Below are 987,506 nucleotides of genomic sequence, written 5' to 3' on the forward strand. Positions count from 1 at the left end.
TCTAACCTTGATTAAGGTAGTAACCTCTGAGGAGAGACCCCTGTCTCTCAGGACCCTGCTTTCAACAGCCAGCGACTGTAAAGCAGGATGGAAGATCGGTCCCTGAGACAGCAGATCTTCTCGCATTGGCAGCCGCCACGGAGGCTCGACGGCTAGGTGAACGATGTCCGTGTACCAGGACCGGCGTGGCCAGTCCGGTGCCACCAGAATCACCAGTGTTTGTTCCGAGGCCAACCTGCGAAGGAACCTGGACAAAAACTGAATCGGAGGAAAGGCATATATCAGATGATACTGATGCCAAGGCACCACTAGCGCATCCGAGGCGTCTGCCAGAGGATCGCGCGTTCTTAAATCATACAAAAATGTGATGCGCCAGAAATATAAAATCAAAAAGTGATGACAATAAATCATATCCAGTTCATAAGGCACATAGCAATGTGTGTGCTTCCAATAAAATGATATAAAGAGTGTCCCGTGTTCAGATGAAGAAAATCCAGTGATGAAAACAACTTGTAATCACCAATATAGTGAATCCCTCCACCAGGTGAATCAGCCTCTCACCTTTCTGAAGGACCCAAACGGGCCAGCAATCACATGTATCATTGATCAGACTTCCAGGAAAGAGCCACACTATATTGCACCTCGAGGGATCCCGGGACATATAGAAAACAGATGAAGAAATCTAGTGCTCTCCGCTTACTAATGAGGGTATGCTTTATTAGAGAAAGGCAGATCAACTCACATTTGTCGGGCACTCAGCTGTGCCTGCTGTATAATCGATGTCAGCGATCTGTTACCAGAGAGAGACTCTGCGTCGGCCACGCACGCTCCGCCCCCCTATACGCGCATTCTTGCCACGAACCTTTCCACCTTGTGGTTTAGCCGAGATGTGAACAGATCCACATCCGGGGATCCCCATTTCACACACAGCATTTGAAATACCTCCGGGTGCAGGGACCATTCCCCCTGGTCCAGGGTCTGGCGGCTCAGATAATCGGCCTGCCAATTCTCCACACCCGGAATGTGAACTGCCGATATCGCCGGGACATGAGTCTCGGCCCAAGACAGAATACTGGTCACTTCCTGGGCCGCCGGGCACTCCTGGTGCCCCCTTGGTGGTTGATGTATGCCACCGCAGTGGCATTGTCCGTCTCCACCCATACAGGACGGCCCTGAAGACAATCCGACCAGTGGAGCAAGCACAGCCTGATCGCTCTCAATTCCAATATGTTGATCAAAAGGGAGGATTCCTCCTCCGACCAAGTGCCCTGGGCAGACAGGTTGCCCAGGACGCCACCCCAGCCCGACAGGCTGGCATCTGTGGTAACCACCATCCACAGTAACGGCCGGAAGGATTTCCCTTCCGACACATCCGGGGATTGAAGCCAACACAAGAGATCCATTCTGGTTTGGCGACTCACACACTCTCAGGTCTAATAAAAAGACAAAGGTGACCAGCGCTATGGAGTTGTGTGAATACCATGTATAAATAATAAGGTGTAAGCTGCCAGCAACAAAACACCAAAGGGTTAAATCAAATGAAAGTGCAAAGAAGTTGCCCCGGCGCTACCTATAGGTGACAGGGTGTCAACTAAAACAATATGTGCCTCAAAGTAAAAAAAAGTTGAGAGACATTTTATCTGTGCACTAAGTTATTTATTATAATACACTAATTATTTTTCCACTTTGGGAAAATAATTATTTTGCTGGGTATAGAGACCAGAGTGAGAAAGTGCTCATGTGCAAATGACGAAATAAATCAACAATGGTGAGAAAAAGTGATAATTTATTCCAAAAATAAAATTATATATATATATATACAGTGCAAAATTTATCAGTGTCACTGAAGATAGATCTGGTGAACCAGTGCTGAACAAATATTAAGGGAATTCTTACAGGGTGCAGACAAATAAAAAGTGAAAAGAAATTCCCAATGTGTTGAAAAAAGAAAGTTGCATCCACCAGTGTGGCCACTAGGTGTCGCAACTGGTATATGACCTGTTTTCCGTGATTTACAATGGGATAAAATGAGCTGAGTTCCAGGGGTTCCTTCCCTCAGGCGAGCAGGCACACGCCAGTAGATATCATAGGATAAAAGAGAAGGGGAACCCCATTGATGCGGTATACAAGTAATAATAAATTGCGAGCAAAGAGAACTCACGGTGCAGGCTGTTGGTGATCAGTTCAGTCTCCCCAGGAAGCTTCCGCGTTCCACGGTCGGATGTTAGAAAACCGGAAGTGACGTATGATGCAATAGACTCCGCCCTACGCGTTTCGTCAGAGGACGTCTGCTGGAGCGGGTCTGTCCCACCTGACCAGGATCTCCGCTTGGAGAGATCGCGTGTGAAACTGTGTCAGCCTTCGAGGCGATACCATTTGCACAATCAACCCCAGGGACCACATACAGGTCCTGAGTGACGAGGATTCGTTGTCCCTGAGGGACCTAACCTCGGACTGCAGGGTCCGGAGCTTGTCATCCGGTAAGAACACCTTTGCTAGAGCAGAGTCCAGAACCATTCCCAAATATGGGAGACGAACCGATGGAGACAAGGTCAACTTCTGAACGTTGATGGTCCATCCGAACTCCTGGAGTGTCTGGACCGTAGTGGACAGATCGCGCAACAGGCTCTGACTGGCATTCGATCTTAACAGGAGATCATCCAGATATCCCAAGACTGCAATGCCCTGTGCCCGCAACAGGCCCAGAAGAGGCACCAACACTTTGGTAAAATCCCTTGGAGCCGAAGCGAGACCAAAAGGTAACGCCACAAACTGATAATGATCCTCCACGATAGCGAAGCGGAGGTACCTCTGATGACCCTCGAAGATGGGGATGTGTAGATACGCATCATTCAGATCGATAGAGGCCAGGAATTCCCCTGGACTCAGGGAGGCCACCACTGAGCGGATCGATTCCATGCGGAATTTTCGAACGCGCACAAAGCGGTTCAGAGCTTTTAAGTCCAGAATCGGACGCACCTTGCCCTCCTTTCTGGGTACAGTGAACAGATTCGAGTAAAACCCCTGAAATCTGTCCCGATGAGGCACCGGGACGATTACCCCCTGGGCGAGGAGATCCTGTACCGCTAGATGCAGGTCTGGTAACCGCCCTGGGGTCAAATGAAGATTTGAGGGAAAGAATCTGTCCACCGGCCGTGAAAGGAATTCGATCTTGTACCCTGATCAAATGATTTCCTGAACCCACCTGTCCGGAATTCGGAGCAGCCAAGGTTGGAGGAAACCGTGCAAACGTCCCCCCCACCCCTGAAATGGGTGAGGGCGTCCCTTCAGGTAGAGGCGGACTGAGCCACCGCACCGGCGTGGCCGGATATAGGTTTGCCCGCCCAGGGCTTTCTCTGGCCACTTTGGCCCTTGAAAGGTTTCCCCTTGAAGGCACGAAAGGAACCCTGATTTGGTTTAAAGGCGGGACCCCTCTTACCGCGGAAAAACTTGCCCTTAGGATTCTGGGGCAGCAGAGTGCTCTTGCCCCCAGTGACTCCTTTAACCAATTCATCCAGGGAGTCTCCAAAAAGGCGAGACCCTGCATAGGGAATGTCAGCCACCGTCTTTCTGGATTTCTGGTCAGCCGACCAGCTTTTCAACCAGATCAGTAGACGGTTAAGCACCGCGACACTAGACAGGCGCGCAGCTAATGGGGCCTCATTTAAGGCCGCATTGCACAGATACATGACCCCTTGATAAACCTGGTCCACCATCTCCAAGGTAGTAGGGGGGGCAGAATCCACCACAAGAGACAGAGGCAAAAACGGAATTTTTGTAAAATCTTACCTGTAAAATTCCTTTCTCTGAGTCCTCCGACAGTCGCCGCCTCTTCATATTCGTCACTATAGGGGTAATTATTATTATTATTATACAGGATTTATATAGCGCCAACAGTTTGCGCAGCGCTTTACAATGTGAAGGAAGACAATACAGTTACAATACAGTTCAAAACAGGAGGAACTAGAGGGCCCTGCTCGTTAGAGCTTACAATCTAGAAGGGAGGGTCAAGTGAAACAAAAGGCAATAACCGTGGGGGATGGGTTGATGGAGAAAAAGGAGGTACATTTGTTAGGGGTTGGTAGGATAGGCTTCTCTGAAAAGGAGGGTTTTTAGAGATCGCCTAAAAGCTAATAGAGTGGGGGATAATCGGACAGATAAGGGTAAGGAGTTCCATAGGATTGGAGAGGCACTGGAAAAGTCCTGGAGGCGAGCATGGGAGGAGGTGATGAGTGAGCTAGAGAGCAGGAGGTTTTGAGAGGAACGAAGAGAGCGATTAGGTTGGTATTTTGAGATGAGGCTGGTGATGTAGCTGGGGGCTAGGCTGTGGATTGCTTTGTAAGATGTTGTAAGTATTTTGAATTTAATTCGTTGGGTGAGCGGAAGCCAGTGGAGGGCTTGACAGAGAGGAGCAGCGGACACTGAGCGATTGGTGAGGTGGATGAGTCTGGCGGCAGCATTCATGATGGATTGAAGGGGGGATAGCCTGTGTAAAGGTAAGCCAATGAGAAGGGAATTGCAGTAGTCGAGGCGCGAGATGACCAGGGAGTGAACTAGGAGTTTTGTTGTGTCTTTGGTTAGAAAGTGGCGTATTTTGGAGATGTTGCGGAGGCTGAGGCGGCAAGATTTGGACAGCGATTGGATGTGGGGTTTGAAGGAGAGTTCAGAGTCCAGGACAACACCTAAGACCTTGGCATGAGGGGATGGGCTGATGGTAATGCCATTGATATTGACGGAGAAATCAGGGGAAGGGGCACGAGGTGGAGGAAAAATTATAAGCTCGGTTTTGGATGGATTGAGTTTGAGGAAGTGGTGAGACATCCAGACCGATATATCTGATAGTAAATTAGTGATACGTGAGGAGACTGAGGGAGAGAGCTGAGCAGTGGATAGGTAGATTTGGGTATCGTCAGCGTAGAGGTGGTATTGGAAGCCGTGGGAGGCTATCAACTGACCTAGAGAGGAGGTGTAGATTGAAAATAGGAGGGGTCCAAGAACAGAGCCTTGGGGAACTCCATCAGAGAAGGGAAGAGGGGAGGAGGAAGTAGAATTGTAGGTAACGCTAAAGGTGCGGTTAGATAAGTAGGAAGATAACCAGTTAAGAGTACAGTCATGGAGACCAAAGGCATAGAGTTTTTTGAGGAGGAGGGGATGGTCAACCGTATCAAAGGCAGCAGAAAGGTCCAGAAGTAGGAGTACAGAATACTGTCCATTGGTTTTGGCCGTTAGCAGATCCTTTGTCAGCTTTAGGAGTGCAGTTTCAGTGGAGTGTTGAGGCCGAAATCCAGACTGAAGGGGATCAAGGAGGCTATTCTCGACAAGGTGGTCGCACAGTCGGTTGTAGACTAGACGTTCGAGGAGTTTGGATGAAAAGGGGAGCAAGGAAATAGGGCGTAGGTTGTTCAGATCGGTTGGGTCCAGTGAGGGCTTTTTAAGTATGGGGCTGACTAGTGCATGTTTTAGAGAGTTGGGGAAGATGCCAGAAGAGAGAGAGAGATTGAAGATGTGGGTTAGAGAGTGTAGAATAGGGCCAGAAGGTGAACGTAGCATTTGCGAGGGAACAGGATCCAGAGGGCAGGTTGTTAAGTGGACGTTAGCAAGTAGTTTAGCAACCTCGTCTGTAGTGGCGGGGTTGAATGAGGGAAGTAATGATCGCACTTGTGGGCGTGAAGCATAAGGCATGGAGGAAGGTCTCTGAACAGCAACGATCTCCTTACGAATTGTGTCAATCTTCTGTTTGAAGTGGTTGGCAATTGACCTTTGCTCCGTAGGAGTAGCTAGGCAACAGAATATGTCAATATTAAAGCTTTTAACATATCCCACCCCCAGGGGGTGGTCCCCTCAGTCAATACCCTTCTGCTTCCTGTATCCATACCTCAGTTTCAGTAGAATAGCAGAAGAGTACACAAACAAACCCCAAAAGAGGGGCGGGGGCGGCGACTGTCGGAGGACTCAGAGAAAGGAATTTTACAGGTAAGATTTTACAAAAATTCAGTTTTCTCTTACGTCCTCCGACAGTCGCCGCCTCTTCATATTCGTCACTATGGGGACGTCCCAAAGCAGTGCATACATGAGGGGTGGGAAACTCAGCCGCGCCTAAGGCAACGCAGTACCCACAGCAGAAAAAAAGGAACCAAAGGAAGGAAACCAGCCGGGCAGCATGAAAAAAACTTGCTCAACAGGAGCAACAACCCAGGAAAAAACAAATAACCTAGGGACAAGAAAAAACATCCCAAACAGCCAAGGGCCCAAAAAACAAGGGACCCTAAGGCACTGCCGCACTAAGAACCTTGCGGCCAAAGGAAGCATCTGCCGATGCCTGAACATCTACTTTGTAGAACTTTGAGAAGGTGTGAACGGACGACCAAGTCGCCGCCTTACACACCTGAGCCACAGAAGCCCGATGATGACAGGCCTAAGACGTACTCAGATCTGGTAGAGTGCGCCTTCACAGGCATATGGGGAACTTGTCCCTGCAAAGCATACGCCTGTTCAATGGTCTGTCTGATCCATTTGGCGATGGTAGAAGCCGACGCCGCCATGCCCTTCCGAGGTCCCCCTGGAAGGACAAATAGAGAATCCGTCTTGCGAAAGGATTTTGTCGATGACAGGTAAACCCTGATCGCCCGAACATCCAAGGAATGTAAGGCCACCTCCTTCGGATGCTTAGGCTTCTCGCAAAGCGAAGGCAAGACAATGTCCTCATTAAGATGAAATTCCGAGATCCTCTTCGGAAGAAAAGAAGGGTTAGGTCGCAAGACCACCTTATCCAAGTGAATCACCAAATACGGAGACCTGCAGGACAAGGCTGCCAGCTCCGGCACTCTGCAAGCCGAAGTGATCGCCACCAAAAAAGCGACCTTCTTGGACAACATGGACAACGAGATCTCCCTGATCTTTTCAAAAGGAGCATGTTGTAACACGGACAGAACAAGGTTCAAGTCCCATGGAGACAAAGGCTCCCTCCTAGGAGGGACCAGGTGCCGCACCCCTTGAACAAAAGTGCTAACCAAGGGGTTAGACGCCACAGGGCGTTGAAAAAGAACGGCCAGCGCAGAAATCTGACCCTTAATCGTGGCCAACGCCAAACGCTGGTCCACACCCGTTTGAAGGAAAGACAACACCCTAGACACCGAGTATGAGCGAGGGGAAAACCCCCTGGACTCACACCAAGCAAAATAGGCCTTCCAAGTACGGTAGTAAACCTTCCCCGAAGAGGTCTTTCTAGCGTTAATCAAAGTGCGAATGACCTCAGGGGAGAGACCCCTATCCCTCAGGACCTCGGTTTCAACAGCCAGGCCGTCAAAGCCAGCGACTGTAAAGCAGGATGGAATATCGGTCTTTGAGACAGAAGATCTTCTCGAAGAGGCAGACGCCATGGAGCGTCGACCGCCAGATTCACGAGGTCTGCGTACCAAGACCGGCGAGGCCAGTCTGGCACCACCAGAATCACCGTGAGCGGTTCCGAGGACAACCTGCAAAGGAACCCGGATAGCAGCTGAATCGGTGGGAATGCATACATCAAGCGATACTGATGCCACGGAGCCACCAACGCGTCCGACGCGTCTGCCCGAGGATCGCGCGTCCTTGCCACGAACCTTCCCACCTTGTTGTTCAGACGAGACGCGAACAGGTCCACATCCGGAAGACCCCACTTCACGCACAACATCTGGAAGACATCCGGGTGGAGTGACCATTCCCCCTGGTCCAGGGTCTGGCGACTCAGATAATCCGCCTGCCAGTTCTCCACCCCCGGAATGTGAACTGCTGTTATCGCCGGGACGTGCGTCTCGGCCCAAGACAGAATGTCGGCCACCTCCCGAGCCACTCGGGCACTCCTGGTGCCCCCTTGGTGGTTGATGTAGGCCACCGCTGTGGCATTGTCCGTCTGCACCCGAACCGGACGGCCCTGAAGCCTGTCCGTCCAACGTCGAAGGCAGAGATCTATCGCCCGTAATTCCAGAATGTTGATCGGAAGGGAGGATTCCCCCTCCGACCAAGTACCCTGGGTGGACAGAACGCCCAGAACACCACCCCAGCCCGACAGGCTGGCATCCGTGGTGATCACCGTCCACGAAAGAGGACGAAAAGACTTGCCCCCCGACACCGCCGGGGACTGTAGCCACCACAGAAGATCCCTTCTGGTGCAAGGACTCAACGAGAACTGAAGATCCAGAGATTGTGGTCGCCCGTCCCACCTGGACAGGATCTCCGCTTGGAGACCCCTCGTGTGAAACTGGGCGAAGGGAATCGCCTCGAAGGCCGAGACCATCAATCCCAGACACCTCATGCCCGTCCGGAGGGACGAGCACGGAACGTCCCTGAGGGACCTGACTTCTTCCTGAAGTGTCCTGAGCTTGTCTTCCGGCAGGAAGACCTTCGCCTGAACAGAGTACAGAATCATTCCCAGGTAGGGAAGACGAACCCACGGACACAGCGTTGATTTTGGAAAGTTTATCGTCCAACCAAACTCCTGTAGAGTTTGCATCGTGACGGACAGGTCTTTTACCAGACCCTGACTGGTCGCAGACCGAACCAGAATGTCATCCAGATACCCCAGGACCGAGATGCCCTGGGCTCTCAATAAGGCCAGAACCGGTGCAAGCACCTTGGTGAACACCCGCGGAACCGAAGCGAGACCAAAAGGCAGTGCCACTAATTGGTAATGATCCTCCGCAATGGCGAATCGAAGGTACCTTTGGTGATCCTCGAAAATGGGGATGCGAAGGTATGCATCCTTCAAGTCGATGGAGGCCATGAATTCTCCCGGAACTAGAGCAGCCACCACCGAGCGCAGGGATTCCATGCGGAACTTGCGAACCCGCACAAAGCGGTTCAGAGCTTTTAAGTCCAGAATCGGACGTACCTTGCCCTCCTTTCTGGGCACAGTGAACAGATTTGAATAAAACCCCCGAAATCTGTCCTGATGAGGCACCGGAACCACCACTCCCTGAGCCCGCAGGTCCTGCACCGCCAGGTGCCGATCCCGCAAATGCTCCGGAGACAGTTGAAGATTTGAGGGAAAAAATCTGCTCGCCGGCCGAGAGAGAAACTCGATCTTGTAACCGGACCGAACGATCTCCTGAACCCACCTTTCCCGAACGCGGGCCAGCCAGGGTTGAAGAAAACCGAGCAAACGTCCCCCCACCCCAGAACTGGGTGAGGGCGCCCCTTCAGGCCGCATTGTTATGGGCAGCGGACCCGGACTGGCCGGACTTCTGCTTACCCGTCCACGGCTTCTTTTGGGAGCCTTGACCTTTGAAGGGTTTGCCCTTATAGTGCGACCGAAAGGCACGAAAGGACCCCTGAGCGGGTCTAAACGAAGCATGCTTCTTACCTTGAGCAACCTTAGCCTTGTGGAACTGGGGCAAGAGCGTGCTCTTACCCCCAGTGATCCCCTTTATCAGCGTATCCAAGGATTTGCCAAAAAGGCGAGATCCCGTATAAGGTAGATTAGCTAGAGTTTTGCGAGAAGATTGGTCCACAGACCAACATTTCAGCCAAATTAAGCGGCGTGTCAACACGGCCACGCTGTGCACACGTGCAGCCAAAGGGACTATATCTAAGTCCGCATCACACAAATACATGACACCCTGATGAATTTGATCCACCATAGCCAACGTTGTCGGCGGGGCAGAATCAGCCACCAGGACGCGCCTGAGCACCTGCGTCCAATCTGCGACAGCCTGAGCTGCCATAAGGGAAGCAAAAATAGCTTTTAGCATGGAACCGGTAACCGAGTAAGTATGGCGGGCAAGAGACTCCAGCCTCCTGTCCGTGGGATCCCGGAACACCGGGGTATCCTCCGCTGGAATCGCAGTAGATTTGTTCAAAACTGCCACCGCGTGATCCACCTGAGGCGGCACACACCAACGTTCATCAGTGGCGGGTGTGAAGGGATAACGCAGCTTGAACCTACTCGGCACAGCGAAAGGCTTCTTTATATTGCGCCATTGTTCACTAACAGAGCGCTGAAAATCCTCAGTGCAAGGAAAAACCTGTGAAGATTTGCGTCTCCGCTGCGTCCCATAAGAGGCCAGGATGGCAGGAGGACATGGTTCATCCTGCAAATGCAGTGTTTGTTTGATAGAAGCAACCAATTCATCCATGATTGCAAGCTCTTCAGATGAGCCAGAGGGGGAATCATCAACCCCTTCAACCTCCGCCTCCCCTTCCGACCCTACAAGGTCCAGGGACGAACGGGACCCCGACAAGGGGACCCCAGCCATAGCAGCCCCATCACCATCGCCCTCTGAATCAGAGGAAATTGAAACTCTGGGCCGTTTCGTGGATTGAACAGCCACAAGCATCTGCACCTGAGCAGCTAGGTTAGCCACAATGGTAGCCAAATCGCCCCCCTCGGGGGAAGCAGCAGCAGCCCCTTGGCCTCCCATTAAAGTGGGAGGAAATTTGCTTTCCTGAGAATCCATGCCCCCAAAAGTTTGCAGGAAAAAAAGGGGTACTGCCCCTTTAAGATCGCGGCGAGCGTAGCCCACCGCACACACACAGCACACACCGACTTCCACAGGGAGAAGTACAAAACTTAGGCAAGGAATACAGGAATAAGGAAGGTAAACCTGGAGAGATCACTCAGGCTGCTGCATCGATCGCTGTTCTCAGGGCAAAGGAAGTGATGCAATACTGACCGCTCCTATAAAGCCTATGGAAGGCTACACAAAAATGGCCGCCGGAGGAGGACTGCAAAGGCAGAGATCATGCAGCGCTGACATGTGGCCTGAGCGATCACCGCTAAAATGGCGGCGCTTGGCGCCAAAAACGCCGCTCTCCTCATACAGTAATGGCCAGCATACGCCTGCAGTAATAATAAAAAAAATGGCGGACCACAGCAGCGGCCGCCGCATGTATGCACAAACATGTCTCGCATCATGCCCCACAGCATGTCGCACAGAAAAACAGCCTGTAACACAGAACAGTGCAGGATAGCCCCCCTCCTTGCAGCCCACAGAAGGCAGCAAACCAGACAGGGAGCCCAATAGTGTGTACAGAAATGCAGGGTTACACAGTCCCAGACGGACACCCACTAAACAGACAGGTCCCCACACAGAGTACACTTACCTTCTGAATGGCGTGGGGAGCCCGCACAAGCGATCAAGCCGCTGCACAGAGGACAGGGAGAGTCGCAGCCAGGACGCAGTAGAACTGTGGTGCGAAACCGCATGGCGTCCAGTGAGGTAGCCACCTCACCGCAGCATCCCTGCAGCGAACAGGGATGGGTCGTTCACACATGCCAGGAAAAAACCTGACTGAACGCTCGATGGCAGGCTGGGAAGCCACTGGCCCACAACCTGCGACCAGGGGGGCCAGCCCGAGACCCAGCCCGCACGATCCTCTTCATCAGAAGAACTAACTAATGCTGACAAAATTAACAGCTAAGGAAAGAGAGAAAAACACTCAAATAAAATCAAAAAGAAGATAAAGGCTGAGACAAAAAGCCCCAGCACAGAAACAGCCTGCTACTCCTGATAGCTAGACAATGAAACTGAGGTATGGATACAGGAAGCAGGAGGGTATTGACTGAGGGGACCACCCCCTGGGGGTGGGATATGTTAAAAGCTTTAATATTGACATATTCTGTTGCCTAGCTACTCCTACGGAGCAAAGGTCAATTACCCCTATAGTGACGAATATGAAGAGGCGGTGACTGTCGGAGGACGTAAGAGAAAATAGGTTTCAGCATGGAGCCTGCCACCATGTAAGAATGGCGGGCAAGCGATTCCAGCCTCCTATCCGTAGGATCCCTAAATACCGGAGAATCTTCGGTGGGAACCAGAGTAGCCTTGTTCAACCTGGCCACAGTGTGATCCACTTGAGGAGCCACACACCAGCGCAAAACCGTAGGAGACGCAAAAGGGTAGAGAAGTTGGAACCTTTTCGGCACCGTGAAGGTGTGTTTTAAATTGCGCCATTGCTCATTCACTGTGTGATGAAACTCAGCGGGGCAAGGAAAAACCTGCGCCGTCTTGCGGGACCGGTGTGTACCAAAAGAGGACACAATGCCCGGAGGATTGGGCTCATTCTCTAAATGTAGTGTTTCTTTCACGGCAAGAATCAGTGCATCCATAGCAGCTCGTTCCTCGGGCGTCCCAGGGGGGGAATCATCCACCCCTGCAACCTCTGCCTCCCCCTCAGATTGAGAAGAGCGAGACCCTTCAAGGGGTACGCTACCTACAGCAACCATGTCACATTCAGAATCAGAAGAAAAAGAAAACCTAGGCCTTTTTCTGGAAGCACGTTCAGTCATCAGCACATCCATTTTGGACACCAAAGTCGCCACTACAGCAGCCAAATTAGTCAGGGCAGAGGATTCAGAGGAACCTGAATTCCCCACCAAGGCTGGAGGGAATTTGCTGTCCTGGGATTCCATTGCAAAAAAGGTTTTTTTTTGTAAGGTACTGGCCCTTGTAAGGTACTACGGACCCCGCAGCACACCGCTACAAAGACTGTGGAACACAGACCCCCCGCAGGGACAAACTGAAAGCCAGGAAAATCGTACAAGGGAAGACAAAAGGACAGCAGAACAGAGCCCCACAAGTGTGTTACCACCGCAGTCGGTCACTCCTGAGTGAAGGAAGGAAGTGATGTCACCGCCAGAGACTGAACTGAGGCTGCAGGCCAAGGAAAAATGGTTGCCTATAGAAAAGAATGGGAGGCTTCGGCAAAATGGCCGCCGACATGTGCTCGGAACGATCGTTTGCCACACACAAGATGGTGCCGCAAGGCGCCAAAAAACACTACATACCATGCTGTATAAGTGCCCATAGTGAAGCCAGACATGCTGCCCACACCTAAAATGGTGGACCGGCGGTTTTTAACCCCGCAGCAGTCGCCCCACGTGTCTGTACCTCCAAGCACCCGAAAGTGACACAGGAGAGGGACCCCCAAACATCCACACAGTGCTGGCTGTGAGAGAAAACCCCCGCAGGGACCGGGATCAGGGAACCCAAAACACACAGACACAAGGGGACACCACAGACACACAGGACTGTCAGCCCCAGACAGAGGCCCCACACAGAGTGTACTTACCTGTACTCCAAGGCGTGGGGTGCCTCATATCAAACGGGAAACCGCCCGCCCTCAGATGGCAGGGGAGTGCCGTCAGCCAAAAAACGCAGGACACCGGACACATCCACGGTTCGCCTGTGCACTACTGGTGAGGTAGCCACCTCACAGGCTGCATCCCTGAGGACAGGGATAGGTCGTTTGTGAGGCCAGGGAGAACACATAGCCTATTAAACGCTCGATGGCGGGCTGGGATTCCATCTGACCCTCTGTCCTGGAGAACCAGGACGACCAGTCCGATTCCCAGCTCCGCAAATGCCTTCTTCATCCGAAGATCCGACTAACGCTGACAAAATAAACAGCTAGTAATGCAAAGAAAAAATTACATTTGCAGAAAATAAAAATCATAAAATAGAAGAAGGCTGAGACTGTAGGCCCAGCACAGGGAAGCCTATCTACTCCTTAACTAGGTAGAAGACAAACTGAGCTGGACGGCTGATTGCGGGGGGGTATTGGACCAGTGGGACAGCCCCCATGGGTGTGTCTATGTAAAATGCTTTGTTTCTAACAAATCTTATGCCTAGCTACTCCTGTGGAGAGGAAGTCAATACCCCATTGGTGAAGACTGTATGAGTGGGCGGCGACTGTCGGAGGACGTAAGAGAAATTCAGGCCTCCAGGACCTATAGAGCTGGTATAAACCCTGTTTTTATCCGGATCCTCTGTATGGTCTGGTCAGACTCCTTGAGGTTGAGGTCACAAAAGTGGCTCCGGGGTAACTCAGAGATAAGAAGCACATAGAAACCTCATTGCGCAGATATATTTAAGAAAGGATGTTCACAGTAAAGATAAAAGCTGATAAACTCACATTTGATGGTGCTTTGGAAGTAGCACTGACTCTGGTTCTGGTGTCCTCAGGAAGTTATATAGTTAATATTTATCAGAGTTTGTTTTTTCCCTCCTTGTGTCTTTTTTCCTATCTGATCATACACTGATGGAAATTTGGCCAGTCTCTGCCGTACCAACTGAATTTCATTTAGTGTGTGGGTTTCCTCGCTCAACAGAATTCAATTGTTTAAAATCAACTTCTGGTGAAGGGACATGTTCGAAAATTGTCCCTGAATGCTGTGTCTGCAGATCGGTGTATTCTGACAGCAAAAGGTGAACACCTCGTGTAGCAGCAGTTGGGTTTCCTCCATCCACTTTGTTAGTGTGGGTGAAGGAATTTGTTTTTTTTTTTCCTTTTTCCCCCTAGCTCTGTGGCGGAGAGAAAAAAAGTGCAGTCTGCTTTACAATGAAACAATGTAAAAGAGCTCTCTTAGGGCTGTGGATGCCTACAAATTTGGAAAAAGATTCAAAATTTGCCAAATTAAAAAAATAAAAAAATAAAAATAATTCCAATGTACAGAATTTCAAATGACTGCTAGTTTCTCCAGGACTGACCAGCAGTCAAGTTAATTCAGCCCAACAGCTGAGCATCTGATGCTAAAGTCTCCAAAATCCCAACATTTCTATGGGTAACTCCTGCAACAGTTTGTGTCAAAAGTACATGCATCTAAAATCATAGATTGCTTGAGTTTTTTTTTTTCTTCTTCTATTGGTTGAACTTGATGGACTTGTGTCTTTTTCAACCTGAATATGTAACTATGTAAATCTACCCACAAGGGAGGTGTAGAAATCTTATGGTTTGAGTGTTGCTTTGCTGCTTCAGGCAGTTTGCAGTCATTGAGTCAACTATGAACTTTGCAAAATATGTGCTTAATGAGAATGTGAAACCAGTCTGTCTGAAAACAGAACCAAAAATATACAGAATGGTCTTGTCAAAAGCCTAATTCAAATACCTCAGAAATGTTGTATTTTTCATTTTAGTATAAACATTTATCTGTATGTACTGTTTGAATGAAGATCTGATGTTTACCTGTTAACCACTAAAGCCCCGGAAGATTTTACCCCCTTCCTGATCAGGCCCTATTTTGCGATTCGGTACTGCGTGACTTTAAGGGACAATTGCGTGGTCGTGCGACGCTGTACCTAAACGAATTTGATGTCCTTTTTTTCCCACAAATAGAGCTTTCTTTTGGTGGTATTTGATCACCTGTGCGATTTTTTGATCATGCGCTATAAACAAAAAAAGAGCGACAATTTTGCAAAAAAATTGATTTTTGTAAGATCTTACCGTAAAATCCTTTTCTCTTAAGCTCATTGACAGACGCAGTCCTCCTTGATTAATATCAACTCGGGTTATACTGCCCTCTACAGGAGTAGGACTAGGCAGAAAGAAAAATGTTCTGGCCACACCTTAGCGGTAGTCCCAGAGGGTATATCCTCTCTCTCTCTGCTACAGGAAGTCAGTTATGTCACAAAGCAGTGTTTAGAGAATTTAACCCAACCCAACTCAAAAACAGAGGGGCGGGTACTGCGTCTGTCAATGAGCTTAAGAGAAAAGGATTTTACGGTAAGATCTTACAAAAATCCATTTTTCTCTGTCGCTCATTGACAGACGTAGTCCTCGTTGATTCAACACACTCGGGACGTCCCAAAGCAGTACCACAAATGAGGGGTGGGAAAATGGAAATAAAAATCCAATCTAGAAGGCCCAACCGGTGCCAACTAGAAGTTTTAAAGGCTCATTAATCAAAAGATGAGACTCAACTGAAATTCCAACGGAAAAAAACCCTTGAGGTAGACCACCGGTCTCCTCAAATTGCGGCCTGCAAAACCTTGCGGCCAAATGAGGCATCCGCCGATGCCATCACATCAACTTTATAAAATTTTGTAAAGGTATGCACAGACGACCAGGTAGCCGCCTTGCACACCTGGACCACTGACGCCTGATGGCGGTAGGCCCAGGAAGTACTGAGCGCTCGAGTGGAGTGCGCCTTAACAGGGAACGGAGGATTCCGACCCTTAATAGAATAAGCCTGTACCACCGTCTGCCTAATCCATTTGGAGATAGTCGCGGCAGATGCAGGCAACCCCTTTCTGGGGCCATCCGTGATCACAAAAAGTGAATCCGTTTTACGGAACGATTCCGTAGTCTTCAGGTATACCCTGATTGCCCGAACCACATCCAAGGAATGCAACGCACATTCTCGAGGATGACTGGGCTTAGGACACAAGGAAGGTAGCACAATATCTTCATTCAGATGAAAGTCTGAAACCACCTTAGGAAGAAAGGATGGCTTCGGATGAAGAACTACCTTATCCCTATGAATCACCAGATATGGGGAATGACATGATAATGCAGCCAGTTCTGACACCCTGCGTGCAGAAGTGATAGCCACCAAGAAGGCCACCTTCTGGGATAATGTAAGCAAGGGAATCTCCCTAATATTTTCAATGCAAGGTTTCTGCAGAACCGACAACACCAAATTAAGATCCAAGGGAGGTAAGGGCGCGCGCACTGGCGCACCCCCTGGATGAAATTCCGCACCAAGGAATGAGTAGCCAGAGGCTTCTGAAAGAAGATTGCTAAAGCTGAAACCTGACCCTTGATAGTGCTCAAGGATAGTTTCTGCTCAACCCCCTTTTGCAGAAAAGCCCAGATTCGGGTCACCGAATAGGTACGTGGGGGAAATCCCAAAGATTCACACCACGCGATATAAGCCTTCCATGTGCGATAATAGACTTTGCTGGAAGTCGCTTTCCTTGCTTTAATTAGAGTGGGGATAACTGAAGCTGACAATCCCCTGTCCTTCAGTACCTGGGTCTCAATGGCCAGGCCGTTAAAGCCAACGACTGTAAAGCACGATGGAAGATCGGTCCTTGAGACCGCAGATCCTCCCTGAGAGGAAGTCTCCAAGGAGCGTCCGCGACTAGTCTGCCCAAGACGGCGTACCCGGCTTGACGAGGCCAGCCCGGAATTACCAGGATAACTGGAGTTCCCTCCACCTCTATCCTGCGGAGAAATCTCAGCAGCAACTTGAGAGGGGGGGGAAGACATACAGTAGCTGATACTGCCCCTATGGGGCGCTCAGCGCGTCTGCTGTGTCCGCTAGAGGATCGCGGGCGCGAGCTACCAACCTCCGCGCCTTCCTGTTGAGCCGACATGCCAACAGATCCACCTCCGGGATGCCCTATTGGGAACACAGCTGGTGAAATCCTTGGTGATCGACCTAAGTCACCACCATGGCATTGTCTGACTGGATCCGAACCAGGCTGCCCTAGAGCTGCTTGGTCCAGGCAATCAGACCAAGTCTGATCAGTTCCCACCCATTTATCAGAAACTTGATTCCTATCGGAAGTGATGACTTCTCCTGGCTGAGCTTTAGAGACCGGAGTCACCGAACCAGGGACTCCCTGGTCCGCTCACTCAACCGGATCCGATTCCTGGAGGGAACTGGGAATAATCTTTGGAAAAAGTAAAGAAAACGTTCTGCTCAAGGAACGGGAACTACCGCTCCCTGTAGCATATGAATGTTGGAAGGGAAGAATTGCACCGGTAGAAGTGATCGACACGCGATCTTGTATCCCGATCGTATGATCTCCTGAACCCCTTAGTCCGGGATTCAGGCAAGCCCTGGATCTGAAAACCGGTGAAGACGTCCCCCCACCCCTGAGCTGGGTGGGGGCGCACCTTCAGGCTGTATTCGTTTTGTCTTCAGGTTTGGCTTAGTCGGCCTTTTGTTTACCCGACCAGCGCCCTTTGAAACCTCCTGAAGGTGCTTTGCCCTTCACGCTCGCCCCAGCGGAGCGAACAAACCTTTTATGAGCGGAAAAGGAAGGTCCTCGCCTGTTACGAGGTCCTTTAGCAGTCTGCGGCAAAAAAGTGCTCTTGCCCCCAGTGACATCCTTTATGATCTCATCTAGGGTGGTCCCAAATAGGCGATCCCCCTGAAAAGGGAGATTAGCCAAAGCTTTCTTGGAACCTTGATCCGCCGACCAACACTTTAACCACAGCACACGTCTGAGGACTACAGCTGACATCGATGCATGCCCTAACAAGGGAGTGGCATCCAGGGCTGCGTCACAGACGAACTGTAGTCCTTGTATAATTTGCTCCATCAAATCAGACGCTGCAGGGGGGATACTTCTCCCCTTTAAGTCATGGCGTAGCAATTTTGCCCATTCTGTCAATGTTTGTGAAACTAAACCAATGGCAACCACTGGTCTAAAGGTTGACCCCATCAGGGAAAAAACAGTGTGGGATTCCGCTTCCACTTTTCGATCCACCGAATCCTTAAAGGATGGAGCGTCCTCCAACGGGATAACAGTGGCTTTATTTAGTCTGGAAATCGGTGGATCCGTCCATTTTTTAATGAGGGATTCCTCAAACGAATAGCGTCTAGCAATGCGTTTGGAAATAGTAAGGATTCGTTTCGGATTATCCCATTCCTCTTTAATTTTATTACCAAAACATTTGGGTAAGGGAAAAACTTTTGCCGTCTTGGTAGGCTTACTAGTACCAAAAGGAATTTCCATCTCGGTTACTTCTGCCGGTGTAACCTCAAGTCTTAAGGTTTCCCGGAAGGCCACAACTAGTGCGTCCACCAACGCTTCTTCTTGTGCTATGGCGGAGGTAGAAACATCCTCCTCACTATCTGAGGAGACATTACCTGAGACAACAGCCCCAGCAGGGGGAACTGCAGCTGCAATGACCATCTCAGAATCTGAAGTATCAGATGAAATAGGGGTAGGCGGGGGTCGCTTTCTTGACCCCCGTCCCTGACAGGCCATCTCCACCCGGGATACCCAAAGACTCCAAAACTGCTGATAATGCATCAATACTCTGTGAGGAACTGGAGGGTCCTGCAGCCACCTCGAGGGGATCAGGTGGGGATACATGTGTGGCAGGGTCCATGATTATACAAGACACTTGCCAAGAAAAGGAATATAAAAAATGCAATTTAAAAAAAAAAAAAAAAAAAAAAAAAAAAAAAAAAAACTTTTTTTTTTTTCTTTAGTCCCCCAGCGCAGCAGCGCCCCTCAGTGTTACCTGCTTTTGGACGAGAGACAGAGACACAGAGAGACACAGAGACAGAGACAGAGAGACCCCAAGGCTCACCACCTGATGCTCAGAAGTTTCTATTCAACCTGCTTCCAGCACTGTCTGTTACAGACAGGAAGTCTTTGGCTTGCTTTCCCGGGTAAAGGAGGCGGCTCCGCCCCTTTACACGCCTTCCAATTACTCCACGAGGTGTTTGGTCACCTCAAACATGGCCGCCCTTATGCTGGAGACACGAGGCTACGCCAATATGGCGGCCCCGTGCGATCTGTGGGAAAATGGCAGCGGCCTGTGGAGGATAGCGGCGGCTTGTGCAAGGTAGCAGCGGCCTGCGGGAGGGCCTGTGCGCTCGGCCTGTGCGGCCTGCGGGAGGTAGTCCTCGGCCTGTGCGGCCTGCGGGAGGTGACCGGCTTATGGAAGGATGGCGACCTGCGGATGCTGTATCCAGGCATAGGCATCGCCTGTATAGTGTCAGGTAGGATACTATCACCTCTATACCTTAACAGTAATGCCTTTTAGCAGTCTGCCACTGACTACAGTCATCTCCCTTACAGTGTCATATAGTGACTATAGATAGTCAGCTCCCAAACCAAGCTTTTCAGAGGGGGATTAATGACACCTGTTAGGATCACGTCCATCCATCCCAGAGAGGGGCCCGCGTCCACCAACAAACCCGGCAGGGGGAGAGGGGGAACATTTTACTCACCATACCGGAACCAGGCGGGCGCCAACTCCTGACAGAACCCCTCTCCACCGGAGTGGGGGGGCTGTCGACCAATCTGGACGCTGTGACTCCGCTGGTCATTGGCGTCCAGGCGAGACGTTTAACTCGCAGGGTCAGTCCCCGTCCAGTGGGACTATGTCGCGGCCGACTTACGTGCTTTGTGTAATGATTTTGCACAGAGCAACCCTGAGCTTCTACTTCTCAGGTCACCCGCTAGTGGTCTATAATCCTGCCCCGAAGGCCTCTATAGCAAGCTGCTATAGAGCTACTTGCGCACTCCTGAGCATTGATTGGCCCCGCCCCCTCCTCACTGGCTCTGATTGACAGCAGCGGGAGCCAATGAGGAGAGAGAGTGCCTCTGCTCTCAGGATAAAAAAAAACTTCTGTTAGCAGCTTTTGATCCAAATACAGAGAATGTATTAAGTCCTTCTGCCTTTAAAGCCACGGTAATCCTAACAGTGCAGGGTGGACTCACTGACGGGACGATTTTTCACTTAAACTTGAGTTCAGCTTTAAATTATAGTAGACAGACAGTTCTAGAATTCCCTTTTCTATCCAATATAGAATGAAGATTACTGAAGTGCTCACTTTCATGGCAGGTCTGCAATGGCCTTCAGGATTCTCTCATAATGGCTTCCTTTTTCTTAAATTGTGTGTCAAGCCAAAGTTTTTCTAGTTTTTGATGGTGAGCAGAAGGATTATAGCCAGTCAGGTTTTACTGCTGCTCAGGACTCTGTTAGAGAGATTTCTCCTGACTTAGAGGTTGATTTACTAAAACTGGAGTGTGCAAAATCTGGTGCAGCTCTGCATAGAAACCAATCAGCTTCCAGGTTTTTTTTTTTTTGTTGTCAAAGCTTAAGGCTCCATTCACATCTTGGCGTCCCGGGTTGCTGGCCAAATCACGGCAAATCACCCATGCAATTCCCGTCATTTCCAAGGGCACACCAAACGCGACGTGATTTTGCCGCGATTGTTGCCGCGATTGTTGCCCGACGAATCACGGTAAAATCACGCAAACAGAGTCGCGGTAAGCCTGTTGCCCAAAATAAGTTCTTGTACTTCTTTTGGGCAACAGGTGCCCCGCGATTCTATTTGCGCGATTTGTCGGGCGACAATCGCGGTCAAATTGCGTCGCGTTTGGGGTGATATTGAAAGTGACGGGAATCGCACCGGCGTTTTGGCCCAAGATCCGGGATGCCAAGATGTGAACGGAGCCTAAAATTGAACAAGTTAAAGTTAGAAGTGGATTGCAAAAATCTGGATCTACAACAGGGGCACAGACCGCAACAAAAGGCTGATGGGGGTTCTAACCTTCCCCTACACTACTGAAGCACAACACTATCTGTCTGTGTTGCAATTAGAAAGCTTCCCTGAATTCCTGTCTGGATAGAGTGGGAAAGCATTAGAAATCCTGTAGGGTCTTTTCTGCTTGCTGGGGTTGACCTTTTATCAAAGTTGAGAAAAACAAAAAAAATGCCTGGACATACACATCCCTTGAAAGTGTTTTATGATACACTAACACAAACCCTTTAACTGTTTCCCGCCCGCCGTATAGTGAAATGATGGACGGGCAGGAGCACACTCGTACTGGAAGGACCTCATATGACGTCCTCCCATTCTTGACGCGCATGCGCACAGCGCATCACCGATCACGGCAAAGAGCCTATGGCTCTTTAGCTGCGATTGGACACAGCTGATCACACGATAATCACAGTGTAAACAGGAAATGCTGGATATCGGCATTCCTCTCCTCACGTGCTGAGAGCCGGTAAGCGGCATTCCTCAGCGGAGACATCTGCACTGACAATCAGGGCACTGATGATCCATGCAGCCCCATCAGCAATGCCCATCTGCAAAGAAAAAAAGTTACTTATTTACAAAATTTTAGAACAAAAACTAAGAAAAACCTTATTTGCAAAATTTGTTTTTTTTTTGTTTTGTTTAGTAAAAAATAAAAACCCAGCGGAGATTGAATACCACCAAAAGAAAGCTTGATCAGTCTCCAAAAAAAAAAAAAAAAAAAAAAAAAAAAAGAAAAATTTTGTTTGGGTACAACGTTGCATGATCGCACAATTGTCATTCAAATTGCAACAGTGCTGAAAGCTGAAAATTGGCCTGGGCAGAAAGGGGGTAAAAGTGCCCAGTAGGCAAGTGGTTAAACACACATTGGGACAGTGATAAAGTATATAAAATATCACAGAGAGGTAATCCGTGTGAGGGAATTTCAACCATGAGAACAACTCATAAGATCGATGTGGAAACCGGGAACATGAATTGGCACATAACAGCTGATCAACCAATGCATAAATGAATAAATACAAAACACAGGGTGACAAGGTACTCAGTATGGCCACGTTGTTTATTGAGGTCCATTAAATACAGGACAATAATACATTTAAAAGCTTTTCCCATACTGATATTCATCTTTTTTAAGCTCTGGACACTTGATGCCTCTTAAATAAAAATGCTTACCTTCTCTATTGACAACAACAAAAATAGTACAACTACTGAAACACACGATCTTCATATCAAAAAACAGATTTCAAGGCAACAATATTAATAGCTCTCAGCAGCAGCGAGGCCTGAAACTCCGAGCTCCCCAGTGAATGGTCAGCCAGTGTTCCAGACCTCCTTGCCAGGGGAGGAGTATAGGCCATAGCTTTGTCCCATGTAACACAGAGGCTTATAGGGAACCACTTCACATATCCAGTTAGGTGCTCTTCTTCTCATCACCAAGCAAGTTCACAGTAGCCCGTTTAGCTTTAAAAATAGAAGAAAAAAAAACAATTAGCAACGGATTATTTGAAAATTTATTTTTACAAGTCAAATGCGGTGTTACTGTCAGGATCAGTGTCATTACGTGGGTCACCTGCTGGTGGCACTGTTGTTCCTGGAACTGAGGGGCGCAGTTCCAGGGCCCACCAGCAGGTGTCTCCCAGCAGCTAGACTGTTCTTTTAATTAAGCTGCACCTGAGGAGGACTGCTGAGGGAATATAAGCCCACCTTTCACTGAGGCTCAGTGCTTCAGTATTTTCTAGCCGTGTCCCTGTCAGAGCCTGATCCTGAAACCTGTATACTGATCCTGAAACCTGTATACTGATCCTGAGCCTGATCCTCAGTCCTGTTCCCTGCACCCTGCTTCCTGTACCTGGCTCCCTGCTTTCCTTGTCTCCTGTCCTGCTATTGTTTGCTCCATCCTTTTGTATATAGTTTGTTAGGTCACTATTGGGGTTTGCTGTTATAATTTATATTTTGTTTACTTGTTTATGGTCTACTGGTGTTAGTATTGGAGTATGGAGTATGTCATTTTGCTTAATAAACTTATTTACATCTTATCCATCTGGGTCCTGATTCCTTGGTGCAGCCAACTCTGCCTTACTGTCAGGATCAGTGTCATTACGTGGGTCACCTGCTGGTGGCACTGTTGTTCCGGGAACTAAGGGGCGCAGTTCCAGGGCAAACCAGAGGGTGTCTCCATGCAGCTGGACTGTTCTTTTACTTAAGCTGCACCTGAGGAGGACTGCTGAGGGAATATAAGCCCGCCCTTCACTGAGGCTCAGGGTTTCAGTATTCTGTCAGGGATATCACATGCAGGCATCCAGCAAATGTGATCAGATCAGTTGGCTGCACCAAGGAATCAGGACCCAGATGGATAAGATGTAAATAAGTTTATTAAGCAGAATGACATACTCCAATACCAACACCAGTAGACCATAAACAAGTAAACAAAATATAAAAATTCTAACAGCAAACCCCAATAGTGACCTAACAAACTATATACAAAAGGATGGAGCAAACAATAGCAGTACAGGAGACAAGGAAAGCAGGGAGCCAGGTACAGGAAGCAGGGTGCAGGGAACAGGACCAGGGAACAGTCCAGCTTCTGCGAGACACCCGCTGGTGGGCCCTGGAACTGCGCCCCTCAGTTCCAGGAACAACAGTGCCACCAGCAGGTGACCCACGTAATGACACTGATCCTGACAGTTACACTCTTATAAAAGGGATTGTAAAAGGCAGGTTTATGCATTTAGATAAAAAAAAAAAAAGTGGCAGCAGCCCCCCTCAGCACCCCCTAATACTTACCAGACATGTCTTTATCCAGCGATGTTGCAGGATTGTCTCGGCTGCCCGGGACTGCCTTCCCCATTGGCTAAGACAGCAGCTCAGCGTGATTGGCTCCCGCTGCTGTCAAAGTCAATCAGGAGAGAGAAGGGTCGCGGCTCTGTGTCTAAATAGACACAGGGAGCTGCGACTCGGCTTGGGTGCACTCAACAGGAGGGAGAGGTCAGGAGCACAGAAGAGGGATCCGAGAAGAGGAAGATCCGGGCCACTGTGCAAAACCTACTGCACAGAGCAGGCAAGTATAACATGTTTGCTATTTAAAAAAAAAAAAAAACACAAGACTTTACAATCACTTTAAAGAATGTTACCCCAACATTTCGAATTCCTGATGTATATGTTGTACTATGTACATGTGTTAAAAGTACCCAGTTTTTTTTTTTTTTATTGCTTCCTTTCTGTGAAATACCTGGAGAATCTGCCAGTCCCTCGGTTTTCCTCTTTCAAACTGACCACACTAGGCATGAGAGCACATCCATCCCAGCATGGTCAGCTTTCTGTGTATAACAAAGTTCTGCAGTTTACAGGTGAGTTGCTACAGCCACAAATCACAAGATGTGAATGCAAACAGTGGGGTGCACGCCCTGCCACAGCTTCCAAGAGTATACACAAACAATTAGAATTGTGTGGGAGTGCAGCCATCCGATTTTCCTTGACTTTAATCGAAATATGCAAAAGTCCCTAAAAACAACAACACAGCACAAACAGGCAGGGGGATGACAAAGTTGACTCGTTTACACGGAATCCGTGCCTTATCAAAAGCACATGGGAATGCAGTCACAGCACAATATATTTATACGTAAAATCACGAGTTGACAATCAGGTCAAGTGTTTTCAATCAGGTGATTGCAGACCCTGTTCCAAGTCTTATAGTATTAAAAAAAAACAAAAAAAAAAAAAAAAAAACTTTACAACGCATTGTAAAGGCATCTTGACTTTAAAAAAAGAAAAGAAAAAAAAGTTGGCAACCAAAGACTAAAGAACAGAAACAAAAAACAAGAGCTCTATAAAAGGTATAGCAATGTATCATTGTGAAATTCACAAGTAGTACGTGAATGTATCTAAAAGTATATGTCGATCAAGAAGCATCAAAAAGTATCAACATTTTTTGATACTTCAAGATATACTTTTAGATACATATATTTATGTGCTACGCGAATTCCACAATGATGCACTGCTAAACCTTATAGAGCTCTTGTTTTTGTTTGTTCCTTGGTTTCCAATTTATTTATTTGTATCCATCCATCGTGCTGGTGACTGCATTCCCACGTGGTTTTGATAAAGCATGGATTCCGTGTGAATTGAGTCAACCTTGTCATCTCCCAGCCTGTCTTTTCTGTGTTGGGTTGTTTTTTTGGACTTTTGCATACAGTATTTCAATAAAGCCGATTAGCACTGTCTAGGACTGTTTAGGAGCGAAGCCATCCGATTTCTTTGTTCATGGTTGGTTTTCTGGCTGTGCTGGGAACACAGCCTGCCTATCCTCCAATAGCTAAGATTTGTGCCGACAAGCCCCCCCTCTGCAGAGCCATTCACTGGGCAGATCAATGTATTGATGTTTCTCTACAATTAAATCTCTAAGCCCCTTATACAAGATGCTGGAAAAAAAGGATTATGTGATCACTTCTAAATAAAGTTAAAAAATATTATACACACATTACACACACACACACACACACATATATACACACGAAAGCCTACTTGGAGTTTGCAAACTCCAAGGGGGCTTTCATGTGTTAGATCCCCTCTACCATAAAGCTCAGATCTACCATAAAGCTCAGATCTACCATAAAGCTCAGATCGGCAGAGGGCTGCAGTGATGGTTGTCCTTCTGGAACTTTGGCCATCTCAACACAGGATCTCTGGAGCTCAGTCAGAGTGACCATCGGGTTCTTAGTCACCTCTCTTACTAAGGTCCTTCTACCCAGATTGCTCAGTTTGGCAAGGCGACCAGCTCTTGGAAGAGACCTGGTTGTGCCAAACTTCTTCCATATGAGAATCATGTCCCTTCCCGCCGCCTGTAAGAACAGCTGAAAAGCCACTATGATTTCTTAAGGTGTAGGGAATCGCCAGCTGCAAAAGAGCTGCAGGCATCAGTCAGATATCTCCACTCAGTCATATCCTTGGGCTTAAGGATACAAAACATGTAATTCAAATCTTGGAATCCTTATCTTGTACCCAATCAACGAGAATGGTTACAGCGGACGTAAGTTCGCTGTATACTATCATCAGTCACAAAGAGGCTTTAGCAGCGGTGAATTGGGCATTAGAAACTTCTGATTTACCAAGGAAGAATAAAAGGTTCTTATGTAGAAGTCTTACTTTCTGTCTATCCAGAAATTATTTCTGGTACAACAGACAGTATTATCTTCAGACGAGGGGGGTTGCCATGGGAGCCCGTTTTGCTCCCAGTGTGGCCAACTTATTTATGGCCCACTGGGAGTCGGAGGTGGTGTTCCGTGGCCGCCCCCCTGAATTATTGTGCTACCACAGGTATATCGATGACCTGATACTTATTTGGGATGGAGATACCAGTGGCCTTAATTCCTTCATGAACAAAATGAATGCCAACAATAAAAACATCTCTCTGACCTGGAATAGGAGTAGTGAGAAAATTGTCTTCTTGGATTTAGAGATCTCTATTGAGAATGACCATTTTAAGATGCAAAAACATTTCAAAGCAACTGATCGAAACGCGTATATTCCGCTCGACAGTTGCCATCATCATTCATGGCTCTGCAATATACCAAGAGGCCAGTTTGTCAGATTACGGCGTAACTGTACCACTGAAGGTGACTATTTGTCACAAGCAGAGGTGCTAGTAGAACGCTTTGCGCAAAAAGGTTAGGATAGGGACATATTGGCCAATGAGGTAGTCAGAGTAAAGGAGCTTGATAGAAATACACTGGTGGCTCCTAAACCCAGTGCTGACCATCTTCCTGAAATTAATCAATACAGACGTATATTTGATTATAATATACAACATAAGAAGTTAGAAAAAAATAGTCAAAAAGAACTGGTCCATTTCAAAGCAAGACAGAGTACTGGGTCCTACCCTCCCTGAGATACCCAAATTTGTTTATAGGAAGGCACCCTAAGGGACCATATAGCCCCTGGTGTGGTGGATCCTCCGATTCCTGTTGAAAACAGATCTTTTCTGTTTTTATCAGGATTTTATGCATGTGGTAGATGTGTGGCATGCAGGCACTCTAAAACCAATTGCAAAAAACGCAAAGATTTTACTGCGACTGCCACTAATAAATCATATACCATCCGAGGTCTCATAACATGTGCTAGTGTAGGAGTTGTATACATGTTGGAATGCGGCTGTGGCAAGCAGTATATAGGGCGGACTTCCAGACAACTACAAGTTAGGCTCCGAGAACACGTGGGTAATATCAAAAAGGGTTTAAAAACACACAGTGTGTCAAGACATTTTCGGAATGTCCACAACCGTGATCCACGTAGTCTTAAATTTTGGGGCATCGAACACGTTAAACCTCACTGGCGAGGAGGGAATTTTATACGCCAGTTAAGCCGACGTGAATCTTTTTGGATTCACGAAACTAAGGTGTCTGCCCCCAGAGGTCTTAATGTGGAGTTCGATCTAAACTGTTTAATTTCTGACCGTTAGTATTTGTATTTGCATTTTTATATATATTAATCCTATTTTATTTATTTTTTTCATTATTACCGATTTGTATGTGGTGTATTATTTGTGTTATATGAATGGCTGGTTTTGAGGTCCTGGCCCCTTTTTTCCCGCAGATTCTGGGTTGTGTTTCTAAAACTATTCAGTTGAGATCAGCCCATGAAATCCTATTTTATAAAAGTAATTAGCTTTTAAAATTTTTAAATATTATATCTGATTCAGCAGGTCTGATCAGTTATGTATATGCAATTAGCCATAATTTTAATATGTTTATATGTGCTCATAGAAGGTGATCACCGCCAGTTGATTCCTGTATATCTGCTTTGTAGCTTGCATTTAGAGTCCTGGCGTCTTTATTGTTTATTTGGCTGTCCCCGGGGCAACAGAGTATCCCTTCCTGCGTGAGGTGTTCTCTTCCTGCGTGAGGTGTTCTCTTCCTGCGTGAGGTGTTCTCTTCCTGCGTGAGGTGTTCTCTTCCTGCGTGAGGTGTTCTCTTCCTGCGTGAGGTGTTCTCTTCCTGCGTGAGGTGTTCTCTTGGTTGCACTTCCGGGTCTGATGGCTATGAGTAGCCCGTCCTTCTCCCTTACCAATAGCTGAGGAAGTCCCGCGCAGTGGGACGTAACGCGTGCGAAGGGGGAGGGGGCGGTGACGTCACCCGCCATCCATTGCGGTCGAGACCGCTGTTTGTAATACAATCTGCTCATCACATGCACTTGTATAGTGCTTTACAAGGTAATTTTTATGATTTTATGCTATGTTCAATAAAGTAATTTATTGCGGTAATGCACTATGTCCGGACCTTTGTTTTCCTATGGACCTGTGACCCGCTTTATGGACCTGTGATCTGTTACCTGTGAGCCTCATCTTCTGATGAAGAGGAATACTGATCTGATCTATATTGGTGATATCCTTGGAGAAAGTTTGTCTTACTAGCCCGTCTGGTGACACAGGGGCTAAGTGTGAGGTGAGAGGCTAATGAGACTGGGTGGAGGATTAACAGCACATTGAAGAGCACTGAGTGCCGGTTCACACTAGTGCGGCTGCGGCGATCGCATATAATATCGGAGCGCACTGCTCCTTCATTACATGCGATCGGATGTGCGGTGCGAATTCAGCCATACACTTTGTATGGCTAAATTGGCACTGCACCCGCAGTAAAGTCGCACATGACCCTTTTTTTGATCCGCATCAGGATCGGATCGCACAGTGGTTCACACTTGTGCGATCCGATCCTGTGCGAACTGTCAGATCTCACTGCAATATGCGATCAAACTGGGGGTGTCGTTAACATTACATTGACCCCCCTTAGCGTATCGCATATGGCAGTGTGAACTGCCAGGGGTGCGTTTGCAATGCGGGAACAGGCTGCGAATTTGCAGCCTTCCCGCATCGCATAAGTGTGAACCGAGCCTGAATGTTTATATCTTGTGCATGCTTCACCATAATTTTCACCTGTGGACTGCTCTCCTCGATATCATCTTCATAATCCATATTTGATAGCGCTGCACTTTTTGTTATATATTTGTTATTGGGACTTTTGGTTTATTGATCCTTTAGCGCATAGCAGCTTTCTATTATATTATTTTATACAGTTGCGCTGAATTTTTTATCTATTATCATATCCTTGGGCTGTAAGTAAAAAACACACACACACACACACACACCACGATTTGTTTTCTTCTACAGGAGATAAATTATGCTAAATTGGGGAACAAAATACAAAAAACAGAGGACCAATCAATGATGAAAAAATACACCTAAGGCCCCTTTTCACACGGGCGTTTCGTATGTCCGTATATCACCCCATCCGTTTGCAGGTGATATACGGACATAATGCAGGTCAATGGGATTGCGGGTGTCAGCGGATGACCATCTGCTGACATCCGATTTGCGTCCTTTCAGTTCTGTTCCGTTTTTTGGAACGGAACAGAACCCTATTTTTTCTTCCGTTTAAAAAACAGTAAGGACGCAAAATGGGATGTCAGCGGTGTCATCCACTGACATCCGCAATCCCATAGACATGCATTATGTCCGTATATCATCCGCAAACGGATGGGATGATATGTGGACATACGGACTGGATGACACAAATGTCATCCGTGTCCGTGGAAAAAAAAAAAAAAAAAAAGTGCCGGAGCAGATCGCAATACGGTCTGCTCCGTGTGAAAGAGGCCTAACAGTGTATGTGTCTGCACACAGATTTTAGTCTGCTAGCAATTTCAGCAGCAGACTTATGTCAATGAACTTAAATACTCTATTAAACAGAATAGGATTCCTCTGCAGTTTTTAAGGGTTTAAGGGTTTGATCATTTTATCCTAATGTAAAGCAAAGCTTCTCCCCACACAATATAAAGCTCTATAGGCACGTACACACAATCCATTATACAGTATAAGTCTCCTGTGGGGAGGGAGACTAAAGACATATATATCATCTAGATCAAGGGTCTAGAAACTATGGCCCTCCAGCTGTTCAGGAACTACAATTCCCATCATGCCTAGTCATGTCTGAATGTCAGTTTTACAATGCCTCATTGGGATGTGTAGTTTTGCAACAGCTGGAGGGCCGTAGTTGAAGGGCCCCTGATCTAGAGCTTTACACAAAAAATTATATTACCTTCCTTCCCAATTGTGTCTGCAGTCTCAGAAGCCTTGTCTTTAATGTCCTTCACTAGGCGATCCAGTTGAACCTCATGTTTGATGAAGAGTGGACGGATAATTTTTTTGTAAAGCAGGTCAGCACCGTTATGTGGGCTGGGAGACATGCACCACAGCAGGAATCCACACTGTGAACAGGAAAAAAAAAAAAAAAATCATTCATTGCAGTCACAAAAGCCACTTCACGATTTGTAGGAAAGTCAATCACTGGGTCTCTGTGGTTATGCAATTCAGGTAGATCATGGCTGGTGGGAGGGGCCAGCAGGGAGCTGTACATACCTTCCTGAAGTCATCATAGCATAATGATGATTAAACACCACTAAAAGGAAGCTCTATTTGTGTTAAAAAAAATGATATAAAATTGCGTTTAGGTAACCCTTCTTTGAGAAAGTGGATCGTAACGGGAGGTTTATGGCCCTGTTGTCAAAACATGATACACCTCACACTATTGTTTCTGAAATTAAAGCAGAGGTCAGGTCAGTTATCACCTCCTAAGCCGGATTTTACAAGATTTTAGCTATTATAGCAGTTTATACTCCTTCTCCTTGCCCTGTGATTATATTCCCACAGCCATGCAACCTTTAGGCCCCTTTAACACAGGCGGACCGTTCAGATCCGCCTGTCTTTTTTTTGGCAGATCTGAAAGGATGCCCCATGCATCTCTATGGGGCATCGGATGTCAGCGGGGACATGTCAGCTGACATCCATCCGTCAAATCTGGACTGATGGAAACCCTATTTTACATCCGTCCAGCGGATCGGATGAGAACGGACAGACGGTCTGTTCCCATCCGATTCCCCCATAGAGAACAGCGGGACCTGACAGCTCTGTCTCCACACACAGCAGAGAGACACAGCTGCCATCCGCTAGCTCAGCCCGCTGAGAAAAACAGAGTCCTCCGACGGACTCCCGTGTGAAAGGGGCCTTACTCAACTCTGTAGCCTAGGGCTGGCTTTCAGTCAAAAGAACGAGAATTTTTGGCACGCCCCATAACAGAAGAGGTTCCTTCTGTCATTAACTCCTTCCCAGGCAGCAAGACCCCTGGTCCAGATGGTCTACCGATAGAATTTTCCAAGCAACTTGGTAATATCTTGGCCTCAAGACTAGCTGCACTATTTACAACTTGCCTCTCTGACCCTCGATGAGTGAAGCCCATATTGTGTTTATTTAAAATCCCAAGGATCCAGCTCTATGTGCTTCATACAGGCCTACTGCCCGATTGAATTTGGATTTTAGGATCCTTACTAAAACTTCTTACGGGTAAACTTCACCAGATATTTCCCTCCATCATAGGCTTGGATCAAACGGGCTTCATAGCCCATCAAAAAAGCTTTTGATACTATACAATGGGTGTACCTTTGGGAAGTTCAGGCGTATGGTTTCCCTCTTGGTTTAAAAAAAAATAAAAAATGTTTTACGCACTGTTTACAAACACCCCATTGCCTCCATTACATTGGGTGGTTGTTTTTCTGGGTCCTTTTCATTTCAGAGGAGGAAGCAGGCAGGGTTGCCCCCTCTCTATCTCTCTCTGGCTCTTTCGTCACTGCTATGGAACCGATAGCTGAGGCCCTCGTGTCTCTCCTGAGATCAGGACTTTCTGGATTAGATGGCTGGAGAAGAGGGTGGCCCTGTATGCTGATGTTTGCTTCATTTTTTAAAACGACCCTGGCCTGTCTATACAAGGCACCCTTTGGGGTCTTAACACTATCTCAGAGGTTTCAGGCCTCCACGTGAACTGGACCAAGTCGCAAGTTTTCCCAATAGAGGAGGCAAGGGTTCGTGCCCCAGGGTCTGATGTTCTGCTGCAGTGGGTGGAAAGGTTAAAATATTTGAGTGTTCCAAATTCTCATTCTGCTACAGATTTTGTTGAGCTGACCTTTATGCCAATTCTTACTGATGTAAAGGCGAACCTCTAAGCATGGGAAAATTTGTCATCATTGTTATTCAGTCACATAAACCTTATTGTCATGAAAGATTTACCCAAATTCCCGTACCTGTTCAGAAATTCCCCCCAGTGGATACCCAAAAAGTTGTTTTGTCCAGCTCAGATGATATCTTCCTTTTTGTGGGCCCTCGTTCACCCAGTTACAAGGGGGGGGGGGGTTTCTCATTCACTTGTGGTCCTCTACATGTCAGACCTTGAGGGAATTCTAAGTTTGGATTGCTCAGCAAAACCAATGACAGTATTATATAATCACTTATGTAGGGTTAGTCTTACAGACTTGGCCTCCCTTTGGCGTAAATGGCTGGCTGACATACCCCACCTTGGAAGAGAGAATTGTTTGGATATTTGGGACTCTCCCTTTTAACAACTTTCAGGGACAGGCTCATCCAATTTAAGTGCATAGAGCCTACTTCAACCCCTGCAGGGTTCATAAAATGGACCCGTACACCCCTCAAAAGCTGTTGGAGACACTTCCACAAGTTGGGGGATTTTACTCACATATTTTGGACTTGCCCTGCTTTTACTCATTACTGGCAGTAGTTCACATCATTCATCTGGCCCCAGGAATTGCATTCTCCCCCTTCCAACGTGTCTGTTCAGTGGAAGTAGCCAAACCGACATTATTGGGGCTGCTATTTTATGCCAAGAAGGCCATCACCCTGCTTGGGAGAAGCAGAATCCTTTACGGATGATTCTACAGCTCAGTTGTCAGATGCTCCTACATAAAATGAGGAGGTTCGTGTTTAAAGTGTTACTAAACCCAAGACCTGCATTCACTATATCTGGTCCCCCACAGTACAAAGAACATGTAAATGCAATCATTTTAGTAAATACAAACTGCTAAATACCTTTTCTCATCAGCAGTATGTAGCAGTCTTGTGAGTTATATCAGTGCCTTATTAAAGCTTGTAAGAGGAGTTTTCAAAATGCACTGGCTGTCCTATCAGGATGCAGGACCCCTGACCCTCTGTCTGGACAGTGTTGATTGGCCCTGCGCTGAACACATGCAGTCACCCAAGAAAAAAAAATAAAAAAAACTCTTAGCAATACACACCAAACTGAGCATGTGCAGCCTGACTCCAGTAACTGTCTTATCCGGACACGTTATGGGGACAATGCAATAAGAGGAGGATCTGTGCATATGGGATCAAATGGCTTTTACACAATGAGATTACCCCCTTAGGTTGCACAGTGAGTAAAAAAAGCATGCTTTACTGCATATACAGACTGATTTTACTGTTGTGGGTTTAGTTACACGTTAATGCCGGCTGTATATGGGAGGGAAGTTTTTGAGGCTTGTCCTCTGCCTATTTTCTTTTTTTCTGTTCTTAGGGTAATCGGGTGAGACACACACACACACACAGGTTATGTCAGTATGCTTTCTATGGTTTTGTTTTTTGTAAGGGCACACTGTTCAGCGGATGCCCACAGTCAGCCTTGGTTTGGCCCCTGCGTGGGCTTATCTATGTACCACCTTTTGAAAAATTCAATAAACCAAATTAAAATAAATAGCCTTTGGGTACAGCGTTGTATGACTGCGCAATTACCAGTTAAAGTAGAGCAGTGCTGAATAGCAAATAATGGCCTGGTCATGAAGGGGGTAAAATCTTCCAGAGCTCAAGTGGGTAGAGACCTAAGCTCTGAATCAAGCAGCAAACTGGCTTTTGGGAAGAGTTATGCAAAAAAACACTTGATGCTTGGATGTCAGTCTGAAGGCGTAAGCATTACTAGGCAGGATGTCCTCCAGCCAGAAAACAAGCCAGGCTGTATCCGACTTGCTGCAGTTTCAAACACACACTAAGAAGCTCACAGTGTGCGGTGAAATAATCAATGTCAGTACAGAGGAGCATTCTCTACAATTCTGCAAGACTGTAAGCTCCAACAAGCAGGGCCCTCTAGTTCCTCCTGTATTGAATTGTATTGTAACTGTATTGTCTTCCCTCATATTGTAAAGCGCTGCGCAAACTGTTGGCGCTATATAAATCCTGTATAATAATAATAATAATAATAAAAAGACTGAAGGTAATGCTGGAATTCAGCCATAAGGGGACCAGGTTAGATCTGAAAAAGCTATTTTGGCCCTACTTCTACTATGGTTCACAGGAATGCAGTTATCTCTGCACTCTTGTGATACATTTTTGACCGACAGTGGGCTAAAGTCCGCTGATATCAATCAGAGCCTGGACAAAGCTGGCTCAGCCTCTCAGCAATCCGATGGGAGACTCAGCCAGCCGCTCCCACCCCCTCCACAGCCTGGCGCTCCAGTGAGCGCTGGAGGGGCAGAGCAGAGAGCCACTGACTGACAGTCACCACTCTCTGCTCAGAGCAGAGGGGAGAACTGAGCACTCAGCAGTGTTTTATTGCAAAGTTCTCAGTGTAGAGACCTAGGGGGGAGTATACGTTTTTTTTTTTTTTTGGGGGGGAACCCGAGCTCCTCTTTAAAAAAAGAGAAAAAAAATCCACACTGCATTCATATTTATGGTGACAACCTCCAAGGTTCAATTTAGAGAGAGGACAGCCAGATAATTAAGAAATGACAGTACTTGGCAAGGATGGAAACTACTCATGACCTTTGGAGGATAACATTGGAGAAGGTGTCAGTGATGGATAATCCGGTGGGTACCTAATCCACAGGAGGGAAGGTGGATCAGATTAGGGTTCGTATTTTATTTACAGGTTTGCTTTAAAGACCTTTAGAGGGCTAATACAAGTCTTTCTACGTTACTGAACTTCTGTCTCTTCTTAGGACAGCCTTTCCTTCAAACTTTCCACCCTTTTTACTTCCATCTTTCACACACTGCCTAATCCCTTGTACCACACACCTCCTGGGGCCCAATTATGTTCAACTACAACCACAGAGGTAAAAGGAGGAGACTTTTTTGTCACATAAATATTCAACACATCGTGTTAGACTTTTTTTTTTTTTTTTTTAGAAAAAAAATTGTGCCAAGATGGATTTGCATAAATATATAGTTGCTTTACCAGTCACACCCTGGACTGGCATACAAATATACATATTTACCAAGGGTTGTGGGAGTGAGCACATGTTTATGAAGGTCTCAAAAAACACACTGTCTCTGTGTCACGCCCAGCAGATTAACCTTTTAAAATTAAAACAAGCTGTACATACAACCAAAATGTAAAAACTCCCTTCATCTAAAGATTAGAATTTCTTAGTCTGCAAGGAGTCATCAGCTGAAGAAGACCTGACTGAAAGCAAACCACCGATAGTAAATCATGCAAGTTCATGGAAAGAACATATGAAGAGTACTAATTTCTTATAAGTAGTACAGGCTAAACCAGAGCATCCCTCCTGCACATGTGTTCATCAGCAGGTAGATAGAACTTCTGTTCACCTCTACGAAATAAAGAGAGACCAATATATAAACCCAGATTCAGGTTGGTGGGCACACACTGTATACATCTGCCAATTACCAGATCCAAGAGCTAAAGACCGAGTGAGGGGATTAGACCTAACTAGAACAATGAACACAGAGGAGTAAAACACTGTAGAAGTATAATAATGATTGCCTTCAGTGAGTGGTTAGAATTTCAATGCCAACTATACTATGGATTAACTTACCTTGATCATGTAGTAAAAGGGAAACCAGGACAGGAAGATATCAGAGAAGAATTCTATAATGCTGAACACCCCATACACCACCCAATAGGTCAACCACTGTGTGTCGTCATCTTTATTTGGACTCTCGATGGCTTTAATTCTAAAAAGAGAGAAAAAAAAAAAAAAAAAAAAAAACACAAAAAAATTAGTTTTCTGGTAGTATTTTACACCAATAGCTCCTGCATTGCTAGTTATTACTGCAACAATCTCAGGCACAGATTGCACAGATTGCTTATCTTTACTTTATTGCCCGACGTGCTACTGTACTGTTCTGTACAGGCACATGCAGCAATGTCAGGGATGAATGCCAATTTCCTTTTTTTTTTTTTAAAGCAGGATGCCATAACAGTAAGATAATTATGGAACATTAGGAAATTTACATTTTACCACATGCAGAACTGTTCATATTTTGGGCCCCTTTACTCTGGGAGGGCCTTCCATTCCAATCAGCAGGGAATCTGTCCTCTGATCCCCTGCTTATCGGAGCACAGCAAGGCAGATGACAGGTCCGTGTCCACTCACTTTCTGAAGACCAGACATGGGCAGACCCCACTCTGCTCTATGGGCAGCTAGGAGAAAATAGATTCCGCTGTCCGTTTACACCCAGCTGCCTTGATCCGGTCCACCCAAACTGAAAATAATTCAGTTCTCATCCATATTTTTATTTTTTAGTAGGTCTGATCAAATCCAGGAGGTAGGCAGGTGTAAACAGACACAATTCTGTTTACATACGCCAGTCCATAGGAATGCATAGACCTTCCAATCGGGTCTGCCGAAAAAAAAAAAAAAACACAACACTTGACAAGGGAACCTGATTGGATCGTTTACAGGGGGCTTTTAGCTTTTGGAATGTACTATAAAGCAACCAAGATCTGTAGACCTTGAGGTGGCACAACAAAAAACAGTGCTATGTGAAAAAAAAAAAAAAAAAACTGAACTATGGTTTAGCTCATACCTTTCACAAGGAAATAAATAAATATTCAGTGCTGAAAGCCAATATGGCTGTGAATGGTAGATTATACAACTCCAGCATTGGTAAAAACCGGACATAAAACATTTTTTTTTTTTAAACGCATGTAAAATAGTTCAGTTTGATGGGGGATAAGGTTATACATGTATTTAAAAAAAAAAAACACACAACAACGTTTCTGTATAGTTTGTAATTCTATCTGCATTTTGTCATTACATAGAAGGGCTCCAATATGCAATGATTTTAATTCCACTCACAATGCAAGTCAAGGAATTTAACAAAGCACCATATCACACTTCTCGGGTGTTATGTCCCTTTAAAAATGGTCTGTGCCAGATTCAAAAATCCCTTCTGCTCATTTAAGTAACTTTACCAACTTGTGCAGCAGATTCAGGGTAGTTCCCAATAGCACCTACTTTTACTAAGTGGCGATATTAATCCATCAAATTTAAAAATAAATGACCTCCAGTTCATAGATATCAAAACTGGAGGTAATGAAGATCTACTCTAAGTTGGCATACAGAGACAGGCAGAGTGCCTGTCCCTGTATGCAGCGTAGCAGAGTGGCATATTTGCAGTCGCTACCCCCTTCCTTCCTGAGAACCAGTGACACTGCAGTGAGTGGAGCCTGATGGGGAGGCTGAGCCATTAGTTCTCACATCAGGTCCACTCTCTCCTGGACAGCAAGCAGTGAGCAGTTTTCATAGCCAATAGCAAGGCTGTCTATTGGATAAGGATCCACACACTGCTTGCTGTCAAATCACAAGGGAAGCAGACCTGATGGGGGAACTCGGTCTGTGAATAGATTAGACTTTCTTTGCTGTCTGAAGCGCGATCGATATACAGATCACGCTTCAGGCAGCAACAGACAGACAGTGAGCCATTGCCTCCTCACCGCCTGTTTTAACCCTCTAATTACCAGAAAACCATGCTGTAACTGCACGCATTGTGCATGGTAGTGGGGCAGATACAGCGCAGTCTCATTCACTTAAATGGGTCATGCTTGGTACCACCCACCGAGCATTCCTGCCATGGCCACGAACGAAAGCTACAGCCGTGGCATGTGTACGCCCCAGCCACTGCTTCATCAGCAACAGGGGAGTGGTTTACGGGCGGTAAAAACATACCTAACCCCCAGAGTTTTACCACCGCACAACCACAAGTGTAAACAAGCCCTAAAGCTGCTGCTTTATGTGAATAAAGTGATACAATAAGGCATTTACAAACATATCCTTAAAAATTTTACTGAGCTGTGTAATTTCTTCATTGGCCTAGAGTTCACCTTTAACACATAAAATGTATTTAAGTGCAAACACTGAACGTACCTGGATTTGACCTAGTAACAGACTCTTAAGCTGGCCATACATTATATAATTTTTTAGTTCAATTTCCTTTAGATTTACCTTCAACTATGTAGTGCAAGGGCCTGCCTGATTGTATACAAATTGAAAGTGTTTAGGTTTGACCTCATATTATATGGTTTAGTCAATCTAAAAAGGAAAACTGTACAATGCATGGCCAACCTTAACTTTTTCCCATCCGCGCTACAGCCTATATACGGCTGCAGCGCGGACTTGAATTTTCGGGAGGCCGTTTTTAAACGGCCTCCCAGAAAGACTCTCCCCGCGCGCTCCCACGAGCGCGCATCGGGGAGAATCTGTGTCGGCCGTGTCCCTTGGACACAGCCGATCACAGATCGTGGTGAATGGCCAATCACAGCGGCCATTCACCACGTGATCGGACCGTCCAATGAGAGATGATCTCATATGTAAATATATGAGATCATCTCTCATCGCCGGCGCTCCTTCCTCACACGGAGCCTGCAATGTGAGGAAGGAGGGGGAGCCTCACAGCGCCGGGGACACACAGGAATGTAATCAGGGCACTGATCACCAGTGCCCTGATTACTAAAGGTAAAAAGCATACATACATTGCCCCCCATCAGTGCCCACAGTGCCCCCCATCAATGTCCACAATCAGTGCCCATAGTGCTGTCAGTCAGTGCCCATCAGTGCCTGCTCATCTAGGCACTGATTTGCACTGACTGGCAGCACTATGGGCACTGCCCATCAATGCTCATCAGTGCCGCCCATCAGTGCTCATCAGTGCCACCCGTCAGTGTCCATCAGTGCCGCCTATCAGTGCCCATCAGTGCTCATCAGTGCGGCATATTAGTACCTCCTCATCAGTGCCCATAAGTGCCACCTCATCAGTGCCCATCAGTGCCACCTCATCAGCGCCCATCAGTGCCGCCTCATCAGCGCCCATCAGTGCCGCCTCATCAGCGCCCATCAGTGCCGCCTCATCAGCGCCCATCAGTGAAGGAGAAAAATTTTCAAAATTTACTCGCAGAAAATAAGAAAAAAAACTTTTTTTTTCTTCAAAATTTTCTGTCTTTTTTCTTTTTTTTTGTAAAAAATAAAAAACCCAGAGGTGATTACATACCACCAAAAGAAAGCTCCATTTGTGTGAAAATGATAAAAATTTCATATGGGTACAGTGTAGCATGACCGCGCAATTGTCATTCAAAGTGTGAGAGTGCTGAAAGCTAAAAATTGGTCTGGATGGGAAGGGGGTTTAAGTGCACAGAAGGCAAGTGGTTAAAGGTCTTGTACAGCAGGTCTGGAGTAGCATAGTAAGAAGCATTACAAGGAGCAAATCAGTTCATGTGCTGACAAGAGGCATGTTAATAGGAAGATATACCAGAGTGATGGAGAGATGAGCTTATCAGTTTGCTGCTTCTCCCTCCACTGTCCAATCACAGGCTGGGGAGGATCCAGGATAACCTAGGCTTGAGAAGTGGGTGAATGATGCTGGCCATGAGACTCAGGACATTTAATGGCAGAGAAAAGTACTGCAGGGGAAGTCTCAGCAAAAGCTGGTTTTATCATTATATCTTAATTGGCGCTTCATTCTTAAGCTCCTCCCACTGCATTATTTTTAGAACATAGGGTACAACAGATGTTTACAGGCCCCAGGGTCTTGTGCACTTGCCAGCACATGGGTGATTTTCCACGTACATGCTATCTGCCAGGGCTTTAGTACTTACACTCTCTTCATGTGGCAGATTCAGACCACTAACATTTTACTAAAGTCAATTATTAGGACAAGGAAAAAAAAAAAAAAAAAAAAACATTTTCCTAAAGCGCTAGCAGCACAAGGTAGCGTGTAACACACATTCTGAAGATGCTCATGCATAAAATGTTGAAATAGTTAAATATAGAAAAGTGTCATTTGTGTTTAAATTAACTCTACTCTCCACCACCAAGAAAAAAAATACAAAAGACGACGGAGTCACCAAGTTTTTAATTTCTACCGTTTGCGCCTCTTCCAATCTTTCACCAGTTACGAACCACTAGTTGCCAGAATACACCATATGGCTGTCCATGCCCTGTACCTCATGAACTGGCCAAATGTCACTCAGGGAGCTGCCTTGTCAGTCATCTCCTGTCTAATGCTACTCAACAGAAAAAAAGCGAAGGAGCTGGGCCGGAAAAAAAAAAAAAACAGCTGCGTCTAAATCAGATAAAACTTTTGTTTGGGAATTTAGTCAACTGGTGGGACTGGCTTTCAAAATACAACAGGCACAGCAGGATATTCCTCTATTTGCACTGTATATATGTGTGGATGAAGGAATCTGTTCGTTTTTGTCCATTCTAGCTTCAGGCTGAAGAAAAAAAAAAAAAAAAATTCCATCAGTGTATGGCCAAGCTTTAGTCTATCTGCACAGGCGCCAAAACATACTGCAAACCTAAAGCCGCCGTCTTACATTTTTAATTTGTCCCTGCAGGCTATTGAGTACCGGATATTTAAAACAGTGCCTGCATTATTAAACAAACCTATTGTGCGTGTACTTGCAGTGTGAGGTGCCCTTGAAGGAGTAGAAATCTCAATTACACAAAAATGAAAAAAAAAATGCACATAAGCACATTCTGATCCAAGTCGTAAGTGGCCTGCGGGGGATTAAATATTAGTATTGTCCTCAAAACAAAAAAAAGAGTTCTTAGTGCCACATTAACAGGGTGCACCATAGTACTATGCAGTATGGGAAAATTGCTCAGAAAACCACCTGGCAATAATGACATGCAAACAACCTTGACAATATGTGGGCATTGGTGACAACACACAGGCGACAATTTAATAATGGCAGTGTATGCAGGGACAACAGAAGATGGGTCTTCCCCTTTCCACCCACCATCTCCCACTCAACTAATAAAAACATACCTCATGGTTTATTAATTGACATGAGAGAGAGAAAAAAAAACGAAAAAAAAAAAAAAAAAAAAAAACGCCACCACAACTAACATCAAGGATATGTACGATAATGCCCATTAGTGCCCTAAATATATTTAGAGATCTGCCCATATAAGTTAACATAGGTTACCATGAAAAATACTAAGAATAATTTACAGGTGTACCTTATGGATTGGGCAGAATTAACCATAATTAAGTAGAAGATAAAAAAAAAAAAAAAAAAAAAAAAAAAGAAGAAGAAGAAGAGCGTCCAATAATACATAAGGAAAAATGAAATTTTATTGTCACATGAGAGAGTTAAGATAAATAGGTTGCAAAATCAGGTTTTTCCATTAAAGATATCCAGGGGAGCCATACATCTCGAAAATGAGAGTATCGGTCACGCAGCTGCGCCGATAACTCTTCCATTCCCATTCGCTTGTTTAATTCAGTTATCCATTCTATTATTGAGGGAGTGTGTTGAGATTTCCAATGTTTCGGAATGATCGCCCTGGCAGCGACTAAAAAGAAACGGAAAATCCCCTTCTTAACTTTTGAGGCGGGTTCTGGGAACATAAATAGGCAAAGCCACTGTATGCATTTTAAAAAAAAAAAAAAAGCTTCCCCAAAATGGGCGCAAGGCAGGGCAACTCCACCACATATGTTGCATTGCTCCTACGCGAGATAGGCATCGCCAACATTGGTCTGTTGTATTTGGAAATTTTTTTTTATGTAATATCCAAGGACAGCAATGCCATCTCATGATGTCTTTGTAATTTCCTTCCTGTATTTTACTCACAACAGAAGATTTATGGGTCCAGGTACAGGATTTACGAACGTCTTCCTCTGTAAAAGTGACTCCTAACTCCCTTCCCCATTCCACAAAGTAAAAAGAGGTTATCAGAAAAAAATCTCTGTTAGAAAAGTCATATGAATTCATTTTTAAATGCTTATATTTAAAAGAAAAAAGCTGAAAAAATTCTTTATTCACATCTTGCTGGCTGCTAATACGGCCTGTCAGCAACCTCCCTGCATTAAGTCCAATTTGTGGCAGTTCCCATTGGGGAGCAGAAGCGCCTTTTTTTGTTTTTTCTTAAATGAACAAAGCTGCAACCTTTTGCCTTTCCTGGGCCACATTGGAAGAAGAGAATTGGTCTTGGACGGAACAATACACTAAAATGAAGGATAACTGATGAGCAGTTTCTAGTGGGTAGTTGTGGCCGTTCACTATAATGAAAGGTCACCAGCAGCTGCACCTATTCTCAGCTCTCTACACAGCCAGTGTTTACCTGATGTGATCGATGCTGGCCACAGCATAATTGCTGGCTGTGTAGAGAGCCGTGAATAGGTGCGGCTGCTGGCAAACGGTCATGATAGTGAACAGGGCTGCAGGCGCACCTACCCACCCAGAGCCCAGTACAATTCACACCGACCCCAATCACCAGTGTGAATGTAGGCTATGTATTATGCATGTGCTGTGTGGGGAGGTGGGGGAAGTTGTGGGTGGAGGGCTTTTGGGGGGGGGGGGGTGGCTCGCAGCCCTCCCTATCAAAACCCTTGCGCCCCACGAGACCTGGCCATGAAGTATATACTTATCTGGCGCCCCTTCATTCCCTGCTGCCTGTGCTATTGCAAACATGGCAACCCCGGCATCCCTCTAGGCATACATTTGCCTGGCTTGTCAGTGTACGCTGCAGCGGCTGCTATGTTAGCATGGCATTCCTGGCGTCTCTACAGACCTGCATGGGCTGGGGTTGTCGGCCGCTTGCCATGGCTGCTGTGTTTGGACGGCGTCCCTCATGACGGGCCCAGTGCGCATGCTAAGCTCTCCGGGGGGGCAGATTGGGCACCCCTGCCTTGAACCGATCTGAACAGATGCTATCGGTATATATCCAGTATTTTTAGGTCAGTTTTTAGGCAAGAACTTTTTTTTTTTTTTTTTTTTATGCTTTTGCCACCAAACTGCTGTAAACCGAATGAACCGATGAGACCCGTGTGAAAGGCCCTAAGGGACTTTTCTACAATTGTAATTGGGTTTCCATCAAATGATGATCTTCAAGTGCCACCGTCACTCAGATTCTTCCTCCCCTCTGATATCAACAAACACACCATAGTCTTTCATGGCTACAGCAAAGTCCGAGTACGAGTATATTAACAGCCAACACTTCATTTATGCACAGAAAGACATTGGATGTCACTCAATTATTTGAAGATATAAAAATGGATTTTTGTAAAATCTTACCGTAAAATCCTTTTCTCTTAAGCTCATTGACAGACGTAGTCCTCCTTGATTAATATCAACTCGGGTTATACTGCCCTCTACAGGAGTAGGATTAGACAGGAAAGAAAACGTTCTGGCCACACCCTAGGGGCAGTCCCAGAGGGTATATCCTCTCACTTCCTGCTACAGCAAATCAGTTATGTCACAAAGCAGTGTTTAGAGAATTTAACCCAACCCAACTCAAAAACAGAGGGGCGGGTACTACGTCTGTCAATGAGCTTAAGAGAAAAGGATTTTACGGTAAGATTTTACAAAAATCAATTTTTCTCTGTCGCTCATTGACAGACGTAGTCCTCCTTAATTAATATCAACTCGGGACGTCCCAAAGCAGTGCCACAAATGAGGGGTGGGAAAATGGAAATCAAAATCCAATCTAGAAGGCCCAACCGGTGCCAACTAGAAGTTTTAAAGGCTCATCAATCACACGATGAGACTCAACTGAAATTCCAAAGGAAAAAAACCCTCGAGGTAGACCACCGGTCTCCTCAAATTGCGGCCTGCAAAACCTTGCGGCCAAATGAGGCATCCGCCGATGCCATCACATCATGCTTGAAGATCTCACAGGAACACTGGAGAAAAAAAGCTGTCTAAAAAAGTATTTCTAAAAAAAAATTCTGCCAGGACCGAAGATCCTAGCAAGGAATCTAGGTCCTTACTCCTAACTAAACATAAAAAACTGATTTGCTGTAGCAGGAAGTGAGAGGATATACCCTCTGGGACTGCCCCTAGGGTGTGGCCAGAACGTTTTCTTTCCTGTCTAGTCCTACTCCTGTAGAGGGCATTATAACCCGAGTTGATATTAATCAAGGAGGACTACATCTGTCAATGAGCGACAGAGAAATGATTGTTATTTACCATTACCAACTATTCTTTTCAACATTGAAAGCCAATAAGAGCTGGAAAATAATGATCGGCAAGCACATACATTATAGCCTAATGATAACCAAGTAAACATTAAGAAGAACAAATAGAATTCTGTAGATGAGTACTGATTAGCAACACAATCAAATATACATTAAAAAGACTAAAGTATATTATTGCTGCAATTTGCCATAATATCTCCGTAATGGAAATCCAAAACACACAGCACGTTTATGTCATGATCTGACAATTGGCCTTACCCTGCTATGACAAGATATAGGACTTTTTTTATGGTTTGATTGATAGACATTGTTTAGACACAGCAATCCTTAAAGAATTCATATTTTTGCATGGTTTACAGATTAGTATTGACTGGTTGAAAAACGGGTTTAGCACACGCAGAAATAAAAATAGTCTGGACCCAACCCAGTTTAAATACAATTACTCAAACACAATATATAGTCAGTTTGAAAAGGTTTTGACAGCTTTATCAGATACTAAATCAACATGCAGAAGTCATATTCAACAGAAAAAAAAAATAAAAAATACGTATATACACAAATTAGACTAAACCACTTTAGGGCATGGATAAAAACTGTGCAATTTTTCCTGCAAATAAAATGGGAATTCAATCGATTTAAAAACAGAGCATTGTGTATCATCCAGTATACAACTCAAGCTGTCCTACAAAGGTATACTGCATTAAACAGTTTGAGTTATAAACATTCAGATCTTTAAAAGCAGACCTATCGCCCAGAACTGAAAAACCACCATGCATACCAAAACTTGAGAAAAGCTGAACTACAATGCTAAACCCACAAAGTAGGTTCTGGTCTGTTCAGCCAGTCTGGGCAACCAGTATAATGCATATATGGGAGCTGTTTTACTAAAGGGAGGGGGGGGGGGGTCACATTTGCACCATGTACACCCTAGATACAAGTGTAACATGGTACATAAAGTTAAGGGTAGCCTTTTACAGACAGTGCACTAGGTTGCTGACCTCTGCAGAATTTTCAGTGAAAGTAAAGACTCTGCTGCTGTCAATACCCACAATGCAGAGTTGTATCCGTCTTACATGATCCAGAAACTAAATAGAACAAGACTGGCTCTTTCCTAGCATCTGGCCTTTTTTCAGTGCAACCTGAATCCTTAAAGGGGTTCAAAGTCATAAGGTTTTTTATACTAATGCAATCTATACCTTCTGTGTGCAGCAGCCCCACTCAGCCCCCCCCCCCCATGCTTACCTCAGCCCTCTCTCGATCCAGCGACGTCCACATCTCAGCCAATGAGGAGGGGAGTCCCGTATGGCTAAGACAGTCAGTTAGCCAATGAGGAGAGAGAGAGGGGGCGGGACCGAACCACAGCTCCGTCGCTGAATGGATACACAGAGCTGTGCCTCGGCTCGGGTGACCCCCATAGCACGCTGCTTGCTTTGGGGGCACTCAAAGAGGGGCCAAGAGAGCAGAAGAGGGACCTGAGAAGAGGAGAATCTGGGCTGCTCTGGTAAGAATAACATTTTTGTTATTTTTATTGAAAAAAAAAAAAAAAAGAGAGACTTTACAATCACTTTAAGGCTCCATTCACACGACTAGTGAAATTTCAGATGCGACTTGAGTGGCTTAGAATTGCATGACAATGGAAACCACATTGTTTTCAATGGTGCCCGTTAACATCAATGCAACTCTGTACAGTGCGATTTTGGAAAAGGTTCCTGTACTACTTTGGTGTGATTCCAATAAGATATTGGCCCTATAGAATATACAAACCTTATGAAAAATGTAAATTCCAAGTTGAAAGAAAAAAATAAAATAAATAAAAATTGCATTTAAAGTCAGATCAAAATCATATTGCAGCAGTGTGAATCTAGCCTTAGGCCTCATGCACACAGGGCGTTAGAAAAAAACAGCTGCAAAGCCACTACCAACAACAGGAAAAAGCAGCAGTAAAAACTTGCTTTTAGTTGCTTTTGCCATTGGTGTTAATGCGCGTTTTGCCGCATTATCAGCATTTTTCTGCCTCTATTCAAAATCAATGGTTGCCTACGAGAGCCAACTTTGATACGACTTTCAGCCCATAGATTTGAATAGAAGTCGCATCCAAGTCGAATCATGATGTTCTGAGGATCTTGAAGGGGAACTCCACACCAAAATGGGAAAAAAAGTTCCATACTAGCCATTTGGAGTCTGGTATGGATCTTGAAAGGGAACCCCATGCCAAAATAAAGGAAAAAAAAAAAAAAAAAAACACACAGCGTTGAATCTCCCCCAAAAGGTCTTACTAGACCCTTATCCGAGCATGCAGCCCGGCATGTCAGGAAAGGGGAGGGGGAGGGGGAAGAGCGAGGAAAACCCCCCCCCTCCCTCCTGGACCATGCCAGGCCACACGCCCTCAACATAGGGGGGGTGGATGCTTTGGGGTAGAGGGGGCTCCGCACCCCCCATCCCAAAGTACCTGGCCCCCCATGTTGATGGGGACAAGGGCCTCTTCCTGACAACCCTAGGCAGTGGTTGTGGGGGTCTGGGCAGGGGGCTTATCAGTAACTGATTCACCCAAAAAAGGCAGTGTAGTGTAAATAATGACAAGAGATGGTTTTAAAAAGTGCTTTATTAAAAATCTTCCTCAAATCTTCTCACTCAGGTCTTCGGTTCCGCCAACCTGGTCCTCCTCCAACGCGGTCTCCCGTGATAATGCCAGCTCCACTCTTTTCGGCTTCTTATATAGCCATGGGGCGTAGCCCCCCGGTGATTTCACTTGGAAAATCCGCCCCTTGTGTTGTCACGCGTCATCAGGTGACACAAGGGCAGGGTCTCCAGGCGACATCGGGTGGCCACGCCCCATGGCTATACAAGAAGCCACAAAGAGCGGAGCTGGCATAATCAAGAGAGGCAGCAGAGGACTGGGTTGCCAGCAGAGAAGACAGAGGCAAAGAAGACCAGGGGGGAGAGGACCGGGGGGAGATTTTTTAATATAGGACTTCTCAAAACCGTCTCGTCATTTACACTACACTGCCTTTTTTGGGGTGAATGGACAACCCATATTCATTCACATGGGGGGGGGATCTAGGGGGCCCCTTGTTACAGGGTATTCCGATAAGCCCCCTGCCCGCAGACCCCCACAACCACGTCCAGGGTTGTCGGAAGAGACCCATGTTTAGGTAGTGTGGCCTTGTGTGATCCAGGAGGAAGGGGGGGGGGGCACTCGCTCACTCGTCCCCTCCCCTTTCCTGACATTCCAGGCTGAACGCTCGGATATGGGTCTGGTATGGATTTGGGGGGGGGGGGGGGGTTTCATTTTGTCATGTTGTTCCCCTCTCAAGATCCATACCAGAATCAAATGGCATGGAACTTAGCGGGGGCGGGGGGCCCACTCAATTTTTTCCCCATTTTGGCATGGAGCTCCCCTTCAAGATTCTCAGAGCACAAGTTGCACCACAAGTCGGATCAGACTTGGATGCGACATCCATTCAAATCAATTGGCTCTCATAGGCCAAAAAAAAAAAGCCTGACACGGCTTAACGCCGCATACAGCGTTAAGCCGTGTTTAGCAACCTTGAGCAGCGTCAGATGTTTATAAAAGCTGTAATGCCGGTCCTCAGAACGAGCTGGCCCAGGGGTTTCTTTTTTTTTTTTTGCAGCTTAAAAATCGCCCATGCCACTCACAGCTTCAAAAACGTCTGTGTGTGCATGAGGCCATAAAACAACATGGAGGGGTGTTTTTAAGCTGCAAAAAAAAAGTGACGCACCTAAAAGCAGCTGTAAAAATGCCCTGTGTGCATGAGGCCTTATACTGAGGATAGGACAAATGCCTCTTTTGGATATCTAAACTGTAAACACTTTAAGAAAACATCTTTTGACTGCATTAAAAAAAAAAAAAATCTGTTCAAAGTTGGATCACAGCAGTGCAAGTTTGGCCTAAATGGTTTTGAAACCCTAAGAAATAACTTTTCTTGTCTGATCCCTTTTGGTCTGCTAAACATAGCATTGAAATAGTGTGTGTGTGTGTGTGTGTGTGTGTGTGTGTTAAATAAGTGAAAAGAAATACCGGTTGATCCTACTAGAAATCTAGGCAGCTGACAACTCCCTGTGCTGCACTGTTATTACATTGTTTACAGCAATCTTTGAGCACCACAGAACCCCCTCCCCTCTGTTATGGAGAAGAGCAGGTGACAATACTGCTTTTGCAAAGATAAAATATACAAGTGAGCATTGCCACCATAGGATATGAAGTACATGACTGGCAAAAAAAAAAAAAAAAAAGGTAAAAAGATACAGAATTATAATCATCCTGAAAAACTGCAGCGATCTCACATACGTATCATAAAGATAGCCCGCAGTACTAGTCTGGGGGTAAAGCTGGTCAATCAGTCAAAGATGGCAAAAAAAAAAAAAAAAAAAAAAAAAAAAAAAAAAAAAAAAAAAACGTACCTGCCTATGCTAGCTTTTGTGTTTACCATAGCGATTCACTAACTGTTGGTGCTACATAAATCCTGTACAATATAAGGGTTCTTCAAAAAGTTTCCGCACTTTTTTTCTTTAAAAAAAATGGATTTTTGTAAGATCTTACCGTAAAAGCCTTTTCTCTTAAGCTCATTGACAGACGCAGTCCTCTTGATTAATATCAAATTGGGTTATACTGCCCTCTACAGGAGTAGGACACTAGGCAGAAGGAAAACGTTCTGGCCACACCTTAGGGGCAGTCCCAGAGGGTATATCCTCTCCCTCTCTGCTACAGGATGTTAGTTATGTCACAAAGCAGTGTCAGAGAATTTAACCCAACCCAATTCAAAAGTAGAGGGGCGGGTACTGCGTTTGTCAATGATCTTAAGAGAAAAGGATTTTACGGTAAGATCTTACAAAAATCCATTTTTCTCTGTCGCTCATTGACAGACCTCTTGATTAATCTCAAATTGGGACGTCCCAAAAGCAGTGCCACAAATGGAGGGGTGGGATAACAGAAATCAAAATTAAAATCCAGAAGGCCCAACCGGTGCCGACTAAAAGTCTTAAAGGCTCATCAAACAAAAGGATGAGACTCAACTGAAAACCCAACAGAAAAAAACCCTCGAGGTAGACCAACGGTCTCCTCAAATTGCGGCCTGCAGAACCTTGCGGCCAAAAGAGGCATCCGCCGATGCCATCACATCAACCTTATAAAATTTTGTAAAAGGTATGAACCGACGACCAGTAGCCGCCTTGCAAGCCTGAACCACTGACGCCTGATGGCGGAAGGCCCAGGAAGCACTAAGCGCCCGAGTGGAGTGCGCCTTAACAGGGAACGGAGGATTCCAACCCTTAATAGAATAAGCCTGTACCACCGTCTGTCTCCCTAATATTTTCAAAGGGAGGTTTCTGAAGAACCGACAACACCATATTAAGAACCCAGGGCGGTAAGGGCGCGCGCACTGGCGGAGTCAGGTGCCGCACCCCCTGGATGAAATTCCGCACCAAGGAATGGGTAGCCAAAGGTTTCTGAAAGAAGATTGCTAATGCTGAAACCTGACCCTTAACAGTACTCAAGGCCAGCTTCTGCTCAACCCCCTGTTGTAGAAAAGCCAAGATTCGGGTCACCGAATATGCACGTGGAAGAAATCCAAGGGATTCACACCACGCAATATAAGACTTCCATGTGCGATGATAGACTTTTCTGGAAGTCGCTTTCCTTGCTTTAATTAAAGTAGGAATAACTGAAGTTGAAAATCCCTTGTCCTTCAGCACCTGGGTCTCAATAGCTAGGCCGTTAAAGCCAGCGATTGTAAAGCAGGATGGAAGATTGGTCTCTGAGACCGCAGATCCTCCCTGAGAGGAAGTCTCCAAGGAGCGTTCGCAACCAGCCTGACCTAGTCGGCGTACCAGGGTCGACGAGGCCAGTCCGGAGCTACCAGGATAACTGGAATTCCCTCCACCTTTATCCTGTGAAGAAGTTTTGGCAGCAACTTGAGCGGAGGGAAGGCATACAGTAGCTGATACTGCCCCCACGGGGCGACCAGCGCGTCTGCTGCCTCCGCTAGAGGATCTCGGGAGCGGGCTACAAACCCCCGCACCCTTCCTGTTGAGCCGAGATGCCAACAGATCCACATCCGGGGTGCCCCAATGAAGGCACAGCTGGTGAAATACCTCTGGATGAAGAGACCATTCCCCTAGATCCAGAATCTGACGGCTGAGATAATCTGCCTGCAGATTTTCCACCACCGGAATGTATATCGCGGAGAGAGCCGAAACAAACCGTTCCGCCCAATGAAGAATGCTGGCCACTTCTATGGCCGCCAGGGCACTCTTGGTGTCCCCTTGGTGATTGACATAAGCCACGGCCGTGGCCTTGTCCGACTGGATCCGAACCGGGCTGCCCTGGAGCTGCTCGGTCCAGTAAATCAGACAAAGTCTGATCGCTCTCAGTTCCAACACCTTTATCGGTAACCTGTATTTTATTAGAAGAAATGACTTCCCCCTGGCTGAGCATCGGAGACCGAAGCCACCAGACCAGAGACTCCCTGGTCCGCTCGCTCAACCGGATCCGATTGTCCAGGGAATCGGGATTCCGATTCCATTTGAGAAGAATCTCCTTTTGGAGAATTCGGGTATGAGACTGGGCCAACGGTACTGCCTCTAAAGGAGGCCACCATCAGTCCCAGGACCCTCATGCAAGTCCGAAGGGAAGGTCAGTTGACGGACAGCAACATCCGAATCGTTCACTGAATCTTCTGGAGTTTCTCCGCAAGGAGAAACACTCTTGCCCAGGATGTATCCAAAGTTAGACCCAGAGAGTTCAGTCTCCTGGTGGGAACCAGGGATGATCTTTGGGAAAAGCGAAGAAAACGCTGATGTCCTGCGAAGATGGGGATATGAAGATAGGCATCCTTGCTGTCTCTGGACGCCAGGAAATCCCCCTGATGCAGGGAGGCCACCACTGTACGGATGGACTCCATCTTGAATTTTTGTACCCGGACAAAACACTTGAGTGTTCTCAAGTCCAGAATTGGACGCACCTTGCCCTCTGTCCTGGGTCTTGTGAACAGGTTTGAATAGAACCCCTGAAAACGGTCTGTCCAAGGAACGGGAACTACCAATCCTTGTTGCATCAAGTCCATTACTGCCCCCCGCAAAGCTTTTAAGCGATCCGGGGATAGTCGAATATTGGAAGGGAAGAATCGCACCGGTGGAAGTGATCGAAACTCGATCTTGTATCCCGACCGTATGACCTCGCGAACCCATTTGTCCGGGATTCTGGAAGGCCATGGATCCGGAAACCGGTGAAGATGTCCCCCCACCCCAGAAATGGGTGGGGGCGCACTTTCAGGCTGTATTGGTCTTATCTTCAGGTTTGGCTGAGCCGGATTTTTGTTTACCCGACCAGCGCCCTTTGAAACCCCCTGAAGGGGCTTTGGAGGGCTTCGCCTTATCGCCCGCCCCAGTGGAACTGTGCAGCCTGCGGGAGGTGTGCAGCCTGCGGGAGGATGGCGGTGGCGGATGGCGGTAGTCCAGGTAACTGCAACCTTATGTATAAGGTAGGATCATATCACCCTCTTACATGGCCATCTTAAACAGTAATGCCAGCCCCTGACCTCAGTCATGGTCCTTTTACAGTGCCCACTCATACAGTGACTATCCGATAGTCAGCTCCCAAACCAAGCCTCCTGGTTCTTATTCTCACACTCAAGAGGGAGATCTGTGACACATGCTATAGGATAGAGGGGGGACCCAGGATCAAGAGGGTCCGACCATCCACAGAGGGGCCCGTGTCTATTCCCAAAACCCGACAGGGGAGAGGGGGGGGGGGAACATACTACTCACCATACCGGAACCGACGGGCACCCCCTCCCAACAGAACCCCTCTCCACTGAAGTGGGGGGGCTGTCGACCAATACAGACGCCGCGACTCAACTGGTCGTCGGCGTCCCGGCGAGACGTTTAACTCGCGGGGCCAGTCCCCGTCCAGCGGGACTATGTCGCAGCCGACCCAGCGCGGAGCTAGGGCCTGCACGCGCTCGTAGGCTGACTGGGGTGACCACTGGATCTTAACATCCAGCCCGTCGCCCAGCTCCAGCATAATTGTTTAAATGTGTCGCGGCCGATCCAGCGCGGAGCTGGAATCTGCACGCGCTTGTAGGCCGGCTGGGGTGACCACTGGACCTCAAAATCCAGCCCGTCGCCCAGATCCGGCATAATTGCGTGAAGATCTCACAGGAACAACTGAAGAAAAAAAGCTGCCTAAAAAAACATTTTTCTAAAAAAAAAAAAAATCTTGCCAGGACCAAAGATCCCAGCAAGGAACTTAGGTCCTGACTAGACAGAAAAAAACTAACATCCCCTAAGGTGTGGCCAGAACGTCCTACTCCTGTAGAGGGCAGTATAACCCAATTTGATATTAATCAAGAGGACTGCGTCTGTCAATGAGCGACAGAGAAACAAAAATTACATCACTTTTCTATACAGTCCCCTTCCTTTGTGATGCATTTTTCCCTTCGTGTCGTACTAACTTTTTAATGCCATCAGCAAAACTCCTCCTGCCCTCATTGCTTCCAATAAAAGTATAAAAGTGCATAAACTTTTTGAAGACCCCTCGTAGTAATCATAATAATAATAATAATAATACCCTGAAAAAGCGATGGTGTACTATACAATCTCAAACATACTATAGGGTTAAAAGTAAAACCCTTAGATACATTTAACTGTACAGCAAACTCTGCATGAATCACGATTAAGCCACTACTTTATGTACATACATGTTATTTGCTCAGAAAAACCACATCTGAACGAGGAAGAGGAGGGGTTAATGGAGACACAGTCATTCATTCTGCGGTATTCAGGCAAAGGATCACATTTCTTCCCCATGCCCACCATTTCCGGATCAGCCAGTGATATGAGTGTGTAAGAAATACAATGACTCACCCTCTTGCTTTATGTGTCATGTGTCTAGTTAATAAAAAAAAAAAAAAAAAAAAGACCCACCCGCCATAACTTCCACTCAGCAAAGACTGGCTGTGATTTCACATCTTGCTCATAGGCAATAACTACGACTTGTGGTGCAATGGTCTGTGCCAATGCCTTCAAGTCATGTTTTTAACGCCTATACAAGTAAGTGGAAAAGTCACAAGGCAGAAAAGAAACATCTACATAAAAGTTTTATCTTAGTTTCCGTTTTAATCCCGGCACTAAAATAACAGGAATGGTATGTTTTTTTAAAAACCTAAAACAAGGCATCAAAATACTTATTTCCTTAGAGCAAGTCTGTGCTTTGGTCATGAAGGACAAAAGCAACAAAGTTCAATTTAAAGTCCATGTATAGGTTTTTTTTTTTTGTTTTTTTTTAAATCCCAGAAATGCAGCAGAAAGTCTGACAAAAGGGGGATTTCCCTTTTAGTCACAGGAAAAGGTTTGCAAGTTGCAAGATTTCCCCTTAAAGTGGAAGTTCAACCAAAAACTACTCTACTCTCAGCCATATTCCAATATTAATCTATCTAGCCCTGTGGAAGAAAAAAAAAAAAGCTTTACAATCTGTTGCTTTTCTGCAGTTGATCCGGTCCAGTATCCAGCGGCGGATGCTGTGTACAGGGTACAGCCGACAACGATAGAGAAATTAATGGGAAGTGATATCACCCCTAGAGTTACTATGGAGCTTCCGTTGTCAGATGCCTCTTCTGCACCCGCCTACACAGAACAGCTCAGCCTGGGACCATACCTGACCAGCTACAGAAAAAGGTATGTATAGCGATTTTTGCTTTACAGGGTTAGATAGATTTGTTTTAGAATGTGGCTGCCAGCAGATTTAGAGAATTCGTTTTTGGCTGAACTTCAACTTTAACCCTTGTTCTGGTGACAGCTGTGAAGTTTTTTCAGCTATACATCCACTTTAATCCCCCGCAGCACGTGCTCTCTTTCACTTTGTTCCCCAGGAAACTCTATTTGGATGCATGGTGAAGCCACAAGTCACAGCTCATACTGGGACACATGACATTGTGGACCCTCCCCATGTGATGGCACTGGTACTTCATGATTGGCTCTGTGTTGTGGCATGGAGTGAGACACATGCTCCTACACAGGGCTTTTGTTCTCAGAAAAAAAAAAAAAAAAAAAAGGTGCAGGAACTAGACCACAACCCCCTAAATTACACCTCCCCCCCCCCACCTTCCAAACCGCATCAAATAGTGGGTGTGGTCAAATTTCACTAACAGTGGGAGGGTATTGAAGGGGCATTAAATACCAGAAGTGCATTATGTGCAGAGTTTGGGGGTGTGCTGCGTGCAGAATATAGTCAGCCTTCTTCCACAGCTGCTTACCTCGGCATCCCCCATCCACATCACTTTCACCCTTCATCTGCCACATGTTTTACTTTTGTTGCTGTATTAAGCTGAAGCACCTATCCGGTTCTAGTACCTCCCTGAACACTGTAGGTGGCTCTGCCTCTCTCATTTACAGGGAGATCATACAGTGGGGGTCGGCATCCGCAATGCACCCTGGGCACCTGCTTGTCCCCATTCTGCATTCAGTGGGAGCCACTGGGAGACAATCTGTCACTGGCAAAGACAGAAGCAGGGATGTCTGTGTTTACAAGTGATAGTGGTGAGCAGGGAGCCGAGGGCCTGAGCCAGAGGTGGTGGAACTGAGTTCCACCAAGTTCCAGCTGAAAAAAATCCCTGCTCCTACATACCCAGAAGTACCTGGTATTTTCTTTGTTCCCAGCATGGGCAAAAGCACAGGCTGCTCAAAGCAGAACCACAAAAAAAAAAAAAAAAACTATAAATAAGTGAAGAGCTTTTAAACAAATATAAAAAAGGAAGGAACACTATCATCATTTAAAAGTTACAAAGAATATAAACAATATCTAAGAGGAATCAAGGCTGCAAAAACTGAAAACTGAATGGCAGGTTGGGAGTAGGCCAAAACCCCAAACATTCCTAAAATATATTAAAAGTAAAAAGAAAGTCTGCACATGTAGGCAGTTTACTAGATAATTTTGAGCTGGTTTACAGAGGATATTGAGAAAGCTAATTTATTAACCATCTCAATACCCTTTCACACCCATTCTGCCCAGGCCAATTTTCAGATTTCAGCACGGTCACCCTTTGAATGCCAATTACTCAGTCATGCAACACTGTATCCAAATGAAATTTAAACTGTTCATGCTTTGTTTAACCTATTACTGCCCGGCATGACAACGCTGGGCTGGATTCTTGTCCCTCGGGACACAACCGATGACCGATCACTGCACTGGCACCATGTGACCACTGTAACCAATCACAGCAGGTCACATGACAGTTGTAAACAATGGATGGCTTCCTTTCAAGCCATTTATTGTGTACAGTTGTGTTAGCTATGATTGGTCACAGTGATCACATGGTACAGGCTGGACCAATCACAGAGAAAAAAAAAATATTTTTTTTCTTTTTTCTCTGTACTGTCACCAGTCAGTGTCCCTGATCATTGCCACACCAGTAATAGGATGACTCTGTACTGCACTGGTGACAGTATGATGTATTAAAAAAAAAAAAAAAAAAAAATCTTTGTGATCCAAAAAATTACAACTTCAAAAAAAATCCTGCATGCCTTGACTGTCTACATTCTAAAAAAAGGGGTCATTTGGGGGATATTTTTTTGGGCCTCAAGAAATGAGATAGGCTGTAAGTACATTAGGAATGATCAATTTTAAGATATATAAAACAGTTTGTTGACTGTATAACCTACAGACTAATAATATACACATATTTGGGTTATTTTCACCAAAGAAATGTAGCAGAATACATTTTATGGCCAAAATTTATGAAGAAAGATTATCTGCAACATTTTAGAACAGAAACAAAGAAAAAACTTAAATTAAATTTGGTGTCATCACTCTCACTCTCTTACCGGTTACAGGAAGTTCAACATGGAACCGCATTGCAAAAAAACTCTGAGGATCTGACAACTATACATTGCTCTACATAAAGATGCCCTAGGCTATAAGAAGATTGCCAAGAGCCTGAAACTGAGCTGCAGCACGGTGACCAAGACCATACAGCAGTTTAACAGGACAGGTTCCAGTTAGAACAGGCCTTGCTATGGTCGACCAAAGAAGTTGAGTGCACATGCTCAGTGTCATATCCAGAGGTTGTCTTTGGAAAATAGACATATGAGTGCTGCCAGCATTGCTGTAGAGGTTGAAGGGGTGGGAGGTCAGCCTGTCAGAGTTCAAACCATACGCTGCATCAAATTGGTCTGCTTTGCTGTCGTTGCAGAAGGAAGCCACTTCTAAAAGATGATGCACAAGAAAGCCCGCAAATAGTTTGCTGAAGACAAGCAGACTAAAGACATGGATTACTGGAACCAAGTCTTGTGGTCTGTTGTGACCAAGATAAACTTATTTGGTTCAGATGGTGTAAAGCGTGTGTGGAGGCAACCAGGGAGTACAAAGAAAAGCGTGTCTTTCCTATAGTCAAGCATGGTGGTGGGAGTGTCAAAGTTTGGGGCTGCATGAGTGCTGCCGGCACTGGAGAGCTACAGTTCATTGAGGGAACCATGAATGCCAACATTTACTGGGACATAATGAAGTAGAGCATGATCCCCTACCTTCGGAGACTGGGCCACAGGGCAGTATGCAAACATGATCACGACCCCAAATACATCTCCAAGACGACCACCTTCCTTGCTAAAGAAGCGGAGGGTAAAGGTGATGGACTGGCCAAGCATGTCTCCAGACCTAAACCCTATTGAGCATCTGTGGGGCATCCTCAAAGTTGGAGGAGTGTAAGGTCTCCAACATCCACCAGCTTTGTGATAACATGGAGGAGTGGAAGAGGACTCCAGTGGCAATCTGTAAAGCTCAGGTGAACTCCATGCCTAAGAGGGTTAAGGCAGTGCTGTAAAATAATGATGGCCACACAAAATATTGACACTTTGGGCCCAATGTGGACATTTTAACTTAAGGGATTTACTCCTTTTTAGCCTGCGGTTTAGACATTAATGGCTGTGTTGAGTTATTTTAAAGGGACAGCAAATTTATCCTGTTATACAAGCTGTACACTCACTACTTTGCATTGTAGCAAAGTGTAATTTGTCACATGAAAATATATAATAAAATATTTACAAAAATGTGAGGGGTGTACTCACTTTTGTGATATATGGTATATCCAAGTCATGGTTTCAACTTTTTTGGCTCGAATGATCAGCATAGTACCACTGGATTTGGTCTAAGGCCAACGTGGTGTTTATATTTAGAAAGGGTTCAATAGCTTCATTACAGGGTACTTTCACCTCCTTCCTGCCCAGTCCAATTTTCAGCTTTCAGTGCTGTCACACTTTGAATGACAATTGCGCGGTAATGCAATGCTGCACCCAAATTAAGTTACCAGTTTTTTTTACACACGAATAGAGCTTCTATTTTTTTTGGTGGTATTTATTCACCACTGGGTTTTTTTTTTTTTTGCAAAAAAAAAAAAACACCTAAAATTTAAAGAATATTAAAAAAAAAAAAAAAAAAAGTTTGTTTCGGTCAGTAAATATTGAAAATCTGGTAATTTATCTCCTTCACTGATGTGCGCTGATAAGGCCCTGATTACCTGTACAGGTCTCCCCTGTGAGGAGATGCCACTGATTGGCTCTCCTCGCCTCACACTCTGTCAGTGTGAGGCGAGGAGAGCTGATAAACGGCACGTCCGTGTTTACATGTGACCGGCTGTGATTGGACACAGCCGATTGCGTGGATAAAGAGCTGCATCATCGGCTCTATACCGAGATAGGGTTAGCGCCATGTCCTAGGAACACTGCAATCTCAGCGAGACGTCATAGGATGTCGGTCCAGAATGAGAGGAGATCCCATCCGCCGCTTTTTGACTATACGGTGGGCAGGAGGTGGTTAAAGTCTTTTAAAGTGTCCAGGTTGTGTCATTTGGTAGCAAGCAGTGGGATGCTTCCTGAAGTCTGGGGCATCCAAACCTGCCCCGGGATCTGAGGTCCGGTTACCAGAAGAGGAGAGGTACAGATACCAGCCGCCATGAAAGAGGAATTCGGAAGGAGAGTGCAAGAGATGCAGATGAAGCACAGAAAACCAGTGCAAATGCAGGTCTTGCTGGGATGGTATGACCCTGTTCACTGGCAACTTTGGAAGAGCTGGACCGAGAGCAGCGCTGCCAGGGAAAAATTCTCTTGTCCACCCAGGAAAGGTACTGGTCGCAGTATGGATTGTGGGTGCTATTTTTGGGAGAACAACTGCACAAGGAATGAACAGTGGAGCTAAAAAGTCTGGTCCAGGCAGAGATACGGCTGGATGAGAGCTACAGAGGCGGTATGTAGCCCAATCGTGCCCTTAGACAGCAGATGACATCCCAACAGAAGTCTTTGGCTACGGCGGCCTGTGACTATTGTACGGGAATTGGTCAGGTGACCCTGACTATGGGAGTGATCTAGAATGGCAGTTGGAGAAAATCATGGATTTTAGAGAACAGATGCTGAACATCTCAGAAGTTCACTGGGCACTGGAAGATTTAGAGTTTCTGGCCATTTAGGAATGGGAGCTGGAGATCGCCTACAGATGGCTGCTAGACTCTGCTCAGCAGCAAGGCTGGGCTCCCTTTGCCTGGGACTATTCAGAAGTACTAGCCGACAGTCAGCCAGGGCAGAGGAAACTGTCTTCTCTCCCTAGCAAGGATCCGTGCACCTGGGAGACCGTAGCAGAGAAAGGTCGTCCCAGCTGCCAGATGAGGGTACAGGAGATGGACCAGCCAGCTCATCTCCCCGCGGCAGATACAAAGTTCAGGAGAGAAGGTGGTAATCCTTCCTCCCCAGTGACATATCCACAGTCTGGCAGTGGAGGAAGCCAGCCTCCCTTCTTCCCCAACAGTTAGCCAGAGTGGATGTAGTGAAGCTCCTACTCCCAGCTGAAGCGCTGAAAACAGGGCAGAGTGCCACTGGCCTCTGCCTAGCACCTACAGTGTCTCCATGGCTTCAGGAAGCTTGAGGCAATCAGCCCCTCTTAGCAGAAGACCAAGCCCCGGAAAGGTAAAGAACCACCCAGCTGAAGTGCTGGCAGATGGACAGAGGGTTCACGACCTCTGTCCCACACCTACTGACAACAACCCTTCACTGTGGGGAAGAATGGAAATCAGGTTGACCACTTCTGTGGGTTCACTCTGCCCGACTAAAGCAGGTCCAGACCAGGTGAAGGTCTGGGACCTGGTTAGTCCACTTTTGATAGGGGAGAAATGTGACAAACCCAACCAGGACAGGGGCTTTTGGAGAGTACTGCAGAGTGGCCTCTTGCTTACTGACTATAAGCCCTGGCTTTCTAAGAAAACACTACTCTTTGTGAGGTGTGCACCTGGAGGGACACTTGGAGTGGTCTTGTTTGGATTCAAGTCCATATCTCCCCAAAACACACAGAGACCCTGGGAAATGGAGGTTCCATCTACATATTTGGGGCCTCTATGCCTCAAACCAGTGGGGGGTCGCCTGCCATAATGTGTTTATTGTAAGTAGGTTTCTCCCATAGTGTGCCTCCTAAGTGTCTTTCTCCCATTGTGAATTGTGTTAAGTCACCTATTGTTTCTGTCTGTCTGATCATCTCAGAGGTGATTGAGATTGTGACCACTGTACCTTGTTATCCAACCATTGTGGAATGTTTATGCTTAGGATAATGTGCATCGTACTTTGTATTTAGGGTGGTGGGCTTGGTGGTGAATAGTATGGGGGGGAACAGTTCCGTCACACCAAGTAACTACACACTTCTATAGTCAGGAAGATACTTAACAGCTTAATAAAAGACCATATAGAGTTTTTGCTAGAAGAAAATATTTTAAGCGACAGTCAGCGTGGCTTTACCAAAGAGAAGTTTTTAAACCAATCTGATTTCTTTTTATGAGGAAGTAAGCAAAAAAATAGACAAGAAAGGAGGGGCTGTGGATGAAGTATACTTTGATTTTGCAAATGGTCTAGGGTTGTTAGTGGTGTACCCCAAGGTTCAGTGTTGGGACTCTTACTTTTTATTATATTAATAAAAGATATAGGGTCTGGGATTAAAAGTACCATTTCTGTCAAATGACACCAAGCTTTGTAGTGGAATTATGTCCTTACATGACATCTCCAGCTCCAAAAAGCTAACCTCATTGCAGTTTTAAATCGGCCAACTATGTGACAAATGAGGTTTAAATGTTGATAAATGTAATGGTATGTACTTGGGGGGCTAAAAATATGTATGCATCAAAACATACTATGGGGGAGGATCTGGGTGTTTTAGTAGATCATAAGCCTAATAATAGCACGCAATGCCAAGCTGCAGTTTCCAAAGTGAGCAAAATCATTCTTGTATCAAAAGTAGTATGAAAAAGAGATAATTTTGCCCCTGTACAAATCATATCTCATCTAAACGATGCAGTTCAGTTTTGGGCACCAGTTCACAAAAAGGATATTGGGGACCCGAGAAAGTGAAGAGAAAAGTAACTAAACTAATAAGGAATGGAGGAGCTTGGCTTAACTAAATCTATTCTCTCTTGAGGAGGAGATTAAGACGGGATATGGGGACCATAAATATAAATACATATAATAACTAGTCCATATAGTGAACTTGGTGTTGAGCTATTCACTTTCAGGTCATTACAGAGGACAAGGGGGCACTCTATGTCAGGAGGAAAAGTAAATTTAATGCTCACATATGGAAAGGCTCTTCACCGAAGGAGCTTTGAAAATGTGGAATGGATTCCCTCAATAGCTGGTTCTGTCCAGCTCAGTAGATTTTTTTTTTTTTAGCCACTTGAGGACAGCCCCATGCAGATATACTGCGGCAGGTGGCACTCCTGCGCAAAGAGATGTACCTTTACGTTGGCTCGTGCTCTGTGCCTGGGGTGCGTGCGCCGCCGGCGACCCACTTCTGCTGCTATTGGACACAGCGGGAGCAAATCAGCGGGTCCCTTCGATCATTCCTGATGTTAACCCCTTCCCTGCCAGTGTCATTTGTACAGTGACTGTGCATTTTTTATAGCACTTATCACTGTACTGGTATCACTGGTCCCCAAAAGTGTCACTTCATGTTAGATTTGTCTGCAGTCCCAGTCTCGTTAAAAAATGAATAAATAAAAATTCTATAAATCTATCCCATAGTTGGAAGTCACTGTAACTTTTGCAAAACCAATATACCCTAATTGGGATTTTTTTTTTACCAAAAATATGTTGCAGAATACATATTGGCCTAAATTGATGAAGAAATTCAATTTTTTACATTAGCACCTATTCGCATTGGCGGCCGTTGGGCCTGTTGTATTAAGTGTGGTCAGCTGCCTGCGGTCTGTCCGAATGTCCAGGTGGCAGATAGTAGTGTGACCGACTGCTTTATGGGGGTGCCAGACTGATTTGCCTCCCGGACCCTGCCCTTTGGCCCAATTCGCCCCATAAGACTGGCACTATACTAAAAGTGTAGCACAAGCCATCGGGGACCCTTTTCGTACAGAGGCAGGATGTGGCCGTTTTTTTCGTGCAGGGTGCAGCTTTTTTGCTGCCCCCCTGCAAAGTGCTGGCCTAGGCCAAGATACAGAACTGCAAAGGATAATTGAGGAGAGTTCAGGGGCTTCCGAAAAAAAAATAAAACTGCCTAGCTGCTCCTAAACATCAGTTTAGCAGCTGCAATGTACATGAGACCTTGGGGTTATTTTGACTTCCTTTGTATCAACTATGGGGATAGGATTGTGTATATGGGTAACACACAATGCATTCATACTGCAAAAAGTGCTGTTCATGATAGGGAATGCAGGGAATGCTGTAACCTTTTGCCTCACACAGCACCCACAACTGGCCATAGCAAAGAATAGAAAGCACCATCGAGACAACAGCCTGTTTGAAGCCTAATGGCCTGTAAAAATACCGCTTTTGAATCGATCGTACGATAATCGGATCGTTCGCATAGAGCCTTCAAGCGCAGATCATGACAGTTCATCCGATTATTTCCGGTCGGACAAGCATGAAAATGTTTCTCATACAATACCAAATTGTACGATTCTCGTTTAATCAGGACAGTTGTTGTCCGAAAATACAATACAAATACACTACAACACATTACATCACTTCTGAATTTTTATCACGTCGTACGAGAGCTTTCGTAACTTTAGCAATCTCTCCATGTTCAATATGCGTCTAGCATGCAAAAAAAAAAAAAAAAAGACGATCTGTCTGATTTTCAGGTCCTGTGTACGGGCCATGAGGGATCCTTCTAATTGTTATGGAGATTAAAAATTAAAAAGTATCAATGTCCAGCAAAGGCAGCAGGGAAATCCCAAAGCACTTGTGATTTTACTTGTTAGAAATTTTAGTATTACAGCTACATGGCTTTTTAATAAGATTCAGGCAAAAGTGGTGAGGAAGATGAATAGCCCATAGCAGCGAGTACAGCAAGTGTTCTTGTTTTTCCACCATGTGCAGTGTAACATCTCAGTGTTTACTTCTTCACATCAGTCACAGCTAATTACCAAAACTGACAAGAGAACATCTGTCTAGAAATATTATATGGGTTAGATGTGCAACCTACATTTAAAATGGGCCACGTACAAATCAGTCTCAGTCTGTAATACCACACTCTTGTGTAATGATCACAAAGCACCTGATCCCACCACAGCTCAAGCTGTTCCCCCCCCCCCCCCCCCCCCGTTTTATTTTTTTTGCATGTATGATAAAAAAATAAAATAAAAAAAAAAAGGCAAAAAAAAATGCAAGCATCCAAATACCTCCAACCGCCTTGCATCACTGCAGCTACAAAAATGAATACAAGTTTCAGAAATAACGTCACAGTAACCAACATGAGAAATAATTTCTTTGCTTTTTTGGCTCATTCACACGGGTCCTATACAGCATGAGAATCCATTTGTTTACTCTTCTGTTCTACCACTGAGCCGAGTACAGAGAGCCCATAAGTAAATAGACATTCATCAGATGTACAGATTCACCTGCAAAACCAAGAGCCTGTGAAGTTCAGGTCCATGAACCTGGCAATTAAAAACTTTCAAACAAAAAAGACTTCACCCCTTTTGATTACCTGAAACAGTTGGATATTTACCGAGTTATAAGAAGCCATGGCCCTAAGTTTACCCACTGCAAGCCTGAAAACATTGCGACGAGCTGTGTCTGCAACAACTTGGTAAGCATGCAGCTGTTAATTGTGGGGGAGGGGAAGGAGGTATTGCAAACATGGGAAACATACTTTGATAGTGTTAAAAAAAAAAAATAAAAAAAAAAAAAAAAAAAAAAACACTTTCCCTAAAGAGATTATAACTTTTTTTTAAATAACAAATATGTTATACTTATTTGCTCTGTGCAGTGGTTTTGCACAGAGCAGCCCTCTTCTCGGGTCCCTTCTTGGTGCTCCTGGCCCCTTCCTCTTCTCAGGTCTCTTCTTGGTGCTCCTGGCCCCTTCCTCTTCTCGGGTCCCTTCTTGGTGCTCCTGGCCCCTTCCTCTTCTCGGGTCCCTTCTTGGTGCTCCTGGCCCCTTCCTCTTCTCGGGTCCCTTCTTGGTGCTCCTGGCCCCTTCCTCCTGTTGAGTGCCCCCACAGAGGGACGCTTGCTATGGGGGCACCCGAGCTGCAGCTCCCTGTGCCCATTCAGACATGGAGCAGTGACTCGGCCCCACCCCCTCTGCCGATTGGCTGACCGATCTTCATTGACAGTAGCCAATCGCTGCTGTCTCAGCCAATGAGGAGGGGATTCTGGCATAGCTGAGACACTCCTGCAACATCCCTGGGTCCCACACAGAAGGTTTTCTTAGGTTATTGCAGAGAATGCATTAAGATTAAAAAAAAAAAAAAAAGCAATCCCTTTAAAGTGCAAAAGGTTCCTTGCTCTAATGCAAGAACATAAAACACCTTTGAATAGCAGCTCCCCCCAGCCCCCCCTTGAAAACATAACTAAGTTTTCTTTCGACCCAGAGCTACCCTGTCTGAAGCAGCTCTAATCCCCTCTTGCTGTACTCACAGGAGGCTTCGGAAGGCAGTGGGAGCCATTAGCTGCTGCTGTCAAATTCTGTAGGGAGGGAACAAGTGGCAGGGCCAAACCGCACTGTGTGTCTATGGATACACACAGCCCAGCTTGGGAGTGTGCCCACATAGCTAGTGGCTTGCAGAAAAAGGATGAGTGGACAGCACCGGCGGGGGACTCCAGAAGAGGTAAGAAGCCGCTATGTGCAAAACCATTACACAGAGCTGGTAAATATGAAACCTTTTTTTTTAGATTTGGAAAAAAAAAAAAAGTATTAAGCTTTACAACCGCTTTAAAAAAGCCATATTACATTTTGATTTAAAAACCATTACACCCACCCTGTCCGTGTGCTCATCTGGATTGTTTTCTTCATTAAATTAACCTCAGTTTTAGACAGACTTGCATGTTTTGTTGTCAACTCAGCATTCTTATGTTAAAGCGGTATTAAACCCAAAACCTAGTATATTGCAGCTTACCAATCAGTAGATGTGGTGGCTGCATCAGTTTTTTTTTTTTAGGCTTTTTTTTTACCCCCTACTCTGGATAAAGGAGAACAGGCGGCATAGCAGACGGCAGCAGTGTCAGTCAGGGATCAAATCTAGGAATTGGTAAGCTGCAGTATAAGAAAGGTTTGCTTTTTGGTTTAATACTGCTTTATTAAAACTCCTTAATGCGGAAGGTAAACCAATCTTAACGCCTGCACCTGGTTTTCTAACTTTGGCATGTACATACACGTTAGTCCATATGATCACAACTCCTTAGCATATCCTTTCTTCAGGACAAAATTAGGCCTATATTCGATGGTAAAATGCTAATGGTTAAAATCTTCAGATTTTTTTTTTTAGATCAAAAAGGTTAAAAAAAAAAAAAAAAAAAAAGATAATATTAATCAATCAGTCTTTAAATGTTAGCTGTATATTTCCTGCCATTTTAAAAAAAACACCACCAAAAAACAACCCAAAATAAGTTCTACTTGAGTTGCATGGGGATGCTGTATATACTGCATGTAAAGATGCTGTGTCGGAACAGGATCCAGATATGCTGTGGTCTTCTCTGGGCCAAAGCTCAATTAAAACGGTCTCGTACAAATTGGAAAACCGCTCAATGCTCAGAAAAAAAAAAAAAAAAAAAGTAATTTAACATTCTTTTGACAACCATGGGCACCGCATCCGACTAAAGAAGAGCGGGACCTTTCAGCTCTTTATCAGCACTCCGTTCAAAAGCTTGTATCTCTGATGGTATGGCGGTGCATTAATGCAGAGGGAATAAAACAGCTTGCAACTCTGGAAAGGCACTTTCAATGATGAAAAATATATCCAGGTTTTAGAGTGGCATGGGGATACTGTATATACTGCATGTAAAGAAGCCATATCTGAACAGGATCCAGATATGCTGTGGTCTTCTCTGGGCCAAAGCTCAATTAAAACGGTCTGTTGCAAATTGGAAAACCGCTCAATGCTCAGAAAAAAAATTTAAAAATTCAACATTCTTTTGGCAACCATGGGAATAAAAAACAGCTTGCAACTCTGGAAAGGCACTATCAATGATGAAAAATATATCCAGGTTTTAGAACAGCATATGCTCCCATACAGACAGTGTCTTTTTCAGGGAAGGCCTTGCATATTTCAGTAGGACAGTGATAAACTACATACTGCATCTATGACAACAGCATGGCTTTGTTGTAGTATAAGAGTCTGGGTGCTTAACCGACCTGCCTGCAGTCCAGACCTTTCACCAACTGAAAATATTTGGCACATCTTGGAATGAAAAATACAACAAAGAAGACCCAGGACTGTTGAGCAGTAAGAATCCTACATCAGGCAAGAATGGGACAACATTCTTCTCCCAAAACTCTAGCAGCTGGTCTCAGTTCTCAGATATCTAGAGTGTTGTAAAAAGAAGAGAGGATGCAACACTGTGGTAAACATGGCCCTGTCCCAAATTGAAGTTGTAGATTTTTTATGTGTGTGTAATATTTGTATTACTTGGGCGCAGCAGAATAATTTTGTATTCATTATGCTATAAGAGTTGTTGAAGCCTGAGCACGTGCTTCAGGACAGTCTGACTAAAGGCATTACATAAGACCTGCTCAAAATCACTGCTATAACAGGTCAATAGGGCAGCACAGATTAGGGCCTGCAGAGGACCCAAGGGCCACATGTTGTGCACCAGGGATATAGAGCAAAGGTGTGCCTGGATACAAATTGTATAGATTGATTAAGTAGCCTGTTAGGTTTCACAGTTTTAGTAACTTTAAAGTTGATTGTACACACGGCTTGTAATGTGTATGGTGAAGCTGGGTACAGGCGATCCAAATATTGGCCAGCTCAGCAGGAACCGGCTGACATTCAGTACATGTGTACAGCTGCCTGTCCGACAGAAGCCAGTTTCATGACCAGCTGCGAGCGCTGATCAGTGTGTTCTGGTGGGGGTGTAGGCAGTCCCCCTATCAGAACATAATAGCACAGCAGTGGAGATCGCCACACTAACATCGCTTTTGTTAGTACAGTAATCTGTATGGCTTTTTTTTTCTTTCCTTCATGTAAAAAGAACAAACTGAGTGTATCAACCTTATAAAGCTGGCTGCACATTATATAAAATTGTTCACTTTCCTTTAGAGATTTACCTTCAACTATGTAGTGCAAGAACATGCTTGATGTCATACAAATTGAAAGTAACTAGGTTTGACCTCATATTATATGGTTTTGGTAAATCTAAAGGAAAAAACTGTACCAGTACTGTATGGCCAGCTTAAGACTTTTAGAACTACCTGCATTCAGAAACAAGAGCTTAACAAAGTACTGCATTTACACAGACATATAGCATCTTTCAAACAAATATACTGGAATAGGTAAAGCGTTTTAGAACCATACTAAACAGGGCGGAGGAAAGTCGAACTTGACCAATCTAGTGATCGTGCTGTGAAGATGAAAGGTTATGTCTGCTCGAACAGGTGAGTGATTATATTACAGGAATAACAGACGCACCATTGTGGTCTATGCAAACTTGATGGAAAATAGGAAAGAGAACCACTGGGCACGGATCTGCCACACCTAACTGAATGACAAAGATCAGAATTATGCTCCAGGAGGCTAGAAACATGCTTGTATTCCCATCGAGTTCACACACAAAAAAAAAAAAAAAAACACTAGAAAAGAAAAAAGGATAAGTGACTGCAACATTGCTTTATTTGTACAAGCAAGCATATGTTATGGTGCATGACTTGGGGGGGGAAAAAAAATGAATACATGAATGAGTAAACGGCATAAACCACATGGACACAGACACATGACCTCCAAAATAAATGTTAAAAAAAAAAAAAAAAAATATGGAGGAGAGATCAAACTATTACACAAACAAATGCCAATACCGCATTAGGTTGTTCATCATAGACAAAGATATGGGCATTGCACAACCCAGGAGACATATGGTCTGTCTGTTTCTTGACTTTCTGCCCCTGGTGTACCTTGAGGAACTCTGTAAACATATACGATACGTCTAGACACTCAGTGCCATAATTCAGTAATCATATGATATGTATAAGACACCCAGTAAACATATGTCTAAGACACTCAGTACTATACGCCAGCCCCTTCCTTTTGTCAAGTTAAGTCTGTCTAAGTTTTATTTTGTTTCTAAAACCCTGGTTTTAAAACAGCGGAATAAAAAAATAGCGGAGGAAAAAAACAAACCCCACGCGCTTTACTGAATCAAAGAGATTTTAGCATGCTTTGACACCTGCCGGTAGTATATATCTGACAGGCAACACTTACGAGATATATGCTGGGTAGGCAAATCCAATCAGGTTGCAGAGAAGAGATGCTCCATATCCGATCACTAAGTACACAGCGAGGAGGCCAATAACGCCTGTTAAGGGGGGGGGGGGGGGGGGGGGGAGGAAAAAAAAAAACATTTTAGTAAACAAAAAATGCAACCATCTGGATACTCACAATTCCTCCTCTTTCTACCATAAACAAAAGTATATTCAAAAAGATCTTAAGCAACTACATCTCTGCTCACTCCTTTCTTCTACACTCTCACTGCTAAGAGACGTGAATCACAATGTCAATACCTTTCTTTGTGACACACTGCCTAAAACAAATCATAAAATCACAAAGCAGAAACGACTACCAGTGTAGGAAATGTAAACTGAAGTTATTATCAATTACAGCTGGCGTACACTCCCAATTTTAAAACTTTTTTGCAGAAACAAATACCAAGCTTAGTGGCAATTAAGACCGGACAGAATTTAGAATAGTCCTAATTGCCATTTCCGTAGCCTGAAAACCTCACACTGTCATCTTGCTGCTTACCTGTAACAAGGAACCGAATCATCTTCCAGATTGTTTGGCTAAAGCTCCCTACAGTGCACGTCAACCCTTCTACTGCCAAATTCCCCTCCCTCTCGCTCCTCCCACACATGCTAATGACACGCATTCCCCAACTTACAGCTTCGGCTGTTGTGCTATAGCCACATATGTTTTCACTATGTAAATAGAATAGTGTTTTTAGGAGAAATGTACAGATCATTGTAAAAATAAATAAATAAAAAAAAAAAAAAAAAGGGGACCTGAAATAGCCTTTTAAATCACTTCCTGAAACAGAGTTTAGAGAAGGAGTCCAAGAAAAAGAAAAAATATATATGCTTTTTAAAAGATGCAAAGTTACAACCAAAAGGTACAATAAGGCTCCTTTCACACGAACGATCCGATCAGATCCGCCTGTCAGTTTTTCAGGCGGATCTGATCGGATCCTCCATGCATCCCTATGGAGCAGCGGATGTCAGCGGTGACATGTCTGCTGACACCTGCTGCCATACGCATCCGATCCTGTCCGTGAAATCCGGACGGATGGAAACCCTATTTTCCATCCGGGATCGGATGGGAAAGGACAGGCGGTCCACTCTCATCCGATTCCCCATAGAGAGCAGCGGGGCTCTGACACCTCCACTGTGAAGAATATTTTTCACATTCTGCTATAGAACATTCCCAATTAAAAAAAAAACAAAAAAAATATATCAACATTTAACATTTTAGGCCAATTTGTTTTCTGCTACATATTTTTGGTTAAAAAAAAAAAAAAAAATTTATATATATATATATATATATATATATATATATATATATATATATATATATATATATATATATATATATATATATATATATATATATATATATATATATATATATATATATATATACACACACACACACACACACACATACATACATACATACATACACACACACACACTAATAAGCATATTTTGATTAGTTTGCGCAAAAGTTATCACGTTTACAAACTACGGGAAAGATTAATGTAATTTTTATTGTGTTTTTTTTTTTTTTTTTTTTTTTTTAAACTAGTAATGTCGGTGATCTGGGTTTTTTTGCTGGACTGCGACATTGCGGCAGACAGATCGGACCCCTGACATTTGACACTTTTGGAGGGACCAGTGACATTACTGCAGTAATCAGTGCTATAAATATGCACTGTTACTGTAATAATGACACTGGCAGGGAAGGGGTTAACCCTATGGGTGATCAAAGGGTTAAATGTATGCCTCATGCTTACTGACGTGGGGAGGTTCTGTGACACAGACAGAGATCGCAGGTTCAGCTATGCTGAATCCTGTGATCTCTCCCTGTCTGTCACTGAGAAGATCCACCTGCTTACATAAGCAGGCGGGTCCTCACACTTTCCGACGATCGGGGGAAGAGAGGCGGCAAATCGCATCGCCGCTGAGACCACTAGGAGTCCAGTGACGTAGGTCTACGCCGCTGGACCCAGAGAAGCCGCACTGCCGCAGTAGGATTACTGTCGGCAGTCGGCAAGTGGTTAAACACAAAGTTGTCCATTTATACAATATTTCTAACACAACATGAACATAGCAAAAAAATGCACCCCAAAATACATTCTGCTACACCCGAGTATGGCGATAGCACGTGTGAGACTTTTACACAGCCTAGCCACATACAGAGGCCCAACATCCAAGTAGCACCTTCAGGTGTTCTAGGAACAGAAAATACACATCTAATTTTCTGACAACCTATCATTTTTGAAGGCCCCACATAGCATGTGCATACCAAGAATTACGCTCCAAAATACGTTCTATTGAGGTAAGGGTTATAAAAAAAAAAAAGTATTACCTGTGGTTTTAGTAGTGCAGTTGTTCACAGAGGAGAGCACTGGTCCATGCAGCAGGCAGGGACATGCTTAGCGACTACAATAGTAATTATCTGGGCACCAGGCAGGAGTATGGTCTATAGTCAGTACACGGATATTGTCAGCACAGCCAAAGCATTTGTCCAAAGGGAATTGGTCCTGGGACACTTACCTGCAGAAACACATTGTACTGCTCTCTAGCCCTTCATAAACAAATGTACTGCCTCTTGCTACAGCTAATTTTTCCCATAGTACAGATAGCAGGCAGAGGTGTGGTCAGTTCATGTGGCAGGCAGAGGCATGATGGAATTAAGTCAGCAGCAGGCTCGGTCAGGTAAGACCTGGGCACAGGGGGTAGAGGCTTCTCCCACCCAAATCTCTTTGAAGCCTCCGGACTCCAGACCCTCAAAAACAGGCCAGGGTCAATTCACAGGGACGTAGCCCAAACATTGGCAGAGGTATAGTTGAAAAACAGGCCAGGGTTAGTTTACATGGAAGGAAGTGGCATGGTTACTTGAGGAAACAGAAGATGGTCAGCACAGATGATGAAAATGGGAAAGGATTATAAATATGGGCTAATATTTTAGGGATGTGTGATAAAGTCGGAAGCATTCTCCAATGCACAGGCCGGGTTGGGAGGGACACTGGGGACAATGGTGGCTGTAATATCTACGAAATCCTCTTTTGCTGCATATGCAACATCTTTTTTGGTGTCTTCGGCCTGCTTCAGGATGGTGGAATGTTGTCCGGGAAGTGGCTCTCATGAAGTCAGCTAACAGCATCAGAGCGAAAATCTGGGGGGGGCGGGGTCTTCTGATTGATTAACTTTAGGAAAGGGGGTGGGGCTTTTTGTGGATTGGGTGTATATAATACATGCATTATAAAATGGCCAAAATTAAATAAATTGCTACTTTCTTGTACCAGAAACGGGACCTCCTTGTTGCCAGATAGGGTTGAAGCATTTGAAATCCACCCCCATGAAAGATTATATTCTTGGACGCATGTTGGCTTTTGAATGGGACCTCATCTTCTTTGAACCTCAACTGTGGTGTCATTGTGGATGGTGGACATATCTACCGCCTATCCTTCTACCTCAAGGCCAGCACTTCGTTGCTTCTCAAAGCTGCTTTTTTCCCCACAATCACATTTTATTTTTGTTGACCAAAGACTGAAAAAAAAACCTCTCTCTTCTTTCTGGTGGTTCCGCAGGCCATGGTTTTTGCAAGGTGTAGGGGTTAAGAAGGGGCAGGCTGGTATAATAGTTATCCAGGAATATATGATAACCTTTGTTCAGGAGTAGGTATGCCAGGTCCCATACAATTTTTTCAGTTGTGCCCATGTAGGCTGGGCACTCAAGGGGGATCGAGCTGGGAATCTCTTCCTTCATATATGCAGAACGCATACAGATATCCCGTGGCTCTTTCACATAACTTGTAAACTTTGACCCTGTATTTGGCTCTTTTGCTAGGAATATATTGTTTTATTCCCCTTGCCAGCATGTAAAGTGTACCAGGGACTTACCCACACATCTTCTGATCAGGGACAAAGTTTTGCAAATCTTTGGGAAAAAAAAAACAAAAAAACACTGAGCTGGCGAATTTTACATAATTTGGATGGTTTCGGGAAGGCACTGGGTGTTGTCGCTGAAGTGAAGGAAGCGCATAATCATCTCCTAATCGGGACCTGGACATTACGGCAGAATAAATGGGCATGTGGTGCAAAGGGTTAGTGGACCAATAAGCATGTCCTTCCTTTTTTTTTTTTTTTTGTAACCCCCGTGTTTATAGTGAGGCTCAAACAATGAACTCCTCCAAAATCAAATCTCTCCACTCAAACAGACGGGCATAGGATGATTGGGGGTTGTTTGCAATATACTTCTGGGCATAGAGATTGGTCTGGTCCACAAAAAAAAAAAAACAAACAATTGCAGCAAAGTGTTGGGCAGAAATAAATAAAGAAAATCAATTTCTGAGAAATTCTCAGGATTGGCCTGCACACCTGGCTGTGCGGTGAAATGGTGAATGCTTGCTGATCCTGGAGTTGGAAGGCAGCCATGTTGGGTTGGCAAGAGCATCTGAGAGGTATGTAGAGGCCCTACCTCTTGGGGGATGCGACACTCCAGTGCTGGTAGTTAGGGGGGGATTTGCAATTCCTGTGCTGGTACATTGGGGGGTGATACTGCAGCGCTGGGCCTGGGCCTGGGCATTTGATCCTGGGGTCTATTGCTGGCAGCTGCCTGGTTTCCTGAGCACTGTGCCCTTTTAGAAGGGACCCATTCTTACTCCCATTCCGTTGCCAATCCACTGCTATCAATTGGTTCAAATTAAGAATTGGAATCTGATGAGAACTCTCGCTGCTCTCATCAGTCATGGAGAGGTTTTGAAACGCCTCCTCACTGCTGTACACTTTTTTGGACAGGATGGTGGCTGTGCGATGGAACTTTGGTGATGGGCTGTGCGACGGGTGACAGATAATGGAAATTGAATATAGGAGATGGCGCTCAGTGTGCATATAGTAATAAACCCCAGTATGGACTTGGATGGATAGTCTCATGAACACTTTATTATGATGATCCAAGGGTAAAGCATAATGTGAATGAAACAAGATCAGTCCTACCGCCCCTTGTAACCTCTGGACATTCACACCGATGGTAATGGAATCCTGTAGGAGACCGGTGGCTAATGTTAAGAGCCGGTTGTCAGATGGGGTCGCAGGCAGGAGAGCTCGGTTGGTCTGATGTGCGGCCGCTTCCTCAGACCGGAGCTTCTGTGTCACACTCCCTCGGCACCCGACCAGAGCCTCGGGAGTCGCGCTTTGATGACGTCACTGCACGGGACCGAAGATCCACAGCCAGCCGGCTAGAGGAATACTAGGATGTCAGCACGGACGGGGGACTGATTGGGTTTGCTTCTGAAGAGCCTCCCGATCGCCACAACGACATGTTTCGCTACAATAGTAGTTTTATCAAGTAGTCAGGACTTGATAAAGCTACTATTGTAGCGAAACATGTCGTTGTGGCGATCGGGAGGCTCTTCAGAAGCAAACTCAATCAGTCCCCCGTCCGTGCTGACATCCTAGTATTCCTCTAGCCGGCTGGCTGTGGATCTTCGGTCCCGTGCAGTGACGTCATCAAAGCGCGACTCCCGAGGCTCTGGTCGGGTGCCGAGGGAGTGTGACACAGAAGCTCCGGTCTGAGAAAGCGGCCGCACATCAGACCAACCGAGCTCTCCTGCCTGCGACCCCATCTGACAACCGGCTCTTAACATTAGCCACCGGTCTCCTACAGGATTCCATTACCATCGGTGTGAATGTCCAGAGATTACAAGGGGCGGTAGGACTGATCTTGTTTCATTCACATTATGCTTTACCCTTGGATCATCATAATAAAGTGTTCATGAGACTATCCATCCAAGTCCATACTGGGGTTTATTACTATATGCACACTGAGCGCCATCTCCTATATTCAATTTCCATTACATGTTCTATGCTGTCTTGCATTAGGGATTGGGCGAACAGTGTTGCTATCCCCATACATCATCAACACATTAACTTTACAGGTTTTTGTGTATTCTCTGTGAAGGGACATTCCAGGACTTCATCATCTTGGAGTAGCGCCAGAACTTTTTGGTAATAGTGACGGGTGACAGATGACTGCTGACGGTCACTGATGGATGGCTGATGGGTGGCAGATGACGGTCACTGATGGGTGATAGGCTCACCGCTGACAGTACTGATGGCAGTCTCTCATGAGTGACAGTCGCACTTTATGGGCACTGATGTGGTTCCTATTCGGTGACAGGTGCAATGGGGGGGGCTACACGTCTGATGGGGACAGGTTCTCTTTGTTTGTGTTTAGTGCAAAGTAAACTGACAAACTCAGATCGTTAAATCACTGCTCCTGGCTCGTCTCTCCTCACATTGAAACAGTGTGTGTGAGGAGAAAAGAGCTGGTAACAGTCAGTTACCGCTCTGTGCTTCCATTTCTGATCGGCTGTGATTGGATCACAGCTGATCATGTGGTAAACAGCCACATTCATTGGCTGCTTAAAATAGGCTGACGTCATAGGACGTTGACCCAGAACAAGAGACGCACCGCTCCGCCGTCATTTGACGGTGGGAGGCAACTGGTTAATCATCACTGGGTTTTTTATTTTTTGCGCTATAAATTAAAAAAGACCGAAAATTTTGTAAAAAACAAAAATGCATTTTTCTTCATTTCGGTTTTAAAATTTTGCAAATTTAGTAATTTTTTTCATAAATTTTGGCCAAAAGTTATACTGCTACAAATCTTTGGTAAAATTAGCACAAACCCAAAATATATTAAAATTTGGTCTTTGTGAAGGTTAGGCCTTGTTCCCACCTGAGCGTATTTCAGCTCGTAAAAATACTCATCTCTAAAGTCTCAAAACACCCAACAAGCAAAATCCTATTCATTTCAATGGCCCCTGTTCACATATGAGCGTTTTGTCACCTGAAGCAAAACGCCTGAAGCTCAAAAAGTACATGAGCTTCTTTTTTGGCAGATTTCAAGCGTTTTTGTTAGATGTCAATGCCTGCCTCCAAACGCCCGGAAAAAAAACGCCCGAAAATTACACGCTCAGGTGTTAATAGAGCCTTAGGCCCCTTTCACACTGTCGGCTCCGTTTTTCTCAGCAGGGGATCGATCCGCCAATCCCCCGCTGAGCAGGCGGATGGCAGCTCCGTCTCTGCTCTGTGTGCGGAGACGGAGCCGTCAGGTCCCAGCTGTCCTCTATGGGGGAATCTGATGAGAAAGGACCGCCTGTCCGTTTTCATCCGATCCCATCCGCCAGACGGATAGAAAATAGGGTTTCCTTCCGTTCGGATTTGACAGACAGGATCGGATTGGATGGCAGCGGGTGTCAGCGGACATGTCTCCGCTGACATCCGCTGCCCCATAGAGATGCTTGGGGCATCCGTTCAGATCCGCCTTAAAAACTGACAGGCGGATCTGAACAGTCCGCATGTGTGAAGGGGGCCTTGGGCTCACACCTCCTGAGATTTAACTATTTGTAATAGATTTTTTTCTTTACATTTTTTGGGATTTTTTTATTTTTAACCAGCCAGAACTCCGTCACATTTTATCCAATGTTTGAACTCCAGAATGTTTGCAAACAGACTTGAATGATTGACTACTATAGCTGCGTTTTAGGTTTTTTAGTTTAAGTCTCTAAGGCCCCATTCTTACATGCGGACCGTTCAGATCATCAGTTCAGTCATGTCAAAAATGGATGAAGTATTCATCAGTTTTTTTACATCGACTACTAATGCAAAAACGGATGAAAAAACCTGACCATTTGTCAGTTTACATCAGTTTTTCATTCAATCCGTTTTTTAAAAACTGAAGAAAAAAAACAAAAAAATATACGATATAGGATTTTTGACTTAAAAAATCATAAAATCCATTTCTCTGATGTTCATTGAAGGACACAGTTCCTGGTATTCCTAACCATTGGGTTATGCTGCCCCCTACAGGAGTAGGACACGAGGCAGAAAAAAAAAAAATCCTGGCTACCCAGGGCATTTCCAGGGGGACATACAAAATGGGTGGCTATAGCAGAGAGAAGGAGTAACAAGCAGTGTCAGGAGAATAATAAATCCACAGAGGGGTGGGTGCTCTGTCCGTCAAACATCAGAGAAATGGAGTTTACGGTAAATTAAAAATCCCATTTCTCTTTCATTCATGGACAGAGACAGCTACTGGTATTCATAACCATGGGGACGTCCCAAAGCAGTGTTAAACATGAGGGGTAGGAACCAAAAAAATCCCAAGGCTAAAACATTAGCCAACCAGTTAACAGGGGCTCAACCAAACAACTGGAGCCCACCTGAAAAAACAATACACCTTCAGTAAGGATCAGGTCCTCTTAAAACAGCAGCCTGTAAAACCTTGCAGCCAAAAGAAGCATTCGCAGATGCCAACATATCCACTTTATGAAAAAATGTGCACCGACGACCAGGTGGCCGCTTTGCAAACCTGCGTCACTGAAGCCTGATGACAGAAGGCCCAGGAGGCACTAAGCGCCCTAGTAGAGTGTGCCTTGACAGGAGAAGGAGAAACCTAACCCCTGATGGAATAGGTCTGAACCACAGTCTGTATGATCCATATGGAAATGGTCGCATAGGAAGCGGAGAACTCTTTTTGAGGTCCATCCGTGAGCACAAATAGAGTCTGATTTCCTGAAAGACTCCACAGCTGCCAGGTACACCCTAAATTTCCTGGACTACATCCAAGGCATGCAAGGCAATTTCCTTCGGATGTTTAGGCGTGGGACACAGGGAAAGCAAAACTAGGTCTTCATTCAAATGAAAATCAGAGACAACCTTTGAAAAGAACGACGGACAGGGGCGAAGAACCACCTTACCCTGTGAATCACCAGGTCCCCTTTAAGCGCAGAAGTGATAGCTTCTAAAAAGGGCACCTTCTGAGACAACGTAAGCAGGGGAATCTCCAGAATATTTTCAAAATGAGGCTTCTGCAGAGCTGAAAGCACCAAATTAAGATCCCAAGGTGGCAACAGGGTCTGCACTGAAGGAACCAAATGTCGGACACCCTAAAGAAAGGTACACCAGGGAGTGTGTGGCCAAAAGGTTGGAAAAAGGCTGCCAACGCCAACACCTGGCCCTTAAATGGTACTCAAGGCCAATTTCTGTTCAACCCCCGTTGAAGGAAGGTTAAGATCCAAGTCACCGAAAAGGAGCGAGGAGGAACCCCCAAGACACTCACACCACGCAATGTACGATGGTAGATCTTCCTAGAAGTAGATTTCCTAGCTTTTAACAGAAATGGCCACCGGACTACACAAACATGGCCGCCGTGTATAGAACACACAGGCTACAATAAAATGGCGGCCCCGTGTGGCAGCACAAGGCATACAGGGACCCAGGATTGGGAGACAAGGCCTCAAGGACAGATCCAGGCAGGACGGGGGGCCCTGGCAGGAGCCCCCACCAGGTACACCCCCCCCGCATAGTAGTTGATTGTCCAGTCACCGACAGCGCACCCCCCGGCCCCTATCGCTAGTCAGCGCCTTGTACCCACCCCAGGAAGTGGCCAGACCACCCAAACAGCCCCAGCGTATGTGGAGGGGGGGCAGGGAGGGACTCGGGAAGGGGGGTGCCTGTGGGAAGGAGGGGAACCGGGGGTACGACCCTCCCAAGGAGGTGCCCACGTCCACCCCCAAAACCCTCCAGGGGGAGAGGGGGTGGTCAGCTAATTACCATACCAGGAGGGCACTGCTCCAGACAGAATCCCTGGGGGGGGGGGCTGTTGGCCAGGAGGAACGCTGCCACTTGGGCAGAGACCTGGTCGTATGCGACCTTGTAAGGAATTTAATGGGCAGGCCAGCCCCCGTCCAGTGGGGCTATGCCACTGCTAAACTAGCGCGGAGGTCAGGTCTGCGTGCGCTCGCTGGCCAGACCGGGTGACCACTGGATCTAGATTATCCAGTCGGTCGCCCAGTTCGAAAGTTGATTGTAGATCTCACAGGAAAAAATCCAGGAGGAAAGAATTTTACAAAAAAAAAAAAAGGATTCCTGCAAGGAACTAGGTCCTTACTCTTGACCAGGCATAAAAAAACAGAGTGGCTATAGCAGAGAGGGAGTATACCCCCTGGGACTGCCCATAGGTGTAGCCAGAATAATTTTCTGCCTAGTGTCCTACTCCTGTAGGGGGCAGTATAACTCAATGGTTATGAATACAGGAGCTGTGTCCGTCAATGAACGAAAGAGAAATAGAGCTTTGATCAGTTTAAAAAAAAAAAAAAAAAAAAAAAAGAGGATGACGGATGTAAACTGATGTAACTGGATGATCATTTTTCTATAGAGATGCATTGATGTCTTTTTTTTTTTTCTTCATCTGTCAACGGAAGGATGAAAAACAGGCAAACGGACAGCATGTGTGAAAGGGGCCTAAAATTAAACAAAGAGTTGTGCAAGCACAAGCTTTAACCACTCATCTAAACAAAAATAAAAAAAGTTGAACAGAATTGAACAGATGCTGCTTCAATTAACCAAAGAGACACAAGACCCTCTATTATTTAAGAGTGACCAGCTGTGTTCTGCCATGTCCGTGACAGGCAGCACAGAAAGGAGAGCTGGTGTTGTATGCTCCAATCTCTATGCTGTCCCCTACAACCCTCCACACCCCCTTAGGAGCAGGAGAGAGGACTGGTTGCCAATCCTGCAGACTCTGCTCATGTAGTGTAATCATTGCACAAGCAGAGAGAGATGTCAGCTGTCTGCATGATCATCCATTGCCTATCTTCCTCATGTTAAAGGAAAAGTATGGGAATAAAACAAACATACATATTCACCTAGATGGCGGTAGCACTGAGCCAAGCTTCAGCTGTTCTCTGCCGCCTCTGAGACTGAGTGATCACATGATGACTGATCACTCTGTTCTCCATTTTCAGTCTGTGGGTCACTGCCCTCTGCTCTACCCCTTCAGCAATCACTGGAGTGGCACGCTAAGAGGCGGAGCCAGCTGCTCTGGGATGTCAGCGGACTTTAGCCCGCTGTCGGCTGAATCTGGGTCGCAGAAGTATGGCCAAAAGAGCTTTTGCCATACTTCTCATGTACTGTAATGCTCTGTACTACTGAAGAACAGCATTTAAATTGTCACCTAGGTGAAGAGGAGGTGGCCAATCCTTCCCATGCTGGTTAATTCCACTTTTTGCCCCCTGCCACATTTGGAACCTGTTGGACAGCAGGTACCTAGTTTGGACAGGTGCCCACTCCCACTCAGATCACCATGTTCTTCTCCCTGCCCGCAGACTTCTGGGCCACATCACAGGTCCCAGAAGTCTGTGAGACCATTCACAAAGAGCAGCATGGCTCATGCAGTTAGGATGTCTGTGCCTGAAGGCCAGTGAAGAAACCAGTTTGGGTGAGGACAGCACTGGGTCCCTGGACAGGCAAGTGTCTATTTAATAAGTCAGCAGCAACTGTTTTTGCAGCTGCTGACTTTGCATTTTGAAAGAAATGACTGAACCTCCTCTAACAAATAAGGACTATTGTGTGACAGATTCTTTTTAAAAGGCAACAATGTTTTAAAACAAAAATCATAATCCCCAAATGGAAATAAGATTATATGCAACAATTGCAATCCTTTGGATAAATAAACTTGTCAAAAAGTTATGCTTGTTTGTGTCATTGGCTAACCCCCAAGGCCTCATGTCCACTGGATGTGCCTGTTAGGTACATATGTCTTTTATTTTTTTCTGCCGATAAACACCCTTGCATGTTAGCCTATGTATGCAAACTGACATTTAGAGGAGTTTAGAGACAGGGGCATTTAGAGGCAGAAAAAAAAATTAATTAAAACGTGCCTAAATGCACTCTAAACATTTACAAACGTCAAATCGTTATTTCTGCCAGGAGGAAAGGAGTCTAGGAAAGTTGGCAAAACATCTAGTGTGCATGAGGCCTTTTAATTGTAGTCTGAACAGATAAACCATCGACTTGGTGGTTGCCTGATCTAGCCATCTTCAGTTGAATGGTAAGAAAACCCTTGCCAGCCTCTAAAAAATAAAAACACATCACACACACAGAGTTACATTTTAAATTAAGGGTAGGCATTTGTGAATTGGCATATATACAACAGTTTTAGGAATCTTAAGTAAATTTAAAACCCTATTGACGTCAGAGGAGGATCTTCTTATTCGGTTGTGGCCATTTTTAGGGCTAATAAGCAAGCTATTGTCAATTTAAGTTAATGGGAAGTGGGCACTGGCATGCGGGACATGTAACAATGCTAAAATTAAAAATATAAAAAACACACACACACCAGTATCTCTTCTTACACATAACTTTAAACTCTCCAAAAGGAGTTTCAACACCCCAACAATATGGCTGTTGTAAGTCCACAATTTTAAAGAATGGGGCCTTCGTCATTCTTTCAAATTTGGGGCTTTGACTTTGCTGACCTGGGCAAAGGCTATGCACTAAATTATAGATGGCCCTTATTTCTGGGGGCAAACCTGTAAACTTTTTGGCCAAACATTTGCAATCACAGAATTTCTCTGGGATTCTCAGAACTCCTGGTAGTGGCAAATCCCAAACCTCATCTTTCTTAAAGTGGATCCAGACCTAAATCTTCAAAAACCACAAGCAGACAGCTTTTTATTGCAGAAGAGCTATCCCATGTTCTGCAATAATAATACAAAACTTACCTGCCTACTCACAGATTACTCACGGATACCTAACGCACACCAAGCTGTGCATTTCTAACACACTTTGGCTTTGCCGTTATGAATGACTGGTGTGCATGCAGGGGATGAGGTCACCCCCCCCCCCCCCCGCCACCTAATAAATAGTGGTTCCACTTTAGGAGAATCAGATTGGGAACCAATCACTCTCCCACATCTATGAGCAGCCCTATCTTAGAATGAGGTCTGTAGACACTAGAGTCCTGGGGCCCAACACAAGGCCCGCAGGCTAATGGGCACCATAAAGTATGGAGAGCAGCAGCAGCGAGCCGGGTGCTGGAACATGCTTAGTGTTCCAGGACCCGGCATTGAATGATAGACTGTACCATGGGCAGAGTTATCTAACAGGAGGAGTTTCAGGAGAAGAGTTAGTACAGGAATCACTTCTTGCAGACAGCAAGGTACCATGGGATATGTAGTCCCTAGAGATGGAAAGCATGCAGGGAATCCAGGAAGTTGTGGAAATAGATAACCAGCAGACAGGCAGAATACATAACATGAAAGGAGAAGTAAGCCTATATTGGACTGTCAAACATAACCACTGCGTGAGAGACCATTATAATGCGGATATTCTAAAATGAAAATGTATGAAATTACTATCGATCTACTTTAGCTATTTCACTTCAATACAATATAGGCAAAAGATGCCCTAAAAAACAAAGGAACCTGTACTGCAAATGACTGTGCCCTAATGCGCAAACAGAGTAAACAAGACACCATATTGCTTTAATTGGCAAGGAAATAACATTTCTTGAACTGCAAATGCAATTAACATAGAAAGAGCTGTGAAAATCTAAATTTTCACCCTGCTCATAACCATCCTCATGACTCTGCAAGTGAAGATTATCACACTTGCTCATCTCTGTCTCTCTCCCATATCACATGCCTACATCCGTGCTCAAGCCTTGGGAATAAATGTATTTTCAACACCATAAAATGTTCTTGCTTAATCAGAATAAAATGTTATCTACAGAAGCAGCACTCTGTTCTTTATGCATGGTTACTCACATAAATCACAACAAAGGCTGGCATTGCTCACAAGTAGAACTTAGTGGTAAACCTGGCAAACACAACATCGTACACGGAAATATATCTGTATGTGTGAACAGGCCATGCAGACGGTTGGAGAGCCCTAACGATGCGTTTGTGGCTCATACATGTGCACGCCAAACGCACTTTGTGCTTTTAACATGAAGCTGCAAGCTTGTTTAAGTAAGGTAAATTTCTTACGTGTCAACTATAAGATTCTTGCAAAGAATATCTTTGTTCCAATACATTACTCTTCTCCACACTGTAGAAATTAAGGATTGCAGTTTTGGTACACATACCGAAATCCTAAAGTGGCTCTAAAGCCTATACATTTTTACCTTTAGGCCCCTTTCACACTTGTGTGACTTGTTCTGTGACTGCAAAGTCGCATGACAAGTCGTACCCCATGATTTCCAATGAGTACCATTCATATATGTGCAACACCAAGTTGCAGCGACTTCAAAGCAGTCCCTGTACTGTTCTGACTGATGCGACTTGAGGTCCCTTAGACCTCAAGATTACACAGGCATTGATTAAAGTCGTGTCAAAGTCGCATGACTTTCAGTTTGCACAAGTGTGAAAGGGGCTTAAAGCAGAGTTTCACCCTAACACCTATGGCCCTACTAGCTAATACCTCTGTCTTTAACATTTGGACATTTTTTTTTTTATTTTATCACCACTTCCGGCCTCTTTTCGCCATGGCCAGGTATGTAAACTCCGGTCTATCGTTGACTCCTGGAATATCAGCGTCCTCAATCTCCACCAGCCAGCAACATCATCCTCCACTTCTGGCAGGAGTTTGTTGCCACGCTTGCCTCTGCTCCTTGAGTCCTTTGTAGTGAATAGGTTACTATAACAGGGCAGCAACTTCCGCTGCCATTGCTATAGTAGCCTGTGGACAACATTGTGCGCGGGGAATGTCACTGGTGGGCACGCGCAGGATCGGGGAGGTGAATGCCAGGTAAACCAGCTGCACTGGGGATGGCTTCAGATGCCCTCACCTAAGATGGCCGCTGGCTGCATTTTTAGCAGGGCAAGGAAAAACGCAGATTTAGCAAGTAAGAACTTGATAGGCTATATAAGACTCGATTCACACTAGAGCAACTTGTCAGCCTGACAAGTCGCGGTCCCTGGCAGTCCATTGACTGCTACAGGACCTGTTCCAATAGGAGCGACACAAGTCGCTCCGACTTGGAAAAAGGGTCCTGTACTACTTCGGGGCGACCTCGGAGCGACTTGCATAGACTTCCATTATGTGAAGTCCGTGCAAGTCGCGCCAAAGTCGCGGTGCGTGGGACTGCACAAGTCGCCCCCGAAGTAGTACAGAGTCGTGCCGCCCCAGTGTGAACTGACTCTGAATATCCAAATTTGAAATAAGCGTTTAGGCTACATGGGGGTGTTTTTATTTAATTTTTCAGTAGGAGACTGTAGCTCCTCAATGTATTCCCTGCGTTAAAGTAAAAAATGTTTAGGCATCAGTATCAGCCCCTCACTGAATCCAGTGCTGTGCCTGTCAGCAGCGGCTTGGTCTTCTATCCCTCTCACTGGAGAGACAGAGCAGTGGAAGCCACTGGAGGTCTTTTTGTCAGTTTTAGGTATGAACAGCCATTTCCCAGCTGCAGGAAAATGTATCCTATTAAGTGCTGATTGTAGCTCCATCCCAGACAGAAGCCCAAATTATGGACGTTCCTATAGAGGGAGGTACAAGCAACAATAAAGCCACAGCCCCCTCTCAAATCTACAGCCCCCTCTCAAATCTACAGCCCTTCTTTCCATGCATCATTGTGCCTCCTCTGCTCTGTTTGTACAAATAAAAAGTCAGAGCCCACAAACTCCTGCAGGTGCCAGATAGTTCAAGATAGACTAGTAGAGTAGCTGCTGGCTTGTGCTGTTGTCAGCTTGTGTTTTTGTGCAGAAGTGGCGCTGCTCCCCAGCCGCTATCATGCACATATCACAAGCTGCCAGCTACTAATGTAGTCATCTCCGTCAATCTAGATGGCAGTTACAGGAAATTGCGGACTTGGCCTCAAGAAGAGAGGGTGGTTTGGGCTCAGTCTTCTTTGTACAAATGAAGCCGATGAGGCACAGGGATAAAAAGGGATGCAGGGCTGAAATTCTGCCTGCAGTGTTCAGAGGAGCCATGCGTTGTGAGTGCTCAGTGTCTGCACTGCCATCTCTCCTCTCTGCAGTCACAAGTCCAATTCCTTTGTCCAGCAATGTTGGATAGCATTGGGAGGGTCTAGCCATCCGACAACTCTGCTTAGGAACCACAGCACCAACTTTATCATTAACAAGTGCTGTGTGCACTGGATCCCTGAGGGATTTATGAAGCTTCCTCAACTTCTGGTGAGACAACTTCTTTAAGACTTTAAAAATCACTACTAAAACAAGCAACCCATGATAAGCACAGAAGTTAAATGACCCTTCAAAGAAAAGCGTGTGTTTAACATATGCTGCCTACCCGCTCAAGTCCACTGTTTTGCAACACACCTATAGCTGTCATTTTTCTTTATCTTCCAATTGTTCCCAAGTCTGAGAAACTCCATCACTCATCTCTTAGAAACTGCATCCCCTCTACCACACAAACTGAAGCATGAGTGGGAGGTTGCACAGCCCAAGGCTGCAATCCCACCAAGATGCAGTGTTAGTATCTGGCGGCACTGGATTCTTCTAAAGCTTAGTTTAAAAAGGACAACTGTGCCTTTAATAAAAATTAAGCTAGCCGGCTTCCCTCAAAGTCCTAAGGGGGCGTCTGCTGAGGGTGTATATAGTAAAGCATAATATGGCTGTGCCATCAAGGGATATAGCCGAGTTGGGTTTTTTAGGGCCCATTTCTTTATTTGGGATACCGTATTTTCCGGCGTATAAGACGACTGGGCGTATAAGACGACCCCCCCTAATTTTCATCTACCGGTAATACTTATACTTAGGTTACCTTGGAGATATTATACTCAGCGTATAAGACGCCCCCCATTTTTGGGGGATTTTTTGAGGTTCAAAAGTAGTCTTATACGCCAGAAAATACAGTACTTTAACATGCATTGTGGTAATACAGCATAACCAAAATGAATGGGCTGCCAATGCACCCCAAATGTGCCTAAAATTTGTATGTGACCTTTGTGCCAGTGCCACCATGCATTGTAGCGCACTAGAACACAGGTGCACTGCCTTAGTTCATTGGGGTGCTATTCAAAATGAATGTCACGTGTGCGATCACAGCCTAGAAGTGTGAATCCTGCCTAGGTGTAGAATCCCTCTGAGGCTGTTATTGCTTTTTGCGTCCCCCCGATGGGGACATTCACTATACACTCTTGATTGTACAATCTGCTTTAGATCTACCATCAACTATGTAGTGAAAACACCTGCCTGCTTTGATATCAATTGAATACATTGGTAAGGTTTGTCCTATTACATTTTTGGTATATCTAAGGCCTCAGTCAGAGGTACTGGCCCCTGTAGCCTGTGAATGATGGTATGCATCTTCAGCCACCAGATGCTGCATGCAGACAACCTATTCAGGTCTATTGACATGGATGGGCTGCCTGCATGCAGACCCCGACAGTTGAAGCCGCATGAGCAAGGTGCTCATTTGTGGATTACGGGTCTCAGCGCCTGTCTGAGCAAGCTCTAAAAGAACACCGTACAGAGATTATACAATCCGATTGTACAGTGTATGCCCAGTCTGGAAATTCCCTCACTTTGGAGGATCTCCTCACCTGCTGTATCTGCAAGACAGAAAGTCAGACAAAAGCTCTTCAATTACTTAAAATTACAATCTTTAGCATATGCAGTTTTTTTAACCATCACTATCAACCACTAGTTTATGGGCAAAAATATATTTAGCATTGGATTAACTGGCAGTACAACTTTCAGACAAACCTGGTCTGCACAATCCAGACTATTGAAGACCAAAGACTGACACCTAATCTACAAACACTGCTCCCAACACAAATGTTCATAAATACTAAACTGTACAAAGGCTGGTCATTCTGAGATACTACAAAGAGGAGGAGAAATGGCTATGGAAGCTGGGTGTCAGTCACTCCAATCTAGGAGCAAACAGGCACCAAGGCCTCCACTAACACCACAGGCAATATGGGAAAAAAAGTTATTCCTCAGCTGTGTACAGATAATGTGTGGGGGGGGGGGGGGGGGGCGCGCTTAGCATATCAGATGTGTATAGCTGTTCCTGTGACCTTTCCATAATAGTGTTATATGGGATGGTAAATACAAACTGTATATTGGGCAAAGTTGGAAACACAAAACTATCTATAGAGGCAAGGCATCCCAGTAATAAAAAATAAAACATATCTACGGTGTGGTCCACTGACCTAGATATTAGAGCTGCACGATTAATCGTTAAAAAAAAAAAAAAAATTGCGATTTTGATTACCCCCCTCTCGATCTTAAAAATTCATGTCGTCGATTCTTACAGAGCTGTTTTCTGCTCACTCACAGCTGGCAAAATGGACTCCAAATGTTTATCAACATTGTTAAGGCTGCTATAATAACTATAAACACAATGTTTTACAATGTATCTTTTCGTTCTTTTAGCTCAAAGGAATGAACTTCCGTCTGAAAGTGACGGCAGTTTACCCTCTTAAATACTAAACCTTTTTCTGAAACTTGTTGCTTACAAGTTTAAAATCAGTATTTTTTGCTAGAAAATTACTTAGAACCCCCAAACATTACATTACACATACATTTTTTTTTTTTTTTAGCAGAAACCCTAGAGAATAAAATGGCGATTGTTGCAACCTTTTATCACACTGCATTTGCGCAGAAGTCTTTCAAATGCAGTTTTTTGGTAAAAAAATACATTTTAATGAATTAAAAAAAAAATAAAATAACGACAAGAATCATGATCTTTATTCTAAGCATAAAAAAAAAAAAAAATTGTGATTCTCATTTTATTCAGAATCATGCAGCTCTGCTAGCTGCTAGATATGTAGCAGTATATAGTACAGATCTGTAAAGAGGGGGGTATATAAAACAGACCTGAAGGATGGAGGGGAGGGGGGGGGGGATCTAGAACAGAAGTATTGATTTTCCCATCGCACACTTTCCTGAATGAGGCTTTAGGAGTAGTGGGTGCTGCAGCGACAACCAGCTGGAATTGGAGACATCACAGATCAAATGTACATATTTGCCAGAACACCACGGATCGTCAATTACATCCAAATTTTTAGTGAAGAATGATCACATCATAGAAGACATAGTGCAACGTTTCTGAGTCACGCCGGACCCTTCATCACATGCCTGACAAAGGGGTCCTGCACCGCTCTGAAATGTTGCACTAGCTCTTCTGTGATGTGATCATTCTTCAACAAATTAATGGGATCTAGGGCAGATCTGAATGGGGCAGGGATTTACAATAGATCTGAAAAGGGGGGGGGGGTTAAAACAGATCTGAATCTCATAAAGACCTGAAGGGGGTGTATCTAGTACAGATTTGTAGGAGGGGGGGGGGGTTTGTACAGATCTGTAGGAGGGGGGGGGGTCTAGTACAGATCTGTAGGGGGGGGGGGTCTAGTACAGATCTGTAGGAGGGGGGGGGGTCTAGTACAGATCTGTAGGAGGGGGGGGGGGTCTAGTACAGATCTGTAGGAGGGGGGGGGGGGTCTAGTACAGATCTGTAGGAGGGGGGGGGGTCTAGTACAGATCTGTAGGAGGGGGGGGGGTCTAGTACAGATCTGTAGGAGGGGGGGGGTCTAGTACAGATCTGTAGGAGGGGGGGGGGTCCCTTCAACAACATTCTTCAACAAATTAATGGGATCTAGGGCAGATCTGAATGGGGCAGGGATTTACAATAGATCTGAAAAGGGGGGGGGGGGGTTAAAACAGATCTGAATCTCATAAAGACCTGAAGGGGGTGTATCTAGTACAGATTTGTAGGAGGGGGGGGGGGGGTTTGTACAGATCTGTAGGAGGGGGGGGTCTAGTACAGATCTGTAGGAGGGGGGGGGGGGTCTAGTACAGATCTGTAGGGGGGGGGGGGTCTAGTACAGATCTGTAGGAGGGGGGGGGGTCTAGTACAGATCTGTAGGAGGGGGGGGGGTCTAGTACAGATCTGTAGGGGGGGGGGGTCTAGTACAGATCTGTAGGAGGGGGGGGGTCTAGTACAGATCTGTAGGAGGGGGGGGGGTCTAGTACAGATCTGTAGGAGGGGGGGGGGGTCTAGTACAGATCTGTAGGAGGGGGGGGGGGGTCTAGTACAGATCTGTAGGAGGGGGGGGATCTAGTACAGATCTGTAGGAGGGGGGGGATCTAGTACAGATCTGTAGGAGGGGGGGGATCTAGTACAGATCTGTAGGAGGGGGGGGAATACACACGTGTAGGAGGGGGGGAATACACACGTGTAGGAGGGGGGGGGGATCTGGTACACACATGTAGGAGGGGTGGGGGGGGATCTGGTACACATGTGTAGGAGGGGTGGGGGGGGATCTGGTACACATGTGTAGGAGGGGTGGGGGGGATCTGGTACACATGTGTAGGAGGGGTGGGGGGGATCTGGTACACATGTGTAGGAGGGGTGGGGGGGATCTGGTACACATGTGTAGGAGGGGTGGGGGGGATCTGGTACACATGTGTAGGAGGGGTGGGGGGGATCTGGTACACATGTGTAGGAGGGGGGGGGGATCTGGTACACATGTGTAGGAGGGGGGGGGATCTGGTACACATGTGTAGGAGGGGGGGGATCTGGTACACATGTGTAGGAGGGGGGGGGATCTGGTACACATGTGTAGGAGGGGGGGGGGGATCTGGTACACATGTGTAGGAGGGGGGGGGATCTGGTACACATGTGTAGGAGGGGGGGGGATCTGGTACACATGTGTAGGAGGGGGGATCTGGTACACATGTGTAGGAGGGGGGATCTGGTACACATGTGTAGGAGGGGGGGGATCTGGTACACATGTGTAGGAGGGGGGATCTGGTACAGATCTTTTTTTTGGGGGGGGGGGTTAGTACAGTTGTGTAAAGCAAGTTTCTATGTAAAAAACAGTGTTTTTCCTGGCAGTTAGTAATGACAGCTGTCAGGGCCCCATTGGAGGTTTGCAGTAAGTGGGATATCTATGGGTAAAGCCTTGACAGGATCACAGCCTATAAATAGAAGTACTAGTAGGGCTGTGTGCCTTGTGCTCTGTGCAGATCAATGTCTTCCTGCCTGTATGGGTGATCTCCTCCCCATGATTGATGATAGATAGATAGATAGATAGATAGATAGATAGATAGATAGATAGATAATCAGGGAGTGTGCTGGTGAGGAGATCCTCCATGCAGAGGAGATCAGGTACCATATGTCAGCAGATTGCACACATCAGGTGCAGCTCAGGTGTTCCATTGTCCTCCTCCTCCTGCAGAGAGGTGATCAGACAGCACCTGTCAGGTGAGGACAATGATCCTACCCAGGGACGATCTCCTCCTCATGTTACCATCTCCCCTGTCTGTGCCCTGGCAGCCCTGTATAGAAGGAGGAGGCACGGAGGGCTCTGCTCTCTACATAACCACCATCAGCTGATCTCACCAAGTGCTCTCCAGGGCAGGGCTGGGGGGATGGGGGGTCTTACCTATGGCTATGTAGCGTCGGTTCACCCCTGTCTTGGCCTCGATCTTCTCCAGCAGGTCGGTACATACATTCTTCTGATGCAGGAACTTGTCGAAGCTCTCCTTCAGCGCTGCAGCCATGCTGTGTAATGTGTATGTCTCCCCGCAGACAGCCAACTCTCTCTCTATGTGTGTGTGGATGGCTGGGAGCTGCCTGTCTGAGATGGCTGATGTCAGGGGCGGGGCTTAGAGCAGGGCGGACTGCTAGTCACTGTTCAGGCCAAACCACTGAGAAGAGGAGGAGGAGGAGAGCTAGCAGCTGGCAGACGTCTGTACTTCTATGACCGACCATTACTGCAACCAACCACACCCAGAGCACACTGCGGAGAGCACAGCGCCGAGGTGTCACTTACCTCAGGGCACAGGCTGATCCATTCTATAAAGATCACAGGCTCCTTTATTGTATACACAGGAGAGGTGTCACCTCAGGACACAGGATCCTCTCATTTATACAAGGAGAAGAGTTGTCGCCTCAAGGCACACACTCAGGGGCAGACTGGCAACTTTCGGCCCAGGGGGCAAGTACAAACCAGAGGCCCATGGTGCAACGACTCTGCCCCCCTCCCACTCTCCCTCTTCCTATCCTCCTCCTGACCCCCCCATTTCAGGCTGAAGCCCATCTCCGGGTACCTCTCTACTCACTGGCAGAATCAAGGTTCCCAACCCAGGGGGCATTGGGGGGAGCTGGGACAATTCGGTTGGGGCTGGCTAGGGGAGGAGAGTCTTCAGTGGGGCACGGAACCGGCCTCTGCTCAGACACAGTGTACATCATCTATGCGGGGTCCGGGCCTGCACTCAGTAGGTCAGCAGCGGGGACTTCTTACCTCTCTTCACCAGGAATCCTTTAGGCATGTCTGTGGCAGAAGCGGTGCAGCCTTTTTACAGGGCATCAGAGCGGCCCAGGGGGCAATTGCCCCCCTGCCCCCTGGCCCAGCCCTCCCCTGACACACTCCTCTAATATATGAAGAGGAGAGTTGTCACCTCAGGATCCTCTAATGTATGAAGAGGAGAGTTGTCACTTCAGGGCACAGGATCCTATAATGTATGAAGAGGAGAGTTGTCACCTCAGGATCCTCCAATGTATGAAGAGGAGAGTTGTCATCTCAGGGCACAGGATCCTCTAATGTATGAAGAGGAGAGTTGTCACCTCAGGGCACATGATCCTATAATGTATGAAGAGGAGAGTTGTCACCTCAGGATCCTCCAATGTATGAAGAGGAGAGTTGTCATCTCAGGGCACAGGATCCTCTAATGTATGAAGAGGAGAGTTGTCACCTCAGGGCACAGGATCCTATAATGTATGAAGAGGAGAGTTGTCACCTCAGGATCCTCTAATGTATGAAGAGGTGAGTTGTCACCTCAGGGCACAGGATCCTATAATGTATGAAGAGGAGAGTTGTCACCTCAGGATCCTCCAATGTATGAAGAGGAGAGTTGTCATCTCAGGGCACAGGATCCTCTAATGTATGAAGAGGAGAGTTGTCACCTCAGGGCACAGGATCCTATAATGTATGAAGAGGAGAGTTGTCACCTCAGGATCCTCCAATGTATGAAGAGGAGAGTTGTCATCTCAGGGCACAGGATCCTATAATGTATGAAGAGGAGAGTTGTCACCTCAGGATCCTCCAATGTATGAAGAGGAGAGTTGTCACCTCAGGGCACAGGATCCTTTAACCACTTAAGCCCCGGAGGATTTGGCTGCTAAAGGACCAGGGGTTTTTTTGCGATTTTTTACTGCGTGACTTTAACGGACAATTGCGCGGTCGTGCGACGCTGTACCTAAACGAATTTGACGTCCTTTTTTTCCCACAAACAGAGCTTTCTTTTGGTGGTATTTGATCACCTGTGCGATTTTTTGATCACGCGCTTTAAACAAAAAAAGAGCGTAAATTTTGCAAAAATAACAATATTTTTCACATTTTTTTATATGAAATTCCCCAAAAAAAAAAGTAAAAATCAAAATTTTTTAACATTTTTCGGCCAATTTGTTTTATGCTACCTATGTTTGGTAAAAAAAATCGCAAAAAGCGTATTTTGATTGGTTTGCGCAAAAGTTATCGCGTTTACTAACAAAGAGAAAGATTTTTGTCATTTTTGGTGTTTTTTTTTTTAACGCATAATGGCGGCGATCTGCGATTTTTTTTTCGGTACTGCGACATTGCGGCGGACAGATCGGACCCTTGACTGACATTTTTGACACTTTTGGGGTTACCAGTGACATTACTGCAGTAATCAGTGCTATACATATGCACTGTTACTGCAAAAATGACACTGGCAGGGAAGGGGTTAACTTTATTGGACAGGGAGGGGTTAAGTGTGTCCTAGGGGCGTGCTTTCTACTGTGTAGGGACATGGCTATTGGTGTAAAAGCAAAGATCAACCGTTCTACATAGTAGAACGGTCAGATCTTCACTTTTACACAGGGAGAACTGACAGGCAGCTTGTTTACACAAGCTGCTCTGTCTTTCTCCCTTCACAGGAGCGATCGTAGTGTGGCCAGCGGACATCGAGTCCGCCGGTCACACGCACTGACTTGCCTGTGAACGAGCCGCGGCGGGCGCGCGCCTCGGCGGGCGCGCGCCCGCCCGCGATAGGCTCGCAAGTCAGTGACAGGCGAGTGACGTACCGATACGTCACTCTGCCTGGCCGGGGCTGACCGCCGCAGTATATAGTCGTGCGGCGGTCGGCAACCGGTTAATGTATGAAGATGAGAGTTGTCACCTCAGGGCACAGGATCCTCTAATGTATGAAGATGAGAGTTGTCATCTCAGGGCACAGGATCCTCTAATGTATGAAGAGGAGAGTTGTCACCTCAGGGCACAGGATCCTTTAATGTATGAAGAGGAGAAACAATCACACACACACACACAATGCCTCCTGCGCTTAGGAAAATGGCCCCCCAGGATGAATGTGCTTTATGTCTTCATTACTCTTAGAAACGGGTAGCCAAGGTCTTGCTGCCTTCAAAGACTTAGGGGAGTCTAACACTGCAACTATATAAAACACACAGCGGGCGCACAGACCCAGTGCATTATCCTGAGACAAATAATTTATTAGATAAAAGCACGGTAAGTAATGTGGCTCCAGTGGCGACTGGTGAAGTTTTAAGATGGGGGGGGCGCAAGACCCCGCCCTTCTATTTTGACCCCTCCCATTTCTCAGAAGCCCCACACCCTATAGACTCCACCCATTTTGTCCCCTGTATTTTGCTTGCGTGAACAAATTCTCCCAATATATCACATATTAAGGGGTCCATCAGTACTAGTATATCCCATAATAGGGAGCAGGGGCCCTATTATGGGATATACTGTGAAAGACACCCTATTATGGGATACACTGACTGAGAGTGGCACAAACCCCACAGTACAGACCCCCCCCAGCACAAACCCCACAGTACAGGCCCCCTAGAACAAACCCCACAGTACAGGCCCCCTAGCACAAACCCCACAGTACAGGCCCCCTAGCACAAACCCCACAGTACAGACCCCCTAGCACAAACCCCACAGTACAGGCCCCCTAGCACAAACCCCACAGTACAGACCCCCTAGCACTAACCCTACAGTACAGGCCCCCTAGCACAAACCCCACAGTACAGGCCCCCTAGCACAAACCCCACAGTACAGGCCCCCTAGCACTAATCCCACAGTACAAACCCCCTAGCACAAACCCCACAGTACAGGCCCCCTAGCACTAACCCTACAGTACAGGCCCCCTAGCACAAACCCCACAGTACAGGCCCCCTAGCACAAACCCCACAGTACAGGCCCCCTAGCACTAATCCCACAGTACAAACCCCCTAGCACAAACCCCACAGTACAGGCCCCCTAGCACAAACCCTACAGTACAGGCCCCCTAGCACAAACCCCACAGTACAGGCCCCCTAGCACTAATCCCACAGTACAAACCCCCTAGCACAAACCCCACAGTACAGACCCCCTAGCACAAACCCCACAGTACAGACCCCCTAGCACTAATCCCACAGTACAGACCCCCTAGCACAAACCCCACAGTACAAACCCCCTAGCACAAACCCCACAGTACAGGCCCCCTAGCACTAATCCCACAGTACAGACCCCCTAGCACAAACCCCACAGTACAGATCCCCTAGCAAAAACCCCACAGTGCAGGCCCCCCTAGCACAAACCCCACAGTACAGACCCCCTAGCACTAATCCCACAGTACAGCCCCCCTTTCAATGTAGTGACCAGCGTACATGCCCCCTTTAAATGCATTGACAAGCATACATGCCCCCTTTCAATGTAGTGACCAGCGTACAGGCCCCCTTTCAATGTAGTGACCAGCGTACATGCCCCCTTTCAATGTACTGACCAGCGTACATGCCCCCTTTTAATGTAGTGACCAGCGTAGATGCCCCCTTTCAATGTAGTGACCAGCGTACATGCCCCCTTTCAATGTAGTGACCAGCGTACATGCCCCTTTCAATGTAGTGACCAGCATACAGGCCCCCTTTCAATGCAGTGACAAGCGTACAGGCCCCCTTTCAATGTAGTGACCAGCGTACATGCCCCCTTCCAATGTAGTGACCAGCATACAGGCCCCCTTTCAATGCAGTGACAAACGTACAGGCCCCCTTTCAATGCAGTGACAATCGTACAGGCCCCCTTTCAATGTAGTGACCAGCGTACAGGCCCCTCAATGTAGTGACCAGCGTACATGCCCCCTTTCAATGCAGTAACAAGCTTACAGGCCCCCTTTCAATGCAGTGACAAGCGTACAGGCCCCCTTTCAATGCAGTGACCAGCGTACATGCCCCCTTTCAATGTAGTGACCAGCGTACATGCCCCCTTTCAATGCAGTGACAAGCGTACAGGCCCCCTTCAATGTAGTGACCAGCGTACATGCCCCTTTCAATGTAGTGACCAGCGTACATGCCCCCTTTCAATGCAGTGACCAGTATACATGTACCCTTTCAATGCACAGTGACCAGTATACATGTACCCTTTCAATGCAGTGACCAGCGTACATGCCCCTCAATATAGCGACCAGCATACATGCCCCCTTTCAATGCAGAGACCAGCGTGCGTGCCCCCTTCAAAGCAGACAGTACTGGGCTAGTGGGCTGGCAAGTGGCAATGGATGGAGGATGGTGCTGGATGGTAGAGTGCTGCGGGAGGTGCATGCATGGCTGCATTGTGCACAGTGCAGCCATGCATGCACCTCCCACAGCACTCTACCATCCAGCACCGTCCTCCATCCATTGCCACTTGCCAGCCCACTAGCCCAGTACTGTCTGCTTTGAAGGGGGCACGCACGCTGGTCTCTGCATGCACGCCGGTCAGGTGGTCACCTCGCGCCAGAGGACAGGTCACCGTCAGCTCAGCTTCTTCCGGCGGCTGGTGCTCCGGCTGGATCCAGTGGAGTCCGTCCGACTCCTCACGCGGCTCCCCTCTCTCTGCGACGGCGTGTGGGAAGGACGTGACGCCGGGGCGGTGCACCGCCCCCACGCGTCACGTGACCAAAGGACCGTCCAGGTATGTCCTCCTGTGATTGGTCCAGGCTGGAGTCTGGACCAATCACAGCCAGGAGTCCAGTAAAGTGGGGACTGTCAGGGCGCATTGCTCTGCGCCCCGACACTCCCCCAGAAGGCCACCAATCGGCGCCTCTATTCGGCTCACGTGGGGTCAAAAACCCCACCCCCCTCCTCCCATACCCACCACTAGGTCCGGCGCCCCTAGTGGCTGAAAATGCACATTTTTTTCTTCTCTTTTTTTCTTCTTTTTTTTTGGGGGTGGGGGGGGCGGCGCCCTGGCGCCCCTTATGGGCCGGCCGCCACTGTGTGGCTCTGAAGAAGAGGAATTCCTCGAAACACGTCAGTTCACTGGGTCTTCAGTGACTGTTACACCCATAGGTATTGATACATTGGATGGAATGTACAGTGATCTGTGATGAGCAATTTCTTGCTCTCTTTGTGAGTACATTACTTACCGTTCTTTTATCTAATAAATTATTTGTCTCGGGATAATGCACTAGGTCGTGCGCCCTTTGTGTGTTTTATATAGTTGCAGTATGAAGAGGAGAGTTGTCACCTCAGGATCCTCTAATGTATGAAGAAGAGAGTTGTCACCTCAGGGCACAGGATCCTCTAATGTATGAAGAGGAGAGTTGACACCTCAGGGCACATGATCCTACAATGTATGAAGAGGAGAATTGTCATCTCAGGGCACAGGATCCTCTGTGTAAAGAAGAATAATATATAAAGGAAGAATAATGTATAAAGAAGAGAGAGGTCACTTACCCCAGGGCACAGGGTCCTCTAAGGTTTGAAGGGGAGAGTTGTCACCTAAGGGCACATGGGCTCCTCTAATGGATGAAGAGGAGAGTTGTCACCTTAGGATCCTCTAATATATGAAGGGGAGAATTGTCATCTCAGGGCACAGGATCCTCTAATGTATGAAGAGGAGAATTGTCATCTCAGGGCACAGGATCCTCCAATGTATGAAGAGGAGAATTGTCACCTCAGGGCACAGGATCCTCCAGTGTATGAAGAGGAGAGTTGTCACCTCAGGGCACAGGATCCTCAAATGTATGAAGAAGAGAGTTGTCACCTCAGGGCACAGGATCCTTTAATGTATGAAGAGGAGAGTTGTCACCTCAGGGCACAGGATCCTCTAATGTATGAAGAGGAGAGTTGTCACCTCAGGGCACAGGATCCTCCAATGTATGAAGAGGAGAGTTGTCATCTCAGGGCACAGGATCCTCCAGTGTATGAAGAGGAGAGTTGTCACCTCAGGGCACAGGATCCTCAAATGTATGAAGAGGAGAGTTGTCACCTCAGGGCACAGGATCCTCTAATGTATGAAGAGGAGAGTTGTCACCTCAGGGCACAGGATCCTCTAATGTATGAAGATGAGAGTTGTCACCTCAGGGCACAGGATCCTCCAGTGTATGAAGAGGAGAGTTGTCACCTCAGGGCACAGGATCCTCCAATGTATGAAGAGGAGAGTTGTCATCTCAGGGCACAGGATCCTCCAATGTGTAAAGAAGAATATTATACAAAGGGAGAATAATGTATAAAAAAGAGGGGGGTCTTACGCCAGGGCACACACTCCTCTAATGTATGAAGAGGAGAGTTGTCACCTCAGGGCAGAGGCTCATCTAATGTATGAAGAGCAGAGGTATCACTTACCTCATAAGGAAAGTGTGTAAGCAGCAGACATACTGTAGTTCAGTTAGTGCACAGGAAGATGCAGTTAGCTTGCCGGCCATTGGATGGCTCAGTAGTACGATAAGGGGAAATTTGTAATTAGGTGTTCGCTCCTCTTTTAGAAATGGGTGTATTTTTTGCCCATAAAAATCCAGTGTGAGAGAAGTGCTAGTTAGGTAGAACATGAGAACCAAACATGTAGGGGTCAATTCATTAAGAGTTAAATAATGGCTAATAAAATGCGGTAAAATAATGCTTAAATTAGTTGTGAAAGTGCAATTCAATAAGAATCTTGTATTAAATACCAAATGTAGTGCTTGTTGGATTTAGTGGTAATTATCGCATTATTTATTACAGTAATTTATTGCATTTTGCTGTTGCTAAGGAGCGGGCCGCCGCATCGTTAACAACGGATGACTTATCAGCTGTCAGCAATGGCAAATTAATTAAAAAAAATTAAAAAAAAAAAAAAAACAGCGTGCATGCAGCTCAGCAGGTCAGGAAAGGCAGGGGACGAGCGAGCACCCCCCCCCCCCGAGCCATACCGGGCCACATGCATCCTCAACATGCGGAGTGCTTTGGGGCGAAGGGGCTCTGCCCCCCCCCCCCACCCCGAAGCACCTTGTTCCTATGTTGATGGGGACAAGGACCTCTTCCCCACAACCCTGGTCTGCTAGTGGGGGGCTTATCGGAACCTGGAAGGCCCCATCCCCCAGACCCTGCCACCCCAAGGTGAATAAGTATGGGATATATTGTACCCCCACCCATTCACCAAAAAAGTTTAAAAGTAAAAAAAGACAAGGTGCAGTTTTTGACAATGCCTCCATTAAAAAATAAAAAAAAATAGTGAAGATCCATCATCAACTACGCCGCCTGCGGAAACGCCGACCCCCCAAAAAAAAGTTATGCTCCCACGGTCTAACTGCTCAGCCCTGTGACAGTTCTTAAATAGGTAAGGTGCAGGGCCACCTGGCGACGTCACCTGGTGACATCACTGACCGATGCATGCTGGGTCGTGATGTCACAAGAGGGCGGTGCTACCTGGTGACGTCGCCAGGTGGCCTCCCTCTTACCTATATAATAACTATCAAATGGCAAGCCAGCCATTCAGCTATTTGCCTTTGCGGCAGGCAGAGAGATTTTTTTTCCTCTTTTTTGGGTCAGGCGGTGGTGTCATGATTGATGATGGATCTACATGGGGGGCTCACTGTTTTTTTATTTTTAATACAGGATTTGTCAAAAACCTGTGTACTGTTTTCACTTATTTTGACACTTTTTTGGTGAATGGATAAGGGTATGTACCCCATACTCATTTACAGGGGGGGGGGGGTTGGAAGCTGGGGGCTTAAAGACCCCCCCAACCACAGTCCAGGGTTCTGGGGAAAAGGCCCTTGTCCCCATCAACATGGGAACAAGGTGCTATGGGGTGGGGGGGGGCAGAGGTCCCCCTGCCCAAAGGCACCTGCTCATGTTGAGGGCATGTGCCCTGGTATGGTTCATGAGGGGGGTGCTCGCTCGTCCCGGTTCTTCCTGACCTGCTGGGCTGCATGCTTGGATAAGTCTGGTATGGATTTATTTTTTTTTGGCTTGGGGTTCTCTTTAAAATCCATATCAGACCCAAAGGACCTGGTATGGATTGGGGTGGGAGGGTGGGAGGGACCCCTACGCCATTTTCTTTAACATTTTTGTATTGTCAGCAATAGTATGCATTGAGGAGGGACCTCATGCTGTTTTTTTTTCCCATCATTTTTAATTGTCAGCATGTTTTTTTTTTACATTCAGCTGTCAGCAGGGAACTAGCTGACAGCTGATGAGTCATCTGTTGCTAACGAAGCTTCAGCCAGCTTCCTGGCCTGCTCCTTAGCAACCAGCTATTGGGGGGGGACCCCCACACTTTTTTTTTTTTTACAAATTCTGCCAGCGAAGCCCTGGTGATACATTTTTTACTCTCTGTTCCGTTAATGAATTGGACTTAAGAGGTTATCACATGGTTTTAAACGATATACTGGCACATTTTTCATTTTGCGGTAAATACTACATAATTGCTATTTTTTTTTTAAATTTCATGAATTGGACTTAATTTATCGCGTGCAATAATTTATGTAAACGAGTCACGTGACCACATTATCGCATGAGGTAAACCCTAATTAATTGACTCTGTAGTCTCCTGCAGAGCTGATCTAAGAGGCCATTTGCTTGGGTATAGGTGTGCCATCTGGGAGTGAAGAGAATGCTATATTAAGGCTTCATTTACACTTGTCATGCGACTTTGGACATCACATGTCAAGTCACAACTCGTTCTATGCAATGGCACCGGTTCAAATTGGTGCGACTTAAAGTTGCGGTGACTTTGAAAAGGTGCCTGCACTATTTTGATGCGACTTTGATCCAGAGTGTGTAAAGTTGTATCAAAGTTGCATCAAAGCCGTTTTCCAAAGTCGTGCTGGAAATTGTGTGACTTTGGATTCACGCTGACTTTGGAGTGGAGCAAGTCTGAATGAAGTCTAAAGGAAGCACCTTGATCTCGCTGACCCTCAGTCCTGTGACTTGGTGATAGAAGCTGAATGCTCTGGACTTGAGCTGTATACACAGGGAAGTGGAGCTACTCTGTGGTGCTCCCAAAGAGAGAAATAGAGGAATAGAGGGAAGATAACTTAAAGATGTGTTCTTGCACTCTGCGCTGAAATCACAAAATGTTTAACCCTCCATGTGGCATTCCACGCCAAATATTTTGTTAGTATGTCAATGTAATGTATATCACAGTAAAGTGCAGAAAAAAAAATAAGACCTCAGGCCAGGAGAATGACACAAGATGGCGGGGAGTTTAATTCAACAGGTGGTGGTTGTCCTATCTATGAAGAAATGGGCAGGGGATTGTCACAGTTGGGCGCCAACACCTGCCCAGTCATAGCTCCCCTTACAAGTGGGTACAGGCAAGAAAACAGGTCCTCTGTATTATATACAACATATTTAATTGGCAGTGTAGGAAGTTGATACCTGGGGACATCTATTAAAGCAGTTGCATATCAATTCATGTAAGTTTTTGCGTAGAAACATTAACATTCATAACATGGCCTACTTTGCAAGTAAAGCTGGCCATAAATAGCTAGACTTTTAAATGATTCCTTCTTAATGGTCTGAGATATGGGCCATGGGTGGCTCTGCAAGCTCCACTAGGCTCAACAAAATTTGATTTAAAACCGATAAAGCCAGGTGAAAATTACACCACAAACCGATGCAGTCATTGTACAGCAACACCAATGTATTCGGGCAACCCCGGCTGACAGAATACAATAGCCTGCAGTGGATATTCCTCCATCCACACTGTTTAGCATGGAAGGAGGAATCAATGTATGGCTACCTCAAAGCAACAGTTTTACCGTGGCATGATACCTCTGCCAAAGAGGGACTGTCTGCCTCTCTTCTCTGTTCTGCCACAACTGTGATCACTTATCTAGCCTCATGCGCATGGGCACACCAGGTTGTACAATGTATATTGTGAGCATATTTCCTTGTCTGGGAAACACAGCTACAGTGTGAAGCTGCCCATAGTAATGGACAATGGCTCTTACTTCCAGTAGAAAGAAGCAAAGAAGGCCTTTCTTTATGGCTGGGAGTGATCAGAGAAGCATTAGAAATAAGGCTTCTTGTGGAGTCCAAGGTACTCTAAGTGAAGATACATAAATATAAGTAGGGCTGCCTACATAAACTATAGGGATCGAAGACCATTTCCCAGAATTGGTCTTTTCTTTATCTTTTTTCCCTCTGTTTTCACCTGGTGATCTGGCCAGTAACACACCTCCTGTATTAATGAGACACAACTCCGGAGGAATGAGAACAGGAGGCACAGCAGACAATGGCATTGTCAGCCTGGGGGTAAGGGTAGTGTTAAATGTATTAGCAGATTTAGCTACACTAACAAATTGAAGCCAAACTCCAGCTCACACTTTATAATCAGTTACAGCAAACATTTTTTTCTCTTTTGGGATAAAGGTTTTACAAATAAACAAGTAAATAAAAGCTCATCATTTTAATCTCTCCTGCAATTGTTAAGTGGTTTGTCACATCCATGTAAACTGATACATTCTGCTGGAGTGCTTTAGCTTATGAAACCCAACAGACCTGCTGACTGGATCACCAGATGAAAATAGAAAACGAATACAGCAACAAATCTAAGAATGGGTAAGCTGCAATATAATAAATGTTTGCTTTTGGGTTTAATACTGCTTTAAAGGAGATGAGGTGAGAAAAAGAGACTGGACTGCTGACTGAATAGATAGACTTGACTGCTGACTGAACGGAGCCCTGCCATAGTTGACCACAGTCATGTGAGACCTCAGACAGTTGATCACACAGGAAATGTGTGGCACGGATGAGCACTGACATGGCATGGATGAGGAACAGATGACCACTGATGTGGTATGGATGTGGCACGGATGAGCACTAACATTGCATGGATGAGGCACCAATGACCACTGACGTGGCATGGATGTGGCATGGATGAGCACTGACGTGGCATGGATGAGCACTGATGAGGCATGAATGTGGCATGGATGACCACTGACATGGTATAGATGAGCACTGACGTGGCATGGATGTGGCATGGATGAGCACTGACGTGGCATTGAGGAGCACTGACGTGGCATGGTTGAGCACTGATGTGGCATGGATGTGTCACGGATGAGCACTGACGTGGCATGTATGAGCACTGATGTGGCATGGATGAGCACGGATGGGCATGGATGTTGCACAGATGTGGCACGGATGTGGCATGGATGAGGCACAGATGAGGCATGGATGGGCATGATTGGGGTATGGAGGAGGCAGAGGATAGGTGCAGCTGCAGATTCTCTCCTCTCCTCGCACACTGTACTGTTCATTGTGTACAGTGTGCGAGGAGAGGAGAAAAATGAACTGGACATGCGCCAGTTTGTTGAAAAGTGATCGCTCCATCCATATCATCTCACATGATAAAGGGCCATTGTCATTGGCCTTTTACGATGATCCGTGATGCGCTGGGCCATAGTACGCCCTCTCAAAATAAGCTGACCACGCTGTAGCCGTTATTCGGCAATGGCTGGTCGGCAAGTGGTTAAAGTGTATTTTTTCCCAAAATACTGCGTTTGAAAGAATTCTGCTCAAATACAGTGTGACATAAAAGATTGACACGATCGCCATTTTATTCTCTAGGGCAGGCATGTCCAACCTGCGGCCGAGGGCCACATGCGGCCCAGAACCACAGGTAATGCGGCCCCCCAATAATTATTATTTTTTTGCTGGGGAGGAAGGAAGTCGAGTTGGGGGCATGGCCACAGCAGCTTCCAACTAACTGTAGGCAGAGGCTGCCTCGGAGTCTCTGTCATTGATATACAGCACATTGGTCACGTCTATCATAGGAGCCGGTCCAGGAGGCAGGACTTCGTATGACAGCGGTCGCCAGGTAAGCGGGAGATCCCTGCTCTGTGTAATCCAGCGGCTCTCCTCTCTCTTCATTACAGACTGCATTGGATGGGCACGCACTGGTGAGGCTACATTTGGATGGGCACCGATCAGGCTGCATTGGATGGGCATGCACTTGTGAGGCTGCATTGGACGGGCACTGATCAGGCTGCATTGGATGGGCATGCACTTGTGAGGCTGCATTGGATGTGCACTGATCAGGCTGCATTGGATGGGCATGCACTTGTGAGGCTGCATTGGATGTGCACTGATCAGGCTGCATTGGATGGGCACGCACTGGTGAAGCTGCATTGGATGGGCATGCACTAGTGAGGCTGCATTAGATAGGCATGCACTGGTGAGGCTGCATTGGATGGGCACTGATCAGGCTGCATTGGATGGGCACACACTGGTGAAGCTGCATTGGATGGGCACTGTGTAGGCTGCATTGGATGGGCATGCACTAGGCTGCAAGTGCTGTGCGATTTCCCATCTGCCGCGGGAGACTTAGGATGTCTGCAGTCAGTGACAGAGACGCTGCTTCCTGTATAGTTCCAGCTCTGTCACAGGCGGAGTGATATGAAATGCACAGGAAGCACTGGCTCTACTTTCTACTGCACCTGCTGCTTCCTCCAGCAGTACCCAATATCATGAACAGCAGTAACCGCCAGCAGTCTGCAAAATAAGTAGAAAAGGTATGTGCATTAGCGTGTGTAAATTGTTGCAATATGTTTTTTAATAACTAGTGTTTTGTCATAATATGTCATGTCCTTGTTCATATATGTATGAAGGACATGACATTTTCTGGCTGCCTAAGTTATATGTGCTAGAGGTGCAACTAGCCCCCAGCACATAACTGTAAATATCCCAGCATGTGCAGTGTTTCTGACTCCTACCACCATGACCACTTCAAATCACTGAAGTGGTCATGGTGGTTAGAGTGTTCCTTTAATATCTCTCAGAAGAAGTAAACCACTGTATACTGATTCAATTTCATTTGATCATCCTTTAGTTGTGTTAAATTAGTGGGGGTGGGGGGGGGGGTGCGGCGCGGGAAGGGCACGGCTGCGTTTTATTACTTATATACCTTAACTATAGTATATATTTTATATGCGGCCCGAGAAAACTTCTCTACACTCAATGTGGCCCAGAGAAGCCAAAAGGTTGGACACCCATGCTCTAGGGTCTCTGCTAAATATATATATATATATAGTATATACATATATATAATGTTTGGGGGTTTTAACCACTTGCCGACCGCCGCAAGTACATATACTGCGGCGGTCAGCCCCTCACAGGCAAAGTGACGTACCGGTACGTCACTAGCCTGTGAGGCTCTGGGGAGCGAGCGCGCGCCGCCGGAGGCGCACTCCCGCTCCCGCGCGGTCACGGACCCCCCCGCGCGTGTGAGCGGCGGACCCGATGCTAGTGTAAACAAGCCGCCTGTCATTCTCCCCTGTGTAGAAACAGTGATCATACGGTTCTACTATGTAGGACCGTTGATCATTGTTCGTACACTTCAAGGCACAGCCAATCACAGTTAGAATCACGCCCCTAGGGACACACACAGCTCCTCCCTCTCAAATAAAGTTAACCCCTTCACTACCAGTGTATTTTTACAGTAACAGTGCATATGTATAGCACTGATTACTGCAGTAATGTCACTGGTAACCCCAAAAGTGTCAAAAATGTCAGTCAAGGGTCCGATCTGTCCGCCCCAATGTTGCAGTACCGCAAAAAAAAATCGCAGATCGCCGCCATTACGCGTTAAAAAAAAACAACAAAAATGACAAAAATCTTTCCCTTTGTTAGTAAACGCGATAACTTTTGCACAAACCAATAAAAATACGCTTTTTGCGATTTTTTTTTACCAAACATATGTAGCATAAAACAAATTGGCCGAAAATGTTAAAAAATTTAGATTTTTACATTTTTTTGGGGAATTTCATATAAAAAAATGTGAAAAATATTGTTATTTTTGCAAAATTGGCGCTCTTTTTTTGTTTATAGCGCATGATCAAAAAATCGCACAGGTGATCAAATACCACCAAAAGAAAGCTCTGTTTATGGGGAAAAAAAGGACATCAAATTTGTTTAGGTACAGCATCGCACGACCGCGCAATTGTCCGTTAAAGTCACGGAGTGCCAAATCGCAAAATACCCCTTGGTCAGGAAGGGGGTAAAATCTTCCGGGGCTTAAGTGGTTAAGTCATTTTCTAGAAAAAAATACTGATTTTAACTTGTAAGCAACAAGTGTCAGAAAAAGGCTAAGGCCTCTTTCACACTGCCGCTCCGGTGTTTGGCTCCGCTGCGGGACTTTTTTTTTTTTTCACGTATGTCCGCATATCATCCCATCCGTTTGCGGATGATATGCGGACATAATGTAAGTCTATGGGGATTGCGGATGTCAGCGGATGACACCGCTGACATCCAATTTTCCTTCCTTTCCGTTTTTTGAACGGAGGAAAAATACCTGAAAGGAAGAAAATCGGATGTCAGCGGATGGTATTCCGCTGACATCTGCAATGCCATAGACTTACATTATGTCCGTAAATCATCCGCAAAAAATAGGATGATTTGCGGACATACGGAGCGGCCGTGTGAAAGGGCCCTAAGTCTTTAAGAGGTTAAACTGTCCTCACTTACAGACGGAAGTTCATCCCTTTGATCTAAGAATGAAAAAATAGATTATAAGTGCTGGTTCACACTACCACTACCAGAAAGTCGCCCCGTGACTTGAAGAGACTTGTTTCGAGACTTGTTTCGAGACTTGGAAGAGACTTGTGCACTACTTTGAAGAGACAGGCGACTTTGTCTGTGGGGAATGCCTGGCTAATCTCTTTCTTCTTCCTGGAAAGTCTGATAACAAGTCGTGTCAATTAAGATAAGGAGGCAACTCCCATTGAAGTATATGGGACAGTCGGATCACAGGTCGCCTCAAAGTAGTACAGGACCCTTTTCTGAAGTCGGAGCAACTTCAGTAGTGCCAATTAAGACGGCACTGATTGATTAACATTGCTTTTGTTATGTCAAGCTACCTGGGGCAACACAAGTTGCCTCACAAGTCGCGCTAGTGGGAATGGGCTCTAAGCCCCCGTTCACATAGAGGCGACCTGTGAGGCGACCTAGTCGCCTCACAGGTCGCCGCAGGTCGCCTTCCATAGGGAAGCTGCGGACCCATTCTAATAGGAGAGACACAAGTCGCTCCGACTTAGAAAAAGGGTCCGGAGCTTCTTTGGGGCGACCAGGAGGCGACCGCCATAGACTTCAATGTTATGAAGTCCGTGGCGGCCGCTCCGAGGTCGCGGCGCGCTGCTCGCACCGCGACCTCGGAGGTCGCCAGCCGAAGTCGGATCGCCCCTATGTGAACGGGGGCTAAAGCATTGTGTTTATAGTTATCTAGCAGTCTTTACAATGTTGATAAACATTTTGGGGCTCTTTTTTTTTTGACAGCTGTGAGTGGACAGAGAACCGCTCTGTAAGGGTCCATGTACACGGGACGCTGGAAATGGCCGTTTAGGAGCAGTTGGGCGTTTTTTTCAGAAGCCCCTGAACGCAGCTCCATGTTATCTTATCTGTCCATGTACACCAGGTCGTTTACAGTCATTTGCAGGCAGTTGCGTTCAGGGACTTTTTTTAGAACGCAATTATTTGCGTTCGAAAGTGTGTTTCCCAGCGTTTTCAAACGTCATCTGTGACACGAGGGGGCGGGGCCTCCCGATGACGTCATCGGGGCCACGCCCCTAATGGCTATATAATAAGCTGCAGAGACCGGAGACCGACATAATTACCGGAGACGTCGTCGGAGGAGGACCGGAGGAAGAAGAAGAGCCGACAGCAAAAGAGCAGAAGACCGGAGAGGAGAAGAAAAGAAGAGAGGACAGCAGAAGACCCCGGAGAGCAAAAGAGCAGAAGACCCCGGAGAGGAGAAGACCCCAAAGAGCCGGATGAAGATTTTTAATAAACTTTCCAAAACGTCTCCTGTCGTTATTTCCATACACTGCCTTTTATGTGGTGAATGAGTAGGGGTACAGTGTACCCCATACCCATTCACATAGGGAGGGGTCCGGGATCTGGGGGGCCCCCTTGTTAAAGGGGGCTTCCAGATTCCGATGAGCCCCCTGCCCGCAGACCCCCACAACCACCGGCCAGGGTTGTGGGGATGAGGCCCTTGTCCTCATCAACATGGGGGCAAGGTGCTTTGAGGTGGGGGGTGCAGAGCTCCCCCTGCCCCAAAGCACCAACCCCCCCCCCATGTTGAGGGCATGTGGCCTGGTGTGGTCCAGGGGGGGTGGGGCCGCTCGCTCATCCCCTCCCCTTTCCTGGCCTGCCGGGCTGCATGCTCGGATAAGGGTTTGGTATGGATTTTGGGGGGAACCCCATGCCGTTTTTTCGGCGTGGGGCTACCCTCAAATTTCATACCGGACCCGAAGGGCCTGGTCTGGAACCTGGGGGGGACCCCCACGCAGTTTTTTTCCCATTTTTGGCGTTGAGTTCCCCCTCAAGATTCTCACAGTGCAGGTCGCGCCCCAAGCACTTTTAACAGCTGCTGTTTCCCGGCGTCAGAAATAGCTTTGCAGGACGTTTTTTCTGGAATCAAGGACATGCTGTTTTAAGATCATGAGGGGGGGGCGGGGGGTGAATCGAGATTGCGATTTTTAACGATTAATCATGAAGCTCTACGGCTCGGGTATGAACTTTTGACACATTCGGGAATTCTGGTGCGAACCGAACAGGGGGGGTGTTTGACCCAACTCTACTTGTAAGCAAAAAAAAAATGTGTTTCAAATAAATGTTTAAAATGTGAGTAAACACATGCAGTAATATATTACAAGAAAAAAAGTGTGTTAACAAAAGCGCATTGAAATGAAAGGGCCTGCAGCATTTTTATGCATGTTAAGCAGACCTATGATGCATGAATAATATATGGACATAAACAAGTGTTTAAAACACAATACTACATTGATGTATACAGTAATGTTACTGCATGTGCATATGTGAAAGATTGAGTGTACAGGCAGCAATAGTTATTTTGTAACTTTATTACTAGACAATGTGTTCAAAGAACACTGTCATTTATTTACTTTAATGCAAGTCCATTCAGAGGAAGAGGTGATAGGAAAAAAACTCTTTGAAGACGTATCATTTTATCAGATTCCCCACCATGTGCCAATATTGGCATCTCACCAATAGCAATTTCTGCACTCGTGTGCCATTGTTCACAGGTTATTCACATTTCAGTACTACTGTTACCTGTATCACATATTCAAGTGTCTATTTTGTTCACATTCAAATTTGTCTGACTGGTTTGCAAAGGATATTTAAAACAACATCACATGGCATCTGGGTCTGAAAAATATTTGTTAAAATAATTTCCATGATTGTTACCTTGGAAACTTTAGAGACAATCAGTGACATGGCACACTCACAAAAATGCTGCTCCTGAAGATATTTGTTACCCTTTTAAAAATACCTTAAAGAGCAGTGTGGAGCATTGGGGTTCTGTTTATTGTGAGTGGCGCCCCAATAAATTGTACAGCATTGTACAATACACTGCAGTGCACTGTGTTTTCAAAAAATGATAATGTTTAGACTTGAATAGGAATGAAAACCCCACCTAAAGGAGAAGTGTGGGAATCAAATTCATAATAACCTCCCTGCTGCGGCATCTGTCAGATTCTGCTGCTGTCCCACACTGGTTCTATGCCCGAGAACTGAACAACCACAGCTCTCCGTCTTCCTGGAGTCTCTGTTCTGTCCCTCCAACGCTCACTGGAGCCCCGAACTGGTGAGGGCCTAGGAGCCGCTGGTGAGGGCTCTCAGCAGTGCCCTGAGAAGCTGAGCCTGCTGCCGGTCAGACATCAGGATCGAGTCCAACGTTATTGTCAGGACCCTTCCAAATCCTGGAGTGGCTCTGTGATGTCAGCCAACTTCGGACTTTTGCCCACTGTTGGCTGATTCTGGGTCAAAGAAGAGCCCAAGTAAGAGTACATCTGTGACCTAGAAGAGAGGAATGGCCAAAAAAAGCTTTGGAAAGGAGGAAAAGCGGCATACCAACAGGGGGGCGGGGGGGCGATCCGCCCTGGGTGCCACACATTGGGGGTGCCAGGGAGCCCCAGGGTGACATCCAGGGCCGGCCGCTGGACTGCCTCCGCCGCTCACTGACCCAGGAGAGCGGAGCAGGAAGCAGTGAGTATAAAGCAGAACAGCCAGGGAGAATCATAAGCGCTGAATATACAGTGGGCGGGCACTGCCGGAGTTAACTTTCTAAGTTAATGAGCAGGTGATTGGTTGCTACGACCCCCAATCAACCAATCACCTGCTGTTAACTAGCAAAGTTAACTTCGGCAGTTCCCGCTGTATATTCAGGGCTGGTGATGATTCTCCATGTCCCGTCTCTCCTAATAAGGTAGGATGGGGGAGGAGAAGGGCTTTTGCTGTATAATGTAAATGGTTCATGGGGGGGCTGTATATATATAATCTAAAGGGGGGGATGGGGGGCTTTTGCTGTAAAATGTAAATGGTAAAGGGGGCCACGGGGGGGCTGTGTAATGTAAAGGGGCCCATGGGGGGCTGTGTAATGTAAAGAAGCCCACGGGGGGGCTGTGTAATGTAAAGGGGTCCAGAGGTGTGGGGGGGGGAACTGTGTAATGTAAAGGGGTCCAGAGGTGTGAGGGGGGAGCTGTGTAATGTAAAGGGGTCCAGAGGTGTGAGGGGGGAGCTGTGTAATGTAAAGGGTCCAGAGGTGTGAGGGGGGGCTGTGTAATGTAAAGGAGCCCAGAGGTACAGGGGCTGTGTAATGTAAAGGGGGGTCTTCCTACATTTTACCCGCAGTTATAGCTGCAGTCCTATAGATTTCTATTAGATTGTGCATTTTATTCTGCATTTTCTGAAAGCGCACCAAAAGCCCCGCATGCTGCATCTTTGGCGCACTTTCAGAAAAGAGGAAAATCATTTTTTTTTGGGGGGTGTGACACCATGATTTACTGCACCGGGTGACACCATTCCTAGTGATGCCACTGGCAGTTACATGTATTTCTGTCTGGTGCCTCAGGTCGGTCGGCACCGTTTTTGCAGAGGAGGAGGGGGGCCTTGTCACCGGGGGTGCGCAGAGGGAGGAGGATTCTTTCAGGTTTTGGGCCGCAGTGCGGGTAGGCGCTACATGCGACGTCACTTGAAGACACGTCGATGTGTGGTGCGTCGCCTGCCGGCCTGGGGGGCGGGGGCCAGATATAGGATCCGACCCAGGTGCCAAATGCTCTAGGTACGCCCCTGAGGAGGAATGTAGGTTTTTTCATCTGTTGTGCTACATTGGCAACCTATTCATAATTATTGGGATGCCTTAAAACAGCAGTGAACACTCTTTTTATTTTTACCTACAGGTAAGCCTATAATAAAGCCTACCTGTAGGTACAATTAATATCTTCTAATCGTGCACAGTTTAGGAGATATTCCAGAGAGCAGCATCGGGTGATGTCACCGGCACATCCGCTCTAAAGGAACGGCATACCTGCGCCATTCCTTCAGAGCTGTGTGTCATGGCCGAAATGTCACCATGGCCAAAGCCTGCAAAGCCGGAAGGATGGAAGCCTCTGCAGCGATGACAGCGCACCGCTGGAAAGGATTGCTAAAGTGTAGAAGGACCCTCACACTTTATTTTCTTATAAAAATCCATTAACCATTTAACAGTATGAATGCAGTGGATCAATGTGTTAACCAATTCATGACCAGAGAACCTAGATGCTCAGACCAGATTTGGAAGCATCGTTATGGACTAATGAATTATGGCTAATGTGCCTGCCTAAATCATTTTTCCAATGTTTAATGTTTTTAAAGGGCATATGGGGTTTTTTATTCAATATATAAACAAGTAAAGCTGTGCTAAATGATAAATGTGATAAACAAATATAGTGAATGATATCCCTAAAGGTATCCAAATAAAAATAAATAAAAACAAAGTGATATCAAATACTCATGTGCTCTTGCAATTAAACAAATAAAGTGACATCCAATGGTAACAGAAACATAAATCACAGTGTCCAATAAATTATGTAGGTAAAGTCCAAAGATGAGTATAGCAGTGCTCAAAAGCAAACCTCCACCGCTCAATAATGCTATCACCGTGCTGGAAGTGAATCACGCTATTGTGCTTACCAGAAACACCATATAATCCGGCATATAGAACTCAGAGGGTGAATCAACCAGCTCAACCAGGACCTTAACACCTCCACTTAGATCGGCAGGATGGTTCCGCTCAGATCAGCCAGATGGTAGACCCCGAAAATCCAGACAATCCACGATCCAGCAATGGTCATAAAAGAATGATAACCACCATAGTGAAGTACGTTTAGATAAACAATTTATTAAAAAGGTAGAAAACTCACATATGTAAGCTCAAACAGCGCTTATCGGCAGGATACAAAAGAAATACACACAGCCGCCCGACTTCCGGGTATTGCGTGGTGATGTCAGCACGCCTTCCCTGGTCCCTAGGAAGACGCCATCTATGACGAAACGCGTATGGAAGGCGTGCTGACGTCACCACGCAATACCCGGAAGTCGGGCGGCTGTGTGTATTTCTTTTGGATCCTGCCGATAAGCGCTGTTTGAGCTTACATATGTGAGTTTTCTACCTTTTTAATAAATTGTTTATCTATACGTACTTCACTATGGTGGTGGTTATCATTCTTCACTTCAATCTACAGATTGTGGTTGTCATAGAATTAATAAACAGTCCAATTAAGACACTATTTGAAAAAACGGCTTCAATTTGGCATAATGTACTCACGTAAATACATCTGGCAATATAAATTGGTGTTGTCATTCCAATTAAAGAAAGACAATTCTGGGCAATTATAAAAGGGGGATCTGTGGCCGTTTTCTGTATTGAAAACTGCCGCAATTCTTTTTTTTTTTTATATTTGGAGCAGACTCTTTACCAGTTTCTATTTCACTCTGAAATAGAAACTGATGTGGGTGGCACAGACAGACCTAAAACAGGTATATTTGCTTAGTTAAAATGTCCTATGCCATAACCACCAGTATCCTGTGGGCTCTGCCCCCCCCCCCCGCCCCAAAGCACCTTGTCCCCACAAGGGCCTTGACAAGGGCCTCTTCTACACAAACCTGGGCTGTGGAATCTGGAAGCCCTCTTTAACAAGGGGGCCCCCAGATCCTGCCACTCCCTCCTGTATAAATGAGTATGGGGTACAATGTACAATGTAATCATTCACGAGAAAAAGTGTCCAAAAGAAAAAAAAAAACACACGGTTTAGTAAAGTCCTTTTCTAAAAAGAAAAAAATGCAAATCCATCGTCAATCACAACGCCTGCCGCCACCAAAAAAAAAAAAGGCCTGCACCTGATGAACTCTCTTGCGGTCTGCCTGCTCTGCCGTGTGACACCTGTTGATGTCACCTAGTGGCAATGCCCCTTGTGACGTCACCGACCCAGCATGCACCAGTCGGTGATCTCAAAAGGGGCAGTGCCACCTGGTGACATCTCTGGGTGGCTCCTCCTTTTGCCAATTTAAGAACTGTCACACGGCAGAGCAGGCAGACTGTGGAAGCTTGAAATGATAATGAAAAGAGGTGCGCGAACCAATGTACGTAAATGTGTAAAAGCAGCACTGTGATAAAGTGAATGTGTGAAGAAAATGTAGCTGAAAATTACAAAAGTGCGCTATTACTAAACAATGAAACAATAAACATTGTCCATATGTGCAAAAATCAAAAAAACAATGAGGAGTCTATTCCATCTGAAGGGGGGTGTTCCCAAGATGATTCATGTAAAAGGTGGTCACAAAGGCATATTCAAATTTAGGCAAGGCACCTTCTTTTTTTCTGTTTGGGGACCAAGAGTTCTTGAAGTTCTTGAGTTCTAAAGACACATCCCAGTGTATTCAGGATCTCACGGAGTTGGAAGTAGAGGGTGACTTGCTAATGGTTACAGCGGACGTAGCATCCCTGTATACCATCATACCCCACCATATGGGATATGAGGCAGTCAGTACCTTCCTTGACCACAGTTGCGACCTCCCCTTAAAACAGAAGTTGTTCATTCTTGAACTGTTACAGTTCGGAATGGAACACAATTACTTCTATTATGGGGGGAATTTCTACCTACAAAAGACTGGCGTGGCTATGGGAGCCAAATTTGCTCCCAGCCTCGCCAATCTGTTTATGGCATTATGGGAGGACAGAAACATCTACACCAACAGAGAATCGAATATCTTCCTTTGGAGAAGATATATCAATGATGTTTTATTGTTGTGGAGAGGAGACATCATCTCACTCCAGGCATTCATGGATAGACTGAACTGTAACGACTGGGGAATCTGTCTGACGTATCAGTACAGTAATGTCTCCATCAATTTCCTTGACCTAGTCATATATAGACAAGGGTCAAGGTTTTACACTAAGACATTTTTCAAACCCACCGATAAAAATGGGTTTATCTCCCTAGATAGCTGCCACCATCCGAGGTGGCTATCATCAGTACCCAAAAGCCAATTCAGATGAATTAGTCGCAACTGTACAGATCCACAAGAATTTAAGATACAATGTGAAGTCCTGAAAGACAGATTTCTGGAAAAAGGCTTTAAGAGTGATAATTTGGACCAGGACATTGCCCAGGTCAGTTCATTACAGCAGCAAGAACTCTTGGTCCCCAAACAGAAAAAAGAAGGTGCCTTGTCTAAATTTGAATATGCCTTTGTGACCACATTTTCTAGTGGTTACGGGTGGATTAATCGCACCTTCCGAAAATATTGGGACATACTGAGAGGGGATAAGGTCCTTGGTACCACTCTTCCTGACAAGCCTCCTATCATCTTTAGGAGAGCCAGGAACTTGAAGGACTTTATAGCCTCTACTCCAGTGGAAAAATCTCCAGTCCCTAGAATGTTTGGAAACCTCAAAGGCTTTTTTCCGTGTAGGAAATGTCAGGTATGTAGGGAATTAAACACACAGAGGACGAAAACTTTTAGTTCTACTGTGACCAAGAAAAGTTATGACATCAAGAATTAACCCCATAATGTCAGATCACTCTGACTGATACCCATTCCGTCCTAAATACCCATTCAGTCGGAGTGATCTGACATTATGGGGTTAATTTTGGAGTGGTGATGGAGGTAGATGTGAAGTAAGGGCGGAAGTGCAGTATTGTTTATGGAGATAGGCGTGATGACATGAGGGCCGTACTGTCCACGTCATTCCGCAATTAGAGGAGGGCCGCCCATTCCTCAGTGTACATATACAAGTGACCGTACCGCTTGTCCACGCCCTCAGAAGAAGTCATTCGTTGACGAAACCGGTCAGGGCGTGGTCACGCGGTCACCAGGTTCCAGCGTCCTGAGTCTTACCCGGAAGTTTGTCCGCTCTGGTACCGAGCGGCGAACATATCAACAGGGGAGTCGACCGGACACAGGTTTACCTGATTATACATGCCTTCACTTATTGATTGTTTGTGAGTGCAATTATTGAAGAGTTTTTATTGAAGTGTGAATAAACGTGTGGTTATACAGTATCACGCTATGTAGTGTTATTCAATCCATTTACATGTACTACGCATTGGCATGGTGTTATGAGAAAGGAGAGGGGACCATTACTTTCCACCTTGAGTCGGACCCAGATTTTTGGAGTTAACGATATCCATTTGGCCTGTATACAGTGGTCTCTGGTGAGTTTAATACCATAGGGCTCGCACAGTGGTGTGGTGAAGGCTGTATAGGTCGCATCTGCACAGTGGTGGAAGTGGACTGTTTGGACTCTTTATCCCCTCATCATATGGGTTGACAGCACAATATTTTCACAACTGCTGATTTTAGAGACTCTGTGTTTATATCTAGGGATTTATTCTCTATGCAAGCGCTGCTAGTGTATCTACCAGTTTAATAGGATTCTAGATTTGTATAGATGCACCTTTTTGTTTTATTTTTATATTTATTTTTATTTTATTTTTATTTTTATTTTCATGTGTTCATTTATTTTTATTTATTTTATTTTTATTTATCTTTTATTTATTTCTTTCATCATTATTATTTTGAATTTGAATTTTATTTTCATATTTATTTTCATTTATTAATTTTTATCATCATTATTTTTATTTTTAATTTTTTCTTTTTTTATTATTTTTTATTCAATAAACTGTGGGTAACGCACTATCAGTTCCTTCCTCTTCTTTATTGTGGCCCTCCTGCTGGCAATTCTACCTGTGGAAGCCTTCAGACCCATAAAAAGATACCGGGAAGCTCCATCCATCCATCCCTCTGGATATTTTATCAAGTGTGGCTGTTTGACTGGATTCCTTGGTACCACAGTACATGCTCCATTCTCTCTTTATTGTGGTAAGAGTCCATTCACATCACTGGGTGTCACTTTAAGTTTGCAATTTTTGCACCAAGTCACGTTTTACTGGATTATTGTTTTGGTAAGAGGCTAATTCACCTATCACAAATCAAGCTGGTCCGTTTTACATGAATCACCTTGGGAACACCCCCCTTCAGACTGTGGAAGCGTTCTTCAGGAATTGAGCTATTTTTTTTTCTTTTTTCAGGTAGGTGGTGTGGCTGGCGTTGTGATAAAAAAATATATCTACATAAAGGAATTGTCAAAAACTGGCTCTTTATTCACTTTTACACTTTTTTGGTGAATGGGTAGGGGCACAATATACTCCATATTCATTTACATAGGGGGGCTAGGATCTGGGGGCCCCCTTTTTAAAGGGAGCTTCCAGATTCTGCTAAGCCCCCTGCCTGCAGACCCCCACAACCACAGCCATGGGTTGTGGGGAAGTGGCCCTTGTCCCCATCAACATGGGGATATGATGCTTTTTGGTTTGAGGGGGCAGAGTACCCCCACCCCAAAGCACCAACCCCCCCCCCATGTTGAGGGCATGTGGCTTGATATGGTTCAGGAGGGGGAGACAAATACCACATGTTATACCACCAGCAAAACCCTGGTGGTCCCTATTGCATGTTTTTTTACTCTGTTCCGTTTGGGAATTGGATTTAGGAGCTTACTGCATGGTTTTTAAATGATATTTAAGGACACACTTTTTATTTTGCGGTAAATACCGCATATTCTTTATTTTTTTGTGTGAATTTGACTTAATTTACCACATGAGATCATTTATGCAAATTAGTCACGTGACCGTGTTGGCATGCGGTAAAGTTAGTGGATAGACCCCATAGTGTTATATACCAAATACATATAGATATTACTGCTGCGTTGTGTTATCCATTGCCACTGGCATTGTGTGAACCAGAGATAAAGAAGACTAAAAAGCAAATCTAGCCATTATTAGAATGACATATAACTACAGGTGGTCTTAAGAAAGACTTAGCCATGTCCAGTAAGCTGAATAATATTACAGTATATTCATACTTAAGCCTCTTAAGCCCACATTATAGTTGCCAAAGGATCCAGTATGAGATATCAGTCAGATCAAGTTATTCACAAGGGAAATGAAACTGTAGTATCAAGGTTCCTTTAACTGGATAGTGTTGTCTATTCTTGCAAATGCCAAAGATGTTCTGTAACTAGAGCACCTGATAAAATATTTCATAAAATACATACTATCAGGTTTCTGTATAGCATGACATTGAAGTATATATACTGTAGCAGGGTGACCCCGTGATACTGTTTAAAATGGCGGTTTACACCAGGTTTTCTGGGTAGCAAGAACACTAATGGCTCAGGTGTGTGCTGCATTCATATGAGAGCCAAGGTTAGAGCTTAGAGCCCCAACCCAAGGAGTCAGTGTGTGATGGAGCCAGGAGAGGTGCTGCTGTGCACCATAGTGTCCAGGTCAGGACAGAGTAAGGACCGAGCCTAAGAGAGAGTCCATGAGAGACAAGAATAGCTAGGAAGCTGTAAGGAGCAGAAACACTGGAATGTGTTTCATGGTCAAGAGGACCACAAAGGTACTAAAGTTCAGGAGAGACCCTGAAGGTCTACTTGGAGCAGTAAAGTTGCCACAAAAGAGCCAGAATGTATGTTTTTGCAGTGATGGTGAGAACCCCCTGCATGGGAAGACATATCTGTATGAGATTTGATGTTCGTTTTAAAATAAAAGTGGGCAGGAAAGCCCTGAAAACAACTGTATATCTGGCGTGGAGTAAACTCACTGCTTTGGCACTACCTTTGAGCTCAGGAAACCCTGAGGCATCACAATACAAACCAGGTAACTTACCCTGACAGAAGGGAAAGAACCTTCACACTTTTTGTTACTGTGGTTGTTGTTCATGAGAGTAGCTGTGGCTAATATGATGTGGGCTAATGAATAAACATCATTTTATATACACCTCCCTTTATAAGGGACAGATGTGAGGAACAGATGACTCTAAATGAGGCAAGAACTACATGCTGGAACAGGGGAGGACTGGGCCAGGGGGCAGGGGGGCAATTGCCCCCTGGGCTGCTCTGATGCCCCATAAAAAGGCTGCACCACTTCTGCTACAGACATGCCTAAAAATTCCTGCCACTAACTTACTGAGTGCGGGTTAAAGACAAGGACAGAGCACAGACCCCCCCCCCAGCATGGATGGTGTAAACTGTGTCTGAGCAGAGGCCAGTTCCATGCCCCACTGGAGACTCTCCTCCCCCAGCCAGCGACAACCGAGCTGTCCCAGCTACCCCCAACCACCCTCTGCTGGCCAGGCCAGGAACCTGGATTTCTGGAGTGTAGCTTCAGTCTGGAATGGGGGCCAGGAGGAGGCCGGTAAAAGGGAGAGTGGGAGGGAAGCCGAGTTGCTGCACCATGGGCCTCTGGTTTGTACTTGCCCCCTGGGCCAAAAGTTGCCAGTCAGCTCCTGTGCTGGAACATGATAGCACCTGATCAGTGGACAGGGACAAAGCCAGGACACAAGCCAAATGTCATCAACAGCCGAGAGGTACCAAATCAGAAGGCAGGGACTGTATCAGGATACAGGCCAAGTTCAGCGCAGCCTGACAGCGAGGTGCAGGAACTTAAGGCAGAGGCGTCAGGATACAGGCCAGCTAACAGCTGGGCAGCAAGGTACAAATTCAAGATGAGGGATGTAGGGTATAAAACACAAGCCATGGTCACAACGAGCAGAGACAGGTCAAAGGTGGGCGGGGTGACGGGGTCATAGATGGGAAGGCAGAAATAGCAGGTCAGGTCACAGGTAAATTAGAAACTAGCTGAAGATCACTCTCAAGCTAATATAGGCATCAATAGCAGTGCCAAGCATGCACATGCATGCTAAAGCGTGTCTGGTAGTGACCATATGCTCAGAATGTGCATGCACTGGTCTTCTTATACTGGAACATACTGGACCTTTCCTTAAAGTGGTTGTAAATCCTCACATATACCCAGTGAAGTGACTGGCCTCAGGTGACACACAGAGATTAAACAAATTACCCTTCATAGGTGTTCCTGTTTATCTACAACAAACATCTTTACCTTACATTCATTCCAAGTGCTAAATTTACTCAGGAACTCTCAGCTCTGAAAAGCAGGGGGTGGAGAGCTAAGGTTACATCAGTAAGGAGATTTCTGGGAGCTGATTGGAGGGAAAGGGCACACCCCCTTCATACAGCTTACAGGAACAGAGCAGAGGCTGTCAATAACAAGCTGTGCCCTCCCCGTCACCATTTTTCTCTTGGTGTCAGGATAACTCGTCAAAAGTGATTCATGCTGATAGCAGAGGAACATGGCAACAGAAAGAAATGCCCCTTAGTGCTCTGGATTGAGACAAGTACAAACTATAAAGGGATATGCTTTGTTCATATTTAATGGCTTAGGTTTACAACCACTTTAAATATTCCTTTCCTCTTTTTCTCCATCTTTACTATTGTTTCCACCCACATTTTCTCCTCCCAATTTTACACTTTAAAAAAAAAAAAAAACAAGGATTCCTGGTGAAATCATAATTTTGTTTAACCACGGACAGTATATTCTCTTAAACAATGGTATATTTGTGAATACTTACTTCAAATATTCAGTATAAAAACATACTTTAGGATATATATTTATATTACTGAAATTTTACTAGCTGTTTTGGCACCTTACCTACTACTCCACCCCTGTTCCATTACTGTAAATGTAAATTGTGTGGCAGTTTTGTGCATATAAAGAGTTTACTAAAATGATCTTTGTTCTTTAAGTCTGCTTTGGGGCTATATCATACCAGATGCATGTGATTTGGCATGTTTTCTTGGCTTTGTTTTACATGCCGTGTGACAATTTGGCTATTGCTGTTCTATGCCTTTATGCTGAAATAAATACAGAGTCAACAAAAAGCACATTAATTATTCATTGTAGTTTCAGAAATCCCACACTCTGCTCAATCCTGTTAGGTTGCTATAGTGATTATGTGCCTTTCTCCCTTCTCTTAATTGAAGCTGATAACACTTTGTTTTCATTAGTACAATTAAACAAATTATAATTACCTTGTCTAAAAATTTAGGTCGCGCACAATGATGTGTTTCGTGACATTCTGAATGTCAAGAAGAGACTAGGCAAAATGAGATGACATACTACTTCTAATAAAAATTATTCAATTTTAGGACCAGTGTCGATGGGATTTGGGCATGTGTCTTCATTAAAGGCTTGCTTTTAGGTGCATTCAGCTTGCATTTGATATCAGTTTGAGGCTTCTGAGATTTTTCATTAACCACTTTACCACAGGAGGATTTTCCTGCTTTACGTCCAGGCCACTTTTTGCATCTTGGCACTGCGTGACTTTAACTGACAATTGCGCGGTCATGCAACGCCGTACCCAAACGAAATATACGTCCTTTTTTTCCCCACAAACAGAACTTCCTTTTGGTGGTATTTGATCACCTCTGTGCTTTTCATTTTTTGCGATATTAATTAACCACTTGCCCACTGGGCACTTAAACCCCCTTCCTAACCAGGCCAATTTTTAGCTTTCAGTGCTCTCACATTTTGAGTGACAATTACTCAATCATGCAACACTATATTTATATATATGAAATTTGTTAAAGCTTTCTTTTGGTGGTATTTAATCATCACCGGGTTTTTTATTTTTTGTGCTATAAATGTAAACATCTGATAATTTTGAAAAAAAAATGCATTTTTCTTCGTTTCTGTTGAAAAATTTTTGCAAATTAGTAATTTTTCTTCATAAATTTGGCCAAAATTTATACTGCTATATATCTTTGGTTAAAAAAACAAAACAAAATAAGTGTATAGTTTTTGATTTTTATAAAGTTTATAGAGTCTACAAGCTTTGGTGTAAATCAATGAAAATTGATCACACCTAATCACACCTCATGTACTGACGGCCTTTCTCATTTCTTGAGACACTAACACGCCAGGAAAGTACAAATACCCCCCAAATGACCCCTTTTTGGAAAGTAGACATTCCAAGGTATTATTAAGAGGCATGGTGAGTTTTTTGAAGTTGTAATTTTTTCCCATAATTCTTTGCAAAATGAACATTTTTTTTTCTTTTTTTCACAAATGTATCATGCTAAAGGGTTATTTCTCTCACCTGGCATGTGCATACCACAAATTACATCCCAAAATACATTCTGCTACTCTTACTGAGTATGGCGATACCACATGTGTGAGACTTTTACACAGCCTGGCCACATACAGAGGCCGAACATGCAAGGAGCACCTCCAGGCATTCTAGGAGCACAATTTACACATATAATTTCCTGACAACCTATCACACTTTTGAAGGCCCTGGAGCACCAGGACAATGGAAACACCCACAAAATGATCCCATTTTGGAAAGCAAACACCCCAACGTATAATCTCTTAGGCATAATGAGTCTTTGGAACATGTAATTTTTGTCCATATGTTTTTGGAAAACGGGGGAAGAAAATGAAAACGCATTTTTTTTACACATAGTGGTCGATTTATAAGATATTTCTAAGACACAGCATGTGCATACCACACATTTCACCCCAAAATACATTCTGCTACTCCTCCTGAGTATGGTGATACCACATGTGTGAGACTTTTACACAGCCTGGCCACATACAGAGGCCGAACATGCAAGGAGCACCTCCAGGTGTTCTAGGAGCACAATTTACACATATAATTTCCTGACAACCTATCACACTTTTGAAGGGCCTGGAGCACCAGGACAATGGAAACACCCACAAAATGACCCCATTTTGGAAAGCAAACACCCCAACGTATAATCTCTTAGGCATAATGTGTCTTTGGAACATGTAATTTTTGTCCATTTTTGGAAAACGGGGGAAGAAAATGAAAACGCATTTTTTTTTACACATAGTAGTTGATTTATAAGATATTTCTAAGACACCGCATGTGCATACCACACATTTCACCCCAAAATACATTCTGCTACTCCTCCTGAGTATGGCGATACCACATGTATGAGACTTTTACACTGCCTGGCCACATACAGAGGCCGAACATGCAAGGAGCACCTCCAGACGTTTTAGGAGCACAATTTACACATATAATTTCCTGACAACCTATCACACTTTTGAAGACCCTGGAGCACCGGGACAATGTAAATGCCCACAAAATGACCCCATTTTGGAAAGCAAACACTCCAACGTATATATTTTATGAGGCATAATGGGTCTTTTGAACATGTCATTTTTTTCCGCAAGTTTGTGGAAAATGTGGAAAGAAAAGGAAAGCGCAATATTTTTACACAAAGTTGTCCGTTTATAAGATATATCTAAGACGCAGCATGTGTGAGACTTTAAAACAACCTGGCTCTATACAGAGGCCCAACATCAAAGTAGCACCTCACATTGTTGAAGGCCCTTTATATTTCTAACACCTAGCATGTACATATCAATATTTACACCCCAAAAATACATTCTGCTGAGCAAAAGGGTAAAGAAAATATCACCTGTGGTTTTAGTAGTGCAGTTGTCCACAGGAGAACATTGGTCCAGGCAACAGGCAGGGACGTGGTCCGCCACAGCAAACGGAATTGTCCAGGCAGCAGGCAAATATTGTCCATAGTCGGTACAGTCAGGGATACTGTCCATATAGAGTCCAGGGTCAGTGAAGGTAGAGATATTGCCAGCAGTGCCTTGTATTTCTGGTATTAGTCCTGGCAGTAGGCAGGAACATGGTTCATACTACAGGTAGCAGGCCAGGAAAGAATGGGGACAGGGGTAGAGGCTTCTTCCACCCAAATCTCTTTGAAGCCTCTGGACTCCAGACCCTAATCCGGGAATGAGAAAACTAAAAAATTTGTTTTCTTCATCCAGAAAAACATTTCTGTAGCCCCTCACATATGTGAGACCCCTGTGTTATAAATCCCACGACTCCAGTAGCAGGATAAAAGATCAGTCCAAGAGGCAGGCACAAAACGTGGTCAATAAACAGTCCAGGGTCAGTTCCAGAGCAGGCAGAGATGTACAGTTAAGTGTTAGGCAGAAGCGTGGTCAAATAACAAGCCAGGGTGAGTTACAGAGCAGGCAGAGATGTACATAAGCATTAGGCAGAAGCGTGGTCAAATAACAAGCCAGGGTCAATTCCGGAGAAGGCAGAGGCATATACAATTTAGTGCAGTGGCATAAGGGGTGTGGAGGTAAATGACAACATTTGAAAATTACATTTACCATACTTCACTAATAATTTAGAGAAGTATGGTAACAGCGGAAACACTGACCTATACAGAGGCCTGGTTGGGAAGGACACTCGGGACAAAAAAATGTGCTGTCCCTTCTAAATCCTCTCCTGGAGCAGACTCTGCATTTCTTCTGATGTGTTCGGCCTGTTTCACTGCGGGGGACTCGTTTAGGAAAATGCCGCTCATAGAGTCTGCTCACTGAATCCGAGCGAATGCTTTCTGGTGGGCCGTCAGGATACACAAGTGTGGTGATAATTTCTTCCTGGTATTGAAGATAGGGTATGGGGGTCTCTGTAGATCTGCGGTAAATAACATAAGTATTATACATGGCTAAACTGAAAAAATAAATGGAGACTTTTTTATACCAATGGTGGGTTTTTCTTGTGGGAAGGTAGGGTTCAATCATTTGATCATTGAAGTCGACTCTTCCCATGAATAAATTGTAGTCGTGAACACATGCTGGTTTCTTGATTGGGCCGTTTCTTCTTCTGGGGATTTCCACATAGGTGTCGTTATGAATAGTTGAGAGCATGTAGACATTTCTTCTGTCCCTCCACCTGATAGCCAATAGCTCATCGTTCCGCAAACTTGCTGTCTCCCCTTGTCGTAGTTTTTTATCAACGAGCTTTTGCGGGAAGCCCTTCCTATTGGCTCTCACTGTACAACATGCTGGAGACTTCCTCCTGTGAAGATTGTGGAAGAGGGGCAAGCTTGTATAATAATTATCCACATATAGATGGTAACCCTTTTCAAGGAGTGGATATACAAGCTCCCAAACAATTTTTTCGCTGACTCCAATGTACTCTGGGCATTCACGGGGATGCAGCTGGGTGTCCTTCCCTTCGTACACCCGGAAGGAGTAGATGTAACCTGTGGCTCTGTCGCACAACTTATAGAGTTTAACCCCATACTGGGCCCTTTTGCTGGGGATAAACTGCTTGAAGCCCAGCCGTCCTGTGAAATGGACAAGTGACTCATCCACGGATATATTTTTGTCGGGGGTAAATAACTGGGGGAATTTCTCAGAGAAAAAATTTAGAAGCGGCCGAATTTTAAATAATTTGTCGAATGCTGGGTAATTTCGGGGAGGGCACTGGGTGTTGTCATTGTAATGCAGGAACCGCATGATCATAAGGTATCTTGATCTTGGCATAATGGATGAGAAGATTGGCATGTGGTGAAAAGGCTTGGTTAACCAGTAGGAGTATAATTCGTTTTTTTTTTGTGAGTCCCATATTGAACGTGAGTCCTAAAAATATTTTGAATTCCTCCACTGTTACTTCTCTCCACACATAGGGACGGGCGTAACTTAAAGAGGTTGTAAACCCGTGCATTTTTTTTTTTTCACCCTGCAAGAGAAAGCCATAATGAGCTAGTATGCATCGCATACTAGCTCATTATGCAATACTTACCTTAGAACGAGCCCCCGCCGTGCCGCTCACTCACCTCTATGACGGGCGAAATGTCCAGTCGCCCGTCTTCCGGGATCGCGGCATCCGGCCATCTGATTGGCCGGAGCCGCGGTGACGTCACTCCCGCGCACGCGCGCGAGAGCCGACAGTCACGGCACGGGACTCTGAAGGAACGGCACGAGCGGCCGTTCCTTCAGAGCGCATGCGCCAGTGACGTCACTGGCTGCATGTAAGGTAAATATCTCCTAAACGGTACATGTTTAGGAGATATTTACAGTACCTATAGGTAAGCCTTATCATAGGCTTACCTATAGGTACAAGTTGTAGAGGAGGGTTTACTTCCTCTTTAAACTTGGGTTGCTTGAAATGAACTGTTGTGCATAGAGGTTGCACTGGGCCACGGTGGTAGATAGAAGGTCTTGGGTAAAAAGTAAATTAAAAAAATCAATAGGGGCAAAATTTTCTGTGTTCACCTGGACACCTGGCTGGGCGGTAAAAGGGGGGATGTTTGCTGCGCCTGAATTATGGGGACGCCATAGAGGGTGCTAACCTAACCTGGGCTGAGATGACACCCCACTAGTGCTTGGCATTTCTTGCAGTGGTACTCCAATTCCTGTGGATGCCACTATGCTACTAGTGGATGCCACTGCGCTAATGGTGGATGGCACTGAGCTGCTGGTGGATGCCACTGCTCTATCTGTGGTAGCCTGCTCCTCGTCAAAACGCCTTTGTTTCCTGGGCACACTTTCTTCATCCTCTGATGCTGTAGCAGACCTACTGCTTACAACTGGTTCAAATTCAGAATCAGACTCCGAGAGCTCCTCGCTGCTATTGTCGGTCAAAGAAAGAAGCTGGCATACCTATTCAGCGGAATAACATTTTTTGGCCATACTGGTGACTGTGGGCTGTGGTGATAAACTGCTGAGATATGGCAAAAGATGTGGCTGCACTGATGGGTGCCGATGAGGGTGCACTGGTGGGTGCTGATGAGGGTGCACTGGTGGGTGCTGATGAGGGTGCACTAATGCACTGCACTGATTATCTTGCACTGTTGTGCACGGATAAGCGGCACTGACGGGTGCTGATGAGGATTTACTTATAGGGTGGCACTGATGTGTAGTGGCACCGATTAGCACTGTAGTGGCACTAATGTGGTGCACTGGTGTGGCACTGTAGAGCACTGATGTGGCACTGTGGGGCACAGAGGAGCACTGATGTGCACTGTAGTTGCACAGTTGGCACTGATGTGTCACTTTAGTGGCACTGATTTGACACTGATGTGGCACTGATGGGCACTTAAGTGGCACAGGTGGAACAGAGGAGCACTGATGTGCACTGTAGTTTGACAGTTGGAACTGACGTGGCACTGTAGTGGCACTGATGTGAGACTGATTTGACACTGACGGCACATATGTGGCACTGATGTACGACTGATGTGGCACTGGTGGCACAGATTTGACACTGATGTGGCACAGGTGGCACTGATGTAGCACTGATGTGCACTGTAGTTTGACAGTTGGCACTGACGGCAAACATGTGGCACTGATGTGAGACTGATGTGGCACTAGTGGCACAGATTTGACACTGATTGGCACTGTAGTGGCACAGGTGGCACAGGTGAGCACTGATGTGCCACTGGTGACACAGGTAAGCACTGTAGTGGCACTGGTGGTACAGATGAGCACTGATGTGGCTCTGATGAGTACTGATGTGGCACTGGTGGCACTGTAGTAGTACTGGTGGCACAGATGAGCAATGTAGTGGCACTGGTGGTACACATGAGCACTGATGTGGCTCTGATGAGTACTGATGTGGCACTGGTGGCACAGATGAGCACTGTAGTTGCACTGGCGGCACTGATCTGATAGTGTAGTGGCACTTTAATGGTACTGGTGGCACTTTTTTGGCACTGATGTGGCACTGCTGGGCACTAAAAGGTATTCTAAGGCTTACTTTATAAGGCTATACAGGTCTCTCTCTCTCTCCTCTCCACAAACGCTGTAACGGTGTGAGGAGAGGAGAGAGCTCAACCCCTGCCTGACCCTTCATTGTTGACATTGTGATCGCTCCGTCATTGGACGGAGCGATCATGTGGTAAAGGACCGCGCTCATTGGTCCTTTACCCTGATCCGTGCTGCGTCGGGTCCCCGCGACCCGGCGAGCACGGTCACTCCCGTGTGCGCACCCCAGGGGGCGCGCAGGAGCGCGATTCTGGGAGGCCATTCAGGAACAGCCTCTCAGAACTAGACGACCGCGCTGCGGCTGTATTTCTACAGTCTGCAGTCGGGAAGCGGTTAAAAAAGAGCTAAAATTTTGCTAAAAATTTGCCATTTTCTACTTTGACAGTTAGAAAATATCCAATATATTCAATTTTTGTCATATATTTAGGCCAAAATGTATTTCTTTTGGTGGTATTTGATCACCTGTGCAATTTTAAATTTTTGAAAAAAAAAGAGTGACAATTTTGAAAAAAAAAAACAACATTTCTTACATTCTGATATGTAACATTCCCAAAAAAAAAAAAATCTAAAATCAAAATCTTTTAACATTTTAGGCCAATTTGTTTTCTGCTACATATTTTTGGCAAAAAAAAATCGCAATGGGCGTATTTTGATTGGTTTGCGCAAAAGTTATTGTGTTTACTAACTATGGGAAAGATTTGTAATGTTTAATGTTTATTTTTTTTTACTAGTAATGGCGGCGATCTGCAATTTTTTTTGCGGGACTGCGACATTGCGGCGGACAGATCGGACCCCTAACTGACATTTTTGACACTTTTGGGGGTACCAGTGACATTACTACAGTAATCCGTGCTATATATATGCACTGTTACTGTAATAAGGACACTGGCAGGGAAGGAGTTAACTATATTGGTGATCAAGGGGTTAAATGTATGCCTCATGCTTACTGATGTGTGTGGGGGGAGGGGGTTGTGTGACACAGACACAGATCGCAGGTTCAGCTATGCTGAATCCTGTAATCTGTGACTGTCTGTCACAGAGGAGATCCGCCCGCTTTGTTTACAAAAGTGGGCGGATTTCCTCACTCGATCCCCGACGATCGGGGAAGAGCGGCGGTGATCACCGCCTCACCTCCCCTGGCCTGACTCCCGCTGCGTCTGAATACAGCGGTAGCGAGCCTCCGGCTCATTTCATTGAGGGAACCATGAATGCCAACATGTACTGTGACATACTGAAGCAGAGCATGATCCCTTCCCTTCGAAGACTGGGCTGCAGGGCAGTATTCCAACATAATGTCCCCAAACACACCTCAAAGATGACCACTGCCTTGCTAAAAAAGCTGAGGGTAAAGGTGATGGACTGGCAAGGCATGTCTCCAGACCTAAACTCTATTGAGCATCAGTGGGGCATCCTCAAATGGAAGGCAGAGGAGTGTAAGGTCTCTAACATCAACCAGCTTCGTGATGTCGTCATGGAGGTGTGAAAGAGGACTCCAGTGGCAACCTGTGAAGCTCTGGTGAACTCCATGCCCAACAGGGTTAGAGCAGTGCTGGAAAAAAAATGGTGGCCACACAAAATATTAACACTTTGAGCCCTATTTGGACATTTTAGACACGTTACACATTAATGGCTGTGTGTTGATTTAAGGGACAGCAAATTTACACTCTTATTTAACCACTTCAATACAGGGCCCTTTCAACCCCTTCCTGCCCAGGCCAATTTTCAGCTTTCAGCGCTGTCACACTTTGAATGACAATTGCACAGTCATGCTACACTGTATCCATATGACATTTTTATTATTTTTTTCACACAAATAGAGCTTTCTTTTGGTGGTATTTAATCACCGTGGGTTTTTTATTTCTTACTAAAAAAAAGAAAAAATAAGTTTTTAAGTTTTTCTTATTTTCTGTCAGTAAATTTTGAAAATAAGTAATTTTTCTCCTTCACTGTTGTGCGCTGATGAGGTGGCACTGATAGGCTGCACTGATGGGCACTGATGAGGGGGCACTCATGAGGAGGTACTAGTATGCCGCACTGATGGGCACTGATAGGTGGCACTGATGAGCTCTGATCGGTGGCACTGAAAGGCGGCACTGATGGGCACAGAGGTGGCACTGATGGGCACTGACGGGCCGCACTGATGGGCACTGACAGGCAGCACTATTGTGCACTGACAGGTGGCACTGATGGGCAGCACAGATGAGCAGGAACTGGTGGGCACTGGTTGGCAGCATTATGGGCACTGATTGTGGGCACTGATGGTGGGCACTGTGGGCACTGATTGTGGGCACTGATGGGCATTAGTTGGGGTGACTTATGGGCATTGTTGTTTTACTTTTATGTAATGATCTGTGCCTTGATTATCTGTCCTAGACTCCCCTTTGAGGAGGAGCCGCTGATCGGCTCTCCTCACCACATGCTCTGACAGTGTGAGGCAAGGAGAGGTGATAAACGGCCCTTCCTCATTTACATGTAACCGGCTGTGATTGGACACAGCCGATCACATGGGTAAAGAGCCACGTCATTGGCTCTTTACCAAGATTGGGGTCGCGCTGTGTCCTAGAAACACAGTGCGGCCACGATCGCCGTAATGCACGCCCCCGCTGGCGCGAGAAAGAGGCCGTTCCGGGGCGCCGTCATATGACGTTGTCCCAGAACGAGAGCCGCACCGCTCCACCATCATTTGACGGCGGGCGGCCCGGCGGGTGGGCGGGCCGGCGGGTGGCAAGTGGTTAAGCTGTACACTCACTACTTTACAATTAAAAATTAAAGTAAAAAAATGATGCAGCAGGCTAGTCTATTTTGCAGAACTTTAATTGCAGCAACTCAAAATGGTACTCAGTAGTTGTATTGCCACCATGTGCTTGTATGCATGCCTGACAAGATTGGGGCATGCTCCTAATTAGACCACGGATGGTGTCCTGGGGTATTTCCTCCCAGATCTGGACCACGGCACCTCCTGAGCAGACTGAGATGCAACCTGGTGGCCTCAGATGGACCAAAACATAATGTCCTAGCGGTGTTCTGTTGGATTTAGGTCAGTGTGGTGGCCATTTAATGGTATCAATTCCTTCATCCTCTAGGAACTGTCTGCATACTCTCGTCACATGAGGCCAGGCATTGTCATGTACCAGGAGGAACCAGGGACCCACTGCACCAGTGTAGGGTCTGACAACGGGTCCAAGGATTTCTTCCTGATACCTAATGGCAGTCACGGTGCCATTGTTTAGCCTGTAGAGGTCTGTGCGTCCCTTCATGGATATGCCTCTCCAGACCATCACTGACCCATCACCAAACCAGTCATGCTAAATGATGTAACAGGCAGCATAACGTTCTCCACGGCTTCTCCGGACCCTTTCATGTCTCTCACATGTGCTCAGGGTAAACCTGCTCTCATCTGTGAAAAGCACAGGGCACCAGTGGTGGACCTGCCAATTCTGGTGTTCAATGGCAAATGCTGATCAAGCTCCATGGAGCCGGGCAGTGAGAACAGGGCCCACTAGAGGACGTCAGGTCCTCAAGCCACCTTCATAAAGTCTGTTTTTGATTGTTTGGTCAGAGACATTTACACCAGTGGTCTGCTGGAGGGCATTTTGTAGGGCTCTGGCAGTGCTCATCCTGTTCCTCCTTGCACAAAGGAGAAGATACCGGACCAGCTGATGGATTAAGGACCTTCTATGGCGCTGTCCAGCTCTCCTAGAGCAGGGTTTCCCAATTTATTTTTCCAGTGGATCCCTTTGACATGGTATAGCAAAAATTTGGAACCCCAACAAAAAAATGTGTGCGCCCAAATCCACAGCACAAACCTTTCAATGAGCAGAGTGTAATGTTCTCTTTTGCTGGCAAATTATTTTTATATCTGGTTTTATATCTGGTAAGCACTAAGCACTACCCCTTCACATCTCCCCTGTTGCAGTATATGTACTGTGAAGGGTCGGCAAGTGGTTAATTGCCATTTGTATTTGTATTATGCAGCATGAGGTGGTTAATGTATTGCCACTGATCACTGATGCATTAGTGACCCACCAGTGGCAGTTAATTAACCCCTTTGAGCTGCATTAGTGCAACCAGTGTCAGTGTTAATTAAACCCTTTTTGCTGCATTAGTGGCATCAGTGTCAATGTTAACAAACACTGGTTGCACTAACAATGACACTAAAACTGGTTGCACTAAAGGGTTAATTAACTGCCACTAGTCGTTCACTAATGGATCAGTGACCAGTGGCAATACATTAACCCCCTCATGCTGCATAATACAAATACCATTGGCAATTAATCTCTCCTCAGCCTCAGCCTCCCCCCCAATCCAATTTGCTTACTTGTGGGATTACCAGGACTTGGTTCTTCCTTCGGCAGGCGAACTGTCTGCTCCTTTCCTCTTGGTTCTTTCAAATCCTGCAGCCGGCCTCAGTGATGTCACTATGTGACTACGAAGCCCTTGTCAGGAGAGTATCTCCGCTGACAGGGAAGTGAAGTGAAGGTTCCGCCCCCCCCCCCCCCCCCCTGTACCGGCCCTGCTCTGCTGTTTCCAACCTCCCGGAAACAGCAGGTAGCGGTGGCCATCTTTGATGTGGCAAAATGCAGCGGAACCCCAATTTGTTCTCTGTAACTGCCTGTCTCCTGGAATCTCCTCTATGCTCTCGAGACTGTGCTGAGAGACACAGCAAACTTTTTGGCAATGGCACATATTGATGTGCCATCCTGGAGGAGTTGGACGGCCTGTGCAACCTCTATGGGGTCCAGGTATCGCCTCATGCTACCAATAGTGACACTGACCCTAGCCAAATGCAAAGCTAGTGAAAAACAGTCAGAAAAGATGAGTAGGGAAAAAATTTTATTGGCCTCCACCTGTAAAACCATTCCTGTTTTGGGGGTCATCTCATTGTTGCAAAGGGTAGCTCCACTTTAGTTGAAAAAAAAAATAGCAAATAAAGAAAAGCCAATATAGCATATACCAGTGTTTCTCAACTCTTGTCCTCAGGGGACACCAACAGGCCAGGTTTGCAAGAAAACTGAAATACATCATAGATGATATAATTTGCTGCTCAGTGATTGCAGTATTCTAGTCTGCATCTCCCCAAGGTAATACTTAAAATCTGGCCTGTTACAATATACAATTGCAATACAAATCATATTGTAATTTAATGTTATTAAAAACTACCTTTACTTTTCAGTCTGCAGCTGTTGTAATTTTCTGAAAATGCAATGCAATATGGCTACCTGGAGCTGTTCTGTACACAGAATGTATACTGACCACACCCCAGAAACATAATTTCCTGCTTGTGTGATTGGCTCACCAATTTTCTCAGAAGTCTGCCTAAGATACAAGTCAGATTTCTGGCATCCCCTGCAACAAAAATGTCATTTTTGGTGAAATACTCCCAATAGGAACATGTCTAAAGGGATGCAAGCTCAGCAGCTTTTCTCATTAGAGCCCTGCAGCTGCCAAAGGTGGTTGATAATTATGAAACCACTCCCATCAGACCCACTCAGCACAGAGGCACAGAGGAACAGAGGAACAAACATGGATTTCTTGAGAATAATAATAAGGTAGGAATCTGCAACAAAGTTTGTTAAAATCCTTGTAATGTACAGAGATCACCCAGAGGGGATTTTATCTCAACAAAAGTGAAGTTACACTTTAACTTTTTTGAGCAGTGTATATACACAGGTGCATCTCGTAAAATTAGAATATCAAAAAGTTAATTTATTTTAGTAATTCAATTCAAAAATTGAAACTCATATATTCTATATATAGATGCGCTAGACCCAGAGTGATATACTTCAAACATTTCTTTCTATTCATTTTGATGATTATGGTTACAGCTAGTGAAAACCCGAAATTCAGTATGGGCTCTTTCACACGGTCCGCCTCCGTAGGCGGATCCGTGCTGCTCAGCGGGGATCGATGTGCTGATCCCCACTGAGCCGGCAGATGACAGCTCCGTCTCCGCTTGCAGTGCGGAGAGGGAGGTGTCACAGCTCCCGCTGCTCTCTATGGGGGATCGGATGAGAGCGGACCGCCTGTCCGCTCTCATCCGATCCGATCCGATCCCTGAACGGATGGAAAAATAGGGTTTCCATCCGTCAAGATTTCACGGACAGGATCGGATGCGGATGGCAGCAGGTGTCAGCGGAGGTGTCTCCGCTGACATCCGCTGTCCCATAGAGCTGCATGGAGGATCCGATCAGATCCGCCTAAAAAACTGACAGGCGGATCTGATCGGATCGCCCGTGTGAAAGAGCCCTATCACAGAAAATTAAATTTTTTCTTAATTCTTAATACATTAATGTTGGCTTACAAAAAAAAAAAAAATTGAAAACTACTTATCATTTTCTTTCCACTTCACAATTACAGTATGTGCCACTTTGTGTTGGTCTATCTCATGAAATCCCAATAAAATACATTTACGTTTTTGGTTGTAACATGACAAACTGGGGAAAATTTCAAGGGGTATGAATACTTATGCAAGGCACTGTATGTATACAAAAGAGACAACTAGGTATACTGCAGAGCATTACTCCCAGAGGGAAAGGATTTACTTGCTGGGTTACCAGCATATACCTCTGGTGAGTCCTTTTAATTCAGCTGGTGGTGGATTCACATGGTGGTGTGTTGATCGTTTGAAGATTTTTTCCAGACGATTCAAGATTTTTTCCTATTGGTTCAAGTTTTCACATTAATGCAAGAAATGAAAATAATGTTATAAGTGTTATTTACTTTGTTTACATCATATGCATTTATAAGACTTTTAGATATAGGATGTTTTTGCACCTTAATACATATTCACTAGTAATGGAGTGTTTTTTTTTTTAGATTAGTATTATTGATTCACACGTGTATCTAGTGTCTATCAGGCTCACCTATATGATTTATTATGGATATATATTTTTGCACATTTCAGTGGCACTTGAGATGTCTGTGATTAAGGAGTTACAACAGATTTTTTGTAGGGTCATCCAAATCAGAAGTATGCCCCCAACATAAATCTTGTAGTTGTGTGGACTTATACAGTGAGAATTTAGGGGCCGGCAATTCAGTTCTAGGGGTTTTTGGCTTTCCAGATAGTTCCCTGAAACAGAGCACCAAGCTTTTTTTTTTTTTTAGGAATCCAGATAAGTGTATGGTGAGTAATGAACAGAAGTTGGGCTAACCATTTCTCACCCTATGTACCATAGTTAGGGGCAGACGGGTCCAGCATTTAGAATTTTTTTTAAATTTAGAAAGCAAGAAAGTAAGTTTTTTGTTTTAATTGGTCCAAGAGGTCAGCATTAGTTGTCGTAGATAATGGAAACAGTCAACAATCCTCATTTGCTGAGCACAGTTAGGGACTGGCTGTTGAATTTGGTCAACATTTAATAAGGTGGTTTTATCCCAACTGATTGTTAAGCCTGAAATTCTTACAAAAACGATGCACAGTGGCTATGATTTGCTTGAGTAAAACCGATGTATCACACAAAAATAAAAGTGCATCATCGGCATACAGTATTATTTTATCTTCCCCATCTTGTTTAATGAATCTCTTAACATATGAATTTTTCCTGCTAGCTGCAGTAAGGGGTGCAATCATGAGCAGAAAGCAAGAGCAAGCCTTGTCTAGTACCTTATCCCAGCTGGGTAGAATGTGAGAGACAGTTTTCTAGGCTAAGAGGAGGAGTTAATAATTTTTAACCATTTGATACACTTAGGGTCTATCCTCACTGCACAAAACACCTCTGACATAGAATGTCATTCTATGCTACAAAAGCTTTTGCCACATCAGGTGAGGGTATTGCTCTGTTTCCCATATTTTGTAAGCTAGATCAGCCTGTTTTCAACCAGGGTGCCCGGGCACCCTTGGGTGCCTTGAGGTTTCTTCAGGGGTGCCTTGGCAAAGTGCCTAAAAATTGCCCAAAAATGGAATAAAAGCCAGCAGAGGGATCAAGCCAGTCTTTTAGTTACACAAAGCCACCGATATTCATTTTGCACTATTATGACATTCTAGCTGCTGGCATTCTAACAACCAGGGCTTTTTTTCAGCAGGAACGCGGGGGAACGCAGTTCCGGCACCTCCAGGACTGAATGTATGTACAGTAATGGCAAGGGGTGCTAGAGGTGTGCTGCAGGGTCTGTTGATGCTGGTTGCTGGGGATCTATTGTCACTGGAGGGAATCTATTATTGCAGGGGGGTCTATTGCTGGGGAGATCTGTTGTTTCTGGCAGGGGATCTATTGTTGCTATGGGTGGGTCTTATTTTGCTGGGGGGGTCAGTCATTTCTGGGAGGGATCTACTGTTGAGGAAGAGGTCTATTGTTGCTTCCGGGGGTCTATTGTTGCTGAGGAAGGGGGTGGTATTTTCTTGTAGGTGGTCCATTGTTGCTGGGGGGGAGGCATCTATTCTTCCAGAGGGTCTGCTGATGCTGGCTGTGAGGAGATCTGTTGTTGCTGCTAGGGAGGGGGGTGTTTTGTTGTGAGTGGTCCATTGTTGCTGGTTGCAGGGGATCTATTCTACTGCTTATCTTGTTATCATTAACAAGTTCAATACAAATTAGTTAGTACCACAAATGTTACTGTATTATCTAAAAGGGGTGGTCTTCGGAGGTGGGTAGTGGGTGGAACCAAGAAACGGTGCTCGGAGGTGGGTAGGGGCGGAGACAAGGGGTGACTTGAAAAGGGGGAGTTCCGGTACCTATTATCTGAGAAAAAAAGCCCTGCTAACAACCAATGACATCATCATTTGATAAGGAAGATGTTGGGTGTCCTTGTTTGAATCTCCCCTGCCCCTCTCTGTTAGCGCTGGGGTCACATTTGCTGAGTGATGGAGAAAAACTAAGGAAGAAGAGAAACATTGGAATACTACTCAGTACCAGTGTGCAAAAGTGTATTTGATTTAGAAGAATAATTCACATCTAACGTTGGGTGTCTCCTATGTGGATGTTGGGTGCATTATGTAAAACTATTAGAATAGCTTTTTACATTTTAGAATGAGGTTCCTCAAGATTGTCCATGATTTTAAAGGGAGCCTTGAGATTGTCCAAAATGTTAAAGGGTGCCTTTACTGAAAAAAGGTTGAGAAGCACTGGTCTAGATTGCATACTAAAGAACACTATCTGTATATTTATTACAGTTGATCCGTTGGGAAAAAACCCTGACTGGTCACAAGACATTACTTTAAATTTTGATACTACAAGTGCAAGCATTTTGGCCACTATTTTAATATCTGTAGCAAATTGGATTGGTATGATTCAGGTTAGGAAGTATCCTTATTGGTTTTGCAAAGGCTTTGGGACCACTAGATTAGTTTCATACATAGACACAAGAGGGCTCTATCCTCCAGCATTAATCTAGGAAGGTGAGTTTGCCTTAAGCCTAGTACACACGATCAGAAAATCGTACAATAATTACCGCTTTTGAAGTGATCGTATGATAATCTGATCGTTAGTACACAGCTTTGATCCGATCAGGACATGCTGTGCGAAATTATCTGATAAGACAAGCACGAAAAATTTTCTCGTAGGATACCAGATTGTGTGATTTCCATTTATTCAGTACAGTTATTCGAAAATACAATACAAATACAATACAATATTTTACAATCACCTCATGATGTACAATAATTTTTGGAACTTTAGTGTAACCTCTTCATTTTTGATGGAGACTAGCATGCAACAAAAAAAAAAAAAAATGGACGATCATTCGTCTGATAATCTTAAGGTGTGTATTAGGCTTAAGGACCATCTGTACCAGTTATGTGAGTCTTAGAGGTTAGAGATTTGTGATAGAAACAAGTGTTCCCATTAGAGGATTTTTCACCCATCTTTTGTTCTAGTGATAATTCTGAAATTTTGGATTCCCATTACTTTCGGTCCTTGTGACAAAGGTAACCAGGATAAATAGAGATGATGTATCTTCCCAGTAGAGATAGCAACAAAGCAAGAATATAATATATATATATATATATATATATATATATATATATAGCAGCTTTTCCAGGCATTGGGCCTGATGTGGGTCTGCCATTGTTACCGGTTACCTCTCCAGCCCATGTGAGCTGCGACCCTGGGTGTGAGAACTGAGACATTGACAACTCCGGCACCTTTGTTTGGTTGTTTTATTGCATTTTAGGGGATGGGAGAAGAGAATGAGTGGAATACTCCTTTGGCTCGACTATGTACAATTCCGTGACTTTTATACCATAATGCCCATTAGCGATGTCTTGACGCTAGCCAGCGCTTACTGACAATTTGAACACATTGTATCTCTGAAAGCTGTGCTGGAACTCTGACCTAAATCCAGAAGATCCAGGACTGTAGAATATTGAACTTCTGACGCTACTGGCACCCACAAGTCACTGACTACTCCCTCCAGCCTTGCACTGGCTTGAGGTAGCTTGTTGTGAATCCCTGTATGGCTGCAACTCTTAACTGATGCACTACACACTGTGCACTGACTCTTCAGGGCCCAAACTGCAGGTTCCCCCTTTAACTCTTCAGGGTCCCCTGACTAGGTACCCTCTCTGTCACTTCAGGGTCCTCAACCTAGGCACCCCCTTTACAGCTAGCTGACACTTGGATCCTAGAACCTTCTCCAGAGTGGTCCCCACTGACACTAGGCAGACCCCCAGGGGCAATCCACAGTACTCATGACCTGTGTAGGCTTTCCTGGGACTGGACCTCTCTCTCTCTCTGCTGGTTCTCGGCACACCGGATTCCCACAGCTCAACTCAGCATCCTCTGGATTCTCAGACAGCACCCCGAGACAGCCACCTCCTCAAACCGGAGGAGAGACAGCCATTCTCTCCCTCCTGGGACTCTACTCCCTCCAAAGACGCTGAGTCACGCACTCCCCTCAGACTTAAACCCACTCCCAGAATAGTTTGCAGCAGAATCTGCATTCTGGGGTAGTTACAAGCCTGAATGTGTCCCTGATTGGGTTTCCTCCACTGCCCTATGAGAAGCCTCTCACAGAGCCAGTGGGGAGACCCCCCTCTCAGCAGACACACCTGGAAGCCATGACACCCTAGCCAAAAAACAATCATGGCCCTGCTGTTAGGCAGACAAGGCCCACTATGCATTTACCTAGCACCTACCTGTAGGGTGCTACATATATATATATATATATATATATATATATATATATATATATATATATACATACACACACACAAACTTCCCAGATAGCAAGCAATTGTGCTGCAAGTTTGAAAATGACTTGCTTAGCTATTGCTAGACCTGCCAGGCTTTACACATTTGTTGCACAATTGCAGTACTGTACCTCTGATTCCAGATCAACTTTCTTTTCACACATTCTGCAAGTCTGCTGCAAGTTGTGGTTCGGTTTTGTTGTGCAATAGTCATCTCACCACAGGGGTCACTGTGGATGAATTTTCATGCTGTAAACTTGCAGAGTTCTTGCTGTATACTCACCACAGCATCTTTGCTCTTGCTAGAGACATTCCATGCAAATTTGCTAGAAATTTCAGGTGTCAAGGGCTTCAAATCCTCTGCAAGTGTACAGCTTGCCAGTGAAAATGTACAACAAGTTAACAGACTTACAATTTAACACAGCCACAAATTTGTGGCAAGTTATCCTTGCTATTTGGGTTATAACATGGTATGCTGGTATGCAATAAATAGGCCCTTGTTTAAGTACAAGCAGTAAAACAGAAGGGACAGACTTTAATGCATAAATATACAAAATGAGACATGTATAGTGAAAGAGAAGTCCATCAATTCAAAGTTTAAAGTTAGTCTATTCATCCTACAGTGAGGGAAAAAAAAGTACTTGATCCCCTGCTGATTTTGTACGTATGCTCACTGAAAAAGAGAGGTCAGACGTTTCTTGTAGTTGGCCACCAGGTTTGCACACATCTCAGGAGGGATTTTGTCCCACTCCTCTTTACAGATCCTCTCTAAATCATTAGGGTTTTGAGGCTGATGTTTGGTAACTCTAACCTTTAGCTCCCTCCACATATTTTCTATGGGATTAAGGTCTGGAGACTGGCTAGGCCACCATGGCTTTCTCCTGCTGCGTTCTTCTGTTATCAGCATGATAACTTCTGACAAGTTCTCGGTCAACTGAGAAAGTTGCTAAGGGGAGGGGAGGTTGTTATAAATAGTTTAGCAGAGAGCTGGTCTATTCACAGCACATCTCTCCCTGTGTCTGCCTATGTTGAGGCAGGGTGTTTGCCTTTCCTTCAATCAGCTGTCTCACAGGGTATGGCCAAACTTCCCTCCCACAGGTGAATCAGTAAGAGAAAATTCTAACAGGACGTGCACTTTCTAAACAGTCTAGAAAGCTGAAAACAACACATATACAAGTAAAACTTATTTAGGAGGATTTGTTTAATCTCTGTGTATCATCTGAGGCGGTTCACTTCACAGGGTCACCTTAATGCATTCTATGCAATAAGATGGGAATTGTTGGGAAAATTTGGACTTTATAGGCACTAGTTAATTAAAAAATATCATTTTTATTGATTGACAATAAAAAAAGGGGAAAAAAAGGAGAAAAAACATAAACATACATAAAATTACTTGCCTCACGTAGGCATATACTGTATGACAGTAGTTCAACAACTAAAGAGTTGATACAGTAGTTCAACGACCACAAAGTTGATACAAAGTTATATAAAATTATTTAGATACAGTGTATATCTGAATGTATACGTCACATCATATAGGTCTCATAGATGATGGCAAAACTTGTACTGTCGTCCATGAGGTCCACTTGTGCAACATCTGTACATGGTTTATGCAGCCAGAGTGCTCTACATGTTTTGCTTAGAACACAGCTTCGTCTGGAGCTACTGGTACATATATTCTGTGTAATAAAATATTAACATTTAGCTCAAATATAGATATCATATATTGCATAAAACAAAGTGATTCTGAACATGATATATTATTGTTGAACAAAAACCAAGTAGGAATAATAAAACATAATTGCAGACCACAAGATATATGAACATTATATAGGACTGAAAACAAATAGTCCTATTGTTAGGGCTATCTTACAGCGCTTGCTAAAATGTATAAAATGTGTAAAATTATATACGTGTAGTTGTAGGGTTTACAAATAAAATTACCAAAGTGCAAATGCTTGTGCAAATCAATTACTCAATATTATAAATTCATGCGTGAATCAATAAAGTTTTCCTTTTGTGCAATAAATATATACCAAAAAATGTCCAAAGTATAAATAGGTGAAAAATTATTATTAAATATATAATCCGTTAGAAATCCTTTTCTTAGGGAATGTGCCAGTGCTCTTTCAAGACATAAAATAGTGACTGGTAAAAAGTGCAAAGTGATTGAAAACTTTCTTCCCGTGCAATAAAATGTAAGGTGGGTAACTTACCAAATGGAGTGGGTCTCACATATCGTATAATATTGAGACCAACCAGGCTTAATGGTAAGTTCCCTTTAAGAATCCTCCTCTGCCGCTGGTAGTTTTCCTCCTCATGGATCCATAGAGCAGCTCAGGTAGTAATAGATAAAAAGATAAACTCCAGATAGTGTGATATTGTAATAGAAGGTTTATTCCCAAAAAAATCAGAGTTTAACAGCAAATCAGCAAGTTCCAGCAAGGAAACCTAATGATGGTGTGGAAGACCCAGAAGCTGGGGTGACATGGTTGATGCAGCTCTCACAGGTCAGCAAAGGCAGCAGCAGTTCTTACTATGCTATTTCTATTAACCTATAATTTCACACATAATTTTACACATATTTTCACATTTTTAGGGTAATTTATATATTTTAACAATACACCAACTCCTAGGCGCGGGGAGTATAACCTTTTTTAAAAAAGGATACTTGTTTTTTATTATATAGGACTGTCAATCAAATAGTTAAGTCATGATGTAAGATCATAACCAGGGTGGACACCTAGAGAGGACCAAACATAGGGGAGACCCATATGGGGACTGGTGCATGTAAGTTCTAGGTAATTAAGCTGGATAAAAGGGATTAAGTCATAAACAAACATACCTGGGTGTATCCAAATACTGGTTAACCGAAAGCCAATAAAATAAATGATAGGTAACGAGGAGGTGGAGTATGATGCCACAATTGTCCAAGGAGCTGGTAGTAAGTGTTTATAAGGAAATCGCATTGATTTGATTAAACCACCCGGTCATAAATGAACTGAGTATGCAGGCCTAAAGATAAATGGCGGCGTTTCCCCATCCGGGGAGGATTGGAGAGGCCGTGTCCGGAACTTGTCTGGTACTGATTTCAAGTTATCCATGCCATTATATGGACTAGGGGACTTATTTATCTTTAGGCCTGCATACTCATATGCATAGTTCATATATGACCGGGTGGTTTAATCAAATCAATGCGATATGATGTCTATATTTGAGCTAAATGTTAATATTTTATTACACAGAATATATGTACCAGTAGCTCCAGACGAAGCTGTGTTCTAAGCGAAACATGTAGAGCACTCTGGCTGCATAAACCATCTACAGATGTCACACAAGTGGACCTCAGGGACGACAGTACAAGTTTTGTCATCGTCTACGAGACCTATATGATGTGACGTATACATTCAGATATACACTGTATCTAAATAATTTTATATACCTTTGTATCAACTTTGTGGTCGTTGAACTACTGTATCAACTCTTTAGTTGTTTAGTCATTTTATGTATGTTTATGTTTTTTCTCCTTTTTTTCCCCTTTTTTAATTGTCAATCAATAAAAATGATATTTTTTAATTAACTAGTGCCTATAAAGTCCATATTTTCCCAACAATTCCCAATTCTAAACATTTAGGATAAGGCACGTTCTCTACTAATTTGGCACCCAGTAATACTGCTATCTGGTAACGCATATTCGAATCTAATATATGCAATAAGATGAAAAACCTACTGTGCTGCAAAATCCCTGCCAGTCCCCCCCCTTATACCTTCCTGAGCCCGATCCTATCCAACGATGTCCATAAGAGCAGTGGCTCTCACCGCTGTCTTTTTCCTCCCTGGGCAGACTGATAGCAGCAGGAGCCATTGGCAAGCAGGGGGAAGGGCCGAGCTGCATGCTTTGTGCCAATAGACACAGGGCAGCTTGGTAAAGCCGCTTTCCATTGGGGCACTTGCCATTTTGCGATAAATACTGCATAATTGTTATTTCTTTTTTGTGAATTGGATTTTATTTACTGCATGCAATAATGTATGCAAACGTGTCACTTGACTGAGTTATCGCATGCAGTATACGTTAGTGAATTGACCCCAATAAAATAGTTCTAAAATATCAAATTCATTAAGAGGGCTCCCCAAAATCTCACACATGTCATATCATGTGTATAGGGAGGTCCTCATTTACCTTATTTAAGCCTCTGTGCATTTTGTGGGAAAAGCCAGCTTCCTCAGGAGGCCTTCAAGGCATATTCATTAGAGTCAAGAGTTCCTCCAGAACAACTTCACCACATGGAAGAAGAGATGGGGAGAAATATCCAACAATGCAAATCCCCGGGGGGAAGGGAGGGCGAGCACAGGGGCCTTCCACAGGACTGGCTTTGTTGTGAGACAGGTATGATAAATATATCATAGGCAGCTGGGGAAACTCCAAGTATTCATCATGCAAAAGCCAAGGTTTGTACTAGTAGTACCAAGCTGTATACTCAGAGTGCTTCTCACATTAATTTAGTTAGAGAAAGGACAACAAGAAAAGACTACAAATATCCTACTCTCAGTGGTAAATCTTAACCAACCTCTCCAAAACTATAGTGAGATTCAGCCCACACAGGGCCCATATATTATCTGCCCCATGACTGCCACTATCTGTAGCATGCTACCTCCTTGTTGAGATGCACTGGGGTAAATTTCACTGCAACAAACATGTTTTATTATACATTAAAAAAACACAGCCTTATTAAAACCACATAAACTGTATAACGAAATTCCAGATTGATATAGTCATTAATTAGCACATACAATTGACACGTTTCATGATAAAATCTCTTCCTCAGCATCTGCATTGCGTTAAATATAGATATAAATACATGAAATCCAATCTGAAAAAAAGAGTACCATCAGAGAGGCCACATCCACCAAATGCCTAGATATCCACAAAACTAAAATAATCGTGAAGTTTAAATATACTGTATATGTAAGTGTTGGTGCCAATAGTTCAAGAAGATAAAAAAGCAAAGCGGTAGTGAAATGCAGGGACATAAAAGTGCCAACTTTATAATATGCCAGAAAGACCCCAAAAAAGCTACTCCCCCTACCCCCTCCCAGACTAAGGCAGACATATAATAACAAAAGTAGTGATCAGTTATAGGGACTCAAAGTGTTCCAACTTGAAGATAAACTGCCAAAATTATTCCAAAAGACACCCTATCATCCAGTTTGGCTCCATAAACTCTTTCCTGGCTAATCAACCTGACCTTGCTATTCTTCCGACCATAGCCTAGCCTAATGGCATGCTGCCTACTGATGGGGTCCAGTCTTCATCCATGCTGCCTACCCATGCTGCCTACTGATAAGCTTCAGTCCTCTTCCATGTCGCCGGCTGATGGGGTTCTGCTTGCCTCTATGCTTACAGATGGGGTTCTGCCTGATGCTGGTGCCCTGCTGTCCTCTGCCAAGCCTGCCTCTGGTGACCTGCTCTCTGATGCCCAGCCAGGGGTGCCTGTTCCTTATTCCCAGCTGGAGGGTCCTGTTCCTAATGCCCATTCTGGAGGTCCTGTTCCTGATGCCCGCTTGGAGGTCCTGTTCCTGATGCCCAGACTGGTGGTCCTGTTACTGATGCCCGGTCTGGAGGCTCTGTTCCTAACGCCCAGCCTGGTGGTCCTGTTCCTAATGCCCACTGATGCTTCTTTGCCTGATGCCCAGCTTGCTGCTGATGCTTCTCTGTATGATGCCCAGCTTGCTGTTGATTCTCCTGTGCCTGATGCCTAGCCTGCATCTGTTTCTCCTCTGCCGGTTTTCCAACCTGCCTCTGATGTCCCCTTGCTTGCTGCCCGGTCTACCTCCAAAGGTTTTGTGCCCGCTGCCCAGCTAGACTTAAATTGCAGGGTTTTTGGTCTCATCAGCTGTTGGGTCTAATATTGCTGCGCTTCTGTGTTTCTGTGTGTACACTTAGCATGGGTCACCCGTTTGATCAAAGATTTCTATTGCTATTTCTCCCTCTTGGTCTGCATGGCTGTCATCCCAGAAGGAAGCCTCTTCTAAAGATGATGTACAAGAAAGACCGCAAAAGGTTTGCTGAAGCAAGCAGACTAAGGACATGGATTACTGGAACCATGTCCTGTGGTCTGATGAGACCAAGATAAAGTTACTTTGTTCAGATGGTGTCAAGCATGTGTGGCGGCAACCAGATGAAGAGTTTAAAGACAAGTGTGTCTTGCCTACAGTCAGGCATATTGGTGGGAGTGTCAAGGTCTGGGGCTGCATGAGTGCTGCTGCCACTGGGAAGCTACAGTTCATTGAGGGAACCATGAATGCCAACATGTACTGTGACATATTGAAGCACAGCATGATCCCCTCCCTTCAGAGACTGGAACGCAGGGCTGTATTCCAACATGATAACGACTTCAAACACACCTCCAAGATGACCACTGCCTTGCTAAAGAAGCTGAGGGTAAAGGTGATGGACTGGCCAAGCATGTCTCCAGACTTAAACCCTATTGAGCATCTGTGGAGCATCCTCAAATGGAAGGTGGAGGAGCTCAAGGTCTCTAACATCCACCAGCCCGGTGATGTCGTCATGGAGGAGTGGAAGAGGGCTCCAGTGGCAACCTGTGAAGCTCTGGTGAACTCCATGCTCAGGAGAGTTAAGGCAGTGCTGGAAAATAATGGTGGTCACACAAAATATTGACACTTTGGGCCCAATTTCGAAATTTTTTGCTAGAAGTGTACTGACTTTTGTTGCCAGCGGTTTAGACATTAATAGCTGTGTGCTGAGTTATTTTGAGGGGACAGCAAACTTACACTGTTAAACAAACTGTACACTCACTATTTTACATTGTAAAAAAGTGTAATTTCTTCAAAGTTGTCACATGAAAAGATAGAATAAAATATTTACAAAAATGTGAGGGGTGTACTTACTTTTGTGAGATACTGTAAGTCTATTTCCCAAAGACAAACTTTGATTATGACGCTCAGCATGTGCACTCAACTTCTTTGGTTGACAATGGTGAGGCCTGCTCTGAGTGGTACCTGTCCTGTTAAACCGCTCTATGGTCTTGGCCACCGTGCTGCAGCTCAGTTTTAGGGTCTTCGCAATCTTCTTATAGAGTAGGCCATCTTTATGTAGAGCAACAATTCTTTATTTCAAATTCTTAGAGAGATGCAGTATCGGATCGATGCTGAATCTACCTAAGTGGGTATAATACATTTTTTTTTACCTACAGCCCATACTTCGACGCTGCTGTATTGGCCTTTTAAAATACATTTGGCTCTGCTCACACGTACTGCAGTGACCTGCATTTTACCTCTCTAAAAGAATGCAGGTCATCAAAAGGACACATAGGAAACAATTGTTTTCTATATATCCTGTTCACACCTGGTGTCATGTGCGGCGTGCTGCATTAAAATACCACATGTTTTTCCCACATTTTCCTCTAAAGATAAAAACAAACTGTGCAGCTCTGGCTCTGGAACTCTACTCTTTGCTGCAAGGGCTTAGAATATATATGGGTTTTCCCATCACCTTCTGAGCACACCTTTCCAGGGATTGACCGGAGCCCCAAAAATATGCAAACTGTTGGTTCTGCTCTACCTCCCACTATACTTCTAGAAGATTCTACAAGACAGGGGGAAGTAGCAGAACCATTGCCTGTGAGACACTGAACAGCCCTAAGTAATCAACCCCTCCTCCTCTGCTTACAGTGGAGCTAACTAAATTTACCTTGCAGCCTTCTCCAAACTAGGAAGGTGCTTCACATAGAAAGAGTAATATAATGTGTGTAGCGCTATTTAGATCACTCTTGGCGGCTACTGGGGTATGATGACCCCACCTGTGTAGTATTTAGGAGCAGAGTCCATATAATCTGTGTGATCAGGACAGGATTTATAGTAAGCACCAGTGCCTCCACTCAATCAGGGCTTGTGATTAGCAAGTGAAATCCCAATTGAGAAAACATTTCCATATAGACAGTAATCCACACAGCAGAGTGTTTAAATGTCCATGTATTGAAGAAATAACATTCAGTGAGCCATACAACATAAGATATTTTCCTCAGGAACATGAAATCATTAGTAGTGTCTCTGTGTGTCTCAGTGAGGGGATGTTACAGCACTTACAGTCTGTTATCCAGCAAGAAAATGTCTGTGTCTCCTCATGTCTCTCTCTTTTCCCCCGTCTTACCCAGCAATCCCTGCTCTGCCCTTTTTGATGACCTCATCCTTCTTGCAGAGAAAGAATGAGAGCACAGCAGCCATATTGACAAAGGGCAAAAACAAACACTGCATAACAGGAATACACACTTGAAAGATGGGCAAAGAAATTATCACATCACTACATTCTCCTCCTGCTGAAAATCCTTCCGACCCGGCAAGGATATACACATAAAATTAACATCGTTGTCGCCTTCTGCAGACCACTTCTCCAGAAGCAATCTATTACAGAGCTAGCTGCAAAGAAAGTATGGTTAGTAACAAATAGGCATCATGCTAACCAGTCTAGAATGAGCTGCAATCATGTCCGTCAGAACATGAGGTTGTACATAGTTCTGTACAGCATAGCAGGGTTTACCCAAAGTGTCATAAGTAAACAACGGTGGAGGACGTCGAACACGATCTCCTCTCCTCAACCCCTCAGGCATAAATCCAGAGACAGCATTAGTGGGGAAACTTGGTTACATAGTTAGTGAGGCTGAAAAAAGACACAAGTCCATCCAGTTCAACCTATGTGTGTGTGTTTGCTTTTAACCGTACATTGTATACCCCTGTATGTTGTGGTCTTTAAGGTGTCCATCCAATAGTTTTTTGAAACTATCAATGCTCCCCGCTGATACGACTGCTTGCGGAAGAGAATTCCACATCCTTACCGCTCTTACAGTGAAGAACCCCTTACGGTTCTTGCATGTGCTCCAACCATGCCTGGAACTGTAGGCACAAAATTTTGGACTGTTGGTTCAAAAGCAGGAGTAGCTGGGTTCAAACCTCCCCTCTGAGAGAGGCCCCCATCAGTACTAGGTGAAGGAACCTGTACAGGAGACTCTGGTGGAGGTGTAAACCAGTTACTGTCATCACTCTGGTATCCACAGTTGCCACAAGGCACATCATTAGAATGTCAGATTGTGGCTCCTCGTCAACAGTAGCAACTTGTGGTACTGGAAGCAAATGATTCCTATGCCAGGCTTTAATCCGACCCTCAGGCCCTCGAATCCTGTATACTGGAATCCTAGGCAGTTTTTCTACAACTTCAAACAACTCATTTCTCCAGCTATCAGCTAACTTATGTTTGGCTGAGGGTCCCAAATTGCGGAGAAACACTTTATCACCAGGTTGTAAGTCTTTGTAACGAACTTTTGAATCAAAACGCCTTTTATTGGCAGCATTTAATTTCACAGCATTTTCCTCAGCCATCTGATAGGCCTCTTTCAAACTCTGTTTGAGTCGTGCCACATACTGATAGTGATTCCTCTGTTCCACTCCATCAGTAGAAACGCCCAATTGAATGTCAATAGGGAGACGGGCTTCTCTCCCAAACATAAGAAAATAAGGAGAAAAGCCAGTGGATTCATGTCTGGTGCAATTGTAGGCATGTACCATAGCTCCAACATGTCGGCTCCAGGTCTGCTTAGCACCATTAGTGAGGGTACCCAACATGTTCAACAAGGTACGATTGAAACGTTCAGGGAGAGCATCTGGATGATAAGGGGTGGTGCGGCTCTTGTTGATGTTAAGCAATGTTAACAGCTTTTTAATTAGGCGACTTTCAAAGTCCCGCCCCTGGTCAGAGTGAAGTCGATTTGGCAATCCATAGTGAACAAAAAACTTCTCCCACAGCACTTTGGCTACAGTTACTGCTTTCTGATCTTTGGTGGGATAGGCTTGAGCATAGCGAGTATAGTGATCAGTCACAATCAAAATATTTCCCACACCACTGCTGTCAATACACAAAAAGTCCATGCACACTAAATCCATGGGACCAGAACTTTTCAAGTGTTCCATAGGAGCAGCTCGAGTAGGCAGAGTTTTCCATTGCAAACATCTCACACAACGGCGGCAATAGTTCACAACAGCTTCCCTCATTCGTGGCCAAAAGAATCGGTCTTGGATTAATCCATAGGTTTTTTCAACTCCTAGATGCCCATGTTGATCATGCAAACTTCTCAAAACAGAGTTTCTATAGACTTGAGGGAGCACTAGCTGTCTCCTTCCAGGATGATCATGAAACAAATGTACCCTGTATAAAAGTCCATCAATTATTTTGAGCTTATCCCATTCCTTAAGATAGTAGGTACTCTGCTCAGGTAGGTATTTTCTCATGTAGTTAGGATCTTTGCGGAAAACAGACTCTCTAACATGTCTGATTTTTGGATCTCTTTTTGTAGAAGGATCATATCTTTCTTTTGCAGCTGGATGTTTTCTGGCACCCCTAAAGCAGTGGGGCAGCAATACATGTTTGGAATACACTCTTCACCAGCTCCCAGGGAATCAATAGCTCGTAGGTCAGAGAAAACAATATTGTCTCCTTGTACAGCAGCTGTAGCACAATAGGCAGCCACAATAGGCCCAGGTACTTCCTCCCAGTCACTTTCTTCCAAGTTCATGGGTAATCCAGGGCGCCTAGAAAGAGCATCAGCCCCAATATTCTTGGGACCCAGCTTGTACTTGAGAGTGAATTGATAATTAGACAAGGCAGCGAGCCACCTATAACCAGTGGCATCTAGCTTAGCTGTAGTCAAAACATAAGTGAGGGGGTTGTTGTCGGTTCTCACCTCAAACTGAGTTCCATACAAGTAGTCATGCAGTTTTTCAACAATAGCCCACTTCAGGGCAAGAAATTCCAGTTTATGAACAGGATAATTCTTTTCTGCTGGGCTTAGACTGCGGCTGATATAAGCAACAGGCCTTAGTCCTCCTGGGTACTCTTGATGTAAGACTCCTCCCAATCTATCATAGCTGGCATCCACATGCAGAATGTATGGCTTTTGTGGGTCTGCATAAGCCAACACTGGTACTTCTGTAAGACTTTTCTTAAGCTGTAGAAAAGCTTCATCACAAGCAGAAGTACATCTCTCACTGAAAGGAGTTTTGCGGTTTGTGTCCATGCCAGGGGTTTCTTTGAGCAAGTCATTAAGAGGCCGAGCAGTCTTGGAATAGCCTCTAATGAATCGACGATAATAGCCACAAAATCCCAAGAAGGACCTCAGTTCTGTCAGATTTGTGGGACGGGGCCAGGTTACCACAGCCTCCACCTTAGCAGGATCAGTTGCTACCCCTTCTGCAGATACGATGTGACCCACAAAGTTTACTGAAGAATGAGCAAACTTAAATTTGTCCAGTAAAAGTTTCAGACCTTCCTTCCTCAAACGATCTAGCACTTTAAACAGTCTCTGGTCATGCTCCTCTAGAGTGGAGCCAAAGACAATTATGTCATCAAGGTAGACGATACATTGAGTGGGACAAAGGTCTCCCAGGGTCTGATCCATTAGACCTTGAAAGGTTGCAGGTGCACCACTAATGCCCTGAGGCATGTGAACAAACTGGAAAAACCCTAGGGGGCAAATAAAAGCCGTCTTTTCTTGATCTTCCTCACTCATTGGGACCTGGTAATAACCAGATCTTAAGTCCATTACTGTGAACCATTTACTGCCTTGCAGGGCATCAAGAGCTTCCTCAATGCGAGGTAGCGTGTATTGATCTGGGACTGTTCGCCGATTTAGAGTCCTGTAGTCAACACATATTGGCACTCCACCATTTTTCTTTCTGACTACCACTATTGGGGATGCATACGGGCTTTTAGACTCAGCAATGATGTTTTCATCTTTCATTTTGTGCAAGCACTCTCGAACATCATCCAGATCTTTAAGAGGTATGCGCCTGGATCTTTTTCTAAATGGGGTGCTATCTGTTAGGCGAATACTGTGCTGAATACTTTTGCACACCCAACATCCATGTCATCAGTAGAGAAAACATCATTGTATTCCATTAGCTGCTCTCCTAGTGCTTGTTGGTGCTCTGCAGGACTATCAGCATCATTCAAGTGAAAGTCTAATTTGGTTTCTTTCTCCTTGACTTTAGCAGTGTAGGAGCGTATGGTTTCCACTGGGTAACAATAGGCTACCTCTTTCCAGGCTGGTATTATAACTGGGTGTGTGGTAATGTTCCGGACAGTAACAACATTCATTCTTGGACATTTTACACAATAGTCTTTCCTTTCTGGTACTATCGCCCAGCCATTCTTTGCAGCCTCTTTTGTATCAGTCTCTAGCAAAAAGAAACTACCATTTGCACTTGGTGAAATTCCCACATAAACCCGCAACACTCTCACTCCCCCTGCTGGAATCTCTATGGGATGCCATGGATTTCCCACACACCCTCCAGGAAGATCAGGAGCAAAAGTTTGGCAGATATTTTGAAGTTCTGGAGCAACAGGCAGTGAAGGTAGGGGAGTTCCCCTTTGGGGCTGAAGAAACCGTATGAAAGCAGCCTCAACATTGCAACCCACAATCATAGGAGCATACTCATTACCCCCAGGTGGAGGGCTCACATAAGCAATAACTTTAAGTGGGGGATCCTCCTTGGCTATCACGCCAGGAATGCGAAGCTCAACTTCTAGGCAACCATCCATAAAAACAGGATTTTCTCCCACACCATAAACAGGCAAAGTGTCCACAGTTTGCAAAGGGAGGTGGTTTAAATGTTGTTGATAGAAGGGCCTGTATATGATCGTCAGCTGAGAACCAGTATCAAACAGAGCAGTAGTGGGTATATCATTAACAAACAAATTGAAAGTACATCTGCGGCCTACCCCAGGTAGCTTGGTAAACGTTTGTTTTCTTGATCTTCCCTGTTTTCTTTGGTACATATGTCCAGCTTTACTGTGAATTTCAGAACTATCAGCAAGCAGTGGACACTGACGAACTGTGTGGCCTGCTTGTCCACAGCGGAAACATTTAATGTGGAAGAGAGGCTTATCACTGGAGGTTTTATCAGCAGATAGAGCTCTAGGCTGTGGGAGTCTACCCACTTCTTTGTTCTTAGCAACAGTCTCATCTGTGGGCTCCACCCCAGAATTCTGTTTAACTTTGCTCTTGGAAGGGGTACTAAAAAGAATATCAGACTCCTGTCTCTTTACTTCAGTCATAATTTCAGTGAAAGTAAAGTTTCTCTCCCTCAAAACAACTCTTAGAACTGGTGATATTGGGTGATGTGTGTAAGATTCTGGTACCTTCGGTACCCTTCCAGCCCATTTCTTCCGCATTGCGTCCCACCTTTTCAGCTAGGTGGAACGCATATACCTGCCTATCTCTTTAAGCCGCATGACGTCATCACTAGGCGCCGGCTTTCACTCACAAGGTGTTCGTGCAAACCGCTTGTTATACAGCCTTGTCTGACGCTGCCGAAGCCTCCAGCTATTTCCCCAGTATCTGGATAGACCGGAGTCTAGCTACTTGATCCTGTATCTCGCTACTGATCCTGTATCTCGCTACCTGATCCTTATCTCATTACCGGACCCCTCATCTCTCGAAACCAACTAGTGATAAGTACCCCACAGGGGATTCCTTCCTATCAACTTACACTATCTACTCTTGCATACTAAAGACTGTTGCTACCTATGCATTACTATTTCTATCATCTGCACTGTTACATAGATTGCTAGCTCTTGAGTCTACTACCATTTATATCCTTGCACTGAGTTAGCAATTCCTGTACACTTCATCTGCTGTCCCCTACCACCTGTTATTTGTACATGATTGCTAACCTATCTGCATACTATCTATCACCATCTGCTAACACTCCTGAACATTACTATTGAGTGCCTATCATTGCTATCACTACTCACGCCTGTCCTTTCAGCACATCACCTCTATACTATCGTATACAACCTATCACTCCAGGAACATCTTATCTGAGTGTCTGTATATTTGCATGCTGAGGCAGGCTGGGCCACAATGATGAGTCTGGAGAGTTGGATATGGTGATTCAACACATCTCTACACGACTACTGAGTGGAAATTCTGCAGCTGCAAATCCAGTTCACTAAACAAACGCCGGAGCGTTACAATGTGGCAGTAGCCCCTTTATTATTTGAGCAGTCCTTAATCTGTCAACATCTGTAGGAGAGATGACCTTGTCAGTGAGCAATCTCCCCAGTAGTACTTCTAGCCTCCTCACAAACACAGAAACATCCTCTCCCTCTTTATGCTTTGTCTGTTTAAAATCAGCAAGCATCTGATCAGGGTCACGGTGCAGTCCATAAGCATCTGTCAAAATATCAATATATTCTTGAGCACTGGTACTCACATGAGTCTCCTTGTAAGCTCTGATGATAATGGATGCTGGTGGTCTTAAACTTTCCATGATGCACTGTTTTTTCTTTTCCTCTGAGCAGGTCCATTCCTCTATCACTTGCTGTGCAAAATCTCTCCACACCTCAAAGCTTTCTTCACCAGTGGGGACAGGTAGCACTCCTGAAAAAGCCTTTAATTTGCGATAAGAATCAGCATGTAAATTCTGGGCAATGACTTCAGTGACTTTTAGCAGCAGATGCTCAATATCTGTTTCCTGCTTAACAGCCGCAGCAGTCAACATTACAGTTTCTCCTGATAAAGAAAATGTATTCAATGGTTCACACTTATCAGGCAGGGCTGGTAACTTCCGCCTTATAGGAGGTGAACTTACTGGAAATACTACAGCACAACCAATTTCTTCAGCCCCTTTCGGATATATACAAAAGGGCCCTTTAACTGGATTTAAATCCACCTCACTGAGACAGAGATAATGGGTATAACAGTTCATAACTCTCATCTTCCTCTCTTTTATCCACAGGAGCGGCATACTGCAAGGTTTCATTTGCTTTTAGCGCCTCCTGCAGTTTGTGGACGCTCACACGGATAGGTACATATGAAATAGCAAATGTACTTTTAGGTGGCAGTCCCTCTTCCAGGGCCCACTGCCTCACAGCTTCTGTAGATAACAATGACATGGTCGTTCCTTAATGTCCTGATCCAAGATTTGTATCTCAGCAGTGCCTCCAAATGTAGCGCTATTTAGATCACTTTTGGCGGCTACTGGGGTATGATGACGCCACCTGTGTAGTATTTAGGAGCAGAGTCCATATAATCTGTGTGATCAGGACAGGATTTATAGTAAGCACCAGTGCCTCCACTCAATCAGGGCTTGTGATTAGCAAGTGAAATCCCAATTGAGAAAACATTTCCATATAGACAGTAATCCACACAGCAGAGTGTTTAAATGTCCATGTATTGAAGAAATAACATTCAGTGAGCCATACAACATAAGATATTTTCCTCAGGAACATGAAATCATTAGTAGTGTCTCTGTGTGTCTCAGTGAGGGGATGTTACAGCACTTACAGTCTGTTCTCCAGCAAGAAAATGTCTGTGTCTCCTCATGTCTCTCTCTTTTCCCCCGTCTTACCCAGCAATCCCTGCTCTGCCCTTTTTGATGACCTCATCCTTCTTGCAGAGAAAGAATGAGAGCACAGCAGCCATATTGACAAAGGGCAAAAACAAACACTGCATAACAGGAATACACACTTGAAAGATGGGCAAAGAAATTATCACATCACTACATGTGGAAGAAATAAACTAAACCATTTAACTACTAGAAGCCAGTCTAAAGAATAATTTTCCTTTATTGGCAGGAGTAAGCACCAAAACAAAGACTATTGTCTGCAGGAGCCCTACAATGGGGTCAATTCACTAAGCTTTACCGCATGCGGTAAGGATATCATGTTACTCATTTGCATAAATTATCGCATGCGGTAAATAAAGTCCAATTCATTAAAAAAAATAACGGTTTTGCAGTAAACAATGGAAAAAAATGTTGGTAACTATCGCAAAAAATTGTGCAGTAATCTGTTAAGTCCAATTCAAAAACAAAACAGGAACTAAAAAAAGGGGTGATATTTAACACCACCCTTTTGGTGGCAGTAACCAGTGCAGTACCAGAAAGAGGGGCCCATTCAAACCCTCAGAAAAGGGCATTCCACCCATGAGAGCCTAATTCAACCCACAGAAGACCCACAGGAAGGGGTACTATTCCACCCACAGAAAGGGGTGCAATACTACCCTTAGAGAGGGGTCTAATTCCACCCACAGAGGACCCACAGAAAGTTGACACTATTTCACCAGCAGTGGACACATGAAAATGTGGCATCACGAGTACAGAAGAATTTTTTTTTTGTTTTTATTAAATCAAAAAGGCACGACATGCAGTGCAAATTAAATGCTAACATTGGTTGAAATGTAACATCAAGAACTTAAAAAAAAATACATGTTTTTTTAAAGTAAACATTTACAAACGTGCAACAATGGAGTATGGTTTTGACAGACCCCCGCTCCAACTTCCGGATGACTTTGCAGTGGAAAAATCACCTGGAAGTTCGGCCCCCCTCCTCTTCCCCCATCGCTGGGCCTTTCACAAAGCGTAGCATGCTTCGCGCATGCGCAGTAGGGAACCCAGCTGTGAAGCCACACGGCTTCACTGCCGGTTTCCCTTACCCAAAATGGCGGTGGCAGCACCCCAGAACCCGATTGAAAAATCAGCTGGGGTGAAGACCCCTCTGGTTTTTGTGGACAGTTAAGTTTTCTAATATTAAAAGTCAGCACCTACAGTATTCATAGCTGCTGACTTTTAATTTTTTCTGAAGGAGTCTGGAGCTTCTCTTTAAACTGGATTTTTGTTATATATTAGTGTGACTGGACTTTGGTGCTAAATACACATATTACAGACATTTTGATATTATTTATACATTTATTGTTCACTTTAATTTTAGTGATTTACAGGTGTATTGATTCTTAAGATAAATGTTTGCAGGTTTTAGCAAAAAATACTACCTTCAGCCCGTTTAAGCTGAATACCCAAGTGTGAGATTAGAGACAATGACCATTCCGGCATCTTTGGTTTGTTTTGTTTATTTTATAATGGGGATGGGAGAAGGGAATGAGTGGGATACTCCTCTGGCTCAACTAGGTAAAACTGGGACACTGTAGAAAAAATGCCTGTTAGCCCTGTCTTGACGCCAGCTGGATGCCGACCAACGCTTACTGGCGCTTGGAAAAATGCTGTCTTGCTGAACTGTGCTAGAACTTGGCTTTTAACACTCTGGTTAACTCAAAAGATACTGGACTGTAATAAGACTTGACTCTTGACACTCTGTTTAGCTCAAAAGTCCTGTGAACCACTCCCTCCAGCCCTTCACTGACTGAGGTAGCTCCTTGTAACTGCTGGTGCTGCTGCAACTCTCAACTCTGTACACTGCACACTTTAACTCTTCAGGGCCCAACCGCTGGCGCCCCCTTTACACTTCGGGGTCCTCTCACTAGTCACCCCCTCTGACACTTCAGGGTCCTCTCACTAGGCACCCCCTCTGACACTTCAAGGTCCTCTCACTAGGCACCCCCTTCACCGCTAGCTAGCTCCTGGATCCCTTGGACCTTCACCGGAGCAGTCCCCTCTTGCTAGGCAGACCCCAAGGGGCAGTTGCAGTACTCACAAACTTGGAATGCTTTCCTGAAACTGGACCCTCTCAACACTCTGCTGGTCCTCGGCACACCGGATCCTTTCTGCAGCTCAGCTCTGTCCCCTCAGGCAAGCCGCCTGGGACACCCGATCCTTCTGACAGGAAGAGAGACAGCCGTACTCTCCCTCCTGGGACTCTGCTTCCCGCCAAAGACGCTGCGTCATGCACTCCCTTCACACTTATACCCACTCCCAGAATCCTGTGCGGCAGAATCTGCCTTTCTGGGGTAGATACAAGCCAAAATGTGCCACTGATTGGGTTTCCTCCACTGCCCAATGAGAACCCTCTCATGGAGCCAGTGGGGTGATTCCCCATTCTCAATGGCAACACCTGGGAGACATGACAACCCAGCTGAAAATCATGGCCCTGCTGTTAGGCAGCCAAGGCCCACTATACTTTTGCCTAGTACCTGCCTTGTAGGGTGCTATATATATATTTAACAGAGACCCTAGAGAATAAATGGAGATTGTAGCAAAACTTTATGTCACACCGTATTTGCGCAACGGTCCTACAAATGCAATTTTTTAGGAAAAAATACACTTTTTTGAATTAAGAAATAAGAAAACAGTAAAGTTAGCCCAATTTTTTTCTATAATGTGAAGGATAATGTTACGCCGAGTAAATTGATACCTAACATGTCATGCTTCACAATTACGCATGCTCATGGAATAGCAATAAACTTTGGTACTTCCAAATCTCCATAGGTGATGATTTAAAAATGTTTACAGGTTATCAGTTTAGAGTTACAGGGGAGGTCTAGTGCTAGAACTATTGCTCTCCCTCTAACAATTGCGGTGATACCTCACGTGTGTGGTTTGAACACCGTTTACATAAGTGTGTGTGACTTGCGTACGCGTTCGCTTCAGCGCGCGAGCTCAGAGGGAGGGGCGCTTTAATTTTTTTTTTCTTATTTACTTTTTATTTTTACACTGTTCCTTTAAAAAAACTTTTTTGATCACTTTTATTCTTATTACATCCCTTGTAATAGAAATAAGCATGACAGGTCCTCTTTATTGTGGGATCTGGTGTCAAAAAGACCTCAGATCTCACATTTACACTTAAAAGCAATAAAAAGAAAAAATACAAGTTTTTTTTTGTTTTTTAATTATTTGGCCCTTTAAGGCTGTTGGGCGGAAGTGACGTTTGACACTCCGGTCCTCCAAGGGCATAGAGTATAGGGCATAGGGCATAGAGCTTCTCAGCCGCATCGGTTGTCATTACAAGACAGCCGACCGTTGGCTATGGACGCTGGTACTGGGGGTGATGCCTCTAGCTGCAGGCATCACCCCGGTACAAGCACTTTCCCGAAATATTGGCAATATCGGTAACCTCAGGGGCCGATTCCGATATATCGGGGAAAGTGCATATCGGCCCACGATAATCGGTCGATCCCTAATATGCAGCCGATGATGTAATCGGTGCATGCACTCTGAAGGAATGGCCGCCCGTGCCATTTCATTAGAACCCTATGCCGTGACAGGGGCTCCTGCGGTGACGTCATGTGACTCCGACCAGTAGAACTCCTGAAGTCTGCGGACCCGGAAGGAAGACGGGCGAAGAGGGAATACGGACTCCAGTGGTGAGGACGAGGGCTTCGTTCGCAGGTAAGTGTAACATAATGTGCTAGTATGCACCGCACACTATGTCTTTACTTTGCAGGTTAAAAAAAAAAATAGCAAACTTCTTTAATAAATAATGTATAGCAGTAGTCTGTAAACTGCTACCCTTTTCTTGCTTTTATCTGGCTCTTGTAGCCCCCTATGATAGTTAGTGGGTATCCACCTTATCTGGCCCTTGGGGCACTGTTTTATCCACTGATACCAACAATGGGGCATAATTACCCCCAATTACACCAGGGAAGGGGCACAATTCCTCCGAATGACGGGGCACAATTCCTCCCAATCACACCAATGATCAGTGTTGGGGGTAACGAGTTACAATGTAACGGATTACTGTAACTAAGTTACTTTTTTTTTGTAACGTAGTAAAGTAAAGCGTTACATTCGTAACATCGGTAACTAACTTACTTTACTTGCCTTGAGGAACGCACTTTCCTGCGTTACTCAAGAGAGGGTATCGGGAGTCTGTAGAGCAGGAACTTTTTCTCCATTTTCGGGCGTAGGTATATGTAGTCAAGTGCGGTAGGCGGGCCGCGGTCGCATGCACTGACCGCTTCACATATAGTTCCGGCTGGATGCCGGCCGGCGGCCGCCCACTGCATATGCGCCTCTGCCCTCCTCGGCGGAGTGATTCTCTGCTCCCTCCGCACCGTGGAGTGAGGGAGAGAGAAGTTTCTGTGAGGTGGGCGGCTCGTGAGTCGTGGCTGAGAGGGCCCAGAATCAGCAATCCAGTGGCGGGTGGCGGACTGGCGGTAGGCAAGCAAGAGGCAGTCACAGACAAACTTAGTGACATGACAGACAAGTTCATGCATGCCTGAAAGGAAAGCCAAGGTAAAGTCTGCAGACTCCTCCCCACTGATTGTGTGCACTGCTAAATTAATTGACATGTCACATTATTATTTTAATAATCAGAGACAGATTCACATCACAGCACAGCAGGTCCCTTAAGTTATTATGGTATGGATCTTATTGTCACGTGGCTGTTGGGTACTGGAGTGACTTTGTTATGGACGACAGTGTTAGTCTGATTCTGAAGCACCTAGTACAGCCAGCCAGCCATAACAAAGTCAAGTCAGTACCCAACAGCCACATGGCACTGTGACAGAGCCAGCCAGCAGCAGCTTGGATCTCTGTTCTTGTGGCTTTACCCTATATTTCACTGCCACAGTCACTCTCACCAGATCAATCCCTCTCTCCTCTAAAGTTATCAGCAGCTCTATCTATGCAGCTCTGTGTGCAGCCACCCAGCCAGTGTGCACCCACAGAAAAGGTTCGGGGTACAGCAGTCTTTTACAGCAGCACAATCTCTCTGGTCATGGACTGCTCTCTTCACTTCTGTTCCTTAGCAGCATGGTACTCCCCTGGCCCTTGCACAGTTCACTATTGCACAGCTTGCACAGTTTGGCTGCACTGTCTTGCTCTTTGTGAGCTCACCCAGACTGCACCACACTTGCTCTCCACGCTACCATGCTGGTGGCACAGCACTCCACATCTCAGCTTCCAACTCTCCTCCTCATGGCCCCCTGCCACCACTCCCTGCTCACAGCTGGTAGGTGGGCTTTGTTTGATAGCTTGATCTTGTTTTCCCTTTAAAGCAAAGCATTAGTGCCAACAGTTTGCTGCTGAGAGCCACTAGTATGATGAGTATGAATAAACCCACAATCCATTGTGTTGGAGTAAATGTTTGTCCATATATCTTCTTCTTCTACACGGTCTATTAAGAAAGAGTAAAGTAATAAGTAGTGACGTTACTTTTCAAATCCAGTAACTAGTAAAGTAATCTCATCACAATTTACAGAAGTAACTAGTAACTAGTTACATTTTTTGAGTAACTACCCCAACACTGCCAATGATGGGGCACAATTCCTCCCAATGACACCTATGATGGGGGCACAATTGCTCCCAATGACACCAATGATGGGGGGCACAATTCCTCCCAATGACAGCAATGATGGGGGCACAATTCCACCCAATGATGGGGCACAATTCCTCCCAATGACACTAATGATGGGGGCACAATTCCTCCCAATGACACCAATGATTGGGCACAATTCCTCCCAATGACACCAATGATTGGGCACAATTCCTCCCAATGACGCGGCACAATTCCTCCCAATGACACTAATGATGGGGGCACAATTCCTCCCAATGACACCAATGATCGGGCACAATTCCTCCCAATGACGGGGCACAATTCCTCCCAATGACGGGGGCACAATTCCTCCCAATGACGGGCACAATTCCTCCCAATGTCACCAATGATGGGGGCACTATTCCTCCCAATGACACCAATTATTGGGCACAATTCCTCCTGATTACACCAACGATGGGGCACAATTCCTCCCAATGACACCAATGATGGGGGCACAATTCCTCCCAATGATGGGGGCACTATTCCTCCCAATGACACCAATGATTGGGCACAATTCCTCCCAATTACACCAATGATTGGGCACAATTCCTCCCAATGATGGGGCACAATTCCTCCCAATGATGGGGGCACAATTCCTCCCAATGACACCAATGATGGGGGCACAATTCCTCCCAATGACACCAATGAAGGGGGCACAATTGCTCCCAATGACACCAATGATGGGGGGCACAATTCCTCCCAATGACACCAATGATGGGGGCACAATTCCTCCCAATGATGGGGCACAATTCCTCCCAATGACACTAATGATGGGGGCACAATTCCTCCCAATGAAATCAAGAATTGGGCACAATTCCTCCCAATGACACCAATGATTGGGGCACAATTCCTCCCAATGACGGGGCACAATTCCTCCCAATGACACCAATGATGGGGGCACAATTCCTCCCAATGACACTAATGATGGGGGCACAATTCCTCCCAATGACACCAATGATTGGGGCACAATTCCTCCCAATGACACTAATGATGGGGGCACAATTCCTCCCAATGACACCAATGATTGGGGCACAATTCCTCCCAATGACACTAATGATGGGGGCACAATTCCTCCCAATGACACTAATGATGGGGGCACAATTCCTCCCAATGACATCAATAATTGGGCGCAATTCCTCCCAATGACACCAATGATTGGGGCACAATTCCTCCCAATGACACCAATGATGGGGGCACAATTCCTCCCAATGACACCAATGATGGGGGCACAATTCCTCCCAATGACACCAATAATGGGGGCACAATTCCTCCCAATGACATCAATAATTGGGCGCAATTCCTCCCAATGACACCAATGATTGGGGCACAATTCCTCCCAATGACACCAATGATGGGGGCACAATTCCTCCCAATGACACCAATGATGGGGGCACTATTCCTCCCAATGACACCAATGATGGGGGCACTATTCCTCCCACTGACACCAATGATTGGGCACAATTTCTCCCGATCACACCAAAAATGGGGCCAAATGTTACCAAAGATGGGACACCATCCCCCCAACTTACACCAAAGATGGGGCATTGTTTTTTCCCTCTAATGTAGGAACCTTTTCTACTACCATTGGCCATAGTTTGCCCCCCCCCCCCACTAAAATCTAAATGACAGCAAACTGGCCCTTTATTTAGAATGTTTGGAGACCCCTAAATATAGGGCTTGTCTGGTATTTTATAGCAGTGTCCCTGTCACCCATCTTCATGACATGAGATAAATCTGTGGCTTCATCCCTCCTGTAACAAGCTATGATCACAGGACACAGTGCGCAAGGACAGTGCGCCTGGGATTGCCATCTATGCCTTCCAAATGAGCTTCAGTTCTTCTTCCTTGTTGCCAAGGGCAGCCAGGCGGTTTCCTGGATGCTGTGCTATAATTGGCTATAGAATTCCCTTCCCGTCATCTGGTTCAGCTTGACTCGCTCTGATTGGAGGATGGAGATCCCGCCAAATGACGACATCCTGTGGAGGGCTGGGGACGGAGGTGACGTAGGAGAGGGATGGTGGAGGAGGCTTCGTGTTATTGTTGTTGTTTCGCTTCTTCCTCCGGCTCCTCCTCCTCCTCAGTGCGAGGTCCGCGGCTCTCAGGCTCCGGGGTCGCTCTGTCTCCGGGATGTGCCTGTGTTCAACATGGAGAACAAGCGTGTGGAGGTTCCCGAGGGGGTCCTGGACGACCTGTGCAGGTGACGGGCTGGAGGGCTCTGCTGGCTGCTTGTATTGGGGGCACTACAGGGCTCAGCATTGCCAGGCTACTAGCAGTTGTAGTTCTGCTGAAAAAACGGGGCTTATATGTGTTCTCAGAGCGATGAAAACTCGCCCTGTCAGCCTTTTCTATAAACATGAACCCTCCTTTTCTGATTGGCTGGTGACCCTGTGCTCACTTCAACAGCTCCAGGCTTGACACTTCCGGGTGTGCCCAATAACGTGTCCCCCTACTGAGTGCCATGCTTCTTCCTGACCACCTCTATGTTACTACAGGACACAGGGGTGATCTAGGGATCAGTGGGATGAACCACAGCAGACAGAGGGGGGCAGGGCTGTCCGACACTTCTGGAAGTGTCAGATATTGGCAGTGCCTGGAGCTGTTAAAAAGAGCGCAGGTTCAACACACGCCGCCTGTCTGATGGCACCAGGAAAAGCATTGTCCACCCGTGTGACTGTTTCGTGTTATACCCATATTTAGGGTTTAACAGGAAACATGTTCACATGACCCAACCTACCCCCTCTGTCCCCCAGTGTTGCCAACCCCCCAATGTCTCATTAAAGCAGAGCTCCATCTAAACGGGGAAGCTCTACTTAGCCCCCCTCTCTCCTTTCGGGGGGGGGGAGCGGGTACCTGGTTTTGACAGGCAGCCGTGGAGAAGTCACCCCGAAGTTTGGCCTCCTTCCCCTTTTGCCGGGCCTTTCCAAAAGCGCAGAGTGGAGTGGGGAACCGGCTGTGAAGCAGCAAGGCTTCACTGCCCTTTTCCCTTAGAAGCAGTGGCGGCAGCATCCAAGAGCTGATGGAAATATCAGCTGGGGCGAATCCACCGTGGGTTCCCTGGACAGGTAAGTGTGCTAATATTAAAAGTCATCAGCTACAGTATTTGTAGCTGCTCACTTTTAATTTTTTCTGCAGGAGCCTGGAGCTCCTTTTTAAAAGTGAACCTTTCAGCAATCCCCCCCCCCAAAAAAAAAAAATCATTATATGATGGGGGGGGGGGGGGAAGTTAAGTAAAACTTTTTTTTTAAATTGTAAAAAATTAAAGTTACACTCAAGCACATAAAACACCCCCCCCCTTCACAAAAAATTGAGCCCCCCCCCCACATATACACATGTACAAACGTAAATGTACGAGCACCTACGCCTGAAAATGATTGTGACCCTTCATATCACCTATAGCGGGGGTTTTAAAGTGTCGCCTATGGAAAATATAGGGTCCTGCAGTGTTTCTCAACCCTTTATTAATCAAAGGCACCCTCTAAAATTATGAACAGTCCCGACTTGAGGCACCACATTCTAAAATGTAGAAAACTATTCTAATAATGTTACATAATACATTAACATCCGCATATGTAGCACACCTAACATTAGTGGTGATTTATTCTTCCAAATCGAATACACTTTTGCACACTGGTACTGACTAGTATTCCAATGTTTCTCTTCTTCAGTTTTTCTCCATCACTCAGCTAATGTGACCCCAGCGCTGATAGAGAGGGGCAGGGGAGGGTTATTGTTTGTTAGGATGCCAGCCGATAGAAGGTCGTAATGGTGCACAATAAAAACGTCATTCATCTGCTGGCTTGTCTATAGTTTTGGGGGCAATTTTTGGGCATTTTGCCAAGGCACCCCTTTAGAAACCTCAGGGTGCCTGGGCACCCTGGTTGAAAAAGGCTGGGGTACAGATATTTTTAAGGTTTGACATGTTGGGTATCTGTTTACTTGGTGCAGCCTCAGCTATTACCAAAAAATTGGGAAATTTATTGCATATTTGTGCCCCCTAAGATTACCTTTTAACTAGAGGTGCACCAAATAGAAAACTTGGTCCCGAGAAAAAAAAATGCAGGATTCCTTTGGCCGAAAACTAAAAATTACAGTTTTTAAAAAATATATATTTCTATATATAATTGTATTATATTCGACTTTTGAAATAATTTAATGAATTTAAGTGACTATGAATTTATTGCCCATTATTTACACCTTATTATTACCTTATTATTGGCACCTCACCGCAAGAATAACTCAAGAAAAATGCATTCCTCTAAATTCTATGTATGTCTTCACACTGGTCCGATGTGCTTCTGTTGTAGTGTTAAAAATCTTGCTTGCTGCATTTTTAATCAGTTAAAAAAAGCTCACTAAACACACACCTTCCCATTGAAATCCATTAAAAAGCAGCAAGAACGCTCCCGTTTTAAGTTTTTGATATGTTTTTAGCACCGTTATCGGCAGGGCTTGAAAATTTTTCTTTGAATCCAGGAGCTAGCTAAAAAAAAGTTAGGAGCCAATTTTTCAAATCAGCTGCCTGGCGCCCAGAAAAAAAGAGAGAAATAAAAGAGAGAGAAATGGAAAAAGGAGAAAAAAAGAGGGAGGTAGAGGTGAGTGTGTGAGAAGGGGACGGGGAGAGAGTGAAAGTCTCAGACAGATGTGTATATGTACACTGAGATCCCCTCAGCTCTATGGTGTGTACAGAGGAATCCTCCAGAAGTGTGGCACTCTCTCACCTCCACCTTCTGCACATACACTCAGAAAATGGCTTGCTCTGCTCCCCCACACACTTGTCTATGGGGGGAGGGGGTGTCTCCCACACCTGGCCAATTAAAGGTGAACCCTGCCCCCCCAACTACTTGTAGGTGGTGTCCTTCCCTCAGCCAGGGGAGGATGGGCTCGGTCTGCACTCCCACCACCCCCAGGGGCTAGGAAAGCAGTGACACGCAGGCAGGCAGGAGCAGTGGGATGGGGAGCGGCTGACACATGAAACTCTGTGCGGAGCCCAGGCCTGGGGCACCATTCCCCCGCCTCACACACCACTCGGCAGCGGACCTGGCACTCTTACCCAATGTCAGATAGATGTGTGACTGGTGACCGCAATGGGGAGGCTGACAGTGGCAGAAGTCGAGCAGTGCATCATATGGATGTGCTGAAAGTGGAGAAGAGGCAACTGGCTCTGATTGGTCAGCGCCGTCCATGTGAAGGTGCTGACCAATTAAAATGCCTCTTGTCCGTACACTGAGAAGTATGGATAGGAGCCGTGGGGATTTCAAATCTCTGGATCAGAAAAGCAGTGCCCCAATGCCTGACAGCAGACGGCTGAAATCCTAGTCACCACTGTGACCTGGCGCCTGGGATTTGTTGAGCCCTGATTATTGGCACCTTTTTCTCTTACAGGTAGAATGACCGTAACGCCGTTTTGGGCCGCCGAAATTCTGTGTATTCTAACTTTTTTTAATGTATTTTTTACGGAAATTTTGTGTTTCCTAGACCTTCGCAGTAATATCATGTGACATAAAAAATTGGAATTACTACTATTTTATTCTCTAGGGTGTCTGCTTTCAGAAAAAATATAATGTTTGGGGGATTTCTGTAATTTTTTAGGCCTACATTTATTTTTTAAACGTGCAAAAAGCACAAAAAAGATGAAAGGGTTAAAGCAGGGGTCCCCAATCGGTGCATGGCCACATAGCAGCTCATCTCCTGCCACGCGACCATGCCTGTGTGTCCTTTCCCCACTCCTCCCACCTGGCAATGTGATCCAATCAGCAGGACAGGAGACGGGAGGAGCTGCAGATCGGAATGGAGAGCCTCCCTCCCCCTGCCCTGCTGATTGGGTGACATCACCGGCTGGGCGGGCAGGAGCACAGAGGAGTTGGGAGGACACACTGACTGATAATAGGTAGGAGTCCTGTGCAGGAGATGCAGAGCCTTGAGTGTGCTGTGTGATGTTAGAGAGGAAAGGAGGGGAGGCAGACTGCAGGGGTATGGTGATGGAGGAGGCTGTGATATCTATGAGCTCCCTGCTGCTACCTTCGAGCTCTGCGCCCACCCACAGACAGTTGGAAGTGCCATCATGAATTGCACACTGGTGTTGGAGTGTAGGTCAGGCATACATGATGGGAGAAGAGGTGGAACATATCCAGCGCCCATCCTTTTAATGCAGGAAAGCTGCTGTGCACTAGGAGAGGGTTAAAGACAGGCTGAGGTAACAGCTGCAGCCAGCTGCTGATTTTCACAGGTAGTTTCTCTCATCTACACACTTTTATGAATGGGAGAAATCAGGGTTTTTTTTCTCTTACAAACTGTCTGTGAAAATACGGATGGGTGGCAGCCCTGCCTCTCTCCTTTCTTCCTATTTCCCCTCCAGCTCCATAATAGATCGGTACCCCCTTACGAACCTGGGACTGGTGGAAGAGTTTGCAGGAGCTAGTGCTTTGCACCCATAATTTTCTTTTATTTCTTTGGGTGCATGTATTAAATTTGCAAAAGGTGGACTATGCCTTAAGGTACTTGTTTTCTAGGGTGACGCATGTTTATTGTCAGTGTTTGTTCAAGGCAGCTTTTGAGTTTTTAGATCCTCAGAATTCACAAATTCGGGTTTTAGCCAACTGTGTGTAGATTAAATAGAAAAATGCAAACAATTGCATCATACAATCATTTATATGCAGCCTGCAGAGAGGGGTGGGGTGCTGCGCACACCTCCCACTCTGATATGAACGTTCCAACCAGAGCGTCTTAGTGAAGAGAATTTGAATTGAAGGAACCTGCTGGCGTGAGTAATAAGGTCCCTTTCACACTGGTTTGCTTCAAAACTGCCAGTAAAACGCTGAGCGTTTTTGCAGCGCTTTTGAGGCATTTGCAGTGCGGTTTTTAAAGGACACGTGACTCCAAAAATGCTGCGGGGAATTTTTGAGGCGCTTCCCATTCATTTCAATGGAGAGGGGAATTTTTGGGGCCCTTTTTTTTTTTTTTTTTTTTTTAGCTCTCCAAAGATGCATGCAGGATTTTTTTCACCACACTGTCAGCACACTGCCCCAGTGTAAAAGCATTCATTGATTTTAATGGGAAGCATTTTTCTTGAGCTTTTTAGACACTTTTTTTAACGCAAAAGCACTTGAAAAGTGTGAAAGGGCTCTAAGGTAAATAATACAGCTTTTTTCTCTACCAGTAGACTTAAAGCAGAACTAACTCTTTTAACCGCTTGCCGACCGCCGCACGACTATTACTATACTGCGGCGGTCAGCCCCTCACAGGCAGAGCGACGTAGTACTACATCGCTAGCCTGTGAGGGTCTAGGGAGCGAGTGCGCCCCCCGCGCGTGTGACCGGCGGACCCGATGTCTGCCGGTCACTCGGCGATCGTCAGTGGAGAGGGAGAAAGGCAGGCGGCTAATGTAAACAAGCCGCCTGTCATTCTCCCCTGTGTATGAATGGTGATCATACGGTTCTACTATGTAGGACCGTTGATCACTGTTCATACATCTCAAGCCACAGCCATTCACAGTTAGAATCACACCCCTAGGGACACACATAACCCCTCCCTCTAAAAAAAGTTAACCCCTTCACTTCGTGTAATTTTACAGTAACAGTGCATGTGTATAGCACCGATTACTGAAAGAATGTCACTGGTAACCCCAAAAGTGTCAAATGTCAGTCAAGGGTCCGATCTGTCCGCCGCAATATCGCAGTACTGCAAAAAAAATCGCAGATCGCCGCCATTACGCGTTAAAAAAAAACAACAAATTACAAAAATCTTTCCCTTTGTTAGTAAACGTGATAACTTTTGCGCAAACCAATCAAAATACGCTTTTTGCGATTTTTTTTTTTTTTTTTTTTTTTTTTTTTTTTTTTTTTTTTTTCAAAACATATGTAGCATAAAACAAATTTGCCGACAATGTTAAAAAATTTAGATTTTTACATTTTTTTTTTTTTTTTTGGGGGGGGAATTTCATATAAAAAAATGTGAAAAATATTGTTATTTTTGCAAAATTGACGCTCTTTTTTTTTTTTTTTTGTTTATAGCGCAAAAAGTAAAAATCGCAGAGGTGATCAAATACCACCAAAAGAAAGCTCTATTTGTGGGAAAAAAAGGACGTCAAATTCGTTTAGGTACAGCGTCGCACGACCGCGCAATTGTCCGTTAAATTCACGCAGTGCCGAATCGCGAAAAAACCCCTGGTCGGAATGGGGGTAAAATCTTCCGCGGCTTAAGTGGTTAACCACTTTCTCCCCGCTCACGTCAAATGATGGTGGAGCGGTGCACCTATTGTTTTGGGATGCCGTCATATGATGGTGCACCAGAACAGCCTCTCTCGCACGCTCGCGGGGGCGCGCAGAGCGGCAATCGTGGCCGTGCCTAGCCCTAGCAACATGACTCAATGACTCTTTACCCATGTGATCAGCTGTGTCCAATCACAGCCGGTCACATGTAAATGTCAGAGTCAGTGTGAGGCGAGGAGAGCCGATCAGCGGCTCCTCCTCGCTGGGGAGACAAGAACATGTAATCGGGGCACTGATCGTCAGTGCCCTGATTACAGAAAATTGCAATAGAGTTCCAATCAGTGCCCACAATCAGTGCCCATAGTGCTGCCAGTCAGTGCCCATCAGTGCCTAGACACTGATGGGCACTGACTGGCAGCACTATGGGCACTGATGGTGCTGTCCATCAGTGCCGCCCGTCAGTGCCACCTCTGTGCCCGCAAGTGCCACCTCTCAGTGCCGCCTATCAGTGCTCATCAGTGCCCATCAGTGCGGCATATTAGTACCTCCTCATTAGTGCCACCTCATCAGTGCCCATCAGTGAAGGAGAAAAATTATTTATTTTCAAAATTTACTCACAGAAAATAAGAAAAACTTTTTTTTTTTTCAAAATTTTCTGTCTTTTTTTTCTTTTTTTTTGTAAGAAATAAAGAACCCAGCAGTGATTAAATACCCCCAAAAGAAAGCTCTATTTGTGTGAAAAAAAATTATACAAATTTCATATGGGTACAGTGTAGCATGACCGCGCAATTGTCATTCAAAATGTGTATCTTTGTTGAATCTTTATGCTGCTAGCATTAGTAAATAGATAGGAAAGTATATCATATATTTTAAACTTCTTTTTTTTTTTTAACATTTCTTCAGTCACTTAATGGTTTTAAAACCTAGGCCAAGGAAATTATATCATACATCCCAGAACCCATACATCCCATTTCTTTTCCTTTCATCTAGAGGAGGGGTTTTCTCAGCTAAGCACATTCCCCTGCCTGCATGCCTGAGCTAAGGGCAAATGTATTCCAGTAAGTAAATGGACCGCCGGACTGGGCGACGGACTGGATAATCTAGATCCGGAGGGTCCCCCCAGTCTGACCAGCGAGTGCGTGCAGGCTCCAGCTCCGCGCTAGGTCGGCTGCGACATAGCCCCACTGGACGGGGGCTGACCTGCGAGTTAAACGTCTCGCGAGGGCGCATATGACCTTGCCTCAGCCTGAGTCGCAGCGGTCCTCCTGGCCGACAGCCCCCCCATTCTGATAGAGCGGTGCCCATCCTGTTCCTGGTATAGTAAGTAGCGGTTCCCCCCTCTTCGCTGGAGGGTTTTTGAGTGGACGTGGGCCCCTCCCTTGGGGTTGATGACTGGTCTCCCAGCTGCTGTTGTTCGGCTGGGGAAGCGGATAGTTTAACATCCGCCGGGTCCGCGCCTCACGCGGCCGTATCCGGCCAAAAATTTAGGTCACTGCTTTGCGGTATACTGGTTGGGAACTATGTGGGGCGGCCCCAGTGAGGGTGGCTGAAGCCACTACCCTCTGGGTATCTGCCCTCCCCTCTGCTGCCCCTTGGTGATCGGCTCTGCTGGGCTCATGCCCAGGCGGCTGGGTGTCCAGAAAAATTTAGGCCGCGGCTTGCAGTCTACTAGGCCATGCGGCCCAGTTGGGCTCCTCCGTTGGGGGGTGGCCCCAGTGAGGTTAGCTGAAGCCCCCACTCTTTCTTTTTGGCATCTGCTTGGCTGGGATCTGTGCACTTGCGGTGAGCCACCACAAAAATGAAGGCCGCGGCTTGCGTCATACTATGCCATGTGGCCAGCTTGGCGCCTCCCTTTCAAAGGGGTGGCACTGTGGGGATGGTTTATTTTTTGTAGGCAGCCATGCCACCATTATTGTGTAGGACACCTTGCCCTTTTTAGCGTTGTAGGACCATCAGGGTACCTTGCCAGCACGTCCGTGTCACAGGAGTCCACCACCTTTTAAGGGGGCTATTTCCTAATATGCGGGCCTCTATGGAAGAGCTTGGAGGGCCCCTTTGTTTTTATTGCGGGGTCCAGTAGGTTGTCCATTCGTGCGTCCTTGGTCGGCATCCCATTTGCCAGATCGGAAGTTGGTGGCCCTCCACTGATTGTTTTCCGGGTGAGCTTAGTATATAGCGCATTAATCTGTTTTGGGCGCCGCGGACGCGAGTCACCCTACTGGGTCTGCGCCAGCGTTCCCCGAGTGCTCAGATAGCGAGGATAATTCCTCTGCTCCTCTAGCGTGCATAAAAAGGCGCTGGTGGATGCACTGATTGTGTCAGTGCGTGAAACTTTTAAAATGGAGGATGTTGCTGACGCTGCATCAGAGGCGCCGGTCCCTTTTGGCACCCACAGGCCCTCCAAAGTGGTGAGGGAGTTCCCCTTTTCCGCTTTCTTTGACAACATTGTCTCAAAATAGTGGGGTTGTCCAAAACACACTCTTGTGGTCCCTAGGCGTTTTGCTATGTGGTATTCCTATGGGGATTCCCTGCTTAAAAAATGGACAGTCCCACCTGTAGTGGACTCTTCGGTTTCCAGGTTAAATATAGCTACCTTATTTTGGGCTGAGGAGTCGCCGGCCTTTAAAGATCCGGCTGATAGGAGGGCGGAGGCTCTGGCCCGCCATATGTTCACTGTGGCTGGTTCGGCACTTAAGCCGGTATTTACTATTGCCCCGGTGTCACAAATTCTGATAGAGTGGGCTAAACTTTTACACCGGGACCTGGAGGGGAAACCACTTTCCCCTGCCTTTGCAGAGCTGAGGGATCAGTGTGTCCAGGGGCTTCAGTTTATCTGTGATTCCTCTTTGGATGTACCTCCTTTGATTCTAGACTGTCTGTATCAACAGTGGTCCTTCGGCGTATTATTTGGCTGAAATGCTGGTCTGTGGACCAGACTTCTAAGAAGGCCTTATCTGATCTCCCCCTTGTAAGGGATTGCCTGTTCGGTGCTTCCTGAAATTACATCATTAAGGGTCTCGCAGGGGGGAGAAGAGTACTCTTCTTCCGCAGGTTACCAAGTGACAGGAGCCCCATCGTAGACGTGGGCCATTCTTTTCGGCTCATAAGAGGCCTTTTCGTCCCTCAGGGTCTCAAGACAAGGGATCAAAGCCCTTCAGAGCCTCCACCAGAGGTTCCAAGAGGACCTGGTCTAGCAAGCCACGAGTAGGCTCTTCCAGACCTGCGGAAAAGGCTTCCTCTGCATGAAGGGGCGCCCTCACCTGTATCTAAGGTGGGGGGACGTCTTCGCTGGTTTCCGGATCCGTGGACCTGCCTGGTACAGGACAAGTGGGTCCACAAAGTCATTCGGTGCGACTGCAAGATCAAGTTTCTATCTTATCCTCCGGAAAGGTTCTTCCCTTCCAACCTGCACTTGTCCCCAGATCGCTTATGGGGTCTCTTTGGGGCAGTGTGAAACTTGTTACTTCAAGAGGTGATTGTTCCGGTTCTGACTTCTGCACGTTTTCAGGGGTTTTACTCAAACCTCTTTACAGTTCCCAGGAAGAAAGGCAAGGTACGTCCAATTCTGGACCATAAGGCGCTACACTGCTTTGTACGGGTACAGACATTTCGAATAGAGTCCATACGCACGGTAGTGGCGTCCCTACATCAGGGGGATTTTCTCGCTTCTATCACCCCTCGTGTTTGACACTGCTTTGGGAGGTCCCAATGGTCACGAAGATAAGGAGCTGTGTCGATCAATAAACGAAAGAGAAAATGGGATTTTTCACTTGCCGTAAAATCCATTTCTCTGATGTTCATTGACAGCCAACTCCAGAGGGGTGGGTGCTGTGTCTTTCTTCTGACACTGCTTGTAACAAAACTGAGTGCCTATAGCTGAGAGCGGGAGTATACTCCCTGGGACTGCCCCATAGGCGTAGTCTGGCTTTTTCCTGCCTAGTGTCTTACTCCTGTAGGGGGCAGTATAACCTAATGGTCAAGAAGATAAGGAGCTATGTCTATCAATGAACATCAGAGAAATGGATTTTACGGTACGTCAAAATCAGATTATTCCAAGCAAAAGGGCCAAATAGGCAGTCAAATTCTATAAGCTATGCAAAAGAGCCACAGGATATCTGTATGCGTTCCGCATATATGAAGGTAGAGATTCCCAGCTTTCAGACACCTACATCATGTAAAAACCCTGGCCTGTAGAACCTCAAGAAAGAACGGGAAGGGCTTTCCACAAGTGTTAATGAACAAAAAAATGTGAAGGGGGGGGGGAAAAAGCAACTCGGAAACAAAGTGCTGGCCTTGAGGCGGAAGAATAGGAGGGATGTATACATGCTGTCCACCATCCATAATGACACAACAGTCGAGATTCCCCGAAGACGGGGTCCCATTCAAAAACCAACATGCATCCAAGAATGTTAGGTGTAGTGAGGTAGGTGGCGCTGCCTATATGTAAATGTAGATATGGAATAAAAGGGAGGGGGGGTTTTCCTCACACCCAAACTGTATATAAATATGATTCAAAAATCTTAACGCACATAATCCATAATAAGACGATAACAATGCAATAAAAGTGGTCAGTGTAAGTGATATAGAAGGAATAAATATAAATATAAAGTGCCGAGGTGAACAGTAAATGTCTGGTTTAAAATGGGGGAAAAACCAGAACCTGAAATATATAATCAAATAATAAAAAAAAATACTAGTAAAAATTATATAAATATACAGTAAAACCTTGGTTTGAGAGTAACTTGGTTTGAGAGCGCTTTGCAAGACGAGCACATTTTTTAAATTTTTGACTTGATATACAAGCGATGTCTTGATATACAAGTAGCGTCATGTATAAAAAAGAAGAGAGGAGCCTCTAAAGTGTAGCAATATGGTTACATTTAATGAAGGTTCAATATTTAGCAACTCACATGGTTGATGATTAAAACAGGCACATTTAAGTATGCAGGCATCTGGGGTAAAGATGTCCACATAGACCATCCTCTGCACAGCCATCTTCATCATCCCTTCCCCGCTGCACTCCACGAGTGATTCAAAGCCTCACTTTCAGATCACTCTACTGCAGGCTATTCTTCCCGGTCATGATTGCAGATTGACAGTGTTGAGAGTCGGTGGTTCAGAATATGGTCTATGTGGACAGCTTTACCCTGGATGCCTGCATACTTAGATGTGCCTATTTTAATCATCAACCATGTGAGTTGCTAAATGTTGAACATTCATTAAATGTAACTATATTGCTACACTTAGAGGCGCCTCTCATCTCTCTTATATTCTGTAGCTCTGCTAGATTTTGCTTCTAATCCCCTTGGGAAGGCTGCATATTGTGGATGGACATTTTATGGTTACACAACCTATAACATTGCTATAATCTTTGTATATAGACTATAAACTGAAGGACTTGTGGAACGAATCATCTGAGTTTCCATTATTTCTTATGGGGCAATTCGCTTTGATATGAGTGCTTTGGATTACAAGCATGTTTCCAGAACAAATTATGCTCGCAATCCAAGGTTTTACTGTAAATGCAAAGTGCTTCAGTGCATGTGTGCACATACAAGGTGCTAAAGTGTGGTATCTTAAAATGATCGATGAGTGATACCATATATAAGATAAATAAATAATCTAATTGATAAGGTGAAACTGGTATAAATAACAATTTCATAAAAAAATGACAATAAATAAATGATCAAGAGTCCATAAAGTGGTGGTAAGTGAAAAAAATGCTTCAATAATTCTGATGGGTGGTAATCGGGGTGATCCGGGTGCTGGGTGCCAGGTGAAGGAACAGTGCACCCCTCCAATGTATCCCGCACTCACCAGAGTTAGGAACCCCTACAGGGGTAACCAGCCTTTGGATATTAATGGGTTTCCTCTGTCAGGCAATTCCTGTGTGCTGGACTCATGGAAAGGATCCCTGGATCATCTCACTCACATATACAATATGTATTCAGTAAAGTTAATACAGCCTCATATCCCCATCCATCATAGGTAGGTAAGTATCCATGATGATATGCAAGAAGAAGGCCTCATATAGTGATGTACCATTTTAAAATAAATGCTTTATTTAGAATAAGTAAATGTACTCGCATAAAAGAACTGGTAAACGAGCATGCAAAGGAATAGGGGCCGCAAAACCCTCGTTTGCGATGACGTCAGTGGTGACGAAACTCGTTGTGCATGGTTACGTAATTTCCGCCCCACTGGAACGCAGATCTGGCCTTACACGCATAGCGTCCCGGAAGCAGGCGCTAACGAGAATTTTACACCTACTTGATAAAAACATGTTTTAATTTTATACCTCGTGTTATTCTGGCCTCCAAAGTCCCATTCCCTTTTAGGGGGGTTTTTTTTGTCCTCAAGGATGGACCTCGCAAGTGGCTGGCTGCTTCTGCTGCGACCATTTCAAGATGGATTAGACAGACTGTTCTTTCAGGCTTATTGTATTTAGGGTCAGGTTCCTCCTTTTCCTGTCAAGGCGCTCTCTACTCGGGCGGTTAGTGCCTCCTGGGCCTTCCGTCATCAGTGAGGCAGATTTGAAGGCGGCTACGTGGTCCTTTGTATACCCATTCACAAAGTTTTATAAGGTGGATGTGTTAGCATCTGCCGATGCTTCTCTTGGCTGCAAAGTTTTGCAGGCTGCTGTTTAGAGGACTTGTCCTATTTAGGTTGTTTTTTTCAGATGAGCTCCAGTTGTTGACAGTTGAGCTCCAAGTTACGTGGTTGGCTATTTTTAGTCTTGGGGAAGTTTTGTTTTTTTCTGCTGTTCCCTCCCCTCATGTTTGACACCGCGTTGGGACGTCCCAATGGTCAAGATGAATGAACGAAATTAAAATGGGATTTTTGTCTTTCCGTTACATCCTTTTCTCTGATGTTCATTGACGAACACAGCACCCACCCCTCATTGGAGTTGGGTTTTTCCTTCTGACACTGCTTGTTACAAAACTGAATACCTATAGCAGGAAGTGGGAGTATACCCCAGGGACTGCCCCATAGGCGTGTTCATGCTTTTTCACGGCCTAATGTCCTACTCCCGTCGGGGGTAGTATAACCCTACGGTCAAGAAGATAAAGAGCTGTGTCCGTCAATGAACATCAGAGAAAATGATTTTATGGTGAGACAAAAATCCCATTTTTTCATTTGGCCATTTATGAAGTGTGTGTATATATATATATATATATATATATATATATATATATATGTATGTATGTATGTATGTATGTATATAATCTCATCTACACCAAACACGGAAAGCCCTACCCCCTTCCTTAAATTCATCGAAGAAATAGTGACATCCCTCATCGGGAAAAACTCCGGCAGGAAACCTTTGCTCTGGTGCTGTTAGCCAACTTCATGAGCACCACATCGGACAGCATTCCACCATGTGAAACAGACCGAAGATGCTAAAAAAAGATGTTGTGTATGCAGCAAAAGAGGAGTTCTAAGAGATGCCAGCTACCATTGTCCCCAGTGTCCCTCCCAACCCTGTCTATGCGTTGGCGAATGCTTCAGACACTATCCTACATCCCTAAAATATTAGCACATATTTGTAACCATTTCCCCATTTTTATCATCTGTGCTGATCCATTTTCCATGCTTCCTCAAATACCCGTGCTTTCCATGTGAACTGACCCTGGCCTGTTTTTCGACCGTGCCTCTGCCTATCATTTGGACTGCTTCCACATGAACTGACATCAGCCTGTTTTATCGAATATGCTACTGCCTACTGCTTGGACTGATCTGTTGCTCTGCTACTGACTTTAAGTACACAGGGGTCTCACATCTGTGAGGGACTCCAGAATTGTTTTTCCGGATGGAGAAAACCTAATTTTTTGGTTTTCTCCGGGTTTCAAAATTTCTGGATTAGGGCCTACAGTCTGCAGGCTTCAAAGAGATTTGGGTGGGAGAAGCCTCTACCCCTGTGTTACCTGACCGAGGCCCTCAGCTTGCTGCTGACTTACTGCCATCATGCCTCTTCCTGCCGCATGAACTGACCACACCTCTGCCTGCTGCCTGTACTATGGAAATATTTAGCTGTAGCAAGAGGCAGTATGTTTATGAAGGGCTGGAGAGCGGTACAATAATGAGTGTCTGCAGGTAACCGTGTACCAGGACCAATAATATGGCTGTGCTGACAGTGTCTCTTCCTGGACAATTCCTTTGGACAAATGCATAGGCTGTGCTGACCATATCCCTGTACTGACTATAGACCATATTGCTGCCTGGATAATTACTGTTGTTGCTAAAGAAGCTGAGGGTAAAGGTTATGGACTGGCCAAGCATTTCTCCAGACCTAAACCCTATTGAGCATCTGTGGGGCATCGTAAAATGGAAAGTAGAGGAGTGCAAGGTCTCTAACATCCACCAGCTTCGTGATGTCGTCATGGAGGAGTGAAAGAGGGGTCCCTTGGCAACCTGTGAAGCTCTGCCCAACAGGGTTAAGGCAGTGCTGGAAAATAATGGTGCCCACACAAAATATTTACACTTTGGGCCCAATTTAGACATTATAACTTAGGGGTGTAGTCACTTTTGTTGCCAGCGGTTTAGATATTAATGGCTGTGTTGAGTAATTTTGAGGGGACAGCAAATTTACACAGTTATACAAGCTGTACACTCAGTGTCATTTCTTCAGTGTTGTCACATGAAAAGGTATAATAAAATATTTACAAACATGTGAGGGGTGTACTCATTTTTGTGAGATACTGTATGTAGCAGTAACAATTTTGGCCAAAATTTATAAAGGTAAATTACTAATTTTGCTAAATTTTATAACCAAAACAAAGAAAAATGCGTTTTTTTAAAAAATATTCAGCCTTTTTTTATTTTTTTATTTAAAGCAGAAAAAATAAACCCAGTAGTGATTACCCCCAAAAGAAAGCTCTATTTATGTGAAAAAAATGTCATATGGGTACAGTGTTTTCATATGGGTACAGTAATTGTCATTTAAAGTGTGAGAGCACTAAAGGTGGAAAATTGGCTTGGGCAGAAAGGGGGTGAAAGTGCCCAGTAAACTAGTGATTCAATTAAAAAAAAATGAAAATAAATATCTGATTTGCCAGCCATTGGTCCAATTTCTTCCTCCTATGTTGTTGCTCCCTCGTAGGCTAGCACAGTTTAGCTTCAATGCCATTCTCTTGCTAGTGATTGAGATTCTGCTTTTTTTTAGACCACAAGTGAAAAACTTCCAATTAAGTAATTTGCTGCTGTTCCTTGGCAGTTCCGCATGCAGCTACTGTGTAAGACAATCGTGGCCTCTATCTGAAAGATAGAGGTATGAATTAATGCAGTACAAATGCGCGGCGCCTTCATCCGCTCCATCAACTGTTCCTTACAGGAAGGGGGCCCAAGGACCAACAAGATTTATCACACAATATAGCGCTCAATGGATTGGGGTTAGGGAGGTCTTGGCGCAGCATTGGCATATGTTGGGTCTATGCCCCCTACTAGCTAGTATTGTAGGAGAGTTTGCTCATATGGTTTCCCATTGGGCACCTAACCTATCAGACATGCTCTCTTAATCTAAATATACAGTCGGGTCCATAAATATTGGGACATCGACACAATTCTGATCTTTTTGGCTCTATACACCACCACAATGGATTTGAAATGAAACAAACAAGATGTGTTTTAACAACAGACTTTCAGCTTTAATTTTAGGGTATTTACAGTGGTGATCGAAAGTTTGGTCTCCCCAGGTAAAAATTTGTATTAATGTGCATAAAGAAGCCAAGGAAAGATGGAAAAATCTCCAAAAGGAAAAAAATTACAGATTAGACATTCTTATAATATGTAAACAAAAGTTAGATTTTATTTCCATCATTGACACTTTCAAAATTACAGAAAACAAAAAAATGGCGTCTGCAAAAGTTTGGGCACCCTGCAGAATTTATAGCATGCACTGCCCCCTTTGCAAGGCTGAGACCTGCCAGTGTCATGGATTGTTCTCAGTCATCGTCTGGGAAGACAAGGGGATGTCAATCTAAAAGGTTTTAAATGCCCAGACTCATCTGACCTTGCCCCAACAATCAGCACCATGGGATCTTCTAAGCAGTTGTCTAGAAACTGAAACTGAAAATAGTTGACATTCACAAAGCTGGAGAAGGCTATAAGAAGATAGCAAAGCGTTTTCAGATTTCAATATCCTCTGTTCGGAATGTAATTAAGAAATGGCAGCCATCAGGAACAGTGGAAGTTAAAGCAAGATCTGAAAGACCAAGAAAAATATCAGACAGAACAGCTCGCAGGATTGTGAGAAAAACAATTGAAAACCCACGTTTGACTGCACGATCCCTCCAGAAAGATCTGGCAGACACTGGAGTTGTGGTACACTATTCCACTATAAAGAGATACTTGTACAAATATAGTCTTCATGTAAGAGTCATCAGAAGAAAACCTCTTCTACGTCCTCACCACAAAAATCAGCGTTTGAACTTTGCAAATGAACATATAGACAAGCCTGATGCATTTTGCACAGGGAACATCTCACGAGTAGAAGGAAAAATTGATTCAATATAATTGCAGCAAATTTTGGATGGTAACTTGATGCCATCTGTGAAAAAGCTGAAGTTAAAGAGAGGATGGCTTCTACAAATGGATAATGATCCTAAACACACCTCAAAATCCACGGGGGATTACATCAAGAGGCGTAAACTGAAGGTTTTGCCATGGCCTTCACAATCTCCTGACCTCAACATAATTGAAAATCTATGGATAGACCTTTAAAAGAGCAGTGCGTGACAGACAGCCCAGAAATCTCAAAGAACTGGAAGACTTTTTTAAGGAAGTATGGGCAAAGATACATCAAACAAGAATTGAAAGACTTGGCTGGCTACAAAAAGCGTTTACAAGCTGTGATACTTGCCAAAGGGGGCAGTACAAGATATTAACTCTGCAGGGTGCCCAAACTTTTGCAGACACAATTTTTTTGTTTTCTGTTATTTTGAAAGTGTAAATGATGGAACTAAAATCTAACTTTTGTTGACACAGTATAAGAATGTCTAATCTGTAATTTGATGCCTTTTGGAGATTTTTTTCATCTTTCCTTGGCTTCTTTATGCACATTAATGCAAATTTTTACCTGGGGTGCCCAAACCTTCGATCACCACTGTACATCCAAATCAGGTGAAAAGTATAGCAATTACAACAGTTTTTATATGTGCCTCCCACTTTTTAAGGGACCAAAAGTAATGGGACAATTGGCTGCTCAGCTGTTCCATGACCAGGTGTGTTATTCCCTCATTATCCCATTTACAAGGAGCAGATAAAAGGTCCAGAGTTCATTTCAAATGTGCTATTTGCATTTGGAATTTGTTGCTGTCAACTCTCAATATGAGATCCAAAGAGCTTTCATTATCAGTGAAGCAAGCCATCATTAGGCTGAAAAAACAAAACAAACCCATCAGAGATAGCAAAAACATTAGGTGTGGTCACATCAACTGTTTGGAACATCCTTAAAAAGAACGCACCGGTGAGCTCAGCAACACCAAAAGACCCGGAAGACCATGGAAAACAACTGCGGTGGATGAGCGATTAATTCTTTCCCTGGTGAAGAAAATACCCTTCACAACAGTTGGCCAGATCAAGAACACTCTCCAGGAGGTAGGTGTATGTGTGTCAAAGTCAACAATCAAGAGAAGACTTCACCAGAGTGAATACAGAGGGTTCACCACAAGATGTAAACCATTGGTGAGCCTCAAACAGGAAGGCCAGATTAGAGTTTGCCAAACAACATCTAAAAAAGCCTTCACAGTTCTGGAACAACATCCTATGGACAGATGAGACCAAGATCAGCTTGTACCAGAGTGATTGGAAGAGAAGAGTATGGAGAAGGAAAGGAACTGCTCATGATCCAAAGCATACCACCTCATCAGTGAAGCATGGTGGTGGTAGTGTCATGGCGTGGGCATGTATGGCTGTCAATGGAACTGGTTCTCTTGTATTTATTGATGATGTGACTGCTGACAAAAGCAGCAGGATGAATTCTGAAGTGTTTCGTGCAATATTATCTGCTCATATTCAGCCAAATGCTTCAGAACTCATTGGACGGCTCTTCACAGTGCAGATGGACAATGACCCGAAGCATACTGCGAAAGTAACAAAAGTTTTTTAAGGGAAAGAAGTGGAATGTTATGCAATGCAATGGCAAAGTCAATCACCTGACCTGAATCCGATTGAGCATGCATTTCACTTGCTGAAGGGAAAATGCCCCAAGAACGAGCAGGAACTGAAGACAGTTGCAGTAGAGGCCTGGCAGAGCATCATCAGGGATGAAAACCAGCATCTGGTGATGTCTATGCGTTCCAGACTTCAGGCTGTAATTGACTGCAAAGGATTTGCAACCAAGTATTAAAAAGTGAAAGTTTGATTTGATTGTTAATCTGTCCCTTTACTTTTTGGTCCCTTAAAAAAGTGGGAGGCACATATACAAACTGTTGTAATTCCTACACCGTTTGTTTCATTTCAAATCCATTGTAGTGGTGTATAGAGCCAAAAAGATTAGAATTGTTTTAGATGTCCCAATATTTATGGACCTGACTGTATACATTTCCCAGAACACTAGGGGGATGTTCCCTTGTAGCCATTGCCAAATTTGTACATCTGTTGAACGTACCGGGGTCTTCACTGATGCGGATAGCTCACATACCTATTCCATCAAAAGTTTTTAACTTTAAAGATTAACTGTGCCACTACTCGAGTAAGAGACATCAAAAAGAGGGAACCAGAAAGTCCCCTAGCACAGCATTTTCTTCAATATCATGAAGCCAGTACTACTGGCATTAAAGTGACATCTTTGCTCTTAAATTAATAGACGAGGCTACTTTTGACAGGATTCTCCTCAAAAAAGAAAACCTAGGATCTATAAATTAAATACTCATGGCTAATGGCTTGAACAAAGAACTACATTTCCAGGTCTTTTTAGACTAGGCTTTTGCCGTAAGCCTTGATCATACCTAACCCAACTATCTCTATTATATATTTTTATCTGTTACTGTTTTTTTTCTTTTTATTTTTTTTCCTGTTGATTTCTAATTAATTATATACATCATATGTTCTTGGTCTTCATCCTGACTTCGTTTCCCTCCTTTATGCATCTGTACACTTTTTCCTTGTGGGTGCCACTTGCGCACACATATCCGCCAAATGGAAATTAATGGATGTGGAGTGTAAAATGTACTTTCATATTTGTTTTGCTGAAATAGATGCATGTCACCCTTAAATATGTTTAGGAACTGAGTTTGAAGGTGTATTTAAGCACGTCTCAGCTAGGGGACGTTCTGTTTTGAAGAAGCTGGGCTTCCGGTGAAACACGTTGAAGTCATGCAGGTGTGCGTCGCACGCCACTAGCCACACTTTGTATTATCTCCACTTATATGGGAAGCTGGCGCGGGAGCTTTGAGATATCACGGAGAAGGCTAACTTTGGCGGAGTGCAGGCATCCTGTATCACGGCATGGAGCGAGCCTTCATTTATATTTACTTAAGCTGTTTACTTTGACACAGTGAAGAGCATCCAGCGACCAGGTTTGGCACACACATGGTGTATGTATTATTGCCAGGACACCTGGATTGGAATCCTGCATTCAGATTGAGCGGGCTGCTCTTGGGGCGTAGAGGTGGGATTTGAACTGATATGGATGGAGTTACTACCACCTGTATTGTGAACCTATTGCCTTCTATCGCTTGTTGAGCGCTCATTGGGAATATTGTGATGTGTACATGTGAGTTTGGCGTGCTGCGCACCTTCTTTTGCACAGTTTAGACGCGTTGTCTTTATTTTATTGGTGATGGTGGAGGGTTCCAGTTTAAATTTTTTCATTGATATTTTTATATTTGTTTGTGGTGTTGATTTTTTAAACCATTCCCCCATAGATCTGGTCCTTAGGGCAGTTTTGATGGCCATAGAGCCCCACTTTATTAAATAAGTGAGTGGGTAGGTTACTAGAAGTATCTCCTGATACTTCACTATTAACAGGTTCCCTTTCAGTCTAATTTCTTTACATGTTTCAAGAGCATGCCTTCTTTCTTAAAAAAATAAATAAATAAAAAAAAAAAAAAAAAAACCAAACATTCTGCCTAAGCAGACTTAATAGCGCTGTTATTGATATGCACAATTTTGACTTTTCCTCAAGTCAACAGCTAAACCCTTATCTTGTCAAACACAGAAACATAGAGTAACTGCAGAAAATAGAGCCAATTATTATTTTTTAGACATCTGGGTTTTTCCCAAGCATGTTTGAATCCACTTACCCTTGACTGACTCACAGATTCAACTACTCTTTCAGTAAAGTAATACTTAAGTTTCGAACCTTCAACCTGTTTGCGATCACGTCCCCATATTAAAAATACACCCAAACTGAATCTTCTTCACGCATTTAATGGTTTGTCATGTCTCCCCTTTCCCTCATTTCCTAATGGCTGTACATATTAAGGTCCCAAAGTCTCCCCTGATGTTTTATCTCTTAGACCGTTCACCATTTTTGTTACTAGTCTCTGGGCTTGTTCATCTTATCAGTATCTTTTTGTAAGTGAAGTCTCCAGAACTGGACACAGTATTCTAATTGAGGTCTCACTAAAGATCTATATGGAGGATTCAGAACCTCCTTCCTCCTGCTGGTGAGTCCTCTGGTGGTGCATCCTAGAATTCTATTTGCTTTTCCCTCTGCCTGGTCACACTGTTTGCTCATTTTGTAATTATCTGAAATAAGTATCCCCAAATTGTTTTTCTGTGTAGTTCTTGTCTACCCTGCCCCCCCCCCCAATATTGTACTCCATCAAGGGATTATTTTTCCCTATGTGCATTGTTTTTATTCATTTAGAAACATTAAACTGCAGTTTCCACTGGTTTGACAAATCTTTCAGCAATGCCAAATCATGTTCCATGTTACGGACACCAGGGATATCAACCCTATTACGCACCTTTCTATCATGAGTAAAAAAACATTCCTTACCTGCCAAACTTTGTTTTGTCACTTACAAGCATATGAAATAGAACTGGACCTCCTGTTTTCTGATGAATTCTTACTACTCTGAAGAGATCAGTGAAATACTCGAAGGGCAGACGTTTCTTTAATGTGTGGATTTTAATTACCAGCTCGATTTTTACCATATTTGCAGGAGGCAAGATTGTGGTGCCCAAAAAGGGAATAATAGGGCCCCTAAGGACAGACTGGAGCAGAGTTTTTGTTCAGATTATGCACCAGTTAGTTTCTTATAGGCTGAAAATTTGCAGCAGCACAGTAGTTTAATAGCTGTCAACTTAGGAGTCCCAGCCAGCACACTATCTGCATTGAGTTTGCATGGTCTCCCTGTGCTTGTGTGGGTTTCCTTTAGGTACACCAGTTACCTCCCACATTTCAAAGACCGGGTGGTAGGTTAAATGGCTCCTAAAAAAAATTGGCTCTAGTATGTGTGCATATACTCTCCGGATGCACTGTATACACACTGTAAAGTTTTCACAGCACTTCACGTTTTCCACATTTTATGTTAGCCTTTTCCCAAAATGGGTTAAATTTTCTCTTTCGTTCACTGACAGACACCGCTTCAAGTCTTCAGCTTTTGAAAGACAGGTGCTAAAAAGACAGAGGGCTGTCGGGAGTCAGTGATTCCTACGCTGTTGAAGGCTAGGAAATCTACTTCCAGGAATGTTTATCATTGAGTTTGGAATGCGTACATTACTTGGTGTGAGTCGCAGGGGTTTCTCCCCGCTACTTTTCTGTGTCTCTTCTGTTGGACTTTCTACAAATGGGTGTAGATCAACATTTGGCTCTGAACACCAAGGGTCAGATTTCCTCCTTTGCTATTTTTTTCCAAAGGCCATTGGCGGCAAAGTCCTTGGTTCACACTTCTGGCTCCTCCGGTGCAATCCCTGGTACCTCCATGGGATCTCAATTTAGTTCTGTCGGTGCTTCAAAGTCTCCTTTTGAAAATATTCAAGAAATTCCTCTGCTCACTCTGTCGCAGAAGGTGGCTTTCTTAGTAGCTATTACTTCCGCACGTCGCGTGTCGGAGTTGGCTGCGTTGTCCTGTCAGTCACCTTACTTGGTGATTCATAGGGACAAAGTGGTGTTCGGCCCTGTCAGGCGTTCCTTCCTAAGGTTGTCTCAGGGTTTCATTTGAATGAAGACATTGTGTTACCGTCCCTATGTCCTAAGCCTAAACATCCTAAGGAAATTGCCTTGCATTCCTTAGATGTGGTAAGGGCGATTCAATTGCACCCGGCGGTGACTTAACTGATTAGAAAATCTGATTCTTTGTTCCTACTTGGATGGACCTCGTAAGGGGCAGATGTACTTAGAACGATCTGCATGTGCAGTATACCATGTGGGGAAGACCAAGAGACCTTTTGCACAACGTATACAGGACCATCTCTATTACGTAGATGTGGGATTACTGTATATGCCGATTGGCAAATGTGTGGGTCTTCACCATAGGTACGATCCTAATGTGATTTCATTCTCAGTATTAGAAGTAATCCCAAAAAGCCCCAGAGTAGGTGATTTTGATAATCAAATCCTCAAACAAGAGGCGAAATGGATTTGTAATTTACAGGTCACTCAACCACCTGGCCTAAACACTTCAATGTCGTTTAAATCTTTCTTTTAAGCAAGATAACCTCTTTGATGGTTCCACAATTATATTGCATATTTCCATTAGACCTATGTAGCATAGATATTTGGGATAGGAAAGGATTTATTTTGGGAAGCAATCAGCTGAAATACCAATAAGTGCATGCATTATGAGCTACATCATGTTATGGAATGGCAACATCGCTATTATCTATGTTGTTTTGTTGCTCTGATACTTTTTGACACCTGCTATGTAAATGGGGACTTGCTAGCTGTAGGTGCCTGATGTCTACATTTCTGGGGCTGCGCAGGGTATTCTTCTGTGCCTAGGTACCTAATTGACAGGCATTTGGGCGCCAAACCCGGACAAGGGACAGGCAATGCTCCTCTCTGTAGTCCCGACACACCCTGCAGTTCCTGCCTGGTTGAGATGGTGTGGCTTAATGACCGGTGTGTTACCGCATCACTTTCTGTTTTGCGGTTCACGCTGGTTCTATTTTGCATATACCAATATGATGCCCGCACCGGATGTGACGAAATGGGGCCAGCTTATTGCCCTGTAATTTCCGGTGGGACTGGCCTTCTAGGCAGCAGAGGAAGCCATGCACGGCGCCCTGCTATCCATGGACAATGAGAATGGGACAGAATTCTCTCTGAATTTTTGGCACAGCAGGAGTTTTGCTGCCCTTTATTTAGGTATGATGCTTCTTTTTGCGGCTGTTCAGCAGAATACCAATGGAGATTTTGTGTGGGGGCTTGGGGGGGATATGAATAGATCTGCATCACATAGTAAGGTTGATATTGTTAGCATCTGGGAAGGGGTTGGATGGTTGCTGGGATCTGCAGAGACCAACATAGGCATAACCTTTGAATGCAATTCTGTCAATTATAAGACTAGTTGAACACACCAATGGAATTCATTTTTTGTCCCTTTTTTTTCCCCATCTCCTTACCCCTTTTTCCCTTCCTCCCCCTTCTCTACTCTTCTCCTCTTCTTCTCTTCTCCTCTTCTCCTCTTCTCCTCTCTTCTCTCTTCCTCTTCCCTCTTCTTCTTCTCTCTTCCTCTTCTTCTCCTCTCTTCTCTCTTCTTCTCCCCTCTTCTTCTCCTCTCTTCTTCTCCTCTCTTCTCTCTTCTCCTCTCTTCTCTCTTCTTCTCCTCTCTTCTTCTCCTCTCTTCTTCTCCTCTCTTCTTCTTCTCCTCTCTTCTTCTCCTCTCTTCTTCTTCTCCTCTCTTCTTCTTCTCCTCTCTTCTTCTTCTCCTCTCTTCTTCTTCTCCTCTCTTCTTCTTCTCCTCTCTTCTTCTCCTCTCCTCTCTTCTTCTCCTCTCCTCTCTTCTTCTCCTCTCCTCTCTTCTTCTCTTCTCCTCTCTTCTTCTCTTCTCCTCTCTTCTCCTCTCTTCTTCTCTCTTCTTCTCTCTTCTTCTCTCTTCTCCTCTCTTCTCTCTTCTCCTCTCTTCTTCTCTCTTCTTCTCTCTTCTTCTCTCTTCTTCTCTCTTCTCCTCTCTTCTCTCTTCTCTCTTCTTCTTCTTCTTCTCCTCTCTTCTCTCTTCTTCTCCTCTCTTCTCTCCTTTCTTCTTCTCTTCTCTTCTCTTCTCTTCTCTTCTCTTCTCTTCTCTTCTCTTCTCTTCTCTTCTCTTCTCTTCTCTTCTCTTCTCTTCTCCTCTCTTCTCTTCTCTTCTTAGTATGGGAACCGATACCACAATGTGTATTATTCTTGATTATAAAGTGAATATATTCACAGTCCCCACCTTGTCGTTACATCTGCCCTCTGTGAGTTACCGGTGTGGTCCGGTGCCCGTCAAGGGTCCCTCCCCCTTGGTGGACTGTTTTGCCACTGAGGGTTTGTGGCCATCGGCGAGTTATCGATGTTTACCGCGAGATGGTTTGGGCGTCTGGCATCCCCAGCAGTTAGTCTTATTGGTGAGCACACTTTACTATTGTAATACACCGTAAAGAATATGAAAATACTGATAGAATACATGGATACTATGTTTTCTTATTATTCTTATTACTATGTTTTCTCTTTTTTCTTTATAAGCCTTTGGAAACAGTTTTTGTATGTCATATACAGTCCATGAGGAAGCATTCTAATGAGCAGAATGCTCTGCGAAACGCGTTGGACCAAATGATCATATATTTACATTGAAGGTTGTATCTACAACGAATATATGAAGGCAAATGAGTCACTACTGTATTGGTTGTACTACATTTTTCTTGATATTTTGATATGTCATGCTTTTACTCTTTGGATATTATAATTAAAATCCAATGATTCAGGACAAGAGTGCGGAAATGTTCCTGTTGGGGTTACAGGTCCCCAGGAGTTTTCTAGCTTTTCCTCTTTTCTTTCTCATATACGATTAAGGATGTAGTTGTGACTGGTTGTCCTTGGAACCGATATCTATTCACTATTTCCTGGTGGTTCCAGACTTCTTCTGTTTACGGATGATGTAGGCCAATGTGCTCATTAGGACCTTCAATGTTGCAAACATTTTTCTGTACCTTCCCCATATCTGTGCCTCGATACAGTCCTGGCTTCATAGACTTCATGGCTTGCTTTGTGCTCTTGACATGCACAGTTAACTGTGGCACCTTTTTATAGACAGGTGTGTCCCGTTCCAGATCATGTCCAATCAACTGTATTTACCACAGGTGGACTCCAGTCAGGTTGTAGAAACCTCTCATGGATGGTCAGTGGAAACAGGATGCGCCTAAACTCAATTTTGAGTGTCGTGGCAAAGGCCGTGAATTCTTATGTAAATGTGATTTTTTTTTTTTTTTTTTTTTTTTTTTTTTTTTAATACATTTGCAAACATTTCAAACCCACTTCTTTCACTTTGTCCTTATGAGGTATTGTATGTTGAATTTTGAAGAAAATCACTTTTTCCATATTTTATGTGGAATAAGTTAAGTCCCGTGAATACTTTCCGGATGCACTGTATGAGAGCTAAGATTGTAAGCTCTTTGTGGGCAGAAACTGATGTGAATGTATAATCTATAAAGTGCAGTGTAAAACGGTTGGTACTATATAAATATCTGTAATACATAAAAGAATAGCTCTTATTTGGAAGCCGTTGTTGTTTGTTTTTTTTTTTTTTAAATATTTGTAAAAAGCAGCAAAGGACACATACACCTTGATCATTGGATTGATCCTACAAAGCTGTCTATTAGAATTCCCACAAGGATACGGTTAGCACATTTTTTTTATTGTGTGTTTTTCTTTTATGTTTTGATGCCTTAGCCCCGGTTCACACTGAGGCGACCTGTAAAGGCGACCTGGTCGCCTCACAGGTCGCCGTAGGTCGCCTCCCATAGGGAAGCTGCGGACCCGTTCTAATAGGAGCGACACAAGTCGCTCCGACTTAGAAAAAGGGTCCGGAGCTTCTTTGGGGCGACCAGGAGGTGACCGCCATAGACTTCAATGCTATGAAGTCCGTGGCGGCCGCTCCGAGGTCGCGGCGCACTGCTCGCACCACGACCTCGGAGGTCGCGGTGCGAAGTAGCGTCGCCCCGATGTGAACGGGGCCTTAGGCGCCTTTTTTTAACGATGTATAATAACATTTTATATTTTTATAAACAAAAAAACCTGTCTCACGTGAGTGCCATTACAATCCACCATAAGCAAGACTGTGTCTTGTATACCTTTTTTGTACATAAAGGAAATGGTTGTATTTTTTTTTGTCAGATTCCCTTTAAAATGCTAGTGCTAAATATGGAGCCCTATTATGTATGGCTACCTGGCCCATGTAAGGCACCTACAGATACATAGTGTGACATTGTAGGATTCCTGTTTTGTTTGGTTGTTTATATTATTATGTTGATTTTTCAACTGTATTTACATGATATTTGTTTTTCTCCACAGCCGATTTATTTTACACATTCCCAGTGAAGAGAGAGACAATGCAATCAGAGTGTGCTTTCAAATTGAACTGGCCCATTGGTTTTACTTAGACTTCTGCATGCAGAATTTTCCAGGATTGCCTCAGTGTGGGATAAGAGACTTTGCTAAAGCAGATATCCTTTTATTCTTTGACATTAGCTTTAATGAGAAAAGGAATACAGAGACATCCTTTCACATAATTTTTAAATTACTGCTTGCAGCATATTATGGATGTAAGTACTTGTTATTTAAGGTTGTATTCACACAGGCGTTTTTTTACCAATGTATTTTCCTTCCACTAGGATTTGCAGCATGCAAATGCAGCCTAAAGTCTGACCATCTTCTAATCTCCTCTCTGTTGCTCCCTTGCAATGCCTTTTGCATTTCCAGCTTCCAATAGAAATATTAGCAAAAAAAAAAAAACACTAAAGTTAGGCCAATTTTTTTTGTATAATGTAAAAGATGATGTAACGCCGAGAATCATGATCTTTATTCTAAGCAAAATAATCGGGATTCTCATTTTATCCAGAATCGTGCAGCTCTACTTGTCCAGCCCTGCTCTACCACTACCTTTACAATGACTGCCAATGGAAATACAACCGTCTGTAAAGGAGGGCAGTTTAACGTCTTAAAGACAAAGCCTTTTTCTGACATATGTTCCTTACAAGTTAAAATACAGTTTTAAGATCGTGAAGGGGGATGCATCGAGATCGTGATTTTTTAACGATTAATCGTGCAGCTCTATGGACAAGATGTGGACAGTCATTACTTGAGCCCAAATGGTCTGTATTCTGCAGCTCACAACAAAGTTGGGGATCTCCCAGGAGAGGACATCCACCTGTTCTCAGGGCTGGGTAAAATGGCAGAATGTTAAATGGACTTCAAAGTACTCCTAAGCAGACTGATCTGCAGGCAGAGGATGTTCTAAACAGTCAGTGCTGCTGTTCACTGTAGAAATAGCAATTGTGTAAAAGAAGCAGCAGGGTGGAGCACAAAAGGTTAGTATAGGGTGGTTGGAGATGGACTCTACACAGTTTCCATGACTTATTAAATGGTCTCTTTAAAGTAGCATGCAGCCCATCATTTTTCGTTGAAGCTTCAAAGTCCTGCGACAGAAAAAGCAGATATTTCCCCCAAGTGAATTGAAGTTCTAGCTTTGGCAGTTGTCACTTCCTTTCCAGGTACAGTGGTCACCGTGACAAATGATGAATCTAGATCTCACCAATGGGGGCATAGACAGCAATAAACCCTGAAAGTTGTCTCAAATTTCCCCACTATTTAAAACAAGAAAAAAAAAAAAAAGTTTTTTGTCTGGAGTTTCATTTAATAGTGAATTTGTGACCTGCACTCAATAGCATCTGAAAAACAGACCTTACTAGTGTGTCTAAAAGTAGGGATAAAGTAACAACATTTACAAGCATAGAAATCTGAAGTGTGACTGGTTAAGCTGTCCTAAATCGCTTGAAATCATTCCTGATTTAGAGCTTGTTCATACATACTGTGGTTACCTGCGTTTTATATCGTCCTTGATTAACGGTCACCACTATGAAACATAGACAACAGTTGTTCACAATGTGCCCAGTTAGCACCACAACGTTGGTGTGGTGTGTGGGTCAGTGCATAAAAGTGTAGACATGCTGCATTATTTCAAAGCACACTGAATGGCACGGCAGGTCTTTGTAGCACAGGGCACATCTCTGCTGTGCAGAGACCTGAATAGGTAAACTTTGTGCACTTGCAATAAAGTTAAGAGGAAAAAAAAACTGCTTTTTCAGAGATGCAAAAGCAGCCAGATGTCCTTGTAGGCATCCCAAGTAGATGTTTTTATCTAATAACCTAATTTCTTGCGATTCCAAATCTCATGTATTCCTACTACCTGAATGGGGTTCTGAAGCCCTTTGTACCCTTTGGGGTTATCTCTTTATCTGAATATTTAAATGGTAAGCGTTTTTCTTCCTTTACAACAAGTGCACTATTTCAGCATTGCCCGTTTTTACTCCCTAACGGTGAAGATGTTCAGAGGGTCTTGGATGAATGGAAGGAGTACAAAATGGGAGTTCCTACCTATGGTGCCATTATTCTTGATGAGACCCTTGAAAATGTAAGTAGATTATTTATAAGCCTGGATATTATTATAAATTCTTATTTTTCTGTTAGATGTAACTCTTGAAACACCTCTAAACCTGAAAAGATGCATGCACAGAGGTTGTCTTCTGTGAAAACTGCTTGGTAAAAAAAATGTAGTTAACCCAGAAATACCTGTAACTAAAATTCTATATAAATCTTGACCTTTTCTGCTAAAATTACAATTTGGCCTCCTTCCCTCCCATGTGTGGCCTCATTGAGCAATTGAAGGAGGAGTGGGCAAGACCCAAGCACAGCTTTTAGAGGGGAAAGTCAAGGTTTACATAGACTGGACTTTCTTTAGATCAGTTGCTGATATGTAGTTCTCAAAGGCGATAAGCTCTACTTTTTTTTATTATTATTTTGTATAGTTTTAAGTTGCCCAGGTTTGTGGCAGGCTTACTCCAAACATTTATGACCTTTTAGTTGTAGTTTGTCTAGAGATGGGCTTTATTATGTACCCGTGAATGTAAAGTTCCAACAACCTTTTTATAAACTAGAGAAAAAGTAGTTCAAGTTATTACCTTACAAATGGGCCATAGACAGGTTGTGCCATTTAGAACTTTGGTTAAGCCTTCTGGCCATGCCTAACTTGTAAAACGATACCCATTTCCACCACTTTGCAAGCAACTGTTGATAGAACAGCTTGTTGCATTGAGCACTGAAAGTACAGTATATTGCATATTTGTGGAAGTTCTGCAGATGAGATACTTGTCCTGTAATCTGCTCCTAATTCCAGCTGCAGCATTACCTGTGAAGTGGAGAAAAAAAATAAATTTCTCTTTCGTTCGTTGATGGACACATCTTCATTGACAGGTGGGTTATGCTGCTCCTCCTAGGAGTAGGACACCAGGTGGAAAAGGGTTAACAAAAGTTAACAAAGCCCAGGTGGTATACTCCTGCTTCCTAGGATCTCAGTTTTTTTTCCCTGCCTAATCAGGAATAAGGACCTAGCTCCCTGCTGGGATCTTTGGTCCTAGCATTTTTTCCTTTTTAAACGGAACTTTTTTTCTTTTGTTGTTTTCTTTCTACAATCAAGTCTGTTCCAGTGAGAACTACAATCAACTGCCGGACTGTGTGACGCACTGTATATCCTAGATCCTTATGGTTCCCCCAGTCTGGCCAGCGAGCATGTGCAGATTGCAGCTCCGCGCTAGGCCAGCCGCGACATAGCCCCACTGAACAGGGGCTGGCTGGCGAGTGAAACAGATCGCGAGGACGCACATGACCTAATCGCGGCCTGAGTTGCAGTGTACCTCTGGCCTGCAGCACCCCCCCCCCATTCCAAGATGAAGTGTTGATCTGCCCAAAGTCGTGCCCGCCTGGTTCCAAGGTGTGGTAAGTAGTGTCCCCCCCCCCCCTTTTGTGGTACCTCGGGGAGGTTGTGGGCCCTTCCCTGGGATGGTTGGACCCCCGCGTTCCCTTCCTTGCCGCCAGCCCCTCTAAACAGTCATGGTGGGTCTGTTGGCCCCAATCAACCCCCACCCTCATTTAGCACATGATATGGCAAATTTACTGGTCTGTGGACCCAGGCTGTCTAGAGGGCCTTGTGTGATCTTCCCTTTGGGGGAATCGCCCATTCGGAGTCTCCCTGGAAGGACCGCCTCCGGAGGTTACTTGTGGACCAGGTCTGGTATGCCAAGAGCAGGTCCTTCCAGACCTGCCGACAAGGTCTCTTCTGCCTACCCGTGTTTGGGGTGGGGGGAGGACGTCTTTGCTTCCTCTGGACCGGTGGACCTCCCTGATCAGACAGGTGTGTCCATGATTTGATCCGCCCGGCTACAAGATCGAGTTTTCGATCTACTCTAGTGCGGTTCTCTCCTTCCAACCAGCGTTTATCCCCAGACTGCCTGCAAGGTCTCTTTGGGGCGGTGCAAAACTTGCTGCTACAAGGGGTCATTGTTCAAGTCTCAGAATCAAAACGTTTGTTTCATGGCTTTTATTTCAAACATGTTCGCAGGTCCTAGGAAGGTTATTCTGGTACGGCCAATCTTGGACCTACAGTTCTGACCACTTTGTGCAGGTACAGATGTTTCAAATGGAGTCCATTCGCACGGTAGTGGCATCCCTTCCTCAGGGGGATCTTCTGGCCTCTATCGATATTAAGAAGGCTTACCATCATATTCCATTATATGATAATGTCGGTAATCCACGCTTCCTCCTCTTGCCGTGGGCAAGGAGCATTGTCAAGGGGCATTGCCCCAGACCCTCAGACTTTCACGAGTGTTGACCCCTATGTGGGCGTTGTTGCATCAGTGGGGGATTGCAGTACTGGATTACCTGGATGATGCAGGGCAGGGCACTGTTCTGACTGACAACCGGGAGATTACTTTGCAGACTCTGTGGGAGTTTGAATATTTAATTTCTAGTTATTGGCCTTGGTTCTGTCCACCTAGTTGAACTATCAGGGTCTGTTCTGGACTTGGTTTTAGCCAGGGTGTTCCTCCCATGGGACATGTTCTATAGTTTCTTGCTATGTGACATGAGAATCCATAGTCTCTTAAGTAATCTGATCCTGTTGAGCAGGGCTACGAGAAGGTCCCTGCTTCAGTGGCTTTACTCTTTGGCGCTTTGACAGGGTGACTCTTCCTTCCCTTGTACTGGACGGTGGTCACCATGGATTCCAGCCTGTCCTAGTGGGGTGGCATGTTTTTGACACAGATTGTGTTCAGGGGTTCTGGCCTCTGGAAGAATCCAGACTACTGATCTCCTCGGAGGTGTTTCATTAGTGGTGTCTCTGGTGGGGAATTCCAGAGTTGGTCCTGTTGGCCTCTCGTCTCCACAGGAAGGTGTTTGGGTTTGTGGCACGGTCTTGGGATCCTCTGGCTGTTGCAACCGAGGCATTGGTGGCTTCTTTGGGGCCGGTGTCATCTGAAATATGGCTTCCCTTTTCTGGAATTTCTGCCAAAGCTCCTGCGTAGGCTCGAGGCGGAAAGGATTACGGCCATCCTAGTGGCTCCAGACTAGCTTTGCCAGTCTTGGTACGCAGATCAGGTTGCGGTTATTTGTTAATGTTCCTTGGTAACTTCCTCTTAGAGGTGATCTGCTGGCTCAAGGGCCAGTCTTCCATCTTGCTTTATAGTCGCTGGCTTTAACTGCTTGGCTGTCGAAGCCAGGTGCTGCAGGCTAGAGGGTTATCTGAATTGGTGATTCCCACACTGCTGCAAGCTAGTAAATCAGCTACCATCATCTTTGAGGAGCATACTTTGCAGATGTGAATCCCCTAGGGCTCACTCCCGCTCCTTTTCGGTGATTCGGAGTTGGTTTCCTCCAACACGATGTTCAGCAGCACTTTACCTCGGGTACCATCAAGGGCCAGGTTCGGCCATTGGCGGTTTGCTTTCTTTGTTCAGGGGGTTCACCACTTGGCTCCCCCAGTACAGTCTCTGTTGTCTTCGTGGGATCCCACCGCCAACCGCCATTGGAAAATATTCGCAAGATTCCTCTGCTTACATTGTCCCAGAAGGTAGCCTTCTTGGTGGCTTTTTCTTTTGCGGCAATGAGGATGTCGGAGCTGGCAGCTATCTTGTTGTTCACCTTACTTGGTGGTTCATGGAGATGGAGTGGTGCTTCGTCTCTGCCAGTTTCCTTCCTAAGGTCGTCTCTGGTTTCCATTTAAAATAAAAGCATTGTGTTGCTTTCCTTGTGTTCTAAGCCGAAGCATCCTAAAGAGATTGCCTTACATTCTTTGGATGTGGCTCAGGCAATCAGGGTGTACCTGGCAGGCGACTGAGTCATTCCAAAAAAAATGGATTTCCTGGTTATCCTTGTGGATGGTTCCCGTAAGGGGCTGGTCGTGTCTGCTGTGACCATTTTCGATGGATCAGTCAGACAGTGGTGCAGGCCTATTGTATTAAAGGTCAAGATCCTCCATTTTCCTCTTAAGGCGCATCTGGCATCAGTGGTGCAGGTTTGTAGGCGGCCACCTGGTCGTCTGTGCACACTTTTAACAAAATTTTATTGGGTAGATATGTTGGCATCTGTTGATGCCGCCTTTGGCTGCAAGGTTTACAGACCGCTGTTGTAGACGATTAGTCATTTTTTAGGGTGTAAATTTTTGCCAGGTGAACTCAAGTTGTTTTCCTTATTGAGCTCCTGTTTTATCTGGTTGGCTACATTTAGCATTTGTGAAGTATGTTTGTTTGTTGCTGTGTTCTTCCAACACCTCATACTGCTTTGGGACGTCCCATCTGTTAATGAAGATATGAAGCTGTGTCAGTCAATGAATTAAAGAGAAAACTGGACTTTAGTCTTACTGTAAAATCCTTTTCTCTGATGTTCATTGACGGACACAGCACCCACCCCTCTGTGGAGTCGAGTTATGCATTCTTCTGACACTGCTTGTTGCAAAACTGAGATCCTAGAGCAGGAAGGGGGAGTTTACCTTCTGGGACTGCCCTATTAGTTTTCAGTCAATGAACATCAGAGAAAAGGATTTTACAGTAAGACAAAAATCCAGTTTTTACCCCCTAGTTGACATTTATTAGCCCCAATTGATGTGTTTGTAAACCTAAATTAAAGAAAAAATACATGATATACTTACCTGCTCTGTGCAATTACCTTAATTTCATAGAATGCATTTAGGTAAAACATTATTTTGCTGTTAGAACCACTTTAATCCCCTTCTCTCACTCTCTCCTCTCATTTATATTTTCATTAATTTATAAATATTTATTTATTTTTTTAAACATTTTTGCATAAACGTTTCTAGAATTTAAAAAAATTTACAGAATTAAAAAAGGAAAAAAATCGCAAGAATTTTTGAAAATGTAATCTTTAGTGCTCTTTCAGACGGGCGATCCGATCAGATCCGCCTGTCAGTTTTTTAGGCGGATCTGATCGGATCCTCCATACAGCTCTATGGGGCAGCGGATGTCAGCGGAGACCATGAAACTCCCACCTGCCATCCGCATCCGATCCTGTGCGTGAAATCTGGACGGATGGAAACCCTATTTTTCCATCCGTTCAGTAATCGGATCGGATCTGATGAGAGCGGACAAGCGGTCCGCTCTCATCCGATCCCCCATAGAGGGCAGCGGGGGCTGAGACACCTCCCTCTCCGCTCTGCAAGCGGAGACGGAGCTGTCATCCGCCCGGCTCAGCGGGGATCGCGGATCGATCCCCGCTGAGCAACACGGATCCGCCTACGGAGGCGGACCGTGTGAAAGAGCCCTTTTATCTACATTAACTCTGGGTACTTTAAAATGATCCCTGGTCAAAGTGGAAAGAAAGCATTTTTTGCATTCTTTTTTAAATGCATAGAAAAATATGATTGTAAGGCAAAACTGCCAAAAGCCTCAAGCATAAAAATCGTATAATTTCAGTATTAAAAGTAAATAAATGAGCTGAAGTCTTAAACAACAATGTCTCTGCAAAGACCACTTCCCCCTACTTCCCCCCTGCCAACCCACTTAGGGCTTATGTTGACAGGTTTTTGTTTGCTTCAGATGGGTTTTGCATTCCCTTTACAAATCCATGTGATTACAAAACTTGCTTCAGGCAGGTCAAAATGCAGATGTCAATGACGCATCCCTAAGCATGTGACAAAGCAGTATTCTTTGTTTCAAAACGGTGGTGAACACAAACTAAGAACTTTTGGTTTTGAACTGTATTTTTTCACTAACAAGCATTTATGGTTTTGTAGGTTCTGCTTGTCCAGGGTTATTTAGCAAAGTCTGGCTGGGGCTTTCCTAAAGGGAAAGTGAATAAAGAGGAGGCTCCGCATGACTGTGCTGCAAGAGAGGTACGTTTCTCTCATCCATAAGTTCTACACAAATGTATTTCTTAAGCTCACCTGAAACATTAGGGACCAGGCTTACAGTGTAAAGCATTATTCCAAGCGAAAAGATATGCCAAAGACATGTGGGAAAGGGGAGATGGACAGCAAGGAGGGGAAAAAAGGCATATCTGGAAGAAGGGCATTTAAATGTGCCTCTGAAAAATTTCGAAAGAATCATTATGTAAAAAAATTTCAAAATGTATTAAATATATATCAAAAAAGTCATATCATGTTAAAATTACACGCATGTACATAATCACAATGATCATTAGAGTACAGTTGTCCCAGGGCATTGCATGAATAAATACATTGCTGGATATACGCGTTTCGCTGAAGATGCTTCATCGGGGTCCAGCAAATTTTATTTTGCAATAAAGTTACACAAAAATATTGAATCTAAAGGTAAATAACATATCAATTAGAACATACAAAAGAAACAACATGATATCCATCCTTGAAAGATAATGATAATGCATGTAATATTTGTCAAATGAAAGGGGTATATTTTCATCAATTAATCAAAAAATGTCGGCATATTCATATATATTGTAGCTTAACACTCAAAAGGGATAAACCTAAGATTGTAACAAATATAAGGAGGGGGGGGGGGGCGGGAGGGGAGTTAAGGAAAAGTGAGAGAGTGATATACTGTGTTATCCGGGGGGGGGGGGGGGGAAGAGAGAGCAAATTCCCCAAAAGTGTATGAGAACACTACTGGGGAAAGCAATGGGGGGGAAGAGGTACAGAGCCAAGAGCCAGAAAAACACCAGGACACTTCATATAAATATGGGTGTGTCTGCGAAGTTAAGATCAAAGTCAATCTTACCCTTTAATCATGACTGCAAAAGAAGTGGTAGTATATGCGATAGACAACATTAATTAGTACTAGATTAAAAAAATAAAGATAGCCACGGATCCTGTATGATTGAATGAAAAAAATAATATATATCAATCAGGGGAAGAAGAAAGGAAAAAAAAAAAAAATATATATATATATATATATATATATATATATATATATATTAATACATTTTGACATTTTTTTTACATAATGATTCTTTAGAAATGTTTGAGTTGAGAGGCACATTTAAATCCCCTTCTTCCAGATATGCCTTTTTTCCCCTCCTTGCTGTCCATCTCCCCTTTCCCACATGTCTTTGGCATATCTGGACCTACTGTTCCTATTGCATGACCAAGTAATTGTCAGTCAAATTATCACAGCATTAAAAATGCCCTGGCAACGAAGGGGTATTAAAGGCAGTACTCAAGTTGTTAAAGAGACTCTGTCACCAGAATACTCCATTGCAAAAATATCTTCAAATATTATTATATGTGCATTTGTTTACCTGTAAAAGCCTCCAAATAGGAAAGAAGGAGGGGGGCTCACCCCAGGGAGGGGGAACCTGTGTGTGATGAATAACGCATCCGTCAGTTTCTCCTGAATTCGGAGTGGGTCTACATACCAGTAAAGCCAAAAATCAAAAAACTATAGAGACATCCAAGAAGCAGATATTGAGCGACCCCCCCCCCCCCCAGAAGATTTGCAGTAAAAATGTAACAAATTTATTGGACTCAAAGACAAAATAATTCCATTGTAAATATCAACCCTCCACCTAACACCACATAACGTTATTAAAATAAAAACAATACACACTGGGCCCAGTAGCAAGAATTATAAAGGTTTGAGAGACCGTTGGCTTCTTATTAATGGGGGATGCAGGTTATGAGATTAGCTATGAACAGCGATATCCTCTTGGCAACTTAAGACAATGCTAAGATATTCATCCCCTTGAAGTAGCAGCAGTCTCATAAATGTTATAGCCCTAAAAAAGGAAGGGGAGTACGGTACCACTGTATTCATCTAGGATTATAAAGATATAGCAGATTAAATGACCATGTGGATAAACCCGTGACACAGTCAAGGGGAGAGCGGTGAGCATGAACTCGCATGTAGTGTAGTTAGGATGGACACTGCAGCAACAGGGAGATGTGCTTCTCAATGAAGCTGGGAAAGTGTACTAGTATTCAGCAGGTAAAAGTCAAATAGTAGAATAATATGGCAGTCGCTCATAAGGCGGTGTGGTGGCTAACAGCCGACTCACTGTGATTTGAAGGTCTGCGTCCCGTCTAGGGGTTGCCATGGTTTTCCTTTTGTAGCACATTCATAGGCACATTGCAAGTGAAAAGAATATGGAAATAAGAAACCCTGCAAGGAAGCTTTTAGAAAACTTGAATTTAATAGTATTTTTTTTTTTTTTAAAGTTGGTGCAGACTGAAGGTTGTTTTTAGAAGGATTGACCCATAACAATAACCAGTCAATCTTCAGCTATTAAGCTGCCAACACAAGTTAAAATATAATCACACAATTTCCTTTTTAGAGCTTTAGAACAGCTGTGTAATCTGAGGATTCAGTTGTACACTACAAGACGGGGAATGTAATACAAAAAAACTATCAGCGCAAACCCAATATATGTGATTAAAATAACTCAACCTCAATTCACTGTGCATAAATCAGGTGTGTGAAAGTATATAAGTGGTATCCGGCAGCATACACCAATCGTGTTTCACAAATCACAATAAACTATAAATCCTACCAAAATGTGATGCGCCAGAAATATAATAAAAAAAGTGATGACTTTAAATACAATAAATCATATCCAGTTCATAAGGCACATAGCAATGTGTGTGCTTCCAATAAAGTGATATGAAGAGTGTCCCCGTATCCAATTGAAGAAAATCCAGTGATGAAAACAAGTTGTAAACACCAATTAGTGAATCCCTCCACCAGGTGAATTAGCCTCTCACCTTCCTAAAGGACCCAAACGGGCCAGCAATCACATGTATCATGGATCAGACTTCCAGGAAAGAGCCACACTGTATTGCACCTCGAGGGATCCCGGGACATATAAAAAACAGATGAAGAAATCTAGTGCTCTCTGCTTACTAATAAGGGTATGCTTTATTAGAGAAAGGCAGATCAACTCACATTTGTTGGGCACTCAGCCTTGCCTGCTGTATAAGCGATGTCAGCGATCTGTTACCAGAGAGAGACTCTGCGTCGGCCACGCACGCTCCGTCCCCCTAGACTCTGCGTGGTCGACGCAGAGTCTCTCTCTGGTAACAGATCGCTGACATCGCTTATACAGCAGGCACGGCTGAGTGCCCAACAAATGTGAGTTGATCTGCCTTTCTCTAATAAAGCATACCCTTATTAGTAAGCAGAGAGCACTAGATTTCTTCATCTGTTTTTTATATGTCCCGGGATCCCTCGAGGTGCAATACAGTGTGGCTCTTTCCTGGAAGTCTGATCCATGATACATGTGATTGCTGGCCCGTTTGGGTCCTTTAGGAAGGTGAGAGGCTAATTCACCTGGTGGAGGGATTCACTAATTGGTGTTTACAACTTGTTTTCATCACTGGATTTTCTTCAATTGGATACGGGGACACTCTTCATATCACTTTATTGGAAGCACACACATTGCTATGTGCCTTATGAACTGGATATGATTTATTGTATTTAAAGTCATCACTTTTTTATTATATTTCTGGCGCATCACATTTTGGTAGGATTTGAAGACGGGGAATGTAGCAGAAAAATGTGTTCAAATTAGGATTTGTGTATTTGGTTGAGATTTCGTTCTTGTAAGATTGATGCAATAGAATAAATATGATTTGTTTTCCATCTGACAGAATGTTTATGAAATGCTAATCTGTTTCAGGTGCTTGAAGAGACAGGCTTTGATATCAAAGATCGCATGTGCAATACTGATTATATTGAGCTGAAGATCAATGATCAGTTGGCTCGTTTGTATATCATTCCTGGAGTCCCAAAAGTCACGAAATTTAACCCAAAAACAAGGAGAGAAATAAGAGTAAGTTGCTTGATACATACTTAGAACAATTAGATTGACTTGTACAAACTGACATACTAAACATAGATAAAAGATGAGATATCAAGTGCAGAAACTTAGCACAGAACTTAGGAAATAGGGACGGGAAATCATTATATTGTTTATAGGTTTAGAACAGTGGTCCCCAAGCTTTTTGGTACCAGGGACCAGTTTTGTGGCAGCCAATTTTTCCAGGGACCGGGGGTGTTGACTGGATATTCATGGAGTCTATCCTTGGCCCCCCTTCACTCCACAGCCCCCCTTTACAGTGTTAGCCGTCCCCCCTTTACATCAGTTTCCCCTTTTAAAGCAGTCCCACACTTTCCTCTATTCCCTTTCACATCACAGTGCCCCTTTACAATACATTCCCCCTTTACAATAATGTAACGGGGGCTGCACTGTAAAGGGGCATAGTGATGTAACGGGGGCTGCACTGTAAAGGGGCATAGTGATGTAACGGGGGCTGCACTGTAAAGGGGCATAGTGATGTAACGGGGGCTGCACTGTAAAGGGGCATAGTGATGTAACGGGGGCTGCACTGTAAAGGGGCATAGTGATTTAACGGGGGCTGCACTGTAAAGGGGCACTGTAATGTAACAGGGACTGCACTGTAAAGGGAGTACTGTGATGTAATGGGGGATGCACTGTAAAGGGGGTACCGTGATGTAACTGGGACTGCACTGTAAAGGGGTATTGTGATGTAATGGAGGCTTCACTGTAATAATTGCAATGTCCCATTTACAGTTCAGTCCCCTTTATTTCGCAGTGCCCCTTGCAATCACAGTCCCTCTGTCACAGTGCCCCTTGAAGTCATGCCCCACTTTCCCTTTCCTTCCTCATTGCCCCATCACAGTGCCCCATTTCAGTGTCTGCTTTCCCTGCACAGGTCCTACCTTTGGCAGGGTAGAGACAGTTTTCAGCCGTGTGTCTTCTCCGGAGTCTCTGGAGCTGGAGATTTGGATGAAAGGCTGGAGCGGCCAAAACTTATGTTAACAAGCAGATGATTAACCGCTTGTTAATATGAGACTCCCACTCTCCAGAGCAGATCTCAGATGTCGTCCCCCCCCCCCCCCCCCCCCTGCTGATAGTATGACATTGGCAGTGGGGCGGGAGACCTTGGAAAAGGCCCAGTGGCGCAACAGAAGGTGAGCAGCAACTGCGGTCTGTGATAGTCCTGTCAGGACCATGGTCACTGCTCACTTCCCGCTGCACGGCCCGCCCATCAACAGGTCGGTAATGGTCCATGGCTCGGGGGTTAGGGACCCTTGGTTTAGAACATAGGTCACAACTTTTATTGTTTTTTCACCTCATTATCTTATCTTGTTGTAAAGCAGTTGTTTTCTTAGAAAACTGCAGAAAGCCAAGTAGCAGTAACTGTAGGCTTCATTCACACCTACGCAGTTTGCTTTGGATACCTTTCTGCAGTGCTTTTTGCTGTGCGTTTTGTTTGCAATTTTACCCGGATTTGAGTTTTGCATTTTTTTTATGCTTTTTTTTGGTAAAAAAAAAAACTCAAATCGTGGCAACCATGCACTACATGCTTTTCTATAGCTTCTCCATTGACCTCTACTAACCACTTCCCGACCACCTGCTGCAGTTTTACTGCGACAGGGTGGCTCTCCTGCGCAAACCGACGTAGACCTACGTCGGTCACACGCGGGAAGCTAGGGGGCAAACGCGCGCCGCTGGCGGTGCGCTCCCGCCCTCACTCGGCAGCGGGGAAGCCAATGCACGGGTCAGGCGGCTCCAATTGCCGCCTGACACCCGCGATCGCTCCCTGCTGAGAGAAGGACAGAAGTTTACAACAGCCGATTGTTCTTCTCCCTGATATGATCACAGAGCTCATGTGATCCTTCTATATAGGATCACATGTCTCTATGGTAATTTCACAAGCCACACCCCCCCCCCCCACAGTTAGAATCAGTGCATATTTTTAGCACTGATTACTGTAGTAATGTCACTGGTCCCCCCAAAAGTGTCAAAAATGTCAGTTAGGTGTCCGATCTGTCCGCCGCAATGTTGCAGTCCCGCAACAAAATCGCAGATCGCCGCCATTACTAGTAAAAAAAACAAACCAATAAAAATGACAATCTTTCCCGTAGTTAGTAGACGCGATAACTTTTGCGCAAACCAATCAAAATACACTTTTTGCATTTTTTTTTTTTTTTTTTTTTGAGAATGTCATATAGCAGAATGTGAAAAATATTGTTTTTTTTTTTTCTTCAAAATTGTCGCTCTTTTGTTTATAGCGCAAAAAATAAAAATCGCACAGGTGATCAAATACCACCAAAAGAAAGCTCTATTTGTGAGGAAATAAAGGACATCAATTTTATTTGGGTACAGTGTCGCACGACTGCGCAATTGTCCATTAAAGTAACGCAGTGCCGAATTGCAAAATAGGGCTTGGTCATTATAGGGGGCAAATCCTTCCTTAAAGTGGTTAAACCAAGAAAGCAAAAAAAAAAGCACCATTTTGGGTTTAAAAAAAAGGCTCCCTGACTCTTTCCAAATATGTAGCGGCTGAAAAAAGCATAGATCTGAACGTGTCCCGTAGGAAACCATGAACTGTTGTGCGTTCCTGCAAAAATCTCCAAAATCGCATAGCTGTGAACCAGGCCTTAAAGTTGCTAAGCTGTTCTGTTAAAAAAATGATTAGATTCTGAGTGGGACATCCTTGCCAATCAGCAAAATTTACTCTGTGAAAACCTCCCTAAAACGTTGTACTTTTCTTGTAGAACATTGAATGGTTTCCAATTGAAAAACTGCCCTGCCATAAGAATGACATGACTCCCAAATCAAAATTAGGATTAGCTCCTAACAAGTTCTTTATGGTCATACCGTTTATAAGGCAAGTATTGAACACTAGTTTATGTCAATTGTGGTTACTTTATTTACCTTATGTAGTCAGTTTAGACTAAATGTTTATAGTTACACTAATTTTTTTTTTTAGACCATTAAGAGAATGGCTTCAACGAAGACTAGGTGACTCCTCCGACAGTGACAATGGATTTGCTTCAACTGGAAGCACACCATCCAAACCTAATGGGGAAAAATCAAAGTAAGTCATGACACTTGTACTGATTTTTCTTTTCTTCGTTCAATATATTTATTATGTTAAACAAGTAGAAAGTATATAGGTATAACATTGGAAAAAGTCATAAATACAGTTTTTTGTATGAATGCTTAGTAGGATGCATACTCAAACAGTACATAGAAGTACAGAACGAGCAGAAAATGACATGTAGCATTGATAGTTGAGAGTTTTAACCAACTCTATATACAGTATCTCAGAAAAGTGAGTACACCCCTCACATTTTTGTAAATCTTTTATTATATCTTTTCATGTGACAACACTGAAGAATATACGCTTTGCTACAATGAAGAGTGTACAGCTTGTATAACGGTGTAAATTTGCTGTTCCCTCAAAATTACTCAACACAATATACCCAAATTGAGCCCAAAGTGTCAATATTTTATGTCTCAGAAGGTGCCCTTTTTAGTGGCTATCACTTCTGCGCGTAAGTTGTCGGTACTGGTGGCGTTATCCTGTCGTTCGCCTTACCTGGTGATTCACAGGGATAAGGTGGTTCTTCGCCCCTGTCCATCGTTCCTTCCAAAGGTTGTCTTTGATTTTCATTTGAATGAAGATATTGTCTTGCCTTCCCTGTGTCCCAGGCCTAAACATCCGAAGGAAATTGCCTTGCATGCCTTGGATGTGGTCCGGGAAATTAGCGTGTACCTGGCTGCTATGGAGTCATTCAGGAAGTCAGACTCTCTTTGTGCTCACGGATGGACCTCAAAGGGTTATCTGCTTCCTTTGCGACCATTTCCAGATGGATTAGACATTCAGTGGTTTAGGCCTATTCCATCAGGGCTCAGGTTCCTCCTTTCCCGGTCAAGGCACACTCTACTAGGGTGCTGAATGCCTCCCGGGCCCCTCTGTCATCAGGCATCAGTGACGCAGGTTTGCAAGACGACCACCTGGTCATCGGTGCACACTTTTACAAAGTTTTATAAGGTGGATGTGTTGGCATCTGTGGACTCTTCCTTTAGCCGCAAGGTTTTGCAGGCTGCTGTTTAAGAGGACCTGATCCTCTTTGAGGGTATATTGTTTTTTTCAGGTGGGCTTCGGTTGTTTGGTTGAGCCCCTGTTGCCTGGTTGGCTAATGTTTAGCCTTGGGAATTTTTTGGTTGTTCCCATTCCTCATTTTTAACACTGCTTTGGGACGTCCCAATGGCTATGAATACCAGGAGCTGTGTCCATCAATGAATGAAAGCGAAAATGGGATTTTTGACTTGCCGTAAAATCTTTCTCTGATGTTCATTGACGGACACAGCACCCACCCCTCTGCGGGGTTATTATTTTCCAGACACTGCTTGTTACAAAACTGAGTGGCTATAGCAGAGAGAGGGAGTATACCCCTGGGACTGTCCATGGGTGTGGCCAGAATTTTTTTTCTGCCTAGTGTCCTATTCCTCTGGGGGGCAGTATAACCCAATGGTTATGAATACCAAGAGCTGTGTCCGTCAATGAACATCAGAGAAATGGATTTTACGGTAAGTCAAAAATCCAATTCTTTTTGCTCCATGGGGTTTCAGTGTTCATTTTATACTCCACATCTGCCTTGTCTGTATATTGAACGAATGTTCTGACAAACGTTTTGTACAATGTGTTCCCCTCTGTACTTTATATAAAGAACAAAATCTGTCGTATAACTGCAAAAATCAAAGTTGGCCCATAGAGAATTCAAATATTCTGTTCACATTTCCATATATTTAGTTTGTGCATATATAAAAAATATATTGTAAATTATGTTTTTTAACTTTTTTTTTTTTTTCCAGACCTAAAATGCGTTGTATGCCTCAGTTTTCTGAGCCTGCTCATGCTGAACAGTGGACAAAGCCCAAGGTACCGCAAAAGCCATACAGTCCAGCAGAAATGTCAGAATTTCTAAAGATGAAGGTGATTTTCTTTTACCTTTTCTAATGCATTTTATTTCAGTGATCACAAAGTTCACACCATTGCTTAATAAACTGACAAGCTAAATTATCTACTCCACATGTGAATTTTTAGTGCTAGAAGAAAGATCGTTTTATAATGTGGTATTTTTACTAATGTAAAACATTTGTAGAAGCCAGCCATTGAACTAAAGGTATTTTATTTTCTCTTTCATTCATTGACAGACACAGCACTGCATATTCAGAACCATAGGCTTATTTCGCTCCCTACAGGAGTAGGATGCTAGGCAGAAAAAAAGACTACGCCTATGGGTAGTCTTAGCTGGTATATATCCCCCTTTCTGCTATAGGCCTTCAGTTTGTTTCTGCCTAGTCTGGGGTAAGGGCCTAGTTCCCTGCCAGGATCTTTGGTTCTGGCAATTTTTTCCCTTTTTTTAAATGGCTTTATTTTCTCATGTTTTTTTTTTTTTTTTTTTTTCTTGTGAGATCTACAGTCAACTGCCGGGCTGGGCGATGGCTTGGATAGCTAGATCCAGTGGTCACCCCCCATTTTGGCCAGCATGCGTGCGCAGACCAGAGCTCCGTGCTGGGTCAGTCACGACATAGCCCCACTGGATGGGGGCTGGCCTGCAAGTTAAACGCCTTGCCAGGTTGCATACGACTGGGTCTTGGCCAGAGTCGCAGTGTTCCTCCTGGCCGTCAGCCCACCATTTCGATGGTGGACGGTTCTGTCTGGAGTGGTGCCCGCCTTGTTCCGTGGTATGGTGGGTAAGATGTTTCCCCCCTCTCCCCCTGAATGCGGTGTGGGGTGGACGCGGGACAGTCGGACCTGCGGGTTCCCCTCTTCCCCCCCCCCCCCCACCCTCTGTTTTGTGTGGTCCCTGTGGGCCATCTTTGGTGCAGACCAGTGCTACTCTGGTGGGGTCCCTCCCTCTCTCTGCTGCAGGTTGTGGAGTGCTCTGCTTTCGGGTACCCCTGTGGTGTATACGGGTGCAGTGCTTTCTGTGGGTGTGTCCCCTACCTGTGCTATACACTTTTTGCTGCTGGGTTTCCCCTTTACCTGATGGAGTCTCAGGACCATGTTTTCCTACCTGACCCCATCTTGGAGGCAGCAGGTCCCTCGGGATCCCAGCCCTCCACCAATGCACTTATGGCGGTCCTGGACTCCTTTGTTTCCCGGGTGGAGGTGGCCTTTGGGCAGCGGGCTAGCCGAAAGCGCCCTCCCCTGCCTCCTCTATCTCATCAGATCCTGAATGTGACTCTGCCACTGCAGATGTGGCCCATCCTGTGGGCTTTGTATCCATGCTTCCTGATCTCAGATAGTGAGGATGATTCCTTCACAGCTATGGCTACCCACAAGAACGTTGGTTGACACACTGCTTATATCGGTGCGGGAGACTTTGAAGATGGAGAATGCAGCTGAAGCAGGTGCGGCGGTGGCTGTCCTTTTTGGCACTCACAAGCTGTCTCACACGGCAAAGGTGTTCCCTTATCCCTCCTATTTTGACAAGTTTGTCTATAGAGATTGGGAGTGTCCAAAATGTCCTTTTGTGGGGAGGTACCACCACCAAGGGATGGCTTGAGATGAGGTACCACTTTGCAGAGAAGACTGTCCCACCTGTGGTGGACTATCCTGTCTCTAGGTTGAACAAGGCAACCATGATTCCAGTGGAGGAATCCCCGGCCTTTAAGAATCCGGCTGAGAGAAAAGCGGAGTCTGTGGCCCGCAATATGTTCACTTTTGCTGGTTTGGCACTGAGGCGCGGTCCTGGCCATTGCCCTGGTGTCACAAACACTGAGTGGGCTAAACTTTTGGGCCATTATCTGAGGGTTGAGCAGATTTCCCCTGCCTTTGTTGAGTTGGCAGACCAGTTAGTCCAGGGGCTGCAATTTGTCTGCGATTCCTCTCTTGACGCTGCTTCCTTGATTTGTAAGCTATCTGATTTGGCAGTGGTGCTTAGGTGTGTGTTGTGGCGTAAGTGTTGGTCTGCGGACCAGACTTCTAAAAAAGCTGTTTGGGGTTTCCCGGAATGACATTGTTTCTCAAGGGGGGGGGGGAGATCACCTTTCTTCCACATTCTGGGAAGGGGAAAGGACCTAGTTGCGGACTCGGCCCTTTTTGCTCAGCACACAAGTTTTTTGGTCCCTCAGGGTCCACTGATAAGGGTTCAAAGCCTTTCAAGCCCCCCCTCAGGAGGTTCCAAGTGGCCCTGGTCTGGCAAGCTGAGAGCAGGATTCCCTAGACCCGTGGACAAAGCTCCTTCAGCATGAAGGTGTGCCCTCTCCCATGCCTGCGGTGGGGGATGTCTTCTTTAGTTTCCTGGCCCTTGGACCTCCTGGGTAAATGACAAATGGGTCCACAAAGTGATTCTGTCCAGTTACAAGATAAAGTTTCTTTCTTGCCCTCCAGAAAGGTTCTTCCCTTCCAATGTATGTCTGTCCCTGGACCGATTGCAAGCTCTTTTCGGGCGGTGCAAGACCTGTTGCTTCCGGGAGTGATTATACTGGTATCGGAACTGTTAAGGTTTTTATTCAAACCTGTTTATAGACCCAAAGAAGGAGGGCAAGGTTCGTCTAATTCTGGACCTCAAGGCGTCCTTGCTCAACAAAAAGTACAGAGGTTTGTGGCAAGATCATGGGATCCTCTCGGGCGGACGCCACAGATGCTCTGGTGGGGCCAGTATCATCTTATCTACGCCTTCCCTCCTATCAAGCTTCTTCCGCACCTTCTACGCGGGATTGATGCTGAAGGGATTTCTGTTATTCTGGTGGCCCTGGACTGGCCTCGCCGGTCTGGGTATGCTGACTTGGTGCGATTGGTCCCCGACATCCCTTGAAGACTGCTTCTCAGGGAGGACCGGCTGTCCCAAGGGTCGATCTTCCATCCTGCTTTACAGTTTCTGGCTTTGACGGCCTAGCTGTTGAAAGCCAAGTGCTGAAGGATAGAGATTTGCTTGGGTTGGTGATTCCAACACTGTTGTAGGCTAGAAAGTCTACCTCCTAGAAAGATTTACCATCATACGTGGTAAACTTACATTTCTCTAGCGCTCATTGACAGACGTAGTCCTCGGTGATACAGCACCTTCGGGTTATGTTGCCTCCACAGGAGCAGGACTAGACAGGAAATTAAAAAGCTCTGGCCACACCCTAGGGGCAGTCCCAGAGGGTATATCCTCTCTCTCTCTCTGCCTCAGCAAATCAGTTATTTTCTGTCTAGTTAGGAGTAAGGACCTAGATACCTTGCTGGGATCTTCGGTCCTGGCAAGATTTTTTTCTTAAAAGATTTTTTAGACAGCTTTTTTTCTCCAGTGTTCCTGTGAGATCTTCAAGCAAGAAAGCTGAACTGGGCGACGGGCTGGATGTTGAGATCCGGTGGTCACCCCAGTTCAGCCTACGAGCGCGTGCAGGCCATAGCTCCGCGCTGGGTCGGCCGCGACAAAGTCCCATTTAGGGACTGACCCCGCGAGTTAAACGTCTCGCTGAAACGCCAAAGACCATGAGTCACGGCGTCCATATCGGTCGACAGCCCTCCCGCCCCGGTGGAGAGGGGTACTGTCAGGAGTTGGTGCCCGCCTGGTTCCGGTATGGTGAGTAGTATGTTCCCCCTTTTCCCCTGACGGGTCTTGTGGTGAACGCGGGCCCCTCTCTGTATGGTAAGATAGAGTCCCTCTCTATCCTATAACATGACACAGATCCTCCTACTTTGAGTGTGATTTTATGTGCAAAAAGCCAGGAGGCTTGGTTTGGGAGCTAACAATCTAATTGTATACATGTTAAAAAGATTGTAATCAGTGGCATTCTGGGAATCTTACTATAAGAATAAGCTACCTACCAGTCAGAAGCCACGGACATGTAGACTGCCTCCCTAAATCAGATCTCCAGCTATAAGCAGGCCTCCCGAACGGCCATGCGGTCCGCCAGGGCCGGTACCGCCAACCACGTCAAATCCCCATGCAGAGAGAGTGTTGTGTGCCCTGCAGCACACCGCTATTCAGTACAGGCCGCCGCCATTTTTTTTGCTGGATCGCACGAGCCGCCATCTTGGCGTAGCCTCGTGTCTCCAGCATGGGGGCGGCCATGTTTGAGGTGATCCAAACACCTCGTGGAGCTAGGGGAGGCGCCGGAAGGCGTGCAGAGGGGCGGAGCCGCCTCCTTTCTTCCTGGGTAGCCAGCCAAAAGACTTCCTGTTTGTCAAGACAGCGCTGTAACCTGTTGCAGTTAAACTCTGAGCATCAAGTGGTGAGCCTGGGGGTCTATCTCTCTCTCTCTCTCTCGATCAATAGGGATCCCTAGCAGGTAACACTAAGGGGCTTTTTTGTAGCGCTGGGGGTCTGAAAAAAAAAAAAAAAAAAAGGTTTTTTATTTTTGAATTTTATTATCCAGGAAGTGACTGGAATTATCATGGACCCTGCCACACATATTCCCCCACCTGTTTCCCTTGAGGGGGCCACGGGACCCACCGGTGCACAGAGTGTAGAGTCATTTACAGCAATTTTGGAGTCTATGGTGGCTCGGGTGGAGGCGGCCTGTCAGGGACGGGGGTCAAGGAAGCGACCCCCGCCTACCCCTATACTATCTGACACCTCTGACTCAGATTCAGAGATGGTCACTGCAGTTGCAGGTCCCTCTGCAAGGGCTGTTATCTCAGGTAAAGCTCCCTCAGACAGTGAGGAGGACGTTTCTTCTCCCGCTATAATTCAGGAAGAAGCATTGGTGGACGCACTAGTTGTGGCAGTGCAGGAAACCTTAAAACTTGAGGTTTTACCGGCAGAGGCAACTGAAACAGAGATTCCTTTTGGTACTAATAAGCCCATCAAAACGGTGAAGGTTTTTCCTGTACCCAAGTGTTTCGGTAATAAGATTAAAGGAGAATGGGAGCATTCTAAACGTACCTTTACTATTTCCAAGCGTATTGCTAGACGCTATCCGTTTGAGGAATCCATCATTAAGAAATGGACGGTACCACCAGTGGTGGATCCACCTATTTCCAGGCTGAATAAAGCCACGGTTATCCCAGTGGAGGACACTTCGTCCTTTAAGGATCCGGTGGATCGAAAGATGGAAGCAGAGTCCCGCACCATCTTCTCTCTGATAGGGTCAGCATTTAGACCAGTAATTGTTATTGGTCTAGCTTCCCAGACACTTACGGAATGGGCGAGAATGGTACGCCAAGACCTTAGGGGAAAAGATATTCCCCAGGAGACATCTGATTTGATGGAACAGATTATACAAGGGCTACAGTTTATCTGTGACGCAGCCTTGGACACTACTCCCCTATTAGGGCATGCATCTATGTCAGCGGTCATCCTCAGACGCGTGCTGTGGTTAAAATGCTGGTCAGCTGACCTAGGTTCCAAAAAGACCTTGACAAATCTCCCCTTTCAGGGGAATCGTCTATTTGGGGCCAACCTAGATGAAATCATTAAGGATGCCACTGGGGGCAAGAGCACTTTTTTGCCACAGGCTGCTAAAGCTAAGGGACCTCGCAACAAGCGAGGACCTTTCTTTACCGCCCATAAAGGGCGCCCGGCTGGAACAAGCGGGAAAGGCAAGACTCCTCCAGGAGGGTTTAAGAAGGGCTGGTCGGACAAACAGAGGACCAACCCAGCCAAACCCGAAGCAAAGGAGTACACAGCCTGAAGGTGCGCCCCCACCCGGTTTCAGGATGGGGGGACGTTTTCACCGGTATTCAGGACATTAGATCGAACATCAACCACTACTACCGGTGCGATTCTTCCCTTCCAACATTTAAGCACTACAGGAAGCGGTAGTTACCGTTCCCTGAATAGATCTTTTCCTTTACCTTTTCCTAAGATTAGTCCCTATACCTCACAGGAATCGGATCTGGTTGACCAGATAGGCCAAGAAGCCTCTAGTCGGGTGACTTCGGTCCCTGAGGTTCAACCAGAAAAGATCACCCTTCCTGATAACAATCAGGTATCTGATAAATGTGTGGGAACAGAAAACGACCAGACTTTCTCGGATGGTCGGGGCCAGATAGCTCTAGGGACGCCTGGTTCAGATCCAGTCAGCGCCAGTGGTCCTAGAAATTCTAGGCTGGCCTCGTCAAGCCGGCCTGGCCGACTTGGACATGCTAGTCGCAGACGTTCCATGGGAACTTCGTCTCAGGGAATGTCTGTGGTCTCAAGGACCAATTTACCATTGTGCTTTACAGTCGCTGGTTTTAATGGCCTGGCCATTGAGACCCAAGTACTGAAGGACAGAGGGTTGTCAGCTTCAGTCATTCCTACCCTTATTAAAGCAAGGAAAGCGACTTCCAGCAAGGTCTATTATCACACATGGAAGATATTGCGTGGTGCGAATCTTTAGGATTTCCTCCACGTACCTATTCGGTGACTCGAATATTGGCTTTTTTGCAAAAAGGGGTTGAGCAGAAACTAGCCTTGAGCACCATCAAGGGTCAAGTTTCAGCATTAGCAATCTTCTTTCAGAAACCTTTAGCTACCAAGTTCTTGGTGCGGAATTTCATCCAGGGGGTGCGGCACCTGGCTCCACCACTCCGCGCGCCCTTACCGCCCTGGGATCTTAATTTGGTTTTGTCGGTTCTACAGAAACCTCCCTTTGAAAACATCAGGGAGATTCCCTTGCTTACTTTATCCCAGAAGGTGGCCTTCTTGGTGGCTATCACTTCTGCTCGCAGGGTGTCAGAACTGGCTGCATTATCATGCCAGTCCCCATACCTAGTGATTCATAGGGATAAGGTAGTACTTCATCCTAAGCCATCCTTTCTTCCTAAGGTGGTTTCAGATTTTCATCTGAATGAAGATATTGTACTACCTTCCTTGTGTCCTCAGCCCAAGCATCATCGGGAACATGCGTTGCATTCCTTAGATGTGGTTCGGGCAATCAGGGTATACCTGAAAGCTACGGAATCATTCCGTAAGACGGATTCACTTTTTGTGATCACGGATGGCCCCAGAAAGGGTTTGCCTGCATCTGCCGCGACCATTGCCAAATGGATTAGACAAACGGTGGTACAGGCTTATTCTATTAAGGGTCAGAGTCCTCCGTTCCCTGTTAGGGCGCACTCCACTCGAGCGCTCAGTACTTCCTGGGCCTTTCGCCATCAGGCGTCAGTGGTCCAGGTATGTAAGGCGGCCACCTGGTCGTCGGTACATACCTTTACAAAATTCTATAAAATTGATGTGACGGCATCGGCGGATGCCTCATTTGGCCGCAAGGTTTTGCAGGCCGCAATTTGAGGAGACCGGTGGTCTACCTCGAGGGTTTTTTTCTGTTTTGAAAAAAAAAAAAAAAAAAAAAAATTTCTCTTTTTTGTTGAGTCTCATCATTAAGGATGAGCATTGTAAACTTCTAGTTGGCACCGGTTGGGCCTTCTAGATTGGGATTTGATTTCATTTTCCCACCCCTCATTTGTGATACTGCTCTGGGACGTCCCGAAGGTGCTGTATCACCGAGGACTACGTCTGTCAATGAGCGCTAGAGAAAAATGGATTTTTGTAAAATCTTACCGTAAAATCCTTTTCTCTTAGCTCATTGACAGACGTAGTCCCCGCCCCTCTGTTTTTTGAGTTGGGTTGGGTTAAAATCTCTAAAGACTGCTTTTTCACATAACTGATTTGCTGAGGCAGAGAGAGAGAGGATATACCCTCTGGGACTGCCCCTAGGGTGTGGCCAGAGCTTTTTAATTTCCTGTCTAGTCCTGCTCCTGTGGAGGCAACATAACCCGAAGGTGCTGTATCACCGAGGACTACGTCTGTCAATGAGCTAAGAGAAAAGGATTTTACGGTAAGATTTTACAAAAATCCATTTTTCATGGTGTGAGTCGATCGTGTTCACCATCGTTCTTTTTCGGTGGCTCAGATTTTAACTTTCCTTCAACGAGGTGTTGAGCAGAAGTTGGCCTTGAGTACCATCGTGGGCCAGGTGTCTGACTTGGCGTTCTTCTTTCAGCGTCCTTTAGCCACGCATTCATTGGTGCATACTTTTATTCAAGGGATTCGATACCTGACTCTGTGGTGCGGTCTTCTCTACCTGAACTTCATGCTCTGTTCTCCAAAAGCCTCCCTTTGAAAATATTTGAGAGATTCCCCTGCTTACGCTTTCTCAGAATGTAGCTTTTTTGGTGGCCATCACCTCTGCTCACAGGATGTCGGAACTTGCGGCGTTATCTTGTTGTACCCCTTACTTGGTGGTCCATAAAGATAAGGTGGTTCTTCGTCCACACCTGTCGTTTCTACCTAAGGTGGTCTTTGACTTCCATTTGAATGAAGACATTGTGTTGCCTTCTTTGTGTCCCAGGCCCCCTCATCACAAGGAGTTTGCATTGCATGCCTTGGATGTGGTACGGGCGATTTGGGTGTATCTGGCAGCCACAGAGTCTTTTCGGAGGTCAGACTCTTTGTTATCACAGACAGGCCAAGGAAAGGGCTTTCCCTTTCCTCTGCGACCATTTCCAGATTGAGCAGACAAACTGTGACTCGGCCTATTCCATCAAGGTTCAGGTTCCTCCTTTCCCTGTAACGTCACACTCTACTGTAACGTCACACTTAGTGCTTCTTTGGCCTTCTGTCATCAGGCATCAGTGGTGCAGGTCTGCAAGGCGGCCACTTGGTCGTCGGTGCACACTTTCCCTAGATTCTACAAAGTAGTTGTGTTGGCATCTACAGATGCTTCCTTTGACTGCAAGGTTTTGCAGGCTGCTGTTTAGAGGGTCTTTCCCTCTTTGGGGGTGTATTGTTCAGTTTGGGCTGCAGTTGTTTTTGTTGAGCTCCTGTTTCCTGGTTGGCTCTTGTGTTTAGCCTTGGGATTTTTATGTTATCCCACCCCACTGCTTGGGGACATCCCTATGGTTCTCAATATGGAGCGCTGTGTCAGTCAATGAACGAAAGAAGGGAAATAGGATTTTTGTACTTACTATAAAATCTATTTCTCTGAGTTCATTGACGGACACAGCACCCACCCCTCTACTGAGTTTTGATACTTCTGACACTGCTTGTTACTAAACTGAAGGCCCATAGCAGAGAGAGGGATGTATAACAGTTAGGACTGCCCATAGGCATAGCCAAGTCTTTTTTTCTGCCTAGTGTCCTAGTCTTGTAGGGGGCGATATATCCCTATGGTTCTCAATATGGAGCGTTGTGTCCGTCAGTGAACACAGAGAAATTGATTTAACGGTAAGTTAAAAAAAAAATAGAATTTTTGTAACACTGAAATTGCAAACGCATTATCCCTATTTTATTATCCATATTTGACAATCTTGTAAATGTTTCACAACATTAGTGGGTGGTGATGAATGAAAGGTTTGCTACTGTCCGAGGATCTAGATGTAATTATTTGACAGGAAATTCTATGTGAGAAGTGTTTTCATTCTAAAGCTGACCATACACTAGTAGATTTTCGAACTAATATTCATTTGAACATTCAGTGATTAGATGAATGCCGTTCAAAAGTACTTAAGGATTTTGTTTGATTGAAAATGACAGTCGATTTGACCTCACTAACCATTAGAAAATCAAACAAATGTTCCTAAAACACAAATTTTTCAAACTAAATTCTACTGGTGTATGACTAGCTAAAGCCAGGAATGGGCATTGTCCCTCTTATCTTGTTCTTTTTCTGAGCCACATTGCTCTGAGGAGGGAGCCACATTGTTTGTTCGCAGTGCTGTGCTCTGCCTTAAGCAAATGTAGGGGCATAATGGGGTTGATTTACTAAAATTGCAGTGTGCAAAATCTGGTGCAGTTGTGTATGGTAACCAATCAGCTTCTAACTTCAGCTTGTCAATTATGCTTTGACAAAAAAAAAACTGGAAGCGGATTTGTTTTTTTTTTTTTTTTGTTTTTTTTTTTTTATAATCTTTATTTTAATTTCTGCAAACATAATAAAAATAATACATAGAGAAAAAAATAAATAAAAGATTCAAGTGCATGAAATAAAATCTCTATATAGTAATGTGTAAACATAGGGCACAGCATGACAAGTGCACAACTGGCAACCTTCAAATCTGTGATCAATTGAAGTCCTAAATGCACTGAAATGTTGCTATTTCCCTGAGGGCGAACCAGGTGATGAGTCCATGCAAAAAAAAAAAGTGGGGGGTGGAACCAACATGATCTGTCCAAAAGAGGCAATGCCAAAATCGCTAACTAACACTGCACACACCCAGTCAGCCAAGCAAACACATGGATTAAAAGAAGAACAAAAATTAACCATTACAAATAGAACAAGACTTTGACACTTGCAGGAGCAGGGTAGGACGAAAAAAAAGAAAGCCAAACCCAGATGCTAGGGTCCATGCCCATATAGAAGTCGTTTGTGAATTATAACTGAGTAAATGGGAGAATCCCACTGGCAGAGCATAAAGCAGCCCATGACAGGCTGCCGTTTGGCAGGAGGAACAGCTACAGACCTAAGAGGGATGAAGAGAAGGCACTAAGGGGGTTGTGACCCTGTTTGCCCTGTGCTATAATGAATCCAAACTGACCAGATGGAATAAAACCGTTCAAATTTATCTTTACATTTAGCTTTCCATTCCTCAGCCTCTATGATGGATGATATCAACCTTACCCAATCCTGCCGGCTAGGAACTTGGGAGTTCAGAACCTCGGGATTAAATGCCTAGTCGCATTAAGGAGATGGGGCAAAACACATTTCTCTATCGTTCATTGACGGACGCAGTCCTCTGATGTATATCACTAGGGTAATACTGCCCTCTACAGGAGTAGGACATTAGGCAGAAAAAAATTTCTGACTTCGCCTATGGGCAGTCCCTGGGGGTATACCCTCTCTCTTACTGCATAGGATGTCAGTTTTGATCTGCCTAGTCAGGAGTGAGGACCTTGTTCCTTGCTGGGATCTTTGGTCCTGTCAGGGGAGTACTTTATGTAGATTATTTTTTTTTTTTTTAGCTAGTCCTTTTTTTTTTCTCCAGAATTTTTTTTCTTCAAGCAATTATGGTGGGCTGGGCGACAGACTGGACCCCCATATCCAGCCTCGGTCGGGCCCTCCAGGGCTGGATGACGTGGTAGGGCTGGCTGAGCCTCCGTGGGAGGGTCTGATTGCCGCGCGGGGCTGCCATTTTGTTGTAGCCTTGTCTGCAGTTATGGAGGCGGCAATCTGGGGGGGGGGGGTAGTTTTCACCCATTTTGCGGTGAATTTTTGCTGGGAAAGCCCGTGGGTGTGCCTGGAGGCGTTTTTTCGGGGGAGGAGCCCCTCTCTCAAGCCCGGGAAGCTTCTGGCTCAGGTTTTTTTTTTTTCTGAGCCACCGCTGACACATGCAGACCTCCTAAAGATTGCTGACTTTCCAGGGACAGTGAGTAACTGGGGTTTTGTTCTCTCTCTCTGCAGGGGTCTGTAGTGTGGGCCTGACCTCCGGGGGGCGCAGTAGCGCTGTGGGGAACGTTCCCTTTTCAAAAAAACAAAAACTTTTTTTTTTTTTCTGTCATTTTTTTCAAATTTTGCTTGCGCGTCCTATTAGTGCAACATGGACCCCTCAGACCATGTGTCCCCACCTGATGCCCTCACGGAGTCCAAAGGGCCCTCTGGGTCGCAACTGTCCACTGATGCAATTTCAGCAGTCCTGGAAGCTTTTGTGTCCCGTGTGGAGGTAGCCTTTAGAGGGCGGGGTGCGCAGAAATGACCCCCCCCCCTTACCCCTGTCTCCTCTGATGTTTCAGACTCTGAGTCTGACCCAGCCACCGCAGACGCGGGTACCCCGGCTAGGTCGGGTACCCCCCGAGGTGCCTCCTCCGATAGCGGGGATGAGTTTTCTGCCTCTTCTGCTGCGCATGATAAGGCGCGGGTGGACACACTGGTTGTTTCGGTGCGCAAAACCCTAAAGTTGGAGGATGCGGCTGTCGTCACTCCTGGGGCGCGGGTTGCCTTCGGCACCCATAAGCCCCCGAGGGTGGAAAAGTTTTCTCCCTTCCCCACTTATTTTGCTGGCCTACTCGCCAAAGAATGGGAGCGGCGAACACGTTCTCCCGGGGTCTCTAGGCGGTTTACCAGGCGCTACCCTTTTGAGGAGTCTCTGGTGAAGAAGTGGTCGTTGCCACCTAAGGTGGATCCCCCGGTCTCCAGACTTAACAAGGCTACCGTGATTCCAGTGGAAGATTCCCCATCCTTCAGGACCCAGAGGATAGGAAGGCGGTTGCTGTAGCCCGCAACATGTACGCTATGGCGGGGACTGCGCTATGGCCTGCTTTTGCTTCGGCCCTTGTCACCCAAATGGTGACTGAATGGGCGAAGCTGCTTCGCCGGGACGTGGAGGGCCAGCCTGTCCCTCCTGAATTTGGGGAACTGTTGGTCTAGATGGTGCAGGCGCTGCAGTATGCTTGCGATGCTGCGCTGGACATTGCTTCCCTTTTGGGTCGTCTGTCGTTTTCGGCGGTGGTCATGAGGCGTATACTCTGGCTGAAGTGTTGGTCTGCGGATCAGGCTTCTAAGGCCTTGATGGAACTCCCCTTTCAGGGGGACCGTCTGTTTGGGGCTACCCTGGACGACATTATTAAAGGTGTTACGGGGTAGGGACTCTCGCCGTCGGCGGGGTCCATCCTTTTCGGCTCACAGGAAGTATTCTCGTCCATCAGGGGCAGTCGATAAAGCGAAGCCCTTCAAGCGTCCCTGGGCTGGGAAACACAAGTCCGGTTCCGCCAGACCTGTGGACAAGGCCCCGTCGGCCTGATGGTGCGCCTCACCCGTGTCTGGGGTGGGGGGACGCCTTTGCCAGTTCTCGGATGTGTGGCTGACCCGGATCCCAGACAAATGGGTCCGGAAGGTTGTGCGGTCCGGATACAAGATCTGTTCCTCCAGTCAGGTTTTTCCCTTCCAATGTCCGCCTATCTCCGGATTGCTTGCGAGCGCTCTATGGGGCGGTGCAGGACTTGCCACAGCAAGGAGTGATAGTGTCTGTTCCGCACGAGGAACGCTTTCACGAGTTTTATTACAACCTGTTCACGGTTCCCAAGAAGGAGGGCAAGGTGCGGCCGATCCTGGACCTAAAAGCACTGAATGTGTTCGTGCATGCTCAAAAGTTCAAGATGGAAGCCATTCGCACGGTGGTAGCTTCCCTACATAGGGGGGACTTCCTGGCCTCGATAGACATCAAGGATGCCTACCTTCACATTTCGATTTGTGCTGCTCACCAACGGTTTCTCAGTTTTGCCGTGGGAGAAGATCACTATCATTTTGTGGCGTTACCCTTTGGGTCTTCACAAAAGTGTTGGCCCCGGTCCTGGCACTGTTGCGACAGCGGGGTATATCAGTCCTGGGCGACCTGGACAATCTGATTCTCAGATTGGTGGTCGTGGCGTGGGCCCCTCCCTAGAATGGTCGGACCTTAGGGACCCCTTCGGTTTCCTGGCACCCCGGAGGACTGATCTGGTGTACCCCTTAGCATTTCCCTACCCCTTTTACCTTTGGGGGGGGGGGGGGTAATAATGCGGTCGTTATGGCGCTTATTTGAGGGGGGTGGATTATCCTGGGTGGGTACGGTCTCCCAGTTTGTGCCAGCGTGCGCTTGCAGACCGTAGCTCCGCACTGGGTCTCCATAGCAACTCTAGTCCCACAGACCGGGACTGGCATACGGGTGAAACACCCCGCCGGAAAGCACACACCTGGCATGCCAGCGTCGCAGCGCGTCCCTGGGCCGACAGCGCCCTCACTGCGGTGCAGAGGCAATCTATCAGGATGGACACCCACCCTCAGCAGCGTGGTCCGGTAAGTACAGTTCCCCCCCGTCTGGTTAGCGGGCCTGGAGCGGACGTGGGCTCCTCCATAGGTGAGTAGGACCCTCGGGTACCCATACCTCCTACCACTCTCCTCCACTATGAGGGGTCACCTGGGACCTTCTCCTCCTACCCTGGGCTCCGGACCCCCGGGACACTTTTAGTGGGGGGTCCCCTATGTAAGTCACCTCAGGTTTACCAGGCAGCGGACGGTGGGGGTAGAGGCCTCGGAGGGTGGGTACATTGTTGCGCCTCATACTGCTACCTGGGGGGGGGGGTAGTTTCATCCGCTGGGATAACCCCCCACCAGGGCCCCCAGTCCTGTTACTAGGGTAGGCCTCACTAGGCCCAAGGTCACGTGCTCATCAGCGTGAAGCAGCCATTTTGCCGTGGCTGGCAGCCTTAACAGGCCTCGGCAGCCTGCCTGGGTATCCCTATCACTGTAATGCTAGTGGCCATTTTGCTGGAGCCGGAGACAAAACAGCACAGGAGCTTCTGGCTCTTGTGGGCGGGGCATTTCCTTCTACTTCTCTTCTCCATGCTGCTGATGGACCTTGATGTGTTCTCCATGTGGTAACTACTCTAGAGGAGTTTAATTACCCTGGCCTTCACCTTTTCATCTTCAGAGGGGTTTCAGGCCTTTAGGGGGCTTAGGATTATTCCCCGGAGTAGCGCTGCGTGCATCGCGATTGCCTCTTAAAGGCGCAGTGCACACCGGTAGCGGTGGACTTGCTGGGACCTGTGGTGCCTTTGTAACCTCACTCAGGGGCGATAATATTTGGCGATTGGGTGCGGATTGCTCCCTCTTAAGCCATTGCTCCTGTTATTAGGAGAAGCTTCTGTTTAACCCCTTACGGTGCAGGTTCCGGTGTTTCCCCATTTCCCTGTCTGCTCTTTACATTCTTACTGTGCAATCCTACCTTTTGGCCATATGTCTAACATGGATTCCCCAAGTTTGTCTGCGACTCCCGATGTACCTTTTGGGGCCCGCTTCTAATGCTCTTGATGTGACTTTATTGTCTGTGATGCAAGAAATGTCCAGAAAAATGGACAAAGTTATTGCGGCAGCATTTACTAAGAGATGCCCTCTGCCCTTGCCTGTCTCATCTTAGACCTCCAGATTCTGAGGCCGATATGGTTGCCGGCGAGGCAGACCCCCTTTTGGAGGATGCGTCCCCGCATTGGCACAGGATAAGGTGCTGGTAGATGCTTTGATATCCTCAGTGAGGGACACCCTAAAAATCACGGATGCGATTTCTAAATCGCAAGGAGCCTCGGAATCCTTTGGATCCCTCAGGGCAAAGAAATCGGCCAAGGTTTTCCCTTGTCCCGAAGTCTTGTCCGCCTTAGTGGAGGAACAATGGCTGCGACCTAATTGCACGCTTGCAATTCCCAAACATTTGGCTAGACGCCACCCGTTTTTAGGAAGAGATCTTACTCAAATGGACGGTCCCCCCCTCAGGTGGACCCCCAGATATGCAGTATTCACAAGGTCAGTTTTACCGATGGCAGAATCCTCATCTCTCCCTGATCCGATTGATGTATTGAGGTCTTATCCCGACACCTGTATACGGTAGTGGGATCCATCCTCAGGCCTGCCCTGACTACCATTCTAGTCTCTCAGACTATGTTTGAATGGGTAAAGGCTCTGAGAGAGGCACTGACGGTACCCCGTTACCGTCATCTGCCCTGGAACTCGCTGACCAATTATCACAGACTGCAATTTGTATGTGATGCTAACCTGGACGTTCTTCCGCTCACGGCCAGAGCGTCAGTGGCAGTGGCGGCCGGTGCTTTCGGGGCACAGCGGCGCTGCCCCCCCGTCCATGCGTCTGGCCCCCTAATCTGCATGCAGGGGCGCAGGACGCATGGAGCTCAATGGGTTTTTTTTTTCCAATCACCTGATTAGAGCCATAGGCTCTAATAGGGCCATGCAAAAGATGGACCCCGGGGCGCAGAGCAGTGCGTCCCGAGCCCACCCATTGTGTGACAATAGCGCATGAAAATTCGCTATTGTCACACGGATCCTCCTCCTGCCCAATCAGGGAGCGCGTCCGATACGCGCTTCCTGATTGGCCGCAAGGCAAACCAAATGCCATGGGCCTAGGAGGAGGCGGGAGGACTCGTGGAGATGCCGGGGAATCGGGATTGAAGCCGCCGCCGGGACACTGAAGAGAAGGTGCCGCCGCAGCTGCTCCAGGTAAGTGCACTGGTCTCGGGGGGGCATTGAAGGAGGCACACACGCACGCTGGTCTCTGCATTGAAAGGGGACATGTACCCTGGTCACTACATTCTAAGGGGACATGTGTGCTACTCACTGCATACTAAGGGGACATGTGTGCTGCTCACTGCATACTAAGGGGACATGTGTGCTGGTCACTGCATACTAAGAGAACATGTGTGCTGGTCACTGCATACTAAGGGGACATGTGTGCTGGTCACTACATTCTAAGGGGACATGCGTGCTGGCCACTACATACTAAGGGGACATGCGTGCTGGTCACTACATTCTAAGGGGACATGTACGCTGGTCACTACATTCTAAGGGGACATGTACGCTGGTCACTACATTCTAAGGGAACATGTGTGCTGGTCACTACATTGTAAGGGGGCATGTGTGCTGGTCACTACATTCTAAGGGGGCATGTACGCTGGTCACTGCATACTAAGGGGAATGTATACTGTTCACTGCATTGAAAGGAGGCACGCTGGTCTCTCTGCATTGAAAGGGGGCACACTATACCTTAATTATTGAAGGCCCCTTTCACACTTTTGCGACCTCAAAGTCACGCAATTTTTTACATTGTTTTTTTGCTGCAAAGCCTATTACATTTTTCTGTTTGCGCCCCCCCCCCCCCCCCCCAAAAAAAAAATTTTGAACACCAGCCGCCACTGGTTAGTGTGCTCATCAGACGTGCGATCTGGCTAAAGTCCTGGTTGGCTGACCAGGCTTCTAAGTAGCTTTTGGAAGATCTTCACTTTCAGGGTGATCGCCTTTTTGGTTCCTCCTTAAATGACTTGATCAAGACGGTCACTGGGGTAAAGAGCACACTCCTTCCTCACTCTACGAAGGGTAAGTCTCCCTCGCATAAGCGAGGTCCTTCCTATACAGCCCAAAAGCGTCTTTTTCGTGCGACGGTGTCGCAGAAAACTAAACGTCGGGTGGAAAAGGATCTGGGATACGGTGGGCTGGTAAACAGAAATCCTCTGCCCCCTGCACCTCCAAGCAGACCCCTTTGGCCTGAAGGGGCGCACCCACCCACTTCAGGGGTGGGGAAACGTCTCAGTTTCTTCCCGGATCCTTGGACCTCACTGTTGCACGACAGGTGGGTCCACGAGGTTAATTCAGTCCGGGTAAAAGATAGTTTTGTTCCCGTCCGCCAGACAGATTTTTTTCCCTCCAATCTTCAGCTGTCCCCAGACACCTTGCGGAGCTGCAGGAAGCGATTCGGGATATGCTGTCACAAGGCGTGATTGTACCAGTTCCTCATCAGGAACGCCTTCGAGGGTTCTATTCGAACCTGTTTACCGTTCCACGGAAGGAGGGCAAATAGCGCCCAATCTTGGACTTCAAAACTCTGAAACGATTTGTGGCCTGCTGGCCTCGATATCAAGGATGCCTATCTCCTTGTCTTGTCCTTATTTGCCAGGGTCATCAACGATTCCTCCGCTTAGCGGTGGGCAAGGACCATTTTCAATTTGTGGCGTTACCATTTGGTCTCGGCTCTGCTCCCAGGGTCTTCACCAAGGTGTTGGCCCCTATCCTGGCTCTGCTCCAACAGAGAGGAATAGCGATTCTGGGATACCTGGACGATCTTCTTCTCCGAGTGGACTCGTCTGTGACCTTGGAACGGGATTTGGAGGTGATCATTCACACTCTGAAGCAGTTTGGTTGGAATCTCAACCTTCAGAAATCTGCCCTGGTTCCAACAACCAGACTGGAGTATCTAGGGATGATACTCGATTCAGCTTTGTCAAAGGTATTTCTACCTCCTGTGAAGTTACAGAAGTTAAGGGAAGTGATTCTGTCGCTGCTGGCTTGCGACCTGGTGTCTCTCAGGTCATCTATGCAGGTGCTGGGCCTGATGGTGTCCTCCTTCGAGGCCATACCATATGCTCAGGCCCACACAAGACTTTTGCAACAGGAGATCCTTGTCAAATGGGACAAGGATCCTCTATCCCTGGACAGTCTGATTCATTTGAGTTGGAGATCCAAGGACCCCCTGAATTGGTGGCTCAGCTCTCCGAATCTTCTCCATGGGAAATCCTTCCAGTATTCTGGACAGTGGTTACGACAGATGCCTGTCTGACCAGTTGGAAGGGGAGGTCTGGGCACCCTGAATGTTCAAGGGACCTGGACGTTGGAAGAGTCCAAGCTCCCGATCAACTTTCTGGAACGCTGCGCAATCAAGTTGAGCCTGTTCCACTGAACGGACAATCTCGAGGGGTGTTCTATCCAAGTCCAGTCCGACAATGTCACGGCCGTGGCATATGTCAATCATCAAGGGGGCACCAGGAGTGCCCTGGCGGCTCTGGAGGTAGCCGAGATCCTGCACTGGGCAGAGGACTACGTCCCAGCCCTATCCGCCGTGTGCATTCCCGGCATAGACAATTGGGAGGCAGACTACCTGAGTCGTCAAACCCTGGATCAGGGAGAGTGGTCCCTGTATCCACAAGTGTTCCACCAGCTGTGTCTCCGGTGGGGGACCCCAGATGTGGACCTGTTCACCTTCAGACAAAATAGGAAAGTTTGTGGCTTGGTCCAGAGATCCTCTGGCCGATGCCGTAGATGCCCTGGTGGCTTCCTGGAGCCAGTAAGGGCTAATTTATGCATTTCCTCCGCTGAAACTTTTACCTCTCCTGCTACGCAGGGTCGAGTTGGAGGGGATTCAGGTAATTCTGGTGGCTCCAGATTGGCCGGTCGCCGGTTCCTGGACACTTGCTCTGCGGGAATATCTTCTATCTCAGGGTCCGATCTTCCATCCTGCTTTACAGTTGCTGGCTTTAACGACTTGGCTTTTGAGAGCAAGGTGCTAAAGGACACGGATCTGTCCGATTCTGTGATCCCTACCTTACTCAAGGCTAGGAAGTCCACTTCTCTGAAGATTTATCATCGTACGTGGAAAGCGTACATTGCGTGGTGCGAATCACTGAAACTGCTTCCTAGATCCTTTGCTATCAGCAGGATCCTGACCTTTCTACAGAAATGGGTTAACCAGCGTTTGGCATTGGGCACTCTTAAGTGTCAGATCTCGGCCTTAGCTGTGTACTCCCAACGCTCTTTGGCTACGCACTCTTTGATTTGTACGTTTCTTCAGGGGGTTTGCCATTTGGCTCCCCCCAGGAGGTCTCCATTACATCCTTGGGACCTTAATTTGGTACTATCGGTTCTTCAGAAATCTCCTTTCGAGAACATAAGACATGTTTCCTTGCTCGCCTTGTCGCAGTAAGTTGCCTTTTTTTGGTGGCTATCGCCTCTGTGCGCAGGGTTTCTGAACTAGCGGAGCTATCTTGCCGCTCTTCTAATCTGGTAATAGGTAGTGTTTCGGCCTAATCTGTTGTTTCTTCCTAAGGTGGTTCCAGACTTCCATCTGAACGAAGACATAGTGCTTCCGTCACTCTGTCCGAAACCTTCACATCCTAAGGAGATTGCCTTGTATTGCTTGGATGTGGTTCGGGCAATACGGGTGTGTCAGGAGAGTGAGTCCTTTCGTAAGTTGGACTCTGTTTGTAAATACAGATGGACCCCGTAGGGGTCATGCTCCATCTGCGACGACCATCTCTCGATGGATTAGACAGACGGTGGTGAAGGCGTATTCTCTTAAGGGCAGGGTTCCTCCTTTCCTTGTCACGCCGGCGTTGAGTGCCTCTTGGGCTTTCAGGCGTCAGTGATGCAGGTTTGCAAGGCGGCCACTTGGTCGTCTGTACATATGTTCACCAAGTTTTAGAGTGGATGTGTTAGCATCCCCGGATGTGTCCTTTGGCTGCAAGGTTTTGCAGGCCGCCATTTAAGGGGCAGTCTACTTTTCCTTCTCCTTTATGGTTTTGCTACAATTGGGCTCCATGTTATATAGTTGGCTATGTTAGCTGTAGGAATTGCATTCTTTTAAGTTTGTCCTTTCCCCACCCCTCAGTGGTTACTGCTTTTGGCATCCCATCTATGATTTAAAGCAGCAGCTATGTCCGTCGGTGGACGAAAGAGAAAATGGGATTTTTTACTTACCGTAAAAAAAAAACATTTCTCTGAGTTCACCGACAGTTGTAGCTCCCACCCCTCTTTTCTCTGAAGAGTTGGGTTTTGGTTATTATTCACTGCTTGCAACTAAACTGAAGATGAAACGGTGAGGCCAGGGGTAATAAGCCAGGGACCCCGCCCCCCTGGCCGTGTCAAAGCCTTTGGCTCTACCTGGTTAGTCCTAGTGGGAGGGGCTTTTTACCCATCCGTCTATGATTTAAAGCAGCAGCTACGTCCGTCGGTGGACTCAGAGAAATGGATTTTACGGTAAGTGAAAAAAAAACTATTTTCTATACTTCCCCATTGAGAATGTATGAGCGACCATTTTCTTGAGGTCCGTGGGATGGACAGGCATGCGGCATGGCTTGTAATGATAGAGGCAGAGCTTCTTCCTCTTCCGACAGTGTTAGTTTTGTTTTTACACTGATCAGGCTGGATGCTTCTCTGTGGTCTGGTAACGCTCCTGGGTTTCCCTGTGGGTTTTTTTCCTCTTCTGCTCTTCTGCTATTCTTACACAATAATCTGGGATTGTGAATCCGCAGTAATAGCGGTGGGACCACGTTTTTCGCGGTCTTAAAGGGACATTGCACAAACAATTTTTTTTTATTTGAGCAATGGAGTCCCAGGATAAAAATTCACCTGCAGACCCCCTGGAAGTGACTGCGGGACCCTCCGGTTCACAGTCGCAGCCAGAAATTGCAATTTTTTTTTTGCAAAGCCTGATGTCAAGTGGATTTTGTCATTTCTGGTGCTGCCAGCCGCAAATGCCCCCTGCCCTCACCTCCATCGGCAGGGTCTTCGGATTCTGAGACAGATATGGTCGCCGCGGATGCAGAGCACCTTGGGGGGTTGGTGCCTTCACATTCTGTCGGTGAAAAGGACCTGTCCTCATCAGCCGCTGCGTGGAAACGTGCATTCGGTGGAAGCCCTGATAGTTTCTGTGCAGGAAAACCCTAAAATTGACTGATGAACCTACGGCGTTCGATACGCAGGTGTCTTTTGGTTCCCGCAAATCCTGTAAATCGGGCAAGGTATTCCTCCTGTCCAGAATTGTTTCATACTATTGTGGATGAACAGTGGCGACGCATTAAGCACATAGTGGTGCCTACGCGTTTTGCACGAAGCGGTGTCCAATAGGTGGACTGTACCACCGAAAGTGGATTCTCAGGCGGCCAGGTTGAATAAAGCGACTCTGGTACCGGTGGAAGAGTCTCCAACCTTTCCGGATCCTGTGGATAGACAGGTGGAATCCTTGTCCCGTCATTTACATGTGGTAGCAGTTCACATGATAAAGGCTACCTTTGTGAATGTTTTAGTAGCGCAGACTGCTACTGAATAGGTGATGTTACTGAAAAGTAACTTGGAAACAGCACGGCTTCCCCATTGCGGTACTGGAACTAATAGACCAGTTGACCCAAGGGCTGGTGTTCATGTGATACGTCCCTGGACTCAGCTTTGTTGTTGGCCAGGACTTCAGCAGTGGAGATTGCTATTAGTAGCATGGTATGGCTAAAATGCTGGTTGGCTGACCAGGCTTATAAGAAGGCTGTAATTGGTCTTCCTTTTACAGGGGAGAGGCTGTTTAGATCCTCCCTGGACCAGTTGATCAAAGGTATCACGGGGGGTAAGAGACTAATCTGCCCCACTCCTCTAAGGGCAAGGCGCCGCATACTAGGCGGGGCCTTCCTTTACTGCTCACAAACCTCTTTTTCGTGCCTCTGGGTTGCAAGAAAAAGGTAAACAGTTTAGGTCTTCTGGGGGTTCCAAGAAGCCATGGTCGGGGAAATCGAAGTCTGGCCAATCTGGACCTGCAGACAAGTCTTTGGTTGCAAGAAGGGGTTCCCTCACCCGAGTCTGGGGCGCTGGGACGTCTTTGATTCTTTCAGGAACCCTGGACCTCCTTGATTCAGGACAAATGGGCTCACGAACGGATTTGATTAGGATACAAGATTGAATTCCGGCCTCGTCCGTCGGACAGGTTATTCCCGTCCAATCTTCAATTATCCCCAGTCCGGTTAAGGGACTTGCGAGGGGTAGTACATGACTTGCTGTCGCAAGGAGTGATTGTGCCGATTCCCGCTCAGGGACGTTTTCAAGGGTTTTATTCAAAAATTTTCACTGTGCCCAAAAAAGAAGGCTCTGAACCGCTTTGTGCGGGTACGGAGGTTTCGGATGGAGTCCATCCGCACGTTAGTAACGTCTCTGCATCAGGGAGATTTCTTAGCCTCCATAGATATCAAGGACGCATATCTACACATCCCTATCGATCCTGGACTCCAGCAGTTTCTTCACTTTGCGGTAGCAGAGCAGCATTATCAATTTGTAGCGTTACCCTTTGGTCTCGCCTCCGCTCCCAGAGTGTTTACCAAGGTACTAGCACTGGTATCAGCACTGCTGCGCCGGCAGGGGATTGCGGTACTGGGCAGGGCTATCTTACTGAATGGGCACGCTGGGCAGTTGCCCAGGGGCCCCACTTTCCCCAGCTGAGCTTTAGTCCTGATTCCCGTGTGCATCCAACCGTTGAACTTGACAGGTGGCAAGCGCCTGTTGGACCTGAGCTGCTGGCAGGCCACTTGGGCCGTGGAGGGGTAGTCCACAACTGCGAACAACGGGAACAGGCACACACAGGATAGTCGAGTCTGACTCCCGTCCGTGTGTGTGTCCACCGGACCCAGCCGCCGAACTTTGATGCTGTCATTAGCCTGGCACTGCTGTACCAATAAATATCGCCTTATTGATAATTTGCATTTTTATTCTCGTGGGTGATTGTGTAGGCAGGGCCCCAGTGCACTGCATTGCCCGGGGCCCTTTTAATGCTCTTAAGATGGTACTGGGGTACCTGGACAATCTCCTGTTGAGAGCGGACTCATTTAGCCTTATTGGGGGATCTGATGATCGTGGTCAGAACTCTGCAGGAGTTCAGTTGGAACATCAATTTCAAGATGTTGACTTTGGTTCTAAGACTGGATTATTTGGGCTTGACTCTGGATTCAGCCTTGGTGAGGGTTTTTCTTCCTCCAGACAAGCTGCAAAAGTTGCAAGGGGCGATGCAGTTGTTGTTAGACAACAATCTGTCCTCTCTACGACTTTACATGCGAGCCTTGGGTCTGATGGTATCAACCTTCGAGGCGGTTCTGTTTGCTCAGTTCCATACAAGGCCTTTGCAAAGGGAGATTCTTGTGAAATGGAACAAGGATTCAAAGTCCTTGGATTCTATGATTCGTTGAGCCACAACACAAAATCTGCTCTTGGTGGATTCAGTCTCCAGCACTGGGCCAGGACAAGTCCTTCCTTCCCTTTTGGACGGTGGTAACCACGGGCGCCAGCCTGCTGGGCAGGGACAGGGTGCTGGAGAAGCTCTGTGCACAGGGTACCTGGACGATGGACTTAAAATGTTTTGGAGCTTAGAGCGATAAAGCTTTGAGTCATTGGACGACTTCTCTGCAAGGTTGTCCGGTTCGGATTCAATCAGGCAATACCACAGCTGTGGCTTACATCAATCACCAGGGGGGGCACCAAGAGTGTCTTGGCGGCCAAGGAGGTGGCCGGGATTCTGGCCTGGGCCGGAAGCTTTGTTCCAGCCCTCTCTGCTGTACACATTCCAGGTGTGGAAAACTGGCAGGCGGATTACCTGAGTCATTAGGTGTTGGATGAAGGGGAGTGGTACCTACACCTGGAGGTGTTCCGCCTTCTGTGTGTTCGGTGGGGGACTTCCGAGGTCGATATGTTTGTTTCTCGCCTCAGCAAGAAGGTGCAGAGATTCATAGCCAGGTCTCGAGGTCCTCTGGCCAACGCCACAGACGCACTGGTGGCTCCTTGGGGGTCAGTATCGGCTGATTTATGCATTTCCCCCATTGAAACTCCTGCCAAAGGCTTCTGCGCAGGATAGAGGTGGAAAACATTCCGGTCATTCTGGTGGCTTCAAACTTGCCTCGATGGGGTTGGTACGCAGACCTGATAAGGCTGGTCGCCGATACCCCTTGGAGACTGCCTCTAAGGGAAGATCTGCTGTCTCAAGGTCGGATCTTCCCTTCTGCTTTACAGTCGCTGGCTTTAATGGTATGGCTGTTGAAAGTCTGGTGTTGAGAGATAGGGGTCTTTCTGACTCTGTGATTCCTACACTCTTGGAAGGCTAGGAAGTCAACTTCCAGCAAGATCTATTATCATACATTTCATGGTGTGAATCGCTGACAGTGCACCCTCATTTGTTTTTGATCGCTAGTGTTTTGGCCTTTTTGAAGAAAGGGGTTAAACAGCAGTTCGCTTTGGGTACTATCAAAGGCTAAGTTTTGGCTTTGGCTATATATTTTCAACGCCTGTTAGCCACACATGTCCTAATCCGGACTTTTATCCAGGGAATGCGCCATATGGCTCCTCCGAGGCGATCCCAGTTACCTCCGTGGGATCTAAATCTAGTGTTATATCGGTTCTTCAGAAGCCTCCTTTTGAAAAAATGTGTGCTATTTTGCTGCTTTCTTTGTCTCAGAAGGTGGTCTTCTTGGTGGTGATCACTTCTGCCCCGCAGGGTATTTGAATTGGCGGCATTGTCTTGCTGCTCAGCTTATCTGGTGGTACACAGGGGTAAGGTGGTACTTCGACCTAATCAGTCGTTCCTTCATAAGGTTTCTGATTTTCATCTGAATGAAGACATTGTGTTTGCTCTTTGCTCTAAACCTCGGCATCCTAAGGAGTATGCCTTGCATTCTTTGGATGTGGTTTGTGCGATCAGGGTTTATTTAGATACCACTGAGTCCTTTAGAAAACATACGCTCTTTTTGTCCTTACTGATGGACCTCTAAGGGATTGGCTGCGTCTGCTGCGACCATTTCCAGATGGATTATTGATTACGCAGACGGTGGTACAGGCCTATTCACTGAGGGGTCAGGTTTCTCCTTTCCCAGTGAAGGCTCATTCTATGAGAGCACTCTTGGGCTTTTCGCCATCAGGCGTCGGTGCTACAAATTTGCAAAGCGGCTACTTGGTCATCTGTGTATACAAGGTAGATGTGTTGGCATCCGCGAATGCTTCTTTTGGCTACAAGGTTTTGCAGGCTGCAGTTTAAAAGAGAACTCTGTTTAGTTTCTCTTTGAGGGTTCAATTTTTTCCGGGTGAGCTCCAGTTGTTCCTGGTTGAGCTCCATGTTACCTGGTTGGCTAAGTTTAGCCATTGGGGACTTATGTTTTGTTTCTGTGTTGTTTCCCATCCCTCATGATTATACTGCTTTGGGACATCCCTATGAGTCATGAAGATAAGGAGCTGCATCTGTCGATGAACAATGGAGAAAACTGGATTTTTGTAAGATCTTACTGTAAGATCCTTTTCTCTGAAGTTCGACAGATGCAGCACCTGTCCCTTTACTTCTGAGGTATCGTTTTTTTTTTTTTGTCTTCTATACACTGCTTGCAACTAAACTGTTTGATAGCAGAGTCTGAGAGGTTATGCCTGCAGGGACAGCCCCCATAGGTGTGGTTAAGTTTTTTTTCCTGCGTAGTGCCTATTCCTAGAAGGAGGAGCATAACCCTATGAGTCATGAACTTCAGAGAAAAGGATTTTACGGTAAGTTTACGGTAAGTTCTTACAAAAATAGTTTTTTTTTTTTTTTAATTTATTTTCCTTGCACCTGATTGGGTATTCTTTACAAACTGAAGCTTCACCTTACTACATTTACAAAGTAAAATTAGTTCAAGTGCACAGTCTATTTGCCTTTAGCAAATCAACCCCAGTGTCTTTGTGATCCATGGGCAAATGCACCAATGTTCATGTACTGCATCTATGGAGGAGCTGCTTTTTCACCTAAGAACAGGGGGATACCGTAGAACAGGACAGAAATAACAAAGCTTTCAATTTTCATATTTATTTTATTTTTTTTAATGCTAGAACCAGAATCTTAAGAATAACGGTAAAAAGCAACATCAGGACTCTCCAAACCAAAAGAAGAAAGCAAATGGGGTTCACACTACGCAGGTCAAGCAACAGATTAGCCTTTTGGTAAGCCAGATCTTGAGTGGGATAATTAGTGTATCAGTATTGTACATATTGCGTTATAAAAAGAAGTCCTGGTATTTCTGGGCTAAATTACCAGACATGTAAAAGATCCATGATTTGTGCCTGTAAACAGAACATTAAATGTTTATTGTTTTAATTTTTTTTTCTTTTAGAAATCTGACAGGAAACTTAACCCCAGAAGACTGCATGACACTTTTGATGGAGGTAAGGGTTTTCACTTTTGGTTCGTTGTGATCCCAAAAAAAAATGGTGTATATGTGTGTGTATATGTATGTATGTATGTATGTATATGTGTGTATGTATGTATGTATATATATATATATATATATATATATATATATATATATATATATATATATATATATATATATATATATATATATGTATATGTGTGTGTGTGTGTGTGTGTGTGTGTGTATATATTTGGGATCGACCGATTATCGGCAACAACGATATATCGAGGGCCAATATGCACTTTCCCCGATATATCGGAATCGGCCCCGGCGGTTGCTGATATTGCCATGACGTTGTCGCATATGTTGCGCCACACCCCTCGGTACACTGGGACAGCTTCTGCCTTCTTAGGTCGCCTCCCTCAGCCTCGTTTGGAGTCTCACAGTGCGCAGTGTGTTTACAGCCGCCGCGGCCACATACTGGAGTCTGCACTGCAGTCGGGACAGTGAGTGATTCTTTCTCAATCATACAGTACAGCTACAGTGATCAGTCACAGTGCACCAGTGTACAGCCGCCGCGGCCCCCCCACCCACAGCTGCCCGGTGCTAGCCAGCCACCCACACATGCGCACAAACCCACAGGCCCGTACCAGCTAGCCAGCCACAGGCCCTGGGCCTGTACCAGCCACCCACTAAAGGGTGCCAGCCAGCCACCCACTAAAGGGTGCCAGCCACCCACTAAAGGGTGCCAGCCACCCACTAAAGGGTGCCAGCCAGCCACCCACTAAAGGGTGCCAGGCAGCCAGTTTTTTTTAAGCCTATATTCAATTTCATTAGTGTCTTTCAAATTTCAATGGAGATGGATGCAGATAGAAACATTGTGTGTGGTCTGGGACTGTTTCTCATCTCCAGGAAAAGCAGCAGCAGTGTGCAACAACAATGTAAGCATGGGATCAATAACTGCAAAAAACAAAAATACGTCAAATCTGTGGGCCCATCTAAGAGTTCATCATGTTGAATTGTATCATGCAGCACAGAAAAAAACAAAATGAATCACAAGGTGAAACATCACTATCCCAGGCAACAATAACCGATATGGAAAAAAACAGGTGGCTAAAATCGAATGGAAGATCCAAACTTCTGGACAGAGTAATCACAGAGATGATGGTCACTGATAACCAGCCATTAACAATGGTGTCTGACGATTTTAGCGGTTGATGGGGGAGGAGAGTACCTTCTTGCCACAGTCAAGAAAAGGGAAGGAGCCTTGTCACAGACGGGAGCCCTCCTTCTCAGCCCAATGAAATATATTTTGTGCTTCTGGGTCGGAGATTGAGGGGAATAGATCTTTCAAATCTTCCCTGGGAGGTTCCAAGCAACATTGGTCTAGTAAGCCTAGCGCTAGCTTTTCTGGATCAGCATGAACGTCTGCCCTCACCCATTATTTGGGAGGGGGGAAATCCTTGCTGGTTTCGCGCCTCGTGGACATCTTTTGTGAGCGTTAAGGAGGTCAGCAAAATGTTTCTTTTGGGGGTATTTAGAAAGGGGGGCAAAGTTTGTCCTTAGGTATTTTAGATCCTAAGTCTCCTTGTGCGGATTTAATTCCTGCAAAGGTTCAGGTGATGTCCGAACTACCTAAGTTCCCCCCTATCCCTGTCCAGGGAATTGATTTACCTAGGTTTAATTTTTTTCGGACCAGAGTGGTTCTTCCTCTGGACAAACTTCAGGAACCACAGGCCTAAGATTCACTGACTGCTGTCACACAGACCATTCTCTCTTCCGATTTGCATACAGGTTCGGAGTCTGGTGGTATCCACCTTCAAGACAGTTCTGTTTGCACAGTCCTACATGCTGCCCTTTTAGCAGGTTCGGTGCCACAGGAGGATACCGAGGTTTGTGACAAGGTCACTGGTTTCTCTGGTCCAAGGGCCACTGTAAGGCCCATATCATCCTTTGCTCAGGCTTCTTCCGCGGTTCGTGCGAGGAATCAAGAGCGAGGCTCTTCTTGTCCCAAGGGCTGATCTATCCTGCTTTACAGTCGCTGGTTTTAATGGCTTAGCTATTGAAAGCCAGGTAGTGAGGCATAGAGGTTTTGTCTGGATCAGGTATCCCTATTATGGTGAAGGGGAGGAAGTCGTCTTCCAGCAAGAAATTTTTAGGCTTGAATATGTGCCAAAGTTGTCAATTATTTGCATTGCAGCTCTTAATGATACAGCCGCATCTTGTAAGTATAAGATAAGGTCATCTACAGTTGTGCTCATAAGTTTACATACCCTGGCAGAATTTGATTTCTTGGTCATTTTTCCAAGAATATGAATGAAAACACGAAAACTTTTCTTTCACTTATGGTTAGTGTTTGGCTGAAGCCATTTATTATCAATCAACTGTGTTAACTCTTTTTAAATCATAATGACAACAGAAGCTACCCAAATGACCCTGATCAAAAGTTTACATACCCTGGGAATTTTAGCCTAATAACATGCACACAAAGGGGTTTGAATGGCTATTAAAGGTAACCATCATCACCTGTGATCTGTTTGCTTGTAATTAGTGTGTGTGTGTATAAAAGGTCAATGAGTTTCTGGACTCCTGGCAGACCCTTGCATCTTTCATCCAGCGCTGCACTGACGTTTCTGGATTCTGAGACCTCAGGAAAGCGAAAGAATTGCCAAAGGATCTGCGGGAAAAGGTAGTTGAACTGTAAAAACAGGAAAGGGATATAAAAAGATATCCAAGGAATGGAGAATGCCAATCAGTAGTGTTTAAACTCTAGCAGAGCTAAAATGCACTCTATAAAATGCAGTAACATAAGAAATAAGTATGAAAATGGAGCAGCATGCACTTAGTGAGTGGTGACTAATAGTGCAATTGTGTACGAAGTACATGCTGCTCCATTTTCATACTTATTTCTTATGTTACTGCATTTTATAGAGTGCATTTTAGCGCTGCTAGTGTTATCATTTAATTTTAGCCAATTGAATGGGTCACACCTTGTTTTCCATTACATTTCTGTTTATAGCAGCAGCTTGTTAATGGCTTTTATGCTTTTATAGTTAACCCTATAATAGTGGTTTACTTTTTTATAGTGTTCAAACTCTAATTGAGAAGTGGAAAATGAGGGGTTCTGTTGAAACCAAACCACGGTCAGGTAGACCCAACTAAAATTTCAGCCACAGCTGCCAGGAAAATTGTTTGGGATGCAAAGAAAAACCCACAAATAACTTCAGGTGAAATACAGGACTCTCTGAAAACATGTGATGTGGCTGTTTCAAGATGCACAATAAGAAAGCTCTTGAAGAAAGATGGGCTGCATGGGCGAGTCGCCAGAAGAAAGCCATTACTACGCAAATGCCACAAAAAATCCCGCTTACGAAACGCCAAACAGCACAGAGACAAGCCTCAAACCTTCTGGCACAAAGTCATTTGGAGTGATGAGACCAAAATTTAGCTTTTTGGCCACAACCATAAATGCTACATTTGGAGAGGAGTCAACAAGGCCTATGAAACACGGAGGTGGATCGCTGATGTTTTGGCGATGTGTGAGCTACAAAGGCAAATTTGGTCAGAATTGATGGCAAGATGAATGCTGGAGGAAAATTTGCATTCATCAGACCAGAAGCTGCGCATGGGATGTATTTGGACATTCCAACATGACACTGATCCTAAACACAAGGCCAAGTCGACCTGTCATTGGCTGCAGTAGAATAAAGTGAAGGTTCTGGAGTGGCCATCTCAGTCTCTTGAACTCAGTTTCATTGAGCTACTCTGGGGAGATCCCAAACTTGCAGTTCATGCCAGACAGTCCAAGAATTTACAGAAACTGGAGGCTTTTTGCCAGGAAAAATGGGCAGCTTTACCATCTGAGAAGATAAAGAGCCTCTTCCACACATACCGCAAAAGACTTCAAGCTGTCATTGATGTTAAAGGGGGCAATACATGGTATTAAGGACTGGGGTATGTAAACTTTTGATCAGGGTCATTTGGGTAGTTTCTGTTGTCATTAGGATTTAAAAAGAGTAAACGCAGTTGATTGATAATAAATGGCTTCAGTCAAACACTAATCATGAGTAAAAGAAAAGTTTTTGCCTTCTCATTCATATTCTCTGAAAAATGGCCAAGAAATCATAAATTCTGCCAGGGTATGTAAACTTATACAACTGCACATACAGGCCTATAATGTCACTTCTGTTACCTGATGAAATGCCCTTTAGAAGAGGAGACTGCAGAAACCTCAGTGCCAATGTATCTATAGCCAATGCAAAAAGCAACAGAGACTGAGGACACCCTTGACAGGTGCCTCTGTGAAAAGAGGGATGGATGTTGATAATAATCCATTGACTAAAAGCTGGGAAGTGAGGCTTGCATATAAGTTAAAGACCCTTTTTTGGAATTTCTCACCGAAGCCAAAAGATTGCAGTGCAGTTAATAGGAAAGGCTATTCGATTGAATCAAATGCTTTAGCGATGTCAAGTGAAGCTAGCACACTGGATTCAGGCAAGTATTCTCGGAGTTGTACAATAAGTTGTGTTCTACGGATATTTATAAACATGGATTTTTTGCCAGAATCTTGGTTAGTATTTTGTAGTCTATATTAGGCAATGAGATTGGGTGATAGGATGCACAGTCGGAAGGGTCCTTGTCAGGTTTTGGTATAAGTACCACTGTGGCAGAGTACATGGATGGTGACCGACCATCTTCCCCCTCCTGAAAGGCCATAGAGTAAATTTGTACTAGGATAGGCGCTATCGCATCCAAATATCTGCAATGGACCTCCAAAGGAAGACCATCTGGGCCAGAAGCCTTACCCCGCCGCCAATGAAGCCACTGCTTTCCTAACATCATCCTCAGTAATATCTGCATCCAAAGCTGTTACTTGATCCCGTATAGGATCAAATCTATGTCCTGTCTAGCATGTGTAACAGTAGTGGCATACCTACCGCATCATCTTTATAATACTAGCCCATATCAGTACCCCAGCTCCACCTTGCTGGCGTCTGAGTAGAAGTGATGCTCTGTGCCTGCTACTGATCCAGCCGCAGGCCCATTCATCTGATCCCTCAAGAGTCACCCTCATCTCATAAGTCCATAAAACTTTTGAAGATATTTGTTGGCCCAGTCTTGATGTTTCAACTTATGTGTCTTGTTCAGTGGAGGTTGGGTTTCAGCCTCCTTTACCTTGGCCACGTCTCTGAGCACCGAACACCTTGTACTTCTGGGCACTCCAGGTACGTTGCAGTTCTGGAATATGACCGTACTGGAGGATAATGGGTCCCTGGTAGCTTCACGTTTTGATTCTTAAATCTTTGGCGGGTAATTTGTCTTTTTTTTTTTTCAACCTGTTTCTTGCGACCCTGTTGACTATTTGCAACAAAACGTTTGATGGTTCTGTGATCATGCCCCAATGTCTTGGCAATTTTAAGAGTGCTGCATCCCTCCAAAAGACGTTTTACAATTTTTGACTTTTCAGAGTCCGTTAAATCTTTTTTGGCCCATTTTGGAAAAGAAGCTGCCTAATGTACACCTTGATATAGGGTGTTGATCTTCTTAGGCCACTTCCTCCCTCATTACACAAATACACATCACCTGATATGCGTAAATCCAATGACCATTCAAGTGTATACAGCTTGGAGTTGGACAATATGCATAAAAATTATGATTTGGTCAAAATACTTGCCTAATAATTGTGCACTGTCTGTGTGTGTGTGTGTGTGTGTGTGTGTGTGTGTGTGTATGTGTGTGTATATATATTTTTTTTTTTTTGCATGTGTGTGTATATAGATCTATATAATAGACCCCTGCTGCTGTCAGTCACAGCCAGCCAGTGACGAAGGAGCCGAGGGATGGAGCTGAGTCCCCCTGTCTGTGTCAGTAGACACAGACAGCAAGGCTCAGGAGCAAGCCCACACGAGTGCCCCAATAGAAAACAGCTTGCTATGGGGGCAGTCGGCAGGGGGGAGGAGCCAGGAGCCGTGGTGGGGGGGACTTGAGAAGAGTAGGATTGGTGCTGCTTTTCGCAAAACCACTACACAAATCAGGTAAGTATAACGTGTTATTTTAAAGAAAAAAAGCATTTAGAATCACTTTAATCTTTTACATTTAATAGATGGGAGACTATTATCAGCTGGTATATTCATAGCACTTTGCAGTATAAGTATATTGCAGTAAGTGAGAATCCCATTACCTTCAATAACACCCGGCCATTCGCTTTGAAGTTCTCTGAGGTGACTTCTTGACTTTTATGGAAAACTTATCCTGTAGCTACTAAATAAACTCACCTTTCGTAATTCATTTTGACCTGGAAATCTAAAAAGCAGTAGGTGTTATTTGTTTACCTGAGCCATGCCTGAGCCATATTTAGAACATGTCATTCACTTTTAGAGGAGTCTGTTTTATCTGCAATACAGAAGCTTTTACATGTCACTAAGAAATATATAGGTTTAGATTTTGCTTTTCCTCACGATATTTTTGTGTGTGTTGGATAGGATTTGGTATGACTATTATCTTGTGATTGTTTGGCAGACTCAGCATTCGGTATGGTGTATCCAGCTGAAGGACGGCAATGTGACCTCAATGGAGATGACATTTGTAATGGGACAGCACAGCACCCCTTCTCTTCCAAAGCCTTCCTGGGCTTCCGATTTGACAGGGATGCCATCATGAAATCCTTAGATCTCTAACACACCAGCAGCTGCACAAGGCTTCATGTGTCACAGCTGAGAATGAGTTTTATTCAAGCCTTACCTTCCTCAGGTGTTTTTATGGACATGCAGGGATTTCCTGGTGGTTTGGAAAAGCTCTGTCCTATGGACAGGACTTACAGCTTGGTTCTGTTCATTATTTGTGAGTGACTGGTGGAGGGGGGTATTTTTCCTTCTTCTTGCACTGTTTTTTGCAATAGCAATTTTTTACACACGAAAACTAGTTCAGTGTTTAACTTTCCCACCATCTGTATTCAGTGGGCATTGTCTAGATGTAGTATGTCTCATCTTCACCCTAACATATATGACATTTGTTGTAGCTTGAATGTAATATGAACACAATGGGGGGAGTTAATAAAAAGTGCCTGAATCAACTGGTGCTGCTGGACATAGCAACCAATCAATCTTTAGGTTTCATTTTTTTGCAGACCACTTAATTGAAAAATGTAAAAGCTGGTTGTCTGCGCTCCAGTTGAGACAACAAATGTCTCAGACGCTTATTAAATTACCCCCCATTGTTGCCGACGACTTAAACCTTGCTGCAAACCACCAAGTTGGGAATAGGGGGGGGGGGGGGTTCTCTTTGCTTTGTGTAATGTGTACTGCTGAATGGCAGAACCCATTCAAGTTTGAAATCTCTCTGAATCCGCTTTGAAATGTTGGTTTACTATACCTCTGTTGAATTTGTCTTTAATGCAGAATCTGTTAGTGTGTGTACGTTAGGCCCCTTTTACACTTGTGCGACTTGTCCTGTGACTTGGGACTGCAAAGTCGCATGACAAGTTGTACTCTATGATTTCCAATGAGTACCGTTCATATCTGTGCAACTTCAAGTCGCAAGGACTTCAAAGTAGTCCCTGCACTACTTTGGTCCGACTTTGATGCGTTTTGAGGTCCATAGACCTCAAGATTACACAGGCATTGCAGCAAAATCACATGCGTTTTAGGTCGCACAAGTGTGAAAGGGGCCTTTGGGTTCTTCTACTCCTATGCATTGCAGGTGCTCTGCAGAGCGTTCTTTGCCTGACTGAGGTTGATTTACTAAAACTGGAGAGTGCAAAATCTGGTGCAGCAGTGCATAGTAACCAACCAACTTCTAACTTTAGCTTGTTCAGTTAAGCTTTGACAATAAAACCTGGAAGCTGATTGGTTTCTATGCAGAGCTACACCAGAGTTTGCACTGTCCAGTTTTAGTAAATCAACCTAACTGTGCTGTGCATACAACCCAAACTGAGTGTTCTATAAGAACAATTTCATTTGTTTGGGCATTCAGATTGCACTGATAAAAGTCTGCACATTTACCTTTAGTGATCTGTGTGTTGTGCTGACCACCCGAATGTGAGCAGATCATATAAATTTCCCAAGGTAAAGTAGATGTAAACCCTCCTATACATGCTTTCATATGTCAATGTCATTTAAAATCTGCAGCTTGCAGTATACCTGGTGTTCATACCATGAGGGTCCTTGTTAAGAGAATTCCTGTTATAGGACCACCATGCTCTGTCCCTGTCTCCTAATTGTGCTCCTGCAATGTCACTCTGGCTGCTGACACAGACAACCGTTTTATCACTCATTACACAGGCAAGGACCACTGTTGTCACCTTCAGGAAACTCACCCTGAAAAATGCCATGTAGGCAGGAAGCGGCTGCAGGAGATGGAACAAGGAGGTTAAATGGTAAAAATGGCACTTGTATTCACAGTGTGTTATACAGTTCGGGTTTACATCTACTATAAGCTTCAGTCAGTGCATGGTCCTACCAAGGTTCCTGAACAACACTGCTGTATAGGTGGAAGCCAACCCTAAAAAGCATGCCAAACTAGTTAGCGCAAAAACTATGCTGTGTAGAGAACTCACGTTGGATATCACTGTTGCCTCTGATACATTTCTAAGCTAAGCTTTAATGTGAATTTCTTTACACCTCTAACTTCTACAACAAGAATTTGGAATCCTGCTGTTTTATATGCATTTTGAGCACACAGTGTGAGTTGTAGCACATTTTAAAGGGAACACATTTGCTTTGCACTTCTGTTGAGATTTCTTGCATGTACCTGTTTCAGCCTTTATGTATCATTTCGTTGCTCGATTATTCTTATGGCCATGCTTAAGGATTTTAGAAGCAGAAGCATGTCTATTTTTTTAAGGGATACATCTGTTTTTTCAGTAGGTTAGAGCATCAGGAGGAGCTAAGGAGTAAAATAAGTCGGAGGTGGCTGGACTACTGTGATTTTGACCACCGTAGGCTACTTTTACAAGAGCCACTTCAAGTTCTTTGTTTACTCCTTGTTGGTTTTGTTAGATTTAATTCTAGTGGGTGTTGCCCCAGATTTAAGCCGGCCATAGATGGACCATGGGTTGCAAGAAAGCAAATTGCTCGATTTCCCCCATCAATACAGTCAGTGTTGATGGGGGAATCCCTCCCGCAGAGCCATTGTGCTCTCCCAGTGGAGGGGAGCCATCCTCGCCAGGAGCGCACAGTGCATACTGCTAGTGGCTATAATAGCCACTAGCAACAGTTGCATGTAAAATCCGATTGGCAGGTTGTACTCAAGTTGTTCGATCAGTCAACTTGGTACTTTTAACCTGCCCATACATGGTTCAAACTTGGCTGGTCACTGCTGTACCAGCTGAAATTTTAACCGCCTATGGCCAGCTTTACAGGGCACATTAGTCTGCAGGCTGTTCAGTGGTTTGTGTAATGTGTGTAGGGTGATTTGGGGTGTGACATTCATACCTTTACTTCATATTGATTTGAAACTGTGCCTAAGATGTCTTACAAATGCAGCATTGTATTGCTTATTGGATGCTTCTCCAGTTGGTGAACATTTTGTGTTACCTGCTTAGGAACTATAGAAACCATTTGCGTAGCTTGCCTTTTGTAGTATTTGCATGGTTTAAAGTAATTGAAAACTTGTAACTGGAACCAGTACCATCTCCTGCTTAGGGGAAACTTGCATGGATAGAAATTGGGACACTGCCATTGGTGACCATCTTCAGAAAATGTAAGTTGCCTGTAAGCCACTGACCTGAAACAAGCATACATTCTGATCTACATACTTGTTCAGAGTCAGTGATTTACTGAAGCCATTGGATCAGCATGACAAGCTAGGAAAGTGTGTTTTTTTTTTTTTTTCTTTTCTTCAATAATAGCCGCCTTCATGTTTCCTCACTACAGATTTCCTTTAAAGTAGACCTATCATGAGAGAAATCTGGGGCTGCGATTGCCCCATTTCTTTCAGTAAATGATAATTGCTAGGCTGTTATACTGGCCATCTGGCATTATTATTTTTTAGCTAATGACTGGAGCAAGTATTCAGTTTAGGAATGTCAGAAGCTCTTATCTGTGTATTTATTCCATATTTATAAGCATTGAAGCCAGAGAGCCTGCATGGCAGCCAGGCAGCTGACCTTTTCAGAAAGCGAGGTCAGCATTAGCAACCTCCATGTTGCTCTCATGTAAAGGTTCTTTTAGGCGTTTGAATTTCTATAATCTATTAACACCATAATGACCATGCAGCATATAGATCTATGGTCCAATTTCCTGTACATTCTCGCACGGGGCATAGATCTACGCTGGCAAATGTTTGTTTTATGTACATATATACGTACCCGCAGGTGTGTGCGTGTCCACAGGGGTACATACACCTGCAGGAACGTGTGCTGTACTGTGCACACTAATGTGCACTGTATACTTGCCGTGACCAGGTTATTAATAACAGTCACGGTGAAGATGCAGGGAGCCACATGTGGACTCCCAGCTGTAATGATTTCTGTTATTAGAAAGTAATAAACTAAAAAAGCAGTGTTCACGTAAACACTGCATTGTGATAAGTCTGCCTCTAGATTAGTCATTTCTACTCAGTTACTGCCGCTGAGTCTTGGTATGCTGACAGTTGGGAGACTTCCCTGCCATCAAATACACTGATAAGCACCAGCGGTGCCAATTCAGCATGGGAAATCCATCAGGGTGGTTGTACTGAAGTTGATCAGTAAATTGACTTCTGTTCAACCAGAGCCTGCCCATACATAGATTGAAATTTGGCTGGATTTTTGATCCATGTATGGCCGACTTCTCTGTCAGGTAGCAGAGAGAGAGATGGACTGATACACTGTGCAGGTGCATTAGTGTAGCAATCGAAGATACAAAAAATTAAGTAATGCCAAGTTCACACAGTTGGCAAATGGGCAGTTTAAACAGGCGGCTGATCTGATTACCGCCACACAACTGCCTACCTAAACTATACCATGGCAGCCACTCAGATTCAATCACATTGCCTTGGTTGTAATGCTTCACTGTGTGACAAATTTAAATGCGGCACATTGTGTTTGCTAAGTGCTCCCATTCAATGGGGCTGCACCACAACCATATGCTAGATGCTTGACACGCAGTTGTAGTGTGGTATTTTAATGTACTATTCCCCTCTGGGGAAAAAAAAAGGCTTTCGGGGGGTGGCAGTTTGGCCTCTTGAACACCTTCATGCCTTGGCTCAATCACCTCTAAAAGCAGTCCACCGTTGGATGTTTTTACGAGTCCGCTGCCTATGTAAAATGGGCCTTAAAGTGTAACGTTGTACACTTTGTACAGATCATAGCTCCCCTTCCTCCAAGCACCCTTACCAGTCCTCTACTCAGTCTTCACAGCTAGGCCCATTCATAAACTCTGTATTCCTATTCATTCCTATGAAGACAGTCCACACAAGCGCATATTCTGAAGCTTCATAGGAAGGGATAAGAGTCGGGGGGGACCTTCCTAAATTCAACCTTTGCCATCTCCTAAAGTATGGTTTTTTGACATGGTGCTCTTTGTAGTGTTTGGGGGCTCTTTCACACAGGTATTAAAAAAAGGCGTTCGGGAAGCATTTAAAACACGACTCAACTGCCTATCTATGTCACTCAAAATTGTTACAATAGGGAGCGAATGGAGGTGTTCACACTGCATCATTAGTGTTTCTTTGCGGTGCTGCGAGGCAAAAATAACACTGCTTTGCAACTGCCTTTATTCACATCTATTGAGTTTACGGTGCTATTGCAAAGCATCAAAAGTGATTATTTCCCATTTTAGCCTTGTTAAAAAAGAAGAAAACACACAGGGCCTTTGAGCAGTGTTGCCTGATGCAACATGGATGCCTGTACAACACATCTTAAATGCTCATTAACACTATAGGTGTGTTAATGTCTTTTTAGGCTGCCTTAAAATTTTACGCAAGTGTGAAAGAGCCCTAACAGCATGCCATTTGTGTTATTACCTTTCCAAAGAGCTGACACTCTATACTATAGCTATGTAGTTACTGGGAAGCTACCTGACACCTCTTGTTATAGCAGGAGTAGCTTCTCTTCCCATATTTGTGAAGTGTGGGGGTGAATGTAATTTAGGTAATTATGGAAATTTGGGGGGTGTTGCCAAAAAAGGACACTCTGTTCTGCCTGGGACTTATTCTAGCATATTCAATGGCAGTCCCCACCTCCTGCAGTCCCATTGTAGACAACAGGGACATCTATTCTTTGCAGTGATTGAGTGAATGTTGGATCATAAAAATGCTGTGGTCATCTGGTGAAGAATCATTGTATTTTATGGTTGCAGGTGGGGATGGGGGAGCTTGTGAAATGTGATTGCTTCTTGTTGAGGAACAACCTGGGAGCTTTGAGACCACCCCAGACCCCCCCGGATGAAATACACATGGTGCTTACAGGCAAACAAAACGCCTTAAAGCTCCGTTGGCATATATGTGGGCCAGTTTCTGTGCATTGACTGAAAAACTCACAGATCCCTTTTAAAATGCGGACCAAAACCAGCCTGCATATATGTGAACTGGCTCCATTGAAACCTAGGTCTGGTTTGCATGCTATGCGAATCAGATGCGATTCAACACGCATCCAATTTGCATGTATGTAAATTGAGCCTTAATGTCCCCATGGAAATGTTATTGCTGACTTGCTTTTATAAAGGTGCTCAGGTGAGGCGGTCACAGTCTTTGTTACATGTATGTAAGTATGTGTAACATTGATATGAAATATCACAACTGCATACTTGTTCCAGGTAAGTGACCTCCTTGGTGCTTGTACCGTTGTACACAGGTGAGCATTGGCAGCTCCCAGGGTTTTCCTGTCAGGTTTCCTTTAAAGAACTTCTAAACCCAACATGCAAGTTGTTCTTCTAAAAGAGCCACAGCTAACACTTGAAAGTATAATGAACTTATTTAATTGGGGAGGCTGCAATAATTGCCTTGCAGACAACCTGCAGCCTGGTTACAATGCCTTGGCTACTGATACAAGGTGACGTTCTATTGGTCAATGCTGTGTTCCAACACTTTGGCGCTCTTTGCATTGCCTTAGAAAATGAATCCTGTACAGGTTTCTTATTGCAGCCCATTGTTTAGGCATTTGGTAATTGGGGACTTACATTTACAAGGGTTAGAGAGTGTGTTTTAGCCAGCTTGTATTTCTCTCTGCGTTTTTATTTATTAGTTATTCTATACGTTTAGTTCTAGTGCACTGGTAACCTTTTTCAGGTACGTTTACAAAGAGCCTTTTACTGTCATAGCTCTTTCCCCAACAACTTATCCCATTTCTGCTGACATGATTTTAGTATGTGGAAGTTTTCTCTAGCGCCCGCTATACTGGCCACATCTGTTTAATGACCATTCTTAAGTTTGATTGTCGTTACAATTGTTCGTTCTTTAATTGCATTGCTACCACCTATGGGGCTCCTTTTTTATTTTTACTTTTTCCCCAGAAATGAGGAAAAAAAAGTATAATCAAACCAAAAGTGGACTAATTTTGCATGCTGTCATTGAACACAAGCACATTTTGATTGCAACTTTGAAATGATTGAAAATGGATTAATGGACATTTTATATCTGTGGTCTCCAAACTTTCTAAACAAAGGGCTTGTTTGCTGTCCTTTAGGGGGGCTGGACTGTGGCCAGTGGGAGGACTAGTGCCTCTTCATTGATGTCAGTGGAAGATATTGTGCCCCATTGTTGGTGTCAAACAAAATAAATCTGCCCCATTGGTGTCGGTGGGAAAAATTGTGCCATTTCTTTGGTGTCAGTAGGAGGAATAGTGCCACCACTGTTGGTGTCAGTGGGAGGAATAGTGGACCATTGATTGTATCAATAGAGAGAATTCTGACCCATTGGTGTTAGTGGGAGGAATTGTGCCCTTTTGATGGTGTCAGCAGGAGGAATTGTTCCCCATTGTTGGTGTCAGTGAATGGAATGTGCTCCAAGGGCCACATAAAGGCACGCAAAGGGCTGAAATCGGCCCCAGGGCAACAGTTTGGAGACCACTGTTCTTTGTTACAGTTTGATCCCATCTTCTCTGATCAGTAATGCATTCAACCAGACTGTTACATCAAAAACACCAGCACACATTCTGAAATCAATTAAAAAATGCAATCAGAATGAGAAAGTCTACAACTGATCTGTACCTTGACCTGGGACCTTAACAGTGCATGTTTTTAGCCTTTGACTCCAGGATCGCAGGTATATTATTTACTAAAATTGGAAAGCAAGCACACCTAGGCTGAGGTCACACTGGTTGTCACCAGCAACAGAATCATGAAAGTACAACCCCACCTTACCCAATGGGTGTGACTCCCTCACTGGCCTAAATGCTGCAGAATCTGGGTAGTGAAGCCATAGAAGGAAGTTTACCTGCTGATTTGTTGTCAACAGCAGAGTTTCTAGTGTGATCCAGCCCTAAGGGGGATAAATATGGGGAGTATTTCTGCTCTGAACTGAAGGACGTGCATTTTGCTACTTACATTGTGTTCTAACATGCACTTTAGAATTATGTATGCACTTAGAGGGATAATAAAATGTACAGAATAAATAAAGGTGTCCCATGTTACCTCTATTAGCCTACGAAGAGAACTGGAAAGCATGCACTTTCAGTGGTTCATTTTTTCCCCCGATTTATATATGAGGGATATTGTAAATTGGATGCAGGTGAACTCCTAGTTGCTGTATAAATGAGGGCAGGTTATTTTTTTCTTTCTTTTATATTCTTTTTATTTTTACATATGTAGTCCCTCTAGTATCCATTTTATTGTCCCTGCTAATTTGTAGTGAATGTTATTGGTATTGAACTTCTCCGATTCCCCCCCCACCCGCCCCGCCCTGACAATCAGTTGAGGTGATTCTGTACTGAGATTGCACATTTTACCAGTACACGCTATAAGAAAAACGGTCGAGTGATTGTGCAGTTGTTTCAAAGCACAGGTTGAAACGGAAGATAGTACTAATTATACAAACATTCTCGTACAACAAAGGCTTTTTTGTTGTTGTTTATTGTTTCTGACCATGCGCAGTCTTTCGTATCTGATTTTTTCCAAAAGTTCTGTTCCCGTGCAAGAAAAATTTTGGAGTTTGTCCCTTTAGAAATTTTCGTTTGGAAAGTCTGAATCCAATGTCAGAAGTTGTGTACACACAATAGAAAAATTGAACAATCATGCCTCGTACGGAATTTTTCTTATTTTCTCAGTGTGTACTCCACTTAAAGCTGACCAGGGGATTACGAGATAGGCACCAAGTCTACCTTACCTACACTATCCTTAGTTTATCGTTGTGCCCTCAGAGCCCTCAATCCAGGGCTCTCATTATGCTATGGCCAATTTGAGCCACACGTTTTGTACCCCCCCCTCATCAGTGTACTGAGCCAAAGGACTCTGCATGAAGGTATGTGCAGGCACCTGCTTTTATCTCCTCGGTCAAGTATTTAAGTTCAGCTTCAGTACTGGTGCTTTTTAATGCATTTATACCTTATCAAGTATTTGTTTTAGATCATTTGTTGTTAAATTTGAGAAGATAGAGAATGAGCGCCGGTTCACGCTAGCGCGACGCTACTTTCAGGGGCGACCTCTGAGATCGCGGTGCGATCAGCGCGCCGCGACCTCGGAGAGGCCGCCATGGACTTCATAACATTGAAGTCTATGGCGGTCGCCTCCTGGTCGTCCCAAAGAAGCTCCGGACCCTTTTTCTAGGTCGGAGCGACTTGTGTCGCTCCTATTACAACGGGTCCGTAGCTTCCCTATGGGAGGCGACCTGTGGCGACCTGTGAGGCGACCTGTGAGGCGACCAGGTCGCCCTAGTGTGAACCGAGGCTAAATGTGTTTGGGGATAAACATAAGTGAGCTCCCATTAAATAAAGTGAATTAGTTTGGTTATCAATAGATGAATAACTATGATAATACTATTATAATTATTAGATTATAATATAACTTTTCAATGTCAGCTCACTGTTTACCATTAGTTCTTCTATAGTGTACTACAAACCAATGAAGCATGTGTTAAGCTGGGTACACATGATCCGAATGTTGAACTGGCTGACATTCGGACAGTGTGTATAGTTACCTGTCCGACAGAAGCTGGTCAACGTGTTCTGGTAGCAGTGGGGGGTCAGTCAGACAGTACCCCTGTCAACATAGAAATGCACAGCGGGGGAGATTGCCACACCAATATTTCTTGTGTTGGTACAGTGATGTCAGTTTAAACAGAGTGTATGTACCTAGCCTTAAAGCATCACATACCTCCAGTTGTACACTGTATAATAACCTCTAGCTGTATAACAGATGTAAAGGGTTTGCTTACCCCCAATCTGCATTAAAAGGTGACCTTAGGTCTTGAGTAGCTTTTTCTAGTCAGTTCCTTTCACAGCACTGATTGCCCTCTTCTCTTTAAATGTTCTGTTTACTGAATGTTTAAAAGCAGCTATATGTAGGGGCAGAACCTCACCTAATTTTCCACTATGAACCGGAAAAATAGTGAAAACTGTATACTGTGTTTAGCTTGGCTGTGGCAGCTTTGTGGCCATTTCAGTGACAGAACCCTTGAGTGTTACTTTTCTTTTTACCTTACTTTTGTTGATACTGTGAAGTTCTAAGTCCCCTGTGAGTATGATCTACTCTCTGCATTTCTGTATAAGCACTGCCCCGCTCTGACTTCTGTATGGCAGTTGGTTGAAAATGTGTCAGGTCATCAAAAACTCAGAAAGACATTTTCTGCTTTTCAAGATATTGGCCAAAGAGTCAACAGGTAGGTAGGTAGGTTGTGAAACTTATGGAAGCATGTTCACTTTAATTATACTTTCTAGTATTTTGTAGGTCTTTTGAATGAGTTGTTTTTTTTTTTCCTTGAAATTTTTATACACCAAATATTACTCGTATTTTAGCTTTACTTAATTGACATCTGTATTTTAACTTTGTCTTTTAAGGGTTTTCTCCTCGCATGGTTCTTGTAAGGAAATTGTGCTCTCCTTTTGCTGCCCTATTAAAGGATCAGTGAACCTAAAACACTGTGAATGCCAGTTAGAGAATCCATAGAAAGGGGCAGAATTTTATCAGAACTATAGATGTTGGAGAACAAATAAAACAATTTAACAGCTATTAGTGGAGCAATGCGTATATATAGCACACCACAGATGTCCTACTGTGTCACACCATTTCATAATATTGCACATATCTTCCCTTCAAGCTGTCCACAGAAAAAATATATAAAGTTATGAGTTCTCTTGTCATGGATCAAAATATATAACTTTGCATAATTTATATAATAAGGCATTTCGGTGGTGGTTGTAGGTTGGACCGTGACCATTCCCATTCCCTTTAGCACTTTAGTAGTGGAATAGCATCTTTAGAGTCCCAATTGGTATTACTTGCCTGGAAATTTCACCACTACAGACAAGAGATATATCAAAGGGAGTAACTGATTCAATGTACTGTTGCCCACCTGAAATTGTTGTCAGTTTTGGGGCAAACTGTGACCTTAAACTTTGGCAGTGCAAATTATTTTAGAGAAGGTGGTCTTCTAGATTCAGATGCTCTTAACATTGATGCGTGATGTACAGTTTGTTTTCTAAGGCTACCCATTGTATTCCAGTTGAACATTTTATTTTCCACATATAGTGGACAGATTGAGTACAAAAAATCCCTTGTAGGCAGCAGTCACAAGAAATATTGATCTGTAGAGATGGAATTTTCTGTCCCTTTTCCATTTGTGGTGCAGGCTTTTTGCTTGTCAACTTTTCCATCTTCAGATAATCCTATGACCATACACAGTAAGTTTCCCCTTTTCTGTACCTGGGGAAGTATTATCTGCCTCTGCTACATTTTGATGAAGAAGAAGATTGTCCCAGTCAAGGGAAAGTCTGACAAGCAGTGTCTTGTGTACAAGATTAGTCTAAAAAGCCTTAGCCCCACCTAACAAGTCACAGTTAACTTTAGATCCACCAAAACTTTGTAATACCTACCATCAGGCAGGTCCTTTTTACTACATACTTGTTGGCAGATCTAAAAGAGATTGATGTGTGGGATGAGCGTTTTAATATACATGGGTATGGAAAGAGGTGAGTGGCAGAATGTTCTCACGCCTGCCCAGTGATACTCCGTTCAAAAACCTGTATTGAACGTGTAGAAGACAACTTATTTTTGCAGAATAAATTTCATTTTCAGCACCTAAAGGCTTTCTTACTGCATTTTAAATGTTCCTTTACATTCCCACATTAGGGAAACATGAGCCATATGGGGAAGCAGGGAGAGCACTCTTTTCTGACATGTTCTTTCCATGTGGTGATAACATTGAGAACCCTGTTGGTGAAAACATTCAGACATACATAATGATGATTTCTGCCTTGTATGTTGTCCATCAAGAAATAACATGTTACTAAACAGCAATAAAAGAGATTCAAAAACCATTCTTTGTATTCGTCCAATTCATATTTCTGTGTTTTATGTAATTATAAAATATATCTTCAGGCTTTAACCCTTGCAGTAACACACCGTAAGGTGTGTTTTATCATGTGTTACTGTAATGCCTGTCATTAATTTAGAATGTCACCCTGCATGTGGTGTATGTATATACGCTGCTCAAAAAAATTAAAGGAACACTTTTTAATCAGAGTATAGCATCAAGTCAAACTATTGGGGTATTGATCTGCTCAGTTAAGTAGCAGAGGGGGTTGTTAACCAGTTTCAGCTGCTTTGCTGTTAATGAAATTAACAAGTGCACTAGATGGGCAACAATGAGACTTCCAAATCAGGAATGGTTTTACGGGTGGAGGCCACTAACATTTGTTTCTCTATTTTCTGACTGTTTTTCACTAGTTTTGCATTCGGCTAGGGTCAGTGTTACTACTGGTAGAGGGAGGTCATACCTGGACCCTATAAACGCGCAGGCAGGTCCTTAACCCATCAGCAGGACCGATGTCTGCTCCTTTGTGCAAGGAGGAACAGGATGAGCACTGCCAGATCCCTACAAAATGACCTCCAGCAGGCCACCGGTGTGAATGTCTCTGACCAAACATTTAGAAACAGACTTCATGATGGTGGCCTTAGGGCGCCACATCCTCTGGTGGGGTCTGTGCTCACTGCCCGGCACTGTGGAGCTCGGTGGTGCCCTGTGCTATTCACAGATAAGTGCAGGTTCACCCTGAGCACATGTGACAGATGTGAAAGGGTCTGGCGAAGCTGTTGAGAAAGTTATGCTGCCTGTAACATCATTTTGCATAACCGGTTTGGTGGTGGGTCAGGGATGGTCTGTGGAAGCATATCCATAGAGGGACGCACAGACCTCTGCAGGCTAGACAATGGCACCCTGACTGCCATTAGGTATCGGGATGAAATCCTTGGACCCATTGTCAGCCCCTAGGCTGGTGCTATGGGTCCTCGGTTCCTCTTGGTGCACGACAATGCCCGACTTCATGTGGCGAGAGTATGCAACCAGTTGCTAGAGGATGAAGGAATTGATACCATTGAATGGCCCCCACGCTAGCCTGACCTAAATCCAATAGAACACCTCGGGGACATTATGTTTTAGTCCATCTGACCTTGCCAGGTTGCACCTCAGTCTGTTCAGGAGCTCAGTGATGCCCTGGTCCAGATCTGGGAGGAAAATACTCCAGGACACCATCCATCGTCTCATTAGGAGCATGGCCCGATGTTGTCAGGCATGCATACAAGCACATGGGGGCCATACAAACTACTAAGTACCATATTGAGTTGCTGCAATGAAGTTTTTAGCAAAATGAACTAGTCGTTTCTCATCATTTTTTTCACTATGATTTTTGGGGTGTCTTTGAATTTAGCCCTCTGCAGGTTGATAATTTGCATTTCCATCAAACGATGTGGCATCCTTTCATTCCGAACACATTACCCAGTCCATATTAGTGTTTTCAAAGTGTTCCTTTAATTTTTTGTGATCTGTGTAAAATACATATACTATTACCAAAAGTTTTGGGATGCCTGCCTTTACACGCACATTACTTTAATGGTATCCCAGTCTTAGTCCATAGGGTTCAATATTGAGTTGGCCCACCCTTTGCAGCTATAACCTCTTTTCTGGAAAGGCTGTCCACAAGGTTTAGGAGTGTGATTATGGGAATATTTGACCATTCTTCCAGAAGCGCATTTGTGAGGTTGGCCACTTATGTGTATTAGAAGGCCTGGCTCGCAGTCTAAGCTCCAGCTCAAATTCGCACAGCCATTGAAGAGGAGTGGACCGACATGCCACAATCAACAACCTGATCAACTCTATGCGAAGGAGAGGTGTTGCACTGCGTGAGGCAAATGGTAATCACACCAGATACTCACTGGTTTTCAGACCCCCCCCCCCCCCCAAATATAGTAAAACTGCACATTTTAGAGTGGCGTTTATAATTTATATATATATATATATATATATATATAGTCCACAGGGTCATTTTGGGTTGATTTACTAAAACTGGAGAGCACAAAATCTGGCAGCTATGCAAGGTAGCCAATCAGCTTCTAACTTCAGCTTGTTCGCTTAAGCTTTGACAAAAAAAAAAACCTGGAAGCTGATTGGTTTCTATGCATAGCTGCACCAGATTTTGCACTCCAGTTTTAGTAAATCAAACCCCTTTTCTGTCTGTTGCTCTCTATTGTCAGCCTTATCTAAAGCTGATCCATTGCAATGGAAGTCAAGCCCACTGTAGCTCTTGCACCTTTATAGCTCTTATGGGTCACAACAATTTTATATTTCTCTTATGTGCCTGCATAGGTGGCAATAATCTTTTCACAATTTAAGATAGCGAAGTAATATGTACTTTTCTGGACAAATAGGGCCTTCCTTTAAGGCCCCTTTCACACAGGGAGTCCGTCAGGTGGACTCTGTTTTTCTCAGCGGGGGATCGATCCGACCGATCCCCCGCTGAGCAGGCGGATGGCAGCTGTGTCTCTGCGCTGTGTGCGGAGACACGTCTGTCAGGTCCTGCTGTTCTCTATGGGGGAATCGGATGGGAACGGACCGTCTGTCTGTTCTCATCCGATCCGATCTGCTGGACGGATGCAAAATAGGGTTTCCATCCGTCCAGATTTGACGGTTTGGATGTCAACGGACATGTCTCTGTTGACATCCGATGCCCCATAGAGATGCATTGGGTGTCCGTTCAGATCCTCCAAAAAAACTGACAGGCGGATCTGAACAGTCTGCCTGTGTGAAAGGGGCCTTAAAGTAATGTCTTAAATATTTGAAGATCACTGTGATCTTCATGTTAGGGATATACTAAATACTAGGTCACAGTACTATTTACTATGCCTGAAGTGAATTGTCATTAAAGTGCAGCCTTTTTACTTAGTAACTGGCATGTGTTGCGTGCACATGCTCCTTGGGCTTTGGCACCTAGCCTAGCTTCAGTGTGGGAGAATAAGTGGGCAGCTTGATGTGGTGAGGCTTTGGGTTTTCTAACCATGAAACTTTTTTTTTTTTACACAATGACCATGTTTTTATTTTTCTCTACGACAGCACCTGGTTTATAAGGTAAGTGGTAGTTTACAAAAAAAAAAAAAGCTTTTGTTTCCTGTGCTATATATGGCCATAACATTTCTGTTTTCTGTAAGATGCTGTGACTTTACCAACTTGCACTGTGGATACTGCCGAGTGAGCTTCCTGGGCGTAGAGAGGTTTTGTTGTATGGATGCTGCATCATTCCACTGAGAGTTTATTTTAAGGGAAGTCCCATTGTATACTGCACAAAAACCACTTTGGTGACCTTTGAGCATGGCATCACATGGTATTCAAATAAGACTCAAGGCTTGCACAATTTCCATTTATGAAGTATTTATTCTGAATATAAGAACATTTGTAAAATAAACGTATTATAAATTGCTCTGTATAAATAAATGAAGTTTTACTTTTTTTTACATTTTTGTATCAAACATAAAATGACCATTTTCTAGAAGCAAGAGTATTCAGGAAGGCATTGAGATACAGTATGTTTGTTGGTTTCAGTCTGCAGTATTGACAACACTATACAAAATGTAAATGAGATGGAAGTCATTGCTTGAATCCATTCCGACACTGACTGGCATGGAGTTTTCTAGAAAAATATAGGCTAAGTGATTTCAAAAACTTAACTACATGCAGGGCCTCAAAAAAAATGAGTTACAAAACAGCAATGCGACCGCTATATTTTAAAGAAAGAAACTTAGCAGAGCCAATAATGAAAGCCCTTTGCTGTACACTTTTTCATGTATTTTTGCTCAGCAGCAACTGTCAGTTTGTCTGGTAGGTGTGCTTGGGCCCATTGAGGTTTACTTTGTTTTTTTACACTAAACTGCAGTGCATTGATGTGAACCAGCCACATTAGAACAAATTGTTTTTTTCCCATAGATTTGCTATATTAAAAAGAAGTGTGAATAGGCCTTGTATTGATATTGTATCACTTTCCTGGCAGTTCCCTTGGACCTAGCTTCAACTTATATATACTATAATGTAATGCTATATATGGCAAACGTCAACATAATGAACAGAAAATCTGGTGCAAATATGTCTCCATTGAACAGAGCTATGCTAATAACTGTTTAGCCCTATAGCCTATGGACATGAATACATTGCTGCAGTTTCTTGTACTTTTTTAATGCATTTGATTGCACAAAAAAAAAAATATATATATATATATATATTTGCATGGTGGGAATGGTCATATACAATAATTTTTTTTATGCAGTTTGTGCATTAGATGGTATCTGAGAGAACCCCTATGGTAGTGCATTCTAAACACATCCAAATGTACTTGGAGTGTGTTTGACAAAATGCATTGTGGGAACAATATAGTGCACACTGAAAGCCAAATTTCAAGTGTGTGTAACTAAACTGCTCAGGAAAAATAAAGTGGCCACTACTCAAATAATTGTATTACTAGGACCGGTGAATGGGTGGGGTGGGGTGGGGTGGGGTGTAATTCACAGTACAATTCCCCAGCAATCCAACTAGCCAGAGGGGTAGGTATACAGAAAAAAAAAAAGCTTGAGGGAACATATATTACCGTTCAAAAGTTTGGGGTCACTTAGAAATGTCCTTATTTTTTTTTAAAGAAAAGCACAGTTTTTTTTCAATGGAGATAACATTAAATTAATCAGAAATACAGTCTAGACATTGTTAATATGGTAGATGGCTATTCTATCTGGAAACAGTTGATTTTCAATGGAATATCTACGTAGGTGTACAGAGGCCCATTTCCAGCAACCATCACTCCTGTGTTCTAATGATACATTGTGTTAAAAGGCTAATTGATGGTTACAAAAACTGTTGTGCCGATTAGAGAAGCTATAAAACTGGCCTTCTTTTGAGCTAGTTGAGTAGCTGGAGCATCAGCATTTGTGGGTTCGATTATACTCTCAAAATGGCCAGAAAAAGAGAACTTTTTACTGAAACTCGAAATTGCCAAGACACTGAAGGTTTCCTACAACGGTGTGTACTACTCCCTTCAGAGAACCGTACAAGGGGGCTCTAACTAGAATAGAAAGAAGTGGGAGGCCCTGTGCACAACTAAGCAGGAGGACAAGTACATTAGAGTCTCTAGTTTGAGAAATAGACGCCTCACAGGTCCTCAACTGGCGGCTTCATTAAATGGTACCCGCAAAACTCCAGTCCCAATGTCCACAGTGAACAGGCAACTCTGGGATGCTGGCATTCTAGGCAGAGTGGCAAAGAAAAAGCCATATCTGAGACTTTCTGTGTTCTTTTGCCCATCTTAATCTTTTCCTTTTATTGGCCAGAGGAAGATTGGAAAAAGTGTTATAGACAGACGAATCTAAGTTTGAGGTGTTTGGATCACACAAAAGAACATTTATGAAATGTAGAACAAGTGAACAGATGCTGGAGGAGTGCCTGACACCATCTGTCAAGCCTGGTGGAGGTAATGTGATTATCTGGGGCTGCTTTGGTGCTGGTAAATTGGGAGATTTGTACAAGGTAAAAGGGATTTTTCAAAATGGAGTGGATAGCCTTCCTTATTCAACGCCATACCCTGTGGATAGCGCTTGATTGGAGCCAATTTCGTCCTACAACAGGACAATGAGCCAAAGTATAGATTCAAACTATTTAGGAAAGAAGCAGTCAGCTGGTTTTCTGTCTGTAATGGAATGACCAGTGCAGTCACCAGATCTCAACCCTATTGAGCTGTTGTGGGAGCAGCTTGACTGTATGGTACATAAGAAGTGCCCATCAAGCCAATCCAACTTGTGGGAGGTGCTGCAGGAAGTGTGGGGTGAAATTTCTTCAGATTACCTCAACAAATTGACAGCTAGAATGCCAAAGGTCTGCAAGGCTGTAATTGCTGCAAATTGAGAATTCTTTGATGAAAGCAAAGTTTGAAGGACAAAATTATTATTTAAAATACAAATCATTATTTCTAACCTTGTCAATATTTTGAAATATTTTCTATTCATTTTTGCAACTCATTTGATGAATAAAAGTGAGTTTTCATGGAAAACATGAAATTGTCTGGGTGACCCCAAACTTTTGATCGGAAGTGTATTTCCAAGTCAGGGCCTCAAAATAGTGAAGCCAGAGGGACGGAAATTAATTGTAAACATCTAGCATTTGTCAATAATTGCATCCTCGCTGTTTCTGATTGGCTTGTAGTGTGATGTAACAGAAATGTAAATGGAAAAAAGCCACACCACTGCTAAAAGGTCCAGATACAACTTTCCTCCAATAAAGGTCAGGAGGACATTTAAAAATGTAGCCAGCTTATTTTGGGGGTATAAAACCAACCCCTTCATCAGAGTGTGAGACTAGAAACAATATATAGTTGGTTGCTGCCTAACCAACTACTGAGAAATACACTTGTAATCACACTAGAAGAAAAACAATAAAATGTGCAGTTTACTTCTAGTCCATTTACATTGTTTTTAGTCTCAAACCCTGCTGGAGGAAGTTGATATTTCAATTGGATACTTTTTTTTTTATTGTCCTCCACCCCCCCCTTTATTGGAAGTCCTATGTGGACCTTTTCGTAATGGTTTGGCCATTCAATTTACATTTCTGTTATATTAGACTACAAGCCAAAGAGACCATTGAGATCCTTTGGAGTGTAGAAGCCACCTGCCCAGAAACCAGATCACTACATCAACATCTTAGCCCAGGTTTACACTGAAGCCATTTTGAAATCGTGCGAGTTTAGCTGAACTCGCACGATTTCAAGCCTGCATTTCAGTCCGACTTCAGGGGGCGATTTCACAGATATCTGTGCGGGTTGTAAATGGATTTGAGACTATGCCAGTTTTCTTGATTTAGTACAAATATACATAGCTGCATTGCAGGAGTCTGGGGTTCTGGTTTGTTGTTCCTATTGCAGGAGTCTGGGGGTTCTGGTTTGTTGTTCCTAAAAGGTTGAGGATGGTGCTTAGTGCAATTAAGCTGCTTATACATACATACATACATACATACATATATACACACACACACAGTATCTCACAAAAGTGAGTACACCTCTCACATTTTTGCAAAACATTTTTTTTTTTTTTTATATATTTTAATGTGATAACACTGAAGAAATGACACTTTGCTACAATGTTAAGTAGTGGTTGTACAGCTTGTATAACAGTGTACATTTGCTGTCCCCTCAAAATAACAACACACAGTCATTAATGTTTAAACCTCTGGCAACAAAAGTGAGTACACCCCAAGTGAAAATGTCCAAATTTAACCCAATTAGCCATTTTCCCCTCCCTGGTGTCATGTGACTTTTTAGAGTTACCCCTCCCTGGTGTCATGTGACTTTTTAGCGTTACCAGGTCTCGGGTGTAAATAGGGAGCAGGTGTGTTAAATTTGGTGTTATCGCTCTCACTCTTTCATACTGGTCACTGGAGGTTCAACATGGCACCCCATGGCAAAGAACTCTGTTCAGCCTGCCAATGCTCAGACTATACGCCGCACACTGCATCAAACTGGTCTGGATAGCTGTCATCCCAGAAGGAAGCCTCTTCTAAAGATGATGCACAAGAAAGCCCGCAGTTTGCTGAATATAAGCAGACTAAGGACATGGATTACTGGAACCATGTCCTGTGGTCTCGGATTACTGGAACCATGTCCTGTGGTCTCATGAGACCAAGATAAACTTATTTGGTTCAGATGGTGTCAAGTGTGTGTGGCAGCAACCAGGTGAGGAGTACAAAGTGTGTCTTGCCTACAGTCAAGCATGGTGGTGGGAGTGTCAAAGTTTGGGGCTGCATGAGTGCTGCCGGCACTGGGAAGCTAGAGTTCATTGAGGGAACCATGAATGCTAACATGTACTGTGACATACCGAAGCAGAGCATGATGATCCCCACCCTTGGGAGACTGGGCCGCAGGGCAGTATTCCAACATAACAATCCCAAACACACCTCCAAGACAACCACTACCTTGCTAAAGAAGCTGAGGGTAAAGGTGATGAACTTGCCAAGCATGTCTCCAGACCTAAACACTATTGAGCATCCTCAAACGCAAGGTGGAGGAGCGCAATGTCTCTAACATTCACCAGCTCTGTAATGTCGTCATGGAGGAGTGGAAGAGGATCCAGTAACAACCTGTGAAGCTCTCGTGAACTCCATGCCCAAGAGGGTTAAGGCAGTGCTGGAAAATATTGGTGGCCACACAAAATACTGATTGGGGCACAATTTGGCCTTTTTAACTTAGGGTGTACTCACTTTTGTTGGCAGTGGTTTAGACATTAATGGCTGTATGTTGAGTTATTTCGAGGGGACAGCAAATTTACAGTTAGACAAGCTGTACACTCAACACTGAAGAAATGACACGTTGCTACAATGTAAAGTAGTGTCACATGAAAAGTTATGATGAAACATTTACAAAAATGTGATGGGGTGTACTTACTTTTGTAAGATACTGTATATATTAGAGAGAGAGCGCAAATGGGCTTTACATATATTTGCAGACACTTGAGAGTTTTTCAACATCAGTGGCTCTTAACCACTTAAGCCCCGGAGGATTTGGCTGCTAAAAGACCAGAGGGTTTTTTGCGATTTTTTACTGCGTGACTTTAACGGACAATTGCCCGGTCGTGCGACGCTGTACCTAAACGAATTTGACGTCCTTTTTTCCCACAAACGGAGCTTTCTTTTGGTGGTATTTGATCACCTGTGCGATTTTTTGATCATGCGCTATAAACAAAAAAAGAGCGTCAATTTTGCAAAAAATAACTATTTTTCACATTTTTTTATATGAAATTCCCCCCCAAAAAAAAGTAAAAATCAAAATTTTTTAACAGTTTCGGCCAATTTGTTTTATGCTACATATGTTTGGTAAAAAAAAAAAAAAAAAAAAAAAAATCGCAAAAAGCGTATTTTGATTGGTTTGCGCAAAAGTTATCGCGTTTACTAACAAAGGGAAAGATTGTCATTTTTGGTGTTTTTTTTTTAACGCGTAATGGCGGCGATTTGCGATTTTTTTTCGGTACTGCGACATTGCGGCGGACAGATCGGACCCTTGACTGACATTTTTGACACTTTTGGGGGTACCAGTGACATTACTGCAGTAATCAGTGCTATATATATGCACTGTTACTGCAAAAATGACACTGGCAGGGAAGGGGTTAACTTTATTGGACAGGGAGGGGTTAAGTGTGTCCTAGGGGCGTGCTTCTAACTGTGCAGGGACATTGCTATTGGTGTAAAAACAAAGATCAACAGTTCTACATAGTAGAACAGTCTGATCTTCATTTTTACACAGGGAGAATGACGGGCGGCTTGTTTACATAAGCCGCTCCGCCTTTCTCCCTTCACAGGAGCGATCGTAGTGTGACCGGCGGACATCGAGTCCGCCGGTCACACGCACTGACTTGTCTGTGAACGAGCCGCGGCGGGCGCGCGCCCGCCCGCAATTGGCTCGCAAGTCAGTGACAGGCGAGTGACGTATCCATAAGTCACTCTGCCTGGCCGGGGCTGACCGCCGCAGTATATAGTCGTGCGGCGGTCGGCAACCGGTTAATGGCATTTCTGAAAAATGAAGCTACAGAGTGTGTTCACTCAATCTGGCTGTATACATTGGGATCAGGAAATATCTTGATTTGTAGGCACCTCCAAGATCCTAGCCAAACCTGCTCAAGTAAATGTCAAATAGCCAGGATGGATTTTCCCAACCCATTACTAATGTTGCCTCAGAGACAGGCTGGCACCCACAGCACTCTCTATCCCTCATTAGGAGGTGGGCTACCTTGAATGTAAAAAAAGTGGAGAGGGATTAGGACACCTTTTAGATTTTACTGCTGTCTATGTTCCTGTTAGGGAGATTTAACCTCTCTATTGTCCTGTTCTCATTATCACAGCAAGTGAAAGAAAAGCCCACATTTTTGTTTGCCACCGGAAATTTATTGGAGGGGAATCTTTTAATGGGCACACTAGTTCTGGTGACAACCAGGGGTTCTCCCACCTTAGAGAGATTTCTACTTCCTGTTTTACTTATGGGAGAGGAAGTGAATTCTTCTAAACGAGACACCAATTGTAGAAAAAAAACTGACATATAACCCTCCCTTTACTCTAGCTAAGATGAAGGGAAAAAAAAATGTTGCCTTTAGTTTTACTCTAACTGTACAAAGATGTTTAACCACTTGCCGACCGCCCACAGTATATTTACTGCAGCAGTCAGCCCCTCCTGGGCAAAACGACGTAGTACTTCGTCGCTTTGCCCAGTAGCCTGCAGGGGGCGGGCGCGCTGCCGCCAGAGGCGCGCTCTCGCCCCGGCTCGTTCACGGGCATCCCCGCTCGAGTGACCGGCGGCTCTGATGTCTGCCGCCCACTTGCGATTTCCCGCTGGAGAGGGAGAAAGGCAGGCGGCTAATGTAAACAAAGCCGCCTGTCATTCTCCCTGGTGTAACTGCAGAGATCATACGGTCCTGCTATGTAGGATCGTATGTCTCTGTGGTTACATCACAAACCATGCCCCTTTACAGTTAGAATCACTCCCCTAGGGACACACTTAACCCCTTGATCACTAATAAAGTTAACCCCTTCCCTGCCAGTGTCATTTTTACAGTAACAGTGCATATGTATAGCACTGATTACTGTAGTAATGTCACTGGTATCCCCAAAAGTGTCAAAAATGTTAGTCAGGGGTCCGGTCTGCCGCAATGTCGCAGTACCGCAAAGAAAAAAAAAATTTGCAGATCGCCGCCATTACTAGTTAAAAAAACAATTAAAATTACATAAATCTTTCCCTTAGTAAACGCAATAACTTTTGTGCAAACCAATCAAAATACGCTTATTGCGATTTTTTTTATACCAAAAATATGTAGCAGAAAACAAATGGGCCTACAATGTTAAAAAAATTTTGATTTTTAAATTTTTTGGGGGAATTTCATATAAAAAATGTGAAAAATATTGTTATTTTTTCAAAATTTACGTTTTTTTTTTGTTTATAGCCCAAAAAATAAAAATCGCACAGGTGATCAAATACCATCAAAAGAAAGCTCTATTTGTGGGAAAAAAGGATGTCAATTTCATTTGGGTACAGCATCGCACGACCGTGCAATTGTCCGTTAAAGTCACGCAGTGCCGAATCTCAAAATAGGCCCTGGTCTTTGAGCAGGAAAATCCTCCGGGGCTTAAGTGGTTAATCATCATATGGCCAGCCACTGTCCAGCGGTTGGAGGCAGCTTTACCCCTCGCTCTCTTTCTCTGGTTCCTCTCTAGTGGGCCGATCTGACTGGATTTCATGTTACCAAGGAGTTCATAGCATGGGGAAATTCTGCTCATTTTGTGAAACATGTTTGGAGCAAATACCAGAGAATAAAAGTGACAAAATACATCAGTCTTTCTTTTTTTACAAGCCCGGTCTGTGATTTTAGTATGCATTTTGTATGTTTTGCAGCCAAAAATATGAAAAGAATATAAATACACTGCTCGAAAAAATTAAAGGAACCGTTTAAAAACACATCAGATCTCAATGGGGAAAAAATCCCATGCTGGATATCTATACTGATAGAGATAGTGGGTAATGTGTTAGGAACAAAAGGATGCCACATCATTTGATGGAAATGAACATTATCAACCTACAGAGGGCTGAATTCAAAGACATCCCGAAAAAGAAAGTGAAAAAATAATGCAGCAGGCTAGTCCATTTTGCTGAAATTTCATTGCAGCCACTCAAAATGGTACTCAGTAGTTTGTACAGCCCCCACTTGCTTGTATGCATGCCTGAAAACATTGGGGCATGCTCCCAATGTAAGGAAAGATGTTGTCCTGGGGTATTTCCTCCATCCCTGAGCTCCTGAACAGACTGAGGTGCAACTTGGCAGCGCTGGATGGACCAAAACAATGTCCCAGTGGTAAAATAATAATAAATCTCTTTATTGTATATTTAACAGGGATGTGGTGTAGGCTCGCTTGGTCTATCGGCATCTAAGTCTGGCTTTCTCAAATTATTCAATGTCCCAGTGGTGTTCTAATGGATTTAGGTCAGGCGAGCGTGGGGGATATTCTATTGTATCAATTCCTTCGCCCTCCAGGAACTGGCTGCATACTCCCACCACATGAGGCCAGGTATTGTCATGCACCAGGAGGAACCTAGGACCCACTGCACCAGCGTAGGGTCTGACAATGGGTCCAAGGATTTCATCCCAATATCTAATGACAGTCAGGGTGCCATGGTCTAGCCTGTAGAGGTCTGTGTCCCTCCATGGATATGCCTCCCCAGACCATCCCTGACCCAACACTAAACTGTTCATGCGGAACGATGTTACAGGCAGTATAACCCTCTCCATGGCTTCTCCAGACCCTTTCACATCTGTCAGATGTGCCTCAGGGTGAACCTACTCTCATCTGTGAGAAGCACAGGGTGCCAGTGGAGGACCTGCCAATTCTGGTGTTCAATGGCAAATGCCAATCAAACTTCACAGTGCCAGGCAGTGAGCACAGGGCCCATTAGAAACAGACTTAATGAGGGCGCAAAGTCCTCTGATTGTTTGGTTAGAGACATTCACACCTGGGGCCTGCTGGAAGTCATTTTGTAGAGCTCTGGCAATGCTCATCCTGCTCCTCCTTGCACAAAGGAGCAGGTACCAGTTCTGATGGGTTAAGGACCTTCTACAGCCCCCTTCCTGCTCTCCTACAATAACTGCCTGTCTCCTGGAATTTCCTCCATGCTCTTGTGCTGAGACACAGCAAACCTTCTGGCAATGGCATGTGTTGATGCGCCATTCTGGAGGAGTTGGACTGCCTGTGCAACCTCTATAGGGTCCAGGTATCACCTCCTGCTACCAGTAATGACACTGACCCTAGCCAAATGCAAACCTAGTGAAAAACATTTAGAAAAGATGACCAGTGGAAAAATGTCAGTGGCCTCCACCTGTAAAATCATTCCTGTTTTGGAGGTTGCCTCATTGTTGCCCATCTAGTGCAACTGTTAATTTCATTAACACCAAAGCAACTGAAAATAATTAACAATCCCCTTGGCTACTTAACTGAGCTGATCAATACCCCAGTAGTTTAATTGACTTGATGCTATAGTCTGATTAAAAAGTGTTCCTTTATTTTTTTTTTGAGCAGTATATATGATCCCAGCTGCATTCATTTGTCTGCTTTTAAACCCTTTTTAAAGGGGAGAATGAGGAAAATGTACAGAAGCCTTCATCGGGTGGCCGCCTTAACTGGAAATCATCTGAATTGGTTGCTGGACTTTGGTAACATACAGTTGACAAGTGAGCCCAACATCTGTTCCTGACTAGTCTGCTGTGACAACACAAGTTAAGTGTAGATTGGCTGTAGCTGTGTACAAGTGACATCAAAGGAGATGTATAGCCACAGCTATTTTAGTTATATTTCTCCTATGGATACCAGGAGTGAAGTTCGTTCTGCACTCCCGTGATCTGTTTTCAGCCAACATCTAGCAGCTGACGTCACAAAGCAGGTCCAGGCTCTAAAAAGATCCAGATTGTCAGGATCCATCCAGAAGCCTGGGCCAGCAGTTGGCTCAGCCTCTCAGCGGTCTGCTGAGAGCCTGAGCCAGACTCTCCCTCCCTAGCTCAGCACTCTATTGAGAACTGAGTGATCAGCAGTGTTTAATCAATCAGTGCTCAATGCAGAACCAGCAGGGGGCAGGTGTGTGTTTTCTAATTCCTATACTTCGCTTTTAAAGTGTATGTAAGCCTTAACAAAATTCTCCTAAATAAACGCTTCTTGTGCTTATCTCAGTCTCTTAAATCCTCATAGGAGTTGGACTTAAGAAGGATTAGCCTTTATGTCGTAGAGATCTGGGAGTGAAAGTGGTTAGGCAGCTCAGGAAAAGATGTTTGGCAGTGCTGACAACACTCCAGGCTTATGAGCTGATTGCATTTTTGGCAGTCCTATATTTTTTTCTGTACTTGCAGGGTCTTTAAATGGATAAAACATGGGGCAATATGTAGTACATCTATGCAATGCTCATTTTTTTTTGCCTTGACATACACTTTAAGTGCAGTCCCAGAAGACTTGCCTTAGTTTGGTCTATGCTATATGCTTCTAGTGTTTGCCATTTCTTCACCACTGTCATGTTATTCACAATGTAAGGCCAATTGTAGAGTCAATGGTCTTTGGGTCGCACATGCAGCATATAGTTTTATCTACTAAATGTTTACTAGAGCTAATGATATTTAAAGTGCATTTTCATTTCCCAGAAGAAGGTACTCCTCAATATGGGCTGGCTATTTTAAAAGTACCAGAATTAAAGGAACATACATGTATAGTAACTAGATTTACTTTTCACCACAGCTCTAAGGAATCCATAAACCATTTTATCACTTAAGCTTTTAGGAGACATTTTGTGGTCTAAACAGAAGGTCACCATTTCAGAAGGTTTAGGGCAGTTTCTTTGTAAGGGTCAGTGTAACAAAACTGAAATTTCACTTACAGGTGGACTTTGGGGGGGCTGAAGCACCCAAGCACATTGTAAGGGGTACCATTGGAAAACTTACTACTTTAGAGCTTCCCGTTCATGAACCCTCCACCTACCAGAAAATATACTTAATGCTGCAAAGTTTTCATTATGTGAAATGGAGAGCCAGTATCCTCCTAACACTGTCATAAGATGGATGTAACTAGTAACAGGTATAGCTTTCTACAGACATTAATACGTGTGCATGAGAGTCAGACCACCAGCATCTACCTAAACTGAACATGATAAATTAAGATTTCAAATACGGAATCAAATGGTAGATGTTGAAACATTTTTGGTAAGTTGCACATGCTATGAAAATGTTTTTGTTAAAACTGTCCTGTGGAAGCCCAATTATTTAATGACTGGACCAGAGCCATTGGCTGAGTTTGCACACTTCTAATCTGCTCTACCAACCTGTGTCCTTTTTTTGGCCATGCCCTGCTGTACATGCTATTCTGACACATTACAATGCATGTGGTCACATACTGTACATCTTGGCAAATCCAGTATTGTTTATATATTAAGCAACACATAAAAAAATATGAATATTGATTAAAAGCCCCCAATAAAAAATTTAAATCAAAGCACTTGTACTCACAGTGTACAAATAAACACACTTAGCCTCTGTATTCATTATTGTAGGTTATTAAAGCTGCAGGGTGCCATCTTAACAAGCACCTGAGTTGAGGAGGTGTGATGTATTGGTTGAGGATAGCGGAGACATGGCTCTCCAGCTGGGAAATATCTTTTTATTTTTTCTGCTGGTAGTCATCTCAGGACAGCACCTCACAGGGTCCCAAAGTCCTCATGTCCATAGAGTGAAAGAGAATGAAGGTGCATTGAAGTCAGTTTCTGAAGTTGTCTCCCATTCCACACACAGCGCACTATCTGCTTGCACAGCTGTGAGGTTTTTGGCACACACCAGTGTCTTACAAATAAAAAAGGACGTGTCAGGTATATCACTGGAGGTAAAGTGTACATTCTATTAAAGTTTCTCCTTACTGCACAGAAGGCTTAAAAAGCATATTTGAAAGTGTAAATGTCTGTTTTATCCAGTTACACCCAGGAGCCTATTGCCAGAGAGCGAGAGGAGTCATCAGTCTGTATTGCAGGCATAGCTATGGCACATACATAACTCCACTATTGTCTTCACAGTGAGGTCTCATTGGCATGAGGTCTGGAGTTCTCCTCTTCTAGTAATGCTATTCTCTGCTTCAGCATCCGCACTTGGGTCTCATGTCTCTCCACCATGGCCATCATCTGGGATTCCAACTTCTTCAGCTTATTCTGGTGCTTCTTCTTCGCTTTTTCATACGCTGCTACCAGGTTACTGTTCAGAGAGGAAAATTAATCATCTTAATCATACATGTACAGGACCCAGGCATTAGAGGCTGCTACCTTCAAGTAACTGGACACTCTTTAGGTGATAGAATAATTTCTCTATAATGGAGACGAGGTCCATGCTTAAAGCCTAAATTCAGGATTACTTTCACTTCAAATAGTTAGTTTGAGCCAAGCAGGCCCAAACAAACATTCCCCTTACTATTAGAGATGTACCCACTTTCAGCACTGTAAAAAATAGAAACTGTATGTGGCATCAGCTATATACATGGCATCAGCTATATACATTAAACAGTGCTGTGTTCCAGCAGTGGTATGGAAACGTCTGCTCTGCTACTGAAAAAAATTGAGTCGGACCAAGGGCTGCTCAGCCATTCACAGGAAGCCTTGTATTTTATCAGCCTCTTCACCTCAGCCTTATATTCATTGATAAAAATACAGGGCTTCCTGTGAATGGCTGAGCAGTGCTCAGCCGGACTTAATTTTACTCCAGCAGCAGATGGGAAGTCCCTGCTGAACACACAACAGATGCATCTATTAGTAAAGAAAATAGTTTGGGGCAGCTTGGCCCAGACAAACAATTTAAAGTGAAAGAAAACCTGAAGCTAAACTTTTAGTTTATTTTACTTCAAATGTAGTCAACTCTTCATGTATAATATGTCTGCTTTCCAAAATGGCAAACCCGAAGGTGGCATATTATGCCCTACAGGCCCACCTCATGTACAGTATGTTGCCCATGGGGTTGTACCTTAAGCCCCATACACATGGGCTGAATATTGGGCAGTAAAAGCCGGTTCAATAGAAACCGGCCAAACATCCTGCTTCTGCCAAAAAAGGTCTGCCGATTGTCATTTGATCAGCGCTCTCAGCCAATGGCTGAGAGCATTCACCGATGTCCTGTCAGAATGCAATAGAATAGCAGGGGAGATCTAACATTAGATAGTTAGTACAGCGCCTCCTCTTGAGATTTTCAGTTTTTTTAATTCCGCCTGCTGGGTTGAACAAAAAAAAAAAAACTGCTAGTGTGTACCAGGCTTAAGCCATGCAGCCTACATTCTAAATTATACAGATCTTCGTTATCCAGTTCGCTCTCAATCCATTTTGTTGTGTAAAGCAACACTGGCTACAATACAATGAGGCTGGTTAATTAACCACTTTCATACCGCACCATAATAAAATGACGGCAGCAGGAAGTGTTTGTCGATCTGGGCGGCCGTCATATGACGTCCACCCGCTTTCGCCGCTACTGCCCACCCGGGGGGCGCGCAGCGCGGCGATCAGGGATGAGGCTCATCCCTCGGACATAGCCCATCCCTGATCTAGGTAAAAAGCCAATGAAATTGGCTGTTTACCACGTGATCGGCTGTGTCAATCACAGCCGATCACATGAGCGGCTCCAGCGCGAGCCGCTCGTTTTCTCCTCAATGCGCGCTCCCGGGGGGCCCGCAGCGATCAGGGACGACGCTCGTCCCTCGGACAGAGCCCATCCCCGATCTAGGTAAAGAGCCAATAAAATTGGCTTTTTACCACGTGACCGGCTGTTAATCACAGCCAGTCACAGAATGTTAACAGAGAACACGGTAAGTAGCTTTCACCGTGTTCCCCTCCTCACACACTGATCCTGTGTGAGGAGGAGATTGTGCTAACAGCTAGTTACCGATTACAGTGCACCCCAAAACACACTGATTGCCCCCCAATAAAGAGGACCTGTCACTAGCCCATTAAAGTACCTGTCACTAGCCCATCAAAGTACCCGAGTACCTGTCACCAGCCCATCAGAGTATCCGAGTACCTGTCACCAGCCCATCGGGTACTCTGATGACAGGTACTCACTCGGTTACTCTGATGACAAGTACTCGGGTACTCTGATGGGCTGGTGACAGGTACTCTGATGACAGGTACTCGGATACTCTGATGACAGGTACTCGGGTACTTTGAGTACCTGTCATCGGAGTACCCAAGTACCTGTCATTAGCCCATCAGGTACTCTGATGACAGGTACTCGGGTACTCTGATGGGCTGGTGACAGGTACTTGGATACTCTGATGACAGGTACTCGGGTACTCTGATGACAGGTACTCTGATGACAGGTACTCGGGTACTCTGATGACAGGTACTCGGGTACTCTGATGACAGGTACTCGGGTACTCTGATGACAGGTACTCTGGTACTCTGATGACAGGTACTCTGGTACTCTGATGACAGGTACTCTGGTACTCTGATGACAGGTACTCTGATGACAGGCACTCGGGTACTCTGATGACAGGTACTCACTCGGTTACTCTGATGACAAGTACTCGGGTACTCTGATGGGCTGGTGACAGGTACTCTGATGACAGGTACTCAGATACTCTGATGACAGGTACTCGGGTACTTTGAGTACCTGTCATCGGAGTACCCAAGTACCTGTCATTAGCCCATCAGGTACTCTGATGACAGGTACTCGGGTACTCTGATGGGCTGGTGACAGGTACTTGGATACTCTGATGACAGGTACTCGGGTACTCTGACAGGTACTCGGGTACTCTGATGACAGGTACTCGGGTACTCTGATGACAGGTACTCGGGTACTCTGATGACAGGTACTCGGGTACTCTGATGACAGGTACTCTGATGACAGGTACTCGGGTACTCTGATGACAGGTACTCTGATGACAGGTACTCGGGTACTCTGATACTCTGATGACAGGTACTCGGGTACTCTGATGACGGGCACTCTGATGACAGGTACTCGGGCACTCTGATGACAGGTACTCGGGCACTCTGATGACAGGTACTCGGGCACTCTGATGACAGGTACTCGGGCACTCTGATGACAGGTACTCGGGCACTCCGATGGGCTGGTGACAGGTACTCGGGTACTTTGAGTACCTGTCAGAGTACCCGAGTACCTGTCATCAAAGTACCCGAGTACCTGTCATCAGAGTACCCGAGTACCTGTCTCCAGCCCAGAGTGCCCGAGTACCTATCTGCATCCCATCAGATTACCCGAGTATCTGTCTCTAGCCCATCAGAATACCCCGAAGCTCATCAGAGTGCCCAAGTACCTTTCTGAAGCCGATCAGTGTACCTGAGTACCTGTCTGCAGCCCATCAGAGTACTTGAGTACCTATCTGCAGCCAATGCCTCCTAGATTATATGTTGGGGTGTTTGCTTTCCAAAATGGGGTCATTTTGTGGGGGTTTGCATTGTCCTGGTGTTCCAGTACCTTCAAAAGTGTGACAGGTTGTAATGAAATTATATGTGTAATTTATGCTCCTAGAACACCTGACGGTGCTCCTTGCATGTTGGGCCTCTGTATGTGGCTATGCTGTGACAAAGTCTGACACATGTGGTATCGCTATACTCAGGAGTAGCAGAATGTATTTTGGGGTGTCATTTTTGCTATGTACATGCTATGTGTTAGAAATATCTTATAAATTGACAACTTTGTGTAAAAAAAAAAAATGCGTTTTCATTTTCTTTCCACATTTTCCAAAAATTTGTGGAAAAAAATGACATGTTCAAAAGACTCATTATGCCTCATAGAATATATGTTGGGGTGTTCGCTTTCCAAAATGGGGTCATTTTGTGGGTAATTCCATTGTCCTGGTGCTCCAGGGCCTTCAAAATTGTGATAGGTCGTTAGGAAATGATATGTGTAATTTATGCTCCTAGAACACTTGACAGTGCTCCCTGCATGTTGGGCCTCTGTATGTGGCCAGGCTGTGTAAAAGTCTCACACATGTGGTATCGCCATACTCAGGAGGAGTAGCAGAATGCATTTTGGGGTGTAATTGCAAGTATGCCTATACAGTATGTGAGAAATAACTTGTTATTATGACAATTTTGTGTAAAAAAAAAATAATTTCTTAATTTTTCCAAGAATTGTGGGAAAAAATTACAACTTCATAAAACTCACCATGCCTCTTACTAAATACCCTGGAATGTCTACTTTCAAAAAAAGGGGTCATTTGGGGGGTATTTGTACTGTCCTGATATTTCAGGGCCTCAAGAAATGAGATAACGAGGCCATCGGTACATCAGGCGTGATCAATTTTCAATGATTGGCACCATAGCTTGTAGACTCTATAACTTTCACACAGACTAAATAATAACCACTAATTTGGGTTATTTTTTACCAAAGATATGTAGAAGTATAAATTTTGGCACAAATTTATGAAAAAAAATTACTTATTTGCAAAATTTTATAATAGAAACTAAAACAAAATGTGTTTTTTTTTCAAAATTTTCGCTCTTTTTTCACTTGAATCACAAAAAATAAAAAACCCAGTGGTGATTAAATACTACCAAAAGAAAGCTCTATTTGTGTGAAAAAAATGATAAAAAATTTGATTGGGTACAGCGTTGTATGACTGAGTAATTATCATTCAAAAGTGTGAAAGCGCCGAAAGCTGAAAATTGGTCTGGGCAGGAAGGGGGTGTAACTGCTCTGTATGGAAGTGGTTAAAGGAATTGGGAACGTTCACACACATTTTGTGAAGACTCACTTCAATTATTTAATTAAATGAAGAGAAAAAACGGATTTTTGTAAAATCTTACCGTAAAATCCTTTTCTCTTAGCTCATTGACAGACGTAGTCCTCGGTGATTCAACACCCTCGGGTTATGCTGCCCTCTACAGGAGTAGGACTAGACAGGAAAGAAAATGTTCTGGCCACACCCTAGGGGCAGTCCCAGAGGGTATATCCTCTCACTTCCTGCTCTAGCAAATCAGTTATGTCACAAAGCAGTGTTTAGAGAATTTAACCCAACCCAACTCAAAAACAGAGGGGCGGGTACTACGTCTGTCAATGAGCTAAGAGAAAAGGATTTTACGGTAAGATTTTACAAAAATCAGTTTTTCTCTGTCGCTCATTGACAGACGTAGTCCTCGGTGATTCAACACCCTCGGGACGTCCCAAAGCAGTACCACAAATGAGGGGTGGGAAAATAGAAATCAAATCCAATCTAGAAGGCCCAACCGGTGCCAACTAGAAGTTTACAATGCTCATCCTCAGTGATGAGACTCAACAGAAATTTTTCAACAGAAAAAAACCCCCGAGGTAGACCACCGGTCTCCTCAAATTGCGGCCTGCAAAACCTTGCGGCCAAATGAGGCATCCGCCGATGCCATCACATCAATCTTAGAAAATTTTGTAAAGGTATGTACCGACGACCAGGTGGCCGCCTTACATACCTGGACCACTGACGCCTGATGGCGATAGGCCCAGGAAGTACTGAGCGCTCGAGTGAAGTGCGCCCTAACAGGGAACGGAGGATTCCGACCCTTAATAGAATAAGCCTGTACCACCGTCTGACTGATCCATCTAGATATGGTCGCGGCAGACACAGGCAATCCCCTTCAAGGGCTATCCGTGATCACAAAAAGTGAGTCTGTCTTACGAAAACCACTTTAGGAAGGAAGGATGGATTCGGAAGAAGAACCACCTTATCCCTATGAACCACCAGATCTGGGAACGACAGGATAATGCGGCCAGTTCTGACACCCTGCATACAGAAGTAATGGCCACCAAGAAGGCCACCTTCTGGGATAATGTAAGCAAGGGAATCTCCCTAATATCTTCCAAGAGGAGTTTCTGAAGAACCGACCACACTAAATTAAGATCCCAGGCGGTAAGGGTGCGCGCACTGGCGGAGCCAGATGTCGCACCCCCTGGATGAAATTCTGCACCAAGGAATGATTAGCCAAAGGTTTCTTGAAAGAAGATTGCTAACGCCGAAAACCTGACCCTTGATCGTGCTCAAGGATAGTTTCTGCTCAACCCCTTGTTGCAGACAGACCAAAATTCGGGTCACCGAATAGGTATGTGGGGGAAATCCAATAGATTCACACCACGCAATATAAGACTTCCATGTGCTGGAAGTCGCTTTCCTTGCTTTAACTGGAGGTAGGAATAACTGAAGCTGACACTCCCTTGTCCTTCAGTACCTGGGTCTCAATGGCCAGGCCATTAAGCCAGCGACTGTAAAGCAAGATGGAAGATCGGTCCCTGAGACCGCAATCCCCCTTAGAGGAAGTCTCCAAGGAGAGTCCGCGACTAGCCTCACCAAGTCGGCGTACCAGGCTCGACGAGGTCAGTCCGGAATTTCCAGAATAACTGGAATTCCCTCCACCTCTATCCTGCGAAGAAGTTCCCGCAGCAACTTGAGAGGATGGAAGGCATGCCGTAGCTGATACTGCCCCCACGGGGCAATCAGCGTTTCTGTTGCGTCCGCTAGAGGATCGCGGTGCGAGCTACAAACCTCCGCACCTTCCTGTTGAGCCAAGGTGCCAACAGATCCACATCCGGGATGTCCCAATGAAGGGACAGCTAGTGAAAAACCTCTGGATGAAGAGGCCATATGCGATTGGATCCGAATCGGGCTGCTCTAGAGCTGCTCGATCCAGTAAATCAGACAAAATCTGATCGCTCTCAGTTCCGATACACTTATTGGTAATCTGGATATTATCGGAAGAAATTACTTCCCCTGGTTGAGCATCGGAGACTTCCTGGTCCGCTCGCTCAGCCGGATCCGATTGTCCAGGGAATCGGAATTCTGATTCCTATTAAAAAAGAATCTCCTTCAGGAGAATTCGGGTATGAGACTGGGTATACGGTACTGCCTCTAAGAAGGCCACCATCAGTCCCAGCCAATTGACGGACAGCAACATCCGAATCGTTAACTGAACCTTCTGGAGTTTCTCCGCAAGGAGAAACTCTCTTGCCCAGGATGTATCCAACCTTAGGCCCAGATAGTTCAGTCTCCTGGTGGGAACCAGGGATGACTTTGGGAAAGCGAAAAAACGCTGATGTCCTGCGATGATGGGGATATAAAGATAGGCCTCCTAAATGTCTATGGACGCCAGGAAATCCCCTTGATGCAGGGAGGCCACCACTGTACGGATGGACTCTATTTCTTCCCAAGTCCAGATTTGGACGCACCTTGCCCTCTTTCCTGGGCATTGTGAATAGGTTTGAATAGAACCCCTGAAACCGTTCAATGTTAGAAGGGAAGAATCGCACAGGTGGAAGTGATCCAAACTCGATCCTGTGTCCTCCAGAAACCGGTGAAGACATCCCCCCCACCCCAGAGATGGGTAGGGGCGCATCAGGCTGTATTCTTCAGGCTTGGCTGAGCCGGACTTTTCGTTTAGCCGACCAGCGCCCTTTGAAACCCCTCTAAAGGGGCTTTGGAGGGTTTCGCCTTATCGCCCGCCCTCACGGAACGAATAACTCTTTATGAGCAGAAAAGGAAGGTCCTCGTTAGTTACGAGGTCCTTTTATCCTAACAGTCTGTGGCAAGACAGCAGGTGGTACCGTCTATCCTCTAAAGAGGAATTCCTCAAACGGATAGCACCTAGTCATGCGTTTGGAAATAACAGGGGTTCGTTTCAAAACGACCCCATTTGGGTAAAGGAAAATCCTTCGCCCTTTTGGTAGGCTAACAAGTACCAAAAAGGAATCTCAGTTTCAGCTACCTCTGCCGGTGTAACCTCAAGACTAAAGGTTTCCCGGACGGACACAACTAGTGCATCCACCACTCTTGTGCTATGGCGGAGGCAGAAACGTGCTCCTTACTGCTGAGGAGACATTACCTGAGACAACAGCCCCCTAGGAGGGACCTGCAACTGTATTGACCAGCTCCGAATCCGTATCTGAAGTATCTGATAAACAATAGGGGTAGGCGGGGGTCGCTTCTTGACCCCCGTCCCTGACAGGCCACCTCCACCCGAGATACCAAAGACTCCAAAACCGACGATAATGCATTAAAAACAAGTGGGGTACTGGAGGGTCCTGCGGCCACCTTGAGGGGATCAGGTGGGGGATACCTATGCGGCAGGGTCAATGATAATACAAGACACTTGCCAGCAACAAAAAATTACAAAGTAAAAAACTTTTTTTTTTTTTTTTGTGTCCCCCCAGTCGCAACAGCGCCCCTCAGTGTTACCTGCCTTTTTGGACCCCACAGAGAGAGAGAGAGAGACCCCAAGGCTCATCCCTGATGCACAGAAGTTTTCATCAGCTTGCTCAGTGCTGTCCTGTTACAGACAGGAAGTCTTTGGCCCTATTTCCTGGGTAAAGGAGGCGGCTCCGCCCCTTAACACGCCTGCCGGCGCCTCCCCCTGGCTCCACAAGGTGTTTGAGTCACCTCAAACATGGCCGCCCCCATGCTGGAGACACGAGGCTACACCAAAATGGTGGCCTTGTGCGATCTACCAGACAATGGCAGCGGCCTGCACAGAATAGCGGCATGTCTGCAGAAGGATCTCGGCCTCACAACCCTTCACCCTCATGGTGGTCAGCGTGGTCGGCGGTACCGGACCCTGGCGGGTCGTATGTGGTCCGTGGCCGTCGGGAGGCATCTGCTTAGCTGGAGGAATGATCTGGAATGCAGTATACATGTATAGATATCGCCCTGTGGCTTCTGACAGGTAGGATACCTTATACTATCACAGTAAAGTTCTAGTACTGCCACTGACTACAATCATTTTCACATTTTTACAATTAGATTGTCAGCTCCCAAACCAAGCCTTCTGGCTTCTTGTACACAAAAATCACACTCAATTAGGGGGATCTGTGACATGTTATAGGATAGAGGGGAACCCATCCTTACCATTACAGAGAGGGGCCCGCGTTCACCACAAGACCCCTCAGGGGGAAAGGGGGAAAATACTACTCACCATACCGGAACCAGGCGGGCGCCAACTCCTGACAGTACCCCTCTCCACCGAGGTAGGAGGGCTGTCGACCAATACGGACGCCGTGACTCATGGTCTTTGGCATTTCAGCGAGACGTTTAACTCGCAGGGTCAGTCCCCGTCCAGTGGGACTATGTCGTGGCCGACCCAGCGCGGAGCTATGGCCTGCACACGCTCGTAGGCTGAACTGGGGTGACCACTGGATCTCAACATCCAGCCCGTCGCCCAGTTCAGCTTTCTTGCTTGAAGATCTCACAGGAACACTGGAGAAAAAAAGCTGTCTAAAAAAATCCTGCCAGGACCGAAGATCCCAGCAAGGTATCTAGGTCCTTACTCCTAACTAGACAGAAAAAAAACTGATTTGCTAGAGCAGGAAGTGAGAGGATATACCCTCTGGGACTGCCCCTAGGGTGTGGCCAGAACGTTTTCTTTCCTGTCTAGTCCTACTCCTGTAGAGGACAGCATAACCCAAGGGTGTTGAATCACCGAGGGCTACGTCTGTCAATGAGCGACAGAGAAATTATTGTTTATGTCAATTATTCATCATCATGTGAAGATGAAATAAGTAACTATTTACACATTTTAAAGTGTGAACATTAATTCCTCAATGTGTTCGTGTGTAAAAAAAATAAATAAAAAAAAACTGTTGAAAAAAAGGTTTTACAAGTAATCTGAACCAAAACGTTTATGGGAACTGGTAGTAAAATATTACAGCTTTATGTCCAGTTTGTGAACACATATCTTTGTGGATGCACATTTTTTTAATCAGACATTACGAGTTTTGATACTTTGGGCTCTGCTGCTCCTTTCAGGAGACTGAAACACCTCTTTGGTGAATACCTGAACAATTTCATTAAGGATCTTTGACTCTTATAGAGGCCTGGGGGACAAGCTGCACATGCTCAGTTTGGTGTGTATTGCTGGAGAGTTTTTTTTTTTCTTGGCAGAGTACATGTGATCAGCACAGGGCCAATCAGCATTGTGCAGACAGAGGGTCAGGGGTCCTGCAGGCTTATAGGACAGTGAGAGTAGAATGAAAACTCCTTCTACAAGCTTTAACCAGACACTGATAAAAATAACAAGACTGCTATATACGGCTTTTGAGAAAAGGTATTTAGCAGTTTATATTTACTAAAATTGTTGCATGTTCTGTGTACCGTGGGAGACCAGATATAGCGAATGCAGGGTCCTGGGTTTAGTAACGCTTTAAAAAAAGTTGGGGTTTTTAGCAAAAAAAAAGAAATGCTGATGTTTTACATGTAGGAATGTCAGAATTGGTGCGGACTGGAACAAGTTACATACACAGCAACCTGTGTCCAGTGACATAAGAAAAAGGAAATGGTGAGATTTTCTAGCTGTCCCATAAACATATTTTTTAGCCTACAAGGCCTTTTCAAATAAAATCCAGACTTCTGCTTTTAGGAATAGGATTAACACAGCCACACATACTTTATGCGTTAACATTTAGAACTACTCTCTATAGAGCTAGGTTTGGGCAAATGTGCTTATTTACAAATCTAACTGACCTTTATTCTTCTATGCAAACTATCAGCTCATTCATGGTTGCTACACACCATCGCTGTTTTTAACATACAGACGTACATTTTAGGTATTGCAAACACATAGATAACAAAAAGCAGGGATACAGCTGACCTCTTAAATAGAACCTGGATCATTTACTGACCTGTTGGCCCTCTTTAGATCATTGACAAATTCTGCAGATTGCTGGTGTCGGATCTCACTGCTTTTAGTAAGTCTTTCTAAGGCGCTAACCAGCTCCTGTGCTCTGGACTTCAGTTTCTTTTCCCTGTAATACAAACAAAAGCTTACTTTTAGACAATCCTCATAATATATCAACTACATCTTGAGTCAAAGAAAAGTGCACCACTCCAACCCTCCAAGATCACCCATCATATGCAGGAATCAGGCGCTGGCTTGGAGTCCATCACTCCTGCACACATAGCTCAGTATAATCCAAGGGTAAAGCCACACACCAATGATGTCTTCACATGCAAAACATTAATCAGCCGACACCTTCAACACATGGTCCTGCTCCCAGCACTACTCTTCTAGCATGTTTCACCCATTAAGTCCATTGGGTGAAAGATGTCAGAGGTGTGGTCCAGGGGGGCAGGACCTTGTGCTGAAGCGTGTTGACTGATTAATGTTTTGCCTGTGAAGACGGGTCAGTGTGCAGTTTATCCTTTGGACTATACGGAGCGGTCAACTACATCAATGTAAATTTACACAGCATAATTTATTATTGCTACCACCATCATCACTGTTTTGTGTTAAAGTACATGTACAGCCAATTTTTTTTTCTGTTAGCTCTGAATGAAGTGTGTGTGTGTGTGTGTCTGTGTGTGTGTGTGGGGGGGGGGGGGGGGCTAGAACTCCTGTCAGGTTTTTAGTGCTGTCTTTTACACTACCACCCTCCCCCCTTTGGATATCTGTCCTTGTAACCCGTCTTCGGGACTGCACACATGCCGAGTAGGAGATCCAAAAGCTTTATTGTAAATTCCAAGGTTAAAAACCTCACAGCCACTCATGAAAAGGAGCAAAGGTTGATGCGTTTCATGCTAAAGAGCGCTTAGTTGTACAACCTACATATTTTTTGATGTTTTTAACCCTGGAAGTCCAAAAGCTTTATTGTAGAACTCAGATTTGGCAAGTGTACAGCCATTCATTTTTCTTCTCTGCAAGTCTTCACGGTAGCGAACCGACTGGCACCTTCTGACGGGAAGAGATTAGGAGCTTACAGTTGAGGTGGACCAACCTGGTGCGGTGTAGTGAGTTTACTGGGACTATTTGTCTTCAGATCAGCAGATCAAGATACTCCAAACACCATCCCCCAAGGCAGATCCCGTTGTTTGATGGGATCTACCCGGGGGATGGTTTTTGGAGTATCTTGATCTGCTGATTAATGAACTATCTGGAATAAATGGATTTTTGTAAAATCTTACCGTAAAATCCTTTTCTCTTAGCTCATTGACAGACGTAGTTCTCGGTGATACACCACCTTCGGGTTATGTTGCCTCCACAGGAGCAGGACTAGACAGGAAATTAAAAAGCTCTGGCCACACCCTAGGGGCAGTCCCAGAGGGTATATCCTCTCTCTCTCTGCCTCAGCAAATCAGTTATGTGAAAAAGCAGTCTTTAGAGATTTAACCCAACCCAACTCAAAAAAACAGAGGGGCGGGGACTACGTCTGTCAATGAGCTAAGAGAAAAGGATTTTACGGTAAGATTTTACAAAAATCCATTTTTCTCTAGCGCTCATTGACAGACGTAGTCCTCGGTGATACACCACCTTCGGGACGTCCCAGAGCAGTATCACAACTGAGGGGTGGGAAAATGGAAATCAAATCCCAATCTAGAAGGCCCAACCGGTGCCAACTAGAAGTTTACAATGCTCATCCTTAATGATGAGACTCAACAAAAGAGAGAAAAAAATTTTCTTTTTTTTTTTTTTTTTTTTTTTTTTTTCCAAACAGAAAAAAACCCTCGAGGTAGACCACCGGTCTCCTCAAATTGCGGCCTGCAAAACCTTGCGGCCAAATGAGGCATCCGCCGATGCCGTCACATCAATTTTATAGAATTTTGTAAAGGTATGTACCGACGACCAAGTGGCCGCCTTACATACCTGGACCACTGACGCCTGATGGCGAAAGGCCCAGGAAGTACTGAGCGCTCGAGTGGAGTGCGCCCTAACAGGGAACGGAGGACTCTGACCCTTAATAGAATAGGCCTGTACCACCGTTTGTCTAATCCATTTGGCAATGGTCGCGGCAGATGCAGGCAAACCCTTTCTGGGGCCATCCGTGATCACAAAAAGTGAATCCGTCTTACGGAATGATTCCGTAGCTTTCAGGTATACCCTGATTGCCCGAACCACATCTAAGGAATGCAACGCATGTTCCCGATGATGCTTGGGCTGAGGACACAAGGAAGGTAGCACAATATCTTCATTCAGATGAAAATCTGAAACCACCTTAGGAAGAAAAGATGGCTTAGGATGAAGTACTACCTTATCCCTATGAATCACTAGGTATGGGGACTGGCATGATAATGCAGCCAGTTCTGACACCCTGCGAGCAGAAGTAATAGCCACCAAGAAGGCCACCTTCTGGGATAAAGTAAGCAAGGGAATCTCCCTGATGTTTTCAAAGGGAGGTTTCTGTAGAACCGACAAAACCAAATTAAGATCCCAGGGCGGTAAGGGCGCGTGGACTGGAGGAGCCAGGTGCCGCACCCCCTGGATGAAATTCCGCACCAAGGATTTGGTAGCTAAAGGCTTCTGAAAGAAGATTGCTAATGCTGAAACTTGACCCTTGATGGTACTCAAGGCTAGCTTCTGCTCAACCCCTTGTTGCAAAAAGGCCAATATTCGAGACACCGAATAGGTACGTGGAGGAAATCCTAAAGATTCGCACCACGCAATATAAGTCTTCCATGTGTGATAATAGACTTTGCTGGAAGTCGCTTTCCTTGCTTTAATAAGGGTAGGAATGACTGAAGTAGACAAACCTCTGTCCTTCAGTACTTGGGTCTCAATGGCCAGGCCATTAAAACCAGCGACTGTAAAGCACGAAGGTAAATTGGTCCTTGAGACCACAGACACTCCCTGAGACGAAGTTCCCACGGAACGTCTGCGACTAGCATGTCCAAGTCGGCCAGGCCGGCTTGAGGAGGCCAGCCTAGAATTTCTAGGACCACTGGCGCTGATTGGATCTGAACCAGGCGTCCCTAGAGCTATCTGGCCCCGACCATCCGAGAAAGTCTGGTCGTTTTCTGTTTCCACACATTTATCAGATACCTGATAGTTATCAGGAAAGGTGATCTTTTCTGGTTGAACCTCAGGGACCGACGTCACCCGACTAGAGGCTACTTGGCCTATCTGGTCAACCAGATCCGATTCCTGTGAGGTATCGGGACTAATCTTAGGAAAAGGTAAAGGAAAAGATCTATTCAGGGAACGGTAACTACCGCTTCCTGTGGTACTTAAATGTTGGAAGGGAAGAATCGCACCGGTAGTAGTGGTTGATACTCGATCTAATGTCCTGAATACCGGTGAAAACGTCCCCCCACCCTGAAACCGGGTGGGGGCGCACCTTCAGGCTGTGTACTCCTTTACTTCGGGTTTGGCTGGGTTGGTCCTCTGCTTGTCCGACCAGCCCTTCTTGAACCCTCCTGGAGGAGTCTTGCCTTTCCCGCTAGTACCAGCCGGGCGCCCTTTATGGGCGGTAAAGAAAGGTCCTCGCTTGTTGCGAGGTCCCTTAGCTTTTGCAGCCTGTGGCAAAAAAGTGCTCTTGCCCCCAGTGGCATCCTTAATGATTTCATCTAGGTTGGCCCCAAATAGACGATTCCCCTGAAAAGGGAGATTTGTCAAGGTCTTTTTGGAACCTAGGTCAGCTGACCAGCATTTTAACCACAGCACACGTCTGAGGATCACTGCTAACTTAGATGCATGCCCTAATAAGGGAGTTGTGTCCAAGGCTGCGTCACAGATAAACCGTAGCCCTTGTATGATCTGTTCCATCAAATCAGATGTCTCCTGGGGAATATCTTTTCCCCTAAGATCTTGGCGTACCATTTTCGCCCATTCCGTAAGTGTCTGGGAAACTAGACCAATAACAATTACTGGTCTAAATGCTGACCCTATCAGAGAAAAGATAGTGCGGGACTCTGCTTCTATCTTTCGATCCACCGGATCCTTAAAGGACGAAGTGTCCTCCACTGGAATAACCGTGGCTTTATTCAGCCTGGAAATAGGCGGATCCACGACTGGTGGTACCATCCATTTCTTAATGATGGATTCCTCAAACGGATAGCGTCTAGCAATACGCTTGGAAATAGTAAAGGTACGTTTAGAATGCTCCCATTCTCCTTTAATCTGATTCCCAAAACATTTAGGTACAGGAAAAGCCTTCGCCGTCTTGATGGGCTTATTAGTACCAAAAGGCCTCTCTGTTTCAGTTGCCTCTGCCGGTAAAGCCTCAAGTTTTAAGGTTTCTTGCACTGCCACAACTAGTGCGTCCACCAATGCTTCTTCCTGAATTATAGCAGGAGAAGAAGCGTCCTCCTCACTGTCTGAGGGGGCTTTACCTGGGATAACAGCCCTGGCAGAGGAACCTGCAACTGCCGTGACCATCTCTGAATCTGAGTCAGAGGTGTCAGATGGTATAGGGGTAGGCGGGGGTCGCTTCCTTGACCCCCGTCCCTGACAGGCCGCCTCCACCCGAGCCACCATAGACTCCAAAATTGCTGTAAATGACTCTATACTCTGTGCACCGGCGGGTCCCGAGGCCCCCTCGAGGGAAACAGGTGGGGGAATATGTGTGGCAGGGTCCATGATAACTCCAGTTACTTCCTGGATAATATAATTCAAAAGAAAAAAACTTTTTTTTTTTTTTTTTTTTTCTTTTTCTGACCCCCAGCGCCACAAAAAGCCCCTTAGTGTTACCTGCTAGGGATCCCTATCGATCGAGAGAGAGAGAGATAGACCCCCAGGCTCACCACTTGATGCTCAGAGTTAAACTGCAACAGCTTACAGCGCTGTCTTGACAAACAGGAAGTCTTTTGGCTGGCTGCCCAGGAAGAAAGGAGGCGGCTCCGCCCCTCTGCACGCCTTCCGGCGCCTCCCCCAAGCTCCACGAGGTGTAGGATCACCTCAAACATGGCCGCCCCCATGCTGGAGACACGAGGCTACGCCAAAATGGCGGCTCGTGCGATCCAGCAAAAAAAATGGCGGCGGCCTGTACTGACTAGCGGTGTGCTGCAGGGCACACAACACTCTCTCTGCATGGGGATATGGCGTGGTTGGCGGTACCGGCCCTGGCGGACCGCATGGCCGTTCGGGAGGCCTGCTAATAGCTGGAGATCTGATTTGGAAGGCAGTCTACATGTCCGTGGCTTCTGACTGGTAGGTAGCTTATACTTAACCCATAAGATTCCCAGAATGCCACAGATTACATCTTTAAAACATGTATACAATAGATTGTTAGCTCCCAAACCAAGCCTCCTGGCTTTTTGCACACATAAAATCACACTCAAATTAGGAGGATTTGTGACATGTTATAGGATAGAAAGGACTCTTTCTTAGCATACAGAGAGGGGCCCGCGTTCACCACAAACCCCGTCAGGGAAAAAGGGGGAACATACTACTCACCATACCGGAACCAGGCGGGCACCAACTCCTGACAGTACCCCTCTCCACCGGGGCGGGAGGGCTGTCGACCGATACGGACGCCGTGACTCATGGTCTTTGGCGTTTCAGCGAGACGTTTAACTCGCGGGTTCAGTCCTTTTAATGGGACTTTGTCGCGGCCGACCCAGCGCGGAGCTATGGCCTGCACGCGCTCGTAGGCTGAACTGGGGTGACCACCGGATCTCAACATCCAGCCCGTCGCCCAGTTCAGCTTTCTTGCTTGAAGATCTCACAGGAACACTGGAGAAAAAAAGCTGTCTAAAAATCCTTTAAGAAAAAAATTCTTGCCAGGACCTAAGATCCCAGCAAGGTATCTAGGTCCTTACTCCTAACTAGACAGAAAATAACTGATTTGCTGAGGCAGAGAGAGAGAGGATATACCCTCTGGGACTGCCCCTAGGGTGTGGCCAGAGCTTTTTAATTTCCTGTCTAGTCCTGCTCCTGTGGAGGCAACATAACCCGAAGGTGGTGTATCACCGAGGACTACGTCTGTCAATGAGCGCTAGAGAAATACATATATTACTTTTGTGGCTAAGAATATAGGCCTGCTGTTGCATCCTCCCTTTGAATGGCAGAATTGAACTTGAGACCAGAACTGATTTGGATCCTTGATTATTAAACTACCTGTAACACATATGTTGAAGGATCTGGGAGTGCTGTTGCATCTCCTTTATGGATGGCAAGATTGAACTCCAGACCAGAACGGTTTTGGATTTTTGCATTCATTTTTTGTTTTCATCTTTGGAGCTCTTTACTTTTGATGTAAAAAATTTATGGTGATTGCCCATTTTGGACTACTATCTTCATGCCCTTCGGCTGTCCCCTTCTGAGAATTTCCACTCCAGCAAACTGTATGAAAACGTTTGATTTTACACTACTGGGTTTTCCTATATGGCTACTGTTCACATGTGCTCCCGTAGAAGAGGTTTGAAGCCTTCCAAACGCATTGGGATAACATGTGGATGTTGAACTGAAATAGGATTTGTGAACTTCACTTTGCAAACACTGGACATGGTGCTATATTAAAATATACAATTTCTTCTACTGTATGCCATCATGTTTCCATAAATAAAGAATTTACAAAAAAAAAAAAAAAAATATATATATATATATATATATATATATATATATATACACAATTTCCATTATTTGTATATTAAACTTTTATGAAATGGTACCATTTTTTATATGCCCAGAAAAATCCATTGCTATGATTTGATTTTTTTCAGAAAATATTGCAATGCCAGAGACTGTTACAGTGCAATAAAATATTGGCAATGTTATTTACGGTGTATAAAATGCACAGAAAGTAGAGTAGAATAGGCAGCTAAACAAAGAACTATGTAAGCTTCTTGTCCTATGCATGATTTTCTTCTAACAGCGGTGTCTGATGAAAAGGCCAGTTTGCAGAAAAAAAATCCCAGCATAAATGTATCTCAAGTACTCTGAACCACTCATTCTGAAGTCAGAAAATGTTATAATCCCATGTGTCCAGCAGGTGTCACCATTTCATCAAGAACAGAGAACTCTATAATGGCACGTTTATTACAGGTGGGTTTTTCATTAACCCACCTATCAATGCGCAATTTTCATTTTACCATTCGAGACACCAAAAGTAAGGGGTTTCAAATACAGTATATGCTAAAATTTAGGGTACATTTTTTTTTTAAATAAAATGAACCAATGACTGAGGTAAGTGCTCCGACTGAAATAATAGCACTGGAGGCACAACTGACATTACAGTGCACAACAGACGCTTAGTGATATTTACCATTACACAACTTAACGACAAATACCTCTTAAATACAAAAAAAAAAAAACCCACAGAATATTAACACAGATTAAAATAAATTAACAAAGAATAAAAACACAGAATAAAACCATACAGTGCATTATTTTGCTTCTTTTTATTAACTATGTGCGTGCTTTTCTCATGGGCCTGGCAGTGCAAAAGTTTTTGGCCTATGATGTTTCTGCACCACTGAACTAGTACTAACCATTAACTCTATGCACTGTATATAGAACACCTAATCACCTAATCCTCAACAATAACCACACACTATACTCAATGCTAGCACTAATATGCTTATTATTAATGCCTATTACTATTATTAAATTATTGGTGCTGATAAACATGTCAAATACACTGGATTTGACAAAAGTAATTATTTTGGTCATATTATTGAGGTCTCGGGACCTGGTTTGTGCCTGTTACTGCACAGGTTGCCCACTAGGTGTCACTGATGATTGTGTGTTGTGGCACATAAAGACAATCAACGTTTGGTTTTTTGCTATCTGCTGGGATAAGTGTGTCAAATTTGGAAATGTTTATTGTATGCATGATATGATCAATCAGCTTTGGCTCAGCCCACCCAGCAGATGTTTTGACTACCTGGCATCTAAACTATAATTATTATTCTACCCTGCTAGGTATGGGGCCACAATGGGCTCATATGTAAACCATAATTGCAGAACAAGAAGAGTGTGCTGGTATCTCTGTAGGGGGAGCTGTCCGGACACTTCGATCATAGAGCGTGCCACCCACGCCCCATAGCACGATCACGGCAAGCCGTCATATGATGGCATCCCAGAACTAGCCAGCCACGCTGTAGCTGTCATTCGGCTATAGCCCGGTTGGCAAGTGGTTAAAAAACAACCTGTTTTATCCTTTGTAATTGTAAGTAATGACAAAGTTATTGCTGTAAAAATTGCTCTAGTCTGTAGGGGGTGTACTAGTATGAGACCTGGAATAGTTAACGGATAAGTTAACCTTTAAGAACTTGTTACACGTTCTACCTGTTTTTAGGGTAAAACATTTAACTTGTTCTCACTGCTGCAGCCTTTCCCCGACCCCCGCCTCTGGTAAGTTCGAGATTTTCTCCCCGAACTTGCTGTAACAATTTTTTTTTCAAATGCGGCTGTGCGGGGCTCCACCCACATAGCCGCGTCATTAATTCACAGAGACCTGTGAATCAATGAACTACAAGTACCGACAACCACCTTTGTGGCTGTCAGCTTTTAGTTCTCAATGAACCATCAACCTTTTTTCAGTCAAGGCACCCTTTCAGAATTATAAGGCGCCCCATTCTAAAATGTAAAAACTATTCTAATAGTCTTACATAATGTAGTAACAAGTCCAAGTAGGACACCCATTGTTAGAGGTAATTTATTCATCCAAAGCAAATACACGTTTGTAAACTGGTACTGACTAGTATTCCATTGTTTCTCTTCTCCCTTAGTTTTCTATCATTCAGCTAATGTGAGGGGCAGGGGAGGGTCAAACAAGGATGTCATGCAGGCGACTGACATCCTCCTTATCAACTGATTATGCCAATGGTCGTTAAGACTCCGGCAGTTAGAAGGTTGTAGTTGTGCACAATGGAAACTTTTTTTGAAAACAATTTTTGGTCAATTTTCAAGGCACCCCAGGGTGCCTGGGCACACTGGTTGAAAAAGGCTGCCCTAAGGCCTCATGTACACTGCTGCTGATAAACAGACGTTTAGGAGCAGTTGGGTGATTTTTCAGCAGCCCCTGAACTCTCCTCTATGTTATCTTATCTGTCCATGTACACTGAGATGTTTTAGTCATTTAGAGGCAGTTGAGTTTAGTGGCATTTAAAAAAAAAAAAAAAAAAAATGCATTCAGACGAAATGGTTTTGGCATTTGAAACGCCAAATGCTTGTAACACCGTGAAAACACAACTAAACGCGTTTATAGGCGTTTCGTTTAAAGGTGTTTTCAATGGGGATACATTTCTGACCATTTTACAATGTAAAAACTTCTAAATGTGCAGAAATGCGGCATGTAAACACAGTAAAACTTTTTTTTTAACTCTTCCAGCATTCAGGAGAGGTTTTCATACGTCCTGTGTACATGAAGTCTTCATAGTTTATTGTTTAACGGTTTGCCCGTATGGGGTACGAGCAGACAGCTTACACTGACAATGGCAATGCCTTGCAGGCTCCTAGTAAAAAAAATTATAAATGCATATTTTTTCCCTGAACTTCTCTTTTAAGGAGTGATGGCTATTTCTTTCATTTGCGGTAAAAATCTAAATCGAGCTGCTAGCCCCTCACCAATAAAAAAAAAAGCTTTGGCTTTAGATATCTATTAATAAATGTGGATGAAGCATCTAAATTATTCCTTTATACCCCTGTACCAGCTACTGGTGTATAGCACAGGCAAATATTAATGAGCCTTTATTTCCAACAGTTGTTTCAGGCACAAGGCCCTAGGCCCCTTTCACACAAGGGAGTCCGTCGGTGGACTCCGTTTATCTCAGCGGAGGATCGATCCGCCAATCCCCGCTGAGCAGGCGGATGGCAGCTTTGTCTCCGCTCTGTGTGCAGAGACAGAGCTGTCAGGTCCCCGCTGTCCTCTATGGGGGAATAGGATGGGAACAGACTACCTATCCGTTCTCATTCGATCCACTGGATGGATGGAAAATAGGGTTTCCATCCGTCCAGATTTGACGGACCCGATCGGATGTCAGCAGACATGTCTCCGCTGACATCCGATGCCCCATAGAGATGCATGGGGCATCCGTTCAGATCCGCCTAAAAAAACTGACAGGTGTATCTGAATAGTCCACTAGTGTGAATTATGAACACAATGATAGCCAAGATCCAAAAGAAAGAGGACATACTGAAACATAGTATAAACTCTGTGTGTAGCAGCAGCAAGTCCTAAAAAGCTGATGGAAAGTATGACAAAGTAGGCGACAAAGCGATTGCCTATGCTTGGGTAAAGACATTTTCATATGATAAGCCTGCTGTGTGCCACACTCTGCACAGTCACTGGAATGGAACATCAGGAAGCAAACACTGTAATTTAAAATTCATCACGGAGACAGAGGAGATTTAAAATTACATTTTCTTCAGAAGGCAGAAATTGATATTTTAGACTTCAACCATAACAGCTAGAAGCCCAGCTACATTTCTGTGAATGCCAGCACTGTGCTGGGATATCTGGGATATCAGGAGAAAATGTGAAATAGAACATTAACCCTATAGAGGAAAAATGTTCCCAGCTTTGCTAACATTTTTTTAGTTTTGGATAGTGTGGAGATAGATTAGAACACCTATTAGGTTTTTATTGCTACCTCTGCCCCCTTTAGGAAGATTCACCGTCTCTATTTGTACGGTTTACCTTTATCACCAAAAGTGAAAGTAAAAGAAAACCCCAATTTTTGGTTGTACCCAGAAAAGTAATAGAGGTGAAATCTTCCAATAGGGATATTAGTGCTGGTGAACTGGGGGTCCCTAAGAAATTCCCCTAATTTAAAGGTATTTTATCTCACTACCTGTTTTGGCTATGGGGCAGGAAGTGAAGGTAAATCTCCCCAATGGGGCGCAGATGGCAAAAAAATAAACTGACAGGGGTTGTAACCCTCCCTTACACTATCCAAAAAGAAAGAAAAAAAGCTTTGCCCATAGTTCTACTTTAAAGCCCATTAGGATCAATCCACTAATTTCGATCAAATACATACATATTGCCACTGTTTGCATCTGTTCGGGCTGCCCTACCAATGAGAAACACAGGGAAAGAAGTCCCAGACTCTTTTGTGAAACTGTGCTGCACCGTACCGTTTGGTGCGTCGAAACCATGTGGGGGTTTCTGAGCAGTACAGGTACATGAATCCATCGCCTGCACAGAGGTTTGATATGCAGAGGCAAGACGGAATTCTAAAGATTATCTTAGACGCTCTTTCCCTAGAATACATTTAAAACTTAAAAAGCTAAAGAGATGAGAAAACAAATGTGCTTTTAGGCGTATACTTCTGTCTTTTCATTCCCTGTGCTTGAAGAGCTGTCATCACAGGCCAAGGTAAATTATAATACAGAGAGTCTGCCTGTAACTGCGCTGTAACAACAGACAAGGAAGCTATCTGCTCCATGCTTTGAGCCATAAATGATCATTTCTATGCTGTGCTGCACTGAAATAATCACTAGAGATCACAAACCGTGCTCAATAGTCTCCCAAGGAAAATTTCATATGGACTATCCTCAAACAAAAGGTGTTCCTATCTTTTTGAAAACCTAAAATGGTTTCATAAAATGAAAAAGGACTTGCAAAGGTGAGGCATGTTTTGTTCATTCTAAAAGCAAATGTTGACTTGAAAACACGTTAAGAATATGGGACAGTTTATGTAGAAAGGCGCACTGGGATTATAATGCACCTTTGATCTCATTAATAGACAAATTATTTTAAACCAGGGAAAGAAGATTATTTATATTTTATTAGATGGACAAAAAATGAAGTGATACAATGGTAGGGAAAAGAATGTGCACATTTTTGGAAAAAACACAAAAATGGGGGAATATGCCACTTGATAAATGGAGATGCACACAATTGCAACACTTTGTGCACTCCCTACCACAGCCTCTGCGGGGCATGGAAAATATGAGACCACTGGAGAAGTTATTTAGCTCCTCCACATGCATTAAACATAGCATATCAAAGATATACAAGATTCTGCTTGGAATTAGAACCTGTAATGAGAAATGGGAACAGGAACTAGGACCCCTTCAAGACGAAGAAAAGAGGGAGAAGGTTTTAAGACTAGCTTGTTGTTCTTCGGGAGATCTAAGGACAACAGAGATGTGTTATGAATTGTTTGCTAGGTGGTACCTTAACCTGCAGAGAGCCCAGAGGTTTGGGGCAGAGTTATCCCCAACTCGTTGGAGGGGATGTAAAGCCCATGGAACGTTTGCGCATTTGTGGTGGGAGTGCACTAAGATTCAGTTTTTTTGGAGAGAGATCACTAAGTTAATCCACCGGATTACAGGAGACTGTATTCGGGTGGAACCTTGAATTTGTTTGTTTTACAGCACGGAGAAAAAGGTGACAGTATATAAAAAATATGCTTGTGCCTCACTTACTGAATACTGCTAAAAGCTTGATTCCGGCGCTCTGGCGAGTCCCAGAAGCCTCGACCATAAGGGAATGGGCCGTAAGGGTGGATTGGGGGAGATCCATGGAGGAGCCGATATCTGCAGCAGACTCCTCTTGTGAGAAATACCTGGACATCGGGGGGGGGGGGGGGGGGGGGACGACTGGCTGTTTAACAAAACGGAGGAGTATATCATCAAGATGTTGGGTATGTGAGACGGTTGGGGATATAGACTAGCAGTAAAGCCATATGACCTTATAGGTCCAGGATAGGGATAGGCAAAACAAAATATAAGAGAGATGTTGAGATGTAAAAAAGATAATAGAAAATGGACTGGAAGGGATTTGGTCTGGTTTTTTTTTTGGGGGGGGGGGGATGGAAGGGAAAAGGGGGGGTGGCCACTAAGAGGTTAAAGTTTTTTAAGCACTGCTTGAATATGATTGGTGATTTATGTAACAAACTGAATTGTTATACATGCTTTTTGAAAAACGAATAAAACCTGAATATACAAAAATTCTAAAAGCAAATAAAAACCATAGCGTGACACTGTATACAAAAGAGTACAAGATAACTGCTCCCGTGTATATCAGAAGAGGAAAGTGCTGATATAGACCACCACCATCACAAGCTGCTTACCAGAAGTGAAAATGAGATAGACAGATCAATCACCATCCAATTCTATTCATGCAACAGCAGCAGTGATATAAGTGTCCCTGCTTACCAGAAACCAAAAGGTTGTAAACATAAAAAGATTGAGATATCATCCAAGTGTTGATGGTATTCTCTATGTATTCCCAAGTGAATGGAATGTTGCAACGTGAATGGAGCCACCACGGCACTCACAGTCCAATTACCAGGTTCATGCAGGTAAATCAGGTGTAAGGCAACCACTCTATTTAACTAGAGACACTGCTTGGACCGTCACCATATATCACAGCTTACCAGAAATAGACAACTATATTGCATGTATCCCAAATCCAGATGGCACTAGGCAAGTGTTCCTAATCTCCCTTTCACTGTGAGTGGTCCGGTCCCTTGTCCAGTGAGGCTGACCCGCATACAGGACTCCGATGGTTACATATAAATAATAATAGTGGAGAGCCCCATAGTGTAAAACCATTTAATAAGAAAATAATAAAAGAAATGCACCGATGGTCGCGGCGCGCTGACGTCACCTCTGTGAGACGCTCAGGCGGGTGTTTGAAGCTGTCCGGCCGGCGGCTTCGATTCAGCGCTATTACTCGTACTTATCTGTAAGTGCATTTCTTTTATTATTTTCTTATTAAATGGTTTTACACTATGGGGCTCTCCACTATTATTATTTATATGTAACCATCGGAGTCCTGTATGCGGGTCAGCCTCACTGGACAAGGGACCGGACCACTCACAGCGAAAGGGAGATTAGGAACACTTGCCTAGTGCCATCTGGATTTGGGATACATGCAATATAGTTGTCTATTTCTGGTAAGCTGTGATATATGGTGACGGTCCAAGCGGTGTCTCTAGTTGAATAGAGTGGTTGCCTTACACCTGATTTACCTGGTAATTGGACTGTGAGTGCGGTGGTGGCTCCATTCACGTTGCAACATTCCATTCACTTGGGAATACATAGAGAATACCATCAACACTTGGATGATATCTCAACCTTTTTATGTTTACAACCTTTTGGTTTCTGGTAAGCAGGGACACTTATATCACTGCTGCTGTTGCATGAATAGAATTGGATGGTGATTGATCTGTCTATCTCATTTTCACTTCTGGTAAGCAGCTTGTGATGGTGGTGGTCTATATCAGCACTTTCCTCTTCTGATATACACGGGAGCAGTTATCTTGTACTCTTTTGTATACAGTATCACGCTATGTTTTTTTTGTATGTTTTTTACCCCAACATCCATCAATCTGTGCTCCTGGGTCGGATATCGTTGGTGAGGAATCCCCCTTAAGGTTTTCCATCTGGCTTGGTCATTTTGTGTTCAAGGCATACTACACTGCTGCATCTGGTAAGCAGTATATACACCCATTATCTGCACCTGTGGAGATTTGGTTGAATTTTTGGACTTCATTTATTTATTTATCAATATATATTCTACTTTTGGCACTCTTTTGGACTTATTATCACTTATGGTTTTTGTCACTTAGCGCAGCTTTTTTCACACATATTTACCTTGGATGCTTGTCACATATTAAGTTGCTGCTATTTTTCTTTGATATTTAGCGCAGTTTTTTTCTTTCCAAATAAAAACCATACAACATACTGATATTATGTATAAAACGTCAGATGATCCCTGGTACAGGTCACTGGCTTGGGAATATTGTACATGGCGCTAATAAAATAGCAAATTTACTGGATTTTTCAGCTCATTTTTTTTACACCATAGTGGAAGCACAGGATCGATAACACTGTTTACTAAAGCACAGTTTAGAAAGCATGTTTCCAGATCAGGACTGGTAATGGGCAAGACACCAGGGATAACTGGATTCTGCTTCCCACAATTGAAGATCTGGATGCAACTGTTGCGCAAGAGACCCAACAGCTTTGAGCTTGCCATTACCAAACCGAAAGCTTTTGCCTGGATGCAAAACCATTTTTTATTATTTCCTTGAACATTTAAAATAAATCTCCCTGAAAATTTGCCAATATATTTATTCATGGCACTGTAAAAATTTATATATATGTGTGCCTATTTGATAATACACACAATGCTTAGAGTCGGTTCACACTATGGCGACACGACTTCGGGGGCGACTAGTGAAGTCGCCATGCACCGCGACTTCGGTGCAACTTGCACGGACTTCACATAATGGAAGTCAATGCAAGTCGCCCCGATTTCTGTCAAAAGTAGTACAGGAACCTTTTTCTAAGTCAGAGCGACTTGAGTCGCTCCTATTAGAACGGTTCCCATAGCAAAGAATAGGCCGCGACTTGTCAGGCAACCAAGTCGCCTGACAAGTCGCGGTAGTGTGAACCGGGACTTAGTACTTGATTTTATATGATCTTTCTTGACACTAGTTTAGCCAGGAGAACACCATAGTTATTGCTAGCGGCTGTAGCTGCTGGCAAAAACTGCATACTAGAAATCTGACATGCTGGTTGTACACAAGATTGATCAACTTGGGTAAAATCAACTTTTCCATGCATTGATCAAATCTTGGCTGGTCTCTGCTGAACCGGCTGAGATTCAGCCCCCGTTCACACTGGGGGCGACCTGTCAGGCGACCTGGTCGCCTGACAGGTCGCCGTAGGTCGTCTGCCATACAGAAGCGGTGGACCCGTTCTAATAGGAGCGACACAAGTCGCTCCGACTTAGAAAAAGGGTCCGGAGCTTCTTTGGGGCGACCCGGAGCGACCTGCATAGACTTCAATGTTATGAAGTCCGTGCCGGCCGCTCCGAGGTCGCGGTGCGAGCAGCGCGCCGTGACCTGTGTGGTCGCCCGGGGAAGTCGGATCGCCCCAGTGTGAACGGGGCCTAAAACTTTCTATGGTGAGAGTGTGAGTAAACATGCACATTGTCCGCTCCACAAGCTACTTTTATTGTGCCATCCTCATGACCAAAGAGGTTTGTAGTTTGGGACCTTTTCATGGCTTGGGATGTGCCCATCCTTTGTTTTCCAAAAGTTTACATCACCCCACTCGGCACGAAGACCTCATAAATACAAGGTTCTGATTTTGTAGAGATCCTGTAAATGGCAGATCACAGATAAATGATATACAAACCAACAGTCCCAAAGCAATGTTGCCTGAGGAAACCTTGATTGGCTCCTATGAGAATGAGCTGAAAGGAAAGGCAGCATCCTTCTTCACATTGAAATACATCTTACTTTGTGATTCACAATGAACATGTTAAGTACATTATCAAACAAAGTGCAATAATGCTTTTTGCAAATCCATGGGAATGTAAAACCTGTTTAAAGTAGGTCAAATGCAAGTCAGAACGGGGTCAAATGTACCTGTCGATTAATTTTGAATTATCTCAAGAGTCTCAAACTGAAGTAAAACTGATGCCGATGAGACACGCCAATTGATCCAAGTTCTTAAAGTGGTACTAAACTCACAACAGTAAAATCAGTCTGTATATGTAGTAAAGCATGCTTGTTATACTCACTGTGGAACCTTAGGGGTTAATCTTTTGCACTATGTAAAAAGGCTGTTTGATCCAATCTCCCCTGATCCACCCCTTCTTCCACTGTCCCCAATCCATCTCCTGATAAGACAAGGCCTTTGGAGTCACTCTGCACGTGCTAAGTTTGGTGTGTATTGCTCGTTTTTTTTTTTTTCTCAGGAGGGTGCATGTGATCAGCACAGGGCCAATCAGCACTGTCCAAACAGAGGGTCAGGGGTCCCAAGTAGAATGAAAACTCCTCCTACAAGCTTCAACCAGACACTAGAAGTCACAAGTCTTCTATATACTGCTGATGAAAAGAGGTATTTAGCAGTTTATATACTAAAATAATTGCATTTCCATGTTCTGTGTGAGACCAGATATAGTGAATGGGGCGTCCTGGGTTTAGTAACACTTTAAATTTGGAATCTGTCTTTATGGGTAACCTCTCCAATTTCTTTGCTACTACTTCTGCAGTTTGGGCACTTACCTTTTTAGTGCACTGGTGAGTTCTGATGTAAGTTCACTGTCATTGTACGTTCTTAGCTCAGACAAGGATAATGCAGAACCTTCTATGGATTCCTATGTAACAAGAAAATATATAACATCATTCATGGTTAACTTGTATTGCACGCATAATTAGCACAACACACAGCTAGTGGCAGCAAAGCACTTGATTAATCTATTAAATAAATGTCTTTCTAGTACAGATGCAGACATTACAAAGAGAAAAGAAATAGATCATTTTAATATTGCAAAGGAAGTATGACAAGACACAGAGTATAGAAGTTAATAACATGCTCACTCTGGGAAGCTGGCGGCTCAGAGTATGACTAAACAAAGAACAGAAAATCAAATAATAGTCCTGGAAAATCATGAATAATGTATTGGACACATTTCACAGAGTCCCCAACTCACCAACAGTGCAGCACTTGACTAATCAGAAGAACAAGCATGCACCATATGCATGGTATATGCATCCACTAAGGACCAAATAATGGAACTGAAACAAACTAAGGCTACAGGTCAAGGCTGCAGTTATTGAATAACACATACAGTATATGATTTTCAGCAAACCAAAAACATTGACTAACATTCTAGGTAAACTGCACGCGTCATTATACTGTAACACTGGAAATCGGTTATAAGCCAGACGATTTCTGAATAGGCTAAGGAGTTGTGTCATATCATGTGCATGGAGGAATTGACAGTCCAGCTGTATGAGAGGACAGAGATCCACTTTAACATTTAGTGCCCATGGTTGTTATATATGGACTCAGACCATTTTAACCACTTAAGCCCCGGAGGATTTGGCTGCTAAAGGACCAGGGGTTTTTTTGCGATTTTTTACTGCGTGACTTTAACGGACAATTGCGCGGTCGTGCGACGCTGTACCTAAACGAATTTGACGTCCTTTTTTTCCCACAAACAGAGCTTTCTTTTGGTGGTATTTGATCACCTGTGCGATTTTTTGATCACGCGCTATAAACAAAAAAAGAGCGTAAATTTTGCAAAAATAACAATATTTTTCACATTTTTTTATATGAAATTCCCCAAAAAAAAAAGTAAAAATCAAAATTTTTTAACATTTTTCGGCCAATTTGTTTTATGCTACCTATGTTTGGTAAAAAAAAATCGCAAAAAGCGTATTTTGATTGGTTTGCGCAAAAGTTATCGCGTTTACTAACAAAGAGAAAGATTTTTGTCATTTTTGGTGTTTTTTTTTTTAACGCGTAATGGCGGCGATCTGCGATTTTTTTTTCGGTACTGCGACATTGCGGCGGACAGATCGGACCCTTGACTGACATTTTTGACACTTTTGGGGTTACCAGTGACATTACTGCAGTAATCAGTGCTATACATATGCACTGTTACTGCAAAAATGACACTGGCAGGGAAGGGGTTAACTTTATTGGGAAGGGAGGGGTTAAGTGTGTCCTAGGGGCGTGCTTTCTACTGTGTAGGGACATTGCTATTGGTGTAAAAGCAAAGATCAACCGTTCTACATAGTAGAACGGTCAGATCTTTACTTTTACACAGGGAGAACTGACAGGCAGCTTGTTTACACAAGCTGCTCTGTCTTTCTCCCTTCACAGGAGCGATCGTAGTGTGGCCGGCGGACATCGAGTCCGCCGGTCACACGCACTGACTTGCCTGTGAACGAGCCGCGGCGGGCGCGCGCCTCGGCGGGCGCGCGCCCGCTCGCTATAGGCTCGCAAGTCAGTGACAGGCGAGTGACGTACCGATACGTCACTCTGCCTGGCCGGGGCTGACCGCCGCAGTATATAGTCGTGCGGCGGTCGGCAACCGGTTAAATTGTATTAATAGCTTAAAACTAATGCCCCATACACACGTGCAGATTATCTGCAGACTTTTGTCTGCAGACTTACCAAAACCATATAATATGAGGTCAAACCTAAACACTTTCAATTTGTATGCAATCCGGCAGGCCCTTGCACTACATAGAAAAGGTAAGTCTGCAGATAATCTGCACGTGTGTACGGGGCATTAGACAGAAAAAAAATTTTTTTTGCACAACATGGACTTTAACGGCACACAGTAAGAAATGATCTATAGGAATAAAATAAAATATAATATATTTATACAAGTAGTTGACTACCCCCATGTCTCCAATCTGTCCCTGATGTGGACATTTATATGTATTTATATCCCTAGTTTTATTCAAAATATTCTTGTGTGAGTCATCTTCACTGCCGTTATTAGTTATACTCATTTTAAATTACATAATTAGAAGAATTTATGGCGTATGTTTCTATTATCATCATTATTTGGGATATTTGTCATTAGAGTACTTATGTCCATGGATGCATCCCCACCTCCATATTTCTGGGATCGTCCTGTCAGTTGGCCTTCCTTCTGGTGAATATAGCCGCTTTTTACCAGATGACATATTGGTTATATGTTGAAAATTCTATATATGTTTTATGGTGATTTTTGTAGATAAGTAAAATTACATTCAATGTATTATGCTCAAACTACAGTATAGTTCCATGTGAATTATTGTTTTACTCATCAGTTGTTATTGTTTAGTGCACATTTGATAGGCCCCTGAGGAAGCGTAAATGTGCGAAACATGTTGGAAGTCTAAGCTCTAAACAGATGATAAGCATTAGAGTTGCACTCCACCATCTTCTACCATCTCTGAATCGATCTTCCTGAACAATAGAGAATATCCATCAGTGGAATTTGTGAAGGAAAGTTACACGTTTATTTTGTGAAAACATTAATATGAAGTGTTATTGGGCACCCATATGCTTAATGATATCAATATATGTAGAATGCGGGTACATACTATGTCCACTATTTGTACAATTTTTTATTTTTGTGATTTTTTGGGTATAAATTATATATACCGTTTAAAAAAAAAAATGTGAATAAATATATTCGATTTTATACCTATAGATCATTTCTTACTATGTGCCGTTAAAGTCCATGTTGTGCTAATTTTTTTCTGTCTAGATTGAATAGGATGTGGCACTGCTTTACCCATTTATGTCCATGGTAACCGCCCCATAGGGACATTGTTTTTGATATAGATTAAAACGTAGTCAGCCCCGATTGACATGGGATTGGTTCTGACAGTGGTTGGTAGGACGTGAGCCCAGAGAATAGCTTCCCCCCCCCCCCCTCCCATTTTCTCTTCCAATATCCGATTTTGTTCATTGAGTTTTTTTATACTCGAGAAAGTTTATATGATCTACCAAGATGTTAGTATTCTCCCAAGTGGGGGTCATGTTGTCCTCTACGGTTGATTTATCTCTTGAACTGGGTTCTGTTGTATGTCTTTTTTCCGTTTTTGGGTTCTGTGATCCAGCTTGAATGTGTTAGTTTTCATTTGTGTGTACTACTGTCTGTATTCCCTCTGTCCGGTTTGTTCTTTACAATAAAAATGATTGAAACATAAAACATTACTGCTAACCCTGTGTCAGTCACAGATATACTGTGAGCACACAAAAAGCAATGCCATGATGCCAAAATGTTTTTCTTAATCATTTGCATTAAAGCTATCTAAAACTCAGGGAAGGCATACATCATACACTGAACAAAATTATAAACACAACACTTTTGTTTTTGCACCCATTTTTCATGAGCTGGACTCAATGATCTAAGACTATTTCTATGTAAACAAAATGCCAATTTCTCTCAAATATTGTTCACAAATCTGTCAAAATCTGTGTTAGTGAGCACTTCTCCTTTGCCGACATAATCCATCCACCTCACAGGTGTGGCATAGCAAGATGCTGATTAGACAGCATGATTATTGCACAGATGAGCCTTAGGCTGGCCACAATAAAGGCCACTCTAAAATGTGCAGTTTTACTGTATTTGGGGGGGGTCAGTATCTGGTGTGACCACCATTTGTTTCATGCAGTGCAACACATCTCCTTCGCATAGAGTTGATCAGGTTGTTGATTGTGGCCTGTGGAATGTTGGTCCACTCCTCTTCAATGGCTGCGCGAAGTTGCTGGATATTGGCAGGACCTGGAACACGCGGTTGTATGCGCCAATCCAGAGCATCCCAAACATGCTCAATGGGTGACATGCCTGGTGAGTATGCTGGCCATGCAAGAACTGGGATGTTTTCAGCTTCCAGAAATTGTGTACAGATTCTTGCAACATGGGGCAATGCATTATCATGCTTCAACATGAGGTTATGGTCGTGGATGAATGGCACAACATTGGGCCTCAGGATCCTGTCACGGTATCTCTGTGCATTCAAAATGCCATCAATAAAATTCACACGTGTTTGTTGTCCATAACATACGCCTGCCCATACCATAACCCCACCACCACTATGGGCCTCTCGATCCACAACACTGACATTAGCAAACCGCTCACCCACATGACGCCATACACGCTGTCTGCTATCTGCCCTGTACAGTGAAAACCGAAATTCATCCGTGAAGAGAACACCTTTCTAAAATGCTAGATGCCATTAAATGTGAGCATTCGCCCACTCAAGTTGGTTACGACAACGAACTGCAGTCAGGTTGAGACCCTGATGAGGATGACAAGCATGCAGATGAGCTTCCCTGAGATGGTTTCTGACAATTTGTGCAGAAATTCTTTGGTTACGCAAACCCATTGTTGCAGCAGCTGTCTGCGTGGATGGTCTCAGACTATCTTGGAGGTGAAGATGCTGGATGTGGAGGTACTGGGCTGGTGCGGTTACACGTGGTCTGCGGTTGTGAGGCCTGTTGAATGTACTGTCAAATTCTCTAAAATGCCTTTGAAGATGGCTTATGGTGGAGAAATGAACATTCAATTTATGGGCAACAGCTCTGGTGGACATTCCTGCAGTCAGCATGCCAATTGCACGCTCCCTCAAAACTTGCGACATCTGTGGCATTGTGCTGTGTGATAAAATTTCACATTTTAGAGTGGCCTTTTATTGTGGCCAGCCTAAGGCACACCTGTGCAATAATCATGCTGTTTAATCAGCATCTTGATATGCCACACCTGTGAGGTGGATGGATTATCTCAGCAAAAGGGAAGTGCTCACTAACAGATATTTAGACAGATTTGTGAACAATATTTGAGAGAAATAGGCCTTTTGTGTACATAGAAAAAGTCTTAGATCTTTGAGTTGAGCTCATGAAAAATGAAAATGGGAGGCAAAAACAAAAAAGTGTTGCGTTTATAATTTTGTTCAGTATAAGTTCAAACCCCCCCAATACTGTAAACCTTATTAAAAAGCCTTGTCTAATCTCCCATTCCATGGTAGTTCCATCAAAGATTACTTTCAAGAGCTCTATGGGCCCCTAATTCATTTACAGTATCGTAGAACCTTTGTCTCTGCGAAGGTGAAGGGAGTCATAAAAAGGAAGCATGCCCAGGTGGTTCCATGCTCTAAAAAGACCTAATAAAAACGTAAAGCTATATCTGTGGTCTCACCTTTCCCATCTTGTCTTTGCTGCTGCTGCTGGCTGAACTCAGCGACCGCATCCTCTGTTCTTTCTGCTCTTCCACTTCAGACTTAAGGTGCTCAATATGAACCAAGTAGGCTTGTTCCTGGGCATCCCGTGTGCTCAACTTTAGTTCTAAAGCTTTCTTCTCCTTTTCTAGTAGGTATAGCTGTGCCTTGAGTTCAGCCATTTCCTCCTGTCATCAAAAGACAATCACAAGGTTAGCAGCAAGGTCAAAGCAATAAGTGAGCTTCTCATTTCATTTTATACTGGGAGCACATTTTATGTCAGTGTCTTGTATGTTGTGTTGAGCTCAAACCTTTATTACCACTATGAGTAAAAAATATAAACATCAGAAATTATCTAACATTTAGGACATTTTTCTAAAGCCTACACCACTGGGAGAATATGAAGAAGCTGTTATTTTGATTGTCTCATCTTACTTGTGGCTGGGCTTCATTTGCCATGCAGATCCACTATTAAGGTTAAGACTTGCTATAGACAGGTAGATGTCATCCCATAAATTAAGTCTAGGAAGACATCTTCCCATTTAGTGAGGGTTAAGTCAACTGTTTGGAAGAGCGCATTAACAGCCACTGGTGTACCCTTTAATGGACTGATCCTTTTTAAAGTGTTGTATGGGGTGAGATTTATAGGTCCTGCAAGCATCTCATTACCATCTTTGGAGCAGTAGAGTGTAACACCAATGTACTCTATATTACCAAAAGTATTGGGTGGTCTGCCTTTACACACACATGAACTTTAATAGCATCCCAGTCTTAGTCTGTAGGGTTCAATATTAAGTTGGCCCACCCCTTTGTAGCTATAACAGCTTTAACCCATCTGTGAAGGCTGTGAACAAGGTTTAAGAGTGTGTCTATGGGAATGTTTGACCATTCTTCCAGAAGCGCATTTGTGAGGTCAGGCATTGATGTTCGACAAGAAGGCTTGGATCACAGTCTCCGCTCTAATTCATCTCAAAGGTGTTATATCGAATTCAGGCAGGCCAGTCAAGTTCCTCCACCCCAAACTCGCTCATCCATGTCTTTATGGACCTTGTTTCTGGACTGGTGCGCGATAATGTTGGAACAAGAAGGGGAATTCCCCAAACTGTTCCCATGAAGTTGGGAGCATGAAATTGTCCAAAATGTCTTGGTATGCACACGTCCTAAGAGTTCCCTTCACTGGAACTAAGGCACCAAGCTTACCCGCTGAACAAAAAAAAAAAACCCATAAAGGTCCATAAAGACATGAATGAGCGAGTTTGGGGTAGAGGAACTTGACTGGCCTTTTCGTCCAACATCAGTGCCTGACCTCACAAATGCGCGTCTAGAAGAATGGTCAAAGAATCCCATAGACACACTTCTAAATCTTGGGGACAGCCTTCCCAGATGAGGTGAAGCTGTTATAGCTGCAAAGGGTGGCCCAACTCAATATTGAACCCTACAGACTAAGACTGGGATGACATTAAAGTTCACGTGGGTCTAAAAAGCATGCGCCGCAATACTTTTGGTAATAATTGGATTTTTGTCTTACTGTAAAATCCTTTTCTCTGAAGTTCATTGACGGATGCAGTCTTTGTTATGCTGCCCCCCTACAGGAGTAGGACACTAGGCAAAAAAAGTTCTGGCTACGCCTATGGGCAGTCCCAGGGGGTATACCCTCTCTCCCCGCAATAGGATGTCAGTTTTGTATCAAAGCAGTGTCAGGGAAAACAATACCAACCCAATTCAAAATAGAGGGGGATACTGTGTCCATCAAACTTCAGAGAAAAAAAGGATTTTAAGGTTTTTAAGGTAAGACAAAAATCCAATTTTCTCTATCGTTCATTGATGGACGCAGTCTCTGTTCTTCATAACAGTAGGGGCGTCCCAAAGAAGTGCCTTAAAGATGAGGGGTGGGAACAGCAGAAAATAATTCCCCAAGGCTGAAAAATAGCCAACCAGGCAACATAGGACTCATCAGAACAAAAAGATGCAAAAACAGGTACCCGTTCCCCCCTCCCCCCTGAAAGGTGCCAAATGTGGTACCAGAGGGGGGGAGGAAGCAAAAGAGCGGAAGTTCCACTTTAGGATGGAACTCCGCTTTAAGGTTCCAAGGTGGCAACGCATCGGAGGTGCCAAGTGTCTCACCCCCTGGACAAAGTTACGCACCAGGGAATGGGTGTCTAGTGGCCTTTGGAAGAAAATTGCCAATGCCGTGATCGGACCCTTGATGGTACTCCAGGCCAATTTTTGATCAACTCCCCATTGAAGGCAGGCCAAGATCTGAGCCACCAAGTAAGAACGAGGGGGGACCCCAATAGACTCACACCACGCAATATACGACTTTCACGTACGATGATAAATCTTTCTAGAAGTCGCTTTTCTCGCTTTAAGCAGAGTGGGAATCACTGAAGTAGACAATCCCCTGTCCTTCAGCACCTGGCTTTCAACAGCTAAGCCATCAAAGCCAGCGACTGTAAAGCAGGATGGAAGATTGGCCCTTGAGACAGTAGATCCTCCCTGAGAGGAAGTCTCCAAGAAACGTCTGTGACTAGCCTGACATGGTCGGCATACCAAGCTCGGCGAGGCCAGCCCGGAGCCACAAGGATGACCGGAATCCATTCCACCTCGATCCACTGAAGAAGTCTTGGCAGCAACTTGAGAGGGGGAAAAGCATAGATCAGCTGGTACTGACCCCACAGAGCCACCAGTGCGTCTGTGGCGTCTGCCAGAGGGTCCCAAGATCGGCCCACAAACCTCTGCACTTTCTTGTTGATCTGAGATGCCAATAGATCTACTTCTTGAGTGCCCCAATGAAGGCACAACTGCTGGAACACCTCCAGGGGGAGAGACCATTCCCCTTCATCCAAGGTCTGCCGACTGAGGTAATCCGCTGCCAATTTTCCACTCCTGGAATGTGAACAGCGGAAAGAGCTGGAACAAAGCGTTCCGTCCATCGAAGAATGCTTGCCACCTCTAAGGCCGCAAGGACACTCCTGGTGCCCCCTTGGTAATTAACATAAGCCACAGCCATGGCATTGTCCAATTGAATGAGCACCGGACAGCCTTGAAGATACTCCGTCCAGTGGACTAGGCAAAGCCTGATCGCTCTCAGGACCGAAGCCACCATATCAGGCACCCCCTGGTCCCCTGGCTCAGCTGGATCTGGTTGTCCAGGGAAATTGGATCTTTGTTCCATTTGAGAAGGATTTCCTTCTGGAGGATTCTCGTGTGGAATTGAGCGAAAGGGATCGCCTCGAAGGACGACACCATCAAGTTTTTCCAGAGGAATAAACACCCTGGCTGAGGACGAATCCAAAATCAGACCCAGATAGTCCAGTCACATGGAAGGAACCAGGGATGACTTCTCAAGTTTCAGAAGCCACCCGAACTCCTCCAGAGTTCTTATGGTGATCTCTAAGTTTGTCACCAGCACCGTGGGAGACTCTGCACGGAGAAGCAGATCGTCCAGGTAACTCAAGACCTATATCCCCCGCTGGTGTAACAATGCCAGGACCGGAGCCAACACCTTTGTGAAGACCCGAGGAGCAGAGGCGAGACCAAAGGGTAACGCCACAAACTGATATTGATCCTCTCCCATGGCAAAGCGGAGAAACCGTTGATGTCCTGCACATATCAGGATGTGAAGGTAGGCATCTTTGATGTCTATGAAGGCCAAGAAATCCCCCTGGTGTAGGGAGGCCACCACCGTGAGAAACAGATTCCATCTTTGGAACTCGCACGAAGTAATTCAGTGTCTTTAGGTCCAGAATTGGATGCACCTTGCCCTCCTTCCAGGGGACCATAAACAGGTTTGAGTAAAAGCCCTGAAAACGTTCCGAATACGGAAGCGGAACTATTATTTCTTGTTGTAACAGGTCCTGTACTGCCCCAAAGAGAGCCTGTAAGCGATCCGGGGACAGTCGTACATTGGAAGAGAAAAACCTTACCGGCGGGACAGATCGAAACTCGATCTTGCAACCGGACCGTATCACCTTGTGAACTCACTTGTCCTGTATACGGGATAACCATAGGTCCGGGAACCGGCAAAGACGCCCCCACCCCAGATAGGGATGAAGGCGCACCTTCAGGCTGAAGGGGTCTTATCCGCAGGTCTGGAGAAACCCGATTTCTGTTTGCCAGACCAGGGTCGTTTGGAGCCACCCGAGGAGGCCTTGAAGGACTTTGATCCTTTATCACTTTTTGTGTGCTGAAAAGGAGGGAACCCATCTATGACGAGAGTCCTTATCCTTGTTAGCCTGTGGGAGAAAGGTACTCTTACTCCCTGTAAGACCTTTGATAACGTCGTCAAGGGTAGCCCCAAACAGGCAATCACCTTAGAAAGGAAGATCCGTCAAGGCCTTCTTTGAGGTATGATCTGCAGACCAGCATTTTAGTCAAAGTATACGCCAGAGGACCACTGCCAAAACCGACAGTTGGGCCAATATTGGAGCCTCATCCAGCGAGGCTGTCGCAAACAAAGTGCAGCCCCTGCATCGACTGGTCCGCCAGCTCCGCAAAAGCAGGGGGGATTTGTACCCCCTCCAGGTCACAGCGTAGTAACTTAGCCCATTCAGGCAAGGTTTGTGACAAAAAGGCAATTGTAAACACCGGTCTTAGTGCAGACCCCGCCAGGGAGTATATATTACAGGCCACGGACCCTGCCTTTCTATCCACCGGATCCTTAAAAAACGAGGAATCCTCCACTGGGATCATGGTAGCTTTATTCAGTCTGGAGACCGGAGGGTCCACCGTAGGTGGCAAAGTCCACTTTTTTTTTATAAAGGACTCCTCAAAGGGGTAGCGTCTAGCAATCTGCTTAGGCACCCCAGGGGGGAGCTTTGGGCGGCCCCATTCTTTTTTGACCATGTTGTCAAAATACGTGGGAAGAGGGAAACCCTTTGCCTCTCTGGATGGCTTGTGAGTGCCAACCGTAACCTGTGCCTCAGCTGCAGTCACAACTGTGTCCTCCATTTTTAGGGTCTCACACACAGATACAATCAATGCGTACACCAGCGCCTTTTCTTGAGTGGTGGCGGAGGGAGAGTTGTCATCCACACTATCAGCCTCCTAGATGGGATCGACAGAAAGGGGGCCCTGGAAGTGACAGGTGAATCCCCCCCCGCCCGATCGTTCGCCCAGTGGCGCACCCCTCCCCCGTCATCAGCCTTACGCTCGGTCCCAGCCCCTGGGAGTAGCTTCAAGCATTCCATAGCCCCAGTGGTGGGGGGGGGACAGGTGGAGGGGTGCGTGACAGGACAGAGCGTAACCCGGGGCGCGAGGGTCCGACCGTCCTAAGGAGGGGCCTGAGTCCACCCCAAAACCCACCGGGGGGAGAGGGGGGAACAATTTACTTACCGTACCTGAAACAGGCGGGTGCCATCTTCTGACAGAACCCCTCTCTGCCGAAGTGGGGGGGCTGTCAGCTAATAGGAACGCTGCGACTCGGGCCTAGACCCGGTCATATGCGACCTGGCGAGACGTTTTAACTCACAGGGCCAGTCCCCCTCCGATGGGGCTATGTTGCGGCCAACCTAGCGTGGAGCTGGGGTCTGCGCACGCACGCTGGTGGCTGGGGTGACCACTGGATCTATATATCCAGCCCGTCACCCAGTTCCGGCTTAGTTGCTTGCAGGTCTCACAGGAAAAAAATCCGGTAAAAGAAACTATGTAGGAAAAAACTTTTGCCAGGACCAGAGATCCCAGCAAGGAACTAGGTCCTCACTCCAGACTAGGCAGATTAAAATTGACATCCTGGGACTGCCCATAGGCGTAGCCAGAACTATTTTCTACCTAGTGTCCTACTCCTGTAGGGGGCAGCATAACCCTACTGTTATGAAGAACAGAGACTGCGTCCATCAATGAACGATAGAGAAATAGTGTATTTCTAGTGAATTGAAACTGGAAATATATTTTCCTGTTAAATGTAAAAATAAAACACCTCAATATTTCACTTTAAAGCAGGAACCTTCTGATGCTGACATTTAGAATTTCTTTCCTCCCACTGGATCCACCAGAGGAGCTCCCCAACAATCTCAGGAAAATACAGTATTTGAATTGGCCCAAGCCCACTGCCACTCCCATGTGACTGCACTTTGGCCTGGCAATGTAAAGCTGGCTATACATGGAGTGTTTATTGCATTCAACCAGCAGGTTGAAAAATAAAAATTGATACACAAGCGATGTGGATACGGTAATCTCCTCTGCTGTGCTATTGTATTTTGACAGCCAGGAGTCCTTAGTCAGAATAAACTCATCAGCGCTGCAGTCATTGGATAAATATGCTGATCAATTGCTGGTTTTCCAGCAGGACCGTTCGACAATTGAACAGAGAGGGATACACACATAAATTTGGTTCCTGCTGAACTGACTGAATTTCAATATGTATATAACTTGCTTCGGCACGACCTCAGGGCGAGTGTGTGTGTGAAAGAGATAGGGCTCTTTCACACGGGCGTTCCGTATGTACATGTATATCACCCCATCCGTTTGCGGGTGATATACGGACATTATGCATGTCAATGGGATTGCGGATGTCAGCGGATGACCATCCGCTGACATCCGATTTGCATCCTTTCAGCTCTGTTCCGTTTTTTGGAATGGAACAGAACCCTATTTTTCTTCCGTTTAAAAAACGGAAAGGAAGCGAAATCGGATGTCAGCGGTGTCATCCGCTGACATCCGCAATCCCCATAGACATACATTATGTCCGTATATCATCCGCAAACGGATGGGATGATCTGCGGACATACGGAGCGGATGACACAAGTGTCATCCGTGTCCGTGAAAAAAAAAAATGCCGCAGCGGAAGAAGAAATCGGAGCGGCCGTGTGAAAGAGCCCTTACAGAGTAATTTGTGTGTGTCTAAATGTTTGGGACATTCTCTTTGGAAATCACAAGGCAAAATTGGCTACAGTTGCTTTACCTCCTGGATGAAAACGGCTGGAATTTGAAAGAATATATTTTTTTTTAATCATTTTTAACTTCTAGCCATATCTTTAGATTCAGCAAAATATACAGACTATATATAACCCACTAAAAATCCATGTAAGACTAATATCCCCAGGGGAGAATGCAATGCTGAAGGCACAATTTCTTAAAAGCCACCCTCCGTTAATAAAAGTGTGCTTTCATTCACTTCCCTCTTCTCCTTGTGCTTGGTATGCATACCTCCCTTCTCTACAGAGGAGCTCTTATCTGTCAGCATTCCAAATGCTTTTACTATACAATTTTGTTTCATCAGTGGATTCCTGCAGAATGTTTCCCCAGAGAGTAAGGAGGCCATAGCCTTTACCTTAGCCATTATCATTGTGCTGCTCTAAAAGATGGTTTTTGCAGGATCTCCAAGTACAGCAGTGACATAGCTTAAACTACTTGTATGACGCAGATAGCCAAGTAAAATTGGGGCAATATGGCGAGGGTATTTTTAACAGATAAGATTATTCACAAGGACTGTGCTAACTCCAGCTGTTCCTATTGATGCTAAAGAGTCGTGTCTTTCTTACCCCTGAAACCAATGTAGTAATGCTCTATAACATGGTCACGTTTAACAGGTTTCATTAAATGACCAGGTACAAGGGGTCTGCTGGGAGATCTGTTATCTTTCTGCCCCCCAACATGTCACATATATATATGTGTCTGTATGTGTGTGTAGGTTACCCATAGCTGGCAGTCTGATCCCAAGTCATTTTCAAGATTTAGTATCTAAAATGACATGTGGGATCAGACTACCTGCTATGAGATTTCTTTAGCCACTTTTCAACATCTTTGACTAATAATCCGACAGGAATATCCTTGGCATGGACAAAGCATTCATATAGAAGTGCACGGTTTGTAGCTGGACCAGTGTCTCAGCCAGCTGTGCTCTGCCTGGCCCTGGAATGGGAACTCTTTGAAGCATTGTCTGAGTGTTTTTTGTTCTGTTCCTATATGCTGAATTAAATGCCATCCTCTGAAGGCGAAACATGGACATTAAATGCTATTGAATAAACATCACTTACAAGATGTGCTTAAAATGAAAGATCTATTAGAGGAGGAAGGCTCTCTAAAACAAATGAGATAAACAGCTGCGCTTAGGAAATATCACAGCTGCTGTAAATTTTCATCTCATATGAAGGGACAGGAAGGGTAGATGCTCTGAGCATTGTCTACTCTGAACACTATAGATCATTATTAAAGATCTGTGCATCATCTGTGGCCAAGACTGTTCACTTTCCTGATGGCTTATAGGTCTCATTAACCCGTATCTACGTATCATATCAAATATTCTCGCCTAGATTTACAAACAGAAGACAACAATTTAGCTGCCTCAGAATACAAATGAATGAAAGGGGAATGGATTTTTAAACTATAAGACCCCTTTCACACATGCTGTCCGTTTGTCTGTTTTTCATCCATCCGTTGACAGATGAAAAACGGACATCAATGCGTTCCTATGGGAAAAGGTATGTAAATGGATGATCATTCATTTACATCAATTTTCATCTGCTTCCGTCAACATCCGTTTTTTTGAACGGATAAAAGGCCTATTTTTCATCCATTAAAAAAATTGATCAGATGAAAAAATGGAAGACAAACTGAAGAAAAGTTTGAAAAACTGATGACAAAGGATGAAAAACAGATGACAAAAAAAACGTGACTGAACGGATGAAATGAACGATCCGTATGTGCGAAAGGGGCCTATCAGTTAGCAACGGAACCTTGGTCCAGATTTTAGAGTGTAGTGATTTTAGTATAATGAACGATGGTAAACAGGTATTTTTTTGGATAAAAGGAGGCACTCAAGTGGAAGTACCCGAAGACAAAGCAAAAAAAAGTTGTTACATCCAACTATCTCACAAGGGTGATTTTTAAAGTATATGTAAACCCAGACAATTATAAAAAGAAAAAGGAGTGTATCTGACCATTACAGGAGAGGTACCAATACCGCTGCAGAAATGACCACATCAATGAAACAACATGAGAATTTTTAAGTATCAATACACAATACTCATTGGTAAAATTCATAATTCTACTTATCCTCGATAATGATTTCAAAATACTAAGGCTCGCATGTCATTAGACCCATAACCAAAATACATTATCCAGTTGCAGACTCTAGGCGTACTAGCCATGGCCAAAAAAATGTCATCATTATACACCGGTGTGCAGGCAGCCAATGGAGGTGGATGCAGATACAGCGGCTACACGGACTCAAATTTTACCAGCCATGCAGGAGCGTATTCCAAGAAGTGCAGTGCAAATTACTCACCACTAGAAGAGAAAATGCAAGGATGTACACTAACTGCATTTTCTGTTAATGGCAACCGAAAAGTGGTGAGTAAACGTGCGTTTTTTCGTGCGTGACAACACATCAAAACCCATGGTAACAAATACATGAAGTTCAACACCCAAAGAGGTGCAGGAGCTCTTCTTTGGCACAACTGTCACATATAGGGGAGTTATTCAAGTGAATAGCCTGCCCTATGTGTCCTGCAGAAAAATGCACGTCCATGCAACATGTGCTTGTGAAAGCATCCTAAACACTGCTCCCAAAATTCCTTCTCTTGTGCCTATCTTCAGAAATCATGCATAACAAGTAATCCATGCAAAGTGTGTTACTCATATCAAAACCATGGGCAACCGTGACTTTGCTTCTATTGACCCATTTATTCTTCTTTCTTTACACGATGCACTGAAGCTTTTGCAGAGATGGTGGATCTATTGAAACCTCTCTGTCAGTTACAATTCTATTAACTAGATTTATTTTCCTACACAGTACATGTTGACATTTTATAGGGTGTAACATATCATTATTATTACAGACAGCACATAAACAACTTGTGTCTCTTCAGTGTGGAACCACAAAAAAGGGCTCAGATATCCAATGGCAGCCTAAAATATAATTATAATAGGCTTATGCCACAGCCACAATCTTTTCTGAGCCCAGCTGCCTCCCCACTTATCCAGCATACTGCCAGATACACAGGAGAAAAATCCTGAAAAACTGGATGTGTCTTTTCCCCAGAAAGCAGGGACATTACAAAATGTTTACACTACACTTTGGGTTACGCAGTGCTCTAAAAATGGCCATACATAGAGGTTATCTGATTCAAAAATGAATAGTCTCTCAAAAATTTTCCCTTCACCCAGCGTATGTATCCACTAACTCTTTGAAATTGCCTTTTAAAGGAGAACACCACAAAGTTGGTACTTCCAGCATTTGAAGAGGTTAAAGTGATTGTTGTTTTAATAGAATAAAAATAATAATTTACAAACATGTTATACTTGCCTGCTCTGTGCAGTAGTGGTTATAGTGGTTGCATAGGGCAGCCCAGATCCTCCTCTTCCTGAGTCCCTGGCTGGAGCTTCTGGCCCCTCCCTCCTGTTGAGTGCCCCATAGCAAGCAGCTTGCTATGGGGGCACCCGACATGAGCTGCAGCTCCATGTATTCAGACAGACATGGAGTTGCCGTACGGCCCTGCCCCCTCTATCTTCTGATTGGCTAATTAGGTTTGATTGATAGGGGTGGGAGCCAATGGCGCTGCTGCTGTCTCAGCCAATCAGGAGAAAGAGTCCCACATGACTGAGGCACTTGTGGACATTGCTAGATAGAGAGGGGGATCTGGTAAGTATTAGGAGGGCTGAGGGGGGGCTGCTTTACACAAAGTTTTTTATCTTAATGCATAGAATGCATTAGGATAAAAAAACCTTCAGACTTTACAAACCCTTTAAGCATAATCTCTTCTCCATTGTGTCCTTTGCTGGAAACACTGCAGATATATCCAAACTCTGTTTGCCATTGTATGTGGAGCCACCTATTTCAATTCAGTGTCAGGACCAGCATGGTTTGGGCAACAGCTGGACCGCAGGAGATTTCCCTTCAGCATCATCAGCGAAGGCAAGCGTAACTTGCAGATTCAACACTCTGCTCCCCCAAATGCTGCAAAAAACAACTTGGTGGAGTTCTACTTTAAAACAGATGAAACCTTGCTCAACAGATACTTCCATGCCACTGCCATAAAGGGAGGGTAATGAGTGGTATGGTGATGGAAAACAGTCAGGGACCAGATGGTTGCTCTATAAGATATTTTAAGACATTTCAGAAGAAATCGTTTACTATAGGTTGTAGATATCTAAATTCTATAGGGGAAGTTGGGATCATAAGAATTTTAATTGTTTTTAGCTCATATTACTATTATACCTAAGACGGGAGACCATAATCTGCCCATGAGTTACAGACTGAATAATAGCATTATTAAAACACAGATATGAAAAGTATAAGCAAAAACATTAGCATACATGTTAAAGCCTTTATTGGCACATTGGATACACAGCGATCAAGTTGGCTTTATACCAGGGAGGGTAAAGATAATGGCCTTAGGACAACAATACTTATTCATCATAAAGAAAGGAGGAACAGATCCCCCGTCTTACTACTGTCAACACTGAGAAAGGGTAGACTTGGGATTCATGTTTGAGACTCTAAATGCTTAAGGAATAGGCCCCAAGATGAGCAGATGATAGGAGCCTTAAATAAATAGCCTATAGCAAAAGTAAGGATTAATTGCAGTCTGTCCCAAGCTTTTCAGCTGTATAATGGGACTAGACAAGGATGCCTCCTGTCACTCATATTATTTATCCTCTCACTTGAGCCTTTATTAGCTTCACTGGGGTCTAATACAGATATACAGGGAATGAAGATTGGGGATACAGATTATAAAGTTGCGGCCTATACACATTTAGGTCTACAATCCAAGGTTAACGTTACCAAATTGAATGCAGGAATTAAAAATGGATTACTTTTAAATGTTAAAGATTATGAATATCTTGGTGGAACGAAATTTCCTATTACCTGGCATTTTCCTTTGTATGGCAGAATAAAGATTTTAATTACGTGGGGATAAAATTAACTCCTTCAATACACACACTGTGAAAATGAAACAATATATATCTTTAAAAAATATAATTAATTAAATAATTTAAAATGTAGACCTTTATCTTGGCTAGGCAGAATAAATATTAAAAAAATTAGAATTTTACCTAAGATGGTATACATTTCAGATGCTCCTGATACAGTATCTAAAAATTATTTTAAAACTTTGAGGCCTATGATACTTCGATTTATATGGCAGAATAAACATCCTAGGATTCCATGTGCAACACTGGTAAAGATGAAAGAAGATACCAGACTTTAACAGATCCTACTAGGCAGTAACTTTATTATAAATGGTAGATTGGGCACATGAGAATGTAAATAGAAGTTAGGGGACGATTAAGACATTTTTAAGTATTGTGACACTTGGTAGGGTGATGTGGATTTCATAGTAGTATCAACAATCATCCAAAGACACTAGTCCAAACATGGTGTATTTAGGATGAGGTACACAAGCAGTTGCAATAGAGATACAATTGATATCTTTAAATGGCACAATATATTTTCTTCCAGGAAGAGAGGATTACCATTTTTTTTTTTTTTTTTTTTACACGCTGGGTTAAAGGAGATATAGTGCAGTTGAAAGATGTAATGAATGATAAAAGGATTTCCTCACTTCAAAAGTGAGGACAAAAATGGGGTGTGGCCCCATTGGATTAGAAGAAAAATGTGGGTTTCCCTACATCAAATTCGCAAGACAGCAGAGTGTGCCCGGCTCTCAATGGAGCCGGTTCACACATCTCTGTGGAAGCTGTGGAGGGGTTTGCACAGGGGTCCTGTGCATCTTTGGCTCAGTTTCAGGTCTGAATTTTGACAAAAACTTGGCCCGATTCATCCCTGAAACAGGGACGCACTGAACGCTTACTGTGAGCCGCATCTGATTTAGGTGTGAACCTAGCCTTAAACTTTTAGCAAGGTGGTATGCAACCCCAGTAGGGGGCAGAGATCACCTCTATGTTGGAGAAGGTGTGACATCTTTGGAACTTTTGCGCACGTTTGGTGAAGTTGCCCAAAAAAAAAAAAAAGTTTTCGAGCAAAGTGTAATGTATGGCACATTACTGGCATTAACATAATCATGGAGAGATCTGTTCCATGGTACAAATATGCCAGAGAAACAGTATAAAAATGCAGTGCTCCTGCTTTTACTAAATGCGGCTAAAGGGCTTATCCCAAAATTCTGGCATTGGGAAAAAAACCCTGAATGTAGAAGAGTGGATTAGGAAGCTGGATTATGTACACAAAATGGAATGACTAATCCGTATACATGAGGATAGTTTTAAAAAAACGTTTGTCGAGAAAATGGCTAATGTTTAAAAACTCAGCAAGAATTTTTGAAATATTGTGTAATGTGGATTAAGGGGGTAATTAAAGGATTATAATGGATATACAGAACAAGTGGAAACTCTGATGGGGTATATTAAAAGAGTAAAAAAAAATATATATATATACACACACACACACACACACACACACACACTAAGACCTTGGATTGCGAGTAACTTGGTCTGCGACTGTTTTACAAGACGAGCAGAATTTTTTAAATATGTTTTAACTTGATAAACGAGCGAGGTCTAGGGTCACGTCCCATTTTAGTCAATGAGAGCTGTCTTAATTAGCACTACTGAAGTTGCTCCGACTTCAGAAAAGTTATAATGTACTATTTCAAGGCAACTTCTATCCGACTTATGCCCCTAGACTAAGTAAGAGTTTGTGAAAAAAAAAACTGGTGACTGTGGAGGCCATTTGAGTACAGTGAACTCATTATCATGTTCAATAAACCAGTTTAAGATGATTTGTGACATGGTGCATTATCCTGCTGGAAGGAGCCATCAGAAGATGGGTACACTGTAGTCATAAAGGGATGGACATGGTCAGCAACAACACTTAGGTAGGCCATGGTGTTTCAAACAATGGTCAATTGGTACTAAGGGGCCCAAAGTGTGCCAAGAAATTATCCCCCACATCATTAAACCACTACCAGCCTACAAGGCAGAATGGATCTATGCTTTCATGTTGTATACACCAAATTCTGACCCTTCCATCTGAACATCGCAGCTGAAATCGAGATTCATCAGACCAGGCAGCTTTTCCAATTTTCTATTGTCCAATTTCGGTGAGCTTGTGAGAATTGTAGCCTTATGCCCAGTACACACGATCCGAAAATCGGACGACTCTCCGTCCGTTTTTATTTGGTTGCTAGGAACTCTCAATTATATTCGCAAATGGGAGAGGTTACTTACCATACAAATTTTCTCGGACGATGATTCAAAAGCTTCCGGTATGTGTAACCACGCTGTACCGTGTGAGTGGAAAATGATGTCTACTGCTCATGCGCTGTCTACTGCTCACCATTTTTTTCGGACGAACAACATACTGATAATACGATTATCGTACGATGTGTTATAATACGATCAAATTTTTAAGCTTGCACGACCGGATAATATCGGGCGAACTGTCGTGATCGCCTCTCGTAAGCTGTGTACTAACGATCAGATTATCGTCCGATCCTTTCACAAGCATTATTTTTTGTCCGATTTTCGGATCGTGTGTACGGGCCATTCGTTTCCTGTTCTTAGCTGACAGGAGTGGCCGCCAGTATTGTCTTCTGTTGTTGTACCCATCTGCTTCAAGGTTCGATGTGTTGTGCATTCAGAGATGGTAATCTGTATACATTGGTTCTTATGCATGGTTATTTGAGGTACTGTTGCCTTTCTATCATCCCAAACCAGTCTGCCCATTTTCCTTTGACCTCTGAAATCAACAAGGCATTTTCATCCACACAACTCCCACTCACTGGATATTTTATCTTTTTTGGACCATTCTCTGTAAACCATAGAGATGGTTGTGCGTAAAAATCCCAGTAGATCACCAGTTTTTGAACTACTCAGACCAGCCCATCTGGCACCAACAACCATGCCACGTTCAAAGTCACTTAAATCCCTTTTTTTTCCCCATTTCGATGCTTGGTTTGAACATCAGCAAGTCGTCTTTATGTCTAGATGCCTAAATGCATTGAGTTGCTGCCATGTGACTGGCTGATTAGCAATCCGTGTCACCAAGCAATCGATCAGGTGTACCTAATAAAATGGCTAGTGTGTGTGTGTGTGTATATATATATATATATATATATATATATATAATATATAGCCTTTCTGCTTCTAAGATCACTGGCTGTTTTTTGTACAGCTAGACGTTCTGGACATAACTACTCTTTTTTGCCTAATCCATGATATGAAATAAATGATCCTTCAAAATCAGACAGACACTTTCAAGAAAGGCAAATATTCAAAAAAACGGTCACCATCTCTGGAATTAAAGCTGCAAAATATTGCTGAAATATGACTGTGTGCTAGTTTCCCCCTTTGTTGGTTTTAAAAATTATACAAATATAACTTTACACCAAACACTATAAATCACACTCGGGATGCAAGCTGTAGGGTTTTTTTTTTTTTTATATTTAGAAACACTAATATCCAGTTAAACCAATAATATATAAAGTAAGTCTATCAAAACGAAGGATATATAAATGTGATCAGGTGAGCCAAATGCATAAGCAGCGATCACACTCAAAGTAAACTGTGAACAGCAGATCCAGAGATGTACATTATATATAGGAGGTAAATATTGACTTTTCCTGCAAAAATCAAGCGTGCCCCCCTTTCAACTTTCTAACAAGGAGCCATATTGGTGAAACAGGTCATCTAATCACATTAAAAGGTGAATGACTGGTTGTTTTGATTTACAATCTCTACTTCTCTGTTTCTTTCACCATATCCTCAATTTGAATTACCCAGGTTTGTGACAGGTTTACTTTACAAATTAGCAAGAATACCTGAAGAAAGATTACCACCTACAGCAAGTGTGGAGATCAGAAGGATTCACTTCTACTACACACCTTGCAAGTAGCATTTTGCAGAGGATTACTTTCTCTAACTCCCTTTCATATAGTGCCCAATGCCAATATTACTGCCAGATATGACCAGTGGTACTTGTAAACTAATAAAATCTCACTACCCGAACAATTGTCAAGACATAGATCAAATCATTTTCATTAAATCTTTTTTTTCATTGTCTCCAGGTCATTATGTTTTATCTGGAACATTAAGATTTATGCAGGAATTTTCATAGTCTAATTAATAGTGCAATTATTTAAGCAAAGTACAAAAATATGACTTTGAATATATTACACAAACGACTGTAATAAATCTAGTTTAATTAAGACTGCAGTATGAAAGACTGATTTTCTCAAATTTGTTTGCTGCTTATTGTGCGGATGATTATGAAGATCAGCACATTGGAGAATGGGAAGGACACTGGTGAAGAAAGGCAAGTGTTACGCATAGGATTCAATTCAGCATACTAAGAAATGACTGATGGGCTCTCATTCAGTCTTAATACACAGCATTCAATCGCTCTACTCCCAGCTCACTTGAAGGGAAACCCAACTCACAATCGCAGTCACCAACTGGGTTTTGAAAATATTAGATTCCTGCCAGTCATGCTTAACATCTGACTGCAATACTATGAGATAATGACTCCGCACAAGTCTGCAGATAAGGAAATCTGACTTTACTCTGACTTTCCCGATCTGCCTACTTGTTCTCAGTCATTGACCAAAAAGTACTGAAGATCATAATAGCCACTGTAGAAATGTCAGTTTACAAATTTCTCATGATACATTTTAGGGGTCTATGAACATTATAAAATACTGTTCTTTCGTTGTGATTGTTTTTTACCACTTTTACACCACTGAGTATTAAAAGTATAATTCCAGTTAAAACCCTCAACAGCTTGATAAATGCACTACAATGTAAAGTTAAGGGACAGACCAGAGGGACTGACTGAAAGATAGTGCAATATACAATGTAACAGCCACGCATTGCAATCTTTAACCCTTTGTTGGAGCACACAGTCCTGCACATCTGGTTAACAACTGATAATCAAATCTGCCAGTGCAGTGCAGACAGAGTAAACTTTCGCAAACACAACTCCCCTGCCTTCTCATGAACATTACATAGAAAGGGAGTAATAGGTAGGATTTTTTTGATCCTGGGGCTTTCAAAAAAGGGCACAGAAAAAAGGGCACCAGAAAAAAATGTCAGTAAATTCAGATCAAACAAATAGCTGAGCAGCAATGTATTTTTTGTGCAATGTAATTTTTATGTATTAAATTAGTATTTGACATTATCTATACTTTCCTACATCTTACTGGTCCTCTAAACCCCTTGACGTGTCTACTTGGTGCACTAGATGCTGAGCAAAACCAGCCAACCACTTTCACCAGCGTTCCAGATTTTCAGATATGCAACATGTAAATTGGTGGCTATCCCCACACCCTACAACTTGAAAACTCTGGTTAGATCAGGTGAACTCCACACTGATCTGAGAAAATTGAGCGATCAACGACAGAGCTCACCAAAAAGAATTTGGACTTTGTGGCAAGACTGGCTGTAGGTTCCAGGGTTAGCTTCTTCCCAACTAGGCATTACAAATATGATACCTTTTCTGGGCTTTTATGTTGTGGACAGGAGGATGATGTACTGATTATTATTATAGTACCTATTAGCACCAATTTTTCTAGTATCCTAGACTCATGTAGGAGATGGCAGGACTATGGGGTGGATTTCCTAAAGGGAAATGAAGCTTCACTTTGCAAGGAATACCCAATTATATGCAAAGACAATAGAAAACAGCATTTTTGCTTGCACTGGATTGGGTGATGGAAGTCAGAAGAGCTTCCCCTCATTAACTAAGTCCTGGAGCAACTGCACTTGAAAAGTAATTAGTTTATTTCTCGTTAGTAAATCGACCCCAATATGTTCTCTCAGAACTCCTTTAGTGGTAAATTTCTACGACTATTGGGCATGTTCTATAAATGTTGTTTTTGAACTCTCTTTTCTATTTAATACTTTACGAATCTGTGTGATATGAAATCAAATCAAGAATGGGGTGGAAAATAGCCTTGTGTTTATAATGCAAAAAATCTTATCTCATTTGATTAAAAAAAAAAAAGTTAAGCTATATGATTGAAGGTGACCCCTATTGCAGTTATAAAATGACTGAAACTGGAATTTTAGAGTCTTTGTTGTGAATTTGAGAATTAATTACCTCTCAGTATCTCAGTATAAGCAACTAGACAGGGATGGCTTGCATAAAGCTCTTTTACTGCTTTAGAAATACTTTCATGTCTATAGTTTGAGCACAAGTGCATTTTAACAGAAATATTTGTTTGAATGCTAATTGGTTATTATGTGAAGATTCATACTTCACTCAAATATACTGAACAAAATTATACAACGCAACACTTGTTTTTGCCCCCATTTTTCATGAGCTGAACTTAAAGATCTAAGAAAACCGGGATTAATGCATAAAGAGAACACCTCTCCAAAGTGCCAGATGCCATGGAATGTGAGCATTTGCGCACTAAAATCGGTTACGACGACGAACTGCAGTCAGGTTGAAACCCCGATGAGGATGACAAGCATGCAGATGAGCTTCCCTGAGATGGTTTTTGACAGTTTGTGCCGAATTTCTTTGGTTATGCAAACCGATTGTTGCAGCATCTGTCCGGGTGGCTGTTCTCAGACGATCTTGGAGGTAAAGATGCTGGATTTGGAGGTCCTGGGCTGGGGTGGTTACACGTGGTCTGCGGATTGGAGGCCGGTTGGATGTACTGGCAAATTCTCTGAAAGGCCTTTGGAGACGGCTTATGGTAGAGAAATTAACATTCAATTCATGGGCACAGCTCTGGCAGACATTCCTGCAGTCAGCATGCCAATTGCACGCTCCCTCAAAACATCTGTGGCATTGTGCTGTGTGATAAAACTGTACATTTTAGAGTGGCCTTTTATTGTGGCCAGCCTAAGGTACACCTGTGCAATAATCATGCTGTCTAATCAGCATCTTGATATGCCACACCTGTGAGGTGGATGGATTATCTCGGCAAAGGAAAAGTGCTCACTAAAGGCTCGTACACACTTGACGAAAATCAGAGGAAATATCCTCCGATTTTTCTCTCTCATGCTCAGCGGTCATAGCCGTTTTTAGTTGACAGTGCATAATGCTCACTAAATTTCTCATCCGATTTTTTTTTTTTGGGACATTTGTTCCTAGACTTCCGGGTCGTCAGCAACTTCAGATCATGCGCGGTCTTTCGTATCCAATTTTTCGCGGACGTACTGCATACACATTAAACAAAAATTGGTCGTCTGGGGACGGACGATCAAAAATTTGGTGTTTGTCCCTCTTCGTTGAAAATGTCGGCATCGGCTGCTGAAAGTTGTGTACACACTAGCCGAAAATCGGACGATTTTACCTCGGACGGGAATTTTCGGCAGATTTTCTACTAGTGTGTACCCCACTTTACACAGATTTAGACAGATTTGTGAATATTTGAGAGAAATAGGCCTTTTGTGTACATAGAAAAGGTCTTAGATCTTTGAGTCCAGATCATGAAAAATGGGGGCAAAAACAAAAGTTTTGCGTTTACAATTTTGTTCAGTGTACATAACTCCTTTGACCCAAACATTTGTCCCTCTAACTACAGTTTTATGGTAAAAACTGTAATAAACTCACCTCTCTGCATGACCTTTTCATCCTAACTCATTTAATCTACTCGCCATCACCGAAACCTGGCTTCACGAATCCGACACTGCGTCTTCTGCTGCCCTATCCCAAGGTGGTCTTCTATGGACTCACTCCCCTAGACCCAATGAACGCAAGGGAGGGGGTGTCGGGATCCTTCTAGCCCCACATAGCTCCGTTCAGGTACTTCAGCCGCCTCCCTCTCTGTCACTCTCCTCATTTGAGGTACACTGCATTCGTCTTTTTCGCCCTGTTTCTCTAAGGATAGCTGTGATCTACCGCCCACCTGGACCAGTATTAACCTTTCTTGATGACTTCTCTGCCTGGCTACCCTACTTTCTCTCTTCCGAAATCCCCATAATCATTCTCGTCGACTTCAACATCCCTATTAATACTAACACTCCTACCACTTCCAAACTTCTCAATCTAACCTCCTCCTTTGACCTGAAGCAATGGATACATGCTTCTACTCACTCTGAAGGCAATATCCTTGACCTTGTTTTCTCCCACCTATGCACTCCCCACAACCTTTCCAACAATCCTTTCCCTCTCTCTGATCACTACCCTATTAGTTTCACTCTCTCCCTCTCCTCCACCTCCTCTCCCTCCAGCTACTGTACAGTTACCCGCAGAAACCTACACCGTCTCAACTCTTCTCTTCTCTACTCTGCTACCGACCACCTCTATGACAAAATTGCACCCCTGTCCTGCACCAACCTAGCCACTTCTGTCTACAACGCTTCACTCTTAGCCTCCCTGGACACACTGGCCCCCCCTCACCACACACCGAATCAGGCCCCGACCCCTTCAACCTTGGCAAACCGATAACACTAGAAGTCTGAAAAAGCATAGCCGTGCTCTTGAGCGCCTATGGCGTAAGACTCGGTCTCAGAAGGATTTCAACCAATATAAATCCGCCCTCCAAAAATACAATTCCAGTTTCCACACTGCCAAACAGACCTATTTTATCACTCTCATTAACAGCCTGTCATCACGCCCCTGGCAACTCTTCGCTACCTTTAACTCTCTACTCCATCCTCCACTACCACCTCCCACCGACTCACTCACTGCCCAGGAGATTGATGCAATTCGTAAGGAGATCGTTGCTGTTCAGATACTTTCCTCCATGACTTATGCTTCACGCCCACAGGTGCGATCATTACTTCCCTCATTCAACCCCGCCACTACAGACGAGGTTGCTAAACTACTTGCCAACGTCCACTTAACAACCTGCCCTCTGGATCCTGTTCCCTCGCAAATGCTACGTTCACCTTCTGGCCCTATTCTATGCTCTCTAACCCACATCTTCAATCTCTCCCTCTCTTCTGGCATCTTCCCCAACTCTCTAAAACATGCACTAGTCAGCCCCATACTTAAAAAGCCCTCACTGGACCCAACCGATCTGAACAACCTACGCCCTATTTCCTTGCTCCCCTTTTCATCCAAACTCCTCGAACGTCTAGTCTACAACCGACTGTGCGACCACCTTGCCGAGAATAGCCTCCTTGATCCCCTTCAGTCTGGATTTCGGCCTCAACACTCCACTGAAACTGCACTCCTGAAGCTGACAAACGATCTTCTAACGGCCAAAACCAATGGACACTATTCTGTACTTCTACTTCTGGACCTTTCTGCTGCCTTAGATACGGTTGACCATCCCCTCCTCCTCAAAAAACTCCATGCCTTTGGTCTCCGAGACTGTACTCTTCACTGGTTATCTTCCTACTTATCCAACGGCACCATTAGCGTCACCTACAATTCTACTTCCTCCTCTCCTCTTCCCTTCTCTGTTGGGGTCCCCCAACGCTCTGTTCTTGGACCCCTCCTATTTTCAATCTACACCTCCTCTCTAGATCAGTTGATAGCCTCCTACGGCTTCCAATACCATCTCTATGCTGACGATACCCAAATCTAATCTATCCACTCCTCAGCTCTCTCCCTCAGTCTCCTCACGTATCACTAATTTACTATCAGATATATCGGTCTGGATGTCTCACCACTTCCTCAAACTCAATCCATCCAAAACCGAGCATATAATTTTTCCTCTACCGCGTGCCCCTTCCCCTGATTTCTCCGTCAATATCAATGGCATTACTATCAGCCCATCCCCACATGCCAAGGTCTTAGGTGTTGTCCTGGACTCTGAACTCTCCTTCAAACCCCACATCCAATCGCTGTCCAAATCTTGCCGCCTCCGCCTCTGTACCATCTCCAAAATACGCCCCTTTCTAACCAAAGACACAACAAAACTCCTATTTCACTCCCTGGTCATCTCGCGCCTCGACTACTGCAATTCCCTTCTCATTGGCTTACCTCTACACAGGTTATCCCCCCTTCAATCCATCATGAATGCTGCCGCCAGACTCATCCACCTCACCAATCGCTCAGTGTCCGCTGCTCCTCTCTGTCAAGCCCTCCACTGGCTTCCGCTCACCCAACAAATTAAATTCACAATACTTACAACATCTTACAAAGCAATCCACAGCTTAGCCCCCAGCTACATCACCAGCCTCATCTACAAATACCAACCTAATCGCTCTCTTCGTTCCTCTCAAAACCTCCTGCTCTCTAGCTCCCTCATCACCTCCTCCCATGCTCGCCTCCAGGACTTTTCCAGAGCCTCTCCAATCCTATGGAACTCCTTACCCTTATCTGTCCGATTATCTCCCACTCTATTAGCTTTTAGGCGATCTCTGAAAACCCTCCTTTTCAGAGAAGCCTATCCTACCAACCCCTAAAAAATGTACCTCCTTTTTCTCCATCAACCCATCCCCCACGGTTATTGCCTTTTGTTTCACTTGACCCTCCCTTCTAGATTGTAAGCTCTAACAAGCAGGGCCCTCTAGTTCCTCCTGTTTTGAACTGTATTGTAACTGTATTATCTTCCTTCACATTGTAAAGCGCTACGCAAACTGTTGGCGTTATACAAATCCTGTATAATAATAATAAAAAGAGTGATGACTAATAAATCACTGTGCTGAGTATGAACTGATCACAGAGTAGGAAATGTGGCATCAGAAATTGATAAATTTAGTTAGGACTCTCTACCTCCCTCCTGTTTTACCATTTAGTGTTAACAAAATAAGTATTCAGTGAACACAATTAGAACATTTTCTATATTGGTTTCTCATATCTTGACACATACCTTCATTGCCATAAGCTCCTGCATAAGGACAGCATTTTCCAGATCTAGTCTCTGATTGTCTCCCCTTGGCTTGACATCATAGCTCAAAGGATCAATATGAATGCTCTCTAATTCCAGCATAGTGAGTTTAACTGCAGCCCGGTCATTCTTTAGTTGCTGAATATAATCTTTCAACCTCTGCTCATCCTCTTTAGTAAATTCTGTGTCACAGCTACTGGCTGTAGAACTGGTGGTACTAAAATTGAGAAAATATACAGAATAGGTTACAGTTCATTAAAAGCATGCCCAAAATGATTTTCACTCTCTATAGCAATATAAAGCACTAACTGATCCAAATAACTGGGTCATATATTTTAAATTCAAACTACATATACAAAATCTGTTTTTGAGAATATCCATCTCAGGTTTGCTATTTTCATTCTGCAAAACTGCTGAACATTTAGAGCAAGTTGCAATGTTAGTACTGTGCATTGAATTTTAAATGGGCTGGCCATTCGATAGAAGCATTTGGAATGCACAGCTGTAAAGCAGAATCAGCAGTTTTCTCTATAGGGCTTACAGCGCAGAGTCACACATTGGAGAAAAGGGGGAACTAGGTCATTACACTGCAATTTTAAAGCAGAAAAAAAAAAAAAAACAGATGAGACAAGCTAGTGAAATTGAAATAGCATGAAAATAAAAACGGTAACAAGTAATAATATAAATACGCTTTTTTTTTTTTTTTTACACAATGAACATAGAAAAACAAAATAAATAGATTTAAAAAAAAAAAAGAACAATAAACACAATCACTCCATCTATGTTGCATATATACAGTGCATACGAAAAGTATTCACAGCGCTTCACTTTTTTTTTATGTTATACAGCCTTATTCCAAAATTGATTAAATTCATTTTTTTCCTCATAATCCTGCAAACAATACCCCATATGACATTGTGAAAGAGGTTTGTTTGAAATCTTTGCAAATTTATTACCAGTAAAAAATGTAAAAAAAAAAATAATAATAAATCACATGTACATTAGTATTTACAGCCTTTGCTCAATACTTTGTTGAAGCACCTCAAGCTCAATCAGGTTGGATGGGGAGCACCGGTGCACAGCCATTTTCAGATCTCTCCAGAGATGCTCAATCGGGGTTCAAATCTCTGCTCTTAAGGACATTCACAGAGTTGTCCCATAGCCACTCCTTTGTTATCTTGGCTGTGCGTTTAGGGTCATTGTTCTGTTGGAAGATAAACCTTCATCCCAGTCTGAGGTCCAGAGCACTCTGGAGCAGGTTTTCAAAAATTGCTGCATTCATCTTTCCCTCAATCTGGACTAGTCTCCCACTTCCTACCACTGAAAAACATCCCCACAGCATGATGCTGCCACCACCATGCTTCACTGTAGGGATGTATTGGCCAGGTGATGAGCAGTGCCTGGTTACCTCCAGACATGACGCTTGCCATTAAGTTCAACAGTTCAATCTTTGTTTCATCAGACCAGAGAATTTTGTTTCTCATGGTCAGAGTCCTTAAGGTGCCTTTTGGCAAACTCCATGCAGGCGGTCATGTGCCTTTTACTGAGGAGTGGCTCCTGTCTGGCCACTCTTCCATACAGGCCAGATTGGTGGAGTGCTGCAGAGATGGTTGTTCTTCTGGAAGGTTCTCCTCTCTCCACAGAGAAATGCTGGAGCTCTGTCAGAGTGATCATCAGGTTCTTGGCCACCTCGCTGACTAAGGCCCTTCTCCCCCCAAACTTCTTCAATTGATAGATGACAGCGGCCACTGTGGTCATTGGGACCTTCAATTCAAATTTTTCTGTACCCTTCCCCAGATCTGTGCCTTAATACAATCCTGTCTGGGAGGTCTACAGACAATTCCTTGGACTCCATTTCTTGGTTTGTGCCCTGATATGCACTGTTAACTGTGGGACCTTATATAGACAAATGTTTGCCTTTTCAAATCATGTCCTATAAACTGAATTTACCACAGGTTGACCCAAATCAAGTTGTAGAAACATCTCAAGGATAATCAGTAGAAACAGGATGCACCAGAGTGTCATGTCAAAGGCTGTGAATACTTATGTACAGGGCCATCCTTAATATTGATTGGAGACTGGGCAAACATTTTCTTTGGCCCCATATACAATTTCACCCCCCCCCATAATTACACGGGACTCCCTCCCCCATACTACCCCCATTATTACACGGGACTCCCATTCCCCATACTACCCCCATCATTACACAGGACCCCTTTCCCCATACTACCCCATTACACAGAGCCCCCTCCCACCATACTACCCCCTCATCACTACACAAGACCCCCAGCCCCCATACTACCCCCATTATTACAAAGAACCCCCCCCCCATACTACTACCATCATTACACCGCCTCCCCCTCCACACTACATTGCCACTCATGAACCGTCGGCACGCTGCTGTTTCTTCGGAAAAGAGGGCTATTGTTGAGGGTGAAGAGGTGTGTGGTTATTGTTGAGGGTGGAGAGAGGGGGTTATTGAGGGTGGAGAAGCAGGGAGGGGGTTTATTGCTCAGGGTGGAGAAGCAGGGAGGGGGGTCCTGCTGAGGGCGCAGAAGCAGTAAGGGGGGTTTATTGCTGGAGGCGGAGAGGCAGGAAGGGGGTTATTGTTGAGGGGGGAGAGGTGGGGAGGGGGGGTAATTGTTGAGGGTGGAGAAGCAGGAAGGAGACTTATTGCTGAGGGTGGAGAGGCAGGCTGGGGGTTTTTGTTGACGGTGGAGAAGCGAGGAGGGGGTTATTTTTGTGGGTGGAGAAGCAGGGAGGGGGTTATTGTTAAAGGGTGGAGAGGGTTATTGTTGAGGGTGGAGAAGCAGGAAGGAAAGTTATTGTTGAGGGCGGAGAGGCAGACTGGGGGTTATTGTTTAGGGTGGAGAAGTGGGGAGGAGGTTATTGCTAAGGATGGAGAGGCAGGGAGGGGGTTATTGTTGAGGGTGGAGAAGCGGGTAGGGGGGTTATTGTTGAGGGTGGAGAAGCGGGTAGGGGGGTTATTGTTGAGGGTGGAGAAGCGGGGAGGGGGTATTGCTAAGGGTGGAGAAGCTGGAAGGGGGGTATTGTTAAGGATGGAGAAATGGGGAGGGGGGTTATTGGTGAGGATGGAGAGGCGGGGAGGGAGTTATTGTTAAGGGTGGAGAAATGGGGAGGGGGGTTATTGCCGAGGGTGGAGAAGCAGGGAGGAGGCTTATTGTTGAGGGTGGAAAGGTGGGAGGGGGGTTATTGTTGGGGGTGCAGAGGTGGGAGGGAGGTCATTGTTGGGGGTGGAGAGGCAGGGAGGGGAGTCATTGTTGGGGGTGGAGAGGCAGAGAGGGGAGGTATTGTTGGGGGTGGAGAGGCAGAGAGGGGGGTCATTGTTGAGCCCACAGCTGTGAATCACTGCCCTGCACTACAACACCCAGCATCCCTGCTGTTCCCCCTCCAAGAAGTTCTGCAGCAGGAGCCAATCACTGTCCTGCAATACAACACCCAACAGCCCTGCCCTCCCCCCTCCAAGAAGTTTTGCAGCAGCTGAGACTCCTTGGGAAGTTATCAGAGGTGGTGGGAGGGGGATCCTGGTTCAGTGCATGACAAGTTGTCTCTGATAGAGACAGTCTACTAACTGTGCAGAATGAAGTCATCCAGCAGACGCCCACAGAGGAGGGATGGGAGGGTCGGAATGCAGCACATCGCTAGAGAAGAGACTCAGACCACTCAGACTGAGCTAAGTGGGGAGGGGAAGGGACAGTAGGGGGAGACACTGCGGGGACATGACTTAACCCTTGCCGAGCTGGATAGAAAGGAGGAGAAAACAAATCCACTTGACATATCAGCATGGGCTCAAGGGACAGTTGCTTTGGTCCCTACAACAATAAATGGGCCCTGGGCAGCTGTCCCTTTTGTCCCGCGTTAGAGACGACCCTGCTTATTAACATGTGATTTTTTTCATTATTTTTAATAAATCTACCAACATTTCAAACAAACGTCTCCCACATTGTCATTATGGGGTATTGTTTGAAGAATTTTGAGGAACATAATGAATTTAATCCATTTTAGAATAAGGCTGTAACATAAAATGTGGAAAAAGTGAAGCGCTGTGCATACTTTCCGGATGCACTGTAATTACTCATAAAATTGACTCTGCCCTCAAATACTGCATTCCTCTCCCCTTCCTTCTTTTACATTGTCCTTCTTATGGAACACTTCTTTTTCCACCTATCCCACTTGCTCCTACATGCTGCACTCTTTGGGCTCAATTCACGGAGCAATTTTACTCTTAAAATCTGAAAAAATAACTTTTTTTTAAATATTTAAAAAAAAAAAAAAATAAGGAATGCATTATTTCATCAAAATGTGAGGTATATTTCTCATGAAACCGTGTGGTATTTTTTCTCATGACAAGATATCCAGTGGAAAGGTTACAGTGGAGAAAGATCAGAACCCCTTCAGTTTGTATTGCTAAGAGGTAAAATGGTTTTAACCATAGAAATATGCCAACTCACTAAGTCAGTGTGATCTCTGCCGTATATGTATTAATACAAAAGAAAAAAAGATGACTGGAATACCAGTCAAAGGGAAGATGCTTTTGCAGGAAACATGGCATATCAAAAACAACCAAGTTCAACGTTTAATAAAAACAGTTTTAAAAATCACACACATATATAAATACCATTTTTCCACCATTAAAAAAGACCGCTTTGACATTGGGGAGATTTCCTCAAATCAAGTGAATTTCTTGGGGACCCCCAAGTCATCAGAACTAGTGGAAGATTTCCCCTTCATTACTTTTCTGGGGACAACCCAAATAATAGGATTTTCTTTTACTTTCAATTCCAATGATAATGGTAAACTGGACAAATAGAGAGGGTAAATCTCCGGGGCACAGACAGCAATAAGAACCTGCTAATCCTTCTCCACTTTATCCAAAACTTAACCAAAAAAAGTTTTGCCTTTAGCTATACTTGAAGTAAATCAGCCCCGATGATTCTGTGTTTTTCCATATTTGGGTTTCTGTGCATTGCTATTGAGAAACGGATCCAAAAAGGCAGAGACACCTCCGAACTGGCTATTATATTTTTACATTCTTTAACCACTTATGGTCCGCCCGTCGCAGTTATACTGCGGCAGGCAGGCCCTCCTGCGTGAATCGACGTAGTGCCTGCAGCTAGGGGGCGAGCGCGCTGCCAGTGGCGCACTCCCGCCCCCACTCTGCAGTGGGGACTCCGATGCGCGGAGCAGGTGGTTCCGATTGCCGCCTGACCCCCGCGATCACTCCCCGCTAAGAGAGAAGGACAGACAGCTGTTGTAAACACAGCAGACCATTCTTCTCTCTGGAATGATCACAGAGTGCCTGTGATCCTTCTACATAGGATCACAGGTCTCTGTGATCATTTCACAAGCCCCACCCCCAATATAGTTAGAATCACTCCCCTAGGCTCACATTTAACCCCTTGATCACCCACAATGTTAACCCCTTCCCTGCCAGTGTCATTATTACAGTCACAGTGCATATTTTTAGCACTGATTACTGTAGTAATGTCACTGGTCCCACCAAAAGTGTCAAAAATGTCAGTTAGGGGTCCGATCTGTCCTCCGCAATGTCGCAGTCCTGCTAAAAATCGCAGATCACCACCATTACTAGTAAAAAAAAAAAAAACCAATAAAAATGACAAATCTTTCCCGTAGTTAGTAGACACGATAACTTTTGCGCAAACCAATCAAAATACGTTTATTGCAATTTTTGTTTTACCAAAAATATGTAGCAGAAAACAAATTGGCCTAAAATGCTAAAACATTTTTATTTTTATTTTTTTTTTTGGGAATGTTATATAGCAGAAAGTGAAAAATATTGTTTTTTTTCCAGAATTGTCGCTCTTTTTTTGTTTATAGCTCAAAAAAAAAAAAATAAATAAAAATCGCAGAGGTGATCAAATACCACCAAAAGAAAGCTCTATTTGTGGGGAAAAAGGCCATCAATTCTATTTGGGTACAGCGTCACACGACCACACAATTGTCCGTTAAAGTAACGCTGTGCCAAATCGCAAAAAAATGGCCTGGTCATTAAGGGGGCAAATCCTTCCGGTCCAGAAGTGGTTAAATACCTCATGCCTGGACCACTACTTATTTGCCTCATGCATTTATTTCCTTAGTGAATTGACTTGAATGCTGTTTTATGAGTTATTTATGAGTGTAAATAACTCATGATGGGAAATTTAATTTATATTTTCAGCATCTCGTGATATAATTAAGAGAAATGTGTCACGATTCAATTATCTCATGAGATATTCTTTAGTGAATGGAGCCCTTTTTTCCTTCCTTTAACCTCTATTTTTGTTTGCTTAGGACCAGAGATGTATAGTAACTAAGTAGAACTACTTCACTACTGTACTTAAGTACCGAAAGGCTGTATCTGTACTTTCCTGGAGTAGAATTTTTTTCTCCTACTTCCACTTTTACTTCACTACATTTTTTCAATGATTTCAATACTTCTACTCTGATATTTTTTTTTTTTGTGCTGCATAGTTACTCGTTACAATTATAAAAATTACCACTGCCAGAACAGTAGATGGCAGGTTTCATGAAGCTCAAAACGTGTATTACCAGCGCATACGAAAATAAATGCTACTGTATGCATAAATAAAAGCTGCATTTGAAATAATAAAAAACAATATGATGTTCAAACTTTTGACTTTATTCTTTAATAACTACATAACACAGTACTTGTACTTTTACTTTCAGTATTGAGTAGCAATTTTTTTTCAAAACTACTGGTACTTTTACTTTCAGTACATGAGTAGCAAATTTTTTTAAAAAACTACTTGCAATACTTAAGTACAAAAAATGTTGAATACTTTAGTACTTCTACTCAAGTCACTTTTTGATCGAGCACTTGTACTTTTACTCAAGTATGGGTTTTGAGTACTTTATACAACTCTGCTTAGGACTATCCCTCTGCCCCTACATAAGTCACTCTTCTCTCCTTCCTTCTGTACCCCTGCACCTCTATAGTGCTCCCCATTCTATCCTTCCTCCTATCCATTGCCCCTTTTCTTGCACTCTTGGCTTCCTCCTCCTATCACAGTGTGTCTCCTTCCTCCTATCCTATGACCATTAAAAAACTGCACCCCTTCCTCTTATCCTGCTGTCCCTATACTATACTGTGCTTTTCTTCCAATCATCATTTTGCCTCCTATATACTAGACTGTTTTCCTTCTTCCTATACACTATACTGTGCTTTTCCTCCACCGATCACACTCCCCTTATGCTCTCCTTCATCCTGGCATGTGTCTCCAATATAGCACACTTGGCTCTTCTTCTCCCTATTGTACTGTGCCCCATGAACTATATTATTTTCACCTTGACTCATTGACCATTTCTTTCCTTCTTTTATTGCGGTCATACTTGATCTATACTTCTTTCCTACTACTCTATCCTCTGACCTTCAAAGCTGAAGGTGGTTCCAGAAAATATGCCTCTCCGGGGGAGCTTACCTCATTTTCTAGCTATTCTCTTATCTGTCTCTCTCACCTTCTCATATAATACCCAAAGTATTTTTCCCTTTACTAATTCCCTAATCCTATATACCATTCAGTGCCATCCATAAATTGGTTTATGCCTGTCCTGACTTAATGAGAAAGAGCATGGCTTAGGACCACTTTGGCTAAGTAGCAAAACAAAGGGGAAAAAGGACTATTTATTGGAAACTGTTACATATTCTACTTATTAGAGAGTTTCGTAAAATACTATCCTTTTCCACAGATGCCAGTTAAGCCCCATGACATCGTGCTGGAAAGTGGAAGCTCTATTCAGCTCCAAGCTAGGCCAAAGGCTCTCAATCTGTCAGCAAGGAGAGCTGAGAGAAGCATGTGGAGAAAAGATTTAATAAAAGCCCTGGTCACAGAGGACAACATAATTGGGTATGGCATCATGCAGACCTCTTACTAGCTAGCCTCTTTAGAGCTAAACATGGCCACAGACTGGCACGCAGCACACTGCTGGAGCTTCCATCAAAAGTGTGGTTAAAATCCCTGCAGGATGCTGCTTTGTCTGCAGTACATTCACTCCTCTCCAGGACGCAGCCAGAGTGGTAGGCTCCAGTCCAGATCTTAATCTTATAGCCTTGTCTGCCTGCTATTGAGCTCAGCTAAAATATGACATTGGTATAAATATGCTGGCTTCCATAATCTAATAGCATTTGCCAAGATGAATCGCTTTTGTTGAAAGATTTTAGACTGGTGCCCCAGATATTACTTTGGATTCAGCATCATTCGGAATTTGCCTAAGTCGTTAAAATAGTACAGAGCAATAAATCAAAACATATTTCCTGTATTACAGGTAGACGCATGAAAACTGCCATAATACATCACTGGCACTCTCAGTGTTATTTAATCTTGGGTAGTGTTACTGCCAAAAACTAGACAACACTCAGAGAAATGTGTTTAAAAGAAAATAAGCACTCCTTTTCAGTTATACGACTTCCATGAAACGGACAATGATATGATCTGAATGGAACTGAACAATAGACCAGGCACGAAAAACTGCTGCTATCTAGCCGACATACAGCATCCTTACTGCTAATTTGCATCCATTAGCCACTAGCAAATGCTAGTTGCTTGGCTGTCATGCTGATCCTCTTGCTTCAATACTTTGGTACAGTGACTCAGAACCAGAATACAGATAAGGAATTCTGGATTAAGAGCCGGTTCACACTGGAATGCATGCGTTTCAGTTTTGACATCCAATTAATTTCAATGTGCTGCCAAGCGCACGAGAAGGTACAGAAAGTAGTGCAAGCACTACTGTTCCAAATTAAAAAGAGAGAATTTGTGGGACTTTAAATGAAGTGCATGGTCAAACATGCCATACACCTCCATCCCTGTTAAATGGGAAAAAGGAAGGAGGTTGGGACGTTGAGTGAAAGGCATGACACAGCTGGTAAAAGAAGCAATACCACATTTATTTAACATATAAATACAAAATAGATACATAGCACATTCCAAAAAACACAGTAGAAATGAATTAATTGTAACAGGAATGAGCTGAAATGTAGTCCCCAAACCATTGGCTAACTGCCCCAGTGAGGATGGTGATGAAGGAAAAAAAAATTATATATACTATATATATATATATATATATATATATATACATACATACAGTGGGTACGGAAAGTATTCAGACCCCCTTAAATTTTTCACTCTTTGTTATATTGCAGCCATTTGCTAAAATCATTTAAGTTCATTCTTCTTCCTCATGAATGTACACATAGCACCCCATACTGACAGAAAAACACAGAATTGTTGACATTGTTGCAGATTTATTAAAAAAGAAAAACTGAAATATCACATGGTCCTAAGTATTCAGACCCTTTGCTGTGACACTCATATATTTAACTCAGGTGCTTTCCATTTCTTCTGATCATCCTTGAGATGGTTCTACACCTTCATTTGAGTCCAGCTGTGTTTGATTATACTGATTGGACTTGATTAGGAAAGCCACACACCTGTCTATATAAGACCTTCCAGATCACAATGCATGTCAGAGCAAATGAGAATCATGAGGTCAAAGGAACTGCCTGAAGAGCTCAGAGACAGAATTGTGGCAAGGCACAGATCTGGCCAAGGTTACAAAAAGATTTCTGCTGCACTTAAGGTTCCTAAGAGCACAGTGGCCTCCATAATCCTCAAATGGAAGACGTTTGGGAACGACCAGAACCCTTCCTAGAGCTGGCCGTCCGGCCAAACTGAGCTATCGGGGGAGAAGAGCCTTGGTGAGAGAGGTAAAGAAGAACCCAAAGATCACTGTGGCTGAGCTCCAGAGATGCAGTCAGGAGATGGGAGAAAGTTGTATAAAGTCAACCATCACTGCAGCCCTCCACCAGTCGGGGCTTTATGGCAGAGTGGCCCGACGGAAGCCTCTCCTCAGTGTAAGACACATGAAAGCCGGCATGGAGTTTGCTAAAAAACACCTGAAGGACTCCAAGATGGTGAGAAATAAGATTCTCTGGTCTGATGAGACCAAAATATAACTTTTTGGCCTTAATTCTAAGCGGTATGTGTGGAGAAAACCAGGCATTGCTCATCACCTGTCCAATACAGTCCCAACAGTGAAGCATGGTGGTGGCAGCATCATGCTGTGGGGGGGGTTTTTCAGCTGCAGGGACAGGACGACTGGTTGCAATCGAGGGAAAGATGAATGCGGCCAAGTACAAGGATATCCTGGACAAAAACCTTCTCCAGAGTGCTCTGGACCTCAGACTGGGCCGAAGGTTTACCTTCCAACAAGACAATGACCCTAAGCACACAGCTAAAATAACGAAGGAGTGGCTTCACAACAACTCCGTGACTGTTCTTGAATGGCCCAGCCAGAGCCCTGACTTAAACCCAATTGAGCATCTCTGGAGAGACCTAAAAATGGCTGTCCACCAACGTTTACCATCCAACCTGACAGAACTGGAGAGGATCTGCGAGGAGGAATGGCAGAGGATCCCCAAATCCAGGTGTGAAAGACTTGTTGCATCTTTCCCAAAAAGACTCCTGGCTGTATTAGATCAAAAGGGGGCTTCTATTAAATACTGAGCAAAGGGTCTGAATACTTAGGACCATGTGATATTTCAGTTTTTCTTTTTTAATAAATCTGCAACAATGTCAACAATTCTGTGTTTTTCTGTCAGTATGGGGTGCTATGTGTACATTCATGAGGAAGAAGAATGAACTTAAGGCTACATTCACACCTGAGCGTAGCGTTTTTCGCGCGTTTTTTACCGCGATTTTACCGCGATTTTTGCGGCGTTTTTTACCGCGATTTTACCGCGATTTTTACCGCGATTTTTGTGCAGGCGTTTTTAGATTCAATAGAGATCAATGGAAAACGCCTGTAATCTGCCCAAAAAGAAGCTCATGTACTTTTTTGAGCGTTGGGCGTTTTGTATACAGCTTCAAAACGCTCAGATGTGAACAGGGGCCATTGAAATGTATAGGATTTGTCTTGTTGGGCGTTTTGAGAGCTGATCCTAGAGCAGAAAAACGCCCCAAAAACGCCCCAAAACGCCTACATGTGAACGGAGCCTAAATGATTTTAGCAAATGGCTGCAATATAACAAAGAGTGAAAAATTTAAGGGGGTCTGAATACTTTCCGTACCCACTGTGTATGTATATATATATATATATATATATATATAAATTCTTTTTTTCCTTCATCACAAGCTGGGGCACTTGTAACACCCTTTATTCACTTTCTTTATTCAGCGCTTGCACTGATATTCCTATACATCACTATTACTTCGGTAGCACCATGCACCTCTAATAAGTACACATTTTTTATATGCTGTTCTACCCATCACTATTTACCATCTTACTGCATGTGGTATTGCGTCTTTTACAAGCCATGTCATGCTTCTTATTCAAAGTCCCAACCTCCTTTCTTTTTACTGTTCCAAATTACACCACACCAAGCAGCATGGTACTGTTGTACCATGTAGTCTGGTGACTGCTAGCGTGCTGGGTATGCAAAATGCATTTGATGTGCCATTACCAAGTAATGGCACCCAAATGCATCTCTCAAGGGGCAGTGCATTTGTGTATGGTGTGGGAAACAGAACACACTTTTCCAGGAACCGCATTCCAGCGTGAACTGCCATTTACGATGACTTTCAGGATCAGTATACATGTTCCAGGTCTTAGAAACTTAACTCCAGAGGGTCAATATTACAGGTAATTCGCATTCTCAAAAGCAGGTCAGCAAAACAGTGCTTCGGTTGACAATTTTATTTATTTTTTAACATGTTTGTATTAATCATTTCAGCTCCGGAAGGTTTTACCCCCTAATGATCAGGCCATTTTTGCGATACGGTACTGCGTTGCAATAACGGACAATTGCGCGATCGTGCAACGCTATACCCAAATAAAATTGATGTCTTTTTTTTTTTTTCTCACAAATAGAACTTTCTTTTGGTGGTATTTGATCACCTATGTGGTTTTATTTTTTTGCTATAAACAAAAAAAAAAACAATTTTGAAAAAATAAAATATTTTTTACTTTCTACTAGAAAAAATTCCCAATAAAAAAATTAAATTTTTTTTCATCAATTTAGGCCAATATGTATTCTGCTACATATTTTTGGTAAAAAAAATCCTAATAAGCGTATATTGATTAGTTTGTGCAAAAGTTATAGCGTCTACAAACTATGGGATACATTTATTGACTATTTTTTTAATAGTTTTTCCTAGTAATGGCATGGATCAGCGATTTTTAGTGGGACTGCAACATTGCGGCAGACAAATATGACACTAAGTGACACTTTTTGGGGACCAGTGACACCAATACAGTGATCAGTGTTAAAAATATAATATAATAATATGATTAAGGGGGTTAAGTGTGCTCCTAGAGAGTGCTTTCTAACTGTAGGGGGACTGGATTTACTAGAGGGAAAATACATCTGCGTTTCAGCTTAGCTCTTCCTCTGTGACAGAACAGCGGTCTACCATTTTTTACATAGGCAGACCATCGTTCTGTCACTCTGCCGAACGATCGGCGGGTCCCAGTGATTGGACACAGCAAAAGTGGTGCTCATGCGCCCCTGAAAACCCTTGCACAAAATCCCGTACATGTATGTGATTTTGTGCAGCCGGGCTGCCCTGCCACAGTATATATGCGGTGGGCGGTCCGAAAGACAGACACTAACTCTGCAATACACTGAAGTGTAATAGCATACAAGAAAAACCTAACCCCAATAACAAAAAAAAAGCTAGTCAGCACTGGAAAGTATTTCACACCTGGGGAGTGGAGAAACTTAAGTCGTCATTCAATTCAGCTCTGTGCCCATCTGCAGTGGCTCTAAAAAATAAGTATTTGATCCCAAAGCAAAACATGACTTAGTACATGGTGGAGAAACCCTTGTTGGCATGCACAGAGATAAGGCATTTCTTGTAGTTGGTTACCAGGCTTGCACACATCTCAGGAGGGATTTTGGTCCACTCTCCTTTACTGATCTTTTCTAAATCCTTAAGGTTTTTTGGCTGTCTCTTGGCAACTCGAAGTTTCAGCTCCCTTCATAAATGGTCTATAGGATTAAGGTCTGGAGACGGATTAGGCCATTCCATGACCTTAATGTGCTTCTTCTTGAGCCACTCCTTTGTTGCCTTGGCCGTATGTTTTGGGTCATTGTCATGCTGGAAGACCCATCCATGACCCATCTTCAGTGTTTTGGCTAAGGAAAGAAGGTTTGCATCCAAGATTTTACAATACATGGCCCCGTCCATTGGCCCCTCAATGTGGCAAAGTCAGCCTGTACCTTTAGCAGAGAAACAGCCTCAAAGCATAATGTTTCCACCTCTGTGCTTGACTGTAGGGATGGTGTTCTTATGATCATAGTCAGCATTTTTATTCCTCCACACACAGGTAGTCGAGTAAATGCCATAGAGCTCAATTTTAGTTCTCTCTGACCACAGAAATTTCTCCCAATCCTTCTCTGAATCATTTAGATGTTCATTGGCATGACTGTACATGTGCCTGCTTGAGGAGGAGGATGCTTAATCCTACAGAAAAGTTATAGGGGGAGCTGAAACTTTGAGTTGCCAAGCGACAGCCAAGAGACCTTAAGGATTTAGAGAAGATCTGTAAAAAAAAAAAAAGAGTGGACCAAAATTCCTTTCCGAGATGTGTGCAAACCTGGTCACTAACTGCAAGAAAAGTCTTACCTCTGTGCTTACCAACAAGGGTTTCTCCACCAAGTATTAATGCCCCGTACACGAGCAGCGATTGCTGGCCGACTGATCGGCCGTCTTTTGTCCAGTGTTGTTGTGTCAGTTGAAATGTGCTCTAGACTGCACACGAATTTTGTCGGCCAACAACAACCAACTGCAGAAGTGATGTCATGTTCTGGTCTATTTTTCATGTGTTTTTTCTTCACTGAGCATGCCCAGTCTTGATCATCTGATTTTTGTCGGCCGAAATCTGTACTGACTGAGGAACAATCGGCCGTTCTGCTGACGGCCAACAAAAAGTTTATAGCCTGCACACCAGATTTTGTTTGGCCGAAAAGTCGCAGTCGGAAGCATCATACTAACAAGCCGATAATCTGCCGATCGGGCGGCGGCTGAAAATTCATGGCCTACAATCGGTACGTGTGTACGGGCCTTTATAGCCTGTTTTAGACCGTTGCCATGAAGTCTGTGCTTGGGATCAAATACTTATTTTACTGATTGAACTGCAACTCAATTTATAACATTTGTACCGTGTTTTGTTCTGTCTCTATCATTTAAAATACATCTATGATAAAAATTATAGACCCTTCATTTCTTAGTAAGTGTAAAAACTTACAAAATCTACAGGGGATCAAATATTTATTTTCCCCAGTGTATATAGATGTATCTTTATGTATATATGATATACAGTGGATATAAAAGTCTACACACCCCTGTTAAAATGTCAGGTTTCTGTGATATAAAAAAATGAAACCAAGATAAATCATTTCAGAACTTTTTCCACCTTTAATGTGACCTATAAACTGTACAACACAATTTAACAAACTGAAATCTCTTAGGTGGAGGGAAGTAAAAATACAATATGGTTGCATAAGCGTGCACACCCTAAACTAATACTCTGTTGAATCACCTTTTGGTTTTATTACAGCACTCAGTCTTTTTGTGTATGAGTCTATCAGCATGGCACATCTTGACAATATTTGCCCACTCTTCTTTGCAAAAACACCCCAAATCTGTCAGAATGCGAGGGCATCTCCTGTGCACAGCCCTCTTCAGATCACCCCACAAATTTTCAATCAGATTCCAGTCTGAGCTTTGGCTGGGCCATTCCAAAACTTCATTCTTCATCTGGTGAAGTTGATTTGGATGTATGCTTTGGGTCGTTGTCATGCTGAAAGATGAAGTTCCTCCCCATGTTCAGCTTTCTAGCAGAAGCCTGAAGGTTTTGTGCCAATATTGACTGGTATTTGGAACTGTTCATAATTCCGTCTACCTTGACTAAGGCCCCTATTCTAGCTGAAGAAAAACAGTCCCATACATGATGCTGCCACCACCATGCTTCACTGTGGGTATGGTGTTTTTTTTGGTAATGTGCAGTGTTGTTTTTGCACCAAACATATCCTTTGAAATTATGGCCAAAGTTAAACCTTGGTTTCATCAGACCAGAACACAGCTGCTCCTTTAAAGCTGCTGTAGGCCTCTTGGCAGCATCCCTGATCAGTTTTCTTCTCGTCGTTTCATCAATTTTGGGGTGACGTCCAGTTTTTGGTAATGTCACAGTTATGCAATATTTTCTCCACTTGATGATGACCGTCTTCACTGTGTTCCATGGTATATCTAATGCCTTTGAAATTCTTTTGTACTCTTCTCTTGACTGATACCTTTTAACAATAAGATCCCTCTGATGCTTTGGAAGCTCTCTGTGGACCATGGCTTTTGCTGTAGGATGCGACTAAGAAAACGTCAGGAAAGACCTACTAGAACAGCTGAACTTTATTTGGGGTTAATCAGGTGCACTTTAAATGATAGCAGGTGTGTAACGACTCCTATTTAACATGAGTTTGAATGCAATTGCTTAATTCTGATCTACATCCCCAGCTATCAGAGGGTGTGCACACTTAAGCAAAAACACATTATTTTAGTTTTTCACTTTTACACCCCCCCCCCCCCTTAAAAGATTTCAGTTTGTTTTTCAATTGAGTTATACAGTTTATAGGTCACATTAAAGGTGGAAAAATTTCTTAAATGATTTATCTTTGTCTCACTGTACACTGAAATGAACCAAATGAAATGGCTTACCAATGTATGTAATATATCCATTTGTTTGCAAATTAGTTACTGCTTTTATTATTATTAATTAAATCTATCTAACAGGAACAAAAACAGTCAGTGAAAACACCTCTTAAATGTAATCCTTAGTTTCTTACAGATGGTTGGTTTCACACAGGCTGTGAGCATACAGCTATAATGACTTAGAAATTTAAATGTGCAGGTAAAATCTGTAAGGCCCCTTTCACACTATCCGTCCGTCGGACGGATTCCGTTTTTCTCAGCGGGGGATCGAGCCACCGATCCCCCGCTGAGCAGCAGGAGGACAGCTGTGTCTCCACGCTGTGTGCGGAGACACAGCTGTCAGTTCCCCATGCATCTCTATGGGGGAAATTGGATGGGAACGGACCGTCGGTCCGTTCTCATCCGATCCGCTGGACGGATGGAAAATAGGGTTTCCATCCATCCAGATTTGACTTATCGGATCGGGTCGGGTGTCAGCAGACATGTCTCCGCTGCCATCCGATGCCCCATAGGGATGCATGGGGGGACCGTTCAGATCCGCCAAAAAAATGGACAGGCGGATCTGAATGGTCCGCCTGTGTGAAAGGGGCCTAAACCTTTCTAGCACCAGGTTATTATTGGTTTTAGTCATGAGCCTCAGTAGGTTGCTAATCAGTTCTCAGCCAGAGAAAGCTACTTTCTGATTAGGACTGCAAGTAATGGTCACAACTGCATGGTATTGTATTGTCTAGTAGTTCATTTGTAGCACATATATCACAATGTTGCAGAGAGGTTCTATTTCCTTCCTTTTTTTAGGCCCTGTTATTTTTAGATATGTATTTTTTCAGGTCTAAACCCTAACCCATACGTCAAAGAGCAAAATATAGGCACAATTAGAGAATCACTTAAATTAGAAATTAATTAGCAGTATTTCTTAAACTGTCCTTTAATACAAAGCCAATTGGATTAACACATATGAACCCGGTACCTTCTATAGTTATTAAATGGACAGACAAGGGTAAAAATATACAGTTTTGAATTTGAAAGAGAAATATAATAGTTTGTCAATTTTTTTTATTTCTTACTACAAATCAAACATTACATCAATTTTACTGGTTTTCTTTTCCCTTTAGGCCGTCTGTCTGATTGAACTTCAGTGGGAACAATCTGAACAGGCAGGGAAGGAAAGCCTTTAAAAATATGAAAGGAAGCTTAAAGCTCCACCTCCTGGCTGCAGATGAGACTTCAAAATATTTATATGCCATTATTATCAGACTAAAAAATATTTAAAAAATTGTTACTTTTAATCCAGAGAATAAAAAAGTACATAAACCCCCCCCCCCCCCCATCCAAATCTAATATTCTTTGTCCTTCTATGTCACCCCTCCTCCTGCCTCACTCCTATCCCACCTCTCCCAAGCAACCAACCTACATCATTCCGGATAATATCAGCCCCCCCCAATTCCTCCTGTATTCCCCCCCTTTTTTTATATTTTACACCTCCCTGGAGCTCCCCTGTGGGCTCCTGCATACACACAACACCATCCCGCAATCCCTGCTGTCTCTAACCGGAGGACAAGGGGACCGGAGACAGTATGAACGGATATGGTCCACTCGCTCCAAATGGACATATGTTTTTATGTACATCTGAACAGAGCCCACAGGAACCTGGGTCTTCTACCCCTCTACTCTTAACTACTGTTTTAAGCTACTCTCATACTGTACACTCTGTTATAATTTGTACGTTAGTGCTTTAGGTATCTCGTTGTACACCACTTCTTTGCTCCTTTTAAAAATCAATAAAAAAAACTATTAGGAGGGGAAAAAAAGCTTCCCTTTAAAGGATAAGTTCTTACCATGTTACACCCATATTAAGGGTGTAAAATGTTACTGCTGCAGCTGCCCCTCCCCCCCCCCTGCCGAGTCCCCGCCCACCCGGGTGCACCATTTATTCACAGAGTTCTGTGAATGGGAAACCACAAGTACCAACAGCCTTTGCGGCTGTAAGTTGTAGTTCTCAATTAAATACCAGGGTGCTGTTGATTTCTCTATGTAATTAATTGAGGCTGTCAGTGCGTAACTGACTGTGCATATGAAGTGTGAGCAGACAGCTTACACACAGTATGCAAGAGCCCTGCATTGCACCTGGCGATCTGCTGATCATGGGTGCAATGCTTTACAGGCTTCCAATAAACAAAATGCTAAATACACTTTTTTTTAACCTGCAAAAAGATGTGCATTTAATATTTTTTTTGAAAAGGTGAACTTATCCTTTAAGCTTTCTTGCATTTTTGGAAGCTAATTATCTACTTATGTAATCATGCAAAAATAAATTACTGATCTAATTTAGCATTTTTCAGACAAATTTATATTAAATATAAAGCCAGTTCCTATAATCTTCTGAAGCTACTAGGTCCTCTCTTGATCCCTTATCACTGGGTATTTCTAATTATTTGACTAATAACCCTCTCCGCATACTGTACATTTACCACTCCTTATTTGGCCTTAAAGTGTTTGTTACCCCAACATTTCATATTCCTGATATATGCCTGCTGTACCATGTACTTGTATGAGAAAGTCTCCTGTTCTCATGCTTCCTTTGTGTGAAATCCCTGGTGTTCCTGTCAGTCTCTCTGCTTTCCTATTTAAAACTGACCACACAGGGCATGAGAGTACTGCATAATCAGTTCTCTAGCTGTGCTGGGAACTCAGCCTGCTCTACTCCAATGTTTAGACTTGTCCTGACACGCCTCCCCTGCACAGCCATTCACTGGGAAGCTCAGCACTTTAAATAAAGTTGAGACAAAAAGAAGGAAAGAAAGAAAGAAGGAAAGAAAGAAAGAAAGAAGGAAAGAAAGAAAGAAAGGGGAACTGTGTGATGTGCTGAAACACACTCAACTGCATATATGATTACAAGTCCGACATTAGTAAAATAAACTGTTTTATGGCTTTTGGTTTTAAACAAAATCTCTACAATACCAAAATACAAATAATGGCTTAAAATAGTTAACTCTCCCAATAGCACATGAGAAGTCCCATGTTTTCCCTTTTTGTCACCCTTTCTTTGGCCTTGTTAACAGATACCAGTTATACGTCACACATAGATTGGTTCTGCTTTCTATCAGGTATGAGCATCTAGTAATTTTCACTCCCAAATACTACTTGTGTTCAATGTGTGTGCACATTGTCACCCTATAACTAAAGTGCCTGACCTAGGATATTTATTGCCGATCATCAGATATGGTTTTAAACCTGACCTCCATGGAAGAAAAAAATCTTCCCTTGCAGTGGGTCCCCCCCATCCCCCTCACTGCAAAGGGTAAATGCTCTAATTTTAAGTTTTTCTTATCCACCCCTCTGCTCCTACATGCTCCTTTCAGGCTGTAAGACCAATTCCTATCACCCACTTCTTCTCTATGCTTTAGTGGTCACAGGTCATCTGACATCTTCAAGTCCAATGCACTGGATATGATAACACAGAGGGACAGTCCACTGTTGGAGTGTAGGAAAGTAGAACAGAACATCATCTGAACAGAGGAACAGGTAAGTAAAACTGCTTATTGTAGCCCCTAAACCTAAATGAGCATTTAACCCTTGTAGTTCGGGGGCAGAATCTTAACTTTTCCTGAAAATAAGCTTTAAAGTAAGTGACAGATGAAACCGTCAGCTCGGGTCGGAGTGGCTGTACTAACTATGTGAAGTTAGTATAGTGATCTCCCCTGCTGAGCTGTTCTGATCTGATAGGGGGACACCATTGGCTGAGAGCGCTGATTGGGAGTCGCTCAGCTGCTGGTTTTCCAGCATGCTCATTTGACAGAAGTCAGACAGGGTGTCATACACATGAGCCGAACACCTGCCCGTTTTTTTTAACCGGCCGATGTCTCCTGATATTCGGCCTGTGTGTACAGGGCTTAAGTTGGATTGATATTACCATGTTAAAATTACAGTATAGGAGAATTTTGTCATTTTGATTGCACATGCCTAAATTTAGATTATCAATTCCTTGATATTTAGATGTGGTGTTATTTACAGATGGCATTACAAAATACCAGCAGAACACAAGGATAGTGCAGTCAAGCCAATACTTAATTTTCTGCATAATTGCCTTTACAATAGTCATATAAAATGCTTCATGTTATAGTATTTCGTTTCCAGCTGTTTGCCATTGACATCTGGCAACTCTGGTAGCTGTATTTAGCAAATATTGTTCTGTTATGAATGGTTCTCTATCGAAAAGAAATACAAAAAAATCCATTTGACAAAATTGTAAGGGGTCAGGAAGGCTGCCTATGAAGGCCTTTGCAGTTGTATGGATGAAGGGACCCTTGATTTATGATATCACACACGTTAAGATGTCTGATGGATGAAGGGGATATCAGACTGCAGTGTAAAATTCTGCTGATTACAGCGGCAGAGAAGAGGTTACACAGAACTAGCTTCACTTTTCTATAGCATTGGAAAACAGGCTCATAGATCTCTAGAGGAATGGTAATCATCTGATGGTGCAGGGTTAGGTCACCCATTAACATGTCTGTCTGCAACACCGCATGATCTCAGTTATCAGCCAGGGAATAACATCCCATCACGGCTTGTATTAAGTTGCACCGTTTGTGAAGCATTAATGAGCAACCGCAGCACTATTAACAAAAAGTCTAATTCCTCCCTGTGGCGTGATGCTGGCGTTATGAAATATTGATAATGAATATGTTTCCCAACTCAAGTTTGTGGAAATCTGAGAAACAGAACTTTGTGTCCTTGAATACCTTTCAAGTAAGATGAGACTAGACCTCCCGCCCCCTCCCGACAAGCATTAAAAAAAAAAAAAAAAAGGAGTTGACGCAATATGAAATATATACAGCTCAGTGGAACACAGGAGAAGATTAGGAAAGTTCATACAATGCAGTATGCTTTGCAGATGTGTAAGAAAATAAAAAGGCAGCTGCATTAAACCTGGACAAGGATACACAAACTGGCATGTTATTTGATAATGGGGAAAATACACATTCCTATTAACTTCATCATATAACAATCTGCTGCGGGACATCTTAATGCATACTTCAGCTTATTTGTGCATTGCATAGTGATGATGTTCAGATTTACATTAGTGTATCCCAGACCCACACTGCCAGGTATGTGAGAACATTGCTCCCCCTGTGTAAGTCGGTTATTATAAGTTTGACTATCTATTTTATCAAACTTTTACTTGCCTTCAACAACATATATTTATTACTTGTTTGAATTGCAATATTCAGGTGACCACAAGACGTATGCTACCCTTGAAGAAAGAATATTATTAGTTCCGAAACGCGTTGGTTTTTTTCGCCTTGTATTGCATTTATTCATCTGTGAGCCACTGTATTTTATACATGGGTTATGTACCGTATTTTCCGGCGTATAAGACGACTGGGCGTATAAGACGACCCCCCTATTACATGATCTACCGGTAATACTTATACTTAGGTTACCTTGGAGCAGGGCCGGACTGGCCTACCGGGATACCGGGAAATCTCCCGGTGGGCCGCCAGCCCTGGGGCCGCTATGTGGCCGGCCCGCTGCACTCAATTCATTGATATGCGACCAGCCGCTGTGAGCGGCATTGGCATGACATCATATCCGGCCCTGGGGCCGCTGTGTGGCCGGCCCGCTGCACTCAATTCTTTGATATGCGATGCGACCAGCCGCTGTGAGCGGCATCGGCATGACATCACATCATATCCGGCCATGGGGCCGCTGTGTGGCCGGCCCGCTGCACTCAATTCTCTAATATGCGACCAGCCACTGTGAGCGGCATCGGCATGGCATCATATCCGGCAATGGGGCCGCTATGAAATGTGGCCGGTGTTCGATTTTGTGATATGCGACGACCAGCCGCTGTGAGCAGCATGACTTCATATCCGGCTGGCGGGCGGCGGCGGCGGTGGATCTCCTGAGCAGTGAGTTCACCCTGGTCCCTGACAGCATGAACATCCAATGTGTGTCACCCCCTCATCCAATGTGTGTCACCCCCTCATCCAATGTGTGTCACCCCCTCATCCAATGTGTGTCACCCCCTCATCCAATGTGTGTCACCCCCTCATCCAATGTGTGTCACCCCCTCATCCAATGTCTGTCATCCCCTCATCCAATGTGTGTCACCCCCTCATCCAATGTGTGTCACCCCCTCATCCAATGTGTGTCACCCCCTCATCCAATGTGTGTCACCCCCTCATCCAATGTGTGTCACCCCCTCATCCAATGTGTGTCACCCCCTCATCCAATGTGTGTCATCCCCTCATCCAATGTGTGTCACCCCCTCATCCAATGTGTGTCACCCCCTCATCCAATGTGTGTCACCCCTCAATTATCTTCTGTTATGTGGGTCACCCCCTCATCCAATGTGTGTCACCCCTCATCCAATGTTTGTCAACCCTCAATTATCTTCTGTTATGTGGGTCACCCCCTCATCCAATGTGTGTCACCCCCTCATCCAATGTGTGTCACCCCTCAATTCTCTTCTGTTATGTGTTTCATCCCCTCATCCAATGTGTGTCACCCCCTCATCCAATGTGTATCACCCCTCAATTCTCTTCTGGTATGTGTGTCACCCCCTTCATCTATGTGTGTCACCCCCTTCATCTAATGTGTGTCACCCCTCAATTCTCTTCTGGTATGTGTGTCACCCCCTTCATCTATGTGTGTCACCCCCTTCATCTATGTGTGTCACCCCCTTCATCTATGTGTGTCACCCCTCAATTCTCTTCTCTTCTGGTATGTGTGTCACCCCCTTCATCTATGTGTGTCACCCCTCAATTCTCTTCTGGTATGTGTGTCACCCCTCAATTCTCTTCTGGTATGTGTGTCACCCCTCAATTCTCTTCTGGTATGTGTGTCACCCCCTTCATCTATGTGTGTCACACCCTTCATCTATGTGTGTCACCCCTCAATTCTCTTCTGGTATGTGTGTCACCCCCTCATCCAATGTGTGTCACCCCCTCATCCAATGTGTGTCATCCCCTCATCCAATGTGTGTCATCCCCTCATCCAATGTGTGTCATCCCCTCATCCAATGTGTGTCATCCCCTCATCCAATGTGTGTCACCCCCTCATCCAATGTGTGTCACCCCCTCATCCAATGTGTGTCACCCCCTCATCCAATGTGTGTCACCCCCTCATCCAATGTGTGTCATCCCCTCATCCAATGTGTGTCACCCCCTCATCCAATGTGTGTCACCCCTCAATTCTCTTCTGTTATGTGTGTCATCCCCTCATCCAATGTGTGTCACCCCCTCATCCAATGTGTATCACCCCTCAATTCTCTTCTGGTATGTGTGTCACCCCCTTCATCTATGTGTGTCACCCCCTTCATCTATGTGTGTCACCCCTCAATTCTCTTCTGGTATGTGTGTCACCCCCTTCATCTATGTGTGTCACCCCCTTCATCTATGTGTGTCACCCCCTTCATCTATGTGTGTCACCCCTCAATTCTCTTCTGGTATGTGTGTCACCCCCTTCATCTATGTGTGTCACCCCTCAATTCTCTTCTGGTATGTGTGTCACCCCCTCATCCAATGTGTGTCACCCATCAATAATTTTCTGTTATGTGTGTCTCCCCCTCATTCAGTGCATGAAGGCGGCATCCCATCCTACCCTTCCTGTTCCCTGCCACACAGACACCAGCCAGCATTGCAGCAGGCATTACTGGAGTGGACACTGACTGAGTGAGCTGCCCTGTTGTAGACAGCCAGGTAAGGGGGGGCTCATGTATGGCATTTAGGGGGGAGAACTAGCATTGTATTAGGGCCCCTACATACAATGTTGATCTCCCCCCCCAATACAATGCTGATCCGCCCCTTCCCCTAATACACTGCTGTCCCCCCCCAGGCCCCCTCCCCCTAATACAATGCTGATCCCCCCCCCAAATTTATGGGGAGGGGGGAAACAGCATTGTATTAGGGGGAGTGGGGGGATCAGCATTGTATTAGGGGGAGGGGGCCAGGGGGGCCAGCGTTGTATTAGGGGGAGGGGGCCGGGGGGAACAGCATTGTATTAGGGAGGGGGGGGGGGGTTAGCATTTAATTAGGGGGAGGGGGCCAGGGGGGAACAGCATTGTATTAGGGGGGGTTGTGGTCAGCATTTTATTAAGGGGAGGGAGCCAGGGGGGAACAGCATTGTATTAGGGGGAGGGGGCCGGGGGGAGAACAGCATGGTATTAGGGAGAGGGGGGTCAGCATTGTTTAAGGGGGAAGGGGCTGGGGGGAACACCATTGTATTAGGGGAAGGTGGGTCATCATTGTATTGGGGGAGGGGACGTCAGCATTGTATTGGGGGGGATCAGCAGTGTATTAGGGGGGGGATCAGCATTGTATTAGGGGAGGAGGGATCAGAATTGTTCCTAGAGCCTGTGGCCTCCCAGCTGGGCTGTTCTGGAGCCTGCGCCGCTCTCCCAGCCCCCCCCCCCCCCCCCCCAAGGAGTAAGAGAAGGACTAAAAAGAGAGAGGAAAAGTGGGGGAGGAACAAAGAAAAAGGGAGATAAAGAATAAGAGAACAAGAAAGCCGGATAGAGAGAGAGATGGAAAAAAAAACAAGAAATTAGGATAGGGAGAGATAAAAGGGAAAGAAAGAATAAAGAGTGGTAAATCCTAAAATGTACCATAAGGGGTTTTAATTCTGTATGAGTGGTAGGGACCCAGAGATGTCCGCTGGTTAGAGGCGCAAATTACTTGCCTTGCCTTGGGTGCTGACACTCCACGCTACGCCACTGGGGCTGGTATGAAATTATTTCTAGGGCTGGTTTTTATTCCCAGTCCGGCCCTGCCTTGGAGATATTATACTCGGCGTATAAGACGACCTCCCATTTTTGGGGGATTATTTTGAGGTTCAAAAGCAGTCTTATACGCCAGAAAATACAGTATGTATTATGTATGTGTATTATGACTTTGCCATGTCAACAACCAGACTGTTCTTTTTTATGTTGTTTTGCTACTATGCTTAAATTTTTTGGTCATTTTAAACAATCTATTTACTAAAAGTGTATTTTTTATTACCCCTATACAATATTTTTTTACTTCTATCTGTAGGTAGCTATAGTCCCACTTAGTGGGGAACTTGTCTTTTTTTCTTTCGTATATTAGGGATGAGACCTACTTTATAATCCAAACCTATATCCCCCTTTTTTCCTCTTTTTCCCCTGTGTAAGCTGAACCTATTCTACTCCACTATTCATATAGATTGTGCACAGGGATAGTAAAACCATGTGTGCAAATTGTACAGCTGCACAAGAGACCTCTAGGTCTTAGGGGCTCATTTATACTAGAGATCTGTTAGCAGATGCAATTAGCCTTCCCACCGGTAAGCGGTCTAATGCCAATTTTTTGGATTAGAAAAGGAATCTCATAAGGGAATGCCTACACTCCGGTAAACGGTGCATAAGTGTAGAGCTCTAGTGGACTGCAGAAACATCCTCTGCTTATTCAAAGAAGGGACACATCTGGTAACGGTAGCTGTCCTCCACTTAAGACAGCCATAGGCGGTTTGAATCTCACCCGCTTCAGCAGGGACCAGTCGAGATTCAAAGCATGTATGGGCAGGCTGAATGTACCCCAAGTCGATTGATCATTCAACTTGGGTACAAAAAGCCTGCTGGACTTTAGATGCGATTATTGCAAGCAGCTCTTCTAGCCGATAGAAATAATTCCTCTCTTGTCCCTATGGGAAGGGCTTCCCCCCTCAAAAAGTGACTGAGCCAGGCGCTCGGAACATCTGCTGCATTATAAATATAGTGGCTGTAACAAAGTCCTAACTTCCCCACTAATAATAAGAATAAGTGAGGTGCAGCTTACGAAATCCAAACCTGAGTGCACTAAGTATAGCCAATGATCCTGTGGACAAATGTGTAATTAATGACAGAAACTATTTTTTATCATCTAATAAAAATGTTCCTAAATGTGCCTATAGGAAGCATGATTAGTACATACATAATACCCCAATCTAAGCATCACTTATTTGTGGGCCCACTGTGACCCACACTGCACCCATGGATGATGGTTCCTGGTTGGCAGTCGGGGATAATAGATGGGGGGGTGGGGGACAGTTGCAAGCACCGATATCCCTGTATAGGCTTTTCAGCTGACAACCGCTTCCTCTCCTCTCCCTCCTGCGTCTGTCAGCTTAAAAGCTATACAGGGAGGAGATCGGTGCTTGCCGTTACATTGATTATCCCCGACTGTCCCCCTGTCCTCCTCCTCCGCCACCCCCGCAGCTGGCTTCCCTTCTCTCCTGCTGGGAGGATCTATCAGGATGAAGAGCGGAAGAAGGGGCTGGGGAACATGTAATTTACCGCCCCCTTTCTTTTCTGAATTGGACATAGTGAGCGATTGCTATCGATCGCTCCTGTGTCCTTTAATAACTGAACATAGAAAACTGTGTTTACTATACCTCAGTTTATGAATGAACAGAAGCCTGGAAATCTCTTTGTTTTTTTAAAATGAATGAACCGGAGCCTTGTTCTCTTGTTCATTCATCTTCAGTGCAGCGAAGGTTACAGAGAAAGGGACTGGGAAATCTCAGTCCCTTTCTCTGCCTCAATTGGGAGATGTCAGGGGTCTGTTTAGACCTCTGATATCTCACCAAAGTCCACCAACAGGGCTGAGAAAAAAAAATTGCAACAAAAACAAAATAAACTACTGACACTGTTCGCCCCCCCCCCCCCCAAAAGGTTTCCTGAGTCTTTAAATGGTCTCTCAGTCTGGTTCAGTAGGTTTCACAATCACGGGGAAGACTGCTGACTTGACAGTTGTCCAGAAGACAGTCATTGACACCCTCCACAAGGAGGGTAAGTCACAAAAGGTAACTGCTTAAGAAGCTGGCTGTTCACAAAGTTCTGTATCCAATCATAATAATGGAAAGTGGAGTGAAAGGAAAAAAGTGTGGTAAAAATAGGTGCACAAGCAACAGGGATAACTGCAGCCTTGAGAGGATTGCGAAGCAAAGACCATTCAAGATTTGGGGGAGATTCACAAGGACTGGACTACAGCTGGTGTCAGTGCTTCAAGAACCAGCACACACAGACATATCTAGGACATGAACTACACCTGTCACATTCTTTCTGTCAAACCACTCCTGAACCAAAGACAACGTCAGAATCATCTTTACTTTCATCCAAAAAGAAGACTTTGGACCGCTGGACAACAGTCCAGTCCTTTTTCTCCTTAGCCCAGGTAATTATACATTTAATTTGGAAATCAAGGTCCCAGAGTCTGGAGGAGGAGTGGAGAGGCACAGAATCCAAGTTGCATGAGGTTCAGTGTGAAGTTTCCACAGTCAGTGAAGATTTTTCAAGCCATGTCATCTGCTGGTGTTGGTCCCACTGTATTTCATCCAGTCAGCCCTCTACCAGAAAATTCTAGAGCACTTCATGCTTCCCTCTGCTGACCAGCTTTTTTGAGATGCTGATTTCATCTTCCACCAGGACTATCAAAGCAACCTGAACTTCCAGAACACCTCAGCACTGCCACAGGCTGATCGCCTCCATGCCACACAGCATTGATGCAGTAATTCATGCAAAAGGAGCCCCGGCCAAGTATTTTGTGCATACTAACTTACTCACTGCCCAAGAGATTGCCAATCACTTCAAAAATAAGATCGATACAATTTGTGACGAGATTTTTACACTAAAGATATCTTCCTCACCTTACACACCTTGTCCTCCTGCACAATCAATACTTCCCTTGTTTAACCCAACTACTGTAGATGAAGTTACTAAAATTTTTTCTAATGCCCACCCAACTTCCTGCCTCCTGGACCCTGTTCCTTCTCAAATACTACGGTCACCCTCTGACTCTATCCTACACTCTTTAACTCATATCTTCAACCTCTCCCTCTCCACTGGCATCTTCCCCAGCTCTCTAAAACATGTGCTAGTAACTCCCATACCAAAGAAAGCCTCACTAGACCCCTCCAATCTTAATAACTTAAGACCCATCTCCTTACTCCCTTTTGCTTCCAAACTCCTTGAACGTTTAGTCTACAACCGCCTGAGCAAGCACCTCATTGAGAATAACCTCCTTGATCCCCTTCAGTCTGGATTTCGCCAGCAACACTCCACAGAAACTTCTCTCCTAAAACTTACAAATGACTTACTAACAGCAAAAACCAATGGTCACTACTCGATTCTCTTACTCTTGGACCTCTCGGCTGCCTTTGATACTGTTGACCACCCCCTCCTTCTCAAAAAACTCAGTTTGCGCGGTCTCCGTGACTGTGCTCTCCACTGGTTCGAATCTTACCTATCTCACTGCACCTTCATTGTCTACAATTCCACTTACTCCTCTGCAACTCCTCTTACCGTTGGGGTCCCCCAAGGTTCTGTCCTTGGACCGCTACTATTCTCAATCTATACCTCATCCCTGGGTCAGCTAATAGCCTCCCATGGCTTCCACTACCATGTCTATGCTGATGACACCCAAATCTACCTCTCTACCCCTCAGCTCACCCCATCAGTCTCCTCCCGCATCACTGATCTACTAACAGACATATCAGCCTGGATGTCTCACCACTTCCTCAAACTGAATCTATCTAAAACCGAGCTCGTAATATTTCCTCCTCTATGTGCCCCTTCCCCGGAATTCTCTGTCAAGATCAATGGAATAACTATTAGTCCTTCCACACATGCCAGGGTGCTAGGGGTAACCCTGGACTCTGCACTGTCCTTTCAGGCTCACATCCAATCCCTGTCCAAATGATGCCGCCTTAACCTCCGCAACATCGCTAGAATACGGCCCTTTTTAAACAATGACACCACCAAGCTTTTAATTCACGCCCTGGTTATCTCTCACCTCGACTATTGCAACTCCCTCCTCATTGGATTACCCTTACATAGATTATCCCCCCTTCAATCCATAATGAATGCAGCTGCAAGACTTATCCACCTTACCAGCCGTTCAGTGTCCTCCAACCCTCTCTGCCAATCCCTTCATTGGCTTCCACTCACCCAACGAATAAAATTCAAAGTGCTAACAATAGTTTACAAAGCCATCCACAACTCTGCCCCCAGCTACATCACTAACCTGATCTCAAAATATCAACCTAGCCGCTCTCTTCGGTCCTCCCAAGACCTCCTGCTCTCTAGCTCCCTTGTCACCTCTTCCCATGCTCGCCTCCAGGATTTCTCCAGAGCTTCTCCCATTCTTTGGAACTCTCTACCCCAATCTGTCCGACTGTCCCCTAATCTATCCATCTTTAGACGATCCCTGAAAACCCTTCTCTTTAAAGAAGCCTACCCGGCTACTAACTAATAACGCTGTTTCACTTGCTCCATCAGCTCATCCCCCACAGCTATTGCCTTTTGTATCAATTGACCCTCCCTTTTAGATTGTAAGCTCTAACGAGCAGGGCCCTCTGATTCCTTTTGTTCCAAATTGTAGTGTAACTGTAATGTCTGCCCTCATTTTGTTAAGCGCTGAGCAAACTGTTGGCGCTATATAAATCCTGTAAAATAATAATACTATACTGTACTATACATAGACATACATTTCAGTAAGTCAACATTTCTATATAAAAAAATCTTTTTTTTATTGGTCTTATGTAATAATTCTACTTTTCTGGGATACTGAATTTTGGGTTTGCACTAGCTGTAAGCCATAATCATCAAAATTAAAGAAAATAAATGCTTAAAATTTATCACTCTGTGTGTAATAAATCTATATAAGAGTTTTACTTTTTGAATTGATACTGAAATAAATTAACTTTTTGATGATGTTCAAATTTTTTGAGATGCACCTGTACTACCCACCTTCATACACCCCGCACTCCTCTCCTGCACATACTATCCACCACCCTACACTCCATACTCCTCTTCCTGCACATACTACCCAGTGCTATACACTCTGAACTTCTCTCCTGCACATACTACCCACCACCCTACACTCCATACTCCTCTTCCTGCACATACTATCCACCACCCTACACTCCATACTCCTCTTCCTGCACATACTACCGGCCACCATACACTCCATACTCCTCTTCTGCACATACTACCCAGTGCTATACACTCTGCACTTCTCTCCTGCACATACTACCCACCACCCTACACTCCATAATCCTCTTCCTGCAAATACTACCGGCCACCATTCACTCCATACTCCTCTTCTGCACATACTACCTAGTGCTATACACTCTGCACTTCTCTCCTGCACATACTACCCACCACCCTACACTCCATACTCCTCTTCCTGCACATAATACCTGCTGTACACTCCACACTGTACATTCCCTATTTAACTTTACCACATTCTGCACTGTAAGTAATCTTAGGCTATTAAACCACACACCCTTTAAGCCACTGCCAATATTTAGCGCAATTTATGCCACAGCCACATTTTGTGAATAGTCCTGCTGCCTTCTTCCCAGAAGGCTGCAGGGAAAGGGGGGGAGCAACTTAGGCTTGGATCACCTTGGCAATCTAAGCAGAAGTGGGAGCAGGTGTATCTATCAAAGCTAAGTATCCGCTTGCCCCCCCCCCCCCAAAAAAAACAAAAAAAACAATGTCCCAAATGTGGAAGGGGGTGGAGGACTACATAAAGCAGAACTTCCTCTTTTCCACCTTAATGCAGAAAATGCATTAAGGTAAAAACTTTTAGACTTTGGAACCAGTTTAAGATTCTGCATTGCACTTGGTTTTACTTGATCGATTTAGCGTTGTGCACTTTTTATTTAATACTAATAGAGGGACAGGTAGGCCAGTGGTTCTGCAAATATATTCTGTGGGTTCTGGTCATTTACAGCTACAGCCTGTTTGGAAATATTAGTTAAAGCACATCTGAGGAGTCTAACCTCGTCCTGTCCAGTAGGGACAGTTTAAAGAATAATACAGAAAGGAGAGTTTATTACAATACAAGGATTATTGTAATCTAATGTAATTTGTACAATAGTAATCATGGAGCTTGCAGTATACAATAATGCTACATGAAATAATACAGTAAACGTTGTTGATTCTCTGTAGTACCTTGTATGGCTGTTTGAAGACAGACTCTCCCATGGCTGCACACTACAGCCAGTGACAGCAAACGCTCCTCCACAGCTGCCATCCAGCTTCATTAGTAAAGCTTTAGCAGCGTTCTCTGCGGTCTTTCTGCAGTCATGTGCTCGCTTTAGCATCTGTGTGATATTTTCATCCCCTGACTGCTCAGCTGCATCACAAAACCAAAAACAAGCATTAAATGTGATCCAAAGTATGCGTACAGTTCTATGAAGGCACGATCATTTTAGGTTTTGTACACGATTATCCTGCACCATTCACCACTAATGACAAATTATTTTTGAAGCCAAGATCGCAGTATAAAGAACTCAAAACAATCCTGTCACAAAACCAGTCAAAGAGAGTAAACTTTAAAAAAAAATACATAGGTAGTTAGCATTCGTGAAAACCCTCATGTCAAAATAATTAGTAAATTCTGAGATATGGGCGGCTCAAGGTAAAGAAAAATCTCACCCTGTCAAAATGAAAGAGCATCTCCAGCCATCTAAAATAAATAAAGTCAGAGGCTACAAAAAGTGCAGCTGCAGTCGCTTTTATCCTCCGTCCTCCTACGGCGGAGCAGGCATCTTCACGCTGAGCACCCGGCTGTAACCACTTGTGCCCACTGCGCATGTGCGATTTGTGCGGCGCATTCTAGATTGGTGGATGCAGGTGGGATACGGAGAACTTCCGTACCAAAGCAATACAGTGCTCAGAACAGATGTGGGAGCAGGTACTGGTCAAAATTGGGTACCTCTTACCTCCCCCCCACTCCTCAAAGGTGCCAATTGTGCAAGAGGAGCGGGGGAAGAGTCCTTAAAGCAGAACTTCCCCTTTAGGGGTGGAGTTCCTCTTTAAGGATGAAGGAAGTGGGGCAAGCTCATGAGAGGAAATCTGTCGCAAGAGTTTATTAGAGACTGCCATTTCTGACCTCTCCTTTTGAGAATGCTAGTTCATTGATTGTCATTCTGATGCTAGGAATACGTTGCCTAAGTTGCTGACCCATAAGAGGAAAGGACATTAGTTCTGACACCCTTTTACAGAATGCTTGTGTGGTTCTGTGGCCCAAAAATACAGAAGTTAGACACAGCCAGGCATTTAACATTTTCAGAAGAAGGACATTGACAATCCCCTGTACTCTTTTCATGAAAGTCACTTTAATAACATTTTTAAATCAAAATAGAGTTTGAATTTCTCATGTTTTAATGCGTCTACTGTGAATAAAAAAGCATGCTTTTTAGATAAGGAAACTGCTGAAATCCTACATATAAATGATTGGAATGGTTTGATTTTTGAGATGTTGTGTATTGCTGTATGGGTTGAAAATAATACGGAAAGCCTCTATTTACTCCAAGGGCTTTGAGCTTTACTGGGTAAGCTCCATCTAAAGCTGGACACAGACAAAAAGAAATTTGGCCAATTTAGCAGAATTTTAATCTGTGTATGGCCCTCCTTGTTCAACAAAAGGCAATCATTTGATTGGCTTCTGTCGAGCGGAAATGCTGAAAAAACTTTTGTCGATCAGCGGCTGCTGATTCAATTATTCTGACACCTGCGGGAGCCACTGTCAGAACACAACGTCCTGGTGGGAGGGGATTTCGTCATTCACCTCGCTTCTTAAGATGGAAAAAACTGTTATGTTTTCTTCGTTCAGCCCACTAGCTGAACGAAAAACGAAAACGTAACTGCCAGGCGTTTATTGGCAATAGAAAACCTGTGTTTTCTATTGTGTTCACCTTATTCAGTTCAGGAAATAAAAAATTCACTAAGCTGTAGCTTATTGGTTGGCACGACCGCCTTGAAGCACTTCAATGCAGGATCTTCAGTTCCAGTCCCAGTCATCAGGGATCAGCATGGAGTTTACATTTTCTCTCTCTGCTTGTGTGGGTTTCCTCAGGGAGGTTGACAGTTTCCTCCAACACATCTAAGACATGCTGGTAGGTTAATCGCCTCCTGTTTAAAATGGACCCTTTTATCATAGTCTACTAAGAGCTCCCAAGATGGCTGCCTCACTATCTGCCCCAACAGCAGCTAAAGCACATTGTGCCCCCAGGAAAAAAGTACTATAGAAATATAAATTATATTTTTAAGACATTAATAATTAATAATAGATGCTTTTTAAGATTACGGGCTTCTGAACTCTTACCTACTGATCCAACTCCAGCAGCTCTGAACTGTCCAAGAATGAGAGACTGCTCACTTTCTGCAAGTGCTAGTAATAATTCATACGCCTCGATACACTGCTCACTAAAGCAGAAAAGGAGAAAAAAAATGAATCAATATCTTGAAACAGCAACTGTACATCATACAAAGACAACCCTGGAGCTCCAGATATCTCTCAGGTAATGGTTAAGCCACTCAACCACTGGTGACCTTAATTCATTGCTGCATTATAAATGTTGATCAGTGTTTCTGTGCCATCTGTGATTCAACTTCAGAACACAGGAGAGATAAATGAAGAACAAAACATACTCCAGCAAAGGGGTCACCTGCTTGTCTTTTATTGCACTGGAAAATAAAGGTTCCTACAAACAGCTTCAGCAAGCAGTGTAAGAAACATATATGTTTCTTGCATCAAGAACCACACTTGATTAAAAAGTTACATTAATATATATATATATTGGAAATCCAGTAAGCCATCTGTATTGCAGGATCCAGTTCCTTTGGAAGCAGGTTTTGGAGTTTACAACAGATTTGACTGCAAATACAGAACAATAATAATAATTTCTAGTTAATAATGTCACGACCACCACTGCAGACTGACAAAGACTTACGTGACTGTCAGCTGATGAAAGAGTTAGTTCATCACAGGGTAGCCAAGCTGGCTAGATGCCAGCCAAGTAGTACTGACTAGAAAGTATGTTAAGGAACTTCTCTTATTTGCTCCTTTTTGGCCTGGTAAATTGACCACTGGGAAAATGTTGTTCTGTTTAAGAAGTGCAAAAAAAACCGTTAAGGGCCAAGTTCACCTTTCTGAACCTGTTACACCTGTATTTAGGGTGTAACACATTCAGCATCTTCCCCCTCACAAAGCAGCCAAATAACATTTTTTTTTTTTTTTCAAAAAGTGCTGATATTCCTATTGAAAAAGTACAGTGTATGTGATGTTTAATAAACTGACCTTTTCCTCTTCCAGCTTCTGCTGGCTTCACTGTCCAAGCTGCTAGAAAGGTCCCAGGTGAAGTGCACTTGGCATCACCCCGCCTGGGACAAGAGCTGGTGCTACAAAAGCAGCATTGGGCTTATTTGGCTTCTGCGGCAGCCACTAGCTCCATGCATTGTAATGCTCTAGGATGGCGGGTTGGCAACCCATTAATCATGAGCTGGGCTTGCCAACTCACCAGAGCATGGGCATGTGCTTCCCTGGTTTGAGGTTGCGGGCCACATCAGAGGGTTCTGTGGGCCATATGTGACCCGCAGGCTATGGGTTGAGCACCCCTGCTCTTATAGCCATATGTGCCCCGCAGGCTATGGGTGGAGCACCCCTGCTCTTATAGACATATGTGACGCGCAGGCTATTGGTTGAGCAACCCTGCTCTTATAGCCATATGTGCCCCGCAGGCTATGGGTGGAGCACCCCTGCTCTTCTAGCCATATGTGACCCGCAGGCTATGGGTTGAGCAACCCTGCTCTTATAGCCATATGTGCCCCGCAGGCTATGGGTTGAGCACCCCTGCTCTTATAGCCATATGTGATCCGCAGGCTATGGGTTGAGCAACCCTGCTCTTATAGCCATATGTGATCCGCAGGCTATGGGTTGAGCAACCCTGCTCTTATAGCCATATGTGACCCGCAGGCTATGGGTTGAGCACCCTTGCCCTTAAAGGAAGCTGATCACAGCAGCACAAAAAAAAAAAATAATAATAATTGGAGGAGGCAGAGAGCAATAAAAATGTATTTCTTAAAATTAAGAATACAAACTATTTATATTATATTTAGTATATATTTTCTTAAACCAGAGTTTACTGTCACTAAATTTTTAATGGCAGAAAAAGTAAACCATTCAGTTCCATATAATTTAACAATACAAGCCCTTCTCACCAATACCACTATACTCCCTGCTGTTTATTCTGGCATTATGGACATCCTTTACCCATGCTAATACGGTACGGTTTCTGGGAAGTCATACTGGTTTGTGCTCAGTATGAGGTGAGCCATTAGGTCATATCCACATTTTGATATTTTTGCTTCCTGTATATCACAAACAAGCTTTGAAAATACTAATTTGACATTTTAATGGAACTGTATGTCCCTTACACTAATGACAGACAGGTCAAAGGACGACACAGGCCCTCTACTTCTCATGGAATCACAATGTACTTCTATCTACAGTATTCTTCCATAAATCCAGGATAGGGCCAGGCCAGAATCTCAATACCCTGGGCTTGCAGAACATGGGGTTCAATGATGATAGATAATATGCTCCCTGGAAGCAGAACAACATTGCACCACTGCATTGGTAAATCTGTATGGGACAGTGCCAGGAATCTGGTAAGTGTAGCTACTGGTGCTGCTTTTTTATTCTTGCACTGCTGTGGGATCCAGTCAGGGATCCAGTCAGTCAAAAAAGCTGGGGATGACTCCTATACTATCCAATTATGTCACAAATAACCTTGTGTAAATCACCATAAGGGTTAAGCTCAAAAACTAATACACAGTGGCAATTGTTTTCCCATGAACAGACACTGTTTTTCCCTTGAGCAAGAAGCCTTCTGATGCAAAGCAAACAGCATAGCATTTCACAGATAATGCATGATAACAGGTGCTCCCAGACCCACCTGTACTGCAGAGCCAGCCTCAGGGCAGTAGCATTCGATTCATATTTCCCAACCAGCATACTCATTCTCTCCGCATTGTTCTTACACTCCTCCAGTGTTATCGTCAACAAATCATTCTGGGATTTTAAGTGCTCGATTCGACTGCAGAGGTAAAAAAGAATCAATATTTTATTCTCTCATGTAAATCACGCATACATACATATATATATTTATTACACACTGTATAATTTTTAGAACAAACTGCACTCCATTGAGAGCAACAAATGCAGGCCAAACTCCAGATCAATAAGCACTTAGGTGCTATAATCATATTTTAGCAGGCCTATTGTTAAGGCTACATTCACAGCTGAGCGTATCGGTTTCAGGCGTTTTTTTGGGCCTTTTTCAGGCGTTTTTTTTGCAGGGGTTTTTGGAGGCAGGCATTGACATCTAACAAAAAACGCTTGTATTCTGCCAAAAAAGAAGCTCAGGTACTTTTTTTGAGTTTCAGGCGTTTTGATTCTGGCGACAAAATGCTCATATGCGAACAGGGGCTATTAAAATGAACAGGATTTTGCTTGTTGGGCATTTTGAGACTTCAGAGAAGCGTTTTACGACCTGAAAAATGACCAGGTGTGAACAGGGCCTAAAAAGCATAGTACAGTATACCCTTAATGGACAGCAATCTCTGTGCATTTCCAAATTAAGTCTTCACTGAGAAGCTGTGCTAGAGGCTTCGCTCTGCAGGCTAATTTTGCTTTGTATCTGACGGAAACATTTGTCAGTAATTAAAGTACCTTAAATTCACACTGTTCCAATATAAACAAACAAAAAGACGACTTTTGTACTTACCTTAAAACCTATTTCTTGGAGTCCATTAAGAGAAACAGGGATTCAGTGACAGTCAGGTTTTACTGACACAGAGGAGGTTGAGGACACTGGCTAGATTTTACAAGTACAAAAATCTTACTTTCTTTGTCCATAGAGGGACAGAGGAATTCAGAAATTGTGTGGATGTCCAAAATCAGTTTAACGTGAGGGTGGTGTGACAGTCACAGACAGATCCTAGAAAGGACTAGGAATGGTCTGCACTCAGGAATACCTGAAGTGTTAACAACTGAAACTGAACCAGATAAACTAGGTTTTTATTACAAAAAATAAGGAAGACTGAGCCTACACAAGAGGTCATGAAATCAAAACCCCTCCAAAACAGAAGGAAGGTTAAAACTGTTAAGTAAGAAACGGGCCAAATTATGATGTGGCCAACAGAAAGAACACTGGGAAAAATCCCCATGATAATGGGCAACCTTGGACAAAAACAGGTCCAAAAGATCAGCCGACCTACATTTGAAGGCCCAAGCCTTATTCTTCCAAAATTCAGGATATAGGGAAGGAAGGTTCTGTATTTAAAAAAAATAAAATAAAAATCTCAGTGAGATATCAAAGGAACGTGAGAATCCTCACAGCGTAATTTCCCACAAGGAGAGTACAATTCAGGGGTCTAACAGGACTGGTAGAAAAACCAGGGCTAGCTACCAACCATGAAATTAGCCTGGCTGAAGAAAGGGGGTAGGGAGATACCCCTACAAGGATAGGTAGGGATGAAGGTATACTGAAACCCAGGACGAGTGCACGAACACCAGAACAAGAGGATGAGCATAGACCCAGACCCATCCACATCTGTGGCTGTCTCTAGGGTCTGCCAAAAGAACTCCAGGCCTGGCTAATGTAGATCCAGAACATGGTTCTAATGGCACTTTTCCACTGCAAGTACCGGCTTGGCTCTACTCGTCCCTGCTTGGCCCGGTTTGCTTTCCCACTGCTGGTGCCGCATGGTACGGTGTTGGAACAGTTCGGTACGGTATGGTTTGCCTTTCCACTAAAGTTGTACTAAAGTTAAGTGGGTGGGATAACAACGGGGTGGGTGGGATTCTCTGACCAATCAGTGGCTAGTAGTAACTGCATGCAAAGGATTGTGGGATATGGTACCGGGTATGGTACCTCTTGGAACCACAATCGAGGTGGTACTGTTTTTGAGACCCGTACCGTTCGGTTCCATGCAGTGGAAAAGCGCCGCCGTACCGTACCGTACCGAACCGTTCCTACACCATACCATGTGGTACCAGCAGTGGAAAAGCGCCATAAGAATCACTTGGTCCAGAAAAGTATCCAAGTCCTCCTAAACATCCTAAACATGGGTGTAACAAAGCATTGTCACAAAAGCGGTGTTTACCTTTGGAACAAATACTGAAATAAGAGCTCAAAATACATACTAACTGAAAACACAATATAGTTTCCTTTTAAATACAACTTAGTGGAAGCTATTTCCAACTACTTAGCCTTTTGGGCAGTGTGAGTGTAAACTTTTTCTGGAATATACCGAGGACAGCTAGGCGATGCGTATGTTTTTAGTCTGTTCTCAATGGCAGGCGCCCATATAACATGTTAATACATGTCCAATAAGACCTTCCTAATTTTAATTTCAGTAATGGTTCCATTAAGGTAGAAAGTACGCTCATCCTCCAAGAGTTTGTTTTTTTTATCATTCACTATAGCTTATAAGGCAAAGGCCGTATACTGACTGGTAAGCCAAAAGCCTTGTCCAACTCACCACATTTTAATGGTAAGTTCATCTACAAAAGACAGGCCTCTGCTTCAAACAGTGTATGAATTTCTCATAGCCTCATTTTGATTTCTCATAAAGAGAAGATAAAATCATACCTAGAATGTAATATGTATTCTAGAGATGCAATGCTTCTAGTTCGTAGCATTTGCATATAACCAACACCAAGTATCACAGCATAAAACAGCCAGAAAATCATTAGTTCTCCCTAAAGGATAAAGCCTGGAGATTGTCTCACTTCTGCTCTCCTGGAATCCAGATGGTAGGAATGATAGAGCTCTCACTCATAGATTAAGAGCAGACTTATCCCTGCTCAAGAGAGCTTTTCAGATGTTCCCTACCTGTATTTTACTGATTGTCAGACATAATGGTTTGCTGCAAACCGTTACATCTGGAATGTGTGCAAAGCTTTCTAAAAAAACAAGCTCACTGGGAATACAGACTGTTTTCCCTTTACATCTGCATTACTTTCTGCGTTAAAAGCACCAGACGTCACTAGCAATCGCTGATCGTATTTCTTTAGCTGCTCTTACTAAATGTCACATCAGAATTGTAACAATCAAATGTCCCCGGTTTGACATGTTTTACGGTCTGAAACTTATTACAGTGCTTTATCCCTGGCTAGAAATAAACTTATTTTTTTCCTTGGAACCAAGTAAACCCCCAGACAGCATATGCACACTATATTACCAAAAGTATTGGGACACCTGCCTTTACACGCACATGAACTTAAATGGCATCCCAGTCTTAGTCCATAGGGTTCAATATGGAGTTGGCCCACCCCTTGCAACTAAAACAGCTTCAACTCTTCTAGGAAAGCTGTCCACAAGGTTTATGAGTGTTTGACCATTCTTGCAGAAGCGCATTTGTGAGGTCAGGCACTGATGTTGGAAGAGAAGCCCCAGCTCGCAGTCTCCGCTCTAATTCATCCCAAAGGTATTCTATCAGGTTACAGTCAGGACTCTGTGCAGGCCAGTCAAGTTCCTCCACCCCAAACTCGCTCATCCATGTCTTCATGGACCTTGTTTATGCACTGGCGTGCATGTTGCAATAGGAAGGGGCCATCCCCAAATTTTTACCACAAAGATGGGAGCATGAAATTGTCCAAAATGTCTTGGTAGGCTGATGCCTTAATAGTTCCTTTCACTGGAACTAAGGGGCCAAACCCACATTTTTATCATTTATTCACACAAATAGAGCTTTATTTTTTGCTATATAAATGAAAAAAAGAAACATTTTTGCAAATCTTTTTTCAAAAAATGTAGGCCAAACTGTATCCTGCTACATTTCTTTGGTAGAAATAACCCAAATCAGTGTATATTATTTAGTCTGTAGGAAGGTTCTAGAGTCCACAAACTATGGTATATATCTCTGAAAATCGATCAGTCCTGCTGTTTGGGGGGCCTAATCTAATATTCTTCAGGCCCGAAAATGCAGGACAGTACAAAATATCCAAATGACCCCTTTTTGGAAAGTAGACAGTCTGAGTTATTTAGTAAGATTCATGGCAAGTTTTTTGAAGTGGTAATTTTTTGTATTAATTTTTACGAAAATGTATTTTTTTTTTTTGTGCATACTGTCACCAGTGCAGTAAAGCATCATCATATAACTGGTGTGGTGGTGATCTGGAAGACTTACTGGTAACAGTATGTATAAAAAAAAAAAAAAAAGTTTTGCACTTTCTTTCCCCTTTAAAATAACAATATGTTTCCCTTGTTTTCACAATTTTTTTAACACACAGTGACCAGAGCAATAGTAACACAGTACTATGGGTAAGTGATCAGGTTTTTTACGAAGCGATTTCCATGGAATGGATTCAGTGTTTTCTATTGTGGGTAGATGTGATTGCCCACAGCTAATCACATGGTACAGATGGACTGTAATTGGCCCTGTCTGTACCATGTAACCACTGTAACCAATCACAGAGATAAACACAATAGTACACAATGGATGGCATTAATGAAAGCCAGCCATTGAGTACAATTGTCATGTGATCTGCTGTGATTGGTCAGTGGACACAGTGGGTGACAGAACGCATACCAGCGCGGCCCATGGGGTGCCCGCAAGATGCGTTCTAGGAGGACGTCCACCCAGAATGGTGAATTTTACACCTGGCTGTCATTTGACTATAGTCCGTGCAGAAACTGGTTAATACCCATTCACTCTAATGATAGAGCAATGAGTCGTCTCCACTGGGAGAAGACATGGATGATCACTAGCAGCCGCTAGCAATAGTCGCAAGAGAATCCCGCAGGCTGGTTGTACCCAAGTTGATCAATCAATCAACTTAGTACATTTAGTCTGCCTAATAACGGTTTGAATCCTGCTTAACGGGCTGAGATTTGAACCATATATGGCCAGCCTTAGGCTCACTAAATGATTAATAAACTGTCCACTAAGCAACAATCAACATTTTATATGTCCAATCAAACTTTGGATAAAACACAAATGATGTTAAATGAAGCAACTGACAAATATAGCTGTCACCAGGACTGGAAGCGGGGGGAAATCTCCCAATGGTGCAACAGACAGTAATAAAACCTGTCCAACGGAGCCATAAACTCACACTTTATGTCTGAAGCATATTGCCAAAAATTGATGTGGCAGTTTTGGAAGGGTTTTTCATGTTGCTCATCAGACAACTAGCAGTCTCTAGAGATAATAACAGGTCTGAATTTTGCTTAAAAAAGAAGAACAAGGCAAAACTTTTGCAAAGGAGGGTTGTAACCACTCTATTTTTTTTTTCTGCAGTGTGACTCCATTGGGGAGGTTTCCCTTCTCTTCCTGATCCATAGTCAAAACAGGAAGAGAGAAAATCCCTCAAAAGTTTAGGAAACCAAGGTCCACATTGGAAGATTTTCCCTTGATTACTGTTCTAGGGGCATCCCCAATTGTTTTTATTTTTCACTTTTGTTAATGAGAACATTCAACAAAACAGAGAGGGTGAATCTCACAGAAAGACAGCCATAAAAAAAAAAAAAACCTGACGTGTTCTAATCCCGCGCTAATCCAATTCTAAAAAACTTTTGCCTTTTATTATATTTTAAAATACATGTATACAAAAGAAAGCCTCAGCAATATCACAATGCATTATCGCATGTACCTATTTAATCGCTCTGTTTCCACCTCAAACTCACGGATTTTGCTCTCAGAGATGGCAGAACCATGGGAGTAAAGGGTTTGAAATATCTCCTGTATATTGGAGCAATCTTGCAAAGAATGAGCCAAGTGTTCAGCCACACTGCTAGATACCTGCAGAACATACAAAATTAAAATGAACCAATCACTAAGAAATGTTAAAACTAATTGAAGCTAAATATTTACAGATGTTTTCTCTTTTTGTACTCACACCAATGCTGCTGATCTCAGAGCCCAGAACCGGCCTTTCCGAAGATGAGGACTCTGACCTGGTCTTAGACAACTTAACCCGCTCTGCAATCTGCAGAAAATGTACAAATGGTTATAAATACCAGAGAACAGTACTAAACATTACATTTAAGCCAATTTAAGGTTGGGAACCTCTAACAGGTTTTAATTTTGTCTGTAACACCACTGAGGAGATATTCTGTTGTCCTGGTGCTTCATTGTGTCCAAAGCTCTTGTCTTGGTGACAAACCTCAAAGGGGTTCTAAACCTTCCCAACTCTAAAGCTGGCCATGCACTGATGGAATTTTTTTTTTCGATTTCACGTTCCTCCATCCATGCTATACATCGCAGATGGAAAAATCTCCTTCCTGAGAATGTATTCTGACATCTGAGGGTGGAGGCTACCTGAACAGTGGATGCCTGTGACTGGATGCAGGTGCTGTTTGTCTGACAATTTGAACCCTGATTTTTCAATTGAAGGATGTCGAGCAGGAGGGAGCTAACAGGGCCCGCAATTAAGTGAATTTTGCCTGGTTCATCAGGAACCAGACACAATTTTCCATGGTATCTAGCCAGCTTTACACAAAAAAAGTCATGTGCTTTATTACCCTATTCCATGACGTGGATGAGATTTATAGTTCTAATTACAAACTATACAGTGCCTTAAAAAAGTATTTATACCCCTTAAAAATTTTCCACATTTTGGCATGTTACAAACAAAAACTAAATGTATTTTATTGGGATTTTATGGGATAAATCAACACAAAGTGGCAGGAAAATGATAAATGGTTTTAAAACATTTTACAAATAAATATCTGAAAAGCGTGACGTGCATTTGTATTCAGTCCCTGAGTCAATATTTTGTAGAACCACCTTTTGCTGCAATTACAGCTACAAGTCTTTTTGGGTATGCCTCTACCAGCTTTGCACATCTAGAAAAGTGAAATATTTGCCCATTCTTCTTTGCAAAATAGCTCAAGCTCTGTCAGATTGGATGGAGAACATCTGTGAACAGCAATTTTCAAGTCTTCCCACAGATTCTCAATTAGATTTAGGTCTGGACTTTGACTGGGCCATTCTAACGCAATATGCTTTGACTTAAACTTTTCCTATTGTAGCTCTGGCGGTATGTTTAGGGTCGTTGCCCTGCTGGAAGGTGAACCTCTGCCCCAGTCTCAAGTCTTTTGCAGACTAACAGGTTTTCTTCTAAGATTGTCCTGAATTTGGCTCCATCCATCTTCCCATCAACTCTGGCCAGCTTCCCTGTCCCTGTTGGAAGAAAAGCATCCTGACAACATGATGCTGCCACCATCATGTTTCATGGTGGGGATGGTGTGTTCAGGGTGATTTGCAGTGTTAGTTTTCCACCACACATAGCGTTTTGATTTTAGGCCAAAAAGTTAAATTTTGGTCTCATCTGATCAGAGCACCTTCTTCCGCATATTTGCTGTGTCCCCCACATGGCTTCTCACAAACTGCAAACAGGACTTCTTATGGCTTTCTTTCAACAATGGTTTTCTTCCCCGCCACTCTTCCATAAAGGCCAGATTTGTAGAGTGCAAAACTAATAGTTGTCCTTTGGACAGATTCTCCAACCTGAGCTGTGGATCTCTGCAGCTCCTTCAGAGTTATCATGGGCCTCTTGGCTGCTTCTCTGATTAATGCTCCCCTTGCCCAGCATGTCAGTTTAGGTGGATGACCATGTCTTCCTAGGTTTGCTATTGAGCCATACTCTTTCCATTTTCAGATGATGGATTGAACAGTGCCCTGTGATAAGTTTGAAGCGTGGGACATTTTTTTTTTTTTTAAAACTAACCCTGCTTTAAACTTCTCCATAACGTTATCCCTGACCTGTCTGGTGTGTTCCTTGGCCTTCATGACGCTGTTTGTTCACTAAAGTTCTCTAACAAACCTCTGAGGGCTTTACAGAACAGCTGTATTTATACGGAGATTAAATTACATACAGGTGGACTCTATTTACTCAATTTTCTCTATTGCCATATGAATATATGAATGTTTGTACGACATATATGTTTTTGCATGATTTTATGATTATGTTTCTTTGTTGACAGAGCACTGTTAAGAACCGCCTCTGAAGAAGAAGAAAATTGTATCTTCGAAACATGTTGGGCTTCAGGTTCTAAGAAACATGCATGGTTGTATATCTTGTTATTAACTGCTGCTTGCTGATTTTAAATCACTATTTAATCACCTATTTTTTGTACTAAATAAATTCAACTTGAACATTCAATATTGTTACAATTCTTGTGCCTAAAAAGTCCCAACTAGGGGAATCCCCCCAATTTTTTGCTATTTACTCAATAGGTGCCTTCTGAAGGCAAATGGTTCCACAAGATTTTAGTTAAGGGTATCAGAGTAAAGGGGGCTGAATACAAATGCACACCACACTTTTCAGATATTTATAAACAATTTTGAAAAACATTTATCATTTTCCTTTCATTTCACAATTATGTGCCACTTTGTGTTGATCTATCACATAAAATCTCAATAAAATACATTTCCGTTTTTGGTTGTAAAATGATAAAATGTGGATAATTTGAAGTGGTATGAATATTTTAAGGCACTGTATAATCTGATTTTATGAAATAACACTAACCAGTTACAATGTGGTTTTCAGTGTGGAAGGCTGTCATGTATTTCATATTTCCTGAAATAAAATAATCCACCTTCAAAGTTTATCAATCAATTGTGCTTGAAAGAAAAGTGAACATTCTAACATCACAGGCTTATCATATTTAAAAAGATGCAGTTTCCCAAATAATGTGATACTAAGTAAATAAAAATAGGAAGTGGGCGCTGGTTCAAATATCAATCTATAGTTAATATGTGGGTGTGTGAGAATGTCTTAATACATTTACAGAACGTTGGATAAATAAATAAATAGAATAAATTTAGTGCAATCGGTCAATTCTTGATAATTTGTGATCCAATTCTTGATGATTTCTGATCCTCCAATATGGATATTGGAGGATCACAAATCACAAATTATCAAGAATTGACCGATTGCACTGAATTTATTTTATTTATTTATCCAATGTTCTGTATATATATTAAGAAATCCTCACACACCCACATATTAACTATAGATTGATATTTGAACCAGCGCCCACTTCCTATTTTTATTTGCTCATATTTGTGTATTTTACACATTTAAATGGGGCAGCAGGTCACCTACAATTTATATATACTAAAGATCAGGCGCCTTCACAATATCTTACAATGTGCAAGACAATTCAGCTTACTCAGTATGCATATTTAAATACATATACCGTATGCTTGATTGAAATAGCTTACCAAACTACTTAAAAACTTTTGTTTGCTTGCACTGCCTTACTGAATAAGGCCAAGTATCTTTAAAGTATCTTTAAAATATTCCCGCCATTGCAGTCAAATTTGAGAACCCCTCCACTATTTATTATTACAGGTATTTTTACCTGTTCATTTAAATTCAATCTCTACGTTTAATGACCCTTTAAATAGTTTGTTGGGCCATGCTAGTTTGCTGCCATCTACTGCACTAACAGGTACACTGTATGAACTGTATGTAGCCTCAGCTACATACAGTACACAGCGCTGTATTTCAGCAGAGGGGTGGTGTGTTGCCATGGCTATTTTAGTCATTTTTTTAAATCGTGTAAATATGTGTAAGAACACATTTGAGCTACCATCCAAAAGACAGAATCAGGGCTTCCCCAATTCAAATCCTAATTACTTTGCTTAACTGGTTCATGAAGGCTAGTTTAACAGGAAGTGATGTTGGCATGAAATGGAGGGAGACCCCCTAACAAGAAAAGACTTGTGTAGGAGGAAGGTCGGTCTGCACCAGAGGTGACTTCATAAGACAAAAGCAGGAACTTCACCTGGGGAGGACACTAATTCTACACTACAAGAGAGCCCGATTTCTGTAATAGATCAAATAGCCTGGTGTCCTGGTTGCTTACAGAGATTGTGAAGCCGAAATGAAGTTTTAGTGCATAATTTTAGCATACTGACTATTGTAAGTGTATTGAACGGAAGGTTAGATAGCGTGTGCATGTGTTGAATGCATATTTCTAATACTCTTTATGTCATGTACTGTTTTGTTACAATTGAAAATAGTTTTTATCTGTAGCAGTTTTGTTTAGTAAAAGCATAATATACTACAAGGGTTTCTGCTTCTTTGCTTTACTGCAAAGTAACCTAAAAGAGACAAAGTAAAACTATTGGGGGGCTGTTTTGCTTTGTATCTTTTAGGTTGCTTTGTAAGGAATTTAGAAATGTAGGGAACGCCTATTCAAGATCCAGTGTGCAAATCAAACATCACTGGCCAGCTCCACACCATGGGGGTCTAGAAATGGTCCCCAAGGTATACACTAAGGGTAATCACTGTCAACTTTGCTAGGTAGCCCATTGACACAGACAGCGGGACCTAGCCTCGCTCCCTCATCAGTGCCTTTGATTGACAGCACTGGGAGCCAAAGGCTCCCGGTGCCCCTGCAAACCCATCAAGACCCAGAAGTGAGGGAGGAGTAGAGCTGCAGATGTGAACAGCGCTGGATCAATCTAAGGCTCAGATAAGTAAAAGGGGAGGTGAGGGGGGGGGGGGGGTGTTGCTGATGCCTAAACATTTTTTACCCTAATGCACGAAATGTATCAAGGTATAAAACGTTTAGGCTTTAGAACCACATTAAATGAGGGCACTCTAGGGACAGCCCTAGCAAGTGTCCAATCTCCCGAGGGTAGTTTGCATATAACTGATGGTTTATGACAACAAGCCCTGTATCCTGCGTTGAAACATACAATGTATCACCTGGGTCCTGATATCTGTAATGCTTGGTTTGGATAGACAGTGTGCACAACTGATAATGAAGATCTGCCAGCACAGTTACTTATGGTAAGCATACCCCCCCTTCCCTAACAATACATAAGGCTCCGTTTCCACTATTGTGACTTGTTGTGCGACTTGACACATGTCAAGTCGCATGACAAGTCAAAACCCATTATTTACAATTAGGACCGTTCTAACTGCTGCAACTTGAGTCGCAGCGACTAGAAATAAGGTTTTTGCACTACTTTTGGGCGACTTCAGTGAGACTTGTCCCTCATAGAAGGAAGTTGCACTGAAGTAGCCGCAAACAAGTCGCACTTGAAGTCGCGCAACTTTGTAGCCACAATAGTGGAAACGTAGCCTAAAGGGGGAAAGCTTAAGTCATTTTTTTTAAATAAAGTAAGCAGGATTTTTTTTTAAGTTATTCTATGTGAATGGGAACATGTAACAAGTATAGTTGGTGATATCCCAATGTGGTTGCAATAGTGGAAATACTCTATTAATATAAAATTACATTCACTGCATCTAACTGGTTTTCACAGACATAATATCTGCATAAGTATGATAAAGCAATACTCAAATGCTTATATGATGAGAGTGCAGGAATCAAATCAGCCTGTTCCCTAATGTCACAGAATTGGCTGTTGAATCTTTCATTATTTTAAAGGTGAAAATGTAAAATGGTCGTGTATGCAAAATATGTTACAGCTTGATTTAAAGGCATACTCCATATAAATTAGAAAATAAAACAGTAAAATGCATATAGAGGACACTACCTAGATACCGTACCAAAGGCAAAGTAAAGATTAACAATAATAATAATGTTTCACTGCCAATGGAACTTGGACAGGATGGCTCACCTTAGCTATAGGAATGTCATTACTACTGCTGCTCGTGCTTAGCTCTCCAGTGCTTGGGTTTACTGGTCTACTTGCAGAAGTGAGACGACTAGGACTAGATGGACCAGTTGCCTGCACACTTTGAAGTCTGGTCTGGAGTTCTCTCACCTAAAATAAAAATGGACATGTCATTATTGCTAGAAAAACATATGGGCAAACAAACCCATCCGAAGCTAGAAGGTAATTTCCACTTGCATTAACCCTGTGGCAAGGACCTGTACAGAGCAGCTCTACTTTTTCAACATGACAATAATGTGGACAAAGCCATTCTAATTACATAGCGCCTACAGTTATTTAGAAATACATTTCCTCAGGGAATCCACAATTATCTTTTTTTTTCCTTAATCTATTAGACCAGCAGTCACCAACCAGTGGTCCATGAGAAAATTCCACACCATGAAGAACACTTCAATCAGCCCTTTCTGGCATGCTGGTCTGACAGAAGCTAGCCAAACATCCGGCTTCTGTTGGACAGGGTGGCATACACATGGACCGAATGTCGGACATTTTTTTTTTTTATCTCTCTCCCAACAATCGGCCTGTGTGTAGGGGATTTTAGAATTGGATGGCTTAGGTGTGCGCTCCTATCTTCTGCTTGTTGTTCAACAAAGACAGTATTGTTTAAGTTGACACTACCATGCGCCAGAGATAGAAAAGTCGTCTGGGGTTAGGGGCCTTCTCTCTCTTGGCAAGGCAGTTTCACCATTGTCATCCTGTTTCTGCTATATACTGTGTATATTCCCGAGAACTTTGTGCAACTCTGCAGATCACCGCCACCATAAGATAAATATAACAAATTTTTATTTTATACAGGTGTGTTATGCATTTTACCACCTAAAGCTTCTCTCTTCTTTATTCCAGTCTTGTACTGTTTATGTGCATTTTTAAAATGCCAATTAACCTTGTAAGGTTCCTACAATGGTCTACATTTACTGTTCCGACAAATGAATGATTAAAAGTCAGAAGATAATAAGAGAATATGATTGCATTAGAAGACGTGTTTGCCAAATTTAAAAAAGCATACTCCACAATGAAGGAGTAGATTTCAGAAAGCCACTGACACAATACAGATAAGGAGATAGAGACAAAAGACAGCGGAAGCACCCTGAAGCAATTAGCCATCCTTAGCTTGATTAGAATTATAGCGCCTGACTTTGCACTTGTGTGTACCTTCACCTCTGATCAGTCACATGAACTCCTTTGATAAGAAACTGGCAGGCAACCAAAAAACCCAGCCTGGAAGAGCGGTGACTGATGACAAGCTGAATTTACTCTAATCAAATAAGTAATGGATCACAGCCAAAGAAGAGCGAAAAAAAAAAATTGAGAGCTGTAATGTGGGTGTTAATAGGTAGGCGAAATAAAGCAAGAAAATGCAATCTTTATGGGGCTGTGCGCATATACAATATAGAATGTAAATCATGAATTTTAAATGAAATGTGAGGGAATCAATGAGTCAATCTATCAAATATGGATCACCCTCAAGAGTGCATATTAGATGAGAGCTAGTTCCTCCACATATCCTGGTGGCGAAAAAAACCCATATCCAATATTTATTTTACGGGGAAAAAAGGTATCTCTATTCAAGCACTGAGATCCTTGGCAGAACCCTCACCAAAATCATTGTAAGGCTGGCCATACATGTTCAATTGTCCTGTACAATTTTCTTTATGTTTACCAAAAACCATAATAATATATGGTCAAACAAACGAAACAACTTTCAATTGCATCCGAATAAGCAGGCCCTTGCACTACATAGTTTAAGGTAAATCTAAAGGAAAATTGTACAAGAAACTTGACCATGTATGGCGAGCCTTACCATGGAAATAATGTCCTCCCCCTATGTCAGGGTGAGTTTTTGGTGCCGGTTCACATTGGTGCGATGCGGGAACCCTGCGAATCCACTGTGGATTCCTGCATTGCACCCGACTTGCAGGCAGTTAACACTTCCATATGCAAACTGCAATCCGGTTCACACATATGCGATGTCAGACATTGCATATGATTCGCACTGCACTGCTGTGCAAATCACATAGGATGTCTGTGCAATGCAAATTCAGGCATGTAGATTGCATGGCTGAATTCACATTGCATTCGGACCAAAGTCGCTCAGGACCCTCTTTTTTCGTCCGCACCAGAATCGGGTTGCATGGGTGTTCACACCTATGTGATCCGATACCTGTCTGAACTGACAGTTCGCACTACGATATGCAAACGAATCTGGGGGGGGGTGTCATTAACTTTGTATGGACATCCCCAGCAGTTCGCATATGGCAGTGTGAACTGCCTGCGAGTTGGGTGTGATGCGGGAATGCGATTTGCAGGGTTCCCGCATCGTACCAATGTGAACCGGCACTTAGTGTTCGGGTTTTTAAAATCCTGAAAAATAGTAGTTGTGGACCTGGCTTCCATCAGCAAAGACTGTAGTATTTTTGTTAGTCATGCAGCCATACTATGGAGTGAAAAGTAATGTTGGTGCGTGCATTGCCTCACTGAATAAATCTAGAAATTGCATCACTGTACAACGTGGATATAAAAAATTTAATGTTGCTTATAAAGTGCTCCATTTTAGGTCAGTACTATAAAGTGTAAAATCTAAACGTAGACATATGCACACACCAACAACAGATTTGTAGACGTCTACATTTCTACAGTTGTTCTATGTCTTTATGTAAAACCATTCCACAGCATGTTACAGAGGACTACATTCATATCAGTGCCTGCACCAGCTGAGCATACAATGTAATGTCCCTACCACAGAGAAAAGCAGAGTACCTGGGGAAAACCCAAACAAGGGACAATGTAGTGCAGAGAGCATGCCTGGTGGGAACTGACCCTCACCCCCCATCTGTCTGGCTGCCCATTACTTCTTCTCACAGACTGAAATGCTGCTGTGAGTTGGCTTAAGGATCACATTTCGTTTAGCTGTGACCAAATGTTTCTGTCAGCTGTATTTCATTAATCTGTTTAATTCATTAAAGGAAACCTTTCCTGAGAGATTAATGGGATAAAATCATTGCTGACTTCTCAATCCGAGTCCCAGACCCAAAACATGTAAGATTAGCAGTTTTTCTCGTCAATTTTGCTGATCCTCATACGTCTGGATCAGTGTAAGAATTATTAAAGTCAGAAGGTCAGTGACAGCCAGGCAACTAGAATTTCCAAGTGAAATCTATAATTGCAGCCTTCCTATTGCACCATACAATGGTGTAGCAGGAAGCAAGAGGTCCGCTTCTTGTGACCCCCTATAAAGGATCCTTCTGATGTTGCAGGTAAGTACACCCTAACTGTTCTGACAACATCCAGGGACTAGAATGAATTCTCTTTCTTTGGTGAGTGCTTTGGGGCAGGACACAGTGAATGAGGAAAATGTCCTCATTGATGTGAAAGAAAGAGACCACACTGGAGAGGAAAGGGGGGTTCTGGGTCTCGGAACCACCTTCCCCCTATGTAAGACAAGAAAAGGCTCCTAACACAAGAGCGAGCTACAAACTCAGTTCAAAAAGGAGATTTTGAAGAACCAAAAGCACCAGATTCTGATCACATGGAGACACCGGTGGTCAAAGTAGGGGAATAATCATGCAAAGCCAAATGTTTTTGGAATCAAAAGGATATGGCAGAGATCTAATATTTTAAAGCACTATAAGCTAGATGCTGATCCACACCAGACAGGATTGAGACTAGGATGCAAGGAATCGAATACTCACAGGGGTTGAGGCGCCTGCTTTAGCAGCCAAAGTAGGCCATCAAGGTGCAATACTGGATCCTACAAAAGGTAGATTTTGTTGCCTTAAGAAAGGTGGGAATGGCAGTGTCAGTAATGTCCCTATCCTTTAGCACATAGTCATGCTGTTAAAGCCAGTGACTGGGAAGCAAGGTTGAACAGAGGGCTCTGTGACAGGAGGTTTGGCCTGTTCTGAATCGGTTATTCCTCTATCTTGCAGAGGAAGGGCTAATTTTCACTGAAGAGAGTGCATGCACAGTCTTAAAAGGGACCAAGGGGCAACCTCTGCTTAAGCACAAACCTGTCCAGTTTCTAGTTGATTCTGGAAGCCATGATGTCCACATATGATGTTCCCCCATTCTGACAGAGAATCAAGCAAGATCTTAGGGTGGAGGGACCACTCCCCTGAGTACTGGTAATGGCAACTTATAAAATCCACTTGCCAATTTTCCACTCCTTGTACATAACAGAGAGAGTTGGAATGTGGCTCTCAGCCCAGGAGAGAACCAGGCTTGCTTCTTTCAGGGATGGCAACTCCTGGTCCCCCTTTGGTGGTTTATGTAGCACACAGCCGCAGCATTGTCTGACTGTACCCTGACTAGTTGACAGTGTAGGAGGGTCAGTATTATGGCTCTCAGTTCCACAATGTTGATGGGGAGCATTGATTCCTGTGGGACCAGGTTCCCTAGACAGCCAGGGAAAGTTAAACCCCACCCCAGTCAATCAGGCATCCATCTCTCGCTATCTCTCGCTATCGCCTTCCAAAGAGGAAAGGAACACGCTCCTTTATTCTAAGGCCGATATGGAAATCCATTATGTCAGGGAGATTTTTGACTGGTGCAATGGCAATTGTGGGTGATCCAGAGAAAAGATCTGCTTGTCCCACATTGTGACAATGTTGAGCTGCAATAGTCTTAAGTGCAACTGTGCAGAGGAAACTGCCCCAAATGGAGGTCACCATGAAGACCAGAACCCTCATGCAGAAGCAAGTCAAGAATGCCTGGTTGACCTTACAGCCCAACAGCTGGACTTCGGAGAAGAAATCTTTTCCTGGGGAAGCTGCTGGCCATATCCAAGATCAGCCCCAAATACTTCAGGCGATGGAAAAGCTGGAGTGAAGTGAAGTGTGGATCAGCCATCCAAAAGTTTGAAGGAACTGGATTGTTTTTAAATGTAAGACATTTCAGTACCTGGGGAATCTTTGAGACGGTCATCCAGGTACCCCATGACCTGGAGCCCTGATATCTTAGCAGGGCCAGGAGTGGAAAAAACACTTTTGTGAAGATTCTTAATGCACAGGAGAGCTTGAGTGGCAGGGAGACAAATTTAAAATGTTGGTCTACTACAGTAAAGAAACCAATGTGTGGAAAAGATGAGATTATGAAGATAGGAATCATGGATATTCCCCTGATCTGAGAGAAGAGATTACAGATACTGCGGACTATTGGGAACACTAAGACTTTGGTTTAGGGACTTGAGGTCCAAAATGGGGCCAATGCTCCCATTCACTTTTGGGACTGTTAATAGGCGCGTAAAACCCTTTGAACTTTAGTTTGCAGGAACTGATATTACCACTCCTTGTGCCCAATCTGTGAAGGAGAGAACGACCCAACAGGAACAGTGAGATGTTTGCTGAAAACAGATATTTTTTTTTACACAAATTCCTTTTCCATAGGATATATTTCAGCAACGTTTTGGAGTAATATTCAAACACCTTTTCAGGATTTCATCATGCAAAGCACAGTAAATTTGCGTGTGCAAAGGAAAGGTCTTTATGACCTTTGCCAGCTCTTTAGTGCCCGTAGAAGCTTGTTTAAAGTAGAACTAAAAGGCAAAACTTCCCCCCCCCATTTTGGCTAGAACAAGGAAGGGTTATAACCCGTCAGATTTTTTTTTCACCTTTCGCCATCTCTGTCCTTTTGCGGAGATTTCCTTTCACTTCCTGTCCCATAGTCAAACAGGAAGTGAGAGGCAAGTTAAGGGAATTCTTTTGGGACCCCCAGGCCGCTAGTGTTCCCATTGGAAGATTTCCCTTCTATTATTTTTCTGGGGACAATCCAAAAATGTGGGATTTTCTTTTACATTCAATAAAAATAGTAAGCAGGACAAATAGAGAGAATCCCCATAACAAAGGCACAAACAGCAATAAAAACTGACAATCTTAGTGTTCAAATCCCTCTGCACTGTATCCAAAGAAAAAAAAAAATTTGCCTTGAGTTATATTTTAAACTTGAAGATGACGCCTGTGTGGCATAAAATGCAAGAGGTGAAACAATTCCTCTGCAGGATCTCCTTCTGCATCCACCTCACTTTTGTGGTGGAGAGGCAGAAGAGCATTTTAGGCCCTGGGAGAAAAGGGCAGAGAGTTTAGTAAATAAATCAAAGTTGCAGTGAAATCCCTTAATCAGATATGCCGTCTGTTGCTCAACGGAGATGGAGGTATAATTGGAGACAAGGAGCTGTATCAATATAGGACCTTTTCTTCAATGCAGGGGAACGGCTGTCATCCTGAGCATTTTGTTAGTTTTTCTTAGTGCCATCTGTAGCACAAGTGCTATTAGGCCCTTTTTTCTCAGCTTATCTGTCCCTTGTTTCCACCATTACTAAGTAAGAGAATCCCCTGTGGGGTACTTAAGAAATGTATGTGAAATGGGATGGTATTAGTGTGTCCATGGAAGAAGCTTAGTAACCCAGGCACTAACTGGTGTCTTGTCACCGGGTCTCTGGAACAGCAGGCAGCCGGCAGACCAGCAGTTATGGTTCTTACACTGATACTGGAAATGGTGGGCAGAAATTGCATGCAAAATACATCAGCTGGAAAGCACAGTGCAACTACGTCACCAGGAAAACTGTGTGGGAAAGACCAGCCAAATTTAAAAACAAACATTACAAGGTGAGAACACAAGAAAGTGAATACCCCACATGTAAAAACATGACCCAGTCACAAAAACAGAGAAAACCCATCTTACCTTACCCATGCTGCAGCTTCCCAAAAGGGACCAAAGCTCACCAGCCATGGTGGGCATACCCCAAAGGGGTCTTCAGGTTTTGTGTGTCACAGTAATAGATCAAGGCCCTGGACCTCTCTATCACCCTGTGGCTCACTACACTTGTTGCACCACATGCCAAAGTGGAAGTTGAGCACCAAATGAAGGATCCAGTGCCTGAAGCAAACATTACAAGCCAGTCCCACTCCTGCAGTTTCCAGGAATGATTTCTCAGATGTACATTGAGGGAAACCGATTCAGAAACTGCTAGTGAATCCTGAGACAATAAGCAGTTGGCTCTTGATAGAAGTGTTAGTAATAGTGAAGAAAAATAAAGAATGGATTAGAAAACTGCTATAATGGAAGGAGGTCCATCGCCTAATGACACTAGTAAAAAACTGGAGTCCAAATGGAGTGAATAGGGTTATATGAGAGTGCACTAAGGGCATTCCCAGCAAAGTTTTTGCCAGTGTCCAATCACTTGAAGGAAGTGGCATAGAACCCATGGTCTATGACTTTGCCCTGTACTGTACAATCAAAATGTTATTCTACATTGAGGGTCGCAGGACTGAAGCAGTTTTTAGACATTTGGGACATGCAAAAGCAGTTCAATTGAGGGGTGGGCAATCAGTGTATCATCACTGATTAGTATGGATCACAAGACTTCTTCCTCAGTCTTTCATGATTGTCACAATTAGATATTTTCTTGTGGTCAGAAGCATATTCCTTACTTATATTTTCATCCTACACTATGGTGTCCTTTTATGAACGGGTGAATTTTTTTCTCCGTTGGCTTCTCTACAGTTCTCCGGGGAAAATGATCACATCTGGCACCCATTTTATGAATTGGAGAACTTCAGTTCGCCCAGGGTGATCAGAGGAGAACGGTTTTCTCGGAGATCTGTGTAGAAGTCAATGGGGCGTCTGTAATCTCGTGAGACAAAGCAAGATTACAGTAGTATGAAAATCCCTGGCACGCTTTAACAAGCAGAGATAAATTCACTGCTGAGTACACAAGGTTAATAAATAATAGTCCCCTTACATAAATATATATATATATATATATATATATATATATATACACTGAATACACACACACATACATTGTATATATATATATATATACACATTAAATAGATATATACATGTATGTGTGTATATATATATACATACATAAATATGGCAGGGGGACATGATTACTGTGTTGGGGGGTCTGAACGAGGAAGAAGGAAGTCCATAATCTTCCTTTTTCCCCCTCAGTTCTCCCCCGATTCGATCTTCACTCCCCGCTTCACATGCTCCAGGCTGGTGAACCCGGGAGTGTGAATTCTGACCCAGATCGCCGGTGAAGTGCGGGGATCGCAGCTTCATAGCCTGGCTGTTTCTGTGTCAGTCAATGACAGATTCCCGTGTGAAGAGATGATCAGCGGAGAACATGTTCTCCCCCGATCATTTCTGTTTCATAAACTGAGAATGATCGGAAATGAGCTGTGATCAGCAGGATCACTGGTCATCTCCGTTTCATAAAAGGACACCTATATCTGGAGAAAGCACAGCTCATCTACTTCTATATTTTGAGATTTTTCAGTGACTGTGACAGTACTGAAATCTGGTTAGCATTCAGTGGAGCATGGATTAAATCCAGTGTCATTAAATGACTGTCAGTGTCAGTCTCCACTCTTACAGACGTTGCAGGCCGCACCTAGCAAGGGATAATTAGCCAAACTGCCAAGATTCCAGAATGTTCTCATTTTGTGGATTTTAACATCAAAGAGAAAATAGTATACATGAGAAAATCACTTAATGAGAGTGGTTAGATTCTCATTCCCATCGAAGATCTTAATCATAATCTTTCAACAATCTTACATTGTCTGTTCTTCACATAGATGAGGAACTATAATGAAGTAGTTACCTGCTATACACTCTGGCCTAATGTTCCCACAAATAGTCCGATACAGAACACTTCATGTTTGAATTTTGTGGGTATTTTCTAATTGTTTACAAAGACAAACATTTTATCTTTCAATAAGGACTTCACCATCTGAACCCAAAATAACCTCGCAGATAAGCCTCACTTTGACTTTAAAAAAAAAAAAACTTAAAGTGATTGTAAAGTGTACTTTCTTTTTTTTAAACTAACAAACATGTTATACTTCCCTGCTCTGTGCAGTTGGATTTGCACAGAGTGGCCCGAATCCTCCTCTTCGGCTCTCCTTGCCCCTCCCTCCTGTTGAGTGCCCCCGCAGCAGGCAGCTTACTATGGGGTCACCCGAGCTCCCAGTGTCCATTCAATCATGGAGCCGCTACCCGGCCTTGCCTCCTCTCTCTCCCCTGATTGGCTGACTGACTGACAGCAGTGGGAGCCAATCGTGCTGCGCTGCTGTCTTAGCCATTGAGGAGGGGAGTCCTGGGCAGCTAAGACGCTTCTGCAACATCGCTGAATAAAGATGGGCTTAGGGAAGTATTAGGGAGACTGCTGCAAACAGGCCTTTTTTTAATATTAATGCATAGAATGCATTAAGATAAAAAAAAAAAAAAAACTCTGCCTTTACAACTCCTTTAAAGTAGAGGTTAATCCTAACTGAATATGACCTTTAGTTTACTGAAACACTGTTCATCATTAAAATTTCAGTGCTTTAAATAGGACTTTTGTGTTTAAATAGGCAGCTGTAGTCTCACTTCGATGTGACAGGGTGACAACACAGGAGCACAGGAAAAGAGAACAGGAACTGCCTGAACAAGGACCTTCATAACTAAATAGCCAGGCCTAATTCTAATCAAAGCTGAAGATTTAAAATACTGAAATCTAATTTTGAAGTTTAAAAGAAGTATGGGATTCATAAAAAAAAAAAAAAAATGAAACTCATCTAGGTGGATGCAGCATCAGGCTAATGCTGCATCTGTCCCCTGCTGGCGCCCTACGACAGAGAACTGAGCGATCAAACACAGCTGATTACTACTCAGCTCTTGGTCTTCAGGCTGCAGAGAGCTGGTGACTGTCAGCCTCCGCTCTGTGCTCTGCCCCTCTAGAGAGGACGAGCCACTGCCGGTTCAGACATCTGGATGGATGCCGACCATACAGTTGACGATGATGCCTTGCATAATCATTAAAACATTATTCATAGCAGAAAGCCATAGGACACTGGACTATCAACAGAATATGAATGTATGACGGCTATGTACATTTGTACGAACTGCCACCTACATATGCAGAAATTACAAATTTTGCCTCTGCGTGTGTGTACCACAACCCTATGATGTCATAAAAATTACTGTGCAGTTCTGACCAAGAACATAAGCTCAGCTACCACAATAAACATGTACGTCTCCAATTTTCTCTATAAAGAATGTATTGTTGGTCAGCAAAATGTAGATGATGAGGTGGTCACAAGAAACCTGCAAGATATAAAAAAAGAGCCGACCATAGGCTGCATTTTTGCAGCTTCCCATTAGGTGTTAAGTAACTGTGCTAATTACTTGTATTTAGTTATTTCAGTCGTTATTTTAAAAAATCTTCCTATTTAATTTCCTCTAAAGATTTTTTTATGTGAGTGCTGATTTTTAATAGGGCCCATTCAATGAACGAGAGGTGGAACCGATAGGAGTGTGGAAATAACCGCATTCTAGCTGAGGCTCCCATATGCCTTCCAAATGAGCTGTATGCAAAAGCTGGCACTCGTCCTTGGGCTGTACAATCTACTTTATTAAAGCGTAATTCCACTTTTGTTAAGAAAACAACATTACGCTCTGGTTGATCTATGTACATTACAAGGATTAAAACAACCTTTGTTGCAGATTCCTACCTTTTGTTTTTCTGAAGAAATCCCGGTTTGTTCCTCAGTGCCTCTGTGCTAAGTAGGTCTAATGGGAGTGGTTTTATAATGATCAAACAGCTGTGCAGCTGCAGAGCACTAATGAGTAAATCTGCTGGGCCTGCATCCCTTTAGACATGATTTCCTATTGTGAGTATCTCATCAAAAATTAAATTTTTGTTGCAGAGCATGCCTGAAATCTGACTTGTACATCTACCCTTTAGTTTTACCAAAACCATATATTATGCGGTCAAACCTAAACAAAAATTTGTTTGCAATCGGGCAGACACTTGCACTACATAGTTGAAGGTAAATATAAAGGAAATGAAACGAACAAATAATTGTATAATGTGTAGCCAGCTATAGTCTTAAAGTGGTTGTAAACGCATCTTAATGCATTCTATGCTTTAGGATAAAAAGCCTTCCATCTAGATCCAGCGATGTTGCAGGAGTCTCTCGGTTGCCCAGGGCTTCCCTCCTTATTGGCTGAGACAGCAGTGTGGTGCCATTGGCTCATGCTGCTGTCAGTCAGCCAATGAGGAGAAAAAGGGGCTGGGCCGTGCCACGGCTCTGTGCCTGAATGGACACAGGAAACTGTGGCTAGGCTTGGGTGCCCCCCCATAGCAAGCTGCTTGCTGTGGGGGCACTCAACAGGAGGGAGGGGCCAGGAGTGCCAAAGAGGTACCCAAGAAGAGGAGGATCGGGGCTGCTCTGTGAAAAACCACTACACAGGGCAGGTATGTATAATATGTTTGTTATTTTAAAAAAAAGAAAAAAAAAACGAGACATTAGTATTACTTTTAAGCTGACCATATATTATACAATGTTCTTGTTTAATTTCCTTTAGATTTACCTTCAACTATGTAGTGCAAGGTCCTGCATGATTGCATACAAATTTAAAGTGCTTAGGTTTGATCTCATAATTTATGGGTTTTGGTAAATCTAAAGGAAAATCGTACAACAAAATTGTATAATGCATGGCCAGCCTAAAGGCACAGCAGCAGTTCAGATGCAAGAAAGGTGAAAAATGCTGCATGCAGCAATATGTATGTGCACCACTGAACACACAACTGCAATGAAGATGGAGAAGAGGTGATTTTCTAGTGTATGGCTAATCTAAGCGGTTCATAGTAATGTTGAGGGAATTTGGGGTTCCGGTAAAAAAAACATGTATCCTGTATCTTCTCTGGGGGAAATCTTTCACACTCCTCCACTCCATTCTCATAAACCGAAGAGCTGTGTTAGTTTAGAAGCCTGACGCTGCAGGTATCCTGCAGGAGGAAATGATTACCTCATTTACTAATGAGCCGTGAGAAACACAGAAACACTATCATGCACATGAGTTCTTAGCAATTGCTCTGCAAAGCAGCACAATCTGTTAAAGGAATACATTAAACACCTAATTTAATTACATTTGCAAGAACAGAAAAACCTATTGAGAGCACTTTGTATGATTACTGATGTAAGCCGAAAGAAGCAGACCTATTGATCTTATCAACTCTCTTTTTAACCAGATTTGTAACAGATTGATTTATCTATATCAGATAAACAGAATTTATTTTTGTTTTCTTTTCACACACTTTTGTGTCTTGTGAGTGGCTGGCTAATAATCAGACCAAACTGTATCAATTATTTGTGTTAATAAATACATTTTAAGCAAGAACCAGTTAGGCAGTGTAGTATAAAGCTGGGTACACACGATCAGAATATGGTACAAAAAATATCGATTTCGAAGCGATTTTACAATACTCTAGTCATTCGTACAGAGCTTTCATCCAAAATTTTCCGAAGGGACAAACACAAAAATTATTCTTTATAGGATCTCGTATTTTAGTTTACAGTAAACCCCCGCTCCATTGCGGTTCAGTTTTTGCGGTCCCGGTATATTGCGTTTTTTTTTGTAATGTTATTTTACTATATAAATCATTAAAAATGAAATATTTTTGTGTTTTCCATAGCTCTTGCTATGTCTCTCAGTATATTTTATGTGTTTTAATGAGTTTCTATTGTTTTAAAAGTGTGTTTAAAGACCTTAAAATGCTTTTTCACGTACAGTGACAGTATAAAAAAACATGCCTACAATGCATTTTAATAGGGTTTTTCTATTTCGTGGATTTTCACTTTTCGCGGCTGGGTCCGGAACGTAACCCCTGCAATGGAGGGGAGTTTACTGTAATCAGAGTTTTCGTCTGAAAATACAATACAAATACATTACATCACTTTTAAATTTTTATTCGGTCGTACAAGAATTTTGGTACTTTAGTAACCTATTCATTTTATATGAAGAGCAGCATGCAAAAAGAAAAAAAAAAAACGATCGTTCATCCGATAATCTCATCGTGTGTACTAGATTTAAAACTGTAGGCTTTAGCTAAACAAAAAAGCAGAGCATGGTGGCTCAGCGGCTAGCACTGCATCCCTACAGCTTTGTCACACACTGTGTGAATTAGACAGATGAATAAAGACAAATAAAAAATAAAGAATATAGAAAGAATAAAGATGGATTTGTTTGGGAAGCCTAGTAATAAGTGTTAATATGACTGCAATAGGGATCTTTGCTTCCATGTAGTGTCTGCGAGAGGTGAAGTGGGTCATTGAGGAGTTTTAACAGCCGACATTGATATTCTTTTACCCCAATTGTTATAGGAAACACTTTCCCACTATTGTAAATTTATTTTCTTTTTTTAAATCTGTTTGAATGCATTCAAAAGAAAGGTCTGCACAGCTTAGATTCAGATTTGGGTTATTATGGGCAGCACAGACAGTATATCTTTGCAACATCAAAACATGATGCTGTTAGTGACTTTGTTTGTCCTACTCCTACGTTTCCTAATAGGAAAAAGATTTGGGTGGTCCTCTTAAACGTCAAAAGTGTACTCAGATTTGGAACACAACTTTGAAGGGACCACTGAACTCATCACTAAATAATTTAATGAGGCCAGCTATAAATTGTTTAGGATGGAAAGATTGTGAAGTAGCTGGCACTTTAGCACAAAGATGGAGTGGGTAGGGGGTGGAGGGGCAGTCTCCAGTATCCAAAAGAATCCCTATGAAGCTCTTCTGAATCTTAAACAATCTGGTTGTACTCTTGACCAAACTAAGCTTCTGGCCTCCATCTTTACAGCTGTCAAACATATTTTAGCCAGAGAGTGGTGGTTTGGTACCCTGACTGTTAGGCAGGCCATACATGTTCAATTTACTTATACAATTTTCCTTTAAATTTACCTTAAACAATGTAGTCCAGGGGCCTACCTACTTTTGATACAATTGAAAGTCGTTTAGTTTGTTTGACCACATATTATATGTTTTTTGGTAAATCTAAAGGAAAATTGTACAAGACAATTGAACATGTATGGCCAGCCTTACACAGCTTAGGCAAAAAATGTCATGGAACCTATTTAAAGTAAACTTAGCAACTATTCCAGGCGATAAAGTAAAAAAAAAAAAAAAGAAGATAAAAAAGATCTAAAATCTGTGGATCCACCAATATTTCTCAGAGGATTTCAGTTTGTCTCTATGGACAATTTAACCTTGAGGGTTGATGTGTTCCATTGTGTGGAAACGTCTGTGACAGCCAGACTCCAACTACCATTCCCGATCCCTGTTCTTCTCTACCTAACCTTCCCGGTCCCCATTCTTCTTGTACATTTTTTTCCTCAACTCTTCTCTACTTTACCTGATCTTTCTTTGTCTGTGGTATACATCCTGTTTGCCTAGAACCAACACCGCAGGGTGGTCCGCTGATGGGGGGTTTCCCCTCACTGTAGCTCCACCGCTTCTTTAGTAATGTACCAAGTTAGCTGTGGACAGACCCCCAGTAAGGAATGGCCTGCAACGTGCCCCCTCCCTAGCCTAAATTTACCATCTATGCCGCTCTAGGGGACTTACAGTCACAGCACCTGGATTTTGCCCATATATTCTATGCTATGATGATGATGCATACTTTCATATGTTCAACGTTCATTGTGTGACTGTGTATGGTCTATAAAAATTATTTTCAATCAAAAGAAACATGCCGACACAATATACAGTATATTATTTTATGCTAATTATAATAATAAACTGCCAACAACTATTTTCTTTCTATCTCACATAGCTTTAACACATTTATTTCTGTAGTACCATAATTGTCTCTAAAGAGCAGAAAATATATAATTGCAGAACTGAATTTATATGTAGCCACAATATGGCTCCCACACATCAGTCATGGAAAAATGACATATGTTACAACAGATGTCTGTGTCTTAGGAGAAGATTACAAGGTCCATCTTATGCAGCAATAATACATACCCATAGTCCGAGCATATAATATAGAGACAGTTATTTTAAGATAACCAGCCATGGCTAGCTGTGTGCAATATTTTGTAGCATGAATGAATTATACATTTTGAATAAAGAGCTGGGACAAACAGACAGATGGTTGCTATACCACCATCATAATGCACAAGGTAAGTGTGCGACACAGCTTTAACCCCAACAGAAAATAGTGTAGCTTAAGAATTCTTAGATGTGGCATGTAACAGATCCCCAATACTTCGACTAAGTATTTCTGTCTTAGGTCTCCAGACTCTCGCGTGACGCAGTGACATGGCCCCTCAATTCCCCCCAAACATCAGCCTAAGCTCGATGAAGGGTAAAACAAAAGCCACTTTATTCAACAACTCACTTCCAATATATACAGTCTCATGTGTTTGATTTCATTATCATATGCAAATGCAATTGCATACAGAACATAGTCAACATACCATGGTCATCTGGAAAGAGACAATAGGTGAATGAGACTGCAACATTATCATAATTAACTCAACAAACAACAATCCCCCAAAACAAAGCCGAATATGTAATACAAAACCACCTCTAAACAGATGACAGCAGAAGAAGTAGGCTCGCAGACTGCCCATCTTCGTTTTCAAAACACCTTACTATAAATGTCAATACACATCCCCACAGTAGACAATAGCTGCATTTGACGTCATTAACGTCTCTTTAGTCTCTCATTGTGTGGAGAAGTCCTCTGCTGTAACAGGCAGCTTCAGGCCTGCAACATTGATCCTAGTCTCAGAGTCTGTATCTTGGGGTGACATGGATTTGAGTCCAAAGCAACACTACTCCCATGGTTCTCCAGCATATACCCCCTCACAGAGGTGCACTCCCCTACAAGCCATGGCCCATAGTCCGTGGGCAGGAGTCTGGCCTCCACACACCTCCAGTAGCCCGTGGCGAACATCTCAGCAAATGGGCGTTCGTCACATGGCAGATGCTTTAGTTTTCACCTGGCAATTCTGGCAGTACAGCTGGCCATACATGATGCAATTTTCTTTCCTTCAACCACAGGTTGAAAGAAAATCGTTTGATTCCCCCATCAACACAGCCATGGAAACCCTTCTGCTGCACTATTGTATTCTGGCAGAGGGAAGTCTCAGAATAGATGCTGGAAGCGATCGCACGAAAGAAACTTGACAGGTTGGTTGTACTGAAGTTGAAAGATAGATTGAATTTATTACAACTAGTCTGCCCATAGATGGATTGAAAATCTGCTAGTTCTTGCTGAACCAGTGGAATTTCAATCCATCTATGACCAGCTTTAGTCTGTTATTTTCTAACAGAACAAGCTGTTCTGCAGATGTAGCAGGTAGAGGGTTGAGATAAATCATATAACACTGACAGGGATTCTAACAACTGTCAGCTTGTTTCAATATCGCCTACCAATAGAGTAACTCAATTTTTCATTCTATATAAAGCTTATCATACCCCGGGGTTGCTGTACAGAGTAGACAGGAGAGAAAACTCTGAACGTGTAAGATGCGCTCAAACTCCTGGCTTTTTTATGCATCTCTTTTGGAAACGTCCAACTTAATTTAGTTATAGGCAGGAAGTGCTGGACTTGCTAAACTCTGTATATGATACCAGGATGACTTTAGACCCTGTTTTGCGAATCCTAATAGCATGAATTGTGATTGGTTAGTGGCTATTAAGAGGTCTCTTTTTATAGCACATAAATTGATAAATAGATAGCCCCTCGCTGGGTTTCCCCTAATCCTTCTATTCTGGGGGATTGGATCGGGAAGGAAATGGATAAATATATAATGATTGAAAAACATACCTATGTCCAACGCAACATTTTTAGGATGTTTGAAAGGATCTGGAAAAAATGGATTGATGCATCGTATTCCAATTTAAATCCCTGATAAATACTAGTGGTGTGTTGTGGCTGTTCTCCACCTACTTTTTTTTTGGGTGGGGGGGGGGGGCGGAATCAGCATAAGATTTATATTCTAGCTGCTCTGCAATATTTCTGATCTTCTTTATACTTCTGATTATTCTGGTATATATTTTTTAATTCTATCTTTTTGTGTGTATCAAGGGAAAATTAGATGTGGTTGTTTCAAATGATGATTTGACCCTGATTTTTGTTAGAAATTTTTCAGAAAGTAATTTCTAAAGGTGAATCTGAATGAAAAAAGGGGAGGGACCTGCACTTTTTTATTGCTAAAAAATAATTTAGTAACCGTTTGGTCTTAGTACTGGGGGGATAATGTACTTGAAGAACCATTTAAGTGTATAATAAACCCTTGTGCTCTGTCCTTAGCTTCGGTTCCAGCTCTCATAGGCAGAAGGGTTCACATAAGATTGGTTGCTATAGAGAAAAAATGACCCTCTTACCTCCTCCACCCCAGTCTATTATGCAGTAATCAGTATCCAGGCAATGCCATGTAATTAAAAAAAAAAAAAAATTAGGATGTACAAAGTGCAGCAACCCACCAATAAAATTTCATTTTAATCTAGTCAGATCAAATAAGACCTGAAATCTGGTTTAGTGTTATGGATTGTGCACTTTCAGCATCATTGCTCTTCTCTACAATATATTAAACAGGCAGTCACAAAAAGTAAATGTGTAGGTCCAGATTCAGAATTCAAGACGGTTTGTTTCATTTCTCCTGCTGTGCGATACGTGCTGCATTCTAACAAAGCGCAGGTGAGTCCTAAAGGCTGTGATAGGTCTCCCTGCCAAATATAAATGCGCTTCTGTAGTATGCAGACAGTCACAACAATCCTTCTGTTGGCGAGCACCAATAAACCTGCTGTAATATAATGCAAAGGAACATTCAGGCAGCAAATTAACGGATGGCAGCAGAGGGGCCCATCAATATCCTTGGCAGGGAGAACACATGTTACAAAGCCCAACAGCCTAGTTGCATGCAACTTCACATTCCTGGCCTCAGTGTTGTAGAGAAACTAAAAAAAAAACCCTTTACATATGAATTCTAGTATACAGATCACAGTTGTACTCGTATAAACTGAACGCACATCTTGCACAAACATAAAATGTAGAGCAATTTGCAGCGAGAAATCGTGGGAGTTTTACAAATTCATTTATTCTAAATCCCGATTTGTTAAACTAATGCTACTTTTTTCAATACGGAGTAGTCCTTTCATAAAATACCAGTCATCACTGTTCAGATGCGTTTTGAGACATTGCATGACCTTGCAATTCAATAGAGAACTTAATTAGGACATTTAAAATGTTGGAAACACTTGAGAAGAAAAACGTGTTCCAGACTGAGGATTTCAGCTAATGTCCAAGTCCAGCTTTGCTCTCTGGTGCGGAATGCCCAAATGCTTACAAAAAAAAAAAAAAAAGAAAAGTCTGAGGCTAGTGGAGATTCAGGCTTTTTAAACTACGGTTTTGGGAGCACAAAAAAACTGATTGATAGATATATATGCTGTATATATATATATATATATATATATATATATATATATATATATATATATATATATATATATACATATACATACACACATACACAGTAACCTAGAATCTCATTACTAGTTTATTTTGTTTTTCTGAACTATGAAAAGGAAATGTATTTAAGTGGTATTAAACCCATGAGACCAGGAGATAAATTTGACAATTTGGAGTGGCTCAGATGCCTATCAGCTATATAGGTTTTCAGCTGGATTGACTAACCTCATGTGTGCTACTGTATCATGAGGTCAGGTGTTCCTCCATGACTGCCCCATACACCCTCCCAGCCACAAGTTTCAGGAATCCTCCAGGGAGACAAAAATGTGCTACAAAAACTGAAGGGAAGTCTAAATCCAGTGATGAAATGCTACTAACTAGCAATACCTAAATCTACTGCCAGCCCAATTATAAGCCTATTCTCTGTAACTTGTGAAAGGAAAGATCTGTATACTTATCTATTCTGAGGGTGCTCCATTCTGGTCACACCAGCATTGGATTCAGTGTAGAAGAGAGACAGCATACAACAGATGCCCCATAGTAAAATGTTACTAAACCCATGACCCTGCATTCACTTTATCTAGTCTCCCACAGTACACAGAAATGCAAATATTTTAGTAATTATACAGTGCATCCGTAAAGTATTCACAGCTCTTCACTTTTTCCACATTTTGTTATGTTCCAGCCTTCTTCCAAAATGGATTAAATTAATTATTTTCCTCAAAATTCTACAAACAATACCCCATAATCACAATGTGAAAGCTCTCAAGCTCCATCAAGTTGGATGGGGAGCATCGGCACACGGTTTCAGAACTCTCCAGAGATGTTCAATCAGGTTCAAGTCTGGGCCACTCAAGGACATTCACAGAGTTGTCCCATAGCCACTCCTTTGTTATCTTGGCTGTTTGCTTAGGTTTGTTGTCCTGTTGGAAGATGAACCTTTGCCCCAGTCTAAGGTCCGAAGCAGCTTTACATCAAGGATGTCTCTGTATATTATTGCATTCATCATTTCCTCAATCCCATCTAGTCTCCCAGTCCTGCCGCAGAAAAACATCCCTACAGCATGATGCTGCCACCGCCATGCTTCACTGTAGAGTTGATATTGGCCAGGTGATGAGCGGTGCCTGGTTTCCTCCAGACATGACACTTGCCATTCAGGCCAAAAAAAGTTAAATCCTGGTTTTATCAGACCAGAGAATTTTGTTTCTCATGGTCCTGGTGGTTCCAAACTTCTTCCATTTACGGATGATGGAGGCCACTGTGCTTATAAGAAGTTTTTCTGTAGCCTTCCCCAGATCTGTGCCTCGATACAATCCTTTTTTGGAGGTCTACAGACAATTCCTTGGACTTCATGGTTTGACTTGTGCTCTGACATGTATGGTTAACTGTGAGACCTAAAATAGGCAGGTGTGTGCCTTTCCAAATCATGTCCAATCAACTGAATTTACCACAAGTGAACTCCAATCAAGTTGTAGAAACATCTCACGGATGATCAGTGGAAACAGCGCATCTGAGCTCAATTGTGAGTGTCATGACAAAGGCTGTGAATACCTATGCACATGTGATTTTTTATTGTTAACAAATTTGCAAAGATTTCAAAAAAACATCTTTTGTGTTTAGTAACACTTAAAGGAGTTGTAAAGTCTCATGGTTTTTTACCTTAATGGATTCTATGCACTAAGATGAAAAACCTTGTGTGCTTCAGCTTCCCCCTCAGCCTCCTTTTTCTTACTTGGACCAAAGCGACTAGCACGAGCCCTGTGTCCTGCTGTCTGTGTCAATGGACAAAGCCGCGGGACTGGTGAGCACACCAGCACGGGTGCCCCATGGAAACCAGCTCTCCATGGGGGCACCCGATGAAGAGGAGGGGCCAGGAGCGCTGCCAGGGCACCCCAGAAAAGGAGGATCGGGGCTGCTCTGTGCAAAACCCTTGCACAAGGCAGGTAAGTAGAACATGTTTGTTATGTTTAAGAAAAAAAAACAGAACCTTTATAATCACTTTAAGCCTATGGGTGACGTAATTGCGCAGGCTCTGCAGCAGTTGTCGGCAATCTCTCCTCTTCACTGAAGCCGGCGCTGGGACCTGATCATGTGACCATGCAAGAGCTCCCTCATAATAGGTAGGCATACAGATCGTTCTATTTAAGGCTAGATAGAATAGGCTTAGTATGAGAGTGGGAGTCGATTTAAGTATACTTAGTGTTTGACTGAACTTTACTTTAAGAAAACGTTTCACCAAACCCATTTCTAACTGACCAAATGCATAACCCCCAACAATATCATGTCAAACCAGTTATTACATCCAGATAGATGCAGCAAGTTCTACACAACCCCCATGTTTGCAGAGCATGGGCTTCAAGCCCTCCCAACCTCTTACCCAAGTCTGCCTAATGGTCATTTAATGTGGCAGGAAGGTTTACTGACCAAAATGGAGGAAGAAGGGTTCAGAGTTGTCTTTCACAGGAAAAGTCAAGGATTTGAATACAATGTTGGCTGCCTTTATATTTAGATTTACTAAATAATTTGACAAGTTTATATTAGATCACTAGAGATTACTCTACTTATCCATTTTAAATATATACTCAGTTTTAACTACTCCAGTTTACAAAAGGAATATTTTAGGCCACCCCAATCACAGCCCAATGTACACATTTTTAAATGCTTATTACCATTCTAAAGAAATCCTAAGAAATCCTCTGTAGCTGATACTGGATGTTTTCTGTTTCTGCAGAGATCCTGCTACAAATATGAAAATTGCCACAATATTTTCAATCCGTGCCATTATCCAAAAAGCCCCCTCATATGGCAATTGTATGTAATCATGAGATTGACCGGGGACAGATATAAAAAGGCACAAAAAAAAAAGGACATACTATGACAAATTCAACAATGTTGTGGCATGACTCATTCTAAGCTGCATAACTGCACATTTTTTGGTACAAACCCGGTGCTAAGGGAGTCATTCATTTATGCATTGGCCTAATGCTGGAATCTGTTGGTAAGATTGTAACAATAAACTTTTGAATTCACTGGCATATGATTAGCTATGCACTCCATCCGCCCGCTGCGACAGCCACCTGTACGTGCAGTAATGAGTATTGCTCTTACCCTTCTACGAAGTCTATCTCGCTCTTCTCGAATAGCATTCATCGTAGACTTGGTCCTGTTGAGGTCTTCTTCTTTGCTGCAAAGCATAGCAGTAAGGCTTTCATTCTCTTCCCGAAGTCCAGCCAGCTCCTTCTCCCATCGTGACCTTTCTTCTGCCAGGTTAGGATACAATTCACGGCCCAGTACCCCTTCTATTTCCTCCACCGTCTGTCCATAATAATAAAAAAAAAAAATCAGCTCATTTTACAATGAAGAGTAATTCTTGCAAACAAGTTCAGTTACAAGACAAAGCTATAAGCTGAACGAACAACAGCATCATAAAACCCATGATGACCTGCTAGTGCTGAACATTTCACTGCGCTTTCTTCCATGCATGTTAAACTTTATGAGGCTAATTTATTAAAGGATACCTTTTGACACCGGTCTGTTTTTATAATATGGCCAAACATGTTTACGAGCACTAAATAACAGAAAACCCTTTTTTTTTTCTTTTAAAGTGAACCTATACATTACACAAGGTGGCTGCTATTACTTCATGTTAGCCTCTACTGTACACTAAGGTTTACTTCTAAGTCCATTTACAACAACATGTCTCTTTAAGGTTACCCTACACACGGTGACAATGCCACTGTGCAATTTCACTGCAGAGTGAACAACGCTTTTATTTTGTTAAAGGAAGTGGAAAATTAACAGATATACTGGCAGAATAAACAAGTAATAAAACTATGTTGTTATGGGAGAGCTCAAAAACTGCTGTGTTAATCCAAGTGACAAACCTATTCATTATAATAATGATATTCCAACATTACAGCAAAGAAAACATAACAATGAACACAAATAACCACCATACAAAAATAATTGCAGATATATTAGATTGAAAGAGAAGTAGGGGAATGTATGGGAATGTTTTTTGTTAATCATACTTACCTAGGTGGATGCAGCATTGCTCCTATGCTCAGGGCCGGTGCTTCCACTAGGCAAACTAGGCAGCCGCCTAGGGCGCATTGCCACCTAGGGGCGCAGTCATGTCTCCGCACTCTCTTTCCATCATGAATGATCCTTGTGAGCTGAGGGGAGGGGCGGCCGTGTGGGAGGAAGAAGGGGCAGTGGAAGATGCCAGGTGTCTTGGGCAATGCGGAACTACTAGACCCTGGCTTTCTACCACTGTTAGGTGGCCCAAAGAGGCAGGAAGTGAGTCCACCAGCGAGCTGCCTGAATGATAATGCTCTTTGGCTGGAGCTAAGCGGCCTTAACCCCGGGCAGGAAGTGACTCTCTGCACTGAGCTGATGGGCAGCCGTTTATTTCCCTGGTCGGTATTAAGCAGGGAGCTGAGGAGAGCTGAACCTTAACCAGAGCTCGGCACTGGAGGGCGGAACCATTACTGGAGCAGAAGCGACGAGGCACCGGAAGGGTCTGAGGAGGATGGCAATGAAATATGTGCTCTCTGACCGCTGCTTTTCCCTCCACCAGGAGCCAGTTGGAGCTGTGGTGAGCACTGTGGTCTAGGAGAGGAGCGTCCTGGGAGAAGGAATCAGCAGGATCACAGTGAAGGAAGGCAGAGTGCGGGCCACTCTCTTCATAACGCCCAGTGAGTGTGCCCAGAACAAGGGATCGGGGTCCCTGGGTGTTACATGGAGCATCCCTGGTATGAAAGGGAATCTGGGTCATCAGGTGTGCCATGGGGAATCTGAGTCACCAGGTGTGACATGGGGGATAGGGGTCACCGGGTGTAACAGGGGTTCGGGGGCACCAGGTGAGCCATGAGGAATTGGGGTCCCTGGGTGTGCCACCGGGGAATTGGGTCCCCAGATGTGACACAGAGAAACATTAGGGTCCCCAGGTGTGACATGGATGAATGTCAGGGTCCCCAGGTGTGACATGGATGAACATCAGGGTCCCCAGGTGTGACATGGAGGAACATCAGGGTCTGACAAAGAGGAACATTGGGGTCACTGGGTATGACAGCATGACATGGAGGAACTTGGGGTCCCTGGGTGTCACATGGAGGAACATTGGGGTCAGTGGGTATCACAACATGACATGGAGGAATATTGGGGTACCAGGGTGTGAGACATGGAGGGACATCAGGATCCCCGGGTGTGACATGGAGGAATATGGGGGTCACTAGGTATGAGAGCATAACATGGAGGAAGCATCAGATCAGGGTCACTGGGTATGACATATGGGAGTTTTTTACCATTTCCCTTTTTTTTTTTTTTTGGGGGGGGCGCAAGAAGCTGGTCTTGCCTAGGGCGTAAAATAGTCTAGCACTGGCCCTGCCTATGCTGCATCTGTCCCCCACTGGCTCTAATGCCCCGTACACACGTGCAGATTATCTGAAGACTTTTGTCTGTAGACTTACCAAAACCATATAATATGAGGTCAAACCTAAACACTTTCAATTTGTATGCAATCCGGCAGGCCCTTGCACTACATAGAAAAGGTAAATCTGAAGACAAAAGTCTTCAGATAATCTGCATGTGTGTATGGGGCATAAGACAGAGAACTGAGTGGTCAAACCCTGTTGATCGCTTGGTTCTCAGAGCTGCCTGAGCAAAGAGCTGGTGACTATCAGTCACTGGCTCTCTGCTCTGCCCCACCCTCGCGCTCACTGGAGTGCTGGGCTGTGGACGGCGCTAGAGCGCCCGGCTCAGGCTCTCGGGGTGTCGGTCCAGGCAAGTGGGCGGATCCCGACTTAATGGTTGCGATCTTTACCAAGCCTGAACCAGCTTTGTGACGTCAGCCGATTGCTGAAAACGGGTCACAGGAGGGCAGAACGATCTGCATTCCTGTGATCCACAGGAGAAGTACAGCTGAACGAGCTTTGGCTGTACTTCTCCTTTAAGTATTTAATTTCAATTGTAATACAAACAATTCAGCAATACTGGAAATTTATTTGCAATAGAAAACTGAACGTATTTACCTTAATGGCCAGGTCACAGTGCTCGCTGGCAGTTGTGAGCTGCTCAATATGTTTGTCCACATCTGCCACTGTTAAATTACAGCTGCTCTTCTTCCGCCCGCACACCACATTTTCTAGGCCTGTTAATACCCTCTGCAGCTCAGAGTTCAGGTCACTGCAAGTTTCTGTTGCAGGAGAAGAAAATGGTTAGAGGAAAACATCCACATATACAAAATGCTATTAAATGTTAGATTACAGCAAAATAGATGGATTTCTTGGAACCAGACAGTATTATGAAATACCAGGACTTTAACAAACTACATTTTTACTTCCTGAGAGCTGACTGCCTGCTATAAGTATAAATCAGCATCAGTGCTGGAAAAAAACAAAGCTTAAAGCATTTAGGCTACATTCACATGTGGGCGTAGCGGGTCGCGGGCAGAATCACCATGATTCTGCCCGCGATCCGGAAATCATTGCAAATCGCGGGACGTCTGTGCGATGCCCATGATTTCCAATGGCACCCCAAACGCTGTGCGATGTTGCCGCTATTTCCGCCTGCCAGATCGCGGTAACATCACACAAACAGAATCGCGGGACGCATGACGCCCAAAAAAGGTACAAGAGCTTCTTTTGTGCATCATGCATCCCGTGATTCTGTTTGCGCGATGTTACCGCGATTCGACAGGCGGAAATCGCGGCAACATCGCACAGCGTTTGGGGTGCCATTGCAAATCACGGGCATCGCACAGGCGTCCCGCGATTTGCAATGATTTCCGGATCGCGGGCAGAATCGCGGTGATTCTGCCCCCAATCGCTATAACCACATGTGAACGTAGCCTTAGAGATTCACACAAAGAAAATACACTGTACAACAGTTTTATTGCTGTAATTGTTTCCCATGGTCATAAAGAAACCACAATTCATATTTTTTGCCTAAGAAAATCATTTTTAGCAGTGGATTCAAATGGAAAATGTATTAATTACCATTAAATGAAATGTCCTGTATAGCCATTATACTGTATATGTTACATTATTTTTTAACAAAAGTTAATATGTCAAGCCAAATACAATTTTCTAGTTTTGGATAGAGAGAAGGCATCAGAATCCCTGTCAGATTTTTAGAGTTATCCTAGGCTCCATTGAAGAGATTTATCCTTGCTTTCTGTCCTGTTGATATTTTACCAGACAAGAAGGGAGAGGAACTCTCCAATAGCAACACAGACAGAAATTAAAACTATTTTGTATGGTAAAGTAGGCTAAAGCTAGAACCTCGGTCAGACATATTCGTGTCCTTTCTGTAGGCTTTCCCCCACTTCCTGTCTGGTGAAACCATTGTCAGCAGGACAGGAAGTCAAAAAGTAAATCTCTCTAAATACATCCCTGGGTAGCAGTAAAATATCCAATCCTTTCCCACTCGAAAACTAGAAACAATTTTGACATGATTTTGAAAAATAGCCCCATTCCAGTCAATGGGAACTTAGGGTGTAGGACCAGCCAGAATGTAAGCAATTGTAGCCAAAACACACTGTAAGCTCTGCAGTAGGCCGCTGCTCTGGAAGGCGAGTAAGCAGTTGGGAGGAGGGGGTGTTTATGTAGTTTAGTTGGAGGGGGGGGGGGGGAGATATAGCAAAAGTTGATAGAAAGCTACACCTGCTCTTTAAAAATTACTATTTAATTTGTTTTACTCTTATGTCTGTGAATCATAGGTAATTAGATTTTTCACAAAGTTATCACACCTTTTCTTACAATTCCATTTTCCCCCACTTTAATTGCCTGAACATACAAACCGTGTTTTTTTTTTTTGCAGATCTGGTCATTTTTTTTTTTTTAGAAAAGTTATGAAAGGTTAAACACTCTTAATTAAAACACCCATCACATTTACGGACATATGTCCAGTTACATATTACTGTATACATAAATGCAGGTGTGAAAGCAGCCCACACATTTGGGGGCTAAATATTCACTTTTATAAATATATTTAGCTCAGCACCTAGAATTATAACCCTAATCCAAGCTACATAAATAAAAGGTTAATTATTTTATAGCATACCCATTACACATACTGATACCCAAAGAAAACACTCTGCCCATAGGTGAAGGATAATGGGTGAAAACTAAACGAATGCTGCATCATCAAATATGGCTAGAAAATATAGGTTACTCTAATTTTTTATTTCATCAAGCATTTCTGTGAAACTGTTTTTCCACACAGGCCACACATTGGGGTATGCATGGTGGTATTGGAATGCTCGTTTTAACAAACTGTGTATGAAGCATAAGATATTGCGCAGTAGAGTTCCTCACCTTTTGCTGCTCAAGCTGTTCCTAACAGCCAGAAAACGGTGACTGCAAGTATAGAAAAATATCTGGTGAACCTGCCAGAAATTCAGTGAGCTGATAATTTTCTGCTGTTGGCTGACAATGCTAACTCTGTTACACTGAAATTCCTGGCAATATTTTCAGCCCTGTGTGAGTTCTCTCTGCTGAAATACAGAACTTCATCTATTCCCATCCTCTATGTCCCAACATAAAATGCTGCTTCCCAAGAGTCTGCCTAGGTAATGGGTGTCCCTATGTAAATAAAAACTAATGTAGGGCACCCTGCTGATGCCTACTTCCAAAAGCTATTTCCACTAAAATTTTACAAGCATAGTAATGATCATAAGGAGTAAAAAAAAAAAAAAAAAAAGCAGCTTCTCTATACAGGAAAACGTAAAAGAACAAAATGGACACACCATAGAAAGGGAAAGTGGGATTTGTAGATACATTTTGGGCATGTCTGGATACTACTTTAAAATGTATTCTCAAAGCTAAAGGAATAGAACTGAAGGAAATATTCTTTAAAGTGGTTGTAACCCTAAAAAAAAAAAAAAAAAAAACCTACTCCTGTCTCTTTAAGGCACGAGATATAGCACAATGCTTTTGCCATATCAATTGTCCCTTTCTAACGTGTACAATACCTGGTTGATCCTGCCTGTTCCTTTCTTTCTCTCTGTAAACTGAACACGTTTATTATGGCTGCTGTTCTCTGCTAGTGTGGTCAGTTTACGTGCCTCCATCATCCAGCTATCTCCTCTGTGTTTCTTCATCCCCCCCTTCCTCTCTCTACCGTAGTCTGTGTGTGAGAGCCAATCTCCTCCCCTCCCATGCCATGCCTGTGTAATTCTATTCCCTCCAGCGTTTGTAAAGTAAAGTACTTTGAACCTCTCTGTTTTAGGTCCCTGTTCAGCACAGTGTATGTGTTTTCCTAAAATTATAATGTTAAATACCTTCTTTCCGGAGCCCTGCTGTACAGACACGTGACCTCCCTCTGCTGGCTTTCATTCATCAGAGGGATATCTCAGCCCCTCCCACAGTACTAACTCTTGAAGGGAATCAGAAGGAAGTCACAGGACAGAACAGAAGGGCTCTCTGCACTGAAGGTTTTCAGCATTATAATTTTATAAAAACACACACCATGTACTGAACAAGGACCGAAAACAGAGAGAATCAAAGTAATTAAATTAATACATGTGACTTTACAACCACTAACTATATACTTAAAATTACTAACACTGAGGGACTATTCAAACTTGCCAGAATGCACCTGTTCTATATCTGCACTGTGTTGTTACCCCAATGTATTGTACAGTAGAATGCAATGCAGCACACCACAAAGAACATACAATGTGCAACATAATGCATGTATATTAACACACTGCAAGAGACGATAAAGTGTGAATTGCTTCTAAATCTGATTTTGTTAGAGTAGGACAGTTTCCAAAACATATACAGAAAAGTCACATTCAAATAAAATAATCTCCTCCTCCAGCTGGACAGTCTGTAGGTGATAGCTAAGGATACAGCTCCGCTTTACTGTTGTAAAGTCATAAATGAGTGATATTGATGGCAACACAGGGCTTATGAGCTGGAAAGAACCGAGGGCCGTAAAGGTGTAAAAAAAAAAAGTCCCACTACAAACAACCTTGGTGACTGGCTCTGCCTTTATTGCAAGTAGTAAACGTGACATTCCACTACAGGCCAGGTCTTCCTCTAATATAAACTCATCAGTCACATGGATGCGGTCAAACCAATACATCTAGAAGATTTATAATCTGAAGGCAGGGCTTAACCATACAAGTGATATTTAATTGCTTCCCAGCATTAGAAATGTGATAGCTATCATCATGCTTTATTTATAAAGCACACTACAATAGTAAAAGGGCGTGATTTACAGACTCCATAAAAAAACAAGTACAAAAGACATATTTAGAAGAGTAGGGAAGGATCCTAATCCATACATACTTGTAGAGATGGTAAAAATGTAATTAAAAAACGATAGGAAATGGTAATAGATAGCGGTTTGTAACTTGGCAATATAAACAGTGATCATCCTTTACTGTGAACTTGTGCACTGTCCATGCAGGGCTCCCCTACCCTTCCATTTGAAATATCCAGTACATTCATGTATAGGGGAGAATATGACTGACTTTGCATTCTTCAAAAGTGACAGCACTGGTATTTCGCAATTGGCTGCTTGAACACCCAACACTGTCTTATAGTTGGGTGCCTAAATTTCAAATTGGAGCTTACACAGTACTGCAATGCCTCGCTCTCAAAGGCAAATACAATGGCTGGGAAATGAAGAGATTCGAAGTATGTGCAGCCTATGGGAGAGAATGGGTAGGCTGCTAATGTTGACTATTTTTGAAAATGTTGAAAATGTTAGCCTGGCTATCCTTTACTGATCAACTAAATTCAGTGCTTTCTAAATCGCAAAAGTTAAGCAACTGTACAAATAAGGAATCCTGATTTCACTCCGACTTTATTTGCTGCATACTTTTTCCAGATCAGGGACTCAAAATGTATTTACACTTTTCTAACCTGTACCTAACCTTAAGGTATGCCTATAACCTGTTCCCTAACAGTAAAACTTAAGGCAGAACTGAAATTAAATGTCAAAACGTTTGCAAAGCATTCAAGTCTCCAACCCTATCATTAGCAATTCCTGAGATATCTGGGAGCAGCGCTGTGCTTGCACTGTTGACCTGCATAGATTTCTATGGATTGCCTGCACATCTGTGCCGAGATACAGCTGTGCCAAGAGGAAGCCTATGGAGATCCAAAACAGTTCACTGCGCAAGAACAATAGTGTTATGTTGGCAATCTAAAAATCGCAAATCTAAAAAATGGTCTATGCATTGGCCAATTAAGTATCAAGTGAACCAAGCAAAGTTGATTTTGGTGAATCGTAAACCCATCTGCATTTAGAAAATGCTGTTGTAATGACTTCCATCAAACAGTGACAAAGTTTCATTAAGCAGACACAATCTAAAAGAAAACCTTTTTTTTATAACTTTCACTAGGTTACTTCAAGTGTAATGTAATATTCTGTGAGCTAACTATGGGTGTGATGAATGGTAATGCTGCTAGCACTAGCCACTCCCTTTAAGGTGAGTATGTGATTGAGATTTGTATGTGATTGTGGTGTGCTGCGCAAAACTTAAAAAAAAAAAATCCTTCTATGTGAGTCAATTTTGAGCGACACGGCTCCATCGGTACTACTAAAAGGAGAAGGAATCCAGCCATCCCAGTATCCTTTGGGAAAAAAGCTACAATTGACCGAGCTTAATTATAAGGTCACACACCTAAAGGTGAGATACCCACATGAAGGGGGGGAAATCACAGGAATTAAGGTGGCACAGTGGTTTCCCATTATCAGGAAATTTTCAGTACTGGTGATTGGGATCGCCCTTATCAGTTTAGGAGCACTATCTTGCACTATTACGGACACTATCAACTCAGTACTTAGTCTCAATAGTAAGATTTTATACAGTATGGTTATATTGCATGTGGAAGTGGCTATTATGTATTAGCACTATTATAAATATATTTCTGGATTGTTTGATGCATTATAATTTAAATATAATTTATGTATTATGATTTTCATTGTGACATCACTGTAGTCGCATAAGAAGATACAACTCATTTATTATATACATATTCACATTAGAATACACACAATATATTTCACCTTTGATACATTTATTGCACAGGTGTTGCATATACTAATTATTAGCGATTTTTTTACGTTTTGCACAGCACACCGCAATCGCATTACTTCAAGTGTAGATGTATCCATATGTAACAAAAAGGGCAATAAAATAAGCCTGCCAAACAATATCACATTTGGCACATAAACTGGGGATGTTGGTGCTGAAGTCAATACTGTTAGCCCTGCACCTGATTTTACTTACAGCATCTTCCCTTTGCTTTCCCCCTGCTTCAATCCCCTGGGCGATATGAGAAAGAAGTTGTCCTGGGTACATGCCAATGTCAAGAGCTTACAAAGGGCTGAGGACTCTATCCCCACTTTCATATGATGACAGTGCTGGTAAATAGTTAAGCACCGATGCCGTCAAGACAAATATCATATGTCTCCTGTACCATGCCCGCAGCACTGCATCTCCTGTGCCATGCCTGTACCTACTGTGCCATGCCTTTACCATCACCTGTGCCATGCCTGTACCATGACCTGTGCCATGCCTGTACCATCGCCTGTACCATCATCTGTACCATGCCTGTACCATGACCTGTGCCATGCCTGTACCATGCCTGAACCATCTCCTCTACCATGCCCACAGCCCCTGTTTTGTGTCTTGTGGTGGTCCAGTTGGGTCCAGTAGCTGCTGCATTTCCCACCCTAGGCTTATACTCGAGTCAATACGTTTTCCCACTTTTTTGTGGTAAAATTAGGTGCCTCGGCTTATACTCGAGTATATACGGTATATTAATTGGTTTGAGTGAAAGTTATAGCATCTACAACTATGGTATATATACTGGAATTTATGAAGCTATGATGCTAAACTGGTAACGGCGGTGATCAGCGACTGAATCTCAGCCGATTTAGCAGGAACTGTTAATGAGCAGGCTGCATGTACCAAGTTGATCGATTAACTTGGGTAAAACCAGTCTGCCAGATTCTCTTGCAGTTATCACTAGCTGTTGCTATAGCCACTAGCCATAATCACTGTCTTGGAAAGCAGCTCCCGCCGGGAGCAGACAATTGCTGATTCCTCCTGTCCGCACTGTCTGTGTTAATGGGGGAACCAGGAAAGGTTGCAGGAAATAAATTTGCATCGTGTATGGCCTGCCTAAGAGACACTGGCACACTAAAGGTACACAAAATGATACTGACATTAATAGTGACACTGTACTGAGACTGTCTGGGAAGGGGTTAACATCTAGGGGCACTCATAGGGTTAACTGTGTGCCTAGCAATGTGTAATGTGTGTTGCTTTTTTTTTTTTTTTACTATATGCGGTTCTGTGTGACATTGGACACAGCTGATTGACTGAAATCAGGTGGCAAACTCATGCAGTGTCTAATCGCAGCATGGGTCTGCAGGGGTGCACATGTCTGCGCCCGCAGACCCGGAAGCAGACAGTGACACACTGTATATATTTACGTGGCTGTGCCTCCCTGTAGCAGTAAATGTACAGTGGCGGAGTGGCAAGTGGTTAACAGTATGTTTTGGAACAACATGCCAATTGCTTATGATATACAGTCCTTTAGCAAACTAAATGTCAATGAGGGTTTAGATCCACTTTAAAATAAATTAAACATTTGTATATTTTTAATACTGAAAAATATTAAACGTATTATGTTCTTATAAAAAGACTTCAGAAATCAAATCCACCCTCATGATAGGTGTTCCAGTGACCATCTCTGGTGAATCTGCAGAATTATACACACCTCTTCCAATATGCGTTCTAGAAGAATATCAACAGTAATTAATATTTGAATGTGTGTTTCTACGAAATAACTGCCCTTCACGGCATACTAAAACAAAATGGGTAACTAATAGGACTTGATGTATTCTTCAGTACTTCTTAAATTCCCAACATGACAGAAAGGCATCTGTGCTCTTTGCATTCTTGCTGTAATATGCAAGATTCTTGTCAGCCTCCCCCCATTCAACATGTATAATGCAAAGATCTGTGCACAGCATCAGCTTAGCTGTCATCACTCCTCTCCATCTGTTAGGCTTTTAATGTGGTTGTCTCTACCGTAATCACGGAGCAGGGTGGCCCCACAAACATTACAGAACTTGTAATAACCTCAACCCTGCTGCCAAAACAGTATAGAAAATAGTGCGTTGGGACCACGGCGTGATGGGGCTTGTACTGGAACAATTGCTACATTTACCTTTATGTTTTATTGTCAAGAAAGAGAAGATTAAAAAGCCAAGTGTTCTTCACAAGAAATGCCAGCTGAGAAGGGCAGCCAACCATAAACCTTTCTGAGAGTACACAAAGCTCAGATAATGTATCACTTATAAGGTTTAATCAGGGCTGGGATTGTTTTCTTTATCCTGATACTGGAGGCTAAACTGGATAGCTAATCAAAGTAAACCTGATAATTTTCATATTGTGAATCCTTTGATATTTCATAATAGCTAGATTAATTTAGAAAAAAATAAAAACAATTCTAACAGTCATAATAAACCAATGAAAGTGATTATACTTTAAGCATTTTTCACCCTTAAAAAAACTGTTCCCTAAATCATTAATAACAGCACAGTGCTTTTGCTGTGAAATTTGGCCCCTGTATCATATAAAAAAAAACGGTCTGATCCTGTCAGTTTCTGCCCTCCTCTCTGTAAACTGACCACGGTACATCATGGCTGCTGGGCCCAGATACCGTGGTCAGTTTATGTGCCTCAGTCATCCACAGCTCTGCCGTCTATCCCCTGTCCTCGTCTTTCCCCCCGCCTGTCAGCTCTGTGTGTGAGTTACCCCTCCCCTCGTCGCACCGTTCCGAGAAGTGTAAACATTACTGCTCACAATCACTGCCAGCCCCACAGCTAGTATAACCTGTAGTATATACTGCATGCAGTTTTTTAAAATTAATCTTCTAAATCCCATATTTACATTCCCTGATCAACGGTCACGTGACCGCCTGTCACGCTCTTCCTCCAATGTATACATTTCAGAGGGAGGTCACGTGGCTGCACAGCAGACGTCAGAGGAAGATCTCGGCCCCTCCCTCTGTAATGTATACATCGAAGGGAGAGAGTGACGGGCGGTCACGTGACTGTTGATCCGGGAGAATAAATAAAGTATTTAGAGGATGAGTTTTAAAAAAACAGCATGCAGTAAATACTACAGGTTATACTAGCAGAAGGGCTGACAGTGATTGTGTGCACTGCCTTAACAACCCCTTTAAAGTGGTTCTAAAAGCAAACATTTTTTTTTTTTTTTTTACCTTAATGCATTCTCTGCATTAAGATAAAAAAACCTCACCATGTCAGCTCCCCCTTAAATACTTACTTGAGCCAAAATCTTGATCCAGCACTGTGCCTTCTCTCCCCTCTCACAGGAGTCTCAGCGGAAGGGAGCCATTGGCAATAGAACCTGTGAGCAGTGGAGCAGAACGAGCTGTGCTGTGCGTTTGTCAATGGATGCACACAGCTTGGCTCAGGAGTGAGCCTGCAGGTGTGCCCCCACAGCAAGCAGCTTGCTATGGGGGCACACTCAGAACAGGAGGAGCCTTAAGTTCCAGTGGGGGACCCCAGAAGAGGAGATTGGGGGAGCTCTGTGCAATATCACTGCAGAAAGCACGCAAGTACACCATGTTTGTTATTTTAATAAAAAGGATATGTAGCAGGATTTCCAGCCATTTTGCTGGATGAGGGTCCGCCTGGGTTACTGCTAGTACCAACAGCAAATTTAAGCATGTTCTCCGAGTGTGAGCACTGAGATAAGGAACAGTCTGATATCTTTAGTTTTTTTTTTTTATTGCATTTATTTTGAACTTGGATGGGAGAAGGGATGAGTTGGATACTCCTCTGGCTCAACTATACACAATTTGAGTGGGACAACTGAAAAACGCCCGTTGCCGCTGACTTAACACTGGCTAAATGCCGGTCGACGCTGGTTAACACTGACTTGCTGTCTGTTAACGCTGAACTGACTTCTGACACTTTCATGTGGCACAAAGTCCTAATTAAAGCTTCCTTGACCCCTCTTCACTGAGGTACCTACTTGTAAGACTGCTGCATTGCTTAATACTTCAGGGCCCACAGCGGCACCCTCTCTCACACACTTATCTTCAGGGCTTAATCACTGGCACCCCCCTTTCCAAGCCCTCTTTACTGGTTAGCTGGCTCCTGGATCCCTCCGACCTTCTGGAGTGGTCCTCTATCCTAGGCAGACCCCTGGGCAGTTTACAGTACTCACAACACTGCTTTCCTGGAAACTTCTGCCCTAGCAGCTCCACTCGGTCCTCAGTACACTGGATCCCTCTCTTCAGCTCAGCTCAACCTTCTGTCCTTCAGGCCGACCGCCAAGGACACCTTCTCTAGCGCTGACAGGAGGCGAGACAGCCATCACCCTCCTCCTGGGACTCTGCTTCCCGCCAAAGACACCGTCATGTGCTCCCCTCAGACTTCTACCCCATCCCAGGATGCATTGCGGCAGATTCTGCCCTCTGGGATAGATACAAGCCCTGGTGTGCTATTGGTCAGGTTTCCTCCACTGCCTAATAAGAGCCCTTGTTGGACACAGGGGGGAGACTCCCCAAGCTCAACAGACACACCTGGAAACACATGACAGCCTAGCTGAACAATCAGACCCCCCTGATAGGCAGGCAGCCCCCCCCCCCAAGGGTTTTCCTAGCACATACCTAGGAGGGTGCTACATCTATAAATAGGAAAAATGGGTTGTATAGGAAAAAAGGAAACACGCTAAGATGACTGCCACCATAAACATGCAACTCTTTCATTAGCACCTTTTTGCCCCATAATTTGCACAACTCTCTGTATCTGTCCCTCGGCTATTACCCTGCAAGTCTTTTCAGTGGAAATAGAACACAGTCATGGGGGAGATAAAAAAGAGTCTCCATAGAGTTATACTCAAATGGTAAAGTTCCTGTAAACCTTTTCAATAGCATAATTTGTTCATTCTTTATAAATTATAATATAGTTATCAAGGTTACCTTTATACACGGTTAATAAATTTGTAAATATTACCCGTTAAGGCCCCTAATGCCATGGCAATATTGTCAGGCTACTGTGCAGACGTCAGCATGTTGTATTGAGTTTCAGGCAGGTCAGAAGTGCATGATGGATGGCGGCTCGCAACAGTTTTTTTTTTTTTCTTTAGCAGATTGGCATCATGCTTCAGGAACCAGTGGAAGATGCAGCGCTCTGATGGTCATCATTGTAGAAAGGGAGGTTTAAAGCGAAGATTGGACCAGCAATGACTATGTGACCAAATGTAGGAGCTTTTGTGATTTGAACACCACTGGTGGAAACCTAATACAGAATCATCTTTTGGAAAAAGTTACGTATCGCTTCTATTGTTCTATATCAATACCAGCAAGACAGTTAATACAGTTGCATATTAACATTCGAGTGTATGGTAACTTTCAGACAAAATGACCTACAGGGCTTATTCACACCATGTTCCAGCTCAATGGACATAGTGTAAAACAAGCCCACACAAAGGCCTGCGAGTCCCAGGAACAGCAGTCTAATAATTCCAAATTTGTTTCTCCTTTACAACACAAAAAAAAAAAAAAAATGTATTAACATTACAATGCCTCTGCTTTCCCCAAGGTGCCAAAACGATCATCAAGCCATTGATTTATGTATAGTCGCTAAAGCCTTTTTATAACCCAAGAACAAATATGAATATACTATAGCTTACCAATACTTAGAAGTAGTGGTTGCATTCATATACAGTAAAACCTTGGTTTGAGAGTAACTTGGTTTGAGAGCGCTTTGCAAGACAAGCACATTTTTTAAATACATTTTGACTTGATAAACAAGTAGCGTCATGTATTAAAAAGAAGAGAGGAGCCTCTAAAGTGTAGCAATATGGTTACATTTAATGAAGGTTCAATATTTAGCAACTCACATGGTTGATGATTAAAACAGGCACATCTAAGAATGCAGGCATCTGCGGTAAAGCTGTCCACATAAACCATCCTCTGCACAGCCATCTTCATCATCCCTTCCCCGCTGCCTCACTTTCAGATCACTCTACTGCAGGCTATTCTTCCCGGTCACGATTGCAGACTGACAGTGGTGAGAGTCGGTGGTTCAGAAGATGGTCTATGTGGACAGCTTTACCCCGGATGCCTGCATACTTAGATGTGCCTATTTTAATCATAAACCATGTGTGTTAAATGTTGAACCTTCATTAAATGTAACCATATTGCTACACTTAGAGGCGCCTCTCATCTCTCTTAAGCCCCGTACACACGCACCGATTGTCGGCCGAACGATCGGCCGTCTTTTGTCCGGTGCTGTCCTGTCGGTTGAAAAGTGCTAAAGACTGCACACGAATTTTGTCGGCCAACAACAGCCGACTGCAGAAGTGATGTCATGTGATGGTTAACTTTCCGTGTGTTTTTTCTTCTCTGAGCATGCCCAGTCTTGCTCATCTGCTGTTTGTCGGCCGAATTCTGTACTGACTGAGGAACAATCGGCCGTTCTGGTGTTGGCCAACAAAAATTTTAAAGTCTGCACACCAGATTCTGTTCGGCCGAAAAGTCGCAGTCGGTTGTCGGAAGCATCATACTAACAAGCCGACAATCGGCCGATCGGACAGTGGCCGAATATTTACGGCCGACAATCGCTATGTGTGTACGGGCCTTTATATTCTGTAGCTCTGCTAGATTTTGCTTCTAATCCCCTTGGGAAGGCTGCATATTGTGGATGGACATTTTATGGTTACACAACCTATCACATTGCTATAATCTTTGTATATAGACTATAAACCGAAGGACTTGTGGAACGAATCATCTGAGTTTCCATTATTTCTTATGGGGAAATTTGCTTTGATATAAGAGTGCGTTGGATTACAAGCATGTTTCCAGAACAAATTATGCTCGCTATCCAAGGTTTTACTGTACTTTTTTCAAGCTAGTTTTCCTTTGTTTTAATCTGGGGATTCTTCTAGTACCACACTTCCTGTCCATCCTAGGGTAATGCTAACCGCTCACATTTTATCTATGGAGAAGCAATGTTGTCACTCTAGTAACTAGACTACAGACACCTCCACATCTCCAATTCTCCATAACATCAAAAAAGGAATCTGTAGTCCTCATTTAGCTGTGAACAATGCAAGTTGTTACAGTGCAGCAAAGGCAGAGCACATGCAGCTGATTTCTGGGAAGAACCAACAGATATTTATTGCACTTATCAAACAAATAGAACAAAACGCTTTCAATAGTATATTTTTCAGAACAAAAAGCAAATATGAGAAGTTCATTATTAAAAGAGAATATAATTTTTGTTTTTCAAAATCATACATACCAGCATTGGTCTGATGCTGCATCTGCCCCCCCCCCCCCCCGCTGGCTCCAAGACTGCGAATCGAGCGATCAAACACCGTTTATTGCATGGTTCTCACCGCTCCCTGAGCAAGGAGCTGCTGTCAGTCACAGGCTCTCTGCTCTGCCCCCCTTTGCTCACTGGAGCGCTGGGCTGTGAAGGGAACAGGAGCGCCTGGCTTAGTTACTCAGAGAGACTGAGGCAGATGCAGGGTTGTGGGTGGATCCCAACTTTATTGTCGCGATCTTGCCCCAGCCTGGACCAGTGTTCTGAGAGATTACTATACCTTATCAGAATCGTATACCCACGTCACTTCCGGTGAGGCCATGTCATTCAACAGCTGGTGCCGCATCAGTGCGCATGCCCAGAAGATGCTCTCGGGTCCAGGAAAATTTTACTGCAGATCAGAGAGCTGAGTGAGAGGAGGTGGGGCGGAGCGCTGACAGAGAGGAGCCGGGGCTGTATGTCAACAATTCAGTGCTTCCTCCAGACATTGGGGAAAGCGGTTCCTTCTGATCGCAGTGTGTGCAATGGCTTTACATCCCTGTGCATATACAGAGATATATATATATATATACACACACACATACACACACACATATATACACACAGGAGAACAGCCATCCATTGATGTAACTGACAGAGGAGTGGCAGCTCGCTCATGACGTGCCTGCATGATGGGGAACACAGGCTGCGGGACGATGGGGGGACACAGGCTGCGTGACAGAGGGACACGCTGATGTTTCACAGATAAGGCACAAATAAGCACTGATGAGGCATGAATGAGGCATGGATGGGCATGAATGAGGCACGGATGGGCATGTATGAGGCACAGGTTGGGCATGTATGAGGCACAGGTTGGGCACGTATGAGGCCGATCAGTGTGTACAACGTGCGAGGAGAGAGCTGAACCGGACATGCAGCATTTTTTTGACAAACGATCACTCCAGCATTGGAATGAGCGATCATGTGGTAAAGGGCCGCTGTCATCAGTCCTTTACCACAATCACAATCCGCGAGAAGCGCGATTCTGGGAGGACATCCCTGTACGCCCTCTCAGAATAAGCCAACCGCGCTGTAGCCATCATTGGGCAATGCCCTGGTTGGCAAGTAGTTAATCCCCATAGTCTTAGCTATTGGATAGTACCCGTGAAGTGGGGCTTTGCAATACCTATGTTCCGCAGTATTTGGCCAAAGTCGATCACCATGCCAGTCCCTGTGAAAATTAGGCACTGCCCCCAAAAAATGTGTGTGACTACTGGAGGTCCTCTAGTATAAGTTTGCCAAGTATGGTGCCCTGAACCCCCGTGGTTTGGGCCCTACATTTTTAGAAGCTTGGTCTGCTATGTTAGTCTATGGCAGGGTCGTAGTCTGGAAATTTGAGGGGCTACAGCTTGGACCCAAAATGAGTCCGGGGGGGGGGGCCTATATTTGGTGCAGAGGTAGGGGAGGCCTTCCTTTACCACCCCAAGATTTTCTGGTCAACTTTTTCTAGGCCCCTTGAGAATATGTGGCCTCTGGGCCATATGGCGCAGCAGGGAGTGCTGCATACCGCAGGAATCTCTTATCTTGAGCTATTCAATGGTACCTGCAGAGCAGGGCTGTTCGTGTCCTGAGGTGGTCGGGCAAATTCCACCCCCATGTAGGTCCCCATGAAAATTAGGCATTGACCCCAAAAAATGTTCATGGGCCCTAGGGGTCCTATAGCATTCCTGTACCAAGTTTGGTGCGCCTGGGCAACAACGTTCTGCTACCGCGGGGCACTACATTTAGACTAGTTTGGCCTAGTCTATGTTAATATTTGGCGAAGTAGGGAATTTTGAGGGGCCACAGCTTGGTCCCCAAACATTTATAGGGGCTCAAGCTGTGGGAGCCTGGACTCTTTCAGGGTCTGAGCTGTGGCCCCTCAAATTCCCAGCTGCAACTGAGCCATATATTAACATAAATGTAGAGCCCTGTGGTACCCGAACCATGGGAGTTATGGGCACCAAACTTGGTACAGGGATACTAGATGACCACCAGGAGCCACACACATTTTTTGGGGGGCTGATGCCTAATTTTCATTAGGACTGGCATGGGGGTCGAATTTGCCCGAATAGTGTGTGTGGAACATAGGTACCATAGCAGGTGCCCTGCTCTGCAGGTACCATTGGATAGCTAAGAATATGGAGATTAATATGGTACCAGCAGTCCCTGCTCAACGGTACTGCCCGAGGGCCACATACTCCCAAGAGGCCCCTGAAAAAGTTGACCAGAAAATTTCAGGCTAGCTACTCTAACATTTTAAGCGTGGTAAAGGAAGATCTCCCCTACATCTGTGCCCAATATGGGCCCCTGGACTTGTTCTGTGCATGAGCTGGGGCCCTGCAACTGTGCCCACTCGAAGATTGCCATACAGCACAAAGCTGACTGAAATTGAGGGCCTCGTAATACCAGAACCCTGGCGGCTAGGGGTCTCAAACTTGGCTCCAAGGTACTATAGGATCCCCAGGGGGCCACATGCATTTTTCGGGGCCAATGCTTAATTGTTTCAGGGACCTGCATAGGGATAGATTTGGCTAACCACTATACAAATACAGGAACTACAGAGCCTTGCTCTGCAGGTACTGTTGAACAGTACCCAGCACTCCCTGCTCCAAGGAACAGCCCAAGGGCCACACACTCAAGTGGCCCTGGAAATAGCTGACTAGGAAATTTTTGGTTAGTGACTCCAATATGTTTGGTAAAGTAAGACTTCCCCTATCTCTGTGCCAAATATGGCCCCCCAGACTCATTGGCGGCCCAAGCTGCGGTCCCACAAATGTCCAGACTACGACCGTGCCAAAGTTAGAAGGTCAAGCTACTATAAATTTAGCACCCTGCGGTACCCAAACAATGGGAATTAAGGGCACCATACTTGGCAAACTAATACTAGAGGACCTCTAGGAGCCACACAATTTTTTTGTGGCCAATTTTTACAGGGGCTGGCATGGGGATCGACTTTGGCCAAATCCTGTGGAACATAGGTAATACAAAGCCCCACTTCATGGATAGCTAAGACTATATGGATTAATATGGTACCCAGCACACCCCACTTTGTGGTATTGACTGGCAGCCACATGCTCCTAAGTGACCCGATAAAAAATTTGACAAAGACATTTTGGGCTAATGACCCCAACATTTTTGGGATGGTAATTGTAAACCTCCCTACCTCTGAGCCAAATTTGGACCCCTCCCTGACATGTTTCAGGGCTCAAGCTGTGGCCCTGCAACTGTGCCCACTCCAAGCTTGCCATACTGCACCAAGCTGACCTAAACCCAGAGTCTAGGGGCACCAAATTTGGCACAGGGATACTAGAGGATCCCCCAAAGGTAGACCGTCCCTATCTCTGTGCCAAATTTGGGACCCTGGACTCATTCAGGGCCCGAACTGTGGCCCCTCTAATTTCCCTACCGTGACTGCGCCTATAGTAAAATGACGGGTCCCCCACTCCTCCAACCGCTTCTTCTGCCCCCCACTGACAGATCCCCCATCTTCATGCTACAGCCGCTGTGAAATCCCCAGGGTTAAGCACTGATCATTCGGCATGCAAGAGGTGTGTCCCCCTCCGTCACGCAGCCTGTGTACCCCATCATGCATGCACATCACGAGAGAGCTGTCACCCCTCTCAGTCAGTTACATCAATGGATGGCTGTTCTCCTGATCATACATTATATATATATATATATATATATATATATATATATATATATATATATATATAAAATCAGTTAATCAGGAGAACAGCCCTCCATTGGTAGAACTGGATATGCACAGAGATTTATAGCCATTGCACACACTGCTGTGATCAGAAGGTGACGCCTTCCCCATTGGCTGAATTGTTGGCATACAGCCCCGTCTCCTCTCAGTATACGCTCCCCGCCTCTCGCTCAGCTCCCTGATCTGCAGTAAAATTTTCCTGGACCTGAGAGCATCTTCTAGGCATGCGCACTGATGCGGCACCAGCTGTTGAATGACGCTGCCGCTCCAGAAGTGACGTGGGTATAGCATTCTGATGAGGTATAGCAATCTGTCAGAACACCGGCTCTCTGCTGAAAACGGATCACAGGAGTGCATTACTAACTGCCAACTAACCAAATGAGCGTTGTTTGTACTTCTCCTTTAACTATGCAATTCAGAAACATATACGGAAAATCTCATTGAGACAGGTTTATGTGCAAAAATAATACAAGTTTTACACATCACCCATTCCTTCCCCAACATTTCTATAATAGTGCACTTTGCCTGGGACCGCACACCCTCTCTCTGAAATCTTCTCAATTCTGCATTGCACTACACAAGCAGGTGTACTGCGAAAACGTATTCACTTCAAATATAAACCTGGTAACAAGCTCTAAGTTTGTAGACCACCTTTTTATTGAAGTAAACACAGCCTGCAGCACGTAGATGTAGGTAGTGCAATGCACAATTAGGAAGATTTCAGAACAGAAGCTGAGAAGATCTCAGAGGTGTTGTGGTACAGGTAAGTATGATCTCGTTTAAAAACAAACGGGGTTTCATAAAGGATGAAGTGCATTTATCTTTTAAATATGTTTCACAAATTATTTGAACTACATTCCCTGACTACTGTCAAAGTCTCTTTCACTTTGACTACTGTCAGGTTGAAAAAAAAAAAAAAGCATACATATACTACAATATGATTACAACATATAGGGACCAGTTAGAACACTGAAGGTGAACCTATAAAGAAGAGGGCCATGCTTTACAAATGTGCTTCAGGAATATGATGTTTAGCCTTGCTGCTTAAAAAGCAAATTTTCATATAAAAATGTCCACTGTCAGTTCATGCAAGGTATTGGCATTATCTGTGAGAAGTAAAGTAATAGATCGACGCTATAGCATAAAAATCAAAACCAGCGTAAAAATGCAACTAGTGCATAGAAAAATAAATTAAATCAGCGTGAACACATGATGATAAATATTTTTAAAAAAGTGCATATCATACTAAAAATAAAGTGATGAATTAATCCCACATGCGATAATATTAATCAATAGAAGTGAACAAATCACAAAAACAAATTATATATATATTTATTCCATATTCAAAAGCCTATAAATATTGTAAACCAAACTTGAGCAAAAAAATGGGGAAAAAAATGAAGATCCATATAAATTGTGAGTAGTAATGTCCATTGATAAAGTTGTCACCAGTGTAGAGTCACAGCAAACCACTATTCACCATCAAGTACAATAGCCGCTCACCTTAATTAATAGAAAATAATGCGTTTTCATATGAGGCAATCCTAATCATGGAGTTCAAGTAGTGGTCTGCACAAAGCAGTAGAAATGGAAGTAGAAGTATATATTACTATTGGCATTATCTGCCATCTTGCCACGATTTATGGCTATCAAAGGCTAATACTGCAGGAGTCATAATAATACAATTAGGCTCAAAGTGGGAGTGCCTACATTCTAGAATAAGAGTGGTGAACACAAAAAAAGAGAGTTCAGGGTAGAACTCACTAATTCGGCCATATGCTTAAACTGCAGGCTCCAAAAAACGCCGTCACCATCCTTGTAATATAAAACTTGAGTAGTTCACAAAATAATATCCTTTTTTTTTTTTTTAAAGCTGTGGGCAGATTTGGTGTGATTAGTTGGTTGGAGCTCTCTTTTATATATTTTCCAAAGAAGGAATATTGAGAGGGTCACACTTATTTGGACAGTGATAGAGATATCTGAAACAAGTGATTGGAATATGGACTTTGTTATCACTAGCTAATAGCTTGATTAATGGTTAGGTAAGCCAGCTGGTAAGTTTACAGACCGTTTCCCAAAGCAGACAGCCTCGAACGTGAAAAGGATTCATGATCTGGATCGTGGCGTAACATAATTACCACGTATAAGGTTCAGTTTGGTGGTTAGAAAATGAAGAAAATCTGTGATTTTCAAGCTTTACAGAGCATAGCATTTATTTGATACAGACTTGAGGTTTTGGGGTTATTTGGTGAAATACACTTTCATGGCAAAGGGCTGGTCAAAAGATTACTGTAAATAAATAAAACTGGATTTAAAGTGGCAGGTTTGCTTAGTCAGTAACTGAGCAATTAAGACAAAGCTTCGTTTATGACAGACCTGTGGTGTTACTGCTTTCTGAACAAAAAAAAAAAAATAATGGAACTACTTCTAATATCTGTTAGGCTTGATTAGTAACACATTTCATTATATGTAAACTCTCAACTTGTAAAACACACTCCGATTAAAAAAAGAAACGAAAGGCAAAACATTTGTGTATACATATAAAAACAAACCTTTCTTTCCTTTTTTAGAAGTGATCACATACCCTCTGTTCTCGGCAGCATAAGGAGCTCAGAGAACCGGGAGAGATGAAACAGCAACACTCTGGTCTTCCCAGTGAATGGCTGGGCAGGGGGGTGTTAGGACAAGTCTGATCATAGGTGGAGAGCAGGCACAGCTAGGAAATTGACCGCCCTGTGCACTCATGCCTTGCACGGTCAGTTTTTAATAAACTTCTGCATGAAATCACGTACAGGTACGCAATTTCGCTCTTCTGGGTCTGCAACGCACATGCCCGCCATCGCTAACCAGCTCCCACTGTGACTGGACACAGCAGGCGCCAATCAGCGGGTCCGGGTGACCCCATGTCTGCCGGGACCCGCCAATGGTTCCCGAAAGAGGCAGAATGGCGGTCTGCCTATGTAAACAAGGAAGATCATCATTCTTTGACAAGGGAAGACAGAGAGCCTTTTTTTCTCCTAAGCAGGAACATGGATCTCTGTCTTCCCACAGTTAGGCTTCTTTCACACGGCCACTCCGGATTACACTTGTGTCATGCGCTCCGTATGTCCGCATATCATCCCATCCGTTTGCGGATGATATGCGGACATAATGTAAGTCTATGGCATTGCGGATGTCAGCGGATGACACCGCTGACATCCAATTTTGCTTCCTTTCCGTTTTTTGAACGGATGAAAAAATAGGGTTCTGTTCCGTTCCAAAAAACGGAACAGAACTGAAAGGAAGAAAATCGGATGTCAGCGGATGGTATTCCGCTGTCATCCGCAATGCCATAGACTTACATTATGTCCGTAAATCATCTGCAAAAAAATAGGATGATTTGCGGACATACGGAGCGCCCGTGTGAAAGGGCCCTTAGAAAGAGAAAAGGCTTTGATCGCCCATGATGTTAACCCCTTTCCTGCCAGTGTCATTAGTACAGTGACCGTGAATATTTTTTTTTTAGCACTTATCACTGCATTAGTCTCACTGGTCCCCAAAAAAGTGTCGCTTAGTGTCTGCCGCACTGTCGCAGTTCTGCTATAGGTCACTGACCACCACCATTACTAGAAAAAAATAATCCATAAAAATATGCTATACGTTTTGCGCAAATCAATCAATATATGCTTAATGGGATATATTTTAACAAAACGTAGCAGAATACATATTTGCCTAAATCGATGAAGAAATTAGATTTTTTACATTTTTTATTGCATGTGTTTTATAGCAGAAATTAAAATATATTGTTTTTTATTTCAAAACTGTCAGTCTTTTTTTTCTTAATAGCACAATAAATAAAAACCACAAAGATGATCAAATATCACTAAAAGAAAGCTCTATTTGTGGGGAAAAAAGGACATCAATTTTGTGTACAGTGTCGCAAAACAGCGCAATTGTCAGTTAAAGTAGCAGTGCCGTATCGCAAAAATGGTCTGGTCATGAAGGGTGGTAAACCTTTCAGGCCTGAAGTGGTTAAGACATAGTTAGGTGTTGGGGAGGTTGGTAGCGGCGGGGTTGTCTGGTAACCAGGAGGTTGGAACAGGCCGCGAAGAGGCAACACAAAATTTTAATACACATGCCTAGGGGGCTGTCCCTCCAGGCATAACACCCCCCCCCCACTGCACGAACCAGCATATCAGTTAAAAGCAGTGAAGACAACAGAACCAACCCCAAACAGAGGGGCGGGTGCTGCGTCTGTCGATGGACATCTTACTGTAAAATCTTTTTCTTTAATCTTACAAAAAACATATTTTCTTTATCGTCCATTGACAGACGCAGCCTCATCTCCATGAGCTGAGTGGGATGTCCCAAAGCAGTATAGGCATGAGGGGTGGGAAAACGCAACCAGACACTAACGTCAACTCCAAAAGGCTAAACGTAACTGTCAGGCTTATTTGGGGAGGTTAAATTAAAAAAAAAAAAAAAGAAATGAAATGTTATATTTTGTTCCATACAGAAATATGAAGCAATGACATCCATTTTTGTTAGGTTACTGAAGGGTTAAATCTCTAACCAAAAGTGCCTATTCAACAGGTTTACCCCAAACATGCTGTGTTGACCTAAGGTAATAAATAAATAGTCTGTTGACTTTCCTTAGATATAAGTCTAAGACGCTATACCAAGATAATCTTGTTTGTGTGATAACCACAAACATTAGTCAGTATTTTCTGTATTTAGATTCATTTAAAAATAAGATTTACAGATATGTTATAATCTTATATGTAACAGAATATTAACAATGAAGTATATATATACATAACATACATAGATATGTAGAAAACCGATATATATTATAATTGTTGCATACTTGCTAAAAGAAAGTTAAACTGATTTTGATGACTCATCATTACATGTCAAGAAAGATAGACTTCATGTTAATCCTTTGTAAGTAAGAAAGCATCATAAAATTTTGTTTAACCTTGCTAGGCTCTTAGGAGTCTGAGATGGTAAGCTCTTTGTCAATATAAGGTTCAAAGTTTATTTGTAGGCAAATCATGCTGTCATACTGAACCTAAGAGCAATGCAATACTGCCATCTCTGGTGACTGACTACTACTAATTTAAGTCTTAGGTTAAAAAGTAATTTCCAATATATATAGATATATATATTAAATAAGATATGTTAAATATTAGAATGGTGTTAACAAGATTAATTCCTTATTTAGATACATGGTGGATATTAAATGGACATGTAATAGATGAGCGCATGGATACTTTTTATGTTATTTTATGATACTCTTAAATATGGAGATATCATCATTTAATTTTAATATACTGATTGACCAAGAGGCGTCACCCAATGACATCACCAGTCAACCAATGGGGATCATGTTACTCCCTCTGGGTTTAACTTATGGTAATTTTAATAGTCCTTTGTTCTATACCATATAAAAAGGCAACCCCAGATGAGAGAGGGACACATCACACATGACATTTGCCCAACATACATCACACATACAATACACACGCTACTACAGCTATGCATAGACTCATCTACACAGACTCCATTTTGCTCCGTCATGTATCTGAACCTTTGAGGGACGCAAAAACGAAACTCCTCCCTAATTGGCCACCATCTTGGAAATGCAACCATCTTAAGGACTCTGGTAACGACCATTTTAAGCTAGCAACCATTTTAAATATGGTAAATATGCCTTGCTAATTATTTAATTTTAATTCAATATCATTTATGTACTTCCTTAAATGTTTTACATTTCATATTCAAGGGTAACGAGAGTACAATCCCAGCCGTATAAACCATATGTAGATTTTTCTCTAAAAAGCTGATTTTTGTTTTATAACATTTTTATTAATATCAGATTTAGCGCATATTGGCGTATTAGTCTCACGTTTTGCATAGCCTATTCTCGCTTCATCTGCAGTGGAGTGACTATCAGACTGTGCATTGCGCAGACAATTGTGGTCTGATTATTTAGAACATTCATTTATGGTTTATACTATAACTGGAGAAAACGTAATCTTGCTTTATTTTCACTTTCATTATTGAGCTACAAATCACATTGCATTCATTGTTTGAAGTTTGTATTTTTGTGAAGTTATTGTTTTGTGTCATCTCAAGTTTGATCATTTATCGTGATTACATGTCTCGTGAATAAATATTCATATATATTTCAAACTGTAGACTGTTTTCACTAAGATTGGTATATGCTTTTAAAAAGAAATTAATCAATAAAAATAATTTGCTACATATTGATTTGTGGAAATAAGTTGAGATTCTCCTTCCGCACAGATCTTTGCTTATTGACATAAATAGACACGGTTATATTCAGAGCAGTATAAACATTCTGACATAACCAACCGGGCAATATGAAGCTCAACCAAACAACAGGAGCTCACCCAGATAAAAGACCCAGAAGTGAAGTACAAACATTCTCTTATGAAACAGCAGCCTGCAAAACCTTGCGGCCAAAAGAGGCATCCGAAGAAGCCAACAAATCCACCTTGTACAATTTGGTAAAGGTGTGCACAGATGACCAAGTCGCTGCCTTACAAACTTGTACAACAGAGGCCTGATGGCAAAAAGCCCAAGAGGCACTCAGCGCTCTAGTAGAATGCGACTGCGAATCAAACTATGAGTAGCCAACGGACGTTGGAAGTAAATAGCCAAGGCCAAGGCCGAAACCTGACCCTTGATAGTATCCAACGTATCCAACGCCAAGCGCTTCTCAACCCCTTTTTGTAAAAAGGTCAAAACCCTAGCTAAAGAAAACAAGCCAGGGTGCAGCTGCAGCGATTCACACCAAGAAATGTACGATTTCCACGTATGATGATAGATCTTCCTAGATGTCGACTTCCTGGCCTTCAAAAGGATAGGAATCACCGAATCAGAAAGATCAGAAGCCAAGCCGGTAAAGTCAGCGACCATAAAGCAGGATGGAAGATAGGTCCTTGAGATAGTAGATCTTCCCGCAAAGAAAGAAGCCATGGAGGATCCACGACCATTTTTACCATTTCTGCATACCAAGACCGCCGAGGCCAGTCTGGTGCCACCAGAACGACTGGAATGCCTTCCATTGCCACCCTGCGAAGAAACCTTGGCAGGAGAATGAGTGAAGGGAAGGCATAGATAATGCGATACTGACTCCGAGGAGCCACCAGAGCGTCTGTGGCATCGGCCAGAGGATCCTGAGACCTGGCCACAAACCTCTGAACTTTCCTGTTGAGGCAAGATGCAAACAGATCCACGTCTGGGGTCCCCCACCGGACATCCTTCAAACACTCAGAAGACAGGTGAAGATTTGACTGAAAAAACTTGTCCCCTGGCCAGGACCAGAATTAGATCTTGTACCCGGAACAAACCAGTTCGCGAACCCATTCGTCCTGAATGAAGGAAGTCCAGGGTTCCAGAAAGAAGCGCAGACGTCCCCCCACCCCTAAGACGGGTGAGGGCGCCCCTTCATGCTGAAGAGGACTTGTCTGCTGCACTGGACTGACCTGCCTTGGACTTGCCCCGGGGTTTCTTAGCACCTCCAGAAGTTCTGAACAGCTTATCTTTTTCTTGTGCCCTAGAGGCAAGAAAAAAACGTTTATGAGCAGAAAAGGAGGGACCCACTTAGGACGGGGTGTCTTACCCTTGGAGGATTGAGGAAGAAGAGTACTTTTCCAGCCAGTCAGACCCTTGATCAACTCATCCAATGAGTCGTTAAACAACCCGTCTCCCAGAAAGGGGAGATCACCTAAGGCTTTTTTAGAAGCTTGGTCAGCCGACCAGCCCTTCAACCAAACCATGCATCTTAAAACAATGCCCACGACTGAGACCCTGGCCACCAGGGGAGCCGCATCCATAGATGCATCACACAGGAACACCAGAGCCTGGATCATGTGGTCCAACAGTTCCAGCTGTTCCGGTGGAACAGTCTCGGGGTCCAAAGACTCCCGCAAACCCCTAATCCAGTCCGTCACTAGCACAGACACAAACCGGTTTCAAAATGGAACCCGCCAGCACGTGAAGATGACGGGAAAGATTCCACCCGCCTGTCCACTGGATCCATAAAAACTGGGGAATCCTTCACAGGCACAAGAGTAGATTTGTTTAATCTGGAAACAGGATGGTCCACTTTAGGTGGCACCGTCCAATGGTTGCAAACCTTTTCAGCAAAAGGATACCGGCGTTTAAATTATTTTGGCACCACTAACACGTGCTTAACACGCCACCATTGGTCATTCACAATATCGTGAAAAGTGTCTGAACAAGGGAAAACCCTGTTAGCTTTTGGAGACTTCTGGGAGCCAAAAGCCACCCGCGTCCCTGGGGGCGTGGGCAAATCAGCCAATTTTAAAGTAGCCTGCACTGAAATAATCAGGGCTTCCCCCAAAGCGTACCCAGGTACTCTTCACCATCTGACTGCGAGGACAGTGACCCACCAGGAAGGGGAGCATCCAGGGCAACCACATCAGCCTCTGAATCAGAGGACACCTCCACAGATGGAGAAGGCAGTGGCCATTTACCGCTATCAACCTTTTTAATAACTAAATCAACTTTAGTCGCCAGGCGTTCCAGGGCAGCTGAAATAGCGGCCAGCGACTGCAATCTGGACTGTCTGGGAGTCGCACAGAGTGGGTCTGAGGATGAAATTCCAGTTTGGGACTCCATAGTGCAATTTGCAAAAAACGTACTGTAGCTTTAAGAACGCCGATCGCAGTATCCACCATCAATCACAGCGGTCTGCAGGGAGCCCCTTTAATCCAAACTGATAGCAGAAGGTGCAAGGATATGCCTGCAGGGAACCTCAATACTTTACCATCTCAGACACACAGCCTCCTGAATCTTCCACAGCATGGAGAGAGAAGCTGGAAGCGACCTTGGCTCAGCAGCAGGAAATGACCACACAGGAAGGGATGTCGCCTTATAGGGATACACTGCCAAGTATAGCACCAGGGCTACACAAAGATGGATGCCCATACAAAACAATAGGAAGCTGCAGGGAAAATGGCTGCCCCATACATATGGGGAAAAAATCCCTTGCCCACACCTAAGATGGCAGTGCCCACGGCGCAAAATGCGGCTAGGGATCGACACATGAAGGCCTCCGGAACCACAACAGGGACCAGCAAGCCCAAGGTACTATGTCACCCCCCCCCTCCCCCGAGCGCCAGAGCACTCCAGACACAGCCCCAGCAGGGACAGGGAGAGGGAAGGACAACACAGACCAGGCAGACCAGGGGGATCTCTTGGGAGGCACAATTCCATTATTTCCAGGGGAGGGCCCACATCCCCCAAAGGCCAGCAGGGGCAAGGGGAGAACATTTACTCCCCATACCATGGACCGGGTGGGCTCCACTCCAGGCAGACTGCCTCCCACCCGAAGTGGGGGTGCTGTCAGCCAAGGGGTACACTGTGCCTCAGGGCTTTCCAGGTTGTTGCGTCCCAGCGTGGCATCCGCTCCCAGGCTCGCCCCCCTTCGGACAAGGGGGCACCGTTGTGGCTAGGCCTAGGTTGGAACTATAACCTGCTCACCCTCGTAGGGCCCGACTGGGGGGAACATAAGGATCTAGATAATCCAGTACGAAGCCTCAGCCGGCATCGTTGCTTGTAGATCACCAGGAAATTCTTCCTGAACACTAGCAAATGAGTAAAGAAAAATAAAAGTGATTGTAAAGTTTCATTTTTTTTTCTCTATTAAAATAGCAAACATATTTTACTTACCTCCTCTGTTGTTTTGCACAGGGCAGCCCCGATCCCCCTCTTCTCAGGTCCCTGACTGGAGCTCCTGGCTCCTCCCGCTTGTTGAGTGCCCCCACAGCAAGCAGCTTTCTATGGGGCACCCAAGCCGAGCTGCAGCTCCGTATATCCATTCAGACACAGGGCTGTGGTTCAGCCCCAGCCCCTCTCTCCCGATTGGTAACTGAGTTTGACTTACAGCAGCGGGAGCAAGTGGTGCTGCTGCTGTGTCTCAGCCAAACAGGAGGGAGAGTCCCGGACGACAGAGGCACTCGTGGACATCACTAGATAAAGAAGGGGCTCAGGTAAGTATTTTGGGGGCTGAGGGGGGCTACTGCACACAGAAGGCTTTTCAGCTTAATGCCTTAGATACACTAAGATTAAAAAACCTTCTGACTTTACAATCCCTTTAAACCTATGAAAACTGCAGCACTGCAAGTGTATCCTATTGTCACACCATTAATTATCTATGCTCAAAAAAATTCTGCCCCTAAAATCACAGAACCAGGGATGGTCCAGGGAATTCTGGGACTTTGTGTAAGTATGGTATATTTAAATATATATCCAGAGTTTACAACCACTTTTAAAAAATTGCTTTTCATGTTGTGTCTAAATAATCTGCATGCTTTGCAGCTTCCCCTCTGCTCATTCCTTTGGTTTACTGTCAAAATCTAAGGACTACATGGCCCATGGTACCTTTGCTTGGCTGACCCTTTCCCGTGAAACTCCTCCTCTCAGCAGCTCCGTAGTCAGAAGGCAGGCTCTCTGAAATGTGTGACACAGCAGTGCCTACTCACAAGCACAATATTCCAGGACGTTAATGTGTGTCATTCTTCACAAAGTTTACAAACTACAAGATTAATACTGGAAGGCTAGAAATAATTGCACTTCCGGAATGAATATATGATTGCAAATTTTGACCACAGATACACTTTAATAATGTCCACACACAGGTGAGACAGGTTTTTACCATGATGTAATAATGATTGTAAACCTTCAATATTCAAACAATACATTTACAAGAAAAATCTTCAAGACATCAAATACTATGAGCCACAATGATTCCTATGTTGCCTCTGAACTGTGTATTACTGCTGACCACAAACTCTTTAAGCCTTCCTTACTTTTTAAGAGTTTTGAAAGGATGGGCGCACCACACCACCTTGTACAAACTTTTAAAAGATTTTTATTTTGGAACAGCCAAAGCGTTTCAGGGGCTCAGCACTCCCCCTTCTTTAGGGCTACAAATAGGATGATGCAGACACTTGGAATGGAAAAGTTATTCCAAAATAAAAATCTTTTAAAAGCTTGTTCAAGCTGGTGTGGGACTCTTTCAAAACTTCAACAAACCCCTCTGGGGGTCCAGCAAGACCCCACAGTTGCTGGTAAGCAGCCTCTAGGACCACAAACCACCTCTCCCATAGAAATTCATGCGCATAAGGTTCAGCATTCCTACATCACAAAAATTACTTTTTGGGGTCTTACCAAGTCATTTTCTTTAAAAAATCTGCACTGTGCCCTGGTGGTCTTGGATCTCTTTCATGTTGTTCAGGTGAGTATTCACCTCTACGAGGTTACCTACCACTGCTTTAAGTTTTTCTCAATGAACTGATGTATGCTGCCTTAGTACCTATCCAAGGCTTATTCTGTTTAATATAAACAGGGCAATCTTTGAATAGGTACTTGATTGAGGCCTACTTTCTATGTCTGGGTGGTGGGCATGGTGAATGGTACATGGCAGCCAGACTGGGGTACAAACAACACTTTAGCTGAACATGGTAGGCCATACTCCTGACATCTGCAGGCTGTACAGCTGTTTATGACTATCTTTACCACTGTGCTCTGTATGCTGGGCTGTAAGGCCTGTTTCACATGGGCTTCAGCTTGTATAAGAGCAGTGTGAACAGCACCATTGTACCATTCAACTCCATTTTGTCAATGTTGAACTCAGATCCTAGTGGGATGGTTGATTACTACCTTAAACAAGCTGCTAGCAGGCTTCAGCATCTCTTGAAGCTTGTTGAAAGCCTACTAGCAGCTTGTTTGAAGTGGAAATCAACACTCCCATTGCGATCTGTGTTAGACATATACAACCTAGAGTTGAATGGTACTTTAAAAGCTTCAAAGCTTGCTAAAAGCTCTGCAAATGCTTTGTCAAAGCTTGCTGTCCACACTGCTCTTATACAAGGTGTAGCCCATGTGAAACAGGCCTTAATGACATACTCCTGACCACTGCACTCTGTACGCTGGGGAAGTATATGACATACAGCTGCAGTCTGTGTGCTGGCCTGTATATGACAGACTCCTGACCACTCTAAACATTTTATTATACTCCTGACCTCTGCACTCTGATTGGTATTTTGCACAACAGTTGCTGGCTGCAAAGCAGTCACTATTCTAATGGAGTTCTTCAAGGCAGTCTGTATACAAAAAAGCATATGCAATAAAATAATTTTTTTATTTTATTTAAAATATTCTGCTGTATGTGCCTGCAAGACCCCCTTACTCTGTATACAGGGAGTAGGCTTACGTTTAAAACCTCTCCCACTGTGCAATTTTGCCACACCCACAATTTATTGTGCCATGCTGCCTAAGGCTGCCAATACATATTCAATGTCCTTGTACAATTTTCTTTGGATTTACCTTAAGCTATGTAGTGCAAGGGCCTGCCTAATTGGACACAATTAAAAGTTTTAGCCTTGACCTCATATTATATAGTTTCAGTAATTCTAAAGGAAAACTGTACAAGAAAATTGAACATCTATGGCCGGCGTAATTATTCCCATCTTCCTGCTTAAGGCTGACACCCCCCCCCCCCCCCCAAAAGGAAAAAATATCTACATTCCGGTTTCATACCTCAGTCAGTAACGTAACAGCTTCCTAATGAACAGATATCATGAATATGGACTCAAGCGAATATATGTCTACAATAGGGCTGCACGATATTGGAAAAAAAAAATACATTGCGATATTTTGTTTTCAACTATATATATTGCGATATTGAGAGACCCGTTTCTTCTGATTGTATATATACTGCACTGGGAGTCCGGGACAGCCAGGGTTAATGTTACTGTAGGGAAGCATGCTGGGAATGGATGGAAATCATGAAGTATTGCAGCAGGGCATGCAGGCAGCAGCACAGCCTTCTGATTGTAATTGCAGATACAGGGCAGGCCAGGGTTAATAATGGTATTGTACTCTCTCAGTGACAGTCAGTGTGTGGAATTGTGGATTATTAACAGTCTCACTCTCGGGACTCACAGTGGTGGTAGAGGACTAGGAGTCGGTAGAAGAACACAGCCATACAGTGACTCACTCGACTTCCGTGCAGCCCACACGTTCAGTCTGCCGCCCTGCAGCTAGTTTTCTTCACCGGCACAGCGAACCAATCAGGTGTGCAGGCACGCGTGATTGGTTAGCTGTGCAGCTGCTCACGGAGTGCTGCTCACCACTTAACGTGTGGGACGGATGTGGGTCAGCTGCAATCACCGAGTCCTCCTCCTCCCCCCGAGTCCCGACTTCTCCCTGCCTCCCTGCCTAATGCCTAAAGATTGTGTCTTTGGCGATGTGAATATCGCCAACGCCCGCAGAACGATAGTCGATATCACATCGACTATCGTCCAGCCCTAGTCTACAACCGCTCTATGAATAAGTTGAGGCAACATTTTAAAAGGCAAGAAAATTGGTTTCAGGAAGTAACTAACCATCAAAACTATCTGAATATAAAAATAAATACATTTAATATCTAAGTGAAGAAGGAAAATTGCTATAAAAAGCAAGAATTCTGGGATTCAGTAATCAGAACCAGCTTTGTGTTTATTCTGGGGGGAATATGAAGCCTACAGGACAGAATTTTGGCTCTTGGGCCTCGTTTAAAGTGACAAATAGTTCAATATGTGACTCTAATATAAAAAGCATGAACATGTGCTCAAGCTACTCTTTCTATTAGGCTAAAAATATAAAAAGTCTCCAAACACAATAGAAAGAGCTCTGCATCTGGGTTTAAAAAAAGCAAAAGCTTTTGTCCAAAAAAAACCCGCAATAATCGTATTTGTTAATGTCAGCAAGTGACAAAATTATTTTGGAAAATTTAGCAGAAACATATGCTTGAGCCATGAGAAGATGACTTGCCTAAACAGCACAAATTCCCTTAACACTTTGGAAGTGTAAAAATCTTACTTGGTTTATTCTAGGACACTTTTGGGATTTTTAACACTTTGATGTCAGTTTTTAAAACTGTGAAATGGCCCAACTTTGTCAACATTGCTGCTTAAAAATAAAATACCAAAGCACATTTGTAAAGTGCAGTCTTGTACATTTTTTTGCCTTTGGGCTCAAAAGTAAGCAAAGCGTCAATCATTCTTATGAATATGGAACAAAAATTATAGAGAGGAAGAATAGAAGAAATCACATGAATGACCAATCATATGACAGGGCTCTGCTCCTATCTATGGGTGATCTCTGCAGAAAATTTTGAAAGACACCACAGACTCACCCCATGATCTGATTGTTATAAATGGCACAATGACAAAATGCATGTGCAGTAATTACTGAAATGTCCTGCAGATAACCAGTATCCCCTTTGCATCATAATTGGACCTACTCTACAGAATTTGGTTGTCTACCACCAATGCTGGTGGTAGACAACAAAAATCCATGTGTCGGAGTGCAATTAGGAACAAACATGAGCATGTGCTGAAAAGGAGACAGCAAAAAAAAAAAATGAGCACGTGCTGAGGAAAAGACCTGGTATAGTTGCCAACACTTTACATGCTCGTGTTTGTAGGCACAGAAATGTGCACGTTAGCGTAAACGTTTGCACTGGCGCAGGTGCCACCTTGCCTGCAGTCGCTGCCCTGGTTTGGCTTCATCTCAAGGGACAATGGGGTTCTGCCATTTGTCCTGACAGCCCTGCTGATAGTTATCCAGTTCAGCTGTGCTCCAAGCAGCTTCTAGTAGATCTACTTAAACAGCACCCATGCTTCTTTGAGCCTATCACTCCCTGTTCTCTCCTTCAAGGGTGCTGGGCACATAGCCGCAATGTAAGCCCTCTTGTCAAATCGGCCTCAGACCAGGTATGTGACACCATGAGAAAAGCCAACCAACCGGTTTTACATAATCATTGACTTTACAAGAGAGAAATGTATCTAAAAAATAAATTACATACATTTTTACATACAAGTACTTGAATCTCTAAGGATAGAAATCTTCTATATTTCTTGGTACAGCAGCACTCAAAAAGGGAAGGCCATAACTAACAGCCCTGCTGCACTGTGCAGTATGTCTATCCAACACTGATAAAAGTAGAGAGCATAGTGACGGCCTCACCACTGTACTATTGATACTTCAAACCCAAATCAATTATGGACTGAGGCAAGTCCAAAATCTGCGAGCACAGGGAGAATGGTACCTGCTAAATTTATTTAAACTGTGGAGTTGTTTGCATGCCCAGAGTTCAACATTATAGAGGAATTACAGACCGAATGTTTTTTCCCCTATAGAGAAAAAAACGTTTAAAACCTTTTTCATTTTTATACTGCCCCCACTGAGAGATTCCCCTTCATGTGTGTGCCACACAGTGAATAATTTTGCTGAATTAGAAACTACATAACAGTTTTAGTTATCAAGTAGAGACCTATGGGCCCAACGATTCAGCAAAGTTGCCCAGCTACTTGGCTCACACAAAATTTGTAATACCCAGACACCTACTTCCAAGCCAAGTTTCAATATCTTGCAGGGGTGTAATTATCACATGAGTGGAAAGACATATACAGACGTTGCTCTGAACAACCCCATGGTATCTCAAGCCCTCTGGGCTTTGTGCAGTTTTACAGAATATACTGTATAGTCTGTACATTTGTACACACAATCAAATAATATATCCCTCCAAATTTTGGAAAGAAAGTCATCAGGCAAGGAGAGCTAGCTGATCCTCACACAGCACACCAATTGTCAAATCGGGTGTATTACGTTAAAATGCTACATGTTGAAAGGAACACTATCTGTATCCTTTTAATATTAATACAACCTCCTAAAAAAAAAAAAGGATCATTAAATAAAAACATCTGATCCTGCAAGAAATTAATTTTTAGCAGTTTGACTTTTGTGCTGTGCTAAAATTGATCTTTATTCCACAATAAATGTAATGTATTTAACATATGAACTGCTTGAAGTCTATTTGTGACCTTATGTTATTCACTTACCCATATCAACAGTAACCATAGTGGACTGATTCTCCAACACAGAGACAGAGGTCTGGTCTTGGTCTATACTGCGGGAATCATCATTGGGTTCAAGTTGGCTGTGACTGTGTTCTGAGCGTAGCTCTGAGTACTCATCTTCCTCCCTGCAGAAAACAAATACACACATCATTTCATACTCCACATTATGGCTGCTTTAGGAGTCTGCTCATCCAACTGTATAGATTCTAAAGACTGAGCACCATTTTCACAGTACAGTAACATATGGCCCTGCAAAACAGATCTAACAGGATCCACATTCTATAAAAAAGGAATATGTTGGGGTGACCAGAAGCTTGTACAACATGGTAGCGGGTTGATAAGTCCAGCAGATTACCGATATATAGTGTGGGTTTAGACTGGTAGAATTAGGGGTAGGTGGAAAATACAATGGGGTTGATTTACCAAAAATGGAGAGTACAAAATCTGGTACAGCGTTGCATGGTAGACAATCAGCTTCTAACTTCCGCTTGTTCAATTAAGCTTTGACAATAAAACCTAGAAGGGGATTGGTTTCTGTGCAGAGCTGCACCAGATTTTGCACTCACCAGCTTTAGTAAATCAACCCCAGTGTGTAGGCTAAAACTATTTGGGCAGAACCACTTGTAAATCTTTACTCAGTGGCAGAACCACCATGGATATACTCAGAATATAGGTTTTGCATCCTCACTACTCTAATGAAATTAGTGAGTTTATATATTTTTATCTATTTATTGGGCATTGTGTATCTTACATTACATATTGCTATATACTGGCATACTACATATATACATATTTTATATCTCTCCCCTCAAATTCATTTAATGTGCAAATCCATTTTGGCAGCGCCAATTACCTCCACACTCAGCTACATATCTAATGAAAGGAATCTGGGGGTCAGCAAATACTGTGCATACGGATTTAGGCATCACCATAGGACCCACATGCATTTATGCAACGTCTATATAATAATCCTTATATGGCCAGTATTATGACAATAAATTGCTTCCAGGATGAGGTCAATAACTGGCTACGCTAGTTAGTGCAACTTGATAGCAATATAATGTAAAACAGCAAACAGGTCTATTCAAAACAAGAATGCAAGCAGGGAAGGAAACCAGCATCAGTCACATTAAACTGTTCATTACTCATGGCCGGAATAAGGCAGAAGATGACAATACCTATATGTTTAACAAGTTATTATTAATGTATCATGGCCTAAAAGAGCAAACTATAACTTAGCTGTTAAAGGATTAAACTGGGTACACACTTTAATAAAATTGGCGGAAAAATTCTGTACGAGAAACGAGCATTCATATAGTGTTTACAGAACTTCGACATCCGATTCAGAGACTTTCTAAATTAAAACTTTCAAAGGGACAAACACCAAAATGTTTGTGCGTGAACAGAACTATTTAAGTTTAATATGTACTGTTTTAACATGAGAAAAATTGGATATGAAAAACTGTGCATGATCAGAAACAAAAACAAAAAAAAGCCTTTGTTGTATGAGAATTTTCATACAACGAATATCATCCTTTTACTTGGTAAAAAACAGGGGTCTCCAAACTTTCTAAACAAAGGTCCAGTTTAAGGTCCTTCAGACTTTAGGGGGGCCAGACTAGGGCCAGTGGGAGTAGAAAATGCCCTACCTTTGGTGTTATTGGATGAATATTTGATTGTTGGTGTCAGTGGAAGGAATAGTGCCCCATCATTGGTATCAGTGGGAAGAATTGTGCCTTTTTGATGGTGTTAGTGGGAGGAATAATGCCTCATTGTTGGTGTCAGCGACAGGAATTATGCCCCATTGTTGGTGTCAGTGGATGGACTAGTACCCCAAGGGCCAGATAAAAATAAGCAAAAGGGCCGCATCCAGCCCGCCCTCCCCCCCTGCAGTTTGGAGACTGCTGGTGTTAAACAGAGGAAAACCACACAATTGTTCGCCCGGTTTTCTTATAGTGTGTACCCAGCTTTAGGCTGCATCATGTAAACACAGTTTGGCTTTAGAGAAGCAACTAGAAAGCAAGGCATCTCTGTGGGGTGTTATGCAAAGTCTCACCAACGTGCAAAGTAAGCTGTTATACCATACCAAAAATATAGTAGGTACAATTAGGCAATATAACTACGTATGCAGCAAATTCCCAAAAGCTGAAACCTCGATCAACCGGTTTTTAGAATATAATGGGCACAGTGGGAGATTCGTCCAACGAATACTGTATATTATGGGTGTAGGAATGTGTTGGACTTTTTCCTTCAGCCTGCAGGTTGAAGAAGAAAAACCTAATAGTGCATGGCCAATTTAAAAACAAAATCAGAATTATAGCCTGGTAACACAGGGAAATTTTTATATATTCTTTATCCTAAAAGTAGCATCTGTAAATGGTAAAGCACACAAATGTTCTGTATACAAAAGACAGTGGTAGAATACTACATAGAAGATAATAGTAGTACATGGAAATCCTACAAATAAACTGGTATAAAACAGCGGTGCCTTCTGAGTCTTCAAATACTTCTAGGACCAAAAAAGAAAAAATCATAACGCAGTGGGGGTGAAGTGTAGAGCTAACTTTGACCAAAGTAAACTCTGGTGGTACCACATGGGGGGGATGAGGGGAAGGGGAGGGAGGTACAGTGTTCAATATATAGCAATGTTTTTATTATGTTGCCATTTGATCATTCTAAGCTTTCATGTCTTATTTCCAAATTCCACTTCAGATTTGAGCCCTCAAGCTCATCCTGGTCAAAGGACTGTTTTCAATGACCACAAAACACATGTACATTGTTCTTTGATGCTGTAATGAATGTCATACTTTCTTTTTAGGGCTATGCAAACAAATGACGGATTTAAATAAATCCAAACTGTCAAAATATCCCTTTAAAGCTTGAGAAAGTTCTCACATTTACAATTATCTGCTTTTAATTCAAAAAAAGAATCTCCAAGTGCAAATACAGGATGTGTTAACCAGGTCGCCGTCTCAAAAAAAGATTCAAATACCAAACACAGCATGAGAAATAAACAGGCAACAGTGAGCATTGAAGAAGCAACAAAATATATGCTGGCTGCAACATAGTTCAGGTCTGTGATAGTTTACATAACCAGCTATTGGTAGATAAAATGGAAATGAACCACCCAATGAAAGCAGAACTAAACTGCCTTAATAAGCATTCACTTTTTTAAATCCTTCTGCCACCAGCATAAGTAAATAGGCTGGAAGGTATATTATACTTGTTTTAAACTTTTTTTTTTATATTTCTTCAGTTGCTTCCTGGTTTCTAGCCTAGGCTGAAATTATGTCATAGATCCCATTACTTTTTTTTCATCTGGGAGGAGGGGTTTTCTCAGCCAACCACATCCTCCTCCCTGCATGTCTGAGCTAAGGGCAGATGGATTCCAGGAAGTATATTTTACATGAATCATTTGCCCTTACTCAAGATGGCCATGGCTAGGAATGCTAGGGGGATGCGATTTCTTAACAAAATAAATCTTGGAGACATGGATGGATAAGTTTGCTGTGAATATAAAAATTGAATAGCATTTTCAGTTGGTGGTTCCCAGATACAGTGTAGTTCTGCTTTAAGAACTGGCATTTTATCTAAACGTCAGTTGCTACTGACAGATGGCCCATTTATACAGTAGACCAGGGGAGCAAAACAGTTTTACAAACATATACTGTCTTTTCCTTTAGCTATAATAGGGGATCATCCAGGTGTAAATAACCATGTACTGTAAATAAGTATTAAAGTGTACATAAAGCCAAAAACTATCGAGGACTCTGTTCGAGAGTCTCAAAATTTTTGCCCTTCTAATATTGGTCTCACTATACCGGAATGGAGTTAAAATTTCCAATAGTGAGCCAGACAGCAATATATGGTGACCAGGTACCTTCCCTTAAGCTGGACTTCCATTCATTTTTTTTTTGAGGTGGAAATTCTCCCCCTGTGTCTTTGTATGCCGACAACGGACTCCTCCCCCTTCAGAATACACTGATCAGCGCTGCAGCCTATTGGCTGCATGCACTGATCAAATGCTGCTTTTCCAGCAGGACCATTTGACAAGTCGGTCTAAAGACTGGCTTCTCTTGAACAGAAAGGGCAACACACAGAACTAATTTCTATCCATTTATGGCCAGCTTTACTCTACGAAAAAAATAATTTTACTTCTGTCTATCGCCCCTCACTTCCTGTCTGGTAAAATAAAAGCAGGACAGCAAGGGAGGGGGAATTTTCAAACTCTTCCCTACTCAATCTAATAGAGTGCTTTGGCTGGACATACACTGTATTGTTTAAAACACAGTTCCCCTGTTTTATTATATACATACAAGATAACCTTTATATTTGCATATTACATATGCAGCCTCAGCTTCCTGCTTTTCAGTACTACAGAAAGATTGTATTCAATATTCCTTATCCTTGCCAAGCCACTGAACACAATGCATTCCCAGAATGGGCAATATCTTATCTCAACAACACAAAGTATATGTAAACCTGAACAATGAACCTCTCATTTGCTACACTTTTGGTCTGTTAATTATACCATTAATACCTTTTGAACTTATTATTTCGCCTCTATTGCACTTTAATCTCAGTTACAATGTTCTCAGCTATTTCTAAAGACTACAAACAATGCCCTATGTATTAGAGATTAGAGGAGATGGTAGTGTTCTGTAGTCTTGTCCTTGGGTGACAACACTGCTAGTCCACAGATATTGTGAATGATTTAATCCCAGGACAAGATGTGTGTTAGGCTTCTTTCACACGGTCCGCCTCCGCAGGCGGATCCGTGTTGCTCAGCGGGGATCGATCCGCGATCCCCGCTGAGCCGGGCGGATGACAGCTCCGTCTCCGCTTGCAGAGCGGAGAGGGAGGTGTCTCAGCACCCGCTGCCCTCTATGGGGGATCGGAGGAGAGCGGACCGCTTGTCCGCTCTCATCAGATCCGCTCCGCTCCGATTACTGAACGGATGGAAAAAAAGGGTTTCCATCCGTCCATCCGAGGTGACCTCCGCTGACACCCGCTGCCCCATAGAGCTGCATGGAGGATCCGATCAGATCCGCCTAAAAAACTGACAGGCGGATCTGATCGGACCGCCCGTGTGAAAGAGCCCTTAGGGCTCTTTCACACGGTCCGCCTCCGTAGGCAGATCCGTGCTGCTCAGCGGGGATCGATCCGCCGATCCCCGCTGAGCCAGCGGATGACAGCTCCGTCTCCGCTTGCAGTGCGGAGAGGGAGGTGTCACAGCCCCCGCTGCTCTCTATGGGGGATCGGATGAGAGCGGACCGCTTGTCCGCTCTCATCCGATCCGATCCCTGAACGGATGGAAAAATAGGGTTTCCATCCGTCCGGATATCACGGACAGGATTGGATACGGATGGCAGCGGGTGTCAGCGGAGGTGTCTCCGCTGACACCCGCTGCCCCATAGAGCTGCATGGAGGATCCGATCAGATCCGCCTAAAAAACTGACAGGCGGATCTGATCGGATCGCCCGTGTGAAAGAGCCCTTACTTGTAGGATCAACAGGTGAAAAAAAAAAAGTAAAAGTAAAAAAAAAAAAATAAAAAATTCAGCCACACCTGAGCTTTGGTAAGCTACAAAATACTACAATTCTGTTCTTGAGTTTATATACGCTTTATGTAGTTACGCTAAGTGATTGCAGTAACTAATACTTCCTGCCTCCAGTGGTCTAATCTACAAATATCCGCAATAACATGACAATAAAACTATAAAAGCTAGAATGAAATCCTTTGAAAGTCACATTCTAAAATTTTTTAAACTAAACCATCCAAAGGTAACGCCAATTCTGTGCTGAGAAACAAAAAAAAACAAAACACCACACTATATATTCCCTTACATATCAAACTCTAGCGGTAACTTTAATTCATACTACTGTGGTTTGTAAATTCACAAATTATTACACAATTATTTACAGAAATTTTAAGCAAGAATTATAATGACCTGCTGCACAGGTACCGGAGATATGCAAACAGTTTTAAATAATGTCACTAACATTTTCAAATACTGTTTTCAGTCAATGGGGTCGATTCTCATAAGAGCAGTATAAAAAAAACATAGCATTTGCTAAATGAAGAATCTCCCAGCAAACAAGCAGAAATCTTTGTTTATGGCTGCTCAAAACAGGGTTTTTTGCATGCGTAAGACTACGGTCAACATCACACTGGTAATCAAGATACTTACGACACTAAGCCTTTGGCAGGATCATCCAAGTACAACTCTGCTTTACTTAATGAGCCTCGTTCCCTGGCTGCGATACTGCTGAATCCTAATCACTAGTAAGGAAGCAACAATGGAGCGAAATCTATCACTTGAGTGAAAGACATCATAGGAGAAGATGAGGGATTTCTTTGCATTGCTCTCACTGGCGAGTGGCTACAATGCTTACTGCTGCCTTTTGTTTTGAAATCCATATCATAAACATTAAAAAGAAAACATAACATTAGCTGCACAGTTTCGACAGATCATAAGAAAACCAATTAAAGACGCAGCTGCAGTTTATGTTATGCCTCGGAAAATAATAGAAACATTATCATATGTACACATGATTTAGCTTTTCCCTTCCCAGGTCAGCAATCATTTTTTAATTAGGGTGTTGTCACTGTCACCCTGCATAAACACGGATGTCACAGGTGCCTGTATAAATTAAAACACATCCAGTAGCTACAATAAATTAGATTCACACACCCTCAATATCTTTTTAGAGAGTACTAATAGCTACTAATCCGTAATGCCATAACATCACTGCACATAAGCATAAAGAATGAAAATAAGAACTCTAGAGGAAACATACACACACGTATATATATATATATATATATATATATATATATATACACACATATACACACACATATACACACACAGTGGGGATCGAAAGTTTGGGCACCCCAGGTAAAAATTTGTATTAATGTGCATAAAGAAGCCAAGGAAAGATGGAAAAATCTCCAAAAGGCATGAAATTACAGATTAGACATTCTTATAATATAAAGAAAAATATACGGAGTATATTCCCCACGCCAAGGATTAAAAGATATATTTAGATAAATATGTGTATAATAAAATGAATAATTGCAGCAGCAGCTATAGGTAATGCAGGAAATGGATGGGATTAGCTTTACAAAAGCTAACTACAGCGCTTGCTGATGGTATAATTTATTTATTATTCAAGTAAATATCTCAATGATTAAGGTGGTGACTAGAATAAATAGATATTAAACAAGTGACTTGGTGCTCAAGAAAATCAGAAGAGTCCTTTGGTGAATATATGGTTCAATACAATTGAAGGTGCAAGTGCTCAGACGTGAATGTCCTTATTATTCTGTGACATGAATCCGTTTCGCTGTGATTTGTGGGTAGATGAAATCGCTTACCAGAACCAGTGGGTCCTATGTGCTTTACAGCACTAGGACCTTTCGCGCTTCCTGGGCTGGGATGGATTCCCCCTTTTTTCCTCCAATAGGCTGGTCTAGGATTGTAAGCTGGATCCTCCTCACATCATGGAAGTTTGGCAATTTGTAAAAGGAAACAGAAGCTCCATATTGTGCAGTATGATCAAAATAAGTAAATCCGTGGTGGTCAGTGGTCGGCTTGTGCGGGCTGCGCGTCCCTTTTGCAGAGTGGCGAGCCGTGCTTCCGGCTTGCGTTCCAATCTAACGCGTTTCTTCTTGAGCAGCAAGTCACTTTATATATATTGGACTTTTTATATACCAACAGTCACGATTTATATATTTATATCATTTTCCATACTTATTATACTTTTTTTTTTTTTTTTGTTTTGATTGCCTCAATATTGCTATATCTATTTTATTGTTTTATTGTTTTAGTAAAGCTAATCCCATCCATTCTTATAATAGGTCAAAAAAAGTTAAGATTTTATTTCCTTCATTGACACTGTCAAAATTACAGAAAACAAAAAAATGGAGTCTGCAAAAGTTTGGGAACCCTGTAGAATTTATAGCATGTACTGCCCCCTTTGCAAGGCTGAGACTTGCCAGTGTCATGGTTTGTTCTCAATCATCGTCTGGGAAGACCAGGTGATGTCAATCTCAAAGATTTTAAATGCCCAGACTCATCTGACTCTTCCCCAACAATCAGCACCATGGGATCTTCTAAGCAGTTGTCTAGAAAACTGAAAATAGTTGACGCTCACAAAGCTGGAGAAGGCTATAAGAAGATAGCAAAGCCTTTTCAGACGTCAATATCCTCCGTTTGGAATGTAATTAAGAAATGGCAGTCATCAGGAACAGTGGAAGTTAAAGCAAGATCTGGAAGACCAAGAAAAATATCAGACAGAACAGCTCGCAGGATTGTAAGAAAAACAATTCAAAACCCACGTTTGACTGCATGATCCCTCCAGAAAGATCTGGCAGACACTGGAGTTGTGGTACACTATTCCACTATAAAAAGAGATACTTGTACAAATATGGTCTTCATGGAAGAGTCATCAGAAGAAAACCTCTTCTATGTCCTCACCACAAAAATCAGCGTTTGAACTTTGCAAATGAACATAGACAAGTCTGATGCATTTTGGAAACAAGTACTGTGGACCGATCAGGTTAAAATTTAACTTTTTGGCCGGAACGAGCAAAGGTATAATTGGAGAAGAAGGGGCACAGAATTTAATGAAAAGAACCTCTTTCCAACTGTTAAGCATGGGGGTGGATCAATCATGCTCTGGGGTTGAATTGCCGCAAGGGGAACATCTCACGAGTAGAAGGAAAAATGGATTCAATAAAATTTCAGCAAATTTTGGTTGGTAACTTGATGGCATCTGTGAAAAAGCTGAAGTTAAAGAGAGGATGGCTTCTACAAATGGATAATGATCCTAAACACACCTCGAAATCCACGGGGGATTACACCAAGAGGCGTAAACTGAAGATTTTGCCATGGCCTTCACAATCTCCTGACCTCAACATAATTGAAAATCTATGGATAGACCTTAAGAGAGCAGTGCGTGACAGACAGCCCAGAAATCTCAAAGAACTGGAAGACTTTTGTAAGAAAGAATGGACAAAGATACCTCAAACAAGAATTGAAAGACTCTTGGCTGGCTACAAAAAGCATTTACATGCTGTGATACTTGCCAAAGGGGGCAGTACAAGATATTAACTCTGCAGGGTGCCCAAACTTTTGCAGAAGCCATTTTTTTGTTTTCTGTTAATTTGAAAGTGTAAATGATGGAAATAAAATCTAACTTTTTTTAAAATATTATAAGAATGTCTAATCTGTAATTTGATGCCTTTTGGAGATTTTTCCATCTTTCCTTGGCTTCTTAATTCACATTAATACAAATTTTTACCTGGGGTGCCCAAACTTTCGATTCCCACTGTATACACACATTATATATATATATATATATTATATATATATACACACACACTATCTCACAAAAGTGAGTACACCCCTCACATTTTTGTAATTATTTTATTACATCTTTTCATGTGACAACACTGAAGAAATTACATTTTGCTATAATGTAAAGTAGTGAGTTTACAGTTTGTATAACAGTGTAAATTTGCTGTCCCCATAAAATAACTCCACACACAGCCATTTATGTCTAAACTGCTGGCAACAAAAGTGAGTACACCCCTAGGTAAAAATGTAAAAAATGGACCCAAAGTGTCAATATTTTGTTTGGCCAGCTGGGAGCTGATGGATGTTAGAGACCTTGCGCTCCTCCACCCTCCGTTTGGGGATGCCCCACAGATGTTCAATAGGGTTTATGTCTGGAGACATGCTTGGCCAGTCCCATCACCTTTACCCTCAGCTTCTTTAGCAAGGCAGTGGTCATCCTGGAGGTGTGTTTGGGGTTGATATGTTGGAGTATTGCCCTGCGGCCCAGTCTCCAAAGGGAGGGGATCATGCTCTGCTTCAGTATGTCACAGTAAATGTTGGCATTCATAATTCCCTCAATGAACTATAGTTTCCCAGTGAAGGCACTCATGAAGCCCCAGACCATTCCACTCCCACCACCATGCTTGACTGTAGGCAAGACACACTTGACTTTGTACTCCTCACCTGGTTGCCGCCACACGCGCTTGACACCATCTGAACCAAATAAGTTTATCTTGGTCTCATCAGACCACAGGACATGTTTCCAGTAATCCATGTCCTTTGTCTGCTTGTCTTCAGCAAACTGTTTTCAGGCTTTCTTAGGCATCTTTAGAAGAGGGTTCCTTCTGGGACGACAGCAATGCAGACCTAATTGATGCATTGTATGGTCTGAGCACTGACAGGCTGACCTCTGCAGCAATGCTGGCAGCACTCATATCTCTATTTACCAAAGACAACCTCTGGCTAGGACGCTGAGCATGTTCACTCAACTTCTTTGGCCAACCACAGCGAGGCCCGTTCTGAGTGGAACCTGTCCTGTTAAACCGCTGTATGGTCTTGGCCACTGTGCTGCAGCTCAGTTTCAGGGTCTTGGCAATCTCCTATAGCCTAGGCCATTTTTAAGTAGAGCAACAATTCTTTTTTTTCCAGATGCTCAGAGAGCGATAACACCAAATTTAACACACCTGCTCCTCAATCACACCTGAGATCTTGTAACACTAACAAGTCACATGACACCGGGAAAGGAAAATGGTTAATTGGGCCCAATTTGGACATATACACTTAAGGGTGTACTCACTTTTGTTGCCAGCAAATTAGACATTAATGTTAATTAATTAATTTTTGTGAGATACTGTGTATGTATGTGTGTATGTACAGTGGGTACGGAAAGTATTCAGACCCCCCTTAAATTTTTCACTCTTTGTTATATTGCAGCCATTTGCTAAAATCATTTAAGTTCATTCTTCTTCCTCATGAATGTACACATAGCACTCCATACTGACAGAAAAACACAGAATTGTTGACATTGTTGCAGATTTATTAAAAAAGAAAAACTGAAATATCACATGGTCCTAAGTATTCAGACCCTTTGCTGTGACACTCATATTTAACTCAGGTGCTTTCCATTTCTTCTGATCATCCTTGAGATGGTTCTACACCTTCATTTGAGTCCAGCTGTGTTTGATTATACTGATTGGACTTGATTAGGAAAGCCACACACCTGTCTATATAAGACCTTCCAGATCACAATGCATGTCAGAGCAAATGAGAATCATGAGGTCAAAGGAACTGCCTGAAGAGCTCAGAGACAGAATTGTGGCAAGGCACAGATCTGGCCAAGGTTACAAAAAGATTTCTGCTGCACTTAAGGTTCCTAAGAGCACAGTGGCCTCCATAATCCTCAAATGGAAGACGTTTGGAACGACCAGAACCCTTCCTAGAGCTGGCCGTCCGGCCAAACTGAGCTATCGGGGGAGAAGAGCCTTGGTGAGAGAGGTAAAGAAGAACCCAAAGATCACTGTGGCTGAGCTCCAGAGATGCAGTCAGGAGATGGGAGAAAGTTGTAGAAAGTCAACCATCACTGCAGCCCTCCACCAGTCGGGGCTTTATGGCAGAGTGGCCCGACGGAAGCCACTCCTCAGTGTAAGACACATGAAAGCCCGCATGGAGTTTGCTAAAAAAACACCTGAAGGACTCCAAGATGGTGAGAAATAAGATTCTCTGGTCTGATGAGACCAAAATATAACTTTTTGGCCTTAATTCTAAGCAGTATGTGTGGAGAAAACCAGGCACTGCTCATCACCTGTCCAATACAGTCCCAACAGTGAAGCATGGTGGTGGCAGCATCATGCTGTGGGGGTGTTTTTCAGCTGCAGGGACAGGACGACTGGTTGCAATCGAGGGAAAGATGAATGCGGCCAAGTACAGGGATATCCTGGACAAAAACCTTCTCCAGAGTGCTCTGGACCTCAGACTGGCCCGAAGGTTTACCTTCCAACAAGACAATGACCCTAAGCACACAGCTAAAATAACGAAGGAGTGGCTTCACAACAACTCCGTGACTGTTCTTGAATGGCCCAGCCAGAGCCCTGACTTAAACCCATTTGAGCATCTCTGGAGAGACCTAAAAATGGCTGTCCACCAACGTTTACCATCCAACCTGACAGAACTGGAGAGGATCTGCAAGGAGGAATGGCAGAGGATCCCCAAATCCAGGTGTGAAAGACTTGTTGCATCTTTCCCAAAAAGACTCCTGGCTGTATTAGATCAAAAGGGGGCTTCTACTAAATACTGAGCAAAGGGTCTGAATACTTAGGACCATGTGATATTTCAGTTTTTCTTTTTTAATAAATCTGCAACAATGTCAACAATTCTGTGTTTTTCTGTCAGTATGGGGTGCTATGTGTACATTCATGAGGAAGAAGAATGAACTTAAATGATTTTAGCAAATGGCTGCAATATAACAAAGAGTGAAAAATGTAAGGGGGTCTGAATACTTTCCGTACCCACTGTATATATACAGTGGCTTGCGAAAGTATTCAGCCCCCTTGAACTTTGTGACCTTTTGCCACATTTCAGGCTTCAAACAAAGATATAAAACTGTCATTTTTTGTGAAGAATCAACAACAAGTGGGACACAATCATGAAGTGGAATGAAATTTATTGGATATTTCAAACTTTAACAAATAAAAAACTGAAAAATTGGGTGTGCAAAATTATTCAGCCCATTTACTTTCAGTGCAGCAAACTCTCTCCAGAAGTTCAGTGAGGATCTCTGAATGATGACCTAAATGACTAATGAAGATAAATAGAATCCACCTGTGTGTAATCAAGTCTCTGTATAAATGCACCTGCACTGTGATAGTCTCAGAGGTCAGTTTAAAGCGCAGAGAGCATCATGAAGAACAAGGAACACACCAGGCAGGTCCGAGATACTGTTGTGGAGAAGTTTAAAGCCGGATTTGGATACAAAAAAGATTTCCCAAGCTTTAAACATCCCAAGGAGCACTGTGCAAGCGATAATATTGAAAAGGAAGGCGTATCAGACCACTGCAAATCTACGAAGACCTGGCCGTTCCTCTAAACTTTCAGCTCATACAAGGAGAAGACTGATCAGAGATGCAGCCAAGAGGCCCATGATCACTCTGGATGAACTGCAGAGATCTACAGCTGAGGTGGGAGACTCTGTCCATAGGACAACAATCAGTCGTATACTGCACAAATCTGGCCTTTATGGAAGAGTGGCAAGAAGAAAGCCATTTCTTAAAGATATCCATAAAAAGTGTCGTTTAAAGTTTGCCACAAGCCATCTGGGAGACACACCAAACATGTGGAAGAAGGTGCTCTGGTCAGATGAAACCAAAATCGAACTTTTTGGCAACAATGCAAAAACACAGCTCATCACCCTGAACACACCATCCCCATTGTCAAACATGATGGTGGCAGCATCATGGTTTGGGCCTGCTTTTCTTCAGCAGAGACAGGGAAGATGGTTAAAATTGATGGGAAGATGGATAGAGCCAAATACAGGACCATTCTGGAAGAAAACCTGATGGAGTCTACAAAAGACCTGAGACTGGGACGGAGATTTGTCTTCCAACAAGACAATTATCCAAAACATAAAGCAAAATCTACAATGGAATGGTTCACAAATAAACATATCCAGGTGTTAGAATGGCCAAGTCAAAGTCCAGACCAGAATCCAATCGAGAATCTGTGGAAAGAACTGAAAACTGCTGTTCACAAACGCTCTCCATCCAACCTCACTGAGCTTGAGCTGTTTTGCAAGGAGAAATGGGCAAAAATTTCAGTCTCTCGATGTTCAAAACTGATAGAGACATACCCCAAGCGACAACTGTAATCGCAGCAAAAGGTGGCGCTACAAAGTATTAACTTAAGGGGGCTGAATAATTATGCACGCCCAATTTTTCTGTTATTTATTTGTTAAATAAGTTTGAAATATCCAATAAATTTCGTACCACTTCATGATTGTGTCCCACTTGTTGTTGATTCTTCACAAAAAAATTACAGTTTTACATCTTTTTGTTTGAAGCCTGAAATGTGGCAAATGGTTGCAAAGTTCAAGGGGGCCGAATACTTTCGCAAGGCACTGTGTATGTATATATATATATATATATATATCCCTTTAATTTTCTTTTTTTTTGGTCACCTTTATTCCTACTATATATATATACACACACACACACATACACACAGGTGGTCCCCGGGTTACAAACAAGATAGGGTCTGTAGGTTTGTTCTTATGTAGGTTTGTTCTGAAGTCAAATTTGCTTGTAAGTCGAACAGGTACATTTTTTAAGTGTAGCTCCAGCCAAAATAATATTTTTTAAGTTTTTGGATAGCATAAGGAAGGGTTAACATTATACATTTTCTTAGCAGAGACCCTAGGGAATAAAATGGCGATCATTGCAATTTTTTGTATGTCACACGGTATTTGCGCAGCTGTTTTTAAAACCGATTTCTTTTATTTAAAAAAAAAAAAAAACTATATATATATATATATATATATATATATATATATATATATATATATATATATATATATATATATATATATATATACCCCAGTTCTTTTGTAATATATCAAAGATGATGGTACGGCGAGTAAATAGATACATAACAGGTCACATTTTAAAACTGCGCACGCTTGTGGAATGGCAAAAAAAATATGGTACTTAAAGTTCTCCATAGGGGACGCTTTAAAAACATTTACAGGTTACCTGTTAAGAGTTACAGAGGAGGTCTAGCACTAGAATTATTGCTCTCACTTTAACGTTCATGGCGATACCTCACACGTGTGGTGCAAACAACGTTCATATATACATGCGCGACTTAAGTATGCGTTTGCTTCTGTACGCAAACACAGAGGGATGGGGGTGTTTTAAATTTTATTATTTTAAACTGTCCCTTTAATTTTCTTTTTTTTTTTGGTCACCTTTATTCCTACTACAAGGAATGTAAACATCCAATGTAATAGAAAGAAGGATGACGGGTCCTCTTTATGGAGAGATCTGGGGTCAAAAGGACTTGAGTGATAAAATGCGGATATTTAACAAAGTGTGGGACCCATGGGTCAAGTATCTGACTGGAGATCCAAGATTTATACCCAATTAAGGTAGTTTCAGGATGGTGGGATTCAGAGTGTGAGGTCATACCCTACTTTCCCTATCAACATTCACCCTTTTTTTCCCTTTTCACCCTTTTCTCTTCTCAGTCATTGCCATTATATCTTTTAGGTCTTCTCACCTATTTGCTCCAAATTTAGCAAAGCTAATGCTACTTTAGGGTGAAGATCTGTTTCTGTGTGACGAGGGGTGCGGATTTCTTTCCCTGGAGGTATAGGTCCCCTTCTAAAAATGTATAAAGTTTATACCAGATGTATTTCCAAGCCATTGTGGTCAACGAGCTGACCTTAAGTTTGGAAGCGCAATATGTAGTTGCTCTGTCCTCTAGTGCAGTGTTTCTCAACTCCGGTCCTCAGGGCACACTAACAGGCCAGATTTTAAGTATTACCTTGGGGAGACTCAGACTAGAATACTGCAATCACTGAGCAGCAAATGATATCACCTGTGATGTATTTCAGTTTTCCTGCAAACCTGGCCTGTTTTGTGTGCCCTGAGGACCGGAGTTGAGAAACACTGCTCTAGCGCACAGTAGGCCTGATATGTGCCTTATCCATCACCTTAGAGTCTTGAAGATGTCTTGAGTTTACCCTACACCGGCTGTGCATTCTATACTGACTATGAAGTTTCTTACTTTATCACTTTGGAAGAACGCCTTTTCTATGCTCTTTTAGGTTAAAAAAAATGCTTAAACTATTACCTAGTCTGTATGTTTTTTACATGTTGGAAGATCCGCATTCTTTGTCATAACTTTTGCATTCTCTTTTATGAGAACACTTCAATAAAAAAACAATTGAAACTGGAAAAAGACCCCACATCTCTTCTTTACTTTAAAAGCAAAACCTCAAAAAAAACCTTTTCTTGATCTTTTGCATTAACAAAAAAAATAAATTGTTAATTTCTGCCATAGAATAGAAGTGACGTCATGACGTTGGTCCTCCAAGGCCATAGAGGCAATCAGAGGTGATCTGGTAGTCTCTGTGACCAGCCGGCCGCACTTGTGAAAATGTTGAGAAACACCGCCAAGGGGGATTTGGGGTGGAGTCCCCTCCTGACACTTTGGAAAATGATCCAGTGGCTGATGAGCCGCTTGGACTGCTTTCATCCTTCCTTAAAGCAGGTCACAGATGGATCGACAATTCGTCGGTTCAGTAGTGACCAGCCAAATTGTGATCCCTCTATGGCTGTTTCCACTTGACAGAAGTCAATCTAACAATTTGCGTGTAACAATTTATGTTGGAAAATGTTTCCTTCCATCTTTGCCTGCAGTCAATTGACTGCAGCTCTGATCATTGTATTCTGACAGTGTAGAAGTCCTTGGTGTCAGAACACAATAGCACAGCAGGGAGGATTCCGCCATCCACCTCCACCGTGTGGATGGAGGAATTAATTTGTTTTTTTCCATTAACTCACTGGGAGATGTGAAAAAAAATTATCTATCCATGGCCAGATTAAAGCGATATTAACCACCTCAATACAGGGCACTTAAACCCCCTTCCTTCCCAGACCAATTTTCAGCTTTTAGCGCTGTTGCATTTTGAATGACAATTGCGCGGTCATGCAACACTGTACCTAAACCAAGTTTGTATATTTTTTTCCCCAGAAATAGAGCTTTCTTTTGGTGGTATTTGATCACCACAAGGTTTCTTCTTTTTTGGTGCACAAATAAAAAAAGACCGAAAAGTTTGAAAAAAAAAAAAGTTTTTTTGTTTATGTTATACAATTTTGTAAATAGATACGTTTTTTCCTGCACTGATGAGCACTGATGAGGCCGCACTGACAGGCACTGATGGGGTGGCACTGCTATGCAGCACTGATGGGCATTGATATGTGGCACTGATAGGTAGCACTGATAGGCAGCGCTGATGGGCACTGATCTGCGGCACTGGTGGGCAATAATGGGCACTGGTGGGCGGAACTGATAGATGGCAATAATGGGCACTGGTGGGCAGCACTGATAAGGAGAGCACCACTTGCAGAGCCCTGATTGCCATCCCTGGTGGCCATGGTGGACATCCCTGGTGGTCATGGGTGGGCATCCCTGGTGGCTCTAGTGGCACCCCCCCCCAGGGCTGCACTGGTAATCAATGTTCTGATTACCAGCACAGACCCCCCCCCCTGTGATCAGTGAGTAATTATTAAAACTCACTGATCTCCTAGCTGCAGCACAGATCGTCTTCTCCTCACTGACAGGATCTGTGTGAGGAGAAGAAGAGATCAAAGCCGTTACAACGGCTGTATTTACATTACATGACGGCTGTGATTGGACACAGCCGTCATGTGATCAGGAGGGCCAATCACAGGGCCCTCCTGCCAAAACTTGTTGCTCTGTGTCCGAGGGACACAGGCACATCGAGATTGCGCCGTTGCGCGTGCTCGCGACGACGCAATTTCGCTCCTTCTGCAGGACGTTCGGGAACGCCTGATCAGAAGGACGAGACTCCCACCCGGCTGTATATGTACAGTGGCCGGGTGGGAGGTGGTTAAAGCCTTGTTTCATTTAAAAAAAACCAAAGAAAACAATCATACATGGTATACTTACCTGCTCTGTGCAGTGGTTTTGTACAGAGCACCCCGGATCTTCCTTCTCGGGACCCACGCCACCACTCCTGGCTCCTCCCACCTGCCGTGTGCCCCCACAGTGGGCTCCTGAGCTGCAGCTCTGTGTCCATTCACACACACAGCTGCGGCTTGGCCCTGCACCCTCTGTCTTCTGATTGGCTCACTGACTGACAGCTCCAGCTCCTGTCAAAAGCCAATCAGGAGTGCGAGTCCCCAGATAGGCAAGGCTCTCGTGGACATCGCTGGATTGGGATGGGGCTCAGGTAAGTATTTTGGGGGGGGGGGGCTGCTACACACAGTTTTTTTACTTTCATGTATAGAATGCATGATGGTTAAAAAAAAAAAAAACCTTGTGCTTTTACAAACACTTTAAGTCTTTGATCTATATCTGACCCCAGATCTGAGAATTTTCTTAGTACCTGTAAAGAAAATTTCCTGCGCGTGAGGCAACAAGGAGGCTGTACCAGCATCACCACCAGGCATTTTAGTATCATTATATTATAGACAAAGGTTGTGGGGTGGACGGGTGCAGGAAGAAAGGTGAAATGTAAAATGAAAAACTCAGCTACTTTGTAGGCAAGCAATGCTCTCTGGCAAGCATTTAATGTTACATTTTCAATGGTTTCCTAACAGAGGTGAAGCAGCCCAATTAACAACCTGTCACCGTGTAACTAATAGTATGAATTTGTACCTTATCGTTGTCCCTTGAAGTCGGTCAATCTTCTTGTTTAATTCTGCAATGATGCTATGCAGCTCAGTAATTCTTTCCTCGTATCGTAAAGTTGTCCTCTCTTGTAAGTCCTCATGCTCCCTCATCAGATGTGATTGTTCACACTAAACAAATTAATGGAAAAATCTATTAGTCCCAAATGGTTGCTGGATTTTCATCTGCATTGTGGAGAAATAAGGAAGACAGACAAAAAATGAGACTCTGATGAGGGAAGGTGGAGCAAAAAAATCCAATATCACCATAGGAGTTAACAGGATAAGAGGCCAGTGCACAATTCATCTCACTGGTGTGTCCACCCAGGCTTAACTAGACTTTTAGCCTTTAAAAAGTCACCACAAAAATTAATTAATTAAGTTCTATAAAACAAGTGGGCTAAATGAAATCCAACATTTATATTACTTAGGATAACTATAGTCATAGGTTTTCTAATGGCTACATATTTATGCCCACTATGGGAAAAAGCACTGTGGGTTCAATTTATTCTGTCGAAAATATTTTCCAACACATAATAAAAATTAGCAATATAATGGAAGGACACTGCGTTTGCCTCCTTCCAAAGTGAAAAGGAAGCGCAGAGGGAGATTCGGGCGAGGTAACTGTTTAATTGGATTGAAAAGGGTAACTGACTAATTAATTACAGGAGCACAGGTATATTAGTCTAGCCAAAAAATGCAAGGGGTGTGGATGAAGGAGGTTCTTATCTAATGCAATGCCACAAAGCAACAGAATAGCACACCCACAAGAAAAACTTAAGTGGTGTTGTGATGCCATAACATCATAAAAATGCCAATACTCTTTCAGCTAAAGGAGGAGATCATTTGCAGCAAATAAGGGTACCCTGTTACCAAGATTCAATTAAATATCTTAGATATTGTTGGGATTATTTGTGGCAGGCCTTAAAAGGTGACCCTCTCATCCAGTTTTTCAGCCAGATAGTTACCTCTATTCTGCCATCTTCGTACCCAACCCTCCACAGTCACACCCCACAGTCACAAACACAGAAGAATGTTTGCAAGGGTCAGCTTTGTTTTCAGCATCTTCCAGATGTAACAGATCCCTCATAGTGGGGCAGGGCGAGGACAGTTCTCCTAAATGTGTGAGAGAGAACAAATCTCCCTTTAGGGCAGTGCCACCTACATAGGGAGGTATAACAGAGCCAAATACAGGGGTAGTAGAGAGAGCAGCCTACATAGGGAGAAGTAGGAGAGACTAGAGATGCAACGAGGCTTGGGGGGTTATTTGGTGTTTCACACGGCGCACTCCTAAGCCCTGCACTCTGTACACAGAGCACCCCTAAAACCTGCACTCTGTACACAGCGCACCCCTAAAACCTGAATTCTATACACAGCCCATCCCTGAACTCCGTATAGTCTTACAGAGAGAACTGGCAATTTGAGGGCCACCATATTGCTGATGTGGCCCGCAATGAAATGGTGTTTGACACCCCTGGTGTGGAGAATCAAATTATCAATTTATCCGATTTAGTTTGTTTAGTATCTAGTATTGTATTGACGTGGCTTTCTCTATTGTACCGATTCTATCCATGAGCTTTATGTTATAAAGATTTGCTGTCTTGCCATATCTGCAACGGAATTTTTATTTTTTGCAAAAACTGTACTTGTTCTGTAAGCTGTAACGCAGGGCTCAACAAACTCCAGGTCACTATGATGACAAGAAGATTTGTCCTGGTGCCTAAACTGCCACCTGAATACTCTTTGCCCGCCCCCCCGCTTGCCAATCTACCTACCTGGGACTGGCATAGCGGGTGCCGCCGGGTAGAGGGGAGGGAAGAGAACAGACGCATGTCTGCTCTCTTCTGATTCTAGTTGACCCAGACTTGACATCACTTCCGGTCCCCGTTGACAGTTTACCATTCATCAAGGCCAGGAAAGAATGTAATGCAGTGCAATGTAGGGTCTTTTAGACCCTGGATGTCTCATTAAAAGAGAACCTGTCCCCTCTGTGATTGAAAAATAAAGTTACACCCCCCCCCCCATAAACGCACAGGGTGCCTACTTCTGAAAACGCTGATTACGATACATATCGCTGCGCACACCAGAATGAAAGCAGAAATTTTAGCAACAGACATTCTTCGTAATGCTACACCGATGACCTATAAGGGGCTTTTAAAGCGTCGCCTATGGAAAATATAGGATACTGACATGCTTAAGGTCTGACATGTTGGGTACCTATTTACTTGGTAAAACTTCAAATTTTATATTTTACCCAAAAAAAAATGGGTAATTTATTACATTTTTGCGCCCCCTAAAATTAACTTTTAGGCCTCATGTACACTGCTGCTAATAAAGGACGTTTGGAGAAGTTGGGCGTTTTTTTTTTTTCAGCAGCCCCTGAACTCTCCTCTATGTTATCTCATCTGTCCATGTACACACGTTTATAAGCGTGTTAGTTTATAGGAGTTTCTAATGGGGAACAATTTCTGACTATTTGAAATAGGGAAAAACAGACTTTTCAGAGGAGGGTATAGTGATCACTAGCATGTAAAAGTGGTAAAAATGGGATTTTAGTACTTACCGTAAAATCAATTTCTCTGAGTTTGACGGACACAGCCCTCCATAAATTATAACTACTGGGTTATATCACCTCCCCCAGGAGTAGGACTAGGCAGAACAAAAAACACCTGGCTACGCCCATGGGCCGTCCTCAGCTTGGTAAATAACCCCCGTTTCTGCTCTAGGTAATCAGTTAAGTAACAAGCACTATTAGAAGTATCAGAACTCCATAGAGGGGTGGGTGCTGTGTCCGTCGAACTCAGAGAAATGGGTTTTACGATAAGTACAAACTTCCCCATTTTCTCTTTCCTTCATCGACAGACAGCGCCCCATAAATCAGAACTACTGGGACGTCCAAAACCAATGCCAAAAGGAAAATTAGGGGTTGGGAAAAATAACCCAAGGCTAAACATAGGTGCTCTTAACCAGGACACAGAAGCCTTAACCGGGTCACAGGAGCCACGTCTGAAAAAATAAAAGTTTAAAGAAAAACAACCCTCCACAGGGAACAGCCCCTCAAACAGCAGCCTGAAAAACTTTGTGGCCAAAAGAAGAATCCGCAGATGCCAAAGTATGTACCTTATAGAGTGAAGGAATGCATCGACGACCAAGTGGCCGCCTTGCAAACTTGCAATATTGATGCCTGATGATGGAAGGCCCAAGAAGCACTCAGTGTCCAAGTAGAATGCGCCAGGACAGGGAAAGGGGGAACCTGACCTTTAATGCAATAGGCCTGAGTCACCATCTGTCTGATCCATCTGGAGATGGTAGCCGAAGGAGCAGCCAGCCCTTTTCTTGGTCCGCCCGTGACCACAAAAAGCGTGTCTGACCTCCGAAAGGAGTCGGTAGTTGCCAGATACACCCGAATCTCACGAACCACATCCAAGGTATGCAAAGAAAATTTCTTGGGATGAGGCAGCTTGGGACACAAGGAAGGCAACACAATGCCAGGAATAAAGAACAACTTTATCCCTATGGACCACCAAATAAGGACTGCGACGGGATAATGCCGAGGTAAAAGCCACCAAGAACGTCACCTTCTGGACAACAACGGAGACAAAAGAGTCTCCCGAATATTCTCAAATGGAGGTTTCTGGAGAACCCGAAAGCACTACATTTAGATCCCATGACAGCAAAAGAGACCATACAGGTGGAGCCACATGTCGAACTCCCTGAATGAAGGTACGAACTAAAGGAGTGCATGGATAGGAGTCACTGAAAGAAGATTGCCAAGGCAGACACCTGGCCCTTGATGGTGCTCAACGTTCCGTTGAAGAAAGGTTAAGACCTGAGCCACAGAAAAGGATCAAGGATGAGCACCAACCGATTCACACCAAGAAATGTACGCTTTCCACGTACAATGGTATATCTTGCTGGAAGACAACTTCCTTGGCTTCACCATAGTAGGGATCACTGATCCAGACAATCCTCTATCCCTCAGTACCTGACTTTCAATAGCTAAGCCATTAAAACCAGTGACTGTAAAGCATGTTGGTAGATTAGCCCTTGGGAAAACTGGTCTTCTCTGAGAGGAAGCCCCCAAGGGACATTTACGACCACCAGGATGATTGGAAGATCCTCGCTCTTGATTCCTCGCAGGAACTGTGGAAGAAGTCTGAGCCGAGGATGATACTGGCCTTACGGTGGCCCTTGGACGCCTGTGGCGTCTGTCAGAGGACCTCGTGACCTCGTCATGAACTTGAGTATCCTCCAGTGGAACCGAACCTGCTAAAGGAGCTGCATGTAGGACTGTGCAAACAGAACTGTTTTGAAGGTGGATAACACCAGACTCAGAACCTGTATGCAAATCGGGAAAGAGAACTGACTATGTGACAGCAGCTGGTGAATCACGGCCTGTGGTTCCTGAAATTTGTCCAGAGGAAGGACCACCCTGGTCAGAATTAAAATCAGACCTAGGTAAATAAATTCCCTGGAGAGGGATAGTGGGAACCTTAGGTAGTTCTGACATCACCTGAACCCTTGCAGGAATTAAATCCGCAAAAGGGACGTAAAAAACCTGAACTTTGACCCTGTATCTGGGTACCCCAAAGGAAACATTTCACGGATCTCATTGATGCTCACAAAAGAAGTCCACGGAGACGGAAACCCGCAAAGATGTCCCCACCCCAATAATGGGTGAGGGCAGACCTTAATACTGAAGGGGTCTTGTCTGCCAGTCCGGAGAAGCTAGGCTTACCAGACCAAGGTTGCTTGCAACTTCCCAGGGATGATTTAAACATTTTCTATGGGTTGAGGAGGGCCCTCGTCTGCGATGAGGCTCCTTCCCTTTCCTTGACTGTGACAGGAAGGTAGCTCCCCCCCCCCCACCCCTTGATACCTTTAATGATGTCATCCAGGGTAGCCCCAAACAGGCGATCGCCTTCAAAGGCCAGATCAATGAGAGCTTTCTAAGAGGCTTGGTTTGCGGACCAATTCTTAAGCCACAGCACACGCCTGATCACCACCGATGAAACAGAAAGTTTGGACAGCACATGAGCTGTATCCAAAGCTGCATCACAAATAAACTGCAGCCCACGGACCAACTGGTCCGCTAAATCAACATAAGCAGCAGGGACCTGCTCAAACCTTAGGCTCTGGCACAAAAGCTTGGCCCAGTCAGTTAGGGTTTGAGACACCAGGGCTGAGGCAAAGACTGGCCGTGATGTCGAACCAGCCATAGTAAACATGCTGCTTGCCACAGCCTCGACTTTCCTGTCAGCCGGGTCCTTAAAGGATGGGTGATTCCTCTACTGGGATCATGGTTGCTTTATTCAACCTGAAAACAGGGGGGTCCACCACTGGTGAACTAGTCCACTTTTTTTAAAAGTGACTCCTCAAAAGGCTAATGTACAGAAAAAAGTTTGGGGACCACAAAGGGTAATTTTGGCTGTTCCCAATTCTTACAGGAAAACCTGTCAAAATAAGGCACATAAGGAAACGCCTTTGGAGCACAACTTGAGTGTACCAAACGACAAAGCCACGTCCATGGCTACATCAGCTGCATCCTACATTTTTAAAGTCTCACGCACTGCAGTTATAAGTGCATCTACCAGCGCTTTTTTATTCGCTGCTATGACCATGGAGGAATCATCCTCACTATTGGATTGATCTGGGGTGTGATATTAAATCCCCCTGGACGGGCCACATCCACGGTGTCATCAAGCTCAGAATTAGATGGGACAAACTGAGCAGGGGTAGGCGGAGGACACTTCCTTTTCGGCCTTTGCCCAAACGTCACTTCCACATGGGACACTAAAGACTGCAGGACCGCAGTCAGTGCAACCATTGGAAGCTAGGGTTCCGAGGGACCTGCCACCTCCATGAGGGGGTCAGTGGGGGAGATGTGACCCTGCGGCTCCATAAGGAAAGGAAGACCTTGCAATATAAAAATGATCTTTTGGCACCACTAAAGGATCCTCTCAAGGCTCAGGGGACCTCTCAGCAGAGAGAGAAAGAGATAACAGGGACCCCTAAGGACTCATCCTTCCAACCGGAGGAGCGCTGAGAAGTTGAACCCAGCATCATCATGGATGCCATTCCTATTCATATGTCCCGCACACAGGAAGAGGAAACTGAGGAAGAGGAGAAGCTTCGGGATCCCCATGAGGCTTCAGTCGTCTCCAGGACTAAGGGAAAATGGCCCCGTGACATCATTGGGCTACACAAACATGGTCCCCAACCAGAGACCAGCCATACTAGGGGAAAATGGCCACCATCAGCTACAAACGCTGAAACATGCTGCCAGGAACTTCCCTGTGCCCTTTGCAACGCTGCACCCTCTGCAAGGGGACCCCCCCAAAAGGTAGGACACACGTTAGGAGACACTCGGCTGCGCACTCTGCACAGGGACCCCCCTGCACTATACCCACACTGCAAACAGTAGGGCATGCACCTAGGGGTCTCCTACAATGGGACCCCTTCAGGCTACCAGGGCAGGACACACACTATCCAAGGACCGTTACAGAGTGGGGATAGCCAGGGAGACCCCAGGGCTCTCCGCTGCATTCCCTGCCCTGGGACCCCAACCAGACTCCATGTCGAGCCAGGGGGTAAAGGAGTGGGGGAAGCCCAGCTCAGTGAGGGATTTAAGAATGGGAGGAGGGAACCTGCAGGCAGGTCCGACCGCCCCTGGAGGTTACCCACGTCCAGCCCAAAAAAACACCAAAAAGGGAGAGGGGGGGACTGAATTTACCCTTCCATAGTGCGGGTAATGCTCCAGACAGAATTCTCGCCACTGAAGTAGGGCAGCTGTCGGCCAAGGGACCGCTGCGACTCAGACCCAAGCCCGGTTGTATGCGACCCTGAAAGATGTTTAACTCACAGGCCAGCCTCTGTCCATGAGGCTATGTCACGGCCGATCTGGCGCATAGCTGCGGTCTTCACATGCTCGCTGGCTGGGCTGGGGGGACCACTGGATCTAGATTATCCAGCCCGTCGCCCAGCCCGGCAGTTGATTGTAGATCTCCCGAGAGAAAAAACAAAAAATATGTAATGAAGGAGAAATAATTGCTAGGACCAGAGATCCTAGCAGGGAGCCTAGGTCCTTACTCCTGACAAGACAAATTAAAATGGATTACCTAGAGCAGAGAGGGGGGTTATATACCAAGCTGAGGATGGCTCATGGGTGTAGCCAGGTGTTTTTTGTTCTGTCTAGTCCTACTCCTGGAGGCGGCAATATAACCCAGCGGTTATGATTTATGAAGCACTGTGTCCGTCGATAAATCAAAGAGAAAGGACGTTTTTTAACCACTTAAGCCCCGGAAGATTTTACCCCCATTCCGACCAGGGGGTATTTTGCGATTCGGCACTGCGTGAATTTAACGCACAATTGCGCGGTCGTGCGACGCTGTACCTAAACGAATTTGACGTCCTTTTTTTCCCACAAACAGAGCTTTCTTTTGGTGGCATTTGATCACCTGTGCGATTTTTTGATCACGCGCTATAAACAAAAAAAGAGCGTCAATTTTGCAAAAATAGCAATATTTTTCACATTTTTTTATATGAAATTCCCCCCAAAAAAAATGTAAAAATCAAAATTTTTAAAAATTTTCGGCCAATTTATTTTATGCTACCTATGTTTGGTAAAAAAAATCGCAAAAAGCGTATTTTGATTGGTTTGCGCAAAAGTTATCGCGTTTACTAACAAAGGGAAAGATTTTTGTCATTTTTGTTGTTTTTTTTTTTAACGCGTAATGGCGGCGATCTGCGATTTTTTTTGCGGTACTGCGACATTGCGGCGGACAGATCGGACCCTTGACTGACATTTTTGACACTTTTGGGGTTACCAGTGACATTTCTACAGTAATCAGTGCTATACATATGCACTGTTACTGTAAAAATACACTGGTAGTGAAGGGGTTAACTTTATTTGGAAGGGAGGGGCTGTGTGTGTCCCTAGGGGCGTGGTTTCTACTGTGATTGGCTGTGGCTCTAGCTGTAAGGACACTGATCAACGGATCTACATACCAGATCCGTTTTATCAGTGTCTTTGCAGCGAGGAGAATGACAGGCAGTTTGTTTACACAAGCTGCCTGACATTCTCCCTCTCCCCCGCCGATCGCCGAGTGACCGGCGGACATCGGGTCCGCTGGTCACACGCGCGGGGGGGTCCGTGACCACGCGGGAGCGGGAGCGCGCCCCGGGGGGCGCGCGCTCGCTCCCTAGACCCTCACAAGCAAGCAACGTAGCCCTACGTTAGTTTGCCTGTGAGGGGCTGACCGCCGACGTAGATAGTCGTGCGGCGGTCGGCAAGTGGTTAATGTCGTTTACTAGCTGTCAAGTTCCAGCTTTCAGAAGAGGTTTTCCAATGTCCAGTGTAAATGAGGCCTTAAAATGTTTTTTTTTTTACAGAAATTTTACCTTTGCGGTAATATTGTGTGACATAAAAAAACTTGGAACTACCACTATTTTATTCTCTACGGTCTCAACTTTCAGAAAATATAGGTTTGGGGGTTTTATGTAATCTTCATGCCTAAATTTTTTTAATTGTGTACAAAAAACGGGTCTGGCTGTGAAAGGGTTAAAGGATAAGTTCACCTTCTGGAACATGTTCCAGCCGTAAGATTTGTTAAATAAATCTGGCTCCTAACTTGTTTAGCTAGCTCCTAGATTCAAAGCAATTTTGTAAAGCCCTGCTGTAATGGACACAATCTATTTTTTATAGCTCGCTATATATTGTACCGTGTACTTTGTTGCATTTTCAGAGCACTTTATTGTGTCAATTAACCAGCACTATTTGCTCTCCACTCTCCTACAAATTCTATGTGCTTCATAATGCCCATTTCCTGAATGTGTCCATAGCTGTAACTGTGTATTCCAATTCTTAGGAATAAGGCACATCTGCAAACAACATTATTGCTAAGCCCCATTCAATGGCTACAAAACCCATAAAGAAGTTGTAAAGTATGATACAAACTAGTCAATAAACTGCATGCTTTATTCACCATATCAAAAGCCTGAAGTATAAAGGTTCTGGGAAAATGGTCAAAAAATGAGACAGACAAACGAATATGTATTACAATAGGTTATGTTGTGAAGAATTATTGGAGTTTGGTTGATTGTATGGAAAAGGCAAATTTTGCTGAAACATATTAGAGGTATGTTCTGAAAGGTCTTGTGGGACCTGCAGAGATGAGAAGAAATAATGTTGCATTTTCAGCACACAGATGAGTTTAGCAGACTTTTCAGCTATAAATAAATGGGGAGACATTGCAAGTCCAGAGAGAAATCAGAGTTTGTGGAAACATGGAAGATGTCAAATATTACACTTGAGAGAATAAAGTGTGATCCACATTATGCACCATTCTCATGCACTAGGCAGCAAGCAGTGTTCCTTTCTCCGACTAGAATATTTTCTTTGACTAATTAACACTATTTCAGTCAACTAAAATACGACTAAAACTAAAACTATTCAGATGACTAAAATATGACAAACTAAAATGGCATTTAGTCATAAGCCTAAAATACGACTAAAACTAAAAAGACATTTTAGTCAAAAAACTATGACAAAAATGAAATAGAAAATTGACATAAAAATAACACTACTCTGCTGGCCATTTCTACATCGACAGTACAATTTCATCCATAGCCTGTAATAGTACAATAAAGTTTAAACATGTATTGCACTACCGCACACGCATTAGTAAGGTGAGTCTACTAAGCTGCTGAAAGACAAAAAAAAAAAAATAGAAAAAATTGATTTTTGTAAAATCTTACCGTAAAATCCTTTTCTCTTAGCTCATTGACAGACGTAGTCCTCGGTGATTCAACACCCTCGGGTTATGCTGCCCTCTACAGGAGTAGGACTAGACAGGAAAGAAAACGTTCTGGCCACACCCTAGGGGCAGTCCCAGAGTGTATATCCTCTCACTTCCTGCTCTAGCAAATCAGTTATGTCACAAAGCAGTGTTTAGAGAATTTAACCCAACCCTACTCAAAAACAGAGGGGCGGGTACTACGTCTGTCAATGAGCTAAGAGAAAAGGATTTTACGGTAAGATTTTACAAAAATCCATTTTTCTCTATCGCTCATTGACAGACGTAGTCCTCGGTGATTCAACACCCTCGGGACGTCCCAAAGCAGTACCACAAATGAGGGGTGGGAAAATGGAAATCAAATCCAATCTAGAAGGCCCAACCGGTGCCAACTAGAAGTTTACAATGCTCATCCTCAATGATGAGACTCAACAGAAATTTTTCAACAGAAAAAACCCCCCGAGGTAGACCACCGGTCTCCTCAAATTGCGGCCTGCAAAACCTTGCGGCCAAATGAGGCATCCGCCGATGCCATCACATCAATCTTATAAAATTTTGTAAAGGTATGTACCGACGACCAGGTGGCCGCCTTACATACCTGGACCACTGACGCCTGATGGCAATAGGCCCAGGAAGTACTGAGCGCTCGAGTGAAGTGCGCCCTAACAGGGAACGGAGGATTCCGACCCTTAATAGAATAAGCCTGTACCACCGTCTGACTGATCCATGTAGATATGGTCGCGGCAGACACAGGCAACCCCCTTCAAGGGCTATCCGTGATCACAAAAAGTGAGTCCGTCTTACGAAAACAAGTTCGTAGTAGTCAAGTCTATCCTTCTGAACCCCATCCAAGGAGTGTAATGCAAACTCCCAAGGATGGCTAGTCTTAGGACATGGGAAAGGTAACACAATACTTTTATTCAGATGAAAAACTCTGAAAACCACTTTAGGAAGGAAGGATTTGGAAGAAGAACCACCTTATCCCTATGAACCACCAGATATGGGGAACGACAAGATAATGCGGCCAGTTCTGACACCCTGCGTGCAGAAGTAATGGCCACCAAGAAGGCCACCTTCTGGGATAATGTAAGCAAGGGAATCTCCCTAATATCTTCAAAGAGAAGTTTCTGAAGAACCGACCACACTAAATTAAGATCCCAGGCGGTAAGGGTGCGCGCACTGGCGGAGCCAGATGTCGCACCCCCTGGATGAAATTCCGCACCAAGGAATGATTAGCCAAAGGTTTCTTGAAAGAAGATTGCTAACGCCGAAAACCTGACCCTTGATCGTGCTCAAGGATAGTTTCTGCTCAACCCCTTGTTGCAGACAGACCAAAATTCGGGTCACCGAATAGGTATGTGGGGGAAATCCAATAGATTCACACCATGCAATATAAGACTTCCATGTGCTGGAAGTCGCTTTCCTTGCTTTAAATGGAGGTAGGAATAACTGAAGCTGACACTCCCTTGTCCTTCAGTACCTAGGTCTCAATGGCCAGGCCATTAAGCCAGCGACTGTAAAGCAAGATGGAAGATCGGTCCCTGAGACCGCAAATCCTCCCTGAGAGGAAGTCTCCAAGGAGCGTCCGCGACTAGCCTCACCAAGTCGGCGTACCAGGCTCGACGAGGTCAGTCCGGAATTTCCAGAATAACTGGAATTCCCTCCACCTCTATCCTGCGAAGAAGTTCCCGCAGCAACTTGAGAGGATGGAAGGCATGCCGTAGCCGATACTGCCCCCACGGGGCGATCAGCGTTTCTGCTGCGTCCGCTAGAGGATCGAGGCGCGAGCTACAAACCTCCGCACCTTCCTGTTAAGCCAAGGTGCCAACAGATCCACATCCGGGATGTCCCAATGAAGGGACAGCTAGTGAAAAACCTCTGGATGAAGAGGCCATATGCGATTGGATCCGAATCGGGCTGCTCTAGAGCTGCTCGATCCAGTAAATCAGACAAAATCTGATCGCTCTCAGTTCCGATACCCTTATTGGTAATCTGGATACTATCGGAAGAAATGACTTCCCCTGATTGAGCATCGGAGACTTCCTGGTCCGCTCGCTCAACCGGATCCGATTGTCCAGGGAATCGGAATTCTGATTCCATTAAAAAATTCTCCTTCAGGAGAATTGGGGTATGAGACTGGGTATACGGTACTGCCTCTAAGAAGGCCACCATCAGTCCCAGCCAATTGACGGACAGCAACATCCGAATCGTTGACTGAACCTTCTGGAGTTTCTCCGCAAGGAGAAACTCTCTTGCCCAGGATGTATCCAACCTTAGGCCCAGATAGTTCAGTCTCCTGGTGGGAACCAGGGATGATCTTTGGGAAAGCGAAAAAACGCTGATGTCCTGCGATGATGGGGATATAAAGATAGGCCTCCTAAATGTCTATGGACGCCAGGAAATCCCCCTGATGCAGGGAGGCCACCACTGTACGGATGGACTCTATTTCTTCCCAAGTCCAGATTTGGACGCACCTTGCCCTCTTTCCTGGGCATTGTGAATAGGTTCGAATAGAACCCCTGAAACCGTTCAATGTTAGAAGGGAAGAATCGCACCGGTGGAAGTGATCGAAACTCGATCCTGTGTCCTCCAGAAACCGGTGAAGACATCCCCCCCACCCCAGAGATGGGTAGGGGCGCATCAGGCTGTATCTTCAGGCTTGGCTGAGCCGGACTTTTTGTTTAGCCGACCAGCGCCCTTTGAAACCCCTCTAAAGGGGCTTTGGAGGGTTTCGCCTTATCGCCCGCCCTCGCGGAACGAACAACTCTTTAGGAGCAGAAAAGGAAGGTCCTCGTTGTTACGAGGTCCTTTTATCCTAACAGTCTGTGGCAAGACAGCAGGTGGTACCGTCTATCCTATAAAGAGGAATTCCTCAAACGGATAGCACCTACCCATGCGTTTGGAAATAACAGGGGTTCGTTTCAAAACGACCCCATTTGGGTAAAGGAAAATCCTTCGCCCTTTTGGTAGGCTAACAAGTACCAAAAAGGAATCTCAGTCTCAGCTACCTCTGCCGGTGTAACCTCAAGACTAAAGGTTTCCCGGACGGACACAACTAGTGCATCCACCACTCTTGTGCTATGGCGGAGGCAGAAACGTGCTCCTCACTGCTGAGGAGATATTACCTGAGACAACAGCCCCTGAAGTATCTGATAAACAATAGGGGTAGGCGGGGGTCGCTTCTTGACCCCCGTCCCTGACAGGCCACCTCCACCCGGGATACCAAAGACTCCAAAACTGCCGATAATGCATTAAAAACAAGTGGGGTACTGGAGGGTCCTGCGGCCACCTTCAGGGGATCAGGTGGGGATACCTATGCGGCAGGGTCAATGATTATACAAGACACTTGCCAGCGACAAAAAATGACAAAGTAAAAAACTTTTTTTTTTTTTTTTGTGTCCCCCAGTCGCAACAGCGCCCCTCAGTGTTACCTGCCTTTTTGGACCCGAGAGAGAGAGAGACCCCAAGGTTAATCCCTGATGCACAGAAGTTTTCATCAGCTTGCTCAGTGCTTGTCTTGTTACAGACAGGAAGTCTTTGGCCCTATTTCCTGGGTAAAGGAGGCGGCTCCGCCCCTTAACACGCCTGCCGGCGCCTCCCCCTGGCTCCATGAGGTGTTTGAGTCACCTCAAACATGGCCGCCCCCATGCTGGAGACACGAGGCTACACCAAAATGGCGGCCTCGTGCGATCTACCAGACAATGGCGGCGGCCTGCACAGAATACAGACATCCCAACCTGCAAAAACTCATTTCAGGGAGGTGGAAAAGTCATTTCAGGGAGGTGAGCCCCCCCCCCCCCACACGCACGCCTGCGCCGCACCCCCCTTTCCAATTTAACACTACCAGAGAATAATGAAACTAAATGTAATCAGTATACCTGGTCACTGATGCTGGTACTGGTCACTGATGCTGGTACTGTTCACAGGTGCTGGTACTGTACTGGTCTGGTAACTGGTGCGGGTACTGGTCACTGGTGCTGGTACTGGTGCTCGTACTGGTCTCTGGTACTGGCCTAGTCACTGATGCTGGTATTGGCCTGGTTTCTGGTGCTGGTTACTGGCGCTGGTACTGGCCTGGTCACTGGTGCTGGTACTGGCCTGGTCACTGGTGCTGGTTACTGGCGCTGGTACTGGCCTGGTCACTGGTGCTGGTACTGGTCACTGGTGCTGGTGCTGGTCACTGGTACTGGTGTTGGTCACTGGTGCTGGTCACTGGTGCTGGTACTGGCCTGGTCACTGGTGCTGGTCACTGGTGCTGGTACTGGCCTGGTCACTGGTGCTGGTACTGGCCTGGTCACTGGTGCTGGTACTGGCCTGGTCACTGGTGCTGGTACTGGCCTGGTCACTGGTGCTGGTACTGGCCTGGTCACTGGTGCTGGTCACTGGTGCTGGTTACTGGCGCTGGTACTGGCCTGGTCACTGGTGCTGGTGCTGGTACTGGTCACTGGTGCTGGTCACTGGTGCTGGTCACTGGTACTGGTACTGGTGTTGGTCACTGGTACTGGTACTGGCCTGGTACTGGTGCTGGTCACTGGTGCTGGTACTGGCCTGGTCACTGGTGCTGGTACTGGCCTGGTCACTGGTGCTGGTACTGGCCTGGTCACTGGTGCTGGTACTGGCGCTGGTCACTGGTGCTGGTACTGGCCTGGTCACTGGTGCTGGTACTGGCCTGGTCACTGGTGCTGGTCACTGGTGCTGGTACTGGCCTGGTCACTGGTACTGGTCACTGGTGCTGGTACTGGCCTGGTCACTGGTGCTGGTACTGGCCTGGTCACTGGTGCTGGTACTGGCCTGGTCACTGGTGCTGGTACTGGCCTGGTCACTGGTGCTGGCCTGGTCACTGGTGCTGGTACTGGTGCTGGTCACTGGTGCTGGTCACTGGTGCTGGTACTGGCCTGGTCACTGGTGCTGGTACTGGTGCTGGTACTGGCCTGGTCACTGGTGCTGGCCTGGTCACTGGTGCTGGTACTGGTCACTGGTGCTGGTCACTGGTGCTGGTACTGGCCTGGTCACTGGTGCTGGTACTGGTCTGGTACTGGCCTGGTCACTGGTGCTGGTACTGGTCTGGTACTGGCCTGGTCACTGGTGCTGGTACTGGCCTGGTCACTGTTGCTGGTACATGTGCTGGTCACTGGTGCTGGTACTGGCCTGGTCACTGGTGCTGGTACTGGCCTGGTCACTGGTGCTGGTACTGGCCTGGTCACTGGTGCTGGTACTGGCCTGGTCACTGGTGCTGGTCACTGGTGCTGGTCACTGGTGCTGGTCACTGGTGCTGGTACTGGTGCTGGTACTGGCCTGGTCACTGGTGCTGGTACTGGTACTGGCCTGGTCACTGGTGCTGGCCTGGTCACTGGTGCTGGTACTGGTCACTGGTGCTGGTACTGGCCTGGTCACTGGTGCTGGTACTGGTGCTGGTACTGGCCTGGTCACTGGTGCTGGCCTGGTCACTGGTACTGACCTGGTCACTGGTGCTGGTACTGGCCTGGTCACTGGTGCTGGTACTGGCCTGGTCACTGGTGCTGGTACTGGCCTGGTCACTGGTGCTGGCCTGGTCACTGGTGCTGGTCACTGGTGCTGGTACTGGTGCTGGTCACTGGTGCTGGTACTGGCCTGGTCACTGGTGCTGGTACTGGTGCTGGTACTGGTGCTGGCCTGGTCACTGGTGCTGGTACTGGCCTGGTCACTGGTGCTGGTACTGGTCACTGGTGCTGGTACTGGCCTGGTCACTGGTGCTGGTACTGGCCCTGGTGCTGGTCACTGGTGCTGGTACTGGCCTGGTCACTGGTGCTGGTACTGGTGCTGGTCACTGGTGCTGGTACTGGCCTGGTCACTGGTGCTGGTACTGGTGCTGGTACTGGTACTGGCCTGGTCACTGGTGCTGGCCTGGTCACTGGTGCTGGTCACTGGTGCTGGTACTGACCTGGTCACTGGTGCTGGTACTGGTCACTGGTGCTGGTACTGGCCTGGTCACTGGTGCTGGTACTGGCCTGGTCACTGGTGCTGGTACTGGCCTGGTCACTGGTGCTGGTACTGGTGCTGGTCACTGGTGCTGGTACTGGCCTGGTCACTGGTGCTGGTACTGGCCTGGTCACTGGTGCTGGTACTGGCCTGGTCACTGGTGCTGGTACTGGCCTGGTCACTGGTGCTGGTACTGGTCACTGGTGCTTGTACTGGTCACTGGTACTGGCCTGGTCACTGGTGCTGGTACTGGCCTGGTCACTGGTGCTGGTACTGGCCTGGTCACTGGTGCTGGCCTGGTCACTGGTGCTGGTCACTGGTGCTGGTACTGGTGCTGGTCACTGGTGCTGGTCACTGGTGCTGGTACTGGCCTGGTCACTGGTGCTGGTACTGGTGCTGGTACTGGTACTGGCCTGGTCACTGGTGCTGGCCTGGTCACTGGTGCTGGTACTGGTCACTGGTGCTGGTACTGGCCTGGTCACTGGTGCTGGTACTGGTCACTGGTGCTGGTACTGGTCACTGGTGCTGGTACTGGCCTGGTCACTGGTGCTGGTACTGGCCTGGTCACTGGTGCTGGCCTGGTCACTGGTGCTGGTCACTGGTGCTGGTCACTGGTGCTGGTACTGGCCTGGTCACTGGTGCTGGTACTGGTGCTGGTCACTGGTGCTGGTACTGGCCTGGTCACTGGTGCTGGTGCTGGTACTGGTACTGGCCTGGTCACTGGTGCTGGCCTGGTCACTGGTGCTGGTCACTGGTGCTGGTACTGACCTGGTCACTGGTGCTGGTACTGGTCACTGGTGCTGGTACTGGCCTGGTCACTGGTGCTGGTACTGGCCTGGTCACTGGTGCTGGTCCTGGCCTGGTCACTGGTGCTGGTCCTGGCCTGGTCACTGGTGCTGGTACTGGCCTGGTCACTGGTGCTGGCCTGGTCACTGGTGCTGGTACTGGCCTGGTCACTGGTGCTGGTCACTTGCTGGTACTGTCACAGAGTGGGGTGTCACAGTGTCACAGTCCCGCACGCACCAAAATGCCTCCTGGAGTAGAATGTGGCTGTAGTAGAGAGCAAAGCCGCTTCTTGCTCTTTGCAGCTCCTCCCACAGGCGGAGTGCATGACTCATATCACTCCGCCTGTGAGCCGGATCTACTTCGGCTCCGACGTGATGTCTGTGCAGGCTCAGCTTGCTGACAGCTGTCACACTCCTGCCTGCATCGATCGATGAGTCATCTCATCTGACTCACTCACACACAGAGCCGGGATATTGCTCTGAGCTCGCGGGTGTCCGTGAGCTCAGGGCGGATAGCGGGAGTCTCCCGCGACTTGCGGGAGACTTGAGATGTCTGAGAATAGCGGCATGTCTGCAGAAGGATCTCGGCCTCACAACCCTTCACCCTCATGGTGGTCAGCATGGTCGGCGGTACCGGACCCTGGCGGGCCGTATGCGGTCCGTGGCCGTCGGGAGGCATCTGCTTAGCTGGAGGAATGATCTGGAATGCAGTATACATGTATAGACATCGCCCTGTGGCTTCTGACAGGTAGGATACCTTATACTATCACAATAAAGTTCCAGTACTGCCACTGACTACAATCATTTTCACATTTTTACAATTAGATTGTCAGCTCCCAAACCAAGCCTCCTGGCTTCTTGCACACAAAAATCACACTCAATTAGGGGGATCTGTGACATGTTATAGGATAGAGGGGAACCCATCCTTACCATTACAGAGAGGGGCCCGCGTTCACCACAAGACCCGTCAGGGGGAAAGGGGGAACATACTACTCACCATACCGGAACCAGGCGGGCGCCAACTCCTGACAGTACCCCTCTCCACCGAGGTAGGAGGGCTGTCGACCAATACGGACGCTGTGACTCATGGTCTTTGGCGTTTCAGCAAGACGTTTAACTCGCAGGGTCAGTCCCCGTCCAGTGGGACTATGTCGCGGCCGACCCAGCGCAGAGCTATGGCCTGCACGCGCTCGTAGGCTGAACTGGGGTGACCACTGGATCTCAACATCCAGCCCGTCGCCCAGTTCAGCTTTCTTGCTTGAAGATCTCACAGGAACACTGGAGAAAAAAAGCTGTCTAAAAAATCTTTTCTAAGAAAAAAATCCTGCCAGGACCGAAGATCCCAGCAAGGTATCTAGGTCCTTACTCCTAACTAGACAGAAAAAAACTGATTTGCTAGAGCAGGAAGTGAGAGGATATACCCTCTGGGACTGCCCCTAGGTGTGGCCAGAACGTTTTCTTTCCTGTCTAGTCCTACTCCTGTAGAGGGCAGCATAACCCGAGGGTGTTGAATCACCGAGGACTACGTCTGTCAATGAGCGATAGAGAAAAAAAGGTTTTTCTTATATTTTTTCTTAATTTTTAATGTTGGTAATTTATTCAAGTAATATGTGCAATTACATCACAGCCAATAAAGTTTACAGATTTTTTTTCTATTTTTATTCACTTTGGTTTGTCATAAAGCAATATTTTTGTTTATAAACAAAACCAAAGTTTTATAATAGGGATGCAGCGAAATGAAAATTCTGGGCCGAAACCGAAAATGCAGGATGCCCTTGGCCGAAAACCGAAACCGAAAATGACTTTTTCCCCCAAATAATTTTAAAATAGATAGAAGAGGGGCATACACCAAAACAGGCAGCGACGTACACCTGTCGCTGCCACCCTGTCACAGTATATGTACTGTGATGGGTTGGCAAGAGGTTAATTTAATTACCAATGGTATTTGTATTATGCAGCATGAGGGGGGTTAATGTATTGCCACTGCTGGTCACTGATGCATTAGTGACCAACCAGTGGGAGTTAATTAACCCCTTGTGCAGCATTAGTGCAACCAGTATCAGTGTTAATTAACACTGGTTGCACTGAAACTGGTTGCACTAATGCAGCACAAAGGGGTTAATTAACTGCCACTGGTCGGTCACTAATGCATCAGTGACCAGCAGTGGCAATACATTAACCCCCTCATGCTGCATAATACTAATACCATTGGTAAGCGCGCCTCAGCTCCCCCCCCCCCCCACTGCCTCAGCGTCCCCCTCGGCAGTACACCCAACCCCCCCCCCCCTGCCTCAGCGTCCCTCCCCATCCCAAGGATGCAATCTCCTTACTGTCACTCAGCTCCTCCGGTGTCCTTCATTCAAAAGACGCGCCTCTGGCCGACGGCCCGCCTCCCTGTGATGTCACTACTACTACGATGTGCATGAATGAACTGAAACAGTGGGCGGGAGGGCGGGCGAGCGGCCGTTAATAGCTATAACTATGTGAGCGCTTCACTTCCCTGTCAGAGGAGATACCCGCATGACAGTGAAGTGAAGGCTCACATAGTTATAGCTATTAGTGGCCACTCGCCCGCCCTCCCGCCCGGTGTGTCAGTTCATTCATACACATCGTAGTAGTAGGGACATCATTGAGAGGCGGGCGGGCGGCCGGCCAGAGGCGGGACTTTTCAAACCTGCGCCCTCCTCCTTCCTCACGGCGGCCATTAATTTTGGCATTTTTAACCCATTTTCAGCCAAAATGGGATAAGCCCATTTTCGGCCAAAAATTTCAGTGGCCGAAATTTCAGTGCATCCCTATTTTATAAACAAAAAAGTTTTATATCACAATGGCTAAATCTGCATCTGTAGTGCATGTTGAAACCTTAATACCAGAAATATTAAGATATTCGATTTTTACTCCAGGAGTATATAATTAGTTTGGAAATTCTAGAGATGTTTAAATAATGCATTACAATTTACCTAACCCCATTCGTTTTGTAGTTGACTAAAATGTATGAGATTTTAGTCGACTAAAATGTACTGAAGATTGTAGTAGACTAAAATATGACTAAAACAATTCAGATGACTAAAATATGACTAAAACTAAAATGGCATTTTAGTAAAAAGACTACAACTAAAACTAAATCGAAAATTTGCAGCCAAAATGAACACTGGCAGTAAGGATACTACTACATCACATGGATTACTATGGATCTGACCACTTGGGAAAAATCTGCCAGTCAGATGGCTTTGATAAACAGCAGCCGATGGCAATTCTTTATCGGGTTAAGCTGAAGTAGGCAGGTGAAGCATGGATCGCTAGATGGCATTTGCTCTCCAATACATGTATACAGACATGTGCATGACTGTTCACAGGCTGAACGAATCTCTTGGAATGCTAAGAAGCCCTCGGGTACAACCAATGGAGTAAACTGGTTAGAAGCCAAATTGGAAGCATGACATGTAAAAGCTTCTGGGAAAGAAATGCAGGATACAGATCAGAGTGCACATTTTGCTTTATAAATGACATTGCTAGAATATCAGATAATCTTAAAGCGTGTAGATTAATTGGTTCACAAATATGCTAGGACTGAAAACAATTTGTGTGTTTATGTGTAGGATACGATAGCTACTCAAAGCCCCTCTCTAGAGGGGTGAGCTATCACTTTGGTTGGAAACTTGTTGGCTCCTCCTATGTAATAAAGTATATCTATATATCATACATAGACAACATATATCCATGTATAGGTCTGCCAATAGTTAGCAATGAGGAATTCCCCAGTAGCTGGATACTTACTACATATTTCACAGATACTAAAGACTATTTGCTCTCTAAGGTGGCCACATACAAAAAGAATCTAACAGTGCAAACAACTAGCATAAATTAAAGGGGTTGCAAAGTCAGAAGGTTTTTTATCTTAAAGAGGAAGGAAAGCCGGTGATTTTTTTTTGTTACCTGAAAAGTAAAGGCATTATGTGCTAGTATGCATCGTATATGGGGGCTGTCCCCATGGCGTGAGGACCCACGGTATTTGTGAGTTAGCCTGGTTAACGGACAACCTATTCAGGAATTGGCCCCAGACCTATAGGAAGATCTGGGATGGACCGAGCCTTATCACATCCATCCATTTATGTTGGCGTGATACCCCTTGAAGGGCTTATTTGTTCTGGTGAGTGCATTATAGAGCAAGAAGGAACATGAGCACTTATATCTCACCACCCCATTCACAAACTTTTCACCTGGTCTACAGATCTAAAATAGAAGAGGAAAAAAGTTTTTTGTTTATGTTATAAAATTTTGTAAATAAATACGTTTTTTCCTGCACTGATGAGCACTGATGAGGCTGCACTGACAGGCACTGATGAGGTACTGATGGGTTGGCACCGATATGCATCACTGATAGGTAGCACTGATATGCAGCACTGATAGGTGGCACTGATGGGCACGTATGGGCACTGATGGGCAGCACTGGTGGGCAGCACTGGTGGGCAATATAGGGCACTGGTGGGCGGCACTGATAGATGGCAATGATAGGCACTGGTGGGCAGCACTGATGGCAATGGTGGGCAGCACTGATTGGGAGGGCACCACTGGCAGGCTCCGTGAGCCCCTATTGCCATCCCTGGTGGTCATGGGTGGGCATCCCTGGTGGCTCTAGTGGCACCCCCCCAGGTTCTGCACTGGTAATCAATGTTCTGATTACCAGCACAGACCAACCCCCCCCCTCCCCCCGTGATCAGTGAGTAATTGGCAAAAAAAAATTCTTCAAAATCACTGATCCCCTGGCTGCAGCACAGAGCGTCTCTTCTTCTCCTCACTGACAGGATCTGTGTGAGGAGAAGAGATCAAATCCGTTACAACGGCTGTATTTACATTACATGATGGCTGTGATTGCACACAGCCGTCATGTGATCAGGAGGGACAATCACAGGGCCCTCCTCCAAAACTTGTTGCTATGTGTCCGAGGGACACAGGCACATCGAGGCTGCGCGCAATCTCGCTCCTTCTCCCGGACGCTCGGGAACGTCCGAGCAGAAGGACGAGACTCCCACCCGGCCGTATATGTACAGTGGCCAGGTGGGAGGTGGTTAAAAAAAATAAAAAATCTGGTCACTTTTATTGCTGTCACAAGCAATGTAAAAATCCCTTGTGACAGCAATAGGCAGTGTCAGGTACTCTTTATGGCGGGATCATGGGTCTAAAACACTTTAGACCCCTCCACTGCACTTCAATGTATTCAAAATGCCGAAAACTGGTGGGATGGGAGACCTGGGCAGAGCTGTGGAAGGCGGCGGGAAGGGGGGGTGCCCCCTCCTGTTCACTGGGGTAACGACCGAGCGGCGATGCAATGTTTACAAATATATAATATAGACAAATTAAAAATTGCTTTCTTAAAGTGGTTGTAATCTTCAGACATGAAATATGAAAAAAGCATATCCTTCTAGAGTGTGTACTTGTCTAAATTAAGAGCATTAAGTGTCACATTTATCTGCCGCTTCGTTCCTCTGCTATCAACATGAATCACTTCTGACAAGTTTGTCCTGACACCAAGAGAAAAAAAGGTGACAGGGGGTGACCTCCAGCTCAATGACAGCATTAGTGCTGTTCCTGTGTGCTGTGTGGAGGGGGGGGGGGGTGTTGTCTCTTCCCTCCAATCAGATTTAAGAGCTCTCCTCACCAAGATCTGCAGAGTGTACCTTCAGCTCTCCCCTTTTCTGAACTATTAGGCAAGCTTTATAATTCAGCACATAGAATGGATGTAGAAAATAGAGGGCTGCAGATTGACAGGTACAACTTATGTATAAGGATTGGTTTCATCTCTGAGTATCACCTGAGGCCAGTCACTTCACTGGGTATATGTAAGAGTTTACAACCACTTTAAAGACCAGGTGTCAGATATTGCTATACATAGAAAGGTAATTACAGATGACATTTATGTCCAAATATAAAACAGAAATAGTGAGAAACAAGAAAAAGTAATTTTACCCCTGATACCATACACCTCAAACTATATCAGTTGGTAGAAGCATCACAAATACTTTGCACAGTTTAGTAAAAAACAAATATTCAAGGCACACTACAAACCGGCAGACACTAAAGGATCTAACAACAATTCAGTAGTCTGAGGATCTACAACTAAAATACATCAGGCTGTGTGTTCAAAAAACAAACAAGTGGCCACTGACCCCACCTATAACTGGCCTTCGCAGCAAGGACTGGAAGGGCAACACATGTCAAACAAATACAAAGTTTCCAAGCTCAAACTTACCAACCAGCCAGCCACCAACCGCATTGACCAGTCCAACAATATGCGTTAAGAACAGGGGTTTAGTCTGCACACATCTGCGTTTTCAAAAAGTAACCTTCTCCTTTAATTGGTCTCTGGGCAGTTATTGGGTAATTGGACCATGCACCAAAAATGTTCTATAAGTCCAGGAGCTTTTTCCAGGCAGCTTCCAGCTTTTCTAAAAGCATTTGTTTGAGAAATGTGATCTAAGGTGAAACCAAGTGGGTGGATGAGGAAGAAGACATTTGTCCAAGATTGACAATTTAATACTCAATAGTCCAGGATGTTCCCATCTACTCGAAGCAGGAGGCCTCTGTGTGATTATGGAGTCAGGTTTCAGATACATCATTTACAATATTTTGTAAATGACCACTACTTTCTAGTAAATTAAAATACCGTATGCTCAAACACTAAATTAGTAATGTCTACTTTCACATGGGTGTAGATGCACCAGCTACATTTGAAAACATCACCTCTCCTATTCAATATTCTTAACCTAGGGATCCTAGAACAATATTCCCATCTAACTCACTCTATGCCACCAGGGTGATACCTAAATAAATAAACTGGAATTTTTGTAACCTTGTGTTATTTTCAAAGGATACTCCAGAGAAGAGAAACAGCACAGTAGCCATTCAAGAAAAAGTGACTTAGGAGAGAAAGCAATTAACCATATTTAATCTTGAACAGAGGTCACAGACATCGGTTCAATGAAAGACAAAGAGAACTTGCCAGGAATATAATGAAGATGACAGTTTAACACCCTTTTATTACAAGTCCCTGGAGAGGAAAGCAAGGAGGGGATTCAGAATGATGCCATTATTTCTGAAGTTGGAGGATAAATGGCACAAACTGTCCTTTCGTGAAGCCGCGTCTTCCATCAGCAGCTCTACAACATTCCAATAAGTCACTAGTGAGCAGCAGAAGTTCAAACCTTCCACAATTTAAATGAAGCTTTGCCGAGAAATCCACTTTCACAGAATCATGCCTCATCAGCAAACTTTTTGCCAACGACATCAAATCGATAGCGTAGAGTATTTTGCCAAAATCAAAGGGTATGGCATCCAAATAATTAAATAAAAACTACTTTTTAATTCATACACAAAATCAAAATATTCTCTAAAAATAAAATGTGTCACAGTAAAATATCCAGTACATATAAATGATAAGTGAACACTTGGAAGCTAATCTTGTCGATGGATGAAGCCATCAAAATAAAACTCCCAGTCTACTTTTCCAGCATCATGACCTTGGAAAGCCCAATAATCACTCTTAGCAAACAGTATGCTTCAATTGGAACGTGGATCTGTAACTACATTTGAATGAAAAAAATCCTGACATGTGACAAAATAGTAAAAATGTAATTTTTCAGAAGGGCTAAATCTTTTACCCTTAAAATCCAAATCTTGAGTGATAAGCGAGGGGGCAGTTACACTTTAAGAGTGTACTCCAACTACCTATCAAGCCCCAGAAATAACACCCACCCCTTAAACCTGGCCCTGATTTGCCCTTCCAATCACCATCATTAAGCCCTGATGAATAAGGCCCCCACAGATCCATTAGCTGTTTTTACACAATTATGGCCAGTTCTCACCATAGAAACGCAGTCCAGATGCGTTCCAGATACTTTTCTGCATGCACATTTTTGACACGTTTTCGATGCATCCCAGTGTGTTTTTGATGCATTTTCCAGTACAGTCCAGTGCAGGAAAAATGCAGCATGGTCTACTTTTATTTTACTGGAACTGCAAGCACTGGTGTGAACTATTGCATTGGAAATTATATAACCTACTTTACATGCGTTTTTGATGCAGTCCAGCGCATTTTATCCCTCCTCTTTTTTCTTGACCTTTAATAAGGACATGTGTTCCAGTGTGTTTTTGATGCATTTTCCAGTACAGTCCAATGCAGGAAAAATACAGCATGGTCTACTTTTATTTTACTGGAACTGCAAGCACTGGTGTGAACTATTGCATTGGAAAGTATATAACCTACTTTACATGCATTTTTGATGCAGAAAAAAACAGTGCTTGCAGTTCCAGCGTGTTCTGGAACTGGAACGCACTGGAACTGCAAGCACTGGTGTGAGCTATGCCATTGGCAAACTATATAACCTACAAACCCAATTCCAAAAAAGTTGTGACACTGTACAAATTCTGAGCAAAAAAGGAATGGACTAATTTACAAATCTCATAAACTTATATTTTATTCACAATATAATATAGATAACATATCAAATGTTGAAAGCGAGACATTTTGAAATGTTTCGCCAAATATTGGCTCATTTTGGATTTCATGAGAGCTACACATTCCAAAAAAGTTGGGACAGGTAGCAAATGGAGGCCGGAAAAGTTAAATGTAAATATAAGGTACAGCTGGAGGACCAATTTGCAACTTATTAGGTCAATTGGCAACATGATTGGGTATAAAAAGAGCCTCTCAGAGTGGAAGTGTCTCTCATGTCAAGATGGGCAGAGGATCACCAATTCCCCCAATGCTGTGGCGAAAAATAGTGGAGCAATTTAAGAAAGGAGTTTCTCAGAGAAAAATTGCAAAGAGTTTGAAGTTATCATCATCTACAGTGCATAATATCATCCAAAGATTCAGAGAATCTGGAACAATCTCTGTGCGTAAGGGTCAAGGCCGGAAAACCATACTGACCATACGGGCCCTTAGATGGCACTGCATCACGTACAGGAATGCTACTGTAATGGAAATCACAACATGGGCTTAGGAATACTTCCAGAAAACATTGGCGGTGAACACAATCCACCGTGCCATTCGCCGTTGCCAGCTACAACTATAGGCCAAAAATGAAGCCATATCTAAACATGATCCAGAAGTGCAGATGTTTTCTCTGGGCCAAGGCTTATTTAAAATGGACTGTTGCAAAGTGGAAAACTGTTCTGTGGTCAGACGAATCAAAATTTGAAGTTCTTTTTTTGAAAACTAGGACGCCATGTCATCCGGACTAAAGAGGACAAGGACAACCCAAGTTGTTATCAGCGCTCAGTTCAGAAGCCTGCATCTCTGATGGTATGGGGTTGCATGAGTGCGTGTGGTATGGGCAGCTTACACATCTGGAAAGGCACCATCAATGCTGAAAGGTATATCCAAGTTCTAGAACAACATATGCTCCTATCCAGACATTGCCTATTTCAGGGAAGACCTTGCATTTTCCAACATGACAATGCCAGACCACATACTGCATCAATTAAAACATCATGGCTGCGTAGAAGGAGGATCCGGGTACTTAAATGGCCAGCCTGCAGTCCAGATCTTTAACCCATAGTAAATATTTGGCGCATCATAAAGAGGAAGATGCAACAAAGAAGACCTAAGACAGTTGAGCAACTAGAAGCCTGTATTAGACAAGAATGGGACAACATTCCTATTCCTAAACTTGAGCAACTTGTCTCCTCAGTCCCCAGATGTTTGCAGACTGTTATAGAAAGAAGCGGGGATGCCACACAGTGGTAAGCATGGCCTTGTCCCAACTTTTTTGAGATGTGTTGATGCCATGAAATTTAAAATCAACTTATTTTCCCCTTAAAATTATACATTTTCTCAGTTTAAACATTTGATATGTCATCTATGATTTATTCTGAATATTGAAATTTAAAACTTCCGCATCATTGCATTCTGTATTTATTCACAGTTTGTACAGTGTCTCAACCTTTTTGGAATCGGGTTTGTACTTTACAATGATGCAGCTTTTATACAAGTGGGTGGATTACAAAAATGATTTAGAAAATGTGTGATCCTGGGTTGCACCAATCAGCATACTTTAGTGTTCATTCGCTCCTTTACGTCAACACAAATTGCGGTTCGGTACGGTACGGTATAGGTTTGCTTTTCCACTAAAGTAGTACTAAAGTTAAGTGGGTGGGATAACAACGGGGTGGGTGGGATTCTCTGACCAATCAGTGGCTAGTAGTGACTGCATGCAAAGGATTGTGGGATATGGTACCAGTTTGGTACCTGTTGGAACCACAATCGAGTAGGTACTGTTTTTTCAGAGCCGTACCGTTTGGTTCCATGCAGTGGAAAAGCAAACCTATACCGTACGGTACCGAACCGTTCCGACCCTATACCATGCGGTACCAGCAGTGGAAAAGCACAAAAGCGTGCCGAACCGGTACGGTTCCATGCAGTGGAAAAGCGCCATTAGAAGCATGGTTTCCCATGAAGGCTGTTCACAAATATGTGGTCCAAATTTGATATGGTTAAAAAAGGGTCCTGTGTGAGTTTAGCGTGGTATGAGTTTTAGCTCCATAGACTTCTATGGAACTGGACTGAATTCACAGTGCAATTTTTTTTTTTGCCTAGATTTTATAGAAAATAAAAAAATCACTGTGTGGACACTCTCCCCACAAATTTGCACTAAAATCACATGGCAACTGCATATGGTAAGCAGAATTTACGATGTTTAAAAAAAAAAATCACAATGCGAATTCACACCGTGTATGGTTTTAAATTCGCAGCCAATTCGCACTGCATCAGTGTTAACCGGGGCTCAAAGTGCAATTTTAATTGAAATCGCAACTGAACCAGACTGAAAAACGCTTTTGAAAAACGTCCCGCAGTCGCCCTGCATTTGTGTGAACCGGCTGCGTTGAGAAGGACACTGGTACACGTTATGCAAATCAGACACGGTTCAAAGCGCATCTGATTTGCATATATGTGAATGGAGCCTCAGACACGGTTCAAAGCGCATCTGATTTGCATATATGTAAATGGAGCCTAAGTGCTATTTTCAAACATTAAGGCCCCTTTCACATGGGCTTTCCGATCCAATAGTTTTTCAGGCGGATTGGATGCTCCATGCAGTCCTATGGAGCGGCAGATGTCAGCAGAGACATCTCCGCTGACACCTGCTGCTATCTGATCCTGTCAGTGAAATCCGGATGCATGGAAACCCTATTTTCTATCCGTCTGGAGGATCGGATTGGATAGGATCAGATGAGAACACACAGGTGGTCCGTTTTCATCCGATCTCCCATAGAGGAGAGCGGGGCTCTGACAGCTCTGTCTCTGCAAAGTAAGCGGAGACTGAGCGGTCATCTGCCTGCTCTGTGGGGATCTGCGGATTGATCCCCCACTGAGCAGAATGGACTCCGTCGGGTGCACCGCCTGTGTGAAAGGAAGCTTAATCTTTGTGAGCAGCCTGAAAAGTATTCATTAAGGACAATGGGGTTAATTTACTAAAACTGGAGAGTGCAAAAATCTGGTGCAGCACTGCATAGAAACCAATCAGCTTCCAGGTTTGTTTGTTTTTTTGTCAAAGTTTAATTGAACAAGCTGAAGTTAGGGCCGGTTCACACTGCTGTGCAAATCAAATGCGATGTCTGTGCGATGCAAGATTGTATGGCTGAATTTGCATCGCATTCAGACCCTTTTTTTGGGCAGCACCAGAATCGGATCGCACGGGTGTTCACACCCGTGCGATCTGATTCCTATCCGAATTGACAGTTCGCACTGCGATATGCAAACTGATCTGAGGGTGTCATTACCTTTGTATTGACACTCCCAGAGGTTCACATATGGCAGTGTGAACTGCCTGTGAGTCGGGTGTGATGCCGGAACCCGCAGTGGATTCGCAGGGTTCCCGCATTGCATCAATGTCAACCAAGTCTCAGAAGCGCATTGGCTACCAAGCACAGCTGCACCAGATTTTGCAATCTCCAGTTTTAATAAATCAACCTCAAGGTCTCTTTAAAGCTGTGACATGTTCAGAACTTTTTATCGGTCGATTGTTCAACCAGTATCCTCCATGGTATGCCACGTGCACCAAAGAAATGAGTCCCAAGACAAATATAGCTAAAATAGGGACACATAAATATTTGGACAAGGTAGACTCCCGACCCTCCAATCAAGTCAAGCTTTAAATGCAAGGTAAGCAGAAGATTGATAGCGAGAGGAAATTGGTAGAGTTCAGAAGCAGCAGTAAATACACAAGTGACTGCAGCCTGGGTTTCTGAGATAATTTATAGGGATAAACCCTGAAGGCGCACGATGAATGTCTCATTTTAATTCTCATGTGGCCTTGTACTCCCTATAAAAACTCAAGTTATCAACCATTATTAAACCACAGCAGTCAGAGCCTTTCTGTTGCAACAGAGATTTATTATTGTATACACCTATATGTGTGATGATCGCAATAGATAAACAGCGCTGAACAACACTTATTGCTATTCTCCTTTAATGCAAACATCCATACATAAATATCCTTAAGACCAGTTCCTGTACTACAAGAAATTGAATCACTGAATTGTAAATTACAAATAAATATGAACACTGTCAGCCAACAAAGATTTACTTTGCTGTGCTCAGGAAAGGCCTGAAAAAATATGTGAATAATTTCTGCTACAGGAAACCTCAATTACACAAAATACTCAAAAAATTGTATAAACATCAACAGTTGGGAATAAGCAACAGAAAATAATTTGTGATTGGTTTTTATCAGATTAGCTACATAACATTATTTTGTTAGTCCACTAGACGTTTTTCCTCCCTACTGCTACTGTCTTAAAGTGATACACAAACCCACATTATAAATAACTCTCAAAAAATAGTGACTGAGTGAGTATGAACAGCATGTAATATACCATGAGATTCGTTTTCTGTATTCTGCAAAACACCTGGTTGATCCTGCTCTTTATCCCCCCTTCTGTCCAAGTCCCCAATTCAGTTAGGGATTTTGCAGAGCAGTGTTGGCAGCTCTGCACATGCTCATTTTCTATGCTGAGCATTTCCTCCCCATCACATCTGAGCAGTCCATGTGACTACAGAGTCGCACATGTGGGCATATACACAGTGGTAAATGACAGTCCCTGTATGCATGTAGCTGATTCCACATACAGTTGATATAGCACGTCCAGTGGGCGCACATGTAAGACCAGCCATACAGGTTTCAAATCTCCGCCGGTTCATTTGAACTGTTAATGGGCAGGCGGAATGTACCAAGTGGATTGATAGATCAACTTGGGCAAAATCAGTATGTCGGATTCTATTGCGATTATCGCTAGTGGGTGCTAGAGCCGCTAACAATAATCACTGTTTTCTCCCAGCGGGGACGGCTACCCCCGCTTTCCCGCCGGAAGAAAACAACGGCCTGGCAGGTGGAATTCCCGCATCAACACTATTTGTGTTGATAGGGGAACCAAGTAAATTTTCTTTCCTGGACCCCGTGGTTGCAGGAAAGAAATTTGCTCCGTGTACAGCCAAGCCTTAGGCTCAGATTCACACCAATGCATTTTTTTATGCTTTTTGCAGAAATGCAGGACACTTTTTATTAACATGGTTTCCTATGGAACACATTCACATCAATGCATTTTTGAGCCTCTGTGTTTTTGGAAAGGATCAGGGATATTTTTAAATGCAGAACGTGGCTTTTTGATTCAATAAACTCCAATGAAGAAGCCGCAGAAAAGCACGTAGTGCATTTTTACCACGATATTGCGTTTTTAAATCTGCCCAACAACCAATCCCCCCCCCCCCAAAAAAAGCATAAAACATGCAAATTGCTGTAAAATTGCAACAAAATTGCGGTAAAAGATACGCATAGGTGGGAATCGAGCCTAAGTTAACGGAATAGCTAATTTGAGCCAGTTTGGTCCAAACGCTTTATACAAAGTGAAAGTAAACCATTTAATTTTTAATTGTCTGATTGGCTTCATTCCAATGTGTTATTCTGTAGGTGCTCAGTCAGAGTTCCTCTTGCAGATCTAAGTTTATAAAATAGTTTAAGGAATGTGGCTGTTAATTACAACCACTAACAAATGTATGATGTTTATAAAGTGATTGTAAAGGCTCTTTTTTTTTTTAACAAACATGTTCTACTTATCTGCTCTGTGTAGTGGTTTTGCACAGAGCAGCCTAGATCCACTTCTCGGTCCCTCTTCTGTGCTCCTGGCCCCTCCCTCCTGTTCAGTGCCCCCACAGCAAGCAGCTTGCTATGGGGGTGCGGTGCCCGAGCTGAGTCACAGCTCCCTGTGTCCTTTCTGACATTGAGCCGCTACCCCCCCCCCCCCCCCGCTCTCCTCTGACTGGCTGATTGAAAGCAGTGGGAGCCAATCATGTCGTGCTGCTGTCCCATCCAATGAGGTGAAGAGTCCCAGGCAGCTAAGACACTCCTGCAACATCCCTGGATAAAGATAGGGCTTAGGTAAGTATAAGGGGGGCTGCTGCACACAGAAGGTTTTTTTTTTTTTATCTTCATGCACAGAATGCATTAAGATAACAAAACTTCTGCCCTACAATTCCTTTAATGAAGGCTGAACAGTTTTTTGCCCTTTTGAGTGATTCACAGCACATTGGTATGCTTTATTGTCCAATCAGACAATATTTTAGATGGAAACGTATTTGGTCAAGCATGCCTTCTCCCCAGCGAACAAGTGATCATGCAGCAGAATAGAAGGAACTAATCTTGGATCCTAAGAATGAAAAAAAGGAGTGGAAGCAGTGGCGTACCTAGAGCACTTGGCACCCGGGGCGGATCCTATATCTGGCACCCCCCCCCCCCCCAAACTTTAAAATGTAAAAACACCCACAAAAATTTGTAATGTTTTCAAGAATACTTACTGCACATATTTCACAGCCCCCCATCACAGTGCCCCTTGCAATCTGACCCCCCCCCCCCCCCCGCAGACTGCAGGCATGATACATGAGATGGTCAGAGACTGCAGACATGATACAAGAGATGATCAGACACTGTGGACATGATACAAGAGATGGTCAGAGACGACAGACGTGACATGATACAAGAGATGGTCAGAGACTGCAGACATGATACAAGAGATGGTCAGAGACTGCAGACATGATACAAGGCATGGTCAGAGCCTGCGGACATGATACAAGAGATGGTCAGAGACTGCAGACATGATCCAGGAGATGGTCAGAGACTGTAGATGTGAAACAAGAGATGGTCAGACTGCAGACATGATACAGGAGATGGTCAGAGACTGTAGATGTGAAACAAGAGATGGTCAGAGACTGCAGACATGATACAGGGCATGGTCAGAGCCTGCGGACATGATACAAGAGATGGTCAGAGACTGCAGACATGATACAGGAGATGGTCAGAGACTGTAGATGTGAAACAAGAGATGGTCAGACTGCAGACATGATACAGCGCATGGTCAGAGACTGCAAACATGATACAGGAGATGGATTGTAGTGCAGTTATTTGTAGCAGCCTAGACAAACCCCAACAAGAGCCAAGACTTTATCGATGGAGAGGATCTCGGTGAAAGCGAGAGGGCTTAGCACATGCAAGACTTTTGCAAGTTTAAGGGCCGGTTCATACTAGTGCGATTTCACACATAGCATGTGATTTGCAACGCATTCCTGTGCAGATCACATGCGATGTCTGTGCAATGTGAATTCAGCCATAAAAAATGAACTCTCTGCCTTCCCAGCCCATGGCCAGACAAGGTAGACCGCTCAAATCAGGAGGTAATGGGCACTTCCAGCTTTCCCGGGGGAATTACTCCCATGCCACAACTGCCTGTGGCCACTCCGGTCTCTGCTCCAGCTGGTACCAACCTTCCAAGCCCCCATCACACAGCAGGTTTGCATAGCCACCACCCAACCTTGGTCAGGTCAGATGATCGCACAGCGCCCCCACTGGGTCACTGATAAGAACAAATACTATACTTCATCTTAGCCAAAAGGCCGAGAAGCCTTTTGTCACATTGGTGTCACATTAGCTGAGTGGGAGTAGAGGGGGGAGAAACACTGAAACAAAAGTCATTAGCTGTGTGCAAAGGTGTATTTGCTTTGGGAGAGTAAATCACCTCTAAAGTTGGTTGTCCTACATGTGTGGATGTGGCTGCATTATTTAAAATTATTGGTTTATTTTTTTATATTTTACAATGGGGTGCTTTGGAATTGTGCAGAATTTTAAAGGGTGCCTAAACTGGAAAAAGGTTGAGAAACAAGGATATAGAAGAATGTCCCTACTATGCATGGGAGCTTCCAAGGGAACAATATGAATGCCATTAACTGCAGTTCAAAACTCTAAGAGAGGTATTAGTAAGGAGGCACATTTCTCAGCAGGCTATCTGCATGCAGGTTGCTCAATGGATTGACTTGGGTACAGCCATACATGGATCAAATCTTGAACGGTCCCTGCTGAACCGGTGTAACGTTAAAAAACCCTACCTCGTGAGAATTCCATACCCTCATCACTTCCTGTTTATATACTTTATTGAACAGCTGAGCAGCATAGCAGTGCGGATGCCCACAGCCCCGGAAGGTAGGGAATTCTCACGGGGTAGTGTTATGTAACATTACACCGGATCAGCTGTTACATTGAGAGCCGGTTCACACTGGGGCGACCTGTCAGGCGACCTGGTCGCCTGACAGGTCGCCTGCCATAGAAAAGCTGTGGACCCGTTCTAATAGGAGCGACACAAGTCGCTCCGACTTAGAAAAAGGGTCTGGAGCTTCTATGGGACGACCCGGAGCGACCTGCATAGACTTCAATGTTATGAAGTCCGTGCCGGCCGCTCCGAGGTCGCCCCGGCAAGTCGGATCGCTGTAATGTGAACCGGCTCTAAAACATCTCTGCTGCAACATGAAATCATCTCCGCCCATACCCCTGTCACTTCCCTGATCCCAGCAACAAAATGTAAAAGTGGCGGGGGTATGAAAATATAAATTACGGAGATCTCGGCTCCGTGATTTATATTTTCATAGACCCGCCACCGCTTTTAAATTTAGTAGCCGAGATCAGGGAAGTGACAGTGGTAGGAGCGGAGATGATTTCATGTTGCAGCGGCAACAGTTGATGCGGTATAACATTACAAAACACTACCCGTGAAAATTCCCTACCCTCCGGAGCTCTGAGCATGCGCACTAGTAAGCTGCTCAGCTGTTCAATGACGTAGGTGCACCGGAAGTGACGAGGGTAGGGAATTTTCATGGGTATAGTTTTTTCACGGAACACCGGCTGAGACATTCATTCCTGGTTAACAGAAGCCTTCAGCAATGAAAGGGAAAGTCATATTCTCTATCTTAGGGGGTTAGGTATTAAAAACAATCATATCCTGTTAAGCAGTTGGTCGGGGTTGAGACTCACCATGTGCTATGAGCAGCCTATGCACTGCAGGAGGAAACAATTAATAAAATCCCCATGCAAAGAATCCATCCCTTCAACTCCTTATATTACATAGGATAGCATTATCATGGCAGTGATGCTTTCCACTACTTGTTAAACTAGAAATCAGCTTTTAGGCTGGAAAATACCTTCATATATCTAAATACAACTGAACATTCAACTGCTCAGTGCTTGGCTGTATGTCAGCAAATAACCTGAAGCATTGATCACGGTAAGATTTTATCAGTGGGAGATAGAGATTCCCACAGTTCTTCTGTGAAGTCTTGGGAGTTTTTTTTTTATTCTGTTTTTGATAGAATCAACGTTTTTAGTCACCTCTTGTCCTCCACCACGCCCTATACAGAGATGATTTCACAATCCAGCCATACAAGACTGACACATAATTAAAGACCTGTGCAACCTTTACCAGAGAATCCTGCTATAGTCGTGAGCAGACCTGCAGCGAGCAACACCTTGCAATCGTCAGTTTCACAATGCAGTCACACCCTATAATACATATCCAGAATACAAAAGAATATTAAAGATATGATGACAAGCTGAACCACTTGTTATCATATAAAAATAAAGAGATTTCATCTATTTATAGTCTTGTCTGTGACCAACCACTCATGCTTTAACACGTATTATTTTTGACACAGACCCATAACAAGCAGGTGTGAATGATTGGAAAAACGCTGTGGTTCCATTCATATTCGGGGGAGAAAAAGTGAACAGGAAACTGAAACAACCTTCAGATCACGGAGGAAGGATGGATGGCTTTATACCATAGAAGTGACTATGCCAAAAACTCAAGTCTCCTAAAAGTGGGGAAGGCCTCCTACCTGTGACTTGGCAAGCTTCTTCTCTAGGATATCACGCTCCCGCTCGGTCTGTTGAAGTCGTTTATTCAGCTCAACTATGTCTCCTTTTAAAGAAGCCAGGGCTGCTAGATGAAGCTGAAAAACACAAACAACAACAAATGGATAAGTTTCTGTAGACTGCACAGAAATAATCTGATAAAAGCAAAACTTTTTGTACCAAAGGAATGTGTACTCATTTCAATAATATTTTTACATATGCATGCACAATTGGATCAGATTGACATAAATCTCTTAGGCTGCTTTCACACTGCTCCGTTACAAAAACGCAGTAAAAACTGCGTTTCCAGTGTGTTTTGCACCTGTGAAAAAAAAAAAAAAAGCACCAAAAATGCAACTGCGGGTGCTTTTTTGATGAGTTTTCCATTTCAATGGGGAGATGCATTTTTCTTTTTTTACGGCACCGAGCATGCACCAAAAATGCAGCAAGCATGACTTTTAAAAGGGCAACAGACCCGCAACTGACTGGTGTGAAGAGTTCCATCTGATTTAATATTTTTCTCCTGCTTTTGTTAGGGCAAAAACAAAAGAAAAACTGTGAAAGGGCCCTTAATAAGATGTGCTAAGGTTTATAAAAAAAAAAAGTTGTTAATTTTATATGCAGGCTCTGAATTACTGAGCTACCTAATTGTTCTGCTTAAAGCCCCTTTCACACAGGCGCTTCCGCCTAACGGACTCTGCTTGCTCATCGGGGGAAAGCTCCACTGATCCCCACTGAGCAAGCGGTTGACAGGTCCATCTCTGCTCACTCTGCAGAGCAGGGACCGACCCAGTCATGGTCTCCTCCATGGGGAAAGCAGGTGAAAACGGACCGCTTGTCCATTTTCATCCAATCGTATCTGATCCAATGGACCACTATCCGTCTGGATTTTGTAAACAGGATTGGATCGGAGAGCGGTGGATGTCAGCGGACATGTCACTGTTGAAATCCGCCGCTCCATAGGGGAGAGTGCAAGGTCCGATCAGGTCTGCCCTAAGCCCATGTGACAGAGGCCTAACCGCATTTTCCACATTGCAGGGCTAGGAGTTGGACAACTGACCAAAAAAAAATTTCCCTCTGGGTCCAATATCTTATATTAACAGTTGTTAAAGTGATACTAAACACACACTGTTTGATTTACAATGTCCCTTATATTTCTGTGTATGGATGATAGCACTGTAATTATTTTAATTAAAGAAAGAAAAAAAAATCGAACTACCTTTTCCTAATCGATATACAACTGTCACATGACCCAAATCTTTCCCAGCCTGACTGCAGCGAAACATAAGTAGGAGGAGCTTCTAGTCCTCTGTATCCCAATAGCTGTTTAACATGTTACCAGTAGCAGAGTAAAATACATGAATGATATCAATAAACGGTTTTAAAATTGTCATACAAATATATATTTGAAATCAAATCTTTATTATTTTTTGGTAACAACATTCTGTCGGTGGATTTCTGCCAGTCACAAGCTGTGTCATGCCCCTCCAACCTGTTTCGTAGAATAAGAGGGAGGTGAATCCTTCATTAATCTACATGTAATATCTCGCCCCCATTGTGTTTAGCTGGTTAGTGGGCATGGAGGAGGAAGGAGGGAATGGGCTGTCATTTAGCACTGTGTATACACCCACAATTGTGACTCTATAGTCACATGGGCTGCTCAGATGTGATAGGGCGGAAATATTCAGCATAGAAACTGACTGAAAACTGAGCATGTGCAGAGCCGCCAACACTGCCCTGCAAAATACTGAGCTGAATTGGAGACATGAAATGAAGGTACAGATAGAGAAAAGAAGGATCGACCAGGTTTTTTTTGCAAAATACAGAAAGAAAAATCTCATAGTGACAGAGTAAATATAAACAGTATGTCAGCCTTTTTTGATGTGGGTTTAATGACACTTTAGTGCCGGTTCACACTTATGCGATGCGGGAAGGCTGCGAATTCGCAGCCTGTTCCCGCATCGCACACGCACCCCCGGCAGTTCACACTGCCATATGCGATACGCTGGGGGTGTCAATGTAATGTTAACGACACCCCCAGTTTGATCGCATATCGCAGTGCGATCGTGCAGTTCGCACAGGATCGGATCGCACAAGTGTGAACCGCTGTGCGATCCGATCCTGATGCGGCTGCCAAAAAGGGTCCCTGTGCGTGTTTGGTGCGGCTGCGGTGCGAATTTAGCCATACAAACTGTATAGCTAAACTCGCACCGCACAGCCGATCGCATGTAATGTCGGAGCAGTGCGCTCCGACATTACATGCGAACCCCGCACACGCACAAGTGTGAACCGGGGCTTAAGAAAGGAAGTGTGTGTTTACGCTCAAATAGTGTGTGTTTACCCTCTAGTGACTAAATTGCAATTATCTATATTTAATAAAACAACAAAAATATTAAAGCACAGGCATGTAAAAATGCAAAAAAAGACAAATCATAGCCAAGGTAAACGCTATAATAGCTCAAAATATACACTCATTAAAATAGACTATACTTAGCCAAACCTGAAGAGTTCAGACAAGAAATGCATAGTTAGAAGGGTTCCTTGAGTAAAAAACACATTTAAATATGAGCTGCTAAAGGTATGAGTAAAATCTCAGTTTTCCTATAACAGGCAAGCTTTGCCTTACTCTCTTCTACGTTTTTAATTCTTCCCATTGGCATTTTAGTATGATGGTGCAGAAGGTGGTGGGGGACAGAGTCAATCAAGACTCCTAAAACAAAAAGCACTGCATATCTAGTGAGCACATCCTACAATAGAAAGATAAAGGTTGGGAGGGCTAGAAATAAATTTCATTTCTAAGTGATGCTCTAAATTGTCTTCATTTTTTAAAATACATAATCCTGCAGATGTAGAGCTGCTTAATACTGCACCAATCATTACATAATAAATCATGCAATCTAAGTCACAGTGGGTTTTCAGGCCATTTACTTAGTGCTGGCCTGCAGGAAAGCCCAGTTATAAAAATCTTTGGAGAAGGTCCTGCTGTGGCCCGAGAGCCATGAAAGATGGATATTTTTTTCTTCATAGATATTACTGGTAATATATCAGTTTCAAGCGGTGTTGTACAGATGACCAGCATCAGCACCACTTACACAGCACTCATCTTAAAATGGTCATGTGAAGTAATCAGAAAAGACATTTATTTTGATAATCCTGCTTGCCTGAAAGGCCTAAGCCCAAGTTCGGTCACAGTTAGTGTGATTTATTACTTCACTGGCTAAAGCGTTCTATTGTACAGTCATTGCATTAAAGTGCAGCACAACTATGCTACTCTGTATCAACCGATTTACGGAAATACAAAAAGGTAACCCAAAGAAATTCATTAAAACCTAAATCGCTGCAAACAGTGTGTGGTTTCACAGGAATGGCTGGCCAAACATTACAGGTCATTTGGTGAGAAATAGAAAGCTTCTTTTAAAGTAGTTGTAACTCAAAAATGTTCCTGTCACTTTAAGGCAAGAGATCTAGCCCAGTACTTTTGCCATTACAATTGTCCCTTGATCCTGCCTGTCTTCTCCTCTATAAACTGACCACGTTTATCATGGCTATCTCTGATAGCGTGGTCAGCTTACGTGCCTCGGTCATTCAGCTATCTCCTCTCCTCAGCAGCTCCTCTCTTCTCTATGTAATTATACTCCCTGCAGCTGCTCCAGTGCTTGTAAAGTAAAGAAACATGTCTTAATTGCTTTGATCCTCTCTGTTTTACCTCCCTGTTCAGTACAGTATTTGTGTGTTTTCCTAAAATTATAATGCTAAATATCTTCTTTGCAGAGCCCTGCTGTGCAGGCAAGTGACCTCCCTCTGCTAGCTTGCATTCATCAGTGGGAACTCTAAGCACCTCCCCACTGTACTCACTTAGGGAAGCAGAGGAAGGTCACAAGACAGCACAGCAGGGCTTTCCAAAGAAGGCATTTAGCATTATAATTTTAGGAAAACAAGCACACACTGTACTGAACAGGGAGGTAAACAGAGAAAATCAAAGTAATTAATACGTGTGGCTTTACAACCACTTTAAAGCGGAGTTCCACCCAAAAGTGGAACTAATGCTTTAATGACTCCTGACCCTCTGACATGCCACATTTGGCGAGTCATTTTTTAGGGGGGAGCCAGTTTTGACAGGTACCCGCTCCCACTTCTGCATGGGCCACCTAGGCAACTGGATCAGAAGTTCTCCTCTCCTCTCCCCCTCCCTCCCTGCAATCTTCTGGGACATGTCACAGGTCCCAGAAGATTGCCCGGCCATTCAGAATGTGCTGCGTGACTCAGGCGTGCGCACCCGGCTGTGAAGCCGCAAGCTGTCACAGCCATGAGCCCACACTAGTTATGTCGGCGAGAGCCGAGGGTTCGAGCGGCCACATCGCTGAATTATTGGACAGGTGAGCGTGCGTTTATTGAAAAGTCAGCAGCTACACTTTTTGTAGCTGCTGACTTTTAATAAACAAAAACGGCTGGAACTCAGCTTTAGGTGTACATATAGCTTTTATTCTGTCCATCTAGTTTTAAGATTTACACAGCTCTGCGGCACTACATAGCCCTGTCTGGAGGGACAGAGGACCTGATAGTTTCATTGCTGCCGTAAAGGAACACTTACAGGTCTTGTCAGACCCCATCCTGTGATTGGATAGTGAAATGAGAAGCAGCAGACTGATGAGCGCATCGCTGGGTCTAATCACCGCAGAGATGCAGAGTTTTTACTGCTAAGAAAAATGTACGAGTAAAATGTATGGAAACGTTTAAAAAGAACTGGTCTATTAAAATCTAAAAAACAAATGGATATTTTGCAAAAATTAAGCATAATACAGCATTATTTGTGAATGTCCTACGAAAATACCTGGAACATGAATGTTTGAAACCTCAACAAGGGCTAGGTGCCAAATCTGCAGGCTTTATTAAAGCATATAGGGATTGTTGGTAATTCATGCATATTCTTAATTGAATGACGCATGACAACAAAGGGTGCTTAGTACCCTTTTTTTCAGGTTTTCTGTTGCCACATGACCACGATGTTCTCTGCATTGCACTGAACGGGCAAGTGCTACAAGAGCATAAGATACACGTGTGCTCAGATCCCAATAGCTTGTACATGCATATAAAACTACCAGGGGCTAATGGCACGTGACCACATGTTAACACTAAAAATTACTAGATGGACCCTCTGCATACTGCTATACCCTTTCTAGCAAACTTTCCAATAACAATTAGAGATATTTAGTTTACACATATTGCAATACATGTTTAAGCTGGCCAAAGAACCTGGTAGTTTATATGCATGTATAAGCTATTGGCACAGGTATATCTTGTTTCTGTTGTATTGCAGGTCAGTGGCCAGACATAAACCTTGTAGCTCTCCCCCATTTTGTGTACGTTTGCCCCATGTTGGCAATGTGTCCACCGTAGCATTTGCAGTGGCAGAGCAGAGTAGAACTAGCTAAAGAGGGATTACTTTGACATAGTTGTCCAGCTTAAACATGTATTGCAATATGAGTAAACTAAATATACCTATTTTTATTGCAAAGTTAGAATTGGTATAGCAGCGTGCAGAGGGTTCATCTAATATTTTTAGCAATTTGTCTCTTACACCCATGTCAAAACCTGCTGCTTGACATTAACCACGTGCTGATGGCCCTAAGGCCTCTTTCACACGGAGCGGACCGTATTGCGATTCGCTCCGGCACTTTTTTTTTTTACGGACACGGATGACATTTGTGTCATCCGCTCCGTATGTCCGCATATCATCCCATCCTTTTGCGGATGATATACGGACATAATGTAGGTCTATGGGATTGCGGATGTCAGCCGATGACACCGCTGACATCAGATTTTGCATCCTTTCTGTTTTTTAAACGGAAGAAAAATAGGGTTCTGTTCCGTTCCAAAAAACGGAACAGAACTGAAAGGAAGAAAATCGGATGTCAGCAGATGGTCATCCGCTGACATCCGCAATCTCATTGACATACATTATGTCCGTATATCACCCACAAACGGATGGGGTGATATACGGACATACGGAACGCCCGTGTGAAAGAGGCCTAAAGGAGTTTTACTGCTACAGGGTCGCAGCTGTGTGCCAGATCATGTATATATACGCAATTCCCTACTTCCACCTTTAGGAGGCACCAGTGCACCGCTTATTTTTTTTTTAAAAATACACTATAATTAATTAAAAAAGGCATAACTCAATTTTTACACCAATTTTTATAATGTGAAAGATGGTGCTAGAGGGCAGGTAAACAAACAGGAGGAACCGGAAGTGACAAAGTACTTGTCACTCCCAGTTCCCGGGGTTACAGACAGAGGGAAGTGACGTCAGTTCCTCCCTCTCTGTTCAGTACAGCAATTGCCGCCGGCTGCATTGCTCTTGGGCTCCGTGATGGAACGGTTGAGCCCGGGAAAGACAGCGGCGGGTGGAGGGTGGGACTCCTTCCGTCCACCCGCAGAAGTAATTAAGTGGCTAATTAGCCACTGAAATCACTTCTGACAGAAAGGGAATCGCCGGCGGAAAAGATCCAGACTGGGATGATGCCTGTAGGTGCAGGCATCTTCCCGGTATAACTACTGAAACCCAAGAACGTACATCGATATCCTACAGGCGCCAAGTAGTTAAAGGGATAAAACAATCTGAAATGATCATGTATTTCAGAAATAGTTTGCTTTCTTTTTTTTTTTTTTTCTTCTTTTAAAGATGCCAACAGGCAACAATGTCAACACAGATACTTCCATTAACCAACCCTTCTGTGAAACAGGATATTCTACTGTACTTACTGCTTTAGTTTACTAGAGAACATTCTTATTGTTGGAGTGCATTTCTTCCACAAGTTATGTCTACAGTATATGAAAGTGTAGCACTATTCTATTTTGATGGGAGAGTTTCCATTTTCTTTAATACCCCTCTCCCAAGTGATATAGAATGGTGAGAGCAGACCCGTGCAAGTCTAACCACTTGAATTCCGGAAGAAGATTTACTTCCATTTCACGACTAGGTCACTTTTTGCGATACAGCACTGCATTACTTAAACTGACAGTTGCGTGGTCATGCAATGTTGTACCCAAAAAATGTATGTCATTTTTTTAGCCCACAAACAGATCTTTCTTTTGGTGGTATTTGGTCACCGAATTTATTTTTTGCGTCATATGTGGAAAATATGTAGACTGAGTAGTGTCAGCCCTGCCCAGCAGCTTTTGCTAAATGACTTTTATGCTCAGATCACAACATAAAGGCTAATTATTCTGTAGTCCAAGAACTAGAACGGCTCTTTGAGATATCACAGGAAGTATGGAGAGGACCAGGAGAGCTCTACATTCCTGACAGGTTATCAAACAGATATTCCAAAACGCTTTCAATTGTATATTACACTGACCAACAGGTAGAAAGAGGGAGAATTTCATTTTTAATGTTAACATTCACTTAAATCTTATTCAACAAAAGACAAAATTTCCAGTGCCATGGACACAGTGAAAAGTGAGGCACCCGGCTCAGATAGTCCATGAGCAGTCAGTGAAGCTAGGCTGCATGACGGTGAAATGAAAACATGGACAGCATTGCTGTTTGGCAGTTATCACAGACCAGGTTTCCCCAACTAGCTCCCCCACAAGTGATGTGTCAGGTGATAGGCGAGTACAAAAATAAATCTTGCACTTAGGCCCCACAGCCATACTCCAAAGTCAGCAGCAGTGCCAAAAGATAACCAATAGAGTTAGGAAATTTCCAGAAGACTGCATTCACACCTGAGCGTATCGTTTTTTTTTTTTTCTGGAATTTTTTTCTAGCATTTGTATGCATTTTTTTGAGTTTTGCCAATTTTTATATTAGCCTATAGAGAAAAACTTTATCTGTTTCATCATTTGTTGCCATGTTTTTCAGCTTTTTGCCATGTTTTTCAGCTTTTTCATATCTTTTTATTTTTTATTATTAATATTTATTATTTAAATATTTTGTAAGTGGTTATGGGTTAGGGTTTAAAGTAGTGATCGACTGATTATCGGCAAAGCCGATATATTCAGGGCCGATATGCACTTTCCCCGATATATCGGAATCGGCTACCAAGGTGATGTCCCCCCCCTTCTCGCCGCCTTCCGCGGCTCGCCCGGGTCTCCCGTCCCACCGGGAGACCTGGGCAACCAGCCTGCACAGCCGCCAAAGACTTGATCAAAGCCGCATTCGGCTCTGATCAGGTCTCCATGTAAAAACCCGGAAGTTATATTATACTCGGCGCCAGATTAAAAAAAAAAAATTGGCGTTTTGAATGCTTTTAAGTGTATAGGAGGGGTTTGGGGTCTTTTACACCCCCAGATCCCTCCACAATAGTACCTGTCAAGTAAAAAAAAAAAAAAATGTACGAAAATATCGACCAATATCAGCCGATAGGCAATGGCCAAAATATCAGTATCGGCAACGTTAAAACCGATATCGGTCGATCACTAGTTTAAAAGGTTAGGAATTAAATTCATTAAATTTATTCACTTATTTATTTTGTTAGGTTAATAGAAGGGTTAGGATTGGGGGTTAATAAAGGGGTTAAGGGATGGGGCTAGAGTAAATTACTATGACACAAGCAACAAGTTAAACAGAAGACAGATTTATTTTTTTTATTCTGTTATTTGATTTGTGTGTAGAAAAATCACTATTGCATATATAACCTGCAAGCTTTACAGTGATCCCTGGATAATACTGTAACAATATTGGATGAAGAAAGCAGAAAGCAATTGCATTTCATAGGTTGTTGTTACATTGATTGATTCTAAGCATTCAGTGCTCTAGGATGGTGTAACTGTGGGGATGGACGGAGTTAGCCTCCCTGCCTGTATGGAATATTAAGTACTGCATAGCCTAAAGCCAAGAACAGAGCAAACACAAAACACCTCCACAGAAACACTGGATATCATCTTAAAATGTGGAAAACTATTTCATACATTGATAGCCTCACCATTAGCAAACTGCTAGTGTAGTATATACAAAGCTAGACATAAAAAAAAGCCAAAAAAAAAAAAAATTAAGAAATCCTAAATTTAGTCATTTTGTCAAAGCATACGTTTACAGTTTTATTTATACATTTCTAAGCTAACCTAAAGTCTAAAGTCTGGAAGTTAATGTACAGTCCCATGACTGTCTCCACAGCACAAAAAAAGCAATGCAACAGATTGTGAAAACCCTATATAATGTTAGGATATACATTATAAAAAAGAATTGGATCTCTTGCACTTCCTACACACTAAAACTTCCAAGGTGCACCTGGGCTCCCAAGGTTCACCAGGGCTGCCTAGGCAATGAGGTCCTCCCACTGTTCGATTGGCTTAACATAGGGGTCTTCAAACTATGGCCCTCCAGTTGTTCAGGAACTATAATTCCCATCATGCCTTGTCAGGTCTGTGAATGTGAGTTTTACAATGCCTCATGGGATGTGTAGTTCCGCAACAGCTGGAGGGCCGTAGTTTGAGGATCCCTGGCTTAACAGATAAGTTGGAGTGGTGGCAATCTGATGACATCAATCTGGATTGTAACCATAAGGTACATTTTCAGTTCAATCTTTTTATTGGTTTTAGTGGAAATACCAAGGTGAAGGAGCATTCAAAAGTATGAAGCATAGTAGGGTGCCAATGAAAAATAAAAAAAAAAAACAAGCAAAGCAATACAACAGGTGAGCTCGTAACCCCTATGTCTAATTTCATAGAATTAAAAAGAATTCAATAATGTTTTTTTTTGTAAATACCGCAAAATCCATTTCTCTGAGTTCATCGACAGACACAGCAAAGATTTCCAGGGCAGACACCTGGCCCTTGATGGTACTCAAGGGGAACTTCTGATCAACACCCCGTTGAAGAAAGGTTAAGGTCCTAGTCACAGAAAAGGATCGAGGATGAGCGCCAATCGACTCACAGTAGGAAACGTACACTTTCCACGTACAATGGTAGATCTTGCTGGAAGAATACTTCTTCCTCTTCACCATAGTAGGGATCACTGATCCAGACAGACCTCTATCCCTCAGTACCTGGCTTTCAATAGCTGAGCCAATAAAACCAACGACTGTAAAGCATGATGGTAGATCAGCCCTTGAGACAACTGGTCTTCTCTGAGAGGAAGCCCCCAAGGGACGTCTATGGCCACCAGACTGATTGGAAGATCTTCGCCCTGGATTCCTAGCAGGAATTGTGGAAGAAGCCTGAGCCGAGGATTATACTGGCCTTACCTTGGTCCTTGGACGCCTGCGGCGTCTGCCACAGAAACCCGTGATCTCGCCACAAACCTCGGTATCCTCCTGTGGAGCTGAACCTGCTAAAGGAGCTGCATGAAGGACTGTGCAAACAGAACTGTCTTGAAGGTGGATACCACACCAGACTCAGAACCTGTATGCAAAATGGGAGAGAGATTACTGTCTGTGTGACAGCAGCCGGTGAATAACGGCCTGTGGTTCCTGAAGTTTGTCCAGAAGAAGAAGAACCACCCTGGTCAGAATTAGAATCAGACCTAGGTAAATCAATTCCCTGGACAGGGATAGGGGGAACCTTAGGTAGTTCGGACATCACCTGAACTTTTGCAGGAATTAAATCCGCACAAGGAGACTCAGGACCTAAAAAACTTGAAAAGGACAAAACGTTGGGCCCCTTTCTGGGTACCCCCAAAAGAAACATTTTGCAGGCCTCCTTGATGCTCACAAAAGAGATTTATGGGCTGGAAACAAGCAAAAATGTCCCCCCACCTCAATAAAAGGTGAGGGAAGACTTTCATGCTGAAGGGGTCTTGTCTGCAGGTCCAGAGAAGCTAGCTCTAGGCTTAAATGGGCTGGAAACAAGCAAAAATGTCCCCCCACCTCAATAAAAGGTGAGGGAAGACTTTCATGCTGAAGGGGTCTTGTCTACGGGTCCAGAGAAGCTAGCTCTAGGCTTAAATGGGCCGGAAACAAGCAAAAATGTCCCCCCACCTCAATAAAAGGTGAGGGAAGACTTTCATGCTGAAGGGGTCTGGTCTGCGGGTCCAGAGAAGCTAGCTCTAGGCTTACCAGACCAAGGATGCTTGGAACCTCCTGGGGAAGTTTTGAAAGATTTACTTCCCTTACTCTCTGTCCCAGAAGCACGAAAGACAACATTTTCTATGTGCTGTGAAGGAGGGCCCCGTCTGCAACAAGGCTCCTTCCCTTTCCTAGACTATTCCCCCGTGATACCCTTAATGATGTCATCCAGGGTAGCCCCAAACAGGCGATCGCCTTGAAAGGGAAGATCAATGAGAGCATTCTTAGAGGCTTGGTCTGTGGACCAATTCTTAAGCCACAACACGCGCCCAATCACCTCCCCTGAAACAAATTTGGATAGCACAGGAGCTGTATCCAAAGCTGCATCACAAAAAAACTGCAGCCCCAACTGATCCGCTGAATCAACATAAGCAGCAGGGACCTGCTTACCCCCCCCCCACCCCCAGGCCCTGGAGCAAAAGCCTGGCCCATTCAGTTAGGGTCTGAGACACCAGGGCTGAGGCAAAGACTGGCCATAATGTGGAAACAGCCATAGTTTGTGCCACAGCCTCCGCTTTCCTGTCAGCCGGGTCCTTAAAGAATGGGGATTCCTCTACAAGGATCGTGGTTGCTTTATATAACCTGAAAACAGTAGGGTCCACCACCGGTGGACTTGTGCACTTTTTTAAAAGTTACTCCTCAAAAGCGTAACGTACAGCAAAACGTTTGGGGACCACAAAGGGTAATTTTAGTTGTTCCCATTCCTTACAGGAAAACCTGTCAAAATGAGGAAAAACCTTTGGCGAGGGAGGGGACGTATGCGTACCAAATGACACTGCCACGTCCATAGCTACATCAGCTGCATTCTCCATTTTTAGTCTCATGCACTGCAGTTATAAGTGTGTCTACCAGCGCTTTTTAATTCGCTGCTGCGACCAAGGAGGAATCATCCTCACCCTCAGATGCATCTGGGGGTGTGATATTAGGCCCCCCTGGACAGGCTACGTCCACGGCAGCATCAGGCTCAGAATCAGATGAGACAGGCTGAGAAAGGAAAGACGGGGGACGCTTCCTCCTGGGCCTTTGCCCACATGCCACTTCCACCCGGGACACCAAAGACTGCAGGAAAACCGTTAGTGCAACCATGGGAAGCTGGGGATCCGAGGGACCTGCCACCTCCATGAGGGGGTCAGTGGGGGAGATGTGACCCTGAGGCTCCATAAGGAAAGGAAGACCTTGCAGTACAAAATCTTTTGGCACCACTAAAGGATCCCCCCCAAGGCTCAGAGTACCTATTAGCAGAGAGAGAGGTAACAGGTACCCCCAAGGACTCAACCTACCAATCGGAGAAGCATCAAGAATTTGGACCCAGCATCACCATGGACACCATTCCTGTTCATATGTCCCAGGCACAGGAAGAGGAAACTGAGGACACAAGGCTTTGGTTATCCCCAGAGTCTACCGGACTAAGGGAAAATGGCCCCGGTGACATCATTAGGTTACACAAACATGGCTGCCAGCTGGAGGCCAGCCAGATTAAGGGAAAATGGTCTCCGTGACATCGGGCTACAAAAACATGGCCACCAACCGACCAGCCAGACTAAGGGAAAATGGCCCTTATGACAGCATCAGACTACACAAACATGTCCACCAACCGGAGACCAGCCAGACTAGGAAAAAATGCCCCCTGTGACATTGGGCTACACAAACATGGCCGCCAACTGGAGACCAACCAGACTAAGGGAAAATGGCCGCCATCAGCTACAGCATGCTACCAGGATCTTCCCTGAGCCCTTTGTAACACTGCACTCTCTGCAAGGGGACCGCCTTCTAAAGGTAGGACACACGTTAGGGGAGACTCTGCTGTGCACTCTGCACAGGTTTCTGCACTGGGACCCCCCTACACTATACCCACACTGCAAACAGGGAGGCATGCACCTAATGGTCTCCTACACTGGGATTCCTCCAGACTACCAGGGCAGGACACACTATCCCAGGACCCTTACAGAGTGGGGATAGCAGGGGAGACCCCAGGGGTCTCTGCTGTATCCTCTGCCTAACATGGAAATGCATTTATTTTGCATAAAAAAAATTGCTAAATACTTTCTCAGCAGTATGTAGCAGTCTTGTGAATTCTATCAGTGTCTGGTTTAAGGAGAAGTACAGCCAATACTTGTTTGGCTGTACTTCTGCTATGGATCCTAGGAGTGCAGTTAGTTTTGCACTCCTATGAGCCGTTTTCAGCACACATTGGGCTGAAGTCAGCTGTCTGCTGACGTCACAGAGCTGGTCTAGGCTTGGGAAAGATTGCAACCACGGTCAGGATCTGCCCACAAGCCTGGACCGGCACCCGGCTCAACCTCTTAGTGAGCCGCTGAGAGTCTGAGCCGGCAGCTCCTGTCCCCTCCACAGCCCAGTTCTCCAGTGAGCGAGGAGGTGACAGAGCAGAGAGCTGCTGAGTGACAGCCAGCAGCTCTCTGCTCGGGAAGCTGTGAGAACCTAGCAATCTGCAGTATTTGAATGCTCGGTTCTCAGTGTTAGAGCCGACGGGGGACAAATGCAGCATCAGACCGATGCTGTATTCACCTAGGTAAGCATGAATCTAAAAAAATAAATAAATAAAAATAAAGTCCATAATTTTCTTATAGAGCTTGTATGAGGCTGCATGACTCCTAACAGTGCTGATTGGCCCTGTGTCGATCACATGCACCACCCCCCCCAAACAAACAAAAAACAAACAAACAAAAACAAAACTCTAGCAATACACACTAAACCGAGTATGTCTTGAGTGCCCCCGAGGCTCTGTCAGGAGATGGATTGGGGACAGTGGAAAAAGGGGAGGATCAGAGAAAACGGGATTAAACAGTCTTTTTAGACAATGGAGATGATTAACCCCTTAGGTGCCACAGTGAGCATACCAAGCATGCCTTAGTGCAACTATAGACTGATTTTGTTGTGGGTTTAGTAACACTTTAAGTATATCTATCTTGTCAGAGAAAATTAAAATTTTTGTTCAAATATTTTGCCATCCTACCACCTCAGCAAACTATATCTGATCTGAAACAAAGAGCATCCAAAGTGGCTTCCCTTGGTCCAGCAGGCACTCATTAGGCAAAATATAGCTATATATTCCACCGATTACTGCTAGTGTGTCATTACAGTGAAGGTATGCACAGATGTTAGCGGTAACTTTTTATACTTCGTGATTTCAACAGCTCCTCATTCTAAAACAATATCTCAATTTTAAACAGATTGCAGTTCTTTCTTCATCAAAGGATGCTGCTGTACGCACTACAGTTATAAGCAACATTTCTAAAAATGATCACTACTAGCACCAGGAACAATCGCACTGTGACAGTTTTAATTCTGTGGGACATACTTCAAGGTGACTCCTAACTGGCCGACAAATCAAATTTCCTGGTTCACAGCTCTGTGACATAAATGGTGCCATCTCTGCCATTCCTATCATCAAATCCTTGCCAAGCATCTTAAGTGCCTTTCTCGTCTTGGTGAAGTTCCAGAGGCGGTCACCCATTGTCATATTGCTATAACCTGCCATCAGGAGGATTACTAGTCTGGAAGAAGAGGGACTCTATAGAAAATGTAAAAAATATGATGAATATTTCCCTGTAATACAATCCAAGTTATTTTTACAAAAAGTAAGCCTTATACTTTTGTTTTAGGCAACTGTGTGAACATAGTTGGCTTGATGTAAATATTAGTATGTACTTTTTTTTTATTTGTAATATATGCACATGGGGGCAGCCATATTTGATCATTACAGATCTATGCATATGAAACCTTTGCTTTTGCATCACTGTGCATTGTGATTTGCTGCAATGCAGCTGCATTGGTAAGGTGTGTAGCAAAGCTAAACTTCAGGAACAAATCTTTAATTCAAAAATCTTCTTTAATAGTTACAGAAGAATAAAAATCTTTGTGTGTGCAGCAAATGCCTTTGCAATCCCCGTAGTAAGCAGAGACGCAGAAAGGACCCAGCAACTCCTCCCACTACAGGCTACCTAAAAGCAGCTACAGGGGGTGGCGATAAGACCCATCCTGGAAAAAAGGGCAGCAGTGACCAGTCTTTATTACAGGAATCTCCTGCACAGAGGCAAACTTTTATGCTGTATTACTGCACAGAACTGAAAAAGAATAAAAATACACGTCTCTTATTAATACAATATTTGCTTATACAGGAGTGTAGCTTTTAAAATGAACAGCACTGAAGGGCGCCAATGTGAATAATGTGTGCTATACTGTGAACTCAGCAAATATCAAAGCAACGCTTTTTTTTTTTACTTTCAAACAGATGTTAAAGCGTGTTATAAACATGAATTTAAAAAAGAAAAAAAAAAAAAAAACCCAAGCATGTCTATACTTGCCTGCTCCGTGCAATTTAATTGCACAGAGCGACCGCAAACCTCCTCTTCTCATTTCCCCCCCGCTGTCACTCGTGGCCCCTCGTCTCTGTCCAGTGCCCCCATGAGAAGCTGCTTCCAATGGAGACACTCATGCATGCTCACTTCTGAACCCCGGTGTTGCGTCCATTGACACAGACAGCAGGACTCTGCCCCATTCACGCTCCTTCGTCACAGACTTTAATTAAAGCGGAGTTCCGGCCACAAAATCGACATAGTCGATTTTGGGCCATCTGCTTCCTATTTGTCACCTGAAAAAGAAATGGGTAGTTACGATTTTTTTTTTTTTTTTACTTACCTTGTAATTGCAGAAAAATATACTCACCTTTCTTCCACTTCCTCCCTCGGCCGCGCGGCCCACGCCGTCACTTCCGCTTTGCAATGATTCCTGGGAGCTGAACGTCATCGCTCCCAGGAATCAATGCGCCTGCACCGGCCCCGACGTCAGTTCCGGTTCAGGCGCGTCATACCTTGCTAAACAGCTTCTGGGCATGCCCAGAAGCTGTGCAGGGAAGACGCTGCGGCCCCGGAAGTGACGGCGGGTCCAGTGCAGTGCATCGTGGGACCGAAGAGGACGTAGAAGAGGATCGCGCTGGCTTCAAGCTGCCCACACCTGATATGGCAGCGCTGGAGAAGAAATTTTAAAACTGTCCCGGGGGTATGTTCATTGAAATTTTTTTTTTGTGGCCGGAACTCCGCTTTAACAGCACTGGGAGGAAAGCGACTGAGGAGACCCTGAAGTGAGGGAAGAGAAGAGCTGCAGACGTGCACACTGTTGGATCGAATGAGGGCTTAGGTAAGTAAAAGGGTGGGGGGGTGAGGGGGGAGCTGATGCCTAAACCTTTTTTACCTTGATGCAAGGAATGCATCAAGGTAAAAAACGTTTAGGCTTTCTAACAACTTTAAAGTCTAAAATATATTTTCTACAACTTTTTAAATTCATTTTTGCATTTAAGTTCTGCTGATCTGATGCCACAGCCACTTCCTGTCTAAAGGTGTGCACTCCGGCTACATGGCATTTCGTCAGGCAGGTTTCCTGATGGTGACTACAGGGGTTCATGCCATGTGTTGAAACAATCACTTGGAGTCTTCGTCGGAAGACCATGTGACAGGGTGATGACACAGAAGCACAATTGGGAGACAGGGATAGGACATTGTTACCCTAGGAGAGGAAGTGGCTGAACAAAGGCCTTTAACAAAAAGATACATTTTTATATTCTAATCACATTTGCAAATTTAAAGATATATGAATAAATATGAAAGTGCTTTAGAGCACTCCATTACGAAGCCATATATTGCTAAACAAGGAAACTGCTTCAAGATGTGTAGCCTACAGTCATCCCTACCATCTAAAACTGGCCATACATGTATCGAAATTGGGCCAGTTCAGCAGGGACTGGCCCAATTTTGATCCATATATGGCCACTGTGGTTGAACAGAAGTTGATCAGGAACAGGAATGGAATTTGGTCAGACAGCTGCAGCCACTGATCGTTGTATCCTGACAGCAGAGGAATCCCGCTGTCAGAATACAATCGCCTGGCAAGGAGGAATCTTTCAATCCACCTCGCTGGCCCATTGGCTGATGGAAATTAAATGAACCATCTATGGCCAGCCCTATACTGGCATTAATCAGATCAAATTGCGCACTTGATTTACTAACTCAAGTTACCCTTTATAATAAAGAATTGAATATTTGAGTACTGGTAAAGATCTTCAATGGAAGAGCCAAATCCAGAAACACTGGGTTATCAGTAAGATGCTCCAGGAGGTGTGGGAAAGAAAGGATTGCATACAGGAAAATGTGCCCACACACATAAGGAAGCAAAGTTGGGGTACCCAACAGACAAGGCAGACCTGTTGTACAATGATCATTATTTTTTCCGTCCTCATATAACCACTTCGGTTTTACTTTTTACTTCATTCACTGAAACAAATATGGAGGCAGAAATTGCTGAGACCTTTCAAAACTGCTAGTAAGTCCCGGTTCACACTATAGCGATGACAGACATCGCATGTGATTCAGAGCGCAGTGCTCTGAAAATCACATGCGATGTCTGTGTCAGATTGTATGGCTGAATTTGCATCGGATTCAGACACAACACGAACAGGACCCTTTTTTGGGTCCGCAGCAGAATCGGATTGCATGCTGGTTCACACCTATGAGATCCAATTCATTTTCCGAACTGACAGTTCGCACTGCGAAATGCGAACTGATCTGGTGGCGTCGTTAAACTTTGTATTGACATCCCCCAGCGATTCCCATATGGCAGTGTGAACTGCCTGCGATTTGAATGTGATGCAGGAACGCGCAGTGGATTTGCAGGGTTCGCATATATGTGAATCAGCACTCTATGCTAAACCTCTCTTCATTAATTTCAGCTACTCAAACTATAAATGTTTTGGGTTAGCTACTCAAAAGCAGCAGAAAGATCCGCAGGACAGGTAACTAGCCTTTTCAGAAGGAGCTCTATTTATCTCTGACAGACCTCCTTAAAGATTTTTCTCTTCAATTAATATACTGAAATGCTTCTGAATTAATTTAGGATGCCACAGGATGTTTCATGGGAAACAAGACATCAAAAAATAAGAGGGAGATTAAAAAAAATATTGATTTCTCCGATAATCGGTCGGCTTGGTTTTCCGGCATTCTGATGTTTTATTGTTGATTATCCTGTTAAGGAAATACAAGAGACAAGGGCAATTTTATAAGCCGGCTGGTGAAACAAGTGAAGTGTCTCTGCCTATTTCACTGACAGCAGAGGAAACAAAGTAACTAAATTGCTGTCATCTCTGTCTTATAGAGAAGACGGAGATGCTAAGAAAGAAGGAACAGGCTAATTTCAAAAACCAACCAAGATGAGATTCTACATTTATAGACAACAGGGTCCTCTAAAGCAGTAATCAGAAAATTAAAAGCGCTGAATTACTTTGGCTTTGTTTTTGTAGCTGTAATAAGCTAATTAAGTTTACAGTTGTTTGTCACAATGATCATAGCATTCCACTCTATCGCATGAAGAAAATGAAAATTATAATTGTATTTGGAATATAAAGTGATTCGTCAGTTGACAAACTGATAAATGTGTGTTGTTCATAATATAACCATGAGCCTAAATTCAACGTTTTTACGTCAAAAGAAGAACTCAACTCAAGAAGAAGTTGAATGGAAAACTGCACAAAAGAAGCCCTGATCTTCTAGAGCAGAGGTTTCCAAACTTTCTAAAGAAAGGGCCAGTTCAGGCTTTAGGGGGGGCGAACTGTGCCCAATTGGAGTTATAGGTATAGTGCCCCATTTTTGCTATCAGTGGAAGGAATTATGACCCATCATTGTGGTCATGGAAGGAATAGTGCCCCATTGTTGGGGTCAGTGGCAGGAATTATGCCCCATTGTTGGTGTCAGTGGCAAGAATTAAGCCACAAGTGGCTAACTCCTATCCACCACCTCCAGTGCTCGCTCCCTACTGTCACTTGTGAACACAGAAGCCTTCTGTATTTACAAGGGACAGCTTTGTTCTTAGCGGCTCTTTGATCTAACAGATCCCTGCACGTAATCATGGCACAGACAGATCTCTAGAATCAGAGAGAGAATGATCTCCCTACAAAGGGAGGTACTAGAGCAGAATACATGGGTAGTAAAGCTGCCAACACAGGGAGGTACTAGAGCAAGGCCAGGCAGGAGAGATGCAAGGAATCTTGGGGGGAGGGGGGTTGGGATTGCACACTGTGGATAGCGGCACCCCTAAACCCTGCACTCTGTTCACAGCACACCCCTGAACTCTGCACTGTACATAATGCACCTCTGAACTCTGCACTCTGGTTGGTAACATAACCATGAACTCTGCATGTAGCATAATCCTGAAAACTGATACAACTGGCCATTTGAAGGCAGCCATACTGCTGATGCGGCTCGCGCTAAAATTTAGTTTGACACCCCTGTTCTAGCTTATGTCCATTGGTCTCCTTTTACTCACAATCATTGGAAGCTTCCCTTTATTTTTGTTGTTGGAGAACAACAATTTTGAGAGGGCCTTAGAGGGTAACCCATCACCACCACCACCACCATTTATATTTGATGCAGGGCTGTCCTTTAATGGAAATTCTGCCTTTGGATACTAGATTTTAGGAACTGGTCTTTGTGAGGGTTTAAAAATGTGCACACTACTAATTATTTTCACTTGCTTACAGAATTTGAGAAGATATGTGGGCCACAGGGAATCATCTGTCATCCCTTGTCTAATAACAGACTGGAGGGGCCTAGTTGTATTAGTTAGTGGCCCTAGGAAAATTCAGGTTATCCAGTCTGGCTATACTCTGACAGGGCTGTGTAAATATCAGGACTGTATGGTCAGACGTACAAGTCAGTTGGCAGACGTCTTATCTTTGTTTTGCCTGGAGCCCCAACTTTTCAAATTACTCAATAATACATTAAAAAAAAAACGATTTTTAAGACAAAGTTTGCCATTGCAATCTGAAAATGTCAGGTTCCTGGTCGTCATGCTAAGCCTCTTACTTCTCTGCTTTGAGTCACTAATGCAGAATGAGGATGCAGATAGGGATGTCTGACGTTACTTGGATATCTCTCATAAGCAGTTGCTTTAGAACCAAAAATAAACATTGACCTGCTTTCTAGCAAATAAAAGGGCAAAGGAAAATTTCCTATTGCTTCACTCATGCGTTTCTTCATTACAATTAAGAATCATATGGCACAGATGGAGATTTATGTGAAGTGCACACCACAGAGATTTAATGCAACGTCAGCTACTGATGAGTGATCCAGTTTCCTATGCGCTCTTGTTAAGCCGCTATGAATGTGACGATGGAAAGTGATGTATGACTGTGCCTTGTACAATATCTTCCCATTAACGCTGATGACTTCTAACACCAATGACCTTTCTATTACTGTAAAAAAAATAAAATAAAATAAATAAAAACAAGGACCTAAGGGGCAAATCTACATGGGCTACTGTAGCATTGTTTATAAAAAAATAAAAAAATCTAACCAGGACATAAGCCTTCCAATGACATGCACTGCTACATTGGTTGATTTGCTGTGATCCTCCCATGGACATCTACAGCATCTCAGTTGGTTGCAGTAATCGTCTAAATTTTGCAAAAGGTGTATGACTAATCACGACAACCTGTAACGATCCATTTTCTACGTGTATGCCTGAAAATAATCCATGCCGTTTCAAGATAGTCATTTCACTATTCGATGTCCAGTTTGGGAAGCAACCTTAAACTTATACTTCCTTATATTTATTTGACATTCACTGCAGATGAAAATCACTATTTTACAACACAAGCACTAGGAAAATACACCTGCCATAAAGGTTTGGCCAATGTCATGTTTACTGATTTTTAAGAATAACCCAGAGATGAAAACTGCATATCAAAATAATCAGTAGACCCAGAGTTTTACTGTAGGTAGTGGACCAGGGCTGTATTTAGATATCATGCTGCCTTAGGCACTCCTAAATAATGACACCTTTTTGTACAAGCTCCACCCATTGTGTCATATGACTATCTTTTGGAGGCAGCATGTGTTCTGATTAATAGGTAGCATTATTTATCAACTTTACAGCCCAGCAAAGAAGAAACAAGACTGATGGTTCTAGGTTTCCAGCTGTGGATAGACGTGTCTTTCTTCAATGCACTTTATCTCCCATCCTTTAGCAGTTGTGTCATAAGTGAGTCCCTGCCGCTCTGAAGGAACTTAATAGGGTGGCCAGCCATGACATGCAGTGGAAAAATGCATTGAACACAACCAACTGTTAGAAAGGTAAAGGTTCCACCTGCAACTGTAGCTTTGCAATAAAGAAAATATTAGATTTGAGGTATTTCATTTTAAATTTAGTTTTAAAATAGCTTGTTTTAGAGCCGGTTCACACAACCGCGACCAGAAAGTCGCCCCATGAAGGAGCGACTTTTTAGCGTGACTTTGAAGAGACTTGTTTAGAGACTTGTAAGAGACTTGTTTAGAGACTTGTAAGTGCCGGTTCACACTAGGGCGACCTGGTCGCCTCACAGATCGCCTCACAGGTCGCCTCCCATAGGGAAGCTGCAGACCCGTTCTAATAGGAGCGACACAAGTCGCTCCGACCTAGAAAAAGGGCCTGGAGCTTCTTTGGGGCGACCCGGAGGCGACCGCCATAGACTTCAATGTTTCTGCTAGTGTATGGCCGAAGTAGCGTCGCTGCAATGTGAACCGGCGCTAAGAGACTTGTTTAGAGACTTGGAAGAGACTTGGAAGAGACTTGTGCACTACTTTGAAGAGACTAACATGATAGGCAACTTTGTCTGTGGGGAATGCCTGGCTAATCTCTTTTTTCTTCCTGGAAAGTCTGATAACAAGTCGCTTGAAAATAGATAAGGATCCGACTTAGAGGCGACTCCCATTGAATTCTATGTGCACAAGTCGGATAGAGGTCACCTTGAAGTAGTACAGGAACCTTTTCTGAAGTCGGAGAGACTTCAGTAGTGCATATTAAGATGTCTCTCATTCATTCACATTGAATTTGTGATGACAAGAGACTTGGGGCGACTTGAGGGCACACAAGTCGTGTCCCAAGTCGGAGTAGTGTGAACCGGCTCTAACCAGTTTGTTTGTTTTTTTTAAATTACGCAACAGTGTCTGTTAAGAGCCCATTCAGACTAGCGCGATTTATCAGGCGACTTGTCAGCCTGACAAGTCGCGGTAGGTCACGGTCCATTGAGTAGTACAGGACCCGTTCTAATAGGAGCGACACAAGTCGCTCTGACTTAGAAAAAGGGTCCTGTACTACTTTGGGGCGACCTGGGAGCGACTTGCATAGACTTCCATTATGTGAAGTCCCTGCAAGTCGAGCCGAAGTCGCGGTGCACGCGACTTCACAGGTCGCCCCCCCGAAGTCGGATCGCCTCAGAGTGAACCGGCTCTTAAATGCGAGGTCCCATTGACCAAAAGGGAGACAGACAGCATGGCAATAACTGCTGATGCATCAATTTGATTTACCCAGGTTTGTGACAAAATGCCCCATAAAACAATAGTACTCCCAGGTATGGGGCACACATCTACACTCCCCTCTTCCACCTGCAATGCAGTATTTAATGTGGCCAATCGCCAGGACTAAAGCTGGACATACACAAGTATATTTCTGTATAAAAATTCCTACCAAAATTCTCAGTACATTCAATGACTTCAGAAATGTAGTTCGAAGGAAATTCCATATTACGCTTGCTTTTAAAATTTGGTTTTTGAATAAATGAAAGTTCTCAAACTGTTAGAAATTCATTGTTTGAGAAAATAGGTCATCGTGCTCCTTCAAATTTGCAAAAGTCAATTTTACCCCACTAAAAATTATAAAATCAAACAAATGTTCCACAAATCTAAAATCTCTAAAATAATAAATTCTTCTAGTGTATGGCCAGAATAGAGCGGGGTGTGCCATCCCTTATGCAAATACTGTTCTTTAATATGTCTATATTTGCATAGAAATTGGGGGGTCCCAGGGCACAGCAGAATACACAGTACAATACTTAACTTAGCCATACACAGCTCAAATTTAGAGAGATCCCTGCTGAATTGGCCAAAATTTGCGCTATGGGTGGCCCCTGTCAGCCAGCGTTAATTTCATAGACAAAAATACTTCTGTCATGGTTTTCGTAAGCTGCATGTTTTCAGTGACTAAAACTAAATGAAGATCAAGTTCAGTTTCAATTTAGAAGGTTAAAATATGACTAACTAAAATGGCATTTTAGTCAAAAGACTGACTAAAAGGAAATCCAATTTTGATGTCAATAAATAAAACCAAGTTAAATAAACAGTAATATTGCTTTTTTACCACTGTTAATTTTAAGAGGTTACTTCATGCTGGTTTTCATTATTAACTGGTTAAGTTTTTATATTCAGGTAATATGTACAATGGCATTACCGCCAATATAGTGTACAGGTTTGTTTTTTATATTTTAAAGTTGCACTTCTGTTTGTCAAAAAGCAATATTTTTGTTGGTTTATGATCCTGGAGATTTTAGTCAACTAAAATGTACTGGAGATTTGAGTCGACTAAATCACAACAAACAAAATCAATTCAGATGACTAAAATATGACTAAAACGCAAATGGCATTTTATTGAAAAGACTAATGCTGGCCATACACTAGACGAAACATTGGGTAAACTCATTTTCGAAAAACTAAAAATCGTCCGTGAGAGCAGACGATCGTGCCATCATGTAATGACCAAATTTCGAACGATAAATCGTTCAATAGACAAATTAATCAGTTTTTCGTTCAGTTTGTCACATATGCCTAGTACAAACAGGTCAGCCGAGAAACCCATTAACCTTTCAATTTATCGCTCGGTCGGCGGATTTTCAAAACTGCTCCTTCGATTTTTCGGCTCTGAAAAGTTAAAACAATTTTCTATTCGTGCCCATTAACTGGACGAAAAACAAACCAGCGGACCAAATGACAGATTTTCGAACAATCTTTCTGCTAGTGTATGGCCAGCATATGACTGCTGTCAGCACCACCTAGCTCAACAAAATTTCACAAGCGAAGAGGGGTGAAAAATGATCGGATAACCAGCAATTGCATCCATTTAGATGCAGTCACTGCAGCTGTCTGAATACAATAGCCAGTACTGTAGATTCCTCCCAGTCACACTGTTTATCGTGGTATGGGAAATCCTTTGATTTCTCTTGCTCAGACCTCACAGCTTATATTGCTATCTTATCTTGCTTGCTTATATTGCTATCTTTCCTTGCTTGCTTATATTGCTATCTTTCCTTGCTTGCTTATATTGCTAGCTTTCCTTTTCCTAGCAGGTTTACTTCCAAGAGTCGGAAAGCTCTTCTTGTTACATTGCTATACAGTGTAGGAAAGTCAGCCTTCAAGTCCCAAACATGTACTAGACATCTTTACTGACTTGGCGTTAAGGCCCGGTTTGTATGGCTGAATTCGTATTGCATAAACATCACATGTGATCTGCACAACAATGAGGTGCGAATCACATGCACCAGTGTAAACCGGCCCCTAATAATTCATACTTACCTAGGTGGATAGAGCTTAGGTCTGATGCTGCATCTGTCCCCCAGTGCCTCTAAGACTGAGAACCGAGTGACCTAACACCACCAATTGCTTGGTTCTCAGGGCTCCCTGAGCATAGAGATGACTGTCAGTCCCTGCCCCCCCAATCGCTCACTGGAGCGCTGGGCTGTGGAGGGGGCGGAAGCGGCTGGCTCAGACTCTCAGGTGCCAGTCAAGGTACATGGGTGGATCCCGACTCCATTGTGGTGATCTTGCAGGCAGGCCTGGACTGGCTCTGTGACATCAGCCGACAGCGGTCTTCAGCCCACTGTCAGCTAAAAGGGGTCACAGGAGTGTGAAACGAACTGCACTTCTGTTATCAATAGGAAAAGTTCAGCCAAATGAGCTTTGGCTGTACTTCTCGAATTAATCTTTTTACAGCTAAAAGGACAGTGACTTTACTGATAAGAAGCTAGAACAGGAGGCCTTGCTTCAGCTTTCTCTGTGATTGCAAATTTAAAAAAAAAAGTGTGCAAATGCAATTTAAGAAACATTTCTGAATAAAAAAAAAAAAGAGGATGTAATTGTCCTAAGTATATTTGTCCTCCCACTTGTACCATTAATACATTTAAAGGATTATCTGCAGACATCAAATCAATAGTGTTTCTTCTAATGGAATCAAATGGCTAAACATTGATTTGAATTCTTGAGCTGCTCTTCCCCTGTGCTGATTGTTAGAACATATACAGTATTCCACAACTGGTAAAGAAATGGTAAAATGCCAGAAGCCTTCCATTGTGAGCTGTCCTTACTTGTACTGGATAATGCTGAGCTGCAGACAGACATGAGGGAGTAAAGGAGGTCTAGCCAAGAGAATCTGACCTGTGACTACACAGCAGCACCGGCCTGACACAGATCACTCTTCTTGCTCTGCAATCTGCTCAATAGTTTAACCTCACAGGCCTAGATCAACTGCTTTTCCATTATTAGGACATGAGCGTCTCATCATACTGCTTGGAGAAGAAGAGTTTTATTGGTGGTACTTTAACTCACAACCCACGCTTTTATTGACCCATTTTTTTCCATGATTAATCTGGAAGGACACTTTCTAGGGATACTGTATTTTAGACAACCAACTGTTATTCTTTATGCAACAATATATTGGGTATACACTTAGTGCGCTTTCACGCTGCCAGGCCGCGGTCTAAGTGCAGTGCACACACAGTTTTCATTCCGGTTACCCACACTTTTTCATAGATAATTTTATTATATCAGGGTTTTTTTTTTGGAAAATGCACCAAAGATGCAGCATGCAGGGGCCCTTTCAGAAAAAGCACCAAAAATGCCCAATCTAATAGAAATCTATAGGAAAGCAGGGGTAACCGCAGGAAAAGCGCGGCAGTGTGAAAGCGTCCTTAGGGGCATATTTACAAAGCAGTTAATGTGACATTCATCAAACACTGACTGCGGGTACATTGTAAGGGCTTGTTCAAATGAAGAAGTGCATTGATCTGTGTTTTTACACACTGAATAAGCGCAGATCATATAGAAAACAGTAGTTTTCTATGTGCCCCATTTATACCACAACACTGGTGTAAGGTGCGGTGCAGTGCAGAAAAATGAAGCAGGGCTCAGTTGGCGCTCACACTGATAGCTGGTCGTATGGTATAAATGCAGCAGGGCTCACTTGGAGCTCACACTGATAGCTGGTCGCATGGTATAAATGCAGCAGGGCTTAGTTGGAGCTCACACTGATAGCTGGTCGCATGGTATAAATGCAGCAGGGCTTAGTTGGAGCTCACACTGATAGCTGGTCGCATGGTATAAATGCAGCAGGGCTTAGTTGGAGCTCACACTGATAGCTGGTCGCATGGTATAAATGCAGCAGGGCTTAGTTGGAGCTCACACTGATAGCTGGTCGCATGGTATAAATGCAGCAGGGCTCAGTTGGAGCTCACACTGATAGCTGGTCGCATGGTATAAATGCAGCAGGGCTCAGTTGGAGCTCACACTGATAGCTGGTCGCATGGTATAAATGCAGCAGGGCTCAGTTGGAGCTCACACTGATAGCTGGTCGCATGGTATAAATGCAGCAGGTCCGCAAAAAAAAAAAAAACGCAGGTCTGCATTTTTCACATTGGATGGCAATGCATGTCACTGCACTGCAGCAGAACACATTGTGCATCCGTGCAAAGTCACGAATTTCCGTTTGCGATACTTCAAATAAAATGAAAATATTTATTTTTCTTATTCGATTACCCTTGTTGGGGATGGTACATAGGTGATTCACATATATTGTCAACTGTTCAGACTTTATATCATCAGAGGCCTAGGTACCTGACCAATGAATCGGTGGTCACACATAGATCCGAGAGTCATTGGGCTGTTTACCCTTGCCTTTTTTTTTTATGTTCCCAGTTCTTCATAATACGCTAGACCAAAGAATGTTTTTTTGTACTGTACTACACTTTTATATTGTTGAAAAATTCCAATAAAACCATTTGAAAAGAATCAAAAAGTAACCAGTGTTATGGGCCTACTCCTTGCCAAAGCGCAGTTGGAGCTCACACTGATAGCTGGTCGCATGTCAAGATGCTGAGTTGCACTGTGCAGGCCAGGGCGCCTAACTGAAAACAAATTTACCAGAAAGAAGCACCTGCAGTTTTTAACCACTTTACCACCAGCCACTGTGCTGCTACTGCGGCACAGTGGCTCGTTATCGTCCAGCGACGTAGACCTACGTCGCTGGACTCCTCCCCTTGTAGGCGGCGCTCGCGCGCCACCGGAGGCGCGCTCCCGCTGTTTTCATTCACAGAGGGAGTCGGGCCAGGGGAGGAGCGGCGGCGATCGCTGCCGCTCTTCCCCGATCGTCGGGGAATCTAGTTTGGAGATCCGCCCGCCTGTATAAACAGAGCGGGCGGATCTCCTAAGTGACAGGGAGTGACAGATCGGAGTGTTCAGCATAGCTGAACATCCGATCTGTCCCTGGCTCACTCAGTCACCTCCCCCCACACACGTTAGTAAGCACCAGGCATACATTAACCCCTCCCTCTCCAATAAAATTAACCCCTTCCCTGCCAGTGTCATTTTTATAGTAACAGTGCATATATATAGCACTGATTACTGCAAAAAAAAAAAAAATCGCAGATCGCCGCCATTACTCGTTAAAAAAAAAAAAACACCAAAAATGACAGAAATCTTTCCCTTAGTTAGTAAACGCAATAACTTTTGCGCAAACCAATCAAAATATGCTTATTGTGATTTTTTTTACCAAACATAGGTCGCAGAAAACATATTGTCCAAAAATTTTAAAAAAATGTGATTTTTACATATTTTTTGGGAGGAATTTCATATAAAAAAATGTTAAAAATATTGTTATTTTTTCAAAATAAACGCTGTTTTTTTGTTAATAGCGCAAAAAGTAAAAATCGCACAGGTGATCAAATACCACCAAAAGAAAGCTCTGTTTGTGGGAAAAAAAGGACATAAATTTCGTTTGGGTACGGCGTCGCACGACCGCGCAATTGTCAGTTAAAGTCGCACAGCGCCGAATCGCAAAAAGTAGCCTGGACGTAAGACAGAAAAATCCTCCGGTGTTAAAGTGGTTAAACAGGCTTAGAGTGTTTTTTAAAAAAAATTGTATATCTTTATATATTTGTAGGTCGGGTTCACACTAGCTGCGGCTCGAAGCAGGGGGTCCGATGCATCCCTGTTCACCATTTCAGGTGCGAATCAGGACTGAATTTTTGCCTGAATTCGAACCTGAAACAGAGCCAAAGACACACAGGACCCTTTTCCAGTGAAGGCCGCGGCTGCCCTGAAGGTGTGTGAACCGGCTCCATTGAGACTCGGTCACAGTCTACTGTCATGCAAATTTGATAGGGGGAAACCCCACAGATTTTCTATGGGGTTTAGTTCAAGCGAGTTTGCTGGCCAATCAAGAAGAGTGATACCATGATCATTCAAGCAGGTATTGGTATTTTTGGCAGTGTGGGCAGGTGCCATGTACTGCTGGAAAACAAAATCAGCATCTCCATAAAGCTGGTCTGCAGAGGGAAGCATGAAGTGCTCTAGAATTTCACAGTGGACAAACACCAGCAGATGACATTGCTCCCTAAGCCCCGGTTCACACTTGTGCGTGTGCGGGGTTCGCATGTAATGTCGGAGCGCACTGCTCCTTCATTACATGCGATCGGCTGTGCGGTGCGAGTTTAGCCATACAGTTTGTATGGCTAAATTCGCACCGCAGCCGCTCCAAACACGCACAGGACCCTTTTTTCTAGCCGCATCAGGATCGGATCGCACAGCGGTTCACACTTGTGCGATCCGATCCTGTGCGAACTGCACGATCGCACTGCGATATGCGATCAAACTGGGGGTGTCGTTAAGATTACATTGACACCCCCAGCGGATCGCATATGGCAGTGTGAACTGCCTGGGGTGCGTGTGCGATGCGGGAACAGGCTGCGAGTTCGCAGCCTTCCCGCATCGCATCAGTGTGAACCGAGCCTGAATCATGACAGACTGTGGAATAAATTGCATTTCATTTGGAAATCAAGGACCCAGAGTCTGGAGGAAGAGTGCAGAGGCACAGAATTCAAGTTGCATGAGGTCCAGTGTGAAGTTTTCACAGTCCGTGATGATCTGGGGAGCCATGCCATCTGCTGGTGTTGGTCCATTGTGTTTTATCAAGTCCAAAGTCAGCCCAGCCCTCTACCAGGAAATTCTAGAGCACTTTATGCTTCTCTCTGCTGACCAGCTTTATGTAGATGCTGAATTTTATTTTCCAGCAGGACTTAGTACTTTTGGTAGTGTGGGCAGGTGCCAATACCTGGTTTATTGATCATGGTATCACTGTGATTGGCCAGCAAACCTGCCTGACCCAAACCCCATATAGAATCTGTATTGTCAAGAGGAAGATGAGAGACACCAGACCCAGTAAAGCAGATGAGCTGAAAGCAACGATCAAAGAAATGTGGGCTTCCATAACACCTCATGGGTGCCACAGGCTGATCACCTCCATGCCAGTCCACATTGATACAGTAATTCATGCAAAAGGAGCCCCGACCAAGTGTTGAGTGCATATTATACTGTACATGGACATACTTTTTATAAAGCATAAGCCAACATTCCTGTATTAAAAATCCTTTTATGTGTCTTCTGTAATATTCAAATTTTCTGAGATACAGAATTTTGAGTTTTCACTAGCTGTAAGCCATAATGATCAAAATTAAAAGAAAGAAATATGCTTGAAACCCATCACTCTGTGTAACACATCTATATAAAATATGAGTTTCACTTTTTGAATTGAATTACTGCAATACATTAATTTTTTGATGATATTCCAATTTTATGAGATACACCTATATACTTTATACTTAAAGTATATGTATAGGCACTTTTTTTTACTTTTGGATAAAGTAGGAAAGGAATAAAACCCTAAGGCCTCTTACACGCGGAGCGGACTCTGTTCCAGTCTGCCTGCTAAAGGGGGAATCTCTCCGCTGATCCTTGGTTGAGCAGGCAGATGGCTGGCCCGTGTATGATCCGCTCATGCAGAGTGGACACAGAAACTGCCCGCTCTCCTGTATGGGTGGTCTGATGTAAACGGACCGCCTGTTGGTTTACACCGACTGCCATCCGAGCTGCCAGCCACCCAACTACCATCCCTTTTTCTGTAGCGGACAGGATCATATCAGATGTCAACAGGTGTCAAACAGACACATGTCCATTAACACCTGCTGCTCCATAGTAAAGACTGGAGGGTCCATTCGGGTCCGCCTGAAAAACTGACAGGCGCATCCAATCAGTCCCCCCCATGCGAAAGGGTCCTAACAGTTTTTTTTTTTTTTTTTGTTCCCTGTGTCACATTGGGGACATTTATGCTACCTGTTCCAGAGACACAACAAAAAGTAAGAGGAAATCTCAACATGAGGGGATTTGCTTCCTCCTGAAGTTCTAGTGAGAACTGTTAAACTTTGGATTTCCCAACATTTTTCATTTCAATGACAATGGTCACCAGGACAAGATGAAAGGGCAAAACTATCCAGCAGGTGCACTGACAGAAAAAAAAAAAAAGACAGAAGTTCTAATCCTTCCCTAAAGGTGGCCATACATGGATCAAAATTTTGATCCATGTATGGACAGGGCAGGCTGGTTGTACAGAAGTTGATCTACCAATGAACTTCTGTACAACCAGCCTATCAGATTTTTCCCGCTCAATCAGCGCCAGAGCAATGAATAAGCACTTTGTGTGAAACGTGTCTGCTGAACATTGTGGTTCTCCTGTGTGTCATGTTTTAAGCCTGTGAGTATGGAATACCAATAAACCAAAGACTTCACTTCTCTGGAGGTGCCACATCTTTCTCTCTGTTACATAAGCGCCAGACTATAGCCAGCAGTGCTGATTAATGAGAGTAGGGAGGTCTGCCCACTGTCAGAGTATAAAGGCTCAGCGGGGAAGATTCCTCTGTCCTCATTGGGTCAGGTATGGGCTGCTTCAGAGTACATCCACTTTAACAAGCCACATTCCGCTTCATTACTGTGATCAGCCTGTTTACTCTGCTGGACATCAAAGTAAAGACCAGATACCTGACAAGGCACAGTCAATAACCGATTTGCAGTTATTACAGTAATCATTGTAGCATCCGAATTCCATGAATGAATTTTACTACCACCCAACCCGAGAAAAAGGAATGACAGCCTGGCTTGTACAGCTGCATATGAAAATGGAATCAGGAAAAAAGTAGCATACAACCTTGAAAATGGAGGAATTAATCAACACTCTGATTAGCTGTCAGGAGAGCCTCATGCAGGTACTCACCCAGGCCTTCATGTCCTACTAGGGTTATTACTCATTCCCCCTGCAGATTTCATCAACATATAAATAAGCCTTATTTTCATCTGCTCAGAAATGCTTCACAGCATTAACTGGCAGTCAATAGCATATGCCAGAAACTGGCAATACATAGAGTTACACACAATCAGCAAGAGGAAGGAGGTTCTGATTCCTCTATATAGATCTTTAGTGAGACCTCATTTAGAATACTATGTCCAGTTCTGAAGACCTCATTTACAGAAAGATATTGATATAACATAACAAGTCCAGAGACGGGTAACAGAAATGGTGAAAGGTTTGGGGGATTAAACATATCGGGAGCGACTTCAGGAACTTAAAGCGGAGTTCCAGCCTCACACACTCCTGTCCAACGGTCCAGCGATGCGGCCGCCCGAAGCCTCGCTCTTCTCCGCGGCGCCGGCATCACTGGTGTGGGCACCCGGCTGTGACAGTTGTCGGCTTCATAGCCGGGTACGCACTGCGCATGCGCGAGTTGCGCTGCGCGTCGTGATTGGCCGGCAATCTTCTGGGACCTCTGACATGTCCCAGAAGATTGCAGGGAGGGAGGGGGAGAGGAGAACTTCCGCTCAGGGCGCCGCGGCGCTCCGAGCGGAAGTGGGAGCGGGTGCCTGTCAAAACTAGGTACCCGATCCCCCCCAAAAAAATGACATGCCAAATCTGGCATGTCAGGGGGTTAGAACTGCCTAAAGCGGAAGTTCCACTTTTGGGTGGAACTCCGCTTTAACATGTACAGTCTGGAGGAAAGAAGGGAAAGGGGAGACATGACTGAAACATTGAAATACATCAAGGGGGTGAAATAAGGTTCAGGACAACCAAAATCAAACCAAAATCAATACCACGAGGACATGACCTCAAACTAGACGGAGAAAAGTTCAAAACTAATCTTAGAAAGTATTATTTTACTGAAAGGGTAGTTGATGCTTGGAATAAACTACCAGCAGAGGTAGTGAGACAGTCAACAGTAAATGGCTTCAAACATGCTTGGGATAAACATAAATCTATAGTCAAATAACAAAGTTAACGAAAAACAAAACAAAAATAACCCCCCCGCAAAAAAAAAAAAAAAATAGGCAGATTTGATGGACTACTCTGACTTTTTCTGCCGTCACTTCTCTATGTTTCTATAGTAAAGAAGAACTGGCCACCTTCATGCCTGCTTTCTTTGAGGTTACCCATCTGACTGGCAGCAACAATCTATACACCACACATAAGGTGACTAGAGCCCAGCCACAGCAATGCAGAACTAAATGTATGCCAAGCATCTGAAAAGGTCTATGCTGCCCTTGTAAAAACTCAAGTAAAAATGTGGGGGATTTCTGCGCTAAACAAGTAAAGTAATAAAGTGATCAAACGTGAAAAGCTGCATACACAAGATCCAAAACAAAGCTGCCCTTACCAACTAGCCAGAGCTCAATTCCAGGCAGATTTAGAGTTGGTTCACACTGGGGCGACACGACTCCTTACTACTTCGGGGGCAACTTGTGCATTACAATGCACCACGACTTCGGAGCAACTTGCAGGGACTTCACATAATGGAAGTCTATGCAAGTCGCTCCGAGGTCGCCCCGAAGTAGTACAGGACCCTTTTTCTAAGTCGGAGCGACTTGTGTCGCTCCTATTAGAACGGGTCCTGTAGCGGTCAATGGACCGCGAGGGAGGGCGACTTGTCAGGCTGACAAGTCGCCTGACAAGTCGCGGCAATGTGAACCAGCTCTAAAAGGGAACAAATTAAAGTTTAACCTTAACTACTCCCAGAACTGTAAATATTGATAACAAAACTACCATCTCAAAAGTACAAGAAAATATCTGTTGACCTGTCAAAAATCAAGGATGCTTATAACTTATTTGCCCCAACACTCAGTGCCTCTGCTACACTGAAAATACCAAACCGTGTTGACCGGCCTATCCAGTTCTCTCTCGCTGGACAATAAAATATTCTCTCTCTTCATCTACATAACATACAGGGGAAAGTATTTTGTAGTTCAGGGAAGGAGACCAGGGCTGACAACACTGCTTGTGATTTGCAGCAGAAACAGAATTGTCTTCATACAACATTTGTCAGGAAGTTAAATGCTCACTAGATTTCTGGCAGGATCAACAAGTATGTTTCCGTACTTAAAAGAGAAGTGTGGGCTGTGTGTTTTTTTTTTTTTTTTTTTTGGTAGAATCATACTTGCCTAGCGGAAAGTAGCATCGGTCCAATGCTACATCTGTACCCCTGGCTCCAACACTGAGAACTGAATGATCAAACAGCGCCAATCGCTCAGTTCTCACAGCTCCCTGAACAGAGAGCCGGTTACTGACAGTCACTGGCTCTCTGCTCTGTCCCCCCCCCCCCTCCCCCACACACACTCACTGGAACACTGGGCTTTGGAGGGGGCGGGAGCGACTATCTCAGGCTCACAGCGGCTTTGCTGAGAGGCAGTGTCAGTTCAGGCATTTGGACGGATCCTGACCACATAGTCGCAATCTTTCCCCGAGCCTGGACCAGCTCTGTGACGTCAGCAAACTTCAGCTTTGGGTGTCATTAATTAATGGAATTGCAAGCGCAATTCGTGAATGAGCACTGAAACGAGCATTCCTGGACATACAACTGTGAATGAGGCCTTAAAGCTAACCTGAAAATAACAAACACTTTAAGCTGTTACAGTAAACCGTTTTTTTTTTTTTTTTTTTCCCTTTACCTGGGATAAAGATTTCACATAAATTCGTAAAAGCTAATCGTCATTAAGCACCCATGATTCGCCTCAACCCTCTAAACTGCCACTTTGGATACTAGCTAGGTCTGTTAAAGGAAGCTGAAAAATAACAGACTTGCAGTCCAGATCATCTGGTCAAAAAAATTCTAAATAAAATAAAAAAAATAAACATATCCAGCCATGCTTATCACGATCAACTGCAATAACATTCACTTTTAGCCTGCACCCCCCCCCCCCCCCCCCAACTAAACCACAAAGTTGTGTATCATCCTACACCACCCCTACACAGTTCTGTATCATCCTGCACCCTCGCACACAGTTCTGTAACGTCCTGCACCAACGCACACAGTTCTGTATCGTCCTGCACCCCCACACACAGCTCTGTATCGTCCTGCACCCCCACACACAGTTCTGTATCGTCCTGCACCCCCGCACACAGTTCTGTATCGTCCTGCACCCCCGCACACAGTTCTGTATCGTCCTGCACCCCCGCACACAGTTCTGTATCGTCCTGCACCCCCACACACAGTTCTGTATCGTCCTGCACCCCCACACACAGTTCTGTATCGCCCTGCACCCCCACACACAGTTCTGTATCGTCCTGCACCCCCACACACAGTTCTGTATCGCCCTGCACCCCCGCACACCGTTCTGTATCGCCCTGCACCCTCACACACAGTTCTGTATCGCCCGGCACACAGTTCTGTATTGTCCTGCACTCCCGCACATCGCTCTGTATCGTCCTGCACCCCGCACACCGCTCTGTATCGTCCTGCACCCCCGCACACAGTTCTGTATTGTCCTGCACCCCCGCACACAGTTCTGGATTGTCCTGCACTCCCGCACACCGCTCTGTATCGTCCTGCACCCCCACACACAGCTCTGTATCGTCCTGCACCCCCGCACACAGCTCTGTATCGTCCTGCACCCCCGCACACAGTTCTGTATCGTCCTGCACCCCCTCACACAGTTCTGTATCGTCCTGCACCCCCTCACACAGTTCTGTATCGTCCTGCACCCCCTCACACAGTTCTGTATCGTCCTGCACACCGCACACAGCTCTGTATCGCCCGGCACACAGTTCTGTATTGTCATGCACTCCCGCACACAGGTCTGTATCGTCCTGCACCCCCGTACACAGCTCTGTGTCGTCCTGTTCTCCCAAACACTTTCTCTCTTCAGATACTACATGGTTGACAACACAACACACTAAATGCCTGCAGAGTGTTACTTCTAGCATCTTGACATGTCGAGGAATTTTAAAAAGTATGACTTGTGTAAACACTACACTTTTTATGCGGTTTCCTCCATTTTGCTCCAAGTAAACAGTAATAAAAATTTCAGGTACAAAACAGAACATGATCTGATCGATCTCTCTTTTGAAACAGAAGAGGGTAAACCTACCTCACTTTTTAAATCAGACTAAAGTTAACAAGCCTTAACACAAGCACACAAAAATGACAAACTGCTAGAAGGAGACTCCATAAAGCTATGAATGCTTCTCATAAAAGACTTCTCGGCTTTCTAACACAAAGCTGAGTAATAAATGCCAGGCTAAGGTCATCTTGATGGTCTGTAGAGGACACTTAAACATTTTTTACAAGTTCCAAACTAGCCAAAAATTGTTATTTTTCCCAAAGTTTTCGATAGAGTGGGTAAGAACATCTGTCAGGCCTTTATTTCTGTGTGTTCACTGGGAAAACCCTTACAGCCAATACACCAAATAGCATATTGAAGTAATGCTGTACCGCATACTTTACTAGGGCACATGTCACTGTGAAGTGTATGTGTGGCTGTTTGAAGAAAAAAAACCCCAACATATACCACACCTGCACTGAAGTGCACCCTGATGCATAATGTGGATTGCAGTGTGCAAAACAATACTGTAGGAGCGATTTTTCATACGTCGGCACCATGAAAATGAGTAGGCTGCAGCAACACTGTATGGTGTGTATAGGCCTTTGGCCACTTTATCCAAAACTAATAAAGAAAAGAAAAAAAAGATGAGTTTGGGTGTCAAACAAAAAATATTACATGTATACACACACTATATATATATATATATCAAATTGATCTATCTAATCTCTATCGATAGATTCGATAGATAGATTCGATAGATTCGATAGATAGATAGATAGATAGATAGATAGATAGATAGATAGATAGATAGATAGATAGATAGATAGATAGATAGATAGATTCGATGGATAGATAGATAGATAGATTCGATGGATAGATAGATAGATAGATTCGATGGATAGATAGATAGATAGATAGATTCGATGGATAGATAGATAGATAGATTCGATGGATAGATAGATAGATTCGATGGATAGATAGATAGATAGATTCGATGGATAGATAGATTCGATGGATAGATAAATAGATAGATACGATAGATAGATACGATAGATAGATTCGATAGATAGATTTGAATCTATCGTATCTATCTATCGAGAGAGAGAGATTTTTACTTATTTAGTTTTAGCTTGCCCTATTCCTTTATTTTTACTTCATAAGTCCCTGAACATAATTTTGAAACCTTAATCGAGACTTTTTTTTTTAACATAAAAACAGCATAGTAGGTTTGTTTTTTTTTATTCATGCATGCAGCAGCAGCAAGGAATGCTCCTACTAGAACACAGATGTGAATGGCAGGAGGTCACGTATCAGCAGTGCTAAGATCAAGTACAGTCAGCGTTTTCCCTGCAGTGAGACCTAAGCCTACAAGAAAATAAAACACCAGACACTTCAACAGAGGGAAATCCTCATTCATCAGAGAACGCAGTCTGTGCTAAAAATAATAAGCCTGTCATCTTTTTATGGACATGAAAGTATTTCTGTAATTTTATCTTTGAAAAAATTGCATTTATGTCTATGACTCTACGTCATCTTTCTGGAATGGTGAGGCAAGTGCAACATGTTAAAGTCAGTTTGTCTGTCTGTGAGAAGGTACTGATTGAAGCAGCCGTTAACTAAGCCAAGCTAGGAAACCTGCTATTAATGAGTTTATCGTCTTGGAACTTGCTTCTATCAGATGTGTTTTGTTCTTTAAGCAATTGCCATTTGATTCCATCATTCAGCATCGTCCAATGTAAGCAGCTGTTACTGGAGTGCCCTCAGGTATTGCTTTAATGACGAGAAAACATCCCACACCTTGTCCTCCTAAATGTCTGCCAAGCACCTTCCTGGCTGGAAAGCGGTCACCCCAATCAATAGCCTGCAGCCTTACACCAGACCCCAACATCAAAGACAAATTAAACTCAAGTGACGAAGGAAGTCCATGTTGGGAAGCGCTGGCTCAATACAAAGGCCCTGCGGCATTGGCAGACAGGCAGAAAGGGTTTGGTCTGACTCTAGACCCATCTGGTAAATGGCAATGAGAAGCAGAAAGCCATAGAAGCCATATTTCAGAGTCAAGTGTTTATGGCCTGGAGTGATGAATGGCCCATTCTCCATGCGTTAATGATATCTAGTCACATATCAGTTTACAGAGGAAAAATTATACAACCATGGATTTGCCCTTAGATTTGACAAACAATCCTACAAATGTCCTGCTGAATGCTTTTGAAATTTCCTAATATATCACTATACTTCTGAAAAACACAGTATGCAGCTATACTGATTTAAAATCGCTGCTGGTAATGGCTATGGGGCAGTAGGCAGGATTTCTTAACCTTATCTTAAAATATTAAATAAGACACCTTCAGACTTCAACTTTGGAATTAAAGAGGCCGCGGCCGTTTATTATTTCACACATAAAGATCGATAAATCTTTTTAAACTTGAATAAAACAGCAGTATAGAAAAACAACCCGGTCCCAACGACCCAGGTTGCCATTAACAAATAAATATATCAAAACATCCAAACACAAATACAAAACAACGTCCCCCTTCGCTGTGACCGAAGGTGACCCTAAAATAACAAACTGACCGCGACAAACAAAAACAGGGGGGGGGTGGGGGGGGGAACCGCTGGGCTGACTTCTTCCTTCTCCTGTTGACTGGCGACGTGACGATTCATCTGTGAGGAGGCCCGTTAAATAGGACCACTTGAACTCTTCTGACCAATCAGATTCAACTCATCTAGGCGGGAAAAAACCCGGCTCAAACTGGTAAGGGACTTATTCTCCCTGGATACTGGGTAAACTAACTATCCCCTATAGCCAATCAGCTTTCTTCTCATCTGACAGGCTCTAATCTGCCTAAACACTAACTCAGCCTATTCCTTACTCTAAGCTATCCTCACCTGCCACTCCCCCATAAATAAAAGAGGCCATTCGTCCCCTTTTCTTTTTATGGGGCAGTAGGCAGGATTTCTTAACCTTATCTTAAAATATTAAATAAGACACCTTCAGACTTCAACTTTGGAATTAAAGAGGCCGCGGCCGTTTATTATTTCACACATAAAGATCGATAAATCTTTTTAAACTTGAATAAAACAGCAGTATAGAAAAACAACCCGGTCCCAACGACCCAGGTTGCCATTAACAAATAAATATATCAAAACATCCAACAGGCAGGCGGCTCACACCCGCCTGGCACACCCCCAACACGCGGCCTCTTCAATACTAGTACTCAGGTTGGCATTAAAAGTATCAAGGCCAATATCTGATAAGTGGGTGTCATCAAACCTGTACAGCCCACTAGTACCACCCTCCAACTCCCTATGCCTGAAAGATAAAATCCCGACGACCCGCAGCAGCTTTTCCAGAGCCCTGTTGACGCGCTTACGAATTTTTTCAAATGGTCTCAAGTAACAGTGCTTGAACCAGGCAAGTCTCGGGATGACCTCCGAAAAAACCACTGTCATAAAAGGAAACGACAACTTTAACAATTGTAGGTCATCCCGGATTGCAAAAATCAGATCCAAAGTCCTAGCTCTACCTACATCATTCCCCCCAAGGTGTACTACCAGTATATCCGGGGGGGGAAGAAACTGCAGAAGTCTAAAAATTTCGGGACGAAATTCCGACCACAGCATTCCTCTCTTGCTAAACCACTGAATCCTATAAAAATTGTGATCTAAGCCAAGGTTTTCACCGTAAGAACGTCTTCTGGCTCGTGCACGGGCCCAGTGCACGAAAGAGTGTCCGATGATCCATATGTTTAGGCATCGTCCTGAAAATTTTAACAAACAGTGTCAGGGCGGATATAAGATTGAAAAACATCCGACTTCCATCTACCCAACTTTTTAACAAATTGATCATCAATACCCAATCTCGCAGCTTCAGTAGCGGCACCGATACGAAAGGAATGGGAAGTCAACCTTTCCTTATCCAGCCCCAACTGAACTTCTTAAAAACAGCATTAAATTGATAGCCAGCTAATGGCCTACCATCCTGATGATTGAACAAGAATACGGAACCGTCCGCTCTAATAGCCAAAAATTTTTGCAGTAAACGCACCGGACATACTGACGAGTTGCGGAACCTGTGCAATTCGACACGCTTCCCAACACCCAACTGATCCGTCTTAGAGAAACGTATCAAAATGCTACAGGCCATGTCAGATAAAATTGCGTCCGAGACAAAAAGACCGGAGCTAAACGTCCTATTAGTCGGCACTAGCTCAGAGATTCTTAGTGCCGCAAAAAACATCAACGAAAAAGCCGCCTGAAAAAGGACCGACTCATAATAAGAAAAGCAAACGGACGACGTAATTGAACACAAATTCACCAAAAGTGAGACAGTGACAGGCTTCCTGGAATCGGGCAAAAAAGTCGCCTTTCGATATCCCTTCATGGCTTGACGCACCGTAAAAAATGAAACACATGAAGGGAAATTCCGTAACTTAACAAAAAACGATACTCCGGCCAAAATTTTGTTCACGTGAGACCACGCATACCCTCTATGGAACAATAAATTTAGAAATGACAGCACCAAATGTTCCGAAAAACTATCCGGGGATACACCCGATGACTGAAGATGCGACACCCATAGAGACCATGCAGATTGGTATCCTGCCATGGTCGACGGAGCCAAAGAGCGCAATACATTCCTTGCCACCAAATCTAAACTATGTACCACAGGTGGCTCGGGTAATGACAGCTCAGCTCGTCCGCTTCCGGAAACAGCGTAAAAAAGCGTTCCATCTGTAAGCGAGACAAAGCATCCGCCAAACCATTATCTCTGCCCGGGACGAAAGTCGCCTTAATCCAAATATTAAAGGACAAACATTTAGACACAAGATAACGCAATAACGCAATAACAGGAGGGGATTTTGAAGATAAACAATTGATAGCAAACATCACCCCCCTGTTATCCGTCCTAACCATCAATCTCCTGTTCCGAAAGTGATGGCCCCAGACTTCCAGGGCCACCACAATTGGAAAGAGCTCCAGAAGAACACTGTTACGTGTGAAACCCAACTGAACCCATCGCGGACACCAGCGGTCGGCGCACCAGTGTGTGCGCCAAATGGCGGCGAAGCCAACCGAACCCGCTGAATCCGTAAAAAGGCAAAAATCCTTGTCCAGGATGAATTCCTCCTGCCAAACACTTTTGCCATTGAAATCCGACAAAAACTGGAACCACACTAACATATCTTCCCTGACCTCCTGAGTTAACCTCACATGAGAATTGGGCGACTTGAGACCCGCAATCGTCGCATACAGCTTCCTGGAAAATAGCTTACCCAGGGGAATGACCCTGGAAGCAAATGCCAGCAAACCAAGCAAGGACTGCATCTCCTTAAGACGAACCTTACGTCTCCGGATCAGAGACAATAGACAATGTTTGAGTTTGGACACTTTCTCTCGCGGGAGCCTAAACTCCATTACCTCTGAGTCGATGGTGATACCTAAAAATTGAATGCAGGTAGACGGCAACGCCGTTTTTTCATGAGCCAACGGGATCCCAAAAAGCTCGCACAACTGTACAAAACCATCCAGTAAGCGCAAGCAGTCTGTAGATCCCGCCCGCCCCAAGAACAAAAAATCGTCCAAATAGTGAACGATGTCGGTCGAATCACAAAATGTTGAAACGACCCATTCCAAAAAGGTTGCGAAACATTCGAAATAAAAACATGACAATGAACATCCCATAGGGAGACATCTGTCAAAATAAAAATTGCCCGAAAAGAAAAACCCCAGGGAATTAAATGCGTCCGGGTGTACCGGCAGCAGACGAAAGGCCGATTTAATGTCAGCCTTGGCCATCAAAACCCCCCTCCCTAGGCCCCTTAATTTCACTAGGGCATCGTCAAATGAGGAATACTGGACCGTAGCTAAATCCTCGCTTATCTCATCATTTAAAGAATCCCCGAAAGGAAACGACAAATGATGAATAAGCCTGTAAGTATTAGGCTCCTTCTTTTGGACAATGCCCAAAGGGGAGATCCTAAAATTCCTAAAGGGGGGGACCGAGAAAGGGCCAGCGAATCTACCCAATTCAATTTCCTTACTCACCTTTTCCTCCACGACCGATTCCAAACCCTCAACAGACCTAAGATTGTCCACCAACCTACAACCCTGACCGGAAAACTTGGGCAGGGGAAAACCATCTGTAAAACCCTCAGTGAGGAGGTTGGCTTTCGCCCTGTCGGGGTAACGCTGAAGCCACGGGAGCATGGCGGTGAGGCTCACTGGGGTTACCGCCTTTGTGCAGAACACCCGTGGCCTGACCCCCTTGCCTCTTAAAGCACTTTGCGATGGGGTGGGCCCCAGAGCAAAAAGCGCATTCGTGCCTGTACTTGCATGAACCCGGCCACTTGCAGACGGATTCATTGAAGTTAAAGCACACTCCTTTTCTAAACTGCAAACCCGAGGAGGAGGCTTGGGGCTGCTGGCTCGGAAAGGGCTGCCTGGGAAAAATTGACCTTTGTGGGAGAAAAAGGTCCAGCCAAAGGCTGACATCCTTTACTCCCCACTTCATAGCGGGCTGCACCGCCAGCTTTTGGCGAAACGCCACGTCGTACTGAAACCAGGAGGTTCCGCCGAAATTTTTGTACGCTTCCAGTATAATATCGGCATGCTGAAACAACCCGACGCTTTTAGCAGGGAAACGTTCGCACATAACCGACGAAAAAATAAAAAAGCCCTGCAACCAGTTGTTGAAAGACTTGGAAATAGGGCGCCTCCTCTCATCATCGTCCTTCTTATCTGCCCTAGCAACAAAATCTTTAGCGGAAGGTAATAGTGACAACATATCCATAAAATGTCCCTGCCAGATCCTCTCCTTAACGGACTCAGATAAGTGGAAACCTAACGGGGACACCTCACAGGTGAGAGTTTCCCTAAGGGAAGTCTCCGGCAGATTCTGCGCTTTAGCTAGGAGGTAAGAAGCTGACATATCGGAATGTAAACTCTGGGGCCTATGAGGTTCAACCTCCAAATTGCCCATTGGGGGAATCCATACATCCCTAGGTGAAGGAGCAGGCTGGGGAGCCACCATGTCGCCCGATATAGTAGTAGTGGGGACAGACATGGCAGCTGGGGATGGCAGCACATTAGCAGGGGTACTCGACCCAGCACCTGTGCTGGTTTCTAATAAGGACTTAAAGTCCTTCAGGAAAGCCTGTAATAATCCTGACATGGCAGGCAGGGGTGCGCTGTCCTGAGCAACAGCGCCCCTGGTGGTGTGTTCCGGTTCCGTGTGTAATGTTCGGGGGGGCCTAGTGACCAGGGAGGGGGCTACCACATTCTCCACGAAGATCTCCTCACCTGATCTTGCCGGCGCGATCCCCTCCGAGCTCCTCGTCCCGCCGACCGATCTTGCCACCGCCGACTGGGCCCTCGCTCCGTCACCCGGAGCAGGTCTTCCCGCTTGGCCGCTCCTCGGCGATGCTCCGCTGCCCCTCCCGGCTCTTCGGACCTCCACCGGAGGGGAGAAACGATGGCGCGGATTGCGCCGCCTCTTCACCGGCCCGATCCCCTGGCCGGCTCTTCCGGGTGTGACGCGCCTGCTCACACCGCTTCCCGTGACGTCTTCTCCGCCCGTCGTCGCCGAGGATGACGCTCTTCCGTCCGGGACCGTTACGTCAGCCGATCCCCGTCCGACTTCACTTCCGGCGGCCGCTCTCGATGCCGGTCCCGCTCCATCTTCTCCCGCCGCTCTACCGGAGTCCGCGACGAGCGGCAGCTCGAGACACCGCCGGACCCAATCTTCGCCTCCAGCCTCACCCGCCCGCTCGATCAGTCTTCTCATGAGGCTCATCGCTCCTGAGGTAAGTTGAAACGCCTGTCTTCTCCTCTTCTGTCTTCAGCCAGGACCGCTCCGGAAGCTTCCGTTCTTCCACCCGATGACGCTGGGCTGGTACCGCAACGAAAGGGAAAGCCGCTGACACCCGACGATGACCCTCCTAGACCGCCGCTGCACCGACCGCTCCTTCCGTCTGGGAACCGCTGGGCTGACTTCTTCCTTCTCCTGTTGACTGGCGACGTGACGATTCATCTGTGAGGAGGCCCGTTAAATAGGACCACTTGAACTCTTCTGACCAATCAGATTCAACTCATCTAGGCGGGAAAAAACCCGGCTCAAACTGGTAAGGGACTTATTCTCCCTGGATACTGGGTAAACTAACTATCCCCTATAGCCAATCAGCTTTCTTCTCATCTGACAGGCTCTAATCTGCCTAAACACTAACTCAGCCTATTCCTTACTCTAAGCTATCCTCACCTGCCACTCCCCCATAAATAAAAGAGGCCATTCGTCCCCTTTTCTTTTTATGGCATGATAATTTGGTGAGCTGGGAGCAAGATAACATCTGAACAATTTTCTTTAGATCATGTTTAATAGCCATTATTAATCACAATCCTGCTGAGAAAGCTCCAGAATTTCCCATACAAGATCAGGCTATCAAAAGTCACAAATTGATTTATTGACTCGTGCAAAAGTCTCGTATGAGCAGTAAAGTGATATTTAAACGACAAGCCTCAAGCTTAACATTTCCTGGAACTACCAATGTATACAGAATTGTTGTCTTCCCAAGTAGGAACAAAGCATCACACAGATACTGGGATACTAGGATAGAATTGCTGGCAATGTTCCAATGCTGAGGACTAGCAGTAAACAGTTCCCTTTAATCTAAATGTGATTAGGGAAACATTTCTATAATGTTGCTGTTAGTTAACCTTGCTCCCACGGGTATAGTCATTATCTAAAGACCACCATACGTGGACTGATTTTAGCTTTGCCACATGCTGAAACTGGTCAGATTTTACAAGAGGTCCATTGAGTTAAGCTGGATACAGAGGGATCGAAATTCAGCCATTTCAGAAGGGATTGGGTAAATTTTGATCCGTGCGTGGCTTTTCAAACTCAACAGAAGTGGATTAGATTTTCCAACTTGTCTGTGACAGAAGTCAATCAGTGGCTACAGTCCTGATGTCAAAATAAAATGTCCTGGTGATTGAGGGGGGAGGATATGAATTTCTGGCTAAACTGAAAAAAAAAAAAAAAAAAAACAGCTACCCGTCTTTGGCAAGCTTTAGAAGTCATTCATCTCTACTGCAAAACCGAGAGGCATGTCCATTATTAAGCAGTCACTAAAGGCCTTGGACTTCATGGCTTGGTTTGTGCTCCGATATGCACTGTTAACTGCCGGACCTTATTTAGACAGGTGTGTGCCTTCCAAAATCATGTCCAATCAACTGCATTTACCAGAGGTGGACTCCAATCAAGTTGTAGAAACATCTCTAGGATGACCAGTGGAAAACGGATGCATCCAAGCTCAATTTTGAGTGCCAGGCTGTGACTACTTATGTATGTGTGATTTTTTTCAATTTTTATTTTTAATAAATTTGCAAAGATTTCAAACAAACTTCTTTCACATTGTCATTATGGGGTATAGTTTGTAGAATTTTAAGGAAAATAATGAATTTAATCCATGGATGGATGAAAGGCAGTAACATAACAAAATGTGGAAAAAGTGAAAAGCTGTGAATACATTCCGGATGCACTGTGTGTGTATATTATATATATATATATATATATATATATATATATATATATACACACACACACATACACACACATATATATGTACAGTATATACACTGCTCAAAAAAATTAAAGGAACACTTTGAAAACAAATCAGATGTCAGTGGGAAAAAATATCATGTTGGAAAACGTTATAGATATGGACTGGGTAATGCGTTAGGAACAAAAGGATGGCACATCATTTAATGGAAAGGAAAATTATCAACCTACAGAAGACTGAATTCAAAGACACCCCGAAAATCAAAGTGAAAAAATGATGCAGCAGACTAGTCTATTTTGCTGAAATTTCATTGCAGCAACTCAAATTAATACTCAGTAGTTTGTATGACACCCCCCAATGTGCTTGTATGCATGCCTGACAACATCATGGCATGCTCCTAATGAGACGACAGATGGTGTCATGGGGGTATTATCTCCCAGATCTGGACCAGGGCATCACTGAGCTCCTGAACAGACTGAAGTGCAACCTGGCGGCGTCGGATGGACCGAAACAATGTCTCAGAGGTGTTCTGTAGCTCTGTGACCCTAGCCAAATGCAAAATTAGTGAAGAACAGTCAGAAAAGATGATTAGGGGAAAAAAATATCAGTGCCCTCCACCTGTAAAACCATTCCTGTTTTGGAGGTTGTCTCATTGTTGCCCATCTAGTGCACCTGTTAATCAGTTTCAGCTGCTTTGCTGTTAATGAAATCAACAACCCCTCCCCTGCTACTTAACTGACCAGACCAATATTCCAGGAGTTTCATTGACTTGATGCTATACGCCAGGGGTGTCAAACTGGCGGCCCTCCAGCTGTTGCGGTACTACAAGTCCCATCATTACTCTGCCTGTGGGAGTCATGCTTGTAACTGTCAGACTTGCAATGCCTCATAGGACTTGTAGTTCCACAACAGCTGGAACAGCAGTGTGTGTGTGTGTGTGTGTGTGTGTGTGTGTGTGTGTGTGTATATATATATATATATATATATATATATATATATTAGTGTCTTGGGGACACCAGGAAATTTAGCTGTAATAACCTCGGTCATCTTTGTATTGCTCTCTGTGTTCCTGTTGGTGAGATTTCACTATACTCTCGGAGTAGTATTACGCTTTCATTATTTGATGGGTTTTAGACAGAACAACAGGACATGAGGGGGGAAACACTCCAATGGCGATATCAACAACAACAACAGAAAAAATTACTAGTAAAGTGAGGAAGATTAGAACCTCATATAGAATTTTACTGCCATCTATCTTCCCCATGACAGATTTATCCTCATTTTCTTTCCAGGTGATGCGAAAAAACAAGAAAAGAGAAATCTCAACTGGGACACAAAGAATTCTTATGTTGTAAGCAAGAAGAAACCAATATGTACTATTTTTGTATAGCGTAGCAATAGGTTTGAGTTGGTCAGACTGATATTGCGTGCTGTATGTCTCTTTCTCATTTCCTGTCCCTGTGAAAGAGGTTATCAACTCCCCAATGGCAGCACACAGCGATAAAAGCACTTTTTTAATGTAGTGGGAAGGGATAGAATTTGTTTTACACTTTTATTGCTCTTAGATTGTAAGCTCTAACGAGCAGGGCCCTCCGATTCCTTTTGCACCAAATTGTATTGTAACTGTAATGTCTGCCTTTATTTTGTTATGCGCTGTGCAAACCGTTGGCGCTATATAAATCCTGTATAATAATATTGCTGATTACAGGGCGGAAATCTATATCCAATCTACATCATACTCTGCTGGGGAATAAAAATAGCCTTCCTTTTTGCACCCCCTCTCCCGAGTCTCAAAGGCATTTCTAAAGCACACCATCATGCCCCATGTGGTATTTCTTCCTTAAAATTTGGCTATTCCACGGTTTTCGCTCGCCCCTTAGACACAGACACTGCCTCCCCCCTTAGACACGGACACTGCCTCCCCCCTTAGACACGGACACTGCCCCCTCCTTTTCCCACTTTCTGCCCTGGTCAAATGTTCCTTTTGGAGATATAGGCAGCAATGCAAACCCAACAGATGTTCTAAGCTGTCCCAACTCTATACAACTAAATACCAAATGTTTGTCCAAAGATGCACTTTAAATTTTTACATTAGTTGAAATTATTACATTGTATTTTCTGTGTGCCCATATTTTGAGATATCATTATAATGGTCACATTTAGGGCTCGTCCACCCGAGCTTTGCACCTGACAGGGGGTGAGGTGGTGTTGTACCCCCTCCTCACTGCCTGCCTTAAGCCCTTGAATCCCACACAAGTGCGCCACAACTGTGTGCATTGTGACAGAGGGTACAATTCTGGGAAGCAAAGCATCACAGCCATGGCAGGTATACAGCGCATCCAGTATGTATTCACAGCGCTGGAAAATTGATTAAATTCATTACTTTTCCTAAAAATTCTCCAAGCAATACCCCATAAAGACAACCTGAAAGAAGTTTGTTTGAGATCTTAAAAAAAATGATAAAAAAAAAATAAATCTATGTATATGTCTCTCTCTCGCTATATATCTATCACATGTACATAAGTATTCACAGCCTTTGCCATGACACTCAAAATTGGGCACATGGGCATTCTGTTTCCACTGATCATCCTTGAGATGTTTCTACAACTTGATTGGAGTCCACCTGTGGTAAATTTAGTTGACCAGACATGATTTTGAAAGGCACACACCTGTCTATACAAGGTCCCACAGTTAACAGTGCAGGTCAGTGCACAAACCAACCATGACGGTCAATTAATTGTCTGTAGACCTCAGAGACAGGATTGTATCAAGCCACAGATCTGGAGAAGGGTACAGAAAAAATTCTGCAGCATTAAAGACCCCAATGAGCAGAGTGGCCTCCACCATCAGTAAATCAAAGACGTTTGGAACCACCAGGACTCTCCCTAGAGCCGGCCACCCGACCAATCTGAGCAAACAGGGGAGAAGGGCCTTAGTCAGGGAGGTGACCAAGAAACTGACAGTCACTCTGACAGAGATCCAGCATTTCTCTGTGGAGAGAGGAGAACCTTCCAAGAGAACAACCATCTCTGCAGCACTCCATCTGCACTCCTTTAGGCCTGTATGGTAGAGTAGCCAGATGAAAGCCACTCCTCTGTAAAAGGCACGACAGCCAACCTCGAGTTTGCCAAAAGGTACCTTAAGGCCTTTCAGACCATGAGAAACAAAATGTTCTGGTTTAATGAAACAAAGATTGAACTCTTTGCCTGAATGTAAAGCCTTATGTCTGGAGGAAACCAGGCACCCTTCATCACCTGGCAAATACAGAATCACAGGGAAAGATGAATGCAGCAGAGACCGAGACATCCTTGATGAAAACCTGCTTCAGAGAGCTCTGGACGTCAGAATGGGGCAAAGGTTCATCTTCCAACAGGACAACAACCCTAAGCACACAGCCAAAATAACAAAGGAGTTGCTACAGGACAAATCTGTGAATGACCCTAGGTGGCCCAGCCAGAGCCCAGAACCCGATTGAACATCTCTGGAGAGATCTGAAAAAGGGCTGTGCACCGACGTTCCCCATCAAACCCAATTATGCTCGGGCAGTGGTGTCAAGATGGATATTGCCTAAATCCCTCATAGTCTGAAGAAACTAAAGGAATTCCCCTGGGGGTGGGACTTTAAAGGCAAATAACCATGAAAAAATGATGCACCAGTGTAAAAAATGTATAAATTTATTTAGAACAACTTATATAAAAATAAGAAAGTGAAAAAGACATACATCAATAAAAAAAAACAATGAACCATTCATGCGGCTGAAATCCCTTACTTATAGCCAAATACATGTTTAATCGCTCCTACTTACGTTTGAAACATTCCTTATTGTTTTTTATTCAGATACTCTTTCTTTTGCCATTTGGGATCCTTGTGGGAAAGGCCGCGGAAAGCCAAACTTTGAGAAATTACTACTCCTAGATAATACACAATACGACATCCATTTGGCCAATTTTTTGCTGGCTTTGCTACTCCTCTTCTTGCCTTCCCCTGCCTTGTGCGCTTCTCTATTTTATTGCTGCAGATTTTTTGAAGTGCGGCAAATCTCTATATGCGGTTTCATACATCTGGAATTCTTGTGAGCGGTGCGTACTATTTGTGTATTACTTATTTTTTAACTTAGACAATACACAAATGTTTTTTTTATAGATAACAGATGCAATGTATTCTCTTACTCTGTAATAGACTGTACTATTATATAAAACGAATTTGTTTCTTTATCTGTATCTAGAAGTGTATCCCAATTGACCTTCGAGAAAGGCTTTGCCCGAAACGCGTTAAGTCTCAATTTGGGAATTTCAATGCTTCCGCTTTGCATATTTTTCCAGTGATGTATTTCAGCCGCATGTATTGTTCATTGTTTTTATTGATGTATGTCTTTTTCACTTTCTTATTGTTATAAATAAGTTGTTCTAAATACATTTATACATTTTTTACACTGGTGCATCATTTTTTAATGGTTATTTGCCTTTAAAGTCCCGCCCCCAGGGGAATCCCTTTCATTTCTTCATCCAACCTAATAGAGCTTGAGAGGTCCTGCAAAGAAGAATGGGAGAAACTGTCCAAAAATAGGTGTGCCAAGCTTGTAGCATCATACTCAAAAAGACTTGAGGCTGTAATTGGTGCCTAAGGTGCTTCAACAAAGTATTTAGCAAAGGCTGTGAATACTTATGTACATGTCATTTTTTTTCGCTTTTTTAAAATAAATTAGCAAAGATTTCAAACAAACTTCTTTCACATTGTCATTATGGGGTATTGTTTGCAGAATTTTGAGGAAAATAATGAATTTGATCAATTTTGGAATAAGGCTGTAACATAACAAAATGTGGAAAAAGTGAAGCGCTGTGAATACTTTCCAGATGCACTGTACTTCTTGGACCGTTGACTCAGCGGCTATGCTCAACTGCGGGTCCTATTGCCCCTCGAACTCACATGTGAACTGGCCCTAAACCTAAAAAAGAAAACGTGCCCCTTGTGCTGCTGTATCCTAATTTAGCAGAAATCCTCCTCCTCCGATGCCTGCTCCCACTGTAATCTTCCAGTGCAGTGGCAGTTAATAGAACTAAGTGAGCTATGACAGGCACTTTAAAGTGATTCTAAAATTATCTAGTGATAATAATTAGTGATTATCCAGTGATTATTAAAGTGATTCTAAAGGCTTGTGCAGAAGCACAGAGGAGTGCCTTTATAGCAAATGGCTTGCTATGGCAGCACTCAATGGGAGGGAGGAGCCAGGAGTGCTGGCAGGGGACCTGAGAAGAAGAGGATCCATTGCATAGTGCAGGTGTGTATATCATGTTTGTTAGGTTTTTTTTTTTTTACCTTTAGTATCACTTTAAGTGTGCCCAACTATGCCTGCAATTTCTGCCTAGCTGCTCCATTATTAGAAGCTATGCTGCAAATTCTACGAACGAAAAAAGGCTTTGTGAATGTAAGGGGCAGAGCCATCAATCATCACCCCCCCCCCCCCTTCATTTATAGATCACTTTTCAGTTCTACTGTGATAGCTAGTACCAGCAAGTAATGACCCTTGTGCTGATTTTTTTAAAATGACCTAAAAACTTAAGCTTTAAAGTGGTTCTAAAGGCAGAAGATTTATCTTAATGCATTCTATGCATTAAGATAAAAACATTCTGTGTGCAGCAGCCCCCCTCAGCCCCCCCAATACTTACCTGAGCCCCATCTCGATTCAGTGATGTGCACAAGTGCCTCGGCCATCTGTGACACTCGCTCCTGACTGGCTGAGAAACAGCAGAGGTGCAATTGGCTTTTGCTGCTGTCAAAGTCCGTTAGCCAATGGGGAGAGAGAGGGGGCGGAGCTGAACGGATACACAGAGCTGCAGCTTGGCTCAGGTGCCCCCATAGCAAGCTTCTTTCTGTGGGGGCACTCAACAGGGAGGAGGGAGGAGCCAGGAACACTGGCGAGGGACCCAAGAAGAAGAGGTTCTGGGCTAATCTGTTCAAAACCACAGAGCAGGAAAGTATAACAAATTTGTTATTTTTAAAGAAAAGGAAAAACAAGGCCTTAGTATCACTTTAAGTATGTGTTAAAATCTCTTCTACATCATTCTTTCAGACAAGATCGAAACGATTATTTCTGGAAGGACAATTCCTGCTAAGGGATTTAAAAGGCAAATGAAATATCTAGAAAATAAGATCTAGCATGTTGAGAAGGAGGCATGGAAGTCTGACACATGAGCAGAAATGAACCCCGCACCCCCACCCACTGGGACATAAGATTGTGTCATATAAAGCAGTCACTCTCATTTCGCAGAGTATACAGCTCCGCTATAAAGAGTTTTCTGCAGCGCCTTGGCCCAGCCACACAGCAACTGTAAACAGAGAAAGTGATCCTAGAGATAGATTAATCTCATGTGTCCTAACAAAGCATAGAAACACATTAGTCCTAATCTTCTTAGTGAGATGCCATGGGTCAAGAGCAGAGTTCAAAGACAAGGCAGTCATTTTTCATCGCTGCCTAAGTGAGTATTATGCTCTGAAAATACGCCACTTAGGAGGCACAAAATGCCGCAAAGCCAAATCCAAGTTCAGGTACAAGTGTGTGTACTACCATCTCTTCCTATCAGGAAAGGCAAATGCCCTCACATCCTGATTATTTTACTGAAACTCTGATCTTTTAAATGACTAAAATATTAAAAATCTCAGAATGCAAAGTGCCTAAAAAAAGTAATCATCCACTTTAAGTGTCGGTTCACACACATGAGATGCGGGAACCCTGGAAATCCACTGCGGGTTTCCGCATCGCACTCAACTCGCAGGCAGTTCACACTGCCCATAAGATACGATTCTGCTGGGGACCAAAAAAAGGGTCCTGTGCGACTTTGGTCTGAATGTAATGCAAATTCAGCCATAAAGTCTGTATGGCTGAATTTGCAATGCGCAGACATCGTATGTGATTTGCAGAGCAGTGCGCTCCTAATCGCATGCAATGTCTGATATCGCATGTGTGTGAACTGGGACTTAGGCCTCATGCACACTGGACATATTTACAGATGCTTTTTTTTACATCAGACATTTTTTTTCTGCAGCCAATAAACTCCCCAGCATGTTAGCCTATGTGTCCATGCACACATAGGTTGTTATCAGCGTTTTTTGGCAGGGGTGTTTTCTGTCTGGAAAAAAACTCAGAACTAGTGGGTTCTTTTCAGGGGTAAAAATGCTCTAACTCTAATAAAAGCTGAAAGAAATGCTGAAGAACACGTCTATTCAGTGTTTATCAGCGTTTGTGAGCCATACACTTTCATGGGAGTATAGTTTTGCTACAAAAAAAAAAAAAAAACGCTGAGAAAGGCTACAGCAAAAATGCTGCAAAACTCACTCTACAGCTTTCTACAGCTAACGCAACTGGCTTTTTTTTTATAACGTCCAGTGTGCATGAGGCCTAAATGTTATGTTTTCACGATTTGTTTGGTCATAGACTATATATATATATATATATATATATATATATATACACACACATATATATATTAAAAAAGAATAGCGTGCAAATGCAAAAGAAATTACTAACAAATCTGAAGACAATCCATAAATAAAAATGGGGATTTGGTCCCACCATATGGCCATATCGTGCTCAAGCCCACTACTGCGTCAAAGTACCCCATTATCAGTGGGTCCTACACTATCCATGAAAAAGAGATGAATCCAGCCTTTCTAACCCTTGGAGATAATACTCCTTGCTGGGAAGGATGTGCAAATGCACTACAGGGGACTCCTCCTATATCCACTTGATGGTGGACACATATATATATATATATATATATATATATACACACACACACAGCTCGACACAATGTTTAATGCCAAAGTAAAAACAGATCTCTACAGCATGTTCTGTAGCATTTATAACTGCAGTTTTCAATACACGGAAAAAAGTCAGGCAAGACCAATCCAGAATTTAAAAAATTTTAAACATATTAAATATAAATAAAATATTTTATACAAAGAACCTAAACTTTATGACTAATTATGTATATACAGATTTTGTTATTGCCACTGCAGTTTATTAAACCCTTTGAAACTAAACAAGATTGACTCCAGGAAAATAATAAAATAAAACCATTCAACACAGTCAAGTATTTGTCCAAAATAAAATTTAAAGACATTTTAGGGTAATAAAAAGGTACCCGAACCAGTCTATAATCCACTGGCACAGGACAGAGATAAAGGTGAGTGGGATCCAGTAGGGCATTGCGCAGTGTTGTCACATCTAACACTTGAAGCATTGTTGCAGAAGACAAAGGAGAAAATCTAGTCATCCTGTGGGCCTAACAAGAGAAAATGATTTGATACCCCCATGCACAGTAAACTGCGTGGGTAGAGGAATCAGTGGCTTCAGCTGATTGGTCAAACAGTGACTGGGTATATGTAAGGACCTACAACTAATCCATCCAGCTCAGTCAATTTTTAAGTCAAATTGTCAAGCAAGCTGGTGCCTGTTGGTCCCCCCACAGCCTATTCAGCCAAAATTCAAACAAGGTCTAGTAGAAAGATGGCCCACATAAAGGTGCTGCTTCTAGTTCTTTTCTCCATGCAACATGTCTCAGCATTGATGGGGTGGCTCTTCTAGTTTTCTGCATAAAGCTCCCAGCACTAAGATTAACCACTTGACCTCCCGAAGATTTACCCTCCTTCATGACCAGGCCATTTTTTGTAACACGGCACTACGTTATTTTAACTGACAATTGTGTGGTCATGCAACACTGTACCCAAAATTAAATTTAGTCCCCCCCCCCCCCCCCCAAATAGAGCTTTCTTTTGATGATCTTGGATTACCTCTGTGGTTTTTATTTTTTGCACTATAAACATAAAAAGACAGACAATTTTGGAAAACAAAAAAACAAAAAAAAACACAATATTTTTTTACTTTCTGCTATAAAACCTATCTGATAAAAATGTTAAAAAAAAAAAAAATTATTTCTTCATCAATTTAGGCTAATATGTGTTCTGCTACATATTTTTGATAAAAAAAAATCCCAATAAGCGTATATTGAATGGTTTGTGCAGAAGTTCTAGCATCCACGAACTATGGATAGTTTTATTTACTATTACTAGTAATGGTGGGGTTTAGAGACTTGTAGCGAGACTTCCATATTGCGTCGGACATTCTGACAGTGACACTTGAAACTTTTTGGGGACCAGTGACACTAAAACAGTGATCTGTGATAAAAAATATGAATGATCATTGTACTAAAAACACTGGCTCGGAAGGGGTTATCAGGGGTGATCAAAGGGTTAACTGTGTGCCTAGCCAGTGTTTTACTACACTGTGGGTGGTTATTTTACTAGGGGAAGATATGGGATTTATTCCCTGCTTTGCAAGGACACAAATTCCATCCCTTCCCTCCTGTCAGAACAGTGATCCTCCTTGTTTACATAAGCAGATTGCAGTTCTGCTCTCTGCCTAAGGATTGGCGGGTGCCAGAGGACATTGGGTACTATGACCCACCGATCAGCTTCCGCTGTGTGTAATCACTGTGGAAGCAAGCGGGCGGTGGCATGCCCCCTACCCAGAAGCGTCAGATCAAGTATATCTACGTATATATAAATATACACACACAAATGACCTGGCATACAGGTGCCGCCCTGTAGCAGTAAAACTGCTATGGGGCAGACCTTAACTGGTTAAAGTGATATCAAAGCTTAATTTTTTTTTTTTTTATTAAAATAATAAACATGGAATACAATGGTTTTGCACAGAACAGCCCCAATCCTCCTCTTCTGGGGTCCCCCGCAGGTGCTCCTGGTTCCTCCTTTTTGGCAAGCAACTTTCTATAGAGGCATGCATGTGGGCTGGCTCCCAAGTTGCTCTGTCTGCATCTATTGACAGAGACAGGGCGGCTTGGCCCCGCCCCACTACCTCTTTATAGGGTTTGGATTAACAAATTTGCCCTGTGAGGAGGTAGAGAACCATTAGCTTGCAGTACAGCCAGAGCATTAAGGGTTAGGCAGTAGTGGCCATATGATTGTGTGCATTTTGTTAAGCTGGCTCCTTGCTGTAAAGTAAAAGTAAAATTGATCCTGGGAGCCCAGGACCACAGTGGAGAGCTTCAGGATGATCAGAAGACCAAGAACAACTGTTCCAATGAAAGAAGCCAGAGGCAACGATTTTGGCACTTTCATTTTCAGAGCATGAACTGTATTTGGTTAGGTGCTTTGGAGGGGTATTAGACCCTTAATGTGTCCATAAAGAGCAACCTGCCCAATCCTATCACATGGGGGTTTGTTAACTGCCTTGTGAGAGCAATAAAAGGTAAATAAAAAAGTTTAATAAAACTATAATCTAATTTATTAAAAAGACAAAGAAAATACCTGTAACCCCCATTGCCCTGCACACAACCACAAATGCAAACACAGCACAGGGTGCACACGTCTATGTAAACATGTGAGGTATCGCCACGAACACTGGAGTGCGAGAAACACTACTAGCGCCACATCTCACGGTTAATTCTAAATTGATGGTGGCAATTGATGGGTTAATAGAAGCTTTTAAATTGGGGGTCCCCAACCCCTGGACCACAGACTGGCGCCAGTCCATAGCACCTCTGCAGCCGGGCCGCGAAGGCTGCTCTGGCAGCGGTGCGTTAGATGAGCGGAGAGATTACATCTGCCGTTGCCAATTTCACATCACCGCTGTTCCCCCTGACAGCAGGGCAGCGAAGGTGGCTCCTGACAGAGCTGCACCCGGGGGCGAGCAGAGAGATGATTACATCATTTCTCACTGCCCGCCCTCACTCTAGGATAGAACCAGTAAATGCATATGTGCAAGTTTACCCACGCTCTGACTCCGCTGGGGAGAGGCTGCCAGAAGCAGTGTCACTGCTAACATAAAGGCCCTTACAAATGGCATTACATTATACAGGTGATGGTAGCAAGTGACAAGCTGCATCTGGGTGGCAGGTGATGGTGGCAAGTGACATGCTGCATCTGGTGGCAGGTGATGCTGGCAAGTGACATGCTACATCTGGTGGCAGGTGATGCTGGCAAGTGACACGCTGCATCTGGTGGCAAGTGAAACACTGCATCTGGTGGAAGGTGATGGTAGCAAGTGACACGCTGCATCTGGTGGCAGGTGGTGCTGGCAAGTGACATGCTACATCTGGTGGCAGGTGATGGTGGCAAGTGACACGCTGCATCTGGTGGCAAGTGACACACTGCATCTGGTGGCAAGTGACACGCTGCATCTGGTGGAAGGTGATGGTAGCAAGTGACACACTGCATTTGGTGGCAAGTGATGGTGGCAAGTGACACGCTGTACCTGCTGGCAGGTAATGGTGTTAAGTGACACGCTATATCTGGTGGCAGGTGATGGTGGCAAGTGACACGCTGCAGCAGGTGAGACACTCAGGGCCCCCACTGATTCTGCATTATGGTTGGTTGAGTTATTTAATGTTATATTGCAATGTAATAGAACTAATGCACTTCAATCATCCTGACACCATAACAACCATGGTGTGGTTATGATTGAAGCGCTAACACCAACCATTGCCCCAACAAATCATCTGCAGCCGTGGAATCGCCACACCTCCCCGTACCAGTCTTTGATAAAGTATTCTTCCAGAATACCAATCTACAGTGCTTCGCCAGTGTAAGTATCTCCTAAACAGTGCATGTTTAAGATATATTTACAGTACCTATAGGTAAGCCTTATCATAGGCTTACCTATAGGTACAAGTTACAGAGGAAGCTTTACTTCCTCTTAACATCTAAATCATAGGCAGTTGGGTTTAAGATGTCCCTGGTGGTTATGGTTGGTCATTATTCCCCTTTGGATATACATGAAGACATGATGAATGATAACAATATATCTTTTCCCAATACAGACAACACTCCTATTATCATAAGCATTCACATCCTTATTAATACACTGTAGTTAGATTTTAACTGCAGTTGCAGCAAGGCAGTCAACTTGCTTGGCGTTATTCCCTTAGAGAATACCAGGGAGGAAAGTGCACATACTCCCACAACTAATAAAAATATATTGATTTGACTCACTTTAGTGACAAACCGAAAAGAACGATCCTTTAAACAAAAAAAAAAAAACAACAAAAAAAAAAAAAACAAACCAATTGACTTGCCTGGTACAAGGGACTCTTTAGGGGCATGACCACTGAGCCTGGCAACATCCCCCTGAGTCTAGACAAGTAAACCTATTAAAAGGCCCAGGAGGAGAACAGTACTGTGCACAAGCAAGGAATGTAGAGCTTTAAACTTGTAAATGTCTTGCAGCCTTAAATGGAATGCAATTAATTACATGACAGCTAGACAGCATCGGATGCCCATGCTCTGCAGATACAATATATTGTCTCTAGTTCTAAGAGCAGAAAATACATGACAACCGAGGAACACTCAGGTATCAGACACCAAAACTAATGACAGGTAAACAAAACAAAATACTGCACTGCATTTAATTCGGAAAGGCTGTTAATAAAGCGTTCACTTATTTTTGATGAAGCAATTAATCTGCTACATAACACCAGGGACTCAATGCACATCTGTAGAATTACATTTTCAAATAGAATTACTGCAAAGATGTCAGTTGTCTATAATATACAGTGACAGTTCTGAAAAAAAAAAGGGATTTGTAACCGTGACAGGTTATCTCCATGACTAATAGCTTTCATGTAAAAGCTTGTGTTGATTTGTACACTGGATGTACAACTTTTCAGATTGACTTTTTCATGCTAATGTACAAAAAACGTAGGTGAGAACATGGTCAGATTTTACCCCTTCCCGCCACCAAGTCCTGGCACTTCAAGAGCTACTAAATGCCAGGAAGCAGAGGTGGGCATTCGGGTAATGTGACCACTGTGATTGGCTGTCACAGCGATTACATAATTGGAAAGCTCACAATCGCAAGTATGCATGGGGAGCTTTCCGGTCCCCACCATTGTCTGTGCTGGGAGCGCGCAAGGTGCGTGAAAGCCCAACTGCCGTGCCACATCAGCGGGAAGAGGTTTAATTTTAACAGGTACAACAGCTTATCTCTTACTACTGGGATATGTAAAGTGTATCCCTAGCCAGAGTCCATGCACACTGGGCTTTAAAAAAAATGCCGGTTCTTTTGGCAGAAAAAATAAACATCAATATAGAGCGTTTTTGTACAGGCGTTTAGGAGCATTTTGCTTTTTTTCTGCCAGAAAACTCCTCTTACAAATGCGAGTCGGAAGGTTTTTTTTTTCTGCCTCTAATCATCCTGTGCGCATGGACACATAGGATAACAAACACTGAGCTGCTTCTAAAGGCAAAACACAAACCTCCTGTAGAAGCAGCGTATTTTAATCCAGTGTGCATGGAACCTTAAAATGTAATATCCTTAAAGCAGTGCTCCAACCCCCCCCCCCTCCCCACAGAAAAATTCAGCAGTTTAAACATACTGTAGCTGCTGACTAACCTGTCCTGGAATCAAGTGATCTCTGCACCCCAGCCGATGTTTCCATTGGCTCTCAGGTGTTGCCGCCGCCATAGCCTGTAAGGGAAACCGGCAGTGAAGCCTTGAGTCTTCACAGCCGATTCCCTACTGTGTATGCACGAAGCGTGCTTTGCTTTGTGAAGGAGGAGGGGGTCCGCACAAACATGTATGTCTAGAACAGGGTAGACACGACAATTAAAAACTTGCAAGTTAGACAGACCAGTATCCGTACAGAAGACCCTTGGGTGTCATTGGTAGGATGAACCGGACTGGACCCTACGCGTTTCGGGTTGAAAACCCTTCATCAGGGGTCACCCAAAGTTCAGTACACGTCAACCCAAAGAGGTCTTCTTAGTAGGGGCAACTGGGCTGTCGATTCACCTCGGCGTGGACATCCCCATGTCCACACCGAGGTGAACAGGACGGAGGATAATATCCACGCCAGACAAATGTCCTACTCCTATACCTTATTTACCTTCTGCCATGAACAAAACGTACTTTGTAGAGTGACATTAAGTGACTCTTTTGAGTGACTATAACTACTCATGAGAAATCTGGACCAGTGACGGATCATTGTGGTGCCCTCGATCTGGTCGGCTTCCGCCCACATTGCTCTATTCTCTCCTTACCTTTCCAATGAACTATATTCTCCTCGCCATCTGACATCCTTTCTTCGGTTGACACCGATTTTAATCGACAGCCCAGTTGCCCCTACTAAGAAGCCCTCTTTGGGTTGACATTGTGTACTGAACTTTGGGTGACCCCTGATGAAGGGTTTTCAACCCAAAACGCGTAGGGTCCAGTCCGGTTCATCCTACCAATGACACCCAAGGGTCTTCTGTAGGGATACTGGTCTGTCTAACTTGCAAGTTTTTAATTGTCGTGTCTACCCTGTTCTAGACATACATGTTTGTGCGATCTTTTGTTATGTGTTATAAATAAAGTTGATTTTTACATGCATACTTCTCGTATTCTTGTTCAGTGTGTGTGTGGCATATAAAATCCCATACCATTGGGGGATTTTCCTATATCTACTTATCGGGATGATGGCCACCCACACTGGGTATTGAGTGATAGGTCCTACCTAATCCAACCTCCCTTCTCTGCTCTAGGTAATTTATGGAGCGATGTGCCTGTCGATCAACTAAAGAGAAAAGATGTTTTGGGGCGTGTTCTGTACACATTCTGTGTACAGAACACCCCAGGTAGCCATATTGCATTTTACAGAAAATTACAGAGCTGCAGATTGAAAAGATAATTTTTAATACCATTCAATCACATTATAACTTGTGTCGCAATTGCATGGCTCCCAACTGTCCCTCATTTCGAGGGACTGTCCCTGATTTGGAACAATGTCCCTCTGTCCCTCTTTCCTCCTCAATTGTCCCTCATTTTGGTCTGATCTATAAAGATGTATATGAAATGCACTAGTTATCTTTCAAAAAATGTTTTACAGTGCTAAATCTTTCATCCAATTACTAAACTGCTGCATTTGTAAATTCCAAAAGTGAATATAAAGGAACAGCAGTGGTTAAAAAAAAGCACTTATGAATTTAAACTAATCATTTATTTTTGTACAATGCTCCTTTAAGTGGGCATGGTAGGCCAATCATATTTTATCCTTATTTTATTTATCACAGTCAGATCAATGAAATATGCTTTATGGTAATAATGTTAAAGTTGTTGTGGTAAAATTTATTGTTGTAACTCAATTCTGCATAAAACCTTTAACATTGTCATTTCATTAGATAATTTACGAGGGTGTGTTAAGGGGACAGATTTAGGGGTGGGACAGAATTAGGGGTGGGACAGAATTAGGGGTGGGACAGAATTAGGGGTGGGACAGAATTAGGGGTGGGACAGAATTAGGGGTTAAGACCTGGCTAGAAGCTCAGGACTTGAAATTTTAAGCCCTGAGCTATAGGTCTTCTTTAACCCTGGCTGGCTGGATTGTTGTCTATAGTTATATGTAATCTAGATAGGACACCGTCCACAAAAACGAAGGAAAAACCAATGTTCTATTCATCTAAAAGGGTTCTAAGAGACGTAAATGTTGACCAACACCTTATTTTCTTTTCCCCTACTAGTCTATTTCATCAATAGATAATCAAAGAAGATCAGGGAAACCTGTCACGATTTGCACATGACTTCTTATTTTAGTAGGATTACCAAACAAGTCTTCTATTTGGAAAATACATAATATATGCCGTGAGAAAATTGTTGGGGTTACTATTGTTGAGCTCTCTTTGAACCTGGTAGTTACCCGTGTCGTCTCTGGATTTAAAATTTCTCAGTCACCAGTATGAAAGTCCAAGAAAAAGCTAAATTTCTTATCTTTACACTGGTCAGGACCTCGAATAGCCATGACAATGAATGCATTTTCAGCAGGCGATGCCAGCAATGGAAACCTTCATATTCCTCTCATGACAGACCCTCTAATACACACAAGTTATTGTCCCTTGGCATTATTACAGAACATTTTCCTGACACCAACAACAGTTCACACAGAGTGATGAAAATCTGAGACAATGGCATTTCGGTAGAGCAGACTTGCTGACTGTGAAGCTGCGGCAAGTATTTTTCAGCCATTAATTTAGTCTTCACAAGGTATGCTTGACGATATTGGACACATGCTCATTAATCATACAGAATTGCCACTCCGATTTAGGATAAAGTTATTGTAAACGTAATTTTTTTTTTATTTTAAACAAACAGGTCTATACTTACCTGCTCTGTGCAATTCCATTGCACAGAGCGGAACTCAACCTCTTCTCGGGTCCTTCGCTGACGCTCCCCTATGCCCACTGCCCCCTCGGGAAGCGGCTTCCCATTGGAGCACTTGTGCGTACTCGTTCCGCCCCCCCACTTGTCAATGGCATTGGGAGCAAATGGCTATCAGTGCCCTGGCAAAGCCAGTGAGACCTAGAAGTGAGTGCAGATTCACACAGCGCTGAATTGAATGAAGGGCTCAGGTAAGTTAAAGGGGGATAGGGGGGTAATGGATGTCTAAACATTTTTTACCTTAATGCAGGGAAGGTATCAAAGTAAAAAATGTTCAGGCTTTAAAACCACTTTAAAGTGGTTGTAAGCTTACCTTTGGAGTTTGTACCCAAAAGGTAAACCTATAATACGGCTTCCCTCTAGGTACTGTAAATCTCTCCTAAACTTGCACCGTTTGAGAAATATTCACATTGCAAGCACCTGATGACATCATGGGCGCATGCACTCTGAAGGAACGGCTGCCCGTGCCGTTACTTCATAGCCCTGTGCCGTGACCAGCGGCTCCAGTAAGCATGCACAGGAGTGACATTACGCGGCTCCAGCCAGTAGCACAGTTGGAGTCCGCAGACCCGGAAGGAAGACGGGTGAAGATGGATGCAGCCTGCGGGATGCGGGCTTCGTTTAACCACTTAAGCCCCGGAGGATTTTCCTGCTAAAAGACCAGGGGGTATTTTGCGATTCGGCACTGCGTGACTTTAACGGACAATTGCGCGGTCGTGCGACGCTGTACCTAAACAAATTTGACGTCCTTTTTTTCCCACAAACAGAGCTTTCTTTTGGTGGTATTTGATCACCTGTGCGATTTTTTGATCACGCGCTATAAACAAAAAAAGAGCGACAATTTTGCAAAAATAGCAATATTTTTCACATTTTTTTATATGAAATTCCCCCCCAAAAAAATTTTTTTTAACATTTTCGGCCGATTTGTTTTATCCTACCTATGTTTGGTAAAAAAAAAAAAATCGCAAAAAGCGTATTTTTATTGGTTTGCGCAAAAGTTATCGTGTTTACTAAAGGGAAAGATTTTTGTCATTTTTGTTGTTTTTTTTTTAACGCGTAATGGCGGCGATCTGCGATTTTTTTTGCGGTACTGCGACATTGCGGCGGACAGATCGGACCCTTGACTGACATTTTTGGGGTTACCAGTGACATTTCTACAGTAATCAGTGCTATATATATGCACTGTTACTGTAAAAATACACTGGTAGTGAAGGGGTTAACTTTATTTGGGAGGGAGGGGCTGTGTGTGTCCCTAGGGGCGTGCTTTCTACTGTGATTGGCTGTGGCTTGAGCTGTAAGGACACTGATCAACGGATCTACATACTAGATCCGTGTGATCAGTGTCTTTACACCGAGGAGAATGACAGGCAGCTTGTTTACACAAGCTGCCTGACATTCTCCCTCTCCCCCGACGATCGCCGAGTGACCGGCGGACATCGGGTCCGCTGGTCACACGCGCGGGGGGGGGGGGGGGGGTCCGTGACCGCGCGGGAGCGCGCTCGCTCCCCCGACCCTCCAAGGCTAGTGACGTTAATTAACGTCACTCTGCCTGGCAGGGGCTAACCGCCGCAGTAAATCTACTTGCGGCGGTCGGCAAGCAGTTAAAGGTAAGTGTCACATAATGTGCTAGTATGTGTCGCATATTAACACATTATGCATTTACTTTGCAGGTTAAAAAAAAAAAAAAAACTTTTCCAGGCTTAACTTCCTCTTTAATGTTCACGGAGCAATAAAATGGAACAATCAATGTCAGATTTGAAAAAACGATTGAATCACACATTGATTGAGCGGTACAAAAATGGCATGGCTAAATAATGAGCTATAGATAGGGTTTTAGGCTCCATTCACACCTAAGCGTCTATTTCAGGAGGATTTTTTAGGCGTTTTTTCGGGCTTTATTCAGACGTTTTCTCTGACTTTTTTCAGGCGTTTTTTCAGGCATTTGTTGCTGGAGGCAGGCATTGACATCTAAGAAAAAGGCTTGTAATCTGCCATAAAATAAGCTCATGTACTTTTTTGAGCTTCAGGCATTTTGCTTCAGATGACAAAATGCTCAGATGTCAACAGGGGCCATTGAAAAGAATGGGATTTTGCTTGTTGGGCGTTTTGAGACTTCAGAGATGAGCGTTTTACGAGCTGAAATATGCTTAGGTGTAAACCGGCCTTAAGAATGGCCACCATTAATGCAAGTCTGAAAGACAAAACAAAAACACCATCCAGCACTCAATCCCAGGACTTTGCCAAACAACAGGACTGTATTAGGCAATGGTTTCAGTGATGCAGCCCTCCTCCGACTGGGCGGTCCTTCCAAACACTGCAAAAATCTACAGGGATGCAAATGCCTAATGCGTTACCAAAAAACGATTATTGAAAGCACATACATGTACATTTTTGCAAGTCTGAAAGAGGTCAACCGCAGGTCAAATGCACCCATCACCAAGTATGATTTCAGAATCACCCTAAGCTGATCACAAACGCAGGCTGAATTCATATGAAAGAATGCTGCACTAAAGTTGTGTGCACGGAGCCCTGGTGAATGAGAACCTGACAGACATGATAAATTCCTACGTACCTGGCAGCCATAGCTAGATTACTTCCCATCAATGCAACCGCCTAAGCGATTCCTGGAACTGTAATCTAATACGACGTGTTAATATACCCATATAGAACCTCCAGGACAGAGGTGGCCTGTTCCCCTTTTCTTTTCTTCTCCTCTTGCCATTCTTTTTTCTCTTAGATTTTCATCGCTCTCTTCTGACCCTCTCCAGCTTAGAACTGCCTTTTTGCCCACAAGTAAGAGCGGTACCTTGTTTTGGCCCTATGGATGACTATATGGTTTTGTCCAGTCCCAGGGCCACGGTTGAAGGGCCCTTTTTTGACACCAAGCGCATTGTAGTGGCAGCTCACTTGCAGCTGAGCCACGGTTTTACAGCACCCCCCAAGCCCTAGCGCGCCCCCCCCCGGCAGATGGGTCTGTTCACATGCCAAGGGAGCGGTGCTTCCCACAATTGCATTGTTAACTCAGAGGGGGTCCTTAATTCAAGGCGCTGTGCCGTAACGAAATGCAGTAGTAAGAAGGCAAAGGACGCAGATCACTCTTTAGATGGCACCACATTCCATCATGAATGTGAAAGAGCCCTAATGCTCATGTCAGATGGGCAACTCTACCGCTAGTGATCCCACAGCTGGCGATCTGTTTAAATCACCAGTGGCAGGATTGCCAAGAAGCTATCTCTTTGTCCCTATGGAACGGATCCCTCTCTAGCCATCAGCAGCATTGGGGCCGGCAACACAGACACAGCAATTCCATAGGAACAGACAGGCAGTCTTTTAATCAATTCTATCATTGGTGATCTGACTCTAGCGGCAAAATCGCCCATCTGACATCAGCCTTATACTGAGAGAAGTTCCAAATTCTAGTATAAAAATGGGTTTCCATAGCCAATTGTCCTCTGGGGGTGGGGGGAGAAATATTTATTCACCTACTCTGCTGCCCAACACTGGTCAAATAGACAGGAAGTATACAAGATTCCATTTTTTTTTTTGCGCTGAAGTTTTTTTCACTTACTTTAGGAAGTTGGGCTGTTATTTACTTTATAGGTCATCTTTAGGGTTGGTTTTTATTCTGTTTTCACACATTCCGGTAAAAAATACAATATTCTGAGCATGAATAATCATGAGCAGCATAAACTTTTCTAATATTTCAGAACAAAAATGTATACATGTTGCAGTGCACTTCTCTTGTCATGTAGCGTCTGCAGCTAGTCATTTTTCAGCTCCTGTTGTTTTTATTTCTAGAGCTTGGCCTGCCTGCAGGCTAAGGAAACCTTCTGGTAATAAACTCCCTTCCTTTGTTCAAAATCCCAGTAGGCTACTTTGATATGATGAGGGAAAAAAAAAAAAAAAACTGAGAACTATGTACTTTGTGCCGAGTGTTTGCTGGTGGAGAACAAGCTCAGGGAATATCAATCATTGTGCAAGACAAATACATAAAGTACAATTACACAGCACATCAAGCAGAAAAACTGAAAAATGTTTTGTCATCTATCTGGAATGCATTATATATATATATATATATAAAATACACAAACATATATACCTTGGCCTTAAAATGCATTGTTATAGGGGGTTAACCAATATTTTAACCTGTTGCAGGGTTTGATTACCTAAATCCAGTAAAAAAAATATTGGCACAAGCATGTACCCTTAAAAAAAAAAAAAAAAAAAAAAAAAAAAAAGTTTCTTCATTGGTGGCCATTCTATGATCTACACAATCCCATAACTGAATATTTAATAAATTGTAACATTTTTAGCCCCTGGGCACCAAGGACAGTGAGTTCACAGCTTTTACTACATGGCCTCTCTGCTAAACATAGTGGGGTAGCTGCAAAAAACAGATTCTGTCCACTCAAAATCGGAGGATGGTCTACTGCTCTCTTGGGTTGCTGGTCTCCTTTGCTGCCACATGTCTCACATCTGCCAATCCCCTTTCTGCAGTGGATGAACCCGAATGTCAATAATCCAGAGCACTTCTTGGGTTTAGTAGCTGTGTGATGTCCAGTGTTAAAGAGGTTGTAAACCCTCTTGTATAACTTTTACCTATAGGTAAGCCTATATTAAGGCTTACCTATAGGTGCTATAAATATCTCCCAAACTTGCACCGTTTAGGAGATATTTACAGCGCAAACTGCCGATGACGTCATCGGCGCAGGCGCTCTGAGGGAACGGCCACCCGTGCCGTTCCTTCAGAGCTCAGTGCCGAGAAAAGGCGGCTCCCGCGCGCATGCGCGGGAGTGATGTAATCGCGCCTCCGGCCAATCAGATGGCCGGAGGACGCGAACCCGGAAGCGGGACGGCAGGACATGTCGCCGTCCTGTCGCTGAGGTGGCGGCACGGCGGGGGCTTCGTTTTAAGGTAAGTACTACATAATGAGCTAGTATGCGATGCATACTAGCTCATTATGCCTTTCTCTTTACAGGGCTTTTTTTTTCTCTGATTTTTTTTTTGACTTTACTTCCTCTTTAAAGAGTTAAAAGGACCCCATTTCCCTGATCTTTCTGCTGTGCCCAGGGAAGACATCAAATTTAGACTGCATCGAAATTTCAGTGGCTGAAACATATTGGGTGTTTTCTGCATTTTTCCGATAGAGAAAAAGGTGCTAATAAAGGCGCTGAAAATTCACACAACTTTGCCGCGATTTTACTGTGTTTATGATATATTTGTCATAGCGACTCAAAAACAGAGCCAAAATCGTAACATGGGTACGTTATTGATGCTGCGTTTTCAACGCAAATGTAAATATTTTATTATGTCTTTTCATGTGACAATACTGAAGAAATTACACTTTACTACAATGTAAAGTAGTGAGTGTACAGCTTGTATAACAGTGTACATTTGCTGTCCCCTCAAAATAACTCAACACAGCCATGAATGTCTAAACCGCTGACAGCAAAAGTGAGTACATCCATAAGTGAAAATGTCCAAATTGGGCCCAATTAGCCATTTTCCCCAAGATAAACTTATTTGGTTCAGATGGTGTCAAGCGTGTGTGGCGGCAACCAGGTGAGGAGTACAAAGACAAGTGTGTCTTGCCTACAGTGGTGGAGTGTCATGGTCTGGGGCTGCAGGAGTGCTGCTGGCACTGGGGAGCTACAGTTCATTGAGGGAACCATGAATGCCAACATGTACTGTGACATACTGAAGCAGAGCATGATTCCCCCCCCTCAGAGACTGGGATGAAGGGCAGTATTCCAACATAATGACCCCAAACACACCTGCAAGATGACCACTGCCTTGCTAAAGAAGTGAAAGGTAAAGCTGATGGACTGGCCAAGCATGTCTCCAGACCCAAACCCTATTGAGCATCTGTGGAGCATCCTCAAACAGAAGGTGGAGGAGCGCAAGGTGTCTAACATCCACCAGCTGCATGATGTCGTTATGGAGGAGTGGAAGAGGACTCCAGTAGCAACCTGTGAAGCTCTGGTGAACTCCATGCCCAAGAGGGTTAAGGCAGTGCTGGAAAATAATGGTGGCCACAAAAATATTGACACTTTGGGCCCAATTTGGACATTTTGACTTAAGGGTGTACTCACTTTTGTTGCCAGTGGTTTAGACATTAATGGCTGTGTGTTGAGTTATTTTGAGGGGACAGCAAATTTACACTGTTATACAAGCTGTACACTCACTACTTTACATTGTAGCAAAGAGGCATTTCTTCAGTGTTGTCACATGAAAAGATAGAATATTTACTAAAAATGTGAGGGGTGTGCTCAGTGTTGTGATGTAATATATATATATATATATATATATATATATATATATATATATATATTTTTTTTTTTTTTTAACTGCCATTTTCAGTTTCAGGCAAGTACATCGAGAACTTTTGGTTTCAGTACCAAATTTTCATTTCAGTGCACCTCTAATTTAGACCATAAAAATCCTTCATAAAGTGGATAGGTTATCACTGTTAACAAAACATTTAAAAAACCCATACATGAACAACCTACAGATATGCACAGTTATACTACTGCTAAAATATAGGGAATTATCCTTTAATCCCTACTATCAAAGGAGCAACATGAGCATGAAGTAATATTTCCGAAAAAAAAAAAAAAAAAATCATCATTTTTACAAACCAAATTTCATACGCCAAAAACAAGGACACTAATAGAGGCACATATTTCTATCTGAAATAAAGAAAGCAAGTCGGTTAAGAGATAGGTTCCTGATTTAAGCGTTAAACTCCCTGCTAAATAATAAACTCTGCAATGTCCCATACAGATGATGTAGAACATAAACCAGTCAATAACTAACTAGTGTCACATTTACAGTGTTTGGTGACATTATGTAGATGGTGATGTACAAGTGCAGATTTTTATTACACAGTCAATAGAATGCTGTAAAGCAAAGAAAAAGCAAATTGCCAGTTTATGGTGTTATAAAATCATTTCAATGGGCTACCTGTATAAAAATACAAGGAAAGATAAAGTAGTCTTGGATGACCGTAGAAGGCAATTTGATGATAGGTTTATATTTCTACCTGTAATAGAAATATAGAAAATGCAATCTGGTTGTTACAGAAAGCGTTCAGGTTGGCTGCAGAAATAGCTACAATATGGACCCAGACTAAATAAAAACATTTTATATACATATCAAAGCGTACACAGACAGAATCACAGACCGGTATACACAAAGGTTTGCGATAGTCACTCGCTATCCATATTGGTCACCTAGCAGTGATTGGCTTCAGCAGAGCCTTTCATTCTAGCAGACATCTCTCATCCTCCTCATTCTCCCTGTTACATTGGGAAAGTGACTGGCTGGAGACATATCACTTTCTGCAAGCTTGGAGAAATGGTTATGCAAAGGCATGGATAAATGAGAAGAAAGAGTTTAGGAAGCGGCACTGGAGAGAGTAACATGTCACCACCAGATTCTCTCATGATGTCGGTGTGACCTCATAAGGGTCAGCAAGATGGTTTGATGGCCAGGTATTGTACTCCCCATGGCTTAGAGTATTTAGAAAGTCGTGAGGATGTAATAGAAAATGTATGTATGTATGTATGTATGTATGTATGCAGATCTATAGCATAAAACAAAACAAAATATGACCATGTCATATGTGATGGCATTCCACAATCAAATCAACTGAACCTTGGGTAGTTAACAGAAAGACTAAAACACCACTTATGGTTTGCTTAAATAATAAAATTGTAATAAATATATAAAAAAATGCACAAATTAAAAAAAAAAAAAAAATGACAGAGCAAACATTGTTTTAAAAGGGAATGTGTAACCTTTACAATGATGCTCTTGATCACCTTTCTCATCCTCCTTTTTAAACTTGAAGAATCCCTGAAAAAAATTTCGGGCCTTAGGGACCCCTTAATAAAATGAATTATTGTGGGTCAAGGGGAATAATCCCCCCCCCCCCCCTACTTAGTTGGCCAGTAGGAAGAATGCCCCCCTTGCTGTACTTGTCAGAATGCCCCCTTTATGACAGCTACAAAGATCATTGGGGTCATTCTGAAAGCTCTGCCAAGTGAAGTTGATCATAGAACTATGCAGGCATCATCGAATAGGAGTTTAACTCATCCACAGCTCAGGGAACCTCCAGCAACCTCTGGAGGAACCCAAGTTGAGAATGGCTGCTCTAGATAAACAAGAGACATCAATCAGTCGTTCTGTCAGTTCTTACTATTATGAATTAAAGTGTTACTAAACCCAAGACCCTGCATTCACTATATCTGGTCTCCCACAGTATGTGGAAATGCAATCATTTTAGTAAATATAAACTGCTAAATATCTTTTCAACAGCAGTTAGCGCAGTCTTGTATCGGTGTCTGGTTAAAGCTTGTAGGAGTTTTCTTTCTAGCCTGGCGGTCCTATGAGGCTGCAGGACCCCTGACCCTCAGTCTGGACAGTGCTGATTGGCCCTGAGGTGATCACATGCACCCTCCCAGGAAAAAAAAATGATCTAGCAATACACACCAAACGGAGCATGTGCAGCGTGTCTCTTCAGCGGTTCTATGATCTGTAGATGGATTGAAAACAGTGGAAGAAGGGCAGGATCAGAGAAGACAGGATCAAACAGCCTTTTTACACAATGCCGAGGATTAACTCATTAGGTTCAACAGTGAGTATAACAAGCATGCACATACATACTTTTTTTTAAGGTTGTGGGTTTATTAACACTAATGCTTGTTAGGAACTTTGGGGTTGATTTACTAAAGGCAAATCCATTCTGCACTTCAAGTTCATTTGGAAGTGCAATCGCTGTAGATCTGAGGGGGATATGCAAGGAAAATAAAAACAGCATTTTGCACATGATTGGATTATAGAAATCAGCAGTGCTTCCCCTCATTTCAGATCTTCCCCTCAGATCTACAGTGACTGCACTTCCAAGCGCACTTGTAGTACAGAGTAGATTTGCCTTTAGTATATCAACCCCTTTGTTTCTATGTATAATTTGTAATTACATATGTACAAAGGGGGCAGCCACAATATTTCCTGACATATATAAATTCTAATTCCAGCTATATAGTGAAATTATTTTGTACATAGACTCCTCACAATACAAGTGTATGAGGAAATCACCTCTGATCCGAAAATGTACTGAACCAATGCTGTCTACAAGTATACCTAACACATTACCAAAATACGTTAGAGCAAGCTTGTAAGAGCCCGTTCACACTGGGGCGACCTGTGAGGCGACCTGGTCGCCTCACAGGTCGCCTTCCATAGAGAAGCTTTGGACCCCTTCTAATAGGAGCGACACAAGTCGCTCCGACTTAGAAAAAGGGTCCGGAGCTTCTTTGGGGCGACCTGGAGCGACCTGCATCGACTTCAATTATATGAAGTCCGTGCCGGATGCTCCGAGGTCGCGGTGCGAGCAGCGCACCGCGACTTAACAGGTCGCCCCGGGAAGTAGCGTCGCCCCAGTGTGAACGGGGTCTAAAGCTGCGAAAGTCAAATAAAACACAACTAGAAGATACACACATCAATAACAAATCAAAATATACACTTAGTGGAAATCATATCTTCCCTATAAAAAAAAAAAAAAAAAGGAATTGCATGCCCTCGATCTTCTTTACTTCTGGCAGTCATCAATATACCACCAAAATATCAATACCCTTAATGTCCAAACAATGACATGTTGTAAAGATTAGGAACATACCCTCTATGCTATTGTAAATATGTATGCATGTCCCTTTAACTTTACGGCCTCATGCATTTTACAGCTGCTTTTAGGAGCGTCAAGGAATTTTTTCTTGAAGCCTAAAAACGCCCCTCCATGTTATTCTATGGCGTCATGCACACACAGGCTTTTAGGAGCTGTAAGTGGCATAGGAGTTTTTACGTTATAAAAAAAAAAAAAAACACCAAGGCCAGTGCATTCTGGAGCAGCAGCGTTAAGCTGTAAAAACGCCTGACGCTGCTAAAGGCCGCTTAACGTCACACACGGTGTTAGGCCATGTCAGACGTTTTTAAGCTGTAGTAGCTGGATTTGAGTTTAAAAAATAGAAGAGAAAGGCTGCTAAACGCTAACACTGCTAAAACGTGGCTAAAACGTGCATTAACGCCGATACAAAACGCTTCTAAAAGCACGTTTTTACAGCTGCTTTTGCCTGGCGTCAGAACTGGTTTGCAGCTCGTTTTTTTTTTTTCAAATGCCCTGTGTGCATGAGGCCTAAAAATATGAGGAATATGCGAATGTTGGGCCTCATGCACAGTTGTATATGTGAATGTTAGGCCTCATGCACAGTTGTATATGTGAATGTTAGGCCTCATGCACAGTTGAATATGTAAATGTTAGGCCTCATGCACAGTTGAATATGTGAATGTTAGGCCTCATGCACAGTTGAATATGTGAATGTTAAGCCTCATGCACAGTTGAATATGGGAATGTTAGGCCTCATGCACAGTTGAATATGTAAATGTTAGGCCTCATGCACAGTTGAATATGTGAATGTTAAGCCTCATGCACAGTTGAATATGCAAATGTTAGGCCTCATGCACAGTTGAATATGTAAATGTTAGGCCTCATGCACAGTTGAATATGTGAATGTTAAGCCTCATGCACAGTTGAATATGCAAATGTTAGGCCTCATGCACAGTTGAATATGTAAATGTTAGGCCTCATGCACAGTTCAATATGCGAATGTTAGGCCTCATGCACAGTTCAATATGTGAAAGTTAGGTCTCATGCACAGTTGAATATGCAAATGTTAGGCCTCATGCACAGTTGAATATGCGAATGTTAGGCCTCATGCACAGTTGAATATGTAAATGTTAGGTCTTATGCACAGTTCAATATGCGAATGTTAGGCCTCATGCACAGCTGAATATGTGAAGGTTAGGCCTCATGCACAGTTGAATATGTTAATGTTAGGCCTCATGCACAGTTGAATATGTGAATGTTAGGCCTCATGCACAGTTGAATATGTGAATGTTAGGCCTCATGCACAGTTGAATATGTGAATGTTAGGCCTCATGCACAGTTGAATATGTGAATGTTAGGCCTCATGCACAGTTGAATATGTGAATGTTAGGCCTCATGCACAGTTGAATATGTGAATGTTAGGCCTCATGCACAGTTGACGTTCTCAAAACATCAGGAGAATGCTGTAGAAGGAGTTTTACAGCCTTTTTGCAGTAGCTTTATTCAGCTGTAGCGTTTTTTTAGCTTTTTTTTAGCAAAACTATACTTCCACAAAAGCTTATGGCTCAAAAACATAGATAAAGAATAGCCAGGTTTTTCAGCTTTTATCAGAGTTAGAGCGTTTTTGCAGTTGAAAAACTCCTCTCAAAACCCACTAGTTCTGGGTTTTTTTCCAGACAGAAAACGCCCCTGCCAAAAACTACTGATAACAACCTATGTGTGCATGGATACATAGGATAACATGCTGGGGAGTTCACTGGTTGCAGAAAAAAACGTCTGAAGCCAAAAACAGCAGCTGTAAAAACGTCCCGTGTGCAAGAGGCCTTGAGTGATTTATATGCTAGTGATGTGGCCAAAAAGTTTCACATCTAGAGAGAATGAAACAGGATGTTTTTCTCCAGGTCACTTCAAGGATTCAGCCAGGGAGGTATAAATATTCCATAGTGGCCAAGATGATTAAAATAAAAAAAAAAAAAAAAAAACACCACTGTAATTTTATGTATTTTGATTTTTTTCAAAAGCCGGAAAACAAAGCCCTGCTACCACTTGCCTGACCTGGCCAAGACCTGAGAAAGGGCTCCTTTGTCATGTCACATTCTTCTGGAAATAAATTGCCAGCTACATGTTCCCATGATAGCACATTAAAACTTACAACCTGGCAGCGCTGCAGAACAAAACCTCCCCAAAGCAGCTCCATTTCCTCCAGTATCAAGGTGGAACACAACACAATTTAGGTCAGAATGACAAAACTCAACAACCCAGGTGACTGGAGATCCTAATCACAATGACAATAAAATCAATAAAAATGTACAGAAGGGTACAACTTTGTAAACCATTCCACTCGCAGATATAGCTGACATACAGTACATAGTGTCTTTTTAAAAAACAACTTGACTTGAAGTGTATCTAAACCCCCAAAACCCAAATACAATATTTTGTAGCTTCCCAATTATTTAATGTGGTGGCTGCAATAGTTTACTTTTTATAGGCCTACCCCCTCCCCCCCCCATTATTTCTACCAGTAAGTCTGGTATTATTTTTTATATATATATATATATATATATATATATATATATATATATATAAATAAAAGACCAAGCGGTCCAGGAAAAGTGGCAGTTAGAGGGCTGAGACAAACCATTTAGCACGGATCAGAGGTCAGCTATGTAGACCTTTATCACATAAGGAATGCAAAACTTGCTGTAGCTGTTTAACCACTTAAGCCCCGGAGGATTTGGCTGCTCAAAGACCAGACCTGCTCAGATTCGGCACTTCGTGATTTTAACGGACAATTGCACGGTCGTGCGACGCTGTACCCAAATTAAATTGAGGTCCTTTTTTTTCCCACAAACCGAGCTTTCTTTTGGTGGTATTTGATCACCTGTGCGATTTTTACTTTTTGCGCTATAAACAAAAAAAGAGCGACAATTTTGAAAAAATAACAATTTTCAAATTTTTTTTTATATAAAATTCTCAAAAAAAAATGTAAAAATCAAAATGTTTTAACATTTTAGGCCAATTTGTTTTTACTACATATTTTTTGTAAAAAAAAAATTGCGGCGATCTGCGATTTTTTTTTTGCGGGACTGCAACATTGCGACGGACAGATCGGACCCCTGACTGACATTGACACTTTTGGGGGGGGGGGGGGGGGGTTAGCAGTGACATTACTACAGTAATCAGTGCTATAAATATGCACTGTTACTGTAAAAATGACACTGGCAGGGAAGGGGTTAACTTTATTAGTGATCAAGGGGTTAAGTGTGTCCCTAGGGGCGTGATTCTAACTGTCAAAGGGCATGGCTTGTGATGTAACCACAGAGACATACAATCCTACATAGCAGGATCGTATAGTCTCTGCAGTTACACCAGGGAGAATGACAGGCGGCTGATGTGTTTACATCAGCCGCCTGCCTTTCTCCCTCTCCCGGCGGGAGATTGAGTGGCCGGCAGACATCACCGATCACTCGTGCGGGGATGTCAGGGAACGGGTGGGGCGGGAGCGCGCCCCCACTCGTTCCCTGACACACGTGGATTATTTTGGTGGGGTTCAGGGAAATGAAAAGCTTAGGTTAATTATGTAGTTAGTGTGAAAATTAAATATATGAATAGTGGTGACATGGACTTTATGGCACCAATGCAAGTGATGGATCAGAATCCTTCCTATCCTAAAATGGTGTATGTTGTATCATTTTCACCACTTTCCACAAGAAAATTTACACCTTGTCACAAATAAAAGACTTCACCCCTGTTCACACCAGAGCTACTTGTCATGCGATTTGACAGGTCAAATCGTAAGACAAGTCGCACCCTATTGTTGGCAATGGCACTGTTCAAACCTGAGCGATGCCGACTTTGCCTAAAGTAGTGCAGGAATTACTTTTTCAAATTGATGTGCAATTTCAGGTTCAACTTGCATAGCAGTCTGTGCATGAAGCCGCATAGATGTCTTCCAAGTCACACTGACATGCGGCTTTGAAATCATGCGATTTAAGATAAAGTCGCACGATTTCAAAGCCAAATTTAATGTGAACAAGGGCTTATGATGACCCTTGAATTAGATTATGTAGAAGGGAATAGCAAAAAAATGCTACAAAGTTTTTAGCATACTGCTGGTTTGATTGCGGTGTCCTGAATTTTTTTTTCCTTGTGCTTGTATACAATCACATCCTCATCATGCCCTCTCTGAATAGAATTATCTCATATTAATCAAGCTTTGTTGGCAAACATTCCAAATCACCACCAGAAGCCAGCTTGTGTAGCGGTAGAAAATACTTTGTTACATACGGTCAAATGATAATGTGGAGCACATCTATTTCTGTAAGTAGCATCTGAGCATGTGTGCCTTCTGTCTGTATCTGTTGTTCATCCATACACGTGCCCTATTTACCATTATAGGTCCGGTGAAACCGGCAGATGACATGTAGAGGTTTCATGTGCTTAATACCATCTGCTCCGATCAGACACATGTACAATGGTGCCCTGTACGATATCAAATGGGTTAATCAAAAGGTGATACTCCCATTGTCCCTAAAATAATTATTTGTACCAGTTGTCTAGAAGGAAATCTCTTGATACCACTCCATTTTATACAGCCTGTAAGGAAGCCAAGAGAACCCATCTGAATCAAAGCCTAGGAAAACTGAGTGCAAGACGTAAAAGGAAGCCTTTATGCTTATAAGCAATCTGTCCACCACTACCAATGTGGTGCTCCCAAACCAGCACTGTCCGAAATGTAAGAAGTGTGTACTGAGAACCCCAGGCTACTTCACGCCTGCGTCTAAAGCGGTTTATACAGCAATTTTTGTTGTATAATGTGACAGGTCAAATCACTGCCTATTGCCGTAAATGGCACGTTCCAAAAGTAGTTCCCGCACTACTTTTGGCAAATTCGGGGACGACTTCAATCAATATCTGTGCCCAATCACGACACTACCTGCCTGGAGTTTGCATGTTCTCCCTGTGCCTGCATGGGTTTCCTCCGGGTACTCCGGTTTCCTCCCACACTCCAAAGACATGCTGGTAGGTTAATTGGATCCTGTATAAAAAATTGGCCTTACTATGTGTATGTATGAATGTGAGTTAGGGACCTTAGATTGTACCCTCCTTGAGGGCAGGGACTGATGTGAATGTGCAATGTATATGTAAAGCTCTGCCTAAATTGACAGCGCTATACAAGTACCTGAAAATAATAATAGACCCACAGAGATGTCTTTCAAGTTGCCCCCGAAGTTAAACTTAAACACAGCTTTCAAATCGTGCGAGTTCAGATAATCACATGATTTCAAAGCCGTGTTCAATATGAACGCAGGCTTAGGCTTTGATTTCAGTTATCTTAATACTGAGATTTCACTGTCCACAGGTGGATTGACATGGAAATAAATTAATTAATCCCTGGCTGGGGTGAAACGCAACAGCGGAGAAGGAGAAGGGTATGAGAGAGTGCAATGTGCTTGGATTTAATATTGTGAGCTTACCAATCTAACAATAAAGATATTTGAAGAAAATAAAAAAGACGTGACGGATTTGTGGCTTTTTCTATTTGAATTTGGCATGTTATGGAAGGACAGACCCTGTAAAGTCAGCACCCCTGGCCAGTGAAGGTAAGCCAGACGTCCGCCTGGAGTGGTAGCTTGTATTTGTATTGCAAAGCCACTAAGCTGAATCTGAAAAAAGGGTGTCTCCTGATTGGATGTGTAGTGTGACAGGGGTGTGTTACGCAGGAACTTCACTCTTACCATAAAAGTTACAACAAAGGCACCTTTAGAAACATTTGGTTAAGGCAATCTACAAACAAATACTTTTTGCATTGCCTTGCAAAAGTATTCACCCCCTTGACTTTTATCTATTTTGTTACATTACAGCCTTAAGTTCAATGTTTTGTTAATCTGAATTTTATGTGATGGATCAGAACACAATAGTCGAAGTTGGTGAAGTGAAATGAGAAAAATATATACATAAAACTAATTTTTAGAAATCGAAAACAGTAAACTGGCATGTGCGTATGTATTCACCCCCTTTGTTATGAAGCCCATAAAAAGCTCTGGTGCAACCAATTACCTTCAGAAGTCACATAATTAATGAAATAATGTCCAACTGTGTGCAACCTAAGTGTCACATTATCGGTCATTACATATACACAACTTTTTTGCTAGAGGCTGCAACACCTAAGCAAGAGGCACCACTAACCTAACACTGCCATGAAGACCAAGGAACTCTGGTAAGGGTAAGGGACAATGTTGTTGAGAAGTACAAGTCAAGGTAGGTTATAAAAAAAAAAAAAATCCAAATCTTTAATGATCCCCAGGAGCACCATCAAATCTATTATAACGAAATGGAAAGAACATGGCACAACAGCAAACCTGCCAAGAGATGGTCGTCTACCAAAACTCACGGACCGGATAAGGAGGGCATTAATCAGAGAGGCAGCACAGAGACCTAAGATAACCCTGGAGGAGCTGCAGAGTTCCACAGCAGAGACTGGAGTATCTGTACATAGGACGACAATAAGCTGTACGCTCCATAGAGTTGGGCTTTATGGCAGAGTGGCCAGAAGAAAGCCAGTACTTTCAGCAAAAAACAAAATGGCACATTTTGAGTATGCGAAAAGGCATGTGGGAGACTCCCAAAATGTATGGAGGAAGGTGCTCTGGTCTGATGAGACTAAAATTGAACTTTTCGGACATCAAATAAAATGCTATGTCTGGCACAAACCTAACATCACATCACCCAAAGAACACCATCCCCACAGTGAAACATGGTGGTGGCAGCATCATGCTGTGGGAATGTCTTTCAGCAGCCAGAATTGGGAAACTGGATGGTGCTAAATACAGGGATAGTCTTGAGCAAAACCTGTACCACGCTGTGCGTGATTTGAGGCTGGGACGGAGGTTCATCTTCCAGCAGGACAATGACCCCCAAACACACTGTTAAAGCAACACTTGAGTGGTTTAAGGGGAAACATGTAAATGTGTTGGAATGGCCTAGTCAAAGCCCAGACCTCAATCCAATAGAAAATCTGTGGTCAGACTTAAATATTGCTGTTCACAAGTGCAAACCATCCAACTTGAAGGAGCTGGAGAAGTTTTGCAAGGAGGAATGGGCAAAGATCCCAGTGGTAAGATGTGGCAAGCTCAGAGACTTATCCAAAGCGACTTGGAGCTGTGATTGCCACAAAAGGTGGCTCTGCAAAGTATTGACTTTAGGGGGGTGAACAGTTATGCACATTGACTTTTTCCTGTTATTTTGTGGTTTGCTTCACAGTTGTGGGCATGTTCTGTAAATTAAATGATGCAAATCCTCAAACAATCCATGTTAACTCCAGGTTCTGAGAAACAAAAACACAAAAAAATGCCAAGGGGGTGAGTACTTTTGCAAGGCACTGTAGATAATTGCAGTTTTTATTTCTTTGCATACAGGATCTTCTCCTCTCCACTCTTTATTTTGCACTTGTAACCATGACCTTACCTTACATCAAATCAAATAAAATCCTGGTCACATAAAAGTTGCAGCACAACTAAATTGCACATGCTCATCTCCTCCCATCAACCCCCCTCCCCCCCCCCCCCAATTAAAAAAAAAATAAAAAAAAAATAAAATTGAATGACTCAAATCTGTGTCTGCATAAGCCACAAACATTTTAATATTTAAGCCCTTTACTATGATCAACTGTGAGGACAGATGGGGATCAGCTAGATTTAAGGATTACATGTAAAGCTAAAAATTATCCCTGTCACTGCAGTAAAATGAATACAAAGATTTTAGGAAGAAAACTGTGATCTTAGCTGCAATATCTATGAAACAATTAGGTGTACCATTGTGGAGAAGGGGCTGTGGGCTCAGCATGCTCTATTTGTTCCCATCATGTGTGTATAGAGACAGTTCATTTAGCAAAGGGATCAATTATAACTATTTTAAGCGCAGTCTTTCTTCCACCATATGATGAATGGAACACAGGTCAACCAGGGACAAAAAAAAAAAAAAAGAAGGCCAAGCCACTTAGCCATTTACTGAGCTACCAATGTAGGCCACACCTTCCCAGCTTCAGATATAGACACACACATACAGGATCTAACAAAAGTGAGTACACCAGTGGCGTAACTAGAACCTTCAGGGCCCCGATGCAAGAAACGATAAAGGGCTCCCCGGACGGGGCCCTTCCCTCCCAGCCTGGTGGCAGAACGCCGGGGCCAGTCGCAAGTGCAATGTTTGTGCCCCCTTTCAATGCAGACTGACCACAGCATGCCCCCTTTCAATGCAGACTGACCACAGCGTGCCCCCTTTCAATGCAGAGTGACAACTGCGTGCCCCCTTTCAATGCAGACTGACCACAGCGTGCCCCCTTTCAATGCAGACTGACCACAGCGTGCCCCCTTTCAATGCAGACTGACCACAGCGTGCCCCCTTTCAATGCAGAGTGACCACAGCGTGCCCCCATCAATGCAGAGTGACCACTGTGTGCCCCCTTTCAATGCAGACTGACCACAGCGTGCCCCCTTTCAATGCAGACTGATCACAGCGTGCCCCCTTTCAATGCAGAAAGCCAGTGCACTTACCTGCAGCGGCGGCTTCTCCTCGAGTCCTCCCGCCTCCTCCTCAACCAATGGCATGTGCTCGCCTTTCGGCCAATCAGGAAGCGGGTCTTGGACCCGCTTCCTGATTGGCTAGGAGGATTTTTATTCGCTATTGTCACACAAATGGGTGGGCTCGTGGCGCACTGCTCTGCGTCCCGGGTCCTCCCTTTTCTGAAGCTTTTCTGTGACTCACACTGTCAGGACGGAGCCATCGGCTCCTTCTGACAGCTCCGCTGGCATACACAGGCTCAGCGGCACGGGTGGGGGGGGGGTGCATTCGCAATGATTGTGCGGGCCGCAGGTTCCCCACCCCTGCATTAGGGGGTTAAAACAGGCGGTGAGGAAGCAACATATTGCCTTTTCACCGCCTGTCAAATGCCTCTGAAAAGCGATATACGAGCATGGATCTCTTTTCAGAGGAATAGCATTTTCTTGCTGGTACTATGAACAACCTGAAAAAAATAATTACTTCTGATTGTACACATATATGGGGTCAGGATTAAAAGTAATGTGCACACACACACATAAATGCACATGTACACACATACACACACATATACATACTCATATATAAGCACATATACACACACAGACACAGAGCACCTGACAGCTGACAAGCTCCCCACTCACAGCACCCCCCATGATATGCGCCACGCACACACAACACCCCCAGATGACAAGAGCCCCACACACATCACTCCCCAGTGTCCTACACACAGCTGACAAGATCTCCCAGATGATAAGCGTTCCCACACATAGATAGCACCCCTATTAGAACAAGCAACCCACACATAATGAGCACCCCACATACAGCACTCCACAGGTGACAAGCTCCCCACTCAGAGCACCTCCCCAGGAATGGTGCGCGCACACACAACGCCTCCCAGGTGACAAGCACACCACACATTGCTTCCTAGTTGATAAGTGTCCCCCACACAACTGGCATGTACCCTTATGTATCCATACACCTATAAACACACAAACATACATACATACATGCACACACATACATATACAGATGCACATATGCACACACATATAAACACACACACATACATACACACACTTACATACATATTACATACATACATACATACATACATTACATACATACACACACATACAGAAAAGCCTTTTTAAAAACAGCAGAGAGAGCACTGTACCTTCCTTCCTGTACCTTCCTGCCGGGTATTGCACTGTAGGGGGAGGCAGAGAGCACAGCACACACTGCTTTCACTTTCCATTTTTTCTAATTTGATCACGTTCAGCTCTCTCGTCTCGGGAGGATCGGGGGAGCTCCGGTCTCAGCTCTGCTTGCTGCTCCTCATCTCTATACATACAGGGGGCCCTCTCAGGCCCCCTGCAGCATGGGGCCCGGTCGCCATGGCGACCCCTGCACGTTTGCCCCTGGAGTACACCCCTCACATTTTTGTATATATTTTATTATTATTGGCAAGAAGCAATCAATAACATTAAATTTTTTTTTTTGGGTTGATTACCGCTTTAACATATTTTAATTTACGGCTCTGAACTCATCACTGCATTACTGATCATTATGCAGCTGTGTGCATTTCCCATAGACAACAATGCACCTAGGTTCACATACGTAAAAAAATAAAAAAATGCTAGTGGTTTTTTTTTTTACCCATGTGCAGAAAGGACTAACCCATTGGTTTGGAAAAACTTTTTGTAAAAATTCTAAAAATAAATGCTCCCTAATAAAAGATTAACTGTGACCAGTTCTATCAACTGTATTTTTATAATAGCGAGTTGCAACCTTTACAACTTTTGATTTTATTTAATTCCCAATTATGACTAGAAGGGTGTTAGTTGCAAACATTTTACTTATAACAAGTTCACTCATCCCACTTGTTAGTCTTTGACTAAATCTGGCTGATACTGGTAAAACAGGTTCATGCCAAGGCAACGTGCATAAAAGTATCATCTTTAATATTTGCAACGGCAAGATGAATAATAATTACTTGTCAGTACAGTAACTGCACAGAGGAGTCATTGCTAGGTACACCAAATAGGAGTCTCCATTTGGTCTTTTGAAGAAAAACTCCACAGCACTCTTCCCATCTAATTGTACCACTAAGCCCCCATTCACACTGGGGCGACGCTACTTCGCACCGCGACCTCCGAGGTCGCGGTGCGAGCAGCGCGCCGCTACCTCGGAGCGGCCGCCACGGACTTCGTAACATTGAAGTCTATGGCGGTCGCCTCCTGGTCGCCCCAAAGAAGCTCCGGACCCTTTTTCTGAGTCGGAGCGACTTGTGTCGCTCCTATCAGAACGGGTCCGCAGCTTCCCTATGGGAGGCGACCTGCGGCGACCTGTGAGGCGACCAGGTCGCCTCACAGGTCGCCCCAGTGTGAATGGGGGCTTACCATAATTTAGAAAAACAACAAATATTTTTGTGAAAAAAATACTTCTTGTTTAAGGGTTCCCCACATCTCCAACACTTTTTGTAAAAAAAGAAGAAGATGAAAAAAAACAAGGGCAATACCTTCACATAGTGAGGCAGGAATCTTACAGAATGACCTGAACAAAATTGCAGAGTGTGCAACGACATGGCAAATGAGGTTTAATGTGGAGAAGTGTAAGGTATAGCATTTGGGGACAAAAAACAAAAGCACAATACACTTTAGGGGGGAAACCTCTGGGGGGATCAAAAATGGAGAAAGATCTGGGGGTCTTAGTAGAAGATAGACTTAGCAATAGCATGCAATGTCAAGCCGCAGCTGCCAATGCTGGCAAGATATTAGCGTGCATAAAGAAGGGAATGTTTTCCAGAGATAGAACTAGAATCCCACCACTATATAAAACACTGGTCCGACTGCATCTGGAGTATTCTGTCCACTTCTGGTCGTCAGTCCCAAGAAGGGATGTGTTGGAGCTGGAAAGAGTCCAGAGAAGGACAACTAAACTGATTAGGGGTTTGGAGGACCTTATGAAGAGCACTTACAAGCGCTTGATTTATTCTCCCTGGAGAGGAGACGCCTGAGAGGGGACATGATAGCAATTTACAAATACCTCAACAGTGATATCAACATAGAAAAAAAAACTATTCATTTGCAAGGAATGCATGAAGACACAAGGCTATACAATGCGATTAGAGGAGAAGCATTTTAACCTCAGGCTACGCAGTGGGTTCTTTACAGTAAGGGCTACTAGATTGTGGAATTCTCTACCACAAATGGTAGTTACTGCGGGGAGTATGGCTACTTTTAAAAGACTCTTGGATGTACACCTCAAGGATCAACACATTCAGGGGTATGGGAGGGGATTACGGCCACACACACACCTACAGGTTGAACTGGATGGACTATTGTCTTTATTCAACAACCACTTTTACTCCTTAGCTGGTCATATTTAGGTGGGGGCGAGCACAGACACAGCATGGCTACCAAAAAAAATTCAACTCCACACTCTGTGCCCCTTCCCCTTAGAAAGACCCCAACCTGCATACGTCATTTTTTTCTACTTCCTTTTGTTCTTATGTCCTCTGGTCAGTGAGGTGACGTGTTGGGTCATCTTTTCTCATCAGTGAACAATCCTGGAGGATGCAGAGAGCAGCACTGACATAATGATGTTAGTGCCAATCTTTGCTCTATTACACTGTAAGAGCAGAGCAACCTGCTCAGGGGGCTAGGCCATGACACCCTGGAATTCAGTGTCCTGGTCTGAGTATTGACAGGAGCCATTCAACCTGTAGTGCAGAAGAACCTTTTCCAGATTGCAGGTGAATATTGCAGCCAGAACATTATTTGTTTTCTGCAGAGGAAAATTTAAAAAAAGAAAGCCTAGAGGTCAGCTTTAATTACCAATATTAAAGCAGGATAGACATGCATCACAAATTATTCTTAATGTCCAGTTCAGGAAATCTGTTATTTTATCATTAGCTGTATTTCTAGTTTCAGAAATGTTAGATTATTTTTGGGGATCTAAACAGCTCTGGCCTAAGGATTTTATAGTTTTCAATACACTCTCTTTCAAATACAGACAAAAGAAAAAAAATTGTGATTAAACTCACTTGTATCAATTAACAGGTGCTGACAATTTAGAAATCACACCAGCAACCAATTAAAATGGCGAAAAATTGACTCAACCTTTCCGTTATGTGTCTGTGTGCCATAAGGAGCACAGAGAAGAGAAAGAGCAGCAAAGAATTGTCTGAGGATTTGAGAACAAAAATTGTGGAACTGCATGCACAATCTCAAGATTACAAGTTCATCTCCAGAGATCTTGATGTTCCTGTGTCCACTGTGTGCAACATTGTCAAGAACCTTACAGCCTATGCAATGTAGCTAATCTATGTGGATGAAAGAAAAATTGATCAAAGTTTGCAACTAAGGATTTTTCGAATGGTGGATAAAGAACCTCAAACTTCCAGAAAAATTCAGCTGACCTTCAGGTACAGGGTACAACTGTGTCCGCTAGCACTATATGTCGCCATCTGAATGAAAAGGGACGCTATAGAAGGAGACCCAGGAGGACCCCTTTGCTAAAACAGTAACCTAAAAAAGCCAGGACTGAGTTTGTCAAAACTTACCGGAGGAAGCCAAAACCTTTTTGGGAGAATGTGCTGTGGACAGACTAAACAAAATTACAGCTTTTTGGTAAAGCCCATCATTATACTGTTATCCGAAAAATAAATTAGGCCTTCAAAGAAAAGAATACAGTCCCCCACAGACAAACATGGTAGAGGTTCACTGATGCTTTGGGGTTGCTTTGCTGCTTCAGGCAGAATTCTGGGGTTCACTGTAGGGCCCAGAGTCAGAAAGTTGGATCTCTGACAAAGCACATGTCAAAAAGCACCCAAAAATGGTTTAAGACAAAGCACTGGAGAGCACTGAACTGGCCAGCAATGAGTCCAGATCTAAATCCCAAAGAGCATCTGTGGAGAGATCTCAAATCAGCAGTTGGGAAAGGGAACCTTCCTATCTGAGAGACCTGGAGCAGTTAGCGAAAGAAGAGTGGTCCAAAATTCCAGTAAAGAGGTGTAAGAAACTCACTGATTGTTACAGGAAGCGATTGAATCCAGTTTTTTGTTGGATGTGCTACCAAATATTAATTTGAGGGTGCCATAAAGTTTGTCCAGTCCATTTTTGGAGTTTTCATGGAATGTGTCAGATTTGGCTTTTTGTTTCTCTACATTTTTTGGGTCATTCCAATACAAACAAAAGCAACAAACATGAGAATGCCTCAACATTTGTAATTGCAACATCTTTCTGGGCAAAGTAGTGCATTATATGACAGAAATGTAGGGGTGCCAATATTTTTGGCCATGACTGTATGTCTCTAGTTTGATGAACATTTCCAAGAAGGTGACTTCACTGTCCATGATAGTATTGCCTGTGAAATCATGTAAAACATAACATTGTGGTACACAACATTTCACTATCACATGCTAGAAATGATCTATGTGATTAAGTCAAAGAATGCACTGGGGAAAAAAGTGGATAAATTCAATACAGCTACATTTATGGGACAGTAAATTGTAGATACAAAATGCAAAGCTCTTAAATTATGTGATAGTAAATAGCACATAAAGTTTGGAGCAATGCATGTAATTATAGAGATTGCTCCCTGTGTTATGAGACAATAAACATCCAGCAAGAGACCACTTTTGTCCTAATAAACATACATACATGGGGGGGTCAGAGTCTACGGCACGAAGAACAATGCCTGACTCATAATGTAGTGATGAATTTAAAGTTTATGTGCAATAAGACAATCACATTTCTCCTGGTAAAGAAAATCACTAGTCTTGTAGACTAGTTCATGACAGTCTCTCAAAGTACACCTGTCAGTGCCCTAGGGGGATTGAACAGGCTTTAGCACCATACCTGCAGGCACTGGGCTGTACCTGCAAATACCTTAACATGTTCTCTTCTGCTTCCCCGAAGCCCAAATCCCAGGCTGCTGTAATCTGTTCAATCTGCTGAAAGACAAACTTTGCAATGCTATAGCCTTAAGATATTGACAGGTGCACTTTAAAGCTGAGATCAGTTAAAACATTTTTTCTGGGATATAGGTTCAGTTAGTTACCCTACTTACATTTAATGAAGTATATCCCACATCTTGCCCATTGCTCCTTCACATAGAAATATTCCCCGATATGATGACAGGCCCCATTTACATTGCTGAAACTCCAGCACTGCGGGGGTTACCTTCCCTAGTTCCACCATTCCAGAAAATTGAAGTTTTGACAGCAGTCTGCCCCTTTCTGTCTCCTTCTCCATTCAGAAAATTCCTTGTAATATTTTCACAAAATGAAAGGCTTGTGAATGGGGAATGGCGGATGAATGACAGGATCACTCCCTCACACACACTACCCCTTTCCCATTCACAGAACATGTTGCATTCTGACAACAACTTAACAGGTAGATGCATAAAAAATGTAGTTGATGTTTAAATTTGCTTCGGATAGGAAAGTTATATTGTAGCTCAGTAAAACAAGAGGAAGTCACCAGCACTCCATGACCAACACAGACTCACTTATTCGTGAAATATCATATTAGAAAAATAAATCAACTCACAGGCATGCAGAGTTTCTATGTTGCATTGAGAAAGGGACGCTGTGCAGCCACTAAACGTTGGCTTATTTGATTGATGTGACATTGCACTAATAAAAGGGGTGTATATATTTGATGAAGAGTGCTGGTGACACCTCAATTTACTATGATCTGCATGGTGTCATCTATTCCAGTCACTACAAATACCCATCTATTACCAAAGACAATCAGTCCTCATTCTTTAAAAAGTGGAAGTTCAGCCAAAACCTCTCCTGCACACTCCCAGACACTGAAGCTGCCACTGGAAGCTCAGCGTGGGACAGGAGTAGTGCCGCTGCAGTATGAGTAAATACAGAGATCACTTCTTTACAGGGCTAGATAGATTAGGCTTAAGACTCGATTCACACTAGCGCGACTTGTCAGCCTGACAAGTCGCGCTCCCTCGCGGTCCATTGACTGCTACAGGACCCGTTCTAATAGGAGCGACACAAGTCGCTCCGACTTTGAAAAAGGGTCCTGTACTACTTCGGGGCGACCTCAGAGCGACTTGCATAGACTTCCATTATGTGAAGTCCATGCAAGTCGCTCCGTAGTCATGGTGCATGGGAATGCACAAGTCGCCCTTGAAGTAGTACAGAGTCGTGCCGCCCCCAGTGTGAACCAACTCTAAATGTGACACAGAATAGGTTTATCGCTCGATAGTTTTTGTCTGAACTTTCATTTTAGTTTGTATTTTATCTGTTGAACACCTTACCTTGACCACAGTTCATGCAGGGTGCTGTAGTTACCTAATGGATGGTGCCACCATACAATCATAGATAAAAAGGGATCTTCACCAGCACATCTTGGAATAGTTATAATGCAATTTAACATAATAAAATAGGCAGCCCATAGATCAGCCTTTCTCAATCTTTTCAACACAGAGGAACCCTTGAAATACATTTCTGGTCTCGGAGAACCCCTGCTAAAAATAAAAAATCTACAACTCATGACACATTAGTGTGACAGTCAGTGGGAAGGATGCCCCCCTTACAGATAGCTAAAAAGAACAATGGTGTCATTGGGAACTCATCTGAGAGGCAGAAATTGCCCATTGCTCAAGGAACCCCTAGCAACCTCAGGAGGAACCCTAGGGTTCCACAGAAACCTGGTTGAGAAACCCTGCCATAGATGATTCTATTTTCTTTCCTTCCACCACAGGCTCTGTAATACCAAAGTGCAATTGTGTTCTGTCACCGGCAGTAATCGTATGTAAAGTATCTGACAAGCTTGTTTGTACCCAAGCCAAATCGACTAATCAACTTTGGTACAATCAGCCTGCCAATACATGGATCGAATCTCAGCCGACCCATGCTAAACCAGCTGAATTTATATCTATGGAAGGCCAGCTTAACAAGAATGACAGGCTAATGGTCCAGGATCTCGCAGGACCCCTCTGCCTTAAAAAAGAATCCTGGGACCTCCTGGAATAGTGGCTCGCGATGATGTTACTTTATGTGCCACTATTATCAAGGTGTGCTGGTGAAGTTCCCCATTTTCCTGCTTTTGAGAACGCCTATTTAACGCTACAGCATCTGATTTTGTTCAAAAAAAGAGCTTGGGGTATGTAGGTTTGAGCCAATGGCTTTGGGCTTGTGTCAACAAAGGCAGCTTGTGTCAGAAAAATGCAGATTAAATGCTTCTGACACTTGACCTACAGTTGACCTTCTCCTGACCTGCATCAAGATTTTGCATCCTACAGACTTGTATGGGGGAAAAAAAAAAAAAAGCTTAGAGAAAGGGGGGGGGGGGTGGAGAAGAAGTACAGGAGTGAAAGTAGTCTTCAAAGCCACATGAGCAGCTGTACTTAAATTAAAGCAGTAGTAAACTCCGATCATTCTACCACAAATTACAAATAAGGTAATAAATGTAGTTAGTGTGAAGCTAATAGAATGCTTCTTACTTGATAAAATATATATATATTTAAAGCTCCTGCTCGTTTGCAGCTGCCGCCATAGTAACTGTTGTCTTCGCATCAAAATAGTTTTTCATTTCGGCCCTTACTCCCTGTCCATGGCCATAATCCCACACATGAGCAGTAATTCCCAAGCCAAGCCTCGTTTTCATTCCGGTTTTATCATGACAAACAAGTTCAGCGAATCATAGCCAACCTGCCTCTGAATGGGGAAGTAGTATTGCAGGATGACGGGGCTGACGCCGAGCAAAGGGAATGACGTAGCTACAGCATGTAAACATGGCCGGATTAAGAGCATCATAGGCCTGGTGCTGAGGATTTTGGTAGGCCTTTTTATGGAAATAAATAAAATGAAAATGCAAGCACTGTTTTGTTAAGCTGCCAAATCACATACCTGTACGTCGTTTGGACTGGGATGATGTTGCAGCTGCAGGCATCACCCTGGTACTGTTTTTTTAGAGCTAATGGTAGGCTTTCTTGTAATAACAACCAAGCTGATCAATTGTTATTAAAAGTGGCAGGAGGAGGGGGGGGGCGTCACCCTGGCTCTCTCTTCCCACCGGGAGACCCGAGCGACCAGCCAGCATGTCCACTGGCTGGCCAGAGTCCCGAAGAAAGCCAGAATCGGCTTTGATGGGGTCTCAATGTAATGATATCACTTCTGGGTTACTGGAGTCTTGAAGGTGCCATTCTTAAAAAATCAAAAGTATTTAAAACCCCAGATCTTGGCATTTTTTCTGCTTTCAAGTGCAAAGGAGGGACCCCGGATCCCTTCATCCATAAGAATACCTGTGACGTGCCTATTGCTGTCACAAGGGATGCTTACATTCCTTGTGACAGCAATAAAAGTAATAAAAGAAATTGTAAAGCAACAGTGTAAAAAATAAATAAATAAAATTAAAGTGCCCTCCAGTGCTAGGACACAAAGGTGAATGCGCGCGTTGGTCCTGAATGCACGCAAACCGCAATCGTCCCACACATGAGGTATCAACGCAAATGTCTGATCGTGGGCAGTAACTCTTGCACTAGGCTTCCTCTGTATATCTAAAGTAATAACCTGTAAAGGCTTTTAAAGCGCCACCTATGTATCGCAACATTTATGTTGTTTGTCGCCATTGTGCGGGCGTGCACAATTTTAAAGCGTAACATTTTTGGTATCTATTTACTCAGTGTGACAACATATTTTATATTTTACAAAAAAAAAAATGTAGTGGTTTTTTTTTTGTATTAAAATTTAAAAGAGTGTATTTTTTTTTATTTTTTTTCCCAAAAACGGAGTTTGAAAAACTGCTGTGCAAATACTGTGTGAGATAAAAAATTGCAAATCACACCAATTTATTCTCTAGGGCCTCTTCTTTTAAAAATATAGATAATGTTTTGAGGTTTTAACTAATTTTCTAGCAAAAAAAAAAAAAAAAAAGATTTTCACATGTAAAACAAAAAGTGTCAGAAAATGCCTGATCTTAAACTGGTTAAAACTAATAAAAGTGATTGTAAAGTCTTGTTTTTTTGTTTGAATAAAAATAGCAAACATGTTATACTTACCTCCTCTGTGCAGTTGGTTTTGCACAGGGCAGCCCGCATCCTCCTCTTCTGGGGTCCCTCTTCTGCTCTCCTGGCCCCTCCCTCCTGACGAGTGCCCCCACAGCAAGCAGCTTGCTATGGGGGCACCTGAGCTGAGTCACATCTCCGTGTCCATTCAGACACGGAGCTCTGGTCCAGCCCCGTCCCCTCTCTCTCCTGATTGGCTGACTGACTGACAGCAACGGGAGCCAATGGCGTGTCTCAGCCAATCAGGAGGAAGAGTGTCAGATGGCCGAGGGACTCGTGGACATCACTGGACAGAGATGTGACTCAGGTAAGTATTAGGGGTGCTGGGGAGGCTGCTACACACAGAAGGCTTTTTGTCTTAATGCATGGAATGCACCTTCTGACTTTACAACCCTTTAAATATTTAAACTAATTAAATAAATGGGGGGGGGGGTGAGAGAGGGTGCCTTCAGGTAGTTTTAGTACGGTAGTAATTTTGCCTAGCGCGCCACGGCCAACTGTGGGTGGGGCGACATTGTGGTAAGAGTGGGGGGGGGGCTGCTCACCTTTAATGTACAGGTTGATGGCAGGCTCAGTGACTGTGGCAGGCAGGGCTTGTTGTACATTCCCAATGTTGGTAGCATTTAGCAAAGGTGATGGTGGTCCAAGGCTCTAGGAGTTTGACATATGACAACAATTTACATATGAATGGCACACACGATTTACATATGACTGGCGCCTGCAATTTACATATCAAGTATGTGTACACTGCACACATAGCAGGGCTGCACAGCATTCGTGACTCACTCACATGGGGCTGGGCCTATCTTAAGGAAGGGTCCTGGAGCTGCTTCTCCAATAGCCCCTATGGTAATTCTGCCTTGCATGTAAACACTATTTTTCCAGCACAAATAACTTGCCAGAAAAATGGGACCAAGAGCGCATGCGCCAATGACATCCTTGCTCGGAAAACAAAGGTTTACACTGAAAGAAAGAAGGTAGGAAGCCATTCACATAGAGATCCCAGTTCAGTAGCTTGCAATGATTACTATGCCAGAAATGGAATAGAATGGGTTTACTACCACTTTAAACGGCCAGTGGAGAGGTTGATAAAAGGAAATCAGTTGGATGATAGGTTAAACATCTTCTATATAAAACAACAAGTCTAGTTGAATGTGATCGACAACAACTACTATCAGCTCCCCTCACCAATAACATAATTTATCCTAAATACAAAAGAAAAGAAGTTTCACACATCTCTTGCATCCTTGGAGAAGGTTTCCGTTGAGTGTAGACGTGAACACAAACCTGCAGCATTTCTACAGAATACTTCATTTAAATTAGACAAGAACTTGAAGGATGATCAATAATGTCTGCAGTTAAAACTCAGAAAAAACATGATGGATGAAGATTAACTTAGAGCGCAATGCAGTAAAAGGGAGAAAATCTTAGTGTAATTAACTCTATCATATCAATTATGAGCCTGAACCACTCCTCTGCAAAACAAAATGCAGAGTTTAAAAGACTAGAACAGCACATGATCCTGATACCAAATGCACTCCATTATCATTTTACTAAATATACACTTGGGTGGGCAACTATAAATCTAAGAGGAAGATATTCGACAGCCCATGTGTCTCCTACTGCTGATGAAGGATGCAACATTACACAGTGTATGCGGACTAGAGAAAAATGTGGTGGATTCCCATAACAGCCCATCATTTTCTATCCTAAATTGAGGAAAATTAAAAAGGATCACTTCCAAGACTTCAGAAAATGCAGAACTGGGGAAAAAAGAAAGTCTGATTAGGTTGCTCCAAGCAATAGCATTAGTTTCCCCTGCACACTTTTTCATGAATCAGCCTCAAAGGTTCACCAAAGTAGAAAGAATCAGAGGAATCTAAAGTCATCAAAGATTTGTTTTTTAGGTCATTTTCTAAGCACTTTAGTGAAAGGCGTTTGAAAGAACAGAGTCTGGCATTTGTTGAATATATGATCACACCTACATCTGCATGTCTTGTCTTATCTGCAGTCACGTCTATACATTTTTATATCAGTTATTCATGCACACACAAAAAAAATACATTTTAAAAACCGATAAAAAGAAAAAAAAATGCAATGCTTTACTGGTACTCAAACCCTTTCAGGAGAGTCACAACCTGCTGCTGCAAGGTTGACTTCCTAATGAAGACCATGTTAAAGGTCATACTGGCTAGGACTACTGAAAGCCAGCAGTTCTAATGTCCGTATGGTAAACGTGATCATGAAAACTCAACGATCATCCATAACGAAAGCAGTTCACCATCCTAAACTTCAGTATAGTTTTACAATTACCTTGGGCTTCATGTAGGTCTAAATACTTCCTTGAGCCTGTGAATTTCTGTAGAAGGATCAGGTAACTTTAAGACGCTCCAACGCCATGCACATCTCAATAAAAATAGCAAGTCATTGAACAGATTGTGTTGAGCTGGCTCCCTCACTACACACTGGAGTCTGAGAAATCCTGGAGGAAGCAATCTAATTTAAACACTGAGCCACCCCTGCAGCCAACTTCCTAAAAGGAAATACGAGTAGTCCCACCCAGCATCTTTGTAACTCCAGCATAACCTCATAAGACAGCTCGGCATAATGAGTAACGTACGCTGCCAGTCAGTACTACGCCACATGATGCCTGCCGATCTGCTGTGGGAAAGAACTAGATTCCACTCACAGGCATGTTCCTACCCCTTATAAAAAGGTGACAGCTGCTTGAGGCAACAGAATACCTAACAAAATGTAAACACTTAGGACACCCACATGGTTTTATTCAATCAAAAGTTTTCCAGTCTAGATTTTTTTTAAGTACACCTGCAATAAATTAAACAAGCCTGTATATATACACATTTCTAAAATCCAAGTTCAACTTATTATTTTTTTTCTCAGAACAAGGAACCGCACTTATATTAAGGGCTGGTACACACCAGATGCAGTCCGGGGTGTTTTTATTCTGCATCAAAAACGCATGGTCAATGTTTAACATGGATTCCAATGGCGCAGTACATTTTAGGGCTCTCAACAGAACAGGTTGCCTTTTTTCTGTATTAAACTTATCTGGAATGTGGCAGAACGCATCAAAAACACGTCGGAATGCACTTGTCCTCAATTATCCACAATTGAGATGAAAAAAGAAAGAAAAAAGGGGAAAAAACCCGCACTGGATTGCACCAAAACCACACATGCAGGGACACATCCAGAAGGCAGAATGCATATGCAGCGTCCCACTCAGGCCATGTGGGAACTGCAAAAGTATTACTTCTTTGTCATTGCTATATTGCATGTCATTTTGCATTGTTACAGCTGTTGAATCCCTGTTCATAGGCTGGTCAGGTGTGCTTCATACTTCCCACCACAAGATGGGGATAGCACCACTCTGGGATATCTATCCCAGCTCAGGTTTATCTGTGGTCAATTGTTAGTTCAGGAAGTGAGTGTACAGAGAGAAGCACCATGTAAAGGTTAGAGAAGGTCAGTCCTAAGAAGGGACAAATTGGAACTGCTCAAATCAAAGTGTAAAAGCCACCAACCGGCAGAAAGACCTTTGAGAATAAAGGTGAAGGATTTCTTAGCCACCGGCAACCTCACCAATTTCACTGGATTCAAAAGGTACCAGAAACCAAATCACTTACAAGTAAGCATTATACTGAATCACAGCCTGAGTCCAGAATTACTAAAGCCTATTAACAGTGGATCAGCAGAATTCCACTATTTACCCAGAGACTGTATTCTAACTGGATGTTTATGCTGCAATCAAAACCAGTCACAGTAAAAGTTGTGAGTTGTATCCTACCACTGTCTACCTCATTCTTCACTATTGCTATTACAACTGGTTGTACCACCATTAACGGTACTGGCGTCACGACAAATACCATCAAGGGACCCAGCCGCCACAAGCACTCTAAACACCCCTGTCATCACGGGCACCTCAACCACCATCTTGGCTGGCGTTTCCCTATCACAGAGCGTGCCCCGGAGGATTTCGTGCAGTCTTCCTCTTCACTGTGCGACCAGCCCAGGGAGGCTTTCTGCTAACCGTGAGTAAACCGATGAACGGTATTATTGCTGTCTCTCATCGGCCCACCGTGCACCTCACGTGTCGCCCCTGCGGTTCTGGCACGTCGTACATGTATTAACGGGATGGAGATAAATTTATACTCTAGCAAGTCAGGGTGTCAGCTGTGGGACTGAACTCCGATGCATTATTGCAATGGCTGATCACAGCAAGCTTCTGATATGTGTGAGGTATATACATACTGGGCAACAGGATTTACATGACTGTCTCATATATAGGTCAGCATCTCAGTCCTGGTACTAGAAGCAGATGATACCTGAACAAAATGGACACTGACCTTATGGGAAGAATGGCTTAAAAAAAAAAAAAAAAAATAGTATAATGTGATCCTGTTGAGAGTTAACACATTCAAACATTCGGCCTCATTGCACACTAGGCAGTTTTAGCCTCATTGCATGGGGCTCTGTCACTTAAAGCGGAGTTCCGGCCTCAAAAAATTTTTTTTGATTAAAAAATACCCCCGGGACAGTCAGGGCTAGTGTATTTCAGCAATGATAGCCTCTGAACTGTCCCCGGGTTCAGTTACCTTGAAAATGTCTTGTCGAGCACTGCCATCTCAGGTGTGGGCAGCTGAAGCCAGAGTGTCCTCTTCGGTGACAGAGTCCCAGAATGCCCTGTTCGTCACTTCTGGTGCAGGCGCGTCATCCCTGCACAGCTTCTGGGCATGCCCAGAAGCTGTTCAGCAGGGAATAACGTGCCTGAACCGGAAGTGACGAGCAGGGCCGGTGCAGGTGGATTGACTGTTGGGAGCGATGACATTTGGCTCCCAGGAGTCAATGCAAGCAGGAAGAGACGGCGCGGGCGCAGCCGAAAAGGGAGGAAGAGGAAGGAAGGTAGGCAAGTATATTTTCTTTAATAACAAGGTAAGTAAATAAAAAAAAAAAAAAATTGAAAATATCCAATTCTTTTTCAGCGACAGTACAGCAAGCGGGTCGTGTAAAGTAGATTTTGAGGCCGGAACTCCGCTTTAAGCTCGAGCAGAAGGCTCAGGTGTCTGTCCAGCCCCGCAGCCAGCCGCCCGTGAAACTCAGAGTATGTACAGATGTTTAGGGCAGTATGTGTCCAGGGATAAATGCATGGAAAGCAGATTCTAGCTTTCCAGACATTAACCCCTGGGTGCATGCTGCCCTAAACAGCTGTACAGCCAGGTGGACCATCTAGCCCTGTCCGGCCATCAGACTCTCAGAGCCTGGAGCTCCATTCACCAGGGCGAAACTCCCAGTGTGTAGAGGACCTCATACATACACATATCCATATCCATGCTTAACAAGCAGGAAATATCTGAGGCAAAGTCTGCCATAGAGGAACCTGTGCTGGGAAGAACATGGGAGTTAGCAATGCTCAACTTCCTCTGGCTGACCTTGGAGAAAATATGCAGCAAAGTCAGAGGTTCTGATCTGCAATCATTTTTTTTTTTTGATCAGTTAGACTGCTGGAGCTATTAGATCATGACAGCCAGAGAACTAGCTTTTTTATAAGTAGAATGCAATAAACGACCGTCTCCATATTTTCTCATGACATGTTTTCTTTCTTAAACTGTAAGCATTTATGACTAATCCTAATAGCTTTTTGTAGAAAGTAACTTGCCATATATTTTACTAGCCAATAAAATTAAAGCACAAGACAGTTTATATAGGTGTGGATAACAGTTACGGCTACGGTATGTCTAGCAATGTAAATAGAGTTGAGGTAATCTGAGAAAGATTAGATGACGCAGTTCACTTCCTATCCTGTAAATGCAATGCAGGACACTGCAGTCAGACTCTTTCTAGCTTGAAATGATAGGAGCAAAATTATATCTCCATACATAAAAAACCAAACAAAACAAAACAAAAAAAACACATTCAAATTGATTCCACTGCGGTCTCAAAATCTAATAGTCTTACATAATGCAGCAACATCCTCAAGTCCAAGTAGGAGACCCATTGTTAGAGGCGATTTATTCTTCCAAAGCAAATACACTTTTGTAAACTGGTACTGACTAGTATTCCAAAGTTTCTCTTCTCCCTTAGTTTTTCTCTATCAGTCAGCTAATGTAGAGGGGCAGAGGAAGGTCAAACAAGGATGCTATGCAGGCGACTGACACCCTCCTTATCAACTGATTATGCCAATGGTCGTTAAGACGCCGTCAGCGAAGGCTTATTAAAAAAATTTAATTAAAATAGTATATTGTGATCCTATTGAGAGTTAACACATTCAATTATTAGACCTCATCGCACACTAGGCAGTTTTCGCCTCATTGCATGGGGCTATGACATTTAAGCTCAAGCAGAGGGCTCAGATTTCCATCCAGCCCCAGCTAGAAGGTTGTAGTTGTGCACAATGTAAACCTTTTTTTTAAAAAAAAGATTTTGGGCAATTTTTAGGCATTTTGCCAAGGCATCCCTGAAGAAACCTCAAGGCACCCCAGGGTGCCTGGGCACACTGGTTGAAAAAGGCTGGACTAACCTGTCACACATACAAGAGTCCAACCAAAAACCTTACCAGACATAAAGGTGCAGTTATAAAAAAAAAAAAATGTATAGTAATTTACCCAGCTATGTACAGCTATTCTGTGGCAATCAGGCAAAAAAGATATATACAGTATATAAAGATATGTCAGTCTGCAAACATGACCGGGAAGAATATCCTGCAGTAGAGTGATCTGAAAGTGAGGCTTTGAATCACTCATGGAGTGCAGCAGGGAAGGGATGATGAAGATGGCTGTGCAGAGGATGGTTTATGTGGACAGCTTTACCCCGGATGCCTGCATACTTAGATGTGCCTGTTTTAATCATCAACCATGTTAGTTGCTATATATTGAACCTTCATTAAATGTAACCATATTGCTACACTTTAGAGGCTCCTCTCTTCTTTTTATACATGACGCTACTTGTATATCAAGACATCGCTTGTATATCAAGTCAAAATTTATTTAAAAAATTTGCTTGTCTTGCAAAGTGCTCTCAAACCAAGTTACTCTCAAACCAAGGTTTTACTATATATATATATATATATATATATATATATATATATATATATATAATATATTATATATAAATAAATGTTATTAGGCCATTTCTCATGCTGGTTTAATATTTTTATTGATTTAGAAGAAAAATACCACATTTGGCCACTTGATTGCGATAAGCATCACGGGAAATTCTTATTGCATCTAGGGGCGCATAGTCCTAAAATTAGAGACGTCCATGTGCATAGTGAGAAAGTGAAACCAGGATCAATGGGTCTCACAAAAGATTATTTTCTAGTTAATAGCAGATTCCTTGTGGTGCTTGGCTTTAGGCAGCTTTTTAGCTGTATTCCTTTTAATTATTAACTCTTAACTTAACTTTTACTTGTAAAAGATGTAAATACTAGAAGACCCATAAATACATTCCATGTAAATCTAATCTTACTGATGGCTGATGTCACCCACAATACAACATACAAGCCTGGAATCAAGGTCAATGTCAAGAAGAAAACTCCATAACTCCGGATAAAAAAGTATTTGTGGCATTTCCCGACTTACTTCCCTTTTCCTCGACACAAAACTATGTGATATATAGAGGAAGAGGCTTTTTACTAACAAATGAGGCTGGAAGAAACTGTGAGCAAAACATTCAGGCATTTTCCATACAATTCTGCTACTTAATAGTCCCCAGGCCTAGAGTAGATTTATGGTGCTATATAATATAAGCTTTAAATTTAAGTACCTGATTTTTAGCTGGCTGATATCCTTCCAGTAGTAATGTTATGTTAGTCTCGGATACCAGTTCTTTGATTTGTGTGTAGTGTATCTACTTCAAAGAATGAAGCAAGTTCAGCAGTTGCTGGAATGAAGGCCTGCCAGGAACCTACACGTTGTTCCTGGGTGCTTACATGTGTTCCGAAATGCAGATATCCTGATACCTGTAATAGGGAACCTACACGTTGTTCCTGGGTGCTTACATGTGTTCCGAAATGCAGATATCCTGATACCTGTTATAGGGAACCTACACGTTGTTCCTGGGTGCTTACATGTGTTCCGAAATGCAGATATCCTGATACCTGTAATAGGGAACCTACACATTGTTCCTGGGTGCTTACATGTGTTCCGAAACTCCGATATCCTGATACCTGTAATAGGGTACCTACACATTGTTCCTGGGTGCTAACAGGTTTTCATAAACCCAGATATCCTGATTCAGATAAGAAAAGGCAACATCAAAGAACTCATAGCAGTGATAGCAATCATTGTGGGACGCATTGTGAAAGGGAATATATGTAAATTTCTTTGCAGTCGTCACATGGCATGTTGCAAACTATCAATTACAGTATTCTAGCACAATTCTCTAAGGCTTTGTTTTCAGAAATGCAGCGGCAACAGCCGCAAGTGTAAAGTGATCTGTGGTCTGCAACTTTAACCCTGTAAATAATACACCATCATGCTGCAACCATGTGTAGATCAGGAGTGTCCAAACTGGGGCCCATGGGTTGCATGCGACCCAAGACCGCTATGAATGCGGCCCAACACAAAATCATAAACTTACTTAAAAATGTTGATTTTATTCATGTCATCAGTTTTCGGCAGCACCTATATTTGTGAACAATTATTTTCAAGGATAAAGCACAGGAAGGGCAAAATTAGAACCAAAATATCAGATGAGCACCTTAAGAATTAATTGAGAATGGTTACTCCATCGAACCAGATGTTGATGCATTAGTTTATCAAAAGCAGGGTCAGATATGGCACTAGTTTTATGTTGCCTTCTCTAACAAATAAAAAATATTACAAAAAAAAGTTTTATTTCTCAAAGTGGTACATTATCTATATTGGTGATCATTAAAATAGTATTGGGATGAGATTAGAAAAAAAAAAACAAACAATCATACTTCCCTAGATGACTGCAGCACTGATTCCAGCTGCAGTTGTCCCCTGCTGCCTTTAGGATGTAGAACTAAGCGTTTAAACACTGCTGATCGCTCAGCTCTCAGTCTTCAGCCTGCAGAGAGCCGATGACTAGACTCTCTGCTCTGCCCCTCCGGAGCTCATTGGGGCGCTAGGCTGTGGAGAGAGCAGTAGGGGCTGGCTCAGGTTCTCACCAGCTTTCTGAGAGGCTGAGCCAGCTGCTGGTCCAGGCTTCTGGTTGGATCCCGGCCATATGGCTTCACTGCACGTTTCCCATAGTTAAGGTGCGGTGCCTGGACCCGAAGCCCATTGAACAATTTGCTCGGGTGAAAGCAGGGCTGGTTCTCTGGACAGGGAAGTGCCTTATATTAAAAATCAGCATCTACAGCATATAAAGCGCTGCCGACTTCATTTTTTTTTTTTGGGGTGGAGACTGGAGCTACCTTTTTAAAAAAGGTATGCTAAGCGAATAACAACATGTAACAAATATAAAATAGATGTTATCCCAATTTGGCTGCAAAAATGGAAGGTACAGGTAAATTTGAACTGTCTGGTATCTTTGATGCAGCATGTAATATTTATTCTCAACAAGGCTTGATTTTCACACAAACTCCATGCAGCCACCATGCTATTTGATCCATGCACAGCCCATATATGAAAAAAAAAAAAAAAAAAAAAAAAAAAAAAACACCGGGCATTGCATTCTGGGAATGTTAAAGACACCAGAAATCAATAGCGGCGGCTTGCCTAAAAGTAAGTGACCAATGCTTTGAAATAGACCCTTTCTTGTACAGGACATCCACTGTGTATAGATAAACCACAACATATCGGGGAGTTATGGCACTTACCACAAATGTATTTACAGCATTTTCTGTAAGGCCCCATTAACAACATGATATAACACATTTAAGTGCAAATGGCATTTGCTGACTCAGGTAATTCCTGCAATATTATCCATTAACATGGCAATGCATTGGTACAGCGTGCTATAGGTAGCTGTTCACATAAAAATTTGTTTGATCAGTTCCTTAATGATGTGCAGTGATCTAATCTAAGGATTGTAGGCTAGCGCTGAGGATTACAATTTTTTCTGATACCACTGTATAGTGGGCTGCTGCTGGTATAAAAGGTGGTGTACCTTTGTAAAATATATAGTGCAAAAGTATACCTGCGCTGCTAACTACGCAAATACATAAATAAATCCCAATAAATATGGTGTATAAATAATCTGTGTAAGGTGCTAGTGCTCAACTATAAACACACATTCCTATATCATAATCACAATCAATATATAAAAAAACCATAAAAATACAATAAGTACAAATTTTATCACGTGTAAATAAATATCAAAAAAGTCTTTCAATAAAAGACGTGCTTAGATAGTGACAATCTTTGTGCAAAACATAAGTCCAAAGTGCTGAGGAGGATGAGAGTCCCAATATGGCGGAGCCACTTCCGGTTCCGCCACCGCAATAATACCAGCTCATAGCCCACAATTTTAAGAATTTTAGGAATATATTAAACTGCACTAGAGCATATTATAGCGGTATATGAGAGCTGGAGTTGTGAGGACATATGTATGCAGATCTAAATGAGAGGATTGTATAGGAAGTTCATCACCATAGTAATCACAAAATGGCGGCATTCTACTTCCGGTTCCTCTAAGGTGTCAGCAATAATGTAATTTGTTACCTTATAAATATAGTACGTATCCGGAGCGGACTTGCTTTTGAGAACGCTCTGTGTGCGGAGCGAAACGCGTCAAGCTGTTCGTCCGAGTACGTACGTCGCCAAACTACATCCACCTTCCGACATACGGTGACACGGGGAGTGAGTATAGCCGTTTGGATTGGCAACCCGTGGGATGATTTTTTAGGCGTTTTAACCTTTGCCACATTGTAAGTGTATCTTGTATTGTGTGCATCGAATAAAGTGATTACATACTTCACGATGCCAGCATCTCTTTCCATTTTTTTGAGCAATACCTGGATGATATGACCTACAGGAAAGCTGATTGAGTTGATGGTCCATTAAGGCTCGTTCTATCTAAGGATATTCTGAAAGCGGTGTATTATTTGGCTTCTGGTGAGTAGGGGTCCTGGAGGGGAGCACCTACTCGTGTAGAGAAAGCACCGGCACTTCTTTTATGAGCACGCAGCACTTTGGACTTATGTTTTGCACAAAGATTGTCACTATCTAAGCACGTCTTTTATTGAAAGACTTTTTTGATATTTATTTACACGTGATAAAATTTGTACTTATTGTATTTTTATGGTTTTTTTATATATTGATTGTGATTATGATATAGGAATGTGTGTTTATAGTTGAGCACTAGCACCTTACACAGATTATTTATACACCATATTTATTGGGATTTATTTATGTATTTGCGTAGTTAGCAGCGCAGGTATACTTTTGCACTATATAGTGATCTAATCTAGCTAATACATTACAGTTTAATCTCGAATAACTAACTGATTATAGTTCAGAAACCTTAAGTAAATTAACTTTTCTCACTCTTGTACTCTGAGGTGTGATCTAAACATGTTGTTTGCCGGCATACAGGCATCAGAATCAGGTTGTCGAATATCTAAAACCAATGCAACCCAATATTTTTTGCTGCTCCGCATGCTCCCTATTTTTGCTGCTGGTAAGAGTGTCACCAGTAGAGGCAAATTTTGCCATTTGGGAAAACGGGAGTTCAATCCAGTTAATTTGCAGTTTGACAAACAGCCAAATAAACTGGCCATTAAGGACCAGTTTGCAAACATGGACCCCCTGTTTGTTGTAAACACACATCAACTAGGGATCTGCCCGTTTATGGTGGTAGTACTACCATAACAAAATGACCAAACCAGCTGGGGAGCCTGAATCATCAACCAAATAAAGGTCATGCCCCTGCTCGGTCAATTACATCACCCAGAAACGCCAGCCATTTTGTTTACATAGGGCACTTGGCCGGGGGTTTGTCATTTTGCATCAGGAGTGGTACAGGTGAATACCATTGGGTGGAGGCCAGCATAATCACCAGATGGTGGATCTTCGTGACTCACAAGGATCTACATTACTTCTGCTGCTAAATAACAGATCCCGGGCTGGTTTGTTTATGAACAGTAGCCAGCTGGAATCTGTCATTGTGCATCTGTAGTGCAACCACTGCTAAATTACAGATTCTCGTCAATATTTGGTCAATGATGTCACCTAGGATCTTTAGATGACCATGTTTGATTAGGGTTGGCACCCAGGATACCTGGTTTACAAACATCAGCTGGCAAGGGATCTGCCATTTTGTGGCTGTAGGGCAATGGGTCAGCATGATCAGGCATCGAACACCACAGCATTTTTCTTTTTTCTAAATTTGCATTTTCCCTTAAAAAAAAAAAAACAGGTAAAAACGGCTTTGGGTCCCTCAAAGAACTTTTACCAGACCATTATCCAAGCTTGGCTGGCCAAGAAGTGCAGGACAGAGCATGCGATGGCAGTGTCTTTCATGGAAATATCATCAGGACTTTTTCACCGTATGATTTACAAGGGGTAATGTAATCTGTACTTGTTCCTCTAGGAGGGGGGTGACGGCAAATACCTAGGTACCCCTTATTATATAGGGGGCTTCAAGATCCCAATAAGTCCCAACCCCCTCTTATCCTCTTGGGGACCGGATGTGGAAATGAGGTCTATGTCCCCTTAATATGGGGAAAAGGGGTCTTGCATAGGGAGATAGGTGGATTCAGTTATCTGGAGCGCAGTTTATAAACGAAGCAGCTGAAAAACGCATGAGCGGTCAGTGTGTCCACTGACTGCCTGTAATCAAGCTGTCAGACTATTCACCATAAAAATAAAGAAAACCCTTCCATCATTGAACAAGATCCACAATAACCAGACAACCATACCACAGCATGCTGCCCTGTAAGCAAGCTATGTAAAATGTCATTATTTATTCTAAGTGGAAAAGCCTAGGAATGTCTCACTGGGCACATTGGCTGGACCACTCTGCTGCACACCATCTATTCCACAAAGGCTGAATCCCAGATACTTGATGAAATGAACACGGCTCAGCACCATTAATCATTGGAAAATTAACTATGCTTGCAGACACTCTGACAGCAATATTGAGATTCTCTGTTCCCTTCTACTGGACGCTTTATAACAAATCAATTAATCAATTCCAGGTGGCGCCAAGGACGCAAGAGAACACAATCATTTCTTGGGTACTTTAAGAAAGAGAACTGGGCAATAACACCATCTTCGGCTTACATACATAAAATAAATCCCTAGAATATTCTGGGAGGATGTGCTTGTCACATCCACTACTAGACTGGAAAACCCATTTAATGGTGACAAATTATAAGCCATCACTCAGAGCAAATTATACGAGTACATATACATCTACTTAAGTTTCTTTACACATATTTTACACATTTACCTAATATGTTTATAAGGATCAAGTTAAAAGTGATCTTAAAGGCAATTTTTTTTTTTCAATAAAATAAAAAAAATAAAAAATGTTATACTTATCTGCTCTTTGCAATGACATTGCACAGAGCAGTCACTTACCTCCTCTTTGGCGGTCCCTTGCCGGCACTGTCTGCTCCCTTTTCCAAGTGCTCCCTCAGCAAACCCTGTGATAATGGAACACCACACACTCCTGAGCCAGGCTATGTGTGTCCATAGAAACACACAGCCCTGGCAAGCCACACACCCGACCCTTCCACAGCAGCGGAAGATTATAGCTCCTGCTGATGCCTGTGTTTCCTGTGAGATAAGGAACAGAAGAGTGTGCTGAACCGGGACGGGTGTCAGGTAAGTGTTAAGGATTGGGTGAGGGAAGGGAAAAGTTAGTAGGGTGTTTTATTTTTTTTTACCTTTACGCAAAGAATGCATTAAGATCAGGGGCCTCCAGCATGCGGCCAAAGTGAGTTAAGAAAGCAGCTGCATGCAGCCCAGGCATTACTGGAGGGACACCACACACGGCATAGCAGCCGCAGCGGAGGCTGGCACAGACAAGCCAAGCCCATCTGGAAGGATGCCATGTCCAGCGGTGGAAAATGCATGGTCTCCCCAGGCAACTAAGTGCCGGATCTAGGAGGCTTTGTGCATTATTTACCTTATTAAAGGTTCTTCTTTGGGGAAAAAGGGTGCAGAATGCGCTCTATAAAGCTAGCAAAAGTTTGCCAGCTCCAGAACAAGCAATGCTGAAAAGGGTTCATGGTGAGCAATATGTGCAGCCAAGGAGTGCAGGGAGTATAATAGTAGGCAGTATGTGGAGGGGGTCCCATGGAGGATACAAATCTAGCAAAGTTAACTTTTGATCTGCTTGACTTTTTATGCTCATCCGCAAACCTTAAAGTGGTATTTCAACCAAAAGGGGAAGCAGTCACAGTCGGCTGCCAACAGTTAAGATGTTGGGGCTTGGAACTGAACACCCGCAAACAGCTGGCTCGGGTGAGGACATCGCTGGATCCTGGGACAGAAGAGTGTGTGTGTGTGTGTTTTTTTTTTTTTTTAAGTCAGCAGCTACACTATCAGAAAAGGAGAACTCACTGCTCCAGGTGAATTGAGAAGCCTGATGATGTTACAGGTACCCCCCTCGGCTCGCCTCCGAAAACAATCAATGTAGAAGAAATGGCCGCACTCCAGATAACATCAAAATTCTGGTTTATTGACCGAACATCCCAGTGTGGCAAACAATACAGGTAGACGCGTTTCACACACTAACAGGTGTGCTTAATCATTCAGAGCACCCCATAACCTGCAGCAGAAAAAGGGTGGGACCCCACCAAAGCAGCACCGGTCTGCACCAGAGATAGCCACTATCCTTGTGCGCTGTTCAGTGAAAAAGGGAACCCAGGAATCAACCAGGGGAATAGGAGGAGCCTCCCACAACCATAAATGACCTCCCAGGGGCTTGTCTGTCATGGCCCCCGCTCCTAATGCACGGTGGACCAACCAAAAATGGCTGCCACACTACACAAACATGGCCGCCGGCATAGAGAGACACACAGGCCCCAATGCAATGGTGCTGATTATGGCAAAATGGCTGCAACACGCAGTCACGAGGCTCTCATGGACTCAGGAGGGACCCCTGGAGCTCAGGTCACATCCACAATGGAAAGTGGGATCTGGGCACAGGACACAAACAACTGCCAGTGCCCACCCTAGCCGGTAAGTGCGTTCCGCCGGCGGCATGCCCACCCGCCTCAATAGTACAGTGCTACACACCAGCTCCATCCTCCTGTCAAACCACGCTCTACCCCGGAGGGGGGTAAAAAGACCACCAAAACAGAGGAGGAATTGGGGGGGGGGGGGGGAAGAGGGGAAACCCGCAGGCCTGACCATCCTCGAGGGCCCGCATCCACCCCACGCAGCATCCAGAGGGAGAGGGGGGGGGACATTTTACACACCATACCAGGAACCAGGCGCTAATCCAGACAGAACCTCTCACCAACGGAATTGGGGGGGGGGGGCGGGGGGGATTTTGTCAGCCGGGAGAATTGCTGCGACTCGGGCCAAGACCCACAAGGCGTTTACTTGCAGGTCAGCCCCGGTCGTCAGGCTATGTGGTGGCCGACCCAGTGGGAAGCTCTGTTCTGCCCACGCTCTCTGGCCAGACTGGGGGGGCACTGGATCTAGCTTTTTGTTTTATGTGCGTTCCACTCACAGTACAACCTGGAGCTGTGATAAAATGCAGACATAGTGTGTTTTATCACAGCGCACTGTACAGAATCATATGTAACAGTACAGAAGCACTGTACAGTGACATGAATAAAGTGTACTTTTGTACACATCAAATAAAATTCAGAGAGGGGGGGAAAAAAAAGGAGCTGTGTGATGCGCTGAATCGAGCACCACACCGCCCCCTACCACATCCAGAACCGACAGCTGCCAGGGAGGATTGATTTACTTCCCTGTCAGCTGTCCCTTTTAGGGGAATTTAGCCCTAGTGTTTCTACTATAAACTTGAAGAAAATTGCTCCAAAATATCTGCAGCTGATGTCAATGACCTATTTTAACCACTTCAGCTCCAGAAGGTTTTACCCCCTTCATGACCAGGACATTTTTTCAATTCAGCACTGCACCACTTTAACTGGCAATTGCACGGTAATGAAACCCTGTATCCAAATGAACATTATCATTTTTTTTTTTTCACACAAATGGAGTGATATACTGTAAATGAAAAAAGACTGACTGTAATTGGAAAAAAAAAAAATTATTTTCTACTTTCTATTATAAAACATATTCAATAAATAAATTTAAGCCAAAATGTATTCAGCTACACATCTTTGGAAAATAAAAATTCCAATAAGTGTATGAGGTGTTATCAAAAACTTTCGAGACTATTACTCTTGGGGGCCTCGCTCTACCTTGTTTCATTAAATATTTTTGGGCTGAGGTCCTGGTTACGATTAAATGGTGGCTGTCGGAGGAGCTGGCCAATCCTGCTTCAGCTTTAGAGGCAGCGTTACTTAGTTCCTATTCCAAGCTAGGAAATCTGATTCATCAAGGCTCCCGATCTAACCCTAATATGACCCTCTCTGTGAGAACAATTCTTGGAGTGTGGGAAACAGTCTAGACAAAGGTAGAATAGCCTAACACCTGGTCCCCACACACCCCGTTATGGGGTAACCCATGGCTCCCATTTCCACTCCATCCCGGACCTTGCTCTGTGGGCTAGATATGGGATTATGACCCTGAATTATATAGTATCCCTAGGGCAGGTACTCACCTTTGATGACCTCAAGAGAAGGAAGGACCAACCTAACCGAATGTTATTCCGTTATTTTCAATTACAACATGCTTTGAGGGCCCAATTTCCTCATCCTTTAATCTTACAAATATTGAGTCTTGAAAGTATGCTTGGATCATCAGATAAACCCCTTTTGGCCTTTACTCTCTATTAGCTGCCCTTGATACATTCAAAGCCTCTCAGTTGTTTTCGGATATACCAGCACTTGCAGATGATGACTGGGAAGAGGGCCTTCAACAATAGCTTTCTCTGATGATCTCAGCGCACAACAGATTTACCCAGTTTAAGTTCTTGCACTAGGCCTATTATTCTACTGCCCAATTGGCAAGAATTTACCCCACCAGAGCAGAAACCTGTTCTAGATGTGGTTCGAACGTTGCTGCTTTTTCACACGTTGTATGGTCCCACTCATGTTTACAGGAATTCTGGAATGGATAGGTGAATGACATCAACCTTATTGACAAAATAAAGGTCCCGTGTGATCCCCTACCACTAGGTGTCTGTGATACATTAAAAGCCTCTCAGTCAAAACAATGGTTTGTCTTCTATTCGACCTTCTATGCTAGAAAGGTAATCCTCCAAAGGAACCAGCCTTAACCGCCAACTATACAATTGTGGAAGCCCTTCGTGAATGCAGCTCTACCCTTTTATAAAAAACGGACATATTTTGAAAGTAGCTGCCCGAAAAAATTAGACAGGATTTGGGCTGCATGGGCTAAGGCAAGGCAGCTGACTCTTGAGTAGGGATCAGAATCATTCCCCCCCCCCCCTTTTCTTTGCTCTTGTGCATCCATGATGCGATCGCCTCCTCCGCCTCCCCACTAGTCATATCCCCCCACCCCCTTTTTTTCCCCGCTCATGTGTATATCTTTGTCTTTCTTTTCTTCCCTTGTTACCATCCCTCCCTCCATTTTTTTGTCTCCTGTTTGAGATATCCCTAATACTTAATGAACACCGTATCTTGACTAGTTGTATACTACGATTTGCTGGTGAATTTTGCTATGTCGGTTTATACTGTGCTTGCTATCATTCTCACCAATATGAAATGAACGTACCACTGCTGTTTTTGAAACAAACTTTATGTAAAAAAAATAAAAAATAAAATAAAAAACATAACTTTCGAACCTAGTTTTGTAAGCCCCCGTTCACACTGGGGCGACGCTACTTCGCACCGCGACCTCCGAGGTCGCGGTGCGAGCAGCGCGCCGCTAACTCGGAGCGGCCGCCACAGACTTCATAACATTGAAGTCTATGGCGGTCGCCTCCTGGTCGCCCCAAAGAAGCTCCGGACCCTTTTTCTGAGTCGGAGCGACTTGTGTCGCTCCTATCAGAACGGGTCCCCAGCTTCCCTATGGGAGGCGACCTGCGGCGACCTGTGAGGCGACCAGGTCGCCTCACAGGTCGCCCCAGTGTGAACGGGGGCTAGACCCGCCAACAGATAGCAGCACAAGGCTGCACGCACAGTAACGGGGAGCATTGACGTTCATAAGTCAGTGTGCCAAAAGACATTGTCCTGTGTACATCGGGATCTGTGCAACTGGTGCTATTCTGACCACATGCATTACCACTTCTGCCATTTCACCATGGACAGCAAATCAAAACAAATGTGAGTTTCTTGCTGGAAACATGATCTCACTTCTGCAACCCCTCTACTTGCCAGATTGTGTTCCTGCAGACTTTGCTCAAAAGTCGCTGTTTTAAACACCATTGCCGAGATCCAGCGCGAATCACAGACGGTGCTTGATACGATTCGAAAAGAAGACTTCCAGGACACATTCCAGAAATGGCAGGAACGCTGGGGTTGCTGTATTGCTTTGCAAGGGGACTATTTTCAAGGTGATAGTGTTTAAATGTTGATAAAAGTACTTTCTTGAAAAAAGAGCTAGCCTCCAAACTTTTTAATACCACCCCGTATCTGAATTGGTTTGTGGAAAAGTTATAGAAAAACGATGGTATATATACCGGTTGCAAACTTTCTGCAAGTTCACAGAACCGGCTGCAGTGTTAATTTTGGCAGCAAATTTCAATTTAGTTTTAGTCTTAGTCTTAGGACTAAAATGGCATTTTAGTTTTAGTCCCATTTTAGTCTTCTGCAAGTGTTTTAGTTTTAGTCGTTTTTAGTCGACTAAAACTCCAGTACCTTTTAGTTGACTAAAACGTCCTACATTTTAGTCGACTAAAACTCATTTTAGTCATCTATAATCGAATGGGTGTAGTTCAGTTGTAATTTGTAATGCATTATTTAAGCATTTCTCTACAATTTCCAAACTCATTATATACTACTGCTGGTCCTGGAGTGAAAAATCTAATATGTTATTATTTATTTTCAGCATGCACCAGTATTAATTTTGGCAGACAATTTCGATTTAGTTTTAGTCTTTTGACTAAAATGTCATTTTAGTTTTAGTCGTATTTTAGTCATCTGAATTGTTTTAGTTTTAGTCGTATTTTAGTCGACTAAAATTGTGTTAATTTAGGCGACGAAAACGTTTTAGTCGGTTTTAGTCGACGAAATTAACACTGACCGGCTGATCCCTCTAAGCTGGCGGCCGGGGAGCAGCAGAGCAGCGCGCCCTGAGGCCCGAGCCCGCCCATTCTGTGACAATAGCGAATGAAAATTCCCTATTGTCACAAGGATCCTCCTCCTGGCCAATCAGCAGGGAGCGGGTCCTCGTGGGGGGGGGGGGGGGAACGCTGGCACTCTGCAATGATTCTGGGCAATGCTGTGGGCACTCTGCAATGATTCCGGGCAATGTTGTGGGCACTCTGCAATGATTCCGGGCAATGCTGTGGGCACTCTGCAATGATTCCGGGCAATGCTGTGGGCACTCTGCAATGATCATTGGGGGCAATGCTGTGGCACTCTGCAATAATTGGGGCAATGCTGTGGCACTCTGCAATGATCATTGGGGGCAATGCTGTGGCGCTCTGCAATGATCATTGGGGGCAATGCTGTGGCGCACTGCAATGATCATTGGGGGCAATGCTGTGGGCACTCTGCAATGATCATTGGGGGCAATGCTGTGGGCACTCTGCAATGATCATTGGGGGCAATGCTGTGGGCACTCTGCAATGATCATTGGGGGCAATGCTGTGGGCACTCTGCAATGATCATTGGGGGCAATGCTGTGGTCACTGTGCATTGAAAGGGGGGCACGCTGGTCTCTCTGCATTGAAAGGGGGGCACACTGGTCACTGTGAATTGAAAGGGGGGCACGCTGGTCACTGTGAATTGAAAGGGGGGCACGCTGGTCACTGTGAATTGAAAGGGGGGCACGCTGGTCACTGTGCCTTGAAAGGGGGGACACAGCGCTGGTCACTGTGCATTGAAAGTGGGGCAACCTGGTCACTGTGCATTGAAAGGGGGCACGCTGGTCTCTCTAAATTGAAAGGGGGGCACGCTGGTCACTGTGCATTGAAAGTGGGGCATGCTGGTCACTGTACATTGAAAGGGGGGCACGCTGGTCATTCTGCATTAAAAGGGGGCACGCTGGTCACTGTGCAGTGAAAGGGGGCGCGCTGGACACTGTGCATTGAAAGGGGGCACGCTGGTCAATGTGCATTGAAAGTGGGGCATGCTGGTCACTGTACATTGAAAGGGGGCACGCTGGTCATTCTGCATTAAAAGGGGGCACACTGGTCACTGTGCAGTGAAAGGGGGCACGCTGGTCATTCTGCTGGGAAAGTCGTAACTGGTTACTAAAATTTTTGAATCCCACCACTGGAATTCACTATATATATATATATATATATATATATATATATATATATATATATATATATATATATATATATATATACCCACACACACACACATACTATAGATATATATTATATATATATATATACACATATATACACACACACACACACACACACACGCACCTCAAAAAAATTAAAGGAACACTTTGAAAACACATCAGAACTCAATGGGGAAAAATATCATGCTGAATATCTGTAATAATATGGACTGAGTAGTGTGTTAGGAATGAAACGATGCCACATTGATTGATTGATTGATGGAAATGAAAATGATTGATGGAAATGAAAATGATCAACTTGCAGAGGGCTGAATTCAAAGACACCCCGAAAATCAAATTGAAAAAATGATGCAGCAGGCTAGTCCATTTTGCTGAAATTTTATTGCAGCCACTCAAACTGGTACTGGGTAGTTTTTTTATGGCCTTCACATGCTTGTATGCATGCCTGACAATGTCAGTGACCGCCACCTGTAAAACCATTCTTGTGTTGGAGGTAATTTTATCATTGCCCATCTAGTGCACCTGTTAATTTCATTAACACTAAAAGAGCTGAAACTGATTAACAACCCCCTCTGCTACTTAACTGACCAAATCAATATCCCAGGAATGATGAACTATCTTCATGGAAGTACTGGAACAGTAATTCTTGGTTTTTACAGCTTCCAAGCACACACAAAAAAATATTTCAGCATAAGGAACAAATGATCAGATGTCTAGACCTATGCTGAGAGTAGCAGGTAAGGTGAAGTGCAGTTCTTGATCTCTGTTGTCTGATAGGGAATTGGTGAAAAACTAATAAGGCAAGGTTTGGATCGGAGCATGCACACTACTCCAAGGGCATATTAGAGCCTTCCGAGTGTAAAAAGAAGCAATCTAATGGAGAAAGCTGAAAATCTTTTTATCAGAAATAAAAGAAAAAAAACGCACACCATAAAATAAATAAATAAATAAATAAAAAAAAAGCTATAGAAGAATCTTCTGAATGAAGAAAGGTGAGCCAATCCTATCAAATAAAGAAAAACAGAATTCTATTGTACTGGAACCCAATTTCATTAACAAAGCACATAAAAAAAGCAAAAAACAAAAAAAGATAAGGTCTAAGGACTCATGAACACTGGACAGAAAGCACCGCTTTTATTGCTGTTTGATGTTTTTATGTTTTCCAGCATGTGAACGCATCTGTATTTTAGTCTATGTCCATGCATACATAGGCGTTTACAAGCGTTTTAGGAGTGTTTATAGACTGAAAAAAAGGGAGAGCAGAGTTTGGGCAGAAAAAAAACCCCACGTGAATGTGCAAAAAATGAGTGTTAATGCTAGACGCGTTTAGGAACTTTTGCGCATAAATGCATTTTAAGTCAGAATAAATTAATATACTGGCCAATAGAACACAATAATGGCAAACTCACATAAATGAGTGTGCAAATCCTCTTTTTTTAGGAAACTTTTCTCCTGCCAGGAGAGATATTTAGAGGAGCTTAGCAAACGCTCAGTGTGCAGGACGCCTAAAAGCAAGATACTTTTACTCCTGCTACCAAGGCACTCTGACAGCTTTTTTTTTTTTAAACTTTTGTTTTTCAGAAATGAAAGTGATTGTAAAGCTTTAATTTTTTTTCAGTTAAATAACAAACATGTTATACTTACCTGCTCTGTGCAGTTGGTTTTGCACAAAGTGGCCCTGATGCCAATGCTCCTGGCTCCTCCCTCCTGTCGAATGCCCCCACAGCTGCAGCTGTGTGTGTCCATTTGCACATGGAGGCACGGTTCAGCCCCGCCCCCTCCCATCTCCTGATTGGCTCATTAGTGTGATTGACAGCAGCAGGAGCCAATGGCTCCTGCTGCGACCAATATCCAATCAGGAGTGTGAGTCCCCAGAGAGGCAAGGCTCTGGTGGACATGACTGGATCAAGAGAGGGCTCGGGGAAGTATTAAGGGAGGCTGCTGCACACAGAAGGTTTTTTACCTTCATGCATAGAATGCATGAAGGTAAAAAACATTGTGCCTCTGCAACCATTTTAAATAGACCCTGCAAACCGCTGTTTCACATGCAACATACCATTTTTAGAACCCCGGTCAGTTTGTTTATTTTTGCCATCTGCACTGGTGATATTTCTCTTCACTTCCTGTCCCATAACCAATCACAGGAAGTGAGAGGAATTCCCTGCAAAGTGAAGGAATCCCTGGTTGTCACCAAAACTAGTGTCTCCATTGTAAGATTATCCTCTTCTTATGTTTTTATGACAACCCAAGTTTTGGGATTTGCTTTCACTTTCACTAGTGGTAAAAAAAATAAACAGGAAAAACAGAGGGTTAATCAATAAAAACAGGTGATCCCTCTCCGCTGATTCCAAAACTAAAAAAGAAAAAAATGTTGCCTTTAGTTTTACTTTTAGGTATTCTCAGTGCAAAGCATTCATTCCATATGAAAACTTAACAGTAAAACTGTAGGCAAAACTTTTTGTTTTCAATTTTAGAGAGATCAAGGGAGGGTTAAAACCCCGGTCCCATTTTTTTTTTTTTTTTTTCACCATCTGTGTCCTATTGCGGATATTTCCCATCACTTCCTGTCCTATAGCCAAGCAGAAAGTGGGAATAACCCCTGCAAACTAAGGGAACTCTTTGGGGACCCCACGACTATCAAAATCAGAAAAACTTTTTGCCTTTAGTTCTATTTTAATGTATGGATTCTGGGTCGACTTTAGACTGTCGCTATAAACACTGCCCTTTTATAAAATCCTCATGCAACAAGCTGTATGGATGACATCTTCTATTACAGATGTATCTAATCATAGGGATGATCTTGTGCTTTATTTTTCGCTTTTTGATTTTTATCTTATTCTACATACATGAAGTGGAAAGATATCAACCAAAGATAAGAAAGGAAGTAATAATCAGAAAACAGCATTGGTCCTCTGAAATTAAACTATGTGCTTACATATTGCAGATGATAAAATGGTTAGAATTCTGCCTCTTTGGGCTTATTATTAGTATTACAATTATATATTTTAGATTTTATATGATCAGGTCAGTGATTGCAGCCAGCTTGTGATACAGAATTGTAATCAAGTCTTCAGGAAATGATTGGTTTACCATTTACCATCCTGACTTGAATCACAAGCAATAAATGAGAGAACAAAGCTGGCAATATGTTTATATTTTCTTTCACCTGAAAATTCTTTCTTGCCGTCATTAACCCCTTCACAACAAGGCTAAAACCAATCCTAATGCCCAAATATAATTTTGCAGCTATGACGTGTTCGTAACAGGCCCAGACCAAGGGGTTGTGCCCCCCCAGATTTTAGTTGCACTCCCCCAGGTCTCAGAATGCATCCACTGAGCTAAGACCCAGTGTAGTGGGGGCAAATGATTTAATGGTGAAGAAGCCTGATGCAAGGGGGGGTGTGGCACTCTGATGGGGACACCTGATATAAAGGGGGGCCTAACCCATACTTGTGCTTCCTGGATCGGGACACACACAGGGTTGACGTTATGCCCCGTGACTTTTCTACTGCACCCCATCTCAAAGGCTAGATCCATGCCTGGTTAGCAAACCTATACATATCATTGCAACTACTTTGTGTATCCAGGCATTTTATACCTTGTTTTTCTTCTGGTAAAATTGGGCTTTAATATGGTGGTAAATGCTAACAGATATCTCCTACTTTTTTTATCAAAGGAAAACTGGTCCAAAATAGTAAAAAACAAAAAAAAAACTGTATTTTTCTTGCTATTACCACAACTTACCACCAAAAACACAATTGAAAATAAATTCCCCCTGCTCCTGACGATCGTAGGGATACCACATATTTATGTAGCTTAACCACTTTACCATGGGAGGATTTTGCTTTCTTACGTCTGGGCCACTTTTTACAATTCGGCACTGTGCGACTTTAACTGACAATTGCGCTGTCATGCAACGCCGTACCCAAACTAAATTTACGTCCTTTTTTCCCACAAACAGAGCTTTCTTTTGTTGGTATTTGATCACCTGTGCAATTTTTACTTTTTGCACTATAAAAAAAAAAAGAGCGACAATTTTGAAAAAATAATATTTTTCACATTTTTTTTATATGAAATTCCCCCCCCCAAAAAATGTAAAAAAATCACATTTTTTTTTATAATTTTAGGCAAATTTGTTTTCTGCTACATATTTTTGGTAAAAAAAAAATCACAATAAGCGTATTTTGATTGGTTTGCGCAAAAGTTATTGCGTTTACTAACTAAGGGAAAGATTTCTGTCATTTTTGGTGTTTTTTTTTTTTTCAACGAGTAATGGCGGCGATCTGCGATTTTTTGTGCGGGACTGCGACATTGCGGCGGACAGATCGGACCCTTGACTGACATTTTTGACACTTTTGGGGGTACCAGTGACATTACTACAGTAATCAGTACTATAAATATGCACTGTTACTGTAAAAATGACATTGGCAGGGAAGGGGTTAATTTTTATTGGTGATCAAGGGGTTAATGTATGCCTGGTGCTTACCGACGTGTGTGGGGGGAGGGGACTATGTGACACAAGGACAGATCGCAGGTTCAACTATACTGAACCCTGCAATCTGACCCTGCCTGTCACTTAGGAGATCCACCCGCTTGTGTTTACACAAGCAGGCGGATCTCCACACTCGATTCCCAGACGATCGGGGAAGAGCAGCGGCGATGGCCGCTGCTCCTCCCCTGGCCCGACTCCCGCTGCGCCGCCGAGAGAGGGGAATGTCTGGCGACGTAGGTCTACGTCGCCAGACGTTATCGAGCCACTTTGCCACAGTAAAGCTCTAGTGAGCAGCGGCAAAGTGGTTAACTAAAAACTGGTTAGAAGGGTGTGTCCAAAGGGTGGTGATAAAGGGCGAATACTCAGAATGGTCTGCTGTACTAAGTGGGGTCCCACAGGGATCTGTCCTGTTGTCAATAACTTTTTATACAATTAATTAATAAATTACAGGATGGGATTAACAGCTTAATATCAGTATTTGCAGGTGATAAAAAGCTAAGCAGGGCAATATCCTCTGCACTGGATGGAAGGGAGACCTAAATAAAATAATGAGGTGGGCAACTACATGGCTAGAGAGGTTTAATGTTGAAAAAGGTAAGGTAATGCATTTGGATGTAAAAAATAAAAACGCAAGTTACTCGCTGGGGGGGGGGGGGGGGGGGGAAACCTCTGGTGGAATCCAGGATAAAGAAAGATATGGGGGTTCTGGTAGATGACAGGCTCAGCAACAACATGCAATGCCAAGCTGCTGCAAGCAAAGCCAAAAGAATACTAGCATGCATTAAAAAAAGGGGAATTACTCAAGGGATAAAATGATAATTCTCCCACTCTACAAGACTCTGGTCTAGCCGCATCTGAAGTATGCCGTCCAGTTCTGGGCACCGGTCCTCAGGAAGGATGTGCTGGTACTGGAAAAAGTTCACAGAAGGGCAACACAATGAATAAAGGGACTTTGAGGAAAGACTACAAGCATTAATTTTATTCTCTGGAGAGGATACACTTGAGAAGGGATATAATAGCGATCCACAAATATCTCACTGGTGACCCTAGCATGGGGCAAAAACGTTTCAGTGAAAGGGAGTTTAAAAAGGAACGCAGATGTTCACTGAAACTGGAAGAGAAGCGGTTCAAACATATTCACCGTAAAGAGTTCTTTACTGTTAGAGCAGTAGGGATGTGGAATTCTCTTCCACAAGCAGTGGTATCAGCAGGGAGCATGGATAGTTTAACCACTTGCCGACCGCTCACATTGAGCGTACTGCGGCAAAGTGGCTCTTTATCGTCAAGCGCCATAGACCTACGTCGCTGGACTCCTCCCTTTGCAGGCGGCGCGCGCGGCGCCAGTTGCTTGCTCCCGCTGTATTCAGACGCAGCGGGAGTCGGGCCAGGGGAGGAGAGGCGGTAATCACTGCCGCTCTTCCCCGATCGTTAGGGATCGAGTGAGGAGATCCGCCCGCTTGTGTAAACAAAGCGGGCGGATCACCTATGTGACAGGCAGGGACAGATTACAGGATTCAGCATAGCTGAACCTGCGATCTGTCCCTGTGTCACACAATCCCCTCCCCCCACACACGTCAGTAAGCACCAGGCATACATTAACCCCTTGATCACCAATAAAGTTAACCCCTTCCCTGCATATAGTGCATATTTATAGCACCGATTACTGTAGTAATGTCACTGGTACCCCCAAGTGTGTCAAAAATGTCAGTCAGGGGTCCGATCTGTCCGCCACAGTGTCGCAGTCCCGCAAAAAAAAAAAAAATCCCAGATCGCCGCCATTACTAGTTAAAAAAAAAAAAAACAATAAAAATACCATAAATTTCCAGTAGTTAGTAGCTGCAATAACTTTTGCGCAAACCAATCAAAATACGCTTATTGTGATTTTTTTACCAAACATATGTAGCAGAAAACAAATTGGCCTAAAATGTTAAAAAAAATTAGATTTTTACATTTGGGGGGGGGGGGGGGGGGGATTTCATATAAAAAAAATGTGAAAAATAGTTATTTTTTTCAAAATTGTCGCTCTTTTTTTGTTTATAGCGCAAAAAGTAAAAAATCGCACAGGTGATCAAATACCACCAAAAGAAAGCTCTATTTGTGGGGAAAAAGGGGACATAATTTGGGTACAGCGTTGCACGACCGTGCAATTGTCCGTTAAAATAACGCAGTGCCGAATCGCAAAATATAGCCTGGTCAGGAATGCAGTAAAATCTTCCGGTCTTAAAGCGGTTAAAAATATGCTCATTGACAATTTTTTTGTCAAAGACATGTAGCTAAATACATTTTGGCCTAAATATATGACAAAAATTTTATATATTGGATATTTTTTAACTGTCAAAGTAGAAAAATATTATTTTTTCAAAATTGTCGCTTTTTATATTAATATCGCAAAAAATGAAAAGCGCAGAGGTGATCAAATACCAACAAAAGAAAGCTCTGTTTGTGGGGAAAAAAAAGATGTAAATTTCGTTTGGGTATGGCGTTGCATGACCGCGCAATTGTCAGTTAAAGTCGCACAGTGCCAAGTTGCAAAAAGTGGCCTGGACCTAAAGCAGGAAAATCCTCCGGTCCTAAAGTGGTAAAGAAACTATTAGATTATTAGATGGGCATCTTAATGATCACAACATACAGGGATATTTGTTTTACTAAACACATTCACACACCCACACAGGTTGAACTGGATGGACTGGTGTGATTTTTCAGCCTTATAGATGATGTAACTATGTATGTTATTTGCTGTTTGTACAGTGCCTTACGAAAGTATTCGGCCCCCTTGAACTTTTAAAACTTTTGCCACATTTCAGGCTTCAAACAAAGATATAAAACTGTAATTTTTTGTGAAGAATCAACAACTAGTGGGACACAGTCATGAAGTGGAACGAAAATTATTGGATATTTCAAACTTTGGCAAATAAAAAACAGAAAAATGGGTGTGCAAAATTATTCAGCCCCTTTACTTTCAGTGCAGCAAACTCTCTACAGAAGTTCAGTGAGGATCTCTGAATGATCCAATGTTGACCTAAATGACTAATGATGATAAATAGAATCCACCTGTGTGTAATCAAGTCTCCGTATAAATGCACCTGCACTGCGATAGTCTCAGAGGTCCGTTTAAAGCGCAGAGAGCATCATGAAGAACAAGGAACACACCAGGCAGGTCCGAGATACTGTTGTGGAGAAGTTTAAAGCTGGATTTGGATACAAAAAGATTTCCCAAGCTTTAAACATCCCAAAGGAGCACTGTGCAAGCAATGATATTGAAATGGGAGTATCAGACCACTGCAAATCTACGAAGACCTGGCGTCCCTCTAAACTTTCAGCTCATACAAGGAGAAGACTGATCAGAGATTCAGCCAAGAGGCCCATGATCACTCTGGATGAACTGCAGAGATCTACAGCTGAGGTGGGAGACTCTGTCCATAGGACAACAATCAGTTGTATACTGCACAAATCTGACCTTAATGGAAGAGTGGCAAGAAGAAAGCTTTTTCTTAAAGATATCCATAAAAAGTGTTGATTAAAGCTTGCCACAAGCCACCTGGGAGACACACCAAACATGTGGAAGAAGGTGCTCTGGTCAGATGAAACCAAAATCGAACTTTTTGGCAACAATGCAAAATGTTATGTTTGGAGTAAAAGCAACACAGCTCATCACCCTTAACACACCATCCCCACTGTCAAACATGGTGGTGGCAGCATCATGGTTTGGGCCTGCTTTTCTTCAGCAGGGACAGGGAAGATAGTTAAAATTGATGGAAAGATGGATGGAGCTAAATACAGGACCATTCTGGAAGAAAACCTGATGGAGTCTTCAAAAGACCTGAGACTGGGACGGAGATTTGTCTTCCAACAAGACAATGATCCAAAACAAAGCAAAATCTACAATGGAATGATTAAAATATAAACATATCCAGGTGTTAGAATGGCCAAGTCAAAGTCCAGACCTGAATCCAATCGAGAATCTGTGGAAAGAACTGAAAACTGCGGTTCACAAATGCTCTCCATCCAACCTCACTGAGCTCGATGTGCAAAACTGATAGAGACATACCCCAAGCGACTTACAGCTGTAATCGCAGAAAAAGGTGGCGCTACAAAGTATTAACTTAAGGGGGCTGAATAATTTTGCACGCCGAATTTTTCAGTTTTTTATTTGTTAAAAAAAGTTTATATCTTTATGTTTGAAGCCTGAAATGTGGCAAAAGGTCGAAAAGTCCAAGTGGGGCGAATACTTTCGCAAGGCACTGTATGTCTCAAAAAAAAAAAAAAAAAATAGTCAAACTTATTCAAGAGAGGAGCTTTTGAGCACAAAAAAACACTAAATGCACCACAACACACGTAAAATGTGCCTAAAAGCTAGACAAATTTAGCCACATTTGAGTGTTAATGCATTTCAATGAGCAGAATAAATGAATATTCTGGCCAATGGAGCTCATTAACACTCAAACACTTGACGCTGTTAAACGTGTGTGCAATACGTGGCTTTAGGCGAGTTTTTTTTAAGCAGCTTTTCTCCTGCCAAGAGTTCTGGTGTTCAGAGGAGAAAAGCAAACGCCCTGCGTACATGAGGCCTAAAGGTCAACTAATTTCATTCAGACCTGCTTTTTTAATGGAAATCAAGACATAAACAAGTTTAGTTCGTTAAACATTTTCAATCCTGCTTCAATTTTTGTGATTGGATGAAGTCCGTGGCCTTTTAGGGTGAATGTTTCTTTTATATATATTTTTTTAACAAACATTTTAAAATTGAGAACACTACGGTAGATTTCATTTTATCTTTGGATAATATTTCTGTACCCTCCTGCAAAGTGAAGATATGGCTTATTGAGTATACTGTATATTATGTTTTCAACACCAGTGAGCGCAGCACTATTTTTGTTTGAATACCGCAGCTCAACCTCCTGGGGTTTTATTACCACACTGTTTTTTTTTATTTTTTACAGTGAATGTTACTAAATACCCCAATGCGCTACATTTTTACATTTTTTTAGGCTGCATTCACACTTGAGCGTAGCGTTTTCGTGCGTTTACAGCGTTTTTTACCGCGATTTTCAGGCGTTTTTGGAGGCAGGCATTGAAATCTTAAACACTGGTAATCAGCCCAAAAGAAGCTCATGCTACAGGCGTTTTGCTTCAGGCGTTAATGCGCTCAGATGTGAACAGGGGCCATTTAAATGAATGGGGTTTTACTTGTTGGGCGTTTTGGAACGTTTTTTTTTTAGCGTTTTTGGAGCTGAAAAACGCTCAAAAACGCCCAGGTGTGAATGGAGCCTTAATGTTTCTCACATGTGAATGGGTATTAAAAAGAGAATACAAGTTCATCTTATTTACCAGCATTCGCTTTACCAATGAAAATTCCTTTAGTAAATCAACCTCAACGCATTCATATTCATCATTGCTAAATGTTACTAGCAAAGCACCAAAATAGGATTGTGGGCAGATTTGTATTTTTATGGCAATACGTAGGAAAATGTTATCTATAATTATTTGTGCGGTTGTTCATAAAATGATATATATGTATATACTCGAGTATAAGCCGACTTTTTCAGCACATTTTTTTGCTGAAAAAGCCCCCCTCGGCTTATACTTGAGTCACTTACTTGTTCTCCCCGGGGCTGACCGAACGTGAGCGGTGGCCCGCCAACATGTACACTGCGCATGCGTCGGGAAAGCCTGTATGCACTCAGCCATTCTCAGACAGACGGCGCATGCGCAATGACTTGTGGCATCATTTCTAAATGTAAGGCTCGGGGATGGGTAAGTAAGACCCCCTTCTGCATATCCTGCACCATGCCCTCAGACCTGCATCCTGCCCGCAGCCCTGCATCTCCTGCACCATGCCCGCAGCCCTGCATTGCCTGCACCATGCCCGCAGCCTCTGGTATCTTTTTATTTTTGAAATTTACCAGTAGCTGCTGCATTTCCCTAGGCTTACACTCGAGTCAATAAGTTTTCTCAGTTTTTCGTGATAAAATTAGGTGCCTCAGCTTATATTCGGGTCGGCTTATATATGGTATATATGGTAATGTTTTAGCAGGCAGCCCCAAATCTAACTAGTGTAGGCTTCAACTGCCAGCTATGTATTGAGTAACAAATACAATCCCAATCCTAAAATTAAAGGAAAAAAAAAAAGTAAGAATACATTTTCATTCTGTAACGGTTTGGTCTGTTTAGAATCATCTCTGGAGATTATGTAAGTGCCGGGGTCAGGTGACAGGTCAGGGGAGTCTTTAGATGGAAGGTGTTCAAAGTTTATGACAGATTGTGCACACAGGAAGTTTAAAGCCCCTTGGCCTCCGTCCAACGGAATGAAACATAGTGCTCTAGAGGGGGCTGTCCAGCCGATGAAGTATTTCATTTTCCTGGAAGAAGCTATGCTGATCTGAGCTTTTTGGCTTTCATGACCGATCTGCCAGTTTTCAAAAGTACAAATCACATTTTCACTCGTGTAAAAAAAAAGGTAATAAAATAGCCAGATGGAGTTAACCGTTCTTTATTATTAATGAAGAAAAAGGCATAAAGATATCATGGCATCACTGAGAATTCCTTCTTGACCCCTAAAATATCCCAGAGACTTGCAATGGAAAGCAATGAAGGTTATGGAGCAGAAATTGCACATAAGTTTAGGGTTATTTATAACATAAAAGTTCTCCTAAAACAGAAAAAACAACTTCTATTTTATAGACCTTTTCTGACTACTTTTACAGTTTAAAAACAAAACGATGATACTTGGCCTTCTTACTAGGACCTCATACATTTGCAAACAGTAGGAATAAAAATTTGTGAATAAACCATTGGAAGTGTACTTATAGAGCATGTTTATACAAACTATGGTCTCTGAAGAGCAATCAGGTGGTGAGGAGGCATTGTATCCCCTTAACCCCTCGAACCGCACACTGCATGTAGCTGTGAGGTGCTTACAATGCAGCCATATTTACCTGAAAGAAATAGGGGCACAATTCCTGGTGCTGAAAGGTAACATGCCAGTGCCATTCCAATACAGGCTCCTGCGATATGTCTCTGGCAGGCAGTTCACACTGCCATATGCGCACGGCTGGGGGTGTCAATACAAAGTTAATGACACCCCCAGATTATTTCCCATATCGCAGTGCGAACTGTGAATTCAGACAGGAATCGGATCGCATAGGTCTGAACACCCATGCAATCCGATTCTGGTGCGGACCAAAAAAAGGGTCCTGCAAGACTTTGGTCGGAATGCGTTGCAAATTCAGCCATACAATCTGTATGGCTAAATTTGCATCGCAGAGACATTGCATGCGATTTGCAGAGCAGTGCGGTGCAAATCACATGCGATGTCTGACAACGCTATAGTGTGAATCGGCACTTAGTGCTCCACTGAAAATGAAGGGTGGTAGCCCCTCTCTGCACAGTGTGGGGGGCTTCATAATGCTGCACAGAAAACTCCAGGAGAGGGGAAATACCATGTCATGTGACCTATCAAAGTCATAAATGACAGCTTAACCCTCAAATACTTCAAGATAAATAAAAATGAGGGCTGTGCTTCCTTCAGTCCCACACTGACATGGATATTTGGAAAGCACACGTACATGCTGTATGTATGAGGTGGAGGTTTCTTTTTTGGTAAAGTGGTTGTTCAGCCAGTTAGGCCAAATCATTGCTTTATAAAAGTGCCCTCTAGTGGTGGTGTTTTTTTCTGCATCCTTCCAACACTTGCAGGATAAAACATACCATTTACCAGCCTTGCTCCATTCATTTTATAAGGTGATAAATCATCTAAGCACTTGCAGCAGCTGATTTAATAATTTACTAAGTAGCTTCTTTATCCATCAATCCCTGCCTATGTTCCAGCTGAAGCTGGTGTCATGATAACTGTCCCAGGTTTTAGGGGGGGGGGGGGGGCTCCTTTCTTAAGCAGCATCCTTTGGAGCCACCCTTGCCTGCAGGAGTAGAATTTGTTCTCCCTACACTGCGTATATCAATAGAAGCAGCCCCATAGCCTAGAATGGCAAGGCATTCCACTGCCCCTCCCCCTCCTAACAGACTGGCTCGAGACTGCACTGTCCACTGTTAACTCTTTCCTGTGAAGACCAGATGTTCAGAGAAGCAGTACAGAGAACCGAGGCCAGCAGCATTAAAAGATTTAGAAAGCTGTACAGTGTGGTGTGTGGTTCTCAGAGGAACAAGGATGTACCGAAAGTGATGGGGAAAGATCTTCAAGCAGAGACGTTGTGAAAGTGCGCCTATCCCTTAAGTAGGTCTCTAACTTTATCTGTTAATGATTTGCCCTCTAAATCCACTAAAAAAGTTAATGTTGCTTGTGTTTGTTTTTAATATACATTATGACCTGCATTTTTCCCATATTTTCTATGTCGTCAGTAAAGCATGCATTCACAAGTATTCCATCTTTTTTCATACATTACAATGCTTCATATGCACAAAGCTTTTATTGGGATTTTATGCGATAGACCAACACAAAGTGGCACATAATTGTAAGGTGGAAGAAAAATGATAAATGGTTTTCATTTTTACAAATATCTGAAAAGTGTGGCGTGCATTTGTATTCTGCCAATACTTTGCAGACCCTCCTTTCACTGCAATTACAGCTGCAAGTCTTTTTGGGGATGTCTCCACCAGCTCTGCACAACTAAAGTGTGACATTTTGCCTATTCTTCTTTTTCATTATGGCCCAAGCTCTGTCAGATTGGATGGAGAGTGTCTGAACAGCAATTTTCAAGTCTTGCCACAGATTCTCAATTGGAATTAGGTCTGGACTTTGACTGGGCCATTCTAACACATGAATATGCTTTGATCTAAACCATTCAGTTGTAGCTCTGGCTGTATGTTTAGGGTCATTGTCCAGCTGGAAGGTGAACCTCCGCCCCAGTCTCAAGTCTTTTACAGGTTTTCCTATAAGATTGCCCTGTATTTGGCTCCATCCATCTTCCCATCAACTCTGACCAGCCTACCTGTCCCTGCAGAAAAAAAGTATCCCCACAACATGATGCTGCCTCCACCATGTTTCAGGGTGGGGATGGTGTGTTCAGGGTGATGTGCAGTGTTAATTTTCTGCCACACATAGCATTTTATTTTTAGGTCAAAAAGTTTAATTTTGGTCTCATCTGACCAGAGCATCTTCTTCCACGCTGCAAATGTCAAAAAGGGAAGTGATTGGCGCTGCCAGGAAAGTAGGTTAATGGGAAATCTGGGTTAGGCTCCTATAGTTCAAGACCAAGTTCAACACATGCAAATGCACATAGAATGTATGTGGGAATGAGAACTATATAAGTAATAGGATATAAAAACACAATGGGTGTGTAATATGTGTGTAAAGTTAACACTATGTGCTGCTACCAAATCAATAAATAAATAATTGTGTTCAATACCTAATCGGCTTATTGAGACTCAACATAAATATGCAAATATATGTAAATGTAGGTATAAAAATATAAAAGCATATAAAGACAGTATTAATAAATTATGGTGATATAGAGAGTTAGTGTGCAAAGGTGCTAAAAAGTAAATATAGTGCACTAATCAAACTAAATAAGGTGCATTCCGAATAGTCATAACCATCTATTCAATAAAGTGCAACTGCATACTCATAAGCAATGAAAATAAATAAGTGGGTGAACTATGTGCATCCCACACTGGTGACAATATAAACACTAGTAAATAAATAAGTGCAGCCGTGCAAATAACTATATAAATTGTGAAAGTGAGAACCATATAAATTCAAAGACTCAAAAAGCAGGTTCTGTGTATTTTAAAATTGTCCAAAAATAGTGCAATCAGAGCTGGTACAGAAATCATAAAGTTCTATAGTCCATATAAGGATGGAGTAAGGTGCTCTTTTTTTCTATGAAGCCGGGAGTGCAGTGAGTGGTCGGAAGATAGGGTGCTCCCCCTCTCCTGGGGTCCTGTGCTTACCGGATGTCCGTACCCCTACAGGGGTAAATGGCGGGTCGATAACAGGGATCGCTCCCATACACCGGCAATCTGGTTCCGTCCTATCCTTCCTATTACCACTCGTATCCACTCCTTGCTCCGGTACACATAGGGGTTAAAGCATCAGGGAGAGAGCTCCAGTACAATTCCCGGGTATATGAAAAAGGGGAAAAACAGAAGCCTCCGATAGTGCAGGATTGCCTTTAAAACTTTTATTTAGATTCCAAAAAAGACATGTACTCACATAAAATCAACATGCAGCGCATCCGTATGGCATAGGGTCCGCAACTACCTAGTTCGCGGTGCTCGCCTGGGATCAGCGTGCGTCCCAACCGCCGGATATGCGTTCCTAGCCTCGGGATCGTTCAGACGGAAGTGATGTGGTCACGTTCTCGATGCGTTTCGTCACATTGTCAAATTGTACTGGAGCTCTCTCCCTGATGCTTTAACCCCTATGTGTACCGGAGCAAGGAGTGGATACGAGTGGTAATAGGAAGGATAGGACGGAACCAGATTGCCGGTGTATGGGAGCGATCCCTGTTATCGACCCGCCATTTACCCCTGTAGGGGTACGGACATCCGGTAAGCACAGGACCCCAGGAGAGGGGGAGCACCCTATCTTCCGACCACTCACTGCACTCCCGGCTTCATAGAAAAAAAAGAGCACCTTACTCCATCCTTATATGGACTATAGAACTTTATGATTTCTGTACCAGCTCTGATTGCACTATTTTTGGACAATTTTAAAATACACAGAACCTGCTTTTTGAGTCTTTGAATTTATATGGTTCTCACTTTCACAATTTATATAGTTATTTGCACGGCTGCACTTATTTATTTACTAGTGTTTATATTGTCACCAGTGTGGGATGCACATAGTTCACCCACTTATTTATTTTCATTGCTTATGAGTATGCAGTTGTACTTTATTGAATAGATGGTTATGACTATTCGGAATGCACCTTATTTAGTTTGATTAGTGCACTATATTTACTTTTTAGCACCTTTGCACACTAACTCTCTATATCACCATAATTTATTAATACTATCTTTATATGCTTTTATATTTTTATACCTACATTTACATATATTTGCATATTTATGTTGAGTCTCAATAAGCAGATTAGGTATTGAACACAATTATTTATTTATTGATTTGGTAGCAGCACATAGTGTTAACTTTACACACATATTACACACCCATTGTGTTTTTATATCCTATTACTTATATAGTTCTCATTCCCACATACATTCTATGTGCATTTGCATGTGTTGAACTTGGTCTTGAACTATAGGAGCCTAACCCAGATTTCCCATTAACCTACTTTCCTGGCAGCGCCAATCACTTCCCTTTTTGACATTTACACCTGACGCTCCCCCATTGGGGGTGCATCTTTTGGAGTGGGCAGCAGCCATTAGTGTTTTATTTATAGAAATTTTACGCACTATTTTATAGATCGCTTATCCTAAGCGCGGATCTTTCTTCTTTTCTTCTTCCACGCTGCGTCCCCCACGTGGCTTCTCGCAAACTGCAAACGGGACTTCTTATGCTTTCTTTTTGAGACTTTTCCATAAAGGCCATATTTGTGGAGTGCACGACTAATAGTTGTCCTGTGGACAGATTCACCAACCTAAGCTGTGGATCTCTGCAGCTCATCCAGAGGTACAATGGGCCACTTGGCTGCTTCTCTAACGCTTTCCTTGCCCAGCCTGTCAGTTTAGGTGGCGGACCATGTCTTGGTAGGTTCGCAGTTGTGCCATACTCTTTCCATTTTTGGATGATGAATTAAACAGTTGCTCCATGAGATCTTCAAAGCTTGGGATATTTTTTTATAGCCTAACCCTGCTTTAAACTTCTCCACAACTTTATCTCTGACCTGTCTTGTGTGTTCCTTGGCCTTCAAAAATGCTGTTTGTTCACTAAGATTCTCTAACAAACCTCTGAGGGCTTCACATAAATGCTGTATTTTTACAGAGAATAAACGACAAACAGGTGGACTAATTAGATTTACTCATTTACACATTAGATGACTTCTGAAGGTTCTTCACTAGATTTTAGTTAGGGGTATCAAAGTAAAGGGGGATGAATAAAAAAAAAAAGCAAGCCACACTCTTCAAATACTTGTAAAAGAAAATTTGAGAACCATTTATAATTTTCCTTCCACTTCACAATTATGTGCCACTTTGTGTTGGTCTATCACATAAAATCCCAATAAAATACATTTACATTTTTGGTTGTAACATGACAAAATGTGGAAAATTTCAAGGGATATGAATACTTATTCAAGGCACTGTAAAGCCAATCACTAAAATCTCATAACAGCTGTATACCAACTGTGCAGCTGTATACCAACTGTGCTCCTGGGATTGCCACCCTGTCACTTGCACCCCTGTGAAGACAAGTGGCCATTCCAACACATTGCATAAGCATAGTCCACAATTGTCACCATCAGGAATCCAGCCAGCCCAGAGCAAAGATGTGTAGCCAACATTGGAGTGAGCGCATGTAGGAGGTGAGTAAATCCTAACACAGACAAAGCCGCTCAGCTGAGATGGTAATCCAGGTGCGAGTCGGATCCGCAGTCCAAGTAACAATCCAAAGCAAGAAATGGTGACCGCACTCAGGAATAGATGAAAACATAGAAGTGTTTTATTTTTCACCACCAATAACAAACTTGACAGTACATCACTGGACAGGTATACAGGTTGACGCGTTTCACTTTTTTGTTGATCGCTTACTCATAACCACGTACTGTCAAGTTTGTTATTCGTGGTGAAGAATAAAACACTTCTATGTTTTCATCTATTCCTGAGTGCGGTCACCATTTCTTGCTTTAGCATGTAGGAGGAGATGACCAAAAGACTAGTTTTCAGAGATGCACCAATGGATGAAAAACGTGAATTTTATACAAAAAAAAGAATCATGCCAATTATTTCATACACAATATCATTCAGTTAGGGCACATTCTCACTGCTGGGGTTTGGTATGTTGCGGTAATTCAGTTAAAGGGTCTGCCAATATATTTAGACATTAAATATGAACAAAACAGATCCCTCTATAGTGTGTACTTGTCTCAATTAAGAGCGTGAAAGTGTCATTTCTGTCTGCTGCTTCATTCCTCTGCTATCAACATGAACCACTCCTGACAAGTTTTCCTGACACCAAAAGAAAAAAGGTGACAGGGGAGGGATCTCCATCTGATTGACAACAGCAACTATGTTCCTGTGTGTTAAAGGAAAATGGGTGTCCCTTTTCTTCAATTAGTTCTCAGAGCGTGATTTCAGCCCTCCATCCACTTTTTTTTTTTCAATGCTCAGACAGGCTTTAAAAAATCTGGAGTTTGAACAGAAGGGAAGAGTGCAGATAGACCGGTATAACTTATGTAGAAGGATTTGTTTCATCCTTTTGTGACCATGAGCTTAAAGCAGAATTGTTCAGCAGACTCTGCTGAACAAAACTATATCTCTGATCAGCGGATTACAAAGCGTTGCTATGAATGCACCAAATCCAAAAATAAAATGACCTCTAGTTTCTAGATTTTGAATCTGGTGATAATGCGGAGTTCTACCTAAAAGTGGACACTCCGCTTGTCTACACTCTCCACTGCCACATTTTGCCCTTATGGGGCGGGGGGGAGGGGCAGATACCTACTCACACTTCGGGCTCAGATCGTCGTGGCGAACCGAGCTGGACGTTCACCCCCCCTCCCCAGCAGTCTTCTGGGACACATTACAGGTCCCTGAAAGAATTGATACTTGCGTATCTGTAGTAGAAAACAGGCTGCCACTTTGTTTCCCTTACTATTGATGGCAGCACCTGCCTACCTAATATTTTTTGAAGGAGCCTGGAGTTCTTCTTTAAGATAAAGTCTGAGCCAGTGTACAAAGACAGGCAAATTGCCTGTCTCTGTAGGCTGTGTAGCCAGGGTGGCATGTTTGCTGCAGCTACCCCTGTCTCTGTAGGCTGTGTAGCCAGAGTGGCATGTTTGCTGCAGCTACCCCTGTCTCTGTAGGCTGTGCAGCCAGGGTGGCATGTTTGCTGCAGCTACCCCTGTCTCTGTAGGCTGTGTAGCCAGGGTGGCATTTTTGCTGCAGCTATCCCTGTCTCTGTAGGCTGTGTAGCATGTTTGCTGCAGCTACCCCTGTCTCTGTAGGCTGTGTAGCCAGGGTGGAATGTTTGCTGCAGCTACCCCTGTCTCTGTAGGCTGTGTAGCCAGGGTGGCATGTTTTCTGCAGCTACCCCCTGTCTCTGTAGGCTATGTAGCCAGGGTGGCATGTGTGCTGCAGCTACCCCTGTCTCTGTAGGCTGTGTAGCCAGGGTGGTATGTTTGCTGCAGCTACCCCTGTCTCTGTAGGCTGTGTAGCCAGGGTGGCATGTTTTCTGCAGCTACCCGTCTCTGTAGGCTGTGTAGCCAGGGTGACATGTTTGCTGCAGGCACCCCTGTCTCTGTAGGTTGTGTAGCCAGGGTGGCATGTTTGCTGCAGCTACCCCTGTCTCTGTAGGTTGTGTAGCCAGGGTGGCATGTTTGCTGCAGCTACCCCTGTCTCTGTAGGCTGTGTAGCCAGGGTGGCATGTTTGCTGCAGCTATCCCTGTCTCTGTAGGCTGTGTAGCCAGGGTGGCATGTTTGCTGCAGCTACCCCTTCCCCACCTGTCACTGGTTGTGAAGGATGATGAGGGTAGCTGAGGGACTAGTTTTTCATCAATTTCAATCTCTTCTTGTGATTGACAGCAGGCAGTGGGTCAGATTCCAAAGGCAATAGCAGTCTATAGGCTATGGAATCTGCCCACTACCTATCAATCACAAAGGGAGAGGACCTGATGAGGAACTAGTGTCCCTGAATCCCCATCAGACTGTGTACCCAGCTACAAAACTCCTCAGCCGCTGCACAGTCTGTTACAGTTGCAGCATTGGGGAGGGAGCAAAGCTGTACTGAGGATGGAATACCTATTCGGACACTTTGGCCTTAGTGCCCAATAAACAGGTATATGAATTTGGGGTAAAAACTGGCATTTGTTGTGCAGAGACATGATGGATTCTAAAACGTGTAGTAGATACTCTCTATGTATTCCCCAGAACAGGTTTTAATAAAGCAAATGCTTAACAGCAAAAAATTCTCAAGTGAGGCAACTTGTGTTTTAGATTGTAAGGCTTAGGGATAAATTACCCCTGGCAACAATGCACAATGCCAATTAGCTAAGAAATGTAAACACCAGGAAAGAAAATCAATACCATTCCCATACTAGAAATCTCAAACAATTGGACCTTACAGTACACCTTATCAGTAGAAGGTTTTCTCACGGTCTACATCACCTAATCAGAAGGTTATTTATCTGCAGAAATGACTTTAGAGAGAAATGCCCCATAGAGACATGAGAAGAAGCAAATAAATAAGCCCCTCAACAGCAACATTTAGATTACCATATAAATAACATTTTACATCTAATCAGAAATTCAGGATGAAAAGTTCAGTCACAATGTTGCTTTGTGTGATGGGCCCTTGACATATTTATAGAATTCCCAAGATATTGCAGTATAGAAAGCTTCAGAACCATGTGATGGAGGCATTTACAAGTTCAGTTCAACAAACCAATTAAGACAAGTGAAAGACATAGACTTCCCAAACGCATGCAAATTCTATCCCATCTACCTACAACATGTACCTGGCTGCTTCTCCTGTACAAGGGAATACCTGAAACAAGCTAGCCAATAGCCAAGTTCATTCCTCTAACGTCTACTCATGGCTGGCAATGAACACCTGACAGATCTCCACATTTTTAAAAAATAACTTTTAATGCAATAGAAATAAATAATGGAGTACAGCGTTGTAGCAGAAAAATGCAAAATTATTCCGCCAAATCAGTAGATGGTAGCAATATCAAAATAGGATATAAAATTGCCGAATAGAATGAAGGGAAAAGGGGAACAGTAATAAGCCCCCTTTTCCTCATGGGAGAGTGGCTGGGGTAGGAAAATAGTTCATGAGGTAATATTTCCCTCCTTTTTTCCCTCAGGTAAAAAGGGAGGGATTTTCAAAGTATCCTGAGGGAATAGCTGTAGTGGGCGTGGCGTTGCAGGGGTCAAAGCACCTATAGGAATAGGTTTAGTATGGAAGTTTTCTAGAGCCCTCTGAGACCCTATATAAGGTGGAGCTCCCCTCAGAGGGGCTCATTCGCCTCAGAAGATTCAGCAGTGTGAGTTCCCCATCCCCCCCTCCCTTGTCGCGGCTGTATATTATGTGGTGGGTCACCTTTGCTATAGCAAAGGGGGGCGGTTTTTCTTATATTGGAGTGGAAGTTGATGGTTTTAAATGTGATTTTATTTATCCGACCTGAGCCGTGGTGGCTAGGCTGTTGAGAGTGTTAATGTTTTATTATATATTTATTTATTGAAAGTTTTAAAACCAGTAATAAACGGCCGCAGCCTATATTTTTTCCAAAGAACACAGGTGTCTGCTTTTTTATTTAAGTTAAGTGTTAATAATATATTGGATCCTGCCAACTGTCCCATAACATACAGGTAAGCGCCGGTTCACACTACCGCGACGCTATTTCCCGGGGCGACCTCCGAGATCGTGGTGCGAGAAGCGCGCCGCGACCTCGGAGCGGCCGCCACGGACTTCATAACATTGAAGTCTATGGCGGTCGCCTCCTGGTCGCCCCAAAGAAGCTCCGGACCCTTTTTCTAAGTCGGAGCGACTTGTGTCGCTCCTATTCGAACGGGTCCGCAGCTTCCCTATGGGAGGCGACCTGCTGCGACCTGTGAGGCGACCAGGTCGCCTCACAGGTCGCCTTAGTGTGAACGGGGGCTAAAGGAAAACACTGGGGGGGACCTCTTAACAAGTTTACCCGTTTTGCCTAGACAATGATGAAAAAAAGATGATATATTTCTATTTTTATGTGCTCCTGCAGGCTTTCACCTCTTTCTGAAACTGGCCCCCAAAGTTGCTTCCATTCGCTGCCTGACTAGTTACAGCTCTTTGATGTCATTCAATACAACACAGAAAGAGGAGCACTGTACAATAGGACGCAGAGGGTCTGCCCACATCGGACAGCGGAGGAGAGCACCAAACACCAAAGGATATGACAATCAACTTATACAACGTAAACATCTGGATATAGTTAGTAAAGTATGCCGCAATTACACCGCTTAACTTGGGTAAAAGGAAGAGAAAAATTCTAATCTAATTAATGTAATTACGATATGAGCCAGAACATGTTCCACAGGCGTGGCTGTGTGAGCCTTGTAAAAGTCCTTGACGGTAACGCAATAGAAAGACGTAGAGCTGGTAATTAGTCAAGTTAAATGTTCAGTTGTCGATCAGAATGGTTATGAAACACTGACACAAGGCCAAAGTCCCAGCATTTTCTAACCACAGCTATCTACAAAAAAAGAAAAGCGAGATATTATACAGTATATGAACAGGAAAAAAAAAAAACAGCGTGCTATCAGCTTCACTTCCTAAAAAAGCAGTTTGTATAAGCTGTTGCTGTGTGGACACTAAAAAGAAAGAATATGGCAGAAGCAGGCAGGTGCTATTACCTGAATCAGGATCACAAAAAACTAGCTGGGCTGTCACACATTTGGAAGTCTGAATTTTTTTGTGCATTAAACTCCATTAATTTCACTGTGCAGAAACAGGAAGAGATAGCCCAGCAGCCACACTTCCCACTTGACTTGAGTGGTTAATGCAGGTAAAAGCAGCCTCGGCTTGATTCATCCAAGCCACTCCCCCAACACATGTCGCCCCATCCCCAGGGCTTAATGATCCTCCCCTCTGCCGGCACCTTCACCAGTCCACGACATCAAACTCATCAGACCTCCATAGCCTGAGCGGGGACCCTTAAGCATTTATCCTGGATCACAATCCATTTCACGTATTTGCTTCCTATTGATCTGGGACTTACACCTGTGAAATAGTTTTACTTTATTTTCCAATAAGTGCAAAAAAATTAGCTGTTCTTCTAGCCAGAAATATTGTCATTGGATAACTTGTGTTATCTGCCTCTGGACTTATACAGTATATCCATTAGCTTTGTTCTCTTCTATGCAGCTACCACTGGACAGAAATTGACTGAAAAAAAGGAGATAAGCAACAGTGGAATGCAAAAAAAAAAAGTAATAAAACAAACAAAAAAAATAAAAAACACATGCCATGTCACTACACTTAAGGCCCCTTTCACATCTCGTGTTTAGGAAATCTTGGGCAGAAACAATGATGGCAAAACGCACCACATGTGTTCGGTAGGATTCACTTTCAATGGCACCTAAATACAGTGCGGTTTTGCTGCATGATAAATGTGCAGAAACCCAGAGCACGCAAAGCTTGTCACCTAAAAAAGGATCAGGAGCTTCCTTAGAGTGACAAGCTTTGTGCAATGCCTGAGATACTAAAAAGTCAGATGTCATTGTGCCTTATGACTTGTTCACACCACGTCAGTTAAGCTGCACAAGTGATCTAAACAAAGCACATAGTAAACAGATGCTTTCTTTGTGCCCTGTTCACAACATGTGCAGTGGCATACATAAAAATGCAGCTTAAAGGGTTACTCTACTTTCGTTGTTAAAAAAAAAAATAGCAAAAATAAAACAATATAGTGTATACAATAACAACACAAATCATATTGTAATTGAATGATATTAAAAATGACCTTTCCTTTTCAATCTGCAGCTGTTGTAATTTTCTGAAAATGCAATATGGCTACCTGGAGGTGTTCTGTACACAGAATGTGTACTGACCACACCCCAGAAACATAATTTCCTGCTTGTGTGATTGGTTCACTGATTTTCCCAGAAGTCTGCCTAAGATACAAGTCAGATTTCTGGCATCCCCTGCAACAAAAATGTCATTTTCGGTGAGATAATCCCAATAGGAACACGTCTAAAGGGATGCAGGCCCAGCAGATTTCCTCATTAGTGCTCTGCAACTGCCACTCCCATTAGACCCACTCAGCACAGAGGAACAAACAAGGATTTCTTCAGAATAACAAAAAGGTAGGAATCTGCAACAACGTTTGTTAAAATCCCTGCAATGTACAGAGATCTCCCAGAGGGGAATGTTTTTTTCTCAAAAAAAGTGGTTACGCTTTAACCACTTAAGCCCCGGAAGATTTTACCCCCTTCCTGACCAGGGGGTATTTTGCGATTCGGCACTGCGTGACTTTAACGGACAATTGCACAGTCGTGCGACGCTGTACCTAAACAAATTTGACGTCCTTTTTTTCCCCACAAGCAGAGCTTTCTTTTGGTGGTATTTGATCACCTGTGCGATTTTTTGATCACGCGCTATAAACAAAAAAAGAGCGTCAATTTTGCAAAAATAATATTTTTCACATTTTTTTATATGAAATTCCCCCAAAAAAAACAGTAAAAATCAAATTTTTTTAACATTTTCGGCCAATTTGTTTTATGCTACATATGTTTGGTAAAAAAAAAACGCAAAAAGCGTATTTTGATTGGTTTGCGCAAAAGTTATTGCGTTTACTAACAAAGGGAAAGATTTTTGTCATTTTTGTTTTTTAACGCGTAATGGCGGCGATCTGCGAATTTTTTTGCGGTACTGCGACATTAGGGCGGACAGATCGGTCCCTTGACTGACATTTTTCATACTTTTGGGGTTACCAGTGAAATTTCTACAGTAATCAGTGCTATATATATGCACTGTTACTGTAAAAATACACTGGCAGTGAAGGGGTTAACTTTATTTGAGAGGGAGGGACTGTGTGTGTCCCTAGGGGGCGTGATTCTAACTGTGATTGGCTGTGGCTTGAGCTGTAGTTACACTGATCAACGGTCCTACATAGTAGAACCGTATGATCAGTGTTTCTACACAGGGGAGAATGACAGGCAGCTTGTTTACACAAGCTGCCTGCCTTTCTCCCTCTCCCCCGACAATCGCAGAGTGAGCGGCGGACATCGGGTCCGCCGGTCACACGCGCGGGGGAGGTGCGGGGGGGCGCGCTTGCTTCCAAGAGCCTCACAGGCTAGTGACGTAAAGTGGTTAAGTTCCAGTCTGTAAAAAAAAAAAAAAAAAAAAATTAAAAAAGTCAGCAGCTACAAATACTGTAGCTGCTGACTTTTAATATAAGAACCCTTACCTGTCCAGGGATCCCCATCCACTATGTCCGCATCCCTAGCTGATTCGGCAAATCAGCTTTGGGTACAGGTGCCAGCCTCTGTAGTAAGAGAAACAGGAAGTGAAGCAGAGCAGCTTCACAGCCTATTGCGCATTGTACGAGTCGCGCTGCACTTTCTGAATGGTCCTGCCATCTTCTGGGACCCCTGTGTCCTAGAAGGCAGCAGGGGGCGGAAGGAGGAAGGGCCGTAAATGACCTAGATCAGGAATCTTAGCAGGAACTGGGAGCGGGTACCTGTCAAAACCAGTTACCCTCCCCCCCCCCCCCAAAAGTGCCAAATATGGCAGTAGAGAGGGGGGGGGGGGGTTGCGAACAAGCCGGAGCTTCCCCTTTTTGGGTGGAGCTCTGCTTTAAAGGACATAATGTGAACAAGCCTCCAAAGTCTAACACTATTGTGTTTGACTGAAACCTGCATTCTTAACAAGTTCCCCTCTCCCCTCCTCCTACCTATTCCTGCATACCCTGTATAAAAAGATCTGTATACTTTCTTTTTTTTTTTTTTTTAACCCACTCATATGATTCCAAAGCACCAGCCCTCGCGTGTAAGGGAATAATCGACAACTGCCATGAATTTCAGGAGCCGGTAAGTCAACCATCTACCATGGCGCTCCCCCTGCAGCAGCTTGCTCACTGACACGGGGTAGCTGGAGTTGCAGGATTACGTGACCAGGCCGAGGGGCTTAGAAATAGGCAAGTTCACAGAACTTTTTTATTTTTTTATACAGGGTATGCAGGATAGGTTGGCGGAGAGGGGAGGGAACAGTTTTAACAACAGTTCTAAAAAAAGTTGAGATATACAGCATAACATGTGCAGGTATAATTGTGCATGTGTTTTTTGGTGTAGGTCTAGGCACCAAGGAAGGGAATAAGGCACTGATGTCAGAGTATAAGTATTGTACAGAGTACTACTGTTTATTTTTCCTTGCAAACAAGGGCTGGACTGGGGACTAATGGACATTCAACTTTGCAAAAGCAGAGATATGCTGCCCATACATTTTTTTCTTTTATTCAGCCAGCGGGCTGTATGAAAAAAAAAAAAAAAAAGAAAAAATTGGATTCCCCCCATCTACACAAGGTGGATAAATTAATCCTCCCCACTGTGCCATTGTATTCTGACAGGACGCTCCTGCTGTCAGAATACACTAATCAGCAGCTGCAGCGGCTGATCAACAAGAGTTTTCCAACATTCCCATTCAACATAAGTTGATCGTTATATTGACTTCTGTTCAGTGGGATCAGGCATCAAAGGATCTAAATCCGGCCGGTCCCTACAGAACTGGCCAAATGTTTTGAAGCAGCCTAAAGCCACTAGAGTGAAAACAGTCATGCATGCATGGTTTGACATAGAACAAGTTACGAAAAAGATTATGTAACATTGTACCAGGTGAACTTTTATATTTTTAGAAACAGAAGGAAAGCGAATGGAGCAGATGTACCCAGCGTGAAATCAAAAGATCAGAGATAGAAGAACTAGAAATATTTGCAGATGAAGAAGTACTCTAGGAATCCTTTCACTTTAGATAGAGTCTTTACAAAAGACTATTGGTAGCTAACATGGCAGCTGTTACACAACTTCCAGGATATCAGGCAGACATCTGACTTTCAGAACGTCAGCAATGTATAAAAGGTTCTCTTTCAAAAGAAGTGCCCTCACAAAAGTACCCAATGAAGAAAACAACACAGTATTCTATTCTAGCACAATGGAAGACACAGAGAACAGGAATATTTCTCTCCAGTTAAAGGACTTGTATTGTTAAAGCTGTATCCAAAAAAGGCAAGCAGAGGGCAAAGGACTAGTCACCAGTATTGCCTGTAGGCTCCTTGCAGCTGATCCTTACCCACCATCGGCTTACCAATACTTTTTCTGCACGGTGTCTGTGTGGTGGAAGATATCTTGGTTGAAGCAGGGCTTTGATTCCTCATCAGAGACCCCCATCCTCCCACCCTTTGATCCAATCAATAGTACTATATGATCAGGAACAGGGAGAGATGGTGGAATCGCACATCCATGGAATCAATCAGAAGCAGGTGGATCACTGCACTGCAGATCCTCAGGTACAGCTTTTTCACAATGAGAACAGTGAGGAGCAGAGCAGTGATACCCCCAAATCCTGCTGTGGAATTTGTGAGACAAGCAGCGCCAAGCCCGGATGACTTAGATGATCTTGCACTGCAGATTTAAAGCTCTAGTGCATCCGGAAAGTATTCACAGCTCTTCACTTTTTCCACATTTTGTTATGTTACAGCTTTATTCAAAAATGTATTAAATTCATTATTTTCCTGAAAATTCTACAAACAATATCCGATAATGACAACGTAAAAAAAGTTTGTTTAAAATCTTTGCAAATTTATTAAAAATAAAAAAACTCACATGTAGATAAGAATTCACAGCCTTTCCTCAATACTTTGTTGAAGCACCTTTGGCACCATTTACAGCCTCAAGTCTTTTTGAGTATTATGCTACAAGCTTGGCACACCTATTTTTGGGCAGTTTTTTACCTTCTTTACAGGACCGCTCAAGCTCCATCAGGTAGGTTGGGGAGCGTCGATGCACAGCCATTTTCAGACCTCTCTAAAGAGGGTTCCAAGTCTGGGCCACTCAAGGACATTCAGAGTTTGTTCTGTAGCCACTGCTTTGTTATCTTGCCTATGTGCTTAGGGTTATTGTCCTGTTGGAAGATAAACCTTCACCCCAGTCAAAGGTCCAGAGCACTCGAGCAGGTTTTCATCCAGAATGTCTCTGTACATTGCAGTATTCACCTTTCCCCTCGATCCTGACAATTTTCCCAGTTCCTGCCGCTGAAGAACATCCCCATAGCATAATGCTGCCACCAGCATGCTTCACTGTTGGGATGGTATTGGCCATGTGATGAGCGGTGCCTGGTTTCCTCCAGACATGATGCTTGCCATAAAGGCCAAGAGTTAAATTTTTGTTTCATCAGACCAGAGAATTTGGTTTCTCATGGTCCAAGACTAATTCGGGTGCCTTTTGGAAAACTCCAGGCTGGCTGTCATGTGCCTTTTTACTAAGGAGTGGTTTCTGTCTGGCCACTCTACCATACAGACCTAATTGGTGAATTGCTGCAGAGATGGTTGTACTTCTGGAAGGTTCTCCCCTCTCCATAGAGAAACGCTGCAGCGCTGCCAGTCAGGGTGGTGACCAGGAACCCAATGGTCACTCTAAGGTCCTTCTCCCCCAATCTCTCGATTTGGCTGGGCGGCCTGTTCTAGGAAGAGTCCTGGTGGTTCCAAACGTCTTCCATTTACGAATGATGGAGGCCACTATGCTTACAGGGACCTTCAATGCTGCCGACATTTACACTCCTGTCTTGGAGATCTACAAACAATTTATTGGACTCCATGGCTTGGTTTGTGCTCTGACATGCACGGATAACTGTGGGACCCAATATATACACGTTTGTGCTTTTTCAAATCAGGTCCAATCAACTGAATTTACCACAGCTGGACTCTAATCAAGTTGTAGAAACAGCTTAGGGATGATCAGTGGAAACTGGATGCACCGGAGGTAAATTTTGAGCGTCACGGCAAAGGCTGTGAATACTTATGTACGTGTGATTTTTTCCGTATTTTCATTTTAATAAATTTGCAATTTTTTTAAACAAACTTCTTTCACGTTGTCATTATGGGGTATTGTTTGTAGAATTTGAGGAAAATAATGAATGTTTAAAAAACTGAAGTGCTGCGAATACTTTCTGGATGCACTGTACAAAGCTACAAAACAGGAGTGCCTAGGAACAGAAGTAACCAATGTACACGTTCCTGTAGAAATGGCGTGTGTATAAGTTGGTGTTGAAACGACAACCCGGCTGGAACCGTGAGTAATCAAAGCGAGAAATGTCACCAGCACACTATGGAGCTCCAAAAATGGGTCCAAAACTTTATTCAGTGATCACATCGTTACAACAAATATTTCGTAGCCTTGCAGGAACCCTTTAGATTCCTCGTTACGAAACGTTTGTCACCTGACTGATAAAGGGGTCCTGCAAGGCTCCGAAACTTTGCTGTTTGCTGTAATGATGAATAAAGCTTTGGACTCATTTTAGAGATCCATGGTCCTGGTGACATTTCTCACTCTAGGAACAGAAGTACACTGCTATTTTTAAGAAAGAATTGAAAAAGATATTTTTTTAGGGTTCTTCTTTGGCAAAATTAATATTCCTAGCCATTGCAAGTATATTTAAACACAAGCAGATATATTTGCTGGTTTTATTTGCAGGCATTTCTTAGTGCCTTGCCGATCCTCTATTATCACACAGCTACTAGATAGGGTCTATCTGACTGAAAACGACAGATACAGTCACAAAATACCCACAATGCTGGCAGAAATGAATTTGGGATGTAGGTTTCAGATATAGACTCACAAATCATGTTTTGACACAGCCAAGTATACAAAAAAAAAAAAACCAAATGCAGAAGTCTTTAACCACTTTACCACCGGAGGATTTTGCTGTCTTCCGTCCAGGCCACTTTTTGCGATTCGGCACTGTGCGAATTTAACTGACAATTGCGCGGTCGTGCGACGCCGTACCCAAACGAAATTTACGACCTTTTTTTCCCCACAAACAGAGCTTTCTTTTGGTGGTATTTGATCACCAGTGCGATTTTTACTTTTTGCGCTATAAACAAAAAAAGAGCGTTTATTTTGAAAAAATAACAATATTTTTAACATTTTTTTTATATGAAATTCCCCCCCAAAAAAAATTTAAAAATCAAATTTTTTTAAAATTTTTGGCCAATTTGTTTTCTGCTACCTATGTTTGGTAAAAAAAAAAAATCGCAATAAGCGTATTTTGATTGGTTTGCGCAAAAGTTATTGCGTTTACTAACTAAGGGAAAGATTTCTGTCATTTTTGATGTTTTTTTTTTAACGCGTAATGGCGGTGATCTGCGATTTTTTTTGCGGGACTGCGACATTGCGGCGGACAGATCGGACCCTTGACTGACATTTTTGACACTTTTAGGGGTACCAGTGACATTACTGCAGTAATCAGTGCTATATATATGCACTGTTACTGTAAAAATGACACTGGCAGTGAAGGGGTTAATTTTATTGGAGAGGGAGGGGTTAATGTATGCCTGGTGCTTACTGACGTGTGGAGGGGGGGGGGGAGGTGACTGTGTGAGACAGGGACAGATCGGATGTCCAGCTATGCTGAACACTCCGATCTGTCAGTCCCTGTCACTATGGAGATCCGCCCGCTCTGTTTCCACAGGCGGGCGGATCTCCTCACTCGATTCCCCGACGATCGGGGCAGAGCAGCTGCGATCATCGCTGCTCCTCCCCTGGCCCGACTCCCGCTGTGAATGAAAACAGCGGGAGCGCGCCTCCGGCGGCGCCGCCTACAGGGGGAGGAGTCCAGCGACGTAGGTCTACGTCGCTGGACGGGAACGAGCCACTTTGCCGCAGTACGCTCAATGTGAGCGGTGGGCAAGCGGTTAAGATGATTTATTAACTAAAGTATAACTTTCAATTATGCACACTGCAGACAACCACAGTGTATACTATTTAGTGCTTCATGAACACAGATGATCCTGCATTAGGAAGCAGCAATAAAACTGTGGTCAGTTATACAGTATCTCACAAAAGTGAGTACACCCCTCACATTTTTGTAAATATTTTATTATATCTTTTCATGTGACAATATTGAAGAAATGACACTTTGCTACAATGTAAAGTAGTGAGTGTACAGCTTGTATAACCGTGTATATTTTCTGTCCCCTCAAAATAACTGAACACACAGCCATTAATGTCTAAACCGCTGGAAACAAAAGTGAGTACACCCCTATGTGAAATTGCCCAAATTGGACCCATTTAGCCATTTTCCCATTTTCAGGGATGTTCAATTTTGGGGTTATTGTTCTCATTCTCCCATACTGGTCACTGGAGGCTCAACATGACACCTCATGGCAAAAAAACGAGGATCTGGGAAAAAAAAAAGTTTTTGCTCTACATAAAGATGGCCTAGGCTATAAGAAAATTGTCAAGACCTTGAAACAGAGCTGCAGCACGGTGGCCAAGACCATACAGCGGTTTAACAGGACAGGTTCCACTCAGAACAGGCCTCGCCATGGTTGACCTAAGTAGTTGAATGCACATGCTCAGCGTCCTATCCAGAGGTTGTCTTTGGAAAATAGGCTCCGATCCTGGTGTTGTTACGCCAGAAGGGGATATCGGTCTTGGGTTACCTGGATGATCTGCTTCTCTGTGTATCGTCTCCCACGGTGCTGGTGACAAACTGAGATCACCATGAGAACTCTGGAGGAGTTTGGGTAGATTCTGAACCTTCAGAAGTCGTCCCTGGTTCCTTCCATGAGACTGGACTATCTGAGGATTCGTCCTCAGCCAGGGTGTTTCTTCCTCCGGAAAAACTTTAAAAGCTCCAGACTGATTCAGCTATTGCTGTCCAGCAAATGGTCGTCCCTTCGGACTTGTATGAGAGTTCTGGGACTGATGATGTCATCCTTCGAGGCAGTCCCTTTCACTCAATTCCACACGAGAATCCTCCAGAAGGAAATCCTTCCCAAATGGAACAAAGATCCAAATTCCCTGGACAACCATATCCAGCTGAGCCAGGGGACCAGGGGGTCCCTTATAAGGTGGCTTCAGTCCCCGACGCTCAATCTAGGAAAATCCTTCCTCCCCCTTATATTGGACAGAGATCACCACAGATGCCAGTCTGTCCGGGTGGGGAGGAGTACTAGGCAAGCTTTCTGTTCAAGGGGTCTGGTCTCTGAAGGAATCCAGGTTACAGATCAATGTTCTGGAGCTGAGTGTGATCAGGCTTTACCTAGTCCACTGGATGGCGTACCTTCAAGGCTGTCCAGTGCACATTCAATCAATGCCACGGCTGTGGCATATGTCAATCATCAAGGGGGCACCAAGAGTGTCCATGCGACCTTAGAGGTGGAGAGCATCCTTCGATGGGTGGAATGCTCTGTTCCCGCTCTTTCCGCCGTTCACATTCCAAGAGTTGAAAATTGGCAGGCGGATTACCTCAGTTGGCAGCAGACGCCACAGATGCGCTGGTGGCTCCATGGGGTCAGTATCAGCTGATTTATGCTTTTCCCCCTCTCAAGTTGCTGCCTAGACTTCTTCGCAGGATCAAGGCGGAAAGGGATTCCAGTTATCCTTGTGGCTCCGGACTGGCCTCGCCAAGCTTGGTACGCCGACTTCGTCAGGCTAGTCGCAGACGTTCCTTGGAGACTTCCTCTCAGGGATAATCTACTGTCTCAAGGACCGATCTTCCATCCTACTTTACAGTCGCTGACTTTGGCAGCTTGGCTGTTGAAACGAGGTGCTGAAGGACAGGGGAATGTCTGCTTCAGTGATTCCCACTCTGGTTAAAGCGAGAAAAGCGACTTCTAGAAAGATCGATCATCATACGTGGAAGTTGTATATTGCATGGTGTGAGTCTATTGGGGTTCCCCCTCGCTCTTACTCGGTGGCTTGGATCTTTGCCTTCCTTCAATGGGGAGTTTATCAAAAATTAGTCTTGAGTATCATCAAGGGTCAGGTCTCGGCTTTGTCAATTTTCTTCCAGAGGCCACTAGCCACCCATTCCCTGGTGTGTAACTTCATCCAGGGGGTGCGACACTTAGCACTACAGGTGCGACCTCCGTTCCCACCTTGGGACCTTAATTTGGTGCTGTCGGTGCTCCAAAAGCCTCCCTTTGAAAATATTCGGGAGATTCCCCTGCTGACCTTATACCAGAAGGTGGCCTTCTTGGTGACTATTACTTTTGCACACAGGGTGTAGGAACTGGCAGCGTTGTCCTGTCGTTATCCCTATCTGGTGGTTCTCAGGGATAAAGTGGTGCTTCCTCCGGATCCGTCCTTCCTTCAGAAGGTGGTTTCCAGTTTCCACCTAATGAGGACATTGTGTTGCCCTCCTTGTGTCCCAAGCCTCAACATCCCAAGGAATTTGCACTACATACTTTGGATGTGGTTCGGGCAACCAGGGTGTACTTGGTGACTACTGTATCTTTTCGGAAGTCGGACTCGCTTTTTGTACTCCCGGATGGACCAAGGAAAAGGCTACCTGCAACTATTTCTAGATGGATCAGACAGATGGTTGTGCGGGCTTATTCAATTAAGGGTAAGGTTCCACCTTTCCCTGTTAAGGCGCATTCTACTCGGGCGCTTAGTGTTTCAGGTTTGCAAAGGCAGCTACCTGGTCGTCTGTTCATACCTTTACAAAGTTTTAGAAGGTGGATGTGCTGGCATCTTCAGATGCCTCCTTTGGCCGCAAAGTTTTGCAGGCTGCTGTTTGAGGGTGTTTAATGTTTTTCTCAGGTGGGTCTCATCTTGTTGTTCTGATGAGTACTATGTTGCCTGGTTGGCTATTTTTTAGCCTTGGGGAATTATTTTTTGCTGTTCCCACCCCTCATCTTTAAAAGCACTGCTTTGGGACATCCCTACTGTTATAAAGAACAGAGACTGCGTCCGTCAATGAATGATAGAGAAAATTGGATTTTTGTCTTACCGTAAAATCCTTTTCTCTGAAGTTCATCGATGGACAGTACCCGCCCCTCGGTTTTGAGTTGGGTTAGTATTGTTTTCTCTGACATTGCTTTGATACAAAACTGACATCCTATAGCAGGGCGAGAGGGTATACTCCCTGGGACTGCCCATAGGCGTAGCCAGAACTTTTTTTCTGTCTAGTGTCCTATTCCTGTAGAGGGCAGTATAACCCTACTTTTATGAAGAACAGAGACTGCGTCCGTCAATGAACGTCAGAGAACAGGATTTTACGGTAAGCCAAAAATCCAAATTTTTTTTATATGAATCCTTTTAAAGCAGCATTGCCACTGCATGCAATCCAATGCCAAAGATTACCTATACAATTGACTGAAATTGCACAGTTATCTTTGAGCAAGGACATTAAGCTGGTCATGCCCCCCCCTTTTTTTTTTTATTCAGTTGGGGGCTTAAAACTGATCTTCACTGCATCGGAGCACCACAAACCAAAAAATGCTTTTCTAATTCATTTTAAATATTGAAAGCAAACTCCTCCATCCATCCATGTCTCCGTACTTAATTTTTTTTTTGAGAAATCACTTTGAAAAAACAACACCCTAGCATTTTCTGGCCATGGCCATCTTAAGGGCAAATGATTAATGTAGCATTTACTTCCTGGAATCCATCTGCCTTTAGTTCAAGCATGCATTTAGGAGGGTGCGCTTAGCTGAAAAAAAAAACATCCTGAAGACTTCTGGGATACATGACATTTGCCTAGGCAAGAAACTAGAATGTAACTTTAGAAATGTAAAAAAAAAAAAAAACAGTTTTAATAAGTAAATCTAATATACTTTCCTATCCATTTACTAATGCCAGCAGCAATTGGATTAAAAATAACCAATGGTGATTGGGAGAGTGAAGTTCCACTTTAAGGTGGGGAAATGTTCTCTGCACTGAAACTACCGATTCCAAAAGTTAATATTGCTTCATAACGGTTAATCAAGAAGGAAAATTTGCTGTGGAGGACCCAAACGGGTCATTCATGCATGCAAAGTATATAGCTAGTGAGATGAGAGGACAGTTGGATTACAGAGAAAATCTAGGTCAAATATGGCTTATCCTAAAAATGTACAAATAATACCCAAAGGCATTTTAACAGTCATAGCTATTTTTTTTTCAGTGATGTACCCTCAATCTCCTGTGGTCAGGTATAATATTAACATGAAAAGTAGAACCTCTCTCTCAATCCTTAAAGCATTATCCTCTAAATGTTCTGACTAACCTGCTTGGTAAAGTGGACATGTCAGGTCATTCTTCCCAGTGTTTACTCGTCTAGCTATATAGTCCGGTTTTCTTACTGCACAGAAGTGTAAAAAAAGCAATACCTTACAAAATAGACTTCTTTATTTTGGATGGAGTAGGTATTTGAAATCCTATCAGGATCCCTCCCCTATCTCCCCAAATTCTGAATGGATATGACAGACCAGGCACAGATTTTCAAAGAAGCTATTGTTTACGCCAGAGCGAATTCTTCACATAGGGGTTGATTTACTAAAACTCTGGTGCAGCTGTGCATGGTATCAGCTTCTAACTTCAGTTTGTTCAATAAAACCTGGAAGCCGATTGGTTTCCTATGCACCGCTGCACCAGATTTTGCACACTCTGCTTTTAGTACATCAACCTCAGTCTACACGGCCAGAGCGAGTTCTACACATATTCCCATGGAGAACATGGAGGGTGAGAAATAGACCATTATTTTCCCACTAAAACACTGATTAGGACAGCCATGCTTGGAGGAAAGAGAATTTCTCATCAAGTTGCTTGTAAAAGCAAAGACAAGGTAAAAAAGGACAGAAAGGAACCTGTTCCACCCAAAACAGCAATCTCTTTTTGGGTAGAGATACTGTGTAATATAAAAAAAGTACTATTGCATATAGTGTGAAAAATTATATATATATTATATATTATATACACACACACACACACACACACACACACACACAAATTGATTGCACTCAGGCCGTTGGACCAAACTTGGGATGCTAGGACTAGGACATTAATGCCATTGTCACATTCAATAACCCATACTGTGGTATTAAACAAAAAACACTCACTGCTGCTTTAACATTTTTTTTTTCTTTTATTTCAGCTCAGTTTTAGTCCAGCCCAACAGATTCTTTATGCAGACATATTCTTTTACCTTATTCACGTATTCAAAATGCAGATCACAATCACTGCCTGAATTTCAATGACAGATGATAAAACACTGTCCCCGAGAGAGGAGCAGCATTCTAAATATACTTTCCTTTAATATGTTATTCACATTTTGAAATGCTATTGATTTTACAAGATAAAACTCATTTTTCGATTCATTTGTCGGGAGCCAGGCACCAGAAGGTTTTCTCCATGTCTCCAAAGGCAATGTATTAGAATATACGCAGAGCCACTTATTCCCTTAGAAGAGGCTATAAATGTGCACGGGTGCTCCTTAGCCCCAGAGGTCTGCCTGATCTGAATTGCACATGAGGAAGCAATACAATTACACAGTATAAGAGGCAAGTTTAGCTAGTATGAGAAATAGGTTGTGACAATCTCATTGACAAATATCCATGTAAAAGCTCATGCATAGCATTTGAAATTCTAGGTAATGTTGTTAGCTGTCTGACACAAGCCATTGTCTTGCATAGTTATACAGCTCCTTAAAGTTTCCTTTTTAAGTCTAAAGTCAAGTTTTGGGTGGGCAACGATTGGTTGGATCACTTGTTGATAAATTACATCTCTTGTAGAATCCACCTGTCACACTTCCCAACAGTTTTTTTATTCTACGCTCCCCTACAAGGCACTTCTGATATTATGTCTCCCTGCAGTCTGGACAAAAATGTCAATTGTAAAAGGTACCTGTTTTGCTAACTAACAGGAGATGCAGACACTAGGAAAGAAACTATCCTGAAGATCCTGAAAGAACCTAGGGCAAAGATGAACTTTGGAGTTGGGATAAATTAGGAGTTTTGCCCCCTTTAGAGGGATAAACTACTGGTTACCAAAGGAGATAGTACATACCTTCATGTCACTAGACGTGGATTTCCTAATTTATATGTGGACTCCTAAGCATGAGAAAATCACTAAGTGATGCTGTCACCATTATTTATTCTTGTAATGGCCACAGCAAGGGTCAGAAACGCCTAATCACAGTGCATTCTATCCAGCAAATTCCAACCAGAGCTTGCATTGTGGTCATGCCTTCTCTTAACATTCTTCTCTACTTTATTGGCAGGCAAATGCACCTATTACACTTAAAAGTCATCAGGAAGGCTACGGGCTCACGGCCACGGCTCACAGCAGGGGTCCAGTGCGTCTCTGTTCTCCGTTTCAGGTGTAAATAATATCCAAATTTCTGCCTGAATTTGGACCCGAAACAGACCAGAAGACACACAGGACCTTTTTCTAGTGTTGACTGTGGCTGCTCCAGAGGTGTGTGAACTGGTTCCATTGAGAGCCGGTCACACTCTATCACATGAATTGTATGCGGGGAACCCCACATCCAATTCGCATAAATGTGATCCCAGCCTCAAGGCACGAACGTGCGCTCTGAGCAATATTTGCAATGCTAATTGACACAAGTTTTGGGACTTTCAGATTACTCTGGAAATAATCTGTATGAGCATTCAGAAAGCTGAAAGCACCTCCCATGTGTGAAGTGGCAAATATGTTATTTTAACCCTTTTACTGCTGGACCAATTCTTTTTCCTCCCATACACGTTAAAAATTAGCATTTTTGAAATGAGAATGTACTTAATATATATTTCAGAGCAGAGAACCTGCAGAAAAAAAAGGCTGCAGTTGCAATTCTTTGGTTTATTAAATCCCTATAATAAAAAAAAATACACTCAATTTTAGTTCACACAAATACAATATAATCTCCAAATTTTCTGCGAATTATAAAAAAAATGGCTGTTTTGAGTAAACTCCAAATATGTCAAGCCTCAAAATTTTCTGCACATGGGAAATAGCGAAAAAACTATGATGCCCATATTAGTCAGTAGGAGAGCAAGCCTTTAAACGCCCTAATTTAGCGGTAAATTATAAATGATGGCGCTAGAATTACTCCTCTCACTCCCTATATCCAATATGTGTTGTACAATTGCCGTTTACATGCACATATGTGCCTCACATGCATGAATTTCTCCATGTGTGTGCGGAGGCTTTTAATTTGAATTTTTTAGGGCTCCTTCACATGAGTACAACATAAGAGCCCTTTTTATTTTTGTAGAAGTGCTATGCTGCATGTAGGCATCCTATACAAATGAATGGATAGGCATTGGCTGTAAAGGCTCACCACACAGCTGTGTTTGACAGATACGGGTATATGGCCAAGGATGCACAGGCTCTGCTTTCGAAAACGTGCATTTATCCCCGCATACCTGTCAAATTTGTTTTCACTTTACCTTATTGCGTTAAAAAGCGGGTCGACTCTTTGGGCTTTATAATAAATATTGTGACGTTAACAGATTCTACTCTGTACTCTGCCAAAAGATCTGCTTTTCACCTGGCTGTTCAAGAATAAAAAAAAAAAAAAAACACACACACAGTTGAGCCAACCACACATCGAAATGGCAAGTGAAAATGCATTAAAAGGCCTGATTTAGCAGGCTTTTATTCACTTCAGACATGTTTCACACCCCCATACCTGTCTACAGGCATGCAAACCCTGTGACAAGAAAGTCAGAAGCAGGTCAGCAGGGCACCTGTGTATGAATACTGGGTGATCTCAAAAGTTATCTCAAACTGTTGCCATTAACACAAGACTTAAGCCCCGTACACACGTACCGATGGTCGGCTTACAAATGTTCCTCTTTTCTCCCCGGGATGTCGGTGTCTGCTGAAAAGTGCAAAGACAGCACAAGGACAGCACAAGAATTTTGTCCGCCGACTGCAGAAGTGATGTCATGTAATGGTTAACTTTCCCTGTGTTTTCTATTTTCTGAGCATGCCCAGTCTTGCAAATCTGCGGTCTGTCGGCCGAATTGTGTACTGACAGGCGAACAATCGTCCGTTCTGGTGTCGGCATACAAATATTTTCATGTTTGCACGAAAGACTTTTGTCCGCGGATTGTGCGCAGACATCTGTCGGAGGCACCATACTAACACGCGTACAATCGGCAGATCCTTCGTCCACCGACGTTTGTATGCCGACGATCGGTACGTGTGTACGGGCCTTAAAGCCCATTGACACCTTGGAGAGATATGTGGATGGCGATGGGCCAGCTTTATAGCCATCTGGATCACTTCTATAATAAAGCCAGGAGCCTATTGAATAAAGTAAAAATGAGCTCATTGAATTTGTTGACAAATCGGGTTTAAAAATGGGTATAATCAAACCAAAACTGATTTGTTTTTTCCATCTGCTTAAAACTTCTAGCTCTTGGGCCCTACATTAAGAAAGGAATTATCCCTTGTGTAAAATCTAACAGATTTATACAAAAACGAAGCGCTCCCAACAAATCAACCTGACATTTTTCCCTATTTGTGTGTCGTTTTCTCTTTGTTTACAGCAACAAACTGTACATGGTACAGAGAACTGCTCAACTCAGTCCCTTCCAACCACAAGGCTCAGAATCTCCGGTCTCTTCACAGTCAAAGTATTTATTAGCCTAACAGGATATTTTAAGAGGAAACCAAAGCATCTAGAGGAAATCCACAAGTATGACCAGTGTGAGAGAATCTACATACTCCATGTATAGTGCCTGGCGAGAAATAAAACTAGCACCATTACTGCTTTTTATGGTCAGTGTTAAAACATGGGGGATTGTCACCAGAACACTGGAAGGTTTCCATTCCAATCCTAATCTGGTGACATCTCAAAATGTGGGATTTATTTTACTTTCACTCTAAGTGATAATGGTCATCAGGACAAACAAACAAAAAAAGGTGTTCTAATCCTTCAACACTCTAAGACCTAGTTCACGTATTTATGCGTACACCGATTTGAGGGCCATGTTAGCTCTGCACAGGTGTCTGATGCATCGGAACACCTATGCATCCCTGTTCAGCCAACTAAGGCCTTTGCACGGGTGTACACCCAATCACACCCATGTGAATGAGGCCTAACTTTTTGTATTTATACTTTACTTTTCTTTTTTTTTTAAAGCAACCTTAGAAAACAACTTTACAATACTGTACCTGTACAGTGTATTTTGGTAGAAAGACATACCTAAACTATCCAATTTATATTTGGCCAGATAGGATTTCACACTTTACAAGTATGGCACATTTTGATGATCTTACTTATCAAATCTAAGGAAACCCCCTTCTATGTAGAGCAATGTACGGACACATTTACCAACTACACGTTTTTGGTAAAAAAAAAGAAATCCCAATAAGCGTATATTGATTGGTTTGCACAAAAGTTATAACGTCTGCAAACTATAAGATATTTTTATGACATTATTGGCGGCAATTAGCGACTTATAGCGGGATTGAGGCAGACAAATCTGACACTAAGTGACACTATTTGGGGACCATTGACACCAATACAGTGATCAGTGCTAAAAAATATGCACTGACACTGGCAGGCAAGGGGTAACGTCAGGGGCAATCAAAGGGTTAAATGTGTCCCTAAAGAGTGATTACTGTGTGGGGGTTACTTGTACTGTGGGAAGACAGAGATCCGAGCTCCTGCATAGCAGAAACACAGGATCCCTGTCTTCCCTGGTCACAGAACGTGGATCTGCTTTGTTTACTTAGGCAGACTGCCATTCTGCCTCAGTTGGGAGCGATCGGGGAGTCCCTGTATCCAATCACAGCAACAGTTGGTTACCGGAGGCGGGCGTGCATGCCGCAGACCCGGGAAGCAACAGGCTAAGTACATGTACGTGATTTCGCCTGTAGAAGGTGCCGCTCCACAGTATATGTACGTGGGGTGGTCGGCAAATGGTTAAGCCAATAATAAAAGGACCGCGGCCAATCGTTATCCAGCCAAAAGGTGTTGTATTATTTATTTTAAAGTTGTTACTGCTGCCTGTTGTCCCATAAAATTGGAAACTCTTAAATATATTTATGTCTATACAATAGTTCTCTATCATCTGCATGATGCCTATCCACACAATTCTCAAAGAGTGCACCAAGAGAGGAGATCACAGAAGCAGAAGAGCCGTCTAGAGAAAGCTGCATTTTTAAAACTGCTGGGAGACTGCACAAAAGGAAGGATAGAATTCAATACTTCTGTCACTTCAATAGGTGCTGGGTTGTAAGACTTTGATAGCTGCAGGAGAATTGTGTGGCCAGTGTTTCTGGAAGCTTGTGCCATCTTTTGAACGTAGGACAGTCCATAGTACTGTAGACTGAAGTTGCTGGCCCTATTCCATCAGAGACAATTTTTGCTGCAAATGTTTTGTTTGGACAATATACTGGATATCCCAGTTTAAGATTTATTTTTAATTTTTTTTTTTATAGAGGGTAACCAATAGGAAATTTGTGTGAGGTATAGGCATGTAGTGATTTACATATTTGTTGCTTTTTAGTAAAATTCTAACTGTACTTTTGCTGTTGTCATTACTGGCGCTTTGCACTGCCTATAAACTGAGCCTTTAAATCTTTATCAGTGCTGAAATAATGAATAGTTATTATGCCCCCTGGAATTTTCAATAAAGGCATGTTTGGAATTTCAGAAAATGTATACATGGCCTTCCTCTAGCACTCAGATTAACAGTACACGGGCAGCATAAAACACCACTAAACTTCAATACACCACGACGGGTAGCCAGACACTAATCTCCTGATGTATAACAAGTAAGCCAGTGCCTACGGTGAGGATAATTTACATTAAAATGAATAGTGCCTTTTAACAGCACAGACTATTTTTTGTGATTGCAATTGGGAAACCAGTAGCCAGATTTATGAAAGACCGGGCCATAGGAATCAGATATTTGTGTATTTGCAGAATGTAACACTTCCATCGTAGATCAGTGTTATGGTTATAACAGTGTCTAAAGGACCTTCCCTCGCTAAAAAGCTATACAATAAATATCATAGCAGACTAGAAGGAAACTGGCAATTTAGGTCTTACCTGGGCCACAAATGCTGTGAGACACACCTACCTATCGTCAAACATTGCTGAGAATCTGATTGAGGCTCAGTTCACACTGATGCGACATAGGATACGACTTGCAAGACCCCAAGTCGGATGATATGTGAAATTCATGGTTTCCCTATGAGAGCTGTCTTAATTGATACTACACAAATCTGTCTTTAGAAAAGGTTCCTGCACTACTTTGGTCCGACTTTGACACGACTTCAATGCCACAAAGTGTAAAAAGTCACATCAAGGGCGTAGCAAAGTCAGATTCCAAAGTTGCACTGAAAGTCATGTGACTTTGGAGTCAGGCTAGTGTGTCCCGAGCCTGGATTTTCTGGGGAGTGGTCATTGTTGGACATTTTCTGTCTTATGGCTAGCTCTTCTGCCAAGTGGACATAGGAGTAAGTTCATCATTACTACATACTTGAACAGAGTGTAGAAGGTGTTTGTTCAAAGTATACCAAGCACAAACTGAATGAATAGAAGTCTCTGCACGATGAAGATGATCACTACAAATCATAAGGTGTAAAATTTGGCTAGTTGTGCTGCATTTAGAAGATGCCAGTACATCCCTGTGGAATAAACACAAGACTATGCTATTCAATGACTTCGCTTTAGACCCGGGAGTTATGTAATAGAACCCATCCCTCCTCTAGCCCAATAACAACAGAGGTCATTCTGCAAGCGTGTCTATGGGTGGTGAGCTTGTTTTCCTGCCAGCACATTCCTGTTTCTCACAGTAAAATGGCCTCTCCCTAATCTTTACCTGTAAATGAGCATGGTATAGGCAGACAACTCAATTACACACTCTACCTCATCATTTCCAAGGTCATCCAGCAGGGAAGACTCCTACTGCAATGAAATGACACTTGAAGACAACTGCCTCGTGCACAGACGAGCAACAGCATTGCACATTGCCTCACCTGTTTATTACAACCGCTTTCACAATCTACAGTCAATTTCTCAAATGTATTACGTTGGCATAGACTTTTTCATAGTTTATTTTAGGATTTTTTTTTTTTTTAATCGGAATAAGAATTCTGGGGCATGCCATCGGTTTACTAAAAGCACCCAGACTGCTTCAATATTACAGAACTATTTGATTTGAATTTGAATGAAAAAGTAATAACATTAGGTTATGTGCTTTTCACAGTAATCAGTCAGATGTATTCCAAACTGTCATCTGATTCACTACTGCAGACTATATCCCAGGTAAGCACCACCACTACTTTTTAGGACAGACAGACAGACCCTTACTGCTTTTTTGGTATTCACTTAGTCAAAGATTTGCAGCTTCATGCCTCATACTCATGACCAGATAATCATACAAAAGAAAAAAAAATAGCTTTGATCGAATTGATCGCACGATAATATGATCATTCGTACACAGCTTTCGACAGCCGACCACAATATTCCATCCAACAAAATCCAAAGGAAAAAAAACACGAAAACTTGTGTCATGCGACAGCCTAGCGAACAACAATCCTTTAATCAGAACAGTATGCATTCGCTAAAAATCGATAGACAAAGACCACGATGATCAGAATCAGAAAAATTACCCAGAAAAACCCCGGCTGCCATTGTTTTTGTTTTGAAATATCTGATAAGGTAGCTATGCAACCAGGAAGCTTTTGCAGAATCATACGAAATAGAAAAAAAATCATACGTTTAGTACGCATTGTTGAATTCAATACTAGTGTCATGCAACAAAATGAGAAGTCATCTGATTATCAGAGATCTCTCTCTCTCTCGCTCGTCCGGACTTTGACTTGGTCATTGTCTTGTTGGAAGACAAATCTCCGTCCCAGTAGGTCTTTTGCAGCCTCTATCAGGTTTTCTTCCAGAATGGTCCTGTATTTGGCTTCATCCATCTTCCTATCAATTTTAACCATCTTCCCTGTCCCTGCTGAAGAAAAGCAGCCCCACCAAACCATGATGCTGCCACCACCATGTTTGACAGTGGGGATGGTGTGTTCAGGGTTATGAGCTGTGTTGCTTTTACGCCAAACATAACGTTTTGCATTGTTGTCAAAAAGTTCGATTTTGGTTTCATCTGACCAGAGCACCTTCTTCCACATGTTTGGTGTGTCTCCCAGATGGCTTGTGGCAAACTTTAAACTACACTTTTTATGGATATCTTTAAGAAATGGCTTTCTTCTTGCCACTCTTCCATAAAGGCCAGATTTGTGCAGTATACGACTGATTGTTGTCCTATGGACAGAGTCTCCCACCTCAGCTGTAGATCTCTGCAGTTCATCCAGAGTAATCATGGGCCTCTTGGCTGCATCTCTGATCAGTCTTCTCCTTGTATGAGCTGAAAGTTTAGAGGGACGGCCAGGTCTTCTAAGATTTGCAGGGGTCTGATACTCCTTACATTTCAATATTATCGCTTGCACAGTGCTCCTTGGGAGGTTTAAAGCTTGGGAAATCTTTTTGTATCCAAATCCAGCTTTAAACTTCTCCACAACAGTATCTCGGACCTGCCTGGTGTGTTCGTGGTTCTTCATGATGCTCTCTGCGCTTTAAACTGACCTCAGACTATCACAGTGCAGGTGCATTTATACGGAGACTTGATTACACACAGGTGGATTCTATTTATCATCATTAGTCATTTAGGTCAACATTGGATCATTCAGAGATCCTCACTGAACTTCTGGAGAGAGTTTGCTGCACTGAAAGTAAAGGGGCTGAATAATTTTGCACGCCCAATTTTTCAGTTTTTTATTTGTTAACAAAGTTTGAAATATCCAATAAATTGCGTTCCACTTCATGATTGTGTCCCCACTTGTTGATTCTTCACAAAAAAATTACAGTTTTATATCTTGGTGTTTGAAGCCTGAAATGTGGTAAAAGGTGGCAAAGTTCAAGGGGGGCGAATACTTTCGCAAGGCACTGTATATATACTGTATATATATATATATATATATATATATATATATATATATATATATATATATACACATATACATCACACACACATACACACATACACACACACACACACTGTTCAAAATTTTAGGAGGGGCAAGAGAAATAAAAAGTAAATATAAAAAAGTAAATGGCTGATGCACTGGAAGGTTTCTGTAGTAATGGAGGTGGTGGGTATCTCAGTGTGTAGCTTCCCAATTTTGCTTAGTCCAGAAATGTGACTTCTTATGCCTCCCCCAAAACAAAAAATGTACAGAGATCCCCCAAAGGTTGGAAGACTGACCTCTACTGGCTGCACTGGGGAGGAGGTTATGTCAGCAGGGGGAAGTGAGAAGAGAACCCAGAAAATCTAGGCACAGCCTCTCCTATCTGCACTGGACAGGGAAGCAGTGTCTGGGGTGATGAACATCATTTTAAAAACCCTCAAAACACTTAATTTATTGTTCGATTTTTACTTTTTTACTCCTTTATGTTTTAACTAAGGCAAGGTCCAGGCAAATAGCTAAACAAACTGCTTAAAGAGAATATGTGGCCCACTTTCCCCTTCCCCACCATCCTTAGGACCCTAGGAGCCACCACAACCCCCCTTCAGCCACAGGGAGAAAGGAATGTCTGTCCCGGAGGTGATGTATTTTGTTTTTTTATATTTTTCTGAACAGATAGGGTGGAGATTGAAGAATAGGGGTACACACTGCTGGTGTCCAGGCTTTAAAGGGAACCTTTTGTTTTTAAGGGTTCCATTTGGTACAAAGTTTGTTTTGATGCTAAAGTGTTTGTAAACCCAAGTGAAGTTACTGGCCTCAGGTGATGCACACAGGTGAAGCAAATCCTCCTACATAAGTTGTACCAGTTTATTTGCAGCCATTTGTCCTGTACATCCTTGTAAAACTGATTTTTTACAGACTCAAAAAGCAGGGGACAGGGAGCTACAGTTATACATTGTACACAAGCTTTGAGAGCTGATTGGAGGGAAGGGACACCCCTCTCCCTTTCACACAGCACACAGAAACAGACCTGAGGCTGTCCATCACAGGCTGTGCAAGATCCTCCAGTCATCTTTTTTTTTTTTTTCTTGGTGTCAGGAAAACTTATCAGAAATGACTAATGCTGATAACACAGAAAAGAGACCGGAGACATAAATGACACTTAGTCCCGGCTCACACTGGTGTGACGCGGCAAACCCTGCGAATCAGTGCTGGTTCCCGCATTGCTCCAGAATTGCACAGTGGTTCACACTGAGATATGCGAATCGCTGGGGGTGTCAATGTAGAGTTAATGACAATCCCAGATTGGTTTGCAGATTGCAATGCGAACTGTAAAATGATGCAGGAGTCGGATTGCATAGGTGTGAACACCCATGTGACCCGATTCCAGTGCGGATCAAAAATAAAAAGGGTGCGAATGCGATGCGATTTCAGTCATACATTTTGTATGGCTAGAATCGCATTGCACAGACATCGCATGTGATCTGCGCAGCAATGTGGTGCGCATCACATGCAATGTCTAGCATCGCAGTAATGTGAACCGTCACTTAGTGCTTTGGAGACACACTAAACCCTATAGAAATATGTGCTTTGTTCAAATTTCATTTGTGAGGTTTTCAACCACTGTAAACCAGTCTTGTGATTCACATCATACTGCAAAGTTGAAGATCTCAGTTCCTTGTGTCACCTGTCTACTCAGGGAACAAATCATCAGTGTGAGATCATTCATTGCCCAATGAGTATGTAGGAGATAAAGAAGGGTTTTTAGGTTAGCTTTAAAGGGTAACTCCACTTTCGTGGGGAAAAAAATCAGCAAATAAAGAAAAAACAATATAGCGTATACAATTGCGGCACAAATTATATTGTAATTGATTAAAAATGACCTTTCCTTTTCAATCTGCAGCTGATGTAATTTTCTAAAAAAAAAAAATGCATTGCAATATGGCTACCTGGAGAATATGTACTGACCACACCCCAGAAACATAATTTCCTGCTTGTTTGATTGGCTCACCAATTTTCCCAGAAATCTTCTAAGATACAAGTCAGATTTCTGGCATCCCCTGCAACAAAAATGTCATTTTTGGTGGGATACTCCCAATCAGGGATGAGCTAGGGCGTATTCGAGTTGCTACGTGCCCGATCCCGCCAGGAAGCAGACACTGCACTCCGCTAATCACAGGCAGTGAGACATTTCCTGATCCACTGCTCCACAGACTGGGAAATGTCTCACTGCCTGTGATTAGTGGAGTGCAGTGTCGGCTCCCTGGCGGGATCGAGCACGTAGCAACTCGAACACACCTAAGCTTATCTCTACTCCCAATAGGAACATGTCTAAAGGGATGCAGGCCCAGCAGCTTTACTCATTAGAGCTCTGCAGCTGCCACAACTGATATATATATATATATATATATATATATATATATATATATATATATATATATGAAACCACTCCCATTAGACCCACTCAGCACAGAGGAACAAACAAGGATTTCTTCAGAATAACAAAAGGTAGGAATCTGCAACAAAGTTTGTTAAAATCCTTGTAATATTCAGAGATCACCAAGCGGGGAATGTTTTTTTTTCTTTCTCAACAAAAGTGCAACCTTAGGGAAAAAAAAACTTCTCATTACATCACCAACCTCATAACTTTTTCATTTCCTTGGGAATCCTTTGTGTTATATTCGTTATCTGTCAGCTTGTTCAACAACACTCAAAATATCCTATTGAATTTGGAAACATTTGATGTCCTCCACTCCACTTAGCTTTACAAAGTCATATAAATATTCAGTACCTGCCCTAAGCAGATCAAATACTACCATGAGATTGAAGGGGCGAGCTGGGTAGAGGCCATAAATAAAGTGAGAACAAAGAAAATAGAAAATGAAGGACACAACTAGTTATATAGCTCCTATAATATTCGTAATGGAAGAGAATGTTCCGATTTATCAACCAATTCCAATAGCCCACATGAAAAGTGAATGCAGAGTTGTTACTATAACAAACATATTTGTTGCAACACACAGAATACACGGAACAAAGCTGACTGTAGGAGCAATAGCCTGCGTTTAATCACAAGGACTCGGGATATGCGCTGTGACCTTGGCCGTATGATGACACTTTCAAGACGTGGTGTCCACAAATGTGGCTCAGTCAAGTGAAAACAGTTCTCAGTTATTTGCCTGCACGTTTCATCTACTGGCTCAAGTAGCAATCAATGCTCGATCATGGCAGACCTGAAAAACTCATCTCCTTGCCTTCTGGTAAATAAGGCTCTGAAGGGTATTGCTTGTCTTCAGTTTGTCTCTGACACTGCAGAGAGGATGGCACCGTCCCAGTCCTGCTGGATCAAACGCTCTACTATTTCCGGCTATTACTCGTCCAATCAGGAAATGTTCTCTTACTCCTAAATAAACATTGGGGAAGAAACACGCCAAGGAAAAACTCAGAGTTACTTTACACTGACTGAAGTACCCAGCACTTCTAAGATAACTACAAAATCTATGTACTAATGTACACTCTTATAACTGATACAACACTAGCATCAGAAATCATCACAAGGCCGTCCAATTTTTTTTGTTAGGCAAAACAAAATGTATAATACAACCAATCATCTTTCATTGGTATGACTTTTCTAAACTGATAAAAAATCTGCAAATCTTTGTACTTTGTTTAAAACATTGCCTCTACTTTCCTCATTGATATTCGCTTAAAGAGGTTGTAAACTCAAAAAAAAAAACCTGTAAGACAAAAGGCATAATGAGCTAGCATGCACGTGGGAGCTGCCGTTTACGGAAGGAACGGCACGGGTGGCCATTCCTTCAGAGCGCATGCGCGGATGACGTCAACGGCTGCAAGAAAAGTAACTATCTCCTAAACGGTGCAAGATTAGGAGATATTTCCAGTACCTATAGGGAAGCCTTATTATAGGCTTACCTATAGGTACAACTTACAGAGGGGGGTTTACAACCTCTTTAAAACTGCTATAAAAATGTACACAATACATTTTCCTGTGCAAAGCATCAAATCAAATACCATCGCAAAGAGACTGCTGTAATCCTGAGGCTGGGTTCACACTGCATTGCTGTGCAGATCAAATGCGTGGTCTGTGCGATGCAAATTCAGCCATAAAAACTGTATGGATGAAATTGCATCGCAATTGCTCCAAAATGGTGCAGGACCCTTTTTTTAGTCTGCACTGGAATCGGATCGCATGGGTGTTCACACCTATGTGATCAGATTCCCGCACCGTTTGACAGTTCGCACTGCAATCTGCGAACCCATCTAGGGGTGTAATTAACTTTACATTTAGACTCCGTGATTCGCATAGGTCAGCGTGAACCACTGTGCAATACAGGCGCAATGCAGAAACCAGCACTTAATCGCAGGGTTTCCCCCGTCGCTCCAGTGTGAACCCGGACTTAAAGTTTAACTCCAGGCACAAAGCATTCATTTAAAAACCAAGTAAATGGCATAATATGCTAGTATTTAAACACATACTAGCACATTATGACAGACTTCCCTAGAAAAGGTTTCCTTCCAGTGTGGGGCTATCACCGCTGACAGGGCTTCAATCTTCTCCTGTCTACCTTCTATGTTTGTGGTCTCTGGCCATCTGAATGACCGAGCTGCAATTACATCGCACCCCCTGATGTGCACGGGAGTCACAATGGCGGCACAGCGCTCTGGATTACCTGCACTTCAGAGCGTAGTGCACATGCACCAGTGAGGTCATTTTCAATATCTCCTAAACGCTGCACATTTAGGAGGTATTCATTGTAACTTTATTTTAAACGTATCCGTAGGAAGAAGCAACCAAGCAGTGTTTACTAAAACTTTAAATATATTCCTCAATAGACAGACGGTGTGCAGCAAATGTTGCAAACCTGGCAATAACCTTATTTAAAAAAAAAAAAAAAAAAGATTAAGGAGAGGAGGGGGCAGAGACAAGGCCAATCATCCTGAACATGGAGAGAAAGCAACCGTGGCTGGTCTTTATCACAGAAAGTCCCTCAAAAGAATCAAAGTGCTATGCTGGATTACTGTGCACACATTTGGAAGAAACACAATATACAAGACAAAGTGGTTCTAAAAGGTGCAATGTATGCATTAAAGGTTAAAAACCTTCTAAATGCAGCTCCCCCCCCTCCCCAATCTTATACTTATCTGAGCCTGAACTCCATCCTGCCATGTGCAAGAGAGCAGCAGCTCCACTGGGTCTCTCTCACCTCATTGGCTCACACAGCAGCGGGAGCCATTGAATCCTGATGCGGTTAATCACAGCCAGAGAGTCAATGAGAGAGGTCCATCCTGCCTTGTCTTTATTCTAGCCTAGGCAAAAATGACATTCTCCTGCTCCTGTGGTCTACACATTACTTTATCCCAGGAAGCTTTAGCTGAGGCCTACAGAGTGCTGGAGGAGGGCAGAACAGGAGGTGCCTAAGGGGCGAATCTGGTAGACGGTAAATCATGAGGCTGGCTGCAAGGACCAATAAGTGACAGCTTGCTGATGGCAGTGCATGACCCTAGATCGGCAGATCACAGCAGATTTACACTATATTCACTAGACATGCGAGTATGTTTATTGCAGATAAAGTAGCAAAAAAGTTAAGGAGTTAAAAAAATTACCAGGAATGAGGGGGGGTTGAAGTTTCTCCTAATGGCAAAAGCAACAAAACTAGTCTGGCACCAATATGTGGATATAATACCGATGTGTTTGGCGTACGTGACGTGACATTGCAGGCAGTAAGGCGGTAATGAAGTGAATGTCTCAATACACACAAGTACCAAGCTAGGCACTTTCCTCGGTCACACTGAAATGGACATGGGCTGCAGTCTGTGCCGCTGAGGCTGCAGATTTTATTATTTTATTCTCCGCAAATCATTTCCCTTTTCTAAGGTCAATGAAGTTCAGTCCAGTCTTGCTATAGGACCCAATGCTCATGTGCATATTATATATAGATTTACATTCTGTTTCCATATTTTAAGGAAAGACTTTGGCAGGAGAAGCTGAGACGGCCGACTGTCTGTAGCTGTGTTTGAAAAGGGCACAGCAAAAAAAAAAAAACTTCCCAAAGGAATCTGCTTCCTTTACCCTTCCCCCATAAAGATAACGTTAGGGAATATGCTCTAAATGGCAGATCAAGTAACACAGCGAGATTGGGAGTCTATGGGGCAGCTGCATGCTTTCTATTTTACTGACATCTGAAAGACTCCATCCATCCATAAACTCCTTTATAATCTCCTGGCTTCTTATATAAGATGACAACACATGGACATTACCCGTCATAAGCAAGATCAGTGATATCTGTCAGTACTTTGTGCAGATGATGGGCAAAGCTCACACACATCTCCCAATGGAGCCAACTTACATCTACAGGCAAATTACTGGAGGAGATCTTCTCTATATAACCTGGCCAGGCTTCCATTTCATTTTTCAATTCTATTCTGGAAAACCAATAGCTAGAAATTGGTTGGGCAGCGGTCATTTTCTTTGAATGTCGAGGGACATTGAATGTGTAGGGATGCACCGATATCAGTTTCTTTTTTTTTTTTTTTTAAGTAGGAGTACGATACTTTTCCTCAAGTACTCACCGATACTAATTGCCGATACTAAATTACCAATACCCATTTTTAGTCTCATGCGACGTGTTTTTTTAAGCTAATGAAAAAGATTACCGTTTTAGAATTATTTAGAACTATAACTGCAAGACTGGGTTCACATATGTGCGGTCTGGTTTTGACAGCGGGATTTCATCCCCCTCCGGTGCGACTTTGTTCAGCAGTTCAGGTGTGAATTGTCAAAGTGTAGGGCAATGGAAATCACACCGGAACTGGGCTCAAAATCGCACCAGACTTTTTAAAAACGAGCTGCGGCTGGCCCACACATATGTTAACAGACTCCATTGAAAAGGCTGCAGGTTCACAGGTCATGCGAGTCAGATGCAGCTCAAAACGCATGCAATTCGCATATATGTAAACCAGGTCTTAAAGGAATCAGTTTTATTTTGAGCATTTGCACGAGTACTTGTAGTTCTTATCGACACCAATACCAATAATGGTGCAATATGAATTATTACAGTGGTGTAGTGGTTAGCACTTTCACCTAGCAGCAAGAGGGTCGCTGGTTCGAATCCCAACCACGGTGACACTACCTGCCTGGAGTTTGCATGTTCTCCCTGTGCCTGCGTGGGTTTCCTTCGGGTACTCTGGTTTCTTACCACACTCCAAAGACTTGCTGGTAGGTTAATTGGATCCTGCTATGTATGTATGAATGTGAGTTAGGGACCTTAGATTGTACGCTCCTTGAGGGCAGGGACTGATGTGAATGTGTAATGTATATGTAAAGTATCTGAAATAATAATTAGTATATTCATCTCAGACTATCGGCATACACCTTCCTAGAAAAGTTTCAGATTATACTATTCTGTAATAAAGTGATGCCGCTTTGCATCTACAGGGTTACAGCAAACTTCGAGCCCCCATTCACACCTGAACGTTTTGTTGCCTAAAACCCGAAGCACGCCATCGCTCAAGGTGAAGAATCCCATTATTATAAAGAAGACAATTCACACCTAAGCCTCATGTCCATTGTCACCTCAAGTCTGAAAAAGTACACAAGCTTCTTTAGGGCATAATCACACGATTTTGGCCCCATAGACTTTAATAGGAGCATCTAAAAAATGCTTAACACCCCCAAATCACCTGACTACACTCATGCGAGGTGTGAAAGGGAGCGGAGTAAAAAAAATCTGAAAACTCAATAAGGTGTTTATTGCCTGAACTGGAAAAATGACAGCTACAATCTGGAAAGCTAGATCTATCAATCACCTGATTTATGAGTTTCCGATTTCTAGAAGGAGACACCAGTTTTATCATGCATGCATCTTTTTTTTTCCTGCATTTTTAGTTCTTAGTACAAAGCAAAAAAGAGATCACAGAAAGGGCAGTGGAGTGGTTTTATGACTCAGACACAGACATAGGTGGTTTTCTCTTAACCTCTTCTTGCCTAAACCCTAAACTCCATTACAGAACATAGAGGTCCCATAATACGGATTCATTTGCATAGTACTGTAACATGCATAATGATGGAACGCTTACCTCGCTAGCTTCAGCATTGGATTCCTCCTTACAGTTAATCCCAAGCCCAGAACTCATGTTTCCAGTCTAAAGGGTGATGGGGTTTTTATCCAATAAGCCTTTACGGCACAAACATTTCAGAAATCCTGGCAGCACCTCTTCGCTTGTCTTCCAAAGCAGCATGCATCCTCTGGTCCAGCCATTCACAGGCACAACTTTTACAAGTGTGACATGCAGAAGAGCCAGCTTTGACACACATAGGAATGAGCTGATGCTCAGCCTGAGGAGGTCAGGCTTGCTTTGTAAGTGCTAGACGAAGACATGCAGAAACATTAAGCGCACAGCAACAGGACTTGTGATGAAAAAAAGTCAATGCTCAGAAAGAGCTGGTGTGCAGCTGTGCTCGCTTATAGCTGTGTCCTGGCCTCGGTGTCCCTTCCACTGAGGACACCTCCCCATAGAAGATCAGTGTGCACAGAGTGTGCAAAGTCCACTCCAGCCATTCATCCACACACAAAGCACCTCCAATAGGAAACACAAGACACTTCAGCTGGGCACTATATGATAAACTTTCTGGCTGCTTCTCACATGCGAGTGTATGGCTTTGTGATCAAAAACAGCTGTCTAGCTGCTGGCTACAGAGTGCAATGGAGGGACGGGCTTGGAGCGGTGACACACTCCAGAGGGGGGAGGGAACCACCAGAGCACTCCTGAAATTAATGTATCTTCTTTCAAATGGATAATGAAACAAATATGCCAATACATTATGTGGCTGTTAGAGTATTACAGCTTCAGTTAACCGATGGCTTTTTTTTCCTATAAAATAATCTAATTACTGGTACAATTGTGTAAGTTTATAGATGGCAACAAGAGCCAGTGTCAAAAATACAACAGTAATCTAGGACAGATGCATCATGTTTTCATTAGGCATATAGAGACTGGGGTGAGCCTTGTGTGCCAGGGGAACCGAACCAATACCCCAAAAGGTGGTAAAACTGATCTGAAAATAAACACCAAAAAGCACTGTTCTCTAGGAGTATATCCTAATGTCAGACTAAGGCAGCCCGTAAAAGGATTACCATTTTTTTTTCTTTTGTTTAAACAGAGAAAAAACAAACAAAAAAAGAAAAAAAAAAAAACAGACCCGATACCCCCTACACATATATATATATATATATATATATATATATATATATATATATATATATATATATATATATATATATACACACACACACACACAAGGTAGATGGGGGAAATCACTCCACACTATTGTGTTCTGGCAGTAGGGAGACTTCCCTACCATCACAATAATTTGCTGGGTTTTTTCACCTTCCTCAGGATCAACTGCGGGTATAGGATTGTGTATATTTTTTGTTGGTTGAACCAGATGGACTTGTGTCTTTTTTCAACCTGACTATGTAATACACTGATCAGCATTGCCAGCTATAGCCGGCGGCGCTGATCGAGCGCCTTTTACCTTTACAGGCTGGTTGTACAAAAGTCAATCGGTAAATCAACTTTTGTACAAGCATTGTCCACATACATGGATTGAAATTTGGCTAGTCCCTGCTGAACAGGCCGGATTGTAAAGCCCTGTACACACGTAGCTATTGTCGGCAGAACGATCGGCCGTCTTTTGTCCGGTGCTGTCCTGTCGGCTGAAAAGTGCTAAAGACTGCACACGAATTTTGTCGGCCAACAACAGCCAACTGCAGAAGTGAGGTCATGTGATGGTTAACTTTCCGTGTGTTTTTTCTTTTCTGAGCATGCCCAGTCTTGCTAATCTGCTGTTTGTCGGCCGAATTCTGTACTGACTGGCGAACAATCGGCCGTTCTGGTGACGGCCAACAAAAATTTTAAAGTCTGCACGCCAGATTCTGTTCGGCCGAAAATTCGCTGTCGGTTGTCGGAAGCATCATACTAACAAGCCGACAATCGGCCGATCGTTCGGCGACCGAATATTTACGGCCGACAATCGCTACGTGTGTACAGGCCTTAAGACCAAAGCTTCCTCATAGCTGATCTCCTTGAGCCTATTCTAAAAAAGAAAAAAGAATCTCAGAAGAGATTTATCTACCAAAACAAATAGAAATGTTCCTATCAACCCAACACTTTGAGGCTGGCTTCACACTAATTTGAGTTCTGACATTACATGTAATTGGCAGCGCATTCCAGTGCACATCGCATGTGATGTCTGTGCGGTGCAAATTCAGCCACAGAGTTTGTAAGGCTGAAATCACATCGCATTCGCACCTAAATGGTGCAGGACTCTTATCCGCACTGGAATCATTTCTTTGGGTGTTCAGACCTAATTCCATCCAATTCCACAGTTCGCACTGCGTTCTGCGAACCGATTTGGGGGTATTAACTTTATATGGACAGCAGCAGTTCGCAGAGCACAGTGTGAACTGCCTGTGATTCTGATGCGGTGCGGGAAACCGCATTGCACCAGTGTGAACCCAACCTAAATTATGGTTCAATGTTATAATGTTCTGCAAACACCTAACAACTGTAGTTTTATTTTCGCCATCTTCCCCCACGGTTACATAGTTATTACCCTTTTGTATCACTCGACCCTCCCTCCTAGATTGTAAGTAGGGATGGGCCGAACACTCTTCTGTTTGGTTTGCAGCAGAACTCCCGAACAGGAGAAATGTTCAAACCTGAACAGTGAACCCCATTGAAGTCTATGGGAGCCGAAATGGAAAAATCAAAAGCGCCCATTTTGAAGGCTTATATGCAAGTAAATGGGTCTGGGTGTTGCCCTAGGGGACATGTATCAAACATTTAGAAAAAAACAAAAAACTTTTTTTTCAGGAGCAGTGATTTTAAGAATGCTTAATGTGAAACAGTGAAAACGAAAAATTCCTTTAAATATAGTGCCTGGGGGGGCTTAATGTGCCTGTAAAGTGGCGTATTTGTAGCATATACAGAACATGCTACAGCAAAAATGACATTTCTAAAGAAAAAAATCCCAAATTGCCAGCTATTAAAAAATGGGGAAAAAAAAACCTGGCGTGGGGTCCCTCCCAAAATCCATACACCCTTACCTTAGCGTGCAGCCTGGCAGGTCAGGAAAAGGAAAGGGGGGAGGGGTGGACGAGCGAGCCTGCCCCCTTCCTGAACCATACCAGGCCACATGCCCTCAACATAGGTGGGTGCTTTGGGGCAGAGAGGGCTTTGACATGACGTCAAAAGAGGGCGGTGCCACCCAGTGACAAATGGGTGGCCCTGCCCCTTTCCTATATAAAAGCTGTCAAGGTGAAGAGAGAGCAGTCAGCCGGTGGCCCAGGAGGCGGAAGCATTTTTTTTTTTCCCTCTATTTTTCAGGTCCAGCAGGCGTCGTAATTGACGATGGATTTACATCAAGGGACACTTTCTTTTTTAATAAAGAATTTGTCAAAAACGGTTTCCTGTGTTTCTTATTTTTTTTGGTGAATGAATGATTATGGGTATGACAGGCCTCGACAAATCCCGGGCGCCAGGTCGCATTTGCGACTAGAATTAGCGACCTGGCGCCTGAGGTGCCCTGCAGGATGTGTCCTGTCCCTTTTGCACCCCCCACCTCCTCTTCGAGTTCACGGACTTCCGCGGCGTCCAAAAATTTAGTCCCCGGCTTTTCGGCCTTCTTCTGTGAGATGAGAAGCTATGGGAACTGACGCCCTCTTGTGGTGGCCGGGAGTAATGCATGTTCTCAATGCCAAAGAGGAGAAGAGAGGGAATTTTTTTAAGGCTTCATCTCTCTGTCCAGTTACCTTTGCTTAAAGGTAAGTGGACAGGGAGTGTGGTTATTATTATTAATTTATTTTTTAAATGTAAAAAAAATAAATAATAATTTTTTCTTTTTTTTTTTTAATTATTAAAAAAAAATAAAAAAATGTTTTTTTTCTTTTTTTTTTTTTTTTTCAATTCTTTTTTTCCCTCATCGCCGTGCCACAGCCGAAGGCCCCTTTCACACGGGCTGTCTGATCAGGTCCGCCTGTCAGTTTTTCAGGCAGACCTGATCGGACCGTTCAGTCTCCTCTATGGAGCAGTAATCTGCCGCCATCTGACCCTGCCCGCCAAAAACAGACGGATGGTGGTTCTATTTTCTATCCATCCCGTGGATCGGATCAGATGGCATTGGATGGAAAGAGACCGACAGTCTGTTTCCATCCAATTGCGCTATAGAGGAGAGTGGGGTTCTAGTCCTATTTATGTGTAAATTTAGTATCCGTTTTATTAAATAAAGCTTGGTTGTTAGTTTAAAAAAAAAACAAAAAAAAAACTGGCTCCTAACATTTTTAGCTGGCTCCTAGATTTCAGGCAAATTTGTCAAGCCCTGGGGTATGATGTACCCGATACCCATTCACATGGGGGGGGGGGGGCAGGATCTGGGGGCCCCCTTGTCAAAGGGGGCTTCCAGATTCCGATAAGCCCCCCAACCGCAGACTCTGACAACCACAGCCCAGGGTGTTCAGGAAGAGGCCCTTATTCCCATCCACATAGGGAGAAGGTGGTTTGGGGTGGGGGGCGCAGAGCCCCCCCATGTTGAGGGCATGTGGCCTGGTAGGGTGCTCGCTTGCCCCTCTCCTTTTCCTGACCTGCCGGGCTGCATGCTCAGATATGGGTCTGGTATGTATTTTGGGGGGAACCCCACGCCAGTTTTTTTTTTTATTTTGGTGTGCGGTTCCCCTTAAATCCATACCAGAACCTAAGGGTCTTCATTTTAGATAGATTTGGGGAGGGTTAGAACTGCTGTTAGTTTATTTTTTGTTTCACCTGTGTCTCAGAGAGATTTCACTTCCTAGTCTATAGCCTCAGCAGTTAGTGTGAGGATATCTTTCAACTGTGAGAGATATCCCCTCTAAAGGTGGCTATACATGGTGTGATAAAATTGAATAATGCCCGATTTGACAAAACAATAAAAAAAGACATTGATCGAGTGGGACAAAAATGGTGACCGAGTAAAGAGCAACAAATAGTGACAGTTTTGATCAACTCAAGGCAATCGGTGGTGACAGAAAAAAATAAAAAACATTCATGCAGGCCAAATGATACTATTTTCCATACCTTTGTGAATTCCTTATGATCAATCTACATGTAGGGGTGCCTTATACAATGGACTTTTTTTCCCCACCACAACAGATCAATTTGTTTTGATCAAAACAGTTATCTGTCACTCATTGCTTGTCCATGCCATTTTTACATGGTTTGATAGGTGTCAGATTTAATTGTTTTGTCAAAACAGACATTGGTCGTACAGTTTTATCACACTTTGTATGGCCAATAATAAATTTAATTCACACGACTGTAAAACAAGTGTTAAGTTACAGGACTCCACTAAATTTCTGTTTTGGTGGTAAACCAAAATTTTAGATTTACTCAAACTTTCCCATCGGTGATCAGGACGAGAGTTAATCTCTCTTACGAGGCACGGAACACAATACAACCTAATAGTGGTTCTAATAAAAAAAAAAAAAAAATGTATTTACATCTGTGTTGCCGTTAGACATTACCCTCGCTTTCTGTCCTGAGGACAGCCTTTTTTTCCCCAAGCAGGAAGTAAGGGAATATCTCCAATGGAGCCTCTGATGGCCTACTCTATTCAAAACGAAAAAGGTTGTCTAACCCATACACATTCACTACCTAATAGCCCTGTAATCTAGTTTTCATGAAATTGTTTCTTACTGTGTTTTTCTGCCTCCTTGTAACGTCCTCCGTGAACTTACCCCTTTCCCCCTCGTTTAGGCTTGTTTAGAAAAAGCCGAAGTGTTGGTTGTGTAGTCATACGCACTACACTATGCACATAACACAGTAGTTACATAGCTTCGGAACAGCGATTTTGAATTTGTTGCTGCGACCATGGAGGAATCATCCTCACTATCGGATGGATCTGGGGGCGCGCTATTAAATCCCCCTAGACGGGCCACGTCCACGGCAGCATCAGGCTCAGAATTAGAGGAGACAGACTGAGCAGGGGAAGGCAGAGGATGCTTCTTCCTGGGCCTTTGTCCACACGCCACTTCCACCCGGGACACGAAGGGCAGCAGGACCTCTATCAGTGCAACCATGGGAAGCTAGGGTCCCGAGGAATCTGCCACCTCCATGAGGGGGTCAGTAGGGGAGATGTGACCCTGGGGTTCCATACGGAAAGGAAAACCTTGCAGTACATAAAATCTTTTGGCACCACTAAAAGGTACCCTGAGCCTTGAGGGAATCCATCAGCAGAGAGTGAGAGAGATAACAGGGACCCCCAAAGACTCACCCTACCGATCAGAGGAGCGCCAAGAATTCAAACCCAGCATCATCATGGACGCCATTATCCCTGTTCATATATTCTGGGCCCAGGAAGAGGAAACTAAGGAGAAAGAGGAGAGCTTCAGCATCCCCACAAGGCTTCAGTTGTTTCCAGCATTTCCAAGACTAAGTGAAAAAGGGCCCTGGCTGTGACATCATTTGGCTACACAAAGATGGCCACCAAGCGGACTAAGGAAAAATGGCCACCATAAGCTACAAACACTGAGGCATGCTGCCAGGATCTTTCCTGCATCCTCTGCAATGCTGCACCCTCTGCAAGGGGACCACCCCCCCCTGAAGGTAGGACACATGTTTAGGGGAGACTCATGCACTCTGCACTGGTCTCTGCACTGGGACCCCCCCCCCCTGCACTATACCCATACTGCAAACCGCAGGGCATGCACCTAGGGGTCTCCTACACTGGGACCTTTTTTAGACTACCAGGGTGGGACACACTATCTCAGGACCCTTACAGAGTGGGGATAGCAGAGGGAGACCCCAGGGGTCTCTGCTGCATTCTCTGCCCTGGGACGCCCACCAGACTCTAGGTCCAGACAGGGGGGAAATGGAGTGGGGGAAGCCCAGCTCAGTGAGGGATTTAAGGATGGGATGGGGGAACCTGCAGGCAGGTCCGTCTGTCCCTGGGGGTTACCTGCATTCACCCCAAAGAAAACCACCAAAAGGGGAGAGGGGGGACTGTACTTACCCTTCAATGGTGTGGGTAATGCTCCAGACAGAACTCCTCCCCACCTAAGTAGGGGAGCTGTCAGCCAAGGGACCTAAGCCCGGTCGTATGTGCCCCTGCGAGAGTTTTAACTCTCGGGCCAGCCTCTGTCCATGAGGGTATGTTACAGCCGACCTAGAGCGTAGCTGCGGTCTGCACGCGCTCGCTGGCTGGGGGGACCACTGGATCTAGATTATCCAGTGCTATTCCTAGAGGAGGCAATATAACCCAGTATTTATGATTTATGGAGCGCTGTGTTAGTCGGTGAACGAAAGAGAAAGGCCGGGTTAATTTTTATTATTCAAAGCAAACTCCCCCATCCATCCATGAGTCTGCTTTATTTTGCTGAGAAACCACTTTGAAAAACATCTTCCTAGCATTCTAACCAAGGCCATCTTGAGTACTACATGATTCATGAAGCATTTACTTCCTGGAATCCATCTGCCTTTAGCTCAGGCATGCAGGCAGGAGGGTGTGCTAAGCTGAAAAAAAAAAAAAAACTCATCCTGATGAAAGAAATAAAATGTCCATGAAGGCTTTTAGGATGTAGGACATAATTTTGGCCTAGGCCAGAAACCAGAAAACAACTACAAAAAAAAAAAGTTTAAAGTTTAAAATGAGTAAATATGATGTACTTTCCTATCTGTTGACTAATGCTAGTAGCATAAGAATTAAAAATAGTTAATGTTTATTAAGGGAGTTGATTTCTCCTTTAATTTGGTGGTTTTAGGCTTAGTATCACATATATTTCAAGGTCAACTATTACCGGCTGAAATGCTGAACACACAGGATGGTCAGACATCACCTGTGTATTGCATAACTGCTTCACCTGTCCCCTGAAACCATGCTAGACCAGTGGCCCAATTCACAGACAAGCCTTCTTTACAGGACGACAAATTAAACAGCATAACTGGAATAAAGAAAACTAAACGCAATACTGGAGAGGTTATCCAGAGTATCAAATCATATTCCTTGGTTGTTACATCCTTCATTATTGTAAATGCTCAGCTCTCACAAAACGACATCCCTGCCTGTCTATTAAGCACTGCTGAAACAGCAAGCAAGTTGCTAATTTTCTGACTGTGTGGTTTAGAAACCCCCCCACAACTCTAACACAGCGATGCTTTGCTTTACAGCTGTACAAAAAGTGATACCCACTGTTGCGTTCAAGCAAATGGGACTGAGCCACAAATGTTCTGCAGGAATTACGTATTAGAGGGCATACATCCCTGAATACATCGAGACCTAAATGTGAGTACCCCTCAGAACAGCACACAGCCCTGCATATTTCAGCCTATTGTAGGTTTTGACATGCTGTGGCAGTGGCCTATGCCCTGTACCTGTGCAGGCCTGAACATGCCAGGATTTTATGCTGTAGGGGAGTATGCGCCTGTGCGCATGAGGCTTTAAATGCTAAGTGCAGTCAAAAAAGAAAAACAAAAATTAGCACAAGGGACATAAACCTACAGTCAGTAGCATGTGTCCCTTGTGCTGAAGTTTCTTCTGTTAGCGGAAATTCTCACTCATCATTACCCCACCACCACAATCTTCCAGTGCTGCAGTGAACTGAACACTGTGGAGCTGTCGCAGGCTCTCATCAAAAGTTCCAGACTGCCTGCCCTTTCCACTCAGCTCCACCATTTATAGACCCAGCTACTACAGTTTCTGTGAATTAAAACATTTCTATGAATGGAGGACAGGCAGATGACAAGGTCTGCATGCTCCATTCGTGTTTCATTCATAAAAGATGTAGTATCGGCTTATATGAAGGAGTTGGATAAAAAAGGCCGAGCATAGTTAGACACTGGAAGAATATGGTGGGGATGGAGTATTGATGAATGAAAATTTCAGCTAACAGAAGTAACTTCAGTACAAGGGACACGTGCACCTGACCGTAGTTATGTCCCTTGTGCTGATTTTTGTTTTCTTTATTTGGACTTCACTTAAGTGGGGTACACACTAGTAGAAAATCTGCTGAAAATTCCCATCCGAGGTAAAATCGTACGATTTTCGGCTAGTGTGTACACAACTTTCAGCAGCCGATGCCGACATTTTCAACAAAAAAAAACGGAGGGACAAACACCAAAATTTCTATCGTCCGTCCCCAGACGACCAATTTTCGTTTAATGTGTATGCAGTACATCCGTGAAAAATCGGATACGAAAGACCGCGCATGATCTGAAGTTGCTGACGACCTGGAAGTCTAGGAACAAATGTCCCAAAAAAAAAAAAAACGGAGGAGAAATTTCGTGAACATTTATGCACTGCCAACTAAAAACGGTTATGAACGCTGAGCAAAAGAGAAGAATCGGAGGATATTTCGTCCGATTTGCATCTAGTGTGTACGGGCCTTTAGACTTTAAAAGCCAAACTCCAGGGTAGGGAAAAAGTCTGCCTTGCAGGATTTGCACTAGAGCTGCACGATTCTGGCCAAAATGAGAATCACGATTTTTTTGCTTGGAATAAAGATCACGATTCTCTCACGATTCTCTGTGTAACATCTTTTACATTATAAAAAAAATTGGGATAACTTTACGTTTTTTTTTTTATTTTTTTTATTCACTAAAGTGTATTAATTGCGTTTGAAAGACTGCTGCGCAAATACAGTGTGACATAAAAATTTACAACAATCACCATTTTATTCTTGAGGGTCTCTGCTAAAAAAAAATATATATATAAATGTTTGGGGGTTCTAACTACTTTTCTAGGAAAAATAAACTGATTTAACTTGCAAGCAACAAGTGTAGGAAAAAGGTTTAGTCTTTAAGAGGTTAAACTTCCTTCCTCCGGCAGAGGGAAAGAAAAGATACAATGTAATCATTTGTGTTTACAGCTCAGTGGGAGACTAATGCTGATAGGCTCAGTTATGTAAAGAATCAAGCAAGTGTCATGTTACGATCGTCAGGGGGAGTGAATCGCGATCTCGATTCTGTTACGATTAATCGTGCAGCTCTAATTTGCACTAGTATGAGTGGGAACTTAGTCTACATTCCCACTAGTGCTGCTGTACAACCAATGCATTTTTTAGTCCATTACTAGTGCGTTTTTGCACATTTTTACGTGCGTTTGAATGCTTCATACATTTTTTTGTACAAGACTGGTTGTCCAACAGAACCCTGCCAAAAATGCATTTACGTACGCTTTTAATGCGCAAGCATTAAAGTCTATGGGGGCTAAAAATGAATTATGCTGCTCGAAAATGCATGTAGCATTGATGTGAATGGGCACCATAGAGAAGGACATTTCCAATGTCATGCATCACAAAATGACATCAGTCACAGAGGAAATTGCACTAGTGTGAATGGGGTCTTAATGTGTCTGGTCTAGACACAGGTTTATTTTAACAAAGCAGCATATCTGCAGTACTAAGTATCTGATCCCAATGGTGGGTGATTTTGTAACTGAGGTTAATGGCTGTTATAAATCGCAATGCCAGCAAATTACACCATTCATTTTAATACACACACATTTCGCTCATTGCAAAATGGGTAGGAGTGAATGCAGCCTGAAAAAAAGAAAAAATGACATGGCATTTAAATGCATGTTTTATGCTTATTTACTTAGAATGCAAGGACATTATACCACATTGAAATGTGTGTGAAAATGCAGCAATCCATGCATTTACATTGATTTCAATTGAAAACACGTAGTCTTAAAAAAAACATTGACAACGCATTCAAAATTGTCCAAGTGACCTGGAAGAGATTGAAGAAACAAAAAACAAACTGCTCATAGAGCGTTTGCTTCATTTCAGCCTCTAGAGGGAGCACTGTGCTATAGCATAATCCATCCAATCTACAGTCTGATAATGGTATACACTAATGCATCTCTGCTATCTTCATAATGTAAATGGGATTGGATATCTCTGACAGCACTAAAGTGACAGAGAGGATATCAAAACTGACATTCATTTCACTGAAAGATTTATCAAAATGTACTACACTATATGAAGATCATATAATACATTGAGGATAAGGTAAAAGATGAGTGTCAGTGGCCCCCAGTGATGATGAAGTTGATCTGCAACAAAAACAAAATCTAGATCTACTGTATATTTCTGATGCTTAATAATGATGGATAGAGTGAATAATATGTACATTTCCAATGCTTAGTTGCTATTCCCCCAACAAAAAGCCCATGAAGGGTAGTAACCTAAAGCCATTGCATGTGGCATCCCTTTTGAGACAGTATGGCTGCAGGAACATCCACAGCGCAAATCAACACTACAAAACAATGTCATGACGTTATGAGATCCTGCAGCAGAAGGGAAAGATTGGTCAGAGTATGTACCCTGTAGAGATTCTAGCATATGAACCATGTAGTTGCCCAGAAACCATCCTTACCTTGATTTTACATTATTATTAACTTGTATGAACCCAATTACTAAAATCTCATATGCATTACTATTTTAAAAGTAATTTTCAATCTTCAGTTCTAACTAAAATAATCTCTGGTGATTACTGCAGAAAAAACAGCATTATCAGCCAGTTAAACAAGTGGAAAATAACGGAGCCACTGCCCGGATCAACAAGTAAAAGAAAACAATGTTATTGGGGGGGCGCATCACATCTACTTTTTTTAGTTTTGCCCAAAGTCATACTTCAAAATCTAAAATGGCTGTGCAACAGGAAATCATTAAAGAGGAATTGCAGTCTGCACACAATTTGTAATAAAAACATTATTTGCCATTTTTAAGCTTCCCTCCAACCACTTTGCATATTTTATATATATATATATATATATATATATATATATATATATATATATATATATATATATATATATATATATATATATACACATATATATATATATATACACATATATATATACTGGGATGCTGTACTTGCCAAATATGCTGCAGAAATCCCCCTCTCCTAAGTCTGACTGCCGCCATTTTAATTGTGGGCAGCTGAAGCTGCTGCCTGTTCACTTCTTGGATTTGCAAGAGAAAGAGAGCAAGAGAGAGCGAAAGAGCGCGAAAGAAAGAGCGTAAGAAAGAAAGAGGTCATTAGTCTAGTCTTAATTCCCAGATAAGAAAGAAAAAGTGGGCTTCCTAAGGTAGTTACTGGCAGAAAATTTTGATTTTTGACTTACCATAAAATCCATTTCTTTGATGTTCATTGACGGACACAGCTCCTGATATTCTTAACCATTGGTTATACTGCCCACTAGGCAGAAAAAAAGTCTGGCTAAACCTATGGGCAGTCCCTCTGTCTGCTTAAAGGTACTCAGTTTTGTTACAAGCAGTGTCAGAGAAAATACAACTCCACAGAGGGCTGGGGGCTGTGTCCATCAATGAACAACAGAGAAATGTATTTTACAGTAAGCCAAAAATCCCATTTTCTTTTTCGTTCATTGACGAACACAGCTCCTGATCTTCATAACAGTTGGGACATAACCATTGGGATATCCCAAAGCAGTGTTAAAACATAAGGGGTGGGAACAGCAAAAAATTCCCAATGCTAAAACAGTAGCCAACCAGGCAACAGGAGCTCAACCAAAACAACTGGAGCCCACCTGAAAAAAACAATACACCCTCAAAGAGGATCAGGTCCTCTAAACCGCAGCCTGCAAAACCTTGCGGCCAAAAGAAGCATCCGCAGATGCCAACACATCCACTTTATAGCACTTTGTGAAAGTGTGCACCGACGACCAGGTGACCACCTTGCAAACCTGCATCACTGACGCCAGAAGGCCCGAATAGAGTGCGGTTTGACAGGGAAAGGAGGAACCTGACCCCTGATGGAATAGGCCTGATAACCGTCTGATCCATCTGGAAATGGTCACAGAGGAAGTGGACAACCCTTTCTGAGGCCCATCCGTGAGCACAAATAAGGAGTCTGACTTCCTAAAAGACACCATAGCTGCCAGGTACACCCCAATTGCTTGAACCACATCCAAGGCATGCAAGGCAATTTCCTTAGGATGTTTTGGCCTTGGACACAGGGAAAGCAACACAATGTCTTCATTCAAATGGAAATCAGAGACAACCGTTGGACAGATGGACAGAGGCGAAGAACCACCTTAGCTCTGAACCACCAAGGTGAACGACAGCATAACGCTGCCAGTCAACACAATGTCTTCATTCCCACCTTCTGAGAAAGCGAAAACAAGTGATTCTTCTGAAGAATCTCAAAAGTAAACTTCTGGAGGACCGAAAGCACCACATTGAGGTCCCAAGGTGGCAACGGAGACCGCACTGGAGGAACCAAATGGCAAACACCCTGAAGAAAGGGAAGCACCAAGGAGTGTATGGCCAAGGGTCGTTGAAAGAAGACTGCCAAAGCCGACACCTGGCCTTTGATGGTACTCAAGGCCAACTAATGCTCAAGCCCACCCCGTGAAGGAAGGTCAAGATCCGAGCCACTGAGAAGGAGCGAGGATGAACCCCAAGGGACTTACACCACCAATGTACATCTTCCATGTACGATGGTGGATCTTCCTAGAAGTAGATTTCCTAGCTTTTAACAGCGTTGGAATCACTGATTCAGACCAACCCCCTATCCTTCAGTACCAGGCTTTTAAGAGCCAAGCAGTCAAAGCCAGCGACTGTAAAGCAGGGTGGAAGATTGGTCCTTGGGACAGCAGATCCTCCCCGAGAGGAAGCTTCCAAGGAACGTCAGCAACCAGCCACACCAGATCGGCATACCAAGCCCAGCGAGGCCAGTCCAGGGCCACTAAGATGACCGGAATCCCTTCTGCCTTGATCCTGCATAGAAGTCTTGGCAAAAGCTTGAGAGGAGGGAAGGCGTAAATCAGATAATACTGTCCCCATGGGGCCACCAGCGTATCTGTGGCATCTGCCTGAGGATCCCGTGACTGAGCCACAAACCTCTGCACCTCTGAGTCGGGAAGCCAACAGATCCACCTTGGGGATGCCCCACTGGAGACAAACTGATGAAACACCTCCAGGATGATGGGACCACTCACCTTGGTCCAACACCTGCGAACTGAGGTAATCCGCCTCTGTTTTCCAATCCGGGAATGTGTACAGTGGAGAGGGCTGGAATGAACCTTTCTGCCCACCTTAGAATGCCAGCTACCTCCAGAGTTGCCAGGACACTTCTTGTGCCCACTTGGTGATTGACATAAGCCACGGCTGTGGCATTGTCTGATTGAATGCGCACTGGACATCCTTGGAGATGATCCGTCCAATGTTGCAGGCACAGTCTGATCGCTCGGAGCTCCTGGATATTGAACGGTAGGGTCTGGACTCTTCCATGGTTCAGACCCCCTGAGCAGAATTTCTGTAAAGAACGCCTCCCCCACCCCTACAGGCTGACATGCATGATGACTACCATCCAATACAAGAGGAGGAAGGATTTGCCCTGCCGGAGAACGAAGCCACCAGATAAGGGACCCATTTGCACCCCGGCTCAGCTGGATTTAGTTGTCCAGAGAGTCTTGCCCCATTTGATCAGAATCTCCCGTTCAGGGACCTCGTATGGAACTGTGCAAATGAGACTGCCTCGAAGGCAGACACCAGCAGGCCCAGCACTCGTATGCAAGTCCAAAGGAATGACCATCTGCTGGACAGCAGGAAGCGAATTGCAGCCTGCAGTTTCTGGAGTTTGTCCAGAGGAAAGAGTACTCTGGCTAAGGCCAAGTCCAGAGTCAGTCCCAGATAGTCTCGTTTCGGGGAAGGAACCAAGGCAGACTTCTGAAGATTCAGAATCCAGCTCAACTTCCTCAGGGTCCGTATGGAGATCTCCAGGTTTTCCACCAGCACAGTAGGAGACTCTGTTCGCAGAAGGTCGCCATCCAAGTAGCCCAGGACTGTGATCCCCTGCTGACATAACAATGATAGCACTGGGGCAAACACTTTTGTGAAGACCCGAGGGGCAGAGATGAGGCCAAAGGGTAACACCACAAACTGATAATGCTCCTCTCGGCAAAGCGGAGAAAGCGCTGGTGACTGACACATATTGAAAGGTGAAGGTAAGCATCCTTGAGGTTGATGGGAGACAAGAAAATCACCACCATGCGAACAGAGTCCATTCTGAACTTCTGCACCTGCACAAGCAGTTCAGCACCTTGAGGTCCAGGATTGGACGCACCTTGCCTTCCTTTCTGGGGACTGTAAACAGGTTTGAGTAAAACCCCTAAAAATGTTCTGACATCAGAACCGGGACAATCACCCCTTGAAGTAAAAGATCTTGCACTGCCCCAAAGAGCCTGTAAGCGGACCAGAGACAGGAGCACATTGGAAGGAAAAACCTTTCCGGAGAGTAAGAACGAAACTCGATCTTGTAGCTGGACCGTATGACTTAGTGGACCCACTTGTCTTGTACGGGGGTAGTCCATGGGTCCCGGAACCAGCGAGGACGTCATCCAAACCCAGATACGGGTGAGGGCGCACCTTCAAGTGGAAGGGGCCTTGTCCTCGGGTCTGGAGAAGCCCGCTCTTGACTTGCCAGACCAAGTTCGCTTAGATCTCCCAGAGGAGGCCCTAAAGGGCTTCAATCCCTTGTCAGTCGAACATTAGGGACGAAAAAAACGAGAAGGAGAATCCATGTCTACAATGAGGGTCCCTTGCTGTTAGTAGCCTGTGGAAGAAGGGTAGTATTCCCACCCATGAGACCTTTAATGATGTAATCCAGGTTAGCACCAAACAGGCGATCTCCTAAAACGGGAAGGTTAGTCAAGGCCTTTTTAGAAGTCTGGTCCGCAGACCAGCATCTGAGCCAAAAGAAATGCAGAGGGACCACTGCCGAAGCAGAGCTGAGCCACTAGGGGAGCCGCATCCAAAGAGGCATCACAGATAAACTGCAGCCCCTGGACCGGGTGGTCCGCCAGCTCAGCAAAGGCAGGGTGAGCTGTTTCCCATCCAGGTCACGGTGTTAAATCTTAGTCCACTCGGTCAGAGGTTGCGACACCAGGGCAGTGATGAATAACGGCCTCAGTGCCGAACCAGCCAGGGTGTACATATTGTGGGCCACAGCCACTGCCTTCCTGTCAGCCGGGTCCTTAAAGGCCGGGGACTCTTCAACCGGAATCATGGTTGCCTTGTTTAATCTGAAAATTGGAGGGTCCACCACTGGTGGAACAATCCACTTCTTAAGAAGGAACTCCTCATAGGGGTATCGCCAAGCAAATTGCTTAGGGACCCAAAGGGGACACTTTGGTTGTCCCCACTCTTTAGTGACAATTCTGTCAAAATAGGAGGGGAAACGGAACTCCTTTGCCGCTCTGGATGGCTTGTAAGTGCCAAAGGTATTCTGTGCCTCCGTTGCAGCTGCATCCTCCATCTTTAAGGTCTCACGCACAGATACAATCAGTGCATCCCCCAGCGCCTTTTTGGGAGCGGTTGTACAAGTGGAGGAATCCACCTCACTATCTGAGGATTCAGGGCGTGTGTTTGCAGACCCATGCAGGGTGACCCACGTTCTTTTGGTGGGATTTGATCACCTCTGCGATTTTTATTTTTTGCGCTATAAAGAAAAAAAGAGTGACAATTCTGAAAAAAAAAAAAACATTTTTCACATTCTGCTATATAACATTCCCAAAAAAATTTAAAAATCAAATGTTTTTAACATTCTAGGCCAATTTGTTTTCTGCTACATATTTTTGGTAAAAAAAAAATAAAAAATAAAATAAATCGCAATAAGCGTATTTTGATCGGTTTGCGAAAAAGTTATCGTGTCTATTAACTACGGGAAAGATTTGTCATTTTTATTGTTTTTTTTTTTTTTTTTTTAGTAATGGCAGCGATATGCGATTTTTAGCGGGACTGCGACATTGTGGCGGACAGATCGGACCCCTGACATTTTTGACACTTTTGGGGGGACCAGTGACATTACTACAGTAATCAGTGCTAAAAATATGCACTATTACTGTAATAATGACACTGGCAGGGAAGGGGTTAACACATAGGGTGATCAATGGGTTAAATGTAAGCCTAGGAGAGTGTTTTTTAACTGTGGGGGGGCTTTTGAAATGATCACAGAGACCTGTGATCCAAAACAGACGGATCACAGGTGCTCTGTGATCATTCCAGAGAGAAGAACGGGCAGCTGTGTTTACAACAGCTGCCCGTTCTTCTCTATCAGCGGGGAGCGATCACGGGTGGCCGGCAGCAATCAGAGTCCCCACTGCCGAGTGGGGACGGGAGCGCGCCACCGCTGGCACGCTCTCGCCCCCTAGCAGCAGGCGCGCGACCAACATAGGGCTATGTCGGTTCGCGTGGGAGGACCAGCCTGCCTCAGTATATCTGCGGCGGGCGGTCCAGAAGAAGTGAACCCAGACTCAACACAACACACATATATAAATTGTTTTCTATGTGCGTTGTCATACCTTATCGCTGCTTTGAGCTACAGTATGCATTTTTATTCAGTGGAACTCACTGCAGGACGTGTTGAACAACTTGAATGAAGTGTCATTTTAAAGTTAAAGTGATTGTAAAGTCTTGTTTAAAAAAAAAAAAAAAAAAGTTATACTTGCCTTCTCTGTGCAGTGGTTTTGCACAGGGCAGCCCAAATCCTCCTCTTCTCTGGTCCCTCCTCCCTGCTCCTGGCCCCTCCCTCTTGTTGAGTGCCCCCACAACAAGCAACTTGCTATCGGGGCACCAGAGCCGAGCCACAGCTCCGTGTCCATTCAGACACGGAGCTGCTGCTCGGCCCTGCCCCCTTCTCTCTTCTTATTTGCCAACTTTGATTGACAGCCGCGGGAGCCAATGACGCCAAGGCTGTGTCTCAGCCGATCAGGAGGGAAGAGTCTCCTGTATTTGAGTCCCTCGACCGTCCTGGAGAAAGGGGGCTCAGGTAAGTATTAGGGGGTGCTAGGGAGACTGCTACACATAGAAGGCTTTTTATCCTAATGCATAGATTGCATTGAAGATAAAAAAACCTTCTGACTTTACAACTCCAAGAAAAAAGTAGAGTGTGATGCACATTGCACTGCCTCTCACTGCCCCTACACAATGTATATCAGCATGCGCACATTTTAACGCATAGGCTGGTCTGAATAGGCTTTGAGAGCCTGAAAGAATCCCATCAGGAATGGAATACATATACCCCAGCCACCCCTGCTTCTGAATACTGAATTACACAAATGGCATCATCAGGGACCGGGTTAAGGAACAGGAAGACCTGTTCTACATGGACAGTGTGAAATGGATGTTAACCCCTTTATCACCGCCTAAAAACACATACGCATTGCTAGGCAGCCGATGTTTATGTACTGAGGGGGCACTCACTGCACATTCCCAGCACAAAGATCATGCTGTCACAGACAGCTTTGAGTTTGGACTAAAGATCAAGAGCAGACAGGACCTGCTTCCAATTATGTGACCACTGATCTGCCATCCTTTCTGCCCCCTGGGTGCTCAGAACCGTTTGGGATGCCAGGGCAGGCAGGAAGCGGTTGAACATCTACTGTAGGTGCTATATCATTAATTACGATGTGTTGATGGTTTGCGTTCGAGAAGGCAATTTCTGCATTGTTTTAGTCAGTTCTATGACAACTTTATTTACACTGCAAAAGTTTAGGCCTCATTTAAACTGCTGCTGTTACACCCATGTTTCTGTGAGTTTAGGCCTTTTTGTTTCTGCCCTTGAACTCCCCTTTATGTTTTTCTATGGGTCTATGCACACATGAATGTTTTTATCAGTTTGGCATCAGGGAAGTTTAGAAGATTTTTTTTCTGCATGCCCTAAAATCGTGTTCAAGAGAGCCATTTTGACAGCACAAAAAAAAAAAAAAAACGCTAAACGCTGTTAAACTTACATAACTGCACCTAAACGCTAGGTGCATTTAGCACTTCAGGGTTTTATTTCAATGACCAGAATAAATTACAATTCTGGAAAATTAAATAAACAACCAAACTAATAAACTCACCTTGACTGTTTTGAAAAATGCAGCTTAGGGGAGTTTAGAATGCGGATTTTCTACTTTCAGGATAAACAGCGTTTACAAGAAACTAAGTGTGCATGAGGTCCTAAGCTGGCCATGCATAATACATTTTTCTTATTCAATTTTATTTACCTTCAACTATGTACTGCAAGGGCCTTCCTGACTGCATATACTGTAAACTGAAGTGTTTAGGCCTGATTTCAAATTATATATGGTTTTGGTACATTTACAAGAAAATGAGAGAAGAGGGGATCTTTTAGCCCCCCTTTTCTTATGGGTTGGCGGAGGGAGAATTAATTTAGTTTAACCACTTAACCGCTATGTACCGGAGTACTACTGCGGCAAAGTGGCGCGATCCCGTCTGACGACGTAGACCTATGTCGCCAGACTCCTCCCCCTGTAGGCGGCGCTCGCGCGCTCCCGCTGTTTTCATTAACAGCGGGAGTCGGGCCAGGGGAGGAGCGGCGGCGATCGCCGCTGCTCTGCCCCGATCATCTGGAAATCCAGTTTGGAGATCCGCCCGCCTGTGTAATCACATGCACCCCCCCCCCCCCCCCAAAAAAAAAAAAACTAAGAAACTCTAGCAATACACACCAAACTGAGCATGTGTAAAGTGCCCCCAATGCTCTGTACTATCAGGAGATGGACTAGCGAAAATATAGAATGGGAGGATCAGATAAGACAGGATCAAACAGCCTTTTTACATAATGGAGGATTAACCCCTTAGGTTCCACAGTGATTATGTTTTAAAGCATGTACAGACTGATTTTACGGTTGTGGGTTTAGTAACACCAAGTCTATGCTTTTCTGCAAATTAAATCTTTATGGTCTGTGTAGCTGGGGCTGTGCAGGGACGTGTCCTTAAGACTACATACGATTTTAAAAGATGCCCAGAAAATTGGCAGGTGTGGATGTGTATGTGTATAACGCTACAAGCGGCCAGATTCAGGTTTGCAGTGGATATACCTAGCCTAACTTGTGTTTCAGTGGAACAATAGACCGCTATGGCTTATGGTACCAATCCCATGGCCTTGACAGAAATAGATGACAATTATTTAGAGTCTATAAATACAGTGAATGAAAAGAAAACCTGGATTTGATACATGAATGATAAAAAAAATAACCCTGTGTTGGAAAGTACTCCACTGACTCCTTTCAAAAGGGAAATCTTACTCTTGGCGTGGTTTCTATATACTAAAAATTCCTTCTTTAATATTTTTCATTAAAATTATGAAAAAAAAGGAGCTGGATATTTTTTGGAATGAAGAAAGGTTTGATATTTCTGTAATGTGCCCCTATTGGAAAATTGCAATGGGGATGCAAAAAAAAAAAAAAAAAATTTAAAAATCTGATAGCGGTTCTAGAACTTTTCATTGGTGCAACCACTCTAAACATGTGTCCCACTCTCTCCAATAAGACTATAAATACAATATAAGAGATAAATATACTACAGCACTGGGAAAACAAAACTATTTCATTCTGACAGTACTTTATACAGTGCAAAAAAGGTCCCCTGGTTCTCACTGGCTGATTTACTTTAACACTTCTCAGAAAGAAAGACAAAATCCCTGTTTTTAAACAATCATTTGTTACACTGTACAGATTGTACATAATCTGCTGACAAACATAATTACCAGTGTAATTTAGGGTAATCCATACTGTGTCATTCCCTGATAGCAATGGTGTGCGCCATCAGTCACATGTAAACTAATGTCACCAAGTATCCCTTCTCCAGTCCACTAAAACACTAGAATCCAAATTATAATAAATAAATTAGCCTGCTTCAAAATAAGCAGATACAGCTAAATATTTAGTTTTATTGTAAACCGATTATCTTCATACAGCATGAACTGGTAACATCCATCGTCTACAGTTAAATCATAGGGACTGTCTTGTAAACATTTTCTGTCCAACCTGCAGGCCAACCAGATAAGGTCACATTTTCTTCCCGCTTTCATAAATCCCTCCATATGCACCACAGAAGGTACTTACATACAGTGCCTTGCGAAAGTATTCGGCCCCCTTGAACTTTGCGACCTTTTGCCACATTTCAGGCTTCAAAACATAAAGATGTAAAATTGTAATTTTTTGTGAAGAATCAACAAGAAGTGGGACACAATCATGAAGTGGAACAAAATTTATTGGATATTTCAAACTTTGTTAACAAATAAAAAACTGAAAAATTGGGCGTGCAAAATTATTCAGCCCCTTTACTTTCAGTGCAGCAAACTCTCTCCAGAAGTTCAGTGAGGATCTATGAATGATCCAATGTTGACCTAAATGACTAATGATGATAAATAGAATCCACCTGTGTGTAATCAAGTCTCCATATAAATGCACCTGCACTGTGATAGTCTCAGAGGTCCATTTAAAGTGCAGAGAGCATCACGAAGAACAAGGAACACACCAGGCAGGTCCGAGATACTGTTGTGGAGAAGGTTAAAGCCAGATTTGGATACAAAAAGATTTCCCAAAGTTTTAAACATCCCAAGGAGCACTGTGCAAGCGATAATATTGAAATGGAAGGAGTATCAGACCACTGCAAATCTACGAAGACCTGGCCGTCCCTCTAAACTTTCAGCTCATACAAGGAGAAGACTGATCAGAGATGCAGCCAAGAGGCCCATGATCACTCTGGATGAATTGCAGAGATCTACAGCTGAGGTGGGAGACTCTGTCCATAGGACAACAATCAGTCGTATACCGCACAAATCTGGCCTTTATGGAAGAGTGGCAAAAAGAAAGCCATTTCTTAAAGATATCCATAAAAAAGTGTAGTTTAAAGTTTGCCACAAGTCACCTGGGAGACACACCAAACATGTGGAAGAAGGTGCTCTGGTCAGATAAAACCAAAATCAAACTTTTTGGCAACAATGCAAAACGTTATGTTTGGCGTAAAAGCAACAAAGCTCATCACCCTGAACACACCATCCCCACTGTCAAACATGGTGGTGGCAGCATCATGGTTTGGGCCTTCTTTTCTTCAGCAGGGACAGGGAAGATGGTTAAAATTGATGGGAAGATGGATGGAGCAAAAGGTGGCGCTACAAAGTATTAACTTAAGGGGGCTGAATAATTTTGCACGCCTAATTTTTCAGTTTTTTATTTGTTAAAAAAGTTTGAAATATTCAATAAATTTCGTTCCACTTCATGATTGAGTCCCACTTGTTGATTCTTCACAAAAAATTACAGTTTTATATCTTTAGGTTTGAAGCCTGAAATGTGGCAAAAGGTCGAAAACTTCAAGGGGGCCGAATACTTTCGCAAGGCACTGTATATGTCTACAACATTTTATCCAACCATGAATACCTCTTCCAATGCAGTATAGAAGAAAAAACTGTATTAATATATTTGTTTAGACATTAATGTGGACGGGGAATCCTCTCGCTGTGATCTTTCTATAAATACAGTGAATGTATTTCAATGTCTCTAAATGATTGCAGTCTTATGATATTCTGCTGATGGGGAGCCTTTCCCGCCAGCAGAATACATATATTAGTGTTGCCCGCTCCAGCTGGTAGCACTGATCGTTCAAGAAAAACCCAACAGGCTGGTTGTACAGAAAATGATCGGTAGATCAACTTTTGTACAACTGCCCATGCATGGATCTAAATTCAGCTGGTTCAGCAGGGACCAACTGAATTTAGATCCATGTACAGCTTGCTTAAAAGAGGGGGAGCAGTCTGTAAAAAAAAAAAAAAAAGTCAGCAGCTACAAAAACTGTAGCTGCTGACTTAACATACTGACACCTGTCCAGGGTTCCCGCGATGTCGGCAACCTGGGCCGTTTTGTCAATCGGCTTTGAATGCAGGCACCAGCATTGTAAGTAAGGGAAACCAGCAGTGAAGCCTTCAGGCTTCGCTTTCTGAATGGTCCCACCATCTTCTAGGACCTGTGTGCGTCCCAGGAGGAAGGAGGAGGGGCCAGAAATGTCCTAGATAGCTGATCGGCAATCTTACCCGGAAGTGGGTGCGGGTACCTGTCAAAACCAGCTACCTGCTCCTCCCTCCGCCCCCAAAAAGTGGTAAATATGGCAGTAAAGGGTGTGAAGAAGCAGAGCTTCCTATTTTGGGTGAAGCTCAACTTTAGGTAGACACTGAGCTTCATTTATATCAGAGGCATTCCCCAAAAGGTCCAACTGAAGTCCATGAAGGGCCTTCAAGCTCCGTCGAAAGAGCTTATCAGTAGAGTTGATTCAAATCATTTAAATACAAGGTCCAAACGGGAGAGGAGCATAAAGTGGAAACTTCATTTAATGTGCAATGCATTAAAACACATGTCCGGAAACAGATGTATATTTCTGGAAATGTTACCAGCACTTTTCAAACAATATAAAGTTACAACACAAGTACATTTTGAGCTAATGACCAGTTCAGAAAACCAAAACCAATGAAGATGGCATGGTCAATTCTGAAAAAAAATACAGTCAGTCTCTAAAATCCCTGAAAGCTTATAGTGCTCACAAGCACAAATAGACAAACGGCATCTTTCAAATAGGCCATTGTTCTCAACCATATGAGGTGATCAACTTCTACAAGACAGTTCCAGAGTACCAATCCACAGCCTACAAGGCTACATGTTATACTTGAGCTACAGAGAGTCTTGAATCCCATCAAACTCACCCCAATCAATAATATATCAAACTGCCTACACAAGTCAAAGTTCTCTTGCACATTGTACTGATGTATGAGCATCAAACATTCCTGGCAGAGAAAAGCAAGGATGGGCTACATCAGGGCTTGACAAATTTGCTTTTAATCTAGGAGCCAGCTAAAAAAAGTTAGGAGCCAGTTTTTTTTAAACTAACAAATCTTATGGGTTTAACATGTAACATGTTCCCGAAGGTGAACCTATCATTTAACCCTTTTGCTGCCAGGGGTGTTTTTGGATTTTTTTGCAAACATTTAAATTATTTTAGGCCTAAAGATTACATAAAACCCCCAAACATATCTTTGCTGAAACCAGACACCCTAGAGAATAATATTTTATGTCACAAGATATTACCTGCAAAGGTCTAGGAAGCAAAAACAAAAAAAAAGTCCCCTATTTGATCATTTCTTTTCGTGACAGGTTCTCTTTAAGGAGACATCCAGAGTCTAAAAGGCCCTACAGTAGCAGCCCAGGCGCCAGGTCCAAACTTCTGGTCGCCATGGCGACCTGGGGTTTGTCAAGCACTGGGCTAACTATCCGTTCCGCATATTTGTGAGTATGCGCACACTAGCAGGACGTGTGGCATTATTTGTGTGTATACACGTAAAAATTATTTTTATTTTTGCTTAAGAGCCAGTCCACACTAGCGCGACTTGTCACGCTCCCTCACGGTCCATTGACCGCTACAGGACCCGTTCTAATAGGAGCGACACAAGTCGCTCCGACTTAGAAAAAGGGTCCTGTACTACTTCGGGGGGGGGGGGGGGGGGGGGCATCGGAGCGACTTGCATAGACTTCCATTATGTGAAGTCCCTGCAAGTCGCTCCGAAGTGTGAACCAACTCTAACAGTTGTTTACGCACCTGTGTACAGTTACATTGAAAACAATGGGCTGCATTTTAGAGAAGTAAAATAACGCCTGTGTGCCTTAAAAGTGAGCATTTTCAGGCAGCAGTGCGCAAAAGAGGTCAAAATGAAATGAACAAAGTAAAATAAACTGCAGAAACACCTTTCCTTTCAAAGCTCCTGCCCAAGGAACCATCCCACATGCGCCTTCCAGCCATATTAAATATAAATGTTAAGTATTCCTTAAATTTCTGTCCAACAATTTACTCTGTTCACTTGCTGTGCTTTAATCTCCCCCTATGCTTTTCAAGATGCAGAGCAGATATTTAGAACAGTTCACGTTAATTCAGCAAGGTTCTACATTTACAGGTCAGAGAGTCCATCAGGTTTCTATGCAACATTGAAAAACACAAAAAGTAAGAGGAGAAACTTCCACCTCCTAAAACATTTTCATCAGGGAATGGTTATTACGACTGCTGTAAATATTCAAAACAAATCTGTTAGAAGAACATCCCAGCAACAGCATGGCTTAACGACTGCAATCTGTTAACAATTTTCCTTGGTGTGCTGATATCCTTTGATAGCTGCAACATCCACTAATCTCTGTATGTTTATGTAATATGATGGATTTCATACAGAGAAGAAAACATATGGCGACATCAAAATATGGAGCCTGTGGCTCACACTTTTATAGTATTTAGTGAACCCTAAACCACTATAGTATAACATACAGAAAGCACTAATAAAATGCAATATTTTAAAATCATTTCCAGGGAAACTGTTGAAAGGGACAATATACAATGTAAATTATTACTGGTGACAACTTGGTAAACATAAGCATAGATTATCATGCAGCATTTACTTAAAAGTTACATTTTACCTATAATTTATTTTTGCCCTACAGCTTTAGTGACCTAACATACCTGTGTTCCACATGGAGGCAGCTGGATCCTAGAGAAATTTTCACTACAAGAATGCCCGGTCCTCTTCCTTTCCCTGCACTTTCAGCACACAGAGTTTTAACAGCTTTTAGTCATTGTGCTGAATTTATTAGAGAAAGATTCTAACAGGAACCCACCTCCTCTTATCCAGTGAAACATTTTTTTTAAATTGCTTTCACTTGCTTGTTAACACAATCTGGGAATGGGGGAGAGAGCCCTGCAACTCCGTAGTCTCCAAACTGCAGCACTCCAGTAGCTTTCATCTAGGCCTTGGGGCACTTTTTCTACCAATGATATGAGGGACTATTCCTCCCACTATTATCCAAGATGGGGCACTATTCTTCCCACTAGTATCAATGACGGGCACTATTCTTCCCATTGGTATCAATGACGGGCACTATTCTTGTTTACATAGGCAGATTGTCGTTCTGCCTGTGTCCCAAGCTATCCCAGGATGCTGATAGACATCGAGTCCACCGAACCCCTAATTGGCTCCCGCTGTGTCCAATCACAGCAGGAGCAGGTCGCCAGCGCCTCGGAAAATCAGAATCATGGTCAGGTATGCGATTCTGCGCACAGGAGCCGCCGCCCTGCAGTTTATGTTCGTGGGGCGGTCGGCAAGAGGTTAAGCTGCCTGTAATCCTCTTAGCAGCACTCAAGCCTCGTACATACAATGAGAATATCGGATGAATGATCAGCCGTTTTTTTTTTTTCATGCTAGTCTCATATCGAAATTGAAGAGTTTACTAAAGTTATGAAAATTCTTGCACGACAGAATACATCTTCGGAAGTGATGTAATGTGTTGCACTGTAATGTATTCATTTGTTTCTGAGCATACGTTGTATTGGTCTTCCGATTTTTTTTTTTTTTTTTTTTTCAAACTAATACTTTACTGATTAAACTAAAATCTTATGCTCTGGCATTGTACGAGAAATATTTCTGCGTTTGTCCCTTCAGATAATTTTGCATGAACTATCATGATCGGCTCTTGAAAGCGGTGTACTAACAAACAGATTATCCTATGACTGCTTCAAAAGAAGTATTTTTTGTCAGATTTTCTGTTTGTGTGTACTAGGCTTTAGGCCGGCCCAGGACCACAGCTTTTGCCGATCTGCAGTGTAGAAAACTGTGTTACAATATTGATCTGCACCAGTAAGGTAAGGGCAAGTCCAGAAATCCTGCAATTATTGATCTGCACTGTTCAGATAAGGGCAGGTCCACAACAATGCAGTACCGCTTTTCAGCACTGTACTCTGAATAAGGGTCTAGGACCTGGTTCTGCTGACTGGATCACACAATTGGCTAAACAAAGCAAGTCTCCAAGCTGCACTACAAATGTACATAAAGTGTTCTGAGACCATCATTACCAAATGGAATATGTAGCACCATACCTCATGTTCTGGTAGTGTTCTCCCATCTCTACACCCATCCTTGCCCTACCCAACCATTAATATAATCTCAAAGATATATAGAAAATGCCTGCATATATGCATTTATGTCAAGACATCTTTGCTAGAACATTAAGGGCATCGATTGTGGAATTATAAAGAAAAAAAAATGGTATTCATGTAGAACAACAATACTTCCATCATTTCTTGCAGTTGGTCTATACAAGAATGAAAAAAGCAAAGGGGAGGTTTTGAGGCTCTGCATGGAGTACTCCCCACAGACTGAAGGAGAGTGCTAAAGAAAACTGAAACCAGATTAGGAAGAGTTTGAAAAGTCAACTATGCCTTCAAGAGAGATCTGCTAAAGAGGAAAAAAATCTTTCCATTTTCTATTTATTCAGAGAGGAAATGTATATAAAAGCTTCAAGTGGCTGCTGTAAAACACATTTTTAACCTCTGCACAAGAAAGCTAAAGGACCAATAACTATAGGATTCTGAAAGGTTAGTGTGGATATCCAATGAAGGCGAATAAGGAGACAAACAGGTTTGGTTAAGCCTATTCTATTAATGAGCACTTATACAGATACCAAGGGTCCCGCTTTTTAATCGAAAGATTTTTTAGTATTAGTGGTAGAATGATGTAATAATTCCATCGAGCGTATATCCTCAATCCTATTAATAACCATAGAGTAGGGAACTTCTTTGCTTTTCCAATTCATTGCTATTATCCAAAGTACGGCAATGCCGATGGTATGAATCAGCCTAGAAGTATGTGCGGGCGTGTCTGGAATATCATGAAATAATAGGCACTGTGGTAGTGTAAGGCTCCTTTCACACGGCCGCTCCGTGTGAAAGGTCCGCTGCGGGACTTTTTTTTTTCCACGGAGCGGATGACATTTCTGTCATCCGCTCCGTGTGCCCGCATATCATCCCATCCGTTTGCGGATGATATGCGGACCTAATGTAAGTATATGGCACTGCGGATGTCAGCGGATGACACCGCTGACATCCGATTTTCCTTCCTTTCCGTTTTTTACACGGATGGAAAAATGGGGTTCTGTTCCGTTCCAAAAAAAACGGAACAGAACTGAAAGGAGGAAAATCGGATGTCAGCGGATGGTATTCCGCTGACATCCGCAGTGCCATTCACTTACATTGATGTCCGCAAATCATCCGCAAAAAAATAGGATGATTTGCGGACACACGGAAAGCAGCGGAGCGGCCGTGTGAAAGGACCCTTAGGGTGATTTTCTTCCCTATAACTTTCTCAACTAGTGTAAATATTTTGGACCAAGTAAGAGATGCTTCTGCACAGTCCCAAAAGATGTGCTTCAGGGAGCCAGGTTCACCACATCCACACTGACCTTTCAGAATCCTATAGTTATTGGACCAAATTATTTAACTGTTACTGTTCTGGTTGTTTGAATTGGAACAGTTATCTTTAAAATTTCTTTAGGACATTACAGTTTTTCCTACCTTTTCTTCTTACTTGTATTCTGAAATAATTTCATTATCTGAAATTGCAAGTATTGTATTCCTAGAGATTTTGATTTATACTATGTATCAATAAGAATTTTCGAGTGTGTTTACTAGGCCACTCACAATTATTCATCTCAGGTATCTTTTGTTATCTCATATAGTGTAGATCAACGTATGGATGTAATGTTTCACATGCTTACTGGGTTAGCTATGTTTTACATGTATGCTGTGCTTAACATGTTTCACATGTATACTTGCTTCATAATAAGTTCATAAATATGTATGTATTATTAATACTTTTCAATAAACTTTTGTAATCAAAAAAAAAAAAACAAAAAAGAAAGCTAAAGGAAAAATGACCTATACTATATATGCAATATCTGCCCAGAACATTCTTTTTTTTTGCCTGGAGGAGGAGAAGCCATGCTTTGCCATGTGGGATGAGAGGCTAGGCATGATTCTCAACTCCGGCTACAAGTTAAAGTATGTACACAACATAGATTTGGGTTTGAGTCCCTAGGCCATGAAGGACAGGTTGGAGCATGAATTAGAGGTATGTGCATGCAAATTTGTAAAAAAAAAAATAAAAACTTTAAAAATTGTTATTTGTTCCCCATCATAATTTTAGTCAGCCTTAAGCCTAAACAGATTATCAGAAGGACCTTATTAAATAGACTTAACACTACCCAACCAATTTATAAAGGAATGAAATGAGAATAAATTATTTGAAGAATGGCGTCTAAACCAAACAGAATGGTCATGGCTACTTCACACTTTGAGGCCCAGGAGAAAAAACTTCATGCAGGTGCTGCAATATGCTATTAAGGACCCAATACTGAAATATCAGCTTTGGTGACCCCATCATTTTAACCACTTGCCGACTGCGCACAGTATATTTACTGCGGCAGTCAGCCCCGGCCAGGCAGAGTGACGTAGATCTAAGTCGCTAGCCTGTCACCGGGTTTTGAGCCAATAGCGGGCGAGCGCGTGCCCACTGAGACGCGCGCCACAGAGGAGTCCGGGCGTGTGACCGGCGGACCCGATGTCCACCGGTCACACTACGATCGTCGGTAGAGCGGGAGAAAGGCGGGCGGCTTATGTAAACAAGCCGCCCGTCATTCTCCCCTGTGTAAAAATGGAGATCAGATGGTTCTACTATGTAGAACCGTTGATCTCTGTTTTTATAATAGGAGACCTGTCCCACTACAGTTAGAAACATGTCCCTAGGACACACTTAACCCCTCCCTCTCCAATACAGTTAACCCCTTCCCTGCCAGTGTCATTTTTATAGTAACAGTGCATATGTATAGCACTGATTACTGCAGTAACGTCACTGGTACCCCCAAAAGTGTCAAAAATGTCAGTCAAGGGTCCGATCTGTCCACCGCAATGTCGCAGTCCCGCAAAAAAAAAAAAATCGCAGATCGCCGCCATTAACACCAAAACACCAAAAATGACAAAAATCTTTCCCTTTGTTAGTAGACGCGATAACTTTTGCGCAAACCAATCAAAATACGCTTTTTGCGATTTTTTTTACCAAACATATGTAGCATAAAACAAATTGGCCGAAAATTTTGATTTTACATTTTTTTAGGGAATTTCATATAAAAAAAAAGTGAAAAATATTGTTATTTTTGCAAAATTTACGCTCTTTTTTGTTTATAGCGCATGATCAAAAAAAAAAAATAAAAAAAAAAAAAAAAAAAAAAAAAAAAAAAATCGCACAGGTGATCAAATACCACCAAAAGAAAGCTCTGTTTGTGGGAAAAAAAGGACGTGAAATTAGTTTAGGTACAGCGTTGCACGACCGCGCAATTGTCCGTTAAAGTCATGCAGTAAAAAAAAAAAAAAATTGCAAAAAAACCCCCTGGTCAGGAAGGGGGTAAAATATTCCGGGGCTTAAGTGGTTAAAAAGAATATGTTACAACTGTACTTAGACAAGAATACGTATTATTAGTTCTACATAGAAGACTAGAGGTGTGCAGGCTCTCCCACCCCATGTGACAACACCTGTCAGGAGTGTATAACATTCCTGCTCCTCATTCCAGCATCCTGGTTTTGGCTGTGGCATTCTCCTTGTGTCTGTCCACCTGCAAGGTGATTGATGTGGCCAGTTTCTATGTGGAGACCAAACCTGGTTTAGGCCAGCCAAGCCTGCAGTCTCATACTTGTGATATAGCATGTGTAATACATGTTCCAAGCTCTCAATTTGTCTGCCCTGCTATGCTAGTTTGGATTCCCTCATTCCCGACCTTGGATCAGATATCGACGAATCTCTGAACACTGCCTGCCTTTTGACTACGGATTTGTCCCCGACTATTCTGAACCTTGCCTGCACTGTACGTAGACTGTCATTAAACCACTCTGTCTGTCTGCCTACCGCAAATTTCTTTTTGACAGGCTCTGTTTGCACCTGCCCCAACGTATTTTCTACAGTGCAATGCCACAGTGCCTGGCTTTGTGCATATGTCCTGGGGGCAACAGAGTGCCAGTAGGTCTGCTTGCCTTATGGGAAAGGGGGATGCTATAGGTGAACACAGAAGCCAGTTATAGTGCCTGATCATCTGGGGTAAACGTGACATTGCACAAGCCTGGAAACTTGCCTCAGGCACCCAACACTGTATCCATGACGGGAAGTGCCACATGATACCCCCATACCTGAAGTACATGTTTTTTCACTTTCTCTCTGGTGGAAAAACCACTAGCAATACATGTGCAAAAGCATAGGTTCACTTTAAAATCTTAAAACCAATACAAAACAAAATACATATAGAGATGGGAAAGGTTTTATTAAACAGGTGATTTGTTACTGTGTTCAACAAATCTTGGGATCAAAATACTCCTATCACCCATCATAGTCCGTTGGTTACTTAATTTTTTAAAGCTGTAGTTAAGCCATAGAATTTGGTCACCAAACTGAAGGAGAAGCAGATTACTGGTGAAGTCATCATTCTATTCTCACCTCCTAAGCCTGTTCAAACAGCACTTTGCAAAGAAATAGAGCCAGCCTGACTAAAAACATTTGTCTTTATTTTGGGACATAACTTGATTACATTTTTTGTTACATCTGCTTATCAACAGGATAGAATTACAAAGTTGATAAATGTTTAGATTTAACAAATCCAATAGTACTACACCTCAAACCCATCAGCTGTTTCAAGAATTTAAGCTACTCAGCTTATATAAAAGCTTCTCTTCTAAGCAACATATGCATCCTTGTTTCTGTGTTTACAATGTGAGTAAAAGGTTGCACGGAGGAAAAAGGTTTAAATATTTATAAGGTACGATTGTCTCCGATATGGTTTGAAACTTGATGATAAAGCATCCACAGACCTATGTTGTGGGACTATTAAACTGTGACTGTGAATACATTTACTTAAAAAAAAAAAAAAATTGTGCTTACCGCAAGCCTGTTCTAAAACATCATCCATTTACTAAATGAATGCCCAAGTGCTGGGAGTTACAGCGGCCATGTGGTATGGGACTTTCAGTTGGAAACAAGGCCATCTAAGCTTTGCTACACTAAGGCAAAGCAGCTTGTACTGTAAATCCAAAACAGAAAATAAAAAAGAATTCCATCAAAACCACTTTTAAAGAAAACAAATGTTACTGTTCATGGTAAACCAAGATTCATTAGTGCTAATAAAGAATGCCCGAAGACTTGGAATGGTTCCAAAGGGTGCTCCCTACCAGCCCCACTGTGAACGCATAAACTGCTCAAGTCATGCCAAACCAGTGTTCTAAGGTCACATGTGGTCCTGACTTTGGTCATGATAACCTATTAGCAGGTTCTCAGGTTAAAAATGACCCATCCATCCAAACAAACCTTATGTATTTGAAATTCCTCATACACAAGATAATATGCCACTTCTATCACTTCCCTACCGTTGGAATCCTTGCCACACTTCCTTTTAAGCTTCCTTTACAGAAGCGGCTGATTAACAGTAATAATAAGCTGCCACCAGGTCGCCGTTAACAGTGCCAGCAGCCACATAGGCCTATAATGTGGGTGTGAGCTAGCCAACGTTTGACACAAATCATAACTTTATAAAAAAAAAAAAAGAAAATCTAGATCTAGTTTTTAGCATAAGAGTCTTAGCATGTCTTAAACCTCATTCCCCTGTCTGTCAGCAACCTCTGTTTAATAATGTTCACCTCCAACAGAGAATGCACTGTACACCCGCAACACATTTCTGGCATCTCTAAAAAGGAGAATGGAGCCAGGTGCCAGGACAATGTAAAGAACGTATGCATGCATAGGTGTTAAATCAGTGGCCATGCAATGGTCTGAACACAGAAGAACATGGTGGCAGAGTTACAAGGACAACTCTAATCTGTCAGCTCTGGAAAAAGTGCAGCAGCCAAACTACTACAGTACTACTTTAACCACCTCCCTTCCCAAACCTATTCTGACACTTCACTCCTACATGGTGAGCGTTGCAATTTTTTGTCACCTGGTACTTGTGCAGAGGTTTTTCAAACACAAAAATCTGGGAAAAAAAAGCACTTACATGAATTAAAAAAAAAAACAAAAACAAAACTGTAAAATGAGCCCAATTCTTTTGTACAATGTGAATGATGATTTTAAACCAAGTAAATACAGTGCCTTGCGAAAGTATTCAAACTTTTTTAACAAATAAAAAACGGAAAAATTGGGCGTGCAAAATTATTCAGCCCCCTTAAGTTAATACTTTGTAGCGCCACCTTTTGCTGCGATTACAGCTGTAAGTCGCTTGGGGTATGTCTCTATCAGTTTTGCACATCGAGAGACTGAAATTTTTGCCCATTCCTCCTTGCAAAACAGCTCGAGCTTAGTGAGGTTGGATGGAGAGGGTTTGTGAACAGCAGTTTTCAGTTCTTTCCACAGATTCTCGATTAGATTCAGGTCTGGACTTTGACTTGGCCATTCTAACACCTGGATATGTTTATTTGTGAACCATTCCATTGTAGATTTTGCTTTAGGTTTTGGATCATTGTTTTGTTGGAAGACAAATCTCCGTCCCAGTCTCAGGTCTTTTGCAGACTCCATCAGGTTTTCTTCCAGAATGGTCCTGTATTTGGCTCCATCCATCTTCCCATCAATTTTAACTATCTTCCCTGTCCCTGCTGAAGAAAAGCAGGCCCAAACCATGATGCTGCCACCACCATGTTTGACAGTGGGGATGGTGTGTTCAGGGTGATGAGCTGTGTTGTTTTTACGCCAAACATAACATTTTACATTGTTGCCAAAAAGTTTGATTTTGGTTTCATCTGACCAGAGCACCTTCTTCCACATGTTTGGTGTGTCTCCCAGGTGGCTTGTGGCAAACTTTAAACGACACTTTTTATGGATATCTTTAAGAAATGGCTTTCTTCTTGCCACTCTTCCATAAAGGCCAGATTTGTGCAGTATACGACCGATTGATGGACAGAGTCTCCCACCTCAGCTGTAGATCTCTGCAGTTCATCCAGAGTGATCATGGGCCTCTTAGCTGCATCTCTGATCAGTCTTCTCCTTGTATGAGCTGAAAGTTTAGAGGGACGGCCAGGTCTTTGTAGATTTGCAGTGGTCCGATACTCCTTCCATTTCAATATTATCGCTTGCACAGTGCTCCTTGGGATGTTTAAAGCTTGGGAAATCTTTTTGTATCCAAATCCAGCTTTAAACTTCTCCACAACAGTATCTCGGACCTGCCTGGTGTGTTCCTTGTTCTTCATGATGCTCTCTGTGCTTTAAACGTACCTCTGAGACTATCACAGTGCAGGTGCATTTATATGGAGACTTGATTACACACAGGTGGATTCTATTTATCATCATTAGTCATTTAGGTCAACATTGGATCATTCAGAGATCCTCACTGAACTTCTGGAGAGAGTTTGCTGCACTGAAAGTAAAGGGGCTGAATAACTTTGCACGCCCAATTTTTACGTTTTTTATTTGTTAACAAAGTTTGAAATATCCAATAAATGATTGTGTCCCACTTGTTGATTCTTCACAAAAAATTACAGTTTTATATCTTTATGTTTGAAGCCTGAAATGTGGCAAAAGGTCACGCTTTGAAGTTGCGTCTGCCCGGGGAATGGCAGCAAACTACGGTGCTTAAAATTCTCCATAGGCGACGCTTAAAACGCCTTTACAGGTTACCAGTTTAGAGCTGCAAAGGAGGTCTGGTGTTAAGCACAGTGGGACGAGGGTGCTTTAAATTATTATTTATTACATTTTTTTTTTACATTTTTTTTTTGTAATAACTTTAATGCTATCACAATGGATGAACAACATCGCTTGTGACAGCATGGGCCGTGAGAGGTCCTCTTTATGGAGGGATTTGGGGTCTATTAGACCCTATAACTCTCCTCTGACCCCCATGCAGCTGATCAGACTAAGATCTTCCCAAAAATGTGTTTTTTTCTTCATATTTGTGATCCTTCTTACTCTGCACCTTTCCTTTTTTTTTTTTCCCCTCGCTCTCTCCAGCGTTATCCTCATCACACCTGGCAACCCACTGATACCATTCTAATACACTACCCTTGTCATCACCATCCCCCCTATAACCCACTGTGCCAGCTTCCAAACACCTGCATTGAGAAAGCAGCTTATTCCAATGTTGAGAGGACAAAGATCACTTCCCCACAAATGAGTGGTAGTGGGTAAGGTGGTCTGTGGACAGGTAATGTGGTCTGTGGATGGGGGCATATTGAAATATAGAACACTGTTAACAATAAAGATGCCACCCCAGGCAGGTGAGTGATTAAGTATTACTAAACCCACAACAATCTGTATATGCAGTAAGGGATCCTCAAACTACGGCCCTCCAGCTGTTGTGGAACTACACATCCCATGAAGCATTGTAATACTCTGACATTCACAGACATGACTAGGCATGATGGGAATTGTAGTTCCTGAACAACTGGAGGGCCATAGTTTGAAGACCCCTGCAGTAAGGCATGCTGGTTACACCCCTTAGTGTGGATCCTAAGGGGTTAATCCTCTGCATTGTGTAAAAAGGCTGTTAGAGCCTGTCTTATCGGATCATCTTCTGCCAGACTACAAAAATGTAATCTAATATTTACAGTCTATAGAGTCAGGCTGCTCAGTTTGGTGTGTATTGCTAGAGAATTTTTTTTTCTTGAGAGGGTAGATGTGATCAGCACAGGGCCAATCAGCACTGTCCAGACATGTTCAGACAGAGAATCAAGGGTCTTGCAGCCTGAGAGGACAATCATGGGAGAAATGAAAACTCTTCCTATAATCTATCAGCACTCACTGATAAAAGTCACTAGATTGCTCTAATTGCTATATAAAGCTGGTGAAAAAAAGTATTTTTCAGTATATATTTACTAAATAATTGCATTTCCATGATCGGTGTACTGTGGGAGACCAGATCTAGTGAATGCAGGATCTGGGTTTAGTAACACTTTATTGACTGTAATTCCATTGCACTGATTACCTGAATATATTCTCAACAATAGTGCTTATAGTTTTTAGTTTTTTTTGTATTTTTTAAAGTTGCACTTCTGTTTGTCAAAAAGCAATATTGTTTGTTTATAAAACTTGGTTTTCTTTATAAAGACTTTATAAAAACGTTATATTACAATGGCTAAATCTGTGTCTGCAGTGCATGTTCAAATTCTGATACATAAAATAACAACGTTATTCGATTTTTACTCCAGGAGAATATAATGAGTTCAGAAATTCTAGCAAAATGCTTAGCGACTTGCCCACCGTAGGCTGTCATATGATGTCCTGAACTTTCAGTGGAGATATCTAAATGGTGCCTGCAGCTATAGAGCTGCCTGTGAACCAGATGGTATCCGGCCATCTCTTTGACCCTCAAAGGCCGGTAGCGACATGACGTCACTTCAGATGTATTCACTGCCTTTCTTTTATTGGTAAGCCTGAGATCATTTTTTTTCTCAGGCTTTCGAGTATAGGAGGAGAGATCTGGGGGCTTCTAAGCCCCAGATCTTTCTGAAAAAAGATCTGTCATGTCCTATTCCTCTTACAAGGGATGTTTACATTCCTTGGAATAGGAATAAAAGTGATCAAAAAATAAAAAATTTAAAGCGCAACTCCACTTTTGTTGAGAAAAAAAACATTCCCCTCTGGGTGCTCTCTGCACATTGCAAGGATTTTAACAAACTTTGTTGCAGTTTCCTACCTTTTGTTAATCTAAAGAAATCCCTGTTTGTTCCTCTGTGCTATTTGGGTCAAATGGGAGTGGCTTCCTAATTGTCTGTCAGCTGTGGCAGCTGCAGCAGGGCTCTAATGAGGAAAGCTGCTGGACATGCATCCCTTTAGACATGTTCCTACTGGGAGTATCTCACCAAAAATGACATTTTTGTTGCAGGGGATGCCAGAAATCTGATTTGTATCTTGGGCAAACTTCTGGAAAACTGGTGAGCCATTCACACAAGCAGGAAATAATGTTTCTGGGGTGTAGTCAGTACACATTCTGTGTACAGAACGCTCTAGGTAGCCATATTGCATTGCATTTTCAGAAAAGTACAACAGCTGAAGATTGAAAAGGAAAGGTAATTTTTAATAACATTTAAATACAATATTTTTTGTTGCAATTGTATACACTATATTGTTTTTTCTTTATTTGCTGATTTTTTTCCCCCTATGAATGTGGAGTTACCCTTTAAGGGAAAGTACATAAACTGCATTCAAACCACACGTGAGGTATCACCACAAACTTTAGAGTGAGAGCAATAATTCTCGTCCAAGACCCTCCTTGGTTACTCTAAACTGCAAACCGGTCGAACATTTGTAAAGTGTTGCCTATGGAGATTTTTAAGTATTATATTTTGTAGTCATTTCATAAGCATGCACACTTTTTAAATACTGCGTGAGATAAAAAAATTGCAATGACCGCATACATAATGTTTGAGGGTTCCAAGTAATTTTCTAGCAAAAACTACTGATATTTACATATTTGGAGAGAAATGTCGGGATTGGCCCGGTTGGGAACAATTTAAAGAAATCCATTAGATTTTAGTCAACTTAGATGTACTGGAGATTTTAGTAGACTAATATATGACAAACTAAAATGGCAGAGGGGGGCATGGCTACTGCCAAGATGGCCGGACGTAACTAGAGAGAGTTTAGCCAGCCGCTACTAACATCCTGCAGGATCCTGGCGATTCACAGCAGCTCCCGATACCCTGATCGGCTCTTCTGATACCCAATACACTGTACAGCAGATATGAGCAAGGATCGACTCATCCTCAGCGATGGACCACCTGAAAGAATTTGACCGGGCTGAACGGCAAGATGGCGGCCATAGTCCGCCACACACGAGGAGCGGCAGCTCCCTGGCCTCAGATGCTCAGAAATCGGGCACATCTACAGATAAACCAGCTAAACTAACCTTGGAGCAGGTAAACTTGCAGCTCCTGGCTGCTATCAGATTGTGCAGCACATCACTAACCGGTAAGACAAAGGAAATTAAAGTAGACATCAGCCTTCTGACACAGGACATGCAGCCCATAAGGGAGAAAGTCACTGAGACTGAGCATAGACTGTCCGCATTAGAAGATGACTTATCTCTACTCCCTAGCAGAATTTCTGCAGCTGAAAAGAGTCCTTCTAGTACCAGAAGGCTGATGATATTAAAAACAGGATGAGGCATGTCAGAATACTGGGATTTCCGGAAAGAGCTGAAGGTCAGAGAATTAGTTGAATCCTGGTTTAAATCCCTGTTCCCTGATGCTGCGTTTTCATCTGCCTATGCTGTGGAAAAGGCCCACAGAGTCCCAGCAAAACCCCCTTTACCAGGTGCCCCACCTAGGCCTCTGCTAGCTCGCTTACTGAGTTGCAAGGATCGAGACTAGGTTCTTCAAAAGGCCAGACAAAAGGGTTCTAGTCAGTATGAAAGTGGACGCGTGTCCGTTTCCTGATTTCTTGATTTAATTACAGAAACGAAGGGCTACCTTCACCGACATCAAGAAGAAATTGCGGGTCCACAATATAGTCTACTCGATGGCTTACCCAGCACGGCTGAGAGTTGTGAACAATGGTAAAATACATTTTTTTACTAACCCTAAGCCTGCGCAAGAATGGCTTTGCACCAAAAGGCGGCCTAATTGATCACCAAAATAGAAGTTGCGGCAGCTACTTGGTTTCTGCTGGTCACCTGGTTGTTTGACAGGACTTGCAGATCTTCATGCCTCCTGATACTAAAGGAGTTTCACTGTTCCTCTTTTGTTCGAAACGTTATTTTTTACTCATAATACTTATGCAGAAACTCCGCCTAGCAAGAATCACCACGCTGGGGTCCTAACTTTCATTACTGGAAGTGCACCCCACTAGGATCCATATATGGAACACTTTACAATTATCTACAAACTCTATATAGGATGATTTCCCGTCAAACATATTGATTCATGAGGGTTCAGGTGTCTGTTTAAACATGGTTAAGTTTTGGGCACTGTGTCTGGACTAAAAATGACATACGCTATTAATGCCAATTGATATGCCCCATTTAAGTTTGGCCTTGCTGTTACACACTCCCACACTACACAGGGAGCTTAAAGGACAGCTGTATCCACGGATTGCATTCGCATATGCAGAAGCTATGTACAGGCAATGCCCCGTTGATTGTTCCTTACTTTTACCAGAAACTGTTTTTGTTCTTTGTAAATAGTTCTATTGTTGGTCAGTGGAAATTGCTTATCAAACGGTGGCTCAAGACAGTAATCTATATTTTCCTCCCTTGGGATCAGAAAGGGACCCTCGTGTTTTGGTCCGCGATCCCTGGGGAAGACACCTGGTTGTTTTGTCCCACAGATGGCTATAACATGCAACTTTATAACCTGGACTGTCCGGGGATTGGGCACCCTGCATAAATGCTCCCAGGTGTTTGCATCGATATTGAGAGCTAAAGCTCAAATTATCTGCCTCCAGGAGACACATCTGGGGCAGGATACCCTGGAATATTTTCACAAACCATGGTTGCAGTGGTCCTCAAACTCATAAAATACTACCTATTCTAAGGGGGTCTCCCTTTTGGTGCACAGATCTATCCTGTGGGAGTGCTGTCAGCTGAAGGTAGACCCCAAAGGCCGGTATATGTTTTTGCTGGCTCAGTTGTTTATTATGCCAATTGTTATTTTGGTGCTATACAACCCTCCACCAGCTATCCTACAAATTATCAAAGATGCCATGGTATTTGCAGCCTCATTCCCTGAAGCAGCGGTGCTATGCATGGGTTATTTTAATCTTCTTATGGACCCTGTCATAGACCGATTTGGTGAGTCTCCTTTAGCAGCACCCTCATTGCCCCTCGGCTTTTGGGCTGTGGATGGTGGAATTTGGTTGGCAGGATCTATGGCGCAACTTTAACTCCCATACTCGCGCCTACTCCTGGGCAATTCCTGATGGAAGATGTCTCTCTAGAATTGATATAGCCTTGGGCAACAATATAATTTTTTCTAAGATATCTAGCTCATTGCTCACTCAAGGTGTTTCAGACCACTCACCATTAGTGCTTACCCTTAAAGTGGGTACAGCTGGGGGTACGCCAATACTGGAAAGTCCACCCATTTTGGCTGACCCTGATAGGGTCTAACGACCAGATACCGGACCAATTATCTGTCTTTCTGGAAGCCCATGGGTGCTGTAGAGAACACCCCTTCTGGGACACCCTCAAAGTTTACCTACGTGGTGCCCTTAAGTCAACTATCTCCTACATTAAAAGATCCACTCGTAAAAATGATGAGGACCTGGAAAGGGCATGCAACAAGGGTTCTCCCTCGATGTCTACAAGAATGCGCTGGTAACTTGCGTCAAGGGCCTATGTGGAGTGTAAGTCAGCAAAAACTAAACGGAAGCCCTTGTATGCGCAACAAAAGTATTTTAAACAAGGTAACCAGCTAGCCACTTGCTTGCTCACAGGACAAAAACTGGTAGTTTAATGGTGACCAGGCTGAAGTGCATGAATTGTGTATATGTCAACACTGCCGAGGAAATACTGGCGATTTTTCATGAGTTATACATCCAAATGTATGCTACCTCTCTTACCTACACTGATCAGGACATAGCGGAATATTTCCAAGATTTACAATTCCCCTCTGACAGTAGACCAGAGTGCAATATTGGAAGCAGACTTCACTTAAGATGATGTCGGTGAGGCTATTGCTTCTCTGGCTGCAAGGTCAGGTCCAGACAGTCTTCCTTTGGAGGTCTACGGCCACAATGTAGACATTGTGGCACCAATTTTGGTTCAGGTTTATTCTAGTGCCTTTCGGGAGGGGAGACTGCCATTATTAATGTACTCTACCACTGTTGTACTAATACCTAAACCAGACAAGGACTTAACTGACTGTGCATCCTACCACCCCATATCATTGCTAAACATAGCATATAAAATACTGCGAAAAGTTATGTAGACAACTAGAGGGTACTGCGTTACCATAATCCCTAAACATAGGTTTAGAAAGGAAACCCCCTAAGTACATGTGGGACTTTAGAGGTAACAGTGGGTTCTATCCATAAGGAAGATTAAATGTCGTTGATCTAAAATATTTTGATTTTATTGAAAATTGATATCACTTATAATCAATAATGTTTCTCTTATGTATATACAGGGTATTGTAGCTTGTTACACAAATAATAAATGTCCAAAAAAACATAAAGTCCCAAATTGTGAACGTGAATAGTTGAAAAATAATGGTGTAAATCTCGATCAGCACACAAGCAATCCGGAGTCTCTTAGGTAATATGCTTACCAGACAAGCAATTAAAAATTGCGGGATTCACATGCCAGGCTGACTTGATTGTGAGAAATTCTGTGTTGGACACACTCAAATTGTAGTGTCATAAATCATGGAAAAAAGGGAAAATAGCTCCATAGCGTAATAACGAAACAATAAGTGTTAAATGATAACCTTAGACAATTCCACCACATATAGGTGTGAGTATCCGTCACCAGTTGTGAAACTGCTTACCAGAAAAATATATAGAAAAGACATAAATAACAATCCCAGTGTTGAGGTTCTCCCTCCTCCCTCAACACTGGGATTGTTATTTATGTCTTTTCTATATATTTTTCTGGTAAGCAGTTTCACAACTGGTGACGGATACTTACACCTATATGTGGTGGAATTGTCTAAGGTTATCATTTAACACTTATTGTTACGTTATTACGCTATGGAGCTATTTTCCCTTTTTTTCATGATTTATGACACTACAATTTGAGTGTCCAACACAGAATTTCTCACAATCAAGTCAGCCTGGCATGTGAATCCCACAATTTTTAATTGCTTGTCTGGAAAGCATATTACCTAAGAGACTCCGGATTGCTTGTGTGCTGATCGAGATTTACACCATTATTTTTCAACTATTCACGTTCACAATTTGGGACTTTATGTTTTTTTGGACATTTATTATTTGTGTAACAAGCTACAATACCCTGTATATACATAAGAGAAACATTATTGATTATAAGTGATATCAATTTTCAATAAAATCTAAATATTTTAGATCAACAACATTTAATCTTCTTTATGGATAGAACCCACTGTTACCTCTAAAGTCCCACATGTACTTAGGGGGTTTCCTTTCTAAGCATATAAAATACTTACAAAAATTTTGTCCAGACCTCTGAATTCAGTGATACTTAGCATCATTCATCCAGATCAAACCAGCTTTATGCCGGGGAAATCCACCTCCAATCTCCGTAGGACCCAAAACATTGCCCAACTCAAGGACCATTTACCGGACACGTGTACTGGCTTCCCTGGACACAGCTAAAGCCTTTGATTCTAATTGAATGGCCATTCTTACAAGTTGCTCTGCGAGCTTTCAGCTTTGGAGAGAAGTTTTGTAAAATGGATCACCATAGTATACGCCAACCCTACATCATATCTTTCAGATAACGGTCTATTGTCTCCCCCCCATACAGCTACATAGGGGCACACGATAGAGCTGCCCCCTTGCCCCGCTCCTACTCACGGTGGCAGTTGAGGCCCTGGCAATCAGACTTCGGCAGTCTCTCTCTCTCTCTCCCGGGTATCAAATTGGGCGAAAGAATGGATATACCGTAGTCGGGCTGTTTGCAGAAGATCGAATCCTTTATTTGAATGATGCTCAGACCTTCTTGCAGGCAGCCATGCGTGTAATGGAATCTTTTGGATCCTACTCGGGTCTCAAGATCAACTGGCAAAAATATGCATTAATATGCGTTTACATGCACACTCTTCACTCTGAAGTAACCCCATGTGCTCTTAAGGTGGTCTCTTCTTTCAAATACCTAGGAATTATTATCACTGCAATAGCTAATGAGTCTTTAAAAGCTAATCTAGATCCAACTAATGAAAACCATTTAAACTAATGTGACAACTTGGGCCAAGCTTCCGTTATTGGTAGCTGGTACAATCAATCTACTAAAAATTATACTTTTGCCCAAATGTCTCTATTACATTGCATATGTCAGCCTCGGTACCCAAATCCTTCTAAAAAACCCTAGATGCTTTTTTTTTTTACCACCTTTATCTGGGGCAAGAGTAAACATAAGCTAAAACCATCAACCCTGCAAAGACCAAAAGCTGAAGCTAGCATGGTGTTCCCTAACTTACGCCTGTATTATCTTGCTGGCCAACATAAATATCTAGCAGACTGGGTAGTTCCCTTCACACCGCTGATGGTAGAATCCCATCTGGCCCACATATTAAGAGGTTGAAAAAGCCTTGGAGATGCCTGTATTACTCCACTCTATGAGAAACATACCAATATTGACCCTGGCCCGCACAGCCAAGAATTAATAATTTGACAGATTATAATGGAGTTCCCATTATGGAGAAATCCAATGTTCTCACACTTAGGACAATACTCAGACTACAGCTTGTTAAACTTTCAGTGCGAAATAGAAATACATTTTTATTATTACGGGTCAAGAATTGTGAACTTTGAGGCCTCCATTGACCTTGCTACATATTGAGTCAAAACTCTTTCAGTTTGAAACACACATTGCGTCCATTGTTTGAGATGGTTTTGTTTGCCTGAACTTTGAGATGAGAAGCTGTGTCATCTGCCCCGAAAGGAAACTGTGTTTGACGAACTTTTAAATACAATACTCAGAAAGGCAGATAAATAAATCGCTTATCACAGGTAGAACGGCCTTTGGGGGAAAAGGTTTACATAAGACATCCTTCCCCTGGTCTTGAAACACGAAAAACCAGAGAGGTCGTAAAACTTTATGTTCAGGCCATGACTCACACAATGGGCGAAACTCAATTTCAGGATAACACCTGTGTTCAATCACCTACCAGCAAATAAGCCATTGTCTAAATCATGAGAGGACAAACAAATAGAAATTAGCCTTGACAAAGACTGGAATTGGTAATACATTCCCATACACTTACATGGGTAAAGATTGTGTCATACAGACAATTGTCCATTGAAAATTAAATGATATCAGAGTCACTTAGGCTGATGAGAACTGCAAATCTCAAAATGAATTTCATAAAATCATAAACTGAAACAACATCTTTGCCCCATCATATACAAAAGGTGTTATGGAACTATGATGTTATGACAACCTCCTACTGAGAAGTACATTATATTCTATCATATAGTAGTGTCAAATGGTCAGAAATTTCGCCCATATTTTATCATCCAGTCCAAATCATAAATGTACTGTTGTTAACATAATAATCCCTTAAATGGATAATACTCTAATTGGAAACAAACCATGTGTAGAAAAAGTTACATATACAAGCTGTTGTGCATCAATATATATAACTGTATATGTATCTATATAATTCTTACTGCTACTAATCGAAGTCTTGGGTTAAAAAGTAAAATCCAATATATATATATTACGTAAGATATATTAAATATTAGAATAGTGTTACCAAGATTAATCTTTATTCAGATACCTGGTGGATTAAATGGACGTCATAGATGAGAGCATGATTACATTTTATGTTTTTTTATAATAGTCTTAAATGGAGAAATTTTTAATTAATTTTAATATACTGGTTAACCAAGAGGTGTCACCCTATGACATCACCAGTTAATGAATAAGATGTTCCAACCAATAGGAATAATGTTCCTCCCACTGGGTTTGGCTTATGATAATTTTTACTGCCCTTTTGTTCAACACAAAATAAAAAGAAACCAGAGATGTAATAGGAGACAACACAACAGACACACACAAGACACAAGACACATCACACTTACAACATACACATTACAACAACCATGCATAGACTCATCTATACAGACGCCATCTTGGTCCACCATGTATCTGAACCTTTGAGGGACGCCAAAAGAAGCTCCTCCCTAATTGGCCACCATCTTGGAAAAGCAGCCATCTTAAGGAACCTGGTAACTACTATTCTAAGCTAAGCGGCCATTTTAAATATGGTAATTATGCCTTGCTGTTATTTGATTATTATTCAATATTGTTTATGTACTTCCTTAAATGTTTTACATTTCGTATTTAAAGGGTAACGAAAGTACAATCCCAGCCGTATAAACCATATGTAGATTTTTCTCTAAAGAGATGATTTTTGTTTTTATAACATTTTTAATATCAGATTAAGCGCATTATTTGCGATTTTACGTCTTCCGTTTTGCATGGCTTATTCTCACTTCATCTGCAGTGGAATGACTTTCGGCCATGTGATTCGCAGACTATTGTGGTCTGATTATATAGAATATTAATTTATGGTTCATACTACACCTGGGAAATACATAATCTTGCTTTATTTTACTTTCATCGTTTAGCTAAATATCACATTGCATTTATCGTTTTAAGTTGGTATTTTATGTAAGGTTATCTCTTTGTGTCACTCAAGTATGATCATTTATGGTGAAAATATGTCTTGCGAATAAATATTCTTATATATATATATATTCCCTACTGTAGACTGTTTCACTAAGATTGGTATATGCTTTTAAAAAGAAATTAACTGATATAAAAAAAAGAACTTGGGAAAATTGCGTGGTATACTATGAGTGTCTGAACAAAATTAATTGGGTTTTTTTTTCTTAGATATTAAATTATTTGCCGTAATCGGCTGGAGGCACTGCGTCATAATTCTATTGATAGTTCAGACACCGCCTTTTAGTAATAAATTAAAAATAGTCAAATTTTATACCAAAACGCACAACAAGCTTTTGGGAAAGCAAATGAGTATTGACTCCAGCTGCAGTATATGAAAATAATGTCCTATGTTCCTTTGCAGGATTACAGGGTTAGAATGTACAGCCTTTTACAGATATTTTCAACGTCGCCATGCACTGTTTGCACAATTTCCAGCATCATGTAGTATGTTCTCTAAATACCCTATGATAGGGATCCTAAGGGTCTGATCTCAGACATCTACTCCCACCTGGTACATGCTACATTGACGGCTAAACCCACTAGTGGTCCAGGACAGATATAATGAAAAAAATGGTGTTAAGCACCACCAATCCCACGCAAAGGACCATAGTATGTGATTAATAAATTATAGTAAGATTAATTTAAACATATGTCTGTATATGTGTATGTGGGAGCTCCAACGTGAATGTGAAACAGTGAATGTGACAAATTATATAATAAAATAAAATATAGTTGCTCTCAAGTAAATAAAATTAAGTATTATATAATATAATGTGTATAAACAACTGTGCAGTGACAAATTGTTGCAGATTATGAATAAAAACGATTAAATATATAGGTGGTGTACCCAATTGTGTAGAGAAGATAAACAGATATTATAAGTGAACCACAAACTTATATCAAAGCATAAACAGTGCCAAAAAAAAGTATAAATACAGTCCCAGCAGTACTGGAGCAAACAGTCCAAAATGAATATTGCAGGCTGGAAATTTTATATATGTGCTTCTTCTGATAGTGTAGCCTCCACCAAAATCAATCAGGGTCACCCAGTGATACAGGCGGCTTACAAGATGGGGTGGACCCCTAAATTATAAGGGGTCAAAGAAGCCTTAGAATCATGTATAAATGCCAAGGATCAGATGTGTATTCCTCAAGGATCAGCCAGCCAGATAATCAATGGACCACCAAATATAAACTCTCCGAGGTAGCTCCAATCAATCGTATAAAATGAAAGAAAAAGGCTCACTGGTGAAGTAAATTCAAACAGGGAATGTTTAATAAAGAATAAAACTTACAAACAGCTTCTTGTAGCGGAGCATGTAGGAACAAACAAATGTGCCGGGTGAACGCACTTCCGCGTTCCACGATGCGTTCCACCCGGGGGCCGGAAGTGGCATGATGCGATCAAACGTCCCAAATAAGTGGCAGGATAAGTGGCAGGCACTCATTCCCAACCTTTCAGATGACTGGGAGGAAGTGTGCTCTTCCCACGTTTGTCTCGCCCGCCATCAATCATAACCTGACCCAATTATATAGGTTCCATCAATCTTACCCAACACCAATTAGACTGCACGCTATGCATCGTATACCCTCACCAAATTGTGCAAGATGCAATCACCCTAAAGCTGACTTTATTCATGTAATATGGCAGTACCCAATTATTGTTAGGTACTGGCAAAAGGTGGTTGAGGTCTTATCTACAGTACTGTCTATACAAGTACCCCTAACACCAGAGGTATGTCTCCTAGGTATCTTCGATGGGGAGACCTGGCACCCCATACGCTAGAACGCTATTAAGAGAAAGGTTTTTTTTTTTTTTTTCGGCTAGGAAATCCATAGCTCTAAAGTGGATTCAGCCCACTCCTCCTTCAGTACACCAATGGATCCAATTGGTCAATCAAATCCTGCCTTATGAGAAGTTGGTGTTCGAACATAGGGGATGTCCAAAAAAGTACAACAAAATTTGAAACATATGGACCTCTTCAACCCCAACTCTATACCGTGTTTCCCCAAAAATAAGACCTACCTTGAAAATAAGCCCTAGTTTAATGTTTGTAAAATCCTAGCATCCACTCTATTACTGTTTTATATAATGTCCAGTGTGTTTCTGGAATATAATAGTGTGAAATACCGTCGGTACAGCGCAGCACGGCGCTCAGCTGATCTCCCGCTCTGCTCTCCTCTTCTCATAGCCGTCAGCGGGGGATCTCAACCCCTTCCCTCTGCAGTGTTCAGAGCGGGTCACGGAAGCGCAGAAAATTAGATTATAATAATGTGAAATACCTTCAAACCAGCGCTCGCTGCTTCCGTGACCCCCAGCTGTCAGCAGGGGAGATTAGAAGGAGAGCAGCGGGAGATCAGCTGAGCGGAGCTATACCTTAGGTATTTCACACAATTATAATATAATACTCTGCGCTTCTGTGACCCCCAGCTGTCAGCGGGGGGAAAAGAGAAGGACAGCAGCGGGAGATCAGCTAAGCGGCGCAATACCGAAGGTATTTCACACTATTATATTACAGAAACACACTGGACATTATATAAAACAGTAATAGAGTGGATGCTAGGATTTTACAACCACTTACTAGGTACAGGCAGGGAGGGAGAAGACAGAACATTACAGATAAGACCTACCCCGAAAATAAGCCCTACTGTGTCTTTTGGTGCCAAAATGAATATAAGACCCGGGCTTCAGGGAAACATGGTAGGTTTTATTTGTTACAATTCAATATGTGCTGTTAAGAGAGCTCCAACTAGAGCCACTATATGTTATGCATACAATCATAGCTAACATTTATTTTTGCACCTGACCTTTTCCAAGTTTGACTGATATCTATGGTTTTGAGACACTATGTTTGTACTACTGTATTTTCTGGCGTATAAGACTACTTTTGAACCTCAAAAAAATCCCCCAAAAATGGGAGGTCGTCTTATACGCCGAGTATAATATCTCCAGGGTAACCCAAGTATAAGTATTACCGGTAGATCATGTAATAGGGGGGTCGTCTTATACGCCGGAAAATACGGTACTTTGCTTTATTATTGCAATACCTTGTATGGATATTTATGCACTATCTGAATTTGTATACTTCATTTTTTATCACTTGCAACAAAAAGGTTTAAAATAAATAAAAATGGCATTTTAGTCAAAAGACTAGGACTAAAGCGAAATCGAAAATTTGACATCAAAATGAATACTGGTTTTTATCATTCCCTATGCTATCCAATAAAAAAAAAATGTTTTGGCTTTAGATACACTTTATTGAAGTATTCTATAGGTGTCAACAATGTAGACAAATCCTGGGGCAAGACAGGTCACATCTAAACTACTCAAAAGGTACCAATATCAGCTTAGCTTCATCTCAAGGTAGACCCACCACCAGCTGTTCCATAAGAAAGTTCTGAGAATTCTAATCACTGCTTCTAAGAGATACAAATTCAGTACTTGATAATAATTAATGGATAATTCTGAAAACATGCACCCCCAAAATAAAAATAAAATCTACCAGAATATGTGGTAGGAATTACAGTGGAACATTCATGACTCATTATAATGACATTGCTATTTCTTAATGAATCAATACAAATTGATTCCTTCTTGGCACGTGTGCAATGCAAAAACTGCAAAAAAAAAAAAAAAAAAAGCAGACAACCACAGAGCTTAGCATAAGCTTTTCTGTTTTTAGCATATACAGCCACCATGGATATAAAAACAGAAATCCTAGCACTAAAAATTGTACAAATGCTATGAATACATACTGCTGTGTGTAAATAATTTCTATACAATTAAATTAGATTGTACGTACCTGTAAAAATACAACAGTTTCACTCACAAGGGAAGTACACGCTTGCAGCTTCTTAGGGAGCAAAGTATTTTACAATACATGTTCACTAGCATCCCCCTTCATCAAATTTTTATTAAATAAGCCGAGCCCACCCTTCAGTGATAATATGCTCTTTACCATGAGGTCATCCTGCTGAAATTAGTTACTGAAGCAACTCATCTGAAAAGGCTTTGCAGAAAAGCTGGCGTTCTTAATATATTAGAGCACACCTGTAGATATATACATTGTACACACATCAAATATTTACATCAGCAAAATGGGCCCAAACCGCTTAGCTTAACGTGACTGACTGAAGATATCAGCATAAAAATTCTGTGAAAGAACTACATTTTGGTGGTAGATTAAAATTTTCTGTGTTGATCGGAGGTCTGTGCTATGACATATTTAGATAACAGAGAGGGCAAGGGAAAAGTCTATTAGGCTTCATGTCAAAATAGATTTCCAAAAATCTGAACATAACAAAAACACGGCTTGCAAAATACACATGCATTGATGCCAGATAATATAAAAATAATGCTTCCAGGTAAAAGCAAATCTGAATGTGATTTATTATCTTGAGATGTAAAAATGTACACAGAGTTTTGTAAAGTGGAAAATGGCCCAAAAATTCCAGTTGTACCGAATTCTCTGGGGACTTTTGTCTACATTTTGCATAAAATGTTCAGTATTGAACTGATGTCGAAATGTTTGAATGCCAATTACTTAGTCATGCTACATTGTACCCAAATTATTATTTATTTATTTTTTTTTTACACACAAATAGAGCTTTCTTTTGGTGGTATTTATTCCCAATGAGTTTTTATTTTTTGCAATAAAAAAAAGGAACATGTTCAGGACTACTACTACTCCATTTAAAAAAAAAATACAATCAAAACAAAATGTTTTTAGTAAAAGAAATCCTGATAAGTGTGTGATAATTGGATTGTGTGAAAGTTACAGTGTCTACAAGCTAGGCTCCTGATGCACTGACTGCCTATCTCATTTCTTGAGACCCTAAATTTTAGGGGGTTTTTGTACTGTCCTGACATTTTAGGGCCTAAAATGTCAGGACAGTACAAAAATCCCCGAATTGACCACTTTTTGGAAAGAAGACAGTCCAAGGTATTTAGTAAGAGGCATAGTGAGTGGGTTGAAGTTGCAATATTTCCAACAATTGTTTGGAAAATGAAGACTTTTTTCCCCACAAAACGGTCATCAATAACACATAGCATGTACATACCAAGAATTGTACCCTAAAAGAGATTCTGCTACTCGTCCTGAGCATGGCGATACCACACGTTAGATTTTTTCCAAAACCTGGCCACAAACATAGGCCCAACATTCAAGTAGCACCCTCAGGCATTCTAGAGGCGTTAAAATTACACATCTAATTTCCTGACTACAATATCACATTTTTGAATGCCCCGGAGCACCAGGACAATGGAAATACCAACACAATGACCATATTTTGGAAAGGAAACACCCTAATGTATATTCTATGAGGCATTATAAGTCTTTTGTCAATTTCGTCACAAGCTTTTGGAACATGTGGGGAAAAAAAATTTTAATACACAAAAGTTGTTAATTTTTTAAATATTTCTAACACCTAGCATGTACATACCAATAATTGGACCCTAAAAAATGGATTTTTGTAAAATCTTACCGTAAAATCCTTTTCTCTTAGCTCATCGACAGACGTAGTCCTCGGTGATACACCACCTTCGGGTTATGTTACCTCCGCAGGAGCAGGACTAGACAGGAAATTAAAAAGCTCTGGCCACACCCTAGGGGCAGTCCCAGAGGGTATATCCTCTCTCTCTCTGCCTCAGCAAATCAGTTATGTGAAAAAGCAGTGCTTAGAGAATTTAACCCAACCCAACTCCAAAACAGAGGGGCGGGGACTACGTCTGTCGATGAGCTAAGAGAAAAGGATTTTACGGTAAGATTTTACAAAAATCCATTTTTCTCTAGCGCTCATCGACAGACGTAGTCCTCGGTGATACACCACCTTCGGGACGTCCCAGAGCAGTATCACAACTGAGGGGTGGGAAAATGGAAATCAAAATCCCAATCTAGAAGGCCCAACCGGTGCCAACTAGAAGTTTACAATGCTCATCCTTAATGATGAGACTCAACAAAAAAATTTTCAAACAGAAAAAAACCCTCGAGGTAGACCACCGGTCTCCTCAAATTGCGGCCTGCAAAACCTTGCGGCCAAATGAGGCATCCGCCGATGCCGTCACATCAATTTTATAGAATTTAGTAAAGGTATGTACCGACGACCAAGTGGCCGCCTTACATACCTGGACCACTGACGCCTGATGGCGAAAGGCCCAGGAAGTACTGAGCGCTCGAGTGGAGTGCGCCCTAACAGGGAACGGAGGACTCTGACCCTTAATAGAATAAGCCTGTACCACCGTTTGTCTAATCCATTTGGCAATGGTCGCGGCAGATGCAGGCAAACCCTTTCTGGGGCCATCCGTGATCACAAAAAGTGAATCCGTCTTACGGAATGATTCCGTAGCTTTCAGGTATACCCTGATTGCCCGAACCACATCCAAGGAATGCAACGCCTGTTCCCGATGATGCTTGGGCTGAGGACACAAGGAAGGTAGTACAATATCTTCATTCAGATGAAAATCTGAAACCACCTTAGGAAGAAAAGATGGCTTAGGATGAAGTACTACCTTATCCCTATGAATCACTAGGTATGGGGACTGGCATGATAATGCAGCCAGTTCTGACACCCTGCGAGCAGAAGTAATAGCCACCAAGAAGACCACCTTCTGGGATAAAGTAAGCAAGGGAATCTCCCTGATGTTTTCAAAGGGAGGTTTCTGTAGAACCGACAAAACCAAATTAAGATCCCAGGGCGGTAAGGGCGCGCGGACTGGAGGAGCCAGGTGCCGCACCCCCTGGATGAAATTCCGCACCAAGGATTTGGTAGCTAAAGGTTTCTGAAAGAAGATTGCTAATGCTGAAACTTGACCCTTGATGGTGCTCAAGGCTAGCTTCTGCTCAACCCCTTGTTGCAAAAAGGCCAATATTCGAGACACCGAATAGGTACGTGGAGGAAATCCTAAAGATTTGCACCACGCAATATAAGTCTTCCATGTGTGATAATAGACTTTGCTGGAAGTCGCTTTCCTAGCTTTAATAAGGGTAGGAATGACAGAAGTAGACAAAACCTCTGTCCTTCAGTACTTGGGTCTCAATGGCCAGGCCATTAAAACCAGCGACTGTAAAGCACGAAGGTAAATAGGTCCTTGAGACTACAGACACTCCCTGAGACGAAGTTCCCACGGAACGTCTGCGACTAACCTGTCCAAGTCGGCCAGGCCGGCTTGAAGAGGCCAGCCTAGAATTTCTAGGACCACTGGCGCTGATTGGATCTGAACCAGGCGTCCCTAGAGGTACCTGGCCCCGACCATCCGAGAAAGTCTGGTCGTTTTCTGTTCCCACACATTTATCAGATACCTGATAGTTATCAGGCAAGGTGATCTTTTCTGGTTGAACCTCAGTGACCGAAGTCACCCGACTAGAGGCTACTTGGCCTATCTGGTCAATCAGATCCGATTCCTGTGAGGTATCGGGACTAATCTTAGGAAAAGGTAAAGGAAAAGATCTATACAGGGAACGGTAACTACCGCTTCCTGTACTTAAATGTTGGAAGGGAAGAATCGCACCGGTAGTAGTGGTTGATGCTCGATCTAATCTCCTGAATACCGGTGAAAACGTCCCCCCACCCTGAAATTGGGTGGGGGCGCACCTTCAGGCTGTGTACTCCTTTACTTCGGGTTTGGCTGGGTTGGTCCTCTGCTTGTCCGACCAGCCCTTCTTGAACCCTCCTGGAGGAGTCTTGCCTTTCCCGGAAGTACCAGCCGGGCGTCCTTTATGGGCGGTAAAGAAAGGTCCTCGCTTATTGCGAGGTTCCTTAGCTTTTGCAGCCTGTGGCAAAAAAATACTCTTGCCCCCGGTGGCATCCTTAATGATTTCATCTAGGTTGGCTCCAAATAGACGATTCCCCTGGAAAGGGAGATTGGTCAAAGTCTTTTTGGAACCTAGGTCAGCTGACCAGCATTTTAACCACAGCACACGTCTGAGGGTCACTGCTAACTTAGATGCATGCCCTAACAAGGGAGTAGTGTCCAAGGCTGCGTCACAGATAAACCGTAGCCCTTGTATGATCTGTTCTATCAAATCAGATGTCTCCTGGGGAATATCTTTTCCCCTAAGATCTTGGCGTACCATCTTCGCCCATTCTGTAAGTGTCTGGGAAACTAGACCAATAACAATTACTGGTCTAAATGCTGACCCTATCAGAGAAAAGATAGTGCGGGACTCCGCTTCTATCTTTCGATCCACCGGATCCTTAAAGGACGAAGTGTCCTCCACTGGAATAACCGTGGCTTTATTCAGCCTGGAAATAGGCGGATCCACGACTGGTGGTACCGTCCATTTCTTAATGATGGATTCCTCAAACGGATAGCGTCTAGCAATACGCTTGGAAATAGTAAAGGTACGTTTAGAATGTTCCCATTCTCCTTTAATCTGATTTCCAAAACATTTAGGTACAGGAAAAGCCTTCGCCGTCTTGATGGGCTTATTAGTCCCAAAAGGCCTCTCTGTTTCAGTTGCCTCTGCCGGTAAAGCCTCAAGTTTTAAGGTTTCTTGCACTGCCACAACTAGTGCGTCCACCAATGCTTCTTCCTGAATTATAGCAGGAGAAGAAGCGTCCTCCTCACTGTCTGAGGGGGCTTTACCTGGGATAGCAACCCTTGCAGAGGAACCTGCAACTGCAGTGACCATCTCTAAATCAGAGTCAGAGGTGTCAGATAGTATAGGGGTAGGCGGGGGTCGCTTCCTTGACCCCCGTCCCTGACAGGCCGCCTCCACCCGAGCCACCATAGACTCCAAAATTGCTGTAAATGACTCTATACTCTGTACACCGGCGGGTCCCGAGGCCCCCTCGAGGGAAACAGGTGGGGGAATCTGTGTGGCAGGGTCCATAATAACTCCAGTTACTTCCTGGATGATATAATTCAAAGTAAAGAAAAAACTTTTTTTTTTTTTTTTTTTTTTTGACCCTCAGCGCCACAAAAAACCCCTTAGTGTTACCTGCTAGGGATCCCTATCGATCGAGAGAGAGAGAGATAGACCCCCAGGCTCACCACTTGATGTTCAGAGTTGAACTGCAACAGCTTACAGCGCTGTCTTAGACAAACAGGAAGTCTTTTGGCTGGCTGCCCAGGAAGAAAGGAGGCGGCTCCGCCCCTCTGTACGCCTTCCGGCGCCTCCCCCAAGCTCCACGAGGTGTAGAATCACCTAAAACATGGCCGCCCCCATGCTGGAGACACGAGGCTACGCCAAAATGGCGGCTCGTGCGATCCAGCAAAAAAAATGGCGGCGGCCTGTGCTGACTAGCGGTGTGCTGCAGGCACACAACACTCTCTCTGCATGGGGATATGGCGTGTTTGGCGGTACCGGCCCTGGCGGACCGCATGGCCGTTCGGGAGGCCTGCTATTAGCTGGAGATCTGACTTGGAAGGCAGTCTACATGTCCATGGCTTCTGACTGGTAGGTAGCTTATACTTAACCCATAAGATTCCCAGAATGCCACAGATTACATCTTTAAAACATGTATACAATAGATTGTTAGCTCCCAAACCAAGCCTCCTGGCTTTTGCACACATAAAATCACACTCAAAGTAGGAGGATTTGTGACATGTTATAGGATAGAAAGAAACTCTTTCTTACCATACAGAGAGGGGCCCGCGTTCACCACAAAAACCCGTCAGGGAAAACAGGGGGAACATACTACTCACCATACCGGAACCAGGCGGGCACCAACTCCTGACAGTACCCCTCTCCACCGGGGCGGGAGGGCTGTCGACCGATACAGACGCCGTGACTCATGGTCTTTGGCGTTTCAGCGAGACGTTTAACTCGCGGGTTCAGTCCTTTAATGGGACTTTGTCGCGGCCGACTCAGCGCGGAGCTATGGCCTGCACGCGCTCGTAGGCTGAACTGGGGTGACCACCGGATCTCAACATCCAGCCCGTCGCCCAGTTCAGCTTTCTTGCTTGAAGATCTCACAGGAACACTGGAGAAAAAAAGCTGTCCAAAAATCCTTTTAGAAAAAAATTTCTTGCCAGGACCTAAGATCCCAGCAAGGTATCTAGGTCCTTACTCCTAACTAGACAGAAAATAACTGATTTGCTGAGGCAGAGAGAGAGAGGATATACCCTCTGGGACTGCCCCTAGGGTGTGGCCAGAGCTTTTTAATTTCCTGTCTAGTCCTGCTCCTGCGGAGGTAACATAACCCGAAGGTGGTGTATCACCGAGGACTACGTCTGTCGATGAGCGCTAGAGAAATACATTCTGCTACTCTTGAGTATGGCGATACCACATGCGTGACTTATCCACAGCCTGTCCACATTCAGAGGCCCAACATCCAATCCAAGTAGCACCTTCAGGCTTCTGACACATAGCATCCACATACCAAGAGTTACATCCCAAAATACATTCTGCTGAACAAAGGGTATAAGAAAAAAAAAAAAAAAAAGATTACCTGTGGTTTTAGTAGTGCATTTGTCCACACAGGAGAGCATTGGTCTAGGCAGAAGGCAGGGACATGGTCAGCAACAGCGAAAAGGAATTGTCCAGGAAGCAGGCAGAAACAGGTCAAAGTATTGGTCCTGGCAGTAGGCCATAACATGGTCCATAATAAGCAGGCAGTACAGGTAGCAGGCAGAGGCATGGCCAGTTCAGGTGGCAGGCAGAGGCATGGCTTAATAAAATGCCAGGGTCAGATGGCAACAGGCAAAACTATCATGCTTAGGGCCTCGGTCATGTAAGACCTGCGCACAGGCGTAGAGGCTTTTTCCCACCCAAATATCTTCGAAGCCTCTGGATCTCCAGACCCTAATCCGATTATTAAAAAGCCTGGAGAAAGCCAAAAACTTAGATTTTCTCCACTCAGAAAAACTATTCTGAATCCCACTAATACAGTGGCAGTGCAAAAGATAAGTTCAGGAGGTAGGCAAAAAGCATGGTAATTTAACAGGCCAAGGTCAATTGACATAGAAGGCAGAAACGTGGATGACAGTTGAAGTGACAAGCAGAGGCATAGTTGATAAACAGTCCGGGACATACATAGAAATAGCAAATGGCAGAAAGTGGAAAAGATCTTCACTTTACATATACTTCACTAATGGTGTAGTGATGTGTGATAAATCTGGTATCACTCTCCAATACAGAGGCCTGGCTGGGAGGGACATTGGGGACAGAAGTATCGGGTGTCAAGGCCATTTCTGTTAGTGGAACATACATGACATCATCTTTGGGGTTTGCAGCCTGTTTGGTTTAAGGGGGAGGATATCGGGGAAATGCCTTTCGTGGAGTCTTGTCAATGCCTAAGAGTGAATTTGTTCAGGGGCATGGCCATGCGGATAGCGAAGCGCTGTAACAATGTCCTCTTGATGATATTTCAGGTGGGTTAGGGATGTTTGTATGCACTTGGAAATGATGACAAACAAATTATACAGGGCTAACTAAAACAAAAATAAATGGTGACCTTTTTATACCTAAACAGTGATCTCCTGATGGCCAAGTAGGGCTGCAACATCTAGTCGTTTACACAGCTAATCAAAGGCATTGAGACATTTCCTGGTCTGTGCAGCTGCGGACCGGGAAACGTCTCACTGCCTGTGATTAGCGGTGTGCAGTGTCGGCTTCCTGGCAGGACCGGGCAGGTGGGTTGGGACTAGGATCCCAAACGCGCCTAAGCCCATCTTTACTGACAGGCGGCTGTGTTTACATTACATGATGGCTGTGATTGGACACAGCCATCATGTGATCAGAAGGGCCAATCACAGAGCCCTTCTGCCGAGCGGAGATGCGCTGTGTCCAGGGGACGTATGGGTATGTTGGCTCAGAACCAAGAAGCTCCCATCCCGCCATATAAGTACTGTAGGCGGGTGGTAAGCGGTTAAAGTGGTTGTAAATCCTTACATATACCCTTTGAAGTGACTATAGATACAATACACAGAGATGAAACAAATCCTCCTAAGGTATACCTGTTTATCTGCAGTCTTCTTTTCTTTACATGTGTTCAAAGTGCTGAATTTCTAAGATTGTTTGTGAGCTCATAAAAAGGGGGGTGAAGAAGTCACACTCTGCAGAGCTCAGTGAGGAGAGATCTGAGAGCGGATTGGAGGGGAGGGGAGGAACACAGCTGAGGCTATCAATCTGCTGGAGCTCCTTTCTCCTGTCAACTTTTTTTCTCTTGGTGTCAGGTAAACTTCTCACAAGTTAGTGATTCATGCTGATAGCAGAGAAATGAAGAAGCAGACCGAAATTACACCTACCGCTTTTAATTGAGACAAGTAGAGGGAGGGAGTTTTCTACAATGTCCAATTGACAATGGCCTCCAAGACTGATTGACTGGCATGTGACTGGTGCAAAGAAAGACACTGTAAAATATAGTCATCTTATCTGGCACAAACCATCCAGGCTGGGAGACCTCACTTGTCCTAGTCGAAGCTTGACTTTCCTATAACAAGGATCAAAATTTCAGTGGACAATTTATCCAGTGATGGGCTGAGACTAAATCGCTGCTCTGCAACAGTTTTTCTTCAACGGTTTTATGCATTTACAAATGTTTTAAACGAAATGCCCTGCAAATGCGGATATGGCTCAGTTTACTTGATAACCTGTGTTTCCGATTAAAAAGAACAATTGCACGGTGTCCAGCCTAGCTTGTAAAACAATTAAACCAGCTCTTCTATAATGAAGCATCTCTGTATGTAAAGACAACTCGCATCATATTTTTGCTACACAAATAATTGCTAAAGTAGTTTTTGGCAGCAGACCTGGCATCATCATACGGGAAGACTGTCTCTAGTGAACACAGTTTGGCACCATCTTCGTAGACACACAGTAAAAACACTGAAGAGGCCTGTGCTGCACAAAGACTGGCCTCATTAATCTGTCTGAGAACTCCCTCTTATGACCATTCATGGAAACGCAAAGAGTAAAAAGGAAAAAACACAAGCTAGCAGTATGCACACACCACATACAAATTTCTTTTACAGATGAGTACCTTTTCTTAGTAGCAAGACATCTGAATGCTTTCCCCCACCACAAAATCATGTCCGGTTTCAGCCTTAAAGTAAACTAATACACACAAGTCTACGGCATGCTCACTAATACAATCTTTTTCTGCAGAATTTTAATATCGTGTAGGTTTTTTTTTTTTGGAAAAAGAAATTGGCACAAGGCAATTTGGTTGCAACAGTGTGTTGGATGCTACCATCACTGATAGCATATCATTAAGTTTTTTAGTTATGACAAAATAAAATCCATCTAGGTTTAAAGTGATTGTAAAGCCTCGTGTTTTTTTTAAAAAAATATAACAAACATGTTGTACTTACCTGCTCTGCGCAGTAGATTTTGCAAAGGGCAGCTCGGATCCTCCTCTTCTAGGGTCCCTCTTCCCTGCTCCTGGCCCCTCCAGCCTGTCAAGTGCCCCCACAGCAAGCAGCTTGCTAGGGGGGCACCCAAGACGAGCTGCAGCTCCCTGTGTCCATTTAGGCCCCTTTCACACAGGTGGACTGTTCAGATCCGCCTATTCGTTTCTTTGGCGGATGTGAACGGTCCCCCCATGCATTCCTATGGGGCATCGGATGTCAGCAGAGACATGTCAGCAGAGACATGTCCGCTGACACTCGATCCGTCAAATCTGGATGGATGGAAACCCTATTTTCCACCCATACAGCGGATGGGATCGGATGGAATTTTCATTCCGTTCCCATCCGATTTCCCCCATAGAGATGCATGGGGAACTGACAGCTGTGTCTCCGCACACAGCGCGGAGACACAGCTGTCATCCTTGTGTTTAGCGGGGAATCGGTGGATCGGTGGATCGATCCCCCGCTGAGAAAAGCGGAGTCCGTTTGACAGACACAGTGTGTGAAAGAGCCCTTAGACACAGAGCTGCCATTTGACCCTGCCCCCTCTCTCTCCAGATTGGCTGACTTTGATTGACAGCAGTGGGAGCCAATGGCGCCACTGCTGTGTCTCAGCCAATCAAGAAGGTGAGTCCCAGACGGCCGAGGGACTCGTGGACATCGCTGGGTAAACATGGGGCTCAGGTAAGTATTAGGGGGTACTGGGGCAGCTGCTACACACAGAAGACTTTTTATCTTAATGCATTAATAAAAAAAAAAAACCTGCTGTCTTTCCAACTCCTTGAAGGATTAATGAGATTGTAAAAGGTGTGTGTGTATATACATACACACACACACACACACATACATACAAATATATACATACATACTTTACACACACACACACATGCAAACATACTGTACATACACACATATACATCTATATTGATATGTACTGGGTAACGTGTTAGGAAGGAAAGGATGCCACATTGTTTAATGGAAATTAAAATTTTCAAACTACAGAGGGATGAATTCAAAAACATCCCAAATATCAAAGTGAAAGAATGATGCAGCAGGCTAGTTCATTTTGCTGAAGTTTCATGCTGCAACTCAAAATGGTATTTGCTCCCAGATCTGGACCAGGGCATCACTGAGCTCCTGAACAGGCTAAGGTGCATCCTGGCAGCGTCAGATGGATTTAAACAAAATGTCCAAGAGGTGATCTATTGGACTTAGGTCAGGCGAGCGTGGGGGTCATTTATCGGTATCAATTCCTTTATCCTACAGGGACTGGCTGCATACTCTTGCTATATGAGGCCTGGCCATTGTCACGCACCAGGAGGAACCCAGGACCCACTGCACCAGTGTAGGGTCTGACAATGGGTCCAAGGATTTCATCCCGATACCCAACAGCAGTCCATTATCTAGCCTGTAGAGGTCTGTCTCCCCCTCCATAGATATGCCTCCCCAGACCATCATTGACTCACCACAAAACCAGTCATGCTGAGTGATGTTACAGGCAGCATAACATTCTCCACCGCTTCTCCAGACACCGTCACGTCTGTCACATGAGCTCAGGGTGAACCTGCTCTTATCTGTGAAAAGCACAGGGCGCCAGTGGTGGACCTGCCAATTCTGGTGTTTAATGGCAACTACCAATCGAGTTCCACAGTGTCGGGCAATGAGCACAGGGCCCACTAGGGCATATTGGGCCTCAGGCCACCCTCATGAAGTTTGTTTCTGATTGTTTGGTCAGAGACATTCACACCAGAGGAATGCTGGAGGTAATTTTGTAGGGCTCTGGCAGTCCGGATCCTGTTCCTCCTTGCACAAAAGAAAATATACTGGTCCGGCTGATGGTTTAAGGACCTTCTATGGTCCTGTCCAGCTCTCCTAGAGTAACTGCCTGTCTCCTGAAATCTCCTTCATGTTCTTGAGAATGTGCTGGGAGACAGAGCAAACCTGCTGGCAATGGCACATATTGATGTGCCATCCTGGAGGAGTTTGACTGCCTGTGCATCCTTCTATAGGGTCCAGGTATCGCCTCGTGCATTCAGTAGCGACACTGACCCTAGCCAAATGCAAAACTAGTGAAAAACAGAAATGATGAGTAGGGAAACATTTTTTTAGTGGTCTCCATTTGTAAAACCATTCCTGTTTTGCGGGTGGTCTCATTGATGTCTATCTAGTGCACCTGTTAATTCTATTAACGCCAAAGAAGCTGAAAGTGATTGACAACCCCCTCTTCTACTTAACTGACCAGATCAATATCTTATGAGTTTAATTGACTTGATGCTATACTCTGATTAAAAAAAAAGTGTTCCTTTAATTTATTTGAGCACTGTATATCTAGCTCTATAGCTATATCTCTCTCTTTTTTTTTTTTTAATAACCAACACGCTATACTAACCTGCTTTGTGCAATGGTATTGCAGAGAAAGGCCACAAACCTTCTCTTCTGGGGCCCCCCACCGGCACTCTCAGCTGCTCCTCTTCTCAGTGTGCCCCAATACTGGTGCACCTGCAGGCTCACTCCCAGTCCAGGTTGTGTGCATCTATTGGTACACACAGTGTGGCCTAGGTCCTTCCTCAACATTTGATTGACAACAGCGGAAGCCAATGGCTCCTGCTGCTGTCCCTGAGCCTGGGAAAAAGGGAAAGAAAGAAGCAGTGCTGCTGCAGATGGCACAGCGCTGGATCAAAGGAATCAGGCAAGTATTTATTACGGGGAGCAGGGAACAAATATTGTAAATTGTATTTTGAACTTGTACCTACAGGTAAGCCTATATATGGCTTACCTGAAGGCACAAAATATCTCCTATACCTGCACGGTTTAGGAGATATTCACAGAATATGCCGAACCTTCAGAGCTCTGGACTGGAGTCGAGGGCTGCCACACACATGGGTGGGAGTGACTGAATCGCAAAACCAGCCATTCATACAGTTAGAGCCCACAAACCCGGAATGAAGACCAGGTCAAGATGGCAGCACCAGGGAGCAAGACAGCACTGGAGGGCTCCGTGTACAGGTAAGTGTCATAATGTGCTAGCATACTAGTACATTATGACTGAAATCTACAGGGGGCCCATTGTTTTTTATTTTTTGGGCTATTTACCACCACTTTATTGCAGGGAATGCAAGAAAAAAAAAATTCAAGTGTTAGGGGCGAGATTCAGCTAAGGGTTAGATTTAAGGGTTGAGTTAAGGCTTAAGTCACTGGGATAGGTTGAGGATAAGTGTTTAGTTTATAGGTTGATTGAAGACTAAAAATTAAGTAGAAACAATAAGGGAGTCTCTGTATTTTAAGGTTTTTAAAACAGTTTTATCTGATTTTGAATGGACAGTTAATCTTTTATTTAAAAAAAACAAAAAAATGTAACACATTACAAAGGATTCCCCTTGCAGAGAATATACACTGAGCTGTGTATGAGCAGCTAAAATGTACATTCTAATAAAGATTGAGAACAGGACCGTAAGTTTGTTCTATTACATGCATAGCATCTTCTGGAATAAATGGTCTGTCTGCTAGCAATTTTTAATTTTTACACTTTAATTCTGCTTTATGCTTATGGCAGGCTGCATCATATGTCACCTTACAAAGACCAGTGAATGGAATACATTTCAAAAAACTATTAAGCAAACAGTATTCAAAAAAATAAAAAAAAAACTACAAAGTTGACAATGTGCTTGAACTTTTGTTCACCGGCATCTAATTTGAGCTTTTGTTATTTTTTAATTAGCCAGTAGGGATGAATAAGGTACATGAGATGTATGAAAGGATATTTTCTCATTAAACAAAGCAAGTCTTTTCCCAGCCCATTGAAAGCATAATATTGCTGCAAAAAGGAAATTGGATATTGGATAACACTAGAAATGTCTTATTAATATTGGTGCTAGGCAAGGTTCCAAAATCAGCTGCATTGCAGCAAGCCATAAATTTTACCCTTAACAACAATTCAAAAACTGATACGGCGTGCATAAGGTGCGCCAAATCACCCAGTGCAATTTTTATTCAGTCTATAATTAAAGAAGAGATTTTTTATGATTTGCCGATCCAGAGTAAGTATTTCTCACTATAAAAATATAAAGCTCCACAGGTTATTTAATGCCAACAAGAGTCCAGGATGACATTTATTTTTTTGCAGAAATAGGTTAACTAAAAACAGCCCCATTTATTGATTTGATCCACAATAAGCGATTTGAACAATTTTATGTTTGTTGAATGATTTTTTATGATTAAATCTCAAGCACAAAATGCCAGATGCTTGTAGCAAAGTGGCTCAGTTGGATTCAACAGTTTTTGGCTGACAATCCAGTGCCTCGAATGTCAGCACCAATATTTTAATTCTGATATATTGCATCATTTATTTTTTTTGGCACATTAAATTGAAGGCATATTTAGCACCAGAATAGGAGAGATAATCTAATTTTCATCATGACAGTATCATTAACCACACGGATATAAGTTATGCTTACATTCAGCACCAATGCTTTTTGCCCCTAATATGTTGAGTGCATGTTTAGAGTCATATCCAGAGGTTGTCTCTGGGAAATAGACCTATGAGTGCTGCCAGCATTGCTGCAGAGGTTGAAGGAGTGGGAGGTTAGCCTGTCAGTGCTCAGACCATACGCTGCACACTGCATCAAATTGGTCTGCATGGCTGTAATACCTGAAGGAAGCCTCTTAAGATGACGCACAAGAAAACCCGCAAATAGCTTGCAGAAGACAAGCAGACTAAGGACATGGATTACTGGAACCATGTCCTGTGGTCTGATGGGACCAAGATAAACTTGATAGGTTCAGATGGTGTCAAGGGTGTGTGGCAGCAACCAGGTGAGGAGTACAAAGACAAGTGTGTTTTGTCCACAGTCAAGCATGGTGATGGGAGTGTCATGGTCTGGGGCGCTACAGTTCATACTGAAGCCTAGCATGAACCCATCACTTCGGAGACTGGAACGCAGTGCAGTATTCCAACATGATAACAACCCCAAACACACCTCCAAGACGACCACTGCCTTGCTAAAGAAGCCGAGGGTAAAGTTGATGGACTGGCCAAGCATGTCTCCAGAGTATCTGTGGGACATCCTCAAACGGAAAGGTGAGGGAGCGCAAGGTCTCCAACATCCACCAGCTCCATGATGTCATCATGGAGGACTGGAAGAGGACTTCAGTGGCAACCTGTGAAGCTCTGGTGAACTCCATGCCCAAGAGGGTTAAAGCAGTGCTGTATAAGAATGGTGGCCACACAAAATATTGACACTTTGGGCCAAATTTGGACATTCACTTAGGGGTGTACTCACTGTTGTTGCCAGCGGTTTAGACATTAATGGCTGTATGTTATTTTCAGGGGACAGTAAATGTACACTGTTATACAAGCTGTACACTCACTACTTTACATTGTAGCAAAGTGTAATTTCTTCAGTGTTGTCACGTGAAAAGATATAATAAAATATTTACAAAAATGTGAGGGGTGTACTCACTTTTCTGAGATACTGTATCAAGTCAAGTCTACATTATAGCATGTAACCCACTCCTAAAATGTAAACAAACACACGGCTGCGAGTTTTGTATACATGTTGCTAGGACCACTGATATAGCAGGTACATCTCTGGCAATAAAAGGGTTTAAGTTAACCTGAACTCAAAATTAAGATTTCCAGTTTCCTAGGGAACACCTAGTAAATGTTGATTGTGTCCAAGCAGTACCCTGAAAATATATCCTTTGTCTACAATTCTATCTGAAAAATAGCATTTAACTGCCTGGTAAAAAAAAAAAAAACTGAAGGCCTATAGCACTATAGCAGAGAGGCGGATGTATACCAGGCTAGGACTGGCCATAGACGTAACCAAATCTTTTTTCTGCCTAGCGTCCTACTCCTGTAGGGGGGCGGTCTAACCCTTTGGTGCTGAATATGGAGCACTGTGTCCATCAATGAATGAAAGAGAAACAGCATTTAACTGACTGGTATGCGAACTTCTGTCTACAGCCTAATAGCTGTAAATACTGTATGCTGTGTGAGATTTAAACTGGCTATACATAGCTATGCATGCATATGGATGAATCGCATGCTGTGGCTATAGTATTTTGACACCCTGCGCCCACCAGTTGTCAAAATACCCAAACAGTGCTTGCATCAGATTGGATGCAAGCACCATTTTCCCAACAATTTCTCAACTGGGAGGAGGCAGAAAGGGATCAACCACCAAGTGAACTGTTGTCAGTTCACCAGCATGGCTTTTAGAGCAACAAGGCATTCAGGAGACAATTCTGCTGCCTCCAGTCAAAGCTGGATTTGTATTGCAATACTGCAGTGCAACCATGAGCCAAGGATTTGGCTCACGGTTGCAATATGGAACCTTTGACTCCAATTGCCAACTTTGACAGGCTGTGCTGCCGGTTTAAAGTGGAAAAGCAAAGAATCATTGGTTGTTGCAGGTGTAAAACCACTCAAGCTGCATGTTATTTAGGTGGATGTCAGCGGGTTGAACGAAAAAAAAAAAAAAACTGACGGCTGCGCTGTATTAACAATCTGACCATAGTAAAGCAATTTCCCCTGCTGTTCTTTTGTGTTCTGACAGGGGGGGTGCCACCCCTCCCCTCTCCAGAACATTCCAGTCAGCTGAGAGTGCTGATCGGAAGCGGATTGGCTGCTGGTTTTCCACCATGCTCGTCCGACAGAAGATGGCCAAACAGCCAGCTTCTTTTGGACCGGCTGCCTTACACACAGGCCAATTATCGGCAGTTTTTTTTTTTTAACCGGCTGAGGTCACTCGACATTCGGCCCATGTGTACAGGGGCTTTAATCTCCTAAGACTTTTCCCACCCTTACAAAAAAGGTCAGAGATTGATGGCAGACAACAAAAATTGGAAAAAAAAAATGGATTGCATTAACCATTTTGTTTTTGCCTTCTTGACATGAAGCTGGCAATTACTATCTGTTCTTTGTTAATTAGACTTCTGGCACTTGTAATTTAAAACTGCAGTCCTTGGGGAATAACAGGCAAAATTCTACTCAACACAAGTTCCCAAAATGAAAAGGCAGACACTCTCTCAGCCTGATGTTCATTATAATTTAAATATGCTCTAATAGATGGAAATATACACTGCAGAAAATTACTGCTATCATTTAAACAAATCAGTCTCTCTGCAAAATGTGTGGAATTTCAATTACATTTTCAAAACCACAACAGAAAGATGGAAATTTGCTAAAACCTAGAGATTGGACATAATTAAGCGTGCAATAATGTAATGATATTACACAGTTCAATCAGGATTCAGTATCCCTCAGTCGCAGATTAACATTTCCAAAAAGACATTTATTTAAAGAAAGAAACCCCGGATGAATTCCATGCTGTATAGTGACATTCACTTTGTACAGCATTATCATCATAAAGGAAGCTCAATGGCCGACATTCAAATTGGAAAACATCAAATCATTAGACTAAAACAAATCACTAACCACTTCTCCACCTACACAGGGTGTTATGCCAGCTCACTGGCCCATAGTTTAGATCCAGTGCTGGGATCTCTATCTTCATTAACTTAGCCAGCCAAGCTGAAATGTCTTTTTACAATGTGCTCATTCAACAATAAAACATGCAAAAGTCATCACTCTCCACTTCTCCATCCAGACAGGTATAAAATGGCAGCCCTGGTACAAAGCTCAATGCAAGGGCCTTCTCCCCCAGCCATACAGGCCTATTCCCCCCCATTTCCTGATCGATTTTCTTTATGTACAAGTTTAAAAGGAAAACAAAAACAGCAATGAAAATAATTTCTCCACATAGTTGCTGTAACGCTGAGCGCTCCGGTCCCTGCTTCTGGACTGGAGCGCTCGCGGCGTTCCTTCCAGATCCACTCACCTGTGCCCGCTCAGGCTCCTTCCTCCGCTCCCCGCTCACGTGGTTCCCGGCGCGTGCGCCCCTGCACCATAGGGCGCGCGCTCGCCGGTTGTTTGAAATTTAAGGGGCCTGTGCACCAGTAATTGGTGCCTGGTCCAAACCTCCCTTCCTGTTTCCTGTGACCTGTTTCCTGTGACCTGCTTCCTGTTTCTTATATAAACCCACTCCCCCTTCCTGTCCTTGCCGGATCTTGTTGCCTTAGTACCTTGAGAAAGCGATTTGTGTTTGCTTTGCCTGTGTATCTGACCTTCTGCCGTTGACCTCTGACTTTGAACCTTTGCCGCCTGCCCTGACCTTCTGCTACGTCTGACCTTGCCTTTGCCTTGTCCTATTGTACCACGCCTGTCTCAGCTGCCAGTGAGGTTGAGCCGTTACCGGGGGACACGACCTGGTTGCTACCGCCGCAGCAAGTCCATCCCGCCTTGCGGCGGGCTCTGGTGAAAACCGGTAGTAACTTAGAACCGGTCCTCTAGTACGGTCCACGCCAATCCCTCACTGACACAGAGGATCCACCTCTAGTGCAGTCATCTGCCGCCAGTCCGGACCCTGACAGTTGCTGCTGCAAAAGAGCTTAAAGCACAGAGAAGCCCATATACTAAGATTCCAAGGTATAGGTTTTTGATGCAGTGAACTCAGTGTTTATAGGCCCATAACCAAAAACTTATCCTAACCCCCAAAATGTAAACCTTAAATCTAACCGTTGGCCTGCATTCACACCTGAGCAGAGCAGATTCCTGGTGATTTTGAATTTTTTTCAGATGTTTTTCAGCCATTTTATAGACACTTTTCAGGGATTTTTGCACATGAATCAAACTTCAGGAGTTTGTTTCCTGGGCTGGAGAAAGGGAGGGGAACATTCCATCAGAAGAGAGGAAGTCTTTAGGAGTAAAACAAATGCATGAAAAAGCGCAAAGTGTGTGTTTACCATTCCCATTGAAGTCTATAGAGCCAAATATGCCCTACTACACCCTAAAAAAGCTCACATACTTTTTCCAATTGTACAATGACAGAGCGTACAAGAGTGAACAGGGACTATTAGAAAAAATTGGATTCTGCCTAGTCAGTTGTAGGGAAATGAGCTGAAAAAAGGCTCAGCTTTTAATGGGGGCTTAAAGAGTATGACAAACCAAAAACCTTTTTTTTTTTAAGTTTTGGATAGACCAGGGAATGGTTAAACTAATTGTTAAGATTTTATTGATGTCTGTGTCCCCACTGTGGAGATCTGCCCTCTCCATTTGTTATACTGGCCAATATCACCAAGACATAAAAAGATGAAAAATACAAAAATAAGGAGTTGTCCAAAGAGGCAAGACTTTTCAGATGAAAAAACTGCAACGATTTAACAAAAAAGAAAAATTTTGTTTTTGTCCCAGTGGATAATATCGGCTGAACTGACGTGATTGACTCCCTAAAGTGGTGTCCGAATAATTGGATCATATGATCGCTACAAAAGCGATATTTTTCATATTATTTTTTGATCATGTGTATGAGACCTAATTCCTTCAATAGGAGACATCTGTTCCTGTTACATCTCCTAAGGATGGGAATGCTATTCACGTAGGAAATCTCATTTCCTGTTACGTCTTCTGAAAAGAAATGAAGGCGGCAAAGAAGAACAGCTTTTTAGAATCGGTCATTTGTGTAGGGGTGGCGGAGGAGGAAGCCTGTTGGATCGAGGAAGGAGCCAAAACATTACTGCCGATTACTTATTACTAAACATAGTGAGCATTTTACCCTTGCAATATATTAGGGGTGCACTATATAGTAGTTTTTTAGTTGAATGGAATTAAGCTTTAACTATGGTTGCTGTAGGTAGAAGGTCCTGGTCCCCTTGTATAAAAATTCCTAAAAGTAACCCCACTATGCTTTTTAACTTGTGTAGCAAAACATCCACCACAGAATTGTGAGCACAACAATAGAAATAAAAAAATGTTCAACATACATGATGAACATGGACAGTTCATCACATGCAGGATTACCTTCAACACTGTCTGGAAAAGCTCATAATTACGGGCACCCTACCTTGGTGGAGACAATAAACTTGAAGCATTAGACAGGAGTTCACTTACAGTATTGGCAAGTTCCAGGTAGCTTCCTCCAACATTGTTGCCAAAACAAGAGCTTTGAGAAAGAAGCCTTTGTAAAGCTGCTTGCGTTGTTGCTTTACCCCCAAATTCCAAAAACTTCTGCATGATGGAATGATTTTGAGGGTCAGGGCTTTGAAGGTCTCGTGCTCCAGAATCATACTCCCAACTCTCTCTAGCTCCTGATAGAGCTCCTGCATAATAGGGAATAGAAACAAATAAGACATATTGGTAATGGTGTTAATTTTGTGAAAGTTACAGTCCTTATTAACGAAAAAAACCAAGACTGAGCTGGGTGAAAAGATTTTGATTAAATAGTGACTGCATCCTTTCAGCTGCAGTCACTGTTTGGGTATTATCACTCCCGCTGCGGATTCCTCCAACCATGCTGTTTAGTGTGGATGGAGGAACCTCCAGATTTTCTACTCAGCCTGAGGTCTGAATGAGAGAGACCGAAAAGTGTATGGCTAGTCTGAAAGTGAAGTTGTCTGTAGAGTGTCATTAAACCCAATGTAACAGATCAGTATGAATCATTAGCAAATTAAATGCTTTCAGCTACATTCTCTACATCTATTAACAATCCTATTACCAAATACCTAATTTGTATATACTCAATTCTGTGGTCACATAATGTTCAGGTACTTGCTCTGCAAGAGGCATGGTTGAAGAGAGCAGGAAAGCTCTTTGCCAGCAAGGGCAGCGCTCATGCTGATTGATGGCTTATGTCACACTCCTGAGCCAACATATGTAAAAAGCGGGAGGAGGGAGTTGGAGGAGATATCAGGGCATCTGCAGGAACCACCTAAAAGATGACAAACGTCACGTGGGGCGAATTCTAGACAAACAAGAAGTGCACTGCTTCTAAACAGGGATCCTTCAGAGCATGCACACAGAGTGGCAATGAAGAATACATAGGATAGACTGCCATTCTGTTGCCACTCTGAATAGGGCAGTTCAGTGGAATGGCAGGATCCGTTAGGTAGCGATAGTATTTTTACACGTAACAACAAAATAAATTTGGGGTTAAATGACACCAAGACCAATCAGCCTTTGTAATGAGAGTTTATTTTTCTGACATGCCTATTTTTAGTACATACTTGTATTATTTGCACTGTGATGGGTGATTGATGTTTAAAAATGCTTATTTTGTTAAAAAAACATTGACAAAAAAAAAAAAAATGGGATTTTTGACTTATCGTAAAATTCATTTCTCGGATGTTCATTGACGGGCACAGTTTCTATTTCTCCTTAACCATTGGGTTATACTTCCCCCTACAGGAGTATGACACTAGGCAGGAAAAAGCTTGACTATGCCTATGGGCAGTCCCAGGGGGTATACACCCACTCTCAGCTATAGGTACTCCGTTTTGTTACAAGCAGTGTCAGAAGAAAGCCAACTCCAGATGGGGTCAAAATTCCCATTTTCTCTTTCGTTAATTGACTGACACAGCTCCTGATTCTTCTTAACCATTGGTCCCCAAGCAGTGCTAAATGTTGAGGGGTGGGAAAAACTTCAGAAAATATTCCCAAGGCTAACCATAGCCAATCAGGTAACAGAGCTCTACCATACACAACTGGAGCTATCCTGAAAAACAATACACCCTCAAAGAAGACCCAGGCCTTCTAAACAGCAGCCTGCAAAACCTTGCGGCCAAAAGAAGCAACCACAGATGGCAACACATCCACTTTATAAAAACTTTGTAAAAGTGTGCACCTACAAGCAGGTGGCCGCCTTGCAAACCTGCGTCATTGACGCATGATGGACGGAAAGCCCAGGAGGCACTGAGCGCCTGAGTAGAGTGCGCCTTTAACAGGGAAAGGAGGAACCCTTGATGGAATAGGCCTGAACCAACGTCTGATCAATCTGGAAATGGTTGCAAGAGGCAGTAGACAACCCTTTGTGAGGTCCGTCCGTGAGAACAATAGAGAGTCTGACTTCTTAAAAGACTCAGTAGCTGCCAGGTACACCCTAATTGCCCGGACCACATCCAAGGCATGCAAGGCAAATTCCTTCGGATGTTTAGACCTGGGACACAGGGAAGTAGGGCTGGGCAAAAAAATCTATTAAATCGATAAATTGATTTTTTAGTGTAAAACAATTTTTTTTTTTCAAACTCGAGTTTTTTGCCACTATAGTTTTTTCCATAGCGCGATATGAGCCAGCCCCCGCCCCACGTAACCATAGACAGTACACACACACTAGCCGCCCCTTCAACTGCTCACTTGAGCTCTGAGTCTCTTTACCGTGTTCACTGATAAATAACTTCTCTTCCCTCACCTCACCGAGCGCACCATGTGACCGCGCTGCGCCGCCATTGGCCCAACGTCTTTGCATATTCATGAGCTGCGCTTGCCCGCGCGCCACGTGACAGCCCGCCGCGCCATTGGCTGGCGAACGCTCTGCGCATTTGCATATGCATGAGGCTGGGTTTGGCATTTTGTAGAGGTTGGCCATCGGGGGTTCTGGGAGTTGTAGTCTGCCGGAGACCTCTGTAGACGGGTCTATGTTTACAATGGCTCGGATGACTTTATGCCAACCGGTGGGGGGTATGGTAATGAGAGCAAGCGCTGGAGAGGTGTAGATTGGAGGAGGCTGGCCCATTGTGGCCTGAGCTCTATGTGAAGCAGGCGGGCACATGGTGCATGTGGGGTCAGGAGCCCATTGCTGCCCCTAAGGCATGCCGGGTTATCCCTGCTCAATGTGACCTGACACTCCAGGCTGCTGGATTCTATCATCAGTCCTGCTTAATGTATGGCACTGCACCACAAATATTATTACCCACTTGACATCCAGAAGATTTACCCCCCCCCCTCCTCCCCTTCATGACCAGGCCATTTTTTTTTAAATACAGCTCTGCATTACTTTAACTTGCAATTGCGCAGTCGTGCGCCATTATTTTTTGCGCTGTAAACAAGAAAGAAGACCAACAATTTTGAAAAAAATATATATTTTTTTACTTTCTGCTAATAAAACGTTCGGAAGATCGTTATTTTCTTTCTATTTTATTCTATTGTTTTTTTTAATCTATTTAATTTGAATTTATTCTATTTTAAATTCAAATTTCGGAAGATGGTTACAGTAAACCCCCCTCCATTGCGGGGGTTACATTCCGGACCCAGCCGCGAAAAGTGAAAATCCGCGAAATAGAAAAACCCTATTAAAATGCATTGTAGGCATGTTTTTTTTACTGTCACTGTACGTGTAAAAGCATTTTAAGGTCTTTAAGCCACACCTGTCCAGACATAGAGCCAGACACAGATCGTCTTAAATGGTGGAAGCTGCATCAGCCCAACTTTCCAAGGCTTGAAGTTGTTGAATGACAGAGCCTCATTTACTTTTTGTTTTGGGATTCTACGCATTTTAACTCTTGAGGACAATCCTAGAAATAAAGTTGCACTTTTGACACTATATCTGATGTCTGCAGTCATTTTTTAAGTGCATTGAAAAAAAAAATCGAAAATCGAATCGAAACTCAAATTTTTCTTTAAAAATCGAAGATTTTTTTTTTTTTTTTTAGGCAAAATCGCCCGGCCCTACAGGGAAGGCAACACAATGTCTTCAGTCAAATGAAAGTCAGAGACCCCCTTAGAAAGGAATGACAGACAGGGGCAAAGCACCACCTTATCCTTGTGATCACCTTACGGTGGACAGGATAACGCTGCCAGTTCTGACACCCTGCGCGCAGAGGTGAAAGCCACCAAAAAAGATCCCAGGGCGGCAACAGAGCCCGCACTGAAGGAACCAAATGGCGGACACCCTAAAGAAAAGTACACACCAGGGAGTGTGTGGCCAAAGGTCGATGGAAAAAAAACGCCAAAGCAGATACCTGGCCCTTGAGGGTACTCAAGGCCAATTACGCAAAAAAAAAAAAAAAAAATATATCACTAGGTGAATAGACAGCTAATGATGAGGGGTTAACGTACTCGATGACTCACCTGTTGGGTGTGGAATTAGCCTAATAGCATATATATATATATATATATATATATATATATATATATATATATATATATATATATATAAAAAGGAAGAAAAAAAGATACAGCTGTATAGTACAGACTGTATAAAGTAGGCTTTCAGTAAACCAGGTAGCGTAATGTACAAAAGATTTTTATCAATCTCCAAATCATATACAGAATTGACTTTGTGTGAACCTTACACCTTCCAGAAAAACAAAACAAGACCCGTAACTCAAAACATAATTAAAAACAATCCCGGGTGGCCAAACCATGTGTAGGAACCAGTATGTATTGCTGACTCTGCAATATAAAAGGGTTTAGCCTAAATTCAGCGACCATCAGTAAGCAGCACCAGAGTGGTGGTGTAAACCTCCAATAGGATTATATCAGACACTGAAAATAAGGCTAGCTTCCTTATATAGTAGTGGGTTGAATATAACTTACAACAGATTTTCATGGACCTTTTTCTTCCTAAAACTGATGTTTCAAAAATAAGTAGATATATGCTATATATGATAGATACTTTATCTCAGAGTAGGGAATAAAAAGGGGAGTCAAGCACAGCAGTAAATGAAATAATTGGATCTCGACGATCCAATGGGTGCTTACCGCTCTACCATCCCATGTTGGGCCATTCCGCTGTATCCTCCTTTTCCATATTCCTTATAGTGGTGTTAGGGCCTTATCTTCATAATGCTCAAGGCCAATTGCTGTTCAAGCCCCTGTTGAAGGAAGGTTAAGATCTGATCCACCAAGAAGGAGCAAGGATGAACCCCAAGAGACTCACAAGCTGGCACCCGTGGCGATAACCATCCAGTCAAGGGGAAAAAGGATTTTTCGCAGCATCAGCCGCAACCTCCATTTTTAAAATTTCACACACGGATACAAACAGTGCATCCACCAGCGTCTTTTCAAGGGCAAATAGAGGAGCAGAGGAATCATCCTCACCATCTGAGCACTCAGGGCGCGTGGATACAGACCCAGCAGGGTGACTTGCTTTTGCGGCTGCCAAAACTATTTCAGGATCTGATATAACAATCAGGGGAGGGCCGTCGACTGCGATCCTGCAAAGGGGACGCCGACCGAGAGCCCACCAATGGATCACCTACTGGACCCTGCAAAAAGGGGACAAGAGGATCACCCTCCGAGCCCCTCCATAGAGGCCAGCATAATAGGAAATAGCCCCCTTAAAAGAGGACCGCCTGCAGTGATAAGGACGCGCAGGCCGGGTACCCTGATGGTCCCGCATCGCTAAAGAGAGGCAGGTGCCCCACACACTCCAACAAGCCCCCCTTTAGAGCACGTGGCAAAAGCCAGCACATAACCTCACCCAGCGAGGGGGGGGGGGAAGCCAAAAGACCCACGGTGACCACTGAAAATTTAGAGGGGCTGGAGGGAAGGAGGGGAACCTGAGGGTCCCACCCTCCCAGGGAAGGGCCCACGTCCACCCCGAAACCCTTCAGGAGTAGAGGGGGGACAGCTACTTACCATACCAGGAACAGAGTGGGCACCACTCCGGACAGACCACCGCTCAAATCGGAATGTGGGTGGCTGTCGGCCAGGAGGAACGCTGCGACTCAGGTCGAAGCCAGGTCATATGCCCTCTCGCAAGACTTAAAGCGGTTGTATCCCGCTTTTTGACACTTTTACCTACAGGTAAGCCTATAATTAGGCTTACCTGTAGGTACAAATAATATCTCCTAAACCGGCACGGTTTAGGAGATATTTACAGTGCATGCAGCCGCTCGCGCGAGCGGCGCATGCGCTCTGAAGGTCCGGGGGGACCTTCAATTAACTTGCCGGGAGCTTGCCGGAAAAATCACTCCCGCGCGCATGCGCGGGAGTGACGTCATCGCGGCTCCGGCCAGTCAGCGCGCTGGAGCCGTCTCTTCCGGCCAATCAGCGCGCCGGAGCCGCCAAACCCGGAAGAGACGACGAGGGATCATGGCAGCGCCCGCATCGATGTCCGGGGGTCCGTGTCGGGGCTTCGTTTTAAGGTAAGTTAAACATAATGGGCTAGTATGCGATGCATACTAGCTCATTATGCCTTTGTCTTGCAGGTTTTTTTTTTTAATTTTTTTTTTTATAGGGTTTACAACCGCTTTAACCTGCAGGCCAGGCCCAGGTCCAGTGGGGCTATGTTGCAGCCGACCCAACATGGAGCCAAGGCCTGGGCGCGCTCCATGGCCCGACTGGGGGGACCCTCTGGATCTAGATTATCCAGTCGATCGCCCAGTCTGGCAATTGATTGTAGATTCTCACAGAAACAAAATAACGAAAGATAGGAAAAAAACAAGATTTTTATAAGATCTTACCATAAAGTCTTTCTCTGGATTCCATTGACAGATGCAACCTCCATCTTCATTAGCTGAATGGGTTATGCTGCCCCCTGCAGGAGTAGTCTAGGCAAGAAAAATTTAAATGTACACGCCCATGGGGCCGTCCTTACAGGCATAACCCACACGCCCTCTGCTCAGCAAACCAGTTTAGTTGTAAGCAGTGAAGAAAAAAAAACATCCCCATATCAGAGGGACAGGTGCTGCGTCTGTCAATGGACTTCAGAGAAAAAGATTTTACGGTAAGATCTTACAAAAATGTTGTTTTCTCTATCATCCATTGACAGACGCAACCTCCATCTTCATTAGCTGAATGAGACGTTCCAAAGCAGTGTAGGCATGAGGGGTGGGAACAACACAACCAGAAAGTAACGTAAACTCCAAGGTTAAAAATTTAGCCCACTGGGTAACATGGAGCTCAACCAAACAACAGGAGCTCACCCAGGTTAAAAACCCCTAAGAGAAACAAAAACATTCTCATATGAAACAGCAGCCTGCAAAACCTTGCGGACAAAAGAGGCATGAGAAGATGCCAACAAATCCACCTTGTAGAACTTGGTAAAGGGTGTGCAAAGATGACCAAGTCGCTGCTTTACAAACTTGCACAACAGAGGCCTGATGGCGAGAAGCCCAAGAGGCACTCAGCGCTCTAGTAGAATGCGCCTTCACAAGGAAAGGAGGAACCTGACCCTTTAGTGAATAAGCCTGAACAACCATCTGCCTGATCCATCTGGATATGGTCACGGAAGACGCAGCCAAACCTTTTCGAGGTAAGGACAAAGAGTCTGTTTTCCTAAAGGCCCCTGTAACCATCAGATAAACCTTTAATCGCTCGAACCACATCCAAAGAGTGCAAAGCAAATTGCTTGGGATGCTCAGGCTTAGGACTTAAGGCAACACAATGTCTTCATTGAGATTAAAATCCAACACCACCTTAGGGTGGAAGGACGGATTTGGTCCGAGAACCACTTTATCTCTGTCGACCACCAAATAAGGCGAACGACAGAACAGCACCACCAACTCAAACACTATGCAAGCAGAAGTAATAGCCACCAGGAAGGCAACCTTCTGCGACAAAGAAAGCAGAGAAATCTCCCTAATATTCTCAAAAAGGAGGCTTTTGAAGAACAGACAAAACCAGACAGATCCCACGGGGGTAACGGAGATCTCCTCGGAGATGAGGCACCCCCTGAACAAAAGTGCAAACCAAGCTATTAGTAGCCAACGGACGTAAGAAAGCCAAAGGCGACACCTGACCCTTGATAGTGCTCAATGCCAGGTGCTGCTCAACCCCTTTTTGTAAAAAGGCCAAAACCCTAGCTATAGAAAACAAGCGAGGGTGCAGCTTCAGCGATTCACACCATGAAATGTACGATTTCCACGTACGATGATAGATCTTCCTAGACGTCAACTTCCTAGCCTTCAAAAGGGTAAAAATCACTGAGTCAGAAAGGCCTCTAGCCCTCAACACTTTGCTTTCAACAGCCAAGCCGTTAAAGCCAGCGACCATAAAGCTAGATGGAAGTTCGGTCCCTGAGACAGCAGATGTTCTCGCAGAGGAAGTCTCCATGACCGCTGGGGCCAGTCTGGTGCCACCAGAACGCCTTCCACCCAGCGAAGAAACCTTGGCAGGAGTACGAGCGGAGAGAAGGCATAAATCAGCCAATACTGGCTCCAAGGAGCCACCAGAGCGTCTGGTGTCAGCCAGAGGATCCCGAGACCTGGCCACAAACCTCTGGACCTTTCTGTTGAGACGAGACGCAAACAGATCCACCTCCGGAGTCCCCCACCGGACACGCAGAAGGTGAAACACCTCCGGATGAAGGGACCATTCCCCTTGATCGACATGACGACTCAGATAATCCACTTGCCAATTCTCCACACCTGGGATGTGGGCTACGGAAAGAGCTGGAACATTGGCTTCCACCCAAACCAGAATCTAAGCCACCTCCTTGGCTGCCAGGACACTCGTGGTGCCCCCTTGATGATTGATGTAAGCCACAGCCGTGGCATTGTCCGACTGCATCCGAACCGGAGAACCATGTAGCCGGCTAATCCAGTGGAACAGGCAAAGCTTGATCGCTCTGAGCTCCAGAATGTTGATCTTCTAGATTGTAAGCTCTAACGAGCAGGGTCCTCTAGTTCCTCCTGTTTTGAACTGTATTGTAACTGTATTGTCTTCCTTCACATTGTAAAGCGCTGCGCAAACTGTTGGCGCTATATAAATCCTGTATAATAATAATAATAATAATAATAATAATAATAATAATTAGCAAGGCAGACTCTTCTGATGCCCAAGTCCCCTGGGCACAAAGCTTCCCCAGCATTCCACCCCAGCCTGACAGGCTAGCATCCATGGTGACCACCGTTCAGAACAGTGGCAGGAAGGACTTGCCCTGAAACAAAGCAAAAGACTGGATCCACCAGGATAGGGTCGACTTTGTGAGACGACTCAAGCGAATCGTCCGGTCCAATGACCGAGGGTCCCTGTTCCATTTTGCCAGAATCTCTTTCTGCAGAGGGCTGGAATGAGACTAAGCAAATGGGCCCGCCTCGAAGGTTGACATCATCAGACCCAGGGCCCTCATGAAGCCCTGCAGGGAGGAATTATCGGCTTCCATCAGCAACCTGATCACCCTTTGCAACTTCTGAAGCTTGTCCAAGGGGATAAAGACCCTCGCAAGAGCAGTCAAGTATGACCCATACGGATCGCCGATGTCCCTCGAATATGGGGACGTGGAGATATGCATCCTTGATATCGATGAAGGCCAGAACATTCCCCTGATTCAAGGATGCCACCACCGACCGAATGGACTCAATTCGAAACTTCTGCACCCACACAAAGTGGTTCAGAGACTTGAGATCCAGGATTGGACGCACCTTGCCCTCCTTTCTGGGCACTGTTTATAGGTTTTAATAGAAACCTTGAGAGCGTTCCTGTTGAGGAACTGGCACGATCACTCCTTGAGCCAGGAGGTCCTGCACAGCTTCTGGAAGCTCTTTCAAACGCTCTGGGAGACCGGTGAAGATTTGACTGAAAAAAACAGTCCCCCGGCCGGGACAAAAATTTGATTTTGTACCCGGAACAAATCAGTTTGTGAACCCATTTGTCTTGAATGAAGGAAGGCCAGGGTCCCTGAAAGAAGAGCACACGTCCCCCCACCTCAAAAACTGGTGAGGGCGCCCCTTCATGCTGAAGAGGACTTGTCTGCAGCACCAGACTGACTGGTCTTGGACTTGCCCCTGTGCTTCTTAGACCCTCCAGAAGCTCTGAATGACTTACCTTTTTCTTGCGCCCCGGGGGGGCACGAAAAAAACGTCTATGAGCAGTAAAGGAAGGACCCTGCTTAGCATGGGGTGTTTTACCTTTAGAGGATTGAGGAAGAAGTGTACTCTTCCCCCCCCCCCCAGTCAGACCCTTGATCAAATAATCCAGTGAGTGGCCAAACAAACGCTTTCCCAGAAAAGGGAGATGTGTCAGGGCTTTCTTGGACATTTGGTCAGCCGACCAGCTCTTCAGACAAACCATGCGCCGTAGGTCAACCCCCACAGCCGAAACTCTGGATACCAGGGGAGCCACATCCAGTGACGCATCACACAGGAACACCAGGGCCTGGGCCATCTGGTCCACAAGTTCCATCAGTTCTGGGGGACTACATCAGGGTCCAAGTTCCCTTTCAAAACCCTAATCCATTCCGTAACGGTCTGTGATACCAAAACAGACACAAAGACCGGTTTCAAAATGGAACCCGCCAACACGTGAAGATGGCGAGAAAGAGATTCCACCCGCCTGTCCACCGGATCCGTAAAAAAAAACAGGGAATCTTACATAGGCACAATGGTAGATTTGTTCAACCTAGAAACAGGGTGGTCCACTTTAGGTGACACCATACAATGGTTGGAGACAGTATCAGCAAAAGGATACCGGCATTTAAAGCGTTTTGGCGCCACTCACACGTGCATAAAGTGCCACCTTTGGTCCTTCACAATATCATGAAAAATCTCGGAACAGGGAAAAACCTTGCCAGACTTTTGGGTCTTGCAGGAGCCAAAGGCCACCCGCCTCCCTGCCGGAGTGGGCTCATCAGCCAATTTTAAAGTTTCCCTCACTGAAATAACCAGGGCTTCCATCAAAGCATGTTCCAGTGCTGCAGCTGAAGAAGACAGGTCCTCTTCACCATCTGACTGCGAGGACAGCAACCCTTCAGGTAGGGGGGCGTCCGTGACAGCCACATCAGCCTCTGAATCAGAGGATTCCACCAAAGATTAAGAAGGCAGCGACTGTTTTCGGCTAGTAACCTTTTTCATGACAAAAGAAACTTCTGTTGCAAGGCTTTCCAGAGCTGCTGAAATCACAGCCAGCGACTGCGATCCGGACTGTCCAGGAGTCGCACAGAGTGGGTCTGAGGGTGAATTTACAGCCTGGGACTCCATAATCATAATTACAGAAAAACTGAGTACTGCCACTTTAAGAAGCATTGATCGTGGTTCCCCCCGCCAATCGCAGCGATCTGCAAAGTCCCCCCTAAATATACACCAACAGCAGAGTGCAGGGATATGCCCGAAAAGGACCCCAGTACTGTACCACATTCAGAGAGAAGCCTCCTGAATGGCCTGAAGCAGGAAGAAGAATCACAGGAAGTGACCTCAGCCTGGATGTAAAAGGTCACGCTGCTAGTGCAGTGCAATAGGACTACACAAAAATGGTTGCCAATGCATTTTAATGGGAAGGTCAGGGAAAAATGGCTGCTCCATACAAGGCAATAGGAAAAATATACACATTGCCTACACTTAAGATGGCGGCGCCAACAGTATCCCATGTGGCCAGGGACCCCCACAATGAAGGCCTCAAGGATCTACAACAAGACCCAGCAAGCAACAAGGTACTATTGCCACCCCCCTCAGGACACCAGGTGTCCTAGTTACATAGCCCCCCGCTAGATCTAGATTATCCATTGCGAAGCCCCAGTTGGCATTGCTTGCAGATCACCAGGAGGATCCCCCTGAACACTAGCTAGCAAAGTGAGTAAAGAGAAATAAAACTAAATATTCTGAAAATAATAAAAAACAGACCGAAGTCCCAGCAGGAAAACTAGATCCTACTCCTTCTCTAGGCAGAAACAAACTGGTTTGCTGAGCAGAGGGTGTGTGGGTAATGCCTGTGCGGATGGCCCCGTAGGCGTGTAAATTTAAATTTTTTCTGCCTAGACTACTCCTACAGCAGGCAGCATAACCCATTCAGCTAACGAAGATGGAGGTTGCATCTGTTAATGGACGATAGAAAAATTCCATTTATAAAGAAAAAATAATAAAATCGCAAGGACCAGAGATCCCAGCAAGGAACTAGGTCTTTACTCCTGATTAGACAAAAAAAAAAACTGAGTGCCTATAGCTGAGAGTGGGTGTTTACACCCTGGGACTGCCTATGGGTGTAGTCAAGCTTTTTCCTGCCTAGTGTCCTACTCCTGTAGGGGGCAGTATAACTCAATGGTTAAGAAGAATCAGGAGCTGTGTCTGTCAATGAATGAAAGAGAAAAGTTTTTTTTTTAGGTTTCCTTGTTTTTTTGAATAAAGCCTCTTAAAAGAAGTTGTAAACCCTCTCTTAGAACTTGTACCTATAGGTAAGCCTTTAATAAAGGCTTACCTATAGGTACTGTAAATATCTCCTAAACTTGCACCGTTTAGGAGATATTTACTTTTAATTCAGCCGATGAAGTCATTGGCGCATGCGCTCTGAAGGAACGGCCACCCGTGCCATTTCTTCAGAGCCCTGTGACGTGAACAGCGGCTGCCGTGCGCATGCGCGGGAGTGATGTAATCGCACCTCAGGCAAATCAGATGGCCGGAGGACGCAAACCAGGAAGCAGGACGGCCAAACAGGTCAGCCGTCCTGTCGCTGAGTGGGCGGCACTGTGGGGGCTTCGTTCTAAGGTGAGCATTTCATAATGAGCTAGTACTAGCTGATTATGCCTGTGTCTTACAGGGTTTTTTTTTTTTTTTTTTTTTTTTTAATTTTTTCGGGGAGGGTTTACTTCCTCAAAGATTTTAACGCAGTGGCAGCAGCACCACAATCGAAATACTAGCAGCATTCAAAATGTGCACAAAGGACCTACCTAAGCTGTGATCACTCCCAGTTGGCCAGGATGTGATTCGATCACGTAGTTTTTTGTTTTTGCAGGAGTCATCAGATAAATCCACTTCCTCCTTTCTGATTTCACGCACAAGCTGCATACGACATTTGCTGAAATCTTGAAATGATATCTTCCCATTTTCGTCGGCCCCAAGCTGATGCATGATTTCAACCACCGAATCCTCCATGTTCAGCTGGCGGCAAACCATTAATAAATCATTCCTGGAAAACAGATTAAACAGGGCATTGTCACGGTGCCAAACTGTTGACCCCATACAGTGCATGCTTTCAAACAAGAGTTCATACTGACTGTGTACATCCTAGAGGCCTGTAGTTCTATCTATCAATCACACAGCTAAACATGACAGTGGAAAATGCTGCAATACTTATCTAGTAAACAAAACAATGACTTGAGATGTGCTTTAAATCCTACATTCATATACAATAACCTCCAACTATTTTTTCAAAGGTTAGCATTCATTATAATCATTAACTCCAATCCAGCTGAACCACATAAGTAGACAATGACTGATACTTTTTAAAATCTTAAAGTGATGCAAAACGATATCCATATTCTTCCAATATAATCCATAAACATCCACCACTTAATGGCCCTGTAACCCATTATTTCAATAAATGGTTTGCTAGTTTGTTTTTCTTCCTCCTTGTAAGGTCCTCTGCCTCTTGAACCTCTCCTTCCCCCCATTCCCATTTGTTTGGATTGAGCAGTGCACGTTAGCTGCAGTTATATATACTACCCTACGCAAATCTTGCAGTCCACAGTCGATCTTGAGGGCTAGCAAGAGAGGGTGGCTACGTTCCTACACACAAATGTAGCCACCCTGTAACAAGAAGGCAGATCACAAAAGAAAATAAAAAATATTGGAGATTTGAAGGAGGCTGAGAGCAAAGGGTACTTTTTCGAGTTAAGACTAGATGATACTTGAAGAATGTTTAAGAATGTTTAAGAGTTTAGTGTCACAAAATCTTATGTAGAAAATTGGTATCTCCACCAACTGGTCTGCCAAAGGGGTTTTGGGGAAATGGACATTCAGGTAGAGATGGCCAATCAGGGTCCCTGCCTGAATAATAAGCCTTCCCATCAGCAAAGTCCACATGTTTGAGATCTCGGCCAATACTCTCTTACAGAGCAAGTTATTCATACCATTAAATTAGACCTAAACCACAAATGGATGACGTCTAAACAATTGCCTTTTTCCCCCATAAAGTACTGCAATTACTTAGGTCATTTTTCCACCCCCGCCCCCCATTACCATTAAATAAAAAATATACAAGGTGGTGCGAGCAACAGGCATAGGGAACTAGTATTGTCCATAGGGTGGTCATGTAGACTACCCTTATTGTCCTTGTAATGTAGAAGAGCTGGCCAATCAGACAGTCTTTGTGCTGAGGGCCAGCCCAGTGGAGAGCGGAAGCAGTCTCCAGACATGTAAAAGAAAAGAGAAAACAGGCGCCTCCGAGTAAGGACTGTAAACATTTATTTGGCAAAGTTAATTAAAAACTTGCATAGGCAGATCTATAAATCAAATGCAGGAAAAATTTCTGCGCTAATGGAGTGAAAAAAAATTGATAATAAATATCAGCAGCCAACACAAAATCAACCAACAATGACTCAAATAAATATTAAACCATAAAGTGTAGCGCTAAAAATAGTAAAAGATCACCACAAAAATGATAAATAGTGTCCAAATGAATGGAAAAAATTATTATTGATCACAATAGTGTAGATTTAAAAAGGGGAAAAAAAGTGTCCAATTATTAAAGTCCCAAAGAAAGATTGATCTGAAATCTAATCCTAGATCATGCGAGATAATCCAAAAAGGAGGGTATCTTCCCGTGACACCAAGTGTAAGTGGAGGAAAGGGCACACCTCAGTGATGAAATAAATGCAGCAGCTTACCAGATTTCCATGGCTGATCAACTTAATGACTCAGCCTCTCCCAGCTATTTGATCAGGGCCACTGAAGATCTGATGTTACGTGAATGCTTTATTCAAAGATGGACCACTTCTCAGGAATCATGGAGGGATCAGAGCAGGGAAGGAGCACTTCTCAAAATTTCTCATCGATCATAAAAATGAAATATGAAAGGAAAAAGAAAGCGAGGCCCATAGCGTGATCCCGTTTAAAAATAGCAATCTTGTTTAATAAAAAAGGTACTCACAATATGACGTATGTTTCCAAGCATGTATACAATAGTAGTACAAGGGATGGACGTGCGGCGTCCCACAGGCTGTCCCAGGTACCAAGGTAGTAAAGGCCGGCAAAAGGTTAAAGGGGCGTGTGGACGTTGCGTCTGGAGTCGCCAACGTTTCGTCTCAATAGACTTCGTCTGGGCGTGACCCCAGACGCAACTCACACGCCTAAATACCCCCATGTTTTAATTTACTGGCCGTGAGGTCTGCCGCAGAACGTCCGCCATTGGTCATGGCGACGAGCATCTCCCAATCCTCAATAGGTGGAATCGATGCTCGTCAGCCAATCCGACATCGGTAAATCTCTCAATGGTTGTGGCGACGAGCGTCAACCAATCCGCGACGAGCGGATGAGACGCCCGTCTACCAATCCGGTGTCAGCGGAAGTGACGCTCGTCACCCCCGGCGGAAGTGATGCGTCACCCATCGGCCAATCAAAGATCGGCGGAAGTGACGCCTGCCTCCTCCGGCGGGGTGCCATGGTAACGGACATACAACGGAGGCCGAACGACCAGGAAGTAGAGAAAAAATTACAGCTCATCGCTCCTACATATAAAGAAACAGATTCCATTTAAAAACCAAAGCATTCCCGCAGCTGTATAACTCTCTTAGCCTGGGGCCACATTAATGCGATAATGAGATTAATGCGATAATGTACAGAACGGAGGGGTCCGCACAATGGTGGTTCATGAGAGGTCACAGCGGCGGGATAGCTAAGTAATACAAAAAAAAGAATATAGGTAACAACAATAAATTAAATTATTCTCATATTAGATCTCATATCCGATAATAATTAATTATAATGAGATAGAAGGATAATGCGTCTATTTACATCTAGCTGTAAAAGATGCCATCTAGTGGCCAAAAAAGAGTGTGACATTTAAACACCCAGACATAGACTAAATACTTGTGATCAAAATAATATAAAATTCACAAAAATATATAAGGGAGTGAACCTTGTAAAAAAGAATAATTTGAATTAAAAAATAGGTGATAATGAATTACCTAAAGTGAAATGTAAAAAAGATCAGTGACAATCACACACAAAAAAGGCCTTATAAAGTGCTACGTGGAGAGTGGCCAGTGATGGCCTACTTATATCAAGTGCAAATGTGCCGAAAAAATAAATACAGCTAGATGTATGTCACTATATTAGTGACATATAGACGTAAGATCACAAAAATCAAATGACAAGAAACCTATTTATACATTTAAATATAAAGAAATTAACACATAAAAAATTAAAAAATTAAAAAGATAAAATGTGTTAAAAGTCAGCTATTGTTGATAAAAGCATTTACATCCCATTCCACATTCAACCCATAGGGCGTATAAGTTTTGAGGATATAGATCCAGCGAGTCTCCATTTTTGATATCTCTCGCCTAGTATTGGATCCTCTCCAATGAGGTAGAAACTTGTCTATCCCTATAAATAGTGTATTTTTAGGGTTGTTGTGGTGACACTGGTCATAGTGTTTAGATACACTATGACCAGGGAAGCCCTTCCTAATATTGCCTGCATGTTCTCCCAGCCTCACTTGCAATTTCCTCGTTGTGCGGCCCACGTACTGTTGTCCGCACTTGCATTGAAGCATATATACAACATTAGTGGACGAGCAGGTAATAAGTGTCTCAATCTTATATTCTCGTCCTGTTGCAGAGGATGTGAATTTCTCAATTTTCCTTCCCTTGAAGGAGTTGAGAGCGCAAATTTTGCATCTATGGCACGGATAGAACCCTTTGAAGTCGCCAAAGAAAGTAGGTTGGATAGGTCTTTCAATAACATTTTGGGCTATTTTATGTCTCAAGGAAGGTACACCCCTGAAAATAATCTTGGGATGTTCGGATAGTAAAGGGCCCAGGATCCGGTCATTTTTTAAAACCGGCCAATGTTTTTTGATAATTTTCTTGATAAGAAAATGTTGGGTAGAGTAGGAAGTAACAAACGAGTTCTTGAAACCTTCGCTCTCATTTCCCTTCAATTTTGGGCGCAGTAAGGATGACCTATCAACGGCCACTACATCTTTGATGGTAGTGTCCAATTGATTAGCATCATATCCCTTTTCTATAAATTTAGCCTTAAGGGAATTGGCTTGTAATAGGAAGTCCTCCCGTCGGGTGCAGTTTCTGCGTAACCGCAGAAACTGGCCTTTCGGGACGGCGTTAAGCCATGCTTGATGATGGCAGCTGTCACGTGGAATGAAGCTGTTCCGATCTGTTTTCTTGAAATGAGTGGTAGTTGTAATTTTGTCACCCTGTACCACTAAATTCAAGTCAAGAAAAGTGATGTTAGTAGAGCTACTGGTATGATCCAGTTTGATGCCTCTATTATTAACATTTAGACAAGAGATAAAGGAGTCAAGCGATGGGGCATTGCCATCCCATAGGAGGAGGATGTCGTCAATATACCTCCGCCACAGAATGAGCTGCGGCGGTCGGTTAGCATAGACGACATCCTCCTCCCACTTGGCCATAAAAAGATTGGCCAAGCTGGGGGCAAATTTAGCCCCCATCGCGACTCCCCTATTCTGTAAATAAAAGGTGTTATTGAACCAAAAGAGGTTATGTGACATAGCGAATTTAATCATGTCAATCACAAAGCTCTTTTGTTCCTGAAGCAAAGGGCTCCAAAGATCCAAGTAGTATTTTACAGCTTCTAGTCCCTGTTCGTGGTCTATTATGGTGTATAGCGACGTTACGTCGGCTGTAGCCATAATATACCCTTCTTTCCAGGAGACTTCCTGCAAAATATTTAGAACGTGAGTGGTGTCCTTGAGATACGATGGAATCTGTTTAACCAAGGGCTGTAAAAACTCGTCTGCGTATTTGCCAATCCTGGAGCTCAGGGAATCAATCCCGCTGATTATGGGGCGTCCTGGAGGCTTAGTAGGGTTTTTATGTACCTTGGGTAAAAAATAAATAACGGGTAAACGAGGAGCTGAAGGGATCAAAAATAATTTCTCCTTTTTAGTCAGAATCCCCTCCTCATGTGCTTTATTCACCAATGATTGTAATTCTTTTTTGTATCTTATAGTGGGATTGGAGGCAAGGACCTTGTAGGTGTCTCTATCATTTAAGATATTCATCATCTCAGAGATATAATCATCTTTATCCAAAACGACTATGCCGCCCCCCTTGTCGGCGGGGCGGATAACAATATCTTTGTTATTACAAAGGGTTTGAAGTCCTATATGGAATTCATCCCTATTTGGAGGTCTTTTAACTCTGATCTTCTCTATATCTTTAGAAACCAAGTCTTTAAAGACCTGGACTGAGGGGGCAATTTTACCAGGAGGATTGAACAAGGAAGCATTGGCCAAGGATGTATGCACATATCTATGGTCAGTGTTATTTAAAGTACGGGTGGGATTGGAGATAATATATCTCTGAATATTCAGTTTCCTGACATATTTTTGCACGTCCATAAATGCGCTAAATTTATTCAGCGCCTTTGGAGGTGCAAACTTTAATCCGCGATGGAGGACGGCTTGTTCCTTGTCAGAGAACTGGGCCTTAGAAAGATTGAATATACCAAGATCTTTTATATTCTCCTCCTTTTTCTTCCTTGTCCGCCTCCCCCCTCTGGTCCCTCTCTTTGTTCTATGTATCTCTTGTTTCCACCTCCCCTGTGAAAATCCCCTTGCTGGTAATTATCTTCCCGTGGGAGGTCAAACGACGGATAGTTAGACCGGGGGGTGTTTCTAGATGGATAATACCCATTAAAGGGTCTTCTGTCTGACCACCCATTATTGGGGGTCTCGCTAGGGTGGCGGGTGATGACCCTTTCTCCAGTGTTGACAGGAGAATCCCAACCTCCATTATCCAACGGGGTGAACCGATTATGAAGGGGGATTTCGGACCTCCTCGGTGTTATATAATCCGCATTAGGCCCTCTGTAGTAATAGTTATTACCGTTACCTCCCCTGTTATGGGGTAGGTTTCTGGGTGTTGCAAAATCTCCATGGGACCCTCTATAGTTAGTATTATTACCCCCTCTATTATGAGGTGGATTTCTAAGGGGTTGTTGAAAGTTACTTGAATTATTCCCTCTTTGTTTAGGGGGTCCCTGTTTTGCCTGAGGAGGTTTTTTTCCTCTACCCCCTTGTTGTGGCCTGGGGGGAGGGGGGAGAGGGGCTGAGGGAATGGAATATTGTGTTTGTATTTCCATTTCTTCCTCTGAGGTATTGGTATTCCCAGAGCCCTCGAGATTTCTCAGTGTTTGCCACTTGAACACAGTATTATTTTTATAATCCTGTAAATCCCTATTATATTTTCTTTTCTTTTTATTTTTTTGTTCCATCGTTTCTTTTTCTAGATGTTTTTTGAGTGTTTCAGATCTCTTCTTATATTCCTCATCCGTTTTAAGATCAGCGAGGGACGTTTTTAAGGTCTCTATTTCCTCATTGATCTTAACTAATTTGCATTTCTTTCTACTGACGAGGAATTGAATAAATCTGACTCCTGCCTCATTAAAGGAGATAGTAAATGATAAGCAGCAGAAATGGTGTCAGTAATACCAAAATATAAATCAAATGCAGGAAAAATTTCTGCGCTAATGGAGTGAAAAAAAATTGATAATAAATATCAGCAGCCAACACAAAATCAACCAACAATGACTCAAATAAATATTAAACCATAAAGTATTTTGGTATTACTGACACCATTTCTGCTGCTTATCATTTACTATCTCCTACATAATGGCTGTTGACTCAGACATCTTTGATTATAGGAGCAAGTATGTTTTAGATGTGGGTGATGTTTTTGACGGCAGCGGGGTCGTCTCAGATGACCTTGCTGGACGTTTTTTACGTCTAAAAAATTTAATGACCGCAGAAACCCACACTAACTGGGACATCGCATTTCTAGAGAAGTACGTGGTGGATAAGATGGTCCCCCGTAGCCTCAGATGGGAGGTCAACCCCCAAAGTGATGAACCAGACCTTGAGGGCTGGTTTCAATATTTTAATGAGGCAGGAGTCAGATTTATTCAATTCCTCGTCAGTAGAAAGAAATGCAAATTAGTTAAGATCAATGAGGAAATAGAGACCTTAAAAACGTCCCTCGCTGATCTTAAAACGGATGAGGAATATAAGAAGAGATCTGAAACACTCAAAAAACATCTAGAAAAAGAAACGATGGAACAAAAAAATAAAAAGAAAAGAAAATATAATAGGGATTTACAGGATTATAAAAATAATACTGTGTTCAAGTGGCAAACACTGAGAAATCTCGAGGGCTCTGGGAATACCAATACCTCAGAGGAAGAAATGGAAATACAAACACAATATTCCATTCCCTCAGCCCCTCTCCCCCCTCCCCCCAGGCCACAACAAGGGGGTAGAGGAAAAAAACCTCCTCAGGCAAAACAGGGACCCCCTAAACAAAGAGGGAATAATTCAAGTAACTTTCAACAACCCCTTAGAAATCCACCTCATAATAGAGGGGGTAATAATACTAACTATAGAGGGTCCCATGGAGATTTTGCAACACCCAGAAACCTACCCCATAACAGGGGAGGTAACGGTAATAACTATTACTACAGAGGGCCTAATGCGGATTATATAACACCGAGGAGGTCCGAAATCCCCCTTCATAATCGGTTCACCCCGTTGGATAATGGAGGTTGGGATTCTCCTGTCAACACTGGAGAAAGGGTCATCACCCGCCACCCTAGCGAGACCCCCAATAATGGGTGGTCAGACAGAAGACCCTTTAATGGGTATTATCCATCTAGAAACACCCCCCGGTCTAACTATCCGTCGTTTGACCTCCCACGGGAAGATAATTACCAGCAAGGGGATTTTCACAGGGGAGGTGGAAACAAGAGATACATAGAACAAAGAGAGGGACCAGAGGGGGGAGGCGGACAAGGAAGAAAAAGGAGGAGAATATAAAAGATCTTGGTATATTCAATCTTTCTAAGGCCCAGTTCTCTGACAAGGAACAAGCCGTCCTCCATCGCGGATTAAAGTTTGCACCTCCAAAGGCGCTGAATAAATTTAGCGCATTTATGGACGTGCAAAAATATGTCAGGAAACTGAATATTCAGAGATATATTATCTCCAATCCCACCCGTACTTTAAATAACACTGACCATAGATATGTGCATACATCCTTGGCCAATGCTTCCTTGTTCAATCCTCCTGGTAAAATTGCCCCCTCAGTCCAGGTCTTTAAAGACTTGGTTTCTAAAGATATAGAGAAGATCAGAGTTAAAAGACCTCCAAATAGGGATGAATTCCATATAGGACTTCAAACCCTTTGTAATAACAAAGATATTGTTATCCGCCCCGCCGACAAGGGGGGCGGCATAGTCGTTTTGGATAAAGATGATTATATCTCTGAGATGATGAATATCTTAAATGATAGAGACACCTACAAGGTCCTTGCCTCCAATCCCACTATAAGATACAAAAAAGAATTACAATCATTGGTGAATAAAGCACATGAGGAGGGGATTCTGACTAAAAAGGAGAAATTATTTTTGATCCCTTCAGCTCCTCGTTTACCCGTTATTTATTTTTTACCCAAGGTACATAAAAACCCTACTAAGCCTCCAGGACGCCCCATAATCAGCGGGATTGATTCCCTGAGCTCCAGGATTGGCAAATACGCAGACGAGTTTTTACAGCCCTTGGTTAAACAGATTCCATCGTATCTCAAGGACACCACTCACGTTCTAAATATTTTGCAGGAAGTCTCCTGGAAAGAAGGGTATATTATGGCTACAGCCGACGTAACGTCGCTATACACCATAATAGACCACGAACAGGGACTAGAAGCTGTAAAATACTACTTGGATCTTTGGAGCCCTTTGCTTCAGGAACAAAAGAGCTTTGTGATTGACATGATTAAATTCGCTATGTCACATAACCTCTTTTGGTTCAATAACACCTTTTATTTACAGAATAGGGGAGTCGCGATGGGGGCTAAATTTGCCCCCAGCTTGGCCAATCTTTTTATGGCCAAGTGGGAGGAGGATGTCGTCTATGCTAACCGACCGCCGCAGCTCATTCTGTGGCGGAGGTATATTGACGACATCCTCCTCCTATGGGATGGCAATGCCCCATCGCTTGACTCCTTTATCTCTTGTCTAAATGTTAATAATAGAGGCATCAAACTGGATCATACCAGTAGCTCTACTAACATCACTTTTCTTGACTTGAATTTAGTGGTACAGGGTGACAAAATTACAACTACCACTCATTTCAAGAAAACAGATCGGAACAGCTTCATTCCACGTGACAGCTGCCATCATCAAGCATGGCTTAACGCCGTCCCGAAAGGCCAGTTTCTGCGGTTACGCAGAAACTGCACCCGACGGGAGGACTTCCTATTACAAGCCAATTCCCTTAAGGCTAAATTTATAGAAAAGGGATATGATGCTAATCAATTGGACACTACCATCAAAGATGTAGTGGCCGTTGATAGGTCATCCTTACTGCGCCCAAAATTGAAGGGAAATGAGAGCGAAGGTTTCAAGAACTCGTTTGTTACTTCCTACTCTACCCAACATTTTCTTATCAAGAAAATTATCAAAAAACATTGGCCGGTTTTAAAAAATGACCGGATCCTGGGCCCTTTACTATCCGAACATCCCAAGATTATTTTCAGGGGTGTACCTTCCTTGAGACATAAAATAGCCCAAAATGTTATTGAAAGACCTATCCAACCTACTTTCTTTGGCGACTTCAAAGGGTTCTATCCGTGCCATAGATGCAAAATTTGCGCTCTCAACTCCTTCAAGGGAAGGAAAATTGAGAAATTCACATCCTCTGCAACAGGACGAGAATATAAGATTGAGACACTTATTACCTGCTCGTCCACTAATGTTGTATATATGCTTCAATGCAAGTGCGGACAACAGTACGTGGGCCGCACAACGAGGAAATTGCAAGTGAGGCTGGGAGAACATGCAGGCAATATTAGGAAGGGCTTCCCTGGTCATAGTGTATCTAAACACTATGACCAGTGTCACCACAACAACCCTAAAAATACACTATTTATAGGGATAGACAAGTTTCTACCTCATTGGAGAGGATCCAATACTAGGCGAGAGATATCAAAAATGGAGACTCGCTGGATCTATATCCTCAAAACTTATACGCCCTATGGGTTGAATGTGGAATGGGATGTAAATGCTTTTATCAACAATAGCTGACTTTTAACACATTTTATCTTTTTAATTTTTTAATTTTTTATGTGTTAATTTCTTTATATTTAAATGTATAAATAGGTTTCTTGTCATTTGATTTTTGTGATCTTACGTCTATATGTCACTAATATAGTGACATACATCTAGCTGTATTTATTTTTTCGGCACATTTGCACTTGATATAAGTAGGCCATCACTGGCCACTCTCCACGTAGCACTTTATAAGGCCTTTTTTGTGTGTGATTGTCACTGATCTTTTTTACATTTCACTTTAGGTAATTCATTATCACCTATTTTTTAATTCAAATTATTCTTTTTTACAAGGTTCACTCCCTTATATATTTTTGTGAATTTTATATTATTTTGATCACAAGTATTTAGTCTATGTCTGGGTGTTTAAATGTCACACTCTTTTTTGGCCACTAGATGGCATCTTTTACAGCTAGATGTAAATAGACGCATTATCCTTCTATCTCATTATAATTAATTATTATCGGATATGAGATCTAATATGAGAATAATTTAATTTATTGTTGTTACCTATATTCTTTTTTTTGTATTACTTAGCTATCCCGCCGCTGTGACCTCTCATGAACCACCATTGTGCGGACCCCTCCGTTCTGTACATTATCGCATTAATCTCATTATCGCATTAATGTGGCCCCAGGCTAAGAGAGTTATACAGCTGCGGGAATGCTTTGGTTTTTAAATGGAATCTGTTTCTTTATATGTAGGAGCGATGAGCTGTAATTTTTTCTCTACTTCCTGGTCGTTCGGCCTCCGTTGTATGTCCGTTACCATGGCACCCCGCCGGAGGAGGCAGGCGTCACTTCCGCCGATCTTTGATTGGCCGATGGGTGACGCATCACTTCCGCCGGGGGTGACGAGCGTCACTTCCGCTGACACCGGATTGGTAGACGGGCGTCTCATCCGCTCGTCGCGGATTGGTTGACGCTCGTCGCCACAACCATTGAGAGATTTACCGATGTCGGATTGGCTGACGAGCATCGATTCCACCTATTGAGGATTGGGAGATGCTCGTCGCCATGACCAATGGCGGACGTTCTGCGGCAGACCTCACGGCCAGTAAATTAAAACATGGGGGTATTTAGGCGTGTGAGTTGCGTCTGGGGTCACGCCCAGACGAAGTCTATTGAGACGAAACGTTGGCGACTCCAGACGCAACGTCCACACGCCCCTTTAACCTTTTGCCGGCCTTTACTACCTTGGTACCTGGGACAGCCTGTGGGACGCCGCACGTCCATCCCTTGTACTACTATTGTATACATGCTTGGAAACATACGTCATATTGTGAGTACCTTTTTTATTAAACAAGATTGCTATTTTTAAACGGGATCACGCTATGGGCCTCGCTTTCTTTTTCCTTTCATATTTCATTTTTATGATCGATGAGAAATTTTGAGAAGTGCTCCTTCCCTGCTCTGATCCCTCCATGATTCCTGAGAAGTGGTCCATCTTTGAATAAAGCATTCACGTAACATCAGATCTTCAGTGGCCCTGATCAAATAGCTGGGAGAGGCTGAGTCATTAAGTTGATCAGCCATGGAAATCTGGTAAGCTGCTGCATTTATTTCATCACTGAGGTGTGCCCTTTCCTCCACTTACACTTGGTGTCACGGGAAGATACCCTCCTTTTTGGATTATCTCGCATGATCTAGGATTTGATTTCAGATCAATCTTTCTTTGGGACTTTAATAATTGGACACTTTTTTTCCCCTTTTTAAATCTACACTATTGTGATCAATAATAATTTTTTCCATTCATTTGGACACTATTTATCATTTTTGTGGTGATCTTTTACTATTTTTAGCGCTACACTTTATGGTTTAATAGGCAGATCTATGGATCGTCCGGTGTCCGGGATCGGCATGGGGCCACTGCTATAGGTCGGCTGTGCTCGCTGATCTTCAGTTCCTGTGCAGCAGGAAGTGTTGTAACTTGGGAGGCTGATTCCAAGGCCTGGACCGCAAGGTGAGCCGCAATGTTGCAGTCTGGGATCTTCTGGTGTGCTTATGACACGTTTCAGAGCATGCGCACTGCGGTGGAATACCAGCGCACGCTCCTTTCTCAAGCTGAAGCTTCAGCTTGAGAAAGGAGTGCATGCTGGTATTCCACCGCAGTGAGTATGCTCCAAAATGCATTGTAAGCATGACAGAAGATTCCAGACGGCAACGTTGCAACTCGCCTTGCGGTCCAGGCTTTGGACTCAGCCTCCCACGTTACAACACTTCCTGCTGGACAGGAACTGAAGATCAGCGAGCACAGCCGACCTATAGCAGTGGCCCCATGCCGATCCCGGACATCAGACGATCCACACATCTGCCTTAACTTACCACGCCTTAACTTACCACTATGTAAGCTTTTAATGAACTTTGCCAAATAAATGTTTACAGTCCTTACTCAGAGGCGCCTGTTTTCGCTCTGTTCTTCTCCATTATCATGAAGCTGATGTCCACTGGCCTTATTAGCTGCTGTCTACATACACTCACCCCAGCATCAGCAGCACATCATTGCTCTAGTACAGGTCCACAGTTACCATGCCTGCTCAATGCGTGCCGGCATGGCTGTTTAAGAGTCTTCAACAGTGGGTAAGGTGGTGACTTGACAACGCAGGGGCATAACTGGGAGACCGCTGTCCCCCTATAATTTCAAGTACCTGAACAAGCACTTTTAATTTTTATCACTAGATATTCTTAATTACTACTATAGTTCTTATTTGAAAAGGTCTGAAAAAACAATCATGGAAATTACATTCACATGTTAACCACTTGCCGACCGCCGCAAGTACATATACTGCGGCAGTCAGCCCCGGCCAGGCAAAGTGACGTACCGGTACGTCACTAGCCTGTCACTGGCTTGTGAGCCAATAGCGGGCGAGCGCGTGCCCGCTGAGGCGCGCGCCTGCCCCGGCTCGTTCCCTAACAAGTCAGTGCGTGTGACCGGCGGACCCGATGTCCGCCGGTCACTCGCGATCGTTCGCCGGGAAGGGAGAAAGGCAGGCGGCTAATGTAAACAAGCCGCCTGTCATTTTCCCCTGTGTAAAAATGGAGATCAGACAGTTCTACTATGTAGGACCGTTGGATCTCTGTTTTTACACTAGTAGCCATGTCCAATGACAGTTAGAAACACGCCCCTAGGACACACTTAACCCCTCCCTCTCCAATACAGTTAACCCCTTCCCTGCCAGTGTCATTTTTACAGTAACAGTGCATATGTATAGCACTGATTACTGCAGTAATATGACTGGTAACCCCAAAAGTGTAAGAAATGTCAGTCAAGGGTCCGATCTGTCCGCCGCAATGTCGCAGTCCCGCAAAAAAAAAAAAAAAAAAAAAAAAAATGACAAAAATATTTCCCTTTGTTAGTAAACGCGTTAACTTTTGCGCAAACCAATCAAAATACGCTTTTTGCGATTTTTTTTACTAAACATATGTAGCATAAAACAAAATTGGCCGAAAATGTTTTTTTTTGGGAATTTCATATAAAAAAATGTGAAAAATATTGTTATTTTTGCAAGTTTGACGCTCTTTTTTTGTTTATAGCGCATAATCAAAAAATCGCACAGGTGATCAAATACCACCAAAAGAAAGCTCTGTTTGTGGGGAAAAAAGGATGTCAAATTCGTTTAGGTACAGCATCGCACGACAGCGCAATTGTCCGTTAAATTCATGCAGAAAAAAAAAAAAAAAAAAAATCGCAAAAAAACCCCTGGTCAGGAAGGGGGTAAAATCTTCCGGGGCTTAAGTGGTTAAAGCAGAAATTAGATTTTAGTGAGTGGGTTTTGAGCCACTTTAGAGATTCCATCTCCACATTTTCTAACATCTGCAAATTACATTTTTGTCATCTCATTCGCTAAAATATCCGCTTACACTAGTCCCCATTGCTGCAACAGACCATGTAGTCTATGTAGAGTTAGTAATCGGCGCGACATGCATGGATAATTGAAGTCAATGCAAGTCGCCTCCAGGTCGCCCCAAAGTAGTACAGGACCCTTTTTCTAAGTCGGACCGACTTGTGTCGCTCCTATTAGAACGGGTCCTGTGCTAATCAATGGCAGGCGACCGACCGCGACTTGTCAGGCGACCAAGTCGCCTGACAAGTCGCGTTAGTGTGAATGGACCCTACCTGTGGAGAAGCAACATTGTCACAGAAATAATATCCCCCCACCACTTCTCCATAACATATGGAAAAGTTGGTCTTTAGCACTAGGACATTACCTACTAACAATGAGATAACACTGCAGAGTGCAGAACAGTGCAGAGTGCATTACATTGCTGGCAGGATCAACAAGTATTAAAACGCAGTTATCGGATAGAAAAAAAATACTTTCAACGGTAATACACAGACCAAAGGAAACAAAAAAAGAGAATTTCATTGTTTGTGTTTACATGCACTTTAATTTGTTTGGATCAGTGCTTCCCTTCCTCTCCCAGTTTGAGAGTTTGCCCAAATACATTTGTGATTGCTAATGAAGTAAATGGATTATAGTTTTTTTTTTCTATCCCCATGGCAGTAAGAGTCAATACCATAGTACCACTGTGGTGGTATACTGGAAGTGTCAAACTTAAATGAAAGCATTTATCAGAAAGACAGCTCAAATATGAGCTGACCACACTTGGGCAGATTCTTGATTAATGACCAGGAGTCTCAGATTCTCAAAAGTGCTCGACACTTAGAGGCCATAGGTTATTCCTTTATCTGTTCAAACTTTTTTTTTTTTTTTACTCCAGTGATATTCATTTGGATCAAAAGATCGAAAATCTGCCCCACCTTCACAGTGTTAACAAATAAACTGCCCAATAAATGAATATATTTCCTATAACTTTTGCTTGAACAGACAAAGCCTAGGAAATAAAGCATGCTTTGTCTCAAGTATCAGTATCTCAGGGTGGGGTGTCAAACTTGTATATTACATTACTGGTATGAAACACAGCAACTGTTCAGGATTCCAATTTACACCATTTAACTAACTGAAATCCCGTGGGAAGAGAAGGCTGTATGATGACTTTGTGAACATCACTGAAGGAGACAATAAGAGCAGCATTGATTGCCACTAAAGGTTTTATTCTTTAACCACTCCACTTCTTTTCATTTTTCGCACAAGTAAATAAATCTACATTTTTGTCCAGAAGTTAACCTAATAACCCAAAAACATTACATGTTTTGTGAATATGGCAACTGCAAATCTCTTTATGTCACACAGTATTTGCACAACTATTTATCAAATTTTAGTAAAAGACGAAATTAAAACCACGCTCCCTTTAACTACTTACCTACTGTGCCCCTTCCCATCCAGACCAATTTTTAGCTTTCAGCGCTCTCACACTTTGACTGACAATTGCGCGGTCATGCTACACTGTACCCATATGAAATTTTTATGATTTTTTTTCACACAAATAGAGCTTTCTTTTGGTGGTATGTAATCACCTCTGGGTTTTTTATTTACAAAAAAAAAAGAAAAAAAAGACAGAAAATTTTGAAAAAAAAAAAAAGTTTCTTATTTTCTGCGAGTAAATTTTGAAAAACTGAATTTTTGTAAAATCTTACCTGTAAAATTCCTTTCTCTGAGTCCTCCGACAGTCGCCGCCATCTTCATATTCGTCACAATGGGGTATTAGACTTTGCGCCGTAGGAGTAGCTAGGCAACAGAATATGTTAACATTAAAGCTTTTAACATATCCCACCCCCAGGGTGGTCCCCTCAGTCAATACCCTCCTACTTCCTGTATCCATATCTCAGTTTCAGTGGAATAGCAGTAGAGTATACAACCAAACCCCAAAAGAGGGGCGGGGGCGGCGACTGTCGGAGGACTCAGAGAAAGGAATTTTACAGGTAAGATTTTACAAAAATTCAGTTTTCTCTTACGTCCTCCGACAGTCGCCGCCATCTTCATATTCGTCACAATGGGGACGTCCCAAAGCAGTGCAAACATGAGGGGTAGGAAACGCAGCCGCGCCTAAAGGCAACGCAGTCTCCACATCAGAGAAAGGAACCTTACCAAAGGAAGGAAACCAGCTGGGCAACAGGAAAAAAAGTGTGCTCAACAGGAGCAACAACCCAGGAAAACAAATAACCCAGGGATAAAAAACGCATCCCAAACAGCCAGGGGTCCAAAACAATGGACCCTAAGGAACCGCCGCACTAAGAACCTTGCGGCCAAAGGAAGCATCTGCCAATGCCTGAACATCCACTCTGTAGAATTTTGTGAAAGTGTGCACGGTCGACCAGGTCGCCGCCTTACACACCTGGGCCACAGAAGCCTCATGACGACAGGCCCAAGACATACTCAGAGATCTAGTAGAGTGCGCCTTCACAGGCATAGGGGGAACTTTCCCTTTCAAAGCATATGCCTGTTCAATGGTCTGTCTGATCCATTTGGCGATGGTAGAAGCCGACGCTGCCATGCCCTTCCGAGGACCCTCTGGAAGCACAAACAAAGAATCCGTCTTGCGAAAAGACTCAGTCGATTTAAGGTAAACCCTAATCGCCCGAACAACATCCAAAGAGTGTAACCTCACCTCCTTCGGATGTTTAGGCTTCGCGCAAAGCGAAGGCAAGACAATGTCCTCATTGAGATGAAACTCCGAAACTCGCTTCGGAAGAAAAGGAGGATTAGGTCGCAAGACCACCTTATCCAAGTGAATGACCAGATACGGAGACTTGCAGGACAAGGCCGCCAGCTCCGACACTCTGCGAGCCGAAGTGATCGCCACCAAAAAGGCGACCTTCTTGGACAACATAGCCAACGAGATCTCCCTGATCTGTTCAAAAGGAGCATGTTGTAACACGGATAGAACGAGATTCAAGTCCCAAGGAGGCAGAGGATCCCTCCTAGGAGGGACCAGATGTCGCACTCCTTGAACAAAAGTGCCAACCAAGGAGTTAGAAGCCACAGGACGTTGAAAAAGAACGGCCAGCGCAGACACCTGACCCTTGACCGTAGCCAGCGCCAAACGCTGGTCGACACCCGTTTGAAGGAAGGACAACACTCTAGAAACCGAGTATGTGCGAGGTGAAAACCCCCTGGACTCACACCAGGCAAAATAGGCCTTCCAAGTACGGTAATAGACCTTCCCCGAGGAAGACTTCCTCGCGTTGATCAAAGTGTGAATGACCTCAGGGGAGAGACCCCTATCCTTCAGGACCTCGGTCTCAACAGCCAGGCCGTCAAAGCCAGCGACTGTAAAGCAGGATGGAATATCGGCCCTTGAGACAGGAGATCGTCTCGAAGAGGCAGATGCCACGGGGCGTCGACCGCCAGATTCACGAGGTCTGCGTACCAGGACCGGCGAGGCCAGTCCCGCGCCACAAGAATCACCGTGCTGCGTTCCGAGTGCAACCTGCAAAGGAACCTGGACAGCAACTGAATCGGTGGAAACGCATACATCAGTCGGTACTGATGCCACGGAGCTACCAACGTGTCTAACGCGTCTGCCCGAGGATCGCGCGACCTTGCCACGAACCTTTTCACCTTGTTGTTCAGACGAGACGCGAACAGGTCCACATCTGGAAAACCCCACTTCGCGCACAACTTCTGAAAGACATCCGGGTGGAGAGACCATTCCCCCTGGTCCAGGGTCTGGCGGCTCAGATAATCCGCCTGCCAGTTCTCCACCCCTGGAATGTGAACTGCTGATATCGCCGGGACATGAGTCTCGGCCCAAGACAGAATGTCGGCTACTTCCCGAGCCGCACGGGCACTCCTGGTGCCCCCTTGGGGGTTGATGTAGGCCACCGTCGTGGCATTGTCCGTCTGCACCCGAACCAGACAGCCCTGCAGTTTGTCCGTCCAATGTTGAAGGCAGAGATTTATCGCACGCAATTCCAGAATGTTGATCGGAAGGGAGGACTCCCCCTCCGACCAAGTGCCCTGGGCGGACAGAACGCCCAGAACACCACCCCAGCCCGACAGGCTGGCATCCGTGGTGATCACCGTCCATGAAAGAGGACGAAAAGACTTGCCCCCCGACACCGTCGGGGACTGGAGCCACCACAGAAGATCCCTTCTGGTGCAATCGCTCAACGAAACCTGAAGATCCAGAGATTGTGGTCGCCCGTCCCACCTGGACAGGATCTCCGCTTGGAGACCCCACGTGTGAAACTGGGCGAAGGGAATCGCCTCGAAAGCCGAGACCATCAACCCCAGACACCTCATGCACGTCCGGAGTGACGAGCACGGAACGTCCTTGAGGGACCTGACTTCTTCCTGAAGAGTCCTGAGTTTGTCGTCCGGCAGGAAGACCTTCGCCTGGACCGAGTCCAGGATCATTCCCAGGTAGGGAAGCCGAACCGACGGACCCAGCGTTGACTTTGGAAAATTTATCGTCCAACCAAACTCCTGTAGAGTTTGCAACGTGACGGACAGGTCCTTCTCCAGACCCTGGCTGGTTGTAGACCGAACCAGAATATCGTCCAGATACCCCAGGACAGAGATGCCCTGGGCTCTTAACAAGGCCAGAACCGGTGCAAGCACCTTGGTGAAAACCCGTGGAGCCGAAGCGAGACCAAAAGGTAACGCCACGAATTGGTAGTGATCCTCCGCAATGGCGAATCGAAGGTACCTCTGGTGACCCTCGAAAATGGGGATGTGAAGGTACGCATCCTTCAAAATCGATGGAGGCCATGAATTCTCCCGGAACCAGGGCAGCCACCACCGACCGCAGGGATTCCATGCGGAACTTGCGAACCCGCACAAAGCGGTTCAGAGCCTTCAAGTCCAGAATCGGACGAACCTTGCCCTCCTTCCTGGGTACGGTGAACAGATTGGAATAGAACCCCCGAAATCTGTCCCGATGAGGAACCGGAACCACCACTCCCTGAGCCCTCAGGTCCCGCACCGCTTGGTGCAGATCCCGCAAACGCCCTGGAGACAGTTGAAGATTTGAGGGAAAGAATCTGCTCTCCGGCCGAGAGAGAAACTCGATCTTGTAGCCAGATCGAACGATTTCCTGAACCCACCTGTCCCGAACACGGGCCAGCCAGGGTTGAAGAAAACCGAGCAAGCGTCCCCCCACCCCAGAACCGGGTGAGGGCGTCCCTTCAGGCCGCATTGTTGCCCTTATAGTGCGACCGAAAGGCACGAAAGGACCCCTGAGAAGGCCGAAAATTAGCATGCTTCTTACCAGGAGCCGCCTTAGTCTTGGGGAAGTGGGGCAAGAGCGTGCTCTTACCACCCGTGATCCCCTTTATCAACGTATCCAAGGATTCTCCAAATAGGCGAGATCCATCATAAGGCAGATTGGCTAAGGTCTTGCGCGAAGATTGGTCCACAGACCAACACTTTAACCAAACCAGGCGGCGAGACAACACCGCCACGCTGTGTACACGTGCAGCCAACGGCACTAAATCCAAGTCCGCATCACACAAATACATGACACCCTGATGGATTTGATCCACCATATCCAATGTCGCCGGTGAGGCCGAATCAGCCACCAGGACGCGCCTAAGCACCTGCGTCCAACTCGCGACAGCCTGGGCTGCCATAAGAGAGGCAAACAGAGCTTTTAGCATCGAGCCCGTAACAGAATAAGTATGACGGGCAAGAGACTCCAGTCTCCTATCCGTGGCATCTCGGAACACCGGAGTATCCTCCGCAGGAATCGCAGTGGACTTATTCAAAACTGCGATCGCGTGATCCACTGGAGGAGGCACACACCACCGTTCATCAGTAGTAGGCGTGAAAGGATAACGCAGCTTGAACCTACTTGGCACAGCAAAAGGCTTGCGTAAATTGCGCCATTGTTCCTTAACAGCGCGCTGAAAATCATCAGTGCAGGGAAAGACCTGCGACATCTTGCGTCTTTTCTGTGTCCCATAAGCTGCCAGGGCAGCAGGAGGACATGGCTCATCCTGCAAACGCAGTGTTTGTTTTATAGAAGCAACCAATTCATCCATGATTGCAAGCTCTTCAGGCGAGCCAGGGGGAGAACTATCAACCCCTTCAACCTCAGCCTCCACCTCGGACCCCACGAGATCCAGGGAGGAGCGGGACCCCGATAAGGAGACCCCAGCCATAGCAGCCCCATCACCATCACCCTCTGAATCAGAGGAAATTGAAACTCTGGGCCTTTTTGTGGATTGAGCAGCCACAAGCATTTGCACCTGAGCAGCAAGGTTAGCCACCACCGCAGCCAAATCCCCCCCTGGGGGGGGGGGGGGGGGGAAACAGCAGTCCCTTGGCTTCCCACCAAAGTGGCAGGAAATTTGCCTTCCTGAGAATCCATTGCCCCAAAAAACAATATGCTGGAGAATAAAGGGTTAACTGCCCCTTTAACAAGCGCAGCGAGCGCAGCCCACCGCACACACACACAAGCACAATGAGACCCCCACAGGGATAAAACTCAACTCAGGCAAGGATATAGGAAGAAGAGAGGATAAAAACCTGGAGAGACCACTGCTGCTGCTGCCGCCGCCTCGATCGGTGCGCCCAGGGAAAAGGAAGTGATGAAACTCAGGGCGCTCTATTAAAGCCTATGGAAGGCTACAAGAAAATGGCCGCCTGCAGTGTAAACATGCGGCCGGAGCGAGCGCAGCCAAAATGGCGCCATTTGGCGCCGAAAACGCCGCTCCTCCACTACAGTGAGGACCGCCAGCATAGTAAAAAAAAAAAACATGGCGGACCGCCGCAGCGATCGCTGTATATGCCCAAACATGAAACATCATGCCCCACAGCACACAGCCTTTCACACATCCACAGGCTGACAGAGAGATAGGGAGCTTAACAGTGTGAATAGAGGCAGGTTACACAGTCCCAGACTGACACCCCCCCACACAGATACACTTACCTCCTAGATGGCGTGGGGAACCCGCACAGGCGAACAAGCCACTGCACATGTGACAGGGAGAGTCGCATTCAGGACGCAGAAAAACTGGGGTTGAGAAACCGCACAGCGTCCAGTGAGGTAGCCACCTCACCATAGCATCCCTGCACCGAACAGGGATGGGTCGTTCAATGCGTCAGGAGCGTTACCTGACTGAACGATCGATGGCAGGCTGGGAAGCCACTGACCCACAACCTGCGACCAGGGGGATCAGCCCGAGACCCAGCCCGCACTAATCCTCTTCATCAGAAGAACTAACTAATGCTGACAAAAAGAACAACTAAGTAAAGAGAGAAAAAACTCAAACAAAAATCAAAAAAGAAGAGAAAGGCTGAGACAAAATTCCCCAGCATAGAGACATCCAGCTACTCCTGACAAGCTAGACATTGAAACTGAGATATGGATACAGGAAGTAGGAGGGTATTGACTGAGGGGACCACCCCCTGGGGGTGGGATATGTTAAAAGCTTTAATGTTAACATATTCTGTTGCCTAGCTACTCCTACGGAGCAAAGTCTAATACCCCATTGTGACGAATATGAAGATGGCGGCGACTGTCGGAGGACGTAAGAGAAATACATTGTTCTCCTTCACTGAAGGGCGCTGATGAGGCAGCACTGATGGGCACTGAGAGCTGCACTGATGGGCACTGATGAGGTGGCACTTATGGGCACTGATGAGGAGGTACTAATATGCCGCACTGATGAGCACTGAGAGGTGGCACTGAGAGGTGGAACTGCTGGGCACTAAGAGGCGGCACTGACGGGCAGCACTGATGGGCGGCACTGATGGGCACTGGCGGATGGCACTGATGGACACTGATGAGCACCGATGGGCGGCACCATCAGTGCCCACACTCAGTGCCCATAGTGCTGCCAGTCAGTGCTCATCAGTGCCTAGATGAGCAGGCACTGATGGGCACTGACTGACAGCACTATGGGCAGTAATTGTGGGCATTGATGGGGGGCACTGATGGCGGGCACAGTGGGCACTGATGGTGGCAATTTGTGTATGTGTTTTACCTTTTGTAATCAGGGCACTGGTGATCAGTGCCCTGATTACATTTCTTCTGTGTCCCCGGCGCTGTGAGGCTCCCCCTCCTTCCTCACACTGCAGGCTCCGTGTGAGGAAGGCGCGCTGGCGATGAGAGATGATCTCATATGTTTACATATGAGATCATCTCTCATTGGACGGTCCGATCACGTGGTGAATGGCCGCTGTGATTGGCCATTCACCACGATCTGTGATCGGCTGTGTCCAAGGGAAACAGCCGACACAGATTTTCCCCGATGCGCGCTCGCAGGAGCGCGCGGGGAGACTGTTTCTGGGAGGCCGTATAAAGACGGCCTCCCGAAAATTCAAGTCCGCGCTGCAGCCGTATATAGGCTGTAGCGCGGATGGGAGGTTGTTAAAGATGAAATCATAAAAAACAGCTTATAATAAGCTTAAGATAGTTTAAGGGGATGCCCATACAAAACCACCAAGTGCTCCAAATAGTGCAATAAAGTGATGCAGAGATCCTCTCAAGTGACTCCACACAGCAAAAAGTGGGTTGTGATATCTTCCACAACCGTCAGGTAGATTTCCTACTCACCAGACACAGACATTTAGAATGCATAATGGATCATGGATCATTGAGATGACTATCTCACAAAAGTGAGTACACCCCCTCACATTTTTGCAAATATTTTATTATATCTTTTCATGTGATAATACTGAAGAAATGACACTTTGCTACTATGTAAAGAAGGGAGTGTACAGCTTGTATAACAGTGTAAATTTGTTGTCCCCTGAAAACAACAACACACAGCCATTAATGTCTAAATCGCTAGTAACAAAAAGGAGTACACCCCTAAGTGAAAATGTCCAAATTGGGCCCAATTAGCCATTTTCCCTCCCTGATGTCATGGGACTCTAAGTGTTACAAGGTCTCAGGTGTGAATGGGGAGCAGGTACAGTTGCTTTAGGTTTACATACCCTGGCAGAATTCATGATTTCTTGGCCATTTTTCGGAGAGTATTAACCTCCTGGCGGTATGATTCTTTTGGATTTTAGGTGCTGAAAGCGGTACCATTATTTTGCATGTAATTCTTAAGAATGAGCAGCCCAAACCAACTATTTATAAATGATTTTTTTTTTTACTGTGCGTTCTTCTTTATAACATCTCGGGTATGATAAAGTTTGAAAACACAAAATCATAAATTATAATAAAAAAAACTATAAATAAGTTAAAGTATGTGTATATGTATATATATATATATATATATATATATATATACACATACATACATACATACATACATACATACATACATACATACACACACACACACACACACATAAAAAGTACAGTAAAACTGCAGGAAAGGGCACTGGGGGGCAATCTAATGTGATTTTTTTTTTTTAATTTTAAATAGCATCAGTGTGTTTGGTGTGTTTTACTTTTGAATTTGACGCCAGTTCCACCCCCCTGCGAGCGTCACGTCGCAGGAGACGGAAGCCGGGGGAAGCAGGAGAGGATTGGATGGAAGATCCGCCGCTAGACACCGCCGGGATACATAGCTGGATCCTGGTGACAAGGTAAGTAACCCTGCTTTCAGGATCCAGCGATGCTTCTGGCGGTACCCCGAGTGTGGCTCGGTGTTACTGCTTTTGGCTCTGAAATTTAACCCTGAGCCACGCTCGGGAATACTGCTAAGAAGGTTAATGAATGATAACAAAAAAAAATTTTTTTTCACTCATGGTTAGGGTTTGGCTGAAGCCATTTATTATCAATCAACTGTGTTTACCCTTTTTAAAATCATATTGACAACAGAAACTACCCAAATGACCCTGATCATAAGTTTACATACCCTGGTGATTTTGGCCTGATAACATGCACACAAGTTGACACAAAGGGGTTTGACTGGCTATTAAAAAGGTAACCATCCTCACCTGTGATCGGTTTGCTTGTAATGTGTGTGTGTGTGTGTGTGTATAAAAGGTCAATGGGTTTCTGGACTCCTGACAGACCCTTGCATCTTTCATCCAGTGCTGCACTGACATTTCTAGATTCTAAGTCATGGGGAAAGCAAAAGAATTGTCAAAGGATCTGAGGGAAAAGGTAGTTGAACTGTAGAAAACAGGAAAGGGATATAAAAAGATATCCAAGGAATTGAGAATGCCAATCAGCAGTGTGCAAACTCTAATCAAGAAATGGAAAATGAGGGGTTTCTTTTGAAACCAAACCACGGTCAGGTAGACCAACTAAAATTACAGCCACAACTGCAAGGAAAATTGTTCAGGATGCAAAGAAAAACCCACAAATAACTTCAGGTGAAATACAGGACTCTCTGAAAACATGTGGTGTGGCTGTTTCAAGATGCACAATAAGGAGGCACTTGAAAAAAGATGGGCTGCATGGTCGAGTCGCCAGACCGCTACAGGACCCTGTCTGATAGGAGCGACAAAAGTCACTCCGACTTAGAAAAAGGGTCCTGTACTACTTCGGGGCGACCTCGGAACGACTTGCATAGACTTCCATTATGTGAAGTCCATGCAAGTCTCTCCGAAGTCCTGGTGCATGGGAAACACTTTAGTGAAGACCCGAAGAGCAGAGCCGAGACCAAAAGGGTAACGCTACAAACTGATAATGCTCCTCTCCGACGGCAAAGCAGAGAAAGCGCTGGTGACCAAAACATATTGGAATGTGCAGTTAAGCATCCTTGATGTCAATTGAAGCAAGAAGATCCTCCTGATGCAGGGATGCCACTACTGTGAGAATGGACTCCATTCGGAACGTCTGCGCGAATGGACTCCATTCGGAACTTCTGCACCCGCACAAAGCAGTTTAGCGCCTTGAGGTCCAGAATTGGACATACCTTGCCCTCCTTCCTGGGGACTGTAAAATTAATTTCCTGTGACTCCACCCATGTGACATATCTAATCACGTGCACATGTGGGTTGCAATACGTGGGGCGAACAAGAAGAAAATAAGCTACCCGAATTAATGAGCATCTGAATAACATAAGAAAGGGGATTCCAAAACAGTCTCTCCAACCACTTTAGGAGTTATAACAGGGACCCTAGTCTAGAAACCTTTTGGGGTTTAACCAGGATTGAACCTCACTGGAGAGGAGGTAACATGAAACGGAGAATATCAAAAAATGAAACAGAATGGATATTTGAATTGTGTACTTTGAGTGCGGTAGGAATGGATGTAGATATCGACAAACTACTACATTTCGAATTTCTAAATGTAAAGATGTTTCAAACTGTCTCAATCCTGTAGATATCCTTATTTTTTATTCTAATAATTTTTAAGTGATATGAAATATGAAAGGTAACAAATAATAAAATATATATCACTTCTGATATATTAACTGGGTTGTGTTCTCTCAAGTTCCCACTAGATGGGGCTAAATATTAAATAGGTGCGCTACCATCTACCACCCCTAGAGGGAGTGTTATGTATATATTCCTGATCTTTAGTAGTCACTTAATAAAGTATTTTTAGTTGAAGATTTTATTTTAATATGGGCAGTAAAATTTAGTTTTTATGCATATCTTACTATTGGCGGATGTAAAGAATTGGTTTTAATTATGGTATGAAAAGATTGAAACGGAATGGATACCGTAATATGGCGGTGATATAAACAGAAGAACGACGTGTCTTGTCATATGACCTGACGTCAGACATTGCTGACGAAACATGTTGGGTGGGATCTACTGGACGTCACTTCAGCCATCTTGGAACGCAGATGGAACGCAAATCAACATCCCTGCCATGCTAGCAAGTCTACTTTGATCTGTAACATTCGTTAATGTTTTTACTAGTACGCAACAAAATAAATGCTTCAAAATACTACATTATGAAGGGTCTCCTGTCTTTTCCCTAATCATATGGTACACCACTCTTGAGCTATCATCTGACTGGATTGGAGGGCTACAGGAGAACATCTATTTCTGTGAGAGAAACTCCTCTCTATGACCCATTATGCATTCTAAATGTCTGTGTCTGGTAAGTAGGAAATCTAAATGACGGTGGTGGAAGATAACACAACCCACTTTTTGCTGTGTGGAGTCACTTGAAAGGATCGCTGCATCATCTTTTTGCAATATTTTAAGCACTTGGTGGTTATGTATGGACAATCCCTTACTCTAGCTTAAGCTTATTATAAGCGTTTTTTTGATGATTTAATCTTTAAAGGGAGTGAGGTTTTAATTTTGTCTTTCACTATATTCCAGACTTGTTAAGTCTTACAACTAGCTGCTTCACATTCGTTACTTGTATAATTTGTCACAATTGTATTAACAATGATTTGTAAATTTCACAAATGTATTATTTCCCAAACACATTGTGTGTTAATTGACACTATAAATATTGTTGAGTTTTATCCAGAGTGCACAGGTAGAGGCTATTTACTCTATTTTTTATTTATCAAATTATATTTTCCAGGGAAAAAAAAAAAAACTAAAATCAGTTTTAGTGCACACAAACAATATAATCCCCATTTGCTCTGTACAAAATAAAACCTGATACTTTGTTGAGCAAATCACCAAAGGCTTGAGGGCTCTGTAATGTTAACCATGATTGGGCATTTCTGGAAGATTGGTCAAAGCAATGGAGTCTGCAGTCCTAGGTTTCTAAATGTAAAATAATGCAACTAGGGGGAAAAAAAACCCTTGAGAGAGAACAACATTGGGTGTACAGATTTAGCCAACACTACAGAAGAAAAAGATTTGGGGGGGTACTTCTTTCAGATGATTGCAAAATGAGCAAATAGCATGGACATGCAGTGGGAAAAGCAAATAGAACTTTTGGATGCATCATTAGAGGGGACCCCAGCAGAAGAAAGGAGGTCCTGAATCCCCTATATAGATTTTTAGTGAGACCTCATTTAGAATACTGTGTCCAGTTCTGAAGAACTCGCCTACAAAAAATATTGATAAAAGGTATAGAGGTAGAATGAGTTCAGAGATGGGTAGCAAAAATGTGGATAAAAAAAAAGTGGAGGAAAGAAGGAAAAGGGAGACATTATTGAAACTTCAAGTACTTCAAGGGGGTAAATAAGGCTAAGGAGGGCAGTTTTTTCAATAGGATGATATGAAGAAAAGGAACACAGGGACATGACCTCAAACTAGCAGGAGGAAAGTTCAAAAGTGATCTTACAAAAGTAAAATTTTACTGAAAGAGGCAGTCAATAGCAGGTTGATTCAAAAATGCTTGGGACTAACAGATCTATACTCAAAAGTTAAAAAAATATATCCGATATAGAGGGGTAATTTGGGGGGTGTTAGAATAGTCCTAGCATTTTATGCCCAATATTAGAACCACTTGAAGACCAAGCCTTTTACTGGCGCGTTTTGTTTTTCTGAAATTTATTTATTTATTTTTTACTAGAAAAGGACTTTGAACCCCCAAACATTATATACAGTGCCTTGCAAAAGTATTCACCCCCCCCCCCCCATTGGCATTTTTCGTCTTTTGTTGCCTCAAAACCTGGAATTAACATGGTTTGAGGATTTGCATCATTTAATTTACAGAACATGCCTACAACATTGATTTTTTTTTATTTTTTTTTTTATTGTGAAGCAAACAACAAATAGGACAAAATAACAGAAAAAGTCAATCTGCCTAACTATTCACCCCCCTAAAGTCAATACTTTGCAGAGCCACCTTTTGTGGCAATCACAGCTCCTAGTCGCTTTGGATAAGTCTCTATGAGCTTGCCACAGCTTACCACTGGGATTTTTGCCCATTCCTCCTTGCAAAACTGCTCCAGCTCCTTCAAGTTGTATGGTTTGCGCTTAAGAACAGCAATCTTTAAGTCTGACCACAGATTTTCTATTGGATTGAGGTCTGGGCTTTGACTAGGCCATTCCAAAACACATTTACATGTTTCCCCTTAAACCACTCAAAAGGTTGCTTTAGCAGTGTGTTTGGGGTCGTTGTCCTGCTGGAAGGTGAACCTCCCTCCTAGCCTCAAATCACGCACAGAGTGGTACGGGTTTTGCTCAAGAATATCCCTGTATTTAGCACCATCCATCTTTCCCTCAACTCTGACCAGTTTCCCAGTCCCAGCTGCTGAAAAACATCCCCACGGCATGATGCTGCCACCACGTTTCACTGTGGATGGTGTTCTTTGGGTGATGTGTTGGGTTTGCGTCAGACATGGCGTTTTCTTTGATGGTGGAAAAGTTAAATTTTAGTCTCATCAGACCAGAGCACCTTCCTCCATACATTTTGGGAGTCTCCCACATGCCTTTTCGCAAACTCAAAACGTGTCATTTTGTTTTTTGCTGAAAGTACTGGCTTTCTTCTGGCCACTCTGCCATAAAGCCCAACTCTATGGAGCTTATGACTTATTGTCGTCCTATGTACAGATACTCCAGTCTCTGCTGTGGAACTCTGCAGCTCTTCCAGGGTCACCTTAGGTCTCTGTGCTGCCTCTCTGATTAATGCCCTCCTTACCTGGTCCGTGAATTTTGGTGGACGGCCATCTCTTGGCAGGTTTGCTGTTGTGCCATGCTCTTTCCATTTGGTTAGGATAGAGTTGATGGTGTTTCTGGGGATCATTAAAGATTTGGATATTTTTTTTTTTTTTTATAACCTAACCCTGACCCTGACTTATAATTCTCAACAATATTGTCCCTTACGTGTTTGGAGAGTTCCTTGGTCTTCATGGCAGTGTTTGGTTAGTGGTGCTTCTTGATTAGGTGTTGCAGCCTCTGGGGCCTTTCAAAAAAAGGTGTGTATATTAAATGACAGATCATGTGACACTTAGATTGCACACAGGTGGGCATCATTTCACTAATAATGTGACTTCTGAGGGTAATTGGTTGCACCAGAGCTTTTTATGGGCTTCATAAGGGGGTAAATACATACGCACATTCCAATTTTCTGTATTCTATTTCTAAAATAATGGATTTTTGTAAGATCTTACCGTAAAATCCTTTTCTCTTAAGCTCATTGACAGACGTAGTCCTCGTTGATTCAACACACTCGGGTTATGCTGCCCTCTACAGGAGTAAGACTAGACAGGAAAGAAAACGTTCTGGCCACACCCTAGGGGCAGTCCCAGAGGGTATATCCTCTCACTTCCTGCTCTAGCAAATCAGTTACGTCACAAAGCAGTGTTTAGAGAATTTAACCCAACCCAACTCAAAAACAGAGGGGCGGGTACTACGTCTGTCAATGAGCTTAAGAGAAAAGGATTTTATGGTAAGATCTTACAAAAATCAATTTTTCTCTGTCGCTCATTGACAGACGTAGTCCTCGTTGATTCAACACACTCGGGACGTCCCAAAGCAGTACCACAAATGAGGGGTGGGAAAATGGAAAACAAATCCAATCTAGAAGGCCCAACCGGTGCCAACTAGAAGTTTCCAATGCTCATCAATTAAAGATGAGATTCAACAGAAAATTCCAACAGAAAAAATCCTCGAGGTAGACCACCGGTCTCCTCAAATTGCGTCCTGCAAAACCTTGCGGCCAAATGAGGCATCCGCCGATGCCATCACATCAATCTTATAAAATTTTGTAAAGGTATGTACCGACGACCAGGTGGCCGCCTTACATACCTGGACCACTGACGCCTGATGGCGGAAGGCCCAGGAAGTACTGAGCGCTCGAGTGAAGTGCGCCCTAACAGGGAACGGAGGATTCCGACCCTTACTAGAATAAGCCTGTACCACCGTCTGTCTAATCCATTTGGAGATAGTCGCGGCAGATGCAGGCAACCCCTTTCTGGGGCCATCCGTGATCACAAAAAGTGAATCCGTCTTACGGAATGATTCCGTAGCCTTCAGGTATACCCTGATTGCTCGAACCACATCCAAGGAATGCTGATGATGATTGGGCTGAGGACACAAGGAAGGTAGTACAATATCTTCATTCAGATGAAGCCTGAAACCACCTTTGGAAGAAAGGATGGCTTAGGATGAAGAACTACCTTATCCCTCTGAATCACTAAATATGGGGACTGGTCTGACAATGCAGCCAGTTCTGACACCCTGCGTGCAGAAGTAATAGCCACCAAGAAGGCCACCTTCTGGAATAAAGTAAACAAGGGAATCTCCCTGATGCTTTCAAAAGGAGGTTTCTTCAGAACCGACAACCAAATTAAAATCCCAGGGCGATAAGGGCGCGTGGACTGGTGGAGCCATGTGCCGCATCCCCTGGATGAAATTCCGCACCAAGGACTTAATAGCCAAAGGCTTCTGAAAGAAGATTGCTAATGCTGAAACCTGACCCTTGATGGTGCTCAAGGCTAGTTTCTGCTCAACCCCCTTTCGCAGAAAGGCCAGAATTCGGGTCACCGAATAGGTACGTGGAGGAATTTCTAAAGATTCGCACCACGCGATACAAGTCTTCCATGTGCGACAATAGACCTTGCTGGAAGTCGCTTTCCCTGCTTTAATTAGCGTAGGAATAACTGAAGCTGACAACCCTCTGTCCTTCAGTACCTGGGTCTCAATGGCCAGGCCATTAAACCCAGTGATTGTAAAGCACAATGGAAGATCGGTCCTTGAGACCGCAGACACTCCCTGAGAAGAAGTTCCCAAGGAACGTTCGCGACTAGCATGTCCAAGTCGGCCGGACCGGCTTGACGAGGCTCGTCTAGAATTTCCAGGACAACTGGAGTTCCCTCCATCTCCATCCTGCGGAGAAATCTCAGCAGCAATCTGAGATGAGGGAATCCCTTTAATAGCTGACACTGCTTTTACAGGCCGTTCAGCGCGTCTGCTGCGTCTACTGGAGCATCGTGGGCGCGCGTTACCAATCTGCGCGCCTTCGGGATGCTGTGAAGAAGGCACAGCTGGTGAAATCCTTGGCGAATGACTTACGTCATCACCCTGATATTGCCTGACTGGATCAGAACCAGGCTGCCCTAGAGCTATCTGGCCCTGGCAATCCGACAAAGTCTGATCGTTCTCTGTTCCCACACATTCTTTAGACTCGAGATTCCTATCACGAGTGGTGATTTCTCCTGGTTAAACATTAGAGACCGAAGTCACCCGGCTAGAGGCTCCTTGGTCTGTCCGTTCAACCGGATCCGATTCTTGTGGGGAACTGATGCTAATCTTTGGAAAAGGTAAGGAAAATGATCTGTTCAGGGAACGGTAACTACCGCTCCCTGTGTACTTACGCTGACCCAGCATTTTAACCACAGCACACGTCTGAGGATTACCGCTGACATAGATGCATGCCCTAATAGGGGGGTAGCATCCAAGGCTGCGTCACAGACAACCTGTAGTCCTTATATAATCTGTTCCATCAAAACAGATGTTGCCTGGGGGATACCTTTCCCCTTCAGGTCCTGGCGCACCAATCTCGCCCATTCCGTAAATGTCTGAGAACTAGATCAAATGACAATAACTGGTCTAAAGGCTGATCCTATCAGGGAAAGATAGTGCGGGACTCCGCTTCTACCTTCCGATCCACCGAATTCTTAAAGGGCGAAGCGTCCTCCACTGAAAAAAACCGTGGCTTTATTCAGTCTGGAAATAGGTGGATCCACCACTGGTGATACCGTCCATTTCTTAATGAGGGATTCCTCACAAGGATAGCGTCTAGTAATATGCTTAGAATGATCCCATACCTCTAATCTTTTTACCCAAACACTTGGGTAAAGAAAAAACCTTCACCGACCTGGTGGGTCTGCTAGTACCAAAGGGAAATTCCTTTTTATTTGCCTCTGCCGGAAAAACCTCAAGTCTTAAGGTTTCCCGAACCGCACAACTAGTGCGTCCACCAATGCTTCTTCCTGATTTATGGCGGAAGCATGAACGTTCTCCTCACTGTCTGAGGGAACCTTACCTGAGATAACAGCCCCTGCAGAGGGGCCTGCAGCTGCAATAACCATCTCAGCATCTGAATCTGAAGTCTCAGACGATATAGGGGTAGGCGGGGGTCGCTTTCTTGACCCCCGTTCCTGACAGGCCGTCTCCACCCGAGCCACCAAAGACTTCAAAACTGCTGTGAATGCATCCATACTCTGTGCACTGTCCCGCGGCCCCCCCGAGGGAAATCGGTGGGGGTACCTGTGTGGCAGGGTCCATGATAATTCCAGATACTGCCCGAAAAAATCAATTTTGCCAAAAAGAAATAAAACTTTTTTATATTTTTTATATTTTTTTTTTTTCAGACCCCCAGCGCCACAAAGCCCCTCAGTGTTGCCTGCTTAGGGACCCCTATAGAGCGAGAGAGAGAGAGATAGACCCCAAAGCTCACCACTTACTGCTCAGAGTTTCAAAATGCAACTTGTTTCAGCATTGTCTGGAACAGACAGGAAGTCTTTTGGCTGGCTTCCCGGGAAGAAAGGAGGTGGCTCCGCCCCTCTGCATGCCTTCCGGCGCCTCCCCTAGCTCCACGAGGTGTTTGAGTCACCTCAAACATGGCCGCCCCCATGCTGGAGACACGAGGCTACGCCAAAATGGCGGCCTCGTGCGAACTACCAGACAATGGCGGCGGCCTGCACAGAATAGCGGCATGTCGGCAGAAGGATCTCGGCCTCACAACCCTTCACCCTCATGGTGGTCAGCCTGGTCGGCGGTACCGGACCCTGGCGGGCCGTATGCGGTCCGTGGCCGTCAGGAGGCATCTGCTTAGCTGGAGGAATGATCTGGAATGCAGTATACATGTATAGACATCGCCCTGTGGCTTCTGACAGGTAGGATACCTTACACTATCACAGTAAAGTTCTAGTACTGCCCCTGACTTCAATCATTTTAACATCTTTGCAATTAGATTGTCAGCTCCCAAACCAAGCCTCCTGGCTTCTTGTTCACAAAAATCACACTCAAACAGGGGGATCTGTGACATGTTATAGGATAGAGGGAAGACCCATCCTTACCATTACAGAGAGGAGCCCGCGTTCACCACAAGACCCGTCAGGGGGAAAGGGGGAACATACTACTCACCATACCGGAAACAGGCGGGCGCCAACTCCTGACAGTACCCCTCTCCACCGAGGTGGGAGGGCTGTTGACCAATCCGGACGCCGTGACTCATGGTCTTTGGCGTTTCAGCGAGACGTTTAACTCGCAGGGTCAGTCCCCGTTCAGTGGGACTATGTCGCGGCCGACCCAGCGCGGAGCTATGGCCTGCACGCGCTCGTAGGCTGAACTGGGGTGACCACTGGATCTCAACATCCAGCCCGTCGCCCAGTTCAGCTTTCTTGCTTGAAGATCTCACAGGAACACTGGAGAAAAAAGCTGTCTAAAAAATTTTTCTAAGAAAAAAAAATCCCTGTGAGTTGCTAAATGTTGTACCTTCATTAAATGTCCCCATACTGCTACACTTAGAGGCGCCTCTCTTCTCTTTTATACTCTGTAGCTCCTGCTGGATTTTGCTTCTAATCCCCTTGTGGAGGCTGCCATTTGTGGATAGACATTTTATGGTTACACAACCATTTGCACATTGCTATAATCTTTGTACATAGACTATAAACTGAAAGACTTATGAATAAATAAATAGTTGTGGAACGGATCATCTGAGTTTCCATTATTTCTTATGGGAAAATTTGCTTTGATATAAGAGTGCTTTGGATTACAAGCAGGTTTCCGAAACGAATTATGCTTGCAATCCAAGGTTTTACTGTATATTATATATATACATATACACATACATACATACATATACACACACACACACACACACACACACATACATACACACACACACATATATGTGTATGTATGTTTCTCACTTACTTTTGGACAAAGAATGAACAAAAAAAAATAATGCATATGAAACACAAAATATGTTATATACAATACAAAAGAAGAGCATAAATATATGCAATAACATGCATCAAGTGTGAACAGAGACTAAAATGAAACTAGGCTGCACACTGCCCATCCAGTTCACACCTCACGATAATAAGTGCTCTTTGTTTTAGCCTCCTGTAAGACCCACAGGCACTAAGTGAGCAGATAAAGTGCAGAGACAAAATGTATTCTGAGCAGGAAAAACATGCATGCAACATAAAAGGAGCTATATTTAGCATGTGTGACAAAGCCAAATAAAACGGTTTTATCTTTATAGCCACACTCAAGAACATGTAGTAGAATGAGCAAAACATGCCTCCGCCACATTGTAACGGTGCATTAACACTTTGGTGCTGATTAGCTCACAGCAACTTAATGAAGGTATTTAAGACGGATTCCCCGCTGGGAACCTCACTAGGCTACTAAATCCTCAGGATTTAATAGAAGTAATGATGCAAACATTTACAAAATTCCACAACACAAAGGCAGTGGCACATGGAATGCGGATTTTGAGCCTGCCAAAGGATTAATAGTTGTGAAGGCAGATGTAGGTGCTGACTATAGGAGATCAACCATACTTTCCAACTTCAGAACTTGAGAAAGGAGGATTCTTTTAATGCAGAGAAGATATGCGGTGCACAAGGCGAAATGTAACCATGGCTACACGGCACTGAATATTGGGCTTGGCTTACATGGACATGTTTAAATATACCTGCAATATACACTTTCCACAAATGCGGTAGTCCTTTCCCACAAAATCCTCTGTTGTTCCTGTGCTAGGAATGAGAATCTCAGACATACATAAACCTCAGGATCAGGTTTACTGTTATATTTGCCTTTCCATACACAGACTTAAGGCTTGAAACCAACACTTAGGGTGTCCCTATAGCTTTGGATAATATGAAGAGTGATTACAACATCCGTCTGGTTTTTATTGCGGTCTGTGCCTCCGTACATTTGTCCTCCCTAATTGTGCTATTTTATTGTTCACAAAATGAAAGCAAAAGAAGCTCCCAAATTTTGGGTTGACACCTGAAAAGTAATAGAGGGGAAATCTTCCCTGGTGACAACCAGGGATTCCCTCACTTTGGAGGATTTATTCTCACTTCCTATTTTGGCTATGGGACAGGAAATGAAGGGAAATCTCTCCCATGGGACCAAGATAGCCAAAAAACAAAAACAACCCTCCCTTACTCTAACCAAAAAGGTATAATGTTTGCCTTTAGTTACACTTTCAAGGGACTATGTCAACTTGCCCATTTATAGACCTCCGACACCTCCCCTAAATTCCCGCATGGCTTATTTCTCGATTGCAACTAGCACCAGAATTCCCAGTGATGGATGCCAGTGACATCACTTCCTTGCTGGGTGTGACATCACTGTCACACGATCCCCAAACCCCAAAAGCAGCAGAAATTGTTTATGTATTTATTTTTAAATATTTGTAATAAAATTCTTCCTGGAAAAAACACTGAGAAAACAAACACTTTAAGTGGTATCAATCTCCATGGCTCCTGCAGCTGCCACGGTTTCCTCTCTTTGACCCATCATCACTGTAGGACACATTAGTAATGTGATTTCAGAGGGAGGAGCCAACAAGAGTTGCATCAACTTTCATTCAAGTTTTGATTTCCCATAAAAGTTCAGGGGACTAGTTCTCTACAGTCGAGAAACACTGGTGTGGATGGCAGGAAAGGTATGTATTCAGCACCTCTCTCTGGGCTTTTCTGAAATATTTTTTGTTACATGACAGGTCTCCAAGTTGAGGTACTGGTGGTGCTTGGTAGTCTGCAGTGCATGTAGAGATATAGTATAGTGGTTGCAATAGAAAAAGCACTTTGTTCCCTTTTTTGAAAAAGCACTTTGTTCCCTTTTTTTTCTATTATCAGTTCAATGTCATATGAATGGGATGGGTCTGCAGTAAAGCTTACAGCACTAATGATCAAACTAACTGCTTGACCCAAAAGAGCTTTCAAAATTAATTCCTGAAAAATGCCAAGCAAGCTCTTTCGACAAAAAAAAAAAAAAAAAAAGTTTGAAAAACACCTACAATGTTTTTTTACATTTAACACAGATCAAAAAAGCATTGCCCAAAGCTAAACTGCACATAAAACAGTGTTCTCTGCACTTAATTAGTATGCTTGTTATTTTAAATATTAAAATGGTTACATAATCTCTTCTTTGGGGGAACATTCATTAATTCTAGAACTTACTGAGTGCAGGGTAAAATGCGCTGGTAAAACATTCACACATTCATAGTTAGAGCAGCTCTGCTATTGTATACAAAGTATACTGTGAACTATAACAACTGTGGGAAAAAAAAAAAAAAAAAAAAAAAAAACTGCATGCGTTGTTTGTAGTCAGGTACAGTCAACAGGTAACACAAATAAGACCTCTTGCACACAGACCTAATAATTTACTGATGTTTAAGCTCAGGATCTGGTTGACCAGATATGTGTATACATATGTAAAAATCATATTTTGTGTTGCAATATACACGTGTGTGTATATTACTGCACTTGAAAGTAAACATTTTCAAATATTGGTGTCCTTTTATGAAACGGAGATGAGCAGTGATCCTGCTGATCATAGCTCATTTCCGATCACTCTCAGTTTATGAAACAGAAAATGATCAGCGGAGAACATGTTTTTCGCTGATCATCTCTTCACACAGGAATCTGTCATTGCCTGACACAGAAACAGCCAGGCTATGAAGCTGCGATCTCCACACTTCACTGGCCATCTGTGCCAGTATTCACACTCCCAGATTCACCAGCCTGGAGCTTGTGAAGCGGGGAGTGAAGACAGAATCGGGGGAGAACTGAGGGGGAAAAAACGAAGATTATCGACTTCCTTCTTTCTCGTTCAAGCCTCCCAACACCGTAATCATGTCCCCCTGCCATATTTATATATACATATACATACACACACACACACACACACACACACACACATAAATACATACACACACGTAGATATATATATAAAAAATGTATGCGTGTGTATAATATATATATATATATATATATATATATATATATATATATATATATATATACATATATATATATATATATATACATATACATACACACAGTGGGTACGGAAAGTATTCAGACCCCCTTAAATTTTTCACTCTTTGTTATATTGCAGCCATTTGCTAAAATCATTTAAGTTCATTCTTCTTCCTCATGAATGTACACATAGCACCCCATACTGACAGAAAAACACAGAATTGTTGACATTGTTGCAGATTTATTAAAAAAGAAAAACTGAAATATCACATGGTCCTAAGTATTCAGACCCTTTGCTCAGTATTTAGTAGAAGCCCCCCTTTTGATCTAATACAGCCAGGAGTCTTTTTGGGAAAGATGCAACAAGTCTTTCACACCTGGATTTGGGGATCCTCTGCCATTCCTCCTTGCAGATCCTCTCCAGTTCTGTCAGGTTGGATGGTAAAAGTTGGTGGACAGCCATTTTTAGGTCTCTCCAGAGATGCTCAATTGGGTTTAAGTCAGGGCTCTGGCTGGGCCATTCAAGAACAGTCACGGAGTTGTTGTGAAGCCACTCCTTCGTTATTTTAGCTGTGTGCTTAGGGCCATTGTCTTGTTGGAAGGTAAACCTTCGGCCCAGTCTGAGGTCCAGAGCACTCTGGAGAAGGTTTTTGTCCAAGATATCCCTGTACTTGGCCGCATTCATCTTTCCCTCGATTGCAGCCAGTCGTCCTGTCCCTGCAGCTGAAAAAACACCCCCACAGCATGATGCTGCCACCACCATGCTTCACTGTTGGGACTGTATTGGACAGGTGATGAGCAGTGCCTGGTTTTCTCCACACATACCGCTTAGAATTAAGGCCAAAAAGTTCTATTTTGGTCTCATCAGACCAGAGAATCTTATTTCTCACCATCTTGGAGACCTTCAGGTGTTTTTTAGCAAACTCCATGCGGGCTTTCATGTGTCTTACACTGAGGAGAGGCTTCCGTCGGGCCACTCTGCCATAAAGCCCCAACTGGTGGAGGGCTGCAGTGATGGTTGACTTTCTACAACTTTCTCCCATCTCCTGAATGCATCTCTGGAGCTCAGCCACAGTGATCTTTGGGTTCTTCTTTACCTCTCTCACCAAGGCTCTTCTCCCCCGACAGCTCAGTTTGGCCGGACGGCCAGCTCTAGGAATGGTTCTGGTCGTCCCAAACGTCTTCCATTTGAGGATTATGGAGGCCACTGTGCTCTTAGGAACCTTAAGTGCAGCAGAAATCTTTTTGTAACATTGGCCAGATCTGTGCCTTGCCACAATTCTGTCTCTGAGCTCTTCAGGCAGTTCCTTTGACCTCATGATTCTCATTTGCTCTGACATGCATTGTGATCTGGAAGGTCTTATATAGACAGGTGTGTGGCTTTCCTAATCAAGTCCAATCAGTATAATCAAACACAGCTGGACTCAAATGAAGGTGTAGAACCATCTCAAGGATGATCAGAAGAAATGGAAAGCACCTGAGTTAAATATATGAGTGTCACAGCAAAGGGTCTGAATACTTAGGACCATGTGATATTTCAGTTTTTCTTTTTTAATAAATCTGCAACAATGTCAACAATTCTGTGTTTTTCTGTCAGTATGGGGTGCTATGTGTACATTCATGAGGAAGAAGAATGAACTTAAATGATTTTAGCAAATGGCTGCAATATAACAAAGTGAAAAATTTAAGGGGGTCTGAATACTTTCCGTACCTACTGATATATATATATATGGACTATTATTTATACTCCGCAGTGATAATTTATCACTGCTTGTTAAAGATCGCCAGTGATTTTCATACTACGGTAATCTTGCTTTGTTTCACGAGATTACAGGCGCTCCCATTCACTTCTACACAGATCTCCGAGAAAACACTTCTCCTCTGATCACCCTGGGAGAACTGAAGTTCTCCGCTTCATAAAAAGGGTGCCAGAGGAGATAATTTTCCCCGGAGAACTGCAGAGAAGCGACAAAATGTGTCTAGCACTGACAAAGGACACCCCCACCATGCTCGTAGCACCACCAGGTCGCCAGCAACAGAGCACCCCCCAATCCAGCAACAGAGAGAGGGAGGGACCCCACTACACTCATCACCCCACCAGAAAGGCAATGGCTCTCCACATATTATCGTAGGCTTTTGCATTCTAAGTCTAAGCGCTTGGCGGTGGTTGAGTCCCAGTGGCGTGAGAACGTCCCGGACTTGACGGAGGAGGTATGGCATGACGTCCTTCCTGAACAAATCCCGGTTGTAATTTCCTCTAGGGATAGAGTCATACAATTAAAATTCCTGTATAGGGCTTACTACACTCCCCTGTTCCTTCATAAAATTGGTACATTATCCTCCCCTCTCTGCTCTAAGTGCTCTGATGGTGTGGGATCCTTCTTTCACATGTTTTGGGAATGTCCCCCTGTCCGTGCCTTTTGGTCAGGGGTGACGGCCTTTATAACTGATATCTCTCAATTGTCCAATGTCTGTAGCCCCCTTTGTTGTCTCCTAGGATATGTGGATGATGAGGATGCTCCGGCTCGCACAAAACTATTTCTGCGTTTGCTCTTTTTCTATGCTAGGAAAGCTATTGCTCTCCGTTGGAAATCTTCCACACCCCCTGACGTTCCATTTTGGATCTCTATTGTTAATCAGGCTCTGCCTTTGTATAAACTGACGTATGAGGCCAGAGGATGTCCGAAGAAATTCAATAAAATCTGGTCCTTCTGGGTAGACTCTGATCTTACTGCCTCCTCGGTGTCTGACGCCTCCTAGGCGATGTCTAAAGTGCCTTCTTTAGCTCCGCATGTGTCGTTATATATTGCTTATAATAATGTGTTACCCCCCATTTTACCACGATTACTGGGTATTCTCTGTACTGTGGTTCTATTTTGTTAGATGATTGGAGAGAATGCTTTGTATGTTCTGTATCCTCTCTTTTATGTTGCACTGCCATTTTTCTTGTGGTGTACTGTGTTTTGTTTGTTTAATAAAGACCTTTAAAAAAAAAAGAAAGGCAATGGCTGCACCAGGATAGCACTTGCTCCATGTGCAGCGTCAACATAAAGGAAAGACCCAGGAGTCAGTACCAGGGGAAAAGCAGGGGCCCCCACAGTGGAAATCGCAGCATAGAGGCTCCTCTGTAATGGCCGACACTCTGTAGTATGCTGGACCAACAAAAAATGCCCACTGGACTACACAAACATGGCTGCCGACCATAGAATAACAGGTTACAACAAAATGGCCACAGTGTGCAGCTCCACAACGCTCCCGGGGACCCAGGAGGAATCCCTGGGAAAAATAAATAAAAACCTGAGGGAAGGGGGGAACCAGGCACAGGGCCCCCACACAGGTACAGTCCCCGTCCCCAGCCGATAGCCCAGTCGCCAGCAGCGTACCCCCCCGCCCCCACCACCAATAAAGCACCATGCCCCAGATACAGCCCAGACCACCACACTACCCCATATGAGAGGCTAGAAGACCCACAGAGACCACTAAAAAAGAGGGGGGTCTAACCATTAGGAGGAGAACCAGGGGGATCCAGCCGTCCCAAGAAGGGGCCTGCGTCCTCTCCAAAACCCTCCAGTTGACAGCTACTCAACATATGGGGAACCAGGTAGGCTCGCTCCAGACAGACCTCCTCGCAATTCAAATGGGGGGGGGGGGAACCCTGCGATTTCCAGTGGTAGACGACCTTGTGAGGTTGTTTAACTCGCAGGTCAGCCCCCATCCAGTGGGGCTATGTCACGCCTGACCTAGCGCAGAGCTGTGCTATACGCACACTCGCTGGCCAGACTGGGGTGACCACTGGCTCTAGATTATCCAGCCCGTCACCCAGTCCGGCAATTGATTGAAGATCTTGCAGGAAAAAACTGGGAGAAAAAAAAAAAAAAAAAAACAGACATTGAAAAAGGGAAGAAAATTGCCAGGACCAAAGATCCCAGCAAGGAACTAGGTCCTTACTCCTGACTAGACAGTATACCTCCTGGGACTGCCCATCGGCGTAGTCCAGTTATTTTTTCTGCCTAGTGTCCTACTCCTGTAAAGGGTATAACCTAATGGCCAAGAATCCTGTCAGTCAATGAACGAAAGAAGAAAAATCCCACAACACTTTCCTCGGATTCATGATGGCAATTTTGAAAGATAATCCCGGGAGATGAACCACCCACCAGCAGGCGATTGACCGCCTCAGCTGTGCATGATTCCCTATAAGACTGTATGGGGGTGTACCTTCCTCCACACAGGGTGCCTGAGTGGAGGGAATGGACAGTTTTTTTTTTTTTTTAGTTGACTGCTCTTTGCATTTGAAACACAAAGAAATAAAAAAAAAAAAAAAAGTGTTGGCATGATATTTTAGGTCTCACGCTGCACTCCGCTCCTTGCTGTACAGTGTGTGGAATCAGATCTCGCACCCTGCCTGCTGCAGCTGTAGAAAAGAGAAGGCCGCAGGTAAAACAGGTACAACTTATGCAGGAGAATTTGTTTAATCTCTGTGTAGGCTTGTCACTTTGGAGGGTATATGTAAAGGTTTACAACCACTTTAAAGCTCAAAGCTCTAACATACTTTACTAAAATCCCCTGCTTTTAAATTTTGCCTGTTCATATATGAGCTTTAAGGTGACATCTAAATCTCTAATTGGTACATGAGGAACTTTTGAAGCAGAATGTGTTTTTGGCTCTATAGACTTAATTGGGAGTGCATGAAAAACATCCGAAAATGTGCATTTTCAAGCCTAAAACAACCCATCTACTCCTAGTAACTAGCTTTCTATTGGCTAAAACAAAAATGCTGAAGTCCAAATACATTTGAAAAAAACAAAAACAATGCAAAAACGCACAGGGGAAAAAAAAAAAAAAAAAAAGGTTCCAAAATGGTCTGTTAAGATTCATACTTGGGTGTGAAAAGTAGCCATATGACTTGTTTCTTCCAGTCCCAGATTAAAACACCCCCTCATCTCTCATATGGAAAGCATAGGGCTAGGAAGTGAAAGAAAAAATCTGAAAATCTCAGCTATGGAGATCTAAGAAAGAGGCATAAAACCAACAAATTGTAATGCCTTCCTACGCTATCCAAAAAAATAAACAAACATTGGCTGGATTTAGAAGTGTAACTCTTGAGAGCTAACCAGATTAAAAGCCTAAAATAAAACTACATTTAAAAGCAAAAGATGTTCAACTCAATTTTAAGTGAATTCCTGACAGGCTCACAAACACTCTTCTACCAGATCATCTGTGTAAGCTTCTCTCATCATAGCTGCTTAATACTATGAGATTTTATTGGTGTTTTAGACCTCATGAGCATACGAATACGACACCAGACACCAAACTCCCTCAGCCAGTGACTCAGGTATTCCAAAACCACGATTTTTAACAATTACCTGTAATTACAGAGAATGGATTATCTGTGCATTTATTGCTTGAAACAAGAAAGGTCAATCAGGTTCCTAGCTGTACGGGGGAGAAGACTTCATAGCTAGGTGGGCAAGCAGACACCCACTGGTTCTCCTCTCTATAGGGAGCTCATTGGTTGGACAGATGAGAGAAACTAGTGGCAACTGCTATTCTTTCCCTGGAGTTAAATGGTCTAGCAGAATCTCTCTGCCATCCCCTTCTTGCCCCTCACTTTTCAGTGGATATAAACTGGAACATTAAATTGAGCCTACATTTGAGTTCTGACCTCACAAGCTACAGCACAGCCAGCATCCCTCTTTTCCCTAACGGTACCATAAAGCCTCCAACAAAGTCCAACTGCTGGACTATGTTTTCTATTGAGGGAAATCTGTCACAAGAGTTGCATGTGAGTGGTTAGAACTGTGCTCTATTACTAAAAATGCTAGTTGCTTATTATTATTATTATAATACAAGATTTATAAAGTGCCGACTGTTTGTGCAGCCCCTTACAACATTCCTAGCTTCAACTTGTAGGTATAAGGAACGCCGTACTTTACAACGACTTTCATTTGCTGCCTTGCTTAATCAAGAAGTACTTAAAAGAGGAAGTAAACTTCCATCTTTAACTTTTACCTATAGGTAAGCCTATGATAAGGCACCGTTTAGGAGATATTTACTGTACATGCAGTCCTGAAGGAACTGTGGATGATGCCAGACCCCAAATGCGACTCTGCTTTTCCACTGGCATAGAGTTGTAATATTCTCATAATATAATCAGATGTCCAGAGCGACCCCCCTCATTTACATCAGATGTCAAAAGCCCCCACCATCTGAAGTAGAGTCCCCCAACCTTCCCTACATCAGAGTTCACCTTTCTTGTGCTGCTGCCAGGAAGCCGCTGGGGACAGAGATGGGAAGGGTCTAGAGGAGGGCTGGAGTCAGCTGTCGGAGTCTGCTGAATGCTGAGAGCAGGGGAGATGGAGATGAGGGGGTGATGCAGCTGTACAGAGTGGCACAGGATCTGTAGGAGGCATTCTGTCCTCTCTGCTGACTGCTGAGATGAGGGGGGTGCCACAGCTTCAGGGGAGATGTGAGGGTAACCTGAAATGCCTGGAGGGCCGCATTTGCCCTGTGGGCCTTGTGTTTGACAGATGTGACCTAGGTGGTCATAAATGCAATGTAGAAATCCAGAGGAATGCATGTAACTGAACTCCTTTATAGCCACCTACGAAATTTCCACATGACACATCTGGAGCAGGCTCACAAACTAGCAAAAACTCATACAGCCTCCATGCAGATTGACTAATGGAGTGACAGTCTAAGCATAAAGCACAGTTTTACAAAAGAAAAAAGCCTCTGAAGAGATGGCATTTTATCAGGTAACAGTTTAGATTATTTTGTAAAGCAATGAAAAATGATAATGTACAAAGTAGTGATTGACCAATTATCGGTAAAGCTGATATATCAAGGGCCGATCTGCACTTTCCCCGATATATCGGAATCGGCCCCTGAGGTTAATGATATTGCCGATATTTTGGGAAAGTGCTTGTACCGGAGTGATGCCTGCCGCTAGAGTGGGAGGGCATGTCCCACCCCCCTCGGCTCACCCGGGTCTCCCGTCCCACCTGGAGACCCGGGCTAACAACCTGCACGGCTGCTGAAGACCCGATCAAAGCCGCATTCGGCTCAGATCGGGTCTCCATGTAAAAACCCGGAAGTGATGTCAAGACATAACTTCCGGGTACTTGGAGCCAGATTCAAAAAAATGACAGCATTCAAAACAGCCAAACTTGGCGTTTTGAATGCTTTTAAGTGCAGAGGAGGGGTTTGGGGTTTTTTAGACCCCCAGATCCCTCCACAAGAGTACCCGTCAAGTGATGAAAATAAAAAAAAGAATTTTTTTTTAAAATGTACGAAAATATCGGCCAATATCGATATCCAAGACCATACAGTGGTTTAACAGGACAGGTCCCACTCAGAACAGGCCTCGCCATCTTTGACCAAAGAAGTTGAGTGCACATGCTCAGCGTCATATCCAGAGGCCATGTCTGAAAAACAAACGTATGAGTGCTGCCAGCCTTGCTGCACGGTTTGAAGGGGTGGGGGGTCAGCCTGTCAGTGAAAAGACTATAGAAGTCTTTAGAAGGAAGCCTCTTCTAAAGATGATGCACAAGAAAGCCCACAAACAGTTTGCTGAAGACAAGCAGACTAAGGGCATGGATTAAAGGAACCATATCCTGGGGTCTGATAAGACGAAGATATTGGAGGGGGGGGGGGTTTGTCTCAGGTGGAGCCCTGCAGTAGGTTTTTGCCACCGTCCCAGAAGAATTCTAGTATTGGGTGGTTATGGGTGCCTCAGACCCAGAGGTGGGGACTTAATGGGCAAGAGTAAGTCAAGCGGTATTTGTGAAATAAAACAATTTATTCAATAGTAACAAAGTACACATTATAATGGGATAAACCCATAAACATAGATAGTAGTGTATGGGTAAAGGCCCATAATGTTAAGTCAGAGAAAGTATGGAAGAAATAGTGACTTTAGTAAGGTGATATAGGTCGACCTTTTCGCTATTTCTATTTCCCCGAGTGGAAAAACAGAATAGAATCCAGAGCAAAAAGGGAAGAGATCCTGGATATGATAGTAGTAAGTCCTACGCGTTTCGGCCCAAGAGCCTTTCTCAAGGATAAATCACCAATTCTAGAAATAGTAATGATATATATGTGAGCATTTCATGCATAAACTCATAAAAGTGAAATTTATGCTGAAGAAAAGAAATAATGGTAATCAATAAAGTCAACATACATGTTTTTTAGCCCAGATAATGCATGTAACTGCACTGTTCTCAAAGATTCAGACTGCAACGGGAACAGTATGCTGCTCACAGGTGGTAGCATCCTCCTGTGTGGAAGGAAGTTGGAACAGGGTGTTTAGAATGATGGATATCAAAAGTGGATGTCAATCTAACAAAGTCAATTTGAAGTGAGATATAATAATAATAATAAAGAAAAGTACTTTACTTCTTTTTTAAACGGTGTGATCCTAGTGGATTACATCACAGTTTGTTCATGTTATTGGTCTTCAATGACTCCAATCTATTGATTGGGTAAATTTATAAGAAAATATATATTTTGTCAGCTATCATAGATGATTGACAGGGTAAATTATAATTGTTCTGGAGTGAAAAATTGTATATTTTTTTACTTGTGGTTTTGATGATGTGTTTCCAACGGTTTGTTCCAGGCGTTGTTGCTCATCAAAGAAAGGAAAGTCCAATCTATGATACAAAGTGTGGGGCTTGGTAAGGAAAAAGTCCCATTTAATTTGTGAGCAAAGTAGAATCCTAGTTCCCAAGTGGTTTAGGAGAGACTTACCCTTTCCAAGATCAGCAGCAGCATACACTTCGAAGATCTGTCCGCTCCCTCTGTTGGTAGCGGAATGAGAATCTGACGTTCCCCCGGCCTTTTATGTGAGCCGCGCATGCGCATCACGTGACTTGATCCATTTACGTAACCTGCCGAGTAGTGCGCTTGCGCAGTGGAAAGGGCGCACCCCCCGCGGCACTTTGGTCGTGTCATAGCGGCCGCCAGCACGGTTTGAAGGGAGCATTTATCCTATGATGGAAAAAGGATTAGAGGGGTGCCGATCACCCTTCTCATGCTCCAATATGCCCCGACCTTTGGGTCGGGGTTGGCCGTGCTGGGTGCAGTACTTTGAATGTCTGGAGATTAGGCATAGCATATCAGGTTTTACAATTTATCTTTCATTTGTATGCAAACAGTCAGGAATAGTACATACTTATAATTTCTCGTTCAGAAGAACGTGTATATTATACATTCAAATAGCAGTGTGAACAGCAGTAAAAGTATATTGAGGTGGGAAAGTGCACCAAATCGGTGCCTGGGTGAATCTGGAAGGTTGACGATATGGGGAATCAGAGAGAAGGTTGTGCATTCATTGTAAGTCCATAGAAAACAGAATATCTGTATATATATATATATATATATATATATATATATATACACACACACACACACACACACACATATATATATATATATATATATATATCTATTTATATATAATAAAATAGTAAATGAGATGTGACAATGAGATATGACAATAAAGTCAAATTAAAAATAAATATAACTAATAAAGCAAATGATGAGAAACATAGCAAAAAGTAAAAAACAGGGAGCAACAAAATAAATAAACATGAAAAGGCGCAAAATAAGTAAATATATCAAATGAATTATTTAGAAATAGTAGGAATATATGAGAGATGACGCATTAGGGTAAGAGGGGAATCCCCAATTTGGGTGTGTATATCCGCACACAATGACATCATATAAGGTTAGATTGGCCCTTTCCATCATGTTTAGAGCTGGTTGTCTAGGGACAAGAAAATGAAGTGACTGGGTCGGGAGCACATGTTTTTCAATTCCAGGCCAAGCATGTCTCCAGACCTAAACCCTATTGAGCATCTGTGGAGCATCCTCAAACAGAAGGTGGAGGAGCGCAAAGGTCTCCAACATCAACCAGCTCGGTGATGTCGTCATGAAAGAGTGGAAGAGGACTCCAGTGGCAACCTGTGAAGCTCTGGGTTAAGACAGTGTTGGAAAATAATGGTGGCCACATAAAATATTGACACTTTGGGCCAATTTGGACATTTTATCTTAGGGGTGTACTCACTTTTGTTGCCAGCGGTTTAGACATTCATGGCTGTGTGCTGAGTTATTTTGAGGGGACAGCAAATGTACACTGTTACACAAGCTGTACACTCACTACTTTACATTGTAGAAAAGTGTAATTTCTTCAGTGTTGTCACATGAAAAGATAAAATAAAATATTTACAAAAATGTGTGGGGTGTACTCACTTTTGTGGGATACTGTATCTTAAAAAGTATCCTTCCAGCCGTTTGAATGGCCGAGCCGCGATGACATCACTCCTGTGGCACAGAGCTTTGAAGGGACGGCATGAGTATTCTGTCCCTTCAGAGTGCATGTGCCAGTGATGACACCGGCTGCTGCTCACTGGAATATCTCCTAAACGATGCACCTTTAAGGTCTCATGCACACTGGTTGTTATAAAAACACCAGTAGCTTTGTAGTGAGTTTTTCAGCGCTTTTTTGGCTTTTTTGCATTGGCGTTTTTTCAACATTTAGCGTTTTTATCTCAAAATCGCCTCTCTGCTATTTTAGTAACTCTGACTTTCCCACAACGCAATGCTTGCCAGAATTGCATCTCATGGGTGTTCACACCCATGCAATAAGATTTAGGTGTGGGGAAAAAAGGGTCCTACAACATTTTGGTGCAAATGTTGACCCTTTATCACTGCATCCAAATCGCATCACATGGGTGTGAAAACCCATGCGATGCGATTCTGTCAAGCTCACTGCATTTCAAAATCTGTTTTGGGGTGATGTTCATGGAACATTAAGCCCCTGTTCACATCTGACAGATTTGATATGCGATTTGACATGTCAAATTGCATTCCAAATCAGAGCCCATTGCCGGCTACGTAAGTGTCCGAATTGGTGCAACCCTTACTTTGAAGCGCTGCACGGATTCACAAAAGTAATTTCTGCACTACTTTTGGCAACTTCAGGGTGATTTCAATAGACATCTGTGCATTAACCTGTACAGGTGTCTGTTAAATTGCCCCCAAAGTCGCACTGACATGCGAGTATGAAATCACGCGCGTTCAGCTATCTGACATGACAAACCGCATGCCAAATCGGCACAATGTTAACAGGGCTTCATGTTCCATGAACGATCATCCCGAAACAGATTGAAAAATGCAGTGCGCTTGCCAGAATCACATCGCATGGGTGTTTGCACTCATGCAATGCTATTAGGTGTGTAGAAAAAAAAAAAAAAAAAAGGGTCCTACAACATTTTGGAGCAAATGTGATGCAATTTGAGCCAAATTACATAGCTCAAATCACATTGCACAGACATCACATGTGATGTGCACAGGAATGTGGTGTGTTTTTGGTTTAAATCACATGCAGTGTTTAGCATGCACCAGTGTGAACCCAGGTGATGTTTCATGAATGACACCAGGCTTAAAAAAAGCAATGGAAAAAATGTCAAAAAACGCCAGTTAGCAGCGTTTAACGTTAGTGCATTTTTACAGCTGAAAACGCCACTCAAAACCCACTAGTTTTTGGGGGGTTTTTTACAGCCAGAAACTGCCCCTGCCAAAAACTACTGATAACAGCCTATGTGTGCATGGACACATAGGATAACATGCTGGGGCCTTTATTGGCTGTAAAAAAAAAAATCATCTGACAGCAAAAACAGCAGCTGTAAAAATGTCCAGTGTGCCTGAGGCCTAAGAGTTGCACATTTTACCTACAGGTAAGCATACCTTAGGCTTACCTACCCAACAGCTTTAAGGCCCCTTTCACACATGCTGTCCGTTTTTTATCCATCCGTTGACGGATGAAAACCGAACCTCAATGTATCTCTATGTAAAAATGGATGACAACGGATGATCATCCGTTTTCCTCCGCTTCCGTCAATGTCCGTTTTTTTGAACCGATGAATGCCCTATTTTTCATCATTTTTCTATTTTTTTTGTCTGATCCGTGAAAAAAAACGGATCAGACAAAAAACGGATGAAAAAAGGATGAAAAACTGATGACAAGCAGATAACTGAGGAAAAATGAATTAAAAATGTATAACAACTGACGAAAAATGGATGAAAAACGGATGACAAGTGATGAAAAACTGATACATTTTGACGTGACTGAACTGATGAACTGAACGGACCGTATGTGTGAAAGGGGCCTAATAGGAGAGCAGAGGGACTGAAAGGAACAGCAGGTACTTTACACAAGGGAAGCAATACAAAGCGAACGGGATCATTTTTCAAACAAGTACCGTATTTATCGGCGTAGAACACGCACTTTATACTCCTAAAAATGGAGGAAAAAGCAGCAGTGCGTGTTATATTACATTGCCGAGAGCAGAAGGGGCGGGCCGGGCCGGGCCGAGGAGAAGGAAGGACGAGCTGTCATAAGAGCAGAAGAGGGCAGGCCGAGCCGAGGAGAAGGGAGAACGAGCGAGCGCAGTCATCTGAAGTCCCGCCTATGACAGACGTCACACTTCCAATGACTGCGCTCACTAGTTCTTCCTTCTCTTCGGACCGGCCCGCCCCCTTCTGCTCTTATGACAGCTAGTCCTTCCTTCTCCTCGGCCCGGCCCGCCCCTTCTGCTCTCGGCGCTGCTTCCCGGCCTTTTTTAAAACAAATTAGGTCAGTTCCAATGGCGCGTGCGAGGCTGCATATTTGGACATTGCGCTTGCGAGGCTGCATGTATGGACACTGCGGTGGGCTGCATGTATGGACACTGCTGCTGGGCTGCATATATGGACACTGCTGCTGGGCTGCATGTATAGACACTGCTGCTGGGCTGCATGTATAGACACTGCTGCTGGGCTGCATGTATAGACACTGCTGCTGGGCTGCATGTATGGACACTGCTGCTGGGCTGCATGTATGGACACTGCTGCTGGGCTGCATGTATGGACACTGCTGCTGGGCTGCATGTATGGACACTGCTGCTGGGCTGCATGTATGGACACTGCTGCTGGGCTGCATGTATGGACACTGCTGCTGGGCTGCATGTATGGACACTGCTGCTGGGCTGCATGTATGGACACTGCTGCTGGGCTGCATGTATGGACACTGCTGCTGGGCTGCATGTATGGACACTGCTGCTGGGCTGCATGTATGGACACTGCTGCTGGGCTGCATGTATGGACACTGCTGCTGGGCTGCATGTATGGACACTGCTGCTGGGCTGCATGTATGGACACTGCTGATGAGGATGCATTGTTGGACACTGCTGATGAGGATGCATTGTTGGACACTGCTGATGAGGATGCATTGTTGGACACTGCTGATGAGGATGCATTGTTGGACACTGCTGATGAGGATGCATTGTTGGACACTGCTGATGAGGATGCATTGTTGGACACTGCTGATGAGGATGCATTGTTGGACACTGCTGATGAGGATGCATTGTTGGACACTGCTGATGAGGATGCATTGTTGGACACTGCTGATGAGGCTGCATTCATGGGCACTGGTGAGATATCATTTGATTTACAAAAAAAAAAAAAATGTTCTCAGTTCAAAGCTGTTTAATTTTAAATTTAAGCTTTTTTCCTGAAATTTCTCTCCAAATATTGGGGTGCGTGTTATACGCCGATAAATACGGTACATGGTACTGCAGGCACATATCAGGAATAGGAAATGTTGGGTTTACATATTCAACAACATTTTCCGAAAAGAGGCCAAGTAAACAGGGATTCAAAAAAAATAAAAAATAAAAAAGGGCTGCTAATCCACTCTAATAATACAATGCTGCAATAATTAAATGCAGGGATGAACAAATCCCAAAGGCCAATTGCACCTAAACAAATGACAGCACAAGAGAGAAAACCTTGGTGGCTAGAGGGGAATAACAAACAAAAACATACATCTATTATAAATGCTCGCCACTAAAAATGGTACAGTATGTGTGCAGTGCATTATGAATTCATTAATGTAAAATGAAATAAAAATACATGTTTTAATGAATGTAACCTTTATTGCTAGCAGGATCAGTCCTCCGAGGATCCGCTGCTGTGTGGAATGATTATCCTATGGGGACTTCTTAGGCAGTGCTGATAATACACACAAAATATTTGACGCCTACAAATTTACATTTAGTGATTGCAAAGAGAATTTTATGAAGCTTTTCAGCCTCCTTCCAGAAAGATCATTATAGAGGGGAAAGAATGCTAATAACTTCACCTTAAATCAGACCATATAAAATATTTTACATTCAATTACTTTGGCAAGCTGTAGAAAATACATATAAATGTTATCATTAATCCAGCTCTAAGGTTAATGGCAGGGTTCCAGTACAGCATGACAAGTTCATTTTAAAGCTAAGCTGCAATCAAAAGCTTTTTGAATAGTAAGGAAGGCTTGGAACCAACTTGTCTGTATCCCCATTTGGGGGCACAACAAAAAGTACGAGGAATCTCGCTTGTGATTGTAGCAAGGTTTCCAGGCCTATGGCCTGATGTGGGTCTGCCATTAGAACCAGAATCCTCTCCAGCCCGTGTGAGCTGAGCCCCCAGGTGTGACAACTGAAGCAGTGACAACTCCGGCATCTTTGTTTGTGGTTTTTATTATAAATTAAGGGGATGGGAGAAGGGAATGAGTGGGATACTCCTTTTCGGCTTGAATTACAATTGAGACTTCGATCCTGAAAATGCTCGTTGGCGCTTCCTTGACGCCAGCCAACGCCCACTGACTCTGAGAACACTCTGTATAACAGAAGAAGTGTTGAATCCCCTACCTGTAGTACAGTAGATCTAAGACTGAGAACTGTAGAAGTCCTGACACTGTTCCACTATGTAAGTCTCTGAATACTTTCCCCCCGCCTGGCACAGCTTGAGGTAGTATTTTGGAGAACTCCGAATAACTATCACTGTAACTGGCACACACAATACAATTCAGCGCCCAGACTGCAGGTGCCCCCTTTTACTCCTTGAACGCTTCAGGGTCCACCGACTATGTACCCCCTTTACAACTTCAGGGTCCTCAACCTAGGTACCCCCTTTACAGCTAGCTTACACTGGATCCCTGAAACTCTTCCAGAGTGGTACCCTCTGACTCTAGGCAGACCCCCAGGGGCAATCCTCAGTACTTAAGACCTGCGTAGGCTTTCCTGGGACTGGACCCCTCTCTCTCTCTCCGCAGGTTCTCAGCACACCGGATCCCCTCAGCTCAACTCAGCACTCTCTGGATTCTTAGGCGACACCCCCGAGACATCCACCTTCCGCAGACAGGAGAGACCGCCGCACTCTCCTTCCTGGGACCCTGCTCCCACCAAAGACACCGTGCCACGCACTCCCCCCCCCCCAAACTTATACCCACTCCCAGAATCCCTTGCAGCATAATCTGCCTTCTGGGGTAGTTACAAGCTGGGATGTGTCCCCTGATTGGGCTTCCCACACTGCCCCTATGAGCAGCCTCTTACAGGAGCCAGTGGGGATACTTCTCCCCTCAGCAGGCACATCTGGTAGCCTTGACACCCTGACTAGATAAATCACAGCCCTGCTGTTAGGCAGACAAGGCACACTATAGTTTTACCTAGCACCTACCTGTAGGGTGCTACATGATCTTTCTGGCTAGGGCAGGTGTCCCCATTAGATTTCTTCCAGACTGGATCCTGAACAGTCACATACCTTTTTCACTACTACAGCTTCCCTAAATTGAAGTGCAATAACAAGCACATTTTAATAGTGTTGAAGAATGACCAGGTAGCTCTTGTAAATTTCTATGAGCAGTAAAATCTCTCATAATGACAAACACGTAGCAACAGATGTGTAGAGGTGCCTACTATTTTCAATCTTAAAATACAGCATATGTTAAAAAGGTACATGGCTACCCATGCCTGTATATATTGAATTGTGCCAAATGATTCCTGTTGGACAGGAAAGTTTAGGTTTTAGGCTCCTTTCACACGGCCGCTCCGCTGCTTTCCGTGTGTCCGCAAATCATCCTATTTTTTTGCGGATGATTTGCGGACATTAATGTAAGTGAATGGCACTGCGGATGTCAGCGGAATACCATCCGCTGACATCCGATTTTCCTCCTTTCAGTTCTGTTCCGTTTTTACGAACGGAACAGAACCCCATTTTTCCATCCGTGTAAAAAACGGAAAGGAAGGAAAATCGGATGTCAGCGGTGTCATCCGCTGACATCCGCAATGCCATATACTTACATTATGTCCGCATATCATCCGCAAACGGATGGGATGATATGCGGGCATACGGTGCGGATGACAGAAATGTCATCCGCTCCGTGGAAAAAAAAAAAAAGTCCCGCAGCGGACTTAAGCAGCGGAGCGGGCGTGTGAAAGGAGCCTTAGATTTTAAGCATAGGCACATGAAAAAACTGTTGTATTGTAGATAACAGCAAGCATCAACAATACAGTACGACAAACTAGTTTCCAGGATTTACAAAAATGAAGCTTAGGCAAAAACTCTTCCAAAAGTTGGGTCTGCTCACCATAGAGGACTTTTTCTTCAATTTTTAAAAAAAATTATAATGATATATATATATATATATATATATATATATATATATATATATATATATATATATATATATATATATATATATATATTTTTCATGAAAACTCAAACTTTTATTTATCAAAGGAGTTGCAAAATGAATAGAAATTATAGTCAAGACACTGACGAGGCTAGAAATAATGATTTTTATTTGAAATAATAATTTTGTCCTTCAAACTTTGCTTTCATCAAAGAATTCTCCATTTGCAGCAATTACAGACTTACAGACCTTTGGCCTTCTAGCTGTCAATTTGTTGAGGTAATCTGAAGAAATTTCACCCCACACTTCCTGAAGCACCTCCCACAAGTTGGATTGTCTTGATGGGCACTTCTTACGTACCATACAGTCAAGCTGCTCCCACAATAGCTCAATAGGGTTGAGATCTGGTGACTGCACTGGCCACTCCATTACAGACAGAATACCAGCTGACTCCTTCTTCCCTAAATAATTCTTGCATAGTCTGGAGGTGTGCTTTGGGTCATTGTCCTGTTGTAGGAGGAAATTGGCTCAAAAAAAAAAAAAAAACGCTGTCTACGGGGTATGGCATGGCATTGTAAAATGGAGTGACAGCCTTCCTTATTCAAAATCCCTTTTACCTTGTACAAATCTCCCACTTTACCAGCACCAAAGCAGCCTCAGACCATCACATTACCTTCACCACGCTTGACAGATGGTGTCAGGCACTCCTCCAGCATCTGTTCACTTGTTCTGCGTCTCACAAATGTTCTGTTTGATCCAAACATCTCAAACTTCGATTCATCTGTCCATAACACTTTTTTCCAATCTTCCTCTGTCCAATGTCTGCGTTCTTTTGCATATCCTAATCTTTTCCTTTTATTGGCCAGTCTCAGATATGGCTTTTTATTTGCCACTCTGCCTAAAAGGCCAACATCCCAGAGTCGCCTCTTCACTGTGGACGTTGAGACTGACATTTTGCAGGTACCATTTAATGAAGCTGCCAGTCGAGGACCTGTGAGGCAGTCTATTTCTCAAACTAGAGACTCTAATGTACTTGTCCTTTTGCTTAGTTGTGCATCAGGGCCTCCCACTTCTCTTTCTATTCTGGTTAGAGCGTGTTTGTGCTATTGTCTGAAGGGATTAGTACACAACATTGTAGGAAATCTTCAGTGTCTTGGCAATTTCTCGCATGAAATAGCCTTAATTTCTCAGAACAAGAAAAAACTGTTGAGTTTCAGAAGAAAGTTCACTTTTTCTGGCCATTTTGAGAGTATAATCGAACCCACAAATGCTGATGCTCCTAAAACTCAACTAGCTCAAAGGAAGGCCAGTTTTATAGCTTCTGTAATCAGCACAAGAGTTTTCAGCTGTGCTAACATAATTGCACAAGGGTTTTGTAATCATCAATTAGCCTTTTAACACGATTAGCTAACACAATGTACCATTAAAACACAGGAGCGATGGTTGTTGGAAATGAGCCTCTGTACACCAGCTAGACTAGTCATTTACCACATTAACAATGTCTAGACTATTTCTGATTAACTTAATGTTATCGTCATTGAAAAAAAAAAAAAAAAAAAAAAACAGTTTTCTTTCAAAAATAAGGACATTTCAAAGTGACCCCAAACTTTTGAACGGTAGTGTGTGTGTGTGTGTGTGTGTGTGTGTGTGTGTGTGTGTGTGTGTGTGTGTGTGTGTGTGTACGTACATATATATATATATATTTTTTTTTTTGTTTGTTTTTTTTTTTCCCCTAACCTGCTGGTTAAAGAAAGTTGAAGAAAAAGTCCTCTATGGCAAGCAGACTAGAGCAGACCCAACTTTTGGAAGAGTTTTTGCCTAAATGTCAATCTTGTAAATCCTGGAAACTAGTTTGTCGTACTGTATTGTATACACACACAAACACTATATATATATATATATATATATATACATACACACACACACACATTACACATACAAACAACAGCCTTGATTGCACACGCTCTATATAGATAGGGGAATCCTCCCCACTGGGCTACTGTATTCTGATAACTGGGAAACTTCCCTACTGTCAGAATACACTGATCAGGGCCATTGGTTATAGCCAGTAACTCACTTCCTGTACTAGTGTGTCTCCATCCCACTGGAGAAGCAAAAGATACCTCACCATTGTCAGGCTGGGGAGAGGGTAGTGTTAGCTGCACTACCAGATTTAGATGGACTTCACTAATAAATTAATTTCAAACTCCAGCTTACACTTTATAAGCAAGTGCAGCAACAGGTTTTTTTTTTCCTTTTGGGATAGATAGATTTTCCTTTTGGGAATTAATAAAAAAAGTGGTGATTGTTAAGCAACCCTGCTGGTGTTAAATGGATTATCTCAATCCTCTAACTGCCACTTTGCTGCGCAGCTTGGTCTGTTAAAGGAAGTAAAGAAATCAGAGACTTATGCAGGCCATACCATAGGTCAAATTCTGAACAAATTTTCTTTTGAAAATCAAATATTTTGTGCAATTTATGATCCGATGATGCCACCATCGATTTCAAAATTCAAACAACCAAGCCTTCAATTTCACCTCAAATTGCGACAGAAAAGAATATTTACGACTGATCTTTTCTTCCCCGGAATTTTCTTTTTTTTTGCACTCATGTGCATTTCTTTTTCGATTAGATTTCTCGCACAATTCTCCCATCATCGATTGGAAAATAGTTTGTTTTTCCAAAAATTTCCAACATGCCCAATCACTCAAATTCGATAGCGGAATGAAAATCGTCCGTTGGTGCAGCCCACTAATGGTGCAAAATTAGAACAAAAATTCTAAGTTATTATTTTCGAAAGAAAATTCTTTCAAAACTTGACCCATGTATGCCTGGGCCTTACTGGCCGAATCACCAGAGGAAAATTAAAGGGTAAAAAAAGCCAAAAAGAAGAAAACAAATGCAGCCACCACCACAAATGATAAACTGCAATGTATAAAATGTTTGGTTTCAGGTTTAAAATGGCTTTAAACCCTTTCTCAATATTCCTTGCAATAAATATAATTCCATATAAAAAAAGTGGTAATCAGGCGTTTTCTGAAACGGTTAGTCAGCTGAAAAGTATATTCATTTTAGGGTTTTCAAATCAACCCTGACAGGATATAAAAAAAAATGCACAAAATTTTACCTACAAAATAAGAAGGAAAATTTACTTTTTCCTGCTGCCCGCATACGTCTGCTTTGGTAGATCCTCTTTTGAACTCCACAGCTCCACAGACAACTCAGAGACAGTCCATCTTCTGGGTCCCCTGCAGCCTTTTGCTGGCTTCTGCTGACCAACACTCATTACAAGGTACGAGAGTGACACGGAGGTCAGCAAAAGGGTTCCCAGGAGAAAGAAAGTCCTGAAAGATCAGTTTTCTGTGATAGATAGTGGGAAATCTCTTAAAGTCATTACAAGTTTGCTTTAAAGCAGGGATATGCAAACTGTGGCCCTTCAGATGTTGCAGAACTACAAGTCCCATGAAGCATAGGAAGTCTCTCACAGCCACAAGCATGACATCCAGAGGCATGATGGGACTTGTAGTTTTGCAACAGCTGGTGGGCGATAGTTTGCATATCCCTGCTTTAAAGTAATGGTAGACCTAGTGCAAACCCCTCATGGGTGGGTCAAATAGCAGCATGTGTGCCATCAAGTGTCCAGCACGTATATGGCTAAAATGCAGATGGGTTTTAAAATTAACCTAAGGTGAGGCTTTATATAAGCAAGTATTTTCATATTCAGAATAAGCCATAAACAAGCTTTAAAACAAAAACACTGCAGCTCTCTCAATAGCTCAGCTAAACCTGTCCCCTCCACCCAACGTTCTACTCTCTAATGTAAACAGAAAAAAAAGGAGAAAATAGGAGGAGGAGATAAAGCTGTTCAGAAACCTAATTGAAAAAAGTCTGTACTGCTTTTCTGGAGGATAATCTTTGAGAATGAATTGCTCCATGGTGCATGCAGCTTTAGAGGTCAGAGAGATTTAAAGCTCATTTTACTGCTTACTAGGATAACAATATTTGACTGTTCATAGCCTGGACCCCCTTAACCATTAGGTACACAGTTTATCTAACCACTAGAACCATGTTATATTCAGAATCACTAAGGGCTTGTTCACAAACGCTCAACAAATGCTCCTATAGCATTTGTATGGCGTCAGTATGGACATCAGACAGACAGGCGTCAATGAGCTTTAATATGGGGCATTTTACAAGCATTAAAAACATCATAAACGCCCTATGCACAATTTCGGCACGCTTGAGGAGCGTTAAAACTGCTCCACAATGGAAAGTGACAGAAATTCTCATTTTAACGTGCCGGAAAACGCCTGCCAGAGCGTTTGCTAAGCGTTACCATAGACTTGAATGGGAGGCGTTGAAAGGCATCAAAACGCCACCTGACTAGACATGAGGCTTTAATTTTGTAGAAAAGAAACCCTAACACTTCAGGGGATAGTGTGAACAAACAGCACAATGTGCTATCTATTGTATCATGTGCATAGGCATTTGAGGGGTGTAAAAATGCCTCTTAATTGCTTTCTTTTAATGCCAGTGTGAACTCCGCATTATGAGCCAACAGTATAGAGGACGTAAACTCCTTTGTTGTTTTTTGTCCTATAGATCCAGGAGAGAAAAAGAGAGAGGCACCTCCAAGTGCAGTATCACAACACAACTTATTAAAGCGGTTGTAAACCCGAAAAAAAAAAAAAACCTGCAAGACAAAAAGGCATAATGAGCTAGTATGCATCGCATACTAGCTCATTATGTATTACTTACCTTAGAATGAAGCCCCGACACGGACCCCCGGACACCGCTGCGGGCACTGCCATGATCCCTCGGCGTCTCTTCCGGGTTCGGCGGCTCCGGCGCTGTGATTGGCCGGAGCCGTGATGACGCATGCGCGGGAGTGATTTTCCGGCAAGCTCCCGTCAATGAAAGCTGAAGGTCCCCCCCCGGACCTTCAGAGCGCGTGAGCAGCTGCATGCACTGCAAATATCTCCTAAACCGTGCCGGTTTAGGAGATATTAATTGTACCTACAGGTAAGCCTTATTATTGGCTTACCTGTAGTAAAAAAAGTGTCAAAAAGCGGGATACTACCGCTTTAAGCTGTTAAAAGCACACTTACAAGCAGTGGAGGCCTGTTAATTGGGGGTGCAGGGGCGCCGCCCCCCATCCATGCATCCGGCCCCCTAATCTACATGCAGGGTGCCGGATGCATGGATTCCAATGGGGAATTTATTTTGAAGCACGGGATTAGAGCCAGAGGCTCCAATAGGCTTCAAAAAAGGGTGGGCTCGGAGAGCAGAGCACTGCGTACTGAGCCCATCCAGTTGTGTGACCATAGCGAATGATTTGCTAATGCCACACTGATTCTCCTCCCAGCCAATCAGGAAGCGGATCCTGAGACCCGATTGGCCGAAAGGGGAAGGCACCCTATTGGCCAAGAAGGAGGGAGGAGATGGCCACCGAGAGGGAACATTGAGACTGAGGGGAAAGCTGCCGCTGCCTGTGAGTCCCACGAAGCAAGGTAAGTAAACTGGCAGGGGGGGGATAAGGTGGTGCGGGCTGGAGTGATTGGGGGGGTCCGTCTGCCGCCCAACAGCCGCCACTGCTTACAAGATAGATGTAAAAGGAAAGGCTCATTGATTGCGACAAGCTCCTGCTGGATTCATTTCAAAGTAATCCAGTGAGAAGGATCCCGATCTGGCCAGCAGAGGGGAATCATCAGCGGAGATAATGGACAGGACAGCCACACTGCAAGAGCCAGCGTGGAACGCATAAGCTGGAAATGACGCAAGCAGCAAATGGCCTGGGACAGCAAGGAACGCAGGTCTGGATGTGACGTAAGGGAGGTGGGACGCATTTCAGAGCTTCCGATTGGCTCCTTCTTCATGCTGTGGAAACCTGGAGTCAAAGTGTGGATATATATATCTCAGATAGATAATCTATCTATATATAATGGAGGGGCGTGGTCATGCAGTGGGTGTATGGGTGGGAACAAATGCCACGTGTTCTATATGCATATAATATACACAGGGAGCACCAATAGTTTAACACTAAAATAAGTAAAATGAAAATAAAAAGCCAGAATAACATATGAATACTAGTAAAAAAAAAATTAAAAACATAAAACATTAAAAGAAGACATACAATTCATTTAAATTAATACAAGTAGCAAACTACTGCGGGACTAATGCTAGCATATATATATATATATATATATATATATATATAAAATGTTTACCTTTTTTTTTTTTTTTTATGGAGCCATATCACACATAGGGGGATAATTTTGAAAAACGGAGATAATGTCCTGACCTAAATAGTGTCAGGGTTATGGTGGTCAGATGTATAAAAAACAGTGACACAATGTGAATGAACATCTTGGGGACACGCATACCAAATTTAAAAAAAGGGATATGTGCACAATGCTCAGTGACACATAATGTGACTGTACATCTTGGGGACACGACGTAAGATTCACATTATAGGTCACTGATCATAGTGCACCCCTCTTTTTTTTTTGGTTGTTGTCGTGTCCCCAAGATGTATTGTCACTATCTCCACTGATTATTCCCTCCTCTGCTGGCCAGATCAGGATCCTTTTCACTGGATTACTTTGTAACAAGCTCCTGCTAGATTTATTTCAATCAATCTTGTAAGTGTGCTTTTAACAACTTAATAAATTGTGTTGTGATACTGCACTTAGAGGCGCCACTCTCTCTCCTGTTTTTATTAGAGCCTGCTTCGCTCCTGGAGTGCAGCCCAGTGTTTGTATCCATATCAACCAAGCATCTCCACTATTCACAGAAATTGAATCTCCCTTTAACGTGGACATTTCTCTGGCTAGTTCTGTTTGCTCGGAGTGCCCTACATTTTAATTTATTACCTATAATAAGGCTTATCTAGGAGTAAAGTAAATATCTCCTAAAGGTGCACAGTTTAGGAGATAATTACTTTTGAAGCAGCCAGTGATGATGTCACCAACGCATGTAAACTGGATGGACTGTGCTGTCCATTGAGAACTCTGTGCTGTGGCAGTGACATCAACGCAGCTCAGCCATTCAGACACCCAAAGCCCAAGAACCCGGAAAGAACAGGTGAAGATACTGATCCTCCAGTACTGTAGATCCTCATAGGGCAGGCTGTTGGGAAATTGTTGCTGGCCATGTTGAGGTAGTGACACAGACACCACCGTTTGCAAGGGTCTTATCTGCCTACACATAGGTGTGACATAGCTGCATAAAGGAGCGAGCCCCCCCCCCTGGGACAGGCAGAGGAGACGCGAGTTCCCCCGGGACAGGCAGAGGAGATGCGAGTCCCCCCAGGACAGGCAGAGGAGACGCGAGTCCCCCCAGGACAGGCAGAGGAGACGCGAGCTCCCCCGGGACAGGCAGAGGAGACGCGAGCTCCCCCCGGGACAGGCAGAGGAGACGCGAGCTCCCCCGGGACAGGCAGAGGAGACGCGAGCTCCCCCGGGACAGGCAGAGGAGACGCGAGCTCCCCCGGGACAGGCAGAGGAGACGCAAGCCTCCACTGGGACAGGCTGAGGAGACGCAAGCCTCCACTGGGACAGGCTGAGGAGACGCAAACCCCCACTGGGACAGGCTGAGGAGACGCAAGCCCCCACTGGGACAGGCCGAGGAGACGCAAGCCCCCCCTGGCACAGGCAGAGGAGACGCAAGCCCCCCTCGGGACAGGCAGGAGATGCAAGCCCCCCCCTGGGACAGGCAGGAGACGCAAGCTTCCCCCCCCCGGGACAGAGAGATCCTGCAGCTGAATTTCCTGAACTCAAGAAATCAGCTGAACATTCAGTTCACCAACATTTTGAATAACTTTGGCATGCCAGCTCACTAAGTATAATTAGGGTTACTTTAATATTACCTTTTTCACGTCCATTTTAAAAAAGGGACTTGGAACAACACTTTAGGGAGTTTAGTTCCCTTTACATAAATCTTAAGAAACATGTAACCAGTGAAGCATTGCCGTCTTTCAGTCTGGTGCCAGCCTAATGTGGCTTTATTCCAGAAGCAGCCAGCAAAACACTGCAATCAGATTAGCCATGTTCCTGTACACTAATTATACCAACTACAATTCTAGGATTGCATTAATCAAATACAAGTAAAGCAGTGGATCGGATGATATTTTTTTACAAAAGAGTAGAGCACAGCAATCACTTTTGGTGTTCTGTTTAAGAGTTTACCATATATGTACTGTATATGCTTAGTAAGCCAAAATGAAGCCACACTTTGGGGTAGGTCTGAGTAGGACCCCCTTCCAGGCCCATCAGATTACAGCACTGAGATCTAGTAATCGGCTGCTCAGGCACAGAGCACAGGGGAGAAGCATGTTCCCACATAATTGCAAGTATCAGGTTTTTCCTACAGGAACACGTGTACAAGTGGAGAGGGCATGCTTTGTAGTGAACTTGTTAATTTTCCCAAAATGAGAAAAGTACAGACTCGAAAACACCATTAACCACTTTAATACCAGGCAATACCCCCTTCGTGCACAGGTCAAAATTTTCAGCTTTCAGCACTGTCACATTTTGAATGACAATTACTCATTCATGCAACATTGTACCCAAATTAAATTGTTATCTTTTTTTGAGACAGATGGAGCTTTCTACCACTGTGTTTTTGCTAAATAAACAATTTTGAAAAAAAACAAAAACAACGTATGTCTAAGCCCCCGTTCACATACATGCGACGCTACTTCGCACCGCGACCTCGGAGGTCGCGGTGCGAGCAGCGCGCCGCGACCTCGGAGCGGCCGCCTGGACTTCATAACATTGAAGTCTATGGCGGTCACCTCCTGGTCGCCCCAAAGAAGCTCCGGACCCTTTTTCTAAGTCGGAGCGACTTGTGTCGCTCCTATTAGAACGGGTCCGCAGCTTCCCTATGGAAGGCGACCTACGGCGACCTGTAAAGCGACCAGGTCGCCTCACAGGTCGCCTTAGTGTGAACGGGGGCTTCGTTTCTGTTGTAGAAGGTTGAAAAGTAGTAATTTTTCTTCTTCACTGATGAGGCTGTACTGATGGGGAGGCACTGACTAGGCTGCACTGAAAATCAGGCCTGTGATTATCAATGTAAGGTGTCTTGAAAAAGTATTCATACCCCTTGAAAATTTTCCACATTTTGTCGTGTTACAACCAAAAGCGTAAAATTTATTTATTATTATTGAGATTTTACATGATACATAAAATTAAGGTTAACAATAATAGATAACGATTTAACATTTGTTACAAATAAATATGTGAAAAGTGTGGCGTGAATTTGTATTCAGCCCCACTGAAAAACTTTGTAGAACCACCTTTCGCTGCAATTACAGCTGCAAGTCTTTTTGGGTATATGTCTCAATTCAATTAAGGTCTGGACTTTGACTGGGCCATTTTAACACATGAATATGCTTTGATCTAAACTATTCCCATTGTAGCTCTGGCGGTATGTTTAGGGTCATTGTCCTGCTGGAAGGTGAACCTCCGCCCCAGTCTCATGACTTTTGCAGACTCTAACAGGCATTCTTCTAAGATTGCTCTGTATTTGGCTCCATCCATCTTCCCATCAACTCTGACCAGCTTCCCTGTCCCTGCTAAAGAAAACACATCTCCACAACATGCTGCTGCCACCACCATGTTTCACAGTGGGGATGGTGTGTTCAGGGTGATGTGCAGTGTTGGTTTTCCTCCACAAATAGCGTTCTGCTTTTAGCCCAAAAAGTATAATTTTGGTATCATCTGACCAGAGCACCTTCTTCCACATGTTTGCTGTGTCCCCCACATGGCAAACTGCAAACAGGACTTCTTATGGCTTTCCTTCAACAATGGATTTTTTTCTTGCCAGTCTTCCATAAAGACCAGATTTGTGGAGTGCACAATTAACAGTTGTCCTGTTGACAGATTCTCCCACCTGAGCTGTGGATCCTGCAGCTCCTCCAGTGTTACCATGGCCACTAGGCTGCTTCTCTGATTTATGTTCTTTGCCCGGCCTGTCAGTTTCGGTTGGGATTTTTTTTTTTCTTTTTTAAACCTAACCCTGCTTTAAAAACTTCTCCACAACTTTATCCCTGACCTGCCTGGTGTGTTCCTTGGCTTTCATGATGCGGTTTGTACACAAAGGTTCCCTAACAAACCTCTGAGGCCTTCCTGAGGGAAAGGAGATCCGATAACTGGCAAACCACTGTTTACAACGTGACGGCTGTGATTGGACACAGCTGATGAGAACTTTACGGCCAAAGGAAGCATCCACCGATGCCTGAACATGCCTCAGGCCTCATGTACCCTGTTGCTCCTAAACTCCCATTTAGGAGCTTTTGATGTTTTTTTGCCAAAGCCCCCGAACTCAACTCAACTCCTGTGTTTTGGAGCTGCAGGGTTTAGAGGCAGCGATTGCTCCTCTCCTGAACGCAGTAGAATCGAGATAAAGAGAGGAGCTTTTGGGCATAAACACCAAACACCACTAAATGCGCATTATGTATACTGTTCGCCACTAGATGTCCTCTGTGCTGTTCCCCAATGCTGTGTTAGCTCTGTAGATAGTAGGTGTTCTTAAGGGTTTCTCAAGGTATTCTCGCCATAAGATGCAGAGCGGGAATATATAAAGGATACTCTCATAGTGCAGTAAGTTAAAATATTTATTGAGAAAATGCAGCGAAAGACTCACATTTAAGTTAAAAACATCAGGCAACTGTTCCCGAGCGCCGTGCTTGTATCAGTGTCTACATCACTTTGGGCAACCTCCGCTTATGCCCTACGCATTACGACACACCCATGACTTCTTCAGGGGCATGACTTAACGTGTAGGGCATAAGTGGAGGTTACCGGAAGTGATGTAGGCACTGATACATTCCCCCAGGAGATAATGGGGAAAAGAGGAGTCTATCCAGGCTTGCATCTGTGCATAGATTCCATCAATGTGTTCAACTCAAATTACATAAAGTAGGGTGTTGATAAACGTACTTTAATGGTCTTTAGCTGGGTATTCATTACACCCAGCTAAAGGCCATTAAAGAAGGCATCTCCGAATAACTGCATATACAAAGCAAAAGAATGACTCCAAAAACCAAAGCACATCATGAGGTATCAGGATTGCAAGGAGTAGGAGGCAAGTGTTGCTCATTTCTGTCAAGACAGGCGCTTTAGGATTTTTAAAGTTTCTCTCCTGGCAATGATCTGAGGCTTAGCGGGGTAAAGCATGGCGTATTGGATCTGAAGATTGCGAAGGCGCCTTTTGACATCTGCGAACTGAACTCTTTGTTTTTTGGACTTCAACAGAATAACCTGGGAAGAAAGACTTTAGATCCGCTTGCAGCAATATTACCCTTGGTGAGGGCTAAAGAAAGGATCTTGTCTCTGTAGTTGAACATTTTTAAGATAAACGGCTGTCGCAGATTACCCGGAGCCAGGGGTCTAGCCAAGATTCTGTGTGCTCTTTGCACCACAAATAAGGGGGTAACATTTTTCTTATCAAAACGTATCCAGCTACCATTGCTCGATAAACTCAGTGGGGTTCCTTCCAGGCGCTCAGAAAGACCCAGAATGCGCACGTTGCTTCTTCCAAGTCTATTTTCAAGATCATCAATGTGATTCGTTTGAAAACAGACTACTTTGCGATCACGCTGGATGGGGCCCATCTCATCTTCCATATTGCTCACTTGGCCCTCCAAAGCAGATGTGTGATCTTGCACTTTCTACATATCATAATGCATGATAGCAACATCCTCTCTAAGGTGGTGGAACTGAGTGGACAGGGAAGGCAGAGTGTGATTACAGTTATGAAAAGCCATAAACACATCCTTTAGGGTTGGTTCCTCTGTGGGGCCAGGTTAAGAGAACTGACTAAGAGCAGGCATGTTCTTCCTCACCCCTCCCTCAGCCTCCGGCCACTCCATTATGTCACCCCCCTCTGTTACCTCACATGGTGACAAAGCCATCGTCCCTGATGCTGCAGAGGTCGACCGACTGGTAGAGGCAGAGAGAACCAAGGCCACACTCCAGGCAAAGCTCTCCAGTCGTTCCACATCACTACCTCTGTTTTTGGTCAGGGGATGGGGCGGGATGGCCTGGATCCGGCACTGTTTTGAGACCTTTTAGCCGCTTAGGCATTGCCCTGGTGATCAGGTGATGCTGCAGTGTTGTTCCCACCGGTGTTCTGCTGTGTGAGAGCATGTTTGTGGGCAAGAAAAGCTCTGGGAGATGCCCCTTTTGCCGAGTATTAAGCTAGTCTTCGGGGAGAGCACAGGAGAAATTGTCTGCTCACACGCTAAGCCTAGCCACGCCCCTCGATTGGGCCATTCTAAACACATGAATAGGTTTTGATCAAAACCATTCCATTGTAGCTCTGGCTGTATATGTTTAAGGTCGTTGTTCTGCAGGAAGGTAAGCTTTAGCCCCAGTCTCAATTATTTTGCAGACTAACAGGTTTTCTTCTAAGTTTGCTTTGCATTTGACTCCATCCATCTTCCCATTAACTCTGAACAGCTTCCCTGTCCCGGTTGAAGAAAAGCATCCCCACAACATGATGCTGCCATCACCATGTTTCACGGTGGGGATGAGGTGTTCAGGGTGATGTGCAGGGTTTGTATTCCGTCACAAATAGCGTTTTTCTTTTAGGCCAAAAAATATAATTTTGGTCTCATCTGACAAGAGCACCTTGTTCCATGTTTGCGGTGTCCCCCACATGGGCTTCTTGCAAACTGGACTTCTTATGGCATTTTCAATGGCTTTCTTCTTGCCACTTTGTGGAGTGCACAACTAATAGTTATCCTGGTGACAGGTTTTCCCACCTGAGCTGTGGATCTCTGCAGCTCCTTCAGAGTTACCATGGGCCTCTTGGCTGCTTCTCTGATTAATGCTTTCTTTGCCCAGCCTGTCAATTTAGGTGGACGGCCATGCCTTGGTAGGTTTGCAGTTGTGCCATCCTCTAGCCATTTTCGGATGATGGATTGAACAGTGCTCCGTGAGATGTTCAAAGCTTGGGATACTTTTTTTTTTTATAACCTAATCCTACTTTAAAAACTTCTCCACAACTTTATCCCTGACCTGTCTGGTGTGTTCCTTTGCCTTCATAATGCGGTTTGTTCACTAAAGATTGTCAAACAAACCTCTGGAGGGCTTCACAAAATAGCTGTATTTATACTGAGATTAAATTACACACAGGTAGACTATTTACTACTTAGGTGATTGCTGAAAGGGAATTGGTTTCACTTGTCTTTAGTTAAGGGTATCAGAGTAAAAGGGGGCTGAATACAAATGCATGCCACACTTTTCAGATATTCGTAAAAAATGTTGAAAATCATTGATCATTCTCCTTTCACTTAATTATGTGCCACTTTGTTGGTCTATCACATTAAATCCCAATAAAATACATTTACGTTTTTGATTGTAACATGACAAAATGTGGAAAATTTCAAGGTGCATGAATACTTTTTCAAGGCACTATATATTTTTTAGTGGGGTGCTGGTTAAACAGGTTAAAATGGCAGGAAAAGTGGTTAATAGGGTATGTGTCCCTCCGCGGTTTCTTAGAATTTGCGATTTAAGGTAAAACCAGCAATTACGTTATGGTAAAGAGTGATAGTTATTTACCATTTACTAGTAAAGTCAGTTCCGGGGCTGGTTTTACTGGGAATCTGATAGAGTTCTGGGTGGGACAGATTCACAATTCCGTGGACCACAGTTTATTGGTCTCTGTCTGGGTCGTGATTAGAGCAGCTGGTCCTAGATCTCAGGAAGAGTGTGGATGTCTCTATGTGAGTAAGCACCTGGGAGCATGGCTGCTTATCCCTGAACTTTGGATACAAATGTTTGCCCTGTAAAGGACACTTCCCTAAGGACAAGGACTGTATCGGACTACGGACACCGGAAGCTTCAGCAGAGCAGTACTTTTGTTCATTTTATGGCAAACAGCCAGTTTCTTTTGTTATGAATTTTTCTGTGGATTAAACACAATGTTTTTTCATAAAGAAACTGAGCGCGTGTCTGCATAGAGCCTGATAGCCTACAACTGGTGGCTTGGAGCGGGCACAAGACCCAGAAACTGTACCTCTTGCAACTGCATTTTTTTTTTTTTTTAAATAACCAGCACTCTTAAAAAAAAAGGGACAGTACACCAAAATGTTGTTTTTACTGGTGCCAGTAAAGAGTGGGAATAATGGAGGAACTAATGAAACAGCTGGTGCAAGCACGCACCGAGCAACAGGAAACAAATAGTTTGTTTGCTGCAGCTACCCAAGTGGCCAAGTAAGAACAAAAAGAGTTCAATAAGCTCATACAGAGTCAGTTACAGTCCCTGACTGACAAGGCGTGGACATTGTTGCAGATATACACAAGCGAGTGCAGGCTGCACTACAAAAACTGATGGCCAAGTTTGACGTGGAGGCTTTCCTCACGGTTTTTACAGGGTGGCAGCGCAAGAAGGGCTTCCCCAGGACCTGTGGGCTGAGATCCTTGCCCCCTTTTCGACCGGAGATCCCCAGAAGGCCTATTTTGATCTGAGTGCTGCTGAGGCCCCAAATACCAGAGCCTTAAAAACAGATTCCGGCCCGCCTTGAACAATGGCCTTGAAGGCCAAGGGGGTCCATGCTTGGCAATTCAAGGTGGACCAACCGGCAAGATCCCAGATATATGACCTCATTCACCTTAAACGGATGTGGTTACAACTGGAGGTCGCCACCCCAGCCCAGATCGTGGAGAGTGTGGTAGTGGACCACTTTGTGAGAGCCATTCCCATCCCTGCACAGCGGTTTGCCGGGAGAGCAGATCCTAAAGATGCCCATGAGTTGGTGGCTGTCGTGGAGCGGTACTTCTGTACTGAAGACATTTTCTTTGAGGTATAGCACGCAAAGAGTCCTTCTCCCAGAGACAGAAGCCCACCAACCTGGGAAAAAAGGGCTCCCCCCCTAAAGTGGAGGAAAATAAAAGAGGTAAATACCTTTGAAGACACTGATGCGCAAAGCATGAAGAGGTCCAATCGCCAGAGGGAGACCCGACAGGACCAGGGACCTATAGGGTGCAGCCGTTGCCAAGAACCAGGACACCCGATTGCCAGTTGTCCACTAACCCAGGAACCTATGGATTGCAGTTTGACCCAGAAAAGCTCCTTTGTTGTACCCCCGTGGGTGCCCCACAACAGCCAGGTGGCTCAGAGAAACAAATGTGTTATTAAAGTGGACAGTTGCCAGATGACTGCCTTGCTGGACTCCGGCAGTCTAGTCACTCTAGTGCACTATGTATTGAGAGTCATGCCCAGTTTGTCAGCTCACTGCTCCGGTCTCATTTCCGGAGTCCACTGGTACACTTACCCATCAACGAGGTGCCCTTTGACAGGATTGCCATGGATATGGTAGATCTCTTGGTTAAGTCAGCTAGGGAGCACCAATATATCTGGGTTGCCTTGGACTATGCTACCCAGTACCCAGAGGCAATCCCATTGAGGAACCCCTCAGCTAAAAGTATTGCGAAAGAACTTTTTCTTATATTTTCACATGTGGGTATTCCCCGGGAGCTCTTACTGACCAAGGCACTCCCCTTCATGTCAAAGGTTACCAAAGAATTGTGTAAAATTGTTTAAAATGAATCACTTACACACTTCTGTATACCACCCGCAAATGGATGGTCTCATGGAAAGGTTTAACAAAACCTTGAAAGGAATGTTAAAGCGAGTGGTAGCAGCAGATGGTAGGGACTGGGACTGCCTCTTGCCCTACCTCATGTTTGCTGTATGGGAGGTACCCCAAGCCTCCAACGGATTTTCCCCTTTTGAGTTACTGTATGGCCGACATCCGAGGGGCATATTAGATATAGCACAAGAGACCTGAGAACAAGAGGCAACCCTACTCAAAAGTGTAGTGGAGTATATTGCTCAAATACAAGCCCGGATTGGAAAAGTCATGCCCATTGTTAAATTCCTACATGCAACAGGCTCAGGCTAGATTCTATAACTGTTCAGCCAACATCTGAACCTTTAACCCCGGTGACAGTTCTGGTACCAGTACCTACGGTGGAGAGTAATTTCTGGAGAAATGGCAAGAGCCTTACAAGGTTGTATAAAGGGTGAGGGAAGTTAGCTATAGAGTACACCAGCCTGGCAAAAGGAAGCCCTACCAAATCTATTATGTTAACTTATTGAAGCCCTGGAAGGGAGAAGTTGGCAAATACCACTTACAGATCATGCTAAAGAGAAGAGCACTTTTTCTACTCCTGAGGGACACTGGGAGTATAAGAGGATGCCATTTGGCCTACATGGGGCACCACTGGCCACTTTTCAGCGAATGATGGATCGTGTCCTTAAACCCCACCGAGCCTTTGCATCTGCCTGTTTAGATGACGTGGTAATTTTTAGTGCAGACTGGGAGAGCCATTTAAACTGCAGGCTGTTATTAATGTGCTCCGTGGTGAGGGTTTGACTGCTAATCCCAAGACGTGTGCTGTGGGATTAGAGGAGGCCCGATATTTGGTGTGCATTATTGGCCGGGGGCCGGGGGATAGTAAAACGCCCGGTCACAAAAATACATACCATCCAAAAGTTGGCCAAGATCCTCAATAAAAAAACAATGTTTGGGGTTAATAGGCTATTCTAGAAGGCTTGTCCCCAATTTGGCTACATTGGCAGCTTCCCTTACAGGTTTTACCAAGGGTGGGGTATAGTAGTAACTTGGACCCCAGAAGCTGAAAAAGCTTTCCAGGACCCAAAGACAGTCCTGTGTAATAGCCCTGTCTTAATTACCCCAGATTTTACATGGGAATTTATAGTGCAGACGGATGCGTCAGAAGTGGGATTAGTTGCAGTGTTGTCCCAAGTGGTGAATGGGGAGAAACACCCCATATCATTCCCAAGTAGAAAATTGACCCCTGCTGAAAAAAATATATTGTACAATGGGAATGTCTTGGGATCAAGTGGGCTCTGGAGAGTTTAAATATACTACCTGTTAGGCCGACAGTTAAGGCTCTTAACTGACTATGCCCCTTCTCAAATGGATGGCCCAAAATAAGGAGAAAAATGCAAGAGTTACCAGATGGTTCTGGGCTCTACAGAATTTCAAATTTATAGTAGAACATAGACCAAGTAGCCAACAAGCAAACGCTTATGCCCTCTACAGTTTGTTTACCCAAGCTGCTCAACTTCCAGAGTTGTAGCAAAGAGGGGGGATATGTAGCAGGGTGCTGGTAAAACAGGTTAAAATGGCAGGAAAAGTGGTTGATGGGATATATGTCCCTCCGCGGTTTCTTAGATTTTGCGATCTAAGGCAAAACCAGCAAATACGTTATGGTAAAGAGTGATGGCTCTTTACCCTTTACTAGTAAAGTCAGTTCTGGGGCTGGTTTTACTGGGAATCTGATAGAGCTCAGGGTGGGAAAGATTCCCAATTCCTTGGATCACAGTTTAATGGTCTCTGTCTAAGTCTTAATTAGGGCAGCTGGTCCTAGATTTTAGGGAGAGTGTGGACGTATCCATCTGTGGAAGCAACTGGGAGCATGGTTGCTTATCCCTTAACTTTGGATACAAATCATTTCCCTGTAAAGGACACTTACCTTAGTACAAGGACTTTATCAGACTACAGACACCGCTAGGTTCAGCAGAGCAGCAGTTTACTTTTGTTTTATGGCAAGGAGCCGGTTTCCTTTGTTATGAATTTTTCTGTGAATTAAATACAACATTTATATATATATATATATATATATATATATATATTATATATATATATATATATATATACACATACATACATACACACACACAGTGGGTACGGAAAGTATTCAGACCCCCTTAAATTTTTCACTCTGTTATATTGCAGCCATTTGCTAAAATCATTTAAGTTCATTCTTCTTCCTCATGAATGTACACATAGCACCCCATACTGACAGAAAAACACAGAATTGTTGACATTGTTGCAGATTTATTAAAAAAGAAAAACTGAAATATCACATGGTCCTAAGTATTCAGACCCTTTGCTGTGACCCTCATATATTTAACTCAGGTGCTTTCCATTTCTTCTGATCATCCTTGAGATGGTTCTACACCTTCATTTGAGTCCAGCTGTGTTTGATTATACTGATTGGACTTGATTAGGAAAGCCACACACCTGTCTAAGACCTTCCAGATCACAATGCATGTCAGAGGAAATGAGAATCATGAGGTCAAAGGAACTGCCTGAAGAGCTCAGACAGAATTGTGGCAAGGCACAGATCTGGCCAAGGTTACAAAAAGATTTCTGCTGCACTTAAGGTTCCTAAGAGCACAGTGGCCTCCATAATCCTCAAATGGAAGACGTTTGGGACGACCAGAACCCTTCCTAGAGCTGGCCGTCCGGCCAAACTGAGCTATCGGGGGAGAAGAGCCTTGGTGGGAGAGGTAAAGAAGAACCCAAAGATCACTGTGGCTGAGCTCCAGAGATGCAGTCAGGAGATGGGAGAAAGTTGTAGAAAGTCAACCATCACTGCAGCCCTCCACCAGTTGGGGCTTTATGGCAGAGTGGCCCGACGGAAGCCTCTCCTCAGTGTAAGACACATGAAAGCCCGCATGGAGTTTGCTAAAAAACACCTGAAGGACTCCAAGATGGTGAGAAATAAGATTCTCTGGTCTGATGAGACCAAAATAGAACTTTTTGGCCTTAATTCTAAGCGGTATGTGTGGAGAAAACCAGGCACTGCTCATCACCTGTCCAATACAGTCCCAACAGTGAAGCATGGTGGTGGCAGCATCATGCTGTGGGGGTGTTTTTCAGCTGCAGGGACAGGACGACTGGCTGCAATTGAGGGAAAGATAAATGCGGCCAAGTACAGGGATATCCTGGACAAAAACCTTCTCCAGAGTGCTCTGGACCTCAGACTGGGCCGAAGGTTTACCTTCCAACAAGACAATGACCCTAAGCACACAGCTAAAATAACGAAGGAGTGGCTTCACAACAACTCCGTGACTGTTCTTGAATGGCCCAGCCAGAGCCCTGACTTAAACCCAAATGAGCATCTCTGGAGAGTCCTAAAAATGGCTGTCCACCAACGTTTACCATCCAACCTGACAGAACTGGAGAGGATCTGCAAGGAGGAATGGCAGAGGATCCCCAAATCCAGGTGTGAAAGACTTGTTGCATCTTTCCCAAAAAGACTCCTGGCTGTATTAGATCAAAAGGGGGGCTTCTACTAAATACTGAGCAAAGGGTCTGAATACTTAGGACCATGTGATATTTCAGTTTTTCTTTTTTAATAAATCTGCAACAATGTCAACAATTCTGTGTTTTTCTGTCAGTATGGGGTGCTATGTGTACATTCATGAGGAAGAAGAATGAACTTAAATGATTTTAGCAAATGGCTGCAATATAACAAAGAGTGAGAAATTTAAGGGGGTCTGAATACTTTCCGTACCCACTGTGTGTGTATATATATATATATATATATATATATATATATATATATATATATATATATATATATATAAATATATACACACACACACACACACACACACACACACACACATACATATTTTTTTTTATGTATTACACACACTAAAAAAAAAACACCAAAAAAATCCCACAAAACTACACACAATTGCCACAAATGTTAAACATTTAAACTTGACTTCTGAGAAACATAGGCTCATTTATGACCAACTAATTATCCGATGCCTTACCCCCCAAAAAAAAAAACAAACACAGAGGCTGATTGAGCTGGAAATGGGGCTTTACTGAACTTTCCAAAATGTACCAAGTAACAATGCCAAAGTGATGCTGTGAGCATCCATAAAACAAACTCAGTCTAAGAGGCTGATCTTTACCATCAGTACCAGAAAGGCATTAGTCTGGCCCCAGAATTTACTATGAGGGCATAGCCTATAAAGCAACATCAATTGTTGGCAAGGTCAAAACCGCGAAACGCAACTCAGTGGTACACCAACCTATGCCACAGCCTGCTCCACACCAGATTATTGGTTATGATTAAAGATATTGAGGCCAATGACATTTTAAAAAAATTAAATTATCTCCCTCAAGATCCTCGTGGTAGACAACGTCGCCAATCCTGCAGACATCCCGAGACCTGGGCATTCACCTTGCATGGAAATTGCTCCCAACATGAACTAGGTATGTGATGAGCCAAGGTCAGACAAAAGACAATTTTGGACCAAACAGTAGTTAGATTGGTAAAAATGGCAGAACACTGCGGAATCTCATGCTTAGTGGAGAAGATTAAATCTACAAACCGGGAAGGCCCCCCACCAACAAACGATAAGGATGATGGGACATAAAACAAGTTTTCAGAGGTGTACCATAACTGTGTATATAACAAACTACGCACATAATAGCAACAAATGTCAAACATACACTTTCTGCATCAAATCCACCTTACCAATAAAAGACACTTACGCATCTGTCATAATCAATTGTTTAAAACTTTAGAAAAAAAGAAAAAACGCAGAAACAGTTAACATGAAGCTGCATAGAAATAAGAAAAAAAAAATAATAAAAGACCCTCTGCTATACACAAAAATGGTTTGTTGGATTATGCGCTTCACTACACACCTAAACATGTACAACAATAACAAGTACTTTAAATCTAGAATTGCCTTCCAACCCTCTACAGAAAGTGGCAGCCCATGTGGTAGCACATGAAAGCAAGCCATATCACACCTCATCACACAGGATGAAAAGAGCCTAGTGAAAGCAGTCATACCAATGCGACTCCAAGGATTACTTTCTGAACCAATGAGCGTGTCATACCTTAAATCATTGCCAAAAAGAGGTTTATAAAGAAATACTAGAATTACAGACTGATCATGTGCTCTTTTCTGTGAACCTGTTGTTGAATCTAGCATGCCAAATTTGTCCTAAAGTCTTCTAGCAGGCACCTATTATGATAGTCAGTACCTTGGGTCTCATTCACACTCTGCATTTCTGGTGCAGTCATATGCATTCAGCACTGTCTATAAAATTTAACGCAAGATAGTATAGGCCTGTATCGGCAATGTCACAGAGTGTATGAAGAAAATTCAGAGGTGTGATTGGTTTCAGGGCCCATATACATGTTTTAACCACACATTACTGCTACAATCAGTGGTGCCATTCTTTTTGAATACCATCCCATTACATTACTTTTTGAATACACATCGCATTTGCCTTGTAGTGCACTGCGCTGCACAGATGAATTGACTGCCTTAGCATACAGTAGCATATTGAATTACCACACATTCATCATTAACCAGTTGCTGACGACCCGCCGCAGTTTTACTGCGGCAAGGTGGCTCGGCTGCGTGAACCGACGTAACTGTACATTGGTCGAACGCGTGCACGCCTGCCCACCCGCGGTCCTCATGATGTGCTGATTCGGGTCAGAACCGATTGGTCATCAGGTCCAGGCCAATGATCTTTGGCCTGAACCCAGTGATCGGTCCTGACAAATTGCATAATTTCCTGTGCCTGTGTTTACATTACACAGGCACAGGACGCTCTGCAATCTTCTCTCCTGGAGCCCTTTTCAGCTGCAGAGTGAGAGAAAAGAGCATCAGACAGTGAGTACACAAGCACTACACTGACACCTGTACACATATTTAACCGCCTGATCACCCCCCAGTTAACCCGTTCCCTACCTGTCACAGTGTCACTCTGTACACAGTATACAGATAATTTACTGATTAGTGTCACTTGTTACTTCAGTTAGTTTGAGAGGCAGTTGGTGATAGAGTCTGTCCCAGATGGGGGATGTATGGCGGGTACCCTAAACCTAAGATTTAACCCCTTGATCACCCACAGTTAAACCCTTCATTGCCCTGTCATAGCGTCACTATTATAGTGTACAGATCTTTTTCTTATCACTTTATTAGTGTCACAGGTGACATCAGTTAGTTAGTGTCAATTCAGGACAGCGTCAGATTGCCCGCCGCATATTTAGTAATACACTTTAACCCGCTAATTTTAATTAGCCGCTAGACTGCTTAAACAAGCAGTGGGAAGAGACTCCCCCTCCCGCCACCTTCTACAGTTTTCCCTGGCTCTCCTGTCCAAACGGGTACCCCGTGACTGCAGCTGGTAAATCCCGTTAGCTGACCATAGAGCTGATTGGAGACCAGAATGGCTCCAATCATCTCTTCGGCCTAAGAAACCAGAAGCTCAAGCATTTCATGACTTTAATTTCGCTAGATATAAACAGCGCCATTGGGAAAGCATCTTATCACACCAATCTTGGTGTAGTCAGATGCTTTAAGGGCAGAGGAGAGATCTAGAGTCTAAAGTGGGGTACACACACTAGTAGAAAATCTGCCGAAAATTCCTGTCCGAGGTAAAATCGTACGATTTTCACCTAGTGTGTACACAACTTTCAGCAGCCGATGCCGACATTTTCAACGAAAAAAAACGGAGGGACAAACACAAAAATTTTTATCGTCCATCCCCAGATGACCAATTTTCAATGTGTATGCAGTACGTCTGCGAAAAATCGGATACGAAAGACCACGCATGATCTCAAGTTGCTGACTACCCGGAAGTTTAGGAACAAATGTCCCCAAAAAAAAATTGGATGAGAAATTTTGTGCACATTTATGCACTGTCAACTAAAAACGGTAATGAACGCTGAGCAAGAGAGAAAAATCAGAGGATATTTCGTCCGATTTCCGTCAAGTGTGTACAGGCCTTAATAGACCCCATAAAAAAAAAAGGAAGAGGAGTACCTGTCACTACTTATTGCTATCATTAGGGATATTAAATTCCCTGTTATAACAAAAATAATATTCAGGCACCCGTCCCTCCGTGTTTGCGTGTAAAGGCGAACACAAGCATCGGTCTGGTGTCATATACAGTATATAAATAATAATTGTAGCATGCATGTGAATGTTAGATCGAGGGCAGTAATTCCTGCAGTAGACCTCCTCTGTAAATCTAAAGTGGTAACCTGTAAATGCTTTTAAATATGTACGTAGTTTGTTGCCACTGCACGGGCATGTGCAAATTTAAAGCATGTCATGTTTGGTATTTATGTACTTGGTATAAGATCATCTTTTATATTTTACCAAACAATTGGGCAATATATAGTGTATTGTGCAATAAATAAAGTGTTTTTCCACAAAAAATTTCAACACCCACCATTTTTGTTCTGTAGGGCCTCTGCTTTAAACAAATATATAATGTTTGAGGGTTCAAAGTCATTTTCTAGTTAAAAAAAAAAAAATCATACATATCACAAACAAAAAGTGTCAGAAAAGGCTTGGTCTTCAAGTGGCTAGAAGAGTGGGTGATGTGTGGCAAAAGCTTCTAATATTGGGCATAAAATGCCAGGACAGTTCTAACACCCCCCAAATTACCCCTTTTTGGAAAGTAGACACCCCAAGCCATTTGCTGAGAGGCACGTTGAGTTCATGGAATATATTTTTTTTACAAAAAGTTGTCACTAAATGATATATTGCTCACACATGCCATGGGTATATGTGGAATGACACCCTAAAATACATTCTGCTGCTTCTCAGCAGAATACAGAGATACCACGTGACACTATTTGGGAGCCTTTACTTCCTCGCTATCACAATTTTGGAGGCCCTGAAATGATAGCACAACACCCCCCCCCCCCCCCCCCCCACAACCCCATTTTGGAAAGTAGACACCCTAAGCAATTTGCTGAGAGGCATGTTGGGTTCATGTAATATTTTATATTTTGCCTCAAGTTTCGGGAAAATTACAAAAATGTTTTTTTTGTTTCTGTTCTTTTTAAACAAAGTTGTCACTTAAATTATATATTGCTCAAACATGCCATTGCTTTATGTAAAAGGACACCCCAAAATACATTCTGGTGCTTCTCCTGAATACAGGGATACCACATGTTAGACTTTTTGGCAGTCTAGCCGCATGCAGGACCCCGAAAACCAATCACCGGCTTCAGGCTAAGGGTGTAAATTGTTGATTTCCCTTCTCACTACCCATCACCATTTCGAAGGCCATGAAAAGCTAAGATAGCACAAACCCCCCCCAAATGACCCCTTTTTGGAAAGTAGACACCCCAAGGTATTTGATAGGAAGCATGGCGAGTATTTTGCAGCTCTCATTTGTTTAGGAAAAATAAGAAAGGAAAATTTATTTTTTCTTTTTTCAATCTTCAAAACTGTGTGACAAAAAGCGAGATCTGCAAAATACACAACATGTCTCTCAGCAAATAGCTTAGGGTGTTTACTTTCCAAAAAGGGATCTCTGGGGGGGGGGGGGAGGTTGTGCTATTTTGGCATTTCATAGCCTCCATAACGGATAGGTAGATGGGAGTGAAATCAACAATTTACACCCTTAGAAAAGCCTGACGACGGTGATTGGTTTTCGGGTCCTGTACACGGCTAGACTGCCAAAAAGTCTCAAACATGGGTTATCTCCATACTCCGGAGAAGCAGCAGAATGTATTTTGGGGTGTACTTCCACATATACCCATGGCATGCTTGAGCAATACATCATTTCAATGACAACTTTGTGCAAAGATATATATATTTAACAAAATATATAATCATATATAATACATATGACAAAAATTTAGTTTATTGGATATTTATTTTAAGAAAAAGTAGAAATTTTAATTTTTTTTTCTCAAAATTTTCGGTCTTTTTTCATTTAGATCGCAAAAAAAAAAAAAAAAAAAAAAAAAACAATAACTCAGGTGATCAAATACCACCAAAAGAAAGCTCCATTTGTGGGGGAAAAAAAAAAACATAGCTTTAGTTTGGGTACAGCATTGCATGTCCGTGCAAATACCAGTTAAAATCACACATTGCAAAACATGGCCTGGTCATTAAGGGGGTAAAACCTTCCGGTCCAGAAGTGGTTAATATAATGCAAAAGGCTACATTCATGAATCTTTACACAAAGGGTAAGCATATTTATTTTCAGCTATATATTTTTACCCTGCTGTTTTAACTTTGTAAACTAAACCTATAATGTAAAAAGGGCTTAAAAAGTAAACTGGTAAGTTTACAACCAAAGCAAAACAATGACAAAAGTGGTTATTAACTAAAACTGAATGTAGTGCAAAATCTGCATAGAAACCAATCAGCTTCCAGGTGTTATTGCCAAAGCTTAATTGAACAAGCTGAAGGTAGAAGCTGATTGGCTATCATGCACAACTGCACCAGAGTGCTCCAGCTTTAGTAAATCAACCTCAATATGTTTCAGACACACTATTGTTTCAAAGGTGAAATACATATAACTAAAGTCTTTTCACCTGCAGAGGATTTCAGTTCAGCTATTTTTTTTTTTCCATAGCGGAGCTCCTCTATGCTTCTTTTCAGTTTGGTTGCCCTTCTCTGGCACTTTCTCGAGTTTCCCAATATCCTTTTAGTGAACTGGTAACCAAAACGTTAATGCCAATTCCAGATGAGATCAGATACTAAAGATTTGTGCAGAGGCAAAATGATGTCGCTCTCTCTGCAGTCCATACCTCTTAGAAATGGACAGGATTTTGCTTGCTTTACAAACTGCAGCTTGGCTTTGCATGCCATATAATCTACCAGAACACCAAGATCCTTCTTAACAATTGATTCCCCCTGCGGTCCTCCTCCCAGTATATACAATGCATACACGTTTTTAGCCCACTCCCCCCAGTGCAAAGCTAATATTATCAACATTAAACCTCATTTGCTACTTAGTTGCCCAAGTTAATAGCGCACTGAGGTCAGTACCACACTGGCTTTATGCCAATCCATGGGTAATATGTCATCAAAGCGCAACTTCAACCCAAAAAGGGAAGTTTAGTTCTTGCTCCTCATTCCCCCCTCCACAACATTTAGGACATTTTTTTTGACAGGTACCCGCTCCCCCACTTCTGTTCAAAGTGCCCCGACAACCCTTCTTCCCCCACAGCCTTCTGGGACCTGTCAAGTCCTAGAAACCTGTATGACTAATTAACCACTTGAAGACCACCAGGCCTTTATCTGACATTTGTTGCTTACAAGAAAAACATTTGCTAGAAAATTACTTAGAAGCCCCAAACCTTTTTTTTTTTTTTTTTAGTACTCCAAACACTGGGCGATTTTGTCACGATTGTCGAGTAAAAAAACATGGCAAAAATCGCAAGTGCTCCTGGCTCTGTGCCAAGATTTGGTACATGAGCTTATTTTTGAGCGATTTTGGAGCAGAGGGAGGCCTATTCAAATGAATGGTGCAGCTCCAAAAATGCTCAAGTAAAAAAAAAAAACCTCAAAAGCATCAGCAGCTGTCGCTCCAGATCACTCAGGCATGAGTGGAGCCTAAAAGTCATCATCTATTGTTTAAAGAGTCTCTAAAAATTAGAAACAATGGCTTTGAACAGGGTTTCTTTTTTCAGTCAAGGTACCCTTTAAAAAAAATATGGGCAATCTCGAGGCACCCCATTCTAAAAACGTAGAAACTATTCTAAATAGTTTTACAAAATTCAGCAACATCCACAAGTCCAAGGAGGACACCCAACATTACAGATTATTTTTCCAAAGCAAATACACTTTTGTAAACTGGTACTGACTAGTATTCCAAGATTTCTCCATCACTCAGCTAATGTGACCCCACCGCTGATGGAGAGGGACAGGGGAGAGTCAAACAAGGATGATAAGCAGGTGACTGACATCCTCGTTATCAACTGATGACACCAATGGTGGTTAGGAGGCCGGCAGCTAGAAGGCTGTAAAGGTGCACAATGAAAACATGTGGCTTTGTGTAACTTAAAGGCAGCCTTCATCTATCTTTGGGCAATTTTTAGACATTTTGCCAAGACAGCCCTGAAGAAACCTCAAGGCACCCCGGTTGAAAAAAGAGCTCAACTCTGAGGACTTGTTTGTGTAAGCCATCTTGGTTCAGGTGCTTTATTCACATTTATTTTGTTGTCTAAGTGTTTTTGGACCATGTCAATTTCAAGCCATTGTGGATCATAATCAATATTATCCAATTTGGAACATGAGCTCCCCCATGTATACACAGAGCTAAAGAATATATTTGTATAACCTAGAAAGGAAGGCACGGAGCTATGAGGAATAAAGTGTAGGACTGGCATAACCGGGTGGAAGGGGAACCAGACAGCATAGAGTTAACGTCTCTAAGGGAGAAAAGTGAGGTTTCCTTACGTAATTGATGGAGTAGATAGGGTGATGGGGAGGAGAGTAGTAAATTAAACTATAGGAAAGGGTGGGACAGTAACAAATCGGAGTTGGGAAGCAATCGGATGAACGCCCCTCCCTCCCTCTCCGAGTTAAGGTAAGAGGGTTGGAGGATGTAGGTGTCGAGATGGCGGTTGGGATCCCTTGGATGGGGTTAAAAAAAAAAAAATAATCTGTTGGTGGTGATACAAGTGGGGAACCATCGTTGGTATGGTATCCTCGGGTTGGGTGTGGTTCAAAAAGAGGGACCAGGTAGTGTTAGACCTGTAAGGTCTGTGTGCATATGTTAATGTCCCGAGTTGGTGTTTTGCGGCTGGGGACATATCTTTGGTTAAAGGGTTACTAAACCAACAACAGTAAAATCTGTCTATAGATGCAGAATAGCATGCTTGTTATACTTACTATGTAACTTAAGTGATTAATCCTCTGCACTGTGTAAAAAGGCTGTGTGATCCTGTATGCACAGATCCTCACACTCCTGCAAGCTCACTCTGGACAAGTGTAGTTCAGCTGCACATGCTCAGTTTAGTCTCTATTGCTCAGAGAACACTTCCTGGTTTTAGCTGAGCTATTCAGGTCACATGATAAAAAAACATCACACATGTGGGCATCTATACAGATCCTAGATGACAACCTAGTCCCTGCCGCCTCCTCCATACCCAGTTACTAAAAAAAGAACACAGTGGGTGGTAGGGGTGTTGAAAATAAGCATCGCATTGTGATTCAGACTTGCTCGATTCTGCATCAATGCAGAGATCAGCTGAATCGCAATTGCTCTGACATCATCCTGGCCCCTCCCCCTTGTCACATTAATTTTATGGTGGCTCAGAAGACACTCAAACCCGGCCATCTATGTGTTACCACCTTCCACCTCATCTACTAATCCCCTTCTCTCTCTCCCCTCATCGTCCCGCCCCCTCACCAGTTAACAGAAAGTAACCCCAGGGTATAATGAGTCCACGAGGAACCACGATGTGTGCACGTTTACGGGGACATGGAGGGCTGGGGCTGGGGCTGGGGGGGGGGGGCGCTCAGCCGGTCTGTGCTGGCGCTGCTGCTGATTGGTGGCAGCCAGGCTTGTGAAGCACGGAACTCTGGGGAGGAGACCAGAGCTATCAGTACCTTGGTCAGGTAGGAGGGTTCAGGGTGGCCACAGCATTCCCAGACAGAGGTGTGATAGTGGAGGATGATGAGGCTGAGCCAGAGGAGAGCAGCAGAGGGTTCCACGGTTGGGGGGACACTGAGGGGCCTGAACAGGGTGAGGGAGGTGCCAGACTGTACTGTCCAAGCTGACCAATACCCTCCCTCACCAACAACCTGTCATCATATAATACTGTTCCTGCTGCCACCCCTACTATATACCATAAGGCTCCCCTGCCCAGTGTCACTACAGACCAATTCCCATTCTTATTGACCAGAATCCAAACAGTCCTCTGTGTGGATACTAAGGGGTTAATACTCTGCATTGTGTAAAAAAGGCTGATCCTGTCTTCTCTGATCATTTACTTCCTCCACAGACTCCAAAAAATAACCGAATATTTACAGTCAATGGAGTCAGGCTGCTCAGTTTGGTATGTATTGCTAGAGAGTGTTTTTTTTTTTCTTAGGGAGGGTACCATGTGATCAGCACAGGGCCAACCAGCACTGTCCAGACACGTTCAGAGATAGAATCAAGGGTCATAAAGCCTGATAGGACAATCGTGGGAGAAATGAAACTCCTCCTACAATCTATCAGCAATCACTGATACAAGTCACAAGATTGCTCTAACTGCTTTATACAGCTGATGAAAAAAAGGTATTTATCATTTTATAGTTACTAAAATAAATCGCTTTTCTATGTTCTGTGTACTGTGGGGGACCAAACCTAGTGAATGCAGGATCTGGGTTTAGTAACACTTTAAGGTTATTGTTATTTATTACTTGTTTAATAAAAGGCCTGACGGCTATTTAACGCCACCTTGTGTCTTGTGTTTTAATAGGAGGGGGTGGAGTTTTTATAAGTGTTAGGTAGGAGTTTGGTGGCGACTTCTGAGCTACCCTAGGCAAGCCAAAAAACACACACACACAAACAGTATGAAATGTTCAATACACTAAAGAAAAAATGATGTGAGGGACTGACCATTATATTCTTCTCTGAAAATGGACTTGAAAATCTATCTGGAACATTTACACTTTAAAAATGTAGATAATAGCTACATTTATAGTTCAGTGTGCATGGACTGTTTGGAGATAGAATTAACCGCCTCTTTTCCTCTCTCCCTTTTAAGTCATTTTGAAGTATTTACAAAGCATTCCCTGTCTGGGAGATGTGTTACTCAGGAAGATACCTGCATGTAAATGAAGTTGGAGGAAGCTCTTCCTTTGATGTGGAGTAGTTTTCAAGAGAGACATTATCAGAATGGGATAGCAGAATGTGAGCGGATGTGGAAAATAATATCCTTGGGCATTCATTTCTGCTAAATACTAGATTAAGTCTTCACGCATCAAAAAGCTGATTCTAATAAATGCGACCCATAAGAATTTCATGCTCACTGTATATATATATATTACACACACACACACACACACACACACACACACACACACAGTACAGACCAAAAGTTTGGACACACCTCATTCAAAGAGTTTTCTTTATTTTCATGACAGTCACACTTCAAGAGGTAGTCACCTGAAATGGTTTTCACTTCACAGGTGTGCCCCGTCAGGTTTAATAAGTGCGATTTCTTGCCTTATAAATGGGGTTGGGACCATCAGTTGTGTTGTGCAGAAGTCAGGTGGATACACAGCTGATATTCCTACTGAATAGACTGTTAGAATTTGTATTAGTGCCGGTTTCCACTAGTGCGACTTGCTGTGCGACTTGACACATGTCAAGTTGCACAGCAAGTCAAAAGCCATTGATTTCAATTTGGCCCGTTTCCACTGCCGCGACATCAGTTGCGGCGACTAAAAAAGTAGTTCGTGCACTACTGTTGAGCCGGCTTCAGTGCGACTTCCCTCTATAATGAGGGACAAGTCGCACTGAAAGCCGCAGTTTACTTTCGCTACAAAGTCACGCTAGAAGTAGCACGACTTCGTTGCCGCGGCAGTGGAAAGGGAGCCTTCAGGGCAAGAAAAAAGCAGCTAAGTACAGGAAAATGAGTGGCCATCATTACTTTTAGAAATGAAGATCAGTTAGTCCGAAAAATTGGGAAAACTTTGAACGTGTCCCCAAGTGCAGTCACAAAAACCATCAAGCGCTACAAAGAAACTGGCTCACATGCGGACCATCCCAGGAAAGGAAGGCCAAGAGTCACCTCTGCTGCGGAGGATAAGTTCATCCGAGTCACCAGCCTCAGAAATCGCAGGTTAACAGCAGCTCAGATTAGAGACCAGGTCAATGGCACACGGAGTTCTAGCAGCAGACACATCTCTAGAACAACTGTTAACTGTGTGAATCAGGCCTTCATGGTAGAATATTTCCTAGGAAACCACTGCTAAAGAAAGGCAACAAGCAGAAGAGACTTGTTTGGGCTAAAGAACACAAGGAATGGACATTAGACCAGTGGAAATCTGTGCTTTGGTCTGATGAGTCCAAATTTGAGATCTTTGGTTCCAACCACCTTGTCTTTGTGCGACGCAGAAAAGGTGAACGGGTGGACTCTACATGCCTGGTTCCCACCGTGAAGCATGGAGGAGGAGGTGTGATGGTGGGGGGGGTGCTTTGCTGGTGACACTGTTGGGGATTTATTCAAAATTGAAGGCATACTGAACCAGCATGGCTACCAAAGCATCTTGCAGCAGCATGCTATTCCATCCGGTTTGCGTTTAGTTGGACCATCATTTATTTTTCAATAGGACAATGACCCCAAACACACCTCCAGGCTGTGTAAGGGCTATTTGACCAAGAAGGAGAGTGATGGGGTTCTGCGCCAGATGACCTGGCCTCCACAGTCACCGGACCTGAACCCAATCAAGATGGTTTGGGGTGAGCTGGACCGCAGAGTGAAGGCAAAAGGGCCAACAAGTGCTAAGCATCTCTGGGAACTCCTTCAAGACCGTTGGAAGACCATTTCAGGTGACTACCTCTTGAAGTGTGACTCTACAATTTTCATAGTCATGAAAATAAAGAAAAAACTCTTTGAATGAGAAGGTGTGTCCAAACTTTTGGTCTGTACTATATTATATATATATATATATATATATATATATATATATATATATATATATATATATACATACATACATACACACACACACACACACACACATACATATACACACACATTGCAATGCCTATGCGCTTGCGCGTACGAAGAGGCACCTTGCAAAAGTTTGAGGCTACCTTGCAAAAGTTCGAGACTACTAAATTGGCGCCAAAACAGCCCATTTAAACACAGCAGTCACTCCAGGTGGTTGCTGTGTTATCATCAGCTCTCCTGTTTCCTGTGCCTGTTTGTATTCTGCTGTTCCTGTTTACCTGACCCGGCTTGTCTTTGGATTCCGATTACCTGCTGCCCGCCTTGACCTTGGCTTGTCCTGACTATTCTCCTGCCTGATCCTGATCTGTTTATCCGCTACCGGCTATTGGTCCTGGACCTGATCCTGGCTCCACCAGGGAATCCGGGGGACCACGACCTGGTGTTAGCAAGAAGCCGAGTCCATCCCCACCATCTGGGGCCCTGGTGAAAACCGGCTAACACTTAAGCCCCGTACACACGTACCGATCGTCGTCATACAAACGTCGGCGGACGAAAGATCTGCCGATTGTACGCTTGTTAGTATGGTGCCTCCGACAGCTGTCTGCGCACATTCTGCGGACAAGAGTCTTTCTTGCAAACATGAAAATTTTTGTATGCCGACACCAGAACGGACGATTGTTCGCCAGTCAGTACAGAAATCAGCCGACAGACCGCAGATTTGCAAGACTGGGCATGCTCAGAAAAGAAAAAACACAGGGAAAGTTAACCATTACATGACATCACTTCTGCAGTCAGCTGAAGTCGGCGGACAAAATTCTTGTGCTGTCTTTGCACTTTTCAACAGACATCGACATCCCGGGGAGAAAAGACGAACGTTTGTATGACGACGATCGGTACGTGTGCACGGGGCTTTAGACTCCACGCCTCTGGTGAACCTGTGCCACGCCAGTTTCCCGGTAAGCCACTCCTCTTACGTCAGGCTCTGCCACATTACCCCGTGACAGCAACTGATACTTGCACCAAGCGGACACATTTTCTCTAAAACCTGTATAAAAAGGAATTCAGCCTACACCAAGTAAACCTTTCCCTGGGGAAATAATGAAGCATATCCATGACTCTTTAGAATTTTGTTGAGCCTCCACACTGTTGGGAGACAAGTACTGTACATACATTTGGGACAGACACTGACATTTGTACAGTGGAAGGCACACTGGGGCTGGAATGTCCATATGCACACTCTGCCCTCCGTTCAGCTGAACGCCCCCTTCTGACACTGCAGCTGTTACATAGACATTGAAGTGGCCAAGGAATTTTGTTGCTGGGTGGGTAGAGCCTGACAGGGATTCATAGACACTATTTCTCCTATAATAGAAGGTCTGCTCCCCTTGGATTGACAGCAAGCAAGTCCATAGCCAATAGACAGCTCGCTATTGGCAATGGAATCTTCCCACTGCCCGTCTCAAGGCGAGCTGACCTTATATTTAGGAGAACTAGTGTTCATGAATCCCCATAAGTCAGCAAAGCCTGGTAGGAAAGCTAAGGTATTAGTTCCCCATCAAGCCTGCTCTCTTCTAATTGATAGAAGGCAGTGGGTGAATTCATAGGCAATATGCAGCTTGAAGTGAGTGGACCTGAGGGGAACTAGTCCCTTAGATTCCCAATCAGGCTCAGTGTCACTGGTTGCAAAGAGCCTGTCAGCTGTAAAGTTGACAGCATCACGACAATGTCTGGCAACCACTGATAGGATGGCAGGGGAGCAGCAGCACACAAGACACTGCTACACAGCGTACAGAGACAGGCCCTCTGCTTATCTTTCAATATCAGCTTACAGTCTTAATTGCTTCTGGTTTCTTTATCTTATCTATGAACCAGGAGTAATTCTTCATGAATTTGGTGCAACCATAGCACTACTTTATGAAAGTGGTGAGATTAACTAGTTGGGGGAATAGCAGTTTTACTGCTGCTGCGCCGGATATATATGCGGTCCAACCCTTCTGGGTAGGGGACGTAAAAGCGGAAGCCGATCAGCGGCTATCACAGACTATGTCCACCGCTACCCACCAATTACTCATTACACAGGCAAAACGGCAGTCTGTATGTAAACAAGGCAGATTGCCATTCTGTCAGTAGGTGAGGCATGAATCCTATGTCCTGCAAAGCAGGGATACTGATCTATGCCTTTCCCTAGTAAAAGCAACTCCCATAGTACACAAACACTAGCAAAGCACACAGTTGACCCTTTTATCGTCCCTGATGTTAACCCCTTCCCAGCCAATGTCATTAGTACAGTGCATATTTTGTAGCACTGATTTGTGTCACTGGTCCCCAAAAAGGTGTCAATTAGTGTCAGAATGTCTGTCATAGTATCGCAGTCCCGCTATAAGTTCCTGTTCGTTGGCATTACTAGTTAAATAAAAAGATTTTTAAAAAATCCAGTTGGTTTTTAGACTTTCTAACTTTTGCGCAAACCAATTAATATAGGCTTATTGGGAATTTACCAAAAATATGTAGCAGAATATATACTGGCCATAATTTATGAAGAAATTCAATTTTTTTCAAATGTTTTTATTGGATAGGTTTAGCAGAAAGTAAAAAATATTTTTTTTTCAAAAAGGTCAGTCTTTTTTTGTTTATTACACCAAAAAAAAAAAAAAGGAGGGGGAAGCGGAGGGAGGGAACTCTTCCTGAAGTTAAAGCGGAACTGCACCCAAAAGGGCCAGTTTCGCTTTAGGGACTCTTCCCCTGTTCCTCTTGCACAATTGGCACTTTTGAGGGGCGGGGGGGGGGGGGGGAGGAGCAGGTACCCGCTTCCCCACTTCCTTTCCGAGAGCCGCGGCGCTAATCAATGGAAGTTCTCCATCTTCCCTCAAATGCACACTAACAGGTCCCAGAAGACTGCGTTCCCCATTCACAATGTGCAGCGCGACTCGCTCAGTGTCACCCGGCTGTGAAGCCACAAGATGTCACAGCCGGGTGCCCATAGTGAAGATGCCGGCGCCGCCAATGGAGGACAGAGGATGAAAACAACTGGGCTGAGTGCACCTCTGGACCGTGGGATAGGTAAGTGGCCGTTTCTTTAAAAATCAGCAGCTACACTTATTTTTTATAACAGGTGGCTGGAACTCTAAGTGGTTAAGAACTGTCTTACTGACTGTCACACATTTCGATAAAGCTACCAAAACTGGTGGTGGAGCTTTTCTGGTTCAGAACTTACCATACCACCAGAAATTGGTGTAAATGCTTTATTGAATTCCACTCTCCTGACCATATGCTGCAAAACAGTAAAAAGTATACATAAAAATTAAAACAATAAAAGAACAGTGTAAACAGTGATTAGTACAGATTTCTACGTCAAAGAAGAGGCAAGGCTTGTTAGAGCGGGTGCGATTAGAACAAGAAACGTAAATTTAGTATTAGGGATTCCTGTTCCGATTGCAAGGCTTGTTAGAGCGGGTGCGATTAGAACAAGAAACGTAAATTTAGTATTAGGGATTCCTGTTCCGATTGCAAGGCTTGTTAGAGCGGGTGCGATTAGAACAAGAAACGTAAATTTAGTATTAGAGATTCTTGTTCTGATTGCAACTTTTTCCCGTTTTTTGTTTTTATTTCGAAAGCTTGGTTAATGCCTCTGACCATGGTCTAGCCCCAAACTCAAAGCAATCTAGAAAACACATACCTTCATTAAATGATGAGAAGAAAAGGAGGGAAAGACTGTTTTAAAGCCCCCCCCTTTTCCTCCTGGGATCATGGTAGCACCTGTTTCAAAGCCCCCCCCCCCCACTGCACTGAAAGCTGTGGGGGGTCCATGATAGGTCAAATGTCCTGGAATTTTCTGGAAGCTAAAAAAGGGATCCACCAGGATAGGTCAATTTAGGACAAATGACCCCTGGGAACTTCCCAAAACTCCTGGTGGTCCCACTAAAAATCAGCTTACCAGGTCGTCCAAGCCAGTCGCCTAAAGTAGGATCTACCAGCAGAGCCCCCCCACCTTTTTTTTTGTCACAACCTTATTATGTGGTTGGGTCCCTCTTGTTCTTAAACAGAAGAGGGGACAGTTGCGTTCAAGAATATTAAGTTATTTATTTTGCAGCTCGAGTTGTTTAGGTGGTTGGTTTATGGATTTATTACAGTTTACATGCATCACATCAGTTGGTATTTTAAAATTCAAATGTTCGTAAACCAGTAAAAAAGTTTTATCCATAAAAATATATATTTTTTTTTTTGTTCTGGCCATGCTGTCTATGTTGGTATCATTAGGAAAAACATTTCTCACTTGGACCTCTATGTGAACCTGGAACTCCGGGTACTTTTCTGGTTTTGGAGTGTGTAAATCAATAAAAAAAAAATTCTACTTCAACATACCATACCTGAAAAGAGACCTGTTCTGTTCTTAGTGTTCAGTTTCCATTTAGTTATTAAATGTGTCTTGTCTACGCTGTCTAGCTTGGTGCAGTTGGGTTAGGACCTTTACATGAGGTGTCTTTGTTATAACTCTCCTGCTCTGTACATTGATAAGAGACAGACTATAGAGCGGAAATTACACATTTTTCATATGCAATGGCAAATTTACTCATCCCATGAGCCCTAGGGAGAAGTCAATAAGACAGTAAAAAGTAATGTGCATTCTTTGGCTGGCAGCTAAGGGCACAGGGAGCCAGGTCTGTTCAGGGAGTGATGAATATTTATATCTGCCCAGACAATCATAATTTCACACAAAGGTTTATCTATGCTGGAATTAAAAAAGGTGAGAACTAGTTCCCTGGCCATCTCTGGCTACAGTAGTTGGAGTCACTGGCTTGAAGGATGCAAATCAAAAAGAGCAAACCCAGAACTTATGATCTGCATATGAATTCCAGGTCAGAGTCTCAGAAACGATCCAAGCCATTTGATCACAATGACACCATACACTTTCAAAACAAGTCCTTTAGAGTCGGTTCACACTACTCCGACTCAAAGTCGCCCCGACTTCAGGCGACTAATGAAGTCGCCCGTGCAGCGCGGCTTGCAACGACTTCTCATAATAGAAGAAAGTCGCTCAGACTTTGCCAAAAAATAGTGCAGGAACCTTTTTCTAAGTCGGAGCGACTTGAGTCGCTCTGATTAGAACGGTTCCATTGCACAGCATTGGAAGCTACTTGTCAGGCGACCAAGTCGCCTGACAAGTCGGATCAGTGTGATATATATACACATACACACACATATACATACATACATACATACATACACACACACACACACACACACACACATATATATATATACACATACACACACACACACACACACACATACACAAAGTGTACACCAAGCACCACTGCCCCTGTCCCCATAAACATCTTTACCAGTGCACAAAAAAATCTGCAATAATGTACCATTGTGACATCAACATCTGTCAGAGTCCGCCGATGGCTTATTAACATCTGTCAGTGTACAAGTGTCCCCACCAATAAACAAAACATTTAAAGCGCCCCCATCCCCCCTGTTCACAAGCAAAGGCGCATGCCACATATGTACAAAGAGATAGCACCACTCATGTGAAGTATCGCCGTGAACGCAAGAGCAATAATTCTAGCACCTGGCCTCCTGTGTAACTCTAAACTGGTAACCAAAAAAGGCTCAAAAAGCGTCCACTATGGAGAATTTCAAATACCAAAGTTTGGTGCCATTTCACAAGCATGCTTACTTTTAAAGCGTGATATGTTTGAAATCTTTTATTCAGTGCAACACCATATTTTACATAAAAATTGGGTCCCTGTGTGCACTGAAATTCATTAAAACGTATTTCTGTGCTTGTGTGTAAACTTGCGTTCGAAAAACTGCTGCGCAAATACCGTTCTACAACAAACTTGAAAAACCCACCATTTTATTCCCTAGGGCTAATATTTGGGGGTTCTAAATCATTTTCTAGCAAAAATACAGGTTTTTACTTGTAAACAAAAAGGGTCAGAAGAAGGCCTGGTCTTAAAGTGAATAATGGCTAAGTGCTCTTTGGATGTTGCACTTCTCTATGTGGCCAGGCTGAGACTCGAACCTTGTATGAGCAGGCTGAATGTACCCAAGTTGATCGATCAATCAACTTGGATACAATCAGTCTGTCAGATTTGACATGCAATTATTGCTAGCGGCTATTATAGCTGCTAGCAGTAATCACTGTGTTTGTCCCTGCCAGGAGAAAACAATGGCTTTGTGGGAGGGAGACAGTGCTGATGGGGAATCAAATTATTTTCTTTCCTGCAACCTATGGTTGCAGAAAGAAAATCGTGCCATCTATGGCCAGCTTTAGAGAGATTTCCACCCACTTCTAGCTGTGTCTTAGACAGGAAGAACAAGAAAAATCTCAACAATAAAAAGCAAAAACACACACACACACACAAATTAATACCTTCCTTCCTATACAAATGTCAGCTGCATTATACAGTAGAACCCTTAATTCACAGCACATCTTTCAAATGACAGTACCTAGAATATTGAAAATGAGTGACATTCTAGTTTTTAGGAGTACAGGAAACACAAATTCAGCTAATCGCAGTGCCCAGTTCACAAGCCATGGCTGCTCCCTGAATACAAGCACACAGCAAGCAGGCAAGAGAAAAATCTTCTGTCCATCCATCAAATCTGTAGTAAAAAGGGAATCCACATCATTCACACCAAGTCTCTATACAATATGAAACATATAAAATTAACTTCAAAATATTCTATTGTCAAAACGATCTGTTCACACGTGTGTGCACGAGTGCAATGCATGATGAGCGCTTCAATTCTGGATGAATGCATCCAAAGCATGTATCAACGGGTCAATGTGTATTTTGATTTAATTCTGGATGAAACTGTTAAAGTATTTCCTGGATGTGAATTTTTGACCTGATGTGCCTTTGGCAGCAACAAAAGTGCATCACAGTGCATGTAATCACATCCAATTATCAAAAAAGGAGCAAGGAAAGACGTCCTAAGATCACTATACCCCACTCAACCAGCGCTTATGGATAATAAAATAATGATATAAAATGTCATTAAAACATAATATAGCAGCTGCTATTAAATATATACAACTCAATGTTAAAAAAAAAAAAAAAAAGGAGCATATATCCCCTCACAGAGAAAATCCACTAGCAGCGCTAAGACTTAGTGCCTTAAATCCTGATATATATAACCAAGAAAGTCTTTATAAGTGACGTGCAAGCTGGTAAACAGTGGACAAGTCAGCCTTCTGTGCTCGATATATACACGTGCACCTTCACCACACCTCAGTGGCACCCCTAGGTAGTACTCACTCACCGACAGGTATCTGTAAGCTGCGCCTTTGTGACGTTTGTGATAGTGCTGCTCACTATCATAAGGGAATGGTCCACTGGTCTCTGATCCTCCCTGTTCCTGCACTTAGACTCTCCAACCAGAAAACTCCGGGTTCATGCAGAAGCCATGCAATTATAAGTTGACTTATAGTGTAGTATGTAAACTCAATTTATTAATACATGCATCCTAATCCCTTTACATTGCACTCACATATAATCTCCAAGTATTAAGCGTAGTTTAGAATACAGCACCCTTACGATCTAGGCTGTCCAACACCGCTTATCCCCTGCCACTCTGTACCTAGAAGGCGCAGTTCCTGGTGTGACGTCAGACGTTTTGGGTTGCAGGGGTGCTAACGCGTTTCGTCATCAAAGGACTTCAACGGAGAGCGTGGGCACGTGGCACAGCCACCTCCTTTTAAGCTCTCTCCTCAATAGGTGGTGCGCATTCACGGCCAGGCAGTGACACCGGATGTTCCGCGGAATATTACAGCAGTCACCGCCATTGTGGGAGGTCAAATCTTATATCGCTAATGGAATCTGGCATGCGTATCCCTTCTTCATTCGGCTCATGAACCCTTTCTTACCCTAACAGGGCAGTGGGTTAATATCTAAAAATACAGTTCAGGTCATTAGAAGTTCACTCAGGCTGCCTGATCAATCATACTACTATATGCGACCCATATACAGCTCAAAAGCCCTCCTTCATAAAAATTACACTCCGATTATTAAAATATATAAAATTTGTATAAAATCATACCAAATCTTCAAAACTATATATACACAAATGCAAAACTGCATTAGTACTCAGCATGAACCCATGTGCATGTAAACCACTCACAACATGCACATTTTCTATGTGTATATATATCATGTCATGCCAAATTACCATGCATACGCTAATGCCAATATACATAAAAAAAAAAAAAAAAAAAGAAGTGATATAAAGAGAAAACAACCAACACCGTGTAGTGTCTCATAAAATAGTTTGTCAACTATAAAGCAAATATTGCTCATCATCTATAATAAGTATGGTGCTGCTTTGATCTGCCACAATATATTATTCACAAATCATTTAAACGATACCACAAAGAAAAGAAGGAAATCTGGATTTATATATGTGTGTATCTCATATCAAGGCACATCTCTAGCCCTAATAGTGGCAATGCATAAGGAGCGCTTAAATATTGGATGAATGCATCCAAAGCATTTATCAGCGTGTCGATTTGTATTTTGATGTAATTCTGGATGAAACTGTTGTGAATTATTTCCTGGATGTGAATTTTTTGACCTGATGTGCCTTTGGCAGCAACAAAAGTGCATCACAGTGCATAGAATCACATCCAATTGAAGAGTTTTTTTTAGATGCACAATAAGCCTTTAAATAAAACAGTTTTGTTGTTATTTTAGCTTAAAAAGCATTAATAAAATGTAATCCAAAAACATTACCTCAGACAGTAACAGACATACAGACATAAAGCAGAGATCTGGACAAAGTTCTTTCATGGCCCAAAAAAACGACCCCAGAGAAGTAACAAAGGAGACTTCACAGTCAGCTTTATGAGCGCCAAGAATAATAACTTCACAACTCTACAGAGGACAGAATTTGTGTGCTAAGAAGCAAAAAACAAAAAAACAAAAGAAAAATATAAAAATTTAACTAGTCCTAGGGTTTCCTCAAATTTCACAGAAAAAAAGAAAAAGAAAAAAAGAAAACCACACAACAAACAGAATATTAAGCCTATGCAGGGCTGTCTTTCCATTTCATTCGGAAACAAGGCTTGCAATACGCAGTAACAAATATTTGCACTGGGAGAGCAAGTATACAAAAATGTACAATCCATTGACAGCGTATGTAGGGTTTACTTGTATTTCAGCTACTGATAAACTCAAAAGGAAGAAATCAGTAAAGGAGGGAAAATAGGGGGGCTTTCAGTGCTGACCATTTTCTGAAAATGCTAGTCACCTCAATGGTGTCAATCTCCTGGCTTCAGGGTCACCGTCAGACAAGATTAAGCATTTGGAAAGCCCCTACATACATTTTCTTGAGTAGTGATGCAAAAGTACTAAAACAGTCAGTCCACATGTCCACCAAGCAACTAGCATTTGCAGAACCCAAAGTCAGCAATAATAGACTCCATGTTTCTCAAAGGAAGAAAAAAAAGTGTCCCATTATTTATTCCCTATGTTAAAATACTGTACAAGCGAGACAAACCCACTTCACCACTGAGGCTTTAGAAAGCTGATAAAAATCACACACTTAATATCAAAACTATGTTTGATCCTTTAAAGAATGGTTGAATTTACCAAACAAGCTCAGCTAGTCCAGTATGCTAGGGAAAGGGAGGACATTAACGAAATTCACCAACTGCCAACTATAGGCCAGCAATAAAAGAACAGGGAAGTAATCATGGAAGAGAAAAGGATGATAGTGGAACATCCCAAAACAAATAAAAGTGCATAAAAACAAGGCAATGGTCATGGGACTTTAAAGCGGAGTTTTTTAATAAAAATACCCCCGGGACAGTCAGGGCTAGTACATTCCACAATGGCTAGCCTCTGATCTTTCCCGGGTTGCACTTACCTTTTAGGACAAATAATTACGTTGAAAAAGTATTGTCCAGCGCTGCCATCTCAGGTGTGGGCAGCTTGAAGCCAGCGCGATCCTCTTCGGCGTCCTCTTCCGTCTTCTTCGGTCGCACAATGCACTGCACCGGCCTCGCCGTCACTTCCGATGCGCGCGCGTCATCCCTCCACAGCTTCTGGGCATGCCCAGAAGCTGTTTAGAAGGGAATGACGCGCGCGCCCCGGAACTGACGTCGGGGCCGGTGCAGGCACAATGATTCCTGGGAGCGATGACGTTCAGCTCCCAGGAATCATTGCAAAGCCAGGAAGTGACGACGGGCCGCGGCCGCCGAGGGGAGGAAGAAGGAAGTAAGGTAAGTATATTTTCTTCTCTACGAGGCAAGTAAAAAAAAAAAAAAAAAAAAAAAAGCGATTATCCATTTGTTTTTCAGGTGACCCAGAGCGAGAAGATGGAGGTAAGTATCATTTTAGGGTGGAACTCCACTTTAAGAGTCGGTTCACACTAAGGCCACACGACTCTGTACTACTTCGGGGGCGACTTGTGCATTGCCATGCACCACGACTTCGGAGCGACTTGCAGGGACTTCACATAATGGAAGTCTATGCAAGTCGCTCCGAGGTCGCCCCGAAGTAGTACAGGACCCTTTTTCTAAGTCGGAGCGACTTGTGTCGCTCCTATTAGAACGGGTCCTGTAGCGGTCAATGGACCGCGAGGGAGCGCGACTTGTCAGGCTGACAAGTCACGGCAGTGTGGACCAGCTCTTAAACATCTACAAGGTCAAGCAAAAAACAAACAGTCCTTCAAAAAAAGGGGAGAAGCAAAACACGTGGACAAATAGTCATTCTGTAGGTAACTGGGAGTGTCCGAAAAACTATTAAGGATCTTGAACAAGCTTCACAACCCTGCAATATACTGAGAAAGAAGCGTGTACATCCCAAAAACCCAACATCCAAACATAAGTGAAGGAACTTAGGGACAGAGATGTATAGTAACTAAGTAGAACTACTTCACTACTGTACTTAAAAGCGGAGTTCCGGCCACAGATGTCATTTTTTAATAAACATACCCCCGAGACAGTCAGGGCTAGCACATTCCACAATGGCTAGCCTCTGATCTGTCCCGGTTCGCACTTACCTTTTAGAAGAAATACTTACTTATAAAATTTCTTCCACAGCGTTTCCATCTCTCTTGTGGGCAGCTGAAGCCGGCGCGGTCCTCTTCTGTGTCTTCTTCCGCGTCTTCTTGTCCCAGAATGCGCCTGCACCGGCCCCTCTCGTCACTTCCGGTGCGGCGCCGCATTCCTAAACAGCTTCTGGGCATGCCCAGAAGCTGTTTAGCAGGGGAATGCGGCGTCGCTCGGAAGTGACGAGCGGGGCCGGTGCCGTCGCATTGATTCCTGGGAGCGATGACGTTTAGCTCCCAGGAATCATCGCAGCGCAGGAGGTGACAGCGGAGCCGCAGCGCTGAGGGAGGAAGTACCCTGAAGTGAGTATTTACGATCGTCAATTACAAGGTGAGTTTTTTAAAAAAAAAAAAAACCTAACTATCCAATTCCTTTTCAGGTTATGCTGAACTAGCGGACGGGCACAAAAAAAAAAAAAATATCGATTTTGTGCCCGGAACTCCGCTTTAAGTACCGAAAGGCGGTATCTGTACTTTCCTATAGAAGAATTTTTTTCTCCTACTTCCACTTTTACTTCACTACATTTTTTCGATGATTTCAATACTTCTACTCTGATATTTTTTTTGTGTTGCATAGTTACTCGTTACAATTCTAAAAATTACCACTGCCAGATCAGTAGATGGCAGGTTTCATGAAGCTCAAAACATGTGTATTATCAGCGCATACGAAAATAAAAGCTACTTGCATTTGAAATAATAAAAAACAATATGATGTTCAAACTTTTGACTTCTTTCTTTAACCGCTTGCCGACCGCCACAAGTAGATTTACTGCAGCGGTCAGCCCCTCACAGGCAAAGTGACGTAAATATACGTCACTAGCCTGTGAGGCTCTGGGGAGCGAGCGCTCGCGCGTGTGACCAGCGGACCCGATGTCCGCCGCTCACTCTGCGATCGTCGGGGGAGAGGGAGAAAGGCAGGCAGCTTGTGTAAACAAGCTGCCTGTCATTCTCCCCTGTGTAGAAACACTGATCATACGGTTCTACTATGTAGGACCGTTGATCAGTGTAACTACAGCTCAACAGACAGCCAATCACAGTTAGAATCACGCCCCTAGGGACACACACAGCCCCTCCCTCTCAAATAAAGTTAACCCCTTCACTGCCAGTGTATTTTTACAGTAACAGTGCATATATATATATATATATATATATATATATATATATATATATATATATATATATATATATATATATATATATATATATATAGCACTGATTACTGTAGAAATGTCACTGGTAACCCCAAAAGTGTCAAAAATGTCAGTCAAGGGTCCGATCCGTCTGCTCCAATGTCGCAGTACCGCAAAAAAAAAAAACGCAGATCGCCGCCATTACGCGTTAAAAAAAAAAAAACCAACAAAAATGACAAAAATCTTTCCCTTTGTTAGTAAACGCAATAACTTTTGCGCAAACCAATCAAAATACACTTTTTGCGATTTTTTTTACCAAACATATGTAGCATAAAACAAATTGGCCGAAAATGTTAAAAAATTTTGATTTTTACTTTTTTTTGGGGGGGAATTTCATATAAAAAAAGTGAAAAATATTGTTATTTTTGCACAATTGACGCTCTTTTTTTGTTTATAGCGCGTGATCAAAAAAAAAAAAAGGCACAGGTGATCAAATACCACCAAAAGAAAGCTCTGTTTGTGGGAAAAAAAGGACGTCAAATTTGTTTAGGTACAGCGTCGCACGACTGCGCAATTGTCCGTTAAAGTCACGCAGTGCCGAATCGCAAAATACCCCCTGGTCAGGAAGGGGGTAAAATCTTCCAGGGCTTAAGTGGTTAATAACTACATAGCACAGTACTTGCACTTTTACTTTCAGTACTTGAGTAGCAAAATTAAAAAAAAAAAAAAACGACTTGCAATACTTAAAGCGGAGTTCCACCCAAAAGTGGAACTTCCGCTTTAGGGAGTCCTGACCCCCCGACATGCCACATTTGGCATGTCATTTTTTGGGGGGGGGAGCGGGTACCTAGTTTTGACAGGTACCCGCTCCCACTTCCGCTCGGAGCGCCGCGGCGCCCTGAGCGGAAGTTCTCCTCTCCCCCTCCCTCCCTGCAATCTTCTGGGACACGTCAGAGGTCCCAGAAGATTGCCGGCCAATCACGGCGCGCAGCGCGACTCGCGCATGCGCAGTGGGTACCCGGCTGTGAAGCCGCAAACTGTAACAGCCGGGTGCCCACAGCAGTGATGCCGGCGCCGAGGGAGAGGATCGAGGCTTCCGGCGGCCGCATCGCTGGACCGTTGGACAGGTGAGTAAATGGCTGGAACTCCGCTTTAAGTACAAAAAATGTTGAATACTTTAGTACTTCTACTCAAGTCACTTTTTGATCGAGCACTTGTACTTTTACTCAAGTATGGCTTTGAGTACTTTATACAACTCTGCTTAGGGAATGCAATGCAGTGCAGTGAGGAAAGCAAAGACCAGAACATTGGAGAGACATAATTACTTAACTCACTTTAGCCAGTGCTAGAAAAATACCAGGTATGAAAAAATACTACTACTCACCAACCTTCCTCATGAGACAGAGCTTGATGCTTGGCCCAGCACTGCACACAGGCAACAAATGCTATTACTGTAGAGATAAAGCAGCCACTAGAATTTGCTGTAGGGACACACTAATGATGAAGCGGCTAGGGATGGGTGGGGGGTACAAAGAAGGCCAGAGTCACAGTGCGAAGCCAAGAGAGACACAGGCATCCAATACACCACAAAGGGTTGGATGCATAAGATTCTAGTGGCAGCTGTTCCTCTAAAATAGAGTGAAGACGGAAATCAAATTAGTTGGTAATTAGAAGTATTACAACTGTATTTTAAAATAGCATGCTTGTGTAACCTTTTTTTCTCAACAAGAGTCAATGCACAGCTCCAGTTGCCCCAGTCCCCTCCCCCCAAAGTCTATAAAACCATTTTCTATTTCTCTTGGATTAATGCCCATGGAGGGCAAGTCCTTGGAAGGAAGGAAGTTGTTCAGATGGAAAAACAGCACTATCCAGTGGCAGATAAGACTTACTACAGGGGCAGTGCTGGAGAAATGAGGAGTACTTATTTACATTTTTGGGGACTGATTTCCTTATACTGCAATCAGGCTTTAGCTGTATTACACTATATTGTTTCCAGCTTCTTACTTAGTATGGTCTATCTACGCTGCCCGCAAACAGCACAAGGTTTGTCGATTCTTCCTAACCTAATAGTTTACATTTCCTGTTAAAAAGCGTAAGTAATGCAAGAAGGGGAATTCACCAAGGCTGGAGAAGCTGTGCATAGCAACCAATCAGATTCTTGCTTTTATTTTCAAACCCAAAAGTATTAATAAAGGCTATATTTTTACCTTAAAAGTAGAACTTTATACCTAAAGTAAATGTTCTGCTCATTCTCCTCCTCCTCCATTACTGGCAGTTTATTTCCTTTTCTGGGAGACCAGTACTCACTTCCACAAATATCCTCTAGGTGAGAAGCGAGAAAGTTCAAACTCCCCCCACAGCCTCCTGGAACATGTGACTAGTCCCAGGAGGCTGCAGGACCAGTGTGAAAGTGCAGCGCGGAGCTGGTTGTGAAAAATGAGGAAGCAACAGCTAGCTTCCCACAGTCATGATTGTGGTGCCGGGGATCAAAAGACCAGCGAAAAACGAGTCCGGGTGAATCCAGCACTAGACTCCTAGGCTGGCAAGTGTCTTTTTATTAAAAGTCGGCAGCTACAGTATTTGTAGCTGTTGACTTTAAAATTTAACAAATGCCATAGATTAATGCTGTAAATGCAACAGTAAAGCCCCGTACACATGTACCGATTGTCGGCCGATTGTAGGCTTGTTAGTATGATGCTTCCGAAAGCCAACAGCGCATTTTCGGCCGAACAGAATCTGTCGTGCAGGCATTAACATTTTTGTTGGCCAACACCAGAACGGCCAATTGTTCGCCAGTCAGTACAGATTTCGGCCGACAGACAGCAGATTAGCAAGACTGGGCATGCTCAGAAAAGAAAAGAGACAAGGAAAGTTAGCCATCACTTCTGCAGTCGGCTGTTGTTGGCCGACAAAATTCATGTGCAGTCTTTTGAAGTTTTCAACAGACACGACAGCCCTGGACAAAAGACGGCCGATCGTTCGGCCGACGATCAGTACGTGTGTACGGGGCGTTAAAGTAAAAAATGTCCCAGTACTTTTAATCACTCCTTGAATTTCCCAATTCCTCAAAAGACATTGAGGGCAGCTAAGTGATAGGCTCCTGCTGCCATCACGCAAACCGCTAGTAGGAGCGTGTAGGAGTGTGGTTTGTTTGCATCATATGCGTCTTTGGACACACAAAACTCAGCTTGGGCCAGGAGCACACACAGGTCATCCTTAGCAAACGGTTAGCTAGAGAGACATCTGCAAAAGTGGAGACAGGGTGATGCTAAGCCTCCAAGACTGACAAAGAACAAAAGCCTATGAATGAAAGCATAGCAGGGAATTTAGCATGACAGATTGTTACAGGCTGCTGGCATCAGGTTGTATGCTGCACCTTTGCATCCATAACAACCCATTTCTTACACCACATGTGTCAAACAAGACCGGCGGGCTGAATCGGGAACTCCCCTCCGGGTCATTTCATCTCCCTCATCTCTGCCCCAACCTTGCCTCAGCAGACAGAAAGAGAGAACAGAACTCCTCTGCCGGGTCATGTGCAGCCACAGAGAGGCTTATCTCTGCCGCCACCAACCCCAACCCCCACCACCACCACTTAGCTGTTGAAAATGGATCAAATGTTTGTAAACACTACCAGTGTTTACGATGATTGGTTTAAAGAGATCACAAGGTAGAGAGCCTATCTTCTAGCTCTGTGCATTGTAGCTGTGACAGGTTAGGTCACAGCCACTCATGGGCGCAACAGCTGTATGAATGTTCTTTCAGAAGTGCCATTTATAACATTTATAAACAGACATAAAGGGTCCAGATCAACACCCCCACCACCCCCAGGGGTTTATTTACAAAGCTGTAGAGTGGAGGTGGTTAGGAATGCATCACACTTCTCCCGAAACAGTGTCCAGGTGTACGCAACAATGGAAGGGGGCTCCAGCACCAGGCCAACCCTTGCTTAGTAAAAACTGGACCCCAATAACAAGGGACACTTGCACAGCTACACATTTGCCAGATAGTGGTCCCAACCTTAAAACTGAACTAAACCCTCCTATCATTTTCAGCCCAGAAGGCTGCCATCTTAATAGGTTTGATCTTCAACTGCCATGACGCTGCACATCTGATCAGTTATGACACCACAGTCACTTGATGGTTTGGCACAACCAATTTGACAGTTACATTCCTGGAACGTGCCAGGAATGCAACAGTTTTTTTAAAGTGTTAAATCGATGGGTTTAGTTCCGCTTTAATTCTGCACACTTGGGCCACTAACCAGGAGAATAGAAGGGCCAATTCACAACCCAGCACTGTGAACTGCAATGCAAGAGTTGTTTAAATCACTGTGTGTCAATACATTTCTCAAAACTCAGGGCAAAGCACTGATATAATGTAATGTTCCAGCGAGAAATATAGGACATACATACATAATATACATACATACTATATAATATTACAATTTCAAATCCATATCCCAGTTTTTTTTTCATTTAGACAGATATTCCTAGATAGCATATCAAAAGTGTAACCTTTGGGCCTCTTGCACACTGGACGTTTTGGTATCTCTCCTAGACTCCTTTCCTCCTGGCAGCAGTGTTATGGCAGAATAAATGCTTGATTATTGTAAACGCATTTAATGCGTTTAGGCATGTCAAGCACTTGGGCATTTATTTTTTTTCTGGTCATTGAAATTATTTAATGCTCAATTGCTAAAGACACCTATCAGCCCCCGTTCACACTGGGGCGACCTGTGTGACCTGTGAACTGGTCGCCTGACAGGTCGCCTTCCATAGAGAAGCTGCGGACCCATTCTAATAGGAGCGACACAAGTCGCTCCGACTTAGAAAAAGGGTCCGGAGCTTCTTTGGGGCGACCCGGAGCGACCTGCATAGACTTCAATGTTATGAAGTCCGTGCCGGCCGCTCCGAGGTCGCGGGGCGAACAGCGAGCCGCGACCTATGAGGTCGCCCAGCAAAGTAGCGTCGCCCCAGTGTGAATGGGGCCTTATTCACACGTGTTTATAAACATTAAGTCTTTTTTCTGCCAAAGCGCTGCTACTCCTGGATGTACTGGTAGTGTTTATTGGTCTCTAAACGCCTTTGTAGGCGTGGACACATAGACGAACAAGCAGAGGCTTTTAGAGGCAGAAAAAAAAAATCCAGAATATCATAATAGCCACAGTAAAAACACCCAGTTGTGCCTTAAAAGGTTACTAAACCCACAATAGTAAAATCAGTCTGTATATGCAGTAAAGCATGCTTCTTATACTCACTGTGTAACCCAAGGGGTTAATCTCTACATTGTGTAAAAAGGCTGTTTGATCCTGTCTCCTCCCTTTCTTCCATTGTCCTCAATTTATCTGCCGGTAGTACATACTTTTTGGAAGCACTCTGCAAGTGCTATGTTTGGAGTGCATTGCTGCAGTTTTTTTTTTCTGTGAAGGTCATTAACATTTAACAATGGGACAGGCAGACTTAACACAATACACATGCCACCTCAATAGATAGACAATAGGACAAGACTGCCAATGACAGTCTGTCTGTCTCCTACATTGAAGTACATGGAATTGTATTGCTATGATTTTTAGGTGTCACAGATTTCATGACAACATGCATGTGATCGGCACAGGGCCAATCAACACTGTCCAGACAGAGGGTCAGAGGTCCTGCAGCCTCATAGGACAGTCAGTAGAATGAAAACTCCTCCTACAAGCTTTAACCAGACACTGATAAAAAGTCACAAGACTGCTATATACTGCTGATGAGAAAAGGTATTTAGCAGTTTTTACCTACTAAAATTATTGCATTTCCATGTTCTGTGTACTGTGAGAGACCAGATATAGTGAATGCACGGTCCTGGGTTTAGTAACACTTTACATTTCTATGTAAAGTACACAATTTATCAAAAAGACACAGACAATACAATGTAGCAAACAAACATTTAACCTCACTAAAAAAAATACACAGCTGATCCAGCACCTGAGGCCCCATTCATACCAGAACACAGTTCAGGAAACCCATGTTCTGAGCACATTTCCAGCACCGCATTCAAAAACGCACTGCAGATTCAATCTGTGGCCAGTGTCAATGGTAATGATACCCCAAATGCAGGTTGCAAACGCAGTGCGTTTCCAAAACTAGTGCATGCGTTACTTTTGTATGGTGCAGAAGTGTGCAGCACATTCCTGTGAGATTCCTAGTGTGGACTGGCCCTCAAAGTAGATCTTTACCCTGAGAGGATATATTTCTCCTCCCGAATACGCAAATAGCTTTTTTTTTTTCTTTAAAGAAAATAGTTATTGTCCCATCCCCCATACACATCACTCGCCTAGGCAAATGATGTGCACTGTGCTACCTGTGCCTCCTGGGATATACATGTCACATATCCTTGGTGGCACAGTCCTCAATTCAAAATAGAGCTCAGTGGCACATCGTGTGGCACGCAGGCTGAATCCAAATGAGCAGGCAGCCTCCTGATGACATCACACAAGAAGATGGCGGTGTGGGACCTGAGTGGTGGCGGAAGGGAGGAGCATCTCAGCAGGACAACACTGGATATACTAGGTGGGTGAGTATCTTAAGGCCTCATGCAGGTTATCAAAAAGCCAGTAAAAAGCTATAGCCTTAGGAGTTTTTCAGCGGTAGCGTTATTTTAGCAGAACTATACTCCCACAAAACCTTATAGCTCAAACATAAACGTCAAATGGCTACATTTTTTTAGCGTTTTTTTACAGATTTTATCAGAGTTAGAGTGTTTTTAAAGCTGAAAAACTCCTCTTTAAAACCCACTAGTTCTGGCGGTTTTTCCAGCCAGAAAACTGCTGCTAACAGCCTGTATGTACATGGACACATAGGATGACACATAGGATAACATGCTGGGGAGTTTACTGCTTGTAGAAACAAACGTCTGAAGCCAAATACAGCAGCTGTAAAAAGGTCCAGTTTGCATGAGGCCTTAGAAGAATCTGCAACACGCTAGCAGGGGTAAAAGAGGGGTGAAGATCAACTTTAGCCTGGGTTCAGATAGGAATCACACTGCATTCCTTTTCAAAATCACATGTGATTGTTTGCAGTGCGATTTGAGCCCATTCATTTTGTCAAGGTGGATGGATTATCTAATGCCCCGTACACACGTACCGATTGTCGGCCGTCAATATTCGTCCGACGACCGATCGGCCGATTGTAGGCTTGTTCGTATGATGCTTCTGACAGCGCATTTTCGGCCGAACAGAATCTGTCGTGCAAGCATTAAAATTTTTGTTGGCCAACACCAGAACGGCCGATTGTTCGCCAGTCAGTACAGAATTCGGCCGACAATCAGGAGATTTGCAAGACTGGGCATGCTCAGAAAAGAAGACAAGGAAAGTTAACCATCACATGACATCACTTCTGCAGTCGGCTGTTGTTGGCCGACAAAATTCGTGTGCAGTCTTTTGTAGTTTTCAACAGACACGACAGCCCTGGACAAAAGACGGCCGATCGTTCGGCCGACGATCGGTACGTGTGTACGGGGCTTAAGCAAAGGAGAAGTGTTCACTAACACAGATTTAGAGAGATTTGTGAACAATATTTGAGAGAAATAGGCATTATGTCTACATAGAAAAAGTCTTAGATCTTTGAGTTCAGCTCATGAAAAATGGAGGCAAAAACAAAAATGTTGGCTTAATAAATGTTGTTCATTGTATATCCCAGCATAGGCTGTATTCAACAACTGACAGGGTCTATAACCCCCCCCCCCCCCGCCCCCCGCCCCATTATTCTATGCAACTAGCAATTTCAGGAGGGGAAGTCAACAAAGATTTGTAAAAATTCAAAATACACAAATATAAGGCAGGTGTGTTCTTCCTTAAAGTGCTACTAAAGCTACTAAAGCCAGGACGCCCCATTCACTATATCTGGCCTCCCACAGAACATGGAAGTGCAATTATTTTAGTAAATATAAACTGATATAAAAAAAATTAAAAAGGAATTTATGAGCAGTATACAGCAGTTAGAACAATCTTGTGACTTGTTTCAGTGACTGCTGATAGCTTGTAGGAGGAGTTTTCATTTCTCCCACAAATGTCCTATCAGGCTTCAAGACCCCCTAACCCTCTGTCTGGAAAGTGCTGATTGGCCCTATGCTGATCACTTGCACCCTCCAAACAAAAAAATAAAAAAAAAATCGCTCTCTGTGCAGCCTGACTACATAGACTGTAAATATTAGGGTTTTTTTTTGGGAGTCTGTGGAAGAAGGAGATAATCGAACACCCTTTTTACACAATGCAGAGGATTAACCCAAACAGGAAATGTTCTCTCCAGCAATAGAGACCATACAGAGCATGTGCAGCCAGACTACTCTGAGTGTGTCTTATCTGGACTTGTCCAGAGTGAACATGCAGGAGGTGGAGGATCTGTGCATAGAGGATCACACAGCCTTTTTACACAATAAGGAGAAAGACACAAGCTCCTTAGCATGTAAAAAACTTTAATCAAACACAATAAAATTACTACTCACAAAAAGGTGGGCATATAATGGGCATGTAGCGCTAATAGATGGTCATCGACAACACAGTCCTGGGGGTCCCCGATGGCGGTGTTAGCGTTATTTCTGTGGTCCAGGACTGCCTCTGTGGCTTCCCCTGCTCCCCACGCCGTGGTACACAAAATCCCATTGTCGGGCTGACTGACGTCACTTACGGGTTGTGATGTCCAGACGTAAAGCAACGCGGTTGCGGAGCATGTGCTCCTTCTTCAGGCCTTCCATCGGGGACCCCCAGGACTTTGATGTCGATGGCCATCTATTAGTGCTACATGCCCCTACCTTTGTGAGTAGTAATTTTATTGTGCTTGATTTAAGTTTTTTACATGCTGCACTTAGAAGGCGCTCATGTCTTTCTCCCTGTTCTTCTCCAGAGCTACTTCTCTCTCTCACACCAACTGCAACTACAGTCAGCAATTTAAATGTATGGACTCCTTTCATGGACTTTTAACTTCCCTCTGTTCAGCACCGATGATTGTGGCCTGTAGAGACTTTTGGGTTAACACAGTGAACCCTCACTTGCGCCAATATTATAGGTTTTTTTTTGTCTTTTTACACAATGCAGAGGAATAATCACTTAAAGTGGTACTATACTCTGCTTTTTAATTTTTACCTATAGGTAAGCCTATAATAAAGCTTACCTGTAGGTAAAATTAATATCTCCCAAACCTGAACGGTTTAGGAGATCTTCGCCCTGCACGCAGCCGCTGACACCAGCGGCGCATGCGCTCTGAAGGTCCGGCGAACCTTCAGAGATCCGTGCCGGAAAATGAACTCCCGTGCGCATGCGCGGGAGTGATGTCATTGCGGCTCCGGCCACTCACATCGCCGGAGCCGCCGAACTCTGAAGAGACGACGAGGGAAGATGTCAGCTGCCTCAGCAGTGTCCGGGCGACCTTGTCATGGTTTCTTTCTAAGGTAAGTATTTCATAATAGACAAATTGCATACTAGCTCATTATGCCTTTGTCCTGCCGGGTTTGGTTGTTTTTTTTGTTTGCGGATACAACCGCTTTAAGTTACACAGCGAGTACAACAAGCATGCTATTCTGCATCTACAGATAGATTTTACTGTTATGGATTTAGGAACACTTTTAGACCTCATGCACACAGGGCATTTGAAAAAACGAGCTGCAAAGCCAGTTCTGACACCAGGAAAAAGCGGCTATAAAAACGCACTTTTAGAAGCGTTTTGTATTGGAGGTAATGCACATTTTAGCCACGTTTTAGCAGCTTCTCTGCCCTCTTCTATTTTCCAACCTCAAATCCAACTACTACAGCTTAAAAACGTCTGACCTGGCCTAACGCTGTATGCGGCCTAAGGCCCCTTTCACACGTCCATTACCACGGCGGCGCCGACGGACTCAGTTTTTCTCAGCGGGGATCGATCTGCTGATCCCCGCTGAGCAGGCGGATGACATCTCTGTCTTCGCTCTGTGTGCGGAGATGGAGGTGTCAGATCCCTGCTGTCCTTTATGAGGGAATCGGATGAGAACGGACCATCTGTCTGTTCTCATCCGATCTGCCAGATGGATGGAAAATAGGGTTTCCATCCATGGGCATCCGCAGGTAGGCGCAAGGGGGGGGCAAATGCCTCCCCCCCACTGGAATCTCAACTTCCCCTTTCAAGTGGTTGTTAAGCCACTCTATACCATCCTGTCTGGTCTGTTTAATAATCATGTGTGTCTGTGTATGTGTTTTAAAAAAAAAAATAAGTCATTCTTTACCAGTTTCCAGAGGGCTGAGCACCGCTCACGTGACCCGTTAGCTCTCTCCTCTCCCTGTCTGACAGCTGCCTGCAGTGGGCGGGGCCAAGGATTCCTCACTGATGTCAGTTGGGAGGGGAGGAGGAGAGAGGTGACGGGTCACGTGAGCGAGGAATGGCGCTCTGAAAACTTGTAAAGAATGGCTTATTTTTATAAAACACAGACACAGGGGCACACAGGATTATTAAACAGACTGTAGACAGAATATGAAACTTTAAGGCTACATTCACACCTGAGCGTAGCGTTTTTCGCGCGTTTTTTACCGCGATTTTACCGCGATTTTTGCGGCGTTTTTTACCGCGATTTTTGCCGCGATTTTTGTGCAGGCGTTTTTAGATTGAATAGAGATCAATGGAAAACGCCTGTAATCTGCCCAAAAAGAAGCTCATGTACTTTTTTGAGCGTTGGGCGTTTTGTATACAGCTTCAAAACGCTCAGATGTGAACAGGGGCCATTGAAATGAATAGGATTTGTCTTGTTGGGCGTTTTGAGAGCTGATCCTAGAGCAGAAAAACGCCCCAAAACACCCCAAAACGCCTACATGTGAACGGAGCCTTAATTAAACTACAGCAGCAGGAGGGGAAGGGGGACGGGCACTGACACAGGAGCAGACAGGCAGGGAGAGAGGGGGGAGAGAGGACAGTTGGCACAGACTGACCACAGTATCGGGGCCCAGCAGCCATGGTATACTGTGATCAGTTTACAGAGGTGAGGACATAGCCAGGCAGGATCAGCCTGGTATTTTAGGTGATAGAAAGGGGACAAATTAAACAGCAAAGCACTGTGCTGTATAACATGATTTAAGGGAACAGAATCAATTTTTTTTTAGGTTAACAAATGCTTTAAAAACAAATGCTGCTGTTTGCTTTAAAAATACTCAAAATAAGTATAATGACTAAGCCCCTCCCCTTCATGAAATTGTTGAAAAGGGGCGGAGCATGGGTGACCTTAAAATGATGCCCCCCCACTGAAAAGAGTTCTGCGGACGCCCATGTTTCCATCCATCCGGATTTGATGGACTGGATCGAATGTCAGCGGACATGTCTCCTCTGACATCCGCTGGCCCATAGAGATGCATGGGGAATCCGTTCAGATCTGCCAGAAAAACTGACAGGCGGATCTGAACCGACTGTATGTGTGAAAGGGACCTTATGCGTTTTTACAGCTGAACGCTGCTGCTCCAGAACGCACTGGCCCTGGTTTTTTTTACAGCTTAAAAAACGCCTATGCCACTTAAAGTTCACGAGGCCCAAATCTTGGCAAGCTTTCTGTATTTCTTCTCTATCTGTGCAATATACCCTTCCTGTAATAAAGACCAGTCAGTGCTGCTTGCTCTCCCTGTGCAGGGTGACTGGTCTGGTCTCCGCCCTCTCCTGTAGCTTCTATAAGCAGCCTGTAGTGGGTGGAGACTGCAAGGCCCCTCCCACACCTCTGCTCTATGCACAGCACAGTAATGAGGTCACTGCCACTTTGACTAGGTAATATCTGGGTTTGAAAAGATGTACGGTTGATTTTTATATTTTGTGCCTATTGAGGAATAAAGAAGAATTAAAGTTTTGTGTGTCTGCAGTTCTTCTTTAACCACTTGCCGACCAGTCAAGTTGACTGTACTGCGGCAAAGTGGCTCATTCCCATCCAGCGACGTAGACCTACGTCACTGGACTCCTCCCCTTGTTTTCAGTCACAGTGGGAGTCGGGCCAGGGGAGGTGATCACTGCCGCTCTTCCCCAATCGTGGGGGAATCGAGTCTGGAGATCCGCCCGCTTGTGTAAACAAAGCGGGCGGATCTCCTAAGTGACAAACAGTGACAGACTGCAGGGTTCAGCATAGCTGAACCTGCGATCTGTCCCTGTGTCACTCAGTCACCCCCCCCCCCCCCATGTCAGTAAGCACCAGGCATACATTAACCCCTCCCTCTCCAATAAAATTAACCCCTTCCCTGCCAGTGTCATTTTTACAGTAACAGTGCATATGTATAGCACTGATTACTGCAGTAATGTCACTGGTACCCCCAAAAGTGTCAAAAATGTCAGTCAAGGGTCCGATCTGTCCGCCGCAATGTCGCAGTCCCGCAAAAAATAAAATCGCAGATCGCCACCATTACTCGTTGATAAACAAACCACCAAAAATGACAGAAATCTTTCCCTTAGTTAGTAAAAGCAATAACTTTTGCGCAAACCAATCAAAATACGCTTATTGTGATTTTTTTTTTACCAAACATAGGTAGCAGAAAACAAATTGGCCAAAAATTGAAAAAACATTTTAGATTTTTACATTTTTTGGGGGGGGGGGGAATTTCATATAAAAAAAAATGTGAAAAATATTATTTTTTTAAAATGTACGCTCTTTTTTTGTTTATAGCGCAAAAAGTAAAATCGCACAGGTGATCAAATATCACCAAAAGAAAGCTCTGTTTGTGGGAAAAAAACGAAGTAAATGTCGTTTGGGTGAGGCGTCGCACGACCGCGCAATTGTCAGTTAAAGTCGCACCGTGCCGAATCGCAAAAAGTGGCCTGGACGTAAGACAGCAAAATCCTCCGGTGGTAAAGTGGTTAACCTTATAAAGTGTGACAGGCATCCACCAATCAGTGACCCCATGCAGAGAAGCAACAGCTGGAAGCCTCCCCATCATCAGCTGTCAGTCCCTTCTCTCCCCAATCTACCTCCATGCAGGTAGGTGGCTGAGCCTTGCAGAGGGCTCATCCCTTCCCATGTTCCATGGCCTGCCCCCTGTGTGGTGTCCTGGCCCCCCCTTGCAGAGAACTATTAGTCAGTAACTTGGAAAGTTGTGTTCTCCATGCAGGGAGCCGTGTTACCTGCTGATATATCCGTCCCCGTCCCCATCACACGTCTGGAATAGGCGCCTCATCCTCTCCTCCTCCCCCGTACTGGACGTGTCGCTGCTCCCGCTACAGCTGCTACTCCCGTTCACTTCTACAGCGGCCGCCATAGTACACGGCGGGGCGGCCAGAGACTGCCCACTCTGCATAGATACACAGCCGCCAGCTGCGGACACATCAAGCGGAGCCCCGCCCACACCTCCTCCGGACCACGCCCTCCCACCTACCCCGCCTCCTCCGCTCTGCATTCCCTCCGCTGGCGCTGCAGCTGGCCACATAGCTCGGCCGGGGAGCTGACACTTCATCACACTTCTGACCGGAAGTGCGGGTTTATTACCTGTACAGGGGAGAGTAATGTGTCCATGTTCAGCCCCCATTCACACTGTGCAGCACATCGCTCAGTCACACAGGTTTTGCGAGTTGTCGCGCTTCAGAGGCCACATTCACACCTAGCGAGTCCTGAACGCACCTTAACGCCCATTCACACTTGGCGTTTTCAGGACACGCGACAAAGCGCACAGGAAACACACATTTTTCCGTGTGGTAACCACTTTATTACCAGGCTATAGCCCAAAGATGGCTTCAGCACCGATCTCTCCTTCTCCAGAACCCCTTGGGTACGCATCAGACACGCACTGTGATCACAGTAAAGGGCCAATCATAGCGGCCCTTTACCATGTGATCAGCTGTTTCCAATCACAGATGATCAGATGTAAATAAACTTGCCGGTTATCGCCATTTCCTTCCTAATGGCCGGAATACACGATAAGAAAATCGGCCGAAATTTTCCCTTCAGCGAACGATCGGCCGATATTCTACTCATTAATGCCCAGCCATCAATGAGCGATATCGATATTGTGAACGGAAAATACCGTTTGAAAAAAACTAAAAATTCTGTCGTCTCGTTTGCGAATGAATGATATTCTCTACATTGGTGTTAAGGTCGTTCATTTGAAATCTGTAGAACATCATCACGCTGAACACTGTTTCGATGGTCGGCGGTCAACATTCGGGCGATATTCGGCCCGTGTATGTTGGCAACGTTTTCGACCAACGAACACTTTTTCACAAGTAGGTGGTCGAATGATCGGGCAATATTCTACTCGTGTATTCTGGCCATTAGACACTGTCATACTGTGAGGAGAGGAGAGCCAGTAACCAGCAAGTCTGACAGGGGACGTTTACACCCATCACCAGTGCCCTGATTATCAGGGAAAACCCCATCAGTCTATAAGTGCCGCCTATCAGTGCAGCCTATCAGTGCCGCCTATCAGTGCAGCCTACCAGTGCCACCTATCAGTGCAGCCTACCAGTGCCGCCTATCAGTGCAGCCTACCAGTGCCGCCCTATCAGTGCAGCCTACCAGGCCACCTATCAGTGCAGCCTACCAGTGCAGCCTACCAGTGCCGCCCTATCAGAGCAGCCTACCAGTGCTGCCCTATCAGTGCTGCCTTTCAGTGCAGCCTATCTGTGCTGCATATCAGTGCCGCCTAACAGTGCAGCCTACCAGTGCCATCTATCAGTGCCGCCCTATCAGTGCAGCCTACCAGTGCCGCCCTATCAGTGCAGCCTATCAGCCTAAAGCAGTGCACAGCCATTCATGTCAATGGCACCTGGGCTGCCTGGGGGAAGAAAATACATCAGTAGCTATGTTGAAGGGGCTCGGCCTGTGTGCAAGATCATTAAAGACCCAATCACACTAGGAACTAAATGTGAATCGCACAAGATCATGCTGCAGGCAGATTCTGTGCAGTGTGATTTCAGCTCATTCATTAACTTTGCACTGCCACCCAATGCAGATGGCAAGGGCAGTGTGATTTGAATGCAGTGTGGGAAACAAGCACAGCACAAGTTTTCCTCATGGCATTCTAGTGTGAACGGGCCCCTAATTTGGTGATTTTCCATGTAATTCCTGTGTATATGGGGTCTAGATTCCTCCCTGCCCACCATAGTCGTGCGCACCCTAATCACCTAGGGCACATTAGCATTATCGCTCTGTTTGCCAGTGAGGAGATGGGAAAGATCTCCCTCGGACCTGCTCTGCCATAAGAGAAGTGCCACACACTTCTATTTCACTTTGCCAGCAGGGAGAGTAATGTACCGGGGGCCATATACATGTAGGCAAACACATGCATGTGTATTTAAACTTTGGGGTGCACACCCTAATGCAATAGGATGCATGGAATAACCTTACTGCAGAAGTGGTAGCTGCAAATACAGTGAAGGAGTTTAAGCATGCATGGGATAGGCATAAGGCTATCCTTCATATAAGATAGGGCCAGGGACTATTCATAGGATTCAGATATATTGGGCAGACTAGATGGGCCAAATGGTTCTTATCTGCCGACACATTCTATGTTTCTATGTTTCAATAGGCTGCGCACCTTTATATACAGTAGATGCCAAGGTGGCTGATACTGAATACAAGCTCCTGATTGGCAAAACACTTTGGACAGCCGTAGACTACTTTGACATTTTATGCTCTGTGTTTTAACCTGGATCTGTGGGACGCCCGGATTTCAAAAAGATGTAGCCTTGTTGAGCTGGTGATCGTCTCAGTTTTCTTGATAAATTCTTACAATTTGCCTTTCAGTTTCTTTGGAACTGAAACATGGTACCAGTCCATTCCTTTCCAAGGTTTTCCAAATATCTACTTTGCTTGTGAAAGTCCAGCCCTTTGCAGGTGTGGTGCATGTAACAGGTTTGTCAGAGTCGCAACAAAATCAAATACATAATTCTGACACATACATCAATTTAATGCAGGCTCAGACATTTGTTGCAATACCAAGAGAAAGATGTCTACAGAATATCTTCAACACTCTCTATAAATTTGTACAGCAGGTAGCTCTTGAAGCGCATAGCAATTTTTTACTATCACAGCCAGGGACGACAAGAAGAGTTGAGCTGTCACAGGTCTATAGGAGCACAGAATATTTGTACATTTTGGAAGTTTTATCTATGGTTTTTGCTCAGCCAAAAATACAAAGTCCACGCTCCCCACCACCGCTTCATTGTCGCCATGTTCTCTGCCACCTCATCTGGACCAGTATCTTATTTCTTTAGCCTTTGCAAGGCAGTCAATAATTATGTAGCACCTGCAGGGCTGCTGTTAGAAATCATGGGGCCCCGTACAGCCTAGTGATCGACCGATATCGGTTTTTCGTTGCCGATACCGATATGGATATTTCGGCCATCGCATATCAGTATTGGCCGATATTGGCCGACATTTTGGCACATTTAAAATTTTGCAAAATAAACACAAATTTCGACACAAATCTATTAATAAGCATATTAATCTTTATTAACAATTAAAAACATTAAGGCCTCGTTCTTCACACCTTAACTGCATGAAAACTGATAGGAAAACTTAAATTGCAAGGAAATTTAGTTTCACATCATCAGATTGTGCATGAATGCATAATAAACTGCTGCAGTACTGCACTCACTCAATGCAATAATTTTAAATCACTACTGCAGTGCAATCAGTGCAAAACTGCTAGAAAAACAGCTACACAGTGAATTGGATTGGAGTCAGTGGACTACCTCTGCAATAGGGCACTCACTGCAACTACAGCAGTCAGTGCAAAACTGCTAGAAAAAAGCTAGGCAACAGCTAGACAGTGGTCTGGAGTCACTCAGTGTACTACCTCTGCAGTAGGACACTCACTGCAACTACAGCAGTCAGTGCACAACTGGTAAAAAAAAAAAGCTAGGCAACAGCTTGACAGTGAATTGGATTAGAGTCAGTGGACTACCTCTGCAGTAGGGCACTCACTGCAACGACAGTACATTGTACTGCGATTGTGCTGCTGGCTGGGCATACGTGTTTGCTCCATGCTGAGAGAGAACAACAGTCAGCTGTTGTAAAGACAGAAGACCATTGTTCTCTCTGATATGATCACAGAGCGTCTGTGATCCTTCTTTATAGGTGGTAATTTCAGAAGTCCCTCCTCCATACAGCTAGAAAGCACTCCCCTAGGCTCACACTTAACCCTTTGATCACTACTGTGTTAACCCCTTCCCTGCCATTGTCATTATTACAGTAACAGTGCATATGTTTAGAACTGATTACTGTAGTAAAGTCACTGGTCCCCCCCAAAAATGTCAGTTAGGGGTCCGATCTGTCCGCTGCAATGTCGCAGTCCCGCTAAAAATCGTAGATCGCTGCCATTACTAGTAAAAAAATAAATAAAATTATATAAATCTTTTCCTTAGTTTGTAGACACGATAACTTTTGTGCAAACCAATCAAAATACGCGTATTGCAATTTTTTATTACCAAAAATATGTAGCAGAAAACAAATTGGCCTAAAAGGATGAATAATTTTGATTTTTACTTTTTTTTTTTTTTTGGGAATGTTATATAGCAGAATGTGAAAAATATATATATTTTTTTTTCAGAATAGTTTTTTTTGTTTATAGCGCAATAAAAAAAAAATTTTAAAAAAAATTGCACAGGTGATCAAATACTACTAAAAGAAAGCTCTATTTGTGGGGAAAAAACAGGCATCAATATTTTTTTTGGGGTACAGTATCACATGATGCATTTGGCTTTTAAAATAATGCAGTGCCGAATCGTAAAAAAATCGCCTGGTCATTAAGGGGGAAAATCCTTCCGGTCCAGTAGTGGTTAAGCTGTAAAAAGCTTGTAATACAGTTTTGAAATGCTAAAAAAAAAGCACCGGAAAACTGATCTGCTCAGGTGGGAATGCAGCCTAAGCCTTAATGAGAAAAAAAAAAAAAACGGAATTTTTGTAAAATCTTACCTGTAAAATTCCTTTCTCTGAGTCCTCCGACAGTCGCCGCCTCTTCATATTCGTCACATATGGGGTATTAGACTTTGCTCCGAAGGAGTAGCTAGGCAACAGAATATGTTAACAATAAAGCTTTAACATATCCCACCCTCAAGGGGTGGTCCCCTCAGTCAATACCCTCCTACTTCCTGCAACCATATCTCAGTTTTAGTGGAATAGCAGTAGAGTATACATTCAAACCCCAAAAGAGGGGCGGGGGCGGCGACTGTCGGAGGACTCAGAGAAAGGAATTTTACAGGTAAGATTTTACAAAAATTCCGTTTTCTCTTACGTCCTCCGACAGTCGCCGCCTCTTCATATTCGTCACATATGGGGACGTCCCAAAGCAGTGCAAACATGAGGGGTGGGAAACGCATCCGCGCCGAAAGGCAACGCAGTCTCCACATCAAAGAAAGGAACCTTACCAAAGGAAGGAAACCAGCTGGGCAACAGCAAAAATAAGTGCTCAACAGGAGCAACAACCCAGGAAAAGACAAAAAACCAGGGGATACAAAAAACTATCCCAACAGCCAGGAGTCCCCAACAAGGGACCCTACGGAACAGCCGCACTAAGAACCTTGCGGCCAAAGGAAGCATCTGCCGATGCCTGAACATCTACTTTGTAGAATTTTGTGAAAGTGTGCACGGTCGACCAGGTCGCCGCCTTACACACCTGGGCTACAGAAGCCCCATGACGGCAGGCCCAAGACGTACTCAGAGATCTAGTAGAGTGCGCCTTCACAGGCATAGGGGGAACCTTCCCCTGCAAGGCGTAGGCCTGTTCAATGGTCTGCCTGATCCATTTGGCGATGGTAGAGGCCGAAGCCGCCATGCCCTTCCGAGGACCCTCTGGAAGAACAAACAAGGAGTCCGTCTTACGAAAAGACTCAGTCGATTTAAGGTAAACCCTTATCGCCCGAACAACATCCAGAGAGTGCAATCTCACCTCCTTTGGATGTTTAGGCTTCGTGCACAACGAAGGCAAAACAATATCCTCGTTAAGATGGAATTCCGAAACTCGTTTCGGCAGAAAAGAAGGATTAGGTCGCAAGACCACCTTATCCAAATGAACAACCAGGTACGGAGACTTGCAGGACAAAGCCGCCAGTTCCGACACTCTGCGAGCCGAAGTGATCGCCACCAAAAAGGCAACCTTTTTGGACAACATAGACAACGAGATCTCCCTGATCCGTTCAAAAGGAGCACGTTGTAACACAGATAGGACTAGATTCAAGTCCCAAGGGGGCAAAGGATCCCTCCTAGGAGGAACCAGATGCCGCACACCCTGAATAAAGGTGCCAACCAAGGAGTTGGAAGCCACGGGACGTTGAAACAGAACGGCCAGCGCAGACACCTGACCCTTCATCGTAGCCAGCGCCAAACGCTGATCGACACCCGTCTGAAGGAAAGACAGCACACGGGAAACCGAGTACGTGCGGGGTGAAAACCCCCTGGACTCACACCAGGCAAAATAGGCCTTCCAAGTACGGTAATAAACCTTTCCCGAGGAAGACTTCCTCGCGTTGATCAAGGTATGAACGACCTCTGGAGAGAGACCCTTCTCCTTCAGGACCTCGGTCTCAACAGCCAGGCCGTCAAAGCCAGCGACTGTAAAGCAGGATGGTAAATCGGTCCTTGAGACAGTAGATCGTCTCGAAGAGGTAGACGCCAAGGGGCGTCGACCGCCAGATTCACGAGGTCTGCGTACCAGGACCGGCGAGGCCAGTCCGGTGCCACAAGAATCACCGTGCTGCGTTCCGAGTGTAACCTGCGAAGGAACCTGGACAGCAACTGAATCGGTGGAAACGCGTACATCAGCCTGTACTGATGCCACGGGGCCACTAACGCGTCCGACGCGTCTGCCCGAGGGTCGCGCGTCCTTGCCACGAACCTCTTCACCTTGAAGTTGAGGCGAGACGCGAACAGGTCCACATCTGGAAGACCCCACTTCGCGCACAACATCTGGAAGACAGCCGGGTGGAGAGACCATTCCCCCTGATCCAGGGTCTGGCGACTCAGATAGTCCGCCTGCCAGTTCTCCACTCCCGGAATGTGAACCGCCGTTATCGCCGGGACATGAGTCTCGGCCCAAGACAGAATGTCGGCTACTTCTCGAGCCGCTCGGGCACTCCTGGTGCCCCCTTGGTGGTTGATGTAGGCCACCGCCGTGGCATTGTCCGTCTGTACCCGAACCGGGCAGCCCTGCAGCCGGTCCGTCCAGCGATGAAGACAGAGCCTTATCGCACGCAATTCCAGAATGTTGATCGGGAGGGAAGACTCCCCCTCCGACCAGGTCCCCTGGGCGGACAGAACGCCCAGAACACCACCCCAGCCCGACAGGCTGGCATCCGTGGTGATTATCGTCCACGAGATCGGACGAAACGACTTGCCCCCGGACACCAACGGGGACTGGAGCCACCACAGAAGGTTTTCCCTGGTGCGATGACTCAACGAGATCTGAAGATCCAGAGATTGAGGTCGCCCGTCCCACTTGGACAGGATCTCCGCCTGGAGACCCCGCGTGTGAAACTGCGCGAAAGGAATCGCCTCGAAGGCCGAGACCATCAACCCCAGACATCTCATACACGTCCGCAGAGACGAGTGCGGAACGTCCCTGAGGGACCTGACTTCCTCCTGAAGAGTCCTGAGTTTGTCTTCCGGCAGGAAGACCTTCGCCTGCACCGAGTCCAGTATCATTCCCAGATAGGGAAGACGCACCGACGGACTCAGTGTCGACTTTGGAACATTTATCGTCCAACCGAACTCCTGCAGAGTTTGCATTGTGACAGACAGGTCCTTCTCCAGACCCTGACTGGTCGCAGACCGAATCAGAATGTCGTCCAGATACCCCAGGACAGAAATGCCCTGGGCCCTCAATAATGCCAGAACCGGTGCAAGCACCTTGGTGAAGACCCGCGGAGCCGAGGCGAGCCCAAAGGGCAACGCCACGAACTGGTAGTGATCCCCCGCAATGGCAAATCGAAGGTATCTCTGATGACCCTCGAATATGGGGATGTGAAGGTACGCATCCTTCAAATCGATGGAGGCCATGAATTCCCCCGGAACCAGGGCAGCCACCACCGAGCGCAGGGATTCCATGCGGAACTTGCGAACCCGCACAGAGCGGTTCAGAGCTTTCAAGTCCAGAATCGGACGAACCTTGCCCTCCTTCCTGGGCACGGTGAACAGATTTGAATAAAACCCCCGAAATCTGTCCCGATGAGGCACCGGAACCACCACTCCCTGAGCCCTCAGGTCCCGCACCGCCAGGTGCAGATCCCGCAGGCGCTCTGGAGACAGTTGTAGATTTGAGGGAAAAAATCTGCTCTCCGGCCGAGAGATAAACTCGATCTTGTAACCAGATCGAACGATTTCCAGAACCCATCTGTCCCGCACACGGGCCAACCAGGGCTGAAGAAAACCGAGCAAGCGTCCCCCCACCCCAAAACTGGGTGAGGGCGCCCCTTCAGGCCGAACTGTTATGGGCCGCAGGTCCGGATTGGCCGGACTTCTGTTTCCCAGACCAGGGCTTCTTCTGAGAGCCTTGGCCCTTGAACGGTTTGCCCTTGTAGTGCGGCCGAAAGGCACGAAAGGACCCCTGAGGGGGCCGAAAATTAGCATGCTTCTTCCCAGAAGCCCCCTTAGCCTTGGGGAAATGGGGCAAGAGAGTGCTCTTACCCCCGGTAATCCCCTTAATCAACACATCCAGGGACTCCCCAAAAAGGCGAGACCCATCATAAGGCAGATTGGCTAAGGTTTTACGTGAAGATTGGTCCACCGACCAACATTTCAACCAAACCAGGCGGCGAGACAACACCGCCACGCTGTGCACACGTGCAGCCAACGGAATCAGGTCCAGGTCCGCATCACACAGATACATGACACCCTGGTGGATCTGATCCACCATATCCAGGGTCGCCGCCGAGGCCGAATCGGCCACTAGGACGCGCCTAAGCATCTGCGTCCAACTTGCGATCGCCTGGGCCGCCATGAGAGAAGCAAACAGAGCCTTAAGCATAGAACCCGTAACAGAATAAGTATGACGGGCAAGAGACTCCAGTCTCCTATCCGTGGCATCACGGAAAACAGGGGATCCCTCTGCAGGGATCGCAGTGGCTTTGTTCAAAACCGCAATAGCATGATCCACTGGCGGAGGCACACACCACCGTTCATCAGTGGCAGGCGAGAAAGGATAACGCAGCTTAAATTTACTTGGTACCGCAAAAGGCTTGCGCAAATCGCGCCATTGGTCCTTAACAGCGCGCTGAAAATCAGCATTGCAGGGAAAGACCTGCGGCGTCCTGCGTTTTCTCTGCGTCCCATAAGCCGCCAAGGCAGCTGGGGGACACACCTCGTCCTGCAAACGTAGCGTCTGCTTAATGGAAGCAATCAACTCATCCATGATTGCAAGCTCTTCAGGCGAGCCAGGGGGAGAATTATCAACCCCCTCAACTTCAGCCTCTACCTCAGACCCCACTAGATCAAGAGAGGAGCGGGACCCCGATAGGGGGGTCCCTGCCAGAACAGCCCCATCACCTTCACCCTCAGAATCAGAGGACAGAGTAACTCTGGGCCGCTTAGTAGATTGAGCAGCCACCAGCATTTGCACCTGTGCAGCAAGGCCAGCCACAATAGTGGCTAAATCCCCCCCTGGGGGGGAAACAGCGGTCCCCTGGCTTTCCACCAATACTGTGGGAAACTTGCCCTCCTGAGAATCCATTGCCCCTGTATGCCAGACAACCAAGGGTTAACTGCCCCCTTTCAGCAAGCGCGGCAAGCGCAGCCCACCGCAACACACTCAGGCACAAAGAGACCCCCACAGGGAATATACCGACTGAATACAGGCAATGGAACACAGGAATAGAAGGATAAAACCTGAGGAGACTCCGCTGCTGCTGCTGCCTCGATCGGTGCTTCCAGGAGAGAGGAAGTGATGCTGCCAGGGCGCTCTATGTAAGCCTATGGAGGCTACAAGAAAATGGCCGCCGTGCATGTAAACCATGCGGCCGGAGCGGGCGCCGGTAAAATGGCGTCGTTTGGCGCCGAAATCGCCGCTCCACAGTGCATAAAAACACACACAATTTTATCCCATTATATGGATACATGTTAGATCGCCTCAGCGATCGCTGTATATGCCCCAACATGCCATTAAAACATGCCCCACAGCACACAGCTCTTCACACTGCCCAGCCTGACATACTCAGTGTCATACAGCTCCCCCCCCCCCTTGCAGCCCACAGCATGCAGCCGAGAGATAGGGAGACAAGCAGTGTGATTAAAGGCAGGTTACACAGTCCCAGACTGAGACCCCCCCCAGACAGACAGGTCCCCACATAGATACACTTACCTCACATGGCGTGGGGAACCCGCACAGGCGAACAAGCCGCTGCACATGAGGCAGGGAGAGTCGCAATTCAAGACGCACACAATGGCGGTTAAGAAACCGCACAGCGTCCGGTGAGGTAGCCACCTCACCAATCATCCCTGCACCGAACAGGGATGGGTCGTTCACTGTGCCAGGAGCGTTACCTGGCTGAACGCTCGATGGCAGACTGGGAAGCCACTGACCCACGACCTGCGATCAGGGGGATCAGCCCGAGACCCAGTCCGCATGATCCTCTTCATCCGAAGAACTAACTAATGCTGACAAAAATAACAGCTAAGTAAAGGTAGAGAGAAAACTCAAACAAAATATTAAAAAGAAGAAAGAGTCTGGGACAAAAAGTCCCAGCACAGAGAGAGCCAGCCACTCCTGACAAGCTAGACATTAAAACTGAGATATGGTTGCAGGAAGTAGGAGGGTATTGACTGAGGGGACCACCCCTTGAGGGTGGGATATGTTAAAGCTTTATTGTTAACATATTCTGTTGCCTAGCTACTCCTTCGGAGCAAAGTCTAATACCCCATATGTGACGAATATGAAGAGGCGGCGACTGTCGGAGGACGTAAGAGAAACATACATTTAGCAGCACACCTCATAAAGATTTTGATTTGCTGAACTTTTTTCCCCAGGATTTTAAGCCACCCAAAAATCAGTATAGAGTTAATATTGTGTGGTCCACAAATGTTCTCACCCCCCTCATGTCCGTTGTTCTGTTCTCACTACACGTATGCCCCAGGCGTGTGCAGCTCAACATACAGCTAAACCTTTAATCCTACAATAACCAGTCCTTTTGTAACTTAAGGCTTTATTCCAGTGAAAGAATGGTGGTCACATGAACAGGTTACAAGTCAGATGGATATGCAAATAGGATTGTGAATAGTCAGATAGGACTGATCAGATAGGATTGAGAATATGGTGAAACTGGAAATAAACAGACAAAGGCATACAATCAGTGTACAAACATAAACAATATATGCACTGAGTATATAACTAACAGTTCATAGGCATACCAGCGATGCTTCTGAGAGGGGTTCAGGAATCTCCCACAACAACCTCAGATGCTGACTGCTCCTTCCTGAGGTAAATCTAAAATGGAGATTTTCACAGAGAGGGGTGTAACTAATATCCAGCAGTAGAGAGCAAGAGATACCATAAAGTACTGTCCAACAATTGTATTTGTCACAGTGGCATCTTGTGGACAATATTGGTATTACAACTTCCACTAACATTAATTACTTCCAAGCTGAAGGCATGACATCCGTAGGAAGGGATATAGAGTGAGGGAAGCCGCAGCTATAGACCATAAAGGGACTGTTTGGGACTTTTTAAGGTACCGTAACAAATAGTAATAGAGAGATCACAGATTAAAAAGTATCAAAATGTATTTATTAATTTAACAAAAGAAAGAGGTTAAAATATATTTGTTATACAGATCAAAATATAACACAAGACATTGAAAATAAGTATAGAGCATGCAGTTAGCTGCTCACAGTGTGATGGTTTAGACATGCAAATCGGTTTAAGGCTTTTTAGGTAGTATAACCATACTTTCCCAATGTGGCAACTGCAACAATAATAGGTCTAATCTGTATCTGCCAAGTATAAGCCCATCCACGCTCTACATGTTTCATGCTTGGCCGCTTCTTCAGGAGCTTTAGCAATGTAACTGGAACAGACAGACAATCATTGTAATAGAGGCAAGTAGTTTTATGAAAAAGTATAATCCATAAATAAATGTACTATACAAAGACCAGTTTAAACAGGAGTTAATGCATACGTGAAATGGTCTGGAATCAAATTTGGTAATCAAGATAACCAAATACTTTATTATGGCCTTTTGTGTGGGTACACTGGCTTGAAGCATCCCTGATGTGCACTCTGGGCTGGGAGATGCTCTGATACTCACCGTCTGCACAGAAGATCTTGCTCTCCTCTCTAAAGCCCTGTACACATTGGCCAAATCCATCGGCCGGTTAAAAAAAAAAAACATCCGACATTCAGACCGCGTGTGTGTCGGTCTGTCTGATGCTTCTGTCGGATGAGCATGCTGGAAAACCAGCAGCCAACTAACTCCCGATCAGCGCTGTCAGGCAATGGGGGAAAGCGCTGATTGGAGTGTTCTGGCGTGGGGGTCATCCCCCTGTGAGAACACAACAGCTCTGCGGGGGGAGATCGCTGAATTAACTTTCTCATGCAACCAAAAAAAAAAACCGAATAGTGTATATCTGGCTTAAAGCGCAACTCCACTTTTGTTGAGAAAAAAACATTCCCCTATGGGTGATCTCTGTACATTAACAGGGTTGTAACAAACTTTGTTGCAGATTCCTACCTTTTGTTATTCTGAAGAAATCCCTGTTTGTTCCTCTGTGCTGAGTGGGTCAAATGGGAGTGGTTTCATAATTATCAATCAGTTGCAGAGCTCTAATGAAGAAATCTGCTGGGCCTGCATCTCTTTAGACGTGTTCCTATTGGGAGTATCTCACCAAAAATGACATTTTTATTGCAGAGGATGCCAGAAATCTGACTTGTATCTTAGTGCAGACTTCTGGGAAAATTGGTGAGCCAATCACACAAGCAGGAAATGATGTTTCTGGGGTGTGGTCAGTACACATTCTGTGTTCAGAACAGCTCCAGGTAGCCATATTGCATTGCAATTTCAGAAAATTACAAGGGCTGTAGATTGAAAACCCCATTTGTAATAACATTTAATCACAATATGATTTGTGTCGCAATTGTATACGCTATATTGTTTTTTCTTTATTTGCTATTTTTTCCCCCCATAAAAGTGGAGTTACCCTTTAGGGTGTTGATAGAGAGCTTCCCAGTTCTATGGGATTTCTATAGAAAACAATGATAACAATGTGCATTCTACTTGCAGGAGATAAGAATGGATTATACCAGCACAAAACAGTTTGAACATGTTATTCTATATGAATATGAATGAGGCCAAATTGATAAACATTGATGCACATAATGCACGCTTCCTGATAATATGTTCAGGGAAGTGTCATAGAAAGGGAAACCGCACAGAGAACTTCATACTGGCAAAAGTAGTAACATAACTTTGTATTGTTTAAATTATTTTTATTCACTCAGTTAAAACAATGACAGCAACAATACAGTGCAGTTGAAAATCCAAGCAGCGTTCAGAAAATAGGCAAAAGGAGATACAATAGAAAAACATTAGGATTTCATAAACACCACAATAAAAATATAATAACAAACATATAACAAAGGGTGTGTCCCCCTAGAGACTTTGTAACTTTGTATTGACTGCTAGTTACATGGGGTTTAAAGTATAGGGTGGAAAAGTATGTACAGTGTGGAGATGGATTAGAATACCTATTTGGTTTAATTGTGTCCCGTTAGGGAGATTCACCCCTATTTTATCATGTTTATCATTATCATAGAAAGTCAAAGTAAAAGAAAATCTAAAATTTTGGGTTGTCCTCAAACTTAAGAGAGGGGGAATCTTCCAATGGGGACACTAGCCCTGCTGACCTGGGGGGCACCAGGGGATTCCCTTAATTTGCAGAGATTTTCTCTCACTTCCTGTGTTAGCTATGGGACAGGAAGTGAAGGCGAATCTCCTCAATGGGATACAAAAAAAAACTGACAGGGGTTATTAGCTTATCATAGCTAGTAGTTAGTAGCATTAGCAGGATCAGCCCCGACACCTGCCAGCACCTGCGTTTAGACCCTCCCCCCCCCCCCCCCCCTCAAGAAGTGCAGCATCAGCAGATTACTGTCACTTCCTATATACAGCACACTAAACTGCAGCATTAGCAGAGTCAGGTCTGATCTCTGCTAGCACTAGCAGTTACATTTCTTGGTAACGGTTCAAACAGTCCTTGACAACCAAGTGCTTTTTTACCTGTGAGTCACACTAGGTACCAGGGCTGCTGTTAGAAATCATGGGGCCCCATACAGCCTAACCCCCCCCCCCCCCCGCCCGAATATATGAAGACAATATTTTCACTAAAAATACACTAAAATCACTAAAAGCAGACACAAACATAACAGAGAACCTATGTGAATTAGCCTTTTTTATAATTGTTTTTTACATTGTATTTGTATTTTTACAAAAGTTATAATTTATTTTAAAATGTTAAAAATGTTTACAGTTATTTTATTTTATAATTTTTAAAAATTATTTATTTCAATGTTTAATTATTATTATTTTTTACATGAAAGCAAAGCCTGCAGCGCTGCGGGGGGGGGGGGCACAGTGGAAGAGGGGCACAAGGGGAGGGGGTTCAGAATCAGGCAGAACAGGGAGGGGAATCAGTGTCAGAGAAGCAATTACAGGAACGATGCCCTATGTCTGTGTCACTCCCTGCAGTAGCTGAAAGCTGTCTGGAGGGGGAGAAACTGGCTTTCAGCCGCTGTAGAGACCTGCACAGGGCTTCCTTCTGTAATTGCCCCTCCACACTGATTCCCTGTGCTGTTGGGGCCCCACTGTGTGCCCGGGCCCCCTACAGGAGGACTGGTGGTCCCCCCTATCAGCAGTCCTGCTAGGTACCTATAAATTTATTGGCCAAAATGTCCAAACAGAGATACACTAGTGAAGAGACCTACGCAATGCTGAGCATGACAGAGGAGAGCGCTGGGGAAGCCTCACTGTCTGAATCAGGCTCAGTATTTGAACCTGTAGAGAGCAGTGGCACCCTGACAGTTTGCTCTGATGACATAGTAGTGGTCCCTGCTAAGGTCAGGTGTACATGACCCCGTCCTTCTGTTGCTGAGGTGCAACAATCACAGGGTTCTCGTATGCAGCAGAGTGTTGGTACTAGTGCCGCTCAACCTTCTGGTGAGCTGGCAAGCAGCGGCCTAGTAAATCCTGGTCATAGCCTAACCAGAACTGCAGTAACACTTATTGACATAGCGAGTCCCATAAGTGTAGTTCAAGCTGGTGCGGGGGTTAGCACAAGTAGTGTCCCACAGCCATCAATAATATGAAGACAGGCCCATAGAGCCCATAGTGTCCTTTCTGATGCGTTTGCAAATCCTGATTGGGAGCCCACTACTTCTGCAGCCCCCGTACTTACCCCATTCATTGGCCAGCTCGGAATTTAGGTGGAAACAGACTGATTTTACTCCCATTGATTTTTATTAGCTGTTTTTCACAGAAGATCTGTACAGATCTATTGTGGACCAAAGCTATTTATATGCCGATCAATTAATCGCCACAAATCCAAATTTGACCCTTGCCAGAGAATTAACATTGAAACGTATCACTGTTTCCGAATTTTAAACATTTCTTGGCCTATCCCTCATCATGGGCGTTACTAAAAAGTGTGAGTTGCAGTCATATTGGTCCACTGACCCAATTCATCATATGCCTGTGTTCTCTGCTGCCATGGCCAGGACTAGATACCAGCAAATCTTGCGGTTCATGCATTTCAATGACAATGAAAATTCGGCCCCTCGTAAATCACTTCAACCAAAAGTTTGCAGCCTTGTATACGCCACAACAAGCTGTCTGCGTTGAGTCCCTGATTAAATTTTTTGGCCGCCTTGTTTTCAAACAGTTTCTCCCCAGCAAGCGTGCCGGATATGGGGGTCAAGATGTATAAGCTCTGTGACAGGGCAACAGGCTATACATGTAGTTTCCATATTTACAAGGGAAAAGATAGCAATGTGGAGCCCCCGAACCGCCCAGGCTACATAGGGAGCAGCGCCAAGATTGTTTGGGACTTGGCGTCACCCTTATTCAGAAAGGGGTACTATTTATACGTGGACAATTATAACACAAGCGTGCCACTTTAGTTTCCTCTTTGATTCTGGAATAGTCGCATGTGGCACCGTGCGGCCTAATCGACGGGGCTTCCCCCAATGGCCTGTAGATTCCCAACTTAGATGGGGGGAGAGAGCTTGCTTTAAGTGTAATAAATTGCTTGCAGTGAAGGGACACACGGAATGTTTTCGTACTGTCCTCCATTCACGCAAATATGACAGTCAAAATTGCAATGGGGTCTGTGTTGAGAAAGCCCTTCTGTATCCACGAATAGAACTTTAACATGGGAGCCATAAGGCCAGATGCTGGTACAATAAAGTGTCTATATACTTATTCCAATTGGCTCTGCTTATATGCTATACAAAGCGTCAGGAAGAAGTGGGTCCTTCCTAAAATTCCAGGAAGAGATCATCACAGCCCTTCTGTATCCAGATGCTGCTGTGGCCCAAATTCACATTACAGATGCAGTGAGCCGGCTGCATGAGAGGATGTCCTCCCTGGTACCCCTACCCAAAGAGCACCCCAAAGAAGATGTCATGTCTGTAGAAAATGTGGATATAGGCATGACACCCGCTTTTTTTGTCCCTCCTGTCCTGGCCAACCTGGCCTCTGCATTGGGGACTGTTTACTTCGCTACCACACACTAATAGAAAATTAGTATAGGGTACAGCATGGCACATTCTAGGGCACACTTTCACACAGTGTCTCAAAAGATGTTAGATGGCTATCGCTATTTGAGAGACCCTAGCCTGGAATGTTTGAAGTTTTTTTACAATTACAAAAAAAGTGTAAAAAAAAAAAAAAAAACTAAATAAATACATTTTTTAAAAAAAAAATTAAAAAATGAAAAAGCCAAACATAGTTGTTTTATTGAGTTCATTTTCTGTTCCTACTATTTTACTGAACTTTATAATATACTGCTATAGTGTAATGTTTTATTGTTACTGTTTTTTATTGTTAACCATAGTTTGCTTTGCAGATACCACCATTCTACTGTTTTACTGCACTGCATGCTATTATGTTGTAATGTTTTAATGTTACTGTGTTTTATTGTTAACCATTGTTTGCTTTGTAGGTACGCCCTTCAGCTGCAGGTCTGATTTGTTTCTTCTGACAGCAACAGCGTTGGCTCTCAGCATACAAGTAAATCAAGGATTGCAGCACTGTAGGAGGGGATTTCACCACTGCAGTTAAAAAAAAAAGAGCATGGCGAAGCATAGGGGATGAGGTGGACGCAGAGGGCGGATCTCCCCTAAGCTTCGCCATATATTTTTTAACACTTTTTTTGGCAGAGATTTCTTCATCCACATCGTTTGATGCAAATGGATGAATCTGCTATGTTCTAAAAAAAGAACATTGCATGTATGCCCATCATTAAAAGTGGGTGAATGCTCGGAGGTCTTATGGTGGGCATACCACACACTTGCTGGCAGAGATTTCTTCATCTACATCGATCAATGTGAATGGAGGAATTACCGTAGTTAGGTTCTCATTTCTTTATCGTACATCACGGGACACATAGCAGCCATATTCATTACTATCTGGGTTATACGCCACCTATAGGAGAATGAACACTGGCAATAAATTAGGACAAGAAGTCCCCCTCTATATAACCCCCCATACAGGAAGCATCTCAGTTTTTTCGCCAGTGTCTTAAAGGTGATGGTCACGAATTAGAGAAGCGCTCAATTTTTTTATGTTTTTTTTCAAAGAAGAAGAAAGAAGATTATGCTACAAACCCCGATCAAGATCTCTGATCTAAGGGGATTAGCAATCAGATCCATCCAAAAGTGTAGACTAAAAGGATGGTACCTGAGCCTCGGTAAAGGAGAAATTAGGTTTTGCCTGTAATGTAACCTTTTTAGGCACTGGACCATGAGATCCCTACCCTTTGTAAGACCAACCCCAAAGGCGTTACAGCAGGGTGCTCTACAGGTCCAAGGGAGTGGCCCCAGGAACAAGGGGACCCAGTTCTTGAAGGTCGACAAGTGACAGAAACTTGCCGTGATGGGTGAAGATTGGATTCTTATTATAGGCAGAAACCTGCGGCAGGAATGGTAAGTTCACTTTAAAAACATTTGTAAAAAATATTTGTATGCACTGTTCCCTTCTGAGTTACAGATACCGAGTGCCAGCCATGTTTAGGTCTCCACCTGAGACCATAGTTGTATCAGCTGTGACAAAGCATACCTCATTGGCTTCATTCTGCTCTCACCCCCCTGATGCTTGGCACACAGAGGCGCCCGCGCTTTCGTCCCCTCTGTGACTTCAGGTCAGGGAGCACCCTCAGTGGCATCCCTATGGTGAAGGATCGTGCAGGCGCGAATATTCACTATTTACAGGCACAAGCGTGCATGTGGAGCAGGGAGGGGACATGTCATGAAGAGATTGGCATGCACGTGGATGCTGACGTGCACGTAGCACGCCTCACATGCGCAGCAACAAGCGCAAATGGCGTGACTTTTAAGGAATTGTTTCTAGCGCATAAGCTTCTGTTAGAGGCTGGAGGGGATGCAGAGCAGCAGCAGCTGGGTGCGCGAGTCACTGTGGGTGCATGTTTACAGGCACAGACCGGTTCTGTTACTTTGGGATAAGCAGTGCTGTGTGTAATAAGCCTATAGCTTGGCACAAGCCTTGAGTACACTAAAGTTAGTATCTCAAGTTTTCTTGACTGGAGCAATGTCCTCCCAAAAGAGGAGTGGGGGGGGCACAGCTGGAAGGGGCACTGTAGTGCCACCGTCAGGATTAGAAGATCCTAGCCATGCTTCCTCTGTGTTCACCTCCCCTGAAGGGCCATAGGCGACTAGCCAATCTGAGCCCTTACGGTTGTCAGGCATAGTAGCCACATCCAGTGCTTCTGTCTCAACATACGTTACTAAGGAAGATTTGGCATTGACGTTAGCCAGCCTTGAGGGTAAAACCGCTTGCATGATTGCAGCATCGCAAGAAGGGAGGAAACGTGATAGATCCCCCTCACCTGAGCCCCCCCATATTTTAGTTCAGGATTGGGCAGAGGATGTGGAAGAAGTAGCTGTAAATGACCAAGTAGAAGGTCAAGCTGAGGTTTCCACTTTTGGGGAGTCAGGATCTGAGGAGTCGTTCTCGGCCTCTCAATCCCAGAGATTGTTAATTCAGTCTCTAACTAAAATGGTCCCGTCTGGATTTAAATTACCTCCATTAGAGATGACTGAAGTCTCGTTTTCCTCTTTAGGCTCTTTGCGCCCTTCGCAAAATCCTCAGGCTTTTCCCTTACATCCGCTCATAGAGCAAATCGTTTATGCCGATTTTTGTTCCTCCCAAAAGGTTTTCTTTGTTGTATCATATGGAGGAAAAGTTCACAAGAAAATGGAGCATGCCTACTGTGAAGGAAAAAGAAAATGTGCTGCGCCAGAATATAACATAGATAGTGAGTAATCCTATAATAATTCTGGGTATTACACAAATGTGAAAATAAAATCAATAAAATCGTTAATTGTATTGTTATACCTTAATACAAATCTTTGAAAGTAAAAATCAATAGATCACCCCAAGGTGTGTCCATCAAAAGGAATAATAATATAATAAAAAAACACATAAAATGATAATGTGAATAGAAATAAATTATTACTAGTGGTGAATCAGTGCAGAGAGTCCAAGTGTCAAAAAAAGTCCACAAAAATATGAGTGAAAAAAAACAACTCCAGTCTTGTACATCTCTGTGAAGATCAGATGAGATAAAGTGCTTCTTATTCCACCAAGTAATCAAGCCTCTCACCTTCCTATCTGACCCAAGAATCAACAATGGGTCAGATAAAGCAGTTCCCTTAGGGTCCTTTCACACGGCCGCTCCGTGTGAAAGGTCCGCTGCGGGACTTTTTTTTTTTTTTTTCCACGGAGCGGATGACATTTCTGTCATCCGCTCCGTGTGCCCGCATATCATCCCATCCGTTTGCGGATGATATGCGGACATAATGTAAGTATATGGCACTGCGGATGTCAGCGGATGACACCGCTGACATCCGATTTTCCTTCCTTTCCGTTTTTTACACGGAAGGAAAAATGGGGTTCTGTTCCATTCGTAAAAACGGAACAGAACTGAAAGGAGGAAAATCGGGTGTCAGCGGATGGTATTCCGCTGACACCCGCAGTGCCATTCACTTACATTATGTCCGCAAATCATCCGCAAACGGATGGGATGATTTGCGGACACACGGAGCGGCCGTGTGAAAGGACCCTTAAGAGATAATGGATAGATGAGCAGATGGAAACCTGGAGCTTAAAGGATTATCCCAGGACCAGCACCAGATCACTCCCAATACCTACTGTGGATGCTGCCATTTCTTCTGTTAACAAGAGCTTAACTTGTCCTGTGAATAATGCCCTGGTTTTTAGGATCCAGCTGATAAGAAGTTGGAATCTTTACTAAAAAGTTCCTTTGCTATTGCGGGGTCTGCAATACAACCGGCAGTGTCAGCTATAGGAGTTTGTCAGTCTTTAAAAGACCGTATTAAACGAGTTTCAAGGACGATTCCATCTCAAAGAGAGTCTGTGGAAGATTTGGCAGATCTACCTCAAACTCTATGTTTTGCAGTAGATGCTCTTAAAGACTCCTTTTAGCAAAAGTCACAGTGTGCCCTTTTGTCAGTATATATGCACAGAATCCTGTGGCTAAAAAGCTGGTCTGCGGAATTACAGTGTAAAAAATTGCTGGCTGGCTTTCCCTTTCATGGGGACCGCCTATTTGGTGATGATCTGGATGAATATATCCAAAAGATTTTGGGGGGGGAAGAGTGCGTTGCTACCAGTTAAATGGAAAAGCAAATGTCCTTTTAAGGTTTCCAACACTCCCAGTACTTCTAATCCCAGGCAGTTTCGACGACCCCAGCCACCTAGACCTAGAACCATGCCTTCAGGTAAAGGACAGAAGAAACCCTGGGCCCAGAGACCTACTAAGTCTAGCTCTAAATCATCCTTGTACAGGGAAGGATGCTATGATTCTCAGAGGTCTGGGAGGAAATAATTCAGGAAAACTGGGTTATTTCCACTATCTCGCAGGGGTATAAACTCGAATTTTGGGTGTTTCCTCATCCTCGCTTTGTAAAGTCAAACATACCTGCAGATCCTCTAAAGAGAAGATCTCTTTCTGGCTCTGGACCATTTAAGGTCTCAAAGAGTGATTACAGAAGTTCCGGATGACGAAAGATTCAGGGGTTTTTACTCAAACCTTTTAGTAGTCCCCAAGTCAAACAGAGACGTGAGACCTATTCTGGATTTCAAAGCTCTGAACCAGTTTCTAAACATTCGCACCTTCCGAATGGAGCCAAATCGCTCAGTCATGGCCTCTCTGCGGGGAGTAGAATTTCTAGAAACCATAGACATCAAGGATGCATACCTTCACATGCCTATCTTTTAGGCCCATTAAAGGTTTTTATGCTTTGCAGTAGAAAACCGTCATTTTCAGTTGGTGGCTCTGCCCTTAGAGCTGGCCACAGCTCCTCAGCTCCATGAGTGGTCACAAAGATCTTAGCCCCAGTATTGGCTGCTCTAAGGTCTCAAGGGATAGTAGTGGTAGCATATCTAGATCATCTATTACTTATAGACCGATCGGCTTCAGCTCTAGGCCAGAATGTGTTCCGGACAGTTCAGTTCTTAGAACGTCTGGGTTGGATTATGAATCTAGCAAAGTCAGTATTGCAGCCGGTCCAGCGTCTGGAATATCTGGGTTTCCTTGTGGACACAGTACAGGCAAAGATATTCTTGCCGTCATGAAAGGTCATAGACCTGAAGGATCTGATTCAGTCCGTAAGAAGGAAAAAGTATCCTTCTGTACGTCTTTGCATGAGGTTATTAGAGAAGATGGTGTCCTCTTTCTAAGCAGTTCCCTATGCTCAATTCAAAGACAGACCTTTACAGAACAAGTTTGTCAGCCTGGAGCAGAAAGATCCAGGCCTTATGCCTCGTACACACGTACCGATCGTCGGCTGACCGATCGGCCGTCTTTTGTCCAGGGCTGTCCTGTCCGCTGAAAAGTGCAAAAGACTGCACAAGAATTTTGTCCGCCGACTGCAGAAGTGATGTCATGTGATGGTTCACTTTCCCTGTGTTTTTTCTTCTCTGAGCATGCCCAGTCTTGCAAATCTGCTGATTGTCGGCCGAATTCTGTACTGACTGGCGAACAAGCGGCCTTTCTGGTGTTGGCCAACAAAAATTTTAATGCCTGCACGACAGATTCTTTTCGGCCGAAAGTGCACTGTCGGCTGTCGGAAGCATCATACTAACAAGCCTACAATCGGCCGATCGGTCGCCGGCCGAATATTTACGGCCGACAATCGGTACGTGTGTACGGGGCTTTAGATTGGTGCATGTCTCTGGTACCGAGGGTATGTCAGAGTCTAAGTTGTCTGGAAGGTAGTGACTTGTAACGCTCCTGCGTTTTTATTATAGGCTGGATTTGCAGCTGCAAAATCTCCACTCAGTAGTCATGTAGAGATGTGTTGAATACCAGATCCAACTCTCCAGGACTCATCACCGTGGGCCTGTCAGCTTCAACATACAGATATATACACACTCAATGAGATGTTCCTGGAGTGATAGGATGTATATGATAGTATGAAGGTGATGTGCTGAAGGGACAGGTGTGAACAGTGACAAGGATGGTAATCACTTGATAGGTTTTGTATAGGAGAGTTCAAGATGGTATTTAGGAATGCAGATAGGTTAGTATCGAGTATGCTAACAGGTGGTGAGGACAGCAGATGACAAATACAGGATAGACTAACCCAGTGCAAGGATAGATAGTAGTAGACAGGAGAGCTAGCAATCTATGCAGCAGTGCAGATGATAGATGGTAGTAGGCTGAAGAGCTAGCAATCTATGTAACAGTGCAGATGATAGGATAGTATAGATAGGTAGTAACAGTCCTTAATGTGCATAGGTAGATAGTGCAATAAGGTTATGGAGGGTTCCCCTGCGGGGTACTTATCACTTGTAATGTTAGTAGTTTAGAGAGGTCCAGTAGATAAGGAATGGTCCGGTAGCGAGATACAGGGATCAGTAGCGAGGTTCCGGTCTGCTCCAGGTAGAGGGAATAGCTGGAGGTTCCGATCGAGAGACAGGCTTGAACAATGTGAGTGAGACCGCCGGCGGTTGAAATAGCCGCTCTGCGGGGCTCAGCAGTGACATCATCGTTCTTAAAGGTATATGCGTACCACCTGAAGAGAAAGGTGGGACGCATTACAGAGGAAAGTGGTGATTAAGGGTACCGGAGGTACCAGAATCTTACATGACTACAGATGCCAGTCTCTCCGGGTGGGGAGCAGTTCTGGAGGAAGCCACTGTCCAAGGGAAATGGTCTTGGGTAGAAAGGATCCTTCCCATAAATATCCTGGAAATCCAATCAGTTTGTTGGGCAGTAAAGTACTGGTTGCCCAGACTTTAGGATTGCCCTGTCAGGGTACAATCCGACTATGCCACGGCTGTGGCTTATATCAACCATCAGGGAGGCACCAAAAACTCATACAGCATGTAGAAATATTCTTATGTCCACAATTATGGATTCTCACCTGCATCCTTTAATTCTTTTCTGACCATAAATATCAGCACTAATCCCCCCCCCCTTTTTTTTTCTCTTAGTTGGTTTGCATTTTCTTCCTGGCTGTTGTCAACTTTGGATACACATTCATTTCGGTGGCTTGGTTTACGTCACTCGTCCCTCTCCATCTCTCACTCTATTAGATCGATTGTACGGCAGCACAGATAGATTTAAAAATTCTTCCTAATTTTCTCCAGACACTTACACTTTGTGATACTCCAGATATTGGTTTGATACCCATACTTCACCTCGTATGACCCTCTGTCACCACAATTACTCACCGTCCACAGGTAATATGATTTTCCAACTCAATTGATGATAACCTCAGCATCTATATTTATTACCCATATACAACTGATTTTCTTATACTGTTCTTTACTCAATTAGGTTGATAATACTCACTTATATAAACCAGTAAGGTTTCCTTTGGAGTGGCCCTTGCTGAGAAATTTTTGATCATCGTGGCACCCCTGTGGCCTCCAGTGCAGCTACTCTTTCTTTATCTTCCTCTACACTTGCCCTTGACGGGTTTTATTGGAACTGGGCATTCCTCTTTCATCGGTAATCTTTACAGTTTTAACGACAGATCATTCCACTCTCCTATGAAGACTTCGAGGGTAGGTATCTATCACTAGAATATCTCTAATACAAAATTGTTATATATTTCTTCATATTCTATTAAGGTTTTCAATCTTCGCAGGCACATTGAGTGTTTGGAACTCTGGTTTATCCCTGAAGAAGGGTTTGATACACGAAACGCGTAGGGTCATTTTCCGGTTCACTCCACCATGTGTATCTGAGTGTCTTCAATGTTGATTGGTATATGATCTGTCATTGCATGCGATTTTTAACAAGCCTCTCTGTCCATGTACAATTGTTATATATAGTTTTGTATGTTTTTTGTCTTTTTGTATAATAAAGTCTACCATTTTATCCTGACATTCAGTGTCTAGTGGCATTCATAGTCCCACACCATTGGGGATTCTTTTTGTATACATATCAATCGGGATGATGGCCACTAGCACTGGGTACTAGGTGCTGGGATCATATTTTTCTCAGTGAAGTGAATAGTTTTAGATGATACACAGAGATGAAACAAATCCTTCTACATATGTTTTACTTGTTTATCTGCAGCTATCTCTTCTCTACTGTACATGCCTTCAAAAGTGCAGATTTGTGATACAATCCTTCTGCATGAGGCGCAAAGAAGAGGGGTGGAGAGCTGCAGGTACAGTGTGTGAGAGCTGATTGGAGGAAAGGGACACACCCCCTCCACACACTACACAGGAAGTGTAACGCTCCTGCGTTTTCTGTATAATGTGGATTTGCAACTGCAGAAATATTCCACTTCAGTAGTCATGTAGAGAAACGCTGAGATACCAATCCCAACTCCCAAGACTCATCATATGTGGATAGTCTCAATTCAGCATACAAATATACACACTCAATAAGATGTTCCTGGAGTGATCTTTGTATATAGTAGTATAGAGGTGATAGGCTGAAGAGACAGGTTGAGTAGAGACGATAGGTGACAGACACTTGAGAGGAATGTTCTTGAGAATGAGATAGTAACAGGTGGGATGCAGATAGGTTAGCAATCATGTATGGTAGTAGATGATAGGATAGCAGATGACATACAGGAGAGACTAACCCAGTGCAAGAGCAGATGATAGTAGGCTCAAGAGCTAGCAATCTAGATAGTGCAGATGTAGTAACAGTCCTTAGTATGCAGAGCTAGACAGTGTAAGCTTTAGTATGAAGGTTATTGAGGATTCCCCTGTGGGGTACTTATCACTAGTAGCAAGTAGCAGAGGAGAGGTTCGGTAAGAGCGGATGATCCGGTAGCAGGATACAAGGATCAGCAGCGAGGTTCCGATAGCGAGGTATGCTTGCAAGCATGCGAGCTTCAAGGCAGGTTATGCGGTGGCACAAGACAAGGTAAGCATCAAGGCACATCTAGGCACACAGCAGGTTGAACGAACACATGTGAGTGAAAGCTGGTGATTTAAATAGCTGTTCAGTCTGGCGCCTCATGATGATGTCAGCACTCTTAAAGGGAAACACACCTATATGTGCTTCATCTATCTAGGTAGATGGAACGCACCCGGAAATGATGTGATAGGAGGCACTGAGAGTGCCAGAACCTTACAGTACCCCCCCCCCCCCCGTAAGGCCGGCTCCGGAAGGCCTCTAAGGCTGGTTGTCGATATAAGAATCGGAAAAAGCTGGTTGCCGATGTGAGAATCGGAAAAGACTGGTTGCCGATATGAGAATCGGATAACACTGGTTGCCGATACGAGAATCGGATAATACTGGTTGCCGATACGAGAATCGGATAAGACTGGTTGCCGATACGAGAATCGGATAAGACTGGTTGCCGATACGAGAATCGGATAAAACTGGTTGCCGATGTGAAAATCGGAAAAAAAAAAAACTGGTTGCCGGTGCGAGAATCGGATAAGATTGGTTGCCGATATGAGAATCGGGAAAAGACTGGTTGCCGATGCGAGAATCGGATAAAGCTGGTTGCCGATATGAGAATCGGATCAGGTTGGTAACCGATCTGAGAATCGGATCACTTGTTGCCGATATGAAAATCGGATCAGGTTGGTAACCGATGTGAGAATCGGATCACTTGTTGCCGATATGAGAATCGGATCACTTGTTGCCGATATGAGAATCGGATCAGGTTGGTAACCGATCTGAGAATCGGATAGGACTTGTTGCCGATACGAGAATCGGATCAGGTTGGTAACCGATGTGAGAATCGGATCACTTGTTGCCGATATGAGAATCGGATCACTTGTTGCGGATATGAAAATCGGATCAGGCTTGTTGTTAGGGTGTCTGCTACATGAACCCCTCACTAGAATCGGACGCATAACCATCCGAAGTAGTCATAGCAACCAATGCTTCTTCAAACATCCCCAGATCCTTCCTACATACCACCGTGCCATTAGAAGCGCGTACGCAGTCAGGTGCAAGAATCTCAATGTTTTCATTGGAAGCTATAAATGTGCTTGCAAAAATAGGAGTATCTATACCAACATCTGCCAATTTCTGGGTGTCCTTTTCTTATATAGAACAGGGACAGGGCTGGCAACAGCCTTGGTAATTTCCAGGCTGTTTTTCAGGGAAGACCGTTCGGATTCGCCTGGCCTCCATTGGGAGAGCCTTAGGCCTATGGGGTCGGGTTGGGCAGGATGTAATGAAATGTCCCCCTTCACCACAATAAAAACAAAGGCCACAGATTCTCCTGTGATCTTTTTTTTTTTGTAAGGACAACTTAGTATGTACGGCACCAATCTCCATAGGCTCCTCATCCTTCTCTGTAGGATCAGGGTTCAAATGAGATGTGTCAGAGTGACAAGGCTGACTGTTTAAGGCAGGCTTGTACCATGACCAGGCAGGATCACCATATTCATTTGGTTTTCTTTTTTCCCTAGGTACCCGGGGTCTGCGGTTACCTGGAGCAGGTTTAGGAGTAGATTTTTGGGAGGGGAGACACTGGGAGTGCATCGCAATTGCAAATGACTCCCAATTGTCTAGGATCTGACTTTTTTCTTGCAGTTTCTGGTATGCCCATGTTTTCATTTTGCCAGAAAGCAAATTAATGGCAGCATGAACTTTAATAAAGTCATTATGATAGGTCCTGGGCTTAAGGATAAATAGGAGCTCACAATCCATCCGAAAAAAAAGAAAAGAGGAACGGGAACCATCAAACCTGTCTGGTAGAAGGACAAGAGGTTCTGGGGGTTGAGCAGCAGTAGGCTGTGTCAGTCTGGCCACCTGCTGCATCAGAGCCTGATTGTCTTCTTTTAATTCAGTAAGTGCGTGTATTAACGCAGTTACTTGTTGTGTTGACTGTGTCACCTGAGTGGTCATTTCTGCTGAATCCATTTTATCTGGTTCGTTCAATCTGTAACGCTCCTGCGTTTTCTGTATAATGTGGATTTGCAACTGCAGAAATATTCCACTTCAGTAGTCATGTAGAGAAACGCTGAGATACCAATCCCAACTCCCAAGACTCATCATATGTGGATAGTCTCAATTCAGCATACAAATATACACACTCAATAAGATGTTCCTGGAGTGATCTATGTATATAGTAGTATAGAGGTGATAGGCTGAAGAGACAGGTTGAGTAGAGACGATAGGTGACAGACACTTGAGAGGAATGTTCTTGAGAATGAGATAGTAACAGGTGGGATGCAGATAGGTTAGCAATCATGTATGGTAGTAGATGATAGGATAGCAGATGACATACAGGAGAGACTAACCCAGTGCAAGAGCAGATGATAGTAGGCTCAAGAGCTAGCAATCTAGATAGTGCAGATGTAGTAACAGTCCTTAGTATGCAGAGCTAGACAGTGTAAGCTTTAGTATGAAGGTTATTGAGGATTCCCCTGTGGGGTACTTATCACTAGTAGCAAGTAGCAGAGGAGAGGTTCGGTAAGAGCGGATAATCCGGTAGCAGGATACAAGGATCAGCAGCGAGGTTCCGATAGCGAGGTATGCTTGCAAGCATGCGAGATTCAAGGCAGGTTATGCGGTGGCACAAGATAAGGTAAGCATCAAGGCACATCTAGGCACACAGCAGGTTGAACGAACACATGTGAGCGAAAGCTGGTGATTTAAATAGCTGTTCAGTCCTGCGCCTCATGATGATGTCAGCACTCTTAAAGGGAAACACACCTATATGTGCTTCATCTATCTAGGTAGATGGAACGCACCCGGAAATGATGTGATAGGAGGCACTGAGAGTGCCAGAACCTTACAGGAAGGAAGGAAGGATACAGCACCAGTGGCGGCCGGTGTCTTGAGGGCGCAGGGGCGCCGCCCCCCTATCCATGCGTCTGGCCCCCTAATCTGCATGCAGGGGCGCCGGACGCATAGAGTTCAATGTTTTTTTTTTTTTTTTTTGTCACCTGATTAGAGCCAGAGGCTCTAATTGGTTTCAGGAAAGGGTGGACCCGGGGCGCAGAGCAGTGCATCCCGAGCTCACCCATTGTGTGACAATAGCAAATGAAAATTCGCTATTGTCATACGGATCCTCCTCCTGGCCAATCAGGAAGCGCGTCCGATACGCGCTTCCTGATTGGCCGAAAGGCAAACCCCATGCCATTGGCTGGGGACTCTGGGGAGGACGGAGACGGGAGCCGGGAGGACTGAGGACTCACCAGTTGCCGTCACACTGGAGAAGCCGCCGCTGATCTGAATAGAAGGGAGCCCAGAGCAGTACCAGAGAGCAGAGCGCAGTAACGAGGAGCCTGGAGGTGAAGTGACAGGATGTGATCCTGCAGAGTGCAGACTTCCAGTTATTTTGTGCCAGCAGTGGGGCGGGCGGCCTCACGTTGTGAATGATTGGTCGGCTGTAATCCGGTGTAGCATGGGATCGATCGTGCAGAGATAATCTGCGATCAGACTCAGAGAGGGATCGGCAGAAGAGGAGTGTCCAGTGTCGGCGTGTCGCCCCCTCATGGCCTGAACCTGCGGGGGGAGCACCATGTGGGGGAGCTGTCCCACCGCACCCAGGAGCGACGTGTTTCCCGTCTTCAGCAGCCCAAAGCACAGCAGTCGGTCCGGTCGAGTGAGCCAGCCCAAGAGCAGGTAAGTGACATGACCTGTGACATGCCTGTACCATGACCTGTGACATGTCTGTACCATGACCTGTGACATGCCTGTACCATGACCTGTGACATGCCTGTACCATGGCCTGTGACATGACCTGTGACATGCCTGTACCATGACCTGTGACATGCCTGTACCATGACCTGTGACATGCCTGTACCATGACCTGTGACATGCCTGTACCATGACCTGTGACATGCCTGTACCATGACCTGTGACATGCCTGTACCATCACCTGTGCCATGTCTATACCATCACCTGTGCCATGCCTATACCATCATCTGTGCCATGCCTGTTCCATGACCTCAAAGTCACGCAATTTTTTACCGCGTTTTTTGCCGTGAAGCAATACCTATTACATTTTTCTTTTTGCGCCCCCCAAAAATTTTGAGCACCACCTGCCACTGTACAGCACCTCAACTAAAGGTATCTCACTGTGTCCCTAATGGTGGTCACATATGCTTCATTTTTTTATCCGACTGATGTGAATACATTGCATACCGAATACATATATGTGGAAGAAATGCAGAAGTAAAATAGCTTTTTTTTAAATTGTTTTATTTACTGACCCATAAATGGTATTTCCACATATCCTATAGCATTATACGGTTCAGTTGTGTATGTGGGTTCCAGGGCATCACCAACTTACCTCACAGAGGTAAAAAAGAGTTCTTTGACACTCAGGGCCAAATCTGTCTTGTACTGGGGGCTGTACACTTCACTCTTACCAACTATTATCATGAAGGGGTAATAGCTGCTGGCCATTAAAAAAAAATATATTTATCTATCTATATTTATATATACACTATATTGTCAAAAGTATTGGGGACACCTACGCACATGAACTTTAATGGAATCCCAGTCTTAGTCCGTAGGGTTCAATATTGAGTTGGCCCACCCTTGGCAGCTATAACAGCTTCAGCTCTTCTGGGAAGGCTGTCCACATGGTTTAGGAGTGTGCCTATGGGAATGTTTGACCATTCTTCCAGAAGCGTATTTGTGATGTTAGGCACTGATGTTGGGCAAGAAGGTCTGGCTTGCAGTCTCTGCTCTAATTTATCCCAAAGATGTTCTGTCCGGTTGAGGTCAGGACTCTGTGCAGGCCAGTCAAGTTATTCCACCCCGACACGCTCATCCATGTTTTTTGGACCTTGCTTTGTGCAATGGTGCGCAGTCATGTTGGAACAGAATGGGGCCATCCCCAAACTGTTCCCACAAAGTTACAGACTACTAAGACTGGAATGTTCATGTGCGTGTAAAGGCAGGTGTCCCAATACTTTCTATAATATAGTGTTCTCTCTCTTTATATATTATATATATATATATATCTCTATCTATCTATCTGTCTGTAGCACCCTACAGGTAGGTGCTAGGTAAAGTATAGTGGGCCTTGGCTGCACAATAGCAGGGCCATGATTTCAGCTTGACTGTTGTGTCTCCCAGGTGAGGTTACTGAGAGGGGAGTCTCTCCACTGGCTCTGTGAGAGGATTCTTATAGGGCAGTGGAGGAAACCCAATCAGTGGCTCAGTCAGGCTTGTATCTACCCCAGAAGGCAGATTCTGCGGCAGAGGATTCTGGGAGTGGGTATAAGTTTGAAGGGAATGCATGACGTGCATGACATCTTTGGCGGGAAGCAGAGTCCCAGGAGGGAGAGTACGGCTGTCTCTCCTCCTGTCAGAGGAAGCGGGTGTCCCGGGTTCGCGGCCTGGGAATCCAAAGAGTGTGAAGCTGAGCTGCAGAGGGGAACCGATGTGCCGAGAACCAGCGGAGAGAAAGGTGTCCAGTTCCAGGAAAACCTACAAAGGTCGTGAGTACTGTGGACTGCCACTGGGGATCTGCCTAGTGTCAGAGGGGACCACTCCGGAGAAGGTTCTAGGGATCCAGGAGTCAGCTAGCTGTTAAAGGGGGTGCCTGGTCAGAGGACACTGAAGTAGTAGAGGGGGTACCTAGGTAGAGGACCCTGAAGTGTTAAAGGGGGCACCTGTAGTTTGGGCCCTAAAGAGTCAGTGTACAGTGGGAAGTGTACAGGATAAGAGTTGCAGCAGCACAAGTATCTACACAGAGCTACCTAAGCCAGTGCAGGGCTTGAGGGAGCTGTTCAGTGACTTTTGAGCTAAAGCAGTGTCAGGAGTCAAGTGTTCAACAGTCCTGGATCTTCTGAGTTAAAATTGAGGTTCCAGCACAGTTTCAGTACTACAGTATCTATAGGCGGCAGGAAGCGTTGGTCGGCATTCAGCTGGCATCAAGACAGCGCCAACAGGCATTTTTCTTCAAGTGTCCCAAATTGTACCTAGTTGAGCCAGAGGAGTATCCCACTCATTCCCTTCTCCCATCCCCTAAATACAATAAAACAAAACAAACCAAAGATGCCGGAATGGTCATTGTCTCAGTTCTCACACCTGGGTTCACAACTCAAAAGTGTTGGAGGTGTCACCGGTAACAATGGCAGACCCACATCAGGCACAAGGCCTGGAAAAACTGCTACATATATAAAAGCATATAAACCAAAGAAGAAAGCGGCACTCACGGGTCTTGAAAGGTGAATGAACAATGACGGTTTAATCGATGTTTCGACGAGGCACAAGCTCGTCTTCCTTTTTTATATAAAAGCAGGTAGCAGAAAGTGTGGTTAGAATCAATCAATTGTAAATTACACTGGAACAGGGACGAATGTCAGTTGTTACTTAATGCTCTCTGTAAAGTGTTGTGATGTTTATTATAGAACACAGATTACAAGTGTCAAAGAACCAATAACTACATTTAATGTATTAGCAAACTTCACAATTAATTAGTCAAAACTTCCTCTGTAATTCTGCCCCAGTCACTAGCCATACATCTCTTAATAAATAACTGGGCATTCTTATTACATGCAGAATGTTGGCACTGTGCCGTGCTGAATTCATATTGTGACACTTTAAATATGGGAAAAATAAATGACCCTGTCTCCCCATGTTTATCTTTACCACACTTACCCTGACATGACCTGCATAATGAGAAGGAATGTCTGAAATGCACAGGCCTCATGTTCCTCACAGAGTTGGCAGTGGAGACTGAAGTGTTTAAGGCTGTATAAAAAAAAAAAAAGCTCTTTAAAATATTCCTTAATGAAATAGTAAGAATCCCAATACATGTAAGATATTAGCAATTTTAAATGTTTAAAATTGTGGAGTGTATAGATTTGCTATGTCCAGTCAGGGTTCCCCGATACTTCATAGCTCCTCTTTCACACATACAGCAGGGGGCAGTAAAAAAATGGTAATTAAGCTGCAGTTTTAGGCTTCATTTAGACACGCTGTTGGGGGGGCATCAAAAATGTGTTTTTAAGCCTCGTTTTTGCTGCCCGCCAACTGCCCCCCCCCCCCCCCCCCCCCCAAAGCTGCAAAAAGCAGTGAACAGGGGTGTTCACATCTCTGCTCATTGAACACTACACACTCAAGCAAACGGTTAAGCATTACAAACACCCTGCAACTGTGTGCATTGCATTGTGTGTCTGTCAGCAAAAACAGGCAGTGAGGAGGTGTCGCATCGCTTCCTCACCACGTCAGTAGTCTCTAAAGTGCGATCCGAACGCGTACAGGCTTCAGAGGAAAGGAAGATTTAGACACGCATCTACTATAAATCTGCCCTTACTGTCCCCTTGACCACTCATTTAAAGTCTACCATGCCAGAGCCACAATTCTTTGCCCCTGCTGTCACACTCACCCATTCAAGTCAATAGCAGGCGGTTGCTGTATATTGTTCCATTACAAAAAAAAGAAAAAAAAAAAAAACCTGCATTCAGGAGGGGGGCAGCTGCACTCTGAAAAGTGATCTACTACTGTTGGCTTTTTAGAGAATGAACAAGTGTGAACCTGGCCAAAATGTATCCCTTGAATCCTCTAAAAGGGAATACACATTTACACGTGCATTTGAAGCTCCCACTTGTGCTGGCAACAGCGCTGAATGCGAATGCCTTTGGACACGTGATCACTGCTAAAGAGCAGGCAATCTGAATTCTAAAAATGATCACATGACCAAATGAAAAAGGGGATCTGAAGCAGCACTTTTTTGTGGAAAAGCCAGCGTCCCCTCAAGGCTGGTAAAATTGTTTTAAAGTCTTTGTTACCCTAAAAAAAAAAAAAAAAGGGCCTGTTACCTTAAAGCATGAATAACAGCACAGTGCTTATTCTGTGTAATTTCCCCCCCTCCTCTGTATCATATAAAATACCTGGCTGATCCTGCCTGATTCTGTCCCCCTGCAAACTGACCACGGTTTATCATGGCTGCTGAGCCCCGACTCCGTGGTCAGTTTACGTGCCTCCGGCATCCGCAACTCTCTTCCGCCCCCTCGTCTGTCAGCTGTGTCAGTGCCACTTTGCTCTCCACCTCTTCCCTTCCTGCTGCTAAAAAAAACTATGATATTATCATATAATCCCCTTTGTTAAAAAAGGAAATGTGCCCCACTGTATGGGTTTTATAAAAAATATGATGATTTCTACCTTATTTCTGAGTGCCTCCCGATGCTCATGTGACTGCTTTCTGCTCTCCTCCTCTCATCCCCTTCTCTCAGCTGACATCAGCAGGAGTTCTCAGCCCCTCCCACTGTAGTTGTCAGCCCAGAAGAAGAAAGTGGCGAGCAGTCACGTGAATGCCAGGAGGCACTCTGAAATAAGGTAGAAATCTGCATCTTTTTTTTTATAAAAACACATACAGTGGGGCACATGTCCTTATTTAACAGAGGGGATTGTATGATCACATCATAGTGGCTTTACAACCACTTTAAGTTAAAGTGGTTGTAAAGTATTTTTTTTAAATAACAAACATGCCTATACTTACCTGCTCTGTGAAAAGAATTGCACAGAGCAGCCTCTGAACCTTCTTCTCGGGTCCTCCGCCAGAGCTCCTGGTTCCTCCTCTTTGTCCAGTGCTCCCACAAGAAGCTACTTTCCAAGGGGGCACTTGTGTGTGTTCGCTCCCGAGCCCCGCTGCTGCGTCCATTGATGCAGACAGCAGGACTCGGCCCCGCCCCCTGCTTTCCCATCATTGGCTGGTAGCCAATGGCTCCCAGTGCCCCAGCAAAGCCAGCGAGACCCGGAAGTGAGAGGAGAGAAGAGCGCACAGTGATGGATCGAATGAGGGCTCAGGTAAGTATAAGGGGGGCCAAAAACATTGTCTAAACATTTTTTACCAAATCAAGGAATGAAAAATTAAATGATTATAGCTTCTCTACGGTCAGAACATTGCTTGCTAGTAGTATATAGGTGAGAATATTCTTATAACTTTGGTACTAATTAAAGTGTTTGTAAAGGTAAAAGGTTTTTTCTTAGGCATTTGTGCATGTGTATTTAAATGCATATTTAATGTGTTCCGGTGCTTCTTTTCCACTCATTTTTTCTTCATCCTAAAGTGGTATTAAACCTAAAATCAAAAGTATACTATATTGCAGCTTACCAATCGTTAGATGGGGTGGCTACAATAGTTTTCTTTTCTTTGACTTTTTTTTCCTCTGTTTTCACCTGGTGATCTGGCCAGTAACACAACTCTGGAGGAATGAGAACAGGAGGCATTGCAGCTTTGCCAGTCTGGGAAGGAGGGGAGCATTAAATGTATTAGCAGATTTAGAACCAGTAACAAATTGAAGCCAAACTCCAGCTCACACTTCAAAATCAGTTACAGCAAACAGTTTTTCCATTTCGGATAAAGGTTTTAAATGACCAAATAAAAACAAAAGACTTTCTGGCTGGGTCACCAGATGAAAATAGAGAAAAGAAAGCCTAAAAAAAGAAAAGAAAACGAATACAGCCATCACTTCTAAGGATTGGTAAGCCGTAATATAATAAATGTTTGCTTTTAGGTGCCTGGTGTTAGCAATGCCACTGGGACTGGGGACTTTTTAAAAACCCAATTCTTCTCTTCTTTCTGTGGTATCATCCGTTCATCCCAATGAGGGCATTGTGCTTCCTTCTTACTGTCAATCTTTTTCTTATTATAGAATTTTTCTTCACTGCACTTGCGACGAGCCAGAACCGCAGGGGCGACACGTGAGGTGCACGGTGGGCCGATGAGAGACAGCAATAATACAGTTCATCGGTTTACTCAAGGTTAGCAGAAAGCCTCCCTGGGCTGGTCGCACAGTGAAGAGGAAGACTGCACGAAATCCTCCGGGGCACGCTCTGTGATAGGGAAACGCCAGCCAAGATGGTGGTTGAGGTGCCCGTGATGACAGGGGTGTTTAGAGTGCTTGTGGCGGCTGGGTCCCTTGATGGTATTTGTCGTGACGCCAGTACCGTTAATGGTGGTACAACCAGTTGTAATAGCAATAGTGAAGAATGAGGTAGACAGTGGTATGATACAACTCACAGCTTTTACTGGTTTTGATTGCAGCATAAACATCCAGTTAGAATACAGTCTCTGGGTAAATAGAGGAATTCTGCTGATCCACTGTTAATAGGCTTTAGTAATTCTGGACTCAGGCTGTGATTCAGTATAATGCTTACTTGTAAGTGATTTGGTTTCTGGTACCTTTTGAATCCAGTGAAATCTGTGAGGTTGCCGTGGCTAGGAAATTCTTCACCTTTATTCTCAAAGGTCTTTGCTGCCGTTTGGTGGCTTTTACCCTTTGATTTTAGCAGTTCCAATTTGTCCCTCTCTGGACTGACCTTCTCTCACCTTCACATCCTGCTTTCTCTCTCCACACACTGACTTCCTGAACTGAACAACTGACCACAGATAAACCTGAGCTGGGATAGATATCCCAAAGTGGTGCTATCCCCATCTTGTGGTGGGAAGTATGAAGCACACTTGACCAGCCTATGAACAGGGATACAACAAGTGTAGCAATGCACATGCAATATAACAATGACAAAGTAGTAATACATTTGCAGTTCCCACGTGTCCTGAGTGGGACGCTGCATACCCCCATGGAAAAACGTGTGTCGACCTCGACACATTTTTGACTCGATGTTGTGTCTTCCTGTAAGATATAAGAGAAAGGGAAAAGCATGCATGCATAGGAAATAACAACATAACCCCATTCTTGTACTACTTGTATCTGCAAGTAAAATGGGTTAGGCAAACATATCTCAGACAACAACAAAATGTGACAAAAGGTGACAAAAAGGGGTGTCGTTTTTCCTCTGAAGACTGGTGATGTATGGCAAAACCAGAATAGCCCACGATGAGATGGAAAAAGGAAAAACAAAACAAAAATAACATCTCAGGAGGCTCACAGGGTATGAGTCCGTTCCCTGGGCACAGGAAAAATGTCAACAGTGGAATATCACGGAGGCTCAGGTACGTGAAAGTCTATCTCTGGGTGCAAGCTTGAACGTTGCAAAACAGTAGGTAAGTAGTTCTTTTAAAAAGTCCTTTAAAGGAAATAAACATGACATCACAAGTAAGTCTTCTTCTCACTTTGGAACTTCAGACGATGTAAGGATGCATTCAACAATGAGATGGCAGGGCTGGTAGTTGTCTTCTCGGCTGCTGGTGCAGGAAATCCTTAAAACGGACAGGTGGTTGTCCTCTTGTAGTCCTGTCAGATCTTCGTAGCGGCTGAGTTTCTACAGGCCTTGTGTCAAGGGAACTTGGTGTCTCTTGAGCTGTAGTAGACACTTCTTGAGATAGCTCCTCTGATTGAAGTGCGGTTGTATTGGTCTTGGCAGGCACTAAGATATTGAGCCATGGTGTAAGGAACCATTGTAAAGGATCAGAGTCTAATAATGCTTTTCCAAAAGACTGTAGTGGATTCTCTGAATCAGATGATTTTGTAGGCTCTGGTTCTATGGATTGTGTTTCCTCTTGGACAGCTTCTTGTTGAAGAGTTTATTCTTGAGTACTTTCCTTGAAACATAACTTAAGGCGATTGCGATGTACTACACGTGATTTGTTTTCTTTAGTGATCTCATAAGTATGAGTCTCTGGATTGAGAATAGCTGTAATGGTGTATGGTTCTCTCTCCCATTTGCTATCTAACTTGCTGGTGCGATGGTCGTTTTTTAACCATACATGGTCACCAATTTTGAGAGGTTCTGCTTTGGCAGATTGGTTATAATCTTTTTGTTGCTTTTCATGAGCATGTTCCATGCGATGTTGAACAATTTCTTGTGCATCAATTAGACGTCTTTGGTGCTCACTCACCCAATCAGTCTTTGGTAGAGGGTTGATTGCATCAGGCACTTGTACGCCCAAAGTATGGTCAGCAAGTAGTTTACCTTGTCGGCCAAACATGAGATAGTAAGGTGTATATCCAGTAGAACAGTGAATGGTGTTATTGTAGGTGTACATCAATTGAGGCAATAGAGTAGGCCAATCAGTTCTTGTAGCAGGTGGTACTGCTCTTAACATCTCAATTAAAGTTTGGTTCATTTTCTCGCAAAGTCAATTCCCTTGGGGGTGGTAGGCTGTGGTCCTAATTTTCTGGCAATTGTGAAGTGTACACAGTTCTTTGAAGAGTTGTGACTCAAAGGCAGATCCCTGATCTGTAAGGACTCTTTCTAGAGCTGGAATTTTTAGCACTAATAGGTAAAGCGGCAAAACTAGGATCAGTCATCATATTGGGGGACTTCAATTATACCGACATTGACTGGGAAGAGGGGACTGCACACTCGCATAAGGCCCGGCTATTCACGGAAACCTTACAGGATAACTACATGTCGCAGTTGGTGGATTCCCCTACTAGAGAGAATGCTATCCTGGATCTATTGATCACTAATGACCCAGACATAATCTCGGAGGTAGGAGTCCAGGACAACCTGGGCTCTAGCGATCACAGGATGATCACATTTAGTATAAATAACAATATAAAAAGGCAAGTGGGGAACATAAGAACCCTAAACTTCAGAAGGGCAGACTTTCCAAAATTGTACTCATTGATGGAAAGTGTAAACTGGGACCAAACCCTGGGATCACTGACCACAGAGGAAAAATGGGAATGCTTTAGAACAATATTAAGCAAAGGCATCTTGCAGTGCATTCCTATGGGGAATAAATTTAAAAGAGACAAAGCCAAACCTGGCTGGCTAAACCGTAGTGTTAAAAAACTTATTAGGGGAAAAAAATTGGCCTTCAAGAAATATAAATCAGAGGGCACGGTATCGGCCTTCCAGCAATACAAGGAGGAAAATAAGAAGTGTAAACACGAAATCAAGATGGCTAAAATCAACTTTGAGAGACAAATAGCGGAGGATAGTAAAAAAAACCCAAAGAAATTCTTTAAATATATCAACAGCAAAAAAACTAGGGCAGAGCATATTGCACACATAATTAATGATGATGGGAGGGTGGTTACAGAGGACACTGAAAAAGCAACCGTGCTGAATTCTTTTTTCTCGTCAGTCTTTACGCAGGAAAAGGAAGGGTACACTGACCATGACTGTATGGTTAGTAGTAATACACAGGACTTGCCACTATGGCTAACAGAGGGGGAAATCAGGGAAAGACTGGATAAACTTAACACAAACAAATCACCAGGCCCGGATGGCGTACATCCGAGAGTGCTCAAGGAACTCAGTATGGTTATATCTAGACCACTGTTCCTGATCTTTGCTGACAGTATTAGGACAGGAGATGTACCAGGGGATTGGAGGAAGGCTAACGTGATTCCGATATTCAAAAAGGGCCAGAGACATATCCCGGGAAATTATAGGCCTGTCAGTCTGACATCAATAATATGTAAACTTTTGGAGGGGATGATAAGGGACTATATCGTAGAGTATGCTAAAGACAACAACATCATCAGTAGTAACCAGCACGGGTTTACAAATGGGCGTTCTTGTCAAACCAATCTCTTAGCATTCTACGAGGAAGTGAGCTGTGAGCTAGATAGGGGGAGACCAGTGGATGTGGTGTACTTGGATTTCGCTAAGGCGTTTGATACAGTTCCCCACAAGCGCTTAATTTATAAAATAAGGTCTGCAGGTATCGACAGCAGGGTTTGCTCTTGGATACGGAATTGGCTAAAAGGCCGTGTCCAAAGGGTAGTAATAAACAGCGCATACTCAGACTGGTCTGAGGTAGTAAGCGGGGTGCCCCAGGGCTCAGTCCTGGGACCAACCTTGTTCAATTTATTCATAAACAGCATTGAGGAAGGGATCAGTAGTTCGTTATCAGTTTTTGCAGATGACACAAAATTGGCCAGGGCAATAACTGCACAGCATGAAGCAGATATCCTACAGAATGACCTGGACAAAATTACGGAGTGGGCAACGACATGGCAAATGAGGTTTAATGTGGAGAAGTGTAAGGTTTTGCACTTGGGGACCAAAAACATAAAAACACAATACACGTTAGGAGTGGAACCCTTGGGGGAATCAAAAATGGAGAAAGATCTGGGAGTCTTAGTTGATGATAGATTAGGCAACACCATGCAATGCCAAGCGGCAGCTTCCAAAGCCAACAGAATATTAGCATGCATAAAGAAAGGGATGTATTCCAGAGATAAGACTATAATCCTTCCACTTTATAAAACTCTGGTCCGACCGCATCTGGAGTATTCTGTCCAGTTCTGGTCGCCAGTCCTCAGGAGGGATGTGTTGGAGCTGGAGAAAGTCCAGAGAAGGGCAACTAAACTGATTAGGGGGTTGGAGGACCTTACCTATGAAGAGCGGCTGCAATCGCTCGATTTATTTTCCCTGGAGAAAAGACGTCTGAGAGGGGACATGATAGCAATTTATAAATATCTTAATGGGGATCTCAGCTTAGAAGAAAAGCTGTTCATTCGAAGGAATTGCATGAGGACTCGAGGACATACAATGCGATTAGAGGAGAAGCGTTTTTACCTCAGGCAACGTGGGGGGTTCTTTACTGTTAGGGCTACAAGATTGTGGAATTGTCTACCACAAGAGGTGGTTTCTGCGGGTAGTATGGTGACTTTCAAAAGACTCTTAGACTTACATCTCAAGGATCAGGAGATTGAGGGCTATGTTAGATGATTACAGTCACACACACCTACACAGGTTGAACTGGATGGACTATTGTCTTTATTCAACCTCACCTACTATGTAACTATGTAACTATCCATATGGCAATAGGAAATGTTTCCAGAAGGCATCTGCAGTTGTTTTAGCGGTCAAGTTCTTGACAGGTACGGCTACAACAAATTTGGTATAATGATCAATAATGGTCATGGCGTATGTGTAACCTGAGCAACTTGGTTCCAGCTTCACATGGTCAATTGCAACTATTTCTAGCGGTGTTCGGCTTACAATGGGATGTAAGAGTGCTTTTTGGTCATGTTTTTCATTTCTTCCAACAGCACAGGTGGAACATTCTCGACACCACTTTTCAATGTCTCCTCTCATCCCAATCCAGTAGAATCTTCTACGGATGGTATCTTCTGTCTTCTGCACACCAAAGTGTCCCGATTGATCATGATACATCTCAAGAATGATTTGCATCTCGGCGTGGTATTAAGATTTGGTATAGACGATCCCAGGTAATTGGGTCTAAAGTTCTTCTTAATAGTAGGCCCTTCTGTAGGAAGAGATGTTTTCTGTGCCTCCATAGTTTTGACAATTCTGGATCAGCATTTCTTCTGCGAATTCTTTCAGGTGATCTTCCGCTGGTAAAGAAATCTTGCAGTTCTCCCAACACTCTGCTTTCATTTTGCAGCTTGATCCACCTTTCTTTGTCCACTTGGGATCTTGGATCCACTTGTTGAAGGTTAAGGACTTTTCTTCCTTTGATGGTGATAATGTCTTGTTGGGCAAAATTTTTGTAAAAAGCTGGCATTTCTACCTCTTCCCAAACATCTTCCTGTGTAGTAGGGTCTTCTTGGGTAGGCAGATGGGATAATGCATCCGCATTTAAATTTTTCTGTAACAGCCCACACGAGTGCGAGGAATTCCAATTTGAAGGAACTATAGTTTTGGTCGTTTCTTTCAGTACCTCTAAGAGATCTACTAGCGTAGGAAATAACTCTTTCTTTTCCTTCTTGTACTTGCAACAGGACAGCTCCCAGACCTTTCTTACTAGCATCTGTGTAAAGATGAAATGGCTGCTGGTAATCTGGATAGCCTAGGATTGGTGGTTCTGTTAACTTCTTCTTCAGGAGCTGGAAGGCAATTTCTCTTTCTGTGTTCCATTCAACTGGTATTGGAGACTTTTGGTACCTCTTAGGATGTCCTCTCAGAAGTTCTAGTATTGGCCCCGCAATTTGGGCAAAATGAGGAATAAAGCGTCTGTAGTATCCTGTGAAACTGAGAAAACTCCTCACTTCTTTCAATGTAGTAGGAGTAGGCCAATTTCAGACTGCGGCTATCTTCTCTGGATCCGGTTTAACACCTTCAGAGCTTACAATATGCCCTAAGTATTTGACTTCTGACTTTAGTAGATAGCACTTAGATGGTTTGACTTTGAGTCCATGTTTAATGAGGACTTGAAAAACTTCAGACAAATGTTTCAAGTGATCTTCATAAGATTTGGAGTAGATGATGACATTGTCTAAGTACAACAAGACGGTTTCGAAATTTTTATGTCCTAAGCAACGCTCCATTAATCTTTGAAAAGTTCCGGGCGCATTGCAAAGTCCAAAAGGTATGCAGTTGAACTCAAATAGGCCCATAGGAGTGATAAATGCAGTCTTCTCACGATCTTCAGGTGCCACAGGTACTTGCCAGTATCCACTTGTTAACCACTTGCCGACCGCCGCACGACTATCTACGGCGGCGGTCAGCCCCTCACAGGCAAAGTGACGTAGGTCTACGTCGCTCGCCTGTGAGGGTTTAGGGAGCGAGCGCGCGCCGCCGGAGGCGCGCTCCCGCTCCCGCGTGGTCACGGACCCCCCCGCGCGTGTGACCGGCGGACCCGATCGCCGCCGGCCACTCTGCGATCGGCGGGGGAGAGGGAGAAAGTCAGGCAGCTTGTGTAAACAAGCTGCCTGTCATTCTCCTCTCTGTATGAGAGATGATCACATGGATCTACTATGTAGATCCATTGATCACTCTGCATACAGTTGAAGCCACAGCCAATCACAGTTAGAATCACGCCCCTAGGGACACACACAGCCCCTCCCTCTCAAATAAAGTTAACCCCTTCACTACCATTGTATTTTTACAGTAACAGTGCATATATATAGCACTGATTACTGTAGAAATGTCACTGGTAACCCCAAAAGTGTCAAAAATGTCAGTCAAGGGTCCGATCTGTCCGCCGCAATGTCGCAGTACCGCAAAAAAAATCGCAGATCGCCGCCATTACGCGTTAAAAAAAAAAACAACAAAAATGACAAAAATCTTTCCCTTTGTTAGTAAACGCAATAACTTTTGCGCAAACCAATCAAAATACGCTTTTTGCGATTTTTTTTACCAAACATAGGTAGCATAAAACAAATTGGCCGAAAATATTAAAAAATTTTGATTTTTACATTTTTTTTTGGGGGTATTTCATATAAAAAAAGGGGGAAAATATTGCTATTTTTGCAAAATTTACGCTCTTTTTTTGTTTATAGCGCGTGATCAAAAAATCGCACAGGTGATCAAATACCGCCAAAAGAAAGCTCTGTTTGTGGGAAAAAAAGGACGCCAAATTCGTTTAGGTACAGCGTCGCACGACCGCGCAATTGTCCGTTAAAGTCACGCAGTGCCGAATCGCAAAATACCCTCTGGTCGTTTAGCAGCCAAATCCTCCGGGGCTTAAGTGGTTAAATCAAGGGTAGAGAAGTAGGCTGAAGATCCTAAAGCTGTCAAAGATTCCTCTATGCGTGGTAAAGGGTAAGCATCCTTGTGGGTGATTTGGTTAATTTTTCTGTAATCCACACAGAATCTGATGTTACCATCCTTTTTACGGACAAGGACTAGAGGTGCAGCCCATGGACTATGGCTTTCTCTAATGACATTGGAGTCCTTCATCTCTTGGATCATTTGCTTTACGGATTGGTACATAGTTGGTGGTATAGGCTGATATCTTTCCTTGATCGGTGGGTGTGAACCTGTAGGGATGGAGTGCTTGATGATATCCACTTCTCCATAGTCTGTAGAATGCAGAATGCATTACTGAAGGCACGGTGAAGCTCCTTCACAATTTTTAGTACTCCCTCAATTTGGTTTGCTGGTGTGGAAGCATCTCCCACATGAAGTTCTTTCCACCAGGATGTGTTTACATTATGGTCCTGTGGGTTCTGTCTCTTGGTAATTTGCTCTGTGGTAGCTGTAGCCACACTGATGACATCTTGAAAAGTGACTTGGATTAGCTGTGCGATAGGACGGTGTTTTGTTAGTGTTACACTGCTATCACTCAAGTTTAGGAGTCGAATAGGCATTTTACCTTCAGAGACGGTTACTAGGCTTCTTGCAGCTCTAACTAGAGGATAGTCTACCAAAACAACAGGCTCTACCAGGGCTTGGTAGTCTTGACCTTGAATTCCGACTACAGCTCGGCACCACAAGAGAGTTTCGGTGTTGGGTTTGAGGATCACAGGTTGCTTATCCCGGATGCGGGCACAGCAAATTTCTCCTTTTTCGTTGGTGAATCTCTGTTGCGCATTTAGTACCCAGATGGTTTGCTGGATCACCTTCTTAGAATCAGGAGAGGCAGTAGGCACTAGCTGGTGCAAGGCTTCTAGCATCTCAACATAACAGTTCCTGAGGACATTCATTCCTAGGACTATTGGAGGGTTAGGGTTATTGTCTCTGACTCGTACCACAATAAGGCCTTGTCGAGGTAGTGTAGTTCCTCCTAATTGAATGGTAGGTTCCCAATAACCATGGACTGGTATGGGTTTGCCGTTACTGGCTATGAGACTCAGCCAGGATTCTGGAGGCTGGGTAAGCGGATTTTGATCCCAGTATTTTTCAAAGGCTGCTTGTTGGATAGTGGTGACTTGGGATCCGGTGTCAACTAGGGCAACAAAAGGAACTCCATTTATTTGAAGTGCCACTTCAGGACGGGATCCAATGTATCTTGGCATCCAGTGGGGATCTTCTGGACCTATTGGTTTACCTCCCAAGGGGTGGTCCTTGGCCTCGGGGGTTTCCCGTTTAACTGCCAGCAGGTTGCTTCTGTATGGCCTGGTTTGTGACAGTACGTGCAGATTGGCCGATTAGGGGTACTAGTGCGGTCAGGGGGGCGTCCGCCAGAATTTCTGGAATAAGTCTCTATAATTAGAGGGGAAGAGTCTTCTGGACACAGGTTTCTCATCCTCTAGCATTAATGGTTTCTCCCATTGTTCCAACTTTCGGTGGACTTTCTCCAGACTTTTAGTCAGGAAATGGACTTGCTCAGTCAAGGCAGCAACTGCGTCAGTAACTGGAGCTTGGGTTGCCTGACTGACTATAGGTAAAGACTTTGCAGGGGTAACCAGCTGTGATACAGGCACTTCAACAGATCTAACAGGTTCTGTTGGTGGGTTTTTTCCTAGTATGCTGATAGCTAGTTCTTTGAAATCTAAGAAGGTAGCTCTTGGATGTTGGGCGGCTAACATTCTTAGTTGGCTCTTTAGATTGTCTGTATTGACGCCTTTAATAAATTGTTCTTTCAGGGTTTTGTCCTGATTCTCTGCCTCACGGGGGTCTACTTGGATAACAGCTCTAAGGGATTCCTGCAAAGATAATGCAAAGTCTCTTGAGTGACTCACCAGATTGCTGTTTCTTGCTGAAGAACCTCATCTTGACCTCTGACACGGTTCTGGGTTCAAAGGTGGTGTAGAGATGTTCAAAAATCTGCTCCATGGTCTTTCTCTCTGAGCTCGGCCAAGATTTCACTTCTCTGAGCGCAGATCCTTCCAATTGCGCAAGAAGAATCTCCATCTGTTGCTCTGAGGATACAGGGTACAATCTGAACACAGCAAGAATTTTTTCCTTAAAGTCCCTTAAAGTATGAATTTCTCCAGAATATCGTGGGAACCAGGGGGCCCCAAAATAATAAGGCATGGTTAAAGGCATTAAGCTTGGTGCTGTAGCGGTTGGTATTGTACTGGGACCGACTGCGGCTGCTGCAGGGGGTCCTCTGAGGTCAGGCTGCACGTTATCTTCCTGCACAGACATGGTGACAGCAGGTGAATTCTAGTTAGGTAAGTCAAATGCGTTTTTAGACACTTTTTGTGCGGTTTTGCTATGGGCGACCGCTGCCTTGCGGGTGTATGGCCCTTTAAGAATTTAATGCCGGCTGAATACAATGCTGCAGCAATGTTGATTTTGGGTCTCTGGCAGAGTTCCTGCTATTAGTGCTCCTTATAGTTAGTAGAGGCAACTGCCAGGTTGCGATTACTGCTTGAACGGCAAGGAATGCGATTATTTTCTCTTCTTTTGCTCGCATGCGAAGTCTCGCGACTTCTGAGGCACGCGCTTGTCGCACTCTCCTCCCAGGATTGACGCAGCAAAGGTAAGGCGGGCTGGCCGGACAATTTTGCATAAATGGGTTGCACCAAAATTTCCCGCTCTTCAGGGGGTGTCACTAACTTATCCACAGTGATGGCGCAGAAATTTTTGAACAAGAAGGTCTCCGGCAGCCATTTTAAGTGAATATAAAAAGTCAATTCAAATACAGCAAACAGTTTGGTTGACACACAAACGTCTGATTTTCTCACTTTGGATGCTGCGATTTTTATGCTGATAACTGGGAAAACACTTCCATGCAACTTTTAAACAGTTTAAACAGTTCTGTGGCCCCACACAGCGTGCAATAAGTAAACAGTCTCTCAATAAAGCAAAGGGGCTTATTCTGATGCAACAGTATTTTAGATAAGGCGCAGGGGTTAATATCCTGTTCGTGACGCCAAATTTTTATGCGACGAGCCAGAACCGCAGGGGCGACACGTGAGGTGCACGGTGACAGCACGGAGACATCAATAATACAGTTCATCGGTTTATTCACGGTTAGCAGAAAGCCTCCCTGGGCTGGTCGCACAGTGAAGAGGAAGACAGCATGAAATCCTCCGGGGCACGCTCTGTGATAGGGAAACGCCAGCCAAGATGGTGGTTGAGGTGCCCGTGATGACAGGGGTGTTTAGAGTGCTTATGGCGGCTGGGTCCCTTGATGGTATTTGTCGTGACGCCAGTACCGTTAATGGTGGTACAACCAGTTGTAATAGCAATAGTGAAGAATGAGGTAGACAGTGGTAGGATACAACTCACAACTTTTACTGTGACTGGTTTTGATTGCAGCATAAACATCCAGTTAGAATACAGTCTCTGGGTAAATAGAGGAATTCTGCTGATCCACTGTTAATAGGCTTTAGTAATTCTGGACTCAGGCTGTGATTCAGTATAATGCTTACTTGTAAGTGATTTGGTTTCTGGTACCTTTTGAATCCAGTGAAATCGGTGAGGTTGCCGGTGGCTAAGAAATCCTTCACCTTTATTCTCAAAGGTCTTTGCTGCCGTTTGGTGGCTTTTACCCTTTGATTTTGAGCAGTTCCCTTTGAGCAGTTCCAATTTGTCCCTCTATGGACTGACCTTCTTTCACCTTCACATCCTGCTTTCTCTCTCCACACACTGACTTCCTGAACTGAACAACTGACCACAGATAAACCTGAGCTGGGATAGATATCCCAAAGTGGTGCTATCCCCATCTTGTGGTGGGAAGTATGGAGCACACTTGACCAGCCTATGAACAGGGATACAACAGGTGTAGCAATGCACATGAAATATAGCAATGAAAAAGAAGTAATACATTTGCAGTTCCCACGTGTCCTGAGTGGGACGCTGCACACATTTTGTGGATGGTCAGCAATTACCTATCTTCTACCACCCCCCTCTGAAAATCAAAGTCGCTTTTTCTCATCCTGGAGGTTCCCTACAAAGGTTCACAGCATCTACAGCTATTACTGCACATTGGATTCCCCATGTTATATTCCAGGGATATTTTATTAAGGGACAGTTCCCACTCCCTGTTACTGGGTCATTCTACCATTGCACTAGGTGTGTCCTGGGCTTTTTCTGCAAAAGACATCTATTTCCTAGGTATGCAAAACTGCTACCTGGTTGATATTGTGTGAATGTCACGGTTTCAGCCGACGTCAATTTTGTATTACAAAAGTATTTATTAAATACATCTCTAACAATAAAAATACTAATAAAATCATAAAGTGAAAAAGTGCGATAGTAAAGCAGTAGTAAACTACATCATTTTTTATTTTTTTATTTTAAGGTTATAATGTGCTAGTATGCATTGCATACTAGCACACTATGACAGACTTACCCGAAAACAAAGCCCTTCAGCAGTGCACTGCCAAAAAAAAAAAAAAAAGTCATGGACTTGCAGCTCCTTAGGGGGTGCGCTACAATAAAAATGCCTAAGGGCTCTTTCACACAGGCGGACCGTTCAGACCCGCCTGTCCGTTTTTTGGCGGATCTGAACGGTCCCCCCATGCTTCCCTATAGGGCATCAGATGTCAGCGGAGACATGTCCGCTGACATCCGATCTGTCAAATCTGGATGGATGGAAACCCTATTTTACAACCGTCCAGCGGATGGGATTGGATGGGATTGGATGAGTCCGTTCCCATCCGATTTCCCCCATAGAGATGCATGCGGAACTGACAGCTGTGTCTCCGCACACAGCGCGGAGACACAGCTGTCATCCTCCTGCTCAGCGGGGGATCGGCTGATCGATCCCCCGCTGAGAAAAACGGACTCCGTCCGACGGACGGAGTGTGTGAAAGGGGCCTAAATGCAAAGAACAGTGCATTTGTCGAAAGAAAGGCCCACACTTTTAAGGTTTTCTGTAGGCACTTTAGTGCTCTGTTCCAATATATCTTAACTATTCATAATTGCATTCATTGTCGTTTACAGTGGTTAAAGCAGAGATAATTGTACAGCCATCACAATATATCTTTAATGATATGCTTTCTTGCAGTTGGCCATCTTCAAAATGAAAAAAATGTATATAAAAAAAAAAAAAAAAAAAAAAAACGAGGCTTCCCAAAGAGCAAAACCATTTCACTTTATTAAAATTAAGATATATAAAAATTCACTCACAGGACAAGGTACTGCAACAGCACCAGGATATACAGCTGGCCTCTGTAACCGTGAGACTCTGAATAAGTCATTATTGATAAAATGAGTGAGAGAACACAAATTGAATTTATTAAACTTAATTGCACATTTTTGGAGTATTTTTAGTGTTAGAGGGTTTTTAATAAGCACACTTTATAATACATATTGAGAGGGATTTTCTAAAACTGGTGCACACAGAATCTGGCACAGCTGTGCATAGAAACCAATCAGCTTCTAGGTTGTATGGTAAGTCCTGGTTCACACATATGCGGGTTCCCACATGGCATTCAACTCGCAGGCAGTTCACACTGTCATATGCGAATTGCTGGGGGTGTCAATACATAGTTAACGACACCCTCAGATCAGTTCACATATCTCAGTGCGAACTGTCAGTTCGAACATGAATCGCATCGCATAGATGTGAACACCCATGCAATCCGATTCTGGTGCGGACCCAAAAAAGGGTCCTGTGCGAGTTGTGTACGAATGCGATGTGAATTCAGCCATATAATCTGTATGGCTGAATTCACATTGCATATACATTGCATGGGATTTGCAGAGCAGTGTGCTGTGAATCACAAGCGATGTCTGTCTTTGCATATGTGTGAACCGGCGCTCAAAGCTTAATTGAACAAGCTGAAAGTAGAAGCTGATTGGTTATTATTCACAGCTACACCAGGTTTGGTTTGCAGCAGTTTTAGTAAATCCCCCCCCATTGATTGGTTGAGCATTGTTTCACCTTCACAGCACCTTTAGTTAGGGTGGTGGAAAGGAGCATGGTTCTAACTGGATAATATTGATGTCAGGTTTGGGTGCAAGGGGTACAAGGTCTTGCAGGGACATGTGGGATTTAGCCAAACCACAACATTTGAGGTGTTAGTGTAATTTTTACTAGTGACGACGATATCGTTTTTTTTTAATGCCGATACCGATATTTTGGTCATTGGATATCGGTATCGGCCGATATCGGCTGATATTTTCGGACATGTAAAAACATTTTTTTTTCTAAAGGTACTCCTTGTGGAGGGATCTGGGGGTCTAAAAGACCCCAAACCCCTCCTCGGCACTGAAAAGCATTCAAAACGCCAAGATTGGCTGTTTTGAATGCTGTCAGTTTTTTTAATTCGGCGCCGAGTACCCGGAAGTGATGTCATGACATCACTTCCGGGTTTTTTACATGGAGACCAGCGCTTGCGCACTTGCGGCAGGGATACCGGTTTTCACGGGGATACAGCTTCATGCTACACCGGCTCTTCTCTTCTGCGGCGACGGTAGAGGTAGGATGCCCGGGTCTCCCGGTGGGACAGGAGACCCGGGTGAGCCATGGAAGGCGGCGGGAGGGGGGGGACGTCCCGTCCCGCTCCTTCTAATGACAGCCGAGCGGCTTCTCAGCCGCATCGGTTGTCATTACAAGTCAGCCGACCGTTGGCTATGGACACTGGTACCGGGGTGATGCCTCTAGCTGTAGGCATCACCCCAGGACATGCACTTTCCCTAAATATTGGCAATATCGGTAACCTGAGGGGCCGATTCCGATATATCGGGGAAAGTACATATCGGCCCCCGATATATCGGTTTTGCTGATAATTGGTCGATCTCTAATTTTTACCCCTCTCCTTGTCTAGCAAATACTTTCTCCAGTAGTAATATGGGGAACACAGATCCTGCACATTATTTTTCTATTCTTCTGCGTGTTGTACACGTTTACACTGGGTTACTATTTCCTTCTACTGCTTACTACTCCTGGGTATACTTGATAATGTATATGCAGAAGGCCTTTCCCAGTGGTCTGCAAACTGCTGCCCGCGGGCTGCATATGGCCCTTTGCTTGCTTTTATCCGGTCCTTAGGGCGCTGTTCTTCCCACTGATATGAGGCATTATTCCTCCAATAACACCAACAATGAAGCACCATTACTTCCACTGACACCAATGATAAGACATAATTCCTTCTACTGACACCAACAATAGGGCACTATATTAATTAATACCAATGATACAATTAATACCAATGATGGGGCATTGTTCCTTCTCCCACTGACCACAGACACTATGCAGTCTTTCCTTAAGTGGAGTACACACTAGTAGAAAATCTGTGGAAAATTCCCATCCGAGGTAAAATCGTACGAATTACGGCTAGTGTGTACACAACTTTCAGCAGCCGATGCTGACATTTTCAACGAGGGACAAACACCAAAATTTTTATCGTCCGTCCCCAGCACGACCAATTTTCGTTTAATGTGTATGCAGTACGTCCGCGATAAATTGGATACGAAAGACCACGCATGTTCTGAAGTTGCTGATGACCCGGAAGTCTAGGTACAAAAAAAAAAAAAAATCGTACGTGAAATTTCGTGAACATTATGCACTGTCAACTAAAAATGGTTATGACCGTTGAGCACGAGAGAGAGAGCATGAGAGAGAGAAATCGGAGGACATTTTGTCCGATTTTCGTCAAGTGTGTACGAGCCTTTACTCCCACTGATCACCAAGCCTAAGAAACTGATTACTTGTCTACCCCATTGAGGCTGGAGAATTTTATATTTCCTACTCCTTCTGGCCACAGTATGCCCCCCCAAGTCTAAAGGACAATAAACTGGCCCTTTGTTTAGAAAGTTTAACCCCTGGTCTAGATCTCTGGACAAGGTTGTACACCCAGAGGTCTACTGTGTCCCCCAGTGACTGGAACTAGGACTTTTTACTTGCTGCCTGGGACTTCCTGTTTCAGTAAGGACTGTGCTCCCCATTTCTTGGTAGGGTGTCACAGGGATAGGATGTGAAAGAAAATCTCCCAAAGATAGTATCACAGAGTAAAATCCCATCAGAAATTGTAATATTTTTCCCAGTCAATCCAAAACTCAAAAATGTGTCTGGAGACGAAACTGTGTATATTTCTGGTTAACTTCCTTTATTTCTCTTTCAATAGGTTTTCATTCAAAGGTTTACAAGGTACCAAAATACAAACAGCACTAAACAAATGTTAAAAGATGAATGCACCCTCAATGTGATCAAGGGCCAGATTTTTGTAGACGTTATACAAGAAATCAAACTTAAAAGATTGACCCTGCCAAATTGGGCACCGCTTGCCAAGGACATAAGCTTGGTATATGTAGTCACTCTATTGCAAAGACAGAATAAAGACATAACTTCGCGGAACATTACTTCAACAGTCTATCAAGTATTAACGCAGTAACATTGAAAGGGGTGGGAGCCGTAATAGCAGGAGTTATTCCAGCACCTCAAGGCACAGTACCTTACTCCCAAATATATATTAAAGTAGGAGAGGATCTATGGACCCACTATTTGCATACATGTAAATAAAAACACAAATCATAAGAGAAATGAGAGGAAAGGTAAAAAGACAGGAAGAGCAATCTTTTTTTTTTTTTTTGTGGTCCAAAGCTAAACTGTGTGTTGTGCCCCAGTGGCAGTCCGCCATAACATGCCATTTCCAATTACTTCAACAGGCAATTATGTCATGATTTTACTGTAATTTCATTATTCCCAAAGTGGTGGGCTGTTCTCCTAACCTTTGCTGGACGTATCTACGTGCAGATGGTTTATATGAAAATCAACCCCAACTTGTGCTAAACTCACATGAGGCTTGGGAGTTATTATGCTAGGAAGAGCGATGTTAACAAAAACAAAATGAAAACATCTTTTGTTATAATAGGAGTTTTTTTCTTGTAGCGCAATCTTTTGGTTACAAAGAATTTTCGTGCCAAACCAATGGACAGCCTATTGCTCCTGATGTGAATGCTGTGTTCAGAACCGTGTTATCAAAGAGATGAAGGCAAGAGAAAAAGAAAAAACAGTCTTTGAAATGACTGGTGTATGAATTTGTTCTAGCAGAACATCTGCCTATAAGTGTTTCAATGATTGTACATGAGTAAGCTCCACGTAAAGCTTCGGAACAATAGTCATAAAATCCCTTCTGCTCAAGCAATTATTTTACAACACACCCGCTGCTTTTGTCTTTATAACTGCTAGCAAACTGGAAAAAAATAATTGCAGTCTGCTTGTACAGAGTCCCTAAGAAAACTCCCAGAAATAACAGAGACCAAGCAGAGAAGCCCAGATAACTGTAAGAAATACTAAAAAAGAAGGCAAAAAAATAAAAGAGTTACTGAAAAATTGCTAAAGATATCTTTAAATCATGCTGAGATTGTTTACACAAGGTAATAACATGCGCCTTCCTCTGGATCATCTATATCAAAATCACATTCAATATTATTAAAGCTGAACTGCAGGCAAACCGCTAAATACATAGATGAAATTCCTAAATTTGAATACTTTTATCTGCCAAAGGATTTATAATTCTGTACAGCTAGTCTTGTGATATGGCCACCCTGCCAGACAGCACAGCCAAATGCTATACTCCCTTAGATCTCTTTGCAGGCTACACTAGTATGTGATCAGTCCCACACAGGATGTTCTATGTAGGAACTAATTTTGTTCTTTTCCATAAACTGGGCATATAATAATATCTATCTATCTATCTATCTATCTATCTATCTATCCATCTATCTATAGAAACACACACACGATATTACCAAAAGTATTGGGATGCCTGCCTTTACACACATGAACTCTAGTGGCGTCCCAGTCTTAATCCGTAGGGGTCAGTATTGAGTGAAGGCTGTCCACAAGGTTTAGGAGTATGTCAATTGGAAAGGCCTGGCTCGCAGTCTGCACTCATCTGCAATTCATCCCAAAAGTGTTCTATCGGTTAGGGGTCAGGACTCTGTGCAGGTCAGTGAAGTTCCTACATGCAAAACTCACTCATCTATGTCTTTACGGACCTTGCTTTGTGCACTGGTCCGAATCATTTGGTGGAGGGGGATTATGGTGTGGGGTTGTTTTTCAGGGGTTGGGCTTGGCCCCTTAGTTCCAGTGAAGGGAGTTCCTGAGGCGTAAGCATACCAAGACATTTTGGACAATCTTATGCTCTAAACTTTGTTGGAACAGTTTGGCCCTTTCTATTCCAACATGACTGCGCAACAGTGCACAAAGCAAGGTCCATAAAGACATGGATGAGCGAGTTTGAGGTGGAGGAACTTGGCTGTCTGACCTCAACCCAATAGAAAACCTATGCGATGAATTAGAGCACAGACTGCAAGCCAGGCCTTCTATTCAACTATTCAACATCAGTGCCTGACCTCACAAATGCACTTCTGGAAGAATGGTCAAACATTCCCATATTCACACTCCCAAACCTTGTGGACAGCCTTTCCTGAATAGCTGAAGCTGTTATAGCTGCAACCGGTGGGCCAACTCAATATTGAACCCTACGGACTAAGGCTGGGATGCCATTAAAGTTAATGTTCATGTAAAGATTATTTTATTATGTTTTATTAAATGCAGCCGCCAATCAAATGAGGCACAACAGAGGGCAGAATCAGGAGGAACTATATTGTTCTGTTTAAAAGAGGCTGAGCCTGGATTTTAAGCCCATGGCACTCATTCACGGACACTCTCCCTCTTTTGGATCAGTAAAGTTCCGCCCTACATGTTTCATTATAGTGACATCATTAGGAGCACACCAGATGACACATGAAATTTGACACATATGTAGCCGGGTACTGGGCTACAGCAATATTTAGAAGGAGACATTGCCTTTTATTCTTCCCTCCGTCTGCTGAGATACTGATGTTTTGCTGCACCATTCTTCTACGTTGTAAAATAAGATGCCCTGTTTTTGACTGTTGAATGTTATCCTAAAAGTGATTAGGTAACAGATGCAATAAACAATGTGCCGTAAGCAAAATCAAACAATAGTGACTGTTTAAATGGCAAAGTGTCACTAGATAAGTGGAACTCTTGCTACCTGCAACAGTGTAACAAGTGAATTACATCAAAAAGAATGTATAAAAGATAGTGGAAGACGCTCATAGTACATTAATGCGTATAAAGCTGGTTTATTAAATAAAAATTTCACTTACAGCAAGGGCGCTAATCCTAGTTGATGCCTTCTGAGAGTAAACGCATTGGATTGGAGCTAGCAAAGTGACCTCAACTAGTGCAGACGGCACTGCAGGTGGCCGTGCAAGATTTGATCCCATATCGCTCAAATTCATTGTCCTTGATGTAAGTGCAATTTTTATTTATTAAACCTAGCTTTATATGCAATAATGCACTATGAGCGTCTTCTATTATCTTTTATAACCACATGACTTAATGAGATTACCCACTTACCCACTGGGCAGTTAAACCCCCTTCCTAACCAGACCAGTTTTCAGCTTTCAGTGTTCTCACATTTTGAATGACAATTACTCAGTCATGCAACACTGTACCCATATGAAATTTTCGTCCTTTTTTTTCACACAAACAGAGATTTCTTTTGGTGGTACTTAATCATGATTGGGTTTTTTATATTTTGCGCTATAAATGAAAAAATACTGACAATTTTGCAAAACAAAATGCTTTTTTCCTAGTTTCGGTTTTAATATTTTGCAAATTTTGTAATTTATCTTCATAAATTTTGGCCAAAATTTATTCTGCTACATATCTTTGGTAAAAATAACCCAAATAAGTATATATTATATGGTCTTTGTGAAGGTTATAAAGTCTACAAGCTATGGTGCCAATCATTGAAAATTGATCACACCCGATGTACTGACGGCCTATCTCATTTCTTGAGACCCTAACAAGCCAGGACAGTAAAAATACCCCCCAAATGCCCCTTTTGGAAAGCAGACGTTTCAAGGTATTTAGTAAGAGGCATAGTGAGTTTTTTGAAGTTGTATTTTTTTTCAACGAATCTTTGCAAAATCAAGATTTTTTTTTTCCTTTCACAAAATGGTCATATTACCAAGTTATTTCTCATACATTGTATAGGCATACTTGCAACTACACCCCAAAATACATTCTGCTACTCCTCCTGAGTATGGCGATACCACGTGTGTGGGACTTTTCCACAGCCTGGCCACATACAGAGGCCCAACATCCAAGTAGCACCGTCAGGCATTCTAGAAGCAAAAATTATACATATAGTTTCCTCACAACCTATCACACTTTTGAAGGCCCTGGAGCACAAAGACAATGGAAACGCCCACAACATGACCCCATTTTGGAAAGCAAACGCCCAAACACATAATCTAGGTTGGATAATGAGTCTTTTGAACATGTAATTTTTTTCCACAAGTTTTTGGAAAATGTGGAAGGAAAATGAAAATGCACTTTTTTTTTACACAAAGTTGTCTATTTGTAAGATATTTCTAACACATAGCATGTACATAACAAAAATCAAACCCCAAAATACATTCTGCTACTCCTCCTGAGTATGGCGATACCACGTGTGATACTTTTACACAGCCTGGCCACATACAGAGGCCCAACATGCAGGGAGCACCGTCATTTCCTGACTTTCCATTACAATTTTGTGAGGCACTGTAGGGCACTGATAAGTACTGTAGTGGCACTGATGTGGCATGGATGAGCGCTGATGTGGCATGGATGTGGCACGGATGAGCATGGATGTGGCACGGATGAGCAATGATGTGGCATGGATGTGGCACAGATGAGCAATGATGTGGCATGGATGTGGCACAGATGAGCAATGATGTGGCATGGATGTGGCATGGATGAACACTCACGTAGCATTGATGTGGCACGGATGAGCACTGACGTGGCATGGATGTGACATGGATGAGCAATGTCGTGGAATGGATGAGACACGGATGAGCACTGATGTGGCATGGATGTGGAACGGATGAGCACTGACGTGGCATGGATGTGCCATGGATGAGCACTGACGTGGCATTGATGTGCCATGGATGAGCACTGACGTGGCATTGATGTGGCACGGATGAGCACTGATGTGGCACGGATGAGCACTGATGTGGCACAAATATGGCACAGATGTGGCATGGATGAGCACTGATGTGGCATGGATGTGTCACAGATGAGCACTGACGTGACATGGATGTGGTACGGATGAGAACTCATATGGCATGGATGTGGCATGGATGAGCATTGATATAGCATGAATGAGGCACAGATGACCATTGACATGGCATGGATGTGGTATGGATGAGCACTGATGTGGCATGGATGTGGCATGGATGGGTACTGATGTGGCATGGATGAGGCACGGATGACAACTGAAGGCATGGATGAGGCACGGATGACCACTTACGTGGCATGGATGAGCACTGCCACTGACGTGGCATGGATGAGCACTGACATGGCATTGATGAGCACTGACGTGGTATGAATGTGGCATGGATGAGCACTGACGTGGCATGTATGAGCACTGGTCTGGCATGGATGAACCACAAATGAGCACTGAGGTGGCATGGGTGGGCACAGATGAGGCATGGATGTGGCATGGATGAGACATGGATGAGTCATGGAAGTGGCATAAATGTGGCATGGATGTGGCATAAATGTGACATAGGTGGGTATAATTCAGGTATGGAGGAGGCAGAGGATGAGTGCAGCTTTGGTTTCTCTCCTCTCCTCGCACACTGTACTGATCGCTGTGTACAGTGTGCGAGGAGAGGAGAGAAATGAACCAGACATGCGCTGGTTTGTTGATAAGTGATCGCTTTGTCGTTGGACGGAGCGATCACGTGGTAAAGGGCCACTGTCATTGGCCCTTTACCACGATCCGTGATGCGCGGGAAGCACGATTCTGCGAGGACGTCATTGTACGTCCTCCCAGAATAAGTCGACCGCTCTGATGGCCTGGTCGGCAAGTGGTTAAAGCGGAGTTCCAGCCTCAAAACGAAAATTTGACATCCGCTTGCTCTAAGTAACCTGAAAAAGAATTGGATAATCACAATTTTTTTTTGCTTTACTTACCTTGTTTTTGTAAACAGCCCAGAAGCTGTGCAGGGATGACGCGCCTGCACGGGAAGTGATGAGCAGGGCCGGTGTAGGGCATTCTGGGACTCCGACGTCACCAAAGAGGACACCTGAGATGGCAGCGCTGGACAAGACACTTTCAAGGTAAGTATTTCTTCTAAAAGGTAAGTGAACCCGGGGACAGTTCAGAGGCCATCATTGCTGAAATGCACTAGCCCTGACTGTCCCGGGGGGGGTATTTTTATCGTAAAAATTTTTTGAGGCCGGAACTCCGCTTTAAGGAGCACCATGAGCCTGGATACATTCCCTGGAGCTGGCTGACCACTTGTCTTCAGAGGCGATTCCAATTACATGCATATAATCTCTTGGTGGGAATCATTTGATTTGGTAAGCAGCCAATTTTCACATATAGAGCACAGTGGTGACACACTTTCCATTATGGATTATTTCAGCTGCACTACAAATAGTTTGCTGTATTTGCATGTGGGAAATTCTGAGCTTCATCTTTTCACTAAACACATTGAATTGTGGAGCACTGGACTATTTATGAACTTTTTGCACCATTTATTATTTGTCATTTTTTTGTGAACAGATCGTGGTGACTTATTCACAAAAAAAATATTTTTGGTGTAATTCACTTGTTACACCGTTCCAGGCAACAAGAGTTTCACTTATCTAGTGACACTTTGCCATTTGAACATTGACTATTGTTTGAGTTTGCTTATTGCACATTGCCTAATCACTTTTAGGATAACATCTCAGTCAAAAACAGCACATCTTATTTTACAATGTTTCCTTCTCCTCACTATTCAAGAAGTGTTTGATTTCACATATTTGCAGCTGATCGCACCTTTTTGTATTGTTTACCATTCTCCTACAGCCAACAGGGGGAGAGCTAAAGCCACCCATAGACTTCTATGCAAAGCGCAGAGAATCCTAGGAGTTGTGCTTTGAGACGGCACCCATATAATAGGACTAATATACTCCTTAAACTATAGATACTCCTTACACTACAAATCCCAAAAGGCACTGTTCAGTAGGAGGGTGGAGAGATGATTTTTATTAAACTGCCTCGGAATGATCTTTCTGTGGGCACCGAGGAAGGGAGAGAGAGAGCACCTCTGTCTGGATATTCACCTGTCAGCAGGAAAACATACCAGCTGAGACCTGAGTGTGGAAGAGAAGACACTTGGGAGCAGCGCAGCACTGCCCACATCTCATCACCTGCACCACTGCCACAGGGAGACTGGAGTGTCCACTCACCCTCTGCTTCCCACCTCTGATCACTGGAGGCTTTTGGGAAGAGACCTCCTTCTACAGCAAGAGGTCACCGCAGTATACTGGAGACTGGTGATAGGGTTGTTCACCCATTGCCGATACTGCTAGCAGGGTCTGAGCCATTGAAAACAGGATATCAAGTGTACCTTATTCATGCCGCACCCATACTGCACTCTATACCACACTTATTCCAAACCTAAACTGCACCTATACAAAACATTTACCGCATCTCAACCATATCTACCTTGCACCAATGCCAAGACTATACTATACCTATACTGTACCTATAATGCATGCAGGTTAACTGGGTCTATCATTAAGTGCACCATTGCTCTTAAAGGGTCCCAATGATTGCTGGCAGAAGACCATCTCAAAGGGCTGCCCCCTCCCATAAAAAAATATTATGCAAGCCCCCTTTGTTCCCCTGCACCCTCTGCTACCATCCTCCTTTTAATTGGACAGTGTATACCCAGTTTAGAACTAACATCATTGCCAGAAATGTGCAATGGCAGTAAAGTTCCAGCACTTGGTAGAATAAACTTTACTACTGCTCACTGCTGTACTTGAGGTGGCATTGCTATTGTTTATGCTGTTCTGCATGCCAAATGTCATCTTATGCCAAGTCCTTACTGTTAATCACTTTGTATGCTAAATTGTGTTATTCATATATACCAGAAAAAAGCAAAAAAGAAAACTATAGTGCAACACCTAATGAACCACCATTTAATTTCCTTATGCCAAATAAATGCTTACAGGTAATAAGAGTAAAAAGAGCTTATCTGCCAGAAATGTTTGACCGCCAACGAGATGACCGCTGCTTCACTCCGTAGTGACGTCCCGCGTCACAGGTCCCGCCCGACATGGCGTTTCACCCCGGAAGAAGTCTAACATTGGACGAAACGCCGCGTCAGGCGGGACCTGTGACGTGGGATGTCACTACGGAGTGAAGCAGCGGTCATCTCGTTGGCGGTCAAACATTTCTGGCAGATAAGCTATTTTTACTCTTATTACCTGTAAGCATTTATTTGGCATAAGGAAATTAAATGGTGGTTCATTAGGTGTTGCACTATGGTTTTCTTTGTTGCTTTTTTCTGATATATATGAGTGATCAGTCTGCCTTGTACCATCTGTATGGAGTCACACCTAATTGTCTTGATTCTGGAATCGCTGAGGATTTCTGGAGGAGCAGTTTGATGGAACCTTTGTGCCTTCTTTTATTAGTGGGACGGTAAGCGGCAGTGTGATTGGGGCTGCTCTCTCTCTCTCTGGTGGTGGTAGCACTTCAAGGAGACCAATCAGCTGGACCCTACCTATACCTGGACTTTTTATATAGCGCTGCTTTTCAATTTTAAACTGTTTTTATGTTTTATCCAGCATATGTGCAGAAGCTGTTTTTCTTTTCTTTTCTATTTTTGCTGTTTTTCATTTAATAGACCCAAGCGCAGTTTTTTGTTTCATTTTCTTAAATTGTGTTATTACCATTGGTAATCCATTGTCAGTGTTGGGGGTAACTAGTTACAAAGTAACTGATTACAGTAACTACATTACTTTTTTTAGTAACTAAGTAATGTAACTAGTTACAATACTAATATTGGTAACTACACTACTTTACTAGGCTATAGGAAGTAACTACACTACTTTACTAGGCTATAGGAGCGCGCTTTCCTGCGTTACCCAAGCCGTGCGATACAATCGTTATTTTCGAAGAATAGAGAGGGATGAAGTTTATGACTTTTTGTTGCACTTTATGTTTTATTCTGTTTTTTCAGGTTTTGTTCTCATGTTTCCCAAAGCCTGTGTTTATACAATAAACTCTATGCAGAAAGAGTGTCCTGTATCTTCTTCTGCACGGTCAATTAAGAAAGAGGAAAGTAAAGTAATAAGTAGTGAAGTTACTTTTCAAATGCAGTAACTAGTAAAGTAATCTCATTACAATTTACAGAAGTAACTAGTAACTAGTTACATTTTTTGAGTAACTACCCCAACACTGTCCATTGTATACTTGCCTAGTTGTCAACCATTTTTGGTGATAATATATTAGGTTGACCTTTACTACCTTGTTTGATGCCTGTTTTCTTTAACCACTTGCCGACCTCCAGCAGTACATATACTGCGGCAGGTAGGCTCTGTCCTGCGAAACAACGTAACTGTACATAGCTTCGCTGGACCGTGAGTGGGGGCACGCGCGCACCACCCATTTGCCACAGGGGGAGCCAATCAGCGGGTCCGGCTCCCTGTGGAGACAGAAAGGAGTTGTAAACACGGCAGACCGCTGTTCTGTCAATAATGGACACAGGGATCCTGTGTTCCCCTTATTTAGGAACACAGGTCTCTGTGTTCATTCAGTAAATACACCCCCCCCCCACAGTTAGAAAGCACCCCCTAGGGACACATTTAACCCTTTGATTGCCCCTGGTGTTAACCCCATTCCCTGCCAGTGTCATTAGTAAAGTAACAGTGCATATTTTTAGCACTGATTACTGTAGTAATATCACTGGTCCCCCCAAAAGTGTCAAAAATGTCAGTTAGGTGTCCAATCTGTCCGCCGCAATGTCGAAGTCCCACTAAAAATCACTGATCGCCACCATTACTAGTTAAAAAAAAATGATTTTTTTTTACCAAAAATATGTAGCAGAATACAAATTGGCCTAAAAGGATGAAAACATTTTATTTTTACAATTTTTTTTGGGAATGTTATATAACAGAAAGTGAAAAATATATTGTTTTTTGCTTGCACATGATTGGATAATAGAAATCAGCAGAGCTTCCCCTCATTTCATATCTTCCCCTCAGATCTGCAGCGACTGCACTTCCAAGTGCACTTGCAGTCTACAGTGATTTGCCTTTAGTAAATCAATCCCTAGGTATTACCGTCAGGGATTTTCTGTGATATTGTATCTTTGTACACTCAACCTAGTGTGTCAGAGTGGCTGAGGTTTTTAAGAGGGTTGAGGCAAAGAAAAGAGGACCCATCCTATCCAGTGTCTTCTATCGGGGTAGTGCCACACATTTATAGGTACATGTATTGTCTACTTCATACTACTCTCCCCAGCTTCTGTACCCCCATACTCTCCTTTGGTATTCTGGTTTTACAAAATCAAAAACATGATGACTTTTATTTATTTATGAACTATTTGTCAGGTGCTTATAGATGCAATTGTATCCTTATGACAGTAAAATTAGGTTACAATCTGGCATTCTAAGTAGCATAGCCCTGTGGTGTGCTTAGGCTCAATGTAGGCCCCTGGAACAAAATGGGGGTAAACATCAGCTTCCCTCCATCCCGGGTCTGACCTTCATTCAGGATGATAAACATGCTTCACATAAACAGATAATAGTGGCATTTCCTTCCTTATTTCCTTTTCTTCCTATCAATCTGCTTTGTTATTAGAAAATGACACCATTCACGTCAATGTTCAATTACTTATTTAAACGGTAATATAGACATTTCAAAAAAATAAATACAAATATATTGTTTTCCATTACCTTACTATACTAAAGCAATAATTTTCAGAAATGCTCAATAGAGGCAATATTCCTAGAAAGAAGTGTAAAAAAATAAGGTAAATGTACCTCTAAAAATCTTGAAAAACAACAATATAAAAATACATTTACTATTCACAGCAGGCTTTTGTTTACTTGAACCTTTTGTATATCCCATGCTCCTCTATCGGGGAGCAAATGTTAGTGAGGGAAGAAGGAGTCGCTCTACCTTTACATAATTGGTAAGACTGAACTCACAGTTCAACCTGTAGTGTGTGAGTGTGTTTGTTTTCATGTCAATAGTACATTGTACAGTATATCCCTGTATGTTGTGATTGTTAAGATGCCCATCTAATATTTTGTTTAACCACTTAAGCCACGGAGGATTTGGCTGCTCAAAGACCAGGCCCTATTTTGCGATTCGGCACTGCGTGATTTTAACGGCCAATTGCTCGGTCGTGCGACGCTGTACCCAAATGAAATTGACGTCCTTTTTTTCCCACAAACAGAGCTTTCTTTTGGTGGTATTTGATCACCTTTGCAATTTTTGTTTGCGCTATAAACAAAAAAAGAACGTAAATTTTGGAAAAATAACAATATTTTTCACATTTTTTTATATGAAATTCTCAAAAAAATTAAAAATCAATTTTTTTAAATATTTTAGGCCATTTTGTTTCTGCTACATATTTTTGGTAAAAAAAAAAAAAATCGCAATAAGCGTATTTTGATTGGTTTGCGCAAAAGTTATTGCGTTTACTAACTACGGAAAAGATTTATGTCATTTTATTGTTTTTTTTTTTAACTAGTAATGGCGGCGATCTGCGATTTTTTTTGTGGGACTACGACATCGCGGCGGACAGATCGGACCCCTGACTGACATTTTTTACACTTTTGGGGCACCAGTGACATTACTACAGTAATCAGTGCTAAAAAATATGCACTGTTACTGTAAAAATGACACTGGCAGGGAAGGGGTTAACTTTATTGGTGATCACGGGGTTAAGTGTGTCCCTAGGGGCGTGATTCTAACTGTCAGGGGGCGTGGCTAGTGAAGTAACCACAGAGACATGCAATCCTATATAGCAGGATCGCATAGCCTCTGTGCCTACTTCAGTGAGAATGACGCCGTCTGTCTTTCTCCCTCTCCTGCGGGAGATTGCAAGTGGCCGGCGGCCATCAGAGTCGCCGGTCACACGGGCTGGCTCCCCAGGGAACGAGCGGGGGCGGGAGCGCGCCGGCGGCAGCACGCTCTCGCCCCCCACAGGCTCGTGGGCGAGCGACGTTGGTCTACGTCACTTTGTATGTAAGCGGCAGAATGCACCAGTAAATAGTCTTGAGGTGGTCGGCAAGTGGGTAAAGTGTGAAGCCTACTGCTGATATCATTGCTTGTGGTAGAGAATTCCATATCCTTACCACTCTGACAGTAAAGAACCCTGCAATTTAAGGTTAAACAGCTTCTCTTCCAATTTCAGTGAAAGGCCGCGTGTCTTTTTAAATTCACTTTAACTAAAATGTTTTTTTCCCTATGCTAGGGTCACCAGTACAGTATTTGTACATCACTATTTTGTCCCCTCTCAAGCGTTTCCTCTCCAGAGAGAACAAGTTCAATGCTTGTAGTCTTTCCCCATAGCTGAGATCCTCTACTCCCTTTATTAGCTTTCTTGCCCTTCTCTGGACTCTCTTCAGTTCCAGCACATCCTTCCTGAGGACTGGTAACCAGAACTATTCAAGCATACTCCAGATGCAGCCGGACTCAAGATGCTCAAGATGCATACTCAAGATGCAGCCGGACATGAGTCTTGTAGAGTTTCTTTACTTCCTGGGATATTTTCTGCCTCCACACAATGATGCACAGGTAGATCCCGCCGCACCTGAAAAAAAGACCTTCCCCTCCGAGAGCTTGCAGTGTACTGATGAGATCTGCCTGGAAGGCACTAGTGATGTAGCCTTCCCAGGATCCTGGCTTTGACCCCAAAGTTGGAATAAATTATTAAATATTTTGTTTAAGGCTACGTTCACATCTTGGCGTTGCTATTACAGGCGTTTTTATGGGCTTTTTTTCAGGCGTTTTTATGGGCATTTTTTGTGCAGGCGTTTTTAGATTGAAAAAACAAAATTAAACCCGCGCTACACAACATGAAAATTATTAATATGAATAAGGTAATGAGCAGCTGCTGCAGACTCTAAGAAAATTCTTAGGAAAATGTGATAAAAACGAATTTATGCAGCGCTAGCTTCAATAAAGTGATAAGTGCTGTGATATATAAACAATATTCAATAATTTATAAAGTGCATAGTAAAGATCATATACACAAAGTGCTAAAAAATATATGCAATATCCAATAAATTATAAAGTGCATGTATACACATAAGTGGTTAGATATACTCCAAAAGAATATTCAGTGCTTGAAACAAAAAGTCCTTATGGTGATCCAATTAAGGTGCCAAGGTGCCAAAAATAATTCAGGTACTTGCAAAGTGACAAGGTGCCCCTCAAGGTTCCCCACTCACCAGATTGCAGATAAATTAAGACCTTCAAGATTATTGCACATTGCCCAGGATCTTTAAGGACCAGAACTTCTCCTGTGTAGCCTTCACACTTGTTGGGTCAGCTTCCGCCTGTCCCTCCTGATCCTTCCTCATTCCTCATGTCTGCATTAAGGGGCGTTTTTAGATTGACTAGAGACCAATGGAAAACTCCTGTAATCTGCCCAAAAAGAAGCTCATGTACTTTTTTGAGCGTTGAGCGTTTTGCTCACGGCGTCAAAACGCTCAGATGTGAACAGGGGCCATTGAAATTAATAGGATTTTTCTTGTTGGGCGTTTTCAGAGCTGATCCTAGAGCAGAAAAACGCCCCCAAAACGCCTACATGTGAACGTAGCCTAAATGACTTGCAGCTGTTATAGAATCTGTATACAGAGGTGCAATTTTCCAGGGATTTTTATAGTAGGGGAAAAATTAAATAAATGCTGCCAGATCTTTGCATCTCACTGAATTAGAAGAACAATTCATTCCCCCTTACACGACGCCCCCCTGCTCGGCCAAAAAATCAATAATAACATGCACATGAATGGTCTTACATCAGTTTTAGGCACATCAAAACTCTTAGGGAGGTTTTGCTTGTACTGAAAAGAATTTCAACTCTCATCTGAATATAAACATTTTGGCCCAGCGTACTTTGACGTCTTGATACAATTCATGAAAGTCTTTCACAACGTTGTGATGATCTGACAACCCAGACCCACCCCCCCCCCCCCCCCTCCTATTCTTTCTGCCCCCTTTTTTTTCTGTCTTCCCTTCTCTTTATTCATCTACCTATTGTATTACCTTCCTATGTATGTATTCTAGCTTTCTTCTAACACACCACCACTTTAAGTTTTTTTCTTCTTCCCTAATACTCTTTGCCTGATAGACCTCATTTAAGGGCTAGTAGTTGGTTAAAATACACACAGAGGGTATATATAGCACAAACATACAAAAAAGGGGATAAAAACACCTCATGGAGAGTACTTGATTCATATAAGGTTTCATTAAAGAGGTTGTAAACCTCCGATTTTTTTTTTTTTTTAAACTAACACCTGAAAGAAAAACACATAATGAGCTAGTATGCAAATTAGCCCACATGCATTTACCTGACAGCTAAGAACGTAGTATTCTGTGGCTGAAGGTACATTAGGCATTCACATGACACAGAAGTAAGTGCCGGCCATAAAAGGCCCCAAAAATTAGCCCACATGGGTTTAACTGACAGCAAAGAACTTCGTTTTTGATGGCTAGAGGTACAGTAGGCGTTCACAGGATACATAAGTAAGTGTCGGCCTGTATAGGCTCCAAAAATTAGCTCACATGGTTTGAACTGACAGCAAAGAACTTCGTTTTTGATAGCTTGAGGTACAGTAGGCGTTCACAGTATACAGAAGTAGGTGTCGGCCTGTATAGGCTCCAAAAATGATCTCACATGGTTTGAACTGACAGCAAAGAACTTCGTTTTTGATGGCTAGAGGTACAGTAGGCGTTCACAGGATACATAAGTAAGTGTCGGCTTGTATAGGCTCCAAAGATTAGCCCACATGGGTTTACCTGACAGCTAAGTACGTAGTATTCTGTGGCTGAAGGTACATTAGGCATTCACACAGTATACAGAAGTAAGTGTCGACCCTTAGAGGACCCAAAAATTAGCCCACATGGGTTTAACTGACAGCAAAGAACGTAGTGTATTTGATGGCTGGAGGTACAGTAGGCATTCACAGTATACAGAAGTAAGTGTCGGCCTGTATAGGCTGCAAAAATTAGCTCACATGGGTTGAACTGACAGCAAAGAACTTCAGTTTTGATGGCTAGAGGTACAGTAGGCGTTCACAGTATACAGTAATAGAAATAGAATATTCAGCGCTGAACTAAAACTAAAAAATGACATCAGCTGCTGAACACTAAAAGGTAATCTAAAAATCCTTTCAATACAATTCAAAGCAGAGTGCAGCGCAATCTCAATAATCTCCAATAATAATTACAATAATATTCCTATGTAGTGCAAATATGTCCATGTCAGAGAGTCCAATACATCACTAGAAATCAAAATGTGACAGGCAGATCCTTGTTGTACACTCAGAAGCCCAGTATCAGGTATCAAGTGCTGGAGGCCAATGGAGAGAGGGCTTCCCTTGCAGCTAAGTGCCAAACTCCCCTGGAGATGAGACAGGAGGAGTTAGGCCCAAGGTCGCACAGGTCGCCTGCAGAGTTGCTTGCAGAAAAGGGTTCAGGAATACCGCTGTGGTACTGCGGGGTTACTGCAGGCAGGTGGCACCTGTGAGATGAAGCAGGTACTTAGGATCGCTGAGACAGAGGGTGGTTGATTCAAGCCGAGGTTTGATGCCAGATGGGTAGCAGAGGAGACAAGGTCAAGTGGTAGCCAAGGTCTGGACAGGTAGCAGGCAGAGGAGATCCGTTAAACAAGCCGAGGTCAAAGTCAGGAAGCAAGCTGGAGATGGAGGTGTAACAAGGCGAGTCAGGAACCAGTAATCACAGGAAACAGGAAACAGGATGTTGGTAGAAGCTGAAGATCAAACAGCACTTAGAGAAGGGCTGGCTTCCTTATAAAGGCCCAGGTAAGGGGCTGACAGAGTTGCTGGGTCCTAGAGCCCTTCTCCTATTCTGACGGATACTGGGTCCTAGAGCCCTCCTGCTATTGGTACCCTGACAGTGCACCCCCCCAATGGGCAGCCTCCGGATGCCCAACTGGGCCATCTTCCTTGGATATCTGGCATGAAATTCCCGAAGGAGTCTAGGGGCATGAATGTTGATCTTTGGTTCCCAAGAGCTTTCTTCGGGTGGATAACCCTTCCATTTGATCAGATATTGGATTTGCCTGCCTTGTTTCCTGCAATCCAATATTGACTCCACCTCATATTCTGTTTCTTTACCAACAGTTACTGATGGTGGAGGAAGTTCCACTCTCCCAGGAAATGGATCTGGAATGGCCGTTTTTAGGAGAGAGGCATGAAAAACTGGGTGAATCCTATAAGAATCCGGCAGGGATAATTCAAAAGCCACTGGGTTTACCTCTCTTTTAATTGGAAACGGACCAATGTATTTAGGCCCTAGCTTCTTTGATGGGCAAGGCAGTTTCAGATTGGCCGTAGACAGCCATACCTCATCCCCAATTTTAAAGGAGGGATTCCCCCTGCTTTTCTTGTCAAAAAATTTCTTGTAGTCGGTTTGAGCCTTCAGTATGCATTCTTGAAGGGTTTGATAGTTTTGCTGTATAAAAGCAAGTCTGTCCTGGACCGCAGGTACTGCAGATTCGAATATAGTGTCAGGCAAGGCAAGTGGGTGGAATCCATAGTTGGCCCAGAATGGAGACTGGTTTGTGGCTGAGTGAAGTGAATTGTTATAAGCAAACTCCGCAAATGGAAGCAACGAGGCCCAGTCATCCTGTGAAAAGGCTGAGAAACAGCGGAGGTACTGCTCCAAGGTTTGATTCGTACGCTCTGTTTGTCCATTGCTCTGAGGATGGTATGCTGATGAGAGGCAAAGTTCTATTTTCAGGGCGTTACACAGAGCTCTCCAAAACTTGGAGGTAAATTGTACCCCCCGATCAGAAACAATGCTTCCGGGAAAGCCGTGGAGTCTCACAATTTCCTTGAGGAAGATGTGGGCAGTCTCAGTTGCTGAAGGAGTGCCTACCAAGGGTAGAAAATGGGCCATCTTCGACAGGCGATCCACCACCACCATAATGGCAGTAAAACCCTCAGAGGGCGGAAGCTCCACAATAAAATCCATTGAGATACCTTCCCATGGACGGTTAGGAATAGGTAAGGGTCTCAGTAGTCCCCAGGGCCTTGTCTTGTCACCCTTGCTACGTAGGCACACAGAGCAGGATTTAACATAGGCTCTACAGTCTCGACTAAGGTTGGGCCACCAGAAGGACCGTTGGATGAGCTCACTTGTTTTACGAACTCCAAAGTGGCCGGCTAACTGGTGGTCGTGGTACGTCTTGAAGACCTGAAGCCTTGCCTCCTGAGGCACGAAGACCTTATCCTGGTGCCAGAGTAATCCATCTTGTTTCCTTAACGAGACCTGCTCAGATTCAGGGCATGAAGCAGAGGCTCGTTCAATGACCGATTTCAAGCTGGGTTGAATCAATAAAAAGTTCTGGGCCGAAAGAATAGTGCTCGGTGGAGCAGGTTCTGTGGATTCAGGGAACATCCGGGACAAGGCGTCTGCCTTTCCGTTCTTGGATCCTGGTCTATAGGTTAAATGGAAGTTGAATCGTGAGAAGAATAATGCCCATCTAGCTTGTCGGGGTCTTAGGCGCTTGGCGGACCTCAGATACTCTAAGTTTTTGTGGTCCGTAAAAATCATGATCGGGTGATTGGCGCCCTCCAATAGATATCTCCACTCTTCAAAGGCCACTTTAATAGCCAGAAGCTCTCGGTCACCTACGTCGTAGTTTCTCTCAGCCTGGTTTAATTTCTTAGAGCAGAAGGCTACTGGGTGTAGTAGAGCTTTTGGGCCCATCCGCTGAGAAAGCACGGCTCCCGTCGCCACTTCAGAAGCATCTACTTCAAGAACGAAAGGGAGCGATGGGTCCGGGTGTTGCAGCACCGGAGCAGAGGTAAACAAGGTTTTGAGTTTTTCAAAGGCTACTTGGGCATCCTGATTCCAGAGGAAACGGGTGTGGAGACGTGTGAGTTGAGTAATTGGGGCGATGATAGTGGAGAAGTCCTTAATAAATCTCCGGTAAAAATTGGCAAAGCCTACGAATCTTTGGACTCCCTTTCGGTCTGTAGGTGCAGGCCAGTCTAGGATTGCTGTGACCTTCTGGGGATCCATAGAGATTCCCCCAACGGAGATTACGAGGCCCAAAAATTGAATCGATTGTTTTTCAAAATCGCATTTCTCGGCCTTGGCATACAAACCGTGCCTGCAGAGGGTACTCAATACCTTCTTGACGTGGATTCGGTGGAGCTCGAGAGAGGGGGAGAAGATCAGGATATCATCCAGGTAGACGATCAGAAATAAGTCAAGGTATTCTCGGAATATATCATTGACCAGGTGTTGAAATGTTGCGGGGGCGTTTCATAACCCAAATGGAATTACGAGGTATTCGAAGTGGCCAAAGCGTGTTCTGAAGGCCGTTTTCCACTCGTCCCCCTCTCTGATGCGAACTAGATTATAAGCCCCTCTTAAGTCCAGTTTTGTAAATACCCGGGCCGCTCGAAACCTCTGGAACAACTCCGGAACGAGGGGAAGAGGGTACCTATTCTTGATGGTAATTTTGTTGAGCTCCCGGTAGTCGATGCAGGGTCTGAGGGAGTGGTCTTTTTTTTCAACAAAGAAGATGCCTGCGCCAGCAGGTGAGGAAGAGGGACGAATGAAACCTTTGGCTAGGTTCTCATCTATGTATTGTCTGAGAGCCTCCAATTCCACCTCGGACAAAGGGAAGATGCGCCCGAAGGGAATTTCCGCTCCAGGGAGCAATTCAATAGGACAGTCATATGATCGGTGTGGAGGCAAGGTTTTGGCTTTCTTTTTGTCGTAGACGTCAAGGTAGTCATGGTAGACTGAAGGGACTACTAGACTGGTGTCTGTTGCTGGTTGTATGGTCAGACAGGTATGGGGGTTGGTTAGCGTGGGGATACCGCAATGCTGGCGGCAGTAGCTGGATAAGAAGGTGACCTCCCCTCGGGACCAGTCCACTGATGGGTTGTGGGCTTGTAGCCACGGGATTCCAAGAATAGCTGGAAAAATTGGAGAACTGATCACATCAAAACAGAGAAGTTCCTGGTGCCCTGTGTCTGTGGTTGTGAGAATAGGCACTGTTTCTTGGGTAACAGGTCCTGAACTAGGTTGACTTCCATCAGCTAGGTGTATGTCTAGTCTTTGATCCTTGGTAGTCAGAGGAATGTGCAGGTCTTTAGTCAGGTTGATGTCCAGGAAGCAGCTGCAAGCTCCAGAGTCAATTATTGCCCGCAGTTTGACCTCCCTTCCAGCCACCTGCAGAGAGATGGGGAGAACAATGTGAGTAGATAGTGATCCGGACAGCTGAAGATATGTAGGGTACAGGTGCCTGGACTTACTTGGCCGAATCGGACAGTTGCGAAGGTAGTGTCCTGATGCTCCACAGTAGAGACAGAGATTGTTTTGCCTCCTGCGTCCTCTTTTTTCTGGGGTTAAAGCGGGTCGAAGCAGACCAATCTGCATTGGTTCTATATTGGAGGTATTTAGAGGAGCAGTGGCAGGAAGTGTTGGAGCCGGGACCTTGGGCAGTACCCAGGTTGGCAGAAAGGTCTGAGAACGCTCAAAGCGTCTCTAGCTGGATGGAAGTTTGGATCAGAGTCTCTAGCGTGGCGGGAGCTTCAGACCTGGCCAGCTCATCCTTGATTGTTTCGGATAGGCCTAAACGGAATTGATACTTCAAAGCTGCATCATTCCATCTGGTATCAGCTGCCCATCTACGGAACTCCCCAATGTAATCCTCTACTGGTCGTCTTCCCTGCACCAGGGAGTGAAGGGCAGACTCTGCGGTGACAGTTTTCTGTGGGTCATCATATAAAGTAGCCATGGCTTCAAAAAACATGGAGACTGAGTTCAGCACCTCATCCTGTCGTTCTAGGAGGTTATGGGCCCAGGATTGTGGTTCATCAGATAGAAGGGAGATGATGAACCCCACTCGGACAGTTTCTGAAGCGAAGGTCCTAGGTTGCAGGGCAAAGTAAAGTTCGCAGGCATTCCTGAAAGCTCTGAACCTCCGCCGGTCCCCTGAAAAACGCTCAGGAGTGGGAACTCTGGGCTCTGGAGGAGGCGGTACCACAGCGGGTGGAGCGGCAACAGCTGATGTGGAGGACGCTGGTGTCGAGGCGGGGCTAGAGGCTTGGTTGGATTCAGTGGAAGTCATGGAAACTGTGAGGGCATGGAACCGCCCCTCAAGTTGGAAGTAACCTTCCTGCAGATTTTTGACTGCTTGTGTCAGAGCCGCCATCTGCTGACATAGGGTTTCAAGTGCAGAAGCACCTCTCTCTGCCTCAGACATCCTGGCTGTTTGATACTATCAGGTATCAAGTGCTGGAGGCCAATGGAGAGAGGGCTTCCCTTGCAGCTAAGTGCCAAACTCCCCTGGAGATGAGACAGGAGGAGTTAGGCCCAAAGTCGCACAGGTCGCCTGCAGAGTTGCTTGCAGAAAAGGGTTCAGGAATACCGCTGTGGTACTGCGGGGTTACTGCAGGCAGGTGGCACCTGTGAGATGAAGCAGGTACTTAGGATCGCTGAGACAGAGGGTGGTTGATTCAAGCCGAGGTTCGATGCCAGGTGGGTAGCGGAGGAGACAAGGTCAAGTGGTAGCCAAGGTCTGGACAGGTAGCAGGCAGAGGAGATCCGTTAAACAAGCCGAGGTCAAAGTCAGGAAGCAAGCTGGAGATGGAGGTGTAACAAGCCGAGTCAGGAACCAGTAATCACAGGAAACAGGAAACAGGATGTTGGTAGAAGCTGAAGATCAAACAGCACTTAGAGAAGGGCTGGCTTCCTTATAAAGGCCCAGGTAAGGGGCTGACAGAGTTGCTGGGTCCTAGAGCCCTTCTCCTATTCTGACGGATACTGGGTCCTAGAGCCCTCCTGCTATTGGTACCCTGACACCCAGGTGCTGAAAAAATTGGAATCATGCAGCAACAAACATGAAAACGTGCTTAGTCCCACCACCACAGCTCTCTCTGCCTCTCACCTCCAGTCAGCGACCCTACAGGGTCTCTGAGAAAAACATGGTATACTTGATCCTCCTGCTTTCCCCTTGGTTTCCTCTGGTTCCAGATCTAGCAGAACTCCACACCAAGTAAATATTGGAAAACAATAAAGGAAAATCTAAGTGCTCTCTATTTAGTCCACAAACATTTATTAAATAAAAATCATTGCACTTACATTAGAATAAAGAATTCAATTCATCTCGAGTAGTAAACATCGGTAGCGATGAGGTCGGCATCTCCCTGTCTTTCTCTCACACACTTCCGGGACAGCTGGCGGGTCATGTGGCTTCCCCCCGTACGCGTTACGTCCGGTAGGCGGGACTTCATCAGCGGGGTTCACAGTATACAGAAGTAAGTGGCGGCCTGTATAGGTGGCAAAAATGAGCTCACATGGGTTGAACTGACAGCAAAGAACTTAGTTTTTGATGGCTAGAGGTACAGTAGGCATTCACAGTACACAGAACAGTAAGTGTCGGCCTGTATAGGCTCCAAAAATAGCTGTCAGGGTCCGGACTGGTAGCAGGAGCGGTGCAAGGAGTGGATCCGCTGTGTCAGTGAGGGATTGGCGTGGACCGTACCAGAGGATCGGTTCTAAGTAGTTACTGGTTTTCACCAGAGCCCGCCGCAAGGCGGGATGGGCTTGCTGCGGCGGTAACTACCAGGTCGTGTCCTCTGGTAGCGGCTCAACCTCACCGACTGCTGATATAGGCGTAGTACAAGAGGGACAGGCAGAGGCGTAGTCAGACGTAGCAAAGGTCAGGGCAGGCAGCACAGGTTCAGAGGCGGTAGTCGTTAGCAAAGGGTTCGGCAACAGGCAAAGGATAACACAGGTAACGCTTTCACTAAGGCAACAAGGCAACAAAGATCCGGCAAGGGCAAGAAGGGACAGGTCACTTATATATGAAACAGGAAACAGAGAACAGGAAACAGAGAACAGGAAACAGGAAGGGAGATTTGGACCAGGCACCAATTACTGGTGCACTGGCCCTTTATATTTCAAACAGCCGGCGCGCGCGCGCCCTATGGTGCAGGGACGCGCACGCCGGGAACCATGTGAGCGGGGAGCGGAGGAGAGGGCCGGAGCGGGCACAGGTGAGAGGATCTGGGACGAACGCCGTGAGCGCTCCGGTCCAGGAGCAGGGATTGGAGCGCTCAGCGTTACAGTACCCCCCCCCCCCCTTTGGTCTCCCCCTCTTTTTGGTACCCAGAAACTTGAGGATGAGGTTACGGTCCAAGATATTCTCCTCAGGCTCCCAGGATCTCTCTTCAGGACCGCAGCCCTCCCAGTCCACCAAAAAATATCTTCTCCCCCTGACCAATTTAGAGGCCAATATCTCCCGAACGGAGAAGACATCCGAGGTATCGGATACAGGCGTGGGAGGAAGATTCTTGGGGGAAAAGCGATTAAAGACCGCAGGCTTGAGGAGGGAGACATGAAAACAGTTGGGAATTTTAAGGGAGGAAGGGAGATGGAGTTGGTAACACACAGGATTGATCCTCTTCTTGACCTTGTAGGGTCCCAAATAACGAGGACCAAGCTTGTAACTAGGAACCCTGAAGCGGACATACTTGGAGGAGAGCCAAACTCTGTCCCCAGGAACCAGGACAGGAGGAGACCGACGTTTCTTGTCCGCTTGGATTTTCATGCGGGATGAGGCCTGTAAGAGGGACAGGCGCGTCTCACGCCAGATGGCAGAAAAGTCTTGCACCAGATCATCCACTGCAGGTACACCAGAGGAGGAGGATAACGGCAGAGGAGGCAGAGGATGACGACCGGAAACCACGAAGAAGGGAGACTTGTTGGTGGCGGAAGAGTCTTTGTGGTTATAGGAGAACTCCGCCCACGGGAGGAGGTCGACCCAATCGTCTTGACGGGAGGAAACGAAGTGGCGAAGGTAGTCGCCCAGGATTTGATTGACCCGCTCAACTTGTCCGTTGGTTTGGGGGTGGTATGAAGAAGAGAAATCCAGCTTGATTTTAAGCCGTCCATAAAGAGCCCTCCAGAACTTGGACACAAACTGGACTCCTCTATCGGAGACAATATGTGAAGGCAGGCCGTGTAACCGGAAGATGTGTCGGAGGAAATGCTTGGCCAACTGAGGTGCGGATGGTAAGGCTGGCAACGGGATGAAGTGCGCCATTTTCGAGAAGCGGTCTACGACGACCCAAATTATAGTTTTCCCGTGAGATGGTGGTAGGTCCGTAACAAAGTCCATCGCGATATTGGACCAAGGGGTCTCTGGTATGGGAAGTGGCTGGAGAAAGCCGGCGGGTCTTTGGCGAGGGGTTTTGTCTCTGGCACATACAGAGCAGGACTGTACAAATTCAGAGATGTCCTTCTCCAAGGATGGCCACCAATATCTCCTGGAGATAAGTTGTAGAGTCTTTCGGACGCCAGGATGTCCTGCGAGAAGAGAAGAATGTCCCCACTTAAGAACCTTTAGGCGAAGACGGGGAGAAACATAGGTCTTTCCGGGAGGGAGGTTACGCAAGTCTATAGGTGCCACGGTGACCAGACATTCCGGGGGCACAATGTGCTGTGGCTTGACTTCCTCTCCTGTGACATCAGACGAAAGAGAGAGGGCATCGGCCCTGAGGTTCTTGCTCGCTGGACTAAAGTGGATCCGGAAGTTAAATCTGGCAAAAAATAGAGACCAGCGAGCTTAGCGAGGATTTAGTCTCTGAGCAGACTGGAGGTAAGATAAATTTTTATGATCCATGTAGATGTTCACGGGATGTACCGATCCTTCCAGTAAATGCCGCCACTCCTCCAAGGCCAACTTGATGGCGAGTAATTCTCTATCCCCAATAGAATAATTTCTTTCAGCGGGAGAGAAAGTCTTAGAGAAAAACCCTCAAGTAACCGACTTGCCTCTCGTAGTCTTTTGCATGAGCAAAGCACCAGCACCAACAGAGGAAGCGTCTACTTCCAGGTTGAACGGCTTAGTAGGATCCAGTCTGGACAGAACTGGGGCGGTGGCAAAGGCAGACTTAAGAGCGCTGAAGGCCTTCTCGGCCTGGAACGGCCAGGATTTCGGGTTAGCCCCCTTCTTGGTTAGGGCTACAATTGGTGCCACAAGGGTGGAGTAATGCGGGATGAACTGTCTATAATAGTTCGCGAATCCGAGGAATCGCTGGATGGCCTTAAGGCCAGAGGGACGAGGCCAGTCCAGGATGGCAGACAGTTTGGCAGGATCCATTTGTAGTCCCTTGGCAGAAATGATGTAGCCCAGGAAGGGAAGACTGGTATGGTCGAACAAGCACTTTTCAAATTTAGCGTAGAGACAGTTCTTCCTGAGACGGGAGAGTACTAAGCGGACATGAGCACGGTGTTGATCCAAGTTAGTAGAGAAAATGAGGATATCATCCAAATAGACCACGACACAGGTATAGAGCAGGTCTCGGAAAATGTCATTAACGAACTCCTGGAAGACCGCTGGAGCGTTACAGAGTCCGAAAGGCATGACTAAGTACTCAAAATGCCCGTCTCGGGTGTTAAAAGCCGTCTTCCACTTGTCACCCTCTCGGATGCGAATAAGGTTATAGGCCCCTCTGAGATCCAACTTGGTGAAGTACTTGGCGCCTTGTAACCGGTCAAAGAGTTCCGTAATCAGGGGAAGAGGGTAACGGTTCTTTACAGTAATGCTGTTGAGACCCCGAAAGTCTATGCAAGGCCTAAGGGTACCGTCCTTCTTTGCAACAAAGAAGAATCCTGCTCCGGCAGGAGAAGAGGATTTCCTGATAAACCCTCTCTGTAGGTTCTCCTGGATATACTCTGACATGGCTAGAGTCTCTGGAGGGGAGAGAGGATAGATTCTTCCCCTAGGTGGTGTAGTGCCAGGTTGCAAGTCAATGGGGCAGTCATATGGCCTATGTGGAGGCAACACCTCTGCTTGTTTCTTGCAAAAAACGTCTGAAAAATCCGCATATGGTTCAGGCAGACCAGGAGGAGGAGAAATAACAGGTGCAGACTTGACTCGTACCGACTTGAGACATCTGCCGAAACAAGCCGAACCCCATCTTTGAACCTCTCCAGAGGTCAGATCCAGAACGGGACAATGGCGCTGGAGCCAGGGCAGACCCAAGAGGAGTTCTGAGGTGCAATGGGGTAACACAAAAAACTCCAATCGCTCAGAATGCAGGACTCCGATGTCCATCTGGAGGGGTTCTGTAAGGAACTGCATCATACCATCGAGTCTCTCTCCATTAACTGTGGAGATGAAGATGGGCTTCAGTAAACGAACCACAGGGATGTTGAACTTGTTCACCAACGAGGCGTCGATGAAGTTACCGGCTGAACCGGAATCCAGAAAGGCAGAGGCAGCAAAGGAGATTTTGGCGGACATGGAAATCCGCGCGGGAACAGTAATGCGTGGAGAGGAGGTATTCACACCTAGCAACGCTTCTCCCACGTTGACTAGGTGCGGGCGTTTCACTGCCGCGGTTGGACGGAGAGGACGGTCCTTTAAAAAGTGCTCAGTACTGGCACAGTACAAACAGAGGTTCTTGTCTCTACGGCGGTTCCTTTCTTGCGTGGTCAGGCGAGACCGATCCACCTGCATGGCTTCCTCGGCGGGAGGCCCAGAAGAGGGTTGCGGTGGATGCTGGAAGATAGGAGCCAGACAAGGAAAGCGTCTGGGACGAGCTCTTCCCTTTTCCTGTAGCAGTTCCTCTCGTCGCTCAGCAAAACGCAGGTCAATCCTGGTGGCCAAATGGATGAGGTCACTCAAGTTGGTAGGGACTTCTCGTGCGGCCAGGACGTCCTTTATGGCGCTGGACAAGCCTTTCTTAAAGGTAGCACAGAGTGCCTCGTTATTCCAGGAGAGTTTCCGAAGCCAGGGTGCGGAAACGGATAGCATAGTCTCCGACAGAGGAACTCCCCTGTGACAAGTTCAATAATGCAGTCTCTGCTGAGGCAGCCCAGGCTGGCTCCTCAAAAACACTCCGGAATTCCTGAAAGAAACTCTGGACACTGGCAGTGGCAGGATAGTTGCGGTCCCAAAGCGGTGTAGCCCAGGCCAGGGCCTTCCCCGAAAGCAGGCTAACGACAAATGCCACCTTGGCTCGCTCCGAGGGGAACTGATCAGCCGACATCTCCAGGTGAAGGGAGCATTGGGATAAGAATCCGCGGCACAACTTGGGATCACCGTCGTACTTGGCCGGCATGGACAGACGAACTCTAGAAGTGGCGGCGGCCACAGGCTGCGGTGATGAAGCAGATGCAGGCAGTGGAGGTGGCTGCTGCTGTGCTGGAAGAAGCTGCTGCAGCATGGCGGTAAACTGTGCCAGCTGTTGACCTTGCTGAGTGATCTGCTGCGACTGCTGGGCCACAACTGTAGAAAGGTCCGCGATACTAGGCAAAGGCACATCAGCAGGATCCATGGCCGGATCTTACTGTCAGGGTCCGGACTGGTAGCAGAAGCGGTGCAAGGAGTGGATCCGCTGTGTCAGTGAGGGATTGGCGTGGACCGTATCAGAGGATCGGTTCTAAGTAGTTACTGGTTTTCACCAGAGCCCGCCGCAAGGCGGGATGGGCTTGCTGCGGTGGTAACTACCAGGTCGTGTCCTCTGGTAGCGGCTCAACCTCACCGACTGCTGATATAGGCGTAGTACAAGAGGGACAGGCAGAGGCGTAGTCAGACGTAGCAAAGGTCAGGGCAGGCAGCACAGGTTCAGAGGCGGTAGTCGTTAGCAAAGGGTTCGGCAACAGGCAAAGGATAACACAGGTAACGCTTTCACTAAGGCAACAAAGATCCGGCAAGGGCAAGAAGGGACAGGTCACTTATATATGAAACAGGAAACAGGAAACAGAGAACAGGAAACAGGAAACAGAGAACAGGAAACAGGAAACAGGAAGGGAGATTTGGACCAGGCACCAATTACTGGTGCACTGGCCCTTTATATTTCAAACAGCCGGTGCGCGCGCGCCCTATGGTGCAGGGACACGCACGCCGGGAACCACGTGAGCGGGGAGCGGAGGAGAGAGCCGGAGCGGGCACAGGTGAGAGAATCTGGGATGAACGCCGTGAGCGCTCCGGTCCAGGAGCAGGGATTGGAGCGCTCAGCATTACAATAGCTCACATGGGTTGAACTGACAGCAAAGAACGTAGTATATGATGGCTAGAGGTAGAGTAGGCGATAACACAGTATACAGAAGTAAGTGGCAGCCTATATAGGCGGCAAAAATGAGCTCACATGGGTTGAACTGACAACAAAGAACTTAGTTTTTGATGGCTAGTGGTACAGTAGGCATTCACAGTATACAGAAGTAAGTGTCGTCCTGTATAGGCTGCAAAAATTTGCCATTCAATGGACATGAAATGCCTTTTATGCCGCTGTATTTAGCGAAGACAAGGACCAGGAATTGTTGTGGGTGGATGGCGGTCTGGCAGATATTTGTGGCCTGTGATGAGAAATGTCAATGAAACATGGTCTACTGGTGGTCACATGTGTTGAATTCCTCAGAGATCCATCCCTCATTTATTTTTATAAATATGAGGTGGTCTACACTGTCATGAGCTAGGCGAGTGTGCTTATCGGTTACGATCCCCCCGCTGTGCTGAACGTCCTTTCGGACAGGACACTGGACGGGGGGCAAGCCAACAGTTCCATTACAAATTGTGCAAGCTCTGGCCAGAGGTCAAGCCTGCCCACCCAGTAGTGAAGGGGTTCATCACTCCTCAGAGCATCCACATCGGCCGTTAACCCGATGTAGTCGGACATCTTTTTTTGCGCTCCAACATTTGAGCCACAGAAGCTTGCCTTTTTCCAGAACAACGCGACGACGGCATCATGGAAGGTGGAGTGTTGGGCAACTGTGAGGAGACAGGAGAAGGAGAAGGAGGAGAAGAGGCTGGACAGTGAGAGCATGGAGTGTGGCTTTGTGGGTTCTGACAGTGTTGCTCCCACTGGGCTTAGTGATGGCATTTCAGGTGCCTTCTTAAGGCGGTTGTCCCTATGTGTGTGTTTTGCACTTACAGCGACTTATGCGTTGACTGCAAAAGCTGCAGATGGCAACACTGGTGTCAGCAATGGACACATTAAAAAAAGCCCACACTGCAGAGCCATGTGTCGGCATCCTGGGAGTGCCAGATGTGACTGTACATGGTTGATGGCTCGCTCCTGATACATTTTCAGTCTGCTTTGTACCTCTTGTGCAATGCAAGTTCTGCCTGCCTCTCCTCCCTATCTGCTGGTCCGTCAGTCCGCCAGTTCTACAAATAATTGGCCAGTAACTGTTGTCACTGTGTGTAGCACAGTTAACACAGCAAAAGAGGCCACATTTTTGCAGGACTAAAATACAATCTTAGAAAAGTATACTGTTAAATAACACCTCAATTCAATCTGTGGTATTGGGGGGCCACAGGTTTATCACACCAGTTCTACAAATAATTGGCCAGTAACTGTTGTCACTGTGTGTAGCACTGTTTACACAGCAAGAGGCAACATTTTTGCAGGACTAAAATACACTCTTAGAAAATTATACTGTTAAATAACACCCCACTTCAATATGTGGTAGTGGGGGGGGGGGGGCATTGGTGTATCACACCAGTTCAAACAATTGGCCAGTAAGTTTGGCGCTGTGTGTACCAGACTTCACTCAGCAAACGAGGCAATATTGTTGCATGACACAAACAAACATGTAAAAGTATACTCCGATAACACCCCACTTCAATATGTGGTATTGGGGGGGCAATTGGTCTATCACACCAGCTATAATACATTATAAGTGCTTTTGTCACTGTGTGTAGTGTTGCTGGAGAAACGCTCAGTCTCACCACCACACCTGTCACAATGCTGCCCAGTGCACAATAATACTACTAATCCACTATAACATGCTTTCTACAAAGTATATTATACTGTGGATTACCCCCCTCCCCCCCCCCTTTTTAGTGCACTGCACAGCAATACCAAAAAATTTGCAGCCCTTTAAATGACTTTTGTGGACATTAACAGAGAGATTTGTGTCACTGTTGACAATCTCTAACTGCCCCTACAGCAACCACTGGATACCTCTCCCTATACTAAAGAGACTGTAATAGACCCTAAAACGACATTGCAGCACTTTAAATGACTTTTGTGGACATTAACATAGTGACTTGTGTCACTGCTGACGATCTCTAACTGCCCCCACAGCAATCACTGGATACCTCTCCCTATACTTAGAGACTGTAATAGACCCTATAATGACATTGCAGCACTTTAAATGACTTTTGTGGATATTAACAGAGCGATTTGTGTCACTGCAGATGACGATCTCTTACTGCCCCTACAGCACAGGCTGAATAACCTGTCCCTATACTGAAGAGAGACTGGACCTATACCGAAATACCAGCCCTGAAAAGGACTTTTTGGACATTAACAGAGCGATGTGTGTCACTGCAGCCGATCTCTAACTGCCCCTAAAGCAACCACTGGATACCTCTCCCTAAACTCAAAAAATAGTAGAAGACCTAAACCGAAATACCAACCCTGAAAAGGACTTTTGTGGATCTTCACAGCGCTATATGCGTCTAGCAAACTCTCCCTGATGAGCACAGCAGACCTCTCCCTACACTGTCAAAAAGCGGAATGTGAAATGGCCGCCAGGTCAGGTCTATTTATAGGGTAGGGGGACTGTCCATGTGCTGGAATGTTTCAATTGGCTGTCCCGTTCCACCTGACGGCTGTGTCATGGGTCAAATTTCTCCCCAATGTAAACAAATATGGCCGTCGCGAACGACGCCATGTGTTCGCAAATGTGGCGGGTAGCGAACAAGCAAAATTCGCCGCAAACCGACCGCCGGGCGAACTGCAAGGCCATCTCTACCGCTTAACTGTCCATGGGCGACATGTTCTGTTGCCCTTCTTCCGGGTTTGCGGCATCCGGCGATCTGAGTGGGAGCCGACGGTAACGGCACGGGGCTCTGAAGCAACGGCACGAGCGGCCGTTCCTTCAGAGGATGTCACTGGCTGCATGCAAAGTAAATATCTCCTAAACAGTGCATGTTTAAGAGATATTTACAGCACCTATAGGTAAGCCTTAATATGGGCTTACCTATAGGTACAAATTGATTGTAGAGGAGGGTTTACTTCCTCTTTAACACTAGTGTAGCGATATGTACATGGCAGGTAGACCTGCACGGATCTCCAAGCGCACTCCGACTATACAGCTGCATTGGACCGAAGCAGAGATCAGAACGCAGACAGACTGCATTTTGATCCGTACATTGGTCCCACATGGCGGCCTCCATCTCTTTATACGTTTCAAACTGGGCGTTTTTACAGCTGCTGCTTTTGGCTTTATGCGTTTTTTTTCTGCAGCCAGTAAACTCCCCAGCATGTTATCCTATGTATCCATGCACACATAGGCTGTTTTCAGAGTTTTTTGGCAGGGGCGTTTTCTGGCTGGAAAAAAAAACAGGAGTTTTTTAGCTGTAAAAACGCTCTAAAAGCTTAAAAACACAGGAGTTATTCAGCTTTATGAGCGTTTTTGAGCTATAAGTTTATCATTTCTAATTCTAATTTCTAATGCCCTTTTTGGGATTTTTTTTTTACCAAAAATATGTAGCAGAATTCAAATTGGCCTAAAATGATGAAAAAAATTTTTAAATGTCTTTTTTATTGGGAATGTTATATAGCAGAAAATGAAAAATGTTATTTTTTTTTTTTTTCAGAATTGTCACACTTTTTCGTTTATAGCGCAAAAAATAAAAATCGCAGAGGCGAACAAATACCACCAAAAGAAAGCTCTATGGGGAAAAAGGACATCAATTTTCTTTGCATACAGCGTCTCATGACCGCGTAATTCTCAGTTAAGTAAAGCAGTGCCAAATCGCAAAAAATGGCCTGGTTATTAAGGGGGTAAATCTTCCAGTCCAGAAGTGGTTAAACAGAGGAGAAGAGCTGAAGAGCAGCTTGGGTTAAAATGTTTTGAACCAAACAGTATGTGATCAGATGCTTGAATTTAGTCATTGTCCATATACTTAGTATTCAGTTTCTGAACACTAATAGGCAAGACAGTGACCTCACACTCTCCACCTTGTCCAATCAGAGAAAGCTTTGCATTCATTCAGAAAATGCAAAGCATTCTCCTGTAACGCTCTTGCGTTTTTTGTTAGTGAATGGATTTGCAGCTGCAGAATTATTACACTCAGTAGTCATGTAGAGATGTGTTGAACAAACATATCCAACTCTCAGGACTCATCACCGTGCACAGCCTGCTTTATGCAAATATACATACACTCAATATGATGTTCCTGGAGTGATAGGATGTATATGATAGTATAGAGGTGAGAGACAGGCGTTAGAAATGGTGAGCACTCAGTAGTAATATTCAGGAGAGTGGTAGGTGATGATAGGTAGTATGCAGATAGGTTTAGCAATCATGTATAGTAACAGGTGGTAGGGGACAGCAGATGAAGTATACAAGAGAGAGTAACCTAGTGCAATGATGTAGATGATGGTAGGCTCAAGAGCTAGCAATCTATGAAGTTATGCAGATGATAGAAATAGTGCTTACATAGTAACAGTCCTTTAGTATGCAGAGGTAGATAGTGTAAGTTAGTTAGGAAGAAATCCCCTGTGGGGTACTTATCACTAGTTGGGTTAGTAGTAGCAAGGTCCAGTAGCAAGAGAGTGATCCGGTAGCGAGATACGGGATCGGTAGCGAGGTTCTGGTTTTGTTCAGGCAAAGGAATAGCTAGAAGCTCCGGCAGCATAGGACAAGACTGGTCAAGCATGCGGTTTGAACGAGCAATGAGTGAGAGAAAACCGGCGATTGAAATAGCCGCTCATAGCGGCGCTCGGCGATGGTGTCATCGTTCTTAAAGGTGTATGCGTTCCACCTAGTTAGCAAGGTGGGACGCAATATTAAAGTAGAAATGGGAAATAAGGGTACCAAGGGTACCAGAATCTTACAGTACCCCCCCTTAAGGCCGGCTCCGGAAGGCCTATAGCGCTGGTTTTTCCGGGTATTTCGAGTGAAATGTTCGTATAAGCCTAGGTGCGTGAACATCAGCAGTATCCAACCAGGTGTCGTCTTGGGGTCCATAGTTCTTCCATCTTATGAGATATTGGAGTCTTCCTCTGTGGATACAAGAATCCAGAATCTCCTTGACTCATATTCTTCTCCGCCTTCAACTTGTACTGGAGGTGGAGGCAAGATGGTAGGCCTTATTCCTTGGTTAGGAACATGTGGTTTTAGTAGCGACACATGAAAGATGGGATGTATTTTGAGATCTGCCGGTAAGGTGAGTTGCACTGCAGCTTTTCCAATGAGTTTCTTAATTGGGAAGGGTCCCAGAAATAAAGGTCTAAGTTTTTTACTAGGGATCTTTAATCTCAAATTTTTTGTAGATAGCCAAACATGATCTCCAATAGCATATTGAGGAGAGGGTTTTCTACGTAGGTCGTAGTACCTTTTTTGTTGACTATGGGCATGTGATATGGTGGTGTTGAGTAAACCCAGAGAGTCCTTTATTTGGGTGAGATAATCAGAGGCCACTGGGTTACTTGATGGAAGGATGCGTGGTGGAAGAAGAGTGGGATGAAACCCATAGTTCAAGTAGAATGGACTTTGCTTAGTAGTACTGTGGGTTGCGTTGTTATAAGCGAATTCCGCCAGCGGGAGGAGGTCCACCCAATCGTCCTGTAGGTATAAGGTATAGCAACGTAGATATTGCTCAATGCACTGGTTGACTCTTTCTGTCTGTCCGTTGGTCTGAGGGTGGTAAGGAGAAGTAAGTTTTCGCTCTATTCTTGGTATCTGACATAGAGCTTGCTAAAACTTGGAGATGAACTGTGAACCACGGTCAGACAGAAGGGTCTTTGGAATACCATGTAACTTAAAGACATGTTTCACTAGCAATTCTGCTGTTTGCTTGGATGAAGGTAATCTTCGAATAGAAATGAAATGTGCCATCTTGGTCAGATGGTCCACTGACACTAGAATGGTGTTAAATCCTTTGGAAGGTGGTAGTTCTACTATAAAGTCTAAGGACACAACTTCCCATGGAACCTGGGGTATTGGTAGACTACAAAGTAGACCAGATGGTTTTGTAGTGTCAATTTTGGACCTTGCACAGATGTCACAAGAAGAAACAAATTTTTGTACGGTCGTCTTCATGTCAGGCCACCAAAACTGCCCAGTAAGTAAATTGAATGTTTTAGTCATACCCATATGTCCTGCCATAGGCACATCATGCGACAATTCCAAAATCTAGGTACGCATAGTAGGGGGTATGTAAAGTTTGTCGTTGTAATAGAGGAAGCCTTCTGCATCAGCACTTAGTTGTGGTGGAGGTGAATCCAGTCCTATGCTGTGCAAAATCTCTTCCTTCAGGGAACGAGCAACACCGACAATACGTTCATAGGGTATTATAGGAATTGAAGGTATTTCGGCGTAGTTATCCTCGGTTAATCGTGACAGCGCATCCGCCTTTTTATTTTTGTCTGCAGGAGTGTAGGTCACCAAAAAGTTGAATCTTAAAAAGAATAAGGACCATCGTACCTGCCGGTGGGAAAGAGTCTTGTTAGTCTGAAGGTATTGAAGATTTTTATGATCTGTGTATATGAGAACTGGTAATCGAATACCCTCAAGTAGGTGTCGCCAATTCTCCAATGCCAATTTTATGGCAAGCAACTCTTTTTCACCCACTGGGTAATTCACCTCGGGGCTGCTTAGTGATTTTGAGAAAAAAGCAACTGGGTGAAGTGGTGAAGTATTTGTTGGTCGTTGGGAGAGAACTGCTCCTACTGCCATATTTGACGCATCTACCTCCAGGATGTATTGAAGGGATGGGTCTGGATGGCGTAGTATGGGAGCAGAAGTAAAGCTTGATTTCAACAAGCGGAAAGCTCCATTTGCTTCTTCTGACCATTTGAATGTTTTTTTTATACTTGTGAGTTGTGTGAGAGGTCTCACAATAGCAGAGAAGTTCTTGATGAACTTCCTATAGAAGTTAGAAAATCCGAGGAATCTTTGTAATGCTTTACGAGTTGTTGGCACAGGCCAATCTAGAGTACAGGATATCTTGCTCATATCCATTTTGATTCCATTTTTAGATATGATGTATCCTAGGAATAGTACTTCTTCTTTATGAAATAAACATTTTTTTAATTTTACGTATAAGTTGTGTGCAAGTAGTCTGGACAACACGAGTCTTACATGTTTTATGTGTTCAGATAAAGATTGAGAATAAATAAGTATATCGTCCAGATATACTACAACACAAACATCAAGTAAGTCTCTGAAGATGTCATTTATGAATCGTTGAAAGGCTGCGGGAGCATTACACAACCCGAATGGTATCACAAGGTACTCGAACAATCAGTATCTGGTTCTGAATGCTGTCTTCCATTCATCCCCGTCACGGATTCGGATTAGGTTGTATGCCCCTTTTAGGTCCAATTTCGAAAAGTAGGTAGCCCCGCGCACCTGTTCAATAAGTTCAGGAATGAGGGGTAAGGGATAGCGATCCTTTATTGTAATGGTATTTAATTGCCTGTAATCAATAATAGGCCTGAGACTTGAATCCTTATTGCGGACAAAGAAGAGTCCTGCAGCAGTAGAGGAAGTAGAAGGTCTGATAAACCCTTTCGCCAAATTCTCATCCAAGTATTCCTTGAGATGAGAGAGTTCATCCTGTGAAAGAGGATAAACATGACCGAAAGGCAACTTGCTATTAGGGAGTAGATCGATACAACAATCATAGTCCCTATGGGGAGGCAACACTTGAGCATTTTTCTCAAGGAAGACTTCCGACAAATCCTGGTAACATAGTGGTATAATCTCATCTGTCACCACAGACAGGATCTTTCCATATGATGAGAGATTACACGTGGTTTCGCAATAGTGAGAAGAGAAGGTTAGAGTTCTTGTTTTCCAATCAATGATTGGTTGATGTATGTGTAACCAGGGAAGTCCCAAAATAATGGGAAAATGTGGTGAGGTTAGTACATCAAAAGTGGTAGTCTCCATATGAGACTCATTGGCAGTGACAAGGAGTACTTGTGTCTGTTTGGTGATTGGACCAGAGGATAACGGAATACCGTTAATGAAATTAACAGAGACAGGTTTGAGTTTTGAAATAATAGGTATTTTATTTAAGGTAGCAAAACAAGTATCGATATAGTTCCCACAAGATCCTGTGTCGATCATAGCCTTGGTGTTGATCCTAGTTTGGTCCCACTGTAATGTCAAATGAATAAAAAGATAAGGATTAGAAAAGGAAGTCGTTAGTCCCCCTAGCAAGACATTTGAACACTCACCCTCTTTTTTGCGGACAAGGGGACAGCAGCTTAACAAATGATCCGGGGAGGCGCAGTACATGCAGAGATGTTCGGATCTTCTCCTGGCACGTTCGGTAAAGGATAAAGGTGGACGTATCATTCCTACCTCCATAGGAGTAGGGTCAACAGCCGACATCCGAGAAGGACTGGACAATGGCAATCCCATCTTCTCAGCCTTTCTTTCTCGCAGTCGTCTGTCAATAGTGATACTGGTCTGTATCAGGGCATCCAAGGTGTCAGGTAAATCCGCTCGGGCGAGCTCGTCTTTAACGGCTTCTGATAGGCCGAGTCTGAACTGAGTTCTTAGAGATGTATCATTCCACCCTGAATCAAGGGTCCATCTCTTGAACTCTGCCACAAAGTCTTCAACAGGTCTCCTTCCTTGTTTTAAAGCCCTCAATTGGGTATCAGCAGTACTCTGCCTATTGGGGTCTTCATATAAACTAGCGAGTTGCGCTAGGAATAAAGGATAGGAATTGAGAAGTGGATCATCTTTCTCAAAGAGAGAGTCTGCCCAGGCACGGGGATCACCCGTCAGATAGGAAATAGTGGTACAGACTTTAATTTGGTCAGTAGGGTAGGTACGAGGTTTTAACAAGAAAAGCAATTGACATGCATTTTTAAATTCACGAAATTTTTTTTTCGATCACCTGTAAACACTAGAGGAGGGTTTATCTTAGGCTCACGGGGCTGAGCAGCAGAGAGCTGTGCAAGACGGCCAACCTGCTGTCTCAAAGCCTGATTTTCGTTTTTTACCTCTGTAAGAGCAAGTATCAATGCATCTACTTGTTGTTTTAATTGCATTACTTGAGTGGGTAATTCTGCTGAATCCATATTTTAGGGCTCGTTCAATCTGTAACGCTCTTGCGTTTTTTGTTAGTGAATGGATTTGCAGCTGCAGAATTATTACACTTAGTAGTCATGTAGAGATGTGTTGAACAAACATATCCAACTCTCAGGACTCATCACCGTGCACAGCCTGCTTTATGCAAATATACATACACTCAATATGATGTTCCTGGAGTGAAAGAATGTATATGATAGTATAGAGGTGAGAGACAGGCGTTAGAAATGGTGAGCACTCAGTAGTAATATTCAGGAGAGTGGTAGGTGATAATAGGTAGTATGCAGATAGGTTTAGCAATCATGTATAGTAACAGGTGGTAGGGGACAGCAGATGAAGTATACAAGAGAGAGTAACCTAGTGCAATGATGTAGATGATGGTAGGCTCAAGAGCTAGCAATCTATGAAGTTATGCAGATGATAGAAATAGTGCTTACATAGTAACAGTCCTTTAGTATGCAGAGGTAGATAGTGTAAGTTAGTTAGGAAGAAATCCCCTGTGGGGTACTTATCACTAGTTGAGTTAGTAGTAGCAAGGTCCAGTAGCAAGAGAGTGATCCGGTAGCGAGATATGGGATTGGTAGCGAGGTTCCGGTTTTGTTCAGGCAAAGGAATAGCTAGAAGCTCCGGCAGCATAGGACAAGACTTGTCAAGCATGCGGTTTGAACGAGCAATGAGTGAGAGAAAACCGGCGATTGAAATAGCCGCTCATAGCGGCGCTCGGCGATGATGTCATCGTTCTTAAAGGTGTATGCGTTCCACCTAGTTAGCAAGGTGGGACTCAATATTAAGGTAGAAATGGGAAATAAGGGTACCAAGGGTACCAGAATCTTACATCTTCAAATGGTGCCCATGCCAAGCGGCTGACTTCCTGTATTCACAGTGCATCAGACCTGCCACTCAGCATGGGACCTGGAACCAAGAAGAAGTAGCGATGTGTTTTTCACTGATTTCCAGCTTCCAGGTGCATCAGCCCGGTATAGTATGGTATATACATTGGTATGGTATATACATTGGTCTAAGCTGGACCACTAGATCTATGTAAAAATATACCATACCTGGAATTAAACTTAAGGATAAGTTTACTTTAAAAAAAATAATAAAATAATAGCACATTTTGTTGCAGGTAACAAAATGTGCATTTAATATTTTTTGTTGCAGGAGCCAAAGCATTGCATCAGCGGCCAGCAGATTTCTTTTACTGAAAACTGTCCTTTCCTCTGTACACCTTATGAATGCAGAGACTGAATCACTGGAGATGTGGTCTCCCCAGCATACCTATGTTCACCATGAATGATGTACAGCATAAAGATGATGCCATACCACTCAGAACCCAGGACTCTTTAATCACTTTGTCTGTGATGATGTCATCGCTGCTTTCAAAGCAGAACTACACTGCATCTGAGCGCTACAAACCAAAAACACTATTTAATTCATTTTTAACATTCAAAGCAAACTCCCCCATTCATCCATCTCTCCAAGCGGTTGAAAAATACCCCCTAGCATTTCTAGTGGTGGCCATCTTATGTAAGGGCAGGTGATTCATGTAACATTTACTTCCTGGTGTCCATCTACTCTTAGCTTAGGCATGCAGGCAGGAGGGTGTGCGCTGTGCTTAGCTGAGGAAACCCCTCCTCCCCTCCTGCAGACTCCTGGGGTGTATGACATAATTTGCCTAGACCTAGAAATAGGAAGTAACTAAAAAAAAAAAAAGTATAAAACAAGTAAATATGATATACTTTCCTATCAATTTACCAATGCTAGCAGCATAAGATTTAAAAATAGTCAATGTTGATTGAGAAACTAAAGTTTCACTTTAAATTATGAGTAAAAAGGGTAATTTAATGAAACTTGTAACATAAGGAGAACATAAGGTGAAAAAGGGTATGCCCAGAAATCAGTTTTACAGTATAGCGGTCAAAATTAGGCCAAAACCAAAAATGTAATATTGCAGCTTACCAATCATTAGATGTGATGGCTGCATTAGTTTTCTTTTATAGGCTCTTTTTTCCCAGCTTTTTCAACCTGGTGATCTGGGCAGTAACACCTCCTGTATGAGAGAGAGAGAGACACCACTCTGAATGAAGAAGCACAGGGGGCACAGCAGACAGCAGCATTGCCTGTCTTGGGGAGGGGATTGTTAGATGTACTGGAAGATTTAGATGCACTAACAAATTGAAGCCAAACTCCAGCTAACACTTTATAAGAAGTTACAGCAAACAGTTTGTTCCTTTCATGATAAAGGTTTTACATAAATAAATGAAATCACCCTTGTCAGTGAAAAATGGTTTGTCCCATCTTAGTAGCTTATACGTCTGAAGAGAGCTTGTCCTTTTAAAAATAACAGACTTAATGGCAGGATCAACAGGTGAAAAAAAAAAAAGGAATTAAAGCCTAAAAAAGAAAACTAATATAGCCACATCACCTCTAAGAATTGGTGAGCTGCAATATAATAAATGTTTGCTTTTGGGTTTTATACCACATTAAACCCTAGGGAATAGAGGCCAGGTGTGCAGCTGCAGTGTGACCACACTACAGTGCTAAATGTTTTCCAGCAAATGGTGGTCTTTTTTAGTCTAGGTTCACATCTATGCGGCTGAGCTTGATGAGTTCTGCCACTGCATTTTGTGGTAAGTTTTTGCATGCAGTTTTCATGCATTTTGCGTTTTTATTTTTTTTATCTCCTTAACACACTGTTTATACAGTGGCTGGTTGCTAAGGAGTGGGCCAGGAAGCCGGCCACCCCGTCCTTAACAACCAATGCATCATCAACTGTCCACAGGGTTCCCACTGACAGCTGAATGTAAAAAAAAGAATTGCAGAAAAAAAAAAAAACACGGGGCAAAAAAGGGGGCTTCCAGATTCTGATAAGCCCCCCGTCCGCAGACCCCCACAAACACAGCCCAAGGTTGTGGGGAAGAGGCCCTTGTCCCCATCAACATAGGGACAAGGTGCTTTGGGGTGGGGTAGCAGAGTCCCACCTGCCCCAAAGCATCCCCCGATGTTGAGGGCATGTGGCCTGGTATGGTTCAGAAGGGGGGGGGGCGCGCTTATTCCCTCCCGTTCCTGAACCGCATGCTCTAAGGATTTGGTATGGATTTTGTGGGGGACCCTACGCAATTTTTTAAAAAAATGTTTGCATGGGGTTCCCCTAAAAATCCATACCAAACCCGTAGGGCCTGGTATCGATTGGGGGAGGATCCCTGCATCGTTTTTTTTGCCTTTTTTTTTGCCACCAATTTTTGTTTTTACATTCAGATGCCCACTAACAGCTGAGGACTCATCGGTTGTTAAATACGCGGCAGCTGGCTTCCTGACCTGCAACTTGCCAACCACAACTGTATACTGTTTGTTAGAGAGAAAAAAAAGACAAAAACGCAACATGCAAAATGCATGTAAAAACGCATCAAAGACACAACCATTGAGGTCTATTACATGCAAAACGCACCATTTAAAAAACACATAGGAGTGAACATGTACCACAGGGAACCATGTTAAATGGACTGTAGTGCATTTCTGCAAATTGAAAAATGCACAAAAAAAAACACATAGGTGTGAATGTAAGAGCCGGTTCACATACAGGCGGCCCGACTTGCCGGGGCGACCTGTGAAGTCGCGGTGCACAGCGCGCACCGCGACCTCGGAGCGACATGCACGGACTTCATATCATTGAGGTCAATGCAGGTCGCCCCAAAGTAGTACAGGACCCTTTTTCTAAGTCGGAGCGACTTGTGCCGCTCCTATTAGAACGGGTCCTGTGCTAATCTATGGCAGGCGACCCACGGCGACTTGTCAGGCGACAAGTCGCCCCAGTGTGAACCGGCTCTTAGGTAACGAAGGACAAATTAGGCACATACCCATGCACTGTATTATGTAGAACATGCATGGAACTCTGTATTTCAGTGCTATAAAGTAGGTTGCAGCCCTAATGTGGTCCTTACATGCTATATATATATATATATATATATATATATATATATATATTTTTTTTTTTTTATCAAAAATGGTACCTGTGTCTGGCACAAAACAGAAACATATAACAATCACACACGTTAAAAAATGATCCTATTTCAAGTGACAATTACGGTATCTCTCATTTCTATGAATTTCAAAAACCCCATTGTAGTGTCTCTTGTGTACAATTCTGATATATCCTGTGCTCACTTGCTATTTACTTTTGTCAATGTTCCAAATTACCCATTCAAGGAGAAGGCATGCATTTGCTGCTTTATGTCATAATCGATATGCCATTTATAGCTGTAATAATGATATAAAATAACCCGTGAATGATTTTAGTGTTTGCTTTATATTTCCTACTACTGAGTTCATCTATATGGGTCTGGTTTCAGTCTTTCTTCATTATTTATATCTCTGCATGTGTATGGTAAAAGGGCACATTACACAATGGATGTATGCCTGAAAGCACAGCATGACTTACAGTGTGCCATTTGGCACGTTTCCAAACCCTTAGAGTACGCCCTTGAACTGCAAGATAAGGGCCTGGTAATTGTGCTCATTTCATCCTAGTAATGGGGATAAGAGTTTACAAAACTGAAGTTCTGATACATACCAGATCTTATATTTGACATCCATTTTGTTCTAATGAGGCTCAAGCTGCGAGCTGTTCATTGCCTGTAAATGTCTGCCTGTTTTTTTTATCTAAATCTGGTGCCACGTTACACATTTGCATTATTGAAGAACCTGCCTCAATTAGACCGTAGAGAATGCAAAAACGCTACTCCCAAGTAAGAAAACAGATATTTGCCAGATTAACTGAAAAAAAAAAGGCAATAAGGGAGTCAACATAATCTTCACACAACAGCTGGCATGTATTCATTATTTTTATCAATTGTATTTTTTGAACTTCTCTGCAGACTTGACAATCTGAAAAAAATGTCAAATGATAGGAAGCAGTACTGTGTCAGGGCATCGCATAGAGACAATGGAAAATTGTTACCAATACTTACCGTAATTTTCCTTTCCTGGCCAGTCCTCACGTCAGCACACCTGGGTTTGCTCCTCCTGCGAACCCTCAGGACCACCCTTATCCTAGCTTATAAAAGAGGGCCCTCCCATTCCCTCTTGTTCTGTATTTAGCGGCGACAGGCCACTTAGGGAGGGTTCCAAGGTTGTGCTGACGTGAGGACTGGCCAAGAAAGGAAAATTACGGTAAGTATTGGTAACAATTTTCCATTTTCCAGGCCAGCCCCACGTCAGCACACCTGGGATTTACCTAGCTATGTAGGGCGGGATAATGACATAAAAGAACAGTCCGTTTTAATGCTCTATGAATAGACTTTATTTCGTCTGTAAAGGTGCCGTCACTACTGCCGTTCCAAATCTTGTTGTATTGGTTGACATCACGTCCAAGTTATAGTGTCTGGCGAAGGTCCCGCAGGAGCTCCAGCTGGCTGTCTTGCATATTTCCTCCACCGACACTTTGGCGAGTGCTGCCCATGAGGTCGCCACACCTCTAGTTGAGTGCGCACGTAATATTTGTGGAGGAGCTAGGCCCTGTTGCTTGTATGCCAGGTTAATTGTCCTGGTAATCCAAGTCGATATGAGTCTTGCTGATGCAGCTTCCCCTCTTCTAGGACCTGCTGGCAGAATAAATAGGCCATCTGACTTTCGTATTTTCTGGGTGCGTTGTAGGTATGTCGCAAATAAGCTGACCATATCTAGTGGCCTCAGGTCTAGCTCATCTGTCTGTTCTGGTGGTTGTGTGAAACTTGGTAGGATCGATTCCCAATTTAAGTGGAACTCCGAGACTACCTTAGATATTAAGTCTGGTGAGGGCCGCAGGATAACTTTGTCTGCCAGAACAAGACAAAATGGCTGTCTGCAAGAAAAGGCTGCTAGTTCAGAAACCCTTCTGGCTGATGTGATAGCTGTTAGATGGGCTATCTTTGATGTTAAGAACCACAAAGGGCATGTCTCGGTGGCGACGAACGGAGGTTGGAGCAGGGCTTTTAGCACTATGCCCAAGTCCCAAGTTGGGAAGAGGTTCTTTCTCGGAGGCCGTATTCTCATTGTCGCTTTGAGGAATTGTCTTATTAGGGGTTCTTCCGCCCACCTGTGACCTGTGAATGCTGATAATGCAGACACTTGTACTTTGATTGTATTGTAGGCCAAGCCCACTTCTAGGGCTGTTTGCAAGAAGCTTAGTACATTCTTGATCTCTGGCATGGATGGGGAAAAGCCCCATTCTGTAGCAAAGGTTACAAATCTCTCCCACACTCTTGTATATGTAGAATTTGTTGTAGATGCCTTCCTTGCCCTCAATAATGTGGTGATTACTTCCTCGGAGAGTCCCTGCGACCGCAATCTGGCCGATTAAAGAGCCAAGCTGCTAGTTGCAGCCTCCCTGGATTCTGATGTGTCCACTGTCCCTGTTTCAATAGGTCTTTCTTCAGGGGCAGAGCTATTGGCGGGGCTGCCGCCATCTGTAATAGCAATGGAAACCAGGGTCTTCGAGGCCAGAAGGGTAGTATGAGGATGGCATGTGTCCCCTCTTTTGTGATTTTCAATAATGTCTTCAAAATGAGTGGAAAAGGAGGGAAGATGTATACTAGTGGGAACGTCCATGGAATTGAGAATGCATCTTGTGCTATCGCTTTGTGGTTCTTGAACCTTGTTACAAATTTTGGCAGCTGTGCATTCTCTGATGTTGCCATTAGATCCACGGAGGGTGTTCCCCATTCGGCGAAAATTGGTTCCAGGTAGCATCTGTTGACCGCCCACTCGCTGCTGGTGGGGAAATTACGACTCAGCTGATCTGCAAGGATGTTCTGTCTGCCTGGAATGTAGATCGCTGTCAGGGCCTCCAGGCGTGTCTCGGCCCAGACAAAAATCCTGGTTGTCAATTGCAGTAAAGAGAGGCTTCTGGTTCCTCCTTGTCGGGCTATGTAGGAGACTGCCGTTTGATTGTCCAACCTTAGTTGGACTTGGGCTCCTTGAATCAAGTCTTCGAAAGCACGCAGGGCTAGGAAGGCTGCTTGCAACTCCAGGAGATTGGAGTGTCTTGTCTCGATTGTTTGCCATCTGCCCTGAATCTGCCTGCCAAGGCAGTGGGCCCCCCAGCCCCGGAGACTGGCATCCGAAGTTATTGTTATCCACTCCCCTGGGCTGAGGGGCATGCCTCGCGACAGGCTGTCCGGTGAACTCCACCATACTAGGTTCTGGCGGATTCGAGTTGGCAACCTGATCCTCTGATCTAAGGATGCGCCATCCCACTGACAAAGGAATGACGTCTGAAAAGCTCTTGCATGGAATCTTGCCCAAGGTACTGCTGGGGTCGCTGCCGTAAACATTCCTAGAAGTGTCATGCAGTCTCTTGCTGATAGTGCAGGAGAACTCATTATGCTGTCGATACAAGCCATCAGTTCGGCCACCTTGCGATTGGGTAAGAAGATCCGTCCCTTTTGTGTATCGAATATTAGGCCCAGGTACTCCATTCTTCGAGATGGTATTAATTGACTCTTTTGAGCATTCACCAGCCTACCAAAATTGGCGAGAATCTGTAATACTTGATCGCGATGTCGCGTTAATTCTGTAATTGATTGGGCTACCACCAGAATGTCGTCCAAGTAGTGGTAGATCCTTATCCCTTTTAGACGAATGTTTGCAATGGTGGCTAACAGAACCTTGGAGAAGACTCTGGGAGCCGTGCTGATTCCGAAAGGCAAGCATCTGAATTGATAATGGTCTTCTCCCAAAGTGAACCTCAGATACTTCTGGTGGTGTTTGTTGATTGGAATGTGCAGATATGCATCTGCGAGATCGATTGATATCATCCAATCGCCTGGCTGTATCACTGATATAATCGTATATATGGACTCCATCCTGAATCCCTGAGGTTCGATGAATAGGTTTAACGATCTCAGGTCCAGGACTGGCCTGAGGTCTCCCGATGCCTTGGGAACCAAGAATATTGGGGAATAAACGCCTCTTCCCTGCTGTTGTGGCGGTACTGGTATGATTGCCTGTTTCTGACACAATTCTTCTACGTATCCTATTAAAAATTCTTGCTTCTTTCGGTCCTGTGGCCATCTTGTCTGGACAAATATGTTCGGTGGTTTTTGCCGAAAGACTATATTGTAGCTCGTCTTTATCATACTTTGGACCCATTGGTCCTTGACTTTGTCCGTCCATACCCTCCAAAAGGCTGTCAGCCTGGCCCCCACCTGGAGGGGTCGGACGGATGCACCGTCAAAAAGACTTCTCGGCCTTCTTCGCCGTTTGCGCTGCTCGTGACTTTACACCCCTCAAAAAAGAGCTCTGCGTTCCTCTCCTTTGGCCCCTTGCATATTCTCGACCAGGCCTATACGATCTTGCCTCACGCGCTCTTCTGAAATCGGTCTGTCCTGGACGGAAGGATGGTTGTCTCTTCTTTGCTCTCTGTGGTAAGAGTCCCGTCTTACCTCCCGTTTTGCACGCTTAATTGCTTCCTCTAAGGTCTTTCCAAAAAGTATCTTACCGTTAAACGGAATATTGCAAAGTGCCTGTTTTGATGCACTGTCAGCCGCCCAGTGCCGCAGCCAGAGGGCTCGCTTTGCTGTCACCGAGTGTACCATAAGCCTCCCTAACAGCTTTACGAGGTCTATGGAGGCCTCCGCCAGGAAGGCTGCAGTCAGATTTAATTCTTCCAAAGCTGTAACAATCCTGGCTCTCTCTACTCCTGAGTTAAGTGCGGTCTCCACATTCGTGACCCATACCTTAACGGCTCTGGAGATGGAGGCCAATGCTATGCTCGGGCGGCAGGCCATACCAGAAACTGAGTAGATCTTTTTAAGATCAGCATCCGCCCGTCGATCCATTGGGTCCCTGTAGGTTGCGGAGTCTTCTAAAGGAAGAGACATCTGCCTTGCCAAACGCTGTAGGGCTGCGTCTACCCCCGGCGGAGATTCCCAAAACTCGGCATCCACGGTCTTAAAAGGGTATAACTTAGAAAAACGATTCTGGGTGTTCGTTTTCTTCTCTGGTTTCCCCCATTCTTCTTCCAACAATTCTCGTATTTCTGTCATGAAAGGAAAAGCCGCTCCCTGCTTCTTCAGGGTCGGGAAATATCTCCTTACTTTTTCTGGTGGCTGGGAGTCTTGCTCCCATTCTATGGCTTCCTTTACCGCTGTGACATATGGTTCTATGAACTGAAAATCAAACATATGTTCCTCTAGATCCTCTGATTCCGAAGAGCTTCCTGAAGAAATTTCCAGCACTGGCGGTGATCCCTTTCTGTACTCTGGGTTACTCCCTGTTTTAGGCCTGCTTCTAGGCGTACTTGTACTAGCCACCAGGTGTATGCTATCTGCCACGGCTTCGTGGATATATTCTTTAATCTTGTTTGCCTCTGCCTCCTTGTCTGTGGCCACATCTTTAATGCACTTGGCACACAGGAGTTTTCCAGGAGCAGTAGGAGCCGTACAGGCCCAACATAAGCCCTCTGCGGGTCGACCTTTGGACCTCCTTGGCTCCATGTCTGGAGACTTACTAGCGTGCGACCTGCTCGGAGATTGAGGCGCCTGGCTAGAGCGTGGTTCAGGTGGAGGTGAACCAGATCGTTGGCGGGTCTTTTCCTTATGCGAATGCTTCTTTTTAGGGCTCTTGCTTCTAAAAGACAAACACCCTTTAAATATGGTGTTAAATATTTTCACCGTCTAGTCCCTCGTAGCCCCCTCCTACCTTTCCGACGATCTTCGTGCCCTCTGTGGCTGTGGCGAGCTCATGCTAAAAAAGAGGAACGTAAGATAAGCCTATTTCCTCCGTTTCCCCTCACCCTAAATTTCTCTAACTTAAGAACATATAAATAAAATATGTTAAATACACAGAGATAAGAAAAATAAAAAGACACTTTTCTAGCTCCATCTTTTTCTTTTTCTTTTCATAAAAGATACTGCTTACCTGTATAGAAAAGACAGCACCAGCAGGTGGCAGCAGAGAGTAGACGAGCTTGAAAGGAAGAAACTGTCAAGTCTGGGAACCACTGGGTGGCAGCAGAGAGCTACTACAAGGCAGACGAGGATAGGAGAGAGAGAGAGAGTGAGTTATAGGAAGTAAACACAGCCATACGGAACCTAGTTATCTCTCTGCACTGACCTGCACATGGACAGAAAATGAAATGGCTCTCTGCATAGCTGCCATTGCGGCTTCCCCTCTTATGCAGGGCGGTTGCTAGGCTACACCCACCGCCCACAGCTCCACCTCCTGTGATATCACTGCCAGTGAATATATAAGCCAGGGAGAGCGGCCGGTGCATCCCTAATAGCTGCAAACAGGTGAGGGGAAACGAGCTGAGCACACCACAGCCTCTCCACCATACTCTTAGGCTCTTTAAGCCCATCATGCCCGCGGCCCCGGCACTCAGGGCGTCCAGGGTTTTAAGAGGATTTACCTCTATCAGTCTGGACCTACCAATCCCAGGAGAGGCTAAACCTGGGTGGGAAGGTTTGGCAGGGGGGATCCATTCTCACTTGTAGCTTGCTTCATGTGGCCTGGAGACCAAAAAAAGGAGAACAAGAGGGAATGGGAGGGCCCTCTTTTATAAGCTAGGATAAGGGTGGTCCTGAGGGTTCGCAGGAGGAGCAAACCCAGGTGTGCTGACGTGGGGCTGGCCAGGAAATACAAATTCTCAGCAGTGAAGTAGGTGAAGTAGGGGATTCCTGAGATGCTACTGGTATTTATCAGTGCACAGAGGATCTTAGCACAGGGGGAATGTGAATGAACACAAGAGGTTAATGCAGGGATGTGCTGTCAGGGGAGGCAGGTGAGGAAGAGTCTCAAAAAACAAAAGAAAAAAACAATTGAGCTTCGAGGGTCATAGCTCGGCAACCTGGGGTCACAGAGACCCCAAATTGGGGGGGGGGGGGGGGGGGTTAGGTAGCCAAAGTCCTACTGGTCAAAATGTATGGCTCCTTGCACAGCCTGTCAGAAGCTACATACAGCGCGGCAAGTTTAAATAAAAGCTGGCACGCGTTATTTGCAGCAGACTGAGAGGATGCGCTCATAGTGCCTCTGACTTCTTGTCAGAGGCACTGAGTTTTAACCACTTCAATACAGGGCATTTTCACCCCCTTCCTGTCCAGGCCAGTTTGCAGCTTTTAGCGCTGTTGCATTTTGAATGACAATTGCGCGGTCATGCAACACTGTACCTACACCAAATTTATGTCATTTTTTCCCCACAAATAGAGCTTTCTTTTGGTGGTATTTGATCACTGCAAGTTTTTTTCTTTTTTGCTAAACAAATAACAAAAAGACTGAAAAGTTTGGAAAAAAAAGTTTTTTGTTTATGTTATAAAATTTTGTAAGTAAATAAGTTTTTTCCTGCACTGATGAGGCCACACTGACAGGCACTGATGGGGTGGCACTGATGAGGCACTAATATGCAGCACTCATGGGCACTGATATGTAGCACTGATATGCAGCATTGGTGGGCACTGATAGGCGGCACTGATGGGCACTGATAGGTGGCACTAATGGGCACTAATAGGGGGCACTGATGGGCACTGATAGGCGGGACTGATGGGCACTGGTGGGCAGCACTGATAGATGGCAATGATGGGCACTGGTGGGCGGCACTGATAGATTGTAATGATGGACATCACTGATGAGGAGGGCACTGACAGGCTCCCTGAGCACTGATTAGCATCCCTGGTGGCCATGGGTGGGCATTCCTGGTGGCCATGGGTGGGCAATCCCTGGTGGCTCTAGTGGCATCCCCCAAGTGTCTGCACTGGTAATCAATGCTCTGATTACCAGCACAGACCCCCCGTCAGGAGAGCCGCCAATCGGCTCCCCTCTACTCGCACCTGTCAGGCGCAAACTGAGGAAAGCCGATCAACGGCACTTCCGATTTACTATGTGACCAGCTGTTATTGGACACAGCTGGTCACATGGTAAAGAGCCTACGTCATAGGTTTTTTTTACCGGGATCGGAGATGTGGTGTGTCAGAGTGAGGGGGCGCGCAGAGCGGTCTATCCTGCTGGACGTCATATGACGCCCAGCCAGGATAGAGCAACCACTTTGCGGCCGTCATTTTGCTATATGACGGGCGGAAGGTGGTTAATAGATAGCTTGGAGCCTCGGACCAATGGTAAAGCACCATTGGTCCAAGCTGTCCAATAAAAATGCTGCAGTGGAGGCACTCCCACTGCAGTGTCATAGAAGGAGGCATGTGTCTAAAAGACAATGCTCCCTTCCAACCCAGCCCTCTTAACTACAAGGAAAAAACATGAGTTTACGGGTATAAGGTTTACCCATAATCCACGTTTTTCTCACACAATTAATTGGGAGAATCCGATTCTGCTGCTAAAAAGGTACTTTTTTAATCAAGCTAAATAATACATTATTATACTATATGTTATAACATAATAATTTATTATTTATCTATTTACTGTAAAAATTACCAGTTTGAAGTTATAACTTCAAACTTCAGTAATTTGTCTGTTAAGCTACCTGCTTGAGTACAGTTTTTTTAAAAATAGATTATCAAAAAAAACAATATATAATAATTATTTGTATATTACTTACTTATAGTAATTAACCACTTGCCAGCCAGGCCAACTCTGACACTTCTCTCCCACATGTAAAAATCATAATTTTTGCTAGAAAATTACTCAGAACCCCCAAACATTATATATATTTTTTTGGCAGACACCCTGCAGAATAAAATGGTGGTTGTTGTAACTTTTTATGTCACACGGTATTTGCGCAGCAATCTTAAAGGGAAAGCGTTTGTAAATATTTTTGTTAAATGAGTATAACTATTAGAACTGCTATCGCTTACATAATGAGAATCGAATACGTAACTTGTGAATATGTAACCTGTGTGTATCTGGCTCGGATACCAGCCAGTGACCTAACATATCCCTGGGTTAGTGTAAGGGTTACAGGAAGCATTAGTGTACAGGGGGCCTTAAAGTAGATCTTCACTGCATCTGAGCACCACAAACCAAAAACACTATTTAACCACTTGCCAACAGCACACGGTAGCTACAGTGCAGGCCAGGCTGTGCAGAATCACGTAGACAACCCCTGGCAAAAAGTATGGAATCACCACACAATATTGGAAAATGTTAATTTAATTGTTTGTGTAAAAAAAAAAAAAAAAAACTAATCACAGGCATGCCTCAAAACTACATTGAGCAAAATTATAAACGCAACACTTTTGTTTTGCCCCCATTTTTCATAAGCTGAACTCAAAGATCTAAGACTTTTTCTATGTACACAAAAGGCCTATTTCTCTCAAACATTGTTCACAAATCTGTCTAAATCTGTATTAGTGAGCACTTCTCCTTTGCCGAGATAATCCATCCACCTCACAGCTGTGGCATATCAAGATGCTGATTAGACAGCATGATTATTGCACATTATACAATTTTCTTACAATTTTCTGTACAATTTTCTTGAAATTTACCTTCAACCAAGTAGTACAAAGGCCTACCTAATTGGATACAAGGGAAAGTGTTGATTAGCTTTGACCTCATATTATGTGGTCTGTGGTAAATCTAACAGAAAATTGTACAAGAAAATTGAACATGTATGGCCCTATTTTTTGCTGGGGAGGGCCCATTGTTGCTGAGGGGGGATCTATTGTTGCTGGCTGCGGGAGATCTATTTTACTGCTTTTCTTGTTATTAACAAATTCCATTCAAATTACTTACCACAAACTGATAGTTGGTTTTGTATTCTCTAAAAGGGGCAGTACTGGAAGGTGGGTAGGGGGTGGAACCAAGGGATGGTGCTCAGAGGTAGGTAGGGGGCAGAGACAAGAAGTGACTGAGAAAGGGGGAGTTCCTGCACCTATTCTCTGAGAAAAAAAGCCCTGCCAGAAACACTGTATGCAGTCGGGTTTCCTGCCCAAAGAGGAGATGGAGGAAAATCTGTTCCCCCATCTCCTCTGTAATGAATAAAGCCAAAAACAATGAGGATTTCATCATTTCTGGTTTCAGTGCTGTAATTTCCTGGCCGTTACAGCCAGGGAGGCAGCTGATCAAACATATCTTTTTTTTTAATCAGCTACTTTGGAAGCTGTAGGATAAATCAGGGGTCTAAAAGACCCTTGATCTCTCTATAAAGAAAACCTGGCACTGTCCAAACCTATCACAAGGGTTCTTATTCACCCCTTGTGAGAGCAAGAACCTTAGATGAAAAAAGGTGTAAAAATAAAATGTGAACATGCACGTAGGTGTGGAACTCGTATATAAACAGTGATTGCGCCCCGCATGTGTGGTATCACCACAAACCTTGTAGTGAGTGCAATAATTCTAAACTGATAACCTAGAAAGGCTTTTAAAGCATGTTTTCTGCCATTTCACAGGTGTGCGCAATTTTAAATCTTGACATATTTGATATCTACAGTATTTACTTGATGCAACATCATAATTTATATTTTACCAAAAACTGGGTATTATATTGTGTTTGTGTTCACTAAAATTCAAATAAAGGATACGTTCACCTTTTGCAACATGTTCCGCTTTTATTTAAGGTGGAACATGTAACATGTTCCAGCTGTGGCATCCTTCCCCCCTCTCCACCCCCCCTTGACAACGAGTGGGGGATCTTCTCCCCATGCCCACTGTTTCTACTTGAAAATAACGTGGCTATGCGGAGCTCCACCCACATGGCAGCAACATTCATTCAGTTTCCTGTGAATGCATGAACTACAACTACCGTTACCCATTGCAGCTCACGGCTTGTCGTTCTGAATGGAATGTGAGGCAGCTAATGAGCAGTCTCGTAGTTTATTCTCAGCCTGTCACTGATCACTGATGCAACGCTTTTCAGGCTCCTTAGGGAAAAAAATAATAAATGCATATTTTTTCCTGCAAAAATATGTGCCTTTATTATTTTTTTTCCCCAAAAGGTAAACATATCCTTTGAGATTCTTTTTTTCCTGAACATTTGTGTTTAATAAACAGCTGCGCAAATATCATGTGACATAAAAAATTGCAACAGCCTCCATTTTATTCTCCATGGCCTCTGCTTTCAGAAATTATATAATGTTTGAGAATCATGAGAACACTGAGAACTATGCTTTATTGTAGGAATGTTGTCAATGGCGGAAATCCAATACAGCTCACCATCCAAGTAACACCATTCCTGCAATAAAGCATGGAGGTGGTAGTGTCCTGTTATGGGAGTGTTTCTCTGCAGCAGGGACTGGAGCACTTGTCAGGATAGAAGGAAAAATGGATGGAACAAAATACCATCAAATTCTTGAGGAACTTCTGCTGCCCTCTGCCTGAAAGTTGTCAATGAGAAGAAGATTTACCTTCCAACATGACAATGATCCAAAGCACACAACAAAAATTACCACACAGGAGAAAAAGGGTGAATGTCCTTGCATGGCTTAGTCAGAGCCAGAATTAAACCCCATCAAAAATCTGTTGAATGATTTGAAGACTGCAGTCTACAGTCACAATCAAATTTAACTGAACTTGAACAGTTCTGCAAAGAAGAGTGGGCAAATATTGCACGGTTTAGATGTGCAAAGTTAGTAGAGACATTCCAACAGACTAAAGGCTGTAATTAAAGCAAAAGGTGGTCCAACAAAATACTGACACAAGGGGGTGGTCCTTTTTCCAACTGTTTTTGATTTTTTTTTCTGACATGTTGGTGTTCTATTTTTCACTTGGATTGTTTAACCTTTTTCACTTGGATGTTCTAACCAACCAGCATGTTTTCAGGTCTTTTGGGGGTTGTAGGGGGGCTGAGTGACCTTCGGTGACCTTCATTAAATCTTTAATAACTCAAAAATGACAAAAGATAGAATGGAGATTTAAACTGCACAAACCAGCACAAACACGGCACTAACCAACCAGCTTAGGTTTGTGTCCATTGGCTGTTGTAGGGGGGCTGGGTGATGTCATAGTCTGGGAAAAACAATTGCTGATATTGTAAAAATAAAAGCAGCACAAATTTAAATTATTACGGCACAAAACAGCACAAACGTAACACTAAAACACACTTAAATTTTATTTGTGCTGATTGTAGGGGAGCAAAGTGGGTTAGGCTTAATAAAAAATAATAAAATAAAAAAAAAAACTGTTAGAACTACAAAAATCATAACACCACAAATATAAATGTTAGCAGCACAAACTAGCACAAACGTAGCACTGATCAACGCACCCAGTTTTGTGTCTTTTGGAGGTTGTAGGGGAGCTGATTGAGCTTTGGTGAACTTTATTAAATCATTAATAATGCAAAAAAGATAAAAGATAGAATGGAAATTTAAACAGCACAAACGCGGCACTAACCAACCAGCCCAGTTTTGTGTCTTTTGGCTGTTGTAGGGGGGTCTGGAAAAAACAATTGCTAATATCTTTAAAATAAAAGCAGCTAGTTTTTACGGCACAAAACAGCACAAACGTAGCACTAAAAAAACACTCTTTATATTTTAATTTGTGCTGATTGTAGGGGGGGCCAGCTTCGCTGAGCTCAATGTGGTGCCATTTTTTTAACCACAATGCATCTTAAGAATTCACCCCAAAAGGACACATGAGAGCCTTCCTGGCTTTGTGATTCAAATGGTTCATTTAAAAAGAAAAAGTACATGTATGAATTGTGGTGCATGGGCAGCTCTTTCTCAATAAACAGGCTGCCACTAGCGAACATTAGCGAATGAACGCACATGCCAGTGATTGGCCTTCGTGAGCAATTATAAGTGAGTGGACACGATTAGCTGCGGGAGCTAGCATCCCCATATGACTTTCAATGGGGCTTCCTCTCTTAGCTAATCGCTGGAACCGCTGCTGTGTCGCATCGAATCACTGAACAGGTGCTTATATAAAACGGACGTGACTTTGAAGCAATTTTACTGCCACTTTGCCATGATTTTACTGTGCTTATGGTGTGTTTTTTATAGGTCATGCGATTTAAAAATCGCATCACAAACATAACACAGGTGCGTTATTGATGCATTCTTGCTGCATTTTCAAAGCATTTCGATGGGAAGGTGCATTTTTAGTGTGTTTTTTTTAACTGATCAAAAATGCAGCAAGCAAGATTTTTAAGAGCTAGTTTGCTCCACATGCGTTCCAGTGCTTTTTTTCTGCATCCAAAATGCATGGAAAGTAGGTTACATGGTTTTCAATGGCATAGTTCACACCAGTATAGTTGTAATCCTACGAGCTGCTTATATCCCTGACTAATATGAGCTCAGCTCCTGGCAATGGCCAAAATCCCAAATCTGTGCTAGAGTTATTCACTTTGTAATGAATTGCTGCGGTACTAGTGCCCAACCAAAACCTCTGCATTCAAACATATAAACTGCAAGTGTTTACTATATTAAGTTGAGAATGATCATATCCAAAAAAAAAAAGCAAACTCATAAACATAAAATATTGTGCACAATGACAAAAATATGACATTCATATCTATAGTTTGTGCGATATTTATAGCTAGGGCGATCGCCACACATGATCAAAAAATTGTCCATGCTCGTGAATTAAACTACTGAGAGAACTCCAAGTGATGATTTAAAAAACATGGAAAGGCAAAAAAGGGAAAGTGATCTGCCACGGAAGTATAATTGTCTAGCTAACTCCATCCCTAGTAACATAGTAGAAGAAAAAGGAGGAGTGTGGGATTTTGAATGAGTATAGCTAGACATATATATCTACTATATGGTGTAATAAGCATGTCCTACTGCTTATTGTCAGTCCGTGAAGGACTGACAATGCATAGGTTGAATTAATGTAGGATATATGGCTCTGTAAATCATATTATTAAATCATAATAGATGCCAATTATTTTCAAAACAAAGAAAGTATATCATGTCCAAAATCACAATAATAAAACATATTTATTGTGGAAATATTCTTTTTTTCTTTTTTACAGGTAAGCACCTTTTAAAATATAAAACTTTATATGACCCAAACCATGGGGACCCCTCAAGGGTTAACACACAATCGAACATTTAACTATTCTAATCTGGCACGATATATTACCATAATAATACAGATTATACATACAGAACATATACAAGGAAAGAAATACATGAATGTATATAAATTAGCAATAAAACCATACATATTCATATTAGAGATCAAAAACAGCTTGATATAAGAATGTGAATCTCATTGAAAAACATAATCTTAAAATTAGATAGGATTTTCATGGAGTAACTTGGATGATTGTTAGTTTATTGTACCAGGTGTGAATAAGATGATGTAAGTAGTATATCGGCTCGACGCGTTTCGTGGAGCTTTGTCCACTCATCAGGAGCAAAAAAGAATTGGTTTCTGAAAGTGAAAATATGAATAAGGTTTTGGTATAGATGTAGGGTATGGAAAAAAAAAAAAAAAAAAAAAATTATTTATAATATTTTATATAAGATCAATAAGGGGATGAACACTACCTTAAACTAGTGTCATCGATCCATAAACAAACCAGTCCGGTGCCGGCAAACAGGGGCCGCTCCAGGAGAACGCCTGTCCCGGGGCTGAAGCATGGGTTACATCCAACACACATGGGGGCAGCAGGAAAGAGAGGACCCAAGTAGAATTATATATTGATAAACGAACCAAACAGAGAGGCTTTTGGGAGATTGATCCAAAAAGTATGGGTCAGCAATCGTTGGAACCTGAGGCAGTCTGAAAATATATGTATAGAATTGGGATAAATATCTAACATGAACTAGAGGGAAAGAAAAAATATATTTAGTCTCACAAAATTCTATCTTAAATATATTATATATGGGGTTCAAAAGAAATTTTTTTTTTTTTTTTTTTTTTTTTTTGATCCCAAAGAAGAATCTGCCTGTGGGTGACCGAGCATTGGATAAAGGTTGGAAGAAGGGGGATTAGACGGTACGTGTAGTTAGAATAATATCTAGCAAGCGTGTCATATAGTTAAGTGAAGTGAGATGAGATAAGTGATGAAAATTGGATATACATGGAGAAAGACCAGAAATAATGTACAGAATTACATGCACTGGAAACCAAAACGACCAGATAGAGGAACATATTGGGACGAAGATCACCAAGTGTGAGAGGATATATGAAAAAGTGATGGATTAATGATGTAGTGATATATAATTAAATGGGAGACCTGGAAAGGTTAAAGAAGGGACCAAATGGTCCAGACCGATAAAAGTGAAACGGTATTAAATACACAAGGGTCAAAAGGAAAAGAGGTGCCAGAGTGACAAGTACGTGAGGGCTTGTGAAAGGCAGAAAGCGTGGAAAGGTAACATAATTAACCAGTGAACCTAAATTAGGTGAATAGGGTGGAAAGTCTATTGGAAAAATAAATCAGGGTGAGCAATAGCATGTAGAATGATTTACCAGAGAAAAAAATATATATTTCCGGAGAACATAGGAGAGGTCCAAACAAACCAGCGTGTCCATAGTGAGCGGGAGTGAAGACCACGCTAACGCCATGTTAAGCGTCAGTATATATAGGCGGTTCACGTCTCCCGCCTATATCCGGTCGGTCAGACCGGATGACGGCGGGAACAGACCGCCCACTGACGTCACATGAGATGGAAGGAGTTGCCATAGCAGCGTGACGCCGACTGGAGTCACGTATCAGGCCACTCGGAAACATGGCGCCGATGGAGGGCGTGACGCTCCGCCCCCGGCCCGGATGCCGAAGCAGAGACGGGCTCGGGAGGGGAGAAGTCCGGCCACCCATCGCAGCCCCGGACAGGAAACCCGAGGCAGCCCTGACAGCCAACTTGCGGACCGGATGTAAATGGATTAAAACACACTACATCTGTACTTAGTAAAAGTTGCTGATTGTGTGTCTAGGGAGTAGATTGATATTGGACATATTGTTAGATCTGAGGGAAAGGATGAATTGAGGTAAGGGGATAATAAAGAGTCTGAAATAAACTAGATATAGATGTCTAAAAAAAGAACAAAAGGTTTATTATATGTATTAATGTCAGATGCTGAGTGTGGCAGACCTACAAAGCGGGTGTTTTCCACCCAAAAATGTAGAAAGGCAAAAAAGGGAAAGTGATCTGCCACGGAAGTATAATTGTCTAGCTAACTCCATCCCTAGTAACATAGTAGAAGAAAAAGGAGGAGTGTGGGATTTTGAATGAGTATAGCTAGACATATATATCTACTATATGGTGTAATAAGCATGTCCTACTGCTTATTGTCAGTCCGTGAAGGACTGACAATGCATAGGTTGAATTAATGTAGGATATATGGCTCTGTAAATCATATTATTAAATCATAATAGATGCCAATTATTTTCAAAACAAAGAAAGTATATCATGTCCAAAATCACAATAATAAAACATATTTATTGTGGAAATATTCTTTTTTTCTTTTTTACAGGTAAGTACCTTTTAAAATATAAAACTTTATATGACCCAAACCATGGGGACCCCTCAAGGGTTAACACACAATCGAACATTTAACTATTCTAATCTGGCACGATATATTACCATAATAATACAGATTATACATACAGAACATATACAAGGAAAGAAATACATGAATGTATATAAATTAGCAATAAAACCATACATATTCATATTAGAGATCAAAAACAGCTTGATATAAGAATGTGAATCTCATTGAAAAACATAATCTTAAAATTAGATAGGATTTTCATGGAGTAACTTGGATGATTGTTAGTTTATTGTACCAGGTGTGAATAAGATGATGTAAGTAGTATATCGGCTCGACGCGTTTCGTGGAGCTTTGTCCACTCATCAGGAGCAAAAAAGAATTGGTTTCTGAAAGTGAAAATATGAATAAGGTTTTGGTATAGATGTAGGGTATGGAAAAAAAAAAAAAAAAAAAAAAAATTATTTATAATATTTTATATAAGATCAATAAGGGGATGAACACTACCTTAAACTAGTGTCATCGATCCATAAACAAACCAGTCCGGTGCCGGCAAACAGGGGCCGCTCCAGGAGAACGCCTGTCCCGGGGCTGAAGCATGGGTTACATCCAACACACATGGGGGCAGCAGGAAAGAGAGGACCCAAGTAGAATTATATATTGATAAACGAACCAAACAGAGAGGCTTTTGGGAGATTGATCCAAAAAGTATGGGTCAGCAATCGTTGGAACCTGAGGCAGTCTGAAAATATATGTATAGAATTGGGATAAATATCTAACATGAACTAGAGGGAAAGAAAAAATATATTTAGTCTCACAAAATTCTATCTTAAATATATTATATATGGGGTTCAAAAGAAATTTTTTTTTTTTTTTTTGATCCCAAAGAAGAATCTGCCTGTGGGTGACCGAGCATTGGATAAAGGTTGGAAGAAGGGGGATTAGACGGTACGTGTAGTTAGAATAATATCTAGCAAGCGTGTCATATAGTTAAGTGAAGTGAGATGAGATAAGTGATGAAAATTGGATATACATGGAGAAAGACCAGAAATAATGTACAGAATTACATGCACTGGAAACCAAAACAACCAGATAGAGGAACATATTGGGACGAAGATCACCAAGTGTGAGAGGATATATGAAAAAGTGATGGATTAATGATGTAGTGATATATAATTAAATGGGAGACCTGGAAAGGTTAAAGAAGGGACCAAATGGTCCAGACCGATAAAAGTGAAACGGTATTAAATACACAAGGGTCAAAAGGAAAAGAGGTGCCAGAGTGACAAGTACGTGAGGGCTTGTGAAAGGCAGAAAGCGTGGAAAGGTAACATAATTAACCAGTGAACCTAAATTAGGTGAATAGGGTGGAAAGTCTATTGGAAAAATAAATCAGGGTGAGCAATAGCATGTAGAATGATTTACCAGAGAAAAAAATATATATTTCCGGAGAACATAGGAGAGGTCCAAACAAACCAGCGTGTCCATAGTGAGCGGGAGTGAAGACCACGCTAACGCCATGTTAAGCGTCAGTATATATAGGCGGTTCACGTCTCCCGCCTATATCCGGTCGGTCAGACCGGATGACGGCGGGAACAGACCGCCCACTGACGTCACATGAGATGGAAGGAGTTGCCATAGCAGCGTGACGCCGACTGGAGTCACGTATCAGGCCACTCGGAAACATGGCGCCGATGGAGGGCGTGACGCTCCGCCCCCGGCCATGGACATGATATACTTTCTTTGTTTTGAAAATAATTGGCATCTATTATGATTTAATAATATGATTTACAGAGCCATATATCCTACATTAATTCAACCTATGCATTGTCAGTCCTTCACGGACTGACAATAAGCAGTAGGACATGCTTATTACACTATATAGTAGATATATATGTCTAGCTATACTCATTCAAAATCCCACACTCCTCCTTTTTCTTCTACTATGTTACTAGGGATGGAGTTAGCTAGACAATTATACTTCCGTGGCAGATCACTTTCCCTTTTTTGCCTTTCTACATTTTTGGGTGGAAAACACCCGCTTTGTAGGTCTGCCACACTCAGCATCTGACATTAATACATATAATAAACCTTTTGTTCTTTTTTTAGACATCTATATCTAGTTTATTTCAGACTCTTTATTATCCCCTTACCTCAATTCATCCTTTCCCTCAGATCCAACAATATGTCCAATATCAATCTACTCCCTAGACACACAATCAGCAACTTTTACTAAGTACAGATGTAGTGTGTTTTAATCCATTTACATCCGGTCCGCAAGTTGGCTGTCAGGGCTGCCTCGGGTTTCCTGTCCGGGGCTGCGATGGGTGGCCGGACTTCTCCCCTCCCGAGCCCGTCTCTGCTTCGGCATCCGGGCCGGGGGCGGAGCGTCACGCCCTCCATCGGCGCCATGTTTCCGAGTGGCCTGATACGTGACTCCAGTCGGCGTCACGCTGCTATGGCAACTCCTTCCATCTCATGTGACGTCAGTGGGCGGTCTGTTCCCGCCGTCATCCGGTCTGACCGACCGGATATAGGCGGGAGACGTGAACCGCCTATATATACTGACGCTTAACATGGCGTTAGCGTGGTCTTCACTCCCGCTCACTATGGACACGCTGGTTTGTTTGGACCTCTCCTATGTTCTCCGGAAATATATATTTTTTTCTCTGGTAAATCATTCTACATGCTATTGCTCACCCTGATTTATTTTTCCAATAGACTTTCCACCCTATTCACCTAATTTAGGTTCACTGGTTAATTATGTTACCTTTCCACGCTTTCTGCCTTTCACAAGCCCTCACGTACTTGTCACTCTGGCACCTCTTTTCCTTTTGACCCTTGTGTATTTAATACCGTTTCACTTTTATCGGTCTGGACCATTTGGTCCCTTCTTTAACCTTTCCAGGTCTCCCATTTAATTATATATCACTACATCATTAATCCATCACTTTTTCATATATCCTCTCACACTTGGTGATCTTCGTCCCAATATGTTCCTCTATCTGGTCGTTTTGGTTTCCAGTGCATGTAATTCTGTACATTATTTCTGGTCTTTCTCCATGTATATCCAATTTTCATCACTTATCTCATCTCACTTCACTTAACTATATGACACGCTTGCTAGATATTATTCTAACTACACGTACCGTCTAATCCCCCTTCTTCCAACCTTTATCCAATGCTCGGTCACCCACAGACAGATTCTTCTTTGGGATCAAAAAAAAAAAAAAAAAATTTCTTTTGAACCCCATATATAATATATTTAAGATAGAATTTTGTGAGACTAAATATATTTTTTCTTTCCCTCTAGTTCATGTTAGATATTTATCCCAATTCTATACATATATTTTCAGACTGCCTCAGGTTCCAACGATTGCTGACCCATACTTTTTGGATCAATCTCCCAAAAGCCTCTCTGTTTGGTTCGTTTATCAATATATAATTCTACTTGGGTCCTCTCTTTCCTGCTGCCCCCATGTGTGTTGGATGTAACCCATGCTTCAGCCCCGGGACAGGCGTTCTCCTGGAGCGGCCCCTGTTTGCCGGCACCGGACTGGTTTGTTTATGGATCGATGACACTAGTTTAAGGTAGTGTTCATCCCCTTATTGATCTTATATAAAATATTATAAATAATTTTTTTTTTTTTTTTTTCCATACCCTACATCTATACCAAAACCTTATTCATATTTTCACTTTCAGAAACCAATTCTTTTTTGCTCCTGATGAGTGGACAAAGCTCCACGAAACGCGTCGAGCCGATATACTACTTACATCATCTTATTCACACCTGGTACAATAAACTAACAATCATCCAAGTTACTCCATGAAAATCCTATCTAATTTTAAGATTATGTTTTTCAATGAGATTCACATTCTTATATCAAGCTGTTTTTGATCTCTAATATGAATATGTATGGTTTTATTGCTAATTTATATACATTCATGTATTTCTTTCCTTTATATGTTCTGTATGTATAATCTGTATTATTATGGTAATATATCGTGCCAGATTAGAATAGTTAAATGTTCGATTGTGTGTTAACCCTTGAGGGGTCCCCATGGTTTGGGTCATATAAAGTTTTATATTTTAAAAGGTGCTTACCTGTAAAAAAGAAAAAAAGAATATTTCCACAATAAATATGTTTTATTATTGTGATTTTGGACATGATATACTTTCTTTGTTTTGAAAATAATTGGCATCTATTATGATTTAATAATATGATTTACAGAGCCATATATCCTACATTAATTCAACCTATGCATTGTCAGTCCTTCACGGACTGACAATAAGCAGTAGGACATGCTTATTACACCATATAGTAGATATATATGTCTAGCTATACTCATTCAAAATCCCACACTCCTCCTTTTTCTTCTACTATGTTACTAGGGATGGAGTTAGCTAGACAATTATACTTCCGTGGCAGATCACTTTCCCTTTTTTGCCTTTCTACATTTTTGGGTGGAAAACACCCGCTTTGTAGGTCTGCCACACTCAGCATCTGACATTAATACATATAATAAACCTTTTGTTCTTTTTTTAGACATCTATATCTAGTTTATTTCAGACTCTTTATTATCCCCTTACCTCAATTCATCCTTTCCCTCAGATCTAACAATATGTCCAATATCAATCTACTCCCTAGACACACAATCAGCAACTTTTACTAAGTACAGATGTAGTGTGTTTTAATCCATTTACATCCGGTCCGCAAGTTGGCTGTCAGGGCTGCCTCGGGTTTCCTGTCCGGGGCTGCGATGGGTGGCCGGACTTCTCCCCTCCCGAGCCCGTCTCTGCTTCGGCATCCGGGCCGGGGGCGGAGCGTCACGCCCTCCATCGGCGCCATGTTTCCGAGTGGCCTGATACGTGACTCCAGTCGGCGTCACGCTGCTATGGCAACTCCTTCCATCTCATGTGACGTCAGTGGGCGGTCTGTTCCCGCCGTCATCCGGTCTGACCGACCGGATATAGGCGGGAGACGTGAACCGCCTATATATACTGACGCTTAACATGGCGTTAGCGTGGTCTTCACTCCCGCTCACTATGGACACGCTGGTTTGTTTGGACCTCTCCTATGTTCTCCGGAAATATATATTTTTTTCTCTGGTAAATCATTCTACATGCTATTGCTCACCCTGATTTATTTTTCCAATAGACTTTCCACCCTATTCACCTAATTTAGGTTCACTGGTTAATTATGTTACCTTTCCACGCTTTCTGCCTTTCACAAGCCCTCACGTACTTGTCACTCTGGCACCTCTTTTCCTTTTGACCCTTGTGTATTTAATACCGTTTCACTTTTATCGGTCTGGACCATTTGGTCCCTTCTTTAACCTTTCCAGGTCTCCCATTTAATTATATATCACTACATCATTAATCCATCACTTTTTCATATATCCTCTCACACTTGGTGATCTTCGTCCCAATATGTTCCTCTATCTGGTCGTTTTGGTTTCCAGTGCATGTAATTCTGTACATTATTTCTGGTCTTTCTCCATGTATATCCAATTTTCATCACTTATCTCATCTCACTTCACTTAACTATATGACACGCTTGCTAGATATTATTCTAACTACACGTACCGTCTAATCCCCCTTCTTCCAACCTTTATCCAATGCTCGGTCACCCACAGGCAGATTCTTCTTTGGGATCAAAAAAAAAAAAAAAAATTTCTTTTGAACCCCATATATAATATATTTAAGATAGAATTTTGTGAGACTAAATATATTTTTTCTTTCCCTCTAGTTCATGTTAGATATTTATCCCAATTCTATACATATATTTTCAGACTGCCTCAGGTTCCAACGATTGCTGACCCATACTTTTTGGATCAATCTCCCAAAAGCCTCTCTGTTTGGTTCGTTTATCAATATATAATTCTACTTGGGTCCTCTCTTTCCTGCTGCCCCCATGTGTGTTGGATGTAACCCATGCTTCAGCCCCGGGACAGGCGTTCTCCTGGAGCGGCCCCTGTTTGCCGGCACCGGACTGGTTTGTTTATGGATCGATGACACTAGTTTAAGGTAGTGTTCATCCCCTTATTGATCTTATATAAAATATTATAAATAATTTTTTTTTTTTTTTTTTTTTTTTCCATACCCTACATCTATACCAAAACCTTATTCATATTTTCACTTTCAGAAACCAATTCTTTTTTGCTCCTGATGAGTGGACAAAGCTCCACGAAACGCGTCGAGCCGATATACTACTTACATCATCTTATTCACACCTGGTACAATAAACTAACAATCATCCAAGTTACTCCATGAAAATCCTATCTAATTTTAAGATTATGTTTTTCAATGAGATTCACATTCTTATATCAAGCTGTTTTTGATCTCTAATATGAATATGTATGGTTTTATTGCTAATTTATATACATTCATGTATTTCTTTCCTTGTATATGTTCTGTATGTATAATCTGTATTATTATGGTAATATATCGTGCCAGATTAGAATAGTTAAATGTTCGATTGTGTGTTAACCCTTGAGGGGTCCCCATGGTTTGGGTCATATAAAGTTTTATATTTTAAAAGGTACTTACCTGTAAAAAAGAAAAAAAGAATATTTCCACAATAAATATGTTTTATTATTGTGATTTTGGACATGATATACTTTCTTTGTTTTGAAAATAATTGGCATCTATTATGATTTAATAATATGATTTACAGAGCCATATATCCTACATTAATTCAACCTATGCATTGTCAGTCCTTCACGGACTGACAATAAGCAGTAGGACATGCTTATTACACCATATAGTAGATATATATGTCTAGCTATACTCATTCAAAATCCCACACTCCTCCTTTTTCTTCTACTATGTTACTAGGGATGGAGTTAGCTAGACAATTATACTTCCGTGGCAGATCACTTTCCCTTTTTTGCCTTTCTACATTTTTGGGTGGAAAACACCCGCTTTGTAGGTCTGCCACACTCAGCATCTGACATTAATACATATAATAAACCTTTTGTTCTTTTTTTAGACATCTATATCTAGTTTATTTCAGACTCTTTATTATCCCCTTACCTCAATTCATCCTTTCCCTCAGATCTAACAATATGTCCAATATCAATCTACTCCCTAGACACACAATCAGCAACTTTTACTAAGTACAGATGTAGTGTGTTTTAATCCATTTACATCCGGTCCGCAAGTTGGCTGTCAGGGCTGCCTCGGGTTTCCTGTCCGGGGCTGCGATGGGTGGCCGGACTTCTCCCCTCCCGAGCCCGTCTCTGCTTCGGCATCCGGGCCGGGGGCGGAGCGTCACGCCCTCCATCGGCGCCATGTTTCCGAGTGGCCTGATACGTGACTCCAGTCGGCGTCACGCTGCTATGGCAACTCCTTCCATCTCATGTGACGTCAGTGGGCGGTCTGTTCCCGCCGTCATCCGGTCTGACCGACCGGATATAGGCGGGAGACGTGAACCGCCTATATATACTGACGCTTAACATGGCGTTAGCGTGGTCTTCACTCCCGCTCACTATGGACACGCTGGTTTGTTTGGACCTCTCCTATGTTCTCCGGAAATATATATTTTTTTCTCTGGTAAATCATTCTACATGCTATTGCTCACCCTGATTTATTTTTCCAATAGACTTTCCACCCTATTCACCTAATTTAGGTTCACTGGTTAATTATGTTACCTTTCCACGCTTTCTGCCTTTCACAAGCCCTCACGTACTTGTCACTCTGGCACCTCTTTTCCTTTTGACCCTTGTGTATTTAATACCGTTTCACTTTTATCGGTCTGGACCATTTGGTCCCTTCTTTAACCTTTCCAGGTCTCCCATTTAATTATATATCACTACATCATTAATCCATCACTTTTTCATATATCCTCTCACACTTGGTGATCTTCGTCCCAATATGTTCCTCTATCTGGTCGTTTTGGTTTCCAGTGCATGTAATTCTGTACATTATTTCTGGTCTTTCTCCATGTATATCCAATTTTCATCACTTATCTCATCTCACTTCACTTAACTATATGACACGCTTGCTAGATATTATTCTAACTACACGTACCGTCTAATCCCCCTTCTTCCAACCTTTATCCAATGCTCGGTCACCCACAGGCAGATTCTTCTTTGGGATCAAAAAAAAAAAAAAAAATTTCTTTTGAACCCCATATATAATATATTTAAGATAGAATTTTGTGAGACTAAATATATTTTTTCTTTCCCTCTAGTTCATGTTAGATATTTATCCCAATTCTATACATATATTTTCAGACTGCCTCAGGTTCCAACGATTGCTGACCCATACTTTTTGGATCAATCTCCCAAAAGCCTCTCTGTTTGGTTCGTTTATCAATATATAATTCTACTTGGGTCCTCTCTTTCCTGCTGCCCCCATGTGTGTTGGATGTAACCCATGCTTCAGCCCCGGGACAGGCGTTCTCCTGGAGCGGCCCCTGTTTGCCGGCACCGGACTGGTTTGTTTATGGATCGATGACACTAGTTTAAGGTAGTGTTCATCCCCTTATTGATCTTATATAAAATATTATAAATAATTTTTTTTTTTTTTTTTTTCCATACCCTACATCTATACCAAAACCTTATTCATATTTTCACTTTCAGAAACCAATTCTTTTTTGCTCCTGATGAGTGGACAAAGCTCCACGAAACGCGTCGAGCCGATATACTACTTACATCATCTTATTCACACCTGGTACAATAAACTAACAATCATCCAAGTTACTCCATGAAAATCCTATCTAATTTTAAGATTATGTTTTTCAATGAGATTCACATTCTTATATCAAGCTGTTTTTGATCTCTAATATGAATATGTATGGTTTTATTGCTAATTTATATACATTCATGTATTTCTTTCCTTGTATATGTTCTGTATGTATAATCTGTATTATTATGGTAATATATCGTGCCAGATTAGAATAGTTAAATGTTCGATTGTGTGTTAACCCTTGAGGGGTCCCCATGGTTTGGGTCATATAAAGTTTTATATTTTAAAAGGTGCTTACCTGTAAAAAAGAAAAAAAGAATATTTCCACAATAAATATGTTTTATTATTGTGATTTTGGACATGATATACTTTCTTTGTTTTGAAAATAATTGGCATCTATTATGATTTAATAATATGATTTACAGAGCCATATATCCTACATTAATTCAACCTATGCATTGTCAGTCCTTCACGGACTGACAATAAGCAGTAGGACATGCTTATTACACCATATAGTAGATATATATGTCTAGCTATACTCATTCAAAATCCCACACTCCTCCTTTTTCTTCTACTGATTTAAAAAACATATTTAAGCACAGCTTCTTTTCTGTGCATGCAACCAGTGCGTCTCTTCAAGGTGCTCCCCCCCCCCCCCCCCCACCAGGAATAATCTCACCTCGGGTGGTGCGACCACCACAATTAAGTAGGGTAAAAAAAAAAAAAAGAAAATCGCTTTTTAGCCTATTAATGGCTACATGCAGCTCCTCCAACCTCCCCTGTAATCTCCTCAATAGGGGTTATGACAGGCCAGATAACATGGGTACAAAATATAAAAAGAGACCAATGGTGCTTATACCCTTTTAAAACCAATTTATTAACAAAACCAAGCTCAGGGTACTCACTCTATACTTGTGCTTCCAGCACACCAGACTAATACAAGCAAAGCAGTATATTCCATTCCTGGCATGATTCCTTCTGTCTAAGCAAACAGCCTTCTGACACTTGCTTATGGGCCATACACACTATAAGATTTTCTGAAGACTTTTTCCTTTAGATTTACCAAAACCAGATAATATGAGGTCAAACCTAAACACTTTCAATTTGTATGCAATCTGGCAGGCCCTTGCACTACATAGAAAAGGTAAATCTGAAGGATAAAGTCTTCAGAAAATCTTATAGTGTGTACGGCCCTTTAGACAGAAGGAATCATATCAGGAATGGAATATACGGCTTTGCTTGTATTAGTCTGGTGTGCTGGAAGCACAAGTATAGAGTGAGTACCCTGAGCTTGGTTTTGTTAATAAATTGGTTTTAAAAGGGTATAAGCGCCATTGGTCTCTTTTTATATTTTGTACATGTTATCTGACCTGTCATAACCCCTATTGAGGAGATTACAGAGGAGATTGGAGGAGCTGGATGTAGCCATCAATAGGCTAAAAAGCGATTTTTGACCCTACTTAATTGTGGTGGTCGCACCACCCCAGGTGAGATTATTCCTGCTGGGGGGGGGGGGGGAGCACCTTAACCACTTAAGCCCCGGAAGATTTTACCCCCTTCCTGACCAGGGCCTATTTTGCGATTCGGCACTGTGTGATTTTAACGGACAATTGCGCGGTCGTGCGACGCTATACCTAAACTAATTTGACGTCCTTTTTTTCCCACAAACAGAGCTTTCTTTTGGTGGTATTTGATCACCTGTGCGATTTTTTGATCATGCGCTATAAACAAAAAAAGAGCGTCAATTTTGCAAAAATAACAATATTTTTCACATTTTGTTATATGAAATCCCCCCCCAAAAAAAATGTAAACGATCAAAAATTTTTTAACATTTTAGGCCAATTTGTTTTATGCTACATATGTTTGGTAAAAAAAACAAAATCGCAAAAAGCGTATTTTGATTGGTTTGCGCAAAAGTTATTGCGTTTACTAACTAAGGGAAAGATTTCTGTCATTTTTGGTGTTTTTTTTAACGCGTAATGGCGGCGATCTGCGGTTTTTTTGCGGTACTGCGACATTGCGGCGGACAGATCGGACCCTTGACTGACATTTTTGACACTTTTGGGGTTACCAGTGACATTACTACAGTAATCAGTGCTACATATATATATATATATATGCACTGTTACTGCAAAATGACACTGGCAGGGAAGGGGTTAACTTTATTGGGGAAGGAGGGGTTAAGTGTGTCCCTAGGGGCGTGCTTCTAACTGTGATTGGACATGGCTACTGGTGTAGGAACAGTGATCAACGGTCCTACATAGAACCGTATGATCACTATTCCTACACAGGGGAGAATGACAGGCGGCTTGTTTACATTAGCGGCCTGCCTTTCTCCCTTCACGGCGGACGATCGCGAGTGACGGGCGGACATCGTGTCCGCTGGTCACATGCATGGACTTCCCAAGGAACGAGCCGGGGCGGGCGCGCGCTCGCCCGCTATTGGCTCACAAACAAGTGACAGACGAGTGACGTACTCATACGCGACTTTGCCTGGCCGGGACTGACCGCCGCAGTATATGTACTTGCGGCGGTCGGCAACCGGTTAAAGAGACACATTGGTTTAATGCACGGAAGAAGCTGCACTTAAATATATTTTTTTTAATTATCACTTGGAGTTCTCTCAGTAGTTTAATTCATGAGAATGGACAATTTTTTTTACATGTGTGTGTGGCGATCGCCCTAGCTATAAATATTGCACAAACTATAGATATGAATGTCATTATATTTTTGTCATTGTGCACAATTTTTGTATTTAACTACTTGGGACTTTAATGTTCAATTCACCATTTTAATTTTGCACACTATTTTATGTTTATGAGTTTCATTTATTTTTGCATATGATCATTCTCAACTCAATATAGTATACACTTGCGGTTTATAAGTTTAAATGTAGAGGTTTTGTTTGGGCACTAGTAGCGCGGCAATTCATAGTTTACCCCAGTGCTTCCAGTGTCTTCTGGTTCCAGGAAAAAAAAAAAAGTAGAACATGCCACATTTTTCCTGCACAGAACTGTACTGGAACACGGTAAAAAACGCATCAAAAATGCACCGGAATGCACCTGCACGCATCACAAATGCTTTAAAAATGCACTGGACCCTAGTATACTGAAAAAAAAACAAGAAAAAAAATCTGGAATGCATCCGAAAATGGAAAACAAATGTACCAGAACGCGTCAAAAATGCACATGCAGAAATGCATCCAGAACGGATCTATAGGACGTTTTTCTGGTGTGAACCAGCCCTATCACCACAACGGAAGCACAACGGACCAGACATAGAATTTAAAGGGATGCATTTTTAAGCTTTTCTTGCGCAAAAGGTGCCGATAATGGTTGACAATAAATTCATACTCATTTAAATTCATGATATTAATTAAAAGGATGAATACAATACAATTATATATAAAAATATATATATATTTTTTAAAACAGTTTTTTTTTTGGTTTCGGTTTGAGACAAGTGCAACCTGAATTTTCAGGTTCTGTTTTGGCACCAACATTTCCATTCAGTGCTCCTCTAGTTTGAAGGAAACCTCAGTGTTTGCATTTTTCAACATATTATCATCCTGAATTTCCAAGATTCTTGACGAATTTACTTTAAGAATCAATTAGACTATTGCCAGACTGGGATTGTCCTAATCCAGCATCTATAAAGCTCTGTGGCTTTATGAAGCACTAAAGCATCTGTATGAAATACAAACATTGCAATAACTAAACAATAATGCAAACAGCTGACAAGCTTTCTGCTATGCAATCTCTTGTAAAGTCCTCTAACAATATCACTGTGAAACATAATTATTATTATTTATTATTATACAGGATTTATAGAGCGCCAACAGTTTGCGCAGCGCTTTACAATATGAGGGAAGACAATAAAGTTACAATACAATTCAATACAGGAGGAATTGGAGGGTCCTGCTCGTTAGAGCTTACAGTCTAGAAGGGAGGGTCAAGTAAAACAAAAGGCAATAACTCTGGGGGATGAGCTGATGGAGAAAATGGAAGTACAGTTGTTAGGTGTGGGTCGGATAGGCTTCTCTGAAGAGGAGGGTTTTCAGGGATCGTCTAAAACAGGGGTATTGAATTAAAATTCTCGGAGGCCCTGCCATTAAAGTTTTTATCCAGCAGAAGTCCGAGTCTCATGTTTGTGCTATTACTTGGTTTCATCACATTACATCCCCTCCCCATTGCATTACAGTTTCCCCATTTACATCAGTGTCATCAGTCCTTTCCTTTACATTACACCCCCCCCCCCCTTTACACTGCAGCGCCCCTTTTACATTGCAAAACCCTCGCTTTACAATACAGCCCCCCATTTACATTACAGTGTCAGTTTACATCACCGTACCCAATTTACTATACAGCACCCCCTTTACATCAGTGCACCCCTTTACAGTAAAGCCCCTCTTTACAATACAGCCCCTTTACATTACAGTGCCTGCTTTACATCACAGCTCCCCTTTGCATCCAAGTCCACTCACTTTACATCACAGCCCCCTTTACATCACAGTGCTTCCATTATTTAAATGTTCTCTGTCCTCCTTCACATCACAGCACCCCCACCTTACATCAAATACCTACACCCTTTACGTCAGCCCCCCTTCCTTGCACCTAAGACCACTTTGCAGCCCCCCCCCCCCTTACTTACATCCCAGTTCCCTTCACAGATCCCCTTTCTTGCACTCCAGTCCATATCATAGCCCCCCCTTTCTTGCATCTCACTCTCCTTTACAGCCCCCCCTTACTTGCAGCTCAGTCACCCTCACAGCCCCCCTTCCTTGCACCTCAGTCCCCTTCACAGCCCCCCTTTACTTGCATCTCAGTCCCCTTCACAGCCCCCCTCCTTGTATCCCAGTTCCCATCACAGCCCCCCTTCTAGCACCTCCATCCCCTTTACAGCCCCCCCTTACTTGCATCTCAGGCCCCGCACAGCCCCTTCTTTTATACCAGTCCCCCTCCTTGTATCCCCGTCTCCTTCATAGCCCCACTCCTAGCACCCAGGGCCGGTGCTAGACAATTTTGCGCCCTAGGCAAGACCAGCCAATTGCACCCCCCGTCCTGCACACACTGCCCTCCTTTAATGCTACACTCCCCTTCCTGCACACACTGCTCCCCTTTAATGCTACACCCCCTTCCTGCACACACTGGCCCCCTTTAACCCTACACCCCCTTTAACTCTACACCCTCCTTCCTATACACACTTCTCCCATTTAACCCTACACCCTCCTTCCTATACACACTGCCCCCCTTTAACCATACACCCCCCCTTCCTGTATACACCCCCTCTCTAGGGGTGACGTCCACTGGGGATGAGGAGGTGACAGGAGAGGAATGTGGCACTGGCCATGGCTGCACCCTGGGTGGCAGTACGCCCTAGGTGGCTGCCTAGTGGTAGCACCGCCCCTGCTAGCACCCCAGTCCTCTTTACAGCCCCTTACTTTCATCTCAGTCTCCTTCAGCCCCCCCCCTTCCTTACATCCAAGTCCCCTTTACAGCACCCCCCCCTTTTTTTGTTATACTAGTCCCCTTTACAGCCTCTCTTCCATCCCTGTAATTCTGCTCCTACCTTACACAGCAGATAGAAGGCAGAAGGCACGGCATGTCCAGACAGAGGGCGGGACATGCTTTTCATATTAACAGGCAGGGGATTGGCTGCTAGGACTGCCCTGCATCCTAGCAATAAAGTACTGGCTTGTTAACTTGAAAAGGATGTCCCCACCCTCTGTCTGGACATACCGTGCCTTCTGCATGCTACGGACGAATGCTGGGGCAGCAGCAGGAGAAGTAAGCTGTCAGCCGTGAGAGGATACCCAGGCTGCTAAGTGGTGGAGCCGCGGTCCAGGTAGAATTGCTTTGCGGTCTGCCTTTTGGCCCGCGGTCTGCCATTTAGTGATTTTGCTGTCTATTTACACCCGACTACCCTCTGATAAGGGCTGCCCATTTTTTTTTAGCGGACTGGATTGGACCCGGAGGTAGGCAGGTGTAACTAGGCAATTTTACACCTGTCTGTCTACAGGAATGCATGGACCCAGTGGAAAAGCTACACTCTCTTTCACCCGGGTCAAAGACTCAGTTCAATAACTCCCCCACACTTGAGATGGAAGTTTTCACTCCACACACCCAAAGCTGCCTGCCCAGAAAGAGCCTGAATCTGTGTGGGCATTACCGGGGGAATACCTATCTGCGTTAGTGTGGAAAACAAGAAGGACCAATTCAGGTGATCAAAGGCATTTTCTGCGTCTACTGAAAGTAGATATACATGAATTTTAGGGATGCACCGAATATTCGGCGGCCGAACATTATTCGGCCTAAAATAGAGAAAATAGCACTTTCGGTGTTCGGCCGAATAAGTCAAAAGGCCGAATAATTTTGAGCCGAACAATGTCAGCTTCCGCCCTGACCGCTCACCTTCCTCATTGCGGCTCGCGGCTCCCTTCTCACATGCCGCCGGTGTCCTGTCCGGCCGCGAGTAGGGGGTGTGACGTCACGCCCCCTGCTCCTGACTGCGGCTCCTTCACACTAGGTCCACGCCCCGCCCCCCTGTTCTGTAATGATCCTCTGCTATGATCTCTGTAATGATCCTCTGCTATGATCTCTGAAATGATCCTATGTAGTGATCCTCTTCTATGATCTCTGTAATGATCCTCTGTAGTGATCTGCTATGGTCCTCTATTATGATCTATGTAATTGTCCTCTGCTATGATCCTCTGCAGTCACCTTCTGCTATGATCTCTGTAATAATCCTCTGCTATTATCTCTGTAGTGATCCTCTGTAGTGATCTGCTGTGGTCCTCTATTATGATCTATGTAAATGTCCTCTGCAGTAACCCTCTGCTATAATGTATGTAATGATCCTCTGTAGCTTCCGCCCTGACCGCTCACCTTCCTCATTGCGGCTCGCGGCTCCCTTCTCACACGCCGCCGGTGTCCTGTCCGGCCGCGAGTAGGGGGTGTGACGTCACGCGCTCGTCCCGCCCCCTGCTCCTGACTGCGGCTCCTTCACACTAGGTCCACGCCCCGCCCCCCTGTTCGCGGCAAAATAAATGGAAAAAATGCGAAACACCGCGTTCGGTATTCGGCCTTCGGCCAAGCATTTCATTATTATTCGGCTTCGGCCAAGAATTTCATTTTGGTGCATCCCTAATTAATTTTATTTAATGGGGCATAACAGAGAAAGGTTAGGGTTTTGATAGTGTTCTCCTAAGCCTCCTAATTAGGGACAAATCCCACTTACTGGTGATGGATCAATTGAGGGATAAGGGGAAGTAATCTAGAGGCTAGGATTTTGGCATACATTCTCAAATCCACATTGAGGCATGCAGTACCTAGAGGTATCTGCATTTACATCAGGTTTACTATGGAAACTTTAGTACCACAGGCTTGCTTAAAGTTTTTTTTATTTCTTTTTTTAACAATCGTTGATTATTAAGTGGAAAAGTTATAAATATATACGACTTTACATTTGTAAAGATGATGAAATGTGATTAGTTTTGCTGTTTCATATATTATTCTGTTGGACATCTACCAATTATAATTGTAGAGCTCCCTCTAGTGATGAATTTCTTTACTGAAAAGAATATTAATTCTAAAACTAGTTGTAAGCACATTCATACAATTACGCAGTGAGAAGCAAAATACTGAAGTGCACAAAGCTGTTACTGTAAATGAAGTACAGGCACCAAAAGGTATATATCTTGTAGATTACCTCTGGAACCCTACACCCAAAGTACCTAGAGTCCAGCTTGAGTCTCCGTTCTTCAGTATAAGGGTTCTTTCAGACAGAAGGTAGTGCTTATTACCAGAGGTGGGGGACTTGAGTCACATGACTTGACTTAAGTCAGACTTAAGTCCCCAGTTTGAGGACTTGAGACTTGCTTGACTAAAATTAATAAAAGACTCGACTTGACTTTGACTTGGTATTCATGACTTGAGACTTGACTTTGACTTGAGACATATGACTCGAAATGACTTTACTTTTTTAAGTTATTAAATATTTGCATTTTCTCAAGATGTGTTGAAGCAAAATTATTGTGCCTGTTTTGTTTCTGACACCATAGTCGCTTAAAACACCTCAGTGTGTTCTGATTTTTAGGACACTGGCAGTTTAACAATGGAAATACTTAAAGTGGAGTTCCAGCCACAAAACGAAAATTTGACATCCGCTTGCTCTAAGTAACCTGAAAAAGAGTTGGATAATCAACATTTTTTTTTTTTCGTTTTTTTTACCTTGTACTTGAAAAAAATATACTTACCTTCCTTACACTTCCTCCCTCTGCGGCCGCAGCCCATGCCGTCTCTTCCTGATTGCATTTACTCCTGGGAGCTAAACGTCATCGCTCCCAGGAGTCAATGCGCCTGCACCGTCCCGCTTGTCACTTCCGGTGCAGGCGCGTCATTCCCTGCTAAACAGCTTCTGGGCATGCCCAGAAGCTGTGCAGGGATAATGAGCAGGGCCGGTGCAGGGCATTCTGGGACTCCGACGTCACCAAAGAGTACACCGAAGAGGACGCTTTGGCCTCAGCTGCCCACACCTGATATGATACAAGTCATTTTGAAGGTAAGTATTTCTCCTAAAAGGTAAGTGAACCAGGGGACAGTTCAGAGGCTATCATTGCTGAAATGCACTAGCCTTGACTGTCCCGGGGGTTTTTTTATTGAAAAAAAATATTTTTGAGGCCGTAACTCCGCTTTAACATGTTTTTAGTGACTGTGGACGAAGGATTTTGAGCTGTTTTGGCATTCAAAGTGTTTCTTTAATATGCCAAGAAAAAAGCACTAAGCAGTTTTGTTAATGTTGAAAATAAAACAAAACCTTTCCTGACCACTGACTTTTAACTGATTTAAAGGTGAAAATTGGGTAGATCAGTATTTTGACTTGATTTGTGACTTGACCAAAATAAATGACTTGACTTGGCTTGCTTGATTTCTAGCAGGGACTCGACTTGACTTGCTTGCTTTTCGCCACAGTAACTTGGGACTTGCTTGAGACTTGAAGGTTAAGACTTGAGACTTGCTTGTGACTTGCACATGTGTGACTTACTCCCATGTCTGCTTATTACCATGTGAAAAGTGATCCATGGTGGAGGATGGTATAGCAGAGGTTGACAGGCCTGCTAATGCCTTTTTTTTACATTTTATTTTTAACTGCTGAATGCCAATCTTAAATTGCAGGTCTACGCTATAATTGCAAGTTGTAGAGTCGACCTGCCGCAGTAAAACTATGACAGCTGGTTGGCAAGTAGTTAAAATGCCAGGACCGTACAAATACCCCCAAATTACCCCTTTTTGGAAAGTATACATTCTGAAGTATTTAGTAAGAGGCAAGGCGAGTTTTTTGAAGTTGCAATTTGTCACCAAGCTGACACCAAATGAGCAGGAGCAGCTCACCTTCAGCGTAGACCTGCAGTCATGTCTTTGCACAGAACAGCCCCAGAAGTCCCGGAAGGCCGGAGCGGACTGACAAGTCACTGCAAAAGGTGGGGTTGAGTCTGAGGATGGGGACTCCCCTGAAAAGACAAGTAACATTGGGGGAAGACAGCTGGAAATCTGCCTCGGCCTGCAGCCCGGTCAGGGAGCTGATACCTGTTGGTGCTGCCCAGCAGGAGCAAGAAGATGCTTCTGGAAGGCCGGCTGTACCTGTGAACCCGGTCAATCCCACCTGGAAGGAGCCAATGCAGGAAGGCGACTGATCTCAAGGTAAGCCAGTGGGGAGCGGCAGTGGTGGGACCATAGACTGGAGGTTACCCAGACTGCAAGCGGAATTTGGGCTCTTAGATGCTGAATGTGAGGAGTTGACATCCCATAGCAGCCCAGAGGTGAATGGGAGTGGGGAGACTCCCAGGAAGATGGAGATGCTTTCTGAGGTGACAGTTGTGCCAGAATCAGCTGAAGGAACCCAAGGATCCATGCGGACCCCAGTCTGTGTGAGGCAGAAGCTCTAGAACAGACCATACACAACCCAGATCAGAGGTGCTGAGTATAGGCAATGGTTAGCGAGGTCACCCAATGCCTGTGTCCTCCCTGCGAAAGGCAAGCCTCTGTAACTGACAAGATTTTCAAGGTTCCAGAGGGAGGTGCAGGGGAGGACAGCAATGGAGTGAGGTCTGGACTACCCCTATATCCGCCAGAACGTAATGGACATCATAGAGGACTTTTGTGCACAGTGGGAGGATGACATGGTGTGGGATTTCATGTACATCCCCAAACCATTGCAGAGATCCCATAATGAGGAGGCTTGGACCCGTTTCCAGGACATTCGTCAAGAATGGCGGCTGGGACGAGCCATTCACTGTACAAGGACCGGGTGGTGATCGTTAGGGCCAGACAGCCCAACCAAGAGCCACTCTGCTGCGGAATGTTTTTTTCAACAAAAGTGGAGTTATGCTTTAAGACTTTAGCGTTCCCCTAGAGATCTCCTGAGAGTGGGCTGATGAAGAGTCAGTTGGGTGGACTGATGTGGAAAGACAGCCAGGAGGGCTGGTGAAAGGGGCAGCTGCAGCAAGGTGGGTTGGCAGTGCCTGAAGAAGTGGCGCTATAATTAGTGGTCGCAGAGGAAAAGTTATAGATAATGAATAAAACAGCGCTTGCCTCAATTTAAATATAAAAGTGCACAAGTGCTACAATACATAAATAATGAATAAATAAAATAATGTATAAATGAAGTATTGGGTATTCCACAACTAAAAGGTGCATCAGTGCTTCAAATGTCCATGAAAGTGCATAAATGTGCTTAAAAAACAAGTGCTTGAAAATCATCAACCAGTGCGGGGTGCTCCACTCCCCTCCTGTGTCTCCACTCACCGGAAATATTGGACCCCACAGCTGTTTCAGTCTGGGGGTCAAAACTGCTTAAGAATAGTGTGTTGTGCACCACTGATCCTCCTTGCCGAAGTTACACTCCGTTGCCCACCAGTTGTCAAGTGATCTTTAGAGGCTCAAACATAAATAAAAATCTGGCATCATGAAGTCCATAAAACAATTTATTAATTGCACATAAAAAACTACTTACAAGAACATAGACAAAATTCCGCTTTAGAGAGGCACAATTCTTCCGGGAACGTCCTTCTGGCATGCATTCCACGGAGGACAGGAAGTGATGTCAATAGTTTCAGCGTAACCGAAAATACATCAGAGCAAAAGTTACCCACTGTTTCACTATATTTGTGCTACACAAAAAGGGGCTACGGCTAAGTTCCTGCCTGTAATGGGCTATTGCTAACCTGACTGGGAACCTGTCAGATCATTCAAGTGATTCAGCTGGAGCAAGTGAATGTGCAAGAGGAAAGTGAAGGAGACTGTATATAGGAAGATGTCCCTGAAGTTTTGCTGAAGTTAAGTGGGCATCCCATAACCTCCCATCCCTATTCAAGTTGTTAACCCTCAAATAAAAAAAAAAATAAAAGCAAAATTATGGATTGTTCTCTAACTCAGGATGCTTGTGAAAACTCAGTGTGCCTGCAGTTCATCTGCAGTCCCTACAGGGATGTGCTACATTCATATTATGTTGGGGTGGACTACAAACGATAAAAAAATATGTGTGGCATCGCCAAAATGTAAAAAAAAAATGTTCTTGGACTCATGAGTATCTAGACAGAAGAAGTCCTGGGGACTTAAAGCGGAGTTCCAGTCATTTTAAGTTTATTAAAAGTCAGCAGCTACATAAAAAGTGTAGCGTGGTGAGGAGGGGGTGAGGAGTGCTTAAAGCGTAAGTTCCACTTTTGGGTGGAACTCCGCTTTAAGTGGTTTAGAAAAAGTATTGGGAAAATGGTTGAATCCTATCGCTCAGTACCCAGTGCAAGTGGCCATCATCCCGATATTTGGATACAAAAAAAAGGGGTACCCCAATGGTTTGGGACTTTATATGCCACTAATGCACTGAAACAATTTAGACAAAACAATATATATGTATAAAAATGTCAGTTTTATTACAAAAAGAGAAAATCAAAAAACATTTACATTGAACGTGCGTATATACCCAGCAAGGCGCTGAATATACATAAGATGAAAATATGCATGCAATAACAGACCAGTTTCTGTACAGAAGACTCCTAAGGACCCTTGTTGGAGAGAACCGGAACCGACCCATTGGGGGTACCCCTTTTTTTTGTATAGAAAAAGTATTGTGGTATTCTTTGTAATTATGAAGACCAGAGTTAAGCTGGCCATAGACAGATCTAAATTTGGCCAGTTCAGCAGGGACGGTTCCCGTTCCTGGGAAGTCGACCTGATGATCATCTTCTCATGAACAGGCTTGTTGAAAAGATTTTGCTGTAGCCAATCATCTGCTGCAGCACTGATCAGTGTATGCCGACAGCACAGGAGGCTATGCTGTCAGAATAAAATAACACAGCAAGGAGGATTCCTCCATCCACCTTGGTTTGTGGATGTGGGCATCTATTCAGTTTGGTTTAAGATTAGCCCGCTAGTTGATCAAAAAAAAAAAAAAAACTGTCCCATGTAAGCCCAGCTTTATTTTTGGAAATCAGGATGTGTTCGAATAAATGTTGGCAGACCGCTGTTCTGTCATTCCGCCGAACTATCGGACCCGCTGATTAGCTCCCACTGTGTCCAATCACAGCAGAATCGACATTTCGACATCTCCCACACAAAACCACGTACGTGTAAGTGATTTTGTGCAGCCGGGCCACCATATTAATGCGGCAGGCGGTCTGAAGGGGTTAAAGTATAGTAGCACTCAAGTATGTCTAAAGGTAAAACTTTTTTTAGTTTGGTTAGAGTGCAGTGGGATTAGAACACTTGTCGCATTTTATTGTTGTCTTTGCTCCTGTTAGGGAGATTTGATCTCTCTAGTTTTCCTGCGCACTGAGAGTGACAGCGAAAGAAAATCTCACATATTAGGTGTAAATCTTCCACTTGGGCACCAGTTCTGGTGGATTCCCTTAATTTGGAGGGATTTTCTCTCACATCCTACTTTGGCATTGGGACAAGAAGTGAAGAGAAATCTCCCAATGCAAACAAATTGACAGGGGTTATAACCCTCCCCTACTTTATCCAAAATGTATCATGTTGCCTTTAGTTCTGCTTTAAAGTATATCTAAAGGCAAAACCTAATTGTTGAAAGAGTAGGGTAGGGTTAAAGCCACCATCAATTTGTTTTGTCATCTATGTTTCGCTTTGCTTCCTGTGTTGTAGACTCATCCGGGAATCAGGGAATATCTTTCCAATGTGAGGGAAATCTCAGTAGCTGTCATTGTAACAAGTTTCTCCATTTCAAGAGTTCCCCTCTATTCCTGTTCTGGTGACAAATTAAAAAAAAAACAATAATTTACCTACACCACTTGCCGACTATACCACTTTTACTGTTAGAGGGCGGCTGCGTTGCGCAGGATCACGTATATATATATATATATATATATATATATATATATATATATATATATATACACATATACACACACACACACATCACACACACATGCCATCATCAGCTGTCCGAAGACGTCACACATTGATAACGAAACGCGTCAAGCTGAGACGCACGTAGCCTCATTCTAGTGGTACCTGGGACGCATACCGCACACTACCCGGAAGCTCCGTGTCACAAACGGGCGGACCATCATTGGCGCCCACAATTGGCTTTCACGGTAGTGCTTTTGAGCGATCCCCCATACCAACAACTTATCCAGCTGTACCACCAATGTTTTTTTATATTTGTTACATTTTTATATGTTTTTTTACAATAAACACGGATTTTATTTTATACTACACCATGAGGAGTGCGATTTTTCTGCCTTAATATACCTACCAATAGGAGCAACCAGGACCACCCGGACACGGACAGCTGGGACCCCGCTGGACATCCATCATATAAGCTCTACTGACCCACTTGTCGTAAGGCATTGGGGGTCAACTCCATCTGGTGAGTTTGAATTACCTTACAATACAGCAACACGGAGGGGGACACCACCACTGCACTGATTGTTGTTTGAAACACCATCACTGGAGCTAGAAAACCTCGGACTATTTGGACACTTGTCCCTTTATGATTTATTTACAAACTTTTGCACCGGAGCACTTATGAACTAAAACAACTTTGTCTATATATTTTTTACTATATATATGTTTTTTACACCTATATTTTGATGCTTATTCTGACTTAATTTTCTTGTCATTAATTGCACAGTCACTATAATGCACTGTTTAAGCACTTCATAAGGGTGGATGATGAAAGGGTATATGTAAATTACCCAATATAGGTAGGCAAGTTGACATAGCTATCTATCACAGTTTTAAGAGCCATTGTTTTTTTTTTTGCAATAATCCTTAAGCATCACATAATTTGGATTTGACACACCATGCAGCACATACATTATAACATTTTGCTTTTTAGGATATGCGCTGTGGGTAATACAAGTATTACATTTATTCTATTGCTTACCCCTGTGGGTTGTTCACAGCAGCAATCACATTTTTCACACATTGAACCACTTATATATAATTTTGGCACGAGTGTCTTTTCACCAGTACAGATCCTAAGAGCCGGTTCACATACAGGCAACCCGACTTGCCGGGGCGACCTGTGAAGTCGCGGTGCACAGGGCGCACCGCGACCTTGGAGCGACATGCACGGACTTCATATCATTGAAGTCAATGCAGGTCGCTCCAGGTCGCCCCAAAGTAGTACAGGACCCTTTTTCTAAGTCGGAGCGACTTGTGTCGCTCCTATTAAAATGGGTCCTGTGCTAATCTATGACAGGCGACCCACGGCGACTTGTCAGGCGACCAAGTCGCCTGACAAGTCGCCCCAGTGTGAACTGGCTCTTACTCTAAAATCCAAAATGTTTCAATTCATTTGACAAGGCTTCATCAGAGGTGAATTGTATTTAAAAAGTAGCAAACAAATCTTAAAAATGCCACATGACAAATACATACCTGCCAACTGTCCCGTTTTTCCCGGGACAATCCCGGCAAATAGGAGCCTGTCCCGGGCAGGGCCGGACTGACCATAGGGCAGAGCGGGCACATGCCCGGTGGGCCGACCTCCGGGCGCATGTAATTTTGTGTGCCAGTCCCAGTGTCCCTCCCTCCGAGTCCCGTCCCGAGCTGGCCTCTCCGCGGCCGGCCGGCCGCATTACCGCATATTCTTCTGGACGGCCGGCCGGGTATGTCACTGGCTGCACTGTGTACTGTCCCTAGTCCTAGGCATAGTGGCAGGCTGGCAGCCGCCGGGCTGCGCTCACTGCGGCCGGCTCCGCAGGCGCAGCCATCGCCACCCAGCGTAGTTAAGCCAAGGACTGGAGGGGGAGGAGCTAGAGGCAAGGGGATCCCTTCTGCTTGATCCGGACCTGGCGGGAACAGTGTGCAGCCGCACCGAAGACACCGGCACCCAAGGCCTGCTGCAACTCTGCAAGGTAAGGAAGAAAGGGTACAACACAAACACTCTACTACTCTTTACAATACACTCTGCTCTGCCTCATCCCATCCATCCCACCTCCAACCCTCTGCTGTGCCTCATCCCATCCATCCCACCTCCAACCCTCTGCTGTGCCTCATCCCATCCATCCCACCTCCAACCCTCTGCTCTGCCTCATCCCATCCATCCCACCTCCACCCCTCTGCTCTGCCTCATCCCATCCATCCCACCTCCAACCCTCTGCTCTGCCTCATCCCATCCATCCAACCGCCATCCCTCTGCTGTGCCTCATCCCATCCATCCCACCGCCATCCCTCTGCTGTGCCTCATCCCATCCATCCCACCGCCATCCCTCTGCTGTGCCTTATCCAGGGCCGGACTGACCATAGGGCAGAGCGGGCACATGCCCGGTGGGCCGACCTCCGGGCGCATGTAATTTTGTGTGCCAGTCCCAGTATCCCTCCCTCCGAGTCCCGTCCCGAGCTGGCCTCTCCGCGGCCGGCCGGCCGCATTACCGCATATTCTTCTGGACGGCCGGCCGGGTATGTCACTGGCTGCACTGTGTACTGTCCCTAGTCCTAGGCATAGTGGCAGGCTGGCAGCCGCCGGGCTGCGCTCACTGCGGCCGGCTCCGCAGGCGCAGCCATCGCCACCCAGCGTAGTTAAGCCAAGGACTGGAGGGGGAGGAGCTAGAGGCGAGGGGATCCCTTCTGCTTGATCCGGACCTGGCGGGAACAGTGTGCAGCCGCACCGAAGACACCGGCACCCAAGGCCTGCTGCAACTCTGCAAGGTAAGGAAGAAAGGGTACAACACAAACACTCTACTACTCTTTACAATACACTCTGCTCTGCCTCATCCCATCCATCCCACCTCCAACCCTCTGCTGTGCCTCATCCCATCCATCCCACCTCCAACCCTCTGCTCTGCCTCATCCCATCCATCCCACCTCCAACCCTCTGCTCTGCCTCATCCCATCCATCCCACCTCCAACCCTCTGCTCTGCCTCATCCCATCCATCCAACCGCCATCCCTCTGCTGTGCCTCATCCCATCCATCCCACCGCCATCCCTCTGCTGTGCCTCATCCCATCCATCCCACCGCCATCCCTCTGCTGTGCCTTATCCCATCCATCCCACCGCCATCCCTCTGCTCTGCCTCATCCCATCCATCCCACCGCCATCCCTCTGCTCTGCCTCATCCCATCCATCCCGCTCTGCCTCATCCCATCCATCCCACCACCATCCCTCTGCCTCATCCCATCCCTCCCACCGCCATCCCTCTGCCTGATCCCATCTCTCCCACCGCCATCCCTCTGCCTGATCACATCCCTCCCACGGCCATCCCTCTGATCTCCACCCCTCCCATGAGGCAGTGGTGATGGGGGGGATAGGGATAGCATCAGTAGCGGTGGTGGTGGGGAGGTGGGGATAGGGATGACATCAGTAGCGGTGGTGGTGGGGATAGGGATAACATCAGTGGCAATGGTGGTGAGGATAGGGATGACATCAGTGGCAGTGAACATTGTCATTCCTATCCCCACCACCACTGCCACTGATGTCATCCTTATCCCCACTGCCACTGATGTTATCCCTATCCTTACCACTACTTCCACTGATGTCAACCCTATCCTCAACACTGATGTTATCTCTATCCCAACCACCACTGATGTCAACGCTATCCCCACCACCACCACCACTGATGTCATCCCTATCCCCACCACTGCCACTGATGTCATCGCAATCCCCACTGCCACTGATGTCATTCCTATTCCCACTGCCACTGATGTAACCCCTATCCCCACCACCACTGCCACTGATGTCACCCCTATCCCCACTGCCACTGATGTAACCCCTATCCCCACCACTGCCACTGATGTCATCGCAATCCCCACTGCCACTGATCATTCCTATTCCCACTGCCACTGATGTAACCCCTATCCCCACCACCACTGCCACTGATGTCATCGCAATCCCCACTGCCACTGATCATTCCTATTCCCACTGCCACTGATGTAACCCCTATCCCCACCACCACTGCCACTAATGTCACCCCTATCCCCACTGCCACTGATGTCATTCCTATTCCCACTGCCACTGATGTAACCCCTATCCCCACCACCACTGCCACTGATGTCACCCCTATCCCCACTGCCACTGATGTCACCCCTATCCCCACTGCCACTGATGTCATTCCTATTCCCACTGCCACTGATGTAACCCCTATCCCCACCACCACTGCCACTGATGTCACCCCTATCCCCAACACCAATGTCACCCCTATCCTCACCACCACTGCCACTGATGTAACCCCTATCCCCACCACTGCCACTGATGTCATCGCAATCCCCACTGCCACTGATGTCATTCCTATTCCCACTGCCACTGATGTAACCCCTATCCCCACCACCACTGCCACTGATGTCACCCCTATCCCCACTACCACTGCTACTGATGTCACCCCTATCCCCACCACCACCATACGAAACTACATACAAATTTTGGGGGCGCCTGTGAACAAAAACCTTGATTTTACTACACGTGTAATATATCACCCTGCACACTGGAATGAGAGCAATAATTATAGGATCCTTATTCATGGTAACTCTGAACTGATGACCTCTATGATCTTTAATAGCTTTACCTATAGAAAATATAGGGTACTGAAATGTGTTGCTATTTTCGGGCATGCATAGTCTTAAGGTTTGACATGTTGGGTATTTATTTACTTGACACAAACTCATCTTTTATATTTTACCCCAAAATTGGGTAATATATTTTTAATGTACCCTAAAATTACCTGTTATCTCTTAGCCTGGGTTCACACTAAATGCAGACTTTATCTAAATAGCAACCCGTCCATGCAAACAGATTGCGGAGTGTATGTTAGGATAACAACACCCCGCAATCAGTTTCCAAAACGCAGCACGATTTGCAGAATCAGATCGCATGGGTGTGCAGGCTAAATATAACTAACATAGAGAAACCGGTAGTTGTTCATCATTGGTCATTTTGTTAAAAAACAAAAAAAAAATGGGCTGCTCAGCCTAAAATGCCCGGGCCTATTTTTTATCCCAGTCCGGGGCCTGGTCCCGGGTAATTTACATTGTCCCTGTTAATCAGGGACAATGTAAATCATAAAAAAAAAAAAAAAAAAAAAAATTTTTTTTAATTTTATTCCACACAGTGTCGCTCTCACCCCAGCTATGTGTTGTAGTTCTGGCAGCAGGTTGTCTCTCTCTGGGTGCCCGCTCACTCTTCCTGCCTGTCGCAAATTTAACGTGTCACTGGAGGCAGGGTGTCAGCATGGTGCACTTTCCGAAATCCGCCAGCAGGGGGAGGCAGAGCACCTTCCGACAAGCTGACACTTTAGAATTGCAGGGAATTGTGATGAGAATTTTAAACTTTAGGCAGAAGTAGTGCAGCTGAATGGGAGAATATTTCCAACTCTGCTACTTTGGCCTCAAGTTTTCAATTCCCTTTTCAAATTCCTGTAATTCTCTCTTTATGAAGTAGACCCTATAATCTGATAAGTAGGCGTAGATTAATTATGCAGAGTGGGCGGAGCTTCGGGGAAGTGGGTGTGGTAAGTAATTAATAGCTGCGCTGCAAAGTGTCCCTGGAAATTTTTTTCAAATGTTGGCAACTATGCAAATAGGCAACGGCAGGCTGTGGCCCCATGGTATATCTAGCACATACCAGCACAGACATGCATTTAAGTTTAGATGTATGGACCTGAATTCAAACAGTCTGCGTCCAGGGTCGTGCAACCATGCCTCTTGCATGTCCACACTGGTATGTGTGAGATAATCACCTGTCACTCCTGGGCACCTCCTGCACACATAAACAAATGACAATGCTGTATGGCCCTCTGGAGTCGTGTGAATGAGCCCTAAACATCTTCTAAATTACAACAAACAGCAGTGTATCTCTTGGAAAAACTTGTTTTCTTAGTTTAGGATGGTGTGGGGAAGGGTAAGAACCTCTTTAATGTTTTTAATGATGTCTGTGTCCCCATACAGAGATTCACCACTCTTTTTGTCCTGATTACTATTGTCACTAAAACAGAAAGTGAGGGAAAAATTAACATCTTAGAGCTGTTCCCAGGACAAAAGGTCTAAGCGGAATATTTCCGTCACTTTGGGAGATTTCCCTTTAACTTCCTGTTACATCTCTAAGAAAGGACATTTTCACAATGGTTCCACAATGGCACACAAAGAGCAAAAAAAAAAAAAAAAATCTTCTTTGGGAGTTTTTCAGTCAGGCTTCGGAATATATGCAAATGGCCTACAACTGTAGCAAGGGAATCATCCAACTTTACTCAAAGCATCCAGTTTGTTTTTAACTATAGATGCCCTGTTCTTACATAGGCAATTTTTTAGTTAAGGTGACCATTAAAGTGGTTCTCTGCATTAAGGTATAAAAACGTTCTGTATGCAGGTCCTCTCCCCCTCTCTTTTAAAATACCCGAGCCCAATCTCGATCCAGTGCTGTGCCTGATAGCTGCAACTCTCTCAGCTCTCTCTCTGCTCACTGGACAGAGAGGCAGCAGCAAGAGCCATTGGCTCCTGCTGCTGTCAATCACAGCCAGAAAGCAGGGAGGGGGGGTGGGGCTGAGACGTGCTCTGTGTGTCAATGAACAGAGAGCTGTTCGGGATTGTGCACACACGAGTATCCCCATAGTGAGAGGCTTGCTAACGTGTGCACTCCACGGGAGGGAGGTGCCCCGGGGGGGGGGGGGGGGGACGAGGCTGTTCTGTGCCAAACCATTGAACAGAGCAGGTAATTAAAACATGATTGTTGTTTAAAAAAATAGATTTACAATGAATTTAAAGTTTCAGGAAAAGTGTAAAGCCTCTTTAAACAAGTGGGGTACAATCTATTTATAGAACAAGCAGGTTTGATCTATCATTGAACAAGCAGGTGCATTCAAGTTAGAGAACAAACCGGGATCAATCTATTTATAGAACAAGTTGGATGCAATCTATTTTTAGCCCCCGTTCACACTGGGGCGACCTGTCAGGCGACCTGGTCGCCTGACAGGTCGCCGTAGGTCGCCTTCCATAGAGAAGCTGCGGACCCGTTCTAATAGGAGCGACACAAGTCGCTCCGACTTAGAAAAAGAGTCCGGAGCTTCTTTGGGGCGACCCGGAGCGACCTGCATAGACTTCAATGTTATGAAGTCCGTGCCGGCCGCTCCGAGGTCGCGGTGCGAGCAGCGCACCGCGACCTATGAGGTCGTCCGGCAAAGTAGCGTCGCCCCAGTGTGAACGGGGCCTTAGACATATGTAAACAGTAAATCTGCACGAACAGTGAAAACAAATAAAATGACAGCAGCTATACACAATCTAGACCATGGGTGTCCAACCTTTTGGCTTCTCTGGGCCACATTGAGTGTAGAGAAATTTTCTCGGGCCGCATATAAAATATATACTATAAATAAGGTATATAAGTAATAAAACGCCGCCGCGCCCTCCTGCGCCGTAACACTAATTTAACACAACTAGAGGATGATCAAATGAAATTGAATCAGTAGACAGAGGTTTACTTCTTCTGAGAAATATTAAAGGAACACTCTAACCACCATGACCACTTCAGTGATCTGAAGTGGTCATGGTGGTAGGAGTCAGAAACACTGCACATGCTGGGATATTTACATTTATGTGCTGGGGGCTAGTTGCACCCCTAGCACATATGACTTAGGCAGCCAGAAAATGTCATGTCCTTCATACATATATGTACAAGGACATGACATATTATGACAAAACACAACTAGTTATTAAAAAACATATTGCAACAATTTACACACGCTAATGCACATACCTTTTCTACTTATTTTGCAGACTGTTGGCGGTTACTGCTGGTCGTGCGGGTACTGCTGGCCATGACATTGGGTACTGCTGGAGGAAGCAGCGTCTGCAGTAGATAGCAAAGCCGCTGCTTCCTGTATGGCTCCTATCACAGGTGGATTGCATTTCATATCACTCCGCCTGTGACAGAGCTGGAACTATACAGGAAGCAGCAGCTCTGTCACTGACTGCAGACATCCTAAGTCTCCCTGCGGCAGATGGGTGATCGCACGGCACTTGCAGCCTAGTGCGTGCCCATCCAATGCAGCCTACACAGTGCCCATCCAATGCAGCTTCACCAGTGCGTGCCCATCCAATGCAGCCTGATCAGTGCCCATCCAATGTAGCCTCACCAGTGCATGCACATCCAATGCAGCCTGATCAGTACCCGTCCAATGCAGCCCCACCCGTGCATGTCCACCCAATGCAGCCCGATCAGTGCCCATCCAATGCAGCCTCACCAGTGCCCATCCAATGCAGCCTCACCATGTATGCCTATCCAATGCAGCCTCACTAGTGCATGTCCATCCAATGCAGCTTCACCAGTGCATGCCCATCCAATGCAGCCTGATCAGTGCCCATCCAATGCAGCCTCACAAGTGCATGCCCATCCAATGCAGCCTGATCAGTGCCCATCCAATGCAGCCTCACAAGTGCATGCCCATCCAATGCAGCCTGATCAGTGCCCATCTAATGCAGCCTCACAAGTGCATGCCCATCCAATGCAGCCTGATCAGTGCCCATCCAATGTAGCCTCACCAGTGTGTGCCCATCCAATGCAGTCTGCAATGAAGAGAGAGGAGAGCCGCTGGATTACACAGAGCAGGGATCTCCCACTTACCCAGCGACTGTTGTCATATGAAGTCCTGCCTTCTGGACTGGCTCCTATGATAGACATCACCAATGTGCTGTCTATCATTGACAGAGGCTCCAAGGCAGCCTCTACCTACAGTTAGTTTGAAGCCGCTGTGGCCGTGCCCCCAACTCGACTTCCTTCCTCCCCAGCAAAAAAATAATAATTATCAGGGGGCAGTGGGCCGCATTGCCTGTGGTTCTGGGCCGCATGTTGGACATGCCTGATCTAGACACCGGATTAATACAAACTGAAAAACGAAAGTGCAGGGCTAATTAATAATTGATATGTTGAACCTATTAACCACTTGCAGACTGCGCACAGTATATTTACTGCGGCAGTCAGCCCCGGCCAGGCAGAGTGACGTAGGTCTATGTCGCTACTTGCCGCCGGTCCTGTGCGCGCTCCCGCACATCCCCGCCGACACCGATGGCTCGATTGGGTTCAGAACCGATCAGTCATCAGGTCCAGGCCAATGATTTTTGGCCTGGACCTGTAGATCGGTCCTGCCCAATCAGCTCCTGATCTGAGTCTGTGAAACATAAACACAGACTCAGAAAAGACGTGCCCTCTTCTCCCATGATCCTTTTTGGATTCATCTGGAGAAGAGAGCACATCTAACTGTAAGTACTGCACCAAACACAGTCACACACAGCTAGATAGGCACATTTACCCCCCGATTGCCCCCCCCCGATTAACCCCTACAGCCCCTGACACAACACACACTATATACAGCATATAGCATTTACCTATATACCTGTATAAGTGTGATTTGTGGTCAGGTGTAGAGCTTGCGACCCCCCCCTTTTCCACTTGAATTACCCGCCACCCCCCCAATAAAGATTTAACCCTCTGATCCCCCCTGACCCCCCCCTGATCACCGCCAGTTAACCCCTACACCCTCTGTCACATCAGCACTAATTCAAACGTAAAATACAGTGTTTTTGTATTTTTGTATTAGTGTGATTGTGATCAGAATTAGCGCAGGCGACTAAGTTTCTGTCCCAAGGAGGTTTAGGGTCCCCGCCATCCGCCCAATAAAGATTTAACCCCCTGACCCCCCCCTGATCACCCCTACACCCCCTGCCACAACACTCACCGTATACAGTATATAGCGTTTTCCTATATACCCGTATAAGTGTGATTTGTGGTCAGGTGTAGCGCTTGCGACCCCCCCTTTTCCGCTTGAATTACCCGCCACCCCCACCTAATAAAGATTTAACCCCCTGATCCCCCCTGACCCCCCCCTGATCACCGCCAGTTAAACCCTACACCCTCTGTCACATCAGCACTAATACAAACGTAATATACAGTGTTTTTGTATTTTTGCATTAGTGTGATTGTGATCAGAATTAGCGCAGGCGACTAAGTTTCTGTCCCAAGGAGGTTTAGGGTCCCCCCCACCCACCCAATAAAGATTTAACCCCCTGACCCCCCCTGATCACCCCTACCACAACACACACTGTATACAGTATATAGCATTTTCTATATACCCGTATAAGTGTGACTTGTGACCAGGTTTAGCGCTTGCTACCATTCCTTTTATCCTTAGGATACCCGCCAGCCCCTTCCAATAAAGATTTAACCCCCTGATTCCCCCCTGATCACATCCAGTTAACGCCTTCCCCCCTGTCACATTGCACACTAATACACACATAATATAGTGTTTTTACTGTATTTTGTATTAGTGTGATTGTGACTTGAGGTTGCGCTAGCGAGTTCGTTTCTTTCCCAAAGGAGGTTTAGGGTCCCCGCCATCCCCCCCCCCCCAGATCCCCGGCGCATAGTTAGAAATACCCCTTGATTACCACACACACACACACACACGCACGCACACACACTTCCATTACTAGTATAGTGTTTGAACAGATCAATATCTGATCTGATCAGAACTATACTAGTGCCCCCGTAGTTTAGGGTTCCCAAAACGCGGTGTTTGCACGATCAGCACTGATTCCGGCCAGCACCTGCGTTTAACCCTTTCACCCAGGCAAGTGTAGTAATCAATAGATTACTGTCACTTACAAAAAAACACAACACACAAAACCGCTGTGTTAGCAGAGTCAGACCTGATCCCTGCTAGCATTAGCAGTTTTTTTGGTAGCGCTTGAAATAGTCCTTGACAACCAGGTGCTTTTATTACCTGTGAGTCAACACCACTGTACAGGTAAATTTAGTTACCAAAATGTCTAAACGTTTGTACAGTGGTGAAGAGGCTTATAGTATGCTGGCCGTGTCATCTGATAGCGATGGGGAAGCTACAATGACCGAATTACTGTCAGTATACGAACCAGATGACAGCAGCGGCTCCCTGACAGATAGCTCCGACGACAGATGGGTCCCTGTTAGACCCAGGTGTACCCGACCCCATTCTGGAGTTGTTGAGATGCAGGAATCGCAGGGTGCTCGTATGGAGCAGAGTGTGGTTACTAGTGCCGCTCATTTTTCTGGCAACCTGGCAAGCGCCAGCGGCCTAGTACACCCTGGACCTAGTACAACCAGCACTGCAGTATCACCTGGTGACGTGGCGAGTCCCCTAAGTGCAGTTGAAGCTGGTGCGGTGGCTAGCACAAGTAGTGGCCCGCAGCCACCGCGTATTCGTAGACAGGCCCGTAGAGCCCATAGTGCCCTCCCTGATGCGCTGGCATATCCCAATTGGCAACCCACTGATTCTACAGCGCCAGTACTTCCCCCATTCACCGCCCAACCTGGAATCCACGTGGAGACAGCTGGTTTTACGCCCCTGAACTTTTATGAGCTGTTCTTCACGGAAGATCTTTACAGATCTATTGTGGATCAATCAAATTTATATGCACAACAGTTCATCGCCGCCAACCCAAATTCGCCCCTTGCCAGACAATTCGGCTGGAAACCTATAACGGTTTCTGAATTTAAAATCTTTCTGGGCCTTTCCCTCCACATGGGCATAACTAAACAGAGTGAATTGCGGCTATATTGGTCCACTAGCCCAGTTCACCATATGCGCATGTACTCTGCCTCCATGTCCAGGAGGAGATACGAGCAAATTCTGCGATTTATGCATTTCAGCGACAATGAAATCTGTCGTCCTCGGGGAGACCCTGAATACGATCGGCTCCACAAAATTCGGCCCCTCATAGACCACTTCAATCAGCGGTTTGCAGCCTTGTTTACCCCCGAACAAGTTGACTGCGTTGACGAGTCCCTGATTAAATTTACTGGCCGCCTTGCTATGAAACAGTACCTCCCCAGCAAGCGTGCCAGATACGGGGTCAAACGGTATAAATTGTGTGACAGGGCCACAGGCTATACAGTTAGTTTCCGGGTCTATGAGGGAAAAGATAGCTGTGTGGAGCCCCCGAACTGCCCAGACTACATAGGGAGCAGCGGTAAGATTGTTTGGGACTTGGTGTCACCCTTATCAGGAAAGGGGTACCATTTGTACGTGGACAACTTTTATACAAGGGTGCCACTATTTAGTCACCTTCTCGATTTACAAATTGGCGCATGTGGCACTGTGCGACCTAATCGACGGGGCTTCCCCCAACGGCTTGTAAATTCCCGTCTTAGTCGGGGGGCGAGAGCCTGCTTGAAAATGGACAAATTGCTTGCGGTGAAGTGGAAGGATACACGGGATGTTTATGTTCTGTCCTCCCTTCACGCAGACACGACGATCCAAATCACTACGGCAACTGGCGTTGTGGAGAAACCCCTCTGTGTCCACGAATATAACCTTAACATGGGAGGGGTGGACCTTAACGACCAGCTTTTGGCGCCGTATTTAGTTGCCCGTAAAGCCAGACGCTGGTACAAAAAAGTGTCTGTTTACCTTTACCAATTGGCTATGCTGAACGCCTTTGTCCTATACAGGGCGTCAGGACGAACTGGATCCTTCCGGGAATTCCAGGAAGAGATCATCCTTGCCTACCTGTACCCAGGAGGCATGCCTGCCCAACTTCCCCTTCCAGATGCAGTGAGCCGGCTGCATGAGAGGCATTTTTCTTATGTCCTCCCGAGTACCCCTACCCAAAGATACCCCCAAAAAAGATGTCGTGTCTGTAGCAGGCGCGGATGTAGGCGTGACACCCGCTATTATTGTCCCAAATGTCCTGACCAACCTGGTCTCTGCATCGGGGAATGTTTCGAGCGATACCATACACTAGTGGAGTATTAGTGTAGGGTACAGCACGACACAGTGTAGGGCACACAAACACAGGGTCTCGAAGGATGTTGGATGTCCATCGACATTTTGAGAGACCCAAGCTGGAAGATCGCAGTCCCAAATCAAGACATCAAGAAACAGTTAGAAAGAAAAATAAAAGGATCCAAAAACTGTTGTTGTGTCAGTCATTTTATATGTTCTTCTACTCTTCCTACTATACTTTTAATGTCCTTTGTTTGTTTTTTCATTCTTTTGTGACCTGTTTCTCTTGCAGGTACTCGTCGGCTACCATGACATTGATTTTATATATTCTGACACAAACAGTGTTTGCGCTCAGCATATATGGATACCTTTGCTGATAGCAGCTGTGGTGATTTTCTGATTTCAGCACTGCAACTAAAATCCTATTTTGGTATACGTGGATAGTGTCGTGTATACCCATCATTAAATTCAGTGGGTGGCTGTTTGGGCGGTTAATGATGAGTAATACTACGCATTATTCCTGTGCTGATTTCTGATAGGTTCTCTTTTTTTCCGTTCAGCCCACAGGCTGCATGAAAAAAAAAAAACCTATATGCCAAACAAGGACCAGCAATATACTGGTACGTTGCTGGACTTTGAGTGGTTATACCAGGATGATGCCTACAGATTTAGGCATCATCTTGGTATCGTTTTTTACAGCCAGTGGTCGGCTTACATGTAAAAGCAATCCTAGCAGGTAATTGGCCGCTAGACTGCTTTTACATGCAGTGGGAGGGGCCTCTCCCCCCCCACCGCCGCCTTCCGCAGCCTTCCGTGGTTTTTCTCGGGCTCTCCTGTCCCACCGGTTAACCCGAGAGTGCTGCCTGTGGTTCAATTATCTAACCATAGAGCTAATTGGAGATGAGAATGGCTCCAATCATCTCTATGGCCTAAGATGCCGGAGGCTACGAGCATTTCATGACTTCTGTTTCGCCAGAAATAAACAGGGCCATTGGGAAATTGGAAAAGTATTTTATCACACCAATTTTGGCGTGGTCAGATGCGTTAAGGTCAGAGGAGAGATCTAGAGTCTAAAAGACCCCAATTTTTTTTAAAAAAAGAGTACCTGTCACTACAGATTGCAATCATAGGGGATATTTAAATTCACTGTGATAACAATAAAAATGATTAAAAAAAAAAAAAAAAAAAAAAAAAATTAAAGGAAAGGTGTCAAAATAACATAAAAAAAAAAAAAAAAAAAAAAAAAATCGAGCCCCCTCCTTTCCCCCCGTGCTTGCGCGCAATGGCGCACGCAAGCGTTGGTCTAGTTTCATATGTAAACCGCAATTGCAGCATGCATGTGAGGTATCGCCGCGATCGCCAGATCGAGTGCAGTAATTCTTGCAGTAGACCTCCTCTGTAAGTCTAAAGTGGTAACCTGTAGAGACTTTTAAAGGTTTTTAAAAATGTACGTATGTTTTTGCCGCTGCGCAGGCATGCACAATTTTTAAAGCATGTCATGTTAGGTGTCTATGTACTCGGCATAAGATCATCTTTTAAATTTTACCAAAAAAATTGAAATTATATAGTGTATTTGTGCAATAAATTAAAAAAAATGTATTTTTTTCGCAAAAATTGCGTTTGGAAAATCTGTGCGCAAATACCGTGGGACAAAAAAATTTGCAACATCCACCATTTTATTCTATAGGGCCTCTGCTTTAAAGAAATATATAATGTTTGGGGGATCAAAGTAATTTTCTAGTAAAAAGAAAATATTTTTTCATGTAAACAAAAAGGCACAGAAAAGGCTTGGTTTTCAAGTGGTTAGAAGAGTGGGTGATGTGTGGCTAAGATTGTGCATAAAATGCCGGTGTAACGTTAAAAAACCATACCCCGTGGAGAAACCATACCCTCGTCACTTCCGGGCTGAAACAGCTGAGCAGCGCAGCAGTGCGCATGCTCAGAGTCCCGGATACGTGATTGAACATTAAAGAATTAGACAAGTGCGCATGCTCGGTGGGCATGAAATTCTCACGGCACTGTGTCTAATGTAAAACTTGCGGCGCTTACATTAAAACAGCTCATCTGAAACGTAAATCATCTCCGCTCTTCGCCCTGTCACTGCCCTCATCTCCGGTAATAAATATAAAAGCGGTGGCGGGAGTATGTGATGTAAATGTGACGGCGATCGTGGCTGCGTGATCCGCTTTTATATTTATTACCGGAGATGAGGGCAGTGACAGGGCGAAGAGCGGAGATGATTTACGTTTCAAATGAGCTGTTTTAATGTAAGCGCCGCAAGTGTAACTACCGTGAGAAATCCATACCCTCCGTAGCGGAACCGGAAGTGACGAGGGTATGGTTTTCTCACGGGTATGGATTTTTCACGGAACACCGGGACAGTTCAAACACCCCCCAAATGACCCCTTTTTGAAAAGTAGACACCCAAAGCTATTTTCTGAGAGGCATGGTGAGTCCATGGAGTATTTTATATTTTGCCACAAGTTTCGGGAAAATTATTGTTTTTTTTGTTGTTGTTTTTTTACAGAAAGTTGTCACTAAATGATATATTGCTCACGCATGCCATGGGAATATGTGAAATGACACCCCAAAATACATTCTTTTGCTTCTCTCTTCTTGGGAGCCTAGCTGTGTACGCGACCCCGAAAACCAGTCCACATCTTCAGGTTTTCTAATGGCGTAAATTGCTGATTTTACCCCTGACTACCTGTCAGTTTCAGAGGCCCTGAAATTTCAAGATAGCACAAAACCCCCCCAAATGACCCCATTTTGCAAAGTAGACACTCCAAGCTATTGGCTGAGAAGCATGGTGAGTCCATGGAATAGTTTATATTTTGCCACAAGTTTCGGGAAAAAAGTTTTTTTTTATTTTTTTACACAAAGTTGACAGTAAATGATATATTGCTCACACATGCCATGGGTATATGTGAAATGACACCAAAATACATTCTGCTGCTTCTCCTGAGTACAATGATACCCCATGTGTGAGACTTTTTGCCAGTCTAGCCGCGTACAGGACCCGGAAAACCAATGCACACCTTTTGGCTTTCTAAGGGCGTAAATTGTTGATCTCACTCCTTACTACCTATCACACTTTTGAAGTCCATAAAAAGCCAAGATGGCACAAAACCCCCCCAAATGACCCCATTTTGCAAAGTAGACTCTCCAATCTATTTGCTGAGAGGCATGGTGAGTATTTTGCAGCTCTCATTTTTTTTGGAAAATGAAGAAAAAACAGGAAAAAGCATTTTTTTCCTCTTTTTTCAATTTCCAAAACTTTGTGACAAAAAGCGAGATCTGCAAAACACTCAACATGCCTCTCTGCAAATAGCTCAGGGTGTCTACTTTCCGAAAAGGGGTCATTTGGGGGGGGGGGGGGGGTTGTGCTGTCTTGGCATTTCATGGCCTTCAAAACTGTGATAGGTAGTCAGGAGTGAAATCAACAATTTACGCCCTTGGAAAGCCTGAAGGCGATGATTGGTTTTCGGGGTCCTGTACTCAGCTAGACTGCAAAAAAGTCTCACACATGGGGTATCCCTGTACTCAGGAGAAGCAGCAGAATGTATTTTGGGGTGTCAGTTCACATATACCCATGGCATGTGTGAGCAATATATCATTTACTGACAACTTTGTGCAAAAAAAAAAAATATATATATATATATATTTCCCGGAACTTGTGGCAAAATATAAAATATTCCATGGACTCACCATGCCTCTCAGCAAATAGCTTGGGGTGTCTACTTTCCAAAATGGGGTCATTTGGGGGGGTTTTGTGCTATCTTGGAATTTTAGGGCCTCTGAAGCTGTGACAGGTAGTGCAGAGGTGATATGAACAATTTACGCCATTAGAAAACCTGAGAGTGTTGATTGGATTTGCGGTCCTGTACACAGCTAGGCTCCCAAAAAGTCTCACACATGGGGTATCCCCATACTCAGGAGAAGTGGCAGAATGTATTTTGGGGTGTCATTCCACATATACTCATGTCATGTGTGAGAAATGTATCTTTTAGTGACAACGCTGTGTAAAAAAAAAAAAAAAAAAAAAATTGTAAAAATTGGCAAAATATAAAATATTCCATGGACTCACCATGCCTCTCAGCAAACAGCTTGGGGTGTCTACTTTCCAAAATGGGGTCATTTGGGGGGGTTTTGTGGTATCTTGACATTTCAGGGCCTCCTAAACCGTTATAGGTAGTGAGAAAATGCAATGAAAAATGTACGCCCTTTGAAATTCTGATGGTGGTGATTTGTTTTCGGGGTCCCGTACACAGGTAGGCTCCCAAAAAGTCCCACATATTGGTATCCCTGTACTCAGGAGAAGCAGCAGAATATATTTTGGGGTGTAATTCCACATATACCCATGGCATGTGTGAACAATATATCATTTCAATGACAACTTTGTGTAAAAAAAAAATAAAAAATTTTTTTTAGTAATTTTTCAAACACCTGTGACAAAAAAATGAAATATTCGATGAGCCCAACATGCCTGTCAGGACATTCCTTAGGATGTCTACTTTCCAAAAAGTGGTAGTTTGGGGGGGGGGTTTTGTACTGCCCCGCCATTTTAGCACTTCATGAAATGAGATAGGCAGTCAGAAATTAAAGCTGCGTAAATTTCACTATTTACACCATAGTTTGTAGACGCTATAACTTTTGCGCAAACCAATAAAAATACGCTCATTGATTTTTTTTTGTCAAAGACATGTAGCTAAATATATTTTGGCCAAAAAAAATGACATAAATTGAGTATATTGGATATTTTTTAAAAGACAAAGTTGAAAATGTCATTTTTTTGCAAAATTTTCGCTCTTTTTTTATTAATATCGCAAAAAATAAAAAGCGCAGAGGCGATCAAATACCACCAAAAGAAAGCTCTGTTTGTGGGAAAAAAAGGACGTAAATTTCGTTTAGGTACAGCATTGCATGACCGAGCAATTATCAGTTAAAGTTACGAAGTGCCAAGTTGAAAAAAAGGGGTCTGGTCTTAAAGCTGCAAAATTATCCGGTGGTAAAGTGGTTAAAGTCCATACAATAACAGGCCCATTAAAGTGCTTTAAAGAGATAAAGATGAGAAATCCCGCAATCCGTGGATGGTGACGAGAAAAATAGCAGAGGTGTCACCAGCCTATGATCTCACTCTGCGCTTACCATGTATTAAGTGACCCCCTAATAAGGGCAGCCTCATTCACTTTATTTACAATGGATAAGGCCAAGACCCTGATCCCTGGAATGTCCTTCCCTCAAGCCAGATGAACGGCACCATGAAAAGTAAACAAACAGACAGCGTCCTCCTCTCGTGATGGATGCACCAAGGAGAGCTCAGATGGCCAGGATTTCATGTAAATAAAATGACCGACATAGCGTGATATCGTTTTAAAAACTGTAATAAGCAAAAAGAGTAACACTCACTTTGGAAGACTTAAAACAAGCATGTATTGTTGACAATCGTTTGTCCAGAAATCGAGATGGCTGACATCGGCTGGCATGCATGGTAGCATGTGTGCATAGCTCTGACACGTTTTGTCATACATGACATCATCAGGGGCACGCACACACACCGTTAACACGCTAATATATACACCAAGGGACCCGGGAGGTTCCCCATTATTGGACAGCCAATCACCCAAAGGGGAGGTGGCAAATGCCAAATATGTTAATAGTATCCTATTATCAATTAAGTCTAGCACACTAAGAGGCCTATTCCCAGCGCCATCTTGTGGCAGAATGTCAGTAAACATTCTATGAACCAAATAGTACTCCATCTGAGTCCAAAAAAAATATAAAAAATTAGTAATAAATGAAATAGAAAACTCTTTAGGGGGGCACTCGTTTATTGCACATCAAGCATGAGGCATCCTCCCATGTGTATTATGACATAACATGTATACATAAATAAATTAAACCATTTTAAAACAGAATAAAGCAAATACTAACGTACTAGTACATGCCAAGATATCATAATAAAGCTAGTGATCGACCAATATAATTTTTTTAATGCCAATACCGATATTTTGGTCATCAGATATCAGTATCGGCCGATATTTTCGGGCATGTACATTTTTTTAATTTTTTTCCAGGTACTCTTGAGGAGGGATCTGGGGGTCTAAAAGGCCCCCAAACCCCTCCTCGGCACTGAAAAGCATTCAAAACGCCAAGTTTGGCTGTTTTGAATGCTGTCAGTTTTTTGAATGTGGCGCCGAGTACCCTGAAGTGATGTCATAACATCACTTCCGGGTTGTTTACATGGAGACCCGATCAGAGCTGAATGCGGCTTTGATCGGGCCTTCAGTTCGGCGGCCGTGCAGGTAGGATGCCCGGGTCTCTCGGTGGGACGGGAGACCCAGGAGAGCCGCGGAAGGTGACGAGAGAGCGGGGGGAAGTCCCCTCACGTTCCTTGTAATAAAAGCCGAGCGGCTTCTCAGCTGCATCGGTTGTCATTACAAGACAGCGACCGTCGGCTATGGACACCAGTACCGGGGTGATGCCTCTAGCTGCAAGCATCACTCCGGTACAGCACTTTCCCGAATAGTTGTATGCAATTTATATATGGAACAAGCTGGATGCAATGTAATATTTATAGAACATGCAGGTGTAATCTATTAATAGAAGATGCAGGTGCATTCTTTTTATAGAGATGGCATCATCCTACCCTGCCTCTTTGGTAGTACCTTGCTCACACACTCCCAGGAGATTCAAACTCCCTTGCATATGCTTTCTCTCCCCTGTTGCAATAGCTCTGGGCTCAGTGATGCCGCAATGGAGGCGGTGGTCCACACAAGTGCATGCGGGGGATTTGAGAGCTCACTTCTATGATGATTGGTAGCAGCTGGGAGTGTCTTAGCAAAAAGCAGGACAGGATGATGCTATGTCTGGAAGTTTTCCAAGCAAGCTTCTGGGGGGGGGGGGGGGGGGGAATGGTATGTACAAGGCCTACACCTTTAAAGTTGTGAGGTATGCAGGCCAGCTTGACACATGCATTTAAATATATGTGAACCACGTGTCCCTATTTGTATTCAAAACCTAGATTTATGTAAGGGTGTATAGCAGTGTGCTGAAAATTAAAGTAGAACTATAGGAATTTTTGTTTTTTAATTTTGGATAAAGGGCTATAACCTGTCAGGTTTTTTGTCATCTATTCACTTCCTATCCCTTTGCCAAAACAGGAAGTGAGAGGAAATCCCTCCAAAGTGAGGGAATCCCAGGAGTGTCCCCATAGGAATATTTCCCCTCTATTCCTGTACAGGTGACAACCCCAAATTTGGGACATTCTTCCACTAATAACACTACACAGAAGAAATACTCCACAACGGGGGTAAAGACAGTACTAACAACTTGACATACATTCTTATATCTCTTCACTCAATTTGAAACGCTTTTAATTACAAGACATTTCAGAATACTTAGCATGCCTGCAAATCAGACAACCTGGCATCACTGGGAGTCTTGCCCAACTCAATCATGGCCGCAAATACTCTGGCGTCACCAAGCGGCGTGTAATGAGAGCGGCATGTGCAGGCACATGACCAGGCTTCGCCCCGCCCTCTGGAGTCACCGGGGAAGTCCCGGCTGTGGGGCCTGTGTACGGAGTGCGGTGGGAGACAGAAGGCGGCGATACTTAAGCGGTGAGAAGGAGTCGCTGTGATTACATTGAGCGCAGTGTGAGAGGAGCGAGTCTCCATAGATGTGTATGGCTAGTGCTTACCCCCATTGTCACGCAGCCAGTCCGTTCTCTCATACAGCGGCTACGCAGTATAATGTGTAGGAGTGGATGATAGTGAGTGTGAGGGAGGGTGCGCGCCTCCTCAGGAGGGACAGGTGGGTATGGAGGGAGGCGGGGTAACATGGGGGTAGGTAGGTGCTCCCATTCTGTACTATGTGTGTGTATAATATATATACACACCCACTATATATATAATATATACACACACACAGTAGTACACACACCTAGTTTCGTTTTGGTGGAAAGGAAAGCCCAGGTAGAAATGGTGAGAGAGTGTATATAGAGAGAATCCCCTCACACCTCCATTATACAGAGATCTATAAAGGAAGAGTCCTATGAAAGCCCTACTTAGCCCCAAGCCACACATATTATTAATCAGATGTGGTGACTGCATTTCTTTTTTTTTTGCCAGTTCACACCATAGAATCGCAGTCTTGATGCGTTTCAGGTGCTTTTCTTCATGCGCGTTTTTGTTGCTTTTTTCATGCATTCCTTTTTTTTCCCCCCTTAACCTTAAAGCTGGGATCACACACATGCGATGCGGAAACCAGTGTGAGTTCCCACATCGCATGTCCCTCGCTGGCTGTTCACATTGCCCTCTGTGAACCGTTGCGGGTGTTAATAGAAAGTTAAAGCGGAGATCCACCCAAATTCCTCCCCGTCCTCCGGTGCATTTGGCACCTTTCAGGGGGTAGGGGCACGGGTACCTGTTTTTGACAGGTACCCTTCCCCGCTTCCGGGAACAGCACCGCAGCAAAGTGAGGACCCCTCCTCCTAACCTCCACCGCCGAGCCAATCCGAATGCGCAGCATGCTTCGTGCATGCGCAGTAGGGACCCGCCGTGAAGCCGCAAGGCTTCACTGCCAGGTTCCCTGACTGGCAATGGTGACGGGAGCACCCGGCAGCCAATGGAAACATCGTAAATAAGTGAAATAGTCAGCACTTTCTCTCTTTCATATGAAAGTGCTAAGTGCTATTAAATAGTTGTGCAAAATAATCAATAATAAGTATCAACATATGGTAAGCCCCCGTTCACATTAGGTCGCTCCGACTTCGGGGGCGACCTGTGAAGTCGCGTGCACCGCGACTTCGGCGCGACTTGCACAGACTTCATATAATGAATGTCTATGCAGGTCGCCCCAAAGTAGTACAGGACCCTTTTTCTAAGTCGGAGCGACATGTCGCTCCTATTAGAACCAGTCCTGTACTACTCAATGGACCCGATGGTGCGCGACTTGCCAGGCTGACCAAGTCGCCTGGCAAGTCGTAATAGTGTGCACCGGCTCTAAATCTCATCAAGTGCTAGTGCTGTTATGTGATCTGATCAATATCTAATCCATAAAAAAAAAAAACAATAATGGATGAAATTCACTGTGCATAAAAGTTCTTAAATAAAACATTTCTTTGTGCAAAATAGTGCTTCAGTGCTGTTGTGCATAAAGTGCTCTGATGCAGCTGTATCAAAGGTGCCTGTGCTCCCCTTAAGTGACCCCACTCACCAGATTAATGAATGTAGTCAGCCTGGAATAATCTCCTAGGGGGGTTGGTGATAAACCGGATATCAACAGGGATGCTGGATGTCTCACTCTCAGATAATTGAATGTGGTCAGTCTGGAATAGTCTCCTTGGGATTGGTAATAAACCGGATAGCAATGGGGATGCTGGATGCCTCACTCTCTTACAATCCTCATAAAAAATAAGAATGCAGGAGGCCCGCCATAGTGAAGTATGTCAAACAGTTTTAATAAAAGCAGAACAGATCACACTTACAAAAAGTATAGGAAGTGGATCGCAGTTTTCTCTAGTGAGTGCTGCGGTTGCAGCGTGCGTACCACCGACCGGAAGTACCCGGGACTGATGTCACACCTCGGATGCTCTCTGCCTCGCTAGACGTGGCGTTTCACCCTCCTACTGGGCGTTATCAATAGCTGCAGTGCCAGCATCGCTGGACTCCAGGACAGGTAAGTGTCCTAATATTAAAAGTTAGCAGCTACAGTATGCGTAGCTGCTGACTTTTAATTTTTGGAGGGAGAGGTGGAGGCTGGAACACCGCTTTAATGTCACCCCCAGATAGGTTCACAGATCGCAGTACGAACTGTCAAATGGTACAGGATTTGGATCGCGTAGGTGTGATCACCCATGTGATCTGATTCCAGCGCTAACCAAAAAAAAAAGGGTCCACAATGGTGCAACTGATTCGATTTCAGCCATACAGTTTTTATGGCTGAATTTGCCTCGCACAGACATTGCATGTAATCTGCACAGCAATGCAGTACGAATCACATGCGATGTCTGCGTTCGCACTAGTGTGAACCCAGCCTTAATGAAACGTGTGTTCCAGTGTGTTTTTGATGAGTTTTACCACGTTTCAGTACAGTCCAGTGTAGAAAAATGCAGCATGTTCTACTTTTTTAACTGGAACTGACCATACTGGTGTGAACTATGCCATTGAAAACCAGATCACCTACTAGCCATGTGTTTTTGATGCAGAAAAAGAACACACTGGACTGCATGTGGTGTAGGCTTATTTCCCCTCGGTTTTCATCTGATGATCTGGCCAGTAACACTCCATTTTTAGAGTGCTTCCACTCTGGATGAAGGAGCACAGGGGGCACCTTTGGACAGCAGTATTGTAAGTGTGGGGGAGGAAAGTGTTAGATGTACCAGCAAATTTAAAGCAGAGCTCCGCTTGTTTGCACCCCCCCCCCTCCACTGCCACATTTGCAATTTTTTGGGGGAAGGGAGTACCTGGTTTTGACAGGTACCTGCTCCCGATACCGGCTCAGATCACCACGGTGATCTACAAGCATGTTTGGCTCCCCCCCTCCCCAGCCTTCTGGGACACAGTTTCCAGAAAGCGTAGCGCAACTTGCACATGTGCAGTAGAAAACAGGCTGTGAAGCTGGTTTCCATTGCTTACAATGCCAGCACCTGCACCCAAAGCTGATTGGGGAATCGGCTCAGGTGCCAACCTTGTGGGATCCCTTGACAGGTAAGTGTCATAATGTTAACCACTTCAGCTCCGCCCGCCACAGTTTTACTGCAGCAGGCAGCCGCTCCTGGGCAAAGCGACGTAGTACTACGTTGCTTGCTCAGGAGACTCTAGGGGCGAGCGCACGCCGCCGGTGGCGCGCTCCTGCCCCCGCTGGGGAGCCAGTGCGTGTGACCGGCGGCCATCGGGCCGCTTGCCACTCACGATCTCTCACAGCTGAGAGAGGAAGACAGACAGCTGATGTAAGCACAGCCGTCTGTCATTCTCCCTAAAGTGATCACAGAGGCTATGTGATCCTGCTATGTAGGATCGCATGTCTCTGTGATTACTTCACAAGCCGCGCCCCCTGACAGTTAGAATCACACCCCTAGGGACACATTTAACCCCTTGATCACCCATACTGTTAACCCCTTTCCTGCCAGTGTAATTTTTACATTAACTGCATATTTTTAGCACTGATTACTGTAGTAATATCACTGGTACCCCCAAAAGTGTCAAAAATGTTAGCGGTCCAATCTGTCCGCCGCAATGTCGCAGTCCTGCAAAAAGAATCGCAGATTGCCGCCATTACTAGTTAAAAAAAAAACAATAAAAATGACAAATCTTTCCCTGTAGTTAGTAAACGCAATAACTTTTGCGCAAACCAATAAAAATACGCTTATTGTGATATTTTTGGTTAAAAAAAAAAAATGTAGCAGAAAATTGGCCTAAAATGTTAAATTTTGATTTTTACATTTTTTTTTTTTTTTGAGAAGTAAAAGAATGTGAAAAATATTATTTTTTCAAAATTGTTGCTCTTTTTTTGTTAGCGCAAAAAATAAAATCAAATACCACCAAAAGAAAGCTCTCTTTGTGGGAAAAAAAGGACGTAAATTTTGTTTGGGTACAACCTTGCACGACCGCGCAATTGTCCACTAAAGTAACGCAGTGCCGAATCGCAAAATAGGGCCTGGTGATTGAGCAGCTAAAGTGGTTGTCAGCAACTACAGTATTTGTAGCTACTGACTTTTTTTTGTTAAGACTGGAGCTCCTGCTTGGGGTCCTTTCACATGAGCAGCCCGCTCAGCAGACTCAACTTTGCTCAGTGGGGGATCATCCCCCTAATCCCCGCTGAGCAGGCGGATGACCGATTCCCTCTCTGCTCACCGTGTAGAGCGGGGACAGACAGATGGGAAATTTTGGGTAATGGACGGCCTGTCTGTTTTCACCCGATCTTATCCGATCCAATCATCCAGACCGATGAAAAATGGGGTATCAGTGGACATGTCACTGCTGACATCCGCCGCTCCATAGGGGTGCATGGAGGGTCCGATCAGGTCCACCTGAAAAACTGACAGGCAGACCTGATCGGACCACCTGTGTCAAAGGACCCTTAAAGCGTTGAGACTATGTAAAGTCTATACAGTGATGATAGCCACTGCATGTGTTCATGAAGGAAATAGTACGTTTGGATTAGCTGTGTGCAAACAAGCTATTAAGAGCCGGTTCACACTACTCCGACTTGGGACACGACTTGTGTGCCCTCAAGTCTCCCCAAGTCTCTTGTCATCACAAATTCAATGTAAATGAATGAGAGCCGTCTTGGTGCCGGTTCACATTTCCGCGTGTGCAGCGATCGCATGTAATATCGGAGCGCACTGCTCCTTCATTACATGCGATCAGATGGGCAGTGCGAATTCAGCCATACACTTTGTATGGCTAAATTCGCACTGCACCTGCACAAAAGTCGCACATGAGGCATTTTTTCAGCCGCATCAGGATCGGATCGCACAGTGGTTCACACTTGTGCGATCCAATCCTGTGCGAATTGTCAGATCGCACTGCGATATGCTATCAAACTGGGGGTGTCGTTAACATTTCATTGACACCCCCAGCGTATCGCATATGGCAGTGTGAACTGCCAGATGTGCGTTTGTGATGCGGGAACAGGCTTCCCGCATCGCACAAGTGTGACCTGGCACTTAATATGCACTACTGAAGTCACTCCGACTTTAGAAAAGGTTCCTGTACTAAATCAAGGCGACCTCTATCCGACTTGTGCACATAGACTTCAATGGGAGTTGCCTCCAAGTCGGATCCTTATCTTATTTCAAGTGACTTGTTATCAGACTTTCCAGGAAGAAGAAAAAGATTAGCCAGGCATTCCCCACAGACAAAGTTGCCTATCATTTAAATCTCTTCAAAGTAGTGCACAAGTCTCTACCAAGTCGCCTAAAAGTCTCTAAACAAAGTCACGCTAAAAAGTCGCTCATTCGTGGGGCGACTTTCTGGTGGCGGTAGTGTGAACCGGCTCTAAAAGTTCAATCAAACCTGAAGTTAGGCCAGTGTTTCTCAACTCCGGTCCTCAGGGCACACTAACAGGCCAGATTTTAGGTATTACCTTGGGGAGATGCAGACTAGAATACTGCAATCATGGAGCAGCGAATTATATCATCTGTGATGTATTTCATTTTTCTTGCAAACCTGGCCTGTTGGTGTGCCCTGAGGACCGGAGTTGAGAAACAGTTAGGCTTTAGATCAGTAATAAACTCCAAAGCTCCATAATATTAGTTTACCAAATCTTGGTTATGACTGCATTAGTTTTAGTTTTAAACCTCGGTCATAAAATCTGAACAAAGCACATACAGTTTTTATCTGTAGTCCAAGCAATGTATATGTGGGTCAGCGCTTGTGAGAGAGGAGATAATCTCCAGCTGCAAGTCAATATAGATATGATATATTAAAGTGCCAATAAAATAAATAGAGTGGAAAATACATCAAAAACATCCCGTATTAATCAGATGCATTTAACAATATACCGTATTTTCCGGCGTATAAGACGACCCCCCTAATTTTCATCTATCACTAATACTTATACTTAGGTTACCTTGGAGATATTATACTCGGCGTATAAGACGACCCCCCATTTTTGGGGGATTTTTTTGAGGTTCAAAAGTAGTCTTATACGCCAGAAAATACAGTATATGAAATCCGTGATAACAGAAATGAAATAACACAAAAAATATATAAATATAATATAGAGTTCAAATAATTGTGCACTCACCAGACTGTTATTGCTGTCGGAACTATAGGACCTGTATAATTCAGACCGCAGTAGAGTCTGGTAAGTGTGCATTTTATCTGTCAGCGAAGGCAAAGCACTGTGGAGATACTGTTCGGTGAAGGATTTTAAACTGATGTGGATCATCGCACTTCTTTGCACGATTATTTGGACTCTTATTTTTTGTGTTTGTATGTTTTTTTTGTGTTATTTCCTTTCTGTCCTCCACTATTTCAGATATATATTATTACATGCATCTGATTAATACTGGATGTTTTCAAAGTATTTTCTGCTAGCGCTGCTCTTTTTATTCTACTAGTATATCTGTAGTGTTTACTTATCTCTCTCCAAACCTCTGAGTCGTTTCTCTCTGGTGCTTCGTTACGGTTATCAGCCTGTCTCACTTCTGAGAGGTTTTCCCAGACACATGAGATAAATTTGTGACAAGGTATGGAGCTCAGCACACAGTTTGTGTTTTCCCTCCAATCAGCTCTCACACAGTGTAATGTCAGCTCTCTGCCCCTTCCTCCATGCTCCTGACCGACGAAGAAGAATTTTAACATGATTCTGCCCTTCTTCTTCTTTTTTTTTTTTTTTTATTATCAATACTGTTTTTTATTGAGTGATGCAAAGCAAGTGCAGGACTATTTTGGACATGGGCCAAAGGTATAAAACGGTAATTACAACATCTTAGAACTGTACATGGGGGTATATGCATGTCTTTGGAAGAACAAATGCGCCAAGTCAATCAGCTATTTCAGGTACAGAGACATGAAGTTATTCTGTAAACCTCTTCAGGATATCTAAGAAGTGCAGGGGTTTAATATTGTAGTCTAGGTTGAAGACCTGGAAATGAAGTGCTTGCTGTACATTCCGGATGAGATAGCTAAGGCTGCCACTGCTTCCAGAATGCTGCTCCAAGATGCAGCTCTCATGCCGACTATAAACTTGGAATGTGCATACCAATTATCATACAATCATTTTTACATACACTTAGTGCAAACACATCAAAAGTGATATTGGTGGGTCGATCCTATAAGTATCAAAATTGTGCATAGATATAATCTATATTATCAAGCGCTCTTATATAAAGTAAACCAGTGTTTCAAAGCAATAAAAAGTCCTTAAAACATTGGTGTATTCTCTGTGCTCTTCACTCCGTGCCCAGATTAATTCTTTCAAAGTGTAGTGACTTTTTTCAAACCTTTCTGTTTCAGTGATTTTTATTTAAGTTTTCAAGACAGAAAAACATTAAAGAGCTTTAACAGTATTGCGTAGAGCTGCATCATTACATAATAAACATTTCGGAAAGGGTATTTCTCCCCATCCCCTAGCTTGCACTTCTATTATTGCACTTTACTCGACGAATCGTGTCAAGTAAGAGGAAGATGCACCAAATACCATTCCTGTAACATGTAGGCGGCACAAGAGAGCTGTCGGTGTCTCCATTGCTTCTCCAAAAAAAAACTAGAAAAGGAGGGGAGAGGGAGTACCACAATAAAGTGGCTGTAGGGCCGCTGTCCCCTTTCCCAACTTTGGTGGAATCGAAGACATCCGGTACACGATTCTGCCCTTTTGAAGGGGTGTACGGAAGAGAAGACTGCAGATATGCAAATAAACCTAATGTAGGAGGATTTGTTTCATCTCTGTGTATCATCTGAGGCTTTTCACTGGTTAATGGTTATATGAGGGGGGTTTACTACCACTTTACAATTTCAGGCTTCTTGTTGATCCTGCCAGTAAGTCTTCAAATAAACCAAGCTGTCAAACAAAAGTAGCAGTTAGAGGGTTAAGACCAACCTTTTAACACTGACAGGGATGCTTACAGTGGTGACAGGGATGCTTACAGTGGTGAGATTTTATTAATTTACCGTATGTAAAAGCTTTATCCTAAAAGGAAAATCTGTTGCTGTAACTGCTTAACCACTTCCCACAAACTGATGTACCTGTACGTTGGCTTGCAGAAGTGGTTGTACCAGAATGATGCCTGCAGAGGCCGGCGCTGATTTTTAAAAAAGTGACAGTATTCAAAAATGCTGATTTCAGCATTTGGAATACTTTGAAGTGCAGTGTTTACGTTCCTTGTGACAGAAAAAAGTGATCAGATGCATTTTTTTTTAAAGTGCTAAAAATAAAAAAATAGGACTTTTTTTTTTTTTTTTTATTTTTTTACCACTTGCCGGCAGTGCGGCTCTCCTACGTCGCTGGACTCCTAGTGGTCTCGGTGGCGCGCTCCCGCTGTGTTTACACACAGCGGGAGTCTGGCCGGAGGAGGAGAGGCGGCGATCGCCACCTCTCTTCCCCGATTGTTGGGGAAAGTGTGAGAAGACCCACCTGCTTATGTCAACAAAGCGGGCGGGTCTTCTCCGTGACAGACAGGGAAAAATCACAGGATTTAGCATAGCTAAACCTGCGATCTCTGTCTGTGTCACAGAACCCCCCCCCCCCCCCCCCCCCACACACCTTAGTAAGCATGAGGCATACATCTAACCCTTTGATCACCCCTTCCCCCGCCAGTGTCATTACAGTAAAAGTGCATATTTATAGCACTGATTACTGTAGTAATTTCACTGGACCCCCCTCAAAAATGTCAAGGGACCGATCTGTCTGCCGCCCCTGTCACTGTGAGCTTGCACACAAAAGAAAATGCATATGTAAGTCGTGTCCGCAAATGAAAACAGTGTTCCAACCACACATGTGAGGTATCGCCAGAGTGAGAGCAATCATTTTAGAAAATGACCTCTAACTCTAAACCGGTAACCGTTAAAATTTTTTAAAGCGTTGCCTATGGAGATTTTTAAGTATCGTAGTTTGTTGCAATTTTAAACCGTAACATGTTGGGAATCTATTAAGGCCCCTTTCACACAGGCGAAAAGTTCAGATCCACCTGTCCGTTTTTCAGGCGGATCTGAATGGATGCCCCATGCATGGAGACATGTCCACTGACATCCGATCCGTCAAATCTGGAAACCCTGTTTTCCATCCGTCCAGCGGATCGGATGAGAACGGACAGGCGGTCTGTTCTCATCCGATTCCCCCATAGAGAACAGTGGAGACCTGACAGCTCTGTCTCCGCACACAGAGTGGAGACAGAGCTGCCATCCGCCTGCTCAGCGGGGGGGATCAGTGGATCGATTCCCCCGCTGAGAAAAAGGGAGTCCGCCGAGGGACTTCCCTGTGTGAAAGGGGCCTTACTCGGCTTGACATCTTTCGCAATATACAAAAAAAATTGGACGAACTATTATGTTTCATAGATTTGTTATACTCATCTGTAACAAAGATTCTATATGGATGGTAAAAAAAAAAAAGGGAAAGCAGATGTCGGTGTCGGGCAATTACACATCTGGCAGCTAAATATGTTCTATACAAGCCTTTTGTAACCAGGAATTTTTCAGTCTGCCAGGGGTTCCTTAAAGTGGAAGTCTAGGCTAACCCTATGTAATCCTTAACTTGCTCCAACACAAGTTCTGTACAAACTAGCCTGTAGAGGAAAAATGTCTATACTTATTCTAAGGGTGCTTTAGTCTCATGATCGGCTCCCAGTGCCAGCTTCAGAGGAGAGCGCCGATAACTGCTGCCATGTCTGAGCAGTGATGTCATTCCATCGGCTTACTATGGGGTATTTAAAGTCCGCTTTTCCCCCTCTTCCCTGAAGCTGACGCAGGGAGCTAATCGTGGGACTGGTCCGAAACGACCTTAGAATAGGTAAGAATAGACATTTGTCCTCTAGTCTACGGGCTAGTTAGTAT

General features: G+C 43.9%; 3 protein-coding genes and 1 pseudogene across 7 annotated transcripts; 1 reads left to right on the forward strand and 3 right to left on the reverse strand.

Annotated features, from left to right (window-relative positions):
- Positions 1-22,028: 22,028 nt before the first annotated feature.
- On the reverse strand, positions 22,029-89,053 carry REEP5 (receptor accessory protein 5). 2 transcript variants are annotated; one of them, XM_082244207.1, is made up of 5 exons: positions 88,933-89,053; positions 67,715-67,808; positions 35,642-35,780; positions 30,073-30,241; positions 22,029-22,447 (listed from the first exon to the last, which is right to left on the reverse strand). In XM_082244207.1, exons 1-5 carry the CDS (start codon positions 89,048-89,050, stop codon positions 22,398-22,400), a joined length of 570 nt encoding a protein of 189 aa, XP_082100333.1. In that variant the 5' UTR covers positions 89,051-89,053; the 3' UTR covers positions 22,029-22,397. The 2 variants fall into 2 exon arrangements, with proteins under 2 accessions (XP_082100333.1, XP_082100334.1); XM_082244208.1 differs by lacking the exon at positions 88,933-89,053 and adding an exon at positions 68,255-68,291.
- Positions 89,054-158,703: 69,650 nt separating this feature from the next.
- On the forward strand, positions 158,704-235,253 carry DCP2 (decapping mRNA 2). The gene is made up of 11 exons (XM_082243914.1): positions 158,704-158,887; positions 185,320-185,466; positions 187,306-187,438; positions 193,106-193,204; positions 196,960-197,112; positions 199,866-199,978; positions 200,081-200,188; positions 201,973-202,093; positions 227,911-228,021; positions 228,192-228,243; positions 234,732-235,253. Exons 1-11 carry the CDS (start codon positions 158,835-158,837, stop codon positions 234,887-234,889), a joined length of 1,248 nt encoding a protein of 415 aa, XP_082100040.1. The 5' UTR covers positions 158,704-158,834; the 3' UTR covers positions 234,890-235,253.
- A 26,839-nt stretch (positions 235,254-262,092) lies between these two features.
- Positions 262,093-828,020, reverse strand: MCC (MCC regulator of WNT signaling pathway; the record flags this gene model as incomplete). 3 transcript variants are annotated; one of them, XM_082243687.1, is made up of 19 exons in its annotated part: positions 262,093-262,384; positions 272,762-272,884; positions 289,767-289,858; positions 295,193-295,399; positions 317,831-318,065; positions 348,551-348,734; positions 350,709-350,809; positions 353,341-353,481; positions 359,046-359,194; positions 359,292-359,381; positions 364,997-365,143; positions 386,414-386,620; positions 389,338-389,501; positions 422,303-422,445; positions 440,559-440,701; positions 475,318-475,431; positions 705,412-705,620; positions 717,836-718,074; positions 827,848-828,020. In XM_082243687.1, the coding sequence occupies 19 exons, from the start codon at positions 828,018-828,020 to the stop codon at positions 262,204-262,206; spliced, it is 3,042 nt and encodes a 1,013-aa protein (XP_082099813.1). In that variant the 3' UTR covers positions 262,093-262,203. The 3 variants fall into 3 exon arrangements, with proteins under 3 accessions (XP_082099813.1, XP_082099814.1, XP_082099815.1); XM_082243688.1 differs by lacking the exons at positions 705,412-705,620; positions 717,836-718,074; positions 827,848-828,020 and adding an exon at positions 637,219-637,788; XM_082243689.1 differs by lacking the exons at positions 705,412-705,620; positions 717,836-718,074; positions 827,848-828,020 and adding an exon at positions 566,959-567,185.
- Positions 828,021-923,022: 95,002 nt separating this feature from the next.
- Positions 923,023-924,287, reverse strand: LOC309544569 (annotated as a pseudogene). The gene has a single exon. The product of its transcript is annotated as an uncharacterized misc_RNA (transcript).
- Positions 924,288-987,506: the final 63,219 nt, after the last annotated feature.

The sequence above is a fragment of the Pelophylax lessonae genome (genome assembly GCF_965119305.1).
Source record: "Pelophylax lessonae genome assembly, chromosome: 1".
NCBI classification, from domain to species: Eukaryota; Metazoa; Chordata; class Amphibia; order Anura; family Ranidae; genus Pelophylax; species Pelophylax lessonae.

Bases quoted from the DNA above. Each gene is read 5' to 3' on its own strand.
- REEP5 (XM_082244207.1), bottom strand. From the start codon at position 89,050: ATGGCTGCAGCGCTGAAGGAGAGCTTCGACAAGTTCCTGCATCAGAAG. The intron at 67,809-88,932 runs GTAAGACCCCCC...CCCCCTTAACAG, and splicing joins CCGACGCTACATAGCCATAG to GCGTTATTGGCCTCCTCGCT. The intron at 35,781-67,714 runs GTAAGTGTTGCC...CTCTCTTTTTAG, and splicing joins GCCTACCCAGCATATATCTC to AATTAAAGCCATCGAGAGTC.
- DCP2 (XM_082243914.1), top strand. From the start codon at position 158,835: ATGGAGAACAAGCGTGTGGAGGTTCCCGAGGGGGTCCTGGACGACCTG. The intron at 193,205-196,959 runs GTACGTTTCTCT...AATCTGTTTCAG, and splicing joins ATGACTGTGCTGCAAGAGAG to GTGCTTGAAGAGACAGGCTT. The intron at 197,113-199,865 runs GTAAGTTGCTTG...CTTTTCTTGTAG, and splicing joins AAACAAGGAGAGAAATAAGA to AACATTGAATGGTTTCCAAT.